Source organism: Martes martes (genome assembly GCF_963455335.1).
Source record: "Martes martes genome assembly, chromosome: 12".
NCBI lineage: Eukaryota > Metazoa > Chordata > Mammalia > Carnivora > Mustelidae > Martes > Martes martes.
The window spans coordinates 11,813,821-12,961,347 of NC_137900.1; the positions used below are offsets into that span (position 1 = coordinate 11,813,821).

The window sequence follows — 1,147,527 nt, forward strand, 5'->3', positions numbered from 1 at the left end:
GTTATTTATGTCATAGACATTTATTAAGCATGTGTCACAAGGAAGTATTAAACTGTTCTTGTATTTTCTACGTACAGTGAAGTTCTATCTAGTTTTACTCTTTGGGGGGATTTGATCATACTTTGCATGAAAGGTTCACTTACACCAGATGTGATAATATTCCCTTACTGGACAAACAACGGATATCCTTAGACCAATTTCCAGTCAAAAGTTTACTAGGGGGGCACCTGGGTGGCTCAGTGGGTTAAGCCTCTGCCTTCGGCTCAGGTCATGATCCCAGGGTCCTGGGATCGAGCCCCACGTAGGGCTCTCTGCTCGGGGGGGAGCCTGCTTCTCCCTTCCTATCTGCCTGCCTCTCTGCCTACTTGTGATTTCTCTCTCTGTCAAATAAAAAATTAAAAAAAAAAAAAAAAGTTTGCTAGGGACTCAAGCTTTGGGAACCATCTCTGAGTAAAGAATCTGGAGCTTGCTGGATTCTTAAACCCAGTTCACGAAATAATTGGGAGTATTTGAACATTTTAGCTAAGCTATTAATGCATATGTTGGATACCTTTAATTTCTCAGCGAGAGCTCATTCTGAACATTCATCATGTTAATTACGAGCTATCAATTTAATAAAAACCCAATTTTGACGCTCTGTGCTAATTAACAAAGCATCTGTCTGGTTTTAATCAATATACAGATAAGTATATCTGTATACTCTGGGGCAGGCTCTCTGCTCAGAAGGCTCAAGTACACCCTCATTAAGCCAATGGATGCACACGGTATCACCGGGTCCAGGCAGAACATTTGAAAGGAATTTTACATTGAACAGCGGCCAAAGGCCCTGATGGAAAAATCAGCTATAAAGGTAGGGTGGGGCTACATAACACAGAATAAGGCACAGAATTTTCTTATTACACTGTCTTCTTGTTGCAGCAGGAGAATGACACAACCAGAATTTAAGTCCAGGAGGGCTCTTTAGACCATCAGTTTCAGGGGAAGGAAACAAGGGAACGTGAGAAAGGTACAGAAAGCAGGTAGATGCATAATGAAGCCTGAACAGTTGCTGTGCTAAGAATAGAAGTAGAGAAGTAGAGCAAAAGCGCAAAAGCTATTTATACAGAGAATGCATGAAAATATTGATCGTGCTTCCCATTTGTGTCATGTTTGGTCTTTCACGGATCTCCTTTAATCTGGAGAGAAACTGTAGAAAATGAGTATTTTCTCCGTGTTAGGTGACTCAGAGCCCTCAGACGGACTTGGCCACACACATCAGCCTAGTGCAGCGCAGGGGTCGGGGCTCCGAGGCAGGGGTGCACTGAGGGGTACAGGGAAAGGCCAAACGCGAGCAGTAGGCACCTGGGGGCAGAGACGCGCATGCGCTGTTGGTGACGGTGCTCGACGGGTGCTGGCCTCGGGATAGATTTTGCTGAATTGCTCACCACTAAGTAAGATCCCTTCTGACCCAGCGAGCCCACCTACAGGAACGGAGCCTGCCTATTCTCCCCTGGTATTTCTAAGCATGGGTGAGGGTATGAAACCCAATACTGTTTGAAATGCAGTCCGGAAACAGGCAAAATAAATTAGGAAGCCAACAACCATTTGAAAGAATATTGCACGGTTGTTCAAAAGAAAGAGGCTGCTTTTTGTGTACTGATAGGATCAGATCTCCCAGCGGCATTAAGGAAAACAGGGAGGTCCTGGGGAGAGGGAGGGGCAGGGAAATTACGAGCATTTGAAAAGAAACACACACACACACACACACACACACACACACACCCCTCCCACCCACCCTTCATTTTTCTAGCTCTTGAAGGTACAAAGAAACAGAGGTTACCTCTGGGGAAAGCAACAGGGTTGGAAAGAAGATTTATTTTTCACCATAGCCCTGTTTGTATCTCTTGAGTTATAAACCTTACACTACTTACTTTTTAAAGCCTTTATCTTAAATTAAAAAAACAAAACAACAACAACAACAAAAAACACCAAAAAAAAAAAAAAAAAACAACCAAAAACGAACATACGGGCTTTGAACTCAAGGAGAATTTGCTTCCGCTACTTAACTATGTGAACGTGGTCAAGGTTTTTTGTTTTTTTGGTTTTTTTCCCCCAACTTAGTGTGATGTCATAGATGATATGATGAAGTCTCTTACGAAGCCAACACAGAGACACGATCATTGTCAAAATTTGGTGTAATTCTTGTCAGTCTTAAAAAAATAAAAATAAAAACTGACAACTTTACTTTACCTGATTACAAATACAGTTAAGTTTTAAAAAGTATATTACAAAATTCATCAACCCATGTAAGGTATAGTGACTTGCAAAGAAGATTTAGAATAACGAGAAGTGTCTAAATGCTGGTTTATTGTTCAGTAAGTGCACCATATTTTCCTGTTGAATCCAAAAATCATCTTTACTGTGGAATGTACCCTTCCTGGCTAATAGCATATCCCTCCTAGAAAAAGCAGCAGCAAGTGTTACTATTTTATTTTTATTATTTTAATTAATTTTTTTAAAATTTATTTTCAGCGTAACAGTATTCATTGTCTTTTCACCACACCCAGTGCTCCATGCAATCTGTGCCCTCCCTAATACCCACCACCTGGTTCCCCCAACCTCCCACACCCCGCCCCTTCAAAACCCTCAGGTTGTTTTTCAGAGTCCATAGTCTCTCATGGTTCACCTCCCCTTCCCATTTCCCTCAACTCCCTTCTCCTCTCCATCTACCCTTGTCCTCTATATTATTTGTTATGCTCCACAAATAAGGGAAACCATATGATACTTGACTCTCTCTGCTTGACTTATTTCACTCAGCATAATCTCTTCCAGTCCCGTCCATGTTGCTACAAAAGTTGGGTATTCGTCCTTTCTGATGGAGGCATAATAGTCCATAGTGTATATGGACCACATCTTCCTTATCCATTCATCCGTTGAAAGGCATTTTGGTTCTTTCCACAGTTTGGCGACCGTGGCCATTGCTGCTATAAGCATTGGGGTACAGATGGCCCTTCTTTTCACTACGTCTGTATCTTTGGGGTAAATACCCAGTAGTGCCATTGCAGGGTCATAGGGAAGCTCTATTTTTAATTTCTTAAGGAATCTCCACACTGTTCTCCAAAGTGGCTGCACCAACTTGCATTCCCACCAACAGTGTAAGAGGGTTCCCCTTTCTCCACATCCTCCTCAAACTCAACACACACAAAACAGACAATCATATTGAAAAATAGGCAGAAGTGTTACTACTTTAAATACTGTGGCTCCCGGGAGCTGGTTTGTACTGAAACAGTACAGGTTATCTTGCCTGTGCAGTGCCCAGTCCCGTTTATTTGGTGCTGGCACATTATTACTCCCGAGTGGTCACTCAGCAACTTCCAGTGACTTAAACATTGTTACTCTGCTTTACAGGTGATGAGGACAAATGCAAGTCTTAGCCAGTGTGTGCAGGAAAACAGGAACCCTAATTCATTTTCCAGTCAAGTTCAAGTTACCATTCAGAATTCTGTAACATGAAACATAGAACCGCAGGCTTTCCTTTGGGGCCTTTGCTTGAGCCCTTCAGGCCATCTTCACCAAGTGCAGACCACTTGCTCTCTCTCGCTGAGCATCCCCTGCCTTCCGGCTCCCTCCTGGAGAGAGAAACCTAAGCGAGGGGTCCCCGTGCCAAGGGAGAGAAGCAGCGCCATCCGCAGAAGGAACGTCTGTCCCTGTTAGGTAGGACTTAAACCGGCCCTGGAGAGCACACTGTGGCCAAATGACCAGAAGCAAGACAGGACATGAGCCAGAAGGGTCCGGTGGCACTGGGGGACAAGTCTCAGGTCCCAGGCTCCCCGACACAGAGCTCAGAGCCCGCGAAGGAGGCAGAGTCCTGGGACCCAGGCCCAGGGCCCCACTTGCAAAGCTGCCCCAATTGATCCAGACCATTCACGGAGGCAGTGTTCAAGAGAAGAGAAACGAGCATCTTTCTTAAGCCGCCTTCCTGTTTGACCTCTGCTACAGTAGTGGAACTTATTAGCATAGTTAATATGCAGCCAAATAGGAGACCCTGCAAACCTGTCACTTTCGTAAATCTGATAAAGTCAAAATAAAGTATCTTTTTTTCTCGCCTACTTTGAACTTTCTATTAGTGATGCGGTGCTTTTCTGTTTCTCAATCATTTGTGTTTCTTCTTTGAATTGTCTCTTTTCCTTCTGTGTCCATTACTTGCCATTATGGGCTTTTTCATATTGATTTTTATAAGTATATTTCATATCTATAAAATATATGAACATATAGAAATGTTTCATAAAATGAAATAATGAAACAAGCCATTTGCCCATGATATAAGTGGCAAATGTTTTTCCCCAGCCCATTTTTGACTGTTTATAGTGTGGGGTTTTTTGTTGTTTTTCTAGGTAAGAATTGTTGTCCCTGTGGTTATTATTTTTTTTTTAAATTTTACTTTAGTCAGATTTTTCATTCTATGCTTTATGGAATTTTCAGAATGGCTTTTCCCACTCTTAGATATGAATAATTTACTTATGTTTTCTTCAGTCTTTTTATAGTTTTTTTTTTTACATTTAAATCTTTGCCTGTAATTGGTCTTGAAATAAGAATGAAGCAAGAATCAAGCTCCCACATGTAACAAGACTATTTCCACATGGTTTCAATCACTCTTTATTCATGGTACATATTCTTACCTTGTGGAAGTAACTAGCCCATTTTTCTTATTGCTCAGAATTACTCTATTTCCCTATGCTTTATATTTCCAGGTGAACTTTAGAATCATTTTGGCCTCTGGAAAAACAAGTTTATTGTGATTTTTCATTTGTCATTTTATTAGTTTCCAAATGAAATAACCAACATTTACATAATATCAGATCTTCTCACTCAAGAGTAAGATAGGTCTCTATTTCATCAACTTCCTATATTCCAAAGAAATTTATGGTTTTATAGGTTATAGATTTAAAGGTCTTATCAAATCTATTTCTAGGTATCAATCTTGGTGTTATTATTATTATAAAATAGAAAATACAATAATCTTGATATTTTGTAACTATTAAACCAAATTAATAGGAAAACTTTTGGTCCCCTGCCCCAGATTATCAGTCACACATGGACTTATTTTTTTTAATTGATCTTGTACACTGGAGCACACAATTAAAAAACCTAACTCATTTGAGCTAGTCTATTCATAAAATTTGCTCTGAAGCCATATACCCTAGCTTGAAATGATTCATAGCCTTGAAGATACTAAAATATGCATGAGCCAAAAATGTTAGGTAACATATAAAACATTATCTGAATTGCTGGTATATTTTCAGGTTATTGATACTTCTTGCCATAAAATACAGAACTCTAGTTCATGGAGGCGTATGGAACTATTTCATATTATTAAATATTTGTTACTATTTGAAAACTAAGGACTTTCTCATTTTGTGAAGAGTATATATTAAACCCACAGAACCAAGAAATCTGATGAAACCCAAACACACGAAACAGGACAAAAACTACACCAAAGTGTATCAGAAGGAAATCGCGATAAACCAGTAAGAAGGAGAAAAACTTAAGAGCAGCCACGGTACAAGATATTATATAAAACAAGAGAAGATATTATATAAAACAAGGGAAGATTAATAGAAGACTCCTCAATGGCTAGAATCCAGATGAGAGGTCTGTGGGGCCACATATATTGAGCACCGAGAGAAAAAACTCAACCTAGGATTCTATACACAACAAAAATCTCTTCCCAAAACAAAGACAAAATAAAGACGTCTTTAATTTTTTAATAAAGTTTATTTATTGGGGCACCTGGGTGGCTCAGTCGGTTAAGCAGCTGCCTTGGACTCAGGTCATGATCCCAGGGTTCTGGGATCGAGCCCCACATTGGGGTCCCTGCTCAATGAGGAGCCTGCTTCTCCCTCTGCCCCTCTCCCCCACTCATGCTGTCTCTCACACTGTCTCAAATAAATACATAAAATCTTTTTTTAAAAGATTTTATGTATTGGGGCCCCTGGGTGGCTCAGCGGGTTAAGCCTCTGCCTACGGCTCAGGTCATGATCTCAGGGTCCTGGGATCAAGCCCCGCATCGGGCTCTCTGCTTGGCGGAGAGCCTGCTTCCCCCCTCTCTCTCTGCCTGCCTCTCTGTCTACTTGTGATCTGTCTCTCTCTGTCAAATAAATAAACAAAATCTTTAAAAAAAAAAAGATTTTATGTATTTATTTGACAGACAAAGATCACAAGCAGGCAGAGAGGTGGGACGGGGGGAAGCAGGTTCCCCGCTGAGCAGAAAGCCCAATGCAGGGCTCAATCCTAGGACCCTGAGATCATGACCTGAGCTGAAGGCAGAGGCTTTAACCCACTGAGCCACCCAGGTACCCCAATAAATAAAATATTTTTTAAAAAAAGTTTATTTACTTCAGCAATCTCTACACTCAATATGGGGCTCGAACTCACAACCCCAAAATCAAGAGGCCCATGCCCTCTGACTGAGCTAACCAGGCAGCCCAATAAAGGCACTTAGACATATAAAAGCACACCAATTCTACAATAAATCTTAACGGAAGTTCTACTAGCAGAAAAAAAATTTTCAGACCGAGATCTAGATCTACAAAAGGAATGAAAAAAAGAATGAGGTAGTAGCTACCTGGGAAAGTATATAAATTATATAAATTTTAGATATATAAAATATATACATTTTAATATTATTTAAACATATTTAAAAGATTATTGACCATTTAAATAACAGTAATGACATAGAGTTGGGTTTACAACTTATGTAAAAAAGTAAAATGTAGGACAACAACACAAGGATCAGAAAGTGAGAAACGGAAGCATATTATTTTAAGGTCCTCATAATATTATATCTACAAAAGTGGTATACTGTTACTTGAAGACAGGATACAACAATAACTCATCACAGTCTAAAAGCCTTAAGGCAATCGCTAAAATAACATAGAATTACAGCTAATAAGCAGGGGCTGGGGTGTGGACCAAATGGGTGAAGGTGGCCAGAAGGTGCAAACTTCTGGTTATAGAATGCATAGCGCCAGGGATGTAACCTATAGCACAGTAACTATAGTTAATAATGGTGCGCTGTGTATTTCAAAGTTACTAAAAGAGAAGATCTTTTTTTGTTTTACAGATTTTATTTATTTATTTTAGAGAGGGAGGGGCCAGAGGGATGGGGGAGGGGTGAGAGGGCTGTGGGGGGGCGGTGCAGAGGGCCCAGGGGAGAGGGCTGGGGGTGGTGGGGGGAGCGAGAGGTGGGGGCGCGGAGAGGGCGAGAAGTAACTTCTCTAACCATAATGGAGTTAAGTTAGAAATAAGAGAAAAGTCTAAGGAAAGTCTCCAAATATATAGAAGCTGAATAAAACATTTTTAGGTAACATGCGAGTCAAAAAATAATCAAAATGGAAATCAGAAAGTATATGGAACTAAATAAAAATAAAAACAAAACATCAAAATTTGGGGGATGCCTATAAAGTAAGACTTAGGGCAAAGATTATAGTAAGAAATGACCATCTTAGAAAATAAGGAAGATCTCACGACCTCAAACCATAAACCTCCTAGAAGAAAACTAGGCAGGAAGCTCTTTGACATTCGCCTTAACAACAGTTTTCTAGATTCGCTCCTTGGGCAAGGGAAACACAAGCAAAAATAAACTACTGGGACTACACCAAAATAAAAAAACTTGTGCACAGCAAAGGAAACCATCAGTAAAACAAAAAAGGCAACCCACTGAATAAGAGAAAATATCTGCAAATAATCTATCCGATAAAAAGTTAATATCCAAAAATATACGAAGAACTCCTACAACTCAACATCAAAAACAAACAATCCAATTTAACAAAAGGGCAGAAGACCTGAACAGACATTTTTCCAAAGACAACATATAGTTAGCCAACAAGCACATGAAAATGTTCAGCACCACTCACCATTAGGGAAATGCATATCCAAGCCTTACACCTGTCAGGATGGCCAGAATAATCAAGACGACAGTAACAAGGGTGGGCAAGGATGTGGAGAAAAAGGATCCCTCATACATACACTGTTAGTGGGAATGTAAACTGTTATATAAGCACTATAGCCACTATTTTTTGGAGGTTCCTCAAAAAATTAAAAATAGAAATACCATACGATCCAATAATCTCACTACCTGGTATTTAGCCAAAGAAAACAAAAACACCAATTCAAAAAGGTATACATGCACCCCTATGTTTATAGCAGCATTATTTATATTATTTATAATAGCCAAGATATGGAAGCAACCACATGTCCATCAATAAATGAATGCATAAAGAAGATGTGGTGTTTATATATAATGGAATGTTACCCAGCCATAAAAAAGAATGAGATCACGCCATTTACACAACACAGATGGACCTAGAGGTCATTATGCTAAGTGAAAGAAGTCAGGCAGGAGAAGACAAATACCCTATTATTTGACCCATATGTGAAGTTTTAAAAGCAAAACAAATGAACAAAGAAGCCAAGAAACAGACAAATACAGAAAACAAATGGGTAGTTGCTTATGTCGGGTAGTGGGGGGCAGTGAGTGGGGAGTGAGAAAATGAATGACCCCAGCTTCTACCTTGAGTAGCTAGAGAAAGAAGAGCAGCTTAATTCCAAGGTAGGCAGGAGAAGGGAAAGAAAAATCAGAATGGAAATTAAGAAAATAAAAACCTTAAACAATAGATAGAAATCAATGAAACTTAAACTAGGTGGAGGGATAGGAACGAAGGCAGGACAGAAGTTACCAGTAGCGGGAATGAGAAAAATGCCACCACTAGAGATTCCATAGATATTAAAAGGTTAAGGAAACACTGTGAACAAATTTATGCCAATGATTTTGATAACTTAGATGAACTGATGAATTTCTTGAAAGACATAAATTGCCAAAGCTTGCCCAGGAAGAAAGATAGGAACTGAACAGCCCTAATCTATTAAAAAAAAATTGAATTAATAGTTGAAAATAGTTGAAAACTTTCCCACAAAGACAACTCCATGCACAATGCTGAAGATTCCAGCCAATGTGATAAGGAAAGAGAAGAAATAAAAAGCATCCATATTGAAAAAGAAAAAAATAAAACTGTCTTTTTTTTTTTTTTTACAAGTGACACAATCCCTTATAGAAAATCTCATGAGATCTATGAAAATTCTGAGGGCCAATAACTGAGTTCAGTCAGTTTTCAGGATACAAGCTCAATATATAAGAACTGTTTCTAGGGGCGCCTGGGTGGCTCAGTGAGTTAAAGCTTCTGCCCTCCGCTGGGGTCATGATCCCTGGGTCCTGGGATCGAGCCCCGCATCAGACTCTCTGCTTAGCGGGGAGCCTGCTTCCTCCTCTCTCTCTGCCTGCCTCTCTGCCTTCTTGTGATCTCTGTCTGTCAAATAAATAAATAAAATCTTAAAAAAAAACCCAACTGTTTCTATAGACTAGCAATGAAGATTCAAAAATTAAAAGTACCAAAGACTATTGTTTGTTTACAATGGTATCAAAAAACTTGAAAACTCAGGGAATAAGTCTAACAAAAGATATGAAAGGCTTCCACACAAAACTATGAACAATGCTGAGAGGAATTAAAGAGGACTTAAATACATGGAGATACATCTTGTTCCTAAGTTGGAAACTCAGTCTTGTTTTCAGTTCTCCTGAACTGATCTCTGGCTTCAAAACAGACTCTACCAAAATCCAGCAGGCATTTTTATAGAAATTGTGACAAACTGATTCTAAAATCTACAAGAAAATTCAAAAGATCAAGAATAATCCAAACTTTGAAAAAGAAAACAAAATACAAGTTCTAACACTAACATTTCAAGAATGATTATCAAGTGAAAGCAATCAGGTCAGTATGCTATTAGCATACATAAATAGATTAGGGGAATTAAAGGATCCAGAAACAGACTTTTTTTTTCAGCAACTAAATTTTCAACAAAATAGCCAATACAATTTAGTGGAGAAATGATTGCCTTTTCATCTAGAACAACTAGAGATCCACGCGTTAGAAAACACAATAAACAAGCAAAACTTTGATCCATATTTTCCAACATATAAAAAAATTAACTTAAAATGGACCATAGGCCTGAATGTAAAACTTAAAATTGTAAAACTTCCATCAAGAAACAGGGGAAAATTTTGGGACCTTGGGTTAGGCAAAGATTTCTTACGACACCAGAAGCGAAATTCGTAGAATAACAACTTGTTCCATCTGAGTCATCAGAATAAAAAAAACTGCACATAGGAAGGATACAAGTAAAGAAAAAAAAAATACCAGTCAGACTGGTAGAAAGTCATTTTAGAGCATACGTCCAATCAATGACTTGTATTCACAACATATACCCTCAAAACTTGATAATTAGAAAACAAACCAATTTTTTAACAGCCATGAGTTTCAGCAGTCAATTCACCAAAGAAGATAGGACCAGCACGTTAAATAGTACTGTGTCATTACTCATTAGGGAAATGCAAATTAAAACCATAATGCCATACCACTACACACTCAGTAAAACGCCTAAAATTAAAAAAGATATTTAATGACAAGTGCTGACATCCATGTAGAGGAGGTAGAAGGCTCCTACAAGGCTCATGGGCATATAGAATGGAACCACCACTAGAACAGTGGTTGGCCAGTTTCTTAGGAAGTTAAATACACAGATAGCAGATGATACAGCTCTTCAACTCTTAAGTATTTAGTCAAGAGGATTATTTTAAGCATGCATCCATACAAACATTTTCCTATCAAGGTTTATAAAAGTTCTCCTTAGGAGAACCACAAACTAGCCACCACCCAGATGTCCATCAATAGAGAAATGGGTAAGGAAACTATAGTATATTCTACATGCAATGGAATTCTACATGCTACATTCTACATGCAAAGGAATTCTATATGGATCTATCTCCAAATTACACTCAGCAATGGAAGCCGGGCACCCTCTCCCCCCATACAGAACACACTGTATCATTCTACTCACAAACAATTCTAGGAAAAACAATTTAATTTATAGTAACAAAATAGAGGGGTGGTTGCCTAGAGATGGTAGAAGGGGGTGGAAAGGGATAGGAGAAGATTGTAAAGGGTCATGGGCAAATTTTGCATCTGATGGACTTGTGCACAATCTTGATTTTAATGGTTTCTACAGGTGTATGCATGTTAAAATTTACATTCTGCTCTTTAAATGGGCACAGTTTCTTGTATGTCAATTATAACTCACCAAAGCTGTTAAAATTATTATTTGGATAAAATATTGAGAACTTAAATCAATCTGATCCTCCCTCTGAACAGATGGGGGAAAAGGAAGACTTTCATAATAAAGGGACTCTCATTCCAGAACAAATCAGAGCATGGAGACGGTTTCTTGCAAAGGTTTGCTAGTTTTATTATTCTTGGTTGGTTGTCTTGCCTTTCCTCCATACTAGTTCCTGGGCGTCCCCATAAGACTGTTTTGATATAGAGTAAGCAAAATTCCATACTCAGAAACCGTCTAGAAAATATCCTCTCCTTTAACATCCAAACTGACCCATCTGTCGCCAGAGGGAGAACAGATTCTCAGCTGATAATAACCCAAACTCATTATGGAGTTATAACCAATGTTCAGTCCTACAAACCGTTCCTGAGTATCTAAACCAGGGAGTAGAACACCCAGCTTAACCACCGTGTGCCCGAGGCCTAGGACTTCTTGTCTTTTTATTTTAATGTGCAAATATAACCTCATTCCGCTCAAGCTTGGATTCGGTTTGCAGAATTTCGCAGAAACTCTTCAGAACCCACAGAGCCCCGGTGGAGAGATTAGGTTCTCTGTCCTCTCGCCTCGGCTGTAGCTTGCAAATGGAAGGAAAGTCTTTATAGAGAGGCTGGGTCTTCCCCAAGATCCTTACCTGTTGGATCTCGGTAGAAGCCAAGCACAGGGAGAGGACGGGGTTAGGTCTCCGTGTGCATCACAAAACGCAGATGAAACAGAGGACAGGACCCCAAACCCTCGTTCTCTTGACTTCGCCATCCCATGGTTCTTTACATTATTTTGAAATTATACTACACAACGGCTGTTTCCATTTGGAGAGATTCCCTTCTCATTTTCTTTCTGTTGCTCAGTTCCAAACCTGGTGGCTCTTCAGGAACTCAATGTGGAGAAATTTCAAGTGGGAAAACTCTGGCCACCTGTGAGATGCACAGAGTATTATCAACCGTTGAAAAAGTGGCACTGAGGTTGGCTTCCCTCGGCTACGTTGTGTGTGCGAACTCAAAAAAACAATGCTGTCCTTTGAGACGGTCTCGGGACAGTCATTTGAAATGACTGTGAAGGCGAAACCAACAAGAAATCAACAAAAGAACAGAGTGGCAATGAAGTGACTTTCACGAGGCGTTTTGGGGACTGTGGGCATTTTCCCATTCACCGCGCACCTCCCTCTCCTTCAAACAACCGTTAAAAGACTTTGGCCATACGAACTGCCTTGGTTAGAACACTATCAAAAACCATTTCAAGAATACCCCGTTTCTGTACTATCTTATTGGTGAAGTACTTTTTCTTTTGCCCAATTTCCTATCTCTTGCCCACAGGTTTTAATTATAATAGCTATCTTAACCATTTTCACATTTACATACAATTTTCCCCATCACTTAGCCAAGAAATTTCCCACAAATGCTGCCTATTTTTTTTTTCAACACAATATACATATGGCCATTATTTTTCCTTTTCTGCTTTTTTTCCCTTTTTAATCCTCCAATGTATTTTCCCATTCTGCTTCCATGCTTCTGACGCCTACACGTTTGCAGACTTCTGCATTTCTATTCTTTCTAGACCCATTGTTCTGCCTCTCTTCCCCCACTTCCAAGATAGCCTTCATGAGTAGCAAGAAAAAACTCCTCTTGGTACAGGACCATCCAGCATCGGGCAAATGCCTTGCAAGGTTGTTGTGCTGATTAAATGAGATGAGCGAGGGGTGCCTGGGTGGCTCAGTGGGTTAAGCCTCTGCCTTCGGCTCAGGTCATGATCCCAGGGTCCTGGAATCGAGTCCCGCATCAGGCGCTCTGCTCAGTGGGGAGTCTGCTTCCCCCTTTCTCTCTGCCTACTTGTGACCTCTCTCTGTCAAATAAATAAGTAAAATCTTAAAAGAAAAAAAAAATGAGCTAAGCTCAAAAACCCAGCTGCCCCACCCCTCCCTTTTTCTCCTTTTTGTTTGTTTTGTTTTTTGGGCCAAGTAGCCTCAAAACCTTCTTGTATTCATACGTTCATGCCAACGTTAGCTGACTGTCCAGCCCTGTGTCCGGTCGGTTGCGTGTGCTAGCTCACTGAATCAGTGCGCTCTCTGGGCCATTCCCGGACTCTGCCCCGCTTGCAGAGGAGGGAACTTGGGCTCACCAAGGTGAAGTCACTCAGTTACCCTTTGCCACACATGGAGTAAGCCACAGGACTGTTCGGAGCCTCTGCTACCTCGTTTCAGAGCCTGAACCCTGGCGTCCCAACCTCCCCACCCCTCTTCTTGTTCTGTTCCTTCTCAGACCTCCCTACCTTTCTTCTGGAGAGACCCCGTTTTCCTTTTCTTCTTTTCCTGATGTATCTTCTGACTTTGATTTTATATTGGTCCTCTCCCCTAAAATATTTTGCCAAGCAAAAATCGATGTGGAGAAGAAATTGAATGCTGGTGTTTTATTTATTTTTGCCCTTCTCATGTAAAACCTCTCCCCTGAGTTCCTGTCTTTGTCTTCAACCTCAAATTCTGCGGTTGCTTACTGACGCTGAGGGACCCTGCCTGCAAATCCACGGACTCCTTAGGTCCCCTTGGAGGTTGCCTGGCTTTTATAATTCCTTCTGTCCTCTTTTTCATGCCTGGCTCGCCCTTTGCTTGTATCTGCTGGGTACTTCTTCCTCCCCCCAGGGCAGTAGTCTGGAGACTCACCAGCCTTCAAGCCTAGGGCAGAGGGTTTTAGGATTCTCTCTCCAATTCTGTTTTCTTTACATGACATGCAAGAAAGGAAAAAGATTCTGCATCCGTCAGGCCTTCTGGAACAGTCTGACTCCCTTGTTCATGTTTGACTTCTGAGGCTTATAAGCACCCCCCACTCAAGCCCCGCACATGGGTGGCCGATCGAGAGCCTGAGATCCATCTGGCTCCTGCAGAGCTCCTGTCCTTGCCATTAAAGGAAGCTTTGTCCCCTGTCCCCCTCTTGTGGGGCCTTCTGAGTGGGCTACCTTGTCGTATATGGTGCCCAGACATGGCCTGACCCCCTCGCCACTGTTCTAACCCTGGCTTCTTAATTTCCCCTGAGCTTAGTACCTCACCTGATTTATTATTTTCCTTGTTTTGTTGGTATAAACCAAGAATTCTCACCAGCCCATCCTTTATTGGTGTTTATTGAATGTTATCATAGTGTCCTGTTTCCCTGGTGTTTATACTTTTCCATTTTGGGTGGCCTTTTGTTCACATTTCTCTAGCATATTCTTTACTCAATTTAATATGCATGACTGATCAGTCATGCGTCAGACAGAGGGCGGGTTTGTTGGACAAGGAGTATTTCCAGTCATGGTTTTGCAACTTTTCAGCTAGCAAGGACCCCTTTTCCTTTACAAACAATGCTTATATATTTACACTGAAGATTATAAATACTGCCTATAGGGGCGCCTTCGTGGCTCAGTCAGTTAAAGCCTCTGCCTTCGGCTCAGGTCATGATCCCAAGGTCCTGGGATCGAGCCCTATGTCGGGCTCTCTGCTCAGCAGGGCGCCTGCTTCCCCCTCTCTCTCTGCCTCTGCCCCTCCATCTGCTTCTGCTCTGTCTCTCAAGTAATTAAAATCTTTAAAAATAAATAAATACTGCCTATAGTTATTGGAATGTTCATTTTAAAAGTAATCTATTTTCAATAGAAAATGTAATACATGTGCGTAGATACACAAGACAAAGGAGTCTCCCAGTCACCTCAGACCTTCCCACCCCCTTCCCAGAGGCAATCACTTAACCATTAGGATATACCAGAAACTTGCGCGCGTACACGCACACACGTATATACATACACACACACCGAATTTTTTAAAATTATAACTTCACTCATATATGTGCGCGCGCGCGCACACACACACACACACACACACACGGGGCACCTGGCCAGTGTCTGAAGAACGAGTTGTTCTTGATCTCAGGGTGGTGAGTTTGAGCCTCACAATAAATAAATAAATAAATAAACAAACTTAAAAAAAAAAAAAGACGTCACAAATAGAAATACCATTTATTAAAGTAGGCAGGTGAATCAGAGACCTGTCTGCCATAAGTTCTGTGTCCCCAGTGCTCAGAGAGTACCTGGCCTTTAGAAGGCACTCACTCCGTAGTTGTTGAATGAATGAATGAGTGAATGAATGAATGTCGTTCACAGAATTTATCTTGAGACATATCCCTTGTCGCACAGAAGTTCTACCTCGTTCTCTTTAAGAGCAAATGTTAGTTCACGTTCTAAGTTTGTCATTCCTTTATTGGACTGAGACCCATGAGGGACTTTGAGTTCGCTTCTGACCTTTTCTGCCTCAAAGATTAACAAGAAGTGACCTCACCGAGGTATCTCATGTCCTGCTCTCCCACTCCGCTGTGTATGGAAAGTTCTTTACTCTTTTCAGGAATAGGTCATAAGGATGCATCATCCCATCAGAGGTTTCGGGTTTTTCTTTTTGGAAAAAAACAAAAAACAAAAACAAACCCCCCCAAACTATGAAAGCAGCCGAAATGTGAGAGAAATATCCTACTGAAAATGTAGAAAAGTGTTGACAAGCAGAACCAGGGACATCTCTGCCTGGAAAAAGTATTTAAATAACTCGGAGAAAAAAGGGGCTGTTTAAAAAAAAATACGTTTAGGAAATTTTTAAGCGTTCTGGAGGTAAACACATGTTATCTATCTTCAAATTAATTGTAGCCAACATTGTTTTTACCAGTTTGCTCTTGGGCAAGTTACTAGGAACTGGGGATTTAAAATTTTAAACAATGGAAGTATTGCTTAAGTAGGAGAGTGTAAACAACTTAAGACAACTCCAATATTTCAGATTGAGAGGGATAACAAAGTCTAGGATGGGGGGAATCCCTGGTTCATTGAATGTACCACCTAAGTTTCCTACCCCATCTCATCCTGGAAAAATTGTCCCCAAAGGACAGTTGGTCAGTGAAACATTACAGAGGTGTTAAACTTCTAACAGGTCAACTACGGCCAGCTGTACCTCATTTTTTCACACATTGCTTTATTATACTTTGCAGATTTTTTATTTTGTTCTGTTTTTGTTGTTACAAATTAAGGGTTTGTGACAAGCCAAGTCTACCGGTACCATCTTTCCAACAGCATTGACTCATTTTGGGTCTCTGTATCATTTTGGTATAATTCTTTGAAATATTTCAAACTTTTTTGTTATTATTGTATTTGTTAGGGTGATTGGCAATCATTGACATTTGAGGTCTCTATTGTCATTGCTGCGCGGTGCCATGAACCATGCAAGACGGAGAACTTAACTGATAACGATGCCTATTTTGATGCCTCTACAGCTGGTCATTCCCCATCTCTCCCTCTCCTCCCTGAGAGTCAACGATGTTGAAATTAGGCCAATTAATAACCCTTCAATGGTCTCTAAGTGTTTCAGTGAAAGGAAGAGTCCTATGTCTCTCACATTGAATCAAAAGCTAGAAGTGATTAAGCTTAGAGAAGGAGGCTTGTCAAAGCCTGAGATGGACACGAGAGGCCAGGCTTTTGGGCTAACAGCCAAGCTGTGAATGCGAAGGAAAAGCTCTTCAAGGAAATTAAAAGTGCTACTCCAGCGAACACACGAATGATAAGAATGTCAAACAGCCTTGTTGCTGATATGAAGAAAGTTCTAGGGGCCTGGGCAGAAGACCAACCCAGCCACAACATTCCCTTCAGCCCAAGCCTAATCCAGGGCAAGGCCCTAACTCTCCAACTCTACGAAGACAGAGAGGGGAGAAAGCTACACAAGAAAAGGTTGGGGGCGCCTGGGTGGCTCAGTGGGTGAAAGCTTCTGGCTTCGGCTCAGGTCGTGATCCCAGGGTCCTTGGATTGAGCCCCGCATCAGGCTCTCTGCTCAGCGGGGAGCCTGCTTCCCTTCCTCTCTCTCTGCCTACCTGTGATCTCTATCAAATAAATAAAATCTTAAAAAAAAAAAAGAAAGAAAAGCTTGAAGCTAGAGGAGTTGGTTCATAATGTTTAGGAAGCCATCTCCTTGAGGCTCCTGGCTGGCTCCGTTGGTTAAGGATCTGACTCTTCGTTTTGGCTCAGGTTACGAGTTCAGGGTCATGAGATCAAGCCTTGCATCAAGCTCTGTGCTCAGCAGGGAGTCTGTCTGAGACTGTTTCCTCTCCCTTTTCTACCCCTTCTGCTCCTACCCTGCTTGTACTCTTTCTTGCTCTCTCTGAAAATAAATAAAATCTTTAAGAAGGAAGCAGCAGCAGCTGTCTCTATACCGTAAAACTGTGAGGTGAAGCAGACAAGTGATCCAGAAGGTCTAGCTGGGCAGGCAGCCACACTGACCTAATTTTCATTTTGATGAAACAGCCTCCTATTGGAAGAAGATGCCAGCTTGGACTTGCACGGCTAGAGAGAAGTCACTGCCTGGCTTCAGAACTTCCAAGGACAGGCAGACTCTCCTATTAGGGGCTCATGGATTGGTGACTAGAAGTTGAAGCCAAAGCTCATTTACCACACCCAAAGTGCTAAGGCCCTTAATAATGATGCTAATTCTACTCTGCCTGTGCTCTATAAATATAACGACAAAGCCTAGATGACAGTATGCCCATTAATAACACGGTTTACTGAGGATTTCAAGCCTGTTATTAAGAACTACTGCTCAGAAAAAAAAAAAAAAATTTTAATATTATTGTTCTCTGACAATGTACCTGGTCACCGGAGGGATCTGAAGGAGATGTACAAAGAGAGAAATGTTGTTTTCATGCCTGCAAAACCCAACTTCCTTTCTGCAGCCCATGGAACAAGGAGTCATTTTCACTTTCAAGCCTTAGGATTTAAGAAATACACGCAGGCTATAGCTGCTCTAGGCAGTGGTTCCTCTGATGGAGCAGGGCAAAGTCAATGGAAACCTTCTGGAAAGGAATTGACATTCTAGGTGCCATTGGGAACATTCATGATTCATTGGAAGAGGTCAAAATATCAACATGAACAAGAGTTTGGAAGACGCTAATTCCAACCTTCAGGGAGGACTCTGAGGGGTTCAAGACTGCAGGGCAGGAAGTAATTGCAGACGTGGTAGAAAAAGCAAGAGAACTAGACTGAGGAGCTTGAAGATAGACCTGAATGGCTGCAAATTCACCATAATGTGTTAATGGACAAGGAGTGGCTTCTTATGGATGGGCAAAGAAAGTGGTTTCTTGAGATGGAATCTTCCCCTGGTGAAGAGATGCTGTGAGGACTGTTGACTGACAACAAAGAATTTAGAAGATTACATAAACTTAGTTGATAAGGCAGGGACAGCATATGAAGGGATTGACTTCCATTTTGAAAGAAGACCTCCTGTGGGTAAAATGCCAACAAACCACCTGGAGAGCATTAAAGAGACATCTTTCATGAGATAAAGACCATCAATTTGGCAAATTTCACTGTTGTCTTCTTTCAAGGAATAGCCACAGACACCCCACCCCAGCCTTCAACCACCACCACCCTGATCCATCAGCAGCCGTCAAAAATGAGATTAAGACTCACGGAAAGCTCAGATGATGGTGAGTATTTTTTTTTTTTTTTCCCAGCAAAAGTATTTTAGGGGCATCTGGCTGGCTCAGTCAGTTAAGGAGCTGCCTTCAGCTCAGGTCATGACCCTGGGGTCCTGGGATCAAATCCTGCATCAGGCTCCCTGCTCAGTGAGCAGTCTGCTTCTCCTTCTCCCTCTGCCTCACCCCCTGCTTGTGCACATGTGTGCACATGCACACACACACACACACACACACACACAAATAAATAATATTTTTAAAAACTATTTTAAAATTAAAATTTTTATAGACAATGTTATTACATATGTAATAGGAAACAGTGTAAACATAACTTTTATAGGTACTGGCAGACCAAATTCATTTACCTCCCTTTATTGTACTATTCACCCTATTGTGGGAGTCTGGAGCTGGACCTGTAATGTCTTTGAGGTATGCCTGTATCACTGTCTTTAAAAAAATGTGAAATTAGAATCTTTTCACGGATTGTTTTGTTGCTTTAGAAATATGTTTTTCTCAACTTTGTGATAGAAAGTTTGACCAGCTTCGTGGAAGAATTCTTGGTTCAATGTCATGAAAGGATCTCAATTTAAAAATGGAACTGGTGAATATGAAATGAAAAATATCACATGAGCACCCTCAGAAGAACAAAACCGAAGGACCGAGACACTATTTCCTGTAAATGCCTCTCTTACTGAAAACCAAGACTTATCTCCTGACCAATGAGCATCCACCAAAGACCACTCTTCATCCTCAAGTCAATGAACTTACTGTTTGGACTCTGCCTGGGCTTCCCCTGTTTATGCTCCTTGTCCATAAATACAGCCTGTCCCAAATCCTGGAGCCTGCTACAGCATGTGTTTCCCAAACTGTAATTCTTCTGGTATTCACAAAGGAACTCAATTTTTTGGTAATTCAAGTTCTTCTCAGTTGACTTCTTTGAGTTGACATTTCACAGGTATCTGAAGAGGCATCTGAAGGAGACAACTCCCGGAAGGACAGTGACCGTGAATTAGGGTGCACTTGGTTTGGATTTAAACCTGCGGATTTTCCTCAGAGTAAAACTCAAACTAAAGTGGAGAGGCACAGGTTGAGCACCTCAATACTGCTAAAACACTTGCCACTTCCATGTGACAACCAATGGTTTCCAAAGCACAAGAATCCCACGTAAGGACAAGATGGGCATGGACAAGTAGGTTTCACAACTGGTTGCTTGTGGCCCACAGGCAATTCCATGCAATGGGGGATACCTGGTCCAGAGTCAGACAACTTAGATAGAGACGGTCAGCCAGAAGAAACAAGTATCCCTTGAAAGGCACACAGTTAAACAAAACACATTTCCCAAGTCTCAGGCTCTCTAGGATACTTCTTTGCTCTTGACCAAAGTCCAAAAGTGGGGTCCCAGTCATGAAAATGGTCTTATGGTGGCCCCACTTCAGGAAGCCCAGCTGGGTTTATGTTAGGCATTATAGTCTCTTCTTATACACGTTTTTCATGAAATGGACCAATCTTACTGAGATAATCTGGAATTACAAAGGCCATTATGAGGAACATCCCGATTAGACAAGATCCTTCCTTTATGAAGTGCACTTAAAAGGGATCCCTCCCAAAACTGAATGGGATACCTACTTTAACTGGCATGCAGAAGCTTCTAGAAGCCTTCAAGATTTCTTAATAGCTTCACTAGAAGATTCATTGCAAAAGACTAATGAAAATTTTTAAAGAGGAACCTAAAACAGAGACGATGTGACTCAAGTGACTCCCACTGCTTTCTTCTATCTGCCTTTTCTGGAGTCCTCGGTGTATTAATCCTCTATCTGAATCATCTTTCCATATGGAAGAGACTGTAGAATCATAAACAAAAGTCTGTCAGGTTAGTGGCCTTAAAGGACACCCCATATCTACCATCAAAGGAGGGCACCGAAGGGCCTCTCCTAGGGTGATGGGACTCTGGGGTGTTCTCCTACCAGTCGTTCCCTTAAACGGCCAAGGGGAAAAAATTAATGTTGACAAATCCAGGTAGATCCTGGAGCTGCATGCTGTACTTTGAACTCCATTCACTCTAGAACCTGTAAATGGGATCCGGAGAAGACCTGAGACATTGGTGAAAAGTGAGAATTCTTATTGCAATCAGCTTTCCTAAACCTGTCTATAGAGCCCAGCTGAAAGAAGAAAATCAATTTTCATGCTGTCCATTTCCAAATCCAGACCCCGTTTTTTTTTTTTGTTTTGTTTTGTTTTGTTTTTAATCCTTTATCTCCCAGGGATAGCTGCTGCCTCGTTTGCCCCATTTTGTGTCCTGAGAACTCAGCTTGGCGATCATCAGGTTGGGGGTGCCAAAATACTGCCAGACAGAAATGTGGGTTCAACCCCCTGTTTAGGAAGGGTCCTATTGACTACTTTCAGCCCTCAGGAGAATCTCCCGAGTCTTCTTTTTTTTTTTTTCCCTATCTTTGGAAGTTGCTCTGGATCTTGGGAGTGTAGTATCCTTTGCATCTTTGAGGAGATGCAAAGTGAAAATTTGTTCAAGCTAAAGTTAAAGTTGGTCACAAGGTAAAATTGAAAGCAGATACTGAAAGCAAAATTGAAAGCAGATATTCAGGGCCTCATAGAAACCCCCCCCCCTTTTTTTTAAGGTCTTCTCCCCTAACCTAAAATGAAACTACATACCCAGATGGAAAGTAAAAACGACGACAACAACAATCATTTCAAAGACAGGCAGCTTGAAATCTAGAACACGGGAATCTTTTGATTTCCATCCTAGCTGGAGATCTTCTTCTTGGTCTAAAGCAGCAAACTGAAGATGATGTAGTGGGATGGGTGGGTCAGCCTAGGATGTCATTCAAGTTCCAACCCAGATCCTTGAGGAACTAAAAGCAATGTTCCCTGTCTTATAAAATTGAATCTTTATAAGAACAAGAATGCAGCTCTAGAAGCAATTTATATCCCACTTTTTTTTTTTTTTAAACCACCAATCCCCAAACTGTCCCCTATTCGTCTCAAAAGCCCTGCAGATATTATAAAAGATCTGGTCTTAGGAAACCAATGTCCCTCTTGGAGGAACTTTCCATGGGCCTCTGAGATGTCACTGTTCTCCCTGGTTGCCCCTAAGAACTCTCAATGAGGCCCATCTCTTCGAAGTGCAAACTTCAGGGGGTTTATTCTTCTCAAATGAAAACTGGAGAGTAGGGAAAAGACTATTTGGAAAGACTTGAGTCAATTTTCTCAAGTGTCTTGTCTACAAATATTAGTAAAAAAGCTTTAGCCTTCTGAGCAGTTAATTTTAATTTATTCCAACTTCCAGCAACACAATTTGGATTCAACTGTTCTTTGAAAAACTAGTGATTTTTGTATTGTACATGACTCATGGCTAAAATTTTACAAGAACTGTAAGATATATGTTCTATCTTTTTTTTTAGTGTACACCTATGTCTGTGTGTGTGTATGAGATAAATGTGTGACATTTTTCTATCTCTGGATGGTATTGCTAAAATTAATTTGGAAAAGAGTTCGATTTAATTGGCTTTGAGAAAAATAAGCACTTATCAAATTAAGTATTCTTAAAATTCAGAAGTACAAAAATGAACCCAAATGTTTTTCAAGTTTACATGATCTCAGATAAGTCTTCAATAAATAAAAGCTAGTTTGTAGGTTTAATTAAAACAAACCGGTCTTTAGAGCTGTCAGCATTAAATATTAAATTTTTGTTCTACCTAGTTTTCTGAAGGTCAAATAAGATCATGCTATCTCCGTTACGGAATTTCTCAGCAAGAGAGAAAACCTAGGATGATAGTTAGCTGTTTAATGTCTCATGGAATTTTCATGAGTAATCTAAGCTTAATTATGAAGAAGTCAATAAAGTAGATGTAAGTAAAAGTTTACAAAAGAACTTTTATTATGTTTAATTAGCCAACATATAATACATCAGTTTTTGATGTAGTGTTCAATGGTTCATTAGTTGCATATAACACCCAGTGCTTATCCTAACAGGTGCCCTCCTTAATACCCATTACCCAGTTACCCCATCCCCTCAGTACCCTTTCTTCTGTAACTCTCAGTTTGGTTCCTGGAACCCAGAGTCTCTCGTGGTTTGTCTCCCTCTCTGATTTCTTCCCATTCAGTTTTCCCTCCCTTCCCTTTGGTCCTCCAAGCTATTCCTTATGTTCCACATAGGAGTGAAACCATATGATAAATGTCTTTCCCTGTTTGACCTGTTCCACTTAGCGTAATCCCCTCTGGTTCCGTCCATGCTGATGTAAATGGTAGATGTTTATCCTTTCTGACGGCTGTGTAATATTCCATTGTATATAAGAACCACCTCTTCTTTAACCATTCATCTGCTGAGGGACATCTGGGGCTCCTTCCACAGTCTGGCTATTGTGAATATTGCGGCTATGGACACTGGGGTGCACGTGCCCCTGCTTTTCACAATATCTGTATCTTTGGGGTAAATACCCAGTAGTGCAATTGCTGGGTCATAGGGTAGCTCTATTTTTAACATCTTGAGGAACCTCCATACTGTTTTCCAGAGTGGCTGTGCCAGCTTGCATTCCCATTGACAGTCTAAAAGGGTTCCCCCTTCTCCACATCTTTACCAAAACTTGTTTCCTGTTTTGTTAGTTTTTGCCATTCTAAACTGGTGTGAGGTGGTATCTCATTATGGCTTTGATTTGAATCTCCCTGATAGCTAGTGATTTGAACATTTTTTCATGTGTCTGTTAGCCATTTGTAGGTCTTCTTTTGAGAAGTGTCTGTTCATGTCTTCTGCTCATTTCTTGGATTATTTGTTTTTTTTGGGGGTGTTGAGTTTGAGAAGTTCTTTATAGATCTTGAATACCAGCCCTTTATCTGTAATGTCATTTGCAAATATATTCTCCCATTCTGTAGGTTGCTTTTTGTTGATTGTTTCCTTTACTCTGCAAAAGTTTAAGATTTATTTGACAGTGAGAGAGAGAGATCACAAGCAGGCAGAGAGGCAGGTGGAGAGAGAGGGGGAAGCAGGCTCCCCACTGAGCAGAGAGCCCGACAAGGGGCTTGATCCCAGGACCCTGAGATCATGACCCGAGCCACAGGGACACACACACACACACACAAACACACACACACAGACACACTCTTAAAGGACTTACTTCTCATTTGGTAATATGTGAAACTAATTAGGTTTACTTGACATGTTAAGTTACACGGGAAATGTTCTCAAGTAAGAAGTGATGTTAAGCCTTCTTAGCTTCTATTTGTATAGATCCTAATTCAAGTCTTCTAGAAATTTATGAAATTCCTAGAAATATGGTATGTTCTGGTATAATTTTATCAGTCATAATCGCAGTTATCTTAAAACACCGGAAGGGGAACAGAAAGTCAATCTTTGACAAAATATTACTTTAAGATAATTATTTTTAGGAAATAACATACCGAGAAAAAGATCTGTGGAAACTGAGTAGACATTACCCTTTTCTAAGAAACATTTACATTTATGGGAAAATCTCCATTTGTAGGGGGGTCTCCCCCTTTGTACCAGAAGAGAAGGATATCTCTAAATCTCTGGAAACTCTTACCAATGGAGAAGGCAAAGACTTAAAACTCCAGGACAACCTACTCTTGTTTCCCATACTTCTCATGGTAACGTCCCATAACTGTCCCCCCCCAACATTTTCCTTTTTCTTTAGCTGGAGATGCTATTTAGGTGGTGGATTGGGCCATTTCAGGGAGCCACTCAGTTTTCCTGAGTATCTCCCATTTATACAGGCGGTATACAAGTTATTAAACTTCTGTTTCTCATCTGCCAATCTCTTAATTTAGGGTAGTCTCAGACAAAAACCTATAAGGAAGGATAGAGGGAAATTATTTTTCCTTTCAGTGATGTGTCACACAGCAATAACCAAATTTCCTTGTCAACTCCATTATAACAAACTCTCCTCAGGTTTGTAACCATGGGCATGTTTAAGCCTTTTTGGTCATTTACAGATAGTCTTGTACTTTAATGGTTTTGCAAAAGGGAGATTCATGGCAAGGACCTTACCACGTGCTCTTGACCACTGACCCTACTGGTAAATCACAAGGTGCCCAATGTTGGGTGGTTGTTTCACCGATGAAGATGGCTCCTCCTGACATCAAGTCCTGTGCAAGAGCTGGAGACTTCACAATCAAATTGGTCAAAGAGGAGTAGCCAACATCGAAGTAGACCACCTCCTTCCAACTCACCGGATCAAGGACATTTCTTCGCATTCCTTCTTCCCTCTTTTGACAGTATTTTTCCTAACTTTTATACCATGAAGATCTCTAGGATTCTCTCTGTTCATTTTTCATCTTGCTCTGGACTGGAAAGATAACGCCATTGTTCACTAATCTCAGGCCATTGCAAATGGGGGTAATACAACTTCCAAATGACTGTCGGATCTGCCACAGTGCAGGTGATCCTGTGGTGCTGTCAGAAACTTCCCCCCCCCCAATTTCCAATGCCTCGGTTTCTCTCGAACAAGCTCAGCCCCCTCTTGATCATGTCAGACTCCCTAATGCTACGAGTCCATTTCTCTCTCCCTACTTAACAAGCTCATATCTCAAGAAACTTGCTCCCAGGCTCTGTACAAAGACAGGGACAAGGCGAGGGTCATGGAAATAAAACCACCTGTGGGTCCTATAGAACTTTAAGTTTTATTGCCCTCCACAGCTTTCTCATTTCCAGTCCTAGCCACAGACACAAATGAATTACCAGGAGGCATTCATGATTCAAACTTCACTTCAGTTTGGCAGACCCCTACCCCCTTGGCTAGGAGTGCGTACAAATGATGCGATCATTAGGAAACTCTCCTTAACTCTTGAAGATCCTACAGAACCTGAGTCTCAAAAAATAGCTGCCTGACAAAAATTCCTAGACTCTGGCCAAAGCTGTTCTTGGTAATAGGATAGTTTTGATTATCTCTTAGCAGAGCCAGGAGGTGTGTGCGCTACGGCCAACACCACCTGATTTACTTAGATGGACACTTCTGACAAAGTGGAAGCTTAGGTCCACAAGATCACTGAACCAGCCAGTTGTCTTTACGTGATTCCTTCAACGAAGATTTTTCTTTCACTTATTGGATTCTGATTGGTTTGGGTCTTGGAGACCATGGTCCTAAAATGCACTCCATAATCCTAGTCGTCTCCCTGGTGAGCTGTAATGAGGATATTGTTTTTTACACTTATCAATCGACCATGGAAATTGAGCTAACCGGCCTAGAAGAGCACGGCTGAGATTGTTTCCTATTCCTTTTGTTGTTCAAATGAGACCAAGGATATCCACCTTCCCTTTCCTCTTCTACCTGGGACAAGACACCTGAGGATGGTTGTCCTCTGGTCCAAGGGACCTGCACTCCATCTAACAATGTTTTTGATTGAGGGGGAAAAAAAAAAAAAAGGAAAATAATGCTCAAGTGACATGGTTGACGAGCAATGCTTTCTGTAGAAGATCCTGATTGAGAGAGGTAAATGTGAAAGGATATCTAAAATAGAATTGGAGGATATGAAATGGGTGATTGTACCCATATACCCTCCGAAGTATGAAACTGAGGAACTGGGAGACTGATCTCCTGCCAATTCCTGATTTACAGAAGACTAAGACTTGTCTCCTGACCAATGAACATGCACCAAGACTCTCTCTCCATCCTCAAGCCAATGAACTTAACTATTTAGACTCTGGCTGAACTTCCTCCTCTTTGTACTCCTTGTCCATAAATACAGCCCATCCCAAACCCTCAGTGGACTCGCCAGTAGCTTGCTACAGCATGCATTTCCAAATTACAATTCCTCTGCTATTCTTGAAAAACAAAACAAAACAAAACAAAACACCTAATTTGAGCTTGCCTCAGTGTACCTCTTTATTTAGAGTGACGAAGTTATAGAAGTCAAAAGTCAAACTAGCTACAACAATATAAAATTCACTTATACACATGACTGGGAAGTAGAGCGCTCTAACGAGGATTCAGGCACAGCTGATTGCTTCATAAATCGGCCCTTGGCCATACAAGACTCATGCAGTCCAACTTAGCCAATGTAGCAGACAATAGCTCGTCTCTTCCCAACATCGGTTTGGCCAATCCGAGTATCTGGGAGGGACAGGGTATAGGAGTCCCCAAAGATTGGGGCGGAGCCATGTTACACCAAGGTAAGTAACACAGTCCGAAACCCAAGAGCCTGCTGGGAAAGTGAAGAGTAAATACATTGCTCCATGTCAATGTTGTGTGCTATGGGAGCCCAGAAGAATGAGCGGCCAAATCTTTGTTTTAAAAACAAATTAATGATTAATATCCATGTTGCATCATCTGAGTAAATGCCTAGAACCCTGTGATCTTTGTACCTCATTTCTCTTCAGCACAGGCTCTCCCCATAAAGATGCTACAGTTTATTCGGCCTCTGCCCCTCCCCCCACTTTCATGCCCAACAGCCACACCTTCACCTTGACAAGACTCACTCCAGCTTTTTTTTTTTTTTTTAAAGATTTTATTTATTTATTTGTCAGAGAGAGAGAGAGCACGAGTGAGCGAGCACAGGCAGACAGAGTGGCAGGCAGAGGCAGAGGGAGAAGCAGGCTCCCTGCCGAGCAAGGAGCCTGATGTGGGACTCGATCCCAGGATGCTGGGATCATGACCTGAGCTGAAGGCAGCCACTTAACCAACTGAGCCATCCAGGCGTCCCTTTACTCCAGCTTTTAAATGAGCAACACTTTCTAGTTCAAACACTTGCCCAAATAGTTTGAGTTTATTTTTCAGCTGTGTTTCTGGATCCGTTATTATCATTAAGATTTCAAGTGGGGAGGCGGTGGGACAGGTGAGAACCAGGAAAATTAAAGGCTGGCTTCAAAAGCAAACTGCAGGTATCCTCATTCCGAAACGCCTTTCGAGTACATATAAAATTTCAGATACTTAAATTGGAGGACGCTTAAAAACATTTCAGTGTTGAGACATTCCTTCATAGAATCCTGAAGAGGGAAAAATACAAGCGATAAGCCCTGATATTAAAAATAAACACAGCTGAAGCATGCATAAAGGTTGAGGCATTCAGGTAAATTCCTCAGAGGCCAACTGGTATTTGCATGGGTGGGGACAACAGAAAAATAACTGTTTTTGAGGATGCCCAAAGCTGATTGCCTATGACCAGCCCAGAAACACAGAAGGTGAACACAGGCGTTTAAAAAGCAACTTTGGTTTCCAAAGAAAACATCTTTTTAGCCATCATCAGAAGTGTGGAGGAAGCATCGGTCGCATATCAAGGTTGATCTCAAGTCAGAAAGAGAAGTCATTTAAAATGCATTTATTGACAGCTCCCTTAAAAAATGGGGGAAGGCCTGAGGAAGGAGGGATTCAAGGCTTTGGAAACCAGCAGGACTTAACCTGGAGAGCCAGGAGGCTATAGGAAGTGGAGACTCTGCTCTCAGAGGGCCTGCCCGCAACCTTGCTTGCTCTGAGACCCAGCACAGAGGCAGCAGCTTGAAAAACACATGGGCCACGTGTGAAAGAGATGGGCGGAGTCCCTTTAGGGCATGTGCTGGCAGGGACAGGGACGCAGAGACTTTCACCAGGAGCAGAAGCACTGGCAGGGCCGTTTGCCTTCTCCTCCTTCAGCCTAGCGGGCCCCAGGCTGGCGGCTACCAGCTGTGACCTTCTCCATCCCCATTGCTAGCACCGCTCACTCGCCCACCTCCAGGCTTCCCCTGCCGACTTGCCACACCCAACCCATCCGCCCCCGCAAGGGGCCCCCCTCTGCAGCAGCTCCCACCCCACCACGCCCAGCCAACAGTCTCAGCTGGGACCAGCTCCCCTCCAAATGGTCTCCTGCCATAGGGAGGAAGAGGCCAGCCCACCTCCAGCACGCCCACAACAGCTGCGGCCAAGCTCTGCAGCCAGTCACCGCAGGAGCTAACCTCGAGGACCCCCCCCCCCACCCCCAAATAGCATGCCTGCAGCAGCTGCAGCAAAGCCTCTGGGCCAGCTGTGCTGGTTGCCAGCCCCACCCACCAGTGCACCTGCAGCGGTCACGGCCTGGCCACAACAGGAGAGCGCATGCAGCCGCTACAGTGGATATCCCTAGAGCACCTGGTTCTGGGGGCTGAGGGGGATTGCATTTCTGGGACCCACAGGATGCCTTCTACCTAAGACCCATGCCTTCAACACCAGGAGGTGTAGTTGATTTACTTAATCGACAGCAATAAACACAGAGAGTCAGACAAAATGCGGAGACAGGAATGGGCTCCAAGTGAAAGAAAAAAACCTCAGAAAAAGAACTACATGAAGTGCTGATAAGCAATTAAGAGTTGAAAAAATAATAATGGTCCTTAAGGATGCTCACTCGACCTGGGAGGAGAGCGGATGAACCCAGGAAGAACTTCAGGAACTCTCAGAGACGGACAACGTTAAGAATAACCGATCAGAACCAAAGACGAACAGCAATGAAGAATAAGCCAGAAGGATTTAGCAGCAGACTAAAGGGCTCCAAAGAGTGGATCAGCGATCTGGAAGACAGGGTGTGGAAATCATCCAAACTGAACGGCAAAAAGAAAAAAAAATTAAAATAAGGATAGGTTAAGAGACATTAGGGAGAACATGGAGGGTACCGACATTTGCATTATTGGGGTATTGCGTTGGGTAGGGGTCCTGGAAGCAAAGGCAGAAAGGGGAAGAGAACTTAGGAAGTAGGAGCTTAAAAGTTCCCTAACTTTGCGAAGAAAACAGTCACCCAGGTCCCAGAACAGAGCTCAAGAGAAGATAAACCCAAAAACATTCACACCAAGATATGCAAGAGCAATGTCAAAAAGTTACTAGAGAGAGAATCTTAAAAGAAGCAAGAGAAAGGAAACTGGTTACATATAAGTTAACACCCTAAGACTAAGAGCTGAATTTTCAGCAAAAACTTTGCAGCCACAAGAAAGTGGCAGGAAATATTCTAAGTGCTGAAAGAGAAAACTTACAACCAAAAGTTCTCTGGGCAGCCAAGTTATCACTTGAAACTGAAGGACAGTTTCCCAAACAGAAAACAAAAACGAAAACAAAACCCTATGGGAATTCATTACCACTAAAATGACCCTACAAAAATGTTAAGGAAACTTCTTTAAGCAAAAGAGAAAAGGCCATATGTAGAAGTAAGAAAATAATCAAAGAAACAATTTCCCTGGTAAAGATCTAGTGAAGGTAGTAGATCAATTGCTCATAAAGCTAGTAATCAGTAAAGTCAACTCTATCTACAATAATTAGGTAAGGGAAACAATATATTTAAATATGGATGTAAAATATAACCGAAAACGTATAAATCATGGAGATGAGGGAGTAAAACTGTAGTGCTTTAGGGTTTTGGAATTAAGCAACCCTCCACTTAAAAAAAAGGCTGCTCTATACATAGGGTGTTATCTATGAATCTCACGGTAACCACAAACCAAAAACCTCTAGTAGATACCTAAAAAAATGAAGAGAAAGGAATCCAAGCATAACACTAAAGAAAAGCCACAAGAGAAGAAACAGGGGAAAACTACACAAATAATGAAGAAATCATTAATAAAATGGTAGTAAGTATGTACCAATAATTAATGTATTCGGAATAAATGTTCAACCGAAAGACACAGTTTGCCTGAATAGATTTAAAAAACCTCATCCAAATGCTGCCTGTAAGACACTTCAGACCTGAAGACACACACAGACTTAAAGTGAAGGAATGGAAAAGATATTCTGTGGGAATGAAAATGGGGGGGAGGGAGGAAGCAGGGGTAGCAAGACTTATCAGACAAAATGGAGTTTAAAACAAAGACTGTATCAAGAAGCAGAGAAGGGCGTTACAGAACGACAACGTGATCAATACAACAGGAGGATATAACAACTGGAAATATCTCTGTACCCAAAAGAGGAACACCTAGATATATAAAGGAAAAATTAATAGACATAAAGGAAGAAAGTGAGGGTGGTAATACATTTACGTCAATACAAAGATCACCAAGACAGAAAATCAACAAGCAAACAATGGCTTTGAAGGACACATGAAATCAAATGGACTTAACACACAGAACATTTCATCCCAAAACAGCAGAATACACCTTCTTCTTGAGTGCACATGGGGTTCTCGAGAACAGATAACACGTCAGGCTGCAAAAAGTCTCAAAGAATTTAGGACCCTAAAATCCTATCAAGCATTTTCTTTAACCACAATGCTATAAAACTGGAAAAAAGAAAAAAAACTAGAAAAAATACAAAGAGATGAAGCTAAACAACATGCTACTAAACAACCAACGGGTCAATGAAGAAATTGAAGAGAAAATATTAAAAAAATACCTGAAGGCAAATGAAAATGGAAAGGTCCCAAAATCTTTGGGACAGAGCAAAAGCAGTTCAAAGAGGGAAGTTTATAGCAATTTAGGCCTACTTCAAGGAACAAGAAAAATCTCAACCTGATTGTACACATAAAGGAACTAGAAAAAGAACAAGTCCAAAATTAGTAGAAGGAAATGTTACATATCAAAGCAGAAATAAATGAAACAGAGACTAAAAAATAGTGAAATGATCAATGGAACTAAAAGTTGGTTCTTTGAAAGGATAAACAAAATTGACCAAACTTTAGTCAGATGTATCACACACACACACACACACACACACACACGTGTGTGCGCACACGCATGTGCACTATTTAAAAAAAACTCAAAATCAGAAATCAAAGAGAAGTTACAACCTAAGAAATACAAGCGATGGCATTAGACTGCTCTGAAAAAATATACACCAACAAAGTGGATAACCTCCAAGAAATGGACACATTCCTAGAAACATGCACTCTTTCAAGACTGAATTGGAAAGAAATGGAAAATCTGAACAGACCCATTCATAGTAATGAAACTGAATCCATAATAAAAACAAAACAAAACAAAACAACAACAACAACAACAAAAAAAAAACAAAACCCGGGGCGCCTGGGTGGCTCAGTGGGTTAAAGCTGCTGCCTTCGGCTCAGGTCATGATCCCAGCGTCCTGGGATCGAGCCCCGCTTCGGGCTCTCTGCTCAGCAGGGAGCCTGCTTCCTCCCTTCTCTCTCTGCCTGCCTCTCTGCCTACTTGTGATCTGTCTGTCAAATAAATAAATAAAATCTTTAAAAAACAAAAACAAAAACAAAAAAAAAACAAAAAACCCCAAAAAAACCCAGCAAGCAAAAGCCAAAGACCAAAAGTCTTCACAGTTGGATTCCACCAAACATGTAAAGAGTTATTATACAGACTTCCCAAATTACGGGCCCGCCCCAAAATAAGTTAAAGAGAAAGGAACACTGCCAAATTCATCCATTACTGATACCTAAACTAGCTAAAAACACGACAAAAAAGAAAGTTACACACCAACATCCCTGATGAACATAAGACGCAAAAACCCTCAACAAAATAACAGTAAACCAAATGCAACTTTACACGAAAAGATTCCTTCACCACAATCCAGTGGGATTTATTTCAGAGATTCAGGGATGATTCAATACTCGCCATCAATGTGATACATCATAGTCACAAAACGAAGAATGAAAATCATACCATCATCTCAGTAGCTTCCAAAAAAACCAAATCTTTGACCAAATTCATTGTTCATTTATGATTTAAAAAAAAAGAAAAACAACTCTCAACAGTGTTAGAGGAAACACACCTCAACATACTGAAGACCACACGTGACAAACCCACAGCTGACATCATAGTCACTAGTGAAAAGCTGAAAGCTTTTCCTCGAAGATCAGGAACAAGACAAGGATGTTCACTTTCCTCACTTTTATTCAACACAGAGCTGAAGTCCTAGGCACAGCAATCAGTCAACAAAAAGAAATAAAATGCATCCAAACTGATAAGGAAGAAGTAAAACTGGGACTATTTGCGTTTAATGTGACACTATATACAGAAAACCCCGAAGACTCCACAAAACAAACAAACAAAAACAATAACAACAAAAGAACCCACCATAACTATTACAACTCATGAAGGGACTCCGTAAACTTGCAGGATACAAATATAAAAAGTGTGCTGGATTTCTATAGAGTAATAATGAAAGGGAAGTTAAGAAAACAATTCCATTTGTAATTGCATCAAAAAGAAATCAAATACCTAGGAATAAATTTAACCAAGGAAGTGAAAGACTTGTACTCTGATAACTCTAAGACAATGGCGAAAGAAATTAAAGAGGACATAAACAGAAACATAGCCACACTCTTGGACTGGAAGGGTATTAAAATATCCATCCTACTCAAAGCAATCCACAGATTCAATGCAAACTCTATCAAAAGACCAATAGCATTTTTCACAGAACCGGAACAAATAAAATTTGTTAAAATGTGTATGGAATTCCTAAAACCTGTATGGAATTACATAAAACCCGGAAGGACTAAAGCGATCCTGAGATAGAAGAACAAAGAGGAAGGCATCACACACCCAGATTTCAAACTATACTACAGAACTGTACTAATCAGAACAGTCTGGTACTGGCACAAAAATAAAGAACACAGCTCAATGGACAGAATTGTGAGCCCAGAAATAAACCCATGCTTATATGGTTAATTTACCGGGCAGCTGCATGCAAAAGAAGAAATCTGGACCATACAGAAAAATAAATGCACATGGATTAAAGACCTAAATCTGAGACCTGAAACCATAAAACTCCTAAAAGAAAACATAGGCAGTAAACTCTTGGATGACAGTCTTAGCTATATATATATATCTATATAGATCTATAGATCTATATAGATATCTAGCTAGATATATATATGTAGCTAAGACTGTCTATATATATATATATAGATACATCTAACTAGATATATATAGCTATATATAGATGGCAGTCTTAGCTATATATATAAAATTTATCTATATATGTACTATATGTATATAGATATGTCTATATATCTATATATGTACATATATAGATATAATTTATCTGTCTCCAAAGGCAAGAGTGACAAAAGCAAAAACAAACAACAGAGACTACATCAAACTAAAAAACTTTTGCACAGTGAAGGAAACCATCAACCAAACAAAAAGAAAGCCTCTGAATGGGAGAAGATACTTGCAAATGATATACCTGATAAAGGTTATTATCCAAAATACGTAAGGAAATCCTACAACTCAAATCATGACAGTTTGATTAAAAATAGGCCAAGGACCTGAACAGAAAATATTTTCTGAGAAGACTTATAGATGGCCAAGAGACACATTAAAAGATACATTAAAAGACACATTAAAAGACACATTAAAAGACACATTAAAAGACACATTAAAAGACACATTAAAAGATGCTCAACATCACTAATCAGGGAAATCCAAGTCAAAACCATACAGAGAGATTTCCTCCCACCTGTCAGAATGGCTCAAGTCAAAACGACCAGACATAACAAGTGTTGGTGACAATGTGGAGACGAAGGGACCCTCGTGCACTGTTAGTGAGAAGGTCACATGGTGCAGCCAGTATGGAAAATAGTAGGAGATTTTCCCAAAAAATTAAAAATAGAAACACCGTATGATTGAGCGACTTCTAATTCTGGTTTACTCCAAGAAGATGAAAACACGCTCATTCAAAAGGATATGTGCATCCTTAGGTGCATGGAAGCATCAAGGTATGAAAACAACCTACATGTCCACTAAATAATACATGAACAGAGAATATGGGCATATACAGGCAATGGAGTACTGCGCAGCAACAGAACAGAGTCAAATCTGGCCATTTCTAACCACAAAGATGGACCTAGAGGATATTAGGCCAAGTGACATATTTAAGATAAACACAAATACCGTATGAGTTCACTTACATGTGGAATCGAAGAAACAAGTGAACACACACAACAAAAAATAAACAGACTCATCAATACAGAGAACCAGTTGGTGGTTGCCAGAAGGGATGGTGGTGGGCACGTGGGCAAAGTAGATGAAGGGGATTTAGAGGTGGAAATCTCCAGTTATAAGGGAAATTGAGTCATGGGGATGTAAAGTATAGCACAGGGAACACAGTCAATAATATTGTAATAACTTTGATGGGGAGAGATGGTGACTACACACCGTGGTGAGCATTTCGTAATGTATACAGATGACCAGTCACTCTGTACAACAGCATGAAATGTCAACTATTGTTCAATTGAAATAAATAACCCTTAAAAGAATCCATTTAATCCTTAGTCTCAGGAAAAAAAAAAAAAAATTCGGGGAAGTTAGCTGGAATCTTGGCCACCATAAACACAGTATGATGAAATTATAGAATGAACACATCCTAGAACATAATAAAAGTTTAGAAAAGCTATAAGCAGCTTAGCACTTCCTCTATGGAGACCCCTGCCGGTGTTTTTTTTTTTTTTCCTGCGTTGTCTTGGTTTGTCAAATGTGTAATTATTGTGTATTTCAATGTGCAGATGAGTAGAGAGGCTGACCCAGGCAGGATCTAAAATCTGCCAGAACTAAAACCCCAACAGGGATAACGCACCGAAACCTTTGAAGGGACTGAGCTGGGAGGTAGTGTGCTAGGGCTGGTATCCTGCTGCTTGAGGAAAAGGGAGAAATCTGCCAACATCTGATGGTTCACAGCTTAAAAATGCAAAGAATGTATAGGACCCTAAGGTTTTTCCTGGAATTAACGGAAAGCAGGCATACCTCCTTAGGTAAATATGGTTGTTTTGAGCTCCTATTGGAAGAATCTACGAGTCTCCGGGGGGTGTGGTGTTTCTGCCTGAGAACACAAAGGTGTCTTTGAGAATAAGCAAAACGGAGTTGGGTTTGGCGTGCCTATGATCATTCTAAGGGCTGGGGCCCTTTAAATCCTGCTCTCGTGGGTACAGCTTTGTTTAGTGTTAGTTTCACTTAATAAAGACTGCTTTACTTTTATAGAACAGCTGTAACAGAATGGATGATGGGCTAGATTCGCCCTCCAATATTTTTTTAGGCTCAGTGGAGCCATAATTTAACCCTGCCGGTTCTTTGTGGCCTACAGATCACCTCCACCCAAACGCCCATTATCCAAGAGGAGAGGATGGCAAAAACCTCTCTCTGCAGAGGCTCCACTCTACTGTCTCTGTTCAGGGGACGCCCTTTTGCGGGGAAAAAACAGTATTTACCGTTAGTATCTGAACATCTCACCTACACAGAGAAGAGAAGGTCAAAGTGATCACACCGCATGGGAATCCTCCCATTATGAAGGGACAAACAATGAATTTTGGAACACTGGGAAAAAAAAAAATAAATAAAATAAATACAGGGATTACAGGGTCCCTTCCAGTAGCATCTTCTCAGAAGCTTGTTTATAAATTGAGTAACAAAGGAAGCCAAATGACAAAGGAAGGCGTTGCCGATCAAATGTTAATTAAAATGTATGACAAACACAAACCTGAATTAGTAAGTATTTGAAAATAGATATAAAACCTAAAAGCTTACCCTAAAACCTTGTCTAGACCACCCACCCGGTAGCTCCTAATGGACAGGCTGAATATCTAGAAAGAAACACGCCGCCTTAGCTGTGCCAGGCTTGCAAACCTGAATCTATCACCTCCACTGGGATTTAAGAAAAGGGATGGGCATTTCAAAAATTCAGCCTTCAAAAGACATTTGATTTTTAAAAATACAATCCAATGGGCAATACCTCTTATATTTAAAGCTTGCTCTCAAGAAATATATTTCCTAAAGATTTTATTTACTTATTTGATGGAGATCACAAGTAGGCAGAGAGGCAGGCAGAGAGGGAGGGGGAAGCTGGCTCCCCGCCGAGCAGAGAGCCCCATGTGGGGCTTCATCCCAGGACCCTGAGATCAGGGCCTGAGTTGAAGGCAGAGGCTTAACCACTGAACCACCCAGGCGCCCCTCAATAAATATTTAGGTAGGAAAGAGCCTAGAGCAGAGGTCAGCAAACATTTTACGTGAAGGGCCAGATCTCAAATACTTTAGGCTTTGCAGGCTGTACGGTCTCTGCCACAAAAAGCTCACTGACACTGTGCGACAGCGGCCGCAGACTGTATGTAAATGAACGAATGGCTGTGTCCCAATAAAACTTTATTTATAAACACTGAAATGTGAATTTCATATAAGTTTCACGTGTCTGGTAGAACATGCTTCTCGATTTGTTCGACCATTTAAAATTGTGGAAACCATTCTCAGCGTTCTGGGTTCATAAAAAAACAGGCTGTGGGTCCGGACTGACCAGGGGCCAGAGTTTGCCAACACCAACGCCCACCCCCTCCCAACGCACACGTGCCTGTGCACACATTTCAGACTCTTTATGTAAACAAAGGCTGACTTCAGAAAACTCTACCCACACGAGGGAGAAATGGAGCTGAAACTCCTTTTATTAATTGAAGGCTAGATTAACTCCAGGGGTGGGGGATGGAAAGACCAAGTATTTGCTGAACGCCTAGCACGGTGACTTAAGCCTTCCTAATTCTATCCGAACAATCCTAGGAGACGTTACATACACTCGCACACTTTTCCTAGAGGAGGTTGGAGACTCAGAGAGAGGAACTGCTTTGCCTAGATCTGGTTCCCAGCGAGGATTTGAACATGGGTCAGTCTTCAGAAAACCTGTAGTTTTCCAGGGAGGAGCGGGGTTGATGGGGAAGGTGGGAAGGGCAGGAGATGCTCCGAGAAGAGGAAAAACCCAAGAAGCAGGAGCTTTGGGGCTGCAGGAAACAGAGCTGACCTGGGCTGGAGCATGGACCCGAGAGTGAGCATTCACTGCTCTGCTACGCAGCAGCCCTAGAGACCATCCCTCATCAACCCAAAGAGACTGGATGGTGTGACCCCGGATTGGCTTGTGGTGGGGGCGCCAGCAGTCCAAAGCGGACCGCTAAAAATCGAACTTAATTAAGGTCAGCCCATACAGCAAGTCACCCACCACACAAAAGCTGCAGCTCTACCATTGCTGTTCTAAGAGGCAAGTTTAAGTCCATCTAAGTTTTGATCGACTTCTGGCATTTTTCGTCCCTTTTTTAACAAATACATAATCCCTCTGTAAAGACTTGGGAAAAATACAGATAAGGACTACAAATGAAAAATTGTCCATGCAAATCATCACACTTCACATTTTGGGGGGAATATCCTTTAAGTTTTTCTGGTCTTTTATCTACACGTTTTGAAGCAGGGACTATGCTATTCACTGCTTTTTGCACCAAACATATCTCAGACTTGTTTCTAGGTCATTTCCCAAAGTCAAATCTACAAGTCGTCCCCAAAAACAAAGCAGAATGACCGTCATCAAAAAGGCTGGTGCAAATCTTCCCTCCGTCCGTGCCCCAGGTGTTAACAATACCTATCAGATCTGAGCGAGGTTTGCAAAGAGTTCCAGTGGGAAAACCTGCTCACCTTGCCAGGGAATCTCGAATTTATATAATCATGGGATCCTTCTGGTAAGTAACATTTAGAAAACTGATACTCTACAGAATATGCGCGGTCAAAAACTGTTCTGCATGATTTGTAATGGTCCCAAATATTCGGTTATTTACACGATCCCTTACAAACTTTTATAAACAAAACCACCAAGCCCAGTTTTGCAACTAAATCTTTACAAACATGAATGGTAATCCCTTGGACATGCAATTGCTTTGTCAAGGATGTGAACGTCACAGTTTTCTTTTTTCAGAAATGGGTATTGTAGATAAAATTTTCTTGCATTTGCATGAGAACTTGAATGTTACATTTCCATTCTAATTTTACTTCATTAATAATTAATAGAGACATTGAATCAGGCAAGCCTCTACTAGACGCTTAATATCCCGTTTCTACCCTAAGACCCACATGAAAAAACAGCTGAAACTCTCATATACTCCTGGTGAAAACACAAACCGGTACTTCGCAAAACTGTCGGCAGCATCTACTAAAATGAACACAAGCGCACTCCACGTATTAATTTTCTAGTGCTGTATAACCCATCACCACAAACTTAGTGGCTTAAAACAAAACCATAGTCAACTCACAGTTCTGTAGATCGGTCTGACACAGGGTGGCTGGGTTGTCGTCTCCTGCCCAACGCTGAAATCAAGGTGTTCTGAGGACTGAGTCCTTACCTGAAGTCCTCAGGGAGAAATCCACATTCTAGCTCCTTCAGGTTGTTGGCAAAATTCAGGTCCTTGAGGTCCTGTTTCCTTGCCGGTGGGCAGCTGAGAGCCACCCTCAGCTCCCAGAGGGCACCCCGCAGTCCTTGCAGTGGGACCCCGGATTATGAAGCCAGCAACGAAGCCGGAAGGATCCCTTACGTCCAGCCTCTCCGTCTCTCTCTCCCCTGCTCCTAGCTGTAGAGGAACTCTCTGTATTTAAGGTGGCTGGTGTGATTCGGCCCACCTGGTTGTCTCTGTCTCATAAAGCCCACCTGGATAATATCCCTGTCATTAGGGCATGGAATCGGGTGGCTATTTTCGTATTCTGCCTGCCTCCTCCCATAACTGAGTTCCAGTCCTAGATATACACCCAGCGGAAACCCATACATAGTTTTCTCCAAAATGCAGGCAACACAAGGCTAAGAGAAACACGATTCACGGTAGCCAAAATCTAGAGAAATTCCTTAACAATAATAATGGTATATTTTTATAATTGAACACAGAAACCAGCACGAACAGATCGCCAGTACTTACAATAACACAAATGAACCTCACACACTCGGTGCGGAGTAACCAGGTCAGTATTTCATGGGACTAAGTGGAGGGGAACCTAACGGAGCCCAGAAGGTCACAGAAAGCTTCCCGGGGAAGGTACAGCTTTCACTGCAAAGAATTAGAGCGATGGGGCAAGAGCGGGCAGGACTGGCTCTCCAATCGAAATAATAATAGGAAAAGAGGTAGCACGCATGTAAAAATTATGAGCAGATGGTATCATGAATGGATAGCGAAATGGGGACGGGTGGGCAATGACGTGCCCAGAGAAGCAGACAAGGATCAGAACACGGAGAACATCGCAAACCACATTAATAGGACTGACCTCGGGGCGCCTGGGTGGTTCAGTCGATTGAGCATCTGACTTTTGACTTCGGCTCAGGCCATGATCTCAGGGTCCCGAGAGGGAGCCCTATGTTGGCTCCACACTGGGCATGGAGCCCGCTTAAGATTCCCTCTCTCTCCCTCAGCCGCTCCCCCAACTCCTCTCCTGTGCTCTCTAAGAAAACAAAGACTGACGACTGACCTTAATCCTGCTGCGGCTGGCGACAGAGGACGACGACCTTGCAAAAGGAAGGATATGGACATATTTACAGTTGGGATCGTGACACTGCAAAGTGGAAGGTGACATTTCAAGAGGAACACGGGGACACTAGGTTAGTTAGGAGGCTGTTCAAGGAGTACAGGTTAAGAGACGGGAACCCACGTTGCTGGGAGTAGAGAGGGGCAGGGGCGATACCAGAAGCCTGGATGACTCGTATCCACCTCCACTCCCCAAATCTCTTCTTAGAGTCCTGTGAATGTTTTTGTGGTTTTGAATGCCATTAGCTCTCAGGAAGACATGTGCCAATCCTAATTCCCACTAGCAACATGCCCGTCTCTCCCAGTTCTTGACAGAATGGGTGCTTTTTAAAAAAATTCCACCACTTGCATAGGCAAATAACTGTGCCTCATTATTTTATATTGTATTTTTGGTCAAAAGCATTAACACTTTTTAAATGTGCATTGACTGGTATTTTGTAAAGTATCAATTCACATCACTTGCTAGATTGTTCTAAATGGGTTCATTTCTTCCTATTGTAAGAGATTATAAAGATACTAACCCTTTTGAAGTGCGTTTTCCCGTATCCACACCTTTTGATTTTGTTGAGGCTAATTTTTTTTTCATTTATAATAGTTTCACGTGATTAGTTAAATTGATTCCTCTATTATTGTTTTCTACCTTGGGACTTAGGCATTTGAGTTCTTCCCCAATCATGACTGGTGAATCTTTACCTATATTTTCTTTACGTGCTTTAGTCATTTTATTTAAATCTTTAATTGATATAGGATTTATTTGGGTATTTATGATACTGTATCTTAATTTTTTTTCCGGATAATCATTTGGCTAAACAAAATGGGTAATTCATGCTTTTCCTGTTGATTTGCAATGCCACTCTTATATATTAAATTCTTATGTCTTCAAAACAGACTGTAATTCATGAGCCAAATTCCCCTACATTACTTTTCTTTTATAAAATATTCTCAACTGTTCTCACAAGTAAGGGTTAAATGAGCTTCCTAGAGTGAACTGAAATGTTTCTCATCATTTCCTATGCTCTAAGTTCTAACAGTTTAAAATCTAAAGGAGATATTGGTTCCTTAAAGCTTTGAAAGATTTTGTTTATAAACTTTTCCAGGTGCTGAAATTCTCTGACCTTTGTCAACTTCTTTGATAGTTTTTGGTCCATATAATTGTACCACCCATTAAAAGTGTTCTGTGTGGTGCCTGCCTGGCTCAGTCCATTGAGCATGGGACTCTTGATCTCAGGGTGGAGCCCCACACTGGGTGTAGAGGTTACTTAAAAATTACATTTTCTGGACCACCTGGGTGGCTCAGTGGGTTAAGCCTCTGCCATCGGCTCAGGTCATGATCCCAGGGTCCTGGGATTGAGCCCCACATCGGGCTCTCTGCTCAGCGGGGGAGCCTGCTTCCCTTCCCCTCTCTCTGCCTGCCTCTCTGCCTACTTGTGATCTCTTTCTCTGTGTCAAATAAATCAAATCTTTAAAAAAAAAAGTTAACTATTTGTTTAAAAAAAAATCTTCTAAGAAACAGGCAAACCTTCTTTAACTAAAAGAGCCATTTAATCAAAATGTCCAAAAATATTAACATACTATACCTATAGCTAATTTCTCTCTTCATTCATAACATGCATTCAGATTTTCTTTTTCGGCTTTGTCAAAAGTGTCTATTTCATTGGTCTTTTCAAAGATACACTTTTGGGTTATCTATCAATCCCATTTAAATTTTATTCTTTCCTCATGCTTTTCCTAAATTTTTTTTTTCACTTTTTGGCTTCTGAATTGATTGCTTGGTTTATTTTTATTTTGTTCATGGATTTAAGCATGTAAGGCTCTAAGTTTTACATGAGTAGAGCTTTGGGATTTTTTTTGGATTTATAATTTTCCCTATTTTTATTGTCTTAAACTGATTATAATCTGTATTTTGTCTTTGGCCTATGAATTATCTGACAATATTTTAATTTCCACTATTTAAAAAAATTATCATTTTGTTATGAATCGCTCCCTTTATCGTCTGTGGTCATAAAATATAGTCTATAATGTGTTACTTACAGTCTTACTATATCCTCTATTTTTGTCCAGGTTCCATGGATATTTGAAAAGAACATGCATATTATAAAAATACTTTTTCTCTTCCTTGGATAAGACGGTGGTTTTCTTGAAATCCCCTGCTGGTTTTTTTTTTTTTTTCCCGCATTGCATATTTTGATGGACTGTTACTAGGCATGGTTACATTTTCAATAGAGAATGTGCCCATACAAAGTAATTTTTTCCTTAAATTCTATTCTCTTTTTTTAATAAAGATTTTTATTTATTTATTAGACAGAGATCACAAGTAGGCAGAGAGGCAGGCAGAGAGGGTGGTGGGAAGCAGGCTCCCTGCTATGCAGAGAAAGAGGATTCCTGCTACGGGGCTTGATCCCAGGTCCCCGAGATCATGACCCGAGCAGTAGGCAGTGGCTCAACCCACTGAGCCACCTACACGCCCCTTAAATTCTATTTTTTCCTGATACCATTATGACTACTCTTGAATTGTTCTGTGGATTCTTTGCCTTGTCTTTATCAATCACTCTGTTTAGCCAGTGTCGTTTCATTTTTAGGTGACCCTCTAGTGAAATATGTGTGTGGGCGTGTGCATGCACACACACACACGTATGCAGGTGCACACATACGCAAGACTTCATTTTTTGATCCAAATTGAAAATCTGACTTTGAATAAGGACGTTTAGGTGATGCATGAATTCTGTGTTTATTTTGTCTGTTTCTTGTGTCTCCCCCTTCTTTTGCTGGGCATCGATCCGGACTAATTTGTTTTCACTTTCTACAGACTATGCAGGACTTGACTGTACTTCTCCTTTTGGGTCTTTCGCTTCCCGATTATTCCTGCCCCTACCCAACCAGATGTCTGTTTTCACCATTCTCATGTAACGGCTCTAATAAGCCACCAATAACTCCAGATTCCTAAATACAGTGAACACTTCCCTTTTCACGAGCACTAGTCTTACTACACCCTCCTCGTGACATTCAACACATCTGATCACTCTGCCCTCCCCCTCTGCCCCTTATTCTAAGACCCTGCCCTTTTCTAGATTTTGTCTGTCTGGTTATTGCTGTCTTTCTGTCTTCCCCTCCCCCTTCGCTCTCCCCCTCCGTCCCCTGCCCACTAGGCGCTAACCCTCCCCTTTCCGTCTATATTCTACCACCGGTGAGTTCCACTTGTAGCTTCAGTTACTATCAAATACGACTGACTTCCAAATTTCCAGTCCAGATCACTTTTTCGAGCCCTAAACTAACATACACCATCATTCTCTTGACATTTCTGTGCGATGTCTGATGGACACACCACCCCTGACATGTCCAAACATGGGTCCCCGATTTTTCCCTCATGTGGACCCTCTCCTTTCCTCCATCGGATCAAATTACATGAACAGTGACCTTCTTGCTGCTTGGGCCATAAGCTGAGGCTCCTTGCTGGGCCCTTCTATCCTTTACCCCTGACTCCTAACGTCACTAAGTGGTTCTGCCTCCAACGTATTTTTTGAGAATTGAGTCTTCCTACCTCCACTGCTAACAACCTGGTCCGAATGACCATCACCTCCTGTCTGGACAAATGTAACAGCCAATGAAGTGAATTACACTTCATTTAGTGTAATGGTTCCACCGTCCTGTCTTTAAGACCTCGACTTGTGTGTTCTTAACAACATTGTATCTCAAGAGCAGGGTCGGAGTCCCTAATGTCCTCCGCCCACTTCCTAGCCCACCCCAGCACCGTTACGAGCTTTGCGGGACAAATGTAACAGTCCCGCAGCTCCATTCTTGACTCCCTAACAGCCATCTCCCACCCAGCACCACAAAGAGCTTGCTGGAATCCGTATCTGAATATAGCATTCTTCTGCTTTAAACCATCCCCCAAATTCCTTTGCCCTTAGAATCAAACATCGCATAATAATCTGAAGCGCAAAGTCCCCCCAAAACATGACCTGGCCCTTGCCAAGCACCCCAAGTTCCCCTTCCTTTCCTTCTGCTTATTTCCAGCCTCCCCACCCTCCTCCGTTTCCACCAAAGTCCCGATCACGTTCCTGTTGGATTCCTCCCACTGGCTCTCCTCATCCCTCCATTTTCCATAGACCTGACTCCTCCAGGTCATCCAGGCCCCAGCCCAAATATTTAAGGACCCTCAAGGGGGCTCAGGCTCATGTCACCTTCCCCCCACACTTAGGTCATATGACTCTTGCTTTCATCACGTTCTCACGATCTGAAATTATACGGAAAATTTACTTATGCGTTTCCATTCACTGACAATAGAGCCCCCCTGACTGCAGAAAGCTTGTCGGTTTTTCGTCAGCTTTGTGTCCGCAGTGACAACAGTGCCTGGCGTTAATAGGGCCTCAGCAAAATGGGTCAAATGAAAATGACTCTTAATAAATCCCACTGACCTGATGCAGGCATAGAATTGACAGAGCACGGGATTCAGCAGATCCAGTTGTCTACACCTGTCTACACCACTTACTAGACCTGTCTTTTAGCCAGTTATCTGACCCTCAGTTTCTTCGTCTGAAATATGAGGATAACAAAGGCCTCTACTAGACGGGGCTGCACGGAGCTGCTGCATGGATTAAACGAGAAGAAAGACCTAAACACAGTATATGGTAAGGGCTTAATAAATTGTAGCTAGCTACTGTGCATCTATAGAAATTACACACACTCACACACATTTTGTTCACTTCATTTAGTGTAATGGTTCCACTGTCCTGTCTTTAAGACCTCGACTTGTGTGTTCTTGACAACATTGTATCTCAAGAGCAGGGTCAGAGTCCCTAATGTCCTCCGCCCACTTCCTAGCCCACCCCAGCACCGTTACGAGCTTTTATAAACCTCTTTAAATGATTTACCTGAAAATACAAATATTTCCCTCCAGTATCATACAGCGGTTTCAAGCAGCCTACATTCCTTCTACTTCCTCAGAGGTCTGTGAACAGTAAATACACACAGGTCTCTACAAATATCACCCATGTTGAACGACAGAGTAAAATCATCTTTGGACTTACCGTAACAAATCCTGCGGGCCCACGCTGAAGCGGCAGCCCCCAACGTCACGGCAAGATACGCCCCTTTTACAACACACAGCGGCAGGGACAGTTCCGTCTTTGTCATTTATTCCTTTTATTTGGACAACGTATATACATATGTACAAAATACCTACTGTCAGAATCCTCTTTTATAATTTCATTTGATTTACAAAAACGGGACAACAAAATAACTTAGGTCACTAATACTGTACAAAAATAAAACTGATTAAACAGTTGTAAAGATCAGTATCTTACAGTGTTACAGATCATTCATCTGCAGCGAAAGAACATCTCGGTCTATCCAGAGTGATGAGCGCTGTGCTAAGTCTACCTGCGAAGTGACGAGTAATCAATTTCTGTAACATGACTACCAAATATAATTCTCAAAAGAAGCATGATGTAAAGCCAGACCTTAAAGCCAGGGCGTCATTCCAAAGCGGTGAAGGGCTTTCTTCTTCCCTAACCAAGGAGAGGAGTTATCTTAACTCTAAAACTATTAAATTTTCCAGAATATGACAACTACTTACAGTATTAGATAAAATGACTTGTCTTTCTTTTTAAACACCTGCAAGAGTCTTTCAAAAAAATTCAGTTTGGTTAAAAAAGTAAACAAAAATTACTATCCTGCATTTGGATTTTTACAAGTTAAATCCATGGTCTTTTTAATATAAAAAGTAATTGCTTCATAGTTTTAGTGTTCAATGAACTCTAGTAGTCCTATTTGAACCATATCTTGATAGAGTAAATCTAATTAGAATGCTGGTTCCTGTTTTGTGACATTTGAAAACAGGATTTATCACGAAGAATAAAAAGCCTTGAGTTTATACGTTACGTTACTATAACATATAAGAGAATATCAAATGTGTGTTCTTCAACAACTTGAAAAGGCAAGTAACAACTTTTTTTGGGAAGTTAAATTGTGCATTTTTTTTTTTAAACAAGTTGCTGCATTTATATCCATCTGAGTAAGTGCGGGACAAAAGCCACATATAGATTTACTCTTGAAACTACAAAGATTGTCTTTCACTGACTTTGCTTGGTTTTCCTTCCTTTCTTTCTGTGAGGGGAAGATGAGTTTGTCCAAGTCGGTGGATTGCTAGGCAGCCCCAAACTCCTCACTCACTAAAAGGCAGCGTGCAGAGGATCACAAGCAGGACCGTTCCGTGAGCTCAGTAAGAAATAGACACCCTAACCTATTTCGTATGGAAGAACAGATGTCCTTAAAACTTATTTTGGACACAGAAATTAAAATTTGGTTTAAAATAAGCGTTTCAAAAATCTGAAACAGAGGTAGAAAGTGTTCTTTATTTTTCCTGACGTGTTTTCCCGTGAGAAAACACTTTCCTTTTTATCTCAATGGACTGTTCCCAGTCCCTAATGTTAAAAGCAGTTCTCTTTATAGAACTACTGATACAACTACATTGGTTAAACAAACAAAAAAGAAAAACACCGTGCTAGTGATGGCTATTGTATTGGAAGTCGGAGTCAGCCGTGCCCCACGCCTGCTGTAGGAGCCCACACCGGTTCTGAACCTGGCAACGAGCATGTGTTGGGTGAAATCACGAGTTCACTGACGGGGAGGCACCCTAAGTTTACACGACACAGCTTATAGCACATGTATAAACGAGAGTGCACCGTAGCTCCCTGTGTTAAATAGCAGATAAAATTGCCAGAAAGCGTTCTTTCTGACAAAAGAAAATGTAAACATTTCTCCCACAGTCACTGCTGACTCCCTGTACTTGAGGTTTCTTTGCTATGAAAACAGTTCATTTTTTTCTGACCACGTGAAGGCCAAAATTAAGTTTTCAGGTAAATGGCATTTTATGGATGTAGTGGTTTAGGCCATTGTAGACACCTGGATACAAGATACATAGTGGTGAGGCTTCTGATGTCAAAGATACAGTGATGTGTCTTCAGTCACACGCATTTCGTGTGCCTCTGTTCTCCAAAAGGGACCATTTCAAAGTCATCTTGGATAATCCTCATGGTATTTTTCCCTTGGGACTCACTACTTACGGGGATATATTTTTCTTTTCACATGTCAGCTTCCTCTTCCTTTTTTACGTAACTCTTGCACCTGTTAGTGGGAGTTTGTAGGAACACGGGAAGGAGACCAACACACCTCTTTTTCTTCACAAAATCGGTGTTTCCAGAGAAGTTACTGTTATGCACCCATTCAATAAAACCCAACAGAGTCAAAACCCTCTCCCTTCGTGGCACTGGAACAGTAAAGTGATGTTAACTAAAAAGATCGGAAAATTTGGAAAAGTTAATAGAGTTAAAATTCTGTTTGTTCTTCTTGAATTTTTTAAAAAAATACTACCCTCCTTCTCCTTCAGCATCTGTCCTATATATTCTGCCCTCCCATCTCTGCCATGATCTCATAGGGAAATATGTATACTATATATATATATTTTTTTTAAAAAGCAGATTATAATGTGGTTCCAAACAGAATGTCTGCTTCTATCCTTAAAGCACGTATTTAACTTATTCCTCCTCTGCATTAGAAAATAAAAGTGCAGCTTATGTTCAAAAAGTACAATTCATACAAAGCAAGGTTTAAAAGTTCTGTACTTAGTGTAACCTTTTAGAGGTTTGTCTTGATTAGTATAAATTCAGACTGCTTACCCATTGACTATAAGTAAATTTTTGTTGTTGTTGTTTTCAAGTCTTTAGATGACAGATCATGCTGGAGTAGATGTGCTCTTGCTTGCATAAAGACAGCTGTGCTATGGCGTGTTTTTTGTTCGTTTTTGTGTTTTTTTGTGTTTTTTTGTTTTTTTGTTTTTTTGTTTTTTTATCTCAAAGGTTAACGTGATTCAAGAGAGTGGTTTTGCTAAAGAAACCGAAGCACACTCGTCATTACATCGAAAAGGTAAGAAAACAATTCGGAGACAGCAAGCACAAAGGGCCCAGAATCACTGTGTGACGCCACAGGTCCGCTCACCGGGTCAGACGTATGTACACCAGTGTTGAATCTTTAAAAGTTTACCCCCTCCCCCAGCCCCGTCTTGGCCTTGCCCCACTCCCCCCCATCCACCCCCCCCAAAAAAAAATAAAGGAGAGAGAGAGAAAAAAAAAACAACAAAACCAAAGCATCCGCCTTCCCTCCAGCAGTCAGAGACGGTTCCGAGCTGCCTCTGCAAGGGGCCCCAGGGTGGGCTTGGATCGCGGGCTGCGCTGTGCTTTTCAGAAACCGCTGCGGGGAGGGGAGCGCGGGGGCGGCCGCGGGCAGGGCCCCGCGCCCCCCCGCGCAGCGCGCCCCCTGGCGGCCAGCCGTGTCCCCGGGCGCCGGCGCGGTTGGGTCCGGCGGGCGCGCGCCGCCGCTCACAAGGGGTGGGCCAGCGCCTTTTTCGAGCGCTTGATCATACTGGGGTGGAACTCGGTGTGGCGCCGCGCGTGCTTGGTGAGGTGGTCGCTCCTCATGAAGCGCTTCTCGCACAGCGGGCAGCGGAACTGCTTCTCGCCCGTGTGCGTCCGGTAGTGGCGCGTCAGCTCGTCCGAGCGCGAGAACTTTTTAAGGCAGTCTGGCCACGTGCAGGGGAAGGGCCGCTCACCTGCGGGCGGGAGGGGGGTCGAGACAGGACGCGGGTGAGACAGCGGTGTCGGGGAAGGCGGCAAGCAGCCCCGGGACCCGCGCGACACGGCCCCGCAGGCGAGGCCCGCGGGCTGATGGCGTGCGCCCCCGCCCCCGCGCCCAGCACCCCCCACCCCCATCCCTGGGCTGACATCCTGACCCCCGGGACCAGGCACGGGACTGCATGTGGGGACAGAGTCTCCCCAGAGGGCCCTGACGGAGGCCTCGGAAGGAAGCAGCGCTGCGGACCCTCCCACACCGAGAGACACATTTCTGTCGCCTAAGCCACCCCCTCGGGGACACCTAACAGACCAATAAATACCCTGAGGACGTTTCCCTGAATCATGTTCTCCACGCAGAGGAACCTGCTATGTTATACCCAGGGGACCCCGGAGAGCCTTGGCTGCTATCATCATCATCATCATCATTAGTACTACTATTATTTGGGGGAGGGGGCTGGTTATTCTACGTGGTGGCTGGTCGCACAGGTTCTCCCAGAAAGTCAGGAACCTTAGCCCTTCCCTGGATTTGCTGAGGCCGCTAGTCTAACCCACTTTCCCCTAGAGCAGGTGTTTCTCCTAGAGCTCCTGAGTGCTGTGGTCACCGAGCCTCTGTCAGGGCCAGTCTGGGGACAGGGAGGCGGGCACCCGACAAGAAGGCCTGCTTTTTCCTGATGCTCTTTCCTGAGCATCTCGGTAACAAATACTTTTAGAGACCTGGAATGTGCTTCCCTGTGAAGGCCATATCTTAAGTCATATTGTTTTATTATTATTATTATTATTATTATTAATCTCTATGCCCCACATGGGGTTCAAACTCACAACCCTGACATTGAGAGTCACATACTCTTCAGGGGCGCCTGGGTGGCTCAGTGGTTTAAAGCCTCTGCCTTGAGCTCAGGTCATGATCCCGGGGTCCTGGAATCAGGCCCCTCATCGGGCTCTCTGCTCAGCGGGGAGCCTGCCTCCCCCTCTCTCTCTGCCTACCTCTCTGCCTGCTTGTGATCTCTGTCAAATAAATAAATAAAATCTTAAAAAAAAAAAAAGTCACATCCTCTTCTGATTTAGCCAGCCAGGTGCCCCAAGTCATATTGTCCTATACAAAAAATACATTTGTTCCCTCTGCTGTGTAATAATCCTTTAATTATCCAAAAACAGCTCTTCTGTCTTTCTCTAGTCTCTGTTCAGACTAAGCAGCCCTAGTTTCTTTCCTATTCCTCATCAAAGAATTAACATTACTCTAAAATAGTAGGAGCTAAGGGCTTCACATGCATCATCACACTGATTTCTCATAGGACGCCCCTTGGAGGTGGCCCATTTCACAGATGAGGAAACAGGCTCAGCACTTGCTGGTGTTTCCAGCAGCCCCTCCTTCGCGGTGGCTTTCCTCAGACTGAGCATATTGTCTCCAGGTCCCACTTAATTAAAATGCAGCAAAGCTTCACCCTCCAGATGGGATCAGGTTAGCCCTGAGGGGCCTCTTGGCCCCTGCTGTGGCTGGAGAGGGCCCGTGGCCACGCCACGTTGGCCGGACCCACACACACGCTGAAAGGCAGAATGAGCGGTTTCAGATGAGAGGGCCTTGTGCGGCCCTCTTTGTGAGTGCCTGCCTGCCTACCTCTCACCTCCTTCAAGCACAGCCCAAAGCAGCGGCTTCACAGACCCCCCCGGGCACACAGGCTCCTGCCTTCCGCAGAACTCTTCAGACACTCCTTTGGTAGGTGTGAGGAATGCATGTTTTCTCACTTCTGTCCCCACCTTCCTGGAACCCAGAGACTCAAAAGGCTGAGGGCTGCCCAGTGCGGTGCATCTGAGTCATGCAAATATTATTCATCCTTCCCTCCCGCCCCCGCCGCCGCTTCTCCTACCCCGGGCCAGAGATGTAGAAATACTGATAATAACAACAAAACCAAGCCTGTGTCATCTCGATGACAGTCCGCACATGGCTAAGATTTTATTTGCTGTTCTCTCAGCAGAGCAATGGTCATCACGCCCTGGTCAATCTCCTTGTTCTTACGGGAAACCGATATGTGCAGAACAAATCTGTACCAGTAGCTTCGTTACACGTGGGTCAGGGTGTAAACCCTTGCTTCGCCGGGGGCTGGAGAGCCACAGTAGCACAAGGCAACAGGACACGGATGAACGCCAAGTCCTACCCAAGGTGGACGGGTGCCGGGGTCCAGGAGGCATGAGCATGCTCAAAGACTCCCGGAGGGCCAACACCCCCCAAAGCAAAACAAAAAGAAACCGTACTTCAAACTGAACCCTCTGAAAAACTCCACAACACGGAATTGGAAACCACACTTTTGCAATTTCTGCTGGATCCAACAGCATTCTACCCGGTTCAGAGCTTGGAACAAGAAGGTGGAATGCTGGTGGTCGCAACCCAACAAGGCTGAACCCCCTGGGATGAGGACAACCTCAGGTCTGATTATACTGCTAAGCATTTAGTTACTTCCTAAGTGTGTGTAAGAGTGTGTGTGTGTGTGTGTGTGTGTGTACATATAGCTAGGGTCGCTCACATGACCAGACCTACTCAGAAGTTCCCAGACCGTTGGGGAAGACAACTTCTGCCTCTTCAGAGTTACATAGCCAAGGTCCTCTGAATCCCCGTGAAAGGTTTATGGGAGAAATGTTCTCTTAAACGTGTTATGTTAAAAAATACAATGAAGGGTTAGCATTCATACAGCGATGAATTATAAAACCAAACCAAACCAAAGCATGCCAAACAAAACAACGGTCCCCGCTCCCTCCGTACTGGAACCATCTCTCCCCTGCTTTGTGATTTGGTGGTGAGAAAAGCGACAGAAAGGAAAGGCTCGGTGTTTTCTCGGTGCTTGTTAGGACAAAAACTCGTCAGAGTGATTTTTCTTAGAGGAGTGGTAATGTGGTTTAGCTTACTCACTAGCACATGTTTCTTTCAAGTGAGTCATGAGAGGAGGTTAATTTATTGGAACAGATCCGTGTCCACTGTGGAAAAAATGGATCAGAAGACCACTCTGCTATACTCTGCATTGGAAGGAGAAAGAAGGTACTCCCTCTGTTTTAGGAAGATGGCTTGATGGAAGAGAGAGTCAATGGAAAATGATCATGAAGCTTGAATCAGCTGTATGTACGGAACTATTAAGTATTTATGCTTGTGATCTATGTACGTTTCAAGTGTAATCAGGGTCCCTCCCCATTGAATTCACCTTCAGTCTAGCTTATGGCTACACTGTCTTCACTGCCCCTCATGGCTGTCACCGGGTGATTATTCTCTTGCTTCTAACCCAGATGCTGCCTTTGACGTAGCATCTTTATCCGTTTCAGAGAAGAGAGGGCCACCTACTGAGCCCAGAGCAAATCCGAGCCGACAGCAGCCTTTGTTAGACTCCTATAACTCGTATAATTCTACCTTACAGTTTCTAAGCATTTAAAAAAAGATCTACTTGGATGTGAATTCCTAGTGTAGAATCTCCAGGATCATTTTTTAATTTTTCTCGGATCCTTTGGGAAAACATTAGGAGCTTTGGGTCGGTGATCTAAATCAGGGGTTTAGCAAGCTACAGCCCACAGGCCACATCTGACCTGCCATCGATTTTTGTAAAGTCTGTGAGTTAAAATGGTATAAACACCATTTTTACCAAATCGGCTGGGGTGGGGGGGAATCAAAAGAAGAATAATATTCTGGGATAGGAGAAAGTTTGATGAAATTCAAATTGCCATGTCCATATCCCAAGTTTATCGGACCACAGCCACATTCGTCTGTTTGCGTATTGTTATCTATGGCGGCTCTCTCCCTCCCACAGTGGGGTCAAACAGTGGCTGCAGACCCTGTACGGCCGACAAAGCCTAAAAGCTTTGTTAAGGGGTCCTGCGGAGTAAGGTGGCCGACCCGCGATCTCACCCTGAAGACTTGAACTGGTACCTGGTGTACACCAGAGTTTGCAAGTCCAGATGTCTTCGGGAGCCAGACACATGGTGAAAATGGGTGAAACACCGGGTGCATTCATGGGTTGTGCTGGGTAGGGCTTTGTCCCCTCAAAGGCATTCGGATTCAACACTTTATAAAGCATTGTGCCAGCCAGACGATGTGTGCGTGCAGGAAGCCTGGGTTCTTCTTGGGGACTTGAGGATTTGTAGCCCTTTGAAACCACCCACCTCTTTAACCCGTGAAGGTTCTGCAACCTACTCTGGGATACATTTCGGCATGTTCGCTAATAATAGACACATAATAAGCTATCATCTAAAAAATGATACATGCTTTGCACCTAAGAAAGTACGGAATGGAGAAATCCTATGCGGAGAAGGGACAGAATGTAAAGGTGAATGGGACCAGAGATCATGGGACAGAGGAGGAAAGAGAGGTCTTGGAGAAGCTGTGGCTGTCCCGTCATCCTACAGCCAAGGGGAAATCAAGACAGGCCTGGAATTCCGCTCAGGGCTAAGGCCCACAAAAGAACAGTTAAGCTTCTTCACAAGGACCAAATCACACGGCACAGCAACTATCAATTAAAGAATCTTTAAATTTGTCATTAGCATTAATGAGAGCGTTACCGTTCTCCAGGGGAGGGGGGCGGGAAGAACAGGCATGTACTAGTGTTTTATTTCTGGCCTTTACAGGAAAACATACCCAGAGGCAGTGACACAATAAACTCTTGCTTTACCGGAGCAGAGCTCTTCCAGCACAAGTTCCTGCATTCTCAGTATTTACATACCGCTCCCCTCCCCTTTCAGCAGCAAGCCTAAGCACCTCTCGCTGACAGGCTCGGCTTAGAGTAGAAAATGAACTGGATCGGAAGAGCTACTGATCCAGTATGGCATCCGGTGTGTAAATGACTTTTCTGCAGACAAAGGTCAGGCCTCCAGAAGTCTCCTGGGCCTCCAAGGGGTTCAAGAGGAGGGGAGTAGAGGCTGCTGGCTACGTGTGCTTGCGCGCTTGCCTACTTAGCCCAAAGGACGGCTGGTTGTTTTTAAGAAGGGGCCTCCTGGGGGTTCGTGGACAACGCCAAGTGGTGGGTTCTCCGTACAAGGTAAGAAAGAGGTCAATGTGGGGATTGCCACCTGGTTATACTCAACTCTGTCCAGGCTCCCTTGGGTTCAGAAAGGATGCCAGTGAGATACGGGCCCAGGGTCCGGGAGGCCTATGCTTTCAACACACCTGCTTTCCCACCTGGCTCTTCTCCCCTTCTGTTTCACAGCTCCGAGGAAGAGCCTAAAAGGGGCTGACCTTCATCAGGGCAGGAAGGTTAAAAATACACTCTTCATGAACCTCCCGTGGCTTCTACCAAAGGGAATTCCCTATTGTAAGACAAATCTAAGTGCGTGAGGCCTCCTTTTCAGAACAGAACTCCAAAGATGCCCATTAGGAATCATGGCTTCTTGCAGATGGACAAAATCAGGGCCGCTTCTTGAGGAGAGAATAGTGGGTTTTGATCCTAAAAAAGCAACTAGGATTCCAGAGATAAAAGGATAATCTGACATTAGAAAATCACACTGATATGATTCCCCCTTTAAACCGACTAATACACTCACCCCCACATGTATTTTCCCTTGAAAAATGCAAAATAGTGTTTGGTAAAATTCAACATCCAGCCCTAATAAAAGCTTTTAGGAAAATAGAAGAATTATTCCTTAACGGGGTAGAAAAATATAGATCCAAACACTTCCCCAGCAAGGTCTACAGGAAGATAAAAGCAGCATTCTATTAGTCAGGCTGGAGGCATGAATGGACACTGTCCCCATCACTATAGCTACTAAATGCTGTTCAGGAAATGCTGGTGAGTGCCATTAGATAACAAAGGAAGAAGTAAATCATCAGAAGGGGAAGGTGATAGAAGGATTATTTGCAGTTGATATGACTTTCTATTTGGAAAGTCAAAGAGAAATACCCAAAAAAACTAATAATAAATTTTAAAAATGCATTCTCCGGTATAAACATACAAAAGAGCACTGGTTTTCTTATATGCTAACCCCAGCCAGTCAGGATGAGCCTAATGATAAAAGTTCAGGACCTGCATGAAGAAAATCATCAGACCCTGATATAAAAGAAAACGAACCAATGGAACACTTCCCATACTCTCGGATGATAAGATTCAACGGTATGAATATGGCAATGTTGTACAAATGCGCCTATGAAATTAACACATACCATAGAAATTCTTTTTTCTTGAACTTGACAAAATTATTCTAAAGTGAATTTGGGAGAATAAGTACACTCCACTTGCCAAGAAAATTTTGCAATAGAACAACAGTAAGTGAACACTAGCGATACCAGTTATTACAATGTATGATTAAAGCTGTAATAATTAAGACAGTGCGAGACCAGCACAGGAAAAGACAACTCAGTGGAACAGAGTCAAGTCTGAAAATAAACCGAAGACTCAACAGGGATGGGATGTTCCAAATTAGTGAAGAAATGAATGTTTAACTCAATAAATGGTATAGACGTCTGAAAAGATTAAATCTCGATCCCGACCTTATACCATTCCCTTCAAGAAATTCCAAATGAGCTATATACATAAATGTAAAATATAAAACCACAGAGGTGAGAGAAAGTATAGGTGACTATTTTTAGAATCCTGGAGTGGGGAGAGATTGTCTAAACATGAAACCAAAGGCAAAATCCTATTGGAAGAGTAGTTGTGAAATACATTAAAAATGTTAAACTTCTGCATAGTAAAGATATATGTAAGTGAAAAAATTCGAGTCAGAATGGTGAACTAATAAAGGAAATTGCAGCGTAAGGCAAAAGGTTAAAATCCTTAATACAAAAGGGACACTTACAAATCAAAATTAATAACCCAATTTAATAAAATTGCACAAGGATGCAAATAAGTAATTTATAAAATAAGAAATATTAATGGCCAATAAATAAATAAATGAAAATATATTTAATCTCACAAGTAATCAAAACAAGTCAATTAAGAAATCAATGAAATATTTATCAGGCAGGCAAAAATGTTCAAAAGTATGTGCATATGGGGCACCTGGGTGGCTCAGTTGGTTAAGCATCTGACTTTTGATCTCAAGGTCATGAGTTCAAGTCCTGTGTTGGGCTCCATCCTGGGCATGGAGCCTACTTATCAAAAGAAAAAAAAAAGTTTGTACATAGAGGCATGAGGCATGAGGAAACAGACAACTCCTGCAAAAGTGGGACTTATAACTGATCTAGAGCTATCTGGCAATACATTCATCTAGGAATTATTTCTGGTATTAATTAGAGAGGAACACAAAAGTATACAGGGATACCTGCTTGGTTCATAAGAGCTAAAATTTGGTAACAACTTAACAATAGAGAAACAGTTTGCTACATTGTAGTGTATCCATACAGTGGAAAAATGTGTATTTGTTACAAAGGTACTAGGCTGTTACAGAATGAAATGGAAAACGTTAGTAAGACACCACTACGTGAAAAGAGCAGTGTGTGATCGCTGTATATGTACGTATGAGCAGCATCTATGAAGGGAAAAAACCCTGGAAGAGTATATACAGAATATGGACAGTAGGTGTCTACAGGTGGGGGGATTAAGAGTAACACTTTCTGTTGTATTTTCTGATTTCTTAAAAACAATTAAGTAGAAGTTTCTTTTATAAGACAAAGTCAGAAAAAAGTCTTACACAAAACAAAGGAAACAGATGAATTTGAGTTTAAAGTTTTCCATGAATGGACTGATCGTTGATCAAGAATATATTCTACATAGAGAATGGGGGGGGGGGTCAGGTATTTACTTTCTCCTGGGAAATAACATTCCAGTGTCCAAGACCAGAGAAAGGAGCATCAATTCTGTTTCCTTCTCAAACTGTTAGAAAGTAAGAAACTTTCAGAACACACTTCACCTGTTTCCTCACTCCTCCTCTACTCCCCCCCGCCAACTTTTTCTGTACTTGAGAGGAAAATCGCCCCACAAGGACAGGCGGGGATCTCCCTTCAGAGTTACATGGACAGTGATGGCAAGACTGCAACACTGAGGTGTGAGTTCACTGGAAAGCCTGGGAGTGAGTGCACGCAGTGGTGCAAACCCCAGGGTTTGCAGATGAGGCTGGCAGGACGCATACCCATACAGACCTGCACCGACCCTAGGCCTTCGGCACCCCCATCCCACTGTCCACCATTACCTGTCCTCGTTCCTACAGGACAGCGACGCTGTTACAGGTACAGAATGTGAGCCTTTGCTCTATTCTTTTTCATGTCCTTGACCCTCAAATGCAGCAGGACCATGCACTTGACAGGGAGGTGGGCAACAGACAATTCTACACTTCCCTGCATACGTTGTTCCAATTAACTACAACCTCAAAAATCAAGAAATCAAAAGTCAAAAGAAAAACCCAAAGTCTCCCGTTTGCCAGAATTAGTGCGACCTGCACATGCAGAGGCTCTGAAAAAATAAAAACACTTCGTCGGCTCTGGAAGAATCGCCCTGCCCCATATCTACTGCCTTCCCATTATACTGCCATTTGCTCTTGGCCCCTCTCTGAATCCCGCTTGTGATCTGGTTTCTTTTTATATTCCACTGGTTGATATAACAGAGTCATTTTAGAGCTTGAATGTGTGATTTTACTTCCTGGCCCCTGTATTTATCTGAGGAAAGCAACCCACTCCATTCTTTAGGTTCTGAGCTGGGAAGTGGGGGGTGTGTCTGTAACATCTATCATGGGACACTTGACGTCAGTGTCTAGGAAGCAAGGCTGTCTGAATATTGTTTGTATGTCCCCAACCTCAACTGATCTGGGAGTTCACTCGTGTGCTGGGACCTCAGAAGAAGAGATGGTGGATGCCAGATTCTTAACTCTGGATTCTCAACCTAGCGAAAGAAATGTCCTCGTGTCTCATCATATGTCCCCATCGGAGCTGACAGAGGTGGAGTGACCTTACCCCCACTCCCAAGCACACAGCTAGGTCTGGGCTCAGATTAGCTGACTCCCATGCCCACAGTCTTCCCGCCCCTCCCAGACTATGCGGCTTCTGCCCAGTTGCTTGTGGGAAAGAGAAATAACAAATGAACCCACTAAACACTGAGCGGGATATAAATGTTTAATGGCAAAACCATCCTGAGACCATAGATTCTTTGGATCTTTGCATTTTGGATGACTTTGAGAACCATCAGATGCAAACCTGTCAAACCTGACAGATACAGCCAACTCAGAGGGCAGAGGGCTTGTCCAAGGGCATGCCAGGATGAGAACCGGTTTTCAAACGCCTCCTTCAACTCAGAGCACAAGACAAGATTAGATGTGAAAGAAGAGCAAAGGCTCTAACTCACTGGAGAACGGGCCTCCTACCACGGGCTTCTCTCATTCTCTCACTCCTGGGTTCTTCTTCCCAGACGGGCTGACTTTGGGAGGGCATGTACAGTTTCAAGTCTCTTGACTGGACCAGTGCCTCCTAAGGACACCTGAGCTGTAGAGAGGCTGGAGGGGCTGAGTTTACAGAACAGATGTTGATGGTCCCTAAGAAAGGTCCTGCATTCTCTACTGTCCTGTTAGTAATAGGTGTGGGCAGTCCCAGGGAGTGGCCACTGTCACCTGGTCTAGAGCCTGCACCAGCCGCTCTGGGGAAGTCCCCTCCCTCCCGTGGCGGGGCACCCGACTGCTGGAGTTGGGCAGCCACGCCGAGAGGAGGGTCTCGGTGCATGCCTCCTAGCCTCACCCTTCCAAATGTAGGGTGGGGAAAGGGACTGGGTGTTCCTAAGCCCAGCACCACACAGCTGGGAGAATGCCCCTGGCATCCCGAGTCACAGAGCGCAAGGATCTGCCACCTGGAGCCACTCTCCAGAGGCCCTTTTGAGCAGAGGAGGTCAACACATGAGGACCGAGACCTAAGCTGGCGCATGACACCCCACGGAGGACCATCAAGGTCAAAGCACAGTGTGCAAGATCCACAGCCCTCCCATGATGTCAGAAAGAAAAGAGGCGGACTTCTTGCTTCCCAAATACTAGCTCACTCCCAGGAGAAAGAAAGGCAAAGGGAGAGGGAGAGAGAATGCTGATTTTTGCAAACATTTACCTAAAAAAGAATGCAATTCAATAAAGTGACAGAGAGACCCTGAATAGGAGTCAAGATGACATTTCTGCATCAACAGCCCAAAACGGTGGGGGGCGGGGGCGGTGGCGGGGGAGAACATGGGGCAGCGCTCAAGAACCTAGCTCTGGTTATGGAGTGACATCTTTGCACACCTCGGGCTTATGACTGGGAAATTGGTGCCCGATGCACACAGTTGCTTTATAAGCGCCCATGAGACTTCTGGCCTCCTTCGCAAATACAAGGATTCCCTTCCCATTTGCGCACTTAGGTCTAATGATATGTAGCATCCGCAGCTCGCAGTCCCAAGCAACCGCGATCCAGGGCTAATGCCTTTGGCTCGGATCAAGCAATGGGCAAAAGACAAAAAGTCCAGGAGACAAGACTGCTGTCTGGTTAGAAAAATGCCTGTTCTACCTGCCAGCCAGGCAGGGGCCCTCGCGGTTTGCTCAGAGGGACTGGTGATGCTTTTCCAGCACGTGCCGCCAGCCTTTCCCCTCTGGGCTCAACCTCTGTACGCCGCTGGCCCCACAATAAGGCTGTGATGACCACATGCCACATGGGCCACCATCAAATTGTTTTTCAAGCTTTAATGGGCTGAGCTATGGATTCCTATGGCTTGGCGTTTGTCACCAAGGACCACAAAGCTTGGCAGGACTGAGCTGTCCGACCTTCCGCAAGCAGCCCCCCACCAGCCCTCCTGGGGCTGGCATTCCCTGGGCAGAGCTTCGCCATGTGAAAGCCAGCAGGACATCGAGGGGCTGGAGGGGCAGAGCCCCTGTTTCTTTACACCGGGAACCCCCGCTTCCGACCGATAATGCTCACTAGACAAACATTTCGTGGCTGGCCACCGGGATGATTTGTAACACGACCGAGGAAAAGCCGGCTGTTCAGCTGTCATTCTGCTTATTTTCATTAAAACGGCAGACGTACAAAACTACCGTAGAATTATGGCAGCACAGGAATTTAAGTCATGTTTATGTGTTTTTTTGTGAGTTATTTTTAAGAGCTAATCTTTGCCTCACTATTAAGTAGGGCGGTGGTGTTGGGCACGACGCATAATGCATTGACTCGGGAACCCCAACGGGGAACTGTCATACAAACAGCCCATCTTTGTGAATTTGAGGCCTTTATCTGCTCACACCCAGGGTGACAAACATTCCTGTAGACACAATTCATTTCTCTGGGCATTAAAATGGACAGACAACCGGAATTAAGAACATGTGAATGGGGCTGCTTATCACACTGCTGCTGTTAACCTCATTCCATGAGAGGCTTTGGGTACGGGCTTCTAGAACGTCCACGGAAGCGGCATGAAGTATGAGCCTGAACACAAGAAATGCGTGTTGAAATAATCTATCTTCTGCCAAGACCATTTAGTATATGCAGTGGTGGCCTATCTTTAAGGATGAACTCCAGAGATAGCTCTGAGTCCTTTCTCTCCTCAGGGGAGGGGGGGGAAATGCTGTCATACGGATCTGTCTCTCATTTTGTCAAACCGCTGCTTTTTGGAAAATCCTGTCTATAGTTCTACGTGGGCAGATGGAGGGGGATCTGCTGGCTTTGCCTGTCTGGCATCCATTGGTTCTCTGGGGTAACAAATAGCATGTCTTGCATTTCCTTGTGGAAACTACCCTTTCCCCACTCTGAGTCTATGTAATTCTCGGGCAGGAGAGGTGACCCCACACCCCGAGCCCAGAGGTTCGATGTGACCTAGCCATGCCACTGTGACTGAGTTCACGGACAGGAGCAAAATTCTAGCTCAGTTATGAAGATCGAAGCCCGAGACTTTTGCTGGAATCATTCGGAAAGGAGAACTTTCTCTCCTTGCTGAATTGGCAAGCTGGGAGAGTGCTACCACCGGCGACTACCTTACCACCCTCCAGAGACAGCCTGCCCACGAATGAAGCCAAAGCACAGGACAGCAGAGCTGAGCCAGGGAGAGAGCCAGACACTGAGTCCCCGAATCCAGAGATACCAGAAACCAGAGCTACCCTGGATGTGTGGGTAATTTGAATCCATAAAGTTCTATTTTTTTTTACGGAGCTGGTCCAAGTCTGGACTCAGTCTCTTGCAACCAAGAGTCCTGACTAATACAGCTGTGTTAGCTGTGGACCCAGAACGGGTGGCTTTTCAACGGGAAGGAAGCAGGTTCTGAATAGCTCTTGGAAAATATAGGATAAGTTTGGTCAGAGTCCAAGATCTCTGTAGATATTCTTAACCAAGGTTCATAAAAACCAGCCATGCGCCAGAGTTAGAACACAAGAGTAGACAGCTAAGGACCCACGGCCTTGGGGCCAAGTCCAGGAGAGGCATGCAAGACAGGGTCTCTTCCCAGTGGTGGACCCCACGGGGTCCAGGCCAACAACAATTCATGCATAATTCCAGGTAGTTAGAAACACACTAGGAAAATTCCAGAACAACCACCTTGGACTAAGCTAACTGACACCAAGTCTAATTCCTCCTATAAGACAAGAGTACTTTCCTATCGCATAGGACTTCCATGAGTTTCAGTATCACAGTGTGTGTAAACCATTTGGCTTAGAAGCTGGCATGTAACAAATGCTGAATGTTATTGCTGTTTCTATTATTACTATTAATATTAATAATTTTCCATTATTACTATTATTCACAATGTTCACAGTGCCGGCTTTCAACATCTCAAACAGCTCTATGCCTGTAACAGTCACTCAATAAATAAATATTCTTTCAACGAATGAGCTGTTGCTGGACTGCTCCGGAATTGCAAACAAAAATTCTAGGAACCTCAAGGCCTTCTGGGAAATACCTGTAAATTATTTTTAATTATAATTCTTGGTGTATGGGGACACCGTCCAACATGCTTCAAACACCTCATCTGAATTAGTCTCAGAACAACGTCAGTTGAATCACTGAACTCCATTTTACAGATGGGAACACTGAGGCTCAGAGAGTTTGCACCACATGAGAGTGGCGGAGGCAGGATTTGAGCACAGGCCTGAGGGCTCCGAAGCCCACGCTCTGACTGGTCTCTCTACTGAAGCAAAGGCCTATCCTGGAGACGCCTGCATTCGAGGTCCTTAGAGTGGGCTGGCCTCCCTGCCACTCACTCTTCTCACTGCCTCTACCTCATCAAAGCGGGGCCCCTGGGAGGGAGAGATGGGGAAACCTCCTTTTCCCTCCCTTTGAACCAAGACGATCTATAAAATTCATTCCGGTTCTGAAGCGTCTGCAAAGCTTCTGTCCGTTGCCTGCCCCACCGGTTCCCACTTTGGTTCCAGTTGACTCTGGGAGGCACTTACTTCCCAAACGACGGAGACTTGCCTTGGAAAAATGTTCACACTTTGTTGGATACAAAATACTGCTGCCTGCATTTCAAATCCTTGTCATTAATTTTGCATGGCTTAAGCTCGCCTCTCTTTATTTTCATCTATGTAAATAATGCCCTCACTTTGTAAAAAGGCTCAATCAGGGATGAATTCCATTCCCCTGTTCAAATTTGTGATCATTCTCAGTTTTATTTAAAAAAAAAAAAGAAAGAAAGAAAAGAATCGAACACCCAGGGGCGCCAGGCTTAGCCAGAGAGCTAGCTGGTTCTCGCAGCTCTAGAACCCTTGGATTTCATTTCCGGATGCTCATTCGCAGCTCAGGATTCCAGAGGCTAACATAGCTCATGAGGCACCCAGATTCCAAGGGAAGCCTGTGGGTGTACCTTCGTAAACATGGGCTTGGAGCACCAATGGAAATGAATGCCTTGGAGGAACCCAGGCATAAAAAATGGAGACCCCTCACTCCCTTAGTGGGAAAGGCATTCTCTATGCATAATAATGTGAGTCCTATTATTTCCTGAGGAGACTGCTTGAGGCCGGGGTAAGACAAATGTTTACTACTGGCCTTAATGCACCAAAAAGGTATTAAAGTTTCAGGAGGGATCCAGGAAGGGTGGAGTAGGAAATCTCACTGACACTTGGCCTCGGGCTGGTTCACAGTGTGCAGCTCCCGTAATAAGAGGGCAGAGGTCCCAGGGCTGACACTACCTCTGTCCTTTCCCTTGGTTAATTTGGTTAAAGTGAAGCCGCTCTTTAAACCGGGGTTTAAAAAATGTTAACCACAGGTTGGAATTCTCGGGAGACCGTGGCGGGGGCGGGGGAGAATTCAGATCAAAGAATTGCAAAGAATTCACCAGGAGGGAAGGTCTCTAGGTCGGCCTTGCCCAGGCCTTTAGCAGGTCTTTAAAAGCCCTTCAGGGTCCGGGGCACCCTCTTGTGTTGCTGAGGAAACCCATGCCCCCCGGAGGCCGGGCTCTGGGCCCAAAGTCACACGGCAGCGGGCCAGCCTCGGAACCCTCCAAGAGAACTTGCGTCCACGGAACAATCGCCGTACCTGAGAGGGTGGCCAGACCCTCCGCTACAGGCAAAATGATGGATGTGATGACCCCTCAAGGTCACTTTCAAGCTCCAGATTCTCTTTTGATACTGATAGCTGCTGCCACCAAAGGACTCTGACCTAGGCCTAGGCCTGTGACTAGCTTCCCAACAAATAGTGGGGCGGAGCAAGAGACAGCATTGCTCAGAGACCCCTGCAAAGGATCCCATTTCTTTCCTTTTAACCATCTGTGGGGTTTTTTTTTTTTTTTTCCCTTCCCGTCGCCCCTCCTTTTTGCATGTGTTGCATAGAAACAGAAAGTGCCTTTGTACCAATTACGAGGTACTAATTTACGTTCTTCAGTGGGCGTGGGGCTTGCTGGAGAAACATTAGGAGAAGGTGGGAGGGTCGGATGTGGGGGAGGCCTGGAGGGCTGCAAGCTTTTTCTCCAAGCCTGAGAACAGCCAAGGGGAGGGAAAAAAACAACCTGAAAAATTTGGAAGCCAAGACTAACGAAACTGATGAAGCTGGTTTTATCTTGTTTGTTTAAATCAAGAATGCCAGTGACCGGTGTGCCTGAGTGGCTCAGTGGGTTAAGCCTCTGCCTTTGGCTCAGGTCATGATCCCAGGGTCCTGGGATCGAGCCCCAAGTCGGGCTCTCTGCTCAGGGGGAGTCTGCTTCCCTTCCTCTCTCTCTCTCTCTGCCTGCCTCTCTGCCTACTTGTGATCTCTGTCTGTCAAATAAATAAATACAAAAATCTGAAAAAAAAAAGAATGCCAGTGACCATAAGGCATTCAGAAATCACCCTGATGGCCTAGAAGGCCGTCTCTAACCAGCGCATGCCACGTGGTCGCAGGGACTCCTGGAAGAGTGAATACTGGAACTCATCTGCCCACTTTTCTTCCCAATGAACTTCTCAAGGAAGTCCATTGTCAGCCGCTTTCCCAATATGTCATATGATAGTTCTCCCTGGGAAGTTCGAGCTGGGAATTTCCCACAGACATTGCAGAATGACTAGCTCTTGGGATAAAAGTCAACAATTGAGACAGAATGTAAACCTGCCCCTCGTGTTCAGAATCCAAGAATTCACTTCCCTCAGGTTACATCTTTGCGTCTGAAGGTAGCGGGGTGTTGCCGTCGAAACAGCTCTGTATTTGTCCCGAGACCTCCTCCCCGACCCCAGGCCCCACTTGTCCCTTCCCCTCTCCCCACCACTCATCAAAGATCCGGGGGGAAAAGACGGGAATCATGTTTTCGTCCTATAATTCTACTCTGTGTGTATTTTCTGTTGTGAGACAGTAACCTTGCCAGCAGCAAAAGTTTTTCTAAGTCAACTCCACTTTGTTTCTGCGAGGGCAAGGGAAGTGAGGAAGAGGAACAGTGGGTCCTACCTTGGGGACTCGCAACAAAGAGAAGTTGGGGCCCCCGAAAGGCCTCCACCCCCAGCGGGCTGGGGCTCCGGCGGCCATCTGGGCCATGATTCCTTGGAACAGAGGGGGTTTTAGCCTCTTGTCTGAAACCCAGAAGCAATCCCTTCAGGAGTCCATCCTCCAGATCCTTAGAAACCTCACATCTTCTAGAGCGAGAGCCCCTGGGCTGTTACTTGCTTTCTTCTCGAATGTAGATTGTCGTTTTTTTTTTTCCTGACAGGATGCATGAGGTTGTGTCTAGACAGTCTCACTGGGGAGTGGGGTGGATACGGCCCCAAGGGGGCAAAAATCAGATCGCTGGCAGGTGAGAAAAGTCTTCGCTATCCCAGTGGTTTGTGGCCTTTTAAAGGAGTTCAGGACACAAACAGCCCTGCAGTATTCCCGTGGCACTGAAATGTCATGGGAGGGGAGGACAATTCTAGGGAAAAAATGTCTAAAGTCTCCTTAGGGGAAAGAAAATGGGGGTGGGGGGGGTAGAAAAACAATTACCTGTGCAAGCAAGCCCCACTCAGGCTAAGCTGTAAATCTATTTTGGATGAAGCGTGTCAGGTTATGAAATACAACAATCCACATCCCTGGGGGAGCCCTATGGAGAGAACAGGGCAGAGAGAATGTCTCCTCAGGGACCACACGCAGGGCCTCCCTTCTGCTTCGGAAGAGCAGTGGCAGAGACTGGACACGGGCAAGTGAAGAGCCTGCCCCAGGACACCTGTGCCCTGAGGCCCCCAGTTCCGGGGTCTGCAGCCAAAGCGAGACCTTGCCCTGTCCCTGAGCCCCTACCTCCCGGGTAATGGAATGGGTCCTTCTCCACACCTCTGATGGGACAAGGCTGTCCTACACCAAAGGGTTCACTCTAAAGCTTTTTCCGATCATTAAAGGAGACAAGTACGAGAGGCTCAGGCCAGGCCCGGCACCTGTATTAGCAAAATTTCAAACCTTTGGTCTCAGGAAGAGAACTTCGTGGCTGAACGGACATTCCTAAAGAGCCCAGAAAACCTGTTTCCAGGGTTGGAGGAGACCTTCCACGGCGAGGGTCCCCCAGATCCCTTCTGTCCGATTTTCTCAGGTATCCCAGGGAAATATGCAAGCAGGAGAGGGAGGAACAGAAGCAATCGCTCTTTTGGGGGTTTTGCAATCTCTGTCTCCTTGATTTTAAACAAACGTCCTTCTGCTCTATTAAAAAAAAAAAATGTTGTTTTTAAAACTTTTTCTGTAGAACTGGAATGATACACCCAGTGTCCTCAAGCTCAACCCGTGTCGCCACTTGGAGAGAGCTGACTCGAGTCCTTCTGAAAAGAAAGTCATACGGCACTCGGCCTGGGAGCAAAGCCTAAGGTCTGGGTCACTGGGATGTCAGCCTCGCACGGGTCTACACCAGCGGGTTTGGGTTCGGAAGATTCCGATCTGGAATGTGGATGTCCTTGTTTCCTTCCCCCAAACTTACCCCCCACCCCCATATATACGTAACTATGCAAGGTGACCACAAAGTCAGGAAACAGGATAAACTTTTTTCTTTTTTTTAGTGTTCACGAGGGGTAGAGGAGACGGGGATGTGACAGAGGCCTGCGGTGTGAGTGGGTATTTGTGGAGCCGGTTTGGGGTATATGCTCTGAGGTGGGGGAGGAGTGTATGGGTGTGGATGTGGGGGCTGTGAGGGGACTTCTGTGTGTGTGTGTGTGTGTGTAGGTGATGGCAGTGACGTGGGTGTGGGTCTGCAGGGGGGTGTGGACAGGATAAATTTCAAATTGCTTGCATTTAAGAAAATATATATATGCTTCATGTGTTATCAGGCAAAGCACTCTAATGGGTCTAATTGTTAAGCTGTAACGTTACCAAAAATACCCTCGAAAGTGTCCCAAAAGTCTGGAAAGGAGAAGGAATGTATTTGTGGCATTTTTCAAATTAAACTGTGGATCTGCTGCTTAAAGGTTAGAAGCACATTACTGGAAGGGAATATCTGACCCAGGGGCTGAAGGAAAGCAAATTGAGCATAGTATTATAAAATGTAAACTGACGTACTACTTAAGAAAAAGTTCATCCTGGTTCCTGATTTGGAGGAATCCCTCTATTACACACAAACTCTAAGATCCAGGATTTCTTGAGGTTTTCTGTTTGTGGCACCCTATACTAGGTGCTTTATCTACGTTATTTAATCTTTGCACAAGAACCTATGAGGAGATCAGTGGTAACAGCCTATCCAGTGGATTAAGAAACTGAGGGTCAAAGAGGGGGGTAGTAAACTTACATGCCAGCAGAGATGATGCAAATGACTAAAATAAAGGACACTGCCCTGCAAAAAACGATCAGTTCAAGCCAGTTGTTGCTGGATAGGGATTCAGGCCCCGTACTGCCCGATTGATCGATTTTTCCAGAGAAGCCAGAACTCTGGATTTGGGCCGAATCTTCTGATTTTCAGATGCTGGTGACTAATTACATTTTTCTATTAACTCTGTGTTGGCCAAGCCAAACGGATTTGCAAAGCAAACCCGGCAGCAGGCCTCTAGTTTGCCAGCTTGGAATTGAAGTAACTCGCTAAAGTTTCCCCCACCTGGGAAACAAGACGGCAGAGGAGAACCCAACTCAAAATTGTCCTTCTCTCTTAGGACATGACAGCAGTGGCCGCACTGGCTTAAAGGCAATTTTGTTTAAATGACTCAACTCCTAAGGCCACTGGGTCCGTGGAAGTGGGAGCTGTAGGAGGCTCTAGGAGGTGAGCACGCAGCACGAAGGACTCTCATTGGGCCACACTGAGCAGGGGGGTGTGGCTGGAATTCTAGCTGTTAAAATCTTCACCAAATGCAGACGTTCCAAGGGCTAGCTCAGGTCCACCTTCTGGATTTAATACCAGCAAAAAGCAAACAACAACAACATTACCTCATTTCCCCCCATCCCAAGGCAATCTGACTTGAAGCCGAATCTGCAACTTCCAAATGCACCAGACCTATAAGGCTCTTATTTAAAAAGGATCCTTGACACACACCTTCTTCAGTAGGAGGGCGCTTCCCACGATATTTACAGACGCTGAGGTTTTTGTTCAACCTTGCCCTGGTGTTCCAGAGTCCCCAAACCTAAACGAGACACCTGCTATCATCCTATCACTAGTTTCAAGAAACTGACTGCAGCATTTAAAATGGGATTAACATTTCACTCGGTTTTCCACTCCTGTGTAAAAGGTTCTCCTGGAACAGCTGAGCTGCCTTGCCTTATGGAGAATTAGAGAGCAGCACGCATGCACGCACACATAAGCAGCCATTTCTGTAAATGCCCGAGAAAAATCACTCAGCTGCATGGTTCAGAACTCCAGGAATCTTTGTTTCTAAGACAGAAAGGCTCAGGTAGCTGCCACAGAAACCCTGCAAGGCCTCCCCAGCCTCCTGACCGGGCAGCTCCCTGAAGGAGAGCGTGCCTTTGCTCAAGGTGGGAGTGGGTGTCAGTGTGAGCCACTGAACTCCGGGAACATGGCTGACAAGGCCAGGCCCGCCCAACAGCTGCTGGTGAGTAACACCCTCCAGTTAATATACCCCTGCCTCACCCCGGGGGAGTCACGCTAAAGGTCACATCCCCCAATCCGGGCATACGTCTGCCTTCCAACAGCCTTCCACATACAAACTTCCGAGTCTGCTGTTTGAGGGCAGCTTTGGATGACAACCCCAAACAACCTCTTGGGGCATTAACCACGCAGGAAACTCTGCCGCACGCCCGTGCCAGCAGCCACCTCGACAAGAAGCACCGTCCAAAGGAAATAAAATCCGAAATGCAGTTACGTGGTCTTGCCTTTCAAAAGCAAAACCAAACCAAACCCAACCAAGCCATGATCATTTTAAAACCACAGGCCCAGGGCCTCATCTTAAAAGTACCAACAATGACACCCCCAGATGACAAGACTTGGCTAAGTAACTCCAACAGCCTCTTTAAGATCGCGTCAGAGGGTCGAAGGAACAGAGGCTCCGTGAAAAGATCAAGTCCTGTGCTTCCTTATCAGAACAGCGTCGGCAGAGGAACGTTACTAAAGATGGTGAGATAGCACGGCCCAACCCTTTCCAACTTTTTCTGAGTTATGTTAAACAGAATCAGCAGAATTGGCTGACCAAGGTCTCTGTACGCCTCCAAAGCCCGTTTTATACTGCATCTGTCCTCCTGGCCACATTCCTTCAGCCGGGCCCCTGCCTTTTCCGTCTCTCCGGGGAGAGAGCCTTCCAGGTCTCCAGGCCCACGTCCTCTACCGAGCCTTGACCTCAGGCAAGGACCACACCTGCCCCCTAACTATTCAGGGTAGAGAGGGTGCCACGAATCATGGGTGGGGGGTGGGGGGGGTGGGAATCAGCTACCGAAATCTCATTAAAAAGGCTATCATTAAAAAGGCTAACTAGTCCTTAAGTTAACCCACCAGCCATCACTTGATCAAACTCCTCTGCCGCCTGAAGCCGTGTTATTTTAAACCTCCCTGGGGACTCTTGGCCAAATTTAAAACCACCTCGGCAAGCCCTGGAAAGTGGCAAGCATACAGCTAAATGAGTCCTTAGTCATCCCTAAAAGGTTCCACGTAAAGTGTGCCGCTTCTCCCCAGGTTTTGGGCATTTCGCTGCAATCCCTCAAGAGAATCAAATAAAAGATACGCCATTTGACCTCCCCCCAGGGCCAGCGCCTGCCCAGGTGGGGTGGCCCCACGGTCGGCCGCGGGGTGCGGGAGTCCTGGGGGCGGGGCGGGCCGGGAGGGGCGGCACCACTCCCCTCCAAGCCACGCACAGGGGCTGGCACTCCGCACTCACTCTGCCCGCCAGGTTAAGGCTCTCCATGGCTTCTAGAGACTGGAGACGATTACGGAGAGAGGGAGCTTTTCCGTCTCTACGCGGCTCAAACATTTAAAGAGTTAAACAGCATCTTATCCAAAATGTGGGCACCCTTGAGGCCGAGCGCGGTGTCCTTAACGCCCGGAAAGACTGCCCGGCCAAAGGTTAACTAACCCCAGAGCTCGGTGGGAGAGGGAGACGCCGCTAACCTGTATGCACTCTGTAATGGGCTTTGAGATGGGAGGATTTTCCATAGACTTTCCCACAGCCACTGTAGGGGCACTTGTGCCTCTTTTCGGAGGCGTGTTTCCCCTTCGCAGCCACTCCAGGGTGGAGGAGAGAGAGCGGGCTGGGCGCGCTGCCAGGATCCTGTCTCTCCTCCGGGCTGTGAGAAGGACTCGACCCAGATTCGGTGGTCACGTCGCTGTCGGATCCCATATCCTCATCCGGACTCTCCAGACTGTCGCTGCACACCGAGGGGGTCTGGATGGGTCGGTACTTGTTCAGGTCCAACAAGCTCTTGGCGATGGTGACCAGCGTGCAGTAATCCTTCCAGGTGTCCCCCGGGTCGCCGTGCTCCTTGGTCACCTCGCGCTCAGGTAGTCGCAGTCGCTCGGCGTCCGGAGCGCCCCCATGCTCCGGCACCGCAGCGCGGTTCGAAATAGAAACCAGACACTGGGCAGCCACGAAGTCCATGTAGGCGGCCGCGGACATGGTGCGGGCGACAGCAGCCCCGGCGGCGCGGCCGAACTTGGCGGTGGCTGCGGAGGTTCGGCTCGCCCTGCCCTGGCCTCGGACGACGAGCGCGGCGCGGCGCGGCGGCCAAGGGGGCGGGGGCGCGGGGCGCTTCCGACTCGCAGGAGCGCGAGGCGACCTCAGCCCCTCATCTTTACGTAACCGGCAGCGCCTCCGCACGTAGCATCCACGGCCCCGGGCTCCGCCGCGCTGCCGCCGCCGCTCGCCGCCGCCCGCGCCCCGCGCCCGGCGTGATCCCCTCGACGGGCGCGCCGGCCGCTCCGAGCCGGCTCCCTTGGAAAGATGCCACACGTGGCGGCCGCAAGTTTATTCGCTGGAAAACGCCCCCGAGGCGCTGGGAGAGGAAACTGCAAGAGCGGTCCACGCCCTCCGCCGCCTCTCCGTCCAGCCAAAGCCCCAGGACATTCACCCGACCACCCCGACGCGGGTGGCGAGGGCCGGAGGGAGCGCCGCGCCTAAGAGACACTTTTCCCCCAGTCGGCGGACGCCTTCTGAGCCCCTGCTTTGGCCGGTCCGCACCGTTCCGGCATTCTCTCGCTCAGTAACAATTTCGCAGAATCCCATCACGTCACAAACCAAACCCCCTCCAATTGGCCAGTGGGGAGGGTGATTCAACTCTGTTTACTTTCTCCCCCTGCCAGTCAGAACGGCCTTTCGGTGGAGAGGTGCGTCTAGAACTGAGGCGTGCGGCCAATCCGACTGTTCCGTTTCGCTGCCTCGTGCTACCCCGACAGCCTCGACCGCTGACATTTAAAAGGGTAACAGCCGGGAGGCTGGAAGGGAGCCGCTGCCCATCCTCGGGAGCGCCTCTCGGTCCGGGAGCCGCGCCGGGGCCTCCTGGCCCGCGGTCCCGCCTGCGGAGCCGGGGGACACGCCTTCCCCGGGCACTTGCGCTCGCTCTCGTGACAAAAGAAAACTTCAGGTTCGGTTTTCCAGCTTGCAAACAGTTAAGTGACTTCCTGCAAACGCTAGAGTCCCAGCAACCAGCCTTCCAATGAAAAGTAAGTTGGTTGATGTCACTGACATGGGCCCAGCCAATCAGGAGGGCGTTCCGAAAGCCAGCGCTCCACACTTGTAAACGCCGAGAGCTGTAGTGAAACTGGACACATCCCTGTGTTTTGGGTGACTGGTAGTAAAAGTGAGATATGTATGCGCGGGCAGGGGTGATGAGCAAATGCAATGCCGAGTCAAAACTTAAAAAAAAAAAAAAACACAACACTAAATATGTCAGGCCAAGTTGCCCAAGAATAAATACAAATGAGAAAGCATCATTTCTTTTTTTTTCAGTTCGGGGAGGTAGCATACTTGGGGGCAGATTTTTAATAATCATTCCATCTAGTGCATAAATTGACTATGAGTAATTCATCTTAAAAATGTAGAGCTAAAAAAAAAAATGTAGAGCTGACAAAAGTTTCCTTTAAACCAAAGTCTTTTTTACTGGCTCACTATTCCTACCTGGAAACACCCCATCTTTGCTTCTGTGATACCTTTTCATTCCTCTCCTTCCCAATGCAATCTACTCTAGGTAAGTTATTTTAGTTTTGTTTTGAAGCTACTGTAACCCATCTATGGAGGCAAAAATTTGTATGACTTTTTCAAAGACACCATTCTCCTTCCATTGACCCCTGGATGAATTTCAAGGGTTCTCTTCTCCTTAGAAGCAGTGAGACGCAGGGACATGTTGTCTATCTTATCAGGTAGATAGTGACAGAGCTCAATTGAAATCATAAATCTAATGATTCCAAGCCCTTTGGGCTTTACAACAACCAAGCTCTTCGATTTTGTGAAATATTAACTGTGCTAAACAGATTCTTAAGAACTGGAACAAGCCAGAGATCCTTAGCTATTGAATATTGTGGCATTACTTGATCAATGATTAGCATGGGTCTTGGAGTCTGATTAACTCAGTTTGCCTCTCCCTCTGAATGAATGATGAGTTGTTTTCCATCATGATAGCTGAGAAAAGAATCTAGGGTTAATGTCTCTTGCAGGAGGCAAACTGTTAGCACGATTGCTTAAAAATACGTTGATTTTCCTAATTGGGTGTGAGAGGTACCTGCCTCTCACTGATGCAGATCCACTGAGGTCCAACCATGGGCTCCACTGGCTGTTAGCCTTGCGTTAAGGTTTGGGAAAGTTATACTACTTTCCTGGTCTCTAAAGGAAGAGTTCCAAATGAGTCCTCCCAGTTTGAAAGCCAGTATAGTTTTTTTCGACTTTGCTTTTGCAGTGGTCCAGGAAGATACAGCAGTAGGTTGATTATATGGAAAAGTGAAGTGTGGAAAGGAAGTGGCAGTCAGCCGAGAGTGTTATCATCGCCATCACTATCATGGTAAAGTAGGTACATCACGGTATGTGATGGTAAAAGTAGCAAAAAAAAAAAAAAAATGGTAGAAGTGAAGCCATCTTAGAGTTCTTGTATTCCAATCCCCTTAATTTTAGAAAGGAATTCACTGAAGCACAGGGGAGTTTGCCTACTTCATAATTTTTCTGGGACAAACTCTGTCCCCAAGGATACATGATCATCTGGAAGTCACACCTTGGCTTGCTTCTTTAAAGTCCAGCACAAATACCAATGGGATCGCTCCAGGGTCTCTAGGATCACTGCCTGCACAGTCTCTTGAACTTGCATTGCAACAGGCATTGCACTGAGCACCCCCAGATTGCCCTAGAGTTAATTAACATCGGGGTTATTCCAGAAAAGAAGGAAAGTCTGTATCTTTCCTTGGACATTGTAATCCAGGAACTTGAATGAATCCATCATCATATCATCATAGTTTTTTTTGCAAAATATAACTCCCCCCCCTTACTTCTTGCCCTCTTCTATTAATTACCTTTAATTTTGTTTGGACTGGACATAAACCCTGAATTCTTCCAACTCATTCATTTCACAGTTATAGAAGAAAGTAATAAAAGAAAACTGAGATTTCATGCACGAGTTTCTCTCACACATTTATAAACGTATCTGCTGCTCGACTTGATTTAGAATAGCTTTTTAAACCCAGAAATTCTAGAATTATAGAATGCTTTCCCCTTTATCTCTTTTTCCACTCCTTCCTTCTCCGGATACTTAAGTTTCAGTCACAGAGCTAGGCATGGGTGAGTACAGAAATGAAAAGACAGTCTATCCTTGATGAGACTTATATGTTAAAAACAAATTATATATACCACAAACTAACATGTATCACAAGTAATAATTCCTACATCAGGATTGTGTGTGTGTGTGTGTGTGTGTGTGTGTGTATAATTTAATAAGCTTCCCTTGCTCTGTTAGGATGTGTGTTATAATAGTTTTATGATTAAACTCAGCTTACACTGTTTTGCCAGCATGTAGTTGTCCCAATTAAATTCTGGCAAAGTAAATTATCCCAAATTAATATGAATCATTCCTAATTACAATGAATAATTTACCAGTAAAGTATATATTATGCCACATAAATATGAGAGGTCTGGTTTCCCCCAATTTAGTCTTTGTAAATACACATTTCAAATCCACACAGACCAACTGGGAGGAGCATGGGAATTCAAAGACTCTAACTATGCTCCTCGTTTATGTTTTCTCCTCTCTAAATTCTGTCTAAGGCTTGGCTTTATTATCCCAGTTCTCAAGAACAAGCGTTTATGGGCCTGTAGCTAGAAGTCTTATTTTCTGTGCATCCTAAAATAATTATCAGTATCACCTCTAGAAGAGGTAATGCCTACCTTGAGCTGATTCTTTGAGCAGGTGTTTAGGCCAGCTTAGGGTAGAGAAGGGGCCTCCTGGGCCTGAGATGAGCAGCATGACCCTAGGCAACCTCTTAGAGTTATTTCCTTATCTGTGAATTAAGGGCATTAGATGAATACACCTCCATAGTCTCTTACAAATTCCAAATATTCTACAGATTCTCCCCCCCCCCAAAAAAAAATCATAGGGAAAAGTACTGAGCAAGACTTGGGTTCTTTAAACACCATCTCATCTGTTGTGCATGTACAGACAGGTCTTTATGGCAATGAAGGTCAGAATGTCTTAAATCAATATTTAATGGGATAGCAAGCACATACAAACTTGTCCCGAATCCCTTAAATCTTTTCTTCCTTAATTTCATGGTCTTGCTTTTTCTCTCTTCAAGCTAGCTTGTGCAAATTTTCCACCCTAGCCCCAGCAGAGGTATCTCCAGGACGAATGCAGCCCCTTCCCAGTCCCCTTCCCTGGAGATTTTAATCCTAACTGAGCCCTGGGCAGAGTTTTCCCAACTCTCTGGCGGAGCTCATCACCTGGGGCTTAATCTAAAATACACATTGCGCAGTCTCATCCTTGCCCAAGACCCAGGGAGGTTTAGGTTAGAACAGGACTCTGTACGTAGCGGGTTCCGCCAACTCTGGCTTTTCTCACTCTTTCCTGCTGGGAGGCGTGGACGGTGCCGGGCAGAGCTGCCAGCCTCCCGGCGGGAAGGAAGGAGGAGAACAGATGGCCCGCTGGGGGTAGGCGATCACGTGTCGGACCTCACTCTGGGCTGGATCCAGACTTCTTTCAGGACCCAGGCCCTTCGGCTTCAGCGGTTCCACTTCGGCACACAGCACCTACCTGGGGCAAACCAGCGCTCATTTTAGTGAAAGCTGGGAATTAGGAGGTGGTGGTGAGTTGGGGGAGGGGAAGGCGGGCCGAAGGGATCCGGGCTCCCAGCAAAGGCAGCAGTTCTGGATTTGAAATACAATCAGGTAAAGACCTATCTGCCAAAACGCCCGCGACCATAACATCAGTTAACACGCAGGGTCTGGAGAGGGAGGGGGGGCTCCGGCCCGCTCGAAAACTTGCACAACGCCCTACTTTGCTCTCGCTCCACTTAGCAGCCTTCCGCAAACTCCAGGCCTTTCCTTTGCCGAGCAGAAAGGCCACACGTTCATGCATATGCAGGAGGATAAGTTTAGCTAGCAGCCCCCCGCGCGCGGAGAGGCCCTGCGCGGCGCACCGTGCATCACCCGCGCTCGGGGGCGGGCGCTCGGCTCCGGCAGCAGACTGGCGGGCGGCGCAGCCACTTGCGGGCTGCGCGCCCCGGCCTGGCATCGCCCTTTTAAAAAGTCTTCCGCAGGCGGCCGCCGCAGCAGCAGCCGGAGGAGCCGAGTTCATCTGAGGACAGCCCCAGTTCTCAGAAATCCCTTCCCTGCTGGAACATCAAGCTCCCTTTACTGCAGTTGAACAAACTGCCCTAGATTGGGGGATGAGGAACCCGCCCCAAACTCGTGCAAGGAGCTCCGGGCGCCCGCGCCCACGTGAGCTAACCTTGAAATTAGTCCCCGCAACCCCGGCGGGAGGTGGGGCAGGCTGGCGGGCGTGAGAGTGGGCGGGGGCCGGCTGTAGGTTCTTCGAGGCCCAAGCCCTTGGGTTTGGGCCCTCCGCTGGCGCGTACCGCGCCCACCACCCTGTTTCATAACTGTCGGGTTGAAATTTTTCTTTTTTAATTCTTCGGGGGAGCATAGATGCGCGCGCGCGCGCGCGTGTGTGTGTGTTGAAGGGGGTTGGAGGGGCCGGGTAGAGGCACCTTCCCCATCCCCCACACCCGCGAAGAAGAGGAAAACCTGCCTTGCGGTCTCCCCTGGGAACACTGCGGAGTAGGGTGTCGGGATGACATCAGCTTCTAAACATAGCCTGCACCGCACCCCAACTCTGAGCGCAGCGAGCAGAGCTGGGGCGGGAGCGAGGGGAACGCAGGGAGGCGGGTGCTGCTGTCCGCGGGCGGGGCGGGCCGGCCGGCCGGGCTGTGCGGGAGGACATGACTTTGCAGGAATCCTGCTCGCAAGAGTTGGCAGGCAATCTCTCCCGCGATGGTCGGGCCACGGGGTTAGGAAACATTCTTTCCATTCCGCGCGCTCTCTTGCCCCACAAAAGCCACGGACACACGTGCGCACGCACGCAGTCCTGGGATCTAAGGTGTCTTTATTTGTATAAATGAGCCCAACCCCCGGCCGTAGCTCCCAGCTTGGGTCCGCCCGGGGGCATCCACGCCCTCCAGCCTCGCGCCTGCCTGGGGGCTAAGCCCGCGAGGGGGTCGGCGCAGCCCTCCCGGTGAGTCAGATGGGCTGTGTTTCCTGTGGTTGTTGTGGAACAGTTTGTCCTTTTTACCAACCCCCCCCCTCGCCCGGTCTCCACCCCCTTGGTAAATATAGCGCTCACGTTTCATCATCTCTTTGTCCAACGAGCGCCAGACACCCCGGCCCGCGGCCCCCGCCGCCTCCCTCCTCCTCCCGGCTCGCGGTTACCTCGCATAACCCCGCGCGGGCAGCAGCTTGCCCCACGGTCCCCGCCAGCCCTGCACCCCACCGCTTCCCGGGCGGTACACTCCCACCCCCCTCCTGTTCCCACCCCTGCTGCCAATTCCCCCGCGAGTTGTGCCCCCAAGCCTCCGTCCCACCCCTCTGGCCCGCTGTCCCGGGGACCGGGCCGGGATTTGTGTCGGTGCTGGGAGGTAGACTCGCGTTCTTCCCAGCCCCAGGCGTCCCCCCGCGCTCTGGCCAGTCCTGGGTCCTCCACTGACCCAACCTCCCCTCTCCCAAGTCCCAGGGCCGCCCCCTGTTCCCCTCCTGAGCGCAGGTGACGTGCTGCTGAGACAGTGTCTGATTCACAGACCGCTAAACCCGCGACGCTCACTCGGGGGTGGCCGCTTCGTGAACGTCTCCTTCCCACCCCCTCACCCTAGAGGGGAGTGGGCTGGAGGGGCGGGAAAAGCGGGGTGGGTGGATAACAGCCGAGAAGTGCGTGCCTACCCTACCCTCTCCCCCTTCCCCTCCCGCTTTCATTTGCACACATACAGCCACCCACCGGGGACCGGAGGCGGCTGGTGTTCTCTGAACGCCGGGAACTGGCTCTCTCTGTGGTCTCCTGTTTACTTCCCTCCTCCTCTTCCCCCCTCCCTCCGCCTCGCCCCCACCACCCCACGCCGCCTCCCGCCCGGGAGCAGCTGGGAAACCTGCCGCAAAACACTGCAGTCATGAGATTTCCCTGGACCCGAGCTGTGGCCTGGGTTTGCCCTGCCTTGCCCTGCCTTGCCCTGGGTCCACTTGGGGCACTTGGTCCTGGAAGGAAAGGCTCTTGGGGCTCCCCATTCAGGAACCGGAAGAGGTGACAGCCTTCCCCCTCCCTCCTTTATCCTCCCTCCCTCCCTTGGCACCAGACACCATCCTGTGGGGGCCCTGCCTGGCTGCCTTTTTGGCCAGGGCTCTGGGCCACCCCTAGGAGTGGCCACCTGTCCCCGGAGGGGTAGTGAGAGAACCGACAGTGTGTAAGAACCCCGAATCCAGGATGCTACGGGGCTGGTTAATTTGCCATCACAGGCTGTCCTGTTCGGGCCAGGGTGCCGGAAGTTCCCTGCTGACTGAGGTTTTCAGGCAGAGCCCCCCAAAACCTGCTCCCAGGGACACACCCTCTCCTTACGGAGTCTGGCAAAACCTTCCCTTGCAAAGCTTGCTTCCCAGCAGGGAAGAATTCGGTATCTCTTCCTAAGCAAGCTGAGTGAACAAAGAGCTCCCCGGAGGCCATGAGGGTGCGCTCTGGGGGCCGCCCACCTGAAGTTCACCCCCATTTATAAACCACCTCTTCACCACAGCTCTGGGCTCCACTGTCATGGTTACCAGCTCCCTGTCCTTCGGCAGCAGGAACATTGCACAGAGGTGGGAACAAACGGGGGCATTTAAAATGTCCTTTTGAATATTCCAAACGCAGCCTTGGAATTTGGGTCCTGGAGAAGAGGTAATCCAAGTCCCGCTGGTGGTTCAGTGGTTGCCTTCTGACCCCATGACCTTGAATGAATCCCTCACCCTAACTGGCCCCTTAGCTGCCAGAGGAGGGAAAGGAGCCGGTTGAGACACTACAGAGTGGGGTTCAGAAGAGAGGAGGTCCAGCCGCGCTGGGGAATCTCACCCAAGTCACTCTTCTGCCCTCTCCACCCAGCCCTACCCCCCAGCCGCTGCACCCCCAGCACACTACACCGCCCCCTTCTGCTGTCTCCTGTGGATTCCCTCTCCTTCCACCGGACCCACAGTCCTCCACCTTCACCCCACCCCTGCTAATGTTTCGGGGGAATCTAGCAGCCTTGTGGAATAATGACCTATCAGGAGCCCCAGTCCCCCCACGGCAACCCTCTTCCCCTCCACCTTGGACCTTTGTCGTGTGGATACCCTGGACCTTTTTTACTTCTAAAGAACAGCACCACCTCTGCTCTCTTCATCTCAAGCCAACTGGTGCCTGACCAATACCTCTTCCCCCTCTACCTTACTTACCCTAATAACCCCACTTGAACCGTTCTTTGACCTTATTTTGACCTTCAACCTACTCTTTCACTGTTCATCATGGCCCGTACAGTCTCACAACCCTCCCATCCAGCTTCGATCATGGTCTCTGTCCATCACTCTATCACCCATGCACCTCTCACTGTCTTCTTCCTGGGACCACCCCGAAAGACCCTGATTCTGTCCGGCTTAACCCACGGGACAAAACCAACAGTGCCGTCCTAATTCTAGGATCATGAATCTCAAGTGGGCTCTCAATACCGCCCTTCTGCTTTTCCCTGCTCTGTTTGCTCTCTCACACTCTGAAATGACCCTGTCCTCGAGTTTAACACCCCTCTCCCCTTCCTCACTCTGAGTTGAAAACCTTGCTCCTTAATCTGACAAAATAAACGCAATTTCACAAGAACTGCCGTATCTTCCCAGCACCATAGCTTCCATCCCACCTGCCTCCCTGCCCTGGCTTGGGCTTCCCTCCTGCCACAGGGAGGTGGTAGCATCCTTGCCCTTATGTAAACCAGATCTTTCCACTTGGCACCATGGTCCCTCCTTCTCTCAACGACCTAATGACTGCTCCTGGAATTGTCCTCTATCTCCTGCTCAGCAGCTGTCCCCGTCTCTTAAGTAATTCACGGGGACACAAAACCATGGTGTAGTCCTTCCTTTCTCTTTTTGAGAGAGAGAGGGAGATCGAGAAAGAGTGAAAATGTGTGTGCAAACAGCAGGGGTGGGGCAGAGAGAGAGAGAGAGAATGAATCTTAAGCAGTCTCCACGCTCAGCACAGAGACTAATGTGGGGCTCAGTCTCATGACGAGATGGTGACCTGAGCCAACATCGAGAGTCCAATGCTTAACTGACTGAGCCACCCAGGCACCCCTTCCTTTCCTTTCTTTATATGTTTTTGTTCGTATCTCCTTAACCCCCAATTCCCCTCCATTATTACTCTTTTTGCCACTTTTTTTTTGGCTGCAGACATCTCAAAGTTGCCTGTGTGTCTACATCTCCCATTCTCTCTTGATCTCATCCATCTGACTTTCACTGTCCTTGCACCACTAAAACCGCTCTTGTCAAGGTCACGAAGGAGCTCTATCCTACTGAATCCACAGGCCAGGCATTTCCCTTCATGCAGCTTAGAGCAAAGAAGACTAAGGAGGGCAGTGAAGGAAGAGGAAAACAGGACAAATATGCCATCTTAGAAGCAAAGGGAAGACGGTGTTTCAGGGAAAAGAGTTTAATTCTTCATCTCCTTTGCTGGTTTCATTTCTTCTCTGGGCTCTCTAAACATCGCGGTGCCCTGTCCTTTGGCTCTTCTCTACACCTACACTTGCTCTCTTGGTGATAGAATCCTTACCTTCTAGCTGCCAATGACTCTCAAAAATATTTTTTAAAGATTTTATTTCTTCGAGAGAGAGTGAGTGAGCACACGAGCTGGGGAAAGGGGCAGAGGGAGAAGCAAACTCCCTGCTGAGCAGGGAACCCGATGCAGGACTCGATCCGAGGACCCTGGGATCATGACCTGAGCTGAAGGCAGATGCTTAACTGACTGAGCCACCCAGGTGCCCCTGACTCTCAAATTTTTATCTTCAGTCTAGACCTCACTCCTGAATTCCACATTTGACTGTCCATCTGTCGATTCATCATTTCCACTTGATTATCTAGCAGGCATCTCGAACTTAACATATTCTAATGGAACTGTTGGTTATTTCTCCCTACAATGGCTTCATACAAGGCCCTCCCATCTTTGGAGAAGGCATTCCTGTACTTCTGGTTGCTCAGGCCAGGAACTGAGGAGTTATCTTATCCTTCATTCTGTTCCTTAATCTACACCCCTCAGCTAAGCCCTCAGGAATCCCGTCAGCTGTGTTTTCTAAATACATCCGGAATCTGCACTTGTCAATTTCACGACCACCTTCCTCTCTCGGGTTGCTAACTGCAGGAGCCTTCTAGCTGCTCTCTGTGCTCCCACTGAGCCCTGGCTTCTTATTTTCTCAACACAACTGCCACAGTGCTCTCCTTGACCCCCATTCCAGGTCAGGTCCCTCCTCTGCTCAGATCTCCACAGTGCTCCCCATCTCTCTTTGAGTAACTGTCCAAGTCCTTATCCAGGCTCTTTCTCCTACCTGGAAACTCTGCTCCATGAGGGTTCTGCATGGGCTGCTGGGGTGGCTCAGTTGGTTGAGTGTCTGCTTTTGGCTCAGGTCGTGATCCCAGGGTCCTGAGATTGAGCCCCACCTGGGCTCCCTGCTCAGCGGGGAGCCTGCTTCTCCCTCTCCCTCTATCCCAGCACCGCCCCCGCTGCCCCACCGTGCTCTCTATCTCAAATGAATAAATAAAATCTGTAAAAAATAAGAGAGGGTTCTGCATGGCTCACTCCCGCACCTTCCTCAAGTCTTTGTTCCCCTGTTCCCCTCTAAAAGTGGTCTACCTACCCTGACTGTTGCATTTAGACAACTGTGATTGCTTGCTCCTAAGTTTTCTTTTTTCCTGTGACACTTAGCATATTATGACATGCTACACAACTTGCTTATTTATGAGAGAGAGAGAGAGAGAGTGTGTGTGTGCATGTGCACAAGTGTCGGGGGGAGGAGCTGAGAAGGAGAGAATCTTAAATAGACTGCACACTTACTGCACAGCCCGCTGTGGGTCTCGATCTCATGACCCTGAGATCACAACCTGAGCCGAAATCAAGAGTCAGACCCTTAACTGACTGAGCCACCCAGGGACCCTGCATCTCTACATTTTACAAAAAAAACAAAAGTGAGATCAGGCTGTACTTTTTAAAATCTCGTTTTCAGCTAACAATTTTCTGTGAACATTTTCCATATCCTACATCACATTCTTCTACCTTATTATTTAAAAAGATAATTCATCTCTTGAATAAGTAAACATTCACATGGTTCAGTTAAAAAAGTATAAAAGGCTATATAATGAAAAATATCTTTCCCAACCTTGTCCCTTGTTACCTTTTTCAGAAGCAACCGAATATTACTGTCCCGCAAGCCCCCCCCGCCCCCAACCCTTTTGGGAGGTAAGTTCTTCCTCAGATATTTTATGTACATCCAAGCAAATACATATATCTTGTTCACGTTGAACATAAATGGCTAATATCAAATCAGTGCTCTGTGGCTTACTTTATTTTTTAAAAAGATAGATTTATTTATTTATTTATTTCAGAAAGATCACGAACAGGAGGGACAGAGGGAGAAAAAGTCTCAAGCAGACTCTGCACTGAGCTTGGAGCCCATGGTAGGGTGTCCTCCCATGACCCTGAGATCAAGCCCTGAGCAGAAACCCAGAGTCTGATGCTCGACCGACAGAGCCATCCAGGCACCCCTGGACCTTACTTTATGAACATAATAATATATCTTGACAATCACTACGGATCAATATATGTAGTTTCCTTAAGTTTAAGGGCTTCCATGGAATTCTGATATACGGGTGGCTCAGCTGGTTAAGCATCTGCCTTTGGTTCAGGTCATGATCATGACCCCAGCGGATTGAGCCCCGAAATGTACTCCTTGCTCAGACGGGTAGTCTGCTTTTTCCTGTGCCCGCAGTTCCCCCTGCTTATGCTCTCTCTGGCAAATAAATAAAATAAAAAAAAAATAAAAAAAGAATTCTGATATAAATGTACCTTAATTTATTTAACAAGTCCCTTGCTGCTCAGCATTTAGGTTACTTTGAATCTTTTGGAATTTCAAAAATTATTACCATAAATAACCTTCTTTCACATTGGGGCAATGCAGCCGTAGGAGGAAGTTCTTGAAAGGAACTGCCCGATTAAAAGATACCTGCATTTGTAATTCTGAGACATGTCAAACTGCTTTCTCCAGACTTTGTACCAGTTTATAGACGCCTCCTCCTAAGTCTGCAGGAGCTCATGTTACTCCCATCCCCATCAACAAGTTGGTTAAAAATGTGTTCGATCTTTGCTGATGTGATTAATAAAAACGACATTTTAAGGTGCTTTTAATTTTCCACCTCTCATTATAGGTGAGGTTGAGTATCTTTTCACATGATTGAGAGCTTTTGATTATATATATATATATATATATATAAAATGTATATACTTATATATGTATAAATATATATTCTAACACATTATTACATATCATATTAATATTATATATTATATTTATATATTTATATATATTTTATATATATATTTTATCCATAGTTATTATCCCTTTTCTTTCAGACCATAAGATTTTTTTCCCACAGGGTCTTTTTATATTAGGACATCAGCCTTCTCTCTGTGTGGATCACAAACATTTTCCCCAATGTGTCACTTGCTCTTTCACTTGTTGTGTTCGTGCCGTGCAGGAGTTTTTAATGTTATTATTGTTGTATTTTTCAGTTTTCTGTACTTCCAGATGTTATTTCAGAAAGGTCTTCCATATTATTATTATGAAATAACTGTCTCATGGCTTCCTCTCATGCCTTTATGATCTTATTGATCTATTAAAATTTTTTTCTGGGCGCCTGGGTGGCTCAGTGGGTTAAAGCCTCTGCCTTCGGCTCAGGTCATGATCTCAGGGTCCTGGGATCGAGCCCTGCATCGGGCTCTCTGCTCAGCAGGAAGCCTGCTTCCCCCTTGCCTTTCTGCCTACTTGTGATCTCTGTCAAATAAATAAATAAATAATCTTAAAAAAAAATTTTTTTTTCTGAGCTGATAATGCCTTTTCTTTTTTTTTTCTTACCTCATTGTACTTACCAAAACCTCTAGCAAAATGTTGGTGAAAGTAGGGGCAGTGGGTGTCCTTGCCTTGATCTTGGTCTTACCCATGAGCAGGTAGGTAAATGATGGGCTGACTCTGCATTGCCAAATTACTCTCCACGAAGCTGATGCCAAGTGGAACTGCTCTGCCTGGCTTGGAGTTGCCTAGGAAACCGTAACCATTAAGTATGATGTTAGCTGTAGGTTGTCGATGTCCTTTATCACATTTAGAAAGTCCCCTTCTATTCCTAGTTTGCTGAGAGTTTTTATCATAAATTTTGACAAGTGCTTTTTCTGTATCGATGGGGATGATCATATGCTGGTTTGTTGGTTTTTTGTTTTTTGTTTTGGCCTTTATCCTGATAATGTAGTGAATTATATTAATTTATTTTGACCCTGAAGTCAACCTTGCATTTCTGGAGTAAACCCCACTTGGTCATGACTTACCCTTTTATATATTGCTTGATTATGTATGGCTAATACTCAGTAATGGAATTTTGTATTATGTTCATGAGAGATATTGGTCTGTAACTGCCTTTCTTATAGCATCCTTGCTATGTATTGATTTAAATTTCTGTTCATTTTTTAGTCCGTTTCTGGATTTTATATTATAGTCTCTTCCATGAATCATTGCCTTTCTTATCTTACTATTGTTAACAGGTGGATTGTTGGATATTTAGGAATTGGGTTATTTCCCATGTCCTGCTATAACAGACAACGCTGCAATGAACAGTATTTCGGCTCGATCTTTTCCGACTCCTTGATTATACCCTTAGTATAAATCCTTAGAAGTTGAGTAACTGGGTCAATGGATAGATGGAAGCAGAGTAGTGTACAAATGCTTTCTTCCTTCGGGTCTTCCAGGGGCCCCTCCCATCCCACTCATGCCTCCCATTGACTGAACCTAAGCGGAAGCAAGACGGCAAAGAAATGTGGAAAAGTCGTTGGCAGGATCCGGCTCCAACTGAGACAGAGCAGCAGGGCTGGGATCGAGGACATTGGATCTGCGCCTTCGTAAGGAGCCCTGTCCTTAGAGAAGCCCTTTGCTGTCAGTGTCTTGAAATTCATAATCCTTTCTGAGCAACGGGTCTTGCGTTTTTACATTGCTCTGGCCCTGCAGATGATGTGGTCGGTCCTGCCGAGCAGAGCACGGAGGGACCAGGATGGCGCTGAGAGGAAAATGCCAGGGCTGCTCCGTTGCCAAATGACTCCTCACAAAGTTTATGCCAATTTGAATTACTTGCCAATGTAGGGAGTTGCCTGGGAAACCACAAATTCGTTATGGTGCTGATAGGGAAGTGCTTAAGGGTCCTCCTCGACAGTCTCCAGCAGTAGCAAAAGCAAGAGCAGAGAAGTCAACGAATTGGTTCCCTGCTCTTCCAACTCAGGGAGTCTGACTAGAAACCCTCCCTGTGCTCTAGTGTGCCACCCCCCCCTTCACCCCTAAAGAAGGAAACAGATCTGACTGGTGAGTATTATCGGTTGTCACAAAATTCATACAGTTTTTTTGTTTTTTGTGTGTTTTTTGGGGTTTTTTTTGGGTATATCTGGTCTACCATTAAATTTATCTTTTACTGTTCTTTGTATAACTTACTGGTGCAGAGGAAACAGTGGGTCTCTCAGCAGTACTTGGGGGTTGGGCTTTTCTAGACCTGCTTCTGGAAGCAGACACCAGGCCTCACATTGGCTCTGAAGAACCCACCAATGGGAAAGGAATGGGGAAGATGTTCAGAGAAGGTTCTGGAGATTTGGGGAGGGTGGTTACAAGGGTCAGAGTGTGGCCCTGCCACTGTGGAGGTGGGGGGGGGTGACCTAGAGAGGAAGCAGAGGCACCTCCTAGGGAACCCAGACCTGTGTTCCAACCCTTTAGGGACCAAGAAGAGCCCACTGTGGGATAAGGTACTTTCAGATATACCTCCCCTATGCCTACCACCATTGTCAAAAATGTCCTTCTTAAAGATCTATTTCCCGAGTTAAAGCCCATAGGTAACTTTCTGTAGTTACTCATGAAGGAAGCAATTCATTCATTCATTCATTCATTCTTCAATAGATTGGGCTTCCACAATATGCCAGCCCTGGACTTGGTAGTAGGGGTATAATGGTGACTAGAACACCCATGACCCTTGCCTTCCCAGTCCTACAGTCTAAAAGGGGAGGAAACCAATCAGTTGCAATACAGTGTGATTAGCACTGGGTCAGAGGAATCAAAGGGTGCCATAAAGGAAAATGTAACAGGCCCCCCCCACCTTGTCAGAGCATCAGGGAGGGACTGAGAACAAAGCCGAGGGGCAGTTAGGTAAGGAAGGAGGGGAATGGGTGGAGGGATGTTGTAGGAAGGGGAAGAGCAAATACAAAGTCCAGAGGTGAGAAATTAAGCTCCTATAAGAAACTGAAAGAAGTTCTGTGTGGGGAGGCCCCAGGAGGGAGAGCTGATGCTGGGAAAGGCGGCTCGAGTCACATCTTCATGGGCTTTGAATATCCATAGGGCCTTGATCCTAAGGACAAGGGCAAGCCCTTCAGGTCCTTAGCCTGGAAGGAGACAGAAATTTGTACTTTTGGAATACTATTCTGTCCACGTTCTGAGGACCGAATGGAGTGGAGCCAAGCTTAGAGGAAGGGAGTTAAGAGCCCAGGGAAGAAAGGACGTGGCTTGGAATGGGGGGTGGGGGGGGGGGCAAAGGGATGGAGAGAAGTTGGCTGTTTCTGAGAAGCTGAGGATGAAACATCGTCAGGGCTTGGGAATCGGATCAGGTGGAGCAGGGCAAGACAGGGGCTGAGCATGACTCTTCGGTCTAGGAATCGGACAACAAGAAGTTGGCCCTTGGGCGAGTTGAGTTTGAGGTGCCCGTGGAGCTGTCCAGCAGCCGGGGGACTCCTCACCTTGAATTACTTTGTTACAGGTTAACAACCAAACTTGCAAATTACTAAGGGGATAACATGCAAGTACCTTTGCTTTGCTCAAGGAGGAAGGACGGTCTCCCACCTTGAAATCATACGTCCAATGAGAGATCCCCATCTCCTGGTTGCGTTAAACTCCCTGCACTTTCTCTAGAGCGTTCCTCTCACTGTTACTGCTAAGTTGTCCATTTACCCATCGGTGTTCCTTACTGGATTACAAGCTGGAGGCAGGCTCAGGGTCCAATTCATCTTTGGCTTTCTAGCGTCTGCTAGGGTACCCTGAACACCGTATACTCATCTCCCACTGAGTGACTTTAAAATGGACGAAAAATTCTGCTGCTAAGTGAAAAGCTGTTACATGGGAAAAAACCCAAACAAACCTCTATTCATTTTAGTGGGAAAAACTGTGTTGTATCCCATCCCAAGATACCAAACAATTTTCACAGATAGAACAATATAGCAATTGAACAACGGCAACAAATTTAGTTAAAGAATAAGCACAATTTGGGGCATCTGGCTGGTTCAGTCAGCAGAGCACGTGACTTTTGATATTGGGATCCTGAGTTTGAGCTCTACGTTGGGTGCAGAGATTACTCAATTAAAAAAAAAAAAAGAATAAGCACAATTTGAAAGTTCAATCAATAATACAGTTTCTACAGAAAAGGTAATGTATTAAAACTTTCTTGTAGTTATTCTTTGTTGTTGTTGGTTTTTTTTTTATCCTTTTGGTGACTTCTGCATTCTCACTGGGTTAAAAATAAAATTATGGCCCAGAAAGATATGTCCAGAGTTAAAATAAAAGTTAAACAAGCACGTGCTTGGAAATACATGGAAATAGTGTGGGCACACTAAAGGTCACAGAGTCATAGATGCTGCAATTCCTCAGTCCTCTCCTGGAGCCTATGTACACACACCAAGATGTTTTAGGTTCATACCAGCATGACTTACAATTCAAATTTGTTCTAAGCAATAAACTGTGTGTCAAGAAAATTGGTGAGTGGTCTTTGTTTGAAACCCCGATGAAGAAATAGTACTTGTTCATTGTTTAGTGAGTTTTTGAGTAAAAGAGTTAGTGCAAAAACCAATATTCTGGAAGAATGCTCGCTACCTATTAGCGATCGTTTGGTATATGCTATGTGTAATGACAGACGATCTCTCCTGGAGACTTAGGCTCTGCCGAGAGCACCTTGCTTTGCATGCCAGCCCAGAAGGCCTTCATTTGGTCTGGGTGGCAAACTTGAGCATGGAGTCCCTTCAAGTTTCCAGTCCACTCTGTGGAAAGATCCTCATTTGTGTTGACCACTGGGAATTCTCCCTTCTTCCTCAAGGTGACACCATGGCCTCTACTCCCTTGGGACTCGGACATCAGCCATGCTGCCATGTTGATTCTAGTCTGTCAAGTGGGCCTGGACGGCTGCAGCTTCCTTGGTCTAGGGCTGTGTTCGACAGTTAGCATATGGTAGGTATGACTTTCCTCCTCCCTGCACCCCGCAAAACCATCCCCCTTCACCTCTACTCCTACTGCCTCAACTTAAACCAATCTGGAATAGAGAACTATTTCTTGCATTTACCATCTACCTGGCATATGCATTCCTTGAAATGTAGGTGTCTTATTCTTTCTCTCTTCTCCGTCCTCAGTTTTTGCATTTGCTTCTCTGGTTTCCATACATGACTATGGTTTCGCAGTGTGTCCATTTCGCTCTCTCTGGCCTGTCCCAGTGCTCTATTTGCTCTGATCTCTCTTTCTTTCCCCTGTATTTCTGCATATGTGTTCTCTCTGTGGCTTCCCACTAACGTATGTGAAGATCAGTGAGAGCTTTCTGTCCCACAGACCGATGGAAAAGCCATAAGGAGCTCTGAGTGTGAGCATTATGTGCACGGAAGCAGATCATAATAAATTACCAAAAAAATTTCATCATTATCAGATCTTAAATCTCAGGAGATGGTGGCCATTGAAATCCCACACAGCCATTTTAAATTTTACTCCAGTCTTTCTTAAGCTCTCAGTTCTAAGGCATTCTACTGAATGAGTCTATGTTTCTAGCAGCTTGTAGATTAGCAGAAGTTGAGGCAAAGATGGTATAGGAAGCGAGCCTAAGTGTTCCCCAAGGGGTCTGCAATGATTATAGGAACCTTCCTTTGGATCCCCAAACAACTGTCTTCAGCCAGCTCTCAGTTTCCAGCTTCTTGAGTCTGGTGTTTATTGTTGAAAAGGTGTGTGGCTTCTCCCACAGAGGCCCCTTCCGTGTTGCAAGGTCTGTTAACACGCTTTTGGATTTGACTGGAGACTAAGAGAAATCAGCCGACCAGAGAAAGTTGCATCTTGGCATTAGGCTGATTTCAATAAATTATAAATGGAACTAGCCACACTGAGTGAGGCCACCCATTCAGCCCAAGTTATATGAACAGGGGTTTAAGATGTCAGCGCTCTCATAGTTCACATTACCGTGTGGATCTCGGTGGAAATTTTACTCAGCACAACCACTTCAGGGGGAATATCATGTCTGAGCTGTTTGGAAAAGGCAACGTGTCTTCTCTTAACACTTTTGTACTTTCAGTGTTTTCTAAGCAGCTTTGTCACCTGAAATGGAGGCAAACATTATTGCTCTCATGTCATGGGTGAAGAGAGGGTACACGGGCATGAATCGACCTTCACCTTGCAGGGCAATGGCTGAGTCATGCAGGGTCACAGGTCTCCTTTCTGCTGCTTATTCTATAGGACAGCCTCACGTCGTGGTCAGCGAGTTCAAAGTCCCAGGCACCCCTATGGATGGAGGCAGGCTGTTGGTGACCTTGAGTGACTTTCACAGTCTCTCTGGCTGCCCGTTTTCTTGCTGGAAGTCTAGATAACACACCCATACATCTGATTGTATCTTTTTTTTTTTTTTTTAAATTAGGAATGATGGATTGCCAGTGAATCAGAGGTGAGGGAGTTCTTATTATACATAAGCGCAGAATCTCCAGGTTAGAAAGGACCTAGAAAGGACGGCTGGCTTAATGGTCCTGAAATTTTGCCTTACAGGGGAACTCGTGAAGGAGTTCAAGACCACAGCTTTCTGAGGCCCAGCCTCCCGAAATGGAAAATACCAACAATGGAAAACACCAGGATTCTGTATTTAACAAAATCACTGCAGGTCGCCTGGTGCTGGTTTAGAAACCATGCTTACGTGGAACCCCTCCAAGAGCACGGAGCAGGAGGCACGCTCGGCAGCTGCTGAGGGGACAGACGTGCACTGTAAATAAATGGGCCACGGATGAGAAAAAGCAACCCCCTTCAGAGCAATTGAGCTGGGAGGAGGTGCTGGGAAAGCCTGGAGTCCGTTTTTGCCAGTAAGTCCTTGAGCTTAAGTATGGAAGCTGGAAAAAGCCCCGACTGGAGCAGGCTCAGCGTGAGCCAGCTGTGTGACCTTGGGCAAGCCCCATCTCCTGGCCTCAGTTTCCCATCTGTAAAATGGGAGTGCAGGCTGGTTGATCTCTAAGGTGCTTCTACAACACCTGGGCACTTATCTACCATCCTTTTGGATGCAGATGTGCTGCAATTCTAAGTGTTCTCCTTTATCTTCATGTTTTAATAGAATGCTTTGCAGACCCAGTGCTTGGAACCTGTTCTCGGTCACATCCTCCCCCATCCTGCCCCGGAGCAGTGTGGCTGCCCACAGCACTCAGAGCATTCCAAGATGATTCTTGGGCTGGAAAAGCAACTTCCAAGAAGGTGAGATCTAGGAAAGAGAGAAGTCTAGATGGCGGAGGCTTGTGGAAGGAGAAGTGGTTTGGTTGGGAGGGAGGGACGTCTCCTACCGGACACCTCTGTTCCAGGTGAGGGTAATTCTACCTGCTGCCCGCTACTGCAGAAGGTGACCAGAGAAGGCTCCATCACTGGCAAAGACGGAAGGTTTTCCAGTGACCGTGCTCACCTGGCCCTGGGTCGTGGCCGCTGTTGGCAGGGGAGGCAGGTAACGGCCATCGTAGTTGGCACCGGCGTGGGCTGCTCGGGCCCCAGGCTGGCCCGCGACAGGAGGCCCAGCAAGGCAAGGCTGCAGGAGAAGCAGCAGCATCTCCTGGGCCAGAAATGATCAAGTGTTCACCACGACTGGAAAGGAACCAAAAGAGAAGAGTTTCGGTAAGAGAGCCAATGCCGAGGAACCCAGGAAAAGGTTTTATTGGGCTGCTGTTAGGGTCAATTAAATTCAGTGGAGGGACCGTTATTGAGTACCTCCTACGGGTCAGAGACTGAGCCCAGCTTTAGGAATTCAAAGATAAACAGGGCACGGTCCATTCTTTAGGTGTTTATAATCTGGTAAAGAAGTTCTCCGGAGGATGGGATATCATGTGTCTTTCCAGCGGTGACAGCACAGTGTGGGGCGGTGGGGGGGGGGGGAGCTTACAGGGTCTCGGGCAGCAGGAGAGGAAGGCAGAGAAGGTGATGTGAGTAGGACTTTGCTAGGAGAAGAAGGGAGTGGACAGGCCTCCCAGGCAGAAGAGACACAATTAGCAAAGACAAGGAGGTGTGTAGAAACGTGGTGCCTTTGGGAACCGAGAGCAGGTTGGAGGCATGAAGGGTAATAGGTACACAGTGGGGAGAGGGGGTTAGAGGGGTACAGTTTCAGATTTCAGACCTAGCTAGGGAGCTGGGCTTAGTGTGTGTATGTGTGTGTGTGTGTGTGTGTGTGTGTGTGTGTGTAAGGGCTTTAGCACATGGAGTCTCTTGTTAAAATACTCACATTTGTGTTTGAGAAATACCGTCCTAGAGAAAACACGGAGGACGAGTGCAGAGGGCAAGAATGGAGCTGGGGGCCATATTAGGAAGTTAGGGGGGAGAAGGGTGGTGATCGACAGGTCAGGTCACCCTGTGTCTGGATGTGGCCAGTTGTGAAAGGGAGGTGCGAAAAATCATTCTTGGTGGTTTTCTGGCTGGATCAAGGGAGTCCAGAGCTGCTGGCCCCCCCCTCCTCCCCCTAAAGGCCTCACCCTTCACCCCCCTCCCACCCCCTCCTCTAAGTCTGTATTAGTTGGGCTGGTAGCACCCTGCTCTCTGCTTCTCCAACAGTCATGCCAGATGACTTGGAAACAGGTGGTTGAGTGGCACACTCGAAGGAACAGAGAGTTCTGAGAGGCGCCCATCAGAGGAAAGTACTTAAAAATAAACTTTGGCAAAACTCTTTTCAGAACTGTGTATTATTTAGGACTATTCATCTGGAAAACAAGTACATATATATAAAGGTGCACCATTAACCACATACTGAAATGTACAACATGCTGTGATAGATCCCAGAGCACACCTCGCTGTGACCATCATGTCGAGCTAGAAATGTGGGCAACGCTGCCAGCACCCCGGAAGGAAGCCCCCTTCCCGTTCGGACCCCCCCTTCCCTCCACTACCCCAACCCTCCCCCCGCCCCCAGGAGAACCACATCCTCACGAAAGCACTTGAAAAGAAACCACTCATTTGGAAATTGCGTCAATTTAAAAAAAAAAAAGTAACAAAAGCCCATCTTCTTTATCTTCCTTTTTCCAATTTTAGCTTAGTTTCTCCTCATCTTAGTCTGACTGACTTTGGCGGGGGCGGGGGTGCGGGGTGTCCTGAAATGGTCATTTGGTTCAGTCCCTAGGGTAGTCACAGAACCGCGGTCCGGGCTGTCCTCCCGTCTGGGTCTACATGACGGAGCTGCTGTCTTCGTCCGTTCATCATCTCTGTGACTTTCTGTGGCTTCTGCAGCTGTGTCTACAGAAAGACCACGGATCCTGCCAGCGGCATTTGCTCGTGTCCGCAGGGGTGAGTACAGCCCGGACCATGTACAGGGATGGAGCGAGGAGAAGAAAGGATGAATCGTGGTGCCCGGACTCCTCACATTTATTTATTTTAGGATCTCGGTGTCTTTACGGGGGTGAGGAGCTACGGACCCATCACCCTTTCTAGAGAGGCTCCTTCTTCAACCGGCCAACGGGGCCAGGCATGACGGGGACTTGGAAAGACCCACCACCTGCCAAGGAGCCCTCAGCCTTGTTCCCCGACCTTGTCATCCAGAAGGCCGGGTGGACCCGCCTCTCCAAGTTCACCACAAGGTTTACGAGGGTCAGCGTGTTTGTGCTGGCCTTGACATTTTCACAGATTGCTCGTGGCTGTTTTTATTAGTTTTTTTCCAGCTGTTGTGCTGCTTTGAGCAGCCTGGGCTTCCAGGCCGGCTCGGGCGTGGAGTCCCTCCTTAACTGACTCAAGTCATGAAAAGGTGCCGTGTGTGCTTTGAACTCTTGCCTGTTCCAATGCCCAACAAAATCCCAGGCAGGCACCATAGGAAAACCAGTAATGAGGCTCATACCTCCAAGCCGACATCACCCCCGGACTCGGACTCTGTCTGGTCAGGTGTTAAGTGCCAAGGTGAAGTGCAAGCCCAAGGGGGGTGGGGGGCAGGTCTGACGAATAAATGGGGCCGAGAATGTGCTTCCTCCTGGGTCCTAAGTGACGCCAGCCTTGGGAGGAGATCTCACGGCAATCCTGTCAAAACCCTGCAGTTAATAGCATCACGATGACCTAAATAAATTCACAGATATCAGTGACTGCCTGTGTTTTCACTTCACACCGACTCTCCCCAGATGTGCCTCGGCTGGGGAAGTACTTGGGAAAAGGCCTCAGGGAGAATTTTCCTGCGAAGCTATTAGTTTTATCCCACTTCCTAGAGAGAAAAGAAGAAAAAAACAAAAACAAAAACAAAAACTGAAGGAAGGGCCCGGTCACCATGATGTAGCGGATGTGTACTGCTGTTGAAACGCTTTCTCGTTTCATATTTATTATTAAAAGAGATACCAAGGGCAGTGTCCATGGAGCAAAATATTTATTGACTTTCGTGAACCGTCCCACAATAGTGACTTTTTAAAAAAACTTATATCAACTCTAGTGTGAAACTGACTTCTATCTCCTTCAGTATAGTGTGTAATCAGAGTGTCTTTCTTTGATAAATTTTGATACTTGAAAATGGACCCAAGTTCAAGCATACCTCAAAAAGTGAAATCTCAAAGAGGGGCTCCCCTAGGCTGCCATTTGTTTATCTGGAGAGATGAGTCACCACTGGGAATCAGAAAGCAGCGGCCTGTTTATTAGAGCTTGGAAAGACGGTCTCGACTCGTACCACTAGTGCAGGGTGTGGTAGATGGGGAGTGGTGGGAGAGGGAGGGAGAGGCCATAAATTAAAACAGATTTAAGAGCTCTATCAACTCAAAGCAATGGGAAGACCTTGCTTGGATCCTGCCTTGGACAAACCAACTGACTCTAAAACAAACAAAAGGGAAACAGAACCTGTGACAATTGGGGGAACTAAGACACTGACTGGATATTTGATGACATTAAGAAATTATTTTTTCTTAAATGGCATTGCAGTTATGTTTTGTTCTGTTTTTTAAGTTCTCAGGACACCTGGGTAGCTCAATCGGTTAAGTGACTGCCTTCAGCTCAGGTCATGATCCTGCGGTCCTGGGATCAAGCCCCACATCAGGCTCCCTGCTCAGTGGGGAGCCTGTTTCTCCCTCTCCCTCTGCCTGCTGGTCTCCGCAAGTCCTGCCTGCTCGTGCACTCTCTCTGAAAAATAAATAAAATCTTAAAAAAAAAAAAAAAGTTCTCATCTTCTTATATCTTAGAAATAGGTACTGAAGTATTTATAGATGAAATGATAAAATGTCTGAAATTTGTTTCAAAATAACCCAAAGGGTCGGGATGGGGGTTAAGTGTATGGCAAGGGAGGGGAGGCAAGAGATGAAATAAAATTGGCCTTGAACTGGTAACTGTTGACAATGAGAGATGCTTACAAGAGTTCTGATTTATTGTATCATTGTCTCTGCTTCTCCATGATGAACATTTCCGTGATGCAAAGTTATAAATGAAAGACCTCCTTGACTCTTGTCTCTGTTCATTTTTTCTTTGTAAGGTTAGGAAAAGGTAGTAAGGATCCCCTCGCCAATGGGGCATAGAATTGTTACCCTGGTTCAATTTATAATCAAAGAAATCTCAATGGGCTCTTTCTAATCTTAGGAATCTTTGATTATATGATTCTGTAAAATTGTGATGAAGTGACACTGGGCTTGGGGAGAGGCAGGAAAGCAAGGGACTCCATCCACTGGGAAGTGCTTGGGTTTTTTTTTTTTACTTACACAAATGCAGGGACCCGGTCTGATTGGTTATAATGGGGTGGGGGGATGCGGGACAAGACAATGCTAGGCTTCAGGCTCTCTTATAAATGCGGGTGGGGAGAGTAGTTATGGTTTGTGTGATACAGCTCATTTAAATTTAAATTAAATTTTATTTTTTTAAAGATTTTATCTATTTTTTGAGAGAAAGAGAGAGAGCTCAAGTAGGGGGAGGGGCAGAGGCAGAGGAAGAAACAGAATCCCTTCTGAGCTTGGAGCCCCACTCTGGGCTGGACCCCAGAACCCAGAGATCATGACCTGACCTGAACTGATGGAGCCACTCATGCACAACCCCCCCCCCACCTTTTTTTAAGATTCGATAAAGCTCATTTTAAACTCTATCCTAGACTCAGAAATAACTTACACCTTAGCGTGGATTTCCAACGCTATCACCACTGTATTCGTTATCTGTGCCATGTAACAAATTCCCCCACGTTCAGTGGCTGAAAACCACTAACATTTATTATCTTACGGTTTCTCTGGAAGGTGGTTCTGGCTCTCAGTCTCCCTGGAGGCTGCAGGCAGGCATTGGGTGCGGCTGTCAAATTCCCATCTGTGGGTCTCTCCACAAGGCTGCCACCTGACACGGCGGCCAGCTTCTCCTAGAGCAAGTGAACCATGAGAGCATGAGAGAGAGCCTCACACGGAAGCCACAGTCTTTTGGTAACATAATCGTGAAAGTGGTAACTCATCACTTCTGCTGCATTCTGTTCTTGATGAGTGAGTCACTAAACCCAGTGACGGTGACCGGCTTATCCTTGTTTGCCCAGGAGCTTTCCTACGTTAGCACTGAAAGGCCCACATCTTGGGAATCCCCTTGGTGCTGGGCAAACCAGGAGGACTTGTCACCCTGAATCCAGCCTACGCTCAAGGGGAGGGACTTCCATAAGGGCATGAAGACCAAGGGGTGGGGATCACACAGGGTCGCCTTGGAGGCTGGCGACCATAGCAAACTTTCTAAGATTTACTTCTCTTCATTACTGAAGAGTCAAGCCCATGAGCCACTTGGTGATTTATAAAATAAATGTCTCAGTTTTTAAATGATGTAACGAATCATGTCAAAGTGAATTGAATAAATATATAAACCCACTCTAGAAACAAAACTTCATTTGAATGGGTTAATGAGATTTATTATATCCATATATATATATTTTTTCCTATCTAGTCATCATTTCAGGGCAAAAATTGAAGTGGATATACCATTTCCATCTTTTGCTTTGATTTCTAGAATTTCTGGCTAGATTTATGACCTAATTTTTAAAGAAAAGTTAACTTTTGAACTATAGAAGTATCATGCTTTATTCTAGGCTTTATTCTAGACTATTTGGAATCTATAGAAGAGTGATATGAAATAGAGAAAAAACATCTAAAGGTTTTTGCTTATTTCTGTATATGTTGATGCTTTGTGTTTAACCTTGTAGTACATTTTCTATCTTTTCACAAATTTCTTCATTCATGTGCTTTTTAGGGGTCCATAGTTTTCCAATTAAGGGGCTATGCCATGATATTCTTTACATTTCCCTATGGCTGGATATTTTAATTAGTTTGAATTTTGGAGCATTCTCTAACAATTTTAACCCACGTTTGACCATTTTGACTCTGACTCAGAAGAAAAGTCAAATCATTCTTTCATTCATTCATTCAAGAGACCATTATTTACGAAGTACCTACTGTGTGTCGTGGGGAGGACTGGTGACCTTATAGGATGAGGAGTCAGAGAGAGGGGACTGACCTGGCAGCAGACAGCCCCCATTCCCCTCTGCTAAGGCATCCTCTCTATAGGGCAGGCTTTGCCTTTGTTGAGGACCTTGTCATCATTCGGTGCTGCCCATCCGTGGGTGGGGAGGTCAGCCCTATTCTGGAATTCAGTATTAGAAAGCTCATTATTCCTGTACCCCTAAGCCGCATCTTCCCTCCCAGTCTTTATGACTCAGGTCTTAGTCAGTTCAGGCTGCTGTAACAAAAATATCATAAACTCGGTGGCTTAAACAACATCTATTTATTATAGGTCTGGAGGCCGAGGGCAGGGTCCAGCACAGTTGGGCTCTGGTGAGGGGCCCCGTCCTGGTTTGCAGGTGGCCGTCCTCTCGCTGTATTCTCACATGGTGGAGAGCAGGGAGCGGTTTTGTACCTTTTTCTAAAGGCACGAATCCCTCCTGAGGGCTCCACTCTCATGACGTAATCCCCTCCCAAAGGCCTCATCTCCAAATACCATCCCACTGGGGATTAGAGTTCCAACATGTGAATTTTCGGGACACACATTCAGTCCACAGAATTGTAATAAAGATGGTACTTTCGTCTTCTTCCGATGGACTCCTGTGACTTTTTCCTCAACCGGTTTTGAAGTTGGGTGAGGAAGGGACTTCCTCAAGTACCACTAGCTAAGGTCTAGTGTTTGGGGGTGAGGTGTGGCTGATCTGGCTGTAGGGCCCAGGGAGAAGCAGACTGTTTCCTTGGTTCAGCCCTTAACCAGTTTTCACAGAACAAATCATTTCCTTTCTTTGAGCCCCTGCACCCAAGCCCACCCTGGCCCTCTCCTGGGGGTGGGGGATGCCGCTCCCTTCCCTGCAGGAAGTGTAACCTTCTCCTGTTTTGAGGCAGCTGCTGACAGACCTTTTTTTCCAGCCTCCTCCATCTGATAACTCAAGGGGGAGGAGAACGTTGGGAATGGAGAGCAAGGAGAGAGGGCAGAAGTAGGCCAAATAGTCGCCTTCCGGGCAGTGCCCAGCCTCACGCTTCTCAAACGCAAACTGACCCTTTTCAACCAAGCGGACGCACTGGGACGCAAGTTTCAGTAGGAGGAAACCTCTCTTGGGGGCACCTTGACTCCTCAGGAGAGTAAAACTCTTCAAGAGCCAACCCCAATAGCTGACCAGGCCATGTCTGAATACATAGTACATATATATATATACATACATACATACATACATACATAAAATACATACAATACATACATGCTAACTAAATGCAATAAAGCTATATAGAATATATACAATAATACACAATAATACTACGTTTACACACATCTTAGGATTTAATGCTACAGATGGATACGTATACGTATATGCATATATGCAGAACAAAGGACATGTATATGCACACATTTGCTACATAGAACATAACAACTTCCTCCCACCACCCCCCAACCAAGGCTTTAACTTCAAAGTCAATAAACACAAGGAAGGCACTGTTTCCATACTTCTGCTGTCCTCAGGGTTAGCTCTTTGAATCACACCTCTCCTCCAACTCGGGATTTAAATTTGTTGGAAAGGCAGTATATGGAGGACGAGAAGTCAAGGACCTGGGCCTGCTTCCGACCCTCTCGCTGTCTGCGTGACCTGGAGAGACACGCCCTCCTGCTTAGCTGCCTGAGTCTCACTGCAGTTGGTGGGGTAGAGGCTGTGCTGTACGGGCTTTCTAGCGCCTTCCGTAGGTGTATACTCTGAATGAATAGCCAATGATTTGTCAGCGGCCAGAGGAAGATGTGATGGGAGAGAGAAGGTGTTGAGCTTTGAAGGGACAGGAAAGAGGGCTGCCCTCACCCACCGGAGAGTGGTACGGTATGTTACCAGAAAAGGATGGAGATCTAGACATTTCGGCTGAATGCAGGCCTATCTTATCAATGGTTTCAAGAATGACGTAGATGACTATAGTCCGTTTTTGCACCCTTTAAAAGAAAAGTGTTTATAAGTGTCACAGGGCTGGGCCCTTCATTGGGTGACACAAGGAACACAGTGATGGACCAGCCACGGACCCTTCCACGTTGCTAGCCAACAAGCTCGCCTAAACCACTGCCTGCAAGGGGCACCAGCCAGATGCTACAGAACTTGATAAACTGGAGAATGCTATGTCCACTTTTCTGTTTAAGTCATGAACTATTTTTCAGACACGTTCCTTCAGGACAGCTCCCATAGGATTCACGTTTGGTTCTCTCACCTGGCCTCTCCCACCGAAGGCATGATATATATTTATTGAATGTATGGGCACAAGTTATTTACAAAACCTTCGTGTGGATTGTGCTTAGGTAGGTAGGGACATATTAGAGAAGCTTTTGTGCTCGCTGCAACTCTGGGCTAGAAAGGCGTGATTCGAGATGCTTCCTCTGGGTTTCTCAAGTATTTACCTGAATTTTTTTTTTCTAGTTCCTCCTCACTCAAGAACTCCCCCTTCCTTCCCCCTCCAAGCCCACCTGCTTTGGAGGCCTCAGAGATCGGCCCATTGGCGTTTGTCTTGAAACACGCAGAAGGATTTCTGCGCTAGATACTGACTTTTTGGTATTTCCTGCTGGAGTTCTGTCTGGGTGGAGTTCCCGCTGAAGTGCCAGAGTTTTCCTGTTTGTGCAGTTGATTTTTCAAAACCTTAAATAAACTCTGTTGTGATGTGTTCAGAATCGTAACAACTCAACAGCTGTTTATTGAACACCTACTACGAGCCCGGCCCTGTTCCAGGGGCTGAGTGGATGGTGGTGACCTCAGAAGACGCCCCGTTCAGCGAGCTCTCGGTCAGGGCCAGGACACTGATTAGTAAACAGGCACTTGCCCTCCACGTGGTGAGGGCCGTGAAGGATAAAGTCCAGGGTGCTGGGACGAGAGGTGGGGGGTGGGGGCAAATAGCAGGGGCAGCGAACCCAGACTCAGGCCCGGCAGGGCTTGGGGTCGGGGGTGTGGATGTGCCAGCAGAGAACCAAATCTCGCTAAGCTGCCCCAAAAACATGAGAAACTAAAGTTCGGAGAATCTGTTCTCATTTATCTGCAAGTCGATGACTCCCTTCCTTTGCAAGGAAACTTTTCCAAGCCTTTTTTTTTTTTCTCAATAGCTTGAGTCTCCCAATTCCTTCTGCGTCTGCTGCGAGCTACCCCAGAGGCACGAGTCTCCCGAAGCCGGAGGCACCTACAGACGGATGGAGACAGCCTGCGGGAAGGAAGGCCCGGGACTGGGTGAAACGTTGCATTTCCTGCTCGGAAGGAGCAGGGAGAGGTGGGGTCAGGCGGGGAAAGCGAAGGGCTCCCAAGCTTCCAACAATTCGGGTCTTTAGAGGGAATTTCATGATTTCATGTGAAGTGAATTTTAGGCATGTCCAGCAGGCCCATCTCTAGTCAAACACCAGGGAGGTGCACAAAAGTCTATTCCAGAGCGGCTGGATACAAGTGACTTGCGTATTTTCTCCTTTTTAGAGTTCTCCGGGCCATTGTTCCCCTCCATTTGTGCAAATAATAAAGACCAACTTCTTGCCAAAAGAAAAAAAAAAAATAGGGTGTGGGATGGGAAACAAAACAAAGGATTCTGTGTGTCTGGCCAGACAGAGTTCCCTGTGATTAGGCTTGGATCTACTTTTGATCTCTTCTTGGTCAGGCAATAAAATGCCTATTTATTTAGTTTCAAAATAACTTTTTAAAGGTGTGATTTACACGCAATAAAACGCACCCGTTTTAAGTACACTGTTCTGCGAGTTCCGACAAACGTGTGTGTGGGCGCCACTTTCTCCACAACCAAGATGGGGAATGTGTGTGACCCCCCCGAAGTCCCCTTAGGGCTTCCTGCCATTCCCCCAGCCCCAGGCAACCACCGACCCACTTTCTGTCACCAGAGATCAATTTGGCCTGTTTCAGAACTTCCACTGATTGGAATCCCACCGTGGTGTTCTGTTGTGTCTAGCTGTCTCCCCCGGGATCACGTTCTTGAGATTGATTCCTGTTGTGCGTGTATTCTCGGTCCATTCCTTTATTTAAAATGCTATTTTTTTAAAAAAGATTTTATTTATTTATTTGACAGAGACAGTGATCACAAGTAGGCAGAGAGAGAGAGAGGAGGAAGCAGGCTCCCTGCTGAGCAGAGAGCCCGATGTGGGACTCGATCCCAGGACCCCGAGACCATGACCTGAGCTGAAGGTAGAGGCTTAACCCACTGAGCCACCCAGGCGCCCTAAAATGCTGATTTTAAGGAGCCAGCAGACGTTCGATTTTCACACTCAGGAAGAGGAGGGGATCGAGGAGGTCCCTCCGTTCTACAAATTCTATCAACTCCCCCAGGAAGCGCAGACCCCAGGACTGGGTCAAGTTGGTCGAATCCCATTTAAGCAGCAGCCAGACCCATGAATTTCTGAGGTGCGAGAGCCCAGGAGGACGGGGAGCAAGAAGGCACCATGAATGACAGGACGCACGAGAGAGGATGACTGGGCTATATGTCCAGTTCTAAGTTCAGCAAAATGGGACGATCTGGGAAATAGAAAATATACTGCTGTATTTACATGCACGCTTGCCTTAGGATACCCGGCAGGAAGCGTCAGGTGGCAGAGCGGGGTCCTGCAGGGCTGGGGTGGGCAGAGATTATGGGGTAAGGGGAAGACCACGTCAGTTGTGTGGCCGATAAATGAGAACTACAAGGAGAGCTGGTAATTCCTGAGCACTCACTGGGCACCTGGCACTCTTCCTATACTCACTGCGTCCTATGAGGCTGACACCTGAGTCTCTGCCCGTGTCCATCATGTCCCTTATTGTATTCCTTTTCCTTTTTAAAGAATTTATTCGACAGAGAGAGAGAGGGGGGACAAGCAGGGGGAGCAGCAGAGGGAGAGGGAGAAGCAGACTCCCCACTGAGCAGGGAGCCTGATGTGGGGCTCGATCCAGGAGGTGGCTCTCTGTTGGGGGTCAGTCCTCGAGGTGCTGGAACTAATTTGCATCCCAGCCTGGACAGCGGAAGTACCCGGGACTTATGGGTAACCAGACAGGGCAGGGGACAAGCACCCCAGCTCCCCGCGTCGCCTGCCTTATCTCCAGTTCTCTGGTTCATGGCATTTTGCTTGACTCAGCATTGCTTGGCCACTTCCACTTCCCTGTTCCTTTTCCTCAACTTCTTTTATTTTACTTATTTTATTTTAGAGAGGGAGAGAGGGCAGCAGGCGCAGAGAGAGAGAGAGAGAATCACAAGCAGACTCTACTCCCAGCACGGAGGAGCTAGTCGCCGGGCTCGATCTCACAACCCTGAGATCATGACCTGAGCTGATAGAGCGAAGGGTCCAGTGCTTAAGGGACTGAGCCACCCAGGCGCCCCTACTCCTCAACTTCTGAAGCAGTCGTTCCTGGACCTGCTTCCTGGTAAATCACCTTTACATGACCTCCTCTCAGGGTCTGCTTCTGGGGACCCCGGCTTAGACAAAGTAGTGTGGCCGCCGTCGTTTTACAAATAAGAAACCCGAGACTCTCTTTCTCTCTCTGTCTCTCTCACACACACCCCTAGCTAGACTGTACTCATCCTTTAGACAGAAACCTGAACTCACTTTCTTAGGCAGCTTTCCCTGACTCCACACCCACGGGAGGTCCCCTGCTTACGCTCTCACACGCCTCCTTTGCGGCACTGATCTCCAGTTCTCAGTCACAACGACCTGTTAGATTATCTCACCCACGACCATCTCCTCACCAGACTGAGGGCTCCGGGAGGTCAGGAGGCTCTCGCCTGTATCCCCAGCACCCCAGCAGAGTTTCTAGAATACAGTAATTGCTCAATAAATTTTTACCGAACAAATGATTTGAAACTCCTTTAATTCTCTCGCAGGTGCTCACTGGCAGACCTCTCGGCCTCTGCATGGGCCAGAAATGCATAACACATAACCCCCAGGGGTGACACGAGGCCTCCCGCCCACCTCCGTACTTCTGGGTATTTAGGGCAAGGTGACATTACTTTGCTCTGGGGGACCAAAATTTAGCATCAGCTGTGGAGCTGAATCCAGAGGTGAGCCTGGAAGGCTGGGTAAAATTTGAACGGATTATTCACAGGAAATTTGAATATTATTTTAATGAAATCTGATGCCATCGAAGTACATATACATTGCGAACTACAGATATGTTCTTGGATCCCCGTCCTTCTCATCAAAAGCACACTTAGTCCCGAGTTCTCATTAGGAAGCTGAGAAGCATCCTGTTTCCTTCTATTCCAACAATGATGATTCCCCAGCTATATAAAATTTACAAACTGCTTTGGAAGCATCTGTAGAGAAAGGTGCCATATGAATGTATGAGATTATTGAAATAAATGCTGATTTAGAAATTTCCCAGGTGGATAGTTAAAATATACCCAGGCTCACACATACGCTCATACCCCACACTCAGGGTACTTTCCGCTCTGATCAGCAGGCATAAATTTTCCTACTTGACAGTTGACTGTAAATCAAAAGTGTGTTTTAATAGTCACCAGCTTTCTGCTGCTGTGTGCTGCTGTTTTCGGCAATCCTTCACCTCCTGGGACACAGGACCTGAAGGATCTTGGCACTTTCTCTCCACTGCACATGGAGAGTGGTGCTTAGCAGCAAAGCAAATATGAGTGGAGAATATAAATAAGTCAGGATAGCCTTAGAAAAGTTGACCTCTGGATCCACCATTTTTTTTCCCCAATAGGTAACAGAATAAGAAATCATGAGTTTCCCAGGTTTTTACCAATGCAAAAGAAAATACTTGTGGAACAGTATAAAAGCTGGAGAGTATTTGACCGTCAATAAATACTGAGTAAATAATTCTGAAGGTAAACACAAGCCCTTATTTCCATAAACCCTGATTACTGGGCTAAATTAACTGAACTTGCTCCTTTTGACTTTATCCCTCATAATCCTGCCCATCCATGTTTGCTTGGAGGAGCTCAAATAAACCAGGCTCTTCCACACCCCAGTACCTTTGCACATGCTACCTTTCGTGCCTAGACCTGAATGTTCCCTGTTAATCCAGGTGGGCTGGGGTCACTTTCCGATATTTTAACACCAAGTTGCAGGATAACCTTTCATTTCCTTTATGAAGTGTTTCTTGACACTTTCTCCCGCTCTTAGAACTGCCACTTTATCCCGCGCAAATGCACATATCTATTTAACACAAACATGACTGGGCTCTCTTGGGAAGTCCTCTGCTCTCACCCTGTACACTTTGAGGATATAATCAATACTCCATTGCTACCCAGTTGCCTCCTTGTGACCTCTCAAGCCTCTTCCCAAAGCATTCTGAGTAATGTATATTTTACTGAAATGTTCACAAGGGAGGTCAGTGGAAGGCTTACATGGAACACCACACGGGCAAACTTCGTAAAATCGCCACCATTCCAAAAGCCTTTTCTCTCATTAGCAGGAGGCTTCTCTCTGCTGTCTCCTTCATTCTCCACTCCCCTCTGACCTCCTCCCACCTGCCTGCCTCGTTGTCACCCCAGATCTATTTAACATTTCAGCCCTTTCAACCCTTCCCCGTTCATAAAGGAGAAAGCCTCAAAATCCCCGAAGTTTCAGGGCCTTTCATCAAACAAGCCATCTCCTTGAGATTCCTCTTAAAGGGCCAGGGTAATAACACCAAATACATTTCTTCTCTTCCTGCTAAAGACTCAAGTTCCTTGAGGGTAGGAATCAAGCCTACACACCTTGGTGCCTCCCATGCAAAATATTTAAAATATTTGTGAAACATAAGGATAAAAGAATCTAGCCACAGAATAAAATCTCTGAAGTTCCACTGTGACCACGGCTTTCTTCTGCTCAAACATCTTCCATACCTTCTCCACTCCTGCTCTGGCCAACTGCCCCTTCTCCCTGACTCCAACACTCTGCTCGGCTATGATGGGCCCTCTCCCCTCAAGGCCACCGTGCATAACATTGCCTTCAGGCGTCCATTTGTGTCATCTCTCCAGGCCTGGAATAACCTGTGTCACTCAAGAAAGTGGCTGGTGGTGGGGTACCATAGCCCCTTGGAAGGCCACCGTGGATGCAATTGGTCTGGTCTTGTGGTCCATTCAAGTCCCAACCATTCTTCAAGGCTCAATGCCTCGCCGACCTCTGGATAGGTCCCTGAGGGCTCCAGTCCAGACATAATTCACTCTCTTGAGTCCTCAGGTTATAAGCCTTGAATGCAGCCACTCTGACGCCCCCTGAATTATCTGGACTTATATTATCATGCAATTGGGAGGTATGAGGTTTTGAGGTCATTCCTCTTCCCAGAATGTGCTCGTGATTAGACCTATTGACTAAAATTTTCAGGCCTTTTGCCCATTTCCAGACTTGCGGTATGCTGGTGCTTCTCTTACCCCTTGAAGGGATGTGGTCATGTGTGTCCCTTTAATTTGCTTTGCCCAATAAAAGGTAAGCAGAACAGACATGAGCCCCCTTGGAGAAGAAGCTTTCAGTGGGAGAAGCATGACGAGCGGGTGAGTGGTTGGTCACACTGTGCGTCCCCCTGACCCAGTGACTGGCGGTGTAAGAGCTGTCTGGGGGATCGTTCACCCGTCCGGGTTCTCGAGGAAAGGCCCAGGTGATTCACAATGGACACATGGTGTGAGCAAGCAGTCAGCTATTGTTGTGTTACATCGGCTTAATCCAGAGGTTATTTGAATAATTAATAATAATAATTAATAACATTAATTAATAACATAAAGTTACGCTAGCACAACCCGTCCTATCCAGACAGACTGTAAGTTCCTTACAGAGCTCAGGCAAAGCTGACCTTTCTATCCCCCAGAGAACATAGCACAATGTCCCCAGGGCATCTGATAACTTTTGCTGATTGACTCTATATACTGAGGTAAGGTACGTATAGGAGACTGGAGAGTAGGACTTGGTATCAGGACTTCAGCCAGAGGCTTTGGCCTCGGGAAATCCTAAAAAAGTGTATCAGATGATTCTAGCAGTATCCTAATAAGATCCTCACATGCCGGGAGGCAGGATAGCGTAAGGCTAGGAACCTGGGCTCTCACGCTGGACGGGCCTGGGTGTAAGGGCAAAGCTCTGCCAGGCACTGGGCGGCATGACCTGTGGGCCCATTACTGCAGTTGTTTGAGTTGGAAAGGACATCACGACCTGCTGTATAGGATTACTGCGGGGATTAAATGAGAGAACGTATGTAAAGCTTCTGGCACATCATGAATGGCAACAAACGTCATTCTCTTAGGCTCTCCTCCCATCAAACGTGTGTGGGTTGTACGAAATCTTGCTTAATTCTCTGGGAACGACTTCCCTTCGTGTACTCCCTCTGAGATCTTGGTCACTTGCCTAGTCCTTGAATTTATTTAGCTTGGTCTACCTCAGATCCCTGGGGTTTTGCTTTTACTGCCCCATGCACACTCTGGCATTCTGAGAAATTCCATCTGCAACTGACTGGAATTGGCAGTAGCCCTTGGCAAAGGACGTCAGGGAAGGGGGGAGGGGGAGGCATTTTTTGCAACTGGCTGTCCGCTGCCAAAATCTTAAACAGGGCCCTCCACGTGGTGGGTGTAGTCAGGGAGGCGATCTTCGTGGGGCAGAAGACATTGAGGATGTCATGGTGACCAGGTCCAAGGAAGCCCTACCTTGGCCTGGGCCCTTGCTCATGGAGCAGGTGATCCTTCTACTGAACCCTGGGATCCTATCAGTGACGGCAGCAGGGACATTTGTGAATTTGTCAATGACTGACTCCTTCCGCAGTCTGGGGCTTGGTATGGCGCCTGAGAGCTTGTGTTTCCTTGAACTCCCAGCCTAGCGAGCCCTGTGTTCTCAGGTTCATGCGTTGTCCGTGACTGAGTCCTTGAGGCTACCTCTGTCCGTGTCCCCCGACCAGGCCCCCTGGGGAGGCAGCAGCCGTGGGGTAGCTGGTCCAACCTCTCCAAAGGTGCTTGTGTAACTTGTTTTTCAAAGTCTTGGCAGGAGCTCCAGAGCTGAAGTGAGAAAGGCTGTTTACATTCTAGAAGAGCAGTCCCGAGCAGTGTCTGACATCAGGGCTGTCCCCAGTCAATCCCTGCTCCCCCGTAGCTTCTTCTCTCTGGGATGGCTTGTGACCCAGAAGGAAGGAGCCCGAGCATGAAGAGGGCAGGCTGTGCAGAAGCCTCCGACGAGCCCCAGGGCTCCGCGGCCGCCCTGTGCAAACCTGAGAAGCGAGGAAGCACCTCGAGAACAAGGCTTTTGTCGCCTCAGTGTTTGGTGCAGTGGCTTGCACTGAGCCCAGTGCATGGTGGCCACAATCGGTGGACATCCACTAAGTCAATAATGGGGCAAACGCGTGTGCAAGAAAACATGTGAGAGGACACAGTGGTGGCGGTTCTCAACTGACACGTTAACGGCTTTCTCTGAACTGCGGTACTTCCATTCCTAACGCTCATGACTCTTTATTAACTAGTCGATGACATGCAAAGGCATATGTGATTTCCTTACGTTCTCTAATAGTCAAGAGTTCTGCAGAATGGTAGTCCTTGTTCCCGTTAATAGCCAAAGAGGCCACAGAGACTCATGGGCCCAAGGTCTGGGGATCTTGCCTGAGGTTTACAGACAGTAAAGCAGGACTCAAAGGCTCCGGCCAGCACCCAAGCCCCTGCTTTTCCACTTTCCATTTTTCCCAGGCTGCCCCTCACCCCTGCTGGCCTCGGCCTCCTGCAGCAGCACAAGAAAGAGGGACCTCCAAGGAGGGGGGGAGGCCCCCCCCAGGAGGCAGCACCGCCACTCCCCTGCGGTGGGCAGCCTGCATTCTTGTCATCATTCCTTCCTCTATCCAATGGGCTTGAATTCAGCATGAAAAGCGCACTGGGGCAGCAGTCCCATTCCAGAGGTCAGCACTTCATACTGAAAACAGCCACCCATATTCAGGCCTTCTGGTACCTGGGTCTCCAGACCCTCCCCCCAAAACGTTCTTCCCTCCCTTGACACCTTCGCAGTGTGGACGCACACAACTTCCCTCTTTTCTTCCTCTTCTGATTGGCTTCCGGGCTAGGATTTCCCTTCCCTAGAACGATCCTGCTACAGCTACTACCCCATAGACCGTCTCTGGCACCATAAATGCACTCATCAAATATTTACTGAAGTGCATGCTAACTTCCAGAAGAAAGAAGACGGAAAAACGGGAATCCAGAAGAAAATGGAAAAGCCGAGAGGGTGGGGGAGGGGCTGCAGGCGCCCACTCTCCTCTGTCCCCGCCTCCCCCTGCCCCGGGACGACGCAGCCCCGCGGACTGAGAGTTCAGGCTGTCTTTTGATGACGGTAGCATCCGAACAGGCAGAAAAGCTCCGGTCAAAGCCAGAGCAGAAGTGAACACGCAGGGGTTTGTTTCCTTGGAAATGTTTCAGCTGTAATTACTCTCCCCGAAGAAATATCCAAACAACTTCCTCGACCCGCTGGGGGGCAAGAAGCAACCACCGGGTGGAGAAGCGCTTCTGCGACCTCGGGCTCCCGGGGCGGGGGTGAGCGCGCGCGCGCGGGCGGGCGGCTGCGGTGCGTGTGTCCGCGGGTGCGCGCGGTGGCAGCTCGGGGACCGGCCGCGGGGCGCCTTTGACAGCCGCTCTATTCAAACGCCCGGGCCGTGGGCTGGCGGCGCGGTGCCTGCCGCCGCCGCGGCTGAGATCATGCTGTTGATTTTGTTTTACAGAGAGCGGCCCAGCCTGTTGTGCAGAGTACAGAATGTTCCCTTCTGTGAACTGAGCTTGAACTTCTCCAACCCACTTTGTCTGAGGAATCACACAGACGCAGAGGGGGAAAGGCAGGGAAGATAACCCCCAAATTGTTGAAATCGTTGTGTTCTCTCTGGTTTTGGCCCAGATCGGTTGCTTTTCACTATGCATAATGAAAAATCCCAAGCATTACAGTTCTTGGAAGAACTAAATGCCTGTGATGTCCTTTGTCTCAGCCAGGGCATGGGGCTTCAACTTTGGAAATGTACAAGTCTGTCACTCTCTCTCCTTGATTTTTTTTTCTTTCCCCTTTATTTTCTTTCTTCCTTTTTTCTTCCTTCCTTCCTCTCTTCCCTTCCTTCCCATTCCCCTCTCCCTCCCTCTCACCCACCTCTCTCTCTTTCTCTCTCTTCCTTCCCTTTAAGGCACTAAAGGGACAAGGACCAAAAAAGCCATTTTTCCTGTAAAAGAGAGAAAGGTTTCCAGTGCCTGGGACTTCTCTTTCAGTTGTTCAGGCTATCATGCTTTTGAGTGTTCCCCAATTTGTTGTATGGCCCGGGAGAACTGACAGCGAGGGCTTTGGGTTGACGGCTTTCATTAAATCACCCACTTGAGAAGCTGCGCCTGCTTGGTAAAAGTGGTTTGAAATTTCTCTTTGAAAACAACCTTTGCCTAGTCTTAGGGCCCAGTCTGCAGTTTGGAGGCACTCTGATAAACAGTTTGGGGGTCTGCTTGGAGGCTCTGAGTGTGAGACCTCTCTAGGACAGACAGCAGTAGCTTTCCAACTTATTATTTTTAATAGCAGTGGATTCCTTTCCTTATACGCATATTTATCCCAAACTCACTGGTAACACAGAAGAGCACAACTTCATGTGAGTCATGGATTGGAAGTGTGAGCTGTGGGTCTGAGTCTCCTACTTGTGAGTGTACATCAGATATTGGGCAAGTCAATGTGTGAGAGGGACACAAAGCTTGTCTTCTGTGTGTGTACAGTCATTTACAAGCGTCAAGTGCTATCCTGGGACACCACCACCAAAAGGATCTTCTCTTGAATTTGCTCTCTACCATGTGCCTCATAATTGGGGGCCCACTGGCTGATTGACCTTGCTCACTGCTGGAAACTGGGAGATTCCTACAAGAGGGTCTACTGAGATGATTCCATTTCCCTGGACAGTCCACGTGACTTTCTGACTTTCTTTTTTAGGTTAACATGCCACCAGAATATTGGTTCATTCATTCATTCATTCCATAAAATATTACTGAATTCTTGCTGTGTTTAAGTTACTAGATGGGACCTAGGGGTTGGGAGATAAGGAAGGTATGTTCATTGCCTTTAAAGAGGTTATTGTCCAGTGGGAGCGGCGGAAATACACACATACATACACACGCACCCATTCACACATAATATTTATGTATTCCTTGTAATACAAATGAGGTCAATACACGTTCAATGGAGGGACAAGTTATAAAATGTGAAGGTAGAGTATTACAGGAAAAAGATGAAGATTCTAATAAGTGGGAGTTGAGCCAAGAGCAGTCTAGACAGCAGAATACAGACATCATGAAAATAGATGGTCTTTGTGGTTAACAGGATAGTGTAGTATATTTGAATATCAGTGAGCAGTTCTTTTGGCTGAGCAGGTGATGCTAGAGGATGTAGGAAGAAGCAAAAAAATACACTGACCCTCGATTGGGGATGTCTACTTCTCTCTCTTATGTCTATTGTTAACCATTCTTCCGGAGTCTGTATGAACCTCAGAATCCTACTCAACACGGTTCTCTAAGAAGCCACCACCAGTCAGTCGGTGTTGGCCCTCGAAATAAAACCACCTGTCAGAGTCAGGGAAGATGGCAGAGGAAAAGGATCCTGAGCTGACACCCTCCCAGAGATACACCAAGGCAATAACTACACATATTGTATCTCACTCTAAAAACCACCGGAAGGCTGGCAGAGCACATCTCCCACAGCTGGAGTCATAAGGAAGAGGCCACATGGAAAAGGTTGGGAGAGAAAGAGATGTAGTTGGGAACCAGACACCCAGCCTGACTACCTGCGGGTGGGCAGGAGAGCACAAGCATGGAGGAGGGAGCACAAATGTAGCAGTTTAAAAGGTGCCTGGGTTGTACATGAAGGAGATTTGTTGGCTAATTTCAGGATGTGTGGTAGAGGGACAGGGGTCTGCAGGAGCTTTCTATGGAAACAGAAGTATTGGTGAGTGCCACTTTCTTGCCCTCCTTTAGCACAGATAGCTGAAAATTTGCAGGAGCCAGCTCTGACACTCTCCATTTCCTTGCCCAGCTGGTCCCCTGTGGATCCAACCCCCGGCAGGCAGGCTCCCCTCCCAAGGGGCTCCCACCCTGCCACATCCGGTGGGCAGCCCACTGAAACAGAATACCCATTCCTTTCAAGTGCACGTGGAATATTCTGTAGGATAGATCACATGCTAGGCCACAAAACGAGTCTCAGTAATTTGAGAAGACTGAGATCTTGTGGGAAATGGGAAATCAATTACAAGGAAAAAACCTGGAAAAATACAAACACACGGAGGTTAAACAACACGTTACTAAACAACCGAAGGGTCAATAGAGAAATCAAAGAGGAAACAATATCAGGAGACAAAAGAAAATGTATATATATAGTGATATATGTATGCCTAAAGAACAGCAACAAAAAAGAATAAACAAAGCCCAAAGTTAGGAGGAAGAAGGAAAAATAGAAGTCAGAGGGGAAATAAATGAAGTAGAGAGTTAAAAAAAAAAAAAGAAAGAAAGAAAGAAATAGAATAAAGGGTGGTTCTTTGATAAGATAAACAAAGTTGACAAACCTTTAGCCACAATAATCAGGAAGAAAGGAGAGGCCTTGAATAAAGAAAATCAGGAATGAAAGAGAAGTTACAACTGACATCAAAGAAACACAAAGAGACTACTACAGAAAATTATACACCAATAAATTGGACAGCTAGAAGAAATGGATACAATCTTCTAAGACTGAACACTGAAGAAAGAGAAAAATCTGAACAGACAAAATTGAATCAGTAATCAAAAAACTCCCAACACACAGAAGTCCAGGACCAAATGGCTTCGCAGATGAATTCTAGCAAATTTTTAGAGAAAAGTTAATATCTATCCTTCTCAAACTATTCCAAAAATCAGAAGAGGAGGGGATGTTTTTTAATTCATCCTATGAGGCCAGCATTACCCTGATACTGATCCTATAGGCCCTACAAAAAAAGAAAATTACAGACCAACGTGAATATAGATATAAAAATCTCCAACAAAATATTAGCAAACCAAATTAGAAAATACATTAAAAGGATTATTCACCAGGTCAAATGGTATTATCCCAGGAATACAAGGATGGTTTGTATCCAAAAACTGATCAACACGACCCACCACATTTAACACAATGAAGGATAAAAATCATATGCTTATCCATAGGTGCAGAAAAAGCATTTGACAAAGTTTAACGTTTGTCTATGATAAAAACTCTCAACCAAGTGGTACAAAAAACCCATACCTCAACAAAATAAAGGCCATACTGACAAACCCACAGCTAACAAGTACTCAGTAGTAAAAAGCTGAAATCTTTTCTTCCAAGATCAGGAACAAGGCACGGTGTCCATTCTCACCACTTTTATTTACCAGAGTGTGGAAGTCCTATCCACAGCAATCAAATAAAAAAAGAAATAAAAGGCATCCAAATTGGTAAGAAAAGAGCAAAACTGACACTATTTGCAGACGACAAGGTGTTCTACTTAGAAAACCCTAAAGACTCCAGCAAAAACTATTAAAACTAATAACTGAATTCAGTAAAGTTGCAGGATATAAAATTAATATACAGAAATCTGTTGTGCTTCTATACACCAATAATGAAATAGCAGAAATGTAAGTAAGAAAAGAATCCCATTTATAATTGCATCGAAAAGAGTAAAATACCTAGAAATAAATTTAATCAAGGAAGTGAAAGATCTGTACTCTAAGAACCACGAGGCATTGATGAAAGAAATTAAATATGACACAAATAAGTGGAAAAGGATACCATGCTTGTGGACTGGGAGAATTAATATTGTTAAAATGTCCATACTACCCAAAGCAATCTACAGAGTCAGTGCAATCCCTTTCAAAATACCAATTGTATTTTTCACAAAACTGGAACAAAAAAATCCTAAATGTAGCTGGAACCACAGAGACTCTGGATAGAGAAAGCAATCTTGAAAAACAAAGAAAAACAAAGATGGAGGCATCACACTTGCAGATTTCAAGCTATACGACAAAACTGTAGCAATCTAAACATTACGGTACAGGCACAAAAACAGACACACAGATGAATGGAACAGAACTGAGATCCCAGAGGTGAATCTGTGCTATTATGGTCACTTAATCTATGACAAAGGAAGTGAAAATATACGATGGGGGGAAAGGCAGTCTTTTCAATAAATGGTGTTGGGAAAATTGGACAGCTATATGAAAAAGCATGAAACTGGACCACTTTCTTATACCATACACAAAAATAAACTCAAATGGATTACAGACCTAAATGTAAGACCTGAAACTATGAAACTTTGACCTTTCAAAAAGATTTTCTTTCTTTCTTTCTTCCTTTCTTTGTCAGAGAGAGAGAGAGAGAGAGAGTGCACGCACAAGCAGGCAGAGTGGCACACAGAGGCAGAGAGAGAAGCAGGCTCCCTGCTGAGCAAGGAGCCTACTGTGGGACTCGATCCCATGACCCTGGGATCATGACCTGAGCCAAAGGCAGCGGCTTAACCGAATGAGCCACCCAGGCATCTTGAAACCATAAAATTTTTAAAAGAAAACATAGGTTGTCATGGATATTGGCCTTAGCAATATTTTTCTGCATGTGTCTCCCCAGAAAGGGAAATGAAAGCAAAAATAAACAGTTGGGACTACATCCAAATAAAAAGCTTTTGAATAGTGAAGGCAACCATCACAAAATGAAAAGACAACCTACTGCATGGGAGAAGATATTTGCAAATGATAAATCCAATAAAGGGCTCATATCCAAAGTATATAAAGAACTCCTACAACTCAACGCCAAAAAACTCCCCCCAAATTCTGATGTAAAAATGAGCAGAGGACCTGAATAGACATTTTTCCAAACAAGACATACAGATGGGCAAGAGATACGTGAAAAGATGCTCGGCATCACTAATCACATGGGAAATATAAATCAAAATCCCAATGAGGTTATCACCTAACACCAGCAGAATGGCTAAAAACAAAAAGACAAACAAAATAACAAATGCTGGTAAGGATGTGGAGAAAAAACCTTCCTGCACTGCTGGTGGGAGTGTAAATTGGTGCAGCTGCCGTGGAAGACAGTATGGAGGTTAAAAAAAAAAATAGAATTGCCATAGGATCCACTAATTCCACTTCTGGGTATTTTCCCAGAGGAAATGAAAACACTAACTCAAAAAGATATCTACACCCCTATGTTCATGTCAGCATTATTTACAATAGCAAAGATCTGGAAGCAACCTACGTGTCCATCTGTAGATGAATGGATAAAGAAGATGTGTATGCGTACAATGAAATGTTACTTAGCCATAAAAGAGAATGAGATTTTGCTATCCCTGATAACAGGGATGGACCTAGAAGGTATTAAGTGAAATACGTCAGAAAAAGACAAACACTGTATGACTTCACTTATATGCGGGATCTAAAACACAAAACAAACAAAACCAAAACAGAAACACACTAAAAAGTATAGAGAACAGAACACACTAAAAAGCATTACAGAGGGCACGTGATGTGACGAGCACTGGGTGTTCTATGCAACTAATGGATCCTTGAACACTACATCTGAAACTAATGATGTACTATATGTTGTCTGGTTGAATTTAAATTAAAAAGAAATGAAAAATAAATAGAAAAAACTGGTGGTTTCCAGAGGGGAGATGGGCAGAGGAATAGGTAAAGTAGATAAAGCAGATTAGGGGCTACAGACTTTCAGTTATTATAGAAAGAAGTCACAGGGATGAAAAGTACAGCCTAGGGAACACAGTCAGTAACTGTAATAACTTCATTTGGTAACAGGTGGTAACATTTATTGTGGTGAGCCTGTTGCCATGCATATAACTATGGAATCACTATGTTGTACATCTGGAACTAATATAATATTACATGTCAACTATGTTCAACTAAAATTTAAAAAAATATTTAAAAAAAATTTTAAAGCCACTTGTCATTCTCTGCTGGGGCTGTGATTCTCATGCTTACACATTTGTATGTTATTTGGTTGTCCTTGGGGGAGTTTCTGCATGTTTTGAAGAAGGGGATTGAATGCTGAGATTCAACTGATGCTTTCGTAAGGTAGCGGCTGGCCATGGAAGGCTCCCTGGGAAAGGTGGGGGACAGAGGGACAAGTAAGAAGACCACACAAACCATCCTGAGCAGTGTGAGTGGGAGGGACAAATGTGCTGGACAGATGGGGCTCTGCGGAGGTAGGGTTAGTGATAATTGAGGAAGGGGAAGGGAACTTGACAGTAACTGAGTTTTTTCATTTGGCTTACTGAGAGGCATGGTCTGAACGTGTCCCCACCAAATTCACAGGTTGAGAAATGCTAACCCTAAAAAAATGAGGCACTGGGGGTGGAGCCCTCATAATGGGATTGTTTCCTTACGAGAGAGACCCAGGTGAGCTCCCTAGCCCCTTCCCCCTACAGGGACACAGCAAGACGTCTCAGATCTGGCAGAGGCCCCTCACTCGACCGTGATCTTGGTCTTTCAGCTTCCAGAACCGTAAGAAATATATTTCTGTGGTTTATAAGCTATCCAGTCTGTGATATTTAATTTATTATTATTATTTAAGATTCATTTATTTATTTTAGAGAGAGAGAGCAGGGCAGACGGGAGGAGAGAGAGAGAGAGAGAGAGAATATCTGGCAGATTTCCTGCTCAGCACGGAGCCTAACTCGGAGCTCAATCTCACGGCTCTGAGGTCACGACCTGAGCCGAAACTCTCAAGAGTCGGACACCCAACTGACTGAGCCATGTGCCCCTGGTGAGCTTTTTACCTTTCTTTTATAAAGGGAAGATGATACACTGAGTTTCAGACAGGCTGAATTTGACAGGAGAGAGAATGGAGAGAATTCCAGCCATCATTTGAAAGTACAGATCTGGAGTGAAGAGCTAAAAAAGTAATTCAGAATTCAGCCACACAGAGGAACCAAGGGAAGCCCTGAGAGTAGATGTTATCACCCAGAAAGAGAGCTATGCAGGTCATTTACAGGTCTGTGGGGAAAAAGGGCCAGGTTAGACCTTGAGAGGTACTTATATTAATGAACACCAGAGGAAGAACATTCTAGAAATAATTCAAATTCCTAACAATATGGGAGACCATCTAGTTCTCTCCACTGCTGTATCTGATTTTTCTTTAATACTCAACAATGACTGGGGGTGCCTGGCTGGCTCGGTTGGTAGAGTGTACAACTCTTGACCTCGGGGCTGTGAGTTCGAGCCTCACATTAGGGATACAGTCTACTTAATTAAAAAAAATTTTTTTGGAGTGCCTGGGTGGCTCAGTTGGTTGGTCCACCTCTTGATTTTGGCTCAGGTCATGACCTCAGGGTCTTGGGATCGAGCCCCGCTTTGGGCTGCACCCTCAGCGGGCAGTCTGCTGGGCATTCTCTGTCCCTCTGCCCCTCCCCCCTCTGGTGTGTGCGCTCTCTCTAAATAAATAGTCCTAAAAAGAAAAAAAGAATGATGACTCATCTTCTTTAACACAGAATCTGTATTCTGTGCCTGTTTGAGAATGAAAGAAAATAGGTTGTTTTCTCCTGCACATTCTCAAAGGCAGTATTTCAACTCTTGGTGGTTGGCCGTGACCCCCAGAGAGAAATACAAGTTGCTTACGCATATATAATTATGTATCTGAGACAAAGGGCTTTGTGGAATAATATCTACCTGTATCTTCTATATCTGATGCTATTTTCTATTTTATTCTCTTTCAGTAAGGAAAAAAAAAAGCTAGCTGGGTCCCAGTGAGTTGATACCAGAAGAGACACTGGGGTTCAGGGCGGTGGTTTCTGGAAGTCCACTCTCCCTCTAGTGGCTGGCATCTTTCAGCAGAGATCAGAGCTTGTTCGTCTTAGTCTCAGCTCTGCCTGATGACCCATGCAGAAGAACTTAGCTCCATCTCCAAGGGCCCCTCTTTCCTGGAGGAATTTTTAGCTTTGGGAGGAAGTCTAGGTGAGTTCTGCCCACGGGGCTGCTGATGTTGTTCCCAGATGCAAATCATCTTCATCATCATCATCATCATCATCAGGACAGGGATTGAATCAAGCATTTCACATACATTATTAACGATTCTCATAACAAGGCTCTGAGGGAAATGTGATTATTACCCCCATTTTACAGATGAGATCTATCAGAGATAAGAGAGAACCACCCCCCCACTCCGATCTGCCCCTGAATGGAGAGCCGAGCTGCCTTCTCAGCCGGCTCGCGGAACAGCGGTGATGAGCTCTACCTTCCTTGGTTGGCTCCGGGTCATCCCCGCCAGTCCCTCAGCAAGCGTCTCTCAGCAAGCCTGGCTCTGTTCTCACTGCACTCTTTATTTCTTCTCTCAGTGCGGCCTCGTGCCTCTAAAACTTTCTTAACTATAACGGAGTCTCTGACACGCATTCGAGAAGCAGAGGCAGGAAAAGAGGACAGCCAGAGAGAAAAAGTAAGGGAGCCGTGAGGCAGCCTGATGAATGCACTTTTGAGGCAGGGCTGGAAAAGGCTGTCTGAAGGGGTGGAGGACAGGCCCTCGTCACCTTGACCTCCCTGCCTCTGTCTTCGCCCTGACCGTCACCCACCCCCACATCTCCAGCAGGCTTACCTCTCCCGAACAGCTCTGTCGTCATCGCTCTCCTGTCTCGTGCTGACACGGCCCACTCTCCCTGTCCTGAGCTGAAACCCTTCCTCTCTCCCTTCAATGCCAGTTCAGGGTCTCCCCTTCTCATGGCCATTCCAGCCCTACCTACCGCCCCCACTCCTGGCCCATGACTTCCCTCGTGCGGTTCAGCCTGGGAGCTTTTTCCCTGTCGCTGGATGCATGGGGCCTGTCTGATCTCAGTGCCTGGGGTCATCTTAGGTCCCCACCTGGAATGCACGTCCTCCTTCCCCCTCTAGATCTACCCAGGCTTGAAGACGTTCCCACCTGGCTTCTGCCCCGATGGCTTCCCCTATCCCTTCTTCTATCTTTGCCTCTTTGCTTTGGTATCATTCGTTGAGGAGTATCACCAAACATTGCAGAATATTTAAATGGTCCATGTGTACACCCTCAACAAATTCATTCATTCATTTATTTAAAGATTTACTGATTTTATGTATTTTTTAAAGATTTTATTATCTGTCAGAGACTAAAGCAGGGGGAGCAGCAGGCAGAGGGAGAAGCAGGCTTCCTGCTGCACAAGGAGCCTGATGTAGGACTCGATCCCAGGACCCTGAGATCATGACCTGAGCGAAAGACAGATGCTTAACTGACTGAGCCACCCAAGTGTCCCAAGATTTACTTATTTTAGAGGGAGAGAGAAAGAGAGCGCACGTGTGAGTGGGGGGAGGAGAGTCTCAAGCAGGTTCCCTGCTGAGGGCAGAGCCAGACATGGGGCTCGATCTCACGACCCTGAGATCATGACCTGAGCCGGAACCTAAGAGTCAGACACTTAACCAGCTGGGCCACCCAGGCGTCCCTTCACTCATTCATTTTAGAATTATTGTTTGAATTGCCTATTAAGTTTCAGACGCGGGAAAATCGATGACAGTGAAGGTAAGAAGAGGTATCATGACCCCAGGATTTGCAAACAGGGCAGCTCCGTGCAGGGAAGAGGTAGGAGCAGGGCCAGACACCCCATCCACCACCTCCAAAGAGGAGGGGGCATGTGAGAGAGGGCGGGGCCGGTGACAGCGTGTACTCTCCTGGTCACAGATATTGGTTCAGAGACGAGGTGTGCCTGGCTAGGCCCGTGAGAAATCAGTCCCGGGTTCTTGCTAGAACTATCTGGGGGTGCCAGGCTGGTGGAACATGAGCCAGGAGCTTCTGGCAATTATTACTGCCACCACCTGCAGGGGCCCCGTCCAAAGGTGAAGCCAGCACGGAGGACATCGGAGTTGAGGGCTTCTGGGTAACACCTGCTAAGCCCCTGAATGCAGCCACTACTGTACCGGAAAGCCACTAATTCTTTCTCGCTTAGGCCGGTTTCTGGGCAGATTCCGTAACGTGCCACTCCAAGAGCTCTAACTGTGGGGCCTCCTCTGTGATCCCCGCTCCGTGGTGATCTACCAGCGGGGAACAGCTCAAGACGCGGCTCCCTGGCATCTGGCCTAGAGCGGCTCCCCGGCCCTCACTAGCCAAGCTTCATTCCCATCCCGGCTCAGGCTGGGCTGAGGGTCAGATTCAAGCGAGTCTGTTGATTTCACACGGTGCTGTCGGAGAGGAGCCCCGCCTGTCCCCCCGCATCAAATCCTTCCCATGGCCCCGGCCCGGCGCTGGTGGCCTTCAACTGCTCAGTGAATCCCTGTGGCTTCTGGGCCACTTCCTGTCCGCCCACTGGTGCCAAGAGTTGGTTTGGTGTCTCTGCACATGGTAGAGGTGACCCTCTATCATTTGATAGGCGAGGTGTATCTCGAAATGCGATAGGATCCTCATATCAAGGAAGACTTACAGAAATGAGCTTGAGGGTCTACAGGGGACCGATCCACCGTAAGTGGCGACACAGAGAGAACCGGGAAAGAAACTTCATTTCAGTAATGCCTGTGGGTGAGTGCCGGCCACTGGATATGTGCTTTATCTGTTCTCTGCGAAGTTCTTATCAGTCCATCAGCGTGTATTTAATAAGCACTGACTAGAAATTAGAGCCAGACCCTGCCAGGCATCTGCCAGAGCCCTAAGCCAATACTTGTCTAAGACACATCTTTGGTGATTAATAATGCTTTACAGCCTTGATGTCATTTAGAGACAACATTGAACACAAGGAGGACAAACCCTTGGTTCCCAATACAGTGCTCATCTCCACCCCGGGTCAAGGAATGACCAAATATTCCTGAGAATATTTTCACAGGGCCAGTTATGCGTTGAACTAAATCACTGCCTTACCTTCAATGTCCTGAGCCGACTTCTGCGCCTGCATCCAGTCTCCGGCCAAGGCCACACGTGGACACGCCCTTGACAGCAGTCAATGACAGCAGTCTTCTGCGACGGAGCCCAGTGAGTATCTCCCGTTAGAGGTGCATTCGGAAGCGAGGCTAGCCACCCGTCTGCATGCGAGATGGTGGGTAGTGGGCAATCCTACCAGAGAGGATGATTTAATTAGAACCTGTTAGGAATAGGACTTCCCATTCAGCTCCTTCTGATTAAGAAAGCTCAGACTGGGCGCCTGGGTGGTTCAGTGGGTTAAGCCTCTGCTTTCTGCTCAGGTCATGATCTCAGGGTCCTGGGATCGAGCCCCACATCAGGCTCTCTGCTCAGCGGGGAGCCTGCTTCCCCCTCCCCACTCCCTGCCTCTCTCCCTACTTGTGATCTCTCTCTCGTAAATAAATAAATAAAATCTTAAAAAAAGAAAAGGAAAGAAAGCTCAGACTCCCTTCTGAGACAGAACAATACTTCCCCTGCCCCCAATATCCCAGAAATCACTAGACTTGAAAGATCTGGTAACAGTTGTATTTTTCCTATAGCCAAGAGCTGGGCAGTATATTTCACTTACCTGCTCTCCTTCACGGAAGCTGGGTAGCCGTGGTTTTCGGGTAGATGCTAAAGCAGTGGGTCTCCTGGGCACTGGCTCTCAGCCTGGAGGTCACATTAGAAAATGAAGATTTTAGGGGCGCTTGGCTAGCTCAGTCAGTAGAGCATGACTGTTGATCTCAGGGTTGTAAGTTCGAGCCCCACATTGGTTGTGGAGATTACTTAACAATCTTAAAAAAAAAAAAAAAGATTTAAATCTAAATCTAAAAAAAAAAAAAAAAGAAAAAAGAAACCTGGGGGTTTAAAAAACTACTCATGTCTGCCCTGCCCCCCTCCCCCACCCCACTGAGAGTCTGAGTTATGTGGTCTGGGGTGCATCTGGCATCAGGATTGAAAAATCTTGCCACCTGGGGCACCTGGGTGGCTCAGTTAAGTGTCTGCCTTCGGCTCAGGTCGTGATCCCAGGGTCCTGGGATGCAACCCTGCATTGGGTTCCCGGCTTGGCATGGAGCCTGCCTCTCCCTCTCCCACTCCTCCTGCTTGTGTTCCTGCTCTTGCTGTCTCCCTCTGTCAAGTAAATACATAAAATCTTTAAAAAAAAAAAAAGAAAGAAAGAAAGAAAGAAAAAAAGTCTTGCCAGCTATTTATAATGTGCTGTAGTTGTGTGATCTGACCAGGTGCTGAGGAAAAAAGAAAAGGCTAAATCCAGCCTTTGTTTATAAAGGTTATCATTGCTTAGAATTTCCTTTTTATATGCCATGGAATTTATGACTTTGTAATAAAGAAATCTGGACAAGACTTTTTGTTTTTTTGGCTGTCGGTGGGAGGAAAAGTCTCCTCCTTGCACATCCCATAGTAGAGGGAGTGGGGGGTAGAGGGGTAAGGGAGTGGGGGTGAGGAGCCAGGGGAGGGGTGGGGGGTGGGGGGGAGGGGCAGTGCTCTGTACACCAGGATTTGCAGCCTTGCACACTTGTCCGGGGTAGGGATGGGGTCAGGCAGCTAAATGCTGGAGGAGATAAGCAGGATACGAACAAGGAGCTTTAGGCCTGGAGTGAGGCAGGACTCCTACCTAGCTCAAGGCATGACATTAACTCAGGGGTGGCTGATTGGTACCTTTTTTTTTTTTTTTGAGAAGACATACATAAGGATTTGTAAACTGAATCTCTCACTTTTATGAACACTGAGCGGTCACTTGGGTGGCTCAGTCAGTTAAGAGTCTGACTCTTAATTTCAGTTCAGGTCATGATCTCATGGTTGTGAGATCAAGCCCCATGTGGGGCTCCATGCTCAGTGGGGAGTCTGCTGGGGATTCTCTCCTTCTTCCTCCCGCTCTGCTCCTTCTCAAGCTCTCTGAAAATAAATAAATATTTAAAAAAACAAAAAACAAAAAAAACCACTGAGTGCCACAAAGCCCATGTGGGGAGTAGACACACGGATCCCATATTGTCTTTGAAAGTCACCTTAGTTCCTTCCCACACTCCGTTAGAAGACAGCTTGTAATCCTCTCCCAAGTGTGGAGACGCACTGCAGTTCTTCAAATAAAAAACAAACATCAAAAAATTCCAAGAGTAATCAGTGTCCTTGATGCCGTCCTCTTCAGTTTATAGACACGCATACTGAGACCCAAAGACATAGAGGGATATGCCCAGGGTCACATGGTCAAGTAGTGGCCATAAGGACATTCTCGAACATTCTTGATCAAACATCTAGTCCCTACTTCTTTCTTCCCAACAGAATTACCAATTTGGGGATCTGTCCTTCCCAGTGTGACTTAGGGATGCTCAAGGGGCCACCATGTCCAGCACCGGGCAGACCCTGGTTCGTCTAAGCCAGTCTACACACAGCATTCTCCCGGTAACTGCTACGGATCCCGTGGTGAGTACTTGACTTGGGGTGGCCCAGTCAGATCCAAGGGGAGGACTTAGGTCCCACGCTTGGGGGAGAAGACTGTCTTTCTGTCTTGCCTGTCAAGACTGTCTTGCCTCCATTCCCAGTGGGAGCCATCAGGGCTCTCTCTGATGCAGGTTTCCAAACACCGTCAGAGCACCGCCGAACCTCTACTCAGTGAATTGTCCTTCTCACTATTCGACATGATCGACTCACTATTCCCAGCAGGGGAGGCAACTCCACCCGGCTCCGGGCAAAGGGAACATTTCTGACTTTTCCAGGCTGCTGTGTGGAGCGGGTCCATAGCCCCAGGAGGGCCCCGAGTGACTTTCTGGGGCTCGTTTTGCAGCAGGTGAACCTTGTGCTGGTCCCCAGTGCCGTGAATGGCAGTGCCTGCGTCTGCACGTGGAAATGGAGACAGGAGAGGAAGAAAGTACCTGAACTAGCCAAGATATTCTGGCTGTAAGAAATGGATGATGCATTTCAAGCTGCCTGAATAATAAAAGAAATATACTGGCTCAAGTAAAGAAAGAGTACTAGGATGCGTGACTCAATCTATAGGCTCAAATGATGTCACTAGGACCTGCCTCTAGTCACTTCTTGGCCGTCGTATCACCCACATTGGCTTTATTTATTCTCACATTCCCCACAGGGTCAGTGGACAGCCAACAGCTCTGGACACACCTTCTCCCCGGCCCCAGACCAGAGGAATGGACGTGAACCCCTGCCCCCCTCATTGCTCTGTGGATCGCAGGGGTCTCATTGGCTCTGGGGGATCATGTGGCCATTTCCCCACCGACGTCTGCGGCCGTGGTCTCAATGGCCAGGCCCAAGTTGTGTGTCTCTCTCTCCCTGGAAAGAACATCAACTGCAAACGGCAGCCGATCCGTGAAGGAAAATTACTGTTCTGTCAGCCAGGAGACAGGCAAATTGGTGCTGGCTGCCCAACTCAATAACTAGAAGCTTTTCCAAATGTGTAGGTTTTGTTGGGTTTATATTGTGCACAGAGCAGAGAATTTGAAATCAGAGATCTCAGCCCACGATAGTTCACTGGGGAGGGATACCACTTTGCCATTTGCCGGCGGATCGTTGAGGACTGAATGAGATCCTGTATAGCAAAGTACTTTTTAAAATGTGAAAGGCTAAACCCACATGAGGGACTGTTGTCTGTCATTACTGTTGTTGTCTTTTCTGAGATTCTCCCACTCGTGCTCTGATTAGGATGTAATGTGATTTCAGGCAAGACAGAGGAGGAAATGCATCAGTAGCAGCTAGAATGATTTTGGCCAAGGTGGCCCTAAGCATACGTGGCATCTCTATGAGAATCAGAAATAGACCCCTCCTTCCCTCTAGGTGATGCAGTTCTCAGGGAACACTGCTTGACAAGTGGATAGAATCTTTGTGCAAAGAAAAAGTCACCCCTTCCCCTAGCTAAACACACCTGCGTGCTAGCTGACATGGCATGGTGAGTGGGAAACATACTGGATTTCAGCAGTTGCTGCCCCCTAGGCAGGAAGGTGACCAGGCAGGGGTGGGGAGTTCTGTGCAGTGCACAACCTGCACAGCTGTACTTTGTGGCCCTGACGCTGGTGATGAACCACTGAGCAGGTTGAACTCTGGAAGCCTCACTCCTCCTTTTCCTGGCAAAGTTCATGCAAGCCTTAAGATCATTTATCACCTTCCTCTTTTTGGAGCATGTTCACTTCATGCTAAATGCACCAGTCTGCATTCTGATTCTTTTAGTTAATTACCCACTGGCGATTCAGAATCGGCCGGCCTTTTCAGATGCTCAGTGCACATCATTCCAACAGCAGGGAAGAGAAGACTTCTTTCTAACCACGCTGATGAGTGATGTCGCCGAGGGTGGCTCACCCTTTAAAATGAACACAGGGCAATTGCTGCACCGCGGTCGGCTGTTGCTGGAAAGTCAGACGCTGATTTCTCTGAAATGCCCAGGAAGAAGGGAGGAAAAGCACGGGCAGCTTCACCTAGACGGACCACCACTGTTTGCTGTTCTAAATCCTCCTGGCAACAGCAACTCCGGAAAGAAATTATTTGAACCAGAGCCAGCCAGCCTCCAGGGAGCCAGGGATCTAATACTGTAGCCTTTGTGTTACTGTGACTGAAAGTCTTCTTCTTCTTAAAAGATTATCCTTCTGTTGCGTGACAGACGGATAGTTGGAGCCAACAGCAACTTGCCATGTCGTGGCCCCTTTCGCTTCATCCTTGGTAGCTTCTGGGACACCTGAAATGCTAGAGATTTTTCAATGCAACGTGAACCAGGATTAACCCATCGCCATGAGGCCAGTGCTGTGGTTTAGGTGAACTGAATGTCAGTGTGATGCGTGCTCCGGTCTCTTTGGTCTGGAAAGCACCCACCTTGGCTTCACACCGCTGTGCTTCCTTCAATCCTCTTCCGGGACCCAAAATAGTCTGCTGCCTCACAGCCATTTCCTGTCTCCCAGTTAGTGGTTTTTCTGTTAATCCTCCTCTCCCCATAGATCCATTCTCTGTCCACCCCCCTCCCTTTTTTTTTTTTTTTTTTGCCCCCGCTGGGCTCCTTGCCCCCATGTTTCTAGTTGGGAGGCACAGTGGGCCACCGGAAGGTGTCTGTCTGTTTCCTGCAGGGACACTAAGTGATACAGTCTTCATCCTTGCCTTCTCCTGGAGTGTCTTCCTGGACATTCACCAGGGACCTACGACCTACGAGAAACCGCCGGCCCATCTCTTTAGCCGCCTGTGCCCAGGTTAATTCTCTGTGATCCTCTCGTCTTCTGGACGTTATTCCATCCTCCTTCCCTTCCTTCTGCTCACTGACAAGAGCCATCATAGTTGTTTCTTAAGTGGGCTTCTCATTTCCACTCCATCCTGCCTCATCTGGAAATCAGCGATTAAAAAATCTCCCTAGATACAGGCCTCCAGTTATGAAGTGAATAAATCATGGGGATGAAAGGTACAGCATGGGGAATAGAGCCAGTGGTATCGTGACAGCATCGTATGGTGACAGATGGCAGCCACACTCGTGCGGAGCACAGTGTAACATACAGAAATGTCGTATCGCTGTTGTACACCTGAAACCGAAACTCGTGTGACCCTGTGTCACATTAGGAACCTATAACTGTAGTCTAAAGATTTTATTTATTTATTTATTTTTAAAGATTGTTTTCATTTGAGAGCAAGAGAGCCTGAGCTGTGGGAGAAGCAGAGGGTAGAGGGAGATGCAGGCTCCCCGCTGAGCAGGGAGCCCGAGGTGGAGCTCAGTCCTGAGACTCTGGGATCAGGACTTGAGCTGAAGGCAGACATTTAACCAACTGAGCCACCTAGGTGCACCCTATTTATTAGAGAGAGAGAGAGAGAGAGGCAGAGTCAGAGGGACAGAGTCTTCAGCAGACTCTGTGTTGAAGGCAGAGCCTGATGTGGGGCTCAACTCCAGGACCCTTAGCTCACGACCTGAGCCGAAACCAACAATTGGCCCCTTAACTGTGCCACCCAGTCACGCTCTATAACTATTTTTTAAAAACAAATCTCCCCAAACACCTAGAACCCATTTACGAAGCAATCTCACTCGGGATAGGGAGGTTCCTGGTAGCCTCCATTCTCCCCTTTTGAGGAATCTCCCATCCTGCCCCACCTTGCCCTGAGCCCTGGGAGACGGAGGGATCAAAGGACTCCCTCGCCCCCTAACTTCCTGCTGAGTTGAGCCAGTTGGGAAGCACTGGCAGGAAAGCAGAAGGCAGGAGGAAGAGGAGGTTGGGGTACTCATCTCCCCGGCTGCCTCCCGGATGGGCACGGGCAGGGGTTGGCAGTGGCCATGCGTCCCTCGCATGGACCATAGCTGCCGGCAGGCGACCCCGCTGCCACAGCTCTTTTCACCTGCCCACCACCTTGTACATGGTCCTGTCCTGTGAAACTCTCCTGAATGACCTTCCGTTGAGGGTGCCTTTGGCTTCCCGCTGGGACCCCGACTAACGGGTCCTGGAGCCCTAATGAGTCAAACCCGGTAGACTCCCCTTCTCGTCACGCAGGGAGCTTGCACTGCATTCTGGTCTCCACTCCAATGTAATACAACTTAGCTCAGTCTGGTTAGAAATTTCATCTCCTAATTTAATTCTCATTTCTTGTCCTCTCCTCAAGGACAGGGATGCGCGGAGTAAGGCGTGGTAGAGCCTTTCAAGTCTTCTCCCTCTACCAGGCGTCCAGCGCATGTTGGGGAGGAGGAAGAGGGAAGGGGACAAATCTCTCTTTCCCCATCTGGCTACTGAGACAGTTTCGTTTTCCTGGTCCATGCAAGTCTCTGGCTGCCACCGTGGGCCGGGTGAGGCTGTCTAAGGGGCAAGAGTCCAGACCCATGGGCGAGGTTCTTCTGTGCTAACAAACCACCCCAGAATCTGAATAACCCAGATCGGCAAAGCCTGACTTCTCTTTCTGCAGCACGTCCACAGCCCGTCGGCAGAAGCCCTGCTCGCCAGATCCCTCAGGGACTCAAGCGGATGGGACAGCCCCCGTCCCAACCCTGCAGCTTTCCCAGGAGGACAGCGCCCCACAGAAGGTCCTGCGCCGGGACTGCCGCAGATCAGGGAGAGACTGACACGTGCACGCACGTCATTGGCCAGAACTAGTCACATGACTCCACTCAGTTGGGAGGGGCCAGGAAATGTCACCGTTCCACCTCCCCAGAGCGGGTGGTCTGAGCGAGCCGGGAACGCCGCGGATGCCACCACAGGGCACACGCGTGAGCCTTCGGAAGGTTCTGCACGGCCTTGTTCTCTGCCAGGGGAGATCAGACTCCAGCCTGCCTAAGGCTGACCCCGTCTCCATCACTGAAGGCGCACTCCCCAGCACATGGCTTCCCGGTTTCTCCTCCTGGCAGGCAGCACTGCTCCCCCCACCCCCAGCCCAAGGGGATACATCATAAGATGTCTGAAGCTCAGCTGCTATTTTTTTTTTTTTTAAGAAAATTATCATGCTCAAATACACGCTTGCCATGAAATTGACCAGTTGCATTATTTTAAAGTACACAACTTAGTGATATTTACTACATTCACAGGGTTGTACAACCATCACCACTTCCTCATTCCAGAGCATTTCCACCCCCCCCCCAAAGGGAAACCCCATACCCATTAAGCAGTTACTCCCCATTTCTACTCTCCCTCCAGCCCCGGCAATCTTTAATCGGCTTTCTATCTATGAGATTGCCTATTCTGGCTGTTACATATAAATGGAATCATTCGATCTAGGTCTTCGAGTGCAGCTACTTTCTGAGGTGTCCCTGTGACCCATGGGAAGCTCATCCACTGCTGTCGTACCAAGCTCTGGCTGGGCAGGTCCCCACAGATGCCTCCTCTCTCCACCTGCTGTCACTCTGGTTTCCTTCTCCCTGGGTCAGTGGGAGAGTAGTACCCTGCTTGTGTAAGCAGGGAATCGACTGTCCTCGGACCCTCTGGGTGCATCTCTATGGGAATCCCTTCCCTACACAGGTATGGGGTGGGATGGAGAAGAAGACACATCCCCAACGGGCCGGGGAAAAGACACTGTATTCACTGGCCAGTGTCTCCTGATTCCCACTGTCACCCTGGCAGAAAGAGCTTACTTAGCTCGAAGTGGGCTGATTCCAGTGGAAGCACAGTTACTAAGCCCTGGGGGAGTGTGGCATCTGGCCCCGCTGTCCCCTACACTCTTGACCATATGTGCTGTTTAGCTGCGGTCATTTTCGGCTACAGTCTCGAGGGCCACGCTGCCACAGGAAGGTCCTATCTGAGGTCTCCTTATGCATCATTTTGATAACGTTCCTCCCCACTCAGCAGCTTTCCAAGTCTATTATGAATGGGTCAGTCCCAAACTCTTGGCTTGGCCTTCAAGGCTGGTCTGCTCAACTCACTGCCTCCAGAGGGGCCTCGCTCCGTTTGGGTTGGGGTCCTTTACTCTGCCATCCCCACCTGGAACGCGCTTCCTCTCTTCCTGGATGGGAGGCTCTTTGCCCTTGTCTCCTCATGGCCTTCCTGGGCTTCCAGCCTCCTCTCCTCCCTGAAGTCCACTGCCTGGTCTGTCCCTTTTGGGCAGGTGCATGCTGCCCTGGGGGCTAGTGACCTGCTACGGGTTGACACCTCCTTCTGGGGACGGGGTGAGTTGAATGACCCCACTGATTGCGGTCAGCATGAAGGCTGACCCTCCCATCCCCTCATGCCATGTGTCTTCAAAAACAGAAACTGGCAGAGCCAGACAGAAGGGGGGTTAGCCAAGGCCACAGAACCCAAACTCTTTTCCGGGCTGGTGAATGAGATGTTAGGAAGGAGTGAGTAAGGGGACTCTGGAGAGCTCCACCATCTTCCAGGGACACCTGCCCGGGGTCCCACTAGGACTAGGCATCAGGAATTGATGGTCAGGGGCACCTGGGTAGCTCAGTGGGTTAAAGCCTCTGCCTTCGGCTCAGGTCATGATCCCAGGGTCCTGGGATTGAGCCCCACATCGGGCTCTCTGCTCAGCTGGGAGCCTGCTTCCTCCTCTCTGCCTGCCTCTCTGCCTACTTGTGATCTGTCAAATAAATAAATAAAATTAAAAAAAAAAAAAGGAATTGATGGTCAGACATGTTCTGCTTGGAGTCCTTTCAGGTTGAGCCAGAAGTACATTCTGCTGTGGCCAAGTTTAGGTGGAGGGATGGGGGAAAGGGAGAGAGGGAAGGGAGCAAGAAAGGGAAATTGGGGAGGGAAGATAAGGGAGAAACAGAGAGAAAGGGCAAGTCAAAGTAGGGGAAGGGTGGGGGAGGGGAAGAGATTTAGGAATCCCAAACTTGGTGAAAAGCGAGATTTTTCTCATCTTGCTGAAGGGAGGAGCTGGTGGTCCTTGGGCTCCTGTAACCACGCTTTTCTCCTCCTCCTCCTCCCCTCTCCCAGGATCCACTGTCATCCTGCTCTCCTCAAGTCACCTGCCTTCACAGTCCAAAGCAGCCCAGCCCAGACTGTATTCCCCCTTGGCAACATCCTCTCTGTGCTGTGCCCCGCTCTGTTTCTGTGTTTCTGGTTTAGTTCATTTCCATGCGGGAAGCTGACTTGTGCCCTGGAGGAATTATTCCGAGAGCTGGACGGATGCCCGGAGGGACAGACTGTGGTCGCATCTCCAGCCAGGCTAACCTTTCTCAGGATGGCCTAGAGCCACTCAGATGCCCGGAGTTTCCCTGGGCCCGGCAGGCCCCTGGAAGTGGGTGGGCCTCGGGCCTGCTGCCCCAGCCCTGGGGTATCCTTCTTCCTTTCTGGGTCCCCGGCTAGGCCCTCCCTAGCTCAGGTCAGACTGGCAACATTCTGTAGAGGTTCTCTGACTTCTGCAAATCCTTGCTCCCTTAAACGTGAAGGCAAAGCCTCTAGGCACAGAGTTATGAAGAAAGTTTGTATACGTGGGCTCCTCTAAAGCCCGAGATGTGGCGTGTGTCCAGGTGAAGGGTCCCGCTGCGGTCTTCTTTTGTGTCAGTCTTAGCACCTCGTGCATTCTCATTCATGAAGCCTTCGCTCCCAGACTAGGCAGCAACTACTGGAAAGACGCCTGGTCTCCAGACGCTCCCCTCCCTTCGATCTGTGGCTGTTGGATTCATTTTGCTAAAGGCCGTCTTGTAGCTTCTCATTCTTCCCCTCAAAAGCCATCAGTGGCTACCACTGCCTACGGAATGAATAACCGGCTTGTGCCATCAAACTCTCTGTGCTTCGTCCAGAGAGTATAACCCTGAGGGCAGGCCTGGGAGCTGGGGAGCCGTGACGGTCAGCAGGCTGGGACCCCGTCTCCTAGTCCCAGTCCCAGGGGATGCCACTTGGAATGTTGGTCCTGGGATGATCCTGCCTCTTGAGCCGAACACCCTTTCCATTTGGGGTTCCTCCTTATCCCAGGCCTTCAAATAGCAGCTGCTTACACGATCTGGAAAAGGAAGGTTCTAGATAAATCTCCAGGTTTGCAGATCACCAGAAGCGGGTGATAGCTAGTTCTTGGCACGCAGGCTCTCACATTTTTCCTCCCTGACCCATGGCAGTTGGGACTAATCCACTTCTGCTCAAGGAGCCCAGCTGAGGCCTCACAATGTTTCTGAACCCCACTTGGGCCACCAGTACCCACTGACTGAATTTGGCAAGTGAGACGGAAACCTGTTATTCCTACACACACTTCTTCTACTGAACGAAACTCTAAACCTTGATAAGACTGGGTATAAGAAGACATGAACAGGTCACTACAAGGGACCCAGAGTGGTAGGGGGGAAGGGGTTGGTGCTCACAATTGAGTGATGATTACATTTTGAGATTTAACCAGAAAAAATTTTCTCATTTCCTGGTACCCCTAGCCCGTCCCTGAATTCAGGCTAAAGACATTCTGCTTTTATTCTCTTACTGGGCGAATGACTCAGCAAAAATGCAGAGAGAGCTAAGAGTCTAAACAGACTTTTGAAACTCCTGGCAGAGATGGTAATTCGGGGGAGGGCGGGTGGTGTGGAGAGAAAAGCATTTGATGTTCAGAAGCTTAAGTTTTGGAGTTTCAAAAGGATAGCTCCAAAGGGGAGCTCGGGGCACTAGGAACACAGGAGGAATAGAAAAAAGGAATGAAGGCAGGCGAACAGGGAAAGGCGAAAGGGGAAAGGCTGTCCTGGAGTGGAGGTTGAGACGAAGACCGGGAGGTGAAATTCTGGGGGAGCAGGGAGTCTCCGACAAGCGCTCCTGGGCCCTCTGCACGTCCCTGGGTCGCGTCTGGAGGAGATATGAGGGGTCCCCAGCTGGGCTTGGGAAACGGAGGCCAAAGGCAAGCTGCACCTCTCTTTCCTGGGGTGAGCCCAAGAAAGGGCCCAGCGTGGTGTGGAAGGTGGAGGGCCTCAGACCAACCCTCTGGGTTTCTTAAAGCCCAGGGGAGTGTGAGAGGCTCGCTCGGGCAGGATCCTGAGTTCCGGAGAGCGCCAAGGATGAGGCACAGAGAGAGGCAGGGGACACACCACAGGGCAGAAGACAGTGAGGCTGGGGACCCCTCTGTAGATGACACAGAGGGCCCAGGGACCCCTTGCCCTGGCATCTGGGGAGACAGGAGGAAATGAGCGCTACAGGGATTCTGAGTTTGGGGAGATAAAATTTCTGCCATTGAGAATGGGAGCACGGAAAAGGAAAGAACGTTACATTGTGGGCACATCTTAGCGGATATTTATATGCACTGCACATAGCAAGGCATTCCCCAGGGGCGCCTGGGTGGCTCAGGGGGTTAAGGTCTGCCTTCAACTCAGGTCATGACCTCAGGGTCCTGGGATTGAGCCCCATGGGGCTCCCTGCTCATTGGGGAGCCCGCTTCTCCCTCTCCTCTTACCCCCACCCGCCCACACCCCACTGGTGCTCTCTCTCAAATAAGAAAAAAAAAAAAAAAAAAAAAGGCGTTTCCCAGACTGTAATTAGGAGGTGGCTCTTGACTGACGATGGCCTGGTTGTCTCTTTTCGGAAGCATCTAGTTCCCTGCCAGGCTCCCCCGATCTGGAGCACTGGGTGGGGATCTGGACAGCACGTGCGCTCCAGGAAGGAACTATCGTGGGGAAGCGTCGGGGTGGGCCGTGCTGAGAGGAGGAGGAAGCTGGCGGGGTAGGGCTGACAGGCATGGCAGCTGGGTGATGATGAGCGAGGCCTAGAAGGCACGCGGCTAACAGGAGGTCTCCTCAGAATCATCAAGGGGGAGGGCTGGGCCCCCTGGATTGTGTGCGAAGACCCAGAGCACTCACTGCGGATCGTGAGCTGGACCCACTACACGGTACTGGAGGGAAGGTATTTTTGGAGTCACAGAGGGAAAAAGATCTCTGGGCCTATTAGATCTGCAAGACTGTAAACAAATAAAAGTACAAATAATGTCAAAGAAGGGGTTAACTTAGGGCATAGAGTTTCTTGTCTTCAGCATTATCGGCATTGTGAGGCAGGTAAATCCTTTGTCGTCCTGTGTATTGCAAGATGTCTAGCAGCCGCCCTGGCCTCAGCCCACCAGATGACAGGAGCGCCTTGACCCCTGCCCAACCCCAGGTGTGATAATACATTCAGATGACGCTGTAGGTAGGTCTCCTGCCGGGGTTGGGGGGCAAAACTGCCCCCCCCAATAGAGAACACTGGCTTAGTTTCACGTTCCCAAAGAGTGCATCATGGAATGGGGTTATGCAAAAGGGACGTGGGGTCTCCGTGGCCCCGTCAGTCTGCAAATGCTGAGTGAGAAGCAGCTAACCAGAGCTACTTGTTTGCAGGACTTCCCAGGCCTGCCATGTGGCCACGGACCGGTTAAATCTCCAAGAGGGAGCGTGTCCGATTAGTGCACGTTCAGTACACGCTGGACATTGCCACATTAGACACATTCACGGCCTGGAAGGCACGAGGGTTAAATAAACACGTTATTAATACTTTAAAACGGACGTATCTACCCAGTAGATCTTGTTTTTGCCTTTTCACGGTCATCCGAGGTCGGTCTAATTATTCCTTCTTCTAGGAGAACCAGGGCTCAGAATTAAAGTACTTTCTCATGGCCAACAACCAACACACGGGGAGGCTGGGTTTTAGATTCTCCATTCCATGTTCTCAGTAGGGTTCCACCGGGCCTCCCGGGCACTGCCTGATGCTTCTGAAATTCAGGTCCTGCCATGAAGTTTGTCCCCGCTCTCCGTGACACGGGCCATCTTCTACTCAGAGTTCTCTCGAGAGACATTGTTCAGTGGGTCCGCATTTACAGAGGCAAACGGGAGGTTCAGTGGGAAAATACTGGCTATCTTCAGCACAAGGCAGCTTCCTCAGGTTACAATTTTTTAAGTAAAACTGTTTTCTTCCTTCTGAAAATGAAAATTGTCATTGCATTGTTTTATGTTTTCTTTGCTTGCCAGGAAGCTCAGATCCAAAACTTCTATCTTGTCTGACAGTGTTCTTTCTTCTTGGTTCTATTATTATTTATCGCATATTTTCATGCGGTTTGTATACAGCCTCAAACACATATAATTAATAAATGGAAACCTTGCAAAATATTCACCCCTTTAAAAAAAAACCCTCAAAAAAACCCTTAAACCCTGCTTAAAAATGGTTCCATCTGATTTTATTTTGTAATCATGGTGAAATGCTCTGTGTGGACGGTGGCCAGGAGCGGTCACATTTGGGTGAAAGACAAGCAGCCATCCTTGTGGGTTTCATCTAAGCCACGTATCATCTGAGAGGCGAGTGTGGGGTTTACAAAGCCTTTGCATAATCATTACCGTATTTGAGCTCATCAACTAGCCTGCGAGCTGGAGCAGGTATCACTAATTACCATTCCCACTCGACTGCTGATGAGTAAACAAACCCCGGCTCAAATATTTTTAGAGGACTTATTTTTTGCTTTCCAATGTTTCTGGCCCAGACTAGCTGGTGGAAGAATTGAGAGGTAGAGCTGGGTCTTCGGCCCCCTCGTGGGACGCTGGACCTGAGCAGGGTGGCAAATCTGCGGCACCTGTCCTGTAATTGACGCAGCCACCCCACCCCCCACCCCCGCAACTACCCCCACAAAGAAGCTCCAGGGTCCGAGAGGGGGCAGTACAGCGCTCACTGATCTGCACGCGTTTCCCACTGAGCGCAGCCATTGCCAGGGTCCTCCCCCCAGGGCCCCAGACACGCATCGCCAGTCACACAGCAGATATCCCAAGACAGAGGGACACTTTTTAGAGTTCTGTGAAACTCAAAGATCCTCAAATCGTAGGGCTATATACAAGATCAGAAAGACGAGATCATAGGGGCACCTGGGTGGCTCATTCGGTCGAGAGCACCCGGCTCTCGGTTTCGGGTTCTGATCTTGGGGTTATGGGATCAAGCCCGGTGTCAGGCTCTGCGCTCAGCAAGGAATCTGCCGGAGATTCTTTCCCTCTACCGCCCTTCCCCCCCCCCCCCCCAACCCGCCTGCCCTGGGCGCCTGTGTGCTAAGATGAATAAATACATCTCGAAAAAAGAAGCGTGAGATTATAAAACGTGATGGCTTTTGTCTGTAGCCTCAGCATGGCCATTCGAACCGCCGTGGTGGGAGTCAGCTCTGGCCGCCATAATAAAATGCCATAGAAGGGGGGGTGGTTCGAGCAACAGAAACTTCACTCTCACCGTTCTGGGGCCAGAAGTCCAAGTCCGAGGCCCTGACTGTCGCGGTGTCGGGTGACTTCTCTCGCGGCGCGTCGCACGGGGCGCTCACTCCTCGCCGTGCGCCCCGAGAGAGCGGGAGAGCGCGCGCTCAGGGGAACGTGGAAGCTGGAGGCCGCTCTCCCCCCTTTACGAGCCCACCTTTGTGAGCTGATTTAGCCTTAACGACCTCCACCGAGCCTTCTCTCCAAATACGGCCACGTGGAGGGCCTTGGGACCGGCAGCCCATGAATTAGCGGAGGGGGCGCAATTCAGCCCACGGAAAGCAGACGTGTCCTTGGGGAGTAAGTTTATTCCCAAGGTTTATTCCAGTCTGGATGGGGCGAACTCTGCGATCAGCCATTGCTGATGGGCGAAACAGCACGCACGGGACACCCGGAGCAAACGCCAGGCGGATCGCGAGGTTTGGCGGCTTCAGCTGTAAGGGCACTGAATTCCCTTCTCAGTGGATCTCTGGAGTCCCCACTCATGGTCACTTCAAGTCTGGCTCTAGGTCCCAAATTTGCACATGGGCGGGCATCCCAGGGCAGCAGGTATAGAGAGATGCACAGACAGCTGGTCCGAGGACGCGGGGAGGAAATGTCTTCTGCAGTTCCAGAGAATGGCTCCAGCAGAACCCCGCTTCTCTGTCTCCACGGACACCATGATCGCAGGGCTTTGGGTTTAAAAAGAAAATCACCGGCGCCTGGGTGGCTCAGTGGGTTAAAGCCTCTGCCTTCAGCTCAGGTCATGATCCCAGGGTCCTGGGGTCGAGACCCGCATCGGGCTCTCTGCTCCTCAGAGAGCCTGTTTCCTCCTCTCTCTCTGCCTGCCTCTCTGCCTCCTTGTAATCTCTGTCAAATAAATAAATAAAATCTTTAAAAAAAAAATAAAACCACAACGTTCTCTGAAGTGTCGCCTTTTGTCTGACTTGCAGTATAAATTAAGGGCAATTAAAATCAAGGCCCTCCTCGTTGCATGGGATGGTTTATCAGTAAATTTGCTTCCTTTGCTATCTGGTCCCAGATGATGTGAGATCTCTGTCATCCTGGGTGAATAACATGGTGACACCCCAGCCTAGTGTTCTTCATGGAAGGCTGATGTGTTATTTAAGGCCACGCTCCTATTCTTTTTTACTCCATTTCCTTAATTTCCTATGAATGTGCTAGAAAGGTGGCCCAACGATAAAGGAATCTTGGGATCATTGATTGACAATCACGCCTCACCCTTTTCCTCATCTCTCTCTCTCTCTCAAGGATAAGGGACCCAGAGCCTCGCATGATAAAGCCACAAAAGGAACCAAATTATGCTGAGCAAAAAATATTCTTTTCCTGAGAATTTCCCAGGAGTTTGGGTATTTTTGACTCTTGCTCACTAAATATGGAAAGATTGAGACACCACGAGAAGCAGGGGAGCTGTTCTGCTTTTTTTAGTCCCTCTGTTAAGAAATCATTTCATCTCTTTGAGGCTGTGTTTACAATGTCTCAGAAGTCCCCTCCCTGTGGAAAAGTCAGAGCCCTCTGCACGGTCACAGTTTCTGGAGATGTTCTCTGGCTTTTATTTTTGTATAAAGGATAAAGCTCCGTGAACGATCATTTCTATTTCCTGGCGGTCTGATGGCTGCCCAACATAGGGAATGAAGCAAATGGCATCTTTTATCTTGGAGGAGTCCTCCCTTTGCCTGGCATTGGGCACTGGTTCCCAGTGTTCTCTGAATTAATTCAGTGGGCGTGTCAGTGGGACTGCGTGGGGGAGGGGGAGGGGGTGGAAGGGGCTGGAGGTGAGGGGTGGAGGTGGGGAAGGCAGGGGAGGGACAACCTGGGTACCAGGGCCAGGGAGGGAACTTTGTACTGCCCTCTGCATGCGTAGTATGCCTTTTTATGAAGGGATAGATAAGATGGGGAACTTCAGTTAATGGGGGTTAATTTTAAGGATACGATTGTGGAAGTCAAGAGGAGGTGGAATGATCAGCTCTACTGAAAATGAGTGCATTGTTCAAGGAGCATTAAGACTCCTTCAGCGTTTAATACTTTGGCAGTAGCGTTGGTCCAAGAGCAACCTGGTGACCGGCCATACTGCTGGTCCTGTGTCACGTCTTCCCCCCCAGGGTCATGGTACGTGGTGGTACATGCACTCTGGTCTTCAGAACTAGGGCTTTGGTCAGACTCTTCTCCTTGTTCTTCTTGTTTCGCTAAGGACTCAGCATTGGCCTTGTGTTTTCTATCTGGTTATCTCTCCCTTAGGGTTGTGAGCAACCGCTAATGTTCATTGTCTGGATATATTAATTCATTACTGTCGAAAAATGATCATATTCTGATTTCATCATTCTTTATTGGCCGGGAGACCAGCTATGAAGAGAAAATTTCCAGGTCACCTGTTTGATTGCCCTGACCTATGGTTCCTTCAGGAAACAGTAAATGCTTGATTCTTTCCTTCTATTTATTAGTTTTCAGGATAATGAGTTGGTTCTCTGAGGAGCATATGGAGAAGTTCTGCATTCCTATAAAGTCATATTTTTAACTGTGTTCATAGACTATCTAGACCTTACCAGTGTTCAGGACTTGCACAGGGAAAAACAAGACCCTTTAGGAAGAGCTTCTCATGCACTGTTAGTGGAAATGTCAATCGTTGGACCCACTTTGAAAAGCCATTGGGCAAAATCTAGAAAGGATAAGTATGTTGCTCCAACCCAGCAATTTTTTTTCTAGAGAAACTCTTAAAGTTGCAGGCATACAACATTATTTATAATAGTAGGCATAAAAAAAACTGTTAATGTCCATAAAAAGGAGAATGACTAAATGGGTTATTATATATTCAAGCGATAGAATAGATCAATATATAGCAACATAGATTTCAAAACCATAATATTGAATAAAAAACAGACTATAGAATGAGTATGGTAACGTATCGTTTGTGTAAAATTAAAACCTACAAAACAATACTGTATGCTGTTTATGGCTACATAAATAGATTTTAACTGTAATAAAACGAACAAAACCCTTCTTTCTCTGAGCTCCCTGGAAAGAGAGAATTGTAGTTTGTAAATAACTCTTTTTATATTATTTTCCTCTGTTTCTCTGCTCATTGCACTGCCTTGCCTTCCGGTTTTCCCCTGGGATTTAGGTTTGATTGACTAGTCTGATTGATATTTCCACTTAGACGCATTCTTGCAAAGGCATGCCGGGGAAACGCTCTGGGTAGTGAGCCACCTTGGGGGACCAGGGTGGAGGGAGCAACGGTACTGAAGTAAGAGAGAGCCCCAAGGCTGTATTTACTTGGTGCTTTCTGCAACCTTCCAGAAGGAAGACTATTTCTTGTGTAAACATGTCAGATCTGTAAAAAGTACAGGAAATCAGCTTCCGAAATTGTGAAATATCAGTTGCACGACAGCGTGCTCTGTGACAGTATAAAGTGCAAATTTTCATCATCAGAGAAGCTGCAAACAAAGAAAAACGGAGCCCTGGGCGATATGAGGCAAAAGCCACGGTGTTTGGGGGTGGAAGAAACACTCTTGTGCTCTGAGGAATGAGACTGTGGGTTTTGGGAGGCAAGCTGGCAGCCCATAAACGTTTTTTTGTTAAAATTGTTTTGGCAAAAAAAATTTTTTTGGTTGAATTTTTATTGGGGGAAAATGTACTATTTAAAATTGGGTAAACATTGAAGTATTGGGAGATTTCACATTAAAAACTATATAAATTCGGATTCTGGGTTCTCTTGACAATCCGAAGGTTGGGCACCTCTGGGCTCACTGTGTGTGGGTGGCAGGGAGCAGTCACCGGGAGCGCCGCCCCCTGCAGGGGGAGCTTGCGCTCTGCTCTCCCGCTACCTGCTGTCCCCACAGGACAGCCCCCTTATCCCGGTCACCTGCCTGCTCCATTAACAGATCAGTACTGCCTACTTCCGCTCAGCAGATAATGGCATTTGCATTTCTCCCCTTACCAAGGTTTCTTCCCTTCGAACATTTTCAGTCACAAGCTTCCAGTCATAGTCAAATGAAAACCAAGAGCCCAGCGCCCCCTGGGCTCCCCCACCTTCCTCAGGCTTTTGTTTTCTTTGGGGGTTGGGCAATCTGATTCCACTAAAAGGTGAGTTGGTAGATCCTCGAAACCCTGGTTCCTCATTGGCAGGACCGTGACCTTAGTGCTTGGTCTTGGTCCTCCGTGGCCGTGAAAGATGGCAGAGTGCACCAGACTGCCAAAAATAAATCTTACAATTCTGAATGCAGACCGCACTCTATTATTTATAACACCCACAGCAACGATTCCCAAAGAACGAAGTCTAATTAAGAATTCCTGCTCATTATCTAGTGAGAAAATAGACTGGGATGAGTCCCAGACTCCATCCCTGCCCGTGCATGGGGTGGGGGCGGGAGGGCAAGGGCTCCCCAGATGAGGAGAAAGAGAGGCCCAATGGCAGGTTCAAATAGGTCATTCAATCCAAAGACTCATTTCCATAGGGCAACCTCGCAGAAGTGCCCAGTGCGTGCCCAGTGCCGCGGGTAGAAGTGGGTTCAGATGAGTCAGTGTGGACTGAGACTGAAATATAAAAGACACTGCCAGCCCAACAACACAGGCAAACTGTAGCTGGAACGTTTCCACTGGAGAGGGCACGTGCATGATGTGAACCAGGGGAAGTTGGGAAGGAGTGACCCGAGGGATACCCACCCCACCACCACCACCATTTTGCAAAATTCAGCTTCCATCTCTGCTTCCTTACCTGTCCGATATCCCATTGCTAGAGAGCCATATCTGGGTATTCAGACACGATCCCTAGGCATGGTCTCTTTTTGTATAAATATCCTTGGGAGAAGCTTTAAAAAAGGCTTTTTAAAATGTGGTTACTGTCTGTGCCAGCCTCTTCCTTATACGTGAATTCGTGCCCACGATGACAGAGCTAGTCAGTGCTCACCAACAGTGGGCTCCTCCAACTCCAGATTTCTTGGTCTCTGTAGAAGTTAGTTCTGTGTATGTTCCTAGGACTCCTGCGGGTCCTGAGGCAGGTCTGTGAGGTCAGAACTGTTTTCACAGTAAGACGAAGACAGTATTTGCCTTTTGAACTCTCATTCCCTCATGGACGTATGGTGGAGTTTTCCAGAGGCTTCATGACATGTGCTATTACAACAGATTGAATCAGAAGCAGATAGGGAATCCAGCTGTCTTCTAAGTCAGGCGCTGAAGAGCTTTGCAAACATACAAAACAATGCCCTTCTACTCGCTTATTTTTTTGTTTATTTATTTTGGAGCTCTTTGGGATTGTCAATAATTTTGAGGAGCGCAAAGCATCCTGAGATCGAAATATTTGAGAACTGCTGTTGAGTGGCACAGCTAGCACGGTGCCTAATCTTCTTCATCGAGATGTGGGCTGAGTTGCTTCTTCTCTAAGACAGCCGGCTGAGGAAGGCCCTGGAAGTGAGAGTCCATGGGGAGAAAGGTGGGCTTTACCATGGAGGACAGACTTAGGCCTGAGAAGATAGCAGGAGGGTCTTCAGGGAGAGAAGAGGGCATGGAGAGGGGAGTCGGGAAGCGCTAGGAACAAAAGCTTCTCTACGCCCAGGACTGGGAGTTGGATTATTATGGTGCAGTGGTGGGAACCAAGACATGCTCCAGAAGACTCGTTTCAGCAAAACCATTTAGGAATGGTGCGATCTGGGCAGATCACTTATCTTCATAGGGTTTACCTCTTCCTTGGCTCTTGGCTGGACTAAATCAAGATTTTCAACCCAGTATGATGATAACATCATAGATAATAACACGTAGAGAAGTAATGAAAGATAAAATAACATAAAAGAACAAAGCCTAGAAATATTGATTTAATAAAAAATTAAGGCATATTTGGCATTGTCTCCTAGCATAAGGCTGCTCTACTTATCTGAGTTCTGATGTGCTTTCTTGAGTGGGAGCACAGCGAGCACAGAATGGGTTCACCCCAGGAAGCGTAAGTCACCACAGCAGAGGAGAGAGGCAAAGAGCCACTGAAACCAAATGATTTAGTACAGTTCTCTTTTGGCTCAAAGTCTCTAGAGGTCTAACATACGGTTTGGTGCGTCTCCTGTTAGCATGTGTCCTCAAAGAATAGAGGAGAGACCACTTGGAAGGAGGGTCAAGAGTTACCAGACTTTCTGGCTGCACAGACCTGTGATTTCCCAGCTCTGTCACCCAATTTATTTGTATGTTCTTGAGCAAGAGATAGAATCTCTTTGAAAAATGGAATACTATTGCCCACCGTCTAGGTAGCTGTTCAATGAGAAAACATATGTCAAATTGGCTGGCTCATAGCCAGCAGTCTATGAAACATTGGCCTCCTTCTCTTTTCTCAAAGTGCATACACAGAGAACCGGATGATATAACATGCAAAGTTGCTTTTTGGGGGGGGGGTATCTCTTGATGACACAGAGGGCTGTCTCAGAGGAGTGGGTTTCCAGCACTTAGATGCTGATTAAGAGGAGAAGAAATTTGATAATTGTGTACATGGAGCTGAGAGGATGCCATCTCAGCGGCCTGGTCATTCCTGGCAGCCGCATGGAATGTTTCCTGATTCATAGCTGCTCTCCTGGGTCCTACTTCCCGGGAGGCATGATGGACGAACCCACAGGCAGCAAAGACTTTGCTCCCCATTTATCTTCTAGCTCGCTGTTGGAGCCATTTGTTTTCCAACGGGTGAGCTGGAGGAGACGGATTACAGGTTGTCAGGATAATAAGTAATGGGATGTTGTGATCATTTTCTTTGTGATGTACAGTGGGAAATACTTAAGTGCTTCAATTTAGCCTAACAACAAGCTCAGGAAATAGAAATTTCTGAATCCCAATCTTCCCTCCCTGGTTTCACTTACGGACTTGAAAATTCCCAGAAAAAGTGCCTTATTCAGGTTTAAGGAAGAAAAAAAAAAAACCTCTTGGCACGACTGTATTTGGAGAAGATAAAGTAAACACTGGCTAGAGTTAAACATTATTTGACAGTACTTTGTGCAAATAAATATGGTAGGCAAAGAGATCTGAGGAGATGTTGTCAGGACTCCTTGGTTGGTGCCACTGAATGAGCTCCAACGGAAGACCTTCTCTCAGCATCCCAGAACACAGAGTTCTAGAACTCCAAGTACACGATTTGCACACGATCTGAGAAGGGGATTGGAAAAAGCATAGGCCTTGGAATTGGGAGACGTCTGGGTTTGAACTGGGGCTCTTCTGTCTGCTAGGTGTGTGACATTGGAAATATCCTTTAACCATATGAATCTCAATTTTCTTATCCATAAGTTGGAAGTGACAAAATCTACCTTGTAGAACTGTTCTGAGGATTCGACATAATCTATGTGAAGTGTGTTATAACAACAGATGCCTAATCAATGGTAGCTCTGATGATCATGTTGTCTGTAGTCTGTGCTGATAAATTTAGGACACCTACTTTAACCGAAACTATTTGCCCTGGGGAGTTACCTCAAAGCACCCCTTTATATACCACACGCTTTACTGTTTGCTCCTCTAGTCTTGCTGAAAACGACTAGGTTTGGAGACAAGTCAACTCCTCAATGGTCACAAGCCGCATACGTAACCTTAGGAAGGAAGCACATTAACTACATTGTGTAAGTATGAGAGCAATGGCAGGTCCTTGTGGATAGAGAAGACGGAGGATGGGTGATCAGATCCATTCTTCCTAGTTATAATGGAAGATCATCGCAACTTACTTTCCTACAGCTTTGGAAAACATACATACAGATATAAAGCAAATAGAGCAAAATGTCAAGAATCATTGCCCATAGGCAGAGGGTATAAAAGTGTTCATCATCCTATTCTTTCAATGGCTCTGTATGTTTGCAAGTTTTCATGATTAAGAGGGGAAAAAAGAGAGAGAGGGACTCAGGGGTTGGTACTAGACTTCTTGTTAACACTGGAAAAACTAAGAGACAGTAATCATTGTATTCCCTGTTAGTAGACCAGCAGCCCATACTGGTTTAAAAAAAAAAAAAAAAAGGAGACGAAGCCTGTTCACTTAGACTTTTCAATGTGACAGAGAGGAAATCTAGTTATATGTCAGTCCCTTAAAGTCACGATGAGAAATCCGGGTGCTGGGATGTGGGCGACTTTCTCAGCAGCAGACAGTCCTTCCTGAGGTGGAGGTGGGGAGCCTGATCTCAAGACGAATTGAGGTAATTGACAAGACTATTAGCTCATCTCCATTTGTAGGCGGAGTTTGCAGTGGGAGAATCTTTGGTTCTCAGGGGACTTGGAGGTGCGCAGGCTGTTCGAGCTGCCTTCATCAGAAATAGACTGACTTATTTAATTCAGGATCTTCTGGTCTCCAGTTCAGTGCGGTTGCTCAGCAGCTGTGGAGGAGGACAGGTGAGAGCCTGCCGTTTGCCTCAGGGCTCATCCAGCTGTCAGCCCCATTTCTTCCGCAGACAGATGTTTCAGAACGACTGGGTCTGCTTTTTGTTTCGCCAGCCTGCAGGGAATCTCAGAGCTTTGGACTTGGAGAGACGTTTGAGTCTTAACCTGGGCTCCTAGATTCTTCCTTCGGTGACTGTGGATGGGCTTCCGGGATTCCAAGAACACGTTTCAACAGTCTCGTGAATCTAAGCTTTCTTCCCTAGGAAAGGTTCCTATCTTTCAGCAGATTCCAATAAGTGATTACAACTCGAGAAATTTAAGAGCTGCTTATCTGGTCCAACCTCTACACCCCACATAGCAGACAGGAAAAAAAAAAAAAATGAGAGAACAAATTAGGAAAAACAGTTTTTGGAACGTCTGTATACTTTAAAGAACTGACCTGGTTTTCAGCCTCTGCAGACTGAGCTAATGGGCCAGGAAAATCAGTTGAATGAAATAGAGCCACTGGGGAGCTTTTGCTGTCAGCATAGAAACTCCAAATAGCAGAGACAAGTCTGGTTGAAATCCCCAAGAAGGCAACATCATTTGGGAGCAGGCTCTGCAGTCTCGAGAAGCCAGTGACATGGGGGAGACCAGTTGGATGCTTTTGCATATTTACATTTGAGCTCTGAGAAAGAGAGTATCATTGGGAAATATTAATGTCAACAAATTCCATTGTTCCACCCACTTTCCTCTCCACCTCTCCACCTGGCCCCTCCAACCCATTTTTTAAAAATGTGGGTCCCTTGGAAGAACTGAGTTCTGGCAGAACTAAGAACCAAGAAAGCTCAGTTTTCTTTCTGAAACACAGAAAGCCCTCTATTTGATGAAGTATGGTTGTGGTCGCCCAATGAGCAAGATAAAGACAGAAGAGATTCTTTAAACATTGGAAGTGATAGGGGCACAGCAAGGGGTTGGAGAATAGTTATAACCAACCCATTTAGGTACCTCTATCTTACTTTTCTTTTTAATTTTTAAATTAAGCATAAATAACAGAGTTTTAAGTTAGTCTCAGGTTTACATTATAATGATTCAGCAATTCTATGCATGACTCAGTGCTCATCACGGTAAGTGATCCCCCTCACCTGTTTCACCCATCTCCTCACACCCCCTCCCCTCCGGCAACTACCAGTTTCTTTCTCTACCGTTTAAGTAATTTTTGAAAGGCTCCAAGCGTCCGGGTGCCAGATGGAGGGTCTGGTGTGTCCTGAAGCTGCCTCTGCCCGTCTCGAGTGGCTCCTGGTGATGCGGGAAGCTTCCTTCTGCATCCTATCTCCTTTCTGCCGTCGTCTCTTATTGTCAGCTCCTCCTGAGCATCCAATGACCCCGTGGACCTCTCTGTTAGCAGCATCTTTCTAACCAGTGCACTGACTTTCATGCCAAGTTAGAAATTTCCCTTATGGGACATCTGTTGGATTTTGTATACCTTTTTCCTGGATTAGGAGGTCACTGAGGACATATTCAGACATGCCACAATGGGGAAAAATACCTTGGTGGGCAAAGTGTCTATGACTATGATCTCCAAAATACCTTTCAGCCCAAATGCAGTATGCTCAAAAAGGTCCCATCTGTCTCCTACCTCAGCCTTATTCCCACTTGCCATGGCTTGGCCAAAGAACCATCGTTCATACGTTCAGCCATTCAACTCATCACTTGTTTTGTAATTCATTTATTTGTTCACTCATGTATTTGGTAAATGTTGATTGGGTCACAGTTGGAATATACAATTGCTCACCCCACCCCCCGCCCAAAGAATATTTGTAGGATTCACATTTAAGAATCAAAATCTCAAGAGTCATTTTCCATGTTCCCCTTTCCATTGGGCTGTTTCTATCCTCACCTTATCGTGTGTGCCCTACTTGATTTCTCCTGCTGCATTTAACCCCATCGATGGTCCTTTTACCCCATTGGCAAGTCCTGCCCCTCTTCCACTTTGGCTTCTATCATTTCCTTTTTCAGGTCATCCTCACCTCACCCCTAGACCAAATTTTCTGGACTTGCCCTGTCCTACTATGATACGTTGACATACCTGTAGCCATTATGAATTACTTACCTGTTTCTGGTGCTTTCTTGTCTCTTCATTCCATTGTGACTTTTTTTGATTGCAATCCTTTTTTGATCGTAAAACTTTTTGCCTGTAATCGTTCCCCCTCCCCTCCTTTTCAGTCTTTCAAAATCCCACTCATCCTTCAAGGCTGCGATATTTGAGCTCGAGTGTCCATCACCCCTCCTGAGAAGCCCCTCCCAAACTTTCCTTCAACCCTGCTCTCCAGTTATTGTGAATTTGACTGCACATTTCAAAAGCACACTCTGTGCTCCAGAAGGCTTTGTTTATGTAATCTATTCATGGTGCTTTGAAAACTCTGATTTGGATAATGACATATCTGTTTCTGTTGGACGGGGAGCTCGCTGAGGTCAGAGACAGTCTATGCATTTATTTTCTGACTCATTCCATGAGCAGGCATTGAACTGGGCACCAGAGACTGCACCACGGTGCTCGTGATTTACCTGGAGAGACAAACAAGTCAACCTACCATCATCAAATAAGGTGACAATTGATGGAGGATACATGTGAGGCTTGACACATGGTCAAGAAGAGAGTTTATTATGGTGAATTACGGAAGGCTTCACAGAGGAAGAGCTGGTTGAGTTCTGACTTAAAGGATATATTGCCTTATTTCATTAATTCTGAGTACACATTTTCCCCCATATTTTGAAACCAGAATGTGTCTTTTGACCAACATGTACCTATTGTGTGGCAGCATTTCTTTTCCACCGCAACACTGATACTGATTTGGCAGGGTGTCGTATGGTCTGTGGCATCTTTGTACTAAGGTAGGGTGCTTAGATTCTTGTGGTTACATGTAAAAGGCACCAACTTGATTTTAAATGAAAGCGTGTGCACGGGAGGCGTATTAGTTTCCTATTGCTGCTGCAGTTAAGTCACCACAAATGCAGCAGCTTTCAACACCACAAATTTATTCTTTTACGGTTCTGGAGATCAGAAGTAAAAATGAATCTTGAGGGGCTAAAATCAAGATGTCAGCGGGTCTGTTTCCTTGTGGAGGCCGGGGGAGGAATCTATTCCTTGTCTTCTGCAGCTTTTGAGGCTGCCTTCATTCATTTCTTGGCTTGTGGCCCCTTCCCTCATCTTCAGCGTGAATCACTTCAATCTTTGCTTCCCTTGTCACAACACCTGCTCTCTGACTCTGACCGCCCCCTCCTCCCTCTTATAAAGACCTTTGCAATTACACTGAGCCTATGTGGCTAATCCAAGATCATCTGCCTATCTCAACACTCTTAATTTATCACATCCGCAGATAAGATAAGATGCGTAGGTCCTGGGGGTGAGAATGTGGGCATCTTTGGGAGGTCATCAGTTAGCTTACCGCATGTGGAATTTATATTAAGGATACTGATATGCTCTAAGATTCCAACATGGGACTGTGGTTATGTCCCAGAAGGAGTCTCAAATTTCTGTTTCCCCTATCTGCTCCTGTCTCTGTCTCTATAGTCCCTCTTTCTCATGGCAGATTGGTTTTCTCTGCAACTCCGCCATATGCAGGAACATGATTGTCAAGAATTCCTGAGCCTGTAAGTTATGGCTTCACCATGCAGAGATTGCCAACCCCATTTTTGTTCCAAATTCCTAAGAAAAAAGCTCTGACTAGCACTCTTGGGTCCATGTCACCCTTTGCCAAAGATCTAGCCAAAACGGTGGCCATAGACAAAGGATACAGCTCTTCCGAAACATACAAAATGGCTGCCAGGAAGGAAGGATCTCGAGGGATGCTCGTCTGGGCACATACTAGAATATAGTCTTCTGAAAGGATGACTCGTTCACCAGGAAATTAAGTAAGACGGTAACATTTCAAGTAGAATGTGCTGGTACTCGGTCAAGTGTTTTTCCAAAAGTGAGTCTCCACTGAAATATTTGTTGAATTAGGTTGATTTGTAAAACTTCTTTAGTGTCTTCATCTGTGGGATTTTACTACCTCTTGCCTGGAATCCTGTGGTCAGTCCCACGGCACCTCTCCCTCCCCTGCCACGTCACATTTTTGCCCAGAATTCTTTAGTCACTTTCAGAATAAAGTCCAAACTCTAATCTGGATTCATGTGTAAAATGATGAGTGCTTCCCTCTCCCCTGCATCTGGGACAGAAGAATAATAATGCTGATTTCATAGATGTGCTGAGAAGAAGAAGTGGAGATAAGGGATGGTGATATTTCCCTGCAAATCTCCAGTGTGAGTCCTCTGCCCTGATCAGGTTGGCTTCTATTTTCCAAGCAGACCTTAATCATTCTCATGGTTACAGCTTTGTTTTCCAACAGCCTTGGAAATAAACACCTGCTTCTCACCTCCTGTCTTCCCCAGCCCCGTCTATTTCGTTAAGCCTGGCTAGGCTACAGATGTTCATTCTTTCCTCTTACCCGAAAAGCGTCTCTTGTTTGTTCTATGCAGTCTCAGAGCACATTATGTGGTCCAGTTTCCTCCCCAAATGTGGGAAACCATCCACACCCCGCCTTCCTGGTGGCCATTTTGCTTCCACGTGAACACTTTCAGTGTTGATGAGCTAAATTTGGGCCGCTCATCCTGATTTCTTCAACAGCTCTAATTAAATAACTATACCATGTAATTATCTTTTTAGTCATGACAGTCTTGCCTTTTTAATAACATTTTCAGTACTTCCAGGGGAACAAAGTAGCTGCTCGAAAGATATTGGTTGTATTTCTGCCTAAAATGACAATTTCACGACATTAGTAGTTAAACCATTGCTACCACTTTTCTCATCTTTCAAATTTACCATTCCTTGGAGGAGACATGTTGCTTTTCCAGGGCTTGTGATTATTGGAATGATGTCTAGAACAGATGTCTGGGCAGAAAGAAGGCAAAGGTGTCTGTTGATCCTTGAACCAACTTTTCTTGGGCCACTTTAGATTATTTTTCAACAGTATTTGAATTTTTGGAAAAAAAGGAAAAACTTCTGCAATACAACTTCTACTCCTTCCTCTGTATTCTTTCAATCTTTACTATTCACATATGACTATATCTCCATCTATGTCCCTGCTTTAATTTTTATGAAAATTAGGATTAGACCCTATATGTTGTTCTCAATTTCCTTTTAAAAAGACTTAAAGGGGCGCCTGGGTGGCTCAGTGGGTTAAGACCCCTGCCTTCAGCTTGGGTCATGATCCCAGGGTCCTGGGATCGAGCCCTGCATTGGGCTCTCTGCTCGGCAGGGAGCCTGCTTCCCTTCCTCTCTCTCTCTCTGCCTACTTGGGATCTCTGTCAAGTGAATAAATAAAATCTTAAAAAAAAAAAAAAGACTTAAAAAAGCAGTGAAAGACAATTATCATACGGCTTCACTCATATATGGAACATAAGCAATAGCACGGAGGACCGTAGGGGTGGGGAGGGAAAACTAAAGGGGGAGAAATAAGAAAGGGAGATGAACCATGAGAAACTATGGACTCCAGGAAACAAACTGAAGGTTTCAGAGCGGAGTGGGTGGGAGGGATGGGGTAGCTGGGTGATGGGTATTGAGGAGGGCACGTGCCTCAAAAAGTAATGATGTACTATACAGTGGTTAATTGAACATAATAAAAATAAATAAATAAAAAGACTTGACAATATACCAATGGCCTCTTCTCATGTCAATGTACAAAGATTTAATTATTCTTAATGGCTCCATGGTATGGCACAGTTGGTCTATTTTTTTTTCCCTACTGACAGTACATCTATTGTTTCCAACTGATTCCTGAATTCCAATTTCTCTGCTTTGAAAGATATTAAAAAGATAAATGACCACCACACTCTTACTCATAAATTTACCTCATATTAAGGGTTGAGTTTTATCGCCCCCACTGTTTCTATGTTGAAATCCTAGCCCCTTGAACCTTAGAATGTGACCTTTTCGGTGAATAGGGTCATTTCAGATATAACTAGTTCAGATGAGGCTGCACTGGAATGCAGTGGGTGCCAGGCTATAAAAAGAGTAAATCTGGACACAGGTAGCACACAGGTAGAGTGTCATGTGAAGATGGCAGAGATTGGGGTGATGCCACAAGCCAAGGAATGTCAACGATTGCCAGAAAATCACGAGAAGCTATGAAAGAGGCATTGAATAGATTCTCACAGCCCTCAAAAGGAACCAATCTTGACAACACTTTGGTCTTGGACTTCTTGCTTCTAGAACTATAAGGCAAAAAATTTTTGTTATACCACCTAATTTGTGGTATTTTTTAAAGGCAGCCCTGACAAACAAACACATCTAGTCTTAAATAAAATGGGTGGGTCTTTGGTGCCTGAGATAAAGAATATTGGGGCAATGGTTCATTGTTTTGAGTACAAGTCCTTTTAGTGTGACTATATTATGTCCTAAGATAATGATTGTGACACAGTACAAGAGAGAGATGGCTCAGAGACGGCTGAAACTGTAAGACAGTGCTGTGCCAAATGTTGGGCGGAGGCCAAGTTAACAACCAGAGATCAGGAGAGGTAAAAAAAGAAGTAATTCCTGAGAACATTCCACTGATAGGGATGTGGTAATCCAGGCCTTTAAACAACAAGCCATGATCTGGTTTTTAATCAAATAGAGTAATATCAACAAGTAAGTAACGACAAATTACTTTTAAATCTAAATTAACTTTAAAATTTAGCCCTAGATAATTAATTTTCTTCAGCCTTCATCAATATCTCCTTCAAGGAAGCTCGATGCTTCTCCAAATCTGAGATTTTGGTAGCAAAGGATGGTGGACCCCATTTTCCAGGAAATCTGAGAGCATGCGGCTGAAGAGGGCGTGTGTTACATAAATCTGCGTATTTATAAACACAGACAAATTGCTATGCCGTCCATTCCATTTTCAACAAATGGGCTAGACAGAGCCAGTGGGAAAGGTACAGATGAAGAGACTAGTTGGAGCAAAGCCTCATTCATAAAACTGGGGTCAGTGCTGGAGATTCCATGGGGCCGCCCAGGAGTTCCAACCAGGATGAAGCACCAGAGCATTTGCAGGCTCATCAAATTACTGTTCCCCTCACCTGGAGTGACCTCCGTGTGTCTTATTAAACCCGCCCTGTTCCTTAGGAACATTCCAGGGCAGCCTTTTCCGGAGGCTACCCGTTCTCAACTTCTGCCCTGCAAATTAATTTCCATGGCCCTAAGCAATTATCTCTGTGTACCCCAACTCCTCTTGGCATGCAGATGGTGGAGATCAAGTGATGGCAAATAAATGCACGAGGAAACCCAAGTCATGTTTTAAACTACTGAGTTTTTTTTTTTTTTATTGCAAAACATTTGTTACAGAAATTTCAGAAAGTTTTTCCCATGGTATCTGCCAACTTCTGCTTTGAATTATATATCTAAACAAACAAGCTCAAAGTGCATTGTGAATCCAATAATAGACCTTTAAAAAAGAACAATTCCTCTAAGGATTTATATATATTTATAATGTCGATAGATATGCCAACCGCGGTCTATCCATACACAAGGAAGGAAAAGATGTATATATATTTAACAAACCCAATTTCAAAATTGTTGTATTTATAGGAATTCATTTAAAAATGATATCTGAATAATTTCCCCCATTATAAACTATGGTTAGAATGCTTACAAATGAGAGTCTAAGTTCTAGGTTATGAAATGACTATGAGTACAGTATACCATGTATACTGTTTTGCACAGCAGGAACAACAATATAAACTCAAGTTAGACGCTCTAGTGACAAAAAGCAGATAAGCCTTGATACGATGCTATGTACGGGACTCTTCTTCTGAATCCCCCTCACAAAGATCCTGCCTTTGGGTCCAGAAAGATGCAGCTAGCAAATACACACGCATCTCTCATTCGGGAGGACAGGAATAACCCTGAGTAGGGTGAGTTCCTCTCCACCCCACCTCAGTTCTCGGTCTATTTCTTGTATACACCCAGTCAGGATCAAGAACATGATCCCAGCTGGCCCTAAATCAGAGGTCCCAAACTATTGCCACTGGGACTGAATGCTGCTGGCAGACATGTTTGTTTGGCTAGCAGAGTGTTTACAAACCGGAATGTGAATGTTTTTGTCACAGGACGCGTGTTCCCTCGTGCCCTACAAACCCTGCTTCTTCCTGTTGTCTTTCTTGGGTCCAACGGGAACATTTGTGTCCTGGCTTCAGCCCCTGCCTGTATTTGGGCTTGCGGCCCCGCCATCTAGATGCAGACGGCCGGTTCTGATGACATGTGGGGACCTGGGGTAAAGACGCGAGGGGCTCTTTTGGGGTTCAGATAGGCAAAGAATTGGACGGGGCCAACACAAACACTGGCTGAGTTTGGGATAGGGGGTAGAATGCGGGGGGTGGGGAGAGCCTAGGTTAGTGGGAAGATGAGGGGTGGACAAAGTCTGAAAGCATGACCCGTTCCAAGGAGCCCGTGTTTCAGCTTACTGTGCCAGGCTCCATGGGGTGTTGAGGTCATAGGACCAAGGGTCGGTGGGTTTGGCAAAACGCCTGTTGTGCTGGGCTAAGAGAAAAGAAGAAAGTTAAGAGGGTGAAGAAAGCTGCACATATGGGGGCCAAGCTGAACTTCCTTCTGTGACCCAATGCTCCGGGCAGCCTGCCTGTCCCAGAGGAAGGTCTGGGTCAAGGCTGGTACTGAAGCTCTGCAGACAGCCCACCAACTTGCGGCCATAGGTGCCCTTTTCACTTTCCAGCACATAAACGCTATGCAGACAGGCAAGGGGCTGGAGGCTTAAGGGGGCTGGCAGACAAGGGAACCTAGGGAAGGGAAAATTCACCTCACTCTTACTGCCAGGCGGATTACGTGGCCACCGAGACCCTTTCTCAGACAGACATATAGAGATCGTCATGTCTTGATGTCATTAGCAGCGACCAGCGCAAGGAACTCATCAGAGAAAAGGTAACAAAATGGCTTTTGCGAGTGGATTAAAAAAGAAAAGAAAAAAAATCTTGTTTTCCTTAAATCAGAACCACGCTCTGCTTTGGTTGACTCTGATTTGGGGAAAGAGAATGTTTGACATGGAAAGAGAAGAGAAAGCTTAGGCCAGCAGAGGCTGGGAGAAGTTTTCTCTCCCTGTTGGAAGAGCAGTCATTTATAAGACTGTGCAAAGTGGCTCCTCTCTTTTCCACATGGAAAAGAGAGGCTTCTGATAATGACATGGTGATTTCTTTAAAGGGCAACCTTCTTTAGTCACCCGGTTCTTGATCAGACCCCCAGTCACCCACCCCTCGCTCTCCCCTGGACCGGGCTCGCACACAAGGTAGAAAAGCCACCAGGTAGGAGGGAGGTCACGGGCATCATTGGGCCACTCATACATAATGCTCTGTGGCTTTCTGCACTGTCCGAATGGACTTCTCACTCTCCTCTCTGGTTTCGCGATTTGCACCCAGTGGCCCTAAAGGATCAGAAATGTGTCTTTCCTACATCACAGATGCGCCAACACCCGCACAGTGTCGGTCAGCCATCTCTGGGTCCCCTAGCTACACACCCTGTGGTTAATACTTTATTTCATATTATTTGTTCGGAGCTTAAAATAAGATTAAAAAAAAAAACCCTTGGTTACTTTTTTGTTTTTAATTTTTAAAAATTGAACATAATCCCCAAACAGTATAAGAAGCCCAACAACGTGAGCGAATTCCTAGCTGGGTTAAGTGTTACAGCAGGCAATAGTCAAATATTAAGTGTCTTTAAAAAGTCAAAAGAAACGCATAAAGCAGAGCATGCATTTTGTTGCCACAAAATTAAGACTGGATTTGGAGAGGGATTACTTCGTTTAAGTTACATCGCTATCGTTAAAGAATAATGAGTCAGATGCAATATCGAGAACATATATAACTACCTACACACTAGTATCACTTCATCTAGAAACAAACGTATCAGTGTTACTAAATGAACATATTTATAAAATACTGTACACTGCTTCCGCAGGGGGTTAGCAGATGTAAACAAACAGCTAATTCCACTGGAGTTGAAAATATTATCTTAAGTTCATTTGTCACAGAGTCTTTCGCATCACAGGCCAGTTCACATTTTGCAAAACCCAACTTGCCTACCACGGCTCATGGGGCTGGTTAGAGGACGGACCTCGGCCTAGGCAAGTAGTTCCTTGAGGGTTAGAGGACTGCGAAAACCATAAAGCAGATCGGGAACCAAAGTGCTCATTTTGCGAGGATGCTGAATAACGTGGAATTGGGAACATACTTAATCCTTGCAACATGTGTTTCTTTATTGAATGTTACAGATTGGCCAATGATTATAAAGCTGTCCTGTAACGTTCATTAATACAACCACATGCTACGACTATGCCGGGTGAAACATGGGTTACATATATGTGTACATGTGTTTTATAATACAGCATTGCTTGACACATCGAATGGTACAGTCTATAGATGGCGCATGATGGATGACTGGATAATATTGATTGCCAAGACAGAAGTTAAACAGCCAAACATTCAGGAAGATTAGACTGCAGAGCCTCAGAAAGTCGAATTAATGTACTATCCAGTTATCTACCATAATATTATCTATAGAAACCATCTTTTAGAATACATTTGAAACATTCAGAAGAAACACACTGTGTGTTTTTACAAGTACATTTTTCCCACTGGATTATTCATATATATATTCACATATATATATATATATGTGTATACATATACACACATACACACATACATACATACATATATGTGTGTATGTGTGTGTATATATATATACATTTTTTTTTTAAGGGGAACTTTCAAAGTGCTAAATATATCCTAGACCTGGAAGTTTAGACTTAAAAGGAAAGCCATTTCTGGTAAAGTGCTGTGTTCTGCCTGCTAATACGCCTCTGGCTTGCAGAAATGTATGAACTAGCCATGGCAATTGTGCCCAAGTTTTCCAGCCCCTCATTCAAATCTGTCAAGGAGGAAGTTTCTAACTGTAAGTATGTGGGTCAATCAGGGAATTTCCATGGCCATTTTCATAAAACACCTTTTTCTTTTTTTTTCAAAAGGAACAAGTGACTTAGAACAAATCATGACGTATAGTAGCATGTAAAAATTGGCACCTCAGAAGCAGATGATGAAACCAAAGCTATTACTGCTGTGAGCTCTCTCTGACTTTATTTATGTTCCTCAATAATGTGCTGCTCATGACTGCTTAACTCATAGAGACAGATAATTAACGTCCCCTTGATCAGGGACGGGATGGAATAAATGAGCTGAACACAAGCTTGACTGCACAAGACCATGGAATCAATGCCATGTCGGGGTGCAGAGAACCCAGAAATGGGAAGAAATGGGTTGAAACAGAATACACACGTATGTGCACAGGAAAGAAATGGCTCATGAGAATTGTACGGTTTATGTTTAAAGTCATTTAAATTTGGCTTATATATTTTGCACACGTCACGAAAGATATAAGAGCTTCGTTTTCCTGTACGACAAAAGGACCAGGCAGTCACGAGGTCTGGACTGGCAAGGACTGCATTTCCCCGGTCCTGTTCTGCTCTCTCCAGAAATCATGATGAATGGAAACACTTGTGCACATAATTTCTTTCCCTCACTTTCCGTCTGGTCCAGAATGGGGCCCTAGAGGTGCCGTGATGTCCTGCTCTGTGGTCAAAGAATAATGGTTTTGCCTCCTTCCTGGATTCCTCTACAGACTCACTCAGAGAGCCTCTGGCTTCTTAAATCATCAAACATTAGGATACAAGTACATCAAACTAGCAAAATATAATCTAAGGGATGAAAAGAACAAAATCTTGGTTCCAACTCTGGTGCTGAGACTTGGCCTTCCTGAGAATCACAGAGAAATGGTCTCAAATGTAAAGTGCCTATTAGGACTTTGTATGGATTATGAACAAACATGGTTCCTCTTCTTCATTATCAAGCAATATGGAACCAGGGGTTCATGGACCCTTTCAAGTTACATTGCAACGCTGCACGTATATACATTTTTTTTCTGGGGAGAGGGCCCAGAGCTTTCATCAGATTCTCACTGAGATGCATGACTCAAGGAAGTTTAAGGGCAACTGATTTATTCTCAGACCAAATGCCTATTTGCTGAAAGGGAAACAGCCAATGTGGGGCTCAATAAAAATGTAAGCATTTCTAAAGCAATCACACATGAGGGAGTCTGGTTGCTTGTGTCTGATTTACCCAAATGCCAAAGAATGAGAAGGAATTCTTTAATTCTTTGTATGTGGCCTCATAACTATTTCTATAGCCAAAAGGTTTGTTCAGAGGGGTTTAAAAAAAAACCTTACAGGCTAGAGCTTTTGTCCACATATTTACTTGATTTCACATAATGAGAAAATTTGGAGCTCACAACGACAACTCAACGGGAGAACCACATACTATTTTGAGGGCCAAGAACATTAGTCATTTTCCTTAAAGATTTTATTCTTTTGAAAATCAGGGACACAAGAAGGAATTGGAAGATTTGAGGGTCAATATTTCTTTATCCCCCTTCAAATCCAGATTCTGACCTAGTAGCGTACGTCTGTATTAAAGAGTCCATAATACTATCTGGTTTAGAATTGCATGTCTAATTCAGACTGTACTTGGCAAAATCACTTCATGCAGGAGAAACCAGACTAAATAAGATGTCATCGCAGCAAGTGTTTCCGGACAGAAAAGAAGCAAAGGGCAGGTAGCCAGTCATTTTGGCAACTTTAGTTTGGTACAAGCAAGAGTTAAGGTCATAGGGATTAAAACAAAAACAAAAACAAAAACAAAAACGTAATTTCAACATCTGTCAAAATCCAGCATAACAGAATGAATTCTTTCAATGGAACTCCTTGGATATTAAAAATCCTGGTTTATACCTCAAGGTGCTAGAAAAGTCCAAGCCTCTGAAGAAAGCTCTATATGCCTGTTTATATACTATATATAAACATGTCTCTGTGTAAATGCATATATAGGTATATAAGCAGCATATACCATAGAAGTCTTTATGTTGTTTGCTTTCTACTTGAGTCTACTCTATCATTTTTATAGCTCTACATATAAGAAAAATATTCATGGTAGGCCTGCAACTGATTGCTTTGGGTTGTACCAAATTCCCAGTCAATTCTAAGGTTATTTATGATTTGAAACTTCCTTAAAAAGTACTTTGGAACATTTCCATAAAAAAGATACCAGCCCTTGAAAAACTCCAATTAAATTTATGCTGAGCTCAGATTAAATGGCAAAACTCTAGGTATGAAAATATCCACGTGTGATCAGATCTTCATATACAAAATGGTCATGTGAAGAATGAGTGGTGTGAAGAATTTCCAGGTACATCTTGGAGATGTTCAGAAGACATGGTGGAGCCATGCAAATGATGACAATCACACAGCAGCATGACACGGCACACGAAGGGTGAGAATGTAACAGTATACCACATGGCAATTTTAGGTGAGTTCTGCCCACTATATATATTTTTTTCTTTTAGTTCACTATCACAGATTCAGTGAGTGACTTCATTGATGACAGGTGAGATACAAAATAAATTAAAAATATAAAATTATTTAATTACATTCATCCTGAGCTTGCTCGACTATACTCGAATGCCCACTGTCTATAATAAACTACTTGACCCTTGTTTTTAGCCTCAATCCTTCTTTCATTTTGCTTGCAACACAAAAAGGCATTTCTTTTCCCTTTATTTTCTTCAAGAAAGATAAACAGTTGTGGCACCAGAAGTGAATATAGAAGAGACAGGTGAACTATGACTGTTACCTTGTTTTTTCTTTATAATGATCAATTACAGAAGTGTTGGCATGAGAAGGATGTGGGACGTTAGGTAGAACTGCTTGCTGCCGGCTTATACTGAATAAAAAGGATGCTCTTCATCAGTCACCAGTGATGGAGCCAATGTGAAAAGAAAACAGAATTGAAGTTTAGAATATCTCATTTGTATGCTGGCTACTTTATTTTATCTTATTTTGCAATTTAGCCCTGTATCCTAAAACTCTTGATAATGGTCAGAAATGGAAAGATGCCTCCTGGCATGGAGAGTACTTGAAGCCCCTTCATTCCCAGAGCTCGTGGCTTTCTGAAGGCGCTAGACCTACACACTCACCGCACCCCTTCTTCTCCCTCCTCTCCCACCCTACCCACCGAGTGTGAACACAACTTAAAGCCCCTGTGTTCGGCACTGGGCTAGACCAAGTGCTTTCTTGATCTGCGGCCCAGAGGTCACCTTCGCGTTAACACCTCCCAAGGCAGTGCTTGTTTTGCTCAGCTAAGAATAAAGCAGGTAAGCTTCAAGGAAGGGGAACAGGTGGCGTTCAGGGAGAATTTCGGGGCTGGATTCTCGAGCCTCCTGCAGTGCCGACTAAGAAGGTTTAGTTGTGCTTGCTTTCAAAGCTGTGGGAGGCGGATGTTCTGGACAGTCTCCTCATGGACAGGCTGTCCCCTCGTCCCTCTGGCTTGGAGGACTTACTCCTCTGGAAGGGGTTTCGCAGGCTTGCTGTGTTCCGCTGCCTGTCGAGCTTGTCGCTGATGGAGAAGCTCTTCCTGGTGTGTGCATATGACGCACTTGGCTCCTCTGCCGAGTAGCTGTTGGCACGCTCTATCTTGGGAACCGTGATGTTGTTGGACAGGGTTCTGTCCGAGTTATCACCCTCCTGGGAGGGTCCTGTGATGGTGGCTCTCCGGCCTTTGGCCTCGTTCTCCTCGCTGTCAGAGCTGGGGTGACTCAGTTCTGCTTCTCGCTCAGGATGGCAGCAAGATGGATCCTCCACTTTGCCTCCCAGGGCACCAGGGAAGGTGGCCCTGTCAGCAACCGCTTGAGGGGCATTGACACACCTTGTGTCAATACAGTCTGTAATACTTGTGTATTCCGCTGTTTTCACGGGCACCCCGAAGTTGGCGTAGTAGCTCCTCGACGGAGAAAACATAAAGCTATGAGATTTCACAATGGGGGCCTCTTCTAGAAGAAAGGGAGTGGTGGCTAGGTAGCGGCTACTTTTGGAGCGCTCGATGCTCTGGTACATTGGAGGGTCAGTGTCCCAGGGGTTTTGGCATTCTGGGAGGTGGGTATAGTCTGAAGAAAAAGATCTCGTATCCATGGAGGTGATGTCCTCAAAATCGATGCTCCGGCTTGGAGGTCTGTCTGTGGGTGCAAGAGTTGCATAGGCACTACTTGAAGGAGCGGTGGAAGGTGCTGGAGCCGCAAAGCTGGGCTCCCCCAGCCCAAGGATGTTCATGGAATTGTCCAGAGGGTCCATATCACAGTGGAGTTCATCCATGGCGGAGACATAGATGTCTATACACGAAGATGGTCTTCTAGAGTCGGGAACAATGGCCAAGGTGTTTGCAGGGGCTGCAGGAGCTTTGGACTCTTTTGCTACAGAGTGGGAGCTAGTAGCCCGGTGTAGGCTCAGGGACCTTTCTTTAAAAAGACTCTCCAACTTTTCTATACCACCTTTGTCTTTCACATTGACCGAATAGAAAGAATGGCTTCTCATACGGGGCATTAGGGTTGGAGAAGTTGGGGACATGGTCTCCTCACCTGCAGGGTCTATACTCTCTTGGAGCTTGAAGGTGTTCCCCTCCTGGCTGTTGAAGCTGCTCTGGCGAACGATGTAGGCAGCGTCTGTGCAGTCGGACGAGGTCCGGGAGCGGATTTTGTTGGACTCGGCCCGCTCCAGACCTGTCAGGCGCTCTAGGGCCGTGGCCATGCGCCCAATGAGGTCCTCGAGCTGTGCCAGCCGGATGTCCACGGTCTGGAGCGAGGCCTTCATGCAGTGCTCCCTCTCATTGACTTCCTCCAGCCGCATGGACATGTTCTCCACCCTGGGCGAGAAACACAAGGAGGGTCACGCAAGGCCGGGCTCCTCTCCGGAGAAGCTAAATCATTTGGAGCTGGAAGAGGTCTGAGAGATGATCTAATCCAGTGGTATTTATCTACCAAACCCCTTTCCACTCAGTAAAACTGAATGCACAATCCCGATAAACACCAAAGTTGAGTAGTTCTTATTGAAGTGCAGTGGGGCCCAAGTACCTCATGACTTAGCTGGGACTTGGAGCGGGGTTAAAGGAACTAACCATGTATTAGAGCGTCGGCTTAATCAGTCACCACCAAAATGAGGATGTTGCCTTTCGATGACTTGATTCAGAACTGACCAGAGAATTTTAGGAGGCAGCTTTTCTCGTTGCAGTGTCCACAGAAGACTTGGAGTGTGGACTGGAGTTATTTTTACTTTGCACTTACCCTTTTTTAAAGATAGATTTATTTATTTATGTATTTATTTGACAGAGAGAAAGCGAAAAAGAGAGTGTGTGCAAGCAGAGGGAGCAGCAGAGGGAGAGAGAGAAGCAGACTTCCCACTGAGCAGGGAGTCCAGACATGGGGCTGGATCCCAGGACCCTTGGATCATGACCTGAGCTGAAGGCAGACACTTAACCGATGGAGCCTCCCAGGCGCCCCCATTTTTCGTTTAGATAGTAATCTTTTCTGGTTGTTGCCATTCACAATCATCTTTTTAAAATTTAGCACCTCCGAAGGAATTAATACAGTTCTGTCACAGAGGCACCTGAAAGTGACATAATTTAACCCAAGCGTTTCATTATAAGGGAAAAGCAAACATCAAGGAATTTAACCAAGATTACATAAAGTAATTTGTGGTAAGCCCCGGAGTGCATATCAATAAGTAAATTCTGCTACTCCTCTCCCTCTCTCTCTCTCTCTCTCTCTGTGTCTCTCTGGAGAGCTGGTCACAGATGCCTTATATTACAGTCATTTCTAGATGTCTCTACCCTCCCCACTGATAATTCTCAAGGGCGTGATCTGTCTCATATTCCTTTTTCCATTTCCATGCTGCCAGGTGTCACTAATGGTTCACTGAGACCATCGTGGTTATGAACTTGATTTCAATGGTCTAGTAGGCTGCCTGGACATTTATTTACAAAGACAGAGGCCACATACTTAAAATAAAGTTGTGCCATACTTTTCACTTGACGGGGAAAGGAGAAACCAGAACCAAGCTTTGCTTTGACCTCCAACTTCCACTGTGAAATGCCGCAAGGCAAATCTTTTGGAGACTCTAAGTGAGATCCATTCACAACTTTTCTGGAGAAGCTAGAGATAAAGGTACGTTTCCAATACTCCCAGTGGGCCCAGTAAGTCCCGTGACTGCTGAGCCTTCAAAGAAAATTCTTGGGGACAGAGTACAGAATGTGCTTTAAGAACAGTGCTGGGAATTGGGGCTGGGTCCCCTCAGCTGTTGTGATGGGGGGGGCGGCAATATGTAAATAGTAGCGACACCCCCGTCAGAGAAGAATACATGTTACAGTGCCCAAAGGAGGAGTTAGAGGCATGTGGTTTCCCTCTTGGAGGAACTGAAAGTCTTTTCTTTTTTTTTAAAAAAGATTTTATTTATTTATTTGACAGAGAGAAGCACAGTGAGAGAGGAAACACAAGCAGGGGGAGGGGCAGAAGGAGAAGCAGGCTCCTCACTGAGCGGTGAGCCAGATGCCCTCTCAGGACCTTGGGATCAGGACCTGAGCTGAAGGCAGACACTGTATCTACAAAGCCACCCAGGTGCCCCAGACCTGGAGGCTTTAAAAAGCCAAAAAGCTCTTCTGGCCAGAGTGGGTATGTGTGATCCTCTGGCCTCGGGCCACATTTCTTCTGTCTCTATCAGCAATAGTCCTCCCACCCCCAACTTCCTCCTCCCACTCTGCTCTTTTATCTTCCAGGGTCCCTTCCCCCAGCTCAAGGTTCCAGACTGCCCTCACCAGCCCTGCCTTGGAGATGTCCTCCTCGTGCTCCAGACCCAACGCAGCACTTCCCAGGGTCTGGGAACTTTCTGCCGCCACGCCCAGGTGTATTCCTAAACGACTTGAAAATGGAGCAATTCTGTATCTGGCAAACCCAATGCTCTTCACCCAGCTAATGCAGCTGATTCAGAAGGAAAATAAAACCTTCCCCAGCTTCAGTTGATTTTGTGGTATAAACATAGCTGGAGAAACACTACTTAAAATAATAAGTTTGTGTGTCGTATAGAAGCACGATTCACTTTGTCACCATCTAGCCTCCGCAGTTTGGTTTCGCAGGGACTGCAGTTTCATTTTTTGCCATGCAATAAGCTTTGGGTAAGTGGGTAAAATACGTCCTTATTAAAGTCGGGAGCAGGAGAGACCCATTTTTATAGAATGAGACTTTCCATTTTAGATGCTCTAGGTACTGGGTTCTCCTTGTTGTTTAGTGCTGGCAGAATCAAAACAGGCAGGATAGTTTTCTTCCTCCCTCTCCTTCCTTTCCTGGAGGCTGGTATATAAAAAGTTGGTATGGAAAGAGAGAAAGATGCTCTTTTAGCATAACCGCGTGTGAACACGGGTCTGAACACTGTAAAATATCTCCCTGCTCGGCGGGGAGCTCCCTCCCTGCGTCGCACCTGCCTTCCGCCCAAGGATCCAGCACGGCAGAGAAAAGTAGCCAGTGAGAGGCAGAACTAAGGCACCATGAGGCCAGGGAGGAGCTAGGAGCTGGTTATGGAGAGTAAACAAGACAGAAACTAAGGAGCCCAGCGGGATGGGAAGAACAGAGAGGGGGCACCTGGGTGGCTCAGTGGGTTAAAGCCTCTGACTTTGGCTCAGGTCATGATCCCAGGGTCCTGGGATCAAGCCCCGCATCGGGCTCTCTGCCTGGCGGGGAGCCTGCTTCCCCTCCTTCTCTCTCTCTGCCTGCTTGTGATCTCTGTCTGTCAAATAAATAAATAAATCTTTAAAAAAAAAAATCTTTAAAAAAAAAAAAAAAAAAAGAACAGAGAGGGGGAAGGACAGACAGGTGGTGCAAGGAGGAAGAGGGTTTTCAAGGAAAACGAAGAGGTGGCCGGTGGGGGAGGGGGGAAGGGACTCAAAAGCAAAGGGAAGGAGCATGGCCCCAGGGAATGGAAGGGCTGGAGGTGGTGGAGAAGACAGCCTGAATGGGACCACAGAGCGTTCGTCACCAGTCTCTTCTCAGCCGGCTCTCCCGTGGGGTCTGAGGTGTTTGGAAAAGTAAGAATTGGGGGGAGGGGCTGTTTCTTCCAACTTCCTGGATTTCTGGGTGTGTTTAACCACCAAACTGTAGGATCAGTTAGGTCGTGAATATAACTGTAGAGGTTTAATACAAGAGTTAGAAGAGAAGAAAAGATCCTGGAATCAAATTTACATGTTTGTTCCATAAACAGAGTGCCTCCCTTAGTCTTAAAATGTTTTTTTAAAAGATTTTATTTATTTATTTATTTGTCAGAGAGAGAGAGAGAGAGAGAGCGCGCGCGTGCGCGCGCACACACACAAGCAGGCAGAGTGGTAGGCAGAGGCGGAGAGAGAAGGCTCCCCGCCGAGCAAGGAGCCCAATGTGGGACTTGATCCCAGGACCCTGGGATCATGATCTGAGCCAAAGGCATCGGCTTAACCGACTGAGCCACCCAGGCCTCCCAGAACATTTTTTTGAGAAGTGATTGTACATGGGTGTGTATCACTGATATAAATAGGTGTGAAGGAGGAGCTGAGAGTTTTGGGTCACGATTGCAGTCACTAGTTGCTGACTCTGGTCCAAACACTCAGGAGATAAAGCAGAAGTAAGATTGGTAAGAATTTATGAATCGATAGGAAGTCTCAAGGAGAGAGATACAGGAAGTCACTAAGTAAGGATGAAAAAGAGGGACCACGGGAAGGAAGAGCCGTGTGGGAAGAACACTCTTTTCTTCTTTCCCTTTTTCACGTCTCTAGGCTTCACAGGGCTTATCAGCATCACTTAGGAGGCAAGAACAAGAGGGGCATGACAGGGTCCTGGAAGGACGTGACGTCTCCTATCCCTGGGTGCCCAAGAAAGTGACAGCTGGGACCCCACCAGAGGGCACGCAATGGGTTGTTGAAAAGCACAGGGAAGAAGACAACGAGCCTCTAATGGCCAATATGATGGAGAAAAGAGCCTTCACAAGAAGATTCTAATGACACAGAAAATGTCAGCTTCAAAGTGCAATTTCTTAAGAACTGTTATTTTCTACAAATTCATTTTCTTTCCTGATATCCTCAAAATGTGGTCAAAGGAAATGCAGTAAAAGAAAGCTGAGGATTGGCAGGCCATGCCTGTTTCACTTATTTTTTTAAAAAGGTTAATTTATTTATTTGGTAAAGACAGAGGAAGAGAGCACACAAGCAGGGCAAGTGGCAGAGGGAGGGGGAGAAGCAGGCTCTCTACTGGGCGGGGAACCCTATTTGGACTTGATCCTGGGACCCTGGGATCATGACCTGAGCTGAAGGCAGATGCTTAATCAACTGAGCCACCCAGGCGCCCTGCCATGCCTGTTTTAAAATCTCAAATAAAATAAGATGGAAACAGAGAGGGAGGCAAATCATAAGAGACTCTTAGCTCTAGGGAACAAACTGAGAGTTGCTGGAGGGGAGGTGGGGGGTAGAGGGTAACCGGGGGATGGGCATTAAGGAGAGCACTTGAAGTAATGAGCACTGGGTGTTGTATGCAACTGATGAATCACTCAATTCTACCTCTAAAACTAATAATACACTATATGTCAATTAAATTGAATTTAAAAAAAAATAAACAACCTCCCTGGAGTGCTAGCAGTAGGATGGCTACAGGATGAGGGGCAAACACAATCCCGTACCACATGAACCAATCACAGGGCCTCTTGCTGGGGGAGAGGGTGTGCTCACACAGGTTTTCAAATGAAAGGCAATGATGCAGAACAAATAAAGCAAACTCTGGCTTCTCCATAGACTGACACCTAATTTGTGAATTATTCAAGTCCCTTGGGGTCCCCTTCCCTTCCTTTTGGACCAGTCATCTTTCTCATCATCCTGGGAAGGAAAAGGGAACGCAATTTAAATCCAACTCAATCAGCAGAGATACCAAAGATCAGCACTGGGAAAAAGATATGGTTGGGAGGTGGGTAAAGCTCATCTTTCTTGGCTTATACTGGTTTTTGATTACTTATGAGTCTCATTTATCTGAAGTTATTCTTGTCTCCCTTTGTTATGAAAATTAGAAGTTGAATACACTATTAATAGTCACATGACTCTTCCTTTTTTTTGGATCTAGGTGAAGAGCAAAAAGGGCACAAAGCCCTTTGGCTCAGGAATGATGATGTTCGATAAGTGATGCTAGAAACCATGTATATCCTACTTTGCTTAAATTGTTACTGGAGAGAAGAAAATTCAAACTGCAACTTCTTCTGACAAGTGGAACTTGACAGGTAGGGTGATGGGGAGGGTGATCTGGAAGCTCTCAGTCGTGGGTCTGAGAGTTAAATGCCTACGGGGAGGGCAGATCAAGTAAGCAGGTGAAGCAGGGAAGCATGTGAGGACAGAAGCAGGGATGCGGTGGCAGCAGAGGGGATGCCCAGGCCAGAGGCACTCAGAATAGATTTCAACCATCACTGTAAGACTAACCCAAGAGCCCTCTGCGGGCAGATGTTGCCCAAGAGCCACCAGTGTGCAAACCCTGCTTTAAGTGAGTTAAGAACTTGCAGCTGCGATCACTAGAAAATGTAGGCAACCCTTAATAACCAGTGGGAAATAAAAAAGAAATGCCAGGAGACTAGAGATAGGAAAAGGTCTTTCTGATATGAAAAGTTCCTGAATTATAGGAATTATATGAGTTTGACATAAATTCTAGGCAGCATTACAGAACAGCTCAGTAGCATATAGTTAAGCAGATGGTACTTTTTGAGTATTTAAAAAGGTAGAGTTCTTTAACAGGAGACTTTATGGGCACAGCAGTCATCTTGTCTTGATAATTTAGAATACAGTAACACAGATGCATAATGTTTGGGATGGAGTACCTAGTGATTTTAGCAGGGAGGCTGACACACTGGGATGAAGGGAGAAACGTGGATATCTGGCTGGTTATTAACAAAAGGAGAGGTGGTGGAACAGGGGCCAGTATTGTCAATGGAAGGTATTTCTGGAGTCATGCCAATGTCTTGGTTCTGTCTTGATTCACCTGGTCTGTGCTGGTGGGCATCTGAGGAATTACGGTGAAGGCATAGCAGGTATACTTACCAAGTCAACAATGAGATAAAATGAATATAATGGAGAAAAGAAGGATTTTTCAGAATCAATTCCTATGAGGTGTTAGTGATCTCTCAAATATTGTATTGCGCTCTTTATATAACATTTGGGTGCAAAAATATGACTTAGGAATGATGCATTTAAGTTGACAATTATGGAAGTATCTTTGTATTTCTAAAAAGATTTATGCAAGTAAAACTTATATAAATAAGTTATATTTTACAGTCGGTAGCAGAGAGAGGAATGTGGGGCTCGCTATGTAAAGAAATCCTTTTCCCAAGTCTTTTAGCAGAGCAGAGCCAGCTCTTAATTTTTCTGATCTCAAATCCCTGTATTGGGGCTGTTTAACATGAAGGGAGAATTATATAATATCTTATTCATATGTGTACAGTTAATTACGTAAATTAAACATGTAACTATCCAAATGGGTGTGTGCATATATTACATATATGTGTATTATCTATCATTTATTATCTATTATATGTTGTCTATCTGTTGAATGTAAACAGGACATGTGATTTCACCGGCCATTCCACTCAGAAAGGATATGTCCTAGAGAGTGCGTGAGATGGGTAATATGGGTCCCCTACTTCCTTGGTTGATCTTCGTTCCCTCATGCACCTTGTGGTGTTTGTTGGGCAGAGTGCAACTCTAGTTTTTAACGATTTTTTGGTACACTTGCAAATGCCAAACAAACCAATACCACCACTACCATCACCAACAAAAATCAAACCCCAAACAAACACAGACAGAAGCAACAGAAGCAGGATGAGACCTGGGCTTAGATGCACGTCTCTGGCACCTGAGCTTGGTCGTGAGCTTGTCCTGGTCCCCCAGGCCTCCATTCCTCCGGAAAGCTAGTTAATGCCTAAGACACAGGAAGGGGGTGCCTGTGATCTGTCCTGAATTTCTGGAAATCTTGGTCATCGTCCTTGAGGGCAGAGCTCTGTAACCACACCCAGAGGAAGATGGTCTTGGGGAAGGAGTCTCCTGCAAGTGCTTGCAGGTAGGTGTGAGAGGCTCAGGTAAGGTGTTATATATAGTTCCTTCCTGCTTCTATCCGGTTCCAAGGAATTGGTGGCATGGTCAAAACATGTTCACAGGTGCTGGCGCCCATCCGCCTCATTCTACTTCCCCAGAGAGGTGAAGGTTTCCTTGTATCTCAATACTCCTCCCCCCTACCTTTCTTTGATCCCAGGTCTGTAGCTTTTTGAGATCAAAAAGCATTTCAAAGTCTCATGCACATATGCTTTGGAAATATGTCTGAGCAACAGACAATGTGTCCACGTGGCACAGTTTTCTGGAAACCACATGGCTATATGTCCATTAATAAATAGCTTTTTCAAGGCCCTAGAATGAGAGATTTTTAGATTTACAGCTCCTTCCTCTGTTTGCCAGAAAATTGCTTCACATCATATCGTCCTAGAATGCTCTATTGTGCAATGACAGATGTGCATAAAATTTGTGCACAGCTTTAAACTTTGTTAATATTGGCAGAGTACCAATGGATACAATCACTCAATGGCATGTGTGTATATACCTGCTTATCTAGACTGCATTCTTCAAAGAAACGAAGCGTCAGGGACAGAAGAACGCCGCTTGTGTAATTTCTACAGTGCCACTAGAGAGTGTACAAAGTGGGTAAGCAGATAAAATGTCGTTTCTTGAAAACTCGAGGTCACTGATTCATATCTTAGAAGTCTAAATCATATCAACTGAAGTCATCAATATAATGCCTTTCCCCACTATTTATAATAGTGCCATCTTCATGTCTCAAATGCTTACAATTGAAAGTTACACCAAGCTTTGTAAGTCTGCACATTCTTTACCAGAATGGTTCCCAAATGCTGGGTTTTGAACATGCCAGCCCAGAATGAAGTGTTTATTAGCCTACAGCAAAACGAGAAAAATGAGAAAATGTAAATCCCTTTGCATTACACTTCCAGGATTCTTTCTTTATATTTTGGGATTTTTTTTTTTTTCTTAGAGTGTTACTGGTTCACAAAACTGTTTGACCAGTGAGATCTGCAAGTATATCACCACTGGCTAGAAGAATCTAGCTTCTCTTCATTTGTTTTCATATTGTTCTATAAGAAGAATAAAACAAAATAATTCTGATAAAAACCCCTCATCCATTATTGTACCTAATTCACAAGTCTCTGGCTGCTGCTGATTCAGAGGCACTGAATATCCGTATGAACCAGGTATGAGGACTGTTCTACTCCTCCTGAAAAGATGTCTGGAGATCTACACGAAACACCCACCCGCTGGAGACCCAGCCCAAGGAGAGACCTCGGGCTGGGTCTCTCTTGGTTGGTGTCTGGGCGGGAATGTTCCAATTTCTGGTCTGAGCCAGCAAACCTGTCCTAGACTCAACAACCTAGTGTCCAGAAGAGTGGGTGCTATTGCCTCCTGGAGAAGTCCAGGATCTCTAAGTATGGGATTTTGGTCTCTAGATGCTTCAGACAATGTTCCATTCTTTCATGAGCTTGGGCAATAAAAATAAACACAAGGGGAATCTCTGTTTTGGGGGGCTGTGCAAACAAACATAGCTGATAAGGCATGCCATGACATAAAACATCCTTGTGAGAGGCGTGTGCCCATGGAACATACCTTTCCGAAGTCACCCGTATCCTCTCATCATTGGACGAGTTGAATCGATCATCCTTTTCTCTGAAATATTCCTCTATGCACTGCTCTTCGAAATCATGTACTTTCTTGAGCTCATCATCAGTTATGAACAACTCTGTGGAAAAAGAGTGAGCGATGTAAGACAGGAAGGACAAGCAATGGCGTCTGATCTGTGGGCCTAATGACATTCCTCATTTAATCAACGTTCAGAAAAGGGGTTGAAATTCTTTACTAAGTGTCAGGCTAACTCCAGACCCAGTCGGGTGACCTCTGTCCTTGTGCTCCTTCTGTGTGTTAGGCTCACTCCGGAGCCCTGAAGTTCTGAGTGTGTCTGGTTTACTGCAGGGACGGGTTCACATTATACACATTGTAAGGCTGAGAAAGGAGCTAAGTCAAAGAAAAAGCAGGTTACTCAAAAGCTCCGTTTCTGGTTTGTGGAGTGTGGCAGACGCCCACAGCTGAGGCTGGAAAGCCACATCCACACATCTCCAGCCTCCTCTGAGGTTGGCAGCAACCACAAGACCCAGTTTGGCTCCAGAGAAAGAAGTGTGCTGCAGGGAGGGGTGGTGTGTTGGGAAGAGGTTCTGCCTTCCTGATCAACTCGTCAGAGGGAGCTGCTTCTCTGCACATTTCTCACCTTCCCCTTCTTCCTGTCTGGAACACGAATGTGATGACTGGGAAGACAGCAGCTATTTTGCTCCCACGAGATAAGACAGTGCAAGAGGGAAGAGCAGAGCCTAGAACGGAACGCAGGGTCGTGGACTTCAGGGAGCCACTGCTGAGCTCTGGACTCCTACCCCTTCACTTTTGGTTACACGAGAAAAATTCAACTGCATTGATTTGTGTTGTTGTTAGTCCGGTTTTCTGTAACTATCAGGGAGAGTAATTCATAACTGATACAGCCGTAGAAAGAGCCCAGTGGAAACGTGAACCCTTTTCCCACTAAGCTTTCTATTTGCCTAGATTTGTGTTTCTAGTGGAAATAGTAACTTCTGGAATTCCCGGCCCTCTTCGACTCACTAGTTTTAATGTCTAGAACGAAGCTGAGCATTGTTTTGTCAGGGACGTTGTTAAAAGCTTTAGACTTTGAGAAGCCATTGAGGAAGTGGCTTTGGTTTCAGCTTTGGCGCACCAGTGATCACCAAGAGGTACCCCCTGGGCCCCAATCCCAGAGGCTCTGGTCCAGTAGATTTAATGTAGGTGCTCTACTTAACACACTTGGAGAAACCACAGGAACTTGCCTGTATGGGGCTGGACTCCCAGTGGTTCCTAAGTGTGGGTGGGGTACTGAGGGACATTTAGGGACCTGCAGGAGCTATTGATATTCAATGTGTGGAGGCCGGGTGTGCTAAATCTTCTGTGATGTGTGGGACAATCCCACACAGTGAAGAATTATTCCACCCCAATGCCAATAGAACCTCCTTTTAGAAACACTGGGTAGAAGGTAGATCGTGCGTTTTCTGTTTTTCCTTTGACTAATAGAGAGCAGGGCTGGTTTCCTCATGAAGTCCTACAGGCATAATCAGGTGGGCATGGGGTCCTACATGACTGTCTGCAGGAGGCAGTGGGAATCCCTGCTTTGTGGTGGCCCAGGGCCGTCACCCGAAGCTTACTCAGGCCGTAGTCCCTCTCGTCTGGGTCGCTCTCGTGTTTTCGCCATCGGCAGCACAGATGCTGGAAGATCATGGTCATGTGGCTAAAGATGATCAGAGGTGGGGGCAGAACCGGCCTTTCGTGGAAAGTCATGATAAGCTGATACCTCTGAAACTTCCACACTTGGTTGGATATGGATTTTACCTCAAAGAATGTATTGCTGAAATAGAGATGAGAGAGAATCAAGGGAGAATCAAGTCACTCCTTTCTCAGGCACCGGAGCCTGCCCTCCCCTGGCCTCCCACTCCGTCCCAAGTCCTCCGAGGAAGGACCCACTTACTTAAAGACAGCGATGAGCAGGTTGACCAGCAGGATGTTCGCCACTAAAAGGTAGCAGGCCATGATGGCCGGCACAATCCAGGCTCCCGTCTTGCAGGGAGGCAACTGAATGATTTTGCCATCCTCCCGGGTCTCATTCTGTCCACAGGGAGCTGAAGGAAGCAACAGAGGCAAGAAATGAGATACTGTGGTTCTGTGATTTAAAAAAAAAGGGGGGGGGACTGATTTGAAGGAGAGAGGGTTTTTTAAAGATGGAGGAAAAAGACGGCCATCTCAAACAAAAAGGAAAAAAAAAGAATTCTAAAAAAGCCAACTAGAAAAATGAAAGCTTTGTGATATCCCAAGGGATGGATCCCAGAGGGGAGCTTGTTTGGCTCCCGAGTTGTCACCGGACATGAAAGAGGTGTTGGGACCGCTGCTTGCTCACCCTGTCCCTTGCCCCCCGACACTCAGTGAAGGATACTGGCTGTCAGGAGGAAGCCTGTCAAGGGCTTTCCTGGGGAGAGGCTGGGGGTGCAGAGTCTCACTGCCCCAGCAAGTTACTTCCAAAATGTGCCATGGAGGCTGCAGCGTCCAGCCAGGCGTAGGAGTAGTGGCAGCGGGTTATTGATTGGAATTAACACAGGGCAGCAGCTAATTGCTGTGGGGAACAACCCAGGGGCACCAAGCTAAGGATCTGCTGTCTCAACGTGGAAGGCGTAAAGCAGGGCAGCACCTTGGGAGGTATGTGGAGGGCTTGCTGCTGGGCGCCCCTGATGGATGGCGTTTCGCCAGGAGGCCAATGAGAGGTGATGAGCTGGGACCCTGGAGCCCTTAGTTACCTGCTTTCTTCCGGTGGCATTTCCATTCCGAAAATGTGCTTTTCAAGGGCCCAGGGCACAGAACCCAACTGCACTGAATAAGTGGGCAAGTGGGAAAAAAAAAAAAAAAAAAAAGAAAGTTCTGGAGGTGGGGGCGAGGAGGAAGGTGATGTGTGGGACTGGGGGAGTGTGAGTAATGTGCTAATGAGGCCCGCTTGGAGTTTCCAGGTAAATTCAGGGGAAAAGCAAATCTTTGACAGAGCTTCTTAGTGCTGCGCCGAGAACACGGCTGGGGAGTGAGACGGTGCCTGGAGGTGAGCAGGGAGACGTGAGGTCCCTCTCCTTCTCCAGCTGCCTCCTACTGGCTTTAGAAGGTGGCCTGCCTGTAGGAAGCGGTGGGGCCTACAGAGGTCTCAGCAGTTCTATAGGCAGCTTTTGAAGGTCTGCCAGGAAGGTTTGCAATGCTGGTCCAGAGTCTCGGCTGGAGTATCTGGCAAGGGAGGTTCATTCCCTTCTGGAGAGCTAACGTGGCTGCGTGGGGCACGCCATCGTGGTTCTCAACCCCGGCTGTGCTGGGGAGCTTTAAAATATGCCGATGCCCATTCCACCCCCAGACAACTGAACCAGAATCTCTGAGGGTGGCCGGGGAAAGGGTATTTCTTTCCTTCAAAACTTTCCAGGTCCCACTCAGGAGAGTCACTGAGCTAGACTTAGGCTTGCAAGTGTATGTGATTTCTGACATTCTCTCAAGCCCCAAAATGCATGTTCTTAGCCCAAAAGAGTTTTTTAATGTCAGGACACTAAGACAGAAAAGATGCTTTACAGCCAGAAAAGATGCTTTGTTTGGATCAGGCTGCAAGGTGATTGTGTATTGGGGTCAGGTGTGTTCCAGCATCATTATTACTGGCATGTGGGGCACTAAAACCACCCAAGAGAGTCCTCTGGAAGGAGCTGATCATCTACTCCCTTGGAAGGAAAACCCAGTGATGGAGCCCCCCCGCCGTGCTTCAGGACGAAGTCCGAACTCTGAGGGTGTCTGGCCTTGTGCCACCTCTTGCCACTTCCTGCCCCTCCGCAGCGTACAAACTGGACTGAGTCTCTTGCGGTTCCTAGAAATGTCACGCTCTCTCTTACTTCCTGATTTTCAGCCATGCTGCTTTTGCTTCCAGAAGGCCCCTCCGAAACCTCGCTCCCATTCCCGTGCTCCACCTTGGGTGCACCCTGTTCAGTTTTCAACGTTCACGTAGCTTTCTGAAACCCACCCCAGCTCACTTTCTGCTCCTTTCCAGCCAGGACTGGGCGAGGTATTGACAGAAACTCTCTGCCTGGCTAAGCTCTGCTCAGGCTCTTCTGGGCTCTTTTTCAGCTAGGCCTGGACTTTTGTCTCTTCATTGTCATTTTCAGCAAGAATCCTGCTAAGCGCTTTGGCCAGAATTCCCACCCTTAATAACTCGTCACCACCAATATCTGCTCCATTTTCTCATCCTCCACCATCCCCCAGCCGGTGTCTTGACCACCTTAGCCAGCCCTTGCCAAGAAGCCGGTTTGGCCTGTAGGGCAGGAACCCCCTTACCCTGGTATTTCCTCTTCCTGATTTTCCAGCTACTGACCTACCCACCGATTTCTGGTTTCCCTGGCTGCATTCAGAGTTGGGCCCAATCTCTCTCTCCTATCGTGAACTGCCATTGTAGTAGCTCTCCACCCCCTTGAATAAAGTCTCCCCTGCTATCTTCCCCAGGAAATGCCGATCCCAGTTCTTTATCTGGGATCCTCAAAAGTGAAGGACAGTAGAGACTGGAGGACACCCGTGGGGAGAGCATAGCATGTGCCAGCCTCTGCTCTGGGCACTTCACAAGCGGTGACATACCCTTGGGTGCCTTACCCAAGATCACACAGCTAATGAGGGGTAATGCCAGAACCATTCAAACATTCATCCAAAAAAAAAAAAAAAATACCGAGTGCTTGCTACCTGCTAGCGGAACGGGGACTGGAGATACAGTGATGAACGAAGAAGTGAGTCCTGTCTTCCCTCTGACCCCAGAGCTGGTAAGTATTCTGATTTATCTCAAATGGCCTTTCCGATGTAGTAATACATAATAATAGAAGTGACCACCTAGCGCATGCTTAAAAGTCAGGCCCTGTGCTACGAGCTTTAGTTATACCGCCTTATTTTAATTGTGACAATATTTTGACACAATAGATCTCCTTATCCCCATTTTACAGTTGAAGACCTGAGGCTCAGAAAGCTTGAGGATCCCTGTCCGGATCTCAGAGTCAGAAAGAACAGCGTCAGGAGGTCCGTGCAAGCCTTCTTGACTACAAAGTTCCCACTGTGTCTCTGAAGAAAGAGCCTACACAGGGCTGAGGGGAGCCTTTCTGTTATGAACAAATGCAGACACAAGCCCATAGGCATCTGATTTTTTTCTCGTTTCCATCACCATGAATAATGGCCTGAGCCATTCAGATGAGGTAACAAAGTCAGAGAGTGAAGAAAGAAATCTCACTCACATTATAGGCATCAGGTGTAGGCACCCATGTTGCAAAGATTAAGATGCATGCCCTTTTAATTCCATCCTATAATATATGTGGAAAAGAAACTTTTTTTAAATGCACACAGTACCTTTTCCCCAAAGAGTAACAGAAAATTAAAATGAAACACTAAGCGGTGTTTGATATAATCAGAGTCATCCTTAAAAATATGACGAAGAAGGGTATTTCTCCAAGATTGTCCCTTCCCCTCCTGTCTGAAGAAACGTCTCAAAAGCTTATTCCAGATCACAGTCAATGGAATAAAGAGCTTAGTTAAGTGTATGACTACATTTATCCTATCTTTTTTTAAGGAAGGATTTTCAACTAAAAATCCATCTTGAGAAGATAACAGGACAAAAAGGATTTCTCCACCTCCTTTTGAAAATCCATACAGTCTGCCAGAGGATTTAGAATTCCATTAGCACAGCTTCTATGGCCTACTCCAAGGGTGAATTAGATTTAGATGGCTCTGCTCTCTTCTCACACAATGCTTTTTTTGGCAAGACAACTGGAGATGCTTCCCTTCGTATGGCTACATCCTTCTAGAAGGTTCCTGATCTAAATGTCTTGGGGGGTGGTGGAGCCAGACCGGAGTTTTCCTTATGGAAGTGGGGGGCAACTTTCTATTTCTTTCAGGAGGGCTACCGTCTATGTCTTCCAGTAAAGGAGGACAGGAAGAGCAGGTGTAATTGAAAACCAGGGAAGCTCCAACTTTGTAGAGTCAAAAGCACCATCTGTCAGCTCTGCCTCTGACTTCTTTTGTGTTTCACTTCTTTGCCCTTCCCCGAGCCAAACTGCTAGGTAAGAGGCAAAGCAGTAGTGATGTGGCACAAAGGTAACTGTCAGGAAGGAGAGAGAAGAGGCCTCAGTTTCTCCATATGTGAATGTAGGGAATGCTATTCCCTACAGCACGGGGCACACATGACAACTCAGGAAGTCCAAGATGATTTTAGAATACAGGGGCAGGGCACTGAATAACACTGAATCGGATAGTGAGAAACTGATGACCTTTTCAAGTCCCCTTTGATCTCCCTGACTCCATCAGAAAGAATATGCCAGTTGAGGATAATACTCCTTTAACACTTGCTTCATTTTTGCTGAACTCCTTTATTAGTGAAAATTAGACAGGCTTAAGGCTCAAACGACTGGACAGAATTTCATAACAAGGTGGTGGTCGTTCTGTTTGTTTTATGGTTATCTTCTATTTCTATAAAATCACACTGATTTTTCAACTTAGGGTCATGATGATACATTTTAAAAAATAATTTAGCTTTGAAAAAGAAGCCAATTTCTCTAAAACCATCAAAGACTAGAACACATTTCTACAAAACAATGAATGGTTTATGTGACTAATGATTGAAAAATGCTGGACTAGATGATTTCCAAGCCCATCTAGTCCTGTTTTTCTGTTACTCTGTGTTTCTGTGGCGAGGAGTAAAAGACCAGAATAACTCGCAGACTGGATGGTCTATCCCTGTAGCTAATCTATCCCTGTAGGTCTATCCCTGTAGGTCACTTGTAGAAGCCTTACACTTTCTACCCTGAGCCCAAAACCAATCAAATAATTAACCCCCACTGTCTGACATGCCCCACTGCAGGGGGCACCAATGACAAAGCCTTGGACTCTTCAGGGCTTCTGGTCTACTTGCTATTTGCACACATGTTCAGCCTTGAGCCACTTAAAAAGCACTACTAAACTGAATATGCCTCTTTTTTTTTTCATCTGGTGAATGAGAAAGCAGGATGTCACAAGTCAAGGTGGGTCATGTGTGAGTCATGGGTGTGGGTGGGGCATGTATTATGGGGGAGAAATTCACTTCCCTCTGTTGCCTTAGTTCTCCGGTCTTACTATTCAATACATGTAGTTCACATGGTGACAAAATTGTCGTTTTTTGATGTTATTTGAGAGGCTTCAAAAGTCCAACCTTGGTATTCATTCTTTGGATTGGGAATTAGTATCAGAAAGATTGTGGGCAAGTCTTGCTGGGGCAGGAGGTAGCCTGTAGCACGGGTCCGCGAGTTTGTTGCCATGACACACTGGACCGACTGCACTAACGGCTCCAGTTTGTCTCCTCCCCACACAGCGAAGCTCCTTGGCCATGTGATCTGACAGTTTCTCTCACCAAACAAGTAGAAGCTATTTTTTGGCTCCTTGATTCTGAGTTTGGCCATGTGAGTGTCTTTGGCCAATGGGATGTTAGCAAATGGGATCCACAGAGAAGCCTAGACAAAACCCTTGAACGCTTCTGTTTCCACTCTTCCACCCCAGTCATAACCATGAGGAACATGCCCAAGCTAGTCTGCTGGAGGAGGACACACGCACCTCTGATTCTAGTCACTTCTGTGGCTGGAGCTCAGGCTGGTCTGGATCAGCTGACAGCCAGCTGAGTCCCTGGCACGTGACTGAGCCCAGCCATGACCAGGAGAGCCGTCCAGCCAGCCCACACCCTCCTGAGCTGGATACGTTTACAGCTTTAAGCCACACCTTCTAGGGTGGTGGGTCCCTGGGCATCAGGTAATGTCCATATCCATGGCCAAGAGACAATGACAATACATACTGATATGCACACTCAACATCCTTTGCACTGCTCACAGCTAGGAGAGACAGTCTGCCTTTCAAGGCAGACAAAGCCCTAAGGTCTTCACTAACCCCCCCCCCAAACCCCCAGTGTAGGGCCATTCCCATCACCACCCAAAGAGGAGCAAATTCACTGAATGACCAATGACTAACCAGACTCTGTCTTTAGAACTTAAACTGAGGTGCAGAAACTTGAGGGAGAGGATGCCAGGAGCTTCCCTGAAACATCACTGGAGTCAGACCAAGTTAGATCAAAGGAAAGCAAGTCATCAGAGGGAAGGAGCGGAGAGAGAGGGGAGGGAGGAGAGGGGAGAGTCAGGGAGATGACTGACTGAGGCTGGAGGGAAGTGGTGAGAAGGCAGACGAGAGTGGTCGTGTCTTCGGAGTCTGGCTTCCCCAAACCACTTCCAGTTTCATTTCCAGTCAGCGCACGTCACGCTTTGCTTCCTGTCTTTGAATGTCTCTGAGGTTTCCTCTCATACACTTCGAGTCGGTCTTTATTTATTCTAGTTTGAGTGGGTTTTGTTTTCTCACAATTACCATTTTTCTGTTGTTGAGGACAGTCATTCACACCTTAGGGAATCAGCATCTTGGGCTAGAAGTTTCTTGAGAGGGGACCGTGATCCAGAGTGCTGGGAATTCATGGCAGTTATGGAGGGGGCTCAGGAAAATGTTGGAAGGACAGAAATAAAAAGCATTTAACTTACAATTTTACTGAGGGCTCACCTCACTCCTTTTGCTATTTGCCTAAACAAACTACGATTACAAGAGATTTTTTCTTCTTCAGACCAAAAACAACAAAACAAAAGTCCAAGAAAGTCAAATAAATGATTTACTCTCCCAGATCTTTGTGTCACCGTCCATCTCCACGGTCATTCTTGACTGGGAGGTTCTTGTCATAGCTCCTCATGTGGCAACAATATCCCTTCTCCTTCCGTCACAGATGTGGGGAGCTTGAATCCATTCTCATGGCCTTAACCGTGGAAGGTTTCCCCAGTGGGTCCACACCATCTTAGCCGTCATGCCACAGGAATATGTTCCATGCTTTTGTTTAAAAAGGGATTGCATGATTTTTCAGAAACCCATTCATCTATTCCATAAGGTGCCCGAAGAGGGAAGAACCACGCTCTTCTTCAGGAGGGAGCGTCTTATCAAAAGAACCAGCAATCTCCCTGCAGGGCTTCCTGTGCTGAGAAACATCAGTCCTGAGAGCCAGACTGGGCATATCTCCATGTAGACATACAGACGTACATCACAGACGCGAAGCTGTAACGGCTCCACAAAAATGATCCATGGCTCCTGCCGATTCCCACTGGATCGTGCCCCCAGAGTTACTGACATCAAGGGAAACAATCAATGTGGCCCCTAATATTCAGTAAAGCATTTACAAGCAAACACGAGTTCCCGCTGACATTATTTACGAATTCCCTGGTAAGCGACAACGCAAGAAATCCATTTACACTCACAGCTCATGCTCCTGGCTCTGTCTGCTGGCACACTTCCCTCTTGGTGGCCCTCTGACCCATCTTGCCTGGGCTCTGTTCACCCTGCCCCTCTCCTGTTACGTGAGGGCCAGCTTCACGTAAATAAGAGCCCACTTGTCTCTGTTTCCTATTAAAATGTGAGCTTTGGGGTGCCTGGGTGGCTCAGTGGTTTAAAGCCTCTGCCTTCGGCTCAGGTCATGATCTCAAGGTCCTGGGATCGAGCCCTACATCAGGCTCTCTGTTCAGCAGGGAACCTGCTTCCCTCTCTCTCTCTCTGCCTGCCTCTCTGCCTATTTGTGATCTCTGTCTGTCAAATAAACAAATAAAGTCTTAAAAAAAAATTAAACATGAGCTTTTCACACTTCAACGGATGCTCCTCCAACAGCAGAAAATCTAGACCAGAGGTGGTCCACGTTCTGCTTCAACCTAAACTCCTGTGGGCGGGCTCACCAGTGCCCATCACTTGCTGCCATGTTGTGAGTACAAGTCCAGCTGTATGCTAAATATAAACAGCATTGTGATTCTAGTACACGGTTGCAGCGCAGCACATCTACGTATAGTAGATTAACAAATACTTTCTCTCCCCGGGCAACACTGACATACGCCAGTTGCAATGAACACTTTCACCTTATATGAGTGATCTGTTAAAGGTAAGAAACTCGGGTGCAGGTCAAATGGAGATGCAAGGCTGGGGGCACAGAGAGGGGAAGGATAGGGAAAAGCACTTTGCTGTTAATTGTGGTTGGAATATTTTAAATAATCACATTGCTGTACATTTCCCGTTCGGGGATCTACTAAGAGGGGGGAACCATCTTACTAAGTCATGTTCTGAAGTCCCTGGACACAAGGCACTGACTGTAGGTGGGCTCAGTCTGAGCCCTAGACTGGACATTTTGCTATCTGTATACTACTCAGTAGGTCAGTTCCTGTATCTGAGCCTCAGTGTCCTCAAGTCTAAGTTTGACATCATAGTAGTAGAAATAATATGAATAACGATGATGATGCCTGTCCAGCTTCCCTCATCATTCTTTCAAGTACTAATAGAGTCCCTTACCCTGTTCTGAGGGCTTGGGGTACACGGGTGATGGCACACCAGAGACCGCTGCCCTTCTACTGCCTGCACAGGGAAGGGCTGGGGATGGGAGTGGGTGGGCAGAAAATAAACACGAACCTAATAAATGAGTAAACAAAGTGGTGTGCTAGTAGGCGATAAGCATTGTGGAAGAAAAAAGGGCAAGGCAAGGGCAAGAGGATCAGGAGGACGTGTGGGTGGCTGGGAGCCACACAGAGAAGGTGAGGTGGGAGTCAGTGAGGGTGTTGGACAAGATGCTCTCTGGCGACAGGGTGCATTAGGCAGCAGGCACTGCCAGTGCAAAGGCCCTGGGGTAGTCACATGCTTGCTGCATTCTGTGAGCCACAGGCGAGTTCTCTTGTGTGAAGTAGTGCAGGGCACAGGAACTTAGTAAGAGGAAAGATCACTGAGGGGTGGAGGGAGGGCATCCTGTGGGGCCTTGGGCAGATCCAGTCAGATAGTGATAAGGTGCTATTACTTTCTGTCATCCTTCCTGGCTCTACTAAAGAAACAGTAATTCCCCTTCACCCCCTTCACCTAATTTAGCTCCTGCCCGGTGGTTTCTTGCTCTACTAAGTGAGCCCTCTCTTCATGGCTTCTGTTTTTTCTCAACAGCTCCCTGATGCCCTTAAATGAAATCGGGACCAAACCCCTGTCCCCAGGTGGGAGAGCTGAAGCCGGCTGAATTTTGGTCCTGCGCAGTCTGCAACAGGGACTCTCAGACTCCCCTCTGCACCCACCTGCCAGAGAGAAACGGGGAGCTCATCAAAACCAGTGCCCGGCTCACACGAGCATTCTCATGATCCCACCCACATGAAGGGCTGTCCTGCCTCTATTGGCCAAAGGCAGAGCTGGTTTCTCATCTGACTTGAGCTAAATCACCTCTTCTAGACAGAAGACATGCTCACAGTGTGAGCCTGGGGGAGGGGCCAGGGTTCGCAGGATGGCTTCGGGACACAAACCCACCTTTTCTTGAAACCCTTTGGCAGCAGCTGTTTGGTGCCAACTGCTGTACCCACCGTGTCAAAGAACAACAAGCCCAGGTACAGGCAACCCCCTTGGTGACTTGAGTATCTTAACCTCCCCTGGTGCAGGACTCCCACCAAAAGCTGTGGCCAGCGGATAAGTCTGAAAAATGTGTGGACCGTTGTACTCCGCAGAGTGCGCGGCTCTCACAGTTTATGAAGAGAAAGAGTGGGTTTGAGCTCACAGCTCCTGAAGACAGGAAGGTTGTGACTGCTTTTTAAAGTGAAATAGATGGGGGGGCGCCTGGGTGGCTCAGTGGGTTAAAGCCTCTGCCTTCGGCTCAGGTCATGATCCCAGAGTCCTGGGATTGAGTCCTGGGATTGAGTCCTGAGATCGAGTCCTGGGATCAAGCCCCATATTGGGCTCTCTGCTCAGCAGGGAGCCACTTCCTCCTCTCTCTCTGCCTGCTTCTCTGCCTACTTGTGATCTCCGTCTGTCAAATAAATAAATAAAATCTTTAAAAAAAAAATTAAAAAAAAAATAAAGTGAAATAGATGGTTGATGTAGCAACTGCATTTTCCTCTCAGACCTGGGTCCTCCTTCTTCCCCCAACAAGGATGCTGCTGTTTTCACAAACCAACAGCTGAGTTGAAGAGAGTGCTGGAAGAGAGATGACTTCACTTTGTCATTGCACAAAGCATACGCTGCTGATGAGACCGCTGACCTGTATTTGTTTTTTTAAAAACACGGCCATCCCATTTTTAAAATAAGTTTCTGCTTCACGCGGCTCCACTCTAATAATGCTGGGTGGTGGCGTTTCCTGTGGCCAAGTCGGTCTGAGGAGACCTTCGGGAGAATGTGAACATTAAATTACAAGCGGTATGAAATGGGCTCGTTTCTGAGGCCTGCCTAGAAGAGGAAAAAGCCGGGCTTCCCTGCTCTACGCCTTGACTCATCATGAAGCAAAGGCTGCTCTCTGGGTTCTCTGGTGGACCAGTTAGTGTGCTACAAATGCAGGGCGTTTATAACGGAATGTTCTTTCTTTCCCCATATATTGTCCAACCATCGAGTCAAAGGAGAATGATTAATATGCAGGCTCTGGGCCACACGCTGAGCCATGACACATACACACATGTGGGTGAGCACAGCCACACCCAGGAAGAGAGGAGAGAGAGCCGCTAAGAGAGCTATGGGGTCAAGTTCAGCTGGACTGCTAAGTTAGCTAGCAAGATACAGAGCAGCGGCCTCCCGTGCGCATCTACCGTCCGCCTGGGTACAGTCAAATCCCAGGGTGAGATGCAGTGCTACTGTAGGTGACAGAAAACCAATGTCCAATGGAACAAGAGTGATCACCGCTCCTTGGGGCCGCAACAGGACGTGCCAACGTGGACAGACATATAAGGCGGATGTTCATCTATGGGCTTTCAAAGAACAGGGCTGATATGGGTCTGATCAAACAAGTTTCAAACTCAGGTACAAGGATTTAGAATTATATAGCAAATAAACCATAGTTCCAACCATCTTAGAGATTCTATGTCAGAGTCTAGCCGGATGCTTTCACATATATTAGCTCATTTCATCATCATAATAACAAATGCGCTTTTTAAAAAAAGGTAATAAGGTTACAGAGGCGGAACATGAGGACAACGTGGTGAAAATCCAGCAAGAAACACTTGAGGATTTCTCATCTGCTCATTTGCTGTTTAAAATTCCATTTGACAAATAATAAAGCACTTGCTATATCCCAGGAAGTATTCTGCATGCTTTATAAATTTCAGCTCCTAAAAAACAGGAGAAAAATACAAGGTAGTGTCTTAGTGAGTCAAACTGTCCTAATAAAAATGCCATAGACTGGGGGGCTTAGACAACAGATATTAACTTCCCCCAATTCTGGAGGCTGGAAAGTCTAAGACCTAGGAGCCAGATGAATTGGTTCTCCAGCGAGAGCCCGCCCTCTGGTTTGCGGACAGCCATCTTCTCACTGTATCCTCATATGGCAGAGAGAGAGAGAGAGAGAGAGAGAGAGAGGAAGCAAGCCTTCCACAGTCTGTTATTAAATGGGCACTAAGCTCATCATGAGGGCCCCTCTCATTTCCTCTAAATCTAGTTACCTTCTAAAGGCCTCAACATAGTTACACTGGGGCCTGGGGATTCAACACATAAATTTGGGGAGAAATAATTTAGTGCATACCCGGTAGGTACTATTATGTCCATTCTACAGATAAATAAACTGAGGCCCAAATAGGAAGTCACTTGCTCAACAGCATACAGCTAGTAAGAGGCCTCAGAGCCTGAATTCCCAAGACAGTCCATCATCTTAGCTACCGTACTGTTTCATGTCTCGTGATGAGGCAGTTGACGGCTACGTTAAAGTTGAAGGTCCAGACGTCTGCATATAGACTTCCTTGTGTTTCATTCTTTTGTCTGGGTCAGGCGCCCCCAAATGGTGATATCCATAGGGAATACTCAGATGAAGACTTCCGAGAGTGTAAGTTTGAGCATAAGTAATTTTTGGCCAACATGCTTACTTTAGAACCACATCTACGTGGACAATACATTCAATATAAATGGAAAATGTAGACTGATCACCACAAATATAGTGCAAGAAATTACAAAGCCCAGTTTTCATTTTATTGATTGTCCACTGCTGCTTTTGGAACCAAGTAAGCTGGTATTTTTTGGAAGGGTCATGAACAATAATTCTTGACCCAGAAGTGCCATTCATAGGGTGTTGGACAAGCTGCTTCATCTCATAGGTTTGAAGACTCCACTTCAGTCCTCTTCAGGTCTCCTTTACTCCAGTCAACTGTGTAAACAGACTGTTTTTAACCCATGGAAACCGAGATCTCCCCACTTCACTAGAAGGTATAGATGGTGACGGAGGGCTTCATTTAGCACCACGGTGTTGGGTTTGCAGTGGGATCTGTTGGGCAAAGGGTGAGGCATGGCCTAAAATAATGTATAATCAGTGAACAGAGCCAAACCTTGTTTTGCTGTGTGTCAGGAGCAATTAGCCTATTACTTCACGTTACTAGGTGAGTAAAGGAACTGGTTATATCCGTGGTTGCCATGGATATGCTCTGCTCCAACTGATCCCAGATTACAGTATGATGTTGAGTTGAGGAATATCAAGCAAAGGGATCTGGCCTGACCGACTGGTGGAAGTGTGTGAGCATCTGAGACCAATCGAGATGTTCACAGTCATGTTTATGTGCTTCAGAATTAGAGAGAGCTGCCATTGTTATGACAGGTACACACGGCCCAGTGAGCAAAGTGGTGCCAATAATATATTCATTGCAGCCCTCTTTTCATTTAATTAATTAGGTTTTCATATGAATAAATGAATTTTTTGGGTACCTGTGTCTTGTTCAGGCCTGTTTGTAGTCTAAGTTGTATTTCCACACAACTGACCCAGAATATTGATCCATGAATAATGGCACTTAATCTGCTCTACTTTGAGATTTGAAGAGGTAAAGCCAAGGAGGTTTCCATCTTTGTGTGGATTTGGCAGTCTGAATTACTTAGTGATCAAGATTGGAGTTACTTCGGAGTCTGGGACTCTTTATTTGTGTAGAATCTTCTTGCTAGGCAATCTGTAGCTAGCTTAATTTAACATATGGTATACATGTAAAAACAATGGACTTGCATTTCTTAAAATTACATAGTACAGATTTTTTGTTGTTGTTGCTAATTTGGATTCAGTTGGCATTTCATATTAGTAAAGGTTTAGATCCTATTATGCAATGACATTGTAAAAAGTTAATTTGCCAGACAAGCAACATTTGGCTATTTTCTTTCTTCTCCACCTAAGAGAATCCTGGTGTAAATTAAGTCGATTAAGTATTGGGCCATTCTGACATGACCATATCACTGCTGGGTAGAGTAGATCCATGCACCAAATGTCCATGGGATGTCCGGCAAGTCATCTAAGAGTAGAGAGAAGCCAGCCCATTGCAAACGAAGTACTGGATTCCAAATGGCTCCAGCACAGAACTCTTCTCCCGGTCTCTCAACATTCTCTTCTTTTGCTCCACTGTCTTTCATTCACTTTTATTTCCATGCTGATTTTTTGAAGAGATTCTAAGGTCAATTTTCTGTTCCCCCAGAATAACAATGCCATTTGTTTTGAGCTGGCCAGAAGATCCAATGTCCCCCTCCTGCATGTCCTAGCAAATGCAAGGCCCTTGACACCTGCTTTGAGGTTGCACAGGGGAAGCTTCCTCTCTCCAGATTCTCAGAATGCTGTGAAAGCCAGTCTCCGTCAATGCTGCCGTATTGCACCTGTACCCACGAGAGGCAGAAAGCCCCGGAAACATGATCCAGAGCCCGCAGTCTGGGTTCAAATCCCAGCTCTGCCATTTGTTAGCTGGGTAACCTATGGCAGGCCACCGAAGCTCTCTGGGCCTCAGTTTCCTCTACCATAAATTGGGTGATAATCAAAAGTACCTCAAGAGTGTTGCTGCAGAGGGAAATGAGTTGTTGATCCACGTAGAGCTTTAGATAGTGCCCAAAACGTAGTGAGCACTCAGTAAATGCCGGCCCTTCCTGTAAGAGGCCCTCTGGTTGACAGTCCCCAGCCCAGGCTCCTGAGCCAGCTGCCAGGTTTCAAAGTCCAGCACCAGCTCTCGAATAGCTGTGCACAGAGGCAAGTTACTTATTAGGTCAAGCTGTATGACCGGTTTCTACAGAAATGGCAACGTCACAGGGTTCAATCAAATACGTGCGTGATATTCTCTGTGCCTCGGTTCATTTGTCCATTAAAACCAGGGGCCATAATCCTTCCTTCTAGGATTATTATGGGGAGGAAATGAGGGTGCATTCACAAACACGTGGGACAGTGCTTGATATACAGATAGCCCACTTAAGTATTCGGTATTATTATTTGTCTTACCCTCACATCTCATTACCACTTGAGACAAACTGTCCCCAAGAATAGCCTACTTAGTAATCCTTCTTGCTTCTGTCAATCAGACTTTCTGTCTCATGTGCAATGCCCGTCCTGTCCTCCAAAGCTTGGTCTCAGTCTGTCCAACTGCCCTGCCCCCGCCGTTCCCTCCATTTCTACCACATCTCCTGGCTTTTGTATCTTACCAAGGACACGGTGTTTTTACATTTTAGCCACCAGTGGCTCCCATGGCATCTTTGTCTTCTTCATATACTGACCTTGGGGTGTGAGGGTCTAGAGAGGACGTGACATTTCTTCTACTTTGTGTCCTTTCAGGGGATGATTATTTTATATCTTTAAAGAAATTCCTTAAGTTGTATCTAAGTATGGGACCTCCTAGCATCTTCCTATATGTGTGTGTGTGTGTGTGTGTGTGTGTTTTACAACGGACTTAAAAAATAAAATAACTTTAGACTTAAAGAAAAGTTGCAAAGCTAGTCCAGAGAATTCCCAAATGCCCTTTACCCAGTGTCCTCTAAAGTTAGAATCATCCACAACCATTTTACATTTGCCAAAATGAACAAACTTACATGGGTCCACTTCTATTAATCAAACTTCAGACCTGATCCAACATTTTTCCCATTTTTCACTAATGTTCTTTCTCTCTCTCAGGGTCCCATCCAGGACACTATGTTGCATTTGGTCATTCTGTCCCCTTTGTCGCCTCTGGTTTGTGACAGTTCTTAGTCTTCCATGTTTTTCATGACCTTGACAGTCTTAAGGAATCCCAGTCTGTTTTACAGAGTGGGAAATCAACTCCCAGTCTGTTTTACAGAGTAGGAAATTAATAATTTGAGTTTATTTTCTCCCCCTAATGATTAGACTGGGGTTACGGACTCTTGGGAAGAACACCAAAATGTCAAATGTCCTTCTCATCATATTATCTTGGGGGTATATGATACCAACATGACTTCTCATTGGTGATGTCAATCTTGGTACCTCTGTGGGTCTACAATTCTTACACAGAATTCTCTGTATGCTACAGTTACCGAGAGACCATCCAAACATTCATGGTAAGTAGCTACAATGCCAAAACCACAGCATTCTGAAGCACTGAACAGGCTTGCTCAGTTGTTCTCAACCTTATCAGACCCAACACCTTTTTTTAAACAATAAATATTTTCAAATGCCTTGTTTACTATTCTGAGTAAAAAATTTATAGAGGGTATAATTTATCTGTACTCATGGTCAGTGAGTACAGTAAAATCAATATAATATCCTAACTTTAATATAAAGGGGCAATACAAGGAAAATGACATGTAATAAAATAATAAACATTTCCATATATAAATGCTCAGGTCTGACTACTCTATAAGCCCTAGTAACGTGGTCAGATTCTTATACCCGTAGGAAGGCCGTTCACAAATGAGACAGACACAAATGTACAGACTGATCGAGGACTCAAGGACAGTGAGTGGCACTGTCATTGGTGAGCTCATTTTCTCAAGGGGTGAACCACCCTTGGGAAAGGTCCAAAGCCAACAAAATAACCACCGCCCTCAATTTTCATGGTGTTTCTTTCCTGGAAAAACCCACTGCTTACAGAAACCATGCAAAAACATTATGCCTTTAAAGGTATGATGGAGTTAGGCTCTGATGACCATAACACATGTGTGTATGTGCTGGAACAGCACAAAGCTGTGTGGGGCAGAGAGCAGTGCTTGATTGTGGGAATATCCTGTGCGTTTTAGGATACAGGTTCTCCTTGGACTCCACCTGCCACATGCTAGTGGCACACCTGAATCAGAGAGGGCAAAGAGACACACTCTTTGAATTTCAAGACAAAATTTCCAAACTATGGGGGCCATGCTGCCCTAGTCAAGACTACCACCAGTGTAGCTGATGTTCAATGGCTCCTGTTCATTCCTTGGAGCTGGGTGCGGGTCCATGTCACCAGCACAGGAAGGCAAGACTTAGCCTGGAAGTCAGGTCTTTCAGCTCCTAATCTGCACGATCTGGTGCTTGTCAGACCCTCAAGAGGGACCCACTGGTAACCCTTGGATTGTTGCTGACTGATCAAATCATGCAACTCACATCACCTACACACATGCCTACGCACATGCTTACGTACACACACCCCACCAATACTGCCACAACTCAATTCCTGCGACGAGTCTACCCTTCGTAGACTTTCAATGAAACGTAGGAGAATATTCATTACTTTACATTGGCCTAAAAGACCCTGCTCAACTTGACCCTCATTTGCCCTTCAGCTTTATTTAATACAATTTCTCCCCCCTTGCCCACGCATGTTATGTTCCTACCATGCTGGTCTCCTCTCAGTTACTGGCAACAGTTACCTCCTCCCTGCTACAGGGCCTTGACACATACTATGCCCCCCTCCCTGGCTCCTTTCCTACTTGTTACCTGGCAAGCTCTTACTTGCTCTGCATAGCATAGCTTTAAAGTCACTTATTCAGAAAGCCCTTCCCTGAGTCTCCTTGTGTAAATACTCCAATTTCTTCTATTTCTTGAATATACACTTATCAGAGTTTAGGATTAAGTATTTGTGTGATTCTGTGTTTGATACCTGATGCCTCCACTAGGCTCCCCAAGAGGCAGGAGCTTCCCTGGCTTTGCTCATTATTGTACTCCCAGCACACAGCCTAGGGCCTGGAACGGAGGACGTTCTAAATCTAAATCTTTGCGCAACACGCTAAGAGAGGAATAATTGTGTTAGGTATCTAGAGCGACTACCGGGTTGACGAGAAGGCAGACACAATAGGGCACACAAAATCACGGCTTTCCATGATGGGCAGGAGCAAGGGAACCTTGGTTCCGCTTTGCTGGGAAGACAGAGAGGCATGCTATCTGAGACTGTTTCTTTTGGCTTCGTTGTTTCAGTGGGCTTGGTTTCAAAAGGACACCATAGCACAGAGGAGGCTGGGAGGACCTCTGTTTAGACAATTCAAAGCTCCTGCATCTGTCTGGAGCTAGCTGCCCTGCTAGAAGGAATTGGAGGCTCAACTAACAGCTTTGCAAGCTTTGGCATTATAAGACTCAACCCGGTAAATACGCCTGGTACACTTCTTCCTTCCCCTGGTATTACCAATATCATCCTATCTCTGAATAGTTCTGGATGTTGTGTCTTTTAAAGTGCAAATTTCAGCTTCGTTCTTTCCCAAACTTCGGTCCTTTGGGTATCGCTTGCATTAATTTGGCACATCTGCACGTCACCAGTGCTATTAATTATTAATGTTTTTCTTTGAACCCATCACGCCCTGACATTGATGCAGATTTAAGCTTCAAAACACACACTAATAGGCATGAACATGTATTTCTGGGGCTTGTTATATTCATTTGGGAAGGATTGCTTTGTCTTCACCATGTTCCGGACGTGGATGTGGGGACGCACACCAAAGCAGACCTCCTTCCTGTCCTTAATTTGTTAAGAATGCTAATGAACAGAGAGGTCCGCTCACTTGCAAGGTCACAGAGTGATCGGCGCTGTCAGAGCAGGGATTCTGAGTGTCTGGCTCCTGGTTCTGACCTGGGCTCTCCCTGGTCACGCAGACTCAAAGCATTCTTAACCCAGTTCTCCCGCCACACCAGGCACTCCATAAATGTGAATTGTGATGGGACTAATGATCACTCCTCAAAGCCGACTCTTCTGTGAGGCTTTTCCCCTGAGGATGTCATATCCAGTACATGCCGCTGGTACCTGGGGAGCCAACACCTTTCAGCAGGCTCTTCCCAATTTGTAATATTCTGAGCCATCTGTGAGCCATGTCTCATTTACAAATGCTTCATTCTTCCTGTTTACATTACTGGGAGGTTCACAGTTTGGATGATGAATGCTATTCTAACTTCCTCATAGGAGTCAGGTAAATCTCCTCTTAGGAGGGAGGATGTATTTTTCATGTGAGTGTCTAACTCATCCATGATTGTGCTTCTGAGAATAGCCAAGGTGTCACCACCCCAGGGCCAGAGAAAACTTTCAGTGAGGCCCCAGGATGGCTCCAACACTGGAGAGAGCTCCCCTCCTGACTCTGGAAGCCACCACTGACTTCTAGAAGATTCCCTGCCCTCCTGTTGGCAAATGGTGGTGTGCTGTTTCCTGCACTACGGCAGAGCTGCTGATGCTGTTTTTAAATTCAGTCCATAATTTAGAATTAAGTCACACACCGGACCCCAAGCATTTCACCATGACATGTTACACCAACCTGAGCTGCTTTTGACCTTAAACTCTAATCACACTGATATTCTTTCTGATCCTTGCCGAACACATCTAGATCACTCCAACCACAGGGCATGGGTCCTTACTGTTCTCTCTGACTGGAACATTCTCTCCCCTGTACTTGTCACACCTGTTTTCATCATTCATGGTTCAACACAACCTTATCTCTTCAAGGCCTTTCCCTGACCATCCTATGTTAAACTCTACTCCCAACTCCTCAGCCAATGACCCCCTTGTCTATTACTTCAACTTACTTTCCTTATGGGACTTATTTTGACCCCCCCAAATAGCTTATTTATTTGTTTACTAATGGCCTATCCCCCTCTTGCCCCCAGGAGGATGTAACTCCCACCAAAGAAGAGATCTCTTGCTTGCTACTTCCTCTGCAGTGCCAGCTAAGGCACTCGGTAAGTTGTTGCTAAGTACACAAATGCAGGACTGGGGTCCAGTCCCCACAGAGGTGCAGGGGAAAAGGAAGGACTGTGGGGTCAGCTGGATGCAGCCGTCTGTTTTCATGGAGAAATAAGAACACAGGCTTAGGAGTTCGATAGGGCTGGACCCCAGTTCCACATCTGTCTTCCTGGCTGTGTGCCAGAAGCAAGTCATTTCACTTCTGCTCTTTGTGCGCAGCCGCAGTAAACCAGGACTCAGCACGCTCCTCCGCGATATCACGTGCCTGGGCCTGTGCCAACCCCAGTACCGGGATCTCAACAAATGTTAATTGACTTCCCTTCCCTTACAAATGCCAGAAGAAACCCACGAAACTCATGACAGCCCTTGTAACACACTTGACAGCTAATAAAGAACTCGGGCGTCCTTACGCTTGGTACAATCTGCGTTAAGTACAACTGCCATACATTTTTCAAAAAGCAGTGACATTTTCGATACTTGGTTATCTTATGCAGACTCCTGAGCGGGGGTAGAGTCTTAAATCCGCTGAAAAGAACTGAGTCTTTCAGTGCATGACCTAGCTGATAGAGGTGTCCCTCCCCTGTATATTCAATTACTCGCCGTATAATAGAACCGGACGCACCGCAGAGAGTTTGGTAGCGGAACAGTACGTTCCTCAGGTGGCATAAGTGACTTTGAAGTACCTGTCAGCAACTAGCCTTCCTGGAGGCATGCTGCAACTGCTCAGTTCACAGTGGCATTTTGCTTTGGAAGCCCTTGTTCGGAATATTAAAAAGGGCATGCAGCAGACTTCATTCCTTTGCTTCAAGGACTGTGATTTTGTAAAGCTGGACCCCGTGGTCTACTCAGGAGAGAGTTGCTGGCTCCAGCAAATATTTAAAGATGGTTTGAATTAGGTCCAGTGGTGCTCAAGTTGGTCGGTAACTATCACTATGAGTCTGAGCACAGGGAGTGTGGTTCTCTTTCCTGCTTCGTCCCGATGATGAGCTGGGTAGATTGAACTGGACAATGTCACAGGACATCTGAGGTCACACAAGCCACTTTTTCTGTTAGTGCAGGATGGTGCTCTCCTGTTGTTTGAAAAAGTCTCTGGCTTTTCACAGATGTGTACTTAGGAAGGGAAGAGTTGAAGTTTGCTAGACCTTGCCTCGATCAGCAACATTTTTGGTGAATTCTGAATGATCAGTCAGGCCTCTGGGTCCTTCTCATTCTTCACTACAATGGTAGTTGGCTTTATTCTATCTGAAATTCGTGCCCAAGAGCAGAAGACGGGACCTATTGGTGTCCAAAGGTAGTTTGTCACGTTGGGCGTTGTGACGCCATCATTGCCTGATGTCCAACTTGGCCTTTGGTCTGAAGACAGTGAGCAGAGCAGAGCGGGATGTGGAACTCTGTAAGGGATGGCGCATGGGGGCTGGCATGCTTTGCTCCTGGCTTCAGGTTGTGAGGACTTGGGATCTTTTCAGATCTGCCTTCGAGGACTTTACAGATGTCGAGAGCAACTCTCTTGCGCCATCTTTCTTTGCGAAGCAACAAGAAGTTGAATTTTGGATTCCGAGAGACAAGGTTTGCTCGAGCTCAGCACTACTGACTTTTTGGGTTGGCTAATTCTCTCTTGGGGGGCCGTCCTGTGTACCCCAACACGTGCAGAAGCATTCCTGGCCTCTATCATTAGATGCTGGGAGCCCCCTCCAAGTTGGGACAGCTGAAAATACTCCGAGGCAGTGCCAAACGTCCCCTGGAGGCAGGGGCTGGGGGCGAAACCGCCCCTGGTGGAGAACCTTCTCTGAGGGAGATTTCACGGTCACATGAAAACTTGGATAGTCCAGCTTCTCTGGGCTGTCCTGGGGTTTTAAGACCTTTGAGTTTCCTGGGAAATAGATTTCTGATGGACCTGCAGACAGGCAAAGGAGGAACTAAAGGCAAAGATCTGAGAGGGTGGAACCCAAATGTACTTGATTCCTCTTCTCTCTCTTCCCCCTTCTCATCATCTAGCAGTGAAGCAGGGAGTGGCGCAGACGAGGGGCACCTTGGCTGAACTAGAGAAGCCGGAGCTGGGAAGCCCAGTGCCTGCAGACGACACTGGGAGGGCCTGAGGATTTCTGAACTACAAGCAATCCTGACATATCAATTCAGGCATCAGCAAATTCCTACCGGCAGCATGGAAGACGGTTACTGGAGGCAAGCTGGGCATCAGCCGGGGCCCTTGGCAAAACTGCCATGTAGGCAAAGCTGTTTTTGCCGCCACCTCTCTTTCTGAACCTCCCCCACGCCCTGTCTCACTTTCTCTGCCCTCCGGGCACACAGTCGCCTGCGCTGTCCTCTGGCTTCTAAGTCTGCCTCACCGGCCTGAGCCATCTGCTTGTTATCTGCCCCCATTCTCACTCTCCTTACCCAAATGCTGATTCAGCTATTTTGGGGGTTAAGACTAAAGATTCAAATACCTCACACTAAGGGGAGAAGAGTCAGTAGGTTTAACCTATTCAGGGGATGTTTTGATTCACTGAAGCTTGCTCCTCCTCTTCAAGAACACATTTGGGAACAAACAACCTTGCCATGGCTTATCTAGTTTCCCTGAAATGAGCATCCTGGTTGCATATTTTCCCAGTCACAGTCTCCCCACCTGGCGATCACAGCCTTTGAAATCCATAAACTGGAGAATTAACTTACAAAGGGGCTTCACACAAGGTGAGCTGTGAGTTTCCCATAAAAAAAAATGACCCAAATTCCTGAGCCTGGCCTACAAAGGTCTTTACAATCCCCCCTTCTAGCCTCTTCATCATCCAGTCTCTCAAACTGGGTGAAAAAGATGGACACTGACCCTGGCACCCACTCTCCAAAAATGCGTGTTGTCCGGAGGGGGCTATACAAAGCAAACCAGACAAAATTGATATAAGGCCACGTGTCGGCCCAGGGTAGGTCAACAAGGCCTGGGAGCACCTTGCAGGGGGTACTAGCTCCAGTGGCTGGTCGAGGGAGGGAGTCTTGCTGTCATCTCCACATACCTATACCTGACACACCTTGTTACCTCCCTCTAGCTTTGTACCTGAGAGTCCCTCCATCTAAGTGCCCTCCCCTCACCTTCTGGAAAACTCTTTATGATCCAGTTTATCTGCTACCCCCAGGAGAATTTCTCTCTGGCTGTACTTTTTCCTCTCTTGCTTTGCTTTGCCATGTCTCCCCCTGCTCACCCCCCAAATAAGTCTGTTCTTTTCTTTAAGCTTATACACCCATTCTACAGAAATACGGAAATACGTATCATGGTGATTTGCCATGATGTGTTCACTTGTCAGTCTTCCCTATGAAACTTTTTTCAAAGCCAAGGCAACAAAGTCTACCTCTTTTTAAGCCCCAGCTCCTAGCACAGCGCCTGGCACACAGAAGGTCTCAGTAAAGGTCGCTGTATGAATGAACTCATCCAAACTAGAATCTGGAAGACGTGATCACAGGTTGCCTGCTTTATTCCCTTTTGTCTTACATTGTGGGATTTTTATACGGAAGAGTCCATAAAACATACATGTCCAGTTTAAAACGAAAACTCATGTAACCACAATCCGGGTCAAGAAATTGCTCTCCTCTATTCCTAGCTCATCAGTGGGTGTCATCTACTCCAAACCATGTATGTCATGAAGACAACTCAAAATTCTCTATCTGACCTAAAGTTATTGGGGTCTCCTGCGAAGCATGTTCTCAGCTTGAACCTCAGGCCTGAGATTCCAGATACCACAAGCTTGGCTGAAAGCCAAGCAATTCAGTCAAACATCACTTGGCAGACGTGGCCTGAAATCTAGCTGGAGGAAGCTATTCGCTCCACTGGACAGTATCTTGTACGAGATCTCGAGCACCTTACTCTCCCCCTACATATCAAGGCTTCAGGTTTATGTGGACTCTGTCACATTTGAGAAAAAAACTGAACACGTGAGCCTATCTGCTAATGGATAACCTGTGTGGAGATGGGTTGATTTTTTGGTGGCTGTTAATACGGATCAGCTAAAATCTTGCCATGTGATCGGAAGTGGTGTACTGTGCTCTGCTTTGAGTGAAAAGCAGCCATCTGCCTCACTGCATTTGGTCAGAACACTGTGCCTTTGGAAAGGCCTGCAGTGCCAGGAGGCATGGCAACCCCCCTCGGTGCGACACAGCTCCGAGCTGGCAGGGCTGACTGTGCGGGTCTCATCCAGTCCTGCTGCTGGGCCCCCCGGGCCTCTCTTCCTTCCCCAGCTCCCCTCCACAAGCAAGGACCAGCCTGCCTGCCTTCTTCCGTGCCTCCTCTTTGCCTTTCTCCTGCCCTTCTCCTCTCCTTCCTTTCTTTCTTCCCTTCCTTATAACTGTCCAGCAATAACCTCTATATATAGAGTAGAATAAGGACTTGTTCAATAAGTATTTCTTAAGCTTGGCTGTAATTCTTTTCTTGAACATAAATTCAGCTAAATTTCAGCAAGTTGTCAATTCTAGGGTCCTCTGATTTCACTTTTCCGTGTGTGTGTGTGTGTGTGTGTGTGTGAGAGAGAGAGAGAGAAAGAGAGAGAGAGAGAGAGATGCATGAATCCACTATTACTGTATTTAAATTTAACTCAAATTAAAACACTTTTGGGGGGTAAAGGAGATAACAGCCTTATTCTCATTCTATTCCTTGTTTCACGGGGTTTAATTCCTGCACTATTTTCTGAGCATCTACTATGTGACAGACACATTCTGAGACACTGAGGCTACAGCAGGAAGTAAGGCAGAGGTGGTCCCTTTTCTCACGGGGCTGGCATTTTAAAGGGTTTTTAAATTTAGAACTGAGCTGTCCAGTGTGATAGCCACCAATGACATGCAGCTATTTAAATTAATTAAAATTAAATAAAATGTAATATTCACTGTCTTCGTACTGCCCCATTTCAAGGGCTCGCTAAGCCCATGACTAGCAGCTAGGTACTGGACAGCACAGATCTAGACCAGTCCCATCATCGCAGAAGATTCTACTGAACAAGGCAGTTCTGGAAGAATCTGCCAGAACTACTACCACTCTGAGACTGTAAGAAATCCCCATAGCCATACTACGAGATGAGTAATTATGATACCAGATCATGACTCCTTTACACACAGTCCACCCTTTGAAACACGGAGCTTGCATCCAGGAGGCCTGGAGCCAATGAGTTTATTTTCATTTTGAGCATCCTGTTTTACCTACAAGATGGCAACATCAGTGTGGCGGAAGAGCCTTTTGAAATACTCATTTTTCCCTCTTGTCTTTCAAGCAGGTATTGGGTCTATATCAGAGAAAGAGGGACTGCAGGGCAGAATCCAGAAACAGCCTTTGAGTCTCTGGCTGCTTTTGTGGTCTCGATGTACACGCTCAGGACCTTCAAGCATTTGTAGAAGGGGCAAAAGAAAGGAAGATTTGGGGAATAGATGAAAAAGCCTTGGCCCAAGGAGGACTGGCAGAGAGAAGAGAGGAGAGAGGAGAGAAGAGAGAAATGTTTGGGCAGACAGGTGAGGGTGTTTGAGAGGGAATGCCAACTTGCATGCGTGTTGTGGGCTCACGCTGCGTGGTTTTCCCGGCCATTCTACTGGGGGTAGGGATCCCAGGGGGATAAAGTGTCTAGGATTTGGGACAGCAGGGAGACGTCACAAATCCACTAGACCTGAAGGGTCAAACTGACAGCGACAATGGACATTTTAGCAGCTGTGTGATAATTCCACTACATATTGTTTCCACTCCAACCTTAACCCACCTCTGGGAAGGCAACGAGGGATAAGCCTCAGGTTGTGACTTTCCTCCAGCTTATGGGGATGCGTGTTCAAAACAGGAATCAGTAGAGTTCTAATAAAAAAAAAAAAAAGCTGCTTTTCTGGCAGCATCTGTGTTTGTGGTCTGGGAGCCATCCCCACTCCTCAAGCAGTGTGGTTTCCTTGTACACTAACTCAACAACCGCAGACCTCGTCCCCTTCGGTCTGTTGTACTTGATTTGGTCGGGTAACATTTCTCCTGGAAGAAATAAAGGCACAAAGCAGTGTCCTCTTCTGTATTGGATAAAACGTCAAATAGGAAATTGGTTCCATCCTGGAGCTCTGGTTTCACACGTTCATCAACGGAAGTAAGGGGAGGAAGCCAATGCCATCGCCTAACGGGATGGTTCTGATGAGGAGTTAGCAAACTATTGCCCATAGGCTGAATCTGGCTCGTCTCCTGTTTCAATAATAAAGTTTTATTTTATTTATTTATTTATTTATTATTTATTTATTTATTTATTTATTTTATTGTTCCAATAAAACTTTATTATTGAAACACGCAGAGTTATAATGTAGACTGTATGGCTCTCAACACCACCTGACATTCACTAGAACGAGGCTGCTGACCCTTTGGCTCGGATTACAAACTCCTGAAAGACTAGAACAGTGTCTGTGCATCTCCTGTTTCCTGGCAGGGCCTGCCTCGTGGAAGAGAAGGTCCAGAGCAGGGAGCTGAGAAACATGGGGGGAAACATCCTAAGGCTGAGATAAGTGTGCTTGCTTCCAGAATGACCTCCTTCACGGACTCCTGGGAACATAACTCCTGGAGTTACAGCATCAACTTCAAGTGTTAAAGAAGGACAAGGTGCCAATCAGTCTCCGTCATCTGACATGAGAGAGATAATCTTGTTGCCTTGTTACTATGGGTGATCAGATCAACTGTCTCCTTTATATATAATCTGGGTGCCCACGGTCTCCTGCTCTGCACTACAAGGAAGGGTCCTGAAGCCTCCAATGCACATGGGCTGTGTGTCCTTAGGAGGAATTCTTCCAGGAGTGACACCATGTAAAGGAGTCACGAGAAAGTGATTTGTTAAGGCCATGCTCCAAAAGAGAAACCAGACAGAAGAAAGTGGAGGAAATAGAGTAAGCAGTAGGAAAAAACCAAAAACAACAATAAAAAACCCCAAAAGAAACCTAGTCTAATTTCAGATGAGGTCCAAGCCGTAGCCTGATCTGACGGGGGATCTTTGGAGTATGAATTGCACTTCACATTCAAGAAGCGACTATGCAGTCCTGAAAACAGTAGTTTTTCCACTGAAGCCAAGAGTCAAGGGAACTGGGCTTTCATACCCTGTCTGTCTTTCTTGCCCAGGAAGCAGCATCAGAGTTCAGAGGCCCTGGAGGTACAGAAACTCTCAGGCACTTCCGGCTCTCTGGGCGGTGCAGAGGCGTCTGCAGCTCAAGGTGAAGTTCATAGCGAAGAGCCCTTAGCATCAAAGCACACAGAAACTGGATGGTATGAACAAGACTTTGGCGAAGGGGCATCTGGGTAAGGGGACTAACAGTATTTGCTACATGCCAAGGCTTACCAGTGATTTGGGATTATATGCCATTTTGAATCATCCACACCATTTCTACAATACGGGCCCTCCCGTATACAGCAGACTCTTCTTCCTCTTTCCCTCATCCTTTTCATTTTTCTTCAGAAGAAAATTATTTTGGAGGGGGAAACCCCCCCCACAAAAGGCCACTTTTTGTTCAGGGTCTCCCTTGTTATGATTAAAAAGATAAAATGTTCAAAATTTGCTCTGAGACTGTATCATTTCTCCTGTAACATCTCCGAGGGGCAATAAATCCCAGGATTTCTCTACCCACTCTGTAGAAGGGCATTTCTTTTATTTGACCCAAATCTACAACTTTCATCCTTCAATGGAGCCTTGGCTCGAGTACACTGGGATTTGGGGGCCCATGTCAGACACGCTTTCTCTGCAGAGAGATTCATTTGGGGCATTCACAGACTCCACACGTGGTTGCTTTCATCTTTCGGAGCAAAGGGCCCTCATCTTCCTGATCTGTCCTCAAATACAGCTTTTCATTCACTCCCTCAATAAGTCTGGCTGCTCTTCTTCTGGCTCAATGCATTTAGGTCTTTCTTGAGAGACAGTGACCAGCCCCATCCTCAGGGTCCCAGGCACACACACGCCACAGCTCCAGATCAAGTAAAGGTAGTCCGTTTTGTTTTTCTTTTAATGCCAGAATATTCTAGATGATGTTTAGCATCACTTTGGGTTGAGTTATACATCATGTAGGTGTCTCTAATATTCAGTCTATAGTGATTACCTTTCCCTCCATGTAATCAATTGCATCTGGCTAGACAACAGACTATTACTGGTTTTTTGTTTGTTTTGTTTTTTTAATTTTTACATTTAAAAAAAAATTCGTTTTAAGTAATCTCTACACCTAACATGGGGCTTGAACTCACAACCCCAGTATCAAGAGTTGTATGCTCTTCCTACCGAGCCAGCCAGGCGTCCCACACTATTACTGGATTTTAATGACTGCTTTCATCTTAAACATGCCCTTAGTCAACCTTTCCGCTACTTTTCTTCTGGCGCACACGTGAACTCTTTCTGTCCTTCACTGTTGGCTTAGTATTCAGCATTGCCAGAGACTAGTCTTTTCTTTAAATCTTACAGAATCCCATTTTATTTTTGCATGTGCTAAAGAGGACAAATTCCACCAGAGTTTTAAAGAAAACCCTACTGATTTGCTTCTATGTGGAGGGACACATACTTTTTATATCTCTTGTCCCCAGCAATAAGTTAGCTCCCCATAGGTGACAAAATAGTCGCAACAGCTAGATGGGAGGCTAACTCTTCTCTCCCGAGTAAACTTTTTGGGAAATGGTTTAGAGCTTTTTTGAGATAGTTTCAAAAATTTTAAATATATCCCATCTGCTGATGCTTTATTTTCCATGGGGTTATGTAGGACTGCTTGGAGTATTTGCGGTAGAGTAGAAAAAGCATGGGCTTTGGAGTCATGCAAACATACCATGTACCAAAGGTGATCTGTTAAGGGCAGAGTTACAACAGAGGCTGAAATTGGCCAGGACGGGCCAAGCATGGCATTAACTATAGACAAAGTATCAGCAAGTCTATAGTTTAAAGACAAATGGTATACTACAGGTGATAACAAGAGCTCATTCTTGAGAAAGGTAATGAATGGTGATGCTTCTTGTAGTATCACAGGTAACTGCTAATTTCAAAAGGGGAGCCTCCCCCAAGGCAGGAGAACTCTCCAAGCCACCTGGGGTGGTTCCTTTTTAGAATCCAGCTGTCCTGCATCACTACAAAAGGTTTCACTTTCACCCTTTGAGGGCATTGGAACCATCTGTCTTCAACACAATCTTGGAAACCTGAGCAAAGGTTGCTCTAGACCGCCCATGAGACCGAGCTGCTATTAGCCCAGTCTGGCCCCTTATACTACTTAGGGCTCCAGACTTCAGCTGCCTCAAAACTCTAAATAATTATTCCCACTCTACTTCTCTTACCTATGGTCCTCTATTCCTACAGTGCAAGATCCTCTGGACAACTACGCTCCCCTAAGCTTCTGTCCGCATGTCATGTTGGGCTTTCGTCCACTGAATTTTCCCATCATTTCTCCCTTTCCTTCCTTTCTCCGGAGCCTTCTGGAACACACTTGTCATTGAACACATACTCCTCTGCTTTCTCATACTTCTACAAGCTCAGTCTCCATTTTCTTGCCTTAACTCAATCCCGTTTTGCAGAAAGACGCCCCTTCCCTGTAACCTTCTCAAAAGAAAATCGCACCTTCTTGTACGTCCATCATTGCAGTTCCTGTAAGTGATGTCTGCATTGTCCCTGATACTTCGCCTCTTTCCACCCATTGCTTTTCACTCTTGTACCAAAAGCCCTTTTTCCTCTGAGTTTCCGGTAATTCTGATCAAAGTCTTCCTGTCCACTCTCTCCTGTCATAGGGACACTTCAACAGCTGCTGTGACAAACACAGAAGAACCTAGCTTCAAGATGCTTGACCTCAATTCCAGCATATCCGAGAATCCATTCTGGGCCTTATCATTCTGGTAAATTACTCTACCTCTGAACTATGAATATCAATTTACCACTCTCAACCACAACATCTTATCATCCCACCTCTCGGGATCCCTAGTTCTCAAAGCACTTGGTGCTCAGGCCAGGACTCTTGTCCCTTGATTGTTGCTTCTTCTTCCTAGGTACTTAACAACTTTATAATTTGTTTCTCTTAATTTGCTTCTCCTCCCATCTTAGACCTCATAATGCACAACGTTAAATCCTTGTAAGCATCTTCAAAAAACCTAGGCTCCTTTCCTTATGCCATACTGACACAGTAACGCATCAATCTTGGATTAATCCAACTATTTATTTTTCTTGATCTGGGCTGTTGAGTCTTGACTGAGAAAACAGAAAACCCAACTATGCAAATAGGTGGCCCTAAGCAATCCTTTGATGCGTGCTTGGTGACTTTCCTGAGTGGTGATGACAAAATAGTATTCTTTCTCTCAAAGCCCTGCTTCATTGAACCTCCTCCTCCCCTTGCCACCTCACACAGACACAACACTGCTCTCTCTCTTCCCTGGTAAATGTCTTGCCTTGCTGCTCATTGACTCTTACATCACTGTAGTTTGTTTCTACATTTACTCCTGAAAGGAAGATTCTCTGGCCAAAACTACCAGTGACTTCCTAAAGGTCTAGCTGAATGAACTTTCTCTGAAGATTCAGCTAATTGTTGTTCTCTCTTGCTTTTGATATTGTTGACTCCTTCATTCCACTGTTCCGCTCTGGCCTTCTCTCTCTGCTTGTGCTCCCAGGCAAGCTCACCCGCTTGCATGGCTTTAACTGGAATTATAGTCTTGATCCCAAGATCTGGATCTCCAGGCTGGCTCTTTCTGCATCCACGTACAAAATAGCCTTCTTCGTGGTTTTCTTAGAATTCCCATGGGAACCTCAAACTCAATCCGACCCCAACTGAACAAATCCACCTCTCCCCATAGTTCTTCCTCCTGGGTTCTCTATCTCACTAATGATGTCATTCTTCTGACTGAGCCAGAAACCTTAGAGTGACCTTCAACTTCTCTATCTTAAATTCTCATCCACTTCCCCATTACCACCCTGTGCACCATCTGACTTCTGCCCAGGTCCTCCTGATTTGACTTTCTTAAACTCTCAGGTTGCCTGTCTTCTCCATCCCAATGGGTACTGCAGAGCTAGTGCGCACTCACCTCCCATCTCTAGATTTCTGCTCGAGAGTTCTGACTACAACATGTCAGGTCATGGTACTACCCTGAACATGGAGTATAAGGCTTGTAAGATCTATACTCCCGTCTCTCACTTCAGACCCATCTGTCCTGCTTCCTGCCTCCTGCCTCTCACCCCACAGTCAGCCATATTAAACTACCCACTGTGCCTGGAACTGTCCCTGCTGAGTCCCAGTTTGGAATGCCATTCTTCTCCTTCACACCCCCCTACTCCCATCTGCCCAGCAAATAACTGCTCATATTTCAGGTCTCAGCTCAACCTTCCCATTCTTTGCAAGGCTTCATCTGTTGTGCCCCCCAGCTCTCACCCTAGGACTACTACTGAACTGACTACTTTTCTTTGGGGGCTCCATCTCCACATATATATTGTCAATGTTAGTTTGCCTCTTTGGGACTGTAAACCTCCTTAAAGACAGTATCTCTCTGGGATGCCTGGGGGGCTCAGTTGGTTAAGCCACTGCCTTTGGCTCAGGTCATGATCCCAGGGTCCTGGGATCGAGTCCTGCATCAGGCTCCTTGCTCAGCAGGGAGCCTGCTTCTCTCTCTGCCTCTGCCTGCTTGTGTGCTCTCTCTCTCTCTGACAAATACATAAATAAAATCTTTAAAAAAAAACAAAACAAAACAACCACAGTATCTCTGCCATGTGCCTCTCTTTAATTTACCTCAGTGTCTGGGCTCCTGGTAGGATCAAAACAAACCCCCACTGAATAAAGAATGAATGGATTAAAAATGGAGCCCAACCTGTGAGCTAAGGCTGAAGGAATATTGTGAGAGTGAAACAAAGGCTGATCACTGCAGCATCCTGAATCATCACAAAGGCTTGTCTGCAGAGAGCTCTGCTGTTTGTAAACTCACTAAGTCTCAGTTTGCATTAGCAAACAAGTTGGGTGGGTATCCTTCAGAATATAAGCTGACTTTCAGGGACAGAAAAAGGGGGGTGGTGCCTTCTGCTGGCTTCTGTCCTTAGCAATCTGTGAAAAAACAAAACCCAGCGTAACAATTCCCCCTTTCCCCAAAGTTGGCACTGACTCAAGATTTTCTTTTCCAAAATACTTTCTTTGGTCGGGCAACACTCCCCACGCTATAGCTGTTAGGCATTAGTGTGCTCTGAATCCATTAGAGAAGGTCAGCCCTGAATACCAAATGGCTGCAGAGCCCTGAGTTTCCAGAACGGGAGTCTACGATGGAAAGGCGTAACGATGGCCATCTTCTCTGTCCATGCTGTTCTAAGTTTTGCCATAAGCAGGCATATTTTAGAGACTGGCCTTGAGCTATCTTAACTTCCACACATGAAACGAGGAACGAATAATTTGAGACAGAAAAGTAATACAAGACAATGTTTTAGCTTTACACGCAGGCTCCTTGTTTCCTCACAGAAACAGCGCTTCAAACCCAGTCAACATCACAGAGACACCAGGGGTACAGAAGAGCAAGGTTTTTGTTTGTTTGCCTTTTAAACAGCAAAACATTTGAAATAAATACATAATAAATGAATAAATAAAATGGAGCAACACCAAACCAAACCACAACACAAATAAGCCCTCTTACTCCAGATTACCTACTAATTTTAGATGGAAAGCCCTAGGCAGTAAGAGAAAAAAAAAATTGACCCATGCGTTAAGTAGATTGGATAGTCAATTTGGGCCAAGGGGAACAGCCAAATAATATTAAGTGGTTATGGTAGGAAGTAATTTTTGGACATTCTGCTTTCACGTTAGTACCCAAACTTGTAAAAATACTCAGAGCAGCAGAAAGAAGGACTAAATTTAGACTCTGATTTAATGCATTCAAGAGCATGATTCATTTCTCCCCTGTCCCGGTACAGCCTGGGGAATCTGTGTGTATGGCAGGCAACACAAGGATACCCTGTGAATAAAGGAAAGTCTCATTCATTCAGAGGCTTAAGGAAGCTAGAGACACCCCATCTTCTTGGCCAACAAAGGTGTATTTCTAGGTACCTCACCCACTATGGAACCACATTTCTCAACTGCCAAGAGGCCCTCTAATTTTAGCTTTGCCCTGGCCTTGACATGAATGTGCTGGAAATTTATTCTGTTGCTCCTTCTCTCTAAGTGGCTTTTTCCCCCTCAGGCTCCGGTAGGATGCTGACCAGCTCTCAGATGCCGTGCAACATGGGTCACCTAAATGAGACACTTAAAAGGATGTCATCATTTGGTAGCAATACATTTAGCAAGCTGGGGCCCGAGTCACCGAACGGTAGCCCATAGACTGGGTCGTAGAGAGCTGCTGTTATATATAACTTAAACATCAACCCAACGACAACAGCAAGGTCATTTCTCCTCAGTTCATCAGGGTGCTAGGCAAAACACCCCGGCAGAGCAGACCATGACTGCCCCTTCCCAGTTTCATTACCCGCTGCTGCCAATCACGATCTTGCACACACACCAGCTCCCAGCACAAAACAAATGTTTCAGCCTCACAGATCATTGAGATTCACGCCAGACTATAATTTGTGTTAATCTAATCTGGTTTAGCGGTGAAAGCCCCCTAAATTATTTGGTGATTTTGCAGTGACTCCATTCTTTCTTATGTCTTTTGCTTTCTTTCTGTCTTTAAGCACATTTGGAAAGTAATCTTAGAAGTCTCATTCCAGCTTTTTTGGCCTTATTGAAAGTCTCTGGGTTTAGGAGAAATGACAAGACAAAAAAAATGGGAGTGTATATAAAAAATCTGCCATTCAGTAACACTGCCTTCCAGAAGTGAGGGCGTTACCGCCGTCCTCCCTTCTGAGGCAGAAGACAGACGTCAATAACCCACCCTTGGGCCCCATGACACATCCACATACAGTCCACCCCCAGCAGGTTATTTCCCCAAACATGAAATGGCTTCAGCAACTTTGCGGTTCAAAACAAAAGGAGTTAGATACGGAGCACGTGCACCACGTTAGAAATGAGTCGCTCTGCGGAGGGGCGTGTGAATGAGCAGCATTGGTGAGGCCCCCACAGGGCCACATCCACAGGATGGGACTGGCAGACCCTGTGCAGGGTTGCAGGTCCAGGCGGATATGAGATCCTGTCGGCCTGAACACATGCTTCACAAACCAGCCTGGACACGGCACAGAGAAGAGGCAAGACACCGTAGGGCAGCGTAAACGATCTGTACCTTTCTCAAACAGCTCGGTTCTTGGGTCTCCCGGGGCAATTCTGCATGGCTGGGTGGGGGCAGTCACCCAAGGGCCCTTGGGCTTGTCCAGTGCCATAACATGAAAATCAATTATTTCCAAGACAGCGATGGGTGTTCAATGGCCTTGGCCAAATATAAAGACAGATTTGGGGGCAGCCTCCTATACCCATTTGAGAAAGGACAAATAAATGCTCTTTAGCGCTCCAAACAGCAAACCGGCTGATTTAGCTTAGAACAGTGGCTACCATTGCAGCCAATTTCGGAATGTCAAGAAGGAAGGTAACTGGGGGAAAGGTATCATGAAGCTTGCATCCATCCAGGGCTGGGTCGGTTCTGTATTGAGATTTGGGGCAGAAATTTATTCTCACACATGTAGAGCACCACAGATCTAATGAACAATAAGGGATGTCTATTTTCACGCTTCACTCACACAAAACACCTCTCTTCTGTCTCGGGGTGGGGGTGGGGGTGGGGGTGGGATTCCAGTTCTAAACTACAATCAGCCCTTCTTTTAAAATCACAATAAGAAGTCCTCTTATTCAGCCAGATGGTGGTGTCTGTTGCACTAGGTTGGGCTCATAGTACAACATCAATAAATGGCCACTTGTAGAGGGACAGACAGAATCCCATTTATAAAACACACCTACACTTCCTGTCTTCTCCCCTCCCAAAATGTTGTACTGTCCAAAACACCCGTGGGGGCTTAATCTCATTTTGCGGAAGAAAGGAAAACTTAAAAAGGCAAAATAATGTACGTGGAAAGCAATTTCTTGGGGGAGATAAGACAATTCATCTCTGAGGAGAATGATTATAGATGGGCTTTTAAGCTGTTTTGCCTTTGGGGGCCAACTGAAAGGATACTGAAAGGGTTTTCCCCAGGCCCTGGAAAGCTGTCTCCGTGAAGGCTGCACATGGCCAACCAAAGACCTTACAACCAGGAGATGGAGTTAAAATTCTTCCTCAGTGAGCTTGGCCAAGTCTCCTGAAATGAATATTTGTTTCAATTAGGTGTTCCAAAAAGCCTTCTTGCCTCAGATGACTCATTTTAAGAAAGGTATTTGTTTAAAATCCATCGCAGGCAGCAAAACGACATATTAATGGGTCCTGGTGCCAGGGTTCCCCTACTCCTCACAGGCCTGGAGGGCTCACCTCTCTGGTGCTTGCTCCTTCTTTACCCGGTGTCCATCCTACCTGGGACTGGCCGAGGGGGGCGGGGCTATGCTGACGGGGCTTTGCTCCTGCTCTACCTGGTTATGTAACCCCGATCCGTATCCACGGTCCAGGGCTCGGATGGCTGGCTTGTCAGCAAAAAACGTCTCAAAAATGTTAATTCGACAATGTTGGAGGGATGTTATTTCTAGAGCTAAATTCCTCAGGGAGAATGAGAAATAGTTGTTGGAGGGATTCAGCACTTCCATACTGCAAGGTACTTCCTTCCTGATGCTTTCTTCCCAAATAATTTCCCAGTGCCTGGTGTGCCCTGACATTTGGTCCAAATAAAATGCTGGAACACACTCCTAGGCTATAACTACCTCCAAACTCTGTATGAGAGGGTGTTTATTACAGAGAATCGGCATCTATTAGGGCATGAAACATTCGGGGCCTGCTGGAGCTCACTCCTCACACTGAATCATTTCATGATATAGATACTGTTTTTGTTTTTTTTTTCCTGGCATTTACAGCAAGCAACTCAGTTTATAACCTAAGGCATTTTCCATACTTCCAGGCAATGAATACTAGCTTCTTTTGAGTCTCAAAAGCACATAATTTAAGACAGGGGGGAAATGGAGCTGAAGAATAGTTTCCATTGCAAGGAAAACACCATGCAGATGTTTGCCCTCTTGAATTCTGATGGCAAAATAAAGAATTGTTTATTTGTTCTGAAGTCAAACCCAAAGAATTTAGTTTTTACAGGCTGGGGCCTAGGGTAGGGGTGGGGAGTAATGACATAATATTTTAATAATATTGAAATATTCACCACATGGCCCTAGGATTTTGATTCCCCAAATATGATTTAGATCTTTTTATATGGTTTTTTATCAAATTTAGGATGTCTGGTATCAATGTGTGTCACAGAAAGGACATACCTGGAGAAACACCCGAGGACTACTTTGTGAAAATTGCGTATTCGCCTTCTGTAATTGTTTTTTTTTTTTTCTTTCTCCGAGATAGCAAGCTAGGAATCAGTCCTCTATCTTGAGCCATTTATTGAGAACAAACAAATGAACTCAAAAAAGACGTGACCCAATTGAAGTTCAATACCTGACTTTGGTGTATGAGAATCATAAACTTGCTTACGGTCTATCTGGTCCGCAAACACTTCCCCATAAATCATCCAGTAGGGCATGTAGAAGATGTTCTTGGCCAGTTTCCATGATGGCTCCTCATTGGGAAAGAGAATGGCTTGCCTGGCGACCCCAAAACTCATCAGTACCACCAGCATAATGATGACAAAGTACATCATATCTATCATCTGGAAGAGAGAAACAAACGAAAATCCGTTTAATTGAGTGTTCCTATGACACCAACAGTGATGGAAACCTTTGAAGGAGGTTCACTTTTAACACTACTGCTATGGGATATATAGATAGACAGCTGTGTCCAAGTAAGAAAGAAAACACTTGGTCTATTGAAGCAATGTCCACAGAACTTATCAGTAACTCAAAAATCATTTTTAAAAAAGCACACACAGCATGGAACCCCCTCATCTTTCATTGTTGACTATGCCACCTATTTAAGATTAGGCATGGGAGTCACATGAAGCTCGGGTCTCTCTACAAATCCAGTACTAACTTTGATCTGTTCCTGTGAACGGGAAAGGTCCTCCTAGGGTCTCTTTCTTCGTAGCAAAAGTGAAACTGGAAGAATTGAAATATTTCAAGAACAACTGCAGTGCTGTAAATTCCCTAAGCTGGAAAGGCTAATGAAGATCTCAAATGCTCAAGAAAATAATCAGTTGCGAACAAAGCTAGGACAACCCAAATATCCATCATTTATCTTCTTATTCTTGTGGTCCCACCTCATCGCTTGGTATTCTACCACAAAGCAGTCCCTCAGAGAACCATTCTTTCTGTACTTAATTCTCTTGTAGCATATCCTATCAGTTATGGAGGGTGTTTTTGTAGGCGACAGAATCAAGTTGCCTAATGGCTCATTTCTGTGTCTGCTGTTCAAATGTTGGATTTTCATCTTGACGTGTTTATAAAATTCTCTTGACTGCATTTGAGCACAATATCATCTCTTGTTCCTCTTTGATTCCTTTCTTTTTTGCTTGTTTTCATGATACATATTATCTGGGATCTGTTTCTCATATGCCAAATTACTTTCCTTTTATCACCAAAAATAGATGGGGATATAATAACTATTATTTTGCCTGGCCAGAACCCATTGCCTCCTTCTTTTAGAAGCAGTTCCCACCCATTTTGGCCATAAAGATAGGTGTCTTTTCCAGGCTAAGTTAATCATGGTAGCTCACCCTCTGGCAACAGCGATAGGAGGTAGGCATGCGACATAAGATGAGCCAACCAGAATCCTATCTTTGGATTTTTTTCAACTGAAGCTGGGAGAGAGAAGCTCCCTTTCTTTTTCTGTAATGATATGAATTCAGAGTTGCTGATGCTCCCACTAGTGAAACTGATCAGGAGTGAATGAAGCAGATATTCCAGACACACAGAGAGAGAGAGTTATGTCTTGACAGGGGCTGAGGGCCTGATTGAAGTAGCCCTTTAGGCCAGTTTCATTTTGCCCTTCTCTAAGTCAAAATAGCCCTCCTGGGCTTAAGTTAGTTGGAGACTGGCTTCTATTCCTCACATCAAACACCTAATACAAAAGATGACCTTCTCTTGGATATCAAACTTCCTGAAGGGATACCTACCCACAAAGAAACACTAATGATAATTTTATCAATGATAATAAAAGCTGTAAATTTGCTTTAAAATTTTATTTTGAAAGAATATATTCCACAATGCCTGTTAATAGAATTAAAACACTAGAGCCTTCCTGTTTGCCTCAGGACACTGGGGGCTCAATGTATTTTAGGTCAATTAATCAACCATCAAGGCAACTTCCAAACCCAGCTCTCAAGTATCATCTAACTTTGAGACTCAATAAGAATCTCTCAAAACTTGACGTTCATTCATATCTGTTCACTGTTTTTAAAAATACATGCGACTTAATTGGTTATTCCTTTCACAGCATAGCAGCCTCAGAATGCTCTTAAAAGTGAACAAGCAAGCTGTGTTGAAACAGTTTCATAGGAAACATAGGCCTGTTGCTCATCTTCTATTTTGTAAAATTCTTTCATTCCTCATTTACAAAAAGTTCTATCAATGAAAAAACACTAATGGGGCCTTCAAGTTGTATATTTGGATTGATTAAAAGGTGGGTGGGAAGAGGAACGTATGTACTCATGAAATTTAGGAGCCAGTCTGACAGCCAGTACACACAGCAACTGGTCTGAAAATTTAATTTCCCAGGGCTGTTTTCCTTCAGATTGAGTCTGCTATCTACCCGCAGGGCCAAACAACCAAAGACAAGAAACATTCTTCCCACCCAACATCATAGACCTCAAAAACCTATACCACACAAATACTGAAATCTGGTAGAGTGCAGAAACAGAACATTATTAGTAAAAACTGGGGACCTCTGTTTTTACAGCTAAACTGTCCAGTTGGTTCAATATGAGGAGAGCTGATTCTGTCTCACTCTTATAACTATTCATTGGTTGCATTCTGTATAGGTGTTAGACGACCTGAATTTTCATCTTGACTCTTCTAGTAAAACCAGCTTAGGTGGTCACGTGCAGGTCACTTAATCTTGGTTTTTTCCTTCATTTTTGAAATGTGGATAATAAAGACAATAGCAATGCATATTAATTTTGTAAGGATTAAGTGTGATAACACGTGAAGCAATGTGGGTAGATCCCTGTAAATGTTCATGTGTTGTTACTATTCGCACCGGATGGCTGGGCTGTGACGTCAGACCCACCCAAGCAGGAATCCTGCCTTTGTTCTTTGCCTGGTTTCAGTTTATCCAGGTACCAAATGAAGATACTAAAAGCCATTTCATGGGGTTGTATTGATGATGACATGTTTGACACGGTATTTGGCGCAGAGTAAATGAGAGCTATCATTGTTGGTTTTTTTCTGCATGATAAAAGTGAGCTTAGTACTAGGCTTAGAGAACTGCACTGAGAAGTGGAATATGAAGGAAAGGGGTCAGGATCCCAGTAAGTGATTTTGCATTTAAAGATCAGTTAGAATCCTACTTGATCAAGTATTGTGTCCAGGTATCTTAGCAGCTGTCTGTCTGTCCCTTACCACAGGGCACAGTGAGTTACTTGGCTGTTTAGTACCGAATAGGGACTCTCTAATGTTGAGGGGCTTTCAGAATAATCACATCTGGGCATATTTTGTTATGCGTCCCACCTGGCAGTCCATCTGGCTCAATGATCAATTCTATGGGCATATTTTACCTCCCTTCTAGATCAGTGACTCAATTACTGAACTAAGTATCTTGGGAACTCCAGGAAAGAGAACAAAGCCACCACATACACTCATTTTCTACTTATTCTTGACTGAAAAGTGAAGTCATTCCTAAGTTGGAAGGTAGAGAAAATGCAGTACGTCTCTCTCGCTCACTCCATAGTAAGGGTTCATTCAAGTCAAAACTGGGGATAATTATGCCATTATTAAAATGATAGACGGGGATTTTACAATAAGCTTGCTGTTTTAGTGTGACTTTAGATATTTCAAGTATTTCAATGCCACCCAATGTTTTTAAAGTAATATACTTAGCTGGTTTGAGACCTCAGATCTTATTTACTGAAACAAAACAAGGCAACCAATCAATTAGAAGAAATAAGCCATCAGATTATGTAACCGTCTACTGTGGTGGTTCTCAACAGAGAGCAAGTGTGTCCCCAGAGTACATACATATGGCAATGTTGTTCTAAGTGTGTGTGTGTGTGTGTGTGCGCACCTTCCCTACTGGCATTAGTGGGTAGAAGCCAGTGATGCTGTTAAACACCCTAAGATGAACAGGACGGCCCCCATGACAATGAATTATCTAATCTGAAATATCAGTAGGGCCCAGGTTGAGAAAACTGGGCCTAATTTTGCAGCTGTTATAATTTTCGCTCTCATTGGGTCCATTTGAAAATACATTTGAGAGTCTCAGGGAAGCTTGTCCTCTCTGTCCAGGAATTCATACGCCCGTGTATTTTTTATATATAAATTGGGTGGAGGGTCCACCGATCCTTTCTTCTAAATCTCTCCTGAAGACTCTAAGTTGAGAGTCTCTGCTTTTAGACATCCAAATCTTTACCACAATCCCAAATTCATTACTAAAACACAGAGAAGATTATATAACGGGCTGTGCAACGGAGTAAGATATACATATTTTATCTAGTCAAAAATCCCAGTTGAACTGGGATTTGGTTTTGGGTAAATAAATCAGGCTTGTTGAATTCCAATTTTCCTCTCCAGAATGGGCTTGGTGATATATCCCCTAAGCAATACTGGTGTTATAGATTACAAGCTTTTGTACAAAAGGGTTAAGAATAGAGCAGACTAACCACGCTCACCAATCCCCTATCCCTTCTCCTCCTTTTTATTATACTTTAACATAAAGTGAACATAAATATAAGAGATGTCATTTATCAACTACCTACTATGGGCCAGACCCTACTAGCTATTTAGGATGTTCTTTCTAATCACCACAATAACCCTTGCAAGATATAACCTTGCATTTATTATAATTGCTTTGAATGAATAAACTAAAGTCTTAAAGAGGTTAAATAAATTGGCTCTAGGTCTCACAACCCCTTCCTTTTGGATTCAAATTCTCTTCTTTGCATGTGTTTGCCAGTGGTTCTGTAGGAAGAGACTTGGTTATTTAAGATTCATTTCAGTAGAGTTATATACACACATACACACTAATAATGATAACGAATATTGACTTGCTGACCTAAGGTCAGCAGCGATGATGTATATAGTAAAATTTGACTGAGAATTATAAAGGACATCTATTGACTGAGGGTTGGTTTTCAACAGCTCACAAGTAGAAGTGGAGTGGAGGTTATCAGCACAGAGGATTTTCAATAAGAGCTGTTTACCACAGTAGGAGGGAGGTATCTGGCTTTTCCACGAATGCTCTGTAAAGGTGAAGTAAGGGACACTTACTCAAATTCAACCTAATTGAACTCAGCTAAAATAGATTATATTTTCTTCCCTTCGCGTAGGGAAAGGCATTTTTCAAGCACTTCGTTAAAAAGAAGAAGAAGAAGAAATGTTACAAATCGAAAAATCTGTTAAAAATTTGGAGTGGACACCCACTCCTCCTCCAAGGTCCATTTAAAATGTAACCTCCATGGGAAGCCTTCCCTGACCTACATTGTCTTTTCTATGCTCCTTTATACTTTATATGCCTCTCTATCACAGCATTCCCATACTGTATGGTAATTACTTCTCTTTGTCTCATCTTTGATCTCAGGGAACGAGCTCCTTTACATACCCCACTCCTACGCCAGTGCTTAGCACAAAATAGATGATCTGTGATTGTTTTTCAGTAAGTAAATGGGTGAGTGATGATTAATTTTCCAGTGATGGATATACATGTAGTCAAACTCCGAAACACTCACAAGGAATGAAAAAAATAAAACACCCCCAGGGCCATTTCAGACCATCACGGCGGGCCCAAATGAATTATTTTCCTCTCCCTGTTATTGCCTCTGCAATAACTCCTCCTCTGCAAATGTCCAACACGGAATCAGAGGATCCTGCTTACCATTTTTCCAATCATCATTACATAGGGGCCCAAATACTTGTTCACGCCGAAGATGTCTAGCAGACGGATGTACCAATAAATGATGTTCACACAATAGATGACCCTCCCATCACTCCTGAAGGGCTGGTCTTGGAGACGAAGGATCATTCCGACAGAGAACAAAAGGATGGCTATCAGGTCTGTGACGTTCCAGTATTCCTGCAGCCACACCTTCACTTTCTGTAGCAACTTCCCTGGTTCCGACATTAGAATCTAAAAGGCAGGAGAGAGAACGGGCTTAGGTCTGATTTCAGTCTATGTTTTCCGTCCAGTTGGAAAATGCTTGGACTGTTAGTCGACATCAGTAGCTTGTTTTGTTTACCTGGGTCTACTTGGATATGTGCATGCTGTGAATATACAACCAAACTAAACTTAGGCCATGCAGAGACAAACATTCCAGAGGCAAATAGAAGCAAGAAGTTTTCTCCTTGGGGTTGCCTTACAACCTTAAGACACGCATGAGGGTCTTACTATAAAATTACTGATTCCTAATACAATGTAAATCTCTTGAAATTTGGTGCCACCATATTGAGTTCCTCAGATCCCCAGGGAGGACTCCTTCAGTCTTCTCTTCACATCCAGAGAATTGCATCAATATCACCTCTATTTCTAAATACAATCTGATCCAACCACTTCTCACCACTACCCACTGCTGCCATTCTATTCTAAGTCCTATCACGTCAACCAGATGATTGCAACAGCCTTCTAACCAGTATCTCTGCCACCAGTGATGCCCACCCTTCCTCAATCCATTCTCTGAGTAGCACACAGAACGATCTTTAAAAACTGAAGCCATGATCTGGGCGGCGATTACACAGTTGTATGGGTAGACAGAAAGTCATCAAGCTGGACCCTTAGGAGTTGTTCATTTTCTTCAACAACAAAACAACAACAAACTAAAGCAAATTGTGATCAGTGAATATTTAAATCGCCCGATGGCTTCCAATACAAACAGAGGAAGAGCCGAACTCCTTCCCATGGCCTCCTGTCACATCCCACCCTATTCTTGCCGTTCCACACCTGCAGACACAGTGGTGTGCTCTCCAGCATAGCAAGTTCATTCTGTGCTCAGGATATTTGCACTTGTTCCTTCTCTGGGGCATTTTCTTCTCCCAGATTTTTCTCCTCAAGGTCTCTGCTCTAATTTCCCCTTATTAGGACTACTTCTTTGACTACCCTACCTGCAGGAGCCTCCCCATCCCCAAGTCAGTCAGTAACATATTTGTTATGTTTATATATGTTTATATATGTTTCACTATACTAGCTTCTGTATGCATGTAAATGTTGTATGTGTCTGTCTACCTATCAACCCCGCTAGACTGTAAACTCTGAAGGCAGACCCTTTGTTCCCCAGGGCCCGTGACATAACAGATTCTCAATAAATGTTTGTTGACTGACTGCTACATGAACATGTCCTCGCAGCAATTCTCCGCTCCCTCCTACACATTGGCAGCTGGGGTGGGGGGAGGGGACTCTGACGGACCTTAAATCTAGAGGGGCTTTTCTGCTGCCACACACAGGCTCTATGAAAGGCACAGTTGGATAGTGGGAGGTGCCACCCCACCCACAGCACAACCTGCCGGCGGATGCGAGGAGCCAGGAAGGCCGGCCTAGTGAGGTCGGAGAGCCGGGCTACCTTCACGAATCCTGGGGGTTTACCCTGAGACTTCCGTCCCTCGCCGCCATCATCACCAGCCCCGCTTTCCCAGCTCGGGACCTCCTCTCAAAGGAGAGGAAAGCAAAGACAGGGGGCAGGTCGAATCCGCAGCTATTTATGGGAATCCTGTGTCCCCTTTAAGGGCTTACCTTGGCCTGAAATATTAAGGAAGGGAGGTCTTGGGACGAGGGGTTCGAGTGCTGCGCAGATACCTGCGCCGGCGGGTAGCCTCCTGCTTCCTGCTCGGCCGCGCGCCATTCCCCACCCCTACCCCGGGGTTTCTCCGACGGGAGCCTGTCGGCAGCACCACCTGCGGGGCGGGCGAAAGCGCAGACGGCTGCGCCCTGCGCCGGGAGGTTCTGCGTCGGCGCGCCTGCCGCGGGGCTCGGGAGTTTCCATTTCTAACGAGTTCCCAGGTCAAGCCGGTGACAACAGGTTGAGAACCACTGTCCTACCCACGGGGACCCCCGCACCTGCCGCCGTCCTGGCGGCTCCTCACCCGGCTTCGTCTCCACGAGGAGCAACTCCGCGTGTGTGGGCGGGCGGGGGTGGGGTGGGGACGGGAATTGACTTGGAGTTTCCTAACCCTGGGTCCACACCTTGCTACAACTAACTGGTCAACGCAGGGGCTGACAGCTTCATTTTTTAAACGGCAGCGATCTTTTTGCGAAATCTCAACGTAAACAAAAAAGGGCCGGGCTGAGGGGCTGCCGCGAAGCTGAAGCGCGAAGGCCCCAGAAACTAAAGCTTCTCCGACGGGCTGAGGGGGCGTGGCGGCGGCGGGGGGCGTGGCGGCGGCGGGGGGCGTGGCCGCGGGTCTCGGACTCGTGGTGCCCTCGCGGGGTTGCGGGGAGGAGGGTCCGGGCGGGAGGACGTCCGCCGGGGCGCGCTGTAAACAGTTCCGGGCTCTTGAGGGATCCCCGCGGCCTGTGTTGGTGACTGCGCGCAGAAGTATGTGGTGCTGGGAATGGGAGGGCCGCCTGTGAAGCCACAAAGCCCCGCTTGTATGTTGGGAGGCCGGGAAGCCTGCAGACTTTCCCACGTTTCCAGGATCTGGCGTGCCCGCGCGCTGCGGGAGACGCGGAGGCGGGACCTGTGAGGGCCTCGGCCTCTGCCTCGGGGCGCTCGAGCATCCTCGCTCGGATGGGTCCCGCGGCGCCCGGGCGGGGGCGGCTGCCTCGCCAGGCCGAGGAGGAAAAGGCGGGACCGGGCAGGAAGGTGGTCAGCGCCTCCCTGTGCGCTGCCTCCTCCGAGGCCGGGCTCTTGGGCTGACCCCCTGCTGACCCGAGCCTGCAGAGCCCGGCCCTGTGCACTGGTACATGCAGCCTCAGGAGAAATGGATATCCAGGCCGGGAGGTTCCTGGCAGCCCGCCTGCTTGGCAGCCTCTTCCAGAACAGTCCGTGGAGTACAGACTGCTCCCTGTCTTCTTCCAGTCTGGTCCCTGGAGGGATTCCAGTCTCCCTGCCCAAGTCTTTCCCTTTTCTGCTTATCATGGGGAAGGAATATGCATCAGGGCGTTAAATCACGGGAGGGGAGCTGGCGCTTAGCAGCTGCAGAGCCCTGACCAGTGAGTAGCAGGCCTCGGTTCTCAGAGAGCTGCACAAAGACCGCAGCAAATTTATTACAGTTGTTCAGCTCACAGATGGGAGGTCCACGGCCCTGGTCAGGAAGTAGAAGGCATTGTGAATAGGAAGTCCTAAGAGTAGACCACCAACTAGAACAAGGCCAGGCGAGGCATCCATTAAAAAAAGAAAAAAGAAAAAAATCCAGCTCATGAAAAGGAACTAGTACACACCTCCAAACTCTCAGGATGGGGGCATGCCGATTAGCATTTAAGTATTCCCAAAGCAGTTTAAAAGCCAAAAGAAGGGCTCTAAATATATTTAAGAGATTTTTTTAAAGATCCCAATATGATGGCGTCTAATAGATACTGCATCCCTTTTTTTCTGGAAGAGAACATTCGAGAGCTATAATCTAAGATACTGAGCTTTTAACCTGTCTTGGTAAAGAAGGCAAGGATGAATTTATGAATTTGTAGGAATCCTTTTTTTTCCTGTGGAACCTGATACATTTTCCCACTCACTATAGTATAATAAGTAGGATTGTTCCGGAGCTCCTGAGGGTGCAGTGGAATCGACGGAGAGTAATTCTTCCAGAAGAGGCCTTGCCTGCTGACTCCAGGGGGAAATGCAGAAGAATCCTCACACAGGGCAAGCCCGCCTTCCCAGCCTAGGGAATGGGAGTTCGTGGGGCACGTTTAGCAGGGTTGCAGAGCCCTCTGGTGGACCGTTGCCTGAGCACATTCATTTTAGCAGCTCACATTCTGACGGCCCCCGGGGCTGGCTTTAACTTCCAGCAAGACCTATGGGTGTGGGGTTATGCTCGTCCTTTTGCAAGATGGGGATTGGGGAGCGGGGAAAGAGGGAGACCCACATCCTCAACCTGAAGGGCAAGAAGTCTCTTCATTTCACCTCAGTGATGCCTAGAGCTGGTGGAAAGGCTGGTGCCGAGCAGGTGCATAATAAATGTGGAGAAGGAATAAACCAGAGGATGAATTAATGAACGAAAGCATAGTTCCTCCTCCCACAGCTGCTGAAACGCATTTGAAGAATCATAGGTATTGGATGACAGTGTCCAAAGAGACCCGGAGTAAAGGGTTGCAGCGGGAGTTAAAAGCGGAAAAATGGAACAATTTGAGAAGTCCTGTTTATAGAGTCAAGGAAAGAGAGGCATCGACGGTATCAAAGACAGGGGGAGGGTTTCTTGCGGCAGGAGCTCTGCGGGCAGAAGCTAGAGCAGACCCTGAGCATGCACGGAGTGGCAACTGATAAACACACACTGGGATGCCTCCCCAGGTCAAGGCCTCCTCAAGGCCAAGTCCATTATTTCTACAGCAGCATTAGGGAATACAGTTTCTGGCTTCATTTGGCTCCCCGGCAGCCACCTCTCCCTTCCACCCACAAGTGTAACTAACCACCGTTTTTCTGCAGTGTTCTCGTTTCTGAAAGCGGTTACCTCTCTCATCTTTTCTATTCCCAGGGTGAATATGTAGGAAATGACGATCCATTCCTGCGTGGAAGGCCAGCGTTCCATCTTCACTAACACGATGTAGTTGAAGAGCATCAGATACCCGATGTACGCCAGCTGCAAGGAAGCACAATGAAGAGGGTGCTTGGGCTCCGAAGAGCCCTGCCCTTGGGACCGAAGGAGCCCGCCCTGCAGGACGGAACAAGCTCAGCAAGCAGGATGCAGAATTCACGATGGAGTTAACCTGAAAGCTTTCAACTGTCCAAAGAATTAAAAAAAAAAAAAAAAGACTGTAATATCTGAAATCATGTGATGTGCCGTCTCCCTTTTGACCCTTACGCATGTGTCTGGGTCCCAGTACTCTGCTTACACCTCTGTGTCCCGAAGCATCATTTTGTTTTGCAGTTACCCAGTTTCTTGTGTCTTTCTGGCTAAAAAGCAAACCGCTTCTCTCAGGGCTATTCTTGTTCCTGCCTGAGTCTCAGGTTCTTGAATGAGGGCAACACAGTGGATTTGAGCCTAACGGATGCCAGGTAGATTAAATGTCTGTAGGAAGGAAAGGAACACACATACTATACTGTACTTGTAAACCAGTCAAACCAACGTAAAAATAGACTGGACTTGATCTCAAAGTCCCACCTGAATTATTTTCCAAGTTCATGTCTTCTTTCTTTTTTTTCCCCCCCTCCTACCTGTGCTTGGCTTGGCAGGACCCCGGGGAGGGATTTATCTATTTTCAGTTGCACCACCTCCCCCACCCAATCCAAGCTGGGGTCTTCCTCCCTGGTTTCTGCTTCTTCAAAAGAAAACAAGAGAAGAGAAAGCGATTTATAGAAAGGAAGGGGTCTGTGTATCCTACTGTGGCTTGGAGGGGAGTGTAATCCTCACGAGGCTTGAATACTGTTTGAATCCCAATAGGACTGGCTGAACGGCTAGGTGTCCAAGGAAAACTCAGGGCTCAGGTTTGGTGACTGTCCCTGGAGCATTCAGTTATGTCTCGATGAGTGGGTGGAGTGGAGGAGGGCTGGTGAGGTTCTCGCACAGGGGGGCGAGGTACCTCTGGAGAAAAAGGCCCCCTCGGGGAAATGGCGTGTGAGCTCAGCCCTTTCTAGGTGATGTTGCAAGCTAAGGCGCTTGCTGATTTGGGGGGCTTTGGGGCTGTGAGTGGGAACTGAGAGTGACTTCAATCCTATGGGCACTCTTCAGAGCCCACATAGCAAAGAATAGGACACAGTGTGGGCAAAAAGGTTGAGGCCTTAGAGGTACAGGGTGACTCTGGAGCCCTGGAGGCAGCTTAGCAGGTGGAGAAAGGAGAGGCCTGGCTGGGAGACTGAAGGGGAGCCGGCAGCCCTGCAGAGCTGGAGAAATACTGCATTCTCCGCTAATGGGGCCACTCCCTCTCCCTTTCTCTCCTTTTTCAATAAAATGAATATGCAGATTCTTAATACGAGTCAAAGGTAATTTTAACGAGTCAAAGGTAATTTTAAAGACCCAATGACTTTGGTGTGTTTGCAGACACGACCCTCTAATTTCTCATCTCTGGTGAGGTGAACAGATGTCAGAGCTCCGCGAGATTGGGTGCGGAAGCTTTGGGGAGGCCCGAGGGCGAGGAGGGCTCGTTCTCTACCTGATGGACAGTCTTGTACACCCACCCCTTCTGGGCCTGTCATTCTATTCCACACCTCAAGTCCCACCCCTCCCCTTGGGGATTCTCAGCACCCTCTGCTCACCTCATCTGAGAAGTCTCCTCTACTTGAAACCACATAGGATGCTGTTTAAAAGGTAACTTGGTTCATGGGGTTCCTGTTTACCATTATACACTGGCATCCACTCTGGTCCCCGTGAGTATTTCTCACGACACAGTGGACTTCGATGGCTAAACTCTAAAACATATGCTGAGCCCCCTCCTGGCCTGACATCCTTCTTTCTGGTTGCTTCTTTTTGTTTGTTGGAGCCCATTCCACTGCTTCAGGACAAACCAATCTCCTTAACTGCCCTGGTGTTTATCAACTCGCCCAATTCACTGCAACACATTCCAAAGCATTATCTTCTCTTGGCACATGGAGGCCCAGTGACACCCACACCATTCTCCCAGAACCTCAGCATTTTATCATTTCACTCCTCCAACCTGCCTCTGTCCTCCAAATACAGGCCTAACATATTCATTTGGTGGAAGGAATGTAGACACCCCGGTCAGTGAAACTTGGATTTAAATCCTAGCTTGGGTCCTTCCAAGCTGTATCATTTTGGGTGAATCACATCACCTGCCTGGGCCTCCATCCTGACCCGAGATGATGGCTACTGACCTTACAGAGCTTTGGGAAGGACTGGTTAACGTTCATGCTTCTTTCCATGATCAGCCTGTTTTTTAAATCCCAGTTACTCTATGGTGTTTTTCTTTCCATAATCAGGCTACAATATAACATTTTGGGACAACTCTCAAAATATGGACTTCCAAAAATACGGTTTTAAATGTGTTTAAATGGCACGACGGAGGACTGGCTGCTGTCTGGGAAGCAACCTATCTTAGAACTCACCAACATTCGTGAGTCTTGCCGCAGATTACCTTAACATGACATGCTTTCACGTTGTGTGTGTGCGCATGTGTGTGTAGACACGTCTGTAAGCTTTAACAGGCTCTGTGTGGAATGTCAAAGCTTTGAATAGAAACATAACCTTATGACTCTTATTGAAGTCAACAGAAATCCTATAAGGGTTTGTATTTTATTGGCTTCTATATTCTTTGTATCAATTTTCCATTGACAAGATGCACAACTCCTGAACTATGTGATACAAGCCCCAAAGCCCGCAGTAGGTCGGGTGGATCCGGATTTTCCTACTGCTGCTGGAGAGTGGAGGCGACACGTGGCACTGAAATGGAGGAAGGAGTCTGTCCCTGCTGGAGGAGCCCAGAGCATGTCCCTTGTGCTCTGTCTTGGGTCCTCTTTCATAGCTTGAACTGGCATTGTCTCCAGCTGGGCAGTTGAAATGGCTTTCATTACAAACCAAGTCTGGAAGCCAGCTGGATCCCTGCCTCCTTTCTTCTTGGAACAGAAGAGGACCCAACCTGCTCTTCCAGAAGCTTGCTAAGATATTAGAAGTGAGGTTATGCGGAAGTGAGGTGTGTCCTATCTTTGAGAAACTTGGGATCATAGAAGGGGATGTTTTTTGAAATCAGAGTGGGAAATACTCTTACAGAAAAGAACACAACTGAAAGCCATGGGGACATTTGATCTAAAGCTGAATTTTCCTCTCAAGCGTCTCCAGGGATTTCAAAACCGGGCACTCCTCATCTCCAGGTACTTCCTTGAGGCCTGGGCTTTGCGAATACATAAACATGGATCCTGGATGTCGTCGTGTAAATACAACCAAACAGGACTGGGGCATCTAGTCTACAGTCAGCTGTGTGGGAGGGAGCTAGACACGGAGGCTCCCCTTCTCAGAGGCAGCTTCACGACCTGCCAACTAATGAGACAAGGAAAGCAGTGTGTCCCAAGCTTCCAGAACCACAGAACTCACGTGGGAAGCTTGTTAAACCTACAGCCTCCTCACTTCCTCCTTGGAGATTTGATTTAACGGGTCTGTGATGGGACCAGGATTTGCATGTCTAACAAGATTCTTTATCATTTACAGAAGTTTGGGGAAATACTGGGCTAAAACCTGGGCCTCTGCCTAGAGCAGTGGTTTTTAACCCTGGCTGCCCCTTACAACTACCTGGGAGCTGTAAAATACCCGGATGCTTGGGCTGTGCCCCAGACCAATGATGGCAGAATCACTGAGAATAGATCCCAGGTGCCTTTAAAAAAATAGATGAAGGGGCGCCTGGGTGGCTCAGTGGGTTAAAGCCTCTGCCTTCGGCTCAGGTCATGATCCCAGGGTTCTGGGATCAAGCCCCGCGTCGGGCTCTCTGCTCAGCGGGGAGCCTGCTTCCTCCTCTCTCTCTCTGCCTCTCTGCCTACTTGTGATCTCTGTCAAATAAATAAATAAAAATCTTAAAAAAAATAGATGAAAATAGAGATTAAATGGAACCCAGGTGTTGTTTTTTTCTTTTTAAAGTACTCCAGGTGGTTCCAATGTGTAGCCGAGGCTGAAAACCACTGTCCAGGGCATCGTGACATAAAAGCATCCTTGGCTAAGAAATTACCACAGCTGAAAAAAATGGGGACTAAGAGAATCAAAGAAATAAAGTTAATACTAAACAGAGATTAAGGGAAAAAGAGAAGATTTGGAAGGATAAGAGAAGGGAGTCCTGTATTTGTAAAGGTGATAGATAATTCTCGATACTATGGCTCCTCCTGGTTCCTTTATGCTCTAGATCAGGAAGTCTACAGCAAACTTCTTTTGTAAAGGACGAGAAAGTTAATTTTTGAGGCTTTGCGGGCCTCACAGTCTTTATGGCAAGTAATTGGCTCAACAGTTGTAGCACAAAGCAGCCAGATTATAGGTAAACAAATGAATTTGGTTGTGTTCCAAGAAAACTTTATTTATGGACACTGAAGTGTGAATTTCATATAATTTTCATGTGTCATAAAGTGTTCTTCCTTCGATTTTATTTTCCATTCTTTAAAAATGTGAAAACCATTCTTAGCTTGCAGTCCACAATGATGGGCCTGGATTTGGGACTGGATTCAGCCTGTGGGAATGTAGCTTGCCAAGCCCTGTTCTAGGTGGAGACAACTGAGGGAGCCTGGTATGAGAGGAAGGACGGGAATGGGTGTAAAATGCAGGAAAACCATTATCTTGATAAAACTGTTCGTTTAGGGAAAGTCTATGTAAAGCACTCCTAACAGGGCTGCATAGTAGGTGTTCAAAGACGGATATTAACATTGAGTGGATGGATGAATAAAAAACACTCTCATTGTGCACTGTGACTAGCCTCAGAAAAAAAAACAGTTACATTTCTATTGTGCTTCCACGTTCCAAGCACTGTTCTAAGTGCTTTACATATTTTAACACATTTAATCTTTCCTAAATCCTACAAAGTAGGTACTATTATTATCCCCATCTTAAGGAATTTTTACTTCACTAAAAAAATCTGATAATTATATTTTGATGATATCCTCTTCCAAGATCTTAGTTGAAAGCAGTCATTTCCGACCCGTGGCAACGTCAGCCCACGTTGGGGGGGAGGGGGGACACGGGGCAGTGTCTGGAGACCTTGTGGTCGCCCCGCTCCGGGGTTAGAGAACGCTGCTGGCATCTAGTGGACAGAGGCCAAGGCTGCAGCTGAACATACAATTATGCCCAGGACAGTCCTCCTCCACCAAGAATCACTCTGCCTAACATGTCAATCGTGCTGAGGTTCCGAAAGCCTGATTGAAAGACAGCGTCAAGTGCGAGCATACAGGACCACATAGCACAGCTCAGCTGGTCAGCTGAGTCATCCTGGCCTCGCACTTGGATTTTCCTTTGCTGACTCAGGTGACAGGTGTGTAGCTGGTTGAGAAAGGCCAAAAATACAAATGCCCTCCCTCGTCTGGCACCGTGCCACTGTGGCTGGGGAGAACAGAGCTGACCTGAGCCTGAGCTCACCTTCGGCTTAAAATACCATGAAACAGAGAAGTAGAAAGCCAACAGCCGAGCCATTTCTTCCATATCCAGAGGCTATTTCAGGGATGATCTTTATCTCTGGGCACTGAAGCATCCTTGCCGTGATTGTAGGTTACTGTGAGTGCTTTCTGCTGCCTTGCTTGGCGTGTTGTTTAATTGTGTCTGAGCAAGAAAGGTTGTTTGATGACACTCCCAGGTTGGCAGTAGTCACACACTGAGGATCCCCCCCCACCCACCACCCTTTAGTGGTGTTACTTCTGACACACTGCTCAGCCCTTACCCTTCAGGTGTCCCCCAAACCCAGGACTGGCATCGAAAATGGGCAACTCTGATCCAGCGCTCATCCATCCAGAACACAGAAGCGTTTTAGAAAATGACATCTATTTTCCTGCTAGACTAGACTCAGCCTCATCTCACCTCTATTTCTGTTAGTTCTCACTTTTACCATTTCCTTTATTTTCTGCAAGGAGGAGAAAGGCAGATGCTGTGGGAGCCGCCTCGCACACTCCGCACGTCTTGCAGAACCCCTGGGAAAAGCTCTCATTCCTGCCTGTGTGATCCTTCCACTGTGGGACTCAGAGGAAGCTGCGTACGTGCACGCAAACCTGACCTTGGCTCTCCGCGGTCACCCGTGAGTAAGAAGAAAAAGGAAGATGCTTACGGTGTAGAACCAGAACTTCACGATGGGTGCGTTGTAGAATTCATAGATTTTTCTGCCCAGGGGGATCAGCCGGTGTCTGCTCTGAACTTCCTCTTCATCCTTCTTTCTGGAAGACTCCCCGTTGTTGCGTCCCAACATTGCCTACAGTGGAAGAGAATCAATACCATCACGGCAGGGCCCCGGAAAGCAGGTAGTTCGATGTGCTCATTTTACCGATCACGCATGCATGCTCACAGAGCTGGAGGGTGTTCCAGGTCCCTAGAGATTCAGACGTTGTGCCTTTCCTAAGTGTGCATTTGCATTATATATAGAATCAAGGTTTTGGCCCAGGATGGAAGCCTTAGGGAGAGCTCTTGATCACTCTCTTTTCTTCTACCTTGGGAGCTCCAGAAGATGCCCAGGGTTCTGACAGGGAGAAGTAGAGCCCGGAAAGTCCAGGCATCTTTCTTTTTCTTCCACTCCCTCTCCCCATACATGTAATGAGACAGGCGGATCTGGATTCGAATTCTGTCTTCACTCAGGCTAACGACTCTTAAGGAAAAAATACACTGGGCCAGTAATACCTAACTTACCCAAAGGTTATGAAGTGTTCCAGAAGCTAAGTTATCTGAAATGCCTGGAGCTTAGTTAGGTTAGAAACATCTCTACCCTGAGGCATAAACCTTGGCTCCTTGTTTTCAGACCCCATAAATCCTGCATTCCTGCTGGTATTAGTTTCGTGGCAACTCCTAGGCACACGGCCTTCCTCTGGGTGGGACAGTCCGCCAAGTGGGACTCGGAGAAGCAGGGCCTGACCTGGAGAGGCCTTGTCTCCAAGCTGTTGGAAGTTTCTTTACAAATAGAATTGTTTTCTTCTCACTCATGGCAATGGCAGCAGCAAAAACAGTCATTAAACAGCACAAAAAAGGCAGAATTTGAGAAAAGACAGATGCATGCCTGTTTGGGCAGCAAGTGACAGGATGAGTTCCCAAAGGGGGGGCTGGAGATCCTGCTGCTGAAGAGTTCCACACTTTGGGTCACTCAGAAGGAGGACTGAATCCTCTCTTGGATACTCGGCACCCATGGCACCTTGGGAAAATCTTTTAAGCTTTCTAAATCTTAGTTTCTTATCTTCAAATTGGAGGTAATAATAGCATCTTTTATAGGATTGGTCTATAAATCAATAAGCATCTGTCCTCTTAATAAGAGCTCAGTACATTCCAGCTGGTGTTTACAATGAACTGAGACTTTCTTGGGTAATCGTGACTGAAAGGATCTAGTTGGGACTCTCTCACCAGAAAAAAAAAGTGTTATCAGGGTCTAATATAACATAACTTATTGGCTTCCTTCCTTCCTTTCTTCCATCATCTCTCCCTTTCTCCCTTTCTTTCTCCATTCCTCCCTTCCTTCCTTCCCTTCTCTCTCTCTCTCTCTCTTTCTTTTGGTTCCATGCCCAGCATGGAACCCAACATGGGGCCCAAACTCACAACCCTGAGATCAAGACCTGAGCCGAGATCAAGAACTGGATGTTTAACTGATCGAGTCACCCAGGTGTGTTGGCTTTAACTCTTTCAATATTATTCTAAGGAAAGGTTAGTTTTATAATACTTGGGAAATGACATTTTTATTTTACTTATTTGTATTATTTATTATTTATTTTATTTTATTTAAATTTAATTAATTAACATGTAGTATATTGTAGTTTCAGAGGTAGAGTTCAATGATTTATCAGTTGCATACAACACTCAGTGCTCATTCGAGCAAATGTCCTCCCTAATGCCCATCACCCAGTTACCCCATCCACTACCTACCTCCCCCCAGCAACCTTCAGTTGGTTCCCTAGAGCTAAGAGTCTCTTATGGTTTGCCTCCCTCTCTGTTTTTGTCCTATTTTATTTTTCCTTCCCTTCCCCTATAATCCTCTGTTTTGTTTCTTAAATTCCACATATGAGTGAAATCATATGATATTTATCTTTTTCTGACTGACTTATCGCACTTAGCATAATACCCTCTACTTCCATCTACATCATTGCAAAAGACTTTTTTTTTTTTTTGAGGGAAATGAGATTTTTTTTTTTTTTTGAGGGAAATGAGATTTTTATTAAATGTGATAACAGGGCATATCTTTCTAACTGCTCAGAGACTGACAAGGATTTGGGACAAGAAAAAGGACCGGGATTATAGAAATTATTATAATTATATTATAGAAATAATTTGTTTATCTTGAATTTGAGAACCAGATAATTCTGGCTTCAAACCACCTTACTCAAGACATACATATATAAGTTTCAACTACTTTTGTCATTGCCTCAACTATCTAACTACTCACATATATAACAATAAATGATAAACCTGTAATCTGTGGGATTTCTGGAGGAGGTAATGAGGCAACTTCCATTTCTTTCTTGGACTCTCTGGCTAGAAGTTTGCCTTGACTTAATGAATAGGTAAGATCCCATTTGATGGCCCATCCAAGCCTTCATTTTGGTCAGTGAGCTGGGTCAGCCTTCACGATGAATAGAGCACATTAGACTTCTATAAATATTGACCGCTCACCTCAAGAAACTCCGACGTTCCATGATATTTATCCTTCTATAATTTATAATTTATGTAACATAATTATCCTGCCTCTGTTCTACTTCTTTATCTGCTCAACAGTACAGTACTATTTGGAGACATAATAGGACTTTAGCAAAGGCACCTTGGAGAGTTTTAGGCATCTTGGAGAGTGACATCTTGGGGTAACCTCTAGGGATAGTGGCTTCCCTCAACAGAGTTGAAACAATGCCCTGGGTCCGTGGACAGGCTGGGACTTTAGTAGGCAGAGTGCAAAAACACTCATCCCGCAATGCAGGTAACACAAAAACAAAACACCACAGCCGGCCTGGCCTTTATTATTCCAATAATTCCCAAGTGAATGCTTTTTAAAAACACTTTTCTTTCATGGATTGAAGGAAAGCATTTTCCAAAACTTCATTAATTCTAGCCTAAACAGCTCAACTGACTGATTTTTTTGATTTCTCTTCCCAGTAGCCAAACATTTCCTTTGACTACATTCCTTTAGCGGAATGTAATAGGGTCAAATACAGGCAAAACAGCACAGTATGGATTGGAGAAATTTTTGCTGGCTGGACACAGATGTCGGGTCTGGGAAAGATCTGTGAAAGGCTACCGAGATGAAACTGAGACTCATACTCGTGTATAATTTTGGAAGGGCCAGGGAAAACGTCCCAGTCCAAGAAAAGAGATGTTGGCTTAACACCGAAGTCCAGATAGTGTTCCTATGAAAAGAGTGGAGGTATCAACAGGCTGCATTCTTCAACCCTCCCTGCGGTGAGACAAGAACAGTGATCCAGCAGTCACAGAATTGTCCTTGGGGTCAAAGGAAGCTCCAGCTTGAAGACAGCTGCTGTTCAGCCCTGACTTTACCAGCCCAAAAATCCCTTCTTCCATTCCTCCTAGCTCTTTCTGCCTGTGGGGGAGAAGGCCAGGCAGTACTCCTCGTGGGCTGGCTTTTACTCGGGTGTACAATGGGGGGGCTGACTCTCTGGGAACCAGACTTTGGTCCAGGCCCTCAAAGTTCTACCCAGAGCAGGAGAAGGGAGCTGCTTTCATTGTTGTCTTGCTTGGGACCCAACTGCAAAGAATGCTGATCCAGCACTTGGCTGCCTTCATAGGCTCCTTCCTTGGGCTTCAAGGTCATGTCATCCTTGATGCAGGAGGCCCATGCATTATTTTTGGATTCTTTCTGCTATATGGTAGACCGAACCTGCATCCCTACATTTGAGACTAAGAAGAAATTCTCTGCATCCCTGAGCCTACAGGCCTCCAAGCATGACCGATGGGATCTCTATACCTGGGTTCTAATCCTGGCCTTGCAACTAATTAGCTGGGTAACCTTGGGCAACTTCACTTCTCTGAGTCTCAGCTTCCTCCTCTGTAAGACGGGATAATAACAGTATCTACCTCATGGGATGGCTGGGAGGATTCCAGGAGTAGGTGCACATCAAACATTTGTCACTGTGATCACAATATTTGCAAACATTTATCAAGGCTGACTGTGTACCAGGCCCTGGTCTAGAGAATTTGCATGTATGCTTCTTAGACTGAAAAACTACCTGTGAGCTAGACAATGTTCTTATTCCCGTGTTAGAGGTGAAGGAACCATGACTCAGGTCCCACAGTGCATAGGTGCTGGGGCAGGATTCTGGGTCCAGGCTGTACACTCTTTACCCCTCTACTGAAGTATTTGGTAAAGACTTGGTACCATGACTACTACTGTTTCTGTTCATGACTAAAACATCGTTCCCTCTCCTTGAGGGATGTAGAAGCCACCATTATGGTAAACTCTTTAGGGAGACGGTCTTCTGATCCTATCACAGAGGCAAGCAGACCCGTCCACTCGTTTTTATAAGAATCCTGAAATGAGGGGTGCCTGGGTGGCTCAGTGGGCTAAAGCCTCTGCCTTCGGCTCGGGTCATGATCCCAGGGTCCTGGGATCGAGCCCCGCATCGGGCTCTCTGCTCAGCAGGGAGCCTGCTTCCCTTCCTCTCTGCCTGCCTCTCTGCCTACTTGTGATCTCTGTCTGTCAAGTAAATAAATAAAAAATCTTAAAAAAAAAAATCCTGAAATGGAAAACAAACTTTCTTTATTTCTTTCTTTTTTTTTTTTTTTAACTCTGTGAGTCAAAAACTGTGAATGATTAATCAATCAAAAGACTGGTCAGATGCCTATGCTCTGCTGTACTTGGGGTTGGGACTGTTTCCTTTAGGAAGGAAATATTGTTGATCTGGAAGAAAAACTATTCACAGGGCGGTCCCACCAGGCTAATAATGCAAAGGGCCTTTTGTCACCCGAGCAAAACCCATTTTTGTTTTCTCTCTTTACAGGTTTTTTGGGTCATCACAGTCATGGTGGGGGAGGGCGGGGGATATCAAGGAAGTCCTACGGAGTTGTTACTTGCTGTCTCCAAAACTCTGAAGCCCTGTCTGTCCCTCTAACAGCAGGTGATATTTTTAGACTTTGGATACAATCCAGTAGCAGTCACGCTGCTCGGGTGGGGGTTGCAGGAAGCCGTCCCATGCCCAGCTGCCCTGTTCCCCCTGCAGAACAAAGCAGCCACTTTCTATAATTATACCAGGGAGAGCTAATAAAAGCCTTCCATACAAACCTCAAAATTCAATTAGTCCTGCATTTGTGGGCCTGACCCTGAAGAGAGAAAAAGGCGGAGCATCTGATCACCTGCACGGTTCCAGCCCAGGGAAGCTGGCTGCTCCCATCGCACTGATGCCTTTGCCTCCCTTGTAGGCTCAGTGCCACCTCCCCTGCTTGTGTATAAAGCATTGCCCGTTTGGAAAGCTGAAGGTGCCTTGCTTTTCAGTCCTCCTGGGTGGCCCTGTGCCACTGACTCTGGCTGAAGGATTTTGCACAGAAATGGACATTAGTGCACAGAGAAGCCCCTTTTGTAATACCCGGGTCTCAAGCCTTTAAGGAAACACCTGGTTGGAGGGTGAGCTCGGGAGTGACTGAGTCTTAAGCCGTAGTGACGGTTCAGGTAGGTTAGGGTTGCTGCCCGTGGACCATGACCGTGTGGTTTTCCTTACTGTCAATTCCATGTCCTCTTCATCTTTTTCCTTCGTGGGCTTCTCTGGCTCTTCCGGTTCCTTCTCTTGAAGGTGGATTTCCTGGGCCTGAGACATGTAGGGCATGTCGTCTTTGTTCTTGAACTCCAAGCTGAGAATTGAAGGAGGAAGTAGAATTCCCAGAATTACCTAAAGTAATAATAATGATAATAATAATAATCACATTTAAAGGATTAAGATTAGGGCGTTTTTTTGTTTGTTTTTCTTTTTTAGAATCAGAGGGCCTAGGATGGAGAGAGAGTGTGTGTGTGTGCACGCGCATGCAAGCGTGTGCACATGTGCGTGTGTGCACTGTGCGTGCCCTGAGCAGGGACCTGCATATGTTACTGCTCAGGGGGTCACTCTTGCCTGTCTGAGAATCTGTCATGCACCACAGGAGCTCATCCTGAGTTTGGAGAAACAGAGCATCTTGCCCAAATACATCTTACCCAGTTAACATCCACTTGGCATGAGGGAAACCCAGGAAAATGACAGAACCTGCCCAAGGCCACAGTGGGAAAGAATTCAGATTTTCCTTTAGCCATCAGCACTTGGTTTTGCGAAATCAATTCCTACATACATCCCCTGGCATTTATCTGCTAACACGTCAAGCGGAGGTGATTATGCATCATGTGGTTATCTCTGTAAAAGAAGGCTGTCCTCAGTTGACCTTGAGGAAGTCCATGTGGGAAAGCATGTTTTCATTCCAGAGGACTCGCCTGGCATTTGCTACTATAGCACAGAAACACACACACACACACACACACACACACACACATGCACACACACTAGTGGGCTCCTTTTTCACCACGAGGAACCTGGGGGCTCAGCACTGTGTTCCTCTCAGGTATAAAGGACATGGTTCCACCTCCATGTGATGATAATAAATCCATGCACCCTTCTTCTGAGAGGACAATCTCATTCTGCCTTTGAATGAAAATCCGGGCATGTGACTTGGGCTCCCTCAATCTTCTCCCGCCTCTCCTCTCAAACACTAAGCTGGTTCTGCTGTCCCAGACTTCTGAATACGAGCATCCTTGGAGAAGCCGCGCCAAGCGGAGGGGCTCAGAGAGATCCCGAGCAGTAAGTGAAAATGATCCTCAAGTAATGAGGCAGGGACAGCCTGTGCTTGAATGCCCACAGGGACTTGGGAGCAGCCAAGGGAAAAGGGAAGGAGGTGACCCTGAGGTCGGGGTGACTGGCAGGCCTGGGAAGGCTCAGGTGGCTGGCTGGCAGCCTTCAGGGGACATGACACCCCGTCCTCGGAGCGGAGAGCCAGGCTTGGCAGTCGCTAGCGGTGTGGCTATGAAGCACCCATGACCCACGTCATGGAGCCCTTCTGCGACTCTGGGCCAAGAGCTCGTGGGAAGGGTGGTGTGGGGGAGGGGTGCTGGGTCCATCAGGGTGGCCTCTGGAATGCTTGGTCTGATGGCCCTTCTGCTTGGCTCTGACCTCAGGGTTACCCAGACCAGGTAGCTCCAGGTAAATGTGAGCCTGACTTCCGTTGTCACAGCCACAAACTCTCCACCGAGAAAGCATTTGAAAACATTCTTTCCATCTTTCCCTCCCATTTTTTCTCTGTACGTCTTTCAGTTTAAGGACTTCCTTGTGAAACATTAAGGAAAACATAAAGAAGCGACGCCACGAGTCGTCCCATGTCTTGTACTTTCCAGCCCAGAGCTTACCGCTACAAACAACTGACAGTGTATCCTTCCTCGTTTCTTAACAAAATCACAGACAGATATAACTAGGCACGTACATGCTTAAAAAAACCACAGACGGACTCAGGCTTTATATAACTGGTCTACCACTTGTTCCTCTTCGCTTATGAATAGATCGCGATGATATGGCAACATCTTTACCTATAAATCCGTCTCCTTTTGATTTCAGTTTAAAACGTTTCTCAAGCACAGCTGCTAAGAGCCGGTGTCCCTATGACACGGTGCAAAAGACGGCCGAGGCCCTGGGGCGTGGGCAGCCAGGACAGGTTGCCTGGTGAGGGGTTCCTGGTATAGCACAGCTTGTGCCAGAGCGAGTGGTACTTTCTATAGCACCTCTGTGTGCCCATCACCTCCGGATCTTTTGCAAAATACTAACGTCTGGGCATGCCGTCTCTAGAAGTTCTGACTCAGAATTTGGGGTAGGCCCTAGTCTCTATATATTAACAAACAAACAAACACAACCCACTATAGAAGAGATTCCGGTACACAAATGGGGCTTCAAATCACCCTCCTGAGACCAGAGAAAGCCCAGCCCCGCCGCAGACTTGGCTTGGCGAGCACCAAACCAGCCCTCCGCGCCTCCCAGCCAACAGGCCCTTCGGGGCGCGCTGACCTTGAGGCCTGAGTTCTTGCGCATGCGCAGCCGGCCCATCCACATATCCGTGAGCAGCATCTGGCTGCACGTGTGCGCGATGAAGTCGCGGTGCTTCGCCGCCACGGCGAGCTGCAGGCAGGTGGCATTGCTCCAGTTCTTCAGCTCGTACGTCAGCAGCTTCATGGCCAGCTGCTCATCCTGCTTGTACGACTGGTCGAGGAGCTCCACAGCCAGCTGGCCGAAGTCCCTGGAAGACAGAATGCGAGGGGGTGTCTTTCGGCCGTCTTGGAGACTTAGATGACGGAAGCGGGGACCAGGGGGCCAAGCCACGGGAGGTGGTTACTGGGTGGCCTCGTTGTCTCTTATAGGGTCTGGTCTGTTCCTTCGCTCAGCTAGCTGACATCGGTTAACATCTACTATTGCTGGGGGCATCAGTCAAGCAGGCTGTCGTTCTGGTACTCAAGGCCCCCAACTCAAGGCTCTGGATGGGGGAGGTAGACTGAAAAAAGCAACAATCAGAGTACAGTAGGTCTTCTTAAATGGGACAGGCCTCAGTTCCTGTTGGAGGCCTCTCAACCCCGAGGGTGTGATCTTGGGGAGGTTACTTAATTCCCCAAGAGGATGAAATACGATCTATGTAGCTTGCGTACTTCTCTATCTAGCACTGTGTGCCGCAAATGTTAATTATTCACGCCCACCCTGTGTGTGTGTACCATGGAGGTGATACGACCCATGCTTAAAGGTTTGGGTAGCTCAGACCCTCCAGTATCGGAGGACCCCTGCTGGGCTGGCCAACCTGGAGTTGTGGTTCAGCTCCTGGGAGATGTCGTCGACCATGTCATTCTCTGAAGCCTCATGAGCCATGGCTTTGCAAAGTTTACAGGCCACCAGGGCCTTGGCCATGGCCTCCTCGCCATGCTGCCAGAAAAAAAGAGCCATCTTCTGCCTCTTCATCAGCACGGCCCACACCATCAGCTCGTGGAAAGGGAAAGGGAAGTGGTTGATCTCAGGGTCGTCCAAGTCAATGTCCACCTCTTCTTCTCTCTTCTTGGTGGTCTTTCTTCCTCGCCTCAAGGGGACATCATCCTATAATTTTAGGGAAAAAACACAGAGGTGGAGTTAGAAACAAACCAGTTACATTTATTAAATAGTTCTTTGTTGTATACCTACTAAGGGTCCTGTTCTGGGATCAACACAGAAACGAACTAGCCTATCCCAGCTCCTAGCCCCAAAGTACTCATGCCTAACTTTAAAACAAGTTATAATAAATGCATAAGCATAGCCCTATGGGAATATGCTGGTGTTATACTTAATTTTTTAAAATTATTTTTAATGGGCCATTCCCTTCCTTTCTCTCTTCCTTTTCTTTCCCTCCCTCCCTCCCTTTCACTTTTGTTTTTGTCCACTTCTTTTCCTACAGGTAAGGCTATTTGTGCCTCATGATGGACAGCATTGCCCTTTTCTCTGAAAGGACAAAGACATCCTTTTCTTGCAGGTGCATAAACGACAACACCCACACAAAGAGACGGGAAATGGGAAACAGATGACCTATCTCCACTTTCTACAAACCTCTTAGATGCATTTGTGAAGTATTTCTGGCCTTTGGATCAGTTGCCAGTTGTAAACAACCATGAACAGATTTCACTCACTGGAATTTATATGCTTCCTTGGTTTTCAAATTAGTATTTCAAGTAAGACTTATTTTCTTACTTGTAATGCTAATGTAACCTTATGGTAGAATTTTCACAGCTACTGTAACTTGCCCCCTTAATAATGGGAAAAAAGGGGCTCCTGGGTCACTCAGTGGGTTAAGCCTCTGCCTTCGGCTCGGGTCATGATCTCAGGGTCCTGGGATCGAGCCACGCATCGGGCTCTCTGCTCAGTGGGGAGCCTGCTTCCCCCACCCCCCATCTGCCTACTTGTGACCTCTCTCTGTCAAATAAATAAATAAAATCTTAAAAAAAAAAAACTGGGAAAAAACTTCCCTTCCTTATTTTAGAATCATGTACTAAGCCTTACCAATAAAATGAACATATATGTGTGTGTGTGTATACACATACATACATATATATATATTTAAAATGTATAATAAATAAAACATAATTGACATTAATAATTTGGGCAAATACTTACCTCCATTCCCAGTAGTTTCAAGGCTTTGGGCTGTTTAAAAAGAAACGTTATACATAAAGTTAGATCTTTCTTTATAGAGGTAAGAAAAGAATCCTACTATATCTTAACCAGGTAATAGAACTCTACTGCACATAGAGCATTTATTCATTTCACTAAACAAACCACCACCAGAGGAACCCATGTATAGAAATTCTAGAATTAAGGAGCGCCTGGGTGGCTCAGTGGGTTAAAGCCTCTGCCTTCGGCTCAGGTCATGATCTCAGGGTCCTGGGATTGAGCCATGCATCGGGCTCTCTGCTCAGTGGGGAGCCTGCTTCCCCCTCTCCCTCTGCCTGCCTCTCTGCCTACTTTCTCTCTCTGTCAAATAAATAAATAAATAAAATCTTAAAAAAAAAGAAATTCTAGAATTAAGGCTTTAGTGATTTCGGCGAATCACAGAAAACCAGACACCCAGAGAGGCATAATGAGATCGTCCAACGGTAGACCCTGTTGATAATCTCTTTAATGAGCCAAAATTTCTTCATCTTCCGAGAACCATCCTGCTCGGCTGACATCTCCGTGATCTCAAGCACTTGGGTTCAATCAAACCAAGAGCTATTTCTTAAGCCCTTACAAGGCCTCTATTACCTGGAGACTTGGAATATTATTCAGAGTATGTGTTTAGGTATTTCACGCGGGCCATCTCCCTATGTAGCTGTCCAGTAAGGCAAGGGTGAGTGGGGCCACAGGGACATGTGCAGACCATGGCAGAAGGTGCTCAGTGCCATGGAAAGTGTCAGCACATACAGTGGCATCACTGGTCATGCTGGGAATGTGCAAAATAGCCACAGGCCAAGACAGAGAGAGAGAGAGAAGGCAACTCAGCAAATTATAGAACTTGATTTATACCTAACAAGTGGAGATACAAAATTGCATCTCAGGGATCAGGAATTCCAGTTCTGTGTTTTAAGTGTTACAGCATGGTGGAGTGCTATCTTGGAAGTTGTCTGGTAACTAATAAGGTTAAAGTACTCTCCATTCCTCCAAATTTTATTTTGGAAGAAAATAAAACTAAGACTAGCCTGAACTTTGTCTCTCTCCCTTTCTTTCCCTTTTAGCTTCTGAAGTGACCACAGTTTGAAATTTGTTTGATTTTATTTTTCTTATTTATACTTTTTGGTGTTTTCAAAGTGGTCTTCGAGCACCACCAAATACTTTCGTCATCAGAAGATCAGCTTTGTTAAAAGTAGAAATCAAGGAGCCTGGGTGGCTCAGTGGGTTAAGCCTCCGCCTTCAACTCAGGTCATGATCTCAGGGTCCTGGGATCGAGCCCTGCATTGGGCTCCCTGCTCTGCAGGGAGCCTGCTTCTCCCTCTCCCACTCCCCCTGCTTGTGTTCCCTCTCTCACTGTATCTCTCTCTGTCAAATAAATAAATAAAATCTTAAAAAAAAAAAGAGGCAGAAATCATGCCCACCACCAGCTAGAGTAACAGTTTTAAAATGTGGTCCAGGAATCATAGGATCCTTCCTGGAGCTCAAAGGTGTTTTCCTAATAATACTAAGATGTTCTTTGGTTTCAATACCCATTAACATTTTGCAATGATGGTGCAAAGGCAGTGAGTGGTGAGCCAAACTGTGGGCGGCCCTAGCAGGAATGACAAAGGCAGCAGCCCCAGACTTCACTAGTTGCCATTAGATTCCACTGTTATGCACTTGAACTTTAAAGACAAACAAAAAACCAGTTAGACTTAAGAAGTCCTTGAAGAGGCCCCCCCAAAAAAGTTAACTATATTAAATCTCTACCTTCCATACTAAAAAAAAAAGTCTTTTGGCTATTTTGAGGGATGAAATGGTAAGTGCACTGAAAGCACTTTTGCTACATAGTGAAAGAGGACGGGTCGTCCTGAGGACAAACACACACTTATTTGGACTAGAGCCATGCTGCTTCATGGGCGATCTACTTGAAGGAATGACTGGCAGACCAACTACCGTTTACTTAGCCTTGGACATTGGGCGGATGTTTTTGGTAATGGCTGAAGTGGAGCTGTCGTTTGAAAATAACTAACTGATGGTATTTGTTGCCAATGACAGAATTTTCCAAGCCAAAATTAGAAAAAAATTAGAATTTTGGAAAACTTGCATATTCTCTCCCCCATGACCTGGATGGTTTTTCAGAAGTTAAAGACTTTTCTGGTGAGATTGGAGGTGATTTTAGTGAAGGGTGAGTTTCTGAAATTGTCTAATGAAATGTGTCAGCCGTCGGAAGATCTGCATAACTCGACAAACCGATATGATACAATGACCGGTCTACCATGTTCCCAGATCCAAAGTGTAAGATCAGTCAATGCAATTTGAAGTTGCAGGGTACGAAAAGTTCATTGAACAATTTCAGATTTTGTGTTTCCACTGATCTTTAAGAAATTGCCAATTGAGTTTTGATGTATGCAGCATCAAAAAAGAATATCTATAATTATTTGTAAAAATTATTAAAACACTCCTTCCTTCATACATATATATACATTTATATATATTTGTCATATTTGTCACATCTTTGTGTGAAGTCAGATTTTCTTTGTACATTTCAACCCAAACATCTGGCAACAGAGTGCAGAAGGAGATATGAGAATCTAGCTTTCTTCCATTAAGCCAGATATTACAGAAATATGCACAAAATGTAGATCAATGCTACTCTTATACCAAATTTTGTTTTGAAAATACAGGTATTTTTCACAAACATGTCATTTATGTTAACAGGTAACGGGCTTCTTACAGTTAATTGAAAATGAATTAATATTAATAATTAATAAATATTGTGAAGTCTTTAATTCCTAACACGATAATAGCGATTGATAGAACTCCCAGATATAGGAGCTTTTTGGGGTCCTCAATAATTTTTTAAAGGTATAAATAGATTCCCAAGGCCAAAAGCGTTGACTGAGGCAGGTAAGATTAATTTGAATTTCATGATTAGTCCCTGATCATTAGGGCTCACTCTCAGGGCCGGTTTCTGATTTTAACGGGGCCTAGTGAGGAAAAGAAAGGGGTGTGTCCCCCAATACATTGCCTTTTTTTAAAAAATGGATTTGAAGGTGGAGGGAAGAGGTGGGTGGGGTCAGCTGCCTTCTTACTGGATCCCGCCCTGGGAGATAACGAAGCCACATCCCAAATGTGTCCCACCCTAGTCCTCCCCAGGAGCCCAGGAAAGGGAACGGGCTGCAAAACTCACCCTCTTGGGGCCGAAGAGATTGTGGTAGAGCGTCCGGAAGCGCTTGCGCGTGTAGTTGCAGCGGTAAGCCCCGCCCATCAGGTATTCGATCACCAGGCCGATGTCGATCAGGCTGATTCTGTAATCCGGAGGCAGGTTCCCCTATCAGGGAAGAACGAAACACACACACACACACATACACACACACACAAATGCAAAAGACAGCGTGGTTTACTAGGGATTCAATGCCATGTGTTCTGTAACTATTTTAGAGTAAAAAAAAAAAACTAATTAAGAAACATATGAATGTAGTATTATGCTGGTTAATTAATTCACCTTAAAATAGATCCAACCGAAACCTGGATATTCTCGCTTGGAAAGAAGACATAAGTTAAATAAGAAGATGCAGAAATCGTCGGCAATAACAGAAAATCAAAATATTTATTCAAGTCTTCAGCTGGGGAGAAAAAAACACCAGTGTAGCAGAGAGAAACACAAGGCTTGACATGGCAAACACTGAGCTCCAGCCGCTAGCAACTCGGCTCCCCAGACGGTCCCCAGGCCCCCGCCCAGCGCTGCCCTGCCTCTGCCCCAGGCTTGCTCCCACTTTTGCTAACCATTTACTTCTTCCCACTCACTAAAGGAAGACTCCTTCCAGAAGATGGTTGTGATTACCACCGCCTGCATCAGGTGGGATATGCTGAGAGTTCCTCGGCAAAACCTCTATGAACAATGGAAAAAAAAAAAAAAAAGCAGCTTTTTCATAAAAGGAGAGCGGATGGATGTCAGGATGAAGTCAGGAGCACCCCTTGTGGTTAGAGAGAAAGGGGTGGCATGAGAAGAGATTAGGGGGGAATATTTATTTCCCTGGAATCAAGGAGGTTTGGGATATTTTCTTTCAAAGAGAAGAGCATTTCTTAAAGACCAAGAATGATGGCGTTTAAAGTTTTATGGGGCCTGTATGCACAGATGCAAAACAGAAGGATTTTATTATCATTCATTGTCTACGCATTACTGGTTTCTACACCAAAAGGGTTCTCTCTAGGGTCTAAGGAAACTATCTGCTCTGCTTGGTCAGGGAGGAGTTAGTTCCATCTATAGCAAGCTCTGAGCGCACCGCGAGTTCCAAAAAGCGCCAGTAAGGAACGCGCTGTCTGGTTTAGCTTCCTGCGGCAGGAGCACGCTCTGTACCATGAACCACGAGGGTACAGCCCTGCGTAGGAAGCCTCAGATATATTGTGGAGAGGCAGGAGGGCTCTGTTGACTTTTGTCTTAATGGAGGACCCACCCTGATACTGTGTGAGGTTTCTGCCGCTTACAGAAGTGGCTCATAGCCACGGTGGTGGCTTTCCAGTTTTGGTGGCATCAGAATCACCTGGCGAACTTGGTGACAGTGCCAAGCGCTGGCTTTAATGTATGGGCTTCTCCGTGCCTTGCTAGCTCTCCGGGTGATTCTGAGATACACCCAAGTTTGTGCTAAATCAGGTGGGTCAGGTGGGCTCACGTGGCAGAATCAGAAAACTCATGGTGTGTAATCACTGTCATTAGGAAATCAGCTTCCGTTTTTGCAGAACCAAGGGCAGGTGTTCTGTTACCCATACTCAGCTTTGCTATGGCCAACAGCACCCATCTGAAGGGCATTCAGGGTTACAGGGGCCCACAGTAGCCTTCCATCAAACCTATAGCTTTGATGGTGTTACCCATCTCGGTATTCCCGGTGCCTTTTACAGTGACTGGTGTGTGGTCGGCATTCGGGAGGTTTCTGTGGTGAAGCTGCGAATGAGTGAAACGGTGCAATTCATTGATGTGGCTGGGATCTAGTCTCAGTTTCAGGTTTCTCGGTACTGTGTTCTGGTCAGTAACACAACTAACTAGCCACAGTCTCTGGGTCGCCCTGTCTGGGAGAGCCCGGCGTCACTGTGGAAATTTGACTTGAAATAGGCCCATGGCTCTGTGGGTATTGTCAGTGGAGCGGGAACAAAGGGACAGCAGTTGTCGTCCCAGCCCACCGCAGAGGAGCCTAGTGCTACCCTTTAGACTGGCTTGCTGCCTCTGCACAGTTCCAACACGTTGGGTTCTACCTCTCCCTTGGCCTGGGGCACAAAGCAGGCTTGGGGCACCTCAGGCAGAGAACACCTCCCATCCTTGAGCCTGGCTCATCAGAAGCCCACCCAAAAGTTCCCGTCATAAAAATGGCCTTATTCTCCTCCTCGCCATGCTCAGAATTCCGCCATCTCCTCTGAGGAGCAGCTCATCAGTCTAACTGCCTTGGCAAGGGAAGCTCCCTTTGGGCTGTTAGAACTGCTTGACCTCTTTATGCCAAGCATGGCAACAACAGAGGAAAGGGAAGTCAGAGAAAGTTTGAAGATGGTAACTGTCCATGTATTACCCTTTCCATAAACACGAAACTGAGTTTGAAAATATTCCTCCTGCAACTGCTTTTCTGCACTGTGTGGGGGCAGGTGACCAAGGCTGCGAGTTTCTGTCTCGACGGGCTGTACCTGACGGGTAGGCAGGCCTCTTCTTTCAAGAGCAGAAGAGCTCGAGAGGCTGGACACGCGTGGGTCGGCCTCCTCTCTCCTGCATTTGGCTCCTATAAGGATGACCCGCAGAGGAGGTCCTGCATTTGTGTTATTTTCCTGGGCATTGTGCGGCCGGCAGAGGAAACAACACTGGCTGGGAATCAACTGCTCTGGGCTTCTTTCTGTCTGTCCTTCATAAACGAACCAGTTTCCTGCAAGGCCTCAATTTTCTTCCCTGTACAAAGGGTGGAACTCGATGGCCTCTATTGTCTGTAACGCCCAAGTACCAGGTTACAGAAACAAACCTACGAGATGTAGTGTGCTGCTTTCGGAAGGAAGGCATAGCAAGTCTATGAATGCGTGCCTATTTTTAATCCTGTAAGAATTTTCTCAATTTAAAACACATGAGTAACAGCGAACCTAACACCTATATATTTTCTTTTGAGACACCGATGTGTGAACGTCAGTTTGAGTTCTAAGAACAAGACACCAGTATTGCCTGAAGACCGACAGGGAGTGTCAAGAACTATGCTTTGGGATTGTCTATAGGAGTAGGGGCTATCAGGAAAGTGATAATGGTAAAATTCAAAATAATCAAAATTTGAGAGGGGCAAAGAAAACATTTTTGCCAACGATTACGTTCATAAAGGGGTCTTAGGTTTACATACTACCTAAGGAAGGTGCTGGAATCTTTTTTTGCAGGAACTTCTCATGTAAAGCTTGATTATTTTGAACTGATTTATATGGGATCTGGTCTCAAGGCAGAGAAGGGATTCAAGGAAGGAACGGTCTTGGTTCTGCCCAGCTTTGAGCAAAGGCCTTAAAGGAACGGGCTGGCCTTCTGTTTGACCACAAGGGGGCGATGTTCACCGACCGAACCCAATGGCGGTGCCATCAGCATTTTACCTGCCTGTTCTGTTTTGTGTGTGTAATAAGGCGATGTAAATGAATAGGACAGATTGGAGGATTTGGAAATCAGGAGTCAGAGGCCCTTGTTAAAGTGATATCTGGAGGAGGGACAGCTTACTTTACCAGGTAATGTGTCTGAGAGCCTGCAAGACTGATTGCATCTGTTTTCTCCCCGCAGTCTTTGAAAGCACGGACATTGAGGGAAATTAGTTTCACAATTTTTACTGGGGAGAATGGAAACATTTTGGGGAAGAAGAAATAGATTTCATAAAATTAATAAAATTGGGTACCATTTTAGCCTCCTGGATAACTGTGTCCTGGATGAACTCTGAAGGGGATGGGAACATTTGGGGTACGTCTGATGCGCTGGACTGATGACCTTGGCCACCCGTGACCTTAGATGTCACAAACACAGAGAACAGCCCGCAGTAGGACCCTGCCGTGGAAATAGCACTGGGCTGGACTGTGGTCAAGCTCTGCTTCTCTGTGACCCTGGGCAGATGGCTTTCCTTCTCTGTGCCTCAGTTTACACTTTGCAAACAGGCACTTTGGACAGCATCACTTTGAAGGTCATTTTTCTGACCTGTACCTGGCAGGCTGCTCTTATTCCTATGCTGCCTGGGCACCGGGCAGAGACTATTATCCAGAGCATGCAGAGTTGACATAGTTCCCATTAGCTGTCCTTGAAATGTGGTCAGTGGAGCTGAGGACTCAGAGACAGGGACAGTAAAGGACTAGACAGAGATGGTGTTGTGCTCATCGCATCCACCTCCTTTGGAAAAAGCAGAGACAGTGAACAGCACCTCACACACCACAGGTAATGTCCAAAAACCTTCTGGAGGAGTCTTCCTTCTCCTGGATGCTTTCCAAATAGGAAGCCAACAACGACACCGAAGAAATGCTGCTTCTGTCATGTCTGATCTTCCCTCCTTCCTCTTTCGGTAATTACTTTGGTAGTTGGTAATGCCTGAGCACTTAACTTCCCCTTTCATGCCTCAACAACACATGGCGAGCCACGTGACGCAAACAATTCGATCCACAGAATGAAACAGAGAAGCCTGGCTCTGTCGGTAGGCAAAATCTGACAACAGGAAAACACTGCCCCTTTTTCTTGTGCCATGGGCTACTTCTCTGAAGCTAAATTTTAATGCATGCCATCCTAAAGATGACTTTTAACTAAGAGTTTAAATGCATATATGGATCTGGTCTTCTGAATACACTCTTTTTCGGAAGTCAACTCATGATGTTGCTATCAGATTTCAGCTGGTCAGGAAACACATTTTGTGGAAACTTACAAGCATTCAAAAGAAGATTGTTTCCTTCTGATGTACGTAAAGGTGTAAAACGATTGCTGGTCATTGAGTTTACCAAGGAAGGGTGTTCAAAAGTCTATTCTGGCCAAAGTTTATGGAAAAGAGGACATTCCCTCAATGTTCAGCTTTGTTACAGACCAGGCAATCTTTTAAAAAATAAAAATTCTTTTGCGAATCTGCATGAATTCGGCAGATGGGATTATGAAAATGTCCTTTCTTTATCCAAAGACTGTCTAAAATGCTTCCCCCACCCTTTCATTCTGCCAAAGCTCTGGGTCTTAATTCCCATGTGAATGACATTAAACTACCATAATTTCACAGCTACCTCTATATAATACTCAACTATCACCCTCCCTTTGTGGGGAATAATAGTACAGGTCATCCAAAGTATTAGCACATTTAAGTTAGGAAAGAAAAGCTAGTACTTCAAAACACAGAGAGGCACAAATCGAGCAGACAGTTAGCTTCTAAAAATGGCAAGTTAGATTTCGCGGAAAAGCAGACAGGCTCGGGCTGCTCTGGATTAATGTGGCCTTGTTGCGTCCGATGGATTTATGCAGAAAAGCAGTTCCGGGAAGTGCGTTAGCTTCTATCATTTAAAATTTCTGATGGGTGCTGTATAACCAGCTTTTTACCTCTTTGCTCTTAGAATGTTCCCTTGATACAAATAATTTGAGAGTCAGTTCTCCAAAGTTCCCCAAAGTTCTGCTGAAGTCAAAGGAGAGCTGGACTTGGAGATATCCTGCTGTTACGTGGGACCGTCGGGTGATTCCTAAATGCACTCCATGGGTTCCTACGAGTTATTTACTTTTAATTTTCCAGGCATATCATCGAACACTATGTTTAAGGTTCAGAACTATGTTCCTAACACAGGAGTAGCATTTCACACCAGGGCTTATCACTTATTGTTTCATATTTTTTTGTCACAGATCACATCAATTAACAGGTAACATAAAGTCCTACAATCCTAAAGCACAAAGCACATGCTAATTACCAACTTCCTTAATTTTGAAAATGGCTTAACCTGCCCAAGATTTTCTTAGCATTTTAAACCCAGCTTTTGCAGACCCTGCGTATCGCATTGGCCTAAATTGCTGGACGTCATCTGGAACCCTCTGAAGAAGATGTGCTTCGATGTTAACTTCTCTCATTTACTTCTTTTTTTTTTCTTTTAAGATTTTATTATTATTTTTGATTTGAGAGAGAGCAAGAGAGAGCATAAGCGGGGGGGAAAGGCGGATGGAGAGGGAGAAGCAGGCTTCCCGCTGAGCAGGGAGTCCAACGAGGGACTCGATCCCAGGACCCTGGCATCATGACCTGAGCTGAAGGCAGACACTCAACCGACTGGGCCACCCAGGAGCCCTTCTCTCATTTACTTCTTAAGAAAACACAAAAGCCCCTCATTCTTAGCTCCTTTCATCCATATAAAACGAAACGTAGAGACTTCGCGCTCCTCTGGCTTCCACTGTCATCCCTTCTCGTTGTTAAGTCAGGGGCTCACCTCATCCACAGAAGTAAACGGGCGTCTGCTTTTCCTGTCCCTCTCTCTTCCCAAGCGAAGAAACGAAACACAGGCTGTTTCTCCCCACCCGCCTGGCAGTCTCTTTTCCCAGGTAAAAGGATATCTGGTTCCTAAGCCAGCTCAGAACCACCCTGGGTCATTTGCAATCATGTTTTCCAGTTACTGAATCAGTACGTAAATGAATCCTTATATATTTTTGTTCCAATATTTGGATCACACTTGAGAGAAAACTAAGACAGCTCCTAATACTCCTTCCTCCCCAATCCTCACATCCCATTCTCTCTTGTTAGTTTGTATTACTTCTGAAGTACATCTTTAGCTGAGAAGTTTAAAAAAAAAACCCTACCTTAAAAATACATGCCTTCTAATGCCAGTGACGTGAGCGACTGTAAGAGGCAGTGAGTGGGATTTCAGAAAGGAGGAAATGGTGTTGCAAAGCAGAGCCCTCCAAGGAAGAGAACCTAATAGGAGGGATTTTGATCATTTGTACTCAATGAAACCTAACTGCAAAAATCCCTTTGAAAATCTGGCAAAATATGGAGAAACTGGGGCGGGGGGGAGGGAGGTGAATCCGTGACTTTATTTAAAGGTTCGAATTGGCCTGTGGCTGAGGTGGAGGGACAAATGTAGAGCTGTCTCTTCGGAAAGTCTCACAATTTCTGCAGTGACCCAGACTCGCTCTAGGTGATGGAAGAGGGGATGATATCTTATTTACTATTTAAAAACCCTCAGGACGTTTTGTGGTACACGAGCAACAAATATCTTGGCAAAGAATATGCGTTAGGTGTGTACACTTAATCTTTCGAGATCCTTCCCCTATTTAGTTTCCAGGCAATTTTAAGCCAGAATAAATCACACAAAATTGGAAGGCTTGAGGATAAGAGAAATGGCTCTGTTGGGGGCAGATGTGCTTCTGGCTCGAAATGGGGCAAATCAGGGAAAGATGTGGTCTTGGTAAAGACCACATGGTTGGGCTGGGGGTAGAGATTGCGCAGCGTCTGTTTCTCTCACTTTAAAGGCTTCACTCACTCACACAGATGAAAAACCCTTCAGTAAGGTTCTGTGGAGATGAGAGGAAAGTCTCTAAGAGCCAGCAGAAGGTTTGTGTTTGTTTTTCTGTACCCTTTACTCATTACTAGCAAAGGTCTAGCTACTTAATAGGTACATTCTCAGCAGCCCCAGGACATTTACTCGGCCCTTTAAGGGAAACAAACATCTAAGGGAAGTTCTAGACAATGACTCCATATGAGATGAAGGGATCGTACTCTAGTTTTGACCTTACTTGGTAGCCTTCTCTGAGTAGGTCCTTGTGGGCTTTGGTGAAGAGTTGCTATGGACTGGTGGGTGGGGTGCATCTCTGTGTAAGGGGTGGGAAAAGTGCCCCCATCTATTTCGTCCTCTGGAGTTAGAAGAGCAGTGTCTGGGAATGCTGTCAGGGTTTCAGAATGAAGTTAGTTACCCCTGAGAGAGAGCGAAGGGGGTAAGCACTTGGCTAAGATTAAACATAGCTTCCCTGCACCTCACTCTGCCCATCTCTACACGGGAACCCTACTATATAGTAATGATAATCAAATAACAATTCGACTCCACAGAATTGTCACGATGATGAAACGAGCTGCGATGTACAGTGGGCTCAGGTCAGTGCCACACACCTCGTCGTCGCTAAAGGTCTGGCACTCTTTTATGATTGTTAATCAGAGGATCTGAGTTTGAACTCTGCCTCTTCCCTAACCCACACCCTCTATGTCTCTAAAATGGGAATAATTCTCCTTGATCCAAACCTCCTGGCTGCTTGTCCCCCCCCTGCCCCCCAACACATACCATCACATTAGATGGTAACGTGAAAAAATCTACTGGAAAAAATCAAGTCTTAGAAGAATGGAATGCACATATGTGTTTTTGTCTCTGATGCTCTGAGACTTTCTCAGCCGTGTTTCCTGCGCTCTGCATAATGTTAGAAGGGACAGTGACGCAAGGCCTCAGGAGCTAGGACGTGAAGATCCCGCCTACGGTTAGTCCAACAACGTGGAAACTGGCTCCCCAGACGGTAAGGGGCGTGTGGAAGAAAACAGGCAAGTGGCATAAATCCACCCAGCATGGTGCAAAGCTCTCAAAAACATTACGCGTTCTGCCTTCCAAAAACATTATGTCCAGTGAAAGCATCTAAAACCACAGAGGCGGGAGGTGAAACCGAAGCTGCATTGTAAGCAGAGATGTCATCGTTAAAAGGCAACACACACACACACACACACACACACACACACACAGTGTCCTGAAATGAGGGGGCTCGCGGGGACAGGACCGCTCTGGCAGCTCATGCAAAACAGAGGCGCTTTCTAACCACAGGAAGCAATCAAGACAGGCCTCCGACCTGCAGTCGGGAGGGTTCTTACCTTTTTGACATCCCTGACCAAGTGGTACAATGTGTTTGAGGGCCCATGTCTCTGAAAACAATAAAGAAGAATCAAATGGATTTGCGGGTCATGGGCTCTCGTCGGTAAGGCAAGAAGGTTCTGGAAGGAAGGGTTCTGGCCGGAGGAGGGGCAGTTCTTTAAGATGAACCTTGTTGTAGTTGCTCAGTTGTACCTGTCTTTTCTAAACAAACACACTGGCAGATTTTTGGATTGTGGTTCCTCGAGAAAAAGCAGTTGAGGTTCTAGGTTCAAGCTTTGTAAAGGAGGTTGTCAACTCTGTGGACGGCTGGGCCAAAACATCATTAAAGAGGCTGGTTTTGAGGCAGGGGTCCGTGGGGAGACAAAGGGGCCAATTTAGAGCACTGGAAATACGCTTTGGCACATGGCCGATCACAACTTGTTACCCATCATGAATGAGAAATTGTCCAACATGCATTGGCAACGTTTTCTGTAAATGGCCAAGGAATCACTCTTTTATACTTCATAGGTCATATACTTTTCATGGCAACTGTTCGAATCTGCCATTGTGCAAAAGCAGCCAGAGGCAATATGTCAACAAATGAGCCTGCCCATGTATCAGTAAATCTTTATGGACACCAAAAGAGAATCAAATTTCATAGAATTTTAATATGTCACAAAATATCATTCTTCTACTGATTTTTTCAGTCATTAAAAAATGTTTAAAAAAACATTTTTAGCTTGCAGGCCATATTTTTTAAAAAAGGCAGTGCGCTGGATTTGATTCTTTGGTAGCATTTTGCTCAAATCTAAAGAAAAAGCCACAGGCTCTTGGCAGGAAAAGAGAGGCTAATGTGAAATGACTTGCCATCCTGTCGTCTTTCGGGAATAGGAACGCTAGATGACATACGGGATGCCCAGTTAAATTTTAATTTCAGATAAATGAGAAATATAAGTATAAGTATATCCCAAATATTTCACGGGACAAGCTCATATTAGAAATTACTCATTGTCTACCTGGGATTCAAATTTAACTGGGGATCCTGTATTTTTATTTGCAAAATCTGGTGACCCTATCGGAGAATCTCAAACAGTGATGGCAAATCCTTCAGCAGTGCAGGAACACATTCAGGTATGGAGACGATTCCTGTGTATGGCCTCAACTACCTGCCCATTCATGCGACACGCTTCCCAGAATTCTTCTTCCACCGAGGAATGCAGTCTGATACAGGGATTAAACACACAGACTCTGGAGTCAGAATGCCGGCCTCCATCCCCACCTATGTTCTATTTTATTTATTTTACTGAAAACCCCATTATTCTTTTTTCCCCCTGGCTTTATTGAGATATAATTGACTAAGACATTGTGTCAGTTGAAAGTACACAATGTGATTTGTTTATCACAATAAGGTTAGTTAACACACCTTTGCCTAACACAATTATCATTTCATTGTTGTTGTTATGATGAGAACATCAAAGCTCTGATCTCATGGCAACTTTCAATTATAATACAATGTGGTATTGTTAATTATAGTCTCCAAGTTGTACATTAGATCCCTGGAATTTTTTTGTCTTGTAGTTGAAAGTTTATACCCTTTGGCTAACATCTCTCATTTTCCCACCCTTCAGCTCCAAAAATCTTGAGGCTCCTCCAAAATGCATTTCTATATCTGGCTCCCTTTTCAAATATTAGTTGACAATATATGCACGTGTTTATTGCTGTGCTTTTGACTCTGTGATATGGACAGTTTAACATTATTAACACTTGGAATTCATGAACATGGGATATCTTTCCATTTATTTGTGTCTTCTTCAATTTCTTTAATCAATGTCTTATAATTTTTGCTTTATAGATCTTTTACTTCTTGGTGAAAAATATCTCTTAAGTATTTTATAGCTTTTGATGCTGTTGTAAATAAATTCTCTTCAGATTGTTCATCGTTAGTGTGTAGACATGCAACTGCTTTTTGTAAGTTGATTTTGTATCGTTAAACTCTACTGGGTTCCTTTACTAGTTCTAACAGTTGTTTTGTTTTGTTGGTCAAGTCTTTAGGATTTTCTGTATACATATTCATGTTATCAGCAAAGACAATTTTACTTCTTCCTTTCCAATCTGGGTGCCTGTTTTCCCCTGCCTCTCTCCCTATTGAGATAATATGAGTTTTGTCTTTCATTCTATTAATGTGATGTGAATTTATTGATTCACAAATGGGATTCCATCCCTAAATGCAAGGATGGTTCAATATATATTGAACCATCCTTGCATTTAGGGATGGAATCCCATTTGGTCATGGTGTATGATCTTTTTAAGTGCTGGTGAATTTTAATTGCTACTATTTTGTTGAGAATTTTTGGACCTATGTTCATCAGGGATATTGGCCTATAGTTTTATGTTCTTGTAGTGTCCTTATCTTGTTTTAGTGTCAGTGTATTGCTGGCCTCCTAAAATAATTTTGGGAGTGTTGCCTCCTCCTCAAGTTTTTTGGAAAGCTGGACAAGACCTGGGGTTAATTCTTAAAATATTTGGTAGAATTCACCTGTGAAGCCACCTACTCCTGGGCTTTTCTTTGTCAGGAAGTTTTTGATTACTGATTCCATCTCCTTACTTATTATCGGTCTGTTCAAATTTTTCTGTTTCTTCATGATTCAGATTTGGTCAGTTGCATGTTTCTAGGAATTTATGCATTTCTCCTATGGCTAATCATCGATCTTTCGGTGAGGACAGAAGCTGGGATTTCCTCTGCTATCATTTTAGTCTATTATACTTACTGGGAGTCTCACTATGCAGAACCAAGAAAAATCTGCAGAGAACACAGAAACCTGGAGCTGCTCTGCCAAACTGTTTTCTAGTTCCAGCAGCAAGAAGGAGATAGAGCCAGTGCAGTATCACCTAACACCCTCCGCTGGCTGGGGAGAGGTCAACAAGCTCCATCTCATTAGAGCTGTGGGTGGTGGGACAGAGAAGCAGTGACAAACGAGGGGAAGAATAACCTCTAAGACAGAAGAATTGGTTCAGTACTGGCTTTCTTCTTTCTTAGGAGTTTTGTGACCTTAAGTAAACCAATTCACTTCTTAGCCTCAGTGTTCTTAGCTATAAAATGGAGGAAAACAAGACCTCTCTTTCTTTTAATATTCCAAGTAAAAATTTATTGACCTTGATCAAGAATTCTTACATATTTAATATTGCTTCTAATGTATCATAGGAATTACTTACCAAAAATATTAATCAAGGCTGGATTGAAAGAGTATTTGGGAAATGTAGTAATGTTGTTTATGCAAGTATAAACCACATTATAGTCTACTGGAGATCCAAAGGGATTTGCCTTTATGGCAAAAGAACAAGCAGCAAAAGCTATTCAAGCAGGTCCAGAACCTTTGGGAAGAAAGTTTTTCTTAACCTTCCTGAATTGTACTCTCCAAGCGTCCTGTAACCTCTTGAAGTTTCCAACATCTACTCTTTAAACTTCTTCAGATTTTAGTGCATATCAGCTCAGAGTCAAAGTACTTAGCTTACTGAATACTACGAACAACTTCCTAAATAGTAGTTTTTCTTTATGATTACTCCTTGGTATTCCTAGTAAATGAAGTAGCAAATTATTACAAAATAATACAAAAAATATTTTGTGGTAACTCCAAACAAGGGGTATTTTAAATTTTATTCCACTATAGAGGAAAAGGAATGAATGTCATAGCTCTGAGGATAACAAGATGGTGTGGGATAGTTGATCAGTCTTCTTTGATGCTTTGAGTTAAATCAATTGTCCTCTGCTAATTGCCTCAAATGTTCTCTGGGCTTACAGCATAAACTGGGTTCTAATTTTCAGAGCCTTGTGGGTTTGTGTAAGAATCTGAGAATATTAGCTTTTGGTATGATCACATAACTTTCTGCTTTAGATGCTGACAACTGAGCAGTTAAAACAAGCGGAATCTTGGTGACTTGGTGTTGTTGTCTACAGGTCTAAGGGAGCATCTTTGAAAAATGATCCATGCATTTGGAAGGGAGGGAAGAGACTCACAGGCATGTGGGGGGCAGGAGAAGGCAAAACGAAAAAACACAGAGAAAATAAAAAATGCCTTAGCTTGGCCCTACCGTATTGTACAATTCCTCTAGTCTGGAGATGGTGAGAAAACGGTGCATGCTTACTCCATTCTCTATGAGTAATTTCACAAAATCCACTCTGTCCAGAACTAGGGCATCCAACATGGCTTGCTCCAAAGACCCCACCTGCAAATCAAGTCACTGAGTTAGTCTGCCCCAGGCTCTAGGGATGCAGTTCGTTGGTGTTCACCTGAACAGTTTAGAATGGATGCCTTTGACATCTATCTGGTAAACCTTCAGCACATCCAAGAACATGCGAACAAGACCGTTCCCAACTCCACTTTTGGCACAGCCACAATCTCTCTTGTGTTTTGGGATCTGTCTTTGCGAACAGAATTCCAACTTTTCTAGTTCCAAAGCCATGTCCTCTCTCTTTTTCTCTTCTGGGTCCCGAGAAGACACAGGGTATACAAGAATTTCCCGTGTATTCTCTGACCAAACTTCTGCAATATTAGTGAAGCACCAAAGTGGCTGCTTTGCTGTCCTCCTTTTCGTCTTCCTGAGGCTCTGAATTAGACCCCCGGCTACCTTGAAAAGAGGGACCCTAGCGAACAGATCAGAAAGTAGGCCTTTCTTTATTTTAATTGTTAGACTACCTTGCTTCTGCCTCACTCATTTCCGTGCAGAGACCTAGCAACTATTCAGGTCCTTGAGTCTGTCTACCAGGGTTTTATTCAAATCATTTCACAAAAACCTCCTGGTGTCCAGACTCCTTGACCAATCTTTCCACACTAGGAATCCACTAGTGGCACTAAATAAAGACACGGCCAGGCAGCAGCTCTCTGGGGGCAAGACAGGGTTAAAGAAGACCCATCCACGAGGGTATTGCCGTTCAGTTATTCCAGCATTAAAGTCAAATCTCAGACTGCTGGCTGCCTCCCCGGGATCCAGGCACCAACCACCCAATAGCCAATTTTCAAGTTTTTATTTTTGGTAGTGTCCGTTGAGGGAAACGAACCAAGAACAGTTACATAAAGCTTTGGTTCCCTCTGAGTGGTGCTCGGGAATAGGGAGGACCTGTGCTCAGCCACAGGGACCAGATGGCACCTGCACGCGGGGGCCTGCTAATCCTGCGTCCGGAGGTGTGACCGAGCCACGCGCTATAGCATGGGGCGCCGCCGCTCCGGAGCGGCAGCCTCGGAGACAACCAGAAACCAACTGCTAGTTCCACGCCTTCCGTCATTTTAACGAACACGTTTTGGCCTTATATGTTTTCTCGGATGTGGAAGAAATGGCATTATTTGCAGCTGAAGGTTGCCATCAGAGCCCCCCAACCCGCGCCGGAGATGGGAACTGTCTGGAATGTTTGCGGTTGTGCTTTGTCGCGTCGTCCACCAGGTGGCAGTGTTTTCCTAAATATGAGAAAGGGGCGGGGCCTGAGGATGGCTCCGAGGGAGGGAATATTTGCATCCTAGAGAACAGGCCGCAGTTTCTCTGAGCAGCTCCTAAGCAAATACCGTTGCCCAAGCAAGTGGGCTTTGCAGGGGTGGTGACATATACTCTACCGGCCACTGCTGCCCATAAATAAAGATCTGGCTGCGAGCGATGTCCACTCTGTTCCAGGCTAGAGCTAAGCTCAGCTGGTCGGGGGCCGAGGCATTTGCTCCTGTGCAGACAAGGAAGAGAAAAGAGTGGGAGAGAGAAAGCACTGATCAGTTATCATACCAAGAAGACCTGCTCCACGACTCTCTCATCGACCGCCCTCTTCTGGAACAGTAGACTCGGCTGGACAACAGGGTTTCTCATATGGGGCACTATGGGCATTTGGGGGCACGATCATTCTTTCCTGTGGGGACTATCCTGCACATGGTAGGTCATTCAGCAGCATCTCTGCATCCAACCCAGTAGATGCCCATGACACCCACACCCCAGTCATGACAATCCAGAATGTCTTCAGACATTGCCAGATGCCTCCGGGTGGCACGAAAGAGACAAAAGCAGCTCATGAAGACCACTGCTCAACACCCTTGCTAGTCTGCGTGTGGCCCGTGGAGCCGAAGCAGCAGCACCCGGGCACCTGCTAGAAATGCAGACCCTCAGGTCCCACCCTAGGTCTGCTAAATGAGAAGCTATATTTTAACAAGGTCTCAGATGACTCATTCAAGTTTGGGAAGCAGTGCTCTGTAACATGTGTCTCTTTTGGTGGCCGATCGCTGGTGTGAAGCATTGTTCCGAATGCAAGTTCACAGGGCTACGCCCTCATCAGCGAGTGGGCCAACTTTGCCACTCTGCTGAAAAAAAGTTAAAATCTTTTAAGAGAATGGCAAACAAGCGGCTTAGGTTTTCTTTGGTTGGTGGGTAGAAGCCACTGAAATAAACCTTCAGCTTCCCATTATTCTCCAGACTCCGTGGCTCGATGGGTGCAGGCCACCAGTGGCTATTTAAATCTAAGTTCATTAAAATTAAAACAAAACTTTTAATGCTTCAGTCACACTCGCCACTTTTCAAATGCTCAGGAGCCAGATGTGGCTGGCGTTCTTTGGATCGGAGAGTGCAGATTCAAAATAGCTCCACCATCCCCGAAAGTTCTGCTGGAACAGGGCTGGTCTAGATCAATGCCTCCTGGCAATAAATGCAGCTGCCAAGCCGCTGGGTGTGAGGCCGAGAACGGCAGGTGGGGAGAGCCCTGGCCTACAGTCAGCGGACCCGAGTCTGCCATTTTGCAGCTGTGTGACTTTGGTCCTCTCTGTACTGCTCTTCTATCACCTTGTGAAATGGGAACAGTAAGAACGATCCTATTTACTGGCTGGGGTGGGAGACTGGAGTGAGATCATATACGTGAATTCACATGTGAGCAGGGTTTTTGCAGTTAATAGCCTTGGTACCCTGACCAGGAGCCTTCCCTAAATATGTGTCTGACCTCATGCTGCTAGTGGTCCCACCAGCAGGGGCGCAGGGTTCAGAGACCGCACTCCTGCCTCAGAGTTTTTGGACATCTGCTACGTGCTAGGCAACATATTAGGCACTTGCACATATTATTGTAGGTAATGTCCCAAATAATCCCGGGAAATCGGTCTTCTTGTCTCTGTTTGACAGATGAAGATACTGAGGTTCAGAGAGGTTAAAAAGCAAATAGCTACTGGGGCACCTGGGTGGCTCAGTGGGTTAAGCCTCTGCCTTCAGCTCAGGTCATGATCTCAGGGTCCTGGGATCGAGCCCCGCATCAGGCTCTCTGCTCTGTGGGGAGCCTGCTTCCCCCTCTCTCTCTGCCTGCCTCTTTGCCTACTTGTGATCTCTCTGTCAAATAAATGAACAAAAATCTTAAAAAAAAAAAAAAAAGCAAATAGCTACTAACAGAAGGTGAACAGAAAAAGCACTTGTGCCAGAGGTGAGACTGGGCCCCCGTGAGTTTTCCTTCATTCCACTGCTGCTGATGCTGATGTTTGTGAGGGAAGGAGGGCTAGCAAAATGTCAGCATGGCCCATTTTTCTGGATTCTTCAGGAGTGGAGGCTCAAAGCAATGAGCTGCAGATAGGGTTGCTGGTGATGAAACAGGGGTTCTCAAAGTCTGCTGCCCATTAGAATCACCGGGGAAGCTTTTAAAACATCCCTAGGCCCAGGCTGCACCCCCAAAACAACCACATCCCCTTGCTTGGGCTGGGAGCCAGGCTCTGATAGTCTCAAACATCTCCAGGCGCTTTCAATGTGCCCCTGAGCTTGGGAACCAGTGCGCTGCGCGATTCCGTCTGCTGCCTCCCCCTCGCCTCTTCCCTCCTCTTGGTTCTGAGATAGTAAAGTTAAGAATTGGGTGAGCAACATGTTCTCTAGACAGCACGTCTCAAATTTGAGCATAGGAATAACCTAGAGAGCTTGGGCCCTACCTCCTGAGCATCAGATTTAGCGGGTCCCGGTAGGACCTGCGTTTCTGCATTTCTGGTCTCCCAGGCCCTGCTGGTAAAAGGAGGATCTGAGACCTTCATTTGAATAACAAAGGCCCTAGAGCCCGGTGGGCCACTTACTCCTCCCAGGGCAAAGGGTTTTTGATTCTGGTGTCTACACATGGATGGGTTGGGTATAAACCACATACTTGTAGTACATTAATTAGTGTTTGGGATGATGAACAATTAATTCAGTTTCCACTTTTTGATTAAAAATTATTTATCACCTCAGTGTCCATTTTTCGATTAAAAATTATTGATCACCTCAGGTGGTCACATCAGAAACCGCAAACTAACAGGAGGGTAACTGGTGGAAACAAGTGATAAGTAGAAATGCGTTGGAGTGTACCGTCATCATTTGGGAGGAAAGAAAGGGCAGGCTCACTGCGGATACGTCTGGAAAGGTAGCACTTAAGCCTTTGCTCCCTTGGTCCTTGCTGACCTGCTGTAATGGTCTAATCATTCCCTTTCCATCTGTATTCCACAAATTTATATGTCACCCCGTCAACGGTAGCACAAGTCTGAACAAGAACACAGGAGGAAGCAGCTATTGGGGTCAATGTGAGCTACCTGAATGTAATCACGTAAGTGTCAAGGGAAATCACAAAGCCAATGAGTCTTGACTTTCCAAAAATTGAAAATACATCACTCCAAAGAGATCCTGGGTGACAGTCTGGATCCCAGACTGCCCCACCTGGACTAAGGATACACCAACCATCCCAGCTGCCCAGGAGTCAGGCTGTTAGCACTGAAATTTCCACATCCTTGGAGACCTGCCAGTCCTGCACCGACGGGGATGACTGGTCACCCTCTGCTGCACTGGGGCTGCATGCCGGAACTGCCCGGAGACCTTGAAGTAGACTCATGCTTGGGAGCCATCCCAGAGATCCCCGTTTCATTGGTCCTGGGCACTGCAGTTTTTAAAGCTCCCCAAGAACTTTGAAGAACAAGAGGTCCTCAACCTTGTCTTCACATTAGAGTCGTGGAGACAAGGGGAAGAACCTTGAGTCTAGATGGTATATATTCATTCACTTATTCCCCTGGTTATTCACTTATTTCCACATTAGACAAATCCAGATTTCACGCCTTCTCTTAGGGCAGGCACTATGTCAGTCTGAGGACCAAGGTGAGGAAGGCAGAGTCCATTGTCTGAAGAGCTTCCATTCTAGAGGAAGAGCTAGGTCTGTAAGTAACTGCATCATCTCGGGCAGTCATTCATTTATCTGCTCAACAGACACTGAATACCTTCTATGGCAGGAACTATTGGAGCATTGAACATCCATCCAATGGCGACGGAGATAGCTAAGGTCACTCTGCACAGGGCTTACTACTTACTTCTACCCACGGAGGGGAGAGCACTCAGAAAGTAAAGGGAAAAACAAACAGAGGTACTGTGTACTTTCTGATAGCGTGAGTGCTGTGAAGGAGCAGAGTCATTCCCGGGAGATGTGGGACCCATGTCTGGGGACACTTTGAGTCACTCCAAGTCAGTGTGGCAGCACCATCCTGGCTCCCTGGTCTCTCATGAAGCCCTTGGATAACCTCATAGATACAAGAGTGGGTGTCCTTTGGGGCATCTGGTTGGCCCTGGGAGGGAAAGAGAGGGTTAGATAAAGGCCCCGCAGTATTGAAATGGGGCTGGGGATCCATGAGAATCCTGGTCTGGGCTAAGGATACACCATCCGTATGACACTGTGGCCTTGGTGGATGCCAGATCCCAGCTGGGCATGGAGAAGGCCTTTTAAAGTGCTGGCTTCATGGTGGTTCTGTTGACGACCCAAATGGGAGTGGAGCTGTTCTGTTAAGATGAGTGGACAGGAGACCTCCCTGAGAGTGACACTTGAACTGGGATCTAAATGATGAGGAAAAGTCACCATATGAAGAAGTGGGTAGGGGGTGGGAGTTGGGGAGCATTCCAGAAAGAGGGAACATCAGATACAAAGCCCTGATGTGGGAATGAATGCAAGTTGGTATAAGACATTTAAAAAAAAATAGAGTTTTAATATTTCCTCTTTCTGCAGGAGGTCAGGGAAGCTTTAAGTGCATAGATGATGGTTTTAAGGGAAGGATTACTTCACTAGACAAATGAGGCGAAGAAAGGCATTGTAGCAAAAAGGAAGAGCCTATGCAAGGACTGGGAGAGTCAAATACCCCGCCAGTTGGGGAAATTCATGGGAAGACATTGAGGGAGCGTTAGAAACAAAGAAAGATGAAACCAAAATGGAAGAACTTGTACATGACGTTGGAGGAGTTTCCTTTTATTCTGAAGACGTGGGGAAACTGCCGGAACACCTCATTTCAGAAATAATGTAGTCAGATGCATGTCTTGGAATAATTCCTTTGGCAGCTATGTGGAAGGTACATTGGAAGGGACACTGGACCACAGCAATAAGGAAAGTTTTGCTGTGTTGTAGGAAAGGGATCATGACTGGCAGGAGCAGCTGGGATGGAGGGATATTTAGAAAGCACAACTGATAGCTTTGGGTAAGAGATTTAAAGGAGGGCACAAGAGAAGTCAGAAGTGGTCTCCTAACCCTAGCTTGGGAGCCCAGGTACATAATGACCAACTGAGATTGGCATTGCAAGATAAAAACAGGCCTTTGGGGGACAGCAAAATGGCATTCTTGAACATACTGAGCCTAAAAATGCCTGAGGTATATCCATCCAGATGGGAATGACCAGAGGCCATTGGATATTGAGATGCGGGGCAGAGGAAGGGTGCGTGTGGAGACAGAGATTTGGAAAACATTAGCATGAAGGTGAGAGGAAGAGAGCAGAGAACGGATCACTGAATAACACTGATATTTAAAAGCTGTGAAAGTAAGGCAAGTCTTTAGAAAGCAAACACACAAACACACACACATACAGAAAACAGGGAGATGGGAAGAGAACCTGGAGACCAGGGTGCCCTAACCTTTGGGAAGAGAGACTTTTAAGAAAGAGGGGCTGGTCATTACGTCAAAAGCCGTAAAGGCGGCAAGTAAAAACGGTAGGCTTTCTTTTTCTTTTTTAAGATTATTTATTTTACAAAGAGAGAGAGAGCTGGAGTGAGGTGGGGGAAGGGGCAGATGGAGAGGGAGAGAGAGAATCTCAAGCAGGTTCCACATCTAGCACAGAGCTCTGCATGCTGGGGCTAGATCCCAGGACCCCAAGATCATGACCTGAGCCAAAATCAAGAGTTGGATGCTTAACCACCTGAGCTATCTGGGTGCCCCAATTGGCTTTCCTTCTTTACAACTGTTTTTATTACAAGAGGCCAGGTTATGAATCTATTAGTTTCTTACTTACTTCCTTCTCCAAAGCGTAAACCTCAGTGGGCCAGGGCATTGTCCACTTTACTCACTGTTGTATTCTGAGAGTTCAGAACAGTGCCTGGCACATCATGGGTGCTCAATAACCATTTGTGGAACGAATGAATGAACCTCAAAGTGTGCATTGGATTTGGCAATTAAGAAGTCTCTGGCCATGTTAGTGCACGTGCCTTTAGGAGAGTGTGAGAATAGAAGCATATCTGCAATCTCTTGCCTCAAGGAAAATGCAGTCTAATAAGAATGGAGGTGGTAGGACGCCTGGGTGGCTCAGTCGCTTGAACGTCTGCCTTCAGCTCAGGTCATGATCCTGGGGTCTTGGGATCAAGTCCTGCATCGGGCTTCTTGCTCAGTGGGGAGCCTGCCTCTCCCTCTGCCTGCTGTTCCCTCTGCTTGTGCTCTCTTTCTCTGACAAATAAACAAATAAAATCTTAAAAAAAAGAATAGAGGTGGGATGGGATAAAGGGAGAGCTAGGACAAGTCTACAAATCACTCTTATCAAAGAACAAAGTGGTTAAGTGCTATAGAAGCAACATGCATAAGCCCAGAATGCTTCCTTGTCAGCTGTGTCACTTTGAGGAGGAAATAGACTTTGATTCTAGCAGGGAAGGGTGGTGGAGATTTGAACACATGGACTGTGTGGTAAGTGGAACAATGCCCCCGCCCCTCAAAGTTGTGCATGTCCCGATCCTGGGAACCAGGGAAGATGTTCCTTTATATGGTGGAGGGACTTCACAAATGAAATTAAATTAAGAGTTTTGAGACAAGGAGGTTATATTGGCTTATCTGGTGGGCTCGATGCAATATAATTACAAGGGTCCTTATGAGAGGGAGGCACGGGATTCAAAGGATTCCTAGGACATGTGAAGATGAAAGCGTTGGTTGGACCAAGGCAAGCAAAGAGCCACAAGTCAAGGATTGCGAACAGCCTCTGGTAGCTGAAAAAGGCAAGGAAGTGATTCTCCCCTGAAGCTTTTAGAAGGAACATAACCTGGCTGAAACCTTAATTTTAGACTTCTAGCCTCCAGAATTATAAGAGAATGAATTTTTTTTTGTTTTAAGGTACTAAGTTTGAGGGAATTTGTTATAGTAGAAGAAAACACTATTAGCCATTAACAATACTATTGAAGGTAAAACATCAAGATAAGAAGGTAAAATGGAGTTGAGAAAGCAGGAGTATGTTACACGTTGGCTGTAGTACAGAGCAGAATTCTCAAACTTTAATGTGCGTATGACTCATCTGGGAATCTTGCTTAAATGGTGACTCTGATTCAGTTGGTCTGGGGTGGGACTCCTAATCCTATCTCTTTAGGCAGCACTCATTACTTCCGTGAGCAATGATTGATCTTCTGCCTGTACTCTTTCTCCCTTTTCTCTCCTCTACCTTTCGATTTTAGAATATACCATTATGTTTTTAGTGTTTTACTGGGTTCTGGTAAATATGCTTACATTTCTGTTACTAATATTTGAATTGTCAGTCTTAAATTATATTCCTATTTTAGGAGGCAAAATGTGTAGATGTTACAATGAGTCCAAGAGCCTACCCCACCTCTACCTCCATCCTTCCTTCTCTTAATTTCTTTTTGTTGTTGTGTTATTTCTACCTTGGAAGGCAGGAAATACTTAAATTCCTTCCTGTTACTCAAAGTCCCATTTTTGTTTTTATCTTAGCTCTGTTAGATTCTAGTATCAATGCTTACAATAGGTAATTTCACCAGAATGTACCCAAGCATCTCCTCTTGGTCAGTAGGCTGCAACTTCTCTGGTAGGTTTTCTGAGAGGAACTCGTGGGAACAATATTGTCTGAGTTCTAGAATGTTCTAAACTGCTTTTTTTTTTTTAAAGTAGTATTCAGAGTTGAATGACATTGGCTCAATTTAAAATCTGTTGCTCTATTATCTCCTGGCATTGACTGTTACTGTAAGAAGGTTTGTAGCCAACCTGATTTTTTAATCTCATGAAAGGCTTGATCATTTTGCATGGGGGCCCAAAGGAGTCTTTATTTTTCTTGGAGGTTCAGTAACTTCATTAGGAATTTTCTAGGTGTTGAGGATTCTGAATCAGTTTAACTTGGCACAGGTGGCCCTTTCAATATGTAGATCAAAGTTTCAAAATGTGTTTGATGAAAAAATTCTTAAATTGTGTGTTCTGATCCGTTACTTTGGTCTTCGTTGGAGACACCAGTTCTGCTTATGTTGGATCTCCATTTTCAGTCTTCTGTAATTTCTCCTTAATCCTAATGAACTCTATATTTCCTTTTCATTTCATTTCTGTTCACCTTCCTCATTTCTATCCTCTGTGTCCCACACTAGGTTTTTCACCATGCATATCTGACCTTGCACCTGGTCTCAGGTCTGCAATTTTGTGCTGACTTCATTTCCCCCCTTGACTTCATTCCTGAGTGCTACGCATGTTTCATCCCCTCCTGCTGCCTCACCAACTCTTACCTGGATTTTGGCATTCCAACTTGGAAATATTACTTCATGGATAAAGTGCTTCACTGAGATTTAATTTTTTTTAAAGTTCACGGTAAAATATTTATTCATAACATTCATCTGTTCTCTGGAAACATTTTTATAGAGTATTCTTCTGTGCACACATTTTGCCCTTTTGTTATTTTTTTTTAGAATGTATCTATATGCTAATTGCTTTTTTATTATTTATCATCTAGTGAGCTGGGTTATAATGGGCCCAGGGTAGCATTCCAGGCTAGTTATTATTCACGACTGGAAGGCTTTCTTCTTAGCTCCCACAAAGATAACCTCCTGCTGCAAGTAGGACTTCTCTGCATAATTCTATATGCAGCTCACTGCCTCTATTTCTAGGTATAAATTTGAGGTCAGGGGTCACCATGGAACTCACTCTCGTTCTAGCACATGCTATTCCAGGCAAAGGAGAGAACATTGCACCTTAGGCCATCCTGGCATCTAGGAATTTCATTTTGGGGCTTTCTGAGGATTGCTGCTGCTAGCTCCTCTCTCCTCAGCTTTTACTCTTTCCTCCCACAGAGCTCTTGCATTTACAGATATTTTGGAATATTTCCCAGTGTTGACCAAAAATAGAGTTTGCCTGCTTTTTCTCTTCCCTTTCCATTATTGCTTTTTGAAGCTTTCTAGGGGAAGAAACTGATGAATTTGTGTTGCCATGCTTTCACTGGACATCCTGAAGGATTCTGTAGGTAGAAGAGTGTTTTTGATCAGATCTTTTCATTAGTAGTGTTCCTCTAATTGAAGTACTGAGAATGGAGAGGGGTATGCCAATAAGAAGCAGGACGATCCAGTAAGAAGTCACTGCAGTTAACCAGGTCAAACGTCCTGAAGGCTCTAAGGGTGCTGAACCAGGAGGGAAAAGAAGGGATAGATGTATGAGATACTGTGGTGGCAAAAATGCCCCAAATTAGTAAGCATTTGCTTGAACAAAGGGAGGAAAAATGTGATGGCGGTTTTGAGCCTGGAGAATCCCGCAGATAGGGGCTGTATGAACATAACTAGGAAAATCAGGTAGAAATCAACTTTTGGGGGAAAGATGATTTGTTGTTTATGTTTTTTAATAGATGTTTATTTACTTGTTTATTTTTTAAAAAGATTTTATTTCTTTATTTGATGGATAGACAGAGCGAGAGAGGGAACACAAGCAGGGGGAGTGAGAGAGGGAGAAGCAGGCTTCCCGCCGAGCAGAGAGCCCGATGCCGGGCTCGACCCCAGGACCCTGGGATCATGACCTGAGCTGAAGGCAGATGCTTAATGACTGAGCCACCCAGGCACCCCTAATATATGTATATTTAAAGACAATTAATTTGATTGAATTTGGGGTGGAGAGTGACACCAAGGGGAGTTGTCAGTTGGCAATTAGAAGAGGGGGTATGGAGGGAAGCTGGAACTGGACATGTAATTGGAGGTCGTCCATGCAGACATGATACTAAAGACATGGTATTTTATAATTTTGACAGAAGGCAGAGGGGAGAAGTAAGAATGTCTGACGAAGGAGACAAGGAGCCATTAGAAATGTAGAACACTCAGTATCTCTGAGGAAAGGTAAAAATAAATACGATTACCATGCTTTATTGAAAGTCGATCACATACTAGGCATTTTACATTTATTATCTCATTTAACACAAAACCCTGTACAGTGAATGTCTTTATCTCTACTCTGAAGATCAGAAAACAGAGGCTCAGAGACATGGACTAACGTGTAGAACCAGGCTGTAAACTGAAGTCTTCTCTCAGGCTAGAAAAGGGTCGCAGAGAGAAGGAGTTAAAGTTGGGGGCACCTGGGTGGCTCGGTTGGGCATCTGCCTTCGGCTCGGGTTATGATCCCAGGGTCCTGCGATCGAGCCCCGTGTCAGGCTCCCTGCTCAGTGGAGACCCTGCTTCTCCCTCTCCCTGTGCCCCTACCCACCACTTGTGTTCTCGCTCGCTCACTCCCTCTCGTTCTATCTCAAACAAATAAATAAAAATCTTTTAAAAATAGGAGATAATGTCAACACCGTCAAAAGTTGCTGAACGTTCAGGAAGAATAATAACCGTGGGGGTTAGAAGAGTATTTGGGTCTCCAGGCGTACTGGAAGCCGTGTGAGAAGACTGGATGGGCGAGAATGCAGAGGCAGAAGTTTGCAGACTGAGCCAGTGAGCCCAGAAGTGAGAGGAGGTGGACGGTAAGGACAGTTGGCGGGAAAGCAGATCACCTTTCAGAGCTGGATGGTTAAGAGGGGAAACGTAAGACGCTTCCTGGAGGGACTTGGTGGAGAGGGGCCAAGGTCTCTGTAGGTGACGGGGAGCCTGACTGTGCTGAGAGCGGAGGGGAAACAGCAGTGGGCCAGGGAGGAAGTACAAGTCCATGGTGGGTCAGATCCCGCAGCCTCGGGGCCGGAGAGCAGTCAGCCGGCGAAGAAGAGACAGGAGGCTGAGTGGAGAAACTAAGATTCCTGAGAGGGGAAGAGAGCTTCGATGCAGCTCAACATGGAAAGTGAAGTAAGAGGGACACCCCGTGCTGAGAGGGAGCGGGACTGAGGAGCTGAAGAGAGAGGAGGGACGACGTGGAGTCCGCGCTGCAGGCTGAGGCCTTAAGCAGGAGGGGGTGTCCGAGCCGAGCCAGGGCCCCCGTGAAGTAAGACATCCCAACGATGTCACCAAAGGCACCAAAGGCACACATGACAGGGAATGTTTGTTTATTTCGGGACCTGAGATTCGGTGTTGGAGGACATTATTTAATACCCTGAGGGTCACTCAATATTTCGGTGGCTCGTAAATGGAGTTGTGGACTCCCTTCAGGGGAGTTGCTAAAGAAAAGTGTCGGGTGTGTCATCCGAGCTTGATAGTTCAAGGATGATCCTGCTTGATGGACGGGAGTCCTGGAGGGGGCAGCACCGGCAGACCTCACCACGTCCTGGGGGGTGCCAGGATCGTCTGATCTGTAGGATGATACCACCCACCTCTCTATTAGTTGAGAAACATTTCTTCTTGTGGGGGGGGTGGTCTTTGGACCTTTCCGTGTTTTATCTGGGGAATCCTGTCTGGGTTAAATGCGCATCCTAGGGATTCTGTTCGTTTCCGTCAATTCACTTGTTTGTAGATGTTGTGCCAAAATGCGACAGGGTCTCAGTCGATGAAAACCTAACCATCCACTCATTTAAAGACATCACATGGGGCGCCTGGGTGGCTCAGCGGGTTAAGCCTCTGCCTTTGGGCTCAGGTCATGATCTCAGGGTCCTGGGATCGAGCCCCGCATCGGCCTCTCTGCTCAGCTGGGAGCCTGCCTCCCTTCCCCTCTCTCTGCCTACTTGTGATCTCTCTCTCTGTGTCAAATAAATAAATAAAATCTTAAAAAAGAAAAAAAAAATAAAGACATCACTTTCCCTACGTGTATGAAAACCACAAAGGTGGAAGGGAACTAGCTAAAGGGCCTTGTCACGTGACTGGGTTGCTAGGAGACGGCTTCAGCGGTCCCCCAGGGCAGAGCTGCCCCCCCCCATCCTGGTGAGCCTCTTAGGGATGGGGCAGCTACATCGAGAAAAAACCAAATTAAAGGCTTGCAACATGTACATAAAAAAGTAGATGAGATCTGTGTATAATTTATTCTTTGCTCTATTTTCTTGCCCTGAATGAGAACCATCTCCTCTTGGTAAAAATAACTTCAGGTAGATTCCCAGGAGAAAGTTAAAAGGAATCAGGAAAAATCAGATTAACTTCAGCTGGAAGAAATTCACACTTGGTTTGTAAGAGACAAAACAGGCAGCGGAGGGGAAGGAGCCTGGGACAGGAAGATAGGGTTTTCTTTCTCGGTTTATTTTTAGGAAACAAGATAATAAAACTAATATTTCTTTCATGCTTAGCTTGTGCCAGGCACTGCTTCTAAATCTCCATGTATTAAATTCTCACAACAAACGATGAGGTGCCATGACCCCCATTTTGCAGACAAGGAAACTGAGGTACAGAAACTTGTCCAAGGTAAAGTAGCCAGGAAGAGCCAGAGGCAAGCTTCAAATGCAGGCAGTCTGATTTTAGAGCTGAGTTGTTTTTTTTTTTTTTTTTCAATTCATAGGAACTTAGAGAATTTTACTGAAGTCATGCTACAAACAAAGGGAAGTAGGCAAACAGGCTTTTGTGTTCTCTATCATAAAACAACCCACATTGAATGAATGCAGGAAGCCAGGATATTCTCTAATGCTCTGTCATTAGGGCCAAACTTGGTAGAATGATATCTAAAATTCACTTATGCCCTTAATTTATTTTTAATCTTTATTTTTTGTCAGCCAACCTATCTGGGCTTGGAGATTTATTTATTTATCTGTTTTAATTATTTAAAAACATTTATTAGTGCATCTAAAATAGGCTGCCATTCAAAAGATACAGTTTGTGAATACACTTGAAGGAACTTAGTGACTGGATACAATGATGTGCACCTGTTTGGGCAACATGACCCCTGTCTGGATATTCTTAGATCCTGTTTATTTGCAGGCTCTGATTTTTAAGACTGATAAGATGTTTATTAAGTTTTTAAAACTTAATGAAGTTGAAAGTGGGAATGCAAACTGGTGCAGCCACTGTGGAAAACTGTATGGAGGTTCCTTAAAAAATTAAAAATAGAGCTACCCTATGAGCCAGTAATCACACTATTAGGTATTTACCCAAAGAATACAAAAACACTAATTTGAAAGGATACAGGCACCCCTGATGTTTATTGTAGCATTATGTACCATAGTCACATTATGGAAGGTGTTCACATGTCCACTGATAGATGAATGGATAGAGGAGATGTGTTGTATAGGGATGGAATATTACTCAGCCATAAAAAAGAACGAAATCTTGCCATTGGCAATGACATGGATGGAGCTAGAGCATATCACGCTAAGTGAAATAAGTCAGAGAAAGACAAATACCTGAGGATTTCATTCATATGTGGGATTTAAGGGTTAATAAGATTTTTTAAAAGTATCTTCTTAATTTAATTTAATTTTTTGGTATCTTCTTAATTTTAAATTCCTCTGAAAAAGTAACTGCCATACTATTTGTCTTTCTTTAGGCTGTTTATTCGCCATCATGGGTTGGTACTCTGAACCGTAGAGAGGCACTTCAAATGTTGCCTCTCTAGTAAAATGTCCCCTGAAACCAGGAGTGGAGTTCCCTTGGTTTGCCCCTTTTTAGCATTTTATTTACTTTTTATTATGACATGTACTTCTACCATATTGTAAGACTTTGAAGACTTGTACCACTTAAGATAATGCCTTGTGCATAGGAGGTGTTCTGGTGACTGGGTCATTAACTTCTGATATCAAGACTGACTCACAGTGGCCCCTTACGAATGAGTGACTAGTCTGATGGCAGCAGCTTCCTGGTTTAGTTCTGATCCGTGTCAGGTTACCCTTCGCTGGGTGGGGTGGGGTAAGCATTAAGTAGGGGCCTTATGGACTTTTTCTGAGTGGAAAAGAAAGGGCACCGAACTTGTTTATTACCCGTGAGGCCTTGGGAAGCTTACTTATCCTAAGACCTAACTGCTCCTTATATAAAATGAGGTTAATAATACCTTCCTCAAGGGATGGCTTTGAAGGTTAAATAGAAAAGTAGATGGAAAAACTGTTTTGTTAAATTAAAGCACTGTGCAAATATTTTCAGTATCTTACTATTCCCAACGATAAATTTGCCAGATTAATAGTAATTTAATAAATTAACGCAGTTATAATGCCATCGGCGGGCAGATACTCCTCACTACAGTGTCTGCTGTGTCGATGTGAGTGATTAGGTGTGATTGAATTTTCTCAAAAGGAATACTTACTCTGCGGTAAAACAGGAATTCTCAGAATTAAGTGCTGACACTCCCTAAATAACCCAGGGTTTATGCTCACGTCAGAACTGCTGCCAGGCTCCCGGAACGGTCCTCTGACAGAGCTCGGGGAGTCAATCAAATGCTACCTTCTACTGAGGTTTTCACTTCAAAGACTCCCTTAAGTGAGCTGAAGCTTCTAGGTGCTGATAGCAACAAGAGGAGGTCCATTTGTTACAACTCAGCAAGAGGCTGAGTTTAGATACAAATGGTCTCTTTGAATTTTAAGAATGGGATTGTTTTGTAGGCATGTAAACTGAGATGCTGGGTGTCTTCCTTGTAATCTAGAACCACTTTCAATTAGGAAAGTGCCTCTGGCCCCTCCCCAGGCTGCCTGGTGTAACAGAACATTGTTCAAGTGCAAGACACTTGCTGCAACCTTTGGAAGGATCCTGCACCTTCTCTGGCCTGTCAGAGGTGACCTCAGCCTCTGTGGGGACTGACTTCTCTCAGTCTTGTTCCCTGCCTGGAGTCAGAGCTGAACTTTTCCTTCCCTGGTTTCCTAGACCCTGGGTCGAGCGGTGGGAGGAGGTGGTGATTAAACATTGTTTTGCTTTTCTCCAATGGATTGGGTCTGTGTTTTCTGCACACGGTCTCGCTCACTTTGAAAAACTGTTCCTGTCATTTTAGAGTTAGGTTGGAAGACTTTATTTATTTATTTATTTTAAAGATTTTTATTTGTTTGACAGGCAGAGATCACAAGTGAGTGGAGAGGCAGGCAGGCGGGGGCGGGGTGGGGGAGGGAAGCAGACTCCCCGCTGAGCAGAGAGCCCAATGCGGGGCTCCATCCCAGGACCCTGGGATCATGACCTGAGCCCAAAGGCAGAGGCTTTAACCCACTGAGCCACCCAGGCACCCCTGGTTGGAAGGCTTTTATGGACCAACATTCTACGAAAACCTTATAAAGTCCAGTTGTCTAGGTAATGATATTTGCCAAGAGTTTCTGCAGGAAATATTGCTACTATTTCTTTGTGTCCTAATAACATATGCAAGCAAAAAGGACAAATGAAATTATATGCCTTATGATTAATAACATTGTGGTGCACTCTCCTATTTCCTCCTTTTTGCCAACCTAGCTAAATGGAGGAGTCCTCTTTATTGTGCCCTTTCTGCAATAAAAGAAGCCAATACTTCACAAACTCTCCCATTAACATGTTAAAAAAAACACTTTATAAAAATAGTGGTCCTGTATTATGCACAATATGCAACTGAGAAATGTTATCAACTTAAGACAGAGGGAATAAAAGAAACAAAAATTCTACGGGGTTATCCTGCTTGCTTGTGATATGACAAAAATGAATTAATTTACATGGATGAGTATGTAAAATATTTGCAATTTTCATATTGTGATTTTTAGCAGGATTATATAGAAATGTACACTCTGGAGTTCTGGCACATTTTCTGGAATTACTGCGTTGATGATTTCCTATCTTCTGTTCTCTCTTCCTTTGTCTTTTACTCATTCTCTTTCATTGAGAACCAGGTAATCCATTTTGTACTTCATTTTTACTAAGGTTACCCATGCACAGATTTTCAAGTCACCTATTCCTACAAGATTTGTTATAAAATCACGAATCTCCTCACCCCAGGCCTCTTTACCCAGACGCAAGAGCTTCACTTCTTGGAGCTGATTATTTTGGGCCTCCACGGTAGCTAGTCTTTGACAGTAGCTTCTAAGGACCGATAGATACTCTCCCAGCATTCACGCTGGATCTGGGCTGCTCTCGTGACCCCACGTGCCCATGGAATGCAGCAGAAATGACACCATGCCAATTTCAGGCTTGAGTCTTAGGAAGAAGGTCTGGCATCTCCTGCTTCTGCCTGCTATGCCAGTGGTGCAGAAGGGTCCCCCTACTTCGTCCTCCAGGCATTGCCAACACTTCCCTCCTGTGTTAGAGCGCCCGCTGCCCATGTTCCAGGTCTCCTCTTTCTGTTGGTGTTTGGTTTCGGTTTCCTCTTTCCTTCCAGGGGTGCATGTCCTCCAGCCATTCCCGAAGAAATAGTTCCGTGGGTAGTAAAAGTTCTGATAACTCATGTCCGACCATGTCTATTCTACCTTTGCCAGTGGCTGGTAGATTATGCATAAAATTCTAGATTGCAAATAAATGTTCTTCAGAATTTTTAAGGCATTGCACAATCGATTTCTACGTAGTTGTTTAGAAGTCAACAGCATTCTGGATCCTTTGCATGAGACCTATTTTTCTCTTTGGAAGCTCATAGGAGAATTTTATATATGTGTGTATATATATGTAGATATATGTATGTGTATGTTTTATATATGTATATGTATAATTATATATACTTATAATACCATATTATACTCTGTAATATAATTTATAAACTATATGAATATTAAATATAATTTATAAATATAATATTTATAATACATATTAAGATATATGTTATATATATTTGTTTTCCCATGTTCTGCAATATTACAATACATCTTGGGAAGGGTTTATTTTCATCCTGTGCTGGGCACTCAGTGGGACCTTATAATCTAGAAATGTGTGTTCTGGACTTCAGGGACATTTTCTGAAATTATTGCAAAGATGATTATATATTACTATATATATTTTCATATACATATTCACATTTATTCATTTGTATTCACATATATTCATAGATATTCACATATATTTGCAGATATATATACATATACATATATAAAATGCCTACCATATGTCAAGCATTTTTCTGGGTGTTAGGAGACAAAGACAAAGATGACATAATCCTTTTGCTCCAGAAACTTCCTACTGAAGGTGGGTTTGTAATCAGGATGATCACACTTCCCAGTTTACCTGGACATTCTTGGTTTATTCTAGTTTTTCAGGCATAATTATTAGTACTGCTCATTTCCCTGACCAAGAAAGTCTCGGGCTGGAGATAAATTATCTGGTAACCATTCCCGAGAGTTGTTGCAAAGATTAGATGATAAAATTTATGTGAAATGCTTTGTGAACTGTAGAAAGTACAAATAACAGGATGAAAAGATTTAAGTTATTTTATTCATTCTCCCACTGAGCCAAAAATATCTACAATTGCTCTCTACTTTGCTCTCTGTTATTGCTCTAAGATGTCCTTGGATTTGTAAAAAAATAAACTTGCCAGAAAATTAATTTCATTTTAAGGCAGCTTAGCATGTTCTCAACCAGTTTCAAGATGAAACTCCTCTTTGTGGATTGTTTTGGATCCTTACATGTATGCTTGAGGTTTAATTATTGGTTGCTTGTCACTTGCAGATTTATGGGTCCTTTCGAATTTAACATTTTCTGATTCTGTTGGGTTTTGGACATAGGGGACATGTCAGTTCCCTGGGAATTTTTAAAGCCCATATGGGAAGGTGAAAAGTACAAAAATACTCATTGTTAGGTCTTTACCATAAAGAAGGCAGAGTGCCTGCCCTCAACGAGCTCCCAGCGTCAATGTCTCATGTGCCCCTTATGTCCCTCCACATGACAGAGCTGTGTTCTTCTTTGGCACAGGGAAGGGAATTGAGGCATATGTATAGAGAGGTTAAGTATCCCAGTTAATAAATGTTACAGCCAGGAAAGCATTAGGATCTAAATATGTATGTAATCCAATTCTAAAGCCTGTCGATCATTTCTTCATGAGTGTGACAATGGTTTTTGAATACTGACGACGTGCAAGGCGGTGAGTAAAACAAGCTGGTCTTGGTTCTCCTATCTAGCTTGGCAGCGTCATCATCATCAGTCAGACCATCATTTATTAAACAGATTTTTCCAGCTACGGGGTTCATGCTTTACTTGCATTATCAATGAAAATGGTTACAACGGCAGTGTGAGAGAGATTAAAATCCCTGGGTTTTACAGATTAGGAAACCGAGCTTCAGTGGAGGGAAGCTGTTTGACCAACAGGGAGTAGTAATGGTTTGCATATGGTGTCACTGTCCCTATGATCAGGACCTTTGCTGGACAGTCCCACCGTGGTTGGTAGCCCACTGACGGGCTGGGGGTGAGTGGAGGATGGCATGAAAGCAGCCCAGTGGGGAAAGCCTGGGGCGCCTTGTTCTTTATGGAATCATTTTTTTTTTCTAAGGAATGGACTTTGGTCTTGGGGAAAAAATGGTAAGAATGTAATTTCCTTTAAAATTTTTGCCAGAAAGACTCAAGTACAGACTATGAAAATTGAAAAAGGTAATAGTGATTACAATAATACATAATCATTGTGTAGTAAAAAATATTATTAAGTTACATATTTAGGTCTACCTGGAGTAAACCATATGAATATGGTTGGTCCCATCTCCCATTTTATGGTTACAGGGATTCTCCCATGGCCTTTGCCCCAGGGATGAATTCAGGGATGGGCACTGACCTAAGGCAAGCATATGCCAGTCCCCCCTGGGTTCCTTTTGCTCTCATCACCCAGGATTTAATGGGGATTTACTCAGTTGGTTGGGTATGAGCCTAGCACTGCTGATAGCCATTCTGTGCGATAGGTAGACAGACTTATGTCTGAGAGACAGAGGACAGATCCTGATAATGTCAGTTGCACTCTGGATCCTACTTTGCCTGAACTCCGTCTACCCTTCAACTTCCTCAACATGTAAACCCACAAGTCCATCATCTTATTTGTTTTTGATTTAGCGCATTTGAATTATGTTTCTGTCACTTGTTACCAAAAAGTTTCTTGGTTGAAACCATATTCCACTGGTGATCTAATCTTTAAAAATAAAACAAGTATCAGATCACACAGATTCTTGCCATTACATTCAGAGAAATTGCAGGCATTCTAGTTTCGTCACTAAGATATTGTGTGGGCAGCCAAGCTCATCTGGTAGGTAAGTGCCCTGGTAAAAGCTCTGAGAGATTGATTGATTGATTGCTTTTAAAGATTTTATTTATTTATTTGACAGAGAGAGAGACAGTGACAGCAGGAACATGAGCAGGGGGAGTGGGAGAGGGAAAGCAGGCTTCCCACGGAGCAGGGAGCCTGATGCGGGGCTTGATCCCAGGTTCCTGGGATCATGACCTGAGCCAAAAGCAGTGACTGAGCCACTCAGGCGCCCCACCTCTGAGAGTTTTAAGGAAGCAGATGTCCTGCTCTATGTAGGGTTTAGGGGGCCCACGCCAGGACTCTACCTACTCCTGGCCAATCTGCTCTGTGACATCTAAGTTAAAGATGTGACAAAGGGGTAAAAGGAGCCATCAGGAAACGTGCCCATGCGGAAGCCTGATTGCAAGTCAAAGGACAAAAGGAAGAATAAACGTGGCCTCATGGAGAGAAGGACTAAACACTTTTGGAAAGAATCTTCATTGAAAAAATTGCCTAGTGCGTATTGTCTCTAACTGATATATTTCACTATTCTCCCCCAGTTTACCCCTCCGTACCCTTTTAAGGTTAAAATATGCCACACATTTGGACCTTGCCAATCTTTTTTGGATAAAATTTCATCTACTTCCATTTGTATAATATTTAATAACTATGGTAACTTTGCATTTCATATAAGTGATGATAGTGTCAACAGGAATGTCTCTCTTTTTGTTTTTTTTGGACGTGTTAAGGCTATCTAAACAATTTCAGTTTAAAAAATATTATTAAAATGGAAGCAATAAAAAAAAATAGAAAAAAGGAAAGCAATCATGCATGTGCTGTTTTAAGCTGCCTACACATAAGAATGAGGGATGGGAAAGACTGAACATATAATCAGAAATAATTTTTTATCTTCAAAGCAAGGCCATAATTAATTCCCATTAAATCTATTCATGAATCATCTGAGATCAAGCAAGGTAGCTTCTCAGTAAACACTTCTGGATATTAGTTGCTTTTGAGATATACTGGGTGCCTAGAATTATTGCACAAACCCTACTTCAGAATAATGCCACAATTTGGTTTTACTAAGGATTAATTAAGTCATTTAAAAACTAAGATGAGTTATTTAGCAAGACTAATTGCCTATTGATATCAGGATAGTTTGTGATAATAATTGCATTTTCTAGTTAATAGAGTTGGAGGGGCATGCCCTCAGAAGTAGTTTCAAAACATTAAAATACATTGTTTTTTTAAACATGTTATCCAATTCCATTTCAAGTTGAGTAGTTTGTAAAGATATAATTTTAAAGGAAAATGGTTCAGAACATAGTGATTTTCATTGTTTTGAATGATCTAATCAACAGCATTCTTGAGAATGTTCTAAAGTTAGAACATACCCACTCTTCTTCCGGCATTCCAATTTTTATTTCAAACTCCTTCTCTCATTGTTTCAAGAAAATTACAGAAGTGTATCTTAAAAAGAAGTTGTCACTCTCCACTTACAAGTATCTGTGAGTAATTAATTAGTTTAATTATTGATAGGATTAATTTTGCCTGAAGAGCCAAAACATTAAAAAAAATAAAAAAAGGGAAGAACTAGGTAATTTTCTCTGAAATGATTGTGTAAGTCCATAGGGAAACCGAATTTCATACAAATTGCTTCCTATTAGTCCTGAGTTTAAATGTCTCCTGCTTAGATGCCCCAGTGAGATTTCTAATCATTTCTTAGTGATCCGCTATTATCCACGCCTACCTGATTTATACAGACACTTTATATCAACACAACCTGCACCTAGTACAGGACTTGGATTACATATGTACATGACTTGCACAGCTAATTCCCTAGGATGCTTTCTCCTCTTTTGTCACTTTGACATGACATGAAAGGTTTCCTTGGTGACAATATGTCTCCTACTCAGATCCAAAATATATGATAGCACAGCACTCCTTTTTTTTCCCTTAAAACCTTAAAAAAATGCCACAAATGTCCATGTTTCATTCAGATTCCTAGTTTTAAACCCAATACTCTTTCTTTTTTTTCTGCTTGAGGATCCTGTCCAGGAAGTCGCATTACCTGTGGTCATTACACCTCCTTACCCTCCTCCAGGCTGTGACAATTTCTCAAACTACTCTTGTTTTTGATGAGCCGGGCAGTTTTGAGGAGGAACATAAGAGTTTTGCAGGCTCTTTGAGCTTTTAAAAAATGCTTTCCAGAAAAAAGAAGTAAGCAATAAAGGTCTTTTCCTGTGTCACAGAAGAACTTCTTTACCAGTGCAGATTAAACCCTGCAATTGCACTACTGGGTATTTACCCCAAAGACAGAGATGTAGTGAAAAGAAGGGCCATCTGTACCCCAATGTTCATAGCAGCAATGGCCACAGTCACCAAACCGTGGAAAGAAACAAGATGCCCTTCAACGGACGAATGGATAAAGAAGATGTGGTCCATATACACTACGGAGTATTATGCCTCCATCAGAAAGGATGAATACCCAACTTTTGTATCAACATGGAAGGGACTGGAGAAGATTATGCTGAGTGAAATAAGTCAAGCAGAGAGAGTCAATTATCATATAATTTCACTTACTTGTGGAGCATTAGGAATAACACAGAGGACATGGGGAGATGGAGAGGAGAAGGGAGTTGGGGGAAATCGGAGGGGGAGACAAACCATGAGAGACTGTGGACTCTGAGAAACAGACTGAGGGTTTTGGAGGGATGGGGGGTGAGGGTTGGGTGAGTCTGGTGGTCGGTATTAAGGAGGACATGTATTGCATGGAGCACTGGGCATGGTGCATAAACAATGAATCTTGGAACATTGAAAAACAAAACTAAATTAAAAAAAAAAAAAGAATAGCTCTAAAAAAAAGATCTCCAAAAAAAACCCAAAGAAAAAGAATTTTTTGCTTATGGAGGATAGTGATTGCCACATACTATACTTCCATACATGCAGAGGAATGAAAGGGTGCACACCCACGTGATTTGACTTCTGAGCTGCTCAGGAGAAGATTTTTAAAAACTGGAAATAATTACATCCACAGAGAGGGTCAGGGGACCCTGCTGAGCAGATGTTTTCTGGCTTTGCTGAGCTCGGGGCAGGAGGGGCTGAAGCAAGGGGCATGCGCACACTGGCCAGGAAAAGGTGACTCAGAGCAGGCTGGTAAACACCGGATAGTTTACAAAGGTAAGTCTGGGGTTGTTTCCAGTGAAGCCTCTGGTTGCTAAGATTTAGACAGGGCCGGGCTGAGAAGGAGGCAGACAGGGACTCGGTGACTTCCCTAGATTTTTGAGTACAATTCCCCTAGAGCCACTCAGGATGTCTGAAGTCCAGAAATATTCACAGCGCCAGGCCTCCTCTGAATAGGGGAGCCCGATCTGGCAAATGGAAACACAAGACTCCCAGTTAAGGATGAATTTCAGATAAATAATAAGCAGCTTTTTTTTTTTAGTGTAAGTAGGTTCCAGCCAATATTTGGGACACGCTTATGCTAACAATTTATTTGTTGTTTGTCTGAACAGTCAACGTCCCGCATTTTCTCTGCATTTTCCTTGGGTTCCCGTTGGGTAGGCAGGGGAGAGGGAGGACGGCAAAGGAGAAGGGCATAGGGTGGACGGTTTCTAGCCTCAGCCCACCACGTTCAGGGAGCAGTTACCTTAACGTGAAAGATAAATGCTGTATCATGTATTCTCAAAAGCTACCCCAGGTCAGCATTCAAAGAAACGGCGAGCCTCTAAGACCTCTGGAACAGTATTCTTTTTGTCTCCTTCTTTCTTTATTTTTGAACAGATACCCAGGAAGTCTGTGTCCGATAAACAGTATCCTTTAATATATACAGTTACTGAAGAAAATCAAACCCGATCAGAAGCAATGGGTCAGCAAAGGTAGAATTTCCCCATGATCACCTGGTTCCCTTTTTTTTTTTTTTTTTCTTCACTGGGCTCTGGATTTATAGACCAGTGTTTAGTCTCACACCTTTCTCCCCCTCCTCCTATCTAATTTCTAGTTTTCTCAGATGATGGCTGGAATAAACACTTGACTGCAAAAAATCCCTCATGCATGGGATAATTGAAAACTAAGTATAATTGTAAAAATTAAGTGTTAAACCATATTACGTGCCTAGGCATAATTAAAAAAAATAGATAAGCACAATTTAACAAACTTAAAAATTTGAAACTGATAGAATTATGCTCTTGGCCTCCAAGAAAGTCAGCAAAAGGATTAAGCTTGCACCCTTCACAAATCAGCTGGCGCAAAATCAGCATTTAAAAGCCTTTGTAAAATAGAGTTGATACATCATAATCTTTTAATGGCAGAAATTCCCATTAGCATCAACTGTTGCATAAATAATATTCATTATAGTGATTAGAAATGTTAATTTCTTAGAGCAATCAAAATTTCCTTTAATCTACTATGGCAGTGTTTTTTAAACTCCAGGTTATGACCCATTAGTGGGTCATGAAATCAATTTAGTGGGATATAATCAGCATTAAAGAGAATAGAATAGAATAGAATAGAATAGAATAGAAAATATTCCATTTCATTGCATACAATGTAAATATAATTTCACGAGCTTTAGCTTCAGCTTTCTAAAAACATATGTATAACTACTTGGTTACAATATAAAATGTATTTCATGGGATCTGTTCTGCACAGTCGGGAAACAACTCTCCTATATTATAACAAACAAATTCTAAGATCTAAAGGTAAAACACAAGTTTAAGTCACACATTGGTGAAAGAAGAAGAAAATATTGACAGTAGAAGATATTGTGATGGCTTATATGTGTTTAACCAATAAGGGAGCCACTTCTCCACTTTCTGAGTTCTGATTCAAGGTGATAAATGTGGCAAATCTACTTCTTATTATCAATGCAATAGGGACGCCTCGGTGGTCTACACAAGTAAGGGCTATGGGGGCAGCCTGTCTCTACTACTTACTGGCCAGCTGATCTTGGTCATGCAACTGAATTTTCTGTGTCCCGCTTTCCTTATTGATAAGATGGGCCTTGTAATGAACCGGTCATCCAACTTGAAAAGATTAAATGAATTTATACACAGAATGTATCTAACACAGCGTTTGGCACCATAGCAAGTCTTCAATAAGTGTTAGTTACTGGTTTTATTACTTTTTCTTATGTTCGTGTAAGAATAGGAAGTATTAGAGAATTTCCTGCCTCAGATTTTTAATTTTATCCCTGACAATTGGAGAACGGTGGCCAGGGTGTGCTCTGTGGTTCGGCCCACGCACAGTCCCATGCGTGAATTCTTCTTTGTGTCTTTGTCAGTTCATTGGAATGAACTGCTTCACGGCGAAGTTCTCAACCTGGGACACATGATACACCCTGCAGGACTGTGAATTTCCGAAATATGATTGGGATTTTGAACACCTTTGGGGGATACAAGGAGGGGATCAATGGCTTCTAGTGTTAAGGGGGCCATATGTAGTGCAGTGAAGACTTTGAAGGGCGTAGATCTAAGTTCAGGCTTATTAATTAGCATGGTAACCCTGAGCAAGTTACTGAAATCTTGTAGCTCCACTTACCTGTCTGTAGAATGGGGATTAAAGATAGCTGCTACATAATACAGTTGCTGTAATAATTAATGTTTACAGTATTTGTGAAAAACTTAGCACAGGTACAATGGCTACCACAGGACGGGTATTCAAGGAAGTATTAATGGCGGAGAAAGGGTTGGGAGAATGGAAAATAGCATACAATGGTTGGTATTCTGAATTTCAAATTTTGGAATGTTAAGTCTGTCACTGAATCATTAAGTAATCATTCATTCAGTAATCAATTCCTTCGCTTATTCAACAAAAATGGACCAAATGCTGCCATGTGTGAGGGCTTGGGTGAGGGGGTGAGGTGTGTCTTATCCATTGGTAAGACACATTGTCTGCCTTCACTGAGCTTACGATCCAGGAAGGCTTACAAACAGGCAGTCACCAACCTTGTGATAAAGGGAGCAGCAGGCAAAGTATGGGGCTTGGGGAGAACGAGGGCAACGTCTTGAACTCAGAACCACATTCAACAAGATTTGTGGTTTTGTTTTGTCTCATAGTTCTAGTTTCCAGTTCAGTGCTGAACAGAGATGACTTCCTTTTGTTTATTTTAATGCTGAATGTTATGGGTCAAAGGTATAGACCTATTAAGGGGCATGAAGGACAGAATTTGATCTGGGGAGCCCAGAGGAAACCGCTCTTCTCCGGGATTTGGCTCCAAGGATGAGCACGTGTAGTGAGACCTCCTGATACCAAGGGGACTAGAGAACAGGACAAACATCCACCCTCAAGGAAAATCATAAAATCCAATTCTATTTTTGCCTGGACTTCAAGGAAACTTAGAGCTAAATTTAATGTTCTAACTACAAGTATAGTAACCTAGTTTTTTGTTTATCTCTTCCTCCTTTCTTCTCAATGGTTTTGATTTTCCATTTTCAATGCATTATTATATCTCTGTATTTATCTACCATCTATACCAGATTAAATGGTTTTTGGAAATAGGGTAATAATTATTAAATAACATCAGTGACTTAGTGTCTTACGTATTACATTAGCCTTTTACTTTGTATATTTTTATGACTCAATGGACATGACTGCATTGTAATACATTTAAACTTTATGAAATTGAGTCATACTTTGACAGCTCTATCATAGAAGAATTTTATAGCAGGAACAGTGTCTTCCAGGAAAAGTCCTTATGTTATCAATAATTGGATGTCACAGTATCATTTGGGATTGTATCCACTATTCCACTATTAGGAGACAAAGTTGCTATGTTAATCCATTTAAACTGCTTTTTTACTCTCTGGACATAGAAACTCTTTTACCTTTGAGCAAAGCTGTCAGGATAGCTAAGTCAATGTCCTGGTGTCCTTCTGATCCCATCCGGAATACTGTAATCTGCAATTTGAGACAAGGTGACCATTAGCAATGCATGCTTTTCCCCAAGATAAATTCAATCAATGAGACCATATCTGAACACAGATTATCTTAATATCTACAAGGTGGATTCTTGACCCCAGGGGAAGGAGACAGAGCAAGAATTCAGCTACAGGGTTCTGCAGTTCATTAAGAGGAAGATGTCTCATAGCCTCCTAACAGAGACCAACTCACATAATTGCATTGGTTATGTTGACAATGACGAGAAACCCGAGACCGAGGAAAATGTCCTCTTCTATCATTTCAGTCTTAAAATTAAAACTTACTGGACTTACAGAACTGCGTAAACTGTGACGTACATGGTGAGTTGAGAAATTAAGTGTTTAAAAGTAGTTAGTTTAGTATGCCCTTCAGTAAGTGGTCCTACGCATGTGTGTGTGTGTGTGTGTGTGCATGTGTATATGTATCTGCATGTGTGCAATGCATCACCACACTTACTCCACAGCAATAGTTACAAAGGGTTTCTCAACAGTGTGTTGGCTCTAGATCCTTCAGTCCTCTCACTAACCTTGAACCCCCTTAAACTCTCTTGCGCTGTTGGTGGGAATGCAAACTGGTGCAGCCACTCTGGAAAACAATATGGAGTTTGCTCAAAAAGTTAAAAATAGAGCTACCTTATGACTCAGCAATTGCACTACTGGGTAATTACCCAAAGGACACAAACATAGTGATTTAAAGGGACACCGGCATCCCAATGTTTATAGCAGCAATGTCCACAGCAGCCAAACTGTGGAAAGAACCTAGATGTCCATCAACAGATGAATGGATAAAGAAGATGTGGTGTGTGTGTACACACACACACACACACACACACACACACACACACACAGGAATACTATGCAGCCATCAAAAAGAATGAAGTCTTCCCATTTGCAACAACGTGGTTGGATCTAGAGGTTATTATGCTGAGCAAAATAACTCAGTCAGAGAAAGACAAATATATGATTTCACTCATATATGGAATTTAAGAAACAAAACAGATGAACATAGGGGAAAGGAAGGAAAAATAAAATAAGAGGAAAACAGGGAGATAAATGGTAAGAGACGCTGAACTCTAGGGAACAAACTGAGGGTTTGGAAGGGAGGGAAGAAGGTGGGGGAAGGTGGATGGGCATTAAGGAAGGTACCTGAAGTAATGAGCACTGGGTGTTGTGTGCAACCATAAATCTCTAAATTCTACCTCTGAACTAAGAATACACTGTATGTTAATAAAATTGAATTTAAATTAAAAAAAAAATAACCTTGAACTCCCTTGAGAGTAACTTAGCGATTACTTGCAGGTTGTAAGAAGGGGAAAGCAAACACTACAATAACATCTTTCCTTTCAGTGATCCAGGGGAGAAGAGTATTCTCCAGGGATGAATCGTAGGAAGGAGCGTAAAGACACAGCGAAGAAGGAATGATACATGTCGAATTAATACAAAGTCCCCAAATAATGCTGAACAATAACAAAGATGTCTTCTCCAAGTCAGAGGGAAGTTACTTAAGGAAGCCAAAAGGTTATTTGACTATCTGCACTGAATTACTATTTTTCTCAACTGCTTTAGGCTTCAGGTTTCTCTATCTGTAAAATGGGAAAACAATAGTGCTTGTCCATTTCCAACTACATGGGAAGGACACTTTACTGCATTTGCTAATGTAGAATTCCAAGTTTAGCCACTGTGAGGGAAAGAAGAGACACAGACTCAAAGACTGTGACATTATCAGTTGCCTTAGAAATCCAGCCCGCTATCCAAAGTAACTTGTTTAAGGTCACAAAATGAGTTCGTTAGCTAGGAGAGTTGTGATTAGAACCCAAGAGCCCTGACGTTTTTGTCTTGTGCCTTAAACACAGCGACAAAGAGAGAGGAAGAAAGATCATACAAACATATGACTTGTGACCTGCTTAATTCTTTTGTGTCTTGATTGTTCATGTCCTGAAGTCAGAGTGTGGGATGAGTGTAAGGCAGAGCGTGTAGACTGAAATGCCTTTGTAGGCTTTTGAACGTAAAAATATGAAAAATAGAGAGAGACAAACAAAACCTATCTACACCCTGTGTTTGGCTCACTGGCCAAAACCGTGATCTCTGGAAAGGACCAGCGTGTGGAGGCGTGCCCCAGCTCTGTTAGATTTGCACTGAAATCGACTTCTGCTCGGCTGTAGGTCTGGCCAAAGGGCCAACAGGACATTCTCTCAAATGGCTACGGTTGCCCCCACAAAATCCACTTGGAAGAAGGAAGGCAGCTCTTCTCGGTTTGGAACTCGGGGACAGGTGCCTGAATTGGGAAGACAGTCTGCAGTCCACGGGATTAAGAACCAGGGGGCAGAAGTGGAACTTGGCCAACCCTACAGATTAACTCTTTGAGCCAGGCTGGCTATGCCGTGTCCTTAGCTAGGAGCAAGCCGAGGAGAATCAGGATAACATGTGAGCTCATTGTTTCAGAAGAATTAAAAACTCAGGCATCAAAGAATTCCTTAAACATCGGACCTACTTGTTCTGTAGATGCCGACATTTTACTGCCTAATTAGAGATCATATTTCTTATGCAAATTTTTCTGAGGCAGCAAATAGAAAAATTTACCCTGAAATATAACATTATCAGGCCTTCCTAGGCACAGATTTGAGGAGGGGAAAAGAAGGTGTATAGTGTAGGGTTTGTAAAGGATTTGGGGTAAGAGGCAGTGGAGACATAGGTACGTGGTTTTTTTTTGTTTTGTTTTGTTTTGTTTTTTAAAGATTTATTTATTTATTTGTGAGAGAGAGAGAGAGAGAGAGAGAAGGAAGGGTCTGAGGGAGAGGGAGAGAGAGAGTCTCAAGCAGACTCAACACTGAGCACAGAGCCCAACACAGGGCTCGATCCCATGACCCTGAGATCAGGACCTGAGCCGAAATCTCTCGATTTTTGGATGTTTAACTGATGGAACCACCCAGGCGCCCCTCTCTGTTTTTGTTTCTCAAGGAGCCTGAAATGGAATTGTATGCCAGGGCTTCACAGTTCTTCTGGAAAACTGATGTGGAGGGAGTGGCTGCCTATCTGTCCATGCCCCTATTCAAGATGAGAAGGAAGAACGAAGGAGAGGCTGGAGGTTCCAAAGACAAAATTTATTTCATAATTTTGCCTTGAGCTGATTTGCGGGACTGTGTCTTCATCACTACTCTAAAACATTTTTATTTGAAATTTAAGACGTTTTAAAATCCCAAGTGCACGATGTATCCATCTAACCTCAGGGGGAAAAAGGTCAAATAAAATCAGAGCCATTCTACCAACCCCAAGTTTGGCAGAGATGCAGAAAATCAAGTATTCTTAAATATTCTTGGTGGGGCTGTGAATCAAAATAGTAGTTTTGGAGTATGATAGGTTGATAAAAATTCACCGGTATTGATATATGATTCTTTAACAGCACTAATATTTTATTTAGGTCTTTGCAACTGTTTGGAAATGAGGTTGGTACATGTCATCAATCTTGCCTCATTTTGGGATTAGAGTTGCACTGACTTTTCAGAATGAACTGGGAGGACTTTTTAATTTACTTATGCCCCAGAACAGTTTATATAGTTTATATAACAGTTTCTATCACAATTCTCCCACTTCTCCGGGTTTAGGAGGATGTCTACAAACATCCATATTTAGGGATAGATCGCTGATCACCTGTATAAATTTTCCAGCAATTATTGACCAATTTAGCTTTTCTGACTGTCCCTGAGTCAGCTTCATGTATTTTCCTATGTAATCAGATATTTCATCTACATTTTCAAGTTCATGGGTACACAATTACATGCACAATTCTCTTATTATTTTAAAAATCTCCTTTTTGTCTAGAATTACATGGATTTTTAAAAATTCTTTATTTTTAACTTAATCAAAATCTTGGTCATTTCCAAGAATTCAATTTTAATTTTATGGATCAATATTATTATTTACAATGTGAAGTTACTATTTTCTGCTTTTATCATTATGCATTCCTTTCTTCTGTTTTTGCTCCCTTAGCCATTCTTTTCCTAGAATTTAAGGTGGATGTTGTGGTTATGTTATTTTTATTCCTTCTTGTTTCCTAATCATTGGATCTAAGATTATATATCTCACATGTTTTTATATGCATTATGTAATTTTCATTCATTTTAAAATATGTCACTTATTTTCTCTTAAAATCGTTTTTAATGTTAGAATGTATGTATTTTAACATTTTTTAAACATGCTCTTTTGCTTAAAAAGAAGCGTGTCTTTTCTATCTACTGGGTACAGAGTTTTAGGTAGATTGATATAGATACAGATCATACTTTTTATTCAAATACTCTACATATTTATTTTCAAGAGGCATGCTAAAGTCTTCTATTATGAGTACACGCTTCATAATTATTCCTTCAAAGTAAATAAGTCTTTGGTTTGCATGTTTTGAAGCTTTTAAAGAATGTATAAAGGTTCATGACAGTCTGTTCTTGGTGGGCTGCAGTTTTTATCAACATCAACTAGCTCCCTTTTCTATTTAGTGCTGTTGCTTTGTGTTACATTTTATTTTAATTTAACATTTTAATTACCATATATGCTTTTATAGGGGATTAGAATGTGTCTGATATATTATTCCATCTGTGCATTTGTGGGGGGGTTTTTTGGTCACTTTTTGGTGGTCATTTTGTTTTAGGTGTCTCTCTTGTAAACACCAAGGCTAGATTTTTTTTTTTTTAATGAATCAGAATATCTTTCTCTTCAAGGCAGAAAAGAATCCAGCCATGTTTAATGTGATTACTGATTTCTTTCGTCTTTTTTTCCATCGTATCTTGTTTTCTATTTTCTAGACTTTATCATTTCCCTTCTACCTTTCTTTTCCTTTAAAAATATCGTACTTGCTTAGATAATAAATGCACACGGCAAGAACAAAATCCCAACAGCATAAAGAAATATACGGTGAAAATGAAGGGTATCCTTTCTGTCCTTAGTTCTCCAGCACCTCTCAACAAAGACAAGCATATGACTGGTTTTTGGAGATGTTCTACATTGTAAATAAACAGAAATGCATGCATCTCTCCCTTTTCACATGAATGGTAGCAAGCTTTATACATGATCACATTTCACTTTTTTTATTTGACTATCCTGGAGACCATTCCACTCAGCCTTGAAGACTGCTTGCTTTATTGTTTGCTGACTCCAGATGCTTCATTGTATGCATGTAGTATGATGTATGTAACCAGTCTTCTACCAACGAGCATTGGGTGTCTCCCATCTTTGGTCATGATAAACAGCATTGTAGGGAGTGCACATGGAATGCCCATGGCTGAGTCTATAGGTAGAACATTCCTATTTCCTGCTTTTGTTTACTCTGATCCTGTATGGTAACTGAAATAATTTTTAACTTTATGGTATGTATTTTTCTGCTCAAATAATTTGCAAGCTCTCATCTTTATTTTTGTTTTTGTTTTTGTAAGTAGCCTCCACACCAAGCATGGAGCCCATGGAAGGGCTTGAACTCATGACCCTGAGGTTAACACCTGAGCTGAGATCAAGAGTCAGATGCTTAATCAACTGAGCCACCCAACAGCCCTTGCAAATTCTAGTTTCTATACCTGCTTTTTATTTTTATTTTTAATTTTAATTTTTTATTTTTTATACCTACTTTTAATATTTCAGAAATTACTCAAAATTTCTTGTCTCCCAGCATGGTATCCTTTTTCATCTTCTTCTGTGCTAAGCACTGATAGAGATTTGTTTAAAACAAATATATGTTTTTTGTTATTTTTGCCTTGTTTTAGTCATTTTAGGGGCAGGCTATGCTCATTCTATTAAATCTCATCAATGTACCTTTAACAGAAAAAACATTTTTAATTACAAAGAAGTAGAAGTTATTTAGTTATTTTATTGGTTGATTTAGTAAATAAAGCTTGATTTTCCTTTTTGATAAAATTGGTATTTTCAACATGTACTCTAAAAGCAACTCTAGGATTTGTTTGACATGGTTGGTTATTTTGTCAAAATGCTACGAAACATAGAGAGACTAAAATGTTCTTTAAGATCTGAAAGAACAAACCTCATTTTGTTTAAAAAAACCACAACGTTCCCCCAAATTCAGTTTGACATTTTCTATCTTCAGCTCAGTTGCGGACAAATTGCCTTAGCCCAGATGCAATTCTGATTCTCAGACTGAAGGGAGGCTAAGTCTTTCCAAATGACGAGATGCCTGTATTTTCCACCCCTCGAACTTGTCTGCCAAGCAGCTCTTCTGCTTACGTTCTGGCTCTCATTTTGCACGCCGTTCAAAGTCGGGAGGGAGTCAGGGTGTCGTATCTGTCACCTGCACCCCCCTGCAAACAAGTGAGTCGGGGAACTCAGATTCATGGAGCATCTCTGTGCTATGGACCGTGGAGGTGCTGAGACAGAGCAGTGAGTGAGCAGAGCTGACAAAAAATTCCTGCCTTCCCGGAGCCCACCTCCTTCTAGTGCATTCTATACAAAAGAGGTGGAGGGAAGTGAGTAAGCATATGGTATGTCCAGGTTCCTTACAGCCTCCTCCTCCTTCTCCATCTCACTGTCACGGCCGTTATTCAGCCTGTAGACTCTTAACTTTCCAGAAATTTCTTTACTGGTCCTCCCCATGCTGGTCCTTCCATTCCTACTCCCCATGCTGCTGCCCAGCGATCTTCCTGATTATATCACCCTCCTTGCTAAAATATTTTAGTGGCTTCCATTGCTAAAAATGCTTTTTAAAAATTTTTTATTTATTTATTTGAGAGAGGGAGAGAGGGCAAGCACAAGTGGGGGTAGGGGCAGATGGAGAGGAAGAGGGAGAAGCTGACTCCCCCCGGAGCAGGGAGCCTGAGGACAAGGGACTCCATCCCAGGACCTTGAGATCATGATCTGAGCCAAGGTCAGATGCTTCACTGACTGAGCCACTCAGGTGTCCCCATTGCTAAACATCCTTCGCAGGGAATTCAAGGACTGCCAGTATCACACTCCCATCTCGGTCTTTAGTTTTGTCTCTTGCTGATACGTGGTCACTGCTACTCCCTTGCTGCTACTCCCACCACCACAGCCCAGCCCCACACGCCTGATGCCCCAGCTGTACTGAGCAACTTGGTCCTTTCAGGGCCCCCAACATTGTTTCTATCCTCTTAGACTCCGTTTATTCAGTTCCCTTCTTTTTGGAGCGCCCTTCCCTCTGCCTGCAGAAACAACCACAAGACGTTCAGCTGACACGTGCCACAAAGGAAGCCCTCTGGTATAACGGGGATGGAACCCTCACTTCTCCTTGTGCCTCTCGAAGACTCTGGGAGGCTACCTGGCACTCCTCTCTAGCCCTCCCTTCCCCTCGTTTGCACATATCGCCTTGTATAAAAGAGAGGTCTGTTTGCAGACGGGCTCGCCAGCTCGTCCTTGCTGACTGGATGAATTGTTACCAAATCGCTGTGTTAAGGAAACTGGTAAATGAAAAAGTAGCACGGTCCACAAGGGATGGTAACACAGCTAAAGTGCATGGCCACATTGGGCTAGACACCAAGCCGGTATTTCAAATGCAAACCGTCAATTTTAATTAAGACTCTCCTGGACGCTGTATTAGTGCTAAGCACTCAGTCAAACATTATGTGATAGAAACTGGGCTGCCTGTGTTCTTAGAAACTGTTTGAGGCTTATGATGAATGTGACGGTTTTGAGATCCAGGCAGCGACTGATTAACCCAGAAATATGTTTCACCAAAATGTCTGAAACTTCGGTGCCGCATAGATTAAACCATGGTATGGAAAAAGACTCAGAGCAGGAATATATTATAGAAAAATGACAAAATCCCAGAAGTCTAAAAATGACGTGGGAGAAGTAATTTCATATTTGAAGATGGTTTGGTTCATCTTCTGGGCAACAAGCAAGTATACTGAACACTTAAATAATAAAACAGAGTACATGTGGCTGTCATGGACTTTCCACTTCTAAAACCCAGCAGGTCCTGGAGTGGAACAAAGATGAAGGTACAGAAAAACATACTGAAAAAATTAAACTGACTCCTGTTCAAGGTGTCTATTAACTAGCTTAATGTGTGATTTTTATTTATGTAACAGCAGGCAATGAATCTGTAAAAATTGACATGGAGGTTGAAGCAAGCTTTTGAAAATGAAAATAGCCGTGATATTAAGCTGAAAAATATCGGTAGGTAGCAAGGCCACTTTGGCTCCATCTATCACAAACAGAAAGGAACATTCCACAGTCATTTCATGCTGTGTTAGCTATGTAAGAGACGATACCTGGGTTTGACAAGTGGCTTGGAACATGTCAGAGAATTTTAGAGAAACACCAAAGCTACACAACAGATAATCAGCGAAAGTCTTACGATTCTGTAGACATTCAGGAAAGTTCACCTAAAATAATGTTAACCAACAACTTTGAGGACCTTAACATGCTACATCTGAAACTTTCTTAAAAGAACCATCTCTGAAATGTTTCCTATTTACTCATTTAATTTCTTAATAAAATCTGGAGGTGTGTCTCCTGAGGACTGGAGCAGGGAGAGAAGGAGACCATTAGACCCAGAAACCATTCAATCCTCACAATGCAGTAACTTAAAAACCACCAGCAAAAGGGCACGTGGATGGCTCAGTCAGATGCATGTCTGACTCCTGATTTTGGTTCAGGTCATGACCTCAGGGCTGTGAGAGTGAGCCCTCAGTGGGCTTTGCACTCAGCCGGAAGTCTGCTCGAAATTCTCTCTCTCTGCCACTCCCCCTTTCCTAAAGAAAATCACCAGCTAAGCAGAATATTTCCCTGATGAAATATTAATATTCAAGAGACAACTGAGGGTTTAATAGGAAATGTAAAAATCCATGTTCATCAAGATGCAGAATGATACAAGACCTCTAATAAAGATCTAAACAGGAATTGTGGTGGATAACAAAAGGCCTTTGAGCAGATATTGGCATCAGTTTTCACTCTGGTATGACTAAAGGTCACTTGGCCCAGGGAAGACGACAAGGCTCTCCTGGTTGACAAAATTCTTAAAGGTAACGTTGTGCCAAAGGTGCTGGCTTGGAAAGGGACAGGCTGATTTATATGGAGGAAGGGAGGAAATCAGAGGAAATTCAAACACAACTGGAAGTGAACAAACCAAAGATCAGCGGATGGGGACAGGCAAAATTTTTGTGAGAAAATTAATACCAAATAAGTGTGCTTATTTGTTATGGAGTTCAATATAAATTATGTATTGACTCTCCATGTAATATTTTTGAACAGGATTAAGTCTCGTATGGAAGTGGCTGAATAAAAAGTAATGCTACGGAGGTAGAAATTGGATGGAATTACTGTAAATCTACTTTGCCCTACCTTCCAAGACTCAGATGTATGAATTTACACATTGGATAAAATATGCGATTAGCTGACTTCTAAAAGGATATTTTATTACACATTGGATTTGCCAGTTAATTTTAAGAGTGTGTTCTCTCTACTTTCGGGACACAATTCTGTTTAGGTTGCTTTTAGTAGATTAGAACACACCCAGATTCCCGTAATGCCACATTCTCTCACGGGATTTTCACGCATGCACAATGGGGCAATTACCCGAGTGCCAGAGAAAAGAGGTTTTTGCTCGTTTGACTCTAATCCTTGACTTCCCTTTCTCTTGTTCCCACTGTAATTAAGAAGACTAGTGTTTGTTTCTCTCTTTAAGAAATACAATTCAGAGGTCAGAAGCCCACTGGTGCCAATATGAGAAATCATTTTTTTCTTATTATAAAAGCATTGCATGACTGGCATGACTGGCATGAAAAACTGAAGGAAGTTTAGAAAAAGTCGAATGAGAAATAGTTTCCCAAATCCCAAGTCCTACCCAAAGATAACTGCTAATGATATCTTCATTTATGTCCTTCAGGTCTCTTTCTTCTTTTCTTTTTCTTCTTTTTTTCCCCCCCATTGTCACAGTGTATATATGTGTCTGTATTGGGGGGGTAGGCATATTTGTGAACTGCTAGTTTGTATTCTCATACTCTTTTCCAATAACATTCTAACTAAGTGCTTTCCTGTATTATTGGGAACTCTTTTAAAAGCATAATGTTCAATATCTATAGAGTATTCTGTCCAATAGATGAGAATAGCTCACTTAACCAATACCTGCTTTGTTGGACATTTATATTGTGTCTAAATGCCTGATACAGATAACAATGGGATGAATATCATTTAAAACCTGATCTGTACGTGGTATTCTGTCCTTAGGATAGATTCCTAAAAGCTTGGAACTCTTGTCACCAACTGTCTCGCAGGTAGAAATGAGTATTTCAGTACCTCACAAGTGAGCTGAAGTAAAACAGAAACAAAAACAAAAACAAAAAAACCCCAAACCCAAAACAAAATAACAAAAAACCCCACTCGTGTTGTTCTTGAACCAGATTTGCTGTAATGGCCTCCAACCCAGCCAGTGACGTGCTAGAGAGAGGGAGGCAACTCTCGCCAAGCTGGTTGCACAAAATGGCGGTGGGAGACCGGCACACGCCCTGTTGAGAGTGCAGCCTTCCCATCTGGGGACACAGGAGCTTTGAGCAGGATTAGCTCTTGTCCCCTGCTTATTTGCACCACTACCAACCACCAGGATGAGTTTAGGCTCTTCTTTTCGGGAAAAGGGGTCTTGGAAAACAGACTGACCTCATCGTTTTGTCCTATTTTCATTTTCCTGATGTTTCCTTTAGCCCTTCGCTGCTGCCTTGGTCCCAGGGCAGCACTGGCTTAAATAACTGGAAGGTGCAAATGAAATCATTTGGTGAACATGAGCTTTGGAGACTTCATCTTCCTCTTCTTTTTTTGTTTTTTGCTTTTTAGCACATGTCACAGTAAGGAAACTGTTAAATATGGGTCAGGAACTCAACCAAGGCTCCCCAGATCATGACTGACATATCCTTCATAGTCTGAGGAACACTTTGTGACTGTAAGGTGACACAGAGGGAGGACAGAAAAAGCAGCCCAGCTGAGTTTGTGATGAGGGCAAAAAATGGGAACAGGCTAAATGCCTCATCTATTAATTATTTGGAGAAACTTCAGCAGGGTTCTTTAGGGGGTTGGAACTGTATGACAACCTGTCACCTACCGTCTCCTGCTTTCAGTTCTTCTCCTGACAACTGACATTACCTCTTTCATCTGTTATATAACCATGTGGTGTACCTCACTGGGTGCCAACATGACAGATCCTACAGGTCCAGTAATAACATTTCTAGAAGCTTCTTTATATATCTCATGGCCTTGGCTAGCAGAATCAAGAATATTTGTCATCTACCATCTCGTCAGCCAGACAGATGGGTGAAAATTCAATTCGACCCGAAGGATTACTTTCTATCTCAGGAAGGGCGTTATTGGATTCATGTGTGTTTTCTTATATATTTAAAAAAAAAATTAGAAATCTCTCTGAGGAGAATATGTAAGACCACAGAAGGTTCTCAAAGGCCAACACCATATGGGCTTCTTATTGGGGCTGTAATAATTTTAGGGGTTATTTTGGTGGCTTTATTTTTTTTTATCATTACAAGGTAGCATTCTATCTTTTTTCTGACTTCCCTGTTATATTTATCAAGACACTACATCCTTCTGTGATCTCCCACGGGAGAGACTGCCAAGAAAGCCACATAAAGTGCTACAGATGGTGGGGTTCTCTTGTGTCTCTTCTTTAGCCAGTCTAGTTCCCCCAGCAATGATCTTGTTGTCAGTTTCCTGACAACAAGGGACACCCTTGGGGCAGCCCCCTGGGTACCTGCCTGTGTGAATGCTTTCAGATTCCTGGACTTTCTTTGTATGGCTGATAGGATGCGGCTAGTTTCATATGGCAGATGTCACATGTCAAAAGGATCTTGGCCTAATCACCTCACTTCTCTGAATCTTGATTTTACCATCTACAAAAATAATAATAACAATAATAATAATAATAACTCCAACTAGATGATCATTAGGGCTCTTTTTAGCTTTAGAAAGATCACACAATTTCTTTCTTTATGCTCAAAATGGCAGAAAATCTGCATTGGGGGATCATCTAATAGGTTTGGCTTCCTATCTGATACATTAATTCCCTCAAGAACATCCCTAAGAAGGGATCTTGATTTTTGTGCCTGGTACCATATGGAAACTTTGTTTCCTTTTGCTGTCTCACTCTCATCTGTTCATTAGCTTTGGGCAAATTACCATTTTTTTAATCAATATGTAATTGACATATAATGGTGTATACATTTCAGGTCTATAGTGTGTTGACTTGATACACTTATATATGGCGGTATGATTACCACTGCAGCATTAGCTAACGATAAGATCCAGGAACCGCACTTCTGGATATCCATCCAAAGGAAATGAAAACGGGATGTGAGAAAGAGATCCGCCCTCCTGTGTTCCCTGCAGCGTCATTCACAATAGCCAAGATACAGAAGCCACCTAAGTGTCCGTCAACAGATGAATGGATGATAACAAACAAGAGGGAATATTATTCAGCTTTGAGAAAGAAGGAAATCCTGCCCTCTGTGACAACATGGGTGGGCCTTGAGGGTAATATGGTAAGTAAGATAAGTCACACCGAGAAAGACAAATACTGCATGATATCATTTACATTTGGAATCTAAAAAAGCCAAACTCATAGAAACAAATGACCATTTTAAAAATATTCCCCGTCCATGTTGCGGAGTCAGATCACCGTCATCTCATTCCATGCCACGAATGCCATACTGCTGATCCTTACACGCCCAGCTCTTACGCCTCTGGGATTAGTGATAACCCTTCCTCTGTCAGGAAAAGCTGTTCCTTACACCCCTCACGGTGAACTCTGGGACTTTCCCGGTCTGACCCCTGAGAATGTTCCACAGCTCCCCACAGCCCTCCCGACACCAGCACAGTTATGCTCTGGCTCCCAGAGGACAGACTATGTACAGAACCCAAGCTTTAGAGTCCTTCGGACCCAGAAGTGACTCAGGCCAGCCGAGGGATGTGCGACCTTAGGTCACTGCTGAGGTGCTCGTGCAAGGCTTGGAGCTTCAGGTTCTTTCTGAGCGAAAAGCAGGGATATGCCTTGCCTCAGGGGTAGTGCAAAGCTTTCTGGGGGATCATCTTTTAAAACCATATAGTGCAGTTTCTAGTATCTCACACAGGCTTAATAATTGTTAATCCCCTTCCCATTTGCTAAGCTGGGCATGTTCCCTGGGCCTGCTCCTCTCCCACGGCAGTGGCTTTGTCCTGTCCGTTCTCTCTGATGCTGTGTCTGGTCCCTTCAGCTCTGCCTGCCTATCTGCCCCTTGTCCTCTCGGGCACTGTTCAAGTATCATCTCTTGTGAGCCCGTCTGGACTCAAAGCAGCCTTCCCTGGGGTGAGGTGTCTGTCCTCTGTCACGCTGACGGCATGCTACAAACCATGTCCCCATCTGTGATGGCAATACTACTAAGGGTGTTTGTTGTGTTATTTACAACAGGCCAAACACTGCGCAAAGCGGTCCACAGACAGGCTTCAGACGACCCCACAAAAATCTATCATCTAGTTCTATGATGATTCCCATTTCCCAGATGATGACCTGGAGGCCGAGGAGGTTAGATACCATTTGGAAGGCCGGAGAGTCAGGAAAAGCTGGGGTACGTGCAGACCCAGGCGGCCTGGTTTGAGAGCATATGGTCTCCTGTTGGCTGGTCTCCCTCCTTCAACAGTCTCTGATTTCTTAGAAGGCCAGGACCCCTCTCCCCTCTCCACATTCCTGTTACCCAGCAGTATGCTTGGCATGTTGTGGATGCCCCATGAATGTGGAATGAATTCTTCATTCCAAGTTCAAATCTGGCTTGTGGTTTTCCGAGGGGACCGTGCATGACAAAGGCTCTCTCCCTGACCAAAGTTTAGCCTGGCTTCTCTGAACCATCTTCTCTACCAGGCTCCAACCTTTAGAGTTCCATGTTCATCCTGACATTGCCCTGTTTTAGCAAGAATGCGCCACCCTTAGCATCTGGTCATTCTCTATATTTGGCCAAATTCTGTATCCTCCACCAGCTCCCAGTGATATCTGAGCGCCCTAGCTGCCTTTAGCAAGCATCTTGGTAGGTCTGTTTTGCAAGAATCCTCCCACCCTCTTAGTCATTTCCTGTCCATTGACCCCCTCCTTCTGTCCCTTGACTATAAATTCCCACTTTTCTTTTTGCTGTTCAGAGTTGAGCCCAGTCTCTCTCTCCTGCTACAAAACCCCAGTGCAGAGCTCCTTGAATAAAATCTTCCTTACTGTCTGAACAAGTGTCAGAATATTTTTTTTTTCTTTAACATGTCTGAGACTGAACTGTACCAACTGGATTCCAGAAAGGCAGGTCTGGGGTCTTGGATGCTCAGCGTCTGGGTTTGGGTGTCTACGTATCTCTGCACTGTCTGTCATCCAGAGACCAGTCAGGTTTCCTCCTAATATTCATCCCCAGTCTCACCAGTAAAGACAAGACAAGCTCCGCCCTATATTCCAAGGGCACGCTGGTCCTAAAGGATTAGGTCTCATTTCACGTGTACCCTTGTAGGCTAATCAGAAGCAAAACTGATGCTGCCATTTGGTCAAGAATGTCCCCCACATGGTCATAAGAACCAATATTAAATTAAATTCCTAGCCTGAGTCAGAGGGTAAAGAAAGAAAACCTTTCGGGTGGCTTTGTGGTTGGGGACAGAAACCACATGGTGCAAGGACCCATGTCGGAAGGACATGTTGGGCCAACACTGGGATGTCCTGGGGAACGTGCCTGACCCAAGATGATCCTGAATTTTATGTGTTTGTTTGAATGAATGTATTTGAATGCATGTGCAAGTGGACAAGAAGGTATTTTAGTATGATGACTCATGTCTTAAACCATGGTAGTTAAGAGAGAAAATCACAAAGATCATTTACTGAGAGTCAGACCTTCTCTAGACCATCCTCTGCCTTTAAGTTCGCATGCCTGCCCAGGGCTGCTCTCCTCTCCTGGTTCCCGTGTGCCTGCCCCACGGTCCCAGGGGCAGAGAAAATCCCTTGTTTGTTGCCCACAATGCCCAGCCTGGGGATACAGCTTTTTTTCTCTCCCTTTTTGCAGGTTTTCATTTCAGTGTGTGTTTTCTCCACAGCTTTTTTTCTAGGGCTGCTTGAGAAGAATAAGAAGCAAGGGCTTCCTTTGTCATATGACAAGAGTGAAAATACAAAGGGAAACAAAAAGCAGCCCCAGTAGGTTTTCCCCTTAACCCAGCCTGGCAAATTAAAAATAACGCTGGTGGGAGATTGGAAGCCCTCCCCTGCATTTTCTGGCCTGACAATGGCAGGACATGACATTTATTCAATGGTAAAAGGGAGTATGAGTCCAGGGCCCATCTATTGTCATATATACCGGCCTAGAGTGAACCTCGTTTTGAAGAGTTTTCTATTCTTTCAAGCTCTGATGGGATTGATTGGAAGAAAACATGATTCCGTTTATCAGCTCCATCATCTCTCTCTAAACCCAAGTAATCCCTTTCTCCCCCTTGGGCTGACATGGACACACAGCCCTATCTCCTTCCACTGAAGGGTTGAGTTCATTCTTCTCGTTCCTTATTGCACAAGCCAGAGCTGCAAACCATCGCAGGGTCAAAACTCTTAGCATAATAAATTGAGGGCAAGGGAGGGTCTGGCCACCGCCCGCTCCCCCCAAAATTGCAGGCCTGGACGTCAGAACTATTAACTTCTTAGAGCATGACTGCTTAGAAGGGATAACTTTTGTCCCAAGTAGAGCAATTCCTTCCCCCCTGTCTCCCTTACAGTTGGCTCACGATTTCATGTCATATGTTCCAGATCATGGGCACATATGTCCAATGGGAAAGCATTTGGGGAGAAAGAGAGATCCAAAGATGTTCAGAATGAGGACGCTGTGAGGAAGGCCACGAGAAAATTCCAACTAGGCTCAGAACGTAAGGACTAAGGAGACAAAGGTCATTTCTGGCTGGTATGACCCAAGAAGACTTCACGGAGGAGGCCAGGATTCGGACTGAACCTCGCGGGCTAGTTTGAATTTCAGTCGGGAAGTGGGGTGCTGGAGGAGCAGGAAGAAGAAAATGGTAAGAGAAAGTAAGAGGAAAGTAAACATTAAAAGGTTACATACAAATATTCAGTTCGGCTGGAGCCCTGGGGGCAGGGAAGGTGACTCACGGAGCAAGCCTAGAAGGGAAGGCTGAGGCCAAGCTACGAATGATCTTCAGCCTTAAGGAATTTGGACAGAATTCGGTTCACACAAGGCCTGGTGCCATGCACCTTACACCTGTTACCTTGTTAATCCTCAACCCTATGAGGCTCAGAGAGTAAACTGGTTACCCAGAGGGCTTAGCTGGAACATGACGGTCAAGATTGGGTCTCAGGTCCGTGCAGTTCTAGAGGCTGTGCCCCGCAGCCTCTCGAAGCTGTTTTGCTGCAGTCAAACGCTCTCAGGCACAAATTAATCTCAGGGTGGGGACTGGAGTTGGGGGCCAGCTTCAGAGCTGCGGCAGCAGGCGTGAAATGGGTAACAAGGGCCTCGGTTAGTGGGTGGCTGTATGATGGGGGAGACATGCATGAGGGGGATCAAGGAGAATCACGAGGTGGGGTGACTTTCAGGGGTCAAGAGTCAGGATGGAAACAAAGATGACTCTTAGACTTTCAGCCTTGGTGATGACAGCATGGGGCTGCCCTTAGGAGAGACAGAAGCCAGGATGATCTGGGAGAAGGTGAGGAGTTTATCCATCATTTCTATCCTTTTTGACTCAGAAGCTGAGTGGAGGCCCAGGGCAGATCCCACCAGGCAGGGGGTGGTGTTTCGGACAGCGCTCTGTCCTGCAGTGAAATCGAAACTATTCGAGTTTCTGCTGCCCACATGCGCTCCAAACCTTTGCGCCGGTGGGCAAGAATAATGAGCTCTTTGTTAGAGCGTCTCTCGCTGGAGCTAGAGCACGGCCCTGGGGAGTCTCTGGAGAGCGCTTCTGAACCCACCAAAACTTAGAGGCTGCCAATAGCTTTTATGGGTATAACTGCCCCGGAGCAATGTGTGTAAATGTGTGTGTAAACGTGGAGAACCCAAGACTAAGAGAGCAGAATCCCTCATCTTTCTCATCTCATCTCTTTTGCTCTGCAAAACTGGAGGGAGGTTATACACAGACCCACTGGCTTATCACAGCAATAGGAAGATACGTGTGCACACGCGCGTGCGTGCACACACACACACACACACACACACAGTGGTTTCATGCGTACGTGACGGGGGCCCTACTAAATATGCCAACCATTGTCCCAGAAGGCAACTCGGTACCAATCCGAGCGTGTTTCTCTTGGAAGGCAGAATGTACGTTTTAACCAGCATTGCCTTTCCCACAAAGAACGCTCAGAACAATGTTTAACTTTGTAATCACCGCGTCAATCAAACGCCAGCATTTTCTCACATTCCCCTGTTACCCTGGCTGTCCAGTTACGGGATGATGTCTATCCTACCAGAGACATAAAGAATGAAGTGCTCCCCTGAAGAGAACTTTCTAGTTAAGGATGGATTATCCCTTCATGCCAAGTAAAAACACGTTCCTTCTCTTGGGTAGAAACGTTTCTACACTGGAATGGACGCATTTGTCATCTCAGACAACATTAAATACGATGAAAATTCATTTTTTTTTCCCCTTCTGGCATGATTTAGTGGTGTTCTCGCGGACAAGAAAGGTAGGCCTGTTTGGCCTTATCTCAATGGCCCAGGCTTCTCACGTTTAGAGATCCTGTACCTGCTCTTTATAGATCCTGGACACTCGGTCTGAGGAAATCCTCTGACAGTGCTCATTCATTACGCCGCCCTGCCTGCTGGCTGCAAAGGACAGGACAGCCAGGCCGAGCTGGAGCAGAAGTGTGCTGGTTTCTGCGGCACTTTGTGCCTATGACCACGTGGGATTTCGTGCACAGATTGTCTGATATCGATGCCGACATTCAGATAAGTCTTTTTCTTTTTTTTTCCATTTCTTATTTCCTGGTTCAGAACTCTTCTGTATAAGAGATCTTTCGATAAATTAGATATTGTCATTTTTTTTTTTTTAAGCAGGCAAATTTTCCGATTAATTTTATTTCAGCTCCTCCTGCTACTCTCTGCTTAGGGAGGAAGGATCTTGAACATTTCTAGATTCTCAAGGGGAGCCGCTGCTGAGGGAAGTCAGCAGCTCCGTCTAAGGTGGGAACGGAAGTGAGCCCTCCGTGATGAGAAAGCAGCTCTGCGGGGCAGGTGTGCCTCTACGGCTCTCGTGCCTCTACGGCTCTCGTGGCACCTCCCCCATGACCCTCCGCATCATCACTCCTGTGTTCCCGTAGGGATACCCGAGGCCTGAAGAAGTCCAGGAACTAACTCCAAGTCACAGAGCCGGCATTCCCAGGCCGTGCTCTCAGATACGACCTGGTTAGAGACCTCCCCACTCATTCTGCCCGATGGCTCCTAAGAATTTCCAGGATTCTGTGGAAGGACAGAAGAAGGAATGGCAGCCACACAGAGGGCGGAGGTCGTGTTTCGTCGATGATGCCCATGGCCACTGCTTCCATGCAAAGAAAGACCTGCTGGAAGAAGGGGTGGGACAGCACCGCCCTGCAGGTGGGACCCGAGGCCTGATGGCTCTCAGACCCCCTGACCAGCTGCCCTGTCACGGGAGCCTCATTTCCCCTCGTTGGGGGCAGTGCAGTCATCTACTCAGTGCGCTGGAAGGAAAAGAAAAGCCCGACAGAAAGAAAGAATCATGGTGGCCGGCCTGTCTCCCCCGCATTCTCTAAAGGTCAGAATTCATCTCTTATTTCCTGGAAAGCCACCAAGCCAGCGGAGAGGGTAGGAAGAACCTGATGACAAAGAAAGAGACACGGTTACCCGCCAGCCTTGAACTTCCTCTCTACTGCTTTGGCAAGAGCACCTGCTGATTGGTCAGGGTCTATCCGTCATCGATCAGCAGCTCCTTTGGACTTTGCTTTTTGTGAATACAGAATTCCCGAGAGGCCCAGCAGGAGCACTAACATGGAATAAAGCAAGCTGCTGAAGAAAGTCAAGCTCCCAAAAATAGGCACGGGAGGATGGCATGAAAAGGTGTATATTTTTAGCTAGCAATTATAAAGCTACTGCATTTAATGGAGGTGACAGTGGTACGAAGTAGAATGTAATTATTTTCTGTCCAGTACCTGTCTTTGAGTCTGCCACTCTGCTGTTCACTTCTGGATGGGAGTGAGAGATCCTTCTCTGCTTTTTAACCTCTTCCTTATCAGCCCATTGCAGCAAAACATCACATAGCTTGAAAGCACGTACGCATAGATGCATAGGAACATGCAAGGAACGGTGAGATGCTGAGTCCCTCTCAAACCCCGCATTTCTTTTGCTTATTTTCAGCCTCCTCCTCTCTTTCCCTCTTCATCCCTCCTCTCCCTTTTTTCTTTCCTTCCTCCCCAAAATGCTAAGGCACTGTGCAATATATACAATAGATACACACATAAATTTAAAGGCTCCCAGTTTATATGTGCATACACATATTAATCGTATTTAATACACTGTATTCTACATAAATATATTAATAATATAATTAATAACTAATTATCAATAATCAATATGTACATATATACACACATATTTTCTAGGAGCCTTTAGTTAAGATATTAACTAGGAACCTTTAAAGCACTAGCACACAGTCGCGTCCATGGTGACCTATGTAGAGGCTAGTTGATGTTAGATATGCACACACAGATATTATATATAATATATTCACACATATCGATGCATGCCTAGGAATATATCTCTATTATCTGCATCTGTTTATGTTTCTGTGCGGCGCCTGCTTTTAGGATCGCTTCCTCTTTCTCTCATGTTTTGGATAACTGAGTCCATACAACTTCATCGACACTTGACTGACCTTTGGTGATACCGTAATCCTGCAGAAATATTTGTTTCTAAGGAATAGGAACTATATTGATTAGGTAAAGCTCAGTTCCAAGTTTAGAACCTTAAAAAACTGCAATATTATTAGTTAAAAGAATATAGTTTTCACAAGATAAGAAGAACGTAGCTGAGGTGGTGGTGGTTGTTTTTTTTTTTCTGGCCATACTGGTACAAAACAAGAAATAATAGAATATATTAAGAGCTGAGTGAAGCTAAATTTAGCCAGGGGGAAAATCATAAAATTAGGTACCATTGAGCCGGTTCCTGAAATTCCGACCCCAAAGAAAAGTAGTGGATTTATGTTAGGTAAAATGGACAATTCTAATTCCTTGAAAGGAAACCAGGTTTTATTTTTATTTACCATTTAGAAAAGAAAAACCTAATTTTTATTAGGTAGTAGATTCTGAGAGCATGACACTACTATGTCTCTTCATAATTATACTGTCAGTCTGAAAGGGCAGGTAAGGCCAAGTTCATGGACACCAAAACTTCATGAGCCTAAGACCTAACAGAAGTGAGGCAGGCCATCCCTAAAATAAATTAGGCCATGAGAAGATTTTTTTTTTTCCCAAAAGAAGAAATATCATGTCAGTGACAAATCCTTCACTTACTCAAGACAGTATCTTATCAAGTATTACTCAACAGCTTTTTTTAAAAAAGGCCACCTAGGCTCCATCAGTTAAGTGCCCAACTCTTGATATCAGCTCAGGACTTGGTCTCAGGTCGTGAGTTCAAGCCCCGTGTTGGGCTCCCCATTGGGTATGTAGCCTACATTTAAAAAAAAAAAAAAAAAAGGCCACCTAAAGTATGACCATCATGCCACTAGGAACAAAGAAGGAAGACAGCCCACAGTCACCAGCCCCGATACTGAGAAGAAAGGAGGGGGTTCGTGAACATTTCCCGGGTTGCTGGGTTTTTTGAGTCCATCTGTCATGCTATTTCAATTTCTCTAAGAATTCTCAGGTCTGACAGGCAGTCAACAACTTTGCTGGGTATGACATGTTTCATTTCAAAGAGTCCAGCTTGTAATTTCAAGTAGGACGGCTGCGGTTAGAGGTCCAATCAACTCAAGGTTTCGACTGCTTTCAAGCATTGCTTCATTGATCACACTCAGCAATGACAGAACCGCCCAGGCCAATGCAGCAAAGGCTGGGGGAAAGAACTCGAAATTCCCTTAAAGCAAAAGGGTATTGTAGCAGCTTTCTGAAAAACAAGCATTCTAAATACACCCTTTCATAGTGATGGATCCTATACTTTCTGAGATGCAAGAGGAAAGGAGGTATTTCTGAACTGGGATGGAATCCAGGGGGAAGACTTCATCTTTATCACTCGTAACTTACTCATGCTGACTTGTGAAAGAACTTTGGATGCTCCTGCTTTCACTCCAGCTCACATCTTTGTTGGGTTTTACCTACAGTTTTTTAAATGACACTTCTCCAATGAAGACATACAAATGGCTATCAGACACATGAAAAAATGTTCATCATCACTAGCCATCAGGGAGATTCAAATTAAAACCACATTGAGATACCACCTTACACCAGTTAGAATGGCCAAAATTGGCAAGACAGGAAACAACGTGTGTTGGAGAGAATGTGGAGAAAGGGGAACCCTCTTACACTGTTGGTGGGAATGCAAGTTGGTGCAGCCACTTTGGAGAACAGTGTGGAGATTCCTCAAGAAGTTAAAAATAGAGCTTCCCTATGACCCTGCAATTGCACTACTGGGTATTTACCCCAAAGATACAGATGTAGTGAAAAGAAGGGCCATATGTACCCCAATGTTTATAGCAGCAATGGCCACGGTCGCCAAACTGTGGAAAGAACCAAGATGCCCTTCAACGGATGAATGGATAAGGAAGATGTGGTCCATATACACTATGGAGTATGATGCCTCCATCAGAAAGGATGAATACCCAACTTTTGTATCAACATGGATGGGACTGGAAGAGATTATGCTGAGTGAAAGAAGTCAAGCAGAGAGAGTCAAGTATCATATGGTTTCCCTTATTTGTGGAGCATAACAAATAATATGGAGGACAAGGGTAGATGGACAGGAGAAGGGAGTTGAGGGAAATTGGAAGGGGAGGTGAACCATGAGAGACTATGGACTCTGAAAAACAACCTGAGGGTTTTGAAGGGGCGGGGGGTGGGAGGTTGGGGGAACCAGGTGGTGGGTATTAGGGAGGGCAGGGATTGCATGGAGCACTGGGTGTGGTAAAAAAACAATGAATACTGTTATGCTGAAAATAAATAAAAAATTTTAAAAAAATCCAAAGAAGTTAAAAAATGGCATTCCACTGTTTACACTGACATACAACTAATATATGCATTAGATACACACATCAAACACATACACTAACTATACACATGGAATTTTCCAGAATCGTCCCTATTTCAAATGTTCTACCCAGTTGGTAGTTCCAAGGCCATCCAGTCTAAGGATGCCCTACCCAGTTGGTAGTTCCAAGGCCATCCAGTCTAGATTTTAGTACTGAAACTATGGTTTCTGGACCCATATGATTCACTGTGTTGACTCTAAGTGACGTTCAGATTTTGATTTAGTAGATATTTTCTGAACAACTTTTCCAGATGCAGTGTTGGTGTTTCAAGTCAATATTTAGTGAAATCAGAGGACCTTTATTACGTGGGATATGGCATATTATTTTTTTCTGATTGGCCTCACCAACACGTGATGGATAGATTGCAATACTCTTGACTGAAATATTTGATGCACAGAAACTTTTAGAGAAATGGATTTTTGCAAGTTTCAATACAGAATACTTATTATTATATAACATATGTTTGTTATAACATTATATTTTATCATGTTATAGATAATATAATAAAAGATAACCATATAATATTTTAGGCCACTTAGTGGGCTCTGTGGTCTTGAGCACATCATCTGTTTTACAGATGATGACATTAACAACATTATGAATCACTAAATTCTACCTCTGAAATGAATAATACACTATATGTTAATTAAATGGAATTTAAATAAGAAGATTGCCTGCATAGGTTGTTGTGAGAAAAATGAGTTAATATGTATAACACAGTCAGAAAAGACCATGACATATTCTTGGAGAAACTGAACTAGCTTGAGTACATGGGCTCAAAAAACCAAGCCACCTGGAAAATGTAAGTGTTCAGTAAATGCTGTTGCTATTACTGTCATTATTTAAAGCCCTGATTTCCTCACCAGCACCTTGAACGAGGAGATTTAATCTCGATGATCCCTACAGTTTCTTTCTCTTGCTGTGGTGTCCTTTAACTTCCTAAGGAGGGACCCATATCCTAGAGGAGTGGGCCAGCGTAGCAAAAGAACATAAGAATAAATAACTCTTCTGTCTCTATGATTTTTTTTTTAATAATGCCAGAATGATGAAATGATCAGTCCCAGGTAATTTCCCCTGGGGGCTTAATTACTTGGTCTAACTTTAGATACTTTGGGAACCCAGAAGGAGAGAGACCCCATCAGCCTTCACGGAGAGCAGAACAGCTTGTCAACTGGTTGTTTTCGCTCTCTGGGGGCTCATTCTGATGTGGAAATTTTATGTCATAAATTCGGGAGAATGTTTGGACAGGCTGAAGGCCAGTTGTTCCAACCGCTGCTACTGTAAATCGTTCATTCCCCAAGTAGTTGCTCTCTTTCTCAAGTGTCCTCCTACACAGAATAAATGCTAGTCGTGCGGGCTGTAAACTGCTTAAAATTAGGCTTTGCCTAGTGAGTATGGCCCCTCCTAAAAAAGATTTTTTTCCCCTTACATTTCCCAGTATTTTGCCTCCACTAAACTTGAGGGCTCTATTTCTTGCTTCAAAATGCATAGAAAAAGTATTTAAAAAAAAAATGGTGAGAGAGACGAAGCAGTTAAGAAGATATGGGTGTTTCAGTTTGTTTGTTTGTTTGTTTTAGAGAACTGTTCGGAAAAGAAAAAAATACTGTTCATCAGTAGTTCAATTTCAGTGGAGTCTTACAAAATGAACCACTTCTGATCAGACCTAGATTTTATTGGTAACTCTGCTTGCAAACAATTCAAAGGGAAAAGAAAGACAGAAAGAGAAACAGAGCATGTGAAAGGAGGCATGAAGAGGGATTCTCTTTGGTGGTTCTAGTTGGTTTCTACCACTGTCCGTGACATAGCCTTTGTTGAGCGTGAAGAGTAACACCGAACCCTGATTATTCCATAATAGGTCATTGTTAGTCCAATGTTAGTCAAGGACTGGTATGGCGGTAGCCTTGCTGGTTGTATTATACTCAGCAAATAGGAAACTTACAATGGGATTTTCTCCAGGACCAACATCAGAGCCACATTTGTGGAGAATACAAATTCAGTCAAGGAATTTAACAGGAATACATCAGTGAAAGACTGCATTTACCACAGATGTCAAGTCCAGACTAGGTCTTCCTATCTCTTTTCATCACACGATTTCTTCTTATCCTGTGGCTCCTCCACACGGACTGCATATGCAGGGGACAAAGGTTCTCTAGGAGGTTTTGACTAAGGTCAAATCCCACAAGGTCTAAAAATCCATGACACTCTCCAACTCGGCAAATCGCCCAACAAAATGTTGGGACAGTCAATGAATTAAAATTAATTACATAAACATCACGAGTAAAACGGGTCCGCTAGTAAGCGCCATTTCTTCATTATCATATTTAACAACCGCCCTTTGTTCAAGGCCTGGAATACTGTGCAGTTTCCAGTACGTGCTCATAAATTGCATTCACGTGAAATTTTAATGGTTAGGAAGGCTTTGTTAAAGCGAAGGAGGGTTGGCCTGCTCCTAAATGCTATGTATTTTAAAGTGTTTCAATAGACTCATAACATTGATAACTCATCACATTGATAATAGGAGGACCATAAAGTTAATTCTTACAGAAAGCAGGTTTGAGAATCATGGCGGAAGGGGAGAAGTAGCTGTTGGTAGCACTGACTCTGGTATCATTCTAACCAGACGCCTACACTTTAAGTACGGGTAGGAGGGCTTAGGTGTGGGATCCATGTCAGTTCCTGAGTTTAAAACTCAACCTAATGTTTTTAGTAGGGAAATCCCACTGTCAAATAACAAAAGAGTCCACCTTAAAACGTATGCATATGAAATACATGAAACAATGCAAGTGTTTCAATGCTAAATGAGCAATCTTGTTGTACAAATATATACACATGATTATGCCGGTGTTTAAAACAAATCTAATAATTTACATATGGGGAAAAAAAACAGAGGGAACTTTAACAAAAGTCATTGTGCTTGTGGGGCTGGGGGCGGTATTTTTCTTCCTTTTATTTTGTGGTAGTCTCTAAATTGATAATAAACATATTTTTAATCAGTGTGTATTGCTTTTAAAATGGAAAAAAATGAACTGGATCAAAGCTACGTTCATACTCAAGTTCAAGATGATTGTTCCCTGAGAGCTGTGACATTAACCTTAAGTATGGGAGAAGACTCAGACGATGTAAATGAATCATACAACCCAAGACAGGCAATGCTGGCTGGGACCCAGAGGTCATTCAGATTGCGTCTTCCATCTAGTCAAATCATTAGAAGGTGAGATTTTTCGGCTGGAGAGTTAGAAGCCAGTCCTTCTTATATTAGATAAGAGAAGCGGAAAGTACTCAAAATGCTTATTCAAAAAAGTCTGGATTCAAATCTTGAGGCTGCTTTTTAACCCTCCTTGTCCCTTGGGGAAATTATTTAATCTGTCTTAGCTTTAAAGAGGAGAGATGACAATAATACCTAGTTGTTAAGGTGGTTTTCGATCTAAAGGAGAGGGGGGGGGGGGAAGGAATACGTATCATTTCCGAGTATCTCATAAGCACCCAATGAATGGCAGCTTTTAAACATTATTATTTGGGGGCACCTGGGTGGCTCAGTGGGTTAAAGCCTCTGCTTTCCACTCAGGTCATGATCTCAGGGTCCCGGGATCGAGCCCTGCATCGGGCTCTCTGCTCAGCAGGGAGCCTGCTTCCCGCCCCCCCACCCCCCCCCCGCCTGCCTCTCTGCCTACTTGTGATCTCTGTCAAATAAATAAATAAAATCTTTAAAAAATAAAAACATTATTATTTGAATTTCTTTAATTCTCAGGGGCCCCCAGGCCAAAAGTATTTCAAAGCCATTTCTCTCTGGTTTAGAAGAGAATGAAGATAATTACCAAAATCTCTGTCCTGAGTCTTCCAAAACTGAAGAGGGTAAATACTTAAGGTCATGGAATGTTTTTTACGGACGAGAGTTATTGTGATTCCATCCCTTGATCTCTGTCCTCCTCCAGCCTCCCCATTTTTTTAAATCGCAAAATTCTTCAAAAACATTTTATTCTCACTTCTTTCTACTTCTCACAAGTCTCACTGTTTCTTGAATGAGATTCAGATTTTTTCTACACCACCACTGAAACCGCACTCCTCAAGGTCACCAGCAAAATCGTATCTGGCTAAATCTGGTGGCTGATCTTTAATCCCGGTGGTACTTGATATATGAGCACAAGACTGTTCCCTCCTCCGTTCCCATGTATTCGCTATTTCTTTACCATCTCTCCCCCACCGGCATGTAGGCTGTCTGAGGGTTGGCACTGCTGTAACCCCAGCCCCGAGAATACCGCTGGGCACGTAGCAGGCGTTCAAGAAATGACTGAAAAACCGCACACATAGCTTGTTGAACAGAAGAGTATCGCACGTAACACGCAGACGCTAGCTTGCTCTGGGTGATTCAGAGGAGGACCCTGAATGGAATGTGAATGAATGTTCCCACTAAAGACCACCCCACGGGTGCCATGAGCATTCTGGGAATACAGTCTAGACTTCCGTTTGATGCTCATTTATTGACATGTATGATGGTTTGGCTTAAAAAAAAAAAAAAAAAAAGATGCATTTCCTGCCTGGTTTTTCCCGCAGTGAGCTTTCTGCATATGTCCATGCTGATTTGTGGACAATGTGTGCTGTGCCCGGAATCTGCTCTGCTTCTGGCCCCTCTGTGTGCCCATGCCCCCAGGGCATCTGGGAGTCTGCTGGCATGTTGTAAGAAGGTTTGGAAAATTCTCCTCTCTGAGCCCTCTGCTTCCTCTCCTGGGGCTGAGAAAGCTATGAAGTACTGCTCTTCTGGCCGAGGGAGAGCACTGACCCACACAAGCAGCTAAAACAGCTGCAGTGGGGATGGGGAACGTCGGACGACCAATGAATGAGGAAGACAGAGATTACGGCTCCCAGATGGCAGATGGTGGAGGTCTGGTTAGAAATCGGGTTGTTGAGAAACATTTTGTCTTAGGCAGAGCTGGAACATTGGCATTTAAAGCCACACAAGGGCCCTACTGGTGTCTGGATGAGACCCTCTCCTTCATGGTTCTAGCCCCATTTTGGTCCATAAAGGAACCTGCAAGTCGGGTCTCGTGAGTCCTGAGTTTGGGACGCAAGCAGGTGTGTCATCTGGGCACCGTGCCCTATTCCAGAGCAATCTGCCATGGCAGGGGCATCTCTCTGGAGGTACAAGGACTAAGGATGCGGCATCGAGGCGCCGGAAACATAGGTGTTAAGAGAGGAGATTTCCAGAGAGCCTTGGAAAAGGAACTTGCCGTTCAAAGTGACTTCCTGACTTGACTGTTTCCAGAGAGCGCTCTCTCTGGCAGGAATGACTTCTGTGTTTCCTGCCAGGGAACGTGCATGTGTTTGGCAGTGTGAAATGGGGGCCTGGGGAGAAAGAATGAACACATACAAGGACAGGAAGAAAGATAAATGAGAAGCATTGTTGTCCCAATCTTTGGAAAGTTACTCATCCTCCCTGATACTGTCTTTTTTTTTCCCCCCCACTGGCGGCAGAGAAAGTGTCACAGAGTGAGAAAAGGAAAAGCTTTGGAATTAGACTCATCTGTGCTTGAATCCTGGCCGTTTCAGTTATGATATTGGCTGAGGCAAGAAACCTAATTTCTCAAGCCTTAGTTTCTTCATCTGTGAAACTGGAGAAATAACACCTATCACATAGTGTTATTTTGAGTTATAAACGAAATACAGGTGCAAAGTGCCTAGCATAGGGTCTGAAATAAAGTCCTCCCTAAATAGTAGTTGGGGGAAAAAAAGGGCAGGGGGAGAAAATACAGCATTAGATGTGGCAGATCTGGGCGTCATTTATCAATTTATTGATATTTAAATTTATTTTTAAATCGAGCATCTGCTTTGTGCTAGAGACGTGCGACATGAGGAACAAGAACATGCCTTCATCGAGGCTAACAGTGCAGAGAGACAAAAACACATGCAAACATGAACCAATGAGAGAAGTGCACGGCGTGGCAAGTGCCATCACAAAACAAACAGTGGTGTGAATGGGGGAACAGCTTTATGTAGGGTGGTCAGGGAAGGCTTCCTGGAGGAGGGGAGGTTCAAGCTGAGAATGAAAAATGACAAGAGCCAGTCATGTGAAGACGGGAGGGAAGGAGTCACAGGCAGTAAGAAGGGTACAAGCCAACGTCTGAGACCAAAGAAACCCAAAGTGGCTGAGACAAGAGACCAGGGCCAGAGTAGGGAAAGAGACACACATGTAGGTGTTGGCGGTCACTCCCAAGGAAAACTACTCCTGAGAGTCTACTATTGCCCCCTGCCCCCCAAAAATGCTGCTTTGTAATGGGATTTCTCCCTCTGGTTACCAGCCTGTCCTCTACGGGTTTGGAAACAAAATGATGCTGCTTTGTTGAAGCGAGGTCGTCTGCCACCATTCGAATCACTGGCATCTGACTGTTAGTGTTGGTAGATGACAGAATGGTGAGCTTGTGTGAGCGTTCTGTTGTCCTGCAGGAGAACCGCTGGCTCCGTGCAGAAGTCCTGTGGCTCTCTCCACGCGGGGAAGCCTGCTGAAAGGACTCACGCCTTGGGGTTGGCATTCCTGCAGCAGCTCCTGGAAATTACTGAAAGAAGTTGTGTTTCTCCCCTGACCCAGCGCCTGGTGGAGGTGAGCATGCTGCCAGGAAAACTCCACCTTGACTTCTTGGGTCCCAAGTCAGCCTGCCTCCCCCTGAGGCGGAGAGGGGCAAGCTCCCTCTCCTCTGGGCAGAAAGTGCCCTTCCCCCACCTAGAATGAGGCTAGCAGGAAGCAGCAAGGGAACTTTATTTCTTACTGGATGGATGGTAGTTACCTTTGTTTTTCTGTTTATTTTTGTGTTTTTTTGTAGGCTTTAATTCACTTTGTTTTTCTTGTATACAGCCCGTGGTGGCCACAGCGGGAGCCTGGGTCTTCTGCACAGAGATCTGGTGTGGGTTGTTACAAGATGGTCAGGGAATCCCTGATGGGGAAACTCGGTGAGTGCAGTCTGTTTCCAGAGTCAGGGTGAGCTAGCTGTGAGACTCGGGAATGACATCAAAAGTGGCCTTGGCAAAGTTGCCCAGAGTGGCAGTGCAGTCCCTGACTAAGGGGGAGCTGTTGTCTATACTGGCCATCATCGGTAGCTTCGTGGGTACAGGAACTGAGCCAGTGCCAGTGCCCCTGAGGTCAGGAGTGAGGCGCCCCAGCACAGAGGCACAGTGGCCGGTCACCGTGCATGGGACAACGTGGGGCTTGCCGATCTTGTTCCCCAAGTAGCCTCACCACACAGGTCTACTGAAAGCTTGTCAGGGATCATGGCCCCATGGATGGCAGTGGAGACCTCTTTGGACTAGTTAACACACAGACCGCCATGTCCACTGTCATCTCTGACAGCAACTAATGCCTTGAACTTGGTCCACTGGCCAGCACAGGTCTGCTTTTGCACCAGCATAGTCTTCAAAACCTCATCCTTGAGGGATGCCCCCAGGGAAAAGTCAACGATCTCAGATTCCTTGATGGGCAGGGAGAAGAAACACATCTCCAGGAACTTCACCTTCATGTCCTTGACCAGGCGGCCCAGCTTAGTGATGGGGATCCACTCCTTGTCTTTGGCCCACAAGAAGCCACTGTGCCTTTCCATGGTCCCTGGGACCCCCCAGGCCCACCCACAACATCGGTGTCATGTGACACTTGGTGTTTTCTCAAGAAGAAGCAGGACTATTGTCTTTGAATGGATGATAGCAGTGAGCAGGAGGTAGCAGGAGTCCCACTCATGTCACTTACTAGCTGAGTGATCTCAAGCCAGTAAAAATAGGGAGGATATTCTCTGTCTCTTAATATTGTGAGGAAGATGAAATTACAAAGCAACTGGTAAGCTAGGGATTAATTTACTCCTCCTCTTCCAGTTCCTGCTTCCCTCTTCTCCATGAGTCTGTCCCTCCTCTGCTCCCTCCTTTCTGTCCTCGATCATTGAGGGCACACGCAGAGCCCTTGGGTGGGTGTGAAGCCCCCACAGTCCTTCTAACCACTTGTTAGAAGTCTTGGCCAAGTGCTTGGAGAAGAATGCGATCACAGTACAGACGGTACCCAACTTCTGGTGGTTCAGTTTATGATCTTTCAGCTTTACTCTGGTGTGAAAGTGATTTGCATTCCGTAGAAACTGGACTTCAGATTTTGAATTTGGATCATTCCGGGCTAATGGTATGTGTTAGGACATCTTCTCATGATGCTGGGCAGTGGTAGCCGCAGCTCCTGGTCAGCCCTGTAGTCACGAGCATCAACAATGGATATGCTGATGACCGTCCTGTATGCATATAGACATTCTGTTTTTCATGTTCAGTAGAGTATTCCAGAAATTACGTGAGATATCCAACACTTTACTATAAAATAGCCTTTGTGTTCAATGACTTTATCCAACTGTGGGCTACCATGTTCTAAGCACATGTTCTGGTAGGCTCCGCAAAGCTATGATATTCAGTAGGTTAGCTGTACTAAATAGATTTTTGACTTAACGGTATTTTTGTTGTGTGATGGGTTTATCAGGACATAACCCCACTGTAAGTTGAGGAAGATCTGAATGTAAAATCAACTTGGTTGTGGCCAATTTCACCTAATTATGCTTTTCCTCTGTTCTGGCCCCTCATCAGGCCTGTTCTTAATATATCATGATACTTCATTTGGTGGCATCTTTGGAAAATGAGAAGTTTCACACAAGTGAAACCTTAATTTGTTTTCTAGAAAACTTAAGCCCATCCTTGTGACGAGTTATACCAGAACCTCTCTAGGCTCAAAGGCAAAGAAGGAAATAGAGTGTATAAGTGGTAATGGGGCAGAACCAAGGATTTTCTTCCATGAGAAAGTCCCACCTGGAGAGCTTTCCACATCTTACAGTCGTAGGCCACATCAGGCCAATGACACGAGCCTCCAGGGGTGGGATCCAGGTGCCAGTCATTTCTAAAGCTCCCTAGGTGATTCTAACACACAGCCCATGTTGAAACCACTGTTGTGTGTTTTTTTTTTAACACCCTGAACCTCTATGTTCCTGTGATTATGTGTCTATGTTTCTATGAATTAAAAAGAGGGAGGAGGAGGAGCCAGAGAAGAAGGAGGAAACTACAATGGTGTGGCCACCAGAGGCCAATGCCACGGTCCACGAGGAATGGGGGGAGATAAGTGTGAGTCATGTCATTATGGAAATGAACAAGATTGACCGGCTCCAGAGGGAGACTGAGCTCTGGCTGCAGCAGATCACAAACCATGATACTGGGCAGGAGAATAAAGAAAACAAAGAGAGAGAAAGGCCAGATAAGAAAGAGAAAAAAAAGCAAATCAGATTTAAAATAAAGGAGGAGATTGACTGACAGGACATTTAAATTCTTGTTGAGGGAGAAAACAGCCAAGTAAAGCAGATAAATAGCAAAGATAAATAAGAGAGATGATATGACAGTGATCATCTTTATGCAGTGTGTGTCTGTCCTTCTCCATTAGGGTAATTTTCTCTGGTCAAGGCTTGGGTTTGGTGAAGGCAGAAAATAAATTGGGAGAATGGTCTATTGGGTGACACACGATCAGCATCAGGCTAATGGCCCCGGGCTGAAACCTTGGGATTTGATGACTGTATCCATTTACTGGGTATCACACCTAATAAGAAGAAGCATAAATACTAATACAGATGGAAATGTGGGTGAATGAGTTCAAATGACAGGAGGTACATATACACCTTGATTAGCACGGACGAGAGAGCAGAAAATATCTGGCTTTTCGACACCTGGTTTACAAATGACCCACGCTCATCATGTCTTCTCCAGCTCCTTCCCATTTAATTTCCTCTCAACCCTCCTGCAAACCACAACAAAACATACAGGTTTGAATACATTCTGTGGGGTCAAAGCGATGGAAGGAAATACGTTGGGAATCACCTGTGTCCTCTGGAGCTGTAATTTTCAAACTGTAGTTTTACAGTCTTTGGTCAAATGAAGTTTACTGGGAAGGGTTAGAGACCTCAGATAAATTTAAAACAGAGAAAGGGTAAGCCAGTGTCTGTTACACTTCTCCTTGCATTTGGCCATGAAGGAGATGCTGGATGAAGCAGAGGTGGAAACGATGTGAATATGAGAGTTGACCTGAGTTTTCCAAATAAGACTGGACAATCTATGTGACAGCTCAGCCCTTCTAAACACACCCCCCCCCCGTATTTTCCCCTTCACTTGTTATACTGTCTTAGAGTCCCGTAATCAATAATTCTTTCAGTTCTGGGGTACCTGGGGGGCTCAATTGGTTGTGTCTGCCTTTGGCTCAGGTCATGATCCCAGAGTCCTGGGATCAAGCCCTGTGTTGGGCTCCCCTCTCAGTGGGGAGTCTGCTTCTCCCTCTGCCTCTCCCCCTGCTCTTGCTCTCTCTCTCTCAAATAAATAAATAGAATCTTAGAAAAAAATGATTCCTTCGGCTCCATATGCATCCTCCATCAGAAGCTTAGGTCGGTTACAGAGGCCAAAGGGCTCTCAGTCCCACGTCCATGAACACGAATTCAAATAACACTGGGCTCCAGATTCCCAGGTAAGCTCATCAGCAGTGAGGTCATGGCATTGTACTAGTTGGAAGATGGGCAATGCTGGAGGAATGAGAAGGGGAAATCCTATCCAGGAGTACAAAGAGGCTTTGTGGTGGGCATGGGGAGCTTTGGGAGCAATGTTGCAGAGAAAGAGGGAACAGGTTCTAGAATGTTAATACATTAACAATTTTGTCTAGGGTCAATCCCGTCCCGTCTAGGATCAATCTTTCTCTTCTTTGCGAGTACATTTCTTGGTTTCCTGTTCTCAGTCTCATTATAGCAAACCAGAATTTTGCTGTATTATTTACATTGCTTTGTGAGACAGTGGGTTCTGAGCTGTAAATAGATCTTTGGATCACAGCCCATTTACAAGCGGCTGGCTTCCTGAAATGCATGATTGACTGGTTATCATGGAAGAGATTACATCTACAAAAACTGTTAATGAGAAATGTGGAGGTGCACACATTTAAAATTGCTCAGAGGTTAAATGTTCATCCAGATGGGGTGTCTCTGAGGGACTAGGTCTATTGGAATGTGAGGCGGTGCTTATGGCTCCTGTGATCCAAACTTAGTTGTTGCCATGGAAAGGCGTCTACTACAGGGGTTCTTAACTCTCTGGAGTGATTCATCCCTGGGTAATCTGAGAATTGAATGCATTCTTCCCATAATGTGCTTATACATACAAAATTTTGCACACATTTTCAGGGGATTCACAGAACTTACTGAAGTCTTATTGCTGTTCTTAGACATGAGGCTAAGAATTCTTACTCTATTGAATTCAGGGGAAACACTAGTCCATGTACTCCTTTTTGTCGATAGTAACATTCCTATTTGGAAATTGCTGTAGGGTAGGGGTAGAGGATCCATCCCAGCGCTTCTAGAAACTAGTGCATTTAACATTTAAAAAGAGGATCCCAGAGCTTGCACAAAATACAGAAAGATGTAAAAGGCATGGTCTTCTTCCTCAAGGAAAATTAGATTTGGTTAGACGCAAGTGTAAAAGTATTGGTACCCGTAGTTGTAGCTGGAAAGATAGACCAAGTCCAGACCAGAAAGGGCCCTGAGAGCTACATTAAGGAACTAAAACTTAGCTCCGAAGGCAACGTGTTCCAACCTTACAGTCTTTCTTTGTACAGTCTTCACTGTTTCGCCATTTCTATATACCAACACAACAAGCAGATCATTTTCTTCAAACTGATTCCCCCTTAAAATCTGTGTTTATTTAAACTTACTATTCATGGTTTTGTGTTTTGTTGTCATTATTTGTAATCTACATGAGAGTTAATACATGCCTCTTAAAATAAAAATGTTTTCGTATCCGGAATCTTGAAGTCTCATAAATATTTGTTCAGAGTATTCCAGAAATGAGAGAGAAAATGGGTTCCTACTTCAAGGGCATTTTTACCTTGGTCATAGCTGATATGTAGAATATGGAATCAGCTGACATATGGTGGGAAGTGCTCAGTCCTTGAGAAAGATGCTCTTGGTTTAAGTACTGAAGTTGCTATGATGTGGAGATACTAATAGTGACCTTGACAAGGGTCACTATAATATCAAATAAGAAGACATGAACGTGACCTTTGTTAAATATGAAGCATTATATAGACATCATCACCACTGTCATCATCATTCTTACAATGAAAGTATCTACTGAGTACATATTATGTTATCTTCATCTATTAACTTATTCAATTCTTATAATTAATCTCATAAATGCAGTTATTATTATCTGGAGGAAGAAAAACAAAGGCATCTAGTGGTTCAACAGTTTGCCAAGTACCATGCATTAAATGGTAAATCTGGGATTTGGAACCAACAAACCAGCAAACGGATTCCAAAACCTGCATCATCCTTATTCCTAGAAAGGGATATTCTGATCATCTAAAAGAGTTTCAGAACCTTCAGAAATCAACCTGCATCCCACTGTGTGTTAAGAACATGAAATGGAGAACATTTTTAAGGGAGCATTACTTCTGCATCCTTTTCCCACAATCTCATTTAAAATATTTAGATTTAAGTTATGTTAAGATGACATTTAAATGAATTTAAAAGGAGTTAGGTATAATTCAGCATCTGTCTCAAAGAGCATTTCTATTTCTCCTCAAACTCTGTGTTGGAGAAAACTTTTTTATTTTTATTATTTTTAAAGATTTTATTTATTTATTTGACAGAGAGATCACAAGTAGGCAGAGAGGCAGGCAGAGAGAGAGGGGGAAGCAGGCTTCCTGCCGAACAGAGGGCCCGATGCAGGACTCGATCCCAGGACCCTGAGATCATGACCTAAGCCGAAGGCAGTGGCTTAACACACTGAGCCACTCAGGTGCCCCCAAAACTGGTTTTTAAACTTGATACATGACTCTATGACTTTCAGCCATTTGGCCTAAAAAGCCCCTTCCTTTGCAGCTTGAAGCATTTTCTTCCGTCATGACCATAGGGGTTCACTGTGCTTGTCTGGGCATTGGTGTTCAATGGGGGAGGATGTTAGGAGGTTACGTCTATGTTTCCTCTTGTCTGTATTCTCCGTTCATTAAGATGAGCAAAGGGGGGAGCTGGAACGTGAAGGTGGGATGACAAGTCTCCCACCTCAAATTGTGCCTCATTGACAATTTTAGCGAGGACTACGAAAACACAAGGGCAAGAGTAGACATCTGTGCTTACACTCAGATTAGTATCTATAGTTACTTGCAGAATAAATGCAATTACAGTGAAAAGTCACCCAGTGCTTCCTACCAGCCACCCACTGAGCCAACCTTCTTTACCCATGCTGAAGTGCTGAGTTCTCTCAGTAAGTCAGGCCCATAGAGTAACCGGGGTCTTCAGGAACATCTCCGACACGATGCTGAGACCCTAACCTGCCCAGCACCACTCAGCCACTGGCCTGTGGTATTAAGAGTCTGACAAGCATCGAATTTTCCAAGCAAGGAGCTTCTTGAACTTTGTGGTCCTTCCCTGGATATAAGGGGCCCACTGGCAAAACGAGAAGAAACCTCTTTGCTCAGAAGTCATGTTTGCTTTGTTTTTATGAATCTGTGAAAAGACGGGTAGGAAGTCATCCCTCGGCTTCCCACATGGGGCAGAGGGTGTGACGGGCTATCAGCACGCACTTCAACTATACCCTCATAAAGACACAGATCTCCACCCGGAGTCTCATTGGTAAGGCACAGACAACCCTCCGCTGTTGCCCTCGCACGTATCGAGGGGACATTCACCAGTGCTGGAGCCTGGGACTGTCAAGTAAGGACAGGAAGCTGTATGAATGACCTCTGGATTCCGCTCGGCCTCGTCCATGGCAGGGCATGGATGGAGGGCACGTGAGACCCTCGGACCAGTCTTGATCATTTGGTCTATTATAATTTTTGTCTCATTGTGTGTGTGTGTGTGTGTTTAAAGAATCAAGTGTATCTGTACCAAGAGGAGGAAGTGTGGCCGATCCTAGAACACATGGGTATTATTATCACTTTTAAAGTGAACAGTCCAGGGGCGCCTGGGTGGCTCAGTGGGTTAAGCGTCTGCCTTCGGCTCAGGTCATGATCCCAGGGTCCTGGGATCAAGCCCCATATCGGGCTCTCTGCTTAGTGAGGAGCCTGCTTCTTCTGTCTCTCTCTCTCTGCCTGCCTCTGCCTATTTGTGATCTCTGTCAAATAAATAACAAAAAATAAAATCTTTAAAGTAGACAGTCCTGGGGCTTCATGGAGTTAAGTCCCTTGAATGATGAAGCCAGAGTTGGAACCCAGGTTTGTCTGCTTCTAGAGTTTGCTCCTCATAACCACGACACAGGCATAGTGCCCATCACTGAAGCAGATGGCCCGGAGTCAAACCTGAGTCCATAAACCACATCTATGACTCCCTACGGAGAGGTAACGCTGCATTAGCGGAGATTTTAAGGCGATTTATGGATATTAAATACGTACCTCTCCTCGCTAACTTATATCCCTCTGAATTCATTCACTCACCCATTAAATAAAGATTTATCGAGTGTCTGCTGTGTATGCGCTGTGCTACTGACGGATAAGGGATGAGTGAGCGCAGGGAAAACAGAATAATGAATTAGACACAGATCCCACTCTCTGGAGCTCACGTGAGAAGGCAGAGACAGACCTAAATGACTTAAGGTATAAATGGCGAGCACCGCGAGAGAGTTGCAAATAAAGGAATGCAGTGCATTCTAGGTGTGCGTAGGGGGAGGCGGGGGTGGGTGTGAATGTGTGTGCTCACGTGCATTTGTGGGCTCGTCTGTGTCTGCCCATTGGTTACGGCTAACGAGAGAGCTCTGAGTTTGAATGAATGAAGGGAAATAGGCAATAAAAAATTAACTGCAAGAAGACTGGTTTAGGTAACATGAAAGGTCCATAAAAAAGTGGTGGAATTTAAGACCGGAAATCGAAGCAACACAGGACACCTTCCATTCGAAGGAGTGATGTCATCGGTTCTGGGCTTCGGTAGGAAGTAGTGGCCAGCACCGAGTGGCAGGGGCCAGCAAAGCACAGCTCGTGGGTCCCATTTGGCCCACGGCCTGTTTCTCGATGGCCAGTAAGTAGGAAATGGCTTTGAGATTTTGAAGTGTTGTTTAAAAACAAAGAAGCATATAAACAAAGAAACTGCGACAGAGACTTTCTGCGGCGCACAAACCCCGGATGTTTGCCAACCCCTTGGCATTCAGAATGGATTGCGGGAGGGTAGTGGACGGGGCAGACCAGCTTAGTGGGGGACAGAAACAGTCTAGACAAGGAAGACAAGGAGGGTGTGGGTGAGAGCGTGAGAGGAGAAGCAAATTTCTCCAAGAACAATATGAAATGAATAGAAAGCATTAACACAAAAGGCCCATGAAGGGGTATTTTCCATGAAGCCACCTGGCCCAGAGGCTCAAGTTTCACAAGCCTACTACACCTGCCTAGTGAAGTTCTTCACTTCAGACGTTATGACGATGCCGGGATGCGAAAGATGTCAGTTGAGCTCTGGAACCAAGTTCCTTCACTGAACTTAGCAAGGGTTAGACTGACCTCAAAATATCATATACCACTTCATCTGTGAAGGCTACTTCTTAGAGGGGGCAACTTTCCCTCCAAACCTGTAAGGGGCTGAAAGTTCTCACAAAGGTCATGCGGATGCTTTCTGGACCTGGGAGGTGCTATCCTAGGCAACATGGGAAGTATGCTGGGGCTTCGCAGCAAGACAGCCCCTGGGGGCTTTTCCTGACTGTGCACCTCCCTCTCCCACCTCAGTCCCTTCCCCTGGTCCCCTCCAAAGGAGAGACACAAGGCCTACCTCCTGTCCACATCTTTGTAGAGCATCTAGTACTATCTACATACATAAACAGTCCCTCCAAAAATGAAAATCATGTTAATTACATGACTTTAAAAATCTTTATTCCTGCCCAGTTATGGAAATGAGGGCAATATATTTCTTGTTAAGACTGCATTGCCTTAGCCTACAGTGAGAGATATGTCATCTATCCTGCAGTGAGTATCTGTCACTAAAATACACTTGACATTTTCAGCAGGGACCATGATGAAGGGATATAATGACTATTAGGCAGAATCCCAGGGAACAGTCCTACAAAATACCTCATCTGGAGAGGCCATTCACCTTCATTCGGTTTTATGACTTCCAAGTGGTTCCTGGAATTTTAATCCTAACTGCCTTTCTAGGAAATTTACAGGACCGCTGAAATGGAGAGTTCTGGTAAGTTCTCAGAGTTGGCATTGGAAAGCCATTAGCAGGCAGTCAGCAAGAAATCCATCCTACGTGTGGCAGGTTCAGGGGTTCACGCACCACTTTGGGGCTGGAGGAAGAGTTAGAACTGATAGTCTCCTTGTGGGCAGCAGCGGTCCTGGCTGTGAACCCCATCTGTGCACTGGCTTCTCTATACAAGGTGGCCAGACTACCTGGGTCTATGGACACTCAAGGATTAGAGGTGGCAACTCCCACCCCAAACCTGGAAGGGGCTGCAGGTTCTCACAGAGGTCATGTGGATGTTTTCTGGACATGGGTCTTGCTTACTTGAATCAAGGCCAGTTTTCCCAAATGTTTGGGTTTTCACACTCAGAAATTGCCTACTTCCTCTGCCCCCCCCCCTCCCTTCCTGGCAGTCTCGGTGAGCCCCGGTGTGTGCCGGCCACTGTCCTGGGCATAGGGACACCATCGTGAGCAAGAGGACTCCAGACCGTGCCTGGAGGAGCTTAGGGTCTAGTGGGGTAACTGGCTGAAAGCGGCTCACTCCAGGCCCTCCCTACCCTCTCTGCTTCCCTGTGGCTGAACCTGGCAGGGTCCGGCCCTGGTGCTCCTCTGGAGGTGAGGTGTCCCCTCCCCAGTGTCCCCAAGATGCCCACGTGGCCTTGAGGTGGTTCAAAGCCTGAGTGAGGCTTCTGCTCTGATTTAAGCTGCTCTTTTAACTTCCCCCGTCAGCAGGCAGACTCATGTGACCTCTGAGGGTAAGGCTCTGCCCGCGGAGGTGGGCAGGGAATCCGCTCAGAGTGGGCTTTGGTGGGGCGATTTCTGCTAAGAACATTTTCCACAGAGATGAAATACTGCGGTGTGAAGACCCGCTTCCTCGTTTACTAATCAAGTCTGTCTGCATCTCCTCATCTGTCAGGTGAGGATAACGATCCCGCCTCTCTCCTTGGGCCCGTTGTAAAGATCGCGGGAGTTAATACATGTAAAGACTTAGCATGCTGCCTGGCGCATAGCAAGTACTCGTTAAATGTTAGCTCATGTTATTTCTGTTCACTCTAACAGAAGGTCTCTGTGATGATACCACATTTGCAAGACACTTTTCACCAGATGTAAGAAATGTTTCAGTAGCTATTGGAGGACACTTTAGAAGCTACAGAAGTTTCCAGCATTCCGTGGGCATGTCCCTCCTTTTTCTACCTGCGTGGATGAGCATATTAGCATAGCAGTCCTGTCTCACCAAGAAATTTGACAATAAGCCCATCAGCGACTCCCTACTCCCAAACAAAGAGAAAGCCTTGAAGGGAAGCATTTTCCAAGAGGAAACCTATTTTCTCTCCTCAACTCATGCGGTGGAGGCAATCGGAAGCATTGGGGTGAGCTTCACTAGGGTGCGGAAGCCCGGCTGTGCACACTTCATTAAATCCGGGCACAAAAAGTAGTGTCTTAGCTACTGAGGGGAGGAGGCTACGGGAGCCCATGGAGCCTGAGGAACGTTGGGAGCTTGGCTGGAAATGAAGAACAGTTGGCGTGTGATTCAAGAAAATGTTTCGACGGACCAAGGGACTACGGAGAGGGCTCTGCCACTCATGGGGGACGCGGTTTACGTACCAGTTCCTTCTTCTTCATGCACTCCATGAGGACGATGAACAGGTGCTGAGCTTGGGTCCGAGTGTACGTGAAAGTCTTCTGGATGGTCACCAGCAGCTGGTCCCGCAGAGATTCATTAATAAGTCTGCAGTTGGAAACAATGTCAACATTAGGTCCACCTGGCTCCTCGTCGCTACGTGTTTCTGAGGAATATTCTAGAACCCAGGAAAGCACTGTGGGGATTGAGTTTAGACAGGGCTTATTTCTTCCTGTATTTTTCTCACCACAGTTATTTCGGCTGTGGTAATTTAAAACTACAACAACAGTACATTTAAAAATAATGATCCCTTTTAATGTCTTGGAACCTAAAAGAGTAAAGTCAGAAGATGAATTCGTTTCTTTTTTTTTTCTTTGTCTCTCTTTATTTCCTTTTGTATGGCATGTGTCTAATACACTCTTCCTCAAGTGCTCTTATAAAAAAAAAGCCTTACTCATTAGCACCATGGCGAAACTTTACTGTATTAATTATATGAAGATTTAAATTTCAACTTCATCTCTAATTATGGGGGGAAAAGCTTCCATCTCAGTAATTTGAGCACCAATGAGGAGACATGGGACTTATGTTTCTTCTAAAACCACTTCCTGTAGGTGGTAACTTCTCTGACCTATGATTCAGATCACCATTTATGTCAAGCCTTGACATAAGCCAACAGGAAACTGACCCACAGGAGGTTTAATATGGACTGTTTCATCTGGAGAGGGTTTTCATGCTAGAGAAGAACGAGGGAAAGCAAGGGAGGTACCTGATACCCGGTCACTGCCCTGTTGCCTCTGGAAGACGAACCAGATGTAACTTTTAACTCCACCTTCACTAACTGCCCTGGTGAGAACTGGGCTATCTTTACCAGCCATCAGATGGCAGGGAATGAAAAATCACTTTACTGTTCATAGATTCTGTCCAAAATCAGGAGGATAAAACTGCTTCCAAGGACCAGTGACAAAATTATCATACTTCGCCTAGCATTTTACAGGTTTTATCATTTTTTTCCATTATTGAAGAACCAGAAACTCCTCTATACAAGCAGTAAAATATAAGTATTTCATTTGGTGCTCATGGGAACCCTGTAGGCAAAAGGTCTGTACAATTGAAAAGGGAAGGGTATTTTAGCAGTAAGAGTTGGATGCTTAAGGTCTTCAGCAAATAAGCGCGGAGCTAGAACCAGAATCTAGGTCTTCGGATTCCTTGTCCAGTACTCTTTCCCTTAACGCCACTGTCTCTCATTACTCCAAGGCCTCTCTTCATCACTGTGACTACCTGAGAAGCAAATTATAACATTCGCTTTCATGTGAAAGCATAACAAATTTTGTTGCTTCAAGAAAGCAAGATGGCAGGCTTGAGGATATCCTTCTGTGCTCCAGGATTGTGTGAGGATCACCTGAGCCCACTAGGTTGGACAGGATGGTGCCCTAAGCTTTGAGGAGGAAGCACTCCTCATGACGGAATTATATCAAGGATCCTGGAATGTCATGCAGCTCGATGGAGGACGGGGTTATGGCTTCTGTCCGCCAAGAAGATATATACCATGAATATTTAGAGAAAGAGAATGATCCAGATGAAGTTGAAAAATAAAGTAGAGAAGTTGTGACAGTTGGATATAATCTAATCTGGGGGTATAGGGAAGCCTCCTTTGAGAAAGTGCTGTTTAATCTGAGACTTGAAGAATACAGGAGCATAGCACAATTGGGGAGGTGTTGGGACTCAGTAAGAGCATTCTTGGCCGATGAAATAGTGCCAACAAGCCCAGATTGAGAAAATAAGTTTGGTATGGCTAGACCATGGAGAGCAAAAGAAAGAGTGAAACAAGATGGTGCTGCAAAAGGGGTGAGTAAGGAGAAGATCATGGGAGACTTTTGAGATGGTGTTAGAGACTTTGGATTTTATCCCACAGGTAATGAGAAGCCTGCGGGAGAGTGACATGATCCCATCTGTGTCGCCAAATTTCCTGAAGGGTCAAGACATGAGCACCCTACTTGACAGGCAACCCATGTGGATGGGTCTAGAGGGTTCTGCGGTACTGAGTATACATAATTGCTATACATGATTAACAACACAAGAAGAGACTCTTCTCATTAGCCACTTGATAGATCTAATCATTCATTGGCAGGTGTTTAATTTTGATAACAACTCGAGATTTGTTTTCCATTGCTAACCATCTGTAGTGAAATCCCAGTTCCCAGAGGTCATTAACTGTTTGAGGGACCTGTCTGTTATTCATATGTAGTCTATCAGTTTGTAAAAACTGAGAAATCATGTACAACTTAGTCGATTGTGAGCTTCATTAGTGAGGAGAGCTGAAAGACCTTGAAGATGTCTTTATACTAAAAAGTACAAAGATCTTATTCTTTTTAGCTCAATTTTGCAACTGAATGAAGTTGTGGCTTTAGTTAAATCACTTAGCAACAGAAACCCAGGATTCTACCTCTAGAAGTACAAGGATTCTCTAGATTGGTGTTTTCTAAAGTGTGGGGTGCCCATCACTGATGGAACAGAGTGGTTTTAGGTGAGACGAAGATGATGTAGTCTTTCCAAAGGATTAAGTTATACTCATTAAACATCAAATAACTGTTATTCCGGCTTTAGTTCTAGTACCATCCTGATTGCATCAAGAGGAAAATCAACATTTTTGATGCTTCTTTGGCTTTATGAACTCATGAGTATTTGTAAGTCTCCCCTCATTTGACAAAGAAATGTAGATCCCATGCTTTTTGCAGAGAGAGTTTAAGAACTTTTAAAAGAAGATCCTGTATAGCATCTGATGTGTTCAGAGCACATCATGGTTTAGGACATACAACGGCATCATATCACCTGATTTTCATAACAATCTGAGAGTGAAGCAGGTAGTAACTCCATTTTGCAGAAGAGGAGATTGTGGTCCCAAGAGACCAATGATGTGTACAAAGTCACGCAGGCTGATGATCTCAGTGCTTGAGCCGAGTCTGCCTTCCACTGTGGTGCTGCTTTTCCTGTGTGAAACCTTTAAATATGTCTTTTGGTTTCCTACTCATCTGCATTGGAAGTAGAAATCTAAGTATATATATTTGTTTTAGGAAATTGCTTTTCCTTCTTGTGATAGGACATCTGAAGGAAATCAGACGAGCTTGAAGAAGATACGAGAAAGAGGGAGGACAATGTCAACGTGCATTTAGTATGTTGAAGATTCTATTTGCTTCTGATTTCCTCACAAGTATTTGCTATGCTGAATGAGATGTTTTCTTTTTGGCACAAAGACTTCCTCTGTCTTCTCTAAGGACCCTTTCTTACTTTGTGACCATATTCTGTAGGATATTGGGAAGCCTACTTTTTTGAAATCACTGCTTTCCTAGCTCTTCCCTTTTTTTTTTTTTTTTCCTGCACAACACCGGAATGATTTAAAAATCTTGACCGTGATATTTAATCACCAGCAAAAAATAGAAGTAATCCCATTTTAGATTTCTTTTTATGGCACTAGAATAGTGATTGAGAATTTCTTGACATCAAAACATGGTCATAGTATTATATAAAATTTTCATTTTGGAATTGGACCTTTGACAAAATGGTGCCTATTTATAGAAAATGCTAATTTGTGGCTCCATATGGACCAACACTATTTTTGGTATACCTCAAATTAGAATGTTTCTTGATTTAGGAAGGGTAGTCATTGAAGTGAGGAAAATCTCCATACTATGGCATTTGTGTTTCCATTTAGACGCTGAACTTGTGATCTGGAGCTTTTTGGATGAGTCACAGAAATATCTGAACTAGGTCGACATTCATCCAGTGCTTGGACCTTCCCAAACTTGGCTATTCGCTTTCTGTTCAAAGGTTAGCAATGCAACCCACGTGTGCACACTTTTCTCAGAATGACTTTAATTACCTGCCCTATCCAAGTTTTGTTCCTCGATTTAAAAATTAGAAAATACATTTAGGATTCGATGGGACATGAAGAGCTAGACTTTAGGTTAATGGCTTTCATCGAGGAGCGAAGCCCTTCTCCTGCCCTCCACACACGCTCTCAGTTCATTTCTTCAGATACAAGATGAGAACATTGTACCTCTATAAATAAAGATCATTAATAGTATCACCATTGGGTACTTAAAAGACATCATTTGCCAGAGAATCTCTAATGCTCTAAAGAAAAATGAAATTTTGTCATTGGCTTCATGCCAAAGCAAATTACTACATGTAACCTTAGGACACGGACAGGTTACATGTCTTTCTGAAGGTCACCCAAAAATGGCATTTTTCTTTTCTTCTTCTCCTCCTGTCCCCTTCTTCTTCCAACTTTCTCCCTCTCCTCTTCCTCTTCCTTCTTCTTCTTGCTTAGTAAAAGTTACCCCTTCCTCCCAAATACCATGACCCTGGGGTCACAAATAATAGCACAATTCTTCCCAGAGAGGCAGGACAACACTGTGAATAAAAAAAGCATCACAGTCACCAGGGTTAGGCTGTCTGGATCGAAGATGTCACTTGCTAGCTATAGGATCTCGTCCAAGTTGTTGGGTCTTTCCATGTCATGTTTTTCATGTACGTGAAGTGAGAATTACAAGAATGCTTATCTCATAGACTTGTGAATATTTAATGAGTTAATCTTTGTAGAGGCCCTGATGCGTAGCAAGCCTTATGCAAGCACTTGCGTTATGAACACACAGTCCCACACGGCTCCTGGCTCACTGACATTCTGTCTTGTTAAGGAGCACGGCCAATGGCTGGGGCCTTGGTGTGCAATACAGACCTCTCTCCTGAGACCACTGGAGCTCTTCTTGCTCAGCCCCATGGCATAAGGCCACTCCCAATCCAAGCTGGAGAAAGAACTTTTCCACCTCAGAGAGGTCAGAGATCACCAGTTCTTTCTTACATTTGGGAAAGAGGGATGCATAGCAGACTTAGGAGGCTTCATTACTGTGGAAACTTGCAAACACTCCATGCAGACTTCTGCCCGTCTACTTACTCATTCAGCAAACAAGACTGGTGCCTGCCAGGCACTCTGTGAGGGGTGGAGAGATGAATAATACTAAGTCTTAGCCTCAATGAACTCATAGAGTTGTAACCCATATATTCCGGTCATCTATTAATAGGTAACACACCCCCAAACTTGGTGATGTAACAGAGCATTTTTTTTTTTTTTTTTTTGCATGTGTGTTGAAGATTTTGTGGGTCAGGAACTGAGGCATAGCACCATGGGGATGACTCATGGCTGCTCTGTGATATCTGGGTCCTCAGCTGGAGAGGACGGAATGGCTGTGGATGGCTTTGGTGCCTCAACCGGGGCCATACGTCTGGGGCTCCATTCTTCTCCATGTGCATCTGCTGGGGGTGCAATGTCCAAGATGACTTCTCTGCTTCTTTGTCTGGAACCCAGCCTGGGATGGCGGAGAGAGCTGAGGACTGGCTGGCACTGTTCTCTCTGGTGGTTGCGTGGTAGATGGACTTCATACAGGACAACTGGCTTCTCTCAAATTGAGGATTCCAAGAGAGTGTTCAAAGAGCCCCAGGCCAAAACGTCAAGACTTCCTCTGATTTAACCTCACAAGTCCCAGAATGTCATTTCCTTACATTCAATTAATCAAGCATGTCTAAGAGTAGTCCGGGTTCAAGAGGAGGGAGGGATTCCATCTCTTGGTGGAAGGAAAGCAGGAATATGCAGAGAAGGAATATACTGATGGTGGTCCTCCTGGAGACCAGCAAACCCATCAAGGGGCTCTGTTCAGATGAGACATTATAAAGCATCAGTCTTTTCCACAGTTTAATGATAAACAGCATCAGGTGTCTTACTTTGCATTTTTTCTTTTAATAGCGGATTATGAGAATCACCGTTTTCCTTAAAAGTGATAGTCTAACCACTCAGAAGTATTTTCAAATGTTATTACTGATTCGAAGCACAGAACCGGCAAATATTTTCTCCTTTGTTTCAGTGGCCTGTTTACAACTATTTAGCTTGTACTAGGTACCAGATGTTACTTTTAGGCCTTGGGCATCTGGCCAGAGACTTTTGTCCATGGACACCATCATCGTACTCTGTCCCTCTTAAGTGTAGTGTGCAAGGGACATCTTCAGCCAAATGTGCACATACTTGGGTCAGCCTTAATGTCCAGCTTAAGTCACCATCAAAACCAGCAGGGTGTTTTCTTGGTGCCCTCATCTCGCTTTGAAGTCTGTTTGGAGAGGAAAAGCAACAACAAGCACCTGCCAAAAACTTGAGAGAAATTCTGACTTACTGAAGTACTGTTCCAGTTTATGTTATGCTTTTTTTTTTTTTTTTGAAGGGGAGGGCAGAGGGAGAAAAAGAGAGGGAATCATGAGTAGACTCTACACCCAGCACAGGGCCTGATGACGGGCTTGATCTCACAACCCTAAGATCACAACCTGAGATAAAATCAAGAGTCAGATGCTTCACTGACTGAGCCACCCAGGCACCCCCCAGTTGACATTAGTCTTGATCTACCTTTGTTGCGGCCCTCCCCCAACTTACTTGGATGGGACCAACAGACTACTAATCAGTTTCTTCTCTATGCTCCCTTAATCCATTCCACACATTGGATTGAATGGTTGTTCTACAAAGTAGGGATGATTCTACCACATCCTTCTGAAAACCCTGCAATAGTTTCTCATCACTGGTAAGATAACATCTCAACTTCTGACATTTCTGGAGTTTGTATGTTGTTCATCTGAAAATTTAGCCAAGGGATTTGAACTTTGGGATAAATTAATGATACAACTTAGGAGTTCACTGTTTTGCAGATGAGGAGTCTGGAGACTATAGTGGGAAACTAATCTGCTAAAGATTATATATCTGAAAGCATTAGAGCTGACCTTAGAGGACAAGAGAGTCAGGAAGGAAGAATCTTTGATAATGAACTACGCTGACCTAAATATGTAGGCTCAACTCAGTGTGATTATGTAAAGTTAGTATTTTGTTGCTTAATGACTAGCTACAAGGGGAGATTTCTTCTGTTTTATCCCTGAGATAGGATGTTCTATATCTTATGTGTGAGAAGACTGAGACTGAGTAACATGGTTTCAAGGATCCACCATTTCCCCCAGAATTACTCCCCAGCTTCTCTGATGCCCAAAGTTCTTTTTAATTAACTAAGAAGCCAAAAAATATTTTGCTCAACCATTGGGATCCCTAAGAGCAACTCTTAGGTTAAGTGATATTTCATGTTAACCTCACAGGTAACTGACAGATGCTGATGATTTGTAGAAACCATTTCTTGTTTGACAGAAAGTTGGGGAAGATGTAAATGGGACCCAGGGAAGTGACCAACAGATGGGATGGGGTGGGGAGCAACCTACTTTGCCCAACTTCTTATGGGAGATCAACTCCAGATACAAATGGCTTCTATCAGCAAAGACCTGTGAAAATAGTACCTCTACTCTTGTCTTAATATGTAGCTTAGAAAAGTGGTTCACCTGGGCTTTTCCTGAGGGTTTTATCTAGTCAAGTGAGATGGTGAGAATGATCTTGGAGAAGTTGCCTGTAATCAGGAAGGATGCACACTTGTGGAAGTGATCTGTTCAAAAAATATCATTTACCACTACCCCCAGAGGGAGCAGTTCTTACTTATGTTCACTTTCTCCTTATTTTTTCACTTTTTAAAAAATCCACTCTAGAATCTTGAGCTAGATATGGTAAAACAGAAGGTGTGGATACACATACAAAAGGAAACAGAAGGGGGGCAGTGCAGTGGGGTTCAGGGTTGTAAAGAGAGGCACACAGTATCTATTATAAGACAAGATCTGTGCTAGGCATTTTGTGTGTAGCATTTCATAAAGGCAGATTAATCTAAGAAATTCCTAACTAGACTAACTCCTTGGATGCATGGACGATGACATGTGGTATTACTTATGTATTCTCTTTTCTTGGTCTACATCAAGGATCAAGGTGCTGAAGACAGATGCCTTTCCGCTATCCCATTACCTTGGTTCTGTTCTCCCTTCTCTTTGCGCATAGCATATCACTTTCTAAAGTATTATACAGTGCGCTTATTAAGTTAACTACTTATTACCTATTTGACCCTGCTAAAATCTAAGTTCCGTAACCACATTTTTGTCTATTTTCTTGACAGGTGTATTTTTACCAGTGCCTAGAACAGTGTCTGGAACAGAGAAGGTCTTTAAAAAATATTTGTTGAGGGATACCTGGGTGGGTGTGTCAGTGAAGCATTTAACTCTCCATTTCGGCTCAGGTCATTATCTCAGGGTTGTGACATTGAGCCCCACATTGGGCTCCATGCTCAGCGTGGAGTCTGCTTGAGATGCTCTCTCTCCTTCTCCCTCTGCCCCTCCCCCAGCTCATGTGCTCTCTTGCTCACTCTCATTCTAAAATAAATAAATAAATCTTTTAAAAAATATTTGTTGAATGAATGAACACATAATGTTGGTTGGACGAAAGAATGTAATTAAACAACAAAGGGAACAATGTCCAATAACACTGAAAATCCATCAGACACTGAAGGGGTCCCCAAGTGGTAGCTCAATTAGTTATGTTATCCAATATGGGAGCTGTTAGCCACACATGGCAATTCAAATTTAAATGGATATACAGCTAATAAACTTAAAATTCAAATCCTCAGTCACACTAACCACAGCTCAAGTGTTCAGTGGCCATCTGACTGGATTGAGGACTTTGCCATCATCACAGAAGGTTCTACTGGACAGCAGTGCTCTTGAGGCAGATGGGGCTGCCAAGCTCTTTACCTTGGGCAGAAACTAGCAAGACATGTAGGTGAAAAATCCTCAGCAGTGTTGGCTGTGTCTGTAATTTCTCTCCTTTCCTTCTTTTGGGTATGAGCATGCCCAAGAGTGAAAACTGTTGCAGGTTGCCAAAGCATACAGGGACTGCCACATGGTCAGGTAGCGTCTCTGCTGCCAAAACTGAAGGGAAGAACACACCCTCTGTGATCATCCCATCAATGACTATTGCATGTAGCCAAGCAGGAGGAACAGTGGGATTTTTATTGTTTTAGGCCCTCTGTAAAAGAGAATCAGAGCTGGTCTTAGATGTATGAGCTTCTTGGGCAGGCAAAAATGCTGGCTCCTCTTTAACTGACATGTTTTAAAGGCTGGTCCAACATTTACTCAGAGCAGATGCTCACTAGCACGTGAGAGAAGGGGGGCAGCTGGAAGCTGTCATGAAGAATCACTCAGCTCTGGGGCCTGCAAGCATCCCGCAGTTACTGGTCTCATCTTCCCAGAGGCAATACCATGTAGCTGCTAGGACTATAGCTTCCAGCCCCAATGTTCCAGGACAGACCCTCCCTAGCAGTGAGCTGTCGAGCAAATGTCCTAATCTTTCTGTCCTCAATTTCCTTATTTATAAAATGGGGATAATTATCATAGCCACCCCAGAGAGTAGATGATAGACCGTGTTTAGATCAGGTTCTTGCATGCAGAAGCTTTAAAAAAATTCAATGTTTCAAGTATGCTTTTGGGAAGAGGGTCACAGGTGTAGGAGGAAAGGGTGGGGTAAATCTCAGTCTAAGTAATTTGTCAAAGATTCCTTCGAACCCCATATTCACTCTAGGAGAGGTGGGAGCAAGTAAGACTTTATTTTTTCAGATGGATTAGTGATGGATTAATTCCTCACTGTTTTTCAATTATTCTTTCATATAAATTATCCATAGACAACTGCTCGGTTAATCTGTCCCTCAATGCAGCTTCAAACAGTACCCTACAACAAAGAGCCTCTTGTTTCTGATATCCTATGTATTATGCCTGTAGGGAAGGACTCATATTGTCAGATAATTTAGACTGATGTGCTTCACGGTGTTGATGAAACATTGACTATTTCCAAGACATCTTTTAGGCAGATAAATTTATTTTCCCTTGGCATCATAATTCATAATTCATAATTCATAATTCATAATTCATGCTATTTGATGATTGTCTGGTAGTGATATATGGGGTTATCTATAACACTTCATCTTCAGTCCAGAATAAAAGTAGTCACCCATGGCATGTTGACTGTATGGCTCTTTCTTTGCATCATTGTTAATTCACCATGGAACTCTTTCCCCTGAGCCCAACTGTGGCCTCAGACTCATTCTCAACACAACATCCTAGGACGCTGTATCAGTGGATTATTGTTGACACTCAAGATGAAAACTATTTGTCATGCCTGCATTAGAGATAATAAAATCTCAAATATACTATCAAATGGTGAATACCAAGGACGTCACAGTGTTGAAGAACTCCAAATTTTAGGTTTGTCTCCAAGACACTGGACTAGGACCTCCATGAACTCAAAGGAGTCGATTTTTTACTGCTTACTTTAGGGATCACTGCTTATGGATACTTGGTTTGCACTATCAACTCAAGGACAGTTGTCCAGCAATTATGACAACTAAAGAGAAAGCTCATTGAAGCTGAGTGCAGACTTTTCTTGACAACGGTAGTACAGATGTGAGTTAACCTTGGAATGCTACATTAATGCATCTTTAGCGTATCTCTGGTGGAAGAAGCTTTTACAGCACGTGGTCACTGCTTTATTTAGTTTTTATGAATCCTGTGGTCCGTAATCAACAATGAGAACTACGTGGGGAACCTAATGGAAATCCGTTAAGAACACTGCAAATGTTATCTATTATTAATGATACCACCAGGTGAGATGTTAATCCACTCTATTTCTAGAAGCTGCAGGTTCTCCTGTCAGCCAGGATGATTAAAAATTCATCTCCTCTAAGGCAGAGGGATTAAATACCAGGGCATTTTATTATCTGAAGCTCCCTCAGACACATTTCAAATGTATTTGTGGATTTTGAAGGCCTCACAACTTCCCTTCACAAGAGAAAGAGGCTATCTTGTAGAAGCAGGCGGGGACATGGACGTGTACATCTCCTGCTAAGGCAGCAGTGGGGAGGACAAATCAGTCTAGTTGTTTGGTGAATGGAAGGTTCGTTGAGATGGCCCTAGGGAGCGGCTGGGGCCAGAATGCAAAGGGTCTTGAGTCCAAGCAAAGGACTGTGGTCTTGACCTGTGGATTAATGGTCTTTAACTGTGTTCCACAAAGAAGCCCCTAGAGTTTTGAGGAGGTGCTCCAAAGCTGCCTCAGAGCTGCCCGAGTGAGTGACACCTGGATAGAGAGAGGCTCTAGACCAGTGGCTCTCAAATTATGGTCCCCGGACCAACAGCATCTGCATCTCCTGGGTACTTCTTGGAAATGCAAACCACCTGGCCAATCTGACCATACTAGAAAATCTGAGATGGAGCCCAGCTATGTGATTTTTAATGAGCCCTCGAGGTGATCCTGATGCAAGATAAACACTTGGGAACCACTGGTCTAGGCCTTCCACCTCAGCTTCACCAGAGTAAACACAGAAACGTGTGTGTATCTTGTCTTTTTTTTTTTTAATTTAAATTTTTTCAGCGTTCCAAGATTCATTATTTATGCACCACATCCAGTGTTCCACGCAACACATGCCTTCCTTAATACTGACCACCAGACTCACCCAACCCCTACCCCACCAAAACCCTCAGATTGTTTCTCAGAGGCCACAGTCTCTCATGGTTTATCTCCCCATCCGATCTCCCCCAACTCATTTCTCTCCATCTTCCAATGTCCTCCATGTTATTCCTTATGCTCCACAAGTAAGTGAAACCATATATAATTGACTCTCTCTGCTTGACTTATTTCACTCAGCATAATCTCTTCCAGTCCTGTCCATGTTGATACAAAAGTTGGGTATTCATCCTTTCTGATGGAGGCATAATATTCCATTGTATATATGGACCACATCTTCCTTATCCATTCATCTGTTGATGGGTATCTTGGCTCTTTTCATAGTTTGGCCACCATGACCATTGCTGCTATGAACATTGGGGTACAGATGGCCCTTCTTTTCACTACATCTGTATCTTTGGGGTAAATACCCAGTAGTACAATTGCAGGGTCATAGGGAAGCTCTATTTTTAATTTCTTAAGGAATCTCCACACTGTTTTCCAAAGTGGCTGCTCCAACTTGCATTCCCACCAACAGTGTAAGAGGGTTCCCCTTTCTCCATATCCTCTCCAACACTTGTTGTTTACTGTCTTGTTGATTTTGGCCATTCTAACTGGTATAAGGTGGTATCTCAATGTGGTTTTTTTTGGCTGACATTTTAGTTTATTAACCAAAACAAAAGCAACAACAACAAAAAACCTAAACTGATAGAAATAGGTGATAGCAGATTCATATTATAAAGAAATTGAGTCACTCTAGAGTGATTCATTTAATGGTAATTCACATGCACAAATGAAAGTATGACAGCTAAAGCATGAACAAAGGATTTTTTTAAAAAAGGAAGTGCAACATTCACTTCAGGTATCACAAGAACAGGAACAAATGTATTAAATCACTTAATTGCTATTAAGGGCAAAGTATTTTGCATTCAGAGGGACCACATTTCACCTTTGCATCCGGCCAGTTTGTGTTCATTATGACACTTCCTTGAACATATGGATCTAGGAATCTAGAGAAACTACCCAAAATAGGCAGGGAATTCCTGGAATGGACAAGAGAGCCTGCTGATGGTGGGATGCTTTTTGAAACTGCTTGGATGCACAGTAATTGCCATGCCTTCAATGTGGTTTTGATTTAAATCTCTCTGATGGCTAGTGATGATGAACATTTTTTCATGTGTCTGCTAGTCATTTGTATGTCTCCTTTGGAGAAGTGTCTGTTCATGTCTTCTGCCCATTTTTTGATGTGATTATCTGTTTTGTGTGTGTTGAGTTGAGTTCTTTATAGATCTTGGATATCAGCCCTTTGTCTATAGTGTCATTTGCGAACATCTTCTCCCATTCTGTGGTTTGCTTCTTTGTTTTATTGACTGTTTCCTTTACTGTGCAGAAGCTTTTGATCTTGATGAAGTCCCAAAAGTTCATTTTCGCTTTTGTTTCCTTTGCCTTTGGAGACATATCTTGAAAGAAGTTGCTGTGGCCAATGTCAAAGAGGTTATTGCCTATGTTCTCCTCTAGGATTTTGAAAGATTCCTGCCTCATGTTGAGGTCTTTTATCTGTTTCAAGTTTATCTTTGTGTATGGTATAAGAGAATGGTCGAGTTTCATTCTTTTATACATAGCTGTCCAATTTCCCCAGCACCATTTATTGAAGAGACTGTCTTTTTCACACTGTATATTTTTTCCTGCTTTGTCGAAGATTAGTTGACCATAGAGTTGCAGGTCCATATCTGGACTGTCTACTCTGTTCCACTGGTCTATGTGTCTGTTTTTGAGCCAGTACCATGCTGTCTTGGTGATCACAGCTTTGTAGTAAAGCTTGAAATCAGGCAACATGATGCCCCCAGTTTTGTTTTTCTTTTTCAACATTTCCTTAGCAATTCAGGGTCTCTTCTGGTTCCATACAAATTTTAGGATCGTTTGTTCCAGCTCTTTGAAAAATGTTGGTGGAATTTTGATCGGGATGGTACTGAAAGTATAGATTGCTCTAGGCAGTATAGACATTTTAACAATGTTTATTTTTCCAATCCATGAGTATGGAATGCTTTTCCATCTTTTTTGTGTCTTCTTCAATTTCTTTCATGAGTGTTCTGTAGTTCCTTGAGTACAGATCCTTTACCACTTCTATTAGGTTTATTCCCATGTATCTTATGGTTCTTGGGGCTATAGTAAATGGAATTGATTGTCTAATTTTCCTTTCTGTATTTTCATTATATATTGTACTTCTGAGGTTCCATATGAGAAGGGACCCAAGGGCTTTCAAAAAGTGAAAATCAATGCTAAAGGCATGTGGGAAATTGGGACTCTTAAAGGGTTGTCTCCTGCAATTACGAAGTCTAAGGTAAATGAGCCAGGACCTTCTAATGCTGAACGTAGTGGCCTTGATGACTGTCTGTGGCATCTTCCACAGCAGAGAGAGCCATGCTTCACGACTAGCACCATTTTGGGTCTAAATACCTTTATGTTCCTCATTCTCTTCTTTTCTCTTTTAAAATTGGTTATCCATTTTGACCTAGTCAGAAAATCATTTTCAAAAGAAAGGACGAAATGAACTGAACGCCCTTAAGAAATCCATGTAAATAAAAATATGAACAGAGCAATCTACCAGTCCTGTCAAAACAAGCATTTCTGTGGCAAAGCTTTCTCTTCAAGGGAGGGATTTTCAAGTCTAACAGATGTTTGGAACCAAGAACAGCTGTGATCAAGAAATAAATGAGGTGATTCGTGCTAAATAAACTTTTCAAGTCAACTGAGTTCCAGAGACAAAAGTTGGCAGTGGGTACAAAGTGCTTGTGGTAACAGAGCAATAGCTGGTGTGCCCAGTACACGCATGATGGGTAGAAAGTGATGAAGCTCTTTCTGAAAACATCAGGGAAATATGAAGACAAAGCTCATTCATATACATTTAAGAGTTTCTGCAAGTGTGGTCCATGGACCACTCTGGTTGGAATCACTGGGACACTTTTTTTTTTTAAGATTTTTTTTTTTTTTTTGAGAGAGAGCAAGCCAACAAGTAGGGGAAGGGGGAGAGGAAGAGGGAGAGAGAGAATCTCAAGTCGACTCCCTGCTGAGCATGGAGCCCTACACAGGGCTCAATCCCAAGACCCTGAGATCATGACCTGAGCTGAAGTCAAGAGTAGATGCTTAACTGACTGAGCCATCCAGGTGCCCCAGCATCACTGGGATTTTGGTTTCAAGGACAGTTTCCTGCAACCCAGCCCAGGCACACTGAATCAGGATTATTATGCCTATTTTCAATGTTTTCTGTTTAATAAGTGGTCAAGAAGTTAGCTAACCAAATCTCAGAGGAACATAGTTAATCCATCCTTTGAAATCTTCACTTGGCATTGATGGGCCATCTAAAAGTCATGGGCAGTGGTTCTCTGAAAAGGATTGGTTTATCAGAATGGATTACTCAGCTCTGTTTTTTTTTCTGATGTCTGCTGTTTATATTCAAGGCCACAGTTTACCAGCTTGGAGCTGAGCAATTCTAAAGCAAATTTAATCAACAGGAGAACTTACCGACCAACTGAGATCAGTAAAACTTCTCCCCTCACTAGTACTTTCTTCCAGGAATGCTAGGTAACTGTTTTAAAGTCAATGTTTTGTTCTCTCCATGTTGACACAGCATGGATGGATCAAGTAACCATATTTTATTTTGAATAAATGAAGCTATTCCAGCCTTCTGGAACTTGGGAGACAATGACACAGCTTATCTATACAGCAATATCTGTAATATATTTCATGGAGGGAAAACTGCAATGTAGTAATTGCAAAATTGCAATTTAATAGTTACAGGCATTAGTGTATGTGTGTGTGTATATATATATATATATACGCACACACACATATTAATTATACATAATTAATTTTGTTAATTTGTCATTTAAATTGAAATATAGAAATTCCATATATAAATATATAATATAAAATATATTAATATAATCAATATAATCAATATCAATATAGAAAACAGAATATTGAAATATAAATCAATTTAAAGTATATTTATAATATGTAAATATATTATATTAATATATTTGAATTATAGTTATATAAATATATAATTAACATGTCATATAATATGTAACATATTTAAAGATATATAAATGAATATATATAAATTCAATGTAATAATATGTACACAGACTTCCAAACACACTATCTTATAAAATTATCCCTTTTCCTGACTTTCCTTCAATACCATGTGTACTGATTCTTTGTTTTGTGTTGAACTACATAAAAGAGGGTCAGGTATTAGCTTTTTCTTGGTCAATCAGGCTGATCCTCAGTTTAGATCCAGTTTTTGATGGAAAAAGGAGAACAGGAGCAACAGAGTCATTATATCGCTATTTTGTGTGTAATTAACGTAGGCTGTTCCACTGAATAGATTTTTGGGAGGAATGCCACACTCAAGTACTTTGTCCTCTGGGCTCTTGAAACGCTTTGCACACGTTACCTTCTAGTTATCTGTATTTATGCCTATGTTTTAATCTCCATTCTAGAATCTCTGACAGGACCATGTCTTGCTCATTCGCTAGCAGTCCCGTGCATAAATGTTAACTTAGAAACGTTTACAAAAACAACGCTTTTTATAAATAAAGCCCCCAATATCCTTTGTCTGTACAACATGTTTCCAACTTTCTTTCCTGCCTTCTTGGAAAGTTACAAAACAGACTCAAGTTTTGACAGGCTAATCTCTTACAGAAAATTCTAGAAAAGAGACAAGGTAAGATGAAATTAATGGAAACTGAAATGGACACTTGAAGTCAGCATGCTTGATATTTGTTTCCTTCTTTCTCACTTGACATTTCAATTATGTCTAAATCATACTGGGATACAAACCACCGAGATCAATTACCTCCTTTCAGCAGATCTCATAGAGACAAATGATAGGGCTGTGACAGCCTTCAGCCTTAGATGGAAATCTCAAGCAGCAGAAGAAAGCATTAGTAACCATCGCACAGAGTGATATGCCCTAGGGATACAGACCACACCTGGATTTCTAAAATGGCTAGTTTTCTGGCAACTTCCTGCTAATTTTGGCCATTTTGATGTGTACTTGGAGAGAAACAAACTTTTGTTACATCCGTGCTAGGACAGAGACCAAATGGGAAGCCATGCAACATATTTTTCCTTATTCATCTCCACTTTGCCTTCCATTTATGCCTTCAGCTCAGCTAATCAAAAAACAAAGGGACCTTTATTAAGCTCCCTTAAAACAGGGAAGATCAGATTTTTTATTTGATTCATTTGATTTTTTTAAATCTATTCCTGTCCTCGAGAGTAGGCCAAAAGAGGGAAGATCAGAATTTTTATTTGACTCATTTGATTTTTTTTAAATTACTTCTGTCCTCAAGAGAAGGCTATTCCTCAGTGTTTCTCCACCATATCTACTACAAATTCCACTGACACAAAACAATGGGAAGACTCCTGGTGTCTGTCCCACTGGTAACTTCCCAAAAATTATCCAGAGACTACTTAAGATCTGTAAGGCTTTGTGCTATCACAAGTCCTGCTTCTCATCCTACGTGCTCTAAAAACGCTAAATCCATATAATTACTTATGGGAAAAAGACACCAAAATACATGTAAGGATTGGCAATAAAACCCAGAGGAACGAGGAACACCATCTCAGAATGCACATGCGTTCAGATGCCTTTTTCACGCTGACATTTTTCATCTGTGCGACTCTCTCTCACTGACTGATAAATGAGCTAGACCATGTTTCTCTGCGATCTGAAACTTAGATTATGAATTTTCAAGCAACCTCTGACTTTAGCTGCAGGCACCTATCCCCTGAGAGGTGTTCCTGACAATGGGTGATGTGGGTCGGCTTCCTTGGTCAGCAGCAAAAAGTAGAATCTTAGTATTGAAAATGTAGGTCATTGGGGTGCCTGGGCGGCTCAGTTGCTAAGCGTCTACCTTCAGCCCAGGTCATGATCCCAGGACCCTGAGATCGAGCCCTGCACCAGGCTCCCTGCTCAGTGGAAGCCTGCTTCTCCCTCTCTCACTCCCCCTGCTTGTGTTCCCTCTCTCGCTGTCTCTCTCTCTGTCAAATGAATAAATAAAATCTTTAAAAAAAAAAAAAAAGAAAAGAAAATGTAGGTAATCAAATCTCATGCTCCTGGGTGGCATTAATCTGTTTCTGTTTGCAGTGTTTAGTCATTCATGATTCAGAAAAAAAAATTGGTAAGATTTTTAAGGAATGAAATTAGTTAGGGAAAGTGATCTGTGACTCATTTTAAACTATGACAGATGAGAAATAGAAAATCTAGTAGGACAATAAGGGAAAAAGAGAATGTGGCCATTTCTTTTGGGGAGCTTGTGCCATAGAGCAGAGACCCATTTGCATGAGGATGGATAGAGCCTGTCTTCCTCTATCACCAGTAATCTCATCGACAAAAGTTAATTAGTTTTGCCAATTATAATTTGCTTCCAAAGTGATGCCATCTCAAATTCATATTCTTGGAAGGTGGTTAATAACAGGGAATTTAAAGGCAAAATAGCAAGTTCACAAAAGTTAAACCAGAAGATGTGTAAATTTCATTCACTTCTTTAAGATTATAAAATGAAAAGCTTTAGAGTTGAATATACACATTTACCAGGCCTTGGACCTGTATTATTTATCTAACCATCTGTAAATGAGTTTGACACATTTTAAAGCATATTTGAATAATCAAAACAAACAAACAAACAAATAAACCCCAAAAGCAAAAAATCAATGACTCCAAACTCTGATTCAGGTTTCATAAACAAGGTGTATGTGTTTTCTATAATCAATTTTATATGTACAATTATACCCATTTATTTATATATGTTTGTTTATATGAACATAGAGTTACACATTTATATTTATTTGTAGTGAAATATATCCCAACTCTGTTGGACTTTTTGGGAATCAAGAAATTCTTGGTGAATGAAGTCGGAGATGGGCTCATTTTTGTTTGTTTTTTGGGTTTTTTTTCAGCATAAAGAAAACACACTCCTGTAAAATACTGTTCCTTGGAAGTGCTTTTTTTAAATCAGCTACACATGTGTGGCTAGACAACTTCTTATTCAAGTGAAACAAACATGATTAATTCTAGCAGTTATTCAAATGACACAGAGAAACGTCACGAATTCATTTGATCAGGATAAATTTATAACTGCTTTCCTGGAGCAAGAGCATACTTCTATTGTAACAGCCTATAAAGTAAACAAATACAGACTTGTATATTTGGGTTAGCAAATATAAAGTTTCTCTCGAAGTTTGTATTTTCTTAATAACTGTTTCTAAGTGTTTCTTAAAATTTTCTAAGTTTTAATTTTAATAATTCCCAAGGTAAGAAATTAGATCTTAATTCTCCATCTTCACGCTGGTTAATTCTTTGATGATCTGCTTGGTTTATATGTTTGCACACGTCCCACATAGACTATGCTTTTGCATAACTTGGTCATAAAATAAACAGAGCTAAAACTAAACTTTGGCTTTAAAACGAGAATGGCCAATTAAAGTTAAAAGGGCACGGTATTCTGACTCTTCATCTGGGTCTGGGTCGGGGGAAGGAAAAGAATCTATATGATGCCTGACACTAATATTATACTATGTGTTAACTGGAATTTAGGTAAAAACTTAAAAATTTTTTTCAAAAAAGGAGTGGGGGGGAAGGAACCCACACTGTTCAGCTTGGACACTGGTTTACAGCCAGGAATGCACTGATTTTATCTTTTGGGACTACATGGAATAATAAAAAAAAATAAGAAATTATAATGCAAAGGGTATGCTAAAGGGAACTTAAGTGCACCTACAGCCAAACAACAGGATCGCTGAAGTACTACGTAAGAAACATTTAGGCAGATGCCACAAAATCCATTTCAGTGAATTTTTGTAACAGACCAGGAAGAGTCCTGACCTGGGATCGTGGGCAAGCACATAACTGCTCTGTGCATCTGTGCCCCCGGTTCTGACCTTCCTGCCCAAGCTCTAAGGCGTGTACCATTTCCCCTATATACAACACAGAATCAGGAAGAGCACCTGAGCAAAAAACTGTAACACTTTCGAAGTATACAACCCATAATAGGACAAAAAGGAGACCCAGACCTTCACTGTGCACAGACCTAGAAGACCCGAAATGCTGAGATCAACAGCTCACTTCTCCATGAATTTTCTGAAAAGGAAATGTGCATTCTCGATGCAACCTCATGTCTACTTTATGGAAACACCGTACGGTGATTACAAGCACTGGGAAGGCAGAAAGGAAGCCAAAGCTAAAAACTGTGTAAATTCTTCAGGTATGTTTGCAAAAGGAACACATTGCTATATATAAATCACTGAGAACTATGGCTAAATTTTTAATAAAAGCAAAGCATGGTTGAGGATCCTGAGCTCTGGTTCGTAACCCACATGGAGGCTTTCCGGCTAGTGTTCTTTTGAGTTTTTTAGCTAGAGAATGGACCAATATTTATGATGAAAGGAGAACAGAAAAGTAGTATCAATTTGCCAGGAAGCAAACTCCAATTTCATGCTTATGAATATTGGCTTTTGTTTTTGTTTTTTTCATAATGAAAGCTTTAAGGGGGCCTGAAATCACTGTCCCTATATGCCTTGTTAGCTGGAGGGCCCGTGACTCTCCTGTATTCAGGTCTGTACACTTGCCAGGACAGGGTGCCGTGTGAATGGCCACCTGGAAGACGGTGGGGCATGGAGTGTCCCGCACTGGGCAAGCTCACCAGTCACTCACTATTATCATTACATGCTTGTCTACTTACTAGACTTCCTAGGAGCTCTCGGAGGCTAGGAAGAGTTGTTATGCTTTTTCCTATCTCCGTGCATGGTGCCCAGTGGGCACTTTGTGTATGTTTGTAAAAGGGATAAATAAAAGATTCCATCTCTTCTGGGGCTCCTTTCTCCCACCAGGTTCATGGGTTAGGAGAACAGATTAGGTGAGAAACTTCCTTATTTAAAAATTCAATGACCAGGGGCGCCTGGCTGCCCCTGTCTGAAGAGCGTGCGACTCTTAATCTTGGGGTTGTGAGTTCGAGCCCCATGCTGGGTACAAGATTATGTAAATAAATAAGAACTTAAAAAAATAAAAATAATGGTGAGTGCTGTGAAGTGTGTAAACCTGGCAATTCACAGACCTGTACCCCTGGGGCTACTTATACATTATATGTTTATAAAAAATTAAAAAATTTAAAAAAACAAACAAAAAACAAAAACAAAAATAAATAAAAATAAATAAATTCAATGACTCCTCCTGAGTTTTCTTCCTTAAACTTATTCACATCTCAGGATGAGCTATTTTGATCAATAATACTTGAGTGCTTGGATTTTTACCACTCCTTGGGTGGTACCTCAGATTGGTAGGGAAGGCGGGAAGGGAGGTCTTTCTTAGGGCTGGGGCTTTGGACTGTTGGAAATACCAACAGGGGACAGACAGACCAAGGAAAGTGCATAGGCAGGAGGCCAGGAAGGGCGTACAGAGGACCAGAGTGGTTAGAGGCTCTGCTTTTTGAGCCAATCTAGAAGGATTTGACAGCACAGGCCATCCAAAATTTTGGTAAAACTTTGGCCTTTGTAAACATGCAGCAGTTTGGTGAAGCTGGTATTTGGAGGCTGAGCCTGAAACCTGCACATCCCAGCTTCTCCCAAGGTTCCCGCATGAACCATAGGGTCTGGATTAGCTGTCCTTTATGTGTTCAAACCCAGTCCCTGCTTCTCCGTAGCGGGAGGAGCAGAAGAGAGAAGAAATGAAGAGAAGAGAAGTGCTATGACCCCTCTTTCCCTTTTTTCTTATTAGTCTGGTCTATTGGGGCTTTCATGGAATTTCTCACTTCATAGGACATCTAGAATATCTTCCCTACCACCTTCCCAAGACCAAACGTCTCCATCAATGGATACCAGCTTTCAGAGCTTTGAACACAGGCTTTGTACTCAAAGGTCTCTTATGGGGCCTGGTAAATTACCTACCCGCCTTCTTCTGAATATTTATGCCCAAATGCCAGGATGTCAGATGCCCGTCCACTCCCATCACAGACAACAACAGGCACGGGAGGGGTGTCTCGAAGGTACTCCAAGACAATCGAGATCACATTGGGTCCTCCTTCCACAATGAGCGCCACCACGGGAACGCCTTGACCGATTCCTGCATTAAAAAAGGAAAAGAAAAGGAAAAAAAAAGAGAAAAGAACACAAAGCCAGCAAACCAAAGAAACAAAAAAGGGAAACAAAAGCACAAACTAAAATTACTGAGCACGGGGGAGATAACAACATATGAAGGGATAAAATACGGAGCAAAAATTGTACAGAAAATCCTTTCACAGAATCTTCCCACCAGAGAGTCTATCTGACTTTGCCCTCTCCCCAGACAGAGCTCCCAGGGTGCTGGGGCCGGTGAAGGCACCCACCACCCTACTTTCTGGGGCCAGGGGGTGTGTGCACAGGGTGAGGAGGGAGAGGAAGGAAGGTTAGTAGATGAAGTCCTAAGCCAGCAACCGGAAGACTGGAAGCTAAATGTGACCTTAAGCAAGTCTCCTATGTACCCAGTGGTTCAGTTTCTTACGTGGAAAATGGGAATTTAAAACAGGTCAGATCCCTGATGTCATTACAGTGCTAAGAAAACACCTGAATGGTTCCCTTTATTAAAGATCATCAAAATCAGCTGAGGGCATATTTACACTTGTTGAGTCAACTACTGGCTACATTAGTGGTCTATCTATATCTGACCATAAATGATCCTCTGGATTATGGGTTGCATAATAGTCATGATAAAGAATCCAGGAGACATGGCATCTGCCATCTGCCTCCTGCCATTACTGTGTCCTCACCACTGAGCAAGGCACTAGGCACATGGTGGGCGGTCCGGAAACAGGTGTTGAATTCAGTTGTTGAATTCTGGGGTGTCACAGACCTTTCCTAAAGTATTTCAGCTATTCATGGTGAGCTCAAAGATGTAAAACTTGCCCTAACATCAGCAGTCACATAGGGTTCAACCCAACATATTAAAGACGAGTATTAAAAACGAATGTCCATGAGAGACAACGATGAAAAAGAAATGACGATGTTCAGTTTCAAGTGGCCTCTCCAAGTGTCATCATGGTTCATCGAATTACTTTTTTTGCTCATTTTGGTATCACACGGCATTTTCTCACTCTTCACCTTCCCAGAATAGTTAAGGAATTGAGCAGTACCATAAAAATGAGATGGTTTAAAAAAAAATGAGATGGTTTTATACAGAGAAGCTATCTTAAAAAAGAAATAATCAAGATTCTGTACCACTTCTGTAAATACGAACTAAAAAAAAAGGCTTTAGTCATCTCAGTTTTTCCCTTTCGCCCTCCTGTTGTGGGTTGTTTTTTTTCCTCCCCTTTTATCCAGAAACTGCTGCCCTGTGAGAAATAATAGTGTTTCTTGCTCCATTAAGAAGGGATTGTATTTGACTTGGGTGACCTGTTACACTTCTACAGTATTATCAGTATCCTGGGGACTTCTCTTCACTAAGTCAGTGTTTTTCATGGTTTGATTTTCATCTTAAAGGAATGGTCCAAAATGTCAGTCATACAAAAATGGGTGCTATTTTTAAATCAACATATTAAAAATGTAAGAAAATGATGATCGTGGGTCCCAAGATTTCTTTTTGTACTCCAGAGGGAATTATAAGAGACGATGACCCATGGTGCCATTGGATGTTCCTGTGGATGGAGAAGGTTTGAAAACTCCTCCTTTAGGTCCAAGGAGAGGGAAGCAGGAAGTGGGAAGCAAAAGGTCAGTGTGGCTCCCCTTTGGCTCAAAGGCCCTTAATGATTCAGACAAAATGTCCCTTTAAAACTCCACTTATGGGGGCGCCTGGGTGGCTCATTGGGTTAAGCCTCTGCCTTCGGCTCAGGTCATGATCCCAGGGTTCTGGGATCAAGCCCCGAATTGGGCTCTCTACTCAGCGGGGAGCCTGCTTCCCTCTCTCTCTCTCTGCCTGCCTCTCTGCCTACTTGTGATCTCTGTCTGTCAAATATATAAATAAAATCTTAAAAAAATAAATAAAACAAACAAACAAACAAACAAAAAACCCTCCATTTACATGTCTATGAAGGAGATGTTTTCCCCACTGGTGATCCTGAGGATTAAGTAAGTTCCTGTTGAAAGGCTCTTTGAAAATCAAGGGCTAACTTGAAACGTTAATACAGCACACTTGTTTCCGAAGAGAATTTGCTGACATAGGAAATACCCATCCCTGCATGGATTTGTATTTTCATACACGTTAGAAAAGGGTCTCTTTTCCAATATTTAAAATTTTTATGAGGCATTTGCCAAAGAGCTATGCTATTTAATGTTTCCCTTTTCCTTGGGTTAGTACATGTATTGTAGGGCTTCTTATCAAGGAACAGTAATATACCATTCTAGCTGTTTTATACCAAATGATATATTTAGACTCATTCTAGGATCTTCCAAGAGAGGGATTTGCCAAATTCTGATCTTGGGCATTGATTCTGTTGGTGGAATCCTTACTCCGACTTACAGACCAATTGTGATCCACTCAATGTTCTCATGGAGAACGAAGTCTTAGAATGAGCCTTTTAGAATTTCCTGTCACCTACAACCTACCAGACAATAGGCAACACAGCTGGAAACCTCTCTTCCTTTTGAGGGGATACATAGGATCCCCTCCAAAGGATCAATTTTCATAGGGTAACTTGAGGGCAATAAACTGTCAAATGACTTCGTATCAGTATTTTTATCAAATTGTTGTAACCCGTAGAAACAAAGACACATTTTAGATGATAAAATTTCCTATATTTGGAATGAAGTCATTATCAATCACAAGGATGAGAACAACTATATTAATTTATATTATTATATCCATGCTATTATATATCCAGTGCTAAAAATTGGATGAAGTATCAAGATATCATCTCCTTTTTCAACAGTTCTGATTATATCTGGCCTCCAAATTCTCTTCCATTTCCTACAGTGATAATACATGGAAATTTGTTCCATAGACAACAAAAGCTCTTATAGTCTAAAATAAAGTACTTACTGTCTAAAATAAAGTACTCTTGAATTTCTTAGTTATGGGAGTAGAGAATGAGGCTATATCTAAAAATTTCATGCTTTATGTAAACTACCAGAATATGGTAACATTAAGTCTTTCTGTCAGGAAACATACACACACACACACACACACACACACACACACACACACACACTCCGCCTTTGTTTCTGAGAAAAGAAAATGACATCAAATAATCAGTAATGCACAGAAGCAATGGTTCTTAGCCCACTTTTTGGAGACAAGGGTCTCTGAATACTTTTGTGACTCTGACAAAGGCTAGTGACTCTCCAGAAAAATAAACACACATAGGGATCGTCAAAAAAGTGTGTTTATGCAATTTCAAGGGTATACGGATCTTTGAGAGTGACTCATGAAAAACCTGCGAATGGACCCTTATAAAACTCCACTCTAAATTAAGCACATTATTTTGTGAAGCCCTGTGAGAGATGATATGGAATGGGTTTTCAAGTGAAACTCTATGCCCAAGGGAACTCTATCTTACTGTTGCTGTCCAGGTACATTGATGGGCTACACTTCCACAGCAAACACACTGTCTGTAGGACATCACCCTTCTCTTCATTCTCTCTCTCATTTTTCTTTATTTCTTCTATTCACACTTAAGTTTCCAAGTTACATTTTGGACATAGGATATTAAAAATACCCTAGAGGGGCGCCTGGGTGTCTCAGTGGGTTAAAGCCTCTGCCTTTGGCTCAGGTCATGATCCTGGAGTCCTGGGATCGAGCCCCACATCGGGCTCTCTGCTCACCAGGGAGGCTGCTTCCCTGCTTCTCTCTGCCTGCCTTTCTGCCTACTTGTGATCTCTGTCTGTCCAAAAAAAAAAAAAAAATCTTAAAAACAATACCCTAGAGATAGTCACAAATACAAAAATTAGACTCTGTAGTATATGACCTCTTTAGTTAAAAAAAAAGAAAAAGGCTTTTAAACTATCAAGAAGAGTACATTTTTTATTTATGACATAAAGAAAACATTTTTCTTTCTGGAATCCACTGCATATTCAGCTTGATTCACGTGGCCTGCTACTATTTTCTTCATGCCCATAACAAAATTAATATAAATTCCTTTGAAGATAACTTCAAATTTATACTATGCTCGGCTAAACCTACTAGCCATTCACACACACAAAAAATAGCTGTTCACATTTATAGTTTTAAAAGATATAACCTTTATTATTCAGGAAACTTTTTTCATTCTATCTAAAGCGCTCAGGAATTTTTTTCTTTTCTTTTCTTTTCTTTTTTGGTGAATACATTTCCTGTGTTTTTGGGGAAACGTGGGTAAATTCCTTAGTTGATCACAATAATTTTTCATTTTCTTCTATAAGTAGCAGAAAGTAGAACTCCTGCAAGTAGTTCTCAGAGATTTCCAATAGAATTTAATTTTAGAGTAATGTGGAATTGCTTAAGCGGGAAGAGGCAAGATGCTTGCCACACTCTAGAGCTTTTGCAATGTTGGAGCTAGGAGCATAGCCCTCAAAACTGTGGGTTGGGAATGGATTTAACAGCTACATTCGACAACATTCCAGGTTGACCTAGGGCTTTCGAATTACAAACTGAACCCCAATTCATTGTTCTTTGCAGAAGATAACCTCTTGGACTTCTGTCACATTTTGTTCTGGCTGCAATGTCCTTTAGCTTGGGCTCCCAATAAGGCAGAAAGTATCAAATTTGACTTAAGCAAAAACTGGGTTGGGTGTTGTGAGGAAGGGAGTTAGCAGGAATAGGAGAATGTCTTAAAATTCCAAAAGGCTCCCCATACCCCTCTTTCTTGCTGCTGACTTGAGATCATAATCTATGATCAGTTCAGACACTTGTGAAACCATTCACAAGTTGTAGTGAAATGCCTGGATAATATGATAATTTTGATCAAAGGAAAGGAACACTTTGGTTTTATGTCAACATCACCATATATGATCTAAAATGACTATGGGCCTTTATTTTCTGTTGGAAATTGTTCATATTTACATGAGGATGGAGTATGGAATGTTGATCTTGGGTAGGCCATCATGACATAAGCCACAGATTAGGTGATTATTATAGGAGAGACCATGTAGAAAGGAGGGTTCAAACTCTCCGTGAGAGACGACTTCCTGAAGATCTTAATGCATTCAAGACTGAGTCTGCCAACGGTGGGTGGGCCTTTCTGTCAAGTCCTTAAAATTGTGTAGCAATAACATGAACACAGTTAATCCACTGGTCTTGCCACCTCTGGGATGATGTGACTCTTGATGATTTGGAGGTTTGTGTGGAGAATTCACACGCTCTGAAATGATGCATATGGTAGGATTTTACCAGTATATTTTATGTTTCACAATTTTAAAGTTGCATAATTAAAATTGGCATATAATTTTAAAGCATTGGACATGTCCCCTTCATCCAACTTCTCACTTGAATTGCCTGGTCTTTGGTTCACTGGTTGACTCTACCAACAGAACACTATCCACTATCTCCTGTTTTCGGACCACATAATGAAGCCATAAAACTCAGCAATTGCCTAAGATTTTGCATTTCTCAAACAGAACCTTGCACAGACTTGGAGGGTCTTAGTGGTTACTATAGTGATGGGAAGACAAGCAGTAAGCTGTCTGCCTCATTTTAACGGACACCAATTTGCTGCCTACTCAAGCAGTAATGGCTGAAGTTTGCGTAATACACAACTTTCAACAGATACGTTCAGAATGAGATTCTTGATGTTCCTACCTATTTAGTGCATCTCTTTTATGGTTGGAGAAATTGTGGATAGATTTATGAAAAAGACGTAAATCTGGTAATCACTTGTGTTCAACTGACAACACTCAAAGCTATTCTTGTTTATTAAGTTTATTAAGGTGATTCTTATAATGAGGAAGATTCAAAACCCTCAAATATTCAGGAACAACTATAGAATATTATGGTCCAGAAAGAGAGTACTTTAATATGCTGTATTTTGCAAAAGGAAATGTAATTGGAAATTGTTGAGCTATCAAGGAACAGGGCGAGCCCAAGAAAATATCTAGGGAATGACATAAGAAAAAAACTCTAGAAAATGACGTAAGAAAACACCTTTTCTTCTGAAAAGATCTTTTCAGTCTTCTGTGGAAGGAGATGTTTTGGATATTGCCTTCATGTTTTAGAGGTAGGGTATACTATCTGCTCAAGACAACAGAACTATAACTGGAATGTGGCTGGCTTTACTTGAAATGGGTAATAAACCCAATTAATTATCTGTTGGCAAATCATGGTGGTATAACAATTGGTCAACACTACAAACCACTGCAAACCACTCCTGTGCATCATTGAACTTACTATATCTTTTTGCCACTGTAATTCTGCACCCAAATTGATGCTTAGGAAAGCATTTGGAGATACAAAATACCACCCAAACTCTTAGGCAGTGAAAATAAAGCCACATACAACAAGATGCTTCACTTGTGAATGCTTACGGTTCTTGAGTGGGAAGGAAATTCCTGGAAAGATGGCTGGGGTCTTTCCTGGTGGTTGGGACTTCCCAGCATATAAATTTTCAATTCCCTTTAGGATCAGGCAGTGGGAAAAGAATGCGAATTTCTTAACTGTCCTTTCCGGCCATCACCAATTCCTATGGCAACTCCCTTACTGATCTTCAGTGTAATGGATCCCCTCCCTATACAGCTAATGCCAATATGCCAGATAAACACACATTGTATTTTATCTTGCCATTTAATCTCAGCAAATTTGGCTGGAGACAGATGGTTGTTAAGACACCAAAGACACAGAGTTCGAATTAATGGGAAAGCCTCTCTTAGCGATAAATGATTGAAAGCCAGTGGTGTAGCCTGTCTCTTCCTTGGGACGGAGAATGCAAAATCTATAAAATTAACGTGGCAAAACCCTTTTTGTCCAGCCTCTTTTCAATACTATTGAACTCATTTATTTTATGCGTTATCCATGCCACCGGTATTTCATGGGAATGCTGGACTAGCTCCCGCCGACTGGCTTTTCTTGGAGGTTGTCTCACTTTGATTTTCTGTCTGGCCATCAGAGAGCAAAGGACAGACTGGGAGGGTGCCCGAGTGGATTAAGTGAGGCATCCCGTAGGCCAGCCACGGTACACTGTGGCGCGCGCACCACACCACATGTGTCATGTCCCCCATGTCCACACTCCCCTGTCAGAGCACTGACCCGTCCACAGAAGGTCGGCCTTATTCGGCTTCTTTCAAAGCCGTTGGACTCGAGGTGGATTTCAGAGCGGCAGTGGGCCACACTTCCCTTCCGGGAATCAGAGTGGAAATCCCTAGGCCCGGAGTGAGTAACTATAAAGTGGGCTGGTGGGCATGAAGCCTCTGTGAGCTGCGGCTCTGGTGGGATCCTGAAGGGTGTCTAAGCAAGCCGAGAAGAATGTATGTGGGAAGAAAGGAAGGGGCAGCGGGTATCACTCACCTGAGTGAGGGGAGTGAAAGGGTGTGTGGTGTGTGTGTGTAAGTGAGAGACAGAGAGACAGACAGAGAGAGACGGAGAGAGAGATTTATAATTAGTCAGTATTTATAAAACACTTAGAACAGAGTCTGACACTTGAGGGCCATATGGTTAAACAAACATATATAAAGATTCTTATTTATATTTATTAAGCTTATACAAGATTTCTACTTTAAGTATATATAAATATTCATGAGGAGGAAAGAAAAATACATGCATTTCATATGTTTAAACCAAAAGTATGCTCGACAAATTATTTGAAACATATTTTTCCAAAGTTTGAATGTTCTCTCACACGGACCAATATTAAGCTTAGGGAGACAAATTTTTTTTTTTTTTTTAATCTTGTATCTGAACGGCTAAAACTTTCTGGTTTGGGGTAGGTGACTCTTTCTGGAGGGAGGGGTTGTGACTTTGCATTACTCCCCAAACGCCTTCTACCTTGGGCCTCTCCTTGGTGCTTTGATCAGCTTGGAAAGCCTTTTGAGTTCTGTGGGTTGGACAACAATGTAAATGCCAAATAACAAAACCCATAAACTGACTCCAAGTCTATTATATGCTAATAAAGTAACTTGGCCTTTGACTGAGTCAATGGGAAACAGCCATCCCCTCATGGCCAGCCAGCTCTGATTGAAATATCCTGCTATTAATGTTCACATATTACCAGGACATCCAAGTCACATTCTCTGTGAATCCTTTCAATAAAAAGGGACCAGCCAGTCCCAGGGGCTGCGGGGCAAGTATTAGTTTAATAAAAGGAAAGAGCCAGCGTTTTCTTTGAGGCCATTGTTTGCAGGCTGAATGTTTTAATGTGATTGATCTAAGTCTACAAGAAAAGTCGCCCAAAGCTAGAGGCTTCTTAGTTTCTACTCTGTTCAAAACCCACATCAAAAGGCATCCCTTGCCTTCTCAAATGTAAGGTAATCAGAATGGTTCGGACTTATTTTACTTTACAATACTTTGCCTATCCTCCCCTATAAATGTGCCAGGATCTAGGTCCACAGCCCAAGTTCCTTTGGCTTCTTGGTGGAATTAGCAGGCGGCACTGCAGCCCAGGGAATTATGGATCGAACAAAGCCTGGAAAGACCCAGCCCCCAGGGCAGGACAGAGGTGGGAGGAGAGGGAGGCGGTAGGAAAGAGAAATATTGCAGGTAATGGCGAAATGGTGACACGTGTATTAATTTGCCCTTCCAAAAAACAAACCCCCCAAACCTCTTTGTATCCGTGAGGACAGGCTGCAATTACCTCTTCCTGCCCCAAACGTGAAAAGGTCTCTTCTCTCTCTAAGGAATGTTCTTTTTGACTTAGTGTCTGTGAGGAACTCATACTCACCCTGCAGTTCTCAGGTTCAAAGACAAGTCCTCCTGAGCCCCTTCCCCTCTCACCCCACTGGGCAGAATGAACCATTCTCACTTGTGTGGCCTCGTAGCATTTGCTTTTGTTAAACGCCCATGCCAGTGAGTATATTTTATAACTTCGTCCATCAGTGACTTGGTTGTAAACAAAAACATTCTCATAGTACCTTTCATCCCGGAGGTTTAGTTCATTACTGACACGTCTGGGCACCTCTTTCCTCTTCTAGGAAGGCTTATCTTTGTATTCCCTGCATGTCACCCAGTGTTCTACACTGGGTAGCTGCTTACTAAAACTCAGGGTCCAGAAGGGGGGCGGGAAGGCAGGACACTGCATTACCATCAGGTGGCTCCTGATTTCTTGGAGGCTGGATGACAATGTCATTATTTCCACATAAAGTTTCAGATGTTTTCTGACATAGGCAATTTCCCCTCAATCAACTGGTCTGGGTTCCAGGGCACTGAGATCTGATTTAAATTCTCATGAAATCAGGTATTATTCCAAATGCCTCATTCCTATGCTCATGGGTATGCTCATTCCTGTGGACTACCAGAAGTGCATCCTGATTTCCCTGCCCCAAAACCTTCACCACCAGCTAGTTCGCATCATAAACACAGTCTTCTCTGGAGCCATCTTTAGTGGGTTATGGACAAAAGCCCACACCTTTCACATGTCAGGCAAGGCTCCCCATGTTCTGGCCCCAGCCTTCATGTGCAGCCTGATCTCCCTCCAGAACCCTCTGTCCACCCTAATTCTGATCTCATCAGACTATCCTCAGGATCCGCCATATAAGATTCCTAGCCATCCTAATTTTTAGAGGAAAGTACCTCTCCCTGTTCCCAGTTCCTTGAAGAAGAATGAGGTCTCCCAGCTTCCCCAGGGTCCCTGGATCTACAGCTGTGTGTGCTGGGGTTGGGGGGCGCTGAAGGCTTCTTGTGGGATACTGACTGATCTGGGGGAACCATTAAGCCCATTTGGCCAACAGACTTAAAGCCACATCTGCTAACTTGCCCAACAACAGAAACTGGTATTTTGGGTCCCATCAAGTTCTTTTTTTATTTCTCAAATTGTTCAGAATTTAGATGAGGAAGACAGGTGCTATTTGCTGTGGTCCCTCAGAGACCGCCAACTCCATCTTCAAAGTCCAGTTCAAATGTTGCTAATTCCTGAGGCCCTTCCTAGCTCCCTTGGGTAGCATTAATCATTCATTCCTTTGTAGTCCACCGTTGATTTGTTTTTCTTTTACATATCTTTTGGCAATTATTTTATTCTGTCTTGCTTTAATGAAAAGTTCACCCACTAGATTTTAAATTTCTTGGGACAGAAAACCCCCTACGTCCATCCCTCTTAGGCAACATCCTGGTTTCCAAAGTGCTTCACACATAGAAGGGAGTTTAAATACTTGTGAAATAAAACAAAATTAAAATGCACCATATCTGGGGTCTAGACCTTGGGACTAGCACAGCTGAAGGGACAGGAATAAATTGGTGGTTATAAAGGGACGGAGTGCCTTATCTCAATTCTATTGATGTGTCCTGCTGACAGTAGAAATGATAGCCATAAATGGCTTCAAAGTGGCCTCATGCTGGCCTTTCATAGGCCTTAACTAATGGGACCCAGCAGTAGTCAGAGACCTAGAGAAGAAGGTGCTGAGTTACCCGGAGGGGTGCTCACATTTCGCTTGTCCTTTTGGATTAGGTCTGGACGAGTCCAGATTCTTAGCAACTCAAAGAGCCAATTTCGGTTCAGCTGCCTTGTACTTTTAAATTGAAGGCTCATTGTTTCTCAGAATTGGACCCAGCTGGAGTGACAACGTGTTCTGGCCATGGAGGGGGAAAGACGTAAACAAAGGTTTACATTCTTCCCTTTGCTGGGACGACAGCACGAGAGCTATTACTTCCTCCAGATAAAAGGAAGACGGAGCTACATGACTGAAATGACAACCCAATTCTGTTCCCTCTGAGGGATGATTCAGCAGTGAAGGTGCTGTGGGCTAAGAGTGACCTTCATTCACCACCAAGGTTATTAAAATAACCGACTGCCCTATCATACATGAGACAAAGGCAGTATTCTGATTATTTGGGATCTAGTAATGGCATTGAGTCCAATTTCTGACCAGCAGTTGGGAGAAATGACAAATTTTTATTTGATTACTTGGGCATCTTTTCTAAAAGACAATGTGTCACGTCTAATCAAATCTTTACTGTGACTAAATGCTCAGTGAGAAATACGAATGACAAGGTCACGAGGAACCTTCTTTCCCCTGGTTTCAAGTTTCTGTGTGACGGAGGTCTATGAGGGTCACACACGTTGCCCTTTGTCCTTCCATTACTTCTCTCCACATAGAAAATTGAGTAAACTGATTGGTGGTGACTGTGTGTCCGTGTTTCTCTGGTGGATAGAATAAATCTACTAAAAGTCTTCCATTGAAGAAAATTTGGTTTCTTTCTTCCTTTACCTCCACGGACCAGTGCCAGTCAATGCTCTTAGCAAAGATGTCTTTTATAGACACACATTTCTTCTCTGGGTGGCTGTCTGGAGGCCGAAGTGAGTAGGCAAACCCTTCTGGCCCTCACACTAAGTCATTATTTCCAAGTTAATGACACTAAGTCATTAACTTCACCATTAATAAAAACGGTATTTTGATCTCCATCTGCCTGACTCCGGGGTCCAACTCTTAGTCAGTTTCAGTCTTGTCCCATCGAGGGTGAAGTATAATTTATTGGGCTTTCCTGAGCTCCAACATCGTGAACTACAATACCGTCCTTTCTCTTCCCGGCCTTCACTTTGTAGCACAGCATCTAACGAACTCAAGCCTCTGGTTCAGAGGCTTCTCCTGTGAATGTGAAATTATCTTTCAAGTGCAAATATGGCCTTCTCTGAAAGACAATTTTTTTAATGTTTTTATAGCTCCTCAAAAGGAAACAACAGTTACAAAATGTTAAAACAAAACCCAAAACAAAAACCAAACAACCCTAGTTGTAAATGGAGCCCAAACAAGGTCGCTTATGAATTTCTGGGTCACCGTGAATGATCTCGTGTAGTAGAGTCTGCTCAGCCAAATGGCTGAAGGCAGTTTCTTTTTCTCTTAGGGGAAGGAGTGGTTGCTGAACACCTACCGGCTATGGCCAGCAGCCAGGCAGGCTGCACAGGCTTACTCAGTCTGCTCAACAACCCTATGATGGAGATATTATTATCCCCATTTTATAGTTATATAAACTGAGGCTTACAGCATAAACTGCCTATCTGAACTGGGTTTCAAACCAGGGCCTGTTAGGAAATGCAGAGTCTGGACACTGTACTCTTCTGGGTTGTCTCTCACAGGGGTGACCATATGATTTAGCTCTCAAAGGCCAGGACACGTTTGCAAGGGAAGGGGTCATCCATCATAAATAGTTTTTCCGGGATGACAGGTCTAAGGCTGAACAGTCTTGTCTGGGACAAACCAGTACATAGGATCACTCTACGTCTCTCATGTCTTAGCATCTCAGACTCGTTTCTGGAAGATTCTAAACTTGGATGCCACCCTCCGATATTCTGAAAGGGGCCCGGGTCTGCTCGCTACATCGCTTCTGGGTTTAATAAGGCCAACGCTCACTGCTGCCCCTCTCTGATTTCCTGGGATCAGGTGTCCAGCTCCTTCTAAACCATAGCTGTTCCTAGTCACAGATACGCCTTCCTGTTAGGTTCTCAGAGGGAAGAAGCTCCAGGGAAGGATTAGATCATTAAGCAAAGGAAAACAGCATCTACAATCCAGCAGCACCTGCATAAATCCTGGAGGGAGAGAAATATCGATTTAAAGTTTTTCTCATTCTAGCATACCCTTGATGGTGCTGAAAACAAATCCCTTCTACTTTTCTCTCATAAATAAATGCCTCATTACATCCTATTACTTAAACACATTGGAGTGCCAGGATGAGGAATCAGCAGACAGTCATGGCCCAGGGGCATCCAATAGAGTTTTGGGTCCTTAATCACTCACTCCTTATCCTACTCTGTCGTGTCTGTGTGAAACAGCCACTTGACCTGTTCCTACTCTGCCACGAGAACTGTCTGATCGCAATAATAAGTGCTAATACCATCATCCTAGAAAGGGCGTGACCCTAATGCTTTGGATAAGAAAGTGGCCCTCTAAGGATGTTCTCAAAACCCTAACGTTATTGTACAAAGAACTCGTTTGTGCATTGAAAATTACTACCTGGAAAGCTCCAATATACACTGCTAAATAGAAAGAGTCGTTGAATAATTTAAAACAATATGTAATTGATATCAACATATATTATTCCATTTTTGTTTCTTACAGTGGTAACATTCTGGAATAAATCTATTTACTTTGAAAAAAAAAAATATGCCCGTTTCAAGTCCTTAGCTTTTCTGGTCCGTATCTGCTCTAGCACACAGCTTTTGAGAGTAGCGTGTTCAGAATCACCCAAAGCTTCCAAGAAGGTCTAAAATGTGACTTGAGGATGTGCATTTCTAACAAGTTCCCAAGTTCCTGTTGCTGCTGGTCCACAGACTACACGTTGAGAACCACCGCCCAGCATGAAGCTCTGAGTAGAGGAGACTTCCATCTCCGAAAAGAAGTGAAATCTAAGATGTGTCTCTTGCGATAACGTAAGATGAGAGCCCACGGAGTAGGACTGAAACACACATGTTATGTTTCCCGTAGTCTATTTTACAGTCCAAACTGGGGTCAGCAAACTTTGCCTGAAAAAGGCCAGATAGTAAGTAATTTCAGCTTTGCAGGCCAGACAGCCTCTGTTTAAGTCCTCAACTCTGCCACTGTAGCATGAAGGCAGCCGGAGGCGGTACGTGAAAGAACGAGCATGGACGTGGCTGTGTTCCAATAAAGCTTTATTTACAAAGACAGATGGCATGCTGGATTTGCAAAGCCCACGGGTTCTAGTCTGCCAACCCTTAGGTCTAACTAAAGCGATAAAAATGATTCCTATGAGGCAACATCTGTTCGTCTGCCAAGACTGAGTATATCCATGATCGATGAAAAACTAACCAAGCTGGAAAGCTGACCGTGTAAGCCAAGCCGTGACACCCAGTTTAGTTGTATGTGATTGACAGAATATGGCCCTTACTGGAAGATATGTGCTTTTCTTGCCATTCAGCCCCTAGAACCAACTATTAAAGACGATGGCTTCCTGCTTCATCCCATTTCAGTAGGGGTTTCACTGTACTGCTGAGTATTATTTATCTATATTGAATGTATTCCTTATCTCTCTACTTTGTCTGGAACTAATACATTTCTGTGTAGCAGCATCATTTGTTGAGTTACTAATATTCATATTTTGTTTTCCATTTGTTTCTCTTTCTCCTTATTTCCAAAAGGGCCCACTGAGCTGTCTTTCCTCAGGGAAAGTTGGCATTGCTGGACTGAGGATGAACTCACCACACGGCTTTTGTTAAGACCCTAAGCTCCCTCGTGTCCTGAAGAGAAAGAGGAGAGGGCGAGTGTCTCTGGTGGGGACAAGTGGGAGCAGATGAGGCAGGAAGAAGGGATTCACAGTCTCCCCCAGCAGTCAGTTCCCAGGTCTCTTCTGACTTGACCCAGGTGGTCATTGCTTCCTCTTGGAAATATGTTCTTTACTTGAATTCCAGACAGTTCCCTCTCCTCACCCTGCTAGCTTCTCCTTCTTCATCTTCGCTGGTCCCCTCTCATCTCCCTGACCTCTGGTAGACAGACTGCCTTAGGAATCAGTTCTTGGTCCTCTGCTGTCCTCTTCTCTCCTCTCCTCGCACAGTCCCTGGATGATCCCACCCACCCACCCACCTGGTTTCATATCCTGGCTACACAACGGACAACTTCCATATTTACATCTCCAGACAGAAAATCACCACTGAACTTTAGTCTTGCACAACCGTGCTCCTATGGACATCACCACATGGACTGTGAGATGCCTTATATCAGACATGCCCAAACGTAAGCTTCTGATATCTCATGCCTGCCATTCCCATCCCCACCATCTGCTCCGTCCGAATAAATGGCAACACATTCTTCTTGCTGGGCAGTCCCCTATAACTGGACTCATCTTTTCCCTTTCACAACTTGTAGCCAATTTGATGGTAAATCTTGTCTGCTCTTTCCTCGTTGAATTATAGCCTGAATGATACACTTCTCACCCCCTCAACTGCTGCCACCCCTCGTCTAAGCACCTCCAGCTCCTGCCTGCGTTACTGCCATGGTCTCTTGACTGGTGGTTCCGCTTTCACACCCGCTCCCTGTGTGGCCTACTCAACTCAGTAGGTAAGGCGATGCTGATGAAACATACAAGAACACGTATTCCTTTGCTCAAAACTCTACAAGTTACTGTTCCGTACAGGGTGAACATAGAAGTCAAAGTTGTTACCCTCGTCCTCCCTGGATCTGCCCCTTGTTCCTTCCCCAGAGTCCTTTCCTGCTCCTCTCCTCCCTGTTCCATCCACATGGCCATCCAGGCCTCCTGATGTTCTCTAATCACGTTGCCCACATTCCCCCCTTAGGGCCTTTTCTTTGCTGTGCTAGAATGGTCTTCCCCAAGATGTCCCGTAACTCGCTCCCTCCCTTCCTAAGGTCTTCATTCAAGTGTCTCCTTTCCTGTGAGGCCTCCTCCACCACTCTGTAAGACTGCAGCTCCCTCCCTGTGCTCCCTTTTTTGGCTTCTCTGCCTTACTTCTTTCCCTAACACTTAACACTATGCAATATATTACCTGTTTTACTTATTTATTTCCTGCTTCCCTCCACCCAAATGCAAGCTCCAGGAGGGTACAATGAGCATGGACATGTGACCTGAGGGGGGCTGCCGTGAAATGCACCCTGGGGCTCTTCTCAGCACTGCAGCTCCAGAGGCTTCTTTCTGCCTGGCCTGGAAGGGACCACAGAGGCTTGGGTGGTTAAGGAAGCAATAGCGACCTCGGCTGAGGGAAAGCAAGAAGCCCCTTCCCGATTTCCCAGGTACGCTATAAGCCCGAGAGAGAGATCAGGCAGGAGGGGAAAGAGGGATCAGACAGCAAAGGAGTGGGGGAAAAGGAGAGAAGTGGGAGGGGAATGGGGGCGGGGTGGGGAAGGAGAGAGAGACCTAATAAAGACTGAGATCGAATTCACTAAAACCAGATGGAAAGAGGGCTTGGAACTGGACTTACTTGAATTAAGGAAAATTTTTATTATGTGACATTTCCTACATACCTAAGTTTATGAAGCATAATTCATAGTCACTACAACCGTTCTTATTACTTGAATAACGGAAAGAAATAAGTGGAGAGAACAAATCTTGCTCGGTGCCCGCCATGAAAACCGAATCTAGAGATGGAAATTCAAGGATGAGAACTCTCTCCCTCTCCCCCAACTCCCGATGTGGCACGTCATGCTTAATCGTCTTTTTCAGAATCTCCCCCATGATTTCCTAATATGCATCTGAGTCGGTCCTCACTTCCTGGGTTCTCCCTCTTGGGTGGAAGCAATGCGGCTAATGAGGAGAGGTTCAGCTCGGATTTGTCTGATGACCAGAAAAGCTGACTCTTGGATCCTCACTCCCTTGGTAGCACAAAGGTGCACCTGTTTTGTTTTGTTTTGCTTTTTTATCCTCCCTCACTCCAGCAGGAATTGCCCACAGAACCCCGTGTGGACACCAAGATGCCAAGACGCCAAGGCTCATTAGCCAACCAGGGCTGTTGGTTCCTCTGCCTGAGATTCAGGACCTCAGTGTTTCCCCGCAGCGCGGTGGCATGTGGAACTCCACGCAGCTTTTGAAATCTGGTGTCCTCACAGAACAGGGACAGCCTGTTCACTGAGGGGAAGAGCTGCTTGTTTGTTTCAGCTCTGGATGCCAGAAAAGAAAAGGAAAAAAAAAAAAAAAATCAACTGTTTGCCTATTTGGCTGGTATTCGGGCAGAAAATCTCTATTTTCCTCTCCCCCCACCCCCCCTTAGGGGTTAATCTCTTTCGCAGAGGGTCTGAGATTAAAAGATGTGTATTCTCTTAGAACCTCTGGCCATTTTATTCCTGACACCTCGGGAGCCCTATTTCTGGTCACTTTTCAAGCCTATCTGAAATTGACTTCAGTTTCATAGCCATCAGTTTCAATGGTTTGAAATGATCCAACTAATGTCCGAAGGGAGAGGCAGATTATTTTAAATTCTGGGAAGGGGCTGTAGGGGGTCCCATGACAAATTCTCTGGCCTTACAAGCAAATTAAAATCTCAGCTCATTTTTTTTTTTTTAAAGACTCCTAGAGAATGAGATACCTTATCTTCTCTAAATATATCCCACTGTAAAATCATTGATTATGGCAGAAAAGTACTCAGTCAGCACAAGTTCTGATGTTTATTTCATGTTTGCCTAACTTTCTAAAGTTAGCGACGCATTTCTACTGAATGGTGGATCCTAATCTAGACTGAAAAGCAGCCACAGGCAATTACCACTTTAAATAAGTAGGGAGAAATCAATACTTATGTCTTTTTCTGTGTAAATGGAAATGAAGAAGCCACCACGGCGTTGGCTGCTACAAAAAATACATATCCTTCGACTCTCTAAATGTGGCCACGATTTAACAAGAATCACGAGTCAACAGGAACACAGTCAAACTTCCAAGATACAAGCATTCATGCTCACGACAGTCTGAGGTGTTCACAATGGTCTTTGCCAGGACATGTCCCTATTCGTTTCTCTTCCCTGAGTCTGTCTACGTGTTACTGCTTTATTAGGAGTCCTTCCTTTGTAGCTTTCCACATCTCCTCTATTACATCTTTATGTCAGGCTGGAAATCAGAGCTAAAAATAAGGCCAGAAAAACATGGATTGATGTTTACAATAAACATTTATTCCGCACTGACCTGCCCATACCAGGTGCTGTGCTGGGGTTGCCGGGTGACAAAGATGAGGAGGACACAGGCTCTGCTCACCAGGAGCTCACAATCTGCGGGTGACAGAGGGTGGGGCAGGCAGGCAAAGGCACATGAGCCCTGGGTCAGAAGAGACAGGGCCTCTTATATGGACGCTCGCACAGTGTGGAAATGGGGATTATGGGGTGAGTAATGGAGCCTACGAGAATCACAGTGTGTGTGTGTGTGTGTGTGTGTGTGTGTGTGTCTTATGATAAGATTTCACCAAAGAGAAGATTTTCAAGCTGAGGCTTGGAGTGTAGGTTTCTGTCAATAACTAGAGTTGGAAGAGGGTGGAATTTCAGCAAATGTCAAAACAGGCGGAAAACACATCCAACGAGGTATGTCATTATGTCATTTATGGGAAACTGCAAGTAGCTTGGGATGGGTGCAACAGAAGATCCACAATGCATGATGGAAGGAGAAACTAGAAACACAACAGACGAAAAGAAACGGAAAGACTTTTCTTTAGCCAGGAAACCAGAAGGGATTGGGTCACATTAAGAAGGTCTATGTTATCAGGAGAGTAAACCTATTAGATCTGACCGACAACAGCAGATGGTGCTGACATTGAGACCGAAATGCCAAATATTTGCAACGCAAATCTTTCTAATCTGAAGAGATCTCAGCATCCTTCCCTGAACTAAAAAAACCTAGGAGATCTTATGGAATGGTGATAGTTCCCCAGTTGGACTCATTTGTTTACAGGAACTGCCCCAGGCCCTGAACAAGTCATTCTAATGCGTAAAGGAGTGCCTTCCTAAAAGAGAAAAGGCTCCTAGCTTGAACTGGAAAATGGGTCAGATAAACAAGACAGGCAGCTACCTAGAAACAGGTTTTGCTAATATTAATTCTACATCCCCAATATCCTTCTTTTGACTCCATTATTGTCTTGACTGACAAAGGGACTTTTTAGTACCATGACAAACATTTCAGTGACAGCCAACTTGTATCAGGCCGTTTCAAAAGATGAAGAGAGGGCAGATGTTTACGTGGCATTGTCTTCATCACACAACCTATTCTTTTAGAGGGAAAATTCTTTAAAAGGCAGAGAGAACTTCAAACAACACGTTCAGCTGAGAGCGACTGAAAAATGGCAGGTCATCAGGGTCCAAAGTGAAGTGATTATGAATTTGATATTCATATTTTGGATGGTCTTTTACTTGACTGGTTGGGTCTACAGGTAGTAGAAAGTCCAAATGATTGGGCTGAACAGGTTAGAGCATCCACAGAAGGCAAAGAAATGTCCCTGAAATACATGTAACTCGCCCAGAGGAAGTTTAATAACATCCTTTTCAAGTCATGTGGTTTGAACCCAGGGTTGTCATTCTGGGGGAATATAAATTCATTATTTCTTAATTCCAGGTCTCCCTGGATGAAGTTCTGCTATGACCCTTAACCCACAGAACTCTTACTGATCTCATGGAACAGTTATGGGCTCAATGATGGAAATTTTCATGTCATGGTTACCCCCATGCATTTGAAGATGGTGCAATGATCAACAAAGATGCCAGTGATGACAACTGAACGTCCCTTTGCCTTCCCAGCCTCCTTCATATATTCTCAGGCATAGGATGACAAAGGGAAGTCCACGAGTCACATGAAGAAAGACGGTAGCCATGGGTACACGATCAGGAGCTTCTCTGTTTCTCTTCACCCCACCCTCCATGCCATCACCCCGCCTTACTTCCTCCTCATTCATTGTTGCTCCTGTGAATTCCTCCGCCATCTTGCCACTAACCACTGTCTTCTGCCCAAAGTTCTGCTGCTGATGAATTCCAACTGAACCAATGTTCTACCCGTGTGTGACACGGAGTTCATGTTTTGATAGTTGTTGAATGAAATAATAACCCCCAAACCCTCCAAGGTAACAAGATTTTAGGGGAGTGTCTTTTTGAGTGAAATAACCCTTCCTTATGTAGGGGGAAAGGAGCAAGGGTTCTGGAATCACATGAGCCTGGTTTGCGCCACTCTGTGCCACTAACTGAATTTAGAACAAGGGCTTGGTTATTCTGAAATGCTGTTTCATTGACTATAAAAAAGGAAGATAATAATCCCTACCTTGAAAGGTTGCTGTGAGTATTAAGACAGATAGTACCTATGAATGCCTAGCATGGTGCCAGGAACATATGGGGGCTGTAAGAAATGCTTATCTCCCTCCTCCCTGTCTTACTTGGGATTTTCCGATGATAAACAATAGAGAGTTACTAATCTCCGATGTGGCTACAAGTCTAAGAAAGAGATAAACAACAGCCATAGGGAGAGATAGCGTTAGGAATATCTAAAGGAAACAAATGGTTTTTATGGTTAATTTTCTTGGTTGGGGTTTAAGAGAAGATTCACATTGTCCATTAATTATACTTACCAATTGGGTCTAATTGGCAACTACCCCAAAATGAATAAAACAAGCGGGAGTCAAGAGAGAAAAACGGCAGGCATCCTGTCAAAAAATAAAATCTTTGAAATTTCTACAACCCAGTGGTTGAATACACATTTTATTACAGAAGACGGACTCACCCAATTTATAAATGTGTGCACACAATGGAAATCTGAGTCGCACATTCAGACTTTCACAATGCATCACCAGCCCTCTGCACTGGCTCTACTGCGTCTCATCACTCCTTCACCTGTGGGGTCCTTCAAACCAGCGTCCCCTAAGCTGGAGGAAGCATCCCTTGTGACTGTGCTTTAGCCTAGGTGACTGCCCTGGTGGTCAGAGGGTTAAAGAAGGCATGCGTGTTGAGTACTCCTAAGGATGCTTAGCCCTTGGTAAATCCTCAAGAAACACTAGCAGTTGTTATAGTGATTCTAATCATAATTATGAATTTGGCTCTGTGTTTTCCAAGACGGAGCAAAAAACGATTGTCCCCTCTCTCCTTTTAAAGACACTTGTCTTGTTTTTTTTGGAGCCATGTGTCCTGTTTTCAGGTGTCTGGCTTACTTTTGACCTAAAAGGAATATTTTCCCCTCCATTGGCTAATGGACTTAACTTCTTTTCCTTTTAAAGAGGAATTGAAATGAATGCTGATATGTCAGTCAACATGCATATTATTTACTGAAAAAATTCCCCCATTTGTCACTCTTTTCTTTCTCTTATTGCCAAGAAAATGACTAATTAGATAGATACAGCCATATATACCTTATCTATCCATATCATGTATCTACTGCTTCCTTCCTTCCATGTATGCGTGTATGTATCTATCTACAGAAAAAGTCACCAAGGCCATTTCATTATAATAGGTTTCCTTACTAATTTCGCTATATTATCCCAGACTGGGAGGTAAATTTAATTGTAATATCCTGCTTCTGGAATTGTTAATTGACTGAAGAAGCTAGCTCGGGTTAAGATGATTCAGTATTTCATTTCAAATCTAGGCCTCAGAGGACAATCCCACAAACAGCTGTTTCTGCCCCCTCTTTGTTTCTTCCCTAGAAATGACATTTATGGAAGCCCCCAGATCCTCAAGTTATGTCTTCTGGCCCCAGCTTCCTAGGATCAAGCCAGACTTCTAAAGCAGCCTCACTGGGGGTGGTGGCTGGGTAGAAGGTAGCTGGTCGGTGAGAGACACAGTAAGGTCTTACCCACTTTTCTGGAATATTACTTGGTGATTCTAACCGTCCACAACCTGGCTGAGCTGCCTTTTCGTGAGAATGTATCCAGTGGGCAAAACACAAAGAAGCACAAAAGTAAGGGTTGGTTCCTTTGGATTCTTAATAGTTTATAAAATAATAAGCCAAGAGTAACTACTGTGTATTTTCCAGAAAGTTACCAATTAGCATGTTCCTGAGAACACAGATTCAACTTGGGAGCATACGCTTCCCCAGGCCACTCTACCATTGTGTACAACAATTAGACTGCTGGCTAGACACTATGAGCAAAGCTGCAAACAGACAACAACACAAGCCCTCCTGGAAATTCAGCACAAGCATTTGGTTATGGAACCAAGCACGCAACTGGCTGAGCTCTGTCTTCCCTGCAGAGTGAACAGCACCGTGGTATTTTCAGTTTGTTTCTTCTTTCCTTCCAGACACCAAACTCTAACAAACAAAAGTTAAAATGACGTTTTAGTGAAGATTAACCAGATTCATTGAAGATTTGTGGCGTGATTGAGAATGGAAATGTCCAGCCATCTGGCATCGGTTGACTGTGACTCCAATTGTCTCGTTATTTCCTTGATTACCCTTCTGGGCATGATGGAAAAAGTGGTCTCAAGGGGGAAAATGGGGACATAAAGGGCCAAGGATTTTGCTTCCAATGAGGTTGATGCACCAAGGACCCTGCTTTCACTCCTTGCTGAGATACATGGAGAACCTTTCCTGATCTGAGTTCCCTGGTGTTGCATTAAATAGAGTAAGAAAAGTACCTCCCAAAGGAACACATTGACTATGCTGAGCAGCAGACTTGAAGTGTGGTGTTTTGAGCTGAGATCTGTGCCAGCTAATGCACCGGAGGAAAAGGGGCAGGATATGTGATGGTTTCCAAGGGGGCAATCCTACCTGGAAAATGAAGGTGATGAACTACATGAAATATATATATATATATATATATATATATATACACACACATATATATATACACACACACATATATATAAAAATATCTGTATAAATATATATAAATAAAAGTGTATATATAGTTGTATATATAGTGTATATATATGATAATAGTGTATATATATGGTTATATAGAACCCATGAAATGAGCAGCTCTGTACCTGCCCCATCTGTACGTCTCTATATATGTAATTATATCCCAGTTATCACATATTATTCTATGGTTTATCTTTGCACCTGCCTGGTGAGGAGTATCTAGAAAAAGAAAACAATGAAACATATGTATCTTTTCCTTATGATCTTGTTATTTGTCTTCCCTAAAAAACTAACCGCTAGGCTGTTTAAACAAAGTCTAGAGAGACTTTGTTTAGATTTGCAGCTAAAATAATGCAACCAGATAGGCTAAACAAGTTAATGAGAGTAGAACAATTTCAGTTCCAGCGCAGGCCAGGCCCTCGGTTTCTGGATGTCCGAAGCTTTCACCCACGTGGCTTGCAAACCATCGCTCACGTCCCACCCCTCAACATCTTACTGAAAATACCTCTGCCGCATAGCCCCTTGAACATTCCACCAAGAAATACTCTTCCTCTGAACTCCTGTCATAGTTCATGTCCTTAAAGGGCACGTAACACTTGCTGCTCACGATAAAGCAGCTCTTTGTGTCCCGAGCGGAAACAGCCCGGTGGTGGCAGTTCCGACGCAGGCGGACTTCTTGGCTCTGCCTCTTATGACCAGTCGGACGTCGGGGCGGTCACTTGACCTCAGTTTTCTTTTTGGTCAGTGGGGATAATCAGTGGTACTCACTTCCTAGGGTTGTCGTAAGGGGTAAATCATGATGTCTTGCAAACTGCTTAGAATAGCACTGAACACTAGTTATTGTTCACCGATTTGTAAAACCCTAATTCTCCAAGCGCACAACTATGCCTTATTTGTCTTGCGAGTCCCGCGGTGCTCTGTATGTCACAGGCGCAGGGGCACGAGCCAATACTGGTAGCGCCATAGAAGCACCGTCGAGGGGAAATGTAACAGAGCGATCGCTCTTTATTGTAAATGACAGATACAGATATCTGACGTTCCCATTTTGCTACATTTTGAAGAGCTGAAGAACTTTAAGTCCATGTTTTGGCTCCATAGGAAGCATCTTAAAGGGGTGGTGGAATAAAGAATATAGCGGGAGCCACTCTTCCACGTGAGCGTCACGATCTTTAACACGAAACAGCTATGGAATGAGCTACCGGGTGACCGAGCTCCATCTCAGGGAGGAGGACCCTGGGAGAGGGGAGCGGAACTTTGGGGTGGCCAGGAGCATAATGAAGGGAAAATGAACAATTCCAGCTCTGCTGAACTAGACTCACAGTAGAGATGTAAAAGGAGGACATTTGCAGGAGCCCCATTATACTAGGATGTCTGGCTATGGCTAAGGCCTGGGAATAAATTTAGGTTGTATTGTCATTAGCTAAGTCCTAACAGGGAAGATAATTTTGCTTCTGATTTCAGCTACTGTCCAATGTAGGCATCAAATCTGTTACATTGGTCTCATAATTAAAAAACAAATTGTCTATTTGAGAGAGAGCGAGAGCGCGCGCGAGAGCGAGCGAGTGAGCATACAAGCAGGGGGAGGGGCAGAGGAAGAGGGAGAGGCAGACTCCCCACTGAGCAGAGAGCCTAGTAGGGGGCTGGATGCCAGGACCCCAAGATCATGACCCGAGCTGAAGGCAGATGCTTAACCAACATGAGCCACCCAGGCAACCCAGTCGCATAATTTTTGCACCCATCCTTTATATATGATTGGACATATTATTTTGTATGATGTGTCCTTAACCAGCCTCTTCTCTTAGGTTTCCTGACTTGACTCTATGCTCTTGGATGAAGCACGGGATCGCCGGCAGTTGAGTAAGAGAGAAAACACGGGGAGCAGAGGTTGGCTCCTTACCCAGAGGTCAAGAATGATATATACACACACTTGAGGGAGGAAGGTTCTGCACTCATACATTACATGGATAGACAGACGACTTCCAAAGGTTGTCTCCCTCCTTCCTTCCTTCTCTCCCCCGTCCGTCCCTTCCTTCCTTCCTTCCTTCCCTCAACGTCTCCTTTTCTTCCTCCCTCCTTCCTTGTTTCCTTCCTTCCCTCCCTCCCTCCCTCTCCCTACTCTCTTCCTTTCCTTCTTTTCTTCCTTCCACTACAGAAGCTGTATTTGCTCATTGTAAAAACCAACATTGAGAAGTACCTAAAAGGTATACAAGGAACACGTCAGTTCTCATCTTACCTCCACCAACTCAGGTTTCACTCCCTGGAAGCTATGATTTTTTTTAAAAGATTTTATTTATTTATTTAACAGACAGAGATCACAAGCAGGCAGAGAGGTAGGCAGAGAGAGAGGGGGAAGCAGGCTCCCCGCCGAGCAGAGAGCCCAATGCGGGGCTCGATCCCAGGACCCCGGGATCATGACCTGAGCCGAAGGCAGAGGCTTTAACCCACTGAGCCACCCAGGTGCCCCAAGAAGCTATGATTGATAATTATTCACCGGTGTCCTTTCAGATACTTTATAAGTATGCACATATATTTTAAACATTTTTATAAACATACATGTAATCACAAACACACAGTTGTACTGTTTCACAACAGGTTTTTTAACTTAGGAAAAAAATACCCTTGGATATCTTTCCATACGAACCCAAACAGAGTTAGCGCATTATTCATAACCTCAAAGTATTTTGCTATATGTTTACATAAAATTTAATTAGTCACTTACTCACGAATCTTTGGGTCAAAAATACTATACGAAATATGACTAGAATAAATTTGTAGAAGTAAAAATACATGGCTAACAGGTAAGCACATTTAAAATTTAATAGAGGTAGCCAAATTATCTTCCAAATAAGGTTCCCCACATTGGCACACACAATAACGCCTATTTCTATATACCCTTCTTGACAGTAGATAATTGTAAACTTTGTTTTTTGCCAACGAATAGGTTGAATACATTTCACCGTCGTAATTCTCATTTCTTTTTAATTTCGAGTGAGGAAATCTGTACGTTCTTCCCTGTGATCCTCCCGTTGATATATCTTGCCCATTTTTATAGAATTTTTCTTTTGGATTTGTGGGTGTCCTTTGTGTATTATGGAAATTAGCCCTCTGTCATGGTTGCAACTATTTGCTTTGCTTCGCCATTTTTTTCTTTTGAACTAATGTTTACTAACAGCGCTTCTAAGCACTGAATTTGTTTTCTACAGCAGCTTAGCTCGTGTGAATGGATGAGTCACGACAGCTCTGAGTTTGGTAGTACTAAAAGAAGAAGTGACAAGATACCAGGGTAGGCAGAAACCAAGGAAAGTAACAGTTCCACATATAGAGTATCTGAAGAGGAAAGGTGAGGTTTGTTTTCAAAGCACCTGCCTGCGGCTTCATCCAATCTGTAAGGCATTAGATCCTCCTACCTCTATTCAGTTAGGAAGCTAGAAGGGAAATTCCAACTGTCTACAGCTTTACCTCTAGGGTTTTGTTGAATAACACAAGCTAAAATCAAAAGAAAAACTAACTACGGTTGGATGAACAAGGACATGCGTATCTTGGTCTCTAAAACAAGGTGATCCAGTTCACTATTTATTGTAAGAAGTTTCGTGAATTAATCTTGTTGTAACTGTCAGTGTCACCAAATAGTCTCTATTCTGTATTTACTGACATTCAAAACATTTTAAGAGCCCTTCGGATGTATCTTGCCATATTATTAGTTATCACTTAGGGGTTATTAAAACGTAGGAATATCATATTGGATAATTGGCATAAGAAGGTTTTCAGTCCCTGAGAAACCCTTCTGCTCATCAGGTCTCCTCAAATGTTTCCTCAACAGATTGGATGGCGCAGAGGGCATATTCTTATTCCCTAAGACAGCTCCTTTGTCCTTTTCTCTCAACAGGGCTGAATTCCTATGGGAACCTATGGCTTTGAGGGGCTGACCAATCTCCACCCTCCTCCCTACCACCAAGGTGACAGCCAAGTGTCAGTCACATGAGAATTATTTTCCAGGATTTATCTTTGAAACATTTGTATCAAGAGTACAGCATCATGGAAACACGGAATCTTTCCAATTTATTTTTAATACTTTGGGATTTAAAATGTTACCAAATGATGTGTAACAAAATTTGTGCCTCCATTAAGGACCCATTACGGGTTATACATGCATTATGCATAGCACAGTGTCCGCAGTTACTCTGAGGCATAGAGGCTCTACCTGAGATAGTTAACTTAAGAAGTTAATGAAACCAGAATGGTCCAAGATAAGCTATATAATTTTAGACAATCTTGTCTCCATCCAGTTGCAAGCAGAAATTGCAATTTCCAGATCTAGCGCAAGACTTTGCAACTACCGATCACGGAAAGACTCACAGGTAGAGAGAGAAAGAGCAGGGTAGGAAGCCTGCACTACAGGAACTGTTTATGGACAAGGCTCCCCAGTGAACATATTGGAACCGTAACAGGCATATCTCCTCTGTGAGTGGCAGATAACTTTTATCTTAGGTGACAACTCCAGCCATGCCTTAACGACAATCTGGAACGCTAATCTGAAAAGAGATGGCAAAAACTACTGGCTATACCCCAGTATCTATTTTCCCCTTCCTTCAAAGTGATGGGATTTTAGCTCGAGATGTATTTGACTAGGATAAAGACTACATTTTCACAGCCCCTTTTAGCTAGGTGTGAACATGGGACCAAATAGTGCCACATGGGATGGAAGCCAAAATGGTTTGTATGACTTCCTCATGGTGACTTTAAAGGGAAAGGGTGTAATGTTCCCTTGCTCCTTTTTCCTGATTCTTTCTGGCTTGAAAGTAGAAGAGATGGGGAGCTCCCATGGACCATGAAGACAGAGACTAGAGGAACAAAAGAAAAGGAATCCGAGTTCTCAACTCCATGAGGCCACTATACTAATCTGGACTCCTGTTCAGAATAACATGAAAATAAGGAAAAAAATCCTGTCTCTTTTAGGCATCCAGTGTTTTGAGTCCTTGTTACGGCAGCAGAACCCGTGTCTTAATGAATGCAAAATGGTTCTGAGCTGAATCAAGGCTCAGTGGGAAAAAGTCACGCTAGGTTTGCAATGCCAGCTGTGGGCAAGGGACCCGATGGTCTACCAACTCTAACCTCTTACTGTATGGATAGCTAACCTACTCCAAAATGGAAAACTCTCCGAAAAACAAACAAACAAACAAACAAGCTTTTATGTCACTCGTACATTACAGCTTTCCTTGGCCATATGCCCGTCTCCCTCTCTGTGCGATTGTTAACCACGTCAGGCTTGACCTCTCTGTATTTGGCACAAATACAAAGAAATGAGACTGACTTAACAATCATAATAAGAATAAAATAAGTAATATGTGTTGTATTTAGGATATACTATTTATTTATATATAAATGACTACAATCCTTTAAAATAGCCTCCTGGAAAACTATACGCTTACGTCAATGATGCTGCCATTGCTAAAATATTTTTGGAATTGTTTTGAAGTTGTAAATCCACCCATTTCTTATAATAAAGGACTGAACCAAATCACTTAAATTTCTTTCACGCCCAACCGGCAACTCTTTATTGAGCATTTGCTAGGCCTAACATCATTAGTTTGGGTGTCCGAGAGGTTGGTAATCAATTGAGGAAGTCAACAGTACTCTTTGGACAATCTACATTAAATGTCCTGGGTAAGGTGGCTTCATAATTTAACAATTAAAAAAATAATACATATAAGGAGTCTATAGTCCAGGGAAGTGAGAAATACACACCAGAAAGGAAATGTGAATTTTTAAAAAGCTCTACCTCATGGAGTTTTATATCATGGATTTATTCACTCACTCAAGATTTATATTACTGCCCTGCTCCCTTACTTCCCCCTAGATCCTCGGTAATTTATAGATTAAAAATTAGAGTTCTCTTTGTATTCAATTTTAAAACTCTTTATTCTACTAGAACCTTGATTTATTAACACATTCCCCGTTGCAATGCATTCTACTGAGTAGGCTTTCCAGGAGCCTCTGGGTAAAGCAGCCCCATCTCTGTGTCTGCCCCCACACCAGCTAATAACCGTGGGCTGTGGGCTTTCTCTGAGTCTCAGGGACTCTGACAGGAGAGCTCGTGGCACAAAGCACATTTCTGGAGTCACTGAGCCTGAAACATAAAGCCGTGGTACTCAAGAGTGGGTGCCGCTGAGTTGGAAATACTGATCTGATTTACTTCGTGAGTCTTGGTTCTGCCGGTTAAGCAAGTCAGTGTGTCTCTTCAAATGAATAACAGCTTCCTAATAGCCATTAGGGCAGAAAGGTCAACTCAAGTCCATTTGTAGTTTTCAAGTATGCCCGGAGCTCGGGCTTAGACAATGACTTTGGTCCTCACCCCAGAGAGAAGGGATTCAGAGCCAACGAAATCAGACAGAAGGAAGAACTTCCCAATGGCAGGGACGTTAGGATCGGAAGGGCATGCCGGGGCGGACATCCAGCTGTTGCTTTTGGAAACCACTGACCTCACCGGTTGTTAAAGATTTTAAACCTCATTGCTAGCTCACTATTGCTGCCTTTTCTGTGTGTCTTCAGACTAGAATAGAGCATCATGGTGTGGCCTTGACACGTCAGGTGTGGGCTATTGGAAAGATTTGGAAAACAACAAAAATAACAAAAACAACCAAATAAACAAAAAGAAAACTCATGGAAACACATTTGCAGCAGTGTTTCCTGAGGGATGTGATTGGCCTTTGGGGCACTTAGGTCTTCATGTGAAACTGTTCTACCCAAGGCAGAATATTAACATTCCTGCCTCTTCTCTCATGTCATTTGGGAGCACCAGAAATTGTGTCAACCCAGAGGCCCCCTGATATTTTTAAATGCCTCCCAGGGGAGGCCGGGTCACCCTAGTTGTAAGCCATGACAGCCATGTTTAAGAATTATCACCCAAATGGTGGTAAAGGAAATAGGATATCAATGATGCAGTCCTGAGTACTTATTTCTGATTATGGAAATTTCATGGGAACAAACTGCTTTAAATTGATGTGTGTCATGTTATAGAGATGAGCTTTTTTAAAATAAAATCCTTTGGAGCCAATAGGACTTTACCAGTATTGACTCAATCTGGGCATTAGAAGGTTCCGTGGCTCATGGAGCCTATAACTCGGCGGAAAGGGGATATATTTGTTTCCACAATAAGGCATAATTTATTAGGGATGATGTCCTGTACTGTTGGAAGACATTCTTCTTCTTATTATTTTTGTTAGTTTGGGTGAGTAAGCATACAATCATATATAAATAGGTGTGCTGGCTTAGGGACTGCATAATAAAATGTATTTTTCCTACAGAATTCTAAATAGCAATATCTTCAAATACCAAATGTGATTATGCTTTATGAATTCTGCCATCGTTTCTGCCACTTGTTTACTCAGAAATACCAAGCCCATTTTTAAGCTGCTGCTTTAGAAAAAGTACTCCTGGTGTCCTCATCAGACGAGGCTATGCTCAAATGTCAGTCACTACTCTGGGGCAGAGAAAATGCGGAGAAACAAATTCTCTCTCAAGCAAACCCCAATAGTAGCAAAAGTATTGGTTATGGAAATCTAAACCTACCCAGACACCCCCATTAATTAATATCACAAAGTAAACATATCTATGATGACTGTCACGGGGACATAATCCCTTAGACTGGATTTAGTCCGACATAGATTTCACTTTAGAGCATAGACATGACAAAGTTAGAAATTTCTAGCCTCATAATGAAATTTCCTACAGCCTAAGTTGATGTTCACAATATAATTAGATATGCAATCTGAATAAAATTTTGCATTTGGGCAAACCTAAAACAAAATTCAAATAACAAAGGAGTAACATTTTAATCAAATAGAGCCCAAAGATAACTAGATTTCTCTCGTCTTCCTTCAATCCCCTTTTTGAATAAAATGATAACTTACGAGAAGAAAATTTAAAGTGTAAGATATATTCTGCACTGATTCACGTTTAGCCGGAAATCTGACACCGCTACCAAATACAGTAGTCAACGGCCCTAACTGACAGTCACCATGACTGCTCTAAGACACTGGGATGGCTTGAATCTCTAAAGAAAGGTTCCATTTTCTCCATCACGCTCTGTTTATTCGGGCAGAAGGAACAACTACAGTGTAGAATACACTTTCTACAATATAGAAAAAGACAAAAGGGTTTTCTGGTTATTGTTGCAATGGTTAAGATTTTAAATCAATTACTCTTCAAGCAATCATGTTAACAGAGGCTTGATGATATGTTCCAGAACATAATTTTGAGCCCTCATTTTTTTCTCTTTGGATCTTTCCATTAACTATAGACATATATGGTTCCTCCTTGACAAGGAGAGCCAGGTCTGATTTGTGGTTAAAAAAAAAGAAAGAAAAGAAAAGAAGAGAAAAGAAAAGAAAAGAAAAAATATATATACAGACATACACACATTGTGATGAATTCCCTTGACTCTTATAGGTTTCAAATGAGAGGGTCTGGTCTCAGTTAGAACCCGCGGCATCCAGGCTATATCAACACAGGACACGGTTCCCTGGCGGTGGGGGACCACTGTACCACCAAGAGGGCAGGAAGGGAACCAGTGTTTCTGGACAGCCACATGCTAGAATCCTTTCATATGCTGACTCCTATGTCAACTCCTTTAACCAGAGTTCACAAATTCAGAAACAGAGTCTAAGAGAAATGCTTTGATACTGGAATATTTATGGATGAAATGATATGCTGTCTGGATTTCCTTCAAAATTATCCAGAGGAGGATGTAGGTAGGTATGTATAGGGAGATTCTAAGCTTGGCCGTGGGCTGGTAAATGTAGAGGTTGGGCAACAGTCATGGTGGGTTATTATAATCTTCTCCAACTTTTTTGTATGTGAAATGTTTTAACAATAAAAATGGATGCACAAGATATGCTTAGGGTTTTAAAGTCCCATGAGGCTACTTTTGTGCTACTTTCTAGAGCAGCCCCTTGGTAGCCTTTCAGCTAATACATATTTCCTGAGCAGCTACTGTGTTCCCAGCAATGTGCTAAGTTGCCTCAATTTACGTGAATATGTGAATAGCAATAAAATATTTTAATATGAGGAATTTTTGATTATCTACCTTTTTAATTTAAATAGTTCAAACTTAGTATATGGTGCTTGACAATATTAATGAAAGGTGTGGATCACCTTTGATAATCCCCTGAATCACTTCCCTGCACCGCAGTCGGAACTTTATGTTCTTATGAATGTCAGCTACACCGTTGCTTTCGTCCACAGACAGGGATGACACTTCTGGGATATAGGTATATAGGATTACAGAGTCAAACAGCCTCACTCCCTTGCCTCTCTCTCCCTCTTCCTTGCCAGGCAAAATCCCAGCAGGTGCTTAACCCAGTTCTATGTCTGTTCTATTGCTCGAGCTGAACACGGCTGCAAAGAAAACACACAACCCTAGTGATCCATGGCTCTCGAAATTCACAGCCAGAATATCTGGTGGGGCCAGGATGCCGTGGGGTAAAGCTACATTTCCCTGGTCCCGACATTCTCCCTGTCTCTACATTAACTGTAGTGCCTTGCTCTCCCTAATCTCCTCTCCCTCCTCTCCTTCCACACTGATGCTTGCTGATGACCTCCTGTATTCTCTTCTTTATAAAGAAACTATCTACAGAGAAGCACCTGATCATCCCAGCAGAAAACACTCCATCCTACCCATGTCTGTGCCCATATGCTCGGCCTTCCCTCCTGCTATGCAGGGAGAAGGTGGCCATGTCTGAAGGCCGAGCTCTTTCTTTGTGCACTGAATCTCATCACCTTTGTCCCAGTTTCCCCAGAGATTTTCCCTGCCTTTTTTTCCTGCAAAAGCTTACTCCTTTGGAGCTCTCCCTAGCTCCTCCCCACCCCCGCCCCTTTTAAGAATATACCAGTGTTGCTAAGAATGGCCTTGCAGCTTTTACTTGACGTGTCTACTCCTTACCATGAATGCCCAATTCATTAGCAAGTCCTCCTGAATTCTACCTGCAGGATGTATCCTAGGATGTATGATTCATATGAGGCATCTAGAAGAGGTGGATTCACAAAGATACAAAGTTGAACAGTGGCTACCAGAGGCTGACGGGAGGGAGGAAAGGGGTGTTAGTGTTTAATGGGTACAGAATTTCAGCGTGGAATGAGGAAAATGTTCTGGAGATGGACGGTGGTGACGGTCACACAACAATGTGTATGTACTTAATGTCACTGAACTATATACTCGAAAATGGTGCAAATGTAAATTTTGTCTTATATATATTTTATATTTTTAAAAAAGCCCAGTTAAGAAGATGTCTATGCATATATTTGAATCTGACCACATTTTACTTCCCCTCTTGCTGCCATTCTATTTCAAAGCACGCTCATTCCCACCGGCATCATTCCTCCCAAAACATCTCCCTGCTGGAGAGCTTGCTGCCACCTCAGTGTGCTCTCTGCACACAGCACCAGAGTGAGGTTCTAAAGCGGAAAGGAGATCCTGTAATGTGCCAGATCACAATTCTGCTAGAATAAAACCCAGCTCTCGACAAAAGCCTTGTTCTTTCTCGAACACCCAGGGCTTTCGTCCCTACTTTCGCTCCCTTCCAGAATGTTCTCCCCACAGTGGGCTCCCTGACTTCATCAGGTCTCTGCTTCCACGTCACCTCCTTACAGAGGCCCTTCCTGACTACCTTACAGCAGCCTCTCCATGCACAGGTGCGCGTGCGTGCAAACCCGCCCACGCAGGTCTGGTCCTATACCTTCCTCTGCTCTCTTTTTCTTAACAGTTCTTTTTACTACCAAACATCTTGCATTTATTTGTTTCCTTACTTAACCTATTACTCAACCCCTCTGCAGTCCAACTCAATGAACTGTCGACAGCTGCTTTCCCAGACCTCAGCCATGACCAGTCTGTAACAGGAGTTCAAGAACTATCTGTATCCTAAAAGGCTGTGCACATGAATTTGAAGTTTAGCAAGTGGCCGGTAGAAAAGTGTTCCAAAGCAGGTCACTGCTTATGTCCATAAGGGTTTTCCTTTAAAAACAAAGACCTTCAGGAACCAGTGACAATACTTGAGAAGGGGCTGCTGACACCAGGAATGAGTGGGGGGCGGGAAAGAGAAGAGATAATGGAGGCCAGGGCGCAGAGACAAATGGAAGAGACTGGTGTTTGTGACACATTATCATTAATGATTGTCATTTAGATGAGAAAGGGTTGAAAGTTCTCCCGAGCAAGACTCACTTAATATTTAAGGAAAACATCCTTCAGAAGATAATGTCACTTAAGTCAGAAACAGACTTGTTGAAAGGCTACTGTGGTAGGCAGGTCACCCCCAAGTGATGAGCAGGAAAGGCACTTTAATGAGAAACACGCTGAGGGCATTCAGCATGGGACTTTTAGGGACAAATCGGAGACAGCCCCAGGCACCTGGGACAAGGTGATGACCCTCTCAGATTCAGCTCAGGGACAGAACTGGTGTGAAAGCCAACTCCCGGCGTCTGTCACTACAGTTTGTGGGCAAACTGCGACCCCGAGCCTTTCTACCTCCTGTGTCCTCAGAGACCTCCTCTGGGTGTCTTTAACCTCTCCTCCCATTTAATTATTTTTACTCAATGGGAAGCTATGGGTTTCTGCAAATCCTCAAGTAAGTATCTCAAAGCAGGGAGGAAAGTTATGTTTATAAGTTACGATACATCGAATGACCATGTGGCTCCCCTGCCTCCACCCTCATTCCAGCTACCACCACCTAACCGACTTGGGGGGCTCACCCCTTACCTCAGACCTAATCCTACTTGTGGACTTGGAGCAGTTTGAGAGTCTCTGGCCTGCTTCTCTGACCTTGTGCCTCAGCTTTGCACCTGGTGCAAGCTTCTCCCCTACTTTTCACCCTAGACCCTCGACTGGGTCCCCACTTGTCATGTTTCTGTGCGCTGCTACCTGTCTTGGTAAGCTAGCGAGGGTCCACAGTCTCTCTGAATGGCGTGAGGCATGTGCAGGGGGTCCCGGCTCTTCCAGCACCCTTGACATCCTGACCCGCCTTGGCCTGCTCTTTGATGCCATGTTTCTGGGCTTTGCAGCTCATTGTGGCCAGGTCACTGTAAGGGAGCCTCTCCGGGTCCCCCCGTAGGCCATTCACATGGAGAGCGCCTCTGGGAGCTTTATAAGAAAGGTACCCCCCCCCCCCACCAGGAAGATAAATTACAAAAAGAAGTTCCCTCCAAGATGACCAGTTAGGAAAACAGCACCCTTTCCTCGGGCAGCCTGTAAGGCATGGAGCTTGGCAGACAGAACTTGGCAGGTTTGCCCCCGCCCCCCAGCACCCCTGAGCTGGGTGTATAACTTACACCACCATGTACCTAGTTCTCCTCCTCACCACTGACTAACTGGCCCAGCTGCCACCGGTGCCCGACCCCATGACAGGCTTCCTGGTCCGGACAGGTTTTGCCTCATCGGAACCCTGAATCTGACCCTGAATTTGCTCTTTGTCTATCCTGCTCCCATCCTGCGTCTTTCAGGTCACTCCCACCGAGGTTCTCATTCTTAACCTGATGCTGTATAAAAAGTCAAAATCTAAGGAGATATCACTCATAATATAACATTTGCCTTTTCTATCCACTACTATAATACAATTCAATTTTAGTACTACAAAACCTACTACCCATTGGTTAGAGTGCTCTGTTACACTTGATCTCTGCCGATTTCTGGATCGATTTTCTAGTCTCTTCTATTTTTTTTTCCCCCCCCAAAAGACTTCTAGCTTGGGATAATCCTGTTTTCTCTTTCCAAAGACAGCTGGGGATTCTAGGATAGAAGACCATTTCCTAATACAAGTTGGACTTCAGTCCTAGGCCAAAATGTACTATTCTAGATACCCCTGTGGAAAAGACAAAACAGGAGTAGCTCCTAAGAGTTGGGACGGCAACAAGTGTAAGAGAGAGAAGGTGTGATCTGACAGGGTGAACATTCCAGTTCTGGAAGGAACGTGGTTCTGGCAAGGAAAACCCCTCCAGACAGATACAGAGAAAAGACCAGGGGGCAACCATTCGGACAAGCTGAATCACAGCACACTGAGCGTCTGGAAACCTATCCAGCCAAAGAGAATCGTTTGTTATTTAGAACTGCAGGCTTTGAAAGTTGGATCAATTAGATCCAAGTTGCCCTGATGAGAGAAACAATTATCCCTAAAGTCTGAGCTTGCCACGAATCCTCCTCAATGTTTGCTTTCTGGAAACAAACTAAAATATTGTGAGGAGAGATGGTAGATGACTTTCCTACCTCTGCTACATTTACATGCGAGCTACTTAGTGATTTGGGGAGCACTGCTGTTTTCACAGTGTTACCTTTTCACAGTTAATTGTGGGCACACTAAATACAGCATAGAACACATGAGTACTTAAGAGTAATTTCAGTAAACCCACCACAGATACGGATTATGTAGTGTGCATAAACATGCACATAGATCTAAATACATACATACGTAAAGACAATGAATCAATACACAGAATTAAGACACAATTAAAGTTTATGAAAATGGGACACAGAGTACTTTTGTTTGGAGAATGCCAGTTGTCTTGAAATTCCTAAGCATACGCAGATCTATACTATGATATATGTAGTGTGTATATAGATATACATATCTATATACACACAGTGTGTATATAGATACACATATCTATATACACACTAAGATACATATCATATATATATAAAAAAAAATATATATATATATATATGTAATTTCTGGCCAACAACAAAAAAAAACAAATAGAAACAATTTCTCTAGGGTAGCTTTCCTCCTAGAGTACTGTGTAAAGGATGCAGGAAAAGTCTGGAAACAAAAGTGTATCTGCATGCATATACCCTAGATGAGACAATGACAAATGAGCGCTAATCCACTAATCACATAATCCCTCGTCTGTCATGTCCAGTCCTCTGCCCCTGGATGTCTTCCTCGGGTTCTAACCACTGGCCCCGCAGACACATAATGGTCCCTGTTTGACACTTGCTCGAGTTCTTACAATATTGCCACATGGTATACTTGTAGTTACTTTCCACAGGCTTCCCATGAGGCCCAGCAGTGGGAAGAGCAGCCTACTTACTTGTGTTTATCTTCTGGAGAGAAATGTGCTTTTCCAGTTGTCTCCTCAGCTTGACCTCAGCTCCGTATTTCCCGGTGGTCCCGTTGTCGGCCAGGATGAAGTGGGAATGCATGCTGTTGAGAACAGTGAGCTTGCTCATGGGATTGGACATGGTCTGATATGGCCGGACGACCTGCAGGATTTCAAAAGCGAGAGGTGGAAGTCAGAGAAAGAGTGAGCAAAATATGAAAAGGAGAACTAGCCAGAGAGGAAACAGAGAGAGGAGGATAAATCAGTTCTTTGGTATAGTGAAAACAGTTTATATCCTCTTCCTAACACCACTGTGGGTTGCAAGTTTTATGGTCAAGGTTCCCCAGTCACAGCAAGATCATACTCAAGGAATAACATGTTTATATGCTAAGTTTGATACAGAAGCTAGAGCTTGTGCTCTCATCACACTCAAAAACTGGCATGTGAAGGATTGTGTCATTGTGAGGTCGATCTTTCATATGCTGATGAACCACAAGTAATTTTAATGTTTACTCGTTTTGTTTTTTTCTTTCTCTTCTCCACAATGTCCATACTCCAATGGGCACAGCAGAGCCATCATGGTTCTGGAGTAGGGTTGGGTTGGGGGTGGGGGCCAGGCAGATCTTTTCAGTCAAGCCCATTCAGTCATCTAAACGTCTGTTAATTCAAAAAATCAACCTTGTTCTTATTAGACACCTTGTTTAAGTGGAAATACTGAATGTCAAATACATGTCTCGTGAAATGAGCGTGAACCAAAATATTCATCTCTGTCTTTGTTTGTCATTGTGTTATTTTCATTTCGTGGTGAATTATACTATCCCAAACAGAGTAAGGCTTTCAGTTTTTTATACCAAAAAAAAGCAAAATCTATTGTGAGTTTGAGTTGCTAGTTCTAGTTGCCTTATAGACACTATCTACATTCCTTGCAACAATCCTGCAAGGTGGGTGCTCTCATGTTTATCTCATAGGTAGAGAAATGGCATTGGAGGTAAAATGGGTTTTTCAAAGAGTTTCTTATGCAGAAACCAGAACTGACATCCGGGTCTGATTCCAAAATCTGTGCTTGTTTCCCTGCCCACACTCCTTAGACATGATGGAAACAAGATGACATTTTGGAAATCTACTCCTAAAATATTTAGGTAGATACTCCACTCAAGACCATGAAAAGGAAAGCTCAATAAGCTCATTGTTACAAGGTCTGGTATGGTTATCCTTATACTGAATCATCAAAATTGACAGGACAGAAATTCATGCTACTGGGTTTTTATTTCTATGCCTTTGTGCGATGTGTACATTCATTATGGAGTTGAGACGCTCTCATTCATTTTCAGTATGTAATAAATCACCCATGAAAAGCTGTAGTAAGATTGAATAGTTTGCTAAAGAAATTACAAAGTGATTTAGTAAGGGCAGTCTTTAATAGTAGAGATCTCATAAAAGTCATTTTTTTTTTTTTTAGATCTTGATTCTGATTTCAAAATCCATTTCTATGTGCCTGGCACACAGAATCTACTCAATACATAGTGAATGAATGAACAGGAAAAATTGAGACAGGCATGTTTTTGTTTAAAATTAAAAAAAAAAAGGGACCCTCTCTTTTCTGAATTGCTTGGGAGTTGATCTAATCTAAATTTAAAATGTGTAATTTTGAGCTTTTGAAATAGCCTTCATTCCTTTTCATGTATGTCTTATTTGTTAATGTAGCATTAATACAACATTAATTCATAGCCTCATTTTAGTTAACTCTTAGTGATAAAGGAAGCTCGTAACTTTCCGATTATTGTTTCCAGTAATGGATTGGATATTTTCCAGTAATGGAGCAGTATTCAATTACTGCTTTGTCTAGATGAGTGCACGAGAGTCCTCCAAAATACAGAGACAGTGGTTGGCTAACTCCATCCTGAGTTCTTTATCACTGGAAAAGTGGGTCGCCTGTGGCTGAAATTCCCATTTTGTTGTTACTCATTTTTGATTATAAAACATTCATTCTATAGCAAAGTGCAAGTTAATAAATATTAATGCCTTGCTGAAAGACAAGAGGCTTAGCAGAAGGACTTTCTCCTATCCTTTAAGAGCCTCTGCATTGTGCTTTTGGACAAAAGAAAATGCTTTAGTTACTCTTCACTATTTTCTGAGCAGGTCCCCAAGTCTCCATGCCAAGGAGGAGGAAGACCCAAATTATTTCTTTGAGAGGCAGGGGACCGTGGATTTTCTAGAGGTTAAACAGTGTGTGATAGTGAATCCCAGACACTTGTTCTAGCTAAGACATGAGAACACACTTTCTAATTCCTGGGAACAGTGTTAAAGACCATCAAGGAACATGAAATTTTCAAATGAAGAAGGTTGTGAAAATCATTCTGGGCCAACTGACATACTTACCACAATCTGAGAATCACAGAACTGCATTAAATCATCTAACTACATTCTCTATGTTTATTCACCCACAGGATTTTAAGGACAGTGGGGCATCAGTCTTCTGAGTTTGGACCTTCTTTTCTTGTGAAACATGGTGTACCAGCTCTTTGGAAATACTGTTCCTTTGAATCAGTCATGGCAAGAGGGTCAAGTTTACAGTAGCACACATGCATTTTAATTTCTTCATCTTACTGCTCCCCGTTTTGTTTGATCTCATATGAAGGTAAGTTAAAGGTGGTCATATTTTGGCAGAGATTTTGTTCTGCTGTGTAATAGGGGATATACAACTGGAAAGTAAGTAAAATGCCCTAATTTATTTTGCTGTCATCCTTGGAGGAAGATATCTGCCATATCCTTGAGAATCATGGTCATACAAGCCATGGAAATCTGTCTGAATCCCATGAGTTCTGCCAGCTGCTGTATAAATCTGAGGCTCACATTTTTCATCTGTAAAAGGGAAGTGAGAACACCACTTAACTCTGCCGGTTAGATGAGATTATAGGTGCAAAGTACCGGGCACTTTGCCTGGTTCCTAGCAGGCACTCTATAAATGGGAATTCCTTCTCGAGCTTGGCTTTATTCTATCAACTACAAACTGATTTTCCCACTGCAAGCTAGTGACCAAAATGATATGACGACAGACAAATCACAGACTTTTGTTTTCCACAAGAGATCTGAATCAATCTTTTTAAGTAAAGAAAAAAAAATTAGCAATCAGTTGGCAAAACACACCACGTGTTTTTACTCTGTCACCTCCTCTCAGGCCATTTAAGAAGGCGAGGCTCTGGAATTATTGGTGGATTAGCTACGAAGTTGGAAGGAACTCCCCAAGTACCTCAAGAGGAATGCATGTTGGTCTACTTGCCTACAAAATCCACTTAATATTCTTCATAACAAACATACCAGCAGTCTATTCTTGTTTGAGTTACAATTTGCATATCTACAAAAGACTTGCTGAGCTTCCTGTTATGTTTCTCAAATCCAAAAAAAAAAAAAAGTCATGCCTTTGTGTCACATGAATACAAATGAATTCTTCCCTCTGACAAATTTTGGAGGGAATGCATCTACTTGCATTGTTAAGAGCTCATAAAAAAGGGCTTTTTTGGAAGTGTGTGTGTGTGTGTGTGCACGTGAGCCCACAGCAAGAACAAGTGTGACATGTTCTGGACTCGTAGACGTGTTAGATGGCTCTAACACATCTCTCAGCCACTGTTTTTTGAGAGCATCAAACCCTAATGCCTATACATAATGGATGACTCCCCTAAGAATAAAGGATGATCCTGCTTATGTACTATCTTTGAAGGAATTAAGAAGAGAATCACTCAATTAATTTTCCGTGTTCATATTTCAGATGTGGAATCTGGGTTGATGAAGGCTGAATGGCATCTGAAAGGGCTTCATTATTGGTAAATACAGAATTATATATACCTAGATGGGAAATCTTCTTAGAAGTGGATTTTAGATACTTTGTACTCTTTGGGTATCACGGGCCAGTATACCTCTAAGTAATGATATTGTTGCCCCTTTCTTGTCCCTCAAGGCGAGATGGAAGAATTCTGCACTCTTTAATACATCTACACCACTTTGTACTGGCTGACTGGTAAAATCCTGGTTCTGAGGCCTCTGTATATCTTGACTCAGAAACAAAGAGGCAATGAAGTCGAAATTAATGTTTAAGAAACTCATAAAGGTGGGGGCACCTGGATGGATCTATCAGGTAAGCAGTTGACTCTTGGTTTTGGCTCAGGTCATGACCTCAGGGGTTGGGGGATCAAGCCCCAAGTTGGGCTCTGCAATCAGTAGGGAGTCTGCTTCTCTCCCTCTCCCTCTGCCCCCCACCCACTCTCTGTCTAAAATAAATAAATAAAAATGTAAAAAAAGAGAGAGATTAATGAAGGTGAAGACTCTTGATGTAATGTACTTGTAGGTCATTCTTGTTGCCGGGAGGGGACCGATCTAGAGACACCATGGAAAATCTGAACATTTTTTATGTGCTGGTGTCAGTTTGCTACATTTCTTACCCACGGGGGGACTTAAGTGGATCGTTTGGGAGCTGATCTAAGACACCTGCTTGAGTTTTTCTAGCTATTTTCACACATGTTCTGGTCTCATTCAGGAGTACTTAGTGGGCAGTCAGGAGATTAGGCGGGGGGGTATTCTAGTTACTCCAGCTACTCATTTGTGACTTTGGACAAGTCTTTCTTTCTTTCTTTCTTTTTTTTTTTTAAAGATTTTATTTATTTATTTGACAGAGAGAGAGAGAGAGATCACAAGTAGGCAGGGAGGCAGACAGAGAGAGGAGGAAGCAGGCTCTCCGTGGAGCAGAGAGCCCGATGTGGGGCTCGATCCCAGGACCCTGGGATCATGACCTGAGCCGAAGGCAGAGGCTTTAACCCACTGAGCCACCCAGGCGCCCCTGGGCAAGTCTTTCAACACATTCCTTTCTTCCTTTATTCACACATTAAGAATGCCTTGAGGAAATGTTCCTGGTAAGTACTGTGCTGGCTTGAGGAGACATATAACTTTGCACCTAGGTAATATCTTTCATTGAATGTTCAAATTACATTGAAACTACTTGTCTGGAGTTTCTAAGGGCTTTCTACCTCTAAGATTGAGTCCGGACGGCCTGTGCTGAAAAGTACATTTGCTTCTTCCAAGGTAGCACAGAAAAAGGACACGAAGGTGGTTCACTCCTGTCCTGGGGTCTCCTTCCCCTTTCTAGTGCTTTCTACAGTGCAAGGGCAGTTGGCTCACCTGAAACTCCTTTCCTGAACAGAATTGAATTGAGCTCAACTGGGTTCTTGAGTCATCCATCACAGGCCTTTGGCAATCACTGAACTTATGACCCAGTGAGGTATATATCAACATGCCCATGGCAAGTAACAGGCAGGCAGAACACGGAAGCATTTGTTCCCTCATAACAGCACTATGATTTTAATTTAGGCAGGAAGAAAATGAGGATTTACTGATCACTTATTCTATGCCAGGCACTATGATAAAACTTTCCCATGAATTAATCCATTCTGTGCTTACCATATAGGCAAAACTATAGATGCTCAGAGAAGTGAAGTCTTTTGGGCAAATGTGTCCCACAAATACTCTTTCCTCTAAATCTACACAGCTAAAACAGCTAAATCTACACATCTAAAACTCCTGTACAGGCCGGGAGTCATTTAGAGGGAAGACGGAGGAGCCAGCCTGATTTTAAATTTATAAAGGAAATTATGGTTGGTTTTGCTGCTGGACATTTTTGCCAGTGGCTCAGCTGAGCACTGAAATCCTTGTGATGGCCGATCAGATTATTTCCAGATGAGTCATCTAGAACTGTAGAGTATGCAGAAGTCAGGAGAGGCGGCAGTGGGCGGCAAGATGGGGTTTGTGCTTTGCAGAGAGAGACACAAAAGGGATGGGCAAGGTTCTCGTAGGATCAGGCCTGTGTTTCTGGGAGAGATGAGGGGATATTGCCGAGACGTGGGCAGCACTCTCTGTCTGAGAACGAGGAACATAGGGACTGAGAGGAGGAGATGAAAATCAAATAGAGAAAGACACCGTGCGTCCTCGTAAGCCTAGCAAGGCCTGTGCTAGCAGGGATACTGGACTGGTTAGTACCCCTTCAGCCAGCTCGGCTGCAAGTCTAAGTATAAAGTAGGGCCATATGAAACCCAGATGCTGCCTTTCTGCCCAGCAATCCAAGCAAGAAACCAGCAAAACCCAGACATCCGTCCCAGAGAGTGCCCAGGTGCCTAAAATCCACAGGTGGAACAATTATATCTTTCTGCAGCATTCTGAAAACATGTCCCTCAAATCATGGGCTCGCAGGGGGTTACATCGTCCTCCTTTCTGGCCCACCTCCCTTTGCCCTGTCCTGAAGGAAGCCACGGACCGCCCAGGTTAAGGGCCTACTTAGAGTGGAAAAAGGCCCTTAAGTTCTAAAACGGGTTACTTGCTTAAGAAATCACCATGTGTCAGTGGGGTGGTTTTAAAATATGTTAAAAAATTCTTTGAAAATCTTCCCATCCAGTCTGCAGTTGTCAGTGACTCACTTTGAAGAAATAGAATAAAACAGAAGTGATGGTGTGTCGATTTGCAAAAAACTAGGTCATGAAAGGGTTCCTTTTAGCTCTCTTGGATCACTTACTCTGGGGGAAGCCAGCTGCCATAATAAAGCAGCCTTCTGGAGACGTCCACATGGGGAGGGACTCCTACCCACAGCCATGTGAGTGAGTCATCTTAGAAGAAGTTACCGTATCCCCATCCGATCCTTTAGATGATGCAGCCCCAACTGATATCTTGACTGTGACCTTAAGAGAGACCCAAGCCAGAACCACACAGATGAGCTACTAATAAATCTCTAACCTACAGAAACCGTGACACAATCAGTGTTGTGTCAAGCCATTAAATTTTGGGGTAATTTGTTACACAGCAGTAGACAACACAATAGCGTATTATTGCTCTCTTGAGGCCTCAAAATGTGTTCTCTCCCCTCTGTTCTGGATTTGCTGGTGCATCGTAATTTTGTGCCCTCTAGTGCCTCCCTGCCTCCTCCCTGGGCTCCAGTCAGCTCTGGCTCCTGTTCTCCGCTGGGGCTATGGCCACCATCTTCCACTCTCTCATTGAACACGTCTGACGCCTCACCCCAGCCTCCTCAGTGGGCAGATGGTCTGACTCCTGTACCTACACCTACACACCTGCCAGTCGGGTGAACCAAAGCAGGTTGTCCTCTGTGATTCAGCATCTCCATATGCCAATTAATAATTGATTAATAATATAAATCAGAGTACTGTAAATATTAGATGAGATATAGAATGCACAGCCCAATGCACATATGAACTCAGATAAATGGTCACTGCTATGATTATGGAGCAGTCATATCACATCATAGGTAAGGATGTAGTCTTGGGAGCTGGATGGTGTAGGCTGAAATCTCAGCCATATGATTATTAGTCATGTAACACTGGGCAATTTACTTAATCTTTTTGTGTTTAATTTTACCATCAGAGACATGGAAGGATGACAGAGATACTAAAAACAACTTCTGAATGCCATTGTGAGGGTTAAGGGACCACTTGTGATGTGCGCTGAGATGCACTAAGCTCAACGAAAGTGGTGCCATTATGATTATTGGTGTTGTTATTTATTATTATCATTTTGGTAACAAATGATAAAACCTCCAGGCTGAAACTTCAATATCCTGCCATCAACCCTCCTCTTCTCCTTCAGTTGTAAGGATACAGATGGTTCCTCTGCCCTCTGGATTTAGATCTGGACCCCATCTCCTCAGGGCCACCCTAGGACTTACTGCATCAATTCTGTTCTCACTATCCCTATTTTCTCCCCTAACATCAACACAGAAACAGACTCAAGTCCCTCCTTCTTGAAGAAAAATCCCCCTTCAGCTACTCACTTTTTATCACGGCCAAATTTCTAAAAGGCTGGTTTCTACTGGCATCTCTACTTTTTCACTTCTCCCTCTTCAACCCATTGTGACCTGCCCCTTCATCATTCTGAGACTGTTCTGACTAGTGATGCCAACAATATCTGTCTTGATAAACAGAACGAACGCGTCCAAGTCCTCCTCCTCCTCCTCTGTCTCTCTGTTGTACCGGGCACTGCCCTTCACCTCATCCTTCTGAAGCACACTGTTCCCTTGGTTTCCACGACACTCTCTGACTTTTTTTCTACCTCTTGGCCCTTTTTTGGTCTTCTTTGCAGGCTGTTTTTCCTCTGCTTAACCATTAAATATTGGATACCATCAGGAACCAGGTGTAGACCCTCCTTTCCCTCACTGCACACACATCCCCTTGGTGATCCCATCCACCAAAATGGCTTTAATTGTCATCTATATGCAGAGGTCCGTCGAGTCTGAATATATAGCCAGATCTTACTCCTAAGACTCTATCTCAAAAACTCACTGTCCTGCTGGACACTTTGGATACAGACCTCTCAAAGCAACTTTGAAATCAACATATCCAAATCCAAACTCAAGACTATCTTCACTGAAACTGCATTCCTTACGTCACTGAATGCAGCCCAGGATTGGAACGCGGTCTAGGGTTAGCTAGAGTCGGCTCTTGTATGACTGTTAGAGACGTGGGTGAGTTTCCTTATCTTTGAACTTCTCCTCTCACGTCCTCTGGAAACATCTTATATCACCTAGACATGGAAGTCCAATAAAGTCCACGCGAGAACCATTACAGGGAAGTTTTCGGAGCTTACAGTACGAAGTCATACTTGGCCTGCTTTAGAAATAGGTGACAAGTACACTGAGTTGATAACTATATGAGAATTATCAATCAGGTGTGTTATTAAACTTAATTTTTTTCATGGCTTAAAATATAAAGATGGCATTGAAAGAATACTTTCCAATTAAATATAAGAACTCTTAAAGGTTATAAAATTCTGAGAATAAGTCTACAGTTTAGGGGAAAATGTAAGATATCATTGACTGTCATGATAATTTAATAACCACATAAGCTCATGGGTTGGAAAGCTTCCCAAATACAATTTTCATCCTCAAGTGGAAATGAAAAGTGTTTTTTCTTATGATCATGTCTGGATTTTTAATTTGGCATGTATTTTGTTAGTCTAGATTTGGGAAAAGACAAATTATAAAGGTTTCAGGAACTGCTCAATTACCTGAAATGATTCTGGTCAAACTGTTTTCCAAAGTAGGGAAATATAAGGCTACAATGAGTCTGTAAAAACTGTAATTCAATGGGAGTTCTTTCCTGACTTTACAATGGGGATACTTTCATCATCTATCCAGATCAAGATTCCCTAGGGACAAAGAAAAGGGTACTGGTCATTCTCATCGTCTTATTTTCTTAGTTCTATTTATAGGCATTAGGTATTTGCCAGTATCTCAACTAACAATAAAAACATCCTTAAATATTTTCTTCTGTATTATTTGACATGCTACTAGATAAGTGTATGAGCTTTAGAGGTAGTGCACCTTGGTTCTAGCCCTTATTTAGTTTCCTTACATAATAATACATACCTCATAATGCTAAAACATGCAATCAGAGGGAGCTTCCTCGACTAGGAGCTCAATAAATTGTAATTACTACTATTGTGAATATGCTCATGCAAGTTATATAAAGAGAGAGCAAGGATTTTTATAGTCCACTTAGAAATGAAGGAATCAACTCTTACAGAGTTTTAAGTCACACGTCAGTACCTCCCGTTCGTGCAAAGTAGCATATTAGTGGTTGGCAAAAAACAAAGACAACAATTTCATCTCTACTTTTGAGGAACTTTTACCTAAATGGGGGTGGGGGGGGAGGATCATTGTTAGAAGAATTATAATCAGGGATATGACATTATGGGTGAAGTTAGTCATGGAAGACATCTTGGTGGAACCAAGCCGTGAGATCAGTTTGACTGAAGAGTAGATCATGGGTTGTAATAAAGGAATGGGACAGTAGGAATCCTATGGAGAAATCACAGAGGAGTAGAAAACTAGACGGCTGAACAATATTTATTTTCACGTTTCACAGCAGAGCAAAAATTATTACCATCTCAGTATTCATAACATTATTTCTCATGAAATTCTGTTGTTTTGATCTAGTAATTGGAGGTCTGATTAAACACAGTAGAAGAGATTTAAATTTAAAGAACCACGGCTAGTTCATTACTCATTTGGGTGGATTATGCATCTCTCAAAGGGGTTACAGAAAAGCCTGTTCTCATTCCATTCTTCTTTGTCCCCATATCCAACATGAAGCTTCACCATCCACCTCCCACCTTGAGTTGCTACATAAGAAAGCAGTTTTGTATTTTGATGCTTGATTAAAAATGCTTTCATTATAGTTACTAAAGTAGGATCAAGCTTGGGAATGTACATGGAGATAAAATTGTGGTAAAATTGTGAACTAGGTAAGAGGTATCATTTCATTTTTTTTCTATAACATTAATTTTCCTTGTAGTCTGAATTTCATCATGCCCAGTCTGTCTTCATCGGTATTTCCTGAGCACCTGCTACACATGCGGCTCTAAGTTGAGCTCTGAGAAGCCAAAGATATATGCCCAATATTTTCAAAGTCTCAGCTGAAGTCTGGCTAAGACATAAGACTGGAAAGGAAGTAGGTGTTTCAGAATATCTGGAAGCAGACCCAAGGGAAAGTTAACTCTTCTTTTTTATGTGTAGGACTAGTCTTTGCCTTTATAGTGCCATTCCAAGGGGACAATCCATGCTAGGAAAGATAGTGACTGCTGTGTCTACCACTTCTACTGATAAAATAACTATAGAACTACTTGATTGTTCGGCTTCTGAAAGTGCCCATTGGAGAGTCATCCCCACAGAAATAAAAGGATCTTTATATTCTATCAGTTTGGAAATAAGTCTACTGTAATAAAATATTAGGCATGAGACATAGAGCCTTTCTTTTACCCTCATATTTTTATTTCACATAAGTTTCTTCGATTTCCCTTGACATTTATTTTGTGCTGCTTCAACCTTATTCTGGAATACAGCCATAGACCAGACCAAAAATGCAATTACTTTTTTTTAAATAAATGAATTCCGATAGAATTCTGAAGTGCTGAAGATCTTTAATAATACGTTAGTTTTTTTTTTCTCTGCTACCTCATGTCTGATGCTCTCAGGTTTATTTTCTTGATGCTTATTACTGTAAGTTTGACTATATAAAATGGACGGAAAAGGACAGGTGGCACTAAATTAGGCTAGCTATGAAAATTCGTGTAACTACTTAAGAAGTTTACCAGATAACACTTCTACTTCCATGATTTTTAGGCGGACTCTCAAGAGTGACCACTAATATTGTATTTAAATATTTCTTTTTTGACAACATAGCACCACATTCCTTTTTGATTATAATATGAGAATAGTGAACACATATAAAAATTTCCCTCAAACTACGCCCTAAATCCTGTACACCAAAACCCAGCACGTTTGGTCCAAGTAATTTAGAATGTGAAGAACAAATTCTGTTGCTCTACAGGAGCCTGGAAACCCTACGCACATTCCGACTCCTGAGTTTGGTGGGGGAGGGGGCCTTGAATCAGAGGGGTTGAAATTCAATAGCTCTCGGTCAAAGATTTATCGAGAAAGTAAAATGCAACTGTTTTTCCCGTGCTTTTTATAATCTGTCAATGTCAATCCTTTCCTCGATGGTCTCTGCAGGTTCACCAGGCCCTTCGTGAGCCACGGTTTTCCTCTACTAGCCCCTGTAAGTGGGGAGAACTCCTGTGAACATTTTACTGAGCACGAGTGGCTCCTTCTGCCCTGTGCGTGGGGATCAGGACTAAATTTTCTCATTGGGAAGTCAGGCAACACGACTAAGACCCACTGGCATAGGCCTGAGGAAGTTCCTATTGGCATAAGACTGGGAAGAAATATGGGTAGAAAGAAATTAAGAATAAAAAGGAGGAGCGCGAGAGGAGGTGAAATCAGAGGAAAGGAGCTCAAATTGGAGGAAGATGAATCAGGGGTCTTTCTTGCAACTCAGCAAGGCAAGTGAATGCAACGGAAGCTCTGTCTTTCTGCACTCACACAGAATTTCTAAGACACACAACATGACACAGAAAAGCAGTAGGTCAGCATTCCCTGCAAATGTTTAGGCAACTGAGGTCATTATTTGGTTACTCTATTTGAATAATGAAATCACCAGCTTCCATTTATTTATAGTTCATCTGAATAAGAAAGTTCCAAAGTGGTTCCCCCCCCACCACCAAAAAAACCCACCTAAATAATAGTAACTCAGGTTTACAATAGAGATCCTGAAGCCATGAACATTTAAAAACGACTTCTGAATCATCACAACATTTTAAAATAATTAAGTCGTTTGCTAATAAAATGCACTTATTCTAGTTCACCATCAACTTCAAAGCCAGCTCGGAATCTGAGGAAAGCATTAACCCAAGTATATTTCATCAAAGACTAATTCCACATACTCAAAAAAAAAAAAAAAAAAAAAATCAGCCATGTTTGTTTTTCCAGTCAGTTCTGCCTACATATCACTTTGGAAATTGCTGCTTGAGATAATCAAGTTGTGTGTGATATAAAACAGACAGAAAATTCTAGTTAAGAGACTATTACACTGATAAAATTAATATCTCGTTTCTTACCCCATGTTTTCTAGATAAATTAGTGTTTCTACAGGTGTAGCATTGATAAGGATGCTTCTTATCCACTTAAAGGTCCTGAAGGATTTAAAGAGTATTTTATTGCATTTCATGATGTTTGATTTCTCTTTTTACTCAAAGAATTTTGCTTTGTATTAAAAACTGCAGAGGCTGTGCTGTATTAAAATAAGATGGTTTCACTGTACTGCTATGCAACAGAAGGAGCAATTTAAGAACAGTTAATTCTCAAGCTCTCAGTTTTCAGTTCAGACAGACCTCATGGAACTTGGAAAAACCACGGAGCACATTTGTTACACCCTACGGTGTCTTGATCAGGAAGGGAAGAGTATATTGACCTTGTGCAGAGGTGCAATGATCAATAATTAATTATGAAAGTTATCAGGGGAAAAAAGCAGTGAATAAAGTATGGCAATTACATATAGTTTAACTACAATTCCTATCAAGTGGAATTTTGAGAAGAATTATATAGGGGAAGAAGTCTGGTGGATCGTAGGAGAGAAAACCCTCCCAAGGAGGTTGGGGATAACCTGCTGGTGGTAAACAAAACAAAACAAAGCAAAACAAAAGCAGGACTTAGAAGAAACAGAAGAAAGATGATGACTCAGAAAAAATAAGTTCTCTCTAGCAAAAACTGACTGATCAGTCCATGTGTGGCTCTGGACCTGAGAGAAGGAAAGTGAGGTCAGCAGCTTGCTTGAGTTTGGTCAAAGGTTTCTGAGGAGTTTCTGAGTGGGAAATCAAGAATCCAACTGTGTCTACTCCTTACCCAAGCATTCAGCAAGAATCAGATTCAGAAAGAATCTTCCCCTGTAGTTTTCCTGAGCTAGCTGAAGGGCACTCAAATAATAAGGAAGCTGGAGACTTGGGTGTGAAGGTCCCCATGGAATGTGGCGGTCGATGAGCTCATGTTGCTTGATGTGACCTGGCGTTAATTAATCTCAACCGCACTGTGCCAACAGCACTCACAAGATTTGATGGGTGAGGAAAGACACTGCTTGATTCAAACCAAGAGGGTAGTTTGTAAGTCTTACTTAGGATCTTTCTGATCATAAGAACTGAGGTTGGAGTTTGTATAGGTAGATTTTGGAAAATACATGGTCTTCCAATAAATTATTCCCCACATGAATTTCTTTTGGGGAGGTGGGGACCAAAATAGTATTAAAATATGTGTATTCTGAGTTCTAATTTCATCTTACTCTTTCGATAGGCACTCTAAGAGAAGTCACAGACCCGGGCAGTTTCTACGACTTACATCTCTTCCAATCAGGTCCTCCTGGTTTTCCACAATTCCCCAGGGGGCGATGCCTATGGTACATATCTTCCCTCGAGACTTGGATGCGTGGTCCTTTAAGGCGTCTCCAACATGGCGAATAACACCTGAGAGGAAAAAGAACTAATTATTCTTTCTTTTAAAGCAATTACTCTCCATTGTTCTAAAGGAAATTGGGATAAATGTGTCTTGTAAGTCTAAATGCATTGAATATAAAATTTTAACACATGTCTACACAAATGTTCAGAACAGAACATAAATTTGTGGCTCTAATGTCAGGTATATTTGTGGGACTTTCATATGAACTCTAGAAATGAGTTTCTCATTCGACTTTAAGTTCTTTTTTGCCTAAGGAAAAAACTATTTAAAAGCATTCAATGTCTTAAAAAGCAAAACAAATACAATTCTTTAAACTTAGGGAATCTTTTTCTTGTACCGTAAGTATAATGGTATTAGTATGGCTGAGAACCAATACCATGAGTATATCCTATAAAAAGCACCATACAGAATATTAGATGAAATCTATGCCACAGTTTGTGTCTAAGTTAGAGTCATTCAAATAGAGTAGTTACGTAGATCAGGTTTTGTTCATCTTGCTTTCATCTTCCTATTTATTGACACATCATCTGGAGACCCTACTTCGAAAGAAAACCTTGACATATTCTTCGGAAAATTTTGTTGAAAATACAGCTTTTTAGCTTCATCATTCTAATTGTTTTCCTCGTCTGTCATAATGGCCTTCTCCATCACCGTGGCCTTCCTCACCATAGTTAAAAGTGAAAAAATTCCGTTTACAAGATGGCAGGGAACCTCTCTCTGGTATTTTAATGAAGATAAGCTGCATTGAAAGAAGACGCAATTTCTCATCTATTAACCTCCTTCTCAAATCATTTTTATAGAAGAGGTAAACTATATTCTCTAAGGAAAGTTGCGTCCACTTATCTCAATTCTACCCATTCCTCAAGGAAAAATTCACGTGTAGTACCAGCTCCTACAGGAAAGCTGAGTTGGATTTGATTTTTCTCTCCCTTTGAGTAGGACTGCAGTTGGCGTATCTTGAATCACTCGGTATGTTACGTAACATATTCTTCTGAGAGTCACTATCACACGTGAGGGTAAAACTCCCCATGGGGCATGCTGGGGCGGGTCAGCATCTTACTTCACCTTCATGTATCTCAGGTGCTAGAACCGAGTCAGGGCTCCAACACTGCAGGGAACTGACAGAGCACACAAAACGCCCCAGGCAATTTCATCCCAGGAGAGGAGACACATGTGAATCACGCCATTCTGAAATAGTCATAAGAGCAAACAGAAAGACCCTCCTTTTTTTTTTTTTTAAGATTTTATTTATTTATTTGACAGAGAGAGATCAAAAGTAGGCAGAGAGGCAGGCAGAGAGAGAGGGGGAAGCAGCCTCCCTGCTAAGCAGAGAGCCCCATGCAGGGTTTGATCCCAGGACCCTGAGATCAGGACCTGAGCCAAAGGCAGGGGCTCAACACACTGAGCCACCCAGGTGCCCCAAGACCCTACTTAAAAAAAAAAAAATCAAATAAAAGAGTGTAAATAGCGTTAATCCATATTGAGCCATGCTGGCAGTATTGATAAATAAGAATATCAATTTCACTCGGGAGGTTATCTAGGGATCTTCTAAGACAGAGTAATGGTGGAAAAAAAAAAAAGCAAAGGAAAAGCAAATGCAAGAATTAAGCTGGGAATATCTGTGTTCATTCTCTCCCCACCCACCCCCACCCCCACCCCCACCCCCACCCCACCCCACCCCCCCCCCGCTATTTATATGCAAAACTCCTTTCAGGCCCTATCAAGGACAAGTTTATCCTCAAGGCCTGCCCTCAGTCAGCCACAATCCTACCATTGCCTCTTACCTAACCTGAGATGCCACCATTAGAACCCAACTTTGGGTACTGTACTGAGCGCCAGCCTCGGGTGAGGCAGAGATGAACTATTTGGTTTACAGTATTCACGCTGTAACTTCTTCTTTTGATACTGGGTGCATTTCATAAAAGATAAAAAAGTAATAAAGGATGTTCCGCGTTCCCAGAAACAGAAGGTTGTTAAGAGATTCTTTTGAACCTTCAGAAACCTTGCAGTGGGTTTGCAGTGAGGGGCAGGAGACGCCAGGAGGGCAAAAGGTTGAATGATCACGCGTGAATGAGACCGCGACACGGAATGAAATCTGGCGCCTAAAGGCTGAACAGCCACTGAGAGATGTTTGCTCTGTGGATACTTGATGACTACCAAATAAACAGTAAAGGGCTGACTGGGCAGGTCGCTATAAGACCAGGTCAGACAGACTGAGTCAGGAATTCACAGAACAATGATGAGCGTGGGCAATGAGCAGCGTTCACCACTGAAAAGTACCTGTGGAGTCACAGGCTGGATGTTCACAAATTCTAGGTATCAGGGAGAATTCTGAGCGTGGGTCTTGCTGCAATATTTCCCAAATTGCACACAAATGAATAAACAGTACTGAGATAACCTCTTATTTAAAATTAGTTAGCCCAGTGTTATGCTGAATCTTCCCCAATTCCAAACGCGTGTGGGATGCCCAGACTTAGAGCCTTGAATCAAGTTTAAATGAACTTGCTTCAGTCTTCCTTGTGCATTTCCAATCGGCCCTTCTGACTCAGGCTGGGGGAAATACGGCAAAGCAATTTACAGGCATCCATTCCATTATCTGCTGCACATTAATAACGTGCTACATGTAAGCACTTAACTGTAAGTGGGCTTGTGAGAATTGATTTGACAGCCTACCTGCATCACAATGTAGAGAAACTAACCTGGCAGGAGAAAAAAAAAATTATTTGGAAATCAGAGCGTGATGTGTCTTCTACTGGGTATAGAGCTGATTTAATAAACTATTTTAAATAGTAAACAAACAGTACTCCAGACTTTGCTGTCACAATTGATGTCCCAGATGTAATGGGCATTTTACAACAATGAAAGCTATTTGCACCTAGCTGAAAATGGCTTCAAGATCAGATGCGAGCTTCCAATTTAGAGCAAAGGTTATTCTTTAAAAAAATTACCGGATGCTTATCTGGCAACCTGAGGTATTGAAAGTATACTGAGAAATTCCATTAGGCTTACAAATTCTGTAGAGTCGAGTATTCAATATCCCAACCTGTTTCCCAGGTCTAAGTGATTCCTCGTGGTTGAAAACTGCCTGTATGGTTATCAGGCTGGTCGCAGAGGGCAGCAGCAGAGGATGAAGGACCCGCCAGTGAGGACACACAGGATGAGAGACGAGATGGGGGGACACACATATACTGAGCCTTAGGAGAAAATGGCCTTGGTGACAGCACCCCCGTGGCCTGAGCTTGCCCTTCCCTGTCCCACTTCCAGTTACCTGTGTTAACCCCTCCCGTGAAGATCCACGCTCCGGTGGTCATGGCCGCTTTGATGAGCCCCTTCCCGAAGACTTGCTTGAGTTTTGGCTGGAGTTCGAAGTTCTGCAGGCCCCCGTGCACGGAGATGAGAAGCTTGGGAAGCTCCAGCTGCCACTCCTTGGTCATCAGGTGCAGAAGGAGGTCAGGTTTTGTGTCGAAGGACACTCGCACGTACTGGAAGAAGAAGGGCCACCACCGGTTAGGGAGACAGGGCAGGGCTGCCTGGGTGGGCGGGTGGTGCGCGGGGAGGGCTGCTGCTTAGCTTTACTGATTACAACAACGTGGCCAGTACTTGAAGGAAACCTCTCATATGAAATCTGACTTTTGAGAAAAGGCAAATCACTTTCTTCACCAAGAGAGTCTTTGTTCGGTGAAGGGATTCATCGCTTTTAAAGGTTTTCTTGAAACTGTAACTTATTACGAACTTTAAAATGGTTCGATTTTCTAAAAGTTACATTTCTAAAACGTAACTTTCCCCAGTTACACCGACTGGGCCTAGACATCACTGGTTTCTGCGACCCTGATAGTCTGAGCGGTTTGGAAAAATTCTGCAGTTCTACCTAATGTAATGAGAATTTTAAAACATGGTAACAGCTGATTACATTTATTTAATCTATAATACTGCACACTAAATACTTTTTTAAAATATTTAATTTATTTATTTGACAGAGAGAAATCACAAGTAGGCAGAGAAGCAGGCAGAGAGAGAGGAGGAAGCAGGCTCCCTGCTGAGCAGAGAGCCCGATGCGGGGCTCGATCCCAGGACGCTGAGATCATGACCTGAGCCGAAGGCAGAGGCTTTAACCCATTGAGCCACCCAGGCGCCCCCTGCACACTAAGTATTTCTTAAAGAAGACAAGTGACAAAAGGCATGCCAATCATTCATACGGAATAATACAAAAAATTAAAGTGTATATCAGATTTCAAGATATTAGCAGATACATCTAGAAATAAGTATACTAAGTATATGTAAATGAAATGCTATAAGTACATACAAAGATAAGCACGTATATAAGCACATACATACTCATTTAGGTCTCAGTTTAATTATATAAAGACTTCCACCTTTAGGTGGAAACAACTGAAATAGTGGGCAAATATATTTGAAAGCCTTTTGAAATGCATTGCTGAGCGGGCATGAAAAGAGCCAATATTCAGATTCCCAAACAAAGTAGAAGCTGGAACCTCAGGAGACAAGGAAGGACCAAAGCAGGCTTTGGACCTGAGAGTTTCTCCTAAACCCTGGCAGATGCGGGAACCTGCTTTACCGGCTTTACGCAGTATGGACAAGTTTAACAGGGAAATCCCATGTAAGCTGGGATACTTCAAAGGGCTCCATTCTCAAGCGTAAGGAAGAAACAAGTGAGCAGAAGTCTGATGTACAGAAGAAAGCAAGGAAACCTGCCTGCTTCTACCTTGGTTCTGAGTGGATGGGGAAAAAAATTCCCCTCTGATTATTAATAAACCAGGGGGCCCTCACGAAGGCTTTGATCCACATTCACACTATTAGTGTGGCTTGAAAAATACCAGAGTATTTGATTTTAAATGGATCTGGCTGGGTAATGGCTCCGGATACTCAGCAGAAACACATGCAAATCCCCTGTGGAGGAAAATATCCTCAACCCAGAGCTCGGAGAGTATCCGCAGGAAAATAAACATTTCATAGTAAAAAAAAATAAAATTATGTCTCGCATAAGGAAATCCAGCAATATGCTGGAGACCACAAGAAATAACAGGTAGCAGAATAAGACCCTCAAAGATATTGAAATATTCAGAGATTATAAAATAGCTATATTTAATATGTTAAAAACACAAATGAGATTATTGAATGTATCAGTAAGGAACAATAGACTATAGGGAATGACCAATCCTTTTGAAAAAGAATCAAAAGCAACGCTGAGAAATAAAAAATAATAATTTAAAGAAAAATACGATAGAAAAATTAAGCTACAGATCAGACACACTAATGATAGATCCAGAGAAATTGACCAGATGCAGCCTAGAGAGACAAAGGAATTAAAAACAGAAGCAAAATTGAAAACCTTGGAGGAGATGATCTGCGTTCTAGATGGAACTAAAAGAAAAAATGGGCAAGAAGCAATACTCAAAAAGACGCTGGCTGGCAATTTCTTAGAAATGTTGAATGATACAGATTCTCAAATCCAGGAACGTCCATGAATCCCAAGCAGGATAAATAAAAACAAAAAACAAAACAAAACAAAAAAAACACCACTCAGAGACACCTCATAGAGAACACCAAAGGGAGGGAAATTTTAAAAACCTTCAAAATCTGCTAGAAAATAAGACAAATCACCTACAAAGAAACCTTCTGTAAGAAAGAAGGTCTATTCCTCAACAGCAAAAATGGAGGCCACAAGCCAGTGTCTTCAATGTGCCAAGAGGAATTATCAGTCAGTGTAAAATTCTATATTCAGCGAAAATATCTTCCAAAGATGAGAGCAAATTATAGACATTTTCAGACTACCCAAACAGAATTTATCTCTAGCAGACTTCCCTGAAGGAAATTTTAAAATATATATAGCAGGGAGAAACTGCACGATCCCAAATGGATGATCTGGGATACAAGGAAGAATCATTAACGAAGAAATTAGCAAATACGCAGCAAATCTAAAAAAAGCACTGGGTGTAGAATATAAAATGATGATACGGTCTAATTTATGGTGGGAAGGGCTAGAGCTACAGCACTGGACAATACCACATTTAATTGGGTGGAAGTTATCAGCATGAAAGCATTCTAAAGTCTGTATGCTGTGTGGGAGAGGAGAGAAGGGTACTGATTAACTTTGGAATTTGTTAAGTATTAATGTTGAAGTAGCACAACCACAGAAAGAACGGAACGACGTGTAATTGTGCAAACATATGCTTTTGGATGTACACACAAATGAGGTTATGCAGGAGGGGACAATTTATTGCAGTATTTTTGGATCTAGGAGACCCCATGGTTGCAAAAACCTCAGAAATTCTGTCAATTCTTTTGTTAAAATGCATTTTAAATAGATTTAGCTGGAATGTGAGGCCAAGCAGCAGAAAAAATGAACGCAGCCTGACAACATAAACTGCATCATCAAGAAATACCAAAGAGCTAACGTTTCCTACATACACAGACCAGAAATCTAAAGAGGTATTGGAATCTAATAAGCTAATTCTCTATGAAATTAATCTACGCAGCGACAATCAATTCCAGAATGGAAAGGGTCAGGATCAGCAATTTTAGCTAAGTACAATAGACCAACAGAATAATAGTAGAAGTGGCATATTTTGCACACAAACTTCCCTGCCGAGGGCGAGATCTTTCTGATACACATCCACAGAGATTTTCAATAACGATGTGCGTTTTCGTGCCACGCAAAGAGCCTTGGGGCTGAAGAGTGGGCAGTGGGCACAGCCGCCGTAGAAGCAAGTACAGTGTTTCTTCAATAAAGGCTCTGCTATTATCTCTATTGTTCTATTTATGAACTCACCGAGTGACCCTAAGGAAAACCTTGGATAATAGATGCTATAAGATGAAAGAATAAAATGTTTTCTGCGCCTGTATACCGCATCTACACCATTTGGGTAGTTAAAATTTGGCGGCCCTGTTGAATTGAATTTATGTCCTGTTGATTAATTCTGAAAAGGGGTATTTAGTGAAATAAATTAGGGCTGGGACTCCCAAGGCTTCCAAACCATAAAAACCAAAAATGCTTAGTGTAGGAGATGGTTAAAATAAAAATTGCTTTCTAAGTTACTGTTCTCTCCTTTACCCTCTTCTGCCTTCAAAAAAGAAAAAAAGAACCCCAGGAAAGTGACCAAAAACAAAAACAAAACCAGAAACCTACTGAATTTGTTAAAATTCCTTCTGAAGCAGTCTAATCTTTTTCCTAGTTAAGAGAAGCTTGCTTGTGATCACAGAAGTCTTGTTACTCTGAGTGCTCTACTAGGGAATGAATGACCTTGGGTCACCTTGTCCCTAGCTCTATCTTACAGATGGGCAAACAGAGGCACTTGCTGTCCAGTCTGTGTAAGGTCACACTGCTGGCAGGCCCTCTTCATAAATTTTTTTTCTGCTCTCAATTTCTTAATTCAACTGAGAACCACCCCTCCCAAACCCCAAGCCAAGACCGTTTTGTATTTACTGTGCCCCAGCATATGTATTATCATGATTCCCCCCAGTAATGAGGAGGTTGGGATCATCCACATTTCACTGCTGGGGGACAGAAACGATCCATCAGGTTCTCAAGTTCTATTGACAGTTAGTGGTGATGACAGGGTCCATAGCCCAGGTTTGCTAACTCTAGAGTCCTCGCTCTTGACTTCAAACTAAAAATGCCCCTCCCTTCTTCTCCTTTTCTTTTGCCTAGAAGCAGTCTCAAAGTTCTAATGTGCAGCAGCCTCCGACAGGCTTCTCAAGCCCATGCCCTCACCAAGACCTCAACAGAGTTCTTTCTCCAATTCCTTTTTGATCCCACGATTTCTCAGTTCAAAGTGCTACAATATATGTAAACTCTCACGCTGCCTGTCCTGGGTCCTCCCCACTTTGGCCTGACCCCACCTAGAGGTGTTTCCCCACTTCTCTCTGCATTTGGCTAATGTTGTTCCCTAAGTCCTAGAATACCCAACTTATCCCTGTCTTGTCTACAGAAATCATTCTCCTCTATCAAAGGCTTTACCTGACTTCCCCTGAGAATGCAAGCTCTTACGGATGCAGCATAGGTCTCCACCTAACCCAGCTGGATTTTTTTTTCCCGGTCGTTTCTTGCACTTGTCAGTTTTATCTGTCCAGGTCGCAAGATCTTTGAGGGCAGGGACCATGTTTGACCTGACCGTGATTTTTGATAAAACTTTCACATTGGCTATGAAGTAGTCAGTCTTAGAAATGGAAGGGAACTTAGAAGTATCTTAGCAATCATGGGAACTAGAAATCACTGGGTTCAATTCTTCTGTTATAGAGGGAAGGACAGTGAGAGCCAGAGAAAGTGAGTGACCGCGACCTCCGAGATAGCCGTCTAATAATCAACCACTCATCTAGTTCATGATTAAAACCAATGCTGCTGCAGGAACTCTTGGTGGAGCTGTGCCTCTCAGAATTTAATGTGCACAACTCTCCCGGGGACCTTGTCAAAGATAGAGCTTCTGGTCCGGTAAGGCTGGGGTGGGGCCTGTGGTTTTGCATTTCTGACTAGCTTCCCAGGGACCACGTGAGAAGCAAGGATTACAACTCTTCCCCAAACCAAAGATTCTAAGTGGTGTTTTGTGTTTCTCATCGTGCCAAAGGATAGAAAGATCACTCAATAGTTTACATGAAACTCACAGAGGGAAACGGGAGAGATACCGGAGGAATTACTCAGGCGACAATAAATAAGAAAACACAGCTATTTTCAGCGACCCAAATGATGGCCAATGACCTAATCCCCTGGAGAATAAGAGGCAAGATTTCTTTTTAAAGGAAGAATTTAAAGGAGTCCATTAATCGTTTTGGTTATTGTCATGGTTTAGTAACTCCAATGATTTGGGGGGTAAGACGCTAATTAAAACAAAGGGATAAAATGACACTTAACGATGATCTGAAGATGTCAATTTTTAAAATTGTGATTTTACACCCATAAAAAGCAGATTAGTCAGGAACTCTCCAGGATCTTATAATATAACAGCGAACTCATGTGCCCAATCAGCAGCTTCAAGGTCATAAATGGTTGTCCCCAGAGCAATTAATAAGTGGTCAATGTGACTGGAAATTAGGAGCTATTTTGGTTGTCAAGATAAGCAGTTTGACTGTCCTCCTGTGAGCTCATTGACTGCTAAGGTATCACCTTACAAATAACAAGAAACCTTCCTGATGTGGATACTACATTTTGTCACCTGGGCAGTACTCTGCTACGGTGAGGCGTGCTTCTATTTATGGATTTTCTAATCATGAGCAGTGTCACACTCTATCATCAGGTATGGGCACTGTAAGTCATTTGGCCAATTTGCACACCTTCGCTTGTGAAATGGGGGTGATCCCGACCACCTCACAAGACACCGTGAGGACTAAATTGTGGAAAATCACCTGGTATGGCAGAAAAACCAATACATGAAAACTGAATGAAGGTTACAAACACTCACCTTATAAATGGCTTCTGCCTACAACAAATGACTTGCCTTTAGCTCTTCAGCAGATGGGTTAAAGGAGCAATTTGTTTCTCAGTTCTGAGTTACCTGGGGGAGTGACTGGTGCAGCTGTTTATCTACATGAAAGTACCTGTCAAGAGCAAAAATGCTACTTTTGCCCTGGGCTGCCTAACCCATCCTTCGCCCACATGCCCTTAGTCGCTCACTGTATAATTTCTAGAGATAAACGGAGCTCAAATAAGTTGCCCAGGCCTAGAATAATCTCCTTTTCTTTTCTATCATTAGCACCCCTGCCTGTAGCAGGAAACCCGTGTGATGAGCTAATGACATCCAGACAGCACTTTGAGAAATTTCTATATAAAATAGGAGCTTGCTCTGGTTGAAATTGTCCTATTGGATCTGTTCTTAGGTGCTTTGGCGGCATATGGTGGGATTTTCACAAAGAACACACATTTTGAGTTCCGAACCACAAACTTATGAATTAAATTTTGTGAGACTCTGAGAGAAAACTAGGGATTTCTTGTGTTCCAGTGGCATAGGGCTTTGGTAGCTGAAGCCCGAGTTTTTTTTTTTTTTTTTTTTAATATTTTATTTATTTATTTGAGAGACAGAGACAAGTAGGCAGAGAGGCAGGCAGAGAGAGAGGAGGAAGCAGGCTCCCTGCTGAGCAGAGAGCCCGATGCGGGACTCGATCCCAGGACTCTGGGATCATGACCTGAGCCGAAAGCAGAGGCTTTAACCCACTGAGCCACCCAGGTTCCCTGAAGCCCGAGTTTTTATTCTGCCTGATGCTAAAGGTCTTTCTGGGTAGCAGGTGACTTCACAGAAGTTTTTTCTAAAGCTACTCTTCCTGCCAAGTCAGTAGAAATGTTACTATTCACTCATCAAAACTTTACCCATGGCCTCACTCTGTACTAAACTTGGAGGTCACAGGTGCGTCAGAGACCAGACAATATGGTTCTGCCTCTGTAACACCCAGGGTGGGCAAAGGCTGGTGCGTGTGTGTGTGTGTGTGTGTGTGCGCGCACATGCATGTGTGTGAGGGATCGCCATTACAACTTAGAACAGGCTGGGGTTGTTTAATTAAAATATAAATAAAAATTCTGGACTGGATTGGAATTCTGAACTGGAGAGCTGGTGGGATAATTTGGCTGTGATGACGAATGAGTCACCTCTATAGGGCTAAATTTTGACCCCTGTAACCTTGCACAGCTTTTTAAATGAAAATGTACAAGAGCTGCAGAATGATAAATCTGGCTACGCTCCTGGAAACAGTAAACCCTCTTCCTGGTCCTGTAATGCCATCTTTAATTCCGGGAAATTATCCATTGGGGTTGGTCAGCAGTGCTTGCTTGGAGTAGTGGTAAGACCACTGCGAACTATTTGAACACTTATTTTGAATGCTTTTCTTCCAAGGCTGTAGGGGGACATTTTGCCCATTTTCCTTTCTGTTGAGAAATGTGATAAGCATCATTTCATTTTTTTTAAGTCTTTGTAGCCACATCTTTAAATGAGTACATTTAATTGAAGCTGTGGCCAAGGACGACGCGTCGGGTCAGGCTGCTGTGACGATTTTGCTGACACCAGCTTCCTAAGCCCCTGGAGCTGTGAGTTTTGCAGCAAGAGTTTCACACTGATGGTGGTTCCGTGTATGTAAAAGCTCCCTCGAAGGAAAATACTCGGAGAGCAAATGTGTGGTGTCACTGGTTATCACATTCCCAGTGTGTCAACCCACAAAATTTTGGAAGTGAAACATGCCGTTGGAATTTAGTCTACATTGTTTTTGTTATTCCTCAGTGTTAAGTACCAGGTGTGTCCAGGTGATAGCTGATGGCTGAGAAGTCAGAGCCAAAGGTTTAGAGATATCAAACGCCACTGAACATATAAATAGGTCAGAGTAAGGGTACTCTCTGTGTTTTCTGCCACAATTATTTAGCATAAAATTTTCTAGAGGCAAAGAGATGGGAATCTTTTAAAGGCAAGATGTGTTTCCTGCAGGAGGGTTGGTCCTTCCCTTCCTTTCCTATAGGTCTATGACTGGGTCCAGAAGTTTCAGTGATATATTCGAGTTTTAATCCCTGTTTCAGAAAGCCCTCCCAAAGGTACTGCAAATTCAGTGGCCTAAAGATTAAAAGGTAGAAAGTAGAAATCAATGGAACAAATACCAACCCCCTCAAATACCTTACCATGCTTACGGAAAGCTGCCTAGTTAGCCAACATCTAATGATTAGTTGTTTTGTTTGGTGAAATGGATTTCATCTAATTTCATATTTGGTATGTATCAGTCAGTGATGAGTCCCAGATTAAATGTGCATAATTCAAAGACAGACAATTAAAAAAAAATCAAATTCCATCCCAAAACATTTGAAGAGTATATGATCGTAGGTGCCGTGCGGCCAACAGAGTCCCCACGCCCGGAAGCATCCTCCCCCCCCAATCCTCCCACTGGCCGTGGTCAGAGAATGAGGCTTGCACCCCGGGGGACTCAACGGTTAGAGCTTTAAGTGTGACAATGAGGCAGAGGAACAAATACCTAAATTATATAAAAACTGTAATCAGGGGCTCAACCTGATCTGATAAACAGTGAATAGCAGGGGAAAACCTGAAGATAATTATGTGAACGGCTGGAGAGGTTTAAATACAAGCCCTTAATTAGGTTCTACTTACCTGACCCACAAGTCAGCTCAGCATTAATTGGAAGAGATGATTAGTAGCAAAGAAGATTCTGTACACGCGAGTCCCGCCCTGCCCCGTTTTCTAAAGAACCTACAGCCGTAGCCCCAGATAAAGAAGAGTCTTTGAGAGAGGGAGGGCCCGATGTCTGCTGTGGGGACACATCTCGCGACTGCTCTCTAAGTCAGTTTTAAAAGGTTACTGAGAACTCATTCTACTAAGACAATGTCTAACCCAGAGCTTTAGTATTTTATCATCTTCTTCCTTGGTCCTCATATTCCCACGTTTAGGAGGCACCTGCATGAATTGCCGGGTCCCCCAGTAGCCCAGGAATGGCATTTGGGGCTTGCAATTTGGAAGGGCCTGGCTCGGTGCCGAAAACAGAAGGGAATGAGGACCCCTCACTCACTGTCAGCTGTGGGAGTGTCTCCTGCCTGGGTCCGGATTTCTTTGTGAAGTGAGCGGGATGCTGGGTGCAGGGCTACTGCACGTTCCCAGGCTTGTCAAGCCTGGGAATTGAGGACAGGATACCACAAAGTGCTGGGAAAAGCTCGGAAAATGGTCCCATTAACCTAGGATGTAATTTTACAAAGACCTCCTCCTGCTCCTAGCTTTTGAGTTTAATTAACCTCATCAAATAACAGTAATTTTCTAATTCTACTGCAAAGTTTTCAAAACCCTTATAAGAGAGCTAGAATAGAATAGTAATTAGCTTCCCTTCAAAACATCCATAGTCGATACCAAGCACACAGGACAGGGAAGACACAGAACTGACGGCAAGTCCTGAGGGGCCTGGTTTAAGAATTATCTATGTCATTGAATAACCGAGTAACTCTCGGAAAAGAATTTAACTTCTTTGGGCTCTGGTCGACTCGTCTATGAAACAGGTAGACTGAGATTACTTAGTACTTTTTAAGCCTGGCTGAATAGAATAACCTGGCTAATTTAAAAAAATACTTCAAATGCCCAGGTTCCAACCCAGACCAATGAGGGAGATTCTCTAGGAATGATTCTTGGCCACGGGCGTCTGTAGTAGCCCAAGGTCATTGAGATCCCCCAAGCAGAGAACCACCTTATCAATCTTTCCAGTGTTTTTGGAGACCGAAGCTCTGTGACGTCATGCTGTACTTCCTAGGGGAAGACACACAGACAGAATGTTTCTGAGCAGATATGGTTTCCCTATGGCCCACTACATTTTAATAAAGATTCTCTTTTCTCCAACTGAACCTTCTACCAAACTCCGGTGGATTCTACCTCACAATGTGTCCAGACCACAATGGCACTTTGAAGACCCAAATGCCTCATCTTGGGCTGTCTTGAAGGTAAAAATTAATGTTATATATAAAATTTAAAAAAAAAAAGTCAAAATTGATCTGCCCTCTAGAAGTTTTTTGCCCACTTTGCTAAAAATCATCTCAACTTTCAAATATTCTTGTCAGGAACACGGATCAAAGACATCAAGTTAGCTGACCGGTTTCCCTTCAATCATGGTGAATACTGAACCACGCCTTCCCCATCTGAAGACTGACTGACATTCTTTAACAGACAGTAGTTGCTGATTTTTCCCTTTGTCCAAACTGCATGCCGGTTCATTGGGGAGGGCAAGAAGTAAGGGAGGCCTGCGTTGGCACAAAACCTGCCCGATAAAGCCAGACATCTGACCTGCTGTCAGCCCCGCCCCTTGGTCTAGACAGGAGAATCAGAATAATTCAAGGCCAGGTATTCAAAGTGGACAAAATGTTCATTGTCTCTGGATAGGAGGGACTCTCACTCGCTAAATATTTGGTTGTATGAAGGAAAAAAAGAAGAAAGAAAGAAAGAAAACTGGTCCTCGTTTGGCTGATAAGACTCTGAAAGAAAGGTTTCTCGTCATGGAGTCTGCTAGGAGACCATCAAGGACACACAAGACCTAATCTGAGGGCTGCCTTCATGGTTACACTGCTCAGAAAGGCAGTGCTTAGGCTAATCCTCTGCACCTGCTGTCTTGAGGTCCTTAACAGTTTTATCCTTGAATCTGTATTTTCTGTGTGAAGTCTGATGGGACGGGAGAGCATGTGCAGAGGGCTGGGGACCTGAGCTCACACGTGGTCCACGGTCCCACATCCCACCCCCTCCTGCTGCCTCCCTGGGACAGGGGATCTCAGTCACCCGCTCCCACCTCCGGTGTCCCTGCCGGTCCAGCCTCTCCACCCCAATGTTGCCTGGGGCAGCAAAGGGGTTTGTTCTCCATCACTGACTGGGACCTGAGCGCTGGCGAGGACAGAGGCAGGGTTGGATGTATTCCCTGTAGCATTTAGGGACAGAGAAGGAAGTAGGTGTCCCCACCTTAGGCTGCCCAGGCCATGGTGTGTTTCCTAGGTGACTTGCTGGAAAGTCTCACCCACACCAGGTCCCGAGCAGGTCCCACAACAGAGACAGCCATTCCCTGGATTGTTGCCTGTCTACTGTGAGTTGGGGTTGTCAGCTGTGGGAATAAAAGGGGATTGCTTTCCCTGCCCCAGCTGGGGGCCTACATTTTCATTTTACACTGGGATCTATAATCCTGTACCTGACCTTTCCTGACCTGACGGCCGACAGATAGTTCTGGGTTTCACAGAGCTATGTGGGGCTTGGGGAGGGCTATGGGAGTTCAATGTCATACATATTCACACTCCCAGAGCAGAATGGAAGAGTTGCCTCTTCAAGTTTTTCTTCTACTGCCAAATGTCATAATATACACATATCATATATCAGCTGTGCGACATGCGGCACAAAGCTCACAGGTACCATTCAAGCGCCCTATGATGTCACTGGGTAGACCACTCCACGATGATCACCATCTACTAAGCCACTTCCTTATCTGTGGCCTGTTCTCCCATCTGGGGGGGCATACTTCATTCTCAGCATTATCATAATCTCATCTCCAGCGAAGAACTTTGGCCCCTCATGGATCCATTTCCATCCCTTTGCTTTTTCTTTTCTTTTCTTTCTTTCTTTTTTTTGCAGCACTTTTCTTAAAGGATGAACTTAGATGGCTTTTAATTAATGCATAGGTCTAGAGGATCCCCAGTGTATATGGTTCAATCCCATACTGGGAATGGGAACTGTGCTGAGCTGGGGACTTTAATGGCTTCGTGTAGGGAAATACATCCCCTGGGTGGATGAGGACATTGCCAAATTTCCACTGCCCTTGTTTTTGTAGAGGCCAAGACTAACTACCTCCCCCCACAGGCCACCCTTTCCCCATGCCTTACTGGGGGCTGCACATAGCAACCTTTTCTTCCCAATTCACTGCTCAAAATTGTTCTTACTCTAATGTATAGCTCTGTACTGATTTTCTTAGGGAAAAACTATGAGAATAACTCAGTCAGTCATTCATGGGGAAGAAAATCCTGTAGGAGTGGGGGAATAGAGGAAAAGGGGAGGAGAGATGAGAGGGGAGAGGGGTGGCTTTTTTTCCCCATATTTAGTCTGTGACTAGTGTAAAGTGACTTCCCTTGCATTTTGCAGTATGCTGCTCTAAGCAAAATTTCCTCTCCAAACTCGGAAAGCTTCGTGGTGTGCCTGAGAGCAGCCACTGGTCCGCCCTCAACTAACTCTCTCTGTTAGAAGCAAGCTTGTTGAAATAGAGCATTTCTAGAATTTCCAAAAACATATGGTGTACTGTTCTCCTGGAAAAAAATCTGTTGGCCAAGTAGGGAGAGGTTCATGATGAAAGCTGCAATTTAGAAGCAACAACTCTTAGAAGTAAAATTTCTATTATTTCCTAAAGTCTCTGTTCCAAACAAAACGCTTTTCATATGGAGTTCTTCTCCTGAGCTCATTATTGGACACAGCTGCTTGGAGCAAAAGCACTCGCTTTAGATGGCAAGATCTCTGGTAGGACTAGTCTGGGATGATCATTTCTACCTTGAACTGAAAGAAATGCTAATTACCAACAGAACAAAACAGAAACCTAGAGGTAAGAATTTTTTTTTTTTTTTAACCAAAGGAGACAGAAAAACATGCCCTAAGGGAAGAGACCCCGAGAGTAACAGAATAAACAGTGGGTCACTGTAGAAAGCTACTCATTATTATTTATAACAACAGTCACTGTGTCCAGTAACCATACTAATTATTTTAAAAATCCTGGGAGGAAGCTTTTCTTCCTCCCATTCTATAGAGGAGAGCAGAGATGCACAGGGCCAAGGTCAGCAGAGCCCCTTGCCTAGCTGGGATCGGGCAGACGTGGGATTAAGCCCAAAGGCTCTATCTCCAGCTCTTTGCCTCTCGTTTGCAAGACGTGAGATAGAATTTGGGAAGCGACTGAATGGGTTTCTGATTACCATGGCTTTGTTGGAGTGGCCACCTCCTTGGAACTCAATGGTCCCGAAAGCATCCGTCGGGCTGAGCTGCGTGTGCTTGCTGATGGACCACTTCTCGGACTGGATGTCATTTCGGGAGAGGCGACTCTCATTTTTCTCATTCTGAAGAACGGAGATACTGGGAGTGAGGCCCACATGCTGGCCGATCAGACGCCCACAGCAACACCTGCAACAGAAGAGGTCAAGGTGAATCCCTTGTCTCTGCCATGATTGGAGCACCCACTTAGGACGACCTGCAGGAGACATCGACAGACTGTAGCCAGCCAGTCAGCTCTCCGGCAGCTCCGGCAGAATCCCATGATGTGGCTATATGAGGCAAATAGTGAACTCAGGATTTACTTGCCATAGGAATTTTCTTTTCTGCCCTTCCTCGGTTTCCTTTAGCTGGAGAAGCTATAACATGCCTCCCGGGCTTCTCCACCCACCTCTCTGCCATATTGTTCAGGATCGGAACCTGCGAACAAAAGCCCTATAGATTTTTCTACCTTTCACTTCTCCCATCTATCAAATCTTGCATGAAAGCCACTGCACGGCTTTGAGGGGAGAATTTTAACATGCACATTTAAATAAGGACTCTCACTCATACGTGAGTCACAACCTAACTTGTCTTTCCCAACTGACATTCACTGTCAAGTGTCCAATTCTGGGAATAAAAACCTACAGCTTAAGTGTTCCCAAAGAAACAATGAAAATATTATTCACAAGATATTTGAAAACAAAATTCAATCTTCACATCATGGAAACGGCCTTTATACTTTCCCACTACCACTATTAAAACATTAGTAATAATACTGGTACATCTCCTTCAGACTTGTACCACTATTACAACTGTTAGTAAAAATACTGACACATAGTTATCACTTATTAAATACTAATGATGATCACATTCATTTTATGAATAAAATATTGCAGTTTTGAAGGTTAGGAAACATGCTCAAGGTTACACAGCTAGTCTATATGACTCTACAGACTGTATTTTAAATTGTGGGGCACCTGGGTGGCTCAGTGGGTTAAAGCCTCTGCCTTCGGCTCAGGTCATGATCCCAGAGTCCTGGGATCGAGCCCTGCATCGGGCTCTCTGCTCAGCAGGGAGCCTGCTTCCCCCTCTCTCTCTGCCTGCCTCTCTGCCTACTTGTGATCTCTGTCTGTCAAATAAATCAATAACATCTTTAAATCTCTTGGTTACGTTGCCTTTTCATAAAGGCATTTCCAGACATTCATATTTACTGCATCCCAAATGCTTCTTACCTCATATGTTTTAAGGCTAAACGAGGGAGTTAAGGAGAATACTAAAGGTAAGGTAAGTAGGATACTAAAAACGTGCTCGGACAGGAATCTGCTGGTCAGCAGTCTAGCCAGTAATCTGCTAGGAGTCTTTTGTTTAAAAAGCTCTTTTTCATTATAGCAGAGAATGTTGGTACAAACTAAGCATTTTGATGAAATGCTTAGAGGAGAAAATCAGTAACCATACTAAAAATACATATAACCCACTTATAGATGGTGATTAATTCCTTCCCAATGGGGTATCTGTTATTTTGTACAGGCTCTTAGAGAATTAACCGCAGGCATGGTATATTATGTGGGGTATACATAGAAGATTGTTACAGAGATGCCCAGCAAATATAAAAAATAAAAATCTTTGACATTGTTTCCCTTGCAATGGATAGTGATTACTATTGTAGTTCTGTTCCCATAATTGCTACTCTGTGTTCTCACTTCATTATAGAAACAGCAAGATTACCTATGGGGGTCTTTGGTGCTGGGTATGATGTGAACACATTCTCTTTTATAAAATGCTCTTTCTATCCAGGATTTCTGAGCCTGAAAAAAAAAAGAAGAAGAAGAAGAAAGGTGAACATAACCTTGATGTATTCTTGTCGGGGAAGCAAATTTTCATAATCATGTAATAGACTAGTATTTCATAAACCAAATCGAAATTGTGGTTACTTCACACATAAACGCTGCATATAACAAAATCAATTGCTGCCAGTACCTGTTGATTAGGTTAACCTGGTAACATTGAGTCCAAGAAAATGACCATAATAAAAAAAAATGTTAGTGATGGAACCATATACAAATTCTTGATGATTTCTGAAGGCAGAGAACATTTACTATTTACGGACGAAATGAAAAACACGGAGCTACAGTATGTTTATATCCCCATACATAACAAATATTCAGGGGTGGAAGGAAACACATGTAAATAAGTATGAAGTTCTCATGGCTAACACCTCCATTTGATTTTCTTTGTGGAAAGAAAGAGAAACTGAGGTGCCTGGGGCGCTCAGTCAGTTGAGTGTTCAGTTCTTGATTTTGGCAGGTCATGATCTCAGGGTCATGAGATCAAGCCCCACGTTGGGCTCTGATCTTGTTGAGGAATCTGCTTGAGATTCTCTCTCTCCCTCTGTCCCTCCCTCCACCTCTCCAAAAAGAAAAAAAGAAAGAGAGAGAGAGAAGTGGTAAGAGAATTACAAAATTCAAGAGCTCTATGCCACCATGACGTTTTTTCAATAATCCTAATTAGCAGTGCTTAAATGCAGGAGGGAAAAAGGAAATGGAAGCATAAGGAAGATTAATGTCTTCATCACAGTCCAGAACCTCATAGGTAATGCCTCTGAAGGAAGGAAGATAGCACTTTTTTTTCCCCTTTCTTTTCTTTGTTAATTCCACATGCCTTTCAGCACAGGAAACACAGCTTCTTAGAATGGGCACTGTTGGGACTATCCACCAGGAAGTCCGGGCACTGAGATTGCGTTCCCAGAAGGATAAAGGAAGCTCCAGAAAACTAGACCATCTTTGTTCCAAAGCACAGTGTCCATCCCATAGCACTTTACCCCTTTCGTTACCAGTTTTTGAAAAAGTAGAGGAGTTTCCCATGAGATCCTGTAAGCTACTCAGAAGATTCCTTTTCTAAGCATTTAAGACGGAAGTTGTTAAAGCATCGTGTAAAGTTATTTCCATATGGTATCATCTTTTCTTTAACACAGCATCAGGGCTAAATTTATACTCTTGAAATATACAGGGCCAAAGTGGAACTTCATGCTTTATGTGGCCTCCATGCCCACTGCTAACTGTTACAAGCCCCCATATGCTGGCTGTAATTGATACTGACTCTGCCAAGGACCCAAACATCTATATAAACTGTGCCAAGGTCTAGTTTGCTCTCAACCCTTAGTCTCCCATCTCTCTCCTCTCTCCTGATGGAGGCTAGGCAAGCATACAGCACAGAAGGCAGGAGTTATCTCATATGACAAACAACATCGTAAAAGTAGCAACATGGGGGATGCTTGCATTTCTCAGTGTTTGTGCACTGTCCACACGAGGAGGAGCACCCAGCCTGCCTCCGAGATCCCTGGGTCCAGGTGGCTCTCTGCACCCTCAAACCAAAAAAGGTAACATTTGCAATTCTGTTTGTCAGCTGGGCATGAAGAAAGCCCCAGTGTCTCTTCACAAAGATTTTTCTTCTCAAATATATAGGAAAAGCAAGTGGCTGCATCTTTGCAACAGAAATGAGCTGAGCAGCATAGATAACCAGGCTTTATCTTTGTGAAAAGCCTGTAAGTTAAACTATTCACAGGCTGTGATTTTTCCTAGACACTGAATACTTTCATTGATAACATCTCTTGGCAGAAAGATGGTAAAAATACTCCTCCCTGGACATTTGAAACCAACTTTCCCTACATCTCGGGGAGCAGGAAAGGTAGAATGCACTTTCCTTTCTTCTTTGTGGCCCACTTTGGTGAGAATTCAGAAGGATCTTTTGGAGAAGCATCTGCAAATTTGGGGCAGTGCCAACCAATACTACCCGAGAGAAAAAAGGCACGGCAGTATCACGGATAGAGCGTGAGGTTTGCCATTAGAAACAGTGGCATGACTGGGACTCTACAGCATGGACAGAGTCACATAATTTGGGGGGTCCTCAGTTTTTCTCATCTATAAAATGGGGACAATACTAATAGCTGACACACCAAGTTGTTACCATTATTATTTGGGCACTGTGTTTCACTTCAAGAAAAGGGACCAGTGCTGGCTTGGTTCTGGTACTGAAAGTTCAGATGCCGATTCAGAGAAGAGCACTATGAACCTGCTCTCACAGTCTTGATTTAGTTTGATTTCTCTTTGTGCTGGGGATCAGAGGCTCTGAGAAGGCCTAGTTGGCCACAAAAAAATGGCATACAGAAAAGTTATTTAACTTCCCTGAGTCTTTTCTATTAACATGAGGATAATCATAGCCGCCTCAGAACACTGTTGTATTTACCAAAGCACATGATTCAGGGAGAGCACCTGGGACTCAGTAGCCACTCAATATTTAACATTTACGAAGGGCTCCTCCTGTGCCTGGAAATATGCCATGTATGTATGATCTCCATGGGTCCTCATAAGGACCCCATGTGGGAAGTACTACTTTTATATCCATTCTACCATTGAAGATGTTGAGGCAGAGAGATGCAGCAAGGACATTTTAAAGCCAGAGTTTGAGCTTGCACAGTCTGACTAGAGTTCACACACTTACCCACTCTGCTAAACTGCCTTTCCTAATTATATATTATTGACAGTAAATACCCTTGATCTGGGCAATACCATCTGGGCATGCTTGGGATTGCCTTGGTTTTTAGACAGAGTTGGACTCCTAGAGGCATGCCTTAGACCCAGCATATACTAGCACCTTTCTCTCCTCTTTCCCCCGCTCTGTCCCCACATGTGGAGTAATACACACTCTACTCTGTGTTCTACCTCCCTCCTTAGGATAAAGGATTGGGGTGGGACATTAGGAAGACATTGTAATAGGAGCAAGAAGTAAAAGAGGGGGATCATTATAACAGCTCTAACAAAGAAAGGTGATTCCAACAGGATTCCTAACTTGAGAATCTAGAGGACCACGACATAAGAATTAGACTTTCCAAGGACACCTTGATTATTTGTCTCACTCATGGATCCCAGTTTCAACCTGGAAGGCCCTAGAAGTTTTACTCAGAATTACTACACAGAGAAATTGCTAACTGGTTAGTTTTTAAAAATAAAGTAACTTGACTTGTTTCAGTTTAGAAACTTAATTGCCTTCTTGAAGCCAAAAATCCCACCTCACTGTTAGTGAAAGGAATGAAGATCAATTTCTATTTCTTACTACCAGCAGATTAACCATTTCCCTTGCAAAGGCATGGAAAATTGGGAGGAGGGTAGGGGAAACAATATAATAGAAAAAAAAATCTTTCCAACATTCATAATTGAATTCTTTTTTTTTTTTTTTGCAAAAAAAAGTATAAAACATAATAGAAAGAGCGCATGTATAACACATGAATTAGAAATGCTACAAAATATCGTGCATAATTGATTATGCTCTACTGTGGGCTTTGCTGTATTATGCTTTTATTCAGGTCTTCAGTGTGGGTAGATATTAGATTTTTAAAATTATTTTCTAGAAGAGCGTAAATTTGAAGTATAATCATGGTTTAACTTGTTCCCCAAACTAATTCCTTTTTCTTTTGTCCAAAGGCTTTGAACTGCTCTGCGTGAGCTTCATACTTGGCTTAAATATCCAAGTAAGTTAGCTCAGAATGTCTATCCTTGTTGTTAGAAAGCATGAAATAGTTTTGACATGCCACGATTCTCACTGACCCTTTAATTCTCTTCTAATACAAAACTTCAATGGACAGGATGCCCTAAAATCTTTTCTTTTTAAATTGGCTTCGGAAGTCTCGTGTACTCTTAGAAAAGATGGCTTCCATCGGACCTTAGAAAATCACTTTGTACGTTCTTTTCTAAAGGTAGAACAGCCACATCACCATGACTGAGTTCATGAAGGACTATTTTCTTTCTGGTCTTTCTGCATTATCAGTCATGTGTGATGTGTAATAGGGAAGTGGTTTCTAAGGCTAATAATTAAAGGACATCGTATTGAAAACAAAAACGAGGACATTCATGTTTTGAACAAAGTATCATGATTACCCTGAAAGAATAAAGTACTAATTTTGCAAGCAAAATGTACAGTCAATAAAGGATACAAATGATAGAAACAAACAAACAAAAGCTGTAAATATTGTCTCTTAAAGGGAAAAAAAGTTGTTACTTCACTTAGGCAGGTTTCACTTCTTTTTCACAAAGGTTCTGCTGCGAACAGTCATTCCCCCGATGATTCCGATGCTTCGTACTTCTGACTCCCACCCCCCCGCCACCCCCCCACCCCCAGCTACAGGACCAAGAACTTCTCCAGGCAGGAATGGTTGATAAGCACATACATCAAGTATATACTAAATCTGTCTCTGGAAAGTCTTGGAAACTGCTACTGCAATCTACCCTTTAGGAAGTTAACTTAACAGAACAACAACAACCCAGACCAGTAATGACAAGATGAGAGACAGAAGAAAAGAATCCACTAAATCTATAGAACAAATTGGAATTTCACCATGTTCCTTATCTTGAGACTCTCCTGTTTCAGATGAACGCTCTGTCCTAATCAGAACAAAACCACCAAAGACCCAAAGGTAATGAATGCCTGTATTCCTTTTTGACTCTAGCTTTCCTTCAACATCAACCTGGGCAATCCTTTGGTCTTTCTCTAGGTCCCCCTGATCCACTTTTGGGAGGCTGAACACGAAGAAAACAAGCCGAAATCATTTTACCTGAGCACTGACTCTGGGTGGTGGCAAAGGCAGTCCCACGAGCAGCTCCTGTTGCTTTCATTTTGCTGTGTCTGGGGCTGGTCATCCCGTTAATAATGCTCTTATGACCGCCCACTGGAAAAAAAGCCACTTGCCCGGCTCTTCCCCCAAGAGACGTTTCAAGTAAGCAATGAACTTGGGCAGATTAGCCCCTTGGAATGTGCCGCTTTGGGATTAGCCTCACTAAGAATCCCATGGACATTCCCTTGCAGCCCTCAAACACTGCTTGATTTGAACATCTAATCTGACGCCAGAAGAAAAACAAATCCCCGGAGAGATCGGATTTAACTGGCACAAGTCCTGACAGGCTCCCCGCCCCCCCCCCCTTTCCTTTTTCCATTTTCAGAGAGAAGGCTTCTGAAAGTGTGATAAGGTGTTCTGAGTTCTGAAAAGTTCAACTCGGGAAAGCAAACCCTTCTAAGGAAACTGTGTATTAATGCTCCGAGTGGTTCGAACACACAAGGGGCATTGTTCCTTCCTCCCCCAAAGAATGGGAAGATAGCGTTTCTTTAAAGAGGAACAGCTAACAACTCCGCGTGTTTCAAAAAGAATAGTTTGGTCCTCCAACCTGAGCCCAAGCAGGATGAAGTTGGACTTTGCCAGTGGCTTCCCACAACTTCTAAAATGTCAATAAATGATAAAACTTGTCTGATGGCACCTCCCGTCCTTGGTCCCTCCCTTGGAATTGCAAATGTGTGATTAGAAACCTACACTCTCCCGTTCCCGCTCCCCCGTGACAGAGAGGAGCCGTGAGCATTCCAGGATAGGGACGTGGACTGAAAGCAGTCACACCAGCGTGGTTTGTGACCTGTGGTGGCCCAAGTGGGAGCGTCTGGCTCACACAAAAAGGGCTCTTTCAGACATCACCCAGGGGTGAATTTTTCAGATAACAGTAGTTCTTACCTACCTAAGTGAACAAACTGAGAGAGAAAAGAGCTCCACTTTCAACAATACACGAGTACTTTGTAAAAAGTAAATATATAAGCATGTCCTCTCCAAAGGACTGCTCTCTCCCCACAGACAGAAGTCAGAGCAGAGAGGGGGTGTTTATGCTCAACAACCTGGGCTGTGAATCTGTGAGGGCAGGGCCACTTTGATCTTCATTTTTCCTGAAAACACCTAGTAGGTGTTACTTGAACGCTTGCGGGGGGTCATAGCGTGACCCGGCGGACTTACCCCGAACTTGGATGGAATCCTTCACCTTCTTCTTGCCTCTCTGCTGCTTCCAAGACTGATCTCCTTCAAACTCTGGTCTCTCACATACTGAGGTTCCCCAGACACAAGAGGCAATAAACTGCTTAGTGACCTTCAACCGAGGAGGCAGCCCAGTAAACAACTTCCAAGTGGAACGCCAGACTGAGCTTTACCATTAAACACAGCGCGGAGAAGTCCCTTCACTTGTCTTCGGGAGTTTGGCTACAGAATGGTTGTGGTGACAGCCTTGACGGTGCGCATCCCCTCTTTTCAAGCAGAGGGAACACTCCCGTGCGTTCTACTCTCAGGGACTCACCAGACATGTGAGCACACGAAGATGTTCATTGCAGCTTTATTTATAACACAGAAAAATTGGAAACCAAAGTCCATCAATGGGAGCCAACTAAACTATGGCTCATCGCACTTGAGGATCAGAATCCAGTTTCAGAAGACTAATTACCTAGAGAACTATATATTTTCACATTCTTATGTGTGAAAAGCGGGCATAAAATTGTAAGTGAGTAATAATTAGAAATTTTAAATCCAGACAGACATAATAGGTAGGAACTATACTAAAGTGGAAACTGTGGCTAATTTTTATTTTCTCCCTTTTGTTTTTCTATATTTTCCTAAGTTTTTTTTTTTCCCTGTAACCATATATTTGTAGTCATAAAACTATATTCTTTGTGGTCAGAAGGTTTCTAGTTCCTCCCTCTCCCCACCCCCACCCCCTCCCCCGGCCCCAGCTACGAAGCTTAAGATGACAGGAAGTCCCTGGGAAGAGCAGTTCAGGAAGTGACTGAGGAAGAATTCGGTCCAAAGAGAGAGGACCTGGCTGGCTTCGTCAGGAGAGCGTGTAACCCTCGACCTCTGGGTGATGAGGTGAGCCCCACACTGGGTTTTAGAGATTATCTAAAAAAATAGAGAAGTCTCCGTGGGGAGAAGAGGAGGATGACGGCTGGCGGGCAGGTGAGCATCTGAGAGATACGGGGCTGGTAGGCTGTAGACTATCGGTGTGATTGAATAAATTGGTTACAGGTGATCCCTCCCATGTAAGAAACATGAAAAATTCCGCTTTCTTCAACCTCCTTCCTCACCAGATGCTACTTCAACCCGTCATGTGACTTACTTTAAATCCTGAGTTCACTCACACTCATACCGAGCGTTTTAAATACTGCCCCTGTATTTTTCTCAATTCTGTTCCCTCACTCTTACTCATCCCCCCCCCCTTTTTGCTTACTTTTCCTTTACAGAGAGAAATATTTGATAGGGACAAGAATACAGGGCATCTCCTTGAACTTTATGCCAAAGACAAAAATATCACCACCAGAAGCATGAGCACTTTTGTTTAAGAGAAAGGGAGGCCCCAGGTAAAGTCAGGCCGATGTTTTCACGTAAAGCCACAGAGGATCTTCAGGACCCTTTGATTTGAAAAGGTAATTAGTTCCAAAGAGACTCGTAGCTCTGGGCCACCCTGTCCATATGGATCTTTTTAAAATCTTGTGCATCACCCAACAATGCAACTCCTGACAGGATGTATTTCCAGCCTGTTTCAGATGTAGTTTAGAGAGAATATAATTTGAATACCAACGAGAGGAAACCACAAGAGTAATGCTGGCTGTGGTGGTTCCTTAGGTAGTGGCGGAATACCTTATTCCCCTAGTTCATCATTAAAGAGAAAAGTCACACTTGAATAGAATATACTAAAAACTTTCCACGGGTACCTAACTCAATTTTAAGAATGGAAATCAGATTTCCTACCAGTAAAAACTAGGTTTTAAGATGGAAAAATGTGTATTTCACCATTCAAGGGGTTTTTTTTTTTGTTTTGTTTTGTTTTTTCTGTGATGTCCACATCTGACAACAACAGCAACAAGCAGCATGATACGGAGGAGGGGTCAGCAGACATTTTCTCGAAAGGGCCAGATGGCAAATCATTTAGGCTCTTTGGGGGCCACATAATCTCTGTTGTACCATTTGGCTCTCATATTGTGGTGTCGTGTGGGCGACACACGAACCAGCGCGCATGGCTGTGTCCCCGCAAAGTGGGCAGCGGGCTGGGACTGGTGTGTGCTGGTCAGCCCTTGGTACAGGAAAAGGGGGTGTTCGTAATGGGGTAGCAGGGGAGGGCTGGTGGGCCAAAGAACCAGGCTTTCCTGGCACCATTCCTTGCGACTCCCGGCTCTTCCTCGAGCATGTCAGGCAACTTGTCACCCAGATGCTTTGCTCCTGTTTCTTCTGCCCAGACAGCTGCATCCGGAGATCCCACAGCTTGCTCCCTGCACACATCCGGGGCCACTAAGAGACGCTCCTTGACCAGCTCTCGCAGGGCACACTGTGTCTTTCTCACAGCCCTTCACATTACCTGGCAGTACGTCACATCCTTACATCATTATTTGTCTACTGTCTCCGTCCACCCCTAGAATGGGAGTGTTGAGGACAGCGATTTTGTTTTGTGATTTCTGTCGCCCAGGCACCTAGAAGTGTGTTTGGGACCTCATAGGCATACGTAGGGACTTAGGCACCTTGTTGGACTTCCTTGCACATCAGTTCCTCACCTGTAAGATGACAGAAGCAGATGGACCTGTGTTTCCTAAAGGGGGACTTTAGGGTGGTACCTTGATGGGCATTTTCAATAGTTGGGTTAATGTTGAAATATAAGATACAGCCAAAGGTTAACTCCGCAACTTAACAAATGCTATAGCTCGGGGGACCTACATTTTCCCTTTCGGAGTCATGAAAAAATATTTAATAAATGAGAGTAAAAACCATTTGCAGATAAGAGAAAAATCATGACGCAACACAAAAGAGACTGAAACTGGGGAAACGCAGGACCGGTCCCTCTTAAGTGTTCCTTACTTTCATTCTGATGCTTGAAAATGAATATATGGTGGTCTCTAATGTTCAGAGTTGCAGTTACCTATAAAGTAGAAAACAATGCCAGAGAAACCTCATAAAACCAGCCGCCTCCAGAGAATGCTGCCACCAGCACATTCTTCCTGCAGTGATCGGTTCGGCAGCCACTCCTTGATCCGGTCCCCTCCACGGCACCCCATCCCCAGCATCACCCAGTCAGTTCAGTATTTAAACCTTTAGGATCTGGTCCTGGAGGTAACTCCGTCAGATTTGTCAATGTACCCCCGAATCTTTGAACATATCATGCTCCAGTAAACTGAACTATTGATTGTTCCCCCTGTGCACCAGGCGAGTTCAGAGTTCTCATCCTCTGAAGACGCAATCCCATTAGTCTGGAATGCTAAGTTCCAGGATCTGTACTTCGTAAATGCGTCTTTGGTCCTCCAGACTCTGGACAAAACACTGTGTTCTTGAAGACGCTTGGCTGGGCACTGCCAGACATAGTAGCTCATCACACTCACCGTTCCACTTCCGTGCCTTGCCCACACTTCCATTAGGGGAAAAGTCATACAGGCTTATAATTATTTATTTTCACATTGAAATTTATAATCAACCAAGGACCACACTCAGTACTCTGGGTCCGTTATGGTGCTACCTCATCTGGAACATGTCCCTTCTCCTTTCTATTTGTTACCCTGGTTTCTATGGGAATATGAATGAAAGCCTCATTTTTTAATAAATCGTCTTTGGGGGATAATTCCTTACGGACTGAAATTATTTGTAAGAAATTTCACTTTATAGTCTCTATACTTCAATCATATACACCTTAACACAAAGTTAAATTATATTTTGTCACCAGACTGGGAAAAGATTCAATAAGTTACACTTTACAATTACAAAGGAAACTCATTTTTTTATCAATGGGTCATGCCATGTAAATTATAAATGCATTCAGAATTCTTCCGTAGAGGTAACATGAATATATATAAGAATGTTAATCTCAAAGGCATTTTCACAAACCATTTAAAAATATATTTCCAGGTTTCTTTGGAAAACTGCTTCTTCATCATAAAGCAGCTAATCACTGCTTGGCAATAACATAAATTTCTAAAGAATTCTACAGTTCACAGAATGCTTTCCCAAATAGCATTTCATGAAATATTCACAGTAACTCTGTAAGGCAGGTATTATAAAATTCCATTACCCGAATAAAAAACTGTGGCTTACAGAGGTTACAGCATGCTAAAGTTACACATCAGCTGTCAGGCTTAGCCGGAAAAGCCCCAAGCCCTTGTGCCCCCTTCCACTAGGGTACAGAGAGCCCTGCATCCCTTAATGCTCTGTGACTGGTTTTAGGGGTGCCGAATGATCTTTTTTCTTCTTTGTAGTGGAATAAGTGCATTTTAATCATCCTGATCTTAATAAACGTATACATACATCATCAAGCCTAATACATTACTGAAATATTGCATGGGGGTGTAGGCTTCTATTTCAAAAGCATCCCAGTTAGAGTCCATTTGTTTGAATGTAATATAGCTCATTTCCTACCTGGTACCATAAACACTTAAAAGCCACATACCTACTCTGAGGGACTTTATTGGTTTCATTGACCGAAAAACAGAATCACAATAGTGCCGACCCTATTTCAAAGGTAACGGTAAGATGAACTTGACCAGAGAGGAGAAAATGCAAGAAGAAATTATGACCAACCGAACTTTGGGAATGAGATTTGACCCCCCCCCCCACCCCAACCCCAAAAACAAGAACCAGGAAGCTTAAAATGATGAGTTATTTGTTAGAAACGCCTGTGTGCACAACCAGTGACAGGGTGGGTAGGGGCAGGGAGGGGGTGGTCGTTTCTATATTTGTGGAGGCCGCCCCCAAGGGAAATACAACTTCATTTTCTGTGGAGTAAAAGGAGTGGGAGCCAGGAGACGTCCTCCTCTATGTTCTGAATTCTGTTTACCTTTCACTCCTCATTCCTGCCCTGCTCTGACTTTGTCAGGAGCCCAAGAAAAGAGGCTGAGTGGTGAAATGGAAACATGTTGTGTTATGTAGAAATGTGGAATTTATGTGACAAACTGTATCACAGATTCAGAGGCTAATTTCCATTTTGTTTACCTCTCTGGCCCTTAAAGGATAAAGATGTTGAGAAGAGGGTACGGATGGATACATAGTTGCAATCGTATTTGTAGTAGGGTTCCCAGGTCAGGATTCACTGCTAAGGAAACCAAGGCCCCTTTCCCTCTCCGTCTCTCTCTCTCTCTCGACATATAAATAAATACATAGACACCTAAAATTTAAAACACATACAAATATATATTCATATTTCTATATAGATAATATAGTCTACATCTTATGTTACTATTTTTATATTGTCCTCATATTTTATATTTATTTTTAGTTTCACATTTTATTTATAAAATATATTTCATAACATATTAAAATGTATTTAGAACATTTGCATATACTTCTAAATATTTGTGCATATACATATACATTTTTCAACTATTTTTAGTTTCTTTATCATCAGTCCTAACTACTTTAAAGTCTTCTGGTTTATCTGAGATACTGATTTATCTTAATCAAGGAGTGATTTCAATTCTCAGGCCAAACACTGTGTCCTCACAAGGGACAGACTTAAATCTGGCTGTGGGCTTTTATTTCTGAAACCCTGCTTTTCTTTATCCATTCAAAGTTGTTGAAAGGCAGAGCCCCGTGGAAGCCTGACTGGTCAGGAGTCCCGAGTTACCCAGCCTAGCCCCGGCTTGTTGACGACTATGCATGTGACCTTGGGGAAGTGATCTCATCTTGGTGATCTCTTAGATCATCCTCGGTTCTTAGAGCTGAGGATTCAGGGAATCAGAAACCAACAAGTCTGTCCTCATTAGTGTGTAGAGAGTGTGTGCAGAGGCATTTTCAAAACGAGGTTTGTTGTGTTTTGTTTTTTTTTTTAAATTTTTACCAATTCGTGGAACCATTATTTTTTCGATAACAAACAAAAATGTAGCACAGCATGAGGTTTTGTGCCTAGCGAGACAAAGTACATAAGGAGATTTGAATTAGTAAATAATCCCTGAAAGAATTCTCACTAGATGCCAACCATTCTTAAGAATGCCACTGGTGTATCAATCTGGCACACGTGAGAAGTTCTAATTCTGTTTCAGTAAGACTTCAAGTATTATTAAGACATTATTGCAATTAACTAATAAGTTGACATTTCTAAGTTCAGCCATTGAGAGAGTTTTCAGGACCAGAACTTAAGTGTTCTCTTGCTCTCCTCCACCGCCAAAGGATGAACCAAATCTTGGTGATCATTCAGGTCAGACTCTGCAGAGACTGCCCATGATTTTTCTTTCTTTCTTTTTTTTTTTAAAACCTAGCAATCAAGAATTATTTAACTGCAGAGGCTGAGATCAAGTCAATCCCATTTTTATTGTGAGAAGCAAGTTATAAGCAAACAGGTGCCGTGATGTAAATGTGAAAGTATTCCTATTAATCTCTGGAAATGAAAAATTACTAGATATTAATTTAATGCAGTGTAAATGTATTCTGTCTGATAGCCATCTTTCTCTGTCAAATTACTAGATTGCTAGGTAGGAAATAAAACCATCCACATAAATTCAGCCTCTGGTTATGTTGTACTGAGGTTTTACGGTGGTTCGAGGTTTTACGGTGCTTCGAGGTTTTACGGTGCTTCAAGGTTATGGGGCCTGGCTTCAAAATCCTGTCGGTGTCTTCCCTTACATTCTCACTACCAACCTAAGCTCTAGCTTTTTAATTTTTCTTATCTTAGTATAATATAAAATCTCTATGGAAGATTTTAGGTCCTAGAAGACACAGATCCATGTATTAGCTTTCTCTAAATATACCGATTTAAATCTGAGGCACACAGAAATGAACACAAACTCAAAAGTAGGTGTAAAAACAGTAGATAATGAGAAATATAGATTGAATCTCCAGTTTGTGTTCCGTGGAATGGCAACGTGATTTTTTTTTTCTCCTCTATTTTCTTACTACCTCACCTTACTCTAACGTAGAGAATTCTCATCTTTTTTTTTTTTTTTAAGACTTTCTTTATTTATTGGACAGACAGAGATCACAAGTAGGCAGAGAGGCAGGCAGAGAGAGAGGGGGAAGCGGGCTCCCCGCCGAGCAGAGAGCCTGATGTGGGGCTCGATTCCAGGACCTTGAGATCACGACCTGAGCTGAAGGCAGAAGCTTAACCCGCTGAGCCATCCAGGCACCCTCCTTTTTTTTTTTTTTTTAAAGATTTTCCTTATTTATTTGAGAGAGAGAGAGAGAGTGAGAACAGAGGGAGAGTGAGAGGGAGAAGCAGATTCCCTGCTGATTGGGGAACCTAGTATGATTGGGGGTGGGGGGAGGCTCGACCCCAGGCCCCTGAGATGATGATCTGAGCTGAAGGCAGATGGTTAACCGACTGAGCCACCCAAGCGCCCCGAGAATTCCCATCTTTGTTTGATACCAAAATGAATTTCCGATAGCACTCTTCTTCTGAAAGAAGCTATGCTAATAAAGCTATTTCAAAAAACATACTGTGGTGGCTTCCTAATTTGTCTCCCCATTTCACTGTCCATCCAGCAATCATCTTTTTTCCCGTCTTATTCAAGAGACTTTCTCAGAGAAGTTTTAGGTTTGAAGAAAAATTGAACAGAAGTACAGAGAGTTCTCTAATATTCCCTCCCTCTACCGCCCCCATGGTTTCCTTCTTATCTAACGTCTTGCACTGGTGTGCTACATTTTTTCCAATTTACGCACTGACATTGACACGTCTTCATTCTGTTAAATCTATAGTTTATGTCAGGGTTCCTTCTTTTGGTGTACAGTTCTCTGAGTTTTGCCAAATGCATAGCATCGTGACTCTATCATTGTCGGACCGTATGGAAGAGTTTTAGTGATGACCATTTTTTTAAAAAATTCATTTATTTGACAGAGAGCACAAGCAGGGGAAGCAGGAGAGGGTGAGGGAGAAGTAGGCTCCCCACTGAGTGGGGAGATGGACACGGGCGCCATCCCAGGACCCTGGGATCACCCCCAGAGCCGAAGGCAGATGCTTAATCGACAGAGCCACCCACGTGCCCCTAATGATGACCATTTAAAAGAACAGACTAGTTGCAGCACCTCAGTGGCTTAGTCGGTTAAGCATTCTACTCTTGGTTCTGGCTCAGGCCATGATCTCAGGTTCATGAGATCGAGCCCCGCATCAGGCTTCACACTGGGCATGGAGCCTGCTTAAAATTCTCTCTCCCCCTCTGCCCTGCTCCCCCCACATGCTTCCTAAATAAATAAATAAATAAATAATAACAATAAAATAAAATAAGGAATTAGCTCATGGCATTCCATCTCCCTGGCCCCCAAAATCATCCAGTGATTTCTCACTGCTTCTAGAGGAAAATCTAGATTCCTCAACTGGTCCCAAGCTGGCATACTTCTCACGTCCCCGCTCACTGCCTCCAGCCACACCAAGCTTCTTTCAGATCTGTGATCGCTCCAGAGAAAGGGACAGAAGAGTAAGAATGTCATAATATAAGTTAGTCTTTCATCTGAACACTACTTTTTGAAGGAAATATAAACAGATAATATTCACGACCTGAGTAGAAGGGGTTGTGGATGATTTGATGTTTCAAAACGTACATTTTCATAAGTAGCAATTCTCCACAGATGTATTTAACTTGATCGTGCGATCTATCCTAAGTTTCCTATCGGCACATGAAGGGAAGTGTGATAACTAAATTGGAAGTAGAGTCAGGTCATTAATCACTGAGAAATCATGGAGCAGAGACTAAATATCCTGTTACATCTACCAACTTAAACTCCAAACCCTAAGTTTGCAAGAGATCGTAGGTCCTTTCTCCAGTATTTAGTAAAAAACTACCTCCTTTCTGGTGAAAGACACCTTGTTTCTAGCTAATGATGTCATTGTAAAGGAAAGTCATAAAACACACACACTCTCACATGAAATTCCTGACTCTGGGATGCTAACCCCGTGTTAAAATACAGTGTGTGACCATTCATTAAAACTGTCACTTCAGGTAAAGGCATATAATAGACTGTCATTCCATTTGACTTTCACACACACACACACACACACACACACAATATTACTGTTTCTTCTGTTCAAACAGGTCTTTCTTCCTCCTTTTCCTTTTTGTTTTGAGCACCACATGTCCTACTGAGGTGTGCATTACCATTAAATACTGAGTCCACCTGAGGTCACAGCAACCGAAGAACAATGATGAGGTTCAGGACACATAGGAACGCACACTTGGGTGTGTGTTTTCTCCCACTTCAAATCCCAGGGTCGGTTATTTGCAAGTAAATTATTATGAGAGAGGGTGTGCATTTCACAAACGTACAGATCTAATACTCCACAGGAGAGAACGAGGTAGAGAAAACGTTTCTTTATGCTAACAGTTCTAATGCAGAAGTCTTTGAACAATCATTAAGAATAAAATGTAAACAAAAGCTTGGCGGTGGACTTGGTAAGTACACCTCATTAAAGTTTGATGCTACCTGGAGCTCTGACTGTAACCACTGCCTGGAGAGTCTGGAAATGGGCAATCAGAGCCGCATTTACCTCTCTTTTAATTAATTTACATCAGCATTCAGGAACATCTGCGGAACACTGATCATGTGCAACATTGTTTTAGTCGCAGAGGAAATTCAAAACTTTACAAAGACCCTGTATCTGCTTTTCAGTACCTACCGTGTGCTAGAGCAATGCTTCTCAAGTGACCTGTGGTGAAGGATCATTATTTAAAAAAAAAAAAAAAAAAAGAGTTCAATCCATTACAAACTGATAGTTTCATAAAATGCCATAGAATGATGCACATGGACTTTGCTACCCAACGTGTAGCCTGCGAACTAGCAGCACTAGCTGCATCCAGGAACTTGCTAGAAATGCAGATCCCTAGGCCCCACCCCAGACCCATCGAATCAGCACTCTTCCGAAGAGAGATCAGATGGATGAAAAGCTACAACAGGGGCACCTGGATGGCTCAGCTGCTTAAGCATCCAACTCGAGGTTTGGCTTAGGGCATGATCTCGGGTCCTGAGATGGAGCCCCATGTGGGCTCTGCACCCAGCAGGAAGTCTGCTCTAGAGTCTCTCTCTCTCTCTCCCTCTTCCCCTTCTCCTGCTCACACTCTGTCTCTCCCCCCAAAAAATAATCTTAACAAAAAAAAAAAAAGAAAGAAAGAAAAGCTACAATAACATACAATCATAGCAGTAGTAGCGGGTTTACAGTCCTTACAATAGCATATATACACTGGTCTAATTATTTCCTTATATTAACTAATTTGAACCCAACAAACCTGTGAAGTAAGTGCTTCTTTCGTGCTCCTTTTGCAGATAGGGACAATGAGGCAATAGAGGTCAGGCTTCTTGACCAATGTCACACAGCTAGGGAGCAGAAAGCAGGCACCCGGAATAGCGTGAGTGAAATAAGAGATGTAGAGACAGGCTGAGCAGGGATGCTCGGAGGAGAGAAGGGTCAGTGTTGGCCAAGAGAGGACCCGGAGCTGGGTCTGGAGGACAGCTGGTGGTCTCAGCATAGAGGAGGCACTTAAATGATTTTTGTTGCATTTCTTTGAATTAATTGACTTTTGTCCTTCGATAGTTCTATAATTTCCAGGGAGGTGGTTTCAATTTAATGAGCTGCTCTCAGGCTTTCTACTTTTTAACATTTAGCTTCAATTTTCCTTTCTTCTTCTCTTTCCATCTCTACATCCTCCTCTCAACTTCCAAGCACTTTGTGCTTTCCCTGCCTGTTAACGCTTTCTATCCCTCTTGATGGAATCCAGTTATTCTATATCCTCGGGCTCATTTAGGGCTGGGGCCGTATCTACTTGCCTTTTTACTCTCTTCCCTAACCCCAGTGCCTGGTACCTAACATACCCTCAGAAAATACTTGTTAAAATAATGGATGATATTACACATTTATCAAGAAAATGGTCAATCAACTGTTGATGGAGCATGCTTTAAAATATTCATTAATGGGACACCTTGCTCTTCTATCTTCCTAACCTGTTTTGCACCAGTGGAACTACTGAGCCTTGAAATTCTGGGCCAAATGTACCTGTCAGTCTAAAGGCATTGCCCCTGAACTGGCTGAGTGGGTACACTGGGTCGCCTGTCCGTGCGTGCCACGCATGCGTGCACACACACACACCCAAGCATGTCGTGTTTTGTTTTATGTTGTTGGAATCTGCTAGACACACTCCAAGTTCTGCTTTCACCAATTCTATGTTATAGAAAACATGCTGGAAAGAACTGAAGAGAGAGAAATATATTAAAATGTATCAAATCTCCATCCCTCCTTTGGTTGGCATTATAGCTTATTAGCACATTTGAAGGACGATGGGTCCATACTATCATTCTTGAATGCATGAGTCTCCAAATTAGTATTTTGGAATCCAAGAGAAAAAAAAAAACCTTAGGAAGGTTTTTGATTGCCATATGTTATTTTGAAAGTACACAAAGTCTTTTCTTAAGTGTCAGTAGATGTCATTATTTAAATTCAGCCATTGCTTAAGTAGTGTAATTGCCCATCAATTAGGTTTTCCTACTGAATTTAGATCATGTTATACCACTCTTTTGCTCAAAAATTTTCAAGTCTTAGAAAATAGAGGCTGACGGTAGATTGTGTGAAAGATAATTTTAGTCAATGCCATTCAAAATAACAGAGACCAGGACTTTTATTTCTTAGGTAGCCTTTAAATGAGGGTCCTTGCTAGCTTCTGTTCTACCCAAATAGAAAGTTCTCCATTTTCTATGTTAAAAAAATGAAATTGCACCAAAACAATCCTAAATGGCTGCATGTTAGCTGGTATTTGCCTATGTAGGGAGTTCTGTGTGTCCTGGCCAGGCTCAAATGATAAATTAGTCCATAAGACTGAGGACAACATCTTGAAGTGCTTTATTCCGCTTAATTCTATGGCTCCCTTTCTTTTGTCCTTAGACACAAATCCTACCCGCATCTGTACTGCTCTGCCCATTACTTAAGATTTCAGTCCTCATTGAGGAGTTCCTCAAGACACTGTTACTATCAACTTGAGCTTTGGGGCAGGATATCAGTCCAAGTAATTTGGAGAACATTGACGTGAATGCTAAACCATTGTTAGTGATTCTGTTTTTACAGTCCTCTCTTACCTGGACCGCTTAGAAAAAAAGAAAGAGAGAGAGAGAGATGCAATGATAGCCTGCTTGTGTTTCTGATTATGACCGAGGACAAAGCATTCCATTGCCTCTCTCCCTCTGCAAACCTAAAGCACACCGCCTCTCTCTTATTACCTCCCAAGGCACTGTGGTCTGAACTGATAACATGATGACAGCTTTGGATTCTCCGAGTATCATATGAAGGCTTGTTAGCTACAATGCTAGCTTGCTGTATGCAAAATAAAGCAGTCTGTTCAACTTTCTTTGTATAACAGGTGGCTGAGTTTAAGCAGTTTTAAATGACATTCTTGTTTGCCTTATACCTAAATGTCAATTTTCTTCGGATTAAAAAGGCACACTGTAAATTAACATAACTTTAAAAAGCACACACACACACACACACACACACACCCATTGGGAATTTTTCTGAGTTTAAGTAACGTGGAATTTGATTACACAGTGCATTCTGGGGCTCAGCCTCAGCACGTTCTAGACACCAGGCAGGCTGATTATGACTTAAGCATTGTTTCAATGTGATTTTGCAAAGGATTTCATTTAATGCAGATTAGTAACTTTATTAAGCTGTTGATAATTGAAGCCTCTTAGGTTTGACAAGTACCATCCAGCAAGGTAGATTAGTGGGGTTTAATTTGTTGCTCTCAAATAGCAAACAAAGACTTAGCAGAATAATTACATCTCCTCAGTGGGCTAATAAAAGGCGACATCACAATGGTGCTTTGGGCCATTTCTGCATTTCTGCAGTTTCCTTTGGGGCCCGGCCTTTAGAGCTCTGTGCATTTCTCTCCAGGACACCCAAATCTAGCACCTGTAAATTACCTCGTTTCAAGGGCAATGACCGATGAGGTCACGTGAAATGTGAGTCCTGAGCACAAATATTTACTTCAGAGCAGGCCGTCTTCTACCTTAGTCGTAACTTTTCCCTAAAACTTTTTGCCCGCCCCGTCGTCCACATTGTAAGTCTCTCGAGGGCAGAGGCCAAGCCTCTCATCTGATTCCTTAGCAATCAGTACAGCGTTGGGCCTGTAGCGACACAGTCTGTGTGCCCACCGGATTAAGGAATTGTTTCAAATAATTATAAAGTATGCTTGCTAATAACGTTATTGCCAAACTTTCAAATTCCAGGAAGTTAGTCTTAGAGGGGGGGTATCAGGTTGCTGTTTTAGCCAAAAGATTGAGTCAACAGAGGAAAGAGATCATATCAATGAGTGAAATGATGATTTATTATCTGAGAGATTCTTGGCCACACAGAGCATCTAGCCCAAGTCAGCTGGCTAGACAAATTAACTTAGTGTGTTAACATGCCCCAGTCCTGACTTTAGTGGATCTGGTGGCCTGCACGAAGAGAAAGACTCCTTATTCCCCTGGACTGCTGGGTCTACCACATTTCCAACAGGGTCACCAAGCAGACAGTGAAAAATGCTACACGAGGGGAGCCGACATAAATAACATTTCTTAACAGGAAATGCCAAAGCTGTTTGAAATGGCTGGAAATGAATTTCTAAAGTCAATCCTTTTTTCATTTTTTCCCTCTTCTATCTCTGAACATTAGAACATCAGCAAGACTGCAGGTGTGGAGACTCAGGTCTCAGGGACTGATGTTGGATTTTTTTCTCCATCGGCTTTACAGGCATCTTGCTTTTTCAGACTGACACCCGAAACCTCAAACTTGGCAAGCAATGCTGAATATTTGGGGAGATATCACTTTCCTTAAAATTAATTTTAAACTCAATCCCACTTCTCTGTCTCCCACTTCATTCTATAGATGGTATGAGGGCCACACTGAATTATTATAAAGTCCTCCCTTAAAGATTCTACTGAGTGACTTAGCAAGGATGCTTGGCTGCAAGTCACGGAAGCTATCCCCAGGGACATTATGATAGCATAAAGAGCAAAGGAGAATGAAACCTGATTCTGGTCTTTCATGTGAGTGAGTAGTGACTTTTTTCCAGACTATATACTTTGTAAATGATGGACCCTTTTCCCAAGGCAATATCCCTAGACACCTCCGTTTCCTAAACCACAGAACAGAATAGAATGGTAACAAACTTCAAAAGGATACATATGTAAGAGCGCTAAAGCCAGGAATTAGAGTCAAGTATTTACGCCAGTGTATTTCCTAGAGCTCTCAGTCAGTGCCTTTCTGTCCACATGCGGCCATTTTTATTATGGTACTACCTCCTCACCCAGCTGCAATATTCAGAGTGGAAGAGATCAGTGGACCAGTGACAGTGCCTGATTCCAGAGCAAAAAACTGACAGGTGGGCCACTACCTGTGACTTATGCATTAGCCCCCAAAGAGAAGCTGATCATTCGTATTCCTTTTCTTGGAAATTCGAACTTAGAAACTTAGAAAAAATGAGCCAGGAACCATGGTGAACCAATGCAGGGAAGTCTTGAGGGAGAGAAAGTTCCCGAAAGGCAACAAGACCTGTGCCTAAGTAGAAACTGGAGGAGGGGTACAGGCATCATCAGAGTCCTTTATAGGACTGGTGGAGTTACAAGCAGAGATGCTGTGTCTGAGAGAGAAACCAGGTAACCTACAGAAGACAGACAGATGGAGGGAAAGTCCTGCTTCCTAATCCCCCCCCCCATTTCAATTCCAGTCAATTTCTAGGCTCACAATAATTTCCTTTCTCCTGAAGTGACTTAAGTGTATTCTTGCTAGTGTAGCTCAGAGAGGTGCCAGTAAAATCAGATAAGCCAAGAGACACCAAAACACCTTATTTCTTCCTAGGTCACAGATCCAGCTCTCAAAGGCAGCATCTCATTTGATCTACCTGAGCGCCACGGTGGAAGAAACTGACATTCGGAGAGCAGAGGCGACTTGCTCAAGGTCACACCACTAGCAACTAGCAAAGCCGGGATTCAAACCAACAATTCCAACCCAGACACACCTACTCACCCCTCCGTGTGGAAGGCAGAGTTGGCTGGCTTCTAAGACTAGAGTATTTTCATCTCTGGAAAGGGGCTCATTTGAAGGACAAGTACAAATAGGCTGATACATTCTGCCTGTATCAAGGGCAGGGTCTGAGATGTTATTTTGCATTTGGAATCATGTGTTTGCGCCGACATCCATGGGTCTTGGCTGTTCCCAACGTTTCCCTTAATGAGACTCATCTAAAGGAACGTGACTTCCAACATTTGGGCAGTTTCTTTCTGGACTGTATTAGAAAACATAGTTTAGGGATCTCAGTAAATATAGGGATGGACGTTTATAGTGAAATCCATCCCCTTGGGGTTCCATCCCTTGCCCCAAGGATGCTGTTGACAACAAAGGGCTTCCTCCGGGGTCTGTCTGAGGCTGGTTTCTGGTGATCTCTTGCAGGGACAGTGCTCAAATGCAAACTCATCAAATTGCCTTTTGACAACTTGTTTTGTATGTTCTTTCTGTACTACAAAAGCTGTGATGATTCAGTATAAATAGTTATACAAGAAGAGGAAAATACCTATTACCTTTAATCCTGACTCCCATTAGGAAAGGATTCTGGTAACATGTTGGCGTATGTTCTTGGTAGAAAAGTATAGGATAGCCAAAGCCTGCAAGACAAACGTCCGATTTCCCCCTGGGACGCGGTGACCCGGAGAGAGCATGCACAACTGAATTAACCATTCATCTGAGAATGTGCTGACCAGGCATGGGAGGGGCGGGACTAGCGATGGCCCCAGCATGGGACAAAGCGTGCCTGTGAAATGTGGCGAAGGTGTGCCTTCTTTCAGGAGAGATGCGGCATTTATACAAATACCCCCAAACAGGTCCTGCATACAGAAGACACAGCTACACCTTTGTTTCTGCAACATCTGCAATGTATTTGCTTTACCTGCCTACATCACAAGCTGGGGGACACGGATTCTTCTAATTTGAGTGGTTAACAAAAATCAGGACAATCCTGGATTTAATCACAAGCATCCTTGACATGTTAGAAAACAAGTTTAGGAATCAGGGATTTGAGGTGGAACTCCTGCTGAAAAATTATCCCAGGAGCTTGTGAAAAATGTGCCTACGGGTCCCTTGCTCATGAATTCAGTGTCTGTCGGTAAGGTGGGGTTCTCAGCATTTCCATTTTTATTTTTATTTATTTATTTATTTTTAAAGATTTTATTTATTTATTTGACAGACAAAGATCATAAGTAGGCAGAGAAGCAGGCAGAGAGAGAGAGGAGGAAGCAGGCTCCCTGCTGAGCAGAGAGCCCAATGCAGGGCTTGATCCCAGGACCCTGAGATCATGACCTGAGCCAAAGGCAGAGGCTTTAACCCACGGAGCCACCCAGGTGTCCCAGCATTTCCATTTTTAAACGGCAACCACAGACAATTCCAGAAACAATTCTCTGAGATACACTGCTAATGCTTCCCCTTGGCCACGGGTTGGGGTCCGAGTTTCTCAAGGTTGGCTACTTAGGATTCCTTGCAAAGCACTGAACGCTCTGCTGCTGCCTTACTGTAGCCCTGTCATCCTGCTCCGACATTGTGACTAGAATTTCCCTACGGGCCTCTCGGCCCTCTAACCCCCTCCCTCGGCCACCCTCCCTGCTACCACAGAAATATTGCCTGAAACCAGTTTCTCAACCACGGGACTACTGGTACAACCTTGGTACTGCCACAATTCTTTGTCGTGCGGGGCTGTCCTGTCCTTGTAGGGGGTTAACAACACCCATGGACTCTACCCACTACCAACCAGTAGCGTCCCCAACTCCAGTTACAACAACCGCAATTGTCTCCTGTGATCGCACAATGTCCCTCCGCAGCAAAAGTGACCTTGGTTGAAAACCACAGTTCTTAACCCTTAGGGAAGAATGGGCTGGTCTCCTCTATTGTATAAATGTTTTCCTGTGGTGTTCAAGCACCTGTGTGACTTAGCTCCAAACCACATTTCTAGCCTCATCTACTGTTCAACTCCTCAATGCTCCTCACTCTGCTTTCCCAGGAAAACCTGACTCCTTCAAAGCTTAGCTTAAAATTTATCTTCTCCCAGGTTTTTCTTGATTTTTCCTAATTTCGTCGATGCCCTTCTTGTGTTCCACATGTTCACCTGCCCCTCTACGCAGAACTTGCTCAAACTTGTCCTGCAACCAAAGTTTTGTCCACCTCTTTCCCTTGGACTGCAAAGACCAGACCTTATTTCTTCCCAGGTCGCTCACCCGTAGCCTAGGGAAAGCACACGTTGGCCCTTAATAACGTCTGTGCAAATAAATAAAAATGTGACATAGAAAGCCCACCACAGAGAGTAAACATTTTTTTTTTTCCTGCATCCATATATTGTAACTGACTCACCAGGCATAATGGAAGTGAAATGCAATGTGTGTACTAGACCCGCAGCATCACGCTGGGAGCCAGGGTATCTATCCGCCATCAACATATCAGAACAGTTAACTAGAGTTATGTTAAAACTACTAAGAATAGGTGACCAAGCTACCCATAGGCAACTTCTATTAAGTAAAACCACACACCCCTCAAACCAGCCCACAAGCCCTTTTCACTTTAGCATTTCTCCCTTTTTTTTTTAATTAAATTTTTTATTTATTTTCAGCGTAACAGTATTCATTGTTTTTTCACCACACCCAGTGCTCCATGCAATCTGTGCCCTCCCTAATACTCACCACCTGGTTCCCCCACCCTCCCACCCCGCCCCTTCAAAACCCTCAGGTTGTTCTTCAGAGTCCATAGTCTCTCATGGTTCACCTCCCCTTCCAATTTCCCTCAACTCCCTTCTCCTCTCCATCTACCCTTGTCTTCTATATTATTTGTTATGCTCCACCAATAAGTGAAACCATATGATACTTGACTTTCTCTGTTTGACTTATTTCACTCAGCATAATCTCTTCCAGTCCTGTCCATGTTGCTACAAAAATTGGGTATTCGTCCTTTCTGATGGAGGCATAATACTCCATAGTGTATATGGACCACATCTTCCTTATCCATTCATCTGTTGAAGGGCATCTTGGTTCTTTCCACAGTTTGGCGACCGTGGCCATTGCTGCTATAAACATTGGGGTACAGATGGCCCTTCTTTTCACTACATCTGTATCTTTGGGGTAAATACCCAGCAGTGCAATTGCAGGGTCATAGGGAAGATCTATTTTTAATTTCCTGAGGAATCTCCACACTGTTCTCCAAAGTGGCTGCACCAGTTTGCATTTCCACCAACAGTGTAAGAGGGTTCCCCTTTCTCCACATCCTCTCCAACACACGTTGTTTCCTGTCTTGCTAATTTTGGCCATTCTAACTGGTGTAAGGTGGTATCTCAATGTGGTTTTGATTTGAATCTCCCTGATGGCTAGTGATGATGAACATTTTTTCATGTGTCTGGTAGCCATTTGTATGTCATATTCTCAGATCACAATGCTTTGAAACTGGAGCTCAATCACAAGGAAAAGTTCAGAAGGAACTCAAATACCTGGAAGCTAAAGACCACCTTGCTTAAGAATGCTTGGATCAACCAGGAGATCAAAGAAGAACTTAAACAATTTATGGAAACCAATGAGAATGAAGACACTTCACTCCAAAACCTATGGGATACAGCAAAGGCGGTCCTAAGGGGGAAATTCATAGCCATCCAAGCCTCCCTCAAAAAAATTGAAAAATCCAGAATACACCAGCTGTCTCTACACCTTAAAGAACTAGAGAATCAACAACAAATCAAACCAACTCCACACGTAAGAAGGGAAATAATCAAGATTAGAGCAGAGATCAACGAGGTAGAAACCAGAGATACAGTAGAACGTATCAACGAAACTAGAAGCTGGTTTTTTGAAAGAATCAATAAGATCGATAAACCATTGGCCACACTAATCCAAAAGAAAAGAAAGAAAGCCCAAATTAATAAAATTATGAATGAAAAGGGAGAGATCACAACTAACACCAAGGAAGTAGAAACAATCATCAGAAACTATTATCAACAGTTATATGCCAATAAGCTAAGCAACCTAGATGAAATGGATGCATTCCTGGAAAACTATAAACTCCCAAAATTGAACCAGGAAGAAATTGACAACCTGAATAGACCGATATCTAGTAACGAGATTGAAGCAGTGATCAAAAACCTCCCAAAAAACAAGAGCCCAGGACCTGACGGATTCCCTGGGGAATTCTATCAAACTTTCAAAGAAGAAATAATACCTATCCTCATGAAGCTGTTTCAAGAAATTGAAGCAGAAGGAAAACTTCCAGACTCTTTTTATGAAGCCAGCATTACCCTGATCCCCAAACCAGGCAAAGACCCTACCAAAAAGGAGAATTTCAGACCGATATCACTGATGAATATGGATGCTAAGATTCTCAACAAGATCCTAGCAAACAGGATCCAACAGCACATTAAAAAGATTATCCACCATGACCAGGTGGGATTCATCCCTGGGTTACAAGGATGGTTCAACATTCGCAAATCAATCAATGTGATAGAACAAATCAATAAGAGAAGAGAGAAGAACCACATGATCCTCTCAATTGATGCAGAAAAAGCTTTTGACAAAATCCAGCATCTGTTCCTGATTAAAACGCTTCAAAGTATAGGGATAGAGGGAACATTCCTGAACTTCATCAAATATATCTATGAAAAACCCACAGCAAATATCATCCTCAATGGGAAAAAGCTCGCAGCCTTCCCATTGAGATCAGGAACACGACAAGGATGCCCACTCTCACCACTCTTGTTCAACATAGTATTAGAAGTCCTAGCAACAGCAATCAGACAACAAAGAGAAATAAAAGGTATCCAAATTGGCAAGAAAGAAGTCAAACTCTCTCTCTTTGCAGATGACATGATTCTTTATATGGAAAACCCGAAAGACTCCACCCCCAAACTACTAGAACTCATACAGCAATTCAGTAATGTAGCAGGATACAAAGTCAATGTCCAGAAAGCATTTCTCCCTTTAATAGACCTAAGTTATACCTCAAGTCATCTTTGCAAAGCACTCATTCAGGGAGCTGCTGTGTTAGCACCTTTGGTGGAATTGTTCCAAAGAGAACCCCCAAGGAGTCCTAGCTTTTAGGAATTACTCTATTATTGGCTTAACAATTGCAGTAATTCACAGCAATTAACTTGTCTATGGTTTTCCCCCCATTGCCTTGTGCCCTTACTTCTGTTGCATAACAAATGCATCCGGTCCACACCAGCAGCAGGGCTGGCCTCAGGTCTAAAGTGCTTCTTTCTACCACCTTAACTACCTGGAATTCAGAGGGAGATGGAGACCAGGGTTGGGGAGGGGTTGGAGCAGGGACTGTTGAGGTAGGAATGATGGCCGTGGGAGAGGTCCTCTGAGAGCTTTTGTTTTCATTTATAAGGTGTCAACATTTATCACTGATAATCTGTAGGAAATGAAACCAAAACAAAAGGTTAAGAGGACCTTCTTCCTCATGGAAATCGCTAATTCTGCCTAGAGTTTAGAAGTGAAGACTGCCCAAGTCCTATGTCATTTGGATTTCTTTAAACACATCACCTGTGTCTAGCTGGTTGGTCTCCTGGTTAGACAGAGAGAGGGGCTGAGAACAGGAATTCATGTGCCTTAGTTTCATGAGGCAGCTCATACAAATCTTGCATTTTCTTGCCACCTGGTTATCTTGTTTTTCAATGTTCACTTTTTAAGTTATCAACCCACTTATTATCACCAGTTGCTGGCTTGGTCCATTTTACCGCTGTGCCTCAACACATGCATTTAGAACCACATGTGCAGAAGACTTAAATTTGGTCTGAGGTGGAGACATTACAAGTGTCTATCAAACACCATGTATCTTTCCCATAACCATCATCCGATGAAAAATAATGTCAACAATTGTGCAACTGCAGTATGACAAGTGTGAATGCCCTAATTGGTCAACTAGACCAGAATGATGAGTTGCTTTTTTTTTTTTTTTTTTTTAAACCAATGTCACTTCTAATCTATTACAACAGTAATGAACAGCCAGGCAGCCTATTTCCCACGGATATCTTCAAAGCTCTACAGATTGCCATCTGAACCATTCTTTAATTGCATTTGGCACAGATTGTAGTATGCTCCATAGAACCAAGAAGGCGTATTAACTAGATTTGGCTATCCCTAAGTCACTATAATGATGAGGCTTTCTATGTCTGAAGGAAGCTTAACTTCAGTCTTTACTATCAACTGTTGTAACCACCTAACACATAGTAGTTGCCTGAAAACCCGAATTTCTAAGACAATGTATTCATTTTTTAAGATTTCTTATTGGGTTAACAGGAATTAAAGAGTATTTTTTGCTTGTGTGTATGTGTGTGTGGTCTGCCCAATCTTGGATATAAAATTTTCTGGATAATTAAGATAAAATAAGAAATAGTTGATCCAGTAGTATACATACTCCAAAATTTATCTCAAAAATTTTACCTTTTATTTTGTTTATTTTAATTTTTATTTTATTTATATATATTTACATATTTATTTTATATATTATATAATATATATTATAAATACCTATATTTATAATATATATTTTTATATTATTTATAATATACATATTATATTCTCTCAAAATAAATTCTCTCAGAATAAATATTATATTCTCTCAAAAATTTTATCTTTTATTTTGTTTATTTTAATTTTTATATTATTTATATATAATTATATATTTATTTTATATATTTTATAATATATATTATAAATACCTATATTTATAATATATATTTTTATATTATTTATAATATACATACTATATTCTCTCAAAATAAATTCTCTCAGAATAAATATTATATTCTCTCAAAAATTTTATCTTTCATTTTGTTTTTTAAATTTTTATATTATTTATATATTTTTTATATTTATTTTATATATTATATAAAATATATATTATAAATATACATATTTATAATATATATTTTTATATGATTTATTTTGTTTTTGAATTTATTTTGCCATTGGCAGATACATATTTTGCTTTCACCTTTGTCTACTGTCTTATCTCCATTGTTAGTGTATAATCCACACCATTTAAAAAAATGTCTCCAATAATGGGGAAGGATGGCTGTACAGTATCCTCCCTCTAAGCCAGTGATAATTCCCTAACCATTTCCATTTGGCTACTTTGGCTCAGTAGAGACACTGACTTGACTCCAGTGCATACAGAATAGCAAGGAGGCATGGCTCCCTTCAGGCCGACCTTCGTCTATGTTAAGAGGTGATGATGCACCTTTGGGATAAGGTGCTAATGCACATTTTGGAGTGCTCAGTGACAGCACTTCTGATCAAACATTGGAAGATGGAATACATGCATTTTTTCCTGGTCGTTCTCCAATATTCTCCTAAAATGACAGTAAAGGAAAAATAAAAACAAAACAAAGGCATATCCCATAAGGACAAGCGCATGGAGAAGAAGGTGGTAATTCATGATGGATGCCAACAACATTCTGAAAGCTTTAAGTGGTTGAGTGGTAGTGGGTAGACCTCACTGGGATTGTTCAAAGATTAAATGACTGGATGTGGCACAAGCCAACAAGAAACAGGCTGTTTCACTCGGCTGAATCTCAGACAGGCTCAGGGATAGAGGCACTGAGTATTTTTGAAGGCTGAAAACTGGTTAGGTTGTAGGGTCAAACCCATAGGAACAATTGGTTTTAGAGTCTTTAAGACAAGAAACCAAATTTCCTCCTCTACTCCACATAGTCAGGAAAATGACCCTTTCCTACACAGGTAGAAAACCAGAGGTTTATTCTTTTTTTTTTTTTAATTATTATTATTTTTTAAATTTAATTTAATTATATATTTTCAAATTATTTTATTTATTTATTTGACAGAGATCACAAGTAGGCAGAGAGGCAGGCAGAGAGAGAGGAAGAAGCAGGCTCCCCGCGGAGCAGAGAGCCCAATGCAGGACTCGATCCCAGGACCCTGGGATCATGACCTGAGCTGAAGGCAGAGGCTTTAACCCACTGGGTCACCCAGGTGCCCTTATTTTATTTTTTTATAGTTTTTTAAATTTTTTATAAACATATAATGTATTATTAGCACCAGGGGTACAGGTCTATGAATCGCCAGGTTTACACACTTCACAGCACTCACCATAGCGCATACCCTCCCCAATGTCCATAACCCCACCACCCTCTCCCTCCCCCCAGGTTTATTCTTTTGAAAAGCTGATCCTCAGAGGGTTGGGTCCTGAGGCACAGATGAAAGAAGGCACAAGACACCAGACTGGAAACAAAAAGATCAAGTGAAAGTCTTCTCTCAGCTGCTAGAACATGAGCAGTGTGGCTGAATTTCTTCCCCACGACCCCCTGCCCATGCCTGCACCACCCGGCGTACATCTTCAGGTATGACATTGAACGACTTTTCTTTGGAAACACTAAAGAGTGCCAGCCAAGGACCTAATGGTCTTGGCTTTGGGGGCTCTCCCAACAAAATTCGGGGACCTCACTAAAGAGGTCCCCAGGCCGTGAGTCCCACCTCAGGACGAAGAATTCCCAGTTTGCACTTCAGTGCCTCATTTTAAGACACAATAATGACCAAATTTTTGTAAGACTTGAGGAAAGCCTCTAACGTAAAGACAGAGATCATTAAAAAAAAAAAAAGTTTTGAAAAACTATATTTAGAAATTAACTCCTCATGGAGTAGAGGAGTTACTTTTATAATCAACAGGGTAGTATACATTAATAAGTGGAAGAGTCAACACTATTCAATGTCTTTCAGAGAAAGAAACCCCTATTACAGTAAGAACATGAACCTAGGCATCTATAAGTTGCTAGGGATATCTAGAAATAGGTAATTCCCCTAGATTAACACTTTCTTCCTTTACAATGATGGGGTAGACCTGAGTTTTGTGATTAAAAATAAAGCCAATTTGGGGCACCTGGGTGGCTCAGTGGGTTAAGGCCTCTGCCTTCGGCTCAGGTCATGATCCCAGGGTCCTGGGATCGAGCCCCGCATCGGGCTCTCTGCTCAGCGGGGAGCCTGCTTCCTCCTCTCTCTGCCTGCCTCTCTGCCTACTTGCGATCTCTATCTGTCAAATAAATAAATAAAATATTTAAAAAAATAAATAAATAAATAAAATAAAAATAAAGCCAGTTTCTGGAATTTTACTATCTTGTGGGGAATACTTTTAGCTGATTAACTGATATTGTGCCACTTTTTATTTTTTAAATAATTATCTTGAAAGAAATACTGTGGTTTGATTCCATTCTTGTGACTTCAGTTTTTTTGTGCTTTTGGAATTTAAAAAAAAAAAAAAACTCAAATTAATACATTGTTCTTTCTACTTTGGAGTCAAGCTTTATACCTGCCTGTTTGACCTCAAAAAAAAAAAAAAAAAAAAAAAAGAGGATCAACAAATTAGCCAATCTGCAAGTATTTATGAAAAACTATTATGTTCAGGATAGTGAAAATCAGCTCTAAGGGAATCTATATTTGCAGACAGTTTAAGCATTTTCAGCTGAAGAGGCTATTCTAATTCATAATCAATATGAGAATGTAAGTAGTTAATACTGGTAATTATTATTTTAATCATATATATGCCACAGGTGGAAAAGGAAATAACCTGAACAAGTAAAAAAAAATACTATAGGTTCCCTGTTCGGTATGTTACTGAACATGTATGGGAACATCACTTAGTGACATGACCAAATATGCCTTTAAATAAAAGTGAGAAAATACACCATCTGCTCTAACTACTTATGAGATTGTAAACATGCTGCAACATGAGATGGCATTTTATTTTATTTTTTAAAAAGATTTATTTATTTATTTGAGAGAGAGAGAGAGCATGAGCAGGGGGAGGGGCAGAGGGAGAAACAGACTCCCTGCTGAGGGGGAAGCCCGTTGTGGGGCTTGATCCCAGAACCCTGGGGCTCGATCCCAGGACCTTGGGATCATGATTTGAGCCTAAGGCACACGCTTAACAGACCGAGCCATGGGGCACCCCCATGAGGTGGCATTTTAAACAAGCACAAAGTACCATCTCTCTACAGCCTGTTCTGCAAAAGAGGCAACACCAATGATCTCCTTTCCAAAGCACTGGTCTCCTGCACTGGACAGCTGTTTTAATGTCTAGGTGCAGGTACTATCTGCGACAACAATAACACATTTGCTCATGAAACTATTCCCCACAAGTCCTCCAGTTAGAAGGCCCACATGACGTGGAGATTTGCTTGGGGAGGTCATGGGGACCATGTGCAGGACTGGGGTCAAAGAGCTGGCTTCATCACAAGGACCCTTGGGCAGAAGCTAGAATGCTCTGAGCCCCAATTTTCTCACACACAAAAAGGAAGCCCTGTTTGCTTCATAGGCTTTTGGTAGGCTCAGATGAATACATACTGTGAATGAGTACTGTATAAGAAACTCTTTCCCAAATGCTAAAGTGCCACAAAGGTACAAGTTACAATGATATGACTACTGACACAAGTAATAGCGTCACGTAAATATCAGGAAGCCCATGGTGACCATCAACTTTTTAGCTGTATCGGGATAACTCTGGGATTGAAAGTATACATCTTAGACCTGGAATGCTTAGGGCTCCGTAGTCTTATTTTTTGGAATAGGAAAACTGAAATATATGAATGTAGAGTCATGTTACTGTGGTAGCAAAGTACCCACCCCCCACTTCAAATCCCACACGTGGTCAGATTAAAGGGCTCACGGTAATTAAAGATCGACACAGAGTGAATAAGATTAATATTAGAAAAGGATTACATCGAAAAAGATTTACATCAAAGGGTTCTTTCTCTTTTCTCCCAAAGAAGGCCTGGGACACGGAAGAAGTCCTTATGGAAAGCATTTTAAGCCTCTCAGTTATTTTTAAAGAAGTGGAAAAATATGACGAGGTAAGCACAATTTTTTTTCAACCGGAAAAACAGCAGAAGTTATAATATGCTTAAGGCATTACTCCACATATGGGAAATAATACTATACTGGAAGGCGAATGGGGTCAAGGATGTCTGGGAACTTGAAAATCTTATTTGGAAGAGTGAGAGGACAGCATGTACAGTAGACAGAATGAAAAGGTGTCTACAGTCATCCCACCAAATTTCAACACCAACAAGTTTTTTGGTTTTGTTTTTGTGTTTTAATGTGCCTCTTGTTGAGTTACAAGATGCAAGTTCTCATATATGGCATTCTGTACAAATGCAGAAGATGCATGTCTGTGTTTGCGTGTAGACGGTCATCTAATTTGGATGTGTGGCCAAAGAACTCACACACACACACACTCACACACACATGTGTGGAGGTTCTGGATTCTGTGTGCTTTTGACATACAAAATCAGGAATATGATCTAAGACCAAAATAAAAAGATATGCACTAGAGGAAAAATTTACTTTGCTTTGCTCAAAAGTTGGGAAGTAATTTCATTACAAATATACGCATGGCCCCTAAGTTACAAGGGAGGAAAGAGGAGTACAGCACCAGAATGGCAAGGAACATCAGAGATCAAGGAGCCTGGAAAGGCGCAAGGACCTGGGATTTTTCCTTTTAGAGCTGTTCTGGAGCTCAAATGCAATGTCTGTGAAAACCCTCTGGTGATTGTTACATAAGTCAATGAAAAGGTTCATTTTTGGTGGAGCCGTCCAACGGCTCTGCCTCTAGGAGCAGAGTTAAACTTAGGACCCAGCCGAGGTCTGCCCGGGGCTATGCGGTGAAAGGACACTTGGGTGAGAGGGGCCGCGGGATACCACCTAGGGTTTCTGGGACTGTTTCACCCTGGTGTGCTAAATTCAGTGTTCATATCTCATGGAATATCTCTGTATATATCAAAGTGTGTGCCTTTGGTACAAAGACCCGGGTCACTCTCATCACTTTCCATCAACAAATGTTCCTTGAGCCCTTACCATGTCCCAGGCACTGACTGAGGCACCTAGTTGTACAGTGCTGATCAACAGCATTGAAGAGAATAAAATACAAGGTTATGAGTACCTGCGAATTCTGTAAAGAACAGAAAATAAAGCAGCAGTTGTCTCTGGGGCCCAGATCTCTGCTTGGGCTGTCATAGGAAATTGCCACAGTATTACTAACAATTATATAACACTTGACAGTTAGCTACATAAATGTTACTAGTATCATGACAATATCACTTCTTTTTTTTTTTTTTTAAGAGTTTATTTATTTATTTGACAGAGATCACAAGTAGGAAGAGAGGCAGGCAGAGAGAAAGGAGGAGGAAGCAGGCTCCTTGCTGAGCAGAGAGCCTGATGCAGGGCTCAATCCCAGGACTCTGAGATCATGACCTGAGCCAAAGGCAGAGGCTTTAACCCACTGAGCCACCCAGGTGCCCCGACAATATCACTTCTTACAACAGACGTTCTTAAGAGTCTCTGTCTCTAAAGAAGCTTCTGCCTTAGTGCCCCGCTGATTCTAACAGGACCTACTAGAGTACTTGGACCCTGCTGCTTGGTCGGTGAATCTGATGTGAGAAAAAAGAGCACAAGTTTAAAAGTCAGACAACAGCTAGTCTGTAGGCTGGCTTTACTGGGTGCTGGGGCCAGGACCTGGGAAGATCCTTATCTCTTCAGAGCCTCTATTGAAAACCCACAGAGATGACAAGGGTCCTTATTTATCAGGCATCCTGAACATCAGATGAGATCTTGTCTGTGAAAGCACTTGGCAAAATGTCAAGTGCAATATAAATATTAGCAGTGGTATGACAATTCTGTAAGCCACTCCAAACACACACAGATCCGAGCTCAGATGAGATCTGCTACTACATTTTACGTTCTCTATAGAATCCTCAAGTGCCCACCACCCTGAATTTTGTTCTCATGTTTCATGCGTACTAACTTTTCAGAAGATTCTTATATCCTAAAAATTTCCTGCAATGGGGCAGGACCACCTGTCCCATTTCGACAAGGCACATCTATTTACAAAATTGCTTACATCACTAAAAATCTAGAGGAACATGTTAACTGGCTCAAACTATTTGAAATTAAACTATGTAACTAACAACTGGATGGAATCCCAAATTTCCTTTTCCTTCCCATCTGATATTTTCATTAGAATTATCTAATACAAAAACAGATCGACCAAAACTGGCTTCTGACAACACCCAATATTTAAAAGACGAATGGAATACAGGAAATTCCCAGTACTTCTAAGTGTCGAGAATTCCTTTAGACAGTGTTTTACTATGTTGTATATTTTAAAACACCCTTTAAAGGAATTTCCTGTGCGACAAGCCATTTTGAGGGAAATGGCACCAAGAATATATTGTACAGGTACAGAAGGACCTCTAAAATTAGATGATATTGATAATTTACAAAAAGAGACAGACTACTGACTAACTGCCAAAACACCCTCCAAACCCAAGGGGGTAATCACGGAAGGAATACATCTGGAAGAGAGAGCAAATTTAACTAGAGACAGCACAAGTATTGGCTAAGTCCTGGGTGCACAGTATGACTCTACTGTCTAGTGGAAAGTGGTGATTTAATCTTACAAATGTAGTTAGCGAAATCGATCACTGGAAGGCTGACACCCTTCAAAATGCACTGAGGGTCTGGGTGAGTTTTCCACTTTGGCTACACATATTGATTACATTAAGCAGATAGCCGCCATATCTTTGATTGCTTTTATGAGAAATAGTCACAGAAAATAAAGAACCAGATGCTAGAAGACAAGAGAATTCCAAAGTGAATGTGCATGAATTATTATACAAAAAGAGCAGTAATCAATTTGTGAACGTGTAGAGACAATGAGTACTTTCAATAACAAAAGAAACAAAAAAATACAGCTGTTTAATCATGACTGAGGCTCACTGTGTACAGAGATATTTTAACATTTATTAATAAAAGCCTCAAAGTGCATTGTATATCACTCCTGGATCCGGTTAGGCAGGTTTTAATTAAAAGAGTACCTCTGACAAATAACAATAAAGAGATTTAAAGGGACTAATGCTTCAACCAAGAGATTTATTTTTTTAAAAAATGAATTTCTCTCGTTTACCGTGGTTTTTTATGTGACAGAGCAGTGCAGGAGCCTTGCACCACATAGCCCTTTAGAGCGAAGAAGACATTCTGACTCATCTTTTTGACAGGTGAGAAAACCAAAGTGCACCAGGGATCGTGATTATCAGGGTTGGAACTGGGTCCAGATTTCCAACTGTTCCTTGTAGAGATCTTTGATTCTATCGGACAGTTGCTCCAAAAAGTTTGAACAAGTCTAGGCTGAAGTTCGGAAGAGGAGACTGTTTTCCCAGAGGCAGTCTCCTAGAAAAAATTATAAAACCTGTAGGAAGATGTCTCCATCTAGGAGAAGGCAGTGATTACATTTAGTGAGGGGAAGAAGCAGAGTACGCTAATGGTTTGTAAATTAAGCAAACAATGGCTTCTAAATTATGCTGATGACCTAGAAGACAATTCTCTGTACTGCTGTGCACCAGCTCACTGGCCATTAACAGCATCTCGCGTGAAGGTCAAGGAGGGGCAGCCTGGTAAATTATAGCAAGGCTCAAGCTGTCTGGGCAGCTGTCATTGAACTATAGATAACTAACAGTTCAAGACAAAATAAAGCACTAACTCCAATTTCTGGAGCTTTGCTAGCCCTGGAGACGCCCTTGCTCGAATGAGATCCCTCCAAGTGCTGTGTGCTAAGCAGTCCATTAGAACAGTCTGTGTTTTGGCATTGGGAAACCTACAGTCTCACTCAGCAACTCATGGAAGTTTCAAAGTTAATGTTTTTGAAAGGTTTTCTTGGCTTTTCTCTACTTCTACCAATCTGAAAGCAGACAGAGGATAGCAGACGCTTGGGACAGAATTCAGGCTATGCAAGTCTTTTGAAGCGAGACCCTTCCTGGGAATGAAAGTGACCTTAATGGCTCTGGGAAATGTGTGCCTAACGGCCGAGCTTGTCACCAATGTGGAGCTTGGACAACAGAAGTACATGTGCCCCGTAGGAAGCAGCCAGGAAATAGAGCTGAAGCCAGGGCCAATGCCTACATAAAGTATTCGAAGAACCTGAAATGTGAGCTTGTAGAGAGAAGGGAGCAGGGCATGGAAGCCTGTGGGAAAAGGCTGAGAGACATCTGGGGAACCAGGATGGAAATGCAATAGAGCAGACCAAAGTCGAAAGAGGGAAAGAGAGCTTTCATTTTCCAAGATAACCCAAACGACCATCCTTGATCATAAACTTGTACCACATTTTGTGGTAGCCTTAGCAGCTGACTGGCATTCCTGCAGGTAACCCTCCAATTAGGGTTTATGTATGAAAACATGGTCTCTTGGGCAAATCTGACCATACTCTCCAACTAGATCCTCGCTGACTAAAGGTTTGTGTCCAGACTTCTCATGGCATCCCGAGCCCTGTTCCGTCTCTATCCTGGCTCATTTCTTACTTCGTCTCCCCTTCACCCCTCCTCCTTGAGCCACCAAATGACATCTGAGATCCTGGGCTGCTTATATAGGATTAAGTCCCTTGAGTTTTTTTGTACTCACACTCCACCCAAAACAACAAAGTTCTTGTCCCTTCCCCTGACCTCATAGGGATCTGCTGTTTTGAAAACTCAGCTGAGTCATGAGGCCATCTACAAAGCTTTTTCTTAGCTGCATCTGAGGGAGACCGGATCGCCCTTTCTTTTGTGCCCCAAAGCACCCCACCCCCATGCCTAGACCATAGTAATGACTACACTTTATGGCATCTGCTTAACTGTGTGTTTGTTTCCACCAGAGTGGGAACGCCTCCGGGTTAGGAACCGTCTCTGCTTTATTACCATAGAAATAGTTCTTAGCATTGTGCTGGCATAGAGAAATCGCTTAACATTAGAAGAATGAATGAATGAATGGGTCAGTCAACCAACCACTGTGTAAATGTATACCTGAAGACATGGTCTTCATTATACTATTGAGCATTATAATTGCTTCAAAGTATCCATAAAGAATGTAGGGACAGGCACTGTCTCAACTCTCAGTATCCCTCCCTTCATTGGACAAAAGGGACATTTCAGGGAATCTCAGGGTTGAAAGTGCCCTTAAAAACAAACTCATCAAAAGAGAAAAATCAAGTTCCCAGTATGGGAACCATCACTCTAATCGCATAGATACAATCGAACATGTTAGAGGTCAAGAAACAGATCTCTAGAAAACCAAGTGAGTGAGGTACCAGTGTGGGTCATCGTTTAGAGACTTCTTGCAGAGATTAAGAAAGTTATAAGAAAGAAGAAAAAAAAAAAAAACCCCAGGAACAGAGTTTGGAACTTAAGGGCACAAATAAGGAGTAACAGAAAAAAAATAAACAGAGCGGAGCATTACAGAAATACATTATGAAAATTAAAAGAGAATCAAGTACTTAAGGACTTCACCTCAAAAGGCATATTCTATAACTTACAGAACAAAACTAGGAAGTATCCCCAAATATCTTTCAATGAGAATCTCTGGTCTTTTCCAACTTCAAGTGGATGGTTCACTCGGACCAGCCTTTACACATACACGTTTCCCATTTTTCTCCTAGCCTGACGGGAGGGCAGGCCTGATGGTTCCGCCCTAAATCATGCTGAGGATCCAGACTCAGGACTGACGATGACATGAGCAGAGTTCCTCTAGAGGAAGAGTCTGTCTGGTCTCAGACAGTCACAATACTTTCATGAGGGCAATGGTTTCCTTCTGGGCCAGAGACACTTTGAACACTTAGGTTTTCGAGGTTTATACAGAGTTTTCAAAACTGTGCTCTGTGATATTTGCAGTGGGATTGAGAGGGCAACTCCCCCCACCCACTCATTAGTTCTCAGGAGACATTCCTGATTGGTTTGCCTTAACACTGCTCTTTGTTCCAGCGCTATTTATACACTGCCTTGCTCCAGAAGGAACAGAAACAGCCTAAAATGAAAAGGGTATGAAAAAGAGGGGAAAAAAGGGGGGCGGGCTAAAATGTAAGTAGGAAATAGGTGACGGTGCATAGGGTAATGACCTACACAATGGTTATGGGTGTGACTCTGATCACCCAAATTAAAACCAAGGGACGCATCCTTCATCAGCTAAACTCAGAGGGGACAGGAGATTAACGACTCCTGAAGCATTTCCAGTTCTTAGAGAGAAAAATCCCCATGAGCTAGCTCCAAATATTGCCAAGTAACACGGAAGGCCAGACTTTCTGGAGGTACATTCCTTAATCTGATGGCTTATCTTGCTTGAGTCATTTATCAAGATATTACATTCACCTTACCTCTCTTGACAAGGTAGGTTAAAGTGACCCTTGTTAGCAACACGTCTATAGTGGTAAACCATCTTAGGGAATCTGAAATATACTCTGGAAAGGATATACTCAGGAATTTTATTTTATACCCAGAAATAAATTCATTAAATAATTACAAAATTTAAGCAGTCAAAAAAATCGTTCACCATGGGAGGAACAGAAGTATATGCAGCTATGAATGATCACGAGACTAGGACAATTTGAAGCATTAAGGTTTTGGTGTTACCTAATGACACAAAAGAATACAGAGAAGGTGAGTTTTGTTTTCAAGGTATTAATTTCCAAATTATTAATAATTGATTCATGTCCTCTAAGGATGACTTCTGATAGGAGTACACAAGAGCTCACAGGTAAAAGTGTAAACTTTGAACCAACTGATAAATGTACATTATCATAGCTATGCATGTACTAAATACTGTGTTGGTTGCTACAGTTGGGATAAGAGGACACTGACAGACATCTGTGGGCACACAAAGCAAGCTTTAGGCACTGACATTCTGGTTCCTTGGCGGTTGGGGTGTAGTCATAAAGAATATGAGAGTCAACGCTGAACACCACAGAGCTTTAGTATATTGTGTAACTATCCTTTTACCAAGCCTGCTTCTCTGCAACATGGCTAGCTGATAAGGATGCAAATTTACCACACCTGCAAACAAACGATACCTAGCAAAGGCACAATCAGAAAAGTCTGACATGCAAATAAGCATCATCTTGCAAGGTCGGTCATGGCTGCTGCCTGGTTTAGGCAAGTCCCTTTGTCTCTTCATACCCCATACTCAGCAAATCCGTGGTTATGCTAGACCTTATCACACTCAAGATCTGGGATGCCTCATCTCTTTTGTGCTTGACGCTCACTGTACTCATTTAATAAACGCTGATGGCTGAATGGGAACCAATTAAGATTTGTTTTGTTACTCTGAAGGCCAAGCATTTTAATTTGGAGGAAGATAAGAGAGGGACACAGATTTCAGATTTTGTACAAGAGACAAAAATTCTTTGTGTCTGTATGAGACAAGTGAGGGTCGCTTTGGTTTTCCTCCCAATCTTTCATCTATTATTTGAATAAGAATCATGTTAATTGATTTTTTTCTTCTTCCAGGGAAGCTACAATGAGCTAAACACAGGCCATTCACTCAGTGATTCAACTTTCGTGGACACGCTCAGCCCCAGGCACCACGCGAGATGCTGGGGATCCCTGAAGAATGTCGCAGTGCCTGACGCCTAGTACAACCTTGATGAATCAATGAATGACCTCTGACTTGCACAAAATAATGTTTCAGGGAAAAGAAAGTTGTTGGCTTGGATATTATTAGAATAAGTCACAGAACGCTCTGCAAGAGCTCACAATTGTGCCATAAATCCAGCGATAACACTAATTCTGCCTCTGGTTTATAGTCGGGTGTAAAGGCTGCCCCAGACACATATGATTCCATAATACAAGGCAAAATGTGTTCTGCTGTAAATGTGAAAGAGAAGGCAAAGGGGACGGGGGATGTGGAGATGTTATCCATGTAGATGGCGGGGAGCGGGGCCGGGGGGAATTAGAGCCAGAGCTCTTTCCCAGGAAAAGAATTCAGAAACCAAATCCAGTACAAAGGAAAGATGACTCCGTGTTGGTTTGTATCTTACTGTCCTTTCCTGTGTTGAAACGTTAACATTTTCAGATATAATGGGTCTTTTTTTCCAGGTCATGAAACACAAACAATGTGCCAGGGGCCTGAACAAAGCTGGCTCATCAGCAGGGCTTTGCACTTAAAACAAAGATCAGAGTTTTCCTGGCTATTTAAATGAGAGTTGGGCATTAATACACAGAGAGATGACTGACAAGTTTGGTTGTGGGGATCAGCTTCATTGTATGGAAATGCCAAGTTGGCATCCCTACACTAACATTCTCCATCTCTTAAAGTGTGAATGGTGGCTTCCGCCTACCTCCCTAAAAAGATGATTTCCCTTAAAATATTCACAGAAAGTGTTCTTGGGATTTTCTTTTCTTTTCTTTCTTTCTTTCTTTTTTAAATGGAATTGGGCAAAAAGAACGGGATCACAATTAGGAATCGACATATTTTTTCCTTGACAGGGGAACTGAGAGAAATTTTGTTGAGTTTATCACTAAAAAATGAAAAAGCAAAATGCTGAATATAAAACACTAAAAAGCAATTTAAGTTAAATTTTACTGTATTGTTTTACTTTGTTGGCTAGGACTATTAGGATCTAATTTACCAGTTTTGGTTGTATCCCTTGCAAATAGTGGGGTTCTCATATGTAAGAGGTGTGCAATAAATGAATTTATTTAACCATTGTTTAATTAAGTATTCATCATGTGTATGTAAGAATAGAAAGGAAAAAATGTTTTCTTTGAGGTACGGAATTACATAGAATTTGAAGTTGTCATGTATTTTCTTTTTTGCTTACTTGAAATTAATTAACACAAATAAAGATTAATTAATAAAAATAAAGATTCCTTACTTTTCTGGCTATCATGACTATCCATAACACAGCCCCAAGCCATAATAATATTTGTTGATTGAATACTTGCCTAATAAGAAAAAAACAAAGAAAGTTTCTGAGAAGTTACTTCTTTCTAATCAAAGCAGCACAGTTTAGATATTTGTTCCCGGCCCGCTCCTCTAACTCACTACCTGTACCAACAGGCTGTCTGGGGCGGGGCAGGAAGAAGGGGGAGGAGGAAGGCTCTCAAAGGCAGAGAAGAAGTAACTTCAGAAAAGAGAACAACCTGAGGCCACCTGGAGGCAAGGTCAATGGCCAACATGTATTAACGGCCGTGGAACAGTGCTGAATTTCAGCACAAAATGTCACAAAATGACGCCACTTTCAAGGAAGGGCTAAATTAGACTTGGTGTTCTGAGTTTGGGAAGACAGGGTGATCATTTAGAACATTTTCTCTTCAAAGGTGTGGAAATGAAGTTTTACTAACTTAATGACATCTTCGAAGAGGAACGAAGGGGGAGTCTTTTCACTGAACATCAATTTCTTTGGATATTAACAAAATCTGAAAGGAGTTTTTCTGAAATTTTTTGTTTATATTTGGAAGCCTGAATTTCCTTAAGGCTGGGAAGCTTTCCTTCTAAGGATCCCCGAGTCCCATCACATCTGCTTCACTTGGTGTGGTTTAATGAAGCAGGTAAGCAAAACTCAGCTGTTTCGGCAGGTTTCAAGATTTGCAGGGGGAGATGCCAGTAATCCTAAAAAGCCATCTCTTGAGCATCAGTAACAAACAGACATGGCTCCTGCCAATCATTAATCATCTGTTTTCTTCCATGAGATTGTCTAAGCCTGCAAGTGTGATGGAGGTCACATTCTGGAGTACTTTTTCCAAATCTATGCCTTTCGTAGCATTATTCCTGCAAGATGTTGCTTAACAGACATCTGAAGTTAAGTATGACTGAGACTGTACACACTGTAATCTCCTCTTGGAGACACCAAATACACATTAACATATTAAAGAGCATAAATATTGCAGTAAAAAAAAAGCAGTTTAACTTTTAAGTCAACATTTTCAAAACTAATTAAAAGTCCCTCTTTCCTTTAAGTAGAGACCAGTAGCAACTGTGAATGTCTTGCAGAAGATTCCAAAGTGCCTATGCTAGAATTTTCACTGCCATTACAACCAACTGAGGGGAATGGCCTCTATTTAGCTGTAATTATGCGTATTTCTCTCAATAAAGTGCATCTGTTTACTCTGAGGAGTAACCTACCACCATACGAAGAGACCAACAGATTTACTGCTATAGATAGTTGCAGCAACACTTTATAAATTAGACGTGCGATGAATAACCATTTGTCATCTCTGTAGCTGATAAATGTGCTGGAGATAATCTATTATAAGAATGAAAAGGCAAGTCACATGGTAGATGACATTTGCAATACATGTAATCAATTAAGAGTTTGTATCAATAAATACAAATCAATAGTCCAGGCCCTCTAAAAAAAAACCAACCCTGAGGGAAAGCTAATGAAAAACTGCTTTACTGGGGAATAAAAAGTCTGGGGCAGCAAGAGTGAGAGAGATCGGGAAGAGAGGTAGGGAAGCAGGAAAGGCACATACCTAGCCACCCAGAGCTTGATAGACTGCCCAGTCTCCATAGAAGACATAGGGACAGGACATAGATAACTAGGCAAGGAGGGAAGAGGAAGAACTTGTATGCTGGTTTTCTTCTAGCTCCCGTCTCTCATTGTCAAAGTACTCTGCACTAGGGCATTAACTGTGTTACATTTCTAGGTTAGGTCACCTGGCCTTTCCGAGTAGCCTCCAGTGAGGTGGTGGGAGGAGGAGACCCTCCACAGTCTTATAGGTTGGGCTGGGGAGCCAGAATGTGCGTAGCCCCCGCATGGTGGGCATGAGGAAGACATGCTCATGACCAGCTCCTTAGGCTGGGGGAGCCCTAAGCAGCCTGTGGAGTAGGAAAGGAGGCCACAACATTGGGTGTTTGTGCTGTTCACTGAGCAAGTAGTTAAGGTTCAAGGGTGGGGGTTAGAAGGACTGAGTTAATTGAGGGGAGGGCATATAAATTTAGTCCGACACAATCTGTGAGAAGCTGTCAAAGTACTTGATGAGATCCTCTGAAGTAATCCAAATGGCCAATAAAGATAGGAAGATGTATTCAGCCTCCTTTGTCATCAGGAAAATGAAAAGTGAAATCACAATGAAATACCGAAATACTGGTACATTCCTACCTAATGGCTATAAGTAAAAAGACCAACATGAAATATTGGTGATGATGCAAGAATGAAATTCTGGAACGCTGAGCAGGGCATACATTGCCCTAAGTTGGAGTATAAATGGATATAATGACTTCAAATTCTCTATGAATATTGAATATATGCATACCCTAAGATCCAGCCATCCTGCTCTCAGGCAAATATAGCAACAGGAACCCATACATGTGTTCAGAAAAAAGACGTGTAGATGAACAAGTATGATACCATTATTGTATGATATTGAGTTACAGTATGTATGTTATAGTTATCTAGTCATAATATGGTCACATAATATACCATGTATATAGCATTATATACTATATATATTATGTATTATATATATGTATATAGTACTATATATGTATATAGTATTATATACTATATATTATGTATTATTATATATAGTATTGTATACTATATATATATTATGTATATATAACATATACATAATATAGTATGATATTGAGTTATAGTAGCCTGCAGCTGGAAACAATCCACATTTCTATTCACTGTAGGAGAGAGAAGTGAATTGTGGCATGCTTACACAAGGAAATCCTATAGGACAGTGAGAAAGAATCCACTCCTACATGCACCCATGAGGGGGGATTCTCATCAACATAATGTTAAGCAGAAATTTGTATACAAAGAGTACCCCATTCCATACGTATCTGTGTGCAGACAGAGAGAAGATTCTCTAAACTAGGACTCTGAAGAACCTACACATCTTTCTCTTTGCACGCACTACATTGCTTTAGAATCGATTCTCGGCAAAAGGAATCCAACGCGGAATGAACACCCCCTCTCCAATCCTGTCCTCAGCCGTACATGCATGTCCCCCTGCACTGGGTTATCACCGTAGACGTGGACAACCCAATATGCTAGGCCTCAAAGCCAAGTTCAACTGGTGGGCTGAAAATGCACGGTTCTGTGATTTTCCTAAAAATCATGGCATGGCGCACCTAAAATGAATTAATTTAATGTTCTGTGAACTATACTTCAATAAAGCTATTCAGGAAAGGAGTTGACAACACAAAGGGAGTTTTCACATTTTTGCATCTCTGCGTATCTCCGGCAAATCGCCTTCCCGCGGCTCTCTCCGAACGTGTATAACCCTTCCCTGTGATTACCATGTTTCTACTCGGTCATGGCTTTCAGAACTTGTTACAATTCCTTTAACTTCGCTTGTGGCTAAGCCCTCCCACACTGATTCTCCACGGGTGAGAAAGTATCATTTCAAAATATGGTTAAGGGAAGCGCTCGGCTCATTTGATTTGATTTCGGTTATTGTTCGGGAGCTAAGTGGTCTCATGTTTGTTCTCTCTCCGCATACTGAGGTTGGGTCTCCAAACAGGTTCTTTTTCAAAAGGTGATTTTGAAGGTAACCGGCATGTTACACAGAATGTAACGTTTGGGCCCTGAGGAACGAGAAGAGACTCTCCAAGCCCGCTGCACAGCCCATCGGCGGTGAGCTCGACGGTCACTGGGCTCCTGATGGGCTCATCAGAAATCACGTCCACACCGAGGGCCAAAGTGACTGGCCTTACTGACTTTGGTTTCCTAAACAGCGCGGGCTAGGGGACCTACCAGAAACTACGGTGCCTCTCCGGGGACCATTCACTGCGTCTACAAATGGCTCAGTGTGTTCATTTCTTCGACGATCTGGGTAAACAAGCGGATGAAAACAAAGTCCAGAAAACCTGAAGGGAAATGGGACTTAAGGCAGGTAAGTTTCCATCCCCGTGGCATCTCACACGTCTCTGTACAGGTTCGTATTTACTATTGCAATTACGCACGTTTGTCCTACGTTAAGGTGACAGAAGAGGTACACAGAGAAGAAAAAATGTGTCAGGATTACAAGTCAGGGTTCAAGCATTTGCTTCCTAGACTGCTACAGGATGTTCTTAAACACATTTAGTTATTTTTTTCTGATAACTTTAATTCATGTTAATTATAGCAAAGTATGGAACATGTAGAAAACACAAAGAAGGGAAAAAAAAAACCCAAGTCATCATCATCTGTCAGTGATGAGAATCGAGTCTCTTTTACCCAAGAGACGACTGTAAAGTAATAGAGCTAATACGAAGGAAAAGACAACTCCGTTCTCAGGGTCATGAATTAGAGAATCTTTTTTTTTTTCTTTTTTTTTTTTAGTGTGTGTATAGATCCATATCTCCTGTGAGTCCTTTCTGCTAGATGTCAAACCCACTTCCAGAGAGTCTCCTTTAGGCAAGACCCTGGAGAGCTGGTAAGTCCCTCTTCAAGTCTGATACCTCTATTGTTATTGATCAAGCTGGACTTCACAACATACAAGCACAAAAGTAACTTGATTTTACCTCCTTCTTTTAAGATTTTCCACCCCACCTCAGAGGACATTTAACAGCCCAGAGACATTTTGGGTGTCCTGGGGGCCAGGGGGGGTTGGGGGCCAGGGGTGCTGCTGAACGTCCTCCAATAACAGAAATAACCACTCTTGACATTTCGTTGAGCACCCATTAATATCATTTTTCCTTCCTTCATTCCTTTTCGTTTTCCTCCCCAAATTATAATCACACTGGTCATTTGCTTTCATATCCTACTATTTTTTACTTACAATTACACTGTGAATATTTCCTTACATCAGGAAACTTCAAAACATGATATTTAATGCTGCATAATACCCTGCCATGTGATTTATTCCTTTATGATAATCATTCATTGTATTTCCAGTGTGTCAACATCATAAACCATGTTGGTATGAACATTTTTGACCATAAACCTACTTCCATGTCTCTAATGATTTGCTTTGGATGGATTCCTAGAAGTACAATTACTGAGTCAAACTAAATGAATGTTTTTAAAGCTTTTCCTCTTACTGCCAAATTACTTTTTCAATTAACAGCCTCTCTGGCAGCGTATTAGAGGGCACATCAGGCCCATGCCGTTTCTCCCACATCTCGCTCAGTTAAAATCTGACTAAATGGTAACACTAATACTTATATCTCAGAGCTTGAATGTGATGTATAGGGTATTAAGCACTTTGGCAACCATTCTCTGACCAATGGGAGGTAGGAAGTTAAGGTACCATTTCCTCTCCCACTCCCACCCCCGCCAGACACACATAGGGAACTCTTTCATTCATTCACTCACTCATTCGTTCATCCATTCATTGGCTTTGTTTTGATTACCACCCCTCCAGCAATTTTATAGCTGAGCGCAAGGAGGAGGGTTAGAGCCAGCCTACGACCACATGGCCATTAAAAGGGAGTCCTGGGATTTGAACCCAGCCATGCTGACGTCAGGGCCTGGATTCCTAACCCCTATTTGCTCTGCATCTCTAACTCCCTCACAAAGCACTCTTATTTTAAAGAAGTGATTTCCTCAAGGATACGCAGATTAAAAAAAAAAGATAAAACGAGGTGAAGAAGGCTGAACCAGGATAAGAAGCCTATTTCCATTCTGTGCTCTGTCTACTCAACCATGAAGCCTCATTATCACTGAGATAACACAATTGCCATTTTGTAACGTGAATTACTTGAACACAAGACATGCACTGATTCGAGCTAGTCAAAGATTTTGGCCTTCAGATTCTCTAATACTTGGCTAACAAGTGTTTCCCTACCTGCCCCTTTCCAGCAGATGGTGCTGTTTTTCCAACATTTAAATTTGCTACGCAGCAACTTTTGATTGATTTGAGCAGGCTTGCTTAGGGGTGTTCAATGAAGTCTACTTTGCACATGGATATTATTGAAATTGCTCACAAGCCCCAATTGAACCTGAAAATGAGAAGCATACTTCAAATACAAACCTATCTTTGCTCAGTATTGATGGAAAAAGTATGTTTTTTGAGAGTACCAAGGGGGAAATAAATGATGACTCACCGTCCAACAGCAATGACCTATCAAACCAGACCCTTTTCCTGGAGACACAAATGAAAATGTTTTGGGGATGCTATAGAGGAATCACAGGTGGGTCTCAAACAGAATACAGAAAGATTAGGAGTCATAAAAAGATTCTATATCATATCTATGGTAGATATCACAAAACAAGGGTTGTGGAATACGGATTAGCTGGTGGGGGAGGGGGTGGAGGAGGGCAGAATCAGCAGTGTCTCATTTTCCAAAATAATTTAATGTTAAGATGGATGAAGAAGCACAATAACTCCTTTCAGCCAGCCCAATGGAGATAAATTTCTCACTGTCAATCCAAGTTAGACATTCTCTTAAACACAATTAGGGCTTGGAGGAGAGCAGAGCCTTTCCTGGGTTCAGAAATTGTTTACAATGTAGACACAGAGTCAGTCCGATTCCTCTCAAAACAACAAGACCCAAGTGAGACGAGAGCAGAATTTGTGAAATATTTCAGGTCCAGCCCCAACTAGTGTACTTGTGAAGTTATCTGTGTTTATTTGTAAAGATCTGGGGGTATATACATCAGAGATACTAACGTATGAAGCCTAATCTTTTGCAAAATCACAAGACTGCATGTGCTTCCATGGAGAGACTAAAAAAAAGAAAAAAAAAAAAAAAAGAAAAGTAGGCTCTCCCAAAAAGAAGTGGCATTGGAAAAGGAGTCAGAACAATATACCAAAGGTAAAATTACTTTTTTAGGTCTTAAAACATCCCAGAAAAAAAGCCACAGCTTTTTCTTCACCTACTACTCCTTCAAAGAAACACAACGGCAGTTTCTAATTCAACTCACAACCCAGTCCGGGGCTTTAATAACAGAAGTTAACAAGCAGAACCACTTCTCTGTGACCCGTTATTTGAAATCCGCTATAATTTACTTAGTCTCCCGCGTTATCTATCTGAGGCACTTGGCTGCGTTGCTCCCACACGCACTGTGACTGGTAGGCAGTCCTCTCAGTCCTGGGTGTGCGTAGGGAAGGTATTTTAAAGACTGCATTTTCAAAGGTATCTGCAACCCTGCAATTTGAGATCACAGATATCCACAACTCAGAACATGTCAACTAGATCTTCCAATCAGAGGAGACCTGTGTTGACAGCTCTCCCCAAGGCAAGCATTGGGTTTAATCAGAAAATTTCCAGCTTGAAGGTTGAGTTCTAGCCTGGAAATGCACCATATAGAAGGAAATTCCATTTCTAATAACATGCAACTTTATTCTAGAATTCTCCATGACTGTCACAATTGAAGGGCTCAGTCTTACTGATCATGCTTTTATATTATATATTATTATCAACACACTGAAATGTTTTTCTGTTTATCCTCACTTTGTATCTGAATTTATTGCCCTCTAGTGCTCTTTTCATGGGAAGCTTTCATGGAAAGTTCTCTTATGTGGAAGCCAGAGAGAGTGTGTCCCCTTACATTTTTATGGAAATTTAAATTTCCTTTCACACTATTATGTTCTGCCTATAGGAGGTGAAAACACGTTAAGTGGCAGATAAGGCACTATTGAAGGCTCCCTGAATGACACTGGTAAACACCATCCACAAGCAGCTGTCAGACAGCTATGTAAATCAATGGATGACATTTCAGGAAAGTCACAGCATCAGAAAAGGTAAAGGAGTTTTAATGCAACTAGCAAAGGCTAAAGGCATCCAAATCTTCCAATTTAATTTTTTAAGTTAGAAAAGTACATTAGGGTTTTCTGAGAGAGAGAGAGAGAGAGAATGTTTTATTATACACTTTCTTGGGCTTCCAGGTTCCAATGACTGGTTTAATGATCCCTGCGATTCACAATATTTTCTGAATACTTTTCTTCCATATTCTTTCTTCTTCCAGTGTTTCTCCAAGGTCTGGGCACAGAGAGTCTGAAGTTCCCATTTACAAAAAAGGGAGATGTGGCAAAGTCACTGAAGCTTATAGGTCCTGCCAGCAAGAATGATTTAGGGCAAAACTACGAGACCAGCACAATCAACCAGCTCTCTCTTCTGCTTTCGGATATCACCCACTGCCCCCTAATTTAAGCTGCCTCCCCCCCCCACTTTCAGCTCTGGAGCAGCTTCTTCACCTCTCACGAATTACTAGTTTCTAAAAGCATTTACAGGCAGTGTTTATTTTTTATTAATAACCTTTCTAAAAATCTCTTATTTCCCAGGTAATGAGCATACTGCTTAGAAGTGCAAAAGCTATTCTAGAGACCTTTATTCTTTCTGAGTTCTCATGACTTCAAGCCAATTGCGCCCATCTTTGCAGGCCGTCTGAATATTTAACTAGTAAGGCAAGATGGGAAGAGCATGGGTTTTGGGGTCAGAGAGAGAGAGAGAGAGAGAGATCTGGGATCAGTTGCCATTTCTGTAACTTACTAAGTATGTGAAAAGGGAAGCTTTAATGTCTTGGGCCTCAGTTTCCTCATCTATGAACTATGAGGATTGCAAGCTAATGCTCTGTGAAAAACATCTAGCCTCATCTGAATAGACCATGTCACTCACTCCTTTTTAAAAATCTGCCTTCTCTCTTCAATTTATGTTAAAAGAGGGATCCTAGGGACGGTCAGACTTAATGCAGGTGGTCTGGACCCTGTGGCTACACTGACAGAACAACACGGGCACCTGACCCCAAGGGAACCCATCTAGGGATTAAGTACAGCCAATTATGGTGTCTTTCTTGAGAACATAAAACAAAAGACACACACAAAATATAGCTGAGACAATACAGAGCACGGGAACTCGGTGATCCTGACTACCCACATGGGCTTGCCCCTCCAGATGCTGCATTGTATCTCGCAGCTGAACATGTTCAACTGGATCCAAAGGAAAGATGGCAGACCTGAGCCATGGATGACAGGGAGAAACAGAAGCCAGGAGGTTCTGAGGAACATGGTCATGGAGAGAGGTGCGAAGACAAAGCAGGTATGTGGAGGGAGGATGGAGCAGGGTATCATGCAACCTCACGAGAGACCTGGCTTACCTTTGCTTCTTGACCTTGGCTATCTCAGAGTTTGTCCTGACCATGAACAACCTACCACAGAATCTAGCTGGAACAGGTTTCTATAGCTTGCCACCAAGTTGTCCCTAAAAAAGTCCCGTTCTGGCACAGCACCATGTGTGACATGAGTTACTCATTCTTTTTTTTTTTTTTTAAAGAGCAGTTATTTTTTTTTTTTAAAGATTTTATTTATTTACTTGACAGACAGAGATCACAAGTAGGCAGAGAGGCAGGCAGAGAGAGAGAGAGAGGAGGAAGCAGGCGCCCTGCGGAGCAGAGAGCCTGATGCAAGGCTTGATCCCAGAACCCTGGGATCATGACCTGAGCTGAAGGCAGAGGCTTTAACCCGCTGAGCCACCCAGGCGCCCCTGAGTTACTCATTCTTAGTAGGTCAACCAACTGTGGTTCCTCTATAGTCCAGGAAGACTAGGGGGGAAAGGAATCTACATTCTCATAGTTTTTCTAGCCATATTCACAAATAGTGGAAAGTCTCTTGGTTTATTTAGTTGGCAGCTGATAAATAACAGTGGTCTTCAAACATAGCCTTCTTTTTTGCCTCATTTCTGAAATACAATTCTTCCTTATACTTTTTCATGACTTTGGAGTCTAAGCCACATGATAAGTTGTGCTTTACAAAAATCACATTCTGGGTGGTCTTTGAGGACAGTTCTTTCCTAAATCACATGTTTACTGGGTCTTACACGAGTCTCTTTATGGCTGATTTTGAAAACCAGAAAAGCTATCCTTGACATGGGCAGAGAAAAATTCCTTCTCCCAAAAGGGAAACCTCATACACTGTTGGCAGGAATGTAAATTGGTGGTATAGACACTGTGGAAAAGAGATGAAGTTTCCTTGAAAAGTTAAAAATAGAAATACCATATGATCTAGTAATTCCACTACTGGGTATTTATGCAAAGAAAATGAAGACACTAATTTAAAAGGTCCTCATGTTTATTGCAGCATTATTGACAATAGCCAATATAGGGAAACACCCAAGTGTCCAGTGATAGATGAATGGGTAAAGAATATGTGGCATGCAGGGAACCTGGGTGGCTCAGTGGGTTAAGCCTCTGCCTTTGGCTCAGGTCATGATCCCAGGGTCCTGAGATCGAGTCCTGCATCATACTCTCTGCTCAGCAGGGAGCCTGCTTCCTCCTCTCTCTCTGCCTGCCTCTCTGCCTACTTGTGATCTCTGTCTGTCAAATAAATAAATAAAATCTAAAAAAAAAAGATGTGGCATGCATATATATACTGAAATATTACTTAGCCATAAAAGAGAATGGGATCTTGCCATCTGCGACAACATGGATAGACCTAGAGGGTATTAGGCTAAATGAAATAAGCCAAATACCATATGATCTCAGTTATATATGGATTCAGTAAAAAAACCAAAACAAGTGAATAAACAAAACACAGAAACAGACCAATAAATACATAGAACAGCTGATATCTGCCAGAGGGGAGTGAGGTGGGGGGATGGGTAAATGGGTGAAAGGGAGTGGGAGGTTCAGGCTTCCAGTTACAGAAAGAGTATGTCATGAGGATGAAAGGAACAGCACAGGGAGTACAGTCAGTGGTATTGTAATAGCATTGTGTGGTGACAGATGGCAGCCACACTTGTGGTGAGCACAGCGTAACTTGTAACTTGTAGAGTTGTGAATCACTATGCCGTAAACCAGAAAGTAATGTAACACTGTGTGTCAACAATACTTCAAAAAAAAATTGCTTCTCCTACAGTTTCTGGCACAGGGCCCTTACCTTAACCAACAGCTCCTCTAAGTGCTTGAACATACTTAGAGTTTTTTGTGTTTTGTTTTTTAGGACACTTACGCTACCCTCTTTCCCAACCCCTTACTCCAGCCTCCCTTCCCTGTACAGAATTTGAATTAACTCTCAAAATTTCAGCTCCTCAGTCTGCCAGCTAGAAGAGAAAGAAACTGTGAAATCCTAAGTGTCAACCGCTGAATGTACATAACGTGATTTGTTCCTCACAACAATCTTTATGAGGAATGTCTTTTGTTCCCACTTTACCTCTCCAACTGAGGCTCGTTCCTCTTTTCTGGAAGAAGACAGAGTACATATTGTAAATGGTAGAGGTGGGAGGCCATATCTGGAGCTTCCCACAGTTTAACTTTCTGTATCCATCCATGGTTGGGGGGGTGGGGTGTTGGAGAATGGAAGCGATTCACAGGAGACAATGGAGGGTGGTGGGGGGATGGGGAAAAACCCAAATTAATAGATACAAACACAGTCACATTTGTAAAGTTCCTAGCATACTGCCTTACACTGAGAACAAACAGTAAATGAGGGCCACTTCCTATCATCATTTCCAAAATGGCAGTTCAAAGAAATCATCCATGTTGTTACTTCCTGCTGATGCAGTAAGAGCCGATGAGAGGATTCAGCAGTGCCAGGAAGACTGTTTCACTGGGTGAATGTTTATATGTCTTCTAACCATCTTTTATTACCTTCTGCTTACAACTGTTTTCTGATTATTTAAAAAGTGTAACTTATATGTCATTGGACTATTTATTTAAGTCTTAACATGAAAGCCACATTATGATTTGACCCCACAAGAGATTAAAAAGTTCATGACAGAGCAAAGCATCACATACTAAGGTATGTTAGGAGTTGCTAAGGAATGAAAGGCAGGATCACCAAGGAATGCGGAGGTCCCGGAACAGGACTGCATGGCTGTTTCATGTAATGAAATAGGATTTAAACTCAATTAACTTAAATATCAAAAGTCATTTCCATAAAAACTTTGGCAAAGGCCAGAAGAGTTCTTTTGCAATATTCATTAAAAACAAGACCAAATCTTGCTGGTGTGTTGAGCTAAGATGTGGGGCCCGAGAGACCAGAAGAAGCAGGGTTGAGGAAAACAGCTGAGGAGAAGTACAGTACACATACTCCATACTCCCTGGCATCAAATGCAATACCCCAATGGGGAAGACACAGGTAACCTTGAATGCTGGGGCTCCGGTTACCGTATCCTCCAAGCTCTGGATTGGATAAAGGAGCGTTTTTTTTCAAAAAAGTCAGTTTTTAGTTTTTGAATGCAACCAATTTGTTTCCTACCTTTATGAGTTATATAAGGATAATGATAAGCAATGGAACATTGGGTAGACAGTGTTCAGCATCTGCAGAAACTCATGTTCCATAGGGTGCCTGGCATTAACAATCACTGTCCTTACAGTAAATGCATTTATATACATGTGTAAGTTATAAGTATTAAGAATAATGTGAAATGTGTCATTTGCACTATGAGTAAATTTTAAAAACTCTTATTTCCCAAAGAATCCAAGAAACAAAAATGCAAAGGTTATGTAATTTTAAGACAGTGTATTCAAATGCATTAAGAGAATGCATAAAGAAAATATGTCCATGGGGTGCCTGGGTGGCTCAGTGGGTTAAGGCCTCTGCCTTCGGCTCAGGTCATGATCCCGGGGTTCTGGGATCAAGCCCCACATCAAGCTCTCTGCTCAACAGGGAGCCTGCTTCTCCCTCTCTCTCTGCCTGCCTCTCTGCCTACTTGTGATCTCTATCAAATAAATAAATAAGATCTTAAAAAAAATGTCCATAATTAAAAATAAGAATGGCTTCATAAATGTGAACTCTTGCTGGTTAAAGCTGAATGGAGACAGAACCCAAAAAATGAGCTGTATCCAAAGATTATATCTCCCAGCTTTCAACTGGCAACAATAAAATGAAGTTAAAAAAAAATTCATTTAAACAAGTGAAACGCAGGACCAAATACCATTTTAGTCTTTTTTTCTTTGCTTTTTTTCAGAGTAGAAGAAGGACCAACAAGAAATGGAAAAATGAACTCTCTGGGAAAGATAGTAGTTTCTCCAAATGACACATCTTTTAGTATTTTCACCAATGCTTTCTGGATTAGTGTAAAACTTTAAAATCACAATTTTATGATATATCTTGTAGTCTTCCTATCACATACATTTGTATGTTTCTAAATTAATGAGCATATAATCAAATATTCTTTTCAGTGTATCAACTCTCACTAAACTCTGCCCTAGAAATTAAGGAAGTCATACAATCACATTCCCTGGTTTCTGTTGTTTTCCCAACCTGCTGGATGCTGAAGGATTGTCTCATGGCTGTCCAAAACAAGTATTTGTCAATGTCTTTTTAAAAGTGAGCCCAAGTCCTTGGAGTACACAGGACAGGATCAGCCTGGGCTGAGTCCTGGGCAGACTCAGGAATAACAAAGAAGGACACGAAGGATAAATGTGCAGCATGGAAGGATGACAGGAGGATTTTGCAAGAAAAATGTAATATTTGATGATTCCAGAATCAGGCCAGGGAAAAGCTTGGGAGCAATTCCTGTCTGCTTTATGAGTGTTAAGTGACTGTTGTGGGGAAAAATAGATTTGGGAATCAGCTACACTTGGGTTCAAATCCCAGTTGTGCCATGAGCAAGTGATTTAGCCTTTAGCCTCAGTGTCCTCATCACTGAAAGAGAATAAAATATGATCTCAGAGGGAGAAGCAAGATGGCGTAAGAGTAGGAGCCCTAAATATCATCAGGTCCCAGGAGATCAGCTAGATAGTTATCAAACCATTCTGGACACCTACAAACTCAACAGGAGATCGAAGAGAAGAAGAGCAGCAATTCTAGGAACAGAAAAGCAACCACTCTCTGGAAGGTAGGATGTGTGGAGAAGTGAATCCAAAGGGACTTTAGGGAAGTGAGACCACTGGGGGAGGGGTCGGTTCCCGGCAAGTAGTAGAGGAAAAGAGCACAAAATCAGAACTTTTAGAAGTCTGCTCCACTGAGGGATGTCACTCCAGAAGATAAGTGGGGGTGGAGCCCACACGAAGACAGTGTGGTCTCTGGACCCACAGGGTCACAGAAAGACCGGGGGTGTCTGAGTGTGGCAGAGCCCCCAGGTATTGGAGCAGCGAAGCTGGCTGCAGAGATGGAGCTGTGGAGGGATTCTCGGCTTAAGTTTACCTTAAACTGTGGTCCAAGGCACAGTCAGGCCACTGGTCTTTGAGCAGAGACCCCACAAGTGGCAGATCCAGGGAGAACCCCTTCTTCCTCCTCTGGGAGGAATGACACAGAAGCATGTGGCAGGAATCTGCTGGCTTTGGAGACTCCAAACAGGGCTGAGCTCCAGAGAAACACTGGGTCACAGGCCAGGTGAGCACAGAGTGCAGCCAGAGACCAGGGAGATGGGAGGCAGTGACTGCTTTTCTTTGAGGGCGCACTGAGGAGTGGGGCACTGAGCACTTGGCTCCTCCGGGCTGGAGACTGGGAGGCCACCATTTTCATTCCCGTCCTCCAAAGTTCTACAGAAAGCATTCAGGGAACAAAAGCTCCTGAGAGTGAACCCGAGCAGATTACTTAGCCTGGCCCCTGGCAAGGGCAGTGCAATTCCACCTCAGGCAAAGACATTTGGGAATCACTGCAACAGGCCCCTCCCCCAGAAGATCAGAAAGAACATCCAGTCAAGACCAAATTCACTGATCAATGAGAACTGTGGAACTTCAGAGCTAGGGGAAAGAGACATAGAATTCATGGCTTTTTCCCCATGATTCTTTAGTCTTTCAAAGTTGTTTTTTTAATTATTTTTCTTATTCTATCTTTTAAAAATTTTTCCTCTTTCTTATTTTAACATTTTTAAAATATTTTATCTTATCAAAACCTTTTTTAAAATCTTTTTAAATTTTCATTGCCATAGTCATATTCTGCCCCTTCATTGTATTTAACCTTATTTTTTGTATACATACAGGTTTTTCTTTCTTTAAAATTTTAGGATACAGTTTCTTCTAATAGATCAAAATATACCCTCCAGCCTGATCACATTCTTTCCTTTTTTTTTCTTTTTCCAACTCCTTTTTTAGAATCTTTTTAAATTTTCATCTTTACAGTCATATTCCATCCCTTCAATGTGTTTACTCTTATTTTTGTATATATATAAGTTTTTCTTTCTTTAAAATTTGGGGAGGCAACTTCTTCTGATAGACCAAAATACACCCAAACTCAAGTATGTGGCTTTGTTCTATTCACCATTCTAATACACACACACACACACACACACACACACACACACACACGTGTGTGTGTACATATATGTATATATGTATATATGTATGTTTATATGTATATGTGCATACATATATACATGTATATACATATATGTATATACATATATGTATATACACATGTGTATATATACGTGTGTATATATGTATATATATTATATATAATAGATATATAATATATAATAAATAGATATATCTGTATGTATGTATATGTATGTATATGTGTATATGTACATATATGTATACATGTATATATACATATATGTGTATATGTATACATATATACATATACATATATACATACATGTATATACACATGTGTATATACACATGTGTATATATATGTGTATATATATTATATATAATAGATATATAATATATAATAGATAGATATATCTGTATGTATGTATATGTATGTGTGTGTGTGTGTGTGTGTGTGTATATATATATATATATATATATATATATATATATATATTCCCCCCTCCCTTTGTCCCTCCTTTCTTCTCCCCTTGGTTTTGGGTCTCTGATTTGGTTAGCATAAATCTTTCTGGACTCGTTGCTATCTTTTCAGCATTTTGTTCTCTCATTCATCTATTCTTATCTGCATAAAATGACAAGACAGAAAAACTCACCTCAAAACAAACAAGAAGCAGTACCAACAGCTAGGGACCTAATCAATATGGACATTAGTAGTACGCCAGAACTAGAGTTCAGAATGACGATTTTCAAGGTGCTGGCTGGGCTTGAAAAAAGCATGGAAGAATCCCTAGAGAATCGCTTTCTGGAGAAATTAAAGAACCAAAACATAACAAAGTTGAAATAAAAAAAGCTATTAATGAGGTGCAATAAAAAATGGAGGCTCTTACTGCTTGGATAAATGAGGCAGAAGAGAGAATTAGTGATATAGAAGACTAAATGATGGAGAATAAAGAAGCTGACCAAAAGAGAGACAAACAACTACCAGACCACGAGGGGAGAATTTGAGAGATAAGTGATACCATAAGACAAAACAGTATTAGAATAATTGGGATCCCAAAAGAAGAAGAAAGAGAAGGGGGAGGCAGAAGGTATATTGGAGCAAATTATAGTGGAGAATTTCCTTAGCTTGGCAAAGGGAATAAGCATCAAAATCCAGGAGGCACAGAGAACTTCCCCCTCAAAATCAATAAAAATAGGTCTACACCCCATCATCTAATAATATAACTTACAAGTCTCACTGAAAAAGAGAAAAACCTGAAAGCAGCTCAGGACAAGAGGTCTGTAACATTCAACGGTAGAAATATTAGATTGGCAGCAGAGCTATCCACAGAGACCTGGAAGGCCAGAAAGGACTGTCATGATATATTCAGAGCACTAAACAAGAAAAATGTGCAGCCAAGAATAGTATATTCAGCTAGGCTGTCACTGAAAATAGAAGGAGAGATAAAAAGCTTCCAGGACAAATGAAAACTAAAAGAATTTGCAAACACCAAACCAGCCCTATAGGAAATATTGAAAGGGGTCCTCTAAGCAAAGAGAGAGCCTAAAAGTAGGAGACCAGAAAGGAACAGAGACAATATACAGTAATATAATAAATAATAAATATAATAAATCTTACAGGCAATACAATGGCACTAAATTCATATCTTTCAATAGTTACCCTGAATGTAAATGGGCTAAATGCCCCAATCAAAGACACAGGGTATCAGAATGGATAAAAAAACAAGACCTATCGATATACTGTCTGCAAGAAACTCATTTTAGACCCCAAAACACCTCAGATTTAAGGTGAGGGGGTGGGAAACAATTTACCATGCTAACGGACATCAAAGGAAAGCTGGGGTGGCAATTCTTGTATCAGATAAATTAGATTTTAAGCCAAAGACTATCATAAGAGATGAGGAAGGACACTATGTCATACTTAAAGGGTCTGTCCAAGAAGAAGATCTAACAGTTTAAAATATCTATGCCCCTAACATGGGAGCAGCCAATTATATAAGACAATTAATAACAAAAATCAAGGAAACACATCGACAATAATACAGTAATAGTAGGGGACTTTAACACCCCCCTTATTGAAATGGAGAGATCATCTAAGCAAAAGATCAACAAAGAAATAAAGGCTTTAAATGACACACTGGACCAGGTGGATATCATAGATATATTTAGAACATTCCATCCCAAAGCAACAGAATACCCATTCTTCTCTGGTGCACATGGAACATTCTCCAGAATAGATCACATCCTGGGTCACAAATCAGGTCTCAACTGGTACCAAAAGGTTGGGATCATTCCGTGCATATTTTCAGACAACAATGCTTTGAAACTAGAACTCAATCACAAGAAAAAAGTTGGAAAGAGCTCAAATACATGGAGGCTAAAGAGCATCCTACTAAAGAAAGAATGGGTCAACAAGGAAATTAAAGAAGAATTTAAAAAATTCATGGAAACAAATGAAAATGAAAGCACAACTGTTCAAAATCTTTGGGACACAGCAAAGGTGGTCCTGAGAGGAAAGTATATAGCAACACAACCCTTTTTCAAGAATAAGAAAGGTCTCAAATACACAACCTAACCCTACACCTAAAGGAACTGGAGAAAGAACAGCAAAGAAAGCCTAACCCCATCACTCCATCAGGAGAAGAGAAATCATAAAGATCAGAGCAGAAATCAATGAAACAGAAACCAAAAGAACAGTACTACAAATCAATGAAACTGGGAGCTGGTTCTTTGAAAGAATTAATAAGGTTGATAAACCCCTGGCCAGACTTATCAAAAAGAAAAGAGAAAGGACTCAAATAAATAAAATCATGAATGAAAGAGAAGAGATTCCAACCAACATCAAAGAAATACAAACAATTAAAAGAACATAATATGAGCAACTATACACTAGCAAATTTGACAATCTGGAAGAAATGGATACATTCCCAGAGACATATAAACTACCAGCAAGAAATAGAAAACCTGAACAGACCCATAACCAGTAAGGAGATTGAAACAGTCATCAAAAATCTCCCAACAAACAAGAGCCCAGGACCAGACAGCTTCCCACAAGAATTATACCAAACATTTAAAGAAGAATTAATTCCTATTTTCCAGAAACTGTTCCAAAAAATCTAAATGGAAGGAATACTTCCAAACTCATTTTGTGAGGCCAGCATTACTTTGATCCCAAAACCAGACAAAGACTCCATCAAAAAGGAGAATTACAGACCAATATCCTTGATGAACATGGATGCAAAAATTCTCACCAAAATACTAGTCAATAGGATCCAACAGTACATTAAAAGTATTATTCACCATGACCAAGTGGGATTTACTCCTGGGCTGCAAAGTTGGCTCAACATCTGCAAATCAATCAATGTAATACATTAATAAAAGAAAGACCAAGAACCATATGATACTCTCAATAGATGCTGAAAATGCATTTGACAAAGTACAGCATCCTTTCCTGATCAAAACTCTTCACAGTGTAGGGATAGAGGGTACATTCCTCAATATCATCAAAGCCATCTATGGAAAACCCACAGCGAATATCATTCTTAATGGGGAAGAATTGAGAGCTTTTTCCCTAAGGCCGGGAACATGGCAGGGATATCCACTATTACCACTGCTATTCAACACAGTACTAGAAGTCCTAGCCTCAGCAATCAGACAACAAAAAGAAATAAAAGGCATCTGAATTGGCAAAGAAGAAGTCAAACTCTCACTCTTTGCAGATGATAGGATACTTTATGTGGAAAACCCAAAAGACTCCACTCCAAAACTGCCAGAACTCATACAGGAATTCAGTAGTGTCAGGATATAAAATCAATGCACAGAAATCAGTGGCATTTCTATACACCAACAGCAAGACAGAAGAAAGAAAAATGAAGGAGTCGATCCCATTTACAATTGCACCCAAAACCATAAGATACCTAGGAATAAATCTAACCAAAGAGGCAAAGAATCTGTACTCAGAAAACTATACAGTGCTCATGAAAGAAACTGAGGAAGACACAAAGAAATGGAAAAATATTCCATGCTCACAGATTGGAAGAACAAATATTGTGAAAACATTTATGCTACCTAAAGCAATCTACACATTTAATGCAATCCTTATCAAAATACTATCAATTTTTTTCAATGAAATGGAACAAATAATCCTAAAATTTATATGGAACCAGAAAAGACCCTGAATAGGCAGAAGAATATAGAAAAAGAAAACCAAAGTTGGCAGCATCACAATTCCAGATTTCAAGCTCTATTACAAAGCTGTAATAATCAAGATGTATGGTACTGGCACAAAAACAGACACATAGATCAATGGAACAGAATAGAGAGTCCAAAACTGGGCCCTCAACTCTACGGTCAACTCAGCTTTGACAAAGCATGAAAGAGTTTCCAATGAAAAAAAGACAGTCTCTTCAACAAATGGTGTTGGGAAAATTGGACAGCCACATACAGAAGAATGAAACTAGACCATTTCTTTCCAAACACACAAAAATAGACTCTAAATGGATGAAAGACCTCAACGTGAGACAGGAATCCATCAAAATCCTTGAGGAGAACACAGGCATCAACCTCTTTGACCTCAGCCATGGCAACTTTTTCCTAGAAACATGCCAAAAGCAATGGAAGCAAGGGCAAAAATGAACTAGTGGGACTTCATCAAGATCAAAAGCTTTTGTACAGCAAAGGAAACAGCCAACAAAACCAAAGACAACTGACAGAATGGGAAAAGATATTTGCAAACGACATATCAGATTAAGGGCTAGTATCCAAAATCTATAAAAAATTTTATCAAACTCAACACCCAAAGAACAAATAATCCAATCAAGAAATGGGCAGAAGACATGAACAGGCATTTTGGCAAAGAAGACATCCAACTGGCCAACAGACACATGAAAAATTGCTCACAACATTACTTGGCATCAGGGAACATAAAAATCAAAACCACAGTGAGATACCACTTCATACCAGTCAGAATGGCTAAAATTAACAAGTCAGGAAATGACAGATGTTGGTGAGGATATGGAGAAAGGGGAATCCTCCTACACTGCTGGTGGGAATGCAAGCTGGTGCAGTCACTCTGGAAAACAGTATGGATGTTCCTCAAAAAGTTGAAAATAGAGCTATCCTATGACCCAGCAATCGCACTACTGGGTGTTTACCCTAAAGATACAAATGTAGTGATCCAAAGGGGCACGTGCACCCGAATGTTTATAGCAACAATGTCCACAATAGCCAAACTATGGAAAGAACCTAGATGTCTATCAACAGATGAATGGATAAAGAAGATGTGGCATATAAATATACAATGGAATACTATGCAGCTATCAAAAAATTGAAATCTTGCCATTTGCAATGATGTGGATAGAACTAGCAGTATTATGCTGAGTGAAATAAGTCAATCAGAGAAAGACAATTGTCATATGATCTTTCTGATATGAGCAATTTGAGAGGCAGGGCAGGGGTCATGGGGGCTAGGGAGGGAAAAAAATGAAACAAGACGGGATCAGGAGGGAGACAAACCATGAGACTCTTCATCTCACAAAACAAACTGAGGGCTGTCGGGGGGAGGGGGGTAGGGAGAGGGTGGTTGGGTGATGGACATTGGGGAGGGAATTTGCTATGGTGAGTGCTATGAACTGTGTAAGACTGATGATTCACAGACCTGCACCCCTGGGGCTAATAATACATTATATGTTAATAAAAAAATGATCTCACAGAGTGGTGAAAATTAAAGCAAGCAATACATACAGCATATATACCATGTGTATATCACCCGGAACACATTAAGTACAACCTGAAAGTTGTTACGTTGGTGAATTGGGGCTAGCTAACTACTCTCTGCGTGCATTTCCTCCGCTTTCTCATCCCCAAAATGAGGAATGAATAATGCCTAGGCCCACAGAGTCGCGGAGCTCTGTGTGAAATGCCGACGACAGTAGAATTGCCCTTTCCCTCAGAAAAAAAGTTGAACATCTGTCTTTCTTTCACCCACGAGTGTCTTCTGGGAGGAGGTGTGCTGTGGGGGTACAACCCTCGGCGAGTCAATGTCCTCCTCTGCAACTACAACATTCTCTGCATCTCAGCCCTTCCTCGCCCTCTGCACACCCACTGCCTGGCTCATTAACTCCTTGACTCCCAGTCACCCAGAATTTATCCGTTAACGGGTCTGACTTCCACACCAGCCCGTGAGCACCCCGGGGGAGAAGAACTCAATTCATTTTGGGGATCGCATCAGCGTCTCCTAAGATGCCAGAGCGTCACGGCGTCAACATGCGTGAGGTGAAGTCAAGAATGAATGCTGGGGATATTTTAAATAAGGAGGCTGGCTTGGAGAATTATCTAACAGGTGTCTCTGTTGCAAAATCATACCATTGAAACAGGAAGCCGTTCACACTTTACAGCTGGTCTGCAAATGTGCCCAACCTCTGAGCTGTACACATGGAAAATGCAACAGATTAGCCACTGTCTTCCTGCGTCTACTCTGCCCCCCTCCTCAGTGATGTGTTTTCAAAATCTACGTGTGGGTCACTGAGCAGTGGGAACCCCGACAAACAAGCGATATCTCATAATTAGTCTCGTTCCAAGAACTGGCTGACACCTACGTATGTTTTCTGGATGAGACGTAAACAAAATCTTGTTTCTGTTTGTGAATTTAAAAAGAGGAAAGAAGTTTCTTTCCCTTTGCGTGATCCACACTCTGCATAATATCCTTTCCTCTGCTGTTTGCTGGGATCAGTTCCCCATTTTCAAATTTGCCCTCATGTGCTTCAAAGCTGTGAGGCTTCAGAAAAGGAGTATTGGTGGTCCAGTTAAGTGCTGGAAAAAAAAAAAAACACGTCTGCAAATCCTGGTGCATTTATACATGTTTCTTTCTTCCAACACTTTCTGGTAATGCCAAGGACACGTGGCAGTGCTTAGCGATAGGATTCACTTTGGCCTGAAAACATGGAAGAGAGAGCTTTCTTGGGGCAACTGTTCCACTGAAGTAACTTTATAATTTACAGTTTGTAAGGCTTTTTCACCGATTCTATGGCATAAATGTGCTGCGAGTTCCATAAGTGTAGCCAATTAACACATAAAGAAATGACTAAACGGGCTGATCTTTAGATGCAAACAATAGTATTGCTTGCTTTGATTCGATTTTCAGGGATTTCTGAAACAAAATAAAACATAACAACAACTTGAGTCCATTCTGTAAATTTTATTATGAAGACCTGGCAGCCACGGAGAGAGAGAGAGAGAGAGAGAGGGAGAGAGAGAGAGCACATATGTCCATCGTCTGCTAAGCTTCAGCTAAGAGTGGGGATCTGTACTTTACACCCCCTGATAGAACGCTTCATTCTTTAGAATCAGATGAGGGAACCAGGCTGCACTGGCAGAAATGGGGAAGCCCAGCTGGAGAGAAGGTGTTTTATTCTGACACCACGGTGGGTTAGTAGAGGAGCAGCAAACAACACCGACTGTGGGTTGGTCACTACCAGGCTGATGGCTGTTTTCGGTAGCGGTTCAGGTAAACTGGAAGCTGCCATCGTTATCCTCGGGGGCTCTGGGAGCTCCTGCTTCACACGAGCCTCCTATGCTTAGAGTATCTCTGATTCAGTAAACAGGTTTTTCGTTCCGACTCAACGGGACACACTCTCTGCTCACAAGAAGAGCGCTGCCTGTAGATGATGGAAACTAAGACCACGCTCATTCTGACTCAGCTCATCTGGCTCCAGGCTCTGGCATCCTGAGGAGGAAATTCACACGATTTCTCTGCTCTAACTCATATTTATCAAGAGATTCCAGGCTCTCAGGATTCCAGACCCTACGAAGGATACGTGGCTTATCACCGCTTTTCCATCTCTGCTATTTCATACACCTTCCGAAGAAATCGGACCAAGGCATGAATTGTCTTACACTTTTGCTCAATATCAACACAATGAAGAAATGTGCCATGAGCTGAAAAGAGTTTTAAAGGAACGAGGTTATACATTTTGATGCAACTTCCCCACTTGGCAAGAGTTGAGATAACTTCATCATTGTACCTTTCGAAATGAGATACATTTTTCAAAGTGGTTAGTTGAAAGTAGACATATAGGCAGAGAAACAGGCACTGAGCTTGGAATTAGGTTTAGGTTCTATTCTCTAGTTTCCCTGGGTAGTTTGGCCACAAACTAGCATCTTTGGGCAAATTTAGCTACCTCTCCCTCAGTGTACCACCACACCCCTATGAAAAGATTTATTTATGACTCTAAAATCAATCCTTTGAGGATCTAGACTATAAGATGCTTTACTGGAAACCATAAACATGGCAATATTTTAGAATATTTCATTTCATTCTTGCTGAAATAACTCCGTGACACATTCTAGACAGAAGGGTCCAAAGTTACTGAGACAATACAAATTTCCCTGTGGACCAAGGGAAAAAAAAAAAAAAAGAAAAGAAAAGAAAGAAAAAAACCCATAGTATTTTAATTGACTGCCATTCTTGAGTTAAAATAAACTAAACATATTTGCAGAGAGCATATTCATTGAGTCTCTGGTGTGGAAATCTCACCAGGAAACCAGCCTCAAAATGTGCCTGACTGAAAATGTGGCCATCAGTGAACAAAGATTTGAATGTTTACTGGGTGGACTGTGAAATCTTTCCAAGCTCCTGAGGCGGGAGGGTTCCAGAATTTCTATTTGTGATTCCTTGTGACTCTCCTACGTCCTAGAGAAGTCAGCTGAGGTCCTGGTAGATTCTCAGACTAAAAGCTAGCAATGTTTGGGGAGGGGCTTGCTTCTAAAGAACTCCTCTTCTGAATGTTGACCTCTTTGCTGGTTTCTGAGCATAAGTTCCCGAATTTCCTGTGAGGACCCTCTTCTACTACAGTGTCCCAGTATTTTCTGTCCAGTAAGCACAAGTCAGAGGCCTGCTTTTAGGACTCTTACATTTGCTGGGATGGGGACTAGGACGTGGGGCTGCATCACTGCAAGGGAAGGGGGTGCTTGGTATGCAGAGCTGGGGCAGAGGGAACTACGATGCTCAAAGTCTTTGTCATGAGCGTTGAGCTCTCAGGTGAGGTTGCTTCTAACACTCCAGAGATCCAGGTAGATTCTGAGGAACAAATTTCAGGCACATCGTCTCTCCTTCCTCAGGTCCTTTCCCTTCTCAGTTCACTGAGCCCCGAGCCTGCTCTCTTCAAGATCACCAATGACTCTCCATTTGCTTCAAGTTGTTCCTCTTCACCAAAATTCTCACGGAAGCCATTGTCTCTCTTGAGGACAGAACCTTCGCCAGCGAGCACGAGGTCCCACCTGGCTGCTCATTACCCAATAGTCCCTGAAGCTTCTCTCCGCTCTGGAGAGTAACTCCTCCCTTTCTCTCATAGATGTTAATTATTCAGTGAGATTAATGACTTCTCACTCTGATTTCAGCAGGAGAGCAAATATTAGTGAGCCCAATTGCTCAGAGAAGTACAGGATCTGAACGGCAGTGGGGAGATTTACCTGATCTGCTTCAAGGAATAGTTTCTCGAGATAAATCAACAAACCCCTAATTGGGTTATAGTGATCCGACGTGCCCGCAAGGGTTGATTTTGCCAGCGAACAACTGGAAAGAGGAATTTCCCAAGATAAATCCAATTAAAATTTATACTGAGAGCTACAAGAGGAAATCTGATGGAGAGACAGCTCCGACTTTTGACTGAGTGCTGAATTATGGACTCGAGTTGCTACCTTCCCAAGCATCTCTGTTCACTCTTTCCCTGGCCCTGGGGTGTTTTTCTCCTCCATGTACCCATCTATGAAGGTAAAATTAATTAATCCTGCTAATGACATAAGATGCTGCCTCTCGAAGCGTGAAGGTGGCATGGATAGAGAGTGCTTAAAGTCCTTTGCAATTCAGCTTGCTGAAGCATATTCGCCATTATAATTACACTACCCTACTTTCCAGCTCAAGAAGCTACAGTGAGGAATCATTATTTAAAACACACAATGCTGGGGCTCGGTTGGGTGGCTTTAACCTCCTGCAATGAACTGAGGATCCCCACAGTGCTGGAACCCCTGGAGGAGGCCTTTGAAACTTTCCGGAGGAATTCTAGCCAGAACATATGTGCCAGCCACTGTTATTTAAAAAAAAAAAAAAAAAAAGCGAGTGACATGTGTTAACTTACTTAAGCTTCAAGACCACTTTTCGAATCAGATGCAGTCATTACCTCCAGCTTACAGGTGAGGAGACTTACCCAAAGAGAGATAAAGCACTCCGCTTAAGTTCTCTATGAAGTGGCAAAGCTGGGGTGTGAGCTTGTGTTTTTCATCATCAAGTGATATTATCTCTTTATGCTTATCTGAAAACTCGTTAGGGCTCCACTGGAATATAACGACATGACTGGAGGGTAACTGGTAGACAATGGAGACAAGAAAGTGGCTCAGTTTCTCAATTTCTTAGTCTTGCTGGTCCATCAATTCAAAATTTCTTGAGCATCTACTACGTGCTAAGTGCGATGCTAGGTAATGGGATGTTCCTTGCCATTATGGGGCTCATAGGATATTAGGGAACTAAAGAAAGATGTACACAACAAAGGAGGTAAACAAAAAACATATACAAATACATAACAGTGTATAATAAAAATGGCGTGGAAGAAATCATCATGAAGCAAACAGAAATCAAGGCATGGACCTATTCCCATAAAGTCGTTAGGAAAAGCCTCCTTTTCCTAGCAGCGAGAAGCTGGAGGGCTGGGATGGGGAGCAGAGAGAAGGGGAGAGCTAGGTGCAGAGGGAGCACCATGCTCGGGCTAGAGGAGAGAAAGAGCTAGCTCATATTTGAGTAAGTAAAGGATGGCCAGTGTTGTGGTGTCTGAGTGAGGGACAAAACTCACTCTCTTTTCAGATGGCATTACAGCTGAAGCATTTACTTAAGATTCCTCTTGGAAATGATGAACACTTTATGATTCCTAATAGTTTGCACCTAAAGAATGCAAGAATAGAACCTGAAAATCATTCTGGAGTGTAAAGCAGTATCTCAGGGGGTATCAGTGCAGCATTTGCCCTGGGCTGAGCGGCGACCTCATGTCCTGCAGATTTTGTCAATGCACAGACTGACGCAGAAAAGCAAGAGGCATTTTACTGAAGGTGGCAAACTACCAGCTTCCAATTCACACTGCAAAAGACCCAGAGGGACTGTCTTGTGCCAAATGAGCATCTGATCAGATTTTGTTCCCCTGAATCTCGGTCTCCTTCTGGGAACTCACTGGACTCTGGCAAAATGAATATGATTACTGTTTCTTGACTCATCAATAACAGCAAGTAGTTTCCACCCCCAAATCATTACTTTCAAAAAAAAAAATCTGTCTCTATCATTTCCAAAAACAATCAGTAGAGGCTCTTGGAAATCTTATAAAATGCTTTACTCTAAACCTGCAGGTTTTTTCCAATAAAATCATCCTACATATGCTTTCAACTTCTCTTTTGATGCCATTTGCTTTTCATGTGTGAGACAAATGGGTCATGTGGCTGTTAGCTAGCACTAGCGGGAACAAGTGACCACCTTTTGACTGAGATACTTTCCAAAAACAGACTTGAAAAAGAGACAGTATTCCTTCCCAAAACCCCACCCTAGCACCATTTCTTCTGCTATTGTTCTTAGAGCTCACCTTGAGGATCTCAAACACTTCTATATTCAGGCATACGTGAGCATGTGCGCGTGCACGCACACAAACACACACAGTTGAATTAATCATTCACGAATAGTAGGGAATATCAAACAAAGCAGAGACTGAGAACCACATTTAGGCCAAAAATGCATGGAAGTCCAAAAGGAGAGCCAAAGGAAAACGACGGCAAGATCCAGAAAGAAGAGGCAACCACCCCAATATCAACCAACACGTTGGCACACGGACACGTTATTTATCAATCAACTCAGGCTCTTGGAGATCAAAACATTGCTTGGAAATTTCACTGGGCAAGGCTTCTTTTCTTGCCCATTGAGAAAAGAAGCCTTGCCCAGTGAAAAGAAGAAGGGATCATATGATTTTTAAAAAAAAAATTTTTCCAGCAATGAGTATCAGTTCTTTGTAGCATATACCTTCCATATTTTCTATCTCTACTGGTATCGCATTCTAAGTTCAGAAGCAGAGACTCTGGGGTTGGACTGGGTTGAGCCTTGGCTCCACCACTTGTCTTTGGGGGAAGCTACTTACCTCAGCAGATCCTCTGTCATATGGATGGTTTTGACTCAAACTTTGGTGGACAGCTAATAAAGAACACAGAAGTCAAGCTCACTAAAGGATGCTAGGGTCCGGGCATTCGTAGGTTCAAGTTCCCCCAGGCAATTCTGATACTCACTGATTTGGGAGATTAAAGATGAGCTAATTTAACAAGCACCTGGACATCTATAAATGTTTCCTAACTGGGATTTTATGGTAAAATGGAAAGGGGATTTGTCTTTGGAGTCTAAGACTTGACTTCCTAGGTGGGTTCTACTGCCTACTAAGTTTGGCTAGGTCGCTCAACTTGCGTGACCCATAGTGTACTCATTTGTTAGACAGGGATAGTAATTTCCACCCTGAGAGATCATGAATTCGATAAGGTGGCTCACAGGAGGTGATTCGTGGATGCTGAAGAAAGCAGAATCTCCCCCATATATGTGTTTAACCCATTCAGAACCATCTAGACACAAAATTTGTGTGGATTTGGCTCCATGAAAACTCTTTCAAGAATTTTCCAATAGATTATGTATTTTTTTTAAGATTTTATTTATTTATTTGACACAGAGAGAGAGATCACAAGCAGGCAGAGAGGCAGGCAGAGAGAGAGAGGAGGAAGCAGGCTCCCCGTGGAGCAGAGAGCCCAACGCGGGGCTTGATCCCAGGACCCGAGACTTTAACCCACTGAGCCACCCAGGCACCCCAGATTATGTATTTCTTGAATGTAGGAATTGAATACATGGCTGCCACTGACTATATTTACCCATGAAACTGAGTTATCATTTCTGACACAGAATGTTTTGATTATGTCATACACAACTCCTATCAAACCTGTTGGTTTCTTACATCCACTCAATTACCTGAGTCGATTTTCCAGAAAGACTGGTAATGTGTTTTGTTTGCTGGGTTACAAGTTATTTTTATTAACTATGTGCACCACCTCTTCGGCTCCAAATCATAGCTAATCGCAAACACGGGTCAGAGTTATGGAACGAAGTTTCCGAGCTAAGTCATTCTTCCCCTTCATTAATTTAAGAAAATCTTATCACTTGGTTAAAAGATTTTGTGTAGACTTCAAGGTCTCCACAGTGTCTGATATTGAATAACAATTATACTGAGTCTTAGTCACGATGATGATGATTTTAAAGTAATTTTTTTTTTTTTTTTAATAAAAGGGGACTCCATGGGGTTGCACAGGCAACAGAGAAGCAGGCTGCGTCTGGCCTCCGCTCTAGCTGGCAGTGGGAGGAAGGAAGTAGTTGGAGGGCTGGAGGTGGCTGAATGGAGCCAGAGAAAACAAGCGGCAGCGGCATTAGTGGCCACCCTGCTTGAATAATTCCTCTTCCAATCAGCAAAAAGGAAGCCACAAGCCCAAGTGAGCAACAGCCTTGGAACAAGGCATGTGTTTCTCTGGTGTTTCTTTATTTTGTTCTCTGACTTCTGAGTGGGCTTTCAACCACAGCGTCCACATCCTTCCCTTTCATTTTTACACCCCCCAATTTCTCCTATTTTCTTATTCCTTTCCTTTGTCTCCTCCTTTTTTTCCGATCTCTTTATTCTTCGGTGAATGAGGTTATGAGTCAAGAGTTATCCTAGATTCCTCCTATGAAGACTTCCCCTTTCCTCCTCTATAAACGCCCACCCCATGCCCGAAGGGGTTCAGTGCGGATGATAATGTCCTTTGATATCAACTGAAATTCCCCCATGCAAAGTGTGTACATCAGCAGGAGAAACTTGATTTAGAGACATTTAGAAAAATAGATAGCACAAGTTAAGGTTTCCCTGAGGACTTCCCTAAGATTTCTTGATTAAAATGGCCAGGACAGCATTAATCCCCTGATTTTTACATTTTTAACAGTGATCACTTGTGGTTTGCAAGGAAATGTTTCTGCTCATTTATGTTTTGTAGGTTGTATTTTCTCCTATTATATAGAAACAGATGACATGCTCACAGGAAAAAAGAAACCTGACAACACATAAAAGTTTCAATCAAACTGGGTGATCAGAGACCTATGTGTATGTGTCCATGTTTTACATTAAACTCAAGGCATCAACAGAAGCAAGCGCTGTCATTTTTAAGGCCACATTCAATTGTGTTTTGCTTGTAAAGGTATCATGTCTCATTAAAAAGTCTCTTTGGGAGTGGAGCATGAGCAGAGGTATTTTTTCAAAGCTCCTTGGTGATTCTTACGTGCAGCCGGAGTAGAAAACTATTATCTACAAGGAAGTGAGAAGGTACAAGAGATTCTGCCTTGAATTTCTCAGGGTGAAACCGAGCCCCTGCCCAGTTCTGCAGATTCTTTTCTAATTTATCTTCTGTTTCATTAGTTTTTTTTTTTTTCATAGCATTACTACCATTGCAATTACCTTTATAGATTTGTGTGTCAGTTGTGTGTGGCCCCTCTCCTCTCTCAAGAACGGAGGCTCCAGCGGACCCAGAACAGTATTTGGTAGAGGGTAGTTGCCCTATTCTATATTTGTCAAATAGACAATTTAAATCTTTAAATTTTAATTTTAATTAAATTTAATTAAATTTTAAAAATTTAAATTTAAAATTTAAATTTAAATTTTACACGTCAGCGTTCTCACCTTGCAATGGGCACGGGTCAAACCAGATTGCTGTGAAGATCCAGGGAATCTGTGTATATATAAACTAAAGTGGATGGTGTGAAATGCCAAGAAATGTTATTCTTATTACTACAAGACACTCTCTAGCCCAAAATGTTTCCCCAAAGAGTTCCTGGCTCATAATTTCCAAGATCAGATTCCCTCATCTGGCTTTTGGCTGTCTTTTGTTAACATATAAATTGCTCACCTTGGTGGAATGATATTAATTAGGTGAGTTTTCTCACTTAGCAACCATTAGCAGCTCTAAAATACAGAACAAGTTAATTCTGAAATAAGTGAAAAATTGAGGGGTGTTCTGTCCTATTCAGGCAGGGCAGCCCCAGCTTGTAGAAAGAACTGGCTAGGATGATGGAGAGGGGGAGAAAAATGGGACAGGGTGTGGAAGACACTGAGTCCCAAGGGGACCAGAAAAGGAGAGATAAGTATGTGAGTGATGAACTTTGTTGACCCTGAACTGGGGAGGTCCAGGGTCAGCTCTGATAAGAAAGGTAGAACAGTTAAGCTATTAGTCAACATTAGTTAAGTCGATGACCGCCATGTATATATGCACAGTGCATGTCCAACATGGGGCTTGAACTCATGACCCTGAGATCAAGAGTCACACACTCTTCTGATGGAGCCAGCCAGGAGCCCCAGTGATTGCCATATAGTATTATCATTTAATCCTTAATACCACACAGCTCTTGATATACTGCTATCCCAATTTTAGAAGAGGAGAAATGGTCATTCACAGATGTTCAGCTCCTAGAGAAGCAGTGTAGGTAATAGTGGTAGAGACACTCAACCTACAGAGAGACAGTCTGGGTTAGAAACCCAGCTCTAGCACGTACCGGCCATGGGATCCTGGGCAAGTTACTTACATGCCCACGCATCAGTTTCCTCTTCTGTAAGGCAGGGATGATAATGATTGTAATGACCATCTAGGGTTGTTAGGATGGTTCATTGCCTTACTATTTACAAAGCACTCAGAATACTGGCACAGAGTGGTACTGTCTAATCATACGTAAGGATACACAGCTTATGATTGTAGAGAACCGAACTTTTATAAAGCTCGTAGAATTTATATGTATCTTGATGGATGACACACACTGAACACACATGCAGCCAGCATCCAGACCGTGACACAGAAGATTATCTCCGTCCAAAAGATGCGCGTGCTCCCTTTCCCATCCCATCACCCTCCCTCCTCCAGATTATCCCACAGTCTGACATCTCACACGCAACACAGGCGTTCCTGTTTTTGTGGGAACCACACAATGCCTAAGTTCTTCATCTGACCTCTTGCACCAAACATTATATATATGAGATGAATTCATGTTGCTGTGTACAAATAAAAATCCTTTAGCCTTCTTTCTGTGCAGTACTAGAGATTTATCCATTTATATATCTAATTTATTATAGATAAATTGGAATTTGAGTAGTTCCTAGATTTAAGCTCTTTAAGCTATTGTCCATCCTAGTGCTATAAACATTCTCCCAATGCTCTTTGGTGAACACGTGTACACCGTTTCATGTGTTACACACTTGGGAGTGAAATTTCTGGCTCAGCAGGTATGAACATAGTCAGCTTTAGACTATACAGTAAAACAAAGTGGGTACACAAGAGATACCCCATCCGCAGTGAAAGGGAGTCTACTTCTTTGTCTTTTCCACTAGAGCTATTCTGGAGGGAACAGAGAGACAACTCTTTGTGATTTTACTTTGCATTTCTTTGATGATTAACACAACTGAACACCTGTTTTTTGGGCAGTTGGATTGCTTCTTCTGTGAAGTAATGCCAAGATTTAAACTTAGGTTTTTCTGGGTCAAAAGCCTGTGGTCTCTCTATATCCCCACTTTTTCCAAAAACAAAAACAAAAACAAAAACTCTCCCTCCCACGGTTTTCAGAGAATTCTAAGTCCTGATTTAGAAACTGAGGGTGTTCACTATTTTTATTTTGTGTTCACTTTTCCCCCCTCTTTTGTAATTTAGAGAATTATCTTCCGGTAATGGAGGGGGAGAAAGGGGATCTTCCATAAAAGACATTTTTGCTCTTCCTTTTGTTGCCATTCGAAGCGGGATTAAAAAATTATCTGGGCTCTGCAGGCCAGCTCAGAGCCCAGGGGAGGGGAAGGAGCACACAATAAGGGAAGCTGACCTACTTTTCCAGGCTCCGTGACACCATTTTTAGTCACTGCAAGGTGCTTTCACAACATTTATATCTGAAACGGAGCCAGGTGTGTGAGTGGGGAAGCACGTGTGCTGTATGTCGAGAACAATGACAATACAGAAAGCTCATGAGAATTTTGCAGGGCAATGAAGGACTGCAGTTTGGGGTTTTAAGTTTTATTTTCATTGTTCACACACAGAGGTAACCCGAAGTTTCCCCGCGTTTCCCGCAAAGCTTTTTCGGCAGGGAAGCTAAGCAGAGGAAAGGTGCTATTGTAAGATCTATCACTTATAAAAACACCCTGTTTTAGCTTTTATTTGTATTTATGACAGTGAGCAGGACTACTACCTGGTTTCTTCACTTGATTTTATAAACAAGAGCATTAGTATCAGCCAGGATACGACTCCCAATTTATTCATATAAACATATATTTTTGTTGTTGTTGTTTTTTGGGTTTTTTTTTGTTTTTAAAGATTTTTATTTATTTATTTGATAGACAGAGATCACAATTAGGCAGAGAGGCAGGCAGAGAGAGAGAGGAGGAAGCAGGCTCCCCTCTGAGCAGAGAGCCCGATGTGGGGCTCCATCCCAGGACCCTGGGATCATGACCCGAGCCGAAGGCAGAGGCTTTAACCCACTGAGCCACCCAGACGTCCCCATATACACATAATGTTTTATATGTAAATGTCTTATATATATACATTTCACATATAAACATGTTTTTAATACATATAAACACATTAATATATCTTGATATATAAACATATATAAACACGCATATATAAAAACATACACACACACATACACACACAATTTCTTTTTTTAAAAGTAGGCACCACGCCCAGCATGGAGCACAACATGGGGCTTGGATCTCACAACCCTGAGATCAAGGCCTGAGCTGAACTCAAGAGTCAGACGCTTAAGTGAGCCCCCCAGGCACACCCCAGCTCCTCCATTTTCATTCTCATCCTCAAAAGCCAGCTTTTTAAAAACTTCTCATTTAAAACACTGAATTGTTCTTCATTCTCATAAAAGGGTTCCAGCTAATGGATTTATTTTCTTGGCTTATGTCCAAATCATAGACAGTTTTTCTTCTGGATGTGAAAGAAACTTCTTCCTCAAGAAGTCTTCTCAAATATAAATTATTTAAAGTGATTTTTTTTTTTTTTTTTAGCTTGGGAAATTTGGGTCAGGAGGTACATTTTTAATCACCTATGCCAATCTGAACGTTGCTGAAAGCAAACTATACTTTAAGGGTTCCAACTAGATGCACTCAGCCCTATTCTGATCTTTCCCTGTCTTTCCCTGTAATGAAACACGAAGCCTGAAAAACAAAGAGCCCTTTGATGAGGGCAGTAAGCTGTTCGAGCGTGGCGTGTTCTTTGGTTTGGGTACATCTATGAAGAATTGAGACTGTGACCAGCAGTCTGGGCTGAAGGTTGAAAATGAATGAAGCTATTAACAATTGCAAAGACTGTCTTCCAAAACACGGCTTGGGCAGAAGCGAGGCTATTAAACAAACAGCACACTCATTAGGAATTTAGAATCCGCAAACGGGATTTCCGCTGTTCCCGGCAGTTGGTATTCCGGCCGCTATCCATGGTAGGTGGCTGGTCCAAAAAGTAGTCCCCGCTCTTGGTGAACTCCCAACATGACATTGGACCCAGGGTCACCTTGGACACAGAGTTTCCTGATAATTAATGCAGGAAGATGTTAAACTTTCTGCTTCAAAGTTTTAATTACATTGTATTTTTACCACAAACAGGTCTGTTCTTTTGTTGATACTGGAATGTTTTCCTACATTGTATTTTTCTGGAGAGAGTACCCTCAGCTTAAATTTTCATGACGTTTCCTTGACTTGGCAATTATAACTTAAATTTATTTGTTTATTCGATTTAGTATTTAAATGCCCACTACAGCCTGAGCATGGAAATAACCCCCGGACAAAGAATGTTCTATGAAATAGACATGATCAATGGATTCGTGGAGCTCACAGTCCACTGGGGGTGAGGCGGGGGGGGGGGGGGCACTAAACGGGCAGAATATCAGATGTCTATCTTATGAGAATTTGGGTGCTTTAAAGGCAGTAAATTACATGCAATGATAGTGAATATCCAAGGTGGGAATCCAGTCAGAACAGTCATAGAAGGAATTTCTGAGTTTATGGAACTGACAAAAGCCATGTGTGGCAGGAGCATACCATCCACAGGCAAAAGAAGAACAAGTTGTAAATGGGGGTTTATCATAATGCAATCACCGGACCACCGGACAACCGGACGAGAGCAACTGCAGAAAGCTATTTATCATGGCATCGTTTATCATCCTGGAAAACTGGAAAACTAGGTTTCATGTCTAACAATAACAGAATTAGTCACTAAATTAAGGCTTATGCTTATAATTCAAAAGTATTCATTATTAAAAATATGATTGGAGGTGGATGATAGTAGTGTCTAATGGTTCTGAATATAGCTGCTGGAACAAAACTGCCTCTGTCCAAACTGAGGTTCGGCCACTTAGTAGCTGTGTGACTTTGGGCAAATCATACAACTTCTCTGTGCTTTAGTTATCTTATATGTACAATGAAGATAATAATCTAAGAGAGGGCTGTTCTGAAATTTACAGGAGTCAATACACAAAAAGGAATTAAAGTGTCTCTGTGTGTTGTATGTTGTTTTTATCATTTACTGACTTAGAAAGCCTGGCCATTGCAAAGTCTAAAACGTAGGTTACACAACCATACAAATAGTATGTCTAACATATTTTTAATACTCTTGCATGAAAAAAACAGAACATAATAGAGAACATTAATGGTGGTTATATCTGGATGATGATTTTAATTTTCTTTTTCATTTTTCTGTATTCTTTGTGTTGCATTTCTATAATTAACCTATATGACTTTTATGATCAGATTAATAAAGCAAGTTCCCTTTTACAAAAACATATTTTTGTATTTTCATTTCTAAAATCTTCCAGTGAAGTGATTTCAAAACATCATAGTACAAAAATCTATTTATGGAGTGGCAATCGCATAATGTCATCTCTTTTCATGGCTAGCTCCCTTCTTTCTCTCTTTCACCTGCCATTAAAAAAATGGGCATTAAGAGGGCACCTGGGTGGCTCAGATAGTTAAGTGTCTGCTTTTGGCTCAGGTCATGATCCCGGGGTCCTGGGATCGAGCCCCACATCGGGCTCTCTGCTCAGCAGGGATCCTGCTTCTCCCTCTACATCTGCCTCTCCCCCTGTTCATGCTCACTCTTTCTCATAAATTAAAAATTTTTTTAAAAGTGGGCATTAAGGAGGGCACATGATATGATGAGAATGGGCGTTATATGCAACTTATGAATCATTGAACACTACATCAAAAACTAATGATGTACTATATGTTGGCTAACTGAATTTTTTTTTAAGTGCTTTCCAAAGGCACCTGGATGGCTCTGTCAATTAAAAGTCACAGTCTTGATTTCAGCTCACGTCATTACCTCAGGAATGTGAGATGGAACCCTGCGTCAGGCTCCACGCTGGCTGTAGAGCCTGCTTGGGATTCTCTCTCTCCTTCTTCCCCGGGCCCCCAGCTGGTGCACTCTCTCTCTCCTTCTCTACCCCTCTAAATAAAACAAAACAAAACAAAATTGCTTTCCAAAGTGCTAAGCATTACGTCAAGCACTGGGGATACAGTGATAACTAATGTGACATTTTCCCCTCTAAACAGCTTACAGTCCAGCTGAGATACACAAAAAAGTAATAGGTATATAAAAGTTGTTTGTGTGCCAGAAGTGGTCCCATGTTTCTGAAAGTTCTCATGAAGGACATGATTCATCAGGTGAGCCTGGGAAAATAGGAAGGGACAAACGGAATGGTTTAGGTGGGGGTGGCCCAGTGTTCTCAGCAGGTGAGGCTGTGTGTGGACAGCATGGGGTGCACAGAACCACGGGGGTTTCAATATGGCTGCAGTCTCAGGGAGAGGGAAATGAGTCTGAAGAGCTGGGAGGAGGTGAGATTCTGGCAGGAATTCTCTGCCATGTTAGGGAGTTTAAACTTAATCCTAAAGATGATGGGGGGTGCCCAGCTGGCTCAGTTAGTAGAGCATGTGACTCTTGATCTTGGGGTCATGAGTTGGAGCCTCATGTTGGGTGTAGAGATTACTTTAAAAAAATTTTTTTTTAAATCTTAAACAAAAAAATTCTGAAAGACAATGAATGGGGAGCCCATGGAGGATACTAAGGAAATATAATGGTGATCAGATGTGTGTTCGCAGGAGTTTTTTTGTTTTTTTGTTTTTTTTTTTTAATGATATAAGTTTCTGGAAGAGATTCAACATTCTTTCGATTCTAGTGGTGAGAACTGTCTCCTTCATCTGAGACATGGGAGTCACCGCCCGGCCAAGGTAGTCTGCTTTCCTCCCCATGCCCGAGTCACAGGGCCAGTGGATTCCCACTGATGGAGTCCATGTGCAACTTGCGAGCTCCGCAAATACTAATTTGGCACTGTGGCTTGGAAGAATGCTAATGCAATTCATTTCGGTGTGACTGGTGAGATGTTCATACGCTGTTTACTTAGATTTGAAAAAAATGATTTGAAAACCTCTCCATGCACTCATCTTCCTCTTAAACTGAGATGGTAAACTCTACACAGAATCATAGTTTCTAGCAAAACCCTCCCAAACTGCCTTATTTAAACAATTTAGAAAGTATTTCAGTAGCAAAATGGCTTTCTTTTTAAGTAGTGCCGCAGTAGAGACGCATGGAAACTCACAGCAGACCATGATTTGTGGCCTCAAAAAACCTTTTCAGAAATCTCTATTTGCTCTTAACAAAGAGCTTTCACAAGCTCATGGTGTTATTTTTCAAGTGACTAGAATACACTTTTGACTTAATCCATCAAACCTAGATGGGCAAACCTCCACAATATTTTCATGGGTGTTGTATTAGTTGCGTGCGCCTGACAGTATCACTGAAACAAATAACGTGGTTGAGAACATATAAAACCGAGACCACCTAGTATTTCATGGATGGTACGAGAATCCTATGGAACATGTGACTCTTTCAAGAAACAGGATTGAGCTGAGGCACCGAGAATGGAGGTCACCCCACAGTTAACGGGCAGACGGGTTCTGAGGCAACTGGAATTAACCAAAATGGAGACAGAGGAGAGAGCCAACGTGATGGCCTATGCATTCATTGAAATTAAGAATCTGAAAAGGCCCATTCACTCTCATCCAACCTCCCCAGCCTACATGCAGTCTTTCATACAGCACCTCGACCTTGCTGGTTTACTTGATCCGTTTTTCAACTATTCAGCCTTCAAGATCAGCCTTCCCGATCCCTTACACGAAAATGTCCTGATTCAATCAATTTAGCCTGGGAAAAACAACTGTTAGATTTCCCATATTGCCAGTCAGCTTTCATAGATGGTTAATAAATAATTATTTTTGAATGGGTGGGGAGACAGATCATCAACAAATAACGATGATAAACTTCTTGAATAATTTTCAGCTCAATATAAGAAACTCTAAATCTGCGGTCGAGATGACCAGTTAAAAACAAACAAAAAAGAGGACAGTGACAGCATTCTATTGTCCTGTAAGTAATCACATTATGGATTAGAGGAGTTTGCTTTAAATGTCAAAATATGTATCGTGCACATAAAAGAGGAAGGAAAACAGAGGTACAATATTAAGAGGTAAACTAACTCTATTAAAATATACTAACACTCTGTTCAATCTTATCCTATCACATTGCTGTCTCTTCCCAAAACATACTCCATAAATCATATTATATCATCATGATGCTTTTAGAATTTGAGAAATAGGACAGAACTATTAAGTCTTGTTGCTTACATAACCCAGGGGCAGAGACGCTCATTGATAACGTTTCTGTTACAGCCTGTTCTTGAGTTGCTCCAGTAACTTCCAGAGAAATACAGATTTTTGCAGAGGGAAAGGAATGTCTTCTGGAAAGCCTCTTGTTCTTTCCTGTTTTCTGTTACCATTCAACATGCCCGCTGTTTTAGTAATGAGGATGGAATTCTATTTAAACAAATAAACCAACTAATAAGCTTTCCAAACAAAACAAAACAAAACAAAAACCATAACTTGTGTCACTGCATTTCAGCGTTCCAGAATTGGTGATTTGTTGAACAAAACTTCACCCTGGACATCGAGGCTGTGTCCTTTGCTGGAAGGGGCTGTTCTAGGGCAGACCAAACTGTTCAAGGTCAGGAGGCTCCTGGGATCCATGAACCAAGAAGTCTTGGATCCTCCAGAAAACAAATGCAAGTCCCTGATTAGAAAAGGGCCATTCTCCTAATCATCCACGAGCCCACGTTTCTTCCTTAAAAGATCTGCTCACTGCCTTTCAGCTAAGACTCTCACATTTGATGAACTTTGGGCCCTAATGAAAACACATTATTCTTTATTCTTTTTATTCATTATTCTTTAGCAGCAAAATTTTATTGCTCACCTTACAGCCTGACCCCATAGCCAAGGGATACCTTGCTCCTACAACACTTGTGTTGAATTCTTAAACGGTGTGTTAGGACATGTTTTTATGGGTGACGTTCATAATACGGCTCTTAACAGGCTCTTCGGTAATGACCAAAAAGATCTGCTAGCGAGATGTCACAAAAATTAAACGGGCAGTTTCTAATCACTGTTTACACGGCATGAGCAGAAGACTCTTGACACTGGGATAGAGATAATATAGAAAACGTACAATTATTCAGCTCCTTTCAGAAACACTAATTGTTTTGAGCATTTGTGATGGACCAGGCTTTCTCACAGGCTCCGGGAATTTGGAGAAGCATGAGACATGGCCAATTCTGGGAAGAGTTTCGAGTGTAGTCTCTCCTGAAGGGTAAGTAAAAATTCACCTGAGAGACTGAATGAGGAAGGGAGGGAGGATAGGCAAGGACAGGAATCTAGGCAGGGTGCCGGGGCAAATGACGGGAGCCTACTGAGTTTGCAGTGACCAAAGCCTGTGGGAGGTCACTGGGAGCTGACTCTGGAGAGGGAAATAGGAACCAGTTGCTGACAGGCCTAGTAGAGCCCTGGGAAAGATGCTGGACTTTATTCAGAAAATAAGGGAAAGCAACTGAAAGAATTTTTAAGGAGGCAAGTGACAAAACCGATTAGAATCATCAAAGAAATGGCGGAGCACTCAGGCCATTTTTCTGCTGCCAGGCCAAGTACTGACAAAAACGGTTTCTCTACTGACCCAAATAACATAAAAATAGACTTAAAACTAGGTGTCTCTTTTCTGGTTTTACAGGTATACAGACTAAAGTCAAATGATGGGCCACAGCTGTGAGACACCAAATGTTTCATGCTCTATCGCCACTCAAGAGAACATCTATAATCTCTTTTCTTTTCCAATGGGGGTGGGGAGGTTTGCCTGAGAACGGCCCATGTCAAGGTCATTGAGTTTCAAAGTGCTTTTGCTTTTCAGGGTCACCTAACCAACTGGGGCTCCGATTAGAAGGCTGTCATCTTAACACCCGTAACTGGGGTGTGGGGTCCATAGACATTCCTTCAAAGTGAAGAATGAACTAATCACCCCTGGGGAAGATTACTGTGGATAATATTTTTCTTCTAGTCTCAAAAAAAAAAAAAATCAGTTTAAGAACACAACACTATTTCCAGAAAAATCTGTGATGTTCTCAAGCATTTCACATGTTTCATCATGAACACATACTCTTTAGAAACCAGGAAATCTATTTTTTGAGAATCCTGATTGTTGAGAAAAGTTTTAGACATGTGGTTTTTGACCACCTCTTAGCTGCATAGGAATGGGCCTTGTACGGAAAACACTTTTCTACCAAAAAATTTTTTTAAAAAAGTCCACACTGCATGTGCTGGACTTAGCATCTGTGTAAGACTATCTTTCTCTGTTTCAGACTCACAGATTCAACATGTGCTCCTCTGCTCAGCTTAAGCGTGTGTGTGATATGGTGCCTGGTCAAGCCATTGCTGTATCTGTCCTCTACAGGAAGGAGACTGGGGGTCCTCCATTCAGTGGCAAAGCGGGGGTATAGGAGGCCAACAGCCCTACACTGGTTGCTGGGAAGGACTCACTGGTCATATGGGACCAACGTCCATTACTGAAGCTACCACCGCTCTGTGTGAGTTAAGCATTATTTGTTCAAGTGCTTGATTGCATTGTTTTCCTTGGTGGCTTCGATACCAAGATGCAGTGGGCAGCAGTGCTCGAACTTCTACTCCTCATAAGAGGCAACATATGTCAATTGTTCAACATGGATTCTATGCTAAAACGCTTAGAAATTATTTTGTAGGCAATAAAAATGGCAGTATTCAATATGACTATAGAATGTGACCAAGAACCCAAGGATCTGGGTCATACACTAGCCATTGCTCTCCAGGTCCAAGCTCTAGGGCAGAACTCTCCAGGGACCTAGGAGGGACCCCAGATTCAACCCCTATGGCTTAAACACGGTCAGCTGAAAAGACCAAAGGCTGAACCAGACTGAGGGGGCTACTGTGCCCAAGCCCAAATCTCGGACCTCACCAGGCGACTGCCAAGATTCTCATCCAGAGTCAGCCCAAAAGCTCAAAGAGGAAGATCAAAGATCTTTTTTGCGATGCCTCCTGCAGATTTAGTCTAGAAAAGCTTCCACAGGTCTTCTGAGGCTGGGGTCATCAGGAACATCCCCGAAATAGCATCCCACAAAGAAACAGAGGGGAAAAACTAGGCTTCTTCCAGAAGAAAGTAGACCATCTCTACTCTGGTCACATGGGGACAAAGTTCAGAAGGAAACCCAAGACCACAAGGGCAGTAGCCACTTCTCTCTAGCTCACTGTAAGAAAACCATGTAGAGTAAGAAACAGTGATGGTCCCTCTTCTTTCTTCCTTCTCTGCTCGGGACAGTGAAACATTCTGTTACTCTTACAGCTCAACGACCAATATAATATCCTTCAGCATGTCCGCCAGACCTCTTTGGTGGAGGAGTGAAATGCCTTGAGCCTGATCCAGTTCTATTAAAGGATCAGATACAAATGTGTAGAGGTATGTGGGAGGGTATGAAGGGTTTCTGTGTCCACTAGACCCCTCCCCCCTGCCAAACTGCAGTGAAATCCTTGGAAGGCAAGTCTCATGTTTGATGTGTGCCTTTCATTGTCGCTGTTGTTCTTTTAAAAGCTCTTATTAAGTTAATGGTGTATCCCAAACACTGGAGTCTTGGAATTGGGGAGGTAGTATAATGCCCACGTGCATAGGAATCAAGTATAGTTTCAGACACTCAAGTGATCTGGAGTCAATATTTGAAATCCTTGGTTCTTAATTTTGGTCTTTTCACACAAGTGCTATTAGAGAAACGGCTTTGAAGGGAAGTATCAGCTGGGGTGTTGGTCTGTCTACCGTCAACTGCACATTACTCCTCATCCTTGGGGAGAACCCTGGGACCCCCACTTCCTGGGGTCTCTTGCCAGCTAAGTTCCTACATGAGCTCTGCCTATGGGAACCACCTGCAGGAAATCCGGGGAGGAGACGGGGAGGAGCAGCCTGCAGCCATGAACAGGAGAGCATGACAGACGCCCATGGAAGAGTCTGCCAGGGGCTTTTAGGGGAGCGCCTGTGACTCGCTTGGGATTTGGAGGCGACAGAGATCATTAGCACTAGCTCTTCGATGTTTCCCGCATTGCCAGAGCTCCCGAAAACCAGGAGCATTTCCATCCACCCACCTTTGCTCCTGCAGCCCTTCCAACAGTGGATCAGCCTCTAATTCCCTGCACTGCATTCTTTTCTGCTTGAAATGCTTAGAGTGACTGAAAACAAGGGACAATCATGTTCTTCTTTGTCCTATGTGACACTCCTCTGCTTTCAGCTAACAGAGTCTTTTAATGGCTAAGGGGTAGTCTTTTTAGAGGCTGTTTCGGTGTTAAAAATGACATTGCAGGAAGACTGAGGACTCTTCTTTGGACTTATTTCATTCCCTGTCTCATGCACTTACTTTATTTATACTTCATGCTCCTGTCTGTAGATATTCTCCACTTACCCATGTGGTTGCGTAACAACAGGAGCAGCAATTAACATCTCTCTAGTTCTTCACTCTTCTCAACAGCACGCTTAATATACGTTATCTCGCTTGATCGTCATGGTAATTTTATCACTTGGATGGAATGGCATTATGTTTTCCTATTTTATACATGGAAAATTTGAGACCCAGAGAGGTTAAGTGATTCATTTGAGGCCAGATAGAAAAGCATGGAATGTGGGGCGCCTGGGTGGCTCAGTGGGTTAAAGCCTCTGCCTTCGGCTCGGGTCACGGTCTCAGGGTCCTGGGATGGAGCCCCATGTTGGGCTCTCCGCTCAGCGGGGAGCCTGCTTCCCTTCCTCTCTCTCTGCCTGCTTCTCTGCCTACTTGTGATCTCTGTCTGTCAAATAAATAAATAAAAATCTTTAAATAAAAAAAAAAAGAAAAGAAAAGAAAAGAAAAGAAAAGCATGGAATGTGCTAGGACCAGACTTCAAGACTTTTGACCACTACTATTCTAGGGTGTCTGACCGTATTCTACTATCTCGTCAAGTTAGGATGGCAAGCCTTGCACGTAACTCCCGATCTGGGAAATTTCTAGAGTTTAAGCCTTATGAACTCTTGAGTTACCACATTTCTTTTGTGTGAATACATTCCAAGTCTTTGTCAATGCTTTGAAACTTATTCTTCAAATTAATTTAACAAGCTCAATGGGTAACTGCACGATCATTGGTGGGGTGGGGGGGGCAGCTCTATGATTGCTATTTGGCCTCAAATATATCTGGGATACTGGCAAAGTATAATAATAACGGGAGTGACAACATATCATTATCTCTGACAACCTTTCAGTGGCTCATACCAATTAGTCAGTGGTCTACTATCTACTGAATGAGTTTTCATGCTGGAGAAGCTCCCAAGATTCTAACTGGACTATTTGACAATGTCACTTAAAGGGCACCAAACTGAGAATCAGAGGGACAGAACTTCTTGCTTATTCAAACATAAATTTTTCCGAATAAAAATAAAGGAATTAGGTAATATCAAGAGTAAAAGACCCTAGGCTATACTGAATTTATGAATACTGAATAGTTTTCAGGATTTTAAAAAAATTTTTAAAGATTTTTTAAAAGATTATTATTTATTTGAGAAAGAGTGAGTGAGAGAGATCATGAGAAGGGGGTGAGGGGCAGAGGGAGAAGCAGACTCTCTGCTTAGCAGGGAGCCTGATGTGGGGCTGGACCCCAGGACCCTGAGATCATGACCTGAGCTGAAGGCAGATGCTTAACTGGCTGAGCCACCTGGGTGCCCCTCTTAGGATTTTTTAAATCATGTAAATAAAAATAGCTAGGACTCTACTAAGAGAAATGTACATTTTTAGCTTCAGAGAGCATTGGTTTCCATTAATAAATTCAACATTTCCATCTAAGGAAAGTAAATGTTAAATATAAAAAAATAAGGAAAAATATATAAATGGCAGTATGTCATCAAAGCAAACAGAAGAGTGGCAGCCAGCTCCTAAAGCAAAGAGAGAGATGTTGAAAATCTGTAGGAACGTAGTGTTGAGTAAAGACATGGCTGGATGTGCACGTGCTGATGAGTGTGTCATGCCACGATGAATGAGGTTTTCATGGTTTTACTTCTTACATATATCTTACATTAAAAAGTCTCCTAAATTTTGAAGTTTAAAAATCTTTTTTTGTTTGAAGATTTTATTTATTCATTTGTCACAGAGATCACAAGTAGGCAGAGAGGCAGGCAGAGAGGAGGAAGCAGGCTCCCCACTGAGCAGAGAGCCGGATGTGGGGCTCAATCCCAGGACCTCGAGATCATGACCTGAGCCGAAGGCAGAGGCTTTAACCCACTAAGCCACCCAGGCGCCCCCTAAATTTTGAAGTTTTATTTTTAAAGTAAATGCTTTGTAAGTAGACTTGTGTACAACGGCAATGACGAAGATAGCTTCGGAATAGGTCACGGAACACGTGACCTATTAAGTTTAGACCCACTAAACACTTAGGAAGCACTGACTGTGTGTTACCCGTGAGCCCAGGTGGTATTAGCATTGGGGTGGAAAAGAGCTCTGGGGTCAAGAGGAGCAAATTCAAACTCCAGCTCTACTACCCAATGGTTGTGGGACAATCATGTATTTGGATAACTTCTTGTTAATGTTCACATCCGTGAACCTCATAGTTTGTTTTGAAAGGTGTATGAAACGGAATAGGTATTTAAATGATTTCGCAGAGGACCTGGCTCAGAGTTGGCCGTCAATGCTCATGCCTCTCAATTTCCACGAATGCCACAGTAATTCCAGCACTCTGCCCAGCAGCTGCCCTGCTCTACCTTCACCAGCCATCATTTGGTCTGGGATGCCTTCAAAGACGCAATCAGTGAGAAGAGGCAGAGCTGTTCACATTTAGGAAACAGACATTCCTCTCCTATCGTGTCACAGTCCCCCTGGTTCGTCAGCACTCTTGCCTTTCCGTAAAGGAGTATCATGTAAAAAAAGAGAGCGCTTCGCCTTCGGAGCAAACTTCTCCGGAGATACTCTCTGGGTGCCCAAGGAAGAGGGTTTAATCACCAGAAAATCAGGAATAGCATGCAGGAGACACATAACCAACTTCCAGATGGAGTATAGACGGGGACACTGCATGCCCAGAGATCCCTGACTTGAGGTCCCCTTCCCCTCAGGGTCTCTCCTGATTACCAGTGTAGCTACTCCCGACGTCCGTGACTCTGGAGCAGTGGTCCCCTTCCGTCCTACACCCTGAGCATGGGAAACAGGGACAAAATGGGCAGGTTGCTATCACTTTGCAGTTTGTTTGGTTTTGTATTAGAAGGTAAAGAACTCTTTAACGGTAGCAGAAGTGCATAAATTCGCTAGAGGTCATCTCCCTTGATCGTAACAAAACTCTCAGTAATTTTAAAGCACAAATGCCTTACTGTATCGTGCAGTCATTATTTGTTTATGAAAATGTTCCTCTCAATCTAGTATATCTCTAATGCCCCATACCTTGAGTTTCAACAAATGCTTTTTACAATTTAATGCAAGAATGTAACAATAATGCTCATACTGGTAAGTGTAGCCCTTGACTTGTCCTCGTTGGGACATCTACATTCTAAAGTCTGAGGACTTCGATGGCTAATGGTTAAAATGTTCTTGAATGAAGGAAATGGGAAAGATCACCGCCCCCCCCCCCTCTTCTAAGGGAAGAGAACCAAGTGAAAAAGAGAGGCGTGTTCATCTGGCAGCAAAGGAAGACATTCCCCTTAAAAAGCAGCCCTCTGCCAAGTTTTTAGCTTCTGTTTGTTGTTGCTTAAAAGGTAAACACAATTAAGAAAGAAAATACCGAGTCTTTAAAAACACAGCTGAGTATTTATGTTTTCCCTCAGAGACTTCTGGGCTTCTTTCTGAGGCTCTTTCTCTGCTACTGAACATCGTAATAGTTAAATGCCCCCCAAATAACTCTGCCGCACCGTTCTGCCTCGGGAAGAGGAGAGCGTGTTCATTTCGTAACGTCCATCCCTCTCAGATCGCGTTGTAATTCTTCCAGGTCTGAACACCAGCATTATAATTTTCTCTCCCGTTGCCAAATGCACGCAAAAGTCCATGTTATCAAGTCTGAGGGTACAGCTTTCTGATCCCATCGGAATTGCTTTACCCTAGATAAGCAACCCTACTGGTAAGAGGGCCCCCTAATGAGTTAATAAACCATCTGGGCTTGCTAACTCCTGCACCATCGGAATTTGCGTTGCCAGAGAGGCAACTCCAGCTCTCGCTCCCATTAGTGAGAATTCCCCTAAAAAATCCTCCCGGTCTATTGCAAGTCTGCTCATTCATTTGATTCTTGGGTTGTGTTTGTGTTCTGGCTTTTCCCCCTAATTTTACCCCATGTGGAGTCACAGCTATCCCCAGTTTCAACAGCGTACTAGCTGAGTCAAAACTCACAGCGTGACAACTTATTTTAAGTTGTAGACAATGTAGAAAGGGGAAGCAACAGAGAGTTCCTGCACCGCACCTCAGACTCTGCTGTGAACGCCTTTCAGGGTTCTTTGGCATCAGACTGGTTCTCCTGGCTGCCAGCAGGAGATCGTCCCCACCACCGATGAAAACTGTCTCTACTTTATCTCTTTAAGGCGAGACCCCCTTTTGGGAGCCCCCCGGGGAAGGCTGTGTGGAGAGGTCGTTCCCAGCCTCTGAGCCTGACAGGGATTCCTCAGAAACCAAAGCATGTGGGTCTGACTCCCATTCTCCCGTACTGGGAAGCAGGAAGGGGCGCAGTCCTCCCCAGGTGGCTCCTCTTCCATGGCGAAGCAAAGATCACTTGGAGAAAGTTAAGACTGTGTTCGCAAGTGCAAAGGAAGGCAGGCATGTGGGGGGGGTCTCTTGCTCCCATGTGACAAACACATAGACAAGCAAGCACACCACACCACACATACACCGTCCAATGACAGATTCAACAACTGCTGCTTTGGTCCCCCGTCTCTACACTTCTCTTCACAGTGCTCTGCCTTTTACTCCATGCTTTGCTCATGTCACCCCCCAAACTGAAATGTTCAGTGGTTCTGAGCTGCGTGGGATAAACTTCCAAGCCTCTCGCCTGAAAAGCTCCTCAATACGGCGTTGACGACTATACCTGGCAGAGGGACGGCCCCCCACACATGCCCAAGTCCTATTCCTGGAACTGCGAGTATGTCGTCTCGCCCCGCAGAACGGACTTTGCAGATGGGATTGGGTTAATTACGACTTGAGGAGATAATCCCGGATTTTTCCGGTGGGGACAAGGCCACCACAGGACCCTTACAAGAGGAAGGCAGGAGGGTGCGAGTCAGGGAAGATGTGATGACATAAGCAGAGGTTGGAGTGATGTGCTCTGAAAACAGAGGACGGGGCTGCCAGCCAAGAAATGCAGGTGGCTTCTAGAAGCTGGGAAAGTCATGGAAAGAGATTTTCCCCCAGAGCCTCCAGAAGAAAGGCAGTTCTGCCGACACCTTGATTTTAGCCCTAAGACGCATTTTGGACGTGTGACATACACAATTGTTAGGTAATATATTTGTTACCAGAAGCCACCAAGTCTGTTGTGGTAATTTGTTACAGCAAGTGCACTCACCTTACAGCCTCTCTCCCCTCAGTGTCCTGAATCCTTGGTTAAAGCCAGCTTTTATCAGTCAGCTGTTTTACAGTCTGACTGCAGATTCTACTCATTCTCCAGGAACATCTCCAATTCTACCTCTTTATGACCAAGGGATTCCTGCTTTCTTGGGACATCTCTAGAAATTAATCTGAAACCACTCCTGATGTCCTCTTACTCGTGGGTAGTACCCCAACATTTCTCCTCCTACTTTGAACTAATATTTAACTTTCTGTGACTATACTTTTGTCCTCCTCTCCAGCTGAATTTTAAGTACTCTGAGGATGGGGCTTAGGTTATATTATTTTTTTGTTTTACCCACAGTTCCTAGGGTCGTGCACTAAACAGGAAAGCACTAAATAAATATTCGTTAGGCTGGTTTTTTTGTTGTTGTTTTTTGTTTTTGCTTTTTGGTCAATGGAGCCATATGAAATAATGCTATAAGATTTATTATAAAATGTGCAAATAGCCCTTCATAGCAGCAACTTCACAGGATTAAACCTGGCAGTGGGTTTTTCACAGAGGCTCTCTAGACTTCTAAAGCAGCATCACAGAATGACCTGTAGGGCTGTGATTACTGATCGGTAATGGAAAATAAAGCAACAGGTGCAAGTATTATAAAAATAAAAAGAAGAAAATGGTAGTACAATCAGCAAGGCACTCAAATCCCCCAAAGCTCTTCCCAGACAGCCTGACATGCTCTCGTGCAGATGTAACACAATAAAAATAGATTTGGGCTTTAAATTTTAGGGCTTTCCATGAGGCATTTCTATGGCCTGTGTCCTTCGAGCTCTGTTCAGTGCTATTTCCTAGTAAGGGTACAGAGGAGTGTGTAATAGACTTCCCCGTTATTTTTTCAACCAAGACCTTCTCCAGTGGGAAGCTGAAATATATAAGCAATAGCATTTCCTACAAAAACTGTGGTTTAAAAAAAAAAATGACAAGATCTGTTTGTACTAGGGCTCTGCCTATCAACAGTGATTCCACATTCTGGAGACCAACAGCCTACATTGAAATCTTCTTAGTGGTTGAGTCAACTTTCATGACTTTCTGGCCTCAGTTCCTCATCTCTACAATGGGAATAACATGAATACCTTTCTCATTTGGCCGTGGTGAGGGTCAAATGAGATAAGGCATGGGAGGTGATCCGTAGAGGGCCCAGCCCTGAAGGAGTCTTCACGAGAGGTTACTTGTGATTATTGTTCTATCTGGAATCCTGCTTGGGTCACATCTCTAATCTTCCGGGGCACAAACCAACTGAGTGTGTTTGGCGATGAATGTAGGACAAAGAGCTTTCACATAGGAGGGAACAGCATAGAGAAGAATCAATGGTGGGATCAAGGCCCACGTTTTAGTGGTAGACCCGGAGCCAAGGTCAGGTCTATCCAGTGTTTCCACATCCACTCCCATGCTTGTCATTAGCACTTCCACACGTGTATGCACTGCTTGTGAGCACAGAACTAGGAATAAAACACGCAGCTTTTCCAGCCCCTCCATGGAAGCCCAGCCCTACATCTTGCATAGCTCCCACACAGTTATCATGATCACAGTATAAGGTATGCAACATTTCGCATGTTGTATCTGTATTTTACAGATACAGGAATGTGCCTCAGTGTAGGAAGCCAGACACCCCACAATGCATCTAATTTGATTTCACATGTATAAAGGTTTTAAAAGAGCACAACACAAAATTTTAGGTTAAAACTAAGTCAAGAAAGTGGTTACTGTGGAGAAGCGAGAGGGGAAGCCAGTGAAAGGGGATTCTGATGGGCTGGCAACAGCCCACGTCGTGGTTTGGGTGGTGCTACACATAACTTTTGGCGATAATTCACCTAGCTATACAGCCATATTTAGTTCATTTTTTAAGTGCGCTGTACTTCAACTAAAATGCTTACAAAAATGCTCTGAAGTTCACGTGGGAAACCTCTGGAAGGGTATGGATTCCCATCCATGTTTCTCAGACAGGGCATGAAAATGTAGTCTTCCCCAAGCTCTGTTGCCTTCAAAGAGGGCAAATAAAAAATGAGTCTTCTGCATCAATAGTACGCTATGCTGTGGTCCAGAAACTTCTGTCTGGGGTCAGAAAGAAATGTTTTAAAGCAAGATTCCTTTGTTGTTTTCTAACTAAGGAAGGACATTCAAGAGCCTACCATCTTTATACATATTTTTTTCCCTGTCAAAGTGGGTTTTCTCTGGTAATGTTTTCTTTGAGTTAGAATGGTTCCCAACCTTTAAAACTGAGGCAACAGCCCCAGTAAAAAGCCTTGTCTGGAACAGCTAGTTTGGCGTCTAGTAGATTTCTATTGTTTGAAGAGTCCAGGGACCTGAGTCAGTAAAATAAGGATAAAAAGATCATTAAAACTGAACAGACAGTCTGGATATATACAGTTAAGCAATTTTTGACAAAGTCATGAAAGCAATTCAAAAAGGAAAAAAAAAAAGTCTTGTCAAGAAATGATGCTAAGGAGGACCGGGGGAGGGGGGTTCAGCCAGTTAATCGTCTGCCTTTTGGCTCAGGTCATGATCTCAGGGTCCTGGGATCAAGTCATGCACGGGGCTCCCTGCTCTGCGGGGAGCCTGCTTCTCTCTTTCTTTCCATCCCTCTGCCCCTCCCCACCACTTGTTCTCTTTCTCTCTCAAACAAATACATAAAATCTTGAAAAAAATGATTCTAGAAAATCTGGATATTTGTACAGAAAAAAGAACACCTCAACTCCTATCTTACAGCATACAAAAAAATTAATTCAAGATGGATCAGAGTTTTATCAAACCCCAAAACTATAAAGTTTCTAAAAAATATATGAAAATATCCAGTGGAGTAGGCAAAGATTCTTAAATCGGTCAAAAATAGCACTTATCTTAAAATGAGAAATTTGATTAATTTGACTTAATTAAAATTAATAACTTCTGTTCCTTAAAAGAGAACAATGAGAAAAATGAAAAGCGAGAAAATTTTTGCCACATGTGTGTCTAACAAAGGATTCTAATCCAGAATATATTTTGAAAGGTCCCACAAATCAATAATCCAAAGATAAATGGTGTAATATTTTTAACGGGCAAAATAACGGAACGCACTTTATAAAAAAAATAATGGATGAGTCAACAAGCACATAAGAATATGTTTAACATCCGTTGTTCATCAGAGTAACTAAATTCACAGTGAGATATCAGGATACCCTCACGAGGAGAGCTAAAAGAGAGGTAATATCAAACGTTGGCAAGGATGGAAAGCAATTGGAAAAATTAATACATTAATTTTGTGGTGCTTTGCTGGCTTATCAGTGATTACAAATCAGTTTAATGGAGTGCTTTCTCAAAGGACGGTGAGACTTGTGCCCACTTGGAGTGTCCATGGTGAAGTGGTACATCCTTTCTGGAGACTTGTCATCATTTGCCATCATTTTTATTCTTATTACTTATCCCCACTGTGACTTTATATATTTTTTCAGGGTTCTTGGCCTATCTCTCCTACTAGATCATAAGCCCTATGAGGGCAGAGTGCATACCCACTACGAGCTACACAGAAGAATCTCAAGGAGAGGTTTTGAGTGAATGAATGGATGTTTAAAATTAATGCATGAATTAACAGAGAAGAAACAGAATGACAAGAATTTAAAAATTATGAGGCATTTTGGTAAATGGCGAAGCACATTTCTAAAGTCAGGGCACTAATCTCCCTGACTGCTATCTTGTTCCCATGCGGCTTTTCACTCTGGTTTATTTACTGACGTGACTAGTCTGGACAGCCAGTGTTTACTGAGCAGCTACTACATTCGAGGGCATGTATGTGGGGGTGGGAATAAGCTGGTTGAGGAGCTCACAGACAGATCTGTAGTTACATTCTGAACCAACGTGAATTATTATAATAATTTGAATTTGAGACACTGGGATGATTCCTTACCTTGACTCATTTTCCTCCATCACAACTTGAATTGGAATAATGACATTGTAATTAAGGACAGGGGTTTAGAGAAACCATCCGTCACAAAGATCCTGCTTAGGTGTTCAGTTCTGTTTTCATAAATCACAAGACTATCAAAATCGAGTCTTTTCTGACTCTTTTTTATTACATGAGATAGAAATTTGAATCAATCGTCCCTTCTCTGCCTAATTTTAATTCTCTGTCTATAATAAGACGAACACTACCCTGAGGTTGTTCGTAGTGCAGTAAACTAGCTTCTCACGCCATCCCTTCGTACCTACACCCCACAGCTGCTGATCCTACTACCCTAAAATTCTTTAACTCACTCTTCTCTACCCTCAGTCTAATACCTAGCTTCTCCAAGGATGGCTGGTATCATGCCCTCAAGCTTTCCTTTTTTTTTTTTTTCCCTCCTGAAATTCACAGTGGAGGTGGCTAATGGGAATTTTCTTTCACCACAGATAACATTTGCATCGGTGCATTAGTCACAAGGCCAAAGAGCATCTCATTTGCAAGAGCAGCGCTGAGTATCTTTATGAGATTTTAAATTGAGTAAACACTGTACTTTGATTTTACCACTCCAATAAAAGGGGCCCCTGGTAAAAAATAATGTGATAATTTTCCATTAGGAATGCTGCATTTCTTCACTTTTGAAAAAGTGATTTTGGATAGAAACTCATAGTTTTCAGTATAGTAGGGAAGAGTTGAAGGTCCAAAATAATCAAGGACTCACAGAGGGCAGAGAATTATCATTTTTTACAGCTGTATTTTTACAAAAAGATAGATGAGAATTTAAATGTCAATCCATGTCCAAGTTTAGAAGATTTAAACTTGATATCTATTTTGGATAAATGAAACTTTTATAATTGTGAACTCAGGATTGAGTCATAATGCAAACAAAAAAACAAGAAGAAAGAAGGAAAAGAAAGGAAAAAAATAAAGAAGCAGCTTTCCTTTGTGCAATTTTTTTGGAACTCTGATGAAGAAATGCTGCCTTTTCTTTTAAAACTGTGGTTTTCTCACAAATCTCACTCTAATCCTATTCAACTCCATCAAATGTGGGACATTTTAATTCTGCATAATTCTAGTTTCTTAGAGACGACTGCTAAGAACCCAGTTCCTTGGGGACAGTCAGTGCTGAGACAGGTCAGAGAACAGAGGGATCCCTGTGGGCAAGAGCGGAGGGGTGTTGGGAAGATTTTGTAAAAGACAGAAACCTTGAAGAGGGTTTAAGTGGGTTGAATTGGATGGTAAGAACATAACTCTAAAAATGCTTTTTATTTAAACAAAATAGATCCAAGGGACACCTGGGTGGTTTAGTCTGTTCAGCATTCACCGTCAGCTCAGGTCATAATCCGGGGTCTTGTGGGATGGAGTCCCATCCTGGGCTCTCTGCTCAGCAGGGAGCCTGCTTCTCCCTCTTCCTCTGCCTACTGGTCCCCCTGCTTCTGAGCTCTCTTTCTCTCTGTCAAATGAATAAATAAAATCTTAAAAAAACAAAAAACAAAAAACAAAACCCAAGTAGACAAACCCATAGGTAGAATGAGAAGCTAGTGTCAGACACATTTTCTGACCCAAAGAACTATTTACTTTGTGAACATACACTATAATTACACAAAATAACATGGGTGATCATGTACTTTATACAAGTATACAAAGGACTTATGTGAGTGTTAGCCTTTCTCAAAGTCTGTTCCACGGAACCTGCAGTGTTCACGGATAAATTCTGGATAAAGAGGTTCTATGGTCCAAATATTTGGAAACCTCCAAGGTTTGACCATTTCTTTTTAGCCTTAAATACTTCTCAGCATCATTATGGTGTAAACGTGCATTGAAAATCTGTAACAGGGAATATATTTAGGGTTTTCAAATTTATTTTAGCATAAAATTCTCTTGGGATATTTCAAGTATCTAGTAATCCCTATAGTGCATCCTGGAAAATGCTGGTTCACATTATGCCATGTGAACTCCATGGAAACCAAGCTAGTGTCATTATGCCATTATCTGTCCCTCTCTCTAGTATCTACATATTTATCTACATCTCCCCTTCGAACTATCTAGCAGCTAGGTAGCTAGCTAGTCATCCTCTTAGAGTAGCGCCGGATACATAGTGAAGAGTAACCATTACACTACTACTATTATTACTGTCCCGCGGTTGTATGACTAGCATATGGGAAGGCTTATATTTGAAAGCAGGTTTGTGGGTCTCTACACTAGACAGTAAATTCAATATCCACGTGGACAGTGGCAAAGTCAGCATAGCAGTTACAGATATATGCCGAGCGACAGAAGGAGCACGAGCTTCAGCATCAGACAGAGCGTGTCTAATGGCGGTAGAACAGATCGTTTACTGTACTACGTGAGTCAGTTAGCTAACCTCTCCAAACCTCAATTCCTTCACCGAGGATAGGAGGATGTGAGGACCTGGATTGCAGGGCTCTTAGAAACACGCGAGCTGATGTATGTAAAGTGTTCCTATCACAGTGATTCTGACAGAATGGTGATCTTCACTAACCGCATTGGATGATGCCCAGTAGGGTCACATGGAGGAGAAGGTTGGCTAAAACCCAGTGCCCTGAGTCCAAATCCTGAGCATCTTTTACTACATCAGAAGTGTCTCAGAATTCCTTTGAAGCGAAAGGCAAACCAAGTCCATGAAGGCTGCCAGTCACACCTTCTAGATCCCAGGGCTCGTTTGTTGCCATTCAAGGCATTCCAAAGAGAGTTGGTGCAGCCAGTGGGCCCTTTGTTGCAGCCAGTGGGCCCTTTGTTGCAGCCAGTGGGCCCTTTGTTGCGGCGGGAGGCGTAGTGTCTCCTAAACCCGGTCTGGTCCCCTCTTTGCTGCCCCGCTCGTCTCTCCCTGGAGCGATGTCTTTCCCCTGTTCGAGCTCACATTATTCTCCTGAACGGCACCTGCTCATCATCTCACGTTCTATTTTCCTCGCCGTAAACTATAAAAGACAGTGGGGGCGGGGCGATGAGGCCCAAGGGAGGGCTTCTGCGCAGCAAAGCTCCCCCGTGCGGCAGAGGACGGACAAACAAGGCGCGGGCTAGAAAGAAGCTTAGCGCCTGGGAAACACCGTCCTCTCCACCCTCCTCCTCCCGGGCCTTGCTGGGCCGCCTCAGCAAAAGAGAACATCTGAAGAGTGGCTGGTCGCCTACACAGAGATCTTGTATTTCCACAGTATGGCACTTAGGGCTAAGAAAAGAAAAACCGAAACTGCAAATAGACATTTTTTTCTCTAACTCATTTGGCAACGAAACCAGACCTAAACTGATACAACGCTATTTAGGGTTTTCATCCCCCTTTGTGTTCTATTCTTTTGCTGTTATGTTTGATTCTGCCTCAGACCCTAGCAGGGTGTTATATAACATATGGCACATCCACTGTAATACTTTTCTAAAATCTGAAAAAGACTGAATTACAAAACGTACCCTAGCTCCAACGGAGCGTAGTTCTGTAAAACCAGAATATCGTAACTTTGGGCATTTAAAAGGTTTCTTACCCCCTTCCATGGATTAATGTCTCCACAACCCCACTGTCTCCAGATGGCCGATCCCTTCTCCCACCTCAACACACAGAAATAGTTGAAGTTCATCATCATAAGTGGTTTTGGTGTCCCCTTTTGGTCCCTTTCTTTTATTCATTTGGTGATTCTTATTTTTGGCTTTTCAGGTACCCAGGCTCTCTACCCCTGGGACTAGTCTCCATCCATTACCTTACCCAGACGTGACTGGAATCATGGCGTGAAAAATGGTACCAGAACTCCTGTTACAGAGAAAACTGCCTTTAGGGGGGAGAATAAATTCTTGTGGGGAAGAAAGTGAGGAATTCAAGTAAGGAAATGAAGGTGTTAAGCTGTGGGGCGTGAGGAAATGAGAGAAATTTGTGTTATGGTTCTTGAGAGGCCTGGGGAGAAGAGTGGGAGAGTTGGAGGACCAAGCTGAAGAAAAGAACCACTTAGGAAGCAGATTATACTGGGGATAATTAACCGTAAAACTCCCTCAGCCAAAATAACTTTGAAGGTTAGAGATGTCCAAAATGTTTAGGATGATCTGATATATGATGTGACTACTAAAATTTTTGTGAAGTCTATCCCATGGATGTTTTATGAAAGAGGAGTTTGGGTGTATGTGTGTGTGTGTCTGTGTGTGCCTACAAATCAAGGAAGGGCTTGGTTTTCCTCTGTGGCGGTGTGACAACAGGGACACTCTGTACTAAGAGGCCATGTATAAGCCATAGATAGAGGTACCATCAAAGCATTAGTATCTTTGTATATATATGTATATTTAAAAAAAAAAAACTCAAAATGGACCAAGACTTAAGCATAAAAGCTAATACTATTAAACTCTTAGAAGAAAACATGTAACTACAGCACAGGTGACAAAAGCAAAAAAGTAAATCAGACTTCATCCAAATTATAAACTTTTCTACACCAAAGAATACCATGAAGATAGTAAAAAGACACCCACATAGTGAGAGAAAAGTTTTGCTCATCATACATCTGATTAGGAATTTGTATCCATAATATATAAAGAACTCTTAAAACTCAATAATAAAATGACAACCCAACTAAAAACGGGAAGAGGATATGAAACGGCATTTCTCCAAGGAGGATATACAAATGGCCAATAAACTATGTGGGGAGATGCTGAATTTTATTAGTCATTAGGGAAATATGAATCAAAACAACAAGATGTAACCACTTCACACCCACCAGGATGGTTATAGTGAAAAAAGCAGACAGTAACAATCGGTGCCAAGAACGGGGAGAAACTGAAATCCTCCTCCACTGTTGGGGGGAATGCAAGCTAGACTAGCTGCCTCGGAGGCAGTTCCTCAAAGAGGTACACAGAGTCTCCGTGGCCCTCAGCGATTCCTCTCGAGGTAGATGCCCAAGAGAACTGAGCATGCCTGTTCACACGGAAACTCGTATATGGATGTGGACATCAGGATTACTCACTATAAAAAATGCAAACAATCCAAAGGCCCATCAACCGATGTGGAAAACCATACAATGAAATGTTATCCAGCCATGAGAAGGAATGAGATTGTGACACATGCTACAACAGAAAGGAATCCGGACGGCGTCATGGTAAAGCGGAAGAAACCAGACATGAAAGGCCACGTGCCGTGAGATTCGGTTTATAGGAAGAATTCAGAAGCGGCAACTCGAGAGAGACAGAATGTAGGTTAAGGTTTGCCAGGGACTCGGGGAAGAGGGGAAATGAACGCTGACTTCTAACCGGCACAGAGTTTCTTTTGGGGGTAGTGAGAACGTTCTGGAATTGGTAACAGGATGCGCAACCCTGTGAATATACTGAAACCCAGTATATTGTACAATTTTAAAAGGTGAACTTTATGGCATGTGAATTAGCTCTCACCAAAGCTGCCGAGGAGTGTTAAAAAGAACGTCAGTGCTCCTGGAACTTTCTAGGTTCTTGAAGGGGTCTTTGGACGTGTTCCATTGCAGATATGTTTTGTTTTCCTTCCTCCATCTCCAGGGGTAGAGAGACCCTGGATGATATCCGGCTCCTATCTGTAAGGTTTCATCTAGTAAGTGCCATTCAGCAGGACACCCAGTGTGACCCACCTTTACTATTGTTTTCTATGAAAACTCTGGTATCTAAAAGGTTGGAAGTGTGCGGGGAGGTCACACGTGACTTCTGCCTTCTCATGTCCTGATCTGGGATCTAATCCCTACCTAGGATATAACCATCCTCTCCATACGCTGTCATTCACGTGTGATATCTGTATAATGCCTTTGGTTTTTAAAGTACCTTGGCACTTATGCTTTCAATCAGAATGATTATTTCCAATGTAAAGATGTAACAGCTGGGGCCTCAATCAGATTTTAAGTGACATAGGCAGGGAGCTACCCCAGAATCCGAGTCTGCTGAATGACAGCCGAGAGTCCCCTTTATACGTTCCTATGTACAATCACTTCCCAGCTCAAAGGGCCGGCTGAGCACCTCAGGGACAGGTTGTGCGGGGTGAATATTAGCAGGGGTCTCTCCTCCTTAGACTTCTGATCATGCTGACCAGGCCACTGCCTACTCTGCTTACTTTAGCTGAGTTAGTCCAAGTACGAGGAGCTCCTCGTCGGTTGTGAATGCATCTGACTTCTCATAAGTGACTCATGCAAGGGTACGGTGACATCTCAAACCTCATCAGCTACACCTACATGGGAAAGGAGTTACTGTCAGGAACTCAAACCGGGCACTTTAGGACACACTTCCTTCCTTCCGAGCTTTTCTATGTATCTAGGTTCCTCTCACTAACCTCAAATGTACAGCATTTTTTTTAGTTTAAATTTAATTAAAATTTATAGCATTTTAAGAATAAGAAATAAAAATACGACACTCAAGGGATCTGGCTGTTGGCATCTCTTCCCATCTCTGCACTGTGACATCCTGTTGGGAAGATTAAATCAGCCCCAGTGCATGTATTGACTCCAGGGGAACCTGCAAATGATACAAATCAGGGTCCTCATCCTTTCCCCCGACCTGGTTATTAAACATCGTCCATCTGGTTGTTAAGCTTTTACAGCACACCCCTGGGTGAGAACTATCTCCCACTGGAAAGAAATTAAAAACCCAGACTGACATCATTGGAAAAGGACTACTAATTATAACAAAGCCATCGCTGAACAGAGTTTTTAAATAAAGTTCTATAAATTACATGGCACAGACCTGGTCAGCTGCAAAGACGTGGTACGATTCCTCACCACTGCGCAAAGAAATTTATAAAGGAGTCGATGCCTACAAGGATAATATTTCCCAGTAAGTTAAATGAGTTATTATTCACCAAATGCCTGGTGAGGAGTCAGTGAAGTACCCAGGTGCACTGCAGGAATAAAAAGGAATGATACACATGTTTTCAGCTGCCTACCAACCAAAGAAATCAGCAGGCTACGCCTGAAATGTAAGCCAGCCATCAGGGTTTAGTGAAAGCAAATTCCTTCTATTTGAGCAGCATGATAACTTTATGGAAGCTTTTCACAGGCACTATTTTTTTGAATGATATTAACTGTTCCCAGATATAAATGAGAAAGTTTTTTTTGGCATTTGTTTTTAACAAGAGAACTGTGAAATTCAGGAAAAGCTAATAAATGTTCATAAAGACAAAAACTCAAGATCGATCGCCAAGTCCACGAGAATGAGAGACCATCCGTGTCTATTAAAGAAACTCCAGCGATACGGGGTGCCTGGGTGGCTCAGTCGGCTGAGCATCTGCCTTTGGCTCAGGTCATCATCTCAGGGTCCTGGGATCGAGTCCCGCTTCGGGCTCCCTGCTTGGCTGGGAGCCTGCTTCTCCTTCTGCCTGCCTCTCCCCCTGCTTGTGTTCTCTCCTCTCTCTGACAAATAAAGAAATAAAATCTTAAAAAAAAAAAAAAAAAGAAAGAAAGAAAGAAAGAAAAACTCCAGCAACGGAATTATTGAGCCATTTCACAGTATGGAGGTACTCCTATTTCAAAATGTGCCTTCGAGAGTAAGAAATAAGAGAGGAATTTAGGATTCTGTCTGGGAAAGAGCTTGTTATTTGCACCACAGTCATTCCTAGGAAACACCTCGTGGAAAAACCTATGAAGTTATAAACATCTTTATGCGCCTCTTGGAACACATACATAATGCTACCCAGGGCTTTAAGCCTGAGTGTATTTTACTCCTATCAGTAAAAAATAGGTGTCCATCTGTACACCCATCTAACATCAAGCAGTCACAACTTCGGAGGCAGTTTCTCGAGTCTGATGCAGGGGATAAATGCCACGTGAGCCCTTTGGCCTGGGGAAACTCTTGGGGAAGACGTCACCCTTGCTGGAAAGTGGTGCAGCTCACAGGTTACAGACGCTGCATTTGGATATGTCAGCGTCGCCCAGGAGCTTCCTCCGGTTAGCCCCTGCCCTATTTTGGCCGGCCTTCCTCTCAGGAGCCAGCAGGAGATCGTGGAAGGAGTCTGGTCTTTGCAATCAGACAAGCCAGGGCTGAATTCCGAGGCCGTCATCTTCCAGCTCTACACCTTTGGGACTGTGACCTCACTTCTCTGCACCTAGGATCCTCATCTGTAAGAACATGGACATCAGGTTCCTTGCAGATCATTTAACCAAATGATCAGGCGCAGTGCCTAGGACACAGGTCTTAGTTCCCCATCTTTGCACCCCTCCTCCCCCAAGCCTGATCTCCATTCCCAGCCCGAGATGGAATCCAGGGGGTCTCCTTTCACTCTGGCCAGCACACACTTTCAGTACAATTACTTAGGGAGAGGCCATCTCCTTCCAGGGCAGGGCAGGCAAGCCGTGGCAAGATTCCCCTCCCCGGACAAGAAGGAGGAGAGCACAGATAGGCTCATTCTTGGTGAAGAACAACTCAGCAAGAGACACTGGTCAAGAAGGAGCGAGGTCAATAAGTATTATCCCATGAGCCCAAACTGCAGGGGGTGAAGGGTTTGTCCCCTTGAAGGTGGACACAGATCAGGGAAACTCAGCTTATTCCAAGGACGTCACGCGGCTAGTGATTTCTCAACGAGATTCACCAACAGTCACACACAGGTAAAGTTCTCAGGACACCAGGGCCCTGGGCAGAATGTCCAAAGTTCATGCTCAAGTCAAGATCTTAAAGAGCATCCTAGCTCATCCCAGACACCGGATATTCTCAAAGCATGGGATCCAGCCACAGGGAAATGAGCGTAAAATGTTTCTAAATCAGACGGTTCCTGAAAATTCTTATGTATGCTACAATTTGCGAGCAGCTTCTAAAGAAGCTCATTCCTTTGCAAGTGCTTATGTCTTAAAAGTTAGTCTATGCAGTGGTGAAGGGCATGGAATCCGAGAATTAGACTGCCTTTATTTAATCCCTGCCTCCTTCCCTCAGCAGTTGTGCAGCCTTGGGCAATCGACTTAATCTCTCTGGGCGTGACAAGAGTCTGCCTCCCGGAATTATGGTGAGCACTGAACGAGACAATGCCTCAGCATAAGGCTATCTAATGAGTGCTTTGTAAACAGGGTACTGACACCAAAAACTCCTTGCCCCAGGACGAAGGACCCTCAGGACTGCTGCTGCTGAACAGTAGGCCAGCCTCTGAATGATCCCTTTGAATCGCCATTTTCTCATTTGTGGATCACCCTAATTGATCACAGAATCACCTCTGTGATTCTCCTTTAATCACAGAGATTTTTTCTTTTTCAAGAAGGAGGAAAAAAAGCAAGGCACGGCATTCCTTTAAGGATGAAGGGCCAAACAACATTTAAGAAATACATCTGGGGGCGCCTGGGTGGCTTAGTGGGTTAAGGCTTCTGCCTTCGGCTTGGGTCGTGATCCCAGGGTCCTGGAATCGAGCCCCGCATCGGGCTCTCTGCTAGCGGGGGACCTGCTTCCCCCTTTCTCTCTCTCTGCTTGCCTCTCTGTCTGCTTGTGATCTCTGTCTGTCAAATAAATAAATAAAATCTTTTAAAAAAAAAAAAAAAAGAGGGCGCCTGGGTGGCTCAGTGGGTTAAGCCTCTGCCTTCGGCTCAGGTCATGATCTCAGGGTCCTGGGATCGAGCCCCACATAAGGCTCTCTGCTCAGCAGGGAGCCTGCTTCCCCCTCTCTCTCTTTCCCTGCCTCTCTGCCTACTTGTGACCTCTGTCTGTCAAATAAATAAATAAAATCTTAAAAAAAAAAAAAAGAAAAGAAAAGAAAAGAAAGAAATACATCTGAATACTAAGAATTGAAAACCCATTCTGCCTGAGGCTGTGTGCTGGGCAGAAACAGGGTGTGTCAGCAGCACCCCCCTCCCCATAGTCTCTAGCACAGCTTTGACTAACGTGCACATGTGGCCTAAGAAACGTCCTGGCGGCTTCTCCAGGCTGCTGCTTCCTTCCATATTCCTGCCTAGCGATGAAGGCAAAGGCAGTGCAGCTTGCTGAGTGCGGGAAAGCCAGCCCCGGCCCGCCCCGCTACCTCTCAACAATGGATTTCACTCTTCCGCAGTCTGTTGACATTGCTCAGAAAAATCCCTTTATGGGGTTCTCCCTCTCCAAAACGTGGGCTCGTCCTCTCTCCCGGAAACAATCCTGCTCATTCGGCCGCAGCTCCATCCGTGGGCCCGCTATTTCCATGCTTCTGTTTGCAAGACAAATTCCCGAAACCCTGCTTTCACCAGGGAATCCTGCAGCTCCTGCCACGGGGAAGACATTTAGCTTAGTGCTCATTTGCCATCGGCAGAATTTAAACAACTTCATAAAATATAAATGGCATGAAATAGAAAGGTGCTAGTTTTGGAAGTTAGGACGACGGTTTCGGGCTCCCTGAGTACCCTGCCAGGGCCTTCACCAGGGAACGCTGAGGTTGGCCGCCACCCATGTTGTAGGGGAATGAACAGAATGCCACAATGATACCTTTTTCACAAAGGCCACAGAGATTTTTTCCCCCCACCCCCGCAGGGAAGAAAGAAAACCAGAAGACTGAGCATTACTATCCTGGCAGTTATCATGAGACGAATTATCTCAAGGGAACCCTTTTCTAGAGCAGGAAAGAACTTGCAACGAATACAACAACTTCCAAGGGAAGGCTGCGTACTGCTTCTTGATACCAGTGATCGGTCCAGACTCAAAGTCCCTTTTGGGACACATAATTAGTCTTTTCAGCCCAACCCTCTCGAGTGTTCTCCTTACCTCCTGGTACATCTTCAAGTGGATCTCTGATTTTTCTCTTTCTGCAACACCTCACATCCAATCTGTCAGGAAATCTCACCTGTCTCTACCTTCCAGATGCATCCGGAATCTGATCTCTGCTCCCTACCTCTCTGCTGCCTCCCTGGCTCCAACTACCATCTTGTGCCCAGGTCATGACAGGAGCTTCCTAGAAAGTCCCTCCTTCTACCTTTGCCATCCTATAGTCTATTTTCAACAAGACAGTCAGAGCAACCAGTTTAAAACCAACCAGTTTAAAAGCAACCCAGATCATGTAGGTCCCCTTCCCAAATGCTTGTAATTATGTCATCACCAACATGGTCAGAGGAAGAGCAGAAATCTTCACAAAGACTGAGGTCTGGTCCCTTTCTCTTTCTGGCTTGGCCTCCTCCACCCCCATCTCTGCCCTCAGGACTCTGTTGGATTTCATGGGGGTCACAGGGTAAGGATGGAGGTGGGAGTGGTGGGTGTCGAGCATGGGCTCCCTCCCCTCCCCCTTAACTGGCCAGTGCCCTGCAAGGGCTCACAGATACATGCAACACAAAATCCAGCACAGAGAAAGCTTCTGGGGGTGGTGAGGTATATAATGCAGAAAAAAGCATGACCGTCAGAAAAATCAAGATCTCAACAGAATGTAGACTGTTCTGGCTGCCACCCCTCTCCCCCACAAGAATGCAAATAGGACCAGAATTAATCTTCCTGCTATATGGCCACTGCCATTTTATTCTCCCAGCTGGCCCTCAAGCCTTCTAGAAGGCAAACGCGTGCTTTCTGCCAACCTAGCTAATACCCCTCCTGGAGGTTCCCATTGCTGGACTGAGTATAGAGGACTAAAGGGGGTGAGTCTGCAGGGGCGCACTTACCCCCCGCCTGAGGAGAAGTCCCCCAGGGACCACCCTCTTTCTGAGTCAGAGGGAAGGATTCCTTGATATAAATTATGGTGTGGGTGTGTTGGCTCGGGGATGGGAACAAAGCTTTGTCCTTCCACACCCTTTTAATAGCATCGAATTACTTCCAGGTTTCTAGACAGCTTCACAACGTGGTAGTTAAGGTAGTGGGAGAAGCACTTTTTCCCCTGGGCTCTCCCATCCCTACTTAAAAACAATTATTATTGAAGTTCAGTTGACATGCGTTATCGGAGTTTCAGGTGTATGCTGTAGTGACTGGACTATTCTAGGCACTACTCAAGGCTCACCACGAGTGGCTACTTCTTGATAACTGGGGGAGTCCTTACTTGAAGCAGTTTATCGGAGGGGAATGCTTCACCTAAAAATGCAGACAGATGACCACAGCTTGAGCTTAACGGAACTTCTATAGGCTATGAAAGATGCGCCCGTAACCAGCGGTGCAGCCTCTGCCAACCCTCCAGGCTGTTTTTATAGCTAACTTGACTCCACACTCGTCCTGCGTACACTGAGAACACGCCATGTTGCTCTCTCTGGGGTCGGGTAACCAGAAGTTTAGAAAAGGCAGAGAGGGTAAGTCGATGGGGCAAGCCAACTGGAAGCCGTAAACGAAGACAGGCAGAAGACATGTGTCACCCCCACATTAAGAGAAACACCAGAATTTACCGGTATTTACGAGATACCGGCTTTATATAAACACTCTGCCTATTGTAAATGCAGTCAAAAGGGCAATTTTTGCCTTGTGGGAGTTTTATCCTATCACGGATGACCTAAATTCAACCACCACTCTTCCCAGCTGCCAGCACCCCGTACCCGCACACCGCCGCGGACTGTTCCGGCTGCCACGGGCAAACACAGCACTGCTGGGCGCCGTCAACAGCACAAGTTTACTTTCCCCTGGCTCTAAGGGACCACTAGTCCAAGATCAAGGTTCAAGCAGGGTCCAGTCCCTAGTGAGGACTCTTTCCCTGACTTGCAGGGAGCCACCTTCCTGCACACCTTCTCCAGGTGGTGGCTGGGAGTGAGAGGTGAGGATTTGGGGGGAAATAGGTCCTCATTCTTCCCTCTTCCTAAAAGGCCACAGTACTTTCAAATTCGGGCCCCACCCATAGGACGTCACTTAACCTCTATTACCCCAACGACTGTATTTCCAAATACAGTCCCACTGGGGGTTAGGACTTCAACCTATGAACTGGCAGGGGTGGGATTCAGGCCACAGCATTTCACACGCACTGCACGCTCAGCCAAGAGCTAATGGGATGGTGAGACCATGGGTGACGGAACATTTACCTTGCGGAGAACCTTCCGGAAGCAGGCCCCCCCGTATGCTCTGGGAGGCATGCTGACAGTCTGCCGGAAGGAGGAGAGGTCAGTGTGAGCTGTCTTCATTGGGCCAGGGGAGGCTTTCTAGAGAAATGGGGGCTTCTGGTGTTATCTGGAGGGCGGAAAGACAGACTTAAGTGATAACAGAGAGGACACCAAGACCAGCGGGAGCAGCAGCATGAGAGAGATTGGAGTTAGAAGAAAGACACACACAGAGGGGCCGTCAGGGAGAGTTTTCCTACTTGCCCTTCACTTTTCTAAAGTGGTTTTAACGTGGTTTGCCCTTGTGCTCCTAGTGCAGGAAGCTCGTCGACGCCGGCTGGGTGTAGGTGTGCATTTTTCTTTTATTCCCTCTGCGCACTCTGTCTACTGCTCCCTGGGGCTCGAAGGCATCTGCTTCATTTTCTCCCGTTATTCCCATCTCTCTCTAGACGGCCTGATTTACTCACCTTCTATCCTTACTCATCTAACCCCGTCTCCTTTGCCTCCCACCCACTCCCACCTAATTTGTTTAACAGCATCCTGGCCCCTGCCAAGACATACCCCCTCAGCTGCCTTAGCTTGATCTTCTCTCTACTAAGTGGGCCCAGGGACACCTGAGTGACTCAGTGGGTTAAGCGTCCGACTCTTGATTTGGGCTCAGGTCATGATCTCAAGGTCGTGAGATCGAGCCCTGGGTCTGGTTCTGCATTCAGTGGGGAGTCTGCTTGACATTCTCTCTCTCCCTCTCCTCTGCTCCGCCGCACCCCCACCCCCAGTGCACATGTGTATGTGTGCTCACTCCTTCTCTCTCAAATAAATAAATAAATCCTTAAAAAAATAAATTTTCAGGGCACCTGGGTGGCTCAGTGGGTTAAGCCTCTGCCTTCAGCCTAGGTCATGATCTTGGGGTCCTGGGATCGAGCCCCACATCAGGCTCTCTGCTTAGCAGGGAGCCTGCTTCCCCCTCTCTCTCTGCCTGCCTCTCCGCCTACTTGTGATCTCTCTCTCTCTGTCAAATAAATAAATAAAATCTTTTAAAAAATTAATTAACTTAATTAGTTAATTTTCAAAAGTAGGCACAGGTGATTAAAAATCAACCAAACTACATTTTTCACATGTGAGAACCCCATGTTTGGGTACATTCTGCCGTCTTGGCCGGGACCGTAAGCTGCATGTTGTTTCACCGCAAAGACAGGCACACGATTATAACCTACTGGCCTTTTCCCATCGTCACCGACATTTTAGGTGTCAGGAAGCACACACATATTCATTTGTTTTAGGAAATCTATGTCACGTGCACAAAAAGATGAATATGAATGCATGAGCTGAGGGACATGTTAATTTGCTAGGTGGGGAGAAGGGCACATTCACAGTTTATACAAATATCAAATCATCATGATGCATACTTTAAATAGCTTATGATTTTATTTGTCAATCATACTTCGATAAGGCTGAAATTTTTATTTTTTATTTTTTATTTATTTATTTTTTTTAAATGTTTTATTTATTTATTTGGCAGAGAGAGAGATCACAAGTAGGCAGAGAGGCAGGAAGAGACAGAGGGTAAGCAGGCTCCCTACTGAGCAGAGAAGCCCGATGCGGGGCTTGATCCCAGGACCCTGAGACCATGACCTGAGCAGAAGGCAGAGGCTTAACCCGCTGGGCCACCCAGGCGCCCCAAGGCTGAAATTTTTAAAAAAAGAACACAGAAAAGAAACCTTAAGGAATTTCAGTGCTCACACACGTGCTTGCATGAGTGCACGAGAAAAATGCCTCTTTTCATGGCATGTGGGCGGCTCAGTCAGTTAAGCACCTGATTCTTGATTTCAGCTCAGATGATGATCTCGGGGTCCTGAGATCGAGCCCCGAGTTGGGCTCCACGCTCAGTGTGAAGTCTGCTTGAGACTCTCTCTCTCCCTCTGCTGCTTCCCCACTTGGCGCTTTCTCTCTCTCTCTCTCTCTCTCAAAAAAGAGAATGCATCTTTCCTTAGGCGACTGGGACTCTCAGAAGCCACATCAAAGCAGTTCCTTCCAAAACACGATGAGCTCTGATGAGCCCAGAGTCTCTGTCAGGTCTGTCCATTCCCATCCCCCAGACCTGTTTATTTCTACTGAGAAAGATGACAGTATGATTTGGTCCAGAGCTTTCGAGGTCTTGATTTTAGGGCCCTAGTGTATTAAAACAGTACTGTTCTCTCCTCTGTGGCTTTATAGCACAGAATGGCTCGAAAATGGGAGAGTAAAAGCACCATTAGAGCGATCTCTTTGATTTAGGCCACAGTCTTCAGAAAGTTTTCTAATAAATTATGAATATGACTTCTGGGAAGACATGACTAACCCATCAGCAAAGACTGTTTTTGTTGCTGTGCTTGGAAAGGAGATGGAAGATGTGTCACGCTGGGAAGCTGGGGGTGTCTGGCAAGGTCTGAGAAGGCCAAGTAAAGGGAGACAGTTGCAGGACACCTGGGGATTTCCTGGAGATCACTCCTGCTGACATCACAATATTGCCTGAGAATGTCCTGCCTGGGTTCTGGTGCTGGCACCGTCCTTTCCTTGCAGAGGGACCTCCAGCAAGCCCCAAGGCTCCAGAAACCTTAGTTTCCCTGATTGTAATGTGGAGATAATAACGGCATCTAAATTACATGATAGTTGCAAGGATGAAATGACGTCTTGTAGGCAAACAGTTGGCAGAGTATCTGGCTCACTGTAAAGACTCAATGCTAATACTTATTATTTTGCTAGAATAACATCTTTTCCCCCCATTCCAGTTTGAAGCTCATGGGCCTAAGACACACATAATGGAAATACCAAAAAACCAACAGAAATTCCAAAAAAGTAATAGAAAAGCATGGAAGCATCCCAAGCTTAGGAAATATTATCTTTCTATTATTTCCAAATTGGACTCCATCCAATAGTACTCCACTAAGAGTATTCTTAGGAGATTTATAAATGACCCAAAGAGAAATGTACGCTAAGGTACCTTGCATACTAGCGTGACTTAAGCAAAACTTGCAAAACTTCCTCTTCTTTCTGAAGCCTTGGAGGACTGGAACTATTTCACCATCGACCCCTCACCAAACCGCAGTTCTCCGTGATATCCACTCTCGAAACCAATTCCAACTCATCCTTCGTGAACGTTCTCTTTTCTCTCTCAGCCCAGCCCCTCCTTTCTCTGTTGATTTCATTTCTCCAAGTCAGTGATACTGTACAACCTGATATTCTTGGGTCAATTTACTGTTGTAAAAACACATTCAAGATTTAAACCTTGAGTGGGCCTTCAACTGTGCCTGGAATTCTTTCCATCATTTCCCCAGTAAACTGCATCTCCGACTTTCCACAGTGACTACCGGAAACATTTCCAATCTCACGTCATATCACTCAGAAGATCAAAGCTTTCCAAAGGATGCCTTGTGAAAATAACAAACCCACTGACCTACACAATAATCCGCATCCTCTCTCGTGTTAGATTAAAGGAGTCATTCCAACTATCGTTTAAGTTCTTGTTCTCTCTCCTCGGGACCATGACATGGTTATTTATTTCCCTCTTCCATTTAGTCAACCAACCCCTTTCAAGTGGACCCTTCCTGTCAACATATTTTTTTTCTTTTTAAAGATTTTATTTATTCATTTTCCAGAGAGTGAGAGAGAGAGTGCACACAAGCAGGGGGAGTGGCAGGCTCCCTGCTGGGCGAGGAGCCCTATGTGGGACTCCATCCTAGCACCCTGGGATCACAACCTGAGCCAAAGTCAGATGCTTAACCAACTGAGCCACCCAGGCATCCCCTGTCAACATTCAAAGATGTGCAAACTTGGGGCTCCTGGGTGGGTCAGTCTGTCAAGCATCTGACTCTCGATTTTGGCTCAGGTCATGATCTCAGGATCCTGAGATCGAGCCCCACATCAGGCTTCATGCTAGGTGTGGAGCCTGCTTCAGATTCTCTCTCCCTCTCCTTCTGCCCTTCCTTCACCCACTACTTGCACATGTTCCTTCTCTCTAAAAAAAAATTAAAATGAATGAATGAATGAATGAATGAATGCAAACTTTAGATGTCTTCCAGGAATCCTTCCTGATTCTCACATTCTATTCCAGCTCCCAGTACGTTTTCATACTCTCTGAACTTTCAGTCTTCCTTTCTCTCCCTTCCTGCTCCACCTCCTTGACTCTGACCATCACACGTCCATCACACGTGGCCATCACATGTCCCTATTGCTAACTCACTCACTGTCAGCATTAGATGGTGTCAATCACCTGCTTCTGAAACCTCCCCTCCCTTGATGCCCACGATCCCACTGCCCTAGTTTTTCTCTTATCCCCCTATTATATCTTCACACTCTTTTCTAGGCTGGTGCTGCTTTTTCCTCCAGGATCAGTTCTAATATTTCCTATCTTCTCACTTTACACATTTCGCTACACAACTTAACCCACCCTCCACAGTTTATATAGCTAAGTGCCGACCTGACATGGGGACTTCAAGGCTTCAAAGACATCAAACCCAACCCTATCCAAGGTCCATTTCCTCTCACTATAGCATTTTATCTCTCACTGAAAGATATATCTGTAAAAATAAAAAAAGATCACCCAAATGAGAGCAAGTAAAGAAGACAATTCACTCTTGAACAATGCAGGGGTAAGGGGAACTGAGCCCCTGTGTAGTTGAAAATCTATGTATGACTTTTGACTCCTGTCCAAACTTAACTACTAACAGCCTACCACTGACCAGAAGCCTTACCTATAACAAAAATGGTTGGTTAACACATATTTTTTATACTCTATATACTGTATTTTTATAATAAACTAAGCTAGAAGAAAGACAATGTTAAGAAAATCATAAAAAAGAAAAATACATTTACAGAGCTGTAGAGTACATATTTAAAAAAATTCCACGTATAAGTGGATCCATACAGTTGAAATCAATGTTGTTCAAGGGCCAACTGTATTTATTAAGAGTAAGGGAGTCAGCCGCCATTACTGGTATTTGGCAAAGGCTCAAAGGCAGGCAGAGGAGTGTGAATGTTTCCTAGCGGAGAAGAAAAACAAAGGCTTCAGGTAAGCCCTGATGAGGCTGTTGGCGTGGGGAAATGTAGGCGAGCTAACTAGACGTGGGCATCCCATGTGATTGGTTAGGGCATGCATTTAGATCTCTCCAGTTGGTGCTATACTGGAAGTGGAGGCAAAAATTAGGAAAGATGTCCGTTGTCAATCAAGCCTGGGCCGTTTGAGGCCAATTGTTATGGGGGTTATTGTTTGTTTCCTAAACGGGCTGCTAGAGATAGTAGTCTGATTTCCTGGACTGGTACTCTATAAATAGGAGGTTAGCTTCCTGGGATGCTTGCTGCAGGATCAGAATTCTGCTGGGTCAGAATTCTATTTTATATATAGTCTTTCCATTGCCCATTTGTATTTATAGTCTCTCAACTCCATCCGTCCAGCTGTGTACACTAGAAGCTAAGGACGCAAGATAGCACTGACAACAAGAATGTGAGTTCTAGAATCACACCGTTTATTTCCTAGGTCCAGCACACATGAGCTGTACACACTGGATAAGCTACTTAAGTTTTATTTTAATTTTCTTTTACATACCCCCCAAATTAGGAGAACGAGAGACTAATCTGAGTCTGGCACAGTTCTTGCCTACCCAACAGCCACTACCCACACTTTGCTAAAAGTGTTCACAGCATTATCTAGTAGCTATGTGCTTGGTCCAAGGATAATCAAGAATGGCACATTATAAGTAACAGAGCCTAAAATGAGAATTTGATTGAAGGAAGAAAAGAAACGGGGGTACTGAGAACTCTATTCTTAGATTCGAAGTTAATAAGCTTTCAATGTCAAAATGTTTGGATTGGTTATTGCCTTATTACTTTAGAATGAAGACAATTATACTAACAAGGCTGATACTAAAATAAGGAGAATTCGGCCTGTTCTTTTGTGTTAGCTTCAGCCTTGCAGAATTCAGGATAGTCTTTTAAGAGTCAAACTTGCAAAGAGAAGCTCTTTCCACCAACAGCTAGAAATTTAAATCAATTAAGACTTCTATAATTGGAAGCCTTGTAGGGTTAGAATACATTAATTCTCACCTTCAATTAGTGTAAACCCACAGAGAGAGGTACGAAATACACTATTGAGAAAACTATGCACCCCCCCCAACCCTGTTGCATCTTCCAAGCATCTCCTCTTAGTTATTCTCTGCTTGATGAAGGAGAAAAGGGATAGCAAAGACAAGCTTAACAGAGATGCTTTCCCATACTACTCAAGAGACTGTCTCGTATTTTAACTGGAGCCATTAAAATAAAAGCTACTGGGAGCAGCCGAGGACATAGACAAGTGGCCAGAAGACAGGTGTTCACAAGGATTACGCACAAGGAGATGGTTGGCCCTGAACTTACAGTACGGAGCAGATGCTCCACAGCGGATGGCTAAAACTGTGTGGCTCAAAGGCACGTGCTACCCAATTCATGTTCAGGTATCGTTCTGAAAGACAACAGATAAGGAAGATCTAGGGCAGAACCAGGGAGACCAGACTGACTGAATGACCTCTACCAGAGTGGACAGTCCTTGACTTTCCTGTATAGGGAGATATGATATATGTCATTTTCCACCGTGTGTGTCACTTCTCCCCTTTCTCTTCTTCTGAAAAGTAGTTTTAAACTACAGTGATCCATTTACTTCTTTGACACAGTGATCTGGTGCAAATGGGTTTGAACAGCTTGTCTTCTGTACTTTGAGGACCTGAACATGAGTCATCATTTCCAGACCGGATGCAGGGGAATACCTTCGCACCAGGGACACCAGCAGAATAAATAACTGGTGAGGATTTAAAATCTTTGTAGGAGAAGAGGCCAGTGTGTTTTATGTAGATACGCCATTTCTTCGATGAGTGTGTGGGGTGATGGATGTTAATGGGCCCTTGGCAGTAAAAGAGGTGGACTCGGGTGGATGTTGTTGGCAGCTAATTCAACAGTCATTCTCATTCTGTCACCCCTCCCTTACTGCTTCTTCCCTGACAAAATATAATGTCCATGTATAAATTGAACACATGCTTAGTGCAACTTGGATGTCATTTCAGCCCCATGGTAAATCCTGATTAGCCTGAGCTAATCTTGGTAATTCCATTTCCTTACCAGTAATTGTTTTAGGAATGAGTATGTGATATAATTCTGGCTAATGAAAGAGAATAATAAACATGCTGAGAGGTTTCTAGAAATATTTTTCTTGCCTTTAAAAAAATGAACAGAAGGGAACTTACTCAACTTGATAAATATTTATAAAAAATCTACAGCTAACATCATACTTACTAGTGAGAGATTCAAACATTTCCCACTAAGATCAGCAAAAATGTCCCTTCTCATCACTCCTTTTCAACATCATATTTAAAGTTCTAACTTATGCAATTAAAAAAAGGAAATAAGAGATATATAAATTGGGGAGGAAGGCATAAATTTGCCTTTTTAGATAACATGATCATAAGTGATTATAGCAAGGTTATAGAATCTAAGATTAATATACAAAAGTGAATTACTGTCCTAGATACTAGCAATGAAAGAGTGAAATTAAAATTTTTAAAGACCATTTATTTTAGCATCCAAAAAAAGGAAATGCCTAGGTACAAATCAAAGAGAATATGTATAAGACCTCCATCAAGAAAGTTATAAAACTCTGACAAAAGAAATCAAAGACAAACTAAATACTCATTTTGCCCATTTTCCCATCCCCTTTCCCCTTGGCAACCATCAGTTTGTTCTCTGTATTTACAGGTCTCCTTTCTGTTTGTTTATTCATTTGTTTGGTTTCCTTTAGGTTTCACATATAAGCGAAATCACATAGTGTTTGTCTTTCTTGGTCTGACTTATTTCACTTAGCATAATACTCTCTAGGCCCATCCATGTTGTTCCTTTTTTATGGCCACAAATACTCCGGTGTGTGTGTGTGTGTGTGTGTGTGCATGTATACACACATCTTCCTTACCCATCTGTCTATAGATGGACACTTAGGTGTCTTTTATACATTGGTTATTGTAAAATGCTGCAAGAAACATAGGGGTGCATTTATCTTTTTGAATTAGTGGGAGAAGGGGACTGAAAGATACTAGTTTCCAATTATAGAATAAAGAAATCACAGGAATAAAAGGCACAGCATAGAGAATTCAGTCAAATATTGTAACGGAGCTGTGTGGTGACAGATGGTAGCTATACTTGTGGTGAGCACAGCATTATGTATGGACTTGTCAAATCACTATGTTGTACACCTGAAACTAACAGACCACTGTGGCTCAACTGTACTCAAATTAAAAAAAAAAAAAAAGGATTTAGGGAAGAAAAAAGACAAACTAAATAAGTAGAGAGATACTCATGGAGACAAAGATATAATATTGTCAAGGGGTCAGTTTTCCCCAACTTGATTTATACATTCAATATAATCCCCACAAGTTATTTTGTGGATGTTGACAAACTGGTACTACAGTTTATATGGAGAGGCAAAACTCCCGGAACAGCCAACACAAGGCTGAGGGAGAAGGACAAAGCAGAAAGACGGACACTGTCAGACTCCAAGACTAACTATAAAGACACAGTGATTAAGACAGTGCAGCATCGGTGTAAGAACAGACACATCGTTCAACAGAACAGAACAGAGAACCCAGAACAGACCATGTGAATATAGTCAAGTGATCTTTGACAAAGGGACAAATATTATACAATGGGGAAAGATGGCCTCTTCAACAAATGGTACTAGAACAACTGTAAATAAATCTAGACACGGACTCCACAAGAGTCACAAAATTTAAAGTGGATCAAAGATCTAAATGTAAAATGCAAAACTACAGAAGAGACCACAGGAGAAAACCTGGATGACCCTGGGTTTGGTGACGGCTTTGTAGACACGATACCAGAAGCAAGATCCATGAAAGGAATAATTGACAAAGTGGACCTAATTAAGTGATAAACTTCTGCTCCGAGAAAGATCATGTCAAGAGAATGAGAAGACAAGTCACAGACTGGGAGAAAATATTTGCTAAAGACACATCTGATAAAGCACTGTTATCCAAGACCTCTGGGGAAGGTGGTTGAGTCGGAGGACTGTAGCACATCTCATCCCATGGATCCAACCAGATAACACACATCAGTTTAAGTGACCCAGAGAAGGACCAAAGACTGGCAGAATGGACTCCCCACTGCAAAACGTAGAGAAGAGGCCACACTGAAGAGAGCAGGAAGGGTAGAGATGCAGTGGGGAGTGAAACCATATGGCCCTGGCCACCAGAGGAAGGGGCCTGTGGGGCTGGAGAGAGGGGAGCCACAGACTGTCACACCACGGAGTCCACATAGGGAAGATGACTTCCTGTAACATCTGGCTTGGAAAACCAGAGGGGCCAAATTTCATAAGTTCTTACAACCAGTGGGACTTAACACCTGGAACTTCGAAAATCATCAGGGTTGCTCTGGGAGAGCAGGAGTGCGATAGGAAACTGAGCCCCCGCCCTTAAAGAGACAGCACAACACAGAGGCCACTGAGCTACAGCACAGAAGCCCAGTTTGGAAAATGCCTGGGGTGTAGAGGAAAGAGACTCATTTATTTGTTTTTATTTATTTATAAACTTTTTTGAGAGAGAGCAAGGGTACCTGCATGAGCAGGGGTGGGGGAGGAGGGGCAGGAGGAGAGGGAGAGAGAGAAAAGCAGTGGGCTCCATGCCCAGCACACAGCCAGATGCTGGGCTCCAACTCATGACCCTGAGGTCATGACCTGAGCCCAAATCAAGAGTCAGAGGCTTAACCGACTGAGTCACCCAGGCACTCCCAGGAAGGAGATTTATTTACTAATCTCAGAGGGGGTACTGGAGGGACAGGGACTTTTGTGAGACTTCCCCAGGAACACAGGACCCTGCAGATGCCATCTCCTTCCCTAGCTCCCCAATCTAGACTGGTCAGACCCCTGCAGGAATCAGTGAAGCCCAACACTCTCCACCGAGATCTCGAGATCTCGCTAATGGGGCACCCCACTCCTGTGCACCTAATGGACTCACCCCCTCCCACTCGCCTTACCTGGAAGGCATCTTCCCAGGTTGCTGTAGGTCCCTTCCCACAGAGGACCAGCACAGACCTTGTTGGCATCACATGCCCCACCCCCTTATTTTCCTGTGGGTCTGACCCCTCCAATATGCCCATGGCCAGAGTACATCCAAAGCAGTGCCCCATTTCTGGCAGTGTGCCAGCAGCCTGGAGAGGGACCAGCCCCACTCTAAGGGGTCTCCTGTCCTGGGGTGAGGGGAGGATAACTGCACACACCAGTGCCCCTGGGGTGCTGCCCGCTGATGAAAGCTTCTCAGGGAAAAGCGCAGGGCAAGTGCCCTATGGTCCAGCACTATGGGATCTCTGGCAAATGTCTTGACTGACTCACCTGGATCGATCATCCAGACAGAAAATCAACATGGCAACAGTGGCTCTGACCAGATGGATCTAACAGACATATTCAGAACATTCCATCCTAAAATAGCAGAATACATGTTCTTTTCAAGAACACATGGAACATTCTCCAGAAGAGATCACGTGTGAGGCCACAGAACAAGTCTCAACAAATGCAAAAAGATCAAAGATGTACTATGCATCTTTTCTGACCACAATGCTGTGAAACTAGAAATCAATCACAAGAGAAAAGCTGGAAAGAACACAAAGACGTGGGGGTTCAGTAACAAGCTCCTGAACAAGGAAGGGGCCAACCAAGAAATCAAAGAGGAAATAAAGACAGACACAAATGAAAATGAAAACATGATGGTCCAATCTTTGGCACACAGCAAAAGCTGTTCTAAGACAACAGAAATCTGTAGCAATATAGGCCTACCTCAGGAAACAAGAAAAATCTCAAGCCACCTAACCTTGTATCTCAAGGAGTTAGAAAAAGAAGAAGAAACAAAACCCAAAACCAGTAGAGGGAAGGAGATAATACAGATCAGAGCAGAAATTAAAAACAAAACAAAACAAAATCAGACCAATGAAACCAGGAGCAGGTTCTTTGAAAAGATCCACAAAATTGACAAACTTCCAGTCAGACTCATTTTAGGACTCTAAAAAACAAAACCATAAATGAAAGAGAAGAAATAACACCACAGAAATACAAGGGACTATAAGAGAGCATTATGGAAAATTATATGTGAACAAACTGGACAACACAGAAGAAATGGATAAATTCCTAGAAACATATAACCTCCCAAAACTGAATCAGGGAGAAATAGAAAATTTGAACAGATCCATTACCAGCAAAGAAATTGAATCAGTAATAAAAAAACTCCCAATAAACAAAGTCTGGGATCAGATGGCTTCACAGGTGAATTCCACCAAACTTTTAAAGTATTCTATTCTTCTCAAACTATACCAAAAAGTAGAAGAGGAAGGAGAGCTTCCAAATTCATTCTATGAAGCCAGAATTACCTTGGTATCAAATACAGATAATGATGCTGCAAAAAAAAGGGGGGGGGAGGAGAGAATTACAGGCCAGTATCTCTGATGAACATAGATGCAAAAAGCCTCAACAAAATAAAACAAAATGACAGCAAACAAAACCTAGCAATGCACTAAAAAAAAAAAAATCATTCCCCACAATTGACTGGGATTTATTCCTGGGATGCAAGTGTAGTTCAATATTTGCAAATCAATGTGCTATGTCACATTAGTAAGAAAAAGGATTAAAAACCATATGATCACTTCAATAGATACAGAAAAGGCATTTAAATAAGAAAACAACCCAATTAAAAATTAGGCCAAAGACCTTAACAGACACCTCACCAAAGACGATACACAGATTGCAAACAGGCATATGAAAAGATGCTCCACATCACACGTCATCAAGGAAATGCACATTAAAACAATAATGAAATAACACAACACACCTCTAAGAATGGTTGAAAACCACAACAGGGATAACAGCTACTACTGGTGAGGATATGGAGCAACAGGAAAGCTCATTCACTACTTGCAAGACAGTTTGGCAGGATCTTACAAAACTAAATATACTCTTACCGTAGCATCCAGCAGTCATGCTCCTTGGCATTTACCCAAAGGGGCTGAAAACTTATGTCCATGCACAAACTTGCACACAAATGTTTACAGCAACTTCCTTCACAATTGTCAAAACTTGGACGCAACGAAAATGTCCTTTAGTAGGTGAATAAACAGTGGAACGGCCACATAATGGATAAAAAGAAACGAGTTATCAAGCCATGAAAAGACATAGAGCGATCTTAAATGCATATGACTAAGTGAAAAAAGCCAATCTAAAAAAGCTAGAAATTGTATAATTCTGACTATATGACATTTTCGAAAGGTCAAGACTATGGAGACAATGAAATATCAGTGGGTGTCAGGAACTGCGGGTGCGAGAAGGAGTGTACTTTTAGGGCAGTGAGACTATTCTGTAGGACACAAGAAAGGTGGAAAATAATTACTGTATATTTTTCCAAACTCCCAGAACGCACAACACCGTAAGTGAGCTAGAATATGAACTACAGACTTTGAGTAGTCATGGTGTGTCCATCAACTGCAAAAAATGCACCTCTCCCGTACGAGATGCTGATGGTGGGGGAGGCTGTGCGCGTGTGGGGGGAGGAGGTGTAAGGGACATCTCTGCACCTTCCTCTCAGTTTTGCTGCAAACCTAAAACTACTCGTAAAGAAAATAAGGTCTACTATCCTATCGTTTCACTTACTTGTGGAACATAAGGAATAGCATGGAGGACATTAGGAGAAGGAAAGGAAAAGTGAAGGGGTGGGAGTCGGAGGGGAAGACAAACCATGAAAGACTGTGGACTCTGAGAAACAAATAGGGTTTCAGACGGGAAGGGATGGGGGATGGGTTAGCCCGGTGATGGGTATCAAGGAGGGCACGTATTGCATGGAGCACTGGGTGTTATACCTAAACAATGAATCATGGAACACTACATCAAAAACTAATGATGTACTACATGGTGACTAACATAGCATAATGAAAAAAATTTTTTAAATAAGTCCCTTTGAGAAAAAAAGTATAGTTGAGCAAATACAAAGATATCCAACATCCTTGGAAGGAAAGACTTGGCATCAAACGGAGGTCAATTCTCCAAAGTTTGTTCACATATGTGACACAATTCCAATGAAAGCACCAGTCAGTCTTTTTCTGGAGTCAGTTAAATCAGCCACATAGTTTATTTGGAAGAATTAGCAAGCAAAAATTTCCAGGAAAACTTAAAAATGCAATGTTGGGGAGGGGGCGGGGATGGCTAATGGATATTCAGTATTACATAAGCTTCTATAATTAAAATGTATGCAATGATGCAATGAGGAGAGAGACAAACCCATAGAATAGGGAAGAAAGGTAGGAACAGATCCAAGGATGGATGAAAATTTAGAATATGATCAGTACAACATCTCATGTCAGTGATGTGAGGGGAAATAAGGTTACCAAGTTTTGACAATGGAGTGAAAACATGGAAAAAGATAAAACGGGATGGCTGCTTGCACATATGCCAAGACTAATTCCACATAAGAGCAGAGAGATGATTACAAAAAAATTAACTTGTGCAAGTGCTTTCATTAATTAATTATGAGAAAAAAATCACTGTTTGATTACACAAAAATAAAAACTTTGCCCGACAAAAAGCAACAGTAGTAAAATAAAATGCCAAGTGACAAAAATGAGAAAAGTATTTGCAAATTAAATCATAAATAACTATAACCTGTAATATATAAAGGCTTTCCCCAAATTAAGACTAACAAGCCAATAGAAAAATGAGCACATGATGAGACCAGACAGCTCACAGAATAAATGGCCCCAATCATAGGAGATTCTTTGTGCTTCTAATAAGGTAAAGGCAAAATTAAACATAATGTGATTCCACTTGTCACCTCTCAGATTGTCAAAAACCCAAAGGCTGACAATTACATCTCAGGCCATCACGAAGCAAACATTTGTCTGTTGCTCATGGGAAGGCAAAGAGGTACAGCATATTACCAGGGAGGGAAATTTGGTGCTCCAACTGTTATGTGTTTACCCTTTAACAAAGCAGTCCTTCTGGGAATCAATTCTGAAGATACATTGGAAAAAACATGAAATGACATATGAGCAGCTTACTTGATATAATACTCCTTATAAGCGCTGAGGGGTAGAATATACCCAAATGTCTATCAATAAAAGACTAGTTGAATAAATGATGGTACAGGCACAAATGGAGTGCTATGCAGCTATAAAAAGAAGTGAGGAGGGGCGCCTGGGTGGCTCAGTGGGTTAAAGCCTCTGCCTTCGGCTCAGGTCATGATCCCAGGGTCCTGGGATCGAGCCCCGCATTGGGCTCTCTGCTCCGTGGAGAGCCTGCTTTCTCCTCTCTCTCTGCCTGCCTCTCTGCCTACTTGTGATCTCTGTCTGTCAAATCAATAAATAAAAAAATCTTAAAAAAAAAAAAAAGGAAGTGAGGAATGAGTGATCTTCATATATGAGTGATCTTCAGGATATGTTATTAAGTGATAAAAATATATGGGCAGAACAATGTGTATTACATGCTACCTTAATAAAAGCAAAGATACGCATCTACATATTTGCTTCTGTTTCCATAAAGACACAATGTAAGGATAATATCCCCAAACTAAAATGGATGCTTACTAAAGAAAAAGGGAGGTAACAGAAGGAGACGGAGGTGGCAAGTTTTTCTTCTAGATTTAGCTGGATGAGTAGTGATGACTGGAGCTGCTGCGGCCAGCTTGCAACCATGAAGGGACCTATATAAAGAATCGTCAACAGTATTCACTGATGATGACAGAGTGGACACAGAATGACTCTGGGCCCCACACGAGGTTAGGGCTGATGAATTCATTCAATATCAAAACTACCCTACCTGCTGGATATTATTCTGCAACATTGTGACATGTCTTTTCTGGGACCGGAAGCCAAAGTGTACTGATAATGCTATTGTCTAGATGTTGTGAAAAATAAGGAAACTCATGAAGAAAGTTGTTTATCACCACATCTCACATGGTAAACATTTAACAAAGAATAGCTAAAATAATTATCTCCCTCCCTATTTTCCAAACTCTCACCAAATTCTTCCTATTATCATCATCTCCCCGGCATCAGTGACATCTTTTCTCTCCATGCTTGCTGCTATCAGTTACTTAACATCTCTTCTGCACTACTGAGGAGCCCCTTCATTACCTATCATACAGCGAACCTGTCTTTCTGCTCTTACCCAACTAAAAACTCAGTGGCTTCACTCCTGGGATCAAGATCAAAATCCTTAGCATGGCCTACAACAGTCCTCTAACACCCAACCTCTACCTACCCCTTCAGTCACATTGTTATCTATTACTCTTTCCCTTGCTCTCTGTATCCCAATCATGCTTGGCTTATTTCAGTTCCTGGAATGAACTTTGCTCCTTTCCACCACAGGGCCTTTGCATGTGCTATCCCCACCATTTGCAAAGCAACCACTGCCTCTCTTTTGCAGAATTTCCTCCTACTCATTCTTCAAGCTAAAGTATAACTTCAGGGAAGCCTTTCTAAAATCCCCTGCCCAAATCTAGTTCTTTTGTTACATGCTTTCATGGGAAGTTTCTTTCCTTTTATATTTACTAGATAATGATAATGTGATCTCAACAAGAGAGAGATTTCTTGTCTATCCTGACACAAATACATGTCAGACTATTCCTTCTTCTCCAGTTCACATTCAAAAGGAAGGAGGCTGTCAATTTAGCACACTGTTTCCTCAAAGGTTTCCTCACTACTCAAGAAAGAAACATTTTAATCCCTAGAGGATGCATAGCAAGAGTAGTGCAGGGAATGTGGGCTTTAGAATTAGACCATCATTTTGAACTCTGCTCCTGCTCCTGATGAACTCTATGACCCAGTGGAGTTATCTCGGAGCCTCGGCATTCTTCCCTATACAATGTGGATAATGCACATTGTAAGGATTTGCCATTATGTGCTTATCAGGCTGAGTACCTAGTACCTAGATGCTATTATGGGACTTCCTCCTCTCTTCGTTATTACATCTTTCCTTTATTTAAAGTCTGTTTCCAGCCCAGTCCTCAGAAATTTTTCCCCAAATCCTTCCACCCATGGTTCTATCTCTTGCTTGTTTCTGGATGCATGAGTCCCCCTCAAGGATTTCTGTAACTGCTCTCTCAAGGCACAATAATGTAGCACTTAGGTGCTTAATAAATACCAGTTATACGTTGTTTGCTTCTCTCAAACCCACCTTATCTTGTGCTCAAAATGCCCTTGATTTGGAAAAATTCTCTTTTGGAACCAGGGAAAAACTCTGGAAAGTGGCCTTTTAAAAACTGTTCTCTTTGGACCTCATACTTCCTCTGTCACTGGCACTGGTATCCATGTGGACGCCTGACATCTTACAAATAGATGAGAACGATGTTTACAGTAAGTAGAAAGGAGACCTGATGCAGGGTGAAAACAGAAGCTTCCTTTACTGTTTTTCTGATTTTCTACCTCCAGAATTAACTTTCCCTTAAAAACTTACCAATTAAAGCTCCTGCACATATCCCATGTAATCTTCTCCAGCAGGCATAAGAGCATTAATACAATTGCTGTGTTTGATGGGTCTTTTTTCTTGCCTGATCCTTGTTAGAAGCTGTGACTCAGACCCCTGGTCTTGGACCTGGACTCCCAAACAACAAGTGCAGGTAAGTTACGTGTCCTCATTTCTAAAGGAGAGCATGCTGCCTGGAGAGGTGGGATCCCACACGGACAGGGATTTTGTTCATGGCCTATCTCAGCTTCTAGAGAGGGGTGGCATTTCATGCCTCCTGGAAAAGGCAAGAAAGATTCCCTGAGGCCTCCAGGGAGCAGCAGCCCCGCTGACACCTCGATTTTAGCCACTTACGGCTCCTTTTAAACTTCCAACATCCAGAATTGTAAGAGAATGGACTGCATTGTTTCAAGCTGCTAAATTTGTCGAATTTTGTCGCAGCAACAATAGAAAGTCATGTCATCCCCCGTCTCATTTACCCCATAGATGATGGGGTCATGCAGAGCTCCCTGCATCCCCATCCCAGGTTCCAGCTTTCTGCTGTTGGGTTATCACAAACTAAATACACTTTAAGATGCAGGTGTTAATAATACCCAGCAGATGGCATGGAGTGCCGTAGCAACAGATGGGGGGAAAGAAAGAAAAAGTAAAAGGAAATGAGGTCACAAAGGAGGTCTAATTATGGCATTATTATCTATAGGAGTTAGGGGCAGCTGTATTGTGGAAGCAGCTGTTGGGGCCAATATCAGACATTCCTTAGATGGAGAATGTCAAGGGTAGCCCAGATACCCAGTGCTAACTAATTTAAAGAGACTTCTGCTGGAGGATGTCTGGGAAATAATTTTTTCTTAAAGAGAGATGGGTGAAGAAAGGATCTTTCCTTACTTCTATTCCTGTTCGCTGTGCTTGATGTGAAGACATGCCACATGGAACTACTGCAGCCATTTTGGGACCATGAGGAAAAGACCAAGAGAATTCTGGAGAGGGCAAACCAGTGTTCTTATAGCATCGAGCCTCTGAGTCAGCTACGGGGAATGCACATTTCTAAATTTCGTTTTAGATAGGCAATGGAATATCTATATTAATTTTTAGTCAGAAATTTATTCTATCACTTGTGGTCAAAAGCATTATAAGTAAAATACTACATTAAAAAATAAAGCTTGGGGACACCTGGATGGCTCAGTTGATTAAGCCTCCGATTCTTGGTTTGAGTTCGGGTCATGATCTCAGGGTCCTAGAACAGAGCCCTGCGTGGGGCTCCATGTTCAGCAGGGAGTCTGTTTCTCTGCCTCTCCCTCCCTCTCTTTCTGTCCCTCCCCACACTCACGTGCCCCCTCTAAAATAAATAATCTTTGGAAAAATAAAAAAATAAATAAAGTTTGGCTTCTAAATCCATCTAAAATACTTGTTAGTCATCTCAGCTCAGAAGTCAAGTGTTTTCTGAGAACTGACTTCGCACTGTTATATTGGGGGGCAGAAAAATGGCCCAAATATGATCCTTATACACGCAAAACTTATAATCTATCAGGGAAAGCGAAACATTCTATTTGCAGAAATTCTATTCACAGAATACATAAACCTTTTAAAAAGGGGGGAGGGGAACTCAAAGAGCCAAGAGTTTAGAAAGAGCATGAGCCACTGAAACAGGTATATTTAATACCGAGGTGTACCACAGGCAGGAAGGAGGGAGAGGATTTAAACCAACAATAAAACTGACAAAAAAAAAAAAATCAAAAAAATCAGGCTGCTTTTTATCACACACCAGCAATTCTAAATAATTTCAATGATCAAATATTCTTCCTGGAAAAAGTACTTTTTGAGTCCAAGTTCTAGATAATTCTTTGGTTATAATTGGGTTTTAGTAATATATACGTTTGCTTGAAATTATTATCTTTTTATTATTTATACTTCAATAAACATATAGACTTGATCATACATTCATCCCAAGAACAAGTCCACTATGATTCAGAACCATTTGCTTTGAGATATCTTCCCCTAGAAAGATCTGAGTCAAATCAGATAATTTCCACCTGAGGATAGAAACCTAGAAACCTAGGGTGACTGGCCTTTGGAGGTTAAATCTGCCTCTTTCTTTAGTATTTATGATTTCCAAAAAATGTAGACAGACAGAATACAGGCGGGTATGCAAAAACAGATGTTTAATCTAGTAGACTCTCTTCAGATCTCTGGTGTTGGGGAAAAAAAAAAAAGACCAACACCTCAGAAGACCACAGGCCACATTTATGCTTCAAGGAGAATCATTTAGCCAATGGTGGGTCAGTATCTTCTAATAGTCTTCTGGGTGATGGAAGTGTTCGTATCTCTGCTGTATCTTTCCAGTATGGTAGCCTCTAGCCACAGTGGCTCTTGGGCATTGGAATTATAATGATTATGACTGAGAAACTAGATTTTTAGATTTACTTTAAGTAATTTATATTTAAATTTAATTTATTGAAGAGTACAGAAACAGATCATAGATCTTGTTAATCTTTTTCACAGATGAGTAAATGGATAAAAAAGATGTGGTAATATATGTATCCAATAGAGTATTCATCTAAATTGATTAAAAAAAAAGATACAAATGTATGTATGTATATACACACAATGGAATATTATTCAGCTATAAAAAAGGAAATCCTGCCATTTGCAGCAACATGGATGGAACTAGGGAGTATTATGCTAAGTGAAATAAGTCAGAGAAAGACAAATAATGTACGATCTTACTTGTATATGGACTCTAAAACACAGACTAAAATCAAACTCACAGATACACGGAAAGATTGGTGGCTGCCAGGACGTGGGGGCATGGAGGAGTGGGCACTGGGGGAAGGAGTGAAATCAGTGAAGGTAGAAAAAATTTTTAATTACAAAACAAAAATGTAAAATGCAAGGGTTTGCAATCTTTGTTGATGCAAGCCTAGCAAAAATCCCCAGTTTCCTTATCAACAAAACTAAAAATACTATTTTAGCTTCCATGAAAGCAGTTTCTGAGAGACGTTACTTAAAATAATGGTGGGAACACATGTGGACACTTGCCTTTTATTTTTAAATACTCAGCTCATTTCTTCTTTCTTCCTATGCCTTTTTTTCATACTTTTTCAAACTGAGTGGTAGCCAGCTCAAACATCACCATCTCTGTAACCAAACCTCTGCCCCAGTCAGTGAGAGACAGAAACCCAATTCAAGAAGCTTAAGAAAAAAGTGAAACTGTATTATATGTCCATTAAATTCAAGCGAAACCACGGGTGCTCAGCAGAAACACAGTAACAATGATAGAACAAGAACAGCAACAAACAAGAACTGATACGTTTTGCTTAATACAAAAAAGCCCCTAAAACTTAAGTCAAATATCTGAACTCATGCTTAACTGAAGAAAGTATGATCTGTTCTATCCCTTTATCGAGTCGTTGAAGACAATTTTGACTTCATGTAATTTTTGCGTCCCTTGCTGAACTTTGGGCACAGGCTCTGAGTAAGATGTGATTTTGAGCTACTCTATTTGACAGAGACAGGAATTGAAATATACTCAACTTTTGGGAAATTTCTGCTTCATTCTTCTATTTCTTGTGCTCTTTTCTTTCTGAGGTCTCTAAAATCTGTTACATCCCCCAACATTTATAAATATTATTTCTGATGGGATTACTAGTTTATTGCCATAGAGATTATGTCCCAATCACTAATTCTGGTGTTTTTTGAAACTTGAAAGCCAGAGGCAAGTATATATGGCACATTAACTGTCACTAATAAGTCAAAATATATGTTCACATATATTTGGTTCTATGTGGGTAAAAACATACACATAAATTACTATGTTTGTGAGCAATGAAAACTTTTTAGGAATGGAGCCTGTGAAAAAAAGATCAAAGAGGTTCTCACTGCCATTATTAGCATTCTGAAGATATAATCATGCATACACAGTATATTATTAATCTAGTAATCTATCAGCTGGAACTTTCCATTAAGTAATCTCTACACACCAATAAAACAACAAAGATTAATTATCAGTTGGATTGTGAAAAATCTTTGAAGTGCTAAAAAATTTTTAACACCATATTAAAATATTCATGTGCTTTAAATTATACTAAAATTTTCTTTTATGAATAAGTAATGCTATGCATGTTATATAAATAACTAATCAAAAAATACTCCAACTATAAGCATTGGTTCCCAAATGCCAGACCAGGGATTAATACATTCACTGACAAGTTTGTTTTCATTCCATGGAGAAGTTAGAAAAATAAGGACATAAATGATCATCTTTTTTTCCAAAATGACATTTTTCTAGATTTTCTGGGTATTAAAATAATCTGTTTTTAAAGTAGGCGAGTTTATACTAGCTGCTGAGATTCTTTCAACTCTAGACCTAGAGAATCAGAATGTCTTGGAGGAGTGCCTAGAAATTAACATCTTTAGCAAGTTTTCGATTGATTAAAAGACGTCCTAATGTTTGAGACCCACTAGTATGGAGTCAAGCATGCAGACTTTGAATTCAGACACTCAAAAGTTCAAAACCTTGCCTTGCTGTTTTCTGAATGACCTAAGAGGCTTTACTTAAAGTCTCTCAGCCTTCATCATCTCAAATATAAATTGGAAGAATTTTAGAAGAGAAAATGTTAGTCAGTGTGACATTTCCAACAGCACCTGTTCTAGAACAGAAACCCAAGGAAACTAGTTCTTCAAACCCTGTAGATGCTAAGTATCTACCATACTGTATCTTGCATATGTATATATTGATAGAATTGTAAGATGGTTCCCCCCAAATTTCTGATCACTGATTACTGAATTAAACACAAATCTAGGTATGTAATTTGGCTTATGTAATTTTTAAAGTCCCAAATATGTTGATCTTAAACTAAGAAGATTATTCTGATGCACCTGACCTAATCATATGAGCCTTTTATTTGTTTAGTATTGATTGATTGATCGATCGGTTGATTGACTGCAAGTTTAAAGCTTTGAATGACCAGAAAATGTCCTTAAGTTTGGTTCTCAACTTTCGTAGTTTAAGTTGACCAGAGCTTAGTTCTATTTTTATGTTTGGGCTTCTACTTGGTGATCTGTGTTACTTCGACCATGTAATTGGGGTACAAACCTTTCTTACATAACTTTCATTTCAAAGGTTTTAATGTATTCCAGTTTGTTCCCCTATGAGATAACACCTGGTGACATTTCCTGGATCTTTGTTATCAAAGTTGCTTTCTTCCTTTTTTTTCTTCCTTTTTTCCCCTTTCCCTTTCTCTCTCTCTCTTTCTTTCTTCCTTTGAATATACTTGACACATGATGTTACGTTAGTTTCGGGTTCCAACATGGTGATTTGACAAGTTTCTGCACTTTGCTATGCTCACCCCAAGTGTAGCTGCCATCTGTCCCACTACATTGCTATTACAGTATCACTGACTGTATTCCCTCTGCTTTTTTATTCCTGTGATTTACTCATTCCCTAACTGGAGGCTTGTATCTCCCTCTCCCCTTCACCCATTTTGCCTACCCTCCTTACCCCTTCCCCTCTGGCGACCAACAGTTCATCCTCTGTATTTATCATTCTGATTCTGCTTTAGTTTACTCATTTTTTCAGATTCCATTTGTGCATGAAGTCATACAGTATATGTCTTTCTTTGACATATGGCATGATATCATCTTTAACGGCTGCATGATATTCCATTTTGTGTGTGTGTGTGTGTGTGTGTGTGTGTACACATACACATACTACATCTTCCTAATTTGTCTACTGATGGACACTTAAGTTGTTTCCATGTCTTAACTATTGTAAATAATGTTGCAATAAACATAGAGGTGCCTGTATCTTTCCGATGTAGTGGTTTTGTTCTCCCTGGGTAAATACCCAATAGAATTACTGGATCATATTGTACTTCTATTTTTAATTTTTTGAGGAACCTCCACACTGTTTTCTACAAGTGGCCATACCAACATACATTCCCATCGATAGTGCACAAGGATTCTTTTTTCCCGTATCCTCACCAAGCCTTGTTATTTCTTGACTTTTTGAATCTAGCCATTCTAATAGGTGTGAGATGATGTCTAATAGTGGTTTTGATTTCTATTTTCCTGAGGAGTAGTGATATTGAGCATCTTTTTACATGTCTGTTGGCTATCTGTATGTCTTTTCTTGGAAAAGTATCTATTCAGGTCCTTTGCCCATTTTTTAATTGGATTTTGTGTGTGTGTGTGTGTTGAGGGCATAAATTGTTAAAATGCCCATATCACCCAAAGCCACCTATAAATTCAAGGCAATCCCTATCAAAATATCAATAGCATTTTTCACAAAACTAGAAAAAATAATAGTAAAATTTGTACTGAGTCACAAAAGACCCTGGATAGCCAAAGCACTCTTGAGAAAGAAGAAAAACCTGGAGGAACCACAAATCAGATTTCGAGACACAATGCAAAGATGCAGTAATCAAACAGAATGGAACCGGCACAAAAATAGACATGTAGATCAACAGAGGAGAACAGAGACACCAGAAATAAACCCATGATTATATGGTCAATTAATCCACAGAAATCCTAGAAGAGAACACAGGTGGCAATTTCTCTGCCACTGACCACAGCAACAGTTTTCTAGATATGGCTCCTGAGGCAAGGGAAATAAGGGCAAAAACAAACTACTGGGACTACCTCGAAATAAAATTGTTCCGTGCAACAAAGGTAACCATCCATAAAACAATAAGCACAACCTACTGAATAGGAGTATATATTTGTCAATGATTTATCTGGTAAGAGGTTAGTATCTAAAATATATAAAGAACCTCGATAACTCACATGGGCCCGTTAAAACCACAGGAGTCAGCAAGATGCACTCAGGCAGGCCTGGAAGAAAGTCAGCATCGTTGTTGTGAACTGCCTTGGGGCCACATGGTGAGGACTTGAGAGCGGCCTCTAGGTGCTAAGATCAGTCCCTGACGGACAGTCCACAAAGGGAACCTCAGTCCTACACCCGCAAGGAAATGCATCTGGAGGAGCTTGGAGGAGATCTTTCCCTAGTTGAGTCTCCAGATGAGGACGCGGCCAGCTGGTACCTGGAGCTGAACGGAGTCCGCCATTCCCTCCGCTGAGACCCCAGTCCTGCTGTGTCAGACTTCCGATCTACACTATACTCAGACAGTGAATCCTGCTTCAAGTCTCCAGGTTTGTGACAACTCACAAACAACTCATTACACAGTGAAAGAAGAAAATATCTACAATGTAATTGTGCTCTACGATTACATTTTTAAAAGGAAACATTATTCAAAGAACAAATTCTTCCTCTTGTCTTTTTCGCCACCCACCTAGGCTTGTATCTATAATATAAATACAAAGGGACAGTTCTTATCTTCCAAGGGACAAATGGAAGGAACAACAACATATCTACTATTTTGACATTATCATGGAGGGCTGCATACATGCGTGTCTCTTTCACTCCATCTCCTTCAGTTTGTTATAAATGCCCTACAGTGAAATAACCTTCCCATCTTGCCCACAGGCTTAGTTAAGAGTCTAGAAGAAACAGCAACTGAACTTTTAGCTTGGGGAAGCAACAATCCCCCAAAGGTTTACAACTGTTAAGAGTTTTCTCCCTTATTACTGTGCTTGACTTTCTGTTTTCTTGGTCCTTCTCTATTGTTGGGGAAGAGGTTGGTCCTTTCTGCCCTTCTGACCTGGACCAAGATCAAGAATTTCTTAGAAAATCTTCAGGCTTCCATAAGAACGGTGAGTTTTATGTGTTGTTCAAACTAAATCCTACTTGGTTTGGACTGTTTAAACGAGGAACTGGTATTAGTAACTGGATCTTCTAATGTTTTCAAATAAAAATAAATCATCTTTAGTCTCCCTGAAGTCTGAGCTAATAGAAGCCTAACAATCTCTTTCCTTCTTTTTACAGCCCGAGGCAACTCTAGGTGGCCATCTCCACCGGTGTAGGGGGCGTGTGTGCATTTCCCACAGAGATGACAGCGCTGACCATTTACTGAGCGATTATATGCCAGACCTCACCGTGGGCATTTTAGGTGTATTGATTTAACTACAGTAACATCTCTCTGAGAAGGGCATGAAGGTTCTGACCTTGGGCCTCTTGTATAATGCTGGAACTACAGAGTATTTCAATATCTTCCCCCCACACTGCATGGCTACTAAGTGGAGGGGCTGGGAACCCAGAAATCCTGGCTCTCGGGTTATGTACTTAATGCCTTTTCTATTTTGAGATGAGAGGTATTATTCCTCTCAATCCCCAGGTCCATGGCTTGCAAAAATGTAGCATTCAGCAGAAGATAGAGAACCTTCCTGTCAAAGCATGTTTTCTCCTCCTGGAGAGGCAAAACGCACAGGCGGGAGACAAGGAAACATCTTTAAAAACGGTGATAAAGTCCAAACCTTTTTCTCTTCTTCACATGGCTACTGGCAATAAAAATGAAGAATAAGAAAGCCACTTTAAAGCTTCTGCCTAGAGCCTTGACAATTCAATAAGGCGCCATAAACCAGACAGTACAATTTAAGAGTTTATAACAAGCTAGAAGCTTTCAGTTCAAGTTATGGGGTAAAGAGGTCTTGAAAGGTGACTCCCTGGATCCCTGTTCCTTTATCATGTGTTCTTGGGTCCAAAACACTGTGCTCAGCTTGAAATGAAAGAAGGCATAATCCACTCCTCTGTCCTGAGCTGTTTCTGACTGTCACTGATGTCAGCATGTTCAACTGTGTGTTTGTGTGTGGACATATTTAAAAACAAAACAATGCCATAAGATGCACAAAAGGGATTTCTTTTCCCGGAAGAGCAGATTTTAGGACTACTCAGTTTTCTTCCTATCATGTTCCAAATGAGCTCTGGAAATAGAAGGAGCACAACTGTCTCTCTCCAGCAATACTGTGTCTCTCTCTGAAGCTTGCCTATCTCCAAGCTCTGTAAATTACATTATGCCTTGAATGAGGTAAAGGGGGGAGGTGCCTATATTTGCAGGAGACCTGTAGGACATACAAATAATTGGCCTTTAAATCTTTTAATTTGGCAGCAAATACGTGCCATGTTGGTTTTAAAGGAACTGCTCAGTTCCGGCATCCCCCTGCCCCATGGGATCGCTGCTGATGTACTTCTAACCGCATTGCCTGTGTTCAACCTCATGGCCCCTGCTCCCCGCTCCTTCCTACCACAAGTTCATCCCCTAAATCACCTCGTGCAGGGGCCCTGGATCCAGATCGAGCTCAGTGGTCTATCAACTTGAATTTTTAAAAAAATCTGTATTTTCACTGCTATCTAATTGAAATTTAGCATTTATTTCTGTCAAGAATGGAGACAACCAAGCTCAGTATTATTTGTTGTAGCAGTGACCTCTGTCACCAAACAAAATCAGAGACACCTTCCTATCTCATTATAGCCGCAGTAAATATCCCCAAAGAGCATGCATGCTCGCTGCCACTCAAAATTATCATAGTTATTAGACTTGCTGCTAGATCTTATTATTTATTACCTTGAATAGTGAAGCACATCTATTGTTAGATGACAAACTTATTTTTTTTTCTAGATTTAGATCACTGTATTTTAATGTAATTGGTCTCCTTGGAAATTCTAGGTGTCTTTTTTTTTTTTTTAAATCCTGAGAGGGGATCTCTTGGCCTTCCCAGACTGCTAAAAGGGAGCTCCTGGCATGCACACACAAGAATTAAGAACCTCCACTCTGGATCCTTCTAAAATAAAGTTCTCATCATGTTATGTCCTTAAACTTCCTTATGGGGAGCAGGTCATCTTCGTAAGAGTGTGCAAACCCTCTGTGGTTCACAGACAGCCTTGCCACCTGTGTGCTGAGACTGGTACTCTGCAATTCATCTGTTCCAAATTGTTTCAAGCTCCCAGGTGCACCGAACCTTCACAACTCTCATTTGTCTCTGGGTGCAGGTCTCTCTGATAAAAAAAAAAAAAAAAATCTCTCGCTGACTGCTAGCAAACTCCTACCCATTCTGCAAGACCCAGCTCCAAAAAGTTACCTCCTTGAGATACTCTGACGTAAGGACCCTTCACCCCTTCCACACTTGGGAGAATCCCGTGATCCTTTGCTCCGCTCCTGCCCATGGCACCCGCGTTACAGCCCCTACCACAGGGCATCATGGTTGTGGACTCTTTAAGGGTCTGGGAGTCTGGGATTTCTTGGGCTCCAGTGGCACCCAGCACACCGCAGGCCTTTTGTGCCCCTGAGCTAGACTACTGTCCACGAGGGGTATGTGAGAAAATAAACTCTGAGTTCGCCCCAAAGCTGGTTCCGTGGCAAGGGTAGGATTCTCAGCTGGGGTGAAATGGGACTAATTTGTCTTGCTGATGGCATCTTTGTGAAGCAGAGCCATTAAATTCCAACTATGAGTGCTGGGTTCCGCCAGCCCCTCTGGGTGGATTCATTTTTATCTTCAGAATGCTAAGGAAACTTCTCTGGTAAAAGAATCACAGTCAACAGATTAACTCTTTGTGATAGTTCCAAGTGGAGTTTCCTCCTGAAGAATTCCGTTCCTCTTTATATACATAATTTGTTCATCTGCTCATTCGCTCAGCAAACACGTCCAAAGGTCTATGACCTGCCAGGGACTGTTGGGGGGGACTCAGCCGTGCATGAGTCAAACCCTGCCCCTGTTCTCACGGATCTTACAATGTAGGGCAGTGCTGTCCAACAGAACTTTCTGTGATGATAGAAATGCATGTATGCATTGTCCAATATGGTAACCACTTGCTGTATGTGGAAACAGCCATATGTTGACAGCGAGCACCATACTGTCTGCAGTGCGGGGTAGAAATGAGTACGTGAACAAGCGTGTGAATAAATGCCTGACAACCAGAAACACAAGAACTCCCCCAGACACCGAGGAGTGTCAGTGCTGAGAACTAACTCGGCCAATGGAGAGTCAACAGGCTGTCAGATAAAGTTTCTTTGAGGAGGTGACATTTGAGCCAAGAGTTGACTATCAAGAAAAAAAATGGTTATGGGAAGAAACAGACAAAGAAAACTCTAGGCAGAGGGAACAAACAATTACAAACTTGCAGGAGAGATATGCTTAGACGGTGTAAAGGATGCAGGCACAATGTGACTGAAGGAGGACATGAAGTCAGAGGAGGGCTGGCGCCCCTTTGGATCTGAAAACCAGTATAAGGAGTTCAGATTTGTTTTCCAAGACCAAAGGGAAGTCATTGGAGAGGCTTCGATGAGGGGACAGCATGACTTTATCCACAGTTCATAAAGCTCATGCTGATGCCTATGTGAAGAATGGACGGCAGAGGGGTGCCCGGGTGGCTCAGCGGGTTAAAGCCTCTGCCTTCAGCTCAGATCGTGATCTCAGGGTCCTGGGATCAAGCCCCACGTCGGGCTCTGTGCTCAGTGGGGAGCCTGCTTCCTCCTCCTCCTCTGTCTGCCTGCCTCTCTGCCTACTTGTGATCTCTGTCAAATAAATAAATAAATAAATAAATAAAAAGAACAGATGGCAAAACGGAAGCCAGGGGTCCAGTCAGAATGATTACAGTGACCCAGGTGTGAGGGGATGGCGGTTCTGTATTAGGATCATGGTTATGGAGGTAGAGAGAAGTGAGTAGAATCAGTATATATTCTACAAGTGAAGTCAACAAAATTTTCTGGACTGATGGGGAGAGGGGACCAAGAACAGCTCTTATATTTGGGGCTTCAGCAACGGCGTGGATCATGCTCCTGATGGGAAATGACTGGAGAAGGAGCCGATGGGGGGGGGGGGCGCGCTAGAAATGGAGAGTTCAGTTTTGAATATGCCAAGGGTAGTACCTGTTAGACTTCCAAGTAGAAATGTGACGTCTGGAGTTCTGAGGAAATGTCAAGACTGGGAATGTGGATTTGGGACTTAACCATTAGAGATGGTTTTTGAAGCTGAGGGGCTAGAGGAGATGACCTCTGGGATGGGTACAGGCAGAAAAGAGAGAGCACTCCAGGAGGACTGAGCATGAGCACCGCCTACAGAGGGTGGTTTTTCCCTTCAGGTGACGGTCACTCTCCCGTTGGGGCAAAAACGGGCTCCAAGGGCCCAGCCGTCAGTGACCCAAACTGCACAACACGGAGCTATAGTTTGATTTTTGCTCTGAAGAAATACGTACAGTCAGGGAGAGAGAGAACCAACCATTACCAGCTGCTAACTACGTCCACCCACAAACCCTGGAAGATTAGTAAGAGCATCATCTTTTCACGGAGAATGTAATGAGAGAACAAATATACAGTCATGGAAACCCGAGTTAAAATCCCAACTCTACCCTCATAGGTTAACCCTTAAAAGGTTACCCTGCATAACCTTGGACAAGGAATGTAATGTCTCCCAAACTTCATCAAGAAAATAAAGCTGCAGAGAGACTTATGTAAAATAATGCATAAAATCCCAATGCCTAATACATAATAAATGACCAAAACATATTAGCTATCCATACAAAATACCCCGACCAGTGTTCATAATCCCGGTTGCTGTGCACCACCCCTAAGAAGTTTATGCAGGTTATGCAACCCCAAAGCTGGGGATCTTCCTTCCCATGGTTCCATGACTGTGCTTGAGAACTACCTGACATTGGCTTTACCCCTTCTTTGTCTCGTTGAGTTTGCGAATGTTCCCTAAAAAGAGTTTTTTAATTTATCTCATTTTAAAAAAATTGGACAGTGCTCCTTCCTGAAACTGGTTTTGGCTTCTGCTCCGAGAGAGGCCAAGTATTCAGTTGGATATGCCTCTCTCAGATAGAAGTCTGGGCAAATTCTTTCCCCCCACTGTTTCGCCATCTCCTCCTCCCAACCCAGCTCCCTTCTCAGGGGAACTTCCCCGGCTTCTGCAGCATCCGGAGCCTGCCAGGGAAGCATCGAGCCTGCTCTTTTCTCAACCTGCAGTTAGACATGTGGATCAGCTACGTTCCTGCTGACTCTGCTTTCCCTGTGCATTCTGTTTAATAAGCCTCCAGCCACTCTGGGTATAAGAAACAAAGAGATGGCAGACGGTTTATTTATCCCTGCTGGTCAGTTAGAAACCTGCATCCAGCCCGGTGTGGTCAGCTCCTCAACTCCCTTCCCTGCTTTCTGCAGAGCGTGTTTCTCTGCCAGTGATTCGCTGGATCCACGCAGACACTCCGAATGAACCAGCCCCTCCGAGGCGCGTGCAGGGGCTTCAGCCGGACTCCGCGGTTAGGCTTCCACAGTTCCTGCTCCTTCTTCTGTGTGTCCGCGTGCGTGTGCATCTCATCAGCATTTCCCTGCCTTATGCTTGGCTGAAAAGTAGCCCACAAGTCCTTATAGTGTGACACGTAGATGCTGACCCTTTCTTAAACAGTCAGCATTTTCTCGGGTAGAGGATCTAATAAACTTACTTTGAACTCTCCTTATCAGGGGTTAGGATTAATTCAAAACTCATTTGAAATCAGCAGTTCAAGCAATTTTTCTCTACATCGAGGCAGATGAGAAGTAGAGGTGGATCACTTGCTTGTTAACCTTTGCCTTCCCTAGAGTACACCTGTTAGAGGATCACTTTTTTTTTTTTTTTTTTAATTCCCAACAACGTACTCTTCAAACCCAACACACTGGATCCATTTGTCTTTATACTTCGCTTTCCTTTTGGCATTTATCATCCCGGCACATCAAGTCCTTCTATCAATTAGGAAAGACATCTAGCGGGACTTTTTGACATTTTTCCTCCATTAGGCTGTGGCAGAATGTGCTGGAGAAAGGGAGCTGTTGCTTGCCCAGCCATTGGTAATACCACAGCAGGACCCATTGGTTTTAATTAGCTATGTCAGAGGTTCCTAGCATCTTTCCAGATATGTGGGCAAGGTGGCGGATAAACTCAGCATTCCACACTCTTAAAAATCAATTGCTCAAAATAAATCCCTGCAAAACCCAGCCACCGTCTGCCCCCATACATCCCTGCTCACACATGGGCTTAGGTTTCTGGACTTATCCACTTAACTGTCCTGCCTTGGTGTCTCAACTTTAGTTTCTAATTGCCACCGCTTCAGACAATTTCAGGAAGAAACTTGTCTTGTCGCTTTTTCCTAATTCCCTGGGTCCATTAGCTCTGCATGTCTCTTTACTGTAATGCAGAATGCATTTTTCGAAGCTGTCTGGCTCTTGTTTACCCCAGGGGACTCGGAACGGCTTAAGGGCAACTAATGTCTCATTCGCTTTTATAATCACAGAACCTGCTGTCACATACACTGATGGCACCTACATCGTTCAGTTAACAAAAGGTCTTTCTTGATCATTTCAGATACGCAACCAATGATATCTTCATCTCAAAAAAACTGACCACATATCTGTAGAGACAAAATTCTGCCTATCATTTTAAGGAGTTAAGGACTCGGATCTACAGCCGTGAACTCACCTTGCTCAGTCTACCTAGAGTATGAAGTCCTAGGTGGTGAAATACTTGGACCCAAAATACTTGGAGTTCATGGGGAATCTGGTTTAAAAAAAAGGGGGAGGGGGCTCTCTCCTTGTTTCCTATTCTATAATGACACCAAAGGACCTAGGTCGACTACAGACAAATTCTGATGATCGAGCCAAGTGAACAAGATACCCAGGAACATTTGTTATGTTGGCTTATGAAGACATGATGAACAAACTAGGATGGCACATATAGGGTCCCACCTTCCAGTTGCATCCCATGGCCACGGCAATGGAATGGTATCTGACGCTAACGATGAATCACTGGCTGAGTCACAGGATTAAATCACATGAATTCCACACCTTGAGTTCAGCTCCCCGGGTCATTTCTAATATACTGATTACTATCTGGTATAACAGTCTGTTTGGAATTTCACTTTTCCCTTTCCCTTCAACAGCAGCTTTAAGCTTTCTTTCATTGGGTTTGTTGACTATCTGATGACGTTTCCTCCAAAGTTTTAACACTGATCATCTCGAGTGTCAAAGCTGCTAAAATGTGAATTAAATTTGTTCTGGTGCTGTTGGACACCAGATGTGGAAACTACTCTTGGGTCTCAGGCATTTAGGGTAGGGTTTGCCATTCTTTTCACAAATGAGAGCAACCTTCTAATCACAGTCATGAATATCCCTTTGCTAGGGGTTTATGAGTCCTGTTCATTTTGTTTTCCTCCCATGGGTAGTACTGGGGCTTCTTCTGCCCTAATTCTCTTTAATGCTCTATGAGTATGGTTTGTTGTTTTCAACTAAGAAGGACTAGATGGACAACATACTTTCTAACAACACACCACAAAACCGTTCCGTAACTTTAGGAATGTATTGTCCGTTCTTTCCTTCTCCTCCCTGTGTCATTTTTTTTTTTTAAATACTCATTCATCTTAATACTTTAATTCGTTTTTCTTCGGCCTTTTCAGAACTGGAGTTTCCCACGTTCTTTCCCAGACTGCCGTTTCCAGTATTTTTGGACTCTAGTAAGTCAGGGTAGAGGACTTCCCCATAGCGTTCACATTCCTCTTGAAAGGATAAAATGGCTTCTTCCCCAGGGCTCATCACTGTTGTCTGTCTCCAGACGATGTTCATATCACAAGCACACTGTAGGTACTGGACAGCCTTCCATGTTCAGGGTTCCTGGGTATCGATGTTAATTATAATCCACTGTGGATTTCTACGAGAAATTTCACTTTTTTATTCTTTTGTGTTTCTTAGATGAACTTGCGTGCCCCGCCTGATCCGCTTCTGTGTCTGCTTTCTTGAAAGTGGTGGTCATTTACAAAATCTCCACACTTCTTTAATACCCACTAAACAACACCCAACAGGATCTCTCAAGCCTCCCAGCAGAATATCCCACATCCCACAGCCCACAGCCCACACGGTGACAAGAAATACCTGGTCCATATGCCCTCGAGCCTGTTCCTACCGTTCTGGAGGTGCGGCTGTTGCTGAAAATTCCATTTTAAATTTTTCCTCTATTTATGTACTCCGTACACAGTGTTTCAGTTGTATTTCTCTATGTCAGGCTTTTGCTTATCCTGATATAACCTCTGTCATGGAATTTGATTTCTATTGCTATCACCATTTGTAAATTGTTTCCTAGTACAGTATCCTTTCCCTCTCTCCCCTTCTGTTTACATTGTTGCTAGGAGAAGGATACATTATTCACTCTGAGAACTGGGAGGAAAACGCTGTGAAATACACAATTTCCCAAGTGTGGGTTTCAAGGTCTAGGACGGCACTTCCGCCTGTTTTAAAATAAGGGTCTTTGCCTCCTGTTAAAATGTAGCTTTCTACCTCCTCATGCCGTCATGCCACACAGTGCATGCACCTCGTTCATACTTTTCGTCGTTTTCGTGTTGCGTTCTCGGGATGGAAGAGACACTGTGGGAGAGGGTAGCCACGTTTAAAAGGCAGGGGGCTAGCGGAGCTCCCTACTGCCGCCTTCCTGACAGCCGCTGCCTCCTTTAAGCTCCTTGGTCCCTTCCGATTTTACCTCAAATGCTTCTCCATTTTTCTTCCCTTCTGGTTGCCTTTCGGGGCATGCTGGAATGAAAGCCCTCAGCAAAGATGAGTCAGAGTATCTGGGCCGGCTCCCACACGGCCTCGCTAGGAAGAACGATGAAGGCACTGACCTAGTCATGTGCTGCCCATCACACCTGAAGGAGATGGCTTTCCCAGCGGCGTGAATGGGGCAGCCTTTGGAGACCCACACCTTCTTGTTGGGACTCATTCAGGCAGTAACAGCTCATGCCAGAATTCAGCATCATACCTACAACTGACCAGGACCGGGCACGGTAGTTCCTTCATGTGACCGTGATCACAAATACCAAGCCGAAGGGATGATCCCACCCGGGATGAATCCAGAAGAGGGAAATAGAGACGCCTTTACTTCTCTTCAAAGGCAGAAGGTAAAGAATTCAGGAGGTGACATCAGGGGAAGTGAAGGGCTGAAAACTCCAGTATAATTATTCCTCCATAAGCATGTTTCTTGAGAACGCTTGGCTACCACACATAGTATCATGAATCTGGCATACTTTGATGGCCCGTTATTTTTGGCAAGGTGGCATTTTAAGATTTTGTTTCCTAATCGCAGAATGGACAAGCATAGCGTTTCACTCCTGTTGATGCTGGATTATTTTTATTCTCCAGCACCTCCCAATGTCACACTAGAAAAAGGTACATTTTTTGGGCACTCCTCCTACAGACGGTCTAAAATATCCACGGGGGTAGCATTCCTACTGCTTTCAGGGGCGTCTGAAACCATCCACTGTGATATTCGGCAGGACGCGCTTGGGGCAACATGTGTTCTTTCTCTCCATCTTCAGCGCTCAGGCCGTTTTTAAAGTTAAAGCCCTGTGCAGGGGGAGGGGCCGGGCCAAGCGTCTAGTTTCATATATTGCAACAGCCTGGTGTTTTTCTGATCTCACTTATCCTGAGAAAGCTGTCAGGGATGGCCCCTGCAGAGACAGCTGACCTAAATTATGAGTTCTTTCAGGGAAGGGAAACCCCTTTAGGACAAACAGGAAGCCATCTTTCAGCATAATGTATTCCCATTGGGAGCAAGTAAACAGTTTACTGTTCAGTTCAAAGCAGTGAATTCAAGACACATAAGTTAGTTTTGGCTCAATGTGACCCTAAAACCAAGTCCAATGGAATGAGTTTACAATTCAGAGCCTTAAGATTCTGTTTGGCTGAACACGGGGGTTGAAGTGTTGATTTCCATCTCATCTTAGTTATTATCTTTTCTTTGGCCACTTCCAAAATACTGCTAAATTCTGGAAATAAAATAAAGAAAGTGCTAAACTGGTTTTCAGATCCATAAGCTGCCTCTCTTGGTGCAAAAATAATCCCCTGAGGTGTACTGGTAAGTGAAAAATAAATTTTAAGTGTATATGTACAACTGAGGGAAATTCTTCTCCATCTAATCGAGATCTTGAGAAATTCAGATCTGGCTTCATAATTTATTTGACCTCATTCTGCCAATGAACAGTGAAACTTACCTGGTTTTATTCGAGCTAGTTAAACACAGCTTGCTGATTAAGTAGCCTCGTCGTCGATCATCATACAGGAAAGGGATCTTGTCCTTTACTTCATTAATCAAGATCCCTCATCTAGTTTAGAAGCTGACAATAAAATGTGCATCTGTCATTTAATTCATTGGGTGACACACCCTGAAACCTCAACTGGGCTCTTTTTCCCATTTTTCTCACTAGCATGAATAGACGACAATCTTCACAGAATTAGGATAAATTGCAGTCACCCTGTCCTCCCATCCTCCTGTAGAAGAAACTCATACTTGTCTGGTTAAGTTTTGCTTCTGATCAACTTAATGCCAGCTCGATAACAAAACACCTTTTCTTCTTAGAAGGGTCTCAACGAATTTCATGCCAGATACAAAGTTGAGAGTTTGGCAGCCAAATTTCCTCTGTTCAACCGAACTGCCTTCCATTCTGATCAAAGATTGGTGTAGGATATATGGGGGCAGTGTCTGGTGGATGGGTTATTGAGTAAATTCTGATTAGGGCTTTGGAACCCAGCCCAGGCTGTGATAGGCAGTGTGGTCTGACAGTGCCTGCATGTCCCCAGATGTCAGCCCTATGAAGAGTTCTAAGTCTATATAGTCACTGTGACTTTTTTTATTTTAATTTCTTTTCAGCGTAACAGTATTCATTGTTTTGTCACTGTGCCTTCTGATTCAGTTTATAAACCCGAGAATAACAAACACAGAGACTGTTCGGGGAAAAGCCATCATTCTCCCTCAGGTTTCTCTATTTTTGTTTTATTAAGGTCATTTTAAGTTTCACTGTATCTCAACAAACCTGAGATTTCTGGTATCTCATACTCGTAGTATCAGAAGCTTCAATATTCCTACTGACCCAAATGCATTCCAAATAGGCATGCTGAGTTACTTTTAAATCTCTTCGTAGCATACAATGTCCATTAAGGTGCCTGTGTGGTTGGTGGGGGATGGGGGAGGTAGGGGAGGTGTTGGGGGAGGCACAATAGAGGCATTGTAAAAAATAAAACCAAACATTCTCCTCTCTTCTTTTCTCCTGGAAAAACATCAAGTCCCTAACCCTGAAAGATGAATCTTTTTGATGTTGAACCAAAGCAAGGCAAAAAAAAAAAAAAAAAAGGTATTTTGAATGGAAGGGGGAAGGTACTGTTGATTTTCCCGTGTCCAGGCAGCTATTGTGATTTCTAACCCAAGAGGGAGGATGAGACACACGGCATCTACTGTGTGGTGTCAGCAACTTGAAACTTACGTCTCTTTTCCCGTGGCTGCTCAGTTGGTAGGGGCATATGTGAAAGAGGTGGGCACTGCCCAGGTGGGCTGTGCAGAACCGTAAGGAACAAAGGAAATACCTTGGGGAAGGCTCAGGGGACCCAGACCAGGTATCCAGTCTTGGGTGCCCCCTTGTGGTTGCCACGCCAATACAGAGGGCAGAACGGAGCCGTGGGGGGAGGGGAGAGTGAAAAAAAAATGCAATCTTTTTTCTCACTCTTCACATTTTCCTTTTCTGTGTTCTAGCCACACTGGCCTTCTTCTCTTAGTTCCCGAATGTGTCCTACTTCTTTCTTGCTTTTGTTCTTCACACAAGCTGTCCCCTGTGCTTACAACATCATCTCATCCACCCATTTGCCTAATTTTTTTTTTTTTTTTTAAGATTTTAGAGAGAGAAAGAGAGAGCATAAGCAGGGAGGGAGAGGAGAGACAAAATCTGAAGCCGACTCCTCACTGAGTGTGAACCCCAGTGTGGGGCTTGATCCCACAACCACAAGATCATGACCTGAGCCGAGATCAAGAGGCGGACGCTTCACTGACTGAGCCACCCAGGTGTCCTTCCTAGTTAATTCTCTCCCATCCTTCAGAGTTCATTTCTACATCATTTCATCAAGGAAGCGTTTCCTGACTCCATGGACTAAGTAATTTCATGCACTGCACACTATAAGCAATCATCAGTTGCTAAAAATACTTCTCGAGATTGAAATTGGAGCCAGTGGTTTTAGCTTTTGAACTTTAAAGAGGAATGTCAGTCTCTGGGAAACTAATACAAGAGACTGCATTTCTTTTTAATGAGAGCTCTCAGGGGAAATGACAGACCGACTTTTTAGACACACAACCTAATTATCCTATATTCATGTTTTCACTAAAACTGCATCCAGTTATGTTCACCATTTTTCTCCTTTTCTTCTTCCACTATATAAGTCTGTTCTTTAGGAACTGCATTAGGTTCTTTTGTCCCCTACCACACCTCAACTAGAACAGGCATCAGGGAATGTTTATTCAGTCAGGGGGACAATTTCTTACCTTTAAACATTATGAAAATTTAGGTGTAAATGTCAGTGAACTACAAAGTAAATAAAAGGCATAGGTCTACTTTATCTTTTATGCTGGACATCTCTTATATCTCTCACGTTTTTATTTGAATAATTTCAAATCTGCTTTTGAGTTGGAGAGTACAATGAGCACCTATGTACCTTTATCTATCCACACCTATCCTTTAGAACTCTTCGAATACAAGTTGCAGATATCATGACTCCTCTTCCCTAAACACTTTAGCACGGACCCTGTTTATCATGAATGGGAAAATCCTCCCATGCAGACACAATACCCGTATCACGACTAAGAATTTAACGTTGAAGAGTATGATTTAATACACAGTCCATATTCGAGTCTTCCAAAAATGCCTTTAATAACTGTTGTTGGATCCAGGACTCAATCGAAGATTAATTACCGCATTTGGTTCCAAGTCTCGCCAGTGTCTTTTATCTAGAACAGGTCCGGGGCCTTGTATATTTCTCTTTTTCTGGTCATTCATTATACTGACATTTTTAAAGAGTCTTTTTAGTCTGATGTGCGATTTTCCACAGTTTGCTTTGTGTGACTGTAGCTTCAAAGCTAAATTCAGTGTAAAATTTGAATCCTCTCAGTCTTACTTTTTTTTTTTTTTTTTTCCCTACCTAACATTACATCCTGGAAATCACTGTATCACAGTTCAGGACATTTTCCTCATTCTGGGTGTCTTTCCGTATAGAGTACTTCGCTGTGCAAAAATCACTCAAACATCCTTCTGTGGGGGGACATTTGTGCTGTTTCCAGTATCTCATTACAACAAACAGTGGTGCAATCAAGAAATTTTGTTAAACAAGTATTTGTTAAACAAATATATGTTTGTTTAAATTTATTCAGATGGTGAAATTCCAGGGTTAATTACTAGAATTGAAATTGCTGGCCAAAGAAAAATGAATGCTTATGTTTGGTAGATTGTAATAAACTCCCCTCCACAGGTGTGGTTCTATCTGGCACTCCTACTGACAACATAGGGTCTTTCTCTATAGACGCACTAATAGAGCGTGTTGCCAATCTTTTGAATTTTTATCAATCTAATGGATGAGAACTAGATCTCACTACAGTTTGATTTACATTATTCTTTTAGATAAAGTTTGGTATCTTTTTATTTTAAAGACTATTTGCATTCTATTTTCTGCCGACTGTGTCTTTTTCCCATTTATTGTCAGGTTGTTGGTATTTCTTTTCCTATCATTTTTAAGAAGTTTTTATATATTAGAAAGATTAGCCCTTTGTGTTATATTTGCAGGTATCTTCTCTACATTTTTTCTTTGATTTCAAATCTCACGATTTTTTTATGTAAGATTTTTTACTTCACCATAATAAAATTTATAAGCTTCTTTATCTAATTACATCTTGCTTGAGTCATAACAAAAAGGCTTTTCATACAGGGATCATATAAGAATTCACCCATGTTTTCTTTTAGTAGTTCCGTGGTTTCATTTTTTTACACTTAACCTCTGACACATTTGAAGTTTACTCTGCTACATGGTGTGAGGTATGGATACAATTTTTTGTTTTCTCAACACTATTTATTTAAAAGACTATCTTTACCCCCAGTGATTAGAGATAAGACTTTTTCATATACTTTATTTCCATATGTGTGTTTGTTTCTTGATTTTCCATTCCATTCTTTGGTTTGTGTATCTATTCATATTCCACACTCTTTTAGATACAGAAGTTTATAGTTTGCTTTAATATCTGGTAGGACCAGTCCTTCCATTACTGCTGGTCTTTTTCAGCATTTTCTTAGTAATTATACATGTTAATTTTTCCATAAGAACTTAGCACTAACTTACCTATTGCCAGGAAGAACAAAACGTATTGTTTTGTAAGTATTGCTTTTCTATGTTAACTTGTTCACTTCGACTTTTGTGTCTTTTATGAGTGCTTTCAAGTTCTCCTCATTATTTTGGCAAATTTCTTTTTTTTTTTTTTTAAGATTTTATTTACTTATTTGACAGAGATCACAAGTAGGCAGAGAGGCAGGCAGAGAGAGAGGGAGAAGCAGGCTCCCCACCGAGCAGAGAGCCCGATGTGGGGCTCGATCCCAGGACCCTGAGATCATGACCTGAACCGAAGGCAGAGGCTTAACCCACTGAGCCACCCAGGTGCCCCTGTTTTGGCAAATTTCTTGAAGTGACTCCTTCCATTAGTCTTTCTAATAGCTTTTGTTTATATGCGTGAAAGCTAATAGTAATCATGTTTGTTTTATATTCTGATACCTCACTGGATTCTTTTACGATTTATCTTGGCTTCATTATGGAGACTCACTTTTTTATATATCCTGTTAATAAATACAGATAATTTTTATTTCTTTCCCAATTCCTGTGACTGTATATTTACTCTTGCTTGATCTCATTAGCTAATGCATCCAATGCAATATTTAACAGTAGTAGGGTACTGGCCTTCATCCCCTTGTTCCTGATCTTAATGTGAATACCTCATGTTTCCTTAGTGGTGCTGGGTTTGGCATACATATACACACATACATATATGTGCAGGTAATACGTGTATATACATATGTATTTATACATGCATACATACATGGGTCTGCATATGAGAAGGGGGAGAGAAAAGAGAAAAAGGAGTCATACTGAGGAAGGATCCATTAATTTCTATTTTGTTGATTTCTCTTTTAACTCAGGAATGGGTGGAAATTTTTAATAAAGGCCTTTTGAATGGAGGTAATTGTGTGATTTTTCTCCTTAGATCTATGGCTATGGTAAAATTTTATTAGTGGGTTTCCTGTTACTGAACCATCTTTGAATTTCCAGAATAAAACTTCCTTGTAAAATTTTTTTTAGGTGCTATAGGGTTTTACTTATGATATTTGCATTTATATTCACATGTGAGCCCAAACTATTGCTTACCTTATTGTACTGTCTTTGTAAAATTTAGAAACCGATACTATACTTATTTCATAAGAATACTTCAGACACGTTTGTTTTTTTTTATTTCTGTGCTTTGAAACAATGTAGGTACATTTGGGATGATCAAGCCTTTGAAGGTTTAGTAGAATTTGCTTCAGAAAACAGCTAAAGGAACATTTTTTGGTGAGGTGGTACTTTGGTAACTATTTCTATTCTATTTAAATTGGTCTAAGTTTTTTTTTTAATCTCTCAAGGTCAATTTTGGCAAATTGTATTATTTTAGGCAACTATCCATTTCGGCTAGACCTGTAATCTATTTGCATAGAGTAGTGCAAAATATCTTAAACAGTTTTAAAACTTTCTTGATTTCAAGGTGTTTACCCGTTGCCATTATTAAAGAGTGTCCCCATTATCATGCACTTTGAATTTTATCTCACGTTCGTTCTGCATTCTCAATCAATAAAACCAAAGCTTTCCTTGTGAACACAGGCTAAGCAAAAAGAAAGCCAATGAACCAGAATTGTGTTGTTTAATTCACTAAAGACTTCTGTCATACTTTTGCTCTGAATGAAATATTCATCTGCCACAGTGAGGAGCAGGTTTTGGGTAGATCCCTAGATACTGTGTCCTGTGGCCTCATAAAAATAAATCAAAAGAGAGGTAAGGACATTCTGAAGATGTTACCAACCATACATAGACTGCAGATCTTCCTAGCATCCCTTTTTAAAATTGTGGTAAAATATACAAAACCTAAAGTTAACCTTTCTAACCATTTTGCAGTCTACACTTCAATGGCATTAAGTGCATCCACACTGTTCTATAACTATCGCCAACATCCATCTCTAGAACTTTTTCATACTGTACTCATTGAATAGTACGTCTCCATTCCCCTCTCTCTAGCCCCAGCCCCTGGGAATCTCTCTTATACTGTTTTTCTCTATGAATTTGACAATTCTAAGTACTTCATCTACATAGAATCATAGAGTATTTGAGCTTTTGTGCTGCCTCATTTCACGCAGCACCATGTCTTCACGGTTCATCCTCTTGGGAGCGCGTGTCAGGATGTCATCCATTTTTAAGGCTGACTAATATTCCGTGTGTGCATATACCACATCTTGTTTATCCATTCATCCATTCATGGCGACCTGGGTTGCTTCCACCTTTTGCTATTATGAATAATCCTGCTGTGAACATAGCGGCACAAATACCTGCTTAAAGGCACGTTTTCAATTCTTTTGAGTATATATGCAGAGTGTATGAGGAGTTGGTGAATCATACGGCAATTCAATTTTTAATTTTCTGAGGCACCACCGCACTGCTGTCCAGAGAAGCCGTATCATGTTATACTCCCATCCACAGTGGAGACGGTGCCAGTTTCTCTATGTCTCACCAACACTCTGTTATCTTTTGGATTTTTGTGTTGTTTGCTTTTTAATAATAGCCATCCTGCTGGGTATGAAAGGGTATCTCATTGTGAAACATACTTTTTGTGCTTCTGTTGCTGTATTTCAGTATTATATTATTGTTATTTTCCATTATGGTGTAAGCACAAGATTCAGATGCAATCAGTTGAGCAGACTGGAGCCACTACATGCCAGATATTGTGTGAGATACCCTTACAAAGATTTCCACATTCAGTGCATATAGAAAACCCTGCTAGTTTACTTCTTGTGTAAATAAATCAAACAAACTTCCAAAGTATGCTCAAGGAGACCTGAATAAAGGAGCCTTGACAGATCTCTGCTCTACTAGGCTTTCTGATCTTCTTAAATAAATTACTTAACCTTCTAAATAAGAAAGGAGAGGAAAAGGAAGATAAAGAAATATGGGACAGGGATGCCTGGGTGGCTCAGTTGGTTAAGCAGCTGCCTTCGGCTCAGGTCATGATCCCAGTGTCCTGGGATCGAGTCCCACATCGGGCTCCTTGCTCAGCAGGGAGCCTGCTTCTCCCTCTGCCTGCCACTCTGTCTGCTTGTGCTCACTCTCGCTCCTCTCTCTCTCTGACAAATAAATAAATAAATAAATAAATCTTTAAAAAAAAAAAAAAGAAATATGGGACAAAGAGAAAACAAATAGTATGATGGCAAATTTAAAACATAAGATGCATATAAGTATATAAAATATAAACAGACAAAAATGTAAGGGCTAATTTAAAGGGTACCCTGGATCAGAAAAAAACAAGCAAGCAAATAACAAACCAGCAAAAAATTCCCCAAAGAACCAAGAAACAACCATATGCTGATTATAAAAAACATATCATAAATATACAGATATAAGAGGTTTCAAATAGAAAGGTGGAAAACATGTATGTATATATATGAAGCAAAGAAGAATATGTTAATATCAGATATATTAATATATATTGCTTTAATTAAAGCAAGAAGCATTATTAGAAATAAAGAAGGTTATTTCAAAATAACAAAAGATCAGTTCACATAGAATTAATGTGCATTCCTTAATTATATAGCCTTAATTTATAAAGCAAAAATTGATAGACCCAGTAAAAGAAATTCTGTAATACTAGTGAAAAAATACAACATATCTTTCTCCTAATAGAATAAGTGGGAAAAATATCATCAAGGATATAGAAAACAACTAACAGACTTGACCTCACTAGCATTCAGAGAACTCTACATCCAACAACTATTAAACATACATTCTTTCTAAATGATAAAAAGAATGTCTGACAAAATCGTTCATATTCTGGGCTATAAAACAAGCTTAAAAAGTTTTAAAAAAATGAAATCAAATAAAAAGCTTCTGCCCAGTGAAGGAAACCACCAACAAAACAAAAAGGTAACCTACTGAATGGAAAAGATATTGCAAATGATGTATCTGACAAGGAGTTATTATCCAAAATATATAAAGAACTTACACAACTCAGCACCAAAAAAACCCAATCTGGTTTAAAAATGGGCGGAGGACCTCAATAGATATTTTCCAAAGAAGACATACAGATGTGAACAGACACATGAAGAGATGCTCAACATTACTCATGATCAGGGAAATGCAAATCAAAACCACCATGAGATGCCACCTTATACCTGTCAGACAGCTAGAATCAAAAAGCTGAAATAACAAGTATTGGCAAAGATATGGAGGAAAAAAAAAACTTGTGGGGAGCCTCTTTCCCCCTCTCCTCCTGGCTCATGCTCTCTGTCACATTCTATGTCTTTCTCTCTCTCAAATAAATAAATAAAATCTTACACAGAGGGAGAGAAACTCTTGTGTATGCTTGTTAGGAATGAAATTGGTACAGACAGTGAGGAAAACAGTGCAGAGTTTCTTCAAAAACTTAACAATAGAATAACCATAGGATCCAGTGATGCTGCTACTGGCTATTAACCAAAGAAAACAAAAACACTAATTCACTAATGTGTACCCCTATCTGTACTGAAGCATTATTTACCATAGCCAAGATACAAAAGCAACCCAAGTGTCCATCAATAGATGAATGCATAAAGATGAGGTGTCTGTGTACACACACACACACACACACACACAGATATATATATATATAACCCATTATATATATATATATATATATATATATATATATATATATATATAATGGGTTATTACTGAGCAATAGAAAAGAACGAGATCTTGCCAGCTACAACAATATGGATGGACCTAGCTGGTATTACATCAAGTGAAAGACAAATACACATGATTTCATTTATATGTGGGATCTAAAATCAAATGAATGGCGGACACCTGGGTGGTTCAGTCGGTAAAGCATCTGCCTTCAGCTCAGGTCATGACCCAGAGTCCTGAGATCAAGCCCCACATCAGGCTCCTTGCTCAGCACAGAGTCTGCTCCTCCCACTCCCTCTGCCTGCTGCTCCCCCTGCTTGTGCTCTCTCACTCTCTCTCTGTCAAATAAAGAAATAGAATCTTTAAAAATAATTTAAAAATTAAGAATAAACAAAAAGAAGAGACAGACCCATAAATACAGACAATGAACTGATGGTTGCCAGTAGGGAAGGGGAGAGGATGGGGATAAGCAAAGTGGGTAAAGCTGAGTGGGAGATATAGGTTTGCAGTGATGGAATAAATAAGTCATGGGGATAAAAGATACTGAGTAGAGAATATAGTCAATAGTATGGTAATACTGTTGTGTGGTGAAAGATGGTAGCTACTACACTTGTGGTAAGTGTAACATAACGTGTCAACTTGTCCAATCTCTGTGATGTACACCTGAAACGAAGGTAACATTTTGTGTCAATAATACTTCAATTTTTGAAAAAAATTAAAAATAAATAAGAAAGAGGGTGCCTGGGTGGCTCAGTTAGTTGATCCTGAGCCAAAGGCAGTCGCTTAAGTCCTGCATTGGGCTCCCTGCTCAGGGGGATTCTGCTTTTCTCTCTCTGACCCTCCCTCCTCTTGTGCCTTCTCTCTCATTCTCTCTCATATAAATAAAATTCTTAAATAAGTAAATAAATAAGTAAAAGGGGGGAAATGAACTCATGCAGATTTTTTTTCTGATCAAATGGAATTACAATAGGCTTCAATAATGAAAAGATAAGTGGATAATTTTCAATGTTTAAAAGCTGAACATTACACTTCTAAAGAACTCATGAGTCAAATATAAAATCAAAATTAAATTATAAAATATTTGAGGATGAATTACAATGAAATAATAATATAATGTGAAGGATATATTTAAAGCTTAGAGAAAAAATTTATAGCCTTAGTTGAATATATTAGAAAAGAAAAAAAGCTTAAAAATAGATCCAAACTTCTACCTCAAGGAGCTGAGAAAAGAACAAATGAAACCAAGTAAAATAAAGAAGACAATAAAGATAAGAACAGAGATTAGTGAAATAAGAAACAAATATAAAGTAAAATAAAGAAACCAAAAGGTGATTTTCCAGAAAGTACTAATAAAACAGATTGGAGGGGTACTAAGAAATAATAAATATTTTTTTCCAGAAAGTACTAATAAAACAGATCATGCATGCACAAGACCAAAACCAATGTTGTAAATGTAAAAGGGTCATTATCCTACAACTAATAAACACTGAAAACACAAAAGACACAAAAAGACACAGAAAAATACTGTGATCATTTTTATGCCAATAAACTTGAAAATTCAGATGCAAAGGGCAAAATTCCAGAAAAATGAAACACCAAAAATGACAAAAGAAAGAGAGTAAAATATGAAAATCCTTCATCTTTTTTAAGAAATGAAAGCCATAATTTAAAATCCCCTTACAAAGGAAACTACTGGCCTAGATGAAAATTCTTGCAAATATTTAAGGAAAACATGATGACAATCTTAACCAAATACTTCTGGAGGACAGAAAGAGGGAGTCTATCTTCTAAATTATTATGGCACCAACCAAACCCAATACCAAATACTGACAAGAACCCTATATGACGAATTATAAGCCAATGGCTTCCAAAATCTTAGATTAAAATATGCTACATAAAAAGTAAATCTAAAGCCACTGATATGTAAAAAGGATGCTACATTACAACCAAGTTATATTTATTTTAGGAATATAAGGATGATTTAACACTTAAGATTTGATTGTTTTGCTGGGGCACCTGGGTGGCTCAGTGGGTTAAGCCTCTGCCTTCGGCTCAGGTCATGATCTCAGGGTCCTGGGATGGAGTCCCACATCGGGCTCTCTGCTCAGCAGGGAGCCTGCTTCCTCCTCTCTCTCTCTGCCTGCCTCTCTGCCTACTTGTGATCTCTGTCTGTCAAATAAATAAATAAAATCTTTAAATAAATAAATAATAAGAAAGCATTACCCCTTTATAAAAAAAAAAAGATTTGATTGTTTTGCTACATTAAAAAGAGGTGAGTGATAAAATTTGTATGATTATCTCTAAAATGCATATAAAGAACGAGGAGGAAGATATCTTTAATAGGATAAAGTCTACCTTAAAAAAAGAAACAAAACTATAGGAAATATATTCTTGATGATAAATACTGGAAGCTTCCTTCTAGAGTCCTGGTACAAGAAAGAGATTCCTTTTAACACCACTTCTATTCAATATTTTATTGGACATCCTGGGCAATGTAATAAAGCAAGAAAATAAAAGGAATGGAAAGGAACGAATAAAACTGTCTTATGACTGAAAATGCAAAAGAATTATAGCATACAAAAAAATCTAAAAATAAGTTCTCAGAATTAATAAATGAAATTATTCAGATCATTGACTAAAATGTCAATATACAAAAAATATCAATTTATTTCTATACATCACTGACACCTACAAAATGAAAGTTCTGTAAAGTCCTGTTTAAATAAAAAATCTTCAAATACCTAGTAACAATTTTAACAAAAGAAGTAAAAGAAGTGCAAGTACCCAGAAAACTACAAAAATATTTAAAGGTTTTTAAAGAATTAAGTAATGTGGGGGAGGGGAGATTTATACCAGATCCGTGGATTGGAATATTAATATTGTAAAGATGTCATATCTTTGCAAATTAATCTATAGATTAAATTGAAATAGTACCCTAATTATAGAATTATTTGGAAACTCAAAGAACCAAGAATAGCCAAAACAATCATAACCTGGAAGACTTTAACAACCACATTTCAAGAATTAGTACAGAGCTACAGTGTGTCAATACAGAGTGTGCAAAGACAGACAAATAGAACAATGCAACAGAACTGTAGGTGTAGAAAAAGACCCACACATATATGAACAATTGATTAATGACTAAGGTTTCATTGCAGAACTTTGGGGAAGGGATAGTCTTTTAAAGAAATGGAACCAAATTAGCTGCATACTCATATGGAAAAATAAGACTCCTACTTTATACCACACACAATAATTAATTTCACATGAATTGTTGATATAAATATGAAAGGTAAAACAATAAAGCTTCTAGATGAAACTATGAGGTAATTATTTCTACCATCTTGAGATAGGCAAATATGTTTTAAAGGGAGTAAATAACACTAATCCAAACAGAAAAGATTGATAAATTGGACAACATTAGGAGTTTATACTTATCCAGACAATTTTTTAAAAATGAAAAGGAAAGTCACAGGGCAATTAATTTGCAATACATAGTAACAATGAGTCACATTCAGAATACATAAAGAACCAGCCAAAAAAAATATACAAAAAGGTCTTCAACCTCATTAATCACTAGGAAAATGCAAATTAAAACCAGAATGAGATTAAAAAAAAAAAAAAAACATGTATTTGCCAATCTGGGTAAAATTAAAATAATTGTCAGACCAAATGTTGGTGGAGGAGTTGGTCAAGCAGAATTCTCATACATGCTCGTGAGACTATATAACAGTAAAACTTAGGAATACCCTTTATCAGTATCTATTGAACTTGAAAATGCTCACATTCTATAAAACAATAAATGCACTCCTAACATATGCCCAAAATAAATTTATACATAGGTACCCAAAGACATGGGAAAGACTGTTTATAGCAACATATTCACAATAGCCAAAAAACCCCAAATATCTGTAAGAGCTGGAATAAAGACATTTTGGTATTTTAACTAAACACACACACACACACACACACACACACACACACACACACTTGACAACCACAAAAATAAAAGAATTCCTGTTGAATATAATCATATGGGTATCTCTCACAAACCTAATGTTAACTAAAAAAAGCTAGACCAAAAAATTAATATTGTACCTCTCAATTTATATAAAATACAAAATCAGGTAAAACAAGTATATAGTGTTGAAGTCAGGGTAATGATTATCTTTGGTGAAGGACTAGTGACTGGGTTGGTAGATAACAAGGTTTTGGAGGTGCTGGTAATGTTCTATTTGTCATGAAAATTTATTGGGCTATAAAGTTATAATCTGCACTTCTAACACATGCAAATACTTCAATAACATTTTATTACAAAATGATTGACAATAGCAATGTAAGGAATCAAGAAATACATCATTCAAGCATGAAGTAATGTGAGATGTGACATAATTTCGAGTAATTGGTGGGGGTGGTCTATTTCAACTTGGCATTAGGAACATGTGTATTGGAATGGCCCAAGCGTTGTTACTGGCATAGTATAGAAATTCACAACTAAATATTCATAGTTTTAAAAAGCTGAAAATGTTGAGTGATTTTCAACTGTTCAAGTCCAACTGCAGACAATTATCATTTCAAAAAAGATTGCAAAAGTTGAAAATTCTGACAATGTTTAAACAAAGAACGTGAGGTAAAAGGGTTGGGGGAACAATAACATCGTCTTACAAAGTTGGGAGTCAAGAGATGAAGGTTCGAGTATGTCTTTTGAAGACGCGCAGGCAGCTAGTGAACAAACTAGAAACAATGGTTTAACCACTGGAGAAGGAAGAGAAAGAGGGAGTGGGGACTGATTTCAGTGAGCCAAGAGCCTATATGTCATAGCAGAAAAATGCATAATATCCAAATGTGATAAATCAAGAGGTAGCCATACAAGCATATTATTTAGAGATAGAGTCAACATCCAAAAATAACCTAAAAGGAATTAGTCTACAGTTGTTGCCTTCTAGAGGTTGGCATAGGATGGGAGTAGAGCAGGGGCTGTTGCTTCTCATTATAAAACAACAGTACAGATATAAAACTGTTAAAGCAAACTTGCAAAAGAATAAAGTAGAAGGAATCACTTAACCCCAAATCAAGTCTTACTGGATAGCTACATTAACCAAGACAGTGTGGTATTTGTAGAGGACCGTGCGTATAGTTAATGAAACTGAATAGAGAATCCACAAACAGTCTACACAAATATGTCCAACTGGCTTTTGGAAAGGGTGTAAAAGCAGTTCATCAGGAAGAACAGTTTTCTCAAGAGATGATACTAGAACAATTGGAATCCGCAGGCAAAATGAGCAAATAAATAGATGAACTATGACCTAAACCTTACACTTCATACAAAAATTAACTCAAAATAGATCACAGGCCTAAATGTAAACCATAAAACATAAAAGTTTTGGCAAAGAAAACTGAGAAAAGTCTTTGAAATCTAAGGATGGGTAGAGAATTCTTAGTCTCGACACCAAAAGCATGACCTATAAAAGAAAAAAAATCATTTGAGGACTTTATCAACATTTTAAAAATTTTGTTCTCCACAAGAACCCATTAACAGGTCAAAAATACAAGATACAAACTCAGAGAAAATATTTGTAAACCTCATATCTAGCAAAAGACAATTAACTGGAATGTGCAAAGAACTCTCAAAACTCAATGGTAAAGAAAGAAAAAAACAACTAAATCCAATTAGAAGATCGGCAAAAGACATGGACAGACATTGCACAGAAGAAAAATACAGACAGCAGATAAGCACATGAAAAGATGTTCCACATCATCAGGCATCAGAAAAATGCAAATGAAAACCCCAGTAAGCTATCACTATGCTCCTGTCGGAAAGGCGAAAATACAAAATAGTGACAGCCCTAAACGCTGGTGCGGAACACATCACCACCCAAAATACACAGCAGAGTGTGGTTGTTGAGTGTGAGCTCTAAAGCGGACTTCCTGAAGCCCAATACCAACTCTGCCAGTTATGAGCTGCGTGCCTCAGTTTACTCATAATACATGGATCCTAGAAGGTTCTCATGAAGACCAGAGAGGGTAATGTATCTAAAACTCGTAGAGAATTGCCTGGGATTCAGCCAGTCTTAGTGAGTTGTGTAACTGCCTGACCTGAGGGCATTTATCATATATGCTAACAGAAGGAATCATTTTTCTCTTTTTTCTTATCATTTCCTGTGTTTTGAAGCTTCCACTCTCTGAGCTCATCTCACAGTGTCCAGAGGCACGGAATTGCCTCCTCTCCATCTCTGATTGCCAAAGCCATCTATTTGAAAGCAGGCCAAAGCAGCACAGAATCGTGTAGGCTGCTGCTTACCCATCCAGGTACACACATTCCTACTTGGGGCGAGAAACTGGTTTATCAGTACTTCCCACTAGAACCCGTTCCCCCTTTCCTGGCTCTCATTTCCAACATATCTTTGTTTTAGTCCAGGGAAAATCAGAGGTAGTTCTGTAGTTTCTTCACCCTCTTGGCACCAAGCAATCTGTCTAGTCTTTGACAGAGTTTAAATTCAACACTCATTGAAGCTCTCGTCATCATTTCCTAGCCCTGCTGACCATTTTCTTCCTTATTTTGTGCCCTCCTAGACTGAAGAATATTGACAGATGGTAATGATCTAGACGGAAGTTGTCGGCTCTAAATCCCCTACAGACACACCTGCTTGGCTTGTCACAGGTGCGGGAGTGGGTGCTGGAGTAGCTCTGAAGCCTACAGAATGACAGCCCAGAGAATTCCACTCTATGACAGCATGAGCTTTACTGGCAAGAACACATGATTCGTGGAAAAAAAGAAATATATATATATTTTTTAATTTACGGGCATGAGCTATAGGAGACTCATTATTTTCTAATGAACCATAATATGGTCACTCCTAGGGAAAATACTATGTTGGTGGTAAAGGCACATTTCTTCTTTAATAAGGACAAGCACGGACTTGGCAGCCATTGCTGTTGGCATATCACACATAACACGCAGCCATGGAAACACCAAAAAAAAAAAAAAAAGAAAGAAAAAGAACCACACAGAGGGAACATCAGAATACAGTCCTTCGTGTGGCTCCTGGCTCCTGTTAATGTCATGAAAAGAGATTTTGTCATAGGCAATGGTTGACCTCTCTGTCAGTAACTTCAGAAATTTAGGCATGTGAGTTTATTGTTTCTACTTTCCCTTCATGAAATCCCCTTAGAAACCCACCATTCACACACTGAACCGTTTTGAGCCTCCTTTTTTGGATAATATTAACAAATGTCATCTTTGGAGATGACCAGTTCCGTATGTTTAGTGCTTGCTGTGCACGGGGTTCTATCTCTTTTTCAACCTGATTTCTTAAGTCCGACTGCCCCGTAGGAGTTCTGTGTTTCAGAATTTGGCTCCAAGAGCCATCTCCATCTTCTTTACACTCCCCAGAAGGTATCCGGCTGGTGTGTGCTCGGTCCTCACCTTCTCCAGTCAAGCACCCCTCCATCCCCTGATCCGTTTAGTTCATACCGACTGAACCTCCTTTCTTCTTGTGTAAGGTCAGGCACCAGAAACAGACATCGGACAAGAGCACAGAATGATCAGACACATCATACTCTAAACCAGATTTTCAATTTTTCCTTCTGAAACTCTTCCTAAAGTCTATCAGCTTTGCAGAGACATGGAGGAGTGGGGAACTGCCTACAGAACACTACACTTTGGGAAACGGTCAACAGTCACTTCAAGATACAACAGAATGGTTTTCTGCAAACCTATTACCTTTCCCCCATGAAAGCACATCAACCACGTCTTACCAGGTCTTTCTGAAATCATCCTTATTACTGTGGCAACTCATTCTCTGGAGGAGATTAGCATCATCTCTAGATACAAAGACTGGAACTTTCTTCTTCCTTTTTTTTTTTTTTTAAAGATTTTTATTTATTTATTTGATAGACAGAGAGAGATCACAAGTAGGCAGAGAGAGGGGGGGAAGCAGGCTCCCTGCTGAGCAGAGAGCCCGATGTAGGGCTCGATCCCAGGACCCGGAGATCATGACCTGAGCCAAAGGCAGAGGCTTTAACCCACTGAGCCACCCAGGCGCCCCTGGAATTTTCTTCTTTTAAAAAAGATCACTTAAGCATACCCTTATTTATTTTTCTCCCTCTACCTTTTAATCATTCTCTTTTATTTTGAAGTTAGTTTTCTTTCCAATTCTTTCTACCCAATTTCCTACCCAAGTTCTATTGTCATCTTTTTTTTTTAAAGTATGGAAACTAATCAAAAGCTATTTTTGAAGCCTAAATATCAAGAAAGATCGGCTCTATATGGCACTTCTATATAATTCCTTTGTATTACATAGCCACTAAGATAATATATAAAAAAAATTCATAGTAAGGCATGATCTTTCTGGTATATTGCTAGTTAAAAAAGCAGGTTATAAAACTTTATGCGTAGTATCATCCTACTAAAAAAAAATAAAGTGTGTGCCTAAGAAAATGCTGGAAAAACACCCATCAAATAACAGTAGTTATTTCTGAGTGGGAAATATGGCCAATATCCATCCATAAATCAAATAAATAGAGGTTGAAATCAGTACTGTTTTAAATGTGTATTTTAAAATATGCATCTTAAATAAAAATATCTAACTAATCAGATTTTAAAGTTCATCTAGCCTTATTCTTACAAAGCTCTTAATGTTATAAGCTATGATAACATTACTGTTATGTGTTGGTATATTATCCTCATCTCTGGGGGACTAAAATAAATAGGTAGATTTTAGTTTTATTTGCAAAATAGTTTTTTATGCATAAAATAAATGTTTACAAAGAAAACTTCTACTGAAATACTAAAATGCCAAATATTATTGTTAAAATAATTAAACAATAAATTGCTAATAGAATAAAATATGTAAGCTTTTATTAGTATATTAAATATCAGTATCAGGTCTATTAACTATGGTAATTTCAAACTAGTGATGAATGTACTATGTTCAGGTATCTCTAATACCTGTGAAGTAATAAGAAAATATCTGAATTTCACTGGTGACAAAGTCATATATGATATTGTTGACACTACTGTAGTTTGTTGTCTACATTCATAATTGAATAAACTGATATATTTCAGTTAGAGGTTACTGAATATGAAGATGTATATATTTTTCCTATCCAGCTTCAAAGACTTTATGAATTTAATCTTCAAATGCTTCGGAAGTCTATGGATTCCAGGTAAAGAACACCTAAATTATAGCAAAACATTCTCATAAAGAGAAAGTAAAAAAATAAAATACTTAGAGAAATCACCTTAACATTAATAAGAAAGATTCTTTAATGTGTTCTATATATTCACAAATTTCTAATGCCAAGGATTTACAAAATCCAGTATTGAATAAAAGCTACATATTGAAAGATGACTAAAGTATAAAATCACACCAAATTAATGTCTAAATTATATAAAAACAAAGTTCAAGATTTACCCATTCAAAACTCAACTACTATATGAAGATACAATAAAGTAAGAAAAATATCATGATAAAGTTTAGAAAATTTAAGCTTAAGGGAAAAAAAGGAGAAAATCAATAGGTTTTTCAATACACGTACTCTTGAGAACAGTCCTTCAGGCACTGTAAAGTCTTTATGAATCAAGATATATAAGGATGCATTTCAGAGGCCTTTGGGCAAGAAAGCACATCAAGTCAGTTCAGGACCTTACAGAGTAACGAGTTCAAATGTCAGTATTTTAGGTGCTGATCGTAAATTCTAGACTACTGAATTCAGAAAAGAAATGTCTGGAAAATCAGAGTAGAATTAGGGCTGTGGCACTGCTTTAGTGGGTCACTCTTATTATTTGAGTCCTGTACCAGGATACACACTGATCTCTTAGCTACAAGGAGCTACTCTAGGGGTCTCCATCCCTGAAATGACATTTGGAAGCTTTCTTTAAAGACAAGAATGTCTGATCCCCTTTCCCTTTCTACTGACTTGCATACCTATAAATAGAGTATAAAATCTCTCAGGACACAGGAACTAAATGTTAATGAATGTTCACGGTGGTTATCTTAGGCCCAAGAGATGAATTTCTTATTTTTGATTGCAGTTTCTAAAGTTTATTCAATGAACATACACTTCTTTTATAGTTATTAAAATTATTTAAGAATAATTGACCATCAATTCATTTTTAGAGATGACAGAGACATCTACTTGGTAATAGTTCTATTTTTCCCTTATGACAAAATCCTCAGTTTTAATGCTGCTTAAAGGTTGCTCAGCTAACATGCAGCTTTTTCTTGGCTAATCAGGCTAAATGGCATTTTAAGAACACAAAGCATTAGTTTAGTATGGACAAGATTATTCATTTTGGAGTCCAGTGCAACATTAGCTTGGACGTGAAGAATAAACGTATTAAGCTGTCACAGCAAATTCGTGAATTCAACACCTAGGAAACAGTCCATGCTATTTGGTAATTTTGTAACTTGGGTTACAGCGATTGCATGAATATCAAGCTATTTTCCCCTGAGACTTTTTAAGTCTTGCATTTATTATGCTGATATTGACATGAAACTTCTGAAAAGAAATTATGCAGACATAGAGTATTTACCAGTCACCAATGAAATTATAGGAGGTAAACGGTGAATTGTTAAACTCCTGGGGGATTCTGGATTTCACCATCTCAGTAGTCTTTCCGAGATTATGTATTATATCTAGGAAATATAATCTATTTCCGAGATTATATTATTTCCTAGATTATATTCTCCACTGCTACAAACTCACTAATTCAAATGGTCTCATTTGAAAGGTCTGGAAGTTCAACAAAATGCTAACATTATAATTCTCACTTTACAGATGAAAAAAAAAATGACAGCTAACAAGAACTTGGGAGAAACGCTCACCCATTCTTTCGACTCAGACAACTACATTGAATGCCAAGCAAATTATTAAGTACTAGAAAGAGACACAATCTTTGCCCTTCCAAAGCTTGCAATCAGATGCCGTAATAGTAAGAGAACAGAATTCCGTCAGCCTGATTTGAGTCTGAATATTGGCTCCACCTCATATTTCTCTCTAAACTTTTCTTAGCTTCAATTTCTTCATTTATAAACACAGGGCAGTGATAACCCTGTGCCAAGTTGCTGTGAAAAACGATCTGAAGTACGAAGTGAAGCCTTCAGTACAATAATGGTACTTAAGAAAAGTCAGATTCCTGGCACAAAGTAGATACTTTAAAAAAGCATATTCACTGGTGCTGTTTTCGTGGTTGTTGGTATTTTTAATAATTTTTTAAAAGTATCATGCTAATTTATCTTCAAGGAGGGCCCTGGCATTTCCAAAGTGTGGTATCATGGGAGATTTACACTCTCTCTTTTCCACATGTAAAAACCTGAACTTGAGGGTCAAGGTTGGAGACTCTGTGTTAATCCCACCTCCAATGTGTTTAGCCAGGTTCTTTCATAGAATCTATTTCATGAACCCAATAGGAAAACCACTGAAATTTGACACTTGCTACTTATATACTAGATGGAAGATATTGGGACCCACCTTTGATGTATTTACTAATACCAGGGGTTTGGGTTTTTTTTGTATGTACATATTTATTTATACACACACACACACACACACACACACACGTACTTTGGAGACAAATCACGACCCCTCCGCTACAAGGAAATAAGCAGCAGGTTTATCGTTTTAATAACATTATCATTATCAGCTCATACCCTGACATCTGCACAGCAGGACCCACCTAATTTTTTACTTAAAGTTCCCTTCAGGTGTCATCTGATGTAGGAAAGTTCCTCTCCATAACCATCTCCTTAAAACTGTCCTGTCATCTATTTTGTTTTCTCCAATGGCTGAGAAGGAATTAACTGCTGTTGATGAATCAATGCAAATTGTACTATCAGGGTTTTAAAACATAGACATCAGGTTACGAATCCACCATTAACTTCAACATATTATTGAAATACAGTCTCAATATTGCAGAAGTGAACAAGCTAATATGACAAGAAGAAGAGGAAAAATTTAAAAGTGAGGAAGAGAAGACAGTTATTCTAAGTCTACATAAATGTAAATACTATTTTATTAACAAGGGATGATATAAAAATGTGCATAATGAAAAGATCTGGACCCATAGATTGCAAAAGCTACCTTCCGTGTCCAATTAACCTCGAATCGGAAAACGTAAGCATTTCTTTCTTTCTACCACACCACTGTGTGGGCATGTGTGTGCTCATATGCTTTAAATTTGTTTTGTAGCAGTTTTTCTGTGATAATTTCTACTCTAAGCGTCAGCCTTTTGCCAGCGGATTTTGAAGTAATGAAGTGTTTTATTTTCTAATGAGAAGAGGCATGCTAGGTTGCTCAGCCATCAATTCTGTATTATAAAATTCTATCAAGGACGAATGTACATCTGACTTTTTTTTGACCTGACGAAAGACTTAATTGTGTAGGTTTTGGAAAATATTTGTTGATTAGAGGAAAACAATTTCTTGAGTGTTAGAACCACGTCCATGGCTGTTTATACCACATGTGTTCCACATACGGTCATTAACTTAACGGTATTTCCAGAATATTTAAGGAAGTAACCATCCTCCCTCTCAGAAACATTTTGCAAATTTGGACTAAATGTAACCTTTTTGAATTATACTCTATTGTTTCCTGGATTCCATCTCACTATCTATCCATCGTAGTCTCTTTCACCTTGATTAAAACCCCCTCCTTCACTTAGTGCCAATTATTGATCATAAGCAGAGAGTTCAACAATCAAGTCTATTTCCCTCGGAGGCTTTGAGCACCCACGTGATACTCAGTGCTGAGTCATCTCCCCATCTCAAGCAAGTTGGCGCTTCCAGTCTCTGAAGTAAGAGGGAATGCAGGGGCTGAAGAAAAGGGGTCCTAGGCTGTCATACATAGGGACAAACAGCCAGAGTGAGTTGTTCTAAGAATCAGGCTGTACGGAGAGCAAGGTCCCAGGGACATGGCTGACCCTAATATCTTCAAAGCAGTAACTCTAGATTTGACCTTCCCCTTCCTTCCTCACGGCGGTCACGCCCCAGCTCTGCTTGGAACAGTAGCGATCCCATCGCACTCCATCTGGCCAGTAAGTCTGAGTCACTGGCAAACTGAGAGAAGGTTTGGTGAGGCCTTCATGTTTATTGAGATCATTTATCAAATGAATGTATTTCGCTAACATGAGCTTATTCACAAGATGAGGCAAGCCTCACTGTTCTATTGCGTTGACTGAAACACAGAGAAAAGGAAGATGAATATATCATTCTGTGTATTTAGATGATTTTATACTGGGTCATCTGTATATCGGATTCACAAGTTGGGTCTCAGAGATACAAGGGTAAGAGGTATACAAGGGCGGGGTAAGCAGCGGTTTGCTTTAGTTGGTTTTCAGTGGAAAGAGCTGACAGTGCATTTATTCCCAACTCTGCACTCAGTGATGTAACTGTCACAGCTTGAAACTGGCTGTGATGGAGTCTTGATACCATGGGAATTATCACTGCAAATCAGGGCATTTGTATATTTCTGTTTTCAGAGAGCTCTCCTGTTGTTAAATATACATCAGCACACGACTCTGTGTTTCTGTAGGTGTGTGCATGCACACACATTCTGGAAGTTTAATTCTGGAAAATTAATAAAAATTAATCAAAATAACTTTAAAGACTGCTCTAGCTCACCCACGTATTGAGAAAGGATCAGCTATATGTTTTAATAGCTATAAACCTCAACTCTACTTCCTATTTCCTTTGGCTTATTCATTTTTTTATAGTGGGAAGTTGTTAACAGCAGACTAATCTCAACCTGTTGAGAATTCCAGCCCAATTCTTTCCCTTAGTAGGCCAACCCTTCCTTCAAACTTAACTAGAGTCATTCCAAAGCTTTTCCTTTTAAGTTCATTTGTTTCTCTGGATTAGTAGAACCTTGGTTAGCAACCACTCAGCTAACTATAACCTTCAAATAACAGGCAATTCATAGAATGTCAGTGATCAGGAAGAGAAAGGTCAAACCTTTGTTTGCAAACTTTGCAATCTAACAACAAAAACAGTAACAACAGCAAGCTAGAAACTACTCTGAGACACTTAGTATATTTCAAGAACAGGCGCTAGAAGACACAAATTTGCCAATTCCTATATTCCATAAAAATAGAACATAAAAATTTACTCTTCGGGCATTTGGGTGGCTCAGTTAAGCATCTGCCTTCAGTCCAGGTCATGATCCCAGGGTCTTGGGACTGAGTCCTGCATTGGGCTCCCTGCTCAGCAGGGGGTCTGCTTCTCCCTCCGCCTCTGCCCCTCCCCCACTGCGCCTGTGCATGTGTGCATGTGTGCACTTGCTCTCTCTCTCTCTCTCTCTCTCATGCTCTCTCTCCCATGCTATCACTCTCTCAAATAAAATCTTTTTAAAAATTTACTCCTTCATCAAATTTTATGGAGGTCCATTCTAGTTAGGATCTCTTCAAGAAAAAACTCACAGCCTCTACCCTTGAAGAACTCAATATCTACTGGAGGTCAGATCATAAATTACATTGCAATATTTTTTACACAGAGATAAGGAGAAGATGTTTTATAAGTGATCTATTTTAATTAGATTTATTCTCTCCCATGTTAAAACTCAACTTGGTGATCAAATATGAGCTTTTTAGTGACTTGGAGATTTTGTTTTTCAGTTTTAATAAGAGACAAAACCAACCCTAACCATGGGGTCTGGGAGGGGTGGGTTTCAGACTGGATTTTTAGTCCCTAACTTCTAAGTAGTTAAGGGGTTCCCCCCCTTTGCCACATACTTTCACAAAAATGGACATTAATTTATTAACCCTTGGTTGGCTGGAGGAGTCAGCTCAATATAATACCTTATTCCCTAACCAAACCAGCAACCTGAAGAGTAGCTATAATTGCTTCTTATCCAGATGACAGAAAGCAATTTCAGTGACTGCTTTACTTAATTAGGATGCATGAAGCATGGACCTCCAGGTCACATCTCTATAAATTATGCCTCTTCAATTTTCTTGAAAAAGCACTTATGTCTCAGGCACCTTGACACAGTTTTCAGGAAGACCATAGAAACTCAGGGCAACCACATTTCACTTATTTATGGTTATATTATCTGCACTGCCTTCTGGTTTTTCCACAGAGCCCAGTTCATTTAATTATTTATCTCCACTTGCTGGGTATTAACTGGAAAATTATCAGTGAAATGCCTTCATTACACATTTGTTGGCACAATATGTTTGAAGGAATAAGTGAATCCATGAGGGCACTCCCTCAATTTACTTTGCCTGATGAGAGCTCCTCGAAACAGAAGTTTTTGGCCCCTTGCCCAGATTAAGGGTTGTTTTGAAAGAAGGCTAAGTTTGCATTAGTCTGAAGCAAAGCAGCTGCCTACCTTTATGAAGTGACTTTTGGTGGCACGGGGGACCTGGACAACTCCTTTGTACCACGGGGGTGTCACTAGGTGTTTCAATGGTTGTTGAAGACCAACAGATACTTAAATATGCATAAAAACACGTTCCAAAGACAAACACAAATTGGCCATTTTTCAATTACGTAACAGTGAGGACAACCCACTCCAACGTGACTACAAGCATTTAAGGCAAGAAGCTATGATGGAGATACCAAGAAATACTGGACCCAGTTGCTGTACTCAAATAGTCCATGACCAGCAACAGCAGCAACAGGAGAAGCATCAGTAATAACACAAAACTTTAAAAAGCACCTCATGTGACAAGGTATACTCTACTACGTATAACTCTACATTTACTTCCTTTTCTCTTACGGTACTGAGAGTTAACTGTACCCTGATCATCGAGCCTTGATCAATTCTTATTATGATTATTTCCAACTTATGATAGTGAGAAGAGTTTCAACACTTGGATACTTAGGCATTCAAGACTAGACTAATTTAACCAATTAGCAGCCACTGGCTCAACCTCAGAAAAAGTCTTGATATCCTGGGACATAGCATGTTTAAAGTCTGAATATATAATACAACTCCAGTGTTGTGACTGGATTTTTAATTTTGCTGGGTGGGATCCAGGAGTTCCCTAGAAGTCAGTGGGGCTTTTTGTGTTCACGCACATTTGTATGTGTACGTATGTGTGCAGGTGGCGTGTGGCTTCAAACACGACAAGCTTATGTGTGTACGCATGTGTACCAATGCACTGAGCACAGCTCTTCCAGTGTGGAGTTACAAGACCGTCCTTCTCGTTTACTTGAACCTTCCCACTGTAGCTGACTGTGTGCTGTGTGGTTCACTTCATCTCTCAGCTAACCGCCTACAGAACTTTGGTACGATGTGGTCGGCACCTGCGGAAACCTTTCAGTGAAACTTATCACATCAGATCTAATCAGTAATGTACAAGAGCCCATTAGTCGTATAATACAAGCCAACCTGCTGCTCTCCCCTCCTGCCCACTCACTGTTCCGCCAAGCATGATAGCACAGGAGATTCCTAATCAGGAGGCACCTGATAATAACATCAGTGCTTCTAGAAAATGGCATTTATGCATCCAAATAAGTGGTCCAGCCTATCATTCCTGCAGCTAAAGCTCTTACATGCTTTTTTTTTTTTCCAGTCTTTTTCAGTCAAAATACAGTAGGGCTTACTGATTACAGGGGAATAGGGGTCTAAGAACTGATTTTAATGACCCGACTCAATTTTCAACAGTCTTAGTTTAGTAAGATAAGAGCTGGAGTGACAGAGTATGAAGTGTTTCCAAACAGATTTGCATTGTTTGGGGCCATGGGTCACCTCATTCTTTGCAGAGCTGGAAGAGAAGTACATCTTGGTGTACATTAGGACTTGAGAACACTTATCTACGAACAATTGTAGTTCTGGAGAAGGATGGAGTTTAAAGAAACCTGAGATGCCTCTGTCTTCAAGTTCAGATTCCAATTTTACGGATAAAAAATTAGAAGTTCAGAGAGAGGAGATAATTTATTCAATGTTATGAAGCAAGCAAATAGAGGGGCACCTGAACGCATTTCTACTAGCCTTCACCCCAGTACTATTTGGTATTCATTATGTTTATCATATTCCTGCCACCAAGATTCTCTCCCTCTCCCACCTTCCTTTCTCCCTTCCCCCTTCTTGTCTCTCCGATAACTCTCCCTCCTCTCTCTCTCTCTCTCCTTTCTCTTTCATCTCCCGACCATACATCTATTTAATAATTATTTGCTGAACACGTATTATGTGCCAGGCATAGTGTTAGGTACTAGGGATTCGGTGGGTCCCTGAGCGGGCACACAGACACGTCAGGAGAAGCCTTCTGAGGAAGTCCTATCTACAGTGAGACCTGAAGAAAGCCTGTTGTGGAATGGGGGAAGGTAACATTCTGGACAGAGGAAATCATGTGTGCTGATGTCCCACGGCAGAAAGCTGCTCAAAGAGACCATTAGGGGGATCTCAGCGGAACTGACACACCAGGCAAACGCAAAAGATTGTTTTTTGACTCGGCTTCAAGGTCACGGCCCCAGTCCCCAGGCCCACATTCCCTCTAGAATATTTTCATTCCCGTATACTCTTTAAACCTTGACGTAAATACTCTTTAAACCTTGACGTAATCCATCAGGAAAAAAGATGCTGGCACTATAACCATGTATGGTGGTCTTTTTTTTAACCCGCACATCCCACACCCTTGGGCAAGCCCAAGGTTTGTCAGTGTGCTATACGAATTATGGATTCTGACATCAGAGAATCTAATTCTCACTCCGAACTTCCTGAGGCTTTGGTCTTGAGCAAATCTTTCTATGGCTAAGCTTCAGCTTTCTCATGTACAGAATTAAAATTCAAAACTATCATCCAGAAGGTAGGAAACCAGCAGGTTAGACATGTAAAGAGCCCAGCATGGTGCCCGACACATTAAGGACTCAACAAACACCCAAAACATTCAGTGAGTGGGTCAAAAGGTATATAATATTTTTAAAGTAAATGTTTTCAATCATACTACCAGTAGATGCTCTTTAATGATACCAGTGGGTTTACAGAAATGCAAATCTATAACCTCTGACTAGATACTGCCAGGATGATAGAAGGTTCTGTTTCAAGAGAACATATTGGGACTAGAAATGCCAGATGTGGACACAGAAGGAGGAAACATGGATGAGTCTTTTGGGCCATAAGCTCGGTGAAGTCTGCTCAGCACTGTTCTCACCAACACAGAGACACACACCAAGAAAGACCCCAGTTCTCAGCATTTATGAGTAAGACTCATCAACACTGGAAACGGAATGAAAAGCACTAAACTCCATCTCAGTTTTGTCCTCTGTAAATGGAGACAGTACTTCACAGGGTGGCTTCGGACTGAACGAGAATATATAGAACATATTGGTGTATCTTGTACCCGGAGCATCGTATGCGATAAGCAGACGCTATACTCTTTTATTCTGGGTGTATGTGAAGGTCCTGTTTCAAAGTGCAGCGTTTGGGGGCACCTGGGTGGCTCAGTGGGTTAAGCCTCTGCTTTCGGCTCAGGTCATGGTGCCAGGGTCCTGGGATCGAGCCCCGCATTGGGCTCTGTGCTCAGCAGGGAGCCTGCTTCCTCCTCTCTCTGCCCGCCTCTCTGCCTACTTGTGATCTCTGTCTATCAAATAAATAAATAAAATCTTTTTTTTTTTTAAAAACTGCAGTGTTTGAAATGCTAATACTTGATAATTTGATTTTAATAGTAGTAACGCAAGAGTGGCCAAACGTTTTCTTTCTCCAATCCAACTTGTGGAGTTTATGAGAACTCATTTTTTCCCCTTCATTTTCAAGGAAGGGGAGAAGAAAGCAGGAGCCCTCGTGGAGGGAAGAGAAAGCTTGTGCCTGTTTCACACAAGGCTTTTAAGGCTTCTCCATCTACTTTCAGTGATATACAAACAAGTTTACTGCTTGAGTAAAAGCAAAAGACAAAATTCTTCACGTCTTTTGGCAGAAGCACATCCTGGTGGCCAGAGCTGGAGTTCTTCATAAAAAACAGTTTATCCCAAAGCACATCCTAGTTCTCAGTTTATTTTAAAGATGAACCTTGGTGAACCAAGCTTTCTCTCTAACAGAAGCTTTCAAGGCGTCACTGCTCATCAGCCTGGCGCAACTTCCCATCCCTCCTCAGCAGGGCCAGCCCCTGGGCATTAACAGTCACCACTAGGGCTTGAGAGGCTTTTCCAAGCTTTCTATAATAAACATTCTGATTTCGGGGTGGCATTTTGTAAAGTGGAGTCATTCGCAAAAAGTAGCATGTCCCTGAATACAGGCTTTAAAAGTGGCTCTTGATGTGGAATTTTAGAAGTCACCCTTTGGGACCCATCATGGTAATAACTGATTCAGAAAGATTCACCAAGGGATACTAAAGCTAGTGTCAGTTGTTAGTAACAGGGTATTTTTACACAGTTGCAAAGCGAAGCAGAGAACAGGAGAAGCCTAGTAGGTACCACTTTAACCCAGAGATGAAAATTAGCACCAGCAATGAGAAAGAGACATCAGGTACCTCCTGGTGTGACACACTGGAACGAACACAATGATGCTTCTGTGACAAAAACACGGGACCTGAATGCCGTCCTGCCGCGATAGCAGACGGACTCAAATATTGAGAGAGTCGCCAAAATAACTGGCCTGGACGCTTCAAAAAACTGTCAAGTCATGAAAGACAAAGGAAGGAAAGAAGGAAACACTTGGCAAAATTTGAAGAAAGTATGTGGATTGGGTAATAAGGTATTTGTTCCAATGGCCTGAATTAGGTCACTGTGACTGTGAGCGCATGCAGGTGCCCACATACGTGAATCCCTACATTTTCAATGGGGTATCCATTATTGTTCCAATTTTACAGCTCAGGAAACAGGATCGAAAGACAATTTTTAGTTGTCTGGTTCTGTCCTTTCCCCACTTATTTCCTAAAGTAGGTACCTTAGAATACTGAGGAGGTTATTTGAGAAAAAAAAGCGGGGTGGGGGTGGGGGAGAGTAGGATGAGAAAATACACTGAGGACAGATTGCATTAAATGAAATTAAGTTAGCTTCCGGCATGCTCTTTTGTGTTACTATTCCCCGATGTGTGTGCAACTATGCGGCATTCCCTACACCATACACACCATGCAACAGCTACTTTCAAAAAATAGTTGTTATTTTATGTAATTTTGTCTTGACACTCAAATAGGTAGTATTTGCTTGAAGAATGGGATGTACCTTACACTTCAGTCTCCTTCAGTGTTAAGCCCCTAGTAGGTATTCAATAAATAAACCATGATCACTGGTGTAGTGATCAGCCTCAGCCTCCTATACGGTCTCCTTTCTTCTTACAGTATTTCTTAGTTCTCCCTGAATTTTCATTCCTCCAACTTCCTGTATCCACGCTAATATTTACATGTAAACTAACTGACCTTCGGATGTCCTGACGCTGACTTGTAATCCTTAATAGAAACTCCAGCCTTCTGACAGCCTTTGATTACATTTGTGTAACTCTTCATCCTCCTGTTACCCAGGTAAGGGTCAATTTTGCAAAGAGCAGAGTCCTTAAAGGGTTTTTGAATGAGAGAGGAAAAACTGAATTTAAATAAGCATCACATACCTGGCAGTTGGGAAAAATGAAAGGGCCATAAGAAGTACATCAGGAAGCACCATGGCGTGTTAAATTATAGGTAATAAAATCATAGTGTCATAAAGAAAACCACTACGCAGACTTTGAAATGACTTTTCGAAACTGCAAGAGTTGCATTAATTTGTATTGCCTAGGATTGCACACGAGCCTGACTGCATTTGGTGGAATGCAGAAAGTTGTCTGCCAACTTCTTGTAGTTTTATGAGACAGAAATTTTGATATCTTTGCAAAATAGATCTTAAGCTTTAGCACATAAACGTAAGAAGGCACGCACTGCTGCATTTTTCAGACTAAACTGATGTCTGATACATCAGTATCAGATATGATCCTTTCATAGCTCAACTCTCTGCAGAGAGCCTCAAACCTTGCTAGATCCCAACTTTGATACGGCGTGATTGTCACACGACGGATATGTTTTGGATACAAGATGGAACGTGGGGGGCAGTTTCTGGGGAGGAGAGATGAAGGAGTTCTGAAGAGCTGAGTGGCCGTATTGAAGGCTACTTTTATGAAGTCTTAGCTACCAGAGCAAGGAGAAAGAAATGGCTATTGGCTCTCTTCAATGCAGAGATAGCTCCTGGGTACCTCATGCATGTAAGTTGCAGTGCTGGGTGCTATGGGAGGGAAGATTAGTCCCCAGAAGTACAGACTTTTCCCATCTTCTTTTCATGAGCGACTATTTTGATCTTGCTCCCATTTGCTGCCCAGGCACCTGGACTATCACTTACTCCCTTACTCTCTTACACCGGTTACAATCTTCTGTCACTCTGTTACTGTGGTTCTCAAAGTATGGTCCCTTGGAGTAGCAACATCAGCATCAGCTGGAAATCTGTGAGCAGTGGAAATTGTCTGGCCTCATTGCAGATCCACAGAACCACTGTATTTGGTGGCAGGTGGTTAGGGAGGAGAACTGAGCAGCGGTCTGTGTTATAACAAGCCCTCCAGTGGGTTCCAATGCATACTACAGTCAGAACCACTGCCCTCTTGGAAACCGCATTTGCCAAGTTCAGTAATGACTTCTGATTCACCAAATCTAGGGGTCTTTCCTCAGATTGGATCCTTCTTTACCTCTGTAAGCATCACACTATGTCCACATTTCACATCACTGCTTGAGACTTTCTCCTCCTTTGTTTCCTGTGGTTTTGTACTAACCTGACTCTCTTCAACTCCCATCAGTCCTTGATCTCTTTCATTTGACACCTTTTTTTTCCCCCATTGTCTGGCATTCTGTTCAGTTAAATCTCCCCTCCTTTCACTTTCTACATTCTCCTGTGAGGATCTGAGTCACCTCAATGATCTCAAGTATTTATTTAATTACAGGAGTTTTAAAATTGTGTGTGTTTTTAAAAAAGAGTTTATTTATTTATTTGACAGAGAAAGATCACAAGTAGGCAGAGAGGCAGGCAGAGAGAGAGAGGGGGAAGCAGGCTCCCCGCTGAGCAGAGAGCCTGATGCGGGTCTTGATCTCAGGACCCTGGAATCATGACTTGAGCCGAAGGCAGAGGCTCTAACCCACTGAGCCACCCAGGTGCCCTTAGAATTGTGTGTTTTATCCAAGCCTCTGTGTTAGTTTTCACGTTTGTGTTTCAGATTGCTTGCAGGGAAATGCCATCCCCACGTTCCATGGCCTCTTAAAAGGAAGACATGGAAACCCAAACACCCTGTCCTCACCACCCCCAAAGCAGCTGCTCTTCAGCTCTCCTAGTTCTCTCTCAACTCTCAGACAGGAACACTCGGAGACTCAGACCCATCCATGGTCTTAATTCACTCCGTGACTGACGACTCACGGAGTCTCGTGGAGACTCTGTACCTTCTTTCTGCCACCTTGGCCTTTCCACCACCTTCCCAGTAGTCCAAGCTTCTAGTCTTCTTTCACTTGAGTTTTTTCCCTCATAATTGCTACTGAGTAATTTTCTTAATGCTACTAAGATCATTATTTCTCAGTAATGTATCATTATAAAGACATTCAATGATTCTGTGATATGGGCCACGGCTTCCCGCATCACATCTTCATTCATCATCCTGACACGTGCCATGATTTGTTCCGTGACTCCTCACTTTCCTTCCAGGTCTAGTTCATGCCACTCCTTGTGAGATTACAGCCAAGCTGGGAGACTCCCTACTGAAGAGTCTCCAGGCCTACCCCGTCTGTAGTTCTGTACCTGCACCTTCTAACACTCTCACCCAACATGCAGTATCATCTCAATTCTCTTCCATGTCTCCTTCTTAGGTGTCTCCCATCTGGACATTACCTTTACCCTATTTTCACCTCCTTTATACCCACTCACGGCAAGTGACACACCGCCAGGCCACTCTAATAATGCATACGATGCCCCCTCGTATGGTTAGATTGTAACCTCCATGAAGACAGATGCTGAGATGGTCTTTAAGTTTTCCTTCCTCCCTTCAGGAACTAGTACCCAATCTGTCAGGGGAAAGACGCTTAATAAATACTTGTGTTCTGAGTTCTGAGGAAAATGAATAGCTAATAGTCCATTAAATCAGGAGTTCTATAATCAAATAATTGGGGGAAATATGATAGACAAAAATAAACAGGGTTTTTGCCTGTATGACTTCCTAGGTCTTTCCACTTACTAATGTGTCACTTTCCAGAGTGGTCTGCAGCCTGAGGTATTTCCTACACTTCTCTGAGCACAACACTCTTTTATCACCGAGCATCATGTAAGAACAGCATTGCTGACAAACTCATGCTGGGGAACACTGTGAGCTTTTAAATAAAAAACTAAAGGCAATTTTAATATTCAGGGCCTTAGAAATGAAAAATAAATAAATTAGCTAGCCCGTAAAATGGCAAGAAAGGGGGCATTTCTATTTTAAGCCTCCAAAATATTATCTGCTTCACAGTCCCCTCTCCCAAGAGGATTTCCCTGACTATCAGTTATTTGTCGCCTGTTTCCAGCTCTGCCCGCCCCCACCGGCAACCACCCACCCCTCTTTTCTATTCTCATTTTGTGAGACACTTTTTTTCTGCAGGGATCTTCTTAACAATCCCAGGAAGGTGGAAAAGAGAAAATTAACTACACACGTAACTCTCAGGCCCTTATAATTTACAATGGATTTACCACAACTTGAAAGTGTTGCTAAAGCAACATATATATTAAATAGATATTTGCATGTGGGCACAGAGTAAGGAACTGATTACAATGGAGTGAATATTCTATCTGGACTTCGATATTTCATAGTTATGGCCCATCTTGTTTGCCATGACATTTACTTAAGAAATGTTCCTAATGATAATTTAAAATAATAAGCACCAAATATCTCTTGAGTTCACCCAGATGCCCAAATAATCTTACCCTTGTATCCTCAAGAACTGCCCCTCACAGTATCTTGAATGCAAAATACAAGTTGCATTTGCAATGTTTCTGAGGATGAATTCCTCAGGACTGTTCCTTTAGGGAAAGAAGAGAGAGAGAGACTCTCTCTCTCTCTCTCTCTCTCTCTGTGTCTGTGTGTGTGTGTGTGTGTGTGTGTGTGTGTAAAATAAATAAAATGTTTTCCAATAGATGGAGAGGGTTCCAAATTAAACCCACATATGTATATCTCCTTGGCAACTTGGAATAAAGATAATTGGATTAGAGGGAATTACTGACTATGTAGATATATAAATAGGTTATACTCTTTGATCATTCACAGACCTTTATTTTTACAGTATCCCAGTTTTTGTTGGTTTTCTTCTATCCATTCAAATGCTTTAGCCTGAACTGATCATCAGGTAAGAAAATTTTAATAATTCTTTTTCCTGAAATTCTTATGAAATATTTTACTTGAATGTCTCCTAATCAAGATCCTTCATTAAGAATCTAGACATGGCACAAATAGGGTTAGAAAGAATTCAGTTGATGAGTTGATATTGTACATGGACTGAAATGTTCTGGTAGAAAGGAAACTGTCCCCAACTGCTGCAACTTGGATTATCCTCTAGATAAGATAAACACCGCTCATTTGATTATTTGGAGAAGATGCAAGCTGGTCTGCTGGGTCACCACATGCCAGAACTCCCTCCTTCATGATCAGAGAAGGACAGCAATGGCTCAACCCAATGGTTCAATCTGACAGTCAGAATTACACAATTCCAAGTTTATACATATGCAATCACAGAAAATCATTGCCTCCTAAATGAAAACCTACCGGTTGCATCCTTCTAGAACAGAAGTGTGTTAAGGGCAGATAATCTGACTCTCTCATTCACTGATAACTCCCCGATGCTTTATAGACAGCCTGATTGGTAGGTGCTTAAAAAGTCTTTGTTGAACAAATCTTGTCTACGCTGCTCATATCATTATCCAACTCTAATAGATACTTAATCTAAGATGATGTTGACACTTTGGGGGGGGGGGAAGGGGAGAAGAGTAGGATTTTCATCACCCCATTCTGCATACAGCTTCGATCAACTTTCTACTCAAAACAGGTGCTTGATATATTTTTTTTTTTAAATGAAAGGATAGCTAAAACTATCTTTTAACTTTTTAGAGCATTTAGTTATTGAATTACCATGTCCCTTTATGCCAAATAAGTGAGTAATTCTGGATAATAATATATTATTATGTATTATACTATACATAGTAAATATGTATACTAATATAACAAGTATAATAAGTAAATTATGCCAAAGAAATAAGTGACTCAAGTGCTCAAGAGGTTGGCCTTCACTTAGGGGCACAGAAACTGGCCTCCAGCCCTCATGTCTTTGGGAGTACTTCACTCAGGGCCATTTACAAAGTACCCAACCCTTCCCTGCAGGCACGCTGGGCAGTGCGTGCTTTCAGCAACAGTCCTGTGGCTTTCATCTACCCTGTAAATCAGGAGAATGCCTACTGGTTTCTGCTTCCTCTCTGCAAACTTCGTTTATCACTCCAGTCAAGGCGACCAGCCTTGCCTCAACGTACCTCCCTTGGTTTTGTGATTTGAATACTATGTTTTACTCATGCTTAGAATCTGAGCCTTGCCCTGAAAGGGATGGAGACAGCTGCAGACCATCCAACTCGGGCTCGGAAACTGCAGGTGACCGAAAAGCAGTGTCCGATTTTTGAGGCTGCCTCGGAGAGCAAAACTCTCACTTTGATGCTCACGCGAGAGGAATGTCAAGATGGATTTCCATGGGGGTATTAAGTAACTGGAGGGACTGGAAATCACTCATTGCTAATGTAAAAAAGGACCTACGGTTTTTCATCAGGCATCTGAGCTCTGGCCCCAACCCTGCCTGCATTAGCCATTACGAGATGAAAGCAGATGGAAATCATTCATTCCCTCCAAACTCACGTTCTTAAAATGCCATCTTACAAAAGAGCCTCCCCACAATCTTTCGCGTCCAGGGAAACGGCACAAATGAGTGTTTCTCCAGAGCAGCTGGAGGAACCTCACTTTCTTTACCGTTTCCTTGCTGCACTAACATCTTGGGCACCGTCCTTGGTCGTGTGTCACGGACACTATAGCTGCCTCCATCTCTCATTCCAGAAACCAATATTGCACTGCATGTTAACGGACTCAAATGTATATTAAAAAAATAAATAAATAACCCCAGCTCACTTATCTTTTCATCCTGAAGCACACTCTGAGTCCTCCCACCCCAAGGCTGTCCTGACCTGTCCTACTGGCTTGATCGTCCTCCGACACCCGGGTCCTGTCTCGCACCCAATGACAGCCGCGTCAGTCAAAGTGCTCGGAGTCATGGCCGTAGAGTTAAGAACTCATCTTTCAGCATATGAGAAAACTGTCTAATAATGCTCTGACATTGTCTGTATCTGAAATGTAGGTTTTAGTCCCTGAAACATCATTTTATAATTAAACCAGAAATCAAATTAACCAACTCCCTGTTGGTTTTGTGAGCAGGGGGAAAGGGTGGCTCCAGGGAACCCACGCCAGTAAGGGGGCATATGTGTTGCCAGGGTTTGGGAGGGGAAGGGAGGAAACGGCCAAACAAGAAGGTTCCAAAAGAGACTGACACCTTGCCTGGCTCTGCTGAACTCCCACTCTTTGAAGGCAGATGGCAAAAAAATATAAGTTCTAGACTCCCACTGGCATAGACTGAAGTCTCATTTCCTTCACTTTCCAGCTCTATGAGTTTGGACAAGTTACCCCACTCTCTGAGACTCAGTTCCCTCATTCGTGACCTTGGGGTTAATGACAGCCTCTCTTCAAATCTTCCATACAACACTGTGCCTATAATCAGCAATACAATGTACTGTATACATTTTTTTTTAAAGGGTGGATCTCGTGTTAAATGCTCTTAACAATCAAAATCAAAATTTAAAAAATCAATTTAAAAAAACCCCCACAAAACTCAACTAAACAAAAAGCACTCCAGGTTATTTTGAAACTTCAATAAAATAATGCAAAGTGGAATAACAACTGGGGTTGGAACACAAAAGGTGCTCAAAAGCCTTATTAATTGTTTTCTATAGAGTCCCCCCTCAGCATCACACACGTAATAGGAAACAATGCAGACAGGAAATTGTTCTATGGGGATTGTGACTTTTTTATCATTGTTTTGCCGATGTGGAGCATGGTACTTGGGACCTAAGAAGCTCTCAACGAAAATTTATAAATGTGAATGAGATGTATCAATTATCTTTTTGTGAGACTCACATAGGTCTCATAAAACACACCTTGGTACCAGAGAATTTTAAAAATAAATAGAAACAAAGTACAATTTGTACTTTTAAGAAGGGCAGTGATAAGGTACAATGTTGCTTATAGAAAAGGAAGTATTTCTCAGATGCGTCCTGGAGTCCCTGTCATGTCAGACACGAAACACAGGAAAACCACAGTAATGGAAGGAACAACAACAACAAAAAGGACACATAGAAAACAAAACAATGTATCTTGGGTTATTAAAATGCACTTATTATTGTATAATTCAATAAGAAAAATTGTGTCTTATTTGACATCAGCTATATTTTACCACACAAAATGTCCTATCTTAACATACTACTTACTTGTTGACCAGAAGTGTCACTTTCTTAAAACACACTTCTGTTTACATATCATATGCACGTGTATCCACAACTCTGATGTACAAGGATTGCTCAGACCTTTTACTTGTCTGAGCTTGCAAATGGGCCCATGCCAACAGAACACACACTGGCCGCCATACTGAATGAACTAATATTAATTAACTAATATTAACTAATATTAACTTTAATATTATTAAAGCTGGTCTTTGATGTCTCTGGATATCACTTCACAGAAGAGGGAGGGCTTCAGATAAATGTATAATTCAGTAAGGGCACTGGTAAGATGGGATGGGGAAAGGCCAATGAAGAAATGGACTTCATTCCATAAGAAACGAGTCTCTCACATCCATAGGCTTTAGTATCCTTATCTATAAAACAAGAGACTTAGACCCAGGCAGTGCTTCCCTAACTGTCTCTACTGGTTCCTAGGGAGTTCTGGTATGGTGGAGTTATGACTGAGCTGGGCTTTGGGTCTTCTTCACTCTGGGCAGCTTCCATTTTTTTTTATCTGTCTTAATTATTAGCTTGTCATAGTAAGACTTTCTTTGAACAAAGTATTGAACTCTAAAAAATCTGTAAAGTCGGTGGAGGACTAAGCAAATTAATTGGTTTGCATTTAATCAGCAGGTCTTTGAGCCTCTAAGACTAAAAATGTTTAAGTGCTTTGCAATTTACTAAATGCACTAAATTGTATGCATGGTCTCACTTCAATGCTGTTGTAAGGTCAATGTTACCTTCCCCTCCATTTGGAAGATTAGGAAGCTTGTTGAGGTCAACCATGGACCTAAAGATACACAGGTAGTCAGTCACAGAGCTGACACAAGAACACAAGTGTTCTGCTCCCAAGGGCAGTGTCCCTCCCCCACAGTGCACTGCCTCCCCCATGTAGGGGACTCTCCCACTCAGATGGCACAAGACCTGAGAGGAGAGAAAAGAAAGACAGGTGGACTGTTTAGTCTTATTCTGCATTGTAAATATGCCCCGAGGATCGAGGCCAACATGTCATTTGCCTGTTTCCTTCTTCTGTCACCACAGATTATCGCAGAACACACAGTCTGGGTGTTCATTTCTATCATCGTTATCTAGGGGATAGGAGGAAGCACTTAATTATCATTTAATCTCACCTTCATTAGTATTCAAGTCTAGCACGTCCCACCCACTTCTGTACTACATCTCTCTTTTTTTTTTTTAAAGATTTTTATTTAATTATTTTGACAGGCAGAGATCCCAAGTAGGCAGAGAGGCAGGCAGAGAGAGAGAAGGAGAAGCAGGCTCCCCGCTGAGCAGAGAGCCCGACATGGGGCTCGATCCCAGAACCCTGGGATCACGACCTGAGCCGAAGGCAGAGGCCTTAACCCACTGAGCCACCCAGGCACCCCTGTACTACATCTCTTAATCAAATGTATGCCTGACACTGGAATAACCAAGTCAGAAGGAGAAGAAAGCCGGGCATGGTGAAAGAGAGTATACAGGCGACACACCGTCGCCACTGGCAGTTGGATCTGTATCACTTGAAGAAGGAAAATTGGGGGCACAACGTAGCGTCATGTCAAGGAAACATGTCAATGTGTTTTTGTACTTATTATTATTCCCATTTCACAGCAGGAAAATGAATTAAGTTTAAAAAAACTTGGCCAGGGTCACCTGGGTGGCTCAGGCTGTTGAACGTTTTGCCTCTTGGTTTCGGCTCAGGTCCTGATCTCAGGGTCGTGAGATCAAGCCCTGTGTTGGGCTCCCTGCTAAGCATGGAGTTAGCTCCAGATTCTCTCTCTGTCCCTTTGCTCCTCCACCCACTCACATACTCTCTCTCTCCCTCTCTAGAATAAATAAAATCTTTAAGAAGAAGAAGAAGAAGAACAACAACAACAACAACAAAACCCAAAACTTGACCAGTCACACAGGTAGTAAATAGCAGATCAAGGACACGTAGTCTCATCCAAGTAGATGTTTAATAAAAAGTTGAAATTAAGCTAGAGGAAGGAGATATGAGCTCATTAATCCAAACTGAGCAAAACTGAATGTATTGTCCTGAGAACCCAGATCTAGTTCTTAGATGCCCATTGGGATGAGACTTGGAATAGCAGCTGGGCTTGGGGTACTAATTCTTAGGAGCCAGTAGTACCTTCCTGAACTGCCGTGTTGAGAAAGGATTCTGAGGTCTTGACCCACACCAGCAGGAAAAAGTGCCATGTTTAGTTAGTCATGTCTAAGGAGGGTGGGGGTGTCTAAGTGGGAGTGAGGACATGAGTGCTCCGTAGTTCATGAACTTTACCTACTGAAATCAGAAAATAACTATAACTCTCATCGCAAATGCTTTACAGTAATTCTTAATCATGACAGTCATACTAAGAGCTTTCTTCTACTTCTATTCAATAACCAAACCAAAAACCATATAACTATCTAGACAACCCTATAATTCCAAGTATCCAGGAGTTTTCTGCCAAAGTCCAAGATACCAACATCTGCTTTCTTCAGTACACAAGCAAAACACAACTCACTTTCACCAGATAAAATAAATTCCCCTAAATCCATGTGAGACAATAATTTCTCTTTTTGACGGAAATGACCATCAACAGCTCTATTTTCATGCCCCCCCCCCAAAAAAAACCATGATTACAAAAAACAAAGTGACAAAACATTTACAGCTCTCCCAAGTGGTTTCGGTGACTCTCTTGGCACCAATGATGCACATGAAATCTTATAACCTGCAAACCAATGTGTCTCTTCCACAGAATCACACTATAGGGGCAAAAAAAAAAAAAAAAAAAAAAAAAGGAGCAGACAAAGAAGGAGGAAGTTGTTGGCCTTTTAGTAAACATTTAGAATCTTGCCATTAGCAACGTGAAGGGACTTCAGGATCATTTATTTCAACTCCCTGCCAAAGAACAGTGTGATGGAAGGCTGAGACACACTGCCCTCTGCAGATATCTGTGCAATCCTGGGTCTCTCACGCGAACTCATTCTGCCTGATTATCCTCATGTCCACAGAGCTGCCCGTCTCATTTCCCATCACATTCATTTAAGTGCTAATGTCACAGAGATTCTGAAGAAGACGTGTCCCAGAAGTGAAAAGGTTTATTGCTAAATACACACGCAGAGTTGGTGGCCTTGAGAGTAGAAGGCCGTCTCTCAAGGTTATGGTGCCAGAGGATGAGGGCCGACTTGCTTACTGTGTATGAAACACAAGACGATGAAAGAGGTACGGACGCCATCTATAATCCCACAGCCCAATTTTGACCAACGTGTGCTATTTCTCAGCTCTGCTGGAGATTAGCGAGGTCTTCTGACAATCTGAAAACATTTTAGAATTTCTGTTTAAGTATCACGTTGCTTCTCAGTGACGTGGACTTGGCAAGTGAAGCTTCTTTCTAGTGTCTGTTCTGCCGCCTTTCACTCCCCAGTCAGGATGCCACCAGCTGACGGGAGCCAGACTGAGCTACATCATGACGGAGATCGGTCCAGCAGCCTCCCCTGCCCATGGGGGAGAAGTACAAAAACCATCAATACAGAAGATTGGCCAAACCTCACAAAATGGGGAAAAGGATCTTCAGATACTGGAGTGGGAGAGATTCCAGTCAACTCAAGAGCTTCAGAGTCAAAGAGAACTTGTGGAAGAATCACTGATTTTTGGAGCTGGGAGAGGCCTTACAACGGTGGCATTCAAACCTTGAAGTTCACTTAGTGGGCGCAAACCCCAGCTCTGGCCCATACTAGCTGCGCTAGCTGCAGTCGACATATGTATGCCTTTGGCATGCTGTGTGACCCCTGAACCCCCGCTAGCTGTTAACTATCTCTAGCGGCTTCTTTAGGTCAGAGAGGAGGTACTTGGTCAAAAAATGGGAAGTGGCCTGACCGAGACAACCCAGTCGGTTGTGCAGAGGCTAAAGGAAGAGAACGGTTCTGAGGAGGGGCAGCAGCCTGATTTATGGACTGGCTTGAGCCGTTGCCCACATTCCACGTTCTGCTTCTTTGCTTATTCAGGAGCCCGGTATGGAACTCTTCCCTCTTGAAGGAAGCCACACACCAGCAATGTTCCTTCAGAGCACTAACTCATCAAGTTCACAGAATTAGTTTATTCTGCCCCTTGAGGCAGACAGAAGTAGTTGCGAAATGAATGGAATTTAATTCAGCTCAGCGCTGGTGTGGGTCCATACAGTAGCCCTGGGTGCCACGTTGCTTTTTAACTCTCGTGTTATGCTTGCTCTGAAACCATCCATTCTATCCATTCACCAAACATTCATGGAATGTCTCCTCTGAGGCTAACACTGTGCTACACCTTATGAGTAAGAAAAGGACGTATTCCGTTGATACCTCCATGGTCCCAGTAATAAAGTAGCTCACGGTCTTCCTGGTGGAGATGCTCAAAGGTCTCACTGGTAGATTGGCAGCAGCAGGGACTGGCACTGGGGCAGGAGGACAGCTTTGGAGTCAAGCAAACTCACCTCCTTTATATAACCTGAGGACAATAACAGCATCTTCTAATGAGTTCTTATCCAGTTACTGTGAAGATTTAAGGAAATGACAGACAGCATGGTGCACATGCTTCGCAGCTAGTAAGCACCCAGTAAACGTTAGCCCTATTTGTGGTTTAAGCAGTGAGTTGAGAATACACTTGCAGGTTCCAATTCACTTGAAAACTAGGTGAGGAGGTGAGGCATTGTTTAGTTACTCCCATTAGGTTGTGCTTCAACTACTTGGGGGGGTAGCTGGCTAAAAATTCACTGGGTTGAACAGAGTTACATTTGAAGAAACTTAATCAGGCAAATGGATGGATGGGAGAGCACAGAGAATAAAGTCAAGGAGACTAGTTATAAAAATAATAATCTTGGCAAGAGTTAGTGGGAACTTAAGGTAAAGGCAGTGCAAAAGATTTAGAAAATAACAAAGAGGCGGTCTGAGGATAATTAGACACCACTGGTGATGGAGAATAAAATAGAGAAAATTAGAGGTGTCTGCAAGATTTAAAATATAGCACCTAGAAAAGGAGACAATTCGGGATGAGCAGAGAATCAAGAGGGGGAAAGACAAGGTTTCCAATTTCCTATTTTTCAGCATAAGTTTATATATCTAGGATTTGTGAGTGGCCAAATACTGTTCAACACACATCCTTTCTTATATCCAAATGTCACATTTTTCCAAAAGCACAGTTTCAGCTGCATCACAGTTCAAATGCACGCATGTCCAGGCAGTGTCACCCACTGCTTTGCGCTACTGGCCTGATACAGCATAAACCCTCCAGCCTCGATGCTTGCTCTCTCGAAGGAACTGATGATGTAGATGGACGTCCTAAGAGTTCAAATGTTCACGCCAATTTCTTGAAGACAGTGTCACATCTATTGGTGCTGCTATAGTTCAAGGTGAGTGTGTCCTTCTGAGTTGGCAAATGAATGTGGATTGGAATGAGTGACTTAGAAGTAATCTAGAATAGTTTCTGTTCCTGATCGAGAACAAGAGTTGAAGGAAAACACCTCTTTCTCAACCTCTTCTCAACTCAACCTCTGAAAAGCCACTCCTTTTCCCATATACCATTTATAGAAATAACCCTTATAGATATACCTATCATGCGTTGAGTGCCTACGGACACGGTACAGAGCACTTCAGAGCAACAGCACCTCTTACTTCCTTAGTTTCCCTATCAGGAAACTGCCCCCATTTTACAGAAGAATGGAGTGAGACCTATAGAAACAAACTTGTCCAAGGCCGCTCAAGTAGCTAGTGTTAGGGCCACAATTCAAATCAAGTTCAAAGGAGTATTAAAAGAACTTATGTAGGGGGTGAATTTTTTGCAGACTAGAAAATTGGGACTAGCACTGAGGAAGAATATATTACGTTCCAGTGTTTACAAAGTACTCATTAGCTGTGAATGGAAATTAACATCCATCACAGTGTGCTGCCTCTTGCAATTTTTTCATAAGTTCAAAGGAAATCTAATTTATTAGTTTCAAAACTTCAGAATAGGATGATTATCTGACTCTAATTCTTAGAATGCAGTGCAAAGATAGAGATAATTAGGTACTCTTCATGGAGATGAAGACGAAGCTTGTGGTCTAGTCAGTGGGTCACGCTGAATTTTTCTTTTCCAGGAGCACTTAATGGCATGCATCTGGACTGAGTTATATCTCCCGAAATTCACATGTTAAAGTCCTAACCCTTCCTACCACAGAATGTGACTACATTTGGAGGTAGGATCTTACAGACACAAGGCAAAATGAGGTCACGAGGGAAGGCCCTAATTCAATTTGGCTGCTGTCTTGACAAGAAAAAGAAGTTCTGTCTTGACAAGAAAAAGAAAATTTCTTGACAAGAAAAAGAAATTCAGACAAAGACAGGCACAGAAGGAAGACCATGTGAAGACATGGGGAGAAGAAGGCCATCTACAGGAAAGGAAAGAGGCCTCAGAAGAAACCAACCTTGCTAACACCTTGACCTCAGTCTTCTACCCTCCGGAAGAGGAGACAATACATTTCTGTTGTATAAGCCACGCCATCTGTGGTCCTTTGTGACAGCAGTCCTAGCAAACTAATATGGCCTGCTTGGAGTTGTCCACAGTCAAGAACCTGGGCTCCCTTGTGAGGAAAATCACATCAGCATATTCATTGAGAAGGATGAAATGGTGAGAAGAAATGCTTTGGAGGCTCCAGAGTGTTCTCTTTTAGGTAAAAAAAAAACAACAACAACAACAAAAAAAAAAACCCACCACCAACAACAAACCAAACAAAGGAAGGGGACAAAAGATTCTGATCTGCAGCGACACTGTCATTTTAAGTCTCCAGACATCCATGCGATGAGCTCGTGAGGCCCTTTACAGAGACCTAGATTTCCATGCCCCTCTTGGTGCTTCTGTGCCTGACCAGGGGGTCCCCGCCACTCTCCCCCTGCCTCTGAAGGGCGAGGGGCTGTCAGCTCTTCCCCTCTGCACCTTCCACTGAAAATCTTTCATGACGGTTTTCATTCCATTGAGTCTCCTCTTAAACAGAGCATAGCCTCACCTCAGCCTGATGGTTGTCTTCTTCTGCTTCTGTATGTGAAGCTGCTCAGATGAGAAAGTGCTCTCAACAGGCTCAGCTAAACTACTGTTCAGTTATATCGATGTGGTCTCATGGATTTAATGCGTTTGCTGTCTGTCTTGCCCGTGGATCTCTACCTTTGTTCCCATCTATTTGAGAGGTGTGCCATTTTTATTTTCTGACAGACCTAACAAAGGCAATGATTTCTATTCATGGAGTTTCTATGATGTGGCCAACACTTCATATTATTAGCTCTAATCCTCAAACCCGTCCTTAAGGTTAAATACGATCACTTCCATTTTATGGATGTGAAATATAAGACTTGAAAGAGGCCATAAAGGAGGTGAAATCTGAACAAAGTCCTGACATGTCATGACATGACATGCTATTTTCTAACTGTGGTCATTCCCATGTCACTGCCACGATGTTGATCATATCTGCCTACTGCCCGTACTATTATTTATTTAACATTTGCCTTCCAAGTTCTACCTTAATGTTGTTTCAAGCAATATGCAACAACTGTATTTTTACGTAGCTTAATGCAACAGCTATACTCCTAAAATATTCATTAAAATGAATACATTACATTTTACATGAATACGCACTAAAACAAATAAGCGCATGAGCTAAATAAAATATGAACAACCACGTAAAACCTAAAACTGCCCTGTGTCACCCCAGGTATAGATATCATACTCTTGGAAACATGACACTACAAACCAGTACTACTTAGGAACAGAATGAACGTAGGGCAGGGCCCAGCACAAGCCGTGATGTTTTCCCAGAACCACGAGCCATGCGTTCTAAGCAAGCTGTGCAGCCTCCTGGTAGGATCTTAAAATCTAGAGCTTTGCCTAACGGGTACTGCACTTAATGCTTTATTATTTTTTTTTTAACTAGGCTCCATGCCCAGTGTGGAGCCCAAAGCAGGACCTGAACTCAAGACGCTGAGCTCAAGACCTGGGCTGCGATCAAGAGTTGGAAGCTTAACCAGCTGAGCCACCCAGGCGCCCTGGCTTACACTGTTTTTGAAGTAATCAGCTGCACTCTCTTCATCTCCTGTTGATTCTTGAGCTCCACAGTCCCTGTTGATATTGATAAGGGAATCAGGAAACCAAAGGAGGGACTGACCCAGCCCAGCTGCCTACTTGTAGAGCGACTGGCTTTATAGGCCAATCGAACACAAGCAGTTCTTGGAGAGGTCAGCCTCCTGTCAGGCAGAGGGAACAGATTTCAGGAAAGTAGGATACAGTTGGGTCCACCTGCTGAATCTTGTGCCCGTTTCCCAAAATATCTCCCTCTCCGCCTGTCTTTGAAGTCTGAAGTGCTGCTGTAATAAATACGTTTCTATGTCATGTGTGGGAAATTTCCAGAGTCACATATTAGGTTATAAGTGACCTGTAGGAAAAAGAACACTCTAAGTCATTATTACTACCTATACTCTGCTAGTGGTTTTCAGTGGCAGAAGGGGCTTGGGAACAGAAGGGCTCGACCAGGGTTGGGGGATGGGTATGTTAAAGTGAAGTGCCTCCTTCCCTCCTCTGGGCTCCTAGACAGAATTCCCCCCTTTCCCCACCCTCCCTCTGATCTGGGGTTTTCCTGTGCTGTCAGGCATCCCGCCACCAGGACCAGGAACTTCTCCAACAGGTCCAGGCCCCCTGCTTGCAAGGGGCGTCTATACAGTCCGTGTAAACAAGTCTGTGCAGTCCCTTTTTAAAAAGTTAATATGATCTTAGAGCACGTTAACACGAAAGTGGTTTCCGGAACAAGGGAGCTAACATTCTCCATGTTGGACCCAAGTCAGAGCAAATGTTTGGTGCTGGGCTCTGGCATCACACTTGCAGCATACTGCCTGTGAACGTTAATTTTATGGCCGCTCAGCTAGACAAGAGCACGAGTTATTTCACCAAACAGCAACTCAGGTGTGGCTGTGAAGGTATTTTGTTAACACCTGCAATCAGCTGAATTTCGGCAGTTTACCATCAACAACGGGGAGGGGGGGGGGTGGCGGGGGCTCCTCCAATCAAGCGAAGGCCAGAAGAGCAAAACCGTATTTCACAGGAAGAAGAAATTCTGCCTCAAGGAGACACCATCAACGCCTGCCTGAGCTCCCAGCCTCCCAGGACCTGCTCCACAGACTTTGGACTTGGCAGCCCAGAGAGTACCATGAACCAATTCCTTAAAGTAAAAAAAAAAAAAAAAAAAAAAAAAATTAAAAACCCAGCATCTATCCCATTGGTTCTGCTTCTCTGGAGAGCCCTGATGGATCTGCAGCCCGTTTGGAGCATGTGTGCAGAAAGACAGCCAAGACTTCGAGGGGTCTGGAAAGCAGGGGGGTTGGAAACACCAGTCTGTTAATTCGAGGAGTGGCTGACAACACTACACATGCTTCTTCTGGAAGGAGGAGGTCCGAGCGTGATCAGACCGCTGTCTTCATACATTTAAAAGGCTGAAATGTGGAGGAGGCATCAGACTTGTTCTGTGTTACCCCAGAAACCAGAATTTGGCCCTAAGGTTAGAGGTAACAGCAGGCAGATCTGGGATCAACACACGTAAGAGTCCGCACTAATGGTTTGAGATCCACCAGCTCCCAAGGGATGGGATTTCCAACAGAACAGAGATATGTGGAGGAACCTTAGAATAAGGACTCCTTGATTAGGGGAGAGGAAAGAGCTTGGAATCAGCAAGGATTCATTTACCAAGGGCTTCCTGTGTGCCAAGAACTGTGCTCAGTACTTCATACATTTGATTTCGCCACATCAGCCTTCCAACTCCTAAGGTGGCCTTAGTGTATCTTCACTTTAAAGACTGGAAAAATAAGGTTCTTGGAAATTGGGTAACTGGTCCAAAGTCGTCCACCAAGTAGAGCAGCAGTAGGTTTCCAACCGAGGCCCACCTGACTCCCACGACTCCACTGTGTGGAAACACTGGGCTTCCCTGTGACAGCAGGACTCAAAAATGGCTCATGTGAGCCACAAGCCATTGACTTTTCAACCCACAGCACAGCATCCCAATTACACGTTCATCTGCCTTCAGTCCAATGGGGGGAGGTGAATTTCTCTGTGATATAGCCAAGCCTTATCTGCCAAAGCAGTGAAAGCGAAAGAAATACATTCTATCGCGAAACAAATACCGGTTGACCACAGGTACTAGTTAGCTAGAAAAGTAGCTACAAACAACACAGACGTGGCCTCGATCCCATCAAGAAACTTACATCTCCAGGAAAGGCAAATAGTAAATGAAAATGTATTAAGTATTTAATTACAATGGTCACCAATGCTGAGAAGGAGAAGAAACAGATTCTCTGAGAATGAGCCTCAGGTGGATCCCCCTCCTGTCTGGAGGGTCGGGGAAGACCCTCAATGAGGGGGTGCCGGGGTGGGAACCGAAGTAAGCACGTGCTTAGCCAGGGGGCGGTGCCGAGCAAGGCCCTGACACAGGAAATCAGTCAGAGCTCTGAAGAAAACGACCCATGTGGCTGACTTTTTATTAACAAAAAAGGCAGGGGATGGAGAGGTGACAGAGACCACTTGCACAGAATATGGAATGATTTTAAATGAGTCAGCGAGGATAGAGATAACTTGGTGGCTTGGGATGACCCAGTCATAGTCCTCAAGTGCAGCTGCATCGGAGGCTTGGAGGGTGTGGAGCAAAAGTCAACAGGGCAGACCGGAGATCGCCATTCCTGGAGGTCCTCTCTGCAAGGTGGGCCCCTTGGCTGGTGTCAGGAAACTCGGGACATTCAGAAGGTTCCCACCGTTCCCACAGGGATACGAGTGGCTCGGTGTACCTACACTGTTTGTGGGAACAATGTGGTTTATGTTGAGCACTTGCTTTTTTTCACAGGTCTGGAATCAGGTAGGCAGAAGGTGCCTACGTGACCAACCCCTAAGAAAACCCCTGAGCACTGAGTGCCTAATGAGCCCTCCTGGTGGAAACCATTTCATACAATGGTCACTCCTCTGACAGAGGGATCAGCCTACCCTGGGTGACTCTGCAGGGAGGTCTCAGGAAACTTGAGCTTGGTCTCTTATCTCTTCATCCATGCATCTTTGTCCTATGCCTGAGCTGGCTTTGTGTCTTTTCCTTGTAATAAATCTCACCATGAGTACAACTGCGTAAGTTCGGTGAGTGTCGCTAGGGAGTCACCAGTGTTGGTGGGAGGTTGGTCTTGGGAACCCCTGACACAGGATGTGACCTTGCTGACTCCCCAACCGTGGCCATGGAAACAGAAATTCCCCTCTGATGGCACAAGAGCTTATTGAGGTGGGCTGAAATGGTCTCCTCGCTTCTGGGGACCTCCAGCCTCTGTCGCTAATTCCCTACTTTAAGGTCTAGAAATGTCTGCAGTGATCCACAGCTGTGCAATGAAAATTTAAAGACAAACACCAACTTCCAGGGAAGATGCATAATAAATATTAAATAAGCACCTGCAACCCCAGTCCCACGGTCCTGGATCCGCCAGGAACATACCGTCTTACCATCGGGAGCTCAGAAAGCCAATTCTGTAATGCTCTATAGCTTTAATCTATCTGCCCTTTATTAAAATGCAGGATGCACCAATGAGTCTAATAAGGTAGTCTTAAGGGCATTTCCGTTTTATATCCTTACATTTAAATAGCCTACGTTACTGTCTTAATAGCTTCCTTTTTTATGCTTTCAACTTCTTATTCAAGACCAAGGAAAATCAGTCATTTCTTCGCACTTTGCATTCTGCTAATTTTAAGATCTAGCAATATAAACATACTAGAAACCACACAAAAGCAAATTTTATAAAATATAAGCCACTTCACTACAGCCAGGGGAACAATGCTTAAAGCTGTTGGTTTTGCTTACTAAATACTTTTGTTTGAGTAAACGAAAATTCAATATACTTACTCTTACATTCCCAGGAAAAAGAACAGCAATCAAATATTGATGAGGTAAAAACCGGCATGGAAGACAAATCCTACTTTCTAAAGTAAACAATCAAACCACACTACTGCTCTTCTACGCCTGGAATCCAGCCATCCTGGCCACATCTTCAAGGCAGGTTCACATCCCTATCACTGGACTTACCCTCCTCCCATAAACTGCCACTTGGGAGAGTCCTAAAGCCCTTCCATCTGTTATTGCCGGGGAGTCTGTTTCCTATGGAGATTCGTACTGATGCTGATCAATAAAATGTCTTCACCTTTGCTGAGCACAGCCAGAATTTTTTAATGAAATCAATACATATTTACCTGGCACCCACTTCTTGCAAGGCATATGCTGTGTCCTGAAGGTGACAGGGTCTTTGATATCTAGACACTGTCAGCCCTAGGTATGTCACCACATGTTCCAATGCAATAAAACAATAGAAAAAACCGTGTTAAGTACCAAAGGCAGACCAACGGTATGAACTTGGAAAGAAGAGAACTCTCTGCGGATGTAAAAGTCTTTCCAGGAAGAATCAGAACAGAAATACAAGGATTGGTGGACTCAGGGCCTCAAGGTAGGAGAGTGATGCAGCTGCTTATGGACGTGAGTGCACATGCTGAGGACAATCAGTAGCCCAGGGTGGCTGAGGGAAGTATGTGTTCAGAGACATAATGCAGGGGCGCCTAGGTGTCTCAGTCGGTGAAGCGTCCGACTCTTGGTTTTGGCTCGGGTCATGATCTCAGGGCCTGCCTTGGGCTCTGCATGGGGCATGTATCTGGATTTATATTCTCTCTCTCCTTCTACCCCTCCCCACCCTACTAGCTCTTTCTCTCTTGAATGAATGAATGAATGAATGAAATAATGCAGCATAAGTCTGGACAGGTACACTGGAGCCAGGCTGAGAATAGCCTAGAATGCAGTCTAGAAAGCTTGGCTTTCCATGTGCAAGCAACAGGAGACCACCAAAGGTGTCTGTGGAGCAGAGAACTTTTGCTTTCAAGGTGACATTGTGGATGCTTAATTTGGGGGTGCAGCATTAAAAAAGGACAAAATGGGAGACAGGTGTGGAAGAGGTCCTAAGTCAGTGAAATGAAGTTCTGGAAAAGTTCTGGATTGGTGAGCTGGAAAGCACGTCTGTGGAAATGAGAAGAGTACAAATTGGGTTGAAAACAAAAAAAGGAAAAAAAAAGACATCGACATGATAGGCAGTGGAAACTCTTATGATACGGCACCCCCATAAAAGAAGCTTTAAAAAGCTGGGTTTAATACTCTACTCCCATAAGGGATGCACTTCTAATTCATAATCTTTACCATAACTGCAACAAAATAATGATAATTATTGATTTATTGTTATTCTTTTCATTTTTTTTAAGATTTTATTTATTTGACAGAGAGAGCAAGAGAGCACAGGCAGGGGCAAGCAGAAGGAGAGGGCGAAGCAGGCTCTCCGCTGATCAGGGAGCCCGACGCAGGACTCGATCCCACCACTCTGAGATCATGACCCAGGCCAAAGGCAGACACTTAACCACTTAACCAACTGAGCCAGCCAGGCACCTGTAATTATTCTTTTCTAACCCATAAACTTTTACAGGCTGGGAGTGTGTCTCGCGTGCCTGAGGGTAGGTCATGACACATTGTAATTGTTCAAAAACTAGAATTAATATGCAGGCATATTAAAAAGAGAAAATAATTTGAGAAAAAAAATATCTGGGAAATCTAGCTTTAAACAAAGAGAACTGGAGGCCAATGACCAGTATGAGACGCTTGCTTGTAACATGCTTTCCTGTAGTTAGGTGATGGGGCTTGTAAGCAATCGACACACAGATCTTTCAGAATATTCTGTGGATGTCACTTGTCCAAATCCCTGTTAATGATGAACCACACCACAAAACTGACTTTTACTGGAAAAGGTAAGAGTCACTGAAGATTCCCAAAGCTACTGGATGGAGAAAACATGTTCAAGGGGGAATATCAAGTAAGGGTGATTTTTTCACAGTCAATTATTAAAAACACCTCTAACTAGTTTAAAGTTTTCTCAGCGTTCTATTTCTTGGAAGTCCCATTCCCTCTTAAGCCTCTGTAGCCTTGAGGTCATTCTGCATACAAGTATGGAATTAATCCTTCTTAAATACCTCTATGATGAGGGAGTGAATGAATGGGTGAGAGCTCGGAATCCTGGGAGATTCTGGAAACCATCCGTACTGCTTCTAACTGGCTAAGGAACGTGGTCGAAGCACGGCTGCGGAAGGCTGTGACTTGCTCATCCTACATTTCTCAACAACGAGGCCACAGACCTGTTCTGAACACTCTGAGGGCATATCATTAAGTAAATTTATTAAAAGGAAAAAAAACCATTAAAATTATCTATTGATGCTCATAGGACAAAATTCACTGACCTAAAAAGCATTCATCTTATGGTCTCAACTACCTAAAGTAATCCTGGAACCCAGGAGATTGAGCAAAGTAGCCAAAATTCATAGAACACATGTGTGACTGGCATGCTGGGAAGAGTACGGAAGGACATTTGGAATTCAAGGGCAGATACACAAACTGACCCGGGACAGGAGAATGGAGCTCAAGTGCAGGAAAACGACTGCATACTCATCAGTTCTCTTCAAAAATAATCACTTGTGTGTACAATGCTGACCCCCATCCCAGCCACCCCAAAGTACAGGGCTTTGCTTCAAAAGGGACAGAAATGGATCACGCATTTGAGAAGTGTTCCTACCCCCCTGTTTCAAGTTAGAGACAGTAAGCTGTGACACCTTCAAGTTATAAAACCCGGTCAATGTGGGAAAAAACATTCGTTCAAGTAAAATATTTTCTATCCCGATGACAGTAATATCTAAACAAGACCTGACTTTGTAAACTCTACTATTAAAATTTTCGCAAAACCTACCTAGGGCAGAGCTTGACCACTTGAGAAACATTAGGTTGCCCGAGAAACGAACATATGGTCTGATTTTCATAACAAGAAACGCAATCCTAAGAGATGAATTCCATGCAGACTTTCCAAGAAATTGCCCATTAACGTAGAGGCTCGAAATCACAAGAAACTCTATGACAGAGACCTTCCTGGTCATGAATAATGGATTTTAAAACTGTTTTGTAAATGGGGTCTTGGCAGATGGGGTACAGTCTTTAAGTTGTGCTCATACTGTTTTGTGACAGCAAGGAACAGAGAGGGCCCCTGATGGCCTGAGACGCAGAGCAGGGTCACATTCCAGGCTGTTGTTTAATTCACAACTCGGAGTTTTGGCATTAGAGACACACACTGGTGAATCACTGCTGACTAGCACTGAAGGCTGCTGCATATGAAATTACTTTGTTTTTTTTCCCCTAAAGTGGGAAATCGTGGCTAAACATAATTCACCGTTCAGACCACTCTTTCCTATGTGGTCTGTCTGAAAGGCCTCCGCCCTGCTGATCTCTCCTGGTCCCCACTCCCCTTTTACATCTCATTTCTCCAGAGTACCCAGTCCTTGGTCACCTCGCTGTACCCAAAAGCTAACTCCTGCAACCCACCCATTCATTGTGTGGGTAAAATTTGGAGAAGGTCTGTCTTCTTCAGTGACTTTAAGGGGTTGGTGCGATGGTGCCATATTTCAGCCCACGAAGACATTCACGCTGTTCCGCCAGCCCTTAAAATACCCACAGTGCAAGATCACTCCGAAGACAGATAAGAATATGCCCTCGAGGCCCGAAACTGGACAGTAAATGTCTATGGCAGTAGTCAAGGAAGCCTTCCAATGGTTTGAGACAGAAAGGAGGCGATGAGTCTCTAGGTTGCTTATACCATATCTTAAAAATAATATTTATTTTCTTTTTGACGATCCAAGTAGCAGATGTACTTTGCAGAACATTTGGAATACAGATCAGTGCCAAGCAAAAATCAAATTGCACTTATTGGAGGACCAAGAGATAATCACTGTGGACATCCGAGTACATAACCATCTAGTCTTTTATCACTGAAAACATCTCAGTGGCATTTCTTCATTTTAGGGCTTATGTTCAAGCACAAAAGTTACCAGGCACAGTGCCAAGATTCTATTATGTTTCATGTTTCATAAGAACGCAGATAGGTAAAAGCTTTGGTCATTACTCTCAAAGTTGGCCTTAATCATCATTTCCCAGAAAGAAACAGCCCTCACATAATAATGTAGAGCGTGGGCTTATGAGGCCAAAGTGCTGGAGTTGGAATACCAGCAAATGAATGAATTTCTGTACTTCCTTTTCCTCATAAAAAAAATGGAGAGGACAACAATAATAATAATGATAATAATAATGCCACTTACTTTATGGAATGATTATTAGAACCAACTGAGTTAATATGTAAAGTACTCAGGACAGTCACTAGCACCAAGTAAGTGGTCAACCAACACTTACAATCATAAAGACTGTAGGACCTGGTAATGGCGTACTTCTTCACTGCCAAGGGCTCATACCGAGGGCCACGTTCATAGATGATTTTGAAAGTCTTGAAGACATCGGTGACCACATATTAAGATTTCCATACTCCAGCTCTATCCCTGCTGCAAATAATTATGTGACCTTGAGAAGTCACTGCAATCCTCTGGATCCTTGCTTCATCATTGGGAAAACGAAGGTGCTAGGCTATGCCGGTAGAGCTGAATCACTTTGAGGAGATTAGAAACTCCTTTGACACAGCATTCTGTTTATGACTTCAGGATGTCCACTGACCCTTGGAAGATCAAGGGTCTCTTCTAGGGGTCTCAGATGAAACCACCTTATGCTTTATAGTCTCTGAAGGTTCCTGAGGGTCTGACATTCTGTGGTGGTCCGTTCTGTAAAAATGGCCCCATGTTTATGATTTCTGACCTGACTATTGTGGAAACAAGAGAAAGGTAAGAGGTAAACTCGGGAAGCAACTCTTCCTCACTGAAGATTTTTCTGTTTTCTGCCTTATTGGAGATTGTGAGAGTTTCCTAATTAAATCTCTGGCATCTACTTTCAATTCCTGGTGCACTCAGGATCTGGGAATCTAACACCTTATTTATATGCTAATTTGCTACAGAGAACTGTGGTCTTTCTCAATCCCAAAGGCACAAGAGACATTCAGCCTTGTGCTTTGCTGCACCCACTGGAGCCCAAGGCAGCCTGTGCATGGCCAGCGTGCAAAGTGCCCTGGAGAACAAGGCCTGGCCCAAAGTACTACCATGGAATCAGATGGCAGTGGGACCTGGGAATGCTGCTGACTGACTACCCAGCAGAACGCCCTCCACAAATAACGTGTGCCTCTAGACACCATCTACGGCTCTGGGCTAAAGTGTGGAGCAGGGCTCACTGCTCCTCAATCATCTAGGAGGTGTAGGTTCAAAATGAAGATGGCCAAGCAGGACATGTAGGTACCATTCTACATGAATGGCCGTGCTAGAGTTGGGCTCCTGGTAACAGATGTGTTCCAGCAACTCACCCCAGACCTGTCGATGAGAACGTATGAGATCAGAGCCTAGAAATCTGCATTTTCAGAGACATCAATGGATGGATTCTCTTGTGTGAGAACCTCTGGCATAGAAAAACTTCTCTGCGAGCATACAGAGGAAGAAGATTTCCTTAAGACTACCCAGTATTTAAGAACTGGTATTACTGCTTCCAAGGGGTAGTAGATCAGGAACCCCTCTCTCAGACCCTGAAAGCACACAGAAGCTCCCAGGGCTTTACCCTTCTGCAAATTCAGGCTTCTAGTGCCTACCTTTCAGTAGTTAAGGATATTAGAGCACTTGAGCACATAATTCCCCTTAGACTAGTTATAAATAAACTCTGACACAACCACACCATAGAAAACAAGGCAGCCCTACGAAAGAATGAGGAAACAGTTTATGTACTTGTATCAAAAGCTCCCTAAGATAGCTTACGTGAGAAATGCCAAGTACAGAGTAGAATGTATACAACTTATATGCTCTTTCATGTAAGAAAGGCAGGGGAATATGTACTTGCATTAAATATTAAGTGTATTAAAAAAGTCATAAAAATGGTTACTAGTGGGAATCACAGGGTGGAGATGGGTAGATAGGAACAGAAGGATCCCAAATTAATTTTTTTAAAAGCATGCCCTTTAGCCTCTGCCTATAACATAAATTCATTCTAATCAAAGAAAAGTGGATTTAAAGCCACCAGTCCTGCAATTTAATATGCCAAGTTATCATTCTGTTTAATTTAGATTTTAATGGGTGTTGACCATGACATTATGCTATTTCGTTCTGTTGCCAAAACTCTCATCACCCAAATCAACTCACAAATTAAGGGGGGACATCTCTGGATGAGGAGCTATTATTAAAATGTATTAGTTATTTGTTCCTGAAACAGGAGGGGGAAACGTCCTAGATCAGCAGAAAACTTAACAGGAGAAGCCTGTCACCTATAGGCGAACCGATTTGTGCGGTGGGATTCCGGCATCGGTCGTCACGTACTTTGTCTACCCTGTCAGGTCAGCAATGATGCACGGTGAGACCAGAAGTTCAGCTACGAAACTCTCCACCGCTGAACGAAAACACAGACGACTGGGAGAAAAGCACAAGCAGGTCCGCACTCTGCTTTGGCCTCCGCACCAGCTTATGGAGCAAACCCATGACAGCTTCTGTAAGCTTTGTTCCCTAGATTCTCTTGGGCCAGATTTCTTATCAGATATATTTTCTCTTAAAAAAAAAAAAAAAAAAAAAAAAAAAAAATCAAAACAACACACAACCAGAGCAAGACATTTTAGAAGAACAACATTTGCAGAACTCCGAGTTGCCGAATGGTGCCTGCCAACAACCACATATTCGCTACAAAAAAATGCTGACGTTTGCAAAGGGAGAGAGGATAAGAAGAGATATGCAAATCTAGAATTATCTTTGCAGTCTAGTTATTGCCTCTTCGTAACACAAATATAAGCCTTTGTCTCAAAGTTAGAATGAATAGAAATCTCATTTTCCCCCGATCCTGGAGAAAGGCTGGAGATTTTTCCAACTCAGCTGATCAGCTTATAAAATACAGGCTTTTACATCTACCAAGACCTTAACTGTTGCTTTAAAAGATTTCTTTCCAGCTCTAAAGCTGATGTAATTCTATGTTGGTGAGGGTCTGGAGAAAAAACTGAATGGGCAAGGTAGGACCTCAGAGAGGGCAGTGGAACTTAGGTCAGCTTCCGTAGGAGAGACAGTGGGACTCGTGAAGGTTCTTTACTTTGGGAGGAGTCAGAGACCCCTTGGACTGTGCCCCAGTATGTTTTCCTTTCAGCAGGAGAACCTCATCTCTGCACCTGCCTGGTTAGAAGGTTCACTGGTTTTGTAGCTAGTTTTGCTGTATGAGTGAGTTTGGACCAGTAAGATGGCAGTAGCAGGAATATGCGCCATTTTGGGGCCTTCTCCTTGCCTTGGACTACCTGCTTCTCCCTTCCTGGGAAAGAGGCAACATTCAAAGCCATGTTTTGAGGACAGCAAAGCTGTTTGCTAGTATTGAACTATTACATGAAAGAGAAATATACCTTATGTCTTAACGAATAAAGATGGGGAAAGCATTTTAGGAAATGAGTTTAGCTATGGGTAATCAACAACAAATCAAGTAAAAGGCAAGAGATTATTAGAAAATTGAATCCACAGGAATACATTGATGAAAATGAAATGAATAATATTGAACTACCCAGGAAAACCTGTCTTCAAAAGTTGACCATAGGTAGGAAAGGAATAAATGAAACAAGATGGGATCGGGAGGGAGACAAACCATAAGAGACTCTTAATCTCACAAAACAAACTGAGGGTTGTTGGGAGTTGGGGGGGTAGGGAGAGGGTGGTGGGGTTATGGACATTGGGGAGGGTATGTACTATGGTGAGTGCTGTGAACTGTGTAAGCCTGATGATTCACAGACTCGTACCCCTGGGGTTAATAATACATTATATGTCAATAAAAAAATTTAAAAATTTAAAAAAAAAATTGACCATAGGGAACTGTAACTGAACCAGACTCTACATCTATTGCTTACAGGTTCCAAATTAAGCAAGAACAAATTAGTGCATTCTAGCTACAGCTTTATCCATAGATTCTGTGCTACAGGGATGAGAGATGCCAACCTAGCTTCTCTATAAGAGAATGGGCCCTAGCGCCATAATGACCGGGGTTTGATTCCAACTCTGCCATTTACTTAAAATAAAAGATGCTGAGAGATTCGTTTAACTCCTCTGAACCTATCATGTAAGTGGGGATACAGGCACCCGCCTGTTGCAAAGGATGTGGCTTAGAGCTTCTGGCAGCGGACCTCATTCATACCGAGGAAATCAATAAATGTCAGGTGCATTTATCTCTCTTCTGTTCCTTTGAGGGCTATCGCAGACATCTTAGTGCCAGGAAAGAAGAAAAGAGAGGCAAGGGGGAAGAGTAAGAAATGGAATTTGAATGTTTTTCGTACTGGATCTCTTGATTAGGTAAGGCTAATCTCTTAATTAGGCAGTAATCCTCAGAATACTAGGCCCAGGACTCTAAGACATAATTTCAAAGAGAAACTGAGTGAAACTAGTATCACACAATACATGCCTGTCTGATTTCTTTATAGAGGGAAACCCACACATTTCAGGTCTAGTTTCCAGCAGTTTATGGAATGCCCTCATTTATGACAACGTTTATGTCGTTCGAGATTTCTCTATTTGTTATTATAGTTGCTGAGTGTCAGGACCACATCTTGCTTTCAGATCATCAGTTAATTTTTTTCAAGATTTTATTTATTTATTTGAGAGAGACAGCTAGAGAGGGAACACAAGCAGGGGCAGAGGGAGAGGGAGAAGTAGGCTTTCTGCTGGGCAGGGAGCCCCTTATGGGGCTCGATCCCAGGACCCTGGGATCATGACCTGAGCCGAAGGCAGATGCTTAACAACTGAGCCACCCAGGTGCCTCAGTTATTATTTTGTTTCAGTTAAGGCAGTTAACTTACCATTATTTCTACAAAGCATTTTACCAAGCATTTGCCCATTTCCCCTCCCCCCAGACTATATCTGCCACCTCTTCAGCAGCTAATACTTATTAAGAACTTGCCATGTGCCAGACTCCCTTCTAAAGCACTTAACTGATATGAACTCATTTAATCCCCACATTAACCCTTGGAGGCAGGTACCATTATTACCCCATTCTGCAGATGTGATAGCTGGATTCACCTGTTGCCCAAGGTTGAGTGGCGGAGCCAAGATCAAGACACGGGCAGTGTCCTTGCAGTTAAACTGTCTCTTCAAGTCTCATGATAAGTCACAAAAACTAAAACTATACGCAGCATCAGGTACAGAAAGCAGAGAAAATAAAACAATGAGCAGAAGACCAGGGAAAGCCGAGTAGAAACGGATGAGGATGGAGGGTGGCAGAGAGTTGAGACGGAACAGCCAAAAACGTAAGCTTAATGCAAGATCCTGAATCGGGGCCAAAATCCTACCTCTCGACTTCTGGGGAGGTTGAGGCAAAAAGGAAAACAGAAATGAGGGTGTGGTTTTCACTATACAGCAAAGCGAAGACTACTCGTTTTGAAGAAGAAACACACTGTCTGACTGTATTCCCAGCCCTTTGATTAGTTTCCCTGCGCTGACCTTGAGGACGGAGGGAGAGCTCATCCGTGAGTAGCCAGCCCTTGACACTGTCCAACTGCTTCAGTTGTGCTGGTCAGAGACGTAGCTTCAACTAATGCCCATATTCCAATCAGCCCGTTCATGTTTTCTTGGTAACAAGTTGCAGTGCCTTCCCTCAAATCACTCCACAGATGATCAATGAACAATTAACCAATTTGTTTAGAAAATCTTATTTCTTCTGCCACATAATATTAAAGCACAGAGTTGTGCTTTTCAAACTAGTTGCTTATATACAGCAGGAACTCTAGGATATTCCTGAATTAAATATTATTCAGTTTTTTTAAAACCCAAAAGAACTACTGCTGAGATCATGCTGAAAAAGTAATGCTTAATTTTCTATTGATACATTTATGATTATCTTGATGTTATTTCCCTAAGTAGCTATTAGGAAGCTGGAAAATCACTGATCAAAGGAAAAGAATATGCATCTATCACATATAACTGTTCTAATTTAAATTTTCTTTGCTAAACCCATTTTCCTTCTTTGTAAAAATGCATCTTTTGACTGTATTAAATCAGGGCTTTTACATGAGTTACTTTAAGATCTACAAAAATAGTTTTTTCTCCATCGAACGGAGAGGCCAGAAGATTATGGTTAACATGATTATGGTTAATATAATTCAACAGCCTGTAATTAATTCTACTTTAGTAGCTATCAGAACAGGTAAATTATTAGTTTAGCTCTTAAATTATTGTCTAAATATGACACAGTATTTTTTCTAGGCATGAGGCAAGCAATCTGTGCAACTGATTCTTGTAGCTTTTCCTCTAATTGGGAATGTGAATAAGCCATTTAGGAGAGAATTTCCTGGCATGGGTATTCACTTACTCCTGTTTGTGTAATTTGTGTGTGTGTGCTTTAAAGTAGTAATAAATATGGCTTACGGTCACATAACCACTGGATTTGGGGTAGTTGAGAGTTTCGGTGTTTCTCGACCCTGTGACGTCACTTGTCAACACTGGCTGCAGGCTCCGACACCAGATTCCCCTCCTGAGCAAGTGACTTACCATCCTCCTGCTCCAGGGGCTTCCTATATAAAATGGGAACAACATAACTTTCTCCCTCACAGGGTTCTAAGGATTAAAGGAGAGGACACTTATTCTAACACACATTAAAAGAGAAGACACTTATTTGAAGACACATTGGATATCTTAGAATAAAGTCATAGTAGTCACAGAATAATACACAGATTCTCAATAGTTATTACTGCTGTCAGTATAGCTTAAAAAAAAAAAACAAAAAACAAAAAAACCAGAGACCTGGCAAGTTCTGGACAGAATTCAGAAGGACATCACTGCGGTGATTTAAGACTAACCATTACCAGGAAAGTCTAACTGGAAATGACCCTATTCAGTGTGGGGAAACACATTTTGTTATAAATAGTGGGGGTAGAAAGTTTGAATGGGACTTGATCCAGGACAAATGAAATTTTATGTCAAAAACTTAAGTTTTCATCCATTGATGTGCTGATTCTTAGAATGAGTCTATTGTTCCTAAGGATACATGGCTCTACTGTTTTTGCTTTGCTTGGTTTTTGTTTTTGGTGGATGGGAATGTAGCTAGCTAGGTTTCCTAACAAATTTGCATGATATGTCGTAGTACCATTATTAAAATGGCCATTTTGGTTAAAAAAACAAAAAAACACAATTTTTGCGAAGGCTTCTCTCAGTGTTTTGATGTTTGAATCATTCAGTTCTGAAGAGCCCGTCTTGTACTCGTCTTCAGATTTCTTCAATTCTAGACTCAGCCAAGTCAATCAGATTATCATTTGTTTTGTGGCTTTGCACAAGACTCAGGCCATTCCCCAACAGGGCCAACAGTGAAATTCTGCATGTGAAAGGATTTCCAATTTCACTTAATCAGTTTTCATTACATTTTCTTCAATGTTTAAACAGACAAGACATCCAGTGGGAGAGGGTTGTTTGAATGGGGCTAATTTTTTAAGTGGTCAATTCATTTGTGGATATTTGCATGATATGGTCATCTTTGCTCTCCCCGTGCAAGCTTGTTCCCATAGAGATTTGGATAAGAAATATTTAGGGAAAAAAACCACCCCCTCTCATATACCATTTGATAGATTTAATTAAATATACATCTGTTTTGTTTTTTAAAAATCTTTAAGACTCCATGTAGTGAGCCCAGTTAATGCTTCAAAAAGCCATCTAGTAAGTGACTTGTGTGTCCTAAGTAAACAATAAGTAATAGGTTTAACCAAAATACTTTTTTGTGCTTTAAGGAAAACTATAATTCTTTTGGCCTAAGATTTGTAACTGTATCTCTCAGAATAGAAATACTGTATACTGTTCTTAACCGTGACGCTCAAGTCAACAGACTGTGAGGAGTACGTATTAACTAGCCACAAGGTAGGCTTTCTCTATAACGGAAAACTACAGGACACAGATGAAAATCACTAATCATGGTAGAAAGAATGAAACTTTAGCCTTGACCCTTCATTTTGGTTTTTGTTTTATTGTTTAATTGAGATACTGAGATAGGGGAGCCAAAGGACTCCGTAAAAATCTGCTTTTTGCTCCTTTTCTTGCTCCCATTCTTACTAAGTCAGCACCCCACTTTACACAGGGCCTCAGAATGCAAATCATATATGTCCTCCTCGTAAGGGACAAGGAGTTATGATTTTTTGGGGGGGTGGATGACATCTAAAGAAGGACCAGGTAAGAATGAAGCTATCGGAGGCATAGTCCAGAGCATGGCACTGGACAGCTCAACACCAAGGCTTGCTGGCTCCAAGGGTTAACACTTGGGTCCTCATCTTTGTTCTAATTGGTTCCTTGATGCCTGCGGGGACACGTGCACTAGACCACAATCCTCAACGCAAACCCCCAGACTCCCTTCTTTCCTGAGTCCCCCAGATGAGACTCCCTTCTTTCCTGAGTCCCCCAGACACTGTATCTGTACCTCTCTCTCTCTATGCCTTCAACGAACGGCTTTCACCTGCTGCTGGCTCGCCTTTGCCTTCTATCCTGAGCGCAGCCAAGGGATCCTCCTGGCTGGTCCTACAGGACCCCTTCTGGGTCCTTGGACCCATCCCGCCCCCATCAGTATCACTTATATACAATAAAGTGCCAACTCTTTATTTATGCAAAAGAAACTACCAAAATTTTACAGATGACTGGAATGTGGGGGGTCCGGGAAGGATTCAGCAGTGGTGTGCTGAAACTGGTTCTCGCTGACTCAGGAGAGCGGCTCATCCAGGTTCCAGGAAACTTGCAAGTCAGGTGTTCAACTGCCATCAGAGTGGAATCAGCCATGGGAGAGTCTCTGCACCACAAAATTAGCAAAGCCTGCCAATAAGGGATCCATTTTTTCTTTTTCCAGAGCTGGGTGTTATGTGTTCACTAGCACATCACTATATCTTATAATAAAAACAATGGGCTAATTTGCTAGTGGATCGAGCAGCCATCCTTGGGAAGAGGGAAAAAAAGGTTTCACTTGCTCTCAGATTCTGATGGAGAGTTCTCTGCAGAAACCGTCATCCGGGAAAGGGAGGGCTGCTACACGCACACAAGGAAAAGCCTTCGAGTCACTGAAGATCTTTGTTCTGTGGCTCTTAGCATCCTCCACTGCCAGGACAATGAACAACACCTTCACTCTCCCCATTGCAAAAATGTTTGATAATCCCAGCATCTTTTCCTCCACCAGAAATCAAGGAGGGGAGGGGAGCTAAATCGAGAAAGAAGAACTGGAGAGAGGTTACTGTTGCCTCCTCAGACTCACGTAAATCCAGACAAGGTTCCCAACACTTCTGCCTGGAAAGCTTTAAAAATATGTCAGCGTCTGAGCCCCATCCTGAAACCAGTGAATCCCATCTGTGGCTGGAGCTCGGGCATCAGGTACAGTGCAACTGAAAATCACTTATCCGGATCGCTGAATAATACAAAAAACAGAATATAATCGCAGACAGCAGGATCCACCTTGTTTACTATCCTGACCCCCAGGAACAGAGGATTCACAACCTGTTCTCCTCCACAGAGAGAAGGCACTTTCTGGAGATACAACAAACATTCCAAACACTACAGACACTTGGCCTAAACAAAGGTTTCTTACACCATCAACAAGTGTCCATAGTCCTCTTTCCCTGTCACCCAAGGTTATGTCCTCCAACCCTGCTTGAGTATCAGAACCGCGCACAGACAGGAGAACACCCATTCCCGGGCCCTGCCCTTGAATAGCCTCCATCAGATCTCCACTACTGGGAGCCAGTGAGTAAGGGACCAGGGGGCTAGGAAGGGAGAGATAGAGAGCGCACCATGGGATCAGGCTCACAAAATTCCAAAAATTCGTAGATGAAAGGAAACTAGAGGTCAGAAAACAAATCAGACAAATCCTGTCTTGGGTGTCAGAGGTGGGGTCTTGTTATAACAGCTACTCGTGACCAACAAAGAGTTAGCAGACCCTACACAGGAAGGAAGCCATTGAAGGTGTTATCACTAGTCCTTGCTCAATGGTGGTATCAGCAGAGATGTTAGAAGGATTTCAGGTCCCTGGCTAGCTTTCTATAAAAGAGCAACCCTAAAGGCCCTCAGCAGCAACCCTGTCGGGACCCCTCTCACCCCTGAGAGCTTTCTCTGTATCTTCACTTAATAAACTAATATTGCTTTACTCACTCTGCGCTGTCCATGAGATTCATTCTTTCATTGGGTGAGACAAGAACCTAGGTCTCCCACTTCACCTCGAGTCTGCATTCCCAAAATTTCCCAGGTGACCCTGAAGTGCTTCCAGATTTGAGAATCACTGGTGGAAAGTAGGCACTGCCAAAGGCCAGCCTCCTTCCAGAGGCCAGCCGAGGGTCTCGGAGAAACACCAGGAGCCGCTGGGCAGTTCTCACACGCCTGACGCTGGGCTTCATCTCCCGGCTCATCATACAGGTCTCAGTTCCGCTGCAGGACACCCCTTTCATTCCTCCTTCTACTCTTTATTCCAACTCCTTTCACCTCATGAAAACCTCTTCCTCTGATCCATTTCCAAGAATCACAAAAGAAAGGCAGTCAAAGGACAAAACAGTAAAAGTCAGGATAGGATTGGTTAACTCCTAAAGGCCCTTAAAGTTTCCAGAGAAACAACGAACGCCCTTCAGAATCTCCAAAGATCTTTTCTCTTTCCTCGACCAATACCTGGTGGCCTTCAAGTGATGGTAAACTACCGATTTAAATTGGTTGTTTTTATCTTTGCAGATTTACCTTTTGTTACAATATTGCCTTCTTTCAAACAGATGCACACTTGTTTCTGCTATGTTGTGCCTAAGATATACTGTTGTATGACGGTTTAGGAATGGAAACAATGCACCCCAAGGTTTCTGTGAGCACAGGTATTCCAAGCTCCAATGGATTTAACCAACTTCGGGATTTTGGAAATCAAGCCATGGTTAAACAGGGAATAGCCTGTATATCAGTTTGTCCTGAATTGTTGATAAATCCTATAGGCTGAAGCAGAAATATATTTGAGGTACAAAAGTGTCCTGTGAACATCAGTGCCCTCCCCACCAGCACCATCCTGATCTTAAAATTTCTCACCTGCACTCCTGAAACACCTGCCTGCACCAGTGGACTGGGGATCTCTGAAAGGTCAGACAAGCCCGCAAGCCATACTCACCGGTGCGCACCCTCCCCCTGCCCATGCCCTCTGGCTCCTTCCCATCCACCCAGCATTGCTTACACATACTGGAACAAACTAACTAAATCACCAACTCCTGAGGTGCCTGGGTGACTCAGTTAAGTGTCTACCTTCAGCTCAAGGTCATGATCCCAGGTTCCTAGGATCAAGTCCCATGTCGGGCTTCCACTTGGCGGGGACTCTGCTTCTCTCTCCACCCCGCCCCCCCTGCTTGTGGCTCCCCCTCTCTCTCATGCTCTCTCTCATGCTCTATTAAATAAATAAAATCTTCAAAAATAAACTAATAAATATCTATGATTTTAGTATGTGGTAACATTTTAATTCAATTCATAGTCACCTGTTTGGTTTTCATATTTGCCTTTCTTTTTTCCCCTAGACCATCAGTTTTTCCATGCTAGCTAGTCACACAAGCTTCTTATAGTTTAGAAATTTAGAAACCCTTATCAAAAGGTTTAAATGCATGTGTGTTTTGAGCCAGTAACTCCACCTCCAGAAAATCATCTTATACATTTATGTGAGCGTGTGGGCAAAAACATACTAATGAGATTTTTTTTTACACTGTTGTTCATAACTGCAAAAATCTAGGAATCATCCTCTTTAGATGACTCGTTACACAAATTAAGGAACATCTTTGAAATGGAAATATATGGAGATGCTAAAAAGTGAGACAGATCTATTTGTGCTGATATGTAACTGTCTCCTAGATATAATTTTAGGTGGAAAAAAGAAAAAGAAAGATGCGGGATACTATGTAAAGTTTCTTCTCATGCACATAAACACATACTTTCATTTATACATAGCAAATTTCTAGAAAGATACACCATGAATATTTTAACAGTAACTGCATCTTGGGAAGGAGAATCTAGAATTAATTAGTGGTGATGAGATGTCATATTATTTTTCATTGTCTTGTACTCTTTAAAAGTTTTGCGATGGCCTGTATTATGTTATTAATAATTTTTTAAAAACAGAAAACACCATCATTGAAAAGTTTTAAGTATTCAGACTTACATATATATATATATGTAGGTATAACATCTTGTTACCTAAGAGTTTGCGATGTGAAAGGGATCACCAAAATCTATCTTCCCCTAATCATCTAGCTTCTTTAAATACACGAGAGGATTTCTGCACCCTTCCCTTGGGTTGGCTTCTGTCCCAAAGAACTTGTACCAGGTTCCGGGGAAAGGTGTGCTGTATGTAATAAAGACCAGGCCAAAGGAAAATTGAGTCGCAGGGGGAGTGTGACCCTAGTAAGTCAAGCCACCTCTCTCGGCCTCTGCCTTCTCTTTATTTAAGTGCCTGAGTGGGTAGAAATATTTGCAAAAGTCCCTTTCGATTTGCATGTTCAGACCTGTAGCATTTGGAGATGAGCTGGAAAGTACATTGTTCTTTATTAAAAATGCACGAGTCTTCCCAGTGGAAGATAGTGCTTGGTTATGCAAACTGCACCCAGCTGCTCCCTCTCCGGCTGGTTTTCTCAGTGGGTCCACTGGCCCTGAAGACTCTGCCATCATGGTACACATATTCCTCTATCAGATTGGGAAGGCTGGTGCACCCTGAAATGGACCCTCATGGTTCTCTGCTTACCCTAGGACCTTTCTAAGAATCCAAAAGAGACTCTGCCCTCTAACATATGCAATCTAGTTTTGGGGATGAGACATTCATGCCCACCTCAAAGGATGCCACCGCCCCAATTGTGGCCAGAGCATGAAGGGGCTTCAGCCATAACTTCCATCAGCTCTCACTGTGAAGCCAAACCAAACAAATAAGTATTAAGAGTCGGCTTCCTAGACCAGCAAGCAGTATAGCTGCTCAGGCCCCCTGCTCAGAAGGGGGACTTGCCCTTGGGGTTTAATACTCCACAGTTGCTATCGTGAAATTCTTCATAATTTTTATTTTGAGTTTGTATTCTGGGAGGTCCGATGGGACAATGGAGGATTCTCTGGGGCTCTGGAGTCCAGGCTGAGCTGCAGTCTCATCTCTCACTGCTCCTTGGGACAGATTCTTGGTCACCCCCAATCCCAACACCACCCAGCAATTGTCCCCCTTCCGTCTCTCTCCTTCAGGGGTCCTCACTGCATTCAGCCAGTGACTATCCCCTTGGCTGAGGGAGCGCAACATTAAATAGCAAATAAAAATCACCACAACTGGGTAAAAGACCGCAGAAAAAAGGAATAAACTTTTGCCTGTGTTTTGAACAAGAGGCCCATATTTTCATCTTGCACCAGGCCTAGCAAATTATGTAGCCGGCACGCAAGTCCCTAAAGTTCCTCCTTCCACAGTCCTAAACCCCTTTTACATACACACTGTGGGGTCGACCATTTCCTAAGGAGGAAAGACCAGGGAGCAGAAGTTGAGGGGAGAGGACGGAGATGCCAGGTTTGCTGGAGGCAGGACTATGCCTTCCAGCTCTGACCTCCACGGGTCCAGGCCTTGAACTCTATCCTCGGCTTTCCGGATGTGAAGCCAAACTGGTTTTTATCAAACCAAGACTTACTGTGCCTTCAAGGGTATAAAGGGGAACACTGCCTATGACGTATTAAAAAACTACCTGGAAGGGTGCCTGGATGGCTCAGTCGGTTAAGCGCCTGCCTTCAGCTCAGGTCATGATCCCAGGGTCCTGGATTCAAGTCCCACACTGGGCTCTCTGCTCTGTGGGGAGTCTGCTTCTCCCTCCCTGTGCCTCTTCCCCAGCTTATAAGCATGCTTTCTCTCTTTTTCTCTCTCTCTCTCTTGCTCGCTCTCTCTCTCCAATAAATAAATAAAATCTTGAAGAAAGAAAAAACTACCTGGAAAGATATAATCTCAGAGAATAGCAGTTAATAGTGAATATGCAAGGTGATCTATGGAAGCAATTAGGAAGGTGGGCACTCGGAAAAGATTGTGCCTAGCTTGCATTCCTGGCTCATCCCTCCTTAGTTGTGTGCTTTTGGACAAGCTGTCTTCTTTGTTTTAAACAGTGCTCTCATCTTTACAATAGTCTAATAAGAGCGGCTACCCTTAGTAACTGTTAAAAGGATTAAATGCTTAGAATAGTGCCCAGCACATAAGAGTGCTTTAATTAATGTTAATATAAAGGTTCAAAGAGGGGTGCCTGGGTGGCTCAGTCCGTTAAGCCTCTGCCTTCGGCTCAGATCATGATCTCAGGGTCCTGGGATTGAGCCCCGCATTGGGCTCCCTGCTCAGGGGGAAGATGGCTTCTCCCTCTGCCTACCCCCCCTCAACCCCACCACATGTGCTCTGTCTCAAATAAATAAATAAAATCTTTAAAAATAAATAAATAAAGGTTCAAAGAACAAAAGTTTTTGATGGACTCAGGATCATCAAGGAAAGATTTGTAAGGTGCCTTGACAAAGGTTAAGTTTACTGAAAACCTGCATGGCATTGCTAAGAAGGCAAAGCTTTCATTAGAAACAATCTTTGATATACTGTCTAGATGAAAATGCTTTATGTTATTTGAAAACACACACACACACACACGCACGCACACACGCACACACACAGGGGACCACTTAGAAGTAAAAGACTTAGTTTAACTATATCCTTTGTAAGGTATTTCTTAAATGATTACTGCTGGTTTTTCTAATATCACAGAGTCCTGATTCAGTATTAAGCAGTTCTAATGAAAGTGTGCAAACATCTGTCTTTTATTCTGGCTCTTTCCTTGGCTACACTGCCATACTGGTTTACAATTTAGGATGACTCCGAATAAGATAAGAGTCACATCTGCCTATCCATCAATCTTTTATTTTTGTACAACCAGAACCTTATGTCCCTGTACAGATGTACCATCAAGTGATGTTTTAAAATAAATCCTGTTGGAAAGAATGCAGAAAAAGTGCATCTATCTGGCCATATCATAGGGTTCCTAAAATACCAGTTAGGTAACTGTGTGTTCAATTAATAGTTGTATACTATCCACTAACCCCAGCATCGATCTCAAGGATCATGGAAATATATCAAATGTACTAAGGTTAATTCCCTTGGTATTTACTGATAATTGTTTGGGTACTTTGGATTTAATTACGAGCACTCATTCTTAAAAGAGGTCCAAACAGCTGAGGTTGACAAATAAAAGTTAGGAAACCATTAGAATGGTGCCAAGTTTCCCGACATTGACGGAATATCACCTTACTTTTTCTTTTGGAGCGTCATTAACAAGGCTGTATAAGTTTACCATTCCGTAGCGTCTTCTTGTGTGATTCCTACTAACATAAGGAGCAAAGAGGGGAGGGCTGTCAGGTTAAGTTAGAGTTGCATTCTCAATTCATTCTAGGTAAAGGACATTTACGTTTGGATTCAAGACCTAAGTCACAGACACTACTGAACGATGGCTCACAAGGTGCCTTAACTTCTAGAACTTCCCTTTCATCCTGAGTAGAGACAAAGGGAGCTGGAAACACTCTGTCCAGTGCCTTCCCGCACTGATGGTTTCTGATTCTATCATCAGTAGATTATGTGATCTTATAGGCCTGATCCTCTGTCCAATCAAGGGAGAGGGAACAGCTTGTTACTGAAGTTACAAAGGCCCATGTCAAGAAAAAGAAGCTGAAAGGTTAATAAGGTAACCACTGAGAGAGGTTTTACCGGGAACAGTACCTCCGTAGGGGTAGAGACAAGAAAAGTCACATAAAAACACAAGGTGTTAAATTTTACTTATTACTTATCTTTACTTATTGTAAGAGACTTTTAGAATAGCAGGAAGGAATTACAAAGGCAGGAATAGGGCCAAGAACATCGAGGAAGACAGTCTGAAAAAGTCTTTATATGGAAATTTCATGTGGAAATTTCTAGCTTGTCCTGAATAGGGAAAATTCTCGAACAGCTCCGTGTGTGTTCTGAAGAGAGGCCTTCCTCTAGAGGATGCAACGTGATGGGTAATGCGTTTCACAGAACCTAATGAACACATAAAAGAGGAATGAGTCTGAATTCCAAGCAAAACCCTCGGACTATACAGGGAATAAAGTGGCTGAGTGATTGTATGAGGTGGAAATAATTTCATAAAATTGTAATCAATGTCAGGCCGGTAGTCATAGTTACCATTTACTGAGTGCGTACCATGGATCCGGAACTATGCTGGATGATTTACGTATATCATCTCACCTAATACAGCCTCACAGAGAAACAATTTAATATCTCAAACAAATGTTCAGAAAGGCAAGCAACCTGATCAAGGTCACAAGGCTGGTGGATGGGACTTTGAAACCCAAGCCTCACTGAATGAAAGCTCGTGCTCTTCCCCATCGTCCACCTGGCCACTGTATTTTATGGGGTGAGCTAATCTGAAAAGCCACAGACTCTGAAACTGTAAACACCACAACTCTCTGACTGCACACTGCATTGTTTTCAATGGATGAGAAAGTATAAAAGAGTAAATGTAGACTTTATTTTTTAAAAAGATTTTATTTATTTGAGAGAGACAGAGAGAGAACATGAGCAGGGTGAGGGGCAGAGAGAGAAGCAGACTCCCCGCTGAGCAGGGACGCGATGTGGGGCTCGATCCCAGGACTCCAAGATCATGACCTGGACCAAAGGCAGATGCTTAACCAACTGAGCCACCCAGGTGCCCCTGTAGCCCTTATTTTTCATGACTATGACTCTACACGTTATTTGTTGTTTTTGAAATTACTAGACCTGTACGTTGAAGGGGCTATGTGTGTGTATATATATTTACACACGCACCCCAATATACCAATACTGTATACCCCATACCAGTGTAATGTATATACAACCAGCATATACATATATTCTTTTTTTTTAATTTTTATTTAATTATTTTGACAGGCAGAGATCACAAGTAGGAAGAGAGGCAGGCAGAGAGAGAGAGGGAGAAGCAGGCTCCCCGCTGAGCAGAGAGCCCGACATGGGGCTCGATCCCAGAACCCTGGGATCACGACCTGAGCCGAAGGCAGAGGCCTTAACCCACTGAGCCACCCAGGTGCCCCCATATATTCTTTATATATACATGCACATGTATATTTTTAGTATGTACATGTATGTATTTAGTATATATGTGTGTATAAATATATATACAGATATATATGTGTACATATAAAATTTTTCACCAACTTTTCCTTTGAAGTGGAGGTAAGATATGTACTAAAACCAGTCAATCATCTAGCATAGGATGTTCAAAGACGGCAATTATCTTAGCAGCAGAATCCGCAAGTACTGTGATATGGACCCAGTCTATGTGGAAGAAAGCAATTCTATAGGGGGAAAGAGTTTTGAAAGGAGAAGAAAGCAGACCAGTATTTGGCTGAAGGCCTACAGTGTGCTAATGTTGTGTGACAGGTACTTCCTGAATATCTCCTTTATTTCTCATGCGTGACAAATAATGCGGACTGACTAGAGTTGAGTAGACACTCTTGACCAGAGAGGCACAGAGAGTGTACACTAATTGTAACAGTGGACCACATAGTAGATTCTTAGAGCAGAATCTGTGATTGTACATGGCCTCACGTAGGCACTAAGAATCTGTGATTGTACATGGCCTCACGTAGGCACTCAGTAATGAATTAGTAACAACACGAAGGGATCCTGTCAATGAATGAGCAAGTGTTCCAGGACACCTACTTCTTGGTTTGAAAAAGAAGAGATTCTATTTTTTTTTCCTCCTCTTCTCAGCAAGCGTTAACATGAGTGGTAAGTCTGGATTATCCTAACAGACCACTGACAAACTCATTCTCAGAATTAGGTGCCATCACCCGTCAGAGATGTCCTTTCTCTACCTGAGACCGAGAGTCTAACCTAGGTCAAAGTGATGGAGACCTGAGGGTCATTATGCATATCCTGTCAGGGTAAGTGAGAGCTTCAGCCTCAGGGAGACTAAGGTCCTCTTTTTCTAGTTGGCCGGGTTGACTGAAAGATCTCATTGCAGTGCTACATCTCTATGCAAATTAGGCTTCCTCTCCCCTTACGGAAATTGAAAATGGTGGCCCAGCAAAGAATCCATTGACCACTGTGAGAGTACACAGGAAAGGAGATAGGAAATGCTATAAATGCCTACTACAGTGATACTAACTTAGTCCTCTAGCCCGGCACCCGGGCTAGGTTAAGGTCAGTGAGGTACCATTTCAGGCACTTGCACGACCAGCAGAATGAGTGTTTCTAAGTTTATGCCCTAAGCACCCCACATGCTTTTCCACAGTCCCGGGCTCCACTGGAAGGACAGTTATGTCTGAACATTTCCTTTCCTTATGAAATTACCAAATTGCCTCCTACTTATCAATTCACTGGCCATTAACTCTGATGTCGGGTGCTTGAAAACTTTTGAACACCTTGGCTTATTTCTTCTTTCCCTTGCCTCCAAAACTTTCATTATCTGCCTGGGAAATTAAATCAAGATCCTCACCTCTCACCAAGAACGTTTGATCCAAATCTGATTTTACAGCCTTATCTCATACCCCATCTCCACTCCTAAATCCTATCTGTGCCCTCCCCCAAAAAAATAGCTTTCAACTTTGCTGTTTTCAGCCTTATGTCCAAGACACATCTTCCTCTTGAAAGTTCCCTTCTCTACATGGCTTATACTGTGCAATGCTTTACATCGTATACTTCAAAGCTTGATTCAAATGCCCTTTCCTCTGGGAGGTCTTTTTACATCCCACCCATAGGAATTAATTTTTTCCTTCCTTGTTCTACCACTTCCTTTGTTCATAGTAATAACCGAGCATGGATGTCAGTGCTCCTTTTATAAAAACTTTATTTGCCGTTACATCTGTTCTATGACCAGCCTTCGGCCTCCTGGAGGGGAGAGCCTATTGCCCTTGTCTCTGTACTCCCAGAGGATCTGGCACTGAATGGCACATGGTGGGGCGTCAATCCATTTACACCTCGCTGCATGACTGAGTGCACTCTCTGGGAAAGTAAGTGTACATGGATTAATAAGCTTTGGGGGAGAGCAAGCAAGCGAGCGCAAGCTCATTTCTTTTTTAATCAGCAAAGCAGATTTTAAACATAGGCTGTTGAACGTTCAGGCCCATTCTACTGGGTATAAAGACTAGGAAAACACTTATAACTAATAAATGACTTCAGGGTGAGGACATGGTGTAACTGTGTTTTGAAAATTATAATCTGCATACATACAAAGCAAATAAGTCCTAGAAGTGCAAATATTTAAAAACCGCAAAAGATGTGAACATGATGGTCTTTGGATTCGTATGGTGACGAAGAAACCGGGTCTACGGCAGTCCATCTGCTTTAACTCTTATACTGTTATTCATTTTTTCAACTAAGTGTCTACTGTGTGTCTCCACTGGGATAGGGGCTAGAAAGAGAAAACAGAGAGGAAAGTCAGTGAGCTCTTGTCAACAATGAGATACGGTTACACCTGTCAGGTTCCAGAGACTCCGTAGCCTGTTGTAGAAGAAAAGACAAGCACTGGTAGAGGGAAGAATGTGGGAACCCACATTATCAAGAGGAAAGGATACAGGGTTTTAAAAATGAGAAAATGGACTGTAGGATGGAAATTTTTCCAATAGACTGTGGAGGCTGAGTGGGACTGCTCCAGACAGCAAGGGAGGAATTGTATTCTCCGGAGGGGGAACAGAACTATAGAGAATTCTGAATGGGTTTGATGTATTTTAAGCTGTATTAAATCACATTTTAAAGATGGACATAAAATATCTTTGGAGGCCAAGATAATCTATATACAGAATCTAATAATAGCTTATTATACAGACTAAGCTATAGTTACTTGGTTACCCGAATGTTTCTAAATGTAACAACAATGTTTCTCTCTGGTTCTAGATTCAAGCTGACTACTAGTACTTTATTTTAGAAAGTCAAAAATTGTCCAAGCTAACCGAGAAGCTAACATTTTTGGGTATACGCAGCAGAATTTTAAAAGGTAGAATGAGGTTTCCTCATTCTTAATTCATCTAAGGTAACATAATTATCAGGTGGATTTGGGGGATTTCATTTCTGGTTCTAAAATTCTATAACACCACTTTACCCAATGCTCCTCTCTTTGAAAGATTCGTCATGCTCTTTTGATTTTAGAAGTCACTCCATCCAAACTTGCCCTCTGCACTTGCGCATTGAGACCAGATGATAAAATCCACAAGTAAAGAGGTGGAAAGAGTGGGGAAAGGGTGTCATAGAAAGTGGATGGGGAAGGACATAGCTTCGGAGATGTTGTTCTCCTCTTTCTTTAGTAAATGCTCTCTCTGAGAAATGATACACACACACACATATAATGTATGTATATCTGGTTAGGTATATTACATTATATATATATGAACATTAGCTTATATATATGTATAGTTTCTATATAACTATAAAATTAGTTCTGGAGAAGTGTTTTGTAACTCTGAAGATGCTATATAAGAGCATACATGCAAGGGCCGCCTGGGTGGCTCAGTCAATTAAGCATCTACCTTTGGCTCACGTCAGGATCTCGGAGTCCTGGGATCAAGCCCCACGTTGGGCTCACTGCTCAGCTGGGAGTCTGCTTCTCCCTCTCCCTCTTCCCCCTGACCCATGATCTCTATCGCTCGCTCTCTCTCTCAAATAAATAAATAAAATCTTTTTAAAAACAGCATACGTGCAAGAATACATACATACAATACATATTTTCTTCGCATAGCATTTCTATCTCCATATAGCTTATCCATACAGATCAGCTGCTTGGAAACAGGTAAGAGATAGTAACAGACTCTATGTCTGCATCATCTGCAGCTTCCTTTATGTCACCTGAAACTACTTCTATCTAAGAGAGACATCTAGATACTTCACTGCCAGACATTCATTTAGGATTTTTTTTTTTTTTGCTCAGATGCATAAAATATTTGAACGATGATGTGAAAACCATACAAAGTAGGCATAAAATTATGCCATAAATATCACAGAACAAAGTGGGGTCTCTGAAGTCGCATAAGGTACCATCTGCATAATGCATTAATTTACCACCATAACTATGGTCCCCAGTTCTCTGTTGCAAATGACTGGGGACAGGGGCCCTGTGTCTCACCAGCCGGCAGCCCTAAGCATCTGCTGTGGACAAGGCTAACGGAGGACTCCCAAAGTGTTCATGGATGAAGCTAGCAAAGCACTATTCCTCAGAGAGCTCATGGGCTAGCCTCAGAGAGAAATCTTCGTCAGTCAAGGACAGCACAAGGCAGCAGCGGCGATTGTCTTAGAAACAGCAGCGTGTTAGTGCTCTCAGAGTTACTGGAGGAAGATACTGATGGCAGTGGTGAAGGGAATCAAGCAAGGCCTCATAGAATAAATGGCATTTTGAGCTTTCAAGGACAGGTTGCATTTAGATACGTGAAGGGTGTTGGAGTATTCTAGATGGAAGGAATAGTATATGCCAAAGGGTAATTGCTAACGTCTTTGCTTAGCTGTAAACCGTCTCCCTGAAACATCCCGCACTCATTCCAAGCAGGCTAAGTATAATTCTCTATCTCTGAGATGGTTCTCACAAAGAGGATGCTATGGCCTGAATGTCTGTGTCCCCTCCCCCCCATTCATATGTCAAAATCCTAATCTCAAGGTGATGATATTTAGAGATGGCGCCTTTGGGAGGTCATGAGGCCGTGACGGGGGAGCCCACTTGAGGGGATGAGTGCCATTACATGAAGACACACAAGACAGCCTGTTCCCTCTCTCTCTGCCATGTGACGCACAGTAGGTTGACTGCTATCTGGGAACCAGGAACCTGCTGGTGCCCTGATCTCAGACTTCAAGCCTCCAGAACTGGGAGAAGTAAATGTTTGTTGTGTAAGCCACCCAGGTTACCGTCATTTGTTAGACTAGCCTAACTAAGACATAGGAGAAGCCATCGTGTCCCTTTCCTCCGTAGAAACCTACTCATCATCCAATTTTCAGACTCGTCAGCCACCTGGCCGTTCTCCACAACACACCCTCATGTTTCTGAAGGTCTCCCCCACAATTTGCTTCCATGTGCCCTGACCAACCATGGCTTCTCCTGCCGTGGGTTGTTTCTGTGGCTGGAAGGAGCTGAGGGCACAAGTTAAATCCCTGTCTCTCAAACCGACTGAAGGTTAACGCAGGCCATACTACTCACTTGTTCTGGGATCTGAGACAAGTGATTTAACTTGGCCAATCCTCAGTGTCCTCACTTGCGAAATGAGGATAACAAGCCGCTACTTTCACAGGGCTACCACCGGTTTACTGTGAGGTTTATGTGAGGATTAAAAGGATTCGGGAAAATGCCAGACATATAGGAAGGACCTAATAAATGTCAAGCAGTATTAGTAGCACATTCATATGTAATGATTTTAAAAGCGCCAATAAAACTTTCAGACTCTTGATTGCTGTCTCTATCAGGAAATTTTCAAACATCTCCCCCACCCTTTTTTTCTTTTAATAAGTCATAAAAAATTACTGTCATTTTCTACCTTCTAAATTAATTTTTGCTTAATGGTCACTGACCCTGCCTTTGGATTCTGGCTCAGTAAGGAACTCCTTGAAACATCAAAGCTGGAAAACGCTATGCTTGCAGACAGAGCATCTCCCTTTTTGGCATGGTGATAGCTTTTGTTATGAAAATTGAGTTGATTGTGGTAAAGTATAGACAAAAAAGGTCACATTTCTCTTTATGGCTTCTGTAATCAACATCTACTGTTTCTGCTCCCTGAATTCGTCTCACCCCAATTCTGATCATGGAAAGCTAAACTTCCCTCTTCCCTCAGTTTTGGCCTTCAATCTTTAGCTGGTGAATCTACCCCATTTCAGAGCTGGAAGGTGTAACACAGACCTAAGCTGCTCAGAGCACAACACTGCCCTTGCAACAACAGTTGGTTTGAATTTGCCCTAGGACCCAGCCAGAGCCTGCGAAACACGTGATGCAAGTCCAGACTTGCTGCAGTCACCGTGAGCCTCAAGAGGACACCATGCAGAGGACAGAAGTAACCCAGAAACAACCTAATAAAAAGATGGAAGAAGAGAAACCCAATACTAGCAACACCGTCTACTTGAAACTGAACAATTAACACTTAGAGCTTACAGTTGGAGGACCCGATCAAGCTACTTTGGGTTTCCACTTGGTTGGGGTTAGATTTTCGTCATTTCCTGCTCATAAAGAAGGAAAAGCTGATCCAAATGAAATCACTAGTTCAGTGTGTCACTAAAGAAAATCAAGGAGATAAAAACCCTAAAAAAGGCCATTTTCCCAGCATCTTCCGTTATCAGAAAACCCATGGAAATAAGGAGTCGTAGCTAATGTGGTCAGAGTGAATATGAGGGGTAAAGAATTGTGTGGGCACGCCCCCAATTTAAAGTATCATAGCAACATTAGTTTCTAGCTATTCAAGCATGAGCATGCATCATTTATAGCTCTGTACATCTACGCGTCTATGCATCTATCTGTACCGCTAGATCCATCACATCTGCCTCAAGATACTGTCACATCAGTTTAGTGTTTTTCATTCTGATAAATGGTAAATCTCCCTTAGAGATCATGTCTTACTCATCTGCAAGGTTCTAGCCCAAAGTTTGACATACGTATCCAATAAATGCAAAAATAAAATGAATTAACATAGGAACATGGAAAAAAATAATTCCCTGGATAAATTGTTCCTTGTGCAAATAGAAATCGTTGCTTTGGACTAAACAATCTAGCACAAGAGAAGGAAAGGCAGGGCTACTATTGTTTAGGAAACTGGAGCACTCCATAAGCCAGGCTGCCATTCACACAGATTTACTACGATGGGAACAGCGCCCCCTGGAGTTGTGTGGTGGAGCAAGGCTTCTAAACTACACACAATAAAACACAGATTATCTCTCTTCGTGACAAACATGAGGAGACGTGGATTTATTGAAACTTAAATGTGATTTCTTAATGTTTCCCTAACGACGGTAAGACTAACTTCTTCACTTACCAAGTATAGATTTTTCTGCTTTCCCTTCTTAATATTTTATAAGCTATAAAACACACTAGCTTGGAAATTTCAGGATCAGAGTCAGAAGATATCCACAAATAATGTCAGTGGTACTTCTGTAACTGTAATACCATATTGACTGTAATAGAGACTTAAGAGGAATACAGACAAAATAAGTATTTCATGTTTTTCTGCTCTGATTCTAAGTTTCTGAATCTTTAAAACGGATATGGCTGCATTCATTTGTATTGAGAAAATCAATGTCCTCTGCTCTTTGGTGTTTATTATAATGTATCTTTTATATTAAACACTGGGATACATTTATGGATGGTATAACATAAACATGAATTTATTTAAAAATACTTGGTTGTTTCTATCTGCCAAGCACAGTGCCAGGTGCTAGCAATGAAAGAATGAAAAGGTGCTTCTTCTTGTAGAAACAATCTCTGACAGACATTTGGGCATTAAATTAAAAAATTGAATCTTCTTTCAAGCCTGCATATTCTCATTATATTAGCTTGACTGCTTCTCTACTTCCTTCCCACTTTTTATATGCTGTTCTTTATTGTTTTAGAGAATCCCTATTGTTCCTTGGAAGAGGAGAGCAGAATAAGTGAACTCCAGAGGAAGAAATCAATCGGTAGTTAAGGACACTGAGCAAGTTCAAAGGTGAGCTACCACTTACCACCGACTACTAGCAGAGTCACCTCTAACACTCTAAGTTGTATGGACAACGGGTGATCTTATGTCAGTCATAGTGCTCTTGGGAAGATCAATGAGATAAATGTATGAAAGACAGTAAGCACAGTGCCTGTCACACCATAATTTTTCTGTTGTACATGAGGTAAAAGTGCATTCTAGAAATCAAATTTGCTTCTGGTTTAACCACTTACATCATTGAAGAATTAAAAAAAAAATCAAACCAATAATTTACTGTATGGTGAAACCTACAGTCAGATTTATTGTAGGTTTATTTATTTATTGTACGGTGAAATCTACAATAAGAAAAAATCCATCCTCTGAATATAGACATTCAACTTAGCAAAATGACACTGGTCTCACTGGATACAGTCAGGGTTCACAGTACAGGGCCAGGAAGAGGATGACCACAAAGCTTTCCAGTTTGAGACGTACATACAGCTCTAGGAAGGTCTGAAGTTCCTCTCCACACACTCCATCCAAAACAACTACTTGGTATTCATAAGAGGAACTGTACCATCACCACAGATGACCATCTACAATATGGCCTGTAATCCAAACCCTGTGAAATGCCTTGGCTCTTATCTGGAATAGGGTTCAAAGAACATATTACTATTTCCCTTTTGTGCTTCTTGGACTGAGTTTCTGATTACATTTGCCTGTTAAAATTTACGTGAACAAAAACTCTCCTGTTTTCACTGACAGAAGATCTGCTTATTAAATGAATAGAGAAGAGGTCCCATGGACTCCATCCCCATGCATAGAAGCTAGAACCATTTCCAGATTCCATTCTTTTTCTTCTCTTATGAAAGAACATGGAATTGGGGGGGGGGCATGAGGCAAGAAGGGAAAGCCCTTAATTTCAGCTTTTCACCTGTTTCCTTATGAGCCCCTAATCACAAACTAAAATAGGCAGAAGATAAAATTAACTCTGCCAACCCAGGAGAAGTTGAGAATTTTCTATTTAAGTTTATTTTCTACTATTTCCATTGTTCACAGACTACCTACCTGTGATATGGAGTGGACACTTGAGATTTTCATCAGAATAACTTCTCAAGGAATTACAATTCTCCTCTCCCATTATCAGATCAGTCATAAAAATCAAAGTGGGCCTGTGGTTTTCTTTTCTGGGAACCACCACGGTTTTATCCAGTTGAGAGTTAAACAAAGGTATTTACTCAAGCAAGATAACTTTCCAATATTAGCTTTCGTGCCTCTGGAGGACCAAATCTGATTTTAAGTGAAGTTCACGTTTCTAAACCGTAAGGTCAGTTGCCCCTACCTAAAAATAGATCAGTGGTCAGAGAAAAAAAAAAAAAAAAGGAAATTGAAAAAAAATGTTGAAATGTTATACATGCTCTACTTCTATCCAGAATCAAGACAGCACAGAGCCAGAGCCCGGCTTCTTTCTGCAACTGATTTCTGTATCTACTTGCTTTTCTCTTTACGACTAAAAATCGCAGGAACTACTCTGCTAGGGTCTGAAGGACAAAGAGAATCACGTTCATGGTTGAATTTCTATGAAACCTCCGAGGAAGCCAAGCACATCGTGCACACCACCCTGCCTCCGGGCGACAGGGGACTCTGCCAGAGGAGGAGAGTGAGAACGGGACCCAGCAGGTGGGGAGCATGCAGGATCGCCCACCGATCTTTGGAACCCCCATCCGCTAGCGTCTGCACACACTCCAGGCCGTAAAATGGTGAAGAAAGGACGAGGAGGAGCTACCGTGGCAATGGCAGGGCTCTCACTCCCTGGAGGGCTGCGATCATTATCTATACACAAATAATCCTTCATAATTAAATGTTCACTTTCGGATCAGCTGGTCGTCCAGATTAAGGTTTCTGCGAATTTTGTGAACAAGGGGAAGACACTATCTGGGGCGACTGGAGAGAAAATATGGACATAGAATTCAAACATGATCAGACTCCTGTTGCCAGGGTAGTTGCTGGAATGATCTGTTTGATGATACTACGGCACGCCCTCCATTGATCGCCAATATAATTATGCCTCCAAGTTGCTAGGGCTTCGGCGGGGGGTGGGGGGGGGACCAATTCCTGTGACCTATTTGGCCAGAGCCCACCAGGTAACATTAGCAATTTCTGTGTCCTTCCTGATTTGGGCAGCTTTTATGGCTTGTTGTTGAAAAGACTGAAGCTTTATAATTGGCTTTATAATGTTTCTTCCTTTTTATAAAAAGGCTCCATGCTCCCTGAAAAACTTTGAAAACACTCAAAATACACAGAACATATATACTGTCTAATAGTTTCCCGTAGTAATATTAACACTTTCAATACATATACATATATAAGTGGCCAACATTTTATTTTATTTTTTTTTAAGGTTGAATTTATTTGACAGAGAGAGCAAGAGAAAACAAGCAGAGGGTGTGGCAGAGGGAGAGGGAGAAGCAGGGTCCACGCTGAGGAGCTCCATCCCAGGACCCTGGGATCAGGACCTGAGCCAAAGGCAGACGCTTAACTCAGTGAGTCACCCAGGTGCCTCCAGTCAACATTTTATGTACACATACACACATACACACACATATATGTAGTTTAAGGTAAGACATGTTTAACTTCCATGCCTACATAGTATTTACACTTCATTTATGCAGACAAAATATATTTAGATGTAAATGCATGGGGTTTTTTTTTAGTTCCTGCCTTCTTCTGAAGTCTTCTGAACTTACAACTCACCACGGTGAACTTTATGACACTTTCAGTTCTCCTTATTCTTATTGGTACCATTGAATTTCTCCAGAAACCAAATATACACCCCAAAGGAAAAACATATTTCCCATTACTCAGGCTCACAGCCTCAACACTTTAGGGCCTAAAAATAGCTGTCAACAGAAGTCCCAAGTGGCCAGCAGTGCCACGTAGAAGGGAAATGATTATCCCAATATCATAGGTGACAAAATAGGCAATTATGGTTTTGAAAGACATTGCCAACAGACGAAATATTTTTGATAGATGTTGGGGTCAAGGGGTACTTTGGATGTAACCAGGAGCTGCCAAGTGTCACAGATGGTATGCAGGTAGAGGTGCAGGGAGAGGACGGGAAAGATGCAGATAGGAAAGCTCCTAACACCATCCAGGACTCTCGTGAGGGTCTTGCTGTAGAGAGGATGGAAAGAGGATGCAAAATCTCCGCCAACGCCACCATGGCCTCTTGGATCCACGCTATGCCAGGAGTTGCGCTGCGTAACGAAGGGAGTCAACACTGGAACGTGTGTCATAGGTTTACTTGTCTCCGACTAGCCTCTGTAGCAGGACCATGGACCATGTCAGGTGTCCTCACTCGACTAACACAATCTCAAACCCAAAAGTCGCAAAAGCAACAACTAAAAGTAAAGAAGTCGATGCTTCTCAGTGGGAAGCTAGCAGTACCAAACATTAATTGATTGAGTGTGTTGGGGTGAAGCAAGTCCGTTTTCACATCATCAGTTAGTTAGCAACCCTAAGGAAACACACCAAGCTGGGCTGCCTGGCTGCTCATGCTGGTGTTTTCTGGTTTAATGTGACCACCTTCACACCCTCGTCTTGCCAGCCGTACTCTTCCTAACGCTGGTTGCTCACAGGCAAATGCACTGGCGGATGCCCCCTCCCTCCCCAAACTTTGTTAAGCAGATTCTTTTTTTTTTTTTTTTAAGATTTTATTTATTTATTTGACAGACAGTTCACAAGTAGGCATAGAGGCAGGCAGAGAGAGAAGGGAGGAAGCAGGCTCCCTGCTGAGCAGAGAGCCCGATGCGGGGCTCGATCCCAGGACGCTGGGATCCTGACCTGAGCCGAAGGCAGCGGCTTTAACCCACTGAGCCACCCAGGCGCCCCTGTTAAGCAGACTCTTATTACAGGTGATCTTAAGAACATCACTCAGACGTTCTGGATCGCCAGTTAAGGGCTATCGTTGGACCAAACAAGCTGTTAGGTTCTTCTCAGCTCTAGAATTCCGTGTAATTCCAGTTTCCTCGACCACACGAGGATGGTAGTTGTAAATGTGTAGATATAAGAGTAGCACAGCTCTCTACCTCTAACACCAACCAAAGGACTGCTCGTTCTTCTCTTTCCCAAAGATATCTTTGAGTCCCCTGGAGAGTCGGTGGCCAGTGAAACCTCACAAGCGATGCCAGGCCTCCCCAGGCACCCCCTACCCGCTCCTCTCCCAGAGCTGTGAGCCTGGTGCTATTGGTGGGGCCACGCTGGGCTCTGCAGGTGAGGGGTAGTGCTCGGTTTCCACTCCGCAGGCATCCCAGCAGCACACCAAACACAAACGAACACTGCCTCGTGCTTTCAACATCTCAGGCACTCTAGAACAAAGGAGCCCCCGCCGTCTCCCCACTATATCTCATTTATAATCCCCGTCTCCTGAAATGCACAGGATGGGCACAAGGCTGCATACTGCATGCCCCACCCCCGCCGGTGGAAGGCCTTTTTAATGACCGAAGCTCACGTGTGACAATGCACGGAGTTGCAGTCCTTCCCCAAATGGCTGCAGCAAGCCCCCTGTGCCAGCTCTCTGCATGCCAGAATGGAAGATACAACATGGCCTCCATCGGCTCTGTGCTATGTTTGTGTTAGGACCCCAAGCTCCCTTTCATTCATACAGCATCAAATAAGAGTTAATACTGAGTGAGCATTTACTGTGCATAAAGCCTGAAGTGCTTTAAGTGTGATAGCTTATTTGATCTTTGTAACAACTGAAGGAGGTATTATTTCTTTTACAGATGAGGAAACTCAGGTTTACAGAAATCAGTTTGCCCCAAGTTTCCAGTGACTCGAGATGAGATTCAGGCATTTATAATGCTTATGGTATTCTGCATCCTTGGGGATGATTACTGACCCTGTTATGTGCTGGACGGTAGGCTACAGTCGCTCCCATTATTTTCAACACTGGAAGAAATCAAATACACCTTTATTTTAGAAGTTTTACCTGACATAGCAGGACCTCAGATCTTACTGGCCACACTTAAGGGACTGCTGTATTTCTCTGTCATCATATTTTATAAAAATTATTTCTGACTGCAATTCTTAACTTCCATCTCCCGAACTTGAATCCCTTTGATTAAAAGATCCGTTAACAAATATTTGACTGACCGCCTCGAGCCAGGCATCTTGTTAGCCACTGAGAGAGAATCAGAGGCACCAAATCGATGTCTTTACCTTCAGTGAATATATAGTCCACAAAGCAACAGACGCATAAATATTGAGGAAACCACTGGAAAATGAGAAGGAGGCTCATGCTCCCAGCCTTATCCCCTTACTGTCAGAAAGTGATGGCCTCTGGAAGCACAGGCTCTAAGTTCAAATCCAAGCTCAGTTCCAATTGTTCTCTGAGCCTAGTTCCCCAAACTATAAATGAGCAGAATACTAACCCCGCCCTCTACCCTGCAGGTGTATGGTGAGAATTAAATAAGACAACATACGTAAAGTACACAACATGCTACCTGGCACACAGCCATCATTTCCTAAATCTTTACCACAATTACCTTGGAGGATGAAGAGTCTCCAAACTCCTTTCCTTCTCCATCAAAACCATTGCACTTCTAACTCCTCTTCCTTCTGTCTTAGAAGATGAACTGTCATTCCTCACACACTTGCTTATTTAACAAATATTATGTGCCCACTATTAGATTTCTCCTCGCTAAGAAAAACTCTCCCTCTGATTCTGACTCATCTTATCTTCTTAAATCAGGCTTCAAATTTAAATCCCCTTTTCTCTTTTTGCTTCCAATCTCACGTGCTGAAAAGCTAAATATACCTTTCACCCGGGGCCATGTTACCCTCTGAAGCCCACCTTCTCTGTGTCCTCCTCTCCTCCACTGCCTAGAGCACACCCAGGGCCTCTCCCTCTGCTTCCTCCATCCCCCCAGGAAACACACAAGCATCTGTGACTTCAATGTAGGTGTTAGGATCTCTGCTCTTGAGATGGTCATGTTTGTGTCCCATGAGCGCCCTACCACAGCTCCTCATGGAGTCACCCTTGAGTCTCCAAAATCACTCAGACCAAGGGTCTTTCCTCGGTCCTCACTGTCTTCCTCATTTCAAGGAAGCTAACAGAACAGAATCTGCAGGAATAGTCTCAACCAGTTGCTGAATGTTTCTCACGACTGAAGGGAGGGCTGGCTTGTACGTGTTTGTATAATTGAGGACAGACATAGAAGACGGAAGAGGGACCGTAGCTAAGGTGGGATGAGTAATTTCCAGGGACTCACGCAAACTCAGTTAAGGAAATCAAAAAAATTGGCAGAGAGCTATGCTGTCAAAGATGAACACTGCAAAAACATCTTCCATCGGATGCAATTTGCATTCATTTGTATGAGTTTCTTCAAGGTAATGAACACCCGAGACATCTCTTCCTCAGAGGAAGAGGGAAGAGTTCTGTAAATGCGTTCTTTGTGAGCCTTCTGACCCAGTTTAGTGACTAGTTTAATATTCAAAGGGCAGATGTGTTCTCTTCACTTTGGAGAGTTTGATGCTCAAAGACAATTTAGGTCATTGGCTCTCGTGGCAGCATTTCCCTTGTGAGGAAGCTACATTTAAGCATCCATCTTTTGTATTATTGATAACAAAACTGGGAAGGGCCTGCAAAGTCCAACAAGTTTTCTGGGCTGTTTGGAAAAAGCAATTAGATCAAGACTCTATTCCAGCTTTCCTCTTTAGAGGGATGTGTATGTCCTTTGAACACCAGATCGGTCAAACAAGAGTTTTAGCACAAATTATTCTTTTCAAACACATTTCAGTCATCTCTTCCACACCGAAGCAAAATCAGAAATGACATTACAGACACACTAAGTTTTTGATTCAAAACATGAACATTTTCATCTTGGTAGTGAGTGCAATGTACTCCTTTACCGGTAAAGAAAACAAAGTCTGTCCCTTATTCTCCTGTCTTCCCTCCCATGATGTACAAAGAGCCACCCATCCTTGAATCAACTCCCCTTGTTTCTATGTTGGTCTATCTCCACTTAAGATTCCTGGGAGACGGGAGTGAATTTTTATTCATTGTGTTCTCAGTGCCTAGTTCAGATTCTGCCACACAGATTTCTATAATTATTTGTCAAATATTAAGGGAAAATGTTTTCCCCTAAGAACATTTTATAAACAATTTCAGATGTAAAATCCAAATTACTGAGCATAGCACCTGAAGCCCTTCTCACTTCCTGTCCTAGCTCCTGTCACATTGCCTACATTCCCCTAGAGTCTACACTACCCAGCTACACTGATCAACTTCAAATCACCCAACACGGCATGCCCACTCACACCATGATGCTTTTGCAAATACTCATTTTTCCATCTGGCATGTTCATCCCCTCCTTGGCTAATCATCTTTTAAGATTCATATAACCCCAACATAACCCACTTTACAATGTCTTCTCCCTCAGGCAAAATTATTTTGTACATTCTGCTTGCTAGAATATTTTTATGGTATGTTTTATTAGAAAGCATTATAATTCATTGCTTATGTCCATTTTTCCCATTAGTTGGTCAGATTCTAGAATATATAAATTATGACATTTTCATCTTTGGTACTGCTAATGCCCAGCATGAAGCTTAGAACACGGGAAATGCTCAAAAATATTTATTGAATTAAGTGGATTTCTAGGTCCAAGCCCAACATATATACTTTATTTTGCCCCTGATTAACTAGTATATATTTCCCCCCTTACCAATATTTTAATAAAATTCTAGAGGTAGAGTAAAAAAAAATTTTTAAATTCGTCACAGAAGTCAAATGCTCTTTAAAACAAGAAAGCCAGTAAATACGTACTTATGTAAATACGTAAAAAAGATAACAGCTTTAATCATTTTAAAATGCCTATCCCTTAAATCACACGTTAAACTGCACTGTTTGAAGTTTTCTCAAGCACTCGTACTATTTTTTCCACTGAATCCTGATTGTAACCAAGGTAAATACTCCCATTAAGTTTTATTATGAAATGAGAATTATTAAAAAGAAAAAGTGGAATAGGAATCTTAGAATAAAGTGACAAGTATCTTCTCTCTTATTACCTGAGTATCCTATGAAAAGTGATCTATCCACCTGCTGAAATCAAAGAAGGACTATGTATTTGAGAAGTCTGCCAAATAAGGTCTGAGATTTCAGGAGCGAGTGGTGAAAAAAAATTATGAAATACTGACACAGAAATGTGTGTCCCTGTGATCTTTGAAATTTACTAACAAGGGGCATTAAAAAAAAAAAAAAAAACCACAAACACAAACAAAACAAACTACCCCATCGCCCAAACACAAAAAGATCTAGCTAACCATGGAGACCTGGAAGCCAGTACATCTTGAAAAGACCACCCTAGGTGGTCTAAGTATAATTAATTAAGGAACTACATGTGAGGTTGGGGAGATAGAACACACCCATAAAGACAGCCTTTTCTTCTCTTTGGCTCTGTGAAGGCTAGACATACTCACTGTAAAAGTGTGTATTGCCATCACCCATATATCTTTTTTTTTTTTTTAAGATTTTATTTATTTATTTGACAGACAGAGATCACAAGTAGGCAGACAGGCAGGCAGAGAGAGGAGGAAGCAGACTCCCCACCCAGCAGAGAGCCCGAGGCGGGGCTCGATCCCAGGACCCTGAGATCATGATCTGAGTCGAAGGCAGATGCTTAACCCACTGAGCCACCCAGGTGCCCCCATCCCCCAGTGTATCTTAGGCATAGAAAGCATCTGAGAAGTTTGGTGGAGTCAGCGAATTCATCACTCAATTAACAACAGGCTATGACCTCTTTCTGAAATGTGGACACTCTCCACCTAAACCAGGGTCCATGGAGTAACCATAGCTGAGTACAATCAGACCCATTTGGTAACTCTTCAAGGGTGACCATTACCACTAATATGGACACATCCCTAGTGGTACAGCTGACATTTTATAAAATGTCTTCATATTAACTTCAGCTGGGTTAAAGCCATAGCCTGTCACACTCTGATCTTCCCAAGCCGAAAAGCTAACTTGTTTCTGTTTTTGTTTTTGTTTTTTAAAGATTTTATTTATTTGAGAAAGAGACAATGAGAGAGAGAGAGCATGACAAGGGGAAGAGTCAGAGGGAGGAGCAGACTACCCGCTGAGCAAGAAGACAGATTTGGGACTCAATCCCGGGATTCCAGGATCATGACCAGAGCCGAAGGCAGTCACTTAACCAACTGAGCCACCCAGGCTCCCCAAGCAATCTGTTTTTATTTAAAATTTATAGTAGGAGTGCCAGGGTGGCTCAGTTGGTTAAATGTCTGCCTCTGGCTCAAGTCATGGTCCTGGGGTCCTGGGGTCCTGGGACTGAGCCCCACGTTGGCTCCCTGCTCAGCAGGGAACCTGCTTCTCCCTCTGTCTCTGCCTCTCCCCCTGCTCATGCTCTCTCTTCTCCCAAAAGTGAAAGAAAAAAAAATCATCCTTAAAATTTATAGTATTGTATTTCCAAACAGCAAAAACACATTAAGTACTTCTCACGTGGCAGGTACTATTCTCAGTTCTTTACATTTAAAAAAAAAAAAAAAGTGTACAAATGGGTATAACTCATTTCTCCCAAATACATTGCAAGGTAATATTACTATCCCTATCTTATGTAATGTCTCTTTGTCACAAATTCATCTGAAAACTGGACATAATACCTCGTTATTAAAGATGACATGACACAGTAAAAATTATGTCTTAGTTTCTAGTTCCAATAGCTGGATAAAAGTTCATTTTCTTCCCCTTTCAACTTTACCCACTTTTTTTTGCTATTGTTCTAGTTTAAAAAAATAATACTGTTGTATGTGATATTTAGTATCACATTAGTTACTGGAAAAATGAAAATTATAATAAAGATAAAACTATACACCCATCAGAAGGGCTAAAATTTAAAAATTAAGACAATGCTCATTTTGGCGAGACTATACAGCAGTTGAAAACTCTCATATGCTACATTAAAAGGAGCACAGAACTGTATGACCATATGCCTCCCCTATAAGCCGGTAATCCCATTCCTACTATATAAACGAGACCCATGAGTGCATATGTTCACAGGAATGTTCATAGCACCTTTATTTGTAGGAGCACAAAATGAGAAATAAACCAAATGTCCAGAAACAGAAAAGAGGACAAATGAGTTATGCTAGAGTCATACAATGTGCCATTACACAAAATGAGGGATGAAACGAAATGGATGAATCTCAAAAGCCTTACGCAGAACAGAAGAACCCGGACACAAGCATACATACTGTCTGGTTCCACTTACTCAGAAGTTCCTAATCAGGCCAGACAGTAATGGAATGATAAAGCCTGGCCGTGGTTACCTCAGGTCATGGGTGCTGTGGAATTAACTGGGAAGGGCACCAGGGAACTTGGGAGGGTAATGTAAACTGACATGTTTCGACGTGGAGGGTGGTCATGTAAGTGATTTCATTTATAAAAAATGACTGAGCTTAGAGGTAAAAGTCATTAATTTTATGGTATGTACGTTTACCTCGATTTAAGTAACTTTTCTTGATGACGTTCAACAGTTGGTTTGAGTAGTTCAAGTATTAGAAATTTCACAGGATGGGGGAAAACACCCACCCCAAAGAAGCCAGTTTGAAGTTCAAGAGTTTTGAGTCTAAAGTTCATTTGTTTGTTGTGTGCGGACACCTGCGAATGCATGTTCACTCCTTCTCCTCAGTGATACAGCACCATTAACAAGGGCAGAGTAAGCTCTTCATTCCCTCTGCCTAACATTTCAGAGCCTTCGGGAACAAGAGAAAGCGTTCCATGCCAGAGCTGCTCTTGACTAGCATTCTCATAAGGCCACTCAATCACTCTGGAGGAAGACATTTCAAAATATATATAACAGGGGGCACCTGGGTGGCTCAGTTGGTTAAGCATCTCCCTTCTGCGAAGGTCATGATCCCACGGTCATGGGACTGAGCCCCGCATCGGGCTCTCTGCTCAGCAGGGAGTCTGCTTCTCCCTCTCTCTCTCTCTGCCTGCCTCTCTGCCTACTTATGCTCTCTATCTCTCTGTCAAATAAATAAAATCTTAAACAAAATAAAATAAAATATATGTAACAGGAGGTGCCTGGCTGGCTATGTCAGAAGGGCACGCCACTCTCGATCCCGGGTCAGGAGTTCGAACCCCACATTGGTTGTAGAGAAAACTTAAATAAAAACTCAAAAATAAATAGAATGTATTGAACAGAATGAAACACTTGTCCATGATGGGGCAGTTTGCAAATACGTCTGGATATGGAAAATGAGTTTGCCATGGGCACCAAAAACAAAACAAAACAAAAAAAAACAAACGAAAAGCAGGTGCCTGGGTGGCTCAGTGGGTTAAGCCTCTGCCTTCGGCCCAGGTCATGATCTCAGAATCCTGGGATCAAGCCCTGCATCGGGCTCTCTGCTCAGTGGGGACTTGCTTCCCCCTCTCCCTCCGCCTGCTGCTCTGCCTACTTGTGATCACTCTCTCTGTGTCAAATAAATTAATAAAATTAAAAAAAAAAAAAAAAGGAAAAGCAAAGCAAGGGTCCCTCCTAGTGTGTAACTCTCTTAAGAAAGCATCCTGCGGCTGCTGAACCATTCTGCGTTTAATGACTAACTCATCTGGGCTCGCCTCTGCATTTGCACAGCAGGGAACAGTGGGGCTCTGGGCAGAGTTCTTTGAGGTAGTGGGTGAGGAGGTGGCGGCATTACATTTCAACTTGAGCAGCCTCAACTGTGCGGACTGTTGAGTACGAGCTGTACATCAGAGCAATGTCCCGTACCCCACACCCACCACCCCAAGGAGCCCCACTTCTTGTCCGGGCATTCCCTTCACACTTTGTGCTCCAGCTTCCCTCCACGTGCTAGACTCCCTAGGATGCCTCCTTGCCTTTGTATATGCCACTCTACTTCTCTGGAATATTCTTTCTACCCCAACTTCCCTTAGAGATCCCTTCAATGCTTCGTTCTAGTAACTCCCCAGCTCTGTTTGGTGCCCCTCATCTAGGCTCATCACTATGAAAACATCTACCAAGCCATAGGGTCATCTCCAATTTGCTTGTCTGTCTCCCTAACTCCATTATTAGCTCCTTTCGATCGGGGTCTAGTATTTTTTCATCCTTGAATTTCTAATACCTTGGTAGTTTGACACAAAGTAACAAGTGATTATAGAATAAATGCAGTAAGCACGAATAAATGGGGGAGAAAAGCTAATTTGCACTCTTGTTTTGATATGTGAATTGCTGTAAACCTAATAACAAAATGCTCATTTTGACAGCATTCAATATGTATCAATTTTCCACCTAAAATTGTCCACAGAAACAGGAATACTCTGATTAAAATGTTAATCCCTTTACACTGAATTCCTTTAAGTGTAAATTTAAATTGTTGTTAATTTTAAAAAAAATCCTAAAACTTTTCTCATATTCAGTTTACCAACCTACTGCTACTTCCTTCTTTAAAAAATATTTTATTTATTTATTTGATAGACAGAGGTCTCAAGTCGGGGGACAGGCAGGCAGAGCGAGAGAGAGAGAGGAGGAAGCAGGCTCCCTGCTGAGCAGAGAGCCCGATGCAGGGGTCGATCCCAGGACCCTGATTGCAACCCGAGCCAAAGGCAGAAGCTTTAACCCACTGAGCCACCCAGGCACCCCTCCTATTACTACTTCTAAGCCACATGTTATTCCGCTTTCTCTTCTCAGGGATATGGTTTTGGGATGCTGCCATTTTACAAAGCCAGAAGAGTTGACAAACCCCATTAAAAATTCCACACAACCTTTTAGCGGGCATAGAACCATAAACAAGGGAGAACTCCAGGAGAATCTGAGGGGACATGGGAGCCTATCCCGCCATCTTGCAGTGGAACTCTAAAAGCATTTCTTCTGGACTTCAACGTACTCCTCCAATGGAGGAGAGCTTCCTGTGTTTCTAAGTTCATTAAGGCTCCTCCTCAGAAACACTGTTTATGGCCCTCCAGAATCAGGTTCTAGAGCTGGGAGTCCCTCTCCTCCTGTTACATATTCGGAAAGGCGCAGACTCATTGGTGAGTTTCACCTGCAGAGTGAAATCTTAGTTTGAGATGAACTGCGGTTTCAGGCCTGGGTGGCTTCCAGAATCATTAAACTACTGTGTATCTAGGGGGACCCCGCGAATTGAATTAGTTAAGCCTTGTGCCTATATCCATGCTAAAGAGAATCCATTTTGGCCCACATCACCCACTGGAAGACTGCATCTAGGTGGCCATATATTTATCTGGTGATTCAATTCCCCTACCCATAGCCACATAGGCAAGGGTGGGTATCTGTCCAAACCCTGGTCAGTGAGATTCCACGGGAGAGGGAGAGAGACAAACTGCGAGACGTAAGGAATGCAACTGTAGGATCACGTAGTACAGAACGCTGTGGCAAGTGTTAGTAAAATACGGAGTAATGGAGAAAGCTGGTCTACAAAGAAAAACCCAAGCATAGAGTAGATGGGCAAGAGAAGCGGAAATGAGACTCCACGGTACCTAAGAAAACTCGATGATCTCATTGGGCCTCAGATGAAGAGAGCAGCAGAGGGGAGATACAAGATGCAGATGAGTGCAAGTGATGGAATTCTGAATTTGGGATCAGAAAGCCTGCTAGTATGTGGCCTAACCTACCCGGGCTATATACATATATATGTGTATATATAGATATATATATATATATCTATATATACACACACACACATATATATATATACATATATATACATACATATATGTATATATACATATTTTTTTCCAGCTAAAAAGGAGAGTAATTGTGTACTCTACTTGCTTTGCAGGGTGGCTAAGTTCAGTTCCTTTGATGTAAAGCAAGGTACTCTGCAAATTGAAAGGAACTTTACAAATGTCACATTTTAAAACCATTTCACTTTCTGTCTCTGTGCATTTCAATAGAGTTCATGAAAAATGCCATCTTTTGTAGGACTGGAACATTCCTTTTTCTCAGAGCATTAGAAAACAAGGACCCCCTACAAACATTTGCTAAATGTGAGCTACATCGTGAGACATCAAGCCCACCACACACCACTCCCCGATAAGCATTACATTATTATAATTAATGAACAATTTACTCTCAGCTCTTTTAGATATTAAGGTAATTTTAAAATAACTAAGGACATACAATGACTTTCTCCCATTCCTACTCAATCCCAGAATGTTAGAGCTGTAAAGGACCTTAACAATCATCTCAGACTTGGCAAACTATAGCCCATAGCCCAAGTACCACCTGCCCTCTATCTACAGCCAGTGAACTAGGACTAGTTTTACATTTAAAAACAGTTAAAAACAATGAAAATAATATTCTATGGCCTGCCACAATTATAGGAAATTCAACTGTCAGTCTGTCTTAGTCTCCTCAAGCTGCTGTAATAAAATAACAGAGCAGGGGCTTACAAAAAACAGAAATGCATTGCTCACAGTTCTAGAAGCAAAAGTTCAAGACCAGGGTGCCAGCATGGTCAGGTGGGGGCCCTCTTTTAGGTCAGAGACTTCTTGTGTCCTCACATGATGGAAGAGGCTAGGAAGCCTCTTTTACAAGTCACGGATCCCATTCATAAGGGCCACCTTCAAGACTTAAGTACTTCCCAAAGTCCTCACCTACTCATATCATCACCTTTGGGGATAAGGATTTCAACGTGTGAGTTTTCGCCATATGAACATTCAGACCGTTGCACGGTGTTCCCAGTGAGTTGTACTGGAACATAGCTACGCTCATTTATGCCTTGTGTATGGCTGCTTGCTCAGGCTACAGGGGCAGAGTTGAATAACTGTGACAGAGACTGTATGACCTACAAAGCCATTTACAATGTGGCCTTTTATAGAAAAAGTTTGCCAACCATGATCTAATCCAATATTGCCATTTTACAGATGAGGAAACTAAAGCCCTGAAAGATAAAATACTTATTCTCAGTAACTCAGCTAGCATATTATTTAAATGCAGAATCAAGGCTAAAATCTAGTTTTTCTGTCCATTTTTGATCATGCTGAATTTAATGACTGAAAAATTAGCTGTCATTATACTTTTCTTTCTTTATGGCATTAGTTTTATTTGAATATAGTTGACACACCAGGTTATATTAGTTTTAGGTACATAACATAGCTATATGTTATGCTATTATATAGGTTCCTTGTGCTAATTATTGGATTTATCTTAAAATCTTTGATTGCTCACATGAACTAACTTCATACAAAAAATTCACCTTGAAGTAAAATGCTTTCGTGTGTTCATGGAAATGGATTTTCTATCTTATTATTCTTAAATAGTTCTAAGTAGAAGTTATTGTAGAACAAAACGATGATAAAAATTAAATATTTCACTTGATACATCAATCAAATAAAATGTGCTCTGCTTTTAAATTACAAAGCAATAATGTATGGAACATTCAAACACTTTCAGACAAATTGGACCCACTGAATTTTCTTACAAGAGATGATTGACAATAAGATTGAGAAAATAGTTCCTTAGTCTTCCTATGTTTAGTGAATAGAACTCGACCAGTTAATTTCCCAAATGTAAGCCCAATTTCAGTCTTTTGTAAAATAAAAAAGGAAGTGTGTCTGAAGCTAAGCATCCCCATCCCATCACTGGAAGGTCTCTATTGGGTAGCTGGTGAAATAAATTACCTACCCAGCTCTTTTTTTTTTTTAATTTTTTATTTATTTTCAGCATAACAGTATTCATTGTCCCAGCTCTTAAAATATTCATCTTCAAGAGGTAATGTTTACAGCGTTGGTTCTCAACTGGGGGTGATTTTTGTCCCCCAAAGGATATTTGGCAATGTATGGAGACATGTTTGGTTGTCACAATGGGATGTGAGAGGAAGGTGCTCCTGGAATCTAGTCAATAAATCCAGACATATTGCTAAATATCCTACAATGCACAGGACAGATAGCCTTTACAACGAAGACTTATTCAGGCCAAAATGTCAGTAGTGTCATCATTGGGGAACCCTGTTTTAAAGGGAAATCACTAGGCTGGCCCAAAACACTCAACAAACAACTTAAATTTCCAGAGCTTAAATGTCAAGGCATCATTCACTCCTGAACTAGCACTGTAGAGCAAATATGTTCTATGGATGCCTGTATAATAGTTCCATTCTTTTAAATATTTTTATTCATTTCTTTATCCCAGCAAATAGACGGGAAAGCATGGAGACGATGCAAAAAAAAAAAAAAAAAAAAAAAAATTACCTTCTTTCCGGCTACTTCTTTTATTGATCTTAACCAACCAATACTAGGACAATTTTTCTAATGATTCTGGTATCTTTCCTAAAAAATTTATTTTGACTTTGATCTATTTTTTCCCAGTAGGAACCTGATAAACTAAGACTTCTATTTGACTTGTATCCATAACAGCTGATATAGTAAAAATAACCTAATGCCAACAGAAAAACAAATTCTAAGTCACATTTACCTTTAAATGGAAATGTCAAGACACTTCAATAGGATTATATCTTACAGTTATCTCTAGACACTTGCAAGAGGCACATTTAAAGAAAACAAGGGACATCTAGGTGGCTCAGTCAATTAAGTATCTGACCCTTGATTTCGGCTCAAGTCATGATCTCAGGGTCATGAGACGGAGCCCTGCATAGGGCTCTGTGCTGTGAGTAGAGCCTGCTTAAGATTCTCTCCCTTTAAAACCCTCGTACACTGTTGGTGGGAATGCAAGCTGGTGCAACCACTCTGGAAAACAGCATGGAGGTTCCTCAAAAAGTTGAAAATAGAGCTACCTTACAACCCAGAAATTGCACTACTCGGTATTTACCCTAAAGATACAAACGTAGTGATCCAAAGGGGCACGTGCACCCAAATGTTTATAGCAGCAATTGTCCACAATAGCCAAACTATGGAAGGAACCTAGATATCCATCAATGGATGAACGGATAAAGAAGATGTGGTACATATATACAATGGAATACTATGCAGCCATCAAAAGAAATGAAATCTTGCCATTTGCGATGACATGGATGGAACTAGAGGGTATTATGCTGAGCAAAATAAGTCAATCAGAGAAAGACAACTATCATATGATCTCCCTGATATGAGGAAGTTGACAGGCAACGTGGGGGGTTTGGGGGGTAGGAAAAGAATAAATGAAACAAGATGGGATGGGGAGGGAGACAAACCATAAGAGACTCTTAATCTCACAAAACAAACTGAGGGTTGCTGGGGGGAGGGGTTCGGGAGAGGGTGGTGGGGTTGTGGACATTGGGGAGGGTATGTGCTATGGTGAGTACTGTGAAGTGTGTAAACCTGGTGATTCACAGGCCTGTACCCCTGGGGCTAATAATACATTATATGTTTATAAAAAAATTTAATTAAAAAAAATTCTCTCCCTTTGTCCCTACTCCCTCGATCACACTCTCTCATGCTCTTGCTCTCTCTCTCAAAAAAAAAAAAGAAAAAAAAAAAAAAAAGAAGAATGGCCCAGCAAGAAAACTATGTAGAACAGCACTGCCTCTAATTCACAGGGTAACCCATCCAATAACATTATTAAAGGTGATATGTTCAAGTCTCTTAGATCACTAAATTAAGGAATGCCCTTTCTCTGACAAAATCAATAGATGAGGTAATTACAATCTCTCACTCTCTCTTTCAGCAAGTATTTTCAAAGCAGGTATCTGGTGCTATCTATTTACAGTTTATTTCTTGAGTATGTAATTCTATTCTGTATCACTTTTACTGAGTATTAATTATTGGTTCAATTCCTTAACTAATCATCCAATTTGGGGAACATACAAAGTATATCAACTCAAGCTCAACGTTTTCTTTAATTAGACAAAAACGCCAAGACCCTGTAATAGCATGTGGTTCTTTTGCATAATAACTTCAGAGAACTGCATCAAGAGCATAGTTACCTACTCGGACATTTCCGTGGTCAACTGTAATTCACCTAGGACTCAAAATATTCTCAGCTCTTTGCCAAATGCACCCACCAAATTGTCTAAAATATGAATCCCATGGGATGAAAGAACTAATATTACAACATACTAAAAGCAACGATAGAAATGCCCACTGATTTTTAGGGACATGCATACAAGTAGAGCCTAATCTGGTTTTGGGGATTCAGGGAAATTTTTCCTAAATTCATCCAGCTCACCTGAGTTCTGTCTTAAAATATGGGCAGGAGTTGGGTAGGAGGCATGACTCAGACTTCCCAGGAAGTAGAAATAGCAGGTGCAAAAAGCCCAGCTAGAAGGAATGTCGAGGTTTGAGGAAGGAAAGACAAAATATAAAGGTCAAGAAGTAGGCAAAGGACTGGTCACTGAGGATGCTTCATACCACATCGAGGATGTTAGATTTTAGTCTACATGAGAAAGGGAACCACTGAAGAATGTCAAATATGGCAGCATCCTACTCTTACTTGCATTTCGAGTGGACCACTCTGGTGACTGTGGGAAGGATCAATTTGAAATAGACAACTACAGTATTTTGGATCCAAGAATAAGAGCCTAATCTTGGGAGCTACGAACAGACAGAAGGAGTAGAGCAGAGACATATTTATGAGGAAACCTGGCAGAACTAATTGGCTGGTAATGGAAGGGATGAGAGCCAACAAAGGAAAAGGCACAAACCCAGGTTTTGCAGTTCAGACAACCTGGTGAATGGGTGACAGTAAATGGGAGACAGAAGGAGAAGCAGCAGATGTGAAGGAGTCACAATTAATTCAGCAATGGCTGAACGATTAGAGCAAATGTGAGACTTAGTGCTTTCTTCGCTGCAGCTGGAACCATGTAAGTATCTTCACGTAAACGGAGGTTGATATGCCATGCTTTATTTTTTAAAAAAGATTTCTTTTAGAGAGAGAGCAAAAGAGAGCGGGGGGGGGGGGGCGGTGCCAAGGAAGAGAGAGAGAATCCTCAAGCAGACTGACTGCCCACTGAGTGCAGAGTCCAAAGCGGGGCTCAATCCTACAACTGTGAAATCATGACCTGAGCAGACATCAAGAGTCAGACGCTTAACCCACTGAGCCACCCAGGCACCCCTCCCCATGTTTTTTTTTAATACAGGATACCACTTACCTACTGTACATTTCTAACACCCAAACTAGCTGCCTCCGTAATCCCTTAAGAAACAATTATGAAAGTCATCTGATGCTCTAGGAGCGTGGGGACTTTTAAGATATGGAAACATTATGGGCCTATATACACTTAGAGAGACTGTGTGCTCAATTTCTAACAATGAAAATCAGATACTGAGGTGTGGTCCTGCCAGAGGCACGATTTTAATGAGTCCATGTTTCTTTACTTAAGCGTCACACTTCAGAAGACATAGTCTCGAAATATTATAATGCATAAGGTTCATCTCTATTGCTTGTTAAAATGTGGATGCTCAAGGTCCTCCCAGGGGTTTATCTTAGTAGGTTTGGGTGGAATCCCAAGAAATGGATTCTGTAACCGGGAGTCTTGGACCACACTTGGAGAAATGCTTCAGGGGTTCATTTGGTGGATGCATCTTCTTCCAAGGCAATTTAACATAGAAGGTGTTGCTGTTAACAGATTTATAAATAGAATCAGTCCTTCCTTCCTTCCCACCTATTTATCCATCCATCCAATCTCGAAAAATCTTTAATTATTTGGGGGAGAAGAAGTAAAAATTATCAGTTCCATCCCGAATCGGCAATTGCTATGCATGTGCCTCTGAAAACGGAGGTAGAGAGCAGCCACTGGTTGGTGCGTTTCCAAATGTTTTTAAAAATAAATTAGGCGTGATAAACAATATCCCTCTCCTAGAGATTTTGTTATGCCTGCCCCCCCCCATCACAGCAGTTACGTTACTGTATCTTTCTCATATGCTTGAGGGCCAAGAAAAACTTGTTCTGCTCAGCTTCCCTTATTTAATAATTAATATTGGACATTATTTTAAGAAAAATTTCAAGTATAAAATTAATTTTAACTTTGAATGTGTTTTTCCAAATGAAAGCCCCGAATGTTCTCTTCCTCCCCTCCTGGTTCCAGTCCAGAATCTCCTCTTTCCTTGGTTTTTGAAGACTGTAGGGTAGAGTGGGCAGGGGGAGTGGGGAGAAACTCTACCACTGTAGGCATTGGCCATGGCTGCTTTGGCCTTGGCCCCCAAGTGAACAAGCCACGACTCACTTGGTACAACCACATTCCACTGGAGTCAAAGGAACATGCACTTGGATGACCTCTGCAATCCCAAGGGCACAGGTGAAGGATAAAGGGGGCCTAGACAAGACACTGCAGAATTTTTACCATACACTCCGTCTCTGGGAGCTCGGGTTCACAAAGCTCTGGGTGAATTCCACAGAACAGAAACATCTGAAATCCGATGTCACATGACTGAAAACAACTTGAGACAATAACAGAGAAATACACAAATAAAGGAAACCGAGAAAGAGGGACAACCATTCCTCCAGACTGTTTTGTCATCTACCCATCAAAACAGGGCAGCTGAACTCAATTTGCTTCTTTATCTATAAATGACCGCTCAGGATTAAATTCTGAAAACCTAGGAACTCTTTACTTAAAACCTTTTGCTCTCACTGTTGACTATCACAAAATCTGTTCTGCCCAGATGCCAGCATAGGAAAGGGCATTTAATCTAGTTTCCCTCCAGCTCAGCTGAATCTGTGTCGGCTTTTCTCCTTGTGTGGTTCTTCTAAGAGCTGTTCGCATCAGAATCACTGAAGAGCTTGTTAAAATGCAAATTCCCAGGCCCACCACCTACCTACTGAATTAGCACTGGGGGGGGGGGGGCGGGGGGTTGATGGACTTGGGTGTTTGCTCCCAGCTCTCCAGGGGATTCCTAAGCATCCCCAGGATTCCACACACTAGCACTGTTTCTTTACTCTTCAATAAACATTTACTGAATACTTTTTTTTTCCTTTGTCAGCCAGAGCTGTCAAAACTCCTTTCCGTGTCAGTAATAGGGAGAAAGGATACGATCTAGCCCTCTGCAGACGAGCCAGGAGCCAGCTGAGGTTACACCAACAAGATGAGGGAAAATCCACTTGGAGAGGCAGTGCTCTCTTGAGCTGCCGGAAGTCCGGTCTACAAGCAAGGCAGAGCCCTCTCCCTGGAGACAGACCTTGCCCCGTATTCCTGGGACTCCACAAGTCATCCCGGAGCCAGGTGGCCCCGGACTCAGACTCCCAGCCACATCCTCCCTCTTTCCCCAGCGACCACAACTTTCAGCCTTTTTTCCGTAGGCGACGGCCCCAGAAGACAGAGCTCTCCGGAGAGACAGGAGGGTTTCTTGTTGCCTCAGGAATTTCCGTCAGGCTGCCCGAGGAACATTTCACAAAAAAGGCAAGTCACATGGTGAGTGCTCGGCAGCCTGAATCAAGCCACCATCTGAAACACACCAGACCGACTCTCTCTCTCTCTTTCTCTCTCTCTCCCGGGTTTCAGTTTGAGCACATTTTCTTTTCTTTTTTCTCTTCTTTCTCTCATTTTCTTAAAGGGAATATGAGGCTGGCTTGCTGAGATGAAAACCCGGAAGTTTCTTTATTAGTAGCCCTTAACATTTTCCCTGACAACCCACTGTGTTGGCCTAAAAGCAGCTGATTCTTCAAGTGTCTCATCTTGAAGGCACTTAGTGGACCGGACCCCTCAGACACTCCCTGGCCTTGCTCGCCACGGCTCACCGACGTGTCTAGATAGCACAGGTGCGTGTTTTCTGTCCTGTGCTGGAAACGTAACTGCTGCTCACTAGCAGGTGGCTCAGGAGTGCCTCGTCCTGGCTAAGCAAAAATAGACTGGTTTACTGAGATTCCTCTATGTGCCATTAAAAATTCAGGATTTCAGATGTGAAAAGGAGACCTTGGAAGCGTTAAATTTAAAACACACATTGAAATGAATCTCAATCTAGGGGCACCTGGGTGGCTCAATGGGTTAAAGCCTCTGCTTTCAGCTCAGGTCATGATCTCAGGGTCCTGAGATCGAGCCCCGCAACAGGCTCTCTGCTCGGCAGGGGAGCCTGCTTCCTCCTCTCTCTCTGCCTGCCTCTCTGCCTCCTTGTGATTTCTGTCTGTCAAATAAATAAATAAATAAAATCTTAAAAAAGAAAAAATTTTTTTAAATAAAAAAAAAAAAGAAATGAATCTCAATCTAATTGTTTCCTACAAGTTCGAGACCATCAAAGGGAAGTCAATTTCTGGAATGCCTGGCATCAACTACAGAAGACAGACTCAATTCATCTTGTTGTAAGGATCTCATTATGCTTCAGGGACAGCATGATGGACACTGGTTACTATTACAAGGAATTACAGATGTAGAAAACCTCAGTAATCGAGCAGAATTTATGTTCATCTGGTAGCCTACCTGGATCACTACTCTCAATTACTTCCTTTTTGTGACCCAGTTCACTCTCATTAATCCTTTGGCTAATACTATGAAAGAAAGGAGAAGAGAGAGAAACATGAGCCTTTTGACTGGATTCCAAAAAATTAGCAGTTTACTATGCATACAATCTAAAACATATATTAGAAGAGATATTCCTGATTATATATCATTCACTCAGAAGAGTTCGGTGATCAAGTAGTCACTGGGGCTCATATTCCTCAATGACGTGGGGTTATTTCTTTTCTCAATCCCACTAGAAGAACTGACATCCCCTTTCTAACTCAACAAAGAGGAACCACAAAATGAGAAGGTCTGTCCTTCCTTCTCAAGACTTTTCTTCTCAGACAGGGGGACCTGCAGCCAACGAGGCACAAAAATCAAAACTCAGAATTTAGCCTCAATCCCTCCCTTTGCCACAATGAATCAAGAGTTAAGCCCTGTTTATGTTACCTCCATTCCTACTGCCTTAGCTCACATCCTCATCAATTTTCTGGGTCTCCAATTTGACCTCTAAGCTTTTGATCCTACCATCTTCTACCCATTCCTGACAGTACAGCCGGAACAATCTATTTAACGCCTCAATCTGGAAGTCTGCTAATGTCCCTTTGATGGTACTCCATAGTTTTCAGGATAATTGTCAAACATCTTAGCTTAGCAGCTACGGCCCTCTATGCTTTTAAAAGCTGCTGAATGTTCTAGTCCTCTTCTATTTGAATATCCAATCCAGTCGAACTAAGAGAGTATGTCCTTTCATACCCACAGAAGATGGTAGCCTTTACCACGTGGAATTTTAGCACTGGATCCAAGTCAAGACCTAACCTTTCATTTAAGAAGAGGGCACCAAGTTACAGAGAGGTTAAGTAAGTTATCCAAGGTCACACAGGTGGTTAGGAACAAACACAATTAGGATCCAGTGTTTAGGTCTAACCCTCCAGAATATAATTTCTTTAATCTATTTTGACATTGCTCCAAGTACGAAAGCAGATTCCTTCTCAGTATAAAACTCTGAACATCCTAAAATGATAGGTCTTGGTCTTGGTCTTGATGGACAAACTGACTTAAATGTTTGTATCTAAAATCTGTTCGAAGTACAGAGCTTCCCTTTCCCCTAGTGCAATCCATTTTCAGAAGCCTTCTCTTCAATAAGTCCACTGAGATGTCAATACAAACAAAGCTCTCTGCCCTAAAATTAATCTTCAAATTCATCGTTAAGTCACCAAAATAAAAATCTCCCAAATAAAACAAAAGCAGAGGCAGACCTAATAATGAATATGAAATATGCTAAGAACATTCTGTCACTGAAATTAACTTGACTTCTCGTGATTAGCAAGATGATATCTTAAAACACAAGAATGAAGCAACGGACAACTGAAGAGAAATAGTTTGGACAGGGTCCCATTTGAAATGTATCCGTTTGAAAACAGCCTCTGTCTTTTGGCTATCATCACCACGAGCCTGTCCAAAAATTCATTTTCAAATGTTATTTCCAAGTGCAATCTCAAATTCAAAATGTGAGTTGGTTGGCATGTTCAAAATTTGCTCTGAGATGGACAAAGCAACAAATGAGATGTTTTCAGAAGGAATAATAAGTATATTCCAACATTCATTCATTGAGTTTAATTCATGCTTCAGATGCCAGCCTTCCCCTTCTAATCCCTTTGTATCCTGTTTCTATTAGGAAATAGGAAATAGAGAAAATAGGATTATAAAGCCATTTCTAAATATTAACACGGTACTGAAGTAAGTTAGCAAAGGAACATATACATTCTCAAGGAGAGGGCGGGGAGGGAAGGTGGCTTGAGCCCAGTCTGTGAGAAATGGTGAGTGATCAGAGGTTAGCCAAATCTGGCCATACCATCACATCCTCTGCTGTGTTACTGACAAGTCAGAGCACTGGAAAAAAATATATTACATCAGAAAAATGCTTGGAAGGGGACCAAAAATTACCTGTTGAATAGGAGAATTGGGTTTGTTAGCTTATGATTTCATAGACTCTGGGATGCCCAGAGAACGCATCCACTAAATTACCATGGTGGCAATAGTGTGGGGGAGGGAGCATAGGAGACTGGGAAGGGAGGGAGGGAAATGGGAAAGAACTGTTAAGAATCTCAGTTACTAAATATTTAATTTATTAACTAAACCAGGAAGAACACAGACCAAAAGATGCAAAGGATTACTCAGGAACTTCTAATTTATATATAAATTGAAATATGAAAGCAGGGCAAGAATACATAGGGACTAGCAAAGCAGATAAGACAGCAGCAATCCAAAGGGGCACAAAATTATACAAAATCCACATCCAGAACGTTGGTGATGTAAAACTGAATAAACCAAAGAAGCTTTCCTTTCTTGTTAAGTATTGCTGGAAGAATCTGGTGTCACTTTCTTTTTTTAAAGAGTTTGAAATATGTTCACTATCTGAAGTTTCCTAGGATAGGTACGATCTTTCAAAAATACAGATGTCATTTGCAAAGGAACTTCTCTAGTAACACACATCCTGTCTTTCATGTATTAAGAGACTCGGAAGGACACTCATCAGTACACTTTATTAGATGAATTGTTATAAAGTCCATGTTAAAAAAGCATGGTAGGAGCCAACTGTACACCAATCGGTGTACATTGTATCGGTATAACATTGACAATGCCTGCTGGTAGAGAGCATCAACGGTGGTTTCCATTAAAAAAGACAACAGCTGTTCTCAAAATAAGTAATCTACCTCAAATACATACTTCTCTGCTGATTTTGTGACTATGAAACGACGAATAAAGTTTTCCATTAAAAAAAAACTAGAGTATTAATGAATAATATATTGAGAGTGCTATTTTGCACATGCCTGTTAAGAAGGTCATTATGTAAGTTAAAAAGCATTATTTGGGGGGTAGGGCCAATGAATGGCTTCAAGTGAAAAATGTTTCTCATCACACATGGGACTGCTAGAGTCAATTTTCTCAGTCCTTGTTGGATTTGCCAAGACATCCTTTGCCCCAGACCCTTGATTCCATAGTGATTCTGGAGGAAAAATTACATTCATTCGTCTCCTTCCCTGGTCTCATTCTCTCTCCTGCCCTATCACACATGTTGTTCCTATACAGCGAAAACACTTACATCCAAGGACGCTTCTCTCCCACTCCTTATTCCCAAATTGGCTTTTCCTCCTCAATACTCTCTTAGGGAAGCAAACCATCGCCATGACAACATTATGATGGGGGTTTGAACAGGACATGGGGCAGCCTTTGTCAAAGTTAACATGGGGTTTTTGCTGAACAAGATAAAGAAAACTCACACAGTGGGTAATGCTCTCTTGTGAGCCACTTAGCTGCACAGAACTAACTGTCCATATCTAGCTTGACCCAACCAAACCACAGCCTTAACAAAGAAAAAAGAAAAAAAGAAAGAAAGAAAAAAAAAAGGAAAAAGAAAAAAAATGCTGCAAGTGTCATTTATTTAGGACTAATCCCTTAATCCTCCATTGTGGTCAATTAGGCTCAATATCGAGTGGTCATTAAATCACGGTATTATATTAATATGGAAAAGAGAATAAGGAACTTTGCCTTTTTAACTTCACGTGGATGTGGGACTTCCAGAGATACATACTTTTCCCAAATAAGTGTCAGTACATTCTCTCTTCTAGGGAAAAATACTTGTTTTCTGCACCTTTTAAATTTCATGTGATTTTTCTTCCCTATATGGCAGATGATGAAGGTGAATTATTATGCAGTTGTGGGGACTTTTCCCGGATCTTTAACATACTGGCCTCCAGAGAGAGGAGTGCTGCAAACGCAAGGTGACAATTCTGAGCCCAGGTGTAGTCCCATTCTTTTGTGTAACTCAGAGCAGGAGCTCAAGGATTACGTTCAACATATATTTAACAACACTTTCCCACCACGGGCTTCACGTAGGAGACTAAAATTATCACACCTTTCTAAAAACAAGGACACCGAAGAAGTCACAATCTGATGAGATTTATTCTTTGTCTTTACCTGAGCGACCACCTAAGGACACCGGGCTTTTAAAATAGTGAGGAGAATCCTTTGTTCTCTCAGGTTCCATTTAAAGGGAAAGTGGGTCGAAGGGCTTCCCCAGGGAGGGGGGTGGAAAAAAAACCACAACGAAGAGCCAAACACCCAGGAGTAAGAGATTTCACTCCCACTCTGGTTCCCACCCTCCCAAAGAAGTTAATTAATTCTATTTCAGGGATGTTTAGGGCGGGGGGCTGAAGGGGAAGAGCACTCAGGCAGCCCATTCTCTGCCATCATACTCTCATTCTCAAATGTGGCTCAGACCATCTCTCCTCCCTGACACCATGGGGTGGGGGCGGGTGATGGACCGCTGAGAGCCTCTCTCCAGCCTCGGGCAATGGAGCCAATACCATAAGCGTTTGTGCTCCCCAAAAGGTGTGTCCCAGCCCAAGTGCGAAGTTGGGTATTTAGACCTGAAAAGCACAATTAGAGCCATTCAAAGCAGCAAGTTACAGTACCTTCAGAAGTCTGACAGATGGGAGAAAGGCTGCGTGGCACAGCTTCCGGATGGTCCAGTTTAGGGGACGAGGAGCATCAGTCTGATTCATGACCCCTTCCAAATTCCACCGGGAGAACCAAAAACTGCAACCCTGAGCAATGCCTAGAAAACAAACGGTCCCCCACGGCCTTGGCATCCCATGGTCATCTCCACACCTGCAAATTCCATCAGGGCAGAGGCTTGCTGGAACTTGGGAGACTAGTCAAGTGGCGTTGCCTGAGCCACGGAACCTTCTTAAGAAAGCCACCTCCCCTCTCCCTGCAGCCGTGCTCATGCATACCAAATGTGGCTGAATGGAGGCACACTGCCTGCTGCTTCGGGGAGGGGATGCACGGTTTTGAAGGAGAAGGACAGCCTGCACGAACCAGCCTGTGGTCGCAGTGAGAGCAGCCCGCTCCGAATGCGCGCTCCCTCTCCGGCTCTCCTCCCAGTGAACGCAAGTCAGGCACTGGGGGAGAACCCGGGCCATTTGCTCTGCTCTCGCTTGCTTTGGGGGGGAGCCAGGAGGAGAGCAAGAGGGAAAATCAATAAAGCCAGAACGAGCAACTTGCACTTTCTTGCACAAAGCATCTTTGAGGGGCTGGAAACTGGCACAAGGGGAGGGGCTAGGACCCAGAGGGAGAAGGGATGCCTCCGAATGATAAGATAAACACTCGCCTTTTGATTTATGTGACTGAAGAAATGGAGAGCTGTTGTAAAATGGATCTATAGTAAAAGGGATCTCTGTCGTGTTCCGGGATTTTCATTAACTGTGACAGAAGGTCCTCGCCCTGATATATACATTGTATCGATGACGGACAGGCAGACTGTCAGAGAGAAGCAAACCAACCCCGGCCACAGGGAGCGGCAAGTTATTCCTTTCTTAGAAAGCAGTGCAAACTAATGTACATTGGGCTTACCTTTCAGAAACGGCAGTTTCTAAACTGGGGCTTATATCTTCCTGGAAAGCCACTTGATACTCTTTCTCTGCAATGAAATTTTAACCCTCAATGTGCCACACAGGAGGCTTTACATAAAAGATGAGTTTCCTCATGTGGGGTTACCCACCCCCCTCATTTTCTAAGGACGGCTTTAAGAGTGAGAGAGAGAGAAAGAGAGAGAGAGAGAGAGGCTGAGTTAGCATGATTCTGGCTCCTGTGGCAAAAGAGAGAATAAAGGAGAACTTTCCACCTGGAGGTAGAAATTGGATAATTTCACTTGAAGTGAAGTTCTGGCATTGTCAAGAGGAAGTTCATGTCACAACCCAGCAGGACCTCCTGCTCCCGCCTCCCCCACCAACCCCCCACCCCCGGCATCAGACTCTGGGGGTGCAGTTGACCCTTGACTGGCCAGGAGAATCCCCACATTTTTTTTAAAAAGATTTTATTTATTTATTTGACACAGAGCGAGATCACAAGCAGGCAGAGAGGTAGGCGGGGGGGGGGGGGGGGGGGGAGCAGGCTCCCCAGGATCCTGGGATCATGACCTGAGCCGAAGGCAAAGGCTCAACCCACTGAGCCACCCAGGTGCCCCGAGGATCCCCACATCTTTATAGCATTACCATCTTCCTGATTTTTCCTAAGTCCCTCCCCATGGCTACACTGATTTTGCATTTCTAAGGACCTCAAGGAGATTAGTAAATCCTAGCCCCACAGTTTATGCATTCTGAAGCAGAATCAGGAGAGGGGAGAGCAGATGTGACACACTGGGACCCTGCTGTAATTCAGATTTGGGGACAACTTGAATTTTCCCTGCGGAGTAATTAGCACCTGACACACTGCATTACAATGCTATCTCCCTTACAAGCTAAGGACACTTGCAGAAAACCTCATCTATTGGTGGAATCCAGACCACTGACTTGCCTTGTTGAAAATTCAGCGTCTGAGTATCTTCTACTCAACAATTTCACTTTAATAGATCCCCCACCCCCAGCTGGTTCATTTTGTCGATTCTATTTCCACAAAAGATGAGTGATCATGTATTGTGGTCGGCATTCTGAACCCATTACCAAAGTTCCTGTCAACAGCACCCTACCGAGTAGATGCTGTGGTCATGTGGCCCACTTCAAAGATTAAGCAACTGAGGACTTGAGAAATTACTAACAGGCCTAAAACACGTAACTAGTAAAACCAGAATTTAGATCAAAACTAGTCTATCGCACTCCAAAGACAAGTGTTCTCTTTCGTCTTTCTTCCATAATCATGGGGACCCAGCATTAAGGCCTGGGGCTCAGTTTTCTGGTGATTCAACCATCTAATTGCTGAGCTAAAAGCCCTTGAAGAAGAAATGCTCCACATTTCTTCCAGATCATTTCTTTGGTGTGACGCTGACGCAGTAGTAAGCAACTGAACGCTGGAATCAGGCTGTGTGGTTCCCGTTCTAATTCTGACCATGACCTTGGGCAATCTACTCACCTATGCTGGGCTTTATCTTCCTCCGTAAACAGAGATACAAATGAAACCGCACACCTAAGGTTATTGCGAGGACTGAATGAGCTCCTGTCAGCCAAGCACCCAGAACAGTGCCGGCCCAGACTGAGTCCCTTCCACCACCACGACCCGCCTTCTAAGGAAGCTTGTGTTGATGTTGAAGTAGGAGCCTGCTAATCACGTCCATTAAGTATGCACCACTGTATGCACATCTAGGACCAGATAATGAAGCTGAGAAGGCAGATTAAACCTGGATGTTTCTTTGCAGTTGCCATGCATTTCATAAATGGGGGAAAGAGGAAGGTGGGAGCCTGTGAGGTCAGTATGGGTTTCCTCACGCTATACTGCAGGGTGGCATTCGGCAGAATGCAAGACGTGGCCTTTCATGAAGGCCACAGGCTTAATAAAACGCCACATGGTGAGGCTCCCTTGTACTTGGGAGAAGTCTACCCCAAGAAAATGCCGAAACATGTAGTTGCCTCTCCTCCTGCCCCTCACTGTTCACACTGTTAAAGGACCCCCACAAAAGTGGCGGCACCATCCTGAAAACACACAGCCTTTGATCCTCAGAGCCCCTTTAATTTTTAGTGAGTAACTTTAGTCAAAGAGAATAGTCAGGAACCCTGCAGAAGAGCGAAGGAGGAGGATTCTCGGCTCTCTCTAATGGCAATTAGAGAGAAACACAGAAGCTCTGGAGAATTGCTTTGGAGATGACACTCCAAGAGAGGTACAGATCAAAGAGGGAAGGCAGTGCAAGAGAGGAGGGTTTTCTTCCATCATTGGAGTAGTTTGTGCCGGAATGGTCGGCTGTCAAAACGTCTCGAGCCGGGTTCTCAGGACCCCGCCCCCTTCAAGAAATGAAATTTTCACCCGGAATGATACCTTCTCCCAGGGCAGGGAGAGAAGTCTAATGAGGGAAGAGCTGAGAGCAGCAAGTCCAGACCTGGATGTTAGCCATCCAAAATGCTTCTTTACCAGTTTTATGAACGTGGGTGTTTACAAATCTACAGAAGAAATTCTAGCAGGCTTAAAGACCTGACGTGACCACATTAGCTTTCAGGATCCTAACAAACAGCAAGCCCAACACACAGCCGATCTCTGCACTCTGAACTCCGCCTTTGCGCAGACTAATTTTCTTTCATGCTATATAAGCCCACTTCCGAGTGATCGTCTTTGCATTTTATTTCCTATGTAAATGATACTAAATTTAAGAATCATGATAAGATTTGAGCTGTCTCGTGGCTGACAATGAGCCATGGTATAGATGTTCTGCTTCCCTTCCTTTTGAAAAGCAAGTTCCTTCTCTTTAAAGAAACACACTCACGGAACCCCCAAGGTACCACTTTGCACCCTGTGTTCCTTTACCCCCTTTAAATATAAAAGGGCCTGGCCCATGAAAACCTAAGACAACAGAAAGGAAAGGACCTGGGCAGTTCAGTGTTCCAAAGCCTCCTCTACCTCATGCTCAAGAAAACCAAAGCAAAAACAAAAACTCCAACATAATTTTTCACAGTGTAACAATGAAATTCATAGTTATCCGGACATTAATTGAGCAGCTATTTTCAGGCTCTAACAGTGAACGTAAAGTACGTAAGTGCAAAAAATGGCATGTAAGCATCCAAGGGAAATGTAGGAACAAGCCCAATGCTCAAGCCTTTGTAGATAACTCCGTTTGCCACAATATTCTGAGACCCTGATACTAACTTCCTGCTTGCTTTGTGACTGACCTCAGCTTTTACCTTTGTTACATTTCATAGTTCCCCATTTTTATCAGAAAAATCATTCATGTTGTGAACTCCGGTAATTTAACAGTCTTATTAAAAAAATGCTTTTCCCATTTCTTCTCTTTAACTACATTTAAATACTGCTATAATATTGTTAGGAATTTCTAGATGCTTCTACAGTATTTTCCAAAATAGCAAATCTCTTTATAGATTCCGATGACACTCGAGAGTCCTTAACTTACTTCCAAGTGTATCTTCTTCCAATAGATGAAATAACTTTTTTTCTACTGAAGGTATTTTTCTGCTTGGCATCTTTTATAGGTAATAGTTTCTGAAGTACACTAAAATCTATTAAAATAAATGACCCGCATTTATAGCTTCGATGGCATTTATTTTATGTAAAATGACAAGATCTCAGAACCAGAATAGTTTCCTTCTCTGTTTCCTGCAGTACCGAGAGCTCTCCCCCATTCCCTCCCTGCTGGCCGCCTTCCGCAGGTGACCCCCAGGGGAGCAGGGGAGCCTCTGAAGCAGTCCATTCTGTCGCTGGTTGGCTCTAGCTGACACAAAGTCTCCCCCTGTAACTCCCAAAGCAAGTCTCTCTTCCAGAGAATGGCTCTCCAAGTGGAGAGGCCGACAACAAGCTTCCCTGAAACCTCCTCTCCACCCCGGCCATCTCTGGCATGCACTTCCCCTTCTCCACGTGATGCAGTGCACTTCTGGAAAAACCCTCTTGGGTAATCATCTGTATTACATCATAAAGGTACTTTCAATATCATAGTGTCTAATCCTCTTAAATGCCTTCAATTACTTTTCATAAAGGTCCTTTTGAGAACCTTAAGTCACAGCAGATACACCCACAGACACACACGTTTTCTTCCTCAACCTCCCGTGTGAGTGTGCCAAACAGATCCTCTGTTGCAAAGTGGCCTCCGTGATATCCGACGCCGGCAATGTTGTGTGTAATTTACTTTTACAATCCTGACTGGTCAGGGAGGTTGTGGTGAGCCCTGGCTAAGGAGAAGCCTATGCTCGTATCAAGACATGGGTAGAGGGGGCCTGGGTGGCTCAGTGGGTTAAGCCTCTGCCTTCGGCTCAGGTCATGATCTCAGGGTTCTGGGATCGAGCCCCACATCAGGCTCTCTGCTCAGTGGGGAGCCGCCCCCCCCCCGCCTGCCTCTCTGCCTACTTGTGATCTTCACCTGTCAAATAAATAAAATATTAAAAAAAAAAAAAAAGACATGGGTAGAGACTGGACCACTGTACTTCCTCCTCTGTATCCTTACCTGCCCACTTTGAAGTCAGACTCATTTCAAACTCAAGTCCCCACCCTCCCTGGCAGTGGGGATCTGGGCCAGTGACACAACCACTCAGCCTTGGTTTCCACATGATAAAATGGGGTCTGTGATAGTTTCTCCCTCAAGGTCTTTGTGAAGATAAAAAACGATTAGCACAATGCTTAGAGGGTAAACATACATTTAAATGGAGTTATGGTTAGGATGATAATTGTTCTTTCTTTTTTTTTTTAAGATTTTATTTATTTATTTGACAGACAGAGATCACAAGCAGGCAGAGAGGCAGGCAGAGAGAGAGGGGGAAGCAGGCTCCCTGCTGAGCAGAGAGCCCAATGCGGGGCCCGATCCCAGGACCCTGAGATCATGACCTGAGCCGAAAGTAGAGGCTTAACCCATTGAACCACCCAGGTGCCCCATGATGATTGTTATTTCTTTCATTGACATCACTGGCATAGCCCATAATAGCCCAAGCCATACATCCAATGGCCTGGGTTTGAACGCCCTTTACCATGTACATGTGGCTTTGAGAAATTTCTTTACATCACCATGCTTTAGTGTCTTCATCTGCAGACTGAGGATAATTATACCCCCATGTCAGAGGAATACTGTGAAGCTGATTAGTTAATACGCACAGAGCCCTTGAAGAAAAACTGGTACATGGTTCAAAAAACTTCAAAAAATATTAGCAACTGAAACTACCAATATGAAGTCCTCTACTGTCTTTCCCCAAGCTACTGCTCTAGGAAAAGCAAAGCAAAACACATCTTCATGCCCTCCTTTGCTTCCTCCAGGAAGAAGATAAGCAGCAAAGAACAGGAAAGAGGAAAAGCACGTGGGGCTTTGCTTCCGGCTCTCCTCGCTGCAGCTGAGGGGATCATACATTCCATTAGTAGAGTACAAAACTTTAATATAAAAATGTTTCACTCTGGAAAACCCTAAGGGATATAAGCAGCTTCTGTCTCAGCAAAAACAGAAAGCCTACACACACCTACACACACACACACACACACACACACACACACACACACACACACAATGTATAGCAAATATTCAAAGGCCAAAAGCTAAAATACATCCTCATTCAAGCTTTGAAAATCTAAAATTTCCATTTACAAAGGGGATAGTTGTTTGTATGATTCTAAAATTTTAATGAGTCCATAGAGGCTTGTTAAAAATATAAGAATTTGAAAGATGCATTTCTAAACCACTTAATATATGCCTTCTTCTAATATCTGCAATGCTATTCCTTAGTGTAGATGTTCTCTACTGTGAGCCTAGACCTCGATCTCTCTCTCTCTCTTTCACACATACACAGACACACACATGTGCACATGAATATATATACACAAGCACACAGAATAAAGATATTTTAGATAATTTTCCATTATGAAACCAAGAATCTGACCAACTTGGTGAGGAACTCATGAATGAATACCTTTGGGAAAGGGAATTTAAGCCTTGAGGCTTCAATTACTATTTGAATAAATCGTGTGAATCGGAAGGAAGCTCAGCGTTTCATTACTCACGGGACGGCAGTGTAAATCAGATCTTCTGGTCAATGTTGCTCAAGACAAAAGTTCAAACTCAAGCCTCACATATGTCTTTCTCAGACACTATCTGACTTCCATCCCCAAGAGCCAAGAGCCTGCCCCAGCCACACATCCCTCTCTGCATGTGGGTTTCGGACATGAATGGCTAGCACTGGGTTGAACCCTGAGGTCTGCTCACCTGGCAAACTGAGACCTGCTGGGATTTGGCAAAACCTCAGCTTGGTAGCTGTGCATGGTAGAGGATATTACCGAAGAAAGCTAACAGAAACCATACTTGCCATCTATTTTGATCATCTTTCCATAAAATATATGACTGTTAATGTTTACTCCAATATCATTTTTAACAACTGTGAGCCTTTCATTTTTCTTTTGACTCAGAGTCGTGGCAGGAATTACATGACTTTAGTTTTTCGGAGAGGTTGTCCAGCTTTTCTTTTGTTTCTCTCATGAGGCGGCATGACATCAATGCAAACAGCACAGATTCTGAAACCAGGAAGAACTGGGTTTGAATCCATGTTACAACACCAGCCAGTTCAAATAACCTTCATGAATCTTTCTCTTAAAAGCAATACAATGGCTAATTATACAATGTAAGATGATGATTAGTAACTGTGAGCGTATAGCATGTGCTAAAATGTGTAAACCCTTTTTTTTTTAATATTTTATTTATTTGACAGCTGGAGATCACAAGCAGGCAGAGAAGCAGGCAGAGAGAGAGGACGAAACAGGCTCCCCGCTGAGCAGAGAGCCTGATGTGGGGCTCCGTCCCAGGACCCCAGGACCATGACCCAAGCCGAAGGCAGAGGTTTTAACCCACTGAGCCACCCAGGCACCCCTGTGCAAACCCTTGTAAAGGCATAGTTCTTTTGATTCCCACAGCAAACCTATTTTGTTTGCAGACAACTTTTGGAGCATGACGATCTTCGTATTCTTAGATTGGGTAATAGAACGAGGTAATAGTCTCAGGGAACCACAGACTCCAAGAGGTTAAGAAACTTGCAGGTCACGCAGCTGATAAATGGACTTGAATCCAGGTCTACAATTTTGTACCTTGTGTGTATCTGATTCTATAAACTCCCTTATCCACTACCATGTGCTGCTGCCAATTAAAAAAAAAAAAAAAAAAGGTATCCTGCGGCATTCCAAAAGCAAGGTAGTGTTTGATCACTAATATACTTCGAAAAGAGGAAAAGCAACTCAATGGATCCAACCTTAACATCCAAATCCCGCAGAGCACAGAAGTACCAAAGGTCTCCCCAGTGGCTCTGGGTTTCCACACTCTCCTACTCTCCACTTCCATCTGGCTGGGGCAGCCCACCCTGGGCCAGAAGCTCAGGCCACTCGCTGAGACAAAGATTTATCCTTCCTCATTTAATATACCAGTATATAAAACAAGTGCCTGGGACATGGTATTTATTAAGTGGAAAAATGAATGTTCCTGAAGGATTCACATGATTCTTGCAAATATGAGTTAAATTCTTTATACATACGAACTCATGTAATTCTCATGACTATCCTATTTTATACCCACCTGCATTTTCTAGATGAGGAAACAGAGACACAGAAAGTTTAAATATTTGCCCAAGTTCCCACTGTTTCAGAGCCATGGTTTTAATTCAAATATAAACTCTTGATAATACTTACACTGACTTAGAATATACAAATGAAAAATAAAATCTACTTTTAAGGCAACTTAATTTCAGATACTTTGGTTAGATAACTAATAAAACCAGGACCTATCATTCTTCATGACTGAAAGACGATATTCTCAAATATTTACGAGGGCAACAGGAGGTTGCAATCACACAGAAGATGCACTTGGCCAGAAAACCTGATAACTATCATGGTAAGTAAATACCAAAGGTATCTGTGTAACCATATAAAACATTAGGATGATTCTTCAAGGTTACATGATACTTACATGAAATATGCAAAACATGTGGGGAGGGAAAAATATATCATCAAACTCTACTACTGACCTGAAGCTGCTGTGTTAGAAAATGAAGGTGCCAAAGAATTTGATTTAAAATATCTCCTCAATTGGCTAATAAATCAAATTCTGACTGCTATTTTTTAAAATCCAGCCAAAGCCAGCCACAGGAGCCTAAAGGATACATGTGTTGACACAGGGTATGTGGCTCACTGCATTGGGAACCCCAGGCGGGGAGCCTCCCCCAGTAAGAAAGTGGACAGATTAATAAAGGGAAGACTATGCTGTCCCATAATACCTGACATTATCCCAAAGGGAAAATCTTGATAAATTATTGTTTTAGGAAATAATAGGTAAAGAAAGCTTTAACGTATTTTTTCCTTGCATTTTAATTAAATTCTTTACAAATAAACCACTGGCAACAGATGTGAGAATGATCAGTTCTGTTTATGAAAACATCCAGGATTAGAACCTAGCAAGTCACTCTCATAAATAAAACCAACCAGTACTCCCTACGGAGTTAGGGCACCCCTGTTGCAACTCTTGTTTAAATTCTTCTTACTTATCAGAGTTTGTAACTATTTAATTGGTTGGTTGGTTGATTTTTGGTCTTCATCTCCTATGTTAATGTAATTTCCACTAAGGCAATTCTCAGGTCTACGGGGTATCTAGAACACGACGGAAACACAACCAAAATTCGGTTGGTTGAACGAATAATGAATAAATAAATGAGGCATGAATGACCCAGACATGTTTGTTGCATCCTTTCTTTCATGTCATCTAGAGCTACTTCCTAGTGTCTAGCACTTACCTGCAGCTTGGTTTGAACACTTTCTGGTTTTTCAGGGCCTTGTCGTTCCCCCAAATCTTAACTGTATTGCCTTGAAAAGTCTAAGAATTGCTTATTAGATAACGAAAGATTCACAAAAGGAGGAGGGTGTTCGTGGACTCTAACCCACTAGTAGAGACGATGCTCTCAACACAGACAGATTTGGAAAAGAAAGCCAAAGAAGTAAGAAGTATGGATATCAGAACTTGGGTCTGGAAATAACATGCTAGAGAATTCTATCAATTACCTCTCGTAGTAAAACATTCTAAAACACCTGGCTCATTTCTCAACAATCTCCATGATAGCAATTCATTGAGGGCTTAACCTAACGTCAGGAATTGCGAAGACAAGCCTCCTTTTCAAGGAAAGGAAGACCGACCCGCATATCCACAATCTTAATTAGACTCATAACGACAATAAAACTAGAAATTGATGCTCATGCCTCACAAAGTGGTTCAACAAGCATATTCTTATTTGTTACACATAATGATGCTGAAGCAAGGGTAAGGATCATGTTACTATTAGCCTCACTTTACAGATGAGCAAACTACGAATCAGAAAAGGTAATGACTTACCTAAGGTCTCCAGACTCAGTAACATTATTCTTTCCACTATGCCCACGGCCTGCCTCTTCATCCCAAGGTTAATTTTTGGAACAAAACCACACAATGAATATTCTTGCAGAATATATTCTTTAGAACAAGACACAGCATATACAACAGCATAGATCTCTCTTAAAAATCATACTGAAGGGGCGCCTGGGTGGCTCAGTGGGTTAAAGCCTCTGCCTTCAGCTCAGGTCATGATCTCAGGGTCCTGGGATCAAGTGTTGGGCTCTCTGCTCAGCAGGGAGCCTGCTTCCTCCTCTCTCTCTGCCTGCCTCTCTGCCTGTCAAATAAATAAATAAATAAATAAATAAATCTTTAAAAAAAATCATATGGAAATTCTAGAGAAGACAGAACAACAGTGGCAGAAAGCAAAGCCGTTGTTGTCAGGAATTATTTGGGGGGATGCAACTGACTGCAGAGGGTCGTGAGGAACTTTTAAGGGTGATGAAAATGCTTTCTACCTTGAAAGCAATGGCAATTACTCAAATGTAATGTAATTGCTGCAATTTATCAAACTATATAGTCAAAATCTGTGGATTCTGTGTATGTAAGAAAGCTAGGGAAAATGTCTACTGTGTGTCTTTTTCTGATTGTGAAAGAAGTTTTCAATATAGAAAATTTAAAAAGTTATACACATATAAAGAAATAAAAATTACCTTTAATTCCATTACTCATATGTAACCATCAATGAGATTATACGAAATTCCATCAGGTATTTTAGGAATCGTGCTTTACCTATAGCTTAATAACATTATGATATCATGAAATAATCCCCATGTTATTGAATATTCTGATTATATAGAATTCTATGTGTTGCTCACTGCAGGATAAGCAGCCTGCCTCCATTTTTATTATTACAAATAATGCTACTATGAACATATTTGATCATACACTTTTGTGCGCATCTCTTGATTATTTTCCTTAAGATACAACTTAGGACGAAGGATAATTGGCTCATAAGTCAGGAATATTTTTTCCAGCTCTTGAGAGGTACTTCCAAATTGCAGTCCAGAAATGTACCATTTTATATGCCCCTCAGCAATACATAAAATAATAGTCCCTATCACTGAACCATTGAGAAAACTCGTCATATCATTAATTTAAATTAACTTTTGACCAAGCTGATCACAGGAAAAGAAACATTGTGCACTGATTTGGTAACTTATAAAGCTCCATTCTTCTGGTGGTCATTTGTCATTCTTCTAGAGAGTCCCTTCTTCTTGTATTAGCTTTTTACTTTTCTTATGAATTCATAACTGCTCTTTTATATTAAGGGTATTGATTCATTGTCTTAGGAGTTGCTATTGTTTTTACAGTTTTCCACTTGGCTCTTTATTTTGTTAGTTAGAAGAAATTTTTAACATGTATACATTCTAACCGAGAAATTTTTAACATGTATACATTCTAACCTAGCAATGATTTCCTTTGCATCTCCCAGTATGGTTGCTATGCTGAAGGAAGGCCATTGCCAACCCACACTCAGATTAACACCCATTTATATATTCTCACAGCTGTTCTGTGGTCAGTGAGAGCTCTCAACACCATCTTTGCTCTGTTCTCCTTCCTTCAGGACCTCTTTAGTTTGCCTATTACCTACGAAAGTGTGTGCTTGTGTGTGTGCCAATCTCCATTTCTCTCCCTCTCTTTCGTTATATTTTAAATATTTTGACTAAAATTTCCTTGCTGATACTTAACCAAACTGCAATTCTCTATTACTCTTTTTGTTATAGTCCCATCCAAATGGTGTGATAAAATTCCTTAAACAGCAACTGTGAAGACAGGGATCTTCTGTTCCATGATACCATCTACAATCTGTTCTAAATGAGGCCTGTTGCTTCATATTTTCAAATATTATTAAGGGCTTCTTCTTTCCCACAAACACTCTCTCCACAGAGTAAAGAACACAACTGCCTTGGAATCTCGGTCATCTCAGTCTCTGATTGATGCAATCCTGTGGCGTTCAACGTGGCAGTGATGTCTACCACAGGACATGCAGGAAGCAGCGATGAGTGAACCGCATGCTATCTCACTGGCCAGCCACTGAACAGAGGAATCTAAACCACTAGAGACTCATGGAAGATCTGAGCCAACACCTTGAACTGAGCTCTCTGGACTGGTAGCCAGAAAAGAGAGAACTTCTGTTTCTTCGAGCTGTCAACCTGGCTCCAAACCAGTTGGGGGAAAATCCAATGTGAAAATGCACTAAACCCTCACACCAGTAAACACAGGCAAGAAGCAAACAGACAAGAGTATGTCAACAAAAGGAACACATCATAAATATACCTTCCAAGAGCATCACTTACCTAAACCCCAACATCCTGGAATTATTAGGAGGACCTTCAGCACCCCTGAGTGACACGAGTGACTCCTCAAGCATTCGTCTGGAATCAAAACTTATTTTTGGACTCAGAAGGTCATCTTCTGTCGGCAGCCCGTCCAGACACCGGACAGCAAATTCTCAGCCACCCTTCACCTCCCTGGTTCCCCTCTTTCCAAAAACCCGCCGTCTGTTATCTCTAGTTCACTGAGGGGGTAGTGCAGAGAGAAGAGTGCCAAGCAGAAGACACAGAGACATGATTACACAGAACGGGAGTCATATGGAGGCCGAAGGAGCTGGATTCTTCTCCCTGTGTCACACCGAGCAGCAGTGTGGACTTCATCAGGGCCCCTCACTCCTCTGGGCCTCGGGAGGATGGTATAAAGGAACAGTGATGTTGATGCTCTGGTGAGCTCGTTCCAGAGCTAACATTTCAGATTTTAAGACTTACGCCTTCCTAGATCGTTTCCATCCATTTTCAGGGTAGTACAAATAAAGCATTTCTAGCATTATCTATTAAGAATAAGAAATGAATTCTGCCTAATATTTACCACAGATATTTACCTAATATTTACCATTTCCGAATATTTACCTATTACAGGACAACCTAAGAGGCTAAATTCATCTCTAGAGCTACATGGAATACAATCAGAGATATAAACGGAGACTTCTGCATCCTTCAGGAGTTTATGCCGTGAAACATCTGGACTTGATACACCTCAGCGTATGGTTATCATCAGGCAAAAAACAAACAAACAAACAAACAAAAAACCCAGTATTAGCTAGGCCTCAAACTTGTTTGATGCCATACTTACAAACTGATCACGAATTTAAAATTTTTGCACATTTATGAAGAAAATGTTTAAAAGTGATTTAATCAACACTGACTGCACTAATTGGACATATTGGCTAATCCAACCAATTCCTTCTGACTCTCTGCTATGTGTCCAGCACTACACCAGTTTCTGAGGATAAAAGAGATTAGAATATAACCCACGCAATGATGGAACACATAAGCTCATTACTTGAGAAAATGAGACGTTCACACAGCAGTAAATGCCAGACGAAAAGCAAGACTGGACAGAGAGCCTCCTAGACACAGTAAAAACACAAATTCTTTAGCTACTGGATCAAGAAGGGTTAATCCTTTATTTGGAGGAGTGGCTGAGAGTTGTGTGGGGAATAATTAAAGATTGCTAGGCCCAGCCTCTTCTCTACTGCCCTAAGTCACTTAACTCTGACACCAAATATGGACACCCCATCTAGTAAAACACAAGCGTCACAGGTACCCAGACTCATCCACCTGAGAAGGTAGCTTGGAGCTAGGATTGGAACCTACTTCCTGGGGATTTTTACTCTTTAACCCTAATGACTTTTCAGTCAGTCCTTCCCAACCTTCCCAACCCTATACCTTAGTGTCCTCGAGAGACGTTCTAATAAATGTGTTCTCATCCTCCTTAGGACACTTCTAGTAGTAGTATGGTATGCCAACAACATTCAAACGTCCATTGTACAACAGGGACCAGATAGGGGCTCCTGGTTTTTGCTCCTTAATCTAGGTCTAGATCAGGAGATGCCCAAAATGCTAAAAAGAGTACAGGAGAGGGACGTACCTGTGGGCGATCTCACAGTACCGAGCACAGAAGACATGTCATTTCTAAACTACTACTGGGAGCACAGGATTTTTGTCAGTCTAGCCAGAGAAAGGAATTCCAGATACAACAGCCCTGGTAAAGGCAAGGAAGGAAGAGGGCCCATGGTACCTTTCGAAGACAGGAAGTAGTCTTGTATGACAAAAGAATAGGCCGGTAGAAGGTGATGGTTTCACTTGTACCATTAAAAGGGATGGGGGGGGGGCGGTCCTAACGTTCTAAATCCTGGGAGTAAGTGTTTTCAGTGTAGACAATGGATCACAGTGGGGCATGTGTAGCCAAGGGGTCATTGTGGGGGATGACTACAGGAAGGAAAACAAATAGTAATGCTTTTTTTTTTTTTTTTTTTTTGTGGTTGACAACAAAATTTTCTTTAACCGCTAGACTCAACACTAAAATTTTCTTAGAGTTGAGACCAACATAATGCTCCAAGCATGTGTTTACTAATGCAAAATTGTTTATGTTGTGACTATTCCTTAAAACTAATATGAAAGTATTGAAATTCACACAGAAGACACAAAAAAAGGATATTACTCCAAAGAAATAAAGATTAAGTGTCACCATTTTCGTGGTTTAAGACTAAGACAAAAATCTATTATGTTTGAGGTAGCTTCTCTCCTGTACCAAGAACATCAAATAAAAATCTAATAGTCTAATAAATATCACGCAAACAGATTATCTTAAATACTTTAGTAAATACTTAAGACAAGTTCATCTGAACATAACTAACATGAAGAAATGATAACTGATTTTGAAGTTTCATCAGTAGGATTCTAGACAATATATTTAGCAACGGTGTCAATAAACAGGTAAAAATGGCTGAGCAATTCTAATTATTTTAATCTTTTTTCTTCTTGAAAAAAAAAATGTTCTTCCCATATTTCTCTTTAATTTCCCACATGGAATAGCACAGGACTTTGAGCTGTAATCCTCACCAGTTTATTTTAATAGATCACTAAAGGTCTCATATGCAAAAGATTCAAGAGTTCTGCAAAATGTCCAAAAGGTTCAGGCTTAGATGATACTTTTCAACAATTACTTTTAGGAAAGAAACATTTTTCTATTAAGTAGCTTAAATACATGTTTAAGTAACTTCTTCAAGTAGAAATAGACTACGGAACTTCGAAAAGAGGAACTAATTCCCCCCCTTATCTGTGGGAGGTATGTTCCAAGACCCTCTATGGATGCCTGAAATTGTGGACTGTACCGAACCCCACCTACTAGGTTTGCTCCTATACCTACACACCGATGATAAAATGAAATGTATAAATTAGCCACAGTAAGAGATTAACACTAGTAAAGTAGAACAGTTATAACAATATACGGAAATAAACACTGTATGAATGTGGTCCCTCTCAAAACAGCTTACGTACTCTACCCATCCTTCTTGTGATACTAGATGACAAAATGCCTACGTGATAAGACGAAGTGAGGGGAATGACATGGGCACTGTGACATCACACCAGACGACTGCTGACCTTCTGACACTATGCTGGAAAGAGGATTTTTCTGCCTCCAGACAGCAGCTGACCACAAGCCACAGTAACTGAAACCACAAAAAGCAAAATCATGGGTAAGGGGACAGCAGGGGGGGGCGGGCAGGAAGGGGAAGGAGGGGAGGCACAGATGACTACTGTATTAGGAATCAAGAAAAACCCGAAAGGAAACATGCCAACAAAACCTCCATTCTCAAACTCACACACCTGGTTCCACATCAAAGGTCTCCTTAGCATCTTTCTCTACCCAGCCTTCCCTCTGCATTTTTATTTGCTCCCAGGCATGTGGGGCTTTTCTATTTCCTGGTGGGTTCTGCATGAATACCAAGGATGAAGAACGCTCAAACTCAGGGCACAGACCCCACAGCAGAACATAAATATTATTTTTAATATGCTTTCAGGTTTTAAATGAAAAAGAAATGTTATCCAAAAGGTTTTTCAGTATTCACAGGAGTTTCTAATTCAAAATCAGCATTTTCTATCCGTTCTTTGTTTTCTGTTTACTTAAAAATAATAGAACCCGCCACTGAATGGTATACTTCAAATTAGTGAAATTTTATTGTACGTAAACTGTATCTCAATAAAGCTCTTCTAAAAAATGAAACAGATTATAATAAGGAAACAATAATAGGTCTGGGTTATGGTTCCATTTCCCCTAATATTTCAACTATTTATTAGGTAGAATTCTTCTGATTTCTCTGGTTAGAGTCTTTCTTTTCTCTAATTTACCCTCTGATCCCTTCAGTATATTAATGACCTATACTTCAAAGTCATGTACATTTCTGCTTGCTGCAACACAAAAATTGACTTTTAGGGGCACCTAGGTGGCTCAGTCGACTGAACAGCTGACTCTGTTGCAGCTCAGGTTGTGATCTCGGGTCCTGAGACTGAACCCCACCTTGGGCTTCACGCTCAGCGGGGAGTCTGCTCAAGATTCTCTCTCTCCCTCTACCCCTCCCCCAATGCGCACCTGTGCACACTCTTTCTCTTCCTCAAATAATTAAAATCTTAAAAAAAAAATTTTTTTTAAATGTGATTTGTCTTTCCACTTACAAACATGAACAATACTGTTCCCAATGGCTCCTGGCTTGGCAACTTAACACTAGCATATAACTTGTATAACAGAAAGTCTAATGATTAGTATGTTCAAAGGGATCTCTCACAGATTTTACTACTTTCAAGCTTTTTTTCTCTCCTTTGCAGATTTGCATTTTGTTTACCTCCTTGGGGTTCTTACTTAATTCCCTGAATACATGCTATTTTATCTTCCCCAAATGCTGTCCGCTCTCACCACAACACATGCTGTGACTGAAACAAGGGACGTCCTCCAAGAATAAATTGTTGACAACAGCATATCAGAATTTCTCTCATTAGCTGAACAGGCCATGTAGAAATGGTCATGTGGCGAGGTATTATCCCAAGAGGTTTTCTGCCATGAAAATTTGTATAAGTCGTGAAACTCTGAAGTAAAATTCACTTTAAATCCTAAGGATATATTTAAAATAATTAAAACAAAAACTTCCACTCATCTTAACTGGTATTTTAGAAAAACCACTGTTTATATTTCAGTCCTGAAAACAGGTATGAACTCTTGCCTGGGAATCTTCATAAAAACAGAGTGGGGGTTGGATTAAAGAAAAGGCAAGAATTGAGATGATACATAAAGGATAATAACAGTGTCTGAGTTTGTAAATAATTTATGAAAAAAAATTTAAGTGGTAAGAAGTAGCCTATTTTACCATGAAAAATGATAACTTATATTGGAATATTTCTCTTAAGTGCAGTCTGGGATAGTCACAGTAATAACAGTAATACTGAATATTAAGGATTTGACATCCTGGGTTGGGGGCGCCTGGGTGGCACAGTCGGTTAAGCATCTGACTCGTTAGTTTCAGCTCAGGTCATGATCTCAGGGCTCTGGGATTGAGCCCCATGTTGGGCTCTGTGCTCCTTGTAGACTCTGCTTGAGATTGCCTCTCTCCCTCCCCAACCATCACTGTGTTGTCTCAGTGTCTCTCTCTACCTCCCATAAAAAAATAAATAAACCCTTTAAAAAAAAAAAAAAAAAATATATATATATATATATATATATATATATATATATATATATAAAATCTGCACCAGGCATGGTGTGAAGCAGGAATAATCCTTGTAATGACAGCAACACAGACTCTTGGCTGGCGCCCCAACAGCCATTCACAACCTCTTTCTTACTTGTCCTTCTGCTAGAAAAACCAAGAATCAGAGGCTTGTTGTCTAAGCTTCCCTTCCCATCAGTTATGGTCAAAAAGGGAAAAGAAAGCATGTGGGACATGGGGAAAAGACTTCCCTTTTGGGAAAATGAGAAAGCTACCCAATAATCTGGCAGCCCCTTCACAAAGCCACTTACTGTCCCCCCCACCTGTTCCTGCGGGATGCTTTCATTTGAGGAGGGGATGTCCGGGGCTGCAGCAATCATCTGGAAACCCCGAGTGAGAGGCCAAAAGGCAGGCAGAGGTGGTAGCCCAGCAGCCTTGTGTCCTGGGCTGCTGAGTTCACGGGGAATCTGTTATCTCCAAGATTTCTAGTTACACGAGATAACTAGACCCCTTTATTATTTAAGAGGGTTTCTATTACCTGCGGCTCGATGCTTCAGTATAAGCAGCCCTAGGGAGCAAATTACGGATGAAGAGACTGAAGGGGAGAAAAGCTAACCTCCCCCAAGACACGTAGGCAGGAAGTGGCGGAGACACGCTTGCAACCCAAGTACTTTGTCTGCGCTGTTTTCAGTATCTGCTCTACACTCTGCCCCGCATCCTTAATACGGCATCCTGACATCTTGCCACGTTTGGTCCTTTACCCCATCCTAGAATAATGTCTGGGAAGAGTTTAATGTCATGGTACCTTTCAGGCCAAGAGGCATATAACCTTGCTCAATGATTGCCCTAAATTAACAGTTAATCCATCCATCCACCCACCCAAACATGAGCTGAGCTTCTAGGTGCCTGGCCGTGAGATAAAAGTAGCAAGGGGAGAGATAAACAGGACTAGTGCCTAACAGTTGAGTCATAAGTGTACTTATAGGGAAAAACACTATTAATATGCCACATAAATATATCACAGCGATGAGCACAATGCAAACAAACAAGCTATGATTTTAGCAGAGGAATAATGCAGCTGGCTCTGCCTGGGGAAATCTGAGGGGTTCGCAGGGTGTGTGCTTGAGGTGGACTATATCGTTCAAATTTAATTAGTGTCTAGCCTCAAAAGTAGGCAGATAAAACCCCCGATGTCCACTTGTCATGTGTCCATTTGTGTTAAAATATTGTGATTATGCATATCCTAGTTTTACCTTTTTGCACTGACAAGAACCACAATCCAGTATATTGAACATGATATTTAACTTAACATATGAAATTAAAATTTCTACAAAAAACTAAGACGGTTAGAGTGTTGGCATGTTCCTGGAAGTATTTTCATATGCATTTGACTTCAGAGATCTTTCTAACTAGCATCTACTTGAATGAGATTCCAATATCCTGGCACAACTTATAAATATTTTGAACTTTTAATATAAATACACAAAAATACTGAAATTCATACACAAGATGGATTTTAATGTTCAAAAAGACTGTAACAAGTCATGAACGTTTAGTTTTTAATTTGGGGATGGCTATAACTGTCCTTTGACTTCCGATTCTGATTCTTTTTTTTTTTTACTGATAATTTCAAAGTATATCTTTCTTAATTCATCTTTTTGTTGTAAGTTATGCCTTTTCTGCATTCATGATTTATTAAGTGATAGGGGCTTTTCAAACACAAACCTAGAAATATTCTGAGTTAATGAGGTTACATGTTCATATGATTGTCTGGATCTGTAGCAAAACATGACAATGTTTGAAGTCTATCTCTGAGGCCTCAAGCAATGGAATTAACAGTATTACTACCACTTACAATAAACTTATTACATTTCACAGGTTGATAACATTTTTTACATGCCACTTTCACTCACGTTTGTAATTCGGATAGTCGCTGTCCTACAAAACCCCAAATACTTTGGAATGACCTTTTGATTTCCCATGAAATGATGTTTTTTTTTTCCACCATAGCACCTATAATGTCATGTTACTAAACATTTTGTGTTTTGACTGTCCTGGAATTCTATTCTCTTGGCCTGTACTATAACCATGCTCCTGGCATATGAAAGATGTCATCAAAAACAACAGTGTGTGATCTCTGATCAGGAAGGGTTTTATCACCACTAAAGAGGAGGGGAGGTCTTCATCTTTACTTCTGCTATAGTAAAAATTTTTAAATGCTGAGAATGCTCAAGTCAAGAACACGAAGTTTGGAGTCCAGAGGGTAGAATATTCTCTCCTCTGTTTGTGACTCTGCATAGGCCTCAGTCTCTCTGGACCTCCTGTTGCCACTTTCTCAAGACAGGGGCTTGAGCTGGGTCATTTCTTGACAGGGCGTATTTCCAAAATGCCTCTGCACGTGGTGGCCACTTGTTCTGAAATGCTTGAGGTTGGGTTCTTCCCCCAAACCGTGCAATGAGAATGTGAGTGCAAGCAGTTCGTTTGGTAGCTAGCCCAGCGAATAGAAGGAAAGGAAGAATTGAGGATGGTCGGAGAAAGACAATGAGGATGTTCCTAAGTCACCGCAATGAGCACCTGGAGCTTCTATCACCAGAAGCTTTGGGACCAGAGTGATCCCATCTGAAGGCTGAAGGAACCATGGGATTTGTACACCAACTCCTGTCAGTCACTGGCTGAGGGCTACTGCGAGTGGAGGGTGGGGGGATGCTGCTCATGACACGTCCATCCTGCCACACAGGGCTCCAGCTGCTGGAGGATGTTCTCGAGCAAAGAGATGCAGATGGGAGGAGATCCAGTGAAGTATGCTGAACGATATGGGTGGTACGGTGGGGGAGGGGAGGGTCCCCTGACAGCTTGCTACACCACGGTCAGTGCCCCTTTCCCCCATATCTACCAGGAAGACCATCCTCTGGACTAGCTCAACCGTCACATCATCTGTGAACAGCTTCTCTGACTCCCAAGCTCTGCTGTACGATCTGCTTTCGTTACAGGAATGGTCACATCAAGTCCCATCTCCCTATTAAACTCCCACATCCTCTCTATCTCTACCTTGTAGTCCATCTCCATCTACCTGATCGTCGCTGTTAGATAAGCCTGCGGTTCTTCTGTCGAAATCTACCCTTCGCCAAACCATCTCTTAAGTCATTTCATTAAGGAAACAGACCATACAGAAGTTAACTATAGTAGCTTGGGCCAAACAGGTATCCCTGTCTGCAATTCTTAAACTACTTAGACGTCTAAATAGTTGAGTAGTTTATACTGACATTTTAACGTTGATATCAAATTCGCAACATCAAAAACATGGTGGGCCAAGAAGTTTCAGCAGCGGCAGCTCCAGCAAGCACATATTGGGTATCTACCTAGTATGTTTAAAGCACTGTAGTGCTTAGGACATTTCTAGTATTCTACACATTATAATTTCTATATTTATAGAAATATATTTATATTTATATATTCTATATCTATAGAAATTATAATTTCTAGTATTCTATACATTATAATTATATATTAAATTACCATTATATATAATTATTACATAATAATTATTGATATTATTAATTCTATAATCCATAGAATATATAGAATTTAACCTGAGATGAGATCTAATGTTTAAATTTTACTATTGAAAGGTTATCAAAAACCAGCAACCAAGCTATTTTGAGCACAGTCACTTTAACAAAGGTAACCTCCCCAAATTTACTTTTCACTGATAACTTATAAAAAGAAACTCGTCTAGCAATTTATATTAGAGTTGTCTCTTCTGCTTATGTGAAGATGTGTTTTTCATGCACTGTCAGATTCTGTTACTTTATATAAATAGTACACAGTTTTCAAAGCAGTCGTGTATTTTTCCAGTTAGAACTTTGTCCCATTAGCTGTTACCCTGGTTAATAGAGCTGCATTTTATTTTTTTTTTAATAGAGCTGCATTTTAAAAGCGTATTCTAAACAACTTTATTTCTTTTCCTATTGGTTAGTTCTGAAATGCATGTTTTCTCTCTGTTTCTAGAAAATCCCCCTTACTTTATGGCCATTCCCCCTGGGAAAGAAGAAGTACAAAAAGTGATTAAGAGAGTTCTAAATTTCATTTCTTTTTCAATTTACTATTACCCAGGTTTGAGTCTACGTACCTAGCAGCAGTATATTTTACCCAAAGAAATTACTTTAAGAAGACTCATCTGATAACTTAATTTTAGTTCTATCCACACTTGGCTTATTAAAGCACACACACACACACACACACACACACACACAGAGAACAGCACAGAACAAAACAATCTTTCCCAAATCCTCTCTTCCAACACTCTGCTCATGGGCACTGTGACCTGGATCTGGTTCCACCCACTTCTACATGCATTTTCTGTTTCCCTCCTTCATAGGTTTCACTCAGCTCAGATCATTTCTTGCTTCTAGTCCCTTCTTAATAATTGTTACAGTACCCTTGAAATAGGCAGTGCATGCAGTGAGATTTGGGGACTTTTTTTTTTTTTAGGGGGAGCACAGGTTTCACTTTTTTTCCCCCCGCTCTGGGTCAATTAGATTTCTGCAAGCTCCCTAGTGGGTTGGTCTAACACATTATAATAAGCACTATTCTGAGGGTTATACATAAACCCTACTTAACACATCAGCAGGAGAAAGAAAAAAGTCAAACCAGACTGCTGATCAGTCCTTTTGACACACAGTTTAAACTGTGCCCTTGGGGTGGGGGGGGGGGGGCAGTCTTTAGAGAAAAAAGAATTAAAAACAATTCAGGAACAATATGCTTAATAAAATAAACCTAGTGAAAAAGAAAATGAACCCCAATCAAAGAGCCGTATTTTTGGTTAAACTACATTACATGCTAAAAATAGTTCGTAATAAATTGATGAAGTAAGCTTCTCCATGTACGTATCCATGACAACTCAGGTTTATATTTTTAAGTTTCAAATAGCTATGCCACCAGAAGTATGTAAATTATTTAAAATGTTGTAATCAGATAAAGTGGTTTTTTTTCCATAAATATCCACTAGCAAACAGTCCAACAAAAGACTTCACAAATTCTGAAGTGTTTTGATTATTCTTAGAGAAGAAATTAGAAAAGCTATTTATTATCATAATTGTAATGGAGAGCAAGAGGCAAGGGGTCCCATACCCTTCAGACTGTCATGAAGCAGAAGAATAGGAACGTAGGAGAAAATATGCATGCTCCCTAAGCTAGCAGATGGAACTCCATTTGGAAGTCTGACAGCGTCACTTCCTGGTTGCTGCTACACGCCCGAGGAAAACCGCCACTGAGTCAGTGTGGGTATCCAGGCAAGGGTTCCTGCTAACTCTTCTTTTTCCAGTGAGAGGTGTAATCTCCTTTCGAAAAGAGACTTGAAGAATGGATTCTGGAATATTCTTTCCGTGAGAGAGCAGCCAGTACCACACCATTAGACTGTGTCTACTCAGAGCATGCTGAAAGCCCTAGTCAACAATGACAAATTCTGGAGGTGCCCTGCAGGGAAACTGTGAATTTCTGGGAAAGAAAATATTGATGATATGAAGAATGGATAAAACAGGCTTTCCAAAGCCTATATTGTCATGTAGAATCCCAATTTTTCTTTTGTATAATGGAAAAGAAAAGCATACTGCTATTGTGATGTGCAGAAAAAGAAGCACTGAGAGAAACAGGTCTTAAAATACGGAATTTAGGGGCACCTGGGTGGCTCAGTTGGCTAAGCATCTGACTCTTGATTTCAGCTCAGGTGAGGATCTCAGGGTTAGGAGATCAAGCCCCAGATCAGGTTCCATGCTGGGCAAGGAGCCTGCTTTAAGATTCTTTCTCCCTCTCCTTCCGCCCCTCCCCGCTCCCTCTCTCAAAAAAATATGCATAGACACACACACACATATGGAATTTAAATTTCAGATTAAAGTTTTCCAATAGTATCTGAAATGTCTTTTAAAAAGGGAAACTTATAAACTAATGGGAATAAAACATGAAAATTAACAGGATGCTAAAGTATAAAATTAAACATTTTAATTCCTCCCCTGATGCCAGATTCTATTTCTCAGTGCATCAGGTCTAGCAAAGACTTCTGAAGGAGAAAAAGTCTGCCTAGTAAGCAGCACGGTTCTTCAGGAAGACACCCGGAGTCAATGCACAGCTTGTGCTGAGGTACTCGGATACGAAGGGAGGTGCTGTTTACTCTCTAAGGCACGTCTGTTATTTAGATCAATTCTCCCCTCGCAGACAACATGAATCAACACTTCCTGTCTTTGGGACAGGAAGGAAAGATGACCAAACCATCTTTTATCCTCTAGATACCTATTCACAAGTTCATTAATTTGCTGCAGCTTTACTGAGATCATAAACGACACAGAACATTGTCTGAGGAGAGTTATCACGCCGGTCACCTCGCATATAGCTTGTGTGTGTGTTGAAAACACTAATATCTATTTTCCTGTGGGGGTGCCTGGGTGGCTCAGTCGATGTAAGGGTCTGCCTTCAACTCAGGTCATGATGCCTCCTAGGGATCCACTCAGCAGGGAGTCAGCTTCTCCCCTCTTTCTGTCCCTTCCCCTAATTGTTCTCTCTCTCTCAAATAAATTTTTTTTTTAAATAAGATGTACTTTCTTGTCAACTCTACTAAAAAAAAGAGAGAGAGATCTAGGTTCTCAGTAACTGCAGAGTTATAAAAAAGCATTAAGTATGGCCCCCATGCTGAGCATTAGATCCCCAGAACGTATTCATCTTCTTTTTCTGTTAAAACATAAGCTTACTGAGGTGTAATGGACATACAAAGAACTGTACATATTTGATGAGTACAGCTGGATGAGTTTGGACATGTGCAAGCAGCCATGATTCCATTATCCATGACACCATTAATAATACCCCAATCAAGGGGTATTACCATATGGGAATACCATATTATCTCATAGCTCAAAGCTGATACCCTTTGGCCAACTTCTCCCCATGTCTCCCATGCTCTAGCCCCGGCACCCATCATTGTACTGTCTGACTCTAGGGGTTTAGATGTTTTAGACATCTCATACATATATGGCATTATACAGTATTTGTCCTTCTACACTGATTTCCTTTGCTTAGACTGGATTCAAGATCTACCCTTGTTGTCACATACTGCAGGGTTTCCTTCCTTTTTTATGCCCGAGTTATATTCCCTTGTATTTATATACCGTAACAGAAATTGATTCTGAGAATGAAATAAAGTAGAGGCAGGCACAACTGAGAAACAAAAAGAAACCTGATAACATTTCTTGAGCCCCTGGATCTACCCTGTGCAAAACCAGTAACACCAACTTGGGCTTGCCAGAGTGGTGGCCGAACGTTCCTTTTTTGCTCAAGCCAGGGTGAATACGGTTTCGCCTGCAGCCCACAGAGACATCACACAACATTTTCAACAAGGAAACAGCTCCATGGTTTTCTTACATAAATTAGAGTTCACAAACAGGAAATTTCTTAAAGATTTCTCCCTGCAAAGTATTAGGATGTTACAGATCAATCAAAACTTTCCCTTGCCCAACCCTGTCCTCTGCCATATCCATTCGTATCAGCTGGGTCTGTAGCCTCAGAACGACTTTTCTTCTTGTTTCCAAAGAGAAGATGGTGGGGGAGGGAGCACAACTGATAGATGGATGAAGGATTGAGAGCCTCTTCTAGAGGTACTGGTATGAAAATGATAGACCTATGAGTGTGGGGAAATGAATTGACAATTATCTTGCATGTGATTCTAAATAACAGAGTCATTTTATGTATGGTTTTGTTTTCTGCACCTTGCTCCCCTTGCTTACCAATACGTTGATGTGTTCCATTAGGGGTCAGCGGGCACTGAGCCATCTGCTTTAAATGCTATGAAATAGCTTCACTGAGGTCAATGCATCATCATGTCTATCCATTTTCCTAATAATACCTATTTAATTTTTTCTTTTATAATTCTACACAATGATACAATAAACACCCAACCAACCACAGGTGTCTCTGACTCAGCACCTGACTTCTATGAGCCCCAGACAGCGCTGACAGTGGTGGGAAATGAGGCAACACACATGTCCTTAGAATCTTGAAAGAACACACTTTCTCCTGGAGATCTCAGCAGCTGGTAGCCTTGCATAATTTATTAATATTCCCTCACTGAACAAACATTTGTTACATTACTATCTCAGCAATGCCCCTAATCTTCAAACAGAAAAACGGAATGAATTTGCTTCCTGCCTTTAAGAAGTTCACAATTTATTACACACAATAATTATGAGAGGAATGTCTACCATGTACACATAATTATTGACAATTATTATATGCCAGGCACTTGGTTAAGTCCTTCACGTATGATACCACGTTTAGTCTTCGTAAGGATCATATCATTCTCAACTTACAGATCCAATTAAAGGCCTAATGTCACATAGCCAGTAAGGCTCGGAGGTGTATTTTGACCCTAATACTTCTGTCTACCAAAACCAGGTTTATAAACATGGCATAAACTGCATCTAGAATGAAAACGTTTACGTTCTCTGGTATTGGGAGAGCACTAGTTTGAGGGCAAATAGGTAGACAGAAGGCTACGCCACAGGCCTGACCTACTAATGCTATGCGCGGGGAGGCCACAGAATTTGGGAAATGGAAGTTGGATGCTTAAGAAGCCCTAAAGCCAGGAAATGCCAAACATACATACCAGAGCTCCTATTTAGTTCTGGGGACTCTGTAAAGGTCCCATGGACTTAGTATCTGCAGACCACCACTTCCATGGACTCTCAGTACTCCTCTACACCTTTGTTTCCGCAATTCACAGGATTCAGCAAATGTTTGCTGAATAAAAGAACAGAAATATGTAACATTCTGGGGTGCCTGGGTGGCTCAGTTAAGTGTCTGCCTTCGGCTCAGGTCATGATCTCAGTGTCCTGGGACCAAGTCCCACATGGGGCTCCCAGCTCAGCAGGGAGTCTGCTTCTCCCTCCCACTCCTCCTTTGTGCCCTCCCTCTCGCTCCCTCTCTCTCTTTCTCTCTCTCTCACTTTCTCAAATAAATAAATAAGTGAACATACTTCTAACTGTGTCTGAGAAAACAGAAAAGCCTAGAAATTACTGTGAGGTTTCACAATGTACTGAAAGGCCTAGGTTAATTTGTCCCCATTTTAAAATTGCTGTGCATTAAAAAAAATAGAACTTGGAACCTTTAGAACAGAAATTTCATAGAGGAATATCTAAACTATAACTGGCCAGAGTCCAGATAACCATTTCTCTTTAATATTAAAACAAAATACACACACTTATCAAACGCTCCTACCAGTACGACCCCCCCCACCCCCCGCCACACCCAAGGCAATAAAATTTGGACTTGCTGGGAAAAGGTTAATGGAAACCAAACTCAACTGTTCTGTCTCCTAAGAGAACTCTTTCCCAGAGCTTCTCTGAAGTCCTATGCCCACACTTGACAGAAACCCTCCAGAGATCTGGATTGTGTACTCAGTGATTTTTTAAACTGATCTCCACTCTGAATGGAAATCAGGTGAAGACTGCACTTTGGAATTCAGCCTATTTCAAGGGTGCTAATCACATAACAGCCTGAAAACAATAACTGTTTGCTGCCAACCTTGGCTGATTCATGTTCTCGCAGACTGAAAACCCCGCCCTCGGATGAAGGCAGGTACTCGACTCCTACCTCAGACCCGCCAAAACAGCACAGCGGCAGGACAAGCAGAGGCCTCTCAAGAGGCACTCACTGTATCTGTATGGCACTTGCTGACCAACATGTCCTTTCCCAGCAATCTAGAATATTCTCCCTCACTTCTCTACCTTGACAAAAAAATCTATCCAGCCCAAGAATCAGCTCATCAAGAAGACTGCTTCGAAAAACCTAGTCAACAACGGCATTTCCTTCCTCTCACTAACAGGTATCATTGGGGACTTAATCACTAATTCTCAAATGCGGATGACAGGAACTGGCAGAACACACTTGTCTTAAGTTTAAAAATCTTCTCAAGTGATCATCACAGAGTTGTTCTCCCATTTTAGAAAAACTATTAGGGACTTAAGTACCACATATGGCTTGAGTCCTTAGGAGATAAATTTCAAGAACCAAATTTTTTCATCAGCTAAAATTACCAGATAATGTTAAAAAAGCATTAGATCTATTCAATTACTAGAATACTTCCAAAACAAATTATACACTTGCCAAATTATTATAACTAACATTAAAGGTGATTTACATTTTTCTTAACACCTTGAGACATTATAACGTATATCATTAGGATGTGACATGCTGCCATAATGCTTACAGACACAACTGAGGTGTGTGGGATGTTGTTTCGAAAGGCTTCACTTTGGGGGGCTTCATTTAGATTATTATGATTTTGTTAAAAATCTCCTCTCTTGTTCTTCTGTCAACTGTTTATAGAATTCTTCAAGAGCAGAATACACAACGAGCACATGGTAAAGTGATGGCTGAGAAGATCTTAGAAAAAGCATGAACCAAGAATTTTATATCCAGCTAAGCAACTGCTTAAGTATGGAGTCCAAAGAAAGGTATTTTTCAACATACAAGAACTCAGAGAACATGGTTCCAAGATAGCTTTCTTGAAGCAGTTGGAAATTTCTTGAAGTCTGAGGATACATTCCAGTTGAAGAAGAGAAAAATGGAGTAGAAAAAGCAATAGCAGTGGCCTCTGAAGTCATTTAATTCTAGGATAAAGAAAAAAACAAAAAAACAAAAACCAAACCTGTGGCCATTATGGTAACAGAATCGTAAAATGTACAACATAACTACCAAAACTTTAATGAGAAGGACACAGTAGTCGATTAGATACTGAGCCTTTTCAGAACTGGGGATTCAAAAATTATCATATATAGCTGATAAATTCATTAAGAGAAACAGAAGTATATTCAAAGATAGAAATAAAAGTATTAGTATTAATTAAAATATAATCACCCTAAATTGTGAAAGAAAAGACAGGAAGGAAGGCAAGTGAGAGGAAGTGGAAATTTACTAACTTAAACACCACACACAGAAGAGAGCCAATACATTTTGTCTAAATAAAGAGAAGCACACACAGCACAAAAAGTGATGACAGATTTAGGCCAAAGTGGTCTTCTAATTATAAGAATAATATTCTCATCTTTTGAAAGAATGATATTCTTGAAAGCAGAACTACATGTAGTAAATACACATGTAAGAGATACACTTAAAACAAGGTGCTCAGGGATCGTTGGGAAAAAAAAATATGAGCAAAGGTTTTCCAGGAAAAGTAAGTAAAAAGAGTAAAGGTTAACAATTAATACTAAACAGGTCAATTCAGGGCCATAAACATTAAATTACAAGAAAGAAGGCATTCTGTGATGATGAAGAATGTAACCCATGGAAGATTTAACAATTACAACATCTGTGAATAAAATAGTTAAGCACTAAAATTCATAAAGCAAAAATTATAGGAAACACAGGAGATATAGACAGAATCTTATTAAACATAGTGCATTTCATTTCTTTTTCCCAGCTCACAAAAAAGCAAATGGACTACAAATAACCAAGGTATCTTGGGCCGAAAGAGCAAGCTTAATAAGGTAATTGATACAGATTTTTATAACCTACGAACCAAGACAATAACTCCTTTTGAAGTAATGATGTAATAACCAACAAAAAATTAAGTTAAGAAACCTCCACAAACATGTAACAGTATAGACACACATGTTAAAGAGGATATAAATGTAAAATTACAGAATACTTAGAAAATACATACAATAAAAATTCTTTTAAAAATGTTAAGAAAGGGGCGCCTGGGTGGCTCAATGGGTTAAGCCTCTGCCTTCGGCTCAGGTCATGATCCCAGGGTTCTGGGATCGAGCCCCGCATCAGGCTCTCTGCTCAGCGGGGAGCCTGCTTCCTCCTCTCTCTCTGCCTGCCTCTCTGCCTACTTGTGATCTCTGTCTGTCAAATAAATAAATAAAATCTTTAAAAAAAATGTTAAGAAATAGCTAAAGCCAGATTAAGGAGAAAATATACAGTCTTAAATATTTGTAGAACCATGAAAACTGAAATTACTAAAAGATTTATCCAATCTTACACAAGAAAGTTGAAAAACAACAGCAAAATGAAAGTAAGGAACGCAAAGAGAAAAACGGTAAAGAAAAAGGAAAAGCAGATAATTAGAATACAGAACTTTTGAAAAATTAATTTAAAAACACGAGATCCTTTTTTAAAAATGTTTCATCTCACATCTTTTTTTTTTTTTTAAGATTTTATTTATTTGACAGACAGAGATCACAAGTAGGCAAAGAGGCAGGCAGGGGGTGGGAAGCAGGCTCCCTGTGGAGCAGAGAGCCAGATTCGGGGCTCGATTCCAAGACCCTGGGATCATGACCTGAACTGAAGGCAGAGGCTTTAACCCACTGAGCCACCCAGGCACCCCAAGAGATCCTTTTCTTAAAAATACAATCGAATACGTTAAGCAATGAACACAACCAAGAAAAAAAATGGGAGGCACACGCATACATAACGTAAAAGGAAATAATGTCAAGAACTGAGGAAGTTAACAGAAATGAGACAGCTACGTCTCTCAGCAATTTGAAAATGAACTTGAAAATGTGTATGAAACACATGGTTCATTAGGAAAATGTAATTTGCCAAAACTGAGCTAGAGCAAGAGACAGACAAATAAGCAGAGCACTGAGGATTTTCAGGGTAGTGAAAATACTTTGTATGCTATTATGATAATAGATACATGTCATTGCACATCTGTCCGAACCCAATCAACACACAGCACCAAGAGTGAACCCTAAGGTGAGCTGTGGACTCTGGGTGATTATGATGTGTCCTTGTAGGTTCCTCCTTGGTTTAAAAAAAAAAAAGTTACCATTCTGGTGAGGGATGTTGATAACGAGGGAGGCTCTTAGTGTGTGGTGGCAGAGCACCATATGGGGAATCTGTATACCTTCCTCTCAATTTTGTTGTAAACAGAAAACTGCTCTAAGAAATAAAGTATAGAATAAAGGAAACAAGATGAGATCGGGAGGGAGACAAACCATAAGAGACTCTTAATCTCACAAAACAAACCGAGGGTTGGGGGGGGTAGGGGTAGGGTGGTGGGTTATGGACGTTGGGGAGGGTATGTGCTATGGTGAGTGCTGTGAAGTGTGTAAACCTGGCAATTTACAGACCTGTACTCCTGGGGCTAATAATACATTATATGTTAATAAAAATAAATAAATAGAAAAGAAAAAAATAAAGTATAAAAACCACTGACCTAGGATGACAAAATCTATAAATATCCCAGTTGGTGAAAATAAAATTGAGGAAACACTAGGACAGTGATTCCTCCCCCACTCCCCAATCCCATCCCACCAACTACTGTATACCTTTGAAAAAGTACCAGTCTCAGGTAATTTCCAGGTGAAAAGAAAACTATAAGGAGTAAATAGCTCCAATACTGTATCCTCCAATAACCCCAGTACTACTGAAATAGTTCCAAAGCAGAGAGAAAGAAAAAAAAAAATCCCCTACATTATTTAAAACGAAGCTAGGATAATATGGACACCAAAGTCCAAAGTCCAATAGTCTCCCAGTAAAACCACTAACAAATAGCACTTCAGAAAACTGATACAGACACCTTAAATACAGCGGCAACCTATTTGTTTGACCTATATCAAGCTATTTAATTTCCCTATGGAAAAATAAAGGTGCACAAAAGGGAAATTTTTTAGAAAACAATCCTGTTTAAGAGAAGGAGATAGAGTAAAATGTATTTTAAGTCTTGTAAGTCACAGATGTCTACTGCTATTAAAATACTGTTGTCCTGTTGCATAAAAACGTAGATCAGTGAATGGAGTCTAGACAAAAATCCACACACATACATATGGGACTTCAGGCTAGGATGTAAGTGGCATATTGAACCAGCAGGGGAATGGGACTGAAAGGTGTTGAGATCATTGGGAAGCCATCTGAGAAAAACTAGAGATAAATCAAATAAATTCTAGATAAAACCAAATATTTTTATTTGGTTTTTATTTTTATTTATCAAATAAATTCTAGATAAAACCACTTGAAACAAATAAGGGAGTGCCTATGTGTGTATGCACATGTGTGTGTCTGTATATTTGCAGGCAGAAATAATCAAAGATGAATAAGTAAAAAAATCAATTTCTTTCATAGATAAACATATTACAAAAATGTCACAAGATAAACAACAAATCAGGAAAATATTTGCAAATCTTGTCAAAAAGGCATGTTCTTCCAACATGGGAAGATTTTCAATAAATCTTAAAAAGACCAACTCTCCTAGGTAACAAGGACAGAAAAGGCAGAGAGAGTTCATAGCAAATGCAACAGGGATAACCTCAAATGCTCTCACATGTAACAAAATCTGTGTAAATTAAAAGTATACAGATAATATTTTTCACCTATCAGATTGGTGAAGATTTAAAAGCTTGATATACATATGTGATCCATTATGTATCTTCTCACACTCCTGATAGGAGTATAAACAACAAATCTTCTATAAAGGACAATTTAGCCACCCCTGTCAAAAATTTAAAAATTGGGGGGCACCCGGGTGGCTCAGTCGGTTCAACGTCCGACTCTTGGCTCAGCTCAGGCCCTGCGACAGAGCCCCCGACAGATACTGTGCTCAGCCATCCAGGAGTTTGCGGGAGATTGTCTCTCCTTTTCTGTCTGCCTCTACCCCTTCCCCCACTCACATACATGCACTCTCTCTCTCTCTGAAGTAAAATAAATCTAAGAAAAATTTAAAAATTGTACAGACCCTGGGGCCTAGAGTTTTACCCAGGTTACAGCACTAACCCATTAGTTACATGGCACACACCGATATTCTTGACATCATCGTTCACAGCGGCCAAAGTCTGTAAACAGCATAGATCTCCATCCATAGGAGAATGGCTGCCTACGTTGTGTAAACACACATAAAAGGATATTTGGTAGCCCTTACAAAAAAATGAGGCAATTCTACATGCACTAACGTGGAATGAGCTCCAAATGAAAAAAGCAAGGTGGCTAATAGTGAGTCAAGCCCATTTCCCTTCCTGCAAAAACATGAGCCAAGCTCTCATGGGAAGGTTGTGAGTTTCTTCCTTCAGCATCTGCTATCGACAAGTGAAAAATGTACACTGTAAAAACCATACCAGGATAGATCTGCCTTTCCTTTCAGAAGAGGTGTAAGAACTATGGCTGGTTCAATCAATTTATATGTCATAGCTGATTTTATGATCATGAGAGTGTTTAAAATCCTGATGCACGTTATAAATAACCAGAAGCGCACGTCCTTAATCACATACAAAACTGTAAACTCCTTGTTGATAGGAATTTCATCACCTTCAACCTGCACTGTTATAAACTGTGAGAGAAATGATCCCGAAACTTACTGCATGAGTATCTTGAGGATTTATTCTCCAAGGCCGCCACTAGAAGCTAAGTCACTTTGAGGACGTATGTTGTTTCTTCGCCAGAAAGCAGCTGCATGTTGATTGTCTTGCACTTTGCTTCTAAGGACTTAAGGACCTGACAAATTCCTTTATAATTATTATTGTACTTAAGTGAGTAAATCATCATTACTGACAAGTTTCAACCTCAAGGAAATCGGCAAATGCAGGAGCAAGTACAGCTCTGACCAAAAAATAGGTTTTATTTTCCGTTCAACTGGATCATTAATGTTCAATAAAAATAATATAGGGGCTCCTGGGTAGCTCAATGGCTAAGCATCTGCCTTCGGCTCAGGTCAAAATTCCAGGGTCCTGGGATCGAGACCTGCATTGGGCTCCCTGCTTAGCGGGGAGCCTGCTTCTCCCTTTCCCACTCCCCACTGCTTGTGTTACCTCTCTCACTGTATCTCTCTGTCAAATAAAATCTTTAAAAATAATATAAATAAAAGGGAATTTTTTCCACTTTTTGAATTTCAACCCACCATATTTCAAGTGGACTGAAATACAGAAAGAAAATCCAGTGAGAGATAATACATACACATAGTCTGTCCTAATAGTGGAGTGGCCCCTCACTAGCTCTTCCTTGCCTATTACCGCCCAAGAAGGCTGAAGCCCTTAGCAAGTAGAATCAGGACTCAGTCCTCCTTCATTAGCTCATTATTCTATGAAGAACAGAGATTTGAACTCTCGAAATGCTAACAAGCTCTTCAATTGGGTAACTTTTGGATGATGGTGTACATTCATTTCACCTCTTTACAGATTAGGACCTATTCCAGGGCACCTGGGTGGCTCAGTCGGTTAAGCGTCTGCCTTCGACTCAGGTCATGATCCCAAGATCCTGGGATTGAGCCCCACCTCTGCTCCCTCTTCAGTGGGGAGTCTGCTTTTCTCTCTCCCTCTGCCCTTCCTTCCCTTCTCTCTCTAACAAATAAATCTTTAAAAAAAAATTTTAAAAACACCCCCCCCCAAAAAAACCAGCAGGTCTGTCAAGCAGTCAGCATCATGTTAAATCTAGAGAACGGAGAAGGAGCCCCAAATAGTCACAATGACCAATGCCTACCATCCATGCCAATGCCTACCAATGCCAAGCTGCATTTTGTTGAATCTTCGTAACACCCATGAGGCCGGCTTGGTCAGAACACTCCCTGGCAATACTGACTCCGAAAGCGATACCATTAGATCCCCTGGTCATCTGTCTAGATGCTTGTGGGTTTTGGTAACGACGTTTGTCACACAGTGGCTTCCTATTTTAATCACTCTTTCTTGCTAACTAGGTGCTAAGCTCAAAGCATGTACTATCGATATGTAAATGTTACACCACTGTAAATGGCATTAAAACTTCTATTTTTTTGAAGTGTTTGCACTCCCTAAACATGGGTGCTGTTAAGCTGCTGACTCTACAATGCTTTTATCTTAAGGTAATTTTGCGGCTGATCCAAAGAAGGGTCAGGGGTGTCCTCTCACTTGTCCCAGGGCCCTGACTTGAAGCAGTAGAGTGAGATGTGAAGTCCCCACTTTTTCACTACATCTCCCAGAAGGCAAAGGAATTCTCTACACCCAAATGTGACCCACCAAGTACAGGGAGCACGTTCACGCTTTCTTGTACTTCAGCAACCTCGCTTCCGGACACATAACCTAAGTTAGGGTATTTCCCCACAAACTCCTTTAATGTTGTGTACTCTGAGATGTATACAGTCATTTTTCTATAAGGCCGACTTGACGTCACCAGGAGTAGATTTATGTGGCGCTCTGAGAGTGAACCTGTGGGGAGATGCGCTAGTCAATGTTCAACTCTTAAGCGGCACAAAACCTCACAGCTTATAATCCTGGAGTTCTCCAAACAAATGTGATTCTACCGTAGGTAAGCCTGCAGAAGAACAAGTTTCACGTTGTCCCTTCAAATATCTGCATATGCTTTAGATCTCTTACCCAGGGACATTTTGCATTTATAATATACATATACCCTCATTATTTTTAAAACACGCATTTTCAGGATTTTTAAGTATGAAGCAAAATGATTCTCCTAGAATAAACCCAAGATAGGCACAGCAAGCCCCCCAGTGCATTAGCCGGGAAGGCGCAGTGTGTCCTACATGGCCATCACCCAGGGAAGCTAGAGTTCCAGTGTCACTTCCTCCCGGGCCTCCCTTTTCTGATGTAAAGCGAAGTGGCTAAGACAAATGATATGTAAGGCTTCTTCACATTTGAAGATGCCTGGAGTCCACCGCTGCTTGGCGAGCCAATGAACTTCAGTCGTTTGCAGGTCAAAATCAATGTGCATGGAATGAAGCCCAACCATCCTTCCCTTCCTTCAAAATAATCAAACTAAAGAAAGCTTCCCTGTCCCACAGGAATCATCAAGCCATATTTACTTAAGTTGCAAACTTTCTATTATTCTAGGAATCGGTACCTGGCTTGGGCAGTTTCTAGAAAACTGCCCTCAGGAATACATGGACAAAGGCTAAGACGCCCTCCTATGAGACATTTTCATTACTCCATACTATCCAACTTCTTTATCTCTTGGGGGACAAAAAGGAGTTTTTCCCAATTTTTCCCAGTTTCTCTAAAGAATATTGTGTCCAGGTAGAAACCACTGTCACCAGAGGAAAGAATGATATTGCTTAGAATTCAATACCTGAGACTCCCTTCAAGCTGATATAAACTGCAAATTATATCTAGTGTTACTAATGATACGAACTCATCAAAAAAGCATTATGTTGGTCTTATTTCATTGGTTTCTTTTTTTTCTTTTTTCCTTTTCTTTTCTTTCTTTTTTTTTTTTCTTTTTTGCTGTTTTAAATCTAAAAACAGCCTGGCTACATGCTAAAGGGGCTAGTTTACTGGAAAACATAACTAATATTTTCCAGATACAGTATTATCCTCAAATGAGTCACCATCCCAGCAAAGGCCTTATCAAATAACCTTAATTTTAAACTGAATACAGAATACCTCTATTTGAGCACCAGCTGTGCTCTCTTTCCAATTATCTAGAAAATGATCCATAGAATTTCTGTTTGAAGTCAGAACAAATGAACTAACCAAAAATCTGTCCTAAATGTTTGCTGTTCATTCATTCATTCAAGAGGCATTTATTGACTTCTTATTAAGTGCCAAACTCCAGTCCCTGCGCAAGGGACACATACATGTTCAAACGAGACAGATATCAGTTCATGTTTTTGCAAAGACACCAACAATTAAACAAGTAAAAACAATATTTCAGAAAATCAGAAGTGTTTAAAGAAAAAAAATTTTTAAATATGATAAACAATTTGGAAGGAGTTATTTTGGGAACATTCATAGGCAGTCTCTCTAAAGGAACATTAGAGTAGAAACCTTAATCGAGAGAGAAGACCACCCAGGCAACACTTCTCAGTATTGTAGGCCAACTGCAAAGACCCTGAGGCTAAAGTGAGCTTTGCTCATGCTGGGATTAAACTTTTGTACTTCATACATCTGGAAGAGTTTTTTATTATAACTATTTAGTGGTTCAAATGTATTAAAAATTAAATCAAACAAACTCGAAGCATTTCCACTGAATTCTGTTGTCCTTAGAAGACGTAGTTTGCTCTAAATAAATGCATCTATAAATGGCTATACATTAACATCAATTACAGAGTAATTAAACATACCAGCGCCCAGGCCCTACCCAAGATCAACAGGATCAGAATCTCAGTATAAAAATTCCCCAGACAATTTTAATACATAAGGAGAAATGAATGCCATCATTCTAAATTAATCTAGAAAATGGCATATTCTAGAAACCAGACTGTGTCTGGGGGTCCTTCACTCTAATGGTCAACCTTAGGTTGACTTTTTTTGTTAATTCAGGTACATTGGGAGTTTGAGAAAGGCCCTCATGTGTGCTGGCTGAGAATGTGAGTCCTGGAGTCAGATCTTCCCTCTTATCAGGAATGAGTACTCTCATTAGCTGTAGAGAGTTGGGCAAGTCACTGAATTCTTTGAGTGTTTATTTCTCTATACAAATTATGAGTATACAGCTGGTATCTACATGATTCTTCACCAGCTGACATATATAGAGTGCTTATCACTGCACCAAGTACATAGTAACTGTTAAGTACCAACTACTATTATTATTATTAATTAATTGAATAGCCTAGTCTCTTTATCTACTTAAAAAAAACAAATATAATTTCTTGTTCTCAAGATTCATTTTTAATGCTTTAAATGGGAAGAACTAATTGTGATTAGGTTGCTATCCATGTAATACCATATAATTATTTTGTTAAATGCCTTCAAATTATGAGTAAGATAAAAATGGGAGTTTTATCTCTAAATTACTCACCACCATACTTAAGAAAATTTGCTATAAGCATTCTTCAGGATCCTTAAGAGACTTATATATTTATTTTTAATATAGGATAGGGACTTTTACCCTCTTGAAAATTTGCAGACTCTTACGAAAGAACGCTCAATGTCATTTGTGAATGCATTCCAAATTGCTTTGGAAAGAACAATGATTATAGCTTGACGTGATAATGGGCATCTTCATGATGACCATTCTCCAAGACCAAATTACTTTGAAGTGCTTAAATTATAACCCTTGTTATACAGAGGTGTCCCTGAGATTGTGTCTAAGAATGTCAAAGTCTTGTATAATTTCCATAAAGTAGACTTGATCAAATTTTTAAATGTTCCATTGCTGCCTTCTTCCCACACATGGATGAGTGAGGGCTTCCCTGACTGTAATAATCCACACTGAATACTTAGCGACTTTCTTAGACTCTACGTTTATTTTCAAAACCTTAATAGAAGATGAAAAGCAGTACATTATCAACAAAAAACATAACACCTACACAATGTTGAGGGAACATTCTGGTTTGCTGAGCTAACAAATGTTACAGCTCTGAAGGCAAAGAATAGTTTTGCCTGAACAAGTGGCAAAGTGTGTGTGTGTGTGTGTATCAGTATCACACCTATTTTTATATATATATATATATATATATACACACAAATTATGAATAGGTCTCTATAATGCTATGTAAACATCTTTAAAAGTATTACTTTTTTAGAGATTTATTTATTTTAGAGAGAGACAGGGTGTGTGAGTGCATGTGTAAGTGAGCAGAGGGGACAGGGACGGAGAGAATCTCAAGCAAAGCCCCTCTAAGCACAGAGCCTGGTGGGGGCTCCGTCTCATCAACCCTGAGATCATGACCTGAGCTGAAATCAAGAGCTGGATGCTTCACTGACTGAGCCATCCAGGCATCCCGCTAAGTATTACTTTTTATTTTTTAATTTTATTTATTTTTAAGGATTTTATTTATTTATTTGGCAGAGAGGAAGAGAGGGAGAGTGCACAAGCAGGGGGAGTGACGGGCAGAGGGAGAGGGACAAGCAGACTCCCGGCTGAGCAAGGAGCCCGAAATGGGGCTCGATCCCAGGACCCTAAGATCATGACCTGAGTAGAAAGCAAATGCTTAACGAAATGAGCCACCCAGGTGCCCCTAAGTTTTACTTTTTATTCCAGAAAGTTTTAAAGGCTATAGCTATCAATTTCAAAAGATGTTAACCTCTATGATTTTCTGTCCTCCAATCACCTGAAGATATAGATAGCATCATTTCTTTAACTCTTGCCTCTTTCCCAGTATGAGCAGGATGAAATTAAACCAATGACACTCTTTAGGTAATCTTATTAATAAATACGATGAGGATATCAATGAAAAACTTCAAGTCAAAGCAAAGCCATTCTAATTTTTCATCAATACATATTTTTGGCAGAAACTCACAACTCTGATCAAGCCCAGTAATTAGCCAATGCTCTTGGCTTTGCTGTATCATTACTGTGTTTAAGTATTATAGTATTATAGGAAGCAAAAACTATAGATCTGTGCTGGCCTAACATTTAACTGACACTTTATATTTGAGTGCAGATGGTAAGTAATAAAACGACTTGGGCTAAAATAAACTTTTATTCTTCTTTTGTGAATCAGAGGAATCAAGTAGCTCAGTAAGGTACAATGTAAGCCAAAGAGCACAGAGACAGATTGTTGAAACTGGAATAATTAAATTATGCAAGAACCATGAGACAGATTGTCAAAAAATTTCTGCATTTGGCGCTACAGAACACTTGACTGGGTTAAATGAGGTTAATACAATTTGCCATTCAAGACTGGTAATAAACTTTTCTTCTTCCAACCTAATTATCGTATCATACCTTGAGCTATATTATGTGTAATCTTAAAGTATGACACGGAGTAGACTATTAACACTTGGTATGGAAACATGCTTTGCCAACCACACAAAGAAAAAGTCCTACTAAATTCAACTGACAAAAACTCCAAGCTTACTCAGTCTAAAAGAGATCCTTATTCAATTCTGTCAAAAACTCTGCAGGGTACATGCAATTATCCTCAATTTATAGATCAGGAAATGCAAGCTCACCACTGTATGGTAACTTGACCAGAGTCATACCGTTCACGAGGGGCAAAGCTAGGACTTGAATACAGGATTTTCATACCCTTACTACCTTCCACAGTGTAGGATGCTCTATCAGGTCAAGAACACACAGTAGGTATCAACCTATTAACAATTTATCCCCTCTACCAGACTCTAGTTACATACGGTTCGAAGAGGGTTAAAAAGAAGGTGACAATTTAATTGTGTGCAAATACAAAGAACGTGGGGACCACAGCAACACGAATACTACAGCACAAGAACATGTAAGCTGTGCAGCTTGAACACCATTTTTTAATCTCTGTAAGCTTCAGGTAACTCTTCTTTAGAATTTGAATAAAAGTGTCTCTTTTATTGACTCCTTTTGAAGATCAGAAATAAAGTACAGAGCACACAGTAGGAACACATGAGCGGAAGAAGGCCATTAACACACTCAGGCACACACAAACACGTTTCCCATACCCTTGCTGTAGATAGAGTCACATGGAGAAAATAAAGCTCGACTAGACCATCTGTGTCAGTTTAGAAGAGGGAATTTAACCATTACTACGTGGAATCAAATATATCAAAATGCATACTTCATTGTTTGATCAAAGAAAACACATGTATGTTAAAAAAATTCTCTACATGCATAAAATCTACAAACATAATTTTTTCTCCCCATCCTTTGTTTTTAAAAAAAGTTATTTTGTAATGGCCCTCTTTCTTTCAAACAAATTTCCTTTGAGTATCCTTGGTACAAAAACCCTTTCCAGGAAAATAACTCATACCTGCTGTGTCTAATGCAACACGTGTATGTCTCCATCACAGGGAACACATAACAATCTGAAATATTACCTCCTTTCTACTTGAAGTCTAGTAAAATCATCTCCATTTCAGAGATCTATGAGGTTGAGTCAAAAATTTACAATGCAATAGAAACTAAGTGGATTTCGTTCCACTGCGGCATGAATAGATGAAATCGCCACATCCTTGCCAGGGGAAAGCTGTCTGGGAGTATGTTTTCTTTGAGATTCCAGGACCACAGAACTACAGAGTGTTTGGGGGGGAGTTGGCAGAAGAAACAAGAAATACTGCCAAGCTTCTACCAGACCCTCTAGACGCCCCCCCAATCCCCACCCCACACCATTTTACTTCTCGGCGTCTTCGACTTCTCTCCTCTGCACTTGGCTCCAGTAATATAGACATCCATGTCATTTCTTGAACACACCACTAGCAGTTTTTTCTCATCACTATCTTGCTGGAACATTCTCCCTTAAGATATCTGAATGGTTCTCTCCCTAATCCCCTTCAAGTCTTTGCCTGGACTACCCAAATTATGCCTGGACTACCCAAATTACGCCTGGACTACCCAGCTTAACATGTTAACTTGCAACCTAGAAGGCACAGCAATCCCCCTTACCCCACCTTCCGCACCCCTCATTATTTTTGTAGGATATAATCACTCTCTAAAATCCTTTATAATCCTTCTATTATGATTATTGTTTATCTTTTGTCTCTCTCCACTTGCACATTGTAAGTATTCAACACCTGTCGAATGTGAAGCCCATGGTTCCATATAAGGACATTTCTCTACCTTGCGGCACGCCACTCTGCGCCAACACAAGAAGGCTACTGACTGTTCGTTTCGCTCTAATGTCCATGTGTTTGCTTGGAACACATTTGTAATTAAAATGGTTTCCCCATTTCACTTTCACTGGTCAAAATCCAACTATCCTCCAAGCCTGCTCAAGTTCTGTCTCCTCCATAAAGTCTTCCTACATTCCTCTAGGGAATATTAAAGCCTCTTTTCTTCATTCCCATGACTTTAGTTAAAGTATTTATCAGAGTTGAGTCTCTTTCTCTAGCTCTCCAAGAAGGTATAGTCTTTAAAAAATCATCTGTATATTCCCCTAGAGCCTAGCACAATGCCTGGCACTTTAGAGGCATTTAATTATAGATATGAAACTGAACTGGCCTTAGGAGCCTGGGTTAAAGCCTCTGCCTTCAGCTCAGGTAATGATCCTGGGATCGAGCCCCATATCGGGCTCTCTGCTTAGCAGGGAGACTGCTTCCCTCTCTCTCTGCCTGCCTCTCTGCCTACTTGTGATCTCTGTGTCAAATAAATAAATAAAATCTTAAAAAAAAAAATTGAACTGGCCTTAACTTTGTGGTTGTGCGTTGTTTCTAGATAAACTATTAGACAATAAGTGTTATGCTTTGTAGACAATGACAATGAACTAATCCCAACTCAATGCAAATCCTTTCAGTCTGATGAAATATGAGGTTTCCTACTTACTGACAATTTATTGAGCAATGAGGTGATTCTGCCAATGCAGTATTTCCCTTCAAACTTAGGTAAAATTGTATCACTCTTCCCCATTATAATAAATGAAAAGGTTCCTTTCTGACTTACTGGTCTTGGTTTTGTAAATATGCTTCAATTTAGTTTTAATGTTTCTTTAGAAGGAGGTTCTGAGTGTACTTTCACAGAATCTAAGCCCTCTTCCATTTTTATTATCTCTGGTTTGGCCTCATCTTCTACCCTGTCCCAACACAACATGACATCCTTCACTCCAGAAATAACCAAACCTGATTTCAGAGCTAACCGACCTGAGCTCCGTGGATCCTAGATAGTCAATGAAATGCCTTTAGAGATCTATGACTCCCTGAACCTATTGTTAGCATCTGTGAGTATGAGTATGTGTGTTCTCTTTGAAAGAGGATTCAATCAGATGGTCAAGGGGGCCACAATCCCAAGGAGATGAAGAAACACTCACTCTACTTCCTATTCTCTACTGTGTTATATCCTTGAATTCACCTTGGCTTTGCAGAGAATACATTAGGAGCTTTGGTGGGTTGGGAATCCTCTAAACCGGTCAAACTAAAAAGAAAGAACAGCTTCAAGAATGCAGACTCAAAATACTGTCACTGAGAACCTGCTTAGCATCTGGTACTATGCTAAGGAAGAATTGGAAAAGGGAACCTCTAATAAGTCAAACTCTAGAGAAAAGTAGGGTTATTTGGGGGAAGGTTTAGACTTTCAGAAAGACACTACATTCCAGGAAAATTATTTCAAAAGGAGATGTTTATTTTTGCTTTTGTTTCCCTTGCCTCCAGAGACGTGTCTAGTAAGAAGTTGCTGTGGCTGAGGTCAAAAATGTTGTTGCCTACTTCTCCTCTAGGATTTTGATGGATTCCTATCTCACATTCAGGTCTTTTATCCATTTTGAGTTTATTCTTGTGTATGGTATAAGGAAATGGTCCAGTTTCATTCCTCTGCATGTGGCTGTCCAATTTTTCCAGCACCATTTATTGAAGAGCTGTCTTTTTTCCACTGGATATTCTTTCCTACTTTTTCAAAGATTAGTTGGCCATACAGTTGAGGGTCCATTTCTGGGCTCTCTACTCCATTCCACTGGTCTATGTGTCTGTTTTTGTTTCAGTACCATACTGTCTTGATGATGACAGCTTTGTAATAGAGCTTGAAGTCCGGAATTGTGATGCCTCCAGCTTTGGTTTTCTTTGTCAACATTCCTCTGGCTCTTTTGGGGGGTCTTTTCTGATTCTGTACAAGTTTTAAAGTTGTTTGTCCCAGCTCTGTAAAAAATGCTGGTGTTATTTTGATAGAAATCTTGCCATTTGCAACAATGTGGATGGAATTAGAGGGTATTATGCCAAGCAAATTAAGTCAGGCAAAGAAAGACAAATACCATATGCTTTCACTTGTATGTGGAATTTAAGAAACAATACAGATGAACGTACAGGAAAGGAAGGAACAATAAAATGAGATAAAAACAGAGAGGGAGGCAAACCATAAGAGACTCTTAACTATAGGAAACAAACTGAGGGTTGCTGGAAGGGAGGTGAAGTGGTGGGGGGATGCAGTAATTGGGTGATGGGCATTAAGGAGAGCATTAAGGGCACATGATGTAATGAGCAGTGGGTGTTACATGCAAGTGATAAATCACTAAATTCTACGCAGAAACTAATCATACAGTCTATGTTAACTAACCTGAATTTAAATAAAGTTTTTAAAAGGAGGTGTTTAGTAATTTAAAACATTGCACAGAGATGAGTGAAACACCTAAAGCTTTGCTATTTTCAAATTACCGAGTCTACAGATGCCAGAAGATCTTTTAAAGCAACTTTATTCAAAGGAAGTAGCCGCCTTGGGGATTAGAGTAAGATTAGTTCATAATAAAATGTAAGTACTTCTGACTTTCCGGTAACCTATACTTCTCTTACCTACCATACAATAATAACTGACAGTTACGACAATGGACAAAGGACAAGAAAACACTGTAGACTGAATCATTTAGAGTAAAATTTTTTTGTATCACGTATTTTATTATATTCTTACTCAATAAAATGAGCATGCTTTATATAGCACCAATAGCTCTACACACTATTAACTGAAACATTTAATTAACAAGAATGTAACTTCTCTCCAAATATGCAGAATAGAATTTGAAATGAAATTACCTAAATGGTACTGTTCAGACGAATCATATGAATTTTTTTAATGTAGAAAAATTCTGCTTGTATCTTCGTTTATTTCATTCATTTATATATTAATCATTCATTCAATAAACACTAATTACCAACTGTGTACTGGGCTAGATTTGGGGACATAAAATTAACAGGATTTGACCAAACATTTTAGTGTAAGACACAGAAAAGTCAACAGACTATTCCAGAAGGGTATGATAAGCACTAAGGTAGAAATGTATATGTATAGCCTTCCAGAGGGGCAGGAGTCAGAGAAAGTTTCTTGGAAGGTGATGCTTTCTGTAGGTCTTACAAGCAGGCCCTAAGAATATACATGGCACATTTATAAAATGTCATGTTTGTTATTTCTGGAAAAATGGATACATGCAGGAAAGGACAAGTGTTAGATGGGCCAGGTTATAAGGGCCTTATGTTGATAATATTTAGAGGACACTGTTCAAAAAAGAATGGTCATCTAATGACAACTTTTACCCAGAAAAGTGAAATGATCAGAGTAGGTCCTTTAAGGGCTGATTGGAAGGAGACTAGAGCAGAAAGAAAATGATCATTGATGAACCATTTTGGTGATGTGGGGGAGAAGAGAGGCACACCTGCGCTACACAGAAGCAGTGGTGATAAGGAAGGGAAAGGGGGTGGGCAGACAGTGGTTGATGTTGACTTGGGAGATGGAAATGGTATGATCTGGTGGCCAAATGGACAAAAAAAGGTTGACTGAACAGTGGTACCATTTACAAGATGGGCAATGTCAGACAGCACAATTTGGAGAAGGATGATGACAAGACTGAACTGCTTATGACATAAGCAAATTGAGGTAACAATTAGACAGTTGTATAGCTATCTGGAGACCAGTAGAGAGGCCAAACAAGAGATATAAATTTGGAGATGATCAATACCGATGCATCCATTGGCATCACAGACACAGAGAAGTACATTTACAGATAGATGTAAAGGAGGAACCCAGAGGGTCAAGGGCTCCATTCCCGAGAAAGACACTACTAAAGGGAGTCAGTGGCTGAAGAGAGATTTGTCAAGGTGGCAGAAGTAACATCTAGAAAAGAGACCATAAATCCTGGAAAGGAAGATTCTGGAAACCAAAGATACTTCAAGTAGTAGAGAACTATCAACATTGCATAAAAGCAGTAAGATTATTGAGAAATATAATGACAGAAATACAGCTACTCAATTTGGCCATATGAAGGTCAATGGTCACTGGGGGTAGAGAAATTTCATTAAAGAGTCAAAATCCATCCCTAAGCTAAGTAGTAACCCTAATCCGAATCCTAACCCCACTGGTGTTTATCTAGAACGAGCACACTAGAAAGTCCAGGCTTATATTGTGAGTAAGACAGGTACACAGGCCACATGTGATCACAGAAAGTCTGAAAACAGGAGTGCCAGATGACCTAGAATTTTCTGCTTCTGCCACTCCCAGAACTGCCCAAAAGACTAATTGAACTACGGTTCAGAAGTGTCAGTCAGGACTCTTTGTATCAAGTCAGAGATGGCAGCCAGAATGAGCGGAAGCACAAAGCATGCTGGGAGAGCTCACAGCATCAAAGGATGATCACAACAACCAGGAAGGCAGGACCCAGGGCAGCCTCAGGGCCCACATCCCAAGGGAATTTACCATTTCATCAACTGGCTGAATGGCCATTGTCTTCTGAAAGCCCATTCACCAACTAAGGAGTTCATCGAATTTACTTGTTGCTTTAATGATCAGAAATGGGGGGCGCCTGGGTGGCTCAGTGGGTTAAGGCCTCCACCTTCAGCTCAGGTCATGGTCTCGGGGTCCTGGAATTGAGCCCCGCATTGGGCTCTCTGCTCAGCAGGTAGCCTGCTTCCCCATCTCTCTGCCTGCCTCTCTGCCTCCTTGTCATCTCTGTCAAATAAATAAATAAAATCTTATAAAAAAATCTGAAATGGTTTACAGAACTTTATATTAGCTGGGGTAGGGGTAAGAGCTCATGAAAAAATTTATGCATGTTGTAACTGACCAATTTTCCTTATTTTCTCCCTCCATAATAGCACAAGAGAGTTCAGTGTGTCCTGGATCCCCACGGTTAGAGCTGAAGGGGGCTGGCCAAGGAAGGGGTAGAGGCAGCAGCCCCACAGCTGAAGGGGAGCGGAGGCAGCCTGCATCCCAGCCGGTACTGTGGATGAACTGATGGGGAATCGGGTGGGTGCAGATGAGAGCCAGAGGCGGAGTCTGGAGGGGTAAAGGGGAGTGAGAGGCAAAGTCCGAAAAGCGTGTGTTCAAAGCTAGGGAGAAGATCACCAGTGGTTTTAAGAAGATGCAAAGTGAGAAGAATGAACCACATTGTTCTGAATTTTATTTTCCTATCAACAAAACCGGAAGCGCTAGACAGCATCTGAGGCCAGATAAGCATACATTTTGAAATTTTGGGGTTTTTTTCCGAACATCTAATACATTCCGGGACACTCACTAAATAACTGCTTTGACTCTTGGGAAGGAATTGCTTTAACATTCTCATTCCTTTCATGAGTCATCTTTTTGCTTACATTTAAATCCATAAAGTTTCAAATTCACTGAGTTCAACAATACCTTATAAAGTTACATGCATAGGTAGGAATAATCTGATTTTTTTAAACAAAATAATGCATGGAAATTATCATTTAACATATTCCCTCATATACCAAATCTGACTGAGCAAGTTATCCTTGTGTCTAATTAGCTTTACCAACAACACCTGTTCAAAGTGATGCCGTATGTTTACGACAAGAACAATCAGTCTAGAGGAGCCTCATAAGGCTGCCTGGGTTCCACGCCCAGCTTTACCACTCATCAACTGTGGGACCTCAGGCAAGTTACTTAACCACTCTGGATCTAGTTTCACAAGCCAACACTTCCACAGCAAGAATGACCTCTGAAGGTTTATGAGGATTAAATGCAGTAATACGTATGATGCTTTCAGGACAGGGACTGACCTGAATGGTAAGCACCATTTAAGTGTTCGCTATTACTGTGCTTGTTATTTCTTAAAAAGATGTCTTTATTTATTTGAGAGCGAGACAGAGTGTGAATGGGGGGAGGGGGAGAGAGAGAGAATCTCAAGCAGACTCCACAGAGCACAGAGCCCAGGGCAGGGCTCAATCCCACAACCCTGAGATCATGACCTGAGCCGAAACAAGGAGTGGGACGCTCAATCGACTATGCCACCCAGGCGCCCCTGTTCTTATTTTTATTGTGCCTTTTTTTTTTCTTTATCCCTATGAACTACCTTTATAAGACTTGATTTCTGTCCTAAAGTAGCTTAAAATTCACGGAAGAGAGAGAAAATACCACGCACATACACAGATGCACACAAACATTCTAACAGCACGGTAAGTGGGACTGCGTACATTGCAGGAAGTGTAAGAAATTGTATTAACATCCCAGGTGTGCTCCCCATTCGCCAACCTTTCTCCCTGCCCTCTGTGTCCCAGTCCGCGGAAGCGCGAGCCTGAAGGGCTCCCTTAGATTCCACGAGCAGGCACACTTTGTGGTGAGAGGTTACTCATCCTGATCCCAACTGAAACAGGCAAGAATAGCTCATTCCTAGAGCCAAGCATTGCAGGGGAGGAGGAGACTCACTGAGCAGCTGCTTGTCAGGGAACCTGGCAGGCTGATTCCTGAGCTGGAACAGAGCGCCGTGACCGAGTTCTTAGGCGAGGTTAACACCTGTCCCCTGGAATGTGGGGTAAACCTGCTATGCATTTCTGGGCTGGAGCTGAAGAGAGGAAGCTCTTCAGAGTGGCCCATGTCAGCAGGTCTGAAAAGGATTAAGTCTATTATATGTGTGAAGAAGAACAGGGGACAGGCCCCCTCTAGGGTGCCAGAGGCCATCGGTGGGCACAGAAGAGAACTCCTGTGATTCATCTGGCCCCACAGGAAGTAATAAGGGGAACAGAGGAAGGCAGAGACAGATGAGGAAGTCCTCTCCACAAGAAGGAACTGGAAACATGGTCTCCTGGAAGGACACAAGGGATTCTAGCTGTCCTTCTCTCCAGTATTTGTCAACAACAGTAGTTGTTGAACAGGAGGATGAACAAAGTCCTCACCATGGGGAGAGGGGGGTGGGGTTAAGGACATTGGGGAGGGTATGTGCTATGGTGAGTGCTGTGAAGTGTGTAAACCTGGTGATTCACAGACCTGTACCCCTGGGGATAAAAATACATTATATGTTTATAAAAAAAGAAAAAAAGAAAAAAGAAAAAAGCCCTCACCACCCCCACTGACTTTCCCCCACAAATGCAAAGCCCCTACAGAAACCATTCCCTCAGAGCGTAAATAGGACCAGAAGGAACCAGAACAGCTTAGTTACAATAAGTTCTGTTTCCGTTATTCCTCTCCCTCTTCTTTTAAGAGACTAAACCTTGAAAAGAAAAAGAGAATGATGATCTAGAAATCAGACCCTCCTACTCTCCAAGTCCAAGTGGCCAAGATCATAACCCATGCCTGGACAAAGAGAATTTTGAATTAGACATGACATTGGAGTTTCAATAGGATTAGATTAATTATAATGACCCAAACTGACCAGAAAGTTATGGTATCCGGCTAAAAAGGACCAGAAGGAAATTCAACTTAATAGGTTGAAAGTTGTGACTAAGGAAAAAAAAATGTTTTTGTGTTGGCATATTCTTTTGAAAGTGAAGAGAAAAAGTAAAAGGACTGGCAGGTCATCAACGCAGAGGCTAAAAAGTCAAACTTCCGTCTATCTGTGATTATATGAAAGTAAATTTAGCCATATCATCAAGCAGAAAATATTTGGAAGTTGACTAAGAGGGCAACAAAGGAAAATAATGGGTTGTACGACTGAAATCTCATACAAAGGACTTGGAATCGTTCACTTGGAACTGATTAAAGACATTACAGCAAATCAAATGACCTGGAAATATCCTGGGTACTGTCAATATTATTTCAACTTCTTATTACTTTGTAGAAAAATAAGGTAAATGGTAGAAGAGATTTCAAAAACTCCATTTACTTTTCCATTCTCATACCTAGAAAGTATCAGTAAAGTTGGTCTCTAGATCTCAGAGACCAAATGGTCAACAGATACAGAGTTACAAAAAAAAAAAAAGAAAGAAAGAAAAGGGGGAAAAAAAAAGCCCAAAATGTGTTATAGCTAAAATTTCAAAATTTGAATTAGGTTAAATATGTGATGTATTACAATTCAAGATTAAGACATTACCTGAGCTAGTCATCAGTGCTTGGCTGTGGAACAATATCCAGATAATTCTGAAAAAGATGTCTCCATTTCGGCCCAACCTACTTTAGATAGGTAATTTCTCTATTTATCTATTTCTATCATATGGGTTTCCTTAAGATTACTGGGCACGGTATAGAGATACTATCTTTCATTTAAAATTCACTGTCCAGGCACACGGGTGGCTCAGTCAGTTGAGCATCCAACTCTTGATTTTGGCTCACGTCATGATCTCAGGGTCATGAGACTGAGCCCCGTGTTGGGCTTCACACTGAGCAAGGAGCCTGCCTGAGATTCTCTCTCTCCCACTCTCTCCAGCTGTGCATGTGCTTGCTCTAAAAACAAGCAAATAAATAAATAAATAAAACTAATAAAAATAAGATAAAGTTCACTGTCACTTTCCACTGGTACTCCCAAATTTTATACACGAAGACTTGCAAAACGTAAGAGTGAACTGACTGGAGTAATACCTAACTTTGTCCATAAAACCAACCACACAACCAAGTACCTCCAGAACCGCAACCCCACCAAAAAAAATGAAAACAAACACAATTCTTTCTCTCATGACATATTTCATTTTGGAGTCTTTACAGGTATGACTTCTCCACAGAGTGACAATGCATTCCCGAATTCAACCAATCTCAATTCCATGCAAAGATTAATTTAGAACCTAATTAGCAGTTTTCAGACTCTTGAGAACCATAGGCTCATGGTCTAAGTTCCAATTAAGACTCCCTAGTAATGTCACCCCTTGCACAACTAGAGTGGGTTTTTTTTTTTTTTTTTTAATGTTGTCCCTACTGAGCTATGAGAAATTCACCCAACTTTTCTAATAAACCAATTATGGAGGGAATCATGACAACATAATTTAAAAAACAAAGTCTAGCAGCATTCTAGTTGCATTACACAGAAGAAAAAATTGAGAAATTAGAAAGGGTAGGTGGAGGGCAGGATGTGGGAGCATACGAGAACTAAAACAATCGTTTTCATTAGGTACACAGTTATCTTACCAGCAGCAGTATAATACCATGACAGATAGACTGCTAAGGAATTGTTTGTGCTGAAGCTGAAAATAAGTAAACTATGACATACTTCATCTAGAGGAAAAACTGTTATTATCCCTTTGCAAAGAACACAAAAATGGATTGCCAAAAATGTTCTTTTAATGAGCTAGCAAGCCAAATTAAAAACTTCCACCCATCACTGGACTCTCTTTAGTTGTATTATTTGCCTGGCTTTGAAGCCACCAGACACTTCGGTTTCCAAGTGGCATACAGGCCACATTGACCTTGAATATGCTACTTATCTGCTGTCTCTCCTTGTGGTCTGTTTTTCACTTATTTGTACCTCTTAGTATCGGAGGAGAAAGGAAGACAGATTTGATACTATCCTCCCTCTCCCAGTCTAGCCCCGCATTCCACTTGTGGGGAGAGGGCAAGGGAGCATGCTGAGGGGCAGGGGGGGCTTAGCCAGAGCCCCACTTTACCATGCACAACTCCAGCATCTTCACTGCCCTTATCCCTGACCTCTCCCCCCCAAATTTATTCTGTGACAGACAGAGGAGATTGGGAAATGCAGCCTTGGAAAGTGAGAGCATATAGGTGAGTGTTATTTATATGCAATAGACAAATGATGGGCGGAATGAGGCCAAGCACACAGATCAAGGGTGGGTCTGGGAAGCCAACTGAAAACTACGGAGAGGAGGAAAACAAACTATTTAGAGGCAAGTGCTCTATTCAGTTATTTCGTTTCAGTTAAACAAACAGATTTGATTCCTCACTGACTTTATTAAAACTGTGATTTTCCCCCCATAGGGATGGAAGGCCAGGAAGAGAAATAGGCAGTGATAGAAAAAAAATATATTGCTGAATTTCCAATTTTGGGTGGCAGCTATGGAAGAGAATGGCGAGAGACGCACCATGGAATAAGAGTGAAAAGACCCTGGAGGAGAAATTCAGTGTGGTGGACTCCTGACAAAGTTCCGCTAGCATTCTTTCTAGTGAGTTAATGGGCTGAGGGTTAAGGCGATAAGGGTCAGTGCACCAGCTTACGGCAGACAGAGAGTGTAAAGAAAGACAAAGAGGCAGGGAGCCGAGAGGATCACACGTGTACAAAGCTGAGGAAACAGAAACTCCTGTATTTTGGATCAAGATTCAGAGTTGGAGAGAAAGTCTGGGCCACTAAAGCCTATGAGTCAGGATGTGTAGCAACACTCTGAGTTAAGCCTACATCCTTCACCTTCCAGCACGAATTTTACAAAGAGGTTCTTCTATTCAGCTTCATTTCTTTTTCATTAATAAAATAAGCCTTTATTCTGTACTTACTATGGGCCAGGAATTAAGTCATAGATTCTGTCTTTAAAAACACAATGTGTTCGGGGATAGAAACATAAATAGAAGCAGGACTGTAATGGAGGAAAACACTGGGTTCTCTGGGAGAAGTACTGCTGCTCAAGTTGTGAACTGCACAAATGCAGGAGGTGCCATTTACACAGAGTGGAAGTTAACGGTGTTCTCCGGAACTGTGTGATGTGGCAAGGTCACTACCTGAAACGAGTTTCATGCCACAGAAGGCTTTTTTGGAGAAAATCATTCTTGTACTAAGTTTTAGAAGCTCCTGGACGGAGTTAAAAAGTAGAATTTAGCCATACAGAAATTTGTCGGCAAGACAGGGAGGAAACAGAATAGAAAAGATCTCATTCCCATAGAGGAACTTAAAAAAATAAAACATAAACGTCCTTAATAATTACATCATTGCCAGGCTTAAAGGACATTTGCCACCAAATAGTGAGTCATATATTTAATTGGGAGGCCTCAGACAGAAACAGTGAAAGCTTTCTCACTGTAGCCCAGATTTACTGAACGTGATGTGCACAAAGGAATTTTTCCAAACAGAACATCTGAACAGATTTCTTCTCATTGAGCTGGAATGGACTGATTCAGGAAGTAGCCTAAGGAAACTTAAAGATAAAAATGACATCAGGTATAGAAAGGATACCACACGTGGTCAAGAGATATCTGAAGACCAAAGGCATTTTGTAACTAGTGAAGTAAATGGGGGCTTGAGCAAAACACCATGACAACCTGGAAAAGCCACATGGATATCAGAAGGAAAGATATAGCTAATAGGGCTTTTTTTTTTTTCTTCAACCGTAACTGTCTCCCACCTTAGACTATCTTCTGACTGGGCCACATACTTGTCAGTGACGCCCTACTTGCCTATCTGATGTTTTACTCTCTTCCTAACAAGACTTGACGTGTCTCCTCTCATAACTCTGCATTTTCCACAGTCCCTGGAGCGTCAGCCTCCACCAAGAATACACACGGATGATGCATAGAAGTAGAACAACACAGCACCACAGACTGCTTTAAGATCTGTGAACGGTACCACCGACATGTGCAACCACCACCAAGAAATCTCTGTGAGCGCCACCAGTGCATAGCACCCTTTGCATTTCCCAGTAACAATCTACCCGCACTGAAAAGGATTAGCGAGCAAAGTAGACGCTCCTCAACGTTTTATAGTTTAATTGGACACGGCATTGTACCTCGCTCCAAGCACACTTTATGAATCGCTACTGGACATGTTCATTTTCTTCCAGTCCCTTCACCAGCTTCCTAATGCGGGCTTCCCATTTTCTGGGACCATACCGGGCAGTATTATTTACCACCTGCCCTGATCTCTCCTCTATGCCTTCGATACTTCTACCTCTTTCTCAGGCACTGAACATTGCCCCAGAATCTCCAAACTTCTGTATACACACTTAATAGTCAATTAAAAACAATCCTCCTGATCTGAACACCTATTTTCCTTGGTAAAGCATTATAAATAACCTTTCCTAATTACAGAATAATATGGACAACCAGAGAGTCAAATGATACTAGAAGTATACTCTGAACTTGAGGAGTTCAGGACATGCTACCCTAAGACTCGACACCTTAGCCTATTAAAGACTTTGAGCTGAAGGCGTCTGAGAAAATGGCAGAAGCAGGAGGCTCACCGAGACCTTCCCACGTAACTTCTCCCCTGAAACAGGTCATAAAATCCTCATGTGAGATACCACGCTTACCTCACATGCTTTGACCTATTATACCAAATGACCACACACCCTTCACCACACCTGCCAATTAAAAAGACTCAGGTTTAACTACTTCTTCAGGTCTCCATTTCCCAGTGAAGGTCCCCATGTCACAGAAAACTTAAGCCCATGTGTAAGCTTTTCTTCCGCTGACCGTCTCTGCCAGTTTAATTTTCAGAAGCAGCCAGGGACCCTAACAGGACAGAAGGAAAGCTTGTCCTGCCCTACAGAACATATATGAAAAAAGCGGATTATTTACTTTCTAAGTCTTCTATTTGGTAGTGAAGAAAGAAACAAGTTGTACTGCAAGAGTGTTCTTCCTAAAAATGTGGTTGGCAAGGGCCACCCCTGCCTCTGGGAGAAGAGTGAGCCGTGGCTAGGTATTGATGGAGGTGTCTGGCTTCTTCATGGAAAATTCCACGGGGGGGGGGGGGTTGGGGCAGCAGGGAGACAGATCACTACCTGCCAGTGAAGAAGCTTTGGAGACAATCATGTCACAAATCATCCAAACGTTTTCTTCCCTACCTTCATCTAAGGTAAGAATGATACTGAAAGGGCTGTGGGGCAGCTTGAGCCAACTTTTAATTTGTTTTTAGATGTATTACCTAGGAAGACTAATTTATTTCTTGAAATTACTCTTCTTCCTTGTGAGCTTTTACTTGTACAAAGACAACAAGTCTGATTAGCAAATAACTGACAAGATCTGGGCATGGCTGTGTATTATAAATGGCTAAAAATAAAGTCATTCCACATTCACTGCATTCCCAGATAAACCCGATCTCAATCGTCATCTGCAATACAATGTACTTTCTAGGAAGGAACATATTTCAAAATCCGTGAACGTGTTAACTGACTACGCATGTGATTATTTTAGCACCAAATCAAAAGAGTATGTTCTATTAGGCTATATTTCTTCCTCCAAAATTTAAATAAAATAAATTTAGAAATGAAAAAGGCATCTGGGGAAGGAAAGCCAAAGGAGAAAAGTCTTGGGGAAATGTCCCTGATTAAATCGCAGACAAGCTAAAATGGAAAACATCGTAGGAAAATTGAGTTGCCATGTCCAGCAGGTCTCTGAAAATGGAGTTGTAATTCTGAAGAGATTCGAGTGGAGGTGTATTTTGGGGCATCGTGAAAATATAGTTGAAATGAAAGTGCACTGATGGCTGAAATTGGGGAAGGCCGGGCAAAAACCCAGCAGGGAAAACCATCAAGGATAAACTTTTTAAAAAAACATTTCTCTTTTGAGCCTGAGGGGTGAAAAAGCAGCCATCAGGCAGAAGGGGGGGCCATCAGGGCAGGACTGCCGGACAGAACGCGGGTTCAGCACGACTGGCAGCCGGAGTCCGGGGCCGTAAAAAGCTGCTGCTGCTGAGAGGACACGGCCCTCAGGGAAGGACTCCACGTTCCCGCAGGGACAGAGGACAGGTAGGAGGGGACAGCCAGGTCTTGCACAAGCTGTCTGCTTGTCTTATTTTCACACGGTGAGAGCTAATTGTCGTACAAGTGGCTCTCGGGAGCGGAGGGACGTCTGAAGGGAGGGCCCTAAAGCCGCTGAGCTCTGGAACCTGAGGGCTGGGGGCAAGAGCACCGACAGGAAGGAAGGGACAGATGGAGGTGAAGTTGACCGAAGAGGGAGAGCAGCTCCCGCCAGGGTAAAGCTATCTCCGCCGTCCGGGTGGAAGTGAGGGAAGGCAGGACTCCTCGGCAGAGACCAGAAAGGAGGTCACCAGCAGCCTCTGGGCGAGCTCGCTTGGGGTTGCACAAGGGAGCCGTGAATCGGCCCGTGGGGCTGCGTTAATAACCGAACTAAATTCGTGGGAGCCTGTAACAGGCTTGGCAGGTGTGATTCTAGGCTTCTCCCCGGTGAGCCCAGCGGCTGAGGAACAGGAGAGCGGAGACCGCTGCAGTGTTCCCGGCCATATGGGAAGCGAGGAGGCAGATCCCGGGCGAGGGACCGTGGCTGGGGAAAGGAAATCTCCAATACCAAGAAGGTTGGAGGCCAAAGGGAGGGAGGTAGATGGTGAGCTGGAAGGCGGCCCTGTGATGGCGGGGTGGCAGGCGGCAGGAGTGAGGACGTGTCCCCGCGGTGGCAGGCCGGGCACCGTGCGTGGCAGGCAGTGTGAGAGACCGGGAGGGCCGCAGAGAGATCGCTGAGACGCAGCGGGGCTCGCTGTACTCAGCGCTGGGCTGCTGGTGAGTGACTGTGCCGGCAAAGAAGGCATAAAGCCAGGTGAGGGAGAAATCTGACGGGCCTCTGACACAGAAACAAAAGTCCTCAAAAGGTAAAGGACGTGAATAGATGAGGCCTTAAAAACCCAAGCCAGGAGCAGAAATTCCGGAAGGTATAAAAAGCCATCAGTGATTTCACAGATTTACTCAAACACACTGAGTACCCAAGTTTTCACACGCAGAGACGGGATTCCTATCATTCACGCATTAGGAAAAACCTAGCTTTTCCCCCACACCCAAATCCTCAATTTCAAGATGACCCAACTGATATTCTAAATGTCCCCAACGTTATTCAACCCACACCGCAACCTTCACGGAGTATTTCGATTTTCAGCTCTTGCTTCCTCTGACTTTGAGACGAGCACACAGACGCTTGGTTCTTAGTCCTGTGGACGTGTCGTCAAGGGTGACAGCCTACACTGACTTCATGAAGTTTTCCATTCATTTGTCCTACTTTCCTTAGGCTACAGGAGGGTTGTAGTTCTGTACCACAACAGAAAGGACAGTTTAAAACAAAAATGCTTCTAATGAACCCACCTTTGCTACCAGAAGATGCTTTACAGTCAACCAATATCTGATCTTCAACTCAGTAGGAGTGTAAGCCTCACTCAGCTGGGTACCTCTGGGAATTTGTTTTCTTCTACATAAGATTTTTATCACAGCCACACTGTACAAATTATGTGATAAACTGACACAATGGCAGATGTAGCCACATATGATTTACAAGGTGTCCCTGCATCTGAATTGCCAAGACTACCCTTCAAGTAGGAATTCTTATGCGCACATTCTCCAGATTTACAACTTCATATACAATAGAATGGAGGGTATTACAGAAGTGGGTAGTACATTCAATGGGTTTTGTTTTAGGTAGCAGAAACAATGTTTCTCATAGCAGTTTAACAGAACAACATCTGAAGAGAAGGTTCACATCAAGGCAATTTAAATGCAAGGAGGGATTGGGGCACCTAGTGGCTCAGTTCTTTGAGGGTCTGACTCTTGATCTCACCTCAGGTCTTGACCTCAGGGTTGTGAGTTCAAGCCCTGTGTTGGGGTCCCAGCGTGGGGCCTACTTTGGGAAAAAAAAAAAAGGAAAGGAGGGCAAAAGAAATGGTAACTACATGATGGGATGGAGGTGTTAGCTTATGCTATGAGAGTTATCATTCTGCCATGTACACATGTATCAAAACAACATGCTGTGTACCTTAAAACTACACAGTGTTATGTGTCCACTAGATCTCCATAAGGCTGGGGGGAAAAATGAAAGGGGGGAGTAAAAACAAAATACAATTTCACTCTAAGATCACAGGCAATTTTATTTTTTCATTAATCATTATTTATTATTACTCAGTAAGGCCCCTGTCAAACAAGAGTTCAGACCTGTCCACATCTAAAACTTTTAAGAGTCAATAAATCTATGACAATACATTTGCAAACAATTATTTTTTAAGACATAATGTGTTTTCTATTGTGGAAACATCTAAGGCTGTATTTCCTTTAGGATACTATCTTCATGGTAGTGGTATTCAGAAGATGGGATCTGAAGGAATAATTACTAAAGAATGGGCAAATTATGAGAAGATACCACAGCTGAAGAGAAAATAATAATTTTATAATACTCATTCCATTTCTAAGAACACTTCCCAACAAAATAGGAGTCTCAAATGTTATAGCATCCGTAACACTATCAGAATCATCAGCTCTATATCCTTGCGGTCTCATCTGCTGCTAAAAACGTCTGCTCCCTTCACTCCGAAACCCCAACAGGCAAGGGAGGCTTGCCTTACTTCAGAGGATTTACTTCTACGAAGTCAAGGTAATTAATCCATCTTATTCCCTCGGTGACACTCCAGCTGCCATAGAACCTAGATTCTAAAAATTAACTTTTTAACTTTTGTTCAAAAACATTTTTAAGAGGATGGATTCAACTTTATTGAATAAAATTTCATGCCTTAGAATGATGAACTAGATAAAGGGGAGCTTCCATGAGCTATGCAACTCGATTTTCCTTAGTTCTTTTATCCCAGCATTTCGCCTGCTTTCAAGAAACTGGCAACCCCAGGCAGGATGAAAAGTTAGCTCTGCCCCAATATGAGACACTGGGCTGGTCTAGTCACACTGGGCAGAAAAGACTTGATCAGAGGAGCCGATCGTTAAAAGGGGCAGCAAAATGGGGGAAGGGGAGTGGGAGACACAGGCTTCTAGTTATGGGATAAGTCATGAGACTAAAAGGCACAGCACAGGAAACTGAGTCACTGGGATTGTAACAAAGCTGTGTGGAGACAGATGGTGGCTTTGCTTGCGGTGAGCACAGCATAAAATGTAGAGACTGTGGAATCACTGTGTTGTACACCTGAAACTAATGTAACATTGTGTGTCAACCACACTCAACAAGGGGGGAGGGGACAAGAAAAGGCAAGAGGCAGCACCATCTGTGAGCCTCAAGAGAAACAGCAGTCACCACGCAGACATCTGTTTGTCCAGCAAAATAGTAAAGCTTTCTCTACATCCGGCTATAAGCAGTCTCCCCACACTCCTGTTGTATGTTCTCGACTTGACCTTAGAAATCAAGTCCAAATTCGTATTACCTGAACAAAATGGGAATTTGCTATTTTTGGTGAATTTGATCAGTTTAGAGAATTCTAAACAAATCACACACACACACACACACACACACACACACACACACACAATGCTATCTACTTAATAAATACTGAAACTGTAAGACAAAATGGTCCCGAGCCAGGCCAGGCAACAAGGAAACCAGACTCCATGCATTTTCTGAAGGGCAGAACATGGACTTAGCTGAGGATGGCTGTGATCCGCTGTGATCTAGAAGCTCTTTCCTTGTCGTGCCAATGAAACCTAACCAACCTATATTCGCGTTTGGGGAATTTTCCACTAGGGAATATTTTTTCATAAACACCTTATGTCAACAAAATTTTAAACTCATAATCAGACTTCCTAATCGAATCTGCATCCCAAAATAGAAAGTAAATTTTAGTGGTTCACTTGACAATAGCAGCAGGACTCACCATATGCCATTAATGTGTCTGGGATGCTGGTGTTCATCACTGCAGGAAATTGCTTTGTTGGAACTACCATGTTGGAAATAATCTCTCTCCCAAAAGAATGTAATAGATTTTACAGGACACAATAAAGGGGAGATCCTTACCACCCATCTTTCTTAGAAAGGGACGTCATTCCTAATGTATGTGAAATTCAGTTCATTTGAAAAGGAATTTAACCTGGACATAATTCCCTAAGGTGTGGGTCACAGCCTGACCCCATTTCTAGAAAGGAACCTGCACCTTGTAAGTTCTGTACTTAGTGGGAAATGTGAGTTCCAATACTTCACATGGGAATCCAGAACAGACATTTTAAGGTCAAATTAATCTCTGAAAATATGTCCGATCAGGTAGAAGGGAGGAGGCTGTGTGGTTCTAAAGTTCCCAAGAAACTAGAGTGCATTTGCTGTGGGAATGTGTGGAGGATGTCCTAAGGCTACACGCTCTTTCTCTTAAGAAATTCTGAAAATTCTTACCAAAATGAACAGCATGCATTGTAAGGCATTTCTCTCATGGATAAAGCAAGTTTGAACAATGTGACCCCAGTCAAAATGCCCTAAATCCCAAGATTAAGAGGTTAAGAGTACACAAAAGATGAACGGTCATTGTAAAGAGTCCTCATGCCACCTCCCTCCCAAAACTCTGGCATACTGAATCTTCTAATGATAGAATAAAAGTACGATTAGGGTTTGGCCTTTCGGTCCGGTGAGAATTAAGTTGCTAACGATAAAGGCAAAGGGTTCATGAGGGCTCCACCATGTTTATTTTAATCATGGTAATGTGAGCACAGGGCGTTGACAAGACTGCCCTTACTTGAGGCCCCGATGTTTCTGAAGTTAGATTCATTTCTCTTAAAATTAATTTAACACTGCCTTTTTTTTTTTAATGCTGCCTCTTTTTAATGCTCCTTCTTTATAGAGCAAGGAAGACGTGTGATCTTCCAGAGAACAAAGAAACGATGCCCGTCATTCACCACTCAGACTCTCCAAGGTTTTCTCTGAAATTGTGTGGAAACTGATCTCGTATTATCACAGCCTCCTACAGCTTTGAACCCTATTAGGAATAGTATGTATGTAGCCACTTCTAACTCGAACTTCTGATTTAATCAAAATAGCTACTTTATTTTTAAGGAGAACGGAGTCAGAAACTGCTACATTCTCTTGATTCAGAGAAAACCTAGTTCTTCCAACGGCAAGATGACAAACCCAGTCCTCAGGTCAACTGAATTAAAAATAAAGCAGCAAACAGGAAATGCATAGCTTAAATAATGAAAGAATGATAAAAGGAATACATGGCATTTATTAAATAGCTTCTTGTCAGACGCCGAGTGAAATAGTACCAAGTATTTTACAATCACTCTCGTTAAATCCTCTCTCTGAGGTAAATACTGTAGGTACCTGCATTTCTACAGATCAGTTTTTCTCTTTAAAACTTGGACAAATGATGTCAACTTTACCATGTCCTTTAGCAACAGGAGGTCTTTTTTTCCCTTCTTTGTTCTTTCTCAGCCATACGCTCACTCACATGGGACTGTCAGATATCACTTTTGTGCAAAAGTCTGGCCCCGAATACTTTTAAGATCATCTCCCATGGTGTAAAGCACAGGTTTAAGATGACCCCCTTCGTGTTTCTTGTACTACCTGTATTATAACCACCTGGTGTGTCTGTAAAAACACAAATTCCACAGAGACACCATAAATATAGAATCAGAGTCAGTGGGAGCCTGGGAATCTGCATGTCTGACAAGCATCACGGACCATTTTTCAAAAGCACCACGAATGATCAGAACAACGGCCTCTGCATCATGCACGCCCCAAAATATTTTTTCAGGCCATTCTCAGCTTTAAAAAAATATATATATATGAACCATATTTTGCCAAACCTACACAAGCATATAACAGTCACTTGGAAGTATGTGTTGGACAAGTACATAGTATTTTCAGAGATGTTTCTTAAGTCAAAGTCACAGCAGATATTATCAGGAAAAGGAACAATCCCTGGTGTGGACGTGTGAGTGAGAGGATACGGGAGACCCCATCGGCTGCCATCCTGAGAAATGTGCACTTCCTGCCCCCCTGAATTCCTTTCCTCAAACGACAGCCAGGGTGGGAGAGCCGCTTTCTAGGGCTCCAAGGCCATGAAAGGAATCTGGCTTCTTCTGTGTCATTAAATAACTTGATTTGGCCTAGTAAAATCTGATAATCTCTTTTTTCTTTTAATATGACAAGTAGGACCTCAATGAAGAACATAGTCTTAACTTCAAGTACCTTTAGCAAAAACATACATGAACCTCTTTGTCCTAAAAAGATTTTTTTTTGCACTTTAAGATCTTATTTGATGGGATTAAACATAATAAAACACAGAATAATATAATGGCTTACTTATATGCCCCGAAGTACTCACTACTGCCAAATTCAAAACCACATCAAGGCAGGGAATGAAGTAACACATTCCCCAAGTAGTGTAAGAAAGACAATCATCTGGTTATATACAGACAGACCTTATCCTCTCTCTGTAGGCAAGGCTGTAAATAGGGGCTTGGGTATCTAGATGCATGTACTTTGACTATCCATCATTCACTCTGACGGGGAGACCTAAAATCAAAGCAATGTTTGTGATCCAGAACTTACGTGTCCCAGTTAGATCAGCACAATGGACGTACCCGGCAAGGTTGAGGCTACTACTCAGCACCACCCCCTGCCGAACTCTCTAAGGATAGTTAAAGTAGAAGAACAGAAGAAAAGCATCTTGCTCGAGTCAGATCTTCTTGCAAGTCCTCCTCAGTGCGGTGATGCTGGCGGCGGTTCTGGCTCCGGCCATCCGGTCCCTTTCAAGGCACCTCTTCTCCTCCTCTCTTCAATTTCCTGTCTCACCACAGTTAATCAGCTCCTTCTCTTACAAACGCCTCTAAACCCAGCCCAAGCCAAGCACAGTTGCACTGCAGAAGAGTTTTTCCTTATTATATACAAACCTATTGTTTTCTAAGCCTTGTTTAGAAATTCTACAATTTCAGGACGACTGATTTAGAACACTCCCCCATCCAAATCGACGTGGCTAGGAAAATCTTCCCCTCTGGAGTTTCCGTCATGTCACTGTAGCTGTTAACACTATTTACTGAGCACACGAATCACATGAAGGATGTAAGTGGTCTAAGTTTTCCCATGTCCTCTGCTCTTTAACAAGTATGCCTGTCCAAGTTTAACCTACGGGGGCATTTGACTGAAAACCTGTTAGTACGTTTCCCCTATGGGGAATACAGGCTGAGGCATAGAAGAGAACACAGTTTCCGCTTTTAAGGCCTCACTCATAGGCCCACCACGGAACACAGTAGAGAAAACTCAACAGCCATTCACCCTGGGCCCCAGTGACAGACGGTGAGCAATAGCGCTGTAGCCCTGCCCCATCTTCTGTCACACCCCCGTCACGAAATGCCGGCTCCTACCATGAGTTTGGCCACCATCAGGATAGGTTTTTAGCTAGAGAGGTGGCCGGCTTGTTCATGTAACTCTCCCGAAGGAGCTTGTGGGGATTCTGTCCCAGGTGTCGGCCGTGTGCGGATGTTAGAGTTGTCAAGAACACCACCTGCAAAGAGCTATCACTATTAGTGAAGAACCACCGACCCCACACCAAATGGGAATAAACCAGAGAATAACTAGTGGTATTAATCCGTGCCAGGACCTGAGATGGGGGCTTCAAGAGGCCCAGCTGGCCCAATGGTCACCCTTAGGGTCTCAAATCTACACTGATGAAAGACATGAAAGAAATGAAATGAAAGTAATGAAAAGAAATGTTTACTTTTTGATTGTAATCATTTAAATATTACAGTTCTCGTGAACTGGCCTTGGCATCTTTTTTTCTTTTCAAAATTACCGAAGCCCTGAAAAATCAATACGGTCTGGGCCTCTCTTGACATCTGTTCATCCTTAATTCATTCCGTAACTGTCTCCTGCAGTGGGGCCATTTGGGCACTGAGCAGGCAGACAATATCCTTGTTGAGAGGCATTAACCTAGAACTAGCCTCAGGCAAAAATTCTCATTAGGCAGCCTCAACCTTTGCCTTTTCTTCTGTCTCCTTGACTCATTCTTTCTCCTAATGCTCACTTCCCTCTCCAACCCTGCTCTCGGGCAAGGATCTGACAACATCTGCTTGCTTATCCAAACTGAACTCCAGATGTTGCTCACTCCTGAAGAATTTGCATGGAAATCCTATTCCTCATGGATGAAGAGGTTCCATTCATTCTTATTTTAAAAAGGCAGGAGAGTAATTAAGAAATAGGTGGTCAAGACTCAACGTGGAAGAGTAAATTCGAGACACAGGATGACTGGACTAAGATCTGTTGGTCTTAATGAGCAGATATGCAAACACATGCACTGATGAGCAAAGTGCGTGTTCAGAGAACCCAAGCGACTTTTCCAAGACTGTGTTCTTGGATGAACTATAGGGAACTCTTTAGGGCAGAAAAGTTGCTGGGAGGAATCTACAACCTATGGTAATAAACCCCCACATGCAACCCTATGAAAGCAAAGAGGAGACTTGAGGAAAGCCAGCAATTTAGAGCAACCCCGGGTACAGAACTTAGCACAACCCCAGCTGCTTCCGGTTCAGCCCCTCTCCCTGCTCTTTACCACTGTGAAGTGTAATACTGTCCCCGGGCTCGAAAGCAAAGATTTCAACCTGCAGGTATCTGCATTTTCATATCAAATGCAGGTATCTGCATTTTCACCTAGAGTAGCCCAAAAAACACCCAAGAACAAAACCAAAAATGAACCCCAACAAAACAGAAACAACAAAATTTGCTTCGGAAGTAGAGAAACCCTCTTGTTTCAGCCTTGGCCCTTTGGGTCAGCTGGAGCATAACCCTAGTCACGGATAAAGACCAAGCTCTCCTCCCTCAGACACCAAGGAGGATGGACTTTGGACAGAGCTCCTCAAGGAGCCATGGTCTGCCCTGCAGAACTCCTAGAGGGGCACTGCTTAAAAACTCCCATGTAAGCATCTGTTCCATGCCAAGCTCTGTGCTCCATGTTTCATACGTGCTCTCACCGCATAACCTCGTTATTAGGTACTAGTCATAGTGTTTCACAGGTCAAGACATTGAGGCTCATAGAGACAAGGGACTTCTTCCCTGGGCGTGGGCCACTCTCAGTATCAAGAGCACTTTGCAGAAGCTGGAGCTTGCACACGTGAAAAACATGAGAATCACACATTCATGGAAAAATCTAAGTAAATATTTTAGTTCCCTGATTATGTACTTTATGAGCAACATTGTAGAGATTAGCTAACCAGTAACTGTCAATTACTGCTCTACCATCAACTTAGAAAAATCTAAGTACTCCTTATCGAGGCCACCACTACTCCTCCTTAAATTCACACCCTTTCTGCTCTTAGATTACATACTTTTTAAGGGCAAGTTCTAGCTCTACTTAAACTTTTTATCTCCAACGCATTTAGTTTCCAAATCATCAAAGGCAACCGATTTACATCCTGCAATGGAGTTTGAAAAAGTTCACAAATGAATCATGACAATCTGCGGTCATCCCAGACCAAGATCGGGGACAAAATCTGTTGGAATTTTACAATTTGTAATATTCCTAATTAGGAATATATTAGCAGAATTTGCTAGTAATTATTCTATGTAGCTCCTCAAAGAATAGATTTGAATGACTATAAAAACTTTCAGCTTTGCTCAGACGTCTTATGGTCACACAGGTGTCGTGTCCATGAAGGTGAGCCTGGCAAGAGTCTAACTAGCTCGTTATGCCTCATTTGCATCTGTGAGTAAATCTGAGACTACCACAGGGGTTTAAACATATCTCATAAACATATTTTCCCCTATCAGTTAAGAACCCTTCTTAGAAATCATCTATAATAGTGCATAATACTTTATCAAGTGAACACACATAATTCTGGGTCAGTTTTAATTAAAAGATAAGCCTGATCTATAATCACTGGCCTATCTGCATACCAATAAGTAGCTCACGAAATCTTTAATAGGAGCTCTACGGAGCAGATTAAGCAAGCTTTTGGCTATCTTTGGAACAATACTATTGTGCTTGGCAAATTTTTTCATAGATCAGAAAAAGTTAAACTTCAGTTCACTTTAGGTTAAATATTCCCTCATTTCTAATTAGTCCATTTACATTCAACAGTTTGAATGCTGGAACCACAATCTTTGTTTCTACATAGTTTGCTCCAACTGAAAAGCCTTTCAACACACAGTTTACAGTTTCCTCCAGGAAATTCCTGGTCACAAAGCCAACATCTCACTCACCTCATTTACCCCCACATCCTCCTGGGTACTCAGCACTCTAAGCAAAGGCCTACAAGCTGGAAGAATGGAGGGGATGGAGGAAGGATGTGCTCTCCTGGTCATCCTAACCAGACATGTGCACATGGCACCACTCACTCCAAGAGATTTCTGGGAAACGAGGGCGGGGGAGACTGGGATTCATGACACTGGAAAACACAGAATTATCACCTCAGAGATAACTGTAATAAAACTGAGTGATTTTTTTAAAAACCTAAGGTTCATTTTTATTAAAATACATGTTTATGAAATAAAAAAACTCAAAAGAATATTAAGAATAATAAGGAATGCTGAACAAAATAAATTTTAGAGCTCCCCTTCCTGTTTCCCTATTTACCCAAAGCTGAGCTCTCCGAATTTTATTGTTTCAACATTGTTCAAGAATCTATGATTAAACATAGGCATATACTCTTTATGTCATAAAAAGAACACAGTTCTTGCATTAGTTTGCAGTACTTTTCTCTGTGAATCTACCTTCTCTTTTCATGTCACAAGATATAGATATGCATTTTTTCATTTTAAGTTCACTGCTATTCAATTATGTATCTCTATCATAGTTCACCATTTAACATTTGTCTTCATGAACATTTAGGCTGTTTCCCTTTTTTCCTATTATAAGCTGTAATAAACATCCTCATGCCCACCTTCCTTTGGGAGCAAATATATCTCCATGATAAGTTTCCAGAGGAAGAAGGGCTAAATAAATATTCTGCACAGTTTTCACTTTAGAGGGCAATGTCAAAGGTCATCCAGGCTGACGCTCCTGGCAGCACTGTGTGAGACTGCACGCTCCCCAACATTCTTGCCGAACCCCAGTATCATCTACATCTCAGTCTTTTCCAATCTGATCAGGAAAAAGGAAATTTTTAATTAAAAACCTCCTATCTACATGACAGCAGTGCCCATTCACAGAACTGACATGCCTAAGCTGACCGTGTCTCCAGACAGGTTTTCATCACTGTAATCACAGTGTACAAGCAATTACACAGTGTTCCCTTCGTGTTTAATCTCCTAGATGATCCTTTCGATGCTGCCATGTGATATTGATGATTATGATGCTGCAGAGTAGAAACAATGATGTAGTTGGATGAGCCTGGGAGACGGAGCTTCGCTCAGCTTGGGAGCTGGGGAGAAAGCACAGGTCCCTCACATGCTCACAGCTCTACTCTAGGCTGACCCCCACCCCCCAGGACCACCCCATAGCTGGCCCAGGGCGTCCCACCATGACCCAGGAGCCACCATGCTTCCTCCCCTGCATGTAAATCCAAGTATTCACGCATGAGCTTTGTGCCCATGGAAAAGCTACTTGGCATCATGGTTTTGTGTCCTCTGTAAAATGCAGATAATAACTAAGATTCACCTCTTAAACTTGATATGTAAACAGTACATGATGTATTTCAAGTAACAGGCACAGTGCTTGGCCCACAGTAAATGTATAAAATCAGTATTTTTATATTGTTGTCCACTTTGTGCATGGGTCCATGAAGAAAAAAAGGAAAAAAAAAAAAAAAGGACCCATTTTACCAATTTGAGAAGTGAAGACATAGATGGTTCTCATCCCCAAGCCTTCAACACATAATTCCAGAACTGGTTTTAAATCCATCCGTGCCAACACTACTTCAGTAAAGATGCTTCTCAAAGCCACTCCATCAGCAGGAGCCTCGTGGTGTCCCCGGTTTCCGGGATAAAGGTCAGCCAGTCCAAACCCCACCTTCCTGAACCTCTTTCCTAGCCCCTCTGTGTGCTTGGCTCACTGTGCTCGAGAGGTACAGCGTCCCTTCACTCCATAAGCAACAGACGCAGCTTGTGGATTCAGATGCTGAGGGAAGCCTCTTCTCCAAACGGCATTTATGGTACCTTTGGTTAAAAACTTCAAGGCTGGGATGCCTGGGTGGCGCAGGGATGGGATCGAGTCCCGCATCAGGCTCCCTGCTCAGGGGGGAGCCTGTTTCTCCCTCTCCTTCCCGCTTATGCTCTCTCTTGCTATCTCTGTCTATGTCTCTTTCTCTCAAATAAATAAAATCTTAAAAAAAAAAAAACCATAAGGCTAACATACTCCCTTGACGTGCCACATAGTAACGTTCACCTTCTCCCTTCGCCTCGAAGCCTTCCATCGCCAGTATAAGCCAGGTGTCATGAAATTCCTCATTTCTTGAGAAATGAGGAATGAAAGCTCACTGCTATCTCAAGTCTTATTATCCTCTCCCCCCACCCCCAAAAAAGAGAGAAAAAGCTCTGTTTTCGAGTGGAGGATTACTATAGATTAGCTCATAGGAAAACTGGTTGTTCCTGCCATGGAAATCAATCACAAGAGGAATGTGAATTTAATTTGGGTCCCCCCAAGTGTATGCTGTTGTAAAATTACCTACATGTTATGTAGGGCACCGATGTACAGGCACAAACCCTCAGCCCGATGTGTGGATGCTTTACTGGCAGTAAGATTATTTGCATTCTGGAACTTTCCCAGCTTTCTTGTTTCAGTTCCATTACACTGACTTCCAACCTGGACCTCCATGGCTCCCTGATAGCTCCCATTTATTCAGGTCTCCACCTGGGACCAAGCTGACCCTGCTGCCTAAAAACACTTTGTCCTTTGCAGCCCTCGCACAGCAAACTCCTACTCCATCCTGGAAGGACCAAGGCAAATGTCTCTTCCATCCCTTTGCCCTTTTTCCTCCCTCCCTCTTCCTTCAACACTCTGCATCTGTCTCAAGTTAGCTCTTGCCAGGTATGTCATAATTTGTTTTCTCTCCCCATTCATAGAGATGCTAGGTCTCTTGAGAACATAGACCAATGATGTGCTTTTTAAGTCTTTTATATCCAAGACTTTACATATTATGTATACAGCTTTTTCCATTCACATGCGCTCTTTATACAAAAATTCACCTGCAGGCCACGGTAACTGCAAAGGCTTTCCATCCTTTTAATGGATTCTGGTGTCATTTTTATACATTTTAAGTTACCACTTGATTTCCCCAATGGCTGTCAAGAGACGGAAGGATTTGAAAGAGCAAACCAAATACCTTGCCTTTGGCCTTGACTTTGTGTTACAACTCTATGGGCTTTGCTGTGTCAACAGTTTAGTACGAAAAGCATGAGCAGGAGCAAATGCACAGACAGGGTAGCACTGGCACTGAAATGCCCGAGCGGGGATGCATAGCGCCACACACACTGCACACAGCAGCTCTGTCCATCCTGCCGCTAACAACTTACACAAACGCCTGAGGACCAAGCATTCAACTAGGATCTCCTGAGTGAAAGCCAGCCCTTTCTATATCCTCGCCAATTAAGGTCTTCCCTCTCATCTCTGAGGATCATGCTCACATTTTTGCCAGACAGACTTGGAGCAATTATCTCAAAGACAAGCATCTTTTCACAACTGATCATTTATCAAGAATCTGAAAACACGCAAGTTTTCCAGGCCTCAGAAGCCACTCTGTGCAGAGGGATGGGTAGGATGATGAAGGGGAGAATAAAGGAAATGTTTAATTTTGTATAGACACTTCATAAACTCATGGAGATATCATAAAATCCATAAATTGATGACAAATTCACAACACGCACTTCCTTATGAAATAGGACAAAAGTACAGAGAACCACATCACTTATCCCAGGATGTCAGGCTTTGACAGCTAATCAACTGGCTGCCTTACTCCTCTGCTCTGTCCACATTACACAACCACTGTGATCATGATACTACCATGAGGTATCACAGGGCAGAGACCTGTGAAGGGCTTTGTATGACCTACAGAAAGAATATGCCCAATTTCCCTGAAAGCCATTCACAGACTGTCTCCCACTGAAGCACCCTGGTGACATCTCCTATTCCACTAAATGGAAGCTCCAATCAGGGAAAAGCAACTCTCATTTTCTAAGCTCTTGCTATATATACACACCAGGCACCGTTTCTAATAGCGGAGGTCTATTTACTCCTTTAGTCCTTACAACAGCCCTGCCAGGGAGACCTCCCGGCTTGGATTAGAGAGGAGGAAACCTAAACTTAAAATAAGGAGCTCTTCTAAGGCCACACAGCTAGAAAACAATGTAGCTAGAACTTGCATACTCATTCCCAACCCTCTTAAACCTGAAGATCTATTTTGTAAAGATCTCATTTATTCGTTGGGGACGCCTGGGTGGCTCAGTTGGTTAAGCGGCTGCCTTTGGCTCAGGTCATGATCCCAGCGCCCCGGGATCGAGTCCCACATCGGGCTCCTTGCTCGGCAGGGAGCCTGCTTCTCTCTCTGCCTCTGCTTATACTCACTCTCTCTCTCTCTGACAAATAAATAAATAAAATCTTTAAAAAAAAGTATTATAAAAAAAAAAAAAAAAAAAAAAAGATCTCATTTATTCGAGAGGGAGCGTGCAGACGCGTACATGCAGAAGCGGGGGAGAGGATCTCTAGCAGACTCCACGCTGAGTACAGAGCCCCACATGGCGTTTAATCTCACAACTCTTGAGATCAGACCTGAGCCAAAACCGGGAGTCAGACACTCAACCAACTGAGCCACCCAGGCGTCCCTAAACCTAAAGGTTTGTACTGAACAGGTCTGTAATTTCAGACTTCAACTCTTGTTTCTATCCTCCGTGGCCAGCATGGTGCTCAGTAGGTAACAGTCGCTCAATAAACTTTTGTTGAATAAATAAAACAGGATCTTGTGGGTTCTGCATGTTCACTTGCTGGATTGTATTAGACTCACCTCTAACATTAGGAGATTGAAAATTCCTTGGGAGCACTATTGTTTTGACAATTTGGAGCTGATCTCTTTCCAATATAATGTTTGTCTCTTCCATTGTGGACCAATTATTTTACTTATTTCCTTAAATTTAACAATTTTCTGACCCCACCATATCATCAAAGATCAGAAGTGAAGTGTGAATTCAGCCACTGGGAGCCCCTGCCTCAGGGGAATATAATGTCTCTGGGGCTCATTACCTTACCTTTCTTATTATCTGGAGAGCTGATGAGAAGGTGCCCTTTGGCTGCTTTACTCCCTTGCATAGAAATGAATCTAACATTCTAATAGACTTGTTACTTTTTCTGCCCCACCTTTTGAGGAATGGAATCGAAGAAAAAGAAAAATGTATCTCATATGTGGTAACCTTTATTTCTAAGCTCAAGGAAGGCAGTGCCTTAAATCTTTATGTAAATATAGCAAAAGCACATGTTATTGAACAAGAAATCCAAAAGGTATCACTGTGATTCTGTCCTTTTTATAGCATTTTTAATCTTCTCTTCTTCCAAATCTAGGCTTCTGAGGAGGTGGCGGGGGCGGGGGGGGGGGGTGGGAGTCGGGAGGAAACAGGCATCACGTTCTCCTCTCTGACAGCAATTTGGCAATTTAAGGTCCAAGCTTAAGGATGCTAATAAATGAATGGAAATTCCTTTAAAGAAATTTACAACAGGTGTGTGTGTGTGTGTGTGTGTGTGTGTGTGTGTGTGTGTGTGTGTGTATAGCTTTAAGTTGGCTTTAGGTCAATCACCCTGAATGAATTTCCAAGTAGGTAGTGCATTAAGGATTGATGGCATGCCTGTTGCACAAAGAAACAGTGATACTACTTTCTTTCATTTCACTAATAAGAAGCAGTTTAGATGAGGGCCTAGCCATCACATTCAAGAATATTGTAAGAGACACACTTATTTTTTAACTACCACAAAATAGTGTTCTGTTCTTACTTGTTCTATTTGTGGTTTATTTATTTGATTTCACAACTTCCTCAACTCTTTCTTTGTTTTTAAGTATTTTATTGCAGATAGTAGCACGATAACAGAAAGAAGGAAAAAATCACCCATACTCCCGTCCCCAGTGGCATATTTTAAAATGTATGTTACCCTTTGGTCCAAGTTACTATATGCAGATATAGTATCTGCATTTCCACCTGACAGTCATGGATGGAGTTTGATAGTGTACATTTTTCTAATAAATGTCACGGGCATTTTATCACATTTTCTCCTTTGCCCCCATACATTGACCTATTGCGATGCTGTCGGCCCACCCCAACTTCAGCTACAACTATCTTCCTATGTCTGCTTTCCTAATTGACACCTAGCCATTAAACCCCTGCTACATCAAATAAATATCCGATGAGAGTTCTTCTCTCTCTTTTCACTTAAATTTTATTTAGCAACACTCAGAAGACTTCCCCGTTTTTCCAAAGAAAACTAATACACGCACAGGAAGTTAAGCCATTCTTTCTGCACACAGGTGCGAGTGCAGAATAGATTTGAAGGTAGGTCTCCGCGTGCACGTCGAAAGACGATTCCATCAACGACTGTTTTAACAGAATCTCGTTGTTGAATTCCCCGGCACGGACTTCCCAGAGATCTCAAGTTTTTATGTTTAATACTTTCCAACTTTGGCCTTGTGCTTGCTCTGAGTATCTCCCCAGGTGGAGAGTAGGCTCTGTCTCGGCCTCATGGAGAAGACTGATGGACCCCAGTACTCACCTGGACAATCAGTGACTGTGTGTCAGTACGTGAAGCAGCGTCTTTTGTCGTCACACCTGAGTAAGAATCATCAGCTAGACTGCCTGGGTTAGCTCTGAATGCCGACTGCACGCCCTACAAGGCCTTCTACTTGCTGGTACCCTCCTTAGTGAGACGAACCGAATGATACGGGGAACATCACAGATGCGTTACGGGGAGTAAGCAAGTAAATTTATGTAACGAGCTTCAAAGTGTCTGTTATATGGTAGGTATAGGAAAGAAGTTCTCCAGGCAAGGACAGCATATCTTAATTAATGCATTTGTTGGTTAAAGAAACATTCCCACAGTGTCAGCTGCCAGCATGGTATGCCCAATGCACTGACTCTGCGAAACCAGCGTCAAGGACTGAAAGCCAGGTTGCGACTCGGTAGCCTCCAGGCTGGTCTGCAGGACAGCCTGTGGCCAGAAGTGGTGCTGCTTCTCCAGGTGACATGGACTCATATACACTCTAGAGAAACAGAAACTTTGGAGCAGGACAGCGTTGCTCATGACGGCAGGTGCAGTGCTTACGAGGTCATACTTGGTTTTATTAGCCTTTCTTGGCTTCCTTCACCCTGATCTGCAAATCTGGAAAATACCCTAAGACCATTATGGTTAGCTGGTCATGCACATTCGGCATGACTGTGATCCCCCTTTTCCTTCTACCACGTCTCCGTAACTTGTAGCCAAATCTACTAGGCTTCCTTTTATATCAAAATACAAGACACCAATTCCAGTCTATTTTTAACTTTTAGTTGCTCATTTGCTTATATAGTTCAAATTAGGTCTTGAAGGCTCAATAAGAGCTGAGTAAAATTGAATATTAATGATATTAGGCAGAATTACCCAGGAGACAGACTGTCGTGGTTGAAACCCCAGCTCTGCTACTGACTAGACTCTGTGCCCTTGGGCATGTTGCTTGACCTCTCAGTGTCAGTTTCTTCATTTATCGAACAGCAGTTATAGTTGTTACCGCCTCTTAGGATTGTCCTGAGGGTTTCGTGATAATATAGCTCTGGTACTTTGGACAGCACCTGGCGCACTGTGATAAGCTTTCTGCAAGTATCAGCTGTCATCAACCATCATCATCTTAAATGCCAATTCAGTCCCACACATAGCAATGGAATCACAGCAGTCCCATTTCAAAGATGTGAGTGTAAAAGAAGGAAAAAGACCTCTTCTGCGAAAGTATACATGAGTCTTCCTTTTGTTCAAAACTTCAAAAAGAAAAAAAAAAAGCTCAACGTATTCTACACTGAATTTGCTTGCATCTTAGGAGTGTCCCTGCCTACCTGTGCTTCTTTTTCCTTCTTTGTGGACAGTGTTCAAGAGTGGGTGGACAGTCGTCAAGAGTGGGGCTGGACAGAAGGCATAAAGGAGATGGAACGGTGCCCATGCCATGAACACTTTTTAAATAAAATTATATGCAATGCTACATGAAGTGTTAAAACATATCAGGGATTGTTTGAGAACACAAACAAAATAAAAGCTGTATTTACTAATTTGCACTTTCCTGAAAGAAAAGATACTGATACATATTAAACTATTATACCATGTAGTCAGGAAGATATTAGCACAAGAATGAATTACTCATCCTTCCCAAATTTATGTTTTGTGTAGTAGTAAATGTGATTCATTCACACCAATTAATAAGTGTCTCCCACCTCAGACTGTCATAAAAAAAAAAAAAGAACAGGATGAATTCTCTGCTTGTAGTTTCTCTGCAAAAGGACAGAAACCCCTGTGTTTGTACACTATGATTTGAGGAAAATTCAAGTGTGAAAGAGTCACTTCAGGGGACGATAATAAGCAAAAGAAGCATTGGTTTCCATTATAAGAATGGAATTTGAAATTCAGCAATTTGAAAGGAAAATGGAGTTTTGTAAAGAGGGATAGTAGATGGCTGGGATAAAGAGAAAGCTTACCAAGTAAAGAAAAATACACAGGTTTGTAACATGCTTTTCAGGACAAAAATGATTTATAACATACTAAATGGGTTCTCTAACTTACCTCAACAAATAATTCATGAACCCAAAACTACCCCACACAGCTTTCCTGGCCTGGTCCTCTTTTCAGCAACTGAAGTGAGTACAGAAACTGAACAAGAAGATTAAAAGGCAACTACTAGTGTAAAATCAAATGTTCACCTTTTCTTTCCATGCTAATACCTGGACACTGAGTAAGAGTGTTTTTCCTTAAAACTTGATGAAACAAATAGCCAGTTTCTACTAAGATTGCTTTTTCTTAAAGAAATGGATCAGGACACTATAAAAATACCTAACATTCTACTAGCAATTACTGACCTAATTTCTGGAATAATATATCTCATATATTTCACCTTTTTAAATGAAAAAAAAATCTTGACTTTCTTCAGTGGTGTGCCCAATGAAGTCATATTGTTCACATTTCCTAAAGTGATTCTGACAAAGGGATAAATGGGAGGTCCCACATATATTTTGCAATAGATTCTGCACATCATTTGGTTAATTCTTCACCAATGGGAAATTCGGCAGTTCCAGGGTGGTACTATAGACCTTCCATATAGTGATGGACAGTGTAATCACAGAAACTCTCTGAATTCGTTATTGTTCAAAACGAGAATGAATTTTAAAGTATTTTAAAATACTCCATATAAAACCAGTTGGTCTTTTTAACAGCTTTACTGCCCTTTTGAAAAATCAATATAAAAGAACATAAAGAGCTGACATATGTCAAGATTTTTTCCATCCGTTCCCCAACACAGCAGCGAAACTTTTCTTTTGCTTCCATAATTGCTTCAAAATTATACTGATCCATTCTTTAATGGGACTTGTTTCCTTTCAAAGCCTACCTGCCGTACGTCCACACTTAACTAATGGAGTAAGACATTTTATACTACAGGGGTGAGGAGGAAGGAGGGCAGTTGGGAAAATAGAGAAGGGCCCGAATTATTTCCAATTTATTCTTCCCTGTCTAGCCCTGAAAAGCTAGAAGATCCTAAAAACAGAATTAATTCCGTGGCAGTGTTTTGCTAAAACTACAGGGCAGACAGGACCCAACCAGATTTTAAGTCCATTATTTTTATCTGACATACTTATCTAACTGGCAACTGACATTCACCTTAGCTAGAACTGGCCACTGAATAATGGTGCAAAAAAATGATGCATAAATAAATAAATAAATAAAAATAAATAAATAAATAAATGTGTAAAAATACTGCCAGGGTAAAGAGAGAGGAGGAATACAACTTGTAATTGCCGTTTTAAGTTTTTCTTTTGAACAGAACATTCTCTCTCTCTCTCTCTCTCTCTCTCACACACACACACACACAATCAATAATTTAGGTATCACAAGACTTTTGAAACATTGAAAGAAACAATTTGACTTTTATTCTTTACCCAGAGAACTGGAATAAGTCAGTGGAAAATATTCCTGCAGTGCAAGATAGGCAAACATTTGGTGGTGATGGGGGTGGCAGTGTTAGGAATAAATAGTTCAAATTGTTCTAGGAAGACCTAATTTGGTTTGCATTAATTAACATTGACTGTGAGGTCAGGTTCCAAGGAAGAATCAAGAATTTCAGTCTTTGAAGTCAATTGAAATGAAAGTATCATAGTTATATTAATGTCACCAAGACTTACACAAGAAGTTAACAAGAAACTGTTTTAAAGTATCTAATTACAATTATGTACTATCACAAGAATAGATCTCATGGTCAAAATATCTCTAGATATTTGTGATACCTGCTAATTAGACACTATAATTCTCCCTTTTATTGTCCCACTTTCTGAGGTAAAAACCCAAAATGGCCAGGGAAGTATAAATTTAAATATAACCTTCTGTGATTAAAAAATTATAGCTCAGTTTGTTGCATCTGGGAACCCTAGTAAGACTAAAACGCAAATCTCAAGACTTTCAGTAGTAGTCCACGAAACTATATACTTGTGAAGAATTTCAGTGAATACAGACATCTTGGGCCATCCATATACAACATGAATCATGAAACTTCAATCATTTTAATTATTCACATACCATTGCCAGAAACTGAATTCTGGAGGATATTAGAACGGAAAAGAATAATTAGCAAATTGATGCCCTTTTTCTATTCTGCATTATATGGCTTCTTGGACTTTTGGCTGAGATCAAGTATATTCTGCCTCATGACTGTTAAAACTAACTGCTTGTTGGGGCACCTGGGTGGCTCCACCAGTCGGGTGTGTGCCTTCAGCTCAGGTCATGTTCCTGGAGTCGTGGGATGAAGCCCCACTTTGGGTTCCCTGCTCAATGGGGAGTCTGTTTCTCCCTTTGCTCCTCACCCCACTCATGCTTTCTCTAATTAATAAGTAAAATCTTTTTTTAAAAAACTAACTGCTTGTTTGTTTTTTTCTTTTTAAAGATTTATTTATTTGAGAGAGAGAGTGTGCATGCCTGTTGGGGGAGGGGGCGGAGGGACAAAGAGAGAGAGAGAGAGAATCCCATGCAGACTCCACAATGAGTCCAGAGATCATGACCTGACCTGAAAGCAAGAGTTGGATGCTCAACTGACTGAGCCACCCAGGCACCCCAACTTCATGTTTTTTTAGGAAGTGAAAGTTTGCATTTCCATAAGCAAAATTTATTTTGTAATTTTAAACTTTCTGATGAGGAAGGCAGTTCCAAGAGTAATTTTATGAATTAAAACATGCAACCAAGGAAAAGGGGCTTTAAAGTATAGAGTGAGAAAGGAGAGTTTCCTTGGAGAACTTATTGTCTTCTCTAACATGAATATAAAATCTATTACCGGGTAAAAGAAAGACAAACTTTTCAACATATTTCCAAGCAGAAAAATATCAACTACTGGAGCCCATGTTATTTGTTTCCTAACATCTGCCAGATATGGTAGGGGTACAGAGAACATCAATGAGCTCGGCAAAATTCAGGAGAGCTTGGCAAAAGAGCACCTGCTGATAGAGAGAACTGTCCATGGTAGGGGTGCAAACTACTGCCCCCAGGTCAAAGCCGCCTAATGTCTATTTCTGTGTAGCCCATGAGTAACAGTTTTTATACTCTAAAATGGTTGAAAAGAATTCAATTCCTGACACACAAAAAGTCCATGAAATGTAAATGTCAGCATCCATCCATAAAGTTTTTGTGGAACAGAGCCATGTATACTCATGGACATTTCTTGGACACAGGTGTGCCACTGTGAATGTGCATGGTACACAGATCCTAAAATATGTCCTAGCGACCCCATTAACAGAAAAAGTTTGCAAGCCAATGAACTGGGTATTTGCTTTTATTCTTTCCTTGCTTTGTTCTGCTCGATCTCAGAATAAAGAACTTTTAAAGATGCTTTAGAGTAGTAAATGAGTCACAAAACTTACCTTCTTGAGTTCCTTGAGGAAAGGATATTAAACCAAATGGAAAACATTAATTCTTAAGGCTACTGGAGGGGAGGTACTTTAAAGAGATATTATAAAGATTTTAAAATTCTGACCAGAATTCTAAGACATAGCCCCTCGTTTCCACTAAGTGTGGAAGTACTTATTTCATAAAGAAATGATTCCATCCATTCACTGTGTCTAAATCAAGAGTATCTTTTTCTGATACAATACACACACACAGAGCCTGTTCACCCTGGCAGAGCCTGGTATGGATTTATATTTACTTTGAAAACTTAAGTGCAAAGCTTCTTTTATCATGATCTTTTTGATTTTTTCATCAAATGCTTCATATTCTGCCAAGTTAAAAAAAAAAAAAAAGTAAGCTTACTTCCCTCAACTACTATCTCAAAACTCATAGTTTCTTTAAAAATACCAAAAAAACAAAAACAAAACAAAACAAAACAAAACCCAAGCAATTATGTAATAGTCTTGGTTGGAGAAAATGCCTCCAACTCATTCAACTTTTACAAAAGAAGGTCTTAGGCAGGTTGCCAGCATCCCCAGAACAAGCAGACAGAGAGAACCAGGAAGCAAGTTTTATTGGAAAGGACCAAGAGTCTTAAGAATGGAACCTGAATCACAGCTTAATGTATCAGATACACTGGAATTCCCAGGCATTTCAAAAAATTATTAGGAAAATAGTTGGGAAGTTTCTTAAAAAGTTAGATACATATTTATCACAGAATCCAGTAGCTCCACGCTTGTGTATCTCCCTAAGAATAAGGAAAACCTACATCCCCACAAAGACTCCTGCACCAACGTTCATACAGCAAAAAAGCAAAACCAAGCCAAATGCCCACTAACTGCTCTGGACCCTCTAACAACAGCATCCGGTCTTTCCTACACGGTGGCTCCATTCATCATCCTCCCATTTTTGTCGTAACATGTCCCTTCTCTCTTCAAGTTTTGAGGGCTCCCCGTGACCGGCAGGATGGAGCCCAAACTACTGAACCTGGTACAGCACCAAACCTCCTTTCCAGGGACCATGGGCAGGTATCACACACTCCGTGCCCCAGCTCTAAGGCTAATGACCTAGTCCTGAATAGTCCACATCCCTGCTTCTATTGACTGCTCTGCCTGAAATGCCCTTTCCCAACCTGTTCACTTTGCAAGAGCCGTTGCTGGGTCAAAAGCAATCGTCTTTCACCCTTGACTGCCCTTCCAGAGTCCTTCCACAGTCCCGGGTGAATTGTTCTGTCATTCTGTGCCCCCAAGGCGTCTTCACAACTGTCATAATTCTAGCTTTTTTTTTTTTTAACTTTGTAGCAAACTTTATTATCGATCTGTCCACCCTTGCAAAAAAAGAAACCTTTAAAACTGTAAGCTCCATAAGGATAGGAAAAATGTCTTATTAACCCTTAACACAAACACCCGACCCTAAGTTGTGGTTCAAGTATTCGTTAAATATCAATATCCCTGAACACGACTACTCGCACTTTCTCTGGAAAGCAAGTTTAAAAAAAAAAACAAACCTGACTTATTTCATGAAGACACTGAAAATGGCTTGCCTATGGAAGAGATGCATATGAAATGAGCACTCATGATATAGCATGCAAACAGCCAACAGTGAAAACAACGATTGTTTCATGGCATACGTCCCTATGGCTACCACAGGCAATTCCTATAGTCTCACCTGTGACAGCTGACGAAGTCAAGCTAGACTGGGGGGTGGGGAGGCTCTGCTTTGCAATTCACTTTTGCTCACAATCACAAGTTTAATGTGAGGAAATTCTGTAATTCCATAGATCCTAACTCTTCTTATTTTTCAGCTTAAGGGATGCCTTCCAGAAGCACTCAGCCTTCTAAAAAATATTGAACTTCTCTTAACTAAATGCATTCTTGGACCACTACCAGTGGGTGCACTAACTTTTCTTGACATACCTGGCAGTCCACATTAGGGCCACCATTAAGAAACTGACAAATTTGGGAGGGAGATTTACTTAAGTATAAAGCAGAATAGAATGCAATCTCTAGAGTATCCAGTCCCACCTTGAGAAGGAATTGCAGATTTTTCTTTGATGGTGATTTTAATTGTAGTTTTAATTGTATAAGGCACTTGGTATTCACCTTTTTAAAGAGTTTTCCACGGCATTCTTTTTATTTCTTTTTTTTTTTTTTTAATGCCAGGATGAACAGACATTTTAGTGTTAAACAGAGGAAGCCAGTATCACTAAGTAGCAAGGAAACCCTCAAAAAAGTTACTTACACCAGATGGAGATGTTTTCCCCCAGTTGGCCCAGAGGAGTAAATATAGAGACACAGGCTAGAGCTAAAGATGGAGAAAAGCTAATAGGTCAGAGGCAGCAGAGATTTGCAAAAAAGGGCCCAGTGTACGTTTAACATGAAAGCTGAAAGCTTAAGGGGAAACCAGACCTTGATGGTAACAGAAGTATAAAATTGCTGACAGAAGTTTGTTTCTAACAAAGGGGGCTTATAGAAACTCTGGCTTGTTTTTTAACAGATGTGATTGTATTAAATGAGAATTACTACAAACAGTTAAATTATAAGACTAATAATTTTTCTATTCATGGCTACACATCTTAAAATGAATTGCTCTCACAGATACCTATCTAACAGATCAAAATAGAGTCAGAGATATGTATGTGTCTCTTACGTCTGCCTAGTTCTTGGTGAGGGATAAAGGAATCAGATTACAAATCACTTTCATACGGTCATTACCTAAAAGGACTTATGCGGTTATTATACTTTATATAAAATAGTAAAATGTAGCTCTTTACTTTGGCAGAAGGTTGGAAATTTAACTTGGGGCTTTGTGTTCTCATTTCTGTATATAGGTCCATAATGACTTTTTTAGACACACGTATAGGGAGAGAATGGCAGTTCATTTGTTATTTATTGTTAGGCTGAGTAAAAAGTGAAAAGCTAAGCAAAGAGCACATTTTCATTGAACTCAGCACACTATCTCGCATATTTAGGTCTCATTAGACTCTATTCCCAGTAAATCTCTTTTAAAAAGGGATGAATCTCTATCCTCACATCTGTACGTTAACAGCACTTGGCACATAATAGGTGCTCAATACCTATTTGTAGCCTTGAACAGAGTATCAGTTTCTAGGCTTATCCCTTAGGAAAGGCCAAGAGCTTCTACACTGACCCCCAAGAAAATTTACCTCATCAAAATATCCAATGAAAATGCCTTAGCAGTAACTTGTGAAATGGGTCTCATTGATGCCTATTTGGGGGCCCTCTCTGAGACCTTTCTCTAGACCGTGTAACGAAGTACGGGGTCACCTGTTTAGCAAAGACGAGCCACGCAACCACCATCTCACGGCCCTTTTGTGGGCACTCAGGTATACATGTGTGGGGGAGGTGGGGTTGGAGGCAAGGGATGTTTCAGGTCCGTCCTCTAGGATCGAGCTAAGGCTGAGACAGCGTACTCATCCACTCAGTCACCTCCAACTCTTCCCTGTGAAGCCAGGATTTATGGCCAGGTACGTAACATAATATCATCCTTACAGGGTGCACAATAAAAATTTATCGGTTCATGTAATTTAATAGACAAATGGAAACGTTCTGACATCTAAAGGCTTAATGCATGCAAGGTTTTGAAGTTTGGATCGAAATCTCTGTCTCCTGATTAAATCCAATGTTTTTTTGTTTGTTTGTTTTGGGTTGCCTTTTTGTTTGTTTGTTCTTTTGTTTTTTTGCCAGATCATTCTGCTTCAGAGAAAGCCAGGCAGTCTCTGCGGGAACCAAACCAGCAAACTTGGAGTCATTGTCTTAAAGCCTTATGCAACAGTGCATCCTGGCCACAGTGTCCCTTCCAGGGCCCTCCTGCTGGGACTCTACTTGACAGCAGCCTGGGCGTGTGGAAGAATTCAGGGGCCTCTTCTGCTACCCAGCTCATTACCCTGGAAGGACCAGGACCTGGAAAAGAAGGAACCACTACTTCCATCCAAACAGCTCCTTGCCAAACTGCAAGTCAATTCACTGGAATCACAGGTTGTTGGGATTATTTATAAGTAATTTTTTTCCAGTAAGAAGAAGATGGCTTGGGGCTCCTGGGTGGCTCAGTGGGTTAAAGCCTCTGCCTTCGGCTCAGGTCATGATCCCAGGGTCCTGGGATCGAGCCCCGCATCAGGCTCTCTGCTCAGCAGGGAGCCTGCTTCCTCCTCTCTCTCTGCCTGCCTCTCTGCCTACTTGTGATCTGTCAAATAAATAAATAAAATCTTAAAAAAAAAAAAAAAGAAGAAGAAGAAGATGGCTTTCCTTAAGTGATGTTTACTGTATGGAAATAGCAAAATTTGATTAAAGGCAAAATAAAAGGGATCTGTGGTTATTTGTATTTGGTTTTTTTGTTTTGTTTTTTTGGGTTTTTTTTGTTGTTGTTATTTGTATTTTAACTTAATGTCAGTCTGGTTCTTGCTCTAACTTTTCCCATCCACGTGATCCCAGCATGCCCTGCACATGGAATTTTAGGATGTGGAACAGGGCATGTGATTTGTCTCATTCATTCCTCTTCACCCCAAATACACAGACTCAATAATTACAACAGCATCAGTAACACCTACCTCTTATGTAGCACTTCTTACACGGCAGGTGCTGCAAACATTGACTCATTTAATTACAGTAACATAACCAATACAATGCACAAATACACTTTTATCATCTTTTTCAGATGATTAAACTCAAGCACAGAATGGTTAAGTAACTTGCCCAAGGTCACAGATAGTGAGTAGGAATGAAAGGATTTGTGCCCAGTAATAACCACTACGTTATATTATAGGTCTTCATCTATGAAAGCTGCCAAGGATCATCACCAAGAATGAATTTTAATTTTCTATCACAAACAGTGAAGTCCTTCATCTGGCTTTCCAATGGGACTGATCTCTTTTGGCCCTTCTTATAGACATTTATCCCTTTACTCATTCATCCAATACCCCTACTATACACAAGTCACTGTGCTTAAAGTCAGGGATACAAAGATGCCTGAGGACAACGTTAAAGTCAACTGGGAAAGTCAGGCCCATATTCCAAGGGCTACATCATCGTTCAAAAATGCTACCGGAGTGCAGAAGCCCGGGAGACTGTTTGCCAAGGGAAGGAGACTTTTACATAGTGAATGATTATTTAAGCCCATCTAACACAGGATGAGGAACACATTGACTGGTGGTTTCACTGCCATATTATGATCATGCTCCTATTTTCCAGTAAGAAAAGGCTGCATTTTTTTTCTTTGCAGTGGGTTTATCTAGACTAACCAAGTTTTCAGAAAAGCTTGGTGAGAGAGGTGATGGTTTTTTGTGGTTTTGTTTTTTGCTTTTTTGCATGGCTCTCAATTGCTTTTCTTTTCTTTTTTAAAATTTATTTATTTATTTGTTTGTTTGTTTGTTTATTTATTTATTTATTTGACAGACAGAGATCACAAGTAGGTAGAGAGGCAGGCAGAGAGAGAGGAAGGGAAGCAGGCTCCCCGCTGAGCAGAGAGCCCGATGTGGGCCTCGATCCCAGGACCCTGGGATCATGACCTGAGCTGAAGGCAGAGGCTTTAGCCCACTGAGCCACCCAGGCACCCTCAATTGCTTTTCTTTTAGCGACTTCCAAAATATTATGAGCATCCATATAACATGGCCACCTTGACACACAAAATAAGCCCACATCTGTGTATTCTCTAATTCTCAAAGAGTAGAGAAATTCCTGATACTCTTTATAGCTAGCTCTGTGTATTTAAACCCACATCTTAAGCTTTTAAGGGATAAGTTTAACCAGCCTCATCATTCTGAAGTTACTTAGATCATTGACAGGAAAAAGTATCCGCCATCCAAGAACCCAATAAAATTCTGAATTCAGAAAAGAATTCAGAAAAAGAAAACTAAAGACTGCACACTTATACACTGAACTTTCCTTCACGTTTCTTAATATAAGGACATAAGTATGTGCTACAGGATACCACCGTATAGATTTTTATAGAATTATATTCACTGTGTCTTGGATATTAATGTAGTGTGAACAACGTTAGTCTGGGAAGATGGGAATCAGGGAATCTTGGGTGAGTTTAGACAGATTTCCCAACAGAGATTAGATCAAAGCCATCAGTAGAAAATGTGGGACAATGAATATACATCGGGAGTTTAAGAATGCAGCGTATGGGAAGCCTTCAAGGATCTTTACTGCCTGATACTATATACACAACTGGGTATGTACAGTCACACCTACATTTCCTAGGACAGATTTTTATCAAAATTGCAGAATGGGCTATATTCCTTTCCACTCCTCCCCCTCAATAAAACCTCTAAAACCATTAAGCCAAGTGGGTTCACTGGTTAGAAGGAAATTGAGGGGTGCCTGGGTGGCTCAGTGGGTTAAAGCCTCTGCCTTCGGCTCAGGTCATGATCTCAGGGTCCTAGGATCGAGCCCCGAATTGGGCTCTCTCTGTGCCTGCTTTTCTGCCTACTTGTGATCTGTCAAATAAATAAATAAAATCTTTCAAAAAAAAAAAAAAGAAAGAAAGAAAGAAATTGATATGGGGTCCCCATTGTTTTAGAATTAGTATAATAGTTATGTCCGGTTGACTGTATAGTGAAAGGTACAAAGCCTCTTTGGCATTGTTTTTTAAATAACTGGACCCAGAAGAGTCAGCTGTGACCTAGAGGAATTACTAACCCCCACGTGACACCAGCCACCCTAGGCCAACGCGATATTTAGACCACAGGATTTAGGGACTTAGGCTATCTGGTCCTGGGGTAACAGAAAAACAGTTAGCAGGCGTTACTCCCTTCCTGGGCCACTGTGCTCCATACTTACACATAATGTTTAACTTTTCGCAGTTGGATTCTTCTGGGCTCAGTCCACCAACTGACCTAAATAGGTAAGTTAAGGAAGGAAAACTGATCCCAGCCCACATGTTCTGAACAGCCTTTAATATCTTTAGCTACTCAAAGGCCAAGTGAAATTTTCTTCGTTTATGCCCTGTTCTGAGGTTTCTACTTACATCTTCAGACATCCCGGACCTTCACGGAAGGCCATAAGACTTAGCGGGAAAGGGTCTGGACTCTGGTCTCCAGCCCCAGGCCCATTCCCAGCTCTGCCTCTATCAACAATGTTCCTCTGCGCTCACTGCTTAGCTAAGTCACTGTCCCCTTATACCATGAAGTAACACTTCGCAGGTTCTTAAGAGTAAATGAGATAAGGAAGAAAAGAGCTTTTTAGAACGACCTCACGCCCACAGCACAACCTTCCCCATCAAAGCACTTTGCTTTAACCTTTAACCTTTATCATATTCCGTCTTGTATGCACACTAGCTGCTGTTAGGACTCTGTCATGGGAGCCTTTACTCCAACACAGTCGTACCATGTGAGAATGGTCAAAGGTGGAGCACTGCTGGAACCACACAGAGAGGTGTGCATTCGTTAATGCAAATGACCCAAGTAGAGGCCGAGGTCCAAAAACCAACCAAAGTCCACATTCCTGGAGGAAACCGTTGCCTACTGCTTGGAGTTCATCTGGTTCATCTGGTTCATGGGCCAACTCTGGCCTGCCCTTGTCCTGCACAGCTCACGAATACAGCCACATCCCATCATCACACACTGTCTGTGACCAAAACTCAAAATTGTTTACTATCTGTCCATTTACTCGAGAAGTCGCTGACCTCTGCCTTAAAGCAGGACTCTACAAGAGAAGTGTAATGTGCTTTTAATTTTTAAATCTTGTGTAATAGGTCTGTTACATAAACTATGTAATTTTAAATTTCCTGGTAGCTTTTTTTTTTTTTTAATTTACTTATTTGACAGACAGATCACAAGTAGGCAGAGAGGCAGGCAGAGAGAGAGGAGGAAGCAGGCTCCCCGCTGAGCAGAGAGCCCGATGCGGGGCTCGATCCCAGGACCCCGGGATCATGACCCGAGCCGAAGGCAGAGGCTTAAACCACTGAGCCACCCAGGTGCCCCCTGGTAGCTTTTTTTGAAAAGTAAAGGAATTATTTTAACATTGCCACTAATCCAACATATTTAAAAGCATTACGAATTAATGGTTTTTCTCTTTCCCCCTACTAAGTCTTGGAAATCCCTGTGGGTCTTTTACTTCTCTAACACATCGGGTTGGCCTAGCCACATCTCCAGGGCACAGTAGCTGTTGGTGACACACTACAATCGCAATCTAAAGGTCCTGAGGGCAGGGGCACCTGAGTGGCACAGTTGGGTAAGCTTTCAACTCCTGATCTTGGCTCAGGTTGTGATCTCAGGTCCTGGGATCGAGCCCCGTACCTGGCTCCATGCTCTGTGGGGAAACTGCTTGAGATTCTTCCTCTCCCTTTCCCTCTGCTCCTCCTACCTGTGCTGTCTAGTTTCTCAATTAAATATCTTTAAAAAATAAATAAAGGTCCTGAGGACAGAAGTGGCACATATTGCATGGAGCACTGGGTGTTGTACATAAACAATGAATCTTGGAACACTGCATCAAACACTAATGACGTATTTTACGATGAGTAACATAACACAATAAAATTTTTTTTAAAAAAGTGGCTATGTTGTCAGGCTTTGTCCAGGTCCCTGATACACACACACACACACACACACACACACAATCTCTGGGAACCCTGTCAGGCAATGGGTAAGGGGAGACAAATCAGAGAACATAAATCAGATAAGATAAACAGCAGGCAAGTTAAAGCATGCGGGAGGAGAAGGATGCAGGGAAACGTTGCCCCAGAAGATGAAGCTACCAGAGTGTGAGCGAGTGTGTATGCACAGCTGGAATTTAATAAAATTAAATGTCAATCTCCCTACCACTGAGATTTGAGACAATTCTTGCATTTGTTATATACCCTTAGAGAAGCGCTAGCTCTTCCAAGGCAAAAACCAAGTTCTACTCATGTTGTACGTGACCCTGGCATCTACCACAGTGCTTGGCCCTTAGCTTGGCCTTCAAATGCATGGAAGCTCAAACTCAGCCACAGACTGTTGCTAAATAGAAAAAGGATTATTGTCTGCACAGGTCACTAAAAATAGAGTAACACACCATTTTTGGGTGCTGCTAATAGCATCGATCTCCCCAGGACCCTTAGGGTTTAATAAGGATCAGAATCTGAAACTTGAAGAAACAAAGTTTCATTGAAAAACACCAAGAATTGTTCTATTAACAGAAAGTGAATCATTCTTTTTTTTTTTTTAAAGATTTAATTTATTTATTTGACAGAAAGAGATCACAAATAGGCAGAGAGGCAGGCAGAGAGAGGGGGGAAGCAGGCTCCCAGCTGAGCGGAGAGCCCGATTTGGGGCTCGATCCCAGGACCCTGAGATCACAACCTGAGCCAAGACTGAGCCACCCAGGCGCCCCTCATTATTCTTTTGTTAGTGTGCTAGGGGGAGGAGGAGCAGGAAAAGCTTCTCAGGGCACCCATATGTACCCTTTCCAATCATTAACATAGGGTGACTCAGTCATTAGGCAACTGCCTTCGGCTCAGGGTCCTGGGATCAAGCCCCACATCAGGCTCCCTGCTCAGCGGGAAGCCTGCTTCTTCCTCTCCCTCTGCCACGGCCTCTGCTTGTATTCCCTCTCTCATTATTTCTCTCTGTTAAATAAATAAATAAAATCTTTAAAAAAAAAACATAGGCAATGTGAACAAAGCAAGCTAATACAAAGATACTTATAGGCCAACTCGGCCAGTTTCTGCCCCAAACCGGGCTTTCCCCAAGTAGACTTGGTCCCAGCTGCTGGTGATCTTACTCTGGGCAGGTTAGGGCTCTGACATGCATAGTTTTCAAGACACCGAAATCCAAAACCAGATGGAAAGAGAGGACAACCCGAGGCTCCTGCCGAGCTCCGAAGGCCGAAGGATTGCCCAGGCAGGTCTGCCATTTCTCCAGCCTTGCTCCAAAGCACACATATCGCTTTGGGCTTTTAGGTTGTCTTTCTTTTTCATTTGCAAGATAAACTTCACGTTGTTCACATGACAGGAAAGAATTTTTGGTGAAATAGAGAGAAAATGGGTTGACTACTTTCCAGTCTGACTAGGTTTCTGAGCCACCCTTTCACCAGCATCATCCAGCTCAATTTCCCCGACTCCGGCACGGGGAATAAAGTTCTTTCACAGAGTCTGACAAGCTGGTTGGCACCTCCACTGTGCCGGTGTGTAGATCAGGACAGCAAAGAACGATACTGCTACATGGTGAGGATTAATTTAGCTATATGATGACAGGATGTGAGCTCTTCTCAGAATCCGACAGTTCTATGTCAACTTCACGGGCCCACTGGGTGCCCTGGCGGGTGGTCACACATGACTATGGGCATGTCTGTGACAGTACTTCTAGATGAAATCAACATTTAAATCAACGGGCCTGAATAGAACAGAAAGAACTGAGTAAGAGGATTCCTTCTGTCTCACTGCCTTGAGCAGTAGGCTGTGGAAGGCTGAATGATGGACCAAGAAAGATGTCCACGCCCTTACCCCAGAACTTGCAAATACGCTAGCATACAGGGCAAAAGAAACTTGGCTGATGGGATGAAGTTAAGGATCTGGAAAAGGGTAGATTTCCCTGAATTTTCCCGGAGGAGCCAATGTAATCAAAATGGGCCTTGTAAAAGCAGGAGGATCGGAGAGAGATGTGCTAACAGAAAAAGAGAGAGAGAGAGAGATGCTACACTGCTGGGTTTGAAGACAGAAAGGAGACCTGCGAGCCAAGAAATGCAGGCAGCTGCTAGAAGCTAGAAAAAGCAGGGGAACAGATTCTCCGCTAGAGCCTCCAGAAGGAACATGACCCTGCCAACCCATTTTAGGATTTTGCACCTCCAGAACTGCAAGAGAATCAGTACGTGCTTTGTAAGGCCATTAAGTTGGTGTCACTTGTTATAACAGCAATAGGAAACTCATACATAAACCTTGTATGTATATGTTTACATTTGAAAAATAATGTAAAAATCAGATTTCAGTGTCACATTTTATTAGTCCTTTCAAGTAGTTAAAGTATCCCAAAAGCAGGGCGTTCCTTTGGAAATTTTTAAAAATGCCTGCTAGCTACAAACTCCCATCTCTGACAAATTAAAAAAAAGAAAAATGAAACTAGCCTTTGAGAACAGAAGGTTCAAGTAAGTCCCATTAGCAAACAGGGCAGAGTCCAAGAAGGAAAAGTAGAGAGCCAGCACAGGGGATCTGAGCCTCCCATCTGGAAATGAACAGGAACCAGCACTGTCTGCATCTCTTACGTGGTAGTCTGGCCTATCATAGGTACCCTGTCGTACCATCAGAACGACCTTCCAGGATCACACTATTGACCAGTACATAGTGGGACCAGGAGTTGAACCAAAGTTGGTCTAACTCCAATGTTCCAACTACCAATGTTCTACCCACCTGCCTCCCATGTATTTTCGACAATACTGTTTGCTCATTGCCCTTACCCCATCCTCTCCCTGGTGCACATCCTGATAATGCATAAGTTGGATTAGTATCCAGGCACTTATTAAGTTGGGCCTGTCACCCTTTCCCCTTAAGTGTGCTGCCTCACCCTCATTGTGTTGTCTTTGCTCTTTAGCTCTGGTGGCTAACCTGCTGGTCCCCGTTATCACCCTGTTGTGTGGGGGGAGGGTTGGAATGTGCTCTCCCTCCTCAGCCTCCCTCCAGGAGGGCCCTGCAAGTGCCACACGTAGCTAGGGAAAGGCCAACCCGGGTCTTTGTTTTAGTCTCCTGCTGTACTGTCCAAGAACATACAGTATCCCTCATGAAGACAGCATAAGACTATTGGATTAACAAACCTAGTAATCAAAGAAAATAAATCGTATTTCCCTTTTAAAATTCAAAAGAAGAACAAATCCATACTAACTTTATCAAAGACTCTGGTTCATTTCTTTTTGTAAAAGCTGTAATTACTTATAGCCAACAGACATCTCCTTCGTCTCCAAATTACAACTTGATCATTAAGGTAGAGTTTGCATACCAAATACTCAAACTGCAGTCAACATAGCCACGTTAATTATGTGCAGATACCTTCAACTGCTCGTTTCTTGGTTTAAGTAGTCTATGCAAAATCAAAAGGCATGTTAATATCAGAGGATCTCATTCCATTTTGCAGAGGCATCATCTCTACCATGAAAACAGAACAAAAAAATCTCATTTATCATTACATGGGGAACAGACCTGATAACTGTAGAAAACTATGCAAAAACTCTAAGGAGCTGCAGAAAGAATTACCATCTTCCAGACTATAATAAACAGATGTGAACCCGTGTTTAAAATTATAGTTAAATAAATTATAAATGTTTTTAATCAGCATTAGAAACTCTTCCGGAATTTTTAAGAAGCCCACATTGCAAAGACCCTCACCAAAAATTCAGTTAGGCCTTTTGAATGTCATTCTAAGGTTGGGTTTTCCCTTTGTAGTGAAGCTCACAAATCGTTTCCTTTAATTCAGACTGAATGAGATTCCACTGACCTACTTTCAGATTCACAAGAAGGAATGTGGCTATCTCGCCGAGTGCTTTTCTCTTTATGACATAACTTATCTATTGCTATGTAACAAATTACCCCAGATGGAATAGTTCCCAACAACAAGATACGGTTATTGTTCAACTATCTCTGTGGGTCAGGAATTGGGGGCAGCTTGGATGGGTGGTTCTGGCTCAAGATCTCTCATAGGGTTGCCATCCTGATGTCAGCCAAAGCTTCAGAGTGTGCTTCTTCGGCTCCCTCACTAACGTGCCTGGCTGCTGTCAGAATGCCCGAGTTCCTCGCCCTGTTCACCTCTTCCCAGGGCTGTTTGTGTGTCCTTCTGACATGACAGCTGGCCTTTTCCACAACGCAGGATTCAAGTGAAAGCAATATGGAAGCCACCAAATCATTTACGACCTGGCCTTGGAAGTCACCATTATTTTCTCTGGGTTACATGAATCAATTCTATTTTGTGTGAGGGAACCACATAAAGCTAGGAATGCCAGGAGGCAGAGACCATTGGGGGCCACCATCCTGAAGGCTAATTACCCCAACTATAAGATTCTGATGACTCCAGATCCACACGTTGGCTTTGACTCGTTGGCCATAACCAAGTTCCACAGACCAGATGGCTCAAACTAAAGTTTGTTTCCTCACAGTTCCACAGGCTCGAAGTTTGAGATCAAGGTGTCTATGGGGTGAGTTTTTCCATAGACCTCTCTCTCCTTGGTTTATAGGTGGTGGTCTTCTCCCTGTGTGTTCACACAGTCTTCTGTGTCTGTGTCCTGATCTTTCACTAAGACACCAGTCCTATCAGGTTAGGTCCCAACCTAATGATGTCATTTTACCTCTTTCAAGAACAGGTTCCCAAATATAGTCGCACTCTGAGGTACTGAGGTTAGGCTTCTACATATACATTCTGGTGGCACACAATTCCATCCCTAGCACCCTGCTAGGCACCTTCTTCACAACAGAGATCCTTTATCCTTGGCCTTGTGAAATCAAGTATTCAAAGTGCTTACTCAGAAACTGCTTAAATAGTGAATAGGTAACTATTTCGTATCTATTTATATGTAAGTCACAGGCATTCAGGAGAAAGTTCTGAGAAGACGGGGACTGAAATGCCCTATGAACGGAGTTCTCTCCATCTGATCTGGCCCCTGACTACCTCTCAACCTAGTTCCTTCCCATTTTGCTTGTTCACCCCACTCCCTCCTCCTTGCTCCCGTAACAGGACAGGCTCATTGCCATGCAGGACTTTTGCCCACGCTGTTCTCTGAGGAATGTTCTGCTATATTGTTGCTTGGCTTGTTAACTCGCTTACTCAGGACTCTACTCAAATGGCTCCTTTTCAAAGAGACCTTCCCTGACGACTCACTCTTTTCACTCTTCCTCCCTCGTCCCCAGTTAGCCTCCCAACTTTTGCTCTGATTTTTTATCAACCGACAGATCACTATTTGAAATGGTCTATTTCTTTTTTTTTTTTAAGATTTTATTTATTTATTTGACAGACAGAGATCACAAGTAGGCAGAGAGGCAGGCAGAGAGAGAGGAGGAAGCAGGCTCCCTGCTGAGCAGAGAGCCTGATGCGGGACTCGATCCCAGGACCCTGGGATCATGACCTGAGCCGAAAGCAGAGGCTTTAACCCACTGAGCCACCCAGGTTCCCTGAAATAGTCTATTTCTACTTCTACTTCTTCTCACACTAGCCAGTGAGATCCATGATAATTGGAACTTTATCTTGTTTACTACATATTCACAAAGCCCAGTACATAGTATATATTAGACAAGCAATACACTTATTTGTTGAAGAAATGAATAAAATAACAATTAGGTTGGTTTGGGCAGCCTGACTAGTAGATGAACCAGAAAAAAGATGAATGAAGGTAGTATCTATGTTGTATGATCTACATCTTCCAGGGTTTCTGGTCAGTAATAGGGTATTTTTTTTCTTTGCTTTAATTTCAGCAAATCACTTTAATCACATTGGAACTTCCAAGTAAATGTTTTTCTTAGATGTGTGACTGAGATTTAGATATTACTCAATGCTGAACAATCAAACACACCAATGGCTGCCAATCTGGATAGATTTCCCAGAAATTCTCCAAAACTCACGTTCCTGTATTTGCAAAGAGCTCCCTGATGATGCATACAGTTTGTACATTATCCAAAACGCAGCCATAAAGGTAGGAAATAATTCTTTACTCTAACAAGACATTACATACACCAAAGATCAAGCTTGCAAAATGCTCTGTGACTTCCTTTCTCATTGCATATTAATTTCTTACCTGAAAATCAAATTATGGGGCTATAAAATAATTTTTACATATCATGATATAATAAAAGTTTAGGGGCGCCTGGGTGGCTCAGTGTGTTAAGCCTCTGCCTTCAGCCCAGGTCATGATCTCAGGGTCCTGGGATCAAGCCCCGCATCGGGCTCTCTGCTCAGCGGGGAGCCTGCTTCCCCCTCTCTCTCTGCCTGCCTCTCCGCCTACTTGTCATCTCTCTCTCTCAAATGAATAAAAAAAAAAAAAAATTTAAAAAAAAAAAAGTTTAAATGGCTCAGCAACTCTCTCTGGTCTACAGATTTATTAAAATAGGTTGATAGGCCCAACCTACAGAAAATTTCCAGAGACACAGAAATTATCTGTCTCCATTCTTGCATTTGTTATGTATTATGTGCCCCTTAGCTGGGATTTTGAGGACCTGATTTCTAGTGTTAGAGTCACAAGTATGTGTGGAGTGTGGTAAGGCATTTAAATTCTCTGGACATTAGTTTCCTCATCTATAAATCTATAAATCAAGGAGTGACTGTCTAGTTTGTATTGTTTCTTTTGATTCTAAAGCCCCATCATTTACTTCTCCTCAGCCTCTCCCTTTCACTCCCCCCGCCTTATTTATAAATGAAAATATAAGGTAGCTGGACAAGGTTAGGAATAGCAGTGGCTTATAATTAGTAATCTGATTTCAGTTAAAAATCAAAGTTTGTTATTCACTCTTCATTTCTCCTTGACTGCTGTTTCCAAATCTCTGGAGAATCATCTAGGGATGAATTAAGTTACGGCCTTTCAGGTCATAAAGGGTCATACAACACACCTCTGTTTACTATTTAGACTGGAAGATACAATGCACCACTCTACTAACATCTGTTAAAATAAAGGCAGGTGGCATTCAGTTAACTATGATGACTTTCATAATTTGACCTCTCCATCTCCACATACAAAACACCCTAGTCACAAACATTAAGTCCCCTCAGGACACAGAAAGAAGAATATGGGTCTCATATAACATTATCTAACTAGGATGCTCAAGAAATGTTCACAATAGGGCAGTGTGTTTCTTACTACATTGTTTTATGAACAACTTATTTTCATATGTTTTGATCAAAAAATTAAATAAAATCCATACATAAAAGTTGTTAAAGCTGCACCTGGGTGGATCAGTTAAGTGTCTGCCTTTGGCTGGGTCATGATTTCAGAGTCCTGGGATTGAGCCTCATGTTGGGCTCAGTGGGGGTCTGCTTCTCCCTCTCACTCTGCTCTTCCCACCTGCTTGTCCTTCCCCCACCCAAATAATAAATAAAATCTTTTTTTTTTAAGTTGCTAAATGTTGAAATTTTGGGGTTCTGAGCGCTACAAGAAATGGGTACAGTTAGGTTGTGTGGTTTTGACACAATATAATTCACTCTACTCATAGTCTTGTTAGTATACTCGTGAGTCAAATATTCTTTATTTTTATCTGAATGAGGTGATGATAATATCAGCATAGTTCTAGAGCACATCCAATAGGACTTCCACATTTTCCTAGATCTTATCCTTTAGAAATACTTCCCTCTTGAGATTTTCAATACTCTTTCTTTATCTAGGCACATCATTTCAAAAACTTCTTTATTTTCTTACAGGGCTGCTGGACAGCAAGAGAAAGCCTACCTTTTATACTTCTATTTAATAGATAGTCTGGTAGATGAATTCCATTTTAAATTCTTTAGCATTCCTGATAAAATTTACATTTTTTTGGTAATTTTGACCCCATTTTCAACATTAACATGAATCTCCCGAGCAAAAGATTGGAAGACTCTCAAAAAGTGATTGGCAGATTTTTCACCTTCAGATTCCCCCTCGGAATACCTGTCAAGTAACTATCAAATTTTATACCTATCAAATTTTTAATGGCTCATTGCAATGAAGAATCAGCAGATACTCAACATGTTTTTCATGGTACTATCTCTGCATTCCCATAATGCAGCTGAATGAAGAAAAAAGCAGTAATAGCACTAATTATTGGGATATCCATTTTCTCCTCAGTAAATCTACTTTTATTCTATCCCACATGGATCATGAGTAATGCCTGCCACCAAAGATGATGCCTGATATTCTGGGGAGTAAGCCTGGTTTCCTTCTCCACGTATCATTCCCTAACTCAAGTGAAATGGCAATCCTCTCTCCCTAAGTATTACGCAAGGATGTAAATTTTTAACTCCACCACGGGAAAGATGTTCAAAGTGAAATGAGGCTCTGGTGTTCATCATCCTTGTGTGGAGCCCTCAGTTAATTTCAGCCGCCTCCCTCCCGTGTCTCTCAGATCTCCGTTCTCCTCAGGGCCCCAATGCTCCAGTATGTGTGGACTTAGGATGAAATGAAGGTACTAGGTAGATAAAAGTGGGTCTACACATTTTTCACCTTCAGGCGCTATTTATTTATAAACTCAATGTATCTCTCTTCAGTAGAACTTTAAGCAATGAGCCCTATGCGAAAGTTGTCAAGAAAACTTAGAAAAATGGAGATCTTAAAGAAAAAGAAAAAAGAAAAATGGAGATCTTCCTGGTGTTTTCCAAAATCACATCACACAAACGATCATCTACTCTTCAACGTGAAAGGGTATTTGGGCTTTCTCCCTCACTGGTAGATCAAGAGTATTGATATTACTTTTGAAGAACACTTTTTGAAAAACTGCCCACCATCATTCTAAGAGATATCAAGGTCCTCTTTGATATGGCACTCTGCCAACTCTACCTGAGGTCATCACAATACAAAGTGGTACAAAAGAGCTCATGTCCCATAGGAAAATACATTGCCACACTAATCTATGAATTTGTCACACAAATGAGTATTTTGAAGTAAATGTCACTAAAAAGTAGCAAAAAAAAAAAAAAGTGGAAATAAAATCACCTTTCTACATCAGAAGTCATGAATCCAAACAGGGATTACATGAGTTATAGGAAATATTGCCTGTTTCCTTTGATACAAACTCAAAATAAAATTTAAGAGGAAATATAATATACTCATTCATTCCTTAGTGTGGTAATATACCATGCATTTCTTAGAATGAGTAATTTTTTGATGGTCTTTTATTCTTCCTAGTTAAATAGTGATGAGGAAAATATATTTTCACGCAATTTATCGACTCCCAGTCTTTAAGGATACCAAAAATAAAAGTTATGCGTTGAAACTATTATATCACCAAGACAGAGCCTTGTGAATTGGAGTTTTCAAAAGCTGCTTTGCCTATTTAGATCTTTGCTAGAAGAGGGATTTCATTGTATTTAGAAAATGGAATTAATTAGAGCAGCCTGTTGAATTTATTCATATTTGCTACCTAAGAATTTATTCGCATGAAAGCTTTCATTCTTTTGTCAGGGATTAACTGAAGAGAACTCTGTAGCATCTAAATATAGCTCAGGGGAATAATTTAGTGCACCTTGAAATTCATTACATAAATGTAAAGTTTCTCTCCCACTGGTACAGGAGGAGCCCAACATCCCCATACCAGTGTTTGCACCTGTTTCAGATTCTTTATCAAAATTTTGTTTTGTACATTTAGAAGTAATTTTCTAGGACACTCAAGCCATTATTTTGATTTTTAAGGAAAATTTTAAGTTACTGTTATAACCCTCAAAATGACAATCCAGACAGACTGGACAGACTACCTCTTCTTGGAGGGCACTATTAGGTCATATTCATCTTTTTCTCCCTCGTGCCCCACCTACCAGAGTGAGCAATAAACATGAGTTGTCTTCAGTGAGTGAAAGAACAAACACACTGTAAATCTAGCCTTGACTATTGGCCAATGGGATACATTATCACCACAATCTTAGTTTAACACCCTATATCCAAGTCGACAGCAATTCTAAGGCAGATAATTTATGCAAATGTCAACACAGCTTTAAATGTTGGCATTAAATACCCAGCATTAAACAACAACAGCGAATGTATCTTTTCTTGTTTGGAGCAAAGACAGAAATTTGAAAACAATTTCTGTGTTTCAAGTCAATTCGGTAAAGAGGGAAAACAAGAAAGGGAGAGAAAAACACCGACATGCTGGGGGAAAAGCACAGGGAAACCAAAGTCTCTAGACTACCCATTGCAGAATTAGTCTGCTAAAAAGGATTCTTAGGGTAGTATCTAGGTCATGCCAGGAATAAAATTTTAATTGAACTGTTTTGGCTTCTAGAATACCCAATTTTTTACGTTGAAAATTCCCTATAATGTGGCTTTTGCTTTATGAGTTGATCATTAGAACTTTTCTGAACACTGTGTCCTTTTTCAACTGTTTTTCTTTCCAAAGACAAAAAGCTTTTAAAATGCTGAGTTCCTTGGCTTCCAAGAGAAATGCAAATGGAGGACAATACCTCAAAATTACCACTTCTTTGTAGGGTATAAAGTTAACAGCCAGAATACACCGCTTCACCTCAATGGGAAGTCCTGCCAGTAAACCTTGAACCTCAGGTAATCACCCATTATCCAGCTCCCATTTCGCAGCTTTAAAATTAGCATCTTCTCCAGGGGTAAGATGGCAAAGCTGTTAGAGCTCTTCCTGTCCCGACTCGTCGTAGCTCCCTCCTCTACAGCTCTGGCGGCCCTCTTAACTGCAGCTAGCCAAATCTCAATCGCTTCAACACTTCAAAAATTATTCCCGATTGAAATCGGGCTTTGTCTAATAGTGGTTTTTAGGGAATATACTGGAATTCTATTATGTAACACAGCAACACTTCCTAAGCTTGTGGATTTGACACACGATGAAACCTAAACTCATCTTGCAAAACCACAGAAATCCTGGCAATAAAGGTGACAAACGCACACTCACTTTAAAATTAAAGGCTAAAAGGGTGCCTGGGTGGCTCAGTCATTAAGCATCTGCCTTCGGCTCAGGTCGTGATCCCAGGGTCCTGGGATCGAGCCCCGCATCTGGCTCCCTGCTCAGCGGGAAGCCTGCTTCTCCCTCTCCTACTCTCCCTGCTTGTGTTCCCTCTCTCGCTGTGTCTCTCTCTGTGAAATAAATGAATAAAATCTTTAATTAATTAACCAATTAATTAATTAAAGGCTAAGAGACAGACTTTGGACTTTGCGCTTGATGTCAATGGCTGTTGATGAGTGTTGACTGTAAGTATTGTTGGATACACATCTCTCATGTGACTTTATTCAGGACATTCATTTCATCAGATACCCAGCAGCACTGCTCATTTCTCCAGTGGACCCACTGCATCAGAAGGACTAAGATAGAGCACAGTAACCCCCCTCACCCACAGGGGATACATTCCAGGACTCCCAGGAGATGCCTGTAACCGAGCATAGTATCAAACCCCATGTATAATTTCTCCTACAACACACATGTCTATGAGAAAATTTAACTGGTAAGTTAGGCACAGTAAGAGATTAACAATAAAACGGAACAGTTCTAACAATATACTGTCATAAGTAAATACCGTCTGTCTCTCAAAATATTTTATTGCATTCACCCTTGCGATAATAGGAGATGGGAGAGCACCTCTGCGATCAGATGAAGCGGGGTGAATGCCGTGAGCACTGTGCCACGGCCCTCACGTTACTCCTGACCTTCTGACATTAGTCTGTGTGGGAAGGGGGATGGTTGGTTGCCAGACCACTCCTGACAGGGGGTAACTAAAATCACAGGAAGTGAATCCACAGATAAGGGGAAGTACGATTGCTTTGGGAAGGAAACTTGAGACAGAAACATCTCGCACATTTGCATATGGGTCACCTAGGGAAATTACTGCTTCTCAAGAGCTCGAAGTTTAACTTTTTTATAGCAAACAGATGTGGAAAGCAGTATTTTACACATCAACTCCTTCGGCACCACAAGGTCCTGGGCTCTGCATGGTGCACGGATCTACAGACCCGAAGCCACAACAAATCCAAAGCTCCTCCAGCTCAGGTCACTAAGCCCTCAGACGCAGCTTCTTCTCCTGCAAGTGACCACATGATCCACAAGACGACTTTCAGCCCGAAGAGGCAGATTCTGTTTGCAGTTAGCTGCGGAAATGTCCGGTTCCCTGCCGCCAAACACACTGTCTATAAGCACAGAGCACTGCTCTGGAAAGTGCAGGTCTCTACTTGGTTGAGTGGGGGGCGGGGGGGACACGACCTATTGTTTATGCTTGACTTTCGTTAACAGCACAAGCCAGGGAAGGAATTTCGATTTTGACACAAGGATTCAACTTAAGTTGGTTATCTAAAACTTGGTGTCTAGGGCATCCAATTTAGAACCTGACAAATTCTGCATAATTATCACTATTATTACCAGGGCCATTACTGATGCTAATATTGATGTCACCTTTATGACAATGGGTTAGTACTCGTTTCTATGGCCACCACCATCATTACCACAAGCACCCCTTGCCTGGGCCTTCTGTAAACGTCTTCTCACTGATCTCTCTCTCTTCCTTCTCGCCCTTTTATCATCCATTATTGCCTGCATTATTCTTCACCATCCACTCTCCACACTGCAACCTGACGGGCCCTCCAACAAGTGCCCATTAGGTCAAAGTAAAATGCAAGCTGCTAATCCTGTTAAACACCACAGTTCCCCCTGTTTACTGATATCATACCACCTCCGGGTGGCTGGAGAGCAGTGGGAGCCACTTCCCACCGTGTACCAGCTCCCACTGCCCTCCTTCTTGCCGCAGAGCCTTTGCACCTGCTGTTCCCACTATCCGGAGTTCTCATGCTCTACACGCTTCACATGCAGACGCCCTACCACTCACTCTTTGAAATACCATTTCCCCACTCTTATTGCCTTGGGCATAATTTGTAACTTTTCTGTTGAAGCCTCAGCCGTCTGGCTCTCTGACAGATGTAAACTTCATGAGGGCAGGAATCTTGTCAGTTTTCACGTAAAATTGTGCTGGATCCATTGTATGTACTTGGGAAAAATATTTCGAACAAATGAATGGAGGAATAAATATGACTACTATTGGGAGGTTATATTTACCGATCACTTTCTAAGAACCAGACAATGTGCTGCAATTATAGGGTCATAGCTGATCTATACTGCCAGGCTGTAAGGGAGAAAAGTGCTCATGGTACCAATTTCATAGCCTGTAAGAGATGTAAGGCTTAGGAAAGAAAACAATTGGAGACCCACACATTCTGAGTCTCAAGTCTCAAAAGTTATAAACACACTAATAAACCATGCTCTCTAATCTTATCTTGGCAATATACTTTCATAAAAACATGTATAATCAGGCTTGAATTCCCCAGATTCCACAACAGGGACACAGAGAAACAGATCATTCTGGAACCCCACCTTCCAGTCCCCTTCCCTTATCTCTCACCCTGGCTGTGTCCCATCCTGCAAGGCACACCATGTGCACAGTCTGTGGAAATCCCCGCCCACGGGGCTAAGCTCAGTCCACGCTGCACGGAACAGCTATCCCTGGAGAACACTTTGTTCCCACGGAGCAGCAACAGCAAGACAGGCTGAGCCAAGAGGCCTGGCAAAGTTCTGAAAGTGGGTACGAGGTCGTCTGGCCAGAGCTTGCTCTAGAAGGGAAGGATAGAGGCTCCAGGTAAGCACAACCCCTTAGCAGCATAAACTCTCCGTCTTGTGAAGAAGGGCCCCGCCAGCCAGAACTTTTCAAAGCAGCAGCCCTTTCACCAGACTCTAAGAATCAAAAACTCAAAAGTTTGCATCTCTAAAGACTGAGTAGCAGAGTCTGATCTCTTTTGCAGCCATTCTGATTCTAGGACTCATGCTTTTGACTCCTCTGACAATCTTGTTCACATCCCGGTAAACATGTAAAATGCTATTTGTAATGCAGACTGAGGTAAATCGTTCAGGGCACTCCAAGCCCTGTCAGGCTGCCTTGAATGCTAAGAGGATCAAGGTTGAGACCCATCAAAAATCCACTTGTGGCCAACTGGTGCATTGAACACGAGAACGTTGAGTACCGTGCTTTACTCTTCCTCTTAAATTCCATAAAATTAGAAAGATCACATCAAAACATAAGCCGGACTACTTGAGCACGGGTCGCTGTATCCCAGCAGGTGTTGCTGAGTTCCTGCTCGGTGCTTGGGGAAATGGACTCCATGTGGCTACGAAGATAAACAGTGTAGAGTTACCGTCTTCAAAAGGTGTGTCATCCTCTGGGGAAAATGCAGATTAGCCACTGGATACAGTAAAAAGCAGGGTAAGTAAAGTGATTTGGAAGCCCTATAAGGAATTTAGATTAGGAATACAGAAAATGTTTGGTTAATTCTGACGCAAGAACCAGCAGAAGGATTCTAGGGAAATCCAGATGGCATTCAAAGGAGATCCTCAAAGCTAAGTAGGACTTGAACAGGTCAGTGCAGGGAGATGTTCTGAGTTGCCAAACCGAGGGGAGCAGAGCCATGACCATCACAGTGATTGGTACATCACTGATAAGTCCAAAGTGGGTAGATCCAAGACTATTCGGTGAGAAGAGTTTGGAAAAATGGTCTGTGTCAAACTGAGGAAGATTCTGAATGAAGGCATCTGAATTTTTATCTCTAGGTCACAGAAGGCACTGAATGAATGTTTCCAGGCAAGGACTCCCATAACTCCACCTGTTTCAGGAACACAACTGAAGGACTTTGCAAGGACAATGTATCAGTGTTGCAAAGGACGCGCAGGTAAGGAAAAAATTCAAACAGGGCAGTAGTGGTGGAAATGCAAAGAGCTGGATAGAATTATGGAGAAGATGAAGGAATGACAGTAGGTAATCATTTGACGACAGCCCCCTGGAGGGAGCAGGCGATGATGGGAAAGGGTCTAGCCGGGACAACTAAAAGAACAGCAACAGAAGTTATCAATGCAAGGGGCTGGTGTTCACGTTAGAAAAGAGGAAGGTCTCAACTGCCCCAGGTAGGAGAGGAATGGATGAGATTTTGGCAGAGAAGAAGTAATTAGGATATTTGATGAAGTTAATAAAGAAGATCTTGCATTTTCTCAGTGAGGCAGAAGCCCGAGGTCATCAATTGAGAAAGAAGAGATAAGAATATGGCCAAGGGTTTTAAATACTGTTTTTGAAATGTTCTAAACTATGTAATGGGACTTGGTTAAAGGTCGGGAAATGGATTGCTGGATAATGTGGAAGTTTATTGTGTTGCATAATGCACCCTGTTCTGGATCCACTGATAGGCAGACACGCAGTTCAGTGACCGTTCTAATATTCTAACAGTTTTTACGAGAATGTTTTATGTTTTTCTCTAGGGGTTTGTTGATTACTTTTTTAATTTTCTAAGTATTTATATTTTGGAATACAATTAGAAAAGTCATGTTTTCATCAAGTTTGCAAACCAGACTGGTCACAGTTTGGATTTGTGAATGGATGAGATCAATGGAAACAAAAGCAGAACAGTCAACAGAGCATCAGATACAAACTAAATGAAATTATTTAAGGGGCTTCCCCTTCCCACTGTCCAGCACATGCTTCTGGAAAATGAGCTGTTTCACCAAGCCCTTCAATCTGGGCTCGAAATATAATGGATTGAGATTTTAACTACAAGAAAGAAAAGTCAACAATGCTTTTAACGAAAAGCACCCAGAATTGAATTGGCTCTATTTAATAGCCATTTATACAAATAACTAGTTTCACGAAACTGACACTCGCCTACAATTTTATCAACCTACTTTCAGTGTGTGAATAATAATAGGATTTATTTTGCCATCTCAAAATTGGCCTCTGTAAATTCACATGGTTCTAATTTATCTACCCTAATATCAGGAAGACTTAGTGGTAAGACACTTTAATTAGTGCTCTCTCGGTACTTGGTAGTTAGCTGCTACCATTTTAGCCTCTTTAGGTTTTATGTACACCCTGTAATTCTCATGTACTGCAAAGTAAATATAGATTACCAAAAGGTTACCTCTCAGAATACTTAATAAAGCTAAAAAAATGTAGCACAATAGAAACTTTACTTCAAATGCCAGGCTATTGCACAACTAGATTCAAGCAACATACCTCCTGAGCTCCAAGAATCTAAAACTACGTCAGCAAGAGACAACAGTGGCAGCAGGGAGGGATGGGAGGGATACCTGAGAGGCAGAGCCAATAGAAATTGGCAACTCATTGTATGTGGGGTGGGGGGGTCAAGGGAAGAGTCAAAGTCAAATCCAACATGTCCTGCCTAGGTGACGTAGAGAAGGACTGGGACGACAAGGCTCAAAGAGTCGGGAGGGAAAAAAACAAACACTAGCAGAGAGATTATCAATGGAAGAGGGAAGTATTCCCTCACTCAAATATGAGAGGGAAGGGGAGACTGGGAGAGGACCAAGGGAGTATCATTTGAAGAGACTCACATGAGCTGACCGACCTTTTCTCAAGGAAACAAACCATGAGCTCAGAGTGAAGAACTACTGTGGAGATGAGCTGGTGGGACGACAGATTCCTTTCTCCTGCCCAGTCGTTAACCATGGCCTGGAACCACCATTCGTGATGGAAATAGGACACGTAGCCAATTACGAATGAGGATTTACAATAAGGAGACCCGGAACCCCAAATCTCTATAATAAATATTATAGTACCATCTAGAGCGAAGGTTTCAAAGCAGGTGTACTAATGAAATATCTAAGAGAACAAAAAGGAGACCAGCTTTACCCACTTGGCAGCCCAATTTCAAAGGCTGATGGACTGTCATTCCCCAAAGATCCATGATCTAAAACACGGTGACTTTAAGCAAACTCTCATTCTTATCTGATTACTGAAACTATTCAAACTCTCCTACACTTTCAACCATTGAGAGAACGTCAGAGGATCAGAAATTATTGGCTGTTTACCCTAAGCCCTTTCAGCACTCCTTGGGTGCCTTCCCCTGCAAAATTCTCCCCTCCACTCTGGAACTCGAGGGTCAACTAAACAGTCTGAGAAAGCATGGAAATCAAATTGCTTTGCCATGGATTGGTCTAGAATGGAGTATATAACTAATACTGGCCAACGTGACCTGAGTTGGCTACCGGGCCTCTGGGTATGGTTAGACACTGCCTCCCCCACCCCATCCCCCACCAGGACATCCTGGTGTTTGAATGTGACTTGTGGAAATATATAACCATCTTGTGACCACGGGGGTGGGGACAAGCCAGAAGGCAGAGCTGACACAATCTGGGAATGGTATAAGGGAAAGACAGGATGTCTGACAGGCTCTATATTAACCAACCCTGGAAAACCTCAGACCTCAGTCCTCCTCTTCACTGGAGATCAAACATTTGTCTCATATTTCACTTTAGTTGAGTTTTGGGTTTTTTGTTTGTCTGTTTTTTTGTTACTTGGGGCAAATTCCAACCTCACTGATATAAAGGGGGGCAGAGGAGAGATAAAGTCCCTATTCTCATCTAATTACCAATTTCTTCCATTGTCAGACTGACTGCCATTCAGCCACAGCACTTGCAACAGAGCACTGGTGTAAGTGTTACAATGTCTGTCAATTACCATTTATACACTTACACAGCTCCCCATGGTTGTCCAGCTTCCTGAACACCAACATTTTCTGAGAGCCCTCATGATCAGAAGTCTAAATTATGTGTATTATGGAAAGAAGAGAGCCTTATAGTACACCAAGTACAAAGAAAGCTATCTGAGGATACACAGCTAAAAATCTTCAGGAAGGAAGAATATAAAAACCAATTTATTTCAAAGCAGACAATCTCTAATGAGCTTCAAGATGCCTATGATTTGCTTCAAAACAGTAGGCATGAAAACCACGGCTCATGTAGAATATACCAGGACTTACAAAGAGCATCTGCAAAACTGCTTCATTTCATCTGCAACCTGTTAATAGCCAAATTCATCTGCAGCGTCTTTGCAATGCTCTGGGCCACTGCCCCCACAAAGCAGCATTCCCCCAAAGCTTCGTTTTACAAAATTCTGAACAAAATTTCTCTTATAAGGCCCAATCAACTCAGGGAATGAGGAAATATCCAAACTCAGCAAGAAAGTTACCAGTCCTTAAGAAAAAAAAATATATACATTCAAAAGGCTCAATTTGCCTGCAAATACTATGAAACCAAATTCTACAATACATTGGAGTTTTGATGGGGTTGCATATTTTACGCTAATTATTTTTTTAAAAAACAATAGGAGTTTTTAATAAGCAAAGGAAGTATAAATATTCTGCTTTACTATAAAGAGTATAGCTTAATGCTCCCTATACAGAATCATGGTATAATAGTTCAACAACATGGTATTACAGTGCAAGCTAATAAGTAAACAAAAACATCACACACTCACAAACACACACATTTTGTCCATTATATATATAATTTTCTGATAATTTTTTTAAAAATCCTTTGCAGCTTTCCATTTCCTTTAAAAGAGAAGAAACAGTTCTTTAAAGTACAGTTTTAACAAGGAGAATGAGAAATTTCCACAGCAAATATTCTTTAAAGAAACCTCTTAAAGACCTTCTCTTTAGGAAGCCTTCCAAACGATCGGTACTGCAGGTGGGAATGCGAGATAGGGGCAGGAGGGCAGTGCACACCGGGAACACACCGTCTGGAGTAGGTCAAGAGTTTTTTGAAAACAATGGAGAGATGCCATCAAGTGGCTGAAGAAAGAATTTTTCCTCAAGTGGGGAACGGTTTTTCCAGACATTGCCATCTGGTGGCCCATACTGGAAATCATTTTAGACTGATAAAACTATAGTGTGAATATTGATCTTCCATGAGGTCTGTAATTTAAGGCTTGACAATTCTCTATTAGCATTACCAGAGGAAATCCCCTGGACAACCTTTATTATTCCATTACAGCAATGACGGGTTTCTAAGAAATGTTAATGACCAATAGATTATCAGTCCCAATTCTATAGGAGAGGGAAGCAATGCTTAAAATTATTCCATCTGGCTTAATAAATGATTTTTAGTGAATTTTTCCATGATAAATTCAAATTGCGTAGATATTTACAACTCTACTTAACTCTGGAGCTGTAGGTTTAGTTAGTTCACCAGTTTTTTTATTTTTCCTTTCCAAATCCAGTGGCCACCTGCTAGCAATATCCTAGTTTTTTGTTTTTGCTCTCAATTTGGTTTTTGGCTTTTCACCTGAAATAACTGATTCATTTCCATCTTCAAAAAAATATTTGACAATCTTTATCAAACTGATCTGTAATGGTGAGAGAAACAGATATAATTCTGCCCTCACAAAGATTATAATCTACTGTAGGTCATGAACATTTGTAGAGATGTGTTTGTTGATTCAGTCAAAATATATGTATTAAGCATACATTTTTCAGGGAGGTATTTTGACCTCTGCCTTCGGCTCAGGTCATGATCTCGGGGTCCTGGGATCAAGCCCCGCATCGGGCTCTCTGCTCAGCAAGGAGCTTGCTTCCCCCTCTCTCTCTGCCTGCCTCTCTGCCTACTTGTGATCTCTCTCTCTCTGTCAAATAAATAAATAAAATCTTTAAAAGATATGCACTTTTCTTAAGCTCTGTTCAGGGATGTATTCATTAAAAAAAAAAACAAAACAGACAAGGATTCCTACTCTCAAGGAATGTCTTGAAACACAGAGAAGGAAGCAAACAGAGCGTGTAACAGGGACCCTTCCCAGGCCAGTGACATTTGAGCTGTGATGTGAACCGTGAAAAGGAGCCAGCAGAGGAGAGGACAGGAGGGAAGAGCAAAGGGAGGAGAATTGCAGGTGCACATGCCAAGACCCGGAGATGGGCAAAGGCAGAAGAGCTGCGCACTGTGCACTGAACAAGGTGCACAGTGCTAGGACTGAGGTCAGAGAGAGGAAGGGGGGGCAGCTCATTATAGCTTCTCCTAGGTCCTGGGAAGGAGTCAAACTTTTGGTTTACAAACAGCGGAAAGTCAAGGAAGAGATTCAATCACGGGAATAACAATTTGATTTGTTTTCAAAAGATCAGTACAACTGCCGTTGGACAGGTGGATGGATGGTTGGAAGGGAGGGAATTCTCACATTTTAAGAGAAATTTCCTTTTACTTCTGTTACTAAGAAGAAAAGTTGATTTGTTAACAATCTATCAAAAGCACCTCACAGCTTTCCAGCAGCTTCATGAGCGCTAGTGGAGAGCACTTGTTGACTTGCCTATGTCCCTGCTAGATATTCTGCAGCTCAGGAAGTAAGAGCTGGTGGTGCTCCTTTTGCCTCCCTGACGAGTTTTAATTTGTTTTCTCATCTGAACTCTCCCTTCACAGCACTCTTCTTACTGCCCAAGGCATTAACAGGTATTTTGCATCCATCTTTCCGCCAAGACTGTAAATGCTTCAACACAAAGTGTGGTTTTTCCCTCTGCGATCACAGAATACTCCCCTTTGTACTTGGCAACTTCATTGTGAATGTTTAAATAAAAACTGAAGTAGAATACTAATTCATTGTATCATAGAATTTTAATTCATCAAATTAGAATCTTCACCTCCCTCAAAGAAAATTTAGATCCAAGCTAATTTATCTGGCATTTACTGAAGTTTTCTAATTACGGCCAATTGAGGTAGAATGTGTGACTCTTTATAAAATCTGCTCTTCGGCTCTTCAGACAAGGGGACTACAGCATATCAGGGTGATGAAATAATTTTTCTTGGGCAGATACGCGATATTCTAGGTTCTGTTCATTTTCTTTAGAGCCAGGATACCTTTTTACCTGACACGGACTTTGCTTTTCTCCTTATTCCTGAAAACGATGAAAATTTTTAATACTAACGACCTCTGTCTCACGGTCTTCCCTCATCGACACAGAACGGTATGAAAAATCACTCAGCAGGACCAACTGCTTTCAGCAAAAAATTGTGCAGTTTTTATTGGGAATTTTTGGTAACTAAAATTATGATTTTCCTGTGTCTAGGGAGCACGTGGGGCCTTGTCTTCCAGGGAACGGATCTAACACAGAAGAAACAGCTGGAATAGTGCAGAAATCCCTTTCATTACACAACTCCCCCGAGCTGGTCACTCCAAATTTGACTGTGTCCCTCGGGCTCCCCCCCGCACCAGGGACTTAATGTCTCCAGAACCACACTCCCGCTCTACAGAGTAATGGTTTATCCCATACATCGGTCTTCCTTATTAAAATATAAGTTTTTGAGGGCAGCTTCTTTTTTGTCTTCATATCCCTAGCATCAGACTCACTGTAAGATGCTCAACTCATGATGATTAAGGAAAGCACTAGTTAAAAGATTTCCTGACTCCAAGACAAGTTTTTAAGTTCACAGTGAGGAATCACACATTGCATTTCAGGTCATTCTCAACCGGGGGGCAACCTGGGCCTCCAGGGGACATATGCCAGTAACTGGACACACTTCTAGTTGCCACAGCTGAGAGGTGGGTTTTGCTGCTGTCATTTAGCTGACAGAGGTCAATAACGTTGCTCAACACCACCCAGGGCACACAGCCGCCACCTCCAATGAAGCAATTCAGAACATCACACGTGCCAAGGCAGGGACAGCCACACTTTTAGATTAAGACTTCAATTACTCTTCAATGACTCTTAACACGTGTTAATGTAGGACACCAGCCCCAACTTATCCTACTAGAAATTGCTCTGGTTTTACCTGAAGTCTTATGATCTACCAAACCAGTATTCTGAAGAGATTGAAAGCAACAACATTTTAGCATTCTGGCCCTGCAAATCTTTAGATGGTTTGTAAAAGCTTTGTGTGTACATCAGCTGAAGTAAGATATAAGATGGCGACCAAACCTGAGAATTCCCTGCGTAGACAAAACCAATCACACCATGTAAGCAAACCTAAATCTAGCTGATTCCATGATCGTAAGCGAAACTTAGGTGGTTGTTTTTCTTCTCAATGGCCTCTGACAACCACAGAAGGCAATCATAAAACTTGAGCCATCTTCCTAAAATGGTTTAAGATAATCACTTCGAGCCAATCTTCTTCCTCCTATAAACCCCCACTGCAATAACCCATCGTTGTCAAGCGTAAACAATTTCGTCATGTTCATCTTGGAAGCCATTTTGCACCATCATGCGTCAGAGCTCTGTATCAGTTTTGGGTTTGAGAGCTCCCAGGGGCGCCTGAGTGGCTCAGCCTCTTAAGCGTCAGCCTTCGGCTGAGGTTAGGATCCCAGCTGGGCCTGAGCCCGGCATCAGGCTCCCTGATGGCATCAGTGGGGAGTCTGCTTCTCCCTCTGCCTCTTCCTCGTTCTCTGTCTTTCACGAATGAATACATACATACAAACACACATACATACATAAATAAATAAAATCTTTTAAACAAGAAGAAGAAGAAAGCTCCCAGTTGGTGAACTCTTCTTATATGCACAATAACCTCTGACTAACTACTTTTTACTGATGTGGTTTTAATTTTTACTGACAACGGTAAGATCAAATCCCATGCATCCTTTCAAGTGCAGAGGAGGTAAGGGCAAGGAGAAATGAGGAACTCTCCCTCCTTATCGCTCATTCAGGCAAGGTTCGCTAAAGTTCCCACAATATCATCAAAAGATCTACCCTACCTCTTTTCCAGATCACCCTCATTCCAGCAAAGCCACATCTGGTGTTGGATTATGCTGGTCTCCATAGCTGTGGAACTGTATTCTTCCTTTAGCCGGTTCACCTGACCCCACACACACACAAAACTGAAGTCCTTACAGTTACCATCAATCCCTTGCTGGGCCTGCTCTGAGCAGACACAACCAGAACCTACTTCCCTGGCCATCTCCGCTGGCGTCTGCCTTCCCACTGCTGCATATCTAAAACATCTGGCTTCCATAAATGATGAAGTATTCTGTTGTTTTTTAACTGTTTTTTTAAATGCTCATTTTTTTTAAGATTGTATTTATTTATTTGTCAGAGAGAGAGCACAAGCAGGCAGAGACAGAAGCAGGCTCCCTGCTGGACAAGGAGCCTGATGCGGGACTCAATTACACGACCCTGAGATCATGACCTGAGACGAAGGCAGCGGCTTAACCGACTGAGCTACCCAGGCATCCCTTAAATGCTCACTTTGAAGGAATTCCTGACCAATTAGTCAATTTCAGGTCTCCTGAGTAGGACACAAAAATAAATGACAATTAAAGAAGGCTTTGGAAGAATCCACCAACACACCTGTCGGCTGGCTAATCACCACCCCCCCCCCGGCTGAGTTTCCACCACTACCTGTCTCTTCTTAACTCCTTCCTGGACCCCCTCTGCATGTAGCTCTCTGCTCAAAAGACCTACTGACATGAAACATGTGCAAATGAACTAAAGGATAGATGCTACACACAACTGAAGATAAAAGAAAAGCTAGTATTATTTTGCCTAATGATCTTTAAACATGGATAAAAACGTATCTTTGCAACCTACAAAGTGTATGACTGATTCTTGGGACCTTGGAAGAGTCTTCTATCTTGTTCCAATATTATTTTCTTATGTGTAATAATATGGGTTCTATATGCCTCTTAATTTGTAAAACCCATCATGTTACTGCCCTTAGTAAATTCATTCTCTGAATATCCTTCCTCCTGGGACAGAGCTGCCTCTCTCTGCTGTTTGCTTCTTATAGACAGCTGTTGCCACAATTATCTTTTCAAAAATGAATGATCTACAGCCAACCAAGAGTGAGTGGTTAAATCAAAAGGAGGAAAAAAAAAACCCTATTTATTGTTTCTCCTTTGATCTCCTTCCAAGATCTGAGAAATGACATATTCAATAATGATCTCAACCCCTCTGAAGGCCATTCTGTTCCTCTTCTCTTTTATTCAGGGATAAGGTAACCAGGAAAGCAGAAAAGAAAGAAGGTAGGAAGTAACCTTCAAAGTTACAAATGCTCATCATCTGATTTGAGGCCATCTTTTTTAGTAGACAGTGAAGCTGAAATTCAGATGCCATTCCTGATGATAAGGATTTCATGTCTACAGTTAACCGTGTATTAATTAGTAAACACAGTCTTGCCTTGGTGACTTCGTTACAGTCCTAACTTAATGGCACTGTAGTTCTCTCTTCCAGAGACAATGGGGTATCAATTCACCTGCAACAGAAGCGCAATTCCTTTTCTTGCCGACCACAACTATGTGCCAGGTGCCAGGACGCCAGATCAAAGAGCAGTGACTATTAAGAAATTTCCAGCTGGGCACAGAATGGGGGGGGGTCCTATGTACAAATAATTTATTTTTAATAAAGTGCAATGAAAACTCCAAGAAACATCAGTGCCAGGGAGATATACTACAGAAAAAGATCTGCTGCTTGGGTGGGTCAGGGAAAGTTTTCCAAAGGAAATGTTATTTGCAACCCCCCACAATCTGGAGGGACAGAGGAGTTCATCAAGCAGGAGAAGGTGGAGGGAAACAGTTCAGGTCCAGAGAGCTGTGTATGCAAAACACACAGGACAATATATATGATGCTGAATCTAGATGCATAGAGTTTGACGGGGCCAGAGAGAAGTTGTTTAAGAGCAGATGCTGTGTGTAGAGCTGGGGTGACAGCAGGGGGCTGGCCACAGAGGCTCTTAGAAAGCGTGTTAAGGAATTTCTGCTGTATCTTACAGGTCATTGTCAATTGCGAGGGTTTCAAGAGGCAAATAAAATAATATTTCGTAAAGCATATTCCATAAACACCAGTTCCTCTTTTAGTGGACTTCCAAAAAAAATAAAGATTTTGGTAAATTTTAGGAGAGATTACATATTATAACAGCCTTTCAGATAACCATGATGTGTAAATCCCAAAAGCTCTGCTAAGTCTTACAAGGAAGAATCCTGTGTAATGTGATTTAACCCAGAATTTCCCTAATGTAACATTTTTAACATTCTGCAGAATGAGTGTTCATAGAGCACTATGGGAAATGTCTGCTAATGTAATTAGATTTGCATTTTAGAAGAACTGCTTCGAGGCCATCTTCTCAAGTATTGTAGCAGGTGGATTAGAAGGGGGGGACAGGGAGGCAAGTGCTGTAACAGTACAGGTGAAGGTGACAAGGCCTTCCAATAACCAGACAACAAGAGATGAGCTCTTACATAAAGCGTCTTCAGAGGAGACACTTTAGAAACCATGGTAACTGATGTGGGGAATGGGGGGCACCATACAGGAAAGAAGGAGACGATAGACCCCAAGGTGTCCAACAGGGCAACTTAGTAGATGCGGCTTCATCTGACAGAAGAGGGAAACAGGAGGCAAAGCAGGTTGGGGGCAAAATGATGATTTCAGTGCAGGTGCCATGAAGAGCTACAGGCCATGGGCTCCGTGGCTGTTCAATGGAAACAGACTGTGAAGACTGCAATATTACGTATCGAATACTTTCTCAATATAACAGCAAAGGCATGGGTCTGACCGAGCTATTTAGAACATTTCTTTACATACTTATATGTCACACACACATATAAACTGAGTTTAGGTACACCAAGGGAAATTGTGTATTTATAGCAGTCGTAAGGGAAATACTTTCAAAAAAACCTATAATCCCAGATCAATGGTTCCTCGTAGTAAGCATGTAGTTGCATGCATACTGATTTTTTAAGCTGAGACCGGCAGAGTGCGGAAGGCCCTTTTGATAATGCCATTTGTCAGTCAAGACTCCACCATTACAGCTAATACCCTGGTAACTAAACAAGAGGTTTTGATTTTCATTCAGTGGTCCCATTACTTCACTTCCTGAGACTAGAGTGATTTTGTTATTAACTACCTCAAATTGGGGGAAGGGTAATTTGGTCACTATGTAGTAATTGCTCTGTAGGAGAATTTTCTTACACTCATTTCCGAAGTATTTATACATCAACAACTACCTCTGAAGATTTCACCATTTAAAATCATCAGGACTTACGTTTCCAAAAATGTTATTTTATTAACACCGGAAGTGGTATTGCTCATTAAATCAAAAGCAGATGAATGACTAAAATTATGACAACAAAAATGTGACAGGGTCTAGGTCCTCATAGTCACATTTTCTAGGTATATGACATGGCAAGGAGTAACACACTGGTATCAGCACTCTCAGCTCTTTGCACACAGTGACTCACTTAATTCCTACCATAACAGTACGAAATGGGTATGGTTATTAGCCGCATTGTATAGGTGGAGAAACGGAAATTCGGTAGGGTGCCCAAGTTCATGCACCAAAGCTAGCACCTGAACACAGGCAGGCTGGCAACAGCGTCTCAGCTCTTGAACCCTCCCTCTCCTCCCCCTCGCCCCCATCCCACTGTACCTAATTAGCACTTACCCATAAGTGACCTTTCAAGCTGATGCCTCCACTGTCCCTGTGGATTCTATTTATTAAAAGGAGCACAAGCTACGCATCATCTGGATTTCATACATTGAGAGTAAGTTTCATCTTAGCTCTTATTTTCCTATTCAGAAATAAATAACTTAAAACATTAAGTTGGTAGTCATCTTCTAGGATTTTCACTTTTAATTTCTATCGCCTGAAGCAATGTTTTTGTTGTTAATATGTCAGTCCTTCAAAACATACCAACACATTAAGATCTTCCTGTATGATTGCTGAACACCAAGTACTATGATAATTACTTTACATGTATCAATCATATTTAACCTTCCCAACATCAACAGAGTATTTTACCCATAAGCACTCTTGGATTCCCAAGGCATAAAGAAATTTCCCTGGTCTCAGCACCTTGAAAACTGTCCCCTTAAAAACTATAGACTACCTGCTTTTTAGGGAATTATGATGGATTGATAAATTTAATTTCTGGGTGATAATAATCAAAGTTGAATACCTGACCTCCTCAATTTTATCTGAAGACTACATTTGTAAGAATGTCAATGGCCTTAAGAGCAAATGGAAAAAACTAAAACCAAGAAAAACCACACAACTTACAGCAACCACCATTAATACTTTTTTCTCTTCTAAAACTTGTTATCCTGATTTTACTTATTATAATATAGTTCTCATCTTTAATGACTACATCTTCTTTCATGTCACTGACATTGTAACATAGTTAATTTCCTTCCGCTGATCTACATTCACTCACAATTACATTTTTTGTTTAAAACATTACAATGACCAAATGTGTACACGTGTTTTTCCCCTTCTTTTGGGTTCTTCTTTAAAATCAAGTTCCGGGGCACCTGGGTGGCTCAGTGGTTTAAAGCCTCTGCTTTCACTGAGATTATTCCCTGCATATTCTCAGATCACAGCGCTTTGAAACTGGAGCTCAATCACAAGGAAAAGTTTGGAAGGAACTCAAACACCTGGAAGCTAAAGACCACCTTGCTTAAGAATGCTTGGATCAACCAGGAGATCAAAGAAGAACTTAAACAATTCATGGAAACCAATGAGAATGAAGACACTTCAGCCCAAAACCTATGGGATACAGCAAAGGCAGTCCTAAGGGGGAAATACATAGCCATCCAAGCCTCCCTCAAAAAAACTGAAAAATCCAAAATACACCAGCTGTCTCTACACCTTAAAGAACTGGAGAATCAACAACAAATTAAGCCAACTCCACACACAAGAAGGGAAATAATCAAGAATAGAGCAGAGATCAATGAGATAGAAACTAGAGATACAGTAGAACGTATCAATGAAACTAGAAGCTGGTTTTTTGAAAGAATCAATAAGATCAATAAACCATTGGCCACACTAATCCAAAAGAAAAGAGAGAAAGCTCAAATTAATAAAATAATGAATGAAAAGGGAGAGATCACAACTAACACCAAGGAAATAGAAACAATCATCCGAAGTTATTATCAACAGTTATATGCCAATAAGTTAAGCAACCTAGATGAAATGGATGCATTCCTGGAAAACTATAAACTCCCAAGATTGAACCAGGAAGAAATTGACAACCTGAATAGACTGATATCTAGTAACGAGATTGAAACAGTGAACAAAAACCTCCCAAAAAACAAGAGCCCAGGACCTGACGGATTCCCTGGGGAATTCTACCAAACTTTCAAAGAAGAAATAACATCTATTCTCCTGAAGCTGTTTCAAAAAAGCAGAAGGAAAACTTCCAGACTCTTTTTATGAAGTCAGCATTACACTGATCCCCAAACCAGGCAAAGACCCCACCAAAAAGGAGAATTTCAGACCAATATCACTGATGAATATGGATGCTAAGATTCTCAACAAGATCCTAGCAAATAGGATCCAACAGCACATTAAAAAGATTATCCACCGGGGGAGGTGAACCATGAGAGACTACAGACTCTGAAAAACAACCTGGGGGTTTTGAAGGGGCGGGGGGTGGGAGGTTGGGGGAACCAGGTGGTGGGTATTAGGGAGGGCACAGATTGCATGGAGCACTGGGTGTGGTGAAAAAACAATGAATACTGTTATGCTGAAAATTTAAAAAAAAATTATTAATTAAAAAAAAAAAAAAGATTATCCACCAGGGCCGCCTGGGTGGCTCAGTGGGTTAAAGCCTCTGCCTTCAGCTCAGGTCATGATCCCAGGGTCCTGGGATCGAGCCCCACATTGGGCTCTCTGCTCAGCAGGGAGCCTGCTTCCTCCTTTCTCTCCCTCTGCCTCTCTGCCTACTTGTGATCTCTGTCTGTCAAATAAATAAATAAAATCTTTAAAAAAAAGGATCATCCACCATGACCAGGTGGGATTCATCCCTGGGTTACAACGATGGTTCAACATTCGCAAATCAATCAATGTGATAGAACAAATCAATAAGAGAAGAGAGAAGAACCACACGGTCCTCTCAATTGATGCAGAAAAAGCATTTGACAAAATCTAGTATCCGTTCCTGATTAAAATGCTTCAAAGTACAGGGATAGAGGGAACATTCCTGAACTTCATAAAATCTATCTATGAAGGACCCAGAGCAAATATCATCCTCAGTGGGAAAAAGCTCACAGCCTTCCCGATGAGATCAGGAACACGACAAGGATGCCCACTCTCACCACTCATGTTCAACATAGTATTAGAAGTCCCAGCAACAGCAATCAGACAACAAAGAGAAATAAAAGGTATCCAAATTGGCAATGAAGAAGTCAAACTCTCTTGGCAGATGACATGATACTTTATATGGAAAACCCAAAAGACTCCACCCACAAACTACTAGAACTCATACAGCAATTCAGGAATGTGGCAGGATACAAAGTCAATGTACAGAAATCAGTTGCTTTCTTACACACTAACAATGAAAATACAGAAAGGGAAATTAGAGAATTGATTCCATTTACTACAGCACCAAGAACCATAAGATACCTGGGAATAAACCTAACCAAAGAGGTAAAGGATCTGTACTCGAGGAACTACAGAGCACTCATGAAAGAAATTGAAGAAGACACAAAAAGATGGAAGACCATTCCATGCTCTTGGATCAGAAGAATAAACATTGCGAAAATGTCTATACTGCCTAGAGCAATCTATACTTTTAATGCCATTCCGATCAAAATTCCACCGGTATTTTTCAAAGAGCTGGAGCAAATAATCCTAAAATTTGTATGGAATCAGAAGAGACCCTGAATTGCTAAAGAAATGCTGAAAAAGAAAAACAAAACTGGGGGCATCACATTACCTGATTTCAAGCTATACTACAAAGCTGTGATCACCAAGACAGCATGGTACTGGCATAAAAACAGACATATAGACCAGTGGAACAGAGTAGAGCCCGGATATGGACCCTCAACTCTATGGTCAAATAATCTTCCACAAAGTAGGAAAAAATATACAGTGGAAAAAAAACAGTCTCTTCAATAAATGGTGGTGGGAAAATTGGACAGCTATGTGTAGAAGAATGAAACTCGACCATTCTCTTACACCATACACAAAGATAAACTCGAAATGGATAAAAGACCTCAATGTGAGACAGGAATCTATCAGAATCCTAGAGGAGAACATAGGCAGTAAGCTCTTCGATATCAGCCACAGCAACTTCTTTCAAGATATGTCTCCAAAGGTGAAGAAAACAAAAGTGAAAATGAACTTTTGGGACTTCATCAAGATCAAAAGCTTCTGCACAGCAAAGGAAACAGTCAACAAAACAAAGAGGCAACCCACGGAATGGGAGAAGATATTTGCAAATGACAGTACAGACAAAAGGTTGATATCCAGGATCTATAAAGAACTTCTCAAACTTAACACACACAAAACAGATAATCATGTCAAAAAATGGGCAGAAGACATGAACAGACACTTCTCCAATGAAGACATGCAAATGGCTATCAGACACATGAAAAAATGTTCATCATCACTAGCCATCAGGGAGATTCAAATCAAAACCACATTGAGATACCACCTTACACCAGTTAGAATGGCCAAAATTAGCAAGACAGGAAACAACGTGTGTTGGAGAGGATGTGGAGAAAGGGGAACCCTCTTCCACTGTTGGTGGGAATGCAAGTTGGTCCAGCCACTTTGGAAAACAGTGTGGAGATTCCTTAAGAAATTAAAAGTAGAGCTTCCCTAAGACCCTGCAATTGCACTACTGGGTATTTACCCCAAAGATACAGATGTAGTGAAAAGAAGGGCCATCTGTACTCCAATGTTTATAGCAGCAATGGCCACGGTCGCCAAACTGCGGAAAGAACCAAGATGCCCTTCAACGGACGAATGGATAAGGAAGACGTGGTCCATATACACTATGGAGTATTATGCCTCCATCAGAAAGGATGAATACCCAACTTTTGTAGCAACATGGACGGGACTGGAAGAGATTATTCTGAGTGAAATAAGTCAAGCAGAGAGAGTCAATTATCATATGGTTTCACTTATTTGTGGAGCATAAAAAATAACATGGAGGACATAGGGAGATGGAGAGAAGGGAGTTGAGGGAAATTGGAAGGGGAGATGAACCATGAGAGACTATGGACTCTGAAAAACAATCTAAGGGTTTTGAAGGGGAGGGGGGGTGGGAGGTTGGGGGAGCCAGGTGGTGGGTATTATAGAGGGCACATATGGCATGGAGCACTGGGTGTGGTGCATAAACAATGAAATCTGTTACGCTGAAAAGAAATTAAAAAAAAAAAAAAGCCTCTGCCTTTGGCTCAGGTCATGATCCCAGGGTCCTGGGATCGAGCCCCCCATCGGGCTCTCTGCTCAGAGGGGAACCTGCTTCCTCCTCTCTCTCTGCCTGCCTCTCTGACTACTTGTGATCTCTATCAAATAAATAAAATCTTAATTAAAAAATAAAAAAATAAAATAAAATCAAGTTCTAAGAACAAGCAAGTGACTGATAGTATAGTCAAAAGACTATGTTGCTTGAAATTTACTTTCAAGACCATGAGAAAGGACAGTCAATGAAGTCTTCTGGCCAGTAACAGTATCTTTCCTCTTTCAATTCTTCCAGCTGTTGTTTGTGGAGCTCATCACAGATCTCCACGGAATGGTCAGCTCACATGGTCTATGCTGGCAATGACACATTCCTTAGGCTAAATGATCTTGGCTTACTTACCTTCTCTAGATAGCACTGAGGTTGCTCTGCCCAGAGAAGCGAGGCTAGCTGTTGGTTTGGGCAGAATCGCAGTAGCTCCAGAAGGAAGGTGTCCCTGAATGTGTGCAAGGGCCACAGAACCAGCCGAGAAAAGAACCACCCCAGATCTCAAAGACACAACCCTCTCCCCAGTTCTCATTTGAACTCACCCCTACCCCTTGGTTTAGCCCACACAATTAATGCCACCACCTTGGACCCAATTAAGATTCTGAAGTACAAAAGGAAGGAAAAGTGATAAGGAAAAAAACTGAGCAAGAAAACCACACTGGAACGGTGTGCTCCCTCTCGCAGCTGGAGAGAATTTTTACTGACAACAGTGGAGTTTAACTCCCCTCTCTTCTCTACTGCCCGATATACCCAGGAAACAGAAGTGGCTGATGCTTCAGTAACCACATGAAGTGGCCCAAAGCAAAGTCCCCAAATCAGCATAGGAATCACCTCCCCTCAGAAGAAAGTAACAGACGAGCCTTCACCACCAGGCTCTGTAAGCTTTACACAGCCACTTACTTGATCCTTACAAAACCCCTGTAAGCTGGGAACCACTCTGACCCATCTTGCAGCTGAGGAAACATGCTGGGGAAGTTTGTTTGACTTGCTCCAGGCAGCCCTGGAACAGAACCCGAGTAAGAACCCAGCGAAGCGAACTTCCGATCTTCACAGGAACCCATGCCATAAGCTTCATGTCTGCCTTCCTTCTTCCTCACATTATGAAAGTATTTCATCTTCCATCCTCTGTATCCCAAGGCAGAATATTTCTAGGTAAGGTATATTTTGGAAATCTACTTAATGCCAGATTGTTTTTAAAAAGCCTTTGAAGCATGTTTCCATGTGGGTGTATCACTGCTTATTAATGCTGGAGAAAAGAATGTGTACGTCTTACCGCAAGGTGTCTTAACAAAGAAATACACTTAAATTTGGATGACAGCAGAGAAAGGTATTTTTGTGAGTACAAAACACCCACTCTGTGCTCTTAAATCCAAGTGTGGGATTTTTAATATTGTAAAATGGATTAAGGGAAAAAATGAATTGGAGCTTTTGTAACACAAAGAAAGTAAGTAAAAGTTGATATGGCCACTTTCATATCACTTACAAAACATATCACACATTTTCAAAATAATCAAATTATCATTTTATAGTTTTAAGTTGTCTTTGAGCATAATAGTTCCACAGAATACCTGGCTTATCTTATTGATGGTAATTTACAAAGATTCATTTACTCATTTGGGACAGAGAAAGAGAGTGCACGCACAAGATGGGGGAGGGAGAGGGACAAGCAGACTCCCCACTGAGCAGGGAGCCTGACGTGGGGCTCGATCCCAGGACCCTGAGATCAGGACCTGAGCCGAAATCGAGTCGGCAGCTCAACCAACTGAGCCACCCAAGGGCCCCAACTGACAGTCATCCAAATTGCTTGTGTAGATTATAATTTTTTTTCTCTCACATCCTTTAGAAGAGACTCATTTGGATAAAAGATGAAACCATAAATTAGGAAGACTGATTTTTTAAAGTCTTTGAAAAGGACGGCATTTGGGGATATGCGTGAACACGCGTGCCAGAGATGCCCTTCTAGTGTCAGTGGAGCACACACATCAAGTTAGCCAAGTTCACCCTTGATCCCGTTTCACTGACTTTACTTCCCAGTGCCTCTCTACCCACATTGACTGTTTTCAAACATCTGTTTTGAAAAGATGCTCAAGCCTCTTCTCATTGTTTTGACTCCTCCATGAGAAACAGCCTAGGGCCCTTCACACATCTAAGTCTCAAGCATGAAGGACAGTTCCCCTTGATAATAATCATACAAACATCGGGGTGCCTGGGTGGCTCAGTGGTTAAAGCCTCTGCCTTCAGCTCAGGTCATGATCCCAGGGTCCTGAGATCGAGGCCTACATTGGGCTCTCTGCTCAGCGGGGAGCCTGCTTCCTCCTTTCTCTCCCTCTGCCTCTCTGCCTACTTGTGATCTCTGTCTGTCAAATAAATAAATAAAATCTTCTAAAAAAATAGCACAAACATCTTTGGTGTATTCATTTTCCTTTCTAATACCTAACAATTGGCTGGGTTATTGTACTATTTCCTGTGGATGTAGTTCTTCCCTCAACTGTAACCTCATTTAGCCCGAGAATATTCTCTCTCTCATGAAACCCACTGCAGCCCAAACGAGAAAACTAAGATGTTTCTGCTAGTTCCTTACTATTTTTACATTCTAGTTCACCCCTTTTGAGTCCCACGTTCAGTAGTAATGAACTGGAGCTTGTCTGGGCTCTTGCCTTCAGTTTATCCAGCACCCACATTTATAGGATTCTGGGTCCTGAAACCTGGAGAATCATTTATTTAAAGATGTCCCCAAAACGTGTCAAAATTAAGTTCAGGGGCTATGAATATAATCTCAAAACTTTTCTATCATGAGGGAATGATTAAATAGCAGTTTGAAACTTGATGTTCTAGCAAGAAAGAATAAAACCATTTCTTTTTAGTATTTGGTACATAGGGTACATCACTTACATCACTCTATGTTTTCTTCTCTTTTCTCTTCCTGTGCCTTTGCCCCCCATTAATTCCTTCTGACCACCATCTCTCTCATCTTTCTCCCCTAATTGTCACCTTAAGTGGCAAAATGAACACAGAAGCTTGAGTACAGTTTTAGTGTGTTCTAGGTTTTCATTAGAAAACAGTTTTAATACCACATCTTTCTCCTTCCCCTAAAAAGAAGTTCTCCCAAATGACAAAAGTTAATTTTAAAATTCCACATAATTCAAACTGAAAAAAAAAAAAAGTTAACCTGTTAATCATTTACGGTAGATTCATCGAGCATCCTAGGACCTATTTCATTAGCTGGGACTAGCTGACCCCTGGTCCTGGCCCTCCTTCTCCTCCCCAAGTCCTATCCTTCTTGCTTGACTAACCTTATCCTTTAAGTCTAAATTTAAATGTCACTTCCTCAGAAAAGCCTCTTAAGAACCCCACATTCCCATCCACCATGATAAGCCCTTATACCCTAGAATATTACTTTATGGCACTTATCAAAAATACAGTAAACAAATTATTTATATAATAACATCTCTCTTCTCTTCCAGATTGGAAGCACCATGAGGGCAAGGAGTGTCTCTGTTTCATTCATCAGTGTACCTCCAACACCCGGGATGGTGGCTGCCAATAGGGAGTACCCAACAGATGGTTGGGGAATATAGGAATGCACAAATAAATAAATGGATAATTTCCCCCAAGGACTCTGTATTTCAGCTCCTGCCTGTTACTTCTCCAGGCCACAGAGAGATTTTGAAGTCCCAAGGAGTCTCTTTACTCAGATGATTCATCATCTCTGCCTTCACTGCTCAGATGACCTTAAACTCCACAGCCCACACCTCACTTCAAACACCAAGGCTCATTCCCTCTCTTGGTGTGATTATCAATTATTCTTATTTTTATTTTTTAGAATGCCCAGAGATACAAACAGGCATTTGTTTGCTGCCACATAATCTAAATGGACATGACAGAATACAGACTTCTGTCATTTTTTGTAATATTCCCAGTGGGTGATAAATGAGAACAATCATAGTGTAAGTCACTCAAACCTCAGATCTTCCTGACCATTGCTACCATAGCATCCAGAGTGTATGGACAAGACAGAGATGACTTTTTATCTCAGTGTATTTAAAATCCCTTGAAATCAGTCAACTGGAAGTTGTTCCTGTTCTTGAACCTGTTACAAGTTCTGATGACCAAATGACATGGAAGCAAATTTGCTGGGAAACACTACAATACTTTACATTGATTATTTAAAATGGTTTTGAGCGGACTGGCTAACATAAACATTTATTGAATCTGTGACATACCAAAGACTATGAATCAGGTTGTGTCACTGAACAGTTACAGTACTTTCAACTAAATGCTCTTAAATGGAGACCTCAAAGTCCTAGCATGGGTTTGTGGTGGAAACAGGAATTTTATTTGTCCAGAGAGATCAGAGAAGGCTTCTCAGTAGAAGGGTTATTTGCATGAGCTTTGAAAAGAGTAAGGTTGCAGGACATTTTAGGCCAAACAAACCACATATATAAAGCAGTGAAGATAAGAAAATACATGGTATACTTACTGGTGAGTAACACCATCAGGTTCAGGGTGTGGGCACAGGTGGAGGGTCAACCAAAACATTCTGAATTCTATTACATAGGTACATTCTTACTATTAAAAATATTTTGAATGATAAAGACACTCAGAGTTTAGTAGATACATATCTGAAGAGCCAGTACGTTACATGCAAGGCTCTGAAAAGCACAAGTATTCCTTTCTTGTGTAAAAAGGAGATAAGAACACCACATCAAAACCATTAGACCTGGAGAAAAGGTTACTTTTGCATACATGATTGGGACCAGAGACTATGAACAATTTTCTGTGCTACATTCTAGTACCGTTGAAATATTATTTCAAGGGGCATGGCAGGAGCATGGCAGGTGTTTAAGAGTAAGACTGAATACATTCCTCCTCCAAAGTCAGTGAGCCATGGCCACAATCTCAGCACCTGCACAGAGCATCAAAGCAGAATAATCTCATTTGAAATCAAAGGCTGCATTTTCTCTGGAGGTCGAAACCACCTTACAAAGGCCAAGACTCACCACTGGCCAGTGAGCCAGAGGGCTGCAACATGGGTCCAAAAAAAAGCTATTCTTTCATGTCTAAAGTGAATTTTCTAAAAATGAGTCAAAACCTGCCTTTTAACAGCATGAAAGGAACTGGAAAAATTGGAGTGAACAACACTATATCCAGCAAATATAGCAACGTCAACTGCTTGAGCAGAAAAGCAACTCAGGATTTGAAATGTTTAGAAAACACCTCCCAGATGTATTCCTGCCTCAAACTCCCTGTGGATTTCGGTCCCTGTAAATGGCCAGGATCAAAAGGAGAGCCTCCTTTATGATGACAGAACAGGAGGTCAGAGCTGTCATAGAGAAGTTGACACTTTCGTTTAAATCCCTGGATCACTTGTGTCCTATAGCTCAACAGAACAGAATAAATATTTGCACGTCCTTACAGGAGTTTGCACAATATGACCATCAAGGGTAAAAGTTAATCTTCTTAGTCTAACTCATTCTCATCAGCATCCCAATTTCTCAGGCCCAATTCAGTTGTTAGGATGATACTTTTGTTCCCTGTATGGCATGCAGTTTTTGTTACCCCTCTGTTTAAAAGCTTCAGGTACTCCCTACACTCAAAATATATTCCAAACCCCAGGAAAAGGATCTTACACAATCTGTCCCTTGCTTATGGGACTCATCCCATATGATTCTCCTTCTTGGTCAAGTAGCCACATGTTTATTCCTTGAAAACCCAAGGGTTCCCCTGCCACAGGGTCATTGGTTCTCCTCCAATTAAAATGCCGTACACCCTCAACTGTTCACCTAACAGACTGTTTTGCATTATTCTGGCCTCAGTTCAACTATCCCTTCTGGTGGCAGCCACCATCCAAGATGGCCCCTAAAGGGCCTCACCTCCTGCTATTCATACCCCCATGATAGTCTCCTCCCATACTGCAGCAGTATTAATATGTGTGACCAACAGAATAGAATGGAAGGGACATGATATGACTTCCAAGACTAAGAAAATGTATTGCTGCTCTGCTTTGCTCTCTTGGATCATTTGTTTTGGGGAAAACCAGTCAACACATCATGAGGACACTTGCACAGCCCTTACAGAAGTAGCTATCTGGAAGCCAACTGAAATGCCCTGTCAAAAGTCATGAGAGTAGAGTCTCCGGCCCCGGTCAAGCTTTCAGATGACTGTACTCCCCTAGAGACTCAGAGACAGAACTACCTATGTCTTCACTGAAATCCTGTGTGACAAAAATCATGTGACAGAGTACAAATGTTTTAAGCTGTTAGGTTTGGAATCATTTGTTGCAAAGCAGTAACTCTTACACATTCTCATACTGGTCTTCCCCAACACCCAAACTCAGAAAACCCTACACCTGTCACGTGAAATTATTTCATGTTATCTCAGTCCTTGTACCCAGGAATATCTTGTTAATTTCGTTCTTTGTTGTTGTTGTTGTTGTTATTGCTTTTCCCCTCCACTGGAATGTAAGCTTCTTGGAAGCAGAAACTTTGTCTGCCCAATTCATTTATGTTTATCCCCAGAACTGGGTCAGCTAGAGTAGATGCTTAATACACACCTGTTGGAAAAATAACTTAATACTGTGAAATTTTGATTTCATTTATTCTCCATGACATTCATGGCTAATTGGATCCCTCTCCCAACTAATGCAGTTCTCACCAGGCTCAGATTCTCTAACGGAGTCAGGAAGTATTTTGTCCACAACAAAGAAGAGGAACCATGGCTCTCAGTTATCCCTCTGAGAGTTATCCCTCTCAGTTATCCCTCTGCCAAAACTTCACGAACAGTGTTGTGTTGTTTGTGTGTTTTTTGTGATAACCACTATTTAGGGAAGATTTTAGCACAGAGAATATGAAAATCTAGAAGAAATGAACATCATGTTCATTAGCAAGAACTGGTAAAAATATTAGAAGTTCAGAGTTAAGATAGAAGAGATGATCACTGGCAAAAAAGGAGAAAAGTTTTATAAATGAGAGGAAAAAGCAATTATAATATAGGTCATCTGGTTTCCTTTGGACCACCTGAAAAGATACACACGTGAACCGTCCAAAGCAGTTTTTAAGAGCCCAAGAAGGGAAACCACTCTACAGCCAGCCACTTCTTCTGATAAATAAATCATTTAGGTTTCTACATTGGTACACGGTTTAAGACCTCACAGTCAGATAGCAGATATACCATATACACATTTCCATGACCAGAAATAGGGATAAAGGATCTGTACACAACCAGCATGTATATCCACACACCTCATAGGTATTTTCATGTGGTTTCTTCTGCAGACTCAGTGGGAAAAATGGGATCTGTTCCTTGGCTTCATTTCAGAAAGCCTCTTTCAGCCCCTCGGGCTGAGGTCCTGCCATCTGCACAAAATCGCAGCTGCACAGTGTTTACTCCCAGCTCTCGGTGAGGAGGCAGCATCATACCCGCACACACCCTTACTTACTCACAACACACTCCTGGAGGTTCAACTTTCCAATCAGAAGACATAAAGGAAAGGGGTGCACAGGACTGTGGTGGGGGATGAAAAGGATAAAGATCTATTCATTCTTCCTTCCTGGAGGGCCAAACTAGTGGTTCCTGTCATTTCTCTTGTGAGGAGCTACTTACTCCAGGTTTCTGTGCCCAATGGAGAGTCTGAGACCTAATTTTCGGTGACAGAGGGAATACCTCTTAAATCAAACCTCGGAAGAGCTGTGCATCAAAGGCATCCTAGAAACGACCGCTGCAGGTGGCCAACTGAAATAAGTGTGTGCCCCACCCACACAACGCCTGGGGGTAGGGGAAGTGTTGGGGGTTTTCCTATTTTTTTTTCATTTTCCATCATTAAGATACCAATAAAATAGAAGTGGCACAAAAGGAAACCGACACTTTTCAAAGGTGATTACAATTTCACACAGCTAGATTCCAAGCAAAAATAGTTTTTGCCCAGTCAAGAAAACCCATGAATTTGTTTATTTCTGTGAAGGGTATAAAATAAATGAAAGTCTGTTTGGCAATATACTGCACACAGCCCAAATAAGCCAATACGTACTAACCTTGTTTGCTACAGATATACATGTTATATATTTCTGTACTTACATATTAGATCACTTAATTTTTTCACTCATCCATGCATCTGCTCATTTCCTAAGTATCCAAGCAACTTGAGAGTTACAAAGATGAAATGGACTCAGGTTTGTAATCTGGAAGCTTCCGTGCAGATGTGTCCACTGTACCAGCCTCACACACCTGCACGTCGTGTACTCCTGGATGCTGGGGCTGTGAAGTTAGCCCGTTTGTAACAAAACCATATACATTCTTTGTAAATTTGGGGGGATGCCTGGGTGGCTCCATTGGTTTAAACGTCTGCCTTGGGCTCAGGTCATGATCCCAGGGTCTTGGGGCTCCCTGCTCAGTGGGAAGCCTGCTTCCCCCTCTCCCTCTGCCTGTCACTCTGCCTACTTGTACTTGCGCTTACTCTCTCTCTGTCAAATAAAATCTTTTCTTTTTTCAAGATTTTATTTATTTATTTGACAGACAGAGAGAAAGAGACAGCCAGCTAGGGAATACAAGCAGGGGGAGTGGGAGAGGGACATTGACAAGCAGGCCTCCCATGGAGCAGGGAGCCAGATGTGGGGCTCGATCCCAGAACTCTGGGACCATGACCTGAGCCAAAAGCAGACACTTAACAACTGAGCCACCCAACCACAAAAGTTCTTTATAAATTTTTATGCATTTTATCATTTCACATGACCATGGCATGTATTCATAATTATGCTCTATGTGACGACCTCAAATGTAGGGTTCTAGTAAGGTTGAATCAGGAGCCAGACTCTAAAAATGTGCATGAAGTTACAGAAATTGTATCAAAGTGTGTTTGATTCTTTAACACTTCTATAGGACCAGAATTCTCAAGGTAAAGGAAGATGTCACATTTTGGCTTCTTCCAGGGCCCCCTTTGCCATCAGAGGTAAGTCCAATTCCATCGACACAGTTCTGCAACAGTGATGACTAGAGCAAAGCAGAGACTGCTGAACATGGTATTGACAAGAAGCAGGACACTGTTTGAGGGACCTGACCTCTTACCACCAATCGTGTTGTCCTGTCTTACTTCTTTCATCTTTTGGCACAGGCACAGGGAGTTCGCACTATCAGGCAAAGTTGGTATCAGTAAGTGGTAACTCAATAAGGCAGCATTATGCCCTGTACTTCCCTGTTAGGGCTGTCATTAAGGATGTCAGGAAGGTCCTATCATCAAAAGGAAGGCTTTCTGTGATTCTGGGAGCTTTACATTGTTTGCTATTAGTCTAGTCCCTAAAGTGCCAATTAAGCATGCTGTGCCCATAACAGTTTGGAACTCTTGGGGGAGATAATGCAACTCTAAAAGTCATTTCACTTTTCAGCATCCTTCCGAGTGTTTGTCCTTGGCACAAAGCCTGGCTTACTGCACCGGAGACACGTCTGCTGGGCATGATGAAATATGCCTTCTAGCCCGCCCTGAACTCCTGGTAGGAGCCTCCCAATATGCCAGTTACATCCTACACACTCTTCCCCAAGACCCTTCCCCCAAAACTTCCTGTCTCTCCATTCCAGTTCCTGACAACACAGAGCCCGCCACTCCTTGCCTCTGTGCAAGTATTTAAGAATAACCTTTGTCTGTGGAGAGAAATCCATGCATCTCTTCATCTGTTAGCAATAGTTTCTGTGCAACACGCATTCCCTCCTCCTCTTGGAGCTGTGAGCTCAACACCTGCCCCATCCCTTGGCTCACCTGCACTCCAGACTGCTCCCAGGGGCTCAGCCCCTTTCACAGTCACAGCGGGGTGCCAGAAAGAGGGTTCCTGGATTTATTACACCTTGAATTAGACTTCTCAAGTCTCCCAGTGGGTTTCAAAAGACACATGCCTACTTCAGAGAAAGACTTCTTTGTGTAAGGACCAGCACTAAGAGTTCTATTTTTATTTGGGATAGAAGAGAGTGATTCTACTGAGTAAGAATTTAGAATGAGACAGCTGGAGAGTACTACTGTCCCATCTCCCCATCACTTCCACGTCCCACCCCATAAGGTGAAAGAGCAATAGGTCCTTCCTACCCGTAAGGGGGGCAGTGAAAGGGTCCTGCAAGCACGCTGCCAGCTTTTGCTTCTCCAGGAAATGCTACTAAGACTGCCAGTGAATCTGTCGGCCACTGTCTTCCTCCATAATAGGGAGACTTTTTACAAAGATTGTACCCTGAAAGAGCCAAAAATGCTCTCAGGAAACAGACAATGTTTTCTGTACTGGAAGACATCATTTTCTTCCATCTAATTCACTATATAGTGGGTATGTACCTTTGTCCACAAACTTGGGTATACAGGAAGTATTTTTTTCCGATATAAACTTAAGGTAAAAATTTCTAATATGCTTTGCAGCAGAATAATTTTAGGTTGGGATCTTTTCCTTTGTCTTCAGGGATTTATCTCAATTCTTAGGGGCTTATGTGTTAACACCTAATGCAGACAGGGGAAGCCCATCTGATTCTCAATGTTGAGATATTCAGAGTATCTCCTTTGAGTTTGCAAAGAAAGGCGAAGATGTGTGCTATCTCTGGCTTCTATTCATCATTGTTTTGGAATTCCTAGCCAACACAGTAAGGAAAGGAAAAAAACGTGTGAGGATTAGGGAGGAAATTCATCATGACAGGATTATGTTTGTAGATGATTAAAAAAATGATCTGCCAGTAAGTTATTATGACTCTTTACACAACTAGCAAGACTAGTCATAAAATCTGTGCACAAGACATGCGAATTTCTCTTCATCTGCAACAAAATTTAGAAAACAAAAACTTAAAAAAATATACCATTTATAATAGTATAAAAATTGTATGCAGACTCTGGTGAAATTATAATTTATTAAAGGACAATTCAAATAATTTAGTGATTATTAAAATAACTTAAATGGAAACATGAATGAATTGCAATACTCAATATTACAAAAATGTTATTTGATTACAAACTGATCTATAAATTCCAACCAAAATTCCATCTGTGCATGTGCTTTTTATACATAATGCTTGACAAACTGATTCTAAAATACAAAGGGAATTTCAAAGTTCCCATAATTGCCAATAATCTAATGAAGAAGAGGAATGTTATCATAGGACTTGACCAACAGATACTACACTATAATAAAGCCACCTTCCCAAAGACAGCCAGGTATTGTGACAAGGACTGACAAATAAATCAACTTAACAAAACAGAGAGCCCATAAATAGAGTGAGGACTACAGCAGATGTCACAGCAGATGATGGAGGTTATAATGCATATCAGGGGAGAAAAGATGAATGTTTTAAAATAAACTGTACTGGGGCAACTGACTACATATTTGGGAAAATTCCTTTTTCGGCCAAACATGTCGATCAATCCCTGATGAATTGAGCACTTAAATGTGTAAGACAAGATTTTAGAAGAAATTTCAGCAATTTTATCTTAGGAGGGTAGAAATTACTGAAGGTGTAAAACAGGTAAATTATGAAGAGTAAAACTGGTAAATGCAATTGCACAAAAAATAAGAACTTCTATCCTCAAAAGCCATCATGGAGTAAAAATACAAGCCACAAATTTAGAGAGGGCATTACACTAATAAAGGGTTACTATGCAGTATATATAAAGAACTCCATGTAAGACAAAGTCAACCACCACTGAAATATGGTAAGAAATGAACACGAATTTCATAAAAGAGAAAAAAACAGATGATCCAAAATACACTGAAAAATATTAACTCTTCCAGTGATCAAGGAAGCTTGAAATCATAATGAGATGCAATTCACACCTACAAGGTCAGCAAAACTGTAACTGTAGTCAGATACTAAGTACTGCCGTGAACAGAGAACAAAGAGGTTTCTCATCCACTGAAAATAGATAGGTATGGAAATGGATTCTGCTTTGGAAAATCATGTAGGGAATCCACACAAGTACCTAGTTTATGATGCAGGAATTTCATTACTAGATATTTATCTGGGAAAAAAAGTCTTGCACATGTGCCCCAGGAAATAGGTGTAAGAATGTTAACCATTACGCTACTTACAATAGCAGTAAAGCTGGAAAACCCCTGTGTATCCTCCAAAGGAAAAAGAAGTTATGACCAATCCTTCTCATGGGACACTCTAATTCCATGGCAAAGTCTGAATTTAAGGTCGTATTCTACACTCTGGCTAAGCCTCAAAAATACATTAAGCAATAAAATCAAATTGCCAAAGAAATCCATAGTATGCCTTTATATAATTACAGAAATTACAAAAACAGACAAATCTGAATATAGTATTTAAAAATTCCTACAATTTTTAAAAAGTTTAGAAAAGCAAGGGATAATTAACAATATTCAGGATAATGGTCCCCCTCTGAAGGGCTACATAGGAAAAGAAGACAATGAAATGGAACTTTATTGGGTGAAGTATATACAGATATGGATTTCTTTATTGTTCTTCAGCTGCATAGGTTAACATGTATGAGTATAAAGTTTTGGTAAAATCAATGTGATAAACTGAAGAAGAGGGAGTAGATTTGGTGGTATTTAACACCGACTTAGAAAAGATATGGACAATAAAGAATAGTATACAATAGGTAATCTAAAGTTCGCATTATCAGGTAAAATGTAGAGCATCTCCCCAAATGGAAAATGCCTACGATAGAGGCTGACTATAATGAGAGGACTCTTTTAGTGACATTATTTTTTCAACAAACATCTAACCCACATTTAAATAAAACGATGAATAAAATATTCTAAAAGGAAACATTTCATCGCAGTTTAACGTACGCACACATGAAACAAACACTGTACCCCACAGACGGCTTTCAGAAAGAGAGCATGCAGAGACAGAGTCCGAAACTAGAAATGAAAGGCAGGAGGTTATTATAAAAATGTAAGAAGGAAAATGAATGAAAAGGTGAAAAAAAAAATCTAACGAGAGTGTAGGATAATAACGCAAAGCCACTGAGCACATTCTGTTCCGGTGTTCCTGCTATTTCCACTGGTGCTGAGCTCTAGCGCAGGTCACAGAGCACTGAGCTGTAAAACACTCACTCTTCCTGGATCCACAGGAGGCTCTCGCTCAATCGGTTCGATTCCGATAAAAGGAACACTGACTGGGAGTTTACCGTGAGCCAACCTGTGTCTTGGATCCGAGGACATGGAAGTCAACAAAATTGGGTTACAGCTTGGAGGTGCAAAAATGTGCAATCGCAGCAGGGACAGTAAATCCCAAGGGAGAAGTACCCACCGTGTCCCACCGAAGCCTAGCACAGGAGCACTGAACCGAGGCTCTCCCGCCGGGGCTGATGCCTGAGCCGAATCTAGACGGCGGTAGGGAAGGGAATGACCACCACCATATTAGAACCAGGGCAAAAGCACGAGGTACCCAAGCAGTTAACACCAGAACACGATTGAGTTGTTTTAATTTTCTAAGGACAAATAAAGTGCTTATTTTCAAAGAAACACAATTCTTCAACCGGGGAACAAGTACAGGTTACTAGACACACACACAGGCAAAATAAAGTGCATACGAAACTTTCTGTCAGCTGGGGGCAGTACCACTCTTTAATTCTGACCTTAAAAGCACAAACTACTTAGGCTGAATGCTATGTAACTGCCCATTTTTTCCCGTTTGATGGACACAAACAGCAATAGCATAAGGGCTCAAGCCGATATAAAGGAACAGACGTAAGAAGTAAGATCTGTCCAGAAGTAAGAACCTAGACACATGTGACGGAGGGAGAACGAATACTTATTAGTGCATCCCCATGCAACAGACACAGAGCGCTTCCCTTATGCACAAGGAAGGTCAAGCCTCAGAGAGAAAAACAGGGCAGAGGAGAGCGGCCGCGAGAGACGAGCACCATCAGACATCGTCCATCTCAAGGGTAATCGGAGATGAGAGTAAAAGTAATAATAAGACACTATTTGGGGGACATCAGACTGAAAAAGACTCCACTTCTCAAGTTCTCTCTTCACCAATCTGACCCTGCTTCTGGCGCACACACACACAGCAACAACACCCAGTGACCATTTAGGCTTTTTTCTTCTTCCAGGGAAATTGCTGAAGAATACAGTGTAGTGGAAATGAAAGGAAGTAACTTCATTTCTTCAACAGAGCGGCCTTTACCACAAATATTTCCTTTGGCCCGGCTACTAAGCCCGAAACGTTCACACAGGCGGAGGAGGGCAACACCTTCCTGTGGAAGTGTCAACAGCCAGGGTGACCCCACTGGGTAAGAAACACACGACGAAGGAAAACGAAGCCCAAATATGGAGAGTTACACAACAGAGCTCAAAGGTGTGTTGGCTCACGGAGGTTCGCCAAGACAACAGAGGATGTAGTTAAATATCTGTCCATCTGATGCTTTAGAAAAATAAAGTATTTTTAAAAGATAAAGTGAATCTGGATTTTAAAGAAAAAAATGTTTTATTTAGGTGAAACAGAAAATGGAAATCATATCCTTTGTTTTTTCCCCAAGCATGTATGTTTGTGGAGAGGATCTCAGAATAGGGCCAAGCCACCGAGGAGGTCGTGGAGGACATGGAGGGATGACGAGGGGCTCGACTGCATCCCAGGCATGACAGTGTGGGAATACTGGGAAGGATGGGTCCCCCGGGGTGCTCGGAGAGCAACCTCTGGAGAAGAGAGTCTAGGTGCTGGGACCATGTGGACGGAGACGGCTCATCTGGGGAGCAATACTGATATGGACTTTGTCAAATATACCAACATTTAGCATAGACGGAAATGACCCCCCAGTTTGGGGGGAGAGAAAGTGATAATGCAGTCCCTTAAGATTTTAACATGTGGCTTGCTTTAAGAAACAGATTTGGGGGGAGAGGAACCATGAGAGACTATGGACTCCGAGAAACAAACAGGGTTTCAGAGGGGAGGGGAATGTGGGGATGGGTGAGCCTGGTGGTGGGTATTAAGGAGGGCACGGATTGCATAGGGCACTGGGTGTGGTACATAAACAATGAAAGCTGGAACGCTGCATCAGAAACTAATGATGTATGCTATGGCTAACGTAACACAATAAATGGACGAACGGACGAGCGAACGAATGAATGAATGAATGAAACAGATTCAGGCCACCCAGTATGCCAGTTGCAACTCAACGTCACCAATGCCTTTATGCAGCTCCTTTAAGGGGCCAGAATCTGTTGCCCTGGGCTCAAGGTCTCTGCCCACGCTATTCAGTGGCCTCAAATGCAACCCTCCCCTCGCGCAAACACTTACATACACAAATATGTCCATTAAAAGGCTGATTTCTTCCTTTCTTTTGAGCTCAGCTTAAATGATGCATTTCCAAGGAGGAATTCAGGGAGAATTATCACTCAAATAATTTCCGTTACTCTCTCTTTCGACATCCTGTTTGCTCCCTTCATAGCACTCATCAGATTCACTTGAGGGGTGCTGGGTGCTTTTGTCCTTTTTTCCTTATCACAATGGTAAGCTCCATCAGGCGAGGAGCACGCCGGTCTTCATCACCTCTACACACCCAGCACCTGCACAGTGCCTGAAACACAATACCTTCTCGATCAGTGCTGGTGGAAATGATCAATAAATACATCGGAGAAAAGGGCACAGACAAGAGCAGGACCCCAGAAGTGAAGGTGAGAGGTCTACCTATGTGTGCAAGACCTACCCTGGCTGGTCGCAACCTCACGAGATTAACCCCATCAGGGAAGAGGAGAAGCAGGCAGCAGCAATTCAGAGCACAAGGGTCAAATGAGAGGTGACCTTCAACAGTGACAGGGACACACTCTGAATGACTGTTACTAAGAATCCATCAGCACCCTGAGACACTTACGGCATCAGGAGAAGTTGGGCTACCTACCTCCCCAACTCATCTACATCTAACGCGCTCTCCATTTTGTGTACCTATTTTGTCTCCTGTAATCCATTTCCACAGGACAGTGTTCTGCCCCTCGCTGTCCACGTCCAGAATCTGGCATGCAGAATGCACTCAGTATTTAATGACTGAATGAATTCTGCTGGTGGAGGTTTAGGAAAACACATTTTATAACAGTCATGGTGATGTTCTCTCCATTTCACTGTCCTCTCCTAAACTGGCCACGTGTGCTTTTTCCTATTGTTTTAGAATTCGTCTGATTCCTGAGCTATCTTATTATTCCCTGTCGAAGTCCTGGAAAGGACAGGAGATAGTCACGTTCTAGCGTACGCAAACACGCGCAGCAGGAAGGTCCATCTGGAAGTGACGATGCTCGCTAACCAGAGGTTCCCTTCCCCCAAGAGGGTAGAACTGCGATGCCAAAGCATTAGCAAGTCTCTGTGCATTTATGTTTGAGACTTCAAGGAGAGCTGTGATTTTTTAGAAGTGTGTTGTTTGGAAACATCTGTTAGCACCATCTGTAGAGGAATTCAAAACCAAAATTAACGGCACGCCCTTTCCTGTTTGGGGTTCAGGAGCAGGAGAACCTAAAGCCATCGGATTCATGTTCTTCCCGAGGACTGTTACAGCCCCTCCTGCCAGCCTCCGTGAAGGGCACCATCAGGCCCTGACTGACTGACGGGACCAGATACCCTCAGGTCACCACGGAGCGTTCACAGCTAATGACCAACACCGCTGGTGACCCTTCCCTTATAGGAACATCTACCCCCATCCGCCCAGGGCGCCGCCAGATGGTAGCTCCCCCACCCCACCGACCAGCTCCCTCTCATGTCCAGGGAACCTTCTCTTCTGGTGTTCCCCAAGCTTCTACATTCTGACCACTCCTCTTTTAAGTACAACTCTTTTCTTAGAAATCCTCACACTTTTCACTATTAACCACTACTCAGAAATTTCACGTTGCAAGCTGAATGTGCCTTCCAGTATACCCACACCTAACTCAGGACACTGTCTTCTGGTGTGTAGGATTCACAGTCCTAGATCTATTCCTTCTTGTGTAATGCATTCATCTGTCCCCTGCTCCACCAAAGGCCTTCTGACAGGCAGTATTTCGGGGAACAAGCTGCCTGGGTCGGAGCCCTCCAGACAACTGCCACCTAGCTGACCCCGGACGAACCCCCCGTAAGTTGACTTAACCATTGTGGCCCTTAGTTTTCTCATCTGCAGCTCCAGCCTCAATGGGCTGTTGAAACAATAAAGGAAAATAATCCATGAGAAGAGAAAGCACTGTAATGACACATGGACCAGTGACCAATACACCATAAAAACTAAACAAAAAAGCTAGTTCTTACTACCTTACATTTTAAATTTAAGTAATTTTTTAAAGATTTATTTATTTATTTATTTATTTGACAGACAGAGATGACAAGTAGGCAGAGAGGCAGGCAGAGAGAGAGGAAGAAGAGGAAGAAGCAGGCTCCCCGCTGAGCAGAGAGCCCGAGGCGGGGCTCGATCCCAGGACCCTGGGATCATGAGCCGAAGGCAGAGGCTTAACCCACTGAGCCACCCAGGCACCCCTTAAATTGAAATAATTTATCTCTGCAAAAATAAAATCCATTTATTTCTGTCTAAAAATAGCTAGAGACTCAGGCTAATAGTCTGGTGCTGCTAATACATCACGTAACTTGCCTCCCTGTTCACGGAGATCAAGAAGTTCAACGTAAGGTTTTCTTTAAAACCAGCCATCTTTGTATGCGAAGGACACATGGAGAACATAACTCTTTATCAGAGCAGACCAAACGAGATGGCCTTACGTGTTGTCTTCTGTTTTTCTTTCTTTCTTTTTTTTTTCCTCTACAAACCTAATTCTGATGCACTCTGTGCTGTTGTATTAGCAGAGGATTCTTTTGAATGGCAGGACGGCACATTTCTGAGAATAAACCCATTTTGTGTGAAAAACCCTACCCGCAAATGCAACTATGTGAAAGAGGAAATGTCTATATATCATTATTTCGGAGTTTTTTGGTACAGAGAATCCAGCGACGTAAGTTTAACTTTACTTCCAACTCTTCATTCTTACAAAAAAGCACGTAAGGTAGAAAACCACAAAACTATCTCCTTTCACATGAGGCAATGGTTGAAGATGGAATTCTTATATTGTTTCAAGTATCGACTTCTTAATGCCCTCGTTTTGAGAGGAGAGTATCTCTGAGTCAATGCTTCTGCACTTCAACACTGAATCAATTTCCTCGTTCCACTTGGCAGGTTCTGCCTGACACCTTGATTGGTAGGCCGATCTGTGAACCCCCAAATTTCTAATTACAGGACTCACATTTTTCTGTAGTTACCACCAATAAATAAGGAAAACTGACCCTACAGACCACTAAAATACTCTCTTCAGGTTCATGAGGACAAAGTTATTCAGGAAATGTGCCAAATTTTGTACCTTCCCATACTCAGTTATGATTTTGCAGGTTAAAGACTAATATGCTCTGTATTACTTGGTACGTACGATTCTGAACTCAGCTGGGAAATCAAAGAATATTCACTCTAGGAAATGCTATAAAAGCTGGATTAGTTACTATGCAAGAACTGTGAATTAAGTCTGGATTTTGTATTGCACTAAAAATGTACCTAAACGTTATATTTGGACAAAATTCTAATAAACTACAAAGCTTTATTTCCCACATATTATTCTTAATTTCCCTTTTATTTAACATCAGCAAACCGAATCAGTAAATTTACGGAGGCAGATCTGCCCAAAGTAGGACAGAAGAGGAAACCTAGTTGCATTTATACGTTTGCATATTTGGTAAGACTTCAGATATTTTGCGCTCTTTTTAAAAAGGGGGACTCTCAACTATATAAGCTTTCAGTCCCACTGAACTCATACCTAATTCTGCCTGGGTATCATTCATCTGAGAATTCGAAATAATTCAGTTTTTCCAGACCTGCTGTTCAATTTACCTGCATCCCTACCGCCGTCCACTAGAGGGCCCTAGCTACACAATGTAAAGAGAGCCTCTGCGGCTCTTAGTCCTTTTTGTGCACCCAGACGAGCAAGGGAAACACTGAGCAAACAGGGAAACTCTCTCAGAACTGAAAAGCTGCCTATTAGCTCGGAGTGCTTCCATCAAGAGACTGATATGGCAGAAATGTCCTGCTCTGCCCCACAGCTGCCAACCTTGCACTTGGCAAACTCGGAGGGAAGCAAGTCCCAGCATGCCCTTCTGTTGAACAAAGTTGAATGAAAGGCCATTTCATCCCAGGGCTACTCCGTCAAAATCAAATAATGCCGAAGCTGTTTGGGCCAAGCCACTCGAGTGCTCAGACATCACACGAGGCTTTCTTTGCTGGGAACAAGTGCCCCCTCCCTGCCCACCCCCCACCAGCTTCGGCACACATTTAGCTTGCCCCTGTGGTGTCTGTGGCCTAACTTCCCAGCTGGGGTTTGCACCAAATTTCAAACTCAAGCCTCGCAGGGTCCTGCCACATAGACTTCCTTTGACAGTCACTCTGCAGGTGCCAATTAACCTATTATGCTCTGTAATTTCAAAAGGGTAATAGATCCATTTTACAGAAGCAAAAAGATTTACAGTGTCGCAGCATAAAGCCGTTCATATCTGGTTGGAACTTTCCTCGATGTCCTTATCTCTTCCATTGCTTACTTCCTCCCACGCAAAAAGCCTCGTTTCAGAAGAGTAACATTTCCAGAGACCCGGAGCCACAAGGTCAAGGGCTTCAAAGGAGAAGGTAATGAGAAAGTTTAAATAGTGTCCCCTAAGTCCCCAAGAATTCCCTTTCATGAGCTCCCCACAGAAGGCAGTGAAGTGAGGCGACCACCGGAACTCTGTAATGACACTGTCATCAGATCAGAAATACGAGTTTCAAAACTTCCCAATCAACTTGTTGATAAATCATGATTAACAGTTCAGGAAACTCACATTAGACAGTAGTAATTCAAATTAAGCTGAGCCAAGGGAGGGCATGTAATTTATTCAGATTTCCAATCTGTTTATTGCAAGCAGCCAGAATCTTGCTGTGATCTGCCCTTCATGTACAAAGCTCGCGCCGCAGAATCTGTCTTCCGTGGAGAGGGAAAATCTCTTCACAGAGAACCCAGCCCATGAATGCATTTATTCTTTATTACCTCACTAATCAAACCAGCTTTCTTGGTCACTGGAGCCCAGAGGAGTTAGGATGCGTGTGGAAGGCTAGGCCAGGAGAAGACATTTACCGGCATCAATAGCTTGAGCAAAAGAACAACCAGTTCACAGGGGAGAAGACAAAATGAAATAGAAGTCAACACCCTAAATTCTATTCAGCTCCCCCTGGAATACTGATAATACAAATTACACGTCAGATGATGTAGCTCTGGTCTGCTTCTCAGATCGCATCTCGTTCCGCTCTACACCTTGCTAGGTTCCAGCTACACGGGCCTTCTTCCGGTTTTCCAAACCCCAGCCTCTTTCCCCCAACTGTAGTGCTGTATCTCTCACGTTTGGAACCTGCCCGGCTTCTCTTCCTTGTTTCAAGCTCAAAGACCCCCTCTTCTAAAGGCCTTCTATGACTGCCAGAGGTAAAGTGGTCCTTCCTGTCTGACACCCTCACAACTCCATCCCAATTACCACCATTTATAATCCTTCTTCATTTACTTGCTCATTTTCCTGTGTCTCTTAAGCTCATAGAATTCCAGGAGACTAGGTCCTCCTATCTCTTCCTCACTGATAGGCATAACCCTGAAGCCTAGAACTTTTAAGTGTTTTTTTTTTCCTCCTTTGGTATTCAGTGAATAGTTGTTAAATGAATGAATGAGGGATAAGATTGTTCTCAAAAACTTTATATTAAATAATTAACCAAAGAAAAGCGTGTCAGGAAACCCATCTTCTGGGAATTTATACCTCATTTGAGAAATGCAGAGTATAAGGAAAAAATGCCTGGATATATTGTATAAATGCCAAGAGGGATAATTGCATATATTGGTGTTCAGGGAAGAAACAATGGCTTGCTTTCCTTACTGAGTGTCAGGAATCTTGGAATATATACCAAAGTGCTATGGTGACTGCAGAGCAAAGAGATTTTTTACACCGGCCATCACCACAGGGTTGATGCACATGCTTTGCCTGATGTAGGGTATAGAGAAAAGCATCTGGGTACAAAAATCTACATGTGCTTTTGGTAATAGATATTTTATGAATGCTCAGCAACTTCAGAAAAGTAGGAATAGGACAAGTGTAGTTTCTCAACTGGGGGGGATGTAGAAAGGTCTTCAAAATTCTAGACTTTGAGACACAAAAAGTCTAAAATTACAGAATCATGGAACGTGGGGTCATTTCTTCAGGAAAATGAGATCCAGCCTACTAATACTCTCCTCCAGCCACGCACTAGGTATCCAACTAAATAAGCTCTTGTTTCTCACAACAGTTCTAGGAGACAGATGTGTTTATTATTTTCATTACACCCATTTAATAAATGAGAGAAGGTAGTTAAGCAAGTCACCCAATGTCACATATGTAATAAGAGCTGGCACTGGCCCTCCAGAAGCAGGTCCCATAGGCAAGGTCACATTTCTGAGAAATCACCAGCCAGCTTTCCCAGACATTTTCAAGCACTGCCCAAGATAGTACGGACAGCCCTGCGCTTCAACTTCCTATAGGACCGCACACCTTGGTCAGTCTTCACTGTGACTGAGTTCAATCCCACAGGGCTTATTAGTGAAGGGGTTTATTCTTTGTTGGCTGGATGGAAATTTCCCAACATGTGCTGCTTCCTTAAAGTGAAGTGTTTTTTCTCTCCCTTAGTATTCCTTGCTCTAAATCTGGTATTTTATTGAAACTATGCCAGTGAACAAAGAGATACCTTAAAGATTGGAGAAGACATGTTGGCACAGGAACAAGTTCTAAATCCATAATGCGGTCTATAGTATGTGCTATTTTCTATATGTAGAGCCAAAACTGCTTCATTATTGACAAAATCTAAATTTACTGGTGCTATTTATCCAAGCAGTAAATTGTTTCATGTATATTTGTACCTGTCTACACATGTATGCACACATATACAGACATACGTATACATATACAAAGCCAAAAATAAGGCTCATCTACCTGTAACGGGAAGTCCTCTATGCACGTATGGCTTCCAATTGTATGACACACTAGTTTTAAACACACACACACAAACACATACACACACACTGCAATACAGAACTAAAAATGAGGATTAAAAAAATAATTTTTTAAAAGATTTTATTTATTTATTTATTTATTTGACAAAGAGAGGGAGATCACAAATAGGCAGAGAGTCGGGCAGAGGGAGAGGGGGAACCATGCTCCCCGCTGAGCAGAGAGCCCGATGCAGGGCTCGATCCCAGGACCCCGAGATCATGACCTGAGCCGAAGGCAAAGGCTTTAACCCACTGAACCACCAGGTGCCCCTAAAAAAGTAACTTTAATCCAGGGCTGAGATGGTAGATAAATAAAGAAAATTTTTTAGAAGACAGAATGGCAAAAAAGAATGAAACCCAAGAGGTAAAACATCAGAGAGGTCAGTGTTTACTCTGGAAGTACTGGACAATCCACAGCTACCCAGATGCTGTTTTCTTCCAGGTTGCATGAGCATAAAATAGGAGAAAAAAAAAATTAAGGCCCAAGTAGGTGGAAAGCCAGACACAAGACCTGCATACATGAAGCCAGGATCCCGCAAGTGTGTGAGTTGGAAAAATCTCCTGGAGAGAGTGACGCTGGGCGTGAGGCCCTCTTGATCTTCACGCGAGACAGGGATGGTGAGAAACCTACTCCCAGAAATGTTCTATCCCCAGGTCCAGTTGTTTGGGAGAACACAATTTGTACGACCTAAGTGGATCCCTGATCCCTAGTGTACACATTTAAAGACCTAATGGGTGGGTAGCATCTTTAGCACCACATACAAAGCAAACCCAAATCCTTCTAGAGGAACACCATGAAACCAAGCCTAAAGAATGTCCATAAGTAAAGTTCCAAGGAACATAAGCTCATAAGAAAAAAAATTCACACAACAGGTAAGCAGACAGTAGGCTAGAGTCAGCAGAAAATGCAAATTGTGGGATCAGCCCTGCAAAACCCACAACCTATTAATACCTATAAATGCTTTAAATGAATAAATAGAAGATGATCCACAAAGTATATAAAAGGGAAAGAGACCAAAAATGGACCAGAAAATTTTGAAATTTTCAAAAAAGAAAGCAATAAGCTTCTAGAGAGAAAACTTCTAATAAAAATCACAACCTTCAAGATGTGATCAGGAGGGAGACAAAGCGTAAGAGACTCTTAATCTCTGGAAACAAACTGAGGGTTGCTAGGGGTGGCAGGGGAGAGATAGGCTGGCTGGGTGAGGGCCACTGGGGAGGGTACGTGCCATGGTGAGTGCTGTGAATTATTTAAGACTGATGATTCACAGACCTGTACTCCTGAAGCAAATAATACATTATATGTTAATTTAAAAAAAAAGAAATCACAACCTTAATGAGTTTAACAGATTAGGTACAAATGAAGAAAAATATATGAACTTAACTAGATCTGAAGAAATTATCGTAATGTAGCACCGAGAGGCAAAATGTAAAAGAGGCTAAAAGAGAACAAACATGAGAAAGTACAACACAGATTTAGTCAAAATTTGCAAAGGGGAGGACAGACAAAATGGAGCAGAGACAATACTTGTATAGATATTGACTCTGTATTTCTAATACACTGGCATACACATTTAATAAGTTCAAGATATCCTATGAATAAATAGAGAAGTCCCTGCTTAAATCTATCATGGTGAAATTTCAGAGCACAGAAAACAAGAAAAAGATAACTAAAATGGCAAAAAGACATACAAATGAAAGGATTTTCATTTTCATTTATGTTGAATTAATTTTTGTATTAGAAAGAGTGGAAACCAGTAATTGGAATAGTACTTTCAAAATACGGAGAGAAAAAGTCAACCAAGATTTTATGTCCAGCAGAAAAAATGTAGAACAAAGATATTTTCAGATCAACAGAGCTTAGAATCAAAAGACGCTTTAAAAGCCCTTTAAAAGGAGTTCAGAAAAAAGAAAATGATCTCAAAAGGAATACATAAGATTCAAGAAATTACAAGGAAAATTTGCAAACATATGAGTAGTAAAACTGTACAGAACAAAAATACATGTCTTATTTGTAGAGTTAAAAGAATCAAGATATATTGGGGTGCCTGGGTGGCTCAGTGGGTTAAGTCTCTGCCTTCACCTCCCGTCATGATCCCAGATCGGGCTCTCTGCTCAGCAGGGAGCCTGCTTCCTCCTCTCTCTGCCTGCTTCCCTGCCTACTTGTGATCTCTGTCTGTCAAATAACTAAATAAAATCTTAAAAAAAAAAAAAGAATCAATATATAGCTGAAATCCAGCATTATTATACAAATCAGGAAAAAAATAATATAAGTAAAGTCATTCTAAAATCCTTAAGTTATCTGGGAGGATTGTAAAATATGCACAAACATTAGACTCTGTTAAATTAAATATACTCTTTAAAATATATTGGGCCTAAAGAATGCACACAGAACATATTAAATTCTATACCACAGAAAATGGAATGAGGAAAAATTCTGGGGGGAAAAGGGCAATCAAATTAAAGAAGAGTAAACATAAATACGTTAGAAATGAAGACAAATGTATTAGAAATACCTGGTATAAATTAATCAGATTTATTCAAAAAAGATTAAATCCAAACATGTGCTATTTACAAACACACAAAAAATTACAAGAAAATGGCAGTAAAAGATATATTAGCCAAAAACTACCTGAACCAACCTAGAGTGTACCTTATTACCAATCATTACAGATTCTGAAGGCAAAAATCTTAGCAGAGGTATGAGTATGTCACTATCTATTTATAAATTGCTTAATTTACCAAAAATATATCTGGTCCAAATTTCTATACCCCTAATAACCTCAAAAATACATGAAGGAAAAATTAATATAAATACAAGAAAAAATGACAAATCTGCCATCACAGTAAGAGGTTCTCATAGACCTCAATAATTGATATTATAATGCAGTAAAAATCAAAGTAGTGAAAACAACTGACCACAATGTAGGACGTGAGACAGATCTCACTGTATTTCAGAAAATCATTATCCTATAGATCATGTTCTCTCACCACAAACATGTTATAAGCAAGTAAAAGAAAAAGTAAGATGTGGAAGACCAGAGCAGGTAGAATCAGGAGGAAGGAGACAGAAAACGAAAATTAAAAAAAACACACTTTTAAACAGCACATTTTTAAAATAAAGACTAAGAATTAAAAAGAAATGCTTAAAACTCAAAGAATGAGGATAAAAAGTACAATATAGCAAAACCCAGAAGGGAAAGGTATAGAATGCATAAACATTTATGGCTAAAATAGGCTGAAGGAATCAATTTAAGAAGAAAGAAAACAGGAGAACCATTTTTTTTTTAAGCTGGCAGTAGGAAACAATATAATTGAAAGCATAAACAGGAAAGAAAAAATAGAAAAGATCGATAGAGAAGATTAGTGAAGTCAACATTTAGTAGCTAATAAAATTAAGTAATCTCAAAAAGGACTGATTTTTTTAAAAAGGCACAAGTACTATTGGAATAAAAGTGACATCTTAAAAGAACATTACAAACTACAACATAATAATAAGCTGGAAAGGACAATGTCCTTGACTAGTACAGACTCAAAAAAAGAAAATTTGAATAATTCTAACATTCTAAAAATAAAGTCAATTGTTAAAAATCTTGCAAGGAAACATCATACCCAGGCCATTTTGTAAACAAATTCTACAAATCCTGAAGCGATCAATACCACAATATACTACCATTATTCTCAAATATTAAAGGAAAAAACAATGGCCAAGGAATTGAATCTAACCTTGATACTAAAACCAGATAAGCAGAGAGCAGGAAAGAAAAATATCAGGCCAATCTTAATTATACATATATATATATATACATACATACATATATATATATACACATATATATATATGTATGTATATGTATATATTTAACTAGAATAGCATACCTAACACAAAAATGCATACAACAGTTTAAAATAGATCATGACCACACTGGTTTTAATCTCAAGAATATGAAGTTCATTGAATACTGGAAATCAGAACTGTAACTCATTAATAGATCAAAGGAAAAAAATCTAAACTCATATCAATTTATTTGGTAAAAACACTCTCTAACATTCAGCAAATGTTTCTAATGAATTTTTTCCTACTAATTTTTTTAAAACTAGGATTCAATGAACCTTGTCTTAAAATGGCTATCTACAAAAACAGAGTAAACATCTTTTTTTTTTTCAGAGTAAACATCTTCTTCAATGCTGAAATAGTGAAATCATTTTCTTTGAATTTACACAAAAAATGTCCAGTATCACTTCTATTCAACATTACCTTTGAGGTTGAAATCAGTGCACTAACTTAAAAAAAAAAAAGTAACTTACAAATGGTTTGTAAGTGAAGAAACAAAGTTTTCATTGTTCATGGATGACACTGTATATACAGGAAGAGAAGCATTCCCAAATTACTACAGTTAGTAAAAGTAATAAAGTACTTTTCAATAGAACTTAAGAATTCAATATTAAAATATATTGTTTATAAATAAAAAAAGGTCCCTGAGCATAATTCTAATATAAATATGGGCAAATCCTTCATATAGAAACTACAATTTTTTTAAAAGATAGCTAAATAAATGGAGGAATATACTATGTCCATGGATAAAAAATACCCCATGTTATAAAGTTATTGGCCCCCTCCCCCAAATTGACTTATACTTTCAATACAATTCCAATAGGATGTTTTATGGGACTTGAGAGATTAATTCTAAACATTTTCATGTACAAGTAAAAGGGTCAAGAAAATGATTAAATTACTTGTCCTACCAATTATTAAGATTTATTCTAAAGCTAACTCAATTTTAAAACTGTATTATCATCTCAGGAACAAAGAGGTCAATCAAACAGGACAGTCAAAACTCAGCAAAAGACTTGGGTATAAAGACTGGGTAATGTATATCTGTGGGCAATGGATACATTTTTCAGTAAGTTATGCTGGAATAATTACACCTCCATATCCAAAACAATACAAAATTGATTCTTTCTTTGGAATATACAAAAATCTACTCAAGGACTTACATAAAGGGTTTTTGAAAAAAATGCAGGAGATTGCCTTTGGCATCAAAGACATGGCATCAAAATAGAAAATGCTTTACATACCAACTCAAAAAGGAAAATATTGATAAATTCAACTACACTAACTGTAAAAATTCTGTTTATAGAGAGGAACCATGATGTGACAACCCAAAAATTGGGATAAGACATTTGTTGTACATATGACAGACATAACAGTGTGTAGAACATGTAAGAAGAGCTTCTATAAATCAGTAAGAAATGCCCACAATCCAAGAGAAAACAAACCTGAGCATTTCCTAGAAGAGAAAATGGGAATGCCAACTAAGTGTAGAAAGAGCCTCCGCTTCTTTAGTAAGCAAGGAAATGCAAATCCAAATCTTAAGGAGATAGCAGTTCACCCCTGCCAGACTGGCAGAACTTGAAAAACCTGACAATCTTCTTGACAATGTTCAGAAAGCTAGAAAGCTTCATGAATTTTCATGTCCAACAGAAGGGAAATGTAAATTGATATAATTACTTTGGAAAACAAGTACGTATTGCACAGTGGAGTTTGATTTAAGAACATCCCATGACAGAGTAATACCTATTTGAGGTACAAACCTTTAAAAAAAAGAAAAGAATCTTGCACATGTGTTCTAGCAGGCATAAGAAATTATCCACAGCAACACTGCTCATAATAGCAAAACCTGTCAACAGTTCAAATACCCATCAGCAGGAGGAAGTAAATTGTGACTTATTCACACAATGGAATTCTGTACTGATGTGAGCGTGACCACACCACAGTTATATTCATCAGCAGGGTTGAATCTCAAACACAGAATCTAAAGTGAAACACACGTCACCAAATACGAACAATATGGTCCTATTTGTAGGAAATGAACAAAAATAGGCAAAAATAAACTTAAGTTGCTTTGGGATATCAAGAAAAGCAAGGGAACATTACTGAATTCAGTGCAACCCCCTCTGTAAGCGGACGGGAGCATACAAGGATGTTCGGTGGTACCGAACATGTTCTATTTGTATAACTTGGCGGGGGGGAGAATAGATGTTCATCTAATTCTTTCTTAAAACCACACATAAACTCTTGTTGCACACTTTTGTATGTATGCTCTGTTCCATACTTTTCTATATGTACAGTTGTATCAGTAATATAGGTACCTGAACAGGAGTCTTCCTAATTCATTCTGTAAGTAACATGACATTGAGAAGGTTAGAATGGGGGTTAGATATGGAAAGTCAGATATCATGGTCAGTACTTTCAAAGTCTGGGAATAAAGGTTTAAAATATCAGGGAGTTGAAGTTGACCAAGTGGAATATTACAGAATGAGAACTTCACACCAGTTAATCTTAAAATAAATGGGAAAAAAATAGATCAGCGATAAAAAGGATTTTAAATGATTATAGGAGAGTGAATTAAACTCTATCATGGGATCACAATTTGTTGTGGTTTCCTTCTTTTAAGAAGGGATTAACATTTATTCCTATGAAGTACACAAATATATCTATTGTCTCCTTAAACCTAAATGCTGGTTATAATCCCCTACAGAACTTGGGTGCTATAGTGAGAAAAATCCTTGGACCAAAGGCCCTAAGATCCAGCCTACAGTCCTGACTCTGCTTCTCTGCACCCTCCAGATTTCAGGGAAGTCTCCTGAGCCTCGTTGTTGGGACCTTTGAGGTGTTAACAATGGGAAAATGTGGCAGTGGCCTAGAAGGACCACGGAGGACAGACACTCAGCATCTTCCACATACTAAGCACTGACCTTGTGTGCTCTATGCATTAATTCTGTCTCAACCTTTAAAACAAGCCTGTGGGGGGGGGGGCTCTCAGGATGTTAAGCAAAACTGCATTGTCACTAGACATACAGCGAAACAGAAATAGTTCCTCTGTAACAGTGAACAAGACCTGCACGGTCCTCACACCTACGCAGCTTTAAATTCTAGGAGGAGGATGGAAAAATGAACGAACACAAACATAACATTCAGACAGAATATGTCAGAGGCTACATTGACCGTGGGTGATGGAGGATTGCCTTCCTGAGGTCACATTTGACTCAGACTAAAATGATGAAACCAGGCTTATAAAGATCCGGGGAAGGAATATTGTCAGCAAAAGGAACATCAAATACCACCCCCCCCCCCAAAAAAAAGAAAGAAAAAAAAAAAAAGGAAAGAACAAGCTTTGTGTGTCTGGTTAGGAAGATAAAAGCACTGAGAATGAAGCACATGAAATCAGGGGGGCAGGTATTGATGGTGAACATCATGACTAGGTGTTTGGATTTTATTCTAATGCCCTGGGGTCCTAGGCAATAATCTGATATAGGTGTTTTGTCTTGTTTGTTTGTTTTAAGATTTATTTATTTCAGAGAGAAAGTGAGAGAGATTGGGGGTGAGGGGGACAAGGGAGAGGGAAACCAGGCTACCCCCAACTGTGCTGAGGAGGGGAGCCTGACCCGGGGCTCCATCACCAGAAGATCTTGATATGAGCTGAAACCAAGAGTCAGCCGCCTAACCAACGGAGCCACCCAGACACCCCCTGATGTCGGGTTTTAAATTAGCACTCCAGTTGCTACTGATAGGACTATGTGGACCACAAATCACTAGAGGGTTACGGTAGGATCCCAGGGAAGGGACAGTGATGGCTTGCAGAGGAAGGATACCAACAACTATCTTTAAAGAACTAGTTTTGAGACAGATTTTGAAGGTAGAGGAGAAAGTAACTTAACTGGCCTCCTAAGTTTGGGGCCTGAGCTATCGGCTGAAGAGTAATGCCATTTCCTGAGGCAGAAAACACTGGAGAGAAGGCTTGAGAGGAAAAGGAACAATTCACAAACGTGGGATGAGACTCTTCCATTCCTTCTCCGTATCTCCAGAAGAGACATCTATAGCTTCCTGCAGTAATCCTCGTCCTCATAGCAGTAGTACCAACATTTGTGAGAATTGATCATGTACCAGGTCCTGGTCCTGATCTAAACCTGAAGATGTAGGTGGTACCATGTTCGTTTAATTAACAGAAAACAAAGCACTGGTTTCTCAACCTACATCAGATCTCTAGGGTAAGTGGCCAAAGCAGCATTTGAATTTTGAATCCAGACAGTCTGGTTCCATTACCTGACTCTTGACCACTTGACTGCTCAATTTCATGGTTTACTTAGCACATCCAGAATGCAAGTGACCCCTACATATAATTACAGGTGAATGGTATAGCTCAGTAGACTCAAAGGGAAGACTACTCACTCCTCTGGGTTTTTTTTTGTTTGTTTGTTTGTTTGTTTTGTTTTTTTGTTTTTTTTGGAAACATAGCATCAAAACATTTAGAGTTGAAATTTATACATAACTCTTGAGTAGTCAGTGCATATTACCTGAATGAACTATGTCCCCAAAATACAGTTCCTTTAGGAAACCGAGTCAAATAAATCTACCTTTACTGAAGCATACCTTGAGTCTTCAATGGAGTATATGTGACGAATCTCTAAGAGGACCAGAGGATGTACTACATGCTGAACTTACTGCATCTAGAAATCCTTAGTTTGTCTTTGTTGCCTGGTCATTCTGCAGGACCTCAGGAAGCATCGACAGACCCAGCTGGAGCCATCTAACGGATCCGAAAGCTCATGCACCAAGATCAGCCCCAGGGATAGGAGTTTATGGTCCTGCTGACAGTAAAATCTGATCCCCTCAAGTGGTCATGGAACAAGAAAGGAAATTAGAAATAGCCCAATCAAGTGTTTTCTTGCACAGATGAGGAGATCCCGGTTCCCAGTCTTAAGTTTGTTTGACAGCGGTATGCTTCATAATGATCCTTGACTAAACCTGAGACATCATCTACTCCTTATTTTTAGTTCTGTTTTTCTCAATATTAGGAATTCATAGCCTAAACAGATGCCCCATCACTACTTGGCCAGGGCCCAGGACCAGACTGCAGGTAGCGACACGGGCAAGACCTTCTAATGTCACATCTACGGTGTCTATCCACTTCTCTCCAGCTCAAAACAGGCCTCCTTCAGAGAACTTGCGTCACTAGACAAATGTGCTTTCACCTGCAGAATACATTTAAGTATTTTTATAGAACCCTCCCTTTTAAGGAAAAAGAGGACACAGAATCAGAAAAGCAAGATGGGAACAAGAACCAATTCAAATTAGAGCCCACATTGCCCTACTTTCCTAGGAAAGGCAAACAACTCAGTATTGTATTCCTCCCACTTCCACAAATGTAATACCAGATAAATATTTGCCCGAAGAAAAGGAATAAAAACACTACTAGATTCAAATTCTTAAGGTCTTCCTTGAACCCCCAAAATTTTTCCAGTCAAGACAAGTACTTCCTAATGCCTACCTTTAGAATGATGAAAATCACAGATTTGCTTGCAGAGGAACGGAAAGGCTGCTAAGACCCAAGAGGGTCATCCTTTGAGTTTCCACATTGCTACTAACCAGCTGAATTACCTTAAGTCAGTCAGCAAACATTAAGACTTTTTTTTTTAAGGAGGTTCCACCCCTAGCATGGAGCCCAACATGGGCTTGAACCCATGACCCTGAAACCAAGACCTTAGCTAAGATCAAGAGTCAGGTGCTCAACTGACTGAGCCACCCAGGCACCCCAACAAACACTAGGACTGTTCAGACTACTGGGGTTCTCAGATTCTAAGTGGGATGAGTTTTGATTCAGATGTTAATTTTACGAGCAAAAACCACATATTCAATTACCAAAACTTGACTGAACAGTTGTCATGTACCATGTAGTATGCTAAGTGCCAGTACATGCTGATTTCATTTTGGGAATTTTCTTAATGCCTGTCAGGTACTAATATTTTCCCATTCTTATAAAGGAGGACATTGAAACCTTAGAAATCTTATAAGAATGGCAAGATTCCCTCATTCTGAGACGGGAAAATGGATTAAGGACATCACATGCCTTGGAGTTTGAGTTTTATACTACAGACCAGAGATGTGCAAGCTTTGACACATGCAATTTCAGCAATTTTTTTTTTCCAATGAAACTCCAGGTCAAAAGACATAACAGTTCTCTTTGTAAAAAAAAAAAAAAAATACACATTTATGTCCTAAAAGCTTAGTAACCATTTGAAAAATATACATCAATCAAAAGTCAAAGTACCATTTTTATTTCATTCTTAGCAGCCACATTACTTAGAAATGGGATAGGCTTGCCTGGACACTGTGTACCTTTAGACTTTAAGTCAGGTTGGACAGAGCCATCTTTGTTTTATATTGTTTTTTTGTGAGATACTTGCTTTTAACCACAGCAGCCATTAAAAACCCAGCTTTGTAAAATAGGACATCATCGAAAGGAATGTAGCCAATCTAATGCAGAAACAAAATGACCTCAAAGCTGGTATTGAGTACGTTCAACAGGTACATTGCTTTGTATCACCTACACATTTAAAATATCCACAGTGGGGTGCCTGGGTGGTTCAGTGGGTTAAAGCCTCTGCCTTCAGGTCAGGTCATGATCCCAGGGTCCTGGGATTGAGCCCCGCCTCGGGCTCTCTGCTCAGCAGGGAGCCTGCTCCCTCCTCTCTCTTTGCCTGCCTCTGCCTACTTGTGATCTCTGTCAAATAAATAAATAAAATCCTTTAAAAAATATATCCATAGTGCCCATATGAGTTCACTGCAGTGCCTGGGGTGCCTTAGCACACACAGTTTGGGAACCACAGGTCTCATCAGTAAGGAATCCTTAAAAAGATCCAAAACAGGAGAAAGACATGATCCAGATGTACATTCTAGAAACATCCTCTTGGCAGCTGACTGGAGAAAGGATGGAGATGCCAAGACTGGAGACAAAGGCAACAGTCCAGAAACGGCTTCAGCATTCCAGGAATCAATTCTGGGTGTTATCAAACCACAATAGAGCTCACCAACAGGCTCTCGAATGAGATCATTAAGGTAAAGAACAACTTAAGGAAAAAAAGTCCCTCGAAACACACTATCAGAGTATAAATAACGGTAAGTAGGAGAGGAAATAAAAGAGGATGTGGGCTGCAGCTTTTTAACTGTATCCCTGTGTAATATGCAAGCAATCCTTTCATTGATATAAACCTTTCTTTTTGCATGGGGTGCTTAACAGGTGTTGAATAATAGGTCACCAGCCCTGTCAACCCTTAAGAAGGAATTTGACAATTATTAAGGCAAAGGGACTTGCTCAAGGTTTCACAATGAGTTAGGGACAAAAGCAAACCAAGAATGTCATCAGCCATCCCTAATTAACATTTATGTAACACTAGGTTTACAGGTACGTAAGAAATACAAGAGTTTTGATAAATATACCATTGTTATATAAATTATTAACTTTGGGGGAAGCTAGATGAATGGCATCTGGAAGTTCTTTATAATATCTTTACAACTCATCTATAAATCTACAGTTATACAAAAAAGAAAGTTTAAAAAGCACAAAAAAAATATAAAAAGTGGAAAGTAAGAAAAAAAGCAGGGAAGAAGAATTTAAAAATGGAGGGGGAGCTAGGACACGAGAGAGAGAAAAAAAGAATGAAAAGGAAGGAAGGAAGGAAGGAAAGAAGGAAGATTAGGGGACTGGATAAACTATTCCTATTTGCCAACAAGATCATCGTTGAACTCCTAGTTTTAGAGCAAAAACTTGCTTCTCAGTTCTCAGAAAAATTAACCACGACTTTTCATGTAGGAAGCTTTTAGAGTTGAAAAACAAATCTGGTATTTCCACTGGGTGGCTCAGATAGCAAGCCATCTCTCAAATGGTCTTGCACATATTTATAAACATGGAAATCAAAAAAACAACTGTGAAAATATAACCATTAAAAGAACCTAGGCACGGGGGCAAAGATCATTCACGTTTAAATGGATATATTAGACTACAATGTAACAGAGAGAAAATAGGATAAACATTCACAAGAAAGGCTCATTTATATGGGAGAGATTTGATAGGAATCTTTCTAGGAAAGTCTAACAAAATTAGCAGGACAGCTGTCCCATCAGCCTCCGTGTGCTATTTCTCATACACAGAGAGGAAATGGAATTCCTAATTGAAAATTATCCCTCTCTGTGCTTGAAGCTATACAGAAGCAGAACATCACTGATACTGTCCTTCATTTCATGGCTCTTAAAGATAAAAGGAACTCTATAATGATAAAATATTATTAATCATATCAACCAAAAGAATGGTATCTTACACACAAACTTTATAAAAATTTACATATATTCTCACGAGTGGTCATAACACACTTTCAAAATGCATGATGCTGGGAGCTGGGTTTTTTTTTAATTTTTAATTTTTTATTAACATATAATGTGTTATTAGCCCCAGGGGTACAGGTGGGTGAATCGCCAGGTTTACACACTTCACAGCTGGTTTTAATGGCACAGTCATGGAAGCCCAGAACCAGAAAGCCTCTTAACGGGCTAGCAAATTACTTAATTGGATTCCTTCTCCATTCGGTTGTAAAGTATCTACATTTCTGAGCTCACACAAGGTCTCCTTATTGCATTCCTAATGATTCTATTTTGTCCAAAGGTAGAGTGAGGGTGTAAGTCTTAGCTTCATCACAACTTATGGCAAGCAACCCTTTCAGCCAAGTACGGTTAAACTGAAACGACTACCTGAATGATGAATACGGGAAGGCTTCTGTTTATATGTTTGTCCTTAAAGGATAGCGATATAAAGGTGATTTAAGAAATAGCACAGAGGATCACAGGGGAAGGGAGGGAAAACTGAATAGGAAGAAATCAGAGAGAACCAAACCATGAGAGACTCTTGACTCCAGGAAACAAATTGAGGGTTGTGAAAAGGGAGGTGGGTGGGGGGATGGGGCAATTGGGTGATGGCATTAAGGACGGCACATGATGTCATGAGCACTGGGTGTTCTGTGAAACTAATGGATCACTGAACGCTACATCTGAAACTAACGATGTACTATATGTGGGCTAATTGAACTGAAATAAAAATAAAATTTTAAGTGGAATTCTGAATCAGGAATTTTCTCACACATCCTAATTTAGAATTTTTAACTCAAAGTCAGTCTTTACAATATAAAAGTTTATTAAGAAAAGCCCTGACAGCTTTCCAACTTCTGTAATTAATTCCTAGATGGTACAGTCCAAAGACCTTTTTTTCCCTATGAAGTAGAAAAAAAGAAGAACCTAAAGCCAATGATGCCCCCCAAAGATATGTGGGATTTCAGAGCTTAGAATGATACCGGCTCCTCTACGATGTTCTCAGGATCAGATAGGGGCCCTCGGCCAAACCTTAAATGGCATCTTGACATCAATTTAATCTGACTAATACGCATTCAATAGCTGGTATGTACTAGATCCCGCACTACACAACAGAGGCTCTGCCTCACCATGCTTCCATGTCTTCATCAAATGAGTATGTACGGGGCACTTCCTACCTATACAGTATTTTAAAATACAAAAAATATAGGGGAAAAAACAGTTTACTTGTCCTCAGGGAAGCGTCTCCCAGCAGCATGTGCCAAAAACATTTTAGTTTAGTGTGGACATCTGATTTCACATGAGACATGATGGGTTTGTTTTGTTTTGAGGGGGGGAAACATAAGAGAAAACTTTTTATTTCCAAAATTAATTTGGAAGGAGGGAAAACTGATGCTTTACGTGTTGGTTCCTGTTATTCCCACCTCCCGAGAGTAAGTGAATTCGGGCCAAACCACTGTGTTCAGTTGTTCCCCAAATCATTTACACTGCATTTTAGAGTCAGATGCTGAGTCAGTATATAAGAATAAATGCTTATATTTTATGGAAAATCACCCGCTGTGCATCTGATGGAAAGAGATTATAAAAAGACAATTTCTGTGTTTGGCAAGGGGCATAGGGAGAGAGAGTTTTTAGAATTCCAATTTGGCCACATGCCAGTTGTTTCATTACTGTGAGAATTTCCTACCTAATAGGGACTAAAGAAAACATCATATAAGTACGAGCTATGAGTGGAGAATCTGGTACATGGTAGAAGCTTCCTAAATATTAATTCCCATTATGTTTCTGTGGAAACATGGATTTGCCCTCAAGGGGTTTTCTCAATAGTTGGAAAATCTGATCAATTATTCTGCCTACAAATTCTGCATTGAATTAACCTTACTGAAATAGCTTTTATGTTTATGCTCCCCCCCTTTATTCTGAACCATTAGAGGTAATTGCCATAGCTTTGGGAATAACAGCAAATTCCAAATGTCTCCATAAAACAAAACAAAAATGATGTACAATTTAGTGTTTAGTTTTTAAATTGTTTTCTATGTAACTATGGTTTTAAAAATCTACACTGTCAAGAAACTGTAGTTATTTAAATCACACAAAATAAAAGTCATTGCAGATAGGGTTTAATAGGTCTGGGATCATATAAGTTTAATGAATACTAGTAAATACTATTTTGTATGTTCATTACCTACACTTATGGTTAAATGGAAGGGTCAAAAGACGATTCATATGGGGCTATTTCATATCAAAGTCCAAAAACCACCAAAATCTTCTATGGAACACTACGAGACAGAACTGTTATGCAAGATTTGCCACACAGAAGCTAATGCGAAATAACGGTATCAGGGAACTCTGCCTTTTATCGCCTTACTTCTCCTTACCCCTTGTCCACACACCCTAAGTTGAGGTTTCCTTTGGTTCAAAAGAGAAGAAGAATACCCTACTTTTGAATTCCAAATAGGTTCTTAATGTCCATTTCAGAGACAACACTTGTGAGAACAGAAGCTTTTATTGGTAAAAAGCCAGGCCTTATTGACAGGTTGCGTGTAGGGGGCCCAATGCGCTAAAGGTGGGAGACTCAGCAGGAAGTGATCAATGTCGACCATAGAATACATAATATCGAAGTATACTTGACACACAATCTTGTATTAGTTTCAGGTGCACACAGTTATTCAACAATTCCGTACCTTATACACAATGCTCACCGTCTTAAGTGTAGCCCCCACCTGTCACCGTAGAATGTTATTCCAATTCCAAGTTCCCCATGCTGTTCTTTTCATCCCCATGACTTGTAGTTGGAAGTCTGCAGCCCTGAATCAACTCCACCTTTATTTTGCATTCTCCCAACACATCCCCAAACTAGAACCAGATTGTTCTATTTATGGTTTTCTTTTCTTTATATATATATATATATAAATATATATATACATATAAATATATATATACATATATATGTATACATATATATATGTATTTATATACATATACATATATATACATATATACATATATGCTGTTATATATATATACATATATACATATACATATATACATATATATATATATATTCCACAGATAAAATCTTATGGTATTTGTCCTTCTGATTTATTTCACTTATCATAATAGTCTCTAGGTCCATCCATGTCATGGGAAATGGCAAGATCTCATTCTTTTTTATAGTTGAGTAATATCCCATTGTGTGCGTGTGCCCGTGTGTGTGTGTGTGTGTGTACACACATCTTTTCACAGTGGTTTAATCAATTCATATTCCCACCTACAGTGGGATTCGCTTTTCTCCACAACCTCACCAACACTTGTTATTTCTTCTCTTTGACACTTGCCATTCTGACTGGTGTGAGGAGATTAGCTCATTGTGGTTTTGACTTGTATTTCCCTGATGAAAAGATGGTCAATATCACTAATTACACTTCTGTTGGCCTTCATAAGTCGTCTTTGGAAAAAATGTTAATTCAGATCCTCTGCCCATTCTTAATCAGATTACTGTGGTTTGGTGTTGAATTGTAGAAGTTCTTTATGTACTTCAGATATTAACCCCTTACCAAATGTATCATTTGCAACGATCTCCCATTTGGTATTTCAGTTTGTTGATAGTTTCCTTCACCGTGCAAAAGCCTTTTATTTTGGCATAGTAGAGTTTCCATAGTTTATTTTTGCCAAGTACCAGAAAAGGCTTTTAGAAAAGCCCTTTACAGCTGTAGTACAGATTGAAGAGATTGTACAGGGAGAAGTCTAGCATTAAGGTACTGCCTATACCACAGAGAAACTCCAGACAGACTGAAGGGAAACCTGAAAGTAGAAGAGGTCTGTGCAGTAGCTCACAGCTGGGGCTCTGGGAGTGTATCTGGTGGTCACAGTGAAACTGAACAATGTGTACAGAGTTCCTGAACTTCAAGGCCGGAGGCTATCACAGACTCCAGGGACTGTAGCAGAAGCTGAGTGAATCTAGTGTCCTCACCTACCTGGGCCAGAGAGAGACCAGAGCACACTCCTTGCACACCCCAACCTATCCTACCTCATCATCCCTTTTCCCAAGAAAAGGAAAGGGAAGGAGGGCAGTAAAAAGTGATTCTGGACTTGTTCTCTTATATAAAGACACAACTGTGTAAAGAAAATGAATTATTTTGGGGTTGCCTGGGTGGCTCAGTCAGTTAAGGGTCTGCCTTTGGCTTGGGTCATGATCCCAGGGTCCTGGGACTAAGTGCCATTATCAGGATCCTGGCTTAGTGGGGAGCCTGCTTCTCCCTCTGTCTGTAGCTCCTCCTGCTTGTGCTCTGTCAAATAAATCTTAAACAAAAAAAAAAAAAAAAAGGAAGAAAAGAAAATGACTTAAGAAAATGAAGTTTCTTCCCGCCCTCCCCCCCACTATCAACAGAAACAGAAGCCTAGGACCAAATTGAGTGCAATTGCAAAAAAAAAAAAAGTCAAATTTCTGTATATCTGCATCCGATGGTGCAAATTCTAACAGACTACAACATTTTGCTAGATGCCAACTTTAAACATTCACAGAATAGAAGCAAAAATACTTAAAAATCTCAAGATAGAAGAAAATAGTTGGCAAGAAATCAAAGTGCATGAGGGGCCATCCTCATGCTGGTAGTGATAATCCCATGCATTTCTTGGCACTGGCCTGTTTTTAAGTCTTTAGCTCATTAGTGAGAAGAGATAGATCTCTGAGGAGAAGAGGAGAGGCATGGGGCGCCAGGGTGGCTCAGTGGGTTAAAGCCTCTTGCCTTCGGCTCAGGTCATGATCCCGGGGTCCTGGGATCGAGCCCGGTGTCTGGCTCTGCTCAGTGGGGAGCCTGCTTCCTCCTCTCTCTCTGCCTGCCTCTCTGCCTACTTGTGATCTCTGTCTGTCAAATGAATAAATAAAATCTTAAAAAAGAGAGAGAGACAGAAGAGGAGAGGCATGGTCAACTCTATACGAGACAACTCATCTCCTACCTAGAGTTAGGCAAAATTAAACCTAAGAGCTAGTTTGTTTCACTAGCTTATTAAAATATAAAAAGGTACAGAAAATTAAATCCTATTTTCAAGATCCCAAGAAACAAGGTAGAATATAGAGGTTTTTAAAGTTATTTTTAAATGGGGTTTTAACAGAAATGCTTAAGGAAACTAAAGCTATGTGTTATGTTCATTATATTGCACTGATTCAAGGTTTGGTTCTGTGAACTATCAAGAGAAACCCTCCTCTCAGACCTCTACAGGAAACACACATATAAACATTCCTGTGAACGCCGGGACACATGCACCTTGAGGGCCAACGTAGAAAATTCCTAACCTGGAGCGACTGTACACAAAGTTGATGCAACAAATTGTGCTTCCTGCACTTTGAGTTGTCTACGGCAGCCATGTAGTTAATGTGGTAATTTTAGTTTTACAGTCATGTTGCAGATTTAAATTCAAGTCTGCACCCCAAGGTAAGAGTCATCGGAGTTCTCCAGGTGTGGTTTTAGGTTTTTTCACCAGGACTTTATTTCTTCCAAATGAGCACCGGCTTTGAAAACCCAGCCGTCTCTGGTTCCGTGGGCCCACCTCATTCTGAGGAGGGTAAAGTTCCAAAAGTCCTTTTTTGTACAGTGAGAGAAGTCAGCAGTGCAAGGACTAACGTAAGGTGTAAATAAGCATCATCTCACAAGGCATCAGCCACGTGGTACCTAAAATGAAGATTTACGAAACTTCAATGAAACCCAACCTAGCCTTCATTGCGAAGGTAATCCTTTCATGAAATCAAGTCCCACTTTTAATTAAGCTTAAACAAACTACTCTCAAGACTCTACACTGAAAATCATGCCTAACAGACACATCACGGCTCCATGTAAATAGGAAATATAATACTAAAAATTAGGTCAGCAGTTACATTTGCAAAAGTTGTTTTTTTTTTTTTCTTTAAGAACAGGGATCTGGTCTGCCATGTTCTCTCTTGAGGCAATATGTCAAGAAGTACACAAGTAACGTAGACACGTAGTGAGTCCACGTGTAGATCAAAGAGAACTCTGTGGTGTAGTGACACTGGGTTTGGTTCTGTGGCGTGGGCCAATCTCTAGTTTTGATTAGGACATCTTCTCCCCAAATACCGGATTCCAAGAGCCTCTGAGACACCATCATCACCACCAAAAATAGTCTCCATTTCTAGAGAACTTTAGAGCAGGTGCTACGCTGGGGACTTGGCCTTATCTCGTTTGACCCTTAGAATATTCTTGTGAGACAAGAACTAATCTAACATTTTACAGGTAAGAAAATGGGAAGGTGGGAGAGAGAGCAAGCAATGTGGCCAAACCTACTGAGCTAGTAATAATAACAATCTGTCCGCGAAGGTCTGGCTCCTCCTCTCTCTTCATTAGCAAGAGAGGCACGCACAGGTCCTGAGTGAGGAAACCAGTGTACACATGTATTTTATAAGTTTTAATTATGATTAAAATATACAGAGAACACTGCCAGAGAAGAAAACCAAGAGCCAAGACTTGGAAACTCCTAAGATTCATTGAGCAAAAGAACGATCTTCAGACACTTTGGTAAAAATAACCTTTCCAGGAACGGCAAGCCTCATAAAATGAAGACTGAATTGATGATGCTAGGGGAGTATAACGCAGAAAACTGCCCACATAGATCTAATTTATTTTAGGCCTGCTGATGCTGTGGTTGCTATTTTTCTATACTATAAGGGCCTGGTAAATAAAATTACAGGAAAATGTAGTGAAAAATGTCAGCAAAGACAGGGCTCTTTGAAGCCGACTGACATAGTTAGAAGTGGCTAGAGTGACAAATTTCGATACAAATATTATCTTTTTGTTTGTACAAAATTAAGTTACCATAGAGTTTAGTGGACTCCAAAATAAGAGTACCACTCCCCCGAATACTTAAGTCTACAAAGAAGGGTTCACAGTGGATTTAAGGCTTACGCGGCCTGGTAGGCAAGCCGAGATTAAGGAAGTACCAGCAGCCAGGCTCAGAGAACAGGCCACATGTGGCCGCAGCATCAGGCTCCTGGAGTCGTACACGGTCACCTCGAGAACAGTGGTCTTCCAAGTATCCACATCACACGAGCCCTTGTTACAAATGCACATCTGGGAGGCTCCCAACACAGTCTACTCAAACTCCAGGGCTGGGTTGCAGCAATGCCCAAGAAGGTTTCCTGGTGATTCTGACCTAGGCCAAAATCTGAGAACCACTGAATCTGGAAGTTTGTTTGTTTGTTTGTTTGTTTTTTAATTCTAGGAGATTTTAAAATAAAACAACACCAGGGCAATACCTGGGGCATTAGACTCAATTAGTCTGGGGCAGGACCCAGGCGTCTGGCCTCCCACCCCAAAGGTGCATACAATTCTCTTTTGTCCCACACCCACCGTTGAGGGCTACTGGCTTGTTAAGGCTTGTTTCAAATGATACTAATACATACCATCTTCCTCCCGGAAAATACAGAAAAAAATATCTGGCTGAGCTGAATATGCTAATGCTTTCCCTCTGAGTAATTCCGACCTCCAGAGAGTTCAATTACTGGGACCACGCCTGATAACTGGCAGCTGGAGTCAGGAACGTCAGAATAACAAGGCAATCATGAACCTCTTCCAGGGAGATTCAACAATCTTTGAAAATCACATTACATGTACAAAGACAAAGAAAAGAGAAACCCAACTTTCAACCACCCAATCCAGGCCCCATGTGCTTGGACTATGAGGTACAGGCTCTGGGTTCAACTGTCAACACATTTCCTAGCACGCTGGCGGGGCGACAAGGGCAGAAACAGCCTCCTCTGAGGCCCCTGAAGGCTTTCCCGAAAACTATTGCCAAGCGGTTCCTAAAATTTGCAGTTAATAGAACCCAAACATCAGTGCTAGCCCTAAGAAATACCTTATAACTCTTCTTTGGCATTTATGACTTATTTTATTCTAAAAAGCACTGTAACAAATAGGCTGCAAGAGTGCCACAATCCCACTAACTCGGAGACAAAGGGTATAAGAAGGGGTCAGCAGGGGAAAATGAAAATGGCAGATCCAAGGTCTGAGGATCTGAAACGGGATGCTCAACGCAAAAGCATCATCAGCATCACCGGAGAACTTGCCGGAAACTCGAACTCTTAGATCCCACTGCACCCCTTCTCATCATAACCTCTGGGATGGGCCCAGCAAGCTGTGTTGTAGCAAATCTGCCAGGTGAGTCTGATAGCCCCTCAAGGGTGGGAACCACAGCTCCCAGCTGTAACGTTCACTCTTCTGTCTAGCCACCCAAAGGAGAACCCATTTTTCATCCCAATTTTTTCCTAAAAAGCAACCTGCTGCAAAGAATGGAAGATTAAGGGAGGTGTTTAGATCATGAGGCCAACAAGAGGCACATGTGGTGTTCACATCGACAAGCCACATTGGGAGTGATACAAAGATCTGTTCCAAGGACTTGGACTCAATGGATCTTGGTTCATTTGCTCCAGAGTTCCCATCTTCCCTCTAACCTTACAAGGCTGGTGAGGGTCTCTGGAACCTGCCCTGCCCTGGGTCAGAGGTGCTTGAGTGTCACTCTAGAAGCTCACTCATTATCAAATGTGAGGCCAATAATCTAACTCTGATCATGTGTCTTAACTCTAATACCCTAATCTTATTTATGAGACCAAATATTTTTTTCCTAACTGAATCCCCAGCCTATTTTTTATAACCAATGACTAATTCCTTCTCAAATGATGCAGTAAGGGTCATGTGATCATGGGGCCTCGGTGAACTGACCTTCAAGAATACCAACAGCTACTCTACCAGCCAGATTTAATCTGTGAGCAGAAAAAGCCCACAGATGTGTTCTTTGGCTTGTCATGTGGATGCAGAGTCTTTCAAAAATCTAATGGTCGATGTTTAAATAATGAGCGACTTCATCAGGCCAATCTAAATCTGTCTTCATCTGAAATACCTGAATCTGCAACAAGGACTGGGTCTGGGTTCCCACGTGGTGACCACAGGCCAGACTTGAAGAGCAGTTGCCATCACTGGGGCCTACGGATGGTAATTATCCTTTATCATCACCCTAGTGCTATGTTTTCATACATTAAGTAGAAAATCAAGTATTTCTTGCACCAAGTCTCTACCAAAATTGGGCAAACAAAACAGCCCCAAACGGCCATGTGTTTTACCAAGAAAAAAAAAATTTTTTTTTGGTCCAAGTACGAACGATTCCTAACATGTGGCCTATGTAAGCAGAGTGTTTGTTTGGGGGGGGGAGGGGGAAATGCCACCAAAGACACTATTATGGAAAACACACACACACACAAAAAAACCAAACCTGGCCAGCTTCATTCATTTCACTACCTATCAGGACACCCCCCACCCCAGGTAATTTTATTTGCAACCCTCATTCTATGAAATAACTCTCAGACCACAGATATTTCATTAAGGCACTGGTTCTCAGCAGTGGCTACTTGTAAGTAATCTTCGGGGGAGACTTTCCAATATTCATGCCTGGGATCCAACCCCAGAGACCCTATTTTAATTGTTCTCTGCCTTGGCCTGGATGTCAGTAATTTTTAAGCACTCAAAGACACTGCTCACACACAGTTGGGGTTGAGAATTATTCTACAGAATACAGGGGGAGGACGTACAATGTGAGTTTCCAGATTCCAAGTTTTAAAGAGCTAGTATTGCCTTGCTTTCTCCCAAGTCCCAGGGCCTGTTTTTCACAACTGGATCTTCTTAGAACAAGCCTTTACCTTATGTACCCAATTTCTTTTGGAAATTTCTTTTTGCAATCATGGCTCATTCCTGATCAGGATTTTTTTTTCTAATTTTCTCTAATCGCAAGGAGGGCATGTGAGAAAGGTGACTCGTGCATGCTACATCTTCCCAGTCTGCATTTCAAGCTGGTGGTTTAGTCCTCCTGTAGAAAGGATGACTGTTGTACGTACACATCATTGTTTTAAGGGTTCAGTCTCTCAAAAATGCAGATGGGAAATAGCCTGGCTTTGCTATTTGCTAACCATTACCATACGCTTATTTGGTTGGTTATAGTTTAAAAGGTGGGAAAGAAATATTCTGGCTACTGAGATCAAATCGTAATCCCGCAGTGTAAATTCCAGGCTGGACAGGAAATCCCTATAGGTTTGTTAACTTTTCTGCATTAAGTTGAGCCATCTCTCCTCGCTTACGTGAGTTCTTGCTAGCCAGGCAGCAGATGACTTGGACCGGCAGCCCGCAGCAGAGCTTTCCTGGCAGAACTGAAGGAGGAGCATCCCTGCGGATGTTTTTTTTTTTTAATTTCCCTCCTTTCGTATTTTGTTAGGTGATAGACTTAGTCAACATAATTTTCCTTTATACTTCTGTTTACTCTTCATATTTAAAAAAATTAATTATATGCAAATTCACTCTTCTAATAGATCTCAAATCTGTATTTTTTTTTTTTAAGATTTTACTTATTTATTCGACAGAGACAGAGATCACAAGTAGGCAGAGAGGCAGAGAGAGAGGAGGAAGCAGGCTCCCTGGAGAGCCCAATGCGGGGCTCGATCCCAGGACCCTAGGATCATGACCTGAGCCGAAGGCAGAGGCTTTAACCCACTGAGCCACCCAGGCGCCCTCAAATCTGTATTTCTAACAATATAGTTTTAAAACCTTGATGTTCAAGGGTATTTCCATATTCTCCTTATAGTATCATTGTTACTATCTGTAAAATATTCTTTTGACGTTACTAGAGAACAATTTACCTAAACCTGCATGAATTATTCACAATTTAGTTTGCTTCCAACTTTTTACAAGAATAAATGCAGCCATGCTAAAGATTCTGTGTGCCTTTAAGCCCAACGATTCTATCCTGACCTTCACTGGGATCAATCCAGAATGCCAGAGTGAGATTACTGGGTCGAAGGCTGTGAACAAGTTTTGTGAATACTGACCATCTTCAAAGTTAGTCTTCTGTGGCGGACTCCAACAATGCATGTGATGGGTGGTTTACTGGCAGCCTTAGCAAGAGAAACCATCTTCTCCTCTTATTTTTCTTTTTCCCTTTTCTTTTAATTTTTTCCTAACAAGTGCTCTGATCTTTCTCTATTTTCATGTTTACTTATCAATATTGTTCCTCTTTTCTGATTTTTATATTTGACTTGTTCTTTCTTTCTAGTTAGCCAAATGCTTTCAACATTACATACTTATATATGTTAATATTTATATGTAAGTACACACAACATGTTTATATGTTAGTGTAAGTATATATCTTGTCCTTTGAATATCTTTATTTGCTCTTAATGTTGTTCCAGAATTGTATCTAATTACCTAATTTCAGGTGTTGGGGGGCTACCTACCTTTTGAAAAATACTTATATAACTACTCGATTTTCCTAGCACTTTTAAATTTAGATTTTTGTCCCCCAAGAGCTATACTCAATTTTTCTTATTTACATATTATAATTTAATTCTTTGGAAATTATCATAGTAAATGGTATAAAAAAGTGCATCCAAGTAAACTTGCCCCCCAAACTGCCAACCATTTATTCTCAAATATTTATATAGTCCATCTTTCCTTTTTGGGAGGATTGCAGGGTGGGGGGAGGGGGTGATGGATTAAGGAGAGAATTGTATTATAATTAGACTTAATCAGTCATTACCAATTTCCCAAAAACTCATCTTTTATAACAATCTTTTGTTTCATCTTTTATAACAATGTCATTTTAAAGATCAATTTTAGATGCACTGACATGTTTATAAACTTCAGCTTTTCCACTAACAGTATGTCTGTTTCTTCAACTTCGCTTTTTATTATCTCAGTAGTTTCCTAAGAAATGCACACCTCTGCAGATTCTTAGCTATTTCATACATATCTGCTATTTTCATGAGTTGATTTCTTTTATTATCATTTCTAACTGAGTACTTCTGAGGCACTTTATTGGTTACTTTTATTCATCTACTTTACTTAACACTTTTATTAAGTTATTTTTAACTGTATATGAGTTTTTTTCCTAGTTATTCCAAACTGATATTGTAGGGTCTATATTATATTTGTCAAACCATCCAAAACATCAATAGTCTCATGCTAAAATAATCATGACAAACATTTTTGTATTTTATATAAATAGAATTGTTTTTAGCTAGACAGAAACACGTCACTTTGGGATACATGTTAACTATGTCAAGAAAGTATATTTTGAGTGGTTCATATGAATTTGTGTTAATATTTATTAAGTATTTTTTCCCTCATCTATTAACATAACCCTATTGCTGTCCTTACAGTTTCAGTCTCTTGCATTAGTGAACCTTTTACTACTACTGAATAAATTCTAGGAAAAACCTGAGTTGTCAGAGTAGGCTTATTCTTTTACTGTACTGTCTAACATTTCTATTATAGATTTTTGTGTCCCCAAAGTGGCAATAGATATTTTTCAGGCTTAGAGTTTTAGATGTTTTATATGATTCTACCTTGAAAATATTTACATCTGACTTTTACTCATTTCAGTAAGTAAATGCTTAAGGTTTGGGTAAGTTCCAAATACATTCTAACATCCCTGCCCTTCCCAAAATCATTAAAGATAAATTCTACTTGTAATCTATGTGAAAATATAATTAAGAAATATTTCTTTAAAACAATTGCTTGTCTTCACACATTGTCACTGCCTAAGTATAGAGGGTTAGCTGAGATTTTCTCAGCATGAATCCAGGAGTGCTGAGGGGAAGATTAATAAGGCTGTTTACACATCTAATTTAAACATCAATTTGTGATCACTACATTTATCTGGTCTTCCTAGCAATTCAGGCAGAATGTAGTTGTCATAACTACTTAATGATTAGTTATCACTTCATTAAAATGCCTGTCCTAAAAGTAGTATTTAACAACCTTAAAGGACCTCATCATTTTCTTTTGCGAGGCCAGTGGAAATTAGGTAGGACTTGGTCTGGCTCAGAATGAAAATTATTTTACACTTCAGCAAACAAAGTCATGGCGGGGGGCGGGGGGGCTTTGACATAAACAGTACTGCTGAGCTCTGTAATTGAAGCTCAAAGACAGATCATGAAACCAGAGAGGCAGAAAACCCAAGTAAACTTTCCTGAAAAGAAATATAAACCAATGGTGCTTCAGGTGAAAAGGGACTCCCCATTTTCAGGAACAGTACAGCATGAAGCCGATTCTAATGCACTGAAAGCTCGCGTTAGAATGACGCTGTATTCCTCCTTGAAGGACATCGTACCAGAAGATTTACTGGGACTTGACTCAGCTATCCGAATTTTCCACTGAGGAGGAACTTGCCTTTGTCTGGCCCGTATTTGAAACGGCTGCTGCATTTTCCAAGGCAGGCTAAGAGCCCCCTGAAGAAACAGGACTTGGTGTGAGACAAACGAACACCACTATCCGAAACTCACTTTTAATCTTTGAAGATCCACTGAAGTGTGTGACTTCTCCAGACTGGTTTTTCCTTTTCAAAAAGACTCACACCCAACAATCTTGTCTACTGCCCATTGGCCTACAGCAATTCTATGTATTCGGCACATCTAGACTTTTAAAAATTTTTTTTAAATTATTTTTATTAACATATAATGTATTATAGCACACCTAGACTTTGAGGTGAGTTTCCTCAATATTTTACTGTTAGATTGTAGTCATGGCAAAATTTCCATTTGCTTCAGGGATGTTCCTAATACAAACAGACGCAAAGTAATACAGTAACCATTATTTTCTCCAGGAAAAATACTAACAGCGTAGTTACATTTTTAATGCTAATGTAATGGACATGTCTCAACAGAGACTGTCAACAGTGAGTGAATTCATTTCACTTAGTAGAACTATGTGAACTATCCCAGTCATCACTTATAACCACTTATCACTCCAAAATAAAGTATGCCTCGCAATCCAGCACAACTGCCAATTCCTAATGCTGGATTTCCAGTTATTTTCTTGAACTTACATTTTCCTATAATTCTGAAATAATGTGCACTTGAATAACACACCCAGGGAACCACATGAATACTGAATCCATCGATTTCGGTTTCCTACAATGACGTACATGCCACAAACCGTATGTTGACATGTTCATTCACAGTGGAAATGCACACTCATTTTTACAAAAACATCATGGCAGAATTGACAAAAATGACTGCAAACAAGATTCTGCCAGTAGGCTACATACAGTTGGCCCTTGAGCAACACGGGTTTAAACTACATGGATCCACTTATATTTACATAGATTTTTTTAAATAAATATAGTACAGTACTACTATAAATGTGGGGCTTTTTTAAGATTTATCTGAGAAAGGGGGAGAGAGAGAGGGGAAAGGAGAACGAGCAGGAGGGGCAGAGGGAGGAAGAGAGAGAGAGAGAGAGAGAGAGAGAGACTCCCAAGCCAACCCCACACTGAGCACAGAGGTTCGACCTCAGGACCCTGAGATCACTACATGTGCCGAAACCAAGAGTTGGACACTTAACCAACTGCAACCACCCAAGCACCCCACATGCATTTTCTCTTTATGGTTTTCTTAACATTCTCTCTTCTCTAGCTTTATTGTAAGAACACAGTACATAATACATGTAACACACAAAATGTGTGTGCTACTGACTGTTAGGTCATCAGCAGGCTGTTGATAGTTGAGTTTTGCAGCAGTCAGAAGCTATAGATCTTCTAACTGCACAGATGGTCACCATCCCAACCCCTGAGTTGTTCCAAAGTCAACTGTATCTATTTTTCTATTTTGGAAAGTCATTTGTGGGGTTTGAAATTATGTTGTCCTGGAATGCCTGGGTGGCTCAGTCGGTTAAGCTGCTGCCTTCAACTTGGGTCATGATCTCAGGATCTTGGGATTGAGTCCCACATCAGGCTCCCTGCTCAACGGGGAGCCTGCTTCTCTCTCTGCCTCTGCCTGCCACTCTGCCTGCTTGTGTGCTCGCTCTCTCTCTCTCTCTCTGACAAATAAATAAATAAATAAAATCTTAAAAAAAAAAAAAGGAAAGAAATTATGTTGTCCTTTAGCACATTTACAGAGTTTGTGAAAGAAATTTATGGAGAGAACTTTATGTGGAGAACATTTATGGAGAGAAATTTATGTGGAGAACAAACCTTCAAGAAAGAATTTACCCTTCATAAAGGACTGTAACACATACTGAGGTGGGTGGCAAAAATGCTGAACTACTGGTATTTATACACCATCAAAATAAAATATCAAATTACAATTCAGAATGTAGGTAACCTATCTTCAATGCGTTACAGGGAAAGAACCACCAAGCCCACAGAACAGGACAGAACCCTACGTCAAGCAATCTCTGAAATTAAGCGAGGTAAGAATACCTAACTGGAATTCATCATAACCTACCTTATGTTTTTACTTTCAGATAGAGATCTTTCTCTACTAAACTAAAAGTCATCAAAAGGAACCCATAGTAAAAGAAAACAAATCTGAAATAGACCATCATCTTAGAAATAGAAAGCAATATTTCATTAGAGGACAATTTAGTGATATTACATTCCAATAACCTTATACAATCTAGAGAAAGGAATGATAGAGTAAAAACAGTTAAGAGGAAATCCGGGCAATGTCTCTGGTTATTGTAATAGAAAAATCCTGGAGGGGGAGGGGACAAAAGGTAAATTGTCAGCCTCTCCTGGCTGGAAAGAAATATCTGTTAATATTCAATTCCCATTACTCTAATTTCATAGCCTCTAAACAACTTTCTTTACTGTAATTCGGCCACCAGAGTACATCTACTCACCCAAAGGGCATGTCTTTTCCAGTTAACTGATCCAGTTATTGTACTAAATGCAACTTCCACTGTAAATTAATGAGTGGGCATTAAGACTTATAAATCAGTCTCTTGTGACTTTAGCTTACGTGAATCAATCTGTTAGGCTGTTTCACTACCAGCTGAATAGATATGCTCTGAGGTTTCAAGCACAGAACAATATCCTAAGTAACACTCTGCCAAAAGCTGGGCACCAAGACTCAACCTGAAATGGCTTAATTATTTATCTTTACACCAGAACCCAGCAAGAGATAAAGTAACAGTTTCAAATCAGATATTGATTTAATTTTCCAATCTGCTCCTCTGAGCTTTACCCTTAAAGAGAACTTCCTACTAAAAATTACAGATTGTTCTAGAATTGTGGTGAATGACAACCATAGTGTTACGCTTCTCCTTTCTCAGCTCTTTTTCATCATACACTTTTTTGGGCAGTGACTTTAAAGAAAATACATACATGCACACGCACACACACACACATAACCCAGTATGAGAGTCTAGTATTTTATTTCATATCTGTTCTTGAAGAAATAGCTTAAAACTTGTGCACAAATACAGTGAAGCCCAATTTCCAGTAAGTATTTTTTTGGTAAATTCATCTTTTTTGAAACTATGGAAGATCTGAAACATTAGATCTAATTTCAACATCAGAGAAACATGGTCTATAAGAACACAATTATTTTGTAGAGACTGTATCACCCTTACTAGAATAGGAGGTAGCAAGACCTCTACCTCTTATTAGCTGCGGAAGCGTTCTCTCTTGGAGACGGTGTCACGTTGGCAAAAGAAGAGACAAACAGATCAACGGAACAGAATAGAGAACACAAAATAAGCTTACATCAACTGGATATTTGACAAGAGAAAAGGCAATGCAATGGAGAAAAGATGGTCTTTTCAAGAAATGGTACTGGAACAACTGGACACCCACATGCAATGAAACTGGATGCAGACGTACCTTTACACAAAAAGTGACACCAACCATAGACCTCAAGGTAAAATTCCAAAGTAGGATAGTAAGTAACATGGAGTAGAAAGAATCTAGACGACCTTGACTATGGTGATGACCCTCAGACGCCAACACCAAAGGCATGATCTATGGAAGAAGTAATTGATTAGCTTGGCTTCATTAAATTTAAGAACTTCTGTTATGTGAAATACACTGTCAGGAGAATGAGAAGAGAAGCCGCAGATGAGGAGAAAATCTGTGCAAAAGGCCCATCTAATAAAGGACTACCACCCAAAATATACAAAGAACTCTTAAAATCCAGCAAAACCCAATTAAAAATGAGCCAAAGATCTGAACTGCACCTTATCAAAGGAGATATATCAGTAACAAGGATATAAAAAGATGCTCTGCATTATACATGTCCACCCATTAGAATGTACGTCCATTAAAACAACCAAAATCTCAGACCTGGACAATACCAAAATGCTGATGAGGCCATGGGGCAACGGGAATTCCTTTCTCTGTTGGTAAAAATGTTAAATCATCTAGCTACTTTGGAAGACAATTCTGTAATTTCTTATAAAATCAGATATACTCTAACCATAAAATCCATCAGTTGTGCTCCTTGGTCTTACCCAAAGGAGTTGAAAACATCTGTCCGCACAAAAACCTGCTTTTATAGCAGCTTTTTTTTTTTTTATTTTAGTTTTTCAGTGTTCCAAGATTCATTGTTTATGCACCACACCCAGTGCTCCATGCAATACGTGCCTCCTTAATACCCACCACCAGGCTCACCCATTCCTCTACCCCTTTCCCCTCCAAAACCTTCTTTCCCTTTCCTTCTCCTAATGCCCTCCATGGTATTCCTGGTGCTCCACAAGTAAGTGAAACCATATAACTGACTTTCTCTGCTTGACTTATTTCACTCAGCATAATCTCTTCCAGTCCCATCCATGTTGACACAAAAGTCGGGTATTCATCCTTTCTGATGGAGGTGTAATATTCCATTGTATATATGGACCATATCTTCTTTATCCATTCGTCTGTTGAACGGCATCTTGGTTCTTCCCACAGTTTGACGATTGTGGACACTGTATAGCAGCTTTATTCCTAACTGCTAACACTTGGAAGCAAGCAAGATGACCTTCAGTAAGTGAAGGGGTAAGCCATGGTACATCCAGAGACTGGAATATTATTCAGCACGGAAGAAAGAAGCTATCAAGCCATGAAAAGATATGGTAGAATCTTAAATGCATATCACTAAGTTAAAGAAGCCAACTGAAAAGACTACGTACTGTTTTGATTCCAACTACAGGACATTCTGAAGGCGGCAAAACTGTGTACATGGTAATGGGAAAAACAACAACAACAACCCAGTAGCTACCATGGGTTAGTGAGAGAAAAATGACAAAGCACAGAGGATCCGGGAGGCAAATTATTCTGTAGTATACTCAAATGATGGCTACATATCATTGTCAATACGCCCAGACCTATAGACTGTAACACCACCCAGAGTGAACAGAAACGTACATTATGAACTTGAAATAATAATAATGTGTCAGCGTAGGGTTATCAATTATACCAAACGTGGGATGTGCGTAGATGCTGACCGGGGTGGGGGGTGGTGAAGAGCACATCTAGGAGCAGGAGGGACACAGGAATAGGGCCACTTTCTGCACTTTCAGCTCAACTTGGCTATAAACCTCAAACTGCTCTTGAAAAGTTGTTCAAAGAAATTCAACACCAGAAATTTGTCAGGTAGTATCAGTATGAGTTTATATAACCTAAGTTATTGCTGACTGACATGAATACCCAAATCTGGTACTTTAATAGCCTTAAAAGGATGAGCTGACACTTGATAGCTGGTGTTTAATTTCTAAATAAACTGCTTCAGACAGGAAATCGAAGGATGTTACGAAAAGCAGAACACGGCAAACGCACGAAGATGCTATTTGTCGGGCACTCACAGATCGTGTGATTCGTACAGGCTTGCTTCCACAAGTAAATACATCGTGGTATCTAAAACACGGGCCTTACAGGGTTCCTGATGGGTCTTTTCTTAAGGTAGCCCAGGTGAGAGATTTATGTTACCTAACGTTCTAATTATTTTTTCCTGTTGCTAAGATAACCTGCTGTTCAGGAGTGCAGTCACTACCTTATTTCTACTGGCTTTCCTCTGAACAGAAGGATCACCGGATCAATTAACCTGCAACAACGCTAAGTCCCCTCCGGCCAGAAGGATCTTTTGTTTCCTCCCTAGTCACTGAAAATGCCCAAAAGCTTCTGCTTTTCCTTTTCATCATAGAGCCTGATTTGTTTTTCTGGCTATAAATAGTCTAAGAATATAATGAAGCACAATAAAGTATCAGCAATAAACCAACCCCCTACCCTGCCCAGGCAACCACTGTTAACATTTTAACCATTTTCTTTAGAATTTTTATGAATCTTCATAATCAAGGAAAAAAAATCATATCCCTAACTTCCCATCTTGTTCTTTATTTAAACATTTTCCTGTTGCCAGGCAATACGATTTTGCAATGAACACCTTTTCACAGGAAAGCCTGCCTCCATTTTAAGGCCCCCCTTGCCTGTGGTTGTCTCAATAACTTATTGGTTTTAAAGATAATTCAAATATACCCATGACAGATCAGCCATGAATGCCATCATATTATTCTTTATCACAAAAAAATGTCAGCTGTATCTGGATCACTGCTACCCAACATTTTCCCAAGTTCTCATACCTCCTTTATTCCCCGTTACTGGGGGACTTTGCCCCTTTCAGTAGCCTATGTGTAATATTTTAAATTCTCTGGTTTCAGCTACAGTCCACCTTACTAAAGTTCTTTTAAAATTAGTAACAGTTTTTTTGTTTGTTTGTTTGTTTGTTTTGCCCTTCTACCCACCCTAATAACCCCTGATGAGTCTAGGAGGGGAGGAACAGACAAGGAAGCAGGAGTCCCTGGAGAAGCTCATGCGGGTTGTTAGGGTGCAGAAGACGTGAGCGGCAGTGACAGGGCATGTCCCCGCGTAGGGAGCATGGCCGAGGTCCTCATCTATCTGTTCCCACCCCTGGAGAGTGCAGCCTTAGGTTGGAGTGAACGCATCCTACAACCAGAAGAAGAAAGCTTCCGGGATTTTAAGACTTTTCTGATTCGGGGGTCCTGGGGATGCTCTGGGGAATCCTGTGGCTTGGTCAAAGTCAGAGGTTTTGAGGGATGCAACCTGTTGTTTTTTTCCTTTTGGTGCACAGTGCCTTCTAGCTGAGGAGAGAAGCCAGAACAAGAGGGTCCTCAAGGTTCAGGAGGCGGCACGGAGGCCACGGCAAGGATGGAGCTTTGGAGCCCGGTCCATGTGAGTCCGCCCAGGCTACGCTGCTCAGGGTATGTTTGACCTCGAACGGGTTCTTCGCTGCTCTAAATCTTGGTTTTCTCTGCTGGGTAACTCAAAAAGCTGCGGCAATGTGCAAAGCACCCAGCAGTGTACCTGATACACAGCAGGTGTTTACTAGACCACCTCTTCTTCCCTCAATCCTTCCTTCGGCTCCTGCTGACTCAGGCAAGAGTGAGATCAAGATGATCCTGCATTCTTTCCAGGAAATGGAATAGGAATTATACCCATAAACATGGTGTTCGTTTGCAAGACCAAGTGAACTTTCAGAAATAGCTGAATTATCCAATAAAACCAGTTACTGCTTTTACAAAGATTGGTGTTGGGGAACAAGGCATTTTTCAAATTCTATACATTTGAAGTGGAGGAATTTCCTAAATCATGCAAAATTATCTTCCCACTCTGTGTAGATCTCTGCTTTCCTCACCTGTCACTGATCTCACAGCTTCTGCTCCCAATTTCAAACTACAATTAATTTTGAGACAATCAAGTCCAGCTACGCTTGCAGCTATTAGATTCATGTGAATATTCTATCCAGCTCATTTATTAAAATCAAGTTAAGAAAAATACAGTTTAAATGGATTCTGTAAAAAATTAAAGGCATTTAATTAACTAAAACAGGCTATTATCCTGCCATGTTTTAAAAATGATTTTTAAAATGTAATCTGCCTTTCCTTATCAACTTCATTTTGTGAAGACTGGAATTTATTTTGCTAATTCAAAACCGAGAATTAAATCCTGCCTTTCTGACATTCACATATCACAGACTTATCTATTTAAATAGAAAACATCTGGTCCCTAGTTTATTTGATCTATAGTTCTTATCATTCTCCTATGGACCCTATATAACCACTAAGCAAGAAACTCAAAGTTTCATAACTGTATGAACCTAGTTCTGTTTTACCTTAATAGTTTAATGCACATAAATGTTTGCCGTAGATTTTCAAGTATTTAAGTTGAGTTGCATCTGCCATCCAGACTGAGAAACAACTGATCGAATGGACCTATTCGTGTGGTTAGTTTAAATACTGAGTGAACAAAGAGGATCAGTACGTCCAAAGTGTGGCGACTGTCAAATTAAAAGCATTATCCTAACAGCTACTTCTCTCTCTCTTGTTATTTTTTCATTTGTGGACTCTTCTGTTGAAAACCACACCGCTGACCCTCTCCAAAACACTCCTGTTAATTCAATCTCCTGCTGCCCTTGTTTTAGTTCCTCCTCCTGTATTTTAATCTGATGGTGGGCACAATACTGTGAGAAAGAATTATCCAGGGTTCTGCAGGTGAATCCAACCATCACCTGAGTCCTTAAAAGCCACTTTCTGGCTGAGTTAAGAGCCAGAGAGAGGTCACAGGGAACTGCAGCCTTACTGTGCTTGAAGACAGGAAGGAGGGCATGGGTTAAGGGGTGCAGGGAGGACCTCTAGAAGCCAGCAAGGGCAAGTATCCATCCTTGTCGACACTGCTAGGCCCACATCAGCCTGCCCTACAGAAGCTGGAGAGATTACATTTTTATGGTTTTAAGCCACTGTGGGACTGTATAATGACAGCAGTAGGAAACAGATACAACCCACAAAAATAAGTCACATTTTAAAGGAGAAAAATCTTGTGGGCCAAGTGACTGCTGTGCTTTTCAGATGCATCGGGCCATCTACAGCGTTATGATTGTACTGCTAAAGGCTTTTTTTTTTTCCTATTACGACCATTTGTACATATTGAATCCTCAACTTCTGGAGGCATGAAAGATTCTGAGGTTCTACATGAGCCATATTCCCTGTGCTACTTTTTTTAAGAAAGGGAGGGAGATGGAAGGCAGAGGGTCAGAAGGCCGCCAGAGGGAGAGGAAGAGAGGGAGAGAATCGGAAGCAGGATCCAAGCCCAGGGCAGAGCCTGATGTGGGGCTGATCTCACAACCCGGAGATCACGACCTGAGCCAAAAATCTAGAGTCTGACGTTTAACCAATTGAGCCACCCCGGCACCCCTGCTTTCTGTATTCTATTCTGCTCTCTCCCCAATACGTCAAGGATGTACTTACTCTCAATGACCAAGATATATTCTGACCTGTCATAGGCTTTCACTGTGGCACACATGAATGCAAAACACGAATGCATGAAGAGATCCGTTCTTTCCAGTAGAAATCATGAATATATTGGCCAGAATAATAACCATGTTTTGTGAAGTAAGAGATAACAGAAAAAAATATTTGTGTGTGTTTTCTATAGGGCCAAGAAAATATATTACGAAAAATAAAGAAAAAAACTGTCGTTTTTATTTAAATTCAACTAACCAGCATATGGTATATCATTAGTTTGGGATATAGTGTTCAATGATTCATTACTTTCATATAACACCCAGTGCTCATCACATCATGTGCTCTGTCTCAATGCCCATCACCCAGTTACCCCAACCCTCCACCTGCCTCCCTTTCTGCCACCCTCAATTTGTTTCCAGGAGTCAAGAGTCTCTCATGAAAAACCCTGTCATTTTTTTAAAGTTTTTTATTTTATTTTATTTATTTGACAGACAGAGATCACAAGTAAGCAGAGAGGCAGGCAGAGAGAAAGGGGGAAGCAGGCACACTGCCGAGCAGAGAGCCTGATGTGGGGCTCGATCCCAGGATCCTGAGATTATGATCTGAGCCAAAGGCAGAGGCTTAACCCACTGAGCCACCCAGACGCCCCAAACGCTGTCATTTTAATTATATTTACCTTTTTGAACTGCTATTCTCATTCATTCTTGCACTTAATGAAATACTTTTGTTTTTAAGTATTCCAAAATTATCAAAAGTAGCATTGATTATGTTCATTAAATTTTGGACCATCTATGACCAAACGCTTGAAATACAAAAAGGCATTCTTTAAGTACATCCAGGTAAGCAAAATTCTGGGCCCTGACTTTTAAAACAGATTGCAAAAAACTGAAGGGTTGTCCATGTCTACTAATGCAGATTTTGCACTAATTCAAAAATACGTTTGCTCATTATCGAAATCTAAGTTATGAAAAAGTCAAATGAGATGTTTTAAAAAGATATTCTGTAATAGAGGCTTAACTCCAAATGTAATCATGTTCCATTAATACATCATTTTTGATAACTTGAATGGCATCTCCTTTAAAAACCTGAAATTCTGGTTTGTCCTAAGTTTGGACAGGACTCACACAGCTCTACGTTGATGACAAGGTTCCACTGTATGTCATTCAAGAACATCTGAGTGGTAACATTTTTTTTTTCTTTTAGTAAACCTTCACAACAAATACATCTCTGTTTCAACCAACATGTTACTATTTCAAAGCAAGTTCGGCACTAGCTTAGGTTCTCAGAAGGAACAGATGCTCTGTTAGAGTGGCGGTTATTGGGAACCAGCCATCAGTCATCATAACCAACCAGCTCTGATGTTAGGAACAGATGTAACTTTTTCAAGATACATTGTCTTTTACCTTCAGTTCTCTCACCTCTAAAGTAATAATCACAAAAAGTCAGAGTTAGAAGCAACATTAAAATGGACTTTTTTTTTAAAGATTTTATTTATTTATTTGACAGAGAGAGAGAGAGAGAGATCACAAGAAGGCAGAGAGGCAGGCAGAGGGAGGGGGGGAAGCAGGCTCTCTGCTGAGGAGAGAGCCCAATGCAGGGCTTGATCCCAGGACCCTGAGACCATGACCTGAACCAAAGGTTCAACCCACTGAGCCACCCAGGCACCCCTAAAATGGACTTTTTTTGACTCACCTTTTTTTTATGTCGTGTTACGTCATGCTCACCCCAAGTGCTGCTACCATCTGTCACCATACAGCACGACTACAATACCACTGACTCTTTATGTGTTACTCAGATTTTTAAAAATTTGGTGTAATGGAAGTAAAATAAGTTTTACATATTTAAAGTATAAAATGTGTTTGGTTTTGACATTTGAAACCATCACTACAATCAAAATAATGAATGTTACCTCCTAAAATTTCCCCTTGCCCCTTGGTAACCCTCCCTAGGTACCCCCAACGACCACTGAACTGCTTTCCGTTCCTCATCGATGAGTACTATGCTTCCCATTTGTTATCGCTGCCCATGTAATGAACTCGGTGGGTAAATCAGGAGTTGGGACTCATAATCCTCTCTACACCCAAATACTATACACTCATTACAACGTATTATTAGATTACTACTACTACTCAAAAACTGTTACCCTAAGCCTCAGATATTTCAGCACTTTGGCAACAAGAAAATGGTCCTTAGGGGTCAGTCGGGCTAGGGATTTGACTGCATGAAATGGGAAGGAAATTTTGAGTGGGGAAGAACACAAATTTCCCTGTGCCACCATTGTTCACCCTGGAGACATCTGAAAAGGACGTATTACAAAAATCCTATTATGAGAAGACCTTTTTTGTACTTATTTTAAGATCTGCACTACTCTAAAACACGATTATGGATCAGCTGAAACAACTTCCAGGAAGGCTTCAGAAGGACAGGAATTTGGGTGAGGAGCATGCATCTTCTGGGCCACAGCCATCCTACAAGAGAAGATAATCTTCCCTCAAGTGTGAAAGGCCCATTAAGAAGAGCAGCGGGATATACAGCAAACCTAATCTTAGAATTATATTTCCTGCAATTCTGATGTTGTGACTGTATCTGCAGTATTAGTCTTGCCTATGGTCCAAGCACTGAGCCATTGCTCACAAAACAATTCTCCGCTTATCAGAAAAGTCTCCAGAACTAGAGGAGAGCAACTCAGATTTGTGTAGAAATAAGAGAATACCAGAGTTCATCAAAGAGAGAAAAATAATTCTCTTGGCATTATCTTTCATACTCTTCATCACGGGTCTTTGCATCACTCCTACCAGTAGAACCTAACTCCTGGTTCTGCTGCGGCTTAACTTCCTCAACCTACTGGATAAATGCTGTACTTCTCTCAGCTCAGCCGTCAGCCCTCTTCACCCCTCACTTCCTGCTCTGACAACCTCATCCACTCCCATGCCTTTAATTGCCATCTATCCATGATGACTCACAACTCCAGCCCAGACTTTCCCTCATAACTCTAGAGGTACATAGTCACTCAACCACTTGAAAAATCCTATTGAATGTTCCAAAGCCCTCTCAAAATCAACATGCCAAAAATAAACTTTTAATCTTCTTCCCAATCAAGATTCTCTTCCATAATTCCCTGTCTCGGTGAGTGATTCATCCAGCCACTCATACATAGGAACCATCCTTGACATTTCCTTCACCCTCATCCCCCTCTCATATTTCAGCCATCATCAGTTCTTACAGTCTTCACTCTCTAAACACAATCTTTCTCCCAAATTGGTCTACTTCTATCCATTTCCACTGATTTTGTCCTAATCCAAGTTGCCATCACAGACAGCTGCAATAACGCCCCAGCTAGTCATCCCATACCTTCTCAACCTCTCTTCTTCTCTGCAATGCAGCCAGAGGGTCCTTCAAAACAAACCATCCCCTCCTCCTCCTCAGCCTCTGAAATATAATCACCTACACCTTTTAGTCTACCTACTACATCTCTCTTGAATATATCCACTTTTCCCCAACCCCAGAGCCACTAAACTAGACCCTGACATACCTCATCTCTTACCTAGATTATACCAACCACTTTGAAATTGGACCCTATCTTCACTTAGAGACATAAACTGATCATTCTAAAGCAAAAGATTATATTGTTCTCGTTTAACTACATAGTCAAAATCATATAAACAGAAAAACCAGTAACATAAAATTACAAATACACATAAATATCACTTTCATCTTATGAGGCATTCATATGAGGCTTCCCATTCTTAGAATATGTCATAAGACATCAAAAACATAAAAACAAACAGTTGAAATTTTGCACATTTGCTGAGTAAGACGTAAAGTGCATTGCATACATGTTTCGCAGACTAAATGACAATAGTTACTATGAAAAGAACTTCCCAGTAAATGTTGTCTACTAGACAAAGGAAATTAAATGTGTCTATGAGCTGTTCAGGGATCTGAGCTGGGGCTATCATCTGTAAAGAGACAAGTTTTTATTCAGAAAAGTTTTACTGAGCAGCTAGTCTGTACACATTTATTCGGTAAGCAACTCTGAGTACATAGACACTTATAAGTGGCCCCTCACTCCTCTCAAGGTGCTCATAATCTACTTGAGGAGATGTGACTCATTTATGCGAAAAAATTTAAAAGCACGTGGCCAGAAGTTATCACAGAAGGAAAAAAGTGAGGTGAGGGAGAATAGAGATTAAGAGATGCATAAAAACTTTATGGAAAGTCAATAGAAGTAAAAGAATTACATTTTAATAAAAAGTTGTAGGTGATGTGGCCAATGGGTTTAGGCAGGAGCTTTGACTTAAAGCTTTTATGGAATAAATTTTGGTTGAATACTCCATTATACATTTCTTCACTATTTTAGATCATTAAAATCCGTTGTGATTCACTTGACCGTAAGCCATCTCAGAGGTTAAGAGAGACCCTACTGGTGTGTTAAATGAATGTTGACAGAGAAATTTTGCATGGATAATTCTCATCTGAACAAACCACTCAGCGATTCATCCAATTAGAGGATAATATCATTGTCGGGATAAACATATTGCTATTCTTGTAGGATTACAGTAAATTCTCTTAAGCGAGAATTCATTAAGCATCTGCATGTGTAACTAGCTATCCAAGCTGACACATTACCCAAGAAATGACATCGCAGCCAGTCATACTGCCCCAGGTCATAGCGGAGTTAGACTATGCCATCCTGTTCTGTGCAACTGAGGGGGCTACAAGGAAATGTCAAGTCCTATCTCATGAACATTTTGGGAGCAAGGATGAGTCACCTTTTCCCAACTTCTATTTTATGGGGTCAGTAGAGACTGTTAAAGTGAGGAACAGAGAGAGACAGAGAGAATCGCAGACTCCCCGCTGAATGCAGAGCCTGACAGAAGCTCAAATTCATGACCCCAAGATCATGACCTGAGCCGAAATCAAGAATCATACACTTAACCGACTGAGCCACCCAGGCAACCCAGGAAAGACACATTTTAAGAACTGCCTTTCACATAGTAAGTAAATGTTTATTAGTAAATGGAAGAATTGAATAGGTCAAGGGCAAGAATCAGAGCAATAACCAAGTCAACAAACACATACCTTCTTTCTTCTCAAAGATACCGGCCATATTCTCATTCATTCTTTCGCTTGGGTTTTAAGAGCCTTAAAATGCAAACACTGAGCATCCTTCCGTAAGATTGTTGGGGAAAAGCACATGTAGTGACTGAACAAAAGAGTGCTATCTTAATAAAATAGATTCCTAGGAACCATGGTATTTGTTGATAATAGGTCAGTAGGAATCCTGGAACTTCAAATCTGAAGAGCCCAGAATCCATTTCATTGAACATTTCCACTTTACAGATAAAGAAACTAAGTCTTTCCCAAATGACTACCAGGTTAGTAATGCTTATCAGGTACTCTTTGTATTATGATTCTTCAGCTCCTTCTCTTGGATGGCAGAGAATATGTATTTCATTCATCTTTGCATGCACGGTACCCAATAGCTTACTTGGTTCAACCTGACTATGCTGTAAGCATGGGCTGGATGAGTAAAGGACTCAAAAAAGTTCAACTCAAAATTTCAGGCATGAATTAAAAGTAGATGACTGCTGTTTGAATGCCATCTTTACCATGGTTGATAACGTCACTGAGCCTCCTGATTGGCTTGCAAAGCAGCCCAAGGATACTCTTTGAAACAGGGAAGGTGAACAGGAAAGCCTGGAGACAGCTGTAGCTTCCTCAGCCCCATAAACACCGTCCTAGTCTTAGGAACTCTGAGCCGCGGTAATGGATAAGGGTCCTCCCCTCATGACCTTCTCTAACCTCGCAGACAGAAAAAGAACAGGACCAGTGTGCCTGCTGGGACTCCCAAGCCCTGGTTCTCTGGAGTACTCACTCCAACTACAAAACACACTGGTGAGGAATTCACCTGGCATGACATCGGAATGGTGTCTCTAGGTACATGGGCTACTCATGCTATTTGCAGAGCCTCTACTTCTACAGGATACTCTCCCCACTTACAGATCTGAGTTCACAACACTTAGACTGGCTGTGAGGAACTGCTGTTTGGAGTTATGCTGCTTTTCAACTTTTCTTGGATCCTGGCATCTGCTTTCCCGTGGTACTACGACTGAATGTCTTAGCTTTTATTAGAGAGATGCTAAAGATTTGATGTCAGGTTAGGATTTTGCTTGGTTGTTCTAAGGGCCAAAAGATCATTGAAAGGAAGTGAGCTGTAGAGAGCAATGGACAACCATCCAGAGCTACTACTCCTGGGGATGCCTGAGAACCTAGCATTCTGGAGCAGGCTGATTGGTCACACCATAGACTCTGTCTCCCCCAGCTAATGTACCCCTCCCAGCAGAGATAGAGGGGCTTTCGGGGAATACAGAAGTATTTTATCTGCAAAAGGAGTTACATTGACTGCATTTGAGACAAAATTCATCAGATAAATATGAAATACGATATATACACTACAACCACATGAAACAGCAAGAACGAATCACCTACTGGCTTTCATACCCAAAGAATGATGCAATGATACAATGAATGAGCCAGTGTTGCATGTGTTGTATCTGTATCTGGAACAAAATACACTGTTCTTAGGTTCTTTCAACTCTTCTTTTACCTCTGCAACCACCTCTGAATTCCCTTCAGAAATCAGCTTTGCTTCTGAAACCATCTGAACCTACTAGCACTTTTCTGAGAAGTTCTGTCAATGTTTTAAAAATGTTGTAATGTATTAATCATTATACCTTGTCTACTTCCAAAAAGGCTGTAAGGGGAATTACTTCGTGTCAGCTGTGTGTAGGTATCTAACATTAAGTAGCACAAGAGGACTGCAGCCCTTCAAGCAACCAGTTCAGCTACCCTGAAGCTGTGCCTTGAAGCTTCCCCACAGTACTGCCAGGCTCAGTTCTTTTGGGAAATGAGGAGTCTCTAGAATCAAAGAGTGGGCCTGAGTACAAATGGCATTAGCCAAAGAAAAGATCAACAGCTTCTCTGAAGGAAAAAAAAAATACCCAAGTGACCAGCATGAAGAAGCCAGAGAGTCCCCTGTCTGGATGCTCTGGTTCCTCTTTCATCTTTGCTCCATCCCTAGGACCTCAACCTGGCCCACCTTTGTCACTAGGGTGTCCTACGAGGACACATCATCTTTCATCCTGATCTCTCCCACCTTCTCCCTGCCCAGCAAACCATGGGGTACAATGATCAGAAGCTCAGCACACGACTGAAGTGGGGTCTGAGGTGTTGAGCCAAGGAAGAACAGTCTTAGCCAGTTTGCTAATACCCAGGAACTAATTAACCACAAGAATCTAAAGAGGGCCCATCATTATACTCTCTAGGTGACTGCCGCTGGGTCTCATGTTAGCATGTCTACAGTCCTCCACAATTACTATTGGAACAGAAAGGGATCAGATAATTAAGGGTTCAATTCCAGAGGGATTTGAAAGTTTTCTTTAAAAATGAAAAACAGTTACATGTCAAGTATCCACATTCAAGCAAACAGTGTTAAGTTCTCACTAATACTTGAGAAGCATGAATCATTGCTATAGATTGAAAAACTATTGTTACTAAAAGTATTCCAGCATCCCACAGAAATTTTTTTTTGGGGGGGGGTTGTTTTGTCTTTTACTTTATCTCCCAATTCTCAAGAAAGCCTCAGTGGAAAGCCGTCTGGGATACAGATTTCCCCTGCCAGAATCTATCTCTAGCCCGATAAGACAAGTCATTTCAGGTCTTTCGGTAGAGTTCCTCATTTTTCTAACACATACAGTAATACTCATTATATAACACTGTAGCTTGTCATGATAAATTTCTACCTATGATCGCCTAATATGAAGCTGCTTTCAAAACACTATCAGTTTATGAAATTTATGATTATTCAGTTGATTTTTACTATGTCTCCTGTATTGCATTATAGCAATATATCCCATGTGTATTTTAACTGCTACCGTCACTGTTGTCATACAAAGGAATGCATCTCTGTCACCAAGCCCCAGAGGTTACCACCTTCCACACTCATGCATGGGCAACACTGAATGCCCACAAATGTATTTTGTACAATTACACTTGCTAATGTGATTCTGAGCACACAGGAGACAGAATATGGTTTTAATTACACGATGATTCTTCAATATTTCAATTGGTCAAGAAGAGTGTAGTGTCCCAAAGCCACAGAGCTGAGCTCAGACTCGGGGATGTAGCAAAGAGCTCAAAGAAGCCAAGAAGATGTGGCTTCCACTACAGAATCTCTGTAGGTTTCAGAAATTGGAGATCTGAATAAAACTGAAATTCAGTAAAAGGGGCCAAAGAGTTTTAAAGAGATGTTGAAAATCACTGCCATGGGTAATCAAAATAATATGCAACCATGAAGACAAATCAATCTGTATCTTAGGTGTCTTCCGTCAAAACATGTGTCTCCATTCTACAGCAGTTTTCCTCTACATTCTTCCTGCATTTTTTCCTGAGAGAAAAAAGTACATGCAGAACTCCAAAATTTGGAGGCAGGGACAATGAACAGTCTCCCAGCAACAAGGCCAAAAAAAAAAAAAAAAAGTAATGATTCCTGAATTCTATTAAAGGAGCATGCCTGAGTACCTGGTATACGCTAAGCATCCAATAACTCAAACATAAGTACTTAGAAACATTCGTACAAACAAATATAGAAACTTTCTTGGAAGCATCATATTCCAAATTTCAATTTGAAGCAATTATGAGATGTGAGTTGGCAGACCTGAAAGAAAATGAGTGAGCAAAAAAGGACCCAAATTTAGGAAGACAATAGGGGAGCATCAACCCTTCAGAAACCACAGCCGGGTAGGAGCTACAGCCTACTTTCCAAAGTAGCACTTTAACATCCCTCATGTACAGCCCTGGGGCACCCTTCATGCAGGCAAGGCTCACGTTTGTCCCATCCCACATAGGAACAGCTCACTCACCTTGGCTAATGGGAGCCATAATGGCAGTCTGAATTTGTAGAAAACTAAATTGCAGAGATTTTTTTATGTTATATCATTTAATTACTTTTGAGAACATATAGTAACTCAGGGTAACAAAAGGTTTTCAATTTGGTGTGAGACAACTTTCATGAGAGAAAGAACTTCATAATCATTGTATTAATTCATACATAAGTGGCATTGCCAAAAATGGAGTGGATTATGCTAGTCAGCATAATAAATAATGAATGAATAAATAATAAATAATGAATATTATTTATTGAACGCAAACCACTTACCAGGTATTATACTAATAATCACAAAATCCCTGAAAGGTTAGAGTTCATAGTTCATTATTGCCTCTTTTTTCTAATACTGAGGAAATCCTTAGTACAGTACAGTAGAGCAAAGAGTATATCTTTCATTTGTCCATCTGACTGAAACACCAACAAAGGTGGCGCATATCTCAAAGCCTAATGCTAAGGCATGTGCTCAAGGTTGCAGGAAAGATGAGGATATGGCGGGGGACATGTAAAACGAAGGAGAACCATCCCAACAGCTGGTTCATCCCAATAGGCTGAAGGAGGACACTACTGTGCGCCTGTGCATGGTGAGCGTGGCATGCTGTTGGAGGACGACATTCATGGGGACCCTTGGCAAATGGCTCAGTTTGCCGGGACATGGTACACAGCCTTTGAGGCCTTAATATCTGTCCTGAGTGAGATGGCTGGAAACAGGGTAAGATGCAAAAGTTACCAGATGACAGGAAGGAAGACACAAGCAGTTGAGGGAGGCAAAGCCTACAAACATCGATGAGAAACCAGAGTCTTTCCTCGTAGGGTCCCTACAGCTTCAGGTGTAGCAGGAGCTCACAGAGGTGGAAACCTGCCCTAGATCAAGTCTCCACTCTTCTTAAAGAATATGCCCAAGAAGCAGGACAAAATCCTTATCTTTAAATGGCTAGGAGATCTTGGGAAATTTAGTTCAACTCCTGGGATCTCCATTTTCATCTATAAAGTAAAAATTAGAACTCTGAGATAGTATATATAGTTCCATGTGATTTGGTTTTACAGAACATTAATTGTTTGGAAGATTTTGAAAATAACCCTACATGAGTGTTCATTATAATCCAATCAAAACACCTCCAGATTAGGTAAAATTTCAGATGAAAAAATTTTATTATACAATGGAAACTCAAAAAGGTTACACTGTGAGCTCTCAGAGTGTTTGTCCAAGATACTGAAACTTTTTATTAATGCTCAGGTAGCAAGCTAGCCACGTGGTTTTTTTGCCTTGTAGTAACTACCCTTCATATTGATTTAGGTTATAGCATGCCTTTATAACAAATATGGCTAATTAATATTTGATTGGCTAATACTGTTACTGCCCAAAGCTACAATTCTCTACTAAATTCTACACAGTGGGGGTAAGGGGCAGGAACAACCTCACACGAGGAACCCCAGTAGCCTGCCCAGTAGATACTAGGCATACTTCATATTTACTATTGAAATTATATATTTAAAATAGTGAAAATCTTGGTAAATATACTAAATATTTACATGGGTTATTGTGTGTTATTGTGTAGTGTTTAAGACAGACTGACATGGTGTGGTCAGGGAATAGAAAATTCTGGCTAACTTAACAGAGGTGTCAAATAACATATCTGGATAACTGACAATCTGTTCACCTTAACAACTATACTATGCATATTCAAATCCTGGAGGATTAAAAAAGATACCAATTTTGGGATGTAATATCCTGAAGTATCTTAAATTTTATAGCTCTTGTCAAAGGCAAGTTCTTATTCTGAAAATCTCTTGAAGTCCCTTTACCTAACTCAAAGAAAAATTAGTCTACATCATTGATTTTCCCTGTGTTTTTCAGTAGTGAAACCCTTTGCTCAAATGCATTCTTTTTTTTTAAATTTTTTTAAATTTATTCATTTTACAGAGAGAGAGAGATCACAAGTAGGCAGAGAGACAGGCAGAGAGAGAGGAGGAAGCAGGCTCCCTGCTGAGCAGAGAGCCCGATGCGGGGCTCGATTACAGGACTCTGGGATTATGACCTGAGCCGAAGGCAGAGGCTTTAACCCACTGAGCCACCCAGGCGCCCCGCTCAAGTGCATTCTTATGCAATATTCCAGTTAAGCTGAAAGTAGTATCTTATCACTCTAAGTTCACATAAAAAATTTACTTATTATAGGGGTGCCTGGGTGGCTCAGTGGGTTAAGCCTCTGCCTTCGGCTCAGGCCATGATCTCAGGGTCCTGGGATCGAGCCCCACATCAGACTCTCCGCTCCACAGGGAGCCTACTTCCTGCCTCTCTGACTACTTGTGATCTCTGTCAAATAAATAAAATCTTTAAAAAAAAAAAAGTTCCATTTCTGTGACTCCATGTGGTTATACCGTCTCCACAGGGCAGAGAAAGGGAGGGATTTACAACTACCGAACAAATATTTCTACCAAAGAGGTCGTAGCAGTGACATGAAGCAGGGATCACAAACTGAGCTGCAGGGAGACTCCCAGCAGGGACCGTAAGCAGGTGAAGGGGACTGGACAAGGTCAGCTGTGGAGCAGAGAGTTCGTGACCTACTCACATGGAGCCGGTCACAGCTCGGCAAACACAGGGCTGCTGGGCAAAAGAACAGAGAGCTCCAGATGATTCTACAGCAACTCCGGAGGGCACTCACACCCTCAGATAACCCCCTCTCCTGGAGCAGGGACCAGACCTAGTGGCTTACTGACAATGGAAAAACAACAACACAGCCAAGTGTCAGGATGGCATTTCCAAGATTAGTTTATAGAAGATTCTGACTTGGGTCTTGCTAGGATGCCTATTGGCTCTCATTTTTGTTCTAATAAAATAAAATGCCACATGATGAGTTGCCTCCTGGAGAGACCCATGTGAACAGGAACCAAGGGGGTGTTTAACCAACTTCCCGGGAAGGAAGTGATTCCTTCCAACAACCTTGACAGTGAGTCTGGATGATCCTCTCCCACTCAATTCCTCAAATGGCAGTAACCCCAAAGGACACCTAAAGAGCAGCTTTGTAAGAAATATCGAGCCAGAGGACCAAGTTAGGCTGCACCTGGGTTCCTGACCTGTAGAAATTGAGATCACGAATATTATAGTTTTAAGCAGTAGCTAGCTAGTGAAGAATGTCAAATTTTCTCATTTTTCTAAAGCAGCTGGATATCCAGATACACATGTATAAAATCTCTCAGCTTTTTAAAGTGGAAAACCAATTCTTTTAGTAGATAAATATGTAGCTATGTCTAAAGGATAAAAGGGGCTAGAAATTTCTAGTTTCTCACAGATACAGTAACAGGGAAAATGCCAGGGAGCATCATCAAAAGTGAATGCGCATTGATCAACATGTGCAATGAGAAAGAAGTCCTCTACAGTAAAATATATTTTTTTAAAATTTCTTTTTTTTTTTTAAGATTTTATTTATTTATTTATTTGACAGACAAAGATCACAAGTAGGCAGAGAGGCAGGCAGAGAGAGAGGAGGAAGCAGGCTCCCCGCTGAGCAGAGAGCCTGATGCAGGGCTAGATCCCAGGACTCTGGTCATGACCTGAGCTGAAGGCAGAGGCTTTAACCCACTGAGCCACCCAGGCACCCCTAAAAAAAAATTTCTTATTATAAGGTTGAACCTGACAACATAGTTGGTCTACAAAAATTAAGATGCTCCTGTTGCAAATAGGTATGACAGTCAGTACTAAAATCAGAGAAAAAAAATCATAACAGAAATTCAGCAGAAAGAGACCTTGAATCATTCAGAGCTTTACTATTAAGTCTGCTTAACATTTTGCCCATGTGTTTCTACCGAATGGTAATAAGCAAGCTGCCAAGTAAACCCACGGGATTATTTTCTCCCTTTTAAAAAAACTTGAAAAACTATACTATGGTTAATATTCCTGATTTGTTAACTGCTAGGAAAAAGAGGAGGATTTCTAATACAGAAATGTACTCAGGGATAGAAATCATACTAAAATATTTTAAGACAAACTGTTTTTATAAATTTGTGCCACAGAATTACCATAACCTCATTGGCTCTATTACAGATGATAGCTAATCTTGTCTTACTCAACATTTCATCTATCACTTCTATGAGAATGAATCCCAAATATGCATTTCTTTCCCCATCCAAATCCCTAAGCAACAATCCTTTATCTCCAATTGCTTCTCTAAGCTTTCTTTCTTATTCCCTTTCTCCGCAGATCTCCTCCCCCCTGCACTACTTGACCATAGTTTCATCCCATTACCAAATCTGATTAAATAAATAACATGAAAGAGTATCTTCCTTTAGCTCTCCCCAAGAATGATACTGGTTCAAGCCCTCACCAACCAGTGCCCTAACTGCTAGATTATTTTCTTCCGTTCATTTTTTCTCTTTCCAACAATTCACCCATTATTCACTTATACTACACATCTATAGCAATATAGAGCTCTTTGAATAAAATTTCATTGAATAAAATATCAGTCATTGAAGATGAGACAGAATTTTGCCCCATATTACAAAATGCAATTATCACTGAATTTGTAATTGCCAAAATGGAATGAAATAAGTGAGGAGGTATTAGGAAGGAGATAGTGGATAACCAAAAGTTACAGATAAAAGCAACTGCAATCAATTTTAATGACCTGAAAGTAGTAATAATTTTGCAGACATGAGACATCATCTTGGCTCACTGGGGACCTAAGGTCAGCTCTCCTCAGCAAGATTTGCTATTTAACACAGATTAGTTATCATAGACCGCTGTAAACCAGACTGTCTCCTGAAACCCTTGGGGGAAGTTTGGCAAATCACACACTTTTAGATTATATTTTATTTCAATTTATCAGAAGACTTATACAAAGTCATTATTAAGAAAACAATACTTCCTGAAGTGAGTAGCCATTCTTAAACTAGTAGTAGTTCGATGCTTATCGATGGAGCACTTAAAATAGAACACACCTTTACAATCTTCCCAGTATGACTCACACCAAACACCTACTAACTTGATAAACCTGTATCTGATAAGATCCGCTCATGGCTAATATGAAACAATTCTGAAGACAATTGCCAAAATTAAGTTCACCATTTTTTTCCATTTAAAGTAGGAGAAATAAATACTAAGTTAGTGTGATATTATGCCTCCAGAACCAATAAACTGGGTTACTTCAAAAATAAGCAAATAATCTTTTTTTAATGAGTTTTTCTCTTACAAATTTTAGCATATATTTTTTCCAAGTCTTCAACTTAATTTTATAAACATGAGAGATAGACGGTTAAGGTTTAGTATCAAGCAGAAGCTATTAGAACCTATCATTTAGAAACAAGTTTTGGGCTTCACTATTAAGTATCTTTCGCCCTGCTAGGAGTACGAAGACATGGTGCTCTTTGACTTTAGGTTCTGTATATTAACAGCATAAACAGAGCAGATGGGTTTATTACTAAAGTCAGGAAAATCATCATGGGTCAGTGATAATCATCATGGGTCAGTGATAATTAGTCCAGGAGAAATTATTCAAGATAGTGGTACCTCCAACCTACCCATCAATTTACAAAAATAAAAAAAAATTTTAAAAACTATTATCTGCTTAGTACCACACTCCAAGAATACTACCATGTATTTTCTAAAAATCTGGCTTTGAAAAATAACCAGAAAAGAATCAAGCTCATTTCTCATGCCTAGGAAGTACCAAGCAAGTAGGTAAGGCAGTGTGGTTAAATGGAGTAGGCAGACACTTCGGAGATAATTCTACCGGGATTAATCTTGGTTCCAGACTGCATTGTATCCTGCCAATAAAAAATTTTAGGGGCGCCTGGGTGGGTCAGTGGGTTAGAGCCTCTGCCTTTGGCTCAAGTCATGATCCCAGGGTCCTAGGATCGAGCCCCACATCGGGCTCTCTGCTCAGCGGGGATCCTGCTTTCCTCTCTCTCTGCCTGCCTCTCTGCCTACTTGTGATCTCTCTCTCTCTGTCAAATAAATAATTAAAATCTAAAAAAAAAAAAAAATTCTAGGCAAAATATTTTTAAATGTTATTAATGGTGTGCACTTTTGGTTATAGAAGGACCAAAAGTAGACAGAACTAAATAATCTATCCCTTGAGAGATGAAAAGGACATTGAATGAGACCCACATGTATACAACCATTCTTCTGAGAGCACTATCTACTCTTCCCAGAGCGAGGGCTAGAAAAAAAAAGAAAACTGGTAATCTTAATGGGCTGAAGTATCAGTTATCAGAGTCTGGGGGGACCAGAAAAACTACAAATCAAGGAAGAAACTCCCTGAAGGAAGGTGGCCAGAAAGTAGGGAGTCCCAAAACCTGCATAAAATTCTCTCAAAATGTTTTGATGCCTCCTAACTGCACACGTTCAAGGCAAAACTCCACACAACCCAGGGGGAAAATATCTAGAAAGCTGAAAGAGCTAAAGACTTCAGCAGCTGCCTCCCACATGAATTCAGGAGCATGGTATACACCTTGATCATTCCAGTGAAGCTCTCAGTTTGAGTTCATAAGATAGACAGATAGATAGATACAGAAATATATAGACATCTAGATATCTATCTCACATTCCAACATTCCATGACTAATGACTTTCCTTAGCTTAATGGCAAACCTGATATAGAACCACTCCAACAAAACCCAAAACCAAGCCTCTAGGACATCAAGGTGATATCCCAGTAATTTAAGTGCTTGGTGAACAACATTCAACACTCTTGTAAGAGACATTATGGAATCCAAAGTGTCCTCAGTGTTTCCTATAGGGGCTTAGAGTTAGGGTTAGTGCAAGAGAAGGTATAGGGTAACATTTTTTTTGGTAGGATTTTGACTTCTATAAGCATATTGATGTCCTATAGATGTAGAATATAAAATTAAACCAATAATAAGGAAAATCTCAGAACTGAATGCAAAGGAATGTACCAAATTTCATTTTAAAACAATGTTACTGAAGAGGGAAAAAAATAGTCCAAGTAGTTTTTCATCACAGTATTTACTATATACCTTCAGTATAGGTGGTGGGAGAGGATTCAAACAAATCTTGAACCTTTTTTTTTTTGTAGGTTGTTTTTCACAAGGGCCTTGGGGCAGGAATTCTGGATTTTATGGGTATTATATGTAACAATAAATAAACATGTGGATATTATTGGGAGCCAGGATATTCACATGGGAGAAAGAAGACTCAAATATAGAAAGGAAAAAAAAAGCACAGAAGAATGTTGTGGGATTAGCTTGGAAGTGGATTTTAACAAACTGATATGGGATTTGGGTTCAAAGATGTCAGGTAGGAAGACCCTACATGCATCTCTCCCATAGATACAACACATATGCAACTATATATGGAATAATTTCCTCTGGAAAAGACCAGAAAACTGGTAAACAGAGTCTTTCCACCAAAGGACAGAAAGCACATCATTCTGACAAACAGGAGAGGCACAGATATCATCTCATTGAGAAAAACAAAAACAAAAACCAGGTGCAATGATTCACAATTGGGAGTCATCTCACTCAAAAATATTGAACTTTTCCCTACGGAGAGAGGATTTGTATGTCACATTAGGCACCCCAACCCTTAGACCCTGCATGAGAAAGACAAACTCTAAATACTGGGCTTTGAAAACCAGTGGAGGCTATGTCCAGGAAAACCATACATCTGTAGGGAAACAAAAACATACTCTTAAAGGACTTATGCACAGACTCAGTCCCCCAGAACTCAGCCCAAAAATGCCAACTAGAAAAGGGCCCAGACCATATTGCAGATAGGCACACAGAAGACACCCTCGAGCACCTATATCTAATGGTCAGAAGAAACTACATTTCCACTCTTCACATAACATGTTGTACACAAGCTCACTCCTTCAAGATTGAGAGAGGCAGCCGATTTACCTAACACACAGAAACAGAGTCCTGCAAAATGAGGAGACAGAGAAATACAGTCCAAGTGAAGAACAAGACATCAGAAAAGGACCTTAATGAAATGAAGATTAGTCATCTACCTGATAAAGAGTAGAAAGTAATCATCAGGTGGTTCTATTTCAAACTCACCTCCTCCATATAACACAACGAACTAAGAGAACAATCCCTCCTGAAGAACTGAGAGATGACTAAACCCAAGACAGAACAACAAGAGACACCAAAACACCACAGTAAAATGGGGAAACCCCATCCCCAACACTGCACATGGCAGTGGGGAGGGTAATACTAAGGGACTGAAAACCAATCCCTCTATCCTTGAGCACAAGAAAAAAACAAAAAAGAAAAAAAGAAAACACACACACACACACACACACACTCCAGTTTAAGAAAGCAATTAGCATATAAAACAGTCAACACTAGAATTCTGCCAAATGGGTACAGGGGTGGCAGGGAAGCTCCCCAGGTCAGAGGGACTGGAGAACACCACAGTTTACATTCACACCCCATTTTAAAGTCTAGACTGGAGCAGGATCCAGACCCCACAACAGGTAAATCTAGTTATCTCAGCAAGCTGGCTACTTCAGTAAGCTCAAGGTCCCCAAACCTACTCCAGCCCTAGTCATGTCAGAACACAGAAAAGAGGCCAAAGTTTGAAAGGGTCAAGGGCTACAGGAATGCTCTCCTCTCACCCACCTTAAAAGAGCAGAGTCTGGATGCCATAAGGGGCAAGGCTCAATGCCATTATTAAGGGTCCCAAACCATAATGAATGGGTCTAGACTCCCCAGTTGGTAGGTCTGATCTTCACAGGAACTTGAAACCTCAGCGATCTCAGTGTCCTCAAGCCCACATGATCTGCCCCGTGATGCTGGGGCACAGAAAACAAGCCATGGTTTTGTGGGCATTTGTTTTTGTTTTTAGTTTTTACTTTTATTGTTTTTACTTTTAAATTTTTATTTTCTCTTGATTTTTCCTTTCTTATACTTTTTTTTTATTCTTTCACTAAAAAGCCACAGTTTAAAAGAAAAACTAGCATAGAAAGCCATAGCTCCAGCCAGCCAGCAAGTCACCAAGCACACACACACTGTACTTAAGGGACATCATTCACAAGACCCCTATCTCAAGCTTAGGAGAAGTAGCCATTTTGCCTAATCCATAGAAACACACACAGAAAGTCAAGCAAAATGGGAAGACAACAGAATATTCTCCAAAAGAATGAGCAAAGGAAAACCTCAGAAACAGAACTACACAAAACAGACATAATATGCCTGATAAAGAATTTACAGTAATGATCATGAAGATCACTAGGCTTGAAAAAAGAACTCAGACCTTCAGTATATTAAAATATTGAAAAGAACCAACCAGAGTTAAATATAACTTAAAAAACACTAGAGGGGGGAAAAAAAAACAACACTAGAGGGAATTAACAGTAGATTACCAGATGCAGAAGAACGTATCAACAGTCTGGAAGACAGGGTAATGCAAAGCACACAAGCTGAACAGCAAAAATAGTAAAGAATTTTTTAAGATCAGAATAAATTAAAAGATCTCTTGGAAAACATCAAGCACACATTCCCATTACAGGTGTTCCAGAAAAAGGTGTACAAAATTTCACTGAATAATAACTGAAAACTTGGGGCACCTGGGTGGCTCAGTGGGTTAAAGTCTCTGCCTTCGGCTCAGGTTATGAGGTCCTGGGATCAGGTCCTGGGATCAAGCCCTGCATCGGGCTCTCTGCTCAGCAGGGAGCCTGCTTCCCTTCCTCTCTCTCTCTGCCTGCCTCTCTGCCTACTTGTGATCTGTCAAATAAATAAAATCTAAAAAAAAAATAAATAAATAACTGAAAACTTCCCTATCCTAGGAAAGGAAATAGACATCCAAGTCCAAGAAGCAGAGTTCCAAACAAGGTGAATCCAAGGAAGTCCACACCATGCTACATAATAATTAAAATGTCAAAGGTTAAAGAAAAATATCAAATCTTAAAAGCAGCAAGAGAGAAACAAACGAAAAAAAAAGTTACCTATGAGGGAAAACCTATAAGGCTATCAGCTGATTTTTCAGCACAAACTTTCCAAGCCAGAAGAGAATGGCAGGATATAGTCAAAGTGCAGAAAGGGGAAAACACACACACACACACACACACACACACACACACACACACACACCCCTAAAACCAAGAATATTCTACAAAGTAAGACGACCCCCACCCCTTCAAATCTCAATGATAAAGCAGTTTCCAGACCAACAGAGAGGATAAAAGGGAGTTTATCATCACTAAACTAGCCTTACAAGAAATGTTAAGAGGACTTCTTTAAGTGGAAAAGAAATGGCCATAATTATACATAAGAAAACTATGAATAAAAAGATGTAAAATATGACAACATAAATGTACAATGTGGAGAAGGGAGTCAAGAGGAAAGAAGGGAATAAGAAAGATTCCTTCTTTTTCTATTTATAACATTTTTGAACTTAAATTACCAAATTAATATTGTCTGTTATTTACTTAGGAGGCTATATATGAACCTCACAGTAACTACACACCCCAAATCTATGGGACACACACACACACACACACACACACACACACAGAAAGCCAAATAAACCCAATCACACTCATCTATCACAAATAGCAAAAAGGAAAAAGAACTACAAAACAACCAGGAAATGAATTCCTAAAAAGCAACTATATACCTGTCAATAATTACTTTAAACCTAAATGGCCTAAATGCTCCAATCAAAAGGCAGAGTGGCAGAATGGATTAAAAAAAAAAATGACATATCTCTATGCTGCCTACAAGAGACTCACCTTAGATCTAAAAACGCATACAAACTGAAAGTGAAGTGATGGAAAAGCATTCACCATGCAAACAGAAGTGGAAGAAAAAAAAAAAAAAGCTAGAGTAGCAATATTTAGACAAGCTAGACTTTAAAATAAAGATTGTAATGAAAGACAATGAAGGGCATTACATAATGATAAAAAGATCAATCCGACAAGAGGATGTCACATTGTCAATACCTACACAACCAACAATGGATCTCCTAAACACATAAAGCAAATATTAATGAACATAAAGAGAGAAATTAATGGTAATACAATAGGGGACTTTAACACTCCATTCACATCAATGGATAGACCATCCAGACAGAGTTATCAATAAGGCTACAATCTCTGAAGGACACAGTGGACCAGATGGACATATTATTCAGAACATTCCATCCAAAAACAGAATACACACTCTTTAGGGGCACATGGAACATTCTTCAGAAGAGATCACATATTAAATTTACTGAGGCTTGTTTTATGGCTTAAGAATACTGAAATAATGCCATGCATCTTTCCTGACCACAATACAATGAAACTAGAAACCACAAGAAAAAAAACCTTGGGGGGGGGGGGGCGGGGAGACAGCTACATCTAGAGACCAAACAGCATGATACTAAACAACCAGAGGGTCAATGAAGAAATCAAAGAAACTAAAAAACAAAACAAAACAAAACAAAAATGGAGACAAATGAAAATGGAAGTAACACACGAAATTCTCCCGGACACTGAGAAAGCAGTTTTAAAAGGAAAAGATAGAGCAGTGCAGGCCTCCCTTAACAAAAACCTCAAACTATCTAACATTCCACCTAAAGGAACTAGGGGAAAAAAAGAACAAAACCCAAGATGAGTTGAAGAAAGGAAATAAAGAGCAGAGCAGAAATAAATGATATAGAGACAAAAACAGAAACAAAGAAACCAAGAGCTGGTTCTTTGAAAGGACCCAAATAAACAACAACAAAAATGAGAGGACAAGTAACAACAGACACTATAGAAATACAAATGTTTCCAATACTATAAAAAGTAAGCAAACAAACTGGACAACTAAGAGGAAATGGATAAATTCCTGGCAACCTACAGTCTTCTCAAATTGAACCAGGAAGAAATAGATAATCTCAATAGACCAGTTGCAAGTAACTCCACCTTGCTGCTTATCAAAACCCTCCCCAAAAATACAAGTCCAGGACCAGATGAATTCACAGGTGAATTCTACTAGACATTTAAAGAACACTATATAACTATTCTCCTCAAACTATTCAAAAAAAAAAAAAAATAGAAGGAAAGCTTCCAAATACTTTCTGTGAGGCCAACATTACCCTGACATTACCCTGATACCAAAACCAAAGACACCACTAAAAAAGAACTATAGACCAATATCCTTGACACATACAGATGCAAAAATCCTCAAAATATTAGCAAACCAAATCCAACAATACATTAAAAATATCATTCACCATGATCAGGTGAGATTTATTCCTGGGATACAAAGGTGGATGGATATTCACAAATACATCCATCCCTAATAAAAACTCTCAATAAAATGGGGATGGAGGGAACATACCTAACCATAATAAAGGCCATATATGAAAAATCCACAGCTATCATCATCCTTGGTGGTAAAAAACAGTTTTCCTTGTAAGGCCAAAAACAAGACGAGGATGTCCACTCTTGCTACCTTTATTCAACATAGTACTTGAGGTCCTAGCCACAGCAATCAAATAAGGAAAAGAAATAAGAGGCATATATACCGGTAAAGAAGTTAAATTGTCACTATGGCAAATGACACAGTACTATACATACAAAACCCTAAAGACTCCACCAAAATACTGGAATAAACAAATTCAGCAAAGTGGCAAGATATATAACACTCAGAAATCATCACTATTTCTGTACATTAACAAAAAGTTTCAAAGAGAAATTTTTGGAAACAATTTACAATTGCACCAAACAGAAAATATTCAGAAATTAACTTGCCAAGGAGGTTAAAGACCTTAACTTTTGAAACTAAAAAACTGATGAAAGAAATTGAAGGAGACACTAATGGAAAGATAATTCTTTGTTCACAGGTTGAAAGAACTAATATTGTTAACATATCTGTATTACACAAAGCTATCTACAGATTCAATGCAATCCCTATTAAAATATCAACAGTATTTTTCACAAAACTAAAACAAATACTAACATTTGTATGGAACCACAGAACACCCCAAAGAGCTAAAGCAATCCCGAGGAAAAAGAACGAAGCTGGAGGTATCAAAATTCTAGATTTGGGGGTACCTGGGTGGCTCAATTGGTTAAGTGTCTGTCTTCTGCTGGGGTCATGATCCCAGGGTCCTGGGATCGAGTCCCACACCAGGTTCCCTGCTCAGAGGGGATCCTGCTTCTCCCTCTGCATGTCTCTCCCCATGCTCCTGCTCTCTCTTTCTCTCTCAAATAAATAAATAAAATCTTTAAAAATAAAATCTAGATTTCAAGGCATACTAAAATCTGTAGTAGTCAAAACAGTATAGTATTGGCACAAAAACAGACATATTGATTGATGAACAGAATAGAGACCCCATAAATAGACCCACATTTATGTGGCCAATTAATCTACAGCAAAGGAGTCAAGAATATACAATGGGAAAAAGACAGTCTCTGCAACAAATGGTGCTGGGAAAACTGGAAAGCTAACTGTACCCAGACTACTTTTGGATGCCATACACAAAAATAAACTCAAAATGAATACAGACCTAAGTGAGTCCTGAAATCATAAAAACCCTAGAAGAGAACGCAGTAATTTCTGAACTCGAGCACAGCATCACCTTTCTAGGTAGGTCTCCTACGACAAGCAAAAGCAGAAATGAACTATTGCTACTACATCAAAATTTTGCACAGTAAAGGAAACCATCAACACAACAAAAGGACAACCTACTGAATGGGAGAAGATATTTCCAAATGATATATCAGCAGCCAAATTCTATAAATACCTTACACACCACCACCAAAAAAAACCCCCTCACAATCTGATTAAAAATGGGCAGAGGATCTGAATAAACATTTTTCCAGAAACAATATACAGAAGACCAACAGACACATCAAAAGATGTTCAACATCACTAATCATCGGGGAAATGCAATTCAAAACCACAGTATCATCTCACAGCAGTTAGAATGGCTAAAATCAAGACAAGACACAAGAGTTGGTGAGGATGTGGAGAAAAAGGAACCCTCATTGGTCCAGCCACTGTGGGAAAAGTATGAAATCTCCTCAAAAAGTTAAAAGAACTTACATGAGAAGAAACCCCACAGAAATGCCATATGATCTAGTACTTTCACTCTTGGGTATTTACACAGGAAAATGAAAACACTAACTCATGCACCCCTGTGTTTACTGCAGCATTATTTACAATGGCCAAGACATGGACGAAACCTAAGTGCACATCAATAGAGAAATGGATATGGAAAATTGTATGTATAGTGGAAAACTAGCCATTTAAAAAGGAAGAGATTGTGCCATTTGTAACAACATGGATGGACCCAGAGGCTATCGTGCTCATGAATCAGACTGAGGAAGACAAATGCCACATGACTCCACTCATAGATGGAAACTTAAAGAAAGAAGACAAAAAGGATCAGAAGTATAAATACAGAGGACTAACAGTTGCCGGAGGGGAAGGAGGTGAATGGTTGGGCAAATGGGTAAAGGGGGGAGGGAGACACAAGCCTGTAGTTGTGGAAGGAGTAATGCATAATAAAAAGAACATAAGGAATATAGTCTATATGGAAATGGCGTTGTAGTGGGACAGATGTAGCTTTACTTGTGATCTTTGTATTTTACTGACTTTATATTTTAGTGGTGAACACGTATAAACTTATCAAATCACCAAGTTGTACACCTGAAACGAATGTAACACTGTGTCAGCTATACTGTTTGTGAAAGTGCCTAGTGCAGCATCAACTACCCCAAAGAAAGCAGTAGAGAATTTTGCTGCCCTAAGATACTGAATCACAAGTAACAGACCAATTTGCCTGATGAATACAGAGACTGCATGAAGAGTAGCAATGATTTGTTAATAAGCTGCAAACGCTTTTCTGGGTAATCTTGGAATCATCACGAACATTTATTTGAATTACCACCACCCTGGCTCACAGCAGTGTGTTTAACTTTAAAATACCTGATAACATTAGGGCAAAAATAAGGAGAAAGTCTTTTTTTAAAGGCCTTTGAACTCCTTCTCAGTAATCAGAACCAATGATAAGTTTTATATTTCTCTGTTGTGACATTTCCTTTAAAAAGCTACTGAAGACTAGCTGGGTTAGCCGACATAGGAGATCACAAGTAACCATTCTATTTTTTAAAGCCCACCTTCCCAGCCTTCACATACATTATACATTTGAGAATATCAAGTGGCTTAAATTATAGCCAGAAAAAGCCTTCGTTGCTTTGAAGATTGCCTGCTCTAACAGGACATCATAGCAGAGAAGAAAGTAATACGAATATAGAAATGCATCTTCTATCAGTATTGTGATGACTCTGAAACAGTCTCTCTAGCATCCTAGAATCAAAGTAAAATCTACACCAGTATTTGATTTGAGGAAAGTTATAAAGCTACAGGTGTTCAATATGAAGACCTTGTGGTCTTCTGGAAGGCTCGGGCTACCAGAAGTTATCAGGTGGAAAAGATGAAACCCCCACCATAAAGCCTAAGAGAAATGGACATCTCCCCAAGCATCAAAGTTTAACAGTGAGAATTAGTAGTTCACGTTCCAGAAAACCAGTTGAGACAAACTGCACTAAGGAGACCTCAGCACACTGTTCTACAAATGGTCTCCCTATTTGGAGACTGACCTTAGGTTTTGTTGGTGGTGGCAGTGGGTTTTTTTTAAGGAGTCTCCTCATCCAGCATGGAGCCCAACACAGGGCTTGAATTTAAGACCCTGAGAAGAAGACCTGAGACGAGATCAGGAGAGAATCTGCTTAACCGACTGAGCCCCCCAGGAACCCCATGTTAGATTTATAAAACCCCAAGACCTCACTAGAATCTTGACTTTATTTAAAGTCTGCTCCCAAATTCCTTTGAAAGTTAATAAACACCCTTTCATATGTACACTTAAGCAGCATTACAATCAATAATGATTTTAATGTCTTTTCCCTTGACTAATTTTCTTCCTGAAACATGTTTGTAAAAGAGGCTCTAGAGTAATTCACTCATTTTTTCCCTTTGCTACATAGGGAGGGCACGTTCATCTCCTCCTTGAATAGGCTGTCCACTCTTCTACTCTACTCTTCATCACAGAGAGGAGTGCTAGTGTGCAAACCTGGAGCCCACCACCCCCTCAGTATTATTTATATTGTTGTCCTATAGAAGGACCTCAAACCCTGCTTGGAAGCTGAAAACTTTTATCTATCTATACGCACACACACACGCACACACACACACACACACACACACGTAAAGCACATGCTCTAAGTATATATATGTATATATTTACGTGTGTGTGTATACACATATGTACATATGTGTATTTGTATTTGTATATGTGTATTTGTATTTTCCTCCACATACTAATAATTAGTCTGTATCCATCAACAGGTTAGAGAATATATTAAAATTGATTCCTTTTTTCCATCTTCCTATTTATGATTTGTCCTTCTGGAGTGGTCATGATGAGGTCTATTCACAAATAATTTATGTATTATATGAAGAGAAAAAGTCACGATTTGCAGTGCTTCCAACTGTCTAATGTATTCTGTCTCAACCGGCGGATCACAACACTGGAACTATAGGCAATTACAAAGAAACTTTCACATTCTTCAATGACACCGTTTCCAAACCCTGCACTACTCTGGTCAGGTTCCAGACTTCCAGTTTATCAACGTGCCAAGGAAAATGCAGGTCCTGGAACTGCGAGCAAGCCTGAAGCTGTGGTCTGACCAGTCCCTGAGTAGAACAGGCCATTATCTCCCTGGGCTGTGGAATTATACTTCTATTAATGCAGCCGTCAGTTTACTTTTTCCTTTTCACCGCATAATTGAACTGCTGACTCTCATTAGAACACTAGTGATCCAAAATCCCAACATGTTTTGCCCATGTGGAAATTTGCCAAATATACTCGACCTAATCTACTGCCTTTTCACTGATTCTTTTAATTTTTCCATTCATTCTAGAGTTCAATTTTATTTTGTTGATTTGGATTTCTCCTTCAAGTGGATTAAATTACCGGCTCTGTCATCTAGCTTCCGAGTCATTTTCCAAGCTTTGTGTCACTCAAATTTAATAAGCATTATTTTTAGTCACACAGCAGAAAGAATGTGTCTTCTGGTGAAAATACTGGAAGCATCAATGATAACGGGTGTGGGAGGTATCTGGAGGAGAGGATCCCAGTTCCACATACACCCCAGTGATCAGGCCATATTGACATCTACCTCCAAGCTCATGAAACAAGTATCTTTAGGCCTCTCAGGAAATTAGGAATGGCTAAAAATGAGGGCTTTTTAAAATTCAGAATTCGATACTGAAAAGGCCAATAGTGTGACAGGATCTGATTGGGTGACCTTTTCTTACAGTAAGTCATTCTTTTAAAGGTGAACCTGCCGAGCCATTGTAAAGAAGTGGATATGAAAATATTTTCCTGCAGTTAGTTACCAATTCATTTGACCCCTTTAATAAACTTGCTGGAGCCAGAAAGTACTGGATTATGGAATAAAACCAGAGCTTCCACTTTATTATGGTTGAGCAACTCCTCTCCATTGAGAAGGTCATCAGTAGGTCCAATTGTAAGCTTAGACACACATTTTTCAAGCTGTAACAGGAGTGATACAGCAAAAAAAAAAAAAAAAAAAAAAAAAAGTGATTGACATGTTGTCTCTTTCATTTTCTTTCAGAAATAATGGTTATATAACTTAGAGGATCCCTGAAAATGGACAGAGGCAGCTATAAATAGCAAAGACTGAATAATTTAAATTATATGTATGATTAGTCAAAGAACTTGACATTTAGATTGTTTCCAATTTAAATATCTATCAACAGGAGAATGAATAAATAAATCATGGCCTTTTTCTACAGTGAAATACTATAAAGCAAGGAAAATGGATGAAGTAGAGATATGTGCATCAAAGGGATCTTTAAATTACAACACTGGGCAAAAATATTCTGGAAAGATATACACAGGAAGCTAGGAAAATGTTTTAAAATGTACAAATTACTATGCGTTTTTAGGATATACCTAATTTTTTTTAAATGCCTTAAACGTTATTTTCTATGGAGGTATATAACCCTAAAACATATAGTTGGATATTTAAAAACAATTAAATTGAAAAGTAATGGAAATTCGACACCTAGTTGAGTAAGAAGTCTTACGGATGTTGGGGAGGTTATTAAAAAGTAGGGAGAAGGAAACGGAGTTGGGGACAATTTTTAAGCTAATAGTGTACATATAGATGCCCATCATTTTTTACCTTTCATGTATTAGAAAAGTTCTGTAATACAAGAGAATATTTAACATTTTTTTAAAAAAACAAGAATTTCTACCATGAGTATTCTGAAATTAACTCAAATACTGTATAGCTTCAGATATTTTTCCCCACTATGTTAAACAGTGAATTTTTTTTCCGTAGAAAACAGCACAGACATGTCACTGACACGATGAAAAAAATGATCCTGTTTATATTCTTTTATGGTTATTTATGGATGGAAAAGGGCTATGCCAAGACAGCATTTGGCCTGAGAAGTTGATATGCAGTATCTACAAATGCTATTGCATTACTAACACATTTACCACGTGGTTCACGAGGAAGGCAGGAGGATTCTTCATCCCATGATTTAGCTTGGCCACAAGTCCTTGAGAATTAGATATTACCCGAAATATAGTTTAATGAGAGGAGAACGGGTCCCGCCACGTGACTTCAGCACCTCCTCCAAGTCACACCCGCACCTGGCCCTGGCCCCGGCCTCTCCCTGACAGCTCCTTGGGAAGTATAGCCCCTGTCTGTCTCAGACACCAGCCAAGCCCACCAGGGCAGGAAGCTCCCTTGGAAACAGTTATCTTTCCTATCCAAGCAGGCTGTCTTCCTGCCCTCTTCCAGAATGATTCAGGTTCTCCAGCTGGAGCCTCACAACCACCCCACCTGCATGCAAGACTCCTGGAGGGGCAACAACCCAAAATTCAGGGTTCACAAATGAGCCTAGCATTCAAACTAGCCTGTGTGCAGTACAAGGGCCCAGCCTCCAAGCCACACCTACCAAGTCAGAATCTCAAGTAATGCTCAGGCAGCCCCCTCAGCACTGGTCCAAAGCCAGCTCTGGATTCTTTGCACTGGTTTTTTCCTGCTAGAAACACTCCCCTTCACCTACTAGTTAGGTACACAGTATTCTTGGGATGTTGCTACTACTTTGATCATTAGATCCTGGATCATCCTTTACATTAGACTCTGACCCAAATCTCGTGATTTTGACTTGTGTATATTTTAAATAAGCTTCTGATGGTGCCTGCTTAACCCAAGACACTAAGAATGAGTTTCTTGCAGATTATCTATCCAAACAGAATTCACCCTTAACCTACAGAACTTAAACACAAAGCAGATCTATTTTAAAAGACACTGGAGTAATAATTAACCAGAGATAGAGTTTGTCAATTAATCCTGCACTTTTCCATCAATTTACACACACACACACACACACACACCCTCCCCAAAAAACAAAAAACAACAAAAAAAAAATTGTTTTAACCAAATTATGTTCGTTGTAGTAACTCCTCAACCTGAGATGCCCTGGCACCCAAAGGTCTTATTTGTAGGTTATCCTCTGTCCCTGTCACCAGGGAGAATATTCATATCCCATACAAAATGCTCCAGTTAGGTAGAAGGATTTGGTTTGTATTTCCATCCCTATGGTCACAAGAGCTGATTCACTTCCTTCCATGGTGGTAGAGATAAGATATGCAGAGGTCTCAAGCCACGGAGACTATAAATATCCTCCAGGCTACTTTCCCAAATAGTAGCTGTTATTAGAACACTCTTTTATAGGTCAGACTATCTGCTTTATGTTCATAATCAAGCCTGCCTTAGTTCTTTGAGCTGCTAACCTTTCTTAAACTCTTAGCAACTTCTGCAAAGAAGGGTCTCCATTTCTAATGTCAAAGGACAACGTAGCCATCATCAGTACTCCTTACCCTGGGTTTCCACGTCTCTTCCTTTCCAACCTCATGGTCCCATTGTGGTTCATAGTCCCTGTTTTAAGTTGGACTAAGCATCCCCCCACCAAAAGATATGTCCAAATCCTAATCCCTAGTACCTGTGAATGTGACTATTTGGACAAAGGGTCTTGGCTGATTTAAGTTAATATGAAGTCAACCAGATTAAGATGGGCACTAATCCAATGACTGGTCTTCTTTTAAGACAGAAATCCTGAGACAGACATGGATGGACTCATACAGCCAAGAACCCCACGTGAAGATAGGGACAGAGACTACAGTGATGTTTCTATAAACAGATACATGCCAAGGATGGTTGATGACCACCAGAAGCTAGCAGAGAGGCAAGCAACAGATTCCTATGGAGGCCCTCAGCAGAAGCCAATCCTACCAAACACCTGGATTTGGGATTTCCAGCCCAGATGTGTGACCCAGTTTGTCTTTGTTTCCTATGGCTGCCAAGACAAATTCACAGCATTCTTATGGCTGTTTGAAGTTCTGTGACTTTTTCTCTCCAATAAGCTGTAAGGGGAAGTACATTTATTACAGGCAAAAACAATTCACTGATGTCAGACCCTCCCATTCTTTCCCTCTGGCTTGCGCTTCCAATCACCTACAATGGACATGGACACACGGCAGGGGCTACAACCAAACCTTTGTTATTCACAACTAATGATCACTGGGGTATTTTCACCATGGAATAATACAATCTATCCTAGTTTTTCCAGGGGCTATAACTTCAATCCCTTTAAAGGACATAATACACTGGAAAATAATTAAGATTTTGAATAGATAAAAAAAAATCTTATAGTAACATCCAAATAACCTAAACCATGCTGCTTAGAAAAAAGCACACTTCAGGAAGAACAAATCTGCCAGGTAGTGGTTGATTAGGGATTTCCTCCAGGAATGAAAACACTGAAGCCTAATCATAAAATTTCAGGCAATAACCAGCAGGTGGGTCCCTCTGCCACACTTGAAATCATGCCAAGGAAGTGATTATCGTTCAGCCAATGGAAACAGCTACACTGACTGGGGCCCAGAATACCATCTGATTGAACTCTTTGCGGGGTCTGTGGCCACAGACACTCAGAGGTTAATGTCTCTGAGATGGTAGAACAGGCAAGTGATGAGGACAGAATGCTTGCATTCGCATCTCCGCTCCTTCCTCCTACACCAGGCCTCTGGTTTCACAGCTCTAATATGGGGAGGGCTTCGTTAGGATGCTCGGAGAAGCTGATGAGGGAGTCCATGGGATCCACTGGAGTCAGGGTCTGGCACACAGTAAGTTCTCGATACTAGCAATGGCTATTAAGAATATAACTTTTTGACTTGGTAACACACAACCCAGAGACTCCTGCCATGTTGTGTTTAGTATATGTATGTAGTTCTGATTCTTTCTCACACTCTTCTATAACCCAGCCTGAGCTGGGAGGCTACTGGGAGAGCAGAAACAAGGGCACAATGGGTCCAAATGGGAATAAAAAAAAAATGCTCCCAGAGCAGCTCTCGATGGTGTGAGGGCACCCATGAAAAGAAACTGAGAGAAGGCGGCAGCAGGATGTGAATGAACAGAGAACCCACCCTCCAGCAAACACCTGCATTCAGAGTTACCACAACATTAGGTTTGCTGGCGGGGGGTGGGGGGGGGAGTTAAAAATGAACACATCACACAGGTGCAACAGATTTCTTTCATTCTTTTCTAACACAACAAGCTTCACTTCTCACCGCTCCACCAGTGTTGTTAAGAAGCAAATGGCACACGTAAAGATACAATTTCGTGTCCTTTATCTTCAACCTGAAGTGGTAATAGTTACCAAGAAACATGTTCACATTCTTTATATGCCATTAGCTCAAGTAGTGACTTATGTCACTTGATGAACCCAAGCTCGGAAGTTCCGAAAACAAGGATAAGCAGACACACTTTATTGTATGGAAATTCATGGCCAATCCCAGTCACACACAGAGACAGCACTCCCCTCCCCTTGTTTTGGCATGAACTTGCATCCACCAGCATTTTCCGGTCCTGTCTAAGAACAGTATGCATGTGTCAGGTGTTTTGCTGGAATTGGGAACGCTGTCGGTCATGTCCCAGACAAAATTAACTGTCCTCTGAAATACAAATCATGCCCAGTTCACTGGGACAAAGTTCAAACCAGGCCTAACTGCTTCACACTTGAGTGATCTATCATCCTCAAAAGAAATGCATTTTTTAATTATACAGAGAGACCCATAGTCAAATAGCTATTCAGCTCTAAAGCTTTTGCCATGAATCTGTGATAAAGGAAAGGGATTCCGGGAGCACTTGGAAAGCATAAGAGAGAGAATACTGCACACACTGCAAACACATTTCAGTTTGTCAAAATGAGCTAGGTCACTACATTTTTGTCCCAGATCTTAATGCAAGAAGGGCCTTGGGGAGTAGGAAAAAGTGCAGTGGACGTGAAATATTTGTTGTATTTTACCAATATACATAGGAGTTCCCCAACTAAACCTAATTACTGACTAGAAAGTAATGGGCATTTACTCTTCAGTTAAATTCAGTAAACCTCAGGTTCAAATCTCACTTTTGGCCAAGTAGACTGGAAGGTCAGTAAATACTACATAAATTTACTTTGCTGTCAAGCACTATCATTCTCCATGTTTGTTTTAAACAACTCACTCATCAGGAGGGTTTGAAGAGACCAAGGTTATGGGCTCCATTCTTACGTGAATCTGTTACTGATACGTCACTTTCCAAAAAAAAAAAAAATCACACTGTTAAGGCTTAGACACGTTTTTAGGAAGTGCATATCATTTGTCAGACAGGGCCAAGCAAGATCTATGGCTAAATCAACACGGTCCCTCACCAATAGTGGTCAAACTGAAGACGTCTACACTACTGATTGTGGGTTTAAAGGTTATTTCCAAAAATCCAAGGCTGCGAGTACATCTGTTTGCTCAAGCTTTCTGTTCTCTTCAGATTAAATGCACCTTGAGCCTAAAGGCTTCACAGTGTATTGACTCTCCTTCTAATCACAAGGTATTTCAAACTTCAAACCCTAAATAGAAAGATACCAGTAAGAATAGAAAATAGGGGGCAGCCAGAAAAATCCAGAGCAAGCAGAACGTAAGGTAAGGTAGAAGCGGAGGTCAGCAGAAACTGTAATGTTGGGATGGGACAGCTCTCTTCTCCCAAGAAGCTCATCAGAAGGAAGTACATAAAAAAATGACACGTCAATTATTTTTCCCCCATGGAAGAAGTTTAATAAAGAGATCATCAATTTTTCAAAGAAGAACAAAAACAGAAGACTTTCCCTGTCATATGTTGATTCCTAGAATAAATCCATAGAGTTCGCAACAGGCACAGTTCTGGGTCTGTAAGTAGAATGAGGAAATCTAAATAAAAAAAAAAATAGAGAAACACAGCATTTACATGAAAACTTAGTATCTGACAATTTGAAAATGAGTTATTTAGCAAATAATGCTGGGAAAATTAGCTCTCTCTATGGAAGAATATAAAATTAGATTCTTACCACATAGCTTATTCAAAAGTTAAATCCAAAATAGACCAAAGACATAAATGTAGAAGGGAGAAAAAATAAATCATGAAAACAACTAGAAGAAAATGTAGGGGAGTAGATGTATAACCTCAGGATCAAAAAAATTACTTCAAATAGACCCATAAAGCCTAAATCATTAACAGAACAAGTGGCAGATTAAGCTTTATGGAAACTGCATGAATTTGGCGATTATCAGGGCTCACAATATAAAGGTGCTCTGCCAAAGGGATAAACAGGCACATCCAATTTTTTTTTGCCAGTAGCCATCACACTTCAAGGCACCTTTTAAATTTTTCTAAAGATGGAGGACATTTACGCCTCAAAATAAATTCAATCAACTCTACTGACCAAATTCAAGAATTTGGTCATGCCTGCTTTGATGTTATGGCGCCTCATTGAGTCTTGAAACCAAGGCTAGGTATCATTTATCTAAATACTAAGAACCAAAGTCAGGGAAGGGTTACGGAAATTATCCTGTTCCACCCAGAGCGGGAATGAGGAGAGAGCAGTCCTTGTGCACAAGAGGCTTGGGGCTTGAATAGGAGACAATGGCCACTAGAATTTACACAATCCATTTCGTTAAGACTCAAATAATGGTTGAGAAGGTAAAGTGCAAACATAAATATTTTGGTACAGTATTTATGATCTGCATTCATGTATTTATGACTGTATCCATGAAGAAAAAAAATTCAGTGGAAATCACTGAAACTTGACAGAAAATTCTGAGATATTTCCAAATAAATGTCTATTGTCCTAAAATATAAGTAATTCGAAACACACTGCATTCAGCTTCATTTAATTGCTAATGGCAAATACTATGGTTAACCTGTAATTACGCCAGTATTTTTAAGGGTTTTTGGGGGGGGGGTTGGTTTTTTGCCTCTGTTTTCTTAACTTTTCTTTGGGGCACATATTTCCACCCAGATTTTAAGATGTTCCTGGATCTTCACATTAGGCAGAAAACGTTGTAATTTTCAGGACTTGGGCTAACAGAACGGGCATGCAGGCAGTATTTGATTCCCAGGCCAACGTGCCAAGGTAAGTTATGAATGCTGCTAAGTTTAACCAAGAATTACCCTTGATTCCCTCATAACAGAAATGCCTATAATGTCTTACTGGTCTCAATCCATTTCAGAAGTCTTCACGGCTATTTTCACAGATGGGTTCTTTCATAGACACCTTCACAGTTTAGGGTCTTCAAGACCCAACCTAATATACTTAAATACCCCTAGTTAATAGCTCCCACTAAGGAGGAAAACACTCTGTATAAAACCTTTAAAAGGGAAACAAACCTGACTTTGGATTATGAATACCTGTGCTGTCTTTTCAGCTCCAATAGTTCATCAATTGGCTGATTTTCAATGGGACACTTTAAGGGAATGCTTCTGTTGCTAAAGCAACTTTTAAAATTCCCACATTGTCAATTTCTGGCTGCTTTAATTCATTTCTGTGGCTGATTACTACCTATATTGTTTTCAGATCTACTCTTGATCAGACAGTACAAGAAATTCAGTTCTGTTTTGGTTTTTCCTATTTCTTGTGTTCCCCCATTTGGAAAAAAAAAAAAGCCATTCTTTCAAAATAATTAAAATGCCAAAAAAGTGGCTATTTTTTTAAAATCCATCTTTTCCCCCTCTAAATCCAATTTTATATGGGCTATCTTAGGGCATATTAGCAAGGCTACTGTACGAATGATCCTGAGGAACAAAGCTGCTCAAATTTTGCAATGAGCCAGCAGTCCATGTTGCCACCAGCAGAATCACAGTCACAACTGAGGCTCTTAAATCACATCCCAATGCTTAAATGAGTGTGGAGATAAAGCTGTCCCCTTGCCTTCAACAGCAGTTCCCTAGAAATAGACTGCATCGTACGGATCTGTTTTGCCATCCATGGTTTCATTTTCACTGACAAAGCTAAGAACTTCAGGAAGGAATGCACAACTAGAGGGGCAGCATAGCAGAGTGGTTACAGATAAGCGCCTTGAAGTTCAGTATAGACACAGCAGAGCATGAGGCTCATGATTGGGTTTCTGAAATAAGACCATGGGTTCACAACCCACCTATGAAGCACGTACTTCAGATACTTCAACCCCCAGTGATTCAGTTTCCCCAACAATAAAATGGAGTTAAGGGTTTCTATCCATACAGTTGCTGCATAGATCCAAGTAGGATGATCTACAATGAGCAGGAATTCAGGCTTTTGCTTATTGCTACATTGTAGCACCTAGAACAGGACTTGACACTTCAGACTCAATGTTAAAGAATAAACAATGCAGATGGAAAAATGGCTGGCACATAGCTAAAATAGTTATTTTCATCATCTTCATTCCTACATCCTATTTGTCCTAATCATTACTTCCCAGCTGTGAGACCATCAGATAGTTATTTAATCTCTAAGTTTCTATTGGATTTTATAAAGCACTATGAGAGAGTGATAAATGTCCTGGTCTCAATCAGGAATCACTCAACCATATATAATTATTTTCTTTGGACAAGTCTCTACTATCTTGGTCATCAGTGAACAGACAGAATAGTATGACAAATATGATAATTTTGTTATTAATATTTGAGTACAAAGATGAGAACTGAACAGTAAAAATGTTAAGAATCTCAGAAGGATGTTATTTTAAAGTGTATTCCAGTGAAATTCAGTCAGATATTTTACCATAAGGTGTTGGATAAAATATGATAGTTGGGTGTTAAAAGGTAACAAAGACTCAATTTCTAGATTTCTAAATTTCTAAATTATTCTAATCCCTAAACAGATAACCACAGACCAAATACTAAGTGAACTCACTTTTTAAAGATCGACAGAGACAGAGAGTGCACAATCAGGGGGAAGAGCAGGCAGACGGAGAGGTTCAAGCAGACTCCCCATGGAGCACAGAGCCTGATGCAGGACGAGACCCCAGGACCATGACCTGAGCCAAAAGCAGATGCTTAACAACTGAGCCACCCAGGCGTCCATGAATTCAGTTTTTTAAAAGGTGTTCTCACAAGCTTACATTCTAGCAGAGAAATCCCAAGCAAGATAATATCATATACTAACCCCTGGAGATGGTCTCTGATTATATTATATAGCATTATCTCTTTGAATTAGGTAAGAGTTGATTTGTAGTTTCTTATACATTAGGAGTTTTTATCATCTACAACAATTTCTAATTGCAAGTATCACCCTTTTTGTTAACAGTGGAGTTAAGAGGAAAATGCTCCAAAAGAATTATCAAGAAGATTGCCAAAATGTTGAAAACTGTGGAATTTAAATTAGACAGGTGTGTGTGGGGGGTTATTATGTTTTCTGCCCTCTGTGTATATAAGAAACTCCGAAGTTGAAAATGAGGCACTACTAAATCTTAACTACCATCTAACTTCGAAACGCGCTTCGCAGTTCCAAGAATTAATGGCTAGGGCAGGACAGTAAATGTCTCTATAAGGTCTTTAGAGACCTTGGCATACTAAGTTTCACTCTGAAATATCTCCAGGAAAAGGAAAGGGACAAAAGAGAGACAGATGAAGCAAATGGACAGGAAAAATGTCTCCAAAAACGTCACCTCCCTGAGGGAGAAGTATTGATGGCAGGAGGGACTGGTTCATGGGCAGTCCTTGGGGCTAACCATAACCAAATCTGTGAGCCGGGAGTAGTCACAAGAGTTTTCCGTCGGAGGGAGTCAGGTATGACCAGCTAGCTGGAAGGCAGAGCAAGGTTTCCGCTCCTGCACCTGTGTTTGGTTGTACCTGAAGATCAGTATTTGGCCCACGTTGTGTCTTTGCTGTATCCCCACGGTACTACCACAGCAATGGAGAAATTTCTGGAGTAAAAAATGACTGTTTCTAGTGCCTAATGAATTCTTCCACATGAAATTCTTCTAGATTTTCTCTAAGTCTCCACTACAACTCCTGCCAAAAAGGGGGCATCAAACAGAATTTATTACAGTTGGAGGACTAGTCATTCTTCCCAGATCAGTTGCAAATATTTGAAAAAGAAAACCCTGCCATTTTTTCTTTTTTCACCTGTGGACCAATAAAAAAGCAAGTGTACAGAAAGAGATGAAACAGATTATAGAATCACAGAATGTTCATACTGAAGTCTCCTTATTTTACAGGTAAGAGACCCAAGGCTCAGCTTGAGGGTGATTTGCTTTAAGACCACAGTACTTTAGTTAATGGCACTGGAGTGGGCGGACAGGTTGACTCCCGGCTAGCGCTCTCTGTTGCATTCATCATGCCAACAGTACCGACACACCACAAGTATATATGGCTGACAAGAGAAACTTCAGGCAGGGTTCCCTCTATTCCCCCAGGGTTCACAGGACCTGAATATCTTTAACTGTGCACGTTTCTTAAGGTTTCTTTATGTGGGAATAATTACACAACTAATTTCCCCCTGGGGTGGGGGGAGAGGGTGGGGAGAGGCATCTGGAGCCATTAACAGTCAGCTCAGAGCAAAGGATGTTGAACTTGGGCAGAGGAAGTTCCACTGAGTAGGAATTCCAGGAGGCTGGCCTTGGGGCTTTCTTCAGAACTGCAAAGAGAGTTGTGGTACCCAAAGCTAAGACCTTGTCAAAGGGAAACTCCACCTTCCCCTGTGGTGGCCCTGAAGGATGGTACATTGTTACTCTTGGCTGGTAAAGGAAATTTCAGCAAGGGTACCCACATGCTCACCCATTCTGAAAGTCGAAGAGTTGAAGTTCAAGTTTTCAAACAACCAGCATTCAGAAGGCTTCTTTCTTTCTTTCTTTCTTTCTTTTTTTAAAGATTTATTTGAGAGAGAGAGTGAGCGAGCAAGCACAAGCAGGGAGGGTAGAAGAGGGAGAAGGAGGCTCCCCACTGAGCAGGGAGCCTAATGCGGGACTCGATCCCAGGACCCTGAGATCATGACCTGAGCCAAAGGCAGTGGCTTAACCCACTGAGCCCCCCAGGTGCCCCTGGATACCTTCAATTTAACATCACTGCCAGTCTCTGGGACGACATGTAAACCTTCTGAAAATAACAGATAAAAATTCTTGTCACTTGTAATTAAATACCTTTCCTAACATAATGAATTAGACCTCAAGTTTCAAATTAAACAGTACCTATGCCTACTAAAGCTGAGTGACTGAAGAAATACACAATATAACTCTGCAGAAGATTCATTCTAGAACTTGTAGAGATAAAATAACCATCTTAGGAATTAAGTTTAGCAGGCATGGATTTGGGCAAGCAGGCTGGCATTTCATTGGGATTGTTTAAGAGCCAACAGTAATCCTTTCATCTGAAATAAGCTAACGAACTAAAACAAGCAAAATCATCTTCTGGGCAATAGTATGGCAACAAGAAGGCTTGCTAATGCTCAGGTTGGCAAATCACAATTGTTCATTTTATTTGTTTTACTACCTGTACTACTCCAGAGGGACCATTCCAATCAAATTTTCACAAGGCAAAATTTCTGCATGTGGGCTCTGCTGGATCCCCAGTTACCATTGGAGACTTAGGAGTAGATTAAGAGAAACACTCTGCTCAAATAAGAGGATCCTTGCCATATTCCCAGGTCGGTAACATCATTCTACCATTTCTCAGGGTGATCACAGACTTATTAGTAATTTTGTCTTAAGTCTTGCTTATACTAGAAAAGTAAGTAGTCGACCTACCAATGGACTTGAAATTGTGCTTTTATGTTCCAAACAAAATAGAGAGATTATAATGACTACTCTTAAATATTAACATTGAGCTCTTGCTCTAAGAATGTAGTATATGTTTTGTATTATTTTAACAGACCCTGAAATCACTATCAGGTAACTATTACTGTAAACATTTTTCTAATTTTTAATCATCACTGAAGCTTAGTGATATTAACTTGTCTAAACTAGTATGTATCAGAGCCACAACTAGAACATAATCAGGGTAATTCTGAAATCTACATCCCAATCTCCACAAAGACTACTTCCCACGCAGGTGCCCATATATGCTGCTTAAATGGGAAGTGGAAATCTTTCCACAGAATCTGAACTGAGAGGTTATTAAATGAATACTCTTAGTTCTATAAAATTCATTTTTTAATTAGAAGAATAAATCCTTACAACTCCAAAAGTGTGCTCCAGAAAACTACATAGTAACGGAGTTCTCCAAAATGTCGACCTAGCTACTTAAGCCCATAAGGAATCTACAAAATACACTTTGTAAAACTAAGTTCATCTGGATTCGCTACTAATTGCAAGCCCATTGCAGTGGTCATCACCATCCTGCCTGCCATGAGGTAAATTTATTCTGAAAAAAGGTACCCATGCTATGTCATGAATACGGGAGCCAAACTCTCCAACGCCTTTTGGTAAGCTTCTTGCTCACACTACTGCAGATGTTTAATGTGGTAAATGGCTTTCAAATCCTGTCCAGAAAGAGTAACAAAACAGCATCCATTAAGCAGCAGCTACTGTGTGCTGACACTCTAGACCTCATTGAAACAAAGGAGAAGAGAAAACCCAAGGCTGGCATAGTTCAGCAACTTGTCCAGGGACACACGTTTCATTAAATGGCAGGGGTGGGATTTGAACCCAAGCCCCCATCATTCCAGTACCACGTTGCATTTTCATGTCACTAGACTGCCATCGTTCTACATCTTACAGCATCGTTCTACATCTTAGTATTCTCAACTTCATTAGTTGTTGTTTGAAACAACTCTTCTGGCCCTAGCCAGCTACAGAAAATACATTTGCCAGAACCAGAAGCTGAGAAGCACAATGTACAAGTGTGCTTTGTGAAATGTCTATGCTAACTCCTTCTCATCCACCAGATCTCCGTTTACTTCCCAAGTCCTCGGGGAATTCTTCCTTGCTCCCTGAACAGGAGGCCCCCGACTCCTGTCCCCAGAGCTCCCGTGTACTACCAAAACACATCCCACTAGGCTTCACTGCTAATTGAATCTGCCACCCCACTGGTCCAAGTTCCATGAGGGTAGATCCTGAACATGTTTTAGAACCCACTGTGTCCCCAGGCCTGGCATATAATAAATGCACCCAAGTATTTACGAAATAGGTGGATAGAATTTGCTGTACTTGTGGTATCTGAGTTAATTGGGACTTTGGAAGCTACTTGAAAGAAAACAAAAAACTGGTAAGACTGGAGAAAAGACGCAGGACTATCTCACTGTACTATGAGGGGACTGCTCTCTCTAGGGAGAAGGACCATAAAAAATAGAGTGTTAGACCCCCATATACAAAGAGAGGATGGTCATTCCCAGGGCAACCTTACTTGTTCTATTCCCCCTTATTAGGGCCTATCAATTCCAAGACAGGGTTGAAGACGAATTCTTGAACCATTCATTTAAGGAAATTTCAACATTCAAAGGTAACAGGAGACTCACGCAGCCATCGTTTGTGCCTAACCAAATGGGATTTCTTCAGGACATTTTCAACCACTAATTGGCTGGTACAAAACGTGTGTGTGTGTGTGTGTGTGTGTGTGTGTGTGTGTGTGTGTGTGTGATATTACGTTAACACATCTGCCATCAGCAGCATCAGGGAGAAAGGGATGGTAATTAGGGGAAAGTTGGCTAATTTGTTTGCTTATCACAGAACCCAACCGGTTATTCCAAATGACTATGAAGGACCATAAATCCTCTTAAAGTTTAATGTGAGGTTCAGAGCTAAACTAGGAGAAGGAAGTGATTTTTAAATCTCCACAAATCCTAGGAGAGACGAGGTGGTAAGGATCCCATAACTGAGACGATGGAAGAGTATTTATACCTGCAGCTTCAGAGTAGGTCTCATTAAATAAAAGGCCTTTAACATCCTGGGTTGACTGAAGTTACTGACCCAGGGCACAGGGAGTGACGACAGAGAAGTCCACAATTAAGGAAACCATGAACTGTGAATCACGAAAGATTTACTCAGACACAAAAATACATCCCTTTTCTTCTTAACTGAATAATCACATGAATGTTCATAAGCATCCGCCTGGGGGAAGAGAACCTATTTTTCAGAAAGGAAATAAGATACAATCTTGTTTCTCATTAGAATTTGCTCACCTTAACAATGCAGACCTACAGACAAAAAGAAAGGCCTGGTATTAAGGACACCGGGGCAGAAAGGAAAAGCAAAACAAAACAAAAAAAAAGGAAGAAACAAGCTAGAAGGAAATAAGCTTACCATTCAAGGACTTAAGAGGGGCAGAGCTTGTTTCTCCTTAAGGTCACTGTAGACAACAGACAATGTAGACAAAAGGCAAAGACCCCCTTTCCCTCTTGTTCCTTTTCACTTCATTTAATAAATCACTCAGATTTTTTCCTATTAAGATTTTAGAGAAAGAGGGCAAATGGGGGTGGGGTGTTGAGGAAGACAGAAAATCCCTAGCAGATTCCTGAGCACAGAGCCTACACGGGGCTGGACCAAGCCCTGAGCCAGGATCACGAGTAGGACACTCAGGGCCCCTAAGAAATCCCTTTCCGAGATTTTAAAAACTCCCCAGATATGAACATTAACTGGGTCAGCCACACTGACTAGGTAACAACCTATGGGTTATGATTTTAGGGATTCTGAAGGGTGTGACTCGGCCAAGAATGGCTTAAGAGCTAGTGTTGTCTGCTATTTATTTAATTAGGATCCCTCCTTGTTATATTGCAGATGGGGAAGTTGTACCATGATGTAATCAAAGATGAAGAATTTGGAGCCAAACAAGCCTGGATTCTGACCCATTTCCACCCTTTCTTTTAGGAGACTTTAAGCTCATTAATTGTTCTGAACCTGGCTTCCTCAACTGTGGAGTTGGGGATAATGCCCAACCTCACTCGATATGTAACACCTACTGTTCTAGTTATGGGGGATACAGTGGCAACCAAAACAAAGGGCACTCTCTCACAGGGCCACCACTCTAGCTGATGCGTTCAAACAGAAGCAAATATATCAAAAGTATTGGCCATAACGTCAGTGATAAACGATGTGAAACAAAATGGAACAGGAAAAGGGGACAAAGATGGATGGAGATGGAAGCCATGTTAGAGAGGAGGGCCGTTTAGAGGTCACACTTGAGCTGAATCACCAATAAAAGGAGGTAAAGGCTGCCCAGAGAATTTCAGAGGTTAATAAACATCACGGTGATCAAGGACCTAGTACAGGACATGCTTAGTACCTCGAAAGCACTCCTGCAAAAATTGATACATACAAAAATTTGAGTTCCTTTCATTTCTATCATTAATGCCCACGTTAGTAAAACACTGAAGTGTTATTACTTATTCTAGAGCACCCACAAGCACCTCACCGTGGGGAGCTTTCTCCTCCTATGGCTTGCCTGGAAAACAGGAGAAAAGGAGTTAGAGCTTAAAGGAATGACACCTGGGGACAGCTCCAGGGAGGGGAACAGGGAGGTCTGCAGGGCTTGGGACCCACACTCACCTGAGGGAAGGACCGTGTGAGGCCCTCTGCAGCCCTGCGGGCAGCTTGGGGGCTCAGGGCTCAAGCATCAGATTAGGTTGAGGTGGTGTGGGGAGAAGAGAAGAAAAGCTGGGTCTCCACAGCTAAGGCTGCCTATGTGACCTGCTTGCACAGGGCTGAGCCACTGTGATGCTCTTTATATTTTAAGGACATAGTTCAGTGCTATCTTAAAATACCTCCCAAGAGAGCATTCATCTCATAACTTATCCCACAGGGCAGTGGGTCTTAAGAGTCTCCCTGTCATTTAGAGGTTTTAAGCACATTTTTATTATGTGAGAGATCAAAAAAATGAATTCAGTAATTTCAATGCAGATTACTCTAATAGAAATAATTTGGCAGTGATGAATCTGCATTTTCAGAATTTTAAAGGTTGTTACAAATTCAAATGGATTTCTTATCGATGAGATTGCACCAACAGAAGTTCAAGACTTCAAGGCAAATGAGCCTATTTAATTGATGGTTTGAAAGTGCCAGGGAGACAGAGGGCATTAACTTGTCTATGATAAATAGAATTAATAAGGAATTTCTTTTAGATTTTTTAGGACTCTCTTGTTCAAACAAGACGATAAACAAAACAAAATGATTCTAAGAAAAGCATTCAATGTAATCTCTGAATCAAATTTTCTTCCTTAAAACAATAGCTTGAAAAATCTGGTGATATCAGAAATGTTTTACCCCGGGCAAAGAGCACAATTTGAAAAGGCTGTATATAAACAACTCAAAACGACCACGGACAGGAAAGCATTTTGGCGAGTCTTACATTGTAAGAGCTGACCCGCCTGGAGTGTGCGCCTCTGTCCCAGAAGCTGGCAACAAAGCCACTAAATCCTCAGGAGAACCCCTGGAGGAGAGTCTGTTATCTCCAACTTGTAGATCAGGCTGTGGAGATTTGCTGAAGTTCGCCAAGATGTCTACATTTCACACAGGAAAAGTTAACATCGTGAACTTTTTTAAATTCTCTTGATTAGGAACAAAGTCATGCTCTTGAAAATAGCAGCAGGGGGTGCCTGGGTGGCTCAGTGGATTAAGGCCTCTGCCTTCGGCTCAGGTCATGATCTCAGAGTCCTGGGATCGAGCCCCACATCGGGCTCCTGCTCGGCAGTGAGCCTGCTTCCCCCGCCACCCCTCTGCCTACTTGTAATCTCTGTCTGTCAAATAAATAATAAATAAAATCTTAAAAAAAAAATAAAATAAAATAGCAGCAGGAGGAAAAAGAAGGGCTGAGCTCTAGTTCAGGGTCCCCACCTTCTCCCAGCCTGTTTTCTCAGTCAGAAAGATCTAACCCAGATCATGAGCTGCCAAGAACATCCAATGAGAGGATGAAGACAAAAGAACTCTGCACAAAAGAACAAGGCCTGAGGAAGTAGCAGGTCCCCATACTGCTGAATCACTGGCAGAAGACGCAAGCGGAAACGGTCACCTCTCTGGGGATGGAGGCCATCAGTGCCTGCTTCGGTCCCACTTCAGTTACTCTTAGGGTGGCTGTGGCAGCTTTGGGGCCACCTTCCCAACTCCCAGGTATCTTTGCCCTACTTCAGAGGCTGTAAACTTTCAACTCGCTGTTACAGTGTCTTCCTCCGTAGCTATCTATGTTAGGTTCACTGACTGAAGACGAATCAGTAACTGGAAACAGACCCGCAACCACTCGAGAGAGGACCAAGATTTTAGATGAGCCACAGTGACCTTAAAATAAATGTCTTTGGTAAAATGTGATGAGACTCCCAGTAGCGCTAGTCACTTTGATTGAGAGTACAATTGTAGAAGCTGATTTGGACCCTCTGATTACTTGTTTGACAGCTGCAGAATGTGTCCATTAGCTCAAGGGAGCTAAGGCTACCCTGAAATTTTCACTAACAAACAGAATGACTGGAAAATTCTCAGGCAGCTGGCCCAACTCCAGGCCTGAATTCCCATGTGAATCCTAGCGACAGCAAAGAAAGTTTTATCCCAAGGCCTGGAGGGGGAAAAGTTCCACCACTGGAGAGTATGTGTGGTTTTTTTTGGAGGGGAGGGGGGTTACACATGCACACATGTAATCTTGCATGCACATATACATACCCAAGGAGTGGAACTTGCCTCTTTCCCAGGAGATGGAAAGCCCCGTGAGAACAGGGACCATGTCTATCTTATTTAATCATGTTTACCCAACAGACAGCAAAAGTATTGGCTAGCATATAGTGACATGCTCTGAGGTATGTTTGTCGAGTGAATGAACAGACCTGCAATAAAATGAGAGGTTCTAAACAGAGCCTCTCAAAGTCCATAAACAGGCTGGGGTTGGGGAAGAAAAAGGGGAAGCAAACACTTTAGGGAAATTTTTATGACTGGCAATCCATAGTTACTCCAGGTTAATTCACAAGTAAATGAATTCACTTACTGTAATTTATGCCAGGACTTGTTCCTATGAAGTTCAGAGACACAGATCATAGGAGCTCTTACAACTCCCAATATGCCTTAAGAACGTCTGCGTGTCCTGGAGTTTCCGGCTTACTAGCATTCATCAAATCACTCAGAGTTAGAACCGACTACAGTGGGTAGTGCACTCACTCCCCTTGCGCACAGCAGACAAGGTCTGCACCTTGTCTAGCAAGCATAGATTAAGAGCTGCCACCAAACACACAGGTGGCCCTGTGTACTTCAAACCACATTCCTGACTTAACTGGCTCACTTCCTCTTTTTTCTATTACTCTTCACCTTTTCATTTTCCTTTTTAAATGAAAGTTTGGTCAATAACTCAATTAGCACGTTAAGCTTTCAAGGTAAAGGGTTATGTAGGTAATGCTTCTTAGCAATAGCCACTAAGATGGTCTAGTGGTAGCCTGAGAATAATAAATCAATAGAACCATATCTATTAATAGATCCCCACAAAAACTTTTTAGATTCCCTATTTGTAGACTTAGGAGTGTTGACCAATAATCCACTGTCCTTTGCATAAGTAACAGAAGATAGACAATATTTTTAAATCAATTCCTTAACTTTAAAATCTTGAGCTAAAAGGTTTATGAATTACTAGTTCAACTAACTGAAACCATTTCATCATCAGGAATCAGAACACAACAAAATAGTCCTAATTACTGGTCACACTGAAGACCTGCTTTGGAAAAAGCAGCACGAGAGGAGAGTCATTAAGTCACCCGCTGCTTCATACAGGCTAGGTCCAAAGCCATTTTATTTAGCTTTCACTGAAGCCTTCTATTCTAACAGAAACTAATTTTTTCAGGAATTACCCCCCCTTCCCCACCCCACCCAAAAACCCAAAGGGGGTTATAGTACAATTTGCATAGGCAAACCATTAGCTGCCTTTAACAATTTGCAACAAAGCTGCACTTGTAACGTCAAGCTAAGAGAAAAAAGGTAACTAAGTTCTAAAGACAATTTGCAACTATAATACAAATAAACACTTTAAGTAAAAGGAATTTCATTTACTCAACCTTTAAAAACTCACTTTATTATCTCATGCACCTAGATTATTGCTTTGAGAATATTCACAAATTCCTTACCAGAAACTACAAACGCACTACACGTATCTGTTTTAAGAATATCCACATACCCATTTTTAAAATCTCACTTCACTCTGTTGCAAGGATCCTCTGATTTTTCTGCCTAACAACAGAGTTAATCTTCATTGCAGACATTGTGAGCTTTATATCAAAATAGAGGATACCAGATTTTGAGTTAAAATTTTTGATTACCTGTAATAACTCTAAAACATTTTTCTTACTATCTAAATCCTAAGGGGCACCTGGGTGGCTCAGTCATTAAGCAGCTGCCTTTGGCTCAGGTCATGATCCCAGAGTCCTGGAATCGAGCCCCGCATGGGGCTTCCTGCTCCGTGGGAAACCTTCTCCCTCTCCCACCCCCTCTGCTTGTGTTCCCTCTCTTGCTGTGTCTCTCTCTGTCAAATAAATAAATAAAAATCTTAAAAAAAATAAAAAATAAAATAATAAATAAAAAAATAAATGCTAAAATGGCATATTAATTTCTACTACCTCTTAAATTGTTAAACCATTCTTTGATATGTAGAAAGATTATGACTCACCAGTTACTGTTAGAGCTCCTAAAACTGAGCGTTCAATACTTTAGTTTTCTTGGGTGAAAAGTCCTCACTAAGTAAAATTTAACCAGAAATTTTAACATTTAATCAACAATTTTAATACTACATATTAATTTTATGGTTTTTTTTTTTTAAAGCTTGAAGCATTGAACAAAGTTTTTCTGGTCTTCTACAAAGTATATTTTATTGGAACCTAATCAGAGTTCCAAATATTTCACCAAAATGAAATTCAGCTAAAACGAACTTCATCTTCCATCACTGTCTGTGTATGAGTGGTAAAGTTTTCAAACAATCAGAATGCGTACTGCTTAACATGTATTATTGACAGTACTTTTGTTACGCAGTTATCTCTAGCCTTAATATAACTGCTCATAATGGTTTTAGTGATTTACTATTTTGAAATGTTTGCTATCACGCCTAAGTTTAAGTAAAAAAATGTTTTGGCTCTGATTTATGAAAAGGATGTTTCCTATATGTTCCATAACAACTTACATAACAACATATACTAGTCAAGTCACACAAATTGTAATAATAGACTCCGAATTCACCCAATTTCACATAAAAATAAATGAAAATAAGATATAGGACAAACAGGGGCACCTGGGGAACTCAGATGGTTTAGTGTCTGCCTTAGGCTCAGTTCATGCTCGCAGGGTCCTGGGATCGAGCCCCACATCAGGCTCCCTGCTCTGCTGGGTAGCCTGCTTCTCCCTCTCCCTGCTGCTTCCCCTACTTGTGTTTTTTCTCTCAAAAAAAAAGATATAGGACAAACAGAAAACTCCCCAAAACACATAGGTCAAAAAGGAAATCACAGTGGAAAGTTTTAAATGGATAAAATGGTAATAACAATAGGACATACCAAAATATATAGGGAAAAAAATACACAGGTCTGGGGGGATAGAGTCTTAAATACATATATTGTAAAAGTTAAGATCAGTAATAGCTAAAATGAGTTAACTATTCATCTCAAAAACCTAAACACACACACACACCCCATCACACAAGTTAATCCCCCCCAAAAAAAGGGGGAAAATAGTGAAAATAAGAACAGAGATAAATGAAATAGGAGGGAAACACACAAAAAGGAGAAATAATGGTTTTGATTTTTTTTCCAGAAAAGACCAATAAATTCCTAGTAATACTGATCAAAAGGGATATTCCTCTACTTAAAAATAGTAAGATTATTCAGCAAAGAAGAAGCCAAACTCTCACTCTCACTCAGATGATATGATACTTTATGTGGGAAACCCAAAAGACTCCACTCCACAACTGCTAGAACTCAGACAGGAATTCAGTGAGGTGTCAAGATATAAAATCAATGCACAGAAATCAGTTGCATTTCTATACACCAACAACAAGACAGAAGAAAGCGAAATTAAGGAGAATTAAGGAGTTGGTTTTGCACCCAAAACCGTAAGATACCTAGGAATAAACCTAACCAAAGAGGCAAAGAATCCGTACTCAGAAAACTATACGCATGAAAGAAATTGAGGAAGACACAAAGAAATGGCAAAACATTTCATGTTCATGGATTGGAAGAACAAATATTGTGAAAATGTCTATGTTACCTAAATCAATCTACACATTTAACACAATTGCTGTCAAAATACCATCAATTTTTTTCAAAGAAATGGAACAAATAATCCTAAAATTGATAGGGAACCAGAAAAGACTCCAAATAGCCAGAGGAATGTTGAAAAAGAAAACCAAAGTTGGTGGCATCACAATTCCAGACTTTAAGCTCTATTACAAAGCTGTCATCATCAAGACAGTATGGTACTGGCACAAAAACAGACACATAGATCAATGGAACAGAACAGAGAACCCAGAAATAGACCCTCAACTCTATGGTCAACTAATCTTCGACAAAGCAGGAAAGAATGTCCAATGGAAAAAAGACAGTCTCTTCAACAAATGGTGTTGGGAAAATTGGATGGCCACATGCAGAAGAATGAAATTGGACCATTTCCTTATAACACACACAAAAACAGACTCAAAATGGATGAAAGACCTGAATGTGAGACAGGAATCCATCAAAATCCTTGAGGAGAACACAGGCAGCAACCTCTTTGACCTCAGCTGCAGCAACTTCATAGAAACATCACCAGAGGCAAGGGAAGCAAGGGCAAAAATGAACTATTGGGACTTCATCAAGATCAAAAGCTTCTGTACAGCAAAGGAAACAGCCAACAAAACCAAAAGACAACTGACAGAATGGGAGAAGATATTCACAAATGACATATCAGATAAAGGGCTAGTATCCAAAATCTATAAAGAACTTATCAAACTCAACACCCAAAGAACAAATAATCCAATCAAGAAATGGGCAGAAGACGTGAGCGGACATTTCTGCAAAGAAGACATCCAGATGGCCAACAGACACATGAAAAAGTGCTCCACATCACTTGGCATCAGGGAAATACAAATCAAAACCACAGTGAGATACCACCTCACACCAGTCAGAATAGCTATAATTAACAAGTCAGGAAATGACAGTTGGTGAGGATGCAGAGAAAGGGGAACCCTCCTACACTGTTGGTGGGAATGCAAACTGGTGCAGCCACTCTAGAAAACAGCATGGAGGTTCCTCAAAAAGTTGAAAATAGAGCTACCCTATGACCCAGCAATTGCACTACTGAGTATTCACCCTAAAGATACAAATGTAGTGATCCAAAGGGGCACATGCACCCGAATGTTTATAGCAGCAATGCCCACCACAGCCAAACTATGGAAAGAACCTAGATGTCCATCAACAGATGAATGGATAAAGAAGGCGTGGTATATATATACAATGGAATACTATGCAGCCATCAAAAGAAATGAAATCTCGCCATTTGCAACTATGTAGATGGATCTAGAGGGTATTATGCTGAGCGAAATAAGTCAATCAGAGAAAGACAATTATCATATGATCTCTCTGATATGAGGAATGTGAGAAGCAGAACAGGGGGTTGTGGGAGGTAGGGAAGGAAAAAATGAAACAAGATGGGATCAGGAGGGAGACAAATCATAAGAGACTCTTAATCTCACAAAAGAAACTGAGGGTTGTGGGGGGACGGGGGTAGGGAGAGGGTTGTAGGTTATGGACATTGAGGAGGGTTCGTGCTATGGTGAGTACCATGAACTGTGTTAAGACTGATGACTCACAGACATGTACCCCTGAAGCAAATAATACATTGTATGTTAGTAAATAAAAATAAGATTATGAATTTTATACCAACATATTTGCATATATAGATAAAAGGACATACTTCTTAAAAATCCACTTAGAAACCTGAACTAAGGGGCGCCTGGGTGGCTCAGTGGGTTAAGCCTCTGCCTTCAGCTCAGGTCATGATCCCAGGGTCCTGGGATCAAGTCCCTCATCGGGCTCTCTGCTCGGCAGGGAGCCTGCTTCCCCCCCATCTCTCTCTGCCTGCCTCTCTGCCTACTTGTGATCTCTGTCTGTTAAATAAATAAATAAAATCTTAAAAAAAAGAGAGAGAGACCTGAACTAAGATGAACCATCTACTAGCACTGTACCGAGGGGGCCCCATGCCTGGGAGGACCTGGAAGGGGAGCTCCAACTTGCTGGTGCCAGTCCATTCCTAGATTGAGGCTACGGATAGACAGTGTGTTTGTGAATATTCGATTTCTGAGCTTATTAACTTCTATATTTTTTCCTGTACAGAATGCTACAATAAACCATTTCTTTCAAAAAGAAAGTTACATACCTAGATACTTCCTGACAAGACTACCATCTTTTTTCTCCCCAAGTTCATAGATTATAATTTCTAATATTGGGTGGTAAAGGGTAGGGTCCATATTCCAAATTCTGAATTAACACAGAAGTCTGGAAAAATTTAGCTTTTTCATTTCATTATTTTCATTTATGATTAAGGGAGACTGGAACACTGTAACAGAGCTTTAAGAGTTTTAAAGCCAGCTCTCTATTCCAAACAATTTTCCTCTGCAAGTGACTTACAGAAAACCCCTTAAATAGAATGAGATTTGAAATCTACAACATTGCATTTCATAATTATCAGTAACAGGCTACTAACAAGTAATTTTCCAAGAGTTCTATATTTGTAGCATGTTTAAAAGGAGGTCTTAACCTTTCTCTTTCCTACTCAGTGTAATAGGAATGTAGTGTTCTATTTTAACCAAGTTGTTAGGATTAAATAGTGAAATGTGTAATAAAACAGTGCCTGTCACATAGTAAGAGCCCACTAATTGCTGGTGTTTTATCATCATCTTGACCATGAGAATAACTCCTTTTCTCCCAATTAAATGCAGTCCCAGGGTCCAATCATCAAATATGTGGTATGATTTACATTCAATTCTACTCTCATTTAACATACAAAGGAAAGCAAAACTTGGAAATTCTGTGTTTCTACTCAGAAAAGTACAGTGAAGCATGGATTAAAAGATATTTAGAATTCTGCTCAATACTGAAGTTTGAAAGTATTTCTATGCGGTTCATAAACAATTTTTATTTCTCACTGTAACTGAAATTCTATTAAATAGATTTTAAAATTTGAAAGGCTCAAAAAATTGAGTAACTACTATATGCCATGAGAGTGTTTCTTGGTAAACAACTAAAAGATGGTTCAAAAATTAAGAAATTTATACAATGCAAACAACAATAAATGGAAGAGAAGAGTTTAAACAATTTTTTGGAGATGCCAAGTCTTTTTTAATTTTTCACCATGCTATACTGCCTGATATGGATTAAATATTTAGACAGCCATTCCCTCAAACAATTCCTATCAACCGAAGATATTTTGGTAACTGAATATAATAAATCCAGGGTTATGAGCATTAAAAATCTTTTAACCTTTTAAGAAATTAACGTTTAACCTCCGAGAGGGAGTGTTAATAACCACCATCGAAAGATGAACATTTGAGTCATTTTATAAGATAAAGGGATTATATGGATGGGCTAGTCTAAGTTTCTTTAAACCAAATAAAGTTTAAGTTTAACCGGAGATATTGTTGGCTCCATTGCTTATATTCAACAGCCAAAATTTTGAGCAGAACAAACTTAGCATAAGGGAGATCCGCAATAAATTACACCCATTAATTTCTTCCTCTATAAGATCATTTCCGACTTTGCACTTTATTCTTTTAAGTGTGTTTAGTCTATCTTGACATTTTCATTGAAGTAGAAATTCTGTATAGTTTTCCATACAGAAAACTAGAATGTATAGAATGTATAGAAACTAGAATGTATAGAATGTATAGAAATGTACAGAAAATGTATACATATAGAAATATATAGAAAAATACACAGAAAAGCACAACTCCTAGGGTGTAGCTCCATGTCTCTTTACTAAGTAAACACACCAATGGAATCAACATCTACATGAACAGCACTAGATATAAAAATAGGACATTAGTAGTCTCCCCCATCAATTACTGTTGCCCATCTGTGAGTGTTACATAAGTAGACTCATTAAATACTGTATTGTACCTGGCTTCTTTGACCTGTCCATGTAGTTGCAGTCCATTTTTCTCATTGTTCTTTATATCAACTGTATGACTAATCATTTACCCATTCTATTATTGGGAGACTTTTGGATTGTCAAGTGACCTTCAAGAAATAAAGCAACATGGGTGTTTGGGTAGCTCAGTTGGTTAAGCGACTGCCTTTGTCTCAGGTCATGATCCGGAAGTCCTGGGATCAAGTCCTGCATCAAGTTCCCTACTCAGCAGGGAATCTGCTTATCCCTCTGAGCCTCCCCGCTCCCACACTGTCTCTCTCTCTCTCTCTCGTTCTCTGTCTCAAATAAATAAATAAATAAACAAAACAACAAACTACAGAGTGCGAGAAGATACTTGCCATACAGGAGCTAAATAATATCTAGAATACATAAATAATTCAAATAAAAAGACAGATTAACCTGTTTAAGGAAATAGTTGTAACAACTTCAAAAAGGAGAATATGCCAATTGTCAATAAACATCCCCAAAAAAAGACTTAGTTTCGTTCATCAGCAAGGTGATGCACATTAACACAGTAAGATACCACTATATATACACTACAATGGCTAAAATAGAAAAAACAGAACATCAAGTGTTCGCAACAAAGTGAACAACTAGAACTTAGGCGCACTGCTGATACAGCCACTCTGTAAATTGGTACAAACTGCAGAAAACTATTGAGCAAAAATGTTCAACAGCACCACGACCTGTAGTATTCCTTACCTGATAACGCTACAGTTTGAGCCATTCCAAGGTACAGAAGACACACCTGGACCATCATTTTCCTGGTTCTGACAAAATCGAGTGCTCTTCAGTCAACAAACTCTAACCACCTAAATCACAGACCCCATATCAAGTGTTAAGTCTACAAGACTCCAAATTAATTCTCCTTTATATTTTCATATGGAGATGTTTCCTGTTGTTGCCCTCTGGAAACTCTGAATAGTGACAACATGGAAACATCCCCCAAATGATCAAAACTTTAGAGTATAACTATAATAATGCCCTTGAGTGGACATCTTCAATTATCTAAGAAAAACTTTTCAACAAAAGAGGTTTAATTTTAAAAAAATTAACTCCAGGGGTGCCTGGATGGCTCAGTGGGTTAAAGCCTCTGCCTTCGGCTCAGGTCATCATCCCAGGGTCCTGGGATTGAGCCTCACATCGGGCTCTCTGCTCAGTGGGGAGCCTTTTTCCTCCTTTCTCTCTGCCTACTTGTGATCTCTGTCTGTCAAATAGATAAATAAAATCTTAAAAAAAAAATTAACTCCCTTGACTAGGATCTAAGCACATCCAGCATTTACATTATATACCATTACAGAATTATGTATTCTTGAGTAATATATAATGTACACAGCCATCTCAAACACAACGGTGCAGTTTCAGTGTAACTTAAAATTCTAGCAGTAGTAAAACTGGAATTGCCATATAGCATAAGCTTGAAGATAAACACTAAAAAGCACAATTTTTAAGTGCTAAAAATCAGTGGTGTCTTATTTTTTAAACTCCACTTTAGGTAGGATATTGCATCACAAATTTACAAGCACCCTGGCTAGAAAGACGACGTTTCTGTTTGTAGGACACGTAACATCATTTTTCAACTTTAGACAAACAAACTGTAAGGTAGCCTATGGAGAAGATCTATAGGCTTAGGAGCACCTGGATGGCTCAGCTGGTTAAGGGTGTGACTCTTGATTTCAGCTCAGGGCTATGAGATGGAGCCTGGCATCGGGCTCCATACTGAGTGCACAGTCTGCTTGATATTCTCTCTTCCCCTTCCCCCCCGCCCAACCACTTACATGCTCTCTCTCTCAAAAAACAAAAAACAAACAAACAAAAAAAATATGCTTAATCTTATCTTTGTCATGTATGACAGACTGCATCTGTACTATTCAAGTCTTACGCAGATATAAAATACTGAAGAGCATTATTTGGAACAATACTTAAATAACTATCAGTTTTTGTAGAATAAGGTTCTACAGAGATTGCTCAGGCTTGTGAAGCATTAGTTTTCACTGTTTTCACAATCCTTCAGCACAGCCAATTGACTAACACATGGAGTTTCAAGAAGTCTTGATTCAAGGTATAAACACCCAACATTCCTTGTATTAGAAGGGACCCTAGTTTTTCCTCAATGTGTCTTGGTTCCTTGCCTAGGCAAATTCTTCCTTCTTGAAAAAGGCTGCCAAATGTCACTGATGTTCGTTGAGCTTGATACAAGAAGTCATGGGCTGTTTTATTCCCAAGAGATAATCCCAACATGTGCACATGACACATGAGGGAACATGTGAAATAGTCCATAGATACTTTTTTTTATAAAAGACTTCTTTGCGTTTTAGGGGTGGGGAGGTAGAAGGAGAGGGAAAGAGAGCATCCCCAGCGGACTCCTTGTTGAGCCTAGAGCCAGACACGGGGCTCAAACCTAGGACCCCAAGACCATGTCCCGACCCAAAACCAAGAGTCCAACAACTGAATGAGCAACCCAGATGCCCCCCCATCTGTATATACTTCAGATCATGTCCAAAGTTATGAGAAATTTTGCACGCTTGTTATTTTGTAACATTACAAATTAGAGGAGGAAGCCCAACTCTTAATATCACAATTAAGAAAAGTGTAAACTTGGTTTCATCTTGGCCAGTGATTTCCTAAGGAGGGAGGCAGGTCCTCTTGGTTCTGGAGCAACAGTAACCAACTGAAGTCCATGGGGCTGAATCACGGATGCATCTCTCTAACTCACGCTTCCCAGAGAAAGAAACCGCATTAGCAGCGAACTCAGAAACTGGAATAGACCATACCTAACTACTATTATATAGGAACAGAAAGCATAACCCTACCCTTAAGCCTCACGCATATGGAATGCTATCAGACAAACTCAGACAGCGGAGAAGAGAATATTGTGTTATGTGGTAAGGCCTAGAACACTCACACATCAATAAGTACTGGAAAATCGGGAAGCCTTTTTTAAAATAATCAAGATTGCATTAAGTCTTAAAGAGCTCGTAACATTCAGATGGGCGTACAGAGAAGAGGGTGTTGCCAGACCTACGGTGAACATAACGAAAACCAGCAGTAGGAGAGAGCAGGTGAGCATGTCCCTGGAGACCGCAGAGTAGTGAGAACTAAGTCTCCCACGGATGGCAAAGGCAGAACCTGGCCATTTCACTGACTGGGAATGCCCTGCGTGTACTCTCACGCAGTTATTAAGCGGGATTCTATGCCACTGCCAAGCTGAAAGTTGAAAAAAGATTTGTTGTTGGATAGAAAAACAGATGGCGGTCAGGGACCATTACTAGTGACTGTGTACTGGGTGTGTACATTTGGCAGCACAGCCACGCTACCACCACAATGATGCAGCCACTCTTGACCACGGGCTACAGGTAAGGAGATGGAGGCTCAGAGAAGTTAAGATCACTCAGTAAACAGAAAAATAAGGATGTGAAGGCATGTATGTATTCCAGAGCCCATACAATTCATCATGCTACACAGTTTCCTCTAGAATTACAAGTGGCTTAGTTTTCAAAGAAAGGAATCATTCTTATTTGTCCTCAACATCTGGAGAGGGGCCTGGGTTCAGTTTGTTTCTGCCTGGACCTCACCTCACAGTGCTGACAAATTCACTAAAGACGGAAGTTAACAATCACAATCTATTGAGACTCCTGCTGAGGCTGAAGGAACGAATAAATGCACGCACTTAACACAGTGAACGCATGTGAAACTGTGGCATTGGTTAAGAACATGGCTTGAGTGTTTGACTTCGTTTCGAACCCTGTCCCTGGTATTTTTTAGCCGCACGGCTCTGTACAAGCGACGTAATTTCTCAAAACTTCAGTTTATTCAGCCATAAAATGAGAATACCTGTGAGTTACAGGTTCCCATTCAAGTAAAATCATGTATGTAAAGCCTTAGTGCCGTGTCTGACTTGGATAAGTCCTCAACTGACATCCTTACTGGCGTGAGAAGTGGAGGCATCCTGTGATCTCACAGATAGAGGCCTAGGTTTTTGTGCCACTAGACACAAGCATCAACAGTGTGAACATGAACAAATGCCCACCTTTCTTACTGTTCATATGTGCGTACTGGCCACATCAGTCTGTGAATTTAAGGAAACCAATTCATATTTCCTGTAGACCTGGAATATGGACTCATTTTTACAAGGTGATGAGAAGCTAAGATTGGCTACCTCATGGAACCAGTCTAAGCATTCAGTTATCCAATGGAATCCTTGAAAGTAAGTACTTTTTTTTACCTAGGAGAAAAGGAGTCACAGACTAGAAAAAAAGACAATGAGAATTCTAATTAAACTTTAGAAATGGTTACTTTTCTAATGCTCCATAAAAAACAACAACAAAACACAACACCAACAACAACCCTACTGAGGGACACTTGGGTGGCTCAGTTGGTTGAGCGTCCGACTCTTGATTCTGGCTCAGGTCATCATCTCAGGGGCATGGGATTGGGCCCCATGTAGGGCTCCAAGCTCAGCATGGAGTCTGCTTGATATTCTCTTTCCCTCTGTGCCCATTCATCCTCTAAATAATGGAATCTCAAATAAATAAATAAATAAACAAATAAACCAGCTGACTGTTTTACTGAAAAATAGAAGGATAGGACTACTTCATTCATAGGATTTACAGTGTGCCAGCTGCAGGTAAAAAGCCTTTCCATCCATTGTTTTATTCTGAGTTTTTTCACAAATAAAAAAATCCTACTACTAGAAAAGGATAAAACTGAAATTTGAATTCATGTTTATTGACTCTAAGTACAGTGGTTTTTACAATTGAATTTAATCAGTGAGAATAAGAGGTCCACACACAAGGCTGCAAGAGAGAATAGAAAATGCTTGCCTGTGTAGACCCAGCGAAAATACCAGATGAGTCCCCATATCAGGGATATTCTGATATCTCTCATTTGATAATCTTGCAAAACAATAACAAGCTTCCCAACATCTATAAAACTCTTACCTGTAAACCCATAATTTCTGTAGTTCCTCACATACTGCTTTTTATGTCTTCCAATGTCTCCAACATAAATTCTTCTCAACTAGATGACCAGTTCTTTAAAGGCTACATTTTATACTTCCTTTTCTACCTTTATTTAGGGCTATATGAATTTTACTCATCTACTAAGATAGTTTTGGTTTATAATGTCTTGTCTGACAGCTAAGTATTAAAATAGTATCTCATCATCCTTTTCATGTCTGTGATAGTAAACTTTAGAAAAGGGGACTGCATTATTCAGCTCACTTTATAAACCCCAAATGATGCTGCATACTGCATATGAATACTGAATAAATGATCAAAAACAAATGGAACTCACTAAACAAAAATACTTCAGGTCAATATTCTGCATTTTTCAATGTTTTTATGGAGTGTAATAAGATTTCTAACTTTTTACATCAATATTGATCAATATTTACCCAAACTAATACATACACCTATGTATACACACATGCATGCATTGGATATTTTTAGATTTAAAAAAAAAAATTCATTCTTCGAAAATGTGTCATTACTTGTGATGCTGGAGAGCTTGCGTTTGGCCCACCAGATCCCTCTTCCATTTCCCTGCTGTGTGCCTGGTAGATGGACCTTGAGGGACTCTGTTTACCTAGGTTTTTGTCTTCAGTTCTGTTGGGTTCAGCCAGGGGGCGACATCAACAGGCGATGCTGGAGGGTGGAGGGGGTGGAGAGGGTAGTACGGAGTATTTCCTCCCTGCTCCTGCTCCGTCAGGCTGCTTCAAGTTAGTCAGCTGTGTCCCTCTACCAAAGGCAGCAGCTCCTATCAAGTGACTCTCCCCCACAGCCATTCTCCCCAGGTTGTGGGATTACCTCCTTCCTCTTGCCCCATTTAGTCCAACTGCTCCCAGCCAGAACCAGCCCAGAGGATCCTATCCCTTCTTCACTTTTCCCAAACCCTGTCTACAGTTTTGTGAGTTATACATTTCTCCACTAACGCAGACAGAGTAGTCTTACCAAGCAGATCGCAAAAAGAAATGATTATACAAGCATCTGCCCATGAAACGAAAACAAAATGTGCTCACGAAGTGTTTTAAACCTTAGGCAAAAGGCCAGCATTTGCTTCTAGGGCCGAACCGATCCCTTACTAACACTTTGAATATGTGTCCTTCGTGATGCACAAAACACTCTAAAAGACATAGTCAGGCTCCCTAGTCCTCATGTTAAATCAGAGATTTCAAAACACAGCAATAAGGAAATTTCACCCAAAGCTGTTACAAATGCATGGGAGGAACTTGAGCAGTGATTAGTTTTGAGTATTCTTCTATTCTACCACCGTTGTAATAAATCCTCTCTTTCAGATGCAACGGGAATAAAGCTTTAATACATTATACATTCCGATCGTTCAGATTTATGTTCAGAAATATTACAAAGTTTAAATGAAGTTTGAATAACTCTAGTTATTTCACATGTGGAGGCAGGGCTCCCTGAAATAAATGTTGAAATTTAAAAGTAAATTTGAAAAAAGTCTCCATTCTTGGGGTGCTTCATCTCAGGCATGCTGCCGAAGAAATTATTTGTAAGGCAATAACCCCTCCTAACAGAAATATGCAAGAATGTCACTTGCTCAAAAATACACGAATAAATGGAATCCCTTATTTTGAATATTTTTTAAAAGATAGGAAAAATATCAATTTGGCAAGCATTTTCATCTAAATTAATCCAATAGGCTTTTAAAACAAAATCTCATGAGCATACATTTCCCCATTCACACTGCTGTCGTCATGGAGACCAATCTCTGGCACATTTGATGGTGTAACCTACACATCTTTCTAGCCCCGAAAAATCCCGTTGTTGCCATGGAAACTGCCAGTCACTAGCCTTTCTATTCCTCGATGCTCCCATAGATACCACTGAAATTTCAGCTATGATTTTCCTAACCTTTGGCAGGCTCAGGGCTTTCTGGCAAGGCCAGAAAGAAAAACAAACAACTCTTGGTATCCTGTACCTTAATCTAACAATTTATTTCGGTCAAATGTTACGGCATGAATACCATGTTAGTAATAATTTTAATACAATCCCAGGTGAGCCTTAAAACCATTTAGCAGCTCAAAATTCTAAAGAGATCTCTAATGTCATAAAATGCACTAATTTCTTAGTTAATAAGAATCTCTCCAGTAATAGAGGAAAAATTACCTAATGTAATAGACTTTGAAGTCCATCCCTTTCAGCAAAAAGGTAACCAAGAAATAAGATGTGGAATGTCCTAAGACAACTCAGTGGGTACACAATTACAGATCTGCCTCTTCAGTATTCTCAGCCTATCAACCTAGAAAACCAATTTCTGAAAGATTAGCTATTTAATAACTTCAGAAGAAAGTAAACTGTATATGAAACACATGGTAGCCAAAACAATCTATATGCATAGATCTAAAACTGGCAACTCACAGGGCCAATTAGGTTTCTAGAGCTCAGTTGTCCTGGCATATTCTTTATTTGAATTATAGGCGTCCATTTAAAAATCAGGAGCACGCCCAGATTTAGATTCCCAGCTTCTCTTAAGACACTGGAGTATCTGGGTACGCCTGGGTGGCTCAGTCGGTTAGGTGTCTGCCTTCGGGCTCAGGTCATGATTCCAGGGTCCTGGAATCAAGTCCCATATGGGGCTCCCTGATCAGTGCAGAGACTGGTGCTCCCTCTCTCCCTCTGCCCCTACACCCTACCATCTCCCGACCCCCACTAAAGAAAGACACTGGGATATCTGAAAACATGAAGTCTGTATCTCCACATGGTTACTATCCAGCTTACCACATCCCTGCCATCCCCAGCTGCATTACCACCAGACTATGGCACTCGTTCCAATGACAGGACTAGTCCCTATCTACAATAAAAACATCAGTCACACTAGCAGATGTGATGCTTAGAATATGCAGGCATTAAGTCACTAAGAAATAGGATTGGTTGGATGTGGAAGTTACAAGATAAAGAACAGAACTAAGAAATGACCGAGATTTCTCGGTTGGAGAAAGGGCTAAGTGTGGTAGGCAAATCCCTGGAATAAAAAATACAAGACAATAGGGCACTTGGGTGGCTCAATCTAAGCATCTCTCTCTTGGTTTCAGCTTGGGTCATGATCTCATGGGTCAGGAGATCAAGCCCTGCACAAGGGGTCCGCACTCACTGAGGTGTCTGCTTGATGATTCTCTCCCTCTGCCCCTCACCCCCATACTGTGTGTGCACATACTAAAAATGAATCTCAAAAAATATAAGAAGAGGATACATATAGAGGGGTTGAGGGAGCAGAATCAATGAAAATAAATCTGGAAATTGTGGCTTTGTAGTAGCTGTGCAAGATCGAGGTACAGACACAGCAGGGAGTCAATATTGGGGGGAATGTATATATAACTTGCATTAATTTTCATGCTATTATTGATAGTAATTTCTAAAAAATACTACATACTAGTGTTCATTATAGGATACTAGATCCCTCATACTTGACTTGTAAGCTGCAGTCATGAACAGGTACTCAAAATACTGACAGGAATAATTTTTTTTTAATTTTTTTATTTTAATAAACATATAATGTATTTTTATCCCCAGGGGTACAGGTCTGTGAATCGTCTGGTTTACACATTTCACAGCACTCATCATAGCCCATACCCTCCCCAATGTCCATTTCCCCACCACCCTCTCCCGTCCCCCCTCCCCCCCCCGCAACCCTCAGTCTGTTTCTTGAGATTGAGTCTTTTATGGTTTGTCTCCCTCCCAATCCCATCTTTTCATTTTTTCTTTTCCTACCTCCCCCCAAACCCCCCCACCTTGCATCTCCACTTCCTCATATCAAAGAGATCATATGATAGTTATATTTCTCCGATTGACTTATTTCGCTAAGCATGATACCCTCTAGTTCCATCCACGTCGTCGCAAATGGCAAGATTTCATGTCTTTTGATGGCTGCATAGTATTCCATTGTGTATATATACCACATCTTCTTTATCCATTCATCTGTTGATGGACATCTAGGCGCTTTCCACAGTTTGGCTATTGTGGACATTGCTGCTATAAACATTCGGGTGCACGTGCCCCTTCGGAGCACCACGTTTGTATCTTTAGGATATATACCCAGGAGTGCAATTGCTGGGTCGTAGGGTAGCTCTATTTTCAGTTTTTTGAGGAACCTCCACGCTGTTTTCCAGAGTGGTTGCACCAGCTTGCATTCCCACCAAGAGTGTAGGAGGGTTCCCCTCTCTCCGCATCCTCGCCAGCATCTGTCATCTGACAGGAATAACTTTAACGAGTCTTCAAAAGCCTAGGAAATGATCAAATTTCTGAAGAAAATAACCATGTTCCATAGTATCAGTCTGATTCTTAGTTTACCCCACAGTCTGACTGAGACATATACACAAAGCACAAACATTTGCTTTTCTAGTAAATCATGTTCTTCCCCATTGACACGGAGAGCTACAGCTGAGTAATGATCAGAATATTAGAAAATGTCACTTGTATGCAGCTTCCCCCCAGGGAGGACATTTACTCAACTGATTAATTCCTGCACTCATTCAAGTTATGGAACAGGCCAGAAAGAGTTGAGTTATAGTTGGTCATCAAGAGAATGTAAGAGCCAGTTGGCCAAGTAGGCTGGCCCCAGGCAATCTGAGGCTCCTTATCCTCTCTCCCCTGTCCTTGAAATGTATAGTCTACCTGCTATACCCATGCTAGCAGGTTTTCAAGGACACAGCCTGGAGACAGTAAGAGGTGTTGAGACCATCTGAGCTGAACAGGTGACTAAGCCACTTAAGGTCTTTAAAGAAACCCTTCGGATACTGGCAGCCAGGGGCTAACGTCGACTCATCTTGGAGCTGTGCACATGACAGGGCTCCTGGGTAAGCTCCGCTGCTTAGGAAGCCCACCCCAACCTACTCCTCTGCAGGGCCCTGCTGCCTTTGGTCACTCTCCTTACCCTCCACGTGAGATGGCCAGTTTCAAATTTCACCCAGGAACCCCGAGATTGTGGGCCACTGAGTGGAGGCAAATTCTCTTGCCAAAGACAGAGAATATAAATAGACCAATGACTGAGGAGCTTGTAAGAAGAAAACTGCACTCGGTATTTTAAAACTTGGGTTGCCTCTGGAAAGAGGGCAACGTCTTCCGGGTTCTGGTTGGGGAGCCAGGTAAGCAGCTTCCTCAACAGCCTCAAGAACCACTGACTTCGAGACCACCAGGTACCAGAAGCTACCCATTGTCAAACACAAGGGTTTCTGATTTCTATATCCTCACGGTCTCCAAATCAGAGATGAGCACCTGATCTCTAATTTGATAGCATCAGATTACCTGTGGGTTCTCTCTCAGAAATATCTACTTTTGGCACATCCACAGATGACCTGAGGTGATAGGATCCTCAATATTACTACCTTTTTTCTTTAAAGCCAAGAACCATGGTATTTCATATTCACATATCAAGTCCATGAAGAGGCTTAACTAAAGGAAATAAAGACTGACTTTGATGCTTGACAAGGAATATTAATGCCATCATTTTTCAAATTAAATATTTATTATTTATACACCTGACTTTTAGTTGGCAGGATGGGGAAAGTAGGGACATCCTTTTAAAACATTTTTCATTGTTTTAATGTAACTTACTAAAATATGTATATTACATGAGAACTGAAATCATTTAGATAAGGCATTAGCAATGCCTGACATGTAATAAGCACTCAAAACTTAGCACCACTCTAACTATAAAATCTACATTAGCACCAAAAGGCATATTCAGAAAAATATCCACAGATAAAAGCTCACAGATGCATATACACAGAACTCCGCTCTTTGGAGGAAATATCCTACTTGAGACACTATGATGTGTCATGCTTTTTCTACTCCATCATAGATTGTGAATACATTTCCACATTAAAATACGCACTTGTCTCTTCACCAATAACTTCTTTACTGCCTGCCAAACAGTATTCTTCAGATAGCTCTGGTTCTAAGAAGTTGAAGGGTTCTTTTCCTGTCTTCAAAGAAACTACAGTAATCAAAGGCTCGTTAGATTTCTGTGTCACTGTCCAAAAGACTCAGGCAGCACCCATCTTATGCAGCCAGATTCAGGGGTTGGGGAAGTGGGGGGAGACACAGAACCAGCTCCAGGAGAAGAGCCAGCAGGGAAAAACCTTGCTTTTGCCTTCAGGTTGGTCCTTCCTCACTTCCTCCAGTCTCTCACAAACATAGGCATATAAATTTTAGGGCCATAAAGTTAAAGATCATCTTTTCAAAAATAAATAAATAAATAAAGGAGTACAGAAACTGGCTAATTACTCCTGTCTGAGAGTCAAATTACATCTACAAAAAAGACTTGAAAAAGAAAAATTTGCCACAAATTTCTCCCCACCAAAGTTCAGAGCTTAAGTCTTGGAGTACATGCAAGTCATCTGCTCTATTATCTTGGCCTCATAACATAGGATACACACAGGAAAGCTGCGGACAGTATGTAAAGTCCCTTAAGGAACACGTAAATCATCTGATGCTGAAGCAGAAATTAAGCCATGATCCTGTCCAGTCTACCTATTTCAGCTGACAGAGTAAATTAGGGCTCCACACAGATATTTTAGTAGCCTCTCCATTCTCTAACAGCTCTACAGGACTAGGCAAGGGGAACGTTAGCATCAGAGCAAACTCATTTGAAACTCAAGAACAGAAGAATTTTTGTCTCCGATTTTCTTTATGTGAGTCCAGCACCTCAGGAAAAGAGTACCTCACAGTTTGAAGAAATGCACGTTTGCAGTCCGGAGCCCAGAGAACAGAGTCTATTTTTCCAGAGAAATCAAGATGAGAATTCTGAGGACCTGAACTAATGTGCAAAGGTTTGGCCACTTGAAAAATAGCAGATCCTGCTGGAAGAATTAGAGCCAAACAGCTTCTTTGAATGAAAATGGAGAACAGACCAAATATAATAGGATACAAGATAATCTCATCCCCGTGTAAAGTTCAAATAACCCATCTAGCAAATTCTTTTCAACAATATTGGTGAGAGAAGACATATGCACACATATTCATATACATTCTCCTTTTAAAAGATAGATGGATAGATCTCAGGGGCACTGAGAATAAAACAGGAGGTGAAATTATTAAGAGCCCATATAAGTTTGAAAAGGAAAGAAGGAGAGGGAAGAGGAAGGAAGAAGGAAAGAATGTACTTTGTCAAGTTCATTATGCACATATACACTGGAAGTTTAAATAACTTCTGTCATCTGAGTTAACTGATTTGGGCTCTTACAATCTTAACAGCACATTCTTGGAGTTCTCCAAATTTCACAGTCACTTGCAAATCTTTAAGTTCTAACAATTCTAAATGTAAAGCCCACATCCTTGTCTTGGCTAAAGATAGGACTCTCCTCTCTACCAGCTCCATAAATAAGGGCCAGCAGTTTCCTCCTTTAGGCACATCTAACAGCAATTAGAGGAGGCTACCTAACAAACTCTTCATCCATTCTAGTTGTGCAGGTGCCACTCTAGGTCTAGACTAAGCAGATCTGTCCGTCATTGATTCTGCAAATCCCCAGCACTCCACTGCTATGGACAAGGTACCACACTTGGCTCCAGTGATGACGAATGAAACTGCAATTTTAAACCTAGTGAAGGAAGAGGTACTAACTACATGATCACTTTTTCAAAGCAATTGTGGGAATAGCTCTCAAGGCGGAAGAAGCCCAGAGAACAGGAGATGTGTCCCCATGAGTATGGGGAAGACTGTAGTTCAAGCAAAGATTGAAAGACAATGTGATGTTGTTGGCTAGAACCAAGGGAGCAGACCAAAGAGGTAAAGATGTTGAATATTAGGCCAGAGATATCAGGAGAATATGAGAGTCAGCAGAATATGAGAAAAGCAAACATTCCCCATAGCCTTGAGGATTACAAATTACCTCATCTGTCACCAACCTTCTCCCTAAAACCATCCCCACCTGAACATCAAAGGGAAGGAAACATGAGCATCTATTATATACTAGTTACCATCTTCAGCCTCTTGATAGTTTATTAGTTTATTTGAACCAAAAAACCTGGGAGAGGGATGTCATTGTCTACTTTATACAAAGAAAATGAAAGCTAAAAAACAAACTTATTTTTTGGTTCTGGACAATGGATTCCATGATAATACTCAGGAACTACAATTATTTCCTTTTATCTCCTTGTTTCTTGGATGAAATATTAGTAAAACATATAAAATGATTCTCATGAAGTATTTTCTCAAAATTTTTTCCTATTTAAATGTAGGTTCATAATTATTGTTCATATATTCAGATTAAAATCTCTTTTTAAATTTCTAATTTTTAAATATAGTAGTCAAGTGTCATTAAATATTATTGGAATTTTTCCACATGAAGAATGTGAAAAGGGGAGCCTGGGTGGCTCAGTAGGTTGAAGCCTCTGCCTTCAGCTCAGGTCATGATCCCAGCAACCTGGGATTGAGCCCTGTATTGGGCTCTCTGCTCAGAGGGGAGCCTGCTTCCTCCTCTCTCTCTGCCTGCCTGCCTGCCTGCCTACCTGTGATCTCTGTCTGTCAAATAAATAAATAAAATCTTTAAAAAAAAAAAAAAAGAATGTGAAAAAGACTTTTACCCATACTCAAAATCCATTTTAGGAAGTTTCATAAATTTGCAAAGAAAAAAAAAATCAAGTTTGTTATGTTGAACCATTTGAAATTGTTAATGTTGAACCATTTTAATCAACAAAAATAATTTCATGCAGTTCAATCCAGTATTTGTTTCATTCATGCTGAACGTATGGCATTCTCATGGGCATGGAAATAAATTCTAACTCCTTCAGCTTGCTTAAGGGACAAGGTAAAAACTATTAAGGATTTAAGCAAATTTAATCTTTAAATCCAGGTCTTTTAAAGAAGTACATAATTTCCAAAGGAAGGGTATAAAACAGCAAGCTCAGAGAAAGAAGGTAATTTACAGACATCTCCAAGGGCTAGAGGGACTTGGGGAAAACCTTAAAAATTCAGTAGAATGTGATGCAGGCTCAGAGGGATGGCAAATTCAAATGCTGATGAGGGCCTGGGTGGAACTAAAAAGAAAAGCTATTGAAAAGAGTAGGACAACAGGAATCAGGGGCACTGCAGTGAACTAGATATAAAGTGTGTATGCCTTGCATTCAGAATTCAAATTCACTTTAAAAACAAACACTGTACTTACTAAACAAAACATATCTTCATAAGTGAAGAAGGTTTTGGAGATTGATGGTCTGTGAACTCTGGTTAGAGAGAAAATTAAGCAAGCCTATCAAAAGAACATAAAAGGTAGAGGCAAGGAGAAAGACAATCAAGGCGCTTGCCAGATACGAAAGCAGAGGCCAGTTTGTTACTACAAAGAGTGCAACAGAAGGAGGAGAGAGATTAAGCCCAGAAAGAAGGCCAGCCAACGTCGGAAAGGCCATCAACGGAAGACTAACAAGTTTAAACTAGACAGCTTGAATTTCCCTAGATGTGCCTGGGCTTGGTATCAGTCTTTATTTCTATTAGCCCATTTTCAAAGGCTATTGCTGCATTTTTTCCCCTTGCCTGTCTCCCAATCCTTTTTGGGATCTAGCTTTAATAAGCCTGCCCTACATCCCTCAGTCAGAGGGAGCCATCACCATTTTCTTCAAGTTCACTAGGACCATTCATCTCTCAAGACTTACAGAACCCTCTATCCAGCATTGTAGTTAGCCATGTCTATCTTGGTTTTCCTAAGTGGAGTTTGAGAAACTATATCTAAATCACATTTGTACCCTGTACAACATAGAAAAATGGAACTGAAGACCTGGAGATTGAATCATCATTCGCCTGAAAGCACTCTATACCCCTCAGGAAATAGAAAAACCATTCAATGTTTTAGAGTACCTATGTAATGTGATCAAAGTAATGTTTTGGGAAGTTATTTGGTAGGAATATAGAACAATACAGAAAGAAGACCAGAAATCTAGGTCATGAATCATTGGCCTGGATCAGGACATTAGTTCCTATAAGTGAGGTATGATCTGTTTCTGGGAAAAGGTAGACCATCATGGTTCTAAATGGCCAGGAGATCAAGGAGTCAAAGATGACTGGGAAGTTCAGTGCGAGGGGATTAAAATAATGTAGTAAGAAAAGTAGAGATTGATTCAAGCCAAGAGAGTGAGAGAAGTAAGCTGACTTTCGATCTGTCCAGGTTTCCATGGCAATAAAACCACCAAGAGGAAGCACAGAATTAAGTTTGAGAAAGAACACCTCTTTCTGGGTGTTTCTCCAGATATTAAATGGCATAATATAGAATAAATTACTCCAAGTATTAAGAAAAATATCTATTTTCATTTTCACATCTCAGAACCTGGCTTAGGTTAAAACAAATAAAATAGAGGGGATTGTAACAGGGCGAGAACCAAAGAGGGAAATATTGCCAAGGCTACTTAGGGATGCTTGTTGGGGGAAGAGCTGCAATACAGCTTAATTTAAGAATACAATGTACCCCCTTCCGACTCCACATAGCCAGTTCCATCAGTAATTAAGTTCTGGTACAATGGTCCGAAATAAACTCTAGATGGCCACGGAGTACTGATCAGTTGGCCAAAGTACAATACACAGCACATTCAGTACCACTGAGACGAACAAAGTGACAGACCTCTCAGTACAATTCTTTTCTGACTTTTCCCACATTTGAGACCATTTATGCTGAAAAAATAGAATTTCTTAACCCAAGGTCTATATTCTTTCAGAAGATCCTTAAGTAGTCTTCAGGTTATCTAGAAATTTTATGTGCATATATGCCTTTTTCTGAAGGGAGGCCCACTGATTTCCTTTGATCCTCAGATTTGGGATATAAGACATTAGGAACCATTGCTGTCCTAAGACATTAGGAACCATGACTGAGGATAGAGTCAATGATACCTACTTACCATGTTAAATAAATCCTGACAATTCTCCTAGAATAGAAAAAAAAAATTATACAATTGACTCAACCATTCATATTAATATCCTTTTATTACTGAATAGATAGCCTTATAAAGACTTAAAATTATGACAGTATTTTACATACATTAAAGGAATAAATGCAGGAAACAAAGTTGTATGCATTATAGGATTTCAACCATAGAAAATGTATTTTGGAAAAAAAAAAAAACAAAACAAAAAGTCCCCTATTAAGGATCTAAATTTCAGGGGTACCTGGATTGCTCAGTTGGTTAAGTGTGTGACTCTTGATTTCAGCTCTGGTTATGATCTCAGGGTCCTGAGATCGAGCTCGGTGTCAAGCTCTGCACTGAGTGTGGCGCCTGCTTAAGATTCTCTCTCCCCTTCCCTCTTACTCCCACCTCCTGAGTGGTTCATGCATACTGTCATTCAGAAAAGATAAATTTTAGTTTTTCAAGATGTTTTCTGTTCTCTGAATTGTTATAGCATGTATTTAGTATGTTTGTGTGTCTGTATGTAATTTGAAGATACATGGAAACCACAGACTTCCAAGATTAAACATGAAGATACTTTGCCTAGGTGGGCTTAACAGATAGCCAAAAATGACCCACTTTCTGGTTTTTCTGGATACCCACCAATTTGAGAAAATTCTGCTTTGTTGGTGCATATATTGCCCTCCTATCCCAGGCTTTTTGATTATGTATGCTCTCCTTACCTCACAGTACCTCTAAACTGTAATAAGATTCCTCCCAGGTAATGGAAATTCCACTTTAGAAATAATTTGAAGAGAAAAATCCAACTTGTCCTTTAGAAGCGTCCAAGTCCACACCTTCTAAAACTGTCAGTAAACCCCCAGCTCATTGGCATCATAAACGTGGTACCCGGGAATGCCAAAACCAGCACCAGCCCGAGGAGGAGAGCATGTTCCATCAGAGGTTGCCAACCAAGGGTAGGAGGGCACCCAAGATACTGTTCTGGACCTGTGTGGGGTACTGTGATTATCACTGTAACCAGGGACTACTACTGTCCTTTAGAACACAAGAGCCAGGGATGCTGAACAGCCTACCGCAACAGCGGTCCCTCATAATGAAGAGCTGTACTGTCAAAATGCCAAAAGTGTCCCTATTGAGAAAGAGCCTTTTGCCTGTGTTCTTCCCACCCCTTCTTCGGCAGGCCTCGAGTCCAAATTCATCTATTCTAGGGAACCTTCCCCAAGCACCTCATTGCATCTCTTCAATTTCCCTCTCTTGTACCCATATGGTACTAAATTATACACTTTCTTATAGGAGGATTTAAGAGCTTCATATATAAATGCTTTACGCTCCTCAACTGAAATATTAGCTCTCAAAGGCACGGTCCTCTAAGAAAATGTTGAGGACAATCATCTAGGAAAATGCTATGGACTCTGAACAAACCAGGATAGATAGCATAGAGAAAGGCCAGATATTGTAATAGCTTTAGACTTTCTAGGGAGACTCACTGAATAAAACAAAACAGAACAACAAAAACAAAGCAAAACAAAACCCAAGTACATGCTGATCTCATGAGTTAACCTCAACTTAGAACTTGAGTGGCGGCAGCTCTGTGCTCAAGCAATACCAGTACCAAAGTGGAAGGTCAAATATTCCACTTTCTGATTTTCCTACTTGCTAGAAATTTCATGAAAGCTTACTTCAACATTTTGATTAGACATCTTAGCTAAGGTCCTAAAACTCTAGTTCATTCTTTATCATAATCAAAAGCACATATTATCAAAGAAGACCTACAAATGGCCAATAGAAACATGAAAAAATACTCAACATCACTCATCAGGGAAACACAAATCAAAACCACAATGTGAGACCACCTCACACCAGTCGGAATGGCTAAAATTAACAAGTCAGGAAACAAGAGATGTTGGCGAGGATGCAAAGGAAGAGGAACCTACTTACACTGCTGATGAGAATGCAAGCTGGTGCAGCCACTCTGGAAAACAGTATGGAGGTTCCTCAAAAAGTTAACAATAGAGCTACCCTAGGAGCAAGGAATTGCACTACTAGGTATTTATCCAAAGGATACAAAAGTAGGGATTCGAAGAGGCACCTGTACCACAATGTTTACAGCAGCAATGTCACAATAGCCAAACTATGGAAAGACCTCAGATGCCCATCAACACACTGAATGAATAAAGCAGAGATATCACTCTCTCTCTCTCTCTCTCTCTCTCTCTCACACACACACACACACACAGGAATATTATTCAGCTATCAAAAAGAATGAAACCTTGTCATTTGCAACAATATGGCTTGAACTAGAGGGTATTACGCTAAGCAAAATGAGTCAGTCAGAGAAAGACAACTACCATATGACTTCACTCTTATGTGGAATTTAAAAAATTAAACAGAGGAACATAGGGGAATGGAAGGAAAATAGAAAACCAGAGGCAAATCATAAGACTCTTAAATATAGGTAACAAACAGCTGCTGGAGGGAAAGTGGGTGGAGTAACTGGGTGATGGGCATTAAGGAAGGCATGTGATAGAATGAGCACTGGGTATTATATGCAAGTGATGAATCTCTAAACTCTACCCTGAAACTAGTAATAAACTATGTTAACTTGAATTTAAATATTTTTAAAAAGCACGTATTAGGTTCATATGCTGGGAAATGTCATACCAATTAAAACCTAAGTTTATTTTTTAGTGGTTTCCCAACAATAGGGAAAAAAAAGCAAAATTTTACTATGTGTAGAAAATACTTAATTTTATTGGACTAGCATGATGTGGTGAGGAAGAACAAGCCTTGAAGCAAAAGATGCTAACAAAAAATTACCCTCTTTGAAAAAGGTATGGTGGATGCCCTTCTTTAACCAGTTAAGTGAAGATTTAGTGGGAGAGCTGGAATTACAGGATTAATGTAAATGCCTAGGAATTTATAATCTGAAAGCAGGGAAAATTTCTGTTGGGTATGAATTCAGAGAATGAACAAGGGTAGGAGTTGAGACAAAAAACTAAGGTGATGGCAATGCTCAGGAAAAGGATGTAGAAAGGCTAAAATGGAGAAAAGTGAGAATAGAAGCTTAAAAAAAATAGGAGGACTACTTTGAAAAAGAGTTCGGGCAATTTGTTCTTAATTCCATGAACTGTGGGCAACTACTAAGACCATAAAAGGATTCAAGCAATCAAATAACAAATGATTTTGTAAGTCGTTTTCTGCTCTGGCTCCTGAGATTTAAAATTTATCACAGATTTAGCAGATATACATTCCCCCTATTCAAGTTCATGAACTATTGTTTTAAATATTCTTGATGTGCACATGACTATAAATCACCTACATATACACACAATTATCAAAGCACTATTTTTTGAACATTTTTATACCATGTTTAAAAGTCCAGAGAGTGACAGTTTGGTCTTACACACAGTAATCACAGTTATAGAAACAGTAATTTCATTTTCATTTAAAGCAATAGTTTTGCTATAATGGAATAGAGTATTTAAAGGTCAGAGGGCCCCTCAGGGGGCCTTAATAGACATTCTTCCGAAGATGTACAGATGGCCAATAGACACATGAAAGTATGTTCAACATCACAATCAGGGAAATGCAAACCAGAGCCAAAATGAGCTATATCACACCCATTAGAAGTGCTAAAATCAGAAAGAAATTACAAGCATTGATGAGGATCTGGAGATAAAGGAACCCTCATGCATGGATGATAGGAATGGAAATTGGTATAGCCAGTGTGGAAAACAGTATGGAGGTCCCTCAAAAAAATTAAAGATAGAAATACCATACAATCCAGTGGTTCCACTACTGAGTATTTACCCAAAGAGAATAAAACAAAGAAAAAACCCCACTAATTTGAAAAGATATATGCACTCCTACATTTACCACATTATTTACAATGTCCAAGATATGAAAGTAATCCAAGTGTCCATCAACAGATGAACAGATAATGATGTGGTTCATATACATGTACCCACAAGGTAATATTACACAGCTATAAAGAAGAATGAGATCCTACCATCTGCAACCAATATGTATGGACCTAGAGGCTACTGGGTTAAGTGAATTAAGTCAAAAACAAGTAACATTTCATTTATATGTGGAGTCAAAAAAATGAACACAAAAGCAAGATCAGACCTGAAAATACAGAACTGATGGTTGATAGAGAGAAGGGAGAGGGAGATACACAAAATGGGTAAAATGGAGTGGGAGATACAAGCTCCCAGTTACAGAATGAATAGGTCATGGGAGTAAAAAGGAACACAGGGAATACAGTCAACGATACTGTAATAGTGTTGTATAGGGATGGCTGGTAGCTACACTTGTGGGAAGTGTATACAATGTATACAGATATTGAATCACTATGCCGCACACCTTAAACTAATATAACTGTGAACCAAACCCAAGAGTTTTCCAATCAGATGGCCACAATTGTAGATGTGAGTCGTCCTATTATACTCTTGTACATCGTAAACCCCAACCATAGGAATATCTGCTCAGGAGAAACAAGGTTTTAAGAACCATATCTAGGAAAAATTGTCAATCTTTGGAACAAAATCCCAAAGGAAAAAAATACATATATAAATAAAGAGACATAGTTGAATGAAGAAAATATACTAGGTTAAATTTTTTGTCACTGTGTATATTTACACTTAACTGTGGTAATTTTTAGGCAGGAAAAATTGAGCCTATCACAAAAAAAAAAAAGTGTTTCTAACAGAGAATTCAGTAAAATTAACATAGCACAGTAACATATTTCCACGCGAAAAGCACAGCTGGATCAGGATAAAACCATGTCCCTCCAATGGTGATACGCATTTCCCTTTAGATACGGATCATTTGTTTGTTGTGCTTATAAAGCATGATCTTCTAGTACTACTCTATTCTCTGGCTTAATACGTATAAGCACATTTCTCAAACTCTGCTTTTTCCTTTGTCTTTCTAAAATCAGATAATCTTATGAGCCGTATCTTCATAGATTCTTGACACTCTGTGGTCTGTTATTACAGCATCACAGTGAAGTAGAATTAAACATAAGAAAAACGCAAACTTCACACAGGAAGAACTGGCACTCCTCCACCCCATCAATGTTCTCTTTGGGCACATTCTTTCCAAAGCAGAAGGAATGCCAAAGAATTAACACTGTGGCATTAAACCTCTGATCACCTAAATCAGAGGCCTCAAATGAAAGTTTGGAAGAGGATTATGCAATTTGAAACGCAGCGACTAAACTTGTGAGTCTATTACAATACATGCATTCACAACTAACTTTTACACATTTATTTTTATATATTACTTATGTATGTATATACTTTTATACATACATTTACAACTAAGTTTCACATCATTAAAAATAGAAAGATGGGGGAACTATATTCTATATTCTAGAATATGGAGTCCATCAAGCCTCACTGAACCCACATTCTAAATTCTTTAAGTTGACAAAAATGGCTTTCAGAAGTGGATCTGAACCTTGCCTAATAAATAGAATGGATTCTTCACACAGCCAAACTCCCAGCCCAATCACTGGGATTTTCAACCAAAACATGCACCCTCCCAGCAACTTTATCCAGTGGATCTAAAAACAGACTGTCCACACATTTGCTCTGCAATCATATATTAAGTGCTCTACAGGTGTTGAACGCTGGCATAGACACAGCTGCTTCACAGTACCTCCATTTAATTATACTTGATTTTCAGGTAGTTTTTATTTCTATTTTGTAAGTTCAAAGATCTCTCCTTTTAAAAGGTTTTCCTTCAGGCTAGGTAGAACGGAGGGGGAAAGCCCGGTTCAGATCCCAGCTGCATCTTTGTTAGCCCATTACCCTGAGCAAGCGGTTTAATTTAAGTTTCATTTTAAGTAAGATTCCTACAGGGCCCAATTTATCCCACAAGGTTGTTATAATGGATAATTGAGGGGCTATATGCACTTCATGTCTGCAAGTCACTCGAGAAGTGGAAAGTGATAAATGTAAAGAAATATTCCTCCTAAATTGAGGGCCACAGAGTGAAAAGGCAATTAATAACCTACAAATGTTGGGAAATATTTAATTTCATGAATAATAATGTAAACCTTAAGCTTCTTTTACCCTGAAAGAAAAATCTCTCAAAACTGGTATTAAGGGCATTAACAATATCCACAATCCGCCTTTACACAGAACTTAGGCCACATCATTTGCTTCTAAATCAGTATTTTTAAAATGTATACAGAAATATTTGTGCACATGAAGCTTCATAGCAGTTTTATAGGGGGAAATGTGGTAACAACCTAAATGCACAGAAATAGGAGGATGTTTAAAACAACACGGGGGGGCGCCTGGGTGGCTCAGTGGGTTAAAGCCTCTGCCTTCGGCTCAGGTCATGATCCCAGGGTCCTGGGATTGAGCCCCGCATCGGGCTCTCTGCTCAGCGGGGAGCTTGCTTCCCTCTCTCTCTCTGCCTGCCTCTCTGCCTACTTGTGATCTCTTGTCTGTCAAACAAAAAAATAAAATCTTAAAAAAAAAAAAAAACATGGGAGGGGGATGTTTTAAATAATATAGAATTCAAAGATGGAAGATGATGAAGCCATTAACAGTCATGACTTTGAAGACTAATGTAGAAATAATCACCATGGACTGAGCTTATCAATGCCCAGCACTCACAGAATTTTCATGATACTAGGAGCAGAGTAACTATTTCACGGAGCTTAGAGACTAAGTAAAAATAACTAGAGAGAAAACTAGATTTCATCCAGTCACAGTGATTGGAGTTATGTATTAGGTATACATTTAAAAAGACAGCAAGGAATCTATAAATGAGAACAGTTATCTTTCGATAATTACTATATAGATTACAGGGTGCCTGGGTGGCTCAGTTGGTTAAGTGTCTGACTCGTGATTTCAGCTCAGATCATGATCTCCGGGTCATGAGACTGAGCCCCACGTTGGGCTTGATGCTCAGCAGGAGGTCTGCTTGAGATTCTCTACCTGCCCCGCCCCACTCACTCACTCACTCTCGCTAAAATAAATAAATCCATAAGAAAAAGAGATTGCTAACTTTACTCCTACATTTTCCAGAGGTTTTAGGGACATGGAAAGAAAGTTTATAAAAATACATTTGAAGAAGTCTTTTATCCATTTCGAGTTTATCTTTGTGTACGGTGTAAGAGAATGGTCAAGTTTCATTCTTCTACATATAGCTGTCCAGTTTTCCCAGCACCATTTATTGAAGAGACTGTCTTTTTTCCACTGGATATTTTTTCCTGTTTTGTCAAAGATTATTTGACCATAGAGTTGAGGGTCCATATCTGGGCTCTCTACTCTGTTCCACTGGTCCATGTGTCTGTTTTTATGCCAGTACCATGCTGTCTTGGTGATCACAGCTTTGTAGTAAAGCTTGAAATCAGGTAACGTGATGCCACCAGTTTTATTTTTGTTTTTCAACATTTCCTTAGCAATTCGGGGTCTCTTCTGATTCCATACAAATTTTAGTATTATTTGCTCCAGCTCTTTGAAAAATACTGGTGGAATTTTGATTGGAATGGCATTAAAAGTATAGATTGCTCTGGGCAGTATAGACATTTTAACGATGTTTATTCTTCCCATCCAAGAGCATGGAATGGTCTTCCATCTTTTTGTGTCTTCTTCAATTTCTTTTAGGAGTGTTCTGTAGTTCCTCGAGTACAGATCTTTAACCTCTTTGGTTAGGTTTATTCCGAGGTATCTTATGGTTTTTGGTGCTATAGTAAATGGAATCGATTCTCTAATTTGCCTTTCTGTATTTTCATTGTTAGTGTATAAGAAAGCCACTGATTTCTGGACATTGACTTTGTATCCTGCTACATTACTGAATTGCTGTATGAGTTCTAGTAGTATGTAGAAGAATGAAACTTGACCATTCTCTTACACCATACACAAAGATAAACTCGAAATGGATAAAAGACCTCAACGTGAGACAGGAATCCATCAGAATCCTCGAGGAGAACATAGGGAGTAACCTCTTTGATATCAGCCACAGCAACTTCTTTCAAGATATGTCTCCAAAGGCGAAGGAAACAAAGGCAAAGATGAACTTCTGGGACTTCATCAAGATCAAAAGCTTCTGCACAGCAAAAGAAACAGTCATCAAAACAAAGAGGCAACCCACGGAATGGGAGAAGATATTTGCAAATGACAGTACAGATAAAAGGTTGATATCCAGGATCTATAAAGAACTCCTCAAACTCAACACACACAAAACAGATAATCATATTAAAAAATGGGCAGAAGATATGAACAGACACTTCTCCAATGAAGACATACAAATGGCTACCAGACACATGAAAAAATGTTCATCATCACTAGCCATCAGGGAGATTCAAATCAAAACCACATCGAGATACCACCTTACACCAGTTAGAATGGCCAAAATTAGCAAGACAGGAAACAACGTGTGTTGGAGAGGATGTGGAGAAAGGGGAACCCTCTTACACTGTTGGTGGGAATGCAAACTGGTGCAGCCACTTTGGAGAACATTGTGGAGATTCCTCAGGAAATTAAAAATAGATCTTCCCTATGACCCTGCAATTGCACTGCTGGGTATTTACCCCAAAGATACAGATGTAGTGAAAAGAAGGGCCATCTGTACCCCAATGTTTATAGCAGCAATGGCCACGGTCGCCAAACTGTGGAAAGAACCAAGATGCCCTTCAACGGATGAATGGATAAGGAAGATGTGGTCCATATACACTATGGAGTATTATGCCTCCATCAGAAAGGACGAATACCCAACTTTTGTAGCAACATGGACAGGACTGGAAGAGATTATGCTGAGTGAAATAAGTCAAACAGAGAAAGTCAAGTATCATATGGTTTCACTTATTGGTGGAGCATAACAAATAATATAGAGGACAAGGGTAGATGGAGAGGAGAAGGGAGTTGAGGGAAATTGGAAGGGGAGGTGAACCATGAGAGACTATGGACTCTGAAAAACAACCTGAGGGTTTTGAAGGGGCGGGGGTGGGAGGGTGGGGGAACCAGGTGGTGGGTATTAGGGAGGGCACAGATTGCATGGAGCACTGGGTGTGGTGAAAAAACAATGAATACTGTTACGCTGAAAATAAATTTAAAAAAAAAATGTTAAAAAAAAAAAAAAAAGAGAGTGAAGGACAAGGCAAAAAAAAAAAAAAATACATTTGAAGAAAAGGTTTCTAATTTTCGTTAGTAAAACCAAACACACATTAAGAATCGATAATGTAGCCAGCAACTTCCACTTTCAAGAGATTGAGTTCATTTAACTGAAACAAGTGGACATAGGATAGGAGGAAGAGAAGTCAGGGTAGGCTGGGGTAGTTAGAGGGTATCAGGATTCATAGGAGCGAACTACTACTGATTAAAGAGCATGCAGATGGAGGACATGGTTTTTTTCAGTCCCAGGGGACAGTAAATGCATCTGTTGGGAGACGTTGTTAACTTTGAGAGATCTTGGACATATAAAAATTGCACGTATTTAAAGTATACAACTCTCTGTTTAGACATATGCATGTTGTCAAAAGCTATCTAGCTAAGTAACTTATCATTTCTACAAAGTTACCACTGTGTGTGTGTGTGTGTGTGTGTGTGTGTGTGTGTGTGTGTAGATTAAAGGTCTACCTCTTAGCAAATCTAGTATACAATACAGCATTAAGTCCTCTTACCTAGTATCACCGTACTCATGGTGACATTACATTTCCAGTACCCATTCCTCTTGTGTAACTTTGTACCCTAATTTCTCCTTTTCCTACCTGCTAACTGCCATTCTTTTCCATTTCTAAAAGTTAAGATCTCTGCACTTTCAGGTTCACTGCAGCATTATTCACAAGAGCCAATATATGAAAACAGCATTTTGAGTTAGGTAAAGGGGGCGGAGAGAAATCAAGGGCTGGATAGACACGAGAGGGCTCCATGTTAGAAGTCTAGAAAGCCAAGTTGAAGAGTTTGCTCTTGATGTAAACACCAAGGGTTCACTGAATATTCTGGAATAATGATATTCTGAAAGCAGAATAAACACCCAGGGGAGTTAGAGAGTAGAGAATGGACCATGAGCTAGGTGGCAGAGGTGCTGAAGAGCTGAACTCCAGTGGTGGCAAGAGAATGGAGAGGAGGAAAAGCACCTGCCTACCACTTCAAAGGAAATGAAACAGATTGCTTTGGCTCTGTCAAAATAAAGCTCAGACTCAAAACCGACCACAGAGAACCAAATAACGGAGGAATTTTTTTTCAAATAAATGACTTACCTACCTGAAGAGCCTTAGGCAGAGGCAAAAACTGAAATCCCAAAAGTTATCACCCACCCATTCTAATGGGTTACTAGAAGAAAGAGCCCTCTAAAAAAGCACACCCTCAATGATCATTGTGTACATAGTAAAGTGATGGCTGGCCTACATATCAGAGTAGCTTCCGCCAACTTTCAGCCAGCAAAATTGAAATGGAGAGAGAAGTAAACATTCAAACAAAAGGTCATCAATTACTTATGACAAATTAGAATCAATAGCGAGTCTGCATAGCCTCGCATTATGCTGCTTATATACGCCAAAGTAAATTTAAATCCAAAGCTGTTTTAGATCCAATTCATTTTTATGTGGCAAGATAATTTAATGAAAACATGAAAAGATGTTATAAAATCTTGCTATTTTAGTAGTAAATAAGAAGTATATAGACTACCCTGAAACTGAAGAAACAAGGTCTTAAAGTGGATCATTTTCTATCACCTGGTTTATCATCTCTTCCAAATCAACTATTCTTTAGTAATTTTGATAACCCTCATCCTCCATACTCAGATATGTTGAAGATGACCTAAGGTCTTATATGGATGTAGCAAAGGTCTATACTCCTATTTCAATCCCATTTGACAGTTATTTCTGAAGTCTACAATCAACATCCCCTTCCCAATTATCTTTCCCTATATCCCTAAATTTAAAGTTTACATTGAAAATCCACTTAACTGAATCATCCCATTTCTAAGAAACAAAAGAACAGTTTTTATTTGTTTCATTTCAATGGTTTCTGTTTTGTAGGAAAAATACTTATTTTAAAGCAAACATAAAGGTGTTTTATGCCTATTTTGTGTTATCTGAGGCAGACACGCCACGCCTTTCCTAACAATGATCCACCTTGCTTTGGCCTCAATTTGAACCTTCCACTACTCTTACTCATTTAAACCTTTTTTTTCTTTTTTAAGAAATGATTTTCATTTATTGAGTGCCTCATGTGCAATGCTCTCTACATACCATATATCCTTTCCATATGATCACCCTACTGGTTATATATATATATTTTTAATTACCATATAAAGTATTATTTGCTTCAGGGGTACAGGTCTGTGAATCATCAGTCTTACACAATCCACAGCACTCACCATAGCACATATCCTCCCCCATGTCCATCACCCAGCCACCCTATTCCTCTCCCCAACACCCCCCAGCAGCCCTCAGTTTGTTTCCTAAGATTAAGAGCCTCTTATGCTTTGTCTTCCTCCCCAAACCCATCTTGTTTCATTTCTTCCCTCCCTACCCCCACAAACCCCCCGCCTTGCCTCTCAAATTCCTCTTATCAGAGAGATCATATGATAATTGTTTTTCTCTGATTGACTTATTTCACTTATGTGGTATACACACACACACACACACACACACACACACACACACACACACACTATGGAATACTATGCAGCCATCAAAAATGAAATCTTAACCATTTGCAATGATGTGGATGGAACTAGAGGGTATTATGCTAAGTGACCCAATTTTTTAAAGAGCAGTTGAACACAAAGCTAGTGCACAGAACCCTGTTGATGAATTCATCCGTTCACTCAAAATTTATAAGCCTTCTCTACCCTTGGAAAAGGTATAAAAAGTTGAAAATTCAATCCATGCTCTCAAAGTTCTCAATCTAATGGGTGGGAGGGAGGGAGAGGGAGAGAGGGAGATAGAGAGAAAGAGAGAGTGAGTGAGAGAACTTGTGGGAAGAGAATTTCCCAGGTGCAGAGAGTGCTTAGTTTCAGGTAGTAAATAGCTAAAGGCTCACCCAGAAGGGCACCCACCTCCCACTTCAGAATGGGAGCTTTGAGGGAATTTTCTAGAAAAGAGGTTGGCAAACTATATGCCTGCAGGTCAAATCCAGCTCGACAGTTATTAAAAAAAAAAAAAAAAAAAAAGCTTTGTTAGAGCACAGGCACAGTATTCCTTTAATCATGTCCTTTGACTGCTTTCACAGTACAATGGTGGATGTGCTAGGTACAACATGGACCTCAAAGCCTAAGACAGTTACTACTGGGACCTTTGCAAATAACTTTGCCAACTCATGTTCTAGAGAAAGGGGAAACGAAGAGTTTGGAGATAGAGTATGACCATCCCAAGTAAGGAAGCATGTGCAAAGATGGCAAAGTAACAAAAATAATGCTTATTTCTAGAAACTGTGTGTGGCTTAGAGTGACTAGAGCATAGAGTGTGTCTGGGGAGTGAGTAAGATTATGGCTAGAGGGATAACCATGGACTGGATCAGAAAGCACCTCATGCTTAGGTAGTTGAAAAATACATGTCCATAATGACTGCCAATTTTTAACATTTGCAATATGCCAGGTACTACAAGCTTTCCCATCCAGTAGCTCAGTTACTCTTTGTAACAGTCACGTGATGGACGACTGACCTTCATTTGTTAAGTGAGCTGGCAGACGCAGAGAATCATAGTGACACCACACAGCTAGTGAGTGACAGGGGAGGGGCTCAAACCCAGGCAGTGTGACTCTTGTGCTCTATTCCGTTCATAAAGCAAATAAAAAGTAGTTATCACCACTAAGTCTTTGGGAGGTAATATCGAAAGAGGTAGGTCCAAAAGGCATCCACACTGGTGAAGAAGCCTAAATGGTCACTATTTGCAGCTGTCAGGATACTACACAAAGAAAACCCTAATTTTACCAATAACGACTAGTAATGAATTCAGTAAAGGTGCAGGATACAATATTCACAGAAATTGGTAGCATTTCTTCATACTAATGAAATTAAATGAAGACAAGCATTTACGACTGCACCGAAAACAATAAACTACCTAGGAATAAACTCAAGAGGTGAAAGACCTGCACTCAGAGAACGAAAATATTGAAAACACTGAGGACACAAACAAATGCAAAGATATTCCCTGCTCGTGGATTGAAAGAATATTGTTGGAAGGTCCATACTAACCAAGGCAATCTACGGATTCAGTGCAATCTCTGTCAAAATAGCAAAAGCATTTTCACAAAACTAGAATACTGTAATTTGTGTGGAACCACAAAAGGCCCCGAAAAGGCAAAGCGATCTTGACAAAGCTATAGTAATCCAAACAGTATGGCACTGGCACAAAAACAGACACATAGGTCAATAGAGCAGAATAGAGACCCAGAAATAAACCCACATTTATATGGTCAACTGGTCTATGACAAAAGAGACAAGAAAATATAACCTGGAAGAGACCATCTCTGCAATAAACAGTGCTGCGAAAACCAGACAGCTACATGGAAAAGAATAAAAGTGGACCACCTTTCAACACTATACACAAAAACACGCTCAAAATGGATTAGAGACCCTAATGTGAGACCTGAAGCCATAAAAATCCTAGAAGAGAGCACAAGGGAGTAGTTTTTAACATATGGTATACCAACATCATTCTACATATGTCTCCTAAGGCAAAGGTAACAAAAGCAAAAATGAACTATTGGGACTTCATCAGTTTAAAAGATTTAAAAGATAAGCTACTAAACAGAAAAAGATATTCACAAATAATCTGAGAAGAGGTTAATATCCACAATATTTAAAGATCTACAACTCCACACCAAAAAAATACCAGTTCAATTTAAAAATGTGTGGAGGACCTGAACAGGCACCTTTCCAAAGACAAATGCCAATAGTCACATGAAAAGATGTTCAACCTTGCTAACCAGGAAAATAAAGTCAAAACCACGATATCACCTTACACCCGTTAGAATAACTAAAATCAGAAAGAAACAGCAAGTTCCTGCAAGAATGTAGGAAAAAGGACCCCTCCTACTCTGTTGGTGGCAATATAAGTTGGTGCAGCCACTGTCCCAATAAAAATAGAAATACCAGGGGCACCTGGATGGCTCAATCCTGAATGTGTGCCTTCAGCTCAGGTCATGAACCCTGGTCCTGGGATCAAGCCCCACATCCAGCTCTCTGTTCAGCAGGGAGATTGCTTCTCCCTCTCCCTCTACTGCTCCCCCTGCTTGTGCTCTCACTCTCTGTGTCAAATAAATAAAAACAAATAATAAATAGATCAAAATAAATCTTTACTTAAAAAAGAAAACCAACAAAAGTTCTATTATAAAAAAAATAAAAATACTGAAGGTTGCTGGGGGGAGGGGGGACGGGAGAGGGTGGTGGGGATATGGACATTGGGGAGGGTATATGCTATGATGAGTGCTGTGAAATGTGTAAACCTGGCGATTCACAGACCTGTACCCCTGGGGATAAAAATACATTATATGTTTATTAAAATAAATTAATTAATTAATTTTAAAAAATAAAATAAAATAAAATAATAAATAAATAAAATAAAAATAGAAATACCATATGATCCAGTAATTCCACCACTGGGTATTTACCCCAAGAAAATGAAAATCCAGACTTGAAAAGATATGCACCCTCTTCATTTATTGCAGCATTATTTGCAATAGCTAAGATATGGAAGCAACCTAAGTGTCCATCAATAGCATATACATAAGAGGTAGTACATATACAATGGAATATTATTCAGCCACAAAAAAGGATGGGATCTTGCCATTTGCAACAACATGGATGCACAGAGAGGGTATTATGCTCAGTGAAATAAGTCAGACTTAAGACAAATACCATGATTCCACTCTCAAGTGAAATCTTAAAAAAAAAAAAAAAAAAAGAACAAAAAGCAGGATCAGACCTATAAATACAGAGAACTGATGGTTGCCAGATGGGAGGGAGTGGGAGACTGGGCAAAATGGGTGAAGGGGAGTGGGAGATACAGGCTTCCAGTTATGGAATAAGTCACGGGAATAAAAGGCACAGCATAAGGAATATAGTCAATGGTATTATAATAGCATTGTATGGTGACAGATGGCAGCTACACTTGCAGTGAACACAGCATAATGCAGAAACCAAATCACTATGTTGTACACCTGAAACTAATGTAACACTGTGTCTCAACCATGTTCAAAAACAAAAAAAGCAGCTAGAACCTATGAAACCCCACAGGCCACTACAATAGAAAGAACATGAGGATTTTCTAACATGAATATAAGACTTCAAGGAATTTAGAACAGGTCAACAAGTCAATGCTTCCTACAAGGAATTTAGAACAGGCCAACAAGCTGATGCTTCCTAAGGTCCAATCAGCAATATTTCCCCTTTCAAAATCCTGAAACACTGGTATATGAAATTCTGACATACGGAGGCTGAGCAAGCCAGTGAAAAGAGCAGCGTTTTGGAATTAAAAATCCAATTTTGTCCTACTAATGAAACCTCTTACAAGTTCAGGAAGGTACACAAGATACTAGTTACTCGGAGCCTTGGTTTGATCCATAAAACAAGGGCTCTAATACACACATCCCAAGGTGACAGAGGATGATTAAAACATCTAAGTTCCTAACACAGAGCAGCTCAATAAAGCTTGTTATTATCATTGAATTTTTAAAGAGAAAGCAGTATCCAACACATAAGAGAAAAACAGGTGTTTTGTAATTGTTGCGTTAATAGATTTTCATTAGGAAGTGAATTTAGCAAGTATCAACCTTACTCAGATTCATTTCTACTTAACAGCATCACATGGGAATCTTTTTAGGATTTGAAGTTATTCCAGGTATTTTTCTCTTACTCATCTCTCCTTTTCCCCACAATTTAATTATTCCCTAATTTCTTTCAAATCTACCTGACACAATCCTCCAGCTCTCCTCCTCGTGCCTTAAGTCAGGCAGACCCTGGTCATCTCTTGACTGGCCTGGTGCTCTAACCTTCTGACTGCCTTTGCTTCTTCAAATATTTTTCTCTCTTCTAGCCCATTCTCAGAACTAGTTGATGGAATCCTAGGAGAATCCTACTCCTCTTACGTCCTCCCCATTACATGGAGCATTCGGTCTGGACTTCACAACCCACAAGCACCATCCCTCCCGGGCTTCCATCCAACCTCCCTGCCTCAATTTCTGCCACTTCCCCACAAACAAGGTTCATCGATCCTAGACTTGCTTGACACCTAGGACACTCTAGACCTAGAGGGAATATCTCCTGTACTTTAAGTCCCTCCTCTAACTTACGCAGGCAGAATCTGTCCATGGACCCCTCCAGTTCCTGCGGTCCTTCCCACAGAGCTACATTTGGGTGTCCTACTTTGTACTGTTATCAATATGCCTGTGTCACACCTAAGCTGTGGTTCTCTCTAAAGCAGGGATTCACTCTCATTTGACCTCACATCTTCAACACCTTGTGTATTTCTTGCTTGATACGAACTACTAATAAATATTTGTGTACTAGTAAATGAAGTTATAATTATTCCTTGTCTGATTGCCTTCGCACGTTCTTCCCAGCATTTAAAAACAACTTCAGTCTGAGGTTAGCAGAATTTAGCACTTCCTTATCTAATACATGTATGGCCCTGTCCTGTGCCCAACGGGATATATAAATGTCAAGGAGAAACAGAATCTTTTCTCCTATGCTAAGTTCCAGGAATTTAGAACAAGGCGGAAGTGATCATTAGACACCAGGTTTAGATTAGGGAAAGATACAAACTAGCTGCCACATCCTTCTAATTCCCAAAGGTATTTCAATACAAATAGATAATTAGGTGTTCTTTTACATGTAAAGAAGATCTTATCCTGAAAATTAAAGCCACATACATAGATTTTTTTTTTTAAGATTTTATTTATTTGTCAGAGAGAGAGAGCACAAACAGGCAGAGTGGCAGGCAGAGAGAGAAGCAGGCTCCCCACTGAGCAAGGAGCTCAATGAGGGACTCAATCCCAGGACCCCGGGATCATGACCTGAGCCAAACACAGCCGCTCAACCCACTGAGCCACCCAGGTGCCCCAGTTTTGTTTTTTGTTTTGTTTTGTTTTAGTTTTTGTCAATGTTGTATGAATCAATAGGGGTCTTTTACCATCAGGAACAGAAGAAGACAAAAGCAAACCACTCTAACAATCATAAATTCAAGTTCTGTTAGAAAATTTGCTTACATACTGAAACCTAATTATAATTGCTTTATAACAAAAATGCCATTTTGTAGATTTCTTCTCTTCCTAATGGTTATTTTTTGCACTGTTTAAAAAAAAAAAAAAGTCTTTATTTCCTGTACCGGGGCTACTTCAAAGAACAGTTATAAATAGTTGGCAGATGACAACTAATACATAGTCAAGATGAAAACATATTTTAAAGGACGCCAAAGGCTAAGAAAACATCTAGGTACCTATTCTTCATTGCCTCACATCTAAGTACAAGAACATTCAAAGTAATAGAGTAAGAACAAGAAAGAGATAACCTTATAGTCACTGATGGAAGGCTTTATTTGTGAAGACAGTAAAAAATTGGTAAATAGCTCCCTACATGAGAATCTCCAGCCTGTATTTTGTTTACTAGTATCCCTAGTGCCTAGGACAATGCCTGGGACACGGGGAATGCTTCGTATCTGTTGGGTAAATGAATCAAGAAATGGATGTAGAGCAATGTAAAAAGGAAAATCATGTAGTCTTAGAGATACTTCTATAGAAACGAGAAATAAACATGAAAAGTTGGCCAAGATTTTCCTCAAGAAATAAGAGGACAGTGAGAAATACTGGTAAAGGGGAGATCTCCAAGGGAAGAAGCCATCTGAAATGTCACTTAAACTTCATCAATCTCAGTACTGAGCCCAGGCCAGTCTTCCTCAATAAGGAAGTCATTTACAGCAGTTCATCAAGAGAAAAATGTAACACAAATGTCCTTTATATATATTTTGTGTCTGTATATATATATAAAATAATATATATATTAGAGCAAATGGACATTCTGCCCATGGTGTAGGGGGTAGGGGAAGATCAATGGGCCAAAGTGTCCTTAGAGATTTAGTGGACCCTCAAATCAACGCAACCCAAAGGGGTTGTTTTCCCATCTTTGTTACAATCAGATCGTCTGTCACTGCCCTGATGAACTAGAACACGTAGTTTCCATTGGCTTAGGGAACTTTCTTTTGGGCTACTGAGTTCTCTTGAAAAATAGAGATGATCATATCGCTGAAGGGATCAAGGATTGAACTCTGACCACATGATGCCCGAACTCAGATGGTCTAGAACCCGCACAGGGATGTGGGTTTAGAGAGATGATTAGGTTTGATGTAGGGGACTCAAGGGCCAGTGTGGGATTTTCAAGAAGTTCTGATCCCCACTGAAGGAGAAAAACTGGCCGGGCATGTGCGTGGAGTCTGGACTATGGACTAATTTTGATCAGAGAGGACTGCCGTGGCAGCTTCAACTCCATCACGCAGGTTATTTTCTCCATAAATGGTTTTACAGCTAGTTCAGAACCTGAAAAACCAACAACCCAGATTATTGAACAGTGAGTATGGGCCAGTCCTCAGGGTTTTGTACAATTTATCTAATTTAACCCTCAACTTTGGAGATAATATAAACTGCCTTTATAGGTAACATACTAGATATTAGATAATACTACAGATAACTTCCTCAAGGTCATAAAATGAGTAGTCATGATCTGTAGGCATGTGGTCAGCAACCCCCCCCCCCAAATAAACCCTTAACAGATCCATCAGTATCCTAATCCCTCTGTATTCGTTCAGTAGGCGAATAGTTCTTATGGGGCATTCTCACCTCCTCCCTGGCTCGTATACAGTCTGCTCACCTTTCACATACTTTTGTGCTTCATATCCATCTGTGGACACATCTCTAAAAACGGCTTCTAAGAATAACCCTCTGCATGATGGAAATTAGGAGTGCACTTGTCGTGATGAGCAGGAGAACATATGGAACTGCTAAATTACTATATTATACACCAGAGCTAATGCAGTACCGCATGTTAACTTGAATTAAAAGCAGAAGAACCCTCTGCTTTGTAATATTCACAAGGCTCAACTGAAACATAGTTTTTTTTTTTACATAATGCAATTAAAAGGTTCGGCTTCATTTGTCCCATTGTATTTCAACTGTTATTTCTTCATGATGTATAGGGTCGCTCCAACCTCTCCGCAAGGCCGCATGTTCTGCGGTCTACAAAGCTAAAAGACAGGGAGATTAAAAAATGATGATACCATTTGAGGTCAGATGCCAGCATTTAAGTAAGAGCATGGAAATGAAATTTTAATAGGATGGATTTTTTTTCCTACATCAATGCCTTATTACAAGAATCTGTTCATCATCCTAATAGGCTGTTGCAAAAAAGACTTGATATCCCCACTCTCTGAACAGCTTCTTCATTGATTACCTTTTAACTTCCTTTCAAAAGGAAAACAGAAGGGGAATATACCGGACAAGCTTCCAAAAAATTAAGATGCTCTTATTTTCTGAACCACTACTTTTAGAAGGCTCACTCTGCCTGATGAGCTGTATATGGCAATCACACTTTCTAAGATGCAATATTCAACAGATACAGTGGTTCACAACAGAACTGAAAATTTTCAGTTGGTATTTTCAGGGCAATTCTCGGCTGTAGGATACGCGCCAAAAAACACACACAGGTCTTGGGCTCTGAGTCTTTATTATCATGCTAGAGACAAAACACTGACTCATGAAGCAGAGAAAACGAAGATTCTTCTTCTGATCATGAATGACAACGGACAGTATCTTAGACAACAGAAATACTCCGTCTGTTTGGGTAAATAAATATACTTAAACTATACGATGTGTAGGAAAGACCATATGTACTTCAAAGTGATAGGGAAAAGAGCAATGTAATTAGAATAGCAAGTTTTTTGGATTGGTTTTTGTCTTTTTTTTTTTTTTTAAGATCTTTGTAGCAGCCTGCATAATGGCACCCAAATACAGGAGGTCCTAATTCATTTCTGGAACCTGTAACTATTCTTTTATTTAGAAAAAGGGTCTCTGTAGAGGTGATGGAGTTAAGGATCTTGAGATGGGAAGGTTATCCTGGGTTATCTAGGTGGGTCCTAAATGAAATCAGTGACCACAGAAGAGGGACAGAAGCCATTTGGACACAGACAGAAGAGAAGGCAACAGGACCATGGGAGCAGAGATTGCTGTGGCTACGAGCCAAGGAATGCCTCGAACCACCACAAGCTCCAAGATCCGAGAACAGACCCTCCTCTCAAGCGTCTGCCGGGAGTGTGGCCTTGCGGCCCCTTAATTTCAACAAGTAATACTAATTTCAAGTTTCTGACAACCTCCACAACTGTGGAAGAAAAAATATCTGTCATCTTCAACTATCAAGTTTATGGTTGTTAGCCACAGGTAACTAAAATGCCCATGATTGTGTCAATACAGCATTACTGTCTATTTTTCATAAATTATGAATAGAAGGGTGATACTAACATATGCTTTAAAGGGGAGACTCTCAAGTAAGTTTCAAAGCTATTTTTAAAAATTGCAAAGGGGGTGCTTGGGTGGTTCAGTCAGTTAAACCTCCAACTCCTGATTTTGGCTTCTGACATGACTGGAGAAAACAGCGCTGTGTGTGGAGCCCACTTGGGACGCTTGCACACGCCCCCTCCTCCTCCCAACCACAGCCCACATGCTCATAAAAGTGGGGTGGTGGGGGGAGAAGGCAAACAGACTTTAAGCAGTCACAAACCTCAGCTGTTTGTGCGGCCATTAAACTCTTAATATTGAAATGGATTCCAGCTTAGAAATGTTGTGCTTCACCTCCCCTCTGTTGCCGCCTTACTGAGAGTTTCCTGTACCCCCCACCAAAGGCTGAGAGACAGAGGTCCTCATCTCTAACAGCCTCTATTTAGGGTGCAAGGATTTTCATAAACACTAAAAATTAAAAAGCATTAGAAGAGTGAAATTTTGAAGAAACTGGGAAGACTGTTTCCAAACAACTCACTCTGAAATTGCATTAAACGAATGGATGGTAGAAAAATATTGCATTTCTATTGCCTGAGGCCTTGGGAGAAACACATTTTTTAATAACCCTGTTATAATATCCCAAGGACTTTTGTTAAGGTATTACTTTCCATTAGTTGACAGTAGGATGAGAACTGCCCTTCCCAATAAATGAATTTTTTATTGGCTTTTAGTTCACAAAGAAAAAAAAAAGAAGGACCTATGCATTTTACCTAAAGAATCAAAGAATTATCTGGGATTTCAATGTCAATGAATAATTTAGATCAATGTAAGTCAATATACCTTAGAAGAGGTATTACAAGAGAAGTTAAACACAGTAATGTGGTTTTTTAAAAAGTTTTAAGAGATATAAATACGGACAAAGATTTGAAAATCATGATCATTTAATCTTACCGTCTGCAACAACACAGATGGATCTAGAGAGTAATAATGTGAAGCAAGTCAGAGGAAGACAAGTACTATATGATTTCACTCAGAAGTGGAATTTAAGAAGCAAAAGATTAAAAAAAAAAAAAAACTCAAATACAGATGACAAACTACTGGTTACCAGAGGGGAGATGGGTGGGGGGATGGGTGAAATTGGTGATGGGGATTAAGAATATACTTACAGTGATGAGCACTGAGTTAAGTACAGTGCTGTCGAATCACTACATTATACACCTAAAACTAATGTAACAATTATATGTGAATAACAATAGTAGCACCTGGGAATAAAAATTTTTAAATTGGATAAATTTAAATTTAGGTTGGTTGGTAATTTCTTACCATCTATGTTTTTTTTTCTATTTTAACATTTTTTTCCCCAAATAGCATGAGCTAATTAAAGATAAGGGTTTATCTTATTGTTTATCATGAGTAAAATATATACTTCGTTTCCTTGGATAATTTCCCCATCCTAGATCATTTTTGATAGATACAGTAATTTTTATGGCTCTCATAGAACTGGACTCTTTAAAAATGTAACTATTAAGTTACATGTATTTCCATGATAATTAAAATATTTCAAATACGCCTTTACATAAGGTCTTTTTAGGGGCAGCTTGGTGGCGCAGTTGGTTAAGCAACCAACTCTTCTTGGTTTAGACTCAGGACATGATCTCAGGGTCAAGCCCCATGTGGGGCTCCGTGCTCACCAGACTCTCCTTGAGATTCTCTCTCCGCCCCTTCTGCTCATTCTCTAATTTAAAAAAAAAAAAAGTCTTTTAAGGATAGTGTCCACCTTTACTTTTGTCAATGATATTGAAGTACAATACAATAAAGTGCACCCCATTTAAGTGTTTCAAAGAGTTTTAATAAGATTATACACCTGTGAAACTACCTCCCTAAGATATACAGTATTTCTTATGCCCAGAAAAAATACACTATTTCTTATGCCCAGAGGCTTTATTTTGTCCTTTTCCCAGATCATGGAACATTCACCCCCAGCCCTAGGTAATCACTGATCTGTCATTCTAAACTGGTTTTGCCTGTATTTTCATACACATGGAACCATACGATGTATACTCTTGTGTCTGATTTTTTTTTTCATTCAACACCTCTAAGACTTCACTATACAGCTGTACGTATCCATTCATCCTTCCACTGCTGCACATTCCATTATATGGATACACTACACTTTGTTCATCCATTCACCTATTAACGAACATTTGGCCAGTTTGGGGCTCTTACAACTAATCTTTTCTATGAATATTCATAGCATGGGCTTGGGTGGAGATAAATTTTCATGGGGGAATATCACAGATATACTGTAAGTGTTTAATTTTATGCAAAATGGTCAAGCTGTTTTCCAGTGTTCAGAAGTGTCTATACCAGTCTATGTTCTCACAACATATGGGAGTTTCAATTGCTCTACCTCCCTGATGACTCAGGGTATTGTCAATCTTCATTTTAGCCCCTCCATTTGGTGTGTATCTGTACCTCTTTGTGGTCTGGGTTTATATTTCCCAAACATTGAGCATTGGCGTTGAGCATTGGCCATTTATAGATCTTTGTGAGGTCCCTGTTCCAAGCACTTGGGGAGCAGGGACTATAACTTTTGTTGGAAGATATATACCTACAGTCTTACACAAAGCTTGTCCCATGGGCACTCAAATGGTGACCACGTCTGTTGGTATTCCAAAGTAAGATTACATAATCCTAAAACCTGTGTCCTCATCTAAGTTAGTATATAAAGAACCTACAAGAACCAAGTACTGGGGGCACCTGGGTGGCACAGTCAGTTAATCATTTGCCTTAGGTTCAGGTCATGATCCCAGAGTCCTGGGATTAAGCCCCGAGTCTGGCTCTGTGCTCAGCTGGGAGTCCCCTTGGGATTCTCTTCTCCCTCTGCCCCTCCCCTGCCCTCGTGTGCTCATGCCCTCTCACTCTCTCTCAAAATCTTAAAAAAGAAAAAAAAAAAAAAAGTACGGCCAGGAGGTATGCCATCATGGAAAAGACAGGAAGCGAGGCGATTCTAGACTGAAGAAGCTGGAAGCTCAGCAATTCTCAGAAGATACAATCCCATCAAGACACGCTTCTGTTGAGAGCCAGGCATGTGGCCACCAGCGTGTTCTCTCACCTTCCAAAAAGGGAGCCTCTGCCTAGGCTTTAGGTCTCACACCTGCCCCAACCACCAGGTGTTGGCGGGACCCTCACGACCACCCGAGCCAACCGTATCTACGGTATTCATGTGTTAGGGAAAGGAAAAAAGGTCCAGAGTGCTCAGGAACTAATCACTCTCCACTACTGAAAGTGAAAGCTCTCAACCTATCAAAGTCCACCGAGAATGGACTCTACTCCCCTATTGAAAGGGATCCCTGAAAGGCTCTAACAATGCCATTTGTGTGCATAAGTGCTTTAAAAGCCATAAGGCACCTAGAAAATATTAACATTTCACTGCAAGGATATTAACTTAGAGAGGAAATCTTTGAAAACACACAGATGCAAACCTAAGGAAAATAAAACTGAAAAGCACTCATAAAATGGATAATGCTGGGTTTTACTTTAAGGGTTTTGTTCATCCTTACACACCCTCTACTTCCTAGGGCAATTTTTCTTCCAGAATAACTTTCTGGACTAATAAACAAAAGGCCTTCTTGATAGGATTTAATCATAATGATAGTAAGATGTGGATCTTTGTTCTGACTTCTGTTAAAGAGCATTTCCCCACCCAAGGACCAAGAAGTCAAATGACTGTTCAAGGTTTCAAGGTTGAGAAGTTAAGGTATATAAAATACACCATATTTTCTAGTGGTGTTTTTTTTTGTTTTGTTTTTTGTTTTTTTTTTTTTTTTTTCAAACTGGTTGGCTTCTTTTTGGTCTGAGGAATTCAGTTCTCAGAGAATTTATTTCTAAGCAAACTGAAGGGGAAAAAAAGGTATCAAGTCAGTTAATTTCTTTTGGCTACAAATCTTAATGTGCTTGGATTGTTATAAATAAGTAATAGCAAAAGAGAAAACATTCACAAAAGATTTGTAGCCAGAAATACAGGACATGGGTGCCTGGGTGGCTCAGTCGTTAAGTGTCTGTCTTCGGGTCAAGTCATGATCCCAGGGTCCTGGAATCAAGTCCCGCGTCGGGTTCCCTGCTGCATGGGAAGCCTGCTTGTGTTCCCTCTCTCACTGTGTCTTTCTCTGTCAAATAAATAAATAAAATCTTAAAAAAAAAAAAAAAAGAAAAAGAAATATAGGACATAAGATGTTTCCCTTAAAGTTCCGGTATCATGTGAATATAGTTAATGCCTTTGAACTATATACTTAAAAATGTAAGATATACATTAAATGTTACCATTTTACCAACAAAAAAAATTAAAATATACTATTAAAAAGTTCCAATATACAGAGAGTTTGGCTTATGTCCTTCCTGTAATAAAAGTTTGATGATTTCTGTTCCATAAGTCCTAAGGACAACAATGCTCCTAGACAGGAGTTCAGATGCAAAAATTGGGTCTAATTCTGACATTCTGAACATTAAAGTTTCACCAATTCAATGAAATCCAAAACTACTCTATCCAATCATGAAGGTACTGGTAGTAGTCAACCAATCATAGACCAACTGGTTATGTATTTGACATGTAAAATGCTCTACTACAGCTTGTTTTAAATAAAAATGCTCATTGTTTCCATATTGGAAATCTTCGTAAACATTAGCTGCTCTCTTCCACTCCCATTACTCTTCATGAGAGGAGTAGGGATCGTAGACATCATGGGGCGGGTGGTATGGGTGCAAAGCCCAGTAGGGAGGGGACAGGCAAAGGAGAGATGAAAGGAGATCAAAGGAAAACACGGAGGACAAAATGCTGCAAACATAATCTCTATGGACCGCTTTCCCCTTTCAAAGAACCTCCTATTACTGCCCTCCAAATCCCGCTGCAGCCATTGCCACAACCATGACGCCGAAAGGAAAAATGGAGAATCAGCGGCAGACCCTGATGGGAAGAGTAGGAAGAGACTGGAAACGAGAAGGATGGGAGGCCCATCGGACCACCCAGCCTTCCGGGCCCTTCCCCCATGGCCAGCGGAAAGCCTGGTGACCCCAAGTCAGCCCCAAACTGGAATCCACCCACATGCCCACCCTCAGGAGAATGGATACATAAGGTTCAGTGTGTGCAGGCAATGGGATACTACATAGCCATGAAGATGAATGAACTCCTGCTGCAGACAGCCTCAGTGAACCTCGCCAATGCCAGGCTGAGCGGAAGGAGCCGGACAGAAACGGATGCAGAGGCTCTTCACGGAGGTCCTCCAGGATCAAGGGGACCAACGGTTCCACCACTACTGAGTCTCCCACTCCTCCCTGGGGCAGAGGCCCCATTCAGGGAGGTCCAGGGGTGGCCCATATGGCCATGGTTGGTGGGGGGCCAATACTGAACCTCCTTTTCCTGGACCACGCCACAGGGGTCCTTCCAAGGGAGGCTTTCACAAAGAGCACAGAATTCCTCCAAGGCTCAAAAGTTGGTCTCTTATCAAAAATACCTGCTGCCCCCATCAAAAAAACCCCGAAATCTTGCCATATCCAACACCATGATGGAACTAGAGGGTATTATGCTGAGTGAAATAAGTCAATCAGAGACAGACAATTATCATATGATCTCTCTGATATGAGGAATTTGAAAGGCAGGGCGGGGGGGGGGAGGTTGAGGGGGGAAGGAAGGGAAAAAATGAAACAAGATGGGATCAGGAGGGAGGCAAACCATAAGAGGCTCTTAATCTCAGGAAACTGAGGGTTGCTGGGGGGTGAGGGGGTAGGGATCGGGTGGCTGGGTGATGGACATTGGGGAGGGTATGTGCTATGGTGAGTGCTGTGAAATGTGTAAGACTGATGATTCACAGACCTGCACCCCTGGGGCAAATAATACATCATATGTTAATTAAAAAATATATATCTGCTGCCCAAGGATGGCCCCCAAGTTATGGAAGATGAATCCAACCGCCCTGTCTGTCCACACTTTGCCAAAAAGGACCACTGTTGATACGAGGATCTCTGTGCCTTCTCCCACCTAGGCATCAATGGACCTCTGTGAGACTGTGCCTTCCCATCCAGGCTAGAAGCCCTCTGACCTAGTGGCCATATGCTTTCCTGTGGCCCTGTGATGGCTACTGTGGGGCTGTCCCACCCACCACCCTCAGTCAGTGACACCCACCCCCATCCGCCACCTCCCCAATTTAGGGTCCAGGGATGTTTTATCACTGGTGCCCAGTGTGTGGGATTTCATCTGATCCAGCCTTCAGAGACTTGCCTTTAGGACCCCATCTTTGCTCCCTTCAACTGCCTCCTGGATCCTCTTCCCCCCTCACCAACTGACTACTGAACAGGAAACCTCTTTGGTGCTATTTCTTATACATCCGTCCACCCAGGTCCCAGTACTGCCCTCGATTTCTGAGAGCTCTGGAGCAGTTTCCTTCTTCTAGCTGCTTGTTTTAAGTCCTTTCTAAGTGAAAGCCCCTACCCCCAAAGTTGCCAGTTGCCCTGCGAAACTTACCAGGTTAACATGGGCCGAGTATGGATGACTGGTGCAGAGTCACTCCCTGAAAGGCCACTCTCCCTGCCTTTGGATTTTGCAGTTTCTGCGGCAGTAGCGTGATCCCTGCCACTCTGTGCTTCAGGAAACTGTGCATCCCCTCGTACGTGTTAAGAAGAAAAAAAAAAAAAAAAAAGGAGCCTCCTGCTTGTTACCAAGTTCGTCTTACATAAACTTCTCCCTTCTTTCAGTAGAACGTTTGGAGCAAATGTGTAGAATGTATTCTGAAGGGAGTCGTAAATGGATCAAGTACCACAGAGCTAGGATAACGCAACCACCAACTTATGAAGGAATCGGGACTATTCTAACATACCGAAAGGGAAACAGAAAAAGCCCTAGTGTCAGTGCAGAAGGACAATGGGAGAGACAGACCATCGACACAGTTATAAGCTGACATGGCAAGCAAGGCCATGTATTACTGACAGCATGCTTTATTAAGAGCAATGCATTACTGAGGACAACAGTTTTCCACCCCTTGACCCAGGGGACCCTTCTGCCTTTGAGATCCCTCAAGCTCTGTTCACTACTAACCAAGTGGCAAAGGGTTGGACTCCTTGTCCACAGGCCCAGTTTCCCAAGGATTCACACTAGTCACTTTAGGAAAACCTAGGGTTTCACCAGAGTCTGAAAATCACTGTCCCCTCACTCTCCACAGACAAGGGGATCGGTCAGCTTTTTCTAGTAGCATTCCTCCAAAGACTTCTAAAGGAGCCAAAAACATTTCCATCGTCACAGAAATTAAAAAGGGACTCTAAACGAGACACATTTGGCTGAACTCATGTCATACTGCTGCTATGCTTGGTTTCTTAGAAACAGTTAGCTTTGGGAAATTATTCAGCTGATAATTAAGACACATGGATAGCTGCTTCCCAGTATCTCGAAACCTTCAAGACAATGTTGATTATAGCAACTCACAGACCTTTGTGTTCAGTGGAGATTTAAGAATTTTCAAATCTTTATCGGCTCACCACACATCCCCAGTAAGACGGAGGACCTCTGAAGTGCTCCCCTAGGCAATATTACCACCTTAAGATGGACTATGGACAATGCAAAACCTGCTCTTGAAATCCCAGCCTGGTCAACCCAGATGCATTCCGTGATGAGCCCCCATACAGCGGTTCTTCCGTCTTGCTCAGTTTCGAGCGCTTTTGTCTCAGTCTGCCATGGCTTGTTCACCACACAAAGACCCGGGAGTAGACCATTTCCCTGTGAGCAACTTGCTTTCATGAACATTAAATTCACTTCTCAGGGTTTGTAGCAGTTTCGCTTTGACAGGTAACTCTAAAAACATCAGCCCTAAAGAGCAAAGATTCAAAATGGCCAGGAAAATAAAAAGTCCTTAAATAGCCATTATTTATGAAGTGCCCTTTAAGAACTGATCCAAATTTGCCACTTTTGTTTAAGAGTGGTGTCCTTCTGAGACTATCTGGGAATGTGACCAGAATCCAGGAGATGCAAACCCTCCACCTAAATGATGAAGAAATCAGGCATTTTCCAAATAACCACACCTTGGTTTTCTCGATTTAGGGTCACCGTTCTCTACAGAACAGGTTCCCAAAAGTAAGGCCTGGCACCACAAAACTGGGGTAAGTTTGCTTTCTTTCAGTATTTATGCTCCTTACTAAAATTCCATAGATAGGAAACATTATGTTTTCCTAGAAACAGAAGACAACATACAATATACCTTTGTTGGGCCATGAAACGTCACACTCTGAAGAAACCCAGAAGGATGATTCAGGATATTAACATTCTAGAAAGGGCAAAGTTTCACCTAATCCACTTCACAATGTTTCTCTGCTAGGTCTGACAGTTTATTTCTTCCTAAACTTAGCCTCGGCCCCCAATTTCATAACCCTTAAAGTGCAGTTTTCTTAACAAGGCTAGAACTATTCAAGTATCAACCCCGCCTTCCCGTGACTAACCTACTTCCTTCATTTGCTTTTCCTCCCAATCTGGTCATGTTTCCACCTCATCTGGGACAAGCTGACAAAAGGGGCTGAATGGAATCAGACTGGCTGGGCTTCCAGACCCTGACTGCTCCCTACGGCACAGGGCACAGCTGGACAGTCTTCCAACTTCCCAGGTCTGCCTTTTACCTCCCATCCGGAGCTGAAGTCCCCCGAGTTCTTGAGGAGCTCTTAGAGACTACCGACTTTGTAAGTCACACGGTTGCTTACAGATGGTTCCATGCACAATGTTCTGTGAAAGGAGACTTCAGCACTGTTTTCTGCTCTGCATCAGCAGCCCTAAGTCTTGATTTGCTTTTGTGTGTTTATCCTCTTCAGCGAACAGCCATTTTGTACCTTATGGCAAACCAGCTACCAAGTCTTAAGATCTGGGTTCAAATTCATTTTTTCCTCCTCGACAAAACTGCAGTAAACTCCTACAGATGACACTTTACATTCTCCTCCCCTTGGGTAAGGCAAGGCGAGAAAGGAAGTATTCAAGACCGGTTAAATAATGCAAATATAAGCAGTGCCGTAAGGCAGGGAGGGCACAGCTACTTCCAGTGTTACGGACGGTGACAGGTTTACGCCGGCGACCTCTCCTCAGAGTCCACCCTCTGTTTTACAGGTGTCCCTCCTCCTCCATGATCATCCCCTCCCTGTGTGTGGGATCATTCCCATCAGGGCACAAACACGCCGTGGTCCTGTTCATCTTCAAAGACCAAAGGAAGCACCGTGACCGCATACACCCCCCGGGGGTCCAGCCCATTTTTCTGCCTTGGTACATTCAACTTCTCAGAACACCAAATACACACGCCATCTCCACCGCCTCACCTCACTCCTCAGCCCACTCCAGTCTGGCTTTGGTTCCTGCAATGAAACGGCTCTCAGCAAAAACACCACAAATCTGAACTGCGGAGGACAGGAGGACGTTACGTGTCCTCGTTTTTCTTGCTATTCAACCCTCTCGGTCACTTTCCTCCTGAAGGACACTCCTCTCCAGGCCGCTGGGACATAATTACCTGTGTGCATCTCTAGTTCTTTGTTTCCCTCAATAGCCCTTCTACTAAATAAATCCACAGGGGCTTTTCCTAAGCCCCCTCCTGGCTCTGTGCACAGCCATCTTAATTAACAACCTTCCTTTCCCAGGTCTTTAATACCATCCATAAGCTGGGAGCATCTAAGGGATCTCTAACTCTGTCCTCTCCTCTGGACTTGTCACATATGTTCAATGTGACACCATCTCAAAATCTGCATGTTCAAAACTGGACTCCTGACGTTCCTCCAAAGCCGGATTGCCTCCACGTCTTCATGATTTCTGTGACTACCACCACCCACCCAGTTCCCCAAGCCAGAAACCTGCTGTCCATTCTTGGTTCACTGGTCTCTCATGACACTCACATGCATCCCAGCTGCAGACCCTACTGCTTCTACCAGCAAAATAGAAAGTCCCTTTCTTCTCATCACCACTGCCACCAACCTAGTCGAGGCCATGAGCATTTTTTTTAAAGATTGGAGAGAGAGAGCGAGAGCACCAGAGGGAGAGAGACGAGCACACCACCCACTGCGCAGGGAGGCCAAAGCCAGGCTTGATCCCAAGACCCTGAGATCATGACCTGAGCCAACAGCGCTTAACCAACTGAACCACCCAGGTGCCCCAGAGCATTTCTTACCATGTTTTCCCGCAACAGCCTCTCACTTACTCCTTTGTCCCTCTGAACGATTCTCTACAAACCATCCGAAACCAGATTTAGCAAAAGCTGCCCTCTCACATCATTTCCCTGCTCAGAACTCTTTTTCAGTGGCCTCCCTTCGCACTTAGAATAAAACCCAGACTTCTTCTGCTGGCCCACAAAGGGCTACATATCTGGCCCCAAGATCCCCCCCAATTTCATCTCCTGGCACTCTTTACCCCATTCTCTGGCTGTAGCCTACTGGCCTCCTTTTAGTACCTCAAACACGTCGCAGGCCCTCCTGTTTAAAAGGCTGTCCTCTCCACCTAGAATGCTGCTACCCAAACTGGACTTTCCTCCCCCTGAGGTTGGCAGCAACTTAAGTTACCTTTTCTGGGAGACTTTTCCTGGCCTTGCTCCCAAATCATACACCTCATGCCAGTCATTTCCTTTCCCCGCATTTTGTGTCTCACAGATGTTGGCTGCATCTCTCACTAGATTGTGATCTGCACAAGGACAGGATGAGCCCAGCACCTAGGACACTGCATAGCACTTTATAAGCAATCAACAAACATCTCTTCAACACATTGGCTTTAGAAGGCGGTAAGAAATGACCCAACTACACTGGGGAGAGCAGTCAGCTCTCCAGCCCTGCCAATGCTTTTTTCTTAGGGTTGGTTTGGTTTTGTTTGTTTAATTGCTGTCTACCCTATGCCAGGCACAACCACAGAGGCTTTCATGGATTATTTTTCCTGAGTTTTCAAAGGAAGGATTAGTTAGCAAACTGCACATATCAAGAAACTGAGCAGCAAAAGCAAAAGCAAGTCGCTCATCACGATACAGAGTGTCAGGGTGAGAATTCAAATGTGACTCCAACTCCAGATCTTTTGAATCTCTGATTAACCCAGAGCTGGCTTCACGGGCCAGAGACCTATTTAGCTACACAAGGCCCAGTCTTCTTTAATGCGCTGGAACTGCTGTCTTGAAATCATAACAGTTTCTGAACAGGGGCCGTGCATTTTCATTTTGCACGGGCCCCACAAATTACCTCGCCATTCTTAACTCTACCACAGGTTTTGTCGTGAAGAGCTTCCTCAATTTATTCCTAGTAGTTTGGCATTTCTTACACAGCAGAATTTTGGATCTAAGTAAACGGAGTGATTTACCACTGCATTCACAGCTGTAAGACATTTAGTAGTGTTAAGGAAAAGAAATTTCCAGACCTAATCCCAGAGGTAACTCACTATTTCTTTTCCTGTCTTGAAAAATGTCTGCTTATCTCCTTTTTATAGGTCTGCCATTAAGTCGGAGCTCATTCTTGAATAAAATATTACCTTCCCACCTTGACTCTTTCTAATCCCATGAAACTAAATTATTTTCAAAATTCTTAATCTAGAACCCAATCAAAGGCTTTTTGGTTAGCCCATTATTCACAAACTCGCAAAAACCACAAACAACCAAACTAATTAGATACACCTTAGAGCAATAACATCGCCTTACTCACTATATTATTTTTCTTAAGCAATCAATGATTCTATCTGGACCGTGGAGTTTTCCATATGCCTTCAAGGAAGATAATGTCGCTTACCTGTCCTGCAGCCTCCTGTGTCTTAACTCTGATGTCCTTATAAACCAGAAGTCCTCGAAGCACACTGCCTAAAGCAGCACCAACTCCAGCACAGAAGAACTTGCTTGAAATGCAAATTTTCAAATCATGCCTCAGGTCTGTTTATTTAGAAACACCGGAAGGTGGGGCCCAGGGGAAGGTGGGGCCCAGGGGAAGACGGGGCTGGGGGGAGGACATGGGCCCAGGGGGAAGGCAGGGCCATGGGATGGCGGGACCCATGTGGGGGAGGGGGCTTAACAAGCCCTCCAGGTGATTCCAATATATGCTGATGAGGAGAACTACCAGCGCAGGTAAAAGTTATTAAAGTCATCATTCCAAATTCATCGAAATCACCTGGGGATCTTTTCAGGGTCGTTTTCCCAGCCTTGCAGGGAAAGATAGTGTCCACAGGCATGGTGTCGCCAGTCCAGTAATCTGTCTTTTTAACCCCTCCCCAGGTGTTCAGAGGCCAGCAGCTTTGGGAAACTTTTCTCTAATGCCGTGTCTGTTTCAAATCAGTGACACATTTTGATGAACAGTTTTATTTGCAGAATTCGTAGATAAGAGGTGGTTGGTCTGTTCGTTTATCTCACTGATGTATCTATCTCTACAGACCTTGACAAATCCAATCTGAAACTACTTGTTCTGATGCTTCTGGCATATTTCAGCAGCCAAATTGCCACTGAAACCAGCCTAAAAGTCTTGCTTGGTGAAAAACACAGAAGGCATGAACAAAAAGATATCCTCTCGTGGCGGCTTTTCACCCTGGCGCACCTGTGGAATGCATTATAATCTTCAAATTGTCCCATGTTTTGGTAACTGGCCTCTTGACTTAGTCTCATATAATGAACACTTCAAAGCAGATTTAATAAGCTCTTTAATGAGGACCCACTATGTGCACAGTACTGCACCTCACTGGTTAATCATATTTTCACCCCTGCCAGAGGGAAACTAGAATGAGAAAAATGAGAAAGTACTTTGACTAAATATGTATCTTCACCATCCTCCCAATCTTTCTTCCCAAATTTTCTTTTATATTCTTCACAGGGATCAGAGTAAAATTTTCCTCCTAAGAGCCCATCTGTCAACCTCTACTCCGTATTTCAGGAAAGTGATGAGTGAAGACAAGAAAAAAAAGAATAAAAGAAAAAAATGCCCCACATTTTCTTCTATTCCCTCCATTTTTTAAGAGTGCAGAATATAGTGCCAGGCAGCCTGATTTCAAACCTCAGCTCAAGGGCATTGTGCGAATTCCTTAGTACCTCTGTGCCTTAGTTTCCTCATCTGTAAAATGGGTACAATGAGGTTATTATAAGGAACAAATTATTCAATATACGGAAGCTTCACAGGGCAGTTTCCGGCACATGACGTTCAATATGTGTGACTGTTAACATTCCCACATCATGGCTCTTTGCAGCTGAATGTGCAAATCCACAATGACCTTTCTCCTAGATCCTAAACCCAAGAGCCCATGTCATCCTGCCCTCAACAAAGCAACTTGCTATCCCGTCCTGATTTTCTACAGTATTTAACAGTTTCTCCTGTAAGATCTAGTGTTGTTCTTAACTTCCTGTGTCAGTCTCTAGTTGCTCCACGTCCCCCATTTCATGATGTAAATGGAACATCAGAGACAAGTTTGGAGGCGGATGGACCCGGGTTCACCTCTCCTCCTGGCTTCCTCTGCTCCAGTGTCTCTGGACTTCTTGTTCCTCAAACACTCCTCTGCTTCAGCACACTTGAACTGCTTCTCTCTGCCTGGAACATTCCTCCCAGGTATCTCCAGGGCTTTCTTCCACTCCATCCTGACATCTGTCTGATAGCACCAATCGGACTTTCCCTGTAGCTAAAATAGTGCCCCTCCTCATTCTCTACCCTCCCATCTTGCTTTGTTTTTCCTCATAGCCTTTATAATCACTAGACATTTTATTATATATATTTATTTGCTTGTCTGTTTCTCTTCTGTCTGCCCTCACTAGCATATAAGCTCCAGGACAGCTGGAATTGGGTAAAATGGAAATGATGCTTACCTCATCAGGTTGGTTGTTGTGTGGACTGAATGAGATAACATGTATAAAATATAAAACCTTCATAAATATAAAAAAGTCTAACAAAATGCTGAGCATACAGCAAATGTTCATTTCCTCTCTTTTCTCACGATAACAAATGAAGAGGTCCACACATTTTGCTTCTCTTATATTCCCTGCGACCACAGTCACCCCTACACTGTATCCCTGAGACCTGAGAAGAACGATTGGAAACTCTTCAATGCTATGGTCATTATTTAGGTTTGCAGCAAAAGTCAGCATGTCCTGATTAGATTTTAAATATACTCGCTTGTGAAAATACGGGCATATACTTCCTATGTGTACACTGAGTAAGATTAACGAGGAGTGCTTGTGAAAAGAGATGTTTTAATTAAGTGATTTTTCTAGTCAATCATCAACTCATTTTCATTCACCCATTGTTATTGAACAACTCTGTTCCTGAGCTTAATGCACTTCCTTGCCTTAGTACGTCGGAAAGAGGAAGAGAAATCCTTCATTCTCATGTCTGAGTACATCTTGGCTGAGGGTCACTGTTACAGACAATGGCTCCCCCTTGATATAACTGAAGATACTGAAGACTCAACATGTTGACCCAACCTTATTCTGACCCCCAAGACACACCTAGGTCATAACTCTCTCAAATTAAACTCTCAGTAAAAGCTCTTACCTAGCTCTTACTTGTCACATTTTTCTAACGGTAAATTGCACACGTGCACACACTCGCACACACAAAGTCTATTTAACAAGGATTCTATGCTCAAGTTTCACTCAAATTTCAAGTTTTCTAGATCTACTTTTGATTGGCAACCTGTAGTCAAATAATCAGTTAATTTAAAAATTTTAAAAGATAACGAAAAAAATTCAACACATTAAAAATAATAAAGGGAATAGTCTTATAATTATGTGAATACAAACATATTGCCCTGTTCTGACCCAACAACAGTGAGAGAAGTAGCATCAAAAATAAATTAGCTGTTTTTCTTTTTTCCACTCAATAGTTTATTCCTGGAACTAGGCTTGTTTGCAGGGCTGCTAACAACATGGTTTAATTGCTTTCATTATTCCCTACTGCCCTGACTTGGTCTCATCATCCAGAGTGACATTTATTTATTTATTTGTTTTTAAAGAAATTTTATTTATTTATTCATGAAAGAGAGAAAGAGGCAGAGGCCGGGGGAGAAACATGCTCCCTGTGAAGCAGGGAACCTGTTGTGGGACTCCATCCCAGGACCCTGGGATCACGACCCACGCCGAAAACAGACTCTTAACTGACTGAACTACCCAGGCATCCCCCATAATGACCTTTAAGCAACCCCCACAAATCACCTTTGTGAGAAAAAAGAAGTACATAAGCCTTATTTATGCTCTTTTAATTATTTTATCTCTAACTCACAAGTTAGCAGGGTATTGAAAAAAAATTAAAGACTGATTGCTTCTGAAATCCATCTCTACCATTTCCCAGATACCCTGGTTAAAACTGACTTAACTTCTCTGAAATTTAGTTTCTTCATCTGTGCTTTGGGTATCTGCATAGAGCCTACATCAGAAAGATGTCAAGAAGATTACATAAGAGATCACTTTAAGTGCCCCGTGTTAATACCAGAATGATGCCCCTTTCCTTCTCTTCTTCATCGTTTTTCTGTCCGGGGTATGAAACACCTAAGTCTAGAGCTTTTTCACTAGGCTCTTTCCTTGGTTCCACACCCACGTATCGAGTTTCCATAACATTCCAGGCACTGAGCAAGATCTGGGACCACACTGATGAACAAAATGCAATTCTTATCCCAAAGGAGATCCTAAACCAAAGGACTAGATTGCACTTTAATCACATCTAAGGTTATGTTTGATAATCAGACATTTTCCCTAGTTAGAAGAAATAATGCCCAGTCTTCCAAAGGTTTTACAATGTGTATGATTCACAAACTATCCGGTAATACAATATCCTGTGAATTACCTCACTGCTGAGATCAATACAGAACCATGATGTTATCACACCAGCCTACCTGTCTGTCTCCATTGGTGGAGAGAAAGGCACCAGTCGCATAGGGCATGGTATGGTCACAAAAACAAAAACAAACAAACAAAACACTTGTTCCCTCCTCCAACTGTACTTAACGGGTAATGAGACAAAAGTAGGACTGAGCCATTATTTACCACTGGTTCCTTCTGCATTCATTTTTCATAGCCTGTTTATTTGGAGTATGTGGTCTTCACAACATGAATTAAGCTCTTGTTTTAGTTACTGTTACCAGTGCATTCTACTGTTACATCCAATAACTTGGTGCACCTCTTAAACAATGAGCTCTTTTTGTAGCTATAACCCAGATCATTCCCACTTTGTCCAAGGCTCTGGTAATTTGAATCATCATTGTTTATCTCTTAAAGAAAACTAATTTCACTTAGTGCTGGGGCAGGATAAGAATTTCAAATGCAGGATAAGAATTTAAAAAAAAAAACTCCTATTTATTTCCCACAAAATGGCTGCCAATAACTCAGAACAATGGAAAGCAATTTTTTTTTCTTTTCAAGTTTTTATTTAAATTCCAGCTAGTTAGCATACAGTGAGGAAAGCAATTTTAAAGTCGACTGTTGTGTTCAAAATGTGTCTTTACATGGATATAACTTTGTGATATAAAGTCAAAAGGAATGAGAACAGTACTCTGAAACAGGCACCTGCTCTGGGCAGTGAGTTGGTGATAGCAGACGTCCATCAGGCCCATTTCTGCTACTATTACTCGATAATTCCTAAAGGACGTTTGTTTTGACAGACTTTATAAAGACAACAACGACAAAATTAAATGAACAGAGTTTATACACCTATGACCTTATACTTGATTACCTATACAAGTTATAATAACTAATATTAATAACAATACCAACAACACACCACATAGCTATAACTACAGTAAAACCCTCAGTCAGGAATGACAAAGGAAAATGTCTCGATCTTGAGTCAAGATCCAAATCTTTTCTCCTTATCTTGGCCCTTCTGCCTTGCTATAGACCCAGTCTTCAGCTTTCTCTAGTTCCTGTTCCTTGCTTCCCTGGTACTTTTTCGAGGCCGCTAGAAATCAACTGTAGAATTTCTGAGCTTTCAATACCCAACCACTTGCATGGAGTCTCCATCAGTTGTATATCTACAAATATATCTGTTTATTTTGCCCTAACTCTGAACATGTGCTAAAATTTCAAGCTCAAAACATTCTCCAGATGTACAAATGACTCCTATACCAACAACCCAAGAATACCAGCTATAAATGCTATAGCTTCTCTCTCTCTCTCTCTCTCTCTGATATTTAACAGGAAGATAACAGCTCCGGGCCTGAGTTTCTCACTCCCTAGCTCTCTGCCTTCCCAATTTGGAGGCCTTAGAGCACCTTGTAAACTTCCCAATATCAACATCAAATGTCAAATGTGACAATTGTTCCTGAGAAAACAACCTGCTTGCGGCTTCTCTGAAGTTTGATAGTTTAATTGTTCATTGTCCAATTTGGTATGGCTTAGGCAATCACTGCCTAGTGCTCTAGAAAATTATCATCAAAGTATTGCTTTAGGGGCACCCGGGTGGCTCTGTGGGTTAAAGCCTCTGCCTTCGGCTCAGGTCATGATTCCAGGGTCCTGGGATCGAGCCCCACATTGGGTTCTCTGCCCAGCAAGGAGTCTGCTTCCTCCTCTCTCTCTCTGTCTGCCTCTCTGCCTACTTGTGATCTCTGTCTGTCAAATAAATAAATAAATAAAATCTTTAAAAAAGTATTGCTTTAAAGATGTAATATTTCCTTCAATATAACTGATCTTCAGTTGTATTTCCAGTAATTTTGTTTTCCATATCACAATTTGTTTTGTTTTGTATCATATTAACAAATTATGCCCCTTGAATTTATACAATATGTCCAATATATTAAAAAAAAAAAAGAAATAGGCATGATCTTAAAAAGAAAGACTCAACTTCTCACCTTATTTAACCTTAGAATTTGAAGACATTCTCTATTACTGTGTCCTCACTTGGTGCTAATTATTCACCCTGCTTTCTTGCCTATTAACAGTAATTTGTAATAATTATCTATTGTTATACTCATTGTCTATTGAGTACAGGAGACAAGCACTTATATGAAAAATCAGATGTCTTCAAATAACAGGAAAAAAAATAGTAAGAGTCCTATTTAAAAAGTAGTTGTGATTCAAACTTTTAAGGGGAGGGTTATTTTCATTCATTGAGAAGAAAAAAATCAATAAAACATTTACAAATCAGTAAAAAACTGCTGTTTGCCACATCTATATAGAAAATATTAAATAAGACTATCCCCAAAATTATTTTACCTGGGAAGCTTCAATTCAGTAAATCAAAAACTATTGGTCCAGTAAATTGATTTTCTCACTGATCTGAGCAGTCTTACCAAGCTTTTTAGCAGACTAATAATATAATTAAGTCAATCTTAATATACTAATAATATGAATAATTGTTATAATATAACATTTACCTATACTTGCTAACTATATACTTAATATGCTTATATCATGTTATACACCAAATTATACTCCCACCATCATAAGTCTTCCAGAAGTTTTATTCACATCTCTTCCTCCTGTAGCATTTGAGGTTTTATGCAGAGTGGGTGCTCATTAAAATGTATGTCGAAACAAATCATTCGTATTCCCAAATCTACTGAATATCCACTGTAGAGAAGGTAATTTCCACGTCTACAGTAATTATAAACTCAACACTCAGAAAGCAAAAGAATATAAGTTTCGGTTATGCAGAATGAATTAATTCTGGAGATCAAATGTGCAGCAGGGTGACTACAGTTAACACTATGGTATTTTTGAAATTTACTAAGAGAATGGATATCAACTGTTCTCACCACACAAAGAAAAAAGCAGTGACTATGTGAGGTGATGGATATGTTAATTAGCTTGACTGTTATAATCATTTCACAAGGTATACTACATCAAAACATCACATTGTACACCACAGATATATATAATTTTTATTTGTTAATTATAGCCCATAAAGCCGGGGGCGGGGGGAGAAAAAAAGAAAACAGTGAATCTTCATCTCTTCTGTTCTTTTGTTTGCCCGCAGAACCTCATTCCAAAGAGATGAGCATTTATCATGAACTTAATGGGAGCTTAGAGAGGGTCTTTCAACACCATTTTGCAATTTTGTCCAGTAAAGATTTAACAAACCAAATAGCAACATCTCCATGCCTATGACAGGCAAAATAATGGCCTCCCAAGGAGGTCCACATCCTAATCCCCAGAATCTAGGAATATGTTATTTTACAGGCAAAGAGGAATTAATATTGCAGATGGAATTAAGTTTGTTAATTACCTAACCTTAAAGTAAAGAGATTGTTCTGGATTATCCAGGTGGGTCCAATGTAATCATCTGAGTCCTTAAAAGTCAAAGAAGGAGGCAGATGGGAGAGTCAAAGAAAGGAATGTAATGACCGAAGTAGGATCAATGGGATGCAACTGTGCTGACTTTAAAGAAAAAGGGGCAGGACCCAAGGAACTAGGGTATCTTCTAGAAGCCAGAAAAGGCAAGTAAATGCATTCTCCCCTTAGAAACAAGAAATGAACACAGCTGACACCTTGATTTTAGCCTGGTGAAATTCACGTCAGACTCCTGAACTACAGAACTGTACGATAATAAACTCACATTGCTGTGAGCCACTAAATTTGTGGTAATTTTTAATGGCAGCAGTAGAAACCGAACACAATGCCCAAGACTTTCTTTTTAGTGCTGAAAGCAAAAACTTTAATACAGAAATAACTTGACAATGTATTTTTACACATTCTATTTCTTAATGAGAGTTTAACTGGCCTCCACAATAAATAGACCAAATATTTTCTGATAGTTAACTCAACACAATGACCCAATTAAAGACTAAGGCCTGACAATAAACCTACAGATCAATGTGGATACACAGTTCCTAGTATTATTGGTTCAACTTTTAAAAAACTATCTCTCTCAAGCATTTATCTTGACTTCACTGTATGAACTATAACTCGGAATAACTGAATAGTTGATGATGGGGGTTCCTATTTATAAAAGTATTTGAGCGATTAAATGAAAAAGGAAAGACAGAATTGTAATATCACCATTTTGCAAAGCCCTGACAAAGCAATGGATCTTAACCAGAAATCAGTCAGATCTAGTCAAGGGCCTGATCCAGTCCATTGCCCCTTTTCTTAGCCTGTGAGCTAAGAACTATTTTTTTCATTTTCAAGTGATTAAGAAAATCAAAAGGATAATATTCATGGCATAAATAATTATATGAAATTCTGATTTCAGTGTTTTATTAATAAAGTGGCATTGGCACACAACCACGCCCATTTACTTACACAATGTCTGTGGCTGCTTTTAAACAATAACAGCAGAGGTAAGTAGTTGTAAGAGACGTTATGATGTGCGAAACCTGAAATATTTATTCTTTGGTCCTCTGCATAAAATATTTGCCAACCCCTACTCTAGGTGATGATCAATAATGGTAGCTAACATCTGAAATAAGAAGCAAACAGAATACCTATATGGAAGAAATCAAAACTGATCTAGACTCCAGGTCAAATTATCAAATCATAGGAAATACAAGGGACAGAGGAACATGTAAGATGACACCACAGGGATGTATTTAGCAGAATACAGAACGTGGGAAAATCTACAGGACAAACAAATTTATTTGACAAATGATCTTCAACAGAAAAAAAAGGAGATCAGGAAGAGAAACGTAACAGATGAAAAACCAAACAACTGTAATGTGCCAATTATAACTGTATTCTGATTCAAACAAACTCTGGGTAAGAAACAGAATTATGAGATCATTAATGAAATGTGATCTTAATATATGTGGGTATTAGGAAATTATTAATTTGTTTACATTTTATAACAGTGTTATTGTTTTGTTTTAATAAGGAATCCTTATCTTTCAGATACTTTTTAGAAGAAATATGACATCCGGATTTGCCTGGAAACAATCTAGTGCAGAGGGAAGAAATAGAAAACAGAGGTACAAATGAAGCAAAATTGTCATGATTTGGTAATTGTTGAAGCTGGATTATGGGTATATGTGGTAAGTATACTATTTCCTCTCCTATTGTACATGGTTGAATTTTCCTTAATAAAAGGATTTTAAAACATCCTATCCCAAAGGTCTTGAGGTTCATGAAGAGAATAATTTGGTCACTATAATTTATTTCAAAATCCAATGATACAGAGCCCAATGGTAAAAATACCAAAAGCAAAGAGTATCTTATATTTTTCAATATGGTAGAAATTTCATATTTTATCTCTAAAAAAATCAACAAATTCACCTTCAGTAAAAACATAGAGTAACACACATTTCAGGCCTACTGTGGAAAATAAACATCTTGGAGAAAACAAGCTGATTTTATTTTCTACAATACTTTCAAAACAAGAAGCCCAATTTAATCATTAGCCTTTTATTACATCTTGGCTGTAACCAACAACATTCTAAACCCAAAAGAACGGAAGACCACAAACAACACTTCCGCATCAAGCAAAGGCAACGTTTCCTTTTGGTATTTGATGTAACACCTCTAGTTAATTCCAGGAGTTAGGTAACTATTACCATTTAGCAAGTATCTCTTGCCAGGCACTGTACTAGCTACACAATACATTTAACTTTCACAATTCATCCTGGAGACAGCGATTACCATACTTATTTTATGAAAAAGGTACGAAGACAAGAAAGGTTAAGTTGCAAAATCAGTTAATGACCTGAGACAGACTTAAAATCAAGTCTGTCTGATTTGAATGCCAATGTAATCTCAAAGCAGAAGGCCAGTGTCACTACCTTTCAGCCCCTTGCAAATTTTGACTCTGTTCAGAGGTTAGGATCTAGACAAGCTTGACATTTTTCTGGTGCAAAACAACTACAAAGGAAGCCCTGGTCCTTACGTCTTCCAAAAAGCAAGGTCAGTTCCTGAATTTTTACCTTGTCAAAAAGTATTTGCAAGAACCAGCAAGTACAAAGATGTTAACTGAATATTGTTTGTAACCACAAAAAAAAAAAAAAAGGAAAAAGAAAAAAAAAACTAAACTTTTTATTGTAGAGAAATGAATAAACTATGTGTGATATAAACATATACTAAAATAATTTGCAACATTTACATATAACCATATATCTCCAAAAATATAATGTTGAGTGAAAAAGCAAATTGCAAAAGAGTATGTCTCACAATGCATGTAAAAATTTTAAACACATAGAACCATACTATTTACACATTTTATGAGTATATAAATATAGACTAGAGTTATCTAAAAAACTATATGAGAAGAATGAACTTCAAGTTCATAATATTTCTTTTTTTTAAGATTTTATTTATTTATTTGACACAGAGAGAGAGATCACAAGTAGGCAGAGAGGTAGGCAGAGAGAGAGAGGGAGGCAGGCTCCCCGCTGAGCAGAGAGCCCGTTGCGGGGCTCGATCCCAGGACCCTGAGATCATGACCTGAGCTGAAGGCAGAGGCTTTAACCCACTGAGTCACCCAGGCACCCCAAGTTCAGAATATTTCTGACCTTTAGAGAAGGAATCAGGAAAATGGTAGGGGAGTATTTTAAATGTGCCTATAACATTTTACTTCTTTTTAAAGACATGAAGAAAATATGCCAAATTATCAATCTTGGTTTAATATGTATTATGAGTATGTAGATTCTTTTCATAATATTTTCTATGATTTTTCTATTTTTTTCTATTTTCAGACAATTTAAATTTTAAATAAAAATAAATAAATATTTTTTCTTTATATAAAAAGAAGACAAAGACTTGAGTGAATTTGACACTCGATGGGAAAGGAAGAAGGAATTCTCCTGATAGAATTCAGGAGAAAAGAGACATAGAAATATAATTCACCTAAGGCCACACAGCTAATAACAGACAAAGCCAAGATTCCAATCTAGATCTGATTGATTTCAAAGCATCATATTATTCTCAAGATCAATTTGGATTTTCCATACAACTCCCAAAGTAGAGATGACGTGCATTCAAACTGAGCCTCCTAAGAACGCTTATCATTAGAGCCCTCCCCTCCTAATCTCACTGTTGTAAAGTTCATTTCCAAGGAAGTCCTAGACAAATCAACCTTCAGTGTAAACAAAAACCTAGCATGAATGTATTCCTTTTTGGGTGACTAGTTTGGGGTTGAAGTTCTGGCATTCTAGAGAGGTATTTGTAATGAACGTGTAATCTCATGACACTGAATGCATGAATTTACAGTTTGATGTGTCAACTCTGAACTTAGATAACTATCTTCAGAAGAGCTAAAGTAGTAATTCCCACCTTTTGAAATCTGCCTGAGAATTTTCCCACATTCCTTGAGGTATTTAGAGAGATCAAAGGGAGATACAAAGTTATATTTCAGCAATCTCTGAATTACAAACCAAAGTTTTCTTAAAAATACACACTTTTTGCATAACTGGTGAATTAATTTACCAACATTATAGACTAAATATGTATTAAATAAAACCTGCAAAAGAATAAGCAATCAGGCTATGGTGAGTGCTATGAAGTGTGTAAACCTGGTGATTCACAGACCTGTACCCCTGGGGCTAATAATACATTATATGTTTATTTAAAAAATTTAAAAATTAAGAATAAGCAATCAGATCCAGTGTCTACCAGGCAAGTTCATAAGACAAAGAGAGGATAGAACCAGGATGGAAAACTAGCAAAAAATAGGTCTTCAACTCTCACGTAAAACAAATCCCAACTCCTCCAAGGCTATGGATTAGTTTGACTACTCTTCTTTCTTCCTACTTGCTTAAACCCTTTAATAGGTTCTTCCTCCAACAAATAAACATGTTCAAGTCTCTCCCATCTTGCCACACAAGGAAAAGGAAAGAAAATTCTTCTGCCTCTGTTTCTCTTTGCTCTCATAGCCAAGAACTTAAAGTCTACCTCATATTAATGAGAAAATCCTATTAATGTATTTATTAATTGGTCAATTCATTCATTGAACAAACATTTGAGGGCCTGCTATACACCAGGCACTGCTCAAGGCATCTGCATAAATTAGCGAACCAAACAAAGATCCCTACCTTTGCGGAGCTTACATTCTAGCTGAAGTCAGGCAACGCGTACTAAGTTAGGTGATGTGCTTGGAGAGTGCCTGGCACGTACTAAGTACTTGACAGTGTGTTTGTCCTTGATGCGGTTGCTTCTCTGTCTCCTCTGCCTTGACTTCTACTCACTGCATTCAGGTATCCACCCTCATGAGTCGCTGAAAATGACTGCCTGGTTCCAAACTGCCAAATCCACACTCTTTCTCTTCCTCATCTTTTGAGAATCAGGCATCAAGTGGAGGAGGCTTTTTACCTTCATTCCTCATCACCATCACTTCACAGGTATTCACTGCTTTAACTTTCTCTCTATTGTATTCTGACCACAAAGCCGACTTCGTACATCCCTGTCTGGTTGCTCTGTCTTGTATGAAGCCATCAGTTCTATTAGGAAAGTTGTTCAGTACCTACTAGGCTGCCTAACACTTCCTAGGTACTCAATGAATGTGAGATGAATTAAAGTTCGCTTCAGTGCTGTTCGTCATCCTTGCATTTTTGTTCCACGAGTCCTCTCTGGGTTTTGCCAATGAAAGAAACAAAAAGTAAAGCCAATGCACAGACCATCACAGCTGGTTGAGACCAATGAATATAATGTGTTGCTACTGTTTATAAATGATTTTTAATGATTCAATTGTTTTTTCAAGATCTCAATAAATAATGGCAGGAGGAATTATTTTAATATATTTTGGAATAATTGAAAACACATTTAACCATCACTATACAAGGGTCTTTTCCTCCTCAGAACTTAAAATATTTGAATTACTCACTAGCCACCTAATATATTTGTGGTCCTCAAATTAAAGATGAAACTAAATTTATTTCACTGTTCACTGTGATCAATGAGAACAAGCTTCTTAGATGTTAATTACTAGAAAAAAAGATAATATTTCAGAAATGCTTAAATAAAATAAGCCATTATCAGAAAATGGTGTTTTTCCCCATCAAAAATTCACAATAATAAGAAAATACATCTGTACTCCTGAGTGATACAACATTGTCCCTTTTTTTTATTATTATCATTTTTTAACACAGTGAGTAAAAAGCAGACAAAAATCAACCTGTCAAGAAACGGTTACGCAGTAATGGACTAGCCCTGCAGGGGATTCATTCTGATTTCACCAGGAGAGCCCTTTGCGTAACAAGAACAAACCATTAAGGGTTTAACAACACTGTCAATGAGTATCAGAACACTGAAAAGGGAGCAAGGATCCTTTTCACCAACTTGCTGCTGTTTCTGCTACAGCCATCCCCAGAATTACCATCCACATCATCCTCAAAAGACCAACTGCTTGGGAGAAGGGTTTTTCTCACTTTAGCCCTGCCTTTGACTCAGCTTTCCCTCATTTATTATAAGACCCTGAAGGACCCAGCTTTTGGCAGGAATAACCAGAAGTCACTTCCTAGGCCCAGAATGGGTAAGTCAGCCCGAGGAAAGGAAGCAGATTTGTTCCTGGAATCCCTCCCTGCCCACATCGCCTCTCACACAGCTGTGGGAAGACACAACTTGGTACCCAGCTGTACTGGACTCGTCTACTTTGCAGGGCTGCTGTTTCTATATACTCTCAGCTGCCCACTTCTCTGCACAAGGCGTGATGTTCTGTGGTTGGCACCTGCTGATAAGGGTAATTATAGCATTAGTGGAAGCAAGCATGCCATCTAAGGTTGAAAAACAACTCTAATTACAACTCGACCATTTTACTCCCTCAGAACACTCCCCCCACCCTTTTTACACCGAGCTTACTTGGAGATTAAATGAAATCTGCATCTGTTTGAAAAGAAGCCCTGAAATAGTTGTGGGACTAGAGGAGGAAATCACCTTTCCAAATTAAAAACACTACAGGCTGAGGCAAACATGTGGTATTTGTAACACCGGACAACACTTGCTGAATCCCCTTTCAATGGATTTCCCATGTATTTTTATGTGGGTAGGATTAAAACAAGTAACAGGAACAATAAGAACAATACTTCAAGGACAAATATGAGATCCAGATAGTATCGAATAGAGGCAAAGAAGTTTTAAAATCCTTTTATGTCTCCTGAGCAATGTAACAGTGGCATTATGTAAAATATTAATGTCCAGAAACCTAATTTCATATCCACAATGCAAATATGTAACTTTTACATTGATATAACTATAAAACTGATATCAAACTTCTCTGTTTACTGAAAAAACACCCCCACTGTTTTCAGATTTTAAAAATACCCTATGACCCATGGTCAGAGAAGAACAAATTCCAAGGAATGACTATGATTAAATCCTACTTCACTTTATCAGAATTTTATGATTTGGGGTATAATCTGAGTATTGTAGATTACTGAATCGAAAGGTGCATTATCAACTACGAAGCCTAAAAATAAGGGGAAAGAAGAAGGTTGCTTGGGGAAAAAATCTTTTCAAATCAACAAGGATTGATGTGCTGGACACATCTACTCTTGTGGCCCAGAACTTGAAAACATGGCCTTTAAATACCACTATCAGGACCCAGAACAGCTTCCCCTTCCTCTCACCAGTGCACAGAGTAGGACTGTTTCTGCCTGTGCCAGAATAGAAGCGGGCCCCAGGGAGCTAGGGCAAGGAGAGCACACGCTGTGCCTGCTGGGCCTGCCACAGTCCACAAAGAATATCCCTAGACCAAGACTGCCAGAAATGTGACTTTCTAGTTTCTCATACTGACATCAAAATAATGGGGCCAGCCCAACCTCTAAGCTGTCTCTAAGAAAATCCCAACATATCTAGTGATAAGTAGATAGGAAATCTAATTACCAAGGTTGATTCAAACAGACCTCCCCTACCCTTGACACATAAAAATACCATGACTCAGATCATAGCAGGAAAGTATTTCTGGAAAATCAAGAACATGGCAGCCTTGCTGAAGAAAATCTCCCCCATTATCTATGATGTATTCATGCTTTGTTGTTAGTGAAAATGAAAACTAATGTAATCATTCCCACTGGGGACAGAGTCATGGACTGTCATCGTTCCCTGGGAATAACTTTAACTGGAAGTGATTTCAAGACTCTAACTATAGCAGAAAAGAGAGTAACAAAGGCCACATCCACAAAACAACTACATAATCATTTCACATTCTCAAAAGAAAGAAGAAAGAAGGACCTAAGAACATTCCCATGTTTTATTATTAACTACCTTTTTCTACACTTATCTACTTGTCTTCAAAGGAAGAAAAAAATTCTTCTATGATTTTTATCACAATGATGCCACAATATTTCTGAGTACAACACAAAATGAATAAAATCCAGAGTCAAATCACAGAATATCTTATTTATTCAGAAGAATAAATAAAAAGTAGCATTAATCATATTAACTGCTTCAATCACTTCCTTTAATCTCTGTCATTTAAGCTTCTTTTTGCATAAGATACAATGAAAGTTGAAAATAGCACCAGCTCACCTTAAGAGGCAGAAAAAAATCTTACCTTGAAGATTAAAAACTTTTGTCGGCATGTTTGTTGCAAGCCTTGTTTGCATAAGTAAGTTGGGTGTATCGCTTACAGATGAAGAAAGTCTTTGTTAACAACTAATGAATCAAACCTTGATTAAAAACCACCATCCCAGCTCTAAAATTTACAAAACTTCATTATCTTTGTTTAAAAAATTCTGATAATTCAAATCATGACTAGGAGGACTTCCTAGGTTTTTAGAACAAAATCGGTATCAAACAGGTCATGCAATGTGAGAATAAGCACAGGCTTTTGCCATAACCGGTTTTTAACTGAATTACTAATGTTTCAATTAACAAGTACTACAGAGAAATATAGCACCATCATCACCCTTAGTAAACAGGAGGACACAGTTACTTTTCCAGATGTCTCCTGTTGTCATGGTATCCTATTATGTCCTCCCTCTCTTCTCGTATTTTTATTCTAAATAACAGACCTGTAAGTTACTGAGCCTAACCTATGGTTATATGAAGATTTTATACGTTCTTGAGACTCTACACACACCTGTTGAACAGAATCAAAGAAGCAATATAAGAAGTTATTTAGAATAATGCTTTCTATTAAAAGGGATAAAATTCTTAGTTCACATAATTGATGAAAACCAGAAGTCATCAATTCCTATCTTCAGAATAATATTCTCCTTCTTAAAATATTAAATTCACCTTTATTTAAAAATGATATTGCAATGCCTGAAATAAAATTAATTGCATTTTAAGTGTACTCTATCCATCTTTAGATAAAAAAAAAACTTACCTACAACACTAAATATTAGGAAAAAATATTTCAAATTTAATAATATTTTTCTGCTAGGTTTTGTGAACAAGCAAACAGAATAAACACACCAAAAATTTTACATGTTTATATTTCATTCTGCTGAAGTAATGTTTTAAACGTCATGCTTTTCACAGATTTTTATCCTTTATTGATGAACTCTTGAAAACAGAAGAAGGTACCATTATTCATGCTATGAGATACAATGCTTTTGTACCACCCTTTAAAAAAATTAATTTAGTTTCTCTTCTATACAATATCTGCCATCAACTCCTCTGAATGTAAGGCATAGGTACACACACCAGCACACACACATGCTGATGTTCTTAATGATGTCTCCTAAGTTGAAGTGCTGTACCCTTGCTCCCTAGGAGCAACAGGAGGGCTCTCTGCTCTCTTCTGGAACACAGTTCTTTCCCTCTAGGCTAAAGGAAAACAGATAATATTTAAATACTAAAAATGCATATGCAGCTAAAGTTTTTTATCAACTGTACTTCTCTACACACATACGATGCCTATATTAATTTCACTTGAGTGCTTTTATCGCTCTAATTAGACATTGAAGAGGAGCTGACGCATGGGAAAACTGTTTTCTGAACCCTGTGTATGTTAACAGGAGGATTCTAAGCACCTGGGATATTCTTGCTATTCTCTGCATGCAAATAACATTCTGCAAACAATTGAACGCACCCATTAACATAGTGGGGGTGTGGGATGAAAAAGAGCAAGTGTTAAGAGAGTGAAATATGGCATGCCCTTCCTATTCCGCCCTCATTCAGCGGATGCCCAGTGTCTTCGAACAAGCCGCACAGAGAGACCCTCGGGACGCACAGGAGTCACAACAATACACTCAGCAACACCTCGCACGCTCTGCTAATTGCAAAACTCCAACGATCTGCCAGTGAGCCCCTCGCCTCTCGAACATTTTCTCCATTTTTGCAAAGACACCACAGACGTCAGGAGACCCTCCCCTCGCGGAAGAAAGGGAAGTCGTTCCGTCTCGCCCCTCCTCACAGCCCCCGACACTTTCGTTAGAAGACGCTCCACAAGTTCCCAGGCTCGAGCCCCGTAGGAGGCAAGTTCAGCACCATGGAAAGGGCTCGAGTCGCGGGCGGCGGGAGCAGGAGACCCAGGGGTTCTCCCCGGGCCACTCACCGGCGTCTGCTGCGATGGGAGTCCCGAGCGCTTGGTGGATCCCTGCTTGGAACTTAACCTTTTCCACGACTCGGCAAACCTGCCCCGGCTGGCGCTCCGGCTGCGCCTGCGGCTCTCCGCGCTGTCGTCGCGGTCAGAGCAGCCCCGCTCCATCTCCGCCGCATCCCTCCACTTCTTCCCCATGCTAAGTTCGCCTCGCTCTGCCAGGCAACACCCGGGCGCCGACCTCTCGCTCCCTCCTCTCGCCGCCGGGTCTCACTCCAGCCGGCGCGCAGCTCTCTGTTGGCGCCGCCTTTGCCTCCGCTGGCTCCTGCCAGAACCCTGCGCCCCGTTACCGCCGCCGCCACCAGGCTGCGCTTGCGTCCGCGATTGGCTGAACTGTCGGCTGGGGCTGCGAGCGCCACCTGCGCCCGAGCCAGCTTCCTTTTGCGCCCCCAAATTGCTCTCCACCACCCCCAGGCGCCGCCTTCTCTGGGGGGCACACGGCCCACGCCTGGAGCTATTGATGCGCCGCTAGGTGGTTACCGCCAATCACCCCACCCTGCCCAGTCCAGTCCCCTAGGCCTGCGGACCAACCACACCCCAGCCCGAGCTGCAGGTGCAAGCCTCTGTTCCCACAGTGGGAGACTCCAGTTGACTTGGAGAAAGACAGGAAGCATGCAACTTTGTCTTCCTTCCTTTTCTCTTTCTTCCCTTTCTCCTCTCTGCAGCAACAAAGGTCTCCTAAGTATCCTTGGGGGGGGGGGGTGGGGTGGAGTAGAGCTTCACCTCCCTGTCAGATGCCACACTAATTCCTTCTCGGACTTGCGCGGATTAGCCCACTGGTTCTTGAACTTGGCTGCACGTTCGAGTTCCTTTATTTTTTTTTTTTAATGCTGATATTCTTCAGAGTCTAATTTAATTGGCCTGGCTGGGGCCTGGAAATCAGGATATTTAAAATCTCTCCAGTTTGATTCTTGCTGCGCTAACCGCAATTAAGCGTCTTTGACCACCTGTCCTATGGGGACACAGCAGAGGAGAGTCATTGGAAGGGAAGAGAGGGTGAATGCTTCTTCAATCAATTCATTTTCCTCTCCGGGGCAGGAGTGGGGTATTCATTTTCCCCTCACACTCCCGAGGCCAGGACGATGATACAGCAGTAAAGGCGGTGAGGATGATCACCTGTGTGGTGAATATTCCCCGACACCTCGGCCTTGGTTCATCTATCTGCCTTCTGCTCATTAGAAGGAAACCCAACAGTCTCTCAACAGTTTTGTGTTAGTTGTTTTACCAGACTGAGCTGTCCTCCTGTTCAGGAATTTCCCTGATCAGATAAGAGAGAGCCAATGGGGGTGTCACAAATTTACAAACGCTGAAACGGTGACCTTGCTCCTTATTAAAGGGAAGAAGGCCTAAAATCCCTCCTGGTTGAAAAGAGTTGTCTGGTTGCTTAACTGTTGCAATGGCAACAGACGCATTTTCATTTCTTTCTGAAATGGAGCATTCTCTCTCCATTTTGAATAAGGCCAGGTCCTTCCAGGAGGAAAAGGTAGAAAGGGATTAAGAAGGAAGGGGAGAGGGTGAGAGATGCTGTAGGAAAATTTGTGCTGTGGTGCCAGCTGTGAAAATCACAATCTGAGTTGTCTGTGGTGGGTCTGATTAAGCAGAGGTTTTGGAATTGACTAGTTTTCAGGAGTGCAATACGGAACTCTAAAACCCTACAGCTGTGTACCTGTGTGTAGTGCTCCATTAATATTAATCCTGTCATTTTAAGCAAAGGGACTCACAGGGCACATTTCCTACCTTTTAAACAACCCTCTGTGTCCAGAAATCACACACCCATATTAAACAAAATGAAGCTCTAAACAATGTTTGCAACACACAATGCCATTTAATGAGAAAACCACAGGCTGCATTTCACATTTCCTCGCTCCCTATCTAAGTTCATGGATTTGAAACTATTAGTGACATTTCATGGAAATATAATAATTTAGTCTAGACTTCTACCCCCCACAAAAATGAATCAAAATGATTATGCATAGTTTACAGATTAGACAGGTATGAGAGCTAAATACCAATTAGGGAGTAAAAAAAAAATCAGCAAATTAGGACTTAAATTGGATGTTTGCCTTTTCCTTAGTTGTCAACAAAGGGGAATGTAAGTGAAACCTCCCTAGGAGATGAAAAGCCTGTGTGCTAACCTGGAGGCCTTGAAAGTTCTGTCGATATAGTGATAAAAGCTCTGCAAAGGACCTAAGAGGGGCTTTCCAGATGTATCAAAGCCCATAATCCAAGAGCACTCATTTCTCAGAGTCTCAAGACCCTAGTTCACCCACATCAGCCCATTAAGGGGGAATAACACTGCTGTCAAGAATATCTATCACGAATGATGGCACCAGGACATCTATGAATATTCAGAGCCCCTGGTGAGTTTTTCAGATACATTTAGAAAATTCAGTGAGTGGTGATTGTATTTGTAATTTTTTCTTTTACCTGTTTGGTCTAAAAATGAGCCGTGTACTGCTGTTATCTTAAGGCTGTGTTTTAAAGCCTCGTTTGAAGATGATCTCTGCATTTCGTTTTTGTACTTGGCAAGTACAAGGAATAATATCTGGGAACTATAAAAGAGGCTAAGTTAGATGTGATTACAAACAAGCAAATTATTGACCCTTCCCTCTTCTGATGTTCATTTGTCTTTTCCCAAATTTTCTAATAACTACGAACCGGAAAACTACATTGAAAGTATATCATTTTTCTTAGAAGTTAGCAGAGAATGGCAGCATCAAAGCTAAGAACATGTTTAAAATCACCAGCACTGAAAATCTGGAATCAAGGCTAGAAGCCATTTCTAGAGTAACTTAACTTTCCTGGAAGAGTCACTGTAAATGCAAAGGTGAGTCTAAATACATTAAAAAGGCTATTGGGAAGGATGCCATAAAACTTTTTTTTCCTCCATAGTTTCAGTGCATTCAAGAATGCACATATTAGGACAAGATTAGGCAAAAATTACTTATATTGTTATCCAATAGATAGTCTACATAAAATAAAAATGCAAATATGTAAATCTTTAAATGTACAAATCAATCCAAATATACTGAAATGTTCTGAAAAGTGAGCTTTAAATAGTATTCAAAAAATTCTCTAGAAAATATCAAATGCCAGCAATTTTTCATTAGCCCTACACATTCTATGACCCTTACATGATCCTACCAGCCTGTTGCGTGTTGAGTATATAATCAGAAGGAACTCTCTCCAAAACCCATTTGCTCTAAGGTACATGGTTATGAACTTTATTGCAAAAAAGTTAATAGGAAATACATTTTCCTTTGGTTATTCCAGGACATGGAAACCCACGGGCATACGCAGAGACTAACACGATCAAGCAAAGTCCAAGAGGGGAGGATAAACATAGAGAAAGTGATGAAAACTGTAAAGCTATGTTTGTTCCCAAAACCCTCTTTGCAAAATAAGAGAATATCAACATATTTCATCAACTTTAACACTCCCAATTTTTCACATTTTGAACACTCTCGAATCAGGATGCTTTTGATAATGGATGGTATCTTGGCTTCAGTATACTATGTTATATGGAATCATAGAGTTGAATAAGGAGTTAGATGCTTGTAGGTCTGACCTTAGAAACCCAACAAGCTGGCATTCACCCTTTGCCTACACATTCAGACAGACCTCAGCATTAGACATCCTCTTTCTCAGAAGCAGGACCTTTCCTTATTAAACCATTTTAAGCATTAGGAAACCCATCCTCATAAACTTGGCTGAAACCCATGCCTCCTTCTTTATTCTAAACTCTGTATCCACACTAATTTAACAAGTGATAGTCATCAGGTATTTGAAGATGGCCTTTACAACTCCCCTAGAATATCTCTTCTCTTAAGCCAAATGATGTCTAATTCCTTCTGTCATGTCCTTACACACGCAGGAAAGCAAAGTCTGAATTGGCACTCTTGTGTACTAAGAGAGATTTTTAAATGTGACTGTTAAATGAATTTGGGGCCAACTGCTTCGTGAATTCACTAAAAACATAGCCACCGTGACTAGACTCACAGAGGAATAGGCTTCGTCAATGCCTATGAAGCTGGAGACAGGCTGTAGAATCTGCCTTTCGTCATGATTAGATCCTTCGGTAGACATGAGGGCTGAGTTTCACACAAAGCCAAACAACCATGAGAGTTGAAACAATTATTCCTGTAACTCGAGCAAAAAATCTCCCAAAGCCCATGACTATTAATCAAGACAAGGAGCAGTAGGGTTATACTGGTTTATGCAAATTGGCCATCTATGTGGATGAAATTCTCTGGGTGATAGCTTCCTGAAAAATTATCCTCCTTCTTAATGAAAAACAATCGCGTATCTTCTCTGAAATACCCACTGACAAGTCTTCCTGGTTACATACCCCATCACGTCCTTTCTGCAGAGGCCAGTGCAGGTCAGAGAACCTAGCTACAGATCTGCTCTGTTTCCTTGCTCTCTCTCCCCCTTTCTCCCTCCTTCCATCCTCGTCTGCTCCTCCTCCCTGCCCCCTCCCTTCCTTCCTATTAATTTTCGCACAGACCACAGAACAAACAAAATCCTCCAATTATCCAGGCTTCCTACACTTTAAATACTATTATGATTCACAGGAATGTGTAGTAAAACCTTTATTTTTCATTGATACATAAATGCACATGTATATAACAGTTTTCCCTCTTTTTGAACCTATACATAGTTTTCTGAAATTTTAATTCAAGATTAAGAGATAATGACTAAAGTAAATGGTGTAAGAATTATAAATATAAATAATAATAGAATTAAAAATAACACAACTATTACAATGGGGTAGAGAAGGAAGAGAACAGAACAGGGAAGAGAGGGAGATATAACTGAACTAAATTCTCACCTATTATAAAATAATGTATAAAACAGATGTATAAAAAAATCCATAAATACTCCCAACAGAATGAATAAAACTCTGTAAACAGATAATTTAAGCTGACAAAAAATACCAAGATTTGCCCAGGATGTGAGGCAACCAGAACTCTCACATGCCACTGGCAGGATACTGGTATGACCACTTTGGAAAACCACTTGGTACTATCCACTAACACTAATACGCCTACAGTGACCCCACAATTCTACTCGAAGACATATACCCAACAGAAATGCATGCATGTGATCAAAAAAAGACTGCAAGAGGGCACTGGGTGGCTCAAGTCATGATCTCAGTCCCATATCGGACTCTCTGCTCAGTGCGGAGTCGGTTTCTCCCTCTCTCTGCCCCTCTCCCCGCTTGTGCGCTCTCCCTCAGGCTTTCTCTCTCAAATAAATAAGTAAAATCTTAAAATAAAGTAAAACACTGCAAGAATATTCATAGCAGCACTGTTTGTGAAATTCCAAACCTAGAAACTACAAATGTCCATCAAGGGCAATTCCAAATTTGTGAAATTCCAAACCTAGAAACTACAAATGTCCATCAAGGGCAAAATGGATACATACATTATGGTATAATGAGACAGTGGAATACTATTCAGCAGTGAGAGTGAATGAACCACTATCACATGCAAAACCGTGGGTGATGGAACAGCAATAACATGGTGTGGACAAGACAGCTGTTTTTTAAAAAAGAACTAAGTAGAAAAAAACAGAGGTTGGCTTCCCCCAAATTGCTCTGCCATTACCTTTACGATTTGTCTCTATTTTAAAGAAATCAAACTGGTAATTAGATCCTATGTGATGGATGTAGTTTATGTAAAAAGGTAATTCAGAGGTTGAATTACTAGGAACATTTCAAAGAAAAGACTTTATTCGTATACCAAAAAATGGTTAATAAATATAATCTGTTTAAGTTCAAAAAAGATGTTTAAGCTTAACTGACTTTTCAACTGGTACAAGATCCAGCTATCCCTAGGTAGAACAAATAAATTGGTTGTGACCCATTTAGAAAGGCTAAATTTTTCCTCAAACTCCTTTTCTGGCATCACAGATGCCTGGACTTCTAGCTTTACAATTTCATTAGTTTTGCTTCTTTAAAAATGCAACTCCTTCTATGATCAGTAATCCTTAGAATTTGTCCCTCATTATCCACCTTTCTGAGGTCAGGATGTTTAGTTGTGTAGCCAGAACTCTAGGATATCAGTAGAGAAGAACATATAACACAGCCCTATCAAGGAGAGAGGCAGAATCCAGGGTCTGGGGGTTTCTAAAGGTAAACTATTGTTTCCTGCCTGCTCTCGAGTTACAACACTAAAACAGAAGGCAATCATTTATGCCAAAATCCAATGATTTCTGTTTGTCCAGTATAAATGGCAGGAAAACATCAAAGATCATCTTAAAAAGGAATGCACAGTTTTAGAGGCAGGAGCTAATCATTAGGGGAAAGTTACTTTTTCTTCTTTTTTATTTTTAAGAAAGTATGAATTTCTCAAGAATGGCTCAGTTGGTTAAGTGACCGCCTTTGACTCAGGTCACGATCCTGGAGTGCCAGGATCACATGCCGCATCAGGCGCCCTACTCAGCAGGGAGTCTGCTTCTCCCTCTAGCCCTCCTCCCTCTCATGCTCTCTCTCTCAAATAAATAAATAAGATCTTTAAAAAACAAAACAAAAAACTATTTGAACAATTTTATGAAATTTTGTGCTTTTGTGCAGAAGTACAAACAGTTATGCCTGATCCATTACAAAACAAAGTAAAAGGGGCATGGAAGTAATGTGCAAAATTTCCCCCATCTCTTAGAGTCACAATTTCTTTTTTTTTTAATATAATTTTTTTTATTTTTTAATAAACATATAATGTATTATTAGCCCCAGGGGGTACAGGTCTGTGAATCGCCATGTTTACACACTTCACAGCACTCACCATAGCACATACCCTCCCCAATGTCCATAACCCCACCACTCTCTCCCTACCCCCCTCCCCCCAGCAACCCTCAGTTTGTTTTGTGAGATTAAGAGTCTCTTATGGTTTGTCTCCCTCCCGATCCCATCTTGTTTCATTTATTCTTTTCCTACCCCCCAAACCCCCCACGTTGCATTTCCACTTCCTCATATCAGGGAGATCATATGATAGTTGTCTTTCTCTGATTGACTTACTTATTTTGCTCAGCATAATACCCTCTAGTTCCATCCACGTCGTCGTGAATGGCAAGATTTCATTTCTTTTGATGGCTGCATAGTATTCCATTGTATATATATACCACACCTTCTTTATCCATTCATCTGTTGATGGACATCTAGGTTCTCTCCACAGTTTGGCTATTATGGACAATTGCTGCTATAAACATTCGGGTGCACATGCCCCTTTGGATCACTACGTTTGTATCTTTAGGGTAAATACCCAGTAGTGCAATTACTGGGTTGTAGGGTAGCTCTATTTTCAACTTTTTGAGGAACCTCCATGCTGTTTTCCAGAGTGGTTGCACCAGCTTGCATTCCCACCAACAGGGTAGGAGGGTTCCCCTTTCTCTGCATCCTTGACAGCATGTCGTTTCCTGACTTGTTAATTTTATTTTTTTTTTAAGATTTTATTTATTAGAGAGAGAGAACGAGCGAGCACAGGCAGACAGAGTGGCAGGCAGAGGCAGAGGGCGAAGCAGGCTCCCTGCCGAGCAAGGGGCCCGATGTGGGACTCGATCCCAGGACGCCAGGATCATGACCTGAGCCGAAGGCAGCCGCTTAACCAACTGAGCCACCCAGGCATCCTCTGACTTGTTAATTTTAGCCATTCTGACTGGTGTGAGGTGATATCTCATTGTGGTTTTGATTTGGATTGCCCTGATGTCAAGTGATGTGGAGCACTTTTTCATGTGTCTGTTGGACATCTGGATGTCTTCTTTGCAGAAATGTCTGTTCACGTCTTCTGCCCATTTCTTGATTGGATTATTTGTTCTTTGGGTGTTGAGTTTGGTAAGTTCTTTATAGATTTTGGATACTAGCCCTTTATCTGATATGTCATTTGCAAGTATCTTCTCCCTTTCTGTCAGTTGTCTTTTGGCTTTGTTAATTGTTTCCTTTGCTGTGCAAAAGCTCTTGATCTTGATAAAGTCTCAATAGTTCATTTTTGCCCTTGCTTCCTTGCCTTTGGCGATGTTCCTAGGAAGAAGTTGCTGCAGCTGAGGTCGAAGAGATTGCTGCCTGTTCTCCTCAAGGATTTTGATGGATTCTTGTCTCACATTGAGGTTCTTCATCCATTTTGAGTCTATTTTCATGTGTGGTGTAAGGAAATGGTCCAGTTCCATTTTTCTGCATGTGGCTGTCCAATTTTCCCAACACCATTTGTTGAAGAGGCTGTCTTTTTTCCATTGGACATTCTTTCCTGCTTTGTCGAAGATTAGTTGACCATAGAGTTGAGGATCTATTTCTGGGCTCTCTATTCTGTTCCATTGATCTATGTGTCTGTTTTTGTGCCAGTGCCATACTGTCTTGATGATGACAGCTCTGTAATAGACCTTGAAGTCTGGAATTGTGATGCCAACAAATTTGGCTTTCTTTTTCAATATTCCTCAGGCTATTCGAAGTCTCTTCTTGTTCCATATAAATTTTAGGATTATTTGTTCCATTTCTTTGAAAAAATGGATGGGATTTTGATAGGGATTGCATTAAATGTGTAGATTGCTTTAGGTAGCATAGACATTTTCACAATATTTGTTCTTCCAATCCATGAGCATGGAATATTTTTCCATTTCTTTGTGTCTTCCTCAATTTCTTTCATGAGTACTTTATAGTTTTCTGAGTATAGATTCTTTGCCTCTTTGGTTAGGTTTATTCCCAGGTATCTTATGGTTTTGGGTGCAACTGTAAATGGGATTCAGAGTCACAATTTCTATTCATGCTGGAAAAGAATTGTGATTTTGAATCTGAGCATATTAGAGTCCTATTAAGCTTTTTTCACTACTCAAAACAAAACAAATTTGTGCATGTTTCCCCTGCAAAGTACAAAGGTGAATGGAGTGAAAGCAATTAGTTAAACAAGAAGTAGCAGTTTGGTTACCTTTTCATCTTTGGTGTACTTTCAAAATTCCTTTCCTCATGCAAAATCAGTTCTGGAGTTTAAAAAGTCTGAAGGCAGAGACTCAATGAACTAACTAAAATTCACAAGTGCTTCACGTGTCTCCTTTGACTTCTACAAAAAGAAGCAAAACCAACAATATGCTAAAAATGAGACAAGCTATTGCATTAACCCGATGTATTCCACTGAAATTAACTCTGCCGGCTGAATGGGGTCTTGAGACATTCAGCAGAGATTCCAATGCCTACTACGACACTTCGGATTAAAAGATGCTTTGTAGGGGCCCCTGGGTGGCACAGGCAGTGAAGCATCTGACTCTGGTTTCGGCTCAGGTATCATCTCAGGGTTGTGAGATAGGTCCCTATGCTCAGTGTCGAGTCTGTTTGAGTTTCTCTCTCCCTCTGACCCTCCCCACAAATAAATAAATCTTTAAAAATTAAAGAACAAAAAAAAAGAAGATGGTTTGTATTAAACTGAATTTTAAAGGAAATCCCTTGTGCCAGATTGTGTAGTTTTGTCTGTTACTTAGAAAAGAAAGCTGATGTGATTGGCTGAAATACAGGATATCTGCTGTGACAGTAAAAAAGTTTAGCAAAGTTGTATGACCAGGTTGGTGTCATATAGAAACAAAACTCTTTAGGATGTAGAAAGCACAAGAAGATGGAGAGCAATGACAAGCTGTTTGAAATAAAAACTTAACCAAAATGAGAAAGGCAAATGGGAAAGCCATACTCCTTCTAAACTCTTCTTTTTTTAAAAGCTTTATAGAAAAAACAATGAATACTGTTATGCTGAAAATAAATAAAAAATTTAATTAAAAAAAAGCTTTATGGATAAACATTTACTTATCTTTTTTTTTTTAATTTTGTTTATTTATTTGACAGACAGGGATCACAAGTAGGCAGAGAGACAGGCAGAGAGAGAGAGGGAAGCAGGCTCCCCCCTGAGCAGAGAGCCTGATGTGGGGCTTGATCCCAGGACCCTGGGATCATGACCTGAGCTGAAGGCAAAGGCTTTAACCCACTGAGCCACCCAGGCGCCCCTAAATGTTTACTTATCTAAGGGGGAAAATTAAGTGGTTTTTAGGATTCCTACCAACACGATGCCTCAGTATTTTGTGATTTTAGTTAATCAGTTTTACTTCTTAATCCTACCCATATTTTCCAACCAGACCTAACGTGGAGCCATGGCAAACACATAAAGTGGTCATATTCATTGATAAAGATCCTATTGGATGCTTACACACCACTCGCCTGTGTGAACAACTTCGCAGGTTGATTGGAAGTTTCTTTTTTTTTTTTTAAGATTTTATTTATTTATTTGACAGAGAGAGAGATCATAAGTAGGCAGAGAGGCAGGCAGAGGGAGAGGAGGAAGCAGGCTCCCCGCTGAGCAGAGAGCCCGATGTGGGGCTCGATCCCAGGACCCTGAGATCATGACCTGAACCAAAGGCAGAGACTTAATCCACTGAGCCACCCAGGCGCCCCAATTGGAAGTTTCTATCTAACCAGCTCTGCAACAGTGATATGCCCTATATCTGTGATTTTTAAAAAGTGTTCTCAGAATCTTAACTTCTTGACTGTGTCTGTGATGAAACTTAACTTGAAGGTAAAACTCTATGTGTCTGCCAAGACCTCATTCTTTTCAAAAATATTTTTTATTAACATATAATATATTATTTGTTTCAGGGGTACAGGTCTGCGACTCATCAGTCTTCACCATAGCACATACGCCCCCTAAGTGTTCATCACACAGCCACCCCATCCCTCCAAAAATATATTTATGGTGTAAAGTAAACACACTGATCAAGGTAGTGGCGGTAACATTAGTTCTAAGTGTCACCAGTTTATTCATATAGTATTCATAAGTGTTCCTGGAGGTCCAAGGAGTATGTTGAAAAGAATACAAAAGAAAAGGAAAGACAGTGAAAGTACAAAAGTAGGAACAGAACACAGTGGTATTAAAATGGTTAACATTTAATAAGCATTCACCGTGTCAGGCACTGTCTATCTCCACAGATTAATTCATTGAATTCTCCCAATGACTCCATTTTACAGATGAGGAAACTGAGACAAAAGAGGCTAAAGAAATCATTGAAGGCTACATAGTGAGACAGCAGCAGACCCGAGACTTCGACCCCAGGAGACTGGCTCCAGAGCCCCTGCAATTTATTATTATGTCATTACGTGCACAAAAGCAGACACAGGGAGAAAATAATTATCATAACCGCCTGATATGGGACTGCTTCCTTTGTGCCACATTCTGTGCTAAGTGTCTTGAATGAGAGCACTGATGTCCAAAACTCTGTCAAGTAGGAAACAGTCTCATTTTTTCAGGTGAGAAAAACAGACTCACACAAGTTAAGAACATGACCCTGATTACTCAACTTTTAAGTTGCAGCACTGAGATTAATCTCCAGTCTGCCTGACCTCTTCCCAATCACAGTCTATAAACAAATAGTAACCAATATTTATTATTTTCTATATAATCAGGTTCAGCACAAAGCACTACTGAGCACATAACTTCTCTCCGTTCCTGCTTTCATCTGTACTGAAGATTAAAAACTGTGGTTTAGAGAGAGTCCAAGCCACTTTCCCAGGACACCCAGGTAATAATTGACAGAATCCTGATTCCAATTCTGCGTATCTGACTCTTGAGCCTAGGGACACACCATTACATTTTATTTTTAGTACACTCAACCATTACACTACTAATTTAGTTTAAATTTTAAAAAAGCGTAATTGTTGCTATTAAAATAATGGATTGTCATTGTTGGTTCAGGAATTAAAGTTGGGGGAATGGTTATGAGGTTCTCTAGTTTCTCGGGGATTCTCTTAGCCAATATTATTTTTCACACAGGGGAGTTGTGAGAATCCAGTCAGTTAATATAAGTAAAACCTTTTACTCGCTATCTAGTACATTCTCAGCTGCCTTCCCTCCCTCTAAAGATAATGCCTTCTGGTGGCTGTAAACTCACTGTTACTATTAGACTGTTGTTACTATTATAACATGTAATCAACATAAAATGAACACTGAGATATTTTACATCGTGTTTTGTGCCAAGTCTTTGAAATCCAGTGTGCATCTATATTTACAGCATAACTCAGTTTAGATTAGCTATGTTTCAAGTGTTCGATAATCACATATGGCAAGTAGCTACTTTATCGGACAACAGAATTGCCATAAAATACCATCCAGATAATTGTGATTGACTTCAAAAAACAGCGAAGAAAAACATCAAGTGGGTGCTTTTAAGCTGGGCTGAGGAGGGAGATTAGATAATAGTTCCACAACCTCTGGGAGGTTATAGGTCATCTACACGGAAGAGAAGTTGAATCATAGGTAACCCCCATACATTTGCCCACAATTTCATGAAATCCATGGTCCCAGGCTAAGGCACACCATCTAAACGATTTGTTTGAGAGACCATCTCTGGAGAATGACAAGGGACTGTGCCCACATACTATGAGATACCTTCTGGCTTTGCACGGAACAATGTGGGACAGGAGCAGTGGTGGTGGTCTCCTGCCCCTGCGAGCTCATTCTCATACCCAGTCGGCTGCGTGGAATTCATCCACCTTGGCAAACTTGAAAGATTCTCACCAGAGAAGGTGTCACTGAGACAGAAATTACAAGAAGGCCCATGAGATCTGGGGGCTCTTGTAACTAATATTTTACATTAAGCCAAACGGACCGAAAACAGATATGTATTCTACATTTCCTAAAGAGTTATCTCCATATCAACATTCTCAGAAAATATGAGAAACCCCACCATATTTTACTGCTCCTTTTTGCTCAAGGCACCAGGGCCTCGGTGTCCGAGGTTTAACCTTACAGCATTCTAAATTCTTCCTAAATGTCGAAGGATTCATCATTGGCCTGAACTTATTTAATTAGGCATCCAAATGTTTGGCTCAGTGCATGTTTTATGTATGAAAGACTTGCCGAATCTGACTCTTACTTTGGGCTCCTGTCTTTACTCTTCCTTGTCATTTAAACAGCATTGGGTCTTACCCATTTTTGAAATGAAATAACCCAAAATTCAAAATATCCTGAACTCGTATCTTACGCTTCTGCTTATCTTTTTAAAAACACAGGTTCACAGAGTGTTAATTTCATTTGTCAAACTAGCCATCAAATATTTACTTATTCTTTCTCAGGAGCATCTGCCCTCCATCAATTTCTTAGTAATTTGACAGAGTAAATGATTATTTCTAAGTGTGGAGGCACCTCTGAGACTTTCACTGTTTACAAAGGACTTAACACTAACTGGTGGTGCATTTTTCAGCGACTTAATGAGCTGACAACTCAGGCACAGTGTTTATTACCTTGGAGAGAAAAAGAAAAGTATTTAAGCCACCCAGTCTATTCCTTTATATTTTAGTTTATTATAACCTGTGTGTGTGTGTGTGTGTGTGTGTGTGTGTGTGTGTGTGTGTGACAGAGAGAAAGAGAGGGAGAGGATATGAGAGATTTCCTTTTCCATTCGTAATATTTGTAGCTAGCCCCCACACTAGAGTCTTCGCTTTTCTTATAATCTCCCTTTGAAAAGCCAATCATTTTTTTTCCAAATGTATTTAATTCCCTTTCCCCTAGGATATCTCCTGGCTATAGGAGTTTACAGCTGAACTTTTACGTAGAATTTTAGAAACAGAAACAGTGATCTCAACAAAGAAGAGATTCTTTTGTTTGAAAGAATTATACGGAGGGGTGTGTGTGTGTGTGTGTGTGTGTGTGTGTGTGTATGAGAGAGAGAGAGTGTGTGTGTGTGTATTCCAGCCCCAAAAGTGGGCAATATGTGACATGTAGCATTCAAAAGTTTGATTCAGGGTGGGTGGCTCAGTGGGTTAGGCCTCTGCCTTCGGCTCAGGTCATGGTCTCAGGGTCCTGGGATTGAGCCCCGCATTGGGCTCTCTGCTCAGTGGATGGCCTGCTTCCCCCCTCTCTCTGCCTGCTTGCAATCTCCCTCCGTTAAATAAATAAAGAAAATCTTTAAAAAAAAAAAAAAAAAAAGGATGGTGTCTCAGATATAACACCCCACCCACTCTCAACCCACCTCTCCTCTCTGAAAGGCTTATTATGTTTCAAGACAAACAATGTGATTTGCGAACAGATTAGAACAGCCCATGGGGAAGCCGAAGCAAAAGAAGCCGCAGGAATTCTTGACTTTTCAAGGTGTATTGTAGGATTTCACTAGAATAGATCCATCACCTCGGGCCCTTCTCTGGACAGCCTGAGAACTCATAAGACTTTTACATTCTACTTTCTTTGAGCTCCTTGCCGCCTAGCCTCTCACACTCGGGGATGCTCCAGATTTTGCCCTGTCTTTGGAGAAGGCGGTAATTTGAGGGTTATGCAAGTGGACGAAGTGCAGGAGCCTGGCAAGTTCTTCCCTGAGTATTCCTGGCTCCACGGGCCCATGGCATCGAAGCTGGTTTGGTTCCCAGTGCTGTTCTCTGGATGAGACAACAGTGTGCCCCTTCTCACAGCAGACACGCTGTGTGGTACTCATTACTTCCTCTTTCCTAAACAAAATGCCTGGAATTATAAAGCTTTTTCTCCTACTAGCAAAAGATAATGGAGGGTAGTTTAGGCATTTGTAAAAAAAAAAAAAAAAAAACATGTTATGACAATGCCCGTTGACAATTAGACATTCATAATCCTCTCTTAAATTCAGAAGCTTTCCGGGGAAAATACTCCCATCATTAGATTAGCACAAGAAATCTGACACTGCAGCAGACCAAGTTTTCCTTTACAAGCTCACCTTTCAGAAATGACAAAAGTTTCCTAGGTGAGCTTTCCCTTGACTACCACATGTTTTTTCAAGAACATGCTTTTACTTGTAGCTAAATCTTGGACTCTAGAGAGGCCAAGAAGAGTTTTACCCTTATACAAGTCTTGTCTTTGAAAAGAAAAAAAAAATAGTGTATGCCAGAAAAATAAAATTAAGTGGAAAGTACAAGATTTGATGCTCAGACAGATCTGGGTTCAAGCTGCAGCCCTTACTTGCTACGTGATTTGAGGCAAATATCTTCATTTATTGGACCCACAGTGTCTTGGCATACAACACGGTATAATATGGACATAATAACACCTATCTAGCAGGAATATCATAGTAATTATAAAGCACAGAATACCTTAGCATATAACAGGCTAAATGATATCTGTTATTTCCCAAGTTTATAATAACTACTTACTATAGGTACTCTATTTTCAGTATACATATGTGTGTGTGTGTGTTTGTGTGTGTGTGTGTGTATATTGTGTATATTTATATGTTTTGTATACATATATATAATTAATGTTTGGAACTAACTCAATAATTTTATTGGCATTATTCCTTTCTGTTTGATAAACAAGCTAACTCTTTCCCCTTAAATAGATATCCTTTATTTTTAGCAAGAAATGTATTTGATTTTTTGCATGTATGGCCTGAAGAAATTCAAAGAATCAGAATACATAAAAACTAAAGCAACTTTTTCTCAGTTAATTAGTCTCAATACAGTAGAAACCACAACAACTTGATAGTCACAAAACCACTTTCTGCACCCTGCCTCCACAAAGGGGTTTTGCAATACTGCTTGTATCATAACACTGTAGCTTCAAAAATAAAGTGAAAAAAAATAACAGATTGGAGCTACACCAAACACACACACACACACACACACACACACACACACACACACCATTAACAGTAAATGAAAAGGCAGTTAGACCTTTTTAGAAAAGTAACCACAGAAATCCAAAACATCAAGGAGCTATGACAACATTTAGAAGATATAAGAAAATCATGACAACATTTGTCACATAATTTCAACAGTGTGGCAAGGCAGAAAAGCAGTAACGTGGAAAGGTTTAAGAAGCTGGTAGATTTAGGTAGGAGTTTAAATAACGGGCATTTCGAGCTTCTATCAGAAGAGATGATTTAAAACTCCTATCTGTGTAACTCTGAGGGGAATAAATTGTTGACAGAGAACGGCTTAAGCCCAAGAAAGCTACTGCAATGTTGTGCAGCCTAAACTTCAAGAGGCAACCGAGCAAAATCAGTCCCTCGGTTGCTTTGATCAGGCTCCAGCTCAGGCTTGCAGGTCACAGAGGCAAGACCCTGAGAGATGCCCTGTAATACACACACGAATCCAGGAAAATGAATATTCTGATTTCTCGCTGGAAGGAACCAAGGTCTACCTGCTTCAGGGAAGAGGGGAATGGAATCACACTGACATTAAAACAAAAATGCCCTCATCTCCTCAGGTTATCAACTCACCCTCTTTTTATTTTCAATACTAAACCCTCACTCTTCGGAGAAAGGTTACGTTTGCTAAGCTTTATGCAAAATACTGTTAAATTTTAGTATTCCAAAGCACTTTCTTATTTTGTTCAGTAGAGATTTCTGAACTGAGCTTATTTTGTTTATCCGTGATTTTACTTGAATATCTTAGCCTACAAAGGGTAGGTTTACACTACACTGAACACAGGAGAAGCTTCATGTAAACCAAAGGACGATACGAAAAAAATACCCTTTCTGTGACTTCCTCCAAGAAGGCTAACCTTGTCCAACTGAAAACTGTGTTTTTAAACATATTTCTAGCCAGAGGAAATACTCCTGTCAATGAAACATGTAACAAATAATAACCAGTATTTATTGAAGACTTACTGCAGATTAGAAATTACTTTCAACCTTTTAATGACTATAACCTATAAGTAATGTTAAATAAAGCTAATTATAATAGAGCAGTTATTATAAGCCTGACACTGTTCCAAGTGTTCCCCTATAAGCTCATTAAAGCCTCACAACAACCCTGTGATGCAGATACAATTATTCTCGCCATATTGCAGAAGAGGAAACTGAGTCCTGAGAACTCAAGTAACCAAGGTTTCAACCCCAAGCAGTCTGATCCCAGAGACCTCACTTTAAGCCATTAGTTCACATTTCCTTTCTATGTAATGATTTCCTGCTTCACATTGTTTCAAAGTGGTATGCAGGAAATATATAAAAAGTGTTCAAGTGTATGTCATAGAGATTAGGAAATATCTACTGGTCATCACTACAGCCCCATCACCTACAAGAATATTAACCCCACTGGGAACAGTCTACAGTAGAAACTCTCCAAATGGGACCAGGCTGACACATCTTCGGAAAGAGCTAAGAATTGTTTCACTATGAAACTGGAATTCTAGCTGAGCCTACACCTTACTTTCTTGGAATTCCAACTGTCTTCTGTCCAGGAGCTTTTGGGGATTCAAAAGTCTCCTTCTAAAGCAAGAGTCTGATGAAAAATTTGACTCAATCATGAAAACAAAACATACAAAAGTGACCACAGATAACTGTCATTTCCCTCAGTGTGGTCTTCATTCAGCAACGAGGTATGGTCTCCATTCAGTACGGACTCCGTTTCAGTCTGCAGTCAGCAATGAGGTCTGGAGTCCCTACTGTGTTCAAGGAACTCTTCCAGTACCTTCCAGGTACTAAGGATTTAGAGGAATTCTAGATTTCTGCCTTATATAACCTGAGGAGGTAGGGGTGGGAGAGAAAGTCATCAGTAAACCTCAAAGGCAAGTATGAATCTCAATCCTATACTCTAGCATACGAGAAAGAGCATTTTTCTCTGTTGTTCTTTAACAGCCGCCCCCCCCCCCGCCCCCGGAAAATCTACTGGAACTTGCTTCACCTCCTTGGACTGCACTAAAGTCAAAGAGATACCACATCTCCTCAGGTTCTCTGCATTGTTGCTTCCCTGCCAACCCCTTACTCTTCGTCAAGGCGTGGGGGCCTGAGACTTGTGCTTAGTCTCCCTTACTTCCTCACGAACTCTTTCCATGTATGCTCACTGCCTTCCTGGGGCTCTGCCACAATTTGATGGTCAGGTTCCCGTTGTTCCAGAACCCCGTGCCCGTGACTTCTGTTCCCTCTGTTCTCTCCTCTTCTCCTCCTGCTGCCTCCCTCCCCCTTTGAAAGACCCAGCACCTTCTCATCAATGAGCTCTGACTCTCTCAACAAAAGGAAGCCGACTTTGACTTCAAGCAGCTCCTGCTACAGGCATTCCAAAATTCCCCCAAGGAAAAGAAATATCAAAAGTCAGGTTCCTTCTCGAAATGGAAACAAAAGTAAAACACATATTAGTATCACAGAAAAAAGTTCTTTTGCCCCCAAAAGAGCTTCTCACCAAATTGCTAAGATAGTAGGGTATAAGGAGCAGTGCTTGGAGATGCTGCTGCAAGAGAAGAATGTAAGAGTATGTCCTGAAATAGCGACTGGAAAGTTCTGTAATGTTTTAAGAATCTTCATAAGTACAAAAGAAGTTGAGGGAAGAGGGAATAGGCAAAGGCTCGGGATCCTTCTCCTCCCTGCAAAAAATCCCATTTTATCTTCTTTTAAGCTGGAATTCATGTATAATTTGCTTTTATTCTTATTATTTCTGCTGCCGTTGTCCTGTACGGACTTGCCAGAAGAATTACAGGGACTATCACTCTCTGTCTAGATCCATGCAAACAAACACGCACACATAGTTTTTTCTGACACTTCAACATATACAAATTTTCAAGAGACAAACTAGGGAAATAATGTTTCCTACCTTTTATGACAGTTTTTATGTATATTATATACTTATTTCTCTATAAAATATTTGTATAGTGTCAAACCACATGAACTCTATAATCAAAGTCCTTATCACCAGAGTCTCATGGTCATGGAGTAGCTGACCACCTTGGTGGTCCTGCAAGGCCATATGTGTGATCAACTTGCATAGAGCTGCACACATACACGCGTGTGCATGAGTTCATGTGTCATGTGTTAAATTTGAATAAGTTCTATGGGTTGTCCCAAGGTCAATTTCTTGGTTCTGATATGCCACTATGATTGTGTAAGATATTAACAGTGGGAGCCAGGGGAAAGGGTACAAGGGACCTCCTTGTACATCCTTGGCAACTTCCTGAGAATCTATAATTATTTCAAAATAAAAAGTGTTTTAAAAATTCTTGTCAGCCACCTGGGTGGCTCAGTCAGTGAAGCTTCCAACTCTTGATTTTAGCTCAGGTCCTGATCACAGCCTTGTGAGATCAAGCCCCACGTTGGGCTCCATGCTAGGTATGGAGCCTGCTTAAGACTCTCTTTCTCCCTCTCCCTCAGACCCTCCCTCCTCTAAAAAAAAATAAAAATAAAAATAAAACTTCTTCTCACCTTTTTTAAAATTTTTTTATTTTTTATTAACATATAATGTATTATTAGCCCCAGGGGTACAGGTCTGTGAATCACCAGGTTTACGCTTCACAGGTCTCACCATAGCACATACCTTCCCCAATGTCCATAACCCAACCACCCTCTCCCTAACCTCCTCCCTCCGGCAACCCTCAGTTTGTTTTGTGAGATTAAGAGTCTCTTATTGTCACCTTCTATCTAATTATTTAACCTATACATTGTGAAATGTTTTACTTTTTTAACATAACAGTGTTCTTCAGTAATAGTGAATTTGTTGATGCCAACTTTGACATATATATGTATACATATATTCAATATGTAAGGCATGCTTTTACACTTGAAAATAAACATTGAGGGGCGCCTGGGTGGCTCAGTGTATTAAGCCTCTGCCTTTGGCCCAGGTCATGATCTCAGGGTCCTGGGATCGAGCCCCACATCGGGCTCTCTGCTCAGCAGGGAGCCTGCTTCTCCCTCTCTCTGCCTGCCTCTCTGCCTACTTGTGATTTCTGTCTGGCAAATAAATAAATAAATAAATAAATAAATAAATAAATAAGAAACATTCAGGGGCACCTGGGTGGCTCTGTTGGTTAGGCATCTGCCTTCAGCTCAGGTCATGATCCCAGGGTCCTGGGATCGAGCCCCACATCGGGCTTCCCACTCAGTAGGCAGCCTCTTCTCCCTCTCCCTCTGTTCCCCCCTGCCCCTGCTCATGCTCTCTCTCTCACTCACTCTCTCAAGTAAATAATAAAACCTTTAAAAAAAAAAAAAAGAAAAGAAACACTGAGCTTATTATTCCTTTTGGAATTATAAGGGAGAAGGGAGGATTGTCAGATTAAAAGTGGCTTTAAAATTTTTACTCCTGATATATCAATATACAGTACTAACCCTCAAGTTTTATTTTAATAAAAATAATCTTTTTACATAAAGAATGGAAAAGTCACAGGAGATTTTATTGTACCTCAAAACTTGAGCTATTCATTTTACTAAAAAAGGCCATCATGTATAGTGATAATTATCTTTAGAACAAACTGGAGGAAATATGACAAATACACATTTTAAAACAATGGTTGGCACTTACATATTTTCTTTTTTTTTACTTACAGAATCAATTTTAGATCCTCCCAATAGCCCTGTGAGATAGAGAAGGGAGGCAAACAGTACTAAAAGACATAAATAATCATATTTAAACAGCTCCATGGCAGGAGCTGACGATATAATCAGTCTTTAATGGAGAAAAGTCACCCAGTTCTTGATTTCTGATCTCCAGTCTGACAGTGGGGATGGTGCTGGGGACTATGAATGATAATGGTGATGCTATATTTATCTGCATCAGGTTCTACTACTTTATCCGAGGTTCAGTTCTGGCCTAATCCATGATGATGTCATCAAGCATTTTAGTACTTCAGGAAATCCTTCCCACCAGCCGGAATTTTGCCAGACTTTTTGGTCTATCACCCAGCCACTCCCATGCCCGTGCCCCAGGGCTGACAGAAGGGGCCCTGGGTCATGGAGGCAGTTGGTGGGGAGGTGGCAGCCCTACCCACCAATGATTATTCTTTAAAATCACTAAGGGCTCCCTTTATACCTTCAACCAACAATCTCCCTGCCTCCACCACAAGCCTGCCAATGTGCTGAGATAGACACCATCCGTTTTTTACTTCTCTTCATTTTTGAAATTCATCTGAGCTGGACTGTTTTTCAGCACTCTGATATCAAAGTGGAGAGGAAGGGTGAATGTGCCGGCGAATGGACCTTAGTTCTGTATCTCTCTCGCAAACGCCAGGGCCCCTGAATTGTACTACCTTCTGTGCCTGATAATCCCGAAACATATCATTACATTCTGCTAGATAAAGGTGTCGAAAAACAAATATTCCTTACGTGCCAATTAGGTTAAGTTCCAAGACAGAGCTGTAAACACTCTTGGCTTGTCTTTGACAAATGAATATATAAACACTTGCAGCTCTTTTCACAAGCTATCTTTCAACAGGTACGAGGTACCTCTTCGTTATGTTCATGGAGTTCTTGATAGGCCTGAATATGATGTTCAATTTCCATCTACATCCCAGTTCTATCTACTTATTAAAAGTAATGCCATGAAAATCTATGACACTATTTTTTCATCCTCATGCCTCCTTGCTTCCCCTCAAATATATCAATCTGCCACTTTGCTCAAAGGTGCAGATTTCTATGAAGCTTCTGTCATTCATTGTACCGGGTGGATATTTATTGAATATAATAAAATTTACAGGTTATTATGTTTCTCATATATCCTGCCTTCCTCAATGGGAATAAAACTTGAACTTTTTATCAAGATTTTAGTGGGGGGAGGGCTGCTTATTTATAAGCGGATTTGTTTTTTGTTTCAAGTCTTCCCACTATCTTAATCATTGCTTTTATTTTTCCTTTTTGTCAGCAAGACACCTTCTGTCTGATTTAACTATAATTAGCTTCTCTGTTTGGTAAGGTTATTGTGTTTTCTAATTCTGGTGTAATCTCTTACAATGGTTTAAAACTGCTACAAATAAAGTTTTAAAATATATGGCACAACATCTTTTATTCCTTTTTTTCCCTCAAATATCCCATTTAATCTCCTAGTCTCCAAACTTATTCTACTTTGCACTAGGTTACACTTAGTAAACACATGCTTATTTTTTAAAGTCTTTCTTTTAATAGATAAAATCATAAAGGATGCCAATAAACATCAAAGACACACGTAAGTGGGAAGCAGAGTCACAAGACTGAAGTGTGCATCCTGACTCTGGGAGAGGATGGATGAAGGGGCAGTCGTTGCGCTAGAACAGGATCCTAGTAATTACTTAGATTTACCATACAATGATGGCTTCAGAAATTAATGTGTATGAATTCTCAGAAGACACCGAAGATAAAACTAAGAAATCAGTTGTGGGAAGAGAACACTATATGGGAAGTATGAGGACGACCATAAGCCAGACTGCGAAACTGGTGAAATTTGCTCTCAATATCCATCCATCTTCCATTCAGCATCTTTCTATTCAATATAGTTCAATCTCTCCTTCCCCCTCCCACCCCTGTCTCCCTCTGTTTTCCACACACACAGATACACAACACACACACACACACACACACACACACACACCATAGGGGTTTCTCTAGTCATTGGGTCATCACTACTTTTTTAAACTTCATTTTTTCACGTATAATACAGAGTGGTCCTATGTACCTTTCACCCAGTTTCCTCCAACAGTTACACCTTGTGTAACTAAAATACAGTATCAGAGTCAGGAAAATCTCCATCAATAAAATATATGTGTATCATTCTATGCCATTTTACTGCCTGGGTAGAGTCCTGTAACCACCACAGGAATCACGATACAGAACTAGTCCAAACTCTACTTAGCTTCCCTTAAGTTCCTTTACCCTCCTCTGTTTATAATACCATTGTTTTAAATATTTCCTCTACATATTTTGAGACCCACATCAGACAATGTTTTACTTTTTGTTGAGACCATAATTTGGAAAACTCAAAAAGTAAAGGAAAGTCCATTGTATTTAACCATATTTTGGCTCTTTCCATTGTTCACTCTCTCTTCCTGATGTTCTAAGATACTTTTTCTTTATCAAAAACTTCTTTAAAAGCTATTATTTTGAGATAGGTCTGTTGGTAAAAATTCTGTTTGTTTTCCTTTGTCTCATAGTGTCGTTATGTCCTCTTCATTCCTGACAGCAAATTTTGCATGATATAAAATTCAGGGTTAATAATTCTTTTCTTTCAGCCCTTCAAAAACTGGTCAGTCCTTCTGGCCTCCGTTGTTTCTGAAGACAATCTGATCCCATTTGAGTTATCACTTTGACACTGTTGTTTCTCTCCCACAGCTTTCAAGATTTTTTTTTTTTTTGCCATTAGTTTTCTAAATTTAATTATGATGTGTCTTGACATGGATTTCTTTGGGTTTATTCTGTTTGGAGGTTGTTCAACTTTAAAAAAAAAACCAACTTTATTGAGATGTAATTCATATTACCATAAAATTCACCTATTTAAAGTGTTAAATCAATCATTTTTTATGTCCTCACTACAAATTTGCCACTATCACCACAATCTAACTTTAGAATGATTTCATCACCTCCAAACAAAACCTATTAATAATCACTCCCCATACTGCTTCCCTGTCCCCTAGCCCAGGCAACCACTAATAGGCTTTTTGTTTCTACAGATTTTCTTTTCTGGACATTTCATATAAATAGAATCATGCAATATATGTTATTTTCTGCCTGGCTTCTTTTACTTAGCATAATGCCTTCAAGTTTCACCCCTACTAGAGCATATACCAACACTTCATTTCCTTTTATTGCCAAATAATATTCTGTTGTATGGATATACCACAAATTATTTATCCATTCATTAGCTGTTAGACATTTGGTTTGTTACCATTTTCTATATAGAATGAGTAAGGCTGCCAGGAACATTCCTTCAAGTTTTTGTATGCATGTATGTTTTTATTTCTTTTGGGTATACCCTTGCAGTGGAGTTTCTGGGTCACACAGTAACTCTATGTCTAACATTTGGAGGAACTGAAAGATGGTTTACCAATTTACATTTATACCAGTGATATATCAAGGTCTCAAATTCTCCATATCTATGCCAACACTTATTATCTTCTTTATCATAGCCATCCGAGTGGGAGCAAAGTAATACCTCACCATGATCTTGAAACATACTTCCATATAAATTCCATATAAATTTTACAATTAGCTTTTCCATTTCTGAAAAATGAGGCCTTTAGGATTTTGGTGTATATTGATTACATCAAGTTGGTAAATCACATTAAAGAATACTGTTATCCTAATAATATTTTAATAAGACTATCAAGCTGTGATTATGAGATTTCTTTCCATTTATTTGGAATCTTCTTTAATTTCTTTCAACAATGTTTTGTATTTTTCAGTGTACAAGTTTTGAATGTCCTTGGCTAAATATGTTCCTAACTATTTTATTCTTTTTGTGCTGTCTTAAATGGAATTTTCTTAATTTCATTTTTTGATTGTTTATTGCTAGTGTACAGAAATACAACTGATTCTGTACATTGATTTTGTAGCCTGTAATCATGCTGAATGTATTTGCCAGTTCTAATAAATTTTAATTGGATTCCTTAGAATTTTTTATATATGAGATCATGTCATCTGCAAACAGAGATAGTTGTACTGTTTCCTTTCCAATCTGGATGACTTCTGTTTCATTTCTTGCCTAATTGCCTTGGTTAGAATGTCTAGTACATGTTAAATAGTAGTGGTGGGAGCTGACATCTTTAAATTTTTCTGATCTTAAGGGAAAGGAATGAAGTCATTGACCATTAAATATGATCTTAGCTGCAGCATTTTTTTCATAGATGTTCTATATCATGTTAAGGAAACTCCGATCTATTCTAGTTTGTTCAGTGTTGGTTTTTTTTTTAAGATTTTATTTATTTATTTGACAGACAGAGATCACAAGTAGGCAGAGAGACAGGCAGAGAGAGAGAGGAAGGGAAGCAGGCTCCCCGCTGAGCAGAGAGCCCGATGTGGGGCTTGATCCCAGGACCCTGAGATCATGACCTGAGCTGAAGGCAGGGGCTTTAACCCACTGAGCCACCCAGGTGCCCCTGTTCAGTGTTTTTAATCACGAAAGAGTACTGATTTTGTCAAATGCTTTTTCTGCATCTATTGCTTTCACTGCTTCTATGACCAGGAGAAATTGATGATAATATTCATTTCACATTTTCTAAACTCTCCTACTCCTAAGGGCTCCTTTCATTTTTCATTTATGCCTATAATAAATGCTTGGTAATAGCTGTCCCTCTGATCCTGTACACCACGTCCACAGGTGACTATTCCCCAAGTCTTATCTCTGTGATTATGAATACAGGTTGTTGCCCCAGAGGTAAGGACACAGGAAGAACACTATGAAAAATAGGAGAAGGATACGGTTGTCAACCTACTTAAAAGGTAGACAAGTAGTTTATTTGAGTCTCTTTCTCCAAGAGCAAACAAATAAGGGAAAATTCATTTTTATGCATACTCTGAGGACATAATCAACTTTATGAGAAGAAATGTAATATCTTCCCAACCTCATAACCATACACTATCCCCAGCAGACTGCAACACACAAGCCTAGCATTTTTCAGTGTAAAAGAAGATGCAAAATATAAGAAGGGAATGTGAAAGAACATAAATATATCCACAGGAAAGGATTAATTATGGATAAAGTCAGTTCTTGAAAAAAAATAGTCTGGTTTAAATCTTCCCCGATTCTCCTTCATCTAGACATGTTATTCTCCTAAAATGAGATAAGCATCTTTTAATTCCAAAAGTATATCTTGTGAATTCTGCAAATAATTGTTACCATGGAGCTTTAAATATCCCATAGCAAGCTAATGTGTTCTTAGGGCTATTGCTATTTTGGCATTTCATGTGCTTGCTCCTTCAAGAGAAAAACCTAGAAGGAAAAAAATACAAAACTGTCTCCCCTCCTAATTATTCCCTTTTAAACACACTGCTCTTCCTACTTGCTCTGCAGAACTGTGTTAAAAGAAAGTCTCATAGATGAGAAAAAATTAAGAAATGATTTCTTTTTTAGAGCTTTATTTAGATGTATGCTATGCAAATCTGAGCATGGTAAAATAAAACACAGAACTAGGAGATTAGTAAGTCAAAAGTTCTATTGTGCAATTTGCTATAGAAAAATCTCAAGGAAAAAAAAACAATGTACCAGAGCATACTCTTATTAAATTGCTTATAACAGGTTTCATATGAAGCTTTTAAAACAGTTACAAATTTATCTACCCTACAAATAATCATGGGTGGGAGGAGAAAGAAGAGAAAAATAGATGTAGATCCTGGACATTTGCCCCTTTTCAATAATATCATAATTTCTTGGATGATACAGCAGTAATTTGATCTGCCTCAAGAAAAAAAAAAAATTCTCCAAAGCTTGTCATGTTAAAGTGTAAAAAATTACTATAGCTATTTTATAATAGAACTTGAGGGCAAAGGACAAGAATTTTTTAAGGAGTTATCAGAAAGTTAACTACTCAACAAAACTTCCCTGCAGTTTTATTATTCTTATCATTACGGATACTATTGTTTTTTTAAATTTCAATACCTTGCTCTACAGTTCAAAGAGAATTTTTCAAATGCATTCTTATGTAATCCTGACAACGTGTGGTATGTAGTCAGGTATCATCTTCATTGGATGGGTGGAAAACTGGAGTTTAAAGAAGTTATACCATTGGCCTAGAAACATGTCCCTCATAGTAAAATGAGAAAATGGAATTTAAAACCTAGACAGTACAACACAGGTTTAGGGGCCAGGCTACCTGAGTTCAAATCTCAACACTGGCCTTCACTGTCTCAATCAACTTGGGCAAGTTACTGAGTAAATCTGTGCCCCAGTTTCCTCATTAAGTGAGTATAATAATGCCACCTGCTTCAAAGGATTGTTATCAAAGATAAATAAATTTAAGATGTATAAAGCCGGGGGTGCCTGGGTGGCTCAGTGGGTTAAAGCCTCGGCCTTCAGCTCAGGTCATGATCCCGGGGTCCTGGGATCAAGCCCCGCATTGGGCTCTCTGCTCAGCAGGGAGCCTGCTTCCTCCTCTCTCTCTGCCTATTTGTGATCTCTGTCTGTCAAATAAATAAATAAAATCTTTAAAAAAAAAAAAAAAGACGTATAAAGCAGTATGTAGCCTATGGCAAATACTCAAAGAAGTCAGCTCTCTTTATATTCTAACAATCCATTGTTGTTCTAGAGTTTTCAGTCTTCATGCCTACAGAGTCCCAAATCTCTTCTGAAGGAAACAGACTTCCCCATGGCCAGAGCTTCAGGCAGCCACTGATGGACAATGGATTAGACCAGAATATAGGCACATGACATCAATATAGCCAACCACTACGCACTTATGAGCTGGCCCTATCCTACTCTCATGGGATTTGTCTTCTGGAAATGGGAAACAAATTAAGTAGCTTGCAGATAGGCCAAGATTGAAAGGATGTCAAGAAGAGAAGTGGCCATGAGAAAAGGCGGAGTTGGAGTTAGATGGGAGAAAAGCATTATAAGAGAAGGAAAGTATATGGGCTTGACATCTCCTTGATCCACAACTTCTTCCCACTTCTACTCCACCTAGAGTTTTAAAATATTTTCCAATACACTTTTCTAAAGGCATGAGGGTCAGGTACAGCCCTAATCTCAGTCCTTTCAAGGCATTAGAGATCCTCCTATTCTACTGGTAGTGTCTCTGTTTCTCTGAGTCTACTCCACTCATCTCTCTCACCTACTGACCTCATTACTCCCTTTTTACTTACTATATACCTTTTACTTCTTTTACTATATACCTTTTCTTCTATATACCTTTTACAATTTATGTCACTTCATAACTCCACCCTGCCTCACAAACTCCAGGAACTTGGCAAGTCTTATTAACCATTCAATTATTACAGGAATGAAAGAACAAGTTAATTTATTATGAAAGTTTATTCAAAGCAATTCAAAGTTTATTCAACCCACTCTTGTGGACACCAAAGACAGTGCTTATGTGGTCTGATATTGAGAAGGCCCTCCTACCCTTCCTCTCATGACAGCTATCTGAACCCTAAAAGATATAAAATCTTTATGAAGTTACAAAATATTTCTTTCTCAATGAGAATCAGGCCTTAAAATTTCAGACCACCTAGAGAATAATGTATTTTTCAAGATTTTCTTCACAGTTATAGATGCTTTCCTGAGAGCAAATTCTGAAATGTGAGTGGCATTAGAGACCCAAAGAAGAAGGCACAGTTGGAAAGAAGACAGTGAGAAGATAAACTGAAGGCCCCTCACACCACACCACACGCTTGCTGGGCATCCTCCTTTATCTGGGTCTAAATTTGGAAACTGTCTTCCATGCAGCTGTGTATATCCAATTTCTGGAATTTTTATTAAGCTATGTCAGACGTGTTACTTTTTACCTAATAATTTCACAAGGAATAATTTTGATATTAAATAGAGGTTCAGTAAAGTCATAGCAACAGTTAGAGAGAAGAATCCAATTTGGCAAATTTAAGGATTCTGCAATAACTATCCATAAGACATTTCTTACCCAAAGTATTCCCTTGGGTATGAAAAACTGACCTCCCAAATCCAGGATCTCTACAGGGAATCAGGGAGGTAAAGTCGAATAGTATGAGTTATAAATCATTTCATTTATTTTATTATAAGTGTTTATTATTTAACTTATCTGTTGAATACTTTCCATAAGCAGGTCGAGACATGTTATTGGCTCAATTACCAGGCGTGGCATGAATAGAAGGCACCTGCTGCCAAGCTGTAAGCTTCTTAAAGCCTGCACCTGTACCTTGTATCCCCAACACTTAGCACAGTGTCTGCTGAGAGGGTTGGAATTCTTTATAGAGGGAAGTATAAAATAAAAGCAGACCATATTCCTGAGAATCATATGAAAAACATAGACCACCTGCTTACTCCAAAAGGTAGAAGGACAAAGTATCCCACCAAGTGTATTTACTGAAAAGGCTACTACCTTTCCTGATCAGCTGGATCTTTTCTCACTGTACCGATCTCCATCAGAATATGTAGGGCAGCCTCTGCACACTGGCTGCCCATCATTCCTAATTCGTGAGGCTTGCCACATTATTGATTACTGCCCTAAGGAGAGCTTTTGAAGGCTCATTTTCTATACCCGTGCTTTCAAAAGTGATGTTTAATTTTACCGTTTTAAAAGAATAGTCTTTCAAGTCCATAACTGGACTTTTTCTGCAAATGTAATGAGCCACCTGAATGAATATTACATGGGAATTCAGCTAAGTGTCTGAAGAAAATCACTCCCTGAAGAATCAAGCTACATTGAAGTTACATCCATCCTTTATGTCCATGAACTACATGTGGCTTTTCATTGCCTCTATTTACTTTTTAAGCATTTACACTTTAACAATTCCCAGATTGCTGTGTTTCTTAAAAAAGAATTCTCACATGTAGGTAGCAGTTCCTTTTGCACTGTACTTAATAAATTAACACTTTCTTTAAAGAGTGAGGTTCATTCTTTACATCAGAGATATGAATGATAAAGTGATAATCATGCATATTTTTAATAACCAATTTTGATCCTATAAAATGATTTAAAATCTTCTTCCTCTACAAGCATTGACTAAATAAATGAAACACTGACTAAAAACTCAGTGTGCAGACAGGCTACCAAGGAATGATCTAGAAAACTACAAAGGAGGGGGGCACCTGGGTGACTCAGTCATTAAGCGTCAGCCTTCGGCTCAGGTCATGATCCCAGGGTCCTGGATCGAGCCCTGCATCAGGCTTCCTGCTCCACGGGAAGCCTGCTTCTCCTTCTCCCACTCCCCCTGCTTGTGTTCCCTCCCTCCCTCCCTCTCTCTCTCTCTCTCTGTCAAATAAATAAAAAACAATAATACTTTTTTAAAAAGAGGAAACTACAAATGGGTTATAAAAAACTGTGCCATCATCACTTTCTAACGATACCTGGATTCCTAACAATAACCTTAAAACGTTTATGAATTTCACAAAATATCAGCTGCCTGGATTCCATTCTATTGTTGCCATTTTTCAGTGTCGTACCTGGTCTATGATAATAGCTGATTCCTCCTACACACACACACCCACACTTGTGCGTGTACATGTCCATGCATGTGCAACGTTCCACCCAGGCATGTTTCAGTAACTGGCTCTACCATGACCCATGTGCACAACTGAGAAACCTGCCAGTCACTGATGACCCCTCCCTTTCTCCATCTCATACAACCTGTCAATCCCCAAATCCTGACAATTTCTATATACTTCAATCCATCCCCACCTGACTGGGTTATTAGAGCAGCCTCTGATCAGATCTCCATGTCCATTTTTAGACCCTTCCAATGCACTCTGCTCACTGAAGCAGGAGTAAAGCTTCTAAGATGTAAATCTGATCATAAACTGTCCCTGCTTCTGAGTGTTATATGCAAGTGATGAATCACTAAACTCTACCCCTGAAAGTAATACTACACTATATGTTAACTAAATGGAACTTAAATAAAATCCTGAAATGAGGCACCTGGGTGGCTCAGTCGGTTGATGGCCCTACTCTTGATTTTGGCTCAGGTCATGATCTCGGGAGAGTCAGATTGAGCCCCTGGTCGGGCTCTGTGTCAGGCTCAGCATTGGTTCACGCTGAGTGTGAAGCCTGCTTGGGATTCTCCCTCTCCCTCTGACCCCGCCCCACCACGTACTCCATCCCTTAAATAAATAAATAAATAAATAAATAAATCTTGAAAGAAAAAAGTAAATAAAATAAAATGTCCCTGCTTACCCTAACCCCCCCCCAAAAAACCATACAAAACAAAACAAACTAAAAAACCCTGCTTAAAACCCATAATGACATCCCTTTCCCTTTATGATAACATTTAAACTCTTAGCATACCTATAAAGTGCTTCACGACCTGGCATCTCCATCCTGCTCCCTCCTTTGTCATTCTCTACCCCAGCTCATACTCCGAACTTTCCTCAGGGTCCTGGAGGGCTCAGTGAAAGCCACTGGTCACTTCTGGTTCTCCTTACATGTCATTCCTCTTCCCTTCTGTTTGCTCTGGTAACGCCTACACAGCACTCAAGATTCAGCTAAAATGTAACATCCTTTAGTACATCTCTGATATTTTCCCAGATTAGGACATTCCCCCTTCTCATAGATTCTATGTCTCCTTTCATTGTACATATTTCACTGGATTGTATTTGCTTAATCAGCTGCCATCTTGACCAGATTACAAGCTGTAAATAACTAAGGCATCCTCCTTATCTCTTCCCATTTTAACCCCTTCATGGAACACCAGGTAGGCACTGATAAATGTTACATAAGTGAATATATGCCTACCAGAATGGCCCTCCCAAAGTACAGCTTTCTCATTAACAAAAGCCTTCTACAGATTCAGAGAAAGATCTGTTGGATCTTAGCCTGAGATTTACTAAGGCTATCACCTTTATGCCACCTCATACACATACTATTTCTAGAAAATATCATGATCCCCACACCTAATCTTCACTTTCCTGCTGATTTCCTTTGCTCATGCCGAAATGCTAGTTCTCACCATCTCTACTTATTTAATCCTACCTATTATTCAGTAACTAATGATTATTCATATGGTCACTGATTATTTCCTTTTCCTAAGAATTCAATCCCTTATCACTACAAGCAGTAGCTTACTCTCTCTCCTATGACACCTCATCCATTTCTAGTAACATGTGCCAGAATCTGCCTTGTAGTGTAATTAGTTGTTTGCATTTGCTATGGTAATAACCTGTAAGTTCCTTGTAAGATAGTTACTTTTTCCTGTATGTCTGGCTTCTCTAACAGATGAGATCCTTGGGAAGGGACCATGCCTCTTCCATCTTTAAATAGCTAGTGCAATACCTGAGACATTAGGTGGGTATTTAGAGAATAGAAAGCAAAAGAGTTTCGGAATCAGGCAAAGCTGGACATTTGTTCTTGATCACATTACTTAGTATCTGTCAACCTCGGTTTTCCCATGTGCAAAATGGGAATAAAAGGGCTGCTAGGACAATGGCCACAATCGCCAAACTGTGGAAAGAGCCAAGATGCCTTTCAACAGATGAATGGATAAAGAAGATATGGTCCATATATACAATGGAATATTACTCAGCCATCAGAAAGGATGAATGCCCAACTTTTTTATCAACATGGACGGGACTGGAAGAGATTATGCTGAGTGAAATAAGGCAAGCAGAGAAAGTCAATTATCATATGGTTTCACTTACTTGTGGAGCACAAGGAATGACACGGAGGACATCGGGAGATGGAGAGAAGTGAGTTGGGGGAAATTGGAGGGGGTGACGAACCATGAGAGACTAGACTCTGAGAAACAAATTGAGGGTTTTCAAAGGGAGGAGGGTGAGGGAATAGGTGAGCCTGGCGGTAGGTATTAAGGAGGGCATGTGTTGCATGGAGCACTGGGTGTGGTGCATAAACAATGAATCTTGGAACACTGAAAAAAATTAAATTTAATTTTAAAAAAAAGTAAGTCCTTGGGGGTGCCTGGGTGGCTCAGTCAGTTAAACGTCTGCCCTTAGCTCAAATCATGATCTCAGGACCCTGGGATTGAGCCCAACATTGGGCTCCCTGCTCAGTGGGGAGCCTGCTTCTCCTTCTCTCCCCCGCTCTCTCTTGACTCAAATAAATAAAATCTTAAAAAGGGGGGGGGCTGCTATGAGTTAAATGAAGTGATATTCATTCAGTAAATATTGAGAATTTACCTTTGTCAAGCATTAATTTATTCAATCAATGTTAATGGAGCATCTACCCTATAGCAGGCACTGTTCTTGGTGTTTGGGATGCATCACTGAACCAAACGGACAAAGATCCCCACACTTGTTGAAGCTTACATTCAAGGGGAGAAAGAGACAATAAACACAATAAATCAGTAAATTGCACAGTATGTTAGATGATGATAAATGCTATAGGGGAAAAAAAGCACGGGGGAGGAGGGTAGAAGTTCAGAAATGCCTGGAGTGGATGGGAGATGGGGTCATTACAATATTAAATAAGGCAGCCAAGACAGACCTTACTGAGAAGGTAATAAAGACAAATTTGAGTAAAGACCCAAACATGAAGAAAGTGAGGGAGTGAGCTATGTGGGTACATGGAGAAAAATAGTGTTCCAGACAAAGTGAACAACCAATATAAAGACCTACATGCAAACATTACAAGCGTATGGCAGGAAAAGCCAGAATATCACTGGATGTGGTGAAATTAGCAAGAAGAATGATAGCAAGACATGAGGTCAGAGTCAACAAGAAGCCACTTCTTATAGGGTTTTGCTGTCCTTTGTAAGTACTTTGACTTATACTCTTAATAAAATGGGAGACACAAGAAATATAAACCAAGGAGTCAAATCACTTGATTTATGTTTTAACAGGATCTCTCAGGCTACAACATTGACAACAGACGTAAGGGCAGGTGTAGAAGCATGAAGATCACTTAGGAGATAACTGAATGTAACTCAAGAGAAATTAGATAAGAGTGTGCTGAATCAGGGTGACAAAATAGGCAGTAGTCAGATTCTAAGTATAATTTAAAGACAGACTTATAAAAGAAATTGAAGAAGACACAAAAAGATGGGAAAACATTCCATGCTCATGGATCAGAAGAATAAACACTGTTAAAATGTCAATTGCTGCCCAGAGCAATCTACACTTTCAATGCCATCCCAATCAAAATACCAACGGCATTTTCCAAAGTGCTGGAACAAATAATCCTCAAATTTGTATGGAAACAGAAAAGACCCCAAATCACCAAGGAAATGTTGGAGGGGGGGGAAAAAGCTGGGGGCATCACACGGCCTGATATCAAGCTATATTGCAAAGCTATAATCTTCAAGACAGCATGGTGCTGGCACAAAAAAAGACATGTAGGTCAATGGAACAGAGTAGAGCACCCAGCTATGGACCCTAAGCTCTACTGTCAACTAATCTTTGACAAAGCAGGAAAGAATATCCAGTGGAAACAAGACAGTCTCTTCAATAAATGGTACTGGGGAAATTGGACAGCTATATACAGAAGAATGAAATTCAACCATTCTCTTATACCATACACAAAGATAAACTTTAAATGTATGAAAGACATGAGGCAGGAATCCATCAAAATCCTAGAGGAGAACATGAGCAGGAACCACTTGGACATTGGCCACAGCAACTTTGTTCAAAACAACGTTCCCAGTACCACGCTGTCTTGGTGATCACAGCTTTGTAGTAAAGCTTGAAATCAGGTAACGTGATGCTGCCAGTTTTATTTTTGTTTTTCAATATTTCCTTAGAAATTCGGGGTCTCTTCTGATTCCATACAAATTTTAGGATTATTTGCTCCAGCTCTTTGAAAAATACCGGTGGAATTTTGATCAGAATGGCATTAAAAGTATAGATTGCTCTAGGCAGTATAGACATTTTAACAATGTTTATTCTTCCAATCCAAGAGCATGGAATCGTCTTCCATCTTTTTGTGTCTTCTTCAATTTCTTTCATGAGTGTTCTGTAGTTCCTCGAGTACAGATCCTTAACCTCTTTGGTTAGGTTTATTCCGAGGTATCTTATGGTTCTTGGTGCTATAGTAAATGGAATCGATTCTCTAATTTGCCTTTCTATATTTTCATTGTTAGTGTATAAGAAAGCCACTGATTTCTGTACATTGACTTTGTATCCTGCCACGTTACTGAATTGCTGTATGAGTTCTAGAAGTTTGGGGGTGGAGTCTTTCGGGTTTTCCATATAAAGAATCATGTCATCTGCGAAGAGAAAGAGTTTGGCATAAAAACAGACACATAGACCAGTGGAACAGAGTAGAGAGCCCAGATATGGACCCTCAACTCTATGGTCAAATAATCTTCGACAAAACAGGAAAAAATATCCAGTGGAAAAAAGACAGTCTCTTCAATCAATGGTGCTGGGAAAACTGGACAGCTATATGTAGAAAAATGAAACTCGACCATTCTCTTACATCATACACAAAGATAAACTCGAAATGGATAAAAGACCTCAATGTGAGACAGGAATCCATCAGAATCCTAGAGGAGAACATAGGCAGTAACCTCTTTGATATCAGCCACAGCAACTTCTTTCAAGATATGTCTCCAAAGGCGATAGAAACAAAAGCGAAAATGAACTTTTGGGATTTCATCAAGATCAAAAGCTTCTGCACAGCGAAGGAAACAGTCAACAAAACAAAGAGGCAACCCACGGAATGGGAGAAGATATTTGCAAATGACAGTACAGACAAAAGGTTGATATCCAGGATCTATAAAGAACTCCTTAAACTCAACACACACAAAACAGACAATCATATTAAAAAATGGGCAGAAGACATGAACAGACACTTCTCCAATGAAGACATACAAATGGCTATCAGACACATGAAAAAATGTTCATCATCACTAGCCATCAGGGAGATTCAAATTAAAACCACATTGAGATACCACCTTACACCAGTTAGAATGGCCAAAATTAGCAAGACAGGAAACAACATGTGCTGGAGAGGATGTGGAGAAAGGGGAACCCTCTTACACTATTGGTGGGAATGCAAGTTGGTGCAGCCACTTTGGAGAACAGTGTGGAGATTCCTCAAGAAATTAAAAATAGAGCTTCCCTATGACCCTGCAATTGCACTACTGGGTATTTACCCCAAAGATACAGATGTAGTGAAAAGAAGGGCCATCTATACCCCAATGTTTATAGCAGCAATGGCCACGGTCGCCAAACTGTGGAAAGAACCAAGATGCCCTTCAACGGATGAATGGATAAGGAAGATGTAGTCCATATACACTATGGAGTATTATGCCTCCATCAGAAAGGACGAATACCCAACTTTTGTAGCAACGTGGACGGGACTGGAAGAGATTATGCTGAGTGCAATAAGTCAAGCAGAGAGAGTCAAGTATCATACGGTTTCACTTATTTGTGGAGCATAACAAACAATATGGAGGACAAGAGTAGATGGAGAGGAGAAGGGAGTTGAGGGAAATTGGAAGGGGAGGTGAACCATGAGAGACTATGGACTCTGAAAAACAACCTGAGGGTTTTGAAGGGGCAGGGGGTGGGAGGTTGAGGGAGCCAGGTGGTGGGTACTAGGGAGGGCACGGTTTGCATGGAGCACTGGGTGTGGTGAAAAAACAATGAATACTGTTACACTGAAAAGAATTAAAACATTTAAAAAAAACAACAAGAACAAAAAAAACAAACAAAAAAAATGTCTCCAAAGATAAGGGAAACAAAAGTGAAAATGAACTTTTGGGACTTCATCAAGATAAAAAGTTTCTGCACAGCAAAGGAAACAGTCAACAAAACAAAGAGGCAACCCACAGAATGGGAGAAGATATTTGGAAATGACATTACAGATAAAGGGCTGATATACACGATCTATAAAGAATTTCTCAAACTCAACACCCAAAAAACAAATAAGTTAAAAAGATGAACAGATACTTCTCCAAAGAAGACATACAAATGGCTAACAGACACCTGAATAAATGTGCATCTTCACTAGCCATCAGGGGAATTCAAATCAAAATCACACTGAGATACCTCCTTACATCAGTCAGAATGGCAAAAATTGACAAGGCAAGAAACAACAAATATTGGAGAGGTTGTGGAGAAAGGGGAACCTTCCTACACTATTGGTGGGAATGCAAGTTGGTGCAACCACTTTGGAAAACAGTGTGGAGGTTACCCAAAAAGTTAAAAATAGAGCTATCCTATGACCCAGCACTACTGGGTATTTACCCCAAAGATACAGATGTACTGAAAAGAAGAGCCACATGCAACCCAATGTTTATAGCAGCAATGTCCACAATAGTTAAACTGTGGAAAGAGTCAAGATGCCCTTCAACAGATGAGTGGATATAGAAGATGTGGTCCATATACACAATGGAATATTACTCAGCCATCAGAAAGGATGAATACCCAACTTTTGCATCAACATGGATGGGACTGGAGGTGATTATACTAAGTGAAATAAATCAAGCAGAGAAAGACAATTATCATGGTTTCACTTATTTGTGGACCATAAGGAATAGCATGGAGGACATTAGGAGAAGGAAGGGAAAAATGAAGGGGGGAATCAGAGGGGGAGATGAACCATGAGAGAGTATGGACTCCAGGAAACAAACTGAGGGTTTTAGAGGGGAGGGGGGTGGGGTGTGTTAGCCTGGTGGTGGTTATTAAGGAGGGCACATATTGCATGGAGCACTGGGTGTTACACGCAAACAATCCATCATGGAACACTACATCAAAAACTAATGATATACTGTATAATGACTAACATAACATAATAAAAAATAATAAATAATAAAGATGGAAGTAACAGGATTTCGAACAGACTAGATGAGGGGTATAAGTGAAAGGAAGGAGTCAAAGATGGCCTAAGACTTTTCATTTGAGCAGCTGGATGGATGTACTTGCTGTCATCTGAGATGTCGATGTAGGCTTGGAAAAATTAGAAGTTCAGTTTCAACATGTTCACTTTGAGAAGTCTACTAGACATGTGTGTGAGAGTGCTAGTGGGTATATCATCAATCTGGAGTTCAGAGTTGTAGTATGGGCTGAAGATACAGATTTGGAGTTTGGGGCAAATAAGAGGTATATAAAGTCATGACACTAAATGGTTTGGTGGTAAATGAAAACCTCAGAATTCCTGCTGGCTGAAAGCTTATAGTCTAGAACCAGAACATAGTAAATGCTCACAAAATATCTGTCCTTTCCCCACAAAACAGTGCTACTCAGCACTTGCTCTGTAGAGCACTAGCATGAGCATGATCTGGAAACAATAGTTAAAAATACGGATTTCTGGGGGTGCCTGGGTGGCTCAGTGGGTTAAAGCCTCTGCCTTCGGCTCAGGTCATGATATCAGGGTTCTGGGATCGAGCCCCGCATCAGGCTCTCTGCTCAGCAGGGAGCCTGCTTCCCTTCCTCTCTCTCTCTGCCCGCCTCTCTGCCTACTTGTGATCTCTGTCAAATAAATAAAAAATCTAAAAAAAAAAAAAACCAGATTTCTGGACTTTATTCCTAATCTAATGGATTAGAAATTCTGAGTGTGGGGTCCTGGGACCATTTTAAATAAGGCTTTCAGAGATTCTTCCACTTGTCATCTGAGAACCACCTAGTGGGAACTTAATAAATACTTGTTGAACTCATTGATGTTCTAAAGGTTTAATTTCTATTTCATAACAATGTGACACTATTTAATAACAATATAAATGACACTATTTCATAAAAATAATAATTCCTATTCAGTAACAACGTGACTCATCAATTCAACTTGATTTTGTTTGTAATTCTGGTTGTGAGGCTGAATTTCAATCCATTATCTTAGCGATCAGGGCTAAAATTTCCAAGCCGTTGAGTACCATACAGTGGGAGCTCAAATGACAAGAGACAAGAAAAAAGCAACAACCCAACTGGCTGCCTGACCCTCGCTTCCATCTGCTAAGACTGGGAAGAAGCACTGGAAATAGACAATGTGTCAGCAAGAGGGAAGAGAATCGGGATTCTTTTCTTTTCTTTTCCTTATTTTCTGTGTCCTGAGCTCTCCATAGGAGGCAAAACTAAATGACTTCACAGAAGGCCTCCCAGTTAGACCGTCCTGTGATTTCCTCCCCCGAGGCCTCTACAAGGAGCACCGTGGAAAGCATCACCGGTAGCGAAGGCTGTTCACCCACACAAACACGCCTTCCCAATTTCCAGCCCAGGGCCCTCAGACACAGTGTCTAGATCAGTGGGCAATCCCAGGGGCTTCATGCGACTGCCACCAGACACAAACAGCATGGCCACAGCCTGTCGCTCGCCTAAAAAAGAAAATGCTGACACAAAGTAAAGAGTATTTTTCCACGATGCCCGTGCATGTGTCAGACAGGAGCACAGAGCCACAGGCCTACAGAGTGAAGATCAGAGGTGGTTTGAACTGAGGTTGACCTCACATTGCCAAAAAGTCCCTGTTAATATACCGAGCATCTCAATCCCTGCCTTGCCAAGCTCTGTTTAACCAGAAGAATGAAGACTTTTTATCTTCAACATCGGTTCCAACCTAATTCCAGAGCCTTATTCGTACCCGACTGGGGACAAATTTGGCTCTTCCAGGAAGTGGGTCCTCATTATCTACATGCTTACAGAATAGGAAGCCTCCCCTACCCTCTGCTTGCCCTGATGTATGATGGGATTCTGTTGATTAGCATTCCCATTCCCCCAGAGGACAAGAACCCTGTCCCCAGTACCTGTTGGCTTGGCTGGGATGCGGAAGGGAAGGATAGAACAGAGCCCACCATCCTCCTATCTTTTGTCCCAGCCTCCTTTCCTGGAAGGTTGGACCTCATCCCCCATACCTCCAGCTGATGGCTGGAAACCTCTGTTCTATGTGCCAATCCCCTGAACCATAGTGCTATCACTTGCCAGCTTTGAGCATCACCTTTTTGCTGAAAATGACACTACAATGTCCTCCTAGAGCAGTGGTTCTAAACTCGCATGTGCATCAGGCTCCCCTAGAGGGCTTGTGGGGCCCAACCTCAGAGTTTCTGACCTAGTAGGCCTGCGTAGAACTTACCCATTTGCATTTTTGGTAAAATACCTATGACAATGGCATTATCACTGAGGACCACGCCTTGAGGATCTCTGCAGCAGGGGACTGGATCACTTGAATATGGACAGAAGCTTCTATGTGGCTTGTATTTCAAGGCATGAATAAAAAGACAGTCCCTCAATCTAATATTTATTAAGGGCACTGGGCTAAACACTTGACATTTACCACTTCCCCTTACAACTACCCTATAATTTGTGTATTATTAATGATCCCATATTGCCCTTGGGAATTGGGCTGAGTGGGTTCATACAGGGCAGCAGGTATTGGAGCTGGTCCTGACTCCTCAGGTGTCACTATTTTGTAACAATGACACATTATATTTCTCTGTGCTGTACTTTGGCTACTTCCCACTGGCCAGTGCTACAGTCAGGAGCCAAAGCATGGCCCCCAGTCCTACTTACCCACCAGTTCCTTCTCTCCCCAATATCACTGTGGATAAGGTCTCAGCAGGCCCCAATGACAGACTCACCAAAACTATAACCGTGTTCTGCTCCTTGGGACTTACAGATCAATGAAATAATCAACAAACATGCCCACAATGGAAATCACATAATTTGGTGACCATACATTAAACCATCCAATGAACCAACATAACTTAGCATGAGCCATAACTGTATGGGTGTAGTAACTGCTTCTTCCACTGACAGATCTCTGGCATACACCTATGTACATATGGGTACATATATACACATGTAGGTATGCCCATGTGCCTTTGGGGCACATGTCAAAGTTTAATTGCTAAAAGGGTACATGTTCTTTATCCTGAATGCTCAGTTCCCTTGAGTGTTGAACACCCAGACTCATCTACTGTAAGCTACACATACTTCAACCCACTACGTGATACCAGGAAACCACATTAGCAGACAGAGGCTGCTGGCGAGGCACCCAGTATGAGATGAGGAGATTTCCAGGGCAAGCAAACATAACGGAAAGCAGAAGGCAACTCTGTCACTCCTCAAAAGAATCCATCATCAGGGATGCCTGGGTGGCTCAGCGGGTTAAAGCCTCTGCCTTCAGCTCAGGCCCTGATCCCAGGGTCCTGGGATCGAGCCCAGCATCGGGCTCTCTGCTCAGCAGGGAGCCTGCTTCCCTTCCTCTCTGCCTGCCTCTCTGCCTACTTGTGATCTCTGTCTGTCAAATAAATAAATAAAATATTTAAAAAAAAGAATCTATCATCATACAAATGTATATTAAGATCTGGGTGAAATTATAGTTTGAGCACGAGTGGATTTAAACACTAAAAAACAGGCAACCTGCATTTCCTTGAGGACAGAATCTTTTTCCCCTACAATCTTGAATATTGTTTGCATGTGCTAAAACCAAGTCAAAATCTAGCAAATAATAGGAAGGAAAGGAAAGAGAAGAAGAAAATGGAAGGGAGAAGGAAATTGGTATAGCCATTGGTGAGATTTTCACCAAATCGCCGGACTGGAAAAGACATTGCATCTGCTAAACCAGCAAGACTCCCTTTTGCCTAAGCTGAAGAATACATTGTTCCTCTTCTTCGAGACTGATGTTACAAAAAAAAGTTTTTCTTTCTTTTGATACACCTAACTGGCTTTTATTTTAGTCAGTTAGAGTAAAATTGTAGATGAAGAGCCTATCTTTATCATTTTTACTAAAAATGAGATAACATGCACTTCCAGGGACGTCTGGGTGGCTCAGTCATTAAGTGTCTGCTTTCTGCTCAGGTCATGATCCCAGGGTCCTGGGATCGAGCCCCACATCAGGTTCCCTGCTCTGTGGGAAGCCTGTGCTCCCTCTTCCCCTGCTTGTGTTTTCTCTCTCACTGTGTCTCTCTCTGTCAAAAAATAAATAAATAAAATCTTTTTTTTTTAAATGCATTTCCAGATACATGGCATAGCACCTCTTTTAACTTCTGCATCTCTCTGCAGCCCACCTCTGCTCTACTTTTCTGTCAGTGCAATCCCTGGAAAATCGTGGTGACAACAGAATACCAGGTATAGGTCAATACAGTGCCCTCGGAAGAAAAGCAAAAAAAAGAAAAAAGAAAAAAGAAAGAAAAGAAACCTTACTTCTTATTAAATACTTATTAGTGTGGAAGCACAATAGATGTGATATTTTTTTGATAAACCAGCCTGTAGGTCAGTTCTGCCCACACTGGATATGAGTTTGTTTTCTGACCAAGTAATGAGTCATTCTAAATAAGAACATCAATTTGTTTGTACTTCTCAGGGTGACAGGGGGAGACAGGTGTATCACCTAGAAGCAATGATCAAGAGGACTAAAGCTTAATACACATTACTCTGTCTTGTAATTTTATCAGAAATAAAAACTCAGAAAATTTAGGTGAAACATGAAGGGAAAAAATATATTGTAACATAGCTCTATTCTTGTCTTATTTCTACCTAACATAATCAATGGCTCCCTAGATGATAGTGGACCAGATCAGCAGCATCACCTGGGAACTTACCAGAAATGCAGATTCTCAGACCCCACCCCAGACCTAACCCAGATCAAAAACTCTGGCTGCAATCGAGACCCAGTACTCCATGTTTTGAAAAGCTTTCCCCGTGATCTTGATGCCTACTGAAGTCTAAGAAACACTGCTCGATGAGTCCTACTGCTACAAAGAATGTTGTATCAACCTTACGTGAGTAATGAGTTGTGTGCACTTTATCCGTCTGACCAGCATTAGTGGCTCTATTGATTCTTGATAAAAGATGTGCAGATCACCAGGAGGTGATCTACCTAGAAAGCCCTGTGTTAGAGCCGAGGCCACTGAGTTCAACAATATGACCGGCCACCAGATGGCTGTTTCAGCCTTCCAACTTCATCTGACAGCATCCATGGCCCATGACTTAGGAACTCTAAGAAACATCTTCACGTGTGGGCTGCCTGCCAGCCACCTGGTTTTGATTTTGCTGTGGAATAAAAAATGAAGCAATTAGCTTCCTGTTGCTAAATGGACTTCTCCTGATGCTTCTTACACACGTATTTTTCCCCTGTTGAGCCTTGCTGTGATGAATTTGAGGTTTTATTGTCCCACCCTGCATTCCACACTCTTAATAAATACAAAAATGGCTCTGTTGGAAGGATCTGAAGCTACAAACACCACACCACCCTATGTCTGCCCAGATCTAATATCACAGTCTGCAAAACTCACAAAAATAAATCTCTTTTTCAACTTCTTTCCATTTATTTATTTAGCTACTTCTCCAGATATTAATGCTTTCTGATCCATCTTATGTTATGATAAACAAATCATTGTTGCTAAAGAAAAGACGGGTATTTATTTCTTCAATAGGACAGAAGATTGAGAGAGTATGGACACAGCTTTTTTACTGCTTTATATTTCTATCTCTATTTTTACCCATAATATGCAGAGATAAAAATATCATCTATATATCATTTTAGAAATAGCTTGTAAAAATATGAATTCCACAAAATATTACACTTGGTCCTCAAATGTGCATTGACTCCATCTACCTCTGGAACTGTTATCTTTTTTGTCCAACATTCTTTTTAAAAGATATATTTATTTATTTTGTTGGGGGAGAGGGAGACAGAATCTCAAGCAGACTTCCTGCTGAGCGTGGAGCCTGATGTGGGGCTTGATCTTACAATCCTGAGATGACCTGAGCCAAAACCAAGAGTCAGATGCTTAACCAACTGAGCCACCCAGGAACCCCTGTCCAACATTTTCGACTCTGTCTCAGATTGACTCTTCCTGCCTTCATAGCATAGTTCTGTACAAAGTTATAACTCCAAAGTGATGAGAATAAGTTTCACGCCTGACTATAAAATCAGCTTCAGTACCTCAATCATACTCCACCATACACAACGAAGTCTTCACATGGCAAGAAGTCATGCTTCCGTGGGTCTCTATGGATTCTCTGTACGTGTGCATACACACGAGGATGCAACCTTAAGATGTCCCAATGCAAGTACTTTCCACAAGTGCTAAAAGTATTAATATAGCCCTACCTTTCTACTCTTTGGAGAATTCATGTCATGGGTGAATTCATGTACAGGAGAGTCTTTTCTGAGACTACCAAGCAGCTAATTTCCTGAGACTGTGGGGCCGGGAATCACCAACAATCAGTGATAAATGTTTGATTAAATGAGTACCTAAATGGATAAATTAAGAATATATGAATGAAATGATGAGTAAATGGAACCCCAGCAGCCAAATTGGCTGCTATGGATAGAAGCTTCCCAGGACAACATCTTGACCAGGTTGAGTATTTTCTTGCACCTCTAACTGTTCTGCCCAGCTTTGTTAACGCCCACCGATGGGGCTTCCAGGGACAGGTGCTCAGAACCCTTGCTTTCTCTTAAGCCCCCACCCACTGCTGCAGGGCATTTCCCTAGCCAGCTTTCCTAAGAGTAGATACAACTGTAAAATGATGTAGAGAGCTCAGAACATTCTATGAGAGCAAACCCTGACCAAACCCAACTCCTGCTTCCGAGCCTTGAGATGCCAAGAACCAGCCAGGTATGAATGTCTTCTTCCCTAGAACACTGAGGAGAATGTTACTTTCAAAGAAGAAATTTTCTTGACTTTTAGCATTGGGTACAAAATGAAAACGGACTTGGGAGGGAGTAAAGGTAGAGAATAAAGATGACTTCATTCTGCCATGGGACAGATCAAAAAATGAAAAAGAAAAAAAGGCTTAAGCATGAATTATTTTACCTTCCATCCTACTGGAAAGACACTCAGAATTTGGCTTCAGAAAGCCAAATCAAACAATTTAAAGTGCATTCCTATAAAAATCGGATTTTGTTTTCTTGTTCCTGGTGTATGAAGTGATAAAGAACATGTATTCTACAGCATTTTCATGTTACAAAGATGCCTCTATTAAAATTATCAAAATTAAGAAGTTTCAAACTACCAATTCCTTAAAATAGAGGAAATAACTATCTTGTGATTTTAAAACAATACAACAAAATTTAGAACCCACCAGAAATACCCCATTAATATCAAGTGTCATGTCACTGAAATACTCACTTGGGGATGCTATTTCTTTTGAAATCTCTCAAAAAAGGACAGAAACCCAGACTGAGAAAGAGCTTAAACAATGAACATTTTAGTTCAAAGTTACAGAGTTGACATTCTTAAGGATGGTGGCCTTTGCGGACACCTGGGAGGCTCAGTGGGTTGAGCCTCTGCCTTTGGCTCGGGTCGTGATCCCAGGGTCCTGGGATCGAGTCCCGCATCGGGCTCTCTGCTCAGCGGGGATCCTGCTTCCCTTCCTCTCTCTGCCTGCCTCTCTGCCTACTTGTGATCTCTGTCTGTCGAATAAATAAAGAAAAATCTTTAAAAAAAAAAAAAAAGGATGGTGGCCTTTGACTCAACAAATCCTAATGAAGTCTTGTCACATTTACCATATGCCCATAACACTGCTGAAGTCAATGAGCAAAGAAACCATGTGAAAAGCATCTGAGAAATTTGCTGAGAGCATCAGCTGTTGACAGTTACCCTCTCCATGGATTTGGAGCATGGTGTTCTCCACCTAATCTTAACACAGACCTCATGATCCCAAGAAGAGAGGCTTTAGACAAGGTCTGACTTTTAAATTTTTTTAAAAAATGAAATTAATCCACTCTCAGGCAGAGAAATTCCTATAAAATATTACTACTATTTTCATTTTCAGTTCCTAGTGAAAAATAATGCAAAACTGGTTTTCTGCGCACATTATTTGAAAACATGTTAAGATGTGTGAACTTTTGCATGTTGTAGACTATGGTTTCTTAAAATATATACATATAAATACCCATATGCTGTACAGACAACATATAAAAGTAGAAATAACATTGTCATGAGAGACAGAAATCCTGGGTTTAGGGGTCAGCTCTGATACTGCATGTCGGGAGTCACTCTTTTGAGCTCTTTGAACTTCGGTGTTCACATTTCATAGGAATGCTTCCCCTTCTTTCTTCAGTTGGTTGTTACAAGACTCTAACAGTGAGAAAACCCATGAGAGATTATTCTGTATTCTTTTTTTTTTAAAGATTTTGTTTATTTATTTGACAGAAATCACAAGTAGACAGAGAGAGGCAGGCAGAAAGAGAGGGGGAAGCAGGCTCCCCGCTGAGCAGAGAGCCCAATGCGGGACTCGATCCCATGATCCTGAGATCATGACCTGAGCTGAAGGCAGAGGCTTTAACCCACTGAGCCACCCAGGCGCCCCGATTTTTCCATATTCTATAGAAAGTATAGAAATAACAGCATTAGTATGTTTCTTTCTCATTTGTCTTCATGTTTTGCTCATACATGAATGTCAGGCTTTTCTGCAGTACATGTGATTTTGACATTTGTCTTTTTATTGTTGACTAAAACTTTCTAAGATTTTGACAATACAATATGTTATCAATTAATAAAACACTTTGGTAAGTTCCTTATAAAGTATTTGCTTGACTTTAAATCTAGATTTTCCTATTCTCTGTTTGCTTAATGCAGGACCCTGAGATTTGTTATTATCGGTGTAGAGCAGGCTTTCTCAAACTCAACAATATCGGCACTTGGGCAGACCACTCTCTCTTGAGGAGACTTTCCTGTACATTGCATGATGTTTAAGAGCACCCCTAGCTTCTACCCACTGGTTACCAGTAACAGCCACCTGCTAAGCATCCAACTGTGACAACCAAAAATATCTCAAGATTTGCCCAAGGGAACACCTAGTAAGCAACCTTGCCTCTGTTTGAGAACCACTGCTCTGGGCAGAGGATGTAAAGAAATGACGGGAAAAGATTTAATTAGGAATCAGGAACCCCAGATTCTAGTCCAACCCTCTAGTCCTGCCCCAGGCTAGGCAAACTTGAGCAAGTCATAACTTTCCTGAGTGTGATTCCATAGCTAGGGGACATAGCTGGACAGATACTCTTTAAGAATCCACCCGGCTGTAATGTTCTATAGCTTTTATTCATTTATTTACTGATTTCCTCCATGAATTGGCTTGTCGTTTCAAGAAACTAAGATCTTGGGGCGCCTGGGTGGCTCAGTGGGTTAAGCCACTGCCTTCGGCTCAGGTCATGATCTCAGGGTCCTGGGATCGAGCCCCGCATCGGGCTCCTTGCTCAGTTGGAAGCCTGCTTCTCTCTCTGCCTCTGCCTGCCTCTCTGCCTGCTTGTGCTCTCTGTCTCTCTCTCTGTCAAATAAATAAATAAAATCTTAAAAAAAAAAAAAAAGAAACTAAGATCTTGTGTTTTTTATGTTACAAAGAAAGTTTCAATATTAATACCCATTTGACTGGCATAATATTTTCACAATTCCATATCTGTGTCCCTGTTGTTGGCATTTCACGTAATCTACCGCATTTCTTTCTTTCTTTCTTTCTTTCTTTCTTTCTTTCTTTCTTTCTTTCTTTCTTTTTTTTTTTTAAGATATGAGATGGGGCAGGGGGAGGAGCAGAGGGAGAAGGAGAGGGAGAATCTCAAGCAGACTCCCTACTAAGCATGGAGCTTGACAAAGGGCTTGATCTTAACACCCTAGACCATGACCTGAGCCGAAAGCAAGAGTCCAACATTCAACCAACTCACCCACCCAGGTGCCCCAACACATAATCCACTGCATTTGTAAGAAAAGAGGAACCCATAAGGGTATACCTGGAGGAGAATGATCTCCTAGATAACTATCTACTTCTTACCTTTTATTAACTGCATTCCCTTTCATCTGTAACATCAATTTGCTGCTGGCTGTGAGTCAAACTTCTAAGCAAAGATTATATTCTACAATCACTTTGAACCAATTCTTCTCTCCAAATTTATGAGCCACCAGAAAAAAAAAATACCTAAAACCAGCTTTGTTGGTTGACTACAGGACCAATATGAAAGATTTAATAATTTTTTCCCCACTCAAAGAAAATGCTCAAAAATGAGAGACAGGTAACCCCCACCTTAAAGTCCCAAGGGCTAGGAATTACCAACCACTATTTTATTCCAACGGCGATAGAACTCTTCTCAAATCCCACCTCAGGACTATTAATGGAGTTTCAGTCCTTCTTTTATTCCTTTCTCCACGCTTGCCCCTCATTGCTATGATCCTATTCTCTGTGGGAGCCAGATTAGAGGGCCATAGAGTAATGAATGCAGAGGTCTAAGAACATGCAATAGAGTGGTTAGAATGGATTTGGTTCAGACTACAGTGTGAGTTCCACCATGTCTGAGGAGGGAACTAAAGAATCTAATTTTTACTTATGCCATTTCATCAATGAGTATCATTGTCTATGGGTATATACTCTAAGTGCTATGCCATCTACTGATATTAAAAAAGAAAAATTGATGAAGATTAAAATAATAATGGAATTGATCAAATAATAATAGAATATACATTTTGTAATTCATAAAGAAAAATTGGATTTTAGCTTACAAATAGAATTTAAAGTGTTTGTGTAAAACAAAGATTTTCCAGATACTTTCAAATTAGCTTCTAAAAATACACCAGTGGTATATATTTTAAAAAATAAAATAAAACAAGGGCATTTGTGCTGCACCGTTGGTTAAGCATCCAACTCTTGGTTTCAGCTCAGGTCATGACCTCAGGGTTGTGAGATCAAGCCCCACATCAGGCTCCGTGCTCAGTGGGGAGTCTGCTTGAGATTCTCTCTCCTTCCTCTGCCCCTCCACACCCCTCCTCTCTAAAATATATAAATAAACCTTTTTTTTTTTTAAGGTAAAAAGAAACAAATTCCTCCCATTTACACTCCATGAAAAGCTAATGTAATTTTCCTTTTTGAGTGTAATTGAAATGTTCTCAAGACCAGTCACTTCACTGGACAGTTTCCTTCTACAGTTTGGACCATTCCCTTAGGTTAACCTTGAGAAAGCTTGGCTTATTTCCATGTGCAATGACATTATACCTTACTGTTCTCTTAAGATGTACTTCATGAAACAAAGAGGCCGTAAATGGAATAACATTTCCATTTTGTCCAGACTTTGCCACAATATTAAATTTGGGGACTGCCAGGAGTCTTAACACAAACTTTGTCATATTAAACAGGGCCCAGTGACTAGGAGTCCATCTGACAATGTCCCCTCCCTAGTGTTCTGGATAAAATCCACTAGCTGTGACTTGTCCCAGTAGCTCATACCTTGCTATGTACAAATAATGTAAGGATTCTCTGGGTGGGGTGGGGTGGGGGAGGTAATCATTCAAATTCTCCTTGGGATCCACTGTACAGCCTGAATGCTCCTTCCCATGCTTCAACTGTTAATTATGATCTCCTCTGGTCCTTTTAAAATATAGCCACACTACATGTGTGAATTTTACCAAATGCAGACACTCCTGTATTAAAGGGTTTCCTTTGTTTCTAGAGTTCTTCTCTTATACTAAGAGCAGATTACATAGCACATCACAGAGAAAATATAGCTTCATTTTATTTCACCCAAGTGTGGGAGGCAAAAATAGCCTTAGATAAAATTATGAAATACATAAATATCATTAATTCTTGCCACCCTTCTACACCCAGGATGCCTCTGAAATCGACTCCTGCCCCTAGGATATCAAGGTTCTCAATTAATCTTTGTCCTACTGGTGCAAAGAAGGGTAAGCTAATGAATGCACTCACACTGAATCATTCTGCATGTTTTAGGATGGAACCATAGAGAACTGAAAGTTCCAAACAAAGGAATGAATTGGTAATGGTGGAATTTCAAGCCTGAATTACTTATTACTTGGGGTGATACTTTTTTCAGTGTGGGGCTTCTTACTCCACAAATTTACACATCTAGATGGCTACTCATTTCACCTCCACATAAGATTAGCAATGGTTCCAAAATGCGAACTGTCTTCCCAGAGCCTAAAGCAACTTTTAAGATTTGAGATTTCCTTTCATCCTGCTAAATTCAGAAGCCTATGTCAATTTTATTCTTCCCTTCCAGACCTAAAAACTGAGCGGGATCTGAGATTGATGGACAAGATGTTATGATTCTGGCTCATATCATCTTTTCAACTGCACAGATGCCATACTGCATTCTTTCTTGGATGGATCAGGGGAACAACCATCATCTGGCTGGAGGGCCTCCTAGAGAGGGTAGCACATGTGCAGGACTCTAATAGCTGAAATAACACAATTACATGGCAGGAGAGTAGACTGGTCTTAGTAACTGCTACCAATGATGGGAAGATACAGGCATAAGGGTTAGAGGAAAATACCTTGGGTACTGATTTCCAGTTTCAGAAGGAAATTAAGAGAAAATCTGGGCACTGTGGACCAGACAACACTAACACCTCATACCTCATCTTCCATGAATAGGGAATTAACAGTGAAGTGGAGAATTGGACCATTCCTTCCTACCAATGAAGAAAGCCATGGAGGATATCACCCATAACAGCTCTTCTATGCCAAGGAAATGCCAGAGAAAGTTCTGGTAAAGCACAGGTATTCCCCCCTCATTTTGGTAACAAAAAAAAAAACAAAAACAAAAACAAAAAAAACCTCTCTGTAGAACAGACTATATCTTCCTATTGTTTCAGTTGCCTGGAGAATTTAAACCAAGTTGTTAGTTTAATTATAGCAAATAATTGAGATTTTATAGTCTGAATCTCTCAATCTTAGTTCCTTCCTGCAATTGTGTTTTTAAATCTTCCTTGTTTTATTGTTTCTTAATAATATGTTATTTTTAAACCTACATTTGTCTTAAGACACTTCTGCTTCAAGTCCTCTGTGTAAAAGAGCAGAAGAGGTGATGGGGGATACATGTAGATACCAAGATACTAAGATACATCACCTCTTATCTCTACAAGACAGTTCTACTCCTTATTGCAAAGGTCCATTGAAGTGTACACCAAAACATGAGCTCATAATCACTTTCAAAATAATCCCTGTGGTATTTACTAAAAATGCTGATTTTCATTCTACTCCAAGATAGATAAACTGAATCAGAAGCTTTGGGGTAGCACCCAGGAATCCAAAGTCTTGATAAGCATCCCAGAATACACTTATTATCATTCAATTTACAGAAACAATGATACAAGGAAAACACCTCTTTCTCTTCTGTGTAGCATGTCATAGACAAAAGTTAAAGCAACCTTAGTGTTAGAGACCTGAATTTGAACTTGGAAGACTGGTCATGCCTTACACTGCTTTCCCAGCCAAATATCACAGGCTTCCCTAATAGAAGTTTAATTGGAACTCCAGCTTCTACAAATTCTGTATTCCAAACTAGCATTATGGTATTAATAAGAATGCAAGGGTTAGTCGAATATTTTACCAATTTATGAAACTGAAATGACTCATTTTTCAACCTGTCAGTGAAGAGCATCTGTCTGTTTACAAAAAAAATTAAATTAAAGAGATAGCAATGGCCCTGGCCAGAGTATCACCCTTTCCATGGTTGGCAGGTATGAATCATCTGCCAGTGTTTTGCCCATCTCTGAAGGCAACTCACCCTAGGGAACCATGCTTATGTTTCATTTGCATGATGCCACATTAAATTAGTTCCACTGATGGTGATGGTTTGCTACTATTATATGCAAACCAAGTGGTTTTTATCTCACCTGTTTTGTAAGGACAATGAATTTCCGAAATTAGAATTAATAGACTGGGACACCCTACCAAGATCTGAATATTTATACAAATTATGTTTTCATTTTCATCTGGCATTTAGGTAATATGAGTGAGAAAAATGTTTATTTGCTGCCAGAGCTACAAACACTAAAGAATGAAATGTTACTCCAGTCGAAAGCTGATTTTGTCTAATGACATTTAAAGTATTTGTAGCTAATAGAAATATCTCGGAGTAAGAATGCCATTATCACTTAAAAATCACATAATGCTCTTAGCTGCCAATTATTAATTTACTTCCACTCTCTCATCACCAACTTTGATGATCCCATGCAAAGACATTTGGGTCTGCGCCTTGCACATTCTGCCAGAATATTCACTGTAACCTACTATACTAAACTTGTTCTCTACTGCTAGATCATCAGTCTGTTAAAAGTCAAACCTTAAGTAAACTGGCAGATTAGAGTTCATGAATATCATTTATAAGCTTTTCAGGTCGTTTTCAGGCTTTTTTCAAGCAGCACAGTGGAATTCAGTATTCTCAGTATAAGTTGATATGTTACATGGAGTCATTTGACCCCTAATTTAGCCAAGTTTCCTTAGGTGAACATGTCAGCCTCTTCACAGACTAGATGGTACAAAATAATTGCAGTGGCTGTTACAGGTATCCCAGTTGTAAAAAAAAAAAAAAAATCTGTCTTCTTCTGTCCTTCTCTATCCCTACTTATACAGTTTCTATTCCACTACTCTACCAACCCGTGTACTTGGCAGTTCCCTTCTAGAAGATTCAGTGTGCAAACTGGACACACAAAGAATTAATGTAATAATAACTAATATTCAGGCCCCAGAAGGATGAAAAATGGAGCTGACGTGAGCCCAACACACAGTGAAAAGCCAAGTTCAGTCAGACCTACAGCTGGAGGCAATTACCCATCCAAATTCAGCCGACATCATCTTGACTCCCAACTAACTCACAATTTCATTCATTTCATAAATGAAAGCTTTCAGGTTTGAGATTTGTTACACAGCAATGGCTGACTGATACAGAAATCTTTTATGAAGTATAATGATTTGCCTAGTATCAGACTTCCCAACAGCCAGGATGGAATCCAGAAATCAATAAAACTAATATTTCCAGTGTGCTAAGATAATAGATGACCTAGAATTCTATAATCCAAAAAAACCATTCCTAAATAGATGAACAAAAGAAAAAAAATTAAGCATTTACAGTCAACAGATGTTCACCAAAGAAACGTCAGGAATGAAGCATATCACCCCCAGAAGGAAAGTTTCAGATTAAAGAAAGAATAGTGAGTAAAGAATTTGGAAAGTATGTAATTATCTTGAAACAAATATGGCTGGCACAAAATACTTGTTTCTAACTAACAAGATTGTTTATTTTTTTTAAAGAACAGGATTAAAACACTGGATAATAATCCTGGTGACAGTGAAGTCTCTGACATTCTTGTAATATTTAGGAAAATGATTAAGATAGTAATGATAGATTTTGTTAAGTGCACATTAAAATTTTAGAAGTAATCACAAAAAGAATAAAACCAAAATATATAACTTCAAAGCCTGTAAGAGAAAAAATTAAATAGGAAAAGGTAGTGAGCAAATAAAAATCTCAAATAATTTTTAAAAGCCAGAAAAATAATACCAAAAAGGACAAAATAAAGAACATATAAATTCCAGAAATAGACCTACACATATATGGAAATTTAACACATATGGTGTTTAGACAATTGGTTATCCATAAGGCAAAAAAACCTGAAACTGAGTGCCTACATCACACCATTCACAAAAACCAACTGCCAGTATATTGAGGACAATATAGAAGTAAAATATATGCAACATCCTTATTACTGTAACTAGGAAAAAATCTCTTAAACACAAAGCAAGAAACACTACCCATAAGGGAAGATGTTGAAAAATTCAACTACACTAAAAATAATTAGAATTTCTGTTTCAAAACCTATCAAGAAGTGGGGAAAATAAAACATAAGTCACAGTGGGGAAAAAGAATTTGTAGTGCATACATACAACAAAGGATTAATATCAAGACAAAGAACTCTGAAAAACCAATAAGAAAAAGACAATTCAAAACTTTAAATATGTGCAGGATTTGATCTGAAGCTTCACATAAGAGGGAACACAGTGATTAAAATATAAAATACTGTCCACACTTACTTATAAGCAGAGCAATACAAAGTAAGATCATAGTGAGATTCAATTTTCTAGCCACCAGACTGGCAACGCCAGCTGTTGTTAAAGATTCAGTAAAGACAATTCTTGCACACTGCTGGTGGGAATGTAAACAGGTCACACTCTTTGGAAAAAATACTGGCAACAATCTTATAAAGTTGAACGTTCACATATTAATTAGACTCCAAAGCTCATCTCTTTTTTTTTAAGACTTTATTTCTTTATTTGATATATATATAGAGAGAGAGTAACACAAGTAGGGGGAGCAGCAGAGGGAGAGAGAGAGAAGCAAGCTCTCCACCAAGCAGGGAGCCTGATGCAGGACCCAACCCCAGGACCCTCAGATCATGACATGAGCCACAGGCAGACACTTAACTGACTGAGCCACCCAGGCGTCCTCCAAAGCACATCTCTTAAGAACATCTCTTACACAGTGCAACGGTAAACCTGTATAAGAATATTCATAGCGGCACTGTCATAAAAGGATCATTCTAGAGGAAGAGAAAATAAATGAAAAGCAATGCACAGTAATGTGGTCAAACCTTAGAAGTATACTCTTGAATGAGAAAAGCAATTTTCAGGGGATTATTACATGATACCATTTTTTAAAGCTCATAACCAGTTAAGATGAATACTATAATGTATAGGGAAGAATATACATTAAGTAAAATTATACATTTTAAGAGCAAGACAGTAATAAACAGAAATTTCTATATACAATTTTCCTCTGGTAGAGACAGGCAGGAGACAGACAAACTCAGAAATGCAACAGGATTGGAAAGGTTCTAGCTGCTAGGTTTGTAGTGGTTTTGTGAAAGTTCATTAGACTTTACAACCTATCCATATTTCATATATATTCTGTTTTATTTATCTAAGAAAATATCACAAACTGACTAAATTAATAGGATTCATAATACAATGAGGCAGAGTTCTTTTATGGACTAAGGAAATAATATAAGTGAGGCAGGCATATAAGATTGGGTAAAACTGTTCAGAAGGTAATTATTAGTAGTTATAGGTTGAATAAAATCTTTGTGCTAAGATATGAGTTACATGCTAGACAAAGGTAAGAGTTAGAGAATGTTTACATTCTTCACAGATACACTACAAATATAGAACCCTGTTAGCTCAAGAAGTAGTATATGGTTATGGTCTTTGACCTGATTCAAGGTCATAGTGGGATTTGGCTTCAATCACCGTCATCTGTTAATTCACAATATATATAAAAGGACCAGAGGGAAAGGGAGCTTGCTGAATATATAAGGACCCTCCTGGACCAAAGGGTTTGAATCAGATCTGGCTGAGACGCCAGCTGTGAGCCCCAAACTGTAATAATGGTTATAATGTAAATAACCAAGAACACATGAATTTTAGTCAGCACTGAGGTATCACTATGAAGAGTGGGAAAATATCTCACAATAGGCAGTGTAATCACTTAAACCCTCTGGGCCCTTTTCTCCCCTTCCACTGCAAAATGAGATCAACAGTAACACCTACCTTAGAAAACTGTTCTGAGAACTATTTCTACAAAAAGTGAAATACACATGTCCTGTATAACCTAACCATCCCACCCCTAGGTATTGACCCCCCAAAAATGAAAATACTTGTGCACACAAAGACTTGTACATGAAAGTTCTGGCAGCTTATCTGTGAAAGGCAAAAACTAGAAACAACCCGAATGGCCATCAGCAGATGAATAAATAAACAAATTGAGTTACTTCATGAAATAGAACACTACTCAGAAATGAGAAAGAATGACCACGGATACATATGACAACACAGATGAATCTCGGAATAATTCTGCTGGGTGAAAGAAGCCAGGCCAAGGAAATTCTATATGAAATGACTGTGTGCATAAAAAGTTCTAGAAAATGCACTCACCTATAGTGACAGGAAGTAGATCACTGGTTGCACAGAGACGGGGATAGGGGAAGGACTGAGGAGAGGAGTGGGAAGAAGGGATTACAAAGGACAGGAGGAAACTTTTGGTGATGATGGATACTTTCACTCTTTTGATTGTGATAATGATTCCACACTTGCATACATATGTCAAAGTTCACCAAATTGTACACTCTAAATATGTCAATCTTACTACATATCAATTATGCCCCCCAAAAGCTATTTTTTTAAAAAAGGCAAGTGCTGATGGGAAGGTATAATGGAACAAAGGTAAATATTACTTGCTTAGAACAGCCAGGACTAGTACATCTCAGTCTTTAACAGTACACACAAGTCACCTGGGGAACCTTGTTAAAATATAGATTCTAATTCAGTAGGTCTGGGGTGAGGCTGCCCACGCTGCTATCAAGATAGGGGAGTAGATGGATAGATGGGTGGTTGGATGGATGGATGGATGGATGGAAACATAGATGGATGGCTGGATGCCCATGCTCTATCAGTGGATCAGTGTTTGGGTAGCAAGGCTCTAGAACCACTTCTCAATGTGGTTTCCATTTCCTCTGGAGCTTCAGAAAAAAATTACTGATAACTGGAGATTCTGATTTAACTGATCTCAGGTGAGTCCTGGGAATTTGGGATATTTTTAAGCTCCTCAGTTAATTGTAATAGATAGCCAGTTAAAAACCACTGGTTTAGACTATGATTGAAGCTATACCAAATGGCATCTCCATGCGCTAAACTGTATGCAAAGGAGACACATGTCATGTTCTGAAGGGGCTAATAGTCCTGACAATTATAGTAAGAGTATGCTTGAAATAGCAGACTATTGTTTACGAAACCAAATCCAACACTTACCCACTAGGTACCCATTGTACCAACAACTCCATGGCTACAAATGGATTCTTTCTCACAGCTACTCCAGGGAACCCAGATCACTGCATGATTCCATTTCCTTTCTTGAAGACATCCTTCCCTTTCTTCACCCTTACGTACTCCCGGGCCTCCTCCTGTCCCACCATTCCTAAGACTCAGAGTCATGGTCTAGTATCACTGCCAACCTGACCATTTCTCCCAAGATTCCCTCTTCAAATCAAGTGGGAATTTCAGGCACCTCAGCAGACAGGGATTATACTGGGTATCCATCAGGATTCAGTCAGGAAAACTGCAGCCACTGTTACATTTCCCAGATTTGTAGGTAGAGACATACAAGGTCGCAGAAAGTATTAAGAGAACAAGGAATAGAAAAACTGCCACCCATGAGCTCAATCTATGATCCTTTTGTTGAAAAGTGGCTATGAATCTCCCTAACTTCTGGGGCACTCCAACTGGCTCAGGCTTCAACATGAAGAGGGTGGTACTCAAGGATTTGCCTAGAAACTGCTTTGGAACACTTGTTCAGACACACATCTGTCTACCACTGCTGAAGAAAAATAATTCCCCCCCTTCTTCCCTCTTCTTCTAATCTCCCATGAGTGGCTTTCCTCGGCAGACCCTAAAGTGAACCTAATGGTGACAGGGTTTCTGGGAAACATGACTCCTCACATCTAGAAGAAAGTGGCGGAGATACTGAGTGGACAACATACAATGCAGTGTGTGCTGACTACTTTTTACACTTTTTACTTACCCTGAGCCCTTGGAGACTTCCTTGCCTCTGGCTGCTGGACGAATTTGCCTAACTGGAAGTACCAGAAAAAGTAGGAAGAGAGGCCAGGGAACTTCTTGCCCTGGGTCTCTCCCTGCCAGGTTGCCACAGTCTGGCTGTGTTCCTCTTCTGGAGGTCACAGCTTCTGTCAGGAGGCCCTCTTTACACAGCTCCTTTGTTGTCTAAGTAACAGGTACATCCTCTCTCCCAGTGCCCATTCAGTCCTAGAGAGGGTAAAGACACTTACTGGCTTCCCTACACCCTACCCACACCTTCTTATGAAATGCTCTTCAATTACTCAGTCTGAGCCTTCTGTATGTTTCCGGCTAGGTCTCTGACTCATAGATTAAGGGGTTAAAAAAAAAGAAGAAAAGAAAAGAGGGATGAGATAGGAAAAGAATAGGAGGAGTGAAGGATCTTTCCCAAGAGGAGTATAATTCGAGATAAATAGCCTTCCCTCGGAGACAAAGGCAGCAAGACCAGGCATGCCAAGTCAACGGGACAGCAGCAAATTTCTCCAGAAGACAGTGTTTATTTCATTGTGTGTGTTTGTTTGTTTGTTTTAAAGATTTATTTATTTTAAGAGAGAGAATGCAAGCGCCCGAGACGGGGTGGGTGCGGATCCTAAGCAGATTCCCCACAGACCAGGGAGGGCGACATGGGGCTCATCTCAGGACCCATGAGCTTATGCGCTGAGCCAAGATCAAGAAGTGTTGCTTAAATGACTGAGCCCCGGGGGTCAATAGTGTCCATTGTTTAGGTTTTCCATCTTGTCAAAAAATCATGATTAAAAAGTAAAAAAAAACCTGTGACTTATGTCTCCAAATTTAGGTCTCTCTATTTATGTTTCAGCTGCTATCAGATTTCTGACAGTTAATGATTTGCTTATTCCTCAGTTTCCTCTAGACTGTATATTGAGACATGGGAACAACACAATCTGGGAAACACAGAAGCTTATTCAAAGTACAATGATTAATTTGAGATTATTCAATTAAATGACATTCTACTTAACAGCATTCCTATTCATATGCATAACATGGCCTTTTACACACTGAAAACATTCAACAAATGAGTATTACAGAAATTAATATATGAATCAGCATATAAGTAAAAAAATGATGTTTGTAATTGAAATGGCTACAAAGTACAATAAGATACTGAATTATTTTAGGAATCATCAAAGCAAGGCCAAACATAACATGTTCCACTATTCAAGACACTTATTATCAGAGCATCTGATTTTTCTAACCATGGCTAATTACAGAGAAATTGCTATACAGGAATTTTGCATTAAGGAATAAAATATATTTGGGGGGCAGAAAAAGGAGACAAATATTAGTGTTCACAACAAAAGTAGCTTGTTGTCACAAAATGCCTTTTCTTTGTTCTGAACCATCAGCCTGATTATAGGAAGTAAAGCAAACTTAGACACAGGTGATATTAAAATCCCCGTATGTAGTCAGACTCCCTGAAATATGCACCGCCTCTGACTCCAGTGCAGAGAAGTCATCTGCCCTGACTTATTAGAAACCAGCAGTAATGCCTTCAGAGTTGAGTTCCTTTTATTAATTATTCATATGGGTATATTTTGGTATAAAGGATCATATGCATTTGAAACCTCTCTTTGAAATGAAAAATACCGAGAGTTTTTACAAGGGTTCAGACATCTTCTATTCAAATGTGTGCCCTTCTTAAGAGATTTAGAAGCAGTACATGTGAATGAAAAGAATAATCTTTTTTTTTCATTTTTTTCTCTTTGGATTATATTTTATTAGCACAATCCTTGGATATTGAATTTCTGTTATTGGTCTTTAGTATATTTTGTCTCGACTACTTAGATCGCTCCAAAAGAACTCGCTCTAGCTTAAAAGACAACTGCTAGGGACACCTGGGTGGCTCAGTTGGTTGGGCAGCTGCCTTCAGCTCAGGTCATGATCCTGGAATCCCAGGATCGAGTCCCATATCGGGCTCCCTGCTCGGCGGGAAGTCTGCTTCTCCCTCTGACCCTCCCACTTCTCATGCTCATTCTCTCTCTCACACTCTCTCAAATAAATAAATAAAATCTTAAAAAAAAAAAAAAAAAAAAAAAAAAAAAAGACAACTGCTAAACTTGATCAAGGCAGTGCTATAAACTGGAATTAGTATTGCTACTGCATTTTTTACTGGATTTAAGTTAGTGAGGCAAGTGGGATCTGTGAGACCTTTAACTTCAAGTGCCCACATGTCAGTGCTATTGTAGGACAAAGTGGGAAAATGGGAAATGCAGTTTTGCCTTCAACAAATAGATACTTATTTTCATGAAAATCACATTTCTTCTTTAAGTAATACATACACTACCTATGACTTTGACCCACTCACTATCAGTAAGACATATACTTCAAATGTCCAAAGATAGATAATTTAGTAGTAATCAATCATTTTGTAGTTAAGCACAGGGGAAAAGTATATCAACCCAAGAAGCCAAGGCTTGATGATATATTATGTTTTCTTTTGATTGAAAAATTTAAATACAGTGAAATTCTACCTGCTTGTCTGAAAACAAGCAATATTCATGCCCAAGGAATAAAAAAGATACACAAAAATAATCAACAATAGAAATACACTAGTGAAGAACTCTTTAATTATGTTTACATGTGGGGTGCCTGGGTAGCTTAGTGGGTTAAGCCTCTGCCTTCGGCTCAGGTCATGATCTCAGGGTCCTGGGATCGAGCCCCGCATCGGGCTCTCTGCTCAGTGGGGAGCCTGCTTCTCCCTCTCTCTCTGCCTACTTGTGATCTCTCTCTCTCTCTGTCAAATAAGTAAATAAAATCTTTTTTAAAAATTGTGTTTTCATGTGACCCCCAAAAAAGGTAGATTCTGGGGCAGTGGAAGGGGGCAGACACTTAGAAGATGGGAACAGCACTGAATTTCCTGATTTTTAAAACTTTTACTCTATAGGTGAGTCCCTTCCACCATCAAACTGATAGAAACCTGTCGTTTTACTGGCTTGATAAAGAGGATAGAGTTCAGGGTAACCACAGGAACCAGAAAATGAAGAGAGAAGTCCCAGAAAGACGAGAACAAGAAGACGGATAGCCCCAAATTAGGTATAAAAATTCTGCCCAAATCTCTGGCTGACCTATAAAATATTCATAAGTGGGGCAGACTCCAAGCAGCTCAGCTAAGGCTAATAAAATGGACCTGAGATTTTCGTCTCTGTCTACAAAAGGGATTTGAATTCAAAGTCTGAGTTCACTCCATTTAATTGCCTGCTGGAATAATATGGGGAAAAAAACTGCAATGAAATATAACAAAATGTAGAGTCTCTACAATATATAATTGCAAAGTGCTGGATACAATCCATAATTACTAGTTTTATCAAAAATCTGAAAAATGTGGCCCACATTCAAGGGAAAAAAGTAATCATTGGAGATATATCTCCAAATAACCCAGACATTAAAATTAGGGGGGAGAAGAGGAGGGGTTGGTTTAAAGCACCTCTTATAACTCAAAAACTATATATATTAAAATTATAAATCAAGACAATAAACTGTCAAATAAAATGTGTTGTATCTCCTGCCTTGAGAACAATGCCTTTGCTCTGATCAGAAGGACCAGATTCAGATTTAGGTGCTTCAACTCCTTGAGGTTCTAGGGCAGAACATAACAGCCATTCCCAGGAAAGCCAGGCAGTACCCTGTCTGTGTTTATGCAGACTCCTTCCCTCATCACCCCTGATTTCATTCCCATACCCCAAGGTGCCCCATATGTCCAGCTATGGACACTCCCTCTCACACTACGCTTGGGGTGCGTATACCACAAACGGTCCACGCTCAGGAGGACACACTGGGGATAGGTCTAAGCAAGAATGGGAAGCTTGCTGAGAACTTTTAGTGCAGAGAATTCCAAGGCCCTGAGCACCCAGACTGTGGTATAGAAAGGGTCACCGGCTGTGTGTAGGTCAACACATCCCCTGGACCCCTCAGGCTCTTGCCTCTTGGGAAAGGACACAGCCATAGAAAGGTCAGAATAGATCCTTTTTAAGTGTGGGATGCAGCGCAAGGGCCCATTTTCGTAGGCCTAAAAATGATACTGGTCAGAGAAGACCTTGGGCTTTGGATCAAGATAAATTTTCAGTTTGGGATCAAAACAGCAAAGTTTCCAGCCCTGATCTTCTACTTACTAATTACATGACTTTCAGCAATTAATTTAATCTCTATGCCTTGGTATCCACATCCATAAAATGGGAATAATAAAAGCACAGATGTTTTGCAAAAATTAAATGAGATAGTGCTCTCCATGCACAAAATAAGCTTCCAGTCCATTTTAGCTACTATCATGTTTATTGCTATTACCACACTATTACTGCATTTCTACTGATCTATATGATTTACATAGCTGAATGGTATTAAAGTATAACCTATTAATTTTTAAGACTTATATAACTTTTTTTTAAGAACCACTGTGGTACATGAGCTGAAAGTCAGTATTTCAAGTTCTTCTTAGTTTCTGGATACTGAAAAATGCACAGGTTCTTGCAAACATCTATAATGAATGATAGTGTTTACATTCACTAGATGTCTACTAAATGCCAGGCTTTGGGCATCAAACTCTACACATAGTATTTTACTGAATGCCCTTAACAAAACTGTTTATGGATGAGTACACTGAAGTCTGGAGAAGTTTAACATGCTCAGACTCACGAGTGGGCATACTGAGATTCAGACCAAGCAGCTTCCATGACTTTTGACACAAGGCATTTGAAAACTGCTATCCCTTGTTAGAAATGCCCTTTGTCACACAAACAGTGCAAGCAAAGTAAAGCTATTCTGCTTTCAGATGCTTTCAGGTCATGATCTAAAGCACATAGAAATGAGTCAATAATTTCGTGTTACAATTCACATTATGTCAAGATACTGTCTTCAAATGCACAGCATAGCTCTATATTTTCCTACATGTACACAGATAAGGACCATAAGACAAACTCTGGAAATTAGAAAATCATGAGAAGAAGAGTGAGGTCAAGATGACAACACAGGTTATTCCTGACCTCAGCCTCCCTCAGAAGATCAACTAGCAACTATTCGTAGACAGCACCACTGTGAAAATCCCAGAACCTTGGAGGTGAGCCTGAACCATCCCCCTGGACCACAAAGATGGAGGTCTGTTTTAGAAAAGTAAGAGGGTCAGCTTCACTTTGAAGCATTGCCCCTCCCCTAGACAAGCACAATGCCACACCATAAGGAGCTCCCCCCCCCCCAACACATACACTCTGCTCCCTGGCCTAGAGTCAACAACCAGTTGCAGAAGGCTTCCCAGGAGACCCACTCGGGACTCACCTTGCTGGGTTCACTGGGAGCACCTGCAGAGCTCAACCACAGGTGATCAGATACAAACAGGGAAAGAAGGCAGGGCTTATAAAACAGTGCTCAGGTCATGGCAATTTGTAGCAGTGCCAAAACAGAGATCTCAGCTAGTGCTCTGCCAATTTGCAGAGCTGAGCAGGTGACCCCATCAGGCCAAGCTCAGACAGCAGTTCTGCCTGACTTGGATTCCCATCCAATGAGCTGTACCAGCTGTGGAGACCACTCTTTGACCCCACCTGTGCCAGGGTACAAATTTACAAATTCAACTGCAGCACATGGCCTCCAGTATTACTCCTCAGTGAAACCTGGCCATGGACACTAGGCAGACACTGAGCACATCCTGTGGTCCACCTAGGCTGGGAGCCAAAGCAGTAGCCCTGCCCGACTATTGAGCATAGCTTCAGGCTCCACATAATCAGGTAGCCTGAACAGTGGCCCCAAGCAGAGGTGAAGCCCAGCTATAGAACTGCCCAGCTACTGAGCCCAGACTTCAACTCCACCTTGCAGCAGGGCCCAGCTTACAACCTGCCTGATTGCTAAATATGGCCTGTGGCCTCACCCAGACAGGGAGGCCATCCAGTCAACCTTCCATTTAGTAAGCATAGTCTGCTCAGCCAGGGAGGGGGGCTCAAACACTGTCCTAACATGACTGCAGAGCAGTCTCCAGTACCTCCAACTGCAGGGTACAGTTGGAGGCCCCATCTGACCGAGAACCTGGCCAGAAATCTCGCCCAAAAGAAGAGCACAGTCAACAGCCTACCCAATCATGAAGCCCAGTCTGTGGTCCTACCTGATCACAGAGCACATCCTGAGGCCCTGTTCAACTGCACAGGTCTGCGGCCCTGCCTGAACACAAAGTCCAGCCAGCAGCACTGACTGGATGAGACTGAAGCCCCACTCAACCAGTAACAATTGCAGAGCACAGCCTGCAGCCCTGCCAACTTGTAGAATCCAACCAATAGCACCACCCTGCAGGGGAACAACAGCCTGCAGCCCTGACTGATCAGAGCTGACTGAAAAGCCCAGTTAGTAGCCCCATCTAACCACAGAACGCAGCCAGCCCGACCTGACTAGGAGCCCACCAGTAGCCCTACTCGAACATGGAACCCAGCCAACAGAGCCATCCAACTGCAGAGCCCAGCTAGCAGCAACCGCCATCAACCTCCGAGCACAGGTAGTGACCTTGCCCAACTGGAGATCTTGATAAAACCCTGCCTGCCCGTGAACACTGTGAACTGACCCATCCAGTATGCCAAGCCAAGCTGACTAATAAAGGTCTTTCCCTTCTACAGCGAACCTACAAAGTCTGGAAAAGGAGATTGAGAATACTCGACCAAGAATGCTATACCAGAAAAGCTGTCCTTCAGATATGAAGGAGAGAGAAAGATATTCTTACATAAAACCTGGAAAAATTCATTTCCACTAGACCAGCCTTAAAAGAAATGCTAAAGGGCAATCTTCAAACTAAAATAAAAAGATAATAATTAATATCATAAAAACACATGAAGGTATAAAACTAACCAGTAAAGGTAGTGAAAGTCACATTCTGCATATTATAATGGTGGTGAGTAATCATTTATATCTCTAGCTTAAAAGTTAAAAAAATATTGAAAACAACCATAACTATATTAATTATTTATTGGATGCACAATATAAACAAAAGGGAAACTATAACATCAATAACCTAAAATGTGAGGGAGGAAAGTAAAAAAATAAAACTTCTGTATGTTCTCAAAGTTAAGTTGTTATCAGCTTAAGAGTGTATGTTATAACTATACCATATTTCATGTAAGCTTCATGGTAACCACAGAGGAAAAACCTGTAGTAGATACACAAAAGATTATGATAAAGAAGTCAAAGCACACTGCCACAAAGAGTCATCAAATCGCAAAGGAAGACAGCAAGGTAAGAAATAAGAAACAAAGGATCTATAAAAGTCAGAAAACAATGAATAAAATAGCAAGTCCTTATTTATCAATAATTACTTTAAATGTAAATCAATTAAATTTTTTAATCAAAAGAGAATGGTTGAATAGAAAAAAAATCCAATGATTTGCTGCCTAAAAGAGATTCACTCTAGCTTTAAGGACATATATAGACTGAGAGTGAAGGGATGCAAAATTATATTCCAAGAAAATGCTAACCAAAAGAAAGCATAGATAGCCATAATTTTATCAGAAAATAATAGACATCAAGCTGAAAATGGCCACAAGAGACAAAAAAGGTCATAATATAACAATAGAGTAGAAAATTCATCAAGAAGATATAACAATGGTAAATATATATGCACTCAACATCAGAATGCCTAAATACATAACGCAAATATTAACTACTAAAAGGAAAAATAAACAGCAATACGATAATACTTAAGGACTTTAATACCTCACTCTCAACAACACCGACATCATCCAACAGAGAATCATTAAGAGAACAGCACATCTGAACAACACTACACCAAGTGGACCTAACAAATACATAAAGAACATTCCATCCAACAGCAGAACATACGCTCTTCTCAAGTGCACATGGAATATTTTCTAAGATAGATGAAATGTTAGGCCACAAAATACATATCAACAAGTTCAAGGAAATCAAAATTATATCAAGTATCTGAACTGAAGACAATGGTATGAAACTAGGAATCAATAAGAGGAAAAAAGCTGGAAGACATGGAAATTAAACAACATACTCCTGAATAACCGATGATTAAAGAAGAAATCAAAAGGGAAATAAAAACATATCACGAAAAAAATAGAAAATCTAAACAGATCAGTAACAAGTAAGGAGACTCAATCAGTAGCAAAAACCTCCCAAAAGAGAAAAGCCCAGGACCAGATGGTTTCACTGGTGAATTTCACCAAACACTTAAAGAATACCAATCCTTCTCAAACAGTTCCAAAAAACTGAAGAGAAGGGAACACTCCCAAACTCATTTTACAAGGCCAGCATTACCTTAATACAAAAGCCAGAGAAGGACACCACAAGAGAAAAAGATATAAGCCAATATCCCTCATGAATGCAGATGCAAAAATTCTCAATAAAATACACAAAACCAAATTCAACAGTATATTTAGAGAATCACATACCATGATCAAGTGGGATTCAGCCCTGAATGCAAGGTTGGTTTAATATACCAATCAATAAATGCAATAAATCACATTAACAGAATGAAAGATAAAAATCATATGATCATCTCAATAGATGGGGGAAAAGCATTTGACAAAATTCGACATACTTTCATAATAAAAACTCAATAAATTGGTTTTAGAAGGAATGTATCTCAATATAATAAAGACCATGACAAGTTCATAGCTAACTCATACACAATGGTAAAAGGCTGTAAAATTTTCCTTTAGGATCAAGAACAAGACAAGGTTGCCACTTTTACCATTCCTATTCAACACAGTACTAGAAATATAGGCCAGAAATGATAAAACTCCTAGAAGAAAACATAGGAGAAAAGCTCTTGAACATTGGTCTTGGTAATAATATTTTGGCTATTACACCAAAAGCACAAGCAACAAAATAAAAAATAAACTAGTGGAACTACATCAAACTCAAAAGTTTCTGCAATTCAACAAAATGAAGAGACAGCCTAAAGAATGGGAAAACTTATTTGCAAATCATATATCTGGTGATGACTTAATATCCAAGAAAAAGAAACTGTTATGCACTATTGGTGAAATTATAAATTGGTATAGACACTGTGAAAAACAGAATGGAGGTTCCTCATTAAATTAGAAGTAGAACTAGCATATGATTCAGCAACTCCACTTCTGGGAATATATCCAAAGGAAATGAAAACATTATGTCAAAAAGATATCTGCACCCCCATGCTCAGAGCAGCATAAGCTACCACAGCCAATCTATGGAAACAACATAACTGTCCATCAATAGATAAATGGATAAAGAAGTTGTCACACACACACACACACACACACACGCACGCACGCGCACACACACACACACACACACACACACACAAATAATTCAGCCATAAAAAGGGAAGGAAATTCTGCCATTTGTGACAATATGGCTAGACCTTGAGGGCATCATGCCAAGTGAAATAAGTCAGACAGAGAGAGATAAACGCTGTATGATCTCACTTATATGTGGAATAAAATTTTAAAAAATAAAAAACCCAAATTCATAGAAAAGAGATTAGACTGTGGTCACCAGAGGGTGAGTGAAGGTAGCCAAAAGGTACAAACTTCAGTTATTGAAATAAACAAGTACTATGGATATAATGTATAACACGAGGACTATAATTAACACTGTTGTATGGTAGATTTGAAAGTTCTTGAGAAAGTAAATAGGAAGAGTTCTCATCACAAAGAAAAAATCTGTTTTCTTTTTGTATCTACATAAGATGATGGATACTAACTAAACTCACTGTGGTAATCATTTCACAATATATATAAGTCAAGTCATTATGCTGTACAGCTTAAACTTATACAGTGTTGTATGTCAATTATAGCTCAATAAAACACGGGGAGGAAAAAAATAAAATTAGAAATTCATACAACCCAAAAGCAAAAACAAATAAATAATTTGATTTAAAAATGTACAAAAGACCTGAATAAATATTTTTCCAAAGAAGATGCACAAATGGCCAGCAGGTACATGAAAACATGGAAAGGTGCTCAACATCACTAATTATCAGGAAACACAAATTAAAACCACAATTAGCTATCATTTCACACCTGTTAAAATAGCTATTATCAAACAGCAAATAGACAAGAGATAATTAGTGCTGGCAAGGATATGGCAAAAAGGGAACCCTTGTGTACCGCTGATGGGAGTGTAAATTGGTATATGGAAAACAGTATGGAGATTCCTCAATAAAAAGTTAAAAACAGTACTATATGATCCAGCAATCCCACTTCTGGGTACCATACATATCCAAAGGAAATGCAATCACTACCTTAAAGAGATCTCTGCACCCCTGTTTATTGCAACAGCATTTACAATAGCCAAGACATAAAAGCAATTAAGTGTCCATTGACAGATGAATGATAAAGAAAATTCAGTATTTATATATATAATGCAATATTATTCAGCCATAAAAATAAGGAAATATGTCATTTGCAGCAACATGGATAGACATTGAGGGTATAATGCTAAGTGAAATAAGCCAGACAAAAAAAGACAAATATTGTATGATCTCATCTATATAAAGAATCTAGAAAACAAACAAACAAACAAAAAAACAGTGAACTGATAGAAACTGAGAGGAGACTCGTGGTTGCCAGGGGCTGGGGTGTAGGGAAAAGTCCCAAAAGCCTTCCAAAATTAACAGAAAATAGTAACTATGTAAGCAATGGATTTGTGCAATAACTTTATTGTGGTAACCATTTCACGGTACATACATATATCAAATCAGCTCATTGTAGGGGCACCTTGGAGGCTCAGTTAAGTGTTTGCCTTTGGCTCAGTTCATGATTCTGGGGTCTTGGAATTCAGTCCCATGTCAGGCTCCCTGCTCAGCCGGGAGCCTGTTTCTCCCTCTCCCTCTGCCCCGCCTCCCTGCCCATGCTCTCTGGAACGTTCTCTATCTGTTCCTGTCTCTCTCCTCTCTCTCTCTCTAAAATAAATAAATAGGGTGCCTGGTTGGCTGCTTCCAGCTCAGGTCATGATCTCAGGGTCCTGGGATCGAGCCCCACATCGGGCTCTCTGCTCAGCGGGGAGCCTGCTTCTCCCTCTCCCTCTGCCTGCCTCTCTGCCTACTTGTGCTCTCTCTCTCTCTGTCAATAAATAAATAAAATCTTTAAAATTTAATTAATTAATTAATTAAATGTTTTTAAAAATGACTTCACTCTAAACCTTTAAACTTACACAACATTATATCTCAATTAATTTCAATAAAGCCGGATACATTAAAAACAGGAAATCATAAAAAATCTAGTCCAAATAAAAGGTATGAAAAGTAGAGGAAAGAGAAATGAGTATCCAGCGCCTATGAAAGTGAGTGCCTTTGCAACTACAGCACAACATTATATTAATTGTGACTTTAGCAGGGAAATAAAATGATAATTAATGCAGTATCACTCTCAACCCACCCACCCTTATCTCCCAGGACACAAGCATTTTTCAGTCAACATCTCCCTATCAACAGTCTCCTCCTGCAATAATATTTGAAGAAGTCACTAACTACTGGTGAAGCAGCAGTGCAGAGAGGAAGAGGATCCAGAACATTCCAAAGTTCTAACTGTCCAGAGGTAGAGGACACTTAGTGTCTGCACCAAGTCATCTGCATCATTCTCTGTCTGCAAAACACGACAAGGCACCATAACACACCCAATCTTCGAAGTGACTTACCTGTTACTTACAATCTAATAATTTACTACAGCTTGTCTTGGTTTCTTCTTTGGTTTTTGGTCTGCGTACCTTGCTAGGTCTTCTACTGCAAGAACTGACTCAAACAACCTTTGTACAGTTTAGGTTTCTTGGCATGCCCATGGAATAGTTGTACTGATGTTCAAACAAAAACAAACAAACAAAAAACTAAGGGAGACAAGCACTTAGCCAAATAAGAAATTAAAAGCAATTACATCTGGTCCACTTTCCTGTTCCTCTTGGCTTTCTGATTTTCTAAGAATTCTATGTTTACTCACTTCCTTGCTTACTGGTCTATTTCCCTTCTCTTCCACCACATCTTATGCTCTAGGATAAAAAAGATCTGATCTATTTGTTCCCCATTGTGGTCTCAGAATATAATAATAGTGACCTTGTTCATAGTGAGCACTAATCACGTATTTGTTGAATTAAGTGAACCGACAGGTAGTTGGATGGATGAATAAAGGGGCTCTTTCTATCATTTTCTGCATACAGATTTCGGAGTTCCCTTAAATCCAACCATAGGAGCATACTAGAAGGACTGTGATGTCTTACTCGGCCAGCTGTGGTCGTGGGTGTGGCAGATGGGAATTTTTCAAACAGAAGGGTATTTTAAGAACTATTTTTAGGTTTACAGGGAGTGAGAAAGAGTGGGTGGGGCTAATGACCTGACAGTTGGGCACCAGCGCAATCAATAGAAGCCTTATTTCAAATTACTTCAAACAACACATTTACTAAACCAACTGTGCTGATATTTGGTTTGTGAAGTCTTGAGTAATTTTTTTCTTCTTCCTACATCTTCTTAAAGTTGTTTAACGAGTATGCGCTTTTTTCCAACAAATTTTTAAAGGATTTTATTTATTTATTTGAGACAGAGAGATACAGAGAGAGAGAGAGAGAGCATGACCAGGGGTAGAGGCAGAGGGAGAGGGAGAAGCAGGCTCTCCACTGAGCCAGGAGCCCGATGTGGGGCTCGATCCCATGACACTGGGATCATGATCTGAGCCGAAGGCAGACACTTAACCATCTAAGCCACCCAGGTGCCCCATGAGTATGCTTCTTGAACTGGGAGGAAAAAGGAGTCATAATTGTTCAGGCTATTCATCGAGCAGCCACTACATGGTCAGCTTTGCGATGGGCAAAATCAGGAAGACAGAAAAAAGCAAAAGGCATGGTCCCTGGCAAGAAAGGAACTCACAATTGAATTCTAGCCTTGGAACGGTCCGCGGCTATATTTAGCTGTGGGTATTACTGACCTCTCGGCAGGGCCTACTACTCTCCTCATATCACCACTGGTCTAAAATTGATTCAAACTCCATTTGGTAGTGTAGGAACTGCAGAACCCAGGCAAACAGCCAAGAAGTCTCTCCCATATTTGCAAAACTAAAAGGCAGACGACTCAGATTTGTAAAGAAAATCTGGGACATATTATTTGCTGATCCTAGGAGTGAAGAGAGTTCTTAGAAAGGGATTATGATGATTGATGGGTTGTTTTTTTTTTTTTTTGAAGATGTGACTGCTTTTGGGTTTTTTTTAAAAAATCTTTGAAAGATATTCTCATTTTTCAAGTGAAACTTCATGTTAATTCATGTGGAATTGGCAGTTTTAAAATCCATGGCTCATTTGATAAGAAAGCTGTTCTGTGTTGTAGCGGCTGCTCTTAGAGTAGCAGAAACCCAAGAGTTTCTAGGGAGTAACAGGATAATACATTGCTACTTGGAAAGAAGGAAATGCCTTTTGGGAAAAGAGCAGAGTAGCCATGACAATGAGCGTTCTGCTTGCCAGTGGCGAGTGAACAATCAGATGCCAGCAACTTTAAGCTATTGTTATCACAAGAGACAGGACATTTCTCTTATAACAGCCACTAACGCTTCAGAGGGCTACACTGATTTGACTGGATTATATTGGCTCAAGATAGAAAGGTGTGAAATATCATAAGTGATCACATACACAGCTATGAAGAGACCTACAGAATCTTGAGAGGTGATATTGACATAACAGTTTATATCTTCCCAAATTAGGAAATTAGTCTTCATGAAAAAAAGTCTACCTGTAAAAGTAAAGCAGCAGGAAATGTAGGTCATTCTTTCCTCAGCAATGGAAGAGTCTGTTTTATACAACTCTCTCTCTCATGGTCCTCAAGGAAAATGAGCAGAGGTAAAGACATTTTGAAGATATGATAGCAAATTATGACAGCAAAATCATGCCTTTATCACAGAGAAGAAATCATACCATCTTGTTTGCAAAGACAGGAGGAGCCATCTGGGGGCCAAAAAGCAGAACTGGTCCATTTGGGTACAATTGCGGAACACCTTCACACCTGTCACTGAATTCAGTCTATTTTGATTTCCCTAATACTGTTAAATGCAGATTTCCCTACACATTAGTAGCTAGGCATTCATATTAAGCTCAAACATGGCCAATTTCAATTAAAATAAAATTAAATTAGGGACGCCTGGGTGGCTCAGTTGGTTGGGCGGCTGCCTTCGGCTTGGGTCATGATCCCAGCGTCCTGGGATCGAGTCCCACGTCGGGCTCCTTGCTCCGCAGGGAGCCTGCTTCTCACTCTGCCACTCTGTCTGCCTGTGCTCGCTCGCTCTCTCTCTCTCTCTCTCTCTCTCTGACAAATAAATAAATAAAATCTAAAAAAAAAAAAAAAAAAGAAGCCATGTAGATTTAAAAACTAATACTAAGTGTAAACAAAACTATGTTTTTTCTTCTTTTAGTCTCATCAAATGAGAGGACAATAGTTAACGACAGAAGGATTTCACCTAAAACTTAATTTCTCTCTTTTTAAAATATTAAACACAATTAGAGGCAAGGAAGGACTGTTGTTTCATTTTGTTGTTGTGCAGCTGCCTAGTGTTTTAATTTTATTTAATTTTTTAAAAAGGTTAAGAAAAAAAAAAAGAGGTTAAGAAGGGGAAATGTAAGAGTTTGGATCCCTGAAACATAAACGTCATGAAGGGAGAACTTCTGATCCCCCTGATCCTAGGAAATAAATTAGCATTTGTCAAAACAAAAATGGAGGCCTTTTCTACCTGGAGTGTTTGACTACACAGCTTCCGTCAGCACTCGTTTCTAAAGAGAATACCTATTTTCTGCCTGCAAATCTCTACTGAGAGCCCCCGTTCAAATAATTCAGATATTCTACTTACTGTCAACTCTTAGGGGATGCAAAAAGGAGCAGTTCTCATTTTCAGTTTCCATTGCATATTTTTTCTCCACTCAGTCTTTTTGAGATCAGTAGGCAGTCTGCAGAGTACAATCAGAAATGAATACCCATCCAAAATGTGGAGAAATGCATGTTGGATTAAGGAAGGAGCACTGGGAATATCTATTGAATTCCCCAGCATTTAGAATTGTGTAATTTTTCAGTAAGGAATGTACACTAGGGAATGTGGAAGGCCAGAATTTCTCCCCCAAACACTCTGTAAAAAATAAAATAAAATAAAATAAACAGCATTCCCTTTGACTTTAGAGGGGCTTCATGAAGAGAGGCCAAAGGAGATCAATGTTGGCTCCAAATTCTAACCATAAGGATTGTCCAACATTTGCATTTACTCAGCCTCACTTGAAACCTTTGGTTCTGGAAGGAAAAAGAGAACTTGACAATCTGGTTAACATCTGGTTTTCTGGCAGCAACTTAAAACTTTGCTGCAGTCCTCAGTTTTAAGACACTGTGGAACTCCCTGTAGATAGTGCCTGATCTTGGAAAGTTTAATGGAGCAGATGGCTCTCTTAAATAGAAAAATCTAACTGCAGGAGGCAAGCACCCAAGAAGTTCCCTCAAAGGAGCAATTATTCTCTTCCCCAGCGCCCACTCTGTCAAGACCATAGGAAATCACTTCATGAGTCGTTACCAACTTTAAAATAATAATAATAATATTTCAAAACCAAAGTCATCAATTTTAGCTCTTTATCTCCTTTCCCAATCCCTTGGTTGACTACTACCATCTTCTATAACTCATTCGTAGAGAAATTGAAATTTTTCCCCCATCCAGAGTCTTTACCGGGACAAAGATTTTATTTTAAAACAAGGGAGCAAGCATTTCAAATTTCTGTCAAATTCCTGTTAAATTTTAAATTTAACAGAAATTTTTAAATTTTAAATTTCTGTTCCTCAGACCCACTTTCTGTAGCAAGATTTTGTGTACTTTTTTCAGTCATTTGTTTTCTTTAGTACAGCAACAAATCCCTCATGGTTTAAGATGTATACATCGGGAAATGCCTCAAAATTAGATGTTTGGTGATAAATAAATGTCTCTCTGCTCACAACTTCCTCTAGAACCCCAAAGGAACAACTTAGCAACTGTGACAAACACCTTAAATCAACCACAAATATCTTGAGCATCATATTTTTTTCCCTAAACGAAGGTGAAGAGAAGACATATTCCTCTCCACTTGGTACAGTAATGAAATTCTATTATTTACAGCATGAGCACAACTATTTGTAGTCCCTTAGGAAGTTCAGCTTCTGGTCATTTAAATATTCACTGAGAAACTACGTGGCAGGAACCATGCCAGTTGCTGGGCATACAGCAGCGAATGAGACAACATGGTACCTCACCCAGCTCATAGTCTAATGGTTCCCCAACTGCTCAACCTTATTCGGCCACAATACCCACGGCAGATGAAGCACACGTCTGCACACATTCCCCGAGGTGAGGTCAAAGTTACAAACCCCACTCCTTCTTTTTCCACGAAGGAAAATGTTCGAATGCAAATAAAGGACAGTAACACTACTACACACATAACTTTGAAAATAAACTCTTCATTTTTAAAAAGGCTTCATACACTTTAGATCTTCATGATTAGTAATAAATTATGGGCAACAAATCATTTACCTCTCACAAATCATAACAACATTCCAGGATATCTACACTGGGGTTGAGAACCACAGTTCTCATGACTATTTCTTTGGAACTGCTTTGTAGGTTACAAATCAGGCTTAGTCCCAATATCTTATTCAACTTTAATAATTTTCTTTAAAATCTCATGCAACTAGACAGTAGCTAATTCTCTTCCACAGTCTTTTGGCTCCAGACACATGTCCTTACCACTAACATGGAAGTTAGCCACAAGTAACCTCTAGGTAGCAAAAATACACATGGTGAAGGTTCTACAAGTATAAAAACTACAACTAAACCATTGGCATTGGAGAAAAGTAAAGGACAACTCTGAGGAATTTGATAGCTCAGTCTACACGCTGCATCAACCAGGTCTGGAGCATTATATATGGTGCCCAACTTCGTCCAGATGAACATATATACAAGTCAATCATGTCTTCTCTTTTGTCCACTTCATTGTTAGGGAATGCACCCACATCTTCCTCTCAGGTCATCAGCTAGCCTGTTCTGTGCTGAACTGACAGTTAGCTCCGAGCACTGCTAGTCAGACTGGAGGGGGCGGGGATGGAACCCAACTTGGGCCAATCAGATTCTCATTCTCTGAAATCTGAGTGTTGGATGTGTGAAGACTTGTAAAGTCAGGGCTGAGGTGGCTATGTTCAAGGCATGATCTATGATGAACAAACAGAGAAAGCCAGACTATAAAAAGAAACAGAGAAGGATAAAGTAGAAACACAGACAGAAAAAAAAGAGAAGTTCCAAAGAGAAAGACAGCAAGAAAATAAATGCTTTCACTCCCTGGGCATTCTCATTTGAGTCCCTAGTCTTCCATGAGGCCACAGTTTGTACATCTTGCCCTTTAATTCTTAGCCACTAGGGTTTCCTTTCAGTAAATTTCCTTTTTTTTCTCTTCCTTTTTCTTCTTCTTCTTCTTCTTCTTCTTCTTCTTCTTCTTCTTCTTTTGAACTTGATTCCATTGGAGAGGATTTCTGTTTCTTATAACCAGGAAATAGTTAAGGCTATATATAAATGTCTGTTTTCCAGACTAGCTAGGCTAGAACCCTCTCTCTTATTCTCAGCTTCCAAACTCTGGGAAAGACCAAAGCCATTTAGAAGTAGAGTCCATACCACTCTCATGATTTAAGATAAATATGCCTTCCCAGAAAATTTTGTTGTTCTGCATTCCATAATTTCCATAATCCCAGAAATCTGTAAGTCACTTTTCTTAGGTTTACAGCCTCCTCGTCCAACATTTGAGATGAACTCAAATCTTTTCTTCTGATGGCTCATTATTGTCTCATTACCTTCTTAGTTTTGTTTTGTTTTTTAACCTTCTTAGTTTTAATCCTTATCAGTTGCATTCTCATTCTTCCACACCGCCAATTTCAGTAAGGAATACAGGGCACCACTTATTCTATCTCATATCATTGTATTTCTTCTTCTCTCATTACAACAGAATTATAGGAATCAGTACTGACTCTTGGCCAATATAAGAAAGAACTGGCCTACTGCCCAAGATGGAGGTAGTTATGTACTATATTAGTTTGGACACTTGCTGCAAAAAACAGAAGTCCTACTCAAATTGATTAAGGGAAGAGAAGAATTTATTGGCTCATATGACTATGGAAACGGACAGGAAAATAAATGCTGTAAGGACTCTCTCATGGTTGGAATAGGAATAGGAGCAGTCCTCTTAAGGAGGAGGACATATGCCAGCAATTCCACTTCTAGCTATATACCCAAAAGAATTAAGCCAGGGCCTTGGAGTAATAGTTGTACACCTATGTTCACAGCAGCACTACTGACAATACCAAAAGGTAGAAGCAACCTAAGTGTCCACTGATGGATGAAGAGATAAAAAGAAGGTGGTCTACACATGCAATGGAATATTATTCAACCTTATAAAGGTTCTGACAAGTGCTGCAACATCAATGGACCTGGAGGACATTATGCCAAGTGAAATAAGTCGGCTGTGAAAAGACAAATACTATATAATTCCATTTATAAGAGGTATCTAGTAGTCAAGTTCATCAAGACAGAAAGCAGACTGGTGGTTTTCAGGGACCCGAAAGACAGGTAAAAGGGAAATTGTTCAATGGGTACAAAGTTTCAGCTCTGCAATATGAAAAGAGTTCTGGAGAGAGATTTGTTGCACAATATGAATGTGCTTAAAATACTGAACTTACCTTACCTCTTAAAAGTGCTTAAGAAGTCCATTTTATATTAAGTGTATTGTACAATGAAAAATAAATTTTAAATTCTTAAAAAGAAAAGGAAGTATTCCCAGAAGGGTGCTGGAGTTTGTTTCCAGTGAAATGACCTATGGCCACTACAGTTACAAACGAGGGGGAAAATTATTCATCCGCTTACCTAATGGAAACACCCTGGAGGCAGGTGAACAAAGGAAGCACAGTGTTACATGTTACATGTGTTACATGAATGGAAGAGACTTGTCTAGACTCATTGCACATAATCAGAGTGGGCAGGCAGGAAAGAAGACACAGCAAAGCTACCAGTAACAGCTTCATGCAGATTTATGGCATGTAACTCTAAGCCAGGGACCATTGTTTTAGCATACGGGGGAGAAAAAGGGAGAAATCAGCATCATGTTGAAATTGTATTCAAAAGTTTGATTTCTTTCATATACACTTTCTTTTTTAAGTGTGCATTTTAAATTTTAAAAGTTTAAAGTTTAAAAGTTTAAAAATCAAATGCAGGATAGCAATGCCAAGTACAGTTGAAGACACCCATACTCTATGACTCAGTAATTTCACTCCCAGATACGCACCTTAGAGAAACCCTTACCCATAACTACCAGGCAACATGGACCAGGAATCTCTCTAGCAATGTTCCTTGCAATAAGAAGATATGAAGACCAACTCAAAATGTCCCTTGAAACGAGAAGGACTGAATAGCAGAGAGGTTTTTTTCTTTGTACAATGGAATACTACGTGGTAGTGAAAATAAATGAACTAGAGCCGCCCACACGAACATGGGTGGATATTGCAAGCATAACGGTAATGTTCCACCTGCTCTAAAATTACTTACGGAAACACGCAAAGTGAAGCACAGGAAAGTCTGAAAGAAAAAGCAGGAGATGGTAGCAACTTTCGGGGTAGAAGTGATCTCGGAGTAGACAGATGGGAAGGATAACAGAAAGGAACACACAAAGGGCTGAAAAGGAACTGATAATTTCTTAAGCTGTTGGTGAAAACACAGCTTTTTGATTCATTATTAATCTAACCTGTATTATACATGTTACCCATATGCATTATACAACTTTTGGGGGGATACAGTTTATGCCAACATCTGCTTTAGAAAGCCAAATAAAGAGAATCTTTTTCACATCTCACTGTGCTGATGCCATAGGACCAAATGATTTTTTTTAGCAGACACTGGACTCCAGTATGCGTTGGAAGGCAGCTATCTGAGATTGAATGTGCAATGCACAAGGGTAGACATTATTTTGCATTGGTCTCTTCAGAGCACTTGTGTTTTTATATTCTCTTCTGACACTTGGAAGACAGAAGAAAAAAACATAATGGAAAAGATTAACAGGGACTAGAAGCTGACATTTGAATGCATTGCCCAATAGACAAGCAGAGTTACACATCTGCACAGTTCACAGTGAAATTTTACATGAGCAGCTGAGAAAAAATAAATAAATATAGATCTAGAGATCTGATAAAAACACGTCCTTATTTCGGTGCTTTATTGCTTGCAATGGGTGGTTCAAATCACAGCTCCTGGTGGGTTATATAAAGCCTTACCCCATGAGTGAAAATATTTCTGATTAGAACACTCCCCAGGTTACCTACTGTGTTCTGTTTATTCAGCTTATTTCAAACATTTGCAGGGGAGGGGGGACACAAAATTTACACAGAGAAAAAGGATGAAAGCAGTGACGTGGATTTCTGGTTTGACTTGGCAAATTGGAACAGGCCCATGGATATAATATCCAGATATTAAAGTTCACAGATACTAAACTTGTGTTTATCAACCAAGTAGGGTGGTAAGTCATTGCTGAAATTTTTGATATATGGTCCTGGACTTGATGACCTTTGCTGAAACTTAATATGTGTTTTTAAAGGTCTCTACATAAGGGGATTAAAAAATAAGCAAACTAGTGGCTTATAGCTGCTATCCAGAGTGATGGGTATCTTTACAATATGTCCTTTATCAACCTTTCTGAGCAGCTAGAACAGTTTACTGGTCATACCATTCAAAAAGGAGCATTCTCTCCCATAATAGAAGTAGGATAGACTTAATAAATAGTCTCTGGGCATTTTTAAAAAACACACACAGAAAAAGGTTCCATACAGAGAGAGCTGTCCTCTGTTTTTTCTTTCAAAAGGAAAATATAAGTAGGAGAATATGCAGGGGATATGGTTTACACAACATCTGTTCCCTCTGAGTCTCTCTGAGGCCACAGAGAATTGTCCAGGAATATTGGATACCAAAGGGAAAACAAAATTGGTGACCTCACAACAACTGAAAATAAAGACAGAACACATACAAAATAGCATGTGTAGGAAAAATTAATTTGAAGCCCATGTTCTTTCTGGCAGGGCCACAGACATGAACAATAGCACAGGAAAAAATTACTCAGAAGAATTATATAGATGAGCTTCATTATATAGAGGCTTTTTTTTTTTAATGTCTAACTATTGCAAAACAAAACAAAAAGCAATCCAAACATTCTCTAAAACCACAGTCTCCAATCATTAATGTGTTTGGGTTGGATTCCAAGCCCTTCCTTTTGGAATATCTCCTCAACTGAACTACTGATACTCGGGAACATTGATTAATTTCTCCTAAATGGTCCCAAAATTAACTCCCTAAAGTGTTGTCCACGTGGAAATACATCTGTACACGGGTGAGAGAGAGAACTTTCTATTCATTTATTTATTTAAAGATTTTATTTATTTGAGAGAGAGGGAGAGAGCACAAGCAGGTGGAGGGGCAGTAGAAGAGGGGGAAGCAGACTCCCCACTGAGAGGGGAGCCCAACACAGAACCCTGGGATCATAACCTGAGCCAAAGGCAGGTGCTTCATGGACTGAGCCACCCAGGCATCCCTGGAGTGGGCCTTTTAAATTTAGTGAGATATATTTTATCTTTGTATGTCACACCTTACCCAAGAGAGGAACTGAAAACAGATTCTACTCAATAGAACCTTTCTTTGGATAAAATGAGCTTATCCATTTGGAAGTTCTGATCAAGAGAGTAAAAATGGGAAGCAATATCCTTTAAAATATATTAAAAATGACTATGAAGAACAGTGGTCAGAGAAGATCAGAAAAGAAAAATTTTCCAGTCAATAAGTAATTTTAGAAATTCAGATCCTAACAGGGTTTCAATATGATTTTTTTTTCATGCCAGCATTCTACCCAGCAGAGACCATCCCTAGAGCCTAAAAGTGCTATGGAATGGCGGAGACTAATGGGGTGGATATTTTTAATTAATGTTTTTGTACAACCCATCAGCTCTTCTACTGTTGTTAGAGCACAGAGAAGTACAAGGCACCTGGGCAGAAGTAGTTCAGCGACAAATTGTGAAGTCTGTCTCTGTCTCAACACTCATTCTTGTTGTATCCAATGTTTCTTTAACATTCCACTCGTCTACAATCAGGACACATTCCCCTTCCTCAGTTCCCTCCATTTACCAAAAGACAAGTGCTCTAATGACCCACTATTTGATGATGGCTCTCTGCTATGCCAATTTTATAAAACTACTCAGTCCAACCACTGACAGCAAATTGATTTTATTCCAAGTACCAATCCTAACTGACTGGTAATGCCTGCTGGGGGGCATGGATGGGCAAGGATTTTAAGGCCCTATTGAGATTTACCGGCAAAGAGCATTGTGCTTGATTTGCAGTGTCTGCCACAGGTCAGGAGTAGGGGACAAGTAGTAAACACATCATGCATTTATCATCCTTACACCATTCTCATGTTCCCGCTCTTAAATGCTACACCTCTATCGCTTTTTTTTTTTTTTTTACATATTTTCCTGAGACCAGTTCTTTACCCAAAGCATAACTCTGACAAGAGAGCTCAGCCCTATAGCCATTTGACGGAGGAGAATATATGAGGTGGGGTTCAGCTCTGCAGAACTCAACTTACCCTAAGTATAAAGCAATTGCAATGAGTTGACAAACAAGGAAATATAAGCTTGTTTTAAATAATGGTTCTCCAACCTAAGTGTCCATCAGTAGATGAAGAGATAAAAAAGATGTGGGGTGTGTGACTGGGGGGGGGAGGTGGAATATAACACAGTCATAAAAAAGAATGAGATCTTGCCACTTTCAACAACACAGATAAAACTAGATGGTATTATGCTAAATGAAATCAGTCAGACAGAAAGCCAAATACCATATGATTTCACTTATTATGTGGAATCTAAAAAACAGAGCAAATGAACAAGCAAAAAAAAGGTAGAGAACAATAAATACAGAGAGCAAAATGGCGGCTGCCAGAGAGGAGGGAAATAGGGAATGAGCAAAATAGGTGAAGGGTAGTGGGAGACAGAGGCTTCCAGTGATGGAATGATTAAGTCACAGGGCTAAAAGGCACACCGTAGGGAACAGAGTCAATGGTATTATCACAGCATTGCATGGAGACAGATGGTGGCTACATTTCCAAATGTAGCCACAGCATAACGCATAGACTTGTTGAATCACAATGTCGCATGCCTGAAACTAATGCAACATGTACACTGACTATACTTCAATAAAAATAAATTTTAATTTAATTTTAAAATAATAAATAAATAATTACAGCTTCTCTTCTGCTAAGTGTCCCGGAAGAAAACCAGCCCCAGTCAAAGCCACGCTCTAATGCAGCAGGAGGGAGTTGTGCTGACCTCACAGGTGTGTAAAGGTGTGAGGAGACATGAGCTTAGAGCATGGCATATGGTCTGGCGCCCATAAAAATGGACACAGTTAAAATTTCACTTCTCTTTATACAGAGGCATTTATATTTATAGATAAGATGATTTTGCCTTTTGTAAATGGGGCCGATCTAATAAAGCAAAGAGGGGATCAGGGCAAATCATTGCCAAGAATTTAGAAGGAAATGTGCTCAGAACCAAGGAGCGGCCAGATCCAGGTCGCCACAGAATTGGGTAGCGCTTTCAGAAGGGAGGACGACTTGCTACTCCTCCCCATCCTACCTCCCTCCCCTACTCCTTGCAATGAAGGCATTTATGAAGACAAGTGAAAATGTGGAATTGCTTCCTGTTGTAAATTTTAAATGTCATTGGCTCACTTCTAGTATGGTCTAGAGGATAGTCTAGCCCAGCCTTCTCAGGAACTGTAAGATTTTCTTTTGGCCAAGAACTACTTTTAAGTTCTGAACACATATCTAGCTCGTCTTTCAGGTTCTATGGCTAAACCTTCCTCCCCCTCATGCCTTATAACCAGTATTTCTCTCCTTCTAAATTATGCTCGCATTCAGAAATATATGAATCAGGCTAACAGTACTGCAGAACCCTTTACCCATTTACAGGATACCTGAAGACCATCAGAATTCTACAGACTCGAGAGCCCCTTCTAAAGGTTAGTGGTGGTAAAGGCTGACAGACTCCAGAAGCACCCCATGTTCCTCTTTCCTGATCTCATTCTCTTAAACATCATAAAAACTTACATGGAATCGGATAGACAAAGCCCTTCTAATGTGTCAGTAAGGTAGGACGTCTTCTCGCCTATTGCTCTGAAAATAGACATCCACCCTCATCCTGGAAGATCCTTATGAAATAATTCTAATAATAATCTCAGACTCCAGGATTGGAAAGTATTGTTTTGTGAGGTGTACCCTTCTGCAGTAGCAGATTATTCCCAAAGGAGGATGTCTACTTCACCATTTCTACAATCAGCCAATGGCGAATTTTCAGAACTTTACAATGGAAGAGAGCTGTCCGGACCTTAAGAAATGGGACCCAGGATAGGTATTTTACGAACAGCCATTCAGTCAGAAATCCAAATGCTATGGTGAACTGATATCTGCATATTTGTCACACAGAAGGAAAGACAGGCAGAATTTAATCGCCACTCACCCAAATCATCCAGTAAGATAAATGTAAAAGGGGTCTGTTCAATAGGGAAAAGCAAGAGACAGTGAGCTTTTTAAAGAAAGAGACTCACAAGTTCCTCAACGATTCTGTCACTCTACCTACTTTCCTCATCTGTTAATGCTCTCCCATACACATCACACGTGGGACACCATACTGAGCTGGTTCCACTCTCTCATGACTCTGAGCCTTTGCAGATTCTGTTCCCCTTACTTGGGCAGCTGGTATCCCTTGGCCTAGCTAACCACTACTCATTCAAGGACCACATTCACAGCAAAGGCTTCCTGACCTTTTTCTTTTCAGGTCTGTCCTTTACATATGCGCCCCTAGTGCTCTCTAATAATATGGAGATTATTAGGCACTCTTTTCTCTCTGAACTCAAAATCTCGAGGGTAGAAACCAGTCATCTTCTTTCCTCCAGCCCTAACCCAGAACTAAGTAAGAGACCTGAAATAATATTTCCTGAGGGAAAAAAAAGTGTAACTATTTAGTGGATGAAAGTATAAATGAATAAGTAGTAGAACCCAAAGGACAAAATCATGGAAGATGTTCTTCCAGCAAGATGGGCAGAAACACAGAGAAGAGGGAGCAGGAAACCCGTGTTGGATCTAATTCTGTGGTAAGGAGTTTACAGAAAGAAAATTCAGTTCCTGGCAGAGCTGAGGTGGTAAGCAGGGCTTCAGTCAAAGAACGACAGAGCAGAAACTGGCATTCTCAGTAACTGGGGAAGGGTAGTAAAAAGAAGTTGATCATAGGGCTGCAGGTGGTGTCACCCTGGGGGACAGGACAAGGAGTCAGCCACAGTAAACTCAGTAACAAACAGTCAGAGCAGGAACCCAGCGAATGGGGAACTGGCATACACGGAGGCAGTGACAGCAACAGCGAGGCTCCCTGGAGACAGTGCTGGCGAATTACACACGCTGGGCTGTGGACGGGGCCTTTACCTTTCTCACATGAAGAGTGGGTCTCCTCTCCAGAGCCTGAAGTGAAACTGTGGTTACACATGTCCACAGAGTATGCTCAACCTCCCAGACCTCATGGATTGAAGGGCAAACAATCAAGAAGGGCATTAAGGCTTCTACTGTGTTTTATTTTATAAATGTCCATCACACCCACTCCTATTATATTAGCCCAGGACATGGTTAGCGTTTCTATCCATACGGATATTCATTATCGTTTTCCCATTCTGGAAGCTGCCTTTCCTCCACCTCACAGAGCTTTGCTTCCACCAGCATTGAGTGTGGACAAGTGGCCCAGCCTGGCCTATCAGATCACCTCAGCCCTCTAAGCAGAGCGGCTGTTCAAGGATGGGCACAAGATCCGGGTTTAAGGCTGATCAGCGTTTCCCCACGGGCTTCTGCAGAAATTCCTAGCAGAAAGAAAAATGTAAGCCTAGACAAGATCAACCAGCAGCCAGCCACCTTTGTCTCTTGATGGAAAGAGTCTTCTTGAACATTAAGCCAACGCAAAGGAAAGCAGAGCATCTAGTTGTGACTTAATCTTGGATTTCTCACTAACAGAGTAACACCACATTCTATTTTTGCTTTAACTAGGCTGTTTTGAGTTCTTGTTACCTGCCACCAGAAAAAAAAAATCTATGAAATATTGTCTAATAAAGTAACATACAAAATATCTAGCCAAATGTCTGGCCCAGACTGGCTGTCCTGTAAGTTGCCTCTCCTCCATCCACAAATCCTGATGCCTACTTTTCTTCCTTCGGTTAAGGGTATCCTTTCATCAACAATTTATCTGATATATCTGTGTTCAGAACTCCTTTGTGGATGGAAAAATAAAAAGATTTTTAGAAAGGGAGTCCCCACTCTCTCCAGGAATTTATGTTTTCTTAGATCATGAAAATTTCCACGATCAGATTTTATCCCTGGCACCTTGATTTCATTAGGAAAAGGTAAGAAACTGATTTTTCTCCTTAAACAAAATGTTCTTCCAATATTTTTATTGCTACTATGCACACATTTTCTCTGCCTTTCAACAGTTTTCAAGTATTTGTTTCACCCAAAAGGGATAATTATCCTGATTAGATTATTTTGGGGCTGCTGTCCAAAGTAGATGAGTTCAGTAAGAGCTTCAAATAGCTTCAGGATCCAGAGTTTAGTAACAATTAACAGACTCAGAGGCAAAAGAGTTTACTAACATAGTCTATACTCTGGTCTTCACTTTTAAGATAAATTTATTATACAGAAGTAAATATGTAATCACAAAAAGTTGCATTCATTTATATTGCTGAATAAAATATATGTACACAAACAGAATGAGGCTAAATCACAAAAGGAACACAATATTTGGAACCCCATTAAAATATGACCCTGTTAGAGGTTCCGTTGCACAATACAGAACACACTGGACTTCTAAAATATGGCCCTGTTGTCGCTGGAGGGAGGAGGGGGAGGACGGGCTGGATGGGTGATGGGGTACTAAGGAGGGCACTGTGGTGTTGAGCACTGGGTGGCATATGTAAGCGATGAATCACTAAATTCTACTCCTCAAACCAACGTTGTGGGACGCCTGGGTGGCTCAGCTGGTTGGGCGGCTGCCTTCGGCTCAGGTCATGATCCCAGCGTCCTGGGATCGAGTCCCACATCGGGCTCCTTGCTCGGCGGGGAGCCTGCTTCTCCCTCTGCCTCTGTCTGCCTGTGCTCGCTCTCTCTCTCTAACAAATAAATAAATTTAAAAAAATAAAAAAAAAAATTTAAAAAAAAAAAAAAACCAACGTTGCACTATCTGTTAACTAACTAGAGTTTCAATAACAATTTGAAGAAAAAAGAAAAGAGACATCAGGTAAAACAATTAGACCTAAGGGAAACCACAGAAGCAGTTCAACTGTTGGTGGGAATGCAAACTGGTGCAGCCACTTTGGAGAACAGTGTGGAGATTCCTCAGGAAATTAAAAATAGATCTTCCCTATGACCCTGCAATTGCACTGCTGGATATTTACCCCAAAGATACAGATGTAGTGAAAAGAAGGGCCATCTGTACCCCAATGTTTATAGCAGCAATGGCCACGGTCGCCAAACTGTGGAAAGAACCAAGATGCCCTTCAACGGATGAATGGATAAGGAAGATGTGGTCCATATACACTATGGAGTATTATGCCTCCATCAGAAAGGACGAATACCCAACTTTTGTAGCAACGTGGACAGGACTGGAAGAGATTATGCTGAGTGAAATAAGTCAAACAGAGAAAGTCAAGTATCATATGGTTTCACTTATTGGTGGAGCATAACAAATAATATAGAGGACAAGGGTAGATGGAGAGGAGAAGGGAGTTGAGGGAAATTGGAAGGGGAGGTGAACCATGAGAGACTATGGACTCTGAAAAACAACCTGAGGGTTTTGAAGGGGCGGGGTGGGAGGGTGGGGGAACCAGGTGGTGGGTATTAGGGAGGGCACAGATTGCATGGAGCACTGGGTGTGGTGAAAAAACAATGAATACTGTTACGCTGAAAATAAATAAAAAATTTAATTTAAAAAAAAAAGAATTAATTAAAAGCCTGGATTAAAGGAAATTCTTTAAAATAATAAAATCGTGGTACAATTAATTAATTAATTAATTATGACTCTGCTAGAAATAAGAATTAATACTAAAGTAAGTCTCTTTGAACAAAATATTTTCTTATAAAGAAAACAATCAAAACAAAATTAGAGCAGGGAAAAAAACTCTGGTAAGTGTGATAGAAATAAAAAGAAATCTATAACAGTTTTAAAGTGATACTACAAGAGGCATTTAATACTAGTTATCTGTATACCGGAAATGTCACAAGATTTTTTACAAATGAACTGTAGACTAATAATATAGCAATGTTATTTTAACCCAGTACTTAATATATTCTAGGTACTGTTCTCAGTGCTTTATGTAAGTTTGTTTAATTCTACCAATAACACTATGGGACAGATATTGCTATTATTTCCATTTCACAGATGAGGAAACTAAGGTACAGAGAAGTTAAATAACTTTCTCAAGATCACACAGCTAATTGCTGATAGAGCTAGTGTTTGAACTTAGAGAATGAGTGTTAACTATAACTTCAGAGAGGGAGAAATCACCACAGATCTAAGTGGTTTAGAAAGACATCATGGAGGGGAAAGACATGAGATAGTCCTCAAAGAATGAACAGAAATGAAATGTCTGTGGCACATGGTAGATGCTTACTAAATATTTTAGAATGAATGAATGATACTAGATGTGGGGAAGTAATTGGCATTAAGGCGAAAGGGTAAATTAGAGGGGCGCCTGGGTGGCTCAGTGGCTTAAAGCCTCTGCCTTCAGCTCAGGTCATGATCCCAGGGTCCTGGGATGGAGCCCCGCATTGGGCTCTCTGCTCTCTCCCCTCTCTCTCTGCCTGCCTCTCTGCCTACTTGTGATCTCTGTCTGTCTAATAAGTAAATAAAATCTTTAAAAAACAAAAAAAAGATTAATCTAAATCAGCAGAATGAAGTGAATGAGAGGGATACAAGACTGCTTTATGTACTATTACAATAATCCAACCATCAAATAAAAGTGCTCTAATCTACTTTGTGGCAGCAGAAAGTGGAAGAAAAACTGGAACAAGACTCATGGTTATAACAATTTTAGGTAATTTCCTCTCTGTCAAGTATTGGACTAACTTTCGGTTTTTTAAGTAAGGACTTCCATGAGAAATAAAACCTCATCGTAACTTTTAAGTGGTAAATTGCTAGAAGAAGAAGGAGGAGGAGAAAAAGAAGAAGAAGTTAGGTGAAAATCAACAAACAAGAAATCCTGCACAAACAGTAATATCTAATGTGCCAACCCATCCTTTTCACCTGTGGGCTCATGGGCTCATCTATCTCAATCAAATTACACTATTACAAATTACAAATTACACCTCGGTAGCATGCAGAATTGTGGCAATTTGTGTTCTCTATCATGAATTTATTGTCATTGGCTTTCTAATGATATATCATTTTAGAAGGTCTGATGGACTTTTGTGAAAAATTACTAGTCTGAGCGCAGAAGAAGGAAAATCATCTTTGAGAGCCTGAAGCCGTGGGCTCAATCTGTGCCAGTCGAGAGTGTACATTGTAATTACAATGCAGTTGGTTTTGGGTTACCTACAGTGGCAGTGTCGGGATAATTAGATCTGTCAAATGTTAAAAAATAATTTTGTAAATTACTCATGTAATTGTTTTCATCATGGCTACAGAGAAATTCTTTAATTAGGCATGAGTCAACTAACTGTTTCATAGGCTAATTTGCTGATAGGAGTAACGTTTATACCAGAATCAAAGTGCAACCCGGAAGATGCTTTTTATAAACCTTCCAACCCCGCAAGAATGCTTGGAGCACGGCGGCTTCAGCCTGAATGCCACATCCACACGCGGCATGCTACTCTCGTCGAAATCAGATGGAATAATACATGAGAGGGTGCCATTTTCTGACAAGAGTCCACAAAAATATAAGCCACTTTTTGTAGCTCTGCCTGACAGGTACCAAACATAACATTAGTTTTGCTACTCTGTTCAGAGATAACGGACTGTTTCAGAACCATCCAGATGGAAATTAAGAATTAGGATGGGAATTCCTAGTTGCCCACCAACAACTTTGCCTCCATCCGTAGTTATGTGATTACAAGTGTTTACAATGGCCTCTTTGTACAGGAGAGCAAGCCACCTGCCTGCCCGACTGTCCCCTGTTCCAAAGCAGCAGGGCCCTTTCCTGAATCTGGTTTTTTGTTTCCTTACCTTCATACTCCAAAAACTTCTTTTTTCCAGCTGAGTTTTAGCAAATTGGAGTTAGAGCACTACAAAGAAGAGTGTGGATGTCATTCCCACTAATATATTCTCCTACGTAAATTTAATTTTATTCCTCTGTGCACTGACCAGTAAGACCAAAGTCCAATTTACCCAAGAAAATTTCGATCACCTTCCTTTTGGTTTCATGTCTGTCATTGTATTAAGATTCACTTGAAGGACAATATAAGACACAAAACAGCTATCTGCTAGGTACCAGGGGAAATTTGCTAATCTCAGAAATAAGGATCTAATTAGATTGACGACCATGGCCAGGGTGTAATTCTGGTATTCTTTGAACAGAAATTTACCTCATGGTTGCCAAATAGGCAAAAAAGAAGGGAAAAGTATGTATGTTTTGGAATAAATTGGCCTTAGCAAGTTTCCCAGAGATAAGCATACTTGGACCCTGACAGACCCAATCACAAATAAAGTGTCCAGGCCAGCCGGCAAGATGGTGGAGTCTTCCTCTCAGATACTCTCTTTAGCATGGGCTTCACTTATTGAGGATTTACTGGGCCCACAGTGGTTCCACATGGGTGGGGGAAGGTGACATTTGGAAATACATGGCACCTGCTGTAGGTGATCAGTGACTAAGAGGCAGGAGACCAGGATGGTAAACATCATGATTCTTCAATGTGAATACTTCAAATGGTTTTCCAAGGTTTTTGCTAACAGAATCATGAAAAACTATGTGACTACTTGTATTTTTAAATTATCACTTAAAAATTGTTATCAGTTTTGGGCACCTGGGTGGCTCTGCGTTCAGCTCAGGTCATGATCCCAGGGTCTTGGGATCGAGCCCCATGTCGGGCTCTCTGCTCAGCAGGGAGCCTGCTTCCTCCTCTCTCTCTCTCTGCCTGCTTCTCTGCCTACTTGTGATTTCTGACTGTCAAATAAATAAATTTTAAAAATTTAAAAAATAAAATAAATAAAAATAATAAAAATAAAAAAATTGTTATTAGTTTTAAAATGTTTAATAGTGCTATAGGTGTAATTCATGGCACATGGTAAAATGCATATGGACTTAATGCTGTTTTGGTTTCTTTTCCAAAACCTCAGAGCTGAAGATTTAGCTCATCTGATTTAGGGGAAATATCTGTCACATCACCTAATAGGTAATGGGGGTCCAAACCTGTCAGCCAATCAGATTTATGTTCCATTCTAAAAAAAGCCAGGTTTCATTTCATTTTAAATGTTTATTCACATGTTTATGATAACCATCTCACTTGTGAATTTTAATTATAAGATAATGAGAAATCACAGGAACTCACCATGAGTTCATTGCACAAAGATAGACAGTGCCATCCCTATTGAACTTTGACTTGCTATTGCTAGTTATTCTCTGTGGAGTCTCGCATTCTTACTTGTTCAGTTCGGATACACTCACTCTGTTCGGTATCCAGAAGTTTACAAACTGAGGGTAATTCACCACAGTGAGAAGCAAGAGAAGGAAGAGGTTTGCCTTCCTTCCATAAAATGGGAGAAGTGTAAGGGGACAATACAATGCAGTTTTGTCCAAAATAATCCCAACACTTGTTGCCTTGGTATAATTATTAACAGTGCCTGTGTTCACTCTCAAAAGTGTTCCAGCGTGAATGACAATTATGCGGTAAGCCAAGAAAGAGCAACTGTGGCAGGGGTGGGGGACAAGGGGAAGCAGGGAGGATGGCGAATCTCATGTGCAATGTTATTAGTTCAAAGTACTTCTGAATGTTAAGTGTCTGGGAGGTCTTCATGCACCCCTGGTGTGTGTGAACCCCAATATGAAGACAGTTGCCTTGGAATGCCATTTTGCCTGACCAGAATTTCTGCTCTGAAATTTTTCTACACAAGGGCTAAAATTATAGACAACCTAAGCAAATGTCAAGGTCAACTATTTATTTAGAATCACTTAGAAAGCACTCTGTTGTCATTCCTGAGATGAAATAATACTCAAAGTCTTTAGCCAGAAACCAAGGATGTCAGGGTCACTCAAGACCCAAATACCACCCACTCCCTAATGCTATCTATAAAGGCTAAGTAGGCATTCCTGCGTACTTGTTTTTCAACTGCTTCTAGGCAGAGTCCACTGCTAAAATCCACAGGGATCCCCCTCCCTAGAGATCAAGGCTCCTCACCAGCACACACTGCCTCAGCTTGAGTCTCCTGTGTGTGGAGAGAACATTCGGCATCCCCAAGTGCCTATGCCAAAATGGAGGTGGGCAGGAAAGAAACGCTGGAAGTCCAAACCAAAGTAGCATATCTGGTTTGGAGTTTCCTCATGTCTGCCACAGAGCAAAATGGCCCCATAGATGAGACGGTGATAACGGAAAAGCAACTTCAGATCCAGAATGGTCTTCCATGACCCTACAAGTCAACATAACTTGCACATACATTGCAGCCTTCCTGTCTGTCCAGTTCCATAGGCTGGAGCTCAAATAAATCATTATGAAACCAGACTTGGAGCATAAAAGAAATAAAAATAAACGCCAAAAAAAATGTTAGCTACATTATAAAATTGTTCGTAACAACTACACAGGTGCAGCCACCAGAAGACAAAGACGATGACATTTTAGAAGATTGATTCTTCACACCTATTTGCAAGACTACACTGCAGTATTATAGCACCTTTTTCCATCTGCTCTTAGCATCACAGTGTGAAAGCTTGCAGGACACAAGGCACAGTCCCTGGATATAATTAAAGCTATATTTGAGCTCAAAGAAATAAAGGCCGCAGTAACTGATTTTACATTAGAAAGAAATCATAAATGAAAATAGTCTGCTGATAATTCTTGGCAGACTCTCTGATTTTGTGCATGCATTTATATAATTATAAGACCTCTGATTATTAATGAAAAATGTATCTTACACAAAAATACCATTATGACTCCATATTAGTTAAAGCGGCGATTCTGTATTTTGGGCAGTATTAGAGAAAGTAACAAAGCGAAAATTACCTTAAATAAAGATTCAAATCCAGATGGCTGCTTACAAAAATAATAAATAAATAAAAATAAAGTAGTGATTCTACTTGGGACTGAACAATTATTTCAAAATGTCATATTTCAAAATACTTATAACTCTACAGAGTTTATTACTTGAGCTACTCAAGACTTGATTCTATGGCCTTGTTTTCAATGCCTACACTAGGAAGTCTATGGCATTTTGAAATCAGGAAAGAACAGTCTGTCATCAACATGTAGAACTTGACTACCATACAAAGGGGTGTATGGAAGCTGGGATATTTTTAAGACTAGGGTTGGGGCAATGAAAAGAAGACTGAGATGACCAAGACAAAAATATATGAAAATATGCGAAATCTAGCTGTAGTCCCAGACCACCAAGTCATGAAGCCAACACCTATAGCACAATAACTACTATAGGTGTTGCACAAGCAACACCTATAGCACAATAACTACTGTTCATTGAAGTCACACGGAAGGGAGGCTGGAAGCAGCAGGTACTGGTTACATACGGTGACTGACTCAGTCTTAATGTGTAGTTTGTAGCTCAAGAAACAAAACGCACGGGCACCTGGGTGCCTCAGCTGGTGAAGTATCTGACTCTTGGTTTTGGCTCAGGTCATCATCCTAGGGTCTTGGGATGGAGCCCCATGCCTGGCCAAATTGTGGAAATGGTGTGAGGGATGGTCTATATCCAAAACACAAACAAGAAAGACACAAAACTAGACCAGTATACCTTATCACTCCCAAGAAATCACCAATCATATGTCAAAAGTCCAGGGTGACATTTGGTTGCTCGCCTTTCTAAAGAGATTTTTCTTCAAAATGCTTGAGTGGCAGCACTCAGTTCACCAAGTGTTGTCAGCTTTTCCATAGGGAAACTCTCATAATGAGGTGAATAAAAAAAGAGAATAGAATTGTATGCTTTTATGGCTTGATAGCTAAAAAGCCTGAAGATCTATGCAAAGAAACACATTTAAAGGGACATATGTTTGCTTTTGCTTTTACTATCCTGAAGTCAATTATGCGAAAATCAGTTTCTCGAAGCATAATACCAAAGCGATAATTTACAGATTCTGATGGTATGTCTGGCTGATTATAAATTCCATCTTTAATGCTAAAAAGAATGTAGATGGGAAAAGGTCACTAAAAGTAGTAACAGCCACAAGGCCAAGCAACGAAACGTAAAGAGCAACCACAGGTTTACTTATTTCTTGCTAAAGTATTAGACTTCTTCTTCTTCCTTTTTTTTCCCCTTAAGAACGTCTCAGCGTACCCTGGTGGTTCTGTGGGCTGCATATCATTGACTTAATAAATATAGAAAGTATTGTCCCAATGAGTGACAGACAAGGGATTGACAATCTCTTTTTTTTCCCTCTGAAACTTGAAAAATGTCACTTGCAACAATTTGACTGTATTCTACTCACTTACCTTTCAAGAAAGATGTTTATTTTTTTCTTAGTATTCACTGCTCTAACTTTAATGAGAAAGATCCCATCCGTGAAGGAGATTTTGCCAATTAAAGGACTCTTTCCCAGCTTCAGCTTTCCAGAGACTTCCATGATCTTTTTAACCGTATGCTTCATATGGTCTATCTTAAGAAGAACTAAGATGATATTTCCTATCACTTCTCTATTGTGCTGTTTAGTATTAAATTTATTTTAGAAGTTCATAACTGAAGAAATTAGACTTGCAATTTTCATATGCCACCACTAGGTGGCAAGGCAGCCTCCATCATATAACTCCAGTTACATGGTGAGTGCCCTACCACAAATGTGGATGACTCTAGTCAGATCTTCCTCATAATAGATTGATTTAATAACAAGTGGTGAGCATGTGGAGAAGAAGGAAACTCACATACTGTTGGTGGGAATCCAAGCTGGTACAGCCATTGTGGGAAACAGTACAGACATTCCTCAAAAAATTAGAACAGAATTACCATATGATCCAGTAATTCACTACTGGGTATTTACCCAAAGAAAATAAAAATACTAATTTGAGGAGATAATGCACCCCTATGTTTACAGCAGCATTGTTTGCAATAGCCAAATTATGGAAGCAATCCATGTGTCCATCCACTGATGAATGGATAAAGAATAAGAGAGAGAGAGAGAGAGAGAGAGAGAGTGAGTGAGTGTGTGTGTGTGTGTGTGTGTGTGTGATGGAATATTACTCGGCCATAAAAAAAGAAAGCGATCTTGCCATCTGCATGAACATGGATCTGGAGGGTATAATGCTAAGTGAAATACGAATCAGTGAAAGATGAATACCACATGTAGAGGCCGTGTATAGGCAAACAGGCGTGTGCCATGGAATGTAGAAAGGGCCCACAGCAACCACCTGGTTGGATCCAGACAGGCCCATCAGGTGGCCACCTCAAAACATCCATAGCCCCTAACTGACCACTGGGCTGCTTACAACCAGGCACAGTCACCAAGAAAGGGAAAGTTCTATACATCCCCACACCTCCTCACCTTCCCCCTTTAAAAACAGTGCCCAGGGGCGCCTGGGTGGCTCAGTGGGTTAAGCCTCTGCCTTTGGCTCAGGTCGTGATCCCAGGGTTCTGGGATCAAGCCCCGCATCAGGCTCTCTGCTTAGCAGGGAGCCTGCTTCCCTCTCTCTCTCTGCTGCCTCTCTGCCTACTTGTGATCTCTGTCTGTCAAATAAATAAATCTTAAAAATCTTAAAAAAAAATAAATAAATAAAACAGCGCCCACCCACTGTCTCCTTGCACACAGTCTCCCCTTTGCTGACCTGCCAGCTGCTCCCTTGAGGTGTATTCGATCAACTTCTATTGACTTTGTTCTGCCTCAGGTGAATTCTCTTCACTGCCCTTGCCACCAGCTTCCAACCGATTGATCCATTGTCGCCCCACATCTGGGGGCCTGATCTGATTGGGAGAGACACCACATTTAGACACCACACCACATGACTTCACTCATGCAAGGAATTTAAGAAACAAAATAAATGAACAAGAAAGAAGAAGACATATAAAAAACAAGACTCTTAAATACGAAAAACAGGTGGTTACCAGGCAGGAGGGGGGATGGGTAAAATAGGTGCAGGGATGAAAAGTGGCGTTACCGTGAGGAGCACTGAGTGATGTAGAGAATTGCCGGATCATTGTGGTGTACACCTGAAACTAATATAAGACGTACGTTCATTATAACTGAACAAAAAATTTATTAAAAAATAAATTTTTAAAAGATGGGTTTTTCTACTTGCAAAATTTCAATTTGGCAAATTAAAACAAAAGTTCTCACTAAATGAGCAGAGTTTTTAGGAGTCGGTGTTCCAAACTTTTTTTAGCTTGTAGGGAAATGCTCCTCTAGGAGATTCATCCCAAAGTTTCAGTGTGGTTTAATATCCAGTTGACCTCAAGCTGCTTCTCATTCTTTGCCAGGTTCCTCTTTAATTAGCATTTAAAAATCTCAGCACCTCACCTAGGTTACTTACTTAAAATGCCAAGACTTTACTTAACTTCCCCTGTTTGTGAATTCTGTGTTTTCTTCATCTCTTTTTTAGATGAAGAAATGACTCTGAGGGAAATAATTAGAGAACCCAACCAAACCAACCCCGGGATATCACCAGCTTTCCTGAATAAAAAAACACACGTATTGGGGAGGGTATGTGCTATGATGAGTGCTGTGAAATGTGTAAACCTGGCGATTCACAGACCTGTACCCCTGGGGATAAAAATACATTATATGTTTATTAAAATAAAAAAATTTAAAAAAAAAAGACACACGTATTGTTAGCAGCCACATCCACCATCCAACTTTAAGACAAAAAACAAACAAACAAACAAACTCGAACTATCTTTTAGGTATAATACATCTATTTCCGTGACATCCTTTCCCAGATGCAAAAGCTGCTACTCAACACCATTTCCAGGGCTATTTGCTGAAAGGCCCTGAATTTCTAAAACTTGAATGCACACTGAGCAGCATTATTAAGAAGCATTCTATCAAACACCAAATTATTGGTCTTCTGCTCCTTCTATAGTATTTACAGACAGGAAGAAAGAGAATAAACCACAATATCCAAAGCCACAGACTAAAGTCAAACTAAGCCCAGTGAGAAAATAATCTGAAAAGTAATCTGATTCCCAGGTCAGTTGTCCTGAAGATTAACAATAATGATAACAGGTTAACATTTCTTGAGCACACAATACCCATAAAGACCTCTAGGGCCATCTGTTCTGATGAAATTTCCAGAACCTCCCTAAGCAAAGTTTAGAACGTTGCCTACCTTCTCTTCTAACATTTGTGTGTCTAATATGGTATTCATTATACCATATTGTAATTGTGGGGCTATTAATAGTTGGGAGTTGCTTGATGTTAGGAACACCAAGATCACAACAGTTTGCTTTATCTGTTTTCCTTGAATACTACTAAATACTGTTTCCCTCACAAGTCACTCGCTTTTTTACATACATCTGGCTTAGTCCATGTAGTTCATTTTATTCATAAATTTACATATTTTTAAAGTCTCAAATTGGCATATTTTAATAGCTTATTCCTCTCCTCCTAGTTGGAAATTTTTTTTAATCTCATTCTGTCTTCTCTAGTATACCAAGATGGTATGTGTTACGTTTAATTTGGGGTATCTATATTTATATATTTAATATATTAGATATATATTAAATATATAGGTACCCCAAATGCCTCTTGCCTTGTGAAAAGCCAAAATTGCCCTTAAAAAAAATCAACATAGGTACACACAACTGACTTTCATATTATTAGATTTTAGCACTGGCTCATTTATGTAGCAATATTTCTTTGCTATAAATCAACAGCTCTAAGTCAAGATCTCCCCCACAGTCTGGAAACCATTTAGACCTCTTAGCTCAACTTCAAAAGCACAGTGTTTTAAGCTGCCATTGCTAATGATGGTGGTAATGACAACGACTGACAATCACAGTGAAGAACTCACCACTTATTTTTATTACTCGGGAAATTTCCCTCCATAACTGTTATACCTACACTCATGCTATACAATTATTGGACCAGCCATGCTACATGTCAGTTCTGCAGTAACCTGGGGTGCACTGCACAAACTAAACTTCTAGACAATCCAGTCTTACAACATCCAGGCTAATTTCTCCCCCATGAAACCCTCTGTCAAAATGCCAAGGCCGGGGCGGGGTGGGGGAGGAAAGGATCTACTTGGGGGAGGTGAGGGTGACAGGGAGGTGAGGTGAGGAGGGAGACAGAGGTATACTTCACCTCAGGGGGGTGACTTCTGAGCACCTGAGGCACTGACTCTCAAAGTTGACCTAGAGATGCCTATTGAAAAGGCACATCCCAGGGCCCCACCTCTGGCCATGATCCTTTTGCTCCCACTTGGATAAATACCAAGAGACAAGCTGCAAAATGAGATTTGAGCAGGAAGAAGTCTGCATAGCTCACAAACCAAAATAGCCACCTTAAAAAAAAAAAAAAAAAAAGAAGTGAAAAGATGTTCCAACCCTGCATTCAATTTTAACTTTTCTATTTGGCTTAAATTCTGTAAAAGGTAAAGTCAGGACTGACAAAAGGTAAGCAATGAAGGCCTGGCTTGAAGAAAACAGTAGCCACGGTCAGGCTGATTATGTAGCACCCATTCAACACTTCTTGCTGAAAATTAATCATCCTCAAGAGATTTTCTCTTCCAATGCCACCAAATTATACAGTGTCCAGAAAACATTTCGCCTGTGAAATTTTTGCCTCTTCACAACAATACTGATTTCCATATTTGCCAAATTTTCCATTTAGAACTGGCAAGGTCTTTCCATTTTTACAGTCCCCCCCACCATCTGCCAGGGAAACATTCTAAGACCCCCAAAGGATTCCTGGGCAGTACTGAGCCCTATATACAGTGGACAACCCTAAGCCTTGTATATACTATGGCTTATCCTATACATACATACTTAGGCTAAGGTTTAACTTATAGGGTTGCCTGGGTGGCTCAGTTGGTTAAGCTTCTGCCTTCAGCTCAGGTTATGATCCCAGGGTCCTGGGATCAAGTCCTACATTGGGCTTCTTGCTTGGCAGGAAGCCTGCTTTCCCTATGCTTGTAGCTCTCCCTGATTGTGCTCTCTCTCCCTCTGATAAATAAATTTAATTTATAAATTTAGGCATCGTAAGAGATGAACAACAACTAAAAATAAAATAGAACAATTACAACAATACACTATAATCAAGGTTATGTGAATGTGGCCTCTCTCTCTGAAAACATCGTACTCACCCTTCTTCTTGGGATACTAAGATGAAGGGAACTGAATGATGGAGGTGCCGTGACATAGGTTAGGCTACAGTTGACCTGACAGTAAGTCAGAAGGAGGATCATCTAATTCTGGACTGCAACTGACCCCTGGTAGACACAGGGGAAATGAAATTGCAGATAAGGGGGGCTACTGTACAGAGAAAGGTTTCGTTAGTGAATTTTACCACGCATCTACTGTGCCCAAAGAGGCCAAGAAAAACTGAATCAATCAACAAAGCATAAAGGAAATAAGAGAATAACTGGGTCATTTCCCCACACTCCTGCTCCCAAATTTTCACCCCACACCTACACAGAACCTGAGGTCTACACAAGTCAAATCCTTTCAACCATGCAAGTCAGGAAGTTTTCTCCAGTCCTTTGGAGACTTATTGAAAAGAAAGCGATATCCTTGGCATATGTTTTGTTTTCCTGTACTAAAACCAAACAGCATTGTTATTTTAGCAACTGTATTCAGATCAAAAGAACAACTTAAAACAGTTCCCAGTCTATTAGCTTCCTGAACCATCCACACTTTCAAATATGTGATCTGTGGATAGCTACACAGCTGAAAATTTTGCTTTCAAAGAGAAGCTCAGGAACTTGGAGGTAAAGAAAGAGCAGCCCTGATGTTTGAGCCTGTAAGGAGTCAATTCGCTATCAAAACGATCGTAGGACAGCCCCTAGATGGCAAAGATCCCTGGCTGTCCAAGCTTAATCTAGGACGTGGTCAACAAATCATTCTCCTAATGGAATTAGCTTTTAAAAATGAAGGCAACTAGTCACACTAGCTCAAATAGTTACCGTATTTAACCAAAGATGCCTGTGCTATTTGTTACATTTATGTGATTTTAACTTCATATAGAAATCTGGGCACAGGGGCACCTGGGTGGCTCTGTCGGTTAAGCCTCTGCCTTCAGCTCAGGTCATGATCCTGGGGTTTTGGGATTAAGTCCCACATTGGGCTCCCTGCTCAGCAGTGGGTCTGCTTCTCCCTCTTTGTCTGCCCCTTCACCCTGCTCATGCTCTCTTTTTCTCTCAAATAAATAAATAAAATCTTAAAAAAAAAAAAAAAGGAAATTTGGGAATAAAGCCTCAATGGTGGTGACCATGGCCTAAACATTAGAAATAGGTTTATATTATTTATTTTGTTTTAGAGATTATGGAATCTGCAGTAGGAAGAATTTCATGTCTAATTGCTTCATGGATTTACCTATAAGTGGAGCTTAAGGTAGCCATGCAGAGGCCTGTTTAAACGGTCTGAGGTGTGCATATTTTAAACATGTTCTTCAGTAACGTTCTTAAGTTTTCACCTTCTATACATGTGCAAGTTTTCCCCATGATCTGATCACCCAGGACAAAAATCCACACCTCCTAGGTCACACTCAATTCGATAATTACATTCTGGGTGGTGATTTAACATGAAACAGATTTCCTAAACAGTTTTAGTCCTCAAACACCTAATGCCCCCAATTATGATACATTCCTTTTTTCCTCTATATTGTAAGAGAGAGTTTAAGAAAGTTTTTATTTTTCTAAGGCTACCCAAATCCAAAGAGAAAGGGCAAATGATTACAAAATCAAAGAGAAGTAACCATGCTAGGTTTTTAATTGTGTTTACACAACTGAAATACCCTGGGGATAGATCCTGAGCATCCCCAACAACAACAAACTAAAATTGCATTGGATATGAAGCAGCATCTTAATATGCCAAGATATCTTCTTAGTGGTCAGTTTTAAGAACTAGTTATTAAACCAAGAGCACCAAGATGAAACTCATCCGTTTGTAAACCCAATGTGTCTGTGAGATCTTTACTGACCTAAATCCAAATTAATTTACTCTTGAAAATGTCCTCCCCCCAAATTTGTTTTTGCTTGCAGAGTCTAAGAGCCATTTCAATTATTCATTTCTACTTTATAGGATATGTAACAAGAATCTAATAGCTATCAGAAATTACAACATAATTAAACTCTCTTACTTGATATTTTAAAATATCCCAATAACTTGTGTATCTATACAGAAAACAGTAAAATATATTTGTTTCATTAGTTTTTATGTAATGGTTTGCTCATATACTTTTAACATTTATTATTTTCTAAACAAAGTTTCTGTATTATCCTTGACCTTGTAAACAATGCACAGACACACACAAACAGCTCCAGAACTTTTGAGGCACTAAGAGAAAATATTGGGTAGTCCTATAAAATACTCTTAGGAGTCATAACCATCCACATTATGACTTCTATACCTTTCTCTGTTACTTCTTTTTAATACAATAGGTCAGGTTGCCAATGGCAGGCAGAAGAAAGAGCTACAGAGAAAAGCCTTTAAAACTAAAACTTATTTCAAATAACTTGGAAAGGCATAATGATGTAGAGAATGCCTTCAGCCCGTCTTCCGATGACTTAAAACCTGCTGATGCCTCAAAGAAGTATTCAGAACAATATTGTGCTTGGAGGGGGTTTTATTTTATTTTTCATTTTGTACTGCATCCATCTGGAACAAATCTCCCTGGGTGTGTTACATCTCGAAATCACAATTAAAAACATTAATCGGATCTGGCCCACCAGATCACATAACCTTGGTTGCCCAGTACATTGACATTCTCTAACCAGAGCAAGGAGGGAGATTTTTGAGATTAAAAGAGTTGTTTCAGGTGTGGGTTGTGGGGTCACTACTCCAGGAAGGGGGGAAATCTGGGTGACTAAGCAGTCTTCCTCCTCTCACCACCATACTTAACCAACCTGTGTGTAATAAACAAAAAGGGGACCATCACTGGAGCAGCAGTCCATAAGGAAAATAGAACCATTAAGATCTTATTAGATACCTTTGCTAATTAAGAAGAAAGCAAATTTTGGGGCACCTGGGTGGCTCAGCCATTAAGTGTCTGCCCAGGTCATGATCCCAGGGTCCTGGGATTGAGCCCCACATTGGGCCCCCTGCTCAGCGGGAAGCCTGCTTCTCCCTCTGATACTCCCCCTGTTTGTGTTCCCTCTCTTGTTATCTATCTCTCTGTCACATAAATAAAATCTTGAAAAAAAGAAAAGGAAAAAGCAAATTTAAAAAGAGGCAAGAAGATCCCAATTCTGTATCAGAATATCAATGAATATAAAACTTTCAGCAGATTTTCTCTTCTTATTTAAGGAGGACCTCCATTTTTTATTATTAAAATATTATACAGTTACTTTTACATAAAATAATCATCATTCATAACCCCGTAATCTCACCAAAGAATGTCCAGATTATCTTCCTTCCAGTATTTTTCAATACCATGTATTATTTAACAGAACTGCACTCAATCTCTATAAAAAAAGAGTTCAGCCAGCTGTTTGCCAACACTGAAAGAGGTCTTGAGAATTTCCCTCGGCCTCAGTCATGGTCCACTGGGTACTGTTCACATTCCCTTCTCAGATCTCTGCTGCTAGCATGTCGACTGATTCACACAACTCCCATCCCAATTTCCACAATCTAGCATTATTTATACCTGCTTCTACTGGCCTCGCTGAGTATTTTCCCCACCTTTACAGTCTGGGTTTCTAATGCTCTAAAGAGAAGGCGACCATGCCCATGCAAGGACTTTGTATGAAGTGCGCGCGCGCACACACACACACATACACACACACACACTTCAAAAAGTCACCGTTCCTTTTTAAGGCAGTCTCTCTGTGCCCTGTTCACTTGGGCAGAGTATGAACTGCACAGCCTGCTCGGGGAGCCCGGCCTGGAAAGACGGAATACAGGCTAACCCCCATTCCATGCACACTGCTCTTGGGCTTCTCCCATGCTTTCTACCCACCTGCAGGGAGTCACCCAGGGGTGCGTGGCATCATCAACACTGGTAATCTGCCATCCTCTCTCCACAGCTGTTGACATGGTCTGCCATCTCGGAGAGTTTTAGAAAGAGAAATACTAATATCTAGCAGAAACACAGAGCACTTTGGCTTGGCTTTCTCAAAAGCAGTACCCAATAAAGGGACAGAAACTCTGTCCCCTGTTTGGTATAGACCATGAGGCTGTGAATTAGAAGGTAAACATACCAAAAAGGGCACAAACTGGATTTCTTCCCCTCTTCTGGCGTTATTGAACCTTGAGATCTGATATTTTCTAATCCGGTAGAATTTCTCCCAGATCCTGGCAACAGGTTGACTGTCAGTATTGGTCTTTAGAAGTACTGTGAATTCATCTTCTAGAATATCTTTCTAAGAATTTTAGTGTAAAACGGGGAACAATTAAATAGGAACTGCTAGCCAAATACTATTTTAAGCTAGTAACTGATAGTTTTTCAAAATCCATCAGCCCCTACCAATTTTACAACCCACCTAAAACCACAGACCTCAGTTGACACTACTATTGTTGTATTAGAGGTAGTAGTATCAAAAGTACCTTGAAAATTTTAATAAAGCCAATGTTCTATTTGTTTGCAAGTATACACTGTAATGGTACGCCTCAGAGAGAAGAGTATTCTACATGATTTGTAAGGGAGACTCTTTACAAGGTGTTCCCTGGATATATTAATGGTCTGTTCAGTCTTTTTCAAATGAATCTTTATAGAACACACTCAGCCAATATTAGTTATAATAATTGGTGTTTGCAATGCTTAAAATTAAAATGAAGGTATAGAAATAAAGAACTTCCTTTATCCATGCCATGAAGTATTCCATGGTGAAGAAGTGAAAACATCCATATTTAGGGAAGAAGGAAGAGCCTGTGTTTCCAATATATAAAATGAATTGAACCAAGCAAATCTTACTATATCCTCTTACTCTAAAATGAATTTTTAAATGTCAGCAAGGGAATATTTTAAAGAATTATGATTTATCCATTTAATAGATTATGAGATACTTAATGACACATGTTTAAAATGAGTTTGTCATTACAAATTTTAAATATGAAACTATTCAGGATTTAGGTAATAAGTACGTAGTAAATGCTCAACCATTAGGATTATAATTCTTATGTTCCACATTCACATGTGAGATATCCCAAGAATAAAAAATCAAAAGAGGAAAAAAAAGACAATTATTCAAGTTTAATAACAGAAACTGAATTTTGTGCAAAAAAATATTATATAGCTATTGAAAAATAGTCAAAATTGCTTGAAAATAATTAAGATTTTATGGGAAATGGCAAAATATAGTTTGTATACAGCATGATTCCACTTTCTAAAAAATATGCATACTGATAAATACTGATAAATACGCCATATTTAATAGTTCCCTCACTCTGAGATTAGGTGGTTTTTAAAACTATATTTGTACTTTTCTTTATCTTCTGATCTATCTACACGTACCATGTTTAAAATATTTGTTCTCAAAAGGGACATTCATTTTATTATAAGAAGCAACTACCTTGATGAATTTTTCAATTCCCATGGACCTTGTAAAACACATAGTCCAAATTTCTAATAAAAGTAATTTACAAATACTAAACTCTATCTTTGAAATTGAATGACTTTATTTTTTAAATGTAAATTAGGAGATGAAAACCTGAACCTATACCATTAGGCACCAAAATAAAAAAAAATGGGGGCATTTCACACAGAAGACAGAAGACAAGCAGAGCTCCCTTCCAACCATGCAACCCATATTCCAATTACCAAATTTAAATGGTTGTGAATTAATCCTCAAACGTAGGGGCAAATAAATTAAAATGGCTTTTTGTAGAATGGTTTTAAAGTGTTCTTAAAGCTTCATTTCCAGAAATTCTACACACGTCCTTTAAAAACCAGAGTTTCTCCTGTAATCAGATGCACACACATATTCACTTGCCTTTCATTGGAGAACCAACCAATGCTACAATTCAGTACCTTGACAAGACCACCTTGAGAATGTGCCCCACCCAGGATCTCATTTGGAATTCCTCTGGTAATTCCAATTCCAATTCCAAATTCCGGCATGTATCCAAAATGAAAACCCACCCCAAACTTACCTTTTATGGAGCTACATCCCAGAGGCTAAGAAAATGAAAATCAGGTCAACAGAAGAAAAAAATACATCGAGGATATGATGACTTATTGGAGAAACAGATCAATACCTATGGTCAGCTGTGATTTAGAATTATGATGATAACAGTCACGAGTGTTTGATGTTTAACCTTTATACATTATTTAATTCAAGAGCCTCTTCACATTCCCTTTCTTTCCCCCCACCACCCTGGCCCCGGAAAGCCCCTTAAAACTGTCAAAATAAGATTCAAACTTAACCAAAATAACTAGGTATGAAAGAGTTCTCAAGTAAGTTTGTGGATTAAAATAATTCTAGGTAAAAATTAATCTTTTAGATATATTATTTTAGCCGGGGTGGGGGGGAACTTAGCCAAAAGCAACTCATTTACTTTGGATAATAAATAGGAAAAAATCTCAGAATAATCAAAATAGATCTTATCACACATATAAATACTGTCAACAACAGTAACTAAAATGTATTATAAGACACACTAGCAATGTTAGTTCCATCTATATACCATACTTTTTAATTTTCTTCTGCTAAACAGAAGAGTCACATGATCAAGAAGTCATTTAAAGCACGTCAAATTAAAGAAAAGTGACCTTGAAGTAAAAACCATTCACAAAGTAGGCATTTAACCAATTCTGGACAAAACAGAAACTATAACTTCAAAAAATATAAGATTTTTTTTAATGTTCAGAAGCCTTGAATATTCAAATAATATCATTCACTTTTTATATTGTAATCTCCAATGACAAAGTGATTTCACATTCTCTTACTGTTAAGAAAATTAATAACTGCTGAGGTACTGATAGAAAACAACAAAAACACATTTCTGTTTGCCCCAATCATTTGGAGTCTAAGCTATTTAAAATAATGCAATGTATACTGAAAATAATACGCCAATTATTTTACCTACATAATACCTTTATATTTTAATCACAACTTCAGACTTGGGGGCTAATTAAACTCCATTTCATTCCAAGTACTGGAATTACTGGATGCTTCAGAATATACCTTCGCTTCTAAGAAACTGGCAAATGAATAGCCAATCAATCATATTATCTTATCACTCTATTAAATAAATGTTTTTCAACTATGCACTTGACTCACCACCCGAAATAACAACCTAGGGGCTCCCTACACTATCCCATTCTCCACAGAGATCAGCAATGAAGACACTTAATGAGCTTTACAAAGAACTTTTCACAATTCAGACAAGTTTAATAAACCCAATACTCTTCTGCAACTCCCTTCTAAAGTTCTCTAACGACTCTCCACCAAGGATCAAGCCAGGAAGAACATGCTGGTGTCTTGAATTTAAAAGGCTTCTTTGATCTCCTACACCACTCAGCAGCTGCATTTCTGTACACTTAAAAGAAACATGAAACTCACCAGATTTGTTTGTTTGTTTTTCATTTGGGCAACCTTCAAACCCAGGAACTATAATGATTCCAGCTGTCTCCTCATTTCATTCTGCCAAAGCCAGGAGGTGCGACAGGTGCGGGGAGAGCAGCAGCCCCGTACACCCGTCGAGGAGGACTGAGGGGGAGGGAACTCTCTCCTAGGGCGATGGGAGAGCCCAGGCAGCGGAGCCTGCCACAGGTTGCAGCTATTGGCTTTGGCAGCTCCGTCTTCTAGCTTTGCTTCCAGTCTCGTGGTGAGTTTGCAAATGATGGCTAACTCCCCTGCTCCAAAGGGCTGCCTTCCTAGAGTGAGCTCCAGTACTCCTGTGTCAACTGCAGAGCTAAGTCAATGCAAGGAGGGAAAATTAAATTAATAAAGAATTCCTTCATCTGGTCACACCGACTGCCACCTGGCGCAAAGGAAGTCATTTCTTCGTTTTCCTAAATGGATGATAATTACCCCCAGCCTTCACCTTATGCTGTCTGTGTAGGACATGGATTATTAATACTTGCATGCAGCATTTCCTGACCCAGGTCCTATTTATAGCAGAAATCGCCTTTGTTTGCAGTGCCTTGTGGGATCAGAACAGAGTATACCACTTACCCTCTGCGGCATGGGGCTTTGCCTCTCCAAGCCTCATGACTTATACTAAATATGAACTACGATGCTTCATGACAGTGACAAAGTACAATAAAACAGTTGGTGGTTCCACTGTTGTTCACTTCTCCCTTTCATGCATGAACAAGTGCACACCATTAAGACGGACCTGCTGAACCACCAGCATCCTGCCGGTGGGAGGGAAGGTGCCGCCTTCTGATGCAAGAGTCTCACCTGGGGAATGTGCCCATTCTCTCCAGAGACGCTGGGGATTTGCTCTGTTTTCCCACATTATGCAATGCTCCAGAAATAGAGACACAAATCACATCTGACCGATCTTTCACATTCCTGAAAATGTTTTGGAAAGTAAAATCCCCATTTCCCTCTTTTTTTTTTTTTTAACCTTAGCTATGTCTTACTTCTCAATTTTACAATGAAATTTCTCAAAGGTAATAATGATCATCATACAATTTCTCTTAAACATCTTTCTGAACTCCTCCTTACATGTATTCCTGGGCTCTTAAATCAAAATCTGAGCACGTGATGTGATGAGCACTGGGTGTTCTATGCAACTGATGAATTATTGAACACTACATCTGAAACTAATGATGTACTATGTGTTGGCAAATTGAATTTAAATTTAAAGAATCAAAAAAAAAAATCTGAGCATGCTAATTTAATAGACTTGGGGGCAGGAGAAGAGTGACAATGACAATAAACATGTAAACCAGATTAAAACACCTGATGATAACATGCACTTGATAGGATATTTGATATATTTGATGTGGCTAAAACTCCTGTAGTAATTAATGTCAACACTAGCCAGGAGGTATCAGCCACAAGAGCCTAAATAACTCTTCAGGAGACTCTCATTTCACAGAGCAGGTCCCTGAAGCTTCCAAAGTTTGTGCGACTTGCTCTACGCCCCCCAGCAAGTTCATCAGCCATGAGGGATAAAGCCACATCTACGTTCCCGAGCTGTGTTTCATGACATCACAGTTTGTACTCGTTACGTATCGTATTCGTTTTCTATTGGTGCCTAACAGATTACCACATACTCGGTGGCTTAAGACAAAACAGGTTTCTTAGCTCAGAGTTTCCATGGGTCGGAAGTCCGGGCACTGCGCAGCCGGATCCCCTACTCGGGGTCTCACAAAGCCGCAATGAAGATGTCCCTTAGCCCACACTCATTTCTGGAGTTCCGGGTCTTCTTCCAAGTTTATGCAGCCGTTGACAGAATTCAGTCCCTCGGGGCAGTGGGACTGGAGTCCCTGGGTTTCTCCGCGGGCCGTCAGGTGGGGGCAGTCTCAGCTCCCAGAGGCCACCGCTGTCACGTGACTTACAACATGGCGGCCGACCCACTCTCAACGCCAGCGGGAGAATCCCTCTCTGGCCTAAGACAGTCTTAAGTCATGTAACGCAATCACAGGACCAACTATCCCATCCCCTCTGCTACACGCTATGGACTAAAAGCAAGCCCCAAGTTTCGCCTACATTCAAGGGAATGACGTGGTACACAGGCTACGACTCATGGGCGGTCACCTTAGAATCCTGCCTGCCACAAGTACGATTTACGGCGGAAGACATAAAAGCACAGACACGTACGTGCAACAGTCCTACGCTGCCTAGTAGCAAATGCAAAAAGACCGCTGGTATCGGTGCTTTCCATTCACTAGTTACACCTCTGCCTTTGTCTGGGCTACTCTAACGAAATGCCACACTGGGTGGCTTAAGCAACAAACATTGCTTCCTCACAGTTCTGGAGGCCGGGAAGTCCGAGATCAGGATGCCCGCAGATTAGTGTCTGGGGAGGGCACTTCTGCCCTGTCTTTTGCACAGAGCCTTCCAGCTGTGTTCTCTCATGGTGGAGGGAGACAGCACTCGTGTCTCTTCCTCTTTGTAGAAGGGAATTTACTCCTTGACGAGAGCCCCACTGGCACCATCCCGTCCAGCTCTAATTACCTCCCAAAGACCCCGCCTCCAAATACCATCACACTGGGGGTGAAGGCTCCAATTTATGAACTTGGGGAGGACACATTCAGTCCATACCAACCTTCTATTTTGGTTACTTTCTGTTTCTTTCACTGTAGTAGCCTGAGGCTGTGAGGCCTTTTTGGTTAGTGTTGTTCATCTTCATTTCTTTAGCACTCGGGCTGTGAAACCCCTGATGGCGTACTTTCTTAAGAACCGGGCTGTTTCACTTGAAACAGAAGGCAGCTGATAGGGCTGAGTCTTCTTTTGATGCCATACATTTGGAAAGCATCTAAATGATTTCACAAATAGAATTTAGCCAAGGAGGGAGAAGAAAAGAAGGCATCAGAGACTGGAAAAAATAAATGATCTCTTGACAACAAGGGGGCAGAATTTCACTATGTGGCATGAATATCCATCCATTGCCAGAACTTGGGCAAGTGTTCGATTTTTGGAAGGAACTAGGCAAACACTTCCTTAGCAGCATTCATGATATAATTGAAAGGCGAAAAAAATAGAATTTGAGATCTGGATTTAGGTCCTCTGTGACATTTGTCAAGTCACTGAGCCCTCTGACTCCTTCTTCCATATATATAAATATGGGGATAATAATACCTTCTCAGGCTACTGATGAAAAGTAGGTGAGAAAATGAATGGGGAAATGGCATCTTAGCAGTCACTTGGCATAAAGAAAATAAATTTTACCTCAGGATAAGATCAGAGTTTGGCTTAGGTAATGCTGACCACAGGCCAGGGTTCGTACACTACTTGATTGAGTCAATAGATTTATAGGATCTAGAAGTCATACATATGTTAGGCATTATTATTTAAAACTTAAAATTCAGGGGCGCCTGGGTGGCTCAGTGGGTTCAGGCCTCTGCCTTCGGCTCAGGTCATGATCTCAGGGTCCTGGGATCGAGCCCCGCATCGGGTTCTCTGCTTCCCTTCCTCTCTCTCTGCCTGCCTCTCTGCCTACTTGTGATCTCTGCCTGTCAAATAAATAAATAAAATCTTCCCAAAAATAAATAAATAAATAAAATTCAAAATTCACTGGAGTACAAAAAGTCAAACAATGCATAAGAAATAAAGATATAATCCTGGGCCTGCTCCATTCCCACCTCCTAAAGTGTCCAATATTACGTTTAGTGTGTCCTTTTCCCCTGCACAATGTGTTTGCATGAATATATACACATATATAGAAACATATATACATCAGATTATTTACTGGTTTTAACGAAGGTAGTATACTATATATACTATTCTGTAAACTGAAACTTGACAGATCATGGGCCATCACAAAGAACAAAACTTATCCTTTTTTCCCTCTGATTTCTGTGTGTATTTTTATTTGGGGACCGTACATCCGCTTTTTTAGGTCTAGATGTTTTTTTCCTTGCTTCCCATCCAACATCTTTCCTTTACCTCCACCCCATCACTACTCCTCCAGGTAACCCACGTTAAAATCAACAGTGTATCTCTCTAATCACATACACACACATACACTCAGTCACTTAAATGGGAGAGTTGTTGTTTCGTAAGAATTAGATGCTATTGTACGCATCTCTTCGTTTGCTTGGTCAATGGTATTTCATGGAAATCCTTCTGAGATGACTAATATAGCTCTAGTTCATTCCTTTTAATAGACACAAAGCTTTTCACAATGTGAGTTTGCCGTAATTTATTTAACTATTATGAACAACATGGTGATCAATATTCCTGTATATATATTTCCCTTTGGGGCTGACTTTTCATTCCCATGGAATACATTTCTATCAGTGGAATCACCAAGTCTACAGATATCTCTCTTTTTTATTTTAATTTTAGGAGGCATTGCCATGTCTCTTTCTAGTAGAATGCCACAAATCCTACCATCAATGGATGAATGTACATTTCTCTGTGTGTGTTCCCCAAGACAGGACTCTACACTTCTGTATATGTTTGTTCAATTTTGTCAGCCTAATGCTGGTGAATTGATATATCATGTCAGCTTTCTGTGTTTATTTAGCACATACTTTTTCATTTTTCTACTGGCCTGTCTTTTTCAAATTTTAAGTGTTCTGTGTATGACTTATGTATATAATCCTTTTGTCTTCCGTATTACCAATATTTTTTCCAAATCCATCACTTATTTTTGGGTTTGATTATGGTACCAGATACCATAATTATTTTTAACTTTTAACAAATATATCTATATTTTTCTTTTATAGATCTAAGCTTTCAGACTTAATTGTGAATTTCTTTCCCTCTTCTATATATAATCTAGGATTTTTTTTTAAGATTTCATTTATTTATTTGACAGAGATCACAAGTAGGCAGAGAGGCAGGCAGAGAGAGAGAGGGAAGCAGGCTTCCCGCTGAGCAGAGAGCCCGATGCAGGACTCGATCCCAGAACCCTGAGATCATGACCTGAGCCAAAGGCAGCAGCTTAACCCACTGAGGCACCCAGGCACCCTATAATCTAGGATTTCTTATCAATTTTTGTTCATATCTATATTTGCATTTCCATCTTTAATCATCATAGACAACTAGTTATGGATTTCTAAGTTCATTCCAATTACAAGAACAAATTCCTAAAACCATTTAAATATCCAGTATCAGACTGATTCCTTTTTCTTCTTTCTATGAGCCTGACAGAAATTAAGCCTGATGTCATACCCTCATTTTCAATATTATCAAATATCTATTCCTAAAACTCCTTCACTAGATTTAGGTTAAGTGATAAAAGTATAATTCAAAATTCTTTATCCTTCAATCGTATCATGGAATGCCTATAATAACTGCTTCCAGGAATTCAATGCATAGCAGGATAATTTATTGAGATATTAACATACGCTTTGTTTCTCCTGCAGCACGCCTTTGCCTAAACACAGGAGGTGCCTCCCAGAAGGAGAAATGCTTTGACATCAATCCCCCTTCCACTTTTTATTCCTAAATTGTGAACTTCTTGACATTATGTTGGGTTCTCCCAGAGGAGGACAGAAGAAAAGGAAAAAGTGAAAAAGAGAAAAACAGAGAGACATGTGCAGGGCTGCAGGCAGACTGAGCACTGAAACCGTTCCATGCCTCCCACCGTAGTGACGCAGGGCAGGGGCTCCCAGGTTCCCAGCATGAGCTGACAAAGTCCACAAGCCCTGCCTCACCTAGTGGAATAAGCATACACATGGTGGCCACAGGAACTGCCAGGTATTTGGCAATTAAGGACCTCCATCTTCTTCCCCCAGCTTTAGACAAAGAAATGGAATCCACAGCTAAGATTGGAGGCTGAGCAAACCCGACAGAAGGAAGGTCCAAAGAGATTAACATCGGTGTTAAGAACCACAGTGTGCTCCTTGTTTATACTCTCCAGTTTCTTGAAATAGAAGTCATGCCAACTATAAATAATGTGTATCAGGCTTCCTGTGACGTTCTTTACACAGATGAAGTCTTATTTAATGCTGAAACCCTGACGATGATACTGTCACTATGCCTTTTGTCTTTATTTTACAGATGAAGAAAATTAAATTAGCTCATCCCACAACATACTGCTCTGGAGTCGCGGAACCATAATCAAAGCCTAGGTCCAAGGTTTGGGTTTTTAACCTTTATTATCTACTGCTTCAAGATGACATACATGAAAGCACTCCAAAAACTATATTTATACAAATTTCTTGTACAGATGCAATATAAGTTATAACTACAATGTAGTAGGAGGATTTTTTTTTATATTAGATTTCCTTGCCCCCCTCCCTTCTTGGAACCTGTCATTGTACTTTCCACCAGTAAGTAAAGCTGAGCCCTGAACAGCTAAGTTCCCTGAATAAAAGGAGGGAAGATACCTCCTATAACAAAGAAGTCATTGTCTGGTTTTGAGTTTCAAATAAGACATTGTTTTATACCCAGAGGAAAAATAATCCTCCAAAAGCCAAAGTGCATTAAGATTTGTCAGATCTAGGTGCTAAGGTGGAAGAGGGTTATCTGTTGAACTGCAAGAAAGAGCAAGTTCAGGGGACTGAGCTCAGAGAGTTTACAAAATTAAGTCACAAAGTTGAGAAGAAAGGGAGGGATTTCGAGGATGCAAGAACAGGTTTAACATGTTATGTGGGTCACTGAGCGAGCTCCCAACACCCTACTTCTCTGAGCCTTGGTTGTAGAAAGGAGAAAAACAGGACCCCCAAGGAGGCTTGGCAGAGTAACACGGAAAGTCAGCTGAGCCTGCCTTTCCAGGGAATATCCTGGAAAGAGCATAAGCTGCCTCAAGGGGACCTGGCAATGCAGGGACACGGTGCTTCGGTGATCAAAACAGAACTTAGAGGTGGACCTGTGGGAGCCTGAGGGACCTATATACTTTTCAGGTGGTGCAGAGAAGACAGCTGAAGTTTCTCCAGCTTTCTGAAGGCCAAGATATGAACCAGAAGAGACTAAGTTTGAGATAAGAGAGATGCAAACTGTTAAGACCCTCAAATCACAGGCAGGACTTAGACATCATCAAAGGTGCCAGGTGATGCCCAGCAGCCTGGCAGGTACCAAACAAGATGCCCACAGACAGGGAGGACAAGCTGCGCTCACTGCAGTGGGAGCCAGGGGTCAAAAGACGGCCCCAGAGCACATGTCCCCTTCTCATCATAAATGGCACTTAAGCCACCTAAAGTGAGACCCCTTCCCAACCTGACACTAAATGTCCTCCGTTTCCAGCTCAGAGTACTTTCTGTGTGGAGCCTGGCTGACACTTACACATGATTACATACTCTGAGGTCGAGGAATAATATAGCTGGTAAACAGTATCCCTATTTATTTCATCTTATTCTCATTTGAGAACTTGGTGAAACCTCCACAGTAATCAGAACACAACCGATCCAGCCTGTTTCCTTGCAGCAACAGCAGGAACATAGTGCTTCGCGGAAGGAATGTTGTTTCTACCCTGATTGGTCAGAAAAGTCCTCAAATCACTGCCAGCGAGAAAAAGGCAATGTTTTTAAGGTCATCCCAGTATCCCAGGCTCCTGGATAGAAGACAAAGTGAGCATTTATTATTTACGGACCATCACAGCCATGAATGGTTATAAACAGTAGCTGACATTCCACTGTGCCGATTTTGAATTCCGAAGGGCTGCATGGAAAAATTACACCTCGGTATCAACTCTAATTCCCTTATTTTCTAGACCAGTAATTTCAGTGGAGCAGGTTTCACACCGATCTGAAGGAAAAAAGGAAAAAGATTTTGATTTCTTCATATTATTTATCTAAAAATGTATGGAGGGACATTCATCTCCTCTTCAAAAATCCTCCTGTCTGGGAGTTTTCCTGGGGACTCTGGGACTGTTCATCGATGTACAGCTTTCTGAAATATTTCTGTGGACCATTCATCTGTCCCTAATTCCTCCCGTTCATTTTCTCAGATGTCCAACTTGCATGCTTCCATTCCCGGGAAATTCTAATGACAAGCCAGAATACTGCATGACATATGCTGGGGCCACACTTAGAAACTTCCCTTAATTTTTCCTTTCTATGACAGAGTAATTCAACTCCTGCTGGTTTTTAAATAATTTCCCTTCATAAAGTAGCTTGTTTGGAAACCTCACTTTCCAGGAAAGACAGCCTGAAAAACATGAGGTTTGCTCCCAGTTATAGAAGCATCCAATGCATTAAGATATAATTTTTGCATTAGACCGAATTCCTCTATAACTGCCTATTTGCATTTTGTTATTGGAAGCCACCATACCGCATTCTTGATTCTACAGGGCTGTATGTACGGTTGGTTGAAACTGGGTGTCTGGGAGGCCAGACAGACTTGAAGGACTCTGATGAGCAGGGGGTGGTTGTGGTGGTGATTTTAAAGGACAATGAACACATCCAGGGCTTGAAAATCTCTTCAGATGCAGGATATTTCTGAGCAAACCTCTGCAGCAAAGAATCTTCTACTAGTTCCTGCTTTACATTAAAAAACATATGTATCTGCTCAGTGAACCACACAGAACGCAAAGTGGTGCTCTGGTAGATTCAAATGCTGAGCCACCTCAGAATGAAATGGGCTCTGGGAGAAACAGCTTCTGGTGAAAAGATGAACATGATTCAAACTTCAGGGGAAAAAATGAGCTCTTTGTATATATTTATTGTTGTTCATCTTTCACCGAGAGTGGCTTTTGATGCTACCTGTGTACTGCGGGACTCAGAATCACCCCCAACACTCTGGAAAGCCCACAGCTAACAGCAGCTCCTCAACAAAGGTGAAGGCTATTAGTTTATGCTGCCGGTTCATGAGATCTTTTTCACCTCTTTTGTGAGCATCAAAGACATTGAAATAATCTGGGCTACATTCGTTCCCAAAAGGTAACCGTTAGCATACTCTGCCTATTCGGCCATGTGTCCCTCCCCGGGGGGGGCTCCCAGGAATACTGGGGAAACACGTGAGTCACTCTTCGTGCACATTCTCAAACAAACAAACAAAAAATGAAGTTAGCAAATAAATAGCATCTTGCATATCTGAGGTACCACGCACATCTAACACGTGTTTTCCAAGTTTAGGGTTCATGATGTCTTTAAAAGAGAGTCATATGTTGGGACTAAATGAATGAAACGCAAGGGTAGAATGTAATATTTGTGTTTATCCCAAAGCTTCTTACTAGGGACAAAAAATATCTTGGCTTGCATATTCTTCCTGTCATCGTTATGTATTCTGCATATAATAAATGAAAAAGAAGACATAAATTGGGAGCTCCGTTCTGTTCAATGCAACAGGGATGAAAGCTGTGAATTTCCAAAACACTAATTCAAAAAACAAAACGAAACAAAAACAAAAACCCAAGTTTTTCTAATACTTGGTTGGAAAGCAAATAGAAGATTACCTGTATTTAAATGACTGTAAAACAGTTGTACTTATAAATTCTGATGTCTCAAGCAAAGCAAGACAATAAGATGAGGTACGGAAAAGCAACTACCACTCGGCCCCGGGGAAGTTAAAGGCCAGCAAGGTAGGAGAGGCTACAATTGCTGTAAATGAACTGTTTTTATCAGTCTCAGGAGCAAGGCTAAAAGTTCAGCAGAAAAGGAGGATGAGGAAATGAAAAATCTCACGTCTAAAATTCATATTACCCCCAGTTGAAAATAATACTGTAAGTTTTCACATCACATGGCCACATTCTATATAAGCAAGGTCTCAGGGGTTACACCAGTTGGGTTTCTAAAAATCTTGACACTAGATAAAGAGTTACACACTCTACCGACTGAAACAGCCAGGTGTCCCTGCATTACACCAAGTTTTATATGTCCATCCTTCGGCAAGTTACTTAACTTCTCTTAGCCACAGTTTCCATGTTGGAAACTGATAATACAATAATCACCTCAAAGAAATGTCAATTCTCAATTAAACAATACATATACCATGGAGAAGGGAGTTGAGGGAAATTGGAAGGGGAGGTGAACCATGAGAGACTATGGACTCTGAAAAACAACCTGAGGGTTTTGGAGGGGTGGGGGGTGGGAGGTTGGGGGAACCAGGTGGTGGGTATTATGGAGGGCACGGATTGCATGGAGCACTGGGTGTGGTGCAAAAACAATGAATACTGTTACGCTGAAAATAAAAAAAAAATAAATAAATATAAATAAATAAATAAATAAAAAGAATACATATACCGTGTTTAAGCCTGATAGTAAAAACAGTTGTGTGATAAATAAAACTATTTTCCAATATAAATATATATAATATATATCATATTGTCCAATAATTGGATATTATCACACTTTTGATCATATCCATTAACACTGATAATTAAGAGTTAAAGTTTAGGAGTTGCGAATGCATAATTTTAAGGTCTTTGAAATAACTTAATGATGTGCATCCAACTCAACATTAGTTATAGGTAGATAATATCCAAGTCACACCACCTACACAACAGTGTTAGAGTTAGCATGACACAGGTCCCACATGTGATAAGAAAAAAAATTAAATTAAATCCATAACTTACTGCCCTTTTTAAATAGACTGTATCTGGCACCATCAAATGTCTCTTCTAAAGTGATCCTTCTAAAAAGGGGGAAATATTGGGCTGAGGAAGCATGTCTTCCCTGCTATGGCCATAAGCTAGACTTATAAATAAAATAAGACATCCATATCTCTTGTGCTTTAGAAACATAAAATTGGCTGTGGAACCATGAAGATGTCAAAATTCCACCCGTCCTCTGCCCAAAAATAAATACAGGCATTTTTTTAAAAATTCACTTTAGAAAGAGAGCACACGTGTGGGGAGGGGCAGAGGGTAGGAGAGAGAGAATCTGAAGCAGACTCCGCACTGAGTGCAGAGCCCAGTGCAAGGCTCGAACCCACAAGCAGGAGATCATGACCTGAGCTGAAACCACGGGTAAGACGCTCAACCAACTGCACCACCCAGGTGCTTCTGGGCATCCCTGATTTTACTGAGCTCTGCTTTACTGCATGCCACAGATAGTGCATTTTTTCCAAATTTAAAGTTTGTGGCAACCCTGCTTAAGTCAAGCAAGTCTACCAGCGCCATTCTTCCAACAGTATTTAGTCACTTTGCGTCACATTTTGGTAATTCTTAAAATATTTCCAACTTTTTCATTATGATTACATTTGTTATGATGATTTGTGATCAGTGATTTCTGACATTACTATTGTAATTGTTTGGGGGCACTACAAACCACACCCACATAAAAGACAGCAAACTTAATTGACAAATGTTGTGTGTGTTCTGGCTGCACCACTAACCAGTCATTTCCCCATCTTTCTCCCTCTCTTCATGCCTTCTTATTCCCTGAGACCCAACAATACTGAAATTAGGCCAATTAGTAACCTACCAATGGCCTCTCAAAGTTCAAGTGAAAGGAAGAGTCATGTGTCTCTCATTTTAAAACAGAAGCTAGAAATGATTAAGTTTGATAAGGAAGGCATATCAAAAGACAGGATTTGCTGAAAGCCAGCCCTCTTTCATCAAATACCAACACCTGGTATTGTTATAAGAAGAGGTAAAGTTGACACAGAGAGAAACACAGAGAAGAAGGCCATATGAAGTCAGAGGCAGGGAGTCGAGCTCTGCTGCTATAAGCCATGGAACACCAAAGTTTGCTATTGGAAACTGGAGACAGGAAAGAAAAAAGAAAGATCCTCTCCTAAATCCTTCAGAGGAAGAACAGCTCTGCCAACACTTTGATTTAAGACTTCTGGTCTCCAGAATTTAAGAAGATAAAACCCTGTTTTGTTTTGTTTTTTAAGCCACTGTATTTGTCGTACTTTGTTAAAGCAACCCTAGGAAACTGAAGTGCCAGGTAATGGTTACGAAATTGAGAGAACAAACTCTGTTCATTAACATTTTCCAGTCCCCCTGCAACCTGGCTAAAGCCACATGCCCTTAGATTCCTATGACATCTTCCTGAATCCTTATAATAATATGTTTTCACATGAATAAATTCAAGTAGGCCTCTGCTTCTTGCAGCCAAAAGAAACTAAAGGGAACATAAATGGCAACACAAGAAGCAAGCCTGTATTTCAACTCCAGCAGTGCCAATGATCATATCTCCCGTGACTAGTACCCTATTAAAAATAGAAAGCATTCAGAAGATGAAGGTGGCTCCAGAGGTGATAGAAGAAAGAAATTTCCTTATGGCAAGGGAGTAAGCAAAGCTCCTAAATATAGTCCAAGTGTACATTTTCACTGCTGAGGGAAAAAATACCTCTAAGAAACAAGACATTCATACATCAATAAAGAAATGCTTTATTTTGGTTTCTCTGTCTTCTACCAAAAAAAAAAAAAAAAAACTGATTACTGATGACAAATTGAGTCTGGGTTTGTGCTCTGGTAATAGACGATTTTATAATAATCCACTGCCTAGTAAGGGTAAGATGAATGTGTCAATCCACATGTATTAGACACTAAGATGATTAATTTTATGTGTCAACTTGGATAAGCCACAATCCTGGATATTTGGTCAAATATTATTCTAAATATTTCTGTGAGAGTATTTTTGGATGAGATTTTACATTTTAATCAGTGGACTTTGAGCAAAGCAGATTGCCTTCCATACTGTGGGTGGGCCTCATCTAATCAGTTGAAGACCTAAGTGGAGTAAGACTGACCTCCCCTGAGCCAAAGGGAATTCTGCCAGTTTATAGCCCTCAGATATGAACTGCAATACTGGCTCTTTCCTGGGTCTCCAGCCTGCTGGCTTACACTGCAAATTTTGTATTTGCTGACCTCCATAATAATATTAGCCAATTCCTTAAAATAAATCTTTTTCTCTCTCTCTGGAGAACTTGACTAATATAGGCACCTTCTATGTACAAGTCACTTTCACTGTAAAATTCACTAATTCATATTTAACATATTTTAATATTTATTAATAACATATAATTTAATAACATAATTTAATATTTAACAAATATTAAATTAGCACCTGCTATGTGCTGGACATTGTTCTAGGTAGTGTTTGTAAGAAAGAAAAAAACAAAGTCCCTGCCCTCCAGAAACATTTGACCCAGCTCTATAGTCGCTAAGTGGCCAAGCTGGGCTGACAAAACTAGCCCTGTGACTCCAAACCTTGGAGTCTTTCAACTATTCATTGCTTCTCTTGGATGACTGGAACAAAAGAAATCCACAGACCTATTGTCAGATTTAATTTCAAACCTCCCCTTAACTTCATCCATGATAGAACTTTTGAAGGATTTGTTAATAAATATTCCTTGTCCTTGACCTCATTTATGGTGAGGGAAATGGGAGAATGATACAAAGATCATACAAGATACCAGTCTACTGTGACTAGGTCCATCAGCCCCAGAAACTATGTGTAATGAGTACCTACTACCATCAAACAACAATAATCCATAAAGAGAAAGAAGAATTTAAAATAGACACTCTTAAGAACTATGACAACTTCTCAATCAACTTATGGTTTCCAATCCTAGTAATCCTCCTGTGCCACATCTAATCACTGTCCTGTCACTGTTTTTGACTCAACACAAACACAACCATGAAAACCGTAACCAGAGATTTCAACTAGCTACGCTATTTTTTTTTTCATTTTCAGTGGTTTACCATGGAAACAAAGGTTCCTTTCCAGTCAAAAATCAACCTCTTAGAGATTAAAAAAAAAACTCTATTAAGGGAAAAGCTGTTAAAGCAAGTGCAAAAAAAATAAGTTATTTTACCCCAGGTTTCATCTTGGTGGTATTCCAAGAAACTTTATCCCACAAATCTTATGAATTAATATTGGTCAGAGCCTCTTAAGCCTTCAGGGAAGTGATCAGAAACTTCTGAAATCCCATCTCTTCCATAAAGCCTTTCTTGCACACAAATCCGCTCATATCTTGTGCAGACCTAATTGAAACATGCTACAGGGTGAAGTATGGGCTCTGATGTGTGCCCATAAAAAAGTACTGACCAGCAACATATAAGGAACACCTTTCCCACTGATTTCTTCTTCTAAACTTTCGTTCTTTCAAAATCTAAATTAAATTTTAGTTCCTAACAGACTCTTCCTCTGACAACTCTAACTCAAACATAATCTTTATTCTCTCCAAACACTTATCTACAACTTTGTTTGTGTGACTTACTCTGGCTATTAATTATGTTTGCTTGTGGACACTCTAGAATGGAAATCCAAGCTGTGTGTGGCCACGGAGCATTTCAGTAGGGCTTATGGGATTTGCCCGGCCTGGGATCTAGATAGATGACTGAGTTGCTGAGAAACTTTAGGTGAAGACATTCATGCCAAGAGAAGAGACAACTGAAATGCATACATGTGGTTCAAGAGTATCGGGTTCTTAGGGAAGAGATGATTACATTTTGGTGTCTGACCCTCAAATTATTCACAGCAGTCTTCAAGGATGAGTTCCTGAGTCGGGAGGTGGGGAACGGGACTGCAATTAACATGAAATTAAAATGTGATAGCTCTGTTCTCTGGTAAGAAACTTGGCGGGGAGACAGTAGTGCATTACAGCAGAGAGTAACAAAAATGGACAAAAGACATTTCCTCCAGACCAGGAACACGTCATTAAGAGTGCCCAGCTAGAAACAACAGAGGATAGACTGCCAGGCACCCTCCGCTGCAGGGCACTGTCCAGGTGGGGAACTCGGGCGAGCAGAAATCTTCTGTCCTATGATCTAACATGAGCTCAGCAAGGTGGAACACCCAGCCGTCATGACAAACAGATGGAATTACGACAGACGGCATGTGTGAGAAATCCTACAGCAACCCAAGAGCCTGTAAGAATGTCAGAGCGACGAAAACTTCCTCAAAGGCACAGCACTGGAAGAAGGAAGGTAAAGAAGCCAGACAGAATACTTTTGCTTTCCAATGCTGCTACCCTCTCGGCCAGCTCGGGTTGGCATATTTCTTCTTCTGTATTTGTATTTAATATATTAAGTACATTCTTTAACTGCAAGTTCCCTGCAGGTATATACTGTACTATGTAGGGGCTTTTAGCACCCCCCATTCTGCACAGTCCTGTCTATGGAAAAACACATGCTCATACCCTTATTATTGGTTAAATTGAATTAAGAAATGCTTTCTTATTATAATAGTAAGAACGGCTGAGTTCTCCCTGCTTCTCTGGCTCAAATATGAGCTTTCACTGGTATTGCTTTTGCATGCAGAGGATGTGTAAGATTTGGAAGAAAAAAAGCAACTGGCAGAAAATTAATAGAGCGGACAAAGCTGAGGGAAATTAGTTGGGCATCTTATGCAAAGCCTGTATTTTGGCTGAGGTTCAACTCCATTTACTTTTTTTTTTCTCTTATTCATCCGGACTAAGATGTGTGTTCTCTCATTTCAAGAGTAAGAAACCAACAGCAAATGGAGGGATTGTTTGAGTCACGGCAAATATCTTTTCTAAAGAAGATTATATATGTCACATACAAATTAGATTTGAAGGGAAAAGGGAAGGACAGGGGATTAGGAATTATGCCACGAAATTGAAGAATGAAAAGATGAATTAAATAATGTGGAAGAGGGTAGTTAAATACCGAATCCATAATTCCTGACCAGTCTTACTTACATTTCACATTCTTGACATTATTAATTGGAAGATATCAACACCTGGATGGGGAAGGGGGCATGAAAGGCAAGACCACAATATTTTAAAACAAAGTTGTGACACAAGAGGAAATGTGCTATGCCTCCTGAAAATGCATTTAATCCGATTTAGTTTGGAAGCCTTGAGCAAAGGAAAACGCTAGTACATTTTAAAGCAGGGCTGGTAAATTATAGCTCACAGGCCAAATCTGGCCCGCCACCTGTTTCTGTATGGCCCACAAACCTGGGAATGATTTTGACAATTTTTAATGGCTGGGGAAAAAAAATCAAAAGAAGAAGAATGTTTCATGACACAGGATGCTATGTGAAATTCAAATTACAGTGCCCATAAATAAAACTTTACAGGAACACAGTTCTGCTTACTCACTTACATATTGCCTATGGATTTTTTTGTGCTCCTGACATCAGAGTGGAGTAATTGTGACATGAGACTGTAGTACTCACGAAGCCAAAAATATTCGCTATCTGGCCCTTTATAGAAAACTGGCCTTTTCTCATTTTAGAGAATGTAGTTGGATAGTAAGCTTGCCTGCTTTTCATCTTTAACATAAGGAGGGTTTTATCCGCCCATATTTTCACTGAATGGGAGTGGAGCAGGTGCAGGGAGGGCTTATTCCCCTGGACCCACAGCATATGGGTCTAAGTTACAGTCGTACCTGCTGCTCTGTATTTGCCCTTTGAAAGAAAACTCAGTCCCCTTAAAGTATAAGAAGATGACTTTATTTTTTAATAAAAATATTTCTCTTAATCCTACTGGATAGACAAATTACTATTTCACATGTCATCATGTTTCTTCTTTTTTTCAAATGCTATCAAAGAACGTGGTTTATTTTGCTACACCTCACATGCAACCAGGCTGTCAAACAGAGCTGCCCCACCACTCTTGTGTGTTTTTGTTTTTTAAGATTTTATTTATTTATTTGAGAGAAAGAGCGCACAGCAGGAGGAAGAGAGGCAGAAGCAGACTCTCCACTGACCAGAGAGCCCGATGCAGGGCTCCATCCCAGGACCCTGAGATCATGACCTGAGCCTAAGGCAGACCCTTCATTGACTGAGCCAGCCAGGCGCCCCACCACTCTGTTTTATGACACAATTGTGCCATTACTTTGGAAATACAACTACAACAGCTTTATGGGACTCGACAGACCTTCAGAACAAGAAATTTGACACAGATGTGGATCATAAGGCGGATTAGTAAAATAAGCAGAAGATGGAGTAAAACACTGATATTCTTTTAATATTTGCCCATGTTTCAATTTCCACATTTTCCTTCCAAAGCCCAAATATTTTTACCGAATTTAATATAACAGCCTCCTACTTTTAAAAGCTGACTGTATATAATTAAGAAAATCTTTCTACTACTCTTGCCCCCTCAACATAATGGAGTTTTCATGTAATGTTCATCCTTGGTTGTGTTTTGCTTCCTACAAGCTCCTTTTATTACTTATCAACTTTGGTATTTTCAATGAGCTTTCTTTTTTTTTTCTCCTGTAAAGCTCAAATAACAGTAAATATTAATGATAATTGTTGCTCCTGGCACCATTTATCTCATTCAAAACAAACACCCAGTTGTACTTCTTAAAATTCAGGCCCCCAAACAAAGACTGCAGAGTTTCAGAATTCTTTATTAAATGAAAAAAGGTTTTAAATTCTCTTGAGGAGGGACTGTAATATTGAGCTAGATATCCAGTCTCCCCACATCTGAATCCCAAATATCCAGATTATTAAAATACAGAGGTGAAAATCTATATATGGCTCTTACTGGTTGTTTTTTCTGGCTACAGTTGACAGAGATTCCTTTAATTTTAATTTACCATGAGCATTGCTAAGAAAACTAACTTTAATTTGTTTTTGAGTATTGACACACAATGTTACATTAGTTTCAGGTGTACAACATAGTGATTCAACTTCTCTATACGTTATAAAATGCTCACCACAAGTGTAACTACCATCTGTCACCATGCAACACTGTTACAATATCTTGGACTATATTCCCTATGCTGTGCCTTTTATTCCCATGGTTTATTCATTCCATAACCAGAAGGCTGTATCTCCCACTCCCCTTTACCCATTTTGCTCATCCCTGACTCCCTCCCCTTTGGCAACTATATTCTCTATATTTTTAGGTCAGATTTTGCTTTTTGTCTGTTTCTTCACTTGGATTTTTAGACTCTATATATGAGAGAAATCATAAAGTATTTGTCTTTCTCACTCTGACTTACTTCACTTAGCATAATACCCTCTAGGTCCATCCATGTTGTCATAAATGGCATAACTGCATCCTTTTTATGGCTATGTAATATTCCTGTGTGTGTGTGTGTGTGTGTGTGTGTGTGTGTGTGTGTGTGTGTGTATCCACATCGTCCTTAGCCATTCATCTATCAATGACACTTGGTTTGCTTCTGTACCTTAAGTGTTATAAACAATGCCGCAATAAACATAGGAGTACATGTATCTTTTTGAATCAGTGTTTTTGTTCTCTTTGCTTTAAATACTCAGTAGTAGAATTATTGAATCATATGGTATTTCTGTTCTTAATTTTTTGAGAAACTCCATACTATTTTCCCCAGTGGCCATTATCAGTTTATACTGCCACTAGCAGCATACAAGGGTTCTTTTTTGTCCACCAACATGTGTTAGTTCCTGCCTTTCTGATTTTAGCCATTCTGACAAGTATAAGGTGCTATACCATTGTGGTTTTGATTTGCATTTCCTTAATAATTAGTGATGTTAAGCATCTTTTCATGTGCCTGTTGGCCATCTGTATGTTTTCTTTGGAAAAATACCCATTTCGATCCTCTGCCCATTTAAGAAGAATTAACTTTAATAAAGTTAATAAAGTTTGATACAGTGCCTAGCATACAAAAGGTACTCAATATGCATTTTTGAGTGAACAGTAATTGTAATAAATTATTATGTAATAGTATTTTCTCTTCCCAAAGTATTTTTCCATTTCACACTTATCCTATCTCTAAGAGATAGTCAAAGATAATACCTGTCAGACCTTCATCAAAGACCCAAGGGCTGTTTAATTAGACAGTATCCAGTGAATATTAGAAGCTACAACTCCAAATTTCCAGTCAAAGAATAGGCTTGAATTTGTCCATTATCTACGGAGGAAAAGAAGTTGGACTTTCTGGAAGGGATCTGCATCCACAAGGCTACCAAATGCCCCAAAGTAACCATTTCTATTCTAGGGACGCTAAAAACCATACGAACAGATTAATGCAACTGATGGGAAATTAGCAATATTACGAGTCACCACAGGATATTAATCACAAACCATTACTAGAAATAAAGGTAGCCATGATTTCACATATACCCCTGCTTCTTAGACAAGAATATACTCAACCACAGTTTTGGAAAGTGCAGCTCTCTGTATAAAGGCTTCTTGCTTCACGGGTCATAAGCCACTGGTCTAGGGAAGGATATCTGACTCAAAATAGACTTTTTATATTCATTCAGCTGTGATGAAGAAGGATACTGAGTGCAGTGACCATCTGGCTTTGGTTTTGGGGGGCTGCCCAGAATCTAAATCCCCTTTTTAGGTTTGAGAAACTTCCCACCATATGAGACACAGTGGGAGGAATAGCCTCCTTTTGAGGGAAGCACCTGACACTGGCTTTCCCAGCCTCCTTTGCAGGCAAGGAACTGGCCCATGACCTAGGTTTGACCAGCCAGAAATCCCCACCCTGGACAGAGTGGAAGCTGGTGATGCCCAGATGCAGGAGCGCTAGTGAATCCAAGTTCAGAAGGAACAGCCGTGAGTGCAGCACCAGCAGAATCCAAGAGCCTCCAGCGTCAGGGGGCCAAGGATAAGTCAGGTCTAGTTCATCAGCAGTGAACTTCCCATGGGACCAGTTCTGTGGTACATCTGTGGCTGTGGTTCCAGCTCGGGAGTCTTTTGTTTCCTGCCCATGCTCCATCCCTTCCAAACATTTCTGCGTGCTACATAATATCCTCCAGTAAGTTCCTTTCCTGCTTAAATTCGTCATGGTAGTTTCTGTTGCTTACAACAGAGAAGAGGGACTGATATACAGAGTCCAGGTCAGTGGACTGCCAGCCTGAGACCACAAGACAGAGTAAACCGGAGATGTGATGCTGCTGTCAGAGGCAGCCACGACAAGCTATATGAGAGCAGAAGACAAGACCACAGATCACCAAGAAAAGCAGACACCAATTACTATGAGGCTCTGGAAAATGAAAGTCAAAGGGAGAAAGAGAGGCAGTTTGCACCCTATCTCCAAGTCCCAGTCCCACAAAAACAGGCCAGACTTCATTTCCCACCTGGATTACCTTGAAATTCCCTGTTGTATCCTTGAAATGAATCCCTCCTTTTCTTAAAAAAGAATTTTATTCCTTGCAATTAGATGTGTCCTGATTAAGTCAGCCAGATAAACAGCATATCATAATAATCTGGGGACATGCGAAACAGGACGACTGGGACCCAGAGGGACTTAGGGGACAAACCACGAGAAGACTCCCTCTACCTTTCTTCTCATAATGGAGAGTGATGACTCGGCCTTCAGTTCAAGGCTGCTACAGGTATCAGGCGCATGACTGTTGTACTGAAACTTAGAAATCATCAAGTTATTGATCCCACCCAGTCCATTAAAACATTCACTAGGTAATGTCTATACACTCCCCAAAGAGAACAGAGAAAGATTTAGCTAGAACGTTAACTGTAAGTTGAGGGCTGAGAGAGCTCCCCCCCAAAAGGAAAACAGCTATAATATTGCATAAGGACCATCTGTCAAGATAGGGCCTGGATTACAGAGAAGATGGTGGCAAGGCCTGCCAACAGACGGGAGAATCAAAGCCACCCTGGGAGGAACATAGCCCAGGCTTCTGGTCATCCCTTCACACCTCCCAACTCCCTCATGACTACCCCCAAACGTAGACAAAACACTCGGAGCAAGGCACCCTGAGACTGCCTGCAGCTTGCAATCCTGTGGGGGATGGCACCAGAGCCCTCCCAATTGCCCGAGAAACAGAAAGTGCTCGCTTTCCTCCTGTCCTTGGGAGGGCATCAGAAGCCAGACAGGTAATCCGCTGTGCCTTCTGCCTTCTGAACCTTTTTGGTCATTTTTCATTTTTTTCATTTTTCAGGTTATGAATGGCCTTAAGCACACCTGCCTCTTATCAAGGAAAGCTAAGGAATGATTGTTTCAGTTCTGATAGTCAAAGCAAAAACACTGATACCATGGGAAAGTCATCAGAATGGCAACGACAAGACTTAACAGCTTGAGCAAAGCACAAATAGCTGTTAGACAGTTTTCTCACCGGTAAGACTCTGTAGAAATATTCCACTTTGAAAATCCTGGGAATCCAAGATTAGCTGTTAAATTTTTGGAAAATCCCATCATTTCTCTGTACTATTAACATAAAAGTAGCTCTATTTACCTCAATGGTTTGTTGCAAGAATCAAATAATAAACGTAAAGAGTGGCTTGAAAGCTGTGTAGTACTAAATAGTCACATCATCATATGGAAAGTGCAAATATTTGTAGACATCCTTATCACCATTGATATCTCTAGCAAGTTATCAGAATCTAGGACCCGATCTTTGTAGATGACAGTTAAATGAGTCTGTTTATGTAACGCACTTAGAAGAGAGTTCCATGGTCAACACTCCATAAGCATGAGTTTTTTATTACGATGATGGGGTTTTCTAAGATATATTTTATTTATTTGAGAGAGAGCGACAGCACAAGCCAGGTGGGTGGGGCAGGGAAGGGGCAGAGGGTGAGGAAGGCTTCCCGCTGAGCAGGGAGCCCAATGCAGGGTGCCATCCCAGGACCCTGAGATCACAACCTGAGGCAAAAGCAGACGCTTAACGGACTGAGCCACCCAGGCAAGCCTAGGATGGTGGTTAGTGGTGGTAGTGGTTACCATGATTCTCATCACTATTTTCAGTAATGGGATGGGGTTTTGGCTTATCTATACTACATAACTTTCTTATACTAGGAACTCAAGTGTTTGGGAACTATCACTCCCTTAATGCTATCAGCTGGGATTACATTTACCAGCATTTTATACCCAGGAAGGCAGTGTCTCACTCCCAGCCCCAAGGCCTGGATTCAACATAGCTGTGGCTGCCAACAGACCATGGGTTTCTGTCCTGTTTACTTACAGGACAGCAAGTTTGGCTTTTACATCAGCCTCTCCTAAAAGCCCCAAGGCCCTATATTTCTTTTTAACTAAAACGAAAGAAATATTTCTTTTTAACTAAAACGAAAGAAATTTTTGTTTGCAGAATTTCACGGCAGCCTTAAGGCATCACAAAACCCTTATTTTGGGGGAAATCACTGTGTAACAGTTAAGTAGTATTAAAGGCAGCCAGAAAGCCTGCTCAAATTATTCTAGAATGTCTCAAAGCATAGTCTAAATACATAATAACTGATGAATTTTACAGTTCATTCTAGCCGCAAAACCAAACCATAGCACAGCCTGCTACAGGAAAAGGTCACTTCACGGGTGTCCCGGGGCCCAGCCATTGAAATGAGCCCCAAGTTCGTTTCACCCAGTGGCAACACTAGCATTCAACTGTCACCCTCCCCTTACATTAGCATGCCGTGATTATTCCCAGCAGTGGAGCTGGGCCTCCATGGTAACGCCCTTCAGGGAGCTGGGGAAGCTCTTTAATTATTAAAATGAATAATTCTTACCAACACATTTAATTGGAAAATATTACATGTTAAAGGGGCACTAATGGAACAGCTCTGAGAACTGAGCGGTATGAGAGAGGATGCTTTTTGATGTGAATTTTAGCAATACTCTCCTCATCCCATCACACCATGCATTATTTACTTGCTTTAAAAAAAAAAAAAAACCATCGTTTCATTTCTAAGTGGAGATGGAATTATTGAACCCGCAAAAGCAAAGTTTTGAATTACTCCCATGTGTTTGAACCATTACCAACCCACAAAAATCAAATACTGTGAATTGTCATGTTATCTCTGATCGCTCGGAAATCAACCAAAAACTACTCTGAACATTATATCAGCCAGTTAATACAGACAGTCAGCATAGCTTTGCAGAGAGGCCTCTGCAGTATTTACTTTCTTGAGAAACAAAAATTTACATTCTGAAACTATTTGTCTAATTTCACCCTTGGACATTCTTAAACATAGCTGCCGTATTTGCCCACTGCCGTATCAATGTGTACTTCTCTGTGTGTGTTATGTATTCTCAGAGAAATGAGACTTATTCCAGAGGCAGACAGTAGAACTCAATCTTATTATTAACTTGTCACACTCAAATATAGATAATTTAAGCCCTCTGACATGTTTCCTTTAATGTTCTTAGTAAAGAAAGTTTTAATCATTGAAGAAGAAAGGGGGTAAAAAAAAAAAACCACCAGGACCAGGGTTCTCATTCAGTCTCTTCATTTTGGGGTTACAAGGCTGTTTCTATGAGGCAGGAATGGAAGACACACATATTTGTCCATTGGCAAGAGGCTGTGTTAATCATCAGAAATTTCACCCTTCAGCTTGTAAGGATTTTCTTTGGAAGTAGGATCTTGCTAGTACCTGGCTTCAGGATTCCAAGAACTCATTTGAAGAAAAAGAAAAAAAGACTAAAAAAGCTACTTCAGTTCAGGGACCCTAGTTAGAGCTTTTTGTACATTCGATTTAATAAACGTAAGATTTCACGAAGTTTGAGTAACAATACACATCTCACATGCTGCCTACAAAAACAAGGATGCTAAATGTCCTCCCAGGGTCACTGGTGCACCATCCACAGGCCCCCTGAGAGCCAGACACCCCTCATGGGAGGAGTGCAAGAGCAGCCACCACCAAGCAGTCCCCTCACCTTGCCCGCCCCACCCTCTGCCCATCAGCATGGATCTGTGGGTCCCGAAATTCATTCTCCTTCCTCGGCTCCACTTCTCAGTGTCCCGCACCAGTTTGCCCCCACCGAAGAGCCGATGAAAAAAACGTGACCCAACAAGATTCTCAGATGGTATAAATAGCAAACCACACTGCTGTCTCCCAATTCCCTAGCCAGCTTTCCAGATTCTCTAGCTTTCTAAAATCACCCTTCTCATTCCACTGGCTCTGTCAGACTGCCTGGTCCCCTAATGCTGGAGGAAAATCAAAGAGCTGCTTGACTGGGAAGGGGTAATTACTAACAGTGACATTTCCATTAGGAAGTTTCCTACCGAGCTGCTCTCATCTTAATACCAAATACTCATATTAATGCCCCCCACAACTCAGCTCCTTACACTAATTTTTTAAATTAAAATTCTAATGATTTATAATGAATAAGTGCTCGCTGCCAGGCTGTAAAACCAAGAACTCAAGGGCACATAAATGACAATGTATGTCTATCCACCTGATCTTAACCGATTGGTTGACATCACACGATAGGCTCCTCCAGCTTTTAGTAGTTCAACAGCACAGGCAGCATAGAAGACAGGTGGACAAGTAGAGCAATGGTTTTCAAACTTGCCTTAGTAGCAACCTTACCTTCACGTGAAATCTTACACTAAATAAGTATAACATCATTATTTAGTAACATCCATTCATTAGCATAAATGTAATTCACAAGTTTATATTGTAACAATTTTAAGTCAGTAAATCTGTTTTATTAAAGAAAGCAGAAATCATGATTTTTTTTTAAAAGATTTTATTTATTTGAGAGAGAGCGTGCGCACCAGCAGGGGCAGCAGCAGGCAGAGGGAGAGGGTTCCCCGCTGATCAGGGAGCCCAGCTTGGGGCTCAATCCCAAATCCTGGGATGATGACCTGAGCTGAAAGCAGATGCTTCATGGACTGAGCCAACCAGGTGCCCAGAAATCATGATTTAAATGAAATTATACATTAACCTCAGTGCTCAATTTATTGGCATAATCTTGTCGTTGTATCTTCACGTAGATAAGCTGTTTCTTACAGCTTCTCTGATGCTCTCAAGATATCCTTCAATCAGGATGCAACCACAGAGGTTTTATTCCAAAGTCTACGGGAAATCAAGATAACCTAGCACCCGAAGTTGGTGTGTAAGCGATCCGTAATGTGTGAAAATTTGGTAATAACACACATGAGTTATTTCTTGAAGCTTGTTTGCATGTTATTCTATTACAGTTTTAATAGCTGAAGTGTGTTTTTCAATGGAATCTGAATCACGCATGTAAGGAATCACTACACTGGGGCTGTGGCACACCAGGGCTCTGCGGGGCACAGTCCGAAAACCCCGTGGAGGCAGAAGTGATGGAAGCTGAGGGAGAAACCAGTGCCTAAAGAGATAAGGAAACAGTTAAATCACAGAAGGCTGTGGTCATTGCTCATGGCAACCTCTCCCTCTTAACTCCCTCAGCACTCATCCCAAAGCTGATGTTCTATCCTCCTCCCCTTGCAGCCTCCGTGAGGTGAGCACCCCCGCCCCTCTAGGAGATTATGTGCCTCGGAAGGCACAGGACAGCTGATAGGCACCGAACTGAGTTCCTCCAAAATCCATACGCAGAAGCCCTCACTGGCTCTGTGACTGTCCTTAAGATAGGGCCTTTAAGAAGGTAATTAAATTCAATGAGGTCATAAGGGTGGGGCCCTAACGGATAAAACTGGTGTCCTTCTGAGAAGAGGATGAGACGGGTGGGTGTGAGTGTCCCTCTGCCTGTGTACAGAGGAGAGGCCATGTGGGGAAACAGCTGGAAAAGAGTTATCCACAACCCTTCGAGGAAGGCCTCCCCAGAACCCAACCTTGCTAGCATCTCCTCTTCAACTTCTAGCCTCCAGAACTTTGAGGAAAATAAATTTCTGTTGTGTAAACCAGCTACCTTGTGGTATCTTGACACGGAGCCCAAGGAAACAAGTAACAATGCTGCAACAATGACGCCAGGAAAACATTGTTCAAATGAACACAGTAAAGGAAATTTCCTTTTCATCATTATGAAGTCCCCTAAATTTGATACATTACAAAATGCTCGGTAAGATCACTGTGTAATAAGGGCTGTCAATATTCTTCTGCCTAAGTAAAAGTAGAAGCTTTTGGCATTCAAGCTTGACGGGTGGATGTCCGAGGATCTGAAGGGATCTCAGCTTCACTGAACAGCTCTCTCTCTCCGCAGAGCTCCCAGCATAGGACTTTGTACACACACGTTAAATTGGGGAAAGACATCTCTGGACTTTTTGAAACTAATGCATTTAGTTTTACGTATTGCTTATCCTAGTTTCTTTTTCTTCACTCATGTTTTTCTCTTATACTAAGGATAGCAAAAGCTTGACACGGGTCTTGATTGCCACACAGTGCCTCTGACAACCATCAACAACTGATCCTAACCCATTTCCCTCTAGGTTTACATGTGGCTTCAGAATCCTTAACACAGTTCTTCAGGCTGCCCCTGCCCATCATCAGCTATGGAGAAGGAAAATTATTTGCCACTTCTTTTATGTCTTTTTTAAATCAGATATGGTTTTAGATCTCAGTTTGTGGCAGTAATTTCCAATTTTAAATATTCTTATGCCATTTACTAAAGGGTAGATTTAGTGGTTGATTTTACTCTGAACTGTTGAATTCATCAACCCTAAGGACATCATTCATCCCCTGAGCTGTGCAATGCAAAGCCTTTACCCACTCACTGTATTCATATACTCATTTTGTCACTTTTAACTATTTTGAAAAAAGTTACTTTTTCAGGATGTCTTTCACTCCAAAAATGTTAATGACTTACCTATAAAAACAACTAATTGGTTTTTCAATATTTATTTTCAATAAATGCCTTTAATAATTACCAAGTAAAAATATTTATTTGTACTATTATTGAAATGTTATTAAAAATAACTTACAACGGGACATCCAGTTTAGGATGGTGGCCCCAGTGTAGCTTCTCCAAATTTCTCAACAAAATATCATCAGAAATAGAAAAAGATGAAACCGTAATTCATTTTCAAAATCTAAGGCTGATATAACACCAAGTCTATGAGGTATTTACATTCTCCACATCGTCAATAAAAGAGATTAAAAAATCATATGGAGGGGGGAGCACCTGGGTGGCTCAGTCGATTAAGTGTCCAACTCTTTATCTCAGCTCAGGTTTTGATCTTCAGGGTCATGAGATCAAGCCCCACATTGGGCTCCATCCTGGATGTGGAGCCTACTTTAAAAAAAAAATTTTTTTTTAAATCATATCAGTAGCAGAGGAAATCTTGAAGGCTGGGAAGCCAGGACCAAATATATTAGTTCATCTGAGATTCAACTGTGGCATCAAAAGAGATGGAAATGATATCTAAATGAACAGAATTAAGCCAAGGTCATCTGTATTTTCTCCTTCAGGTGTAATTAAGTCGGGGACAAACACTACAAGGCCTTCTCCTTTTTAAATTTGTTCACAATGCACTATTTTGAGGACAACGACATTTTTTCTTTAAATGCTACCATAGGTGATTTCTCTCCTTTTTTTTTTTAATACTTTTTTTTAAAAGTAATTTCTATACCCATTGTGGGGCTTGAACTCACAACCCTGAGATCAAGAGTCACACAGTCCACCAACTGAGCCAGCCAGGCACCCCAATGGTTGGTGAGTTTTCAAAGCTCGCCCTTCCTCTGGGTCTGCCAGTTGCCTCTGTCTTACTGTGCAAGACTTCTTCCTAGACCTTTCATAGGTTGATTTGGAGGACGATTTGCCTTGGGCTTGGGGTTGTCAGTGACAATCTAGGTACATGACCTGTGTCCTGCTCTCTGCCTACTCCTGCCCAGCCTCTGTCAAGATCCCTGATTTTATCCAAGAAGCAAGCCTAAGGAAGGAGTATTGTAGTATTAACTGCTCTAGGCTTTCTACTCCCTCTTTTCAGATGTGTTCAGGCCCTTTGGGCTTATGTCTTAGGGGGAGGAAGGCCATAGAAGAACAACAGAGAAATGTCATGTCTCAGCTCTCTCCATATAGAGTTCTGAAATTCTCAGCACAGGTAAGAAGTTGAGAAAGAGGGGTGCCTGGGTGGCTCAGCTGGTTAAGTGACTGCCTTCGGCTCAGGTCATGATCCTGGAGTCCTGGGATCGAGTCCTGCATCAGGCTCTCCCTGTTGACAGGGAGTCTGCTTCTCCCTCTGACCCTCCCCCCTTCTCATGTTCTCTCTCTCTCTCTCTCTCAAATAAATAAATAAAATCTTTTTTAAAAAAGTTGAGAAAGATGTTTCTGAGTCTCAAAAACCCAGTTTTAAGTACCAAGAGGAATCATTAATCTTAGTAATCATAGATGACTTAAAAAGTCAGTTCTGCAGCCCAAATTTGATTAAAAGAGCAAAGTAAAAGTAAAAAAGTGAGATCCTGCAAATGTTGCCAACAAGTGCCCACCCTCTTGGGACAGGTCTCAAGGGAAAGACAGAAAACTCCACACGGCAGTGGGGCTTGGAAAGCAGAAAGGACCTGAACTTACTTTCCAGGAGGGGCTTCCAGACTCTTGCACACTCCTGGGGTGGTATGAGAGAAGAGCTACAACTTTCCTGTATTCCCAAGAGGCTGCAGCAACTTGCAGACAGGAATGAGTGCAGCCCGAGGACCCTAACACTAAGGCAGGACCGAAAGTCCACCCGCAAAGATGTGAAATACCAAAGGCCAAGGGATAACTTCAATCTTCTACCCAGCAAAGGGACAGCAGCCAATCACAGGGGACAATCACAGGAGTGAGATTAAGTGTCCTGTCCCTAGCACTTATAATACAGACAAGGTATGTTGTAAGAAACTAAGGACAGTTATCATTTGCACATCTAGGTGAAAATTCAGGACCCTTCATAAATTTGGGGGCAGGTCCACCTAGCTCTCTGTGGCACAGGGAGCACCTTCCTGTTATCCCCATATTGTGTTCTCTGATCTACTGACCAGAAATAGGACGTGAAAACTAACTCCCAACATCCGGGGCTAACTGGGTTCTTTCCATCTGTCCCATGCCCATCCCACCCAGCAGACAGACTACAACCGCCAGCATACACTGGACCCCCTCAGAGCCTCAGAGCTTGGCCTGAATACAGAGAGAGAGGCATGGCACCATGTGGGGTTAAGAGGGCTGCTTCTAGCTCACTGAGCACTTATTCTTTGCAAATCAGAAAAAGATGCCTGTTACACCAGGCGCTCTTGTGCAGTAAACAGCCTGCCCGAATGTACACAGTGGCTCTTGGTTAGCAAATGAGAAACTTAATCTGTTTTCTTCACAAACAAGAGCTAGAAGGAAGGATGCTCATTTTCTGGTTGTTATTAGCCCTGGCACGACAAATAAGGAGCAGATGCAGAGGAAACATGATGTTTTTCTGACTTTTTTTTGTCAGATAGTCTGTGTTTTATAAAGTAACCTGGTAGAAGGATATGTGCTAATGGTTGTTTCTTTGCTTAATTCAGTCAATCCATCTCCACACGCCTTTAAAATAATGGCATTCCTGGGGCACCCGGGTGGCTCAGCTGGTTGAACGTCTGACTCTTGACTTCAGCTCAGGTCACGATCTCAGGGCTGTGAGCATGGAACCCACTTAAAATTCTCTCTTTCCCTCTGCCCCCTCCAAATAAATAATAAAATAATGGCATTCCTGGTCAGATACTGGGGTTAAGTCGTCCTTGATAAATGCATATGTTTTGTCCACAGAAACCTATGCAGATGCCCTTCAGACTCAATGTATCCCTCTCCCCACAGAGCTCCAAGCTCCTGAGCTAAGCAAAGGCAGCCAAAGATCAATTACCACTGGGCTCTCCCAAGTAGTTCTGAAGATGGGATATGTACTGATTCTTAAAGCTGTTTCTAGTATCTCCCAGAGATTTAGCATGCATGTAAAAGAGCCCCAGCTGGCATTCCTAAGGAAATTATGTAAATTCACTAAGCCTCAAAATCCTCATAATCAAAATGGGGCTTACAATATCCACCAGGAAAGATGCTGTGAACCCTAGCACATCTGAGAACGGCCGGCCCAGCCCCTGGCACAGTGGATGGTGTACACCTTCGTTTCATGAGTCTGTGGTTATCGGAAGGACACAATGACAATGAGAAGGCAAACCCATACCTGCATTGTGCAGGAGCTGCAGATCCATTCCAGAGATACATACGGTTAATTCTAGAAGGTCTGGGAGATGCCCCTGTGATTACAGTTGACATTCATATAATGTCCCTCGGGGATTCCTCACTTAAATCTGCTACTTACAGTCCCTTGAGGGCTGGACCTCACCACGCCCTCTACTGAAGATTCTACCACAATCACACTCGTGTCAGTGGTTCTAAAACAAGCAGCTGCTATGGGCTACAGTAAGCACTGCATTCCTGCTGTCCCTGAACAGAAGAAAGCTAATCACCATGGCTCACCATACCTCTTCTTCACAAAGCAACTCCTACAGTGTGTAGGGGAATCAACTGCCTTCATTTCTCAGGACTGTCCTGGTGTTAGTTTTGGAAATCCCACATATTTGAGAACCCTTGGTCCCAGGCAAACTAGAACAGTTAGTTATCCTACCTAAGCCTATCTATGAAGCCCTCAGGGGAGCAGACATCATTCTCTATCCTTCAACTTCCATCCCATCCCAGTAAACAAGCATAAACCTGTATTAGCTTCCTAGTCCTACCTAACAGATTACCACGAAGTTAGTGGTTTAAAACAACACGCATTCCTTAGCTCATGGTTTCTGTAGACCAGAAGTCTGAGTGCATCTCAGCTGAGATATCCACTCAAGGTCTTTTGTGGTAGAAACCTAGGTATCAGCCAGCCAGAGCTCTCATCTGGAGGCCATGGCGGGGGGGAGGGGGGGAATCCACTAGTAAGCTCATTGAGTGGTTGACCAAAATCAGAGGTCTTCATTATCTCACTGGCCATCAGTTGGGGCCACTCTCAGCCCCTAGAAGCCATCTGCATTCCTTGCTGTGTGGCCCTCTCCATCTTCAGAGCCACCAACAGGGAGGCTCCTTGCAACAAATACCTCTCAGCCTTCCAACCTGTTCAAGGACAGCCCCATCCCTCTTAAGGGCTCAGCTGAGTGGGTCGGGTCCACCCAGGATAATTTCCTTTTCTTAAAGTCATCTGTGCCAAATAATATAATTTATCATCATAAGAGTGAATGGTTTCAGCCACTCTCAAGGAGAGGAGATTATACAAGGGTGAGGGACATTGCGGGTCATCTTAGAATTCTGCCTACCACGCTCCCTTTCCTAAAGTGTATCAAAAGTTGCAAAAGATGCCTGATAAGCACAAGGCTATAACATCCCACCCAGACACACTGGAGGTTCTTTAGTATCAACCAATGTCTCTGATACATTCATGTATCCTTTCTCATGGAATGAATCTTGATGAAAGGTCTATAGTGAGTTTAGCACTATGTCAAGTGCTGGAGATCATGACCAACAAGAGACATGATCCCTGCCCTTGTCTGGTGAGGCAAAATGAACCCAATAATCATAAAATGTAATTGTGTCTTGGACCACCCTGAAGAATGGAGATCCTATAAAGGGAGAACGTGACCCCATCCAGAGCAAAGACTGCTGGCTTCCACCAAAATCTACTCTCACATTCTACTATAGAAGAAGGCAGAAGCCTGTCCAACTGCGCTGCATTTCCCTGCTTCTTGTACCCCTAGGTGTGGCCACGTGACAAAGTCCTCGCCAATGAGTACAAGGCAAACAGTACCATTTCCAGGCCTGGGCCATTAAACTCATGGTCACTCCCATGAGTGAGGACGGGATGGCCCAGAGTAACCACAAGTCATGTGTTGAGAATGGCAGAGCCTCCATCCGCTTAAGTTCCTGAATGACTGTGTGAAAAGACTACACCCGCACCGCCAGACCTCCAACACTGCCATCATCTCCCTTACCCGGGAAGGGAAAAAATCTCTCTTTTGTTTGAGCCATTACTTTTAGGTTAATTGATTCAGCAATTTAGGCTTCCTCAAGTAATACAGAACTGCATGCTATCAGGCAAAACAAAACATGACACTTTCTTATCGTACATTTATGTAATGTGTCTCTCAAAGGCTTTCACATCTAGTAGGAGATGTAATTCTCTCAAAAACCCTATGAGACAAGTAATAGGGCATCTATTATTACACCCACTGGCCGGATGAGGCTCAGAAGAATTCAGTGACTCAGGGAGGTTCCCATAGCTCATTAGTCATTTCTGGGATCTGTGACTGACTCACCATTTGGATTTGGACAAGTCATCCCTTTCTTTCTTTTTTCATCCATAGGATCATTCCTGTCTTCTCAACTAAGAGGAAGAAATTCTATGGGGCTTGTCTATGAAATACTCTGACAGAAAGACAGCACAGATGTGATACTCAGTTCCGTAAGTTATGCATGCAGGAGAGAGATAAGTTGGCAAAGCCCTCTTAATTGTTTACTCTTCAATATCTTGGGGCCATTAGAAGCAGATCGATATGCAAAACTAGGCCACTAAACTACTATTGATCTTAGATCTCAAATTTTAACATCCGAGCTAATCTCACCCTTGGTCTCATTCTTGGTGGCCTCCTTCTGCCTTCATCTACTCTTCTGTGTATGTTATGTTAGCATCTTTTCAAAGCCATTCATTCACTCATGTGTTCACAAAAATTGTACTCTGAAGAAGTCACTGTGCTGGGGAACAGATATCCAATAGTGAACAACACAGGCATGATCCTTGCCCTCAAGAAGCTTACGGTCTAATCAGAGAAACCAGTAAATAGGCAATTTTATATAATTACAAATAGTCATCAGTGCAAAGGAGAGAATGAGAACGGAAACACTCTTTTGGCCTCGGGTTGCACCAACAATGCAATCACTGGGCAAGCCAGAGTTAGGGTTATTCACAAATGTCTCATTTCCAAGTTGCCAAGATAGCCTATTTTCAAATTTTGGATGCTGGCTAGTTTTGCTTTGCTTCTAGGAAGTTTGGAGCAACTTTTGGTACCTAGCTTTAGTACATGGCTGAACTAAGATTTCTAATTCAGGTTTCTTCCTACTCCTAAATTCTTTCTGCTTTGCTTCCTTTTTCTGGTGGAAAAGGATAAAAGGGAAGAGGAAGAAAAGGAGGGAGAGAGGGAGAAAGGGAAAGAGAAAGCAAAGAGGGAAGGGAGGGAGCACTGCTATAACCGAGAGCCTTGCCATTTTGTCTGGTTTGGTTTGGTTTTGTTAAAGATTGATTTATTAGAGAGAGAGCATGTACATGGGAGTGTGTTCAGGTGCACGTGAGTGGGGGGAGGGGCAGAGGAAGAGATTCTTCAAGCAGACTCCCCGCTCAGTGCAGAGGACTCGACCTCACTACCCATGAGATGACCTGAGCCAAAACCAAGAGTCAGATGCTTAACCAACTGAGCCACCCAGGTACCCCGAACCTTGCCATTTTGCACCCAACATTCTGATCATCTGTCCTCAGGCCCTGCCTGGGTAACCAGATGTGATGTGGGCCCTGAACCAACTTGGAAAGTACTTTTTCTGTTCAAGGTCAAGGATGCCTCAGAACCATCATATAGTTTGAGAAAACTACACCATTGCCCTGAACGCCAAGGCATAAGTAAGTGGCCCTGTCACCACAGTTCTGTTTCCACCAAGCCTGTTCTATGTCCCCAAATGAATTGGCAGAAGGGCTGGTACAATCAAAGGCCCAGGAAGAGAAGAGAAACTATATTAAGAAAGGAAAGGAGAGGAACAGTTACTGAGTGCATATGTTATGAGTGCTTCCTGACAATTCTCTCATTAACTCCTCCCAAATTCACCATTCCATAGTCTTCTCAGAGAATCCCTCCTGCCCGCACCACCTGACCCAGAGAGGTTAGGGTCTACTGTCATGCTCTCCTAAAAACCTCCCTGCATCTCTCAACCCAAAAAGGGGAGGCAAGCCCCTCATAGAGCTAGCCTGGCCATTTCACATGCACCAATCCCCCCACTTAACTAATGAAAAGCTTACCAGAAATTGAATTAACATTTTAGGCAGATCATAGGCTCAGAGGCATACAGCAATGACGGTAAAACCATGGGCGTACACATTTTAATCCTCATCTTTGTTTCAATCCCCCTGCTCATCCACTGCCTCCTTTCTTTAAGCTGGGAGACATAGCACTGATGTTCTTGGCTCCTTATGCGTCAACAAGACACGCCGCCATGGAGCTGAAACCTTGGGGGAATGCAGACCCAAAACATTTGAGAATAGAGCATATGGCTTCCTCGAAGCAAAGAGCACAGTGACATGTGTCTTTACAAACTTAACAGGCTGTAATCTGCTACAGCTGCTACGGAACGGCCTGTCTGTCTTGGCATTCTATATCCCCTGTTCATAAATTAGCTTTCCAGCTGGGTTTAGGTGTGGAAACCAGACAGCTTCTAAAGTGAAAGAGGTTTCTGGAACACAACTAAAAAGCACATTCAGATGCTAAGCCAAGTACTCATAATATTTGGGTATTTCGCTGATTAGTAGAACCATCATTTTTCTATCAGTCATGAAAACATGCACGTCTAGGAGAAAGCACCCCAACCTCACATACACAGTTATTAGGGGAAATGTCATTCCGTGCCTGGGGAGAAATCTCCAGATACGTAGGAGAGGGGAGGCAAGAGCTCTACGCTCTTCTGGACCACCACAGTCTGCTTCGCCTCTCACCATGGCCTGTTAGAAATGTTTCCAGGTGCTCCTGGAGCAATGACGTATCACAGCATTTCACTCTGTTCGACCCCCTCCTGACTGTGCACCCTCACTGGTCTGGAAGGTCAGACACGGCAGAAATCACACTAATCCTGTCGACCTTCACATTCCCACCACTTCGCACAGAACCTGACGCGTAACAGGCACACGGCATGTGTCGGATGGACAAATAAATTCCTCACTTTCTCCAGCTGTGGTGCATGCTTCCTGGCCTCAGATTTTATTGTCCCCAGATGGTTCCTCACAAAATGAATTTTCTCAGAATCTGAATTTGCTGCATCTCTGTGTTGTTTGCAAATGAAGTACTCTGCTAAAGAACCTTCAGTCAAAAAGTGGGTGCGTTGGGATGCCTGGGTGGCAGAGCATCTGCCATCAGCTCTAGTCACGATCCTAGGGTCATGGGATCAAGTCCCATATCCGGCTCCTTGCTCGGTGGGGAGTCTGCTTCTCCCTCTGCCTGCTGCTCCCACTGCTTGTGGTCTCTCTCTGACAAATAAATAAAATCTTTTTTTTTAAATATTTTATTTATTTATTTGACAGACGGAGATCCCAGAGAAGCAGGCAGAGAGAGAAGGAAGCAGGCTCCCTACTGAGCAGAGAGCCCGACACGGGGCTTGATCCCAGGACCCTGGGATCATGACCTGAGCCAAAGGCAGAGGCTTTAACCCACTGAGCCACCCAGGCGCCCCTAAAATCTTTTTTAAAAAATAGAGAAAGAGAGAGAGAGAGAGAGAACTGGGTTTGTTCATTGCAGCCTGAGATGGAAGAAGAATCCTCTTTCCTTGAGACCATAGAAAGACTGCAGTATTTTAGAATCAGCTAAATTTTTTTAAGGATTTTATTTATTTATTTATTTATTGAGAGAGAGAGAGAGAGAGAGAGAGCAAGTGAGATAGCCAGCATAGCGGGGAGGGGCAAAGGGAGAGAGAAACTCAAGCAGACCCCACGCTGAACATGGAGACCAACACAGGGCTTGACTTCATGACCCTGAGATCACAACTTGAGCTGAAACCAAGCAAAAATCCAATGGTTAACCAACTGTGCCACCCAGATACCCCTAGGGGTTTTTTTACTATTATTATTACCATAAAAGTAGCTTTTGCTCATTGTTGTGATTGGGGGTGGGAAAAGAAAAAAAACAAGTAACAAAAAGTGAAAACAAGATGAACAGAAAACTTCCGCGGTACAACCCACAGGCTTCTGTGTGACCCCCTACACCAGTTCTTCTTTCACTGTAGTTCTATAATGTAATACCTACCCCTTAATGTTGCAGCGATTTTCCTAGGATTCTGTCACCTTTTCCCCTCTTTTCTCATCGTACGTACTGTTCCTGGCTTACGTACTATCGAGGCTTCAGATAGCCTACATGTTACTCAAATGCCCTTAGTGTTGGGTTGAATTGAAGTGAGTTGCTCCTCTCTCCTCCTTCCCTGCAAGGCCTGGCCAACAGAGAATGCACACAAACATCACTAGCCAAACAAAACACGCTGTTTATTAACGGCCTTCGCGGAGCAGAGCTCTAGCAAAGCTGGAATGGGAAACACGGCTCAGGCTCAAGGGACCCCCTGCTTCCCAGCCTTGAGTGCTGAGACTCTGCTATGCCAGGAATAAGTGAGCAACAAAGACCAGCACTGCACAGGCAACCCCAAATCCACTTACGTATCTACCCACATGGACAAGGAGAGGCTGCCTCACCAGCCCCAGCACAGAGGAACTGAGAGACGGCCACAGACAGAGCAAGCTCGCTCCAGAGCTTTGCTCTGAGCTGATATGGCTTTGCAGTCGCCACCTGGCACGGGGCGGTGGCGGGGGCGGGGGGGGGGGGGTTGGCGGGTGCAGACGGAGCAGCAAATGGGAGCAGCTGTTCCGCACACAAGGGGAAAGTCCTTGACTGTCTAACCTGCCAGCAGCATGGATCCAGGGAGCAGAAAAAGGAAAAGGCGTGCCATTAATAACGCCATTAATACAGCGGCTCTGCCCGCAGTAAACTGCAGTCCATTAACTTCAAGTTCTGAGCTACTGCTGAACCTTTTCTCTCTCCCTTAGCAGGGAGTAAAGGAGGGATTCGAGAAGAGACAAAGCATGCTCCCCAGCACTCCCCCAATTAGTCTAATCGCCTGTGGGCTAAACTACAGTGAACAGCCAGTACTGCTCCCCAAAACATGCCTGGAACCGAGCAGATACTCCATAGAGATTTGCTGCCTGAATCAATCGAGAAATGACTCCCAAACCTGGATGTCTGGTCCAGACCCCAGTCACGAATTCCAGCCCACTCCCCGCCAAGCCTTCCTCCTTCTGTCCCATCTTCTAAACAGAACCATTACCCAGACGTCATTCACGTCATCATCTTCCAGCTCTCTCCAGCAAGGATGGATCACCCCCTAGAGAAATTAACTTATTACCCAGTAGTCAGAGTCTCTCTCATTCTGCCTTTCGTGTTTTTAATAAGAAGCAAGCAAAGAGAAATTCTGCTTATTCAAAGGAATTTATCTTGACTTTTGATGTTCAAGAGACATTCCTTGAAAACAACAAAAATTGAATTCACATTCTCTTGCCTTCACTGTATCCCTTGCTTGATGGATAAGTAGCCTGCAGATTTCCCTCTTCATACCTTACAAATTGTGTTTTAGGTCATTAAATCAAGTATGTAGAATTATTTTTATTTTTTTAACCCCAACCCCAACCCCAAATGAAAACAAAAACAAAGAACTTCTTCAGATATTGTATCTTACAAACACATTTCTTAAGCAAATTAAAATTATTCTGCAACCCTTTCTCATATTATCATGGTTAAAACTATCTCCCATTGCTTTATTATTCCATGTCATTTTTTTTTCCTTGGCTTTAAAATTTTGGAAATCACCCTCGACTCCTGAATTACCAATCAAGAAAAAGCACTATTTTCTTTGTGATATGAAATGTTCAAAAGAATGTTAATAACTCATCTTCCATGTAATTTTAAAGCATCTCATTTCCTGTACAAGTTCTCTGAAAGTCCCCAAAGCTTGAAGTGTCAACATAAAAAAACCCATCTCAACACTAATATCTACCATACTTCATAGTTTTTAAAAATTTGCCAACCAGTTCTCATCTTAGCAGGAATCTAGACAATTCATTTACAGAACATCTCATAGCTCACTGGTTTGATTTTGTTAGAAATGGGTCACAAATGTGTAACACGGCAAAGAATTCAAAGAAAACAATTAAGTATGGTATCAAACAGCACTTGAATCGAAAGAGAACAGGTATGTAACCAAAGCTTGGCTATAAAAATAAATTAACACATGAAATGTGTAGACAGAGTAGGAATAAAATGTTTGTAAATGGCTATTGTAGAAGGATAAATAACATCCATTCATTTATTTCTGGTTATTAGAGCAGAATATGGTTTCTTCCCAGAAAGGACCTCAAAATGCTTATCCCCTGGCTCATGAGGACACTGTCCTGCATTTTATTTTAACTAGAATATTTGAATAACCAAAATATTCCATTCACCAAGTTACAGAAATCAGTAACTCTCACTGTATAAACTAGCTCTTGGCATTCTCAGCCATTATTCTTACTTTTTATTATCCAGCCTGCATAAAGCTATTAAAGTTATTCTTTTCAGAATTGGGCATTTTTTTCCTGGGAAAGTATTTGTAATAGCTTCCTTTTAACTTATGAATTTATTCAAATTAAATATCTGCAGGCAGGATCATCTCTGGAATATGAAGTAGTTGAAAAGTTTATATTCTATAAAGTCAGAGATCGGGCCTTCAGTGTTCAGTCTGCCACTTCTCCCTTGGACGGCTTAGAGTGAACCATGTTTTCTGACCTGCGAGTTTTCTATCTGTAAGAAGGAGATGATGATAATTCTTACCTCATAAGATTTTGGTGCAAATTTAATGAAATTATATATACATTAAGACAAAGACATGTAGGCACCCAATAAATGCTACTTTTAAAGAAAGTTCAGGTATTCACCTGAATTTTACATCTTTTTTTAAAGATTTTTTTTATTTATTTGTACATATGTACCAGGAAGAGGATAAGTATGTATAGTCCATCACGTTCTTATAAAGCAGTATGAAACAGAAAAAAAAAATGGGTAAAGGGTATGAATAGGTAATTCAATAAAAATGGGGCCAATACCTATATGAACAGATGTTCAGCCTCACTAGTAATCAAAGAAATAGAAATAAAATAACAGACTGGCTATGATTTAAAAAATGGGTAAACCCCTGCTTTTGCAAGTGTACAGGCTGCCCTTATACATGTCTGGTAAGTCTGCTGATTGACTATATTTATAAAGGGCTCTTTAAGGGGTGTCTGGGTGGCTCAGTGGGTTAAGCCTCTGCCTTCTGCTGAGGTCATGAGCTCCGAGTGGGGCTCTCCGCTCAGCAGGGAGCCTGCTTCCTCCTCTCTCTCTGCCTGCCTCTCTGCCTACTTGTGATCTCTGTCTGTCAAATAAATAAATAAAATCTTTAAAAATAAATAAACAAAGGTCTCTTTAAGGATATGTATCAAAGTTTTAAATATGTATTCCCTTTCCTTGGCTATATTTATTTTGGGGGGTAGTCTATAGAGGTATTACTTGCACAACTGGACAAAAAAATAAAGCTATTTTCATTTTGTAAAATTAAAATAGTCTCTTCTCTTGTTCTCAGGGTTGTTAAGAGAACAGAACTACATTCTCTCCTGAATAAGATCCCCGACAGCCTTACAGGGCATGGTCAGAGCTGTAACGACTACCAACATCCATGTTGTACCTCATAAATGACAAAGTATTGTCTCTTACCTTACTCTCACAACTGCTGGTCATCAACAGAGCTGGAACTCTCCTTGCTTTATTACGAATGGCTCTTTTTGTCCCCAGGTGGCATTAGGCATTTCCCCATGGAGTGGAAAATGGAAAGGGGGCCAAAATTCAGGAACCGGACCACCTTCTCCACTGGCCATCCCCTAGGAGGCGCTCAGCTGTCAGGAAGTTAGTACCTCCGTAGCATCTTTAAGCTCTTTTGCCCACAGTTCCTTTGCTTACTGCAATATATTGCATAAAAGGGACTGCTTGCCATCTGCTGAATGTTAACGAGCATCGCTCCTCATGCGCGTCATGAAATCAGTCTTGTTCTTTAGGCTCCTTATCAGATCTGTCCATGGGATGTTAAGAACTGCCCCTTTCCACCAGTAAGGCCTTAAATTTACACTCTTATCTATGACCACATCAGAAATAGTGAGGGACAAACTCAGGATGGGGCAAATGGCCCTGTAGTTATCCCAAATCCCAATCTCCATCCCCACCCACCCTATCACACTGGCCACTTTCCTACACTGGGTACCCAATATGTTTATCCTCTTTTCCTCTCATATTATTTGAAGAAGAAAATGGAGAAAAAAATCCACAAGCCTTCTGAAACTCATTCATACCATAGTATAAATGAGGCCAGTGGCAATGGCATTTCATAACCACAGGATAAAAAATGTAAGGTAATATAATCAGGTTACTATACAAAGGATCTCAGGATATTCAATTATCTGCAAAATATTTTGAGGCAAGAGGCTGTTTCTGACATCATATTAATAATGGTGGTGCCATCAGACATTTGTCCAGAGGACCCAGGCCCAGATTTAGCCAGATTCAGGTATCTAAAAATTGTTTATCAGTATATCTTGAAAGTTACAGAATTTTTCCTGAAATAGATTGCAATCTTCTCTATGGGACCATAAACCTCACCAGCAATTAACTGTTAATAGCTGGCATGAGCATTAGGTTTACTTAGAATGTTCTGGAAAACCTTAAAAGACTTAGAATTTCTTTCAAGTCTTAAAAAAGAATATGCCCAAGTAGAGGAGTAGCAACTTTTTGGCCTGAAATAAATCACAGCCTCTCCTATGAGTTCTATTAAAAAGAGCTCTATTAAAGAAATCTTTTATTTTCTGTATCAACAAAAGCTCAAGTAAACTACAGTGGAATAGTATGGAATCAATAAGAAAGACAATGTAGACTTATATTTGAGGGCACAGAAAGCTGTCTATGATATATATTTTGAAGTAGGTTAAAAGAATGAATACTATGACCCCATTTTTTAAATGCATGTAAGGGGCATTATTTTCAAGGAGGAGGGATTAAGCCAATGTCATTTCATTAATCCGTAGTTCTAAGTCACCCTGTGGTTCCGGTATCAACAGCCCTGTCAGACGGCCTCAAACAGGTTCTACCATAGTGTAGAGAGACACTCCTTCCAACAGTAGAAATCTGTCCTGAGGCTGCCCTTCCAAAGCGGTTAAACGAAGAATGCAGGAAAGGAGGGAAAGGACGCAGGTTTCGGCAGGCATTCTATCCTGGGGCTGACGCTCAGAGATGAGAGGGTGAGAGCCTATACGGTGCACAGGGTGAAGAAAATGCCTGAGACAGAGAGACTTTCACTCTGCTTCCTCTAAGTAACCCCTCAGTTTTTTTCTGTACTTAATAGGCATCACACACTGTTGGAAAATCAAAAAGATATATGGTTCCCGTTGTATCCCCATATCATACACACAAAAATAAACACACACAATTGTGTGTATGAGATGGGGAGAAAAATCACTAGCCCAGTAGAGATGACAGAAGCTGGAGCTAGATAAATAATGTGCATCTGACTTAGAGCAGGCACCCTTCCAGCCTGATCTGGCAGCAAACCTTCCTCCCTCATAGTAAACACAGGCTCCACCTCGCCTCCGAGCCCTGGCCACTTCTGGCCACCAGAAACCGAACCAGTTCTCCAAACTAGACAAAAGACCATGTATTGGTTTCAATTAGTCATTAAAAGTGCTCTGTTCAGTAGAAAGATGATGTTCAGTGACCAACCTGAGTTTAAATCTTCCCTAAGGAAAGTCTGCTTACGATTCTCTAAGAGCACAGCAAAAGAGATAGACAAAGCAGCTATGATTAGCAAATAAAAAGAAAAAAAAAAGGAGGAAAATCTCGTGGTTTAGGTTTCAAAACTGTCTGTGTGCCATATAACACAATAACATGTTGCCAAATGCAGTCAGGCTATGGAAATCATGACCATAATCATTAAAAATAGAGCTTAATGTCTTTCCATTTGCCCGCAAATTTAAGACAGATGACATGACTAGCCTCATCCCAGCCAAGTTAGACAGGGGCTTTGGGTTTGGGGGAAGGTTTTGGGATTTTTTGTTTTTTGGGGTTTTTTGCCTCTCATTATTCCCAGAGTATGATTTTCTAAGAACTAAAACCTTTAGAGATGTAACTAACCCTTCCAACCAACTGGAGTTGCCAATTGGTTCTGAGCCTAAGGCCATGTCCAGAGAGTTCTATAAATTTTGCGTAGTGCCAAACACATAATCCTCATTTCTAAACTCTCTCAATATGCTTTGACAATGGCAAGACAAAGAGAAAATTGTTATTACAGTGAAAGCAATTGTTCAATGGAGCCCAGGCTTGTGGAAATACGTTGACTGCATTTAGAAACTTAGATTTCTGCCTTCTTAGGTGTGACATGGACCAAGGTGCTACATGGGGCACAACGGACAGCTCCCAAGGCCTTCTACCTCCAGAGCAGCCATGAAGCCAGGAGTCAAAACTCCCGACTTTAATTCTGATAGTATATTTGATTCACTTCTGCCCAAGTTTTGCTAAACATCACCATTCAATACCACTTAAATGTTTGGAAATCCTCTAATTAATGTCTTCTGTGACCACATTTTCCCTTTTTCCCCCTTGGAAATGCCAAAAGGGCTCAGTCGCCTATGTAGTTGAAGAATAACAAAAGCTGAAAAACTATAACAGAAAATATTTCAAATATCATTGCATGTCTGTTTAAGCCAAGCTTGGTTTTCTATATTTTCTGCAAAATTAATATCGAAAGCAGTTTGTTTTTTCTGAGCACATGTTCTAACAGGGAGGAAATTTCAAATTAGAAGTGTTAACTGAAAACCATATTAGCAATGTAGTACTATGCCTACACTGCAAAGTCAAACAGGCAAATGAGATTTAGCACCTGCCCTGGAGAATCTGTAAGTCATATGTTCAAGTTAATTTTTTTAACATCTACTATAGAACAAAAGAACCAGGATCCCTGACTTCACAAAACACGCAGAATGGTGGAATGACTGATAATTAAACAAGTAATTACATGGGGTATGTGGCTGGCTCGGTCAGCTGAGCACCTGAATTTTGATTTTAGCTCAAGTCATGATCTCAGGGTTGTGAGATGGAACCCTGTGTCAGGCTCCGTGCTCAGTACAGAGTCTACTTCCTTGTCCCTCTCCCCTGCTCTGCTTGTGCACATACTCTTCCTGTGTCTCAAAAAAAGAAATAAAATATTTTTTTAAAAATAGAATAAAATTAAATTAAAAAGATAATTAAACAAGCAATTACAATGTGTCATTCTACAGAAAGTCTGGGATGGTGTGGAGGCACAAATGAATACCTACCAAGAGCTTGGAAAAGTCAAGAAAGGCTTTCTAGAGAGGGTGAAGCCAGGACTATGAATAGACTTTTTGAGACAAAACAGAAATACTGGGGCGCCTGGGTGGCTCAGTGGGTTAAGCCACTGCCTTCGGCTCAGGTCATGATCTCAGGGTCCTGGGATCGAGCCCCGCATCGGGCTCCTTGCTCAGTTGGAAGCCTGCTTCTCTCTCTGCCTCCGCCTGCCTCTCTGCCTGCTTGTGCTCTCTGTCTCTCTCTCTGTCAAATAAATAAATAAAATCTTTAAAAAAAAAAAAAACAGAAATACTCCCAGTTTTAGAAAATATTATGCTGGTGAGGATAAGTGCATGTTTATGGCTTGAATTATTCATTCACCAATTCCACAAAAATTTATTGAACACACACTGTGTTTCAGGTATACAATAAAAGGGATTCCCTTTTTAATGTTATTATATTAGTAGTAATAGTAGCATCAAAGATAATATTATCTTTATTATCTACAAGTTATAGGTCATATGTATATTAATTTTGTCTTTCATTCAGCAAACACGGGACCGAATGATTAAGAGGATAGCTGACACTCCTCAAGTTACTGACATGAAAAGGAATCAAAATCAGGCAAAGCTTCTGCCCACAACTCATGTCAATTCAACTGGTTAGATAATTATTCATTGTACTTCAATTCTTTGTGCTATGAAAAATATGCTGATTTTAAAATACATAGGAAGTTTTGTCAGGGACCTATGATTCTAGTCATTCTATTTATATAGGAATACTAACTGTGCAAAATAATACATACAGTATTAAACATGATTTTTAAAAATGGAAAAACATATGGAAGCCAAAACATAACTGCGGATGGAAATAGTAATGTGGTCTTAGATATTTAACAAGTTCTCAAGAAAACACAAAATATCTTAATCTGACTGTCCCAGTTTCTGTGACATAAACAGTCCCCACCATGACCAACTGCAAACTATCAACATTTTACCAACTGGCTTGCAAAATTTCTGAAAATTTATCAATCAACCTTCAGGAGCTGGTATTAGCCAACAGTAGCACACCAGTAGGTGAAGGTAAGAAGTAAAAACTCTTCTAGTTTCTTGCATTGTCCTGGATGTATTAAAAGTAATAATTTATATTAGTCTCTAACAAATAATGATACAGATTATCATTTCTAGGTAACTATTAAAAGAGGAGTAGAGGTATATATTAATAACAAGCAACTAGAGAGAAAAATGGAACAATGAGAACTTTTATTTAATCAAAGAAAATGCAAGAAAGGAGAGAAAAAGAAATGTAAAATAGATGGGACAAATAAAAAACTATAGATGTAAACCAAAATATATCAGTAATTATATTAAGTGTAAATGGACGACATATCCCAATGAAATGTCGAAGTTGTCAGGGTGGTTATAATCCAAGACCTAACTACATGCTACTTAACACTCTTTAAATACAAGAATGTAAAATGATGACATTTTGCAATATATACACATCAAATCATCATCATGTTGTAGACCTTAAAGTTGCACAATATTATATGTCAGTTATATCTCAAAAAAACTGAGAATGAAAAAGCAAAATAATGGAAATATACATACCACCCAAATGCCAATCAATAAAAGCTCACTTAACTATAATAATATTAGATAAAGTAAATTTTAAGGCAAGAAAATTGCTAGAGATAAACTGAGACATTTCATAATAATAATGGGTCAACTAGGAAGATACAAAATTTTTTAAAAAGAAGGAAAAATTTTTAATTTGTATTCAACAACAAAAAATATTATTGAAATAGGAGCAACAGACAAATTCACAATTACAGTTGGAGATTTCAACTCTCCTCAGTAATCAATAGAACAAGAAGACAGACAGCTAATAAGATTGTAGAAGATTTTAACACTATTAACCAACTTGACGTAATTTACATGCAACACTCAGCTACCAACTGCAATATTTTTATTCTTTTCAAGTGTACATAGAAACATATCAAAAAATTGACTATATGCTGGGCCATCGGGCCAATTTCAACAAATTTTGAAATGACTAAAGTCATACAGAGAACAATTTCTGACCACAGTTGAATTAATCATTAAATCAATATGAAAATATAGCAAGAAAACTCTAAATGTTTGGAAATTAAGCAGTATCTTTCCTTTTTTTTTTTTTAAAGATTTTATTTATTTATTTGACAGACAGAGATCACAAGTAGGCAGAGAGGCTGGCAGAGAAAGAGGGGGAAGCAGGCTCCCCGCCGAGCAGAGAGCCCCATGCAGGGCTCAATCCCAGGACCCTGGGACCATGACCTGAGCCAAAAGCAGAGACTTTAACCCACTGACACCCAGGCGCCCCATGTGGTATATTCCTAAATAACCCATGGGCCAATGAGGAAATCACAATGGAAATTAGTAGTATTTTAACTGAATGATAGCAAAATAATAATAATAATAACATTCCAAAATATGATTTGCTTCTAAAGCAGTCCAAATATAGCACCTTAAATGCATCTATTAGAAAAGGCTGAAAATCAGTGACCTAAAAATACATCTCCAAAAGTTAGAAAAATAAGAGCAAATTACACACAAAGAGCGAAGAAACAAGGAAATGACAAAGACACAAAAAATAATTAATGAAGTGGAAACAAATTATTCAATAGAAAAAAATTAAAACAAAGCCAGAAGTTGTTTCATTTTTAAAAGATTAATAATCATGGGATGCCTGGGTGCCTCAGTCAGTTAAGTGGCTGCTTTCAGCTCCGGTCATGATCCCAGGGTCCTAGGCGGCTTGAGCCCCACATGTAGGGCTCCCTGCTCAGTGGGGAGGCTGGTTCTCCCTCTCCCTCTGCCTGCCACTCTGCCTACTTGTACTCTCTCCCTCTCTCAAATAAATAAATAAAATCTTTTTTAAAAATACAATATAATAAAATAAAAGTTAACAATCAATAAATTCCTAGTTATTTGTATCAAGAAAAAACAAAAAATTACAAATTACCCTTACCAGAAATAAAAAGCAGACATCACAGATTTAACAGACTTTTTTTTTTAAGATGCTATTATATATTATTTTAGGCTAATTAAATTTTCAGTGAAATGGACAAACTCCTGGGAAAATACAATTTACCAAAAATAACATAAGAAAAAACAAAATCTGGGGACGCCTGGGTGGCTCAGTTGGTTAAGCGGCTGCCTTCGGCTCAGGTCATGATCCCAGCGTCCTGGGATCGAGTCCCACATCGGGCTCCTTGCTCGGCGGGGAGCCTGCTTCTCCCTCTGCCTCTGCCTGCCACTCTGTCTGCCTGTGCTCGCTGGCTCGCTCTCTCTCTCTAACAAATAAATAAATTTTTTAAAAAAATTAAAAAAAAAAAACAAAATCTGAATAATCCTCTATCTGTTAAATAAACTGTAAGTTTAAGAACCTTTCCACACTTTCTCTCAAGATGGCAGAGGAGTAGGGGGAACCTAAATCTGTCCCATCCTTTGAATAAAATGAGATAGTTATCAAATTATTCTGAACACCAAGAAATCAACTGGAACTTTGAGAAAACAAATACTCCAAGTCTACAAGTAGAAAAGCAACCACCTTTTGGAAGGCAGGAGGTGCAGAGACTTGAAGTCAGGGTGATACAGCTGGGTACACTGCGGCAAAGAGGGAGCTGAAGAGCAGAGCACAAAATCAGAACTTTTCGAAGTCCGCTACAGTGGGGGATATGCCTGGTTTACAGGTGCTCAGTGAAGCAAGGCAGAATCCCAGATATGACACCATGATCTGAGGATCCCCTGGATTGTGAGAAGAATGGACGACACCTAAGTGCAGACACAGGCACTGGGAAGACAGCTGAGAACACTGAGTCTACATGCTGGTTCTCTGCTCTGTATTGCCTTAAACTGCGAACCGCTGCACAGTTGTGTGACTGCTTTCCTTGGACCGTCCAGCAAGAGACTGAAGCATGGTGAGACCCTCCCTGGGAGAAACAGAGCAGGTCCACTCCCCAAGAGTCCCTAAAATTTGGAGTTTTGAAACTCAGTCACGTGCCCAAGATAAAAATGCTCAGACACAGGCAGGGTGAACAGAGTTCTAAAGGAAACCAGGGAGACAAGAGTGATTGACTGCTCTCCTGTAAAGACTTAACTGAAGAGTGGGGAGCACAAACTTTCAGCTCTGGGGCTAGAGAGCATGGTGCCGCCATATTAATCCCAGAGACAAAACAGCACCACCTAGTGGAGTCTGGAGCCACTTACACCAAGCCCCGCCACCCTGTGCAATGAAGGCGCATTTCCACTTGAGAATCCGTGCAAAAGGCCCCTCCCCTAGGAGACCAGCACAAAGAACTCCCTCCTACCAAGGTTACTGATCAAAGACAGTTGCAAAGCTTCAGCTCTCAGGGAAAATAGTATCTAGCATCCTTTGTACTTTTATTCTTTAGGTTTTTTTATTTTTTTTCAATTTTTTTTAATTTTTTGTATATACTTTATAATTTTTTTTATTTTTTGTTTCCTTTAACTGTTTTTGTTTGTTTGGCTTGCTGCTTATTTTGGTCTAGTTTCTTTTAACAAGGCAGATCAAAACACATTCAGGATCTAGTTTTTCTGTGGGTTGGTTGGGTTTTTGTTGTTATTGTTTGGGGTTTGTTTGTTTGTTTGGGTAGTTGTTTTTGTTATGATTGTTTTTGTTTTCTTTCTTCTTTTCTTGTCTGGACAGAATGATGAGATGGAGAAATTCATCCCAAAAGAAAGAACAAGAGGTAGTATTTACAGGTTGGGATTTAATCAATATGGATATAAGTAAGGTGTCTGAACTAGAATTTAAAACAATGATTATAAGGATACTAGCTGAGCCTGAAAAAAGTGCATAAGACACCAGAGGATCCCTTATTGTAGAGATAAGAGAACTAAAATCTAGTAAGGTCAAAATTTAAAATGTTATAACCAAGATACAGATTATGGAAATTGTGGAAATATGGAAGATATGGATATAGATATGGAAAATATGAAGCTAAAAAGAAGAGGGAAAGAAAACTATCAGATCATGAAGGTAGACTTAGGGAACTCAGCAATTCCATAAAGCAAAATAATACCCACAATATACAAGTTCCAGAGGGATAGTGGGGGACAGGGGCAGAAGATTTATTGGAACAAATTATAGCTGAGAACTTCCCTAATCTGGAGAAGGAAACAGGCATTCAAGTCCAAGAGGCACGGAGAACTCCCCCAAAATTGACAAAAATAGGTCAGCACCATGACATATTATAGTGAAACTTGCAAATTACAAAAATAAAGAGAAAATCCTGACAGCAGCTTGGGCCAAGAAGTCCTTAACCTACAAGGCAGACCCATGAAATTAGCAGCAGACCTGTCCAAAGAGACCTGTCAGGCCAGAAAGATTGGCATGATATATTCAATGTGCTAAATGGGAAAAATATGCAGCCAACAATACTTTATCCAAAAAGCCTGTCATTCAAAATAGTAGGAGAGATAAAGAGTTTCCAAGACATACAAAAACTAAAGGAATTCGTGAATACTAAACCAGCCTTGCAAGAAATATTAAAGGGGACACTTTGAATGGAGAGACCAAAAGCAACAAAGACTATCCATAGGAACAGCAACATTACAGGTAATACAACAGTACTAAATTCATATCTTTCAATAAATAGTCTGAATGTAAATGGACTAAATGTGCCAATCAAAAGACATAGGGTATCAGAATGGATTAAAAAAAAAAAAAAAACAGGACCCATCAATATGCTGCTTATAAGAGACTCATTTTAGACCCAAAGACACCTCCAGATTAAAAGTGAGGGGGTGGAGAACTATTTACCATGCTAATGGACATCAAAAGTAAACTGGAGTAGCCACCTTGTATCAGACAAACCAGATTTTTTTTAAAAGATTTACTTATTTTAGAGAGAGAGGGCAAGAGCATGCAAGTGGCAGGGGAGGGGCAGGGAGAGAATCTTCAAGCAGTCTCCTCACTGAGCTTAGAGCCTGACACAGGGCTCAATCTCATGACCGATGCGATCATGACCTGAGCCAAAACCAAGAGCCAGCCACTCAACTCATGCCACCCAGGCATCCCAGACAAACTAGATTTTAAACCAAAGACTGTAATAAGAGATGAAAAAGGACACTGTATCGTAATAAAGGGGTTTATCCAACAAGAAGATCTAACAATTGTAAATATCTATGCCCCTTGGGAGAAGCCAAATATATAAATCAATTAATAATAAATGTAAAGAGGGGGCGCCTGGGTGGCTCAGTGGGTTAAAGCCTCTGCTTTCAGCTCAGGTCATGATCCTAGGGTCCTGGGATCAAGCCCCGCATCGGGCTCTCTGCTCAGCAGGGAACCTGCTTCCTCCTCTCTCTCTGCCTGCCTCTCTGCCTGCTTGTGATCTCTGCCTGTCAAATAAATAAATAAAAATCTTTTAAAAAAAAAATAATAATAATAAATGTAAAGAAATTCATTGATAATAATACAATAATAGTAGGAGATAGTAGGAGTGTTAACACCCCACTCACAGCAATGGACAGATCATCTAAGCAGAAGATCAACAAGGAAACAACGGTTTTAAATGACACATTGGAGCAGAAGGACTTCACAGATACATTCAGAGCATTTCATCCTAAAGCAGAATACTGATTCTTTTTGAATGCATATGGAACATTCTCCAGAACAGATCACGTACTGGGTCACAAATCAGGACACAACCAGTACAAAAAGAATGAGATCGTACCATGCATATTTTCAGATCACAATGTTATGAAACTTGAAGTCAACCACAAGAAAAAATTTGGAAGTACCACATATACATAGAGATTAAAGAACATCCTATGAAAGAATGAATGAGTCAATGAAGAAATTAAAGAAGAATTTTTAAAAATACATGGAAGCAAATGAAAATGAAAATACAACTGTTCAAAACCTCTGCGATGCAGCAAATGCAGTCCTAAGAGGGAAGTATATAAGGAAATATATATAAGTATATAAGAGGAAGACCAATACAGGTCTTCCTCAAGAAACAAGATAAGTCTCAAATACACAACCCAACCTAACACCTAAAGGAATTGGAAAAAGAACAGTAAATAAAGCTTAACTCCAGAAGGAGAAGAGACATAAAACAAAGAGCAGAAATCAATTATATAGAAATTAAAAAAAAAAAACAAACAGAACACATCAAAAAAACTAGGAACTGGTTCTTCAAAAGAATTTACAAGATTGATAAACCCCTAGCCAGACTTGCAGAAAAAAAAAGAGAAAGATCCAAATAAATAAAATCATGAATGTAAGTGGAGATCACAACCAACACTGAAGAAATACAATTTTAAGAGAATATTATGAGCAATTATATGCCAATAAATTAGGCAATCTGGAAGAAATGGATAAATTCCTAGAAATACATAAACTACCAAAACTGAAAAAGGAAAAAATATAAAACCTGAACAGACTCATAACCAGCAAAGAAATTGAATCAGTAATCAAAAATCTCCCAACAAATAAGAGTCCAGGGCCAAATGGCTTCCCAAAGGAATTCTACCAAACATGTAAAGAATTAATACCTATTCTTCTGAAACTGTTCCAAAAAATAGAAATGGAAGGAAAACCACCAAATTCATTCTACCAGGCCAGCACTACCTTGATCCCAAAACCAGACAAAGACTCCAGTGAAAAGGACAATTAGAGACCAATATCCCTTACGAATATGGGCACAAAAAATTCTCAGTAAGATACTAGCTAATCAGATCCAACAGTACATTAAAAGGATTATTCACCACAACCAAGTGGGACTTATTCCTGGGCTGCAAATCATCTGCAAATCAACCAGTGTGATACACCACATTATAAAAGAAAGGATAAGAATCATATGATCCCCACAATAGATACAGAAAAGCTTTTGACAAAATATAGCATCCTTTCTTGATAAAACCCTCTACCATGTAAGGATAAAGGGAACATACCTCAACATCATAAAGGCTATATATGAAAGACCCAAAGCTAATATCATCCTCAACAGGGGGAAAAAAAGAGAACTCTTCCCCTATGGTCAGGAACACGATAGGGATAACCACTCTCACCACTGTTGCTCAACATAGTATTAGAAATCCTAGCTTCAGCAATCAGACAACAAAAAGAAATAAAAGGTTTCCAAGTCAGCAAAGAAGTCAAACGTTTACCCTTCTCAAACGACATGATAATCTATGTAGAAAACCCAAAAGACTCTACAAAAAAAAAAAAAAAAATGCTAGAACTGATACAGGAATTCAGCAAAGTTGCAGGATATAAATGCACAGAAGCCAGTTGCATTTCTACACACTAACAATGAGGCCAAAGAAAGAGAAATCAAGGAATCAATCCCATTTACCACTACAACAAAAAACCATAAGATACCTAGGAATAAACCTAACCAAAGAAGTACAGGATTTATACTCTGAAAACTATAAACACTTATGAATGAAATTGAGGAAGAAAAAAAGAAATGGAAAAGCATACCATGCTCATGGGTTGGAAAAACAAATATTGCTAAAATGTCTATGCCACCCAAAGCAATCTGTACATTCAATGCAATTACTATCAAAATACCACCAGAAGGGGCACCTGAGTGCTCAGCTGGTTAAGTGTCTGCCTTTGGCTCTCATGGTCCTGGGATCAGGCCCTGCATCAAGTCCCGGCTCAGCAGGAAATCTGCTTCTCCCTCTCCCTCTGCCACTCCCACTACTTGTGTTCTCTCGCTCCTTCTCTTGCTCTGTCAAATAAATAAACAAAATCTTAATTAAAAAAAAATACCACCAGCATTTTTAACAGAGCTGGAACAAATAATCCTAAAATTTGTATGAAATCAGAAAAGACCGGGAATAGTCAAAAGAATGTTGAAAAAGAAAACCAAAGCTGGAGGCATCACAATTCCAGACTTCAAGCTCTATTACAAAGCTATAATCATCAAGACAGTATTGTACCGACACAAAAACAGACACATAGATCAATGGAACAAATAGAGAACCCAGAAATGTACCCTCAACTCTATGGTAAACCGATCTTCAACAAAGCAGAAAAGAATACCTAATGGAAAAAAGACAGTCTCTTCAATAAATGGTGTTGGGAATACTGGACAGCCACATGCAGAAGAATGAAATCAGACCACTTTCTTAAACCATATACAAAAATAAACTCACAATCGATGAGAAACCTAAATATGGGACAGGAATTCATCAAAATCCTAGAGGAGAACACAGATAGCAACCTCTTTGACCTCAGGTGCAGCAACTTCTTGCTAGACATATCTCCAAAGGCAAGGGAAACAAAGACAAAAGTGAACTACTGAGACTTCATCAAGATAAAAAGCTTTTGTTATAGCAAAGAAAACAATCAACAAAACTAAAAGCAACCTCCAGAATAGGAGAAGATATTCGCAAATGACATAGCAGATAAAGGGCTAGTATCCAAAATCGATAAAGAACTTATCAAACTCAACACCCAAAAAAACAAATAATCCAGTCAAGAATTGGGCAAAAGACATGAACAGACATTTCTCCAAAAAAAACATACAAATGGCTAATAGACACATGAAAAAATGTTCAACATCATTCAGCATCGGAGAAATACAAATCAAAACCACAATGATCAGTGCCTGGGTGGCTCAGTCAGTTAAGTATCTGCCTTCAGCTCAGGTCATGATCCCAGGGTCCTGGGATCAAGTCCTGCGTCAGGATCCCTGCTCAGGAAAGAGTCTCCTTCTCCCTCTCCCTCTGCCTCTGCCCCTACATCCTGCTCATTCTCATTCTCTCTCTCTCTCAAATTATTAAATAAATCAGGAAAAAAACACAATGAGATACCACCTCACACCAGTCAGAATGGCTAAAATTAACAACTCAGGAAACAACAGATGTTGGTGAGGATGTGGAGAAAGGGGAACCCTCTTCCCTATTGGTGGGAATGCAAACTGGTAGAGCCACTCTGGGAAACAGTATGGAGGTTCCTCGAAAAGTTAAAAATAGAATAACCTTATGATCCAGCAATTGTACTACTAGGTATTATCCAAAGGATACAACAGTAGTGATTCAAAGAGGCACATACACTCCAGTGTTTATAGCAGCAATGTCCATAATAGCCAAAATATGGAAAGAGCCCAGATGCTCATCAACAGATGAATGAATAAAGAAGATGTGGCGTATGTACATACATGTATACACACACACACACACACACACACACACACACACACACACACAGGAATATTACTCAGCCATCAAAAAGAATGAGACCTTGTCATTCGCAATAACATGGATAGAATTAGAGGATATAATGCTAAAATAGGTCAGTCAGAGAAAGACAAATACCATATGATTTCACTCATGTGTGGAATTTAAGAAACAAAACAAACAAAGATAAAAAGAGACAAACAAAAAACTAGACTCTTAAATATAAAGAACTGGTGGTCACCAAAGGGGAGATGGGAGGGGGAGATAGGTGAAGTAGGTAAAGGGAATTAAGAATATACTTATTGTGATAAACACGGAGTAATGTATAGAAAAATAAAGTAAGATAAAAACAGAGAGGGAAGCAAATGTTAAGAGACTCCTAACTAAATAGGAAACAAACTGAGGGTTGCTGGAACGGAAGGGGTTAAGGGATAGGGTAACTGGGTGATGGGCCTTAAGGAGGGCACTTGATGTAATGAGCACTGGGTGTTATATGCAACTGATGAATCACTTAATTCTACCCCTGAAACTAATAATATACTCTATGTTAACTAAATTGAATTTAAATAAAATAATAATAATCATAATGAAAAAAGAGAATCTTTCTACAAAGAAATCTGTAGGTTTAGCTGGCCTCATCAGTGACCCTACAAATAATTAAGGAGGAAATAAGAACATTATTTAATATTCCTTATTTCCAGAGAATAAATATGAAAAAACTTCTAACTCATTCGATAAAGCCAGGATAACTTGCTTCCACAATCTGACAACATATTATAAGAAAGAAAATTATAGGCTAAAGTTCCTTATAAAAGAGAAATTTTAAAAAATCAAATTTTAGAAAATCAAATCAGCAAATACATAAAAATCATGATATACCCTAATCAAATAAGGTTTATTTCAGGAATGTGAAGATGATTCAATGTGCCAAAATCAATCTAAGAAATCCTTCATATTAATCATGAAACTCTTAATAGATGCAAAAAAAATCACTTGATAAAATTAAAAACCCATTTATGACTTGAAACAAAAAAGCTATTTGCAAAATGGGACCAGAAGGGAACTTCCTTTATCTTATAATGAGTATCCAAATAAAAGCTACAGAGCAAACATTTAGAGGAATCAGTCTAAGAGGTCAATATCTGAATATTAGCAGTTCTAGAAAAAGAGAACAAGAAATAAAAAGGAACAAATTATCAAAGCAACAATAAAGATGCTATCACAGTGTACCAGCATATCACCAGTCCACAAAAAAAAGTACTCCAGAAGTTTCGAAGAGATTACTCTTCTGTCCATTTATTGGAAGAAAAAATTTACCTTGAGGAAAAGATTATGTGATCTCTTCTAGCTCATATTTCAGGGAATCTGGACCAAAAACTAGAAGAATTTCATCTGTAAGATCTTGGACCCCTATAATGGTTTCCCATTAATCCTTGATCTCCAAGGAAATGGAAGCAAACACCTCAGCTTTAAGATACTGGAGTGAGTTTTTGCAGTGTGGCCACCTGCCTACCCCTTATATAAGAACCTCCGTTAGTAACAGAAACGGGTCTTAAGTTATTGACATAAATAAAGTCATAAACAAACATTATCTCAGGAGGAATTCCTTAATTATGAGTAACACACAGAAAAATACTTTACAAAACTCACAAAAATATAGAGAATTTTTACAACAAGAGCAGTAAGATACATTCACCCCCTAAAGCCCATTTACTAAGAGATGGATGTATTTAGAAGCACGTAGTTGGCTCAGTTGGTTAAGCATCCAACTCTTGATTGCAGCCCAGGTCTTCACCTCAGGGTTGTGAGTTCAATCCCCACGTTGGGCTCCACACTGGATTTGGAGTCCACATTCAAAGGAGAAGAAGAAGGAGAGAGAGAGAGAGTGAGAGAGAGAGAGAGAGAGAGACGTATTTGGCATGAACATTATTTTAAGAAATAGAAATTTCATGTAACTTTCTCTTGATAACATTTGAGTTATCTTGAAACATTTGGGTTTCTCTTGAAATGGTTGAAAATCTAGCAATATTTGCCTGGATTTTCACAAGGCAACAACTGGCTGGTGTTGAGGAGCAGCTACCCTTTAAAACGAAGCTTTCAGTTCCCGACTGGCTGTAGCAGCATCTCTCCCTATCGTCTTCCAGGAGGCTCACTTCAATCGTTTATATTACTTGGCTCATACCTCTACGCATAGAAGTTTGTGACCTCTGTCCTAAAGCTATGCCTCTCAAAATGTAGTCCACAGACAAGCAGAATCAGTAATTCCTAGAAGTAGGGAATAAATGCAGATTCTCAGGCCCTACTGCAAACCCACTGTTTCAGAATCTCTGAGGGTGGCTTCCAGAAATCCGTGTCTTAACACAATCTCTTGGGGCGCCTGGGTGGCTCAGTCAGTTAAGCGTCTGCCTTTGGCTCAGGTCATGATCCAGGGTCCTGGGATCGAGTCCTGTATTGGGCTCCCTGCTCTGCTGGGGTCTGCTTGTCCCTCTCCCTCTGCCCTGCTCATGCTCTCTCTCTCTCTCTCTCTCTCTCAGTCTCTCTCTCTCTCTCAAATAAATAAATAAATAAATTTTTTTAAATGTCTCTTAATCATATTTCTGTCCCACTTGAAACCATACGTTCACAACTGCTTTTAGAACTTCCTATGGAAAAGCTTTGTTTCCCATTAAGAATGGGTGTGTTTTTTCTTCTCACACAAAAATATACCGTACCTTCCCTTAGGTACCAGAAAGCTCAGACATTAAGTTTGTGGATCTTTCCTGGAGTGACTATATGGTCCATCCACCTGTATTCTGTTTCCCCTGGTGACTGCTCCTTGGCTTTTGCCTCCTATTGAAATGTATTATTTCTTGTAGAGCAACACTTTGGAGTTTTTCATATTAATTTTGTACTGATATTTGTTTCTCTTATTTTATGTAGTTCTTTTTTTTTTTTTTTAAAGATTTTATTTATTTGACAGCGAGAAATCAGAGCTAGGCAGAGAGGCAGACAGAGAGAGGGGGAAGCAGGCTCCCGCTGAGCAGAGAGCCCGATGCGGGGCTCGATCCCAGGACCCTGAGATCATGACCCGAGCCGAAGGCAGAGGCTTAAACCACTGAGCCACCCAGGCGCCCCTCTCTTATTTTATGTAGTTCTTGAAAGGGCCTGAAATCCATCGTAGAATGATATGAAGATATGAGTAGATACACAATGGTTCTGGAGTCTGATTGTCGTGGTTTTTTCAATGTTGGCTATTCCATGTATCGGCTCTGTGACCATGGACAGGTCACTTAACAGTTCTGAGCTTTCCTAACCTTTTAAATGAGGGAAATATCTGTAAGCCACAGGACAGCCCTAGTGTTAGGTCTCAGTCAGATAATTCATGAAAAGCCAATTAGCGGGCCATCAGCCAACAGAAAGAATCACCAGTTAGGGATAAATGCCAGCTGCATAGAACAGAAGATGTACTTCAGAGATTACCAAACAAGAATTTATTGTTTCCTCAAAAAAAAATTTCACGGGAAGGTGGTCCAAGCAAGCAACTGCTCAGCACCATGAGCTGTGTCAAGTAACTCCTTTCTTTCTCTCTGCTCTGCCTGCCTCAGTGAATGGCCCTCATCCTGTGGTCTCCTTGTTCCTTCAAGACGGAAACTCTACCTCTATCCTCATCTCAACCTCCCGATCAAAAAGCAGCACTGGAGGTGATAAGAAGAAAGAGGGGGTGGCAATATTAGGAAAGGAAGACTTTTCCAGAAATCACCCACAAACTTCTGCTTTCTTTTCCTTGGTCAGAACTGTGTCACATAACCACTTCTAACTGCAAGAATGTGAGTCTTTTAGCAGGGCACGATAATGACTTTCTTAGCCAGGAAAAATGGAAGAAAAAAAATGTGTAGACAACAAGCTTTATCTGCCATCTAAAGACTCAATGTCTGCTAATTATTTTTATTTACAAAGAAAACTAAAAGGTCAATCATATATACCTAAAAAAAAGTTTGCGTGTGTGTGTGTGTGTGTGTGTGTGTGTGTGTGTACACACATGTATGTGGTCTTGAAGCTTTCCAGTTGAAAGTTCCAACCTTACATTATATAAGATGATTATAAAATCATCAATATTAATAATAGCTACTGGCTATATCCAGGCACTAAAGTGTTTTATACATTACTACATTTTTAAAAATTCTTTATTAAGTAAACTCTACCCCCAACGTGGTGGTTGAACTCATAACTCCAAGATCAAGAGTCACATGCTCTACTGCCTGAGCCAACCAAGTGTCCCCACACAATATTACATTTGATCTTCACAATACTATTAATAGCTATTAATATTTATACCCATTATACTGATGTGGAAACTTGAACATTTCAAAGAGATGATAACTAGCCCAAACTTACTTAGATAGAAGCAGAATATTTAGATTTTGGATTCAAATCTAATGTACTTCAAAAACCCCTGTTCTAAGATTCCTCTTTCTAAAGATCATTTCTTTTCCTTCCAGAAAAGAATACATTACTATTGCTTAACAAAGCAATAGCCTGGCTGTTCTCACCCCCTTCGTGGTTTTTTATCCGAACATTTGTTTCCTAGGCAGAATACATGTCTCATTAAAATATGGTCCATAGTTTCTCCTCAGTGCCTGAACAAGGTTCCTGAGTGGGTTGTTTTTTTTTTAATGTTTCTTTTTCCTACCAGAAAAAAAAAAAGAAAAGAAAAGTCTTTCAGGCATCGAAACATCCAGTCTCCCCTTAGCTCTTGCCCTTAGCCAAAGGCCACAATTGCTCCTATTAGAGACACGGAAGCTCTGAGAGATGCATTTAATAGTATTTCTGCAGAAATGTTGTTGCTCTTTTTCAACACTGAGACCTAAGAATGTGAGAAAATGGCATGTGGAAAGACAAAAATCCCTGCTGTTTGTTATTTGAGAAGACAAATGGCTTTTTCGCACAAGATGAAAGATTACGAGAAAACAGCATTCGTTGCTAAACACACTTCATTGTTAGGATGGTTAAAAAGGAACCAATGTGCCATTGGAAGAACAAAATCCAGGAGGACCACAGAGGAAGACAGTAGGCTACAGGCTGTCAACTTGTGCAATGACTTCCTCCTTGCTGTGCAAGCAACAACAGAGCCCTGACCCATCCAGCTAGATCTTACAGAACTGAGAAAGGTACACAGGCTGGACTTGGGATGGTGAGTAATGCTTAAAAAAGGAAAAAAGAGCTGAAGTTTCAACCCAGCCTTCTTCCCCTATGGCCAATTTTCCCCAAAGCATCCTTGCAAAAGATGGCTTATCCTTCTAGTCAGGAAATGAGGCATCCAGGTCCAATAACATAGTGCTAATGGGCAACTTATTAAAATGAAAGGATGATACTTCTTTGTCTTCCCTAAACTGGAGTTAAAATAATAGAGACTCAGCTAATCATCACAAATTAGATTCCCAAAATAGAGGTCTTTTTGAATATTCAGACCAGATAACAAAAGACCAGACCAAGAATCTTCTTTATGTCTTCGCAAGTATTTCTCATTAGATTCCATGGAAGTTGGCAGTAGATACTATGGATCAATGCACTCAACACCCACATCAGGCTCTTTTTAGTATATGCCTTCATGTACTAGAAAGCTAATATCTACATAACCCAGACTCTCTTGTAAAAATACCTTTTAGAGACTTGGAACGCATAACCAAACAATGGGAGATAGAGAGATCAGATCTGCCCACAAGAAGCATCTGGATCTCCAGGGGCAACTGTCACTAAGATTGTACTCTGGGTGCACAAACTTCCTAAATGTCAAGTGACAAGTAATAGCAACAGAAAAATTTTCATTCAAACAATTCCAAAGTGATTTAGATTTAGAGCTTCTCTAAACCATGTTTGACTATATAGTATCCAAACTTAGCTCCCTAGCCCTCTTGGAAATACGTTATGCTACTTGATGCTCTAAAATTAATCACTTTCTATTTAAACTACTTAGAGTAGATTCTGTTATCTGCAACTAATAATACTGGCTCATACGGAAATTTGTACCAGAAATGCTTGCTATAAATGGACCCTTTAAGAAAATGGTCACTTAATGTTAGTTATTATATAAGTCTGCTCAGGCTGCCATAACAAAATACCAAAGACTGGGTGTTTAAACAACAGAAATTTACTTTCTCATACTTTAGAAGCTGGGAAGTCCAAGATCAAGGTGCCAGCTGATTTGATTCCTTGGTAAGAGCCCTCTTCCTGCCTTGCAGATGGCTTCCTTCTTGCTGTGTCCTCACATGGCAAAGAGAACAAACTCTGGTCTCTTTTCTTCTTATAAAAACACTAATCCCATCATGGGGACTCCATCTTCGTGACCTCTTCTAAACCTCATTACATACCAAAGACCCTCCCCAAATATCATCCACACTGGAATTAGGGCTTTAACATGTAAAGAGGTGGGGGGGGGGGGGGCACAAATATTTAGTCCATAACAGTTGTCTATTCTTTTAGGTGTAAAGTCAGTTACTGCTGGTGAGCACTAAGGTGGGGCACTAACTAATGAGTTTCCATGAAACTGAGTGTCATCTTATCACTATGGGCATCTTAAAGGAAAGAGGTTCCTAGTGGGCTTTGGCAGATGAAGTTACTGCTATGAAAAGCTATGCTGATCAACATGGGGCATGCAATGGTTACGTGGGATGTGAACTAGCTATTTCAAACTGTGCTGGAGAGCTTTAATAAAGAAAATAATAAGTTTGGGATTTTAAATTCTTGGCCAAAGTCACAGTCAGAGAGCCATGACTTACCTAATGTAGACATTATCTGGTGGGCAGATATAGCCAAACAGAACTTGCAGGGTCTGATCCTACAGACTGTAAAAATACACTGTAAGTTCAACTGCAGCCTCATCCTTGAGTATTATATGAGAATTAGAGCACTAATTTGGAAAAAGTAGAACCTCAATAATAGAAATAGGGAACTCTGTGGAATTTGGAAGACTTCAAGTTACCCACTCTCTCAAACCCCACCGAACCTCCCTTTTCAGCAAAAGTAGCCTTTGCCACCCTGTCTGATAAGACTCTTGCTATCCTACTTGAAGATCCTGCCATGTTTCTTTAAAAGGAGTTGTCAATTCTCTTTATTCCTTACCTGTCCTCTCCTTATTACCTCCAAACCTATATAAACGTCAGATCCCAGCACGTTTCAGGAGGCCCATTACAGACTCAGAAGTGAAGGCCTAACCCAGCAATAAAATTTCAAGGTATAAATTTATACCAACATAATCCTAAAGGAGATGTGTGGGGATGGATTCTGAAAGCAATAAACGGAGTTGAGGGGGAAAAACTCCAATTTAAGATCAGACTGATCTTTTTTATGCAGATGCACTTAGCTGATTCTGGATTCACTATGCTGGTATGAGTAATCGGCAAGAACTCTGATTGCTCAACTAATTAATAAAACTCAGCCTAATGGGGCCTCTGCTAACTAAAATTGAGATCCCAGAAATTTCTTGGTAAAATGTACATAAAGGAATCTAAAGACTGCGGAGTTAAGCCTATTAAAATGAATATATTGAGTGTAACCCACTTACTCACACCAGTGAAGAAAGTAGTAGGGTTTTTCAAAGTGTCCTAGTGTCTGTCTTCTCTAGGGCAGAAATGAAGATGGAAGACATTGCTGCTAAGATAAATTTTCTAATTTCAATAGGAATGAAGAGATCCTGGAGCAACAGAGGCCAAGTAACATCATTTAACTATAAGAAGCAAAGTGAGAGTAGTTACTGTGATGATAGCAAAATATAAGTGGTAATGAGAATGATTTGACCTGCAAAAATCTCTACAGTGGCTTATAAATCTTGAAGTCCCTTAGCTGAAAATTGGCAGTGCACTCACTGTTAGGATCTGTATGACAGAGAACTCTAGATCTGGCAAGGGACAATTATGTTCTATGAACCAATTTCAGACTTGAGTCTGCCCCAGGGCCCCTTGAATCAAGAGGAGTTGATCCTCTTAAAGAAGGTCCCTCAAAGTTACCTTCACTGTGGCTAGTTATCGGGGGAAAGGGACATAATGATATTACTTGGAGATTCAAAGACGCGCATACTAATAAAGAGGCCTCAAACACCACTGCCATCTACCTGCCACAATGAGAGCCCATGTGAATCAGCTGATAAACTACCTTTGTACTGAATATCACAGTGGGTTCAGAGGATCTTTCAATCCACTCTGTGGTCATTTCCATGCACCCTAAATTTATGATCAAAATGAAGATACCTGGAAATTAACATAAACCATCCCCCATTAACTTTATGACCATTGAGTAAAGACTTCTGTTATGAACTGAATGTCTGTGTACCTCCCAAAATTCATGTGTTGAAGCCCAAACCTCCAATATGATGTATTTGGAGATTAGGCCCATGAGGATGGTGCCCTCACCATAGGATTAGTGAGGTTAGAAGAAGATGAAAAGATACAAGAGAGCTTGATCTCTCTCTTCCCATGAACATGAACATCAAAGAGGTCACATGAGTACACAGCAAAATGGCCACCATCTAAGCCAAGAAGAGGGTCTTCCCTAAGAAATCTGTCAACATCTTGATCCCAGACTTTCCAGCCTCCAGAACCATGAGAAAAAACTGTTGTTTAAGACATCTAGTCTAGGGGGTGCCTGGGTGGCTCAGTGGTTAAAGCCTCTGCCTTCAGCTCAGGTCACATTCCCAGGGTCCTGAGATCAAGCCCCGTATCGCCCTCTCTGCTTAGCAGGGAGCCTGCTTCCTCCTCTCTCTCTCTGCCTGCCTCTCTGCCTACCTGTGATCCCTCTGTCTCTCTGTGTCAATAAACAAATAAAATATTAAAAAAAAAAAAGATATCTAGTCTATGGTATTATATCATAGCAGGCTGAGCTAAGACAGCTCCCAAAATAATAGATTAAAAAATACTACATACATGAGAGAGTCCATGAGCAAGATGGTAATACTTATATCTGTTTAATTTGCCTGTTCAACTTCTGTAAAACACAGCTGTTTCTTGGTGAGTAACAGGTGTCTTATCATAAACTTAATCAGATGTTAATTCTAAAGGCTGCTGCCATTTCCATTTGAGAGAATTTACTGGAGCAAGTCAACCCTCCATTTGGCATGTGGTCTGCAACTGTTTATCCGAAAAATGCTTTACTTCTGTTCCATTATGAAACCCCAGAAGCAGTTTGTTTTCACCTGGGGGGGAGGGTCAGCAGATTGCCTACATTCTTTTGCCACAGGGCTCTATCTGACCTCTGGTTCTGTGCCATTATTTACTCTGCAGAGACTTTGTGTCACCATTCCACAGGACATCATGTTGGCCCACTACTTGAACGACATGATGACAGTAATTTGTAGGCAGAGAGGGGCAGGTACACTAGACGCTATTATGAGACACATGCATGTTAGAACGTTAGAGATAAACTTCACGAATACGAAGATACCTGGCACGTCAGTAAAGTTCTGGAGGGACTAATGCTTTGAGACAACTGGTGGTAACACATACTTCATTTTGGTATGTTGCTCCTACTCCCTCCCTGAGTAATCTGTAAAGCTGCCAGCTTTGAATAAAGGGAACACAGCAAGAGAAGCTCTCAGCCAGCTCCTTGCAGGGCAAATAATTCTGCCAATTGTCCCTTATGAACCAACAAACTCAAAGGTGTCTGAAATATCTGTCACAAATCAGGATGTTATGGGCAATAGTGGCAGAACTAAAATGGATGATCACAGTGTAAGCAATCTGGAGTTTGGAAAATAACCACACACTTCTTAACAAATCACTATTTTCCTTCTAAAAAACAGTTTCTGACTTGGTCCTAAGTCCTGAGAAGATGGACAATGGAACACAAAGCAACCATGAGATCTGAAATACATGGGACAAACACAGGTTATTGACCTGCCAAGCCATAACCTTGAGTGTGCCCAGCAGCACCGCATCATCAGTGAAGTCTGATATTTCCAGTCAGGCTGGGGTGGGGGTGGGGGTGGGGGTGTCCTGGAAGTACGAATTAGTCACGTGAGCATGTATGTTTGTATACACATTCCTAATATGCCTCCTCCTGTTGTACTGCTACATAAACGAACTGATGGGAAGTCGCCTTTTAGAAGCTGATTAAAGTGGGGGGGAAATATCAGTTGGACTTACAAATAGGCTTGTTCAGCTTGCTGGCATCAGCTGTAAGTGGGCTACGCTTAGCACAGTCTTTGATAGGGGTAGCCTTAAAGAAGGGAGGGAGGAAAATGTATAGAGGAGAAATGACTGAAGACTCAGATAGGCAATAATTCACAGAAGGTAGAGGCTACTGGTTTTGTCCAAATAATTGAAGACTTTGGTTTATGACAAGATGTCTGGAAAGAAGTATATATGTGATCTTTTAAGAAGAAACCAAGGATTAGTACATTTGTATTTAATGCCCATCCAAAGTGCCCTCCTTAAGGTGTTTAACAGTCATGGAGACAACATGACTTATTCTGTGTATGTCAACTGACATCCTTATCCAGACCCTTCTCAATGGGCTCATCTATCAAGTAACAATAGTGGCAGGAATAAAGTTATGCACTGGCATAATGGCATCAAGGCCTATCTGGCTAATACCATTGACGACTGTTCAAACTTCAAACTTCCAGCCACAGAAACCAACTGCTAGCACCACATCTAGGAGATCAGCAAGGCACTTGGTGGAGTAGTGAAACAATTTGTCTTCTCTGGACTAGACATTTATTCTGAATATGGATTTGCCTTCTGTGCTAGCCACACTTATGTCAACATCACCACTCTGGGACTCTCCATTAAAGCAGACTAAAAAATACGCTTCTGACTAATGAACTCAATTTTAGAGCAAAAGAAATAAAACAATGGGGAGCACTTGCAAGAGTCACTGATCTTGTGATGTTCTCCAACACTCAAAAGTAGTTGACTCTACTGAATGGTGGAACTGCCAATTGAAGAGTCATAACATTAGCTGGGCATCTGAACTGCTCTTTTACAGTTTGCTCTAAACAAATGAGTAATATATTGTGCTGTTTACAGGCCCAGGATTATATTCATTTTCTTAGGCTGCCATCATAAAGTACCACAGACCGGGTAGTTTAATCAACCAAAATTTATTTTCTCACAGTTCTGGAGACTGGAAGTCTGAGATCAAGGTATCAATGGGGTTGGTTCCTACTAAGACCCACGAGGAAAGGATCTGTTCCCAATTTCTCTCATTGGCTTGTAGATGCCCTTCTTCTCCCCGTGTCCTCATTTCATCTTTTTTCTGTATGTGTCTGTGTCCGAATTTCCTCTTTTTATAAGGACACCAGTCAATTTGGACTATGACCCAAGTTAATGACCTCATTTTGACTTGTTTTCCTCTACAAAGATCCTATTCCTAAATACAGTCACAATCTCAGTATGGGAGACTATGACTCAACAAACAAATTTCTGAGGAACTCACAATTCAGCCCATAACAGGGACCAAAGGAGTAGAATTTGGAATGGCACTTGTCAGTGTTACCCCTGATAAAGTCTTGACACGATTTTTATTTTCCATTCTGGTGTCTTTGGGCTCAGCTTGTTTTAGAGATCTTAGCACCTATGGGTGAAAGAACAACTTTAGCTGACAAAATAACTGATCTAGAAAGTAAGAATCGTACCTGATCATTCTGAGTGCCCTGGTCCACTGAATGTGCTGGTGAAAGGGCTGGGGGACTACTTCGTTGGTTAAGGTGACAGATTCTAATAATCAAAAGGAAAAGCGACTGCTACTCCACAATGTAAGCAGAAAGCTACATGTCTGAAATGATTCCTCTGGATCCTCTCCTAGAACTGCCACGTCCAACAGTAACAGTGAACAAGTCTAGCAAGAGCATAAAGACGGACCACTGAGGCTCAGATCCATAAGAACTAGACGTACAGATTATAAGCTCACTGAGGGTCAAAGGAATGTAGATGAGGAGTGAGAAAAGGACATGTTAACATGTGTTGTAGAAATGATGATCAGAGCATATACTCACAGTTTCTTCCTTGCTCAAATACACTAACTATCCTTTTCTTTTTAAGAAAAATCCCTCTCAAGTTGAGAGGCAGGGCAGGGGCCCATGGGGAGTAGGGAAGGGAAAAATGAAACAAGATGGGATCGGGAGGGAGACAAACCATAAGAGACTTAATCTCACAAAACAAACCGAGGGTTGCGGGGGGGGGGGGGGGGGGGAGGTAGGGATAGGGTGGCTGGGTTAGGGACATTGGGGAGGGTATGTGCTATGGTGAGTGCTGTGAAATGTGTAAGACTGATGATTCACAGATCTGTACCCCAGGGCAAATAATACATTATATTATTAATTTTTTAAAAATCCCTTTCTCCTATTAAAATGTTAATTTTTTAAAAATCCCTCTCTCCTATTATTCATGGTGATTAATGTAAATTTAGTTATAAGATATCAAGACAGTGTTACAGGGATGCCTAGGTGGCTCAGTCAGTTAAGCATTTGCCTTCAGCTCAAGTCATGATCCCAGGGTCCTGGGATCAAGTCCCACATCGGGCTCCTTGCTCAGTGGAGAGCCTGCTTGTCCCTCTCCCTCTGCCTGCTGTCCCCCAGCTCCCGCTTATGCTCTCTCTCTTTCTGATGAATATATAAAATTGGAAAAAAAAAAGGATTAAAAAAAAGAAAAAAAAATTCTACCTTGCCTTAAAAAAAAAGACAGGGTTACAAACTTTTACTGAAAAGGGTCCAATTTTAGTGGATATTTTAGTGACTATTTCAGACTTTGTGGGTCCTACTGTATCTATAGTAATTACTCAACTCTGCCATTGGGGCAGAAAAGCAACCATAGACAATTTATAAACAAATGAGTATGGCTATGTTCCAGTAAAACTTTATTAACAACAGGGGGGCCTGGCTTGCTCAGTCCATGGAGCATGTGATTCTTGATGTTGGGGTTCTGAGTTTAAGTCCCACATTGCTTGTAGGGATTACTTAGAAATACAATCTTCTAAAAAGACAAACAACAACAACAAAACTTTACTTACAACAGAGCAATGGGCTAGGTTTAACCTGGAAACTGTAGTTTGCCAAATCCTAAACTAAAGGATAAGCATGCCTCAAGGGGCGCCTGGGTGGCTCAGTGGGTTAAGCTTCTGCCTTCAGCTTGGGCCATGATCTCAGGGTCCTGGGATCAAGCCCCGCACTGGGCTCTCAGCTCAGTGGGGAGCCTGCTTCCCCCTCTACCTCTGCCTGCCTCTCTGCTTACTTGTGATCTCTCTCTCTCTCTGTCAAATAAATTTTTTTTTTAAATCTTTAAAAAAAAAAAAAAGGCATGCATCAAGATATTTGCAGTAACTAGTGAGACTGATTCTCCCCTTTGGGAGGAGGGTAAGTAAGGAATCATTGCATTTTGTTTTACAGGAAAATGTCTTTGTTGTCATTGTTTTCAAGTTTAATTCTCAGACTTTGTGGACCCAGCTAAAGAGGTGGGCTATGGAAGGTATTAGAAATTTGCTCACTCAATTCCTAATCTCAATCCCTTTTACCATGTTTTCCTGTACAGTAGAGAGTGGGAGCTAACACTTCACTTGTGAGAATCTGTTTTAGCTGGGGCTATGCATGGGACCTGAGTTCCACCCAAAAGACACATTCATTCAAGACCTGAGAGTAGAAATGGATGAAGAGAAATGCAGCAGCCCTCAGGGAGATGAGACATTCAGACAAGCACAGTGGCAGGAGCGTTTGGTTCTCCTAGTGCTACAATGGTGGAGACTTTCCTGTGTGATCCCTACAGCGGCTGGAGGAGAGCAGAAAGCAGCATTAGAGGGAAAATGCACTAGAAGAGCTTTGGGCAGAAGATTTCTTCAGGCGGCACTGATTTCAACTGAGCATCCACGCTTGGTTTACTGGCCTCCAAAAAAGAATCCTAAAAAATACTAGTTGTTATTATATGCATCTCTCCTCTTCTGAATAAGGCTTCTGTTTTAATAATGTTTTATTACCCAGAAACTAATACAATGCCTAACACATAGCTGGTACACATGAAATTGTAACAACCTGAAATGAGTGCCTCATCATAACCCAGAACAGAAAGGATTATTGCCTGAAGTCTGGAGAATTCGGGTAGAGGTCATACCACTTTTCTTTTTCCTATACCAGCCAACTTCTGGGGCTTTGGCTAGGGAAACTAATTAACACAAACACTTTAAAACGAAGGCTCAAATATGGAAGGTGCAGATTTCACTGGGTTAAAACTTCAGCTTTCACAAACAAAACTAGGTCTCTAGGGGTAGTATGGGATGTCCTCACAATGGCTGGTGTGGGTGGGGGTGCGTATGTGTATATGAAATCATTAATTTACACTTATAGCTAATAATAATTAATTTATCCTAAACATCTCTGTGCCAAAGCCTAGATATCAGAGGGGGGAGCATTTATGGAATATCTACTATGTATTAAGTAGTATGCTTCAAGTGCACTTTCTTACTTAATCTACACAACACTACAAAGTGGGTATTATGTCATCTTCACAGTCCCCGCAAAATAGGTCCCGTGAGAAAACGAAGAGCGAGCTTGGTGAAATTACACTCCATGTGTTAAAAAGCCCTTCTTAGAACGGATCCTTCTCCCCACTGCCACAGGCATTGTACAGGCTCCTCCCTTTGTCCAGAATGTTCTGTATGCGCAATTTCAACTAATAACTATTTTTTTAAAGATTTTATTTACTTATTTGAGAGAGAGAGTGAGCGAGAGAGAGCGCACAAGCCAGAGGAGAGGCAGAGGGAGAAGCAGACTTCCCGCTGAGCAGGGAGCCTGGTGCGGGGCTCGACCCCAGGACCCTGGGGCTATGACCTGAGCCAAAGCCACATGCTTAACTGACTGAGCCACCCAAGCACCCCGTCAACTAATGATTATTTATTCATCCTTAATTTCTCAACCGAAACATTGCTTACTCAGAAAAGCCTTCCCTGGCTCCCTGGCCAGCTCAGGTACTCTCACTGCTCCCTGTGCTGTTTCTTCTCAGCCTGCATCACAGTTCTCAACCATTCACTGTGTGGCCATTAGATTCATCTCTCTCGTCTGCTAATGTGTAGACTACATGGATCTGCTGCTTCCCATCCCCAGTGCCCAGCACAGAGCCTGGCACAGAGAGGCACCCAGGAAGTAGTTCCTGAATGAATAAATGAATAAATGAACGAATAAATGAATACCATGTACCAGGAAGATCACTAAACGCTTTACCTTAATTATCTCATTCAATCCTCAAAATGAATCTATGGGTTACGTCCTATTTTTGTCCCATTTTGCAAATAAAGAAGCCAAAGTCCCAACTAGAATAGCTTGCCTAAGTTCACATACATAGTGAGTGATAGAACTGAGATCCAGGTCTGGTATCGATCATATTGCTATTATAGATCTCAGCCGGCATCTTCAAATAGATTTTTATTGCTGTTCACATGAAAGTGAAGAATATGTCACGAGAAGATAAGCAAACAAGCACAAACATAGTGTTATCACATGTAAAGGCTGCCAAGTGGAAGAAAACACGGTACCAGGGTTTTCTGGTATATCAGAATACCTTACTATACAGGGTTAGATTTGAGACTTTTTCACACTTTTGTGGTAAGAAACCAAAGCTGAGAATTTCAGAAAAAAAACTTACTCTGGGAGGGGTTTAAAATAGCTCAACAGATCCCACCGTATAACCTGAACTTCTATAACACCATAATTTAAAACAAAAGCTTTGCAAGAAAGAAAAAAAATCACAAATCAGAAATTATAAATACATGAGTAAATTATCTTCCATACTATTTCACTTTCATGGAATACTTTTTTCATGGACTCCATCATCTGGACTATATTACTTGCAAATGAACTTTTATTTATGATTATATGTATTTAAACAATTTTACATGAATGCATAAATGTGGGCCTTTGTTTGGCTTTGCAACTCTTATCTTACTCCCACCTAAGAGAATTCACTTTTACAACCTAGTCTATATCCTTTTATATATTATTTATCCTCACATAATTTTACTTAATCCTATATAAATACTCACCCATACACATCTACCATTACAGAGACAAGTTCTTTGGTCATTGTTTTACAAGAGGGAGCTCGCATCAATTATGCTTTTCTGCATCCTGTTTTTCTCTCTGAAACCCTCACGGAAATACTTCCAAGTTGGCTGGGATGGCTCTAATTCATTCTTTTTAAATGGCTGCACAGTATTCCATGGTCTGCATATAATTTACTGTAGTTCCCCCCCTTATCTATACAAGATATGTTCCAAGACCTCTAGTGGATGGCTGAAACCATGCAGAGTACAAACCCTACATATACTGTTTATTCCCATACACACATACTTACGATAAAGTTTAATTTACAAATTAAGCATGGTATGAGATTAACAACAATCACTAATAATAAATTAGAACAACTCTAACAATAAACTATAATGAAAGTTATGTGAATGTGGTCTCTCTCAAAACAGCTCGCTATGCAGTACTCACCCTGCTTGTGGTGATGTGAGATGTGATGGGATGACATGAGGTGAATGACGTAGGCACTGTGACACAGCATTTTGTCAGAAGGATGGTCCACTTCTGGACACAGTTGACCTTGGGTAACTGAAAGGGCAGAAAGCAAAACCTCAGATAATGGGGGAGACAACTGTATTTGGTCCTGATCCTATTGATAGGAAATGTTCTTTTCCTATGGGCCACTAGAGAGCACCATTGGAGCAGTGTCAAGTTCAACAGAGTGTAGTTTAGGGTGGAGACTTGGGGAGACCTGTATGTCATCAGATCCGAGTCTTCATACTCACTGTCCTGATCAAGGTTTTGTTCATTCTCAGCTCCGGGAACCCAGAACTCTCTGGCTTCCTCCAATCAGTATCTCACCATCCCCCCCCAGTGGGATGATAATAGACTCACCAGGGTTCTTTTTCAGATTCCCCACAGTTGTTCCCAGGGCCAGATGGGAAGGACTCCAGAAATATTATAATCAGCACAGGCAACAAGAACAGCTACTATCACTGCTGTCACTGTCATCACCGCAATTTATGGAGAACAAAAAATTGCCAGTAATCAGGCTAAGACCTCGACACATGTCACCTCACTTTGTATTTACAACAACTCTGTGAAGGAAGCACAATCCTTATCCCATTCTACAGACAGAGTGCGTGGTATACAGAGAACACACACCTAGACCAGAGCCTTAAAGAAACCCCAGGGATTTTCCTCATGTTTGTGTACTGAGTCTGTCACCATGTGGCTTCTCCTGGATCTCCATGTTCAACTCCTAGCACCATCTGTCCCAACCCACACCCAACCCAAACTCCCTCCAGTTTTTCAAAGACTGCAGAGTTCCTAAGATCTTGCATTTCTCATTGCTGCTGTCCTGTAGGCCTTCCTCAGCCTCTAGACCCCAACCAACCCTTTATCTGGAAGAAAAATGCCTCCTTCCTCAAGGAGTCAGATTATATTTTTCCTAGTCTGGGGCGCTTCCCCAGGTAGAATTAAATACACCTTGTACCTCAAGATGATGGAGAAAGTTGCTTACTTATCTCATTCTCCCACTAGAAAGAAAGTTCTAAAGCCAACCCTTACCGTTCCTAGTACCCCTGTGCCTGGTACAGTGGTTGGCACAGAGCAGATATTCAATACATGTTCATAAATAAGTAAATGGCTGAATGAACTATCAGGGCTCTTTATTTAAAAACCAGAGCCAGGGGCGCCTGGGTGGCTCAGTGGGTTAAAGCCTCTGCCTTCGGCTCAGGTCATGATCCCAGGGTCCTGGGATCGAGCCCCACATCGGGCTCTCTGCTCAGCAGGGAGCCTGCTTCCTCCTCTCTCTCTGCCTGCCTCTCTGCCTACTTGTGATCTCTCTCTCTCTGTCAAATAAATAAATAAATAAATAAATGTATTTTTAAAAAATAAAATTAAATTAAAAAAATAAAAATAAAAATAAAAACCAGAGCCAAACCCAATTCTTAGCAGCATAAAATAAATACATAAAAGCCCAAAGACTTGGGTCACTTCCTTTCAGAGAGGATTTCTGTAACAAATCCATTTACCAAACCAATCAGTGGCAAAGAAAGAGCCCCTGGCTTTTGTTCTGCAGCTGAGCCTACGGCGCTCCTCTGCCCGCAGACCCGGACAGTTAAAAGTGAAGGAAGAGAGAATGTGCCAGGCTGTCCACACAGGCCTAGGGTCTGCAATTAGTTGCTGCTGATAGATAAGATGAAAATTTTTATTAGAATGGAAGTACTTCAGGCTCCAGAATTACACAGCAGCTGTGAGGGGAAGGGCTGGGAGAGAAAATTCACCTTTTACCAGAAAAATTTGTGCTAAAAATGGACATTCTTTTTCTCTTTAACAACACATACAGAAACTTGTTTGGCTTGGTTGGTCTTATTATTTCCTCTTACAAAAGGCTCGCCAGTCCTCCTGGGCAAAGACATGAAGACCCGGCAATGTGAAAGTCTTTGGGGCCACAATTAGGAATGTTCGTTCTCCTGTGGTGTTTTCTCCCCTGTAAACTCCAGGTACCACTAATGAGAATGCCCAATTATTTTATCTGTTGACCAGGGGCAGTCCTCTCTGCTGTCCCATAATACAACATCGACTGGCAGCTCATTCTAATGAGAAACTGGACTGTTGTAGATTCTCTGCCCAAGAATACCATCAAGAAGTCAGTCTATGCTGAACTTGTGACCACAAATGCATACATTCAGAGGTAGAGTTAAGAGATCTTTGGAGGGGGCCTGGGTGACTCAGTTGGTTAAGCATCCAACTAGTGATTTCAGCTCAGATCATGACCTCATGAGGCATGAGATCAAGCCCCAGGTCCACCTCCCAGCTCAGCGGGAGTCTGCTTGCGATTCTCTCCCTCTGCCCCTTCCCCCACTCACATGTGCATGCTCTCTCTCAAGTAAATCAATCAATCTTTAAAAAAGAGAGAGAGAGAGAGATCTTTGGAGACTTTCCCCTCTCTCTAGCAGAAACTGGCTTTCTACTTGTTTGCATGTTTCAAGCCTAATCAAACAGAAATATGTATGTTTTTCCTCTTTGTGCCCCCAAATTTTAAATGCATATTTAATATCACAGAATGAGAAACGTGGATGGAAGCTCTAAACCCAGGAAGCTCTGCCACACAGACAGAACTCTGCTTAACTCATCCCTGGAAGCAAACCAGCCACCCTTTCTCAGAAATATCTCAAAAGGACATCACATACCGGTGCATCCTATCTCTTGGCACAATTTGCTTCCTTGAAGCTCACATACCATTGTCTTCATTTCCTCTGCTCAAGTAGGAGCTTAGCTTTTCCCACTGTCTCCAAAGTCACTGTGGGCTGTTGGACTGTGGGCAGATCTGTCTATAGACAGGTCCTGGAACACTCTGTGCTTATTTGTGCCTGTGTCTTTGAAACTACTTTGCCATCTGCCTAGAAATCTTCTCTTTACCTATGATCCATCCTCTCCCACATTACACATCCTAATGAACCTCCAATACCCAGATCCCTTGTGAAGAACCTTCTCCTCACCATGCTCTATCACTCCCCAAAGCAGGATATTAATTACTAGTTCTTAAGTCCTACCAACAGCTTTTCGAAAACTGTGCTATTCGATTACAGTCCTTGGACCAGCAACAACAGCTTCACTTGGGAGATTATTGAAACTGGGCATTCACAGGCCCCACTTCTGACCTACTGTATCCTTTTATCTGGGGGTAGGGCCTGGGAATCTGGGTTCTAACAAGATTGCTTAAATTTAAGAAGCACTGTTCCACAATAATTTAATCTCAAATACCCTTTGACCTTTGGTAATTATAGATTTAATACTCTTTTTTTTAAAGATTTTATTTATTTATTTGACAGAGAAAGAGATCACAAGTAGGCAGAGAGGCAGGCAGAGAGGCAGGCAGAGAGAAAGGGGGAAGCAGGTTCCCTGCCCAGCAGAGAGCCCAATGCGGGGCTCGATCCCAGGACCCTGAGATCATGACCTGAGCCGAAGGCAGAGGCTTAACCCACTGAGCCACCCAGGCGCCCCTAGATTTAATACTCTTGACAGAACACAAAGTTCATGACACAGAGCCATCATTTTATTGAACAAAATTAGAACAGAATTGGAGGCAATTTAATGAAAAAAATTATAATAGCCCAGACTCTACATATCACTAAAATTATTCTTCAGTCTTCACTCTTAATTATAAACATATTTTGAGGGAGGAATTATATGGCAAATTTAGAAAGTCACAGATACCTCCCATGAGAATGCCAAGGGTCAACACTTTTCCCTTTTAACATTATACTGGAATCATTCCCTTGCACATTTCTCTCATATTAGCCATAAAGTCTAGATCCTTCTCTTATTCATTTCAAAATGAACGAGCACAGACCCTGACACACAGTTAGCATTTAAGATGTTAACTAAAACAATGAATGGATGGATGGATGGATGTTCACACAGAGCATTTTCTGAAACCTCACTGTCTATTTTAGATCCCAGAGTCACCGAACTTAGTTTTGATTTGGTCTCTGAAAATAGTTTTGACTTACACTAGTGTTTTTCGAACTGACATCCCTAGACTAACCAACGGCATCAGCATCGTCTGGGATGTAGATCCTGTGCAGATTCCCAAACTCACCCTCCAATACTGTTTCTGAATCTCCAGTTTGTAGAATCCAAAAGCCCCAGGAGATTTTTATGTAGACAAGGTTAGAGAACCATTGGATTATGTGGTGACCCCAATTTGCAGCACTCTGAAATTGGTCACTAAGCACAGAACAAGGGAAAACTTCCCTAACGCAAGGCTCATTATCTAAATTCAGTATAAGAGGAGTCCTAAAGAGATAGGAAAGAAAGCAAGAACCCCATGGAGAAATTTCATTATGTAAAGATTCAAACAGTCCCATGTGCTCCATTGTATGTTTGGATTGAAATCCATACCTTTGTCAACGGTTGCCTTGGGAAGTGGGGAAAAAGTTTAAGAAGTTTCTTTTGCCACCCCTTACATAAGAAACCAGTGGAATATACTCCCAGGAATTTAAGTCAAGGGAAGGAAAACAAGTAGAGGAAGTAGGGGAACTGTTTTTTAAGAAGAAAAGAGAAAAGCCAAACACAGAGTTATATATTCTTCGCAAGCCCCTTCCTTCAAAAGAGTCTGATGCAAAATCCCAGCAGACATCAGTTTACCACGGTATAATCTCAAGAGGTTGAAAATCTGATATCTGTTCCCCGAGAGCTCTTTAACTGGAGATGTGTTCTACTGTTCCACGATGTAAGATAACACCTAAAATATAAACACACTACAGGGGATGAAAAAAAAAACACACCTTGGCTTAAATTCAAAACATAATAAAGGAAGATAGTAGTGAGGGTATGTAGATTTTTCAATATCCCTAATCGTCCCATAAAAACAGACAGAGCCAAACCAACAGCTACATACAGTATCTAGAACATTAAGTGTAAGTTATCTTGGGGTAAATGAGGACAACACACCAAGACTCGTCTATTATTAGCATCTATACAGGTAGAAGCCAAGGGAAGTAAGGAGGCATCTAGCAGATCTGAGAACAAGTTAACCCCAGAATTGCCTGTATACATATTTTATTTATTTGAGAGAGAGAGAGAGAGAGCATGCACAAACGGGGTTGGGGGGGTGGGGAAGAATCTCAAGCAGACTCCCTGTTGAGCACAGGGCCCAACACTGGGCTCCATCTCATGACCCGGAGATCAGACCTGAGTCAAAACCAAGAGCTGGCCATTCAATGAACTACGCCACCCAGACGCCATGCCAGGATATATTGACTGGAAAGTGTGGGTGGCCAGTGTGAGGACCGCAGCTGAACTGGAAGGGTTGTTTGCAGGTGAGTGCAATAAAATGGCTGGAAGATTTTAAGAAGCCGGATTAATCTGGGACTTAACTGTGGAAGTGAACTTGCCAAAGTGCTATTCCAGGACAAAGCTTGCACTAGGGAAAAACTGTGGGGGATATGACCTAATTTGACAAAGAGAAGGAGGAAGAAAAGAGAAGATCCAAAGAAAGTGGGGATGAGGAACAAAACCAGGAGAGTTCCAGAATTATGACACTGTATTTTTCAACAAAACAACAAAACTCTATAGCAATCAAGCTAGACGAGCTATCCTGACCCAGCTCTCCCCCCAAGACTTGAGGAAAACTAATCTCATGTGGAAATGAGCAACAGAAAGGAATTCTAGTTGAATTCTATACAACATTTTTATAAGAAAATAGAAAACTAGGCACAGGAAAATATCTCCGTAGATAATGAAAGCTCTCCAGAAAAAAGGCCATGGAACAGATGAAAACTGTAACTTAGTATTTTTCAAATGAACTAATGGAGGGTTTTTTTGCCACGACAGAGTATGCAAAAATAAAAAAATAAAAAAACTCAGAAATGAGGTGATAGGACGAAGGACAAAATAAGAAAAAAAATTTCTAATCATTTCAAAATGTAACATCAATCCCATCACAAAAGAAGATATCCAAAGGGTCATCTTAATAATGTGAAAAAATGCTCAGAGTCACTGCTCATCAGAAAGTCAAATTTAAGCCACAGCGAAATATCACTTCACCACCCCCCCCCCATTAGAACAGCTAAAATCAAAAAAGACTGATGACACTAAGCACTAGCAAGGATGCTCTTATATGCTTACACTCCTACACACTGGTGATAGGAATGTAGATGGTACAGCTGCTTTAGAAAATGGCTTAGCAGTTTCTAATACAGGTAAAAATGCATCTGCCCACTGGTCCAACGATTAGGCTCCAAGACTTCTTCTCCAAGAGAAATGAATGTGTATGTTCTCACAGAGATTTATACAAGAATGTTCACCACTATGATCTATCTAGCTATGATCTGTAATAGCCAAAATCTGGAAACCACACAAATGTCCATCCACAGAAGAAAGACTAAGCTATGCTGTATATATACGAACTGCCATAAGATTTTAAGAAGCTGGATATTGTATTGGATATTTTTTATTAGTCTCAAAAAACATTGTTTTGGGGTACCTGGGTGGCTCAGTGGGTCAAGCCTCTGCTTTCGGCTCAAGTCATGATCTCAGGGTGCTGGGATTGAGCCCCACATCGGGATCTTTGCTCAGCAGGGAGCGGGCTTCCCCCTGCCCCATGCCACCCCACCCCGCCTGCCTCTCTGCCTACTTGCGATCTCTGTCTGTAAATAAATAAATAAATCTTTTAAAAGATTAAAAAAAAAAAAAAACATTGTTTTGAGCGGAAGAAGTCAGGCACAAGAGTATATATATTTATCTTATGATCTGCTCATTTAAAACTCAAGAATAGGCAAAACCAACCTCCAGCAAAAAAAGTTGGAATAACTATTACCTCTTTCAGGAAGTAAGGGTTTTTATTGGAAGGAAGCAGGAGGGAACTTTCTGGAATAGGAGAAATTTCTATATCTTGATCTGCTTGATGATTACACTGGTGTGTACATATGTGAGTCAGGAAACTGCAGGAACAAGCCCAAGTTCAACGGTTTACTGGGAGGACTCAAAGGACTCAGCACCGAGTCACGAGCATGGCTACAATGTACTCCAGGGGGAAAAGGACGCAAAGTAAAATCAACAGAAAGAAAAAGCACATGGGGCAAAGTTCAGAGTAAAGCAGAAGAGTCTAAGAGTCCCAGTGAAGTCACACAGGAAATTAATTCCTACAGCAACAAACATGGTGTGCACAGAGTACTGTCTCCTAGGGAAACCCGTTGAAGAATCAGTGCCAAGATTTTTACTGGGAAACAGTCACATAGGTACCTTCTGCCTAGTATGTACCAAATTACAAACTCTGAGAAGAAAAGCAGGTTTCAGCATAAGCCATATTGTTCCCATAAACACACAATGAGCCACTTTAAAACTTTTTTTTTTTTTTTAGCAATCCCTACACCAAATGTGGGGCTCAAACTCACAACCCTGACATCAAGGGTTGCATGCTCTTCCAACAGCCAGCCAGGCACTACTACAATGAGCCATTCTTAGCAGAAAGCAACACAAACCCTCTCAAAATTCAAATTCTTAGCAACCTTGCAAGCAGGCCTTTGTAAGGATAGCAGTCAAGTCTTCTCGGCTATTTCTTTCCTGAACAGTATGTGAAGGAAGGAAAAAAGGAAGGAAGGAATAGACGGATGGATGGATGGATGGATGGACGGATGGACGGATGCAGGGAGGAAGGAAGCCTCACCAAGCTACACATCTAAGATTTTGGTGTTTTACTTCATGTAGATTACATTATCAATTTTGAAAATTGAAACAAAATAGGTAATACGAATGACAGGCCCACAGAGTCTCTTCCGTAAGCACTTTGTCATGATACTGTCATGATAGTGAAATAAGAAAATCATGATGATTTGGAAGCCCACACACAGGGCAAAGTAAAAAGGGGCTCTGCTTCCCAAAGCTTGCTAAGGCTCAGCTCTCTCTAGGGCTACTGGGTCCTGTTCTTAAGCAGCATAGTGTAATGGGAAGAGCATGGACTTTGGCAAGAAACTGGTCCTAAAATCTGGCTCCCTCACTTGCCAGCTTGGTGATACCAGTGCAGATAATTCATTTCTCTGAGCTCCAGTTCATGAGCAAGCTGAGGACGGTTACTTGCCACTGAAATGCTGTTAGGATTAAATGAAATAACACATGCAGCCGGCACTCAAAAATGTTGGTCCCTTGGGCGCCTGGGTGGCTCAATGCGTTAAAGCCTCTGCCTTTGGCTCAGGTCATGATCTCAGGGTCCTGGGATCGAGCCCCACATTGGGTTCTCTGCTCAGCGGAGAGCCTGCTTCTCCCTCTCTCTCTGCCTGCCTCTCTGCCTTGTGATCGCTCAGTCAAATAAATAAATAAAATCTAAAAAAAAAAAAAAAAAGTCGAGTCCCTTACTACAGGAGATAACACTCTGGAAGATAGGACATACGTATGAAAAATTATAAGGCAAGAGAGAACTTGCTAAGTGCCATGAGGGTTGTTCAAAGTTTTCACTGCTATAGGAGACGGGCAGAAAGGTTGCTGATGGCCTGAAACAGAAGTCTAGGACAGGTGGCATTTGAGCTGGTGATTGAATGTACGCTGACATTCTGAGATTCAGAGAAGAAGATGGGGACCTTTCGGAACTGGGGAAGGGTACATGCAAATTCGCAAGCTGGATTTGTCTTGGGCTCTTGTCAGCCCAACTCTCCTGAGAGAACTAGCATTGCATTACCTACATGATTGCCATGACCAAGCCAGCAGGGGGATCAAACACGAGGCCATGCTGAACAGGGTGATACGGTGGGTCCTTCTATTCTGGAACTAAGGCAATGCCATTTTTGCCTCTTGACCTAAAGCAATATGGAGCACGGATATGACCCCAACCAGGAACACTACTGAATCTATAGGCAAAACAACGGCTTCTATGGAAACACCAAACGCATGCCATCTTCCATTCATACAGTCCCATCAGGCTCCACTCTTTCTTTTTTCCCCATTTATTGAATAGGTATTTACTGAGTGTATAGTCTGTGCCAGGCGTTGTGCTAGGATGAAAAGTATGGGTCCCAGCCCCAAGGAGTTCACAGACTAGACAGAAAGGCTCCATGTCAATGCATGGACTACAGTTGAGAACGGAAGGGGCTTTAGGGCAGAGATGAATGAAAGACCTCAGGATCACACACGATGGGGCTGAGCCCTGGTTGGATGCATCCGGCTTCTACTCCCATGGTGCTATCACCGCTGACAGTTAAACTGAAAGATGGATCTGATGAGCTAGCTACTTCCCCAACTGGTCAAATGAAAAAACACTGGGCTCTAGGTAAGGTCGGAGTGCCCTCTGCTGAAACAGGAAGCTGGAATCAGAAGACAAACTATTCTAGCCTTGTTTATATGGGGGGGAAAAAAAAAAAAAAAACTCTCTATACCCTTTTATTTGTAGAAATGAATAAATATCCTCTTTCCCTAATCCATTTTGAGTCTCACTGGATTCTTATATATTTATTGGTTCAGGAGGCAATAAAGGAGGACCAAGGAACATCAAATGCATGTGAACATCGTGGGGCAAAACAGGCTCAGGCCGACCAGCATGTAAAAGCTTTCCAGGTTGACTGGTGGGCTATCGACATCCAGGGTGCGTTAGCCTAGGGCCTTTTCACAGAATGACTCCAACACTGAAGCCTCAACTCTTGGCAAGCTACCATGTGTTTTCACTCTCCCACCCCAACATTTTATGGGGATGAAAAGAAATTTAGCCATGAAAGACATGGAGGAAACTTAACGGCATAGGACTACAGGAAAGAAGCCAACTTGAAAAGCGTTCGTACCATAATGATTCCAACTGCATGATGTTCTGAAAAAGGTAAAACCAAAGAGACAGAAAAAGATCAGGGGTTCCCAGGGGTGAGAAGGGAGGAATGCACAGGGCAGAAACCACCCCAGTGGATACACGGCCTTATACATTTGTCCAAACGCACAGAAAGCACAACACCAAGAGCGAACCGTAAGGTAAACTCTGGACTTTGGGAGATAATTGTGTCAACACAGGTTTATCACTTGTGACACGTGTCCCACTCTGGTGGGGGATGATGATAGTGGAGGAGGCAGCACTGGGGAGGGGGAGGGATGATGTATATATGGGAACTCTCCTACTTTATGTACAGTTTTGTTGTGAGCCTAAAAAAAAATCAGTCTATTAAAAAAATTAATCCCAGCTAAACTCATAAGGGCAGACCTCAGGAGGCAAAACAAGATCATAAAGGGGTCATTTGTTTTACCATCTAAAAGGGCCACAGATCAGAAGAGAGAATATGGGAGGGAATGTATGGTGGTGTGAGCTTCAGAAAATGCCACAGGACTTCTTTCCTCTTGCCCAACCTCCACACCAAGCAACGAATCCCAAAGACAAGGATGATCATTACACAAAATGTTTTGGTAGACACCAAAACACTCACTCCAAAGTAGCAGAGACTGTAATATTAATTAATTCACATTTTTAACAGGCATTCCAGACTGAAGAACTCACACAGACATTTGGATTGCAGTGTGACACCAGAGGGGGAAGTGGCCTTCTTAAGGGACCCTCCTCCAGTCTGGGACAGTCCAGCTCTGCTGATGGTCACTGTGCTGAGAACACAGGGCTTGTTTGGCTCTCACGCAACGGGAAAGGCATTAGCAACACCGTGGCTCATAAATGAGGAGGCTCTGTAATAAGGACTTTTTTAAAAAATTTAATTTAATTTTGTGTGTGTGTGTTCCAAGATTCATTGTTTATGCACCACACCCAGTGCTCCATACAATACGTGCCCTCCTTAATACCCACCACCAGGCTCACCTGTCCCCCCGTCCCCCTCCCCTCCAAAACCCTCAGTTTGTTTCTCAGAGTCCACAGTCTCTCATGTTTCGTCTTCCCCTTTGATTTCCTCCAACTCACTTCTCTTCTCCATCTCCCAATGTCTTCCATATTATTCCTTATGCTCCACAAGTAAGTGAAACCATATGATAAATGACTCTCTCCGCTTGACTTACTTCACTCAGCATAATCTCCTGCAGTTTTGTCCATATTGATACAAAAGTTGGGTATTCATCCTTTCTGATGGAGGCAAAATACTTCATTGTATATATAGACCAAATCTTCTTTATTCATTCGTCTGTTGAAGGGCATCTTGGTTCTTTCCACAGTTTGGCGACCGTGGCCATTGCTGCTATGAACATTGAGGTACAGATGGCCCTTCTTTTTACCACATCTGTATCTTTGGGGTAAATACCCAGTAGTGCAATTGCAGAGTCATAGGGTAGCTCTATTTTTAATTTCTTAAGGAATCTCCACACTATTTTCCAAAGTGGCTATACCAACTTGCATTCCCACCAACAGTGTAAGAGGGTTCCCCTTTCTCCACATCCTCTCCAACACATGTTGTTTACGGTCTTGTTGATTTTGGCCATTCTAACTGGTGTAAGGTGGTATCTCAATGTGGCTTTGATTTGAATCTCCCTGATGGCTAATGTTGATGAACATTTTTTCATATGTCTGTTAGCCATCTGTATGTCTTCTTTGGAGAAGTGTCTGTTCATGTCTTCTGCCCCTTTTTTGATGTGATTATCTGTTTTGTTGTTTTTTTATTTGACAGAGAGACAGCAAGAGAGGGAACACAAGTAGGGGGAGTGGGAGAGGGAGAAGCACACTTCCCGCAGAGCAGGGAGTCTTACACAGGGCTCAATCCCAGGGCTCTGGGATTATGACCTGAGCCGAAGGCAGATATTTAATGACTAAGCCACCCAGGCACCCCACGATTATCTTTTTTGTGGGTGTTGAGTTTGAGGAGTTCTTTACAGATCTTGGATACCAGCCCTTTGTCTGTAGTGTCATTTACAAATATCTTCTCCCATTTCGTGGTTTGCTTCTTTGTTTTGTTGACTGTTTCCTTAGCTGTGCAGAAACTATTGGTCATGATGACTCTTTAGCAAACGGGTTCCCTAAAGCAGCAATCGGGGCCGCTAAAAACCAGTGCCTTTCCTTTGGGCTGGCTTATGCGATCTTAAGTCCTTTTTTTCCACTCTGAAATAACTTCTCAAAATGGATCCCCTATTTTGAAACAGTGTGATTAATGAATTTTCAAAAATGTCCCAGGAGAAACACTGTAGCCATTTACTTAACTGGCATTTAGAGTAAAATAATTAATAGTTTTAGAAATTTTCCTTGCCTCTTTAATTATTGAGGCTAAATATTTCATCACTCCTGATAATCAACATACTAGCACACATGAAAAGGTAAGCAGGAGGGGAGGGCTCTTTAAACAGGTGCTGAATGCCTTTCTTGCAATAAACATCCCCAGCCACCACGAGTTCCTGCATCTGGTAGAGATTCTGTAGCCGTGAACATCTGGAATTTAATTTGCTACGTGTAGTAGAAGCCCTTTTCATGAAAAAAAAAATTAAAAATTCTTCTTTATTCCAAGTAATTTGCAGTCTTTTATAATCCACTCACACACACCCCTGCCCACCCCATTTGAAAAAAAAAAAAAAAAAAGTCCCCACAATGCCTGTTGTGAAGACCCCAGGAATTTTTTGGCTCTGCAAAATAGTAACTTAATGCAATTCAAGCGAGGCTATTCCAATTCCTTTTTCCTCATTTCAATGCAATGATGAGCTCTGGCTTTATGATTCAAGCGGCCTCTTCCGTTATGTCAGCCTAATTATTCAATGTGTCATCTACCTATTCCATGGCCTGCGGAGTCAACAGTATATATGAAGGCGTGATAACAGGTGGTGGGCTGGGGGTGAGGGGGCAGCAGCGAGTTCATTTGTGTTTATTGCATACAATGTTCTTTTCCTGTGCAAATGGGCTTTTGTGACTGTTGTTTCCCTAGTTCCGTGGATTGCCTGCCCCACTGCAAAAGACTGCTACCAATAAAAAGCCTTACTTTCATTCATGAGACCCTGCCACCATGTCCTGGAGATAAAAGTGGCTTCGATTTCAGCCCGATGTAAAACATATTCCCAGACATTTCTTGAATGGAGTTAGGATATTTAAAGAAAACCTAACAGACCTTAGGTAAGATGGTTCTTGTTCTTTCATGGTTTACCATCTTCAAATATGACGTCAACGCAGCTCCAGAAAGGAAGAAGGAGCCATTCGATAATGTCAGCCCCCTCTGTCAGTGTCAGTGGTGTGAGGGTGCCCCACAGGACGAAAGGCTAGAAGCTGACATTTAGATCCTGAATGTGTCTTTCTCGGTTCGTTTGTGAACTTGACCTATGGGCAGTGTCCTGTGCCATATAAGCCAGCCAAGTCCTTCTCAGAATGATCTCCCCCTCCTCTGAAACAGATCCCAAAAGGAAAGGAAACGTTGACTCTGACTTCTCCCTCAGTTACTCATACTCAGCATTTCCTACGATCACTAACACCCATCTCTTTACAAGAAAACGGTCCTCGAACACTTACAGCTGTTACAAAAATGTTACGTTCCCTTCTTTCATCTACTTCTCCTTACAACAAATTTTCCCTTTGGGTCAAATACATCATATTCAACCTGCTAAAGCACTTTGTTATTTTTCTAATAATTGAAACACGAATTGATTGCCTGCAAAAAATAATGTCCGGTCCAGAAAAACACATCCCTGTAGATGGGACCTTTCGGAATGGGAAAGTTACATATGGGAAATACAGAATATGGGAACAGTTTAGGTTGGTTCCCCTACGTCGGTACCAGCGGACCTTCCAGTCGTCTTTGGCTTTAAAACGAAATGAAACCTAAAGTTGGGGGAGTAAAGGAGGGCTTGTGGTCGGCTTTGTGTTGCACATGAGATCGGGAACATGTGTTTTTTAAGGAAAGGAAGCCTGACACAGTGAAACCTTTTGACACAACAAAGGAAGGAAATTGATCTAAGTTTCTGTCTGTAATGTGCCATTTGCTGTGATCAGTCTCTTACTCAAGCCTGATCTCTGGTGTCCCTGTTTGTATTGGAGCCGTTTCCTGCATGATAGTACATTCCTGTTTGACACACCATGCCTGGGAAAAGGCAGTATCACTACCCCCACCCAGGCAGACACCAGCTGTAAGACGTCACCAGAGCTCTTCCGTTTCCGTTGCTGGGCGTTGGTGACTCTGCCGGCTTGCGTCTTTCTCTCCTGACTTCCTGCTCAGTGAAGAGAAAACTATCGAAGTGGCCAAAGACTTGGTTTCAAGATGAATTGGCAAAGCTTAGAAAAGGAAGACAAGAAAGAGAGGGAAATCTATTTCAAGGTCAAAGATTTTATAATCAGAATTTTGAAGCCTAGGGACTTTATCTGATCCCTGCTACTCACAGTGTGATCCCCGGACCAGCAGCATCAAATTACATGGTTGCCTATGATAAATGCAAACCTCACACCCTACTTAAGACCCATGAAATCAGACTCTGTATTTAAATATGATACTCCAGGAATCTGTGTGCACCCTTCAGTTCAAGAGACAAAGATGTCAACCCATTTATTTACAGATAAAGAAACAGAGTCTCAAGCAAGTAGCTTGTGCCAAACCATGAAGTTGTACATGAAAGCAGCCAGGACAAGGACTTTGATATGAGTGCTTCAGCTAGTCCACTTCTGCCGTACGTGGAAAGAAGACAAACAGCTCAAATGCCCCGGGAACAAAACTCCTTCAAACTCATCAGCACCTTTTAACTCCCAGGCCAAAGCCATGTCGCCTTATCCATCAGCGTCTCTTCACTTCCGTCTTCATCAGCCTGGCGTCCATCACGACCCTCCCCCTCCCACTACAAACCGCTAAACCTCCCTCAAAGCACCTACCATGACTGAACTCAACCACCCACGCTCTCCATTCCTGCACCCAAACGGCCGAATAAAGCTGGAGAAAAGTCACTCCACTGAACAGACTGCTTCGCATTGAAAAGCAGCAACCTCAGCCAAATCCGCAGCAGGGCCGATTAATCTTGCTATCCTTCTCTAGGAGTAGCTTTCCCACCATTTTTATATGATATACTTTCCATCACACATTCTCAAGTATAACTTGTCTCCAACTTCACAGAGGTCATACAAGGAATGAGCCATCAAATCCTTCAACCTCCCACCACGGATTCTAAATTGGCACAGCCTCCTGCATCTGCCCACACCCATCGTCTCCTGCTCCCCCTTTTCCAGTAGGTAAATGATCCATCTCCTAACAAAGACTGGGTCAGAACAGACCCTATAAAACTCATTCACTGTCCTCTTCTCTGGAAGGGATTCCCCCACTCCACAGGTCACCTCTCTTCCCTAAATATGCCACATGCCCACATTCTTGCTTCTGGGTCCATTTCACCTACATTCAGGTTTATTCTAAAATTTCCCTTCTTAAACAAGAAGCAAGCTAGCAAAACCCTAGAGAAAACCTCTCTAGTTTGATCCTGTTTCAATGTTCTCCTTCACAGGTAGCTTGAAAGCTTGTAAGTTGTAAAGTTCTCCACACATGCAGTCTGCTTTTTTCATCTCTCATTTACTACTTTTCAGAATGACTTCACCGATGTATGATCATTTTTTAAAATTTACCTAATAGGGAAAAAATTAAAGAAGAAAGAAAAAAAATTACTGGAACTCTCAAAAGCATCATTTTCCCTTTATAACATTTTTTCATGCAAAAAGAAGATGGATAGGTAGGGGAAGAGATGTAGAACATAAAATGAAACTATACTCCATGTAAGATCTTTTTAAAGTAAAATTTAATTGGTCTTGAATTTTACACAAGAAATGTCTAGAAAATGAAATTAAGACTTACTCCTTACTTTGAACAATAAGGAAATCTGCCCTTCATAATTCACATTTTTATTTCATAACTTATATTATTATTTTAACTTTGTCAAGGTTTTTAATACTTAAAATCTGTTTTGTGATTCTAAGCCTCCAAGAAGTCATTCCTGGTTTTCCATTTAAATGTATCTCATCCTGAACACTGATCATTTTTACCATAGGTTTTCCATTCAATACATACGTCTGGAGTATATTCAAGACATATGTTTGGGGTATCTGGACACTGGGGAGATGAGTATGAAAAATGGGTAAGATCTCTGCATTCACAGAACTTACATTCTAAAGGAGGAGAAAGAAAACAAACAAGATAAAACAAAACAAGGTATTTCTCAGACTATGTGTGCTAAGTGCTGTGTACGTAACGAGTAGGGGGAAAGCTATTTTAGCAAAGAAAGACATCTCTTTAGATATGACATGTAAGCTGAGTCCTGAATGATTCAAAAGACTCCATCACTAAAACGCCTTTGAGGAGAAACCTGCTACAGGGAAGGAACAGAAAATTCCTAAGGCAAAATTAAATGTGGCTTAAGTCCCAGGAAGAAGGTCAATGTAGCTACAGCTTAGCAGGAGAGTGGGAGAGGAGCCTAGGTGGTCAGAGAGATAGTCAAGAGTCATCTCACACAGAGAATTTCAGATGATGAAATTCAAAATGCAATGTAGAAGTTTTAGAAGGTGTAAGCAAGAGGGGGGAAGAGGGGCGTGAACTAATTTACATGTTGATGAGACCAATTTGACTGCTGTGTAGAGGATGAGTTGAAAGAACAGGTGGGGTGAAAATATAGAAGCAGAAAGTCCAGTTAAGAGATAATACTAGTAATCCAGGCAAGAGATGATGATGTGGACTAGGGTAGTGACAGCGAAGACACAGAGAGGGACATCACTGGGTGCACATCACAGGGGAAATGGATGGAACTTCCTAGAGTGGATGGAACGACTGGTGGAGGAATAAGAAAAATGGAACCAAGGACAACTTCTAATGCTTTGTCTGGTTGGTTGGTTGGTTGGTTGGTTGGTTGGTTTTGTTCTACTTGAGCAACAGGGTTAAAATTAGTGCCACTTATTGAAATGGGCAAGGCTGGAGAAGTAACTGGTTGGATTGAGAACAGGGATCCCAGATGTCACATTTCAGAAATCAGAAATCCAGTAGACAAGAGGTATCTACGTCCAGTCTAGAGTTCAGTGGAGACAGAAATTTAGAACTGGTCAACATATGGGTAAAATTAACAGCCGGAGGACAATCACCATGGGGAAACAGTGGTCTTCAGTCCTCGCCATGCAACAAAATCATCTGGGCTTTAAGAAAGACTTGCACCCAGTTCTCTAACCCCAAAACAAACAGCATATGTGAGGACTGAACGTGGCACCAGTGTCAACAGAAAAGTTGACCCAGGACTAAGCCTTTGGATACAGTCACATCTGGAGGTTGGGAAAAGGAAAATCCAGTAAAGAAAACCAAGAAGAAAAAGCTATGGATAAAGGAGAAGTTAAGTGTTGTCCTAGAAGCTCTAAACCAAGCCCCTGCCATACCAAAAAGCCTATCATTCCAAGGGAAATTTGTCCAAAAGATAAAATAAAACAACAAATGTATTACAACCCTACTTTCAAGGAGTGTGTTAAGTAAATCTAAGCTGGATACAGTGGGAGTGAGGCGAGAAAGCTTGACGAATTATGAAACGCAGTAGGTCACTGGACTGGTAATCTCAGTGAAGTGGAAGAATTGCTAGGATGTGGACTTGAGAGTGAGCCAGAAGCCCAGTGGTGGTGAGACTCTGTTCTAATTGCTTTCAACTCTTGCATTTTCCTTCTGGGTACACTCTGGAATTTTCAGCTTTCTCTCTATGGAAATAATTTGATTTTCAGCTGTGTGTACTCTGTTCTTTGTTGTCTCTAATTTATGCGTAAATTTTATAATGACGTTGTTTTGGTCCTTAATTTGTTCCCTTAGCTCTGAAATCTTCTGCATTTCATGCTGCTGTTTTTTACCATTCTGTCCTTGAGTTCTTATTTTTATGTTCCTGTTCTAATAAAGAATGCCTGGGGTCCCTGTGTAGCTCAGTCAGTTATGCAACCAGCTTTTGATTTCAGATCAGGTCATGATCTCAGGGTCAGGATCTCAGGGTGGTGAGACTGAGCCCTGCGTGGGGCTCCATGCCAAGCTTGGAACCTGCTTAAGATTCTCTCTCTCCCTCTCCTGAACCTCCCCCCTTTAAAAAAAAATTCCTGTTCATACTTCTTTTTGTTGTTTTTGGTGGGGTTTTTTTTTAAGTTTTATTTATTTATTTGGCAGACAGAGATCACAAGTAGGCAGAGACGCAGGCAGAGAGAGAGGAGGAAGCAGGCTCCCCGCTGAGCTGAGAGCCCGATGCGGGGCTCGATCCCAGGACCCTGGGATCATGACCTAGGTCAAAGGAAGAGGCTTTAACCCACTGAGTGACCCAGGCACTCCCCTGTTCATACTTCTTTTATGACCCAAAACACCCATGGAAATACGGGAAGAATTATCATCTGTGTTTTACCCACTATGTTCTCACTCCTTCCCTTCTTCTCCAACTCTCCTTCCCTTCCTCCTTTCTTTCCTTTCATTCCCTTGTTCCTTCCTCCCATCGTTCCTTCCTTCCTTCCTTGTACCTTGGTCCTTCCTTCCTTCTCTCCTTCCCCATACTTCCTTCAACTCTCTCTTCCTTTCTTCCCACTTCCCTTTTTTCCTTCCTTCCTTCTTCTCAATCTATCTAGCACTGTTTTGTTTTTCACCCACCTTTAAGGTGGACAGCTCTAACCAAACTTCTGTTTGCTCAGATAGAATGCAAGTCTGTTCTCACTGACATCTTTGCAGCTCATTTTCTCCTCTGAATTATGGGTTAGAGAGTGAATATTGTTTTAGATTCATCTTCCCACAGTCTGTGGCGCAAAGGATAAGGAGAGAGCTCTGCTGGGGCTCTGGGTAACCTTAATTTGAGGACACAACTCTTCTATTTTTTCAGAGATTTTCTTAATATCCTAAGAATTCACATCACCTAATTGTGAGTGCTGTCCCCAGCTAAAACTATTCCCATGGGGTAAGGGTGCCCAGACTTTTTCCTATGCTGCCTACTCACTTCCTTCATCTGCTTCTCCACAAATCTGGCAATATTTACATAAGTTTTACAAGAATTTTCACCTACTGGGGCCTCTGGCTCAGTTAAGCGTCCAACTCTTGATTTTAGCTCCGGCTATGATTGTAGGGTTGTGAGACCAAGCCCCATGTCAGGGTTCATGCTAGGTGTGGAGCTTGCTTAAGATTCTCTTTCCCTCTTCCTCTGTCCCTCCCCCCTTCTCCCTCTCTTATTTAAAAAAAAAATTAAAAATCACTTACTATCTCCCCTTCTGCTGCTTCTGGAAGGTGGAAGGGGGCAAGAAGCCATGCTAAGCACAGCCATTGTAGACTCCCCTGACTCTTTCTTTGGCTACCAGATTCTCACACTCAAAGAGCGAGAGTATAACCATTTCCCTGCTTGCTTGCTGTTGCTGAACTTGCTGCTGGTTTCTACTGTATTTGTTGTTTGAGGAACAGGGATTTTTCTGATCCTCTTTCACACTATTGGCTAGCAGGGAAGCCGCAGAAATGAAGTCTGTGCCGTCGGAGAGCTCACATTCTAGCGGAGGGAGAAGACCAACCAACCAACCTCGCAAAGACAGACGGGACAGTTTCACGGCGTTTCAACAGAAATCAAAGGCAGGGGGAAAGAATACCTCTTTACAGGTGTCTCACTAATTTTGCTCTTTACTCCGTGGATCAATTATTCACAGGAGTCCAGTCTGACAAAAGGGCACACCACAGGCAGTCCCGTGGCTTGGCTGCACGGGAGCTTTAAGGCGAGGCTGCTGTTAAGTGGTCTGTCATCCCGCACTTAACAGCAACACTAGTTACTTGGGATAGTCACCGGAGCAGTCACAGGTTAGACCCGCTAAACCGGTTCCATCAACAGGCTCCCAGTACGCAGGGGGAAGCCCTGATAGGTAGGGTTCACAAACTTCTGCGACTCTCACCATGTGATGTCAAGCCACTAGCCATCTAATATCCAGCTTGAGAAGCCCTGAATATTTCACAATGGTCTCTGCGAGCAGGAGGCAACCCTCGGAGCCCGTGACCTCAAGGGCTGCCACTCTGGGACCCAAGCTGCAGTCCTCGTTGTTGGAAGGGCTTTGAATGGCTGCAGGAAGTTTGTGAAGGTTACATCAGACGGTGACTTGTCTGTAAAATCTTCCAAATTCATCAGAAACACACCGGAGGGTCTTCTTGTGAGCTGAGCTCTGATCAGGGATTCTGAGGAACCTCAAAATAACAGAAGACAGGTGTGTGCACCTGGGCTCAGTGTAACTCAGGTAAGAAGGTGCATTTGCTTCTATAGGTCTTATTTCTGCCGCACATATGTGTCCAGTTTAAGCCACCTGAGTGTCCAGGAGTGACAGCTGGACCCCTGCGCTGGTCCTGACTCCGTAGGGACATGTGAGCAGGTGGTCTGGCGCTTTGTGCTGCTACCTCCTCATCCAGAAGCAGCAGCTCATTCTCAGCACTTGGGCCTGGAGACCTCAGAGGGAAGTCTGCCACAGGAGATGACATTAAGTAAGAATTTTACCTCCCTCCACAGCCTCTGGTCCATTATTATATGTGACCCCGAGACTCCCACTGCTCAAAGACTCCTAAATGGGGGAATCCCCCAAAAGGCAATCAGGTTGCCAGGGGCCACATCAGCCAAGGTGTATTTCTATCCAGGAAGATAAAGTCCAGCCCCTGCATTCCCTGGAGAGCTGAGCTCCTCCCCCTGAGGAAAACCCTCCTTAAGGGAAACCAGAAAGCACTGGGTTTGGATCCAGAGAAAGGCCTGTTTTCTCAATAACCTGGGCATCATAATTATACACACTTGACAGTGTCATGTAAATACTAATTGAGATCACGTATGTAAAACAGTCTAGCAGCTCATTAATGTTAGCTCAAAATATTTTAAGTACATCTGCGTATTATTAAGGATGTCTTTCTAGTCTTTGAGAAGCATTACCTCTGACTGTCTTAAAACATGGGCCTTTAGGTAAACCTCAAACTTACTACTCAGGATTTGTTTCACTGTGTTGCTTTTTTAAAAATTTATCCAAAAGTCTTCTGTGGTCCTTTATGCCGTTTTGCCCGACAGGAATTTTTGTGTGTGGTTATGCTGTAGATGTCAGTTTTGACTGTTATAAAAATAAAAATCTTATTCAAGAGTCATCTGTTCAACACTTTTTGAAAAATCTTTTTATCTTATTTCTATTACTTCCTCACGCCCCCCCCCTTTTTTTATAATGCAGACCGCAAAGGAACCAGGGCCAGGATGATAGCCATGGGCAAGTTTTAGGGGAGACTACATCCATTTATTCGCTTTATACATATCTGTTGAGTACATGTCTTCTGCCTGTATGTCACTACTCTAGGAACTGAGGCCACAGAGAACACACAGTCCTTGGCCTCAAGGCCCCTAGCAATTAAGTAGAAGATACAGACAAGCCAAGTGCTAATAAATGTATGGCATGAGAAATGCTAGACACAAAACTGATGCTGCAGAGCCTGTGGGTCAGAGTGAACTACATTCGGAAAGATGGAGAGAGGGAAGCCTTTTGTAGTTGGAAGTGACAACTGAGTAACTGGGGTACAGTCAGCTAAGAAAGGGGACAAGGAAGTTCCAGACAGAGTGAATAGAATGTGCGTAATTACAAAAGCACAACAGAGACCAGTATGCTCAGAGAACAACATGCAGTTTGATTGTGTTAGAAATCAGGAACACAGAGTGAAGCTTCCAGAGGTGAAGCTCCGTGAGCCACTTCCACCGGTTTATCCTGCACCTTAATCAGGGGAATAAAGAGACCAGATCCGTTCTTGGAGAGGTTGCTTGATAGCGATATGGAAAGACTTTAAGTGGAAAAACCTGAAGATGGAGAGACAACTTAGTAGGTGAGTGCAACAGGCAGAAAATGAGGAAGGTCTAAGCCAGGGCAAAAGGAAGGGAATGTAGAGAAACAGAGAGCTAGAGAGCTATGAAGTAGCCAAATCAGTAACTCTTGGTCACCATATAGACATCGTAGCTAAGGGGGACAGAGGATCAAAGTTGATTCTTAAATGCTTGACCTAGGCATCTAGACAGAGATTAGAGTGGCGTTCACTGACAGGAAGCACACGACGAAGGTGGATGGAAGGGGTTAAATAGCCTTTTTTAGGTATCCTAGGTTGAACTGCCTATAAAATATCCAGACCAGAGAGAGTTGGTGCAGTAAACATGTTACAATATATATGTGCGCAAATCATTACATTGTGTCTTAAATGTACACAAAGTTATTTATCCATGATATCTCAACAAACCCTGTGGAGGGGAAAGTGGTGAAGTAAATCTAGCTTGGAGTCTGAGACAGACAAGGTCAGAGACACATGTCAAGAGTGAACAGAATGAGAAGAGAATGGAGGAGGAAAGGAATAGAGAATAGAGGAAGCAAGACCGAGAAACATAAATAGCAAAAAAGAAGAGATGTGGAAAGACAAAGATATAAAGGAAACAAGATGAGCTGGAAATCATATTAATACTCAAGTTTCAAGACTCAGTTCAGGTACCACCTTCTCCAGAAAAGCCTTCTCTTGGTCTCCCCTGACCTCACCACCCTAACTGTTTCTGCTGTTTGCTCATGAGCAGAGTTATACCCAGCGCCCATGACCTTCTAAGTGAAGCAGCATTTCCGTCTCCTCCATACCCCCAATCTCCAGCTTCTACAGCTCTCAAGGACAGGGTCCAAGTCTTACGCTGGCACCCAGGTTGGTTTCTGGCACATCCTATCTGTCCCATCAATAAATGTCCATTCAACTAAACTGGAATCATGGGAGGAAAGGCATTCAATAAGAGGAAATAATCAACTTTATGAACTACTTCCAAGAAGCCAAGTCAAAACACTGTACTTACCCACAGACAGTGAACTGACAATGCTCTTGGCAAGAGAAGTTAGTGAACTAAGGCAGAAACCAACCTAACATGGAAGTGGATGGAGACAGTGGAGAAAGTACCAGCAGCTTTCTCTTGTGAAGAACTTGATGGTGAAGGGTTGTGTCACTGCATGTAATAGCTGGTCAGAAAAGGATTTTCACCCTAATGGCTCTTCATTTAGTGTCAAAATTTTCAGAAATCAGTTGTCAAAGGAGGAATAAATAGGTGTACTGGAAATGGGAAGGTCTCAGAAAATCAAGGGGGATTTTTTTTTTAAGTTGGAAGATAGTGAAGCACCATTGTAGACCAAAGGGAAATCAAAACACGTCAAGAGGGAATAAAACTCAGGAGCCAGAGGCGCCATGGATAAACAGATTCTGAAAAAGTAAAACGAGAGGAGATCCAGAACACAGGTCACTGAACAGATGTAGAAGGCAGGCCACAGTTCTCACAGAAATGGAGGGGAATGAAAGGAATAAAGGCTTTGGATTCAGATCCATGGGTCAGGAAACAGAGCAGGAGCAGCTCAGGTGGGAATGCCTACTGACCTCCACTTTCCTGATTAAATGCTAGACAGTGCCCTCTGCTGAGTGCGGGGCATGGCTGGGGAGCGTCAGGAGACCGGTGAAGGTGTGTGTAGTTGTGGACAAACAAGAAGGTGCTAACTGCAAACGTGCAGGAAGGTTACTGTGCAGTGTGAAGAGACAGCCGGCTCGCTGCTAACAGCCCGCTGCTGCCCCTACAGGGCCCCCGCTGCGGGACTGCCACACGTTTGCACAGCTTCTGTGTGAACCAAAGGCGAGAGCTGGGGTAGGAGGATGGAGAAGGACTGCTGTGTGGCATTGGTTTATAAGAATTATGTTTATGGGGGAAAGAACACATTTTTCACATATTTTTTTATCCATATTCTGTATATACAGCATTGTTTTGAATGCTGAAATTGTTTATGTAAGTGTCAACAATTTGCTTTTTTCTCTCCACTTTTCATTTGTGGGATTTACATTAATACATGTAACTGGAAAATTAGATTTAGTGTTACAGTTTTAAATGAATGTTAGAAACAGTAATTAATTTTACTTCAAAAAAAAATCCTTTTGCAGACAGCAAGGTTTCAATTATGCTTTCTTAATTTTTTTTTAAGATTTTGTTTATTTTGAGAGAGAGAGCAAGAACACGAGGGGAAGGGCAGAGACACACGCAGAGAGAGAGAGAATCTCAGACGCCACACTGAGCACAGAGCCTGACGTGGGGCTCAATCCCAGGACCCTGAGATCATGACCTGAGCCGAAATCAAGAGTCCGACACTGAACCGACTGAGCTACCCAGGCGCCCCTACGCTTTCTTAACTTTAATGAACTTTTTAAAATATACTTGTTGTACTAAGTGAAACAAGAACAGAATAACACTTTATTTCTTTAAGTAAAAAATACACTTATCTATTATAAATTCTTTGACAAATGTAAAATAAACAGGCATTGTTTCAAGTTCACAAGTCAACCCTTTTTGGACAAGAACTATTAAACAAACTTCTGCACACATTATACAAAGTTCTTTGTTCCGTTTAATAAACAAACTTAGAAATAATTTTATGATAACATATAAAAGAAGCATAGATTAATTTTAAAATTGTCATTACTGGAATGGAACTCTTCTCTAACTTTCTGCATTATCTTTCTAATCTAAACAAACAGTGGCTAACCCAGCGTTTTGGGTTCACAAAAGCCCTTATGCCAAAGACTTCATGGAAATTTCTTATTTATCACTGAAATCTCAAACTACATTTTTTTTTAAGATTTATTTATTTATTTGACAGAGAGAGAGAGGGAATACAAGCAGGGGGAGTAGGAGAGGGAGAAGCAGGCTTCCCGCTGAACAGAGAACCCGGCTCTATCCCAGGACCCTGGGATCATGACCTGAGCCAAAGGCAGATGCTTAACAACTGAGCCACCCAGGCACCCCGCAAACTACATGTTTTGATGATAATTTTAGCTAAGGCTACTTCCAAGTAGTTGGGGTCAATATTGTTGTCTAGTAAATAACATTAAGGAACTTACAGATAGAATTTATCTCCACATGCTACCAGTTCATTTTAATTATTTGAGTTTCATTTTATGGAGATCTGACATTTTTATCCACTTGCTGGTGAAAGAGTTAGGTTATTTTCAGTTCTTCATTATCACAAGCAATGCCGCAAGAACATTCACACCCACACCTCTGCGTATACATGCAAGAGTTCTGACAGAATCCTAGAAAGCAGAATTGCTGGGTCCCAGAGAATATGCATCTTTAGTTGGATATGACATGAGGACCATATCCTTACGAGGTTGTATCAGATTGTTCACAAAGGAATCATACCAGTGCATCCACTCACCAGCTGGGTGGGAGACTTCTGTCTTGTTTCTCCACATTCCCACTCACATTTACAATTATCAGGCTTTTAAGTGTTCACAGATCTGCTGGGTAAGAACCCATGTTTTAATTTGCGTCTCTTTGGTTGCTAATGAGACAAAACACTTTTTCTGGGCTTGTTGGTCATGCTAGTTTCATTTTATGTGAATTGCTTAATTATAGCATTTGCAAATTTTCTCAAGGTTTTGTCCTTTCTTTACAGTTTGGCAAGGGTTCTTAATACATTCTACATACAAATAACTTCTCAGTTTGATGTGTTGCAAAAATTGTCTTCCAGGGGCGCCTGGGTGGCTCAGTGGGTTAAAGCCTCTGCCTTCAGCTCAGGTCATGATCTCAGGGTCCTGGGATCGAGCCCCGCATCGGGCTCTCTGCTCAGCGGGGAGCCTGCTTCCTCCTCTCTCTCTGCCTGCCTCTCTGCCTACTTGTGACCTCTGTCAAATAAATAAATAAATAAATCTTTAAAAAAAAAAAAATTGTCTTCCAGTCTATAGATTGTCTCCATTTGTATTTACTATTCTCTTTTTCTTCCTCATTATGTTTTCTTCTTTCTTGCCTTCTGTTGTACTTATAACATTTTTATATACATTTTTTTCTCCTTTGTGGTTTTAAAGCTATACATTGTTTCTATGCTTTCCAAGGTTACTCAGTTTTTTTTTGACCTATAGAGTTAGCTACAATATATTTTTCCTGAAGTCTAGAGGAGTGGTTCTCAAAGTATAGACCCCGAACCGGTAGCATCAGTATCACCTGGTAATTGTTAGAAATGCAAGTTCTCAGGTCCCACCACAGACCTAAGGAATGAGAAACTCCAGGTGGGGCCCACAACCTGTGTGTACCAAGTGATTCTAAACAACCAAAGTTGTCTTTTCCTACCTAATCAAAAGACCTCGACTCCCATTTCCGCCTTTCCTGCTTCCTTGGTATTCTTATGCAGAATTTTGAGCGTGCGTGTCTGTGTGAATAGTGCCAATCACTAATTAAAATAATAACATATTATTTTCTGGGTTTTTGTACCCCAATTCTTAGATATCTGTTAATAGCTCTTTCACTGAGAATGTTAAGCAGCAAGTTTTCCTAATGCTTTTTGAAACTGTATCGTCCTCATTTTTGAGTCGTACTTTATTTGGATTTAGAATTCAATTTTTGCACTTGCTATCAGCAAATTGAAAGTGATACTTTGTTATAATCTGGCATTGGCTACAGGAAAGAAGTCTGTTGTTCTCCTATTAGGTATTTATTAGCAGGCATTCTTCTCTTTCATAGTTTTTAAGACTTTTCTCTCCATGCCTGGAGTTCCACAATATTATTGTTTTGTGTCTACATGCGCATCTATTTTCTATTTAACCACTTCATCATCCTTTGTCTTCATTTACATGTGAGGGTTTGTGACTTTAACTGTGAAAAATCCTCAATCTCTCTTTGAGTGCTTCTCACCCTCCTTCCTTTCTTCTGAACTTCCTGTTGGATGTAAGCTTCTCGGTCAATCTCCCATGCCCTTCCCCTATTTCTCCATATGTTTTTTTCCTCTTCTCTGTGTACTGCATTCTTGGCAAAGTTCTGACACAATTATCGAGAACACAGTATCTTCCTTCATGTGTCAGCCTAATGCTGATGCCACATACTGTGTGCTTTATCTCAGTCTCTGTTTTTCATGCACAGGATACCTGAGTGGTTCTCTTTCATATATGCTTCTTAATTTCATTTCTGCTTACCTTTGGTTAATTCTTGATCTTTTTATGGAAGTTCTTATTTCACTTATCACTCTGAAGATCCTCAAAACAAGTATTTAAAGTCTTTTTCATATTTCTGTTTTTTCGTTGTACCTAAAGTTTGTCTCCAGTGGTTGGCAGTCATAGGCTAGATTTCTTCATATGTTCTGGAATTTGCACCTTAAGTTCTCTTTGGTGAAATCTCTTTCCTTCCCCTTTAGCCAGCCTCCCACTTCTAGTGGTGTGTCTGTAACTGCCTCTGGCCCTCCATCCCCTTGATGGCACTGCAGATAAGGAGCTGCCACTGTTTGGGGCTTTCCTCATTTGGGGGTTGTGAACTTGTACAATGTCCTTCTTTCCTGGACACCAAGTTTCATAGAAGCAGCAGCCCTAAGGAGATTTGCAGTCTCCTTTCTTAACTAGGGGAGCCTCACTCCAGGCCCTAGTTTCCAGAAGCTCCTATCTACTTTCAGACATACAACCCAGCAGGTTCCAACCCCAGCCCCAACCATAGCTTTGTCTTTTGTTATATTTCTGGTATGGGAAAATGTTATTCTTTCTTGTTAATGTATCTATTACTTTCATCTTCTCTTTTTATACAGTTACATGTTGGGAGCAAAGATGGAGCTTCAAAAATTAATTTACAACGTCTCCTTGACACCCAAGGTCTGACAAGGAATCCGCTTTATTGTGTTTTTAGGACCCAGGAAGGTGTACAGAATGCTGTAGACTTCCGGTTTCCAGTCTGGCATGTGAAGAGCTGGGAAGCTGTCATTCCCTCCTAACAATGAGTTAAAAGCCGAATAAACTGAAGATCAACTACTTAAAATAGAGAACCCCAGATGACCAGAGCAGAAACTTCCATTGCAACCAATACCAGGGGAGGAAACCTCAAAGTAATTGACAAGCTGTTGGAGGCTCAAGGCAGACAAGTAGACAGCGGTGGAGAAAAATCCTCTCAAGCTTCCAGCAGGGGAAAATCATCCATTTTGAAATACCCTAAAGAATTCCCTTCTTCTTAGTAGTACGACCTGCTCTCAAGAGAGCCTAACCCATTTCTGGGAAGGGAACTATCCAACTAGAGCCCATTCCTCTCCTACCCCACCTGAGTGGGAGGGGCAGGGTAGGCAGAAGCCCATGTGAACTGGGCAGCGTGGAGGCACCGGCTCACTAAAAGACTGAGACCTAATCTCGGGACTATCAAACACTTCCCCATCCCCCACATCTCACCTCACCGTCATATTACTAAGGTCTATTTACTAGAGGTTTTGGGGGGTTTTTTTTACCTGCTACATCATGTCTGGCTTTTAACAAAAAATCACAAAACATGCTAAAGCAAAAAAAGTTTGAAGAGACATAACAAGCATCAGAACCAGACTCAGATATGCCAGGAATGAGAACTATTATTAGGTCTATTATTACAAGATGGGAATTTAAAACCCCTGTGATTAATATGCCTGGAGCTCTAATGGAAAAACCTGAGAACATACAAGAATGGATGGGTAATCAGAGAGATGGAAATTCTAAAAAAGAATAAAAAAGAAATGCTAGCCACTGTAACAGAAATGAAAAACGCCTTCAATGAGCTTGTTTGTACACCAGATACAACTGAGGAAAGACTCTAGGTTTGTGCAAATGTCAATAGGAACTTCAAAATCTGAAAAACAAAAAGAACAAGGACTGAGGAAAACAAACAGAATATCGAAGGGCTGTGAAACAATGATAAAAAGTGTCACATGAGTGTGATGGGAATACCAGACACAGAATGATGTAATCAAGTTTTCTTCTGTATGACCAATTAAATTTCATCTTCCAAGCAGTTCTCCTAGAAGATAAGACAAGAACTCTCCCTTTAACTCACTGTGAATTTCCTCATCACTAGATTGTAAGCCACACAAGAAGAGCATCTCTGAAGTTGTGTTTCAGGCGGAGCAGAGGTAGGTGTAGAAACCATACAGGCCATCAGCATAATGTAGTTTGAGTAAGGTCTAAACCTGTGCTGGCAAATGCAGGCACAGATACATGGCTGATCTAGGGAAGGAGTCGCTGTACTCCTTCCACAGTCCCTTGGCAGTACCTCGTGACACTTCTCAATGCAACACATTGGAGTCGCCTCCAATTTACTGGAGCTAGCATGGAAAATCAATTCTGTTATCCATATTTCCTAAGCTGTGTCTGAGACAGCTTCCTCCTATAAAACATTAACTGGTAAAAATAATAATTATTATTATAATATCAAATGAATTTGAAAATATTGAATCAAAACTATACACTTGGGGTTTTTTTAAAAAGATTTTATTTACTTATTTGACAGAGAGAGAGACAGCAAGAGAGGGAACACAAGCAGGGGGGGTTGGGGGAGGGAGAAGCAGGCTTCCTGCTGAGCTGGGAGCCCGATGCAGGCCTCCATCCCAAGACCCAAGTCGAGGTAGATGCTTAACTGACTGAGCACCCAGACACCCCATACAGTTGTTTTCGGCTGCCAAACTTCACAAAGTACGTTATTCATTTATATTTTCTGAACTTCCTAAACCAGGAAGGAGTAGCTCATAGAACGAGTGTTCCCTGGAACAGACTTTGACACAATTGGTTCTAGAAGCATTCACGGATCCATCACTTAGGGGAAAATAGAGAAGTCTGGAGGTAGAGCAGCAGTTAGCAAATTTTCTCCATAAAAGCCCAATTAGTTAATATGTGGGGTTTTACAGGCCCGAAGGTCTCTGTCACAACTACTAACTTCCGCTATAGTAGCAAAAAGCAGCCATAGTCAACATTGGGTATAGCTGTGTTCCAATAAAACTTTATTTAGGAAAAGAGGTCTGTGAGCTACAGTCGGCCATCTTGCTATAGAGCATGATGATGATACTTTGACACAAAAAAAAATTCTGTTATTCAACAATGCTGAGCGCCTACCATGTGTGTTCTGGCTCCACACAGATGAATCCATGTGTTGGGGGAGACATAGTATTTCTGGCACAGACCCATACAAAGCCACAAGAACGTCACAGTTTACATTTACAGGCAGTTTTTCACTTGGCTTGTTTTAAAACTAGTATTTTTAGGGGTGCCTGGGTGGCTCCGTTGCTTAAGCATCTGCCTTCAGCTCAGGTCATGATCCTAGGGTACTGGGATCAAGCCCCACATCGGGCTCCCTGCTCAGTGGGAAGTCTGCTTCTCCCTCTCCCTCTGCCCATCCTACCATCCCCACCCCAACTCTTGTTCTCTCACTCTCAAATAATAAAATCTTTAAAAAATAATAAAATTGGTAATTTTTGTACCATCATTTCACAAAAAATGTCACCGAGACGCAAACTTCATCTGCTGACTTTGCTGTCAAAGGCAGCTAGAAATGGAAGGTAGGTGGCCACACCTCTACTATGGCATTTATAGGTCACTTCCACTTTCTTTGTCAACTTAACAGTGCCTCCAATTTATATTCAACCACAATAAAAACACTGGGAAAAATCAACTAATTATTTCTCGCCTTAAGCAATGGAAATAAATCCGAGCCAGGGTGTCCTATGTTCCAGGCGGAATAGAGTCTGCATCTCATCCAACAAACTAGTCCTCTCGTGGAACTCAAAACCTGGCCAGTGGGAAGGAAAGATAGAGACATCCTCTGTTCTTTTTCAATGTTTTGTTTAGAAATCCTGATGGAACAGTTTTATTTAAGTCCAACTAGCCTTTATCCTACAAAACTTTCCAAACAAAGACTCCGCAATTTGGTTCTTTTCCAGGTTCTTTTGATTCTGGTAAATCAAGCTAACCCCAGGCATGTCTGGGCTTTGTTCAAATCACCACCAGCCTCCGTTTACATGCCTGTTCCTGGTGCCAGCTGTTTAGACCACGGGATTCAGATATCTGCTGCCCCCAGTTACACCACGTCCTTCCCTAGGAAAAGAGAACTCCCCGTCCATTCAAGCATTTGGCATCTCCCAACTACAGAAACAGGGAAGAGGAAGCGACTTATAATGAAGGGGGACATTGGTGCCCACGATTACTTTCTCAAGCTCTGTTCCCATATCCTTTCTAATTGTAACCTTTTTGAATAAGCGCTAGGAGTTAGCCTGTTTCAGACAAAGGAAACCACTGAAGTCCCCATAACACTATATACCAAGTGACTGTTGTGAAACAATTAGCATTGCGGCCAGACATAGGGCTCTGATTTTAAAAAGTGCTGCGTTCCTTGAAATTCCGTAGGCTTGGCTGCCCTGCTGGCCACAGACAGAGCCACTGGAATGTTTCATACACCAAATGTTGCTCTCAGCCTAAGTCATTTGTTTCTCTTCCTAGAATTCCTATGGAAAATTTCCTATGAAACAGACTTGAGAGTCAGAGTGAATAAAGAGCTTCCCTTTGAACAACTGTCTTCCACTCCCCCATCCCCCCCACACCACATAAAAGAACCAAAAAAAAAAAAAAAAATTGCTCTCAGACTGCACAAGAAAATTTGGGCCTCATAAGGGCTTATAAAAGCTAAAGAAAGCGGGGGCCATTCTTCAATGTGTTTAAATGAATGATCGACATGAAAGCAAATTCCTGAAATTCTCCTTGGGCTGGCATCATTCAGGATAGCCCTTTCCCAAACAAAAGTCTTACGCCTCCATCTGCCAGCGGGGGACTGTCACCACTCATAAACAGCTGTAGACTGAACTCACCCCAGACCTCTAAAGAAGGGGAATCAGGCATTTGTTATTTCTTCAGAACAAACCAAACTTGATTCAACAGGGGACAAAAACAAACCAGAGCAAAATGAAATGACAAGAAGTAGGTTATGATTGTTGGAAGGCAGAACGCAGAGACAGGGGACAGAGGAGAGGGTCTGAGCTTGGGAATGTGCAACAGAGAGTAAAAAAGACCTGAGCAGCACTGAGAACCCAGGCTTCCATTAAATTAATCAACTAAGGAAGCCGTAGATTGATGGGGCTCTAATGCCACAGCAGCTTACTGAAGCCAACCAAAATCTCAGCCTACACAGACCGTCCCTGACTTACTATCGTTTAAGATTTTCCTACTTTAGGATGGTGCAAAAGCAACATATATTCAGCAGAAAATGTACTTCGAATTTCCAATTTGGATCTTCTCCCAGCTTAGCGATATGCAGTACCATTCCCTCTCCTGAGCTGGGCGGGAGCAGCGAGCCACAGCCCCCAGTCTGCCCCACAATCACCAGGGAAAATGACCGATAGGCTTACACCCGTTCTCTACCCACTCGGCCATTCTGGTTTTCATTTTCAGTGCAGTATTGAATACATTACGTAAGATATTCAAAACTCGGCTATAAAATTGGCTTCGTGTGAGCCGATTTTGCTCAACTGGGAGCTGATGTGTTTCGAGCCGGCTAGGCTAAGCCACGGGGTTCCTTCGGTGAGGTGCACTAAATGCATTCTCAACTTAAGATGTTTTCAACTTACAAAGGGTTTATGGGGATGTCGCCCCATCTGATGCGACAGAGGCTCTGTCTCTCCCTCATGGTTACAAAACCAACTAGGTTTTCGGTTGCAGCCGAACAGTAATTTCCTCACTTTGCTTCCACCTTTTCTCCCGAAGGAACCCTCCCCACCTGCTGTGGGTACAGCGTTCCTAGACACTCGCAGGTCGTGGCTCAAACAAGTTCTTAAAATTTTGCATGTGCCTCAGTTTATCTCTTGACAGTTCTGATGTCAGAGGAGGGAACTGAAGGAGACCCTCCCCCACCCTCTCCAAGCACAGCCCCCACCGCCCCCTCCCACCGCCACGTGTCCCGGGAGCAGAGCGCAAGCCGGCCACCCACCTGTCGAAGTCCTTCAGCTCCCTGCGGTCCCCGCTGCCTCTGGCGGTCGCCTTCCCATCCCAGCTTCACAGATCCTGCGACGAGCTTTCGGGCCCCCCACCCCGAGCATTTCTTTTCCCGGGAGTGAGTCTAGAAACTGGCCCCAGTCAGACCGGGTCCGACTTGCAAACCGGTCCGGGTCTGGGTCCGACTCGGAAACCGGTCCGGGTACGGGTGGGGCTGAGTCCCGCGTGGAAACCAAACCCCACCTGGGTCAGACTGGGGGCAGCCAGCTGCGACTTGGAAATTGCACCAAGGGTGAGGTCAGACTGGGTCCGACTTAGGAAAGGGACTCTGTCAGACTGAGACACCCTGACTTTCTGCGTTTGATTTCCATCCTGGTTGAAGATCTGCTCCCTGAAGTAAAGGAGCTCGTTAATAATGCGCTTGGATGGGTGAATCCACCTGGATATCATTCAAGTTGAAACATCGTGGTTCTTTAATGTTTCGTTTTTCCAGATTTAAGGAAAACTTCTCTTTGCTCTAAGCTATTGGCAGTTTTGTAAAGTATGCTTTTGTGAACGGAATTCAAACATTTGCTCTTTTTCTCTACCTGAGCCCTCTGTTTCTAGAGGCCAGGAGTCCAAAATCGAGGTGTCATTTGTGTTCCTCAAGGCTCTGAGGGACAACACCTTTCTTACCTCTTCTCCGTTGTGTGCTGGCTGCAAGCAATCCTTCGCGTTCCTTGACTTGCGATTGCATGGTTCTAGTCTCTGTCCGCAGCTCTGCATGACCTTTGCCCTGTGTCTCTGTGCCAAATCTTTCTCCCCTTCCTCCTAGAAGGACACCTGTCATGGAGCCCATCCTAAATCTAGGGCTATCTCCTCCCAAGATCCTTAACTTTATTATATCTGCAAAAATCCAACTTCCAAATAAGGTCACATTCAAAGGTACTAGAGATTAAGATTTGGAAAATATCTTTTGGAGGAAACTACACAGTCCTTTTGGAAGCATGAGAACAAGGATTCCACAACCCCCTCTTTCATTCCAGGAACTGAGCCAGGTACCAGAAACCCATAAATAAGTAAAATCGGTGAATCCTTATTCTTGGGCTCAGACTATTCTCCCCCTTCCCTCCCGCCAGTACCCCGGTGGAAATGGTCTCCTCATTTTTCTCTTGGCTTCAAGTCTAACAAGTGTTACATTAGAAACAAAACAAAACAAAAAACCTATAATAGCCCAAACCAGCAAGGTTATGCTACAATAATAACCACCATGTCTCTGCATCTTAAAACAACGGTTTCTGTCTTGTTTGTTTCTGTGATGAACAAGCTGAGGATCTTTTCTATGTCATTCTCACTCGAGGACAAAGGCTCATACTTCCGTAGTAGCTCAGGCAGGAAAAGGCTCTGACAAATCAGAGAGCATCTCTTAGGGTTTCTGCCCAAAGTGGCACACATCAGGTTCACGCATTAGCGTTGGTCAATGTCAGGTCTGTGGCCATGCCTAACTTCAAGGCAGGCAGAGAAGTACAATCCTGATAGAGGCTTGGAAGTAGGAAATACTGGAAATACTCAGTGAATAGCTCTAACAGCTACCACAATCACTCCACTGTTTCAGTATCTTCCGTGGACATATCCCACCTGTGAGGTAAAGTGAACACTCCTTAGCATGGCATCCCGGGCTCTGTGTAGTGAACCCACTCTTGATTTCCAGCTTCATTTCATCCTCCTTCATTACCACACACACTCCAGCTACACGAAATGTGACTACTCAAAATTCCCTGCCAGGCCAGGCTCTCTCGGTAGCCTCAGGACATTTGTTCACGCTGTTCCCTTTACCCGAGCAACCTTTGCCCTTATTCTTTCTCCGAGACTCTTCTTAAAGGGCACTTCCTCTTTGAAGGCATCTCCTCAGGTTCAATTAACCCCCCCCATCTGTGATCCCATTTTCTTCTTGCATATCTCATTTCTGCATTGACTGAAGCACTCGAGAAGCACTCAGTGTGCTGAGCACTGTGTTGCAATAGGAAAAAGGGCCCAGCCCCAGGGCTCCAACGCTTGTGTCACTTGTGTCGTGGGGGAGAGATCTGGGTAGAGAGCAAGGGTGTATGAAGCCCAGAGATGAGAAAACATGTGTTGGTTTGGAGAACTGAAAAGATGTACTTAGGAAATACAGAGGAAATATGTGGCCTTCACTATAAAGCAAACTGGACCACAGATCTTGAATTGGAGAACAAGAGAGTGCCTATTTCCTACTTTCATGATTCGTCAGGGTGACTCCTTAATTGGGCCTCCTTGTTCCTATCAGTCTCTAAGAGGGATATTCCTCTTTTTTGTTGTTGTTTAAGTAAACTCTGTCCCCAATGTGGAGACTGAACTCATGACCCCAAAAGCAAGCATCCTATGCTCTACCCTCTGAACAAGCCAGAGCCCCCCTCCTCTTTGTCTCTCAATGCCATTGCCTATCATTATGTGTTTTCTTTGTGTCTACACAATTTCTTGCTTAAGAGCCTATTAGAATTCCCTTAATATTTTTCAATATTGTTATATCAAATTTCTCAGTATATGATTTTCTCTCCTTTCGTGTTGATCACTCCAAAACCTTTTGTTTAAGGTATATCTATAAATAGCGTGTAATTACTATGGTTTTTTTTAATTGAGGTATAATTGCCATATAACCTTATATTAGTTCCAAATGTACAACATAATGATTCAATATTTGTATTTACCACAGAATGACTGCCACAAGTCTAGTTAACAAGTCACCATACAAATTTACACATTTTTTTTCTTGCGAAGAGAACTTTTAAGATCTACCCTCTTACAAATTTCACTTTTTAATCCCAAGCTGAGAAATTTTTGTATCCAATATTAGAAAAGTGAGTATAATCTGCATTTATGCATTATAATTATTGATGTATTTGGATTAATTTCTACCATCTTTATACATATATATTTTTTTTGCAATTCATCCTGTTTTTCTTCTTTATGCTTTCATTAAACCGATTTTTTAAACTTCTTTCTTTTCACTTTCCAGTTTAGAAGTTATGCCTTTTATTTTTAGCACACATTCTTACACTTAAAATATGCTGACAAAGTCAAAGTTAATCAGTATCTCTTTTCTCTATGAAAAAGACAGGACCTTGGCACACAGTAACTTCCTCTGCCTCCTGATGAGGCCGGTCACTTGGCTCCCGGACCTGTTTTGAAAGTGTAAGCAGAACTGAAGTTGTGTTAGTTGTGCTATTAACTTAGCCCCCCATTCTGTTTTGTTCCCTACTCAAGTGTGTTTTATGCACTTCTTAACCTCATGCACAACCAGTCCTTGACTTGGCCTGTTTACCCCCACTCTCTGTTTACACACTGACTGTAGAAACCTAATGGGGACTGGACGGTAACATTTGTCTTGAAATTATCTGACACACCTGACAGAACCAGGTCTGACGGGTGCCTCCTTGCTCAGAAGAACGAACAGCTCTAGGATGTTTCAAACCCCACCCCCTTAAAGGTTTCAAGAAACCCCTCACTCTCCTCTCACGTAACCATCTCCTTCTCCAAGCATATATAAGCTGGCCCTGGGCTCAGCAGGGCAACACAGCTTCGAGAATGATCTCTTGCCTTCCTTTTGGGCTGCCCTGAAAATAAAGCTCTCTTTGCTTCAAAACCAGTGTCTCAGACACTGGCTTACAACACTTCAGGTGCACAAACAAGCTGAGTTCAAGAACAGTAATTCCAAGTTATTATGAAGTATTTTATTTCCAGCTTGCTTCCAAACACAAACCCAAATACTGTTATACCTGTTGTTTTCCGGGAAGTACTTTTTAAAACCATGTCCCATGTTTTACTGCTCTCTTTACTCACCATTGTTTCCCAGACCCCACAGCGTCACTCCGCCATCGTTTTTCTTCATCCTCAGGAGCGCTCCCATGGCTGTTTCTGGCACCACCCTCAGACCTGAGTATCCGGGATGGGGCGTGAGACTCAGCATTTAGAGGGTTTCTCTTGCCCCCTGATCCCTGATCCACATTGCCCATCTTTAAGAACCAAGGAATCCAGGAGCCCGAGAAGACACACCCCTCTGGGCATGTACCTCTCGTGCTCTTCTGGACTATGTTTCAAAGATCCAGGACTCTAGACTCTCCTGCGTGGATGGCACTTGTTAGGGGCTGGCTTTCAGTATAAGCCTCTAGTCCCAGTGAAGCTTTAGCTCCTGCTCTTTAAACTAGTTCCTTCCAAGTTTCCTTGTATACATGTATACATGTATACATTTTCCTTGTATACATGTATACATTTTCCTTTATTCACCTTGAGCTCAGCTATGCATGTGCGGGGGGCAGGGTGAATTTGAAAAAAATACATTATCTAATAATTCTGTTTTGAGTAGAAAGGTTGTTGAGGACTAGCGGAAGCTAGATTTCTTACGTTCTAAATCCACTGCCTGAACCTTAATTTTACATGTAAACTGAAGTGAAATCTAAGTAAAATAAAATGTGTTGAATCACATTGATTAGTTTTAAAATAAAACTACTAGGGACGCTTGGGTGGCTCAGTCTGCTAAGTGTCTGCCTTCGGCTCAGGTCATGATCCCAGGGTCCTGGATGGAGACCCACATCAGGCTCCCTGCTCAGCAGGGAGTCCTCGTCTCCCTCTGCCAACCACTCCCCCTACTTGTGCACCTGCTCTCTGTCTCTCACTCTCGCTCACTCTCTCTGGCAAATAAATAAATAAAACCTTAAAAAGAAAAAGAAAAAAAAAAAAAACTACTATCCATTAAGTAATCCTCTTACTGTGACCCAGATCATACCTTAGACTAAGTATGATTAATGCTATGGCCTAGAGCAAATTACTTCATCATTCTGAGCTACAATTTCTCTCTCCTTTTTTTTTTTTAAGATTTTACTTATTTATTTGAGAGACAAAGAAAACATGAGTCGAGGGAGGGGCAGAGGTGGAGAGAGAAGCAGGCTCCCCACGGAGCAGGGAGCCCAACATGGGGCTCAATCCCAGGACCCTGGGATCATGACCTGAGCTGAAGTCAGACACTTAACCAACTGAGCCACCCAGGCGCCCTTACAATTTCTCTTTCTAAAAAAGGAGAACGGGGGGAGTGCCTGGGTGGCTTCAGTGGGTTAAAGCCGCTGCCTTCAGCTCAGGTCATGATCCCAGGGTCCTGGGATCGAGCCCCACATCGGGCTCTGTGCTTGGCGGGGAGCCTGCTTCCTCCTCTCTCTCTCTCTCTCTCTCTCTCTCTACCTGCCTCTCTGCCTACTTGTGATCTCTGTCTGTCAAATAAATAAATAAAATCTTTAAAAAAAAAAAAAAAAAGGAGAACGGTGCGGGCTGCATAACGACGTCCTTCCAAAGAGTGCAGCATAGAAAGAGGAGAAAACAAATAACTTTACAGATGAGAAACCTGGCAAACACTACCTCTGCCAGAGGATCAAGGTTACCATCAAAGATGATAAGTCATGCTAATAATATGTACACTTGATACAATGTGATGAGAATGGTACTTCATTTCTGTGGTGTTCTTCTCCAATGTAATTCCAATGTAATTAAGAGAAAAGTATCAGACAGATTCCAATGAAGAGCATTCTATGAATTACCTGACCATTACAGCTCAAAACCGGCAGAGCCATTAAAAACAACAAAAAAGGGAAAAGTCTGAGAAACTACCATAACTGAAAGGAGCCCAAGGAGACACGACAAAAACATTTACATTGTATCCTAGATGGCATTCTAGAACACGTAAGTACATTAGCTAAAAACTAACATAGACTGAATAAAACATAAACTCTGTTTAGTTCATTAATTATAGCAAATGTACCAACTACTGTAAGGTGTTAATTATAACACCTTATATATGCAAATTCTCTGTACAACACAACCTTCACAAATTTTCTATCCATCTAAAACTATTCTACAGTTAAAAGTTCATTTAAGAAGATCTTTCTTAAAAAGGAAAAAAAATTGGATGAGATGAGTTTTAAGAGAGTTTTTAACCTCAACATTGATTTCTAAATATAAATTAATGAATCTGTAAGGTTACCAAGAGTCGAAGGAAATTGAATCATGCAGCTTCAACAATATGTTTGCAACTATAAATACATCACCAATGCTTATGGATTCATATGTACCTTCTCTATGTAAGGGCCAAGGGCAGGTCACCCAAGATGGGCCACTTTGGCAGGAATATTATTTTCAGTTAAAAGCAATCAAAACCTGGGGTGCCTGGGTGGCTCAGTCATTGGATGTCTGCCTTCGGTTCGGGTCGTGGTCCCAGGGTCCTGGGATCGGGCCCGGCATCGGGCTCCCTGCTCAGCGGGAAGCCTGCTTCTCCCTCTCCCACTCCCCCTGCTTGTGTTCCGTCTCTCACTGTGTCTCTCACTGTCAAATAAATAAATAAAATCTTTTAAAAAAAAAAAAAGCAATCAAAACCTAGCAGATTCCAGAAAAGCTCTTTATCTCCACCCTCAACTGCCTGGTTACACCAGGAAGAAAGCTATTTAACAGAGATTCCTCTGTGCCTAAGAAACTTACCTACATAAATAGGGAAACCTTTGCTCTCCAAACATCTCCTCTCACCTTCTTGTTAATGGTCTTTCTCCCCTTTGTATCCTCAGACCCCGACCGCTCTCTCTCTCTCTCTTTTTTTTCAAAGATTTTATTTATTTATTTGACAGAGAGACAGAGAGAGAGCATGAGAGAGGAGAAGGTCATAGGGAGAAGCAGACTCCTTGCTGAGCAGGGAGCCTGACTCAGGACTTGATCCCAGGACTCTGGGATCATGACCTGAGCCAAAGGCAGTCGCTTAACCAACTGAGCCACCCAGGTGCCCCTGATCGCTCTCTTTAGCTCACACAAGCATCATGTTGCCTCGCTGTCTTTGGAATTTCCATGTCTGTGCATTCCCCGCACATACATGATTAAGTTTGATTTTCTCCTGTTTATCTATCTCATGGCCCTCCGATTCTTAGCCCAGCTAGAAGGACCTTGAAGAGAAGAGGAAATTCTTCCTCTCCAACAACTGACGTCATTGGCAGGATACTTGAACTCACTGGACACGGCTTGCTCTGGACACCGTTGCAGCTGAGAGGTCCTTGGGAAACCTGGAAAACAGCCAAC

General features: G+C 42.0%; 2 protein-coding genes, 2 long non-coding RNA genes and 2 pseudogenes across 29 annotated transcripts; 3 read left to right on the forward strand and 3 right to left on the reverse strand.

Annotated features, from left to right (window-relative positions):
• Nucleotides 1-47,662: 47,662 nt before the first annotated feature.
• On the reverse strand, nucleotides 47,663-70,303 carry KLF9 (KLF transcription factor 9). Its single transcript, XM_080820799.1, has 2 exons — nucleotides 69,214-70,303; nucleotides 47,663-48,420 (listed from the first exon to the last, which is right to left on the reverse strand). Exons 1-2 carry the CDS (start codon nucleotides 69,716-69,718, stop codon nucleotides 48,191-48,193), a joined length of 735 nt encoding a protein of 244 aa, XP_080676925.1. The 5' UTR covers nucleotides 69,719-70,303; the 3' UTR covers nucleotides 47,663-48,190.
• Nucleotides 70,304-83,302: 12,999 nt separating this feature from the next.
• LOC308353775 lies at nucleotides 83,303-92,204 on the forward strand. 2 transcript variants are annotated; one of them, XR_013967809.1, is made up of 7 exons: nucleotides 83,303-84,204; nucleotides 86,963-87,093; nucleotides 88,657-88,964; nucleotides 89,210-89,346; nucleotides 89,451-89,754; nucleotides 91,237-91,407; nucleotides 91,499-92,204. It is a non-coding gene; the product is annotated as an uncharacterized lncRNA (long non-coding RNA). The 2 variants fall into 2 exon arrangements; XR_013967810.1 differs by lacking the exon at nucleotides 83,303-84,204 and having other exon boundaries at nucleotides 85,098-87,093.
• Nucleotides 92,205-148,466: 56,262 nt separating this feature from the next.
• TRPM3 (transient receptor potential cation channel subfamily M member 3) lies at nucleotides 148,467-935,334 on the reverse strand (the record flags this gene model as incomplete). Of its 23 annotated transcripts, none has more annotated exons than XM_080819675.1 (27): nucleotides 148,467-156,976; nucleotides 165,815-165,947; nucleotides 167,446-167,645; nucleotides 167,766-167,916; nucleotides 203,204-203,378; nucleotides 208,691-208,942; nucleotides 213,403-213,531; nucleotides 219,626-219,766; nucleotides 225,207-225,374; nucleotides 227,559-227,787; nucleotides 228,337-228,626; nucleotides 229,674-229,703; nucleotides 232,879-233,019; nucleotides 233,194-233,229; nucleotides 241,517-241,567; nucleotides 245,586-245,720; nucleotides 247,100-247,200; nucleotides 272,700-272,772; nucleotides 312,749-312,872; nucleotides 334,156-334,330; nucleotides 354,270-354,344; nucleotides 370,568-370,739; nucleotides 384,348-384,472; nucleotides 387,733-387,946; nucleotides 400,861-401,065; nucleotides 402,641-402,720; nucleotides 935,152-935,334. In XM_080819675.1, the coding sequence occupies 27 exons, from the start codon at nucleotides 935,332-935,334 to the stop codon at nucleotides 155,524-155,526; spliced, it is 5,241 nt and encodes a 1,746-aa protein (XP_080675801.1). In that variant the 3' UTR covers nucleotides 148,467-155,523. The 23 variants fall into 23 exon arrangements, with proteins under 23 accessions (XP_080675801.1, XP_080675812.1, XP_080675821.1 ...); XM_080819686.1 differs by lacking the exon at nucleotides 935,152-935,334 and adding an exon at nucleotides 645,491-645,667; XM_080819695.1 differs by lacking the exon at nucleotides 354,270-354,344.
• Nucleotides 211,204-213,822, forward strand: LOC308353071. The gene is made up of 2 exons (XR_013967731.1): nucleotides 211,204-211,337; nucleotides 213,427-213,822. It is a non-coding gene; the product is annotated as an uncharacterized lncRNA (long non-coding RNA).
• Nucleotides 301,722-302,557, reverse strand: LOC308352938 (small ribosomal subunit protein uS5-like; annotated as a pseudogene). Its single transcript has one exon. The product of its transcript is annotated as a small ribosomal subunit protein uS5-like (transcript).
• Nucleotides 646,322-911,920, forward strand: LOC308352939 (proline-rich protein 3-like; annotated as a pseudogene). Its single transcript has 5 exons — nucleotides 646,322-646,377; nucleotides 647,957-648,101; nucleotides 910,842-910,926; nucleotides 911,110-911,385; nucleotides 911,795-911,920. The product of its transcript is annotated as a proline-rich protein 3-like (transcript).
• Nucleotides 935,335-1,147,527: the final 212,193 nt, after the last annotated feature.

Bases quoted from the DNA above. Each gene is read 5' to 3' on its own strand.
- KLF9 (XM_080820799.1), bottom strand. From the start codon at position 69,718: ATGTCCGCGGCCGCCTACATGGACTTCGTGGCTGCCCAGTGTCTGGTT. The intron at 48,421-69,213 runs GTTAGCGGCGTC...TCCCGCCCGCAG, and splicing joins CCATTACAGAGTGCATACAG to GTGAGCGGCCCTTCCCCTGC.